This window comes from Cylas formicarius, unplaced genomic scaffold (assembly GCF_029955315.1).
Source record: "Cylas formicarius isolate icCylForm1 unplaced genomic scaffold, icCylForm1.1 PGA_scaffold_4__25_contigs__length_36172078, whole genome shotgun sequence".
Classification (NCBI taxonomy): domain Eukaryota; kingdom Metazoa; phylum Arthropoda; class Insecta; order Coleoptera; family Brentidae; genus Cylas; species Cylas formicarius.
Window position 1 is genome coordinate 15,252,169 of NW_026844334.1, and position 1,144,640 is coordinate 16,396,808.

The 1,144,640-nt window shown below is 34.0% G+C and overlaps 71 protein-coding genes, 3 long non-coding RNA genes and 1 other non-coding gene across 178 annotated transcripts; 35 read left to right on the top strand and 40 right to left on the bottom strand.

The window, feature by feature from the left end:
• The first annotated feature begins 690 nt into the window (after positions 1–690).
• Positions 691–413,867, top strand: LOC132700633 (disks large 1 tumor suppressor protein). 16 transcript variants are annotated; one of them, XM_060668085.1, is made up of 24 exons: positions 691–974; positions 21,798–21,929; positions 213,637–213,773; positions 277,711–277,782; positions 287,983–288,180; positions 341,189–341,224; positions 347,160–347,198; positions 365,280–365,555; positions 369,898–370,119; positions 371,278–371,425; positions 376,936–376,971; positions 377,228–377,351; positions 403,783–403,996; positions 405,239–405,393; positions 405,457–405,706; positions 407,096–407,198; positions 407,497–407,550; positions 408,551–408,592; positions 408,725–408,811; positions 410,668–410,817; positions 410,905–411,077; positions 411,141–411,250; positions 411,305–411,396; positions 411,917–413,867. In XM_060668085.1, exons 1-24 carry the CDS (start codon positions 956–958, stop codon positions 412,021–412,023), a joined length of 2,976 nt encoding a protein of 991 aa, XP_060524068.1. In that variant the 5' UTR covers positions 691–955; the 3' UTR covers positions 412,024–413,867. The 16 variants fall into 16 exon arrangements, with proteins under 16 accessions (XP_060524068.1, XP_060524066.1, XP_060524077.1 ...); XM_060668083.1 differs by lacking the exon at positions 691–974 and adding an exon at positions 12,882–12,998; XM_060668094.1 differs by lacking the exon at positions 691–974 and adding an exon at positions 13,241–13,245.
• LOC132700778 (uncharacterized) lies at positions 32,928–40,493 on the bottom strand. The gene is made up of 5 exons (XM_060668305.1): positions 39,867–40,493; positions 38,710–39,192; positions 35,978–36,113; positions 34,120–34,175; positions 32,928–34,059 (listed from the first exon to the last, which is right to left on the bottom strand). The coding sequence occupies exons 1-5, from the start codon at positions 40,491–40,493 to the stop codon at positions 33,037–33,039; spliced, it is 2,325 nt and encodes a 774-aa protein (XP_060524288.1). The 3' UTR covers positions 32,928–33,036.
• LOC132700848 (PCI domain-containing protein 2) lies at positions 46,827–48,221 on the top strand. Its single transcript, XM_060668419.1, has 2 exons — positions 46,827–46,963; positions 47,025–48,221. The coding sequence occupies exon 2, from the start codon at positions 47,031–47,033 to the stop codon at positions 48,219–48,221; it is 1,191 nt and encodes a 396-aa protein (XP_060524402.1). The 5' UTR covers positions 46,827–46,963; positions 47,025–47,030.
• On the bottom strand, positions 92,914–101,923 carry LOC132701139 (glucose dehydrogenase [FAD, quinone]-like). The gene is made up of 8 exons (XM_060668845.1): positions 101,831–101,923; positions 101,404–101,773; positions 100,498–100,713; positions 100,179–100,438; positions 99,312–99,751; positions 99,066–99,260; positions 97,060–97,399; positions 92,914–93,127 (listed from the first exon to the last, which is right to left on the bottom strand). The coding sequence occupies exons 2-8, from the start codon at positions 101,600–101,602 to the stop codon at positions 92,921–92,923; spliced, it is 1,857 nt and encodes a 618-aa protein (XP_060524828.1). The 5' UTR covers positions 101,603–101,773; positions 101,831–101,923; the 3' UTR covers positions 92,914–92,920.
• Positions 102,587–107,642, bottom strand: LOC132701140 (uncharacterized). Of its 3 annotated transcripts, none has more exons than XR_009618720.1 (4): positions 107,354–107,642; positions 105,577–106,716; positions 104,008–105,519; positions 102,587–103,170 (listed from the first exon to the last, which is right to left on the bottom strand). It is a non-coding gene; the product is annotated as an uncharacterized LOC132701140 (long non-coding RNA). The 3 variants fall into 3 exon arrangements; XR_009618721.1 differs by having other exon boundaries at positions 104,008–104,350; positions 104,402–106,716; XR_009618719.1 differs by having other exon boundaries at positions 104,008–106,716.
• On the bottom strand, positions 107,957–112,927 carry LOC132701310 (glucose dehydrogenase [FAD, quinone]-like). Its single transcript, XM_060669115.1, has 7 exons — positions 112,491–112,927; positions 111,184–111,399; positions 110,865–111,124; positions 110,115–110,554; positions 109,873–110,067; positions 108,854–109,193; positions 107,957–108,594 (listed from the first exon to the last, which is right to left on the bottom strand). The coding sequence occupies exons 1-7, from the start codon at positions 112,681–112,683 to the stop codon at positions 108,379–108,381; spliced, it is 1,860 nt and encodes a 619-aa protein (XP_060525098.1). The 5' UTR covers positions 112,684–112,927; the 3' UTR covers positions 107,957–108,378.
• On the bottom strand, positions 215,690–217,575 carry LOC132700636 (larval cuticle protein A3A-like). Its single transcript, XM_060668098.1, has 3 exons — positions 217,480–217,575; positions 216,625–216,816; positions 215,690–216,518 (listed from the first exon to the last, which is right to left on the bottom strand). The coding sequence occupies exons 1-3, from the start codon at positions 217,489–217,491 to the stop codon at positions 215,994–215,996; spliced, it is 729 nt and encodes a 242-aa protein (XP_060524081.1). The 5' UTR covers positions 217,492–217,575; the 3' UTR covers positions 215,690–215,993.
• LOC132700780 (cuticle protein-like) lies at positions 223,854–240,711 on the bottom strand. The gene is made up of 5 exons (XM_060668307.1): positions 240,576–240,711; positions 236,700–237,027; positions 232,880–233,068; positions 226,170–226,457; positions 223,854–224,212 (listed from the first exon to the last, which is right to left on the bottom strand). The coding sequence occupies exons 1-5, from the start codon at positions 240,686–240,688 to the stop codon at positions 223,913–223,915; spliced, it is 1,218 nt and encodes a 405-aa protein (XP_060524290.1). The 5' UTR covers positions 240,689–240,711; the 3' UTR covers positions 223,854–223,912.
• LOC132700638 (larval cuticle protein A3A-like) lies at positions 249,001–251,310 on the bottom strand. The gene is made up of 3 exons (XM_060668099.1): positions 251,251–251,310; positions 250,627–250,830; positions 249,001–249,483 (listed from the first exon to the last, which is right to left on the bottom strand). Exons 1-3 carry the CDS (start codon positions 251,260–251,262, stop codon positions 249,079–249,081), a joined length of 621 nt encoding a protein of 206 aa, XP_060524082.1. The 5' UTR covers positions 251,263–251,310; the 3' UTR covers positions 249,001–249,078.
• On the top strand, positions 258,155–260,073 carry LOC132701146 (larval cuticle protein A3A-like). The gene is made up of 2 exons (XM_060668851.1): positions 258,155–258,311; positions 259,365–260,073. The coding sequence occupies exons 1-2, from the start codon at positions 258,300–258,302 to the stop codon at positions 259,995–259,997; spliced, it is 645 nt and encodes a 214-aa protein (XP_060524834.1). The 5' UTR covers positions 258,155–258,299; the 3' UTR covers positions 259,998–260,073.
• LOC132700634 (myelin expression factor 2) lies at positions 413,543–418,055 on the bottom strand. Its single transcript, XM_060668095.1, has 8 exons — positions 417,915–418,055; positions 417,258–417,861; positions 415,687–415,857; positions 415,398–415,607; positions 414,986–415,344; positions 414,769–414,877; positions 414,573–414,708; positions 413,543–414,501 (listed from the first exon to the last, which is right to left on the bottom strand). Exons 2-8 carry the CDS (start codon positions 417,855–417,857, stop codon positions 414,443–414,445), a joined length of 1,644 nt encoding a protein of 547 aa, XP_060524078.1. The 5' UTR covers positions 417,858–417,861; positions 417,915–418,055; the 3' UTR covers positions 413,543–414,442.
• Positions 418,056–418,654: 599 nt separating this feature from the next.
• On the bottom strand, positions 418,655–421,106 carry LOC132700635 (pseudouridine-5'-phosphatase-like). 2 transcript variants are annotated; one of them, XM_060668097.1, is made up of 4 exons: positions 420,653–421,106; positions 419,521–419,576; positions 419,016–419,467; positions 418,655–418,965 (listed from the first exon to the last, which is right to left on the bottom strand). In XM_060668097.1, the coding sequence occupies exons 2-4, from the start codon at positions 419,573–419,575 to the stop codon at positions 418,789–418,791; spliced, it is 684 nt and encodes a 227-aa protein (XP_060524080.1). In that variant the 5' UTR covers position 419,576; positions 420,653–421,106; the 3' UTR covers positions 418,655–418,788. The 2 variants fall into 2 exon arrangements, with proteins under 2 accessions (XP_060524080.1, XP_060524079.1); XM_060668096.1 differs by lacking the exon at positions 420,653–421,106 and adding an exon at positions 419,897–420,045.
• A 287-nt stretch (positions 421,107–421,393) lies between these two features.
• On the bottom strand, positions 421,394–439,218 carry LOC132701176 (uncharacterized). The gene is made up of 2 exons (XM_060668902.1): positions 438,132–439,218; positions 421,394–422,328 (listed from the first exon to the last, which is right to left on the bottom strand). Exons 1-2 carry the CDS (start codon positions 439,041–439,043, stop codon positions 422,065–422,067), a joined length of 1,176 nt encoding a protein of 391 aa, XP_060524885.1. The 5' UTR covers positions 439,044–439,218; the 3' UTR covers positions 421,394–422,064.
• A 1,146-nt stretch (positions 439,219–440,364) lies between these two features.
• On the top strand, positions 440,365–442,083 carry LOC132701177 (transaldolase). The gene is made up of 5 exons (XM_060668903.1): positions 440,365–440,846; positions 440,916–441,147; positions 441,204–441,335; positions 441,391–441,653; positions 441,708–442,083. The coding sequence occupies exons 1-5, from the start codon at positions 440,750–440,752 to the stop codon at positions 441,980–441,982; spliced, it is 999 nt and encodes a 332-aa protein (XP_060524886.1). The 5' UTR covers positions 440,365–440,749; the 3' UTR covers positions 441,983–442,083.
• A 595-nt stretch (positions 442,084–442,678) lies between these two features.
• Positions 442,679–448,752, top strand: LOC132701200 (asparagine--tRNA ligase, cytoplasmic). The gene is made up of 8 exons (XM_060668956.1): positions 442,679–442,837; positions 442,889–443,233; positions 443,345–443,565; positions 444,018–444,208; positions 444,263–444,364; positions 444,416–444,544; positions 444,598–444,847; positions 444,895–448,752. The coding sequence occupies exons 1-8, from the start codon at positions 442,816–442,818 to the stop codon at positions 445,288–445,290; spliced, it is 1,656 nt and encodes a 551-aa protein (XP_060524939.1). The 5' UTR covers positions 442,679–442,815; the 3' UTR covers positions 445,291–448,752.
• Positions 448,753–448,890: 138 nt separating this feature from the next.
• Positions 448,891–653,542, bottom strand: LOC132701198 (eye-specific diacylglycerol kinase-like). 15 transcript variants are annotated; one of them, XM_060668940.1, is made up of 26 exons: positions 653,405–653,434; positions 644,903–645,007; positions 638,301–638,492; positions 638,180–638,249; positions 593,060–593,196; positions 567,355–567,474; positions 517,282–517,429; positions 516,345–516,563; positions 514,954–515,639; positions 495,852–495,990; positions 485,707–485,910; positions 482,754–482,883; positions 474,209–474,336; positions 472,883–473,236; positions 468,573–468,783; positions 468,322–468,514; positions 468,161–468,263; positions 466,109–466,397; positions 463,885–464,010; positions 462,566–462,764; positions 460,405–460,560; positions 456,046–456,096; positions 453,859–453,922; positions 453,637–453,791; positions 452,855–453,018; positions 448,891–452,435 (listed from the first exon to the last, which is right to left on the bottom strand). In XM_060668940.1, the coding sequence occupies exons 7-26, from the start codon at positions 517,369–517,371 to the stop codon at positions 452,386–452,388; spliced, it is 3,711 nt and encodes a 1,236-aa protein (XP_060524923.1). In that variant the 5' UTR covers positions 517,372–517,429; positions 567,355–567,474; positions 593,060–593,196; positions 638,180–638,249; positions 638,301–638,492; positions 644,903–645,007; positions 653,405–653,434; the 3' UTR covers positions 448,891–452,385. The 15 variants fall into 15 exon arrangements, with proteins under 15 accessions (XP_060524923.1, XP_060524927.1, XP_060524926.1 ...); XM_060668944.1 differs by having other exon boundaries at positions 638,301–638,417; positions 653,405–653,417; XM_060668943.1 differs by having other exon boundaries at positions 638,180–638,417; positions 653,405–653,417.
• On the top strand, positions 651,370–663,302 carry LOC132701201 (apyrase-like). 6 transcript variants are annotated; one of them, XM_060668960.1, is made up of 9 exons: positions 651,370–651,706; positions 657,677–657,896; positions 659,653–659,850; positions 659,904–660,114; positions 660,161–660,364; positions 660,429–660,583; positions 662,346–662,436; positions 662,501–662,659; positions 662,713–663,302. In XM_060668960.1, exons 1-9 carry the CDS (start codon positions 651,642–651,644, stop codon positions 663,009–663,011), a joined length of 1,602 nt encoding a protein of 533 aa, XP_060524943.1. In that variant the 5' UTR covers positions 651,370–651,641; the 3' UTR covers positions 663,012–663,302. The 6 variants fall into 6 exon arrangements, with proteins under 6 accessions (XP_060524943.1, XP_060524945.1, XP_060524946.1 ...); XM_060668962.1 differs by lacking the exon at positions 651,370–651,706 and adding an exon at positions 653,413–653,551 and having other exon boundaries at positions 662,713–663,301; XM_060668963.1 differs by lacking the exon at positions 651,370–651,706 and adding an exon at positions 654,001–654,077 and having other exon boundaries at positions 662,713–663,301.
• Positions 663,303–665,746: 2,444 nt separating this feature from the next.
• Positions 665,747–678,166, top strand: LOC132701016 (apyrase-like). Of its 3 annotated transcripts, none has more exons than XM_060668632.1 (10): positions 665,747–665,790; positions 671,092–671,220; positions 672,416–672,635; positions 672,692–672,889; positions 673,168–673,378; positions 673,446–673,643; positions 673,697–673,851; positions 673,916–674,006; positions 674,055–674,213; positions 676,144–676,519. In XM_060668632.1, exons 2-10 carry the CDS (start codon positions 671,093–671,095, stop codon positions 676,431–676,433), a joined length of 1,650 nt encoding a protein of 549 aa, XP_060524615.1. In that variant the 5' UTR covers positions 665,747–665,790; position 671,092; the 3' UTR covers positions 676,434–676,519. The 3 variants fall into 3 exon arrangements, with proteins under 3 accessions (XP_060524615.1, XP_060524616.1, XP_060524617.1); XM_060668633.1 differs by lacking the exon at positions 665,747–665,790 and adding an exon at positions 678,031–678,166 and having other exon boundaries at positions 670,901–671,220; positions 676,144–676,439; XM_060668634.1 differs by lacking the exons at positions 665,747–665,790; positions 671,092–671,220 and adding an exon at positions 671,253–671,302.
• Positions 678,167–678,224: 58 nt separating this feature from the next.
• On the top strand, positions 678,225–683,303 carry LOC132701015 (apyrase-like). Its single transcript, XM_060668631.1, has 9 exons — positions 678,225–678,464; positions 679,466–679,685; positions 679,736–679,933; positions 681,564–681,774; positions 681,840–682,037; positions 682,367–682,524; positions 682,586–682,676; positions 682,731–682,889; positions 682,942–683,303. Exons 1-9 carry the CDS (start codon positions 678,358–678,360, stop codon positions 683,262–683,264), a joined length of 1,665 nt encoding a protein of 554 aa, XP_060524614.1. The 5' UTR covers positions 678,225–678,357; the 3' UTR covers positions 683,265–683,303.
• A 580-nt stretch (positions 683,304–683,883) lies between these two features.
• Positions 683,884–693,028, bottom strand: LOC132700304 (nose resistant to fluoxetine protein 6-like). 4 transcript variants are annotated; one of them, XM_060667501.1, is made up of 13 exons: positions 692,917–693,028; positions 692,748–692,854; positions 689,123–689,332; positions 688,853–689,058; positions 688,542–688,803; positions 688,282–688,484; positions 687,566–687,729; positions 685,284–685,452; positions 685,029–685,222; positions 684,850–684,979; positions 684,360–684,549; positions 684,153–684,295; positions 683,884–684,094 (listed from the first exon to the last, which is right to left on the bottom strand). In XM_060667501.1, the coding sequence occupies exons 3-13, from the start codon at positions 689,265–689,267 to the stop codon at positions 683,972–683,974; spliced, it is 1,929 nt and encodes a 642-aa protein (XP_060523484.1). In that variant the 5' UTR covers positions 689,268–689,332; positions 692,748–692,854; positions 692,917–693,028; the 3' UTR covers positions 683,884–683,971. The 4 variants fall into 4 exon arrangements, with proteins under 4 accessions (XP_060523484.1, XP_060523483.1, XP_060523482.1 ...); XM_060667500.1 differs by lacking the exons at positions 692,748–692,854; positions 692,917–693,028 and adding an exon at positions 689,672–689,799; XM_060667499.1 differs by lacking the exons at positions 692,748–692,854; positions 692,917–693,028 and adding an exon at positions 689,469–689,799 and having other exon boundaries at positions 688,282–688,481.
• On the top strand, positions 685,462–687,447 carry LOC132700305 (RNA polymerase II-associated factor 1 homolog). The gene is made up of 2 exons (XM_060667503.1): positions 685,462–685,737; positions 685,794–687,447. Exons 1-2 carry the CDS (start codon positions 685,667–685,669, stop codon positions 687,376–687,378), a joined length of 1,656 nt encoding a protein of 551 aa, XP_060523486.1. The 5' UTR covers positions 685,462–685,666; the 3' UTR covers positions 687,379–687,447.
• LOC132700306 (uncharacterized) lies at positions 690,452–691,621 on the top strand. Its single transcript, XM_060667504.1, has 2 exons — positions 690,452–690,865; positions 690,926–691,621. Exons 1-2 carry the CDS (start codon positions 690,452–690,454, stop codon positions 691,619–691,621), a joined length of 1,110 nt encoding a protein of 369 aa, XP_060523487.1.
• A 323-nt stretch (positions 693,029–693,351) lies between the features above and the next one.
• Positions 693,352–697,110, top strand: LOC132700303 (protein Son). Of its 4 annotated transcripts, none has more exons than XM_060667494.1 (6): positions 693,352–694,688; positions 694,742–695,059; positions 695,117–695,227; positions 695,279–695,392; positions 696,575–696,916; positions 696,966–697,110. In XM_060667494.1, exons 1-6 carry the CDS (start codon positions 693,411–693,413, stop codon positions 697,074–697,076), a joined length of 2,274 nt encoding a protein of 757 aa, XP_060523477.1. In that variant the 5' UTR covers positions 693,352–693,410; the 3' UTR covers positions 697,077–697,110. The 4 variants fall into 4 exon arrangements, with proteins under 4 accessions (XP_060523477.1, XP_060523478.1, XP_060523480.1 ...); XM_060667495.1 differs by having other exon boundaries at positions 694,742–695,050; XM_060667497.1 differs by lacking the exon at positions 696,966–697,110 and adding an exon at positions 696,420–696,496 and having other exon boundaries at positions 696,575–696,714.
• A 202-nt stretch (positions 697,111–697,312) lies between these two features.
• LOC132700838 (guanine nucleotide-binding protein subunit gamma-1-like) lies at positions 697,313–698,228 on the bottom strand. The gene has a single exon (XM_060668405.1). It carries the CDS (start codon positions 697,949–697,951, stop codon positions 697,739–697,741), a length of 213 nt encoding a protein of 70 aa, XP_060524388.1. The 5' UTR covers positions 697,952–698,228; the 3' UTR covers positions 697,313–697,738.
• A 468-nt stretch (positions 698,229–698,696) lies between these two features.
• Positions 698,697–710,075, top strand: LOC132700438 (uncharacterized). 3 transcript variants are annotated; one of them, XM_060667756.1, is made up of 12 exons: positions 698,697–699,156; positions 699,210–699,410; positions 699,552–699,566; positions 699,678–699,880; positions 699,934–700,168; positions 700,219–701,004; positions 701,479–701,663; positions 701,724–701,844; positions 701,895–702,075; positions 703,739–704,604; positions 706,082–706,902; positions 707,026–710,075. In XM_060667756.1, the coding sequence occupies exons 1-12, from the start codon at positions 699,025–699,027 to the stop codon at positions 707,249–707,251; spliced, it is 3,972 nt and encodes a 1,323-aa protein (XP_060523739.1). In that variant the 5' UTR covers positions 698,697–699,024; the 3' UTR covers positions 707,252–710,075. The 3 variants fall into 3 exon arrangements, with proteins under 3 accessions (XP_060523739.1, XP_060523741.1, XP_060523742.1); XM_060667758.1 differs by having other exon boundaries at positions 706,085–706,902; XM_060667759.1 differs by lacking the exon at positions 699,552–699,566.
• On the bottom strand, positions 709,295–717,488 carry LOC132700439 (uncharacterized). Of its 3 annotated transcripts, XM_060667762.1 has the most exons (7): positions 717,040–717,488; positions 714,540–714,729; positions 714,339–714,471; positions 713,421–713,478; positions 711,790–712,002; positions 711,389–711,732; positions 709,295–710,592 (listed from the first exon to the last, which is right to left on the bottom strand). In XM_060667762.1, the coding sequence occupies exons 2-7, from the start codon at positions 714,676–714,678 to the stop codon at positions 710,367–710,369; spliced, it is 1,113 nt and encodes a 370-aa protein (XP_060523745.1). In that variant the 5' UTR covers positions 714,679–714,729; positions 717,040–717,488; the 3' UTR covers positions 709,295–710,366. The 3 variants fall into 3 exon arrangements, with proteins under 3 accessions (XP_060523745.1, XP_060523744.1, XP_060523743.1); XM_060667761.1 differs by having other exon boundaries at positions 709,296–710,592; positions 711,389–712,002; positions 714,540–714,749; positions 717,040–717,485; XM_060667760.1 differs by having other exon boundaries at positions 709,297–710,592; positions 711,389–712,002; positions 717,040–717,484.
• Positions 717,489–719,717: 2,229 nt separating this feature from the next.
• LOC132701239 (dynein regulatory complex subunit 5-like) lies at positions 719,718–728,415 on the top strand. Its single transcript, XM_060669022.1, has 6 exons — positions 719,718–720,180; positions 724,406–724,745; positions 724,798–724,959; positions 726,002–726,201; positions 727,959–728,171; positions 728,222–728,415. The coding sequence occupies exons 1-6, from the start codon at positions 719,899–719,901 to the stop codon at positions 728,411–728,413; spliced, it is 1,389 nt and encodes a 462-aa protein (XP_060525005.1). The 5' UTR covers positions 719,718–719,898; the 3' UTR covers positions 728,414–728,415.
• Positions 728,416–735,466: 7,051 nt separating this feature from the next.
• Positions 735,467–759,588, top strand: LOC132700722 (b(0,+)-type amino acid transporter 1). Of its 2 annotated transcripts, none has more exons than XM_060668225.1 (10): positions 735,467–735,629; positions 748,744–749,010; positions 749,439–749,540; positions 752,791–753,033; positions 755,051–755,176; positions 755,564–755,854; positions 757,192–757,370; positions 757,429–757,449; positions 757,499–757,578; positions 758,573–758,711. In XM_060668225.1, the coding sequence occupies exons 1-9, from the start codon at positions 735,587–735,589 to the stop codon at positions 757,532–757,534; spliced, it is 1,308 nt and encodes a 435-aa protein (XP_060524208.1). In that variant the 5' UTR covers positions 735,467–735,586; the 3' UTR covers positions 757,535–757,578; positions 758,573–758,711. The 2 variants fall into 2 exon arrangements, with proteins under 2 accessions (XP_060524208.1, XP_060524207.1); XM_060668224.1 differs by adding an exon at positions 758,801–759,588 and having other exon boundaries at positions 735,472–735,629; positions 757,429–757,578; positions 758,573–758,741.
• Positions 759,589–761,376: 1,788 nt separating this feature from the next.
• LOC132701376 (acidic leucine-rich nuclear phosphoprotein 32 family member A) lies at positions 761,377–763,386 on the top strand. 2 transcript variants are annotated; one of them, XM_060669233.1, is made up of 5 exons: positions 761,377–761,633; positions 761,878–762,041; positions 762,175–762,425; positions 762,480–762,656; positions 762,763–763,386. In XM_060669233.1, exons 1-5 carry the CDS (start codon positions 761,586–761,588, stop codon positions 762,804–762,806), a joined length of 684 nt encoding a protein of 227 aa, XP_060525216.1. In that variant the 5' UTR covers positions 761,377–761,585; the 3' UTR covers positions 762,807–763,386. The 2 variants fall into 2 exon arrangements, with proteins under 2 accessions (XP_060525216.1, XP_060525215.1); XM_060669232.1 differs by having other exon boundaries at positions 762,175–762,656; positions 762,763–763,384.
• A 593-nt stretch (positions 763,387–763,979) lies between these two features.
• On the top strand, positions 763,980–771,639 carry LOC132701374 (guanine nucleotide-binding protein G(q) subunit alpha). Of its 9 annotated transcripts, XM_060669223.1 has the most exons (11): positions 763,980–764,159; positions 764,270–764,611; positions 766,405–766,589; positions 766,646–766,800; positions 767,021–767,149; positions 768,656–768,784; positions 769,215–769,344; positions 769,396–769,549; positions 769,632–769,739; positions 771,029–771,119; positions 771,442–771,639. In XM_060669223.1, the coding sequence occupies exons 2-10, from the start codon at positions 764,488–764,490 to the stop codon at positions 771,109–771,111; spliced, it is 1,197 nt and encodes a 398-aa protein (XP_060525206.1). In that variant the 5' UTR covers positions 763,980–764,159; positions 764,270–764,487; the 3' UTR covers positions 771,112–771,119; positions 771,442–771,639. The 9 variants fall into 9 exon arrangements, with proteins under 9 accessions (XP_060525206.1, XP_060525213.1, XP_060525204.1 ...); XM_060669230.1 differs by lacking the exon at positions 768,656–768,784; XM_060669222.1 differs by lacking the exons at positions 769,632–769,739; positions 771,029–771,119 and adding an exon at positions 770,695–770,802 and having other exon boundaries at positions 763,981–764,159.
• A 1,782-nt stretch (positions 771,640–773,421) lies between these two features.
• Positions 773,422–776,313, bottom strand: LOC132701375 (methionine aminopeptidase 1). The gene is made up of 5 exons (XM_060669231.1): positions 776,216–776,313; positions 775,761–775,962; positions 775,441–775,665; positions 773,923–774,441; positions 773,422–773,868 (listed from the first exon to the last, which is right to left on the bottom strand). Exons 2-5 carry the CDS (start codon positions 775,918–775,920, stop codon positions 773,636–773,638), a joined length of 1,137 nt encoding a protein of 378 aa, XP_060525214.1. The 5' UTR covers positions 775,921–775,962; positions 776,216–776,313; the 3' UTR covers positions 773,422–773,635.
• Positions 776,314–776,718: 405 nt separating this feature from the next.
• LOC132701373 (ribonuclease 3) lies at positions 776,719–783,782 on the top strand. Its single transcript, XM_060669220.1, has 7 exons — positions 776,719–777,081; positions 777,134–777,801; positions 779,487–780,736; positions 780,789–781,495; positions 781,622–781,944; positions 782,006–782,151; positions 782,214–783,782. Exons 1-7 carry the CDS (start codon positions 776,719–776,721, stop codon positions 782,519–782,521), a joined length of 3,765 nt encoding a protein of 1,254 aa, XP_060525203.1. The 3' UTR covers positions 782,522–783,782.
• Positions 783,783–785,310: 1,528 nt separating this feature from the next.
• Positions 785,311–793,568, bottom strand: LOC132700523 (cytosolic purine 5'-nucleotidase). Of its 4 annotated transcripts, XM_060667895.1 has the most exons (11): positions 792,655–792,902; positions 789,243–789,316; positions 789,067–789,184; positions 788,912–789,007; positions 788,641–788,845; positions 788,365–788,583; positions 786,650–787,047; positions 786,436–786,583; positions 785,873–786,046; positions 785,672–785,817; positions 785,311–785,569 (listed from the first exon to the last, which is right to left on the bottom strand). In XM_060667895.1, the coding sequence occupies exons 1-10, from the start codon at positions 792,798–792,800 to the stop codon at positions 785,677–785,679; spliced, it is 1,719 nt and encodes a 572-aa protein (XP_060523878.1). In that variant the 5' UTR covers positions 792,801–792,902; the 3' UTR covers positions 785,311–785,569; positions 785,672–785,676. The 4 variants fall into 4 exon arrangements, with proteins under 4 accessions (XP_060523878.1, XP_060523877.1, XP_060523880.1 ...); XM_060667894.1 differs by having other exon boundaries at positions 785,312–785,817; positions 792,655–792,900; XM_060667897.1 differs by lacking the exon at positions 792,655–792,902 and adding an exon at positions 791,799–792,193 and having other exon boundaries at positions 785,314–785,817.
• A 123-nt stretch (positions 793,569–793,691) lies between these two features.
• LOC132700524 (peptidyl-prolyl cis-trans isomerase E) lies at positions 793,692–795,457 on the bottom strand. The gene has a single exon (XM_060667898.1). It carries the CDS (start codon positions 795,306–795,308, stop codon positions 794,406–794,408), a length of 903 nt encoding a protein of 300 aa, XP_060523881.1. The 5' UTR covers positions 795,309–795,457; the 3' UTR covers positions 793,692–794,405.
• Positions 795,458–795,760: 303 nt separating this feature from the next.
• On the top strand, positions 795,761–806,430 carry LOC132700644 (protein roadkill). Of its 2 annotated transcripts, none has more exons than XM_060668109.1 (7): positions 795,761–796,032; positions 801,894–802,047; positions 802,379–802,500; positions 802,561–803,018; positions 805,631–805,809; positions 805,868–806,010; positions 806,286–806,430. In XM_060668109.1, the coding sequence occupies exons 2-7, from the start codon at positions 801,970–801,972 to the stop codon at positions 806,428–806,430; spliced, it is 1,125 nt and encodes a 374-aa protein (XP_060524092.1). In that variant the 5' UTR covers positions 795,761–796,032; positions 801,894–801,969. The 2 variants fall into 2 exon arrangements, with proteins under 2 accessions (XP_060524092.1, XP_060524091.1); XM_060668108.1 differs by lacking the exon at positions 795,761–796,032 and adding an exon at positions 799,841–800,154.
• Positions 806,431–807,661: 1,231 nt separating this feature from the next.
• LOC132700645 (protein FRA10AC1 homolog) lies at positions 807,662–808,913 on the bottom strand. Its single transcript, XM_060668110.1, has 3 exons — positions 808,219–808,913; positions 808,007–808,166; positions 807,662–807,957 (listed from the first exon to the last, which is right to left on the bottom strand). Exons 1-3 carry the CDS (start codon positions 808,495–808,497, stop codon positions 807,674–807,676), a joined length of 723 nt encoding a protein of 240 aa, XP_060524093.1. The 5' UTR covers positions 808,498–808,913; the 3' UTR covers positions 807,662–807,673.
• Positions 808,914–809,218: 305 nt separating this feature from the next.
• On the top strand, positions 809,219–829,986 carry LOC132700664 (myc box-dependent-interacting protein 1). 3 transcript variants are annotated; one of them, XM_060668141.1, is made up of 8 exons: positions 809,220–809,476; positions 819,302–819,437; positions 819,716–819,906; positions 819,961–820,233; positions 824,680–824,842; positions 824,948–825,121; positions 828,612–828,754; positions 828,810–829,984. In XM_060668141.1, exons 1-8 carry the CDS (start codon positions 809,408–809,410, stop codon positions 828,885–828,887), a joined length of 1,227 nt encoding a protein of 408 aa, XP_060524124.1. In that variant the 5' UTR covers positions 809,220–809,407; the 3' UTR covers positions 828,888–829,984. The 3 variants fall into 3 exon arrangements, with proteins under 3 accessions (XP_060524125.1, XP_060524124.1, XP_060524123.1); XM_060668140.1 differs by having other exon boundaries at positions 809,221–809,476; positions 824,948–825,256; positions 828,810–829,982; XM_060668142.1 differs by lacking the exon at positions 824,948–825,121 and having other exon boundaries at positions 809,219–809,476; positions 828,810–829,986.
• Positions 829,987–830,672: 686 nt separating this feature from the next.
• Positions 830,673–856,978, bottom strand: LOC132700520 (protein GDAP2 homolog). 3 transcript variants are annotated; one of them, XM_060667887.1, is made up of 12 exons: positions 856,824–856,978; positions 855,863–856,057; positions 855,659–855,801; positions 855,476–855,608; positions 855,265–855,374; positions 855,026–855,167; positions 854,868–854,965; positions 850,029–850,197; positions 834,084–834,237; positions 833,829–834,023; positions 833,623–833,766; positions 830,673–833,552 (listed from the first exon to the last, which is right to left on the bottom strand). In XM_060667887.1, exons 2-12 carry the CDS (start codon positions 856,033–856,035, stop codon positions 833,508–833,510), a joined length of 1,506 nt encoding a protein of 501 aa, XP_060523870.1. In that variant the 5' UTR covers positions 856,036–856,057; positions 856,824–856,978; the 3' UTR covers positions 830,673–833,507. The 3 variants fall into 3 exon arrangements, with proteins under 3 accessions (XP_060523870.1, XP_060523871.1, XP_060523872.1); XM_060667888.1 differs by having other exon boundaries at positions 856,815–856,952; XM_060667889.1 differs by lacking the exon at positions 856,824–856,978 and adding an exon at positions 856,248–856,325.
• Positions 856,979–857,236: 258 nt separating this feature from the next.
• Positions 857,237–862,085, bottom strand: LOC132701215 (clotting factor C-like). Its single transcript, XM_060668983.1, has 5 exons — positions 861,959–862,085; positions 861,456–861,689; positions 861,209–861,390; positions 858,823–859,466; positions 857,237–857,547 (listed from the first exon to the last, which is right to left on the bottom strand). Exons 1-5 carry the CDS (start codon positions 861,959–861,961, stop codon positions 857,354–857,356), a joined length of 1,257 nt encoding a protein of 418 aa, XP_060524966.1. The 5' UTR covers positions 861,962–862,085; the 3' UTR covers positions 857,237–857,353.
• Positions 862,086–867,301: 5,216 nt separating this feature from the next.
• LOC132701046 (uncharacterized) lies at positions 867,302–870,040 on the bottom strand. The gene is made up of 3 exons (XR_009618710.1): positions 869,839–870,040; positions 869,606–869,781; positions 867,302–867,741 (listed from the first exon to the last, which is right to left on the bottom strand). It is a non-coding gene; the product is annotated as an uncharacterized LOC132701046 (long non-coding RNA).
• Positions 870,041–880,564: 10,524 nt separating this feature from the next.
• On the top strand, positions 880,565–883,274 carry LOC132701061 (uncharacterized). Its single transcript, XR_009618711.1, has 3 exons — positions 880,565–880,766; positions 880,824–880,999; positions 882,865–883,274. It is a non-coding gene; the product is annotated as an uncharacterized LOC132701061 (long non-coding RNA).
• Positions 883,275–886,515: 3,241 nt separating this feature from the next.
• Positions 886,516–902,956, top strand: LOC132701311 (BTB/POZ domain-containing protein KCTD12). The gene is made up of 3 exons (XM_060669116.1): positions 886,516–886,913; positions 898,716–898,969; positions 902,603–902,956. Exons 1-3 carry the CDS (start codon positions 886,568–886,570, stop codon positions 902,714–902,716), a joined length of 714 nt encoding a protein of 237 aa, XP_060525099.1. The 5' UTR covers positions 886,516–886,567; the 3' UTR covers positions 902,717–902,956.
• Positions 902,957–905,367: 2,411 nt separating this feature from the next.
• LOC132700692 (prestin-like) lies at positions 905,368–914,700 on the bottom strand. 2 transcript variants are annotated; one of them, XM_060668179.1, is made up of 12 exons: positions 914,495–914,700; positions 910,132–910,290; positions 909,971–910,081; positions 909,742–909,914; positions 909,524–909,688; positions 909,225–909,463; positions 909,004–909,166; positions 908,773–908,949; positions 908,449–908,721; positions 908,240–908,395; positions 905,782–905,977; positions 905,368–905,729 (listed from the first exon to the last, which is right to left on the bottom strand). In XM_060668179.1, the coding sequence occupies exons 1-12, from the start codon at positions 914,589–914,591 to the stop codon at positions 905,578–905,580; spliced, it is 2,061 nt and encodes a 686-aa protein (XP_060524162.1). In that variant the 5' UTR covers positions 914,592–914,700; the 3' UTR covers positions 905,368–905,577. The 2 variants fall into 2 exon arrangements, with proteins under 2 accessions (XP_060524162.1, XP_060524163.1); XM_060668180.1 differs by having other exon boundaries at positions 905,369–905,729; positions 910,135–910,290; positions 914,495–914,699.
• A 4,053-nt stretch (positions 914,701–918,753) lies between these two features.
• LOC132700430 (F-box only protein 6-like) lies at positions 918,754–921,526 on the bottom strand. 4 transcript variants are annotated; one of them, XM_060667748.1, is made up of 5 exons: positions 919,991–921,524; positions 919,893–919,942; positions 919,667–919,797; positions 919,334–919,615; positions 918,754–919,239 (listed from the first exon to the last, which is right to left on the bottom strand). In XM_060667748.1, the coding sequence occupies exons 1-5, from the start codon at positions 920,014–920,016 to the stop codon at positions 919,078–919,080; spliced, it is 651 nt and encodes a 216-aa protein (XP_060523731.1). In that variant the 5' UTR covers positions 920,017–921,524; the 3' UTR covers positions 918,754–919,077. The 4 variants fall into 4 exon arrangements, with proteins under 4 accessions (XP_060523731.1, XP_060523729.1, XP_060523730.1 ...); XM_060667746.1 differs by having other exon boundaries at positions 919,667–919,942; positions 919,991–921,525; XM_060667747.1 differs by having other exon boundaries at positions 919,320–919,615; positions 919,667–921,526.
• An 894-nt stretch (positions 921,527–922,420) lies between these two features.
• Positions 922,421–933,890, bottom strand: LOC132700429 (zinc finger RNA-binding protein). 3 transcript variants are annotated; one of them, XM_060667743.1, is made up of 16 exons: positions 933,779–933,843; positions 933,125–933,452; positions 931,375–931,501; positions 930,260–930,506; positions 928,478–928,679; positions 928,356–928,425; positions 928,171–928,292; positions 927,935–928,117; positions 927,511–927,672; positions 927,182–927,456; positions 926,454–926,758; positions 924,718–924,809; positions 923,844–923,939; positions 923,528–923,782; positions 922,794–922,896; positions 922,421–922,744 (listed from the first exon to the last, which is right to left on the bottom strand). In XM_060667743.1, exons 1-16 carry the CDS (start codon positions 933,826–933,828, stop codon positions 922,677–922,679), a joined length of 2,685 nt encoding a protein of 894 aa, XP_060523726.1. In that variant the 5' UTR covers positions 933,829–933,843; the 3' UTR covers positions 922,421–922,676. The 3 variants fall into 3 exon arrangements, with proteins under 3 accessions (XP_060523726.1, XP_060523724.1, XP_060523725.1); XM_060667741.1 differs by having other exon boundaries at positions 928,171–928,425; positions 933,779–933,890; XM_060667742.1 differs by having other exon boundaries at positions 928,171–928,425; positions 930,260–930,479.
• LOC132701632 (small nucleolar RNA SNORA79) lies at positions 927,753–927,882 on the bottom strand. The gene has a single exon (XR_009618798.1). It is a non-coding gene; the product is annotated as a small nucleolar RNA SNORA79 (small nucleolar RNA).
• Positions 933,891–939,620: 5,730 nt separating the features above from the next.
• LOC132700292 (ESX-1 secretion-associated protein EspB) lies at positions 939,621–943,960 on the bottom strand. Its single transcript, XM_060667473.1, has 2 exons — positions 943,814–943,960; positions 939,621–940,350 (listed from the first exon to the last, which is right to left on the bottom strand). Exons 1-2 carry the CDS (start codon positions 943,874–943,876, stop codon positions 939,838–939,840), a joined length of 576 nt encoding a protein of 191 aa, XP_060523456.1. The 5' UTR covers positions 943,877–943,960; the 3' UTR covers positions 939,621–939,837.
• A 3,223-nt stretch (positions 943,961–947,183) lies between these two features.
• On the top strand, positions 947,184–953,062 carry LOC132700289 (alpha-aminoadipic semialdehyde dehydrogenase). 3 transcript variants are annotated; one of them, XM_060667470.1, is made up of 8 exons: positions 947,184–947,284; positions 951,312–951,528; positions 951,581–951,798; positions 951,848–952,063; positions 952,120–952,299; positions 952,356–952,538; positions 952,589–952,795; positions 952,850–953,062. In XM_060667470.1, exons 1-8 carry the CDS (start codon positions 947,234–947,236, stop codon positions 953,060–953,062), a joined length of 1,485 nt encoding a protein of 494 aa, XP_060523453.1. In that variant the 5' UTR covers positions 947,184–947,233. The 3 variants fall into 3 exon arrangements, with proteins under 3 accessions (XP_060523453.1, XP_060523454.1, XP_060523452.1); XM_060667471.1 differs by lacking the exon at positions 947,184–947,284 and adding an exon at positions 949,547–949,918; XM_060667469.1 differs by lacking the exon at positions 947,184–947,284 and adding an exon at positions 949,943–950,302.
• Positions 953,062–955,832, bottom strand: LOC132700288 (transcription initiation factor TFIID subunit 3). Its single transcript, XM_060667468.1, has one exon. The coding sequence runs from the start codon at positions 955,830–955,832 to the stop codon at positions 953,268–953,270; it is 2,565 nt and encodes an 854-aa protein (XP_060523451.1). The 3' UTR covers positions 953,062–953,267.
• A 38-nt stretch (positions 955,833–955,870) lies between these two features.
• Positions 955,871–958,040, bottom strand: LOC132700291 (rRNA N6-adenosine-methyltransferase METTL5). Its single transcript, XM_060667472.1, has 4 exons — positions 957,297–958,040; positions 957,023–957,234; positions 956,073–956,213; positions 955,871–956,018 (listed from the first exon to the last, which is right to left on the bottom strand). Exons 1-4 carry the CDS (start codon positions 957,429–957,431, stop codon positions 955,871–955,873), a joined length of 636 nt encoding a protein of 211 aa, XP_060523455.1. The 5' UTR covers positions 957,432–958,040.
• A 263-nt stretch (positions 958,041–958,303) lies between these two features.
• Positions 958,304–963,371, top strand: LOC132701391 (uncharacterized). 3 transcript variants are annotated; one of them, XM_060669265.1, is made up of 5 exons: positions 958,304–958,703; positions 959,084–961,455; positions 961,843–962,282; positions 962,379–962,480; positions 962,545–963,371. In XM_060669265.1, exons 1-4 carry the CDS (start codon positions 958,580–958,582, stop codon positions 962,470–962,472), a joined length of 3,030 nt encoding a protein of 1,009 aa, XP_060525248.1. In that variant the 5' UTR covers positions 958,304–958,579; the 3' UTR covers positions 962,473–962,480; positions 962,545–963,371. The 3 variants fall into 3 exon arrangements, with proteins under 3 accessions (XP_060525248.1, XP_060525249.1, XP_060525246.1); XM_060669266.1 differs by having other exon boundaries at positions 962,980–963,371; XM_060669263.1 differs by having other exon boundaries at positions 962,379–963,370.
• An 87-nt stretch (positions 963,372–963,458) lies between these two features.
• LOC132701393 (MAPK/MAK/MRK overlapping kinase-like) lies at positions 963,459–968,580 on the bottom strand. Of its 3 annotated transcripts, XM_060669268.1 has the most exons (11): positions 968,495–968,580; positions 968,327–968,441; positions 968,183–968,272; positions 968,055–968,135; positions 966,295–966,454; positions 966,004–966,182; positions 965,843–965,947; positions 965,621–965,791; positions 965,459–965,573; positions 963,649–963,944; positions 963,459–963,594 (listed from the first exon to the last, which is right to left on the bottom strand). In XM_060669268.1, exons 1-11 carry the CDS (start codon positions 968,520–968,522, stop codon positions 963,486–963,488), a joined length of 1,449 nt encoding a protein of 482 aa, XP_060525251.1. In that variant the 5' UTR covers positions 968,523–968,580; the 3' UTR covers positions 963,459–963,485. The 3 variants fall into 3 exon arrangements, with proteins under 3 accessions (XP_060525251.1, XP_060525252.1, XP_060525253.1); XM_060669269.1 differs by having other exon boundaries at positions 968,055–968,121; positions 968,176–968,272; positions 968,327–968,535; XM_060669270.1 differs by lacking the exons at positions 968,327–968,441; positions 968,495–968,580 and having other exon boundaries at positions 968,055–968,121; positions 968,183–968,259.
• On the top strand, positions 967,191–971,967 carry LOC132701396 (DCN1-like protein 4). Of its 5 annotated transcripts, none has more exons than XM_060669277.1 (5): positions 967,191–967,360; positions 970,706–970,833; positions 970,887–971,241; positions 971,559–971,766; positions 971,817–971,967. In XM_060669277.1, the coding sequence occupies exons 2-5, from the start codon at positions 970,745–970,747 to the stop codon at positions 971,882–971,884; spliced, it is 720 nt and encodes a 239-aa protein (XP_060525260.1). In that variant the 5' UTR covers positions 967,191–967,360; positions 970,706–970,744; the 3' UTR covers positions 971,885–971,967. The 5 variants fall into 5 exon arrangements, with proteins under 5 accessions (XP_060525260.1, XP_060525258.1, XP_060525257.1 ...); XM_060669275.1 differs by lacking the exon at positions 967,191–967,360 and adding an exon at positions 969,844–970,119; XM_060669274.1 differs by lacking the exon at positions 967,191–967,360 and adding an exon at positions 970,247–970,433.
• On the bottom strand, positions 968,646–969,522 carry LOC132701397 (trafficking protein particle complex subunit 5). Its single transcript, XM_060669279.1, has 3 exons — positions 969,239–969,522; positions 968,872–969,181; positions 968,646–968,819 (listed from the first exon to the last, which is right to left on the bottom strand). The coding sequence occupies exons 1-3, from the start codon at positions 969,391–969,393 to the stop codon at positions 968,721–968,723; spliced, it is 564 nt and encodes a 187-aa protein (XP_060525262.1). The 5' UTR covers positions 969,394–969,522; the 3' UTR covers positions 968,646–968,720.
• A 143-nt stretch (positions 971,968–972,110) lies between the features above and the next one.
• Positions 972,111–973,394, bottom strand: LOC132701395 (protein FRG1). 2 transcript variants are annotated; one of them, XM_060669271.1, is made up of 4 exons: positions 973,132–973,394; positions 972,714–973,089; positions 972,465–972,664; positions 972,111–972,403 (listed from the first exon to the last, which is right to left on the bottom strand). In XM_060669271.1, the coding sequence occupies exons 1-4, from the start codon at positions 973,188–973,190 to the stop codon at positions 972,256–972,258; spliced, it is 783 nt and encodes a 260-aa protein (XP_060525254.1). In that variant the 5' UTR covers positions 973,191–973,394; the 3' UTR covers positions 972,111–972,255. The 2 variants fall into 2 exon arrangements, with proteins under 2 accessions (XP_060525254.1, XP_060525255.1); XM_060669272.1 differs by having other exon boundaries at positions 972,714–973,083; positions 973,132–973,390.
• A 59-nt stretch (positions 973,395–973,453) lies between these two features.
• On the top strand, positions 973,454–978,404 carry LOC132701392 (double-stranded RNA-specific editase Adar). The gene is made up of 6 exons (XM_060669267.1): positions 973,454–973,719; positions 975,723–976,229; positions 976,277–976,427; positions 976,503–977,025; positions 977,081–977,232; positions 977,455–978,404. The coding sequence occupies exons 1-6, from the start codon at positions 973,602–973,604 to the stop codon at positions 977,888–977,890; spliced, it is 1,887 nt and encodes a 628-aa protein (XP_060525250.1). The 5' UTR covers positions 973,454–973,601; the 3' UTR covers positions 977,891–978,404.
• Positions 978,405–980,374: 1,970 nt separating this feature from the next.
• Positions 980,375–990,669, top strand: LOC132700715 (dynamin). Its single transcript, XM_060668213.1, has 14 exons — positions 980,375–980,659; positions 980,926–980,999; positions 982,547–982,696; positions 982,753–983,149; positions 983,202–983,411; positions 983,566–983,773; positions 983,828–983,965; positions 984,020–984,177; positions 984,232–984,529; positions 984,855–984,974; positions 985,027–985,486; positions 985,539–985,683; positions 987,939–988,049; positions 990,466–990,669. The coding sequence occupies exons 1-14, from the start codon at positions 980,496–980,498 to the stop codon at positions 990,521–990,523; spliced, it is 2,691 nt and encodes an 896-aa protein (XP_060524196.1). The 5' UTR covers positions 980,375–980,495; the 3' UTR covers positions 990,524–990,669.
• Positions 990,670–990,753: 84 nt separating this feature from the next.
• LOC132700718 (NADH dehydrogenase [ubiquinone] 1 beta subcomplex subunit 8, mitochondrial) lies at positions 990,754–991,699 on the bottom strand. The gene is made up of 3 exons (XM_060668219.1): positions 991,374–991,699; positions 991,087–991,307; positions 990,754–991,035 (listed from the first exon to the last, which is right to left on the bottom strand). The coding sequence occupies exons 1-3, from the start codon at positions 991,453–991,455 to the stop codon at positions 990,817–990,819; spliced, it is 522 nt and encodes a 173-aa protein (XP_060524202.1). The 5' UTR covers positions 991,456–991,699; the 3' UTR covers positions 990,754–990,816.
• Positions 991,700–992,447: 748 nt separating this feature from the next.
• Positions 992,448–1,000,814, bottom strand: LOC132700716 (kelch-like protein 40b). 3 transcript variants are annotated; one of them, XM_060668217.1, is made up of 10 exons: positions 1,000,278–1,000,814; positions 999,516–1,000,227; positions 999,374–999,463; positions 999,006–999,323; positions 997,497–997,730; positions 996,969–997,157; positions 992,967–993,097; positions 992,812–992,913; positions 992,646–992,761; positions 992,448–992,590 (listed from the first exon to the last, which is right to left on the bottom strand). In XM_060668217.1, the coding sequence occupies exons 1-7, from the start codon at positions 1,000,413–1,000,415 to the stop codon at positions 993,048–993,050; spliced, it is 1,731 nt and encodes a 576-aa protein (XP_060524200.1). In that variant the 5' UTR covers positions 1,000,416–1,000,814; the 3' UTR covers positions 992,448–992,590; positions 992,646–992,761; positions 992,812–992,913; positions 992,967–993,047. The 3 variants fall into 3 exon arrangements, with proteins under 3 accessions (XP_060524200.1, XP_060524199.1, XP_060524198.1); XM_060668216.1 differs by having other exon boundaries at positions 992,448–992,761; XM_060668215.1 differs by lacking the exons at positions 992,448–992,590; positions 992,646–992,761; positions 992,812–992,913; positions 992,967–993,097 and having other exon boundaries at positions 996,486–997,157.
• Positions 993,632–996,347, top strand: LOC132700717 (cathepsin L). The gene is made up of 4 exons (XM_060668218.1): positions 993,632–993,785; positions 994,020–994,118; positions 995,337–995,690; positions 995,750–996,347. The coding sequence occupies exons 2-4, from the start codon at positions 994,026–994,028 to the stop codon at positions 996,314–996,316; spliced, it is 1,014 nt and encodes a 337-aa protein (XP_060524201.1). The 5' UTR covers positions 993,632–993,785; positions 994,020–994,025; the 3' UTR covers positions 996,317–996,347.
• Positions 1,000,815–1,001,873: 1,059 nt separating the features above from the next.
• On the top strand, positions 1,001,874–1,016,558 carry LOC132700347 (procathepsin L-like). 2 transcript variants are annotated; one of them, XM_060667592.1, is made up of 5 exons: positions 1,001,874–1,002,267; positions 1,006,981–1,007,307; positions 1,008,695–1,009,042; positions 1,009,104–1,009,347; positions 1,015,965–1,016,558. In XM_060667592.1, exons 2-5 carry the CDS (start codon positions 1,007,002–1,007,004, stop codon positions 1,016,294–1,016,296), a joined length of 1,230 nt encoding a protein of 409 aa, XP_060523575.1. In that variant the 5' UTR covers positions 1,001,874–1,002,267; positions 1,006,981–1,007,001; the 3' UTR covers positions 1,016,297–1,016,558. The 2 variants fall into 2 exon arrangements, with proteins under 2 accessions (XP_060523575.1, XP_060523574.1); XM_060667591.1 differs by having other exon boundaries at positions 1,002,004–1,002,224.
• Positions 1,016,559–1,017,400: 842 nt separating this feature from the next.
• Positions 1,017,401–1,019,593, bottom strand: LOC132700349 (uncharacterized). Its single transcript, XM_060667594.1, has 2 exons — positions 1,019,428–1,019,593; positions 1,017,401–1,017,698 (listed from the first exon to the last, which is right to left on the bottom strand). The coding sequence occupies exons 1-2, from the start codon at positions 1,019,566–1,019,568 to the stop codon at positions 1,017,486–1,017,488; spliced, it is 354 nt and encodes a 117-aa protein (XP_060523577.1). The 5' UTR covers positions 1,019,569–1,019,593; the 3' UTR covers positions 1,017,401–1,017,485.
• LOC132700348 (procathepsin L-like) lies at positions 1,017,718–1,019,211 on the top strand. Its single transcript, XM_060667593.1, has 4 exons — positions 1,017,718–1,018,073; positions 1,018,127–1,018,459; positions 1,018,523–1,018,760; positions 1,018,844–1,019,211. The coding sequence occupies exons 1-4, from the start codon at positions 1,017,960–1,017,962 to the stop codon at positions 1,019,155–1,019,157; spliced, it is 999 nt and encodes a 332-aa protein (XP_060523576.1). The 5' UTR covers positions 1,017,718–1,017,959; the 3' UTR covers positions 1,019,158–1,019,211.
• A 12,489-nt stretch (positions 1,019,594–1,032,082) lies between the features above and the next one.
• Positions 1,032,083–1,034,008, bottom strand: LOC132701229 (innexin inx2). Its single transcript, XM_060669005.1, has one exon. It carries the CDS (start codon positions 1,033,847–1,033,849, stop codon positions 1,032,770–1,032,772), a length of 1,080 nt encoding a protein of 359 aa, XP_060524988.1. The 5' UTR covers positions 1,033,850–1,034,008; the 3' UTR covers positions 1,032,083–1,032,769.
• A 12,650-nt stretch (positions 1,034,009–1,046,658) lies between these two features.
• On the top strand, positions 1,046,659–1,052,543 carry LOC132701234 (innexin inx7). The gene is made up of 7 exons (XM_060669015.1): positions 1,046,659–1,046,731; positions 1,047,773–1,048,022; positions 1,048,553–1,048,736; positions 1,048,793–1,048,898; positions 1,049,481–1,049,709; positions 1,049,947–1,050,110; positions 1,050,162–1,052,543. The coding sequence occupies exons 2-7, from the start codon at positions 1,047,786–1,047,788 to the stop codon at positions 1,050,436–1,050,438; spliced, it is 1,197 nt and encodes a 398-aa protein (XP_060524998.1). The 5' UTR covers positions 1,046,659–1,046,731; positions 1,047,773–1,047,785; the 3' UTR covers positions 1,050,439–1,052,543.
• Positions 1,052,544–1,072,068: 19,525 nt separating this feature from the next.
• On the top strand, positions 1,072,069–1,080,133 carry LOC132700920 (innexin inx1). The gene is made up of 4 exons (XM_060668514.1): positions 1,072,069–1,072,527; positions 1,075,622–1,075,729; positions 1,075,798–1,075,953; positions 1,078,804–1,080,133. Exons 1-4 carry the CDS (start codon positions 1,072,279–1,072,281, stop codon positions 1,079,380–1,079,382), a joined length of 1,092 nt encoding a protein of 363 aa, XP_060524497.1. The 5' UTR covers positions 1,072,069–1,072,278; the 3' UTR covers positions 1,079,383–1,080,133.
• Positions 1,080,134–1,080,690: 557 nt separating this feature from the next.
• LOC132700574 (zinc finger and BTB domain-containing protein 49-like) lies at positions 1,080,691–1,084,589 on the top strand. The gene is made up of 5 exons (XM_060667986.1): positions 1,080,691–1,081,671; positions 1,081,723–1,082,058; positions 1,082,111–1,082,278; positions 1,083,562–1,083,910; positions 1,084,042–1,084,589. The coding sequence occupies exons 1-5, from the start codon at positions 1,081,182–1,081,184 to the stop codon at positions 1,084,514–1,084,516; spliced, it is 1,818 nt and encodes a 605-aa protein (XP_060523969.1). The 5' UTR covers positions 1,080,691–1,081,181; the 3' UTR covers positions 1,084,517–1,084,589.
• A 1,062-nt stretch (positions 1,084,590–1,085,651) lies between these two features.
• LOC132701625 (serine/threonine-protein kinase haspin homolog) lies at positions 1,085,652–1,087,755 on the bottom strand. Its single transcript, XM_060669728.1, has 5 exons — positions 1,087,333–1,087,755; positions 1,086,674–1,086,850; positions 1,086,353–1,086,620; positions 1,086,002–1,086,300; positions 1,085,652–1,085,941 (listed from the first exon to the last, which is right to left on the bottom strand). Exons 1-5 carry the CDS (start codon positions 1,087,602–1,087,604, stop codon positions 1,085,734–1,085,736), a joined length of 1,224 nt encoding a protein of 407 aa, XP_060525711.1. The 5' UTR covers positions 1,087,605–1,087,755; the 3' UTR covers positions 1,085,652–1,085,733.
• Positions 1,087,756–1,087,891: 136 nt separating this feature from the next.
• Positions 1,087,892–1,088,944, bottom strand: LOC132701626 (adrenodoxin-like protein 1, mitochondrial). The gene is made up of 3 exons (XM_060669730.1): positions 1,088,680–1,088,944; positions 1,088,544–1,088,595; positions 1,087,892–1,088,493 (listed from the first exon to the last, which is right to left on the bottom strand). The coding sequence occupies exons 1-3, from the start codon at positions 1,088,765–1,088,767 to the stop codon at positions 1,088,142–1,088,144; spliced, it is 492 nt and encodes a 163-aa protein (XP_060525713.1). The 5' UTR covers positions 1,088,768–1,088,944; the 3' UTR covers positions 1,087,892–1,088,141.
• A 20-nt stretch (positions 1,088,945–1,088,964) lies between these two features.
• On the top strand, positions 1,088,965–1,095,101 carry LOC132701623 (kanadaptin). Its single transcript, XM_060669726.1, has 9 exons — positions 1,088,965–1,089,300; positions 1,089,354–1,089,570; positions 1,089,634–1,089,778; positions 1,090,643–1,090,859; positions 1,090,911–1,091,231; positions 1,091,282–1,091,436; positions 1,091,491–1,091,711; positions 1,091,763–1,092,322; positions 1,092,381–1,095,101. Exons 1-9 carry the CDS (start codon positions 1,089,123–1,089,125, stop codon positions 1,092,857–1,092,859), a joined length of 2,493 nt encoding a protein of 830 aa, XP_060525709.1. The 5' UTR covers positions 1,088,965–1,089,122; the 3' UTR covers positions 1,092,860–1,095,101.
• A 1,567-nt stretch (positions 1,095,102–1,096,668) lies between these two features.
• Positions 1,096,669–1,105,114, bottom strand: LOC132701624 (ecdysone 20-monooxygenase-like). The gene is made up of 4 exons (XM_060669727.1): positions 1,104,666–1,105,114; positions 1,100,740–1,100,946; positions 1,097,678–1,098,090; positions 1,096,669–1,097,137 (listed from the first exon to the last, which is right to left on the bottom strand). Exons 1-4 carry the CDS (start codon positions 1,105,060–1,105,062, stop codon positions 1,096,718–1,096,720), a joined length of 1,437 nt encoding a protein of 478 aa, XP_060525710.1. The 5' UTR covers positions 1,105,063–1,105,114; the 3' UTR covers positions 1,096,669–1,096,717.
• Positions 1,105,115–1,111,250: 6,136 nt separating this feature from the next.
• LOC132701165 (cadherin-86C) lies at positions 1,111,251–1,123,028 on the bottom strand. The gene is made up of 13 exons (XM_060668888.1): positions 1,122,876–1,123,028; positions 1,121,836–1,121,886; positions 1,121,584–1,121,780; positions 1,121,104–1,121,314; positions 1,120,863–1,121,047; positions 1,120,649–1,120,806; positions 1,120,243–1,120,349; positions 1,115,109–1,116,396; positions 1,114,693–1,115,012; positions 1,114,456–1,114,639; positions 1,112,727–1,112,927; positions 1,112,189–1,112,674; positions 1,111,251–1,112,137 (listed from the first exon to the last, which is right to left on the bottom strand). Exons 1-13 carry the CDS (start codon positions 1,122,886–1,122,888, stop codon positions 1,111,474–1,111,476), a joined length of 4,065 nt encoding a protein of 1,354 aa, XP_060524871.1. The 5' UTR covers positions 1,122,889–1,123,028; the 3' UTR covers positions 1,111,251–1,111,473.
• Positions 1,123,029–1,126,715: 3,687 nt separating this feature from the next.
• Positions 1,126,716–1,127,386, top strand: LOC132700821 (NADH dehydrogenase [ubiquinone] 1 alpha subcomplex assembly factor 2). Its single transcript, XM_060668385.1, has one exon. The coding sequence runs from the start codon at positions 1,126,799–1,126,801 to the stop codon at positions 1,127,216–1,127,218; it is 420 nt and encodes a 139-aa protein (XP_060524368.1). The 5' UTR covers positions 1,126,716–1,126,798; the 3' UTR covers positions 1,127,219–1,127,386.
• A 185-nt stretch (positions 1,127,387–1,127,571) lies between these two features.
• On the bottom strand, positions 1,127,572–1,132,950 carry LOC132700820 (poly(U)-binding-splicing factor half pint). Of its 14 annotated transcripts, none has more exons than XM_060668384.1 (11): positions 1,132,757–1,132,950; positions 1,132,601–1,132,706; positions 1,132,419–1,132,498; positions 1,132,112–1,132,207; positions 1,131,020–1,131,073; positions 1,130,804–1,130,964; positions 1,130,057–1,130,115; positions 1,129,051–1,129,395; positions 1,128,480–1,128,996; positions 1,127,897–1,128,398; positions 1,127,574–1,127,844 (listed from the first exon to the last, which is right to left on the bottom strand). In XM_060668384.1, the coding sequence occupies exons 6-11, from the start codon at positions 1,130,858–1,130,860 to the stop codon at positions 1,127,735–1,127,737; spliced, it is 1,590 nt and encodes a 529-aa protein (XP_060524367.1). In that variant the 5' UTR covers positions 1,130,861–1,130,964; positions 1,131,020–1,131,073; positions 1,132,112–1,132,207; positions 1,132,419–1,132,498; positions 1,132,601–1,132,706; positions 1,132,757–1,132,950; the 3' UTR covers positions 1,127,574–1,127,734. The 14 variants fall into 14 exon arrangements, with proteins under 14 accessions (XP_060524355.1, XP_060524354.1, XP_060524367.1 ...); XM_060668380.1 differs by having other exon boundaries at positions 1,132,419–1,132,507; XM_060668372.1 differs by lacking the exons at positions 1,132,112–1,132,207; positions 1,132,419–1,132,498 and having other exon boundaries at positions 1,127,572–1,127,844; positions 1,127,897–1,128,026; positions 1,128,081–1,128,398.
• Positions 1,132,951–1,133,248: 298 nt separating this feature from the next.
• On the top strand, positions 1,133,249–1,142,413 carry LOC132700687 (serine/threonine-protein kinase 10). Of its 4 annotated transcripts, none has more exons than XM_060668170.1 (11): positions 1,133,249–1,134,220; positions 1,134,662–1,135,116; positions 1,137,281–1,137,359; positions 1,137,422–1,137,522; positions 1,137,576–1,137,831; positions 1,137,888–1,139,190; positions 1,139,300–1,139,809; positions 1,139,872–1,140,193; positions 1,140,242–1,140,481; positions 1,140,658–1,140,947; positions 1,141,341–1,141,481. In XM_060668170.1, coding segments are annotated over exons 1-11 (4,080 nt in total). In that variant the 5' UTR covers positions 1,133,249–1,133,697; the 3' UTR covers positions 1,141,342–1,141,481. The 4 variants fall into 4 exon arrangements, with proteins under 4 accessions (XP_060524153.1, XP_060524154.1, XP_060524155.1 ...); XM_060668172.1 differs by lacking the exon at positions 1,133,249–1,134,220 and adding an exon at positions 1,135,257–1,135,302 and having other exon boundaries at positions 1,134,971–1,135,116; XM_060668171.1 differs by lacking the exon at positions 1,140,658–1,140,947 and having other exon boundaries at positions 1,141,341–1,142,413.
• Positions 1,142,414–1,144,640: the final 2,227 nt, after the last annotated feature.

Consider the following 1,144,640-nt stretch of genomic DNA (forward strand, 5'->3'; position numbering starts at 1 on the left):
TGAAGCGCAAAATTAATGTCAAACTCAAATTATATTTAAATTTATTAAAAAAAAAATTATAATGTATATTCGGCCTATACAAAATCTCGAGATGCGAGTACTGTGATTCTCTCAAGAGGACTTCGCTTTTTAAAGTTATATATTTAATATATTTTATTATAAGAGGATACTTTGTTATTGACAATAACAAACTGTGAATATGTATACTACCTTTCGAATAAAATAGTAACCTACAACACATTATCTTTTAATTTGCAAAAATGGTACGTTATTTTAATATATAGTAAGCCATGACAATGCAGCAATAAGGACAACAAGCCGTATTATGATTCTCTCTTACCAAATGTGAATTTGCATTGTTGTGCTTCAGATTATAAATATATAATATGAAAAAAGAAAGTAAATTTATTCATTCTACGCAGGATTTTAAAAGAAATGCAAAGGAGCTTTTTGTTTCTGTTCATATTTCCTCCCTGTTATCCTGAACACTTGTTTGAAAACGGAAAAGTGATTTTAATCAAAGAATTTTTGTTCACTATTAAAATTTGTTGACTTAACACTGCGACGTCCATATTTAGTTGGCATACTTCACATGCAGCTACGTCCCGAGAGATCTAATAGATGGCGCAGCAAATGCTATTCAGCGACGTTAAGCGTCGCGACGTCGTTTTGCCGCACTGGTGTCGAACTGGTCCACCCTATCGTAACACGGTTGTTTGACACAGTCGCTGGCAAAAATATCAATCGAAATTCTTATATTTTGGAAGTAAGGCGTTGCGTTTATTAATTTATATATCTAAATTGCGCCATTTGTGTCATCGATGACGGGATAAGAACGGCACTCCTACCGCACAAAATAATCGAACTGTGTGTATTGAAAAAAGTGATCGTATTAGTGACAGTTCAGTGTACAATTGTCAGGCTGCTGCTATTACGGCGTCGAACGCTCGCAGATATGCCTGTGAGAAAACAAGGTAAAAAAGCGCTAAATGGGAACACTTCAAACTAAATACCACAACTTGAAATGGTCATGGAAATTTATTTTTGCGTTCGCCTCCAGCGTAGAGGTTGTCGATACCGCGTGCCACTGTCACGGTGCACGTGTTCGTTTTTGGTGGTGGGGATGTAGATTGCTGGGCAAGGGTGTCACAACATTTGGGACCTTGTGCTTTACACGTACTCACCAGGGAGCGATAAATTGGAATTGGAAATGTTGACAGAACCAATCAGAGGGCTCGTTTTGCCGTTTCTAGTGGTAAAACGAAACAGAGTTTAATAATAACAATACAATATTAATAATAAAAGACAATTGATTTTTAGAAAAAGCAAACTAATCTGGATTGTTATCGACTGGCACAGTCTAGCACTACAGAACCAAGACTTTCAAATGATGCTACTTTCTAACTTTGAATTTTCGTGAATATCAAAAACGCCTTAGATAATAGGTTAGAGAAAAAATATTTATAAAAAACATATAATTCTTTTCTATATTTAATTCTCCAAGCGTTTATTTTTTAAGTTTTTAACACATATGTAATGAATTATAATATTTTATTTATCCAAGCTCCAACATTCCTTTTAGCCATTTATAGTTTTTATTTAAAATGTAGAAAATTGTAGAATTTCTCAGCAAATCGAGTTCGTTCATAACAATTTGAAGTGCAGTTTTTAAGTTCTACATTATATAAGCAAAACATTGAGTCATTCGCGCTCCAAAATAAGAAAATTTGTATTTCTTAACAAGTCCTAACTCGGGTGTCTTATGTTAAATTTTCGGCACGTAAGATATCTGTAATAATAAGCCATTTATTACAATCCAAAAATATCAAAGGTTGGCTGAATCGCCAGGCTTGAAGTTATTAATATCCGAGTAGTGGTAGAATCAATTTTCTATTTTAATTTGAAAGTTTTTATATGTTATGGCGCATATTATATTTGGATACGATTTCGCATGCAGAGTATGTTGCGGCAGATAATTTTCGCAATTCTAATAAAAATATTAAACATTATGGCTCGTTCTTAAATATTGTGACGATCCTACTAAATGTTATCGAGTTAAACTGCATTAAACAATCTCCAGAAAAGTCTTAATGACGCATTTCCCCATATTCCCACCAGAATTTCAGGAAATGATAAAATTTTAGAGTAGTAGTTTTTATCTCCAATAAATATTAATGCGAAACTGTCAAAAAATATTGTTTTTAATAATGTAACATTTTTTTGACAAATTATGTTTATATTTATTTAGTTTTGGCTGAATTTGGTTTTGGTTTGCTAGAGTTCTCTGGTAGAAATTTATGTTAATTCTATAGTATTCGCTACTAAAATGATTTTTACTGTTTTAGGATACTTTTGTTTGTCAATGCTGAAAACTAACCAAAAGTAACACTTCTCTAATAAAGAAAATGTTCAAAGTTTCCTTGATTTCTTTAAATCAGAATTCACTTACCTAACCAACAAAGATTTTTGTTTCTTGCACAGGTAACAAAATTATTACTGCCGCAATAAATATTTGTTTACCCATTTTAACACACTGCAGTAAATAAAATACAAGAAAAGACAAGATATGTAAACTTGTAGCAACTGGACAAATTAAAAAAATTAACTATATGTATATTAAGTCTAACACAAAGGTGTTGTGTATAGCATAATAATATATAATAGAACATAATTCAAATCTGCCGTTGTTAATATCTAATGTAAAAATATTTTAAACAAAAAATACTGTCTGTACATTGTTTCTTTTTTTTTTAGCTTCATTTTACCAATCAGTATTCTGGAATATTTAATTGTAAACTCCTCAACTCTTTTTAAGGACCAGTTTAAATTACAAGCGAAGGGTTTGTCATGAGATGAAAAGCTAATTCGAAAAATTAAAGTACGCAAATGAAATCTTTTGGGTTTACGGTTTAGAATAAAGAGAAACATATGGTTGACTGTCGAATGTCATTTGTAACAAATTCTTGAGGGGTGACATGTTAAAATTTCTTGGTGTTAATTCGATGGACGTTCAACAATTTTTTGAAAAGCGTTTTTAGAACATCCTTACAATAAAACAAGCAAACTGCATTTCCGAGAATGCCTTTAGAGGTCAAATTCGTGCTATAATAAACTGGATGAATGGACCAGAAAAGTAGGGCATACTATGTGTTGTCTCCGTAGTTGACTTCCAACTGATAAGAGCTTCCTATTGTTACGGCCGCTTATCTCAAATTAAAAGCAAAACTCGCGGTTGTACGGGGCCTTTGAGTTTCCCTTCGTAAATAGGGTAAATTTCGGAATGGCAATAGTTTTGATTGAATTGTCCTTTGCCGCAATTCCATTCGAGACGCTTGCTTTTGTCATGCCATGTGTTGCGTTTCTCTTCGGTCTTCCTTCGGTTTTATTATCGCGAAAAATGTCGAAGCAAACTCCGTTTCAGAAAATTTCATTGACAACTATACTATAGATCAGTGTGTAGGCAGTAAATGTATAGGTGTAATGATAATGAAGTTTTGTATTTGATTTGAACCAGTAGATACTTATGCAGAATTTAAAAACTATATTTTTGTTGTTAACTGTCCTAAATTTAAAATTAATTGTCCGTCGTAAAATTTGCATACATTTTAGTCACGGCTTTGATTTATTGCCTGAAGAAGTTCAATAAAAGTGTTGCATACTATACTTTTTCTACGAGCTTTAACTTTTGGGTACATTTTTGCAAAACAGCAAGAATACATTCACTCAGTGACATGAGGGTCAGAATTGAATTCGATTCATTACTCTAAAATATCCAATTATGCAACGATCAAGTGTACGGAAACTGTCAGTTTAAGTCGTTAGCTTCGTTAGCCGCCTCGGACTTTGCCGGTACTTTAGTCGTGGGTTTGGGAGCGACGTTGGCTACGTTACGGTACGTAAAAATATTCTTCAATTATATTTTTTATTTTTTCACGCCATTATGAACATTTAATTTTTTATCCAGATTTTGCCGCATTTACTTCAAAAATTTTCAAGACCGCATTTAAAATTAAGTCAGCATAATTTATACCCACTCATTCCATTAAAAAATGGTTTGAGTTGGCGTCATCTAGAATGTCAACATGTCGACGTGTTGTAGATATAGACAAAATTATGAAATTCATACCATATATAAGAATATACACAGCGGAATAGTAAAATGAAAAAATATTTTATTCAAGAATATTTTAAATTAAAAATATCGCCAAGAAAAATGCGAACTAAACTAACTGTATCAATAAATCAAAACTTTGCGTAATAACGCGACGGGTCATAAATTTACAACCCTGGTGCACATAAAGGATCTTTCGGATTTCAATCAATTTCAACGTAACAACAAAAAAATCTAATTAAGACGACAATCTCGTTAAAATTCGCAACGAACTAATAAAAACTTAATCAATTTTTAACGAGGAGCTCAGTTCCTTCAGCTTCTGAAAATCTAACAAAGCATTCCGGATCGATATGAAATTTCCCCCGAATGGTAAAACAAAAGTTCGGAGAGTTTAGTCAAAACAATTAACATCTAAAGTTCCTTCTCTAACAGATCTTGTTCCAGTTCATAAATACGTTATTGACACAGGATCCGAATTATATCCCGACCCATTCGGATACCCCTAGTCCCTTGTTCCGATATTAGATTTTCCTCTCATATTACTAGACCATGCTCGAAGCTTACGTATTTGGACCTTAAAGGAATGAGCCGAATCTATTAATAATACTGCAATTAAATGGAACATAACCTTAGATAATCATTAATCTGAATAATTTATGTTTCTTGCAGTAAAATAGGTCGGGAGTGGACAAGCTAATTTATTCTTTGACGAAAATTTAGGTGTTTAAGTTAAAAAAAACATTTTCTTTCAAACTTGCGTTACAAACCATAGATTGAATTAGCTGAATCATGCACTTACAGTGTTCGCTGATTTTGCATTCCCAATTTAGTTAAAAAAAAAACGCAAAAAATAGGTCTGGAAGTCATTTAAAGGAGTGTAAACTGAAACAGCTCTATTGATGTTGGTGTTATTATCATTATTACCTTATCACCTTTAAAACAACTTTGTATTTTGCATTAGTTTCTGTTCTGGTGAATGGTGTAGTTAAAGGAATTAACGGGATTGCAAATAAAAGATTCAGAAGCCGCACAAGCGGTGCACAAAACGAAGGGCTCAGCACAGACTATATTTTTTATATGTAATCGACATAACCTTAGATTAAGTAAACCAAAGAACAAGTAAAGGTTACATACGCTTCAACAGTTTCTTATGCAATTAACGCTGTAGCAGTTTCGAAAAATGTGTGGACAAGGGGGTTTTCTCTGTACTTAACCCAAAGATTATTTCATAATCCCACCGAACATAAAGTTGTATAGTCATTTTGATTGTTTCAAGGAAAACGTAGTGGAGTAGTTTTTAAAAGTTTGTTCTGGCAAGGAAATTAATGTTTTGTGATTTACATCAAGAACAAGTGGAAATAAGTTAAAATATAGCGAAGCCATAAGAAAAACTACCACACCGTTTTGTGCAACGCGCAACGAATTTATGAGTTCTTATATTTTCATTTCTTTATTAAATTTTGCAGGATCTACATTCATAATTTCAGAAGGACCAAATTTCCACATGTTAAACTTAGTAATATAATATTATTTTACTAAGAACTAATATAGCAAAAATAAAATCTAAATATTTTAAATAATGGAATGAAAAAAGATATATCAACCGACAATATCCGTTTTACATTAAGAAAATGTATATGCAACATTTAGCACGTACACATCTTTAGTATTTTAACTGGAACGCCCTGTATATTTATTACGTTTTCCTATAAGACACTAATATCCTTTCGCCGTGAATCACGCTGTGTATATAAAATGAACGTCTAAAATGAAGTTTTTTGTACAAAATTCAAATTTACAGCAAAACATCAGGTTGCAGTAAGTTTATTTGTTTCATAATAAATTTGTGAAATTTTAAGCAATAATTTCACGATATCACCACGCTGCACTAAAAATATCCCTATTATTTTAAAACTCCCCCGGAGTGGTAATTAAACGCACGCTCTACTAAGTTCACGTTTCACGCTTTTAATTAACCAGAAGCATTATTAAAGTGGACAGTAACTGAGCGGGACGAAACACAGCGAGGAACAAGTGAGCTGATAGTAGACTTCAACAAGTTGGCGAAACAATTTGATAAGTAGGGCAACGGATAGAAATATTTTTTTTTATACTCCGTCCTCTAAAATAGTCAATTATGCACGGATCAAGTGTCACTTTAAGACGTCAGTTTTATTAGTTACCGTCGCCAGATACTTCAAAAGTATTTTAATCACGGCTTTAAGACAGATCGGAAAGCGAGAGATAAAGCGTTTCGATAATTTTTTTAGTTTTTTTTTATAAATTCTCAAAATATTATTAGGACAATTTTTTAAGTCAAATGCCTAAGCATCGAAGTTTTAAAAAAAGCTAAAGCTAATTTAAAATAACTTATATTGAAAATACTAAAAGATTTATTTAATATTTTGATTTTATTATTATTAACATTAAATTTTAATATTTTAGATTACTCAAGAAACCTTGCAGTTATTTAAATTTTATAAACAAAATAATAACAATTTGAATACAAAATAATAAAATTTAACCTAAACACTAGGTCGTCCACTTTTCGTAAAATAATTATTTTAACGTAAATGTTTTTTCTACTACCTTCTGTAAAACACCTAATTATGCATCGATCTAGAGTGCGGGAAGCGTCACTTTCCACGTCAGTTTCGTTTCCCACGGATCGGAGCCAGGATATTACCGCACGGATCTGGGAGAATCGGATGTTTTCGGAAATTTTACCGCACGTCTTGAATTTTGACGTTTGTCAATTCTGACGGTCAAAATGTACCCAAAAACTAACGGTCTTAGAAAAAGTATATATATGAAACACGTTTGGTAAAACTTTTAAGTCACTAGTTCATTAAATACTCAAACGCCGTTTACTATACTTGTTGGATAATATATTATCAAAACAAAATAAACATACATGTATGAAAAGGGTTCAAGACACTATGATTGCTTTATAAAATTTAAAAAAAAGCTCGGCAAATACTCGGCAATTTTAATTTTTTTTTGATTACATCTTAAAATTTACCTCAATATCAACTGTTACTTTTGTGCATGACATTGAGGAAAAAGTTCTATTACAGCGCGATCGAATATAATTACAGCCGAGGTAATAGGAAAAGTTCGTATGCACACAAGAGGCTGAGAGGTGAACAAAATTGATTAACATCCACACCAAAAGGTTTGTTAGTTTTCAAATACCTAGTTCGATTTTGCTCGTTGTGACTTTTGATGATGATGATGATGAGTTTTTATTTTAATATTACGTGGACGCATATGGGTCCAGAATTATTGAAAAAATAGAAATTGAAACATTAAGAGTATTAGGACTGAAATGTCAACAATATATTAAAATTAAAGTGAACGAACGCTTTGGAAAATGCAATGAAAATTTACAATTGTCAATTCCATGTACCATGTATGCGAATCAGAAACGTTTCAATTTTCCTGCCCCTTTCTGTAGGACGGGCATATTAAGAATATTTTGAGTATTGAGTTTTGCTTTTTTTTTCGTTACGGATATAACTCAGTCGCAAATAAGTCAAAGAGCGCTAATTGCTCGGCGTTGAATTCAGCGCTGGCGATCCCCACCTACGCCAATATTTTTTTATGTAAACTCTGAGACATTCAAAGGGCGCAAAATCGATACAGATGGTTATTTTCGGTCTCTCTCATTGTCTGTGTTAATTTCATTCGAAAAAGGAGATGAATGGCTTTAGCCGGTTTTATTCCTTTAATACAGCGAGGGAACGTGTTTTGGCGGTTTTGGTTTGTTCGTTTTTTTTTGTGAACCTCATTGGACGGGTATACCATGTAGTATACAAAGTGGTTTTCTTTTTACGAAATGTTTCAGAATCTAAATCATTTTGCTATTTGATCATGTTTAACACAAGGTCTAAGTTAACGTCAATATTGTTTGAACATCGTATCACCTGAACAAAATACAGACGTATGTTACCTTTATATCCCCGTATTGAATGGAAAAATTGTACCTTCCAATTGCAACATCCAAATAGTTATTAGCGTCAGTATGGTAAAACTTGATGCACCCAAAGAGGGTATGATATTTTTATAGAGAAGGGAATAATCTTTGGAGCATGACTCTAGATTTCATACATTAACCTGAGTAAATTATGGATCTGTTGTCTTATTTCTCTTTTAATTTCTTGAAGGGAATCAAATCTGCAAGTGCGTAATCTGTGTGATTCCATTATTACTTGCCTTTTGTCTATTTTGCGGTACTTAAACACCATTTTTCAAACAACTCTATGATATATGACGACGATATTGGCGTTTTTGTGGCTCATTCAAGTAAGAATTTTTTGTTAATGACTTTATCCAATAAAAATAGGTAACAACATCGTTAAAGTTTTATTGGGGAGGATCGGTCAAAACAGAGACAGATTATATAAAACTAATCAAAATTATTCCATCTGAGTAACCATCCCAAATTGCTTGCTTAAAGATGTCGGTAATTTTTCACTCACCTATAACACATTACACCATAAACAATCTAAAACGAATTTTTTTAGTTTAAAAATAAATTATAGCAAAACTAACCAAATATCAAAAGTCATATATCCTAGGGCTTCAATCAAACAAAGAAAGCCATCAGTAAATTGAATTCTTTATTGGGATTAAATAATGTACATCATAAACAAAGAAAACTAAGAATACGTAAAAGTATTGTGCAAAATATGTTAATATGGGGCGTAGACATGACTGAAAGTGATAGAGATGGATTTTCTTAGAAAAAGTTATAGAGTATCATGGATGCAAAGGACAACAATGAAATAAAACGAGAAATTGAATTGCCAGTCGCCGTATAGGAGAAAAAGGGGAAGATCTCCAGAGAAATGGATAAAGCAAGTTCAGGAAGATTTGGAGAGAAGAGGAATCGAAGAACAAATTTTTTTGAATAGGGTGGTCTGGAAAAAATGTTGTAAGAGATGGCTCACAGAGCAGGAACAAACTCGCCTATAGTATAAAAACTATCAAAAACGCTCTATTACAAAAATAGGAAATAGTAACCAAATACACTGACCAACACTTGACCTAATTACGTAGCTCTCAGAAGGGTCGGGATTTTTGGTCAAAGGCTGTCTAACGAATAATTAAATTAGAAAATAAAGGTGTTTATTTGGGATTATCCACGACACTGTACTTGATAGAAATTACGTAATGTAAGAAATGTAGTCCATTCTGTGGTAAAGAAAATCACAAGCAATCGTTAAATTGCAAGTAGAAGTTATTCAGTACGTCTGTGAAGTGACTTTAATTAATTAATAAACCTGTAACTTATTGAACAATGAATGTGGAACATGCATCTTTTTTTGAAAACAAAGAACATTTTGCGGTGCTAAAAGAAAAACAAGTTGCACATTCTTATGTAATTTGGATTGTTTAACCTATTGTTTGTAACGAACACTATCGGAAACCTTTTGCGTTCTAGCAGACAAAGTAATAAGAGCGCTTAATCAGTTTGTTTCATATTTGAACTAACCAAAACTAACTATGGTCAAATATAACACAAGTGATGTGATTAGCAATGTTTCTATTAAACCTATTCAGAAATCTTTTGCAGTGTAGTAGACAAAATAATCAGACAGTTTTTTTCATTTTAAAGTTTATCGCTAAACTTTAAGGTTAGAGCATGTTTTTGTATGTATGTATTTGTTTATTTGCGACATATTTGAATGGAAAATAACCAAATGAACTCCCTGTACACACGCGGGTATTGTAGGAGAAACAACTAATACAATTGTACTACTATAGGGCTAGTAAATAATATACTGACCTAAAGACGATATAAATTCATGCGTCTCAGACAGCCATAATATTTTCGTAGAGAAGAAAATTTTACACACTTAACCTGCACTTGTCGCAGAACATTTAACGAGATCTGAGCATATTTTCTAAAAATGCAACATCGAAACTGAAACCTATCAACGGTCATGTTGGTTGTTTAACGCGACACGGTTTTGGAACGACAAATGTTATTGGTTGAAAACGTTGAAAAAAACGTATTATAAGCATAGTGCATAGTGAACTCAAAAACTGGCCTCCGGGAACTTTGGTCCATTTGGCAACTTGATCTTTTGTTCGAGTTACACTACCAAACCAAGCCAATGAAGGTGGAACGAAACGAATAAGTTCTAATAACAAAAGCTTTTTATACTGGCTACTACATTTTGTGCGATCCAAACACAATCCGTATTATCAAAGCTCTACGGATGAAGAGGACAATAAGGGAATGAATCGAGAATCTGCGAAATACGGTTATATAATACACAAACGTTTAAAAAGGCACATGTTATTTGTGCTTCACCGCTTTCAATCCTTGTGTTCGTGTCTGGCACTAATACGAGGTGTTCCATCTTCCGACTTGTTAGAATAATATAAGTTACACAAAAAAAAAGGTTTCATAGTTAAGTGTCGTCGCTTCTCGGATATTTATATACACATTTGCATCACACGCAATATCTAGGTTTTTCTTAATACCATAAGGGCGCAAACGAAACGTCAAAGGGTTCACTGTAGCGTATAACACTTTGGCATCTTGAAAAGCAATGTTTGTTATTTTAGTAATAGGATAGTCTAATTAAGATCGCTCAAGGTGCATTCTCAAATCTACTTCGTACAACCTTAGACACAATATCTCCTTAATCTTGCGCATGCCAAAGTATTGAACCCGTTTGAAACTTCACCATTGTTGTGGCATTTTTCAAATTTTAGTCGGCCAAAAAATTTGCAGAGAATGCAGAGAATTTAGTTTGTATAGCAGTTACTTAATTTTTCAAAGAAACTTCCACAGGCTACTGTAACACTTGTTATACGCAGAAGTTTTGTAAAAAGTATTTACTTCTTCCTTAGGATTGATTTGTTTTGGTTAAAACTTATTTTTAACTTCTTCCTTAGGTTTGATTTGTTTGGGTTAAAACTTATTTTTACTTAGAACGATCGATTTACGATACGTTCACATTCACAATGAGAATTTAGAGCGATTTTTGTCTCACTGATATATTTTGCAATATATTTTTATCAATTTTAACTACTACTATTAGATTAATCTTTTTTAAAAACAGTTAACGAATTTTAAAATGACCACTGAATACAATTTACGATTAATTAAGAATTCAAATTCATTTTGGTCGCTCTAGGTTGCCATTGTATATCCAAATCATCAATAAATAATAAACAATCATAGAAATGTTATAATATGATTTAAGTATGCGTTTCATATTTTATATTTCTATAAATAAAAAAAATCGTCTAGTATAAATGGGTTTAGAGTAATCTATGGTTCCAAATTGAAATGGATTTAGTTGATTTTGAACGAATCGTTAAAAAGTAAAAAAAAAAAAACTCTGAATCTGTTCTAATGTGAAAAGTGGACATTTCTGGATTTAAATAAACATAGTAGCGAGAATCAGGAAAAGTGCATATTTGTACTTATTAAGAAAGTTGAATACTAACAGTTTGTTTGCCAGTATAATATATTTTTGAATTGTCAGCTCGACTTGAAACTCAAAAAGTATTTGAGTTCTTTGACGGTCATTTTTAAATAATAAATAAAAGCAAACCGTCAAAACCATTGTAGTATTCATATAACTATTATCAAGAAACACTCTATATATTTAACATAACATAATTTGCGAGTTAAAAATGTAAGATTATGGATACCAAGACTTCTGGAAAATGAGTTCAAGGCAAATCGATTTTTGTCGATATACGTTTCGTTTTTTTTTGTGGTTTACTGGATACAAAGCAAAATAGATTCTAGTCTGTAGCACTGGAGCACACCACGCTACATGTTTTTCGATATTTGAGAACATGACTATGAAGAAGACTGCTAAAAATGATGAATATCACTGCAAATATCAGAAAGCCATTTTTCTTTATAGTGCAGCAGAATTAAATACTGATGCATCAACTGTATGGAGGATATTCAAAAGAACAGTTTTATCGATATCACATAGAGAGGGTTCGAGTTCTTTTGAAAAAAGATATCAAAAATTTTTTTTGATGTTTATTTGGAAACTGTGAGTTTTATGAAAAAAATGCCGGAGACCACAAAAAATTTAATTAATAAACGAAACCGAAATTTATTTTTTTTCCATGTCATTGCGTAATTTTTTCTTTAAATTTAGTTAAGAAGAATGATAGAGAATTAGACTGATTCAATCCCGTCCACTCATAATTATATATGGAGATAATGTGTTTTGTATTATTTTATTGTTTATATAAAAAACTGTCCTTTATTTTATATAAGGAATCACCCCCTTCAAGTGTCAATAATAAATATTTAATAGACAATATAATGTACATTGGAAATGTGATTAACATTAGCTGCCATGTGGGTTACATAACCACCATTACTGCATCGCCTGTATATGCGTTCTGCCACCGTCTGCTAAGGAAGAGTAGCATCAGAGAGCAAGCGAGAAAGGTAACGTTGGAGTTGGAATTTGGTCCGTATGTTTTCGTTCTGCAATAATACTGAAATCGAAAATTATGGCCAAAACGTATATACAAATTCTAATATGTTCATAGTTTCCAATTTGGCTGACCGCTCGATAGCGGATTAAATTTGTCCTGCGGGTTGTATCGCTGCAATGACATTATTGCTGGGTCTGGGTAAAGTGTTGACAAAACGGCAACGGCGTGATGGCGTTTCTACCCGAACGCAAGGTTCGCCTTTGGCCGATCAATGTCGATTTCCCTAGCAGAGAACGTGGTCGGATCCGGAGTTCTCCGGAGTCACGGCGCGGCATCCCGCCGATTCGGAATTTACGTATAAACATGTACCACGACTATACGCCGGCACCCACGAAGGGGTTGCATCGCACCAGCCCTTACATGATGCGAACTCGTCTTTATCGAGTCACAGGTTAGGGATCGTTCTGATTCGGTTTGCATAGCGCGTTTGTGTTGTCGGACAATTAAATGTGCGTATCGAATAACCACAAAAAGGGGGCGATTGTTTCTAATTAGAATCGAAAACTTTGCTCCGTTAATTTTAATTACTCCTGGAAGATTCGTCTTAATTTGACGGAATTAAGTGAATGGTGTTATGCTATCGGGGATTTAGTTCGGTTTACAATGCGCGAAGTGTGAATGTTTATAATACTTACAGCGTAGGTTAAATGAGACATTTTTAAATGGATCTCTCCTTTTTCTGGGATGCAGAGTGTTTTTCTAAAATGCGCATTTTAAAAAAATATTTCCAAAAAAATCACCCATAATATTTTTAAAACAAATAGTTTTATTAACAGAAAAATAGTTTTTTTATATGGAACACCATGCATATTTTTAAATCCTTAACATCAACTTTAAAATTTATTTTCCAGTAATATAGTATAATTTTGCTCGAGTCTTTCTTGTTAACTTTGAACAAGTTGGCTTTGGATGGTCCGGCGTCGGTAATACAGAAAACAAATTCGTACTGCCAGCAGTCCCTTTGCAAAAATCTATTTGACATGCAATATTATGCCCTTTTCTGTTGCGATGTTGTTTGCATTCGTGTTTTTTGTCTAATGTTAGCTCTTTTCGGTCAGGTTGCTGTCTTTAACATTCGCGTTGACTTGGTAAGATTATGTTGAACGGCTCGTAAAACCACTACTTTTGTAAGTCGCTATGCCTATTTGGTCTGGACTGATTAGTTTTGGTGATAATTTTAGTATTTTGAGTCTCAATATTCCAAAAATGTCTTGAAGAGGTTGTTTTTTTCTCAGAATCTGTGCATTCTTCACAGCTTTTATTTAAAAAAAATATCATGCCTCAGGACCAACGCACTAAAATTCAACGCACTAGCAGCCAAAATCTCAATTTAAATACTACCAGTACGTATTTGTTTCCTCTATTATGACTGCGCCATCCAAAGTAAGTTTGGTCAAAGTGTATTCAGAATAGGATTCGAAAGCAATATCACGCATGTTATACTATTGGAAAGGTACCTTTAAGTTATTTTCAATGGTTCCCCACATAACATAACAATTTTTCTGTTGACATCTATTTAACTATTAGCCTAAGTATTTTACTTATACCAGTAAATTCTACATAAAAAGGTGCTTCCGAAATGTTTTCCCTGATAAAATTCTTAAAATTTAAGGCGATTTTTAAAAAATACTAATTTCCGAAAAACTCCGGCATATCTAGGTGCCGCTTTTACGCTTATGATTTTTATTAATATTTAGCTCCAGACTTCGACATCAGTTTTCATCTGATCTCTTTTAGACACGGCCTTTGTACCCAGAATATAATAGTAAATAACTATAATATTTTTTAAAAACAAATTGTTATCCACAAAAATAAAATACTACTTTATTATTACACTTGATGGTTTGCTTGAGTCGAAAAAATAAAAGTTGTTAATTTTGAACAAGTTGGCATTGGACGGGTCCAGCTGAAAGTTTCAAACGTTAGCAAGTTCGACGAGGGAGTTTCTTGTTGTCCTGTTAAAATTATTTTCAACAGCTCGTAAAATCAAGGTTGTTTTTCTCAAGAGGTTGTTTTTCTCAAGATATTGATCGTGGTACAAATTTCTTACTATCTCTGCATTCTTCCCAGCTTTCATGAAAAAAAAAAACTATTACATCTTTAAGGACCTAACTAAAACTAAGCTCAGTCACAGCCAAAATGCTAATTTAACAACTACCAGTACGTACTTGATTCCTGTATTATGGCAGCGCCGTCTAAAGTCTATTTGTTCAAATAACGCTGTATTCAGAAGAAGACTCTAGAAAAATATTCAGTTGGAAAGATAGTTTTTTTCAATAATTCAAAAACATACAGGCTATATGACAAAACACTTTTTCTGTTGATGACTATTAAAATATAACCTTTAAAAATATTATGCTTATATCAGTAAATTTTACCTAAAAAGGTGCTTTGGAAGTGTTTTCATAGAAATATGAACTTTCTTATTGCAAAAAAATTGAATCGATTTTTTTAAAATTCCAAAAAATAATTCCGAAACGGTGACGAATATATGTGCGGATTTTACCATTAGCCTGTAATTAATATACAAAAATCAACTGAATACATATATTTTTAGATTTTTTGATCATTGACGTTGAGTTTATTTTCTTCGATTTCAAAAATTGGTTTCAAGTAACGATAATCAAGTCTTTTTGTTCTGAATGTTTTCATATGAATATTTATTGTCAACAGAAATACTAGCTCGAAAGTGACTTTGAATTAACTTCGAATCAAGTCAAGTTTCAGTTTCCGTTACCCAAGCTATGGAATAAGGTGATAGATATCAGCAGCCAAAATTCCTTTTGTTTTGTTCAAACTGCCCATTGTTTTGTTCAACATATATTTTATATCTACGACAGACGTCGGAAATAGCATTTTCTAAATTTAAGTACAATCACGGAAGACCAGAACTATTAAATAAACTTGCACATATAAACACTTTCATTGTCGGTCATTGTGAGGAATAAGGCACACTCGAAATACTGAATTCGAAAGGTTCGCATTTGATTTTTGTCACAATTTCGCGTTTCACATTTACTTTAACAAAGTTTTTTATATCACATTTCGCTGTTTTCTTTTGCATCAATTTAAGTGAATTGCGATATTTTTACAAGAAAATTAGATATATATATGTAGGTTCTGGCCAGGTTGTAATGGTCTTACATTTCATGTTTTTTAGTATTTTTGTTATTGGATACCAAAAATTAAGTGTAAGAATTAAATTTATTATAAACAAGGCTTCTAAAGGTTTTTCACTGGTTATTGGCAATCTTGTTGTTCGTACGATGCATTGAGTCCTAGTTGTTGTAGACTTTAAACATAACCTCATTTAAAATAAACTCAAATATACACATATGTATTATGAAAAGTAGCTTTGCCAATGCACCACCTTGAAGTATATCATTTTATTGACTTTTCACCAGAATCAATATTATTTTCCTGTTCTCCAATATGTCATCCCAGCTTCGAAGACTCAGATCAATTTGGCTGACTTAAGTGAATCTGTTTATTTGGCGTCTGCTATTTCGTTATCGGGATTTAATTTTGGATTCCATTAGTCTAAAATGCGATTACATTACTGCAAGTAAGCCATATTTTCTGGGCTTATAATTAATTTGGTTTCCTATAAAACATTACGATTTCAGTCAATTTATCTGTTTTTCTAATATTCTGCTAGTATTTTTAATATAGGTATTGCAACTGAACTCCATAATCGATTTACTAAATATAAATATATGTACTACACTTCCATAACCAAGTAGTTTAAAACGACATAAATTTTTGCTTCCCACCATACAACATTTATTTTGCTAGAGGCAAATTATTCACTGGCTGGCAAATAAATTAGTTTATTGTTTTACCGGAAATTGTTTTACAGTTGAAGTTCAATGATTACCTTATATTTATTTTATGAAGGGAATTATTTATCAAAGTTGGAGCGATTCCCGAAATAATGTTATGATTGCAGCGCTTGAAGTAAGATTAAAAATATTTTGTGAATGAAAATTTCAATCGGGAACCCATAACAAAATAATTGGTCCGTTTGAATTTTCCGAACTACACGATTTTATGGGTTTGCTAGATTTTTACAAACACTGATATTTTATAGCGCTCTTTTGCTACAAAAAAAAAGCACATTTAGTACGCTTTACACATTAGAGCTCAAAAAACATGTGAAGCAAATCAATGTCGTTCAAGCCGTATTATTTTAGGTAATCGAGTGAAATGTTGATTTGACTGGCCATCTTGCGACGCTCTGGTAGTTAGCGTTCTCATTCAAGCGTGAATTTTCTTCGTATTTTTCCAGTTTTCGGAATTCGATAGTTCATTTTATGTTTATTTTCAGTAAACGCAGGAGAAATTGTCATTTCATCTATGTTATTTTGTTTCTACATGTTACTTATAGCTCGCTACCGACAAAGTACAATTGTCGAGTGGGAAACAAGAAAACAGCATTACAAATGAAAAGAAAACAGACATCCTAACACGTGTAAATGTTTCACAAAATTCCGAAAAGGAAAAGAGCATATTTAAGGAATATGTAAAGTATGTCTCATTTTAATTTCAATTCGGCGGTATCTCGGTTATTCACAAAAATAGAAACTTTCAGTTTTCGCGAATCTGCGCTACTTTTTGTAAACAAGATTGTCATGACACTTTTAGATTCAGATCTTCAGGGCGCGATTGAAAATTGGAATATTTTCATGTACCCCTTCTATCGCACTTGCCTGGCAACCTATCAAATAGGGAAAAACGAAAATAATTTTATAAATAGGGAAAAGCTCCGGAATATAATCCAGACAATCAGGAAATGGTGTGTCTAAAATTGTAGGTATAATTGACTGTGAAATTTCCGGAAGAAGGCCTCTCTTGAAAAAGTTGAATTAAAAAAAATTCAAATACTACAGTCAAATATTTTTTTCTACTCCCGTCTGTAAAATACCTAATTACCCACCGATCTAGCGTGCGGGAAGCATCACTTTACCACGTGAGTTTCGTTTCCCATGAATCTGATCCACTTCGGACATTTCCGGGATTTTACCGCACGGATTTGGGAGCAATCGAGTGTTTTCGAAGATATTTCCACGCTTTGAATTTTGACGTTTGTCAATTCTGACGGTCATGTCAGTGAATGTATTCGTGTTGTTTTGCGAAAATGTACCCAAAAACTAACGGTCGTAGAAAAAGTATAGTATGCAACACGTACGGTAAACTTTTTAACTCACTCGCTTATTGAAAACTCGTTCCGCTGCGCTCCGCTCGTGTCAAATAAACTCGTGAGTCAAATGACGTTTACTGCACTTGTTGCATAATATACTATTTTTGCTAATAGCTATACCTCACACGCGACAGGGATTCAGATAGTTGTTAATAGCCTTGAAGATTTGCCTTCTATAAGCTTCAAAAAGGCTGCGGTAACTAACGTAGCTGATATATAGTAGTAGTATAATAGTAGGAGCATATTTTGTAATTTCTATTTTTTCTTTTGTATTTATTTTTATGTGTATATTTTATTGTACTGACTTAACTGTTAACTGTTCTAAACAAATTCTTTCTTATTATATGAATAATTAATATATAGGTAGTAATTGGAGGTTGACTGAGACTTCGCCTTTGATAATAGATTCTTATTAATTTTGTTATTATTATTATTATTATTATTATTATTATTATTATTATTATTAATTTGTTCCATAACATTTAGGATATCCTGTATATTACCAAGTATTTTTCACCGATATTAAAAATATGAATCCAAAGAAAGTTCCTATTTTTTCAACTTTTCGTTACGAATTGTATAAAAATACAGAAGTTAGGATTACTAATAAAATTCCTAATACGTTGTGCCTAAAGAGCGATACTACAAAATCTCGATTTTATTGCATCTCGCTGTTATTTTTTCCGCAAAATTGGATTTACAATAAATAAGATTTCCTTCTCGATAAATATTAAATTATCTGTCTTTTATCCCATCATTTTTGGTTTCCTGCTTTTAAGAAACGGCTTTTGATGGAGAAAGTCGTGACGAGTTTCTAGAAAAGTCACTTTTCCTCGCCATTTTTCGTATAATACCTTTAAATGCAGACTCCTCTTGAAAAAGTTGATACTGCAAAGCGACAGTCGACAAAGTGAATTTTCTCCGTTTTGAACGCACTCAGCATGTCATGCAAAATAAAATATTTGTATATGTTTGCCGTCATTTCCTGAAAAAACATAGTTCATTAATTTTGCGACATCAAAAAATTCCCATATTGTACATGCGTTTTTTTTTGGAAAAGATAGTACAAATCCATGTGTATTTAAACGGTGGTTCATATTGACACAAATCAGGGCGGTTTAATGCCAGGAATACCGATAATAAAAATGTCACAAAATCACATGGGCAATAAAACAATTCGTCGATCGATAAAACACTGTACTCGTTTTTCCAATTTATAATAAATTACATGCGGTTCTCGTTACGACTGTAGCCTAGATTTACAAGTGGTGTGTGTAATTAAAATACGTTATGTTGTAGATAGTATTTGTATAGATTTTCTAAATTGTAATATATCAAATGACTGGATTATACTCACTTTAATCAAGAGAATATTTATTCCTTAAAATCACTGAAATATTTAAATATTAAAATATTAAATGTTTAAATCATACTTTCAACTCTTATATTTTCGATACAGCTAATATAATAAATGGCCCGTCAAACATAATTTCATTTTTAGAAAAAAGTCGATAAAATTTCACCCAAACGAGCATGTAATAGATGTAACAACAATTTGTTGAGACTCAGTGACATATGGAAAAATTGATAGCTTTAATCTTTGGCATAAACAATCGAAAAGCATATTGAAAGAACAATAAAATAAATTCTGATCTTTGGTGACCTTGTGAGTTGAGACCTCTATGACATCTAAGGAAAAGAACTATCAAGAGGATCAAGACTGTCAAAAAGTTGGGTACAATGGACAATACATTTGGAACATAAAAACCAACATTCATGGAATTAACTTTTTTATTGTGGGTGACCAAAAATAACGCCCGTTTTATATGTTATATTCTATATCTTCTATTTTTCCTGCACCCCACTTTTTGAGCAGTAATAAATATTATTCAGACAAAAATTTATAGAATTCAACTGCAGAGGCTTTTACTTGATGACAACCCATTTATCAAAATAAATAAGAACTAAAAGTTCAGATTTTCACGAAATTATATATTTTGACATGACAATTGTTTCGACAACACACATTTGATAAAGACACGGTGTTGTTGAAACAATTGTAATGTCAAAATATATAATTTCGTGAAAATCTGAACTTTTAATTCTTATTTATTTTGAAAAATTTATAATCTGCTTTCTTGGATCATCGACGACAAAATAGACATGCAAAAAGCAATAGGGTGACCTACCTGTTATTGTTTCCATTTTCGTAATATAACTACAATATTTGCAATTGCGTCTGGTTTATGTTTCTAAAATTTATCATATTTATCTAACATATACTCTATGCTAATCACAAATATTTTCCAACTCTAATTTAAGAACACAAAATGATCAAAAAACCGCCTTTGTTATCTGATGAACATTTTTTTCTGTCATTGTTATTTATGTATGACTAAAGGTAGTCAGCAAAGGAATGTGGAGCAAGTTTGATCATTTCACTTGCATTTATTTTTGAAGCTAAATATGTATAAGAATACGTAATAAGAAATGAAAAGCAGACTCTAAAAATTATGATATACAATGTGTTTCAGATTAGCTTCTTTATACAGGGATCTCTGCTCCTCAGTGTTAAGTGGGGAACATTTTAGAGGAAATTTAGCATGTGGTAATCGGCTTCAGATTTAAGATTGATCAATTGGTTTGGAAAATATTTAGGATAATTGGATTTTGCGAAATCTGGAAAAAGCGTAAAATTTTTCCAGTTTTGTTCCATCTAAGGAGAGCTATGATTTTGAAGTAAAACAATTCGAAGTATCAAAGTTGTATTTTAATAAGTAGTTTCAAGTTAAAAACTTGTTAAGCGAGCACTTTGCCGAAAGAGTTATTTTATTAAGCTAGCTCCCTGACCTTTCGCCCTTGGGTTTCTTCCTCTGAAGTCACACAAAAAATGAGGTCTTTGATTTTTTTATTCTTACAGAGATTATAGAACTTTCGAGACAAAGAGTTTTGAACACATTTAGAAACTGGAAATAACAGGAGATGCACTTGCCTCGGATTGTACGAAAAACAGTGCGTGACTGAAACTGTTTCAGTGAAGCTCTGAAGAAGCCAACAGGATGATTGGCGAACTATACCACAAATGTTGAACTCAACCAAAACCGACGTAGGAGGAATCCAGAAGCTTTGTAAAAAGTATTACAGTAGCCTGTGGAAGTTTCTTTGATAAAGTGTATTTCATAACCGGCTTCAGATTTACTATGGGTCAGTTGATTTGGGAAATATCGGCGAAAAACCGCAAATGGCGGATTTCGTTTTTCATCAGTAAATCGACTTTCTAACTTTTATTTTTCTTATGGTTGATTTTTCGATTTTTGGTTAGTTTGTAGATGTTTCACAAGTGTACAATAGTATATTGTGCAACAACTGCGGTAAACGGCATTTGACTCATAAGTTTATTTGACACGAGCGGAGCGTAGCGGAGCTAGTGTTTAATTAAATTAATTAAATTAAAATTTCAAACTATTTAAGATATCATTTGTTGATAATTATGAAATCATATAATAGCAATCACAAAACCTATCAAAAGATTCATTATAAAATATTTTGTTTTGCATTTTATATTCAGCTCGACATGAAGTGATTAGCCCTACCAAAATGAAAACTTTATCGTCACAAAAAGCATTATTTTCGCACAAAAAGCACCAAACGAATAAATAAGTTTCAATTTGTCCAGGAATTTGTTTATAAAGGGACGACCTCTATGGCTCCGGTTTTATAGCATCAATGGCGTTAATCAATCATCTGAGACGTGACGCCACAAATATCCTTCAAAGTGAAGGCGTTTCATAAAGGTTGAGTAATTGATTCGGCCTTTTTAGACACATTGTCTGAAAAGATGGCAAGCTTTAAAATGTTTTCTAAGAAAAAAATTGTGTCAGTATATTTCTACACAATAGCAGATTAAACTGGATTTAGAAAGGACCTATAAACCCATAATGTTAAGTACATATGGTTGACATTTAAGTACCTATAAAATTTTATTTCCAGAAGCCCACCGTGCCTTGGAACTACTAGAAGATTATCATTCTAAATTAATACGACCGCAGGACCAAACTTTGCGACAAGCCATAGAACGAGTGATCAGGATCTTCAAATCACGACTCTTCCAGGCGTTGTTAGGTAAGTTCAGTTTTTATAATCTTAATATGGTAGAAATTTATTAGAAAAGTTAGGTAACCAGAGCCTACAGAATAGAATATAAATAAATATATTTTCGTTCCGACGTTTGACCATTTGGCATATTCATTGCTCACACTTGGAAGTTAAACGCTTAACAAAATGCCTTGGAGAAATTACCCAATTTCTCCTCCGGCTTTCTCTCACCCTCTTCCACTCAAGAGCAACAAGCGTAAGTTGTGCTTATCGCACACTTAAAAATGGCTTCATGACTCTTGATCTCTTGTGCTTGGTCTTTTCGAAAAGTCGATGAAATCAAATTTTTCAAAAGTATACGCGTTTCGTTGCCAAGCGCGTATACCGCGTTGGTACCGATGGAATCAGTGTCGAAAAATAAACGTTTTAATTTTTTGGCTGTTCTCCGTTCTCTATTCTTTGTTCTCTGTCGACGCTCCATAACATCGCTAATAACTTCTGAATGGTTTGAGTGAGGGAGCTGAAGTTTTGCTCCTTTTAAACTGGCCATGAGACACATAAGCCTATAGGAAATGGCCGCGATCAGAAATTGACATCTATCTTTTTTTCGCGATTTTCCACTGCTTTTCGTACATCGTACACTATAAGTGTCCGAAATTGAAGCTATCGACTTCATATTTGGCAAGCAAATAGTGTGTCGTCCCTAACGGAACCTACTGAAATTGGGGGAGCTGGCAGATCGGGAAGTATTTAAAAAAAAAATAAAAACGGCGTTTGCATGGATCTAAAAAAAAATCATTTCTCGGAAAAACTTTTATTCTTGACAATTTTTAAAAATGTACAAGATGTGGCCAATGTTGGCAAAAAACTGAAAATGGGGTTTCTCTTTTAATGAAAATTTACCATAACTAGGAGGCTGCGATTCAGAAGTCAATTTGTTTTACACCAAAATATAGGTCGTATAGCGAGCTAAGGCCTTTGCATTTAAGGTTTTACCTATTGTACAGGGTGTTCGCGATATACCGTGCAATATTATAAACCGTAATAGGTGCCCTAAATTTGCAGCTACCGACTTCAGATTTAGCAGAGAAGCAGAAGTCAGGACAAACATTTAAACCATTAAAGCTGGCTGCGATCACGTAGCTCAAAGTATTTTTTGGAGTTATTTTGGTTTCCAGAAAAAAAAAATTTCTGGAAAAACATTATTCCGATAGTTGAAATCCTTTAACCAGCAGATGCGGAAGATCCAGTACTATAACTTTTATTTCTAACATTTTTTTGATTATATCCAGGGTTTGTTAGTTATGGACAAAAATGTAAATGACCCTGAAAATTGTTGTTTTCAGAGTAAATTATTGGCCGTAAGTCAAAGTTTGTAAAAAATATGACTAACTGGTTTAAACAGTTTTATAGACCGCATCAAGAGCTACAATTTTTGTATTTACGGTTTTGGTCTGTCACACACGCTGCTGGAGATATTTCAAAAAATGCATTGCAGTGTAGACGCGATGACGTCATTGACTACTCGGCGTACTGCGTAGTTTCAGAAAAAAAATATTTTCTCGAAAACCATTGGAAAAATTCTCGGACCAGGAAACGCGTGAGATTCAGGACTATACCCTCTATTTCCGGCATTTTTCCAATTACGTATAGAGTGTATCGATTATGGGCAAAAAATTAAAAAGACCCTTAAATTACAGTTTTCGTGGGACAATTATTAGCTGTAAATGAAAAAGTATAAAACGTGGGATAATTTGGTTTAAACGTAAACTGGATCGAGAGGGTTTCAGGTTTTGTCTGTCATACAGTGTGCGCAAGTTACTTGAAAAAATATCATTGGCAATCGTTATTACTTGTACAAAGTTCCATAGTGGTCCGCAGGAGCAACGATAGAAAAACAATGTGTCCTTCTAAAACAAGAAACCCCGAATCGTCGTCTTTTGGAAATAAAAAGCTGATTCGCACTACTCGCGACGAACTTGCCCCGCCTATCAACAATTTTTCGAAAGCAATCTTGTTACTTTCCAAAATGGATGAAATAGATTTTTTTGAAAGTATCTACGCTCCTATAAAAATGTTATATCTCGGTAACGCTAGGTGGCCGTCGTTTTTTTGTCTGTTCCACGTTCTCCGTTCTCCGTTCTCGTCTTTTGGTTTTTCCGGAATAACTTTGTAACCTTTTGGACTACGAAATTGAGATTTACCTCCTTTTTAACCTTCCACGAGATACATAACCCTATAAGAAATTGCATATAAGAATAACAGCCATCTTTTTTTCGCGATTTTCGACTGTTTTTTAGACATTGCTATGAAACACGATAAGTGTTTGAAGCAATCGATTTAATATTTGACACATCTATGCAACTTTGCCCCGTGACGGAACCTATTGAAAATGGGGGTGCTGAGGGGTTGGAAAGGATTTTATAAAAATTAAAAATCGCGATAATTTTTCAAAAACCATTTACGAGATCGAAAAAATTCTTGTTTGTTCTTGACAATTTTTCAAAAATGTACGGGGTGCGCCGTAAATATAAAAAAACTGAAAAATGGGTCCCCCTATTAGTGAAAATTGGCTATAATAATAATATGAAATAAATAAATAAGAATAATATGAAATGAATATGATTTGCAGATATCAAGTTCAAATTTAGCAGAGAAGTCCGTGCGCATATTTAAATAGTAGAAACTGGGTACGATCAAATTTCAACAAGTATTTAAAAAAAATTGTTTTTTTTTTTTGGTTATTTTGGCTTTCAGAAAAATATGTTTTTCTCCATAACCATTCACTTGATCGGCAAAATTTTGGAACCGTGAGACGCCGGCGATCCGGGGCTATAACTTTCATTTTATGTATTTTTTTATTATATATAGTTATGAACAAAAATCTAAAAGAATTTAAAAATCGTCGATCAAAATTCGTAACCGGTTCAAACAGTGTGATAGGTCGCATGAAGAGCTACAATTTCTGTATTTGCAGTTTTCGTCTATCACACACGCTGCTCGAAATATTTGAAAAAATCCATATAAAAAGTACTATTCCTCTGCCTCAGTCTATACGCGATGACGTCATTTACTATTACGACGTACTGCATAGTTTCAGAAAAGAATTTTCTCGAAAACGAGTTACTCTATTGGAAAAATTCTTGGATCGGGAAACGTGGGGGATCGAGGACTATAATCTTTACTTCTGGCGGTTTTTCAATTATATACAGGGTGTGTCAGTAATGGGCAAAAAATATAAAGGATCTTGAAAACTGCCATTTTCGTGGGTAAAGTATGAGCCGTAACAGAAAAACTATAAATTGTGTCGAGAAATAGTTTCAGGTTTCGTCTATCATATAAGGTACCCGAGATATTTGAAGAAATATCACTGGAAATCGCTATTATTTGCACAAATTTTGTACACTTCGAAGTTCGACGAGATGCATATGAAAGACACTTTATACAGGGTGCATGCACAATTAAATTACATCAAATTTGCGAAAGTTTCGTAGTGGCACCCAGGAGCACGATAGAAAAACAACGCGTCCCTCTAGGACAAGAAACCGCGAAGCGCATCATTCTTTTTAAAATAAAAAGCTGTTTCGCGCTACGCGCTGCGAATTTACCCCGCCCACCGACGATTTTTCGAAAGCCATCTTGTTAATGATCGTGCGAGTATGTAGAAGAAATATTTAGTACAGTAGCGGTTGTTGTGGTTCCAGTAACTATTTGAAACAATGAGACAAATTTTGCGCGCTTCAACTGGCCACTCTAACTATTCTGCAGATTAGCTCGATATGAACTTGCAGAATAAAACAACCTCATTAGGGATCTTATAAAGTCGGGTCAAACGGCAGATATCAAGATTTAAAATTGCTGCTCCAGCTCTTCAACGATAATCACAAATTATCTTTGGGATCTCTATATAGAATGAGAGCCTACCGCTTTGTACTTCTTTGATTAAAGATTTAGTCGCTTATTTACCGATTCTCTTACGTTTCGATATCGTTTCAGTTTGATCGATGCGTCGGCCTTGACCTAAATATTTCGCGCTTTCTTTTTAAAATGCACATAAAATCGTCGAAAGCAATAGTAACAAAAATTTAAATAAAATTCGGGGAAAGCGGTTTTTATACGAGATTTTGTCCAAAACGCTGATCAAACTACCTTTCAGTATCTAATTTTTTAAGTATAGTAAATACCGCCACTTAAGAGCAAACGAAAGGAAACTTTAGTGCCCTGTTTTATACTATTTTATGCACTTTGGGAAGATAACTTAAGAACAACAAAAAGATGTTCTGCGATGTCAAATCGTATCTGTCCCTCGCACCGGTTTTTTCTATTTCTTAATTTGTTTGTACTTGTGCGGGATGGTCAGATAAGAAACTACTGTATTTCCGAAACTATTCGTCGTTGAGACTTGCGGTAAAATATTTTATTACGGGTGCGTAAATAAAGACCGAGAACAATATTTTAGGATTTTCAAGATGATCGCCAGGGGACTTTTTAACGCTATTTGAGTAAAATTCACACTTTTTGATATACAGTGTGTCCCACTGAGGACTGTGCCTTCTAAAATCTTTGTTTCGGGTTTCATTTCGATTTTTTTGTTGAGACTATTTAACAAAAGAGAGAGAAGAGAGAAGTGCTATTAGGGATTTATAAAAACCATTAATTGAAAATAAATACAGGGTGTTTGAAATATCGTTTGCGCCCCGCTTAAGTCTGTACATCGTTGTAAAATCTTTAATTACTAATTTCCATGAACTTCGAATACAGGATACTCGAAATATCTCCTGTAGCATATTTGTTTATGGCTCAATTTTAATAATTATTTTTTGCCGGATAGATCTGACTAAGAGAAATGAAACGGTTTTTTTGTATAGCATCGACTAAAGTCATGGCTAACTAACACAGTTTTTTGGAGTGGAAAACCAAAAAAATATTTTAGAGATTTTTTCAAATTAAAAATGGCAACAGATTCGTGTTTAGGACTACCTGAAAGTAACTAGACCAATGACCAAGTTTTTAATGTTTTATAAAAATAAATATTGTAAATTTTAATTATACAAATTTCAAAAATAATGATAAAAAAGGCTTTTCAAGGGACATTTATTTTTTACGATCATCTTAAAACAACAGCATGAATAAATCTTAGTATTCGAAAGATGTAAACAAAATTAAAATATAAATTAGTGAGTGAATTTGAAATTCGAATATTTGTTTCTCCATGGCAAACTTGGTTTTACAAAGGAAACAGTATGTCAACGCCAATCGATTTTGATATTTATGAGAATTAAAAATCCTTTTTAATTAAAAAAATACAGCGTTGTAAAGTCTGTTTAGTTCATATCTAATTCTCTCTAATCATATTTAAATTTAAGAAAATCGTTAGTGTCTTTCAGGGAAATCTGTCCAATAAAAAAGAATTATCAAAATTCAGCAATAATCAAACATTCTACGACTTCATGGATACTAGTATAGTTAGGTTTTACGCAGCCCTGAATAATAATTCGTTTTTATTCTTAAAAAAATCCCTAACAGCCCTTCTCAATATTTGACATTAACAGTTAGTCCCAGTCAGCCATGACTTCAGGTTGTTGTAATAAGAAACATAAGGTTTTAGTGCGTTTTTGAGAGATCAATAAACAAAAAACAATTGAATTGAAACATTATAAAAATTGGTGTAGTTGGGTTCTAAGCGCACCTTAATAAGAATTCGTTGCCAATTGATCCTAATAGTACTTCTCTCTTCTCTCTCTTGTGTTAAATAGTCTCCGTCGGTCATGACATTGAAGCAATAAGCAAAACAAGATTTTAGAGTATTTTTCAGAGACCTGTCCCACAAAAAAATTATCAAAATCGAACCATAAACAAAGATTTTATAAGGGTGTGCATTTCTTAAGTGGGACACACTGTATATATTAAAATAAAGTGATGGGGTTTATTCAATCTCCATTTATGAATAAAGAGCTGGAATTCCCTAAACCACTGAACGAATTTTAATAAACTTCATCTATCAGACCCATGTTAGCCGTGATATGTTTATTTCTTAGGCACGATTTTTGATATAACAAAAAATTGCAAAATGTTTTAAAAGATTAAATGATTCATAATGAAATTTTTCTTAAAATATAATAAATAATCTAGTGTAAAGCCTATCTCGATATCTTATCCTATCGCCTAAAATATCAAGGAAAAAAATTTGGTTAATATAATATTTTGAAAAGGCGCTATTGGTCGCGGTATGTATGATTATTTATTTGTTTTTTTTTAAGGCTTAATCTTTAAAATTATTAACTCATAAAAGTGTTTTTGATTCAAAAAAAATTAAAGGGGACATAACACTCATTGCATATGTAATATTGTAATGTTGCCTCGCATTTGCAGCATTTTTATAGATTTTATATCTTACTTGTGTGGGCCACAAATTGAATTGATCATAGAGCATTTTTATTTCCCCTATGTCTTCATATTCTTCGTGTCCTTGTACTTGCATATTAATTATTACACTCTTACTTTTTAAAAAATTATTTGAACCGAGAATGCTTTTATGGTTAAATTATTTAAATAGTTGATTGATGATTGATGATACGTACTTAATTTATCGGGAATTTAAGGCTAATTTTAGTGCGCCGTAAATCATCATTTCTGAAATGGATTTACAAGTAAATTTAATGAATTTTGGAATAAAAACGAACGTAACCCACAAAAGCACCAAGTTTGGTACCTTGAGAAATATATTTCTTATTTCTAGCAAAAATAAAAATTCTTTGTATTCCCCTACTGCCGGTTATTTTTCCGAGTGTTTTATAAGGCATTTTCACACCTAAATGCACTTCCAGTATATACGTATAAGTTTTTTCAATTATGGCAACACGAAACAACGTCCATTCACGTCGAAGTTGGAAAGTCGAAAATTTACAGCCGCAAAGAAAAGTTTTACCGAGGCAATGTATGTTTTTCCTCTTTTCTCCGTTGCCGATGAATTATTAAAACTACCTCACGTTTTTAATAGCGTTAAAATTGGCGGGTTATTCCGCTTCATTAAAACGCGGCAGCAATATTTGCATTTCTCATTCAATTAGGTATACAGTGCGGTTCACGGTGGAGGGCAGGTTAAGCAGAACGAGCCGTCGAATAAAATATTTTGGGCCGTTTCTTCGAAAAAGTATTTTTGGTATAAACAAAACGGCAGTTGAAGTATACCCGAATATTTGCCTAATTTTGATCAGTGGTGCCACCCTTGGTTTATGCATGACTGCAGAGACATAGGCGTTTGTGTAAAGTTTTTCTCCTATTCCTTTCTGTAAAATACCTAATTATACATCGATCTAGCGTGCGAGAAGCGCCACTTTACCATGTCAGTTTCGTTTCCCGCGGATCCGAGGAACTTCGGACATTTTCCTGGATTTTACCGCACGAGTTTGGGAGCAATTGGTTGTTTTCGGGGATTTTACCGCACTAATACACAGAAAAATATTTGCAATATATCAGACAATTTAAATACTACATGCTACAAGCTACAATAAAAATCTAGTGGACTGGTTGGTAAGTAAAATGACATTTATAATTTAAGTTTCCCACAGAAATTTTACATACCGTTCGCATGAACTTAGTTTTTTTTGCAGTTTTTTAATATCTTGCCAAGACCAATTGTACCATTTTCAAATATCCATGTCTACCAACAAAACAAAATTGAAGGTTAGGACTTGCATTTTCTTCTTATACGATCTTAAAAATTTAATCCTCTTAATCTATCCTCTATTTACAAAAAATTACTTAATGATCAATTGTGAAAGTTAAATAAACAAGATAACGTTTTAAAATTGTGTTTTTCTACTCCCGTCTGTAAAATGCCTAATTACACATCGATCTAGCGTACGAGAAGCGTCACTTTACCACTTCAGTTTCGTTTCCCACGGATCTGAGCCACTTCGGACATTTCCGGGATTTTACCGCACAGGTTTTCGGGGATATTTCCCATACTCCCATACCTTGAATTGTGACGTTTCGCAATTATGTCAGTGAATGTATTGTGAATGTATTCGTGTCGTTCTGCGAAAATGTACCCAAAAACTAACGGCCGTATGCAACACGTTCGGTAAGCTTTTTAACTCACTCGTTTATTAAACACTCGCTCCGCTGCGCTCTGCTCGCATCAAATAAACTCGTGAGTCAAATGCCGTTTACCGCACTTGTTGCATAATATACTATTATTCCGTGGTTTCTATGACATATCCAGAATACATTTCTCTCTGTCTACGATACACAGTTAAAAAGAGACAACAATAGCAGAACTGATCGGATAAACGAGTAGGTTTAATGGCAACTGGTGAATATGTTGTTTGGATGGTACGGAAGTTAGTAATCTGATAATCTGTTATTATTTTTAATTTGTTAAATTGTGATTTTTTCGTGACGGTCGTCGAAAAAGTATAGTATGCACAAACGTTTGGCAAACTTTTTAAGTAATTCGTTTATTAAACACGTGCTCCGCTCGTGTCAAATAGACTCGTGACTCAAATGCCCTTTACTGCCCTGGTTGCATAATATTCTGCTATCAACTATGAGCTTATTACGTAATCCATGCGTAATGAACAATAACAGCTACCGTCTAGATCATCAAGGAATAACTTGCAAAGAGAGTTTTCAAAGCCAACCATCAAATTTGAAGAAAAAAGTTTTGTCTGGAGTTACGAGAACTTGATATAGTTATGATTTTATTCCATAGAGTTTAAGTTTGAGTTTGACCGTCAGGGATATTCAGTAAAAAAGAAAACAGTTTCTTTATTTTTTTGTTTTTCATTTATTGTTTTCACGTAAAAGGCTCCGGCGTTCCCTTAGCCTGAATAAGTGCCGCATGTCATAAACTTATTTTATTTTATTATTAACTGCCCCATTTCATAAACTCCTTTGTGCACTCCGCTTTCTGGCTGGGCTTCAAGTCGAGTTATGACTGAGTTAGACAACGCGGAACCTGGTCCCAACAGAACTGATTAATACATGGCGCATCTATGTTTTGCATAAAAATAAGCAAATGTTAGTTCTTCTCAAAAAATAAGGTTGAATTATTATACAACGGCAGTCACAAGTCAATAGCACTGTTGAAAATCACATTGCATTTAAAGTGGTATACTAACGAAGCGGCAAATCCGCCACGCTGAAAAAGCTTCAGCCGATGCAACTTCATTCACCGTCAGTACGCAATTTTTAAATTTAAAAAATATTTTTTAAATTTAAATGGTGTTGCTGAGAAAAAATTGTCACCACCCGAGCAGAACATGTAAGAAATAGAAAATGCCATGATAGGGGGAGTCAAAAAATTTATATTCGCTCGGCATTATTAATCATAAGGTAGACACAGATATATATCGTACGCGAAATAAACAAAACGCCTACAAAGGGGAACCTTATGAGAAAATCTTATTTTGGCATTTCTTTTCGTATTCTTTCTATACGCGCAGGTTTGTTCGACCTGAATAGAGGGAACAAAGGTGGAAAATGATTTATTAGTTATGATCCCCGTGATCGGTTCAGGGGTGACATTTGATAAGTAAAGTCACGATCATCCAACTGCTTATTTTTAATTCATGGCAAATGGTCAGCAAAATCAATTTTTTAGACCTCCTTAACTTATATAAATATGACACTGTATTGCAGCTTTTCTTTGGAATTACAGTTTATGGTCCGTGTTAATACTTAAAAGACGAAATACTAGAAATTTGCATCAGATTGTTTCATTCGTATTCGCGAAGGTTTTCAGTTGCGAAATTCGGGACCAATAGAATGTTTTTAAATTCGGTCTGAAAATTTTCAATAAATCTTGACAACGAAACTCTTTTCACTCGTAAAACAATAATGGTTCAAGCCCCTGGGCTGTTTCGATTTGTTTCTATTTTTTTCTGCAATTTTGTCTTTTTTAATAAAAGTTGAAAGTTCTAAACTTAAGTAAATTGTAAGTAGTTATCTTAATTAAACTACGACTTTTTGCAATTTAAAATTTTGACTAGATATTTTGTAAATATATCTGTATTATTTGTCTGATATTGTGACATTTCATTCATTTGTTTTATACATATTCCTTTGATAATTAAAGTTTTTTGAGGTCGCCCAAAGATATGGAAAAACGTAATTTAAATCGATAATTATTTCTGGGAGGTTAAGCGACGAAAATTTTTTGTTGTATTTTTTCAAGAAACTTCAACAACTTTTGTAATTACTGTACCAAATTGTCTGTTTTTTTGGAAAGTTTATTTTATTTATTAAAAATCACTTTATTTATGTTGCTCGCAAAAAATATTTCCGAATGTCCCATCAACATTTATAAAAGTGGAAAAATAGGGTTTATTCTAGTCAATATAAAAATAATTGTAAAATTTATACAAATCTTTTAAATTATGAGTCTTTAAATTCAGCATAAGTAGATTAATAACTCTAGACGAAAAATTTTATTTTGTTGTAAGTGTTCGTAGAAGTACAATTATTGCCGTCCTTTTTTGTTACTTTCTTTTAGCGTATTTTGACATAGCTCGTTTCATAATTTGATAAGGATATTCGAAAAGTGTTTTACTTCCAAGCAGACTTCAAACTGACGCACTACGTATTTTAAATGCACATTTGACAATACTTATATTTCTACAACACAGGCCATCAGTTCGGTGTAACTGAGTTTCTATTTACAACCATCATTTTTTTCTTATAGCAAATTGGGCAGCCAAACAAAACTGATTATGACTATCCTAAATAGATGGATTTCATATCAAACTTGAAATGAAATGGCATTATAAAATCGATAACGAAGTCTAGCGTCTGATTTCTAATGCGCACTAACGACATCATTCTAGCAATTTCATATATCTATATATCGTATTGTGCAAGAAGTGGAGTAACAAAAATATTAAGAAATAAAAAGCTCGTAAACGTATTACAAACAGTTAACAAAACTAGTATAGAATTTAGCTCGAAATTTTCGTAAGCGCGTTTTACTGTCTTGATGGCTCGAAGTTAATAAAGTTTCTCATTACGTCATAGTAAAACAGGAACAAAAAAAATAAAATCTGTATTTCGATGAGTTGTAGATAAAAAAATAACAACAATCTAGGACTAGAATATGCGTTGGCGAAGTACTGAAAAGTGGTAGGCTTTTTTTCTACCATCCGTTCCACCCGCCATGTCCACCGTGGTCGTGGAAAGTGACATGATGACTGGGTCCATGGACGCCTACGTGCGCGTCAGTATGATGAGCCACTGGCACTGGTACCTTAACAGCAACTTTGACCGGAACACTGACGGGGAATGGTTTGGTGACCACAACGGGATAAGGCCTCGGCACTTTAACGTGAATGGGTTGAGGGACTTTTACGTATACCGGAGTTTTTACGGGTACCGGTACTGGCCGTGGTACGTGCACAGGGTATGGTCTATTGACTTCAACCCTTACGGGAGTCGGTACTTCCACCCTAACTGCGCGGGGTACTTCTACGGGTCTCGGTACAGGCACGGGAACGTGAACGGGACGGTCGACCGGGACCGGTATCGGTTGGGGTACCGGAACTGGAACTCTTTCAAATCTGTGATCGTAAGTGGTTCCCGCGTCAGTGATAGGGCCATGATTATCGTTGCCCAAGTAAACTCCTAAGCCTCCCGCGCCGCCATCGATTGCTCCACCTCCGATACCGCCTCCGCCAATGGCTCCACCTCCGAAGCCTGCTCCACCTACGAAGCCTGCTCCACCAATTGCTCTACCTCCGATGCCTGCTCCTCCAAATCCACCTGAACTAAATCCACCTGCAGCAAAAGCAGCGCCCGATGAACTGTATGCTCCCAAGCCTAGACCACCGGCGTGTCCACCTCCAAACCCATGACCACCATCAATTATTGCGCCTCCCGCGTGTCCACCTTCGACAATGGAACCAGCGTCCCCGAATCCGTGACCGCCACCTATAATTGCGCCTCCGCTGTATCCACCGCCTCCGATAGCTGCACCAGTTTCGTATCCGTGTCCGCCACCTACGGTAAAACTCTCGGCGTGACCTGCAGATTCATAATGTCCTCCACCTCCAAAACTCGTACTGAACGGTAAAGATGCGGCAGGTGGAGTGAGGTCGGCGTGATGACCGGATTGGAATCCGCAATTTGCAACAGTTGCGAACACTGCCAGGACAATGAGGCCCTGAAATTAACGAAACGTATTTTAAGTAACCTGCAATAAATTAGCAGTAATTGCACTTACGCTCAGCATCTTGAAGCTGTGGCACGTTAAATGTGAGGCGACGAAATGGTGCAGAAAAAAAAGGACCGTTAATTTTTATACGTTGCCGCTCCTAATCTGAAGAAAAATTTCACTTTCTCGAGATGGACGATATATTATTGAATTTAACAATCTTTATCTTGTTTGTTGTCCATTAATTAGCATAATTTCAGTATTAGTCGTCGCATCTAAATATGAATGAATTTTCACTTCGAGTTGAGAAATAGCAGCTGTATTAATTTGGATTGCTTCTAATAAGCTTTTTTCCTTTAAATAACGTATTGTGCAGCCGAAAATGTTTTAGTGCCTACACATACACTATTTTTTAGAAAACAATGTGCGATAAAGTTCAACGCTACCGAACGGGAAATAGGGTTGACGTTAATTAAATGTTAAATGTAGGCAGGGTTGTCAGTTTCGAAAACTTTCACAATAAGATAAGTGAATATTCAGAACTGATAATTAAATTATGGCTTTAAGAAAATGAAGATTTAGAGTCCATTGTTTTTTTAATTAAAAGCAGCATTGCCCTGTGTGTGGTTTTCCATTAACAATATCTAGCAAAATAACATTTTCTATACGGTTTGTGGTTGACTCGAGGCCTAAAACTGTATGAATTACCATTACCAATGGGATAAACACCTTTTTTTTGATGTATAACTTTGACAATAAAAAGCAATAAAGTATAGAAAAATTGAAAATGTTGGGTTCAAAAAACATCACAAATATTACGTATTACGTTTCGCATACCGAGTATCAAATAGTGTATCACTCTAGCAACTGCATCAAATTGTTAGAGTCGAGAGTGTTTGCGGCATTTAAAATAGTAAATCATTATGGTGGTAGTCACTGTCAGTTAACTTTCCAAATATACGGCTTACCATGACGGACGTGAATTTTGAGCTTGGCTCAACGCGTTATTTATAGGCTCTTATGTTTGCGACATGCAATTAACTTAACCTTAGAGAAGTGGTTTTGGATTTTTTCGTTTGAGTGTTTTATATCAATACCATTTCAATGTGGACATGGTTTGTGGTTAACAAATATTTATCCGACCTGTATTGGTGGAATAATCATCATGAATTGTCATTATTTTGTGTTGCTGAAATATTTCTTTGCAAGACTGTCTCGGGGAAAGTTTAAAAATAAGCCTAAGTATTCTTTTCGGCTGTACAAACACCCCTTCTGCATCACTAGCTTGCTGCCAGTTCACAATGTTGTAAGAAATTGAGGAGTATACCGAAGCATAATAAAAGACTAATAGTGAACTCTCAAGAAATGAGTCTCTAATTGTTAATATGGCACAGAATGTTTTATTTAGTTTGCTAAAAACACTATTTATGTCTTGATCCCACCTCAATGATGTATCAAAGTGGAAGAAAAGAAATCTTCTCCGAGGCGTTGGAAAGAAGGGATCTCTGCAGAATGGCCCCAAACAGAGAAGCAGAAAATATTGTCAGCCATCTGAAGAAAACGGTACCACTAATAAAGTTCGAATGTGTACCTCACAATTGTACAGAAAGGCTCCTTGGTGCAAATTTCCTAGGCGTAAAAATTTTACCACAATGGGAACAACAGAATCGACCAAGTAACAGAAACCGATCTCTCATTAATACACCTAAATGTACAATCGTACAATGTACATTATTAGGTTAGACAAAATTCAAATTAGGCTTTAATTTGGCATTTCATTGTCAGACCGCTAGGTAACAAGTTAATAATAGTAATAGGTAACAGTTAATAATCATTTAATTATTCTTGTCCGTATATTTCTTCTTCTTGATTAAACTTGGAGAGTGCCAAAAAAGTTTGGCATATGATTTTTAGCTACGCCACTGACAAGGCACGTAACGTTTACTGGCGGGGACTTGAGTGGGAAATGGACATTCACTCAACTTTAAAAAGGTGGCTGTGTCCACCGTTATCTGACGCCTACATAACACGCTGCAGCGATAGCGCAAAACGTCGGGCAGCAGCTTAAAAGAAGTTGCACGATTGATATTCGAATCACATACAGTCAAAAATAATCGCGCTACATTTTTCTGCAGCAGTATTAAAATGCGGCTTTATCTGGCAACGTCACCATCCTGTCAATCACATTACGTTGGACATAACCGATCTGATTACGAGAATGCTGAATTGCTAATTGGTGGATCATTAGAAAAAGAAACTCTTTGGAATCTTTCAGTACAATTTTGCTTTGGAATGGTATGTACACACCGTCAAGTAGGAAAAATGTATAGCAAGTTCGAGTTGTACAGGGCGTTTAGTTTTCGTGTTTTTTTGGGATATCTCACTTACTCGAGGAGGCAGAAGAATGCTAATTACAGTCGACATTTCTACTATCTCTTGCTTTCAATTTTAGTTACCGTTCTGAAAATTCAACTCTTTTTTTTAAGCAATGTATTGTTTTATTCGCATTTTCGCCATGTTTTAAGATATCACGCTTATAATATGTAAGCAGGTATCTAATATTTTCTATATTTAGTTACTTTTTTATAGTTGGGAATGGGCTACAGGTAAAATATAAGTATATATTAATAGGTCCGAAGTAAATAGCCTTTGAACATTAAAAAAAATCACAATATTTTAAAAAAGATTTGAAACTCTGAGTAGTAATATAATATTATATTATATTTTTACATGTATCTTTAGATAACCCAGGAAAATTTTACAAATATTATTTTATACTTATATTTATTTCACTTCCGCAATATCTTGAGTCTAATTTTGTAATTTGTTACTCTCGAGTCTAATTGTAGCTTTGTTCAATTTTTTTAACGAACTGTAAGTTTCTTAATAATAATCGGGGCATAGAAATAATTATTTTTTTTAGCATTTAAATAGGAAAATGAAAAATCATAAGTTATTTCTTTAGCGCAAATCTTGGTTTTCGGGTTTTCCCCACAAATTAGAATGCTTAGGAGCTGCTGGCGTAATCGAGAGAACCTAAACATTTAAATTTTAAATGAAAAGAAAGCAAAAGTTGAAAATTTACATAATTCACTGATTCGGATCTTTTAATTATATAATCAAGCTTCGGATGTAACTGGTTTAATAGGATATTAATTTGCTAATACATATTTTCTATAAATATAAAACCGCTATAAATTCTTCAGGCAAAAGACCATTATTTTTAATGTAACGACTAGAATATTCAAATGTTTTGAATGTCCGGGTTGGAATTCGTAAATTTGTCGCCACAAATTCGTAAAGGAAATTAGGTGCCTCTGAGTAACATCACACTTTAGTAGAGAAACGCGTGCTGCCATTTGAAACCCTATTATTAAGTTGGTAGAATGAAAACAAACCGAGTTAATAAATTAGATGTGTGCCTAATAAATCACATGGTAAGGATTTGTGTTACTGCGACGGAACAAGTTCGCGTGAAAGAGAGTTTTTTTGCCAATGAAAAGCTATCGAGATAACTAAAAGGAGAACTCGCAAAATAACAAAAACCTGCCATTAAAGTCTTTTCCACTCGGATAATTCTCATTTCCTCCGGTTCACTCGCGGAAAAGTATTTTAGAGAGACACTAATCTTTTATTTGTTCGTAAGAGTATCAAGGCTTGGAAGACCATTTGTGCGACTCTAGTGTGTGTGGATTAGAATTAGGTAGTGTGCATTGGCGTTACGGTGCGGTTCCACAAAGTCACGCTAGGCTTGTACGAAAGCTTTAAAAAGTCAAAAATAATGATATAAGCTTTAGTTTAATTAGTTAAATTTTTGAAGAATAACTCAAACTAAAACCTATATAACCGTAAACCGACGTGATACAGGTTGTGGGGGCTCTAAGAACACCAGGAAGTTCAAAACGGTGTGCTTCAGGATTGTTTCAGATTAATTAGATTTATATCGCTTCTCCCTCATTTTTTTTTATCCATTTGGTTTCTCAGGGTTTTCTAAAAGCTATTAGATGTCACTCAGCATTTATGTAATTTGCTTACACTTGGATAACTTATTCCTTATTCATGTTGATATTTGTTTATAAAAATGCTCTTTAAGTAATCCTTTGACATATGGTTTGAGCAATTATATTAAACTGACTTAAAATTGGACCCTTGATTTTATCACTTTCAAGCCCCATACTCTTTTTGATTTGTTCCTTTTTACTTCTCTTAAATGAATGACTACATGAGGCGATCATTTAAATCAAACATTTTCTTCAAAATAACAACTTCTAAAGTTAAAATCTTTTTGTGGTTCATTGTGCTGCGTTTTTTTTATAAGATTATAAAATTGAAATTTCCAATTCCAAGGAAGAAACTCGGTTGTATAACTTATATTAAATGTAAAACAGCTATTTCAGAAGGACATTGACAATCAAACCGTTTTATGCGTTTCACGTTTACACAATTATAAGCATTTAAAAATCACATTAAAATTAATGTCTCTAATGCTGTCTGCTAACACTGATTTCGACTTCCTTATGAAATTAAAGAAATAGAATAATATTTTAAAATTTTCCGTTAAGAAGGTGGTTCCCGTCGAAATCTTAAAAAAAATGTGTCGAAAAGTCGCAAACCAGTGATATTTATTTATTTATTTATAAATATACATCTCTTTGTTCACCACTGTGAATTCGAAATACCACCTTGTGAACTCGGTACGTACGAATCTAAAAGACCGCCAGATCCTGTAGAGTATCCGTTTCCGTAGGCGGATCCATATCCACCGTACGACTTGGCATAACCCGAGCCGAAGCCACTTCCATATCCGGAAGAATAAACGTTGTCTGTATTTCTATAACCAGAATATCCGTTGCCGTAAGAAGATCCGAAGCCACTTCCATATGCAGAAGAATATACGTTATCCCCATTTCCATAACTAGAATATCCGTTTCCGTAAGAAGATCCGTAACCGCTTCCTGATAATTTATAATTTCCTCCCAAGGAAAGGCCCGAATAACCAGAACCAGAGGAAACGCCTAAGTCGTCGTTGCTTCCAATGTGGATTATCTTCTTTTGTACTATTACGGGATGGTGTACGGCTACAGGCTTTGCTACTTCGACAGGGTACGGTTGAGGTACTCGAACTTCTACGGGATGTGGTACCTTGAAACGAGAGTAAACATATTTATTGTGAAGGTTAAACGAAGCATCTTAGACGTTTTAACCTTTTAACCTAAAATATCAGAACGAATACCAGTTTACTAATATTCCTGCTCAAGCGTAAGAAACGATCTCTTAAAGGTAAGTAAAATGAAGGAAATTAACCGCAGATATTAAATAAATGCAGAACTGGAAGCAGAAAGAACCAAAAAATATAGTTCTATTTTCTTAAAACTATTTTTGATGGTAATTAAACTGTGAACTGAACTTTGAAATGCGATAGGCAGAGGCCTCTTTATCCATGAGTAATTTTTTTAATTTTAGAAATAAGTTAGTCTGGAGTAAAACATTCCCACTCTAATTTCTGCAGGAAGCAGTTAGCAATTATTATTTTCTTTTGCAAAGATCAGCGAGGTGGGCTTCTATCACTACTCTTGCCTTTCATATTTTATCCCTTTATCCGGAGTATCCGGAAACTAACTCATATTTGTGTAAGGTGATCATTATGAGATTTGAAGATTTTGTTGTAGATAAGGTGTTTAATACTAAAAAAAACGCACACATACGTTTATAATTGTCATAAAAATGTACAATTCACAAGGGAAGTTGGTAAGATGCGTGTTTCTCGGACTGTTTAAAAATATCTTCATAAAACTACATCCCTACTACAAGCTTACCTTAACGTAGACGGGTTTTTCCACGGGTACTGGTACAGTTTTCTCAATTGTGACGGGGTAAGGTTTTGGGACTTCTACGGGAACTTTAACTTCGTACGGCACAGGCACTGGCTTAGGAACTTCCACAGGGTACGGTTTGGGCACTTCTACCGGCACTTTAACGTGGACAGGAACAGCGTACGGTTTGGGAACTTCTACTCGATAAGGTACACGCACTTGTTTTTCGACAGTAACTGGGTAGGGCTGGGGTACCGGTACGGCCACTGGCTGAGCGACCGTCTTAACTTCGTGGGTGTGCGTGTGCGTATGGGAGTTTCCTGAATATACTAGTCCTGAACCATAGCCAGCGCTATTATATCCTGATGATCCATAACTGCCGGAGTTGTAGTCGGACCCATATCCAGATCCATATCCGGATCCATATCCAGCTCCATGGCCAGATCCATAACCGGATCCATACCCAGATCCATACCCAGATCCATATCCAGATCCATACCCAGATCCGTATGTAGAACTATATCCGGATCCATATCCAGACCCATAACCGGATCCGTATCCATAGTTATCTGTAAATTTGGCAACGGGCGCATTTTTGATTTGAAGCATAAAATAAATTGATGTTAACATGTTTATGGAGAAAATTATAGGAGCTTAGAATTTTTAGGTAAACTGCAATTTTTTTAATCTCTATTCAAATCCACGTCGCCCAATGGCATCCTAATTGGAAATAATATGGCAGTTAAATTTTTAATGGATAAGGAGCGAAGATTTTAAGGCTTTTACTGGCGAATTCTGGCTTGAAAAATGCCAGACCCATTTCCGCGTATAATTCGAAACGGGAAAACTTCTCATGTAGTTTTTATTGGAAGGCGAGTCCAGTCAGTTAAAAAGTTGGATATTTTTACTTCTCGCACCTGCCTGTAGTCTTATGCATATCACGTGAAATGGACGTGTTATATTATTGAATTAATTACAGTAAGTACCTGGAACGCAAACGAATATAAATACATAAATTTTTAATCCGTGCGGCTAATTTAAAAACCCGTAGCCCATTTGTTGTGGTCAATTGCCGGTACTTTTTTTTTTCGCCATGTTTCGTCGTTATAGCCGACTAATAGCAAAACACAAAAACCATATAACATTTTTACAATGGAAAACCGTTTGGTTGCCAATACTTCGAAATCTATAACTTGTTGAACTATGCAAATGTTAATGTTAATGAAAAATTATGTGTTTTTGTTTGAAAAAAAAGGCTTCTTTAATTTCAATTTTTAATGTTGGTTTTTAATCAATTTCGATTTATTTATTTTTAAAATGTCAACACATACCACAATAAAGTAAATCCCCTGCTATAAGAACCTCAACCTCAAATATAACCAAAGTCAAGGCCAAGGATATATTTGTAATAATACAAAGTTGTTACTAGCCCAGGAAGCCACAAATATCCTGTATATATAATGATATAATATTTTAAAAGAATAAGCGAATTTAACATCACCTATCTGTTGATTTGCTCGCGGAATTGTGAAAAATATAAATAAATAGCTGCCAACGAAATAAAACACAATCAAAAAGTAGTGTTTAAAAATGGAAAATGCATCCAAGTTGACATGATAAATCCATTTTTGTGAATAATTTTGAGGCAAATTGTAGCGGGCGCTACTCACGGTACTTTTCGTGCATTTGATACTTCTTAACTTTTTTGCGCCTTATGTATGCAGATTTTTACTAAAGATATTATTTCTTACACTTTTTTTATACAAAAAAGTATACCTATTAAATTTCGTCCGGGTCCCTGTTTTCGAGAAATTTAGGTTTGAAATTTTCAGTGCATCATTACGTCATATTTCAATTTTAAAATAACCCAGATAATGAATATAACCAAGCTAATATGGTAGGACAGACCTTAACAGCGTGGTTAATACTATTTATTTTGAGGATATTACAACAAGAGACTCAACAAAACTTCAACGTCATTGAAAACAATACAAAGTAACTTTAAATTAAAATAAAATACAAAAAAAATTCTTAAAAAAAGTTTTTGATTCGGCCATAAATGTTCAAAATGATTTATCCTACTTTTTATGAGAATAAAAACCTGAAATTTAATTTTGAAACGAAAAGGTAAGTGGCTTGTATTAGTAAAGTTCTTAAATTGTCACAATTAAATTTCTGTCAGTAAAGTGAGTACGCTGAATCTAAGTGAAACTAACCAAAACTATCCAGAAAGACCGACACTGAGTAAAATTGAGCAAAAAATTATAAAAACATGGCATGTAAAAGATCGTCTACGGTGGGGTCGTCCAAAAACTAATGAGGATAATCCCCATCCTGCATCTTCTGAAGTAGCTTTAAATAAAGATGTTTGCCAACGAACTGCTTTGTGTGTATTAAGAGAAGAAAAGTTTCATCCGTACAAGATTACATTACTACAGGAGCTGAACCAAGATAATCCCGACTGCATCCTGTAGTTTTTTGAAACTATGATTGAGATATGCAACTTAGGCCAATTTTTTCATTGTCAGACCTGTTTAGTGATAAAGCCACGTTTTGTTTAAATGGTACGGTAAATAAACAAAATTGCGGGTATTGGATACAAATAATCCCCAATGGATGAGAGACAATCATATAAAACATCCGCAAAAAATGTTTGTGCAGGGATTTTGAATAACAAAATAATTGGACCTTATTTCTTATGACTTAATTCCTACTTGCGCAGATTTTAACAAGATGGTGTGCCACCCCATTTTGCTTGACAAGTGCGTGAATATGACAGTAAATTGGTATTAGAAGGGGGTCAATAGAATCGCATGTATGATTTCTAGATATTACTCTACAATCTTGTGGAAGAGTTTTCAAACGGATTAGTGTATTTTCAAGAAGTTAATGACCGGCATTTTCAATACCGAATAAAAAAAATTCTTTGATATGCCTTGTTTTTATAAATCTCCTCCCGGTTTTTATTATGATCAGTCTTTCTTTCCAAGTTTCCCTAAGTTTCATTTAGATGTTAGAAGAAACTATGATGGACGTGTGCGAGTGTTTTTCTTGAAATCAAATACCTAATTTTTAAATGAATTTGTTCCATATTTTACCCCTTCACTGTATATGGTATATTACTTAAGTGTGTTCAATCTCAATGATATTCCTTCTCTAAATTGTAATGATGATGGATATATAGCCACTATACACTGAGCTACAACATATTTTGTTGCTCCGATTATGTACTTCATCAACTAAGTGATTATGTTGTGTGATAGATTTATCAGTAGAATAGTTACTGATTTCTAAATCAGCATATTCATTTCCTTGTATGAAACGTACAATTTCAATTCAAGAAATTAAATTTAAAGCGCCGACATTGGAAAAATACATTTCGGTATATGATAACGCATGTCGCATTGTTAATAAAACACCTTGTATATTTTTAAAATCACTGGAAAGAAGGAGATTTTTTTATCTCGGTTGAATGAGACATTGATAAATGGCGTAACTGTTCTACACGCTATTTTTGTTGCAATGGACATTGAAAATAATTTGTCGAAAATCGTTTAATCCAGGATTTCCCTTGGTTAAGCTACGTGTTCATTAGTTATGAAAATACATAACATAAAAGGGGAAAATGTCTGGCCTAATTCCCACGTTACGGGATTATTTTAGCGTAAATAATATCTAGCCGGACGCATTCTTCTATCTTTTCCGATGAGGTGCAAAAATTCGATGATCAGCGGGAACAAAAATCCCCATACAGGTAACAAATGCCGATATAAAAATTGCCAGCTCTTGATACGATGCGAGTTTAGACTCGGCACAGTGTAATTCACGAGAAACTGTACAGGAAACTCCGAGGACTGACCAGGGGCTTGTTAATTAAATAGAATGTTATTTTTATTGATATTACTTATGTTTATTTACTTACCTTGCGGATTTATCAGACAAATTAGTTTTGCCTTTGACTGGAGACATATTTTTGATCGTATTAAGAATATACATTAGATGCACCTATTTTGTGGTTCATTTAAGTGCTTTTTGGATTGGGTTTTTGGATTTTTCCTTCAAAAACTTGAAGAAACTCCAACTAGGCCCCTTTAGAGACGTATAGGATGCAAAGAAACGAATACAGAATCATTTCAATTTTTGTGACAATTTCGTAGATTCGTAACCGATAATTATATATTTCAGACAGTTTCCAGCGTGGGACTTGGAAATTTTTATTTTGTTCCCCATGATGACAGGATAGGTACGCTATCCACTTCAGTATCTGCCATCCTTGAAACTATCAATTGCCGAATAAAGAGAAATTTCCCGAGTCCTATTTTTTGTACATGAATTACCCGTTAAAGTATAAACCACCAGATTAATATTCTTAATTATTTTCGAAAAGATAGGAAATTCGTTTGAATCGTTGATTTAGAATTTCGTTTTTTTTTTCGAAAGGTTTTATTTTAGTTGTTCCGGCAAATTATGTTTGTACCTGAATATAAACCACTTCCAGACGAGTATAAGTCATAATGTCCAACGCTACGTTTCAGTTTTGGATTGTTGTCGGCCTCAGTACCAACCACGATCAATAGCGTCACAGTAAACTGAAAAAAAGGACATAATAACGAGGACGTGACGTTATGAAAATCAACTAAAAATTTATGTTTAAATATTCGGTTTATAGGTAATACGAAATATTCGTCAGTGCGTATGTGTGGAACATATATTTTTAATCGTATAATGCGTATTGTCAAAATGAACCCATATACGAACATTTCAAACTTTACCGACTAAATTAAAACTGGAAATTAATTTTTAAATTGCGGTATGCAAATGTTCAGCTAAAATGTTGATTTTGAAATATTTATATATTCAATGATACCTATCGAGAACGATAATCAACTGATTTTGACATATATTCTAGCGAGTTATACGATATTTTTGGGAGTACCATTTGGGATAAATCTCCATAATGAAATGAACGGCGGGAAATTGTTGGAAATATTTTTAAGTTCTCTTTTCTGAAGTGGAATTGTGTAAAAGAACGTCCAAGACATCAGTATTGTAAAATCTAACATTTTATACGTACACCAATTTTAGTTCACACTTAAACACTTAACATAAAGCCGGCGAAATGGGTGAAATTAATTAAGGTGCACATAAATAATTTAGCAAACTGGGCTGTTCGATGATATTAATTAAAAAAACAATAAAATAGCTAGACATTCTTATTTAAAAAGGAAAATTTCCACAAAAAAAAGTTAAAATTGATTGAAGAAACTATTTTGACTGGTTGGTTATTGCAAAAAAAAACAGTTTTTTTAAATAATGTATTTTTAATAAATACCGGAGAAATTTCAAACCATTTCAAGACGACCCTTTTTGAGGTGGTTTTTTAAAAAACAGTTATATTGTGGGTAACTTACTTATAGGTTGCTGATAGGCTGTACACGTTTATATTTAACGTTGGTACATATGTTTTTTGGTGATTTGTTTATAACCAAGAATTTATTTTTCTTTAAATAGCGGCGGTAGAATTAATAATCCGTTTGTATTTCAGCCCTTTTTTATACTATGGGTACTGTAGGTATACTCTATACCGGAGTAAAAAAGTAATCCAATACACAATAAATTATCTATGTAACTATTATTTTCGACTTGGTAATTGTGTTACCCATTTTTTCAACTTCATGATGACGCCAGCCACTTACCCAAAGAAAATTCATTTTTGCAGCTCTAGACACGGTACCCTGTTACTTAAAAAAGGCAAAAAGTTTAACAGTTATTTGGATTTTATATAAATTTTATGAATATTTTGCGTGAAGGACAGGTGACTGGTCCTACTGGTTATTTTTGAAATTAGTTTACGGGTATTTCCATCTCTGTAGCTCATATATTAATGTAAGTCTTAGTATTTTATTCTGCTAATACTATTTTTTATTTGATAATATCACTTGGAACACAAAATCAGAAATATTAAGTGAATAATTTATTTTTACACAAAATAAACTTACATATTGGAACATCCTTTGCGCGCTAATGATCGCGTTTTTTAAAAACAATCGAATCTGCAATTTGTCAAATAAATATCACTTACATTAGATGAGAATGTTGAATATTTGAATATATTATTTAAATCATATGTTATATAGGAATACTTACTGAGATTTTACACTTCACTCTTCTCGGGTTGTTGATGCTCTGGTAGGTAACCTTTTCGTAAATGTTAGAATTGGATCCCTTGAATAATTCCTTAAAATAAGCAAAATAGTGCATCTATAAAGAAACTAAATTTTGTTTAATTATTAATTGTTTAATATAAATCTTTTTTAGTCACCCAATACTGAATAAATTTGGTCAATGAATCCAAGTATATAAAGATAATGTATAGGTCACTTTTGAAAATAATTGAAAAAAGATTTTCTTTCTATATTACTTAAAACTCAATAATACGAGATTGGTTGTGAGCAATAATAATCAAAATAAAAATTCTGCTTCGTTTAAATATTTATTTAAAATTCCAGTATAGTATAGATATTATAAATCCAATTATTTTAAAATGCTTTGTTTTTTGCAGGTACGTGAAGTGAATGTTTGAAACCACATTTCCGCACCCTGATCTTAATATGTCTTAATCAGAGTAAGTATCTTCTTACTAAAGGTCTCCTAACTGATAATTAAAACGAATTTTTGCAAGTTATTTGTGGCGCCATCTATCTCTGAGTGTTCAAAATGTCTGATCGGATCCACACTTATAAATTTGCAGAACACATTTATATAAAATGTCAGTGCTGAAACCTTCTTTCTCCCAATCTAGATTTTGTTTGGAAGGGTGACTTATGCCCAATAGATGGCAATGAAGTTGCTTTGGTACATTTTAGTTAGAAATTATGGATTTTTCGCAAAGGTTACTACGCGTCCTTGTCGCTTGTAGCGCTGTATCCACAGTACAAAACTGTGGTATAAATTAGGATCTTCGGTCTTTTCTGCTTACAGACGAGCATTCTGTGGTGTTGTTTATGTTTTTAAATAAGTGGTTTAATAACAAAATTCTGTTACGTTAATTCGGTTGTTAAATAGATATTTGACTTGTTGGATTGTACATTTTCTTGAATGTGAGTGAAAATTAGCTTTTTGTTACGAGCTTTAAAAGTTAATGGAATGCTTATGTTTTAGGTTAAAATGACTTTTATGAACTTGGCTAGCTATCTACAGATTGTGGATCGTGCGTGGAGATCCTGCGACGGCTTCAAATTAGCCGCCTTTCTGTCAGTACGGCACGACCATGCAAAATACAAAAATTATCATATTGAAAATCCACAAACCATAGTGGAAAAGTTTTTGTCACCTCCCATGGATGAACTTGTTATCTACCATTTGAAATGTCTTTACGCCATAAGTAAAGAAGATTACTTATCGGCGTACCAGCAACAGAGCTCTCTAACGCAATCCTTCACCAGAATTTTGCAGTCTCAAAAAGAAGAAAATTGGTCATTACCTCTTATGTCTGCCATTTGTTCTGATTTAAGACTGATTGCCCAACAAGCTGAAAAACAAAGATTTGGAGTTACAGAGAAACCTGGAGAATATTTGGAGAAAGCTGCTGAATGCCTTATGGGTTGTTTTAGAATTTGTGCGGCTGATAATCGTACAGATGAAAGAGACACTAAAAGAAAGGGTATGATGGCGCTTGTGAATCAATTATTTAAAGTGTATTTTAGAATTAATAAACTCCATTTGTGTAAACCGCTGATTAGAGCTATCGAGTCTAACCCTTTTAAGGAATCTTTTTCATTAAGTCAGCAAATTACTTACAAATACTTTGTAGGAAGAAAGGCAATGTTTGATAGTGATTATAAAACAGCTGACCAATATTTGACTTATGCATTTGAGAATTGCCATAAAGCGTCCCAAAAAAATAAAAGATTAGTTTTGATATATTTAGTACCAGTCAAAATGTTATTAGGGTACATTCCCAGCAAGAAGGTCCTTGAAAAATATAATGTTACCGAATTTTGGGATTTGGTTCAAGCTGTATGCCAGGGTAATTTGAAATGGTTTGATGAAATTATGGAAATCCATGAAACCTTTTTTATCCGTTGCGGCATTTATCTGATTGTTGACAAACTTAAAATAATAGCATATAGGAATCTTTTCAAAAAGGTTTATCTAATTTTGAACACTCATCAAATTCCAGTTGAAGCCTTAAAAACTGCCCTTGAATGGTTGGGCCAAGATGTAGATTTAGACGAAACACAGTGTATTGTAGCCAATTTGATAAATGAGGGTAAAATTAAAGGGTACATCTCTCACCAGCATAGAAAAGTTGTAGTTAGTAAACAGAACCCATTTCCCCCATTAACAACCACATAAATAATTGTATTCAAATAAATTATTGTTTTTCTATTTTTTAACTTGTTTTATTGACCATTCTATACATGTTTTCAATGAAAGTGTATTTTTTAAATTTCCAAAAACAATGAATTGTTGATATATTACAGAAAAAATAAGACTCCTCACAAAAAATTAAGAAAAAACATATTTCAGTTTTCGAAGTTCAAATTACAAAAAATTTAAATTGAATTGACGATTTTTTTTTGTTTTTGTTAGATTCAATTTTGTAAAGTTTTTTTATATTTATTGGAACAAACCAATTATATCCGAACAGCCATTGGCGCCCCGACGAGGAAGCAAATCCTTGCCTTAAATCTTTTACTTTGATTTTAATTAATTCAACGACATAGTGGAGGCACGTGCTTAGATTAAGTCAGCGAACTTTGCGTAATTTTGGAGTTCGCGAACAATTCACCGTTGGGAGTCGTCGTCGTCGGGAAACCAATTCCTTTAAACTTGCATTGAAGTGTTAAGCAAGCGTCTCTGTATCGAACATAATATATCAAGAAGTAATTTTCGACGTTTTGGGAACCGAAACTTTAAATGCGAAGATCCGCATAAAGCATTTACGAGCAAGTTTCTATTAGGTAACTTGGATAATATTCGTCTGTCCCAAAAGTTTCCATTCTCAAAGGCATTTATTCAACTAATATAGAGTTCAAAAGTTTTCTGTTAAAATTTAAATTTTTGATGGGGAGACAATCGCAGAAACTTTCCAGAGCCTTTTCAAAGTTATATTAACATTCATTCTAGTTTTATTTGTGTAGTTCCTTAATTTTTAGGACATTTAAAACGTTTTAACTGTTAATTTTAGTCATTAAAGCATCTTTCGTCTTGTTTCACTAATTTGGTGGAATTTTAAATATATTCTCTGCCTTTCAGAATTTGGGCACTACTTAGTTTTTAAACGAGTTTTAGTAATCGGATCTTTTGAGAGAATTACAGTGACGAGATACACATTCGTACACATCTACCGCAAATATTTCATTCCTTCATTACCAACAATAAATAACAAGTGGGGGTAACCACATCAGTTCGTCAAAATGTTAGAGTGAGGGAGGCAATAGCAATAAAGTTTTATGACATGAAACAAAGTTTTACGATTATAATATAAACTACATTTACCAACCAATTTTTAGACAATTTTACATTTAGGGCTAATTTAGAATACATTGAAATACAGTTTTTTTCTACTTCCTTCACTTACAAAATAATATTTAAATTTTATAATAAACCATTCCATTTTTCTGGCGGTATTGGGATTTTCTTGATGAGCTTCTTGACTTTTGAATGTTTACAACAAAAAGTGGTACTAAATGGTTTTCTTTATAAATGTATGTTTCGTAATTTCGACTATATTTCTATTTTATTCTTAAATTTTCACTAAAAATAGAAGCAAATTTTATCTGCTAGATTTTTTGCAATTTGGTGGCATACACTTTGCAATATTTTGATGAAAAAAAATTGAAATACATGTAGAAATTGGATTCTATATATCGCGCTTTATATAAAGTTTTAAAACATATGAATGTTTTTATTGAACATGTGAATTAAAATAGCTAGGTATATGACCTAAAAAATAGAAACAAAAATTTACTCTTGTCCTAAATAAAGATCATCGTGTCTGCAACCTATTTCTCCTTGTTCCCACTACTGAACGCTTTTAAATTTAACAATTATCTCAAATAGCTAGTCTGACGCATATTACGGAGAGGCATCAAAAACCAAGTTTATTTGGTGATTTGTCCCGTCCTGGCAAGTTACCGAAAGTTTGTGTTTATTTTAATAAAACAATCTATAGAAGTCAGACCGATTTCTGATGGAATGTATCAGTTTAGGATAAGTGATTAATTCTAGAGAAAACTATTAAATATTTATGCTCCAAGCAATAGAGATTCAAATGTCTGGATATATACAGGTCATGAAAAATGAGCGACTATCTAAAAGACTGGGGTATAGGGTAGGCAAAAAAGGAAAACACCTAGACTAAAGACCAGATGAATGGATAAGGTGCAGAACTATATAGTAATGGTTTCAGTTTAGCTCTGAAGAAGACCATCACATGAGGAATTTTGAAGGTTTCATAAGTATGCAGGTGCACAATTTTATACCAATTATATAGTACGTACTATAAGGATTTCGTTATACTATTTTAATACGATGTAATAATATACGACAAAACATAGAATTTGATTATAGATTAATTTAATAAATATGTATTTGTTTCCATTTCTGGTGCGTTTTCTAACTAAAGCACATTTTTTCCTGACATAAACAATTTTTTAAAGTTAACTTATTAAAATATAAAAAAGTTGGTTCAATTTAAGTTTGCGCGAGCATAGATAATAAAGCAACATTCAATTTCCGGCCAATACAATGCTGATCGATATTCAATTTTTCTAGTAGAGATCCAAAAGATTTATGTTTTTATGCACTCTTCGAAGACAGGAAGCATCGCTATTCTGTCCGTTGTCATTTGTTCCTGTAATATAAGTTTGAATTGAATTTTGACGATCAAATTTATTTCCTATTTCCTGTCGATATGTAGAATATGTAGGAAGTTCCGATATTTATTAAACCTGCCCATTCCCACAAATTTCTAAACCATCTTTTTCCCGCACAAAGTTTGCCCTCTATTTGTCTATTAACTGGTAAAATAAATCTGAATTCTTATTATACTATTGTTTTTTATTGGTCCCCTTTGTGTTCAACATTTGTTCCATTTGTAATTCTGTTCAACTCCCATTCCACGACCTATATCCGAATATACTTTTACAACTTTGTAACAAGCATCTGTAACAAAAATAAAGCTTTTGCTAACTTTCCCTGCCCTTGTTAACGTTAGTAGGACATATTTGTACTCGATATGAGCCCAAAGCTAAGAAGTATTCCAATTCCAACTTTTAAATTGTACCTGATTTTTCCAATCGACGCAAATTGTAGTCGCTATAAACTTGTCCGAAACGTGTTACAACCGGCAACTGTCCGCCCCAAATGTGCTACTACCCTTTGACAGTAAAAAATAAATAAAAGTTGAATCGACATTTTTTTTAGAACGCAACTTCCGACCCAACCCATATCTCAAACGGAGTCGTGCTTGGGGGAAACGTAAACAACATTGTTTTGTACAAAGGCTTCAGCGCTCCACCCGTTATAAAACTTTAGAACGGTCTTTGAAACGGATAACTCGGAAAGGAAGATTAATATCTTAGATGTCATTCCGAAATAGATTTATACATACTCCTTTAAGGAGCCGAAGGAACGTTAATAGGAAACTGTGAGACTTTTATAGATTTTTATGTGCTTTTTTGCGAGGCGGATTAAAAGGTGTTAACTCGCTTCTATAGAAAATTATACGATGTTTTTGAGGGATCGAGTTAGGTCTCTGTCATCGATATTCCCGGAGGTGAATAACAAGTTTATATCGGATAACAGCGCTGGTGTCATTTTATTCTCAATTTTAAACACAGTTTTTCAAAGAAAACTTTTAACATTTCAGGGGATTTACTAAGAGTTTGTCATTTGTTAAGCATAAAAAACATTACAACCACTTCCGCTGTATGCACAAGTGATATATATTTTATACTGCATCCTGAATCAGTATGATTTTGTTATATTTAAATATCGTTATGGTTTTAGTTGCAAATAAGTGAAATTACCATAACAAATATATTCAAGGTCTTTTTTAAAGTGAATTTTGGAAAATATGTCGTTGAAATGTGAAATCCAAGCAGTCATGCTGAATATTATTTATTATTTGGCCAAAACATTATGCAGAAATTTCAAATAAAAAACTCTCGACATCCAAAGCTCGCGATTTACATTCATAATCCTTAATAAGTTTCTTGGGTAGCTACTTTTTGACGAAATGAGAGATACTTTTTGATAGGATTTTTGAAAAGAGTATAAAATTTCCAGTTCAGTGATGTCTCATAAGTGCACAATAGTATATTATGCACAAGTGCGGTAAACGGCATTTGACTCACGAGTTTATTTGACACGAGCGGAGCGAGTGTTTAATAAATCAGTGCCTAACGTGTTGCATACTATACTTTTTCTACTACCGCTAGTTTTTGGGTACGTTATCTCCGAAAACATCCGATTGCTCCCAAACCCGTGCGCTAAAATCCCGGAAATGTCCGAAGTGGCTCGGATTCGTGTTAAATGAAACTGACGTGGTAAAGCGATGCTTCCCGCACAATAGAGCGGTGCGTAATTAGGTATTTTACAGACGGGAGTACAAAGATTTTATCATACTTTGCAAAATTAGTTCTTAATTATGCCATTATTTATTTGTCACCTTTTTTCCATCCATGGAGGTCCCTTGATGACATGGACGTTAAATAATTCAAAGTGTCAAAATTGTATTTTAATAAGTAGTATGTTTTCCCTCATTAAATTCATAAATGTAACCAACAAATTGTTAAAACCTGTATTCTCTATTGAAATGAAGAAAAATTTGACATTTTAGCGTTGTACTTGCAGTAACAGAGATCCGCCGTCATTACCTATATTTACCGGTATTAGGAGATGTATCCTCATTAACCATGGGGCCTTTGAACAAGCTAGAACCGGATATACCAAAAATGAAAATCACGACAAAAACATTTTACTAGCTATCAACGAAAATCCTACTGCATCTGTCTGAACTATAGAACAGAAAATTGGTATGCCAAAATAAACACTACAGAAAGCGTTAAATGAGACAAGTACCCTAACCGAAGATGGGTTTAGTCGTTTTGGTACACTATTCGTCAGGAACTGACACAAAGAATGAGTTCTTTGAATTTGATCTTCCCGAGATTATAGAAACCCTGAGACAAAGAGTTTTGGACAGATTTAGAAAATTAACGAAAATACTCTTGCTAAGGTTGTACACCAATTGCCAAAAATCTCTTGAGCCAAATTTAAATAATTTTGAAAATCTGTAATTAATAACCAGTACATTACATTACATCATTACTTTCCTTTTCTTTTTAAAAAACAAAGTTGGTAATTTGCCCAAAATATCTGACTTGTTGAGAAGTCTTTCTTTACGTTCAAGTTTTATTGAAAATTCGTTTATTTTTTTTATGTTTTACTTATTAATGTTAATGTTAAATAAATTATGGCCTACTTATAAAATAATTAGGCACTAACCTTATAAAGTGGGTTAATAAGATATTATGCAACAAGTGCGGTAAACGGCATTTGACCCACGAGTTTATTTGACACGAGCGGAGCGAGTGTTTAATAAACGAGTGAGTTAAAAAGTTTACCGAACGTGTTGCATACTATACTTTTTCTACGACCGTTAGTTTTTGGGTACATTTTCGCCAAACAACACGAATACATTCACTGACATGACTGTCAGAATTGACAAACTTCAAAATTCAAATCGTGGGAAATATCTTCGAAAACATCCGATTGCTTCCAAATCCGTGCGGTAAAATCCCGGAAATGTCCGAAGTGGCTCGGATTCATGGGAAACGAAACTGACGTGGTAAAGTGACGATCCCCGCACGCTAGGTATTTTACAAACGGGAGTAGAAAAAATCTTTTGTGCACTTGTGAGGTATCACTGAACTGGAAATTATACGCTTTTTCCAAAAATCGAAAAATCCAATATGCCTTCCATAAGAAAAATAAAAGTTAAGGTAAGTTGCGAGAAAACAAAAGACTATTGAGACATACACGCTATCTTACTCTCCTTAAAAAACTGTCTGAATAATGTTACATTTTGACAACTGCCAATTTAACCGTTTTGGATTTACTGGCGAACAAAGAAATATGCCATTTTAATTTTTCGCCAATATTTCCCATACCAATTGACCTATCGTAAATCTGAAGCCACTCATAAAAGGCACTAAGTTTGCTCCAAAACTTTCACCACTTAACCTTTGCTCTAGGTATAATAAGAGCGGAGATCTTTGTATATAGAAGCGAATCTGGGGCTCATTGTATACGAGCCTAGCAATAAAATTGTTATGCTTTATCTTATTATGTGAAAATTACTCCTTTCTTTGTCACATAGATTTACTCACATGGCATTTTGTTTTATTTAAGTTAACATAAACTTATAATTTGTTTACAAAATTGGTTAGTTAGTTTAGTCATTTAATTTTCTAGCAATGATCTGTTTTGAATCTTCATTTTTTCAATTTTAGTCTTCGACAATTTTGTAAGCACTTATCATCTTAGATATGTTTATTTGCCAATTACCATGAATAATGAACAAATTGTATTTTTGCATAAAATTAGAAACATTTTGAAAAAATCATAGTAATTTGTTTCGAATAGCATAAACACCGTAAATCAGAAATATTTATTATATTATATTATTGTGACATGAATTTATTTATAACTTTATTCGTATTACATACCATATTTTATTTTGTGATGTAAGAGGATACCTAAATATTAATGGAGGACATCAAAACTCATTTAGCGTATTGGTTTACCGCAGCCCAGCTCGTTTCCACATTCTAATTTCCGGTCTGTCAAACGTGGTAATTGGAGTTGGTTTTATTTTTTCGCCCATTGCAACACAATAACATCGCGGTTAATGGGGCACACAACGTCGGCCATGATTTTTGACTTAGCAAAAATTTTTATAATATAGTTATGTGATATTGATCAATATGACATGGTAGCAAATAAAACAATTATAGGAACATAATAGATAAACCCATTTCGCAGATATTTTATCTGGACCTATGCCCTTATATAATGTCCCCAATATTTTATATAATTGCTTTTTCAATATTTTCAGCAATTTGGTCATCAGCTCACGACTTATTTGGGTAGTATTTGTTTCTAATTATGACTTAATTAGAACAAGTATGCTTTACATACTTCTCCTCAGAGTTTCATCTTCTATCGAAGGTTGGAAATCATCATGGCAGTGCGGACCTTGTTGACAGCCGCTGTAAATAGCTCAGTGCTGCTGCAGCCGAACCAGTGTTTCAAATTTCTCAGCCAGGATATTCTTCGTCTTCCGACACTTCGTCTACCTCGGATCTTCCCCTTCTCTTTTTGATTGTTATAAGAATTTTTGGGTCGCATCTCAACGTTTGAGATCTTTTCTGTCCACAATATCTTCAAAATCCTTCTGTAACACCAGAGCTCAAACGCGACCAGCTTATTGAGTTGCATCTGCTTTAGCGTCCATGCCTCCATACCATATAAAAGGGTGGATAATACGTAGCACCCAAGCAAAGAACTTTTTAAGCCTGACAAACGTTGATCGTGTATTTTCAATTCGTGCTTTTATTTCTTTGGCCTGATCCATGTTTGAAGTTATCTACGTTCCGAAATACGAGTCCACTCTTTCGATGTTCGTCTTGTTTACCACTAAATTGAAATTTATGGAGATTAGTTTGTAATATTTATTACACTGTTTTCCTATATCACTTGGATATGGATACCTGATTGCTGGAACGTAAAAGCTATTACGGTTATTAATTAAGTATAACTATTGCAAGAAACATGTTTAAATCTTAATATTTCCAAAACTAGCTATATATAAAGGCTATTAAAAGTTTTTAATTTTAAATAAAATACGCCCGTTTTTAAAAATGGATGATTAAGAAAATAATTTTGTTCGCCAGTTTATTGAAGATAATTATCCAAATTACTAATTTGTTATTAGGACCATTTACAAAGAAAGTCATTTAGTTGAAGTTATAAAGGATTGCGTGTAAGAAAAATTTTCAGATATTCTTCGGTGAGAGAAAATACTATTTCTGTAATCATAATTTTTGACAGGAAATATTGGATATTTCACAAACGCCGAAATTTGGCTATAGCTTAGGTTAGCTTAGAATTGCAAAATGAAATCATAGTTCGGGCTTTTATTTTAAATAAGTTAGGTGATACCAATATAACCGAAATTATCAATGCAATCATTTGATTCCCTTATTGGATGTATTTGAAAATGTAGGAACAATAACAACAATATATTATTATTTTAAGATAAGATAAGACGAAACCGTGCAAGGCGCACCAAAAATAACATTTAGTTTTTAAGAATATAATAATATTTTGGAAAAAAAGAATATTTTGAAAAAGATGGAAATTATGATCGAAACGTGAATAGATATTTATATATAAATATAAATATGTATATATATATATATATATATATATATATATATATATATATATATATATATATATATATATATATATATATATATATATATATATATATATATATATATATATATATATATATATATATATATATATATATATATATATGTATATATGCTGCTGCGTATCGCTCTGCTGTTTGATTATCGTTCTCCACGTATTGGATAAATGCAGAGCGTCGTCTTTCGTATTCAGGTATCCGGACTTTTCTATCTCGATGGCCTCTCGTATAATCCTAGTCTTAAAATCAGGAATATTAGCTATTTGTTTGCAAGTACCGAAATCAATTTTATGGCCTGTCTGATGTTGGTGCTGAAACAAAGCAGATGTTGTTTGTTTGTTTCTTATGGCTAAACGATGTTCCTCGAGCCTGGCTGAAATCCTTCTGTTGGTCTGTCCCACATACGTCAGGCTGCACGATCCGCATGCTACACTGTATACCCCTTGGTTTTCCAGAGTAATTTTTGGCTAAACGATGTTCCTCGAGCGTGGCTGAAATTCTTCTATTGATCTATCCCACGTACGCAAGGCTGCACCATCTGCATGCTACACTATATACTCCCTGGTTTTCCAGTGTAATTTTTTGTTTTGGGTTTCTTAGTATTGCTCCGATGGTATGATCAGGTTTGTATGCCGTTGATATGTCGTGTTTCCGTAATATTCGGCCGATTTTGTCAGTAACCCCTTTGATGTATGGCAGGACAGCGATCGATGTTCGTTGGGTCTCGTCCTGCACTCTCTGCTGCGGCTGTTGTTGTTTACCGATTGCATTGCTGATGATGTGCCTTTGGTATCCGTTTTGTCGAAGACAGGTACTAATTTTTTTCAGTTCTTCATCTCTGTTCCTCTCGTTTGTGAGCCTGAAGGACCGAGCAATTAATGTATTTGCCATTGCCTGTATCTGTGATGGGTGGTGATTAGCTTTAGCGTTCAGATATCTATTAGTGTGTGTTGGTTTTCTATAGACAGTGTGTTCCAAATGTCCATTTTCGGTCCTTGTGATGTGCACATCTAAAAAGGGCAGACTGTTATCCTTTTCAAGTTCTATTGTAAATTGAATCCTTGGGTGAATGGAATTCAGTTGATCTAGGAATTTCAAAAGCTCCTCCTTGCCAAAAGGCCATACAACAAATACGTCATCAACGTATCTTGTCCATAGTTTTGGCTTCAGAGTTGCCTTCTCTATTGCTTTCTTTTCGAAGTAAATCATGAAGAGGTTGGCAATCACAGGTGAGAGAGATGATCCCATTGCTGCTCCATCTATTTGTCGGTAAATTTTCCCGTTGTACATAAAGTAAGCGTTTTTCAGGCAATGTCTACAGATTTATTATGTACGGCGGAAGATCTTCGTTTTCTTCTATAAGCAATAGTGCCTCTTCTACTGGAATGCTCGGGTAGAGGGATTTGACATCGAAACTTGCCATAATGTCGTCCTTGTCCATCCTGAGAGAACCTAAAATCTGAGAACAGAACATCTCACTCAGATTTTAGGTTCTTTCAGGACAAGGACGACATTATAAGAAATAATTGTATTGTAGAGTTGCATCGGTAAAAAGAATTTACCAAATGGTGTATAATTCACTTAATTATAACTATCTAAGAAGTGTCGATCATCGGTCAATGTCGGTCATCCCTTGGCGTTGCATATCTTTTAATACGTACTTGTGCAGGACGCCTTTTGTATTCTCCAGTCTCATTTGATTGTTTTACTATAAGAGATGCAGTCGATTGTTAAATCTCCATGTTAAATTTTCGCATGATATCTTCTTTTCTGTTTTATTGGCTAATGCAACTATTTTAATAAAAACTAACTTGTTTAAACCTAAGCCAAAACTAAAAGTTTAATAAATAAATTAAATGCCAAAACTCACCAAAACTATTGCTTATTCGGTTGTAATATTTAAATGTTATATTGGCTACTAATAAATTAAAACAAAACGTCAAGCCTTCTGGTCGAAGGGATAGCAATAATAAATATTTTTGTTAAAGCAAAAAATAAATACCTGCCTTAAAATATGCAGTATTTTTGCTTAAGCTTAAGCTGTGGATGGTCGTTTTCATCAGTTTTTAACTGTTAATTTTTTAGAAGTAAGCTTATTGTGGTCAAAAGGTTCATAAAAGATATGATAATGAAACTACCTACCACTACTACTACAACTCAAGAGTAAAAAAACTTGTACTTTTAGCGACTTATTCAAAGTAAATAAAGTTTTTTTAAACATCATATATTTAACACCAAAGCATTTTAGGACGTACCTAAGTTTATATGAATTTTTTTTTCTTTTTGGACGACGAATTTCCAGTCGAGCGTTGGTGCTTGTTTTTTTTTGACACCCTATATATTGCACATTCTTTAGCATTTTCAATGCTGAAAAATTTTATTTCAACCAGCATTTTATTCCCTTCTGTTTGATAAAAGCCGCGTCCGTTTAAGGGAAGACGCACGCAGCCATCCCGTCCGGGGCGCCAAAACCACGATCGGCGGGATGACTGGTACGGATGCTGGTGTATCCAGTTGCCGTCGACGCTCTGCGGGAGATTTCGACGCGAAACTGAACGTCGCGAACCTGTTGAGACGCAAATGACGCGGAAAAATGACGATACCGTTTAAAAGCCGAAAGTTTAAAACTTTCCGTGGCGGTGACTTTTTTTATAATCATGACCCGCACCGAGTGGAAATCGATCTTTATTGGTGAACAGACAAAGTTCGCAGGATCGTGCGATGTCAATGTTTAAGTGCGTGGGGTACAATAATTTAATTGAGCCTTTTGGTGGAAAATGCTATTCCGAGGAACTTTCGGTTTCGTTTGCATAGGAAAAGAGGCATTTTTTGTTCTGTTTATTGCTAAAAATCATGCAAACCTTAGTCCGAGAAAACCTCTTTCGCGTTTTCATTTTAAAAAAGCAGAATTATTTGTTTCGTTTATTGCAAAAAATGGCATATTATTTTTTTCTATTTTGTGCTCAAACTACATATTTAATAACATTTAACAAAGCTTGTGGGAAGTGCTGATTACGGTAAAATGTATGACACTTGCTGGCCGTTACCTTCAATAAAAAAGTGCCACATTCTTTAGTTTCTGGTTCCGCTGAATTCTAAAACTGATTTCCAATTGCTATGCGTATCTATGTTGTCAAGAAAGCACAACTTGGAACTTAATGTTTCTAAGGCGTCTAAGGTGCTATTTACCTAGAACAGGGCCCACATTCAAAAATTTGTTTAACGTTAAAATTCAGAATATTAATGTGTGAAATTTAGCTATAGAACTGGATAATATATTAAGGTTTAAATCCCTAATAAATCCTTATCTGTGCTTCTAAAACTTAGACTTGCAGACTCCTTGGTTTTAAGTCATTTTTATTATGGTGATGTGATGCGTCATATTTCGTATTTTAGACCAGTGTTGATATTAATATAATAGAGATGGTACAAAAGTGGTATTTAAGGCTTATTTTCGGCACTCATAAATATGAAAGAGTCTCCTGCAAATTGAACTAAACCAAACTGTTAAGCATCTAAAATAGAGGGAAATTACATTTACATTTCGCCTCCTCTTCATCAAATTATTCGAACTGATTTTAAGCTTCTAAACATTCACTCTTTCAAATTTACTGTTATAAATTACTCCTCGGCGTTGTAATGATCTAGCATTAGCATATCTTAATGATAATTAAAATTACAAAAGTAGTTCATCTCTCAAACAATAATAGTAAAGTGAAGAGAAACTTAGGCTTCTCTTACTCAACACTAATTTAATTTAATAGTGTATTATGCAACAAGTGCGGTAAACGGCGAGGTTATTTGACACGAGCGGAGCGAGTGTTTAGTAAACGAGTGACTTAAAAGGTTTACCGAACGTGTTGCATACTATACTTTTTCTACGACCGTTAATTTTTTGGGTACATTTTCGCAAAACAAGACGAATACATTCACTGACATGACCGTCAAAAGTGTTAAACGTCAAAATTCAAGCCGTGCGGTAATATCTAAGCAAATATCCGATTCCTTCCAAACCCGCGCGGTAAAGTCCCGGAAATGTCCGAAGTGGCTGGGATCTGTGGAAAACGAAACTAACGTGGTAAAGTGACGGTTCCCGCACGCTAGATCGGTGTGTAATTAGGCATTTTACAGACGGGAGTAGATAAAAACTTTTTTTTAATAAAAAAGTATTATAAGTATATATTTGGAGCACTCCGCTAGCGCCTAAAATGACATATTTGGAGTATCAATTATTTTCCATATTGTAACTAAGTTTAATCTTTAGGACTGCTCTTTACCGTTTGACACTCCAAATATGTTCTTTTAGGTGTTAGGTGAAACATGTAATGCTGTATTAAATTAGTGTAGAAGAGGACAAGGTTGTTTCTTTTCTCTTTAACAGTAATTATTTGTTCATGCTAGTAAATGATACCGTGCTTACGTTAATACTACCACATAAATAAATGTTTTAACGACTACCCGGGTAAAACATCATTCTCTCTACTAACAGAAACAATTGTCATGATATTCTACACGCTTATGTCATTCTACAGCGATATAATAATAATAATAATTAATGGCAAACGTTTTAATTAAATAATTTCATCCAAAACAATAAAAAAGTTAAGTGAATCCAAATAATTAGAAGCAATCGGGTAACGCATGTTCGAATTGAAAGTTGTCTGCCTACCTATTAACTCAATCAACTTGGTAAACTGGCCTTTGGATCCGGAACGACTTGTCAGTTATTTGTCGAGCGGTAAAATACGTCGCAAAAACAAAAAAAAATGATTTCTTTTCCGTCATAATTGTCCTAGAAAATTGTTTTTGCAGAAGAAGGCACGGCTAAAAACCAAACTCTATTAAATTTAGATAGAATATAATGCGTCTTAGAAAATTTCAAGAACATTTTGCCCTTTTGGATGGGTTCCAATCGCGCCTGTCGAATAGTGGCATTTTTGTCGGCCCGGTTTAATTCTCTATCGACTGCATTGGAATAACAGCATTCAGCACGGGAATTCAATTTCTGGCTTGACGGAAATGCCGTTTTCGTCCATAATCTTCCAATTACTCTTTCTCTCTTAAAAATTCTTTTTGCTGTCGGAAAGCTCTTCGGAGGTTCCGTTTCATAAAATGGGTGAAGTATATGCATGTCGATCACATCAAACAGAAAATGCTTTACTGTTTTTTTAGTTTTTGCTGAAATAAACCTATTTTAATTTCAAGGTGAAGAGACTATTTATAATTGCGATGCCCTGGGAGACAAGCAAATGTAAGGGAATTGTAAAGAACGGTTTTGGTAGAGATTAATTACTTTTTGGAAAAAAAAACATATGAACTAGAGAAGTATTTAGTAATATCGTTAGATATATCGCTTTGTTAATTAGCTGTCCTTTAAATATTTAAGCATTTTATTTATACCTCGTACTAGCTTTTGGTTCAATTGTTTCACTTGATGAGAAAGAAAGAAAAATGAAACAACAAATAAAACTCGAAAAAGCTACGAAAATATTTATAACTTGAAAATGGTAAGGATTTGGGTGTGTATAGGGCTTAATTTTATTTAAAATTACGGCGTCTCCTATTTTAATCGAACCATTACGTCCGGGATATTTTTATAAGACTGGAAACATGTAAATACAATGCTTTCGTATTCCAAGTGTTTGTTATTTCTTTAATCTCTGGAGTCAAGTTCCCGTGACAATTACATCTGCAAAAACCGAAAGAAGTGCCACTTCCCAGTTACAACAATAATGCCATTCCGTAAATTGCCCTTCATTTGACAATTCCTGAAAGGGGAAAGCGTTTCCGTCGCAAATTAAAACGGGGTCACTTATCCCGAATTGTAAATTTCCGAAATTCGTTCGCAAGTAACATTATCCTATAAAGTGACGTCGTTCCCATTCCTCCCCTTAATGTTTTCTTGTCCTTAAAATGCGAAAATGCCTACTTAGTTTGATTGCCGACCCAAATAATCCCACTATTCTCACACAAGATGGTTGATGAGGTCGCCGTTAGAATTCTTTTCACGCTATTATTTGTTCGGAACTTACGAAATTTATTTTCGCTATAGCGAATTTTAATATATGAATAATTGCACATGTATGATTTAATTCCTGTAAAATATAGGTATAAAGTTTAAATTTGCTTAGTTTCTTAGCTTTCTTGTTACTAAGATATCAGTTTTATACCCCGACATTAATTAGTTTTCATTAGTAGTGGCCTTGTGCCTCGCAAGTGAAGCAAACATTTTGTGGTGTGTGACGAACACAAATTCTTTGAATCATACTCTGTATAATAGACCGCCCCATCTTTAAAACATCTCTATAATAAAAAATTTGAAAGATCAACGAAAAAAATCTGCTTGCTCATTGTTTTTATTCAGTTCAGCAATAGCTCAATCATAATTATTTTTTTGGTAAAAAAAAAATATTAAACCAAATTTCAAGAATTGCGTACCAGTTGTTAGTTTTATTTTTATTAATAATTTTAATATTTTTTTATTCGTCTCTTACACAACGCTTAAACTGGTTTATAGGATCAAAATAATATGGTATAGAAAGTAAAGCCTTTTCCTTATATCATTAAATAAAAACTAATTTGTTTTTGTTTTTTTTGAGAAAAACCTAAAAATTCAATATTATATTTCTAGTATCCCGTGTATAGTTTGCTCATTTGTACTAATAAAATTTTAACCGCCGTTTTTAAACATTAGCGATGCATCATATTCATGTTTAGTGAATCTTGTCAGGTCTGCGTATGATTTGTCGTACTTGAGGCCAAAGCCAAAACCTCCACCCAATTCGTGATTTGGAACCACTTTATACACAGGCGTCCAAAAGAGGCCGCATGTTATATCGCGCTAAAAAGAAACTATTTATTATTTTGTGGGTTATGTTTAATAAAGTATTGTCAGTATGTCTATAAATTAAATTTCTAATTTACTATGGATGGTTTGTGGATCAAATAATTAAATGTTTAGCCCTCTGTTGTTATCACATATTATATGCGCAATTTCTGAAAAATAATAGAACAATTTACTGCGCGATTCATATCATAAAATAATATATTTGCGGTTCATCATTGTGTTTTGATTTCGTCGATCTCGTCAAGTTGCGGTTTTATGACACTTAATTATTCAATGATTGATGGCAGTATATTTTAAGCCACGTTTCTTTCAATATCACCCTCGACGAGTTTCGCGCGCCAGAAATATATTGTCGAAAAGTTCAATTCGCTCTCGCCACACAGCCGGAGGCAAAGTAAACATAAAAAATTACCAATTTATTTTCGATCCTACAGCTAGCGTAGGTCGTCAAATGAAGATCGGGCTTTGAACGACATTTCGATGCGTAACTTATAAACGACTAAATTTGCAAATTTATTTAGCAATGATATTTTTCGTTTGTGGAACTAAAAATAAAAAAAAAAGGAAATGCAATTCTGTTTTTTTTAATCGTTTTTTTACTTTATGTTCTTTGTGAGTGGTTAGAGGGTATTAAATAAGGTTGTGGAATGGACTAGTTATTTTTTTTTAAATACTATGAAATTTATATTCATTTATTTATATTTATTTACATTGTGCGTTACATTGCCGTCGCGTCTTTCCGAGAACCAAATGGAGTCGATATTATTATTGGGATTCCCCAAATCGCTAAGTATCGTATTCGGATATTCCTTGAGTAGGGTTATAGATAAATTGGACATCACAAACGCATAACAATTTATTATGAAACACATATTTAAATAATGATAGATACCATTGCATAATGTTATTTTCAACAATTGTTGGCTAGTTAGTTAAGAAGCGGTCAATTGAACGATCAATTAGGAAGTGGTCAATTCAACGGTCAACACTAATATTAACTAAACGCTTAAACACCCCGTGTATCGATCAACATTTGTAAACGTATTATATTTCTTATTTCAGACCAATTTGTCCAATGTTGTAGTGGAAATGAAAAGGAGCATCTTTCCTGTTAAATTAATTTCCATCCATATTCAAGCCATTCTAATGCGACAATATAGTGTAGGAGCGACTTTAAAAGTAACTCATTATTTACCGCTTCCTGCAGCACGAATATCTCAACGTCTTGGGACACGAAAACCCTTTTCAGGGTAAAAAGGGTGAAAATATTATCAGTACAAATGCGAAAGCGCACGTAAAGCAGATGCATTGTTTCCTACAATGCTGTCCAGTAGCCAAACGAAGCTGGATCTCGTAAAAATACAGAAATTTTAAGCTTAATTAAGGAAAAAGTAATTAAATATCTTATTTTTACTCTCATCTTCGCTATATTTTTGTCTCTTGTGTTATTCTTCCCATATTTGGTTCCCATATGTCAATAATTTTGCGAATTACATTTTTTAGCAAAATCACCAAGGCAATCTGTTGGTTTAACTGCCCTGGCAAGTGTTTCTGAGGGCAGTGTTTATGAACAATGGCTAAACTGCATAGCTGTCATTGTGTACAGAAAACAATAGGAGCAAACACGGTGAATTAGAGCTCTTATAGAAAACGGCATAAACAACCGTCATACTATACATACATACTTATTAGTACGGGTTGATTAACGTATTTAAACGTTGTAGAATGGATCTTTCTGGTCAATATTTTCCTGCTCTAATCGTTTTTATTAAGGAAATATTTTCTTGAATAAAATTGTAATATATAAACTAGAATATTCATATTGTTGCAATTTCGATAAACTATCTGTTCAATCATTCAATATTTTGCCTAAATATATACACAGATACAACTATCTGGTAGTCAAATATTAATTTTAATATAAATAAGAGCTGTGTCACTTGATCAAAATTAATTTTATACAACATGATTTCTGATCATTTTTTGCACTCGGTGGCACTGATATTTTGTACGGTTACTTTTGATTTTGTCGTTCTGCGCCCCAAGGAAACAGAGCTAATAACATATATTAGATTTTTGACAGTTTGTATATCTCCCTTCCTTCTCTTCTACGACAGTTAATGATTGTGAAGATCTCTTTTTAAGAATACGTTTTGAGGAACTCTAGCGAAAGCAGCGTTTCTGTCGTTAAAATACCATATGCTTACCTCGTAGACTTACGGCATCGTTAGCGAAACTCACGTCGAGTTGTAAGTGTTTTAGCTCAGAAAAATAGTTAGATATGTAGGCGCTTAACTGATTGGGATGGCCAATTGTCTTTTCTTTGGCAAACCAAAAAACTAACCAAATGTGAAATTGACTTTTTAAAATTATAGTGAATAATTTTCTGTGGTTAAACTCCCAACACGCATAAAATTAACCGGAGACGGCAAAATTGAAAAATATGTTGCGCTAATTTGCGACTAAACCAAGTGGAAATTTGCATTTCACCGGCACATTAATTGAGTTAGCGAGTAAATCAGGCTTGCCTAAATTAAGCTGCAGGTAGGATTTATTTGCCACTCGCCGAGAAACTCGGGTTTTCTTAATGCCAAGCGAACACATTTTTCAAAATTCCATATGCTTAACTCCATAAAGGACGTGTGTGATGTAGCGCTCAGATTTTATAAGCTCATGCTGTCTATTATATGCATATGGCTGGGACTGCGTGTTAGGTTTTGCTGTCGCGTCGGGCTTGGAAAAATTGCCTCAAGTTATATATATATATATATATATATATATATATATATATATATATATATATATATATATATATATATATATATATATATATATATATATATATATATATATATATATATATATATATATATATATATATATATATATATATATATATATATATATATATATATATATATATAATTTTTTGCGAGAGAATAATAATAATTAAACATTGAGAAAATAATCATAGGAAATGCGGATTTTGTTAGGTTGTTTTCCATTATAATTTTATATTTTTAATTTTATTTCTTTGCCGTATAATTATGATCAAAGTGGTCACTGATTTGATTTGACTTAATAGAATCTGGAGTTCGTTGATTAGTGTAAAATAAGTATAATGGTTTCACTGATCTGCATAAAAAAATTGTTTTTCTTCTTATTTTTTTTTGTGCATGATTTCATCATATTTTGTGCTCTGAACACTTTGAAGTTTTTTTTCTTTCATCGTTTACGTCGGAGTTTCTCGGCGAATCGACCAACAGAAATCAACAAGTATTGCTGCTGACCGTTTCCCATTGTAGCGTCTTTCATAATATCCTATGAAACCTATCACGTCCTCCTATCCTCATCTGATACGACACCAAGATTTTCAGGAAATAAATCTACATGGGAGTTCAAAACATGAATTTTAAGTGACGTATTGCATCCTAAAACTTTATAAGCAGAAAGAAGCTCTGGAATGATTTGCCGGTAGTTGTCAGCGTTAGTATTTCCAAGAAAATTATGACATACATTTTCAACTTGTTCAACTTCGAATTCAAAGCTCCATCCGACATAAGCTCGACTATTTGCGGACCTACAAAAATTACTTCTTTCAATTTTGCTTCACCGATTCAAGGAAATTTTGTTTTGAGATATTGAAAGCCTGCACCATCCTTGTTCATAGCTTTCACCAAGTTTTTCATGAATTCCAACTTTATGTGAAGTTGTGGCAAAAAAATTTTGTCACTTGGCACTAAAGGTTTATGAGTCTAGGAGCTAAGCTTTTTCTTTGTGGGCAAGTTTTGACTTTGTATTTTTTTTCTCTTGTCCGGCTGTCCCACTCTCATAGAAAACAACAGAACTTGGTGTATCCTCTTTAGAATCCACTATAGCGACAACTTTTCCAATCAGTACAAATATTCAATACTTATTGAGCATTTTGCATAATTTTCTTTCATGTTTGCTGCATGTGCAACTGGCCCTGATGAGTATTTATTACCATTATGGAGTAAAACGGCTTTCAAACTTATCTTTGAGGCAACATGAAAAAGTCTCCATTCATCAAAATTTTCTACAAAACTAGGTTCTTGAAGAAGCCCACAGCATCATTACAATATACTAAATCATCTTCTTTCGAAAAGCAACTCGTGAAATCTTCTTGTCTTGTGCGAAAATATGCGATTCTTGTATTTTTATCCAACAAATTCCACTGTTTTAATCTTGATCTGAGAAATTGTGCTTTACATTTTGATAGCCCCAAGTCTCTAACAAGATCATTTAACTTACATTGTTTAAGCAAATTAAGTTCTTTTGATGGGTTTGAAAATCCAGATAAAGTATATGAAGGTGAAGATGTACAGGCAGAAATAAAACTCGATTGAGGCGGTAGATAGGAATTATTCTTATTGTCGATCTTTTCGTCATTTTTTGGAGGAATAAGCCTCTTTGTCGATGCGATGTTCGTATATATTTTTATTTTTTTTTCGAGAATCCTCATTTTGATTTCATGAAGAAATAACGATCATTTTCATGATTCTGAGGTTCACTCCAAAGCATTGGCATTGTAAATGGCATAGATTTGTGATTATCTTCAAGCCAACCTCTCAACATTCTTGAGCAACTGTTACAGTATATTCTTCGCAGCCAACTATAAGCTGTTTTAACAAAGCCGGTTATAAGATTTCGCTGCATTTTTAAAGTAAACTCTCCACAGTTGTAGCAAAAAAGGTAGAAGTTTTACAAGTTCACGGCATTCTATAACCTAAAATTTAATAACATTTATTTTAGAAAAAATTTCAAATTATATTTTATATTATATTTTCAAATTATATTGACTCTGTTCATGAAAAAATACACTAACTACACATAAAATACTTAACAAAAATATAGAGAATATCAAAATATTTGATACAGAACGTAAATAATTAAAATACAAGTAATCAACTAAAGTCACAGCGAATATTGCGCAAGCGCATATGTACTACCATAAAAATCACATTCGGCACTTTACCATCTTACTTTACCTACCTTACAACCCGCTCAAACCTATTTTGTATGTATATACTTTGTTTATGATGTTAACGCATAAAAAAAACAAAATTTATGATATTTAAAAAAATATATATCGAAAAATCTAGATATGATTTTTTGAAGGACAATTTCATTGCAGACCAGTGTTTTCAAGAGACAACATTAAACCATATGCCAGTATCTTGCAATCCTATCTGCGGTGCATTCGGATTTAGACATTCCGAAGCTTCTCCCCTAGAAAGTACAGTAGTTCTTGCATGGGGTGTTTGTAGTTTAACGAATTAAGCTTTAAGTAATCTCAATTGGCTGCCGAAGTTGGGTAGAAGATGCATTGGAGTTTCTTTCTCTTGTGAACTCAGGCGCCCTTAAAAAACCTTTGACCAGTCTTGGTAAACTGTCCCAATGCAGAGGGAACTGCGTTCCGAGCCATTTATTCAGCTTGAGTGGGTATCCAGATCAGATTGACAGAATTACATTCTGCCATCCCCTGTAAATATTTCTCGGCAGCCAAATAGTAATCCCAAGCTCACTCTCATATTATTATTGTGTTTTCCGTAATCGTAAGATAAAGCTAACTATTTGACCAAACTATCAGCGTTAATAATATTGTTGTTAGTACTCAGTATTGTCAGTGCTTTGACTGCGATGACAAAGTGCTGGAAAGGCCTTCTATTTTTAAAACTAAACAGTAAATAAATAATTACATATCTCTATTTGTCTTTTGAAACTGTTATTTTGTTATTTAGTTTCCAGTACTTTAGTTAAATATCTTTATTGTTTATTTTTCTAAAATTATTTAATTTTTTAAAGTAAGTTTTCAATAAAGAAAATGGAATACAATAATTTCTATCTTTTCTTTAGTGGCAAACATTTTTTTTAAATATAAAACAAATAATGTATCCCAATGTGGTTTCGTAGTGTCTCTAGATGGTACTCTAAATATATATTTATTCATCATGATGTAAATTAGGTTAAGGAAACCTGGATTCTCGGTTAGTTTCAAAACTTTAAGCTACAAAATTATTTTCTTTCTAAAAGTTACTCTTTAATTCGCAATGAATATTTATGAAAGGTATACCGAGAAGGATAACCCGAGTAACTGTTTCGCGAAGAGATGCGATGTTCCTTGAGGGTGCTTTGAAGACACAAAATAATTATATTATTCTCTATATTTTGTGTTACTTCCCTAAAAAACGGATTTGCCTTGAACGTTTTGGTGAACATCCCGAAAGGGTTGGGAAGGTCTAGACCACTAGCGACAACTGCTTAGTAAACAAAGTTTCGATGGTCTAAACAACGATACTAATCTGTAATGCAAGTAAAGTCTATGCTATGGATGCTATATAAATCGCATGGCATCTGATGCAATAGCATATCCAATAATATGTCCAATAATATGTTTTGCGGCCCTACAGAAATTCGATCCGTTTAAATTTTAAATAGTCGTAGCCTCTTTTCGACGTGAGAAGTATTGTATTTGTGTTTCCATTTATGAAAAGCACCTTAAGTATAAATAAAAAATAAAAATCCTATTTTAAATGTTATTATTTATAATATGAAAATACGGATTTTATTGTTATCTGTTAAACTTACAGTGGGATAAATATTTGCATCCCTGCTCCTGTTACAAAAACTAAATTTACCATAAATGGTTTTATTTGAGAAAAAAATGGTGACATTCCATATAATTTAAGGAAGAGTTTATTTAATTACCATATGTTTTGAGATTTCACAAATTTGTGATTAGTTTTTGCTCATATCTCCTTTTCTCAAACTGATTTGCCCTACAATGAACTAGGTAGGCCTGAAGTTCAAGAGACATATGTATTGAAAACTACATAGTAGCCAGTTTATCTGGAAAATTTTTGTAAATAAAGATAATGATTCGAAGTTCGAAGTTGTTTTACTTTCTCGATAGTAAGTTGTTTCTGCTTTCTGACACACTGCACCAATCAATATAAATTATATAGCTACTAGATATATAGAGGCACTGCCTATGTGGACAATACAGGAACTTATGAAGACACTATGAAAAAAACTTAGGGACGGTCGATTCAATACATGCGAATGCGCTTTTAACCAATGATTTTGTGGCATTCAGCAACCAACATGGCCACTGACAGATTGTCAATAAGTTTGGATGCTACGTTCTCAACATGTGCCTAGATCTCCTTAAATGTTCTGGGAAAAAGAGCTATATGTGTGGAAACCGCCGTTTAGAAAGAAAATGACGCAAAGTTTATTTATAATAATATATGTAAAAAATTGTATAATAATACCGCTGCAGTTGCAGTCTGAGACGCAACGGCAATCAGAATTTGATTTGTTTTTGGCATTAAAACTTCTCATTGCGCCCATTGTTAAGCATGCTTAGATGCACGTTTGGTTTTCGTTGGAAGTTCAAATATTTCAAACAGACTCGGCTACTAAACACAATAGCGGCAGCATCTTTATGTTTTCGTATTGTGCCACATAATTACCGCAAACTACGTAGCGATTTGCGTTCAATCGTTTCTTTTGTTCGGAAGTGCTGTGAAAACAATACTGTCTTCTTATTTTATTAATCATTCTGAATTCAAAGTTTCTCATATTATTCCACCAAAAGGCTCTGATGTAATATCTAGGAATGTCGTCGTAATATATTATCTTCCTCATTTTCAGGGTGCTGTTACACATTCATATTCCGGTGTCTAGAGCGTAAAAATTTTAAAACGTTTTGACTTCGTAAGTGGTGTACATAAAAATGTGAAACTTGAGATCAGTTCTCGGTGACTGTCGTCGGTATTACTGGGGTATCGCTCTATACAAGTTCGTCAGTGTTAGTAAACTTTTAAAATTGTGTTTGTGTTAGCAAGTTTTGTGTCTCGTAACATGCACTTGGAAGCAACGTGAGTATTATTGTCCTGTTCTAGGAAGTTTCTTAACTACTTTGGTGCTGGTTTAAATGCGAATCCCATTGAAAATGGTTTTATTAGTTTGGGAATTAAATTCCTTATGCGACTAGCGATCAATAAACTTTTTTGTTTCATTCCAAATTTTTATCCTTTTCATATGATTTGCTTTTAAACCCGAGAATATATTTACCGAAACTATGACAAACCATACTTTCTAAATAAATTATTGTATTTTTTAATATATTGGGTAAGAATAACTGCCTACCAGGCGTTTTTAAGTAAATATCGAGTTTTTCTGCTAGGGTACTATTCAAGGATTAAAATTTACAATCAAGGCTTTGAGAATGCTCTTTTAGTTCAACCTTATCGAAATATTAAAATTAAGTTCAACTTTAAACCGTGACGCTTGGATAAGCCACATTGCAATCAGTGTTTTAAAAAAGATTAAGTTTTTGTCTAAATATTGAATTAAACAATTGCATATTTTGATGGGCATAATTTAGTGATTTGAACATTTTAAAATTATTTTAACCTTAAGCGATAAATAGTAGCCAAATTTAATTTTTAATTAAATAATATACGTGTATCCATACTTTTTTAAATGCTGGTACTCATAACTTCACGGTGTATTATAGAACCTGTAAAAATTTAATTAAAAATTAAAGTTTTAAATACAGTATAGACCATTTAGGGTGCGGCGGAATTTCATATCACAGTTGGAATTCAAGTTATTTCAACCCATAGCCTCCAGCAGTTAATTTAATTTCACGGTTTATGCGTGAGATGAAGAAGTTACAATTATCATTTACTTTATTATTATTTATTTGAAAGACAATCTGCGGTATATGTTTATAGACTCCCATCTACAAGGGCAAGGTGATCATTAATTTGTGGTATGCAGTCATAAAGTGTTCTGTTTTTTTTATATTATTTGCTTATTCCTCCATTTAATCACCACTGCTACATATAGAGCAATACGCGCCCGGGACTGCCACTACAGATTCTCAACAAAAACCAGCTCGAGAACGTTTCTACAAAATCTCATTTTCGATCGTCTATTATTCAACTGAAATCACCAACAACATACAAATATGAAAATGTGCTGTAAAGTCTGAATTCCGAATAATTTGAAATTAATATTTTTGTGTGTTTTAAATTTTGCTATTGGCTAAGTAAACAGACATGTCTTATCTTATTTAAATTCCGGGTCAAATTATCAAATGTCCATCGCAAATCGCAAAGTGCCTTGCCGTGATTAAATTACTATTTTGAAGTTTGTTTCAAGTTAAATGTCAACAGTTATCATCTTTCACAACCTAAATCTTACATAATCCCTTTTATAACAAAAGTTTTGCCGTTAAAAAAAAATCAAGCTTATTTCTGGTCCTAAATATTTTATAGATAAGTCTCGCCCCGCTTCCGAGCAGAAACGCGTAAACTGAAATGATCAACGAACTCATACATTATGCATCATTGGGAATCTTTTACAGGATCTTTTTCTCTATAACGTTTTCGTCTTTGATCGCGTTTCTAGGAACTGCAGATTTTTGTTTTGAAGTTTTGAAGCACGACTAATATTTTATCAGATCAAAAAGTTTTTGGAGATTTTACGCGAGTAATAAGCGAATTGTTTTTTTTTATTTACAATTGAGTGTTACAGTAGACATCTCCATCTCATATTTATTGGTGCTAGTATTTACACGTGTCATCAAAAAATGAACATAAAATTTGTTAATATTTAATTTATGAATTTATATCATATACATTTACAGCAGAGCGTAAAAAAATAGGCTTAAATGATGCCATCATCCTTTCAGACTTCATCCTGTCAAGCATGGATTGACTGTATTCAATCAAGAAGATGTAAGCCTTATAAAAAGAATCAAAATCAGTAAAACAGCTTTAATTTTCTAAAAATTCTACTGCTTCCATGGCCGTATATTTTCAAAGATCTTTCAAAAATTGAAAAAGTTTGCAATATTAGTAAGAAGAATTATAATTAAATTTTGTTGATTTAATTTCATAAGTACTGCATAAGTACACGTAATTGTGTGGGAGCGTTGGTCCCTTTGTAAGCGTCCCGAAAAAAGTTTCACAGGATCTTAGATGTATTGTAATCAATGATTTCTGTAGAACGATTGAATTTAATGGGTTTTTAACACATATCAATTTTGATTCGGTCGGAAACATCTTTCCTTGCATTCAATTAGTGCGGATTGCGACTTTAATGGATCTGGAGGTTTACTTATACATTTCAATAGTGAATTTGGTATTCAGGTTCCCCAATGATTGAACTTTGAAGGTTTAAGCTTAAATCGTTTTTCAAAGGAAACAAATCCAATATTATTGTAATGCAATTTTTATCTGCCACATTAATTAAAGTTGGCCAGGATGTTTTCATTAAACGTCAGATTTAAGGGGTAAATTAAACCCGCAGCAAAAATAATTAAAACTGTCGACGATGAGTTCATATTCTCGGATGGCGAGGTGGTGATTGTTTTCATCAAAGAAAATTGCCCTAGAAATTAATTATGGCAAAACCGTGGAGAGTCGGGAATTATTTTTGTCGTAGTCTTTGTGGAAAATGAAGTCTTATTTGCCTTCACTTCGGTGTCGAGTATTTACTCGAGACCTTTTTTTTGGACAAAGCCAATAACGACCGTCATTTTCTGAAGTTTTTCCCGGTATTTTTCTTTGCGTGCCTGACGATGGTTCCACTCCCCACTTGTAATTTTATACCTGAGAATATTATTTCAACACGTTTCATGTTCTGTAACAGCTCAATTTAAAATATCGCAACAACTCAACTAGATCGGTTTCAATTTTATCTGAACTAGTTGAGATATCGTACACGTACAGATCTCCGAATATCGGTTCGTTCAGTGTTGACCAAAACTCTTAACCTATTTTCAGAAATCGAAAATATGTTATATATTGGCAAGAAAGTATCTAAATTTCTAAAATAATATTTAATCATCATCTGGGCAGGAATAATTAATTTCAAAGTTTTTATATAACTCACATGTATCATCAGCAGAAATTTGGTATTCGATGGAGGTCATCTAACAGTTTCTGGTACTTAATTCATATTTTGACGTTTTTCAATTTTGATGGTCACGTCACATAGTGATTCTTGTGCCTAAACACACTCATGACTATAATTTTTTTCTTCTATCTTTTTACCGGTAAAAATAAAAAATTGATAAGCACTAGCACTGCGACAACTCGCAGTGCTAGTGCTTCTGGATTTCTAAAAGGACATATGACACTATATCTTAAGAACTATTTGTCTTATCTTGGGCTACTACGGGTTTACAATGGACACTCTTAATATTGCGAAATCATACTTCAGCAGACAATTTTAAAATTAATAAGTTGTTCTCAGAACTCTCTGTGGTCATGTAATATGGCAATATTTTTCCTCATTACAATTTTTTTTATAACTTAGTTGTGGTTTAGTTTAGTAAGTTCCCTCGGGTTAAGTGCGAGAATAGCACTTCATCACCTTGATGAACTTCGCCATTGGTCAATTTGGCCTTTGTTGGTGTTATTTTTTTCTTCTAGCATTATTAGTAATTATACGTTTCTATATTTCATTTTGTATTTTTTTATTTTTGGTCTATAAAGCCGATTTATTATTATTATTAGTTTCGTTTATAAAACTTTTATAATGTACTGTTATATATAGAACTAACTCATTTATCTTTCATCGCAGTTTTTGAAATATTTGATAATATTGTCCAAAAATAACTTTGCAGATTTTTTTAAAATTTCCACTTAATTTTACCTTAGTAAATTTGTTCATTTATTATTTTATTTTTATAACGAAAATATCTTAGAAACTACAATTGCTATCAAAAATTAATCAAGATAAAAAAATAAGCAAAATATTATTTATATGCATGAATTGTATTACTGAACGAAATAAATTTTAAAACCTTAAGCGTCCATCGAGTACACGAAAGCCTTTTTTTCTGCTAGAATGTCGTTTTTATGTATGAACTTTACATGAAAAATGAAACATAACAGGACAATTATACATACCAAGTTTGAACACAATATGCAAGAATCTGAGATTTTTATAAATAAAACTTAAGACGAACGCTTTTAGAAACCGTGCGCGAAATTGAAAAATGGCATAATGCTCTCCATATTTTCACCCAAGGAATCTGTTGGGCTCATCTTTCGATAGTATATAAACAAAAGTTTCAAATCTGAAGAATGGGAATAGAAATGTTGTTCTAATAACAAGCCGTTAAAACAATTTGCGCCATATTTTCCTAAAAGCCTTTTTAGTTGATGTAGTGTTAATACAGTTTTCGTGTCGTTGTCAATATTCTAGCTGCATCGAAATGTTTTTAGTGCAGCACCTGCGCCAACAGTAAACCTACGATAGGCACGTTCCTCACTCAGACAACGTCTATTTCCTAATTAACGACAGACTGAAACGTAAAACGGGAGAATTAAAAATCCCGTTCGCAATTTGAAATTTATTTTCCTCTTTAGAAATTGAATTCCGCTCCGAACGCCAGATTCTTCGAGACATACGTGAAACTGTGCCTTTTAACACGGTCTGTCGACAAGAGGTGTTATTTCGTTAAGTAAAAATTGCTGAAGAGGAAGCAAACGTGACAACGCTGGATGCTGTGAGGAGAGAAAAGTTAAAAACACCTCACTATTTTATCAAATTATCGCGAAATTGAATTCTTTTTTTCTCTCCTTTATATATTTTTAAAAATTTATTTTCACTTCAAGTATTTTGAACAATATTATAGCATCCCTCAAATAAAAGCCGCTTTTTTCTTTAACACCATTATATTTAACCAAAACGTATCTTCGAAACTTTCTGGATTTGGGCTTACATGAACTTATTTTTGTTTGCATGAGGATTTTCCAGCCGAGCCTTGGCGTATGCTTTTTGAAAAACACCCCATTTTTCAAATCAAGTTTGCGTGAATACCACGTGTGGTATTTCATATTTTTGCGATAGAAAAAGGCACAAAAAAACGCGCGTTTCTCTAATTTAACAGAGGTTGAATTCAAATTAAAAATAGCAACCCGAAAAGAACTAATAATAGTGTTTATAAATGCATAGCATTGTTTTTTACCTTTTAATTTTAACTCCCTCTTATTTTCTCAGTAAATTGGTAAACGTTTTCGTGAGCAAGAATTAAAGTTCAAAGCAAATAAATGTTCGGAACAGCATCTGGAAAAAGGAGACGATTTAAATGCAGCGTATCAACTCAAAGATCTTCAAAACGAAAATTTACAAAACCTCGGGTTTGACATACAACTCTCTTTCAAGCGGCAACTAGCATCCTACTGAACTTCGGAAAACCTTGCGAGAGAGTTTCCGAGTAGTTTAATTTATCTAATGGTAAACGCGATTAAGAATGGTGGTGCCAGGCGTATTTCCTGGCGAGGTTTATGCCAATTAGTTTTTTATTTAAGATATTAGTGTAAATCAGGTTCAGGTTTGTCACCGATATTTAAAGCGTTCATTATCTTTATTTTAGGCATTTTTTTACGCTACATTCATTTTTAAAGTTGCATTTGAGTAAGATCACGTCAAGTGGACCCCCATTTACCACTTGATCATAAAAATTTAATCTATATATATTTTTTATAAGTACTTATGATGGAAAATTGATCCCCAAACGATTTTTTAAAATTTTGATTTTAACATTTTTTTTATAATGAAAACTTTAAGCACTTTTAATTAAAAAAATGGAATAAAAATCAACCGTAAGAGATAAATTTATGAAATTTTCAGCATCCATGGTCAAGAATATAATAACGACTTAAAATTATTTGTTTATTTTCGTATTTTTAAATAAATTTTAAATTAAGAAATGAAAATTTAACTGATTTCTGGTAAAAAAAAACATGTTTTTTTTATCGGTCACATGCTTTATTCATTTAAGTTTAAGAATATTTCACTGCTCGTCATTAGTTTAAACAAAATGAATTCATTTATGACAGCGCGACGTTCGTCGAGCGCTGTGGAAGGGCCGTTTATCAGTGATAATTTAAAAAAATAATACAAAATATTATTATAAATCAAATTTTATTATTATTTGTTATTTTATTCTAATTATTATTAATAATTTTTTTTTAACAATGCTATAAAGAATACTTTTTTTTATTATTTTTACCAAACAGCGTAAATTTAGAAAAAAATAATCAACTTTTAATTTTTAAAATTGTTATGGTCTAGATTTATTTTTTGTTAGGTAATTTAGTAAATTATTATTTTTAAATTTACTAGTTAACACTCCATCTTTAGTTAACAAAAGAAAAACCGCTCCGTTACGATTTTCATTTGTTTTTCGCGTATCCTAGTAAATAAGAAAATCATTTTAGAAGTCATTCCTGTCTATTCGTGGCATAAGTTTATACGCAAAGCATGAAATAATTATTAAAAAAAATAAATAATAAAAAAAGTGTTGTTGAGTTGTGTTTTTTTAGTTAATATTTTAATATTATGATTTTTAATTGTAATAATAATTTTTTCTGTGATTTAAAATGGGCCTAGTGAATAAATGTTGCGATCCGTTAAATAAAAAAATCACAATTATATGATTAAAAAATTAGTTTTAATTATTATTTAAATATAATTTTGCCAATTTAGTTATTCATAAAAATGATTTTGGTGTTGATGCTGATTGAACTTTTTTCGCTACATCTCATGGCAAAGAAGCGTGTAATGGTTTAGCTGGTAGTGTAAGAAGACAAGTTTATCGTGCTAGTCTCCAACATGATAGAAACAACCACATAACAACCCCATTTTTTTTTCTTTAAAAAAAAATGCCAACCACGATTCGAACGCTTAAATACAATAAAAAATACTCGCCAATTTCATTATTACAAACCATTGGAAAATTTTTTACTAGAATGCAGGCTCGTTTCAGAGGATGAAAAAGTATTTATTAAAAAAAAAAGTTTAAACAAATAAAAAGAAAAATAACTGACGACAAATTTACAATTTAATTATTTAAGCTTGTTTGTTCTATTCAGTATGTTATGACTGTTAATATTATTAATAGTAATTATATAATAATAATAATTATTAATAATAATTAATAAAATAACATACATAATAATAAAATTTGTTTTGTGATAATATTTTGTATTATTATTTTAAATTATCACTGATAAAACCTTCAATGCAGTTCGAGACGCTCCACAGCGCTCGACGCCCGGCGCGCTGTCATAAATAAATTCATTTTGTTTAAACTAATACAGAGCAGTGAAATTTTCTTCCTGAATCTTAAACTTAAATGTGTGACCGATAAAAAAACATGATTTATTTTACCAAGAAATCAGTTAAATTTTCATTTGTTAATTTAACAGTGAGTTAACAATACGAACATAAACAAATAATTTTAAGTCGTTAATATATTCTTAAAGTATAGACATTTGACGATGGATGCTGAAAATTTCACAAATTTATCTCTTACGGTTGATTATTAATCCATTTTATAATTAAAAGTGCTTAAAATTTTCATTATAAAAAAATGTTAAAATCAAAATTGACAAAAATGGTTTGAGGGATCAATTTTCCGTCATAAGTACTTATAATAAATATATATAGGTTAATTTTTTATGATCAAGTTGTAAATGGGGGGTCCCCTTCACGTGATGTTACTCATTTCCATTTTTTTTAACAATTAAATAACACGAATTTTTTGATTTTTATGATTTACAAACAACGTACATTAAAGCCATGAATATGGTCCAGATCCAGTGCCGAAACGTTGGCATAGTTGATGTGACCATTTAACTAAATATGCTACAATACAAATTTCGTATCACTTAATCGTTGAAGTGGGCGAACCTTTTTTCAATCAAAATTACACAATTGAAAAATTGTAAAAAAGGCAGCAAAAATGAGCAAAAAAAAAATGACCCCATATCCATAACCGTATTCTGAAACAGAGTGGAAGCAATGAGTTAAATCTAGCATTAACGAAATCTTGTTGGTCGTGTGAGTTTTCGGTTGAAATTATCCTGGGATTTCGAATTTATCGTGTATCTAATGCGGGGGCAATTAATATTGATGCGAAAATATTCATTTTGCTTAAGCCTTCAAAATCCCTCAGGGTTTGTGTCGAAGGGTGTTCTGAAACTATTTGCTAAGGAACAAAAAATAAAATTGGTTCACTGTATACGAGGTTTACTATAAGCAATAAATTAATTTTTGTACACATCTGATGTTTACCCGATGAATGGAGGTTATTACATAATGTATAATATTATGTACATTGGTTTTGTAAACAAATGCCAAGATATACTATTATTTTTTATTGATATAGATATGTATTACGTAATGTTGGAAAAGTAAAAATTAAATATCGTTCCGTACAAAACAACTAACAAGTGAACAAGCATCGGAAAAAAATACTTGTATCCACCTACTTTTGGATAAACAAGTCGGATATTTTGTTTTGTACGAGTCTGTTAGAAAAGTTAATATTACTTATATAGCTTTAAAGGTTACAAAAAGAATTCCCAGGAACGTCGTGTGACTCCAAAACGAGCGAATCTCCATTATTTTTTCGTTCTTTTACTCAATAGCCTCCTCGTTCAGCTCATTTTCACTCATTTCGGCATTTGTTTCTGAAAAAAATAACGTAAATCAGTCATTATTTTAATTTTACATTTCACGTTATAGATACCTATTGAGGCTAACTGGATAATTTCGTCTTCTGTCGAAGATTCAGTTGGAATAACTTGATCGTCTATGAAATGTAACTTCCGAAGTCGAAATGTTCAATCCTATTCCTAATCTGTGCTTCAAGGGCTTTCTGGATGTTGGTATTTTCGGGATCTCCTGATTGTTTTTTTAGCTATTTCGTTAGAGGCAATTCATCATCAGAGTTAAAGTCATCTTCTGCTTCAAGGGATGCTGCATGTTTATAACAGTTTGTAATAGTATTTTTGCTAACTTCCTGCCAAGCACGGTGAATCAAATTTACAGCATCCAATAAGCTCACTGAAAAGTTTTGTCTATCATCTATTGCTTTTATCATCTTTATCAGCAAAATCTTCTTATAGTGACACTTCAGGGGATGGATTATGCCTTGATCCATGGGCTGCAGTTTTGAACTGGTATTGGGTGGCACAAAAACCAGTCTGATTTGGTTCAGCAGAACATTGTAATGTGCTGGACAGTTATCTACTAGAAAAAGAATTTTTCTGTTCTTCTTCTTCAATTCTGTATCCCACTGGAGCAGCTCTTCGGTAAATAAGTCAGATGTCATCCACGCTCTGCTGTTTGACCTGTACTTGACTGGTATTGTTTTTAAAACATCTTGTGTTTACTGATTTGCCGATAAGAAACCGTTTTCTCTTTTTTGTCCCAGACAAGTTTGTGGTAACCAGAACTGTTATTTGAACCTTGGACAATTTTCCACCTGCAGACCTTTCTCCTTTGAATTTCAATGTCTCATCAGGGGTTAGTTTGTAGAAATGCACATTTTTTTTATTGCTTACATCTTCTTTTTTGCAATTTTTGGAGATGGTGATCCTCTCAAATGAAGTAATATAAAAGTTCCTTGAAAAGAGTAACACTGAAGCATCTTGTATCGGACGCCATTGTGCAAATCAAAAATAAATATTATTATACTATTAAAAATGCAGCATTTATTTTTATTTAATTTCTTATTGCGTTTCTAAGCAACAATGTACTTTATTCTTTTCAATAAAGGCCTTATTAAATAATTCATGTATTTATTCATTTATATTTTTACATTGTGTCCATTCTCCAACTATATCTTCTGTGAACTTCAAAACGAGTTAAAAAAACACAATATAAAATGCTATTTAAGTTAAAGGTAAGTTGTAGTTGTGGCATAAACCACAATCTTGTCTACAAAACAGAACCGGAAAAAAATATTTCTTAATAAGGCAATTTTCCTTTTAGAATATTTCATGTGAGCTTACACTTTTAAAAAATTCCGAGCAGGGAAAAGTAATTTTTGGTTGTTTACATTTGAATCCACTTGGCAACAAAATATAAGTAAATTATTGTGTGAATTTAAAGCCCGGTAGACACAATGCCATTTCCATATGTACTTTTAGCATTTAAAAAGGTTTTTCAAAATTTTGAGACAATAAACGACACTCTTTAGCGTTTGGTAATATTAATTCTGTTACATTTAGAACTAATTGTTTCTTGATTTGTTTTATACTAGTTTTTAAATTTCTTGGTTACATTTTACAGTTTTTTAACGAAATTGTCCATTGGTACTTTTCATAATAATATATTTGGGAGGCGATCTGCAATTACTAGACTTGCGACAAAAGAATGACCGTCTGTCTTTACATTTTTTACATTTAGGTGTTTCCAGTGCGTTATCTAGTACCTCAAATAGTCTAAGATCCGGTTTAAGAACAACACCCCTCATTCATTTCCGTGATAAAATGATTTTTTTTAATAATAAAACTTATTGATTAATCAAATGAGAAATGATTGACAGTCTATATCTTAGCAAGACTATTTTTAATTAAAAATTAATTCATTTCATCTTTTTTCTTGGTTACCGTCAGTATTTTTCTTTATAAATTTAGTCTCAATCAAAGAAAAAAAGTATATAGAAAATGCCATACAATGTTTGTCTACCTTTTTTTAGGCAATACGTGTCAACCAGGTGTAAACAGGTAATCGGATGTAGTGATTTACCCTCATTCTTTTTCTTTAAAAATTAAATATGTAAATATACAGAATTTTATTACGAACCCAACGATATATGATTGATTTTCCAAATCGTGGCAAAGCTAATGATTGACACGATCTAAAGTTTCAATAATTTCATGTAAAAATAAAGTGTGACTGCGAGCGCTATATCTTTTTTCATGTACGGCAGAGAAGGATGTACAATAACAGCTGCGCATAAGACTCTTGCCAGAAAGAGAAAGGCGTGTGTTCAGTTCTCTGTGTATAAGTCAAAGATAAATATATTCCCCCACTTAAAATTATTTTGGAGCCTTACCATGTTATAGCATTATTAACTTTAAAAATTTGTAAATTGATTTAAAATTTATTGCAATTAAGGAATATATTTTTTTTAACGTGTATTTACAAGTTTTACTTTATATTACATTACTTTTTAAAATTTCCTCAAATCATTATTTTATTTTTGATTTTTTATACTTACTTAAATTATTTTTGTTAAAGAAAATACATAAACTATAAAAATTTTTACTTACTTCATAATTTTGAACATATTTGGAGTACTTTTCACTGTATTTTGCCCATAATGCTGTCACCTTTTGTTTGTTTGTTTGTCTGTGATAACCTAAATTACCCATAGATTCTTCGGTTAAAACAACATCACCGTACTTAAATCCACGTCCTTTTCGAAATAGTATTTTTAAATAACAATTTCTAAAAACCTTGTTGTCAAAATCAATAATTTGGGATGTTTCACCACACACAAAACACTTCTTCATTTTTGTTTATTGAAAATTATCAAACAATAATATACTAATAAATACTAGACGGAGCAGACCACGTTGCTAAACAGAACCGTATTTATAAATATATATAGGTATATACTATATACATTGTAAACGCGGTAAGGCTCCAAAATAATTTTAAGTGGGGGAATATATTTATCTTTTTCTTATACACAGAGAACTGAACACACGCCTTTCTCTTTCTGCAAGAGTCTTATGCGCAGCTGTTATTGTACTTCCTTCTCTGCAGTACATGAAAAAAGATATAGCGCTCGCAGTCACACTTTATTTTTACATGAAATTATTGAAACTTTAGATCGTGTCAATCATTAGCTTTGCCACGAATTGGAAAGTCAATCATATATCGTTGGGTTCGTAATAAAATTCTGTATATTTACATATTTAATATAATAACATCCGATTACGTATTGTTGCCTAAAGAAAAGGTAGACAAACATTGTATGGCATTTTCTATATACTTTTTTTCTTTGATTTAGACTATATTTATAAAGAAAAATACTGACGGTAACCAAGAAAAAAAATGAAATTAATTAATTTTTAATTAAAAATAGTCCTGCTAAGATATAGACTGTCAATCATTTCTCATTTGATTAATCAATAAGTCTTATTATTAAAAAAAAATTATCATGGAAAAGAATGAAGGGTGTTGTTCTTAAAGCGGATGCTCTACTAAAAGTTATATTTACACTTTCAGAGTCACATTTCGTGAATTTGACTTTATTTACATTTTCAATAGAGGTTAAACCAATAATTTTAATAAAAACAAATTGTGCAAATAGCGCTTAAAGAACCAAAACGCTAAAATACTGACAGAATTATACTAAGGACGCCGATTCGTCTGCTGTAATTTAGTGTAATATTAACTCTGCACTTGTCGCTAATTTTTTTAACAACACTTTCTACACCTTAATTCCTTTTTTGCCTGAAAATTTTATGGGATTTCGACATATTTTGAGAATATACTGGCGTAAAAATGCCGCATCCAGACATTTACGACCTGGCAGCGGCCATGTTGGTACTTGGGAGCCGCAAGGCCTTTTGGGTCGAACATCAGAATTTGCAATTAGAGCTGCCATTGGTTAAAAACAAAATTTCAAATCTCGAGCAGGCGCATATTTAACGGACCTTCTCAAAATTTTGTTAGATACTTGGTTCACGAGTTCCTGTACAATTAACATAGCCCTGCCTGTATGTCTAATAGCTATATGGGAGGAAGTAAATTACCGACCATTAAAAAAGCCAAACAAAGCAAATAACAAAATCTAAAATAGCTATTTAAGGTTTGCGTTGGTTAACAGAGATGGGGGCTATAACGGAAACACGTATATTCTAACCGATGCTAATGATTATTACGTCTGGCGTTAGTTTAGAAATGCGAATGCATTATAAAGACGTAGGCCCCAGTTTCCTTCGCCGTGCAGATAGTATTTGCATAGTTTTCTGAAAGCAATTCAGTAGGGCAAATAAATTTCCGTCGGTGCTAACATTTTTCATTTATGATTTGTAACTGTAACATCGCTATAAAAACATGAGGATTAAACTGACAACGCGGATCTATAAAAAGGGTTAAATTTCCGTGTTTGTTGCGATCCCGAAACGTCAAGTTTGATTTAGATTTATACTGCGTTGTTTATCACATCGAAAACGGAAAAAATCATTTCGTTTCGTACGTGACTGTTTCGCGTATCGCCTATCGATCGATTTTGTCAAAAGTCAAACTCTATATTCAATCAGTCAATTAAGTTTTTGATTGCAATAAAATAATTGATAAAAATAAATCCGAATATTTTTAGTTCGTTACTTAAGCTTAGTTAATACGTTATTTTAGTCACGAACTTGATTTGAAACGACAAAATTTGCTAATTAAATTAATATAGGAAAAGTTTTGGTATAAGAAAAATACCACAAAAGCACAAAATTGACAAAATTAAAAGGTTTTCTATATTAAAAACAAAGTGGGTATTGGTGATTTATAATAAAATTATTATAAAATATATAATAAATGTATATAATATAATAAACATATATAATAATTATAGTAAAAAACATTTTCGTTTTATGAAATTATTCACAAAATTGTATGAAAAAGCAATAGATAATATCAATAATGATAGAAGATATTTTTAGTTTACTTCAGTTAAGAGAATACCATTAATAGACATTTGGAAAAAAAATCCAATCAACTATTTGTAAATACAATAGGGAGTTTTGTTGATTATTATCATTTTCTATTGTAAATTTATATGTAAATATAAATATTATAAGGTCGTGAATTTCTTAGCTTGATGCAAAATCTTGAGCGACACAAACCCACAATAATAGCAGCTGTTATTATGATGGCCTCCGTCGCCTGGCTATAAATTAAGCCCTAAATTATCCACACCCGTCATTTAAAGTCACTTTGTGAACCGTTAAGCCATCGCCGACATTGTCTGTTTTAAGCCCTTCTTGGCTTTTGTGTGATTTTAATAACACTTCACCTCTGCGATCTGTTTCAATTCAAGTTTGTGTTGGATAATGTTTTTTATTACAGTTGCTACCCTTTCTCGTGTTTTGAAAGAACATAAAAACCTTCTGTGTTGAACGGTTTTATAACTATAGAAAGATCTTGAGACTATGGGATAGTGTTTTTTCCTAATTTTATAGTAAATGCTGCATGTATTTTCTTGTATTCAGGTTAGCGATTAAATTAACTATCCGATCCGAATAACCCTATCCTGCATTCCAATGGGATTGGAGTTGGACTGTCAACAATATTGTGTTCGAGGATAGACGCGGCTCCATCAGGTCACCAAAGAAAAAAACAGGAAACAATTTAAGTATAAGAAATAGTAATATTTTTTTTTACCTAATAAAGGAAAAGATAATGTCTGAAATGAAAAATGGTTTTTATTTCACCCATGGTTAAAAGAAATTGCTTAAAACTGTGAAGGAAGTAAATTCTCGATAGATTAAATTATTTGCTGACAACGATATTTGAAAGCAATTAGACAGTTTCGCAGGGAAAAAGGGAATATCTATTATCCGGACGAACTTTGGATAAATGAAGTATATCGTTGGTAAAACATGACACAATAAAAATTAAAAAATCACGAGGCAAGCTGCCATGGAAGGAATAAAAGCACCCTCGAGTAAGGTAAAATATTAATAATTGCTCACATTGGTAGCAAAAATAGATTTTTCGGTGGTGGTTTACTAGCATTTCAATCAAAATGAACTTGAACCCTACTTGAATGAAATTGAATAAACTTTTTTGCACGAAATTAGCTGTCAATGAAATTGCTTCAAACCGAAATATAACAAAGCAAAGGCTTTGTAGTAAGGCACGTTGAAATCCAGAGTGATAAAGACAGTGTAAAGAAGTTGTATTGTTAATTGTACAATTTTTTTTAATATTAATATTTATTATAATTTATTTATTTTCATATTACCCTATTTTAAGTTAAGTTGTTATTTACTTGATCTTAGAATAATTATTATCTCAATTATCTGTCCATCTCGATAATTATAATAATTTTATTTTTGATTATTGATTTTTTATTATTTTATTATTCTACTTAACAACAGGTAGCTCTTTCACTCACCAAACTCCTCTTTATATTGTATACAAATGAGTGTGACCCTAATTTAGGAATGATTCGGAAAATTACCATTGGAAATTATCAGAACTTTATGACATAACCTTTAAGTTGTCCCCCTGTTTAACGATTCGTTGCCAATTATATAACTCTCTCGCATTAAGAAACGGAGCTTATATAAACTTCCGTTTCGATTACTTATTTGTTAGGTTACAGTGTAGAAAAAAATAATACTCAAAATGAAAAGATTTATTTCAAGACGATAAAGCTAAATTATTACTTCTAAAGGCTGTATGTTACATTGTGAATTAAAATGCTAAATAAATCCTGGCCCGTAAGGTTTTAATATAAAGTTTAAAACAGAGGACATAAACGTTTGATCCCCAGTTTGCGTTAAAACAACTGCCGTCTCTGCACTGCATAAATTTACATTAATTTAAAAGTTTCGCTTTTGTCCACTTGGCGTTGTAACTATTTGTACCACATTAGCTGACCTTCAGTACGTTAAGTAAGAAAATTGGAAACCTCAGAACGATACTTTTTAAGAACGTTCGTTTCATTGTCTTTCGGGCCGCATAAGAAAAAATAGAAAGATGTTAAAATAAATAAAAAAAACGCCACAGTGCCCACATTTCTCAACCAAATTTTTCTCAATATGTTGGTGTCAGGTGTGGGGCATAGGAATTTTTACTTAGGTTTAAACTCACAGCATAAAATTCAAATTGATAGACAGCGCATATGGAGTAGCGATAATTGCATATCATGCTGAACTGCATTTACTAACTTCATGTTAAATATTTGAAGAGAATTCTCGTGCCGCGTGCAAAACATAATGAGAGCCTTTATCTTAAGCCTACTTCCATTTTAATTAGTGCGTCGATTTTATTGAAGGTTTTCTTTTCAACAATAGAATAGTCAATTTTGCTGGGAAATTTCTCAATAATTTGCTCTTTGTTTGAATATTTTCTTATTACGTTTTTTTTTTCAAACCAAACACACTTTTATGTGTAACATATATTTTTAACTGATCAAAATGTTTATGGATTTTACATTACAAATGGTATTTTATTTTATTGGGTAGGGATGTTTATTACACCAAACAAAGCAAAATTGGAGTAAAAATATGGCTGAAAATTTCGTTGACAGTCGTTCTGGTTGCGTAGGGATGCGACATGTAATCGATATGCGATTATATGCAATCTCGATATGTAAATATTATTTACTTTTCCGCGAGACTCAGACATCCAAAAATATACCCGTAGCGACAGTTAAACCTTATTTTACATATAAATTGATTTCGCTACATTTTTCTGAGTTTATGATCTGCGGTATATAACGGGAATTTCGAATAAGATCTGCCGTGTCAAGCGATAGAGCTAAATGGAAAATTTTTGATTTTTAAAAGTTTTTTAAAAGTTATTGGATTTGTATGACACCCAAGCGAATATTCTGTGTTGTTTTTTTTTTATAACTTTAACGAATAAGCGACACAATAAGTATACTTTAAGTATTATTACTGCCAGTATTACAAATTACGGACATTTTTTGTAACAAAATAACATTTTAATCTTCTATTAACTTGTTCGAATAGGAACTCCAAAGTTACAGTTTCATAATTACGAACAATTTTTCTTTAAAGTCTTTTCCTTAAACACCGTAAAACTTTTAAGCAAAATAAAGTCAGGAACATAATAAATGAACAAAGGTTTTTTTCCTGCCTTCGTTCATTAGCGGAATTTGGATTTTTTGCCGGTCGATTCACCAAAGTTTTGTTGCAATATTTCGTAAATTTTAGTCAGTCGTAGCTTAATTAAACGTCAACTTTGTATTTGAAGGCGTTTGTTTTGTGCAGCTTTGACTTTATTTATGAGACACTCTTTGTGTGCCAGAGCAAACCAAAGAGAATATTGGCAATACTGATTTCCAAGTTGGTATAAATTTCAATTTTAATTAATAAATTAAATTATAATTTAATTAAGAAATTAATTTAATTGTAATTAACTAATAAACTGTCGGTGATTTAAAATAAAAGTTCGAAGCTTCGTATTGAAGATATATGTCGTAATTAACTCGGGCGGCCTGCGTCAGAAAATAGGGCCAAGGACGTTATTTTTCGTCATTTGCGAAATAAGGGTGCTATCTCTTTCTCGCAACACTAGTTTCATTTATTTTAAGGCTACTGTTTGCATTTCGTAATATTCCTATTCAGTGCGTATGCTCGCTGGTTCTTCCCTATAACGCTGGGCGTTTGATATGTTTTGTGGCGAATGTGACAGGCAATGAATAAGAGAAAGAGTTTCTAGAACTAGACATCTTTATTTCTTTACTTTGATATATCAGCTAATTATATTTGAAAGAACGATCATCTTATTAGTTTTTCTTCTCCCTCCTCTATAATGCCCAATTATATTTAGACTTTTGCGGTACATGAGTCAGAGGTTTGGGGTCTATCGGATGTTTTCGGTAGATTTAATGTTTTTCAGTAAATGTACCCAAAAATTAATAAACATCTTGAGTTCCTGATGTATTATGCACTCCTTTCGCATGTGTTAAATCAAACTCTTGATTAACATGATGTTTATCAAACTTACTGAATAAAGTAATAATAACAAATTATTATTTACTTAATAGTTGTATACTCAACTCGACATCCTTTCTTTAAGCAATGCGGGATTTCTGGAACAAAGACTAATCACACTAACAACTATTAGTTTACACTTCAAAACTATCAGATATACAGCCTGATCGATAATAAGTTATAGTTCTAGATATAACGGGTGATTCAATAAGGGTTTCCACATTACAATCTGAAATATTTTTGAAACGCCACTGTATTTGTTTATTATCGTAAGATTTCTAACCTCAAAACATAAACAAAATTAGTCATAGAGCAATATACGACTGAACAACGTGTAAAAATTGTGCAAGCCTATTATGAAAATGGTCGATCAAGAAAAAAATGCATTTCGGGCCCTACGTGAATTTTTCGGCTCGCAAAATCGACCTTCTGAGAGGAATGTGGTTCAAAAATTTGAGCAAACTGGATCTATAACTAACCTCAAAGTCCCTCAACGTGCTCGTGCAGGTCAGTAAGATCAAAATACTGCCATTGTTCGCGCAAGTGTAGTCGAAGATCCAAACACATCGATTCGTCATCGATCGCAGCAAGTGGGCCTTACGTATTCAACCACAGAGCGAATTTTAACAAAAGACTTGCATCTGCACCCATATAAAGTCCAAATAACTGTTGAAACCTCGAGATTATCAACAGCGCCGCGTGTTTGCGGAATGGATACGAGAAGAAGGGGTTCTATTTTCAAGGAAAATCATCTTTAGCGATGAGGCACATTCTCACGTTGGTGACTTTGTAAACAAACACAATGCTCGTATTTGGGGATTAGAAAATCCAAGAGAGATTGTTCAAAAAGCAATGCATCCTCAAAAAGTAACTGTTTGGTGCGCATTTTGGTGCGGAGGAATAATTGGCCCTTTTTTTTTTCGAGGATAATGCTGTTACGGTTAATGGTGTTCACTATTGAAACATGATATCTTATTTTTTCTGGGAGCAATTGGAAGGTATGGACATTGAAGATTTGTGGTTCCAACAGGAGGGAGCCACTTGTCACACATCCAGAGAAACGATGCAATTGCGGCGGGGCAAGTTTTCTGGTCGGATTATCTCACGTAACGGCGATATCAATTGGTCGCCGCGATCATGTGATCTTACTCCCCTATATATATATATATATATATATATATATTTTGGGGTATCTAAAAAGCAGAGTGTATAGAAATAAACCAAACACTATTCCAGAGCTGAAACAGGAGATTAGACGCGAAATAGCCGGCATAGAACCTGAATTGTGTCCAATAGTGATAGGAAATGTCAATAAACGAATTACGTCATGCCACATGAGTCGCGGGGGTCATTTCAATGACATCATCTTTCATACCTAATTGTAATACACTAATCTAAAATGTGGAAACCCTTACTGAATCACCCTTTACAAGTCGACAGTTGATCTGATAAGGATGTCCATTGATAATTTGATTGTTTTGTATTTTTTATCCATTTCCGCGAATTCCGAATATATTTTGGCCAGTATAGGGTCAAAATAGGGTTAACATTGCAAATATTCACGTTGAGAATAAAAATAAAAGGTGGTTTGACACATGGTTTACCGCATACAATAAGCGCAACGACCATATTTCGTACTTCGAAGCGTCAGATTTTAATTCAACAATGCCGTTCTGGATTATTGCGTTATAAAACGAAAAATGAAATCTCGTAGATAAATTTAATATTATTTCGTATTTGAATATGCGGAACATGTTAAAACGGGGTAATTAAATCCGCATGCATATGAAATTTAATATTTATTGGACAGGCGGGAGACAAAATTAATAATGTAATGATTAAATAATTCTCGCGTCCTTAAAACTTCATTAATTTACTAGTGGACGCGAATTTTAATTTAACAAAGGCAATGACATGACGTTTAGAATGCGACGGAGCTTAGGTCTATTTAATTAATCTACGTTGAAAGTAAACGGCACAACGTAGTGGACATTTCAAAGTAAAAACTCACGCGTAATTTAATATTAAAGTTATTTTGTATATACTTTATTTGGCGTGACGGTGACGCTCCGGTATTTGGAACTGCTGTGGCCAGTATAAAGCTTTTCGTACAAACAAATATTTATAACATGCCCTGGTCTGAAACCGCAACTGATATGGATTTCAACTCTTTCTGCTTTAGTTATACTGAAAATCAAAGTTTATTTGTAAAAGCATGGCCCGGGTGCCCTTCCACGGCACCTGAAGGTATTGGGCTTTCATTTTTAAAGCAACTTGTATATTGTAATAAACTTTTCCTGTGACGCGTTAGAAATAAAACTCTATGATTTACTAATTTATCACCTCTTCAAAAAGAAAGGAACTCTCTTTATTATCCATGATATCATATTGTCTGGTATTTAGCTTTAGTCACGAGTTTATTTTGCACGAGACGTATTAGTGCTTACTAAACGAGCTAAAGTGGTGGAAATGTCAGAAGTAACTCGCGACCATGGCTAACGAAGCTGACCTATTAAAGTGACGTTCTTGGCAAGCTTGACAAGTGTAGTTGGGTATTTTAGAGTAGGAAATATAAAAAACGATAATCATTTAGTTGGCATGGCAGGACATGAATGACGTAGGAACTCGATTCTTAACAGATGCGAAATAAAATGAAGTTTTCGCAACCAGATATTCTTTTCAATTTTTATCTCAACTTTTTATATAATTAACTCAAGTTTCTTTCCTTTCGTATTTGTCTGATGTCGGTGTCATATTTCTCCGTCGCAGGTAACGTTGGCTTTTTTATGATAATCAAGTTCCAAACTTGTTGGAATATTTCTTCGGAAAATGAATTTAAACTTTATAATCGGAGCAATCCCTGAAATGAAAGCGAGATTTTTATGACTATGGGCGAATTCAGATTGTTCGTAGCCAACCGTGATTACGCTGGAGAATTGCATTTGTTTTTGTACTGTAGTGAAAACATAGAGTATATAAAGCGACCCCTGTTAGGTATATTTTTAATATAGCATTTATTTATTTATTTTTTGTTATTAAGGAATACATGTCAGGGATTTGAAGTTTCAATATTTCAAATTCATATACGCACTGATTTCCGAGCCGATATTGGAAAATCAAATTTGGCATGCATTGGACAATCATATAAAATAATTGGTCCTAGAATTTCTTAAAAATTATTCTAATATTTTGAAATTTAAGCTCTATTTAGTTTTAGTACCTAAAAACTATAGCAAATAAATTCCATGCCCTATAATATGATAAGACCCAAGATTCATTATACCCTACAAAAGCCCAAAGTTTGATGTATACTATGCTAACATAAGCAACACGTTTTTAGTAGTTTTCTAAGTGATCGAATTTTTTTTAATTGTATTTTTCCCTTCCTTCTATTTGAACGTTTGAATACGATTTTATACGTCTATTCCAGTAAAGTAATTTTTTCGCATTCCCTTCTTTCTCCAATTATGCTCTATTTATTAAAATAGACATATCTTTGCTTTGTTTTTATTTTACAGTGCCTTAACATATCTGTGGAATATGGTAAATAAAAGTTATCGTTTTATTTTATTATCTATTCCATAAATTAAGCAAACCGTTAGTGATAATATTTCACTTTTTTTCGTTTTTTTACCCGTTCTTTAATCCAGTCGTATATATGTTCCAAAAGTTGACGGTCGCTAACTAAAATAAATCATTCATTACAAACGGATGCATTATTATAACAGAAAAAATATCTTGGCATATTATTTATGTTGGTTCGAGGTTATTTTTTGGGTCACGTTTCAAGAGGGTTGTTAAATTAGTGCGAGATGAGAGAATAGAATGAATTGTGTGTATTTTTTTCAAGGTTTTGTTTTTATAAATATTTTTGTAAATTGCAAAAAAAACGGTGACGATGTTTGTCGCAGGCCATTTTATTTTTATTAAAGGCTTTCCTACGGCATGTCTAAGAAAAATGAAAGTATGCAGGGAAGGTAAACTTTTATGGAACATTTTTGTCTTCGTCTCGTATCAATTATAAAAATTAATAAATAACGTTTCAAGATTCCATATTGCCAAATTCCGAATAATTTTGCCAAATTTTAGGTTTTGTTTTATTCGATTAATTATTTATATTATTTCAGAAAACCTTTATTTGTAGCTACTTTTAACATTGAAAATATTCCTTAATAAAATCCGCCGCCTTTTCTGCCACCATAATCGTTGGCGCATAGGTGTGACCCGAGATCTCCTCCGGGATAACCCCAGCATCAACTACCCTCAAATTTTGAATCCCATGGACCTGCAGTCGAGAATTTACCACCGATGTTCTGGTATCGTTTCCCATGGAAGTTGTTGCGACTTGATGCGCAAACTGTAACATACATTTACTTATTTCTAATGAAGCTGTTCAGAAAGCGTTTTTAATATCTTTAGCTTGGAAATTAACATTTTTTAACAAAGTTTTACGCTTTTACAACTCCATTCCAAATTTTGAACAGTGTGTATTCTTTACCCAGTCCTATTAATGAACATACAGCTAAACACAGTTTATAGAAGGCATAATAATGTTAGTTTGGAGTATGGGAAGATTGTTTACTATTCACAAATCTCCACTCGAACTTGCGGACGTTTTGGCAATGATCCTGTTGGTTTTTTCAAAGCTTAACATAAGGCGGAATCCAGAAGAATTTGTAAATAGTATTGCAGTAGCCTTTGGGAGTTTCTTTGAAAAATAAAAGAAAGGTAAGATTGTTATTTTTATTTTTTATTGTTATATCTTTGCTGCTAGTTTCATCTTGTTTACTTTTTACTTGTTCATTACATATTGCTTGTAAACTAGTTTATCCGTAAAATAAATATAAAAATAAAAAAAATATTAACACGAACTGTAACTAACTAATATATATATATATATATATATATATATATATATATATATATATATATATATATATATATATATATATATATATATACAGTGTGTCCAAGATAAGGATGCACAGCATGGGGATCTCGGAAACTATAAGAGATACAGTGTCGGTTAAATTAGACGAAAGTTGCGCATTTTGATACCGAACAAGATCCCGTTTTACAAATTTGAAAATTCCAAGCCGTTCCGGAAATATCCGAGAAAAACCGAAATATTGCGATTTCGTTTTTATTATTTTTTAAAGCTATTTGAAAAGATATGAAAAAACGGAAAACACTTTTCCATTGGCACTTTTTAATCTCTCCAAATTGACGTTAACAAATTTTCATTACAGCGTTTCGATTCCATGGAACCACCATCAACTTTGATTTTTCTTATGGGACGGAAAAAAAGTACACACAGTATTAGGTTGTGCTTTTCATTGCGAATTCAACGATGTACGATACAATACGGTTACTTATGTTTTTATCCAGAAAAATGGCTTTTTAATACATTTCTAGTATTTTATTGTAGTAGGCCATGAGATCCGAACGATGAAAGGCAAAAGAAAATGGTTGACAAGTTCGAGTTAATGTGTTTATTTATTTACTAACTCTAACTGTTCATTTAACATAACAACTAAATCCAACAAGTTAATGAAAAACAAATTCTATAACAAATGTTCGAATAAATGACCTCCATTTTCTAGGCATAAGTACGCCCGTCTCACGGTAGACTCCAAAACACGACTTAACATTTCAGGAGTAATTTTATTAAACGCTGCTCGTACTAATTGACGTAATTGTTCCTCGTTGTCAAAACATTCTTTGAATACCTCATTTTTTATGTAGCCCCATAAGAAAAAGTCCAAGGGAGTTAAGTCCGGGGACCTTGGAGGCCAAGGTGTTTCACTGTAAGTCCCAATGTATTTTCCATCAAACCGTTCAGTTAAATATTGGCGAACTTTTCTGGAGTTATGGGCTGGGGCACCATCTTGTTGGAACCAGCAGCCTTGCACAGCGCCTAGCGGTAAATCATCTAAGGCATCTTCTAAATCGTGCCTCAAGATGTCAAGGTACCGCTCGGAAGTTAAGGAATTATTATAGAAAATAGGGCCTATAATCTTGCTACCAAAAATCCCACACCAAATATTAAACCCAAAGCGAACTTGATGTCTGGATAGTCTATTAACACGTGGATTTTGTTGCGACCAATAGTGTGTATTGCGCCTGTTATAAATACCGTTATTGGTCACCATACTTTCATCAGACCAAATCACTTTATATGGAAAATTAAAACTCTCATCACACATCCTGGTATACCACTCACAAAAATGTCTACGTCGTTCGTCGTCACCCGGTTTTAATCCTTGACATATTCTGAATTTGTAAGGCTTAAATTCATTTTTCCTTAAAATAAACTGAGCTGTAGATTTAGCTACCCCATTCTGGTCTTCAATTTCTCTGGTAGAAGTTTGTGGATTTTCGATAACAGATTGTAGAACAATGTATTGGTTTTCTTCATTGGAAGGTTTTTGTCGGGATAATGCAGGCTTCTTAAATGATCCATATTCTTTCAGATTAAATAACAAACGCCGAAAAAACTCTTGTCAGGTTGTCTCCGCTCTGGGTATTTGTTAGAATACATACGCTCGGCTTCCACACAATTTCTTTGGCATCAGATGTAGCAAGACAGCATATCACATTTTTCTTCGTTTGTAAAATTACCTCCCTCCATTGTAGAACAAAATAAATTAGAAAAAGACAACAACAATAAAAATACAAAAACAATAACTAAAGGAATAAACTTATGATCGACTGATAACAAAGACAAATAACATTAATGTGTCATTGAAATTGACTGGATGTCATTTTGTCATGGCCTACTCCATTTAAATGCTGAAATGTATTAAAAATCCATTTTTCTGGATAAAAACATAAGTAACCGTATTGTATCGTACATCGTTGAATTCGCAATGAAAAGCACAACCTAATACTGTGTGTACTTTTTTTCCGTCCCATAAGAAAAATCAAAGTTGATGGTGGTTCCATGGAATCGAAACGCTGTAATGAAAATTTGTTAACGTCAATTTGGAGAGATTAAAAAGTGCCAATGGAAAAATGTTTTCCGTTTTTTCATATCTTTTCAAATAGCTTTAAAAAATAATAAAAACGAAATCGCAATATTTCGGTTTTTCTCGGATATTTCCGGAACGGCTTGGAATTTTCAAATTTGTAAAACGGGATCTTGTTCGGTATCAAAATGCGCAACTTTTGTCTAATTTAACCGACACTGTATCTCTTATAGTTTCCGAGATCCCCATGCTGTGCATCCTTATCTTGGACACACTGTATATATATATATATATATATATATATATATATATATATATATATATATATATATATAATATATATATATATATATATATATATATATATATATATGGATGGAAAAATGTGATGTGACGAGTGTTCGAAGTGTTTTCGGAGCGCGAGCATTGAAGATGCCAAGTGAGATTTTGGCGAAACGTCTGCAGGATTCCAGTCGGATGCAGGATTTGCAGGATTCCAGTCGGAGTTCAACGAGCGAACGGATGATATCCCGGAATATAGTGTCATCATATATGTATATATATATATATATATATATATATATATATATATATATATATATATATATATATATATATATATATATATATATATATATATATATATATATATATATATATATATATATATATATATATATATATATATATATATATATATATATATATATATATATATATATATATATATATATATATATATATATATATATTTTCACGTATTGATTCACGGATGGAAAAATGTGATGACACTCCGACTGGAATCCTGCTGACGTTTCGCCAAAATCTCACTTGGCATCTTCAATGCTCGCGCTCCGAGTGGCGAAACGTCTGCAGGATTCCAGTCGGAGTTCAACAAGCGAATGGATGATATCCCGGAATATAATGTCATCATATATATATATATATATATATATATATATATATATATATATATATATATATATATATATATATATATATATATATATATATAATTTTGATATTCATTGTAGATATGTAGATCAAAACACGTTTACCAACAGTTCGTTTCCTAGTAATAGCTACACATACTGTACACATATTGTTCGTTTTTCTTAAATATGCAAATGACAGAATATATCAATTTTAAAAAATTGTACAACCCTTTTGTTCTAAGTTGACGATTGTCTTTTATAAAACGGAAAGGATTTTTTTGGTTCTTGAAATTGACTATGTTTATTTTTTCTAAACTCGCTGATGTCAAATTGGTAATATTACGTGCGAAAAATCTGAAAATCTATCGAAAAGATCGCACATTTACCCAGTTGAATTGTCTCAAAACGCAATGCCACCATTGTTTTGACTTCCTCTCATGTAGATTGTCACATGGTGGCACTTTTGGATATACAAGCCTGACATCATTATTTTGAAATGTTTCGGTTTCACTTAGTCTTTCTAATATTTGTATTGCACCATACATCGTCTCTATATCGTACCCATCTTCATCTGAGAAAAAATTTGGATTTATTAAGGGCATATCCCTCGGATCAGTTGATTTTAATGTTACAGATCCTCTGGATTTCGGATGTAGTTGGGATATGAAGCCAATAAAGTCAGTTTGAGGTCTGATGTCGAGTAGTTCGTTGTAGAATGTGTCTAATCTGGAATAAATACGAAAGCTGGAAAATTTACATTTAGGCATTTAATGTCGAACTTAATATTGAATAGTTTCAAGATCCAGGTTCCGGTATTTTTTTCAATAAATTTCTATGTTTCACAACATATGCCTTTAGCAACATAAAAATTTACCATGGGATAGCGGTAGGCGATATTTTATGAGGGATGAACACGACACATCGGAACGATAATGTACGGGACTGGCCAATTTCGTTCGGAGCTCAATTTTGCGAGCTACAGGGTAAATTTGTAAAAAATTCTCATACATTTTATATTTCTGAAAATTGTGAATTTTTGAAGGGGATTGATTTTAATTTTTCAAAGAAACTTCCACGGGCTACTGTAATATTTTTTATAAAATTTTTGGATTCCTCCTGACTCCTGCGTCGATTTTTGTTGAGTCCGGTAGAGATCTGAGTCGCGGTTAAGATTCTTAGGTCGCTTATAGATTTCTATAGACTCTTGGATTTTTCGTTGGTAGAAGAATTGATTACATGCAAGAATTTTAGTTTTACCGAATAAATTTTTTTTCCGGTTTCGTGGTTGTGTTCGGTAACTGCTCATGAGTTTATTTGTCTTAGTCTTAAGACTCTTTCATGTTCTTTGAGCCTAGTTGATATTTTTCGTCCGGTCTCTAAAATGTATTCTTTGCCGCATATGCATATGCTGTAAACTCCTGGCATCTCAAATGGAATTTTGTCTTTGACGGATCGAAGATGTTGAGAGATTTTTGGACGAGTGGTAAATCTGGTTTTGACGTTATATTTCTTTAGAACCTTTGATATGTGGTCAGTGATATTCTGAATATAAGGAAGGATAGCAGTGGCAAGTGTGGGTTTGCTTTCGGTTTCATTGCTATTGGAAGGTTGTGGTGAAGTGTATTTTGTGATAGAACGCTTAATATCTTTAATGTGAAAATTATTACAGAGAAGAGCAGAGGCACGGTGTTTTAATTCTGGGTTTAATGACTCGGGTTGAAATAGTTGTGCGGCTCTGTAAACAAGAGAGTTGATAACCGATGATTTGTGGGACCGGTGGTGATGTGACAATGCATGAAGGTATCGATCTGTGTGCGTAGGTTTTCTGTACACACAATGACTCAATGTTAGGTCTGATTTTCTATTGATAAGAATATCTAAGAATTGGAGGTCGTTATTAGTTCCTATTTCAATGGGTTGATTTTTTAATATTTCTCAGGATGAATTCGCTAGTTGAAATGCAAATGTCAAATTTCAATTATGTTTTAAGTTTAAACATAGCTTATACTATAATTTGTTAAAACATAAAATATACTAAAAATGAAAACATGACTAACAAATTTAACGGAAATAAGATTAAAATTAAAAAACAAAACAACATAAAATTTTTGGAAAAAAAGAAAACAAGAAGTTTTTTTCAATATGTATTCATTTCAGTTAAAAAAAATAAACGACTCAGAATGATACTTGAAGTTTTCTCAAAAATCGAGTAGGGAATATTTTGATATATATGCAATTAATTAAAACTTAACTAAATTGACTCGTATATTCGCATTGAGATGGTTTGTTTGGCGTGTGACATAATATTGATTTTCTGGGAATTATTATTACATGTAATCTTGATATTGTTTGAAAGTGTGTGGTGTATATATGTATGTAGCTTTATACTTACTGCCAGATGGATGTCAATTGCTCTTCTGTTGGGGCTTGGAAGCCAAGTACGATTTCGACGTCTGGTCTATGCGTAGAATTTTGTAAATTAATAAAAATAACAGTTTCATGAGGGCCGGTAATTAGCGGCCTCTGATTTTTCTGGTATAATATTAGTTTTTCTCTTAGAGTAATATTGTAAAATGTAGTGTTCGTTCTACAAAATATCAATCCAATCTGTTCTGACAATGCCTAAAATATATTTTACCTAAAATAAAGCATCGTATACAAGGGATGGTCTTGTGAATTTTGTCCAACTGGCAAATCCTGGATCACGGGAACTTTTAAATCTTGCAGGTGCTTACGCGGTCCTATTCCCGAAAGCATTAAAATTTGTGGGGAGTTTGCGGCGCCTGCTGATGATATCACTTCTTTTCTTGCTTTCGCAGTATACAGCCTGCCATTTTTAACAAACTCCACTCCATGTGCCGTTTTGTTGATGATTGATATTTTGGTAACGAAACTGTTGAGACTCACATTAAGATTTTTTCTGTGCTGGATTGGATCTAGAAATGCTCTAGAGGTGCTACACCTTTTATTTTTCTTGAGTGTGAATTGCGTTTTACTGACACCGTTCACATGCTCACCATTGTAATCATTTATTTTGGGTAGACCTAGCTCTTCGAACGCTCCAAAAATGAGCGGATCCTAAAATGTAAGCGTAATTAACTGATATTTTTTTATATTGGAGAGCGAAACAAAAAATAAAGAAATTTGTCAGAAATTCTACGGAGTTAAAGAAAAACTTCAAAGAGATATATTAAGAATAATTTGTTACACAAATTTCTTTCCCGGAATGGTTCAAATGCTTTGGTAAAAATCTACATTTTAGTTAATGAACAAATACATGCATAGGACGCAAGAAAAGGTTGATTAAAGTGATTGTTTGGTTGCCCACTGGGTGCGATTATAAAAATTCTTTGTAAGTATTTGTGTATATTGTGTTTCATCCTGTGTTTAAAATTTCTTTGGTTAATATTACTCCCGAATACACTTTAGCCAAATGTAACGACTAACGCAGTAACCAACAACAAATTTTAACAATCGTTTAAGTTATATTTTAATGACCACTTACAAATCCCGGCGTTGGAGGCGGGATATCGACAAAAAGATACCCGTTATCGCCATGGGAATCCTGTACTCTGGGAGTGAAAACGGCTTTTTCGGACTTTTTGAAATAAGGAAGAACATCTTTGTAAGACCATCCCGCATTTCCTAACTCTTCCCATCTATCGTAATCTTCGGGATGCCCTCGAACATACATCGCTGCGTTGATGGTAGACGAACCTCCACGTACTTTCCCTCTGTGATATCTGCATTGCTGATTGATGCCGCCTTTGGAATGTCCCTTTTTATTACTCGATAAAAACAAATTCGAACGATTTAATTTTTACCTAAACAACACGTTTTTTGTGTAGTACTATTGTAGCGCCAGTTCATGTCCGAGTTATATAGATAACTCTGAAAACCTAAAACGTCACTAAACGCGTTATCGCTCCCACCAGCCTCCAGTAGCAAAACCGTCCATTGTTCCACTTCCGTCAGTCTGTTCGCCAGAACAGATCCGGCTGCTCCCGCCCCTATTATGATAAAATCGAATGTTCCAAATTCTGAAATAGATAAAGGCTCGCGATATTATGCAAACTCCCCCAATAAAAGTTACAATGAATACGCATTACACGAAATTGTCTTTAATTTTTTATCTGTATAGTTAGGAATTTTATCTAGAAATCAGAAATGCGCCGAATATTGCGAAGCATTGCACGCCCAGCTTTCCTGTCGAAGATTATATCCATAGGATAGAATATCGTAGTAGTATTTAACTAAAGGTATTTACTTTAAAATTAGCATTTGTATCAAAACTCAATTTAGTACTACTATAGTACCGACATATCTACATAGCTGGAAGATCAATTTCTGGATTGCATCGAATAATATATTATTTATAGACTGTGTGTATGTAGACCGAGAAATAGCAGATGATTTGCAATTTAATAACAATAGTAGAATAGAATTAGCATTTTCTGGAAAACCATCAATGAACTTGTGGCAGCTTGAGTATGTAAACGGGGAAGAGTAGATGATTTGTACCGTCAAGAAATAGCTAATATAATTATAGAACCACTGAAGGGAAATAGCCAAGGTGGAGCAGTGGAGTGGATTGAAATATCTTCAAGGATGATAGGAGACACCCTGTTAAAAAAAATCAAGAACTTAATATCTACAAGTCTGCCATTTGATTCAATTAAATAACAATAAAAGGTCAATTTGTGCATATTAAAATTGAATATAGAACTTACCATATATGTTGGAGTCAGTGACATGAATCAGTTTGCTGTTATCTGTAGGACGAATATATTTCTCTGAAGCTGAAATATTTCTTTCTACTGATTCAACGAATTCATTAAAGTCGGTATAGTGAGTAAATCCGTTGGTTATTGAAATAAGCAATATTAACAACAAATCTTCTCGCATTATTATGAAACACCTCACGTTCATCTATTTCAAAGGAATGAAGAGTAATTATTTTGGAATGGCAGTACTCTTGCAGCACTTTACCAACAACTTTTACAATAACGATAAGTTAGTCATATCGTAAATAAGTCTAACAGAAAGAAACGCAAGCGTAGAACGTAATGCTGGTTCGAGAAATGGACAGCAAGCTTGAAGCTTTAAAAAAATCCAGCATTATAAATCCTCGCTTATCATGAATTCTAAAGTTTTTACCTTATGCTTGTATGTTATCTTTGCTATAGGTAAATTTTGTTATTTCGTTTGTTTTGCTTTTGTTCTTGCCAAAAAAAGAACCATTCCGTTCGAGTGAAGCCGTTTGAACCGTTGACCGTGACGCATTAGGTGAACGATTGCCGCTGCCATTGTCGAATTTTTTTATCGTCACCTTACTTTAAGTAACAAAATTATTACCATTAACTGATAATTGAAAGATATTATTTTCAGTGCCGCAATTAATGGTTCCCTGAATTTTTTCTTCCGTCTGTCTAAATTTATTTATTGTTGTTATTGAGGAGGCAAACCTCATGATTAGTGAATGCTTTTTTTTTAGTCAGAGTTGTTGGTTTTGGTATTTATTTATTACTGACATAATATCTCAAAGTAATAAAGATATATATGTGTATATTACTAAATAAAAATATATTTCCTTAAGATCTTCTACTTAATTTGCAGTTCGGTCAGCAAACTTAATAATTTAATGTTTCTTCCTACCACAATCAATTAAAATAAACTCAGCTAAGCAGGCATGTTTCTGCTTTCTGTTGATTTTGCGATTTGCGGAATTTGTCTATTTAAAGGAATAATATGTGTAGATGCTGATGTTGTTTTTTTATTAAATTCAGTATTACATCAAACAAGAATTCTCCGACGATTAATATACAGTATAGTGAGAAGTTTAACCACCGATTTGACACTGAAATTGCCAAAATTGATCGGTGGAAATTGGTACATCATTTTTGGTAACAATTTATGAATCATTTGTAAATTCGGGGTGACTTTTTTATTCAAAATTGGCCCACCCTTCCGCGAGTGAAATTAGATTTGTAAAGGCAAAAGTGTTAAATTTTTTCGTTGGAAGTTAAAAAACAGATGGTATGGTTGTCGTGGCCGCTTTTTCTTTAAATTATAAACAAAAGTTAATTAATAATATATTGGTTTTGACGAACTTGTTATTTATTATCCTTGGCAATTTCAAGGTTCCGTTCTTTGTTTCTTTTTTTTCAGTGATAAATGCTCCTTCGATCGAACCAAAAGCCGAATTCAAACTTATTTGATAAATTATTAATAGAGACTTAAAATTAAATTGTATATCAATTTATTAGTTTAGAAATGTAGCTATTTATTTAATTTTGAAAATCTTCCTTAATAAAATGTGCAGCCCTTTCTGCCACCATCACCGTTGGCGCGTAAGTGTGACCGGAGATTTCTTCGGGTATAACTCCGGCATCAACTACCCTCAATTTTCGAATCCCATGGACCTGCAGTCGAGAATTTACCACCGATGTTCTCGTATCGTTTCCCATGTAGGTTGTTGTTGCGATTTGATGTCCAACCTGTTACATAAACCTCAAAAAATGTCATAGTAACTTGCAGATATTTAATATGAATAGAGCAATGCGAAACCTTGTTTTTATGATGCGTAACAGTAACCAATTCACTTAAGTTTGCTTAAAACAGGTTTACGTTTTTTAAGCATTAAATTTAGTATGCATTATGTCCCCTTGTCGTATAAATAACATTGATGTAGTTCAGAGGGCATTTTTTTAACACATTGATTACAATGTGATTAGGATCGGATTTTCAAATAACAATAGAAAATTTTGATTGGTTTGTATTATTTCGCAGCCCTTTTAAATAACATAGAGCTAAACACATTACTTATTGCTTTTAAACTGGTTAATCCGTTAAATAAATATATAAATACATAAATTATTAATACAAACTACATTATTATTGTATGTGTGTGTGTGTGTGTGTGTGTGTTTTAATATCTCTTTTTGTTTATTTTCTTACGTCACTTTAGTAAACAAGACACTGTTCGTTTTCTAGAATTAAGTACACCAAAAACTCGACCTAGAATTTACAGATTGTTCGTTGTTGTAATTGCGAAACATTAGTCAATTTATATTTACCTAAATGTTGAGAAAGAGACACCTGTTTGAATTTTTTCCTGTAGTATAAGAGCTATAAAATAATCGTGGTGTTTGATTTGTAAATTTTTGAAACCCCTTTGTAATACCCTTAAAGTTCGAATTTGAAGGTAATATAACTTTTGCGTAGGCTTTTCCTTTTAAATAAATCGCGAATAAAGTCTTAAAATCTATGCATGTCAAGTTGGAAATATTACGTGAGAAAAATCTGAAAATCTGTCGAAAAGATCACACATTTACCCAGTTGAATTGTCTCAACACGCAATGCCACCATTCTCTTGACTTCTTTTTATGTAGATTGTCACATGGTGGCACTTTTTGATATATTAGAGTCACGCCATTCTTTTGAAATGTTTCGGTTTCACTTAGTCTTTCTAATATTTGTATTGCACCATACATCGTCTCTATATCGTACCCTTCTTCATCTGAGAAAAAAATTGGATTTATTGAGGGCATATCTCTAGGATCGTTTGATTTTAATGTTACAGAACCCCTGGATTTCGGATGAAATTGAGATATGACGCTAGTGAAGTCAGTTGCAGGTCGTCGGATATCGAGTAGTTCATTGTAAATTTTCTCTAGTCTGAAATGAAACAAAAAAAGTTGATCGCTTATTGCAAAAATTCACATTTACCCAGTATAGCACGTACTGCCAAACTTAATGCAGAATAAGTTTCAAGATCCAGACTCTTAATTTTTGTCATTAAATTTCCGTTTATTATTTTTCGTAAATCTTTTTATTTTTTTTTTAAATTTTTAGGCTCGATCAGAATGAGGGATTTTAGCAAAATGAAAATAAAAATTTGCTATGAGACAACGGCAATGCATTCTATTATTAGGGACACACCCATAATCTAATGAATAAAGCGGGCCAATTTCGTTAGGATTTGATGGTTTGGAATATTTCCCAGCATATATCGGTAGACGAGTAGAGATTTTCCGGGGTTCATTTTTGAGTTTGAATATGACAAACTTCTCGTGATACATCACCTTGTTTTCCAGCTACCGGGCGATTCTGAATTAGGAGAAAATCGTCACATATTTTGTATTTTTAAAAATTCCAAAATTTTGAAAGGGATCTTTACTACTTACAATTGTGAAATCGCATTTTTTTCAAGAGGTAACATAGCTTATGTTGTAATTTTTAAAATCGTTTAGTATGCTATAAATCGAAATATTACTAGTTACATGGCATGTCCCACAAAGAAAATACGTTATGTTATCGAAAATTGCCGTTTGAAGTTTGAATTTTCAGATGTGGAATTAACCTAAACAATATTAAAAAATTCCGGAATTTCTTAAAATTTAGTAGGATTTTTTCAATATGTATTCGCTTGAGCTCGAAAAACACAGAAAAGACGAATCAAGATGAGGTTATTATAGTGGTAATACGCAAAGCCATAAATAGTCACCGTAAAATGTGGGTTTTGATTAGATCAAGAACTGAAAAAAGTGCATTCTGAGATTTTGTACCAATCTTATGAACATTTTAACATAATACTGACATTTTCTTGAAAGTTTGCAGGGTATATATGTAGGTATTAGCTTTATACTTGCTGCCAGATGGATGTAAATTCCTGTTTCGTTGAGGCTGGAAGACCAAATGACATTTCCACGTCTGGTCTACGCTTAGAATTTTGAAAATTAATGAAAGCAACGGTCTCCTGAGGACCGGTAATTAAGGGTCTCTCATTTTTCGGGTACAGTTTTAGTTGTTCTCTAAGAGTAAGATTGTAAAAAGTAATGTTGGTTCTACAAAATACTAATCCAATCTGTTCCGACAATGTCGAAGCCTAAATAAAATTTTACCTAAAACCTGGATTGAATCTAGAAACGCTCTAGAGGCGCTACACCTTTTATTTTCGTTGAGTGTGAATTGCGTTTTACTGACACCGTTCACATGTTCACCATTGTAGTCATTTATTTTGTGTAGACCTAGCTCTTCAAAGGCTCCAAAAATTAGGGAGTCCTAAAATTTATTTTATATTATAATACAAAACCAAAAATAAATAGAAATTTATCTGATTTAGGGCAGTATTAGCTAAATAGTATTAGGAGTTTAAGAAAAAAATGCTAATTTTAAGAAATATGTTAGAAATAATTAGAAAGTCTTAAATTGTTTGGCCAATTGCTGTGGTCATATAATAAATGCTTTTTTCTATAAAAAATATTTAGTTAGGCAAAAATACCTTCATTTTAATATTCCTTTAGCTTATCACATATAGGATGCAAAAAAGGCAGGAAATCAAAGTTTTTGAGTTGGCTAAAGGATGGGATTTAAAAAAAATTGTAGGAATTTTTGTATATTGTCTTATCTCTGCGCTTGAAAAGCTTTAGATTTTTTTATTGACTAGATAAAACCAAAACAACAATTTTGGCCTAGTGATTAATAGTAGATTCACAAGAAATTGTATAATTTATATTTTAATGACTACTGACAAATCCTGGACTTGAAGGCGGGATATCGACAAAAAGATTCCCATTATCACCATGGGAATCCCGTATTCTGGGCTCGAAAACGGCTTTCTCGGACTTTTTGAAATAAGGAAAAACATCTTTGCAAGATCATCCCGCATTTCCTAACTCTTCCCATCTATCGTGGTCTTCGGGATGCCCTCGAACATACATCGCTGCATTGATCGTAGACGAACCTCCACGTACCTTTCCTCTATTATATCTGCATTGCTGATTAATGCCGGCTTTATTACTAAATTCGAACGATTAAATTTTTACTTAAACAACACGTTTTTTGTGTAGTACTATTATAGCCCCAGTCCATATCTAAGTTATAAAGATAACTCTGAAAACCTAAAACGTCACTAAACGTGTTATTGCTCCCACCAGCCTCTAGTAGCAAAACCGTCCATTGTTCCACTTCCGTCAGTCTGTTCGCCGGAACAGATCTGGCTGGTCCCGCCCCTATTATGATAAAATCGAATATTCCGAATTCTGAAATAGATAAAAAGTCGCGATATTATGCGATCTCTCCAAAAAAAAATTTAAATGGATACATATTGGACGAAATTGTATTGCATTTTGTACTTGTACATAAAATTGGAAAGTTTATCTATATATTAATTAAGCTAAGTAATGCTCGCTTAGCTTTTGCATTGAAGTTGAGTTTATTTGAGTTACCCTTTAAAATAAAATTACCATTAACATTATAATTCATTGGTATTTTATTCTAAGATCGATCTACGTACATAGCATGAGGATTAATTTCTGCACTGCGTAGAATATCTTATATCAGAATTATGATTTGGCAAATACCTAACGATCGCGTGTATGTAAATGGGAAACTAGCACTTGATTTGGAAATTTAAGGAATAGCTTACATATAAATTTAATACAAATAGAAGCAATTGATTAATATAACTCCAAGGACGATGGAAGATGGTCTGATTGAAACTGATTGTCACTAATTTTAACAGTGAAAAGAAAATCAAGAACTAAGTTATTTACAAATTTAGTATTCGATTCATTGGGGAATGAAATATTTTTCCTACTAGCGGATGAAAAATCGCAAATTCAATTATAATAATAATAAAAGGTATTTGTGCACAATAAATTTAAATATAGAACTTACCATATGTATTGAAGTCAGTTACGTGAACTAGTTTGCTGTTATCTGTAGGTTTAATATATTTCTCTGAAGCTGAAATATTTTTTTCTAAAGAGTCAACGAATTGATTAAAATTGGTTTACTGAGTAAATCCGTTGGTTATTAAAATAGCCAATATTAACAACAATCTCTCCGACATTACTCTGGAATGAGGAAAGAAGTCGCAAACAAATTCTTTTGCAATAAAAATAAGAAACTCCTATTCAAATAAGTGTAGAATAAAACACGCGTTCAATGTAATGTCTGTTCGAAAATCGACAGCAAGCTTGACATTTTAAAAAAATTCGATCCTCGCTTATCATTTATTCTAATAATTACGTTTCCTGTTTTCCTGTTCCTGTTTGTTTGCTATTTGCGACATCTCCATATTTACGGGATTAATATGTTTAAATGTTTTTGTTTTTTTTTATTAAATACTACATAATACTTCTTGGACGATAACATACAATACGGTTAGGTTTACCAACAAAGGCTGACAACAGTATATGACACATCGGTTTTGATTTGACACTAAAATTCTCAGAATTGATTTGTGGGAGGGAATTGTCAACCCGTTTTTGGTAACAATTTTTTCCGTTTTATTTAAATTCAGGGAGAGTCGATTGAATTTTGTTCAAGATTTTCGTTGTCAAATAAATAGTAAAAAAATATCCGCCATCATTTTAATTTAGGTACCCCTTCAACAATCCTTCGCGTCAGGAATATATAAGTAAGGAGATAAGCTTCTTATAGGACATTTTTAAAGTAGCTATTTGCTCAAAGCGCTTTTTCGTGTTCCTGAATTATTACCCCAAGAACGGAGTTTTATATTATATAAATTAATTAATAATATATTGTTTTTAACGACTTTATTGTTAGTAGCCTTGGAACTTTAAAGTTTTTGGTCTTTGTTGCGTTTTCTTTATTCCTGTTTTAAACGCACCTTCGATCGAATTTAGATTTATTTGATGAATTTTCTTGTATATCAATTTATTAGTTTTGGAATGTAGCTATTTATAACGGATTTGAAAATCTTCCTTAATTAAATCCGCAGCCTTTTCTGCCACCATAACCGTTGGCGCATAGGTGTGACCCGAAATTTCTTCGGGTATGACGCCAGCATCTACCACCCTCAGTTTTCGAATCCCATGGACCAGCAGCCTAGCATTTACTACAGAGGTTCTTGTATCGTTTCCCATCGAGGTTGTTGCGATTTGATGTCCAAACTGTAACAATTACATAATCATTTAACATAACGTAACATAGTCTTTAGAAACAACTAAAAATAATAACAAAAAATTTTGGATTCAGGAAGACATTTAAAAAATTAATTTAACAAAAAGTGCAATTAAAATTTAGTTATTAAATTTTCGGACAAACACCTGCTTGAAGTTTGAAAAAAGATTCACAATTTGTAAATTTTTGGGAATACTTTTGTAAATATTTATTTGCCATTTTATATGGTGTAGCCAGGATCACATTTACCCAGTTGAATTGTCTTAAAACGCAATGCCACCATTCTCTTGACTTCCTCTCATGTAGATTGTCACATGGTGGCACTTTTGGATATACAAGTGTGGCACCATTATTTTTAAAGGTTTCGGTTTCGCTTAATCTTTCCGATATTCGTATTGCTCTGTACATCATCTCTATGTCGTACCCATCTTCGTCTGAGAAAAAATTTGGGTTTACTAATGGCATATCCCTCGGATCGTTGGATTTTAACGTTACAGAACCTCTGGATTTCGGATGCAGTTGGGATATGATGCCGATGAAGTCAGTTTGAGGTCTGATGTCGAGTAGTTCGTTGTAGATTGGGTCAAATCTGAAATAGGGGATTTAAAACTAAATTAATTAAAATTAAGACCTTCCACAGGAACTTCAATATCATGTCTATCATGAATGAATGATCGGCACTCGGCTAAATACGGATATTTAGTATTGTTAGTTTTGGTCAGATTGTAATCATTGTTATCTAATGTTCGACGTTGGAAGTAAATGTGATGAATAAACTGGATAAAGATCCCATGGACGGCTAGGATGGCAAATAAGGAGGTTTCTAACCATCTCGACAAGAACCGCGAGCTCCTCAATTCTACAAAGAAGAGAAAGACTATCTTCGTCACGTCAGAGGTACCTGCAACTTAATCATACAAGGCATGATAGATGGCAGAAGAGGATTGGGACCGAAAAAGATGTCGTGGCTGCGGAAAATGAGGAAATGGAAGGGCATAAGCGAGATGCAATCGATAATTCATGCTGCCAGAGATGGGAAATGGTTGTTTAATTAATATGAAGAAGAAGAAGAACGTTTCTTGAGTGATATCCGTCAACAGAGCAATTTGTTTTGTGTTTAGATTTGAAACCGGTAAGCTTTTCCCTTAATATTGAACTTTCGGATGAACCCATAAAACGAAACCAAACGAACAACGCAAACATGAAACTTATTTGAAAACAATGCCCATTCTAAATTTTACTTGTGTTGTGTAACTGCTCATACATACTGAAAAATGGATGTCAATGTCGGTCCCGTTGGATCCGGGAACCCCAGCGCCATTTCTACATCGGCTCGACGCGAAGAGTTTTGAAAATTAATTAAAATAACAGTCTCATGAGGGCCGGTAATTAGAGGCCTCTGATTTTGCAAGTAGAGCTTTAATTCTTCTTTTAGGGTGAGATTGTAAAATGTAGTGTTGGTTCTAAAAAACACTCATGTAAACGTGCTTTCTTAAAGCATCATATTTGCCTATAATGAAGCATCATAAACAGCGGATGATCCTGTGAATTTTGCCCAACTGGCAAATCCTGGATCACGGGAATTTTTAAATCTTCCAGATGTTTCCGCGGCCCTACCCCCGACAGCATTAAAATTTGTGGGGAGTTTACAGAACCAGCTGATGAGATCACTTCTTTTCTTGCTTTGGCTGTATAAACTTTGCCATCTTTCACAAACTCCACTCCATGTGCCGTTTTGTTGACGATCGATATTTTCGTAACAAAGCTGTTTAGACTTACTTCGAGATTTTTTCTGTTTCGAATTGTATCTAGAAATGCTCTAGACGTGCTACACCTTTTATTTTTCTTGAGTGCGAATTGCGTTTTACTGATACCGTTCACATATTCACCATTGTAATCGTTTATTTTGTGTAGACCCAGCTCTTCAAACGCTCCAAAAATAAGGGGATCCTAAAATGTAAATCTCGCAAATCATATTAGAAGTTTGAGAAAGAAACCTTTTAACACCAATAGTCTGTAAAAAAATAAATAAATTTTGCGTTAGCATCTTTTAAGTGGTTTGGTTTGATTGGCTCTCGGTTATGTTCCTCATTTAAAAATTACAGATTTTAAAAGTTCTTGAAGGTTATTTTTGAACAGTTCATGTTTGAAAGGATACCGTTAAAATTGCTTGTCTCCCCTTGGGACGTAATTATTATTTGGATTAGCGAGTTGGACGTTCACAGGAAATTGGTGAAAATCTATTTTAATGACTACTCACAAATCCCGGCGTTGAATGCGGGATATCGACATAAAGATACCCGTTATCACCATGGGAATTCTGTATTCTGGGGGCAAAAACTGCTTTTTCGGACTTTTTGAAATAAGGAAGAACATCTTTGTAAGACCATCCCGCATTTCCTAACTCTTCCCATCTACCGTAGTCTTCGGGATGCCCTCGAACATACATCGCTGCGTTGATCGTAGACGAACCTCCACGTACTTTTCCTCTGTGATATCTGCATTGCTGATTGATGCCGCCTTTGGAATGTCCCTTTTTATTACTCGATAAAAGCAAATTCGAACGATTTAATTTTTACCTAAACAACACGTTTTTTGTGTAGTACTATTGTAGCCCCAGTCCATGTCCGAGTTATAAACATAAGCCTGAAAACCTAAAATGTCACTAAACTCGTTGTCGCTTCCACCAGCTTCCAGAAGCAAAACCGTCCATTGCTTGACTTCCGTCAGTCTGTTAGCTAAAACAGATCCTGCTGCTCCCGCCCCTATTATTATAAAATCGAATGTTCCAAACTCTGCAATAGATAAAGTATCGCAGTTGAATGCAAATTCGTTCAAGAAAATTTAAAATGAATATGAAATAATGAAATAAAAATTGTCGTTCATTTTGAACTGAAATTAATGAATAAATTAATAAGTTCACCCAGAAATTAGAAACGGTCACATATCGGGCCTGCTTATAAACAGCGCTACTTATAGCCATGATGTAGTGAACTTAGATTTGTTGGGTAAGTACTATCTTTCTGATGATATCTTTTGGGCATATTTTTTTGGGAAACCAAGCTTTTAAATGTCTAATTAGTTGCGTAAATAATATGGCCATCAAAATATTACTGGGGCTGTGTTTAAAATTAAAATAATTTTAAATTATAATTACTACAAAAAATGCTAACGATAATTTGAAGATTCTGGAGAGGAAAGCTTCAATGGAAACGTTTTCCTTTTTCAGAAAGTTGCAGAATATCACTACATTATTATGACAATCCAAAATTGAACGATTTGAAATGGTCAAAGTATTCATAAAAAATAACTTATATCCAGTAAAGTTTTACAACGAACTAAAATATTTTGGAATGTAATATAAATTATAGAGGAACCGATTTTTGAACGTTGTATGTATAAGATATAGTGAAAAAAAAAGGATTTCTGCTTGATTGTATTTGGTTTGGATCTAGGGGCACAACCATCTACATAAGAGATGTGCTTAACAAATTATACCATCAAATATGCTGAAGAATTCCAAATTTTATGCACAGAGGATGTAAAAGAAAGAAGTGTGAACGAGAAACTTGTAACAAATAACTTATGATTAAAAATTTAAAAACAACAAAGCACGACAAGGTAATAAGTAAAGAAACAACATCCTAAAGAGGTCTGGTTTAAAAATAGTGTGTATGTTTCCTAGTTGGAATATCGCCACATAAAAAACACTGATGCGAATGCTCTATCCACTTTAGCTTCTTTATTTGTACAAGCCCGCTAAGTAACAGCCACAAATTGACAGTAGCAGTGTTCGAATAATATTTTTACTATCTCGTTTTGCTCATTTAAAATTAATTCATAGAACGTTTTGAGATTTTCAACATAATGTTAATATAAAACTTACCATATGAAGTGGAGCTTGTGACGTTGACCAGTTTGCTGTTATCTGTAGGTCCAACATACTTTTTTGAAGCTGAAATATTCCTTTCTACCATTTTCACGAATTCTTCAAAATTCGTATGGTCGGCAAATCCCTTACAAAGTAAAATGTCCGGTATAAACAAAAAAAATCCCCACATTATTTTTAAATGTCCCATGTTTACAAATATTATTATAAATTATACCAACAGTAACCGCGAATGTTTTAAAAATGCCCAGCTTATAAGCGTTCGCTTATCATAAAACGTCCCCATTAGTACCTCCATTCCAATTTTGACTTTTAACATTTTTTGTTTTCTGTTTATATGTTGCCTTTGCTACAGGAAAATTTTAACTTTTTTCCTTTTTTTTTTATAAGAATGAATTGACCTCTTGATTAGTACCAACACATTGCTGAACTGACCAAAACTTTTGGATTTGAAATTTTGCGTAAAAAATTTCTTATCATGTATTGCTTCGTTAGTTCTTACATGATTTATTTCGTGGAAAAAAAGTAAAAGGTGGTACATCCAATGTATGTTTTATGTACTAGCATTTAGCAAATGATGAATGAGCGTTCTTTCTATTTTTTGTTCTCGACAGGTTATCTAGACGTTATCGCTAATTGTTGGGTCGTAAATAACTATAATACTTTAGCAATAGTAGCCTGCTGGATCATAAATAACTATGCTACTTTACTAACGGCGTAAGCAAGTTCTGGCAAAAAAAATCTACTTATACCAATTAATTGGGATAGAGGATCAATTTCTTCGGAAAATAGTAAAATGGATAGGTAAACGTGTGGAGAGTAAACAAGGAGCATTTTGAGCAATTCTTAAATTTGTTATTTTCAAGTTTAGTTTCAGTTACTGACGAGTTAGTTTCACAGAACTTTTAAATAACTTAGTTTGTCCCTCCAGACAATTTATTTTCATAATTATTAGAAAAATGAATTTTTATTATGCAGCAGAGTTGCAATTACACTCAAATTCCAAATATTTTTTCCCAAGGTTTCTTTGTGGTTTGTTTGATAAAAAATCTTTCGAATGAACCGCCGTTGCAGACACAAGCAAAAAGAAAATCTTTTAAAACATCAATTGTGTTAAATTTTATTTGCCGCTTTTTCTGCCACCATCACCGTTGGTGCGCAAATGTGCCCCGAGGTTTCTTCGGGTATGACTCCGACATCAACTACTCTCAATTTTCGACTTCCATGGACCTGCAGCCTGGAATTTACCACCGATGTCCTGGTATCATTTTCCATGGAGGTTATTGCGATCTGATATCCGAACTGAAATTATAAACTATAAACTAATTCTCTTACTTATTTGTTAGTTCATTGCTGATTGAACATTTTGTCTTGTTGAAGTTTCTAATGAATCATTTAAAAAAATATATCTAACATACATGTAATAATGTACTGTTTCAAAACACAATGCCACCATTTTCTTTTTTCCGCCGATGGTCGCATGGCGGGACTTTTGGATATTCTAGTCTGACGACATTCTTTCTAAAAGTTTCGGTTTCACTTAGCTTTTTCAATTTTCGTATGACGCGTTACAGTGTCCCTATGCCGTATCAGTCTTTATCTGAGAAAAAGTTTGGGTTTACCAAAGCCACATCCCTCGGATCTTTTTTATTTTAATGTTACAAAACCTCCGGATTTAGGATGCGATTGAGATATAGTGTAGGCGATGTCGGTTAGGGGCCTAGTGTCAAATAGCTCGCTATAGATTTTTTTCAATCTGGAATAAATACTAAAACTGTCCTTAGCAGAATAATAATTTCAGTTCCTGAGCGGATTTTTTAGTACGAATAGAGACCTCAAGATATTTTGCTCTACGACATTTGCACAGTTTTAAATCTAATAATAATAATAAAATAATAACAATAAAATTAGTTGTAGGGTAGAGTTTTGGATTAAACGTTGTCTTTAAATATTGGAAGAAAATTAATAAGGTGAAAAATTAAAAACCTCAAAATTATTAGTTCAATTAATTAACTCAGTTTTAAAACTCAAGTTTCTAGGGGATGAAGAGAAGCTAGGTCGGTTCCGGAGTGTAGTGGGTAGGCGCCATGTTATTCAAAAAGCCTTCTCGACACAAGGAGCCGGCCAAAAGAAATAAACAATGCGAATCACGAACAATTTATTTCTTTCTTTATTTCTTCCAATTTCTGTTTGGGTGAGGGCCAATCCAATATAAATTATTAAAATCATTGAATAGATGATGGATAAATAAATTAAAATTAGTAATAATAATAATAACACATTGTCCAACATCCATATATATATTTGGTATACAATTAAGAGAGTTCGCAATCGAAATTGAGGTTGATAAAGCTAACATGGACTAGACCTCGAACATATGTTTCTCAGATTTAAAATTACGCACAATAAAACCATAATCAACATAAACTATAACAATTCTCGCTATGTGATTCACGAACGTAAGTTTTTGATCTAAATGCACGCCTAGATCTTTAGTTTCTATAAGAAGATCGAAAATTACATTTGAGGTTTGATATGGAAAAATTAGTAATTTCTTTTAATCCGCTATAGTGAGTGTCTAAAATATTAACGGGGCAAACAAAAATATCAGCCCCAATCGAAGAACACAAACTGGTGGTAAGAAACAAACAACATTGGCGATCTACCAGCAATATCTGAAGTTGAAACTAGCCAAAACCACCTCGATATAAAATAATTTTTCTCGTCCTATTGCGGTATGTACCGTGTAAATACCGTATAATATTTTGCCCTTAAAATTTTTTGAGGAATATCTTAAGCTGTAGCGATTTAAGATTTATATGACCATTATCAAACAGAAAGAATATTTTTGCGCTTTGAAAGCACGCAGAACCAGCGTCAGTAATTAAAACTAAGATGCTAATTTGTATATTATAGTATATTATGCAACAAGTGCGGTGAACGGCATTTTATAATTTATTTAATGATTAATAATTAAATAATATTAATAATTTAATGTGAATTTATGAATTAATTGTGAATTTAAGTGAAAAGTTTACCAAACGTAGTTTTTGGGTACATTTTCGCCAGACCACACATTCACTGACATGGCCGTCAGAATTGACAAACGTCAAATTCAAGGCGTGGGAAATATCTCCGAAATCATCCGAGTGCTCCCAAACCCATGCGGAAATGTCAGAAGTCGTTCGGGCGGGAGTAGAAAATTGTATATTATGCAACAAGTGCGGTAAACGGCATTTGACTCACGAGTTTATTTGACACGAGCGGAGCGAGTTTTTAATAAACGAGTGAGTTAAAAAGTTTACCGAACCTGTTACATACTATACTTTTTCTACGACCTTTAGCTTTTAGGTACATTTTCGCAAAACAACACGAATAAATTCACTGACATGACCGTCAGAATTGACAAACCAAAACTTTATTAATATATACAGTAACTCGTTCACTCGTTCACTAACCTCCAGGTAGAGGTCAGTTCGTTTCCTGTTGCGGTGGAAAATCCGAACACGATGCCACGTATGCTCTCGCGAATAATTTTCAAAATAAATGAAGACCACAGTGTCTAGAGGGCCGGTAAACCGGTCTCTAATTTTTCAAATAAAATTTTTATTTTTCTTTTAGGGTAAGCTTGTAAAATGTATTGTTCGATCTACAAAACACCCATCCAATCATGTCATGGCAATCGCAATGCCAAATTTACCTAAAATAAAAACATTGTATACAAGGGGTCCTGCGAATTTTGTTCAATTGGCAAATCCTGGATCATAGGAATTTTTAAATCGTCCAGGTGTTGCCTCGATCCTATGCTGGACAACATTAAAATTTGAGGAAAGTTTACTGCGCCACCTGATGCGATCTTTTCTTTTTTTGCTTTCGCGGTGTAGAGTTTGGCATTTTGAACGAACTCCACCCCATGTGCCGTTTTATTGACGATCGATAGTTTCGTAACGAAGCTGTTGAGACTCAGTTCGAGATTTTTCCTGTGCTGAATGTTATCTAGAAATGCTCTAGAGGCGCTACACCTTTTATTTTTTTGTATGAACGTAAACTGAGTTTTACTGACTCCCGAAATATATTCCGCACTATAGTCGTTTATAATGTAATATTCCGTTTCATTCCGTATAGTAATTTCATATACCCGCCTTTTTTTTCTTCTCAGCTAAGCCAGTAAAATTGAAATGGTCATTAGGAAGTAAGGATTCAAAAAATAAGCCAATTCACTGCTTTTTTTTTCAAAAACTATAATTTGTTGAGTTCTCTATTAGAATTCGTATTATTTTATAGAATTTTATATTAGTTTACAATTGTTCTAGCATCGAAAACGAAAACAATGTGCCTAGGTTATTTTCAATAGCTGTTTTCCTATAATTTGTAGGAAAAGCCTGTCGTAACTTTAAAAAATGTGAAACCGTTCACTTTTGGGAAGAGCATTATAATTTTTGTTTGTTTGGACAAAGTGTGCAGTAGACAGCTTTGATGATAGAAAAGCTATATTGCTTTTATAATTTCTTTTTGTTTCTCCTAGACCGTCACATCACAGAAATTTATAGTAAATATGGATAAAACAAGGCGATAATAACATATTTACAACATTTTTAAAATACCATGAGGTTATCTAATGTGTTATCTACTTAGTAATATAATAATTGCATCCTACGAAAATAAAATATAAATCAAACTAATAATTTGATTAAAAAAAATCACTCATAAGAAAGCATTCATTACGTATTGTAATGAATACTTACAAACCCTGGAGTTGAAGGTGGAATATCGACATAAAGGTACCCGTTATCGCCACGAGAATCTTTTTTTCTAGGAGTAAAAAGGGCCTTCTCGGACTTTTTGAAATAAGGAAGCGTATCGTTGTGAGACCACCCTGGATTTCGTAACTCTTCCCAGAGTTAAAAACTGAACGCGTTATCGTTCCCACCAGCTTCTAATAGTAAAACAGTTCATTGTTAGTCTGTTAGCCAAAACAGATCCTGCTGCTCCCGCCCCTATTATGATAAACTCCAATGTTCCGTATTCTGAAATTTATAAAGTGTCACTCAATCGAATCGAGAAAAAAAATCGTCGATTAAATTTGTGTACGATTCTCGAAATCAAATTTAAAATTCGGTTTGTGTGAAACCGTTGATGCTGTAACTCTGCCGTCCTGGTCGTAGAAAACGTATAGTGTGCAACAAGTTGATACATTTTTCACAAGCTCGTTTATTAAACACTCTAGTTGTTAAAATCTGCGCTAACATGAATTAAGTGTCAAATAAATAACTTATTGCCAACCACACAAAACATAACATTTTTTAATAGAATTAAGCACTAAATTCTCAATTTTTCTTAGAAATATGTAAAAAAAGTCAGATATTAAGTACGCTGCAATATTAACCCATTGATAGAATATTCTTTAACAAGAAATTAACCATATGGAATAGAATGAGCGACGTTAACTAATTTCAAGGAATTCGTTAAAATTTGCACGGTGTGTAAATCCGTTGAGTAATAAAGTTGTCAACGTTAACAAAAAAACTTCCATTAGTCGGAAATGTCACCGTGCATATAAAATAAAACGCCCCGAAACGTAGTAAAGCTAATTAGATCGCTAAAAACATTTTTAAGCACACACGTGTAAAACGAAATATCTAAGGGAGAGACCACAAATTAAACGGCAAAATTGTCGCTGACTAAGCCTCTATGATCGAAGAACGCTTGATCTATTATTCCGGTGATCCGCAAATCAGGAATTACTTATACTGGAAATGTACTCCGCGTTGTAATGAACCATCCGACATTTAAAAATTTTTGGATTATTCCAGACAATACTTGTTGTTGCTATATACTAAACCGAGGGATTCAACATGATGGAAGCAATTTTCACCGTGATGGTTCCGTTTTCTACCTTGCTTGCCTAGCTCATCTTGTTGCGTGACACACGTCGTTGCTTGTCGCACCTCCTCTCACTTTTCTTCTGTGCTATCAACACAACTAAGCTTAAAGCTTAAGTACCCATTACATCTTTTTTTATCATTTGTACTATAAATCCGATAAATGATGATTATTGTAGCGATTTCAAAAAATACTCGACAAAGTGCCCACTATTATTATAATAAACAAGATGATATATTTTCAACGTACTTAAAGTTTATAAAAACAATTTTCCGTACAAACAAAATGATTAAAATAAACGTATTTCATTATGAATTCCAATAAAATTATATATTAATTAACTTAAAATAATTCAATTAGAAAAAAAAATGAAATACAATTTTGGAATATTGAGGGGAATATCCGTGTTTATAAAATAGTGTGTACTATTTGAAACTTAGCAATATTTTGCACACTATGATAGAAAAGTATAGCAATCTTACCTTTTTTCTGCAGGAATCATAGTGCAAACTGCATGGCGTGCTAAAATGATTTCATTCTTCTGTGACGTCGCTCGCCCGCAACATTTGACTTGTTATAGCTAAGATATAGGGTATGTCCGCATGTGTCAATCTGCAATGACTCAATCAACGTTTGTAGATCAGAGAAAAATATCAGTTCATCATACTGCGATGACAGATACGTCATATCAAATAGAAAAACTAAATGACTTACCTATCCCATAATATAACGGTCTTCATTCGAGAGATGAATCCGATGGAGTGATATATTTAGGCGTGTGCCACAATAGACCAACAGGTCGCAGCGGACTGATATTCACACATAATAAATCCTAAATCTTAATTATACCTTCGTTGATCTTGTATAGTGCAATATCAATAAAGTTTACCCTGTTTTGAATGTTTACCTTCATATGACGGAATCTGGATTCATGGATTTTACAAAAAATTACATTGTATTTGCATGCTGGTGCGTCGTCGTATCATTAAACGGACCGTTTTGCTTTTTAAAGTTTGGTAATAAAAATTATGTTGTGCTGGGACAGTTTACCAGGTAGGTATAATATTCGTTTATTGACTTTCGCGGGAAAAATATCATACGACCAACGGTTATTAAAAAAGTACAATTACGAGTTATGCGAAATAAAATTTCTGACATTACACTTTAATAAGTTCTGTTTGAAGCTAATTTTTTCGTTTCTCTTCATGTTACCGTGTGATGAAGTATGAACACATATGTGGTTTAGGCACCTTCATGTTTTCCATTTGCGAGACCCTTTTCCATGCTGCAATTTGTTTTTCGGTTGATTTACGGTTAATAAGCTCGTGAGTCATATTTCACATCCGCGATAAAGGTTTTTTAACTCGACGTGCAGATCGCATTAACTCTCTAGGATGAGTTTAGCAACAAAAATCAAAAACTGAACTGAAATCTATAATTTATTTGAAATTAAAATTACTGAATTGGTTTTCAGATTAATTAAAATTTAGTTTGAGTCCCGAAACAAACATCGTCAGCAATTTTCTTACATTACATTATAGTGTTGCGATTTCCTCCTAATCTTGGAGCTTTCAATTCGTATTCGAATTTGTTATGTTTGATTTATGAATGTTCTCAATATTCCAACGGATTTTAACATGTTATTGACCCACGTATTTTCTTCCGCTTAGAAGTTATGTCAAAGCAGTTTTTTAAGTGGAGATATGACGTATAAACACTACGCGCCATGTGAATAATGATTGATCGAATATTGTAAAAAATATTTGAAGAAACAAATGGGAGAGCGTTTTTATTTAATCTAATAAAAAATAAGTTTTTTTAAGGTCTAAGACTACTTATTATTTAAGAACTGGCCCAGGCTGTAGATAAACAGTCGAGTAAAATAGTATATTTGTTGGTCAGGAGTAGAGAGATTGTTTACTAAACGAGCGTCTGACGTCTACGACCATTAGTTTTTGGGTGCATTTCTGTGATGTGAGCATCAATACTGACAAATGTCAAAATACCATCCGTGGCTAAATTCACCGACGAAAACGTAATCAAACCGAAGTATCGAAAACGTGATCAAACGGCAATCTACTCTTTTATTTAAAAGTTAAGATACAGTTGACATCAATACTAATACACCACTCAAATTTGTGTCAATTTCAAAGTTAACTTTTTCGCGAACTGCTGAAATATATTGTTTAAACATTCAGAAACGATGTTCCATAAAACATTTTCAGTGAAATTGGAATTTTAGGCATGTGCAGAGTGTTGAAAACAAAAACCGATTTTTTACTCAAAGTGTGAATTCCCGTCGACACAATCAGGTGTTTGTCTAAGTTCCATCTTTTCTCAGTATTCTGTTTCTTATTGACGAAAATTTCACAGAACGTGGCAAACACTGAGTTTAAAATGGGGTTTTCTTTAAATATTCCTAAAACTTAAATTTATGCAAGAAAATTTATTCAATTCGAGCAAGCAGTTCGCGAGAAAGTTAACGTTAAGTTTATTTATTTTTGATCTTTGTAAATATCATTTTATAATGTATCCAATTAATTTAGTATACTGATGTCTACAATACATATTCTACATGAACAAAAAATGATTTCTAACCAAACAACCAATATCCACTGTCGGCAATTGAAATTTTAGATGAATTAATTTCCCGTGACCGTGTATATTTTCACAGTGAGCCAGGTAGGTTATAAATTTACGTACCACATGGAAGTTTCTGTTATTGGTATCCAGCGGCCGAATCGAAAAACTCCGCTGACCTCACTTTTTTCTGGTCAGTTGGCGTTTAAAAACTTACAAATCAAATATGCTCGAGCGCATTAAATATTTTATCCGGCTTTCTTTTCCGGCAACATCAGATTTGTAGGATAAATCTTTCCGTATATATATTTTATGGCCTTCGTCTTTTTCGTATTTTGGGATAAAGTGTCCGAACGGTTAAATTTACTTGACATTTTACGCTTATCTAAATCTGATTAGACCTGCCCGAGGGATTTTCTGGACTTATTTATTATTTCCGGATATTTTCTTTTTGGAAAAACATTACTTGAAAATATTATTGCATAACCCTAAGTCATTTCCAACAAATTTGTTGTTTAATATTAAAATCTTATTTAGTTAAATTATTTAGGGCAACTTACTTCCGGTAAACTAAGTTAAAATCTTGCTTGCTTAAACTTAGATTCAGTTTTCTACACGTGAGAAGCTGTTTCATTTTGATAAATGCACTTCTGGCTCTTTCAACGCGTACCCGTATTTGTTGTCTAATTCTTTCTATTATTTCTTGACCCATTGACAGTTGTACATTTCCAATATTTTGCTTGTCGACAATCATGAATTTGGTGTTCTATAAATTTAATGTTAGACCATTGGTATTACCAGCTTGATTAATTTTTGTTAGTAATTAATGCAGATATTCAGAGAAACTGATCAATATATACATATCAGCTTTTCGATAGACCATTTAGGCCCGGACCTGTATAATTTCCATCTATTCGATTCTATCTTTTGCTATATTTTTCCAATTAATAATCCTGCTCTCTTTTAAATCTTCCTTCACGGCTTCTCTCCATCTTCTCCTTGGTCGACCACGCTTCCTAGCCATTGTAGTCTCCTTGCTTCAACAAATTTTTGAATTGGCTTATCTCCAAATCGTTCGTAGAGTTCACTATTCATCCTTCTCTCCCAACCATGCTCTGTATTCTTCCCGCCAAAGATTCGTCTTAATTCTTTCCTTTCCCGTATACCTAGTTTCTGTTGTTTATTTCGATTGAGGGCTGATGTCTCACTACAGTAAATTAAAGGTGGAACCACTGTCTTGTAAAGTCTGATTTTTGTTGCCCTCGAGACCTCTTTTGATATTAAAATTTTGTGGAGTCCCACATGTAATTGTTACATTTCGCTATTCTTAGATCCACTTCATTGTCCCCTTCACATTTGTTCGTTATTGGTACTCCCAAATACATATAATCATTTACCTCTTTAATTTCATATATCTTGTTAGACTCCACTTGTACTTATAAGTTTCGTTACTCTTGTTCTCCATAAATATGGTTTTATCAAGGTTAAATTGGCCCAAAAGTTTCTGCCGTTCTTAGTTGTTTGGAGATATTTTCGAGCCGCGTTCTATATCTTGCCAGGAGTACCACATCGACCGCGTATGCTAGACAATATTGTCTATTGATCCCACCTTTTTTTTATTATTTCCTCCAACGTCAAATTAAACAAGGTTGTTGATAGTGGGTCCCTTGTCTTAATTCTTTGCCTTAATTACTTTACCTTCCATTATACTTTCCTGCAGTATCTGCTTTTTGGAGTGTTATTGTGTGTTATTATTTTCAATAGTTTTGGTGGTATCTTAAGGTTGTTTAGTTTATTGGTATACTATTTACATAAATTCCTTTATCGTTTTCATACAGGGCGTCGGACAAAATAGATCCAGAGTGTATATGAAACCTGCCCTCCCCTCCGAATTTCTATCTCACCCGATATATGATTCTCCATCTGAACCTAGGCTCGATTCCAGTATAAATTAACTATAATTATTATGTCACGCTGATCCAGCCTGATGTTTTGAATGTTTTGTATCATTTTAAAAATGTTGTACCTTATCAAAAGCTTTCTCATAGTCTATTAAACACTTCTATGTGTGTTAATATCTAAGTATCTTCGAACTAGTAAATAGAGCATCTTTTATTCTAAGGCCATTTCTGAAGCCAAACTGTGTGTCCGAGACAGCTATTTCCCACTTTTTGTATATTCTGTTGTGAGTTAGGGATAGTGGCTCATAGGCGTTTGGCATTAGCTTTTCTTGGTAGCTTTGACAAAAATGGTCTTCAACCAATCCTGTGGTATTCTTTCCGAGGTGTATATGGTGTTGAGTGAATCAGTGAGCACCCTGGAAACCTTATCCTCTTCTAGTTTGAAAATATCAAGATAGCTTTACCGTGCTTTCACTGACATATGGCTTGTATGACTTCCTGTTTTAACATATTTGGACCATTACTCTCCTCTTCAAAGCCATGTTGTCCATGTCTGTTATCCTTAAGTAGATGCTGGGTGTAACGTTTCCAGGTTTGTAGTTTCTCCTTAATATCTGTTATTGTCTCTGATTTAATTGCCGTTTGGACGTTTTCTGTTCGTTCCCAGTGTTTTATTTTTTGGTGAGGATCGAAAAAGTCATGCTTTCTTTGTAATTCCCTAACCAACCATTCTTTCTCTGCGATTCTGCACTTATTTTGAATATCAAGGTGGATGGCTCTATATCGGTCACGATTTAGAATTTTATATTCTCTGCGTTGATCGATTAGTCATCCATTCTTGCTTCGTTTGTCTGTGTTAGGCATTGTAAGGGTCGTGATTCGTAATATGCATGACAGTCTGCTTAAAGTGCAGCTCCACGATCAGGTAAAAGCAGTGAACTCGATCTAAACGGAATAGTTCTGGTAATGCATCCAATATTGATTTTTGTTAGGCAAATTTTATTTAGAGAGAGTCGAATAGTAATAGGATGTTGATTAGTTTAATAACTCATTGTTTTATATTATTTCTCAATTTTTCGAGTTAGGTTTTTTCAGCGCATCGTTTTTGCAATAATTTTATTCGTTTATCGCTCCCCTAAGTAAGTATTTTTGACTCATTTTTTTTATCACGTGTTTACCATTAAAGTGTGGTTGTAGTTCCCTGGAAAAAACTGGAATAAAAATAATTAAACAGATGAACATGACGAAACATAACTAAATAAGCCATAATGCGAGTAATTGCTAGAATTTACATAGAGTTTACAGAATACCATATTCCTCTATAAACTAATGCTAAAACTAATTAACTAATTAATTAATCAATCAACTAAAGTTGATATATCGTGTTTTGTCTCTCTAAAAAAAAAGTATTTTAAATGTGAATTTAAGCTATTGTTCCTCCTCGCGTGGAATATTTTTTATCGTAGCATTAGAAATTTAAATGTCTCGTTTTTTCAAACGCCTAGAGGTTTTAGCAGAATCGTGTCGTATAGGCGTAATCACATTTTGGATTAAGCTCTTGCGTTGCTGCGGTATGTCTCGCCGGCGCAAAATGTGAAGAATTTGCATATGAATAATGTTACACTGAATAAGTCAGCGATTGTGCTAAAAGGAATATGTGTGATGGATAATGCATATTCAAATTCATTCAACATAATTTTAGTCAGTCGATTTTCCCAGATTTAGTTTTGTTTTCTTAAATTGTTGAATTGCAAAATGTTTTTGTAGGAGGATTGAACCATAGCGAATTAATTATTAGTCGAAATATAATCAATTCCATTTCCGTACGTCATTTTATAGTGATTAGATTAGTTATTTTCTTTCACTATAAATTAAATAAATTTCTCCAGAGTCTTATTGCCAAAATAAAATTCTTAAGGAGTAATATAATATAATTACACTACTTTTCTGCACTATGGTATATACCAATGCAATCCAGTCTTTTACTTTTATGAACAACTTGCCATTGGCTTAAGAGTGGAAAGGAGCAAGTCATAAAAAAGAGACAATTTTCACAAATTCATTGCCTCATACGACAATAATCCAAATATGTTTTTATTTTTTAGTATTTTTATTTATTTGTTATTTTTATGATTAGTATTTTAGTACTTTCGGACAGAGAAGAGGGAGTTAGGATTGGAGGAGAAATTATCAACAATATACGATTTGCGGACGATACGGTAGTCCTGGCTGAGTCTCTCGAAGACCTACAATTGCTGGTGGATAGAGTTTACAACGAAAGTCGTGCAATGGAGCTCACAATTAACATAGAAAAAACTAAATTTATGGTTGTCTCAAAGAACCCGGCCAGGCAACATCAGTTATACATAGAAGAACGAGCTGTTGAACAAGTCGAATTATACAAATATTTGGGAGCGTACATCACCTCTGGCCTAGATCAAGATCGAGAAATAAAGGTCATAATCGAAATAGCAAGACAATCATTTCTTGGTTACAGGAAGATACTCTGTAATAAAAACTTGTGTCTCAGTTTGCGATTGAGGTTCGTCGAATGCTATATATGGTCACAATTATTATATGGGGTAGAAACCTGGACACTAAAAGCACAGATCATCAAAAAACTGGAAGCCTTCGAGATGTGGCTGTATAGAAGGATACTAAAAATTCCCTGGACGGATAGATTCTCAAACGAAGAGGTCTTACGAAGAACTGGCCGCGGTAGAAAATTAACAACTTTAATAAAAAGACGCAAAACCGCATATCTGGGGCACATCTTAAGAAATGATAAATACCGTCTACTACAAACTATTATGCAGGGAAGACTAGATGGAAGAAGGGGTATCGGAAGAAAAAAGAAATCCTGGCTAAGAAATGTCAGGGACTGGACAGGGTTGAATGTGGGGGAATTGTTTTATGTTGCGAGGGATAGAGAAGCGTTTGGAGTAGTGGTCGCCAACCTCCAATGAAAGGGAGAAGGCACTGGAAGAAGAAGATTTTAGTACTTATTTTTAGGGAAAAATAACTTAAGGCGGGTTTGGGACTTTTTAATAGGCAGAAGTATTAACTCCTCTGGAAGAGCACTGTAGAGACGTAAATCAGCAAGAAATAGTGATTGAAAAAGATATAAATGATTATGTCGCTGAATACAGAAATTGTTTCTAATTGTTGTGGTATTTTTATGAAAGGCTCCATTAATTGAAAACTTTGATATGTTTTTACGAACGTTTATCATAATAGCATATAAAAAGATAGCTCCAATTACCATTATAAGCTATTACGAAGCACAGGATTTTCTCATGAAAGTGTGCTATCAATTGTCACCCATCGAAATATGGCAGTCATCCCGATTTTAACAATATGACCTCTAAAGTCAAAAAGCCAGTTTAACGGAGTCTGCTTTATCGTTAAAATTTGGTGACACGCTTTCTAGCTTACAGCCCATAATGACGTTATGGTTTTTGCACCATTATTTTGCATTTTGCGAAATGAAGGTGTAATTATCGAAACGTATAATTATCTCAAATTATACTCTAATATTGAATGTGAATGAATGAACTATGTTGAATCTTGATAATCTTTGGCTAAATTTGGTTGAGCCTGGTCACTAACCAAAACTAAAATTGGTATCACTGATCACTATCGATTCAACAGGAGTTACTCTCTGATTTATTTAGTTTTGGATTTCATGTAATCAAGATTGAGCTGCATAGATTACAATCTTCGGAAAATGTTTTCGCCTTTCTCAAAAATGGACACATATTTTTAATTTTTAAACTATTGCTACTGTTTTGATTAGTTTCTTTCTAAATTCTTAAATATTTTTTAAAATTTTGTTCTTATTATCTTCTAAATATATGTATTACATTCGATAGAATCTTTCATTTTAGTGGCCCTAGCAGTAGCCTTGTTAAGATTTAAGAATCTCTCTTATTTCCCGTTTATACTTTTTGTTTGCTTTTTGAAATCCTCTGTATAAACTTTCGCATTTTCACGTGATCATTCAACTCAATTACGTATTTAAAACGAATATGTACATCTAGGAATTTTAGTGTGTATAATTTATGCGCTACCAACATACAAGAAAGGGATTCACTTAAAATGTATGTAACTTTTACGAGTGGGCCATAATTCAAACGAAACTCTTTTAAAAACAATTCGTACATTAATTCGCAAGAGTAGCTTTTTTCGCGTGATGTTTTTTAAAATTTATATGCAAATTTACACATTTTGTTAATCGAACCATAACGAAAAATGTATGCCGCGAGGAATACATTACTTTTTCACGTGATAAAAACCGTTGCAAAGTTATCTCACGTCAGTTCCACCAGCCTAAAGTAACTGCCAAATTTCAGGGCAATTTGCATATATTTGCTTTAAATCTCCCGATAAGCGGTGAGGCGCGAAAAAAAATCGATTTATTGTTTTTTTAGGTTTGAAACATTTTACCGGTTTCAAACCTAATTTGCATACTATGGAAGTTTCGTTGCCTTTGAAGCTTTACTAGAGCGCACCGATTATATTTAGCATTTTCAAAGTTTGCCGCGGGTTGTTTAAAATTATTCAGAGGACCTCTTTTGTCTTGTACATTACCGTTCTACAGGCTTGTTGCAATTCTTCCAAAATATTTTTGAATGGTTTCAATTAATTTTTTTGTTCAAAACCCTTTTGCCTCAATCAGATTTCTAAAGGTTTATGGCCATTTTATTCTTTGTTATCGATTCAACAGAGAAAACCTTTTATATTTATTAGGTCGTTTTACCTTTTAAATTGAAGATATAACCGCAATAGAAACTTCTGAAACAAAATAGTAGAACTACCACCTTAACACAACAATACAATCTAAAAAAATTGATATAACCTGTCATTTCCCAATCAAATTTTGTTCTTTCAAATTATTTGCATATTTATTGAATCTTTAAAATATTTATCATTAATTTAGAATACTCAATTATTTTTTTTTCCTTAGTCATTAAGTCTTTTTCTGGTCTATTACTAGTTTGGAATTTTAATGTTTGTACTACGCATAGTTAGTATATCTTGTAGAAGTTAATAACTAGAAGAAAACATTAGTTCAGTTCAACAGAGAAAACCTTTTATATTGATTCGGTCGTTTTACCTTTTAAATCGAAGATGTAACCGCAATAGAAACTGCTGAAACAAAATAGTACAACTATCATCTTAACACAACAATACAATCTTCAAAAAATTGATATAACCTGTCATACCTCAATCAAATTTTGTTCTTTTAAATTATTTGCATATTGAATTTTGAATCTTTAAAATATTTAGCATTAATTTAGAATACTCAATTTATTTTTTCTCCTTCGTCATTAAGTCTTTTTCTGGTCTATTACTAGTTTGGAATTTTAATGTTTGGACTACGCATAGTTAGTATATCTTTTAGAAGTTAATGACTAGAAGAAAACATTAGTTCAGTTCAACAGATAAAACCTTTTATATTGATTCGGTCGTTTTACCTTTTAAATTGAAGGTATAACCGCAATAGAAACTTCTGAAACAAAATAGTACAACTATCATCTTAACACAACAATACAATCTTCAAAAAATTGATATAACCTGTCATACCTCAATCAAATTTTGTTCTTTTAAATTATTTGCATATTGAATATTGAATCTTTAAAATATTTAGCATTAATTTAGAATACTCAATTTATTTTTTCTCCTTCGTCATTAAGTCTTTTTCTGGTCTATTACTAGTTTGAAATTTTAATGTTTGGACTACGCATAGTTAGTATATCTTTTAGAAGTTAATGACTAGAAGAAAACATTAGTTCAGTTCAACAGATAAAACCTTTTATATTGATTCGGTTGTTTTACCTTTTAAATTGAAGGTATAACCGAAATAGAAACTTCTGAAACAAAATAGTAGAACTATCATCTTAACACAACAATAGAATCTTCAAAAAATTGATATAACCTGTCATTTCCAAATCAAATTTTGTTTTTTCAAATTATTTGCGTACTGAATATTGAATCTTTAAAATATTTATCATTAATTAAGAATACTCAATTATTTTTCTCCTTAGTCGTCTTTTTGTGGTCTATTACTAGTTTGGAATTTTAATGTTTGGACTACATATAGTTAGTATATCTTTTAGAAGTTAATAACTAGAAGAAAACATTAGTTCAGTTCAACAGAGAAAACCTTTTATATTGATCCGGTTGTTTTACCTTTTAAATTAAAGATGTAACCGCAATAGAAACTTCAGAAACAAAATAGTAGAACTACCATCTTAACACAACAATACAATCTTCAAAAAATTGATATAACCTGTCATACCTCAATCAAATTTTGTTCTTTCAAATTATTTGCATATTGAATAATGAATCCCTAAAATATTTAGCATTAATTTAGAATACTCAATTATTTTTTCTCCTTAGTCATTAAGTCTTTTTCTGGACTATTAATAGTTTGGTATTTTAATCATTTGACTAAGCATAGTTAGTATATCTTTTAGAAGTTAATAACTAGAAGAAAACATTAGTTCAGTTCGTAATAATATTGTATCATAACATGACTCGTATTGCAAAATCATAAAAGTGAGTTAACCGCACCAGTAACAGTAAATTTATACAATGCTCATTAAAACTTGTTGACTTATTCAACCTTAAAAAATGAGATTATGCGGGAAAAAGAATCAATTGAAAAAAAAATTGTAGCAATTGAAATCGAAGGCAACTATTTCGACAATTTCTACGAGGTAGCTTTTTTTTTCATTTCTTATTTTATCAGTGCTGTCAAATAAGTTATCATTGAGATCATTAACAGATAACCACCCAAAAAGTGTCAAAAAACGCAGATCAAACAAAATCTGAAAAAGGCAGGTGATGTGAGAAAACATATTTGAATCGTATTTCTTATAAGACAATAAAAAAACGTCTCCAGAATTTGACATAGGCATGTGAAAAGTTTTTCAGATTGTTACTGTCCACACTGTCTCCACGGACAACAAGGCTAATATTTTCGATATAAGTTGAGGTCAATAAGTTTAGAGATAAAATTGAATAAATTGTAGAAATTGATATTGATTTAGATCTTCTTAAAAAATCAATGTTGGTGATGGATTTACTTGCATTATCAATTTTTTTTTGCACAAAGTTGATTATTAAAATTAGTGTTCGGAAGGAATTAGGTACTCGGTAGGTTGAACCTGGTAAGGGGAAATTGTGCGAAAATATCTGAACAGGATGTTCATTTGCGAGAGGAAATTGAACGTTTATTTTTAAAGGGTCATTCGATTTCTAAACGACCCCTTTTTTATTTTGTTAGCAATATGGAAAGCGTCTTGTACGAGTAAGGAGACGTTCGTTTTGTCCCTTTTTATCATATTATGCCGTCACAAGAATTGCATTAAACTTATTTCCCTCAGCATTTTTTCCCTTTCATGTGATTTTAGGATCCTTCTGGAACTCGTCTTCGGCCGCACGTACAAGTTCACTTAAATTGCGTAGGGAATTTGGTGGAGAATCGTAAAATTTAACGACATATCGTCATAAAGTGTTTTTTAAGGCCAATCGACCGTGTCCAATTTTCGATTAACAATAATTTTTGGAAATGTTTGGAGAATACCTCTTCTTGCCTATAGAAATAGTATTTTATAATACAAGTTTTATAAAGATACTTTGGTCACGTGTTGCATACTATACTTTTTCTGGGACTATTAATATCTGATACTTGCGCGCGCCGGTGCATAATTGGTTATTTTAGAGTAGGGAGTAGAAAAAATAAATTATTTTGTTGTAGCCTGTTATTTTTTATTTCACAAATCCTATAAATTTTAGAGAAAATCTACGTTTTCTTAATATATTTTTGTTTCTACAAAAAATTAACCTCTAATTTTAAGCTTGTTTGATTGACTGGACTGGAAACAATGTCCACATTTATTATACAATAATAATACGAGTAATACAATAACAGAAAAGTTCATATAAAATTGCCAAAAAATGCGCAATTAAAGGGAATATAGGCTGTTACCATCAATTTGGAAAAAGTGCAGAATAAAATTACTAGTGAACATTCAGCGCGTACACTAAATCTGTTTTATTATTGCGTCTCAATAAATTAAATTTTATGGCAAATGGCCTGAGCTGGGTGTATTTTTTTGTTAGAAATTTGTGAGATTCAGTAGTTCGTTCTCAAAAATTTAAAGAGAAAAGACTGCAGTATTTATCCTATAAGACACTAATAAATGTTATCTTCAGTTGTTAAATCAAAAGAATGTTTTTCTACTCCCTTCTCTGAAATACCTACATCAATCTAGCGTGTGCAGTGTCATTTCACAACGTCACTTTCGTTTCCTATTGATGCGAGTCAGTTGGGATAATTTAGGCATACTCCTGCAAGGATTTGGGGCAATAGGACTTTTTCGGAGATATTTCGCATGGTTTGAATTCTAACGGTCATGTCAGTGAATGTATTCGAGTTGATTTGCAAAAATGTGTCTAAAAACTAATTTTCGTAGAAATAATATAGTATGCAACCCGTTTGGTAAAATTTTTAAGTCACTCGTTTTTAAGTACGAGCACAAGTTTTGCAACGACCGTGATAAACGGCATTTGAGTTACGACCTTATTTGCCACGAGCTGAGCATACCGGAGTGAAAATGTCCAAAGTGGTTCTAGCACCCTTAGAAAATATTTCAGGAGGCATATCCACAGAAACCTATTTGCTTATTTTAGTCTCCAAAACCACCTCTCAAAATATTTCGATATTATAGCGGTTCGGAATAATAATAAATTTTTAATCTGCTTCAATTTTGCAAGTGTTTAAGGACTATATTTTTATAATAATAATTATGATCGCACTTTCTGTTTTCGGTGCTATAAAACTCAAAATTGACTATATTGCCCAATTATTGACAACACAATTCTTATTATTTTGTGGCTATTTGGTCTAATTTTTAGTTGTTCAAAGTGATTCGAAGTTGAACAAAAGTGTACATTTCTTAAAAGTGAAGAGGGAAAACATACTTGCTCTCCAAATGTATTTTTTACTGGAAACTTATTACTCTGTAACTGTGTCTTTAACTGTATGAGATATTTAAAAAAATATAACATTATCGACATGCTCAAGACAGAAACCTAAATATTAGTGTAAGAAGATCCCCAATAAGATTAACACTAGCACAGATTAAGGAAGTATGTAAAACTTTAAGGAATGGCAGAGCTTCGGGATCAGGAAATATCCCTGGAGAACTTGTAAAATACAGAAGCGAAAATCGTATCATGACCTAAGAAGTTTATTCCAAAGGTGCGTAAATCCATCGGAAGTGCCAGAAGCATGGAAAATGTCTTACTTGCCAACCATACACAAAAGGGAAACAGGAGCAATTGTGACAATTATCGGAGTATAGCGTGACTAGTATATATCTAGAATATATGGAAAATTTTCAAAAACAGAATAGAAAGCAGATATGGTGGAAGAGGAAGCGGGTTTTAGAGAAGAAAAATGACCTCTTTCCAGACATCCTACAATAGAAAAGAGCATTAGCCAAGAAGCACAAGTCAATCTAAAATAATCATACCGTAACAAAGGTGTTAATCAAGGTTGCTGCATATCTCCGACGCTATTTTAAATTTATTTAAAAAATACACTAACAACCTGGAGACGAAAATGTAGTAATATGGGCATACCAGTGGATAACGATTGTACATTCTATACCATATAATTCTCAGATCAAGTTGTTATTTCACAAGACATGGATGGCATCGAATACATGACACGCAAGCTTATTGAGCAGTATGGCAAATGGGGTTTAGAACTCAACATCGATAAGAGCCTGTAAATGTTCATTGGAGGCAACAACGAAAGCTATGACTAACAACGGAACAAATCATTAAGTATTGCGTTACAAATATCTAGGACTGAAAATCTCGCAAGAGGGAACACTGGAGTAAGAGATATTTGAGAGAAACATTCAAGGAAGAAGAACATTTTCCATGCTTAACAGTATATTATGGGACAAAAACTTACATGTAAATAACAAGATAGGAATCTACAACTCAATCGTGAAAAGCATAATAACTTAGAGTGCTGAAGTGGGGCCTCTGAACGAAAAAACATAAAGAACATTAAGAGCCAAGGTGATAGACTTCTGGAACTTTATAACCTGATATAATATTATCGAAAATGAAAGAATTTCGTGTAAAAATCGATTCTTAGTTGAACAATCTTCAAATCTTCAAATATGAATACTTAGTCATAGCGGAAGGCGAGCATTGGAAAAAAATTAATGCTCCTCTTTCTCATTTATTCACAATTCAACTTTCTATTGAGTATTTCGTAATAATACTCGGCTTCTATTTTCCAACATATTCGTGGTTCTCATTAGTAACATTTCGTTGTAAAATAAAGTCAGAAGATTTTCAAATGAAATTTTAATATCCGCTTCAAGTGCTACAAACTATTCGCAATTTTGAGTGTTCGCGTTCGCTACTAACTTCCCCGCGATTATTAGCGCCCTCGCGAACCTAGAAAGTTGCCCTGATATACATAAATACATTCGTAATTTCCAGAAACACAAATTAAAAGCTCCCCTTAAAGGCGGATACTTAATTAGCTGCATCTCGACTGCTTTCTTAATAAATTTAATTTCAAAGTGTCCCGGGTGAAATTCGAATTGATTATGCAGTGTAATAATTTTCGTTCCTTGAAAACTTCCAAAGTCGCCGTTAAATATTAATTCAAATCACGATGCTTTACAATGACACAAATATAATCGAGAATTGTGTGAGTGTTAGCCTTTTAGAGCTAGAGTTTACGGATGGGTTTCTGGAATATAAATAAATATTACTATTTACAATACGATGCGTTTCATTTGTTTTTATTCTCAATTAAACAAAGTATGTCTTTTTCTCATCAGTCCAGTAACCGAAATTTGTCCATTCATCCAAACATTTTTTTTCTCAAAAAATTAAATACTTCGATACTTCGATAACTCGAATTTTTGATAAGTCAAACCAAATTGGTTGGCAATAGCGTCAAAAGTAGAATATGCGTGTTAGTTTGTCTTGATTACTCGAACTTCAATTACTCGAGTATCTTGATAACTCGAACCAAACATTTGGTGCCAACTTCGATAAGTCGAATTTTCTCGGGGAACCCCTTAATCGCGAACGATCTTAACCTGTCTTTTTAACATATCTATGCAAGCAGTTCAGTTTCTGTACTTGCTAAGTTCAATTGTATGACTTACTAGTTAATACTAAGTGAAAAATACTGTCCCTATTCCATTTACACATTATATTAAAGACATTTTTGGATTTTTGCATTTGTTGATATGTCATCAAAACGTACTTTAAAAGCTTTGTCTGTTGATCGAAAATTCAAGGTTATAAAAGAAGTGGAAAGTGGCTCAAAAAATAAAGATGTTGCTGTGAAGTATGGGATTTCGGCAAGTACAGTATTTACAATTTTGAAAAATAAACATTCAGTCATCACCGCAATGGAACGTTTCGAAGAAAACAAAAACAATAACGTTACACTAATGGATTGTGTTGACGACGTAACTACGACGTAATTTCCAATTGTTTTAAAAAAGCCGGTTTTGGTCAGTATTCTGAATCGGAAGAAGAAGATGAGATTCTCTTGATTTTCCTAAGTGAACGCCTGAAACAAAAGAGTGAAGACGAAATCCAAATAGAAATCGAGTTTAAAGCTTGGACAAACATTAGCGGTATAGCAGAAGGTAGCACCATCAACGATTTTATACATATGGATGAGGATATTGTTACTTCAGAGTTTCCGAAGATATTATCGAGTCCTGCAGATCCGAACCGGTACAGTTAAACATTGAAGATGACTGCGAAAGTGACACGATGGAGGAGGAATTGGAAGATGATTCTCAGCAACCACCTTCAAATGAATTGGTTAAAAATTCGTTGAGTTTCTTGCGTTCCTATTTGTAAACCAGTGAAGACACAACCGATTCACTCTATGATTGTTTAAATAAAATTGAAGCTTTTGTTGAAAACCAAAATAAGAAATCCGGTCGTCAGTCACAAATAACTGACCTTTTTCCAGTGAAAGAGTAAACTTTAATATGTACATACATGTATATACATACATGTGCATACATACATACATGTACATACAAGTATATATGCATACATACTATGTTTATATATACTGGGTACATATACAATACATTTGTATGTACATATATTATGTAAATACATATGAACTACTATTTCATAATTTTCGTTTTTGTTCAAAAATCATAGATGTCATGGCATTTATGTAAGGTATAACCCATTTTTAAAAATGAATGAATAAATGTTCATGCACAAAAAAGTACATGCATTTGTAGTTTTTATTGATAACTCAAAGTCTAGATAACTCAAAATTTTCATGTGTCAAATCGCAGTTCGACTTATCGAAGCTCGACTGTATTTTATTCAGGTAAATGGTATAAGGAAACAGCTATACTTTCTTTACATATTATTGGGTCCTATAAATCGATTCACACATTGTGCTCTGGCGTATTTTAAGTGGGTTTTTAATCAGGTGTGTGCAGTTATATTTTTACAGCAATATATTTTAGAGTAATACATTAAATCTCTTCTAAATATTATCAAACCAACCTAAAAATGGTTTTACAATATTTTTAGAAGTAGCGGCCTTTATACGATCTTCCTAAGTCGGTCCTTTATTCGGTCTTTGTGGTGATAGCCACCGAAGTAGTTTTTTTTTTGGGCATTTGATATGATCCGAGCGGTTAACATGAACACACCATTTCAAGTTTTTTGTTTCAATGGCGTCAATTATGCCTATGTTCATGTTAATTCTCTCGCGGATTTCTTCGTTTTTTGCTTTTTCCATTAACTTAAATCTGCAGCTAATAGCATTTTATTATTGCATAGAACTCCATTAAATTTTTTTGTTACAATGTGTACGCCATTTTAAAATATTTTAACAAGGTCCATCAACAGTAAGGATATTTTAACGGTTTATTTACTAAGGCGAAATATATAGGAGAAATAAATGATACTTTTTATTAATGATGACCGATGTACTAGACTCCTTTGTCCGTAACAAGTTTAACGTTTGCCGTTAGATTGAGGACACAAGTTTAATGTTATTTCTCGTTCACTACAATAATGCAACTCGCTCACGTTCCAGTAGACCTTTATTTCAGGAAACGTTTAATGTTCTATTGAAAATCAACCGCGGCTATGCTGCTACGAGAATCGATTTTACATTGCTTACCAATCCGATGTCTATCGCCTTTGACGCTTGTGGAATTCCGAATAACGAACTTGCTAGTTAAGAGGAACGTTGCCGTGTGCTCGTCTCGATTTGTTTGTGCGAAGCAGAATCAGATAAACGTTTAATTACAAAAATGTTTTCTATATTTTTGAAGAGTTTCATTCGGATAACCACGGTTGCAGCTTGATTCTGAATGAGAAAATGACGTTGTAATATTTACGAGATGTCAATGAAATACCCTCCAAACAATTTAAAATATTACTAGCCTTTCGATTTTCCTAAAATTTTCTGTTGGAGCCTATGTAGAGTGTTTTTCATTTTTCGTGGCAGTACTTGTGATGATATAATTTTAATTTTTATTTATTATTAATTTTATTTAATTTAATATAACCTTTATAAGCCAAAATCTGAGTTTTTCTATCTACGTTAATACAGATTCTTCGACAAGCGTTTCCTATAAAAAAGAAAGCCGAACTATAGACGTAACTTACTTATTTTTATTATTTATTTATTATTTTAAGGAAACGCAATTTTTTGCGTGGTGTTGCCAGTAGTACTCCTTTTAAATCACCCATATGATATTTATTCTTCTATCTAATTATAAGTTCACACCACGATGTCTTGGACAAGAGTCACAAACAGATTTCAATGATTTATCTAAATGTTCTCAATCTAGTTGATCCTTTAAATGTTATGTTTGAATATTATCCTGTTGTGCCCTGGGTCTTATTTCTGATTTAAACGCTGACTCGAAAAATGATACTTTAATTCCTCCTCTCGGAAATGTTCTAGCTTTCATAGCTCCGTTTACGTTACATAAAGCTCATAAAGTAGAAAGCCCTCGTTGTGTTTAACAAAATCGAATGCGAGTTAGTTAAGGGTCTGTAACTAAATGAACGGCATACGGATGCATGCATTGCACGTAGATGCATAATTTTCTGTGCTGAAGGTTAACATAAACGCCTCGGGAATTTGGTTAGTGGAACTATTTTATGCATTCAATGTCCCCTTATTGTCGCCGATTGTTTTCATGAAATGTAATAAAGTTATATTTACTTTGAATTTCGAGAAAACTCAGTCCATACCATTACCATTCATATCATATGGTACCAATTTGTCTAAGTTCAACTACGAGATGGGTTTTAAATTTCATGCGCGTGGGTTTGCCCAATGTCATTTAAACAACCTGTAGCTATTACATATGTCGATAATCAAAATAATTTACAAAATATATTTCCGGCACTCTAGTAATGGCTCTCGTGCGACACAGTATTTAGGATATATAGAAGTAGTGGAACTATGCTGCTGCTAGGAAACCAAAGAAAAAGTTTAAGGTAGCAGTTTAAAGTTGAATGCAGAATTGTGGTGGGACAAATGTACTGATTTAAAATACTATAGATAATATAGATAATTTTTTGAATAACAAGTTAAAATATTTTGAAATTTGTGTTTGTGTGCCGTTTAATTACTAATATTTTTAGTAATAATAATTAATATTTACCATTATATTATACGATTAATAATAATAATAATAATAATAATAATAATAATAATAATACTAGAAATAAGTTGAAACATTGAAATCTTAATGTTGAATACTCCATGGCAATATGCGGATTTTGTTTGATGTATTTACTTCGTTGCGTGGTATCTTAGCAACCTTATCTTTGCTTAATTTATTGCAAATGGATCTCCCATCGTTTTTGGTAATTTAACGAAGGTTTAACCCTTCTGACAGCCAGTTTTCCACAAAGTACTTTAAGAGCGAGATAATGTGCGCCACGAAAATTATTACGGCTTATACGGGATTCGAATCGGTGGGCGTTGTTGCAACCAGGTTTCAAAATTTGCTAAAAAAGGAGAAGTTTGATATTTTTTCAAAGAAACTTCCACAGGCTACTGTAATTCTTTTTACAAAACTTCTGGATTCCTCCTGCTTCGGTTTTTGCTGATTCGAACTTGCTGACCTTTCGCCAATCATCCTGTTGGCTTCTTCAGAGCTTGATTGAAACTGGCTCGCATTTTCTCTGTACCTGTTTATGAGGGGCATAAACACCATCTCGGATGACTGATTCTCATATTGGTGACAGGTAAAGACCTAAGTCGCTGTTAAGATTGTTAGGTTGTTTCTAGATTTCTATAGACTCTCGGATTTTTCTTTGATAGAAGAATTGATTACATTCAAGGATTTTAGTTTTATCGAATAAAATTATGTCCGGTTTCGTAATTGTGTTCCGCAAAAGCTGACGAGTTTATTTGTCTTAGTCGTAAGGCTCTTTCGTGTTCTTTGAGTCTAGTTGATATTTTTGTAATCCAGACTTCGTAATTCTAAAAGCAGACAAAGGAAATGCTACGGTGGTCATGGACACAAATATCAGGAAAAGATTCAAGATATTCTTACAGACGGATCGTATCGTCAACTTAAAAAAGATCCTATCTCAACCTTAAATCCGTTGTTAAGGTTTCTTCTCTATCAGACTCCCTGAAAAAATCTGTCACCCCCCATAACTCTAAAATTCCTCGTCTCTACGAACTCCCAAAGATCCACAAACCAGGATTACCCTTTCGACTTATTGTCAGCACCATTGGTTCTCCAACATATTCTCTACCAAAATATCTAGCTTCCTTATTAAAACCCGTTACAGGGAAAACTGACAGTTTCCTACATTATTCTTTTCACTTCATTGAACAATTAAAAAGCATTACATTAGATACACAAGATGTTCTAGTTAGTTTCGACGTAGAATCCCTCTTTACCAAAGTTCCTATTCCTGAAACTCTCAACATCATTTCAGTTATATTAAAATCCGAGAATCTGGAACCAAAGCTTCTCACCTTAATTGAAAAATACTTGTCTGAAACATTTTTTTCTAATAACGGTCAAATTTTTGAACAAACGTCGGGAACAGCTATCACCAGTCATCGTGAATATTTTTATGGAAGCCAAGAAACCCTAGTAGATTTTGTTAAACATTTAAAGTCTATACACCCTAACGTACGCTTTACAATTGAGTTGGAAATTAATAATAACCTTCTATTCTTAGATATTCTTATCAATAGAAAATCAGACCTAACATTGAGTCATTGTATTTACAGAAAACCTGGGTACACAGACCCATACCTTAATGCATGGTCACATCACCATCCGGCCCGAAAATCATCGGTTATCAACTTTCTTGTTTACAGAGTCGTAAAACTATCTCAGCCCGAGTCACTGAACCAAGAATTAAATCACCTTACCTCTGCGCTTCATACCGTCAAAACCAGATTTACCACTTGTCCAAAAATCTCTCAACATCTTCGGTCCGTCAAAGACAAAATTCCATTTGAGCTGCCAGGAGTTTACAGCATTCCATGCATATCTGGCAAAAAATACATTGGAGAAACCGGACAAAAAATGTCAACTAGGCTCAAAGAACACGAAAGAGCCTTACGACTAAGACAAATAACAGCTATTGCCGAATACAATCACGAAACCGGACATACATTTTTATTCGATAAAACTAAAATTCTTGCATGCAATTAATTCTTCTACCAACGAAAAATCCGAGAGTCTATTGAAATCTATAAGCAACCTAACAATCTTAACAGGGACTCAGGTCTTTACCTGTCACCAATATGTGAATCAGTCATCCGAGACGGTGTTTATGCCCCTCATAAACAGGTACAGAGAAAACGCGAGCCAGTTTCAGTCAAGGTCTGAAGAAGTCAACTGGATGATTAGCGAAACGTCATTAAGTTCGACTCAGCAAAAACCGACGCAGGAGGAATCCAGAAGTTTTGTAAAAGTAAGAAGTTTGATATCTAAATAAAAATATAGATTTTTAACTATAAAGTGGTGCCTCAAACTTTTGACGTTTGCGTTCTTATGTTCCTAACGTTGTCGCAAGTATATTTATTTAGTAGTTGCCTGTCCGTCTGACAGTTTTCGTCCGTCAGTTAGTTCCGTTTGATCAGCGCACTTTATTTACTTCCCTGTTTTGTACCCATACAGCTGGAACAGCTTATAACTATTTTAAAAATTTGGATTCGATAACCCTTTTATATCTTACAATTTAGTTTGATAATAAAAAAATTCTTAGATTTATTTCATAAATCCCTATTTTTCTTTTTACTATACGGTCCAGAACCTAATGAAAAAAAAAATTTATCGCTTTCGAATAAATTTTACGTGAATAGAACGAACCTTTGCCTGCATAAAGTTGTAATGTAGGTTATATCAAACTGGGAAAACATGTGTGTGTACAATAAATGTAGCCACGTGGTTCAAAGACCAATTTGTACTGCAAGTTGTTGTCATGTTTCCGTTGACAAATAAGAATTGTTTGTTTTGTTACAAGGGTCCGGCGTGGCAAATTTCATTTCGAACACTTCGCGACAAGCCCGGATCGCGTCTCGAAGATTAAAGCGGATTTTCTCTGCAAGGAACACTGGCGGGAAATGACGCTGCTGCAACGTTATGATTCCGTTGAAGGGTAAAAATTGATTTCGGGTCAGAAATTTAACGCGAGAAATCCGCTGGTAATCCGTCTCTTATAATTGAACTTATTTTTGTTAGATATCCTTATTGTATAAAACAATTTGTAAAATTTTAAATGATATTCAAAACAAACAAAAAATGAGCCGAAAATTAGTTTTAATCGCAACTCTCTTTGGAGACACTTGTTTTCCGATACAGATCCACAATTTCCATTGAAACAAGCAAAACATACTCTTTGGATAGTAATTTATTTCAAAAGAATCAGAGGTCTTCCCCCAATAACAAGACAAAAATAATTGTTTTCTACTCGTTACAGGCTTACGCAAGGTGTCATTTTAAGATTTGAGCTTCGTTAGATACGGTACGACTTTTTCCGTACTTTAGTCACGGGATTGGTGACGACAGATTGTTTGTCAAACTTGCATAATATACTAATTTAAGATGAATATTTGTTAACATATAAACACCGACCTATACCTATAATTTATTTGACCTTTGTTGTTTTTAAACTGGTAGTCAATTTACTCGGCGGTCATGGTTACGCTCGACTTCAAGTACCTCGAGATACCAAAAATGTGCGTCCTAACGAACCGACGTCCATTTTAAAGTAAATTTATAATATCATTTCGTCGCAGGCCGGCTTTTGTAATTCATTGCGAACAGTAGTTCAGTGTTTTCGGTAATTTAGTGGCAGCCCTCTTGAAAGGCCATCGGCCATAAAACAACTTAAGAACGACAGTGGTGTTGCTGGCTAGTAATTATAGCCTATGAAATACCCGTTTCGTTTTGGTGATTTATGTTGCCAAAAGTAAGCGCCCGTGCTGTAGTTTCTTTAGATAATGGCGCTAAACGGTTTACGTTGCAAGATTAATGAGCAATACTTACGAAAAAGTGATACTGCCTCTGTTATCGTAACATAGTTCTTATAAGTATACTGGATTGGTGCAAAAATATGTGTCTCTTCTGTTTTATTGTTTTTCCCACCTCGCATAAAATGCTTTGAATATGAATAGCGAACATAAAGTAACAAGATTGCTTTCGTCACTGGGCGAGGCAAGTTAATAGCGCGTAGCGCGAAGCAGCTTTTTATTATATAAGGAAAGAACTTCGTTGTTTGGTGTGCTAAAGGGACGCATTGTTTTTCTATCGTGCTCCTGCGGACCACTATGGAACTTTCGCAAAATCGATGTAATTTAATTGTGCACGCACCCTGTATAAAATGTCCTTCACATCTCGTTGAACTTCAAAGTTACAGCAAATATTGGTAAATATTAAAATTTGCACAAATAATAGAGTTGTCGAATGATGTTTTTTCAAATATCTCTCGCCCCGTATAATTGACGAAACCTGAAACTCTCCCACGACACGGTTGACGATACTGTTCAAATAAAATTATTCCATATTTAACAGTTTTTCATTTATCGTCAATAATTTAGCCACAAAAACGGAAATGTTTAGGATATTTTAGATTTTTTGCCCTTAAACGACACACCCTGTATATGATACAATCATTGTTTGAAGTAGAGGTTATAGCCCTGGATTTTTTGGAATTTTTTGAAAATAGCAGATGGTTTTCGAGAAAATAAGTTTTTTCTGAAACCATGCAGCGCGCCGTAATAGTCAATGACGTCATAGCGTCTTGACAGTCCCGGAAATAACGATTTCAATATGGACTTTTTCAAATATGCCGACCATGTGATAGATGAAAATTGTAGCTCTATTTTTTACGATTTTTGATTTGCGGCTAATAATTTACTCTGTAGGTCTAGGTATTTTAGATTTTTGTCTATAATTTGAAAACCCTGTATATAATCTAAAAAATGCCTGAAATAAATGTTATTGCACTGGATCCTCTGCGTCTGCCGGTTAAAGAATTTTGCCATCCGGATGAACGATTATGGAGGAAAACATATTTTTCTGGAAGCTAAAATTAACAAATTTTAAAAAAATACATGATAAAATTTGATTGCGCCCAATTTCAACCGTCTAAATGTACACACGGACTTTTACTTCTCTGCTAAATTTGAAGTTGGTATCTGCAAATTTAGGACGCACATCCTGTACAATAGGTGAAAACCTTAAATACAAAAGTTTTTGCTGTCTATGCGGGCTATATCGCAATATAAAAGAAAGTGAGATCTGAATCATAGTCTTTCAGTTATAACCAACTTTCAATAACAGGGAGACCCATTTTGCAGTTTTTTTGAATTTGCGGCGCACCCTGTATATTTCTGAAAAATTGTCAAGAATAAAAGTTTATCTGCTGCTTCTTCTGGTTCAAGAATTTTTTTGTTCACGTAAACAGTTTTTGAAAAACGATGTTTTTTGTTGCACGCCCAATTTTTTATTTTTTTAAAATACTTCCTAACCCCCCCCCCATTTTCATACGGTTCCGTCACCGGACAAAGCTGCATATATATACCAAATATAAAGTCGATTGCTTCAAATTTCGAACACTTATCGTGTTTCATAGCAAGGTTCAAAAAACAGTCGAAAATCGAGGAAAAAAGGATCTTATAGGCTAATGTGCCTCGTGGAGGATTAAAAAGGAGGCAAATTTCAATTTTGTAGCTCCAACGGTTCGAAAGTTATTCAGGAAAAATCAAAAGACGAGAACGGAGAACGGACAACCAGACAAAAAATTTTTTTTTCGACGGTGATCATTTCTGTACCAACGGCGATCCCGTAGGACTTACCATTACCGAGATATAAAATTTTTATACGAGCGCAGATACTTTCGAAAAATTCGATTTCATCGATTTTCGAAAGTAACAAGTTATATTTTTTAATATACCATTACACTTTATTTGACCTCTGAATTTCTTCCCAGCGATAACTGTCATAATTTTAAAACCAACCACTTTGCAAATATTCCAAATCACCATCATGTAAGTAAGTGGCCAGATGTGGATGGCAATGTCAAAATCCCAAACTTAGCTGTTATGTAGGAGAATCGGCTAGCTAAACGAACCTCGAAAGCATATATCAAAAAATGGATGGAGCAAGAATCCCGGAAATGTTGGACATAAACGGCAGGAAGTTGAATTTTCTAAAAACTCGTGTACCAAATTTACAGGAAAGCTGTTCAGTCGTGATAGGAAGGCTGTGGAAAAATACTGGATAGAAATTCAGCCATGCAAACTTTTATCCACATTGCGTTTTCATCTGCATAGTTAACTAACGAAACAGAGTCACAATGCTATAGAATAGCTGCCGTCAGATCGTAGTTAAAGCTCTCTAATTGTGGAATGCGTAACAATAGGTCATGTTCGTAGTTACTAACGGCCCAATCTGAATCTTGAATCTTGAATGTGTTCCTAAATTCCAAAAAATCTCAAATAGGTTCAAATTTTTACACATGGTAGTTTAGCGTAAAACTAAATTAAATAAAATGTTTTAAGCAAATTAAATTTGCTATATTTGCTACAAGGTCTACTTAAATCCAGAGCTGCACTAACTCCAAATCAGGGTGAGCAGATCTACAATATCAGAAACGAAAATAATTTAAAAAATTGAAAAAATTAAGAATGAAAATTTATATCTAATAACTTTTTTACTGATGACTACACACGAAAAAAATGCCCTTCTCCCAAAAGCATCTGTTATCATGGAACAAATTAAGATAATCACTAAGCCTAAGCATAACATATCAATCCACAAGCAACAAAATGAAATCAAAAATTACAAGGCAAAGTCCGTACCATAAACCCATCCCTTAAATTTACAAAACATATCGATGCACAAACCTGACGCGTAATTTTAAAGGAACGTTAATAACGAAATAAGAGTTTTTCTCTTCGAGTCCGCTGTTGTAAATTTATGAAATGCTCACATATGTATCGCCCTGTCAATGTTAAGTGGGTCTTCTTTGGATACAATTTTTTCTATTAAACAAGTCAGACACCAAGGCGTGCAATATAGGGCAAGCAAAATCTGTATGCAACTTTTTTCAATTTTTTTTTCTCCACTATTTCTTTCATTAAGTAATACCTAGATTGAGAGTGCTGCAGTCATATTCGGCAAGTATGCAAAATTACTTTTTAAAACGTACCCTCAAAGAATTCTATTTAACAGAAACAGGTTTTTGTACTTGCCGTTAGACCGAAAAGATAACCGCATCTCATTTTTTATCCTTTTCGTGGATGCGTCCTTCTCATTTACTCTCTGACTTCCTCCGTTGCTTGAATCCGTGAATATTCTTCAAGCGTTTTAATTAGAAAATTATGTAAGGCTTGAAATTTCAACCGCGTCTGGCTATTTATTAGAACAGGACTCGAATTTTTAATTGAGATTCGGGATTTGCATTTCCCGTTTTGCCTTCTTGACCCTAACACGATTAAGTAAAACAAAAGTTTAATTAAAGCGTTAATGAATTTTAACTTCGTTGTATCGTTTGGCAAGTCAAAGGTTTACAAAAATTTCTTTTTCGTTCTGCTTGTTGGAAATTAACGCTTTTGATGTGTTTTAAGTGCAGAACAATAGACTTAGCGCTTGCAGTTCTAGTTGGGATCTATGGAGTCTTCTATAAACACATACGGCTTGCTACATCGGTTTATATACTATTATTGTCTTTAATTCTTTTTGCAGGAAGATAATGTGGTAGTAAAACGATTGAATATTGTCCATGTTCAAAGTTTATTTGTTCTGATACCAGCCACCAGATTATAGATTGTTCTTGCGCTAAAGTTATAAATATTTGGTTAAGTTATTAGATGCTTTATTATTTTTAAGGATTCCTTCATTATTTTTAAGATTTTATAATTTATAGTTATATCGCCTACGTAGTAGCAAAATCTTGCCATTAAAATGTAATAAAATTAGTTTTAGTTTTCTGAATACAAGCAAAAAAATTAAACATTTAATGTGCATACTTGTTTATTGTTGCTTATTAATCCTTCCAGGAAAGTGATTTATCTTTTAGGTGTAGGTTGATCGTCACAAGAGTGTTTTACCAAGAAAAACATATTTTTAAGCTATAAAGAGCAATTTTTTTAGAAACATTTGATGGTAAAAACCGCATGTCAATAGCTTCACTATCAACCCAGACCCCATTACTTTATAATTAATGAAAATATCTGATAAAAATAGTGTCAGGGTACTTTTTTGAGTAAAATGCGGTGGCATACACCTATTTTTCCTATAGTTGTATGGTATCCCACAATTAATTACATTCTTATTTAATATGGCAACCATAGATGTCTATGATAAACATTAATGTTGACTCCTTTTTAATCATGTATAATGGTATCTAGCATAAAAAATGTCGTAGATATAAAGCATTTCTATAGCTTCCAATTAAAGATATCACGGGTAATTTTAGGAATACTACAGGAACCGTCGCAGTTTAAAAAAGCCAAGATCAATTTAAAATAACCTAAATCAAGGAAATATATATTTTGATTTTAATATTATTAATGCAATATTATTAGTATTTCACTTTGATATTTTTAGACTGGTCTACATAGATTTTAATAAGTATTTGCACAGTTACAGTTATTTTATGGTAATAAACAAAACACAGTAATTTGTCCACTTCTAGTCAAATCATCAGTTTGCAGCAACACTTTGTCATTTGGTCATTTCGATACACTTTAAATTGCGAGATGAATGGAAAGGTTAAATTTGGATGAGAAAATCCACTAAAGAATAAAGGTGAAGCCTAAAAATACTATTCACAAAATAGATGTATTTAGAGAGATAAGTGAAAAATTAACTTTTTTTGTATAAAAGTTTTAAACGTTTCACGCTTTTACTTAAGGACTTTAAGTGAAGCCTCTTCATTAACAATGATAATTGGGAAAACGTGGAAATTTTCTGTAGAGAAAAACCAATATAGAAGAATTCATATAAATGATTTACATGAATATTCCCTTTCCAATATCCATTCCAACGACAGTGAGCAGAACACAGGAACATACATACATACATAGCTTAAAAGCGGATTATTGTGTATGTTTTAGTCACGTAAAACATTTAAATGAGGTTTATAAACCGCCAGTGGAGGTTTTTCTCTGCCCTTTTTCAATATTGGCGTTATTTCATTTAATGCCCATCACGTCCTCATGTGAAAATCTATTACGCGGACTTTGTTAATCTTCCACGAAATGTCAGATTTACCGAGGCACGTCGGCGGAACATTATTCGACACTAATTCCATCCCAAGAAACTCAACTCATCCATACCGTAATCCTTTAAATTAGCCTCGTTCAGCTCACAATGTTCTGTTCTCTAAGACTTTCCGTGTACACTCCAGATCCTCTACATTCTTTAATGAAGTAAAGTTTCCTTGGGCTCGGTTTTATTTTATATTCATGTCGGACTGGGAAAATACGATAATTATTATGTGTCACGTTTACACAGACGTAACACAGTCGCAGGACCGTCCTGTAATTTAGCTTAATTTACACCCGAATGCGCTTTCATGCTTTTTGTTTTACTGTGGGCAATTAAAACTTTTTAATATTCCGTTTACGTTCTCTATGGCTGACAGAACGGTCGGTGAGGAATTTCCGAATAATTTATTTTCCAATTTTGCAAACAATGTAAAACACAATTCGCGCGCAAATCGTTGCTACATTTTTTTTTCTTTTCGGGCAGCGTTGGTTACGCTTGGCGACAGAAAACAAACGGTGCTCGCAAAAAATATGACGGTGGTTGGAAGGTTTTTGCGTATATGCATCGTGTAGTAAGTAATTGTAATATGATGCAAGTTCTAGCTATTTTGGCCTCCTGAAGAACTTCTGAGGAGTTCTCCGGTTACGACTGGCGTTCGGGCTTGTTTGTGCTTGTTAAACTTTGTTTGTTACCTTTGTTTTTGGTTACGTATTTCTTAGAAGTGCGAATAGAATATTCGAATAATGTTTCTGATATGAGTTACTTCGGAAAATTTTAATTAATAAATATGAGAACAGGGTTGGAGCCACCTAATGAGAAATGCTGTTATTTCAGGGTTTTATTTCACCGTTAAGGAGGTATACCCAACAAAGTTTAAATTAAAATACAAACATTATTTAATTGTCCCATCCTTTTTTTTCGTCCGTTTTTCATAAATAATGCTACTCCATTTAAGTTAAGCTCTGAAGAAGCCAGGATAATTGGCGAAACATTAGCAAGTTCGATTCAACAACAACCGACGCCGACGCAAGTAAATAGTACTCCGGTGTTTCTTTCCTTTATTCCTCCACATTTACTGTCAAGTGTTCTTCACTCAACAAGTAGTACCAGTAATGTGAGAATTGAAAGTTGTCTACTGTATTCATTTTTTTATCAATTATCTCAAAAATTCTTTCACGATTACACTTTAAATAACAGAATTACGGTTATTTAAAATGTTTTCTGATCATTTTTGCAACATAACTATATTTATTCTATTGTTATATATACATAGACAATTCTTATTTAAACATAACGGCTTAATATGTAAAAACAGGAACACTTGTATTGGCAGACAACAGTTTTTTTTCTTAATATTTGACTGGTTTTTAAATCAATGTGCAAATGTCACAACTTCATGTATACTTTGCTTGTACTTGACTAACGTTTTATTTTTCCTTTTGCTTTACAACCAGTTTTTACATCTTCGCCATGATGTGGTCTTTTAAAACATTAGTCTTGATAAATACGGAATAAGAGGAGCGACTAGATAATGAGAGGCTAACACAAAGCAGCCCATACCTATTTAATATTTTGGAAAAGAGGACTAACATTTTTTAACAAAAATTCTGAAATACGAGCCCTAACAATTAATTGCTCGGACGATGTACGAAATAAAAAGAAAACATATTTATACTTATTTTAGATTTTTTTTTTTGCCTTTTCAATGGAAAAATGAACTCACGCACTTATTTTTATACCAAAAAGTGCTATCGTAATGAATTATTTTTTTATTTCACATAAATTACATAACAAAATATTAAAAACATACCGAATTTGCTGACAAATAATTAATAAGAAGTAACTTCACCTTTCGCGGCAATAACGGCTTTTATGCGTTTTGGCATGGAATCTACCAAAGTCTTGCAATATTCGGGAGTGAAAGTGTTCCAAATTTCGGTGATTTTTGCCTTTAATGCTGGAGCTGTATGCTGAGGATTGTTACGCAAAGTCTTTTTCATCCGATGCTATAAAGTTTCAATAATATTCAAGTCGGGGCTACTTGATGGTCACGATAAAACTTTCATATTATGGTCCCCAAACCACTTTTTGTTGTTTTCGCAGTATGGCAGGACGCACCCCGTCTTGTTGAATTATAAAATTTTCATTTCCAAAAGTTCGTTCTATTGATGATTGATAAAATTTGTTGGTATTTTTCTGCATTTACAGAACCATCAATGAACTCGTAGTTGCATACATCCCTTTAGACAATATTTGTGAAAGGCTTCTTTCTGATTTTGTACGAATCACCCTTTTTCGAAAATCGCCTACACACACATGAAATTCTGATTCGGATATTTTAGATTTCACCCAATCCAAATGTTTTTCTTCTGAACGTTAATAGTGGTTTTTCCTTTGCCTTTAACAAAAATAGATCATAGAATATAAATAATTTTTATATTGAAACAGGAAAAAATGTAAACTTACCTTATAAAAACTCAAACCAGACTTATGGATCCATTGTCTACAACATTCCCTGGAGACATTTAAGTTTGCTTCGTGGTTCCATTGGGCTTGAATTTGTCGTGAGACGCCTTGTCTGCTATTTTTAAAAATCTTGACCAGAATACAACGATCCCTTTCATTGATTTTACGGGGTCGGCCTGAATTTTTACCACGAACGCCAACAATAGCTGTCTCTCCATAATTTTTTGTAATATCCCCGACTGTTGATTTTGCAATACTCAAGTCATTTGAAATTTTTTGCATTGATTTACCTCTGCAGTACTGAGATGTGATAATTTCTCGCACTTTTTTATTTGTTGCAACACCACGCGTCATTTTCTTATCAACTATTATACAAACTTGAAAGATACAACCCGAACTGAGTTCTTATTTATCTAAGCACACTACATTTTACCATCAATGCAAGGGTAGCATTGATTTCTTGGTCAATAAACATTCGCGTCCCAATATTTATTTGTCAGCAAATTTGGTATGTTTCCGTTATTTTGCTATGTAATTCATGCGAAATAAAAAATAATTCATTACGATAGCACTTTCTGTGCTATCGTAATGAAAATTTAAATAGATACAAAAATGTCTTTTTTATCATTTCTTACATCGTCCGAACATTTAGTTGTTAGGGCTCGTATATTACATACATCTACAGCAGCAGTGATAATATTATGCCAAATAAGCAAAAGCCATCTTACTTCCCATCATGATAAAATGCTGCATCCTGATAGACGAATCAACATGAGATTTAAGTATTTCAGGCCGTTAATCTGAGAAGTTAAGATGTGGAATGTTTCTAAAAGGTAATAAACATTATTTGCATTCTAAATACTTGGCGGCTTCCATTTTTTTCGTCAGCTCCTCTCATGTGTGGCCGACTAATAAATCCGTATTAGACTATACACGGAACAGGAGATCCACCAACGACGATATTTTCCTCTTCAATATTAAAATTTGCTGGTTGAGCATTTCCAGTCACTCGCCATTTAACAAATGGTAATAGGCGGACGCAAATCGGGTTGCCTTCGTTACGACAATGTTGGTTAGAACAACGTTAACCAAATATACGGTGAGTTAACTAGCTTAAATTAATCGAGCATATTGAACATTTGCACACTTGTGGCTTTCAATGTTCTCAGAAAATTTTGGTGTTATTAGAACCGTAGAGTTCAAATATGAAAAGGCATTATGATTTGACTGACATACGGTCGGAATCTAGCTGTAGAGGGATGTTAAAAGCAGCAAAATAAATGGAATGCCTCAAAAATAAACGCAACATGCAGTAAGTGGATTATTAATGTTACATTTATAAGCTGTTAAAATAAAATGTAAGCCGATTAGGGTTTTAAGGTTTTTTAGCATTAAACTTTTAATTTTCTTTTGTTATAGTCAATCTCGTTTGGATTTTTTTTTTATAAAATAGTAATAATATAACAATCTATGTAATGAACATTGACAACACTTCAACTGGTTTAGGAATTATTACGATTCAGATGCAGATATCCGTTTCCTGCATCGACAACGCTTCCAAAATACAAAACAACATGGCTACAGATTACACATCAATAAAGATTTGGAGGATCTATATGGGCACTTTAATGTTGTACCGGCAGTAAGGCATATTTAAGGATTGAACTGAGGTGGATTTTACTTGACGAAAATCCATTTATCAAAATAAATAAGAACTAAAAGTTCAGATTTTCACGAAATTATATATTTTGTCATGACAAATTCTTACCTCTCCATCTCAGGGTCGTGAAAAAGAAACGCATTAATTAATTAAATTCGTAATTTAATAGTGAGGTAAGACAATGCCTAGGCTAGCTCATTAACAACCGAGAAAAATTAATAAAGTAGAAAAGGAAAAAAAAAATATATATACTAAACCAAAGCCAGGTTGGAAGGCGGTAAAGGGCACCTCGGTCAGTCCCGGAAGGTGGTAGGTAGGCGCCACGTGATTCGAAAAAGGTAGACTTATCAACCCGAGGTTCCAACCCGTAAAGGAAATAAACAAGTGAATCACGAACAATAATTTATTTCCTTCAACCTGGTGGTAGGTGTGAGTGTCAAATCTCACCTTCAAGTTTTGGCGGTGCAAAAGAATGTAAGACACTATAATTTAAGGCTATAAGTTCCGCAAACCGTTCTTGAAGAGAACAGGCCACTTAAGCTACCCAAACCTCAAGATGTCCCGAACGTTACACAGCTGTCTGTCACTATCCCGGGGACCAAGCCAAGTTGGAATGGTGGCTCAATGAGACAGCCGCAGGTGGGCAGTCTCAGTTAACCCAGCAAAGTCCGTCCGGAAAGCCGGCTGCTCGATAGGGGAAACTCCACAACTAAACATGTACCCAAGAGATAGCATACACTGCAAGACACCAAGCCTGGTCTGGTATTCCGGTGAAAGAAGAAACCACGTGGAAGGTTTGCGGGAAACGGAGCAACAATACGTACAATACTAATTAGAAAAAAAAAAACCCTCGATTCGAGGGTTTTCTGGAAATATGGGGCAATGACAATTCTTTTCAAAATCCCTCGTTGAGGAAGATTCCCATTCCAAACTCCAAATAGATCCAAAAGTATGGGAAATCATAAATTAGTGACCAATTCACATATCCCCCTCTTATTGGGGTAGCACTACCGGCTCAAAAAGAAATCGGTCACACAAAAGAAAATCTGCCACAACCCCAAGCTTCAAAAGCTAGCGTACAAAATGCCGGACGATTCAGACAACCAGTTTTATTAAAAGGCTAAACGGGCACAAAAAATTAGAGGGAAAACGCCACTCTTGCCAACCTAGTCGACGGTACGCCGCCAGTAGAAAGAACAACCGAACTATATCTGTGGTGATGGCCGTATGGCCCGTGCCAAAGAATCGAGGTTGCGTCAACGAGATCGAATTACCCGAACGCTATCCATGGTGGCGACCGGACGGCCAGTCACAGAAAATCGAGGAAGAATAGGTTAAGAAACAAAACAATGTTTACTAGGCTCGCCAAGGAATACCGAAGCAATGAAAAGCAAATGTGGTCCCTAGTCTCATAGGGTGACAGATGGTAATGGTTATGACTTCTTCTAATGCGCAACTAATACTCTGTTTTTTGCATTAGTATCTCTCAGTAAACCGGTGTCACTTAAGAGAAAACCAAGCGAACAAGGGGCCACGCACACAGCCGTTGCAGCATAAAATATTTATGGTTCGGCAACACAATCGGCCGGGGAGTACAAGTCCGAAACTAAAGGAACCGAGTCTACAAAAGAACGTGTGTTCAAATTGCAAAATCGATATGAACCTAATAAACAAGAATTTTAATTGTTAAGAAGCACTCGCCAAACAGCAAAAGGTGAAGGAAATGGACAGTACAATTAATTCTACAAGGTACTAATAAAATAAACCCGTTACTTCGCAAATGTGCCAGCACTCTCACTTTAAAAATGCTAAATTTTACCATTGAAATATGAAACCGTCACACTCCCCCGTTCCTCCGTCAGAGGTGAACACCGATCGACACATGGACTTCCACCAGAACAGCAAAATAGCGTACAACTTGCCGAAACGCCCGAGAAAAAAAAAACTTAAATATTAGTAAAAGAGCAGCAATATCACCCGAAAACTCGGTAAAGCACGAAGGAAAAAAAAACAAGAACTTACAACTAGTGAAACAGCAGTATCGCGCGCACTCTTGTTGCGCTCGACACTACCTAGTGGAGCCTGCGCATCCACTAATACCAACTGAATAATTTTGACAGGTTAATCCCTAACCCACTACTGTCGCACATCAGACACTACCACATCTAAGGCGGGCCACTTGAATACCAGTAGCCGAGACCTCCCATAAATTGATTGGCTCGCCGAAGCTACCATTCGGGCCAATCTCGAGCCCCCCAATACTAAGCTCCACGCCAAAGACATCCATCGCACTCACCAACACATACCTGCGAGACGCAGCAGTGAAACCGCACGACACCCATTGGGCCAGAGAGCCGTATAAGAAGCCGAAAAAAAAAAAAAATTAAAAGAGGTTAGCTATACCCAAGTGATCCCCAACAACAGCGCAACGACGAATCCACCGGAAGCAGAAGGGAAAACCTCCAGACTAGAGTGGTAACACTAGGCCGTCGGTAATCTATATACCGCGATGTTAAGTCGACCTAGTAGGCTAAAATTGCACAGGTTACTACAGCGGTAAACAAGTCTCGTGTATTAGCCCTCACAACAGCCCACAGGATTACACCTCCACCACCAAGCGAAACCGACGCACGCGGCCGCGCAAGATCAACCTGGCATAACAAGACCAAAGACACTAATCGGGAAAGAAAAGGTGAGAGCTCGCAGGAGCTCTACCTTGTTGGTGATAACTCTCCAACACTCTCAATATGATTTAGTATATAAAAAAAGCTTACCAAATCTGTCAAAAGAATAACAGACTGGTGAGGCATCGATGTACGGCCTTCAAACAGCAACTGAAAAGTTTAGAGACAGAAAATTCATAAACTTCAGTGCTTATTAATAAGTAAGTAACCCACCTCTAACCCATGAAAACAACTGTCTGAAGAATAGATTGTAAATCCAAATCAGTTGTTCACCAAAACTAAATCAATCGTCATCAGAAGCAAAATAAGTAGGTTTTAAATCTTTAACATGCCAAACACCCGACGACCTACCCTGACTATTCGTCAACTCATACGTCCAACCTCCTATTCTACGCTTAACCGTGAAGGGGCCTATAAATTTTGGACAAAGTTTAGCATTGAGGTTTTTCGACGCGTCGGAGAGAATTTTATTTTTCCTCCAAACCTGATCTCCGACCTGATAGTGAACTGGTCTCCTACGCAAATTGTATATTTTACGGGATCGGTCCGCCATTCTAGCTATACGGGCTTTGACATCTTCAAAAAGTTTTCTATAACCTATTACGCGTGCTTTCATCTCGGTCTGTACTTCAACTCGATCATCATTACCATTGTTAAACATATAACGATACTCGGTACCATCTCCGACATACTCTCGTCCAAAATTGACAAAGTATGGGGTATAACCTGTGGTTTCACTTCGAGAAGTTCTTATAGCGCATCCAATTGCAGCAAGATTTTTTTCCCATTCTTTGTGATTCTCTCCCAAATAGATGGAAACCATGGTTTTCACAATCTTGTTGTACCGCTCAACAGGGTCCGCCTGCGCGTGGTAATATGCGGTATACAAGATTTTCACATGATATCTGGAACACAAGGCTTTAAATTCCTTGCTTCTCATTTGTTTGCCATTGTCGCAAATGAGGAACTGAGGCACTCCATACACCAGAAATATTTGCTCTTCCACGAAACGACACAGGGCGCTTGAAGTAGCGCTCCGTAATGGACACAGAGCAACGAACTTGCTGAAGTAATCGCATACTGTAAGGAGGTAGGAGTAACCCTTCTTGCTTCTAGGATATGGTCCCATAAAGTCAAGGCTTATCATTTGCCATGGGCGGTTTATCTCAGGTCGTGTACCCATATGACCTGCTGAGGCCTTTTGCTCCGGCTTGTGTTGGGCACAAATGCGACAACTACGAACATACTTCCTTATATCTGCTCTCATCTTCGGCCAAAAATATTTATTATGAATTTTCCAATAAGTCTTATAAGTTCCAACATGACCGGAAACGGGCTCGTCATGATACTTCCTAAGGATTTTATTTCGGTGATCCTTGGGTACTACAATCTTCCAATAGTCAGACTGCGCAGTAAGTTCTGGAATCGGACACTTTACATATTTATATACAATATTATTCTCCACACGCCATTGAGGAAATTGCTCCGGTCGACTCTCAATATTACTTATCATCTTCCTATACCACGCATCAGTACTACTGCCAAAATCAAGGACTTGCTCAGGGCTCGTACTAACAACTTCCACGTTGATCGGGACACTTCTCGAAAGAAAATCCGGAACGACATTATCTTTCCCTTTTCGGTGTACGATGTCAAAATCATAGGGTTGCAAACGAAGAGCCCATCTGGCCAATCTTCCGGTTGGGTCTTTCAGATTATTAAGCCAAATGAGTGAAGCATGGTCCGTGACAATAGTAAAATGGCTCCCTTCAAGATAATTGCGCAGTTTTTCGACAGCCCAAATGACACCTAAACACTCACGCTCAGTAGTGGAATAATTACGCTCCTGTTTTGTCAACGAACGTGACAAGAAGCAGATTACCTTTTCTCCGTCGCCCGATTCTTGGGTCAGAACAGCGCCAAGTCCATAAGCAGAAGCGTCGGTCTGAAGGACAAATGGTTTCGAGAAATCTGGACACGTTAATATAGGAGCTGAGGCAAGTGCATTTTTAATATGATTAAAGGCAGCCTCGCAATTGCTATCCCAGACGAAAGAGGCATTCTTGTGGGTCAATTTGGTTAACGGCGCGATCAGGGTGGAAAAATCTGGCACAAATCTTCGGTACCAACCAGCCATACCTAGAAATCTCCTAATCTCTGTAATGTTCTTGGGCGGAGGAACCGTCATTATGGCTTCAACTTTTCTGACATCTACATGAAGACCTTTAGAGTCAACTACAAATCCTAAATAATTAAGGAAAGGCATACAAAACTTACACTTCTCAGGGCTTAATGTTAAACCTGCTTTCATTAGGCGATCAAATACCTTACCCAAAATGATTAAATGCGTTTCAAAGTCGGGAGAAATTATTATAATATCGTCCAGATACACCAAAACATACTGTTCTAAATCTGAGCCGAGGACGGCATCGATAAGTCTCTGCCAAGTTGCCGGTGCGTTAGTAAGCCCGAACGGCATTCGCTTGAACTGAAAAAGTCCCCGTTGTGGTACTGTAAATGTGGTATACTCTCGACACTCCTTCTTCACTCCCACTTGCCAAAATGCCGACTTAATGTCCATGGAACTTAAATATCTGGCTCCACGCAGCCTGTCCAAAATTGATGAAACGTATGGTAAAGGGTATGCGTCTTTCTTAGTAACCTTATTAAGTGCCCTGTAGTCTACACAAAATCGATAGGCGTTGTCCTCTTTGGGCACAAGAAGTACTGGTGAAGACCAAGCGCTCTTAGAAGGCTCGATGACGTCCATTTCAAGCATTTTCTTAACTTCTTCATCAAGGATCTTCTGCTTGAAGGGTGAAACGGGATAATATCGCTGTTTAATGGGCTTAACGTTCTCCTCTAAGACAATTTCATGAGTCGCCACTGTAGTATACCCCAAACCTTTGCTCATTCTTTCAAATTTTTCATCCACTAAAGAGTTCAATCTTTCTCGTTGGTCCTCAGTCAAAGTGCTCTCGTCCGTAATACCACAAACCTCCGCCATAGGGTATTCTCCAAAACGCCACTCGTTCCTTTTCAAATTCGGTACTACATCCATGGAAATCCAAAAATCGGTTCCCAAAATTAAGTTATTTGATAGCTCCGGTACCACTAAAACATCTATAATAGACACCCTCCCCATCAGGGACATTGGCGTCTTTACGGATCCAATACTCCGACAAGTATTTCCGTTCGCAACAGAGCACAACGTTTTCCGAGAGGTATCCAACTTCAAACCTAAATGCATCAATGTCATATAACCTGACTTCCCAACTAAAGTGGCACTACTCCCAGAGTCTAACAAACCCAGAATGGGATGTCCCAAAACGGTAACCTCTATATGCGGTCTCTGATCCTGATTTGAATGGGATATTACGTAATCAATCAATGCTCGCTTCTGAAGAAAAGCAGAAGTGTGTACATTATCGGTCGTCGAAACATTCACAGGGGACACTAACCGACCACTTAATTCCCCTGAGTCTCGTTTTTTGAGCACTCTGGACAGTTTCTAATAGTATAACCTGGCTGCTTGCATCGAAAACAAAATAAGCGACGTGATTGAGGACAACTGGATCGTCTGTGACCCGTCTGGCCGCAATTCCAACACTCAATTGGTCTCCTTGGGAAATCACAGCGAGGCTGCGCTCTAGGACTTTGGACTGCCGTCTCCACCGCTCTGACCTGAACAGGACGGTTTGCAGTTTGGTGACGATACGCCAAATGAGGTTCCTGCACTAGACGAGGATGCGCAGGTGGGGGACAGTATTGTTGTGCGCGCCAGTGTATCTCCTCGGCAGCTCTTCCCCTTTCCAAAAGACTCTCGATGGTGGCGATTTCTTGAAAGCTCAAGGCTACCTGTAAGTGTGGTAATAGATTTCTTCTAATAATGTTAACTTGCTCGCTCTCGGACGGTTTGCTAGAAGACAATTTCATAAAAAGATTTTGCATCCTTGTAACGTATAATAGCAATCGTTCATCTTGACCCTGAGTACGTCTCTTAATATCGTCCAACAAATCTTCGTCGTAGTTCAGAGGCAGAAATGCATCGCGGAGCTTTTGTCTTAAATCGGGCCAGTCAAGGAACGACCGCCTTCGGGGCGTATACCAATCTCGTGCATCTCCTCTCAAGATTTCGTAAGCTGAATGGAACAACTGATCTTCAGTCACTCCTCTTGACTCCGCCAAATGCTCTATATCTTCAATAAATGAAGTGACACTGCCACTACCATTAAAGAAAACGTTCCATTTGTGTATTGGTACGAATGATCCTGAGGATCGAGGCACATCTCTCTCATTAGACAAGCCTGCATGAGACGGTGCACCAATGTGACTCTCTGGGTTTGTGATTAACGATATGCTGCCATTTGGCCTAGAAGTACTGTTTCCTCCGGATTGAGAGCACGTTTGGATCATTGGTACCGCGCTTGAGTCAGGATTAGTCGCAAATGATACTCGACGAGTACTAGAAGTTGCCTCCTCAGTCATAAAAGGAATCGGACAAATTGTACATGCGGCCAACCGATCGGCCAACTGGGTACAGGCTCGACGGTTGTTTGTTTGAGCTAAATTCTGCAATTCAAATTCCGTTATTCGCCTCCTTGCATCTCCAAACGAGTTCCCTGTAAGGTTGGAATCTACATCATTATTGAGCGATCGTGATAATCCAGAGTCTACCGGCCTCTCCAAAGTAGGATTATGATCAGGTGCTGCACCTCCCAGATCTATCAAATTACCCACAGGAGCATCCATTCTCTCCGGATGAATAAATTCATTTTGTGTGCACGTTGCTCCAACACTAGTCTGGCAAAGGCTGGCGATGTGATTCGCGTCCTGCAAGGCGTCATAACACCCACTCAATAAAAACATCAGGTTTTGTTTCTTTGATTTCAAGTCCTGACCCTCAGCTACCACTCTGTGCAATCTGCTTTTGACATGCATTAGCCTGCTGTAAATTTTCTTGAATTCATTCTCTCTATTCTCCGCATCAAACTCTTGAATAAGGCCCACCAATTCATCCAACTTAGATGCACATATGCCCAATTCAGAAGATGGCTCAAAATGGATGTTAATATCCTCCCGAATGTTCCGCTGAAACGCTTCCCGCAACTGAGCTCTCTTTTCATCCACTGTAGACCCCACATCACAACCTCTAGCAGCTAACTCCCAAGTCAATTCATCACTCCTAAGCCGATTAATCTCCATTTAAAATTTAAATAATTAAATTCCCCACCCCTTCCTGGTATAAGGAAAATAGAAAAAGAAAAACGGGAGAACGATAGCGCAATAGAAGCAACCAAATAATGGACCAACACAATACCACCCGCACACAACTCGCGACGCACTAGGCCACCTGTGGCTGATCAAAGAAGCCGCAAATTGAAAATAATAATAATAGTAATAATCAAATAAGATCCGTGAAAAATAAACTGAAAACGTGGCAAAGTATACAGAACTATCGGTAATTACTTCCAAAAGCTTTTAAATAAATTTCCAAATCACAGAAGAGGTCGGAGGATTGCAATCACACTGTTCCCTCAATTTTGAAGTCACCGTTATAACCACCAGCCAAGTACTAGAATTTTGTGAAATTTGACACCTCCAAAAAAAAATTCTTAACAATAATAGTTTTCCAATGCAAACACAAATACAACTTTACCGATATTGAATATACAAAAATTCCGCAGTGCTTCGATTTGAAAAAAAAATAGCAACAGTTATCCTCCACAAGTAAAGGGATATATACCAAAAAATGTATTCACCTGGTATAGATATCGTCCAAATATCACACAATCAAAAATTAACAAATAACAATATATCGCAACTGTATATGTACAACACTAATTAATTAAACCGCAAAAATGAAATGCATTGCATAGTAAAACGGCAATATATACAAACTTGTTATAAAAGAACCACCGAAACTTGAAGAGAATCAAATATTTTGAACACTCAGAAAAAATATTCAGTTGGGCGCCAGTTTCTTTTATATCACGAACAATAATTTATTTCCTTCAACCTGGTGGTAGGTGTGAGTGTCAAATCTCACCTTCAAGTTTTGGCGGTGCAAAAGAATGTAAGACACTATAATTTAAGGCTATAAGTTCCGCAAACCGTTCTTGAAGAGAACAGGCCACTTAAGCTACCCAAACCTCAAGATGTCCCGAACGTTACACAGCTGTCTGTCACTATCCCGGGGACCAAGCCAAGTTGGAATGGTGGCTCAATGAGACAGCCGCAGGTGGGCAGTCTCAGTTAACCCAGCAAAGTCCGTCCGGAAAGCCGGCTGCTCGATAGGGGAAACTCCACAACTAAACATGTACCCAAGAGATAGCATACACTGCAAGACACCAAGCCTGGTCTGGTATTCCGGTGAAAGAAGAAACCACGTGGAAGGTTTGCGGGAAACGGAGCAACAATACGTACAATACTAATTAGAAAAAAAAAACCCTCGATTCGAGGGTTTTCTGGAAATATGGGGCAATGACAATTCTTTTCAAAATCCCTCGTTGAGGAAGATTCCCATTCCAAACTCCAAATAGATCCAAAAGTATGGGAAATCATAAATTAGTGACCAATTCACATATCCCCCTCTTATTGGGGTAGCACTACCGGCTCAAAAAGAAATCGGTCACACAAAAGAAAATCTGCCACAACCCCAAGCTTCAAAAGCTAGCGTACAAAATGCCGGACGATTCAGACAACCAGTTTTATTAAAAGGCTAAACGGGCACAAAAAATTAGAGGGAAAACGCCACTCTTGCCAACCTAGTCGACGGTACGCCGCCAGTAGAAAGAACAACCGAACTATATCTGTGGTGATGGCCGTATGGCCCGTGCCAAAGAATCGAGGTTGCGTCAACGAGATCGAATTACCCGAACGCTATCCATGGTGGCGACCGGACGGCCAGTCACAGAAAATCGAGGAAGAATAGGTTAAGAAACAAAACAATGTTTACTAGGCTCGCCAAGGAATACCGAAGCAATGAAAAGCAAATGTGGTCCCTAGTCTCATAGGGTGACAGATGGTAATGGTTATGACTCCTTCTAATGCGCAACTAATACTCTGTTTTTTGCATTAGTATCTCTCAGTAAACCGGTGTCACTTAAGAGAAAACCAAGCGAACAAGGGGCCACGCACACAGCCGTTGCAGCATAAAATATTTATGGTTCGGCAACACAATCGGCCGGGGAGTACAAGTCCGAAACTAAAGGAACCGAGTCTACAAAAGAACGTGTGTTCAAATTGCAAAATCGATATGAACCTAATAAACAAGAATTTTAATTGTTAAGAAGCACTCGCCAAACAGCAAAAGGTGAAGGAAATGGACAGTACAATTAATTCTACAAGGTACTAATAAAATAAACCCGTTACTTCGCAAATGTGCCAGCACTTTCACTTTAAAAATGCTAAATTTTACCATTGAAATATGAAACCGTCACAAAATGTTTCGACAACACCGTGTCTTTATCAAATGTAATATTTACAAACTACCTGCTACTATATATACCGAAAAATGACCATAAAACCTTAATTAATTTTGTTGTGAGAATTTAAGTCCAGTAAAGGACAGGTATTTAAATCTAATTGATCGTTAAGCAATACATTTGAATGACTCATTTTGTTAATCTCCATGGCTTCCAATAAATTTAATTTTCCACTTTTTGTGGCTGTATGTAAAATATCAAAATTGTCATTAAAAATGTGTTTTTCTGTGTTTAGAATCTGGACTATTGTTTTTAAACGCTCTTTTATGTTCGTTAATACGTTTTTTGAAGGATCTACCTGTTTGTCCAACATAAATTTTAGGACAAGATCCGCATTTCAACCTGTAGACAACTGATTTTTAGGATTTTGGACATTTCGTTTTATTGTTTTTTAAATATTTTCCTTGTGTGTTGTTAGTTCTGAAAGCTATTTTTAAACCACATTTTGACAAATGTTTTGAAACTTTTTCACTAGGGTCTCCTATGTATGTAATTGTTTTAAATTGTTCGTGTTCTATATTACATTAACTCATTAGATAATCATATAAAATTCTCCATCGAGATTGAACAGGATAACTCTATTAATTTTTTAGACTTTCATAAACCTTCACACACGGACACAGTCATACATAACAGCTCAAATCACCCTTATACCCACAAAATGGCTGCATTTAACTCTTTTATACACAGACTTTTTAATACGCCACTCTCAACAGAAAATTACAACAAAGAACTTAATATCATTAAACAAATTGGCACTGAACAACGGCTACAATCCGTCCATTATAGATAAAATTATAAATAAAAAACAAATACAGACAACAGTAAATTCTATTTATCCGAAACCTAATACAGAACACGAACAATTTAAAACAATTGCATACATAGGAGAATCTAGTGAAAAAGTTTCAAAACATTTGTCAAAATGTGGTTTAAAAATAGCTTTCAGAACTAACAATAGAACAGGAAAATATTTAAAAAACAATAAAACGAAATGTCCAAAATCCCAAAAATCAGGTGTCTTACAGGTTGAAATGAGGATCTTGTCCTAAAATTTATATTGGACAAACAGGTAGATCCTTCAAGAAACGCATTAACGAACATAACAGAGCGTTTAAAAACAATAGTCTAGATTCTAATTATGCTACACACTTAAACACAGAAAAACACATTTTTGACGACAATTTTGATATTTTACGTACAGCCACAAAAAGTAGAAAATTAAATCTATTGGAACCCATGGAGATTAACAAAATGAGATATTCAAATGCATTGCTTAACGATAGATTTAAATACCTCTCCTTTATTGAACTTAAATTCTCACAACAACATTAATTAAGGTTTCATTGTCATTTTTCGGTATATCTAGTAGCAGGTAATTTGTAAATATTACATTTTATAAAGACACGGTGTTGTCGAAACAATTGTCATGTCAAAATATATAATTTCGTGAAAATCTGAACTTATATTTCTTATTTATTTTGATATTTAAGGATACCGATGAGTCGCGCAATCAAAATAACCAATAATAATAACAACCAATAAAGGCAAGGACGCACCCATATGTGTAGTAACAACTTTAATTCTAATAGTAAACTTAACGCAAAAATAGTTTAATTGAAAATAAGTCAGTGTATTAAACCTAAATGTATTCCCAAAGCGAAAATTTTTAACTGCCTTGTAGATATGAACATGAAGATGAAAAATATCCGTTCAAATAATGCTTGGCCGGTGCGCTGAGGGACGATACTAAACAAACGCCAAACTCCGGTAGGTATTTGACGATCGTTAGAGCTCATTTTCGAAATGTTTGATTGCCGGGCCCGCGCTTTCGGACGGTTCGTAATATTCGATCTTCTAATTTAGCGCCTCTTGCGGCCGAATTGATTTGGAAAAGGGCCCCATTCTTCTTTAATTAACGTCTTCGGGATTGCCCGTCGTCACTCTAAATTCAATTTTATGGCCCTGCCCCGCCGCGACTTCTATTCCATTTCGCCTTCCCGATTCTCGATTTGAATAAAACTTGGTTAAGCCGGACTTTAGCAAATGCTAAATAATGTTCAATTATCCTAAGTTAGGTTACAATTAAGCCCTGTACGCTACTGACGTTATTTTAAAGTTTCATGTGAAAATGACTCTACAGTGACAAGCATTACCTTTCCTTCGAAATTTAAAACTTGCTTGGTCCCTATATATGGTTTTTTTTCAGTGTTCTTAAGAATAACAATTAAAAAAGTAACTGAAGGAGATCCTATTGCTAAGCTCCAGCGATGCATATTGCCGCTTAAAACAGCTTCCTAATCCATTTTTAATAATAATTTGAAAAATATGTTTCTCTTTTAAAAATGAAGTGCTGCTATATTAGTGAACGAAAAGATTAATTCAAATAACGAAACATTTGTTGGATTAAAAAAATTATTTGTTCCTCTATTCACGAGAGAAGTACACAGTTCCAATAAAGGAAGAATTTTCTCGACTTTTGTCTGAGTTGACTTGTCTATATTAAGATTGATGTTTATTTTATTTATGTAACCGTGTGAAAACATAATATTATTGGTATGAACAAACGGCAATAATGTAATTCTCATTTTGTAATATAAACAAGAAAGGTTTATTTCAAACCAACTTTTCTAACAAATTTTTTCATTTATTTTATTATCAAATATTTCATTTCCATGTATTACTAAATTTTGATTAATTGTAACTGTATTTTTAAAATAGTTAAAACTGTAATATTTTGTTATTGAAACAATCTCAGTGTATGTGAAATATTGTCTAATCTTCGCCGTTGTAAATTGTTAGTGTTTATAAACCTCATAAATTGAAAAACAGGTAACTCATCCATCAATATAGCGATAGTTTAAAAGCGTTCCATAATCTATTCAAATATTGATCCTCCAATAATAATACAAATTGCTGTCGTGTATGTCGCAAAAATAAATGTTGCCGTCATTCATGTTTACATTGATTGTACGAGTATGATCCGATGCTCGGGCATGCTCTAGAGCACAGGAAATACTGAACTTGATTAAAGTTAATTTGTTAAATCGTAACCCACCAGAAAGTTTGCTTTGAAATTTCAACAACCTCTTGCTTACTATCCGCTCGTCGCTGAAGGAGTTTACTTAAATACCTAATTGGATACGATGGCGATTGAAGTTGTTAACTCGTCCATGTAAACAGGGAACGAAATTGGTTACATGCCTGTCGGATATTTTGTATATTGACATAGTTTTAGGGTCATTATATAGTTATTTTGGAAAAACTTACTTGTATACGTGTACGTTTTATTTTGCAAAGTTGGATAGAGTTTTTAAACATAGCGCGCTTATTTGGAACAGGCATCCAAGCTACTTCATTTTTTTGTATTAAAAAGTATTTAGAAGACACTTCTAACATTGTCTTATTTGTCTTTATTGTTTATTTACATAACGCTTCGACTGGTCAAATATGCCTAAGTTAATGATGCGTGATCAGTGGTCTCCAAACAGACCAGACAGGACGCCTTTTTCCAAAAACATTGTGATGGACCTGGTGGAACGCTGCCTAAATCTTGCTTTCAGTGGAGCAAGTGCAGTAAAGAGTACTTGTCGATTTCAAGTATGCTAATTGGCAACGGCAAGTATGCAGTATGCATTTCCTATACTTAAAGCGTTTTTTTAAAATTATTATGAAAATGCTGACCATATGACTTTAACATAGACGCTGCTCAGTGTTGAAAGTACTATCGTTGAAAATCCGTACAGGATTATCTCTTTCTTTAAGCTTTACATTAAAGCAATTAATAAGCAAGTGACTACCATAATATACGCATGACTAAAGGCTATTGTATTCGAAGTACCATTCTTTTTACAGCTGCCCTCACCAATAATTTAAAGGCATTAACGGCAATTTATAATGAGAAGTTTGTTTTGTTGGCGTACCTAAAATCATAATAAAAGTGTTATGCAAAATAGATGCACATGGCGGTCAAACTGTCAAATACTGTCACAAAGATATTATACTACAACTAGCTGTAATGGAAACTTTAACTCACTACTGTGTGAGTGACTTATGTGTGATTGCGCATTTATATTTCTTAGTCGACCTCGTTACGCTCCCTTCAAGTTTTAGCTATAGTCTAAGATCCGGTTTAAGAACAACACCCCTCATTCTTTTCCGTGATAAAATATTTTTTGTTAATAATAAAACTTATTGATTAATCAAATGAGAAACGATTGACAGTCTATATCTTAGCGAGACTATTTTTAATCAAAAATTAATTAATTTCACATTTTTTCTTGGTTACCGTCAGTATTTTTCTTTATAAATTTAGTCTCAATCATAGAAAAAAAGTATATAGAAAATGCCATACAATGTTTGACTACCTTTTTTTAGGCAACAATACGTGTCAACCAGGTGTAAACAGGTAAATCGGATGTAGTGATTTACCATCATTCTTTTTCTTTAACCCCCAACCATATATGATTGACTTTTAAAATCGTGGCAAAGCTAATGATTGACACGATCTAAAGTTTCAATAATTTCATGTAAAAATAAAGTGTGACTGCGAGCGCTATATCTTTTTTCATGTACGGCAGAGAAGGATCTACAATAACAGCTGCGCATAAGACTCTTGCCAGAAAGAGAAAGGCGTGTGTTCAGTTCTCTGTGTATAAGACAAAGATAAATATATTCCCCCACGTTGACACGTTGACACGTATTGTTGCCTAAAAAAAGGTAGTCAAACATTGTATGGCATTTTCTATATATTTTTTTTCTTTGATTGAGACTAAATTTATAAAGAAAAATACTGACGGTAACCAAGAAAAAAAATGAAATTAATTAATTTTTAATTAAAAATAGTCTTGCTAAGATATAGACTGTCAATCATTTCTCATTTGATTAATCAATAAGTTTTATTATTGAAAAAAAATATTTTATCACGGAAAAGAATGAGGGGTGTTGTTCTTAAACCGGATCCTCCACTACTACTTACGTCAAGATTCGGCTGCGCAATAAACTACCCACGCGTAGGGCGTCGGACTGTAATAATCATAAACCTCTGTCAAAAGACGAAATTGGAAATGTCGGATATGCTTCCTCAATGTCATAAAGACATTATGGCCAGTCGAGGGATGATGTATTGTGTCCAATTCTAGTTAACCAATTCAATTTGTCATCTAATCCGTCTGATCGTTACATTGGGAAAGCCAAAACGGACTTTCGGCGAGTAACTTGTTCCCATTGTTACGAATTCATGCTCGACTCGATAATCGTGTTAAGCAAAAGGGTAGCTGGAAAATAATGACGCTTCAAGTGCCACAGATATCGTTTAAATTAACGTTTAACGTTTACATATAACGTGGTCCAGTTTCAACAATCTATTATGGGTTTAACAGGTAGCCAGAATTTAATTGTTAGGTTAGGTTGTTATACAAATGGTAATCATGATTATGGGATGCCGCAAAATTCGGAGTTTGCGCTATAACTGTACTCATTATATGTTCCGAGGTGCATTGACTGATGATATAACTTGTTTACCAAGGATGATAATGAGTTACTTTTTATAAAACTTCTGAATTCCTCCTGACTTTGTTTTTGTTGAGTTGAGTAGCTAACGTTTCGCCAATCATCCTGTTGGCTTCTTCGGGGCTTGACTGAAACTGGCTCGCATTTTACTCTGTATCTGCTTTTAACAAACCGACACACGAGGAATCCAGAAATGTTATAAAAAGTATTACAGTAGCCTGTGGAAGTTTCTTTGAAAAATGTAATTGAATTGATGGGACATATGTAAATGCAGATATGTATTTAAAAAAAGTGTATTGACATGCATCCTGCATTTTGAAAATAAAGCGACCAAATGGAAGGTGACATATAGAAAGTCATATTATTTTAGCCAAAATAATATGCAAAATTTTGAAAACATTTGATAAATTTTGAACTTTTATAATAGAACATTTCGGATATAAATGTGATATCTTTTGAAGTAAACACGGAATTTTCCATGGTTGGCAAATTATAATTAACTTCGAGAATAGAAAATGAAGTGATTCAACGAATAAAGTATTTTTGTTGCAAATTTGTAATTAATAATATTTTTCATTTTTAAAATCCACTATTGAAATTGTTTTTTGAGCTTTATCTGCCATTCCTGTGATGGAATACACCTCACAAATAAGCTGCATTCCTCGATACAAAGGACAATAGAGGAGAGTCGTGTCAACCGATTACTGTTTCCCGGTCGCCATTTGCAGTGTTGTGAGAAACCATAATTGAATTCTGTTTCCATTCCTGTCACACAAACAATAATGGCGTCAGACGGTGGAAAACGTTGCTCTGGAATATTAAAATTGCCGAGATGCAGATACCAGGACTAAATTTAGGAAATTTTCAATGTTTTCTCACTTCACTGAAAAGGGAATGGAGTTTTCATTGTTTCTGAAAGGAAATTATTGAATATTTCTGTCCGTGCGTCCGAATTTTTTGAATTTGCATTGAGTTTATTGTTAACTTTCATTAAAATTTTTAGAATATGGCAACCAAAAGGAATCTTTCCAAATATAAAAAAGACATTTTTTTGAATTACAAAAATGAATTTGAACTGTAAGTGTTTTTGTTCGGGCTTAATGGCCGTCGTTGAGTGGAATTTCTTCCTGATGTTTCGCTAGCACGAGCAGCTAGCTTCTTCTGAGGTGCTTCCATCCCCGATGTTGGATGCATTATGCCCGAACAAAAACACTTACAGTTAGTTCAAACGTTGGCCGCGAAAGCCTTTATCACTTAAAAATAAATTTGTTTGAAATTAATTTGTTTACTTTAATTGAAACAATAATACTACTAACGTTGATAGCATGATAGGACTAGTTCTTAAAATACATACTAACATTAATCACAAGGTAGCCAAATTTGGTTGATTAGGTAGAACCCCAAATCAAACTTGGGAAATGAATAGATCTCAAAATAAAGAGAGCTTCCAAATCTTTATCGTTATTGTCCTTTGTGGAAAATTTAATCGTGTCCTTCCAACACGCCCTTTTGGCATGATTCCCGGCAAGTTTGAAAAATATGCGCCGTATTTTCTGATTATTTATACCCTGCTCTATAATCTCTGCCAAGTTAGGAAAATGATTACTTAACAAACAAACTTTCTAAAAGTCGTCCTGAAACGCCGCTCTAACGGCGTTCAAGTTTAGATCTCGTGCGCACAAACAAATGTTTAAGAAATTTGAGATTACTAGTTAGTCTTGGATAGTTTCATAATTTGTTTTTAAAATCTCAAATGAGGAGTCGTTCGTATGCATTTTAAAACTTCAAAAGGTTTCGAATTTTTCGGAAACATAAGTGAAAAAGCACCATACTTCCTCGCACCCATCCCAAAATACGCCGAACAATTTTTTGCTCAATTTCATTCCAAGCTTTTTGCTCGAGGGCGTTTTACACTGCCATCAAAATCCTTATTTCTTATTACACAGTCCGGTGGTTTTTTGTTCGCTTGCAGCTATCGCCGTAAATGGATGGAGAATGTATCAAAGAAGTGTTGATTGAAGTTATCGAATTTTTTTTGCACTAATTTTTAGTTCGGTTGCTGTCGTTTAACTTTTTAGTTTAGTTTAGTTTTTAAAGCCTTTTTTCTCAAAACGGCAACGCAAAATCAATGAAAATTTCTGCGGGTAGCTGGAGCTTACTACATCATTGAAAACAAAACGTCCAAAACTCGATAAGATTGACTATTGCGATCAACAATTCAACAGAGTTTTTTTGATTTCACTTCCTGAATTTTCAATCAGTTTCCTCAAATTCCATTTCCAATCTACTTTAAAAAATTCTCATTCTATTGCCGCAAAGAAGGAATCGATCAAAACCGCTGTTATTTCTATATTAAAACAGGGGTTTATTATACCTATTACGAAACTTCGTCGTAAAGTCCTGTTGAATATATTGCATCAATTAATATTACTTTATAGGACACGAATTAAATACGAAAATTTGGACATTATCTTCGTTCCGTTTCGGGGAGTTTTTCGCAAAATCATAAACGCCATTTTGCTTTTACCCGACGTGAAAATTTTATCGAACATTAAATGGCGCTTGTTAGTACGACATAATTTTAAATTTGTATTTTGCGTAAACGTTAAATCGAAATTAAATTTAAGTAGTTAAAAGGAGTTTCGATTTTGTACAAAACAATCTAAAATTAATCGGCGTTAATTGCAATTTTGCAATGCAAATGCACTCATGGTTGCCATAGTTATCAGCAGAAAAGAAAACGTCTTTGGCAAGTTGGATATCTAATTGTAATCCCAGCTTACACTTGGAATATATTATTGACAACACTTTCTCTGAAGTCAACATGTTGAAAAGTCAAAAAGTCAAAACTGGCTTTTAACCAGTAACACTAAAGATCGCAGTTGAGAAAGAAAATAGCTAGAAAGTCCGTTCTATACGTAAATGCTTACTGTAATAACCAATTTTATTGTGTTTCTGGCCTCTATAATATGAAGTAGATAAGCATGGACGTTTTAGTTTTTGTTTGCGAAAGTTGGATACTTGATCCTACCATGCAAACGAAAATGGACGCTTTTGGGACGTAATATTTTCGAATAACGTTGCGCATGTCATGCACAAAATAAAAGAAATGCATTCTCATTGGTATTGGGGTAAGATGGGCCCGTTGTGCCAGATCGCTCCAGAACGGGTCCAGAATGCCGCCCCTCCTATAGAAGGTCAGCAACTCCCTTAGCCCAATACCGTGCACTAAATCCGGATCGATCAGGGCCGTTCCGAAGACTCCAAATCTTGTCCATGTAAAAGCAGGGAAGTCGTTGAGAAGATGGTACGGGGTCTCCTCCCCTTCCATGCACCGCCTGCACTCCGGGTTGTCTCCAATGCTTAGCAAGCAAAAATGCCTCCTAAGCCTGCAATGTCCTGTGTAGGCCCCTGTTAGTGCTCTACACTCCCTTCTGGTCAGTCTAACCAGCTCCCTGGTCCGAGGGAGGGCGGGCCCATCCATATCCATCATAACCCTCGCCTGCCTCATTTCCGGAGCAACTCTCTAGCCCACCGCGGGCCATTCTCTCACCCAGGCTTCGAGAGCTCCCCGCTTCACACACGGGGCGATCCCCAAGCGGGGCTCTGGTCCGATATGCCTATGCGAGGAGCCCTACGCTGCCTCATTGCCCCGGATCCCGGAGTGACCTGGGACCCAGACCAACGTGACTTTCCTCTCCTCGGCCACTTTCCTCACACATTCCTCAGTACCCCTTGGCACTCCTTTATTAACAAGGAGCCCGTGCGCACTGACTTCAGCGCCATAAGTGCAGCCCTACTATCAGAGCAGAAGAATACCCACTTGCTTCCGTGGTTGAGCCGAAGTACCTCTCTGGCCGCCATCAATATAGCGACAATTTCCGCCTGAAACACAGTGCAGTACTGACCCAGAGGGACCGACAAGCTCGATCTCGTTGTCTCGCAGTACGCTCACAGCTCCGGCCAAATCTCCCATTCTGGACCCGTCCGTGTACCAGACAAGTCCATCCCAGGGGCCAACTCTAACCTCTCTCCACTCTTCCCTTGATGGGAAGAGAAAGGTCCATTTGTCAAAGAAGCTCATCTCGGGGATCATGACGTCACTCGGCATTCCCATGACACTGCGATCCCCGGGCGAGCCCTCTAAAATGCCGTACGGGCCCCGATTAAAGGTTCCCTCTCTCCAGAACCCGCAGCTCGCCAGGCTGACAGTCGTCCTGGCCGCCTCGATCCGCACTCGATCCGCCAGAGAGGGCAAACACACCAGAGCCCCTAGGGCCCTCGTGGGTGAAGAACTAGCCTGCATTCTCATTATAGAGGGAAAAGTTCATGATCAAAGATCTGTGAATATGAAATAAAATTCGTGACTCAAATACCCAAGGTGGTACTGATATCTTGTAAGGAACAGTTTCCACAACTGCATTGGCTAATTGGGTCGCCAATCTTCGACGCTCGGAGACGGCGGATAAGAAAAGATATACCTAATGATCATGTGCGCATGGGCATATTAAATGTGTTTTCTCAACGTATTTTGATCTTGCTTTTAAACGTACCTGCATCGTCTATTTATCTATTAGATAGTGTCATATGTTTAACACAAAATTTAATTTCAGATTTCTTAAATTCTTGGTCAAAAACAAGCTAACGCACTCTAAACTAATAGTAATCCCACTTTTATCTTATTCTGTAATTTTTCAAATTGAAAATCGGGCAAGAAGCGTCAGAATACCGCTATTCAAAAGCGTGGTAACTATAAAACGTTTCAAAATTCTCTCTCGGCAAATCACATATAAAGTTTGATCAAACAGACGTGTCGCAACAATTGAAGTTACTGCCTTAATGTTACTGCTTCGACTGTGCCACCTGACACTCAGCACTCGGTTGTGCAGTTAGAGACTCCCTTCATTTCAAGGGTGCTCTAAGCAGTGCAGTTCCGCAAAATGAGTTTCCCCGCCGACTATGTCGAAACAAATTTTACTAATAAGAGTCTAGGGTCCTTTTCACTAATCGATGTTTGCGTTTGACTTGACTAGGTCGTATATTATTTGAATTTCATTTTAAGGTACGAAATTTGGATGATCGATCAAGTGCTTCAGTAGTTTTTTTTCAAATAATATTATATAAAAAGGAGATCCGTTGATAAAATGAGTTCCGATGATTGAGATGATATTTTTTTTATGTTTTGTATGTTGCCCATTCATTTCAATTAGTGCTGTCGAATTTATTCTAGGTGAAAACTAATGTTAGAATGATAGTTGTGGTTTAATGCATTATGAAAGTATTGTTATGTACTTGTATATTGAATTCAAGGAGTTGCACAAGAACCGGTATTAAATGTAACAATGATATACGCAGGTGCATTGAAGAGCTTCTCTGGCCATTGACGGAGGGTGGGTAAGTTATTGCCATATACACCGATTTTGCCAAGGGCTTTCATCGGGTTGAGCCTGATGTTATTTATTTTTAACACATCTCATTAAGCAGAGATTGCTCCTAAAATTTTATCTTGATGACCGATTGTATTATCTATAAATACAAAAATTTAAATCCAATTCCAATATATATTTAAAATGTGTTAAAAAATATCTGGGAGTATTGCTTGACTAAAAATTGTCCTCACCTTACCAACATCACACTAAAAAGGAACATTGCATAGTACATCTCTAAAAAATCAGAAAAAGTCTGAAATCAAACAAAGGTGTGGCATATTTGGCGAATCGAAGAATAATAAAGAAAAATAAAAAATAATTGAAATTAAAGAACAAACACGAAAATATTAGGTTAGTATCAGGTGAGGCTTATTATTAGTTTATTATACGCAAATTTGTAATTGGATCTAAGGCCTGTAAAGTTGTCTACGTAAATAAATAAATAAATAAATAGAAAAAAGAACTCCACTGGATATAATATCCGAAACCTGGCACCTGTGGTGAAAGATCGATGCAGTACTAATATACAACCACCACCACAACTTATACACACGCTTGTTAACCAAGTTAACATCATTAGCAGATTATATATGTATATCGTGATGATATGTTTGCTGATAATGCTAACTTGCTTAGCGAAACGTATCTCTGTGTAAGTTGTGTTTTAATTATGGCTGTAAGCATTTTTTATTTGAATATATTATTTACGCTTTTTTTAGGTATAGCGTAGTACTGACGTTGTGATAGGTGCGTCTCCTGGAAGATGAAAAGTCGAGTTATAATCCATAACGACATTAATGTACAACTTCGCATTATCAACAGATCACTAGATCAAGCTTTAATCAGACACTTGGGTATTGTGGACTTAACAAAAATTTGCATTTTCCAGAGAAAATTAAGTATTCATGGATCGTGTCAATCTACACATCGATTTAATAACTTTGCAAAATTAGTTGCCTCTGTTCTTCTTTCTTTGTGACTTGACGTACTTTTTCAATTAATTTCTAATTATTCCGCTAACATTGTCAAAGCCCAAAGGAATACGCAAGCACCTAAAATGTGGAAATTTTGGAGCAAAATTTCAATTTAGTCGGGATCTGTCTCCAGAAAACAATTTAAATTAATGACGAGACATTTTTTCAACGACTAGGTTGAGATAACTTCCTATGCATTCACATGCCGCCTCGTCGATAAGATTTTCTTAAGTGGCGCTTAAATTTACAAACGCTATTTTATTCTTTCAAACAAAAGAAAACTTCCAAATTCAAAATGTCATTTTGAATGCTGCAAGATGGCGCTCGCTAGTATAGATAGAGATTAGTAGATTTATCAAAAAAGTTGCGATCGCTGATCAATAATTCCATATAGCTCGTATAACGTAACACGGGCTTTGATGGATTGTCGTTTGATTGATGAGCGAAATCAGCGGACCGGAAATTGAGACGAGAAACTTTTTATCGCCGGGGTTCGGGTTAAAAATTTACATTTTTAGAAAAAAAAACGTTTGTATTATCAGGTGCATTTCAGTACCAGGTCGCGATGCTCCCGGTTTTTTAGGTATGACATATGACATCGCTACACTTCGGTATCTGTTACGTCAAAGAAAATTGTCGCAATCGGTTTAAAATAAAAAGTTACCGAAACTTTTTGTTGAAAAGTGGCACAAATAGAATGCATTACCGTATATCATTCAGGCAGCTTAACCTACTTTTGGAGTCATTTTGGTAGAAAAATGTCGTGTCTGTAATATATCTTCAATTCACACGAAGTTTAAAGGAGTAAATATTTATGGCTTGTCTTTAGAAACGAAAAATATGTTACAGGTTCTTTCAAAGTGTTACGAGTTTTTGCCCTTCTTATGAGAAAATGCACATTTTTATTAAACAATTTTCTCCTTACCAGAAAATAAAGGATTACATAACAACGAAATAATTTTTTATATCTCTTACTAGTTTTTAGCACTCGTGGATTTGATCTCCTCAGGCAGTGCAAATGTCATGCTCCCAATAATTTAAACATTTTAATAAATAACACAGGTCTAGAAACTTTTTGACAGATGTTTTTATTTTGAAAATTGATTTTATTTAATCTTGGTAGGCTGATTTCAAAAATTCTATGCATTTATTTGCATCACGTAAGAATTTTTTTTGCAAATATTTAAGAAAAAAAAGTCCTTCTTAAGTAAAATATTGACATAACTCTTTTTCGCGATCCCGTTAACAATGGAAGATACAAATCTCTAATTCAATTATTTAATTCGCTCTGGTTAAACACTTCGAGCTTTCTGAAATCTGATGTGAAATCTGAGTCATCTGGGTAGGAATTGATGACATTTTCTAGTTCTTTTGAGGCGGAATACATCTGGTCCATGAGGATCTCGTCGAATAGCAGAGTTAAGATTGGTATACACAATTTGTTTCTTATTTTTTCTGTTGAATTCTTCAACATTACACGAACAAAAATAACAATCATTGCTGTGATTCCTAGGCACTCGCCATACCATAGGAACAACAACGCTTAAACATTTTTATCAGGTTCTTAATGCTACAACGCAAACGGATCAAACAGTATGAGAAGCCCAGGTCTTGGTCGCCAATTTTAACACCAAAATAAGTGCGGTATACATTTTTCACAAAAGAAGTTATAGTTTACCTTTGCTTTACTACGACATAACTACTACAGATATATCCAAAGTTATTTGGATTGTTCATACAACGTCTTCCTTCCATATTGATACGTTCTAGAACACTAGAAATATGCAGGAACGAAGACAACAGCCGCGAATACAGTAGCACGACAATCAATACAACCAAACTGCGCATAAACAGGTTGCAACGCTGTATTCACGCATCTGTGCCAACTCTGTTGTTTTGCAAAGAAATCTAATATTATCCAGTGCTGCCAAATTACATTTACTTTTATGAAAATTCAACAAACATATTTATGTCATAGGGATGTGTATTAATAATAACAAATTATCAATAGAGCGCTATAAAAAAAATTACATGATAGAGCAAAAATATGACGTTTTTTGAAAAAAGAGCGCCCAAAAATATACAAATAAGCAAACAGCTTTCAAATATGAACATCACTGTAGACCTGTATATTTGTGTAATTATTATTATATATATATATATATATATATATATATATATATATATATATATATATATATATATATATATATATATATGTATTTGTGGTAAGCCGGGTGTTGATCCGTTCGTTGTTCGACCTTGGAGTAGGATCATTCGCCTGATGTTTCGCCAAAATATCACTTGGCATCTTCAGAGGCTGCGCGTCCATGTCACTCGTACGTGTCCGCACATATATATATATATTTAATTTCCTCTATAGTTTTCCCGTATAATAAAAATTTTCTTCAATAATGTCCTAAATACCTAAATGCCGGCGATGTTAAATAATTCAAATTATTATGAATTTATTTTTTTTTATTTAAAATATTCGTTTGCATTAATTATAAATACACAAATTTATTTCATCATATTAATGCAAATACCAATTACCTTTATTATATTTAAGTACTATTTCAAAGAAACGTTATAGTCCCGTTATGCTACTTTTTTTTTGGAATTTTTAATCAAAAATTTTCTATAAAAAAAGCTATGAAATTTTTTAATTTACATTTCCTTTTCTAACTATCTATCTAGGTAGGGTTGGTAAGAAATATGCGGTGAAAATTTTATGTATATGGTTGAGAGTTATAACATATCTTTTATAATTATTTGCACTCTACCTGAGAATAGCGGAAGCATTATCTTTTAAACGCTATGGCAAATTAGATGCACTCGCTAAGTATTCCATATATAAGTTTCAACGGAGAGGTGGACCATGGAGGAATTCTTGTGTCTAGTAAGAAGCAATTCAAGAGGAATTCAATCAATTTCCAAAGTCCAGAAACCGCACTAGCGACGTTAAAGAACAAATTCATTAAAAATTTTAATCATCTTCAAAACGCTCAATAGTTGTAGAATGCCTTGTAAAGCGCCGTAGATTTTTTTTAATTCAAAAGTCATCTTAATTTACCGCGGCTTCAGTATTCACGCAAAATAAAGTGACAATACTACTCGTTAAGTTGCATTTCACTATTACAAAAGGTGTTATGCGAGGTGTTATGATAAATCACATTCGGAAATATCTTGCTTATTCTTTTGCTATGTACTTACGTCTATCTATGCGAAGAGAGCGACGGTATGTAAATACATTTCGTGTTTGACTACTTTGCATAATTTCTACAAAGAATGCAAAAGTTACTCATCCATGTATGTATGAAGGATGTTTGATAAAAATTGTCAGATCAAAGGCGCTTCTCATCTTGAGGACGATCGCATTCCTTTTCCCGTTTGTTTTGCAGCGTGTTGTTCAGGTATATTTTTAGGTCGCATCGTATTTTACATTTTATTCCAAATATTTTGAAATACCGAGCAAAGCTAAAAAAAATCTGCTTGCATCACTTGCTCAAATGGAAATAACTTGCGTTCATATGGAGGATAAAATAAAAATCATTGGTCTATTAGAATTTTTCAAGCTAGGGTGTTCCCCGTGTTTTTCACTTTCTCCGAGACATTATTTAGGGGCAGTTTTGTTTTAAGTTTTCGGTTTCGTTATTACTGAGTCTTGTCAGAGATGTAGATCATATTTTTTATAGTTATAGTTTATAACTATGAAATAAATTTGAAATGAAGCGTTATATATAAAATCTTGTCTCGTTAGTCTTTAGAGCTAAACTGTAGCAACGCCTTTTGCTTTTATTTAATAATTGACCCTTTCGGCCACAAAGCAGTAGTAAAACTCATTATGGCCCATTTAAAAAAAAATCGAAAAAAATTTTCAGTTTGACAATGTTGCGAGAGATGTTCTTCAACAGTCGACAACTTAAATAAGCACTATAACGGATTTTTTATTCGCTTCTCCGGGGCGGCTTTGAGCCAATTTTCTAACAATAGATTAAACATAAAGCAAAGAAAAATTTCACATGGGTTTTAAATGAACTAACAACCGACTGCAGAATGCACACATTGGTCGTTTTTGGGCTGTAATATTTATCTGTGAGAACTTATTAAAAAACCAATTTGAAGCTATCTCCTTTTTTAAGAAAATGTATTGAATAAAAAATGGTATTGCTATACTTACGGATGTTTACAAAAAATATATATTTCTGTGGAAAATATTAATTTTTTTAAATTAGAGCACAAATTGTATGGACATTAACTTTCAAAGGTCCGAGAAGACTAGCAAAATGGAGAAGTAAAAAAAGAAAAAAAAAGGTATTGGTTCCATACAGAGCGGGTTTATTACTGCTCAATTCATGCAATTGGTGAATTGCTGTACTGAAACTCTCGTTTCCCAACGTCTTGCAAAATATCTCTATTTCCTGTTTCTAAAAAAAGAACTCATTTAAGGAGGTCCGATTTTCAACCAGTTTTGCCAACGTATTTGTTAAGATTTTATGTAGTCAAAGAACTTTTTTCATTGTAAAATAACATTCCTTCTTTTTTTGAACTTATGCAAAGTGCTAATCGCTTAGTTCAGGATGATTTAAATTTTCGAAAACAACGAACCATATTTCACAACTCAAAACCTAGTTATGGTGGGGTTAATAGGAAGAATATTAGGCACTGTTAAAAACCATAGGTTACACTATCTTCTATCGCCACTGAGCAACCCAAAAGACGCTCAAGGTGCAAAATTCTTTAACCAGCTGTGGGCATACATTCAATTATGTCTTTTTTTTAACCAAATTGTGTAATAACATAATATAAGTAAAAGAAAAGTATATATGAAATGCAATTGTTAGTGGCATAGTAGCTGCATTGAACAACTACCTTAAGTCATAATAATTATTATTATTTTTCGCCTCAGTTATTGTCTACGTCAGTGAGTTTTCGGTTAATCCTAGTCGCCTGTGCCCTTATTAGCGGAGGTTTTTCCCGGGAGATTTTCAATTAGTGCCTCACAATCTGTCAGACTCCCATTGCAGGTGCTCATCAATTATTTCCCTTTTGGGAACCCGGCAAAATGTGACGAGTGAATTAATAGTTGTCAAGCGAAACCATTATTCCGTGTGATTTGCATTCTGCGGATTTCTAATTGGGGCTCTGAGCGATTTCGGCATTGTTCACACTTCGATTTTGGGGGTTTAATCGGGGATATAAGTTGATCGATTATATTTTCGTTTTCTATTGGGTATCGAATATAATAAAAATAATACCATTGGCTTTTATTCATATTTGACGTAAGTAATTACTTCATCTGGAAGATGCTTTGTAACCCTATTCACTAGTACGAGTGGAGAAAAAAATATAAGTTACACAAAAAAAGAGAATAAATTAAAACATGACAAATGTTTGTAAGCAAAGTTCATCAAATACCATGACTCAACAGAGGTGGGAACAATTATCTACATACCTATCTATCAAAAAGTATGCACAGTGTGAGATTTTTGATTTATAATAAAAATGAAAATAAAACTTCTCTCGGAAATTCTTAAAATGGTAAACAATTCCAGATTGGCACAAAGAGGTCTTTTGTTGTACGTCAGTAGGAAATTCTAGTCTTCATTTATCGAAACATTTCATTCTCAAATTCTAGACGAAATTTATTCCATTTTTGAATATATTTTCAAAAATAGTAACTCCCGAAATGCTTTTATCAAATCGGAACATTTAAAAGTTCTCAATTAATAGGAAAACCAGACGTAACGAAACGAACAAGGCCAAACTTTAAACGGAATTGGAGAATACTAAAAGTGTAATTGCGCAAGATTAAGATTTAAGACTACGCTTGATTAAAAGTAAAGTCGATTGCTTCCAGAAAGTCAATTCCGGGAATAAGGAAATCGACAAAATTTGGCCATTTAGGTGGATGCTAATCACCCTTCTAGGGAAGCAGGCTTTGCGGTTTCATATTTTAATCGGGTTTTGGTTAAGGTGAAAAAGCTGGGTTTATCGTTTCTAAATTTCAGAAATATGATATCTTGCTTCCTTGCGATATATCAATTTGACACTTATATATTTTTATTGTGATTGCCCTTGTAGTTTTGTTTTAAAAAAAGATTATTAAAAACAACAATTAGAAGAGTTGTTAGATCGTCTCATCGCTTTTGATTTTATCTTTTATCTTAAGATGGGAAGCCAAGCTTCAACTTCGCCTTCGTTGTTATTATTTATATTATTAATCTGAAGTTGGGTTTGTAGAATGAATTATATTGTTACTTTAAATTAGGGTTTTGTGATATATTTATCCGGCACTTTGTTAAGGATCAGAAATAACATAACTAAAAATTAAAACATTAAGAATGAAGAAACATTCATAAATCAAGACAAACTAATTTACAAGTTTACAAAGTAAAAAAGTTTTTTATACCTACTGCTCCATAATTAAGTTATACCAGCAGTGCTCTACTCTAAATTAATATACCACATTACTAAATGTTACTTACTGAAGTTGCATTAAAGTTAGTATCACAAATTTTGTTTCTTGAAGCGAATTCAATTGGCGAAAGGAGCTAGACAGTTCGGGTAGAAGTTACAAGAAGACCCCACAATTCCACTCACCCTGATAACGTAATAAATTTTCAGCAGCGTGGGTTCCAATTTATTATTAATATCTCAAACCATATAGCTATAACCTACTTTGCCCAACTTTCATGAAATCCCTCATGCCTTTCCGAAATCGCTTTTTATAGGTAACTAAGTAGCTTATCTAAGTTACCTACTTTGTGATGACTAATTAGAACGAATTTATACCTCATGATGGAACGAACAAAACCGCTTATATTAACCCTTTGCACAATATATATCATTTCGCGAGTACACTGTACTCGTACTATTATTTTATCTACTTATCTGTCTGTTCGAATTTTTTTATATTGTTTTTTTTTAATTAAAAAAATCGCTTTATAAATCTATGGGACTTATTGAAAAATGTTTTATTATTATTATCATAATCACTAATATTATTATTAAATAAATTCATACCCTTCGAAGCAGTCACCAATGTGTCACAAATATACCTAGTTTCCCGCCTACCACCTTGTACTCTACGGTTAGAACATACCGCACAGTCTTTTTTCTTTCCATGATTTTGTCGTGAAATATGTAATTTACCATTTAGCCGCTCTTGTGTATCTACAGATCATGGTCTGCCAGACATTCTAGACCCCTGCCGAAAGTTTTTTGTCATCTCGTGAACCAATTCCCCAACAAACTTTAGATGTGTCATTGGTATTTTGTTTTGGTCCCGTTGTGTAATTTTATATATTAAATATGCATTGACACTAAACATTTCAAGTTCCCAGAAAAATAACTTTCGCCACCATTTTAAAGACTTCCTCAGGAAACAGTATGCTTTTAATAAGAGTCATACTGTTCTGATCTGTATGCAAATATGTGATCTTCCGTAAATGTTGCTTTTATGATAGAATCAGGTATAAATTTGCGGTGGATTTGAATAGTACCTGTCAAATGAACATTTAGTTTTAACAATTATTCTGCAAGTGGCAAGCTCGTATAGTATCTATTGGTGTAAAAATTATATCCTGTTCATCGTGGGTTATTGTCCAATAATTTTTTAGACAGATGTAACACTATTCTTGTGCTTGCAGGTAAATCAGGCCTAACTAAATCTTCCGATGTCAAGCTTCCTTAGTACGGCAAAATTGAATAAACATATCCGGTGTTGGCATACGCCATTACCTACATAAATTCGTATCCCCCATTTCGTAGGCTTGTTAGGATTGTAAGTTGAAAAACTAATTTTACCCTTAAATCCAACAACAGATTTGTCTACCGATATCTCTCTTGATGGAACAAAATGTTCTTTGAATTGCTTGTCCAAATAATCTAAATGGTGACTGACTTTCTGAGTTCGAGCCCTAAGAGAGATGGTTTTTATGGAAGGGGAGCATCCAACAAATTTGTAAAAATCATTCTTCTCTAAATATGCTACTAATAAAAGGTATTTTGGCGTTACAATGTTGTGACCAAAACTCTTGGAAATTAGATAAGATTATCGTGCCCATATTTAGGACAATCCCAATAAATGCGGTAAACTCTTCTACTGTAGTATCTACCCACGTTTTGACAACCTCTTCTATGCTATTTTATGCCTGGCGTAGTTATTTGTTTGTTCCACTGTTTTTATTATTAGCTCATCGGTAAAAAGAGCTTTAAAAAATTTATGGGTTTTGTATAAGTATCAGGAATTTGTGGTCCTGCCATTTTATCGCCGGAAGTAAATAGAATCCTGCCTGGTACCTGATCGTTGCATGTGACTTCCTGCCATGGACCAAAATTACCTGGTTGTGTTATATTCTTGTTTTCTTCACTGCTGCTAGAACTTGATGGTAAAGGTATGGTTCTCTGACTTTCTGTAACTATAATATCACTACCACGACTAGAGTCACTAATATTATCACTATCCAATCTATCATTTTCAGGCGCGTCAATATAAAATTCATCGTCACGAGTTTGCATTTCATTTTCAATTTCATATTGTAAAAATTTCTTGGGCATTTAATTTTTTTTTTTAAATATACACCGAAAAAGTATCCCGAACTTTACCCAATCGTGTTACTTATAAAACTGAGTAATATTCAAAATGCAAAAATTGTGCACATGTGAACTGAAGTGGTTGAAATATATACATCAACAGCTTACGATGGCATGTATAAAATAAATATCATGTTCATCATCTTTTATTTTTACGTAAACATGTCCTCAACGAAGGTTCAAGAAAGCAATTTAGAAATATTAGAAATAAGCTTAGGGGATGCTAGACCGGCCAACCTGCTATAATGATAAGATGGTGTGCCGCCTATACAACGACATACGAAAATAGTCCCATACAAAACTAAAAAACTCATTCTCAAAACTTCGTTGCTGCTTGTTTTTAAGTTTTACGATTTTCTTAACTCTTGCTATTCCCGTTGAACTATTAGACGCATAAAAAGTGAAAGTCACTTTTTCACTTGTCCAAAACGTCTCTACCAACTGAGCCTTTCTGGCAAAACAATATAGAGAACATCAAATTTTCTCGCTTCATATGTATACCCCGGGAAAAATATTGCATCGCTAAAATACGTCGCGAGCATATTCAAATAAACTCTTTTTGTGCTCGCCGTGAGCATTGCTCCAAAACGTACAACGCGAAACTGGATGGATATATTAGATTTTTGGCGAATTCGTTGCATATTTGTATACGTTTGGCGTTTCCACGCCTGTTTCTCCCTTTTTCCCAAATCCAGTGTGGGATTTTGTGTGCTGATAACACGAGTTTTAGTTTTACTGAAATATCAATTTGAATCCACATTACCTTTGCAAAAATTGGAAAATCGAACTTTCAATTTTTGGTTTGAAATTCTGAATCGATTTAATTTGTAGTGAATTTCTGTTGAAGACAAGAAAATGAGACCAAAGGATTCGTTTTCTAAGTAGAAAAGTTTTTGCTTAAAATTAAATTTTTCCCAAGGATTTAATGGGGAGTTGATAATTAAAAAACATTGGACAGAGCAATTCTGGTGTAGCGTACGAGAGACCAACGGGGGAATTCCGAGGGGATTCCCAAGAATTCCGCCAATAGTTACAAGAAATTATATAAAAAATTACCCTTTGTTGTAAACATTGAATCACACCCATAAGTTTTTCGCATTTGTTTTGAAACACCGTGAATATGAATCGTTGAAAACCGAAAGAATCCATTTAAATTATATAAAAAATTACCCTTGGTTTTAAACAATCAGTCGCCTCACCTTTTCCTTACGTCTAAGGTGAGCAGATTTTTAAATGGGCAAAACGGAACAACTATGAAGGAGAGATAGTGGGGCGGAGGGGGCGGGGCTTACCAACAAAAATTTTCATATAAATAATATCGTATTATTTGTTTATTTTTAACGTAAGTACAATTTAAAAATGTAAAAAAATTGTTTCTTCATCTCCATAAGTTGTTTTTCGAAAGTAATTCAGGATTTTGGAAGATGATGCAGCAGTATTTAAACATCTTGTATGTTTCTGTCGCCAAATGCTTTGAAACATCATTCTTGCCGCCGCGCAAAATACTAAATTCCCCATTACATATCTATGTATCGTTTTGAGATTTTTTAATAAGAGCAAATTCACTTCTTAAATCATCGTTGAATTTATATCCGCTTTTTTTACTCAGTTTGTTAAAAATCAAATTATAAATTAGTATATGTATACACCAAAACACACAAGTAACAATTCGAGTTTTTAAATCTTCAAGTGAATGTTTTGATTCTTAAAGATAAATTCAAATTTTAAATTAATTTGTGATTATCTAACTGTTCCTTAGTAAAGTACAATATTATATGTCTATGAGAATTAAAAAAAATACTAAAATATTTATAAACATATACATAATGGTTTCACATCGGCAAAATTTCGCTGAATTAATTTGCACTAAACATAATTTACATGAACATATTTTATTGGTGTTTATAACGAAGTTAGTTTGATTGACTTAAAATATTTGCAAAATTTTATTCGTGTATTTCTTTTTGAAATTTCTTTTAAGGTTAAAGTCGGTGATATATTTTTTCTAAGGTAAATAGCATATTTGGAATATTTATTTGTTTAGTAGCTTGCTAGCACGCAGTACGAACACGAAGTGTATGATCTCGGAGACAAATACAATGTAACAGGGAAGCAAAAGCAATATGTTAGTCGTTGTAGCCCGTAGGATTCTTAGAACGCAAAACAATGATTTTCATGAATATAAAAAACAACTTTATTCTAAAAGTCGAGACTATTGATTGATTGAAAGGAAACTATTCGAAGGAAAGCTAGAGCAAGAACCTTATAATACCAAAAATTTACCAATCAAATTTCCTGCAGATTTAAAAGCTGTATTTACCACCAATTTTCTGATCATACATTCCTCAAATATTGATATAGACATACAAATAGGCCAACAATTTCAACCAACGTTGAAATATTTTATTTAGTTACTAAACCATGGAGATAAACAATGCTCTTTTGAAATCGATATCCTATTATATAGGCCTTATCATTTTGTTTTGAACTGGGATCAACTAGTTGGCTGGACGATTTAATTTTTATTTAAATTCTACAGTTTTAATACGAATATTATGTGAATTCGGATGTCGCACGGAAATCATTGACAATTTAAACCTTCGCAGTTTCGGACCATCGGGTAATTGTGTTAACCAATCAAACATGTAATTAGAAATTGATTTTTGGCCATTTACCACGAATAGTAATCAGCTTTGTCCAAACAATTAATCAGAGACTGCAAATATGTTAACGTTTTGGAATGGATGGGAACTTGTTAATAGTTGAAGTTGCTAATAATGAAAATTAATTAATGTCTGTCAAAATAAATCAAAAGTCAACACAACGCGGGTTGAATATGGTTTCGATTTTCGCAAAGTGTCGTATTTATTGTTTTATGGGTATTCATGTAGAAATTGGTTTTAAATATTGACATATATATTTAATACAAATATATTTTTTGAATAATGAATAACTCAATAATTGAAGTTTTAAATTTCTGATTTGCGTCAGATCGAACAGAATTTGAAACACAGCGATAAATTAAGAATTGTTGATATCATCGATTCGAATTGACGCCCCAATTTTTCAAAGCTAATCGGCAAAACCGATTTCAGGCGGGCCAAAGAATGAAGAAATACTTGACGCTACGTTGCATGACCGGAAAGGAATGTTATTTTGGTTTTGTTGTCCTCGTATCGTCTTGGATGGATGCTGGTTGGTTTTAAATATAGGCAAAGAAAATTTATGGTGTTTATTTTAATTTAGAGTACTATATTTTGTCAACTAGTTTGAAACTATGAATAACTCAATAATTGAAGTTTTAGATTTCTGATTTGCGTGAGATCGAACAGAATTTGAAACACAGCGATAAATTAAGAATTGTTGAATTGAAATACCTATATCAGATATGAATGATATTTGGCATATATTTTAACATTGCTAAGCAACATATTGAAAGAACTTGGCATAAAAGAAGCAGTCTAATATTAGGGCCTATTATTTTTTGGCTTTGAAGCTCAAATTTTGCTGGTTAAAAAGCAATAATATCTTGATGTTCAGTCACAGATGGTATCGTTACCGATGTGACAAAAACAATTTCTGTCAGGTGGTACAGTACCAATTTCAAAATCTTCATCTAAATGTGTAACATGTATAACAGGTTTAAAGAAACTGTATGCATTAATAAAAAGAAACATAAATATTAGACAATACATATAAGCGTAAATAACAAGAAAAGCTGAGAATTCCAAAAATATAAAGGTTAAAGTTTATGTGTAAGATTTGTTTGTTTTCCATGTCAGATTCAAATTAATATTTGTTTGTTTTAAAATGTTTATATCATCTAGATTAAACTTATGTTGTAGAAATTTCTATAATTATTACTATGAAATATAATCCTACATAACTTAAATCTACTTTTAATGCGATGTATTATTTTTAATTTTTAGTTACCGTTGTCTACTGAATAAACATATATTGTTATTGTTAAGAATGTAGGTGTATATTTTTCAATTTCACCTTCAATAGGTGTTTGAATTTTTGTTGATGCCAATAACAACGGAAAATTAAAAAATGTGTTTGCTAAGATCTGTGGGTGAGGTACAAGTGATAATTTTTTTTTTCTAGGAATGTCGCTAGGGTTTGACCTCAAACTAGGATTTTAAGAAAATGGGCCACCTTAGTTACAACACAGGATGGTTTAGAACTGATGCGATAATAGTGTTGAAAGTTACCTTTATTTTAAAAGATACCGGAAAAAGTTTTTGAAAAAGTATATGGGTACAATTAATGTTAATTATGTTTTTTTTTCTAAAATACTTTAATACCTGAATAATACCTGTGCACATTATTAGCTATTGCAATTAATATTGAACTCTTAAAATGACATTTAAAATATAATTGAAAAAATTATTATAAAGCCATAGATAATAATGCGTATACTTATATAGTGAAAATCACAAAAGACGTCAAATTACAAATTGTATGAACTAAAAAATGAACGTACTTCGGTGATAAAATGGGTAAGCTCTGTCAAACTGACAGAGTCTCCCAAAATTCTTTAACAGTAATAGATCATGTACTATGTAATAATGTATTTAAAGACAGATGTGAAGTTAAAATCCATTGTTATTCGACCATAATCTATCGGTTAAAATAAAGTCTAAAATATCAGTTCATAAAGAAAAAACTTACATTGAAAAATCAGAACTAAAGATTAAAAAATTTATACAAAATTTTGAAAGTCAATTAAGCGGCGACATAAAATCATGTCAACATTTAATTGATAGAATCAGTAAGGCAAAACATGAATCAAAATCTAAAAAAGTTAAGTGTAACCAGAATAACAACTGTATCACGCCAGATCAAATACGATTAATAAAACAAATAAATAATGCATATAAACACTGTAAAAACAATCCAAATAATAGCGATTTAAAAATAAAGTTCAAGAATTTAAAAAATAACATAAATAATCGAATAAAACATTTAAATAACTACACTTTCAAAGGAAATGGCAAAAAGAATGTATAAAAAGTTAGAAACGGACAGTAACATAATAACCATTAATGAAAAGCACATTGCGGATACATTAAATGAATACTTTACAGATATAGGGTTAGGTATTGTTAAAGAAATTGAGAACGAGAAAAATTCTCTACGCACGGTGTTAGCGTTTAACGTAAAGTGTCATGAAAAAATAATATGTTTTTGGAACCAACTAGTGAAACCGAGATTGCCAATTTTATAAAAAACATATCAGGACCTTGTCAACCTAAATCAATACATTGTACCTACCTCAATATTGTTAATAAATAATATATATCAAATAGTTTTGATCAGGGAAGGGTGGTTTTGGTTAGTTTTGGTTAGTTTATTGTTTTTTAGTATTCGTGGACTTAAGAAAACCCTTCGATGTTGTCGATCATGGTTTGTTTATCGATAAGATTGAACAAATGGGTCTTAGAGGGATTATGTCAAATCAAATTACCACATACTTAACCAACTGCAGACAATACGTAACTCTGGAAGACTGCAGTAGCAGAGTTATGGTTACTAATTGTGGGGTCCCTCAGGATTCCGTCCTTGGGCCTGTCTTGTATAAATTGTATGTCTTTGAGTCTGCGGTTGGCTGGATTGGAAGCACAATATTATACATTTGCAGATGATACGGTCTTAATTTATGCATCAAAAACTTTAGAAGCATTGGTAAATGTAGCAAACAATGACTTAATAGGATATTACAACTGGCTATTAAATAATAAATTAAAAATAAACTAAATACATTTTATTTACAAAAAAATAACAAAAGTAATAACTTCAACATAACTATAAATTTTACTTTGGAAGGAGTTGATAAAATAAAATAATTAGGCCTTATGCTTGACGAGCAGCTAAATTGGAATGCTCACATTAGTCATATAAAGAACAGAATAGTTCCCTTAGTTGCAATGTTATACAGATAGAATAACTGTTTTTTAAGTGAAATTGCAAGATGTAAAACTTATAATGCGAGTTTCTTGCCTTTTATTGCAGTCTGCATGTAATAAAACAAACTTTAATAAAATAAAAATATTAGAAAATAAAATCCCTATAAATCTATATAATATAGATTACAAAATGCACACTGAAACGTTGTCTCGTTCACTTCAAATTAATCCGATTGAAATTATATTATAATTTGAACAATCTAACCTTATCTTTAAAATAATACAGAACAAAACTAGAAGCAACACCAAAATAACCCATATCAACGAAATACACTAACACAACTTAAGAAATCACACTGACATACAGTTACGGAATGCCAGAACAAATAAAGAACTGCAAAATCTTATAAGTGCTTCCTTAAATACATACAACCTACTGCCTAACATTGTAAAAAAATAGTCTTCTTATAACATTAAAAAATATTTATTCAAGAAATAATACATTTAATTAAATTTTTGGAAGACTCGAAACTTTATTAGATAATTCAGTTAAAACACTTTCGGTACCAAGTTATCTTAATTCATGTTTAGATAGTACAATAGTTTATTACAATATAATTATAAGATGTATTTTTCTAATATTATTTTCTATACTTTTAAATAGCGATTATATTTCGAAGTTCCGAATTACTTTGTTTTTTACCATCCCAATTTTACTAGCAACTTATTTGATAACAATAAAATAAAGGCTTGGCAAGTTTCACAGGAACATACAAATTACCAAGAAGTTGCATCAACTCGAGCGTTAGGAAAGTTTCTTAACGTTGGTCCCGGAAGTTGACCTTAATTAAGAACCCCTCCGGTTGTTTCGGAATAATGATCTGTTCATCAACAGTTACGTGATTTAGGCCTTGGCTGTTTGGACAACAACCCTTTTTTGCTTGAGATTTAATTAGTCTCGGCCAAATTGGATTTTGCGAATGACGACAACAATGTGGAGAAGACCGCGGGCTATATTAACTACTCAACAAGTTGGTTATTTTTTTTTGTTTTTCTAAATCGTGTAAATTCAATTTGTTGCCTTCTGAGCTTTTTTGATGGACATGATTGTTGCTTAAAAATGTGCAGAAAATAATTTTCTTAACAAAAAAAGGAAGGAAGGATATAAAAGTTACGGTTATTTGAAACCAATTAAGTACCTTCTCCTCTAGAGGTGCATGAAAATGTTTAGCTGAATTTGGTTTAAAGGAAACTTCTTTACTACACATCTTTGCATACATGGTAAAGATTTTTTCCAATTTTGATTAAAGAACAAAAACTTCCTCCCCTGTGATGTAGCCATCCTAAAAATATGAGACATAAATTTTGCTTCTTTTGTGCGCCTTTCTAAAGCTTAAAATTTTATGTGAGTTGTGTCAAAATGAAACCAAAACTGAAAATTTGGAAACAAAAGCAACTAAAGCGTATACGACTTGGACGTCTGGAAATTCTGAGTTTTCTCGGAAAATTCCTTCCGTACATCCCGATGATTTATTGTTAGCATTTCTATGAGAAACAACTTTAGTTCACTGTAAAGTTTCGAACATACAATTTTAAAGGAAAGCTTTTAGATTGAATAACTTTTATTGCTATTTTCTTGATAAGTTTACTTTTGTGCTTCGTATGTCATCCGAGGGGATGAATACAATGGCAGCGACTTTAATTTTCCCCAGATTTTAAAGCCTTTCAACATTTTCCTATTTTGTATCGGGTTATACAAATTACAATTTTTAAAAACCGTAAAAGAAGTTATTTTGTCTTGGTTTAATTCTAAAATTATCAATAATATAAAGCAGAAATATATTGATCATCAAAATTCGATAATTGCTTCCAAAAATTGTGGACCTCTCTCTCTGGCCAATGCCGTCTATATATAATTTAAAGAAAGGCGCGTAACTTGGATTACACTACACTACACTATTTAATAATATATAAATATTAATATAATTTAATAAAAAATAGTTGACGGTTTTACAGTTCTTGTTATATTCAATCCTATTTAAAGGAGCAAAGTTTATCCAGAGATATGGAAAGAAAACAAAAATCTGTCCGATTCAGAAAGCTTCTACTCAATTTTGTTTCACTTCGGAAAACTTTCGGAAATTATTCTTTATAACTCAATATATTGCCATATAAGTAATATCATATTTTTACATCAGCCTATTTCATGGAGAAGAGATGCACCACTACTAATCTCGCCAGATCAGTGTTATAGGCACAGATATCGACATATCTCGAAGCTTTTTATGGAATATAGAGAATATATAGAGGCTATAGGTCTAAAGTTTTTGTTGCTAAGTCTTGTCACCATTCTTTTGCTGTTTTTTATGGGCAGGTATAAGATATAATCAGTGCGCGCCGCTATTTATTGTCTTGTCTCCTGTTGCAAATAAAGCAATATTATTATAACTAATTAATACAAAATATAGAATACTTACAATATTTATAAAGGCGTATATCCAGAAAAACGCCAGATATTCTTACGGTATTCATAATAAAAGTCCATTTTGCCTTATGAAAGTCAATAAAACCGTTACCGAAAGGGTGGACCTATTTTATACGAACTCCCGTTCGAAGTTAATAGATAATATCCTGCATTGAGTCCGCACGAGAAACGAGAATTTCCGTACAAGTGGAAAAATTTATTCGGAATTCCATTAGAACATTCCTGCAAAGCACAATGCCAAATGCTGTGTCGACGGGAAGCCACTGCAGATTTTATTGCTTACTTTTGTTTTCAGAATACTTATCATCTCTTTATTGATTGCACCGTTGAATGCCATTTCGACTTGAATTGAATACCAAAATTTAAAATTTTAATCAAATAGAAGGAAAGTCTGGACCAGGCAGAAAGAAACATTCATGGCTGCGCAATATTGGGCGCCCTGGTAGTCTTATTAAGAGAATGGGGGTATCCGAAGGAGAAAATATGAAAATTTATTAACTTAATTAAATTTTTTTTAACTAGAATGGTTCCGCGTTATAGAAAAGTTACGTAAATTTTGCAATAGGAAATGACGGCTATTATTGGGAATTGTCCTATCAATGTAATGTGGTGTTCTAGTCGTTTGATAATTTTGTAAACCGATGTAATTATTGCAGAAATCACATATTATTATTTCATGATCAATATTTTCTTTAAATGTTTATATAAATCGTGTTTATTAAATTCCTTAAAAAACCTAGATAGTTACTATAATTACTTTTTTATAATTTCAAATGTTTTAAAATATTTATAATTTTTGTGACAACTAAATCATTGATTAATAATTTAGTTATGACATGGATTCCCATGTCATTATTTATATTACTTTGTTTGTTTGGTAACTTGATGAGTTATTAAACAAACTCATATTATAGAATATAGAAATGTTTTGTTTACCCAAAAAAATAACTCTCTTTTTGCTCGTCTCACTCTAAATAAAATTTTACTCACATAATCCGTTTTTACATCATTACAGTTACTTAGATTTTGACAAGTGACATTTGAGCTTTGATGTGTCTTACGAAAACGGAAAAAGAATTTATAATCTCTAACAGATTGGTATTAATAATATTTTTATAATAATTACAATGCAAAAGATGCATTGTCGAAAAGATTATAAGTACGTACGGAACTTTTCGTAAAGTTTATAACCGAAATTCCGTTTTTTCTAATGATTCTCGATCTCAAATGTTGAGTGTCATTTACTTGTTTCAAATTTATTTACGATGTCTGTTGTATACTATATACGACACCTGTAATTACACCGTGAATGAGTCGCTATTAATTTTACGCGATTTATCAATTAAACATTTGCTAGAAAGAAGAAAAGCGATTTAATTAAAGCGAAATCTATACATAATTAAATCTCGAACCCGACGATTTCCAGATCCATTAATAAAATTAAACAGTGGAATAACGCCGTTGGTGGTAAGTGTTTTTCGGTGTAATCGGGTCGATCACTAATACCTGGGCGATTGCTTTTATCCCCAAATGTTTGTTAAATGCCCTTTTAGCTTTTATTTTAATTGTGTTTTCCAATTAAGATTTCTACCACCTGTTTCCGAGACTATTTCCTGATTGGGTCATGAAAATAAGGCATTGATAGGTGGACTTTGTAAATTTGAAGTTTTGGGGTTTACCCCTCGTATCTTGGGTAACCTATGAAATGTCGGAAAGGTGAAAAGCGCATCCGATATAGATTTTTGAAAAGGTTTGATTTTTTTGAATGGAACACCCCATATCTTATAGGCCAATTTGCTTCCGCTTGATATGAGGTATATCAGCATGGGGTTATTTGTATAAATAACCTCACAAAAATGATTTTTTAAAATTTTCATTAAGGTCTTTGGGGTAGGCCTTGGAAAAAGTATTTGTTAAATATGTAAACATTTTATTTGTAATTTTGGAGATAATTGGATAGGTACTAATGGGCCTAAGTGGTGTCCTGCGATGTCCTTTGATTTAAACCTTTTAGATTTTTTTTATGGCCACATTTAAAAAGTAAAATAAATATCAATCGCCACAATAATATCAGCGAGCTCCGAGCGACCACTAAAGCAGTTATTGAAAGTTTGCGAATGCAACTTCTTGTTATTCTGAAAGCTTTGGAGAGCATTGAAACTGTGTGTAGGTTGTGCGCTAGAGAAAATTATGTTCAGTTTTACCAAGAATGCTAATATTTTTTCTGTTCCTCATCATTTAAAATTATTGTTTTAGGTGTAGGTTCTCGTTTCGGTTTATCTTTTTTAATAATATATAGGTCATAAAGCTATGTGAAATGTAACGAATAAAAAGTTAATATTAAATAAAGTTGGCTTCATGCAAATTATAAAAGTTATTGTGTAAGTATTGTCAGGAATAAATAAGGTAACTATTTTAGATATTTAACAAATCCTTTTTTCCAGGCCTACCCCAAATACTTTCATGAAAAAAAAATTGTGAGTTCATTTACACAAATAACCCCATTCTGTTATTCATTTTTGTCAAAACTGACTACACCACCGAATTCACGAAAATCACCATGTATATTAATAACTAAGCAAGTCATGCAACTTGTTAAAAGTCATCTTTCGTTTCACAAAAAAGTACCCAAGGTTTGCGAAAACGCAAGGCTCTATCTTCACCAACAACGCGCATACTCCTAAGACGCGACCAAAATGGGACACAGTGTACACAAGTAAATATGTATCCATTCTAGCATTGATTTAAGATCTTAAATTTTACAGAAAAGAGCACTAAGACATTTTTAAGCTAAAATTTTCTAAGAATATTGTAGGAGCGGCATATTGTAAGCCTTTTTCTTTTAAAAATCATACATTCTTTAATTCCGAAATTTTATGCAATATATTAGGCCGTACAAAGCTTTGAAACACCTAAGCTTCATTTTAATTTTATACTAAAGACAATGCTTCGTTGTTACATACCATTGCTTACACTTTAACATTTCTCCAGTATCTGAATTTATCGCCGCTGGATTGACTTTCCGCAGAAGTTTCCGATTTCTTTTCTAACTTTTTTTTGCTGTAGGTGATCGTATTTTGACGATAAATCCACGAAAGGCAACGTTATCGTAGCCCGGCACCCGATACCCCATTATTTTTTCTACCCTTCCAGGCCGTTTGTCGCCATTTGTATTTGTTCACGTGCGGCATTACTCAATGTTTAATTTCGTTAATGGGTTTTGATGCTTGCCTTTCGATTATTCATTCTGTTTCTGGTTTATCTCGTAACAACACCCACCTAATTGTTTCCGCTAGGGAAAGTTTGTTGCTAACGTTAATTTAGTCCTAATTCGAGTCAAGTTCTTCCACTAATATAATTTTTGCTTTTTTCAATGAGTGTTTGTTGCTTCCTTGGCCTTTTGACTCAAATGTTCTACTAATTGTATAATAATAATCTACGTTAGTTTCGGTTGGTTACAATTAAAATGAAATATTATTGACGGATTAAAAGAAACCCAAGGTTACATAGAGTTTTGGCATTAAGTTTATATATAGGGTGTTTTTTTTCGATGTATAGAACTTTAAGTTGCAATAAAACAACGATGGATTATTCGATTGACATGAATTTTATTTATCCGAAAGATAATCTTGTGGCATTACATTTTAAATATGATTTCTGGCATATGATCGCCACGGCTGGCGCGGATGTAGTCCAATCTGAACGTCCAATTTTCGATGACTTTTTCCAACATTTGTGGCCGTATATCGGCAATAACAGGGCCAATGTTGTCTTCCAAATGGTCAAGCGTTTGTGGTTTATCCGCATAGACCAATGACTTTACATAGCCCCACAGAAAGTAGTCTAGCGGTGTTAAATCACAAGATCTTCAAGGCCAATTCACAGGTCCAAAACGTGAAATTAGGCGGTCACAAAACGTGTCTTTCAATAAATCGATTGTGGCACGAGCTGTGTGACATGTTGCGCCGTCTTGTTGAAACCACATCTCCTGGACATCATGGTTATTCAATTCAGGAATGAAAGAGTTAGTAATCATAGCTCTATACCGATCACCATTGACTGTAACGTTCTGGCCATCATCGTTTTTGAAGAAGTACGGACCAATGATCCCACCAGCCCATAAAGCGCACCAAACAGTCAGTTTTTCTGGATGTAACCGTGTTTCGACATACACTTGAGGATTAGCTTCGCTCCAAATGCGGCAATTTTGTTTGTTGACGTAGCCATTCAACCAGAAGTGCGCTTCATCGCTAAACAAAATTCGCTTATGAAAATCGGAAACAACGGCAATCTCGTTTTGGGCCCATTCGACGAATCTATGCCTTACTTGATAATCAATTCTTGCACGAGTTGGATTTTGTAAGCACGTAAACCAAGATCCTTAGGCAAAATCTTCCATAAAGTGGATGGACACAGATCCAGTTCCTGTGCTCGATGGCGGATGGACTCATTGGGGTCTTCCTCAATGCTACGCTCTACAGCAGCAATAGCTTCTTCTGTACACACCGTACGGCGTCTCTGGGGATGCGAGTTATCAATAAGAGTAAACGTGGTGCGAAAACGTTCCATGGTTAACCGAATTAACTGCTCTAATGGACGATTTTGTCGACGATAAAATGGACGTAGTGCGCGATACGTATTCCGCACAGAACCATTATTTTCGAAATAAAATTGCACTATTTGCAAGCGTTGTTCAGGCGTGAGTCTATTCACGATGAATTACCAAGCCAAAGTGAGAATAAATCACTTGATAGCTGTTAAATCGGTCGCCATCTTGAGCAGTATTGCCACCTTAAAGTTCTATACATCGAAAAAAAACACCCATTAGTTGGATCCTAAGGGATTATAATTTAATATTTGAGAATACGCTGGCTACTTGTGAAATTTTCTTTGGGCGGGTTTTTATTCTTCGTCTCTGACGTTTCGCCATGCTGTTGTCTTCTTCAGAGCGCTAGCTGAAACTAAGAGGTGAATGCTCGATAGACATAGACACATTAATTGCCTGTATGGGCGTGATCAAGGGAGAGGGACTTTAATGATGCGACGGATGACTGAGAGAGATAAAAGTTTGGGTCGCGCTTTATATGGTTTGTATCTTTAACAGTTTCAATGGATTCTCGTATTCAGTACAAGTGCTCTAGTTCTCCCAAGTAGGATCTGATGGTCTCTTTCATGATAATTTTCATAGGAAAATACGAGAATCTTTTGAAATTGAAACAGTATCAACAATCCTTTATCTCTCTCCCATTGAGGTTTCAGTGATTCGTCAAACTATTAAATCCCCCTGGTGCGGCAAAGGGCCACGTTGATTCATTGTTACACACCATTGCTTACACTTTAACATTTCTCCAGTATCTGAATTTATCGCCCCTGGATTGACTTTCCGCAGAAGTTTCCGATTTCTTTTCGAACTTTTTTTTGCTGTAGGCAATCGTATTTTGACCATAAATCCACGACAGGCAACGTTATCGTAGCCGGCTACCCGTTGCTTCATTATGGATAGTCAATACAACCGGCTGTACCTTTCTATCATATAGCTATCACATATTCGTAGAGAGGGGAAAGAGTTTCCGCTCATGCCTCTAAATTTCAACCACTTCACAGAACGTTTAACCAGATCTGGGCATATTTTGAGCAAATACTGCCTTAAAAATGTTACATCTAAACTGAAACCGTTAAATCGATGAACTGTCAGAGTCCAAATTAGTTATTGAAAGGTCTTATTTGTTGGAAACGAGATTTCAAACGACCGCGCATGCGCATCGCTTCAAAAATTCTTGTATATATGTAGTAGTTAGATATATCCTTTCAACAATTGAAGATAGAGGCTTTCCATCGGGCTGTCAAATTTTCATAGCTTAGCCCGATTGAACTCGGGCGTATTCGAAATATACGTTTGGAAATCGGAAGGGAACAGACACCTTCACATAATGGTTGACAAAGCTTTTGGAACCCGATGAATATTTACAACTCCAGTCATTTCAATTGCCGGGAGAACGAATATCTCGTCGAGTAGACGGAACGCCACCATAATAAAGGTAACCAGCGAATGCATTGACTTGTCAGTCATGTTCACCGTCTGTCGGTCCGAATAATTGAATAGTTGGAAAGTTTAAAGTGATCAAAGAATCTCTGGGGAGTAGAAATTTAAATGAGATATGGGAGTTTGGGTTTCGGGAAATAAAATGTAACTTTTATAACATTTGTTGAAAATTCCGTTTTGTCCTACAAATCACTGGTTAAAAACTTTCAAATGCGACTTATGAGGACAGGAAGGTACGGAATATTGTGGTGCTGTACTTGTTTGTGACACGAAAAATGACACAAAGAACCGTAATATTTTTGAAAATATTTTAAATTTATTTTTTAAATACGTTTTTTTATTCTGGTTGAATAGGCAGTTATTTTAAAAGCAATTTAAAAATTTTGCGTATTCGATAGGTTACCTAATTTTTAAGTTAGTATGACTAATTTATTAAAAACAAATCAATATCAAAAACTCATCAGTTTATCAAATATTGCTTCCCAATACTCAAAGCATAATTGTAAGACATTTTATTTAAGCTTCCAAAAATGTTCAAGAAAAAACAACAACTGAGGTAGATTGATAATGACGTTTTAATAATATACCACCGATAGTTATTTTAGAAAACAGTATGAAAATGTCTTATTTTAATATTTTATTTAAAATGGTGGACAGTATAGGTACTACTGAAAGTAGCCCTTTATAAGACGCAGAAAGATGACAAATTTTTTGAATCATTACGATTTGGTACAATATTAATATTTAATTGGATATTATTGGTTAGTAAACCTCATTGTTATAAAAATTTGTTTCTAAAAAGTTATAATTTAGCCAATGATGAAAAAAAAACATGTTATAAAGAACAACAATTTTTTGAATGCATTGATTATTTTACAAGGTTCTTTCGCTATTTATGTTATTTTGCATTTACCTTAACAAAAAGAAAAAGAAAACTTTTTCAACTAATCAGACACTGGCAAGTCCATCAACTTTTTGGCATTTGCCCTAGTGTTTTGAATAAATTAAACCTAGCATACTATCTACTATTTTAAAAATGAATTAAATTATTGAAAATAATAAAATTTGAGATTATCTTTCTAAGTATATTGCATTAAAAAAATAAATTATTGTTATGTGCAGCAAGACCATTTATTGGCCATTCGATAATATATGAAACTACAGACACCCAGATTCCATCGGGTTGAGTCAAGGCTGATCTGTTATCAATTTAGTTTTAAATGGTATGCAAACATCAGACTATGCGTTAAAAGATTGGCACTGCAATCGATTTTGAATATTATGAATTAAAAATGGTTTTAACATTGTAAATGCAGAATAATCCAAGAGATTACTCACTAGTCGCTTTGTGTTTAGTGAAGCAATTTAAATAAATAATGTCGGGTAAAATTTCCAGGGAAACGAGCTTTGGGATCCAACCGTCGGCGTTCAATATATCTTACGGGGATTAACGGGGATTTTCGGTGTTTTTTAAGCGACTAGCTGTCTTGTTCTAGGAAGGTCCTAGTGCATTAAGATAATTAATGATGGCAATTTTTGTAAAAAGTTCTGTTAGGTCGAAGTTCCTATCGCTTTTATCATCGACTTTTATCACGATCTGGATCTCTTAAATCACAAGTTTTTTTTTGGTCTTCTTTCTTAACGATTTTAACTGAAAACACACAAATCGGCCTAGTATATTTTCATTTTGTTCTGTTGTTACATCTTTTTCAGAACTAATATTAACTTACTTGATACAATTACCTCTACAAGCTTCACATTGTTTTTGGTGGGATGCTAATTGGTTCTTTTTGAACTATAACAATGAAATTTACACCTGAGAGTGAGAAAATACAATTGGATAAGTAAAAATCGGAACTAAAAAACTCCACCTTAAGTTTAGCTTAGAAATTAAGGGACGGTTAATGCTATATTATGTTTGGGTAATAATAGTGTCGAATTATTGCACAAAATCATAGTCACTTAAAAAGGATGACCTGAAGAAAATAGAAAATATGAAGCTCTTCACAGAATACTACGTCTGCACCAGTAACCAATATGTTTAAAACACACTCAAAATCAAAATCCATTTTAGGTGAGAGATGATTCCAAATAAACTGAATTATTTGATTATAATAAAATTGGAAAAAACTATAATAATTTCAAATATGAAATATATTTAAAATCGCTCGTTTGGCAAATCCCAAGTCTATTACTTCCTAAACGTTTTTTATTCGACGGAATAAATAGACAGTAAAAACAAAACGATCCCTAAGTATCAACGGATTAAACGAAATCCGGGAACTTTGTGCTTGTAGGCGTTAGCGTTTTGAATAAAACTCAAACTTTTGAAAGTACTAAAACTTCTTAAAGAAAAATTGGATTATTAGGTTATTTGCCGACTACAAGTTATACAACGGCCCGGAAAACTTTTCCAGAATATGTTATTTATGCCATAAAACTCTTAATGGGTTTGTTCCTGTTTTCGGAGTGGTTAAAGCTTATATGAGAATATAATTTAAAATGGTTTGAGCATATCAGAAAAATGTTGATGAAGTTTTTCTTTGAGATGTAAAAAATATTTAAAAAATGAGGCCAACAACAACAATTTTTGTATTGTAAATATACCAGTACGCGTAATTATTCATTCACAATTCATTTTGATTATAGGAAAGGAGTTTTTGATATAAGATTTTTCTATAATTAATTTCTTACAAAGTAGAACAAAAGTGTTGTTATGTACGAAATGGTTTAAAAACTGAAATGTAGTAAATAATTTGCTGACTAATAAAGCGATATTGGTTAGTTTCACATTATTGCAAGTGATACTCATGCGGGAGAACATAATTTTAAATTCAACTAAGTTACGATAAACCACCAACGGTTTCAAACGAAACAAGTAAAATAAAAAAAGTCAACATAACGGAAAAAGCTGTAATAAATGCTTTTGTTCATTCTTCTCACTATTAGCTTTTACAAGTTTTTTGTTGGCATTGTTGCTTTTAATCGCATTGCAACTAAAGATGAAAAGGCAAGTTAAATATAATAATAAAATTCCAAAAAGGCAGCAGTCAAGTTATAAATGCGGCGCATATAGAATATGGTTTTTATATTGACTGCATACTCCATAACGTATTCGTCGTTTTATTTCTATACAGTGAAGTCACAATTTAGTGAATTTATTTTGGCAAAGCAATTTTACTATTTTGGCGGTGTTCACATTTGCGGGGTTTGAGCTTAAGGACACAATCAAAGAAATAATACATACATATTCTGCAAAAAGTAACAAACAACAAAAAGTACTATTATATTTAAATGCATACTAAGGTTTATGGAAAAAATATTAAACAAAAAAATATTTAAAATATATTTATGAAAAATGACATTAGTGTACGCTGTTTAAACTTTTTCTTTAGGTTGATTGTCTTAAATCATGTAACACGATCAAGCTGTCATATTTTACTACATCACCATTTTCTTCAGCCCATTGGATAGCTTGCTTGTTGAAATAAGCTTGTCTTCTGTATGTGACATAGTATTGTCATTGTCATCTTTTTCCGAATTAGAATCAATTGTTATGTCATTCTCCAATTGATTTAAGGTTGCTGATTCATCTTTATTCCATTCGTTAATGTCGTTTATTTCACATTCAACCTGCAATATACAAAATTCAAAATTAACGTGAACAATACAGTCGAACCTGTCTGTATCTCGGCCTATTTTAGGGGTCTTCGTCGAGAAAACTGAAAACATTAACTATAATTGATGAAGAAACGGAGATTTTCAAAAAGTAGAGAATGGTATCCAAGAAAAAATTATTTTTCAACCATATGACAAGACAGGCTGGAAAATGCAAGTACAGCCTGCCTGCCAGAATTTATAAACTCGCTATTTTTTTTGTCTGTACTTTATGTTTAATAATTAGCACTGTTCGGTTGTTTAGAATTTGTTTTTGTTATAAAAAAATATTATATTTAAAGTACGTATGCATTTTTTCTTTGACTCAAACTCTCTATAACTCGAACTTTTTTCACAGGCCCTTCAAGTTCGAGTTATAAAGGTTTGACGTCGTTTTTGTAGTTTTACTTACATTTGGATTTATATTTTGTAAGAGGTCTATAACATTCTGGTTAGCATTGTGTGCTTCATCATTGAGTAATCGTACTCTTAAAACACTTAAGGGGGCATTATCCTCTTCATCATCCAAGTTGATTATTAAAATATTACGCCGACATTTCTCTATAACAATTGGTTTTAACATATTCCACGGCTAAACTAAATTTGAAACTGCATCCCTTAAAGTGCATGTTTGCAACATTGCACTTAGGTCAGAGCCTTTTGACAATAACTGGCTTAGTAGGTTTTTACGTTAAAATAAATTGGTAATTCTGATAACGTTCTGGTCGATTGGCTGTATTAAAGGTGTCACATTTAATACATACACATAAAAATGAAAATTTTATTACATATTATTGTTACATAATTTTTTATACCACCTGAACTTACCTCGGGGATAAACATGTCATCAAACCACTCAGAAGTTTTTCTGCCCGGTGCAGTTTTTTCTTTCTCTGATACATAAGTCTTACTGGGTAACAACTTCCAATAAAGGCCGGCTTCATCGGCATTATAAATCTGTTCTGACGTCAGATCCAGCCTTTCAATAGTGCTTCTCAAAGTTTCTTTAAATGGATCGACTAATTCAGGCTGGGGTGACTTATTTGGGGTAGTCGTATGCCATAACGTTTTTTGAACCTGTTTAGCCAATCATTGCTAGCACTAAATGAAGAATTTACATCAACTGCTTTTTGTAAGACCTTCGCCTTTTCCTGGAGCATCAGCCCACTCACCGGTATATTTCTTTCTCTCAAGTTTAGAAAATATTTGTATAAATCTCTTTCCATGTTAGAATAGCTAGACACATTTAACGTCTTTATTTATTCTGAACCTCTAAATGTTTGTGATAATCTCTTGTATGGGCGCCCTTTTCTTTTTTATTGTACATAAGGTTGACTTGGCTATTCCATATTTTTTAGACAGCAGAGTCACACAAGTACCTTTACTCAGGGATTCTTGCAGTTCACCTTTTTGTTTTAAATTCAAACACTTTCTTTTTTGCGACATATCTGACGTGTGAAACCTCACATTTAAATATACTACTCCACACTGAACCTGATAGCATGTAAAATACACACAAATAATTATCGACAACGTGAAACACGCAAAATCTCCGAGTCGCCGGGGGAATCCCCTAATTATGTATTTCACGAGGTGCGTCGCAATTCATTGTATCGGAGTTTTATCGCTGTTCACTGTATCACGAAGTACAATCATACCATTTGTGTGTTCACTCTACGGGGTAGTTCACTCGGAACGAATTTCACTAAATCGCGACTCTACTGTATTTCTAATTTTCTCTCTAAGCTTCTATCTTCCTTCTTGGTGTCTCTTTTAATCTATTTAAAAACTGGGGAGGGTATTATATCGACGAAGTCTCCTTTGAAAGGATTCTTAGGAACGAAAAACACCAGCACTTACGTCCAAGGTAATTTTCCCAAAGTGCCTTTGCTCCGACGTCCGTACATATTTTCTATCCATGAAATACGATTTAATTTTTATGTTATTCCCCCATCGCCACTGTTTCTACCCTTTAAAGTGCAGTTTCACCGTTCCATCGCGGTGTAAATAAGATATACGATGGCATAAACTACACGGATACTTAGATGATGATATTCTTCCAAAATTTAAATAAATGGTTCGCTAGACGCGATTTTTCGCGGTTACCACAACTACTTTTTTCCGCATTTTCACTGGGAGAGCGTGGTGCAATCATTGAGCGTCGAACGCTTCGGATACCCCAGAGAAATTATCGGCAATTATCCGGTAGAACGGTGAGGGATATTAAAACGGCGACATTTAAAAATCGAATTCCAGGCCCGCGAACGGACTACAAACATTTTTAAAGCGATATGCATACTTTCAATTTGCAGCACTTGATACAACTTCCATTAGGCTTTTAATGAAATTACTGAGCCTGCCAATTTGAAGTGGTACTTTAGCTCGTTCGCCATTAAATTCTAGCAATAGTTGCGTGATGACTTTATGGCTTACATAAACATCGTTCTTCTTTGGTAAAAATAATGACCTTTCTCTCAGTTAATTGAAAAATGTCAGACTAGTTTATGTCTACGTATTTCTTCACATTCCCGTATTCTTCTTGTTCTTACAGTTGGCAATCATGTCGGTTACTGACGATTTATTGACTGATCTCATTGACAGTCCATACCAGTGCCTTAGATTTAGTGTTTAATAAACGAGTCACTTAAAAAGTTTACCGAACGTATTGCATACTATACTATACCGTTAGCTTTTGGGTACATTTTCGCAAAACAAAACGAATACATTCACTGACATGACCGTCAGAATTGACAAACGTTACAATTCAAGGCGTGGGAAATATCTTCGAAAACATCCGATTGCTCCCAAACCCGTGCGGTAAATTCTCGGAAATGTCCGAAGTGGCTTCAATCCGTGGGAAACGAACCTGAAGTGGTAAAGTAACGCTTCCCGCACGCTACATCGGTGTGTAATTAGGCATTTTACAGACGGGAGTAGAAAAAATTAATGTATATATCATACACGTCAGAACTTTGATAGGAACTTACGAATACTTTCTGAAAAAACAAAATTATTATTAATACAGAACGTTATTTAATTGCGGAAAAGCATTTCAATATAATTAATTTACAACCCTGATTTGTTTGTTAAAATGTTTTTAAGATTTTAAGATTTTTTTTTTGGCTTTAAATTTTGAAAAAATTAAAATGATGTATATGGTTTGTCATGGTTTTGACTATTTCCAAGACTTCTTTAAAAACTGAAACGGTATCTCCTTCGCAGATCTTACGCTTATGCAGCGGAGCATTGTGGATAGTGTCCTGTGATGACATAGTGAATGTTGGTGCCAGCAAATATTTCGGTTCTGATATTGGCGAAAGCGTTAAACATGTAAATTAACCCGTACTAGGGGAATGTGTGTCAGAGAGAGGTAAAAGTTCATTTTCTTTTATTTAATTATTTTTTCAGTATATTCAGACCATTTTTCTTTAATTCAGGATCATGGATACATAACCGGTTTTTCTATAGAAGGTAGTTAGTTAATCACGAATTGTAAATGGTGTAATTATAGAGGTACGATATAATTATGATTAATGATATTAATATAAACAAAAAATTTAAGGTTAAACTACATTCTCTTAAGATTGTGTTCCAATTTAACAATCACTTAACGCAAGATTTTAATTTCATTTCGAAGATAAAAAAAGTTTTGAACTTGATAGAGGCTTTTCAGGGTTTGTAACCAAGTTTGATTAAATTAATTCTATGGGAAAATATATCCCATTGCAAATATAAATACAAATTATCTTACGAACAATATCTACTTTACTACATATTTTTGGAGATAAGAGGATTGAGGATCTCATGTTAAACACTCTAGGCAATTCAAGATGAACTTCCCTCTATATCAAAAAATTTTGGCCACTAAATCATCTCAAAGTTTTCGTATTTTCTTCTATTCTTCACCGCGATGATGAAACAGGTCTTGATTTATACTTTTTTATTTATACCTCGTTGACATTTCCCTGGTATCGCAAATCAATCGCAGGATCGATATCGCGCGACAACATGCACGCCACGATGGCGCCATGAGACGGCCGGCGGCCCGCATGGCTTTATTCGGTATGGTTTGGCTTTTGCGCGTGCGCGCGGAAATGAAGAAGTGCGCCAAGTGTCAGCGGAAACAACGGGAAACGAAAGATCGGTCCGCGTCCAGAGCAACGACTTTTTTTACGATCGAAGGCGCCGCCGGTACGCCACTGAGTGCACAGACTTCGAGAACTACCCCTGCCGTAGACGGACCTAGCACGTTTTGCGAGGTGCATGGATTCGTCGTACCCAAAGAAGGTAATTTATTATCTGTGGTAACGCAAGTGATCATATCATTTGAATTAAAAACCAAGATATTCATGAGATTATGATGGTCCTGGATAAACAAAAGAGGGGAGACTCCAAAAAAAGGGAACATGATATATCCCGCCATAGGCTTTCTCTGTGCATTTCTATGGCACGCATTGCATGTGCAAGGTTATTCTTCCGCTCCTACAGTATCAACTGTAAATCTAAAATTTTTGGTATCGAACAGCTTTTGGTCAAGGGCATGGGCACGGTCATCTGTGATCTAATCGATAAATCTGTACGGAATTCGGTAATGGACGAATGGCCATGGTAATCTGCCCAACATGTATGTGTTCATATAAAGGGGCTCTATAAGAACTAGAACCTAGTTATTCCAACAAACTTTTCGCAGGTTCCACATTCAACACAATACCTTAATTATAAGTATATTTATTCTGCTCAATTCATTTCTTTTATTTATTTATTCTAAAACTATTTAAGATAATTTCTGCAGCCTGCAGTGATTTTTCAGTGATCAGCAGGTATTAAATTTTGAATTTCCCCAATCCGCCAATATTTTGCAAGGTAATTGGAAAAAATTTACAAATAAAATATCTGATTTGACATTTTTCAGGACTTGGTTACGATATTCTCAATCGTCCTTCGTCATTTTTGTTACGCGGAAAATTTTATTATCGTCACTTTATGTCTAGGCCATCCCAAGTATAAAACAAACGAAATTGTTCGTAGACAAACACGACCTCTCAGTCCGAGCATAAAGGACCAACGTTGATGACCTTCAAGCTTTATTTATGTAGGTCCTTGTAGGTATAGGAGAATCGCTTTTACGGCCCTCTAAGGACAGAAATTTTAGGGATTACAGAGGTGTTGTTTGGATTTGGTATGAAAATGAATGAAATATTGCGTGTAGATATGTTTATGTATATATACCGAACCCTCTTGAGTATTTTGACTTTGAATATGATGTTTCATGTCTGTTGACTGTCAAACAATCGTAAAATTCGATTTTAATAAGTCAAGTTTAGCATTATCGGCAGACTTTTATAGGCTATTTAAATTTTGTAAATGCCGCTACCACCCACATTTACTAAATAATTTAAAAGCGATGATGCACTTCAGCAAATTCTGATGAGTTTTTTAGTACGGTCGTTCAAAAGATTAATGACCTCGCTGCATTCATGTTAGTACAATAAAAATATAAAAACGCACTGGATATGTCTATTTTATGTTGCTTCAATTTTATATTTGATATATTCTATAACTTTTAAATGACATTAAAATGTTGGCAATCGGCTCAAAATGTTTTCATTTCAAATTCGCCTTGTTTCTTGTTTCGCTATATTTTAAACTTTTCGTGTGTCATTTTTAGCAATTTATTTTCTATAAATTGAGTGCTTTGAATTTATCAGCATGTTTTTTGAACTTTGCTAGTAATTTTTTGAAGATCAAATTGTTCTAGTTGACCAATTTCTAACAATTTGCTAATATAGCACTAATAATAACACTAAATTTCCAGCAACTTTCTTTGACCTGAAGTTAATATACGTTCATTTAACGGCTTTTCTCTGCTTTAAACAATAATTTTAAAGTCAATGGGAAATCGCGGAAACTATGTATGAGTTTCCCAATATTCGGAAAGAACTAGAATGGGAGAATTGGGATTCCTAAGTGCTTTGAAACGTTTAGTAGGTATTAGTAAAGTTCCAATACATACACATATAACATATATCTATCTAAAGATATATTGTTTTTTGTTGACACAATGGTGAAAGCAGCATTCTTTTACTTTTACTGTTTCGGTATTTTTGGTGAACGATATTTTGCAAAATACGTATTAAAAACAAATTTAATCATTTTGATTATATTATAGTATTCATTTATGTATTTTTAATACGCATTCGTTATTGACTGATTGAGTTTCAATATTTTTAGGCAGTGTTGATTTATTAGTTAGATTTATTACTACTTTTATCATTTTATTTTTATTATCATTTAGATTTCAATAACATAACAAAAAAAAATCTACTCTCCCCTTTTGGGGGTGCCTGAGTGTGCCAAAGCAAATGCATTTACTAAATTTATCCAAAACTCAATTTATTCCATTGAGATAAAGTACCCTTTCGACTAGAGTACTCCTAAAAATAATAATAAAAATAAATATGCGTTTTTTCGATGTTCTTCGCCTGTTATAAATCCTTAAATATATTGCAATACATTTAATAAATTAATTAATTTAAAGTAAAGTGGAGTTTCAAATAAAATATGCTGCGCTGGAAAACCCTGTATTTCTTTTAGTTTTTTGTATGTGTCATATGCACTAACTGCTCCCAGTTTTGGTTTTTCCCCAAAACAAAATAGTTTTTTGATTAAAATGCGGTTAATGCCTACCGAATGTGCTAAAAAATGTTTTGTTTTTTGTAGTTTCACACAAATTCCGGTTATTCCTTCCAAACGTATTTAGCTTTAATCCCTAACGACATTGCAATTGTGGCATTATCGGACCCCGGGCCATTAAATGACATATTAAACTGATATTATCGACGTATATCAAAGCAGAATTTCGAACTTCGAGTTCAATGGGACGCGTGGTCAGAATCACATACATACCATTTTCCGATAAAGCGTTTAGCTTGAGCGTTGAATACAGGGGCGTATTACAATTTATACAGTCCCACTAGATGTAATTGAAATCTGATACAGACTGAAAATTGTTCTCACAAACGGCCGTCTTTGTAATTTACTCCGAGAGAGGCTTCAACAAATGATATATTAAACAATTGCTCGAAAAAGTCTATTTACGGAAGTATAAAAAGTTAAAATTAAACATCCTTTTTTTTTCTAATATGGCAACCTAATTTGATAAATTGTCGAATGACTTTTCACCTGGTATATCTTACTCCAAATGGGTTTCAAAGTTTAAAATCTTGTCTACATGAAAAATGTACTTTTCTATTTTTTTTGCAATTTATTTTCGTCAAAAGAAGTATTTACTCGAGAAATTGTGCAGTTTTCCCTGTAAAAGAAATCAGTCATCAGAGACTATCTTTCTTGCCCCTTTCTTAGCTCTGCCCCCTCAAACAGTAAATAAGCAGGTACAGAGTAGAATGGGAGCCAGTTTCAGTTTATCTCCGAAGAAGCCAACAGGATGATTGGCGAAACGTCAGCAATTTTGATTTATAATAATAATAATAATATATTATAATATAGAAATTATTTTGTTTGTCTAATAATTTCCTCGTCGGTGTTGTCAGCAAAAGTATTGAAAGGAAGTCAGAAATACTCTAAGGAAAATAATAATAGTAATAATGTTTAGATTAGTATGACATCAAGTAATCAACAATTAGGACAGCGGTTCTTTTGAATCTCTTATCACATCTATATGCAATGAATCTATTAGAATCTTTCTCACGCCCGAATTTCACAATTAATTCAAGTTAGCCCATTTCAAATGGCTGACATAACCTGAAATTTGTTATATCACCACGGCGCGGCGATCTCCGAATTGGAATGAATTTCTCTTGCCCCTTAGTAATAAATTAACTGGTTATATGGATTTTCTCGTATAACAGATTGACTAATATATTCGAAATCAATAAACTGAATTATTGATTATTAGTTATCGCTAGCGTTGACCTTTGTTTCTAATCAAATCGTGTATGCACTTTTTTGATTCATGAACGTCTTAAATTTCATAAATTCTAAATGAACAAACACGGTTTGTCGGAATGTTTAAGATTTAAAAATGAAAAAGTGACGGAATAAAGCTAAACGGAAACCGTAAAACCGAACCAATGTAAATTTTTTATCATCCAAAACTTCAGTTCAACTTTGGCTTTCAAAAATAAAAACGAGAACCACGTATAAAGAATAATATAACTTTTTGTACGATTAAACTTACTTTGCCCGTTACTGAACTGTCACAATCTCACAAGAAGATTATTCCTGAACTTCTCTGACCAAAAAATTTACTAAACGGGCGTGACGAATGTGTGAAACAACTATATTTTTCCTATAATTCTCCTTTATGCCAAAAATATAGTGGCCCTATACTATAATAAAAATTGACGAGCCGCAGGCGCCATTGACATTTTCGTAAATTTCACCCATTAATCTGCACTTTGCGCCATTTTCTTTTTAAACACAGTGATCTAGGAATATCTTGAGAACATGCTGCCCTAAGAATGCCTCACCCACACTTATTGATGATCTGTCAACGCCCATCTCGCAAGGTCAGGTTAAAAGCAAGATTGTAGTTCTCGTTTATCCACATTTCTGTGATTATGAATAAGTAGGCCTTGCATGGAGTCAATGTAACTTATTCGATGTTATGTTCTGTTAAACATAGTCTTAGTGGGTAAACTTAAAATTTTAAATTCGTTTATCAATTTACAATATATAAAAATTTTTAAAAGTAGGTTATGACACGATGTGACATATTGTGAAACAAAATCGTTTTTAAATTACGTTAAAATAGCTTAATATAATTAAATCTTACTTTTAAAAAAATATATCGCTACGCAGATAGTAACATTAAACACTCCTATTACGGCCACCCTGTACATCGAAGAGGAAAAAATCATTTTATCTGCAATCTAAAAAACCAATATCCGAATCATCGGGATCTAGCTTCGAAATTGTTTGTTTAAATCAAGCAAATATTTCAATTCCGAGATTGCGGATTAAGGTGGGATCGGCATTTCAAATTATAAGAATGAGTCCCCCCTCACATAAATTGAACAACTTTCACACCAATTAGATATTTCGACGGGAACCAAAGTTTGTCGGGAGAAACTTCAAGGAAACTGTTAGATACAAATCACTTGGAATTATCTTGCGTCACTTGCAGACTGTTTAAACTTTTGTTCCACGCGTCATGTCAAGAGAAGAAATTAATATCGAATATACATTAAACATAATAATATGTTTCTAATTTTCGATTTGCGAGCAAACTTAAAGATGCAGCGGTTGCGCAAGTTGCGGTTGGAACTCTTGGAGTAACATCCAGTTTCCCAACTTTGTTTTCTTGACATATGATACTTCTTGGTCTTCACTTCCCATTTTTGGTGTATTTTCAGATATTTTTCGAGATTTTGGTACATTTGAATACAGTTTATGATTTTTTGCAAAAACCTCAACGAACGTCTATGGATTTGATATAAATGCAGTTTTTTTTTTAATTTTTTATTTAAAACTTTTCCTATCGATTAATTGAATTGAATTTGTATTTAAAACATAGACAAACAAAATAAGTTTCAATTAATTTAATTAATGATTAGTAAATATGCATTTTAGAAAGTTAATTTTGACACCCTGTATAAGTTGATAGTGATAAAGGAAAATCCTATTATTTTAGCCAAAAGAAAATATGGTTAACGGATTGATCTACTTTCTGCAACATCATACAGCATCTATTTAAGATAGCAATAATATAACTAACTAACCTAACCGTCTAATGCCTAATGGTCAAGCGTCGTGACCTACTTTTAACCTTTCGTCGGTACGCATCAAAAACTAGTCCCGAACTCCAGGAACCACCGCAAAGCGGCATTCTTATGGTTTCGTCTCCCGCCCGTTAAAAGAAATAATGTAAACATAGCCTTCTATAATTGCATGCGGAAATAACAAACAAAGAAAAACTGTGCTGGCAAAAACTAAAAGGATTTGATATTTTATCTACATATTAAGAGGATTTTTATAAATAAAAAAATTTATGATCAGAGCGTGGATTCATTTTAAAACTCTGGTTGCAATACTTCGAGTTCATAAGATTAACCAAAGATGTCAGATTTCAAGTGATTTTGGTGTTTCATTGTTTGTAGTTTTAATAAATTATGAAGGTCCCTTGTCCAATCGATATAAACATTGTATTATTGGCAAAATTTTAGCAACGCTCGTAACACAATATTCAAAATGTATTGCCGGTAACGTTAACCAGTTAACAAACTGAACCAGAGAACAAAGTTTGGTTTCCAAGGTAAACAGAATGAAGTACTTACATCCATCCATTGTTGACCTTTGCGCAAGAAAACAGAAACTTTAAAACCACTGCCCGAGCAAGCGGTTATAATAACTTGACCTGGAATATAACACGGTATAACAAATTTGTCATGAATAATTTAGAAATATTTTTTCGAATGAAAATAGCGTGATACCATTATACAATTATAAATTGTCACCCCAGCTAAAAAAGTTGTTTAGGTATTGTCCGAAACAAATGAATATCATGTTTTATTCTTAGTGATTATAAATTTGGCTTAAAAAAGTTAAATATTTCTTTAATAATTGAAAGGTGAGGTGTAACTTTAAACATGTTTATTAAAGCAGGCTCTTGTTTTGATCACAAAATTCAACAATTCTATTAATTTTTTTATACTATATGTTTATATATTTTATGTTTATATGTTATATTTTATGTTATATGTATGTTTAGCATAATCTAATAATTTAACTTCTCCAAAAGCTTTAAATTTCTCCACAGAATGTGGCGCCCCATAACATGAATAGTTTTATGAAATATAATTTCTGGTAAAGCTAGACTTGTGTCAATTAGATTTGTATTTAAAAAAAATATATGAAATCGGAGGAGTTTAAAATTTACTGCTAGAAAAAAATGTATTTATCAATAAACCGAAATTGCAGCCGTACATTTTACCACGGAAAAAGCCGAAATCCCTTTTACGGTCGAGACCTGCAACAAAATAAGGAGCATTAAAAGAAAATTACGCGGAGTTCACGAACTAGAGGAAATATAAATAACCTTTTATTGTTGGGGACGTGAATTTTCATGGCAACGCGAAAATATTGTCGAATAACGCTAAAGCTTATTTATATTGTTATAGTTATTTGAGAGCTATTTTATCAGGATTGTCCATGTTAAAACAACTTACCTCGGGGAATAATTTATTGCAAAAAAAAAAATTAGAATTCCAAACAAAACGGCGGTTTTTGTTGTAGATTTCAATAATATTTATGTATTTTAGGACTTTTATTGCAAATATCATAATTTTTAGTTGTTGTTTCATATACTTTAAGACAAAGAAAAATAGTATAATTAATAAAATTATTCTAGATTTAGCGGACTATCACTATGGTTCTCCAAATGCCATTTAGATATTTCTTGACATAACCTTCATTCCCATTTTTGCCAGCGACTAAAGTCAAATTTAACTTAAAGTATGAGTTTTATCAATATTGGTACATGAAAGTTTGTTGTGTTCTCTGGATTTTTTAACTAATAATATTATTTTCGCTTTATAAAAGACTTTACTTCATTCAATCAATTAACACTAGAGGGAATCCCATATGCTCTACAGTGGGTCATAAATAAACTTTTTTTTTTAATATCGGGATACTAAATCAAAATTAATTAATTGATTAATTAATTAATTATTGTCCACTTATTATTAATTAATTTGATATTTGAATTACATTCTCATAAATGATGCGCGATTTATTGTTTTTTTTTTGATTTTTGAATAATTCATTCATAATGATAGTGACTGATTTCACCCTCCAGTTTCTCGGGTTTTTGTTTTTGGAATAGCCTCATTCACGCTTTGCTTGATAAGTCATTGAAATAAAAGAAAGTGTAAAGAATATGTTAATAGTAGTTCTCATACTAGCCTCATCTTGTCGTCGTTCCTATCACAGCAGGACTGCTTAAAATCGATTACAGTTTTGTATGCTAATTTTGGCTGTGTCATACTAAATGTATTTTATATCAAAGTTAAAAGAAAATGATAAAGAAATATTTGATTTTTTACTGCGCTTTTTCACATGGGTATTGAAGCCAAAAATCTCGATGGCTTTGGTGGTTTCAAATATTATTTTTCGTTCGCCTTCGTAAAAGAGTATCGTCCCAGTGAAAATTTATTGAGCGCGCTACCGGTTGGGTATATAAAAGTTTCAAGAGGAACCGCATTGTTCACAGAAAAACGCTAGGTAAATGAAAGTTTCATATGCCGCCTACTTTAGTTTTCTGGACAACTGAAACCGATCGAGAAAAGAAAGCGATTTTACCAGTCCAGGCACGTGCAGTTTCGAGCATCAATGCCGGAAAATCGTCCAGGGCGAAATGGAATTCGTTAATAACATGTCTACTATTATACTTACACTTTTTTTTTGTTTGAACTATATACCTTTCCCGGTCAGTTATACAGTTAACTACTCTTGATTACGATTTTATTTACTTTCAAACTCCGTGCTTTTATTTTGTGCTGTAATGAGCAATGCAGCTTATATTTTATATTTATATTACATATTTTATTTTCTATAATAAATCAATCAATCAATCCTCCTGTGACTGGCAAATTGACAGCGATATTAAAAATTCCCACAAAACTGCGTTGAGTTGAATACGTTGGATTATAGGGAACAGGTAAAATCACTCATCTTGGGAAATTTATTTTTTTCCTTTCCTTCTTAAGCGATATAGACTAATTATTCTTAGAATTATTTTTTTAAGTGCTTTTTGTTTGGAAAATTAATACTTAAATATTCAAATAGCGTCGGGACCAGCGCCGCGAAAATTTTCTATATTAGGGGATGCCAAAGGACGCCCAAACCCACGCGATTTCGGACAGGTTGACGCTTCACTGAAATTTAATTTGGTTAGTTTGTGCTCCTTTCTTAGTTCCAGACTCGGATTCAGATAAACCAGTTTTATTTGCAATCGGTTTTAGCCGATAATATACAAAATTGAAAAAAAAATAGCTGTAATGGAATCAGCTTGCTTTATTCTTCAACTTATTTTTATAAAATTAACTAACTCTAAACTCTAAAATGAAATATTATACTTTCAATAACATTTAGTTTTAATACCACAGGGATGTTTTTCCTTTTTTGTCTAAAACCAGAAAGTCTCTCAATAGTTAATAAAAAATTAAAATTACTTAATGTATTTCTGAATATTAACATTTTAGTCAAATCTTTTAGGTACTTATCAATTCGTAACTTGAATTTTGTCCCGTCTGTCTGAATTTTATTTGATTTAATATGTTTACTAATATCTAAAACCTTATTAACTGTAAAACATAACTGTCAAAATGGTCTTGCTCGGAGCGGTAATTTTCATTACAAGGTAAGGTATTTTATACGTTTCTATAAAGCTTACACAGCCCTCGTTTGATTGTTTTATTATATAAAATTAACAACACATTTTTTATTATAGTTTATATTTTATTATCACAGCTTTTATTATTAATATTATTGCAATTATTTTTTCGTAATATTTTTTCAAGTAACATGTATAATAATTTTCTCAAATAACTTTTTAACAAAGGGACGTGGAGAGCTAAAATTAGAAAAAATTAGCAAGAATATAACAATAAAAGCAAAACATAATGAAAATTTTACTATACAGAAATTTTTGTTTCTGTCATAAAAGAGCAAAAGTTGCCGATGAAAAGAGAGAGAGAGCTACAGTAATACAAAACCATTCAAAATTTTGTATTAAGGTAATACAATAGCTTGAAACCTTCTAATTTGAACTAGTCACATTATAATCAATTGAATTGAATCAGGTGAATATTTGTAAATTAAAGACAGAAAAATTGTTGATCTTTTTAGAATAATGTACAAAATACTGAAAACGCGAGCTGGAGTTATTAATTATTAAGTATTAATAATAATATTTAATAGTTTACTATTCCAAATGTCGTATATATCGCCAAAAAATGAAAATATAAAAAATTGGATAAATTACTTTAATCGAAGAACTGGCAATTTTCCTAATTTAGTATATATTATCATTGCAGATATACAAGAATTTTACGAACTCACTCTTCTAGACGAGAACAAATCGGTTCAAGAAAAAACCGCCGAAACCATTAGAATAGCAAACAAATGGGAATCGAACGATGGTCCTATCATTCCTTCGTTTGCCAACAATGGGGTAAGTTTATCGGTTTGAGTTAGAAGCGATTTTTTTTGGTTCATACGCGTTTCGAAATTAATACATTTGTATGTGACTGAAGTAAGGCGAAAATTTACGAGGATATCGCAATCGTATATATCGAAACGAATCAACGAAAATTACCAAATGTAGTCACATTCGCTGCCGAGACTCGTATTGGTCCGAACTGGTTTTAAAATCGAAGATTACGATTCAGAACGCTTTTTTTGCAATGCGAATTAGGAATATAAAATTTTTTAGTGGTTTTTATACCATATATTTCGCAAATATAGGAAACTGATTAAGGTGCCGCTCTTGAAATGCTGGTAAATTATTATTAGCTACTAGAACTATAGAGTGAATGTGTCAATAAAACAGAAACTTATGAAGCAACAACAATAAAGCAGAAATGTAGAGGCATTCCCACGAAAATGTCAATGCATCCTGCTGCGCATCAATTTTTACCGTATTATGTTATCTAATAGGGCAAAAAGTCAATCGATCGAAGTAAATTTCGAGAACTTAACTTGATACGTGGAAAGTTTCCCCATATATTTTTGCATTTTAACTATAGGGTTGTTCATAAATGTTTTTTGTGATTTTTAAAAATCTCCAAGGAATATGCCAGTGTAATATTTTGTTCCATGACGTCAAATACGTGCTTTAACATATTTTTTCCAGAATCATACAAGAAATCCTCAAAAGTACTTACCTGACCATGACAAAATTATTGACATTAATTTATGGTTTTTTATTTAATAATGCAGAATTAAGAGAAAGTTGAATCAATTAATGATCCTTTAGTATCATTTTTCAGAATTTTTTTTTGTTTGATGGGCAATTTAATTCAAACTGAGATTACAAATATCAAGTTTCGAAATATTTTCGTCAAATGTTATCTATATACACAGTTCGTTCTTTATTACGCCATTTAATGTTGCTTAGTACTGATAGATATCTTAAAGAGAAACATAATGGCGATTATACAGAAGTGGGCTACTTGCCTCTCGTGTTTCATTGTTCTAGGTGTACAAAAATATTATATTAAGCAAATTAAGGGCAAGTAGTGATCTCTGGGCTTTTTTACTAAGTTACAGTGCACCGATTGATTTTTGTAATTCACTACGTACTCCTTAAAAAATATTTTTTTAATTAGGATAATGGAAAACGAATATTTTACTTGCACCTGTTTCTTTTATTTGCTAAAAATGATTATTAATAGTTTTAGAACCACGTGATAAATCGACTCTGACGATCATGCGAACGAGGATAAAGCACCTATTGCAAACCCTTATTTAATATTTCTTCTTCTTTCTTCTTCGGAGATTCAAGCACACTATTTGCCAAAACAGTGTTTATCTGGTAGAACCTAAGATTTATAATAGTTTACTTATTTCAATTAGATCTAAGCCTTGCTACAAATGCAAAAAACAAAAATAAAAATCAGGTAGAATATTGAGCGTCATGATAAACTCTTTTTTTAACATATTAGTAAAATTTCTGTTTTTATTTTGAATTTATATTCACCCATTTCTTGTTTATCATAACTCTACATAACAGGCGTGAAGCTCAGCTAACAGGTAGCAACGTAGAACAGTAAAAATGAGTAAAATAAGTTAATAAATTGAGGCTAATACTTAATGATAATTATAAAAAATATTACTTAGGGGCAATTAATAATTAGCAGTAAAAAAAGAAATGGAAGAAAAAAGTAAATGAAAATAAAAAATATATCAAAAATTTATTTTTATTAATTTTTCGTCAAGCAACGAGAAAGAAGTTGAAAATAAGAGCTTATCATTTAATTTGTCAGCGTTATAAATACGCACCAGATGAAAAATTTGAAAAAAATTTGAAGTCAAGGTGCATTATTTTTATAAAATTTCCACTAAAAAAAAAGTTTTATTTGTAAGAACAAAATGTAATTTGCTCTAATTGTAACTGTTACTGTATTTTAACGAACTTTGTGTTAAAATGTTTAGTGTGAATCTTTTATATGTCATAATGGCGATACTGGATATAAGTGAGTGGTGATACCTATTAAATCAAATATATTGAAAACAGTGACGAATTTAAATGTCCATGGATTAAATACAAGATCAATTGGGAAGTAGTGTTTTGAATTTTGAATGGTGTTGTGATTTATTAAGACACACGATTATTCTCAGTGCATCTCATTATATTACATAAATTACGTACTATGTACAATCACGGTATAAATCAGTGGTACACTGATGTAGAATAAGCTAACGGAGATGCCAATTTGGCAACTGGGGCGGCTCCATACGAGTACGTTGGCGCAGCATAAGCCAATTGGGCAGGTGCAGAGTATGCTAGAGGTGCTGCTACTTTAGCTACTGGAGCGGCATAGGCAACTGGGGCAGAGTAAGCTACTGGAGCGGCAACTTTAGCTACAGGAGCGGCGTAGGCAAACGGAGCAGAGTAGGCGACAGGGGCAGCTACTTTAGCAACTGGGGCGGCGTAGGCGACGGGGGCAGAATAGGCGACTGGAGCGGCAACTTTAGCTACGGGAGCGGCGTAGGCAACTGGGGCAGAGTAGGCGACTGGAGCAGCGACCTTAGCTACGGCCGGTGCGGCGACTATGGCCTTCGCTAATGGTTCTTTGTGGACTACAGCGTTGAATCCGTGAAGAGGGTCAGCAGTGTATTCAACGGTTCTCTTGGTACCATCGGGATCGACGACTGAATAAGCTCCTTGCACTACATCTCCGTTACGGCTTTCTACCTAAAATAAAGGCAGTTGTCGGTAAAATATAATATATTATTCATTAATAGTTGCAATTATTTGCATTGGGGAACTTTGCGAGTAGGGACTTATCGGTTAGAAGTACCTGGCTTTTGCTGTCTCCAGTTAAACCGTCTTGTACATCATATCCGTACGAGTATTGGGGGTTGTGGTCGTAGTCTTCGGCTACGACGGCTTTGGCTACCGGAGCAGCGTAGGCTACTGGAGCTGCAGCGTATTGTGCGGCGGGCACTAATCCAGCTTGGGTAGCGGCTACGAAAGCAGCGAGAAGAAACAGCTTTGGAAAGAAAAAAATGATTACCTATGTTTGAAATAATATCTTTATGTTTAAAAACAATTTAATATAATTTGACCAGTGTTTTCTTTTTTGGATATTAACGAAAAAGAGTCTGGTTAATTGTTAGCAAAAATTCTGTCTTGTCATTGTCTTGTCATATATGTTTTTGTCCAAGTCCGAATTATAACCAATTTACCTGACAATCTTTTACATGAGTGTTTTAGCTTTTGGATAAAAACAAAAAAGGGTTGGGTTAATAGGGAAAGCCTGTCATATATTTGTTTTTATCAATGTCCAAATTGGAACCAATTTACCAAGTCTCTCGGTTAATGAATCTTTTCCAAAAAATTTTTTTGAAATCATTTTTCCTAATTAGAAATGTTTGTTTAATCATAAAAAATGAAATGTTTCACAAAGGGTTAGCATTCACTTAACAAATTAACTGATTTAACATTTTTAACGGTTAATTCTACCCCTAGCCTAACACAACAGCCTGAAACTTGTGGGAAAAAAAAAATTTAGAAAATAATTGGACAGAAGACTGTGCCAAACTTTTTATAAAAAAATCCTCCTTTTTTTTTTGACAATTTTAAATTTGTTTTGCAAAAAAGTATCGAAAAATAATTTACACAGTTAAAGACTAAGAACGTGCAAGACACTCACCTTGAATGCCATGTTGTTTATCTGCACCGAATGTGTGGACAAGAGTGTGCTTTTTCGACGATTTGGGCGCCTTTTATACAGACCAACACAAAATTAAATCATCCGGTTTTTGCAGATCGATTGACAACTGAATCGGGCTCGAAAATTTCGAAAGGACCGCGGTTGGTGTAGGGTCACGACTAGTGATCTTTCATTGCCAATAACTTTTGCTTTGCTTCTTTGTTCGCTGTGGGTATGGTTTTTATGGCGATAAACTGCGTGGTTAATGGATCTACGGCGATGCATTTTAAGCACACATTTATAGATTTTATTTTTAAATAGAATAAAACTCATTTTGAGGATCTTAAGGATAAGTGTTTTTATAATAAGCAACTTAAGGATGCTAAAATGATTCGAGCTGTTTTCTTTCCCACATAGAAGACAAAATTTAATTAATGTGTCGGCTCCAAAAATTTAGCCTGAAATTTAAATTGATTGTAATTACTTTGTATTTAAAAAAATATATTCGAAATAGGCTATTTTACATTAGTATGTGGATAAAATTAAAGAATTGTTCTCCAAATATGTAAAATGTGAAAAAAAAGCTAAAAAGTGAATTTTATATAAGTTCTATTTTCTTATTATCGTTTTAATGAAGTGTATTTTTTAGAAATAACAAGCTCCATTAGACGCATTAATCGCAAATAATAGAGAGGTTTTAATTTAATACCAAAATTTATCAACTTATCAAACTTTTCTTTGGTAATCAACTTATGCAAAACTTTAGCAATTTCCCATAATTTGGCAAACTTTATTTTAAAGGTTGCCAAAAAGTTTCTAAAGAGGATTATGCGAGTCAACGTTGTCATTGTGGATTATTATTTGAACGGGACTTAATGTTTGTATTTATATAAAATAATGATTTGAGTTGATTTGCCTCTGCAACAAGATTTTAATATAAAAGAAGAATGTGTAAAAAATATCATAGCATCCTCTATCCTTTGTTTTCTTTTAAAGCAAACGCTTCTTGATGGATTCACACAAGTTTCAATTTATTGTCAGTTTTTTCATACCTATAGCAGTTTTTGGAATATTTAAATGTTTAACAAAGCAATGGAAAGGCTGTGCTGTGATTTATATTTTAATTTTGGTTTTTGATTTCAGTAACATTTCGTATCACTTTAAAGTTGTAGGATGATGTATTTGTTCTATTACCTTTTTTATATTTTTCTTTAACACTCAGTGTGGAATGGCCATGCGGAGCCTTATGTAAACTTGAAAAATATGCCCCTAAATTTTTGATAATCTTTTAAATTCTGAAATTATGTTAGCATTAACCAAACAAATGAACAAACTATAAAACGATCTGTGTTATATTTTTGTAGCGTTAAGTGCAGACTATTCACCCTGCAATCAAAAAAATTTATCTCAAGTACATGGGGAAGGTCGTCTGCTGCTCTGAGATTACGTGAACTCGTAAAATGTGCGTTCCAAATTTTGCCAACCGACGCAACTTGCTTGCGTGAATGGTAACGTAATAACTAGACCGCGTTCTTTGGTGAAGGTATTTTGCAATTTAAAAAGTTTCAATGGCTCTATAACATCGAGTGGACTCGACAATTATAATTAGGGAATTTAATTTAAAGAAGAGCAAGCTGGCTTTGTTTATTCCAGTCAGAGCACTTTTTCAATGACGTCACGTATGACGTAATCAAAAATGATCCGTATGTCTTAGATATTTTGCTACGATTTTTAGAAAACTGATGAATTAGATAAAAATATCATGCTATGACGTAACTGCACAATTGCTCTGACTGGACTTTAACATGTTTAAACATTTTCATGTTTGGCGATCCAATACAATTTCAGAATATAGCTGTATTTTTTATATCCTATTATATACATGGAATATGGTTACACAAACGGCGTTGTGCGATAATAATATCGATAAAGTAAGTAATTCTGTTTATATTGTAGTGTACTAGGCCACAAATGAATTTACTATTTATTAACCAACTTTTTAAAATGAGACACGCAGTAGTTTTGCATATATCTGTTATTCTTAGAAGTAACCAAAATTTTGCTTTAAACCGAAAAGAAAACTATTTCACTGACAATGAATACACTAAGAATGATTTTAAGATTGCACGGAAAAATTCGAAAAATATATTTAGAAAATATTTATGCGATTAAAATGTCAATTATTTAAAAAAAAGTTTCCCATTGTCCATTTGTCGTAAATATCTAGTCCTAAAAAATTTTTTTTGGTTTTCAATTTATTTTCCTTTATTTCTTGATGGAAATGTAAAAGGACCGGACTTCTGGGCATAAATAAACAAAATTACACCGCTGTATTAAAAAATATGATTAGCTACAAACGCCCAAAACAGAGACGTGAAACGTAATTTTAGTAATGGCACATTTTCAAAATGATATTTTTCCAGATATCGACATCATTAAAAAAAAACAGTTGGCTGATGCCGCACTGAGTTTAATTAAAATCACCCCGTTGGCAGCTTTGAGGCAGACGTTCTGCTCTGGAGTTTAATTGGTGATCTGTTGGGGTCTATTTCAAAAACGTTGTTAGCCTCTGTCAATTGGCTCAGAGAGTATGACAAAAAAAAGTATTATTGATTATTATTATTATTATTATTATTTGTACCAGTCAATTACCATTTTCTACTAAGCTAATTATACATACTCTATTATTGCAAGAAAATTGTTTTTGAAAATTACCCATTTTTTAACACAATGGAATAAAATAATTTATTGATCTTTGTTGCAACTTAGTCCATATATACAAACCAACACCTATAAACAGGTAGAACAAAACAACAAAAGAATAAATTTTTAACAATACAATTGTGTAAGGCATATTATACGGGATTTGGATAAACTGACAATATTTGACGTGCTATATACACGTTAAGTAAATAAAATTAGTTTTAGATAAAATATTTTTGCAATTTGTTCCTAAACATGCTTCTGTACCATATCGTGCAAATCAAACGGCTTTGATCTATTTTTTTAACATTGCCAATTAGCAATACGCTATACCGGGTGACACAAGAAAGTGGGAACACTCTATAACTTTTAAACTGCTTAAGATAGCGATTTGAAATTTGGTAGGGTTAATACAGGTTGAATGTCCAATTTTTTGACAATATGTAGTCAATGGTTGCACTTCCGGTTTGAGCGGAAACGACAGTAACTTTCGAATTTTAAATGTCACAACTTATATTTTTTGCATTTTTGGATACAAGAGATCATTCTACGTAGGATAGGATTTGTTTCCTCTTTTTTTTGTTTTTTTTTTAATTTTTATTTAATTTTTGAAAATTGTGTCTAACAGGCTGTGAGCATCATAAAAACGATTTACTGAGTCACCTGATCATTTGAAAAATTATTAATGAAACTTTTCTTCACTTGTTTAATGGCAAATAGCATTTAATGTAATGAACTATTTATTTTTTAGGATTTTGAAAATTGTGTTGTCAAAATGTTGCAAAAAAAGTACCGGTTTTATAAAGTTTTTGTTCCCATTAGAATGCTGTTTGAAAAAACTAGGTTGTCCAAAAAAATTAATAGCATATTACATTAAATAATATTACGTTAATAATATAAACAGTGACCTACGTGCTCTCAGTGATATTTCTAGTAAGCACGGTCTGTTACTTAACGAAAATAAGACGCAACTCATAATTTTTGGTAAAGATAAAGGAAAAATAATTAGTCTAGACGCTGCCAAAATTTACTTAAATGACCTTCTCTTACGGCCGATTGCCGAATGCAAAAATCTGGATCTGCATTTGGATAATAATCTGCGTTGTGAAGGTCACGTAGCATCATTGATCCAGAAATCGTTTTACAAGCTTGGGATTCTCTACTGTAATAAAGATATTCTGGACACAGCAATTAAGTTAAAACTTACCGATTCCTTAATTCTCTCCGCACTTTCATACTGTATGGTAGTTTACTGGCCTGCCCTACTTCAAAAGGACAAGGTTAGTCTTCAGCGTCTTCAGAATGTCTGTCTTAGATTCTCATACAATATTCGTAAATTTGATCATATATCTACCAGCCTAGAGGATTCTCGCTGGCTAACATTAGACGAACGTTTTAAGTCGCAGCTTTTAGTCTTAATTAAAAAGTAATATCTCTCCAACGTCCGACGTATCTTTTTGACAAACTTACTCGTGGATCAGATACTCATTCGGTTAATTCTCGCCATAGGAGGCTGTTTAACGTGACCAAACAAATACTTCAGCACAGTTTCAGCGCAGTTTCACGTACAATGCTATCACGGCTTACAACAAACTTCCTCTCCAACTGAGATGAATCACCTCACTAATTTCATTCAAACAAAAACTTAAGCAATACATTTATCATAATAGAGACCTATCATAAAACTAGTAACTATCAAATTGTATATATGTATTTATTTTTTGAATTCACTCAAGCAGTGTCTACCATTTTGAATGAATGTCTATATAATGTATATGCTATATTTTATTTTGTGTCATATACTCGTTTTAGGGGGATGCCTGAGAGCAACTATGTTAGACAAGTAAAGAAAAGTTTCATTTACAATTTTTCTCATGATCAAGTGACCCGGTAAATAGTATTTATGATGGTCATAGCTTCCCAGAAACAATTTTAAAAAATTAAATAAAAATTTACAAAAACAACAAAAAAAAAAGAAAAAACCGTCCTATCCTACGTAGAATGATTTCCTGAATCCAAAAATTCAGAAGAATATAGGTTGTCAAATTTAAAATTCGAAAGTTACTGTCGTTTCCGCTCAAACTGGAAGTGCATCCATTGACTACATATTGTCAAAAAATTGGACATTCCCCCTATATCAACCCTTCCAAATCGCTATCTCAAGCCGCTTAAAACTTCTAAAGTGTTCTCACTTTTCTGTGTCACTGGATATATGGGTATTATGCTTTTAATTTGAAAACTGTTTGCAAAGCTAGATTGATTTATATTTTGTTAATCCCATTATTAGCACCAACATTAAAATTCGATATAATTTTGGGTGGGCGTCGTCGTCAGTGCACCCACGAAAAGTTCAAATCAATTTTATTCAAGGTATTGCTACTTATTGGGTAAGCGGAAGTCTACACAGTAAACTGGATAATCCTGCTAGTAATTTATTTTTTTAGGCAATAACCGCAAGGTATTGTTATTTCACGTACTGCTTACCGACTGCTAATAAAACAATATCAATTTCTTAAATACAAAATATAATAAATAAAAATAAATATAAATTTCTTTTATACCTAGTTGAAAAATATTGTTTTGGGGCTGCTCTCCAAGAAGATGGCGTATGTTAATAAAATATTTTTTAAAATTTGGTTTCGAAATATATCATGTATTTGCAAAAAGTTCGAATTTGCTATTAAAATTCTTGCACCTAATGCCCGCATTCTGCTAATTGTTACACAGCTAACACATTTAATATTGAAAATAGTATAACATAAATAAATAATTTTTTATAAATTGAAAGCTATGCATAAATAAAACTATTAAATCAGTATGTCCTTTCAAGAAGTTTTAAAGTTCTTTTTCATTATGCTATCGAATATGAATTACATCTTCATTAATACTGGCCAGGTATGCCACATGAGAATTTTTCTGATATAGCCATAGATATGGGGAAATGTAAATATTTTCAGCAATTTCTCTTAATTTATTTTCTTAACACGATTTTTTCTCTTTTCTATAATTATTGGTTCCGTCTACTCACACAATATTCATATTGAAAGAAGTTAAATTAAAAGTGAAAAATTTTCTATAACAGTTGGTTCCGAAATATTATTTTATACAGTATTGGTAACTAATATGCATATATTTTTCAGCTCAATTAATTCACGGGTCGAATAGTAAAACTTAAGTAATTAACTACGCTTGTCATTTTCCGCTTTGTAAGCAATGTTCCCTTTTGTTGGGATTTTCAATTTTTGCTAATAAAATTTGTAAGGTACTGCTAAAAATTAGAAAATTTTAAAGACTTTTTGCATATTCCGAAACTTATGTTTTAGGTAAATAGCTCGAAAAACTTTTTTCCATGCAAACTTTTACGAGTTGCGAGTTGGCCATGCCAGTCTCTGAATTTTAAATATTTCTAATGTGCCCAAAACATTTATCGAATATCATCAACAACTTTAATGCACACACTGTGTAATTACATTCTCCGGAAAAATCATATTTGTTTTTTTAGCATCATACTTCATCATCATACTTGGACAAAACTAAATGCTTTTTTTTATTTCACTTTTCTATGTGCGTATCATAGGTTATAATTATTTTCCTCAAGCATATTTTAAAAAAGGGAACTAGATCGAAGTTAACTAACAAAAAGAGCAAAGAAACCGCAAAATTATTGCAGAACTGTATTTTAAAAAAATAAATAACATTACACATTTGTACAAATATAGTCAGTCGGAATTTAATGATATACGTGAGACGCTAGAGGGGCAGAATATGCGTGAACTGCGGGCGCCACTGGAGACGCGTAGGCTACGGGTGCGTGGACCGCATGCGCCACGGGCGCTGCGTACGCCACTGGTGTTGCTAATTTTGCTACGGCCGGGGCTGCTACTACCGCCTTAGCGACGAGAGGTTCCTTGTGTACGACAGCGTTGAAGCCGTTAACAGGGTCCGCGGTATATTCGACGGTTCTTTTGGTGCCATCAGGGTCCACCACAGAGTAGGCTCCCTGAACGCTATCACCGTTGCGACTCTCGAACTAAAAATAAAATAAAATATTGTGTCGTTACAAACATTCAAACAAAAAAATCAAAATTAGGAAATATAACAAAACTAGAAATCGCGCAGAATTTATTCGACGTTTCGGAAAGTGTCAAGTTTTTGGGCGCTTTTGTTGATGCAAATTTGGACTGGACATTTCATATAAATCACTTACTAAACAAACTAAATTCAATATGTTATGGAATTAGAGTTCTTGGCAAGTATTTAGATAATAAAACCTTAAAAATAGTTTATTTTGGAAACTTCGAACCTGTACTTAAATATAATATTCTGGGGGCGTCACATCACAGAAAAAAACAATTAGAGTGTTTATGAAAATGGACAGAATTCAATCGTGTCGAAATGTCTTTAGAGAGATGGACGTAGAAATTTAAACCTTTTTCACCATATAGAGAACCCAGGGCGGATAGTTTTAACTACCCGTTACACCTCCTTCAGATTACTGAAACAGGCTTGGAATATATGTGTGTTAAGCTTTACAATAAGTTACCACTGCATATTAAACGGATTGAGAGTCAACGTTTGTTCAAGACGAAAATTAAACAGTTGTTAATCCAGTTAGAACCTTATTGTCTTAATGACTACCTTAATATGTAATATGTAATAGGATACTTAATTTATTTGTCACAGACTTATGTTTGACGTCATTTCACTTTGTTATAATATGTAACAAATTTGAAATAAATATTATTCAAAGTCTAATTTAATTGAGGGTTAATGAATGATGATAATCAATAATAAAAAATACCTAGTTTCAATGTTAAAAGGTTAAAGAATTGTGCAGTACATAGCACTCGTCATCAGCATATCCATATTACAATACAAGAAAAAGATGTTTCATTATTAGCTTGCACAGAGGAATGAGGAATATCCCTTCAATATATAACAAATTGCTCAAACGATTTTCTGGATCGAATACTTCCGGTTACCAATTTAAATAGAGCCAGGTGACCGTACAAAGGTCTCTTTTATGGATATTACAGACCCTGTTACGACGGTGCACAGCAAACTGACGTTCGATATTCAATCTCCTTTACTTTTAGTATTAACTCTATGAACTAAATTCGGTGTTGTGCTTATGTGAAAAGCTTACAGCTACATCGTGCAACAAAGAGATTAAACTTTTCCTGGACTTTATAGTGGAAAATCTTCATGTTCGAGAACAGAGTCTCTGGCGAGATTAATGGTGTGTTGTCTCAGATTTCCACAGATTATAAGGAAAGGTGTGGTGTATAAAATTGGATACCCAGAACTTGTGAGGTAAACATTAATATACTTAAATGTTTAACTTTATTTAACGAGGTATTATTTATAAAATTATTTAATTTAATTATTTAATATGGATGTAGTTAAAACAGCGGTTTTTAAATTTTATTAAACAGCAATCGGAAGTATTTTCGGGAGCTGATCGTAAATTTAGGTAAATTAATTGGTTTCGATTTGATTTTAACGGTCGAAGTGGTTTCGTCGAACAAAAAACCAACAAACAACCTTGGGCGTGGCAAGGTTGCCAATTACGATTTCTCATCGTACTACATATAAAAAAACGCGGTCCCGGAACCTAGCCGTCCTTTTGGTCAATAACCACATTGGTTTTGCAAGTGAAATATATTTTCGAGTTGAAAAAATCATTAAGCGTCATGATTTCTACCTAAATTAATGGATTACATTTATGTAACTGGAGGCAATATTCTATTATATATACCATATAATTAAACAAAATAAACTTACTTTGAATTTTACCAATTCATCATTTAATTACTGTCAGACCACGCTTCCTGTTTGTATCTTAATAAAATGATTTTAATATAATTCCAATTTTAATCGATTACCTCTCTTTTTAATTTTACACCTGTAAAATTAACTACTGTAATTATTGGAGTTGTTAAGTCTAAGAATGTTAGTAGATAGGGATCAATTATAACTTCAACTACCTGACTCTTGCTGTCTCCGGTTAAGCTGTCTTGAACATCGTATCCATAGGAGTATTGCGGATTGTGGTCGTAGTCTTCAGCTACCGCAGCTTTGGCAACTGGCGCGGCGTATGCGAGCGGAGCTGCCACTTTAGCAACGGGGGCGGTATGGTAAGCAACCGGTGCTGCGCGGTAAGCAAGTGGAGCTGCTTGGTAGGCAACGGGTGCCGCGTGGTACGCCAGTGGAGCTGCCGCCAATGGCGCTACTCCAGCTTTGGCAACCGCTGCTATAGCGGATACTAACAAAAGCTGCAAAGAAATATATGAATAAATAAATAGAACGCATTTAATCCGAAAGTAAGGCAAAAACTAAAAAACCATCTAATTCAAGCCAGAACAATTCAAGAGAAAAGAAATCTGCATCTCAACTCGATACCCTAGAGCAGTAAGTAAAATGTACTTTTACATAATACAGTGCATATTTACATCAGGGGAATGAGAGAAGCAGCATTATGTTGTTTTGTAACGTCTTGTTATTTTTATTTTACGTTATTTTGTTTTATGACCTGCATTTTTGCTTAATTTTTTTCATTTCATGCAAACATTTTGATTCTAAGTGATTAACTTCTTAATTTTTCTATCATGAAAATTATTTTCTCTGTGTATCACTAAAATCAAATCATTGTTAGATAAGTCGCACACACGGAAATAGTAGCTGTTCAATTATTTTCGGACGAGTAATTGCATTTTTAAAATCACGCAAAACGAAAATAATTTCAAAAATACGTCATTTACGGCGGTAGTGTTTGCGTGTGCGAGTGGACTTTTTTTTTTAATTTGCTTATTGACCATTTCATCATTGCGAAACGGGGCAGGTCGACGAGACCCAGCTAAAGTGCATTTGCGCAGGACCCTTTTTTGGAGTGGGTAAACAAGGAATTTTTATATCAAGCCGCTTCATATTCCGTCGGTGGCAAATATTTACCGAAGCATTTTTTACACCGCGAATTTTTCTATTGCGTGTATATGCAATTTAAAATTGCGTCTTTTTCTGTCGCAAGAACTGCGCTGCAGGCGGTTTAAATCAATCTTATATTAATATCAATATTTATCATTTGGCATTAAATTGGCTTTAGAGAAAAGAAAATATTCGCTAAACAAGAAAATGCTCATTTGTTATATCGATTTTGTCTTACGTTCAATGGGGGAATTAATGGAGGAGTTTCCAACTTTTCCTTTAGGCCGTATCATTTTGCTTCTTTTAAAAAATCGCAATTTATATAATTAGTACTGTGTTCTTTTAGGATAAAGTTCACCATTAAATTAGAAAAAAAGTCTGTTGAAAAAGATGTGTCCCAAGTGTACGTGGAAACTAAACAGGTTTACCATTTTTTTTTTAATTGTTAGAAATCAAAAAACCCTAAAATGCCATTAAAAAATGTTCGCCAAAGACACAATGAAAAACATTAATCTAGTTTTTAAGTCTCCTTCGAAGGCCGGTTTAATAAAATAGAGGTTGGCTCTTATATGAATTAATTTTTAACATTATTAATTTAACTATTAATTAATTAATTAATTTTTAAAATTAGTGGTGGTTTCAGCGCGGAAAAATAATAAGTCTCGCACATTTCTTAAGCTTTGTACGAAAACGCCCTAATCTATTGTTATCGGGATAGGTTGCAATTAAATTTTAATAACAGCACTGCCTCTGATGTACTGATGTATATTTCGTATTGAAGGTTGAATTTATTTAAATTACTTCCTTAACAATATTAATTACTACTTCTATTTCTAGATCGTTTAGAAAATGTGCATTTTTTGCGCTTCCAATTAAGGCGACTCTCAATGTATGTACAGGGTGCACGAGGAATACACATTGGAAACCATGGACATATTTTATTTTTCAGAATTCCCACAAAAGACATTTGAATAAAGACACTTTTTGAAAAATATCCTTTTTATAGAGCAGTTTTAATTAAATTTTCGTTCTAAAATTAATAACTCTCAAAATGGCGAAAATTCGTTATTCAGACATTTGGGTGAACATTTAACTACCACTAAATATTCATTTTGCTTACCTTGTACATATTAAATGTTGGTTATGTATTACGTGCAAGTTGAATACTGTGCATGTGTCGAGGTGGCGATCTCTTTTTATATTAAACAGTCTTCCTCCGGTTTTAGGCCACCCATTGTAGTTGGACGAACTTGAAAGAAATTTCGAAAGAACCGGACCTGTAGGATATTGTCATCTCATTAATCTAATAATGTTAACAAGTTTTGTCATTATCTCACGTTTATGGAATAACTCGTCGTTTGCAGTTAATACATTTATAATTATTTGCACGCTAAATAATGATTGATTTTATACAAAATGTATGAATGATGCGCTAGTTTTCCCAGTTGCATTTCAATCACTTTATTACTGTTCCACTATGAAATTTTGCGCGTACTTTTCCTCATTTAATTAAATTATCATATACTTAAATTTTCCCTGGATAAATAAATATACAGGCCATTATTTCATTCTAAGAGAACAACAGCATCGGTGCGTCAACTCAATCTAGCGGAAAACAGTAGATGAACCCCCACAAATATAAATAATCTTGTAAACTATGATTAATATACAGGGTGCTCCTTGATGGTAGTGAAAGCGATAATTTTTAAGCTCATTTTAGAAAGATTGGGGCAGAAAATGTAGAAAGATCTAGAATTACATCTTAAATCATATTAAAAAAAGATTTTTTTACTTAAAATGAATTTAAGAATTACCCTCTTCAATGTTGACACACCGTTAACATCCTGTCAAATAAAATGTTGCAATATATACAATGATTTTCCAATCCTGTGTGTCCCTAAGAGGACATTCTAGAATATCAGTGTAGTTATTTTTCGCGGTATAACCTTTGAAGTTACCTTTTTTCAGGCGGGTTTGGATCCCATTCCATTTTTTCTTTTAATAATTTCCATTTTTAACTATAACCGTTTTTCAAGTATCATAGTTTTCTTTCCGTAAAAGAGTATCACTTATACATCATTTATTTTCTGGCTCTTATGGTTACAACTCGTACGAAAATGTCCTAAATTCTTGACGTTATCTTTTCTTTCAGATTTAAGATTATGTCAGACATTAAAGCAATTAACTGAAATAAGTCGTTCGTATTTTATGCAACGGAGGTAGAGTAAGTGACCTTTCCATACTGGTTATAAAATATTATTACGAATTTGGTCCAAATGAGCAAAGGTTTTGTTGTTATTATTATGATTATGACTCGCGGTAAATAATTATTTACGTATTTGCAGTCTGGGTTAACAAAACAACGGCCGCCACATAATATTGTGAGCTGCAGTTTCGGGTAAACATTGAAGCATAGTTATTTACTTTCGGGGTAAAGCTTGCCCAGTCATATATTAAATATGCGGCTGCTTAACTAAATGCATTATTAAATTTTTCCTCGGTCAAGGTTATATACAAAAAGAAGTTTAATTATGTTTCAAGTAAATGTATTTTTGTTACCAAGCGGAGGCCGCTTTGTTTCTTGATACTGTGAAATTTTTATTTCTCAAAATAATATAAGTTTGAGAAAATACGTTAGAGGTTAGACTCTGGACTCCGCAACACCCCAAAAGGTAATCAGAACTCGGTGGTTACATTAAAAATAGACCTGATCAGCAAGGAATACTCTGAATAGCTATTCGAAAGGTCTCAGCAGATATGGCGAAGTAAAGGATACAACCAACTGAGAAAGAAGATATGAAACAATCAGCATCCTTTATATTGGAAGATTGTCAGAAAAAGTTCAATGCATCGCTATCGGTCGAATATCAAAACGATTGTCAGATATGACGATACACCCCACCGTTCCCTCACTAATACAAGACTTGCTAAGCAAAAAGACACCAAGAACTCAATATATATACCCATATACATACCCATAGGTATATGTATACCCATAGGAACAACGAGGCGAAACAACAATGTCTTAGATGGCGTAACATATATCAGAAAATCAACAAAATGTGGGAGATCCAGGGCTATAACTTCCATTTTCGGCATTTTCAGCTATGTACAGGATGTGTCAATTATGGCCAAAAAATAAAAAATATCCTGAAAATTCGTAGGCAAATGATTAGCAGTAAACAAAACAACAAAAACAACTTCGCTATCACTACTTCACACAGTAGCAATCAGCGGTCGCATCAAAATATTCTCTTGATAAGGTTCGGAGATACATACAGACCAACGGAAACCTTAAGAAATAATTTGATTGAAGAGAATATAAGTCCAAACAAGTAGTTTTAGGAACTCGTTCTCTAGATCTTTGAAACAAATATTGCATAATCAGGTTATCAAGTAATTGAAAATATTGTGTTCAAATCTTCAACATTTTCCTAGATGAAAGAAGAATATTAAAACGCGTCATACCATTTTTGCACAGTCTACACCATACGTATCCACTAGTCGTTACATTTCTTATTAACTTTGCATGCGAATTTTTCCTAAAACGGAAATGAAATTGCTCGCGTCGAGATTTGCCGCCGTTATTTAAGTACATTATTTTCGTATTTCTCATTTTTCATGCATAAACCTCCTCTCTCTCTCCCACCTGAAGGGTTCGCATCGCTTACTTATTTTTATGCTTATTAAGCGGGAAGGTTTTTACGATGAAACGAAAATTACTTTTGTCTAGTCGAAAGCTTACCCAGAGAACGTAACCGCTTTTGCTATAATCATTGCTTGAAAGGTTATTTCTCCAAATAACGTTGATACAATTGTTAAGGAATTGTTTAATTTTTGTCTTTCTCATTGTTTCGTCGAAGTGAATTATTTGCCGGGCAAGTGTTGTACGAGCTGCCACGAGACACAGATTCATAAAAACAATTATTTATACTATTTACAAATCTTCTGAATTCCTCCTGTGTACGTTGTTGATGAATAGCTGCTGACAAATATTAATATTTTAATTAGATTTTTTTCTTGGTTTGGAAAGGAAATTTGCCCCAAACCGAAACTAGAGAAATTCCTTAAAAAACATATGCCATCTAAACTATCACCAATAACAAAAAGGCAATGGCAATCGATAAATATACTGTAATTTCACAATTTACCCACTTCTTATTACCTACGCCAATAAGCAAGGATATGTTAATAAACTTTTTTAACGTAAACATATCTAACAGAACTTGAAGCTTTCGCGAAGACAATAAATCCTTCAGCACTAAAAAAGGCTGCACTGTTGGGAATATTGGTCTCTGACAAATTTTCTAAGTTAACATGTGTATTCTGTGAGTGTGTGCTGATGTCTCTGAGAGCTTGCCTTATTGATATATCAGTTTTAGCACGCAGTACTTACAGCGGTTTATTTCGAAAAATAGGTTTTGACAAACAGTATTGCCAAGAATCTTCGAACTTTTTATTATTGAATACATTACAGCATGAATTACTGTACTATTACTCCGTATGGGAACGTTAGTCTTTCCGGAACCTTTCGATACTGAATAATTATTTTAGCGCCTTCAGCCTATTTCTAAAAGCGGTAGGATTCTATGTCCAGGTCATAGTGCGTTCAGCATTCTGACAGATCATTCTTACCTCTAATGTCTATGGATATAGATAGATGTTGATGCAAAATGTGATAGTAATAAAGATTTTGTTCAAATTCAGAAGTGCCACATCTAAACCACTGAAAAATTATGATGTGTTCAAAAAGTAAAGTGACTTTTGTAATTGGGCTACATAAATTCGATCTTCGATATGTCCCTAATATATGTTCACAGGTACGGCACGTTTACCTTTTTGTGTTAGACTTGTTTTATGTGCTCGGCGATTTTCTGCTGTCAAAAGAAATGGAACAAAGAAACACTTAAAATGTTGAGCAAAAAAAAAGTTTATAAGCGGTACAATCTGTTCCAAGATGGCCGAGAAGACGCCGATTACGAACATCGCTCTGGACGAACCAGCATTTCAATAATTGATGCAAGCGTCGAAGAAGTGAAACGTATGGTGTTGAAAAATCCTCGAATCACTATTAGAGAAGTGGCTGAAGACGTCAGCATCTCTATTGGCCCGTACAATGCATTTTTTCCGAAGTTTTGGGGACGAAATGTGTAACAGCAAAATTTGTTCCGAAACTGCTGTTTAACGACGTCAATGATGATCGTGATATATTCAAAAATGTCATAAGTGGTGACGAATCATGGGTATATAATTATGATACCGAAACCAAAGCCTAGTCGTTTCAGTGGAAGAACCCAGAATCGTCAAGATTTAAAAAAGCTCGCCACCAAAGTTCATTATTGTCATCGCGATTTTGCTACTAAAACCTTAATATAAGAAATGGATAATAACTCTTTTTATATTGCGGTATATGTTTCATATGATGCCACAGCTAAAAAGTATAAACGTAAATGTCGAAGAATTGCATTTAATTCTATCCATTCGGGAAAGCTTTGGGAGTTTTTCAAACCAATGGCAATTACACCTAATGAGCATTTTCGAATGCCAATTAATTAAGTTTCTTTTGATCAGAAGCTTCAATCCAACTCAGCATCGATGTGCGGTAGATGCATACATGTATATAGATTAGTGCGTGATTCGATTTCAATTTCCGATTAAATGAAATGAACCTAAAAGTCATCACAGCGGTTGCTTCAATTATTTTTATTAACAACTTAAATACAAATTCAGTCTCCACGCTGTACAGTAATATACATATTTGATATTAGTGTAAAATGGCGGCAGGTTGGACTTTGGCTACGGGAATGGGCGCCACTTTGGCTATCGCGGGTGCTGCGATGACCGCTTGGGCCGCGATGGGTTCCTTGCGCACCACCGCGTTGAAACCGTTGATTGGATCGGCCGTGTAGTCCACGATGCGCCTAGTGCCGTCAGGGTCGTTCAGGGCGTAACTGCCCTGGACCTGGAAATAAGTTTTTATCAGTCTACAAATATATATTTTAAAGGGAATTAAACCAGTTAGTTTTGATGGAATGGTATTACAGGTCGCTCTATTGAAGAACAAAGTGTTGCTTTTATATTTCAGTGTTCAACTACTGGCGACAACTTGGAGTGAAGTGAAGGAATTATACATTTTTGAATACGGGATGTTGAACCGAATGGGTGCTTTGCGAGTTACGTCAGGCAGATATAAGGTTAAAGATCATTAAAGGAAAACTTAGTTAATGGTCTGCTCAACCCTCAACACAACGTTGCGAGGTGATGTTCTAAAGTAAACTTAAGTTTAAACAAAGAAACTGCCAAATGGTGTTGACTTTACTTGAACATTTTATAGCTAGTTATGAGTCTCGTAATTCGAAGGAACGAAATGTTAAAGTATCATCGTAGTTATAACTTCGAGTGTAAAATGTAAACATTAAATCCTAGCAGAACAGAATCGCTTGATTTAATTATCGACAAAATTTGGCGAAGTTTAGTCTTAGGAACTTTACGCTGCTCGCTAAATGTAGGAAACGGCTCATTATCTAACACCACTCCAAAACGTAAAACGCTTAATTTCGGGTTTAACGTATGATTTGTATAGTAGGACCATATTATAACGGACGTAGTCAAATCATGAAAAGCTAAAAAATAAAAATTAAAGTCTACAAGTTAAACACAATTGTAGACAGGCGGTTTTTTTATTTTTGCTATTTAATAATATGCGTAAAAACTTAATAAACCTACATCTAACATTTATGGGCGACTTAAATGAGTATTTGTTCACGAAAAGAATGTTTAAATGAGTTATTTATCTCGATTAAATTGTAGGATGTATTAACACGGCATTTGAGCATCTAATAGAAAATTGAAGTAATTTTGGTTGTAGTTTACCAAACACAGAGAAGATTTTCCTGCCTTTAAAATATGTCGATTTTCTTGAATGGCTCAACCACTGGGAGATAATTGCAAATCCATACAAATGGTAGTAATTTTATATTTGTATAGCGTGTCCTATTAAATTGGCATCATACCCGAAAAGCGTTGTTATTTAAAGTTCGCACATGGTTTACACTTTTGAATATCACTATAACATATACAATTTGCTGAGATGTATTTAAGGAATATACAAAAAAATGAATTTTACGAATGTAAGGGAAAAATTTCATTTTCGAAAATATTTACAATTGTTTTTGAGAACAGTTTTTCATAATTAATTACTATTGCCAGATATTCAATCTCTCTTTGTTAGCGCCGATAATTTATGCTTTCTTTTGTATTCAGGGAATATGACGAAAGGATAATTAAATGTCTAGCAGTGTAGCAGAAGGAGGCTTTAGTAAACTGAAATAATTAGTGTTCGAGATGGTCAATTGACTATTTCTTAATTGACTAAATTGACTAGTCATATTCTATCAATTTTTTTTAAATAAGATCTTTCAATTGTAGAGCGACAAGCGAACGGATGATATCCCGGAATATAGTGTCATCAAATATATATATATATATATATATATATATATATATATATATATATATATATATATATATATGATGACACTATATTCCGGGATATCATCCGTTCGCTCGTTGAACTCCGACTGGAATCCTGCATCCGACTGGAATCCTGCAAATCTTGCATCCGACTGGAATCCTGCAGACGTTTCGCCAAAATCTCACTTGGCATCTTCAATGCTCGCGCTCCGAAAACACTTCGAACAGTGTTCGAAGTGTTTTCGGAGCGCGAGCATTGAAGATGCCAAGTGAGATTTTGGCGAAACGTCTGCAGGATTCCAGTCGGATGCAAGATTTGCAGGATTCCAGTCGGATGCAGGATTCCAGTCGGAGTTCAACGAGCGAACGGATGATATCCCGGAATATAGTGTCATCACATTTTTCCATCCGTGAATCAATACGTGAGGATATATATATATATATATATATATATATATATATATATATATATATATATATATATATATATATTCAATTATAAACATTTATTTGTTTATAACGATTCTTCATACTTTGCTCTTGCTTTCATACAGAACTTTCTAATAACACATTGACAAAGAATAAGTTTTTTTCCTAGACTAGTTACAAAAAAGGTTCCCATATGGTGGCCACTTAATTAGATACTATATGTTTATTTTGGCGATACATAAGCAACTTTCTAAAGTGATCTACGGTTTTTCTAACAATTTGAAACAAATATACCTACTGTATTTATAAGAATGGAGAATCGTTTTGCGCTACGTTTTCCCAGTGAATGTCTAGTTCCTGCAGGAGTAATAGCTAGGAAACGGCTACACAAATTTCACATTACTGCTTCAGCCACCAGAGAACGCCCTAATTCCAAGCGGTTCGCCTAACGACGAATATTACCGCTAATTATACCCTTCCGGATTTTCGTCGCATTCTGGAGCACACATTTATATCACTCGAGAGTTAAGAGAGAACTTTCCATTTTAAAATTACTAATAAGCTCGGAATTTTGCGAGATAGGTACACAGGCAGATCGAGATCAATATGGCTACATTTTGCAAGTTCGTAATGCTGCGAGTATTAGAGTTGTTTATGATAGTAATAATCATTATTGGAACTAGTTATAGATTTAGTTAAAGAACCGTGCAAAATTGCAAAAAAAAAACAATTTTCGTTTTAAAGTCCTTTGTATTGATTATTTGTTTGTCTCAAAATAAGACAACAATATTTTTCAGTACCTATTGTAATGTTTAGTATTTATGGATAGTATATAGGGTATTATACTATAAAAGTGTGGTGGTTTTCAATATACAGGGTATCGAAGTTTTATTTCTATATTTATTGTTTGTCCATAATTTTGCTCTCTACATACCTTTTCTCGCTCTCAGAGGCTTATAACTTCTTCTACTACCCTGTGTTATATTCGACTAATTCATTTTACTGTTTTCCACTCAAAATTTATTAAAAAAATTATTTTCTAACCAAAAATATAACACAGGCGCATACAAAGTCATGGTCCTTTGAAAGTGAGAAACGACATGAAGGTAGCCCTGCAAGTAAAACCTAATTAAGAAAAAAATCAATTTTTTCATGTGAAAAAAAATCTCCACATTTCGTTCAAAAGTCGGCAAGAAATTATACAGAAAAACAAAAATTAAAATAAAATTTGGCCACCCTGCATCTCGAAATCATAGCATGGTAGACCCCACGTTTATGGTAACTTTTTACCTTAAAAATATTTGAGAAAAAATTATATGATATTATTAAAAAACACTGACATTATATTCAATTTAATTACTGTAGCCATTCCGAGAATTCAAATTTTCTGCAAAGACATTATTTTCTGCCTTCTCCTATTTCTTCGAATTTCTAAATGAAACAAATTAGGATATACGTTTATATGGACTTTTTACAAAAAATTTGGTTTAATGTCCCGAAAAACTTGGTCAATATCAGTCTCGACATTGATGAGCTCTTTTTACCCTTTTTTCTTTTTTAATGATCAGTCCTTAAAATTGTCTAGGTTTTTAGACTCACCGAAGATGACTTTCGCTGTTTTTATATAAAACTATTTACCCCCATTTAACCTCTCTGAGCATTTTTTTTGTTATATATAAGTTTCCACGTACGGTATCTCCATTTCTTGTCTCGCTTTGGCTCTTCACGTCTCCGGTGATGCTGTCGTTGATATCGTATCCGAAAGAGTATTGGGGGTTGGGGTCGAAATCTTCGGTTGCTACAGGGGCCGCTTTAAGTACAGCTGGCGTTGCGTACGTCTTCAGCAAGGCTGGGGTTGCAATGGGTGCTGGTGCGTGGTAAGCGATTTGAGCAGCTGGAGCATGGTAGGCTATTTGAGTCGCAGGGGCGTGGTAGGCGATAGGCGCGGCCCGGAGAATTGGGGCTGGGGCAGGATGAATAATCTGCTGGGGGGCTAAGTGGAGTGATGGGGCGGCATATCTGAAATTAAATATTGCAAGATCATATTACTAAAGCAAACAAAATTGGCATTAACGATATCTTCATTTTGCGTAACGTTATTTTTTGATTATGTTTTTATAGGACATTACATTTTTAGCATCTTGCTTAAAAATTATCATGTTGTATAAGTTGATATAATAAAGAAATAAGTAAAATAACGTGAAGGTAATAAAAAAAACACCAACTAACCAGCTCTCAACTGTGTATTGTGAAAACTTCATTGTCGAAATGGCAATAATGACCTAATATTTTTTCTGGAAAGCACGGACACACAAATTAGCTTTCTTTAAAGAAACCAAATCCAAAAAGGAAATTAAAGCATTTTAAAATTGCTTCGGTTTTGTTTAAACAACTTTTAAAACCGCTAAGGGAATTTAAGACGCCTTAACCGTTCCATTTTATAGAGAATTTACGACGCCATAAAAGCAAAACTTCGGTAGATGCCACAACCGCAAAACGATTAAACCGTTCTTTTCTGTATCTAATTTACAGTGATGGCGTCTAATTCTTTATTTGCGTGTACGGGAAATTCGGCAACAAAACAAACACATGAATCAGACATATAACCAGCAGTTATAAAATTTCTAATGCGTTCCCAAATAACTTCTTTATTTTTATTCAATTTTACATCATATTAGGGTCAGCAAGAGTGGTAATTTGCCACTTTTAATTTACGTGAAAACCGCAAATCGTGTTTGTAACGGTGCAAAGGAAACAATGCCCCATTCTGCCATTTCTATTCCATTATGCCCGCACATCTCTCTTCCCGTATTCGGAAGTTCTCTGAACAAAGACCAGTACAGTAAGTTTGTATTCGAATTAAATGAATGGTTATGCCATTTTAGGTTTCAATTCTGTCATGATTGCTAATAGTTATAGTTGCACCATTTCTTAATCTACAACGACAGAATCTGAGAGCACACTTTCGGTTTTGCTGAATTGAAGGTCGCACGCCTCAGTTTCACCAGATTCTCTGAACAGAACAGAACCGTAGTCCGATCCATATATTTAGCTTAGTTTCGAATCGCAGAAAAAGAATCACAAAAAAAAACTCCTTGGACATATCAAGATACGGTTTTCCCCGTTCAATTTATATTAAAACTCGAGCCTCACAATAGGGTTAATAAAGTTGTACGTATTCTGAAAGTGCATCAACCCATAGAAAACCGAAAACTGACAAAAATCATTTCATTTCGAAACCGACTTTTCGCGTAATTTAACCACAATATCCAAGCGGAAACAAATGTTTTATTCAGCGTCATTTCGCGTGTTAAAATGGAGTATCTGTGGCCGTTTTAATATTCAGCTTCGCCACCATAATATGTTTTCTGTTGTAATGCATAGAAAAGCGCGACGCTGCAGCGTCGGCTGTCGCTGCGTTAATTTGAATTTTCCTTGCAATTTCCAATATCGTAACAACATGTGCGCTGAAAATATTTCTGTATATTGTTAAAAGTTCCATGAAAATAAAGCACCGTCAAGGAAAAATGTGTGCACAATATTCAAGGTCTCTAAGATTTTAATATCCTAAAACACTTAAAAAAAATATTTTGTATTTTTGCACAGTGCAGGTATTTTTACACAGTGCGAAGGAACTGGAAAACAATTTATAAGAGATTAAAAAGTAGTCCCTAATTTCCTTGTTTTAATTGGTATATTTATGGTAGACACTGAAAATACTAAACTCATTAAATGTGTATATATTAGAAGAAAGAGGAACACACTATACAATATCTTATGAAAAGAAATATTCTTGCCGTAATTATATTTTGGATAATAGATTGATTATAAAGTCTCTAAAACACCTTTTTTTGATTTTAAGGGAACAAAATTATACTATTTGCAGATATAATAAGAAACTGATTTTTCCACAAAGCTTTCCGATACGGGGAGGAAAAATGAGGCCTCCGTATCGAAGATTTGATATCGGTTTGATATTTTATTAATTATTTTTTTTAAGGTCTAGAGGACAAGAATTTAAAATTATATTATCGACTCTCGACTTTTTCCATTGATGGTCAAGTTGCCATTTAATTTTTCATTTTGATAAATGAAAATTTATTCTCGAGTTATCATATGATTTAAAATTGTTTTATTAGATTTGTAATAAAAATTAAATTAAATTAAAGGTCTCCTCCGTGATTGATCCGTCAATTTTTTGACTTGTTTTAGATAGTTTTCTTTAGTTCGATCTCCATCCCTAAATAATAATAAAAACAACATCGTTATTACTAGGCATTTATTTCTCTAGTGCGATTCGCAATTTTATGTTTTGTTTTCAAATAGAAGAATCTAAATCCCATAAAGCAACAACTTTTTGGTACCCGAACAAGATTTGTGAAAAATAAAACGCTTAAAAATATTTGCTTCAGAGATATGAAAACTGCCTTGTCACACAGTGTGTATTTGGTTGCATCATTAATGGAGCGCCTGTTTAAAATGAGCCAATACAAAGAGTAGAAAAGGAAGAGTCGACTAGCGCCATGCAGCGATACTTTTTCATTCCCTTTATTTCGAATAGACAACCGGGTTTTGTTTTACACCAAGCTGAATAACTTTTAAAAGCCTGATAAAACGGTATTTTTCCCCAAGGAAATGCATAAAATCGTGACGCGGTAAACTCTTCAATTCGAATGTTTTTATTCCTCGAAATGTATTTATTCGAATGTTCTTGATTTTAAGAAAAGCTGTGCGTTGATTTGAAATGAAAACCAATATTTAAAAAGCGATTAGTGCTAAATTACGGATTCCATACCCGATATTATAGGGCAAATTTTATTTAGAATCAGTTAGATAGAATCGGATAGTAGATTGGGTTCTTTGTCTTACACGTTAATAATAACGTCATACAAATGTCATAAGAGACTGTGTTATATTACTTCTCAATGTTCCTACATGCTTGGATTTTGGGTTTGCTAAGGGTTATATTACATTACATAATATAGATATATTTTAACTATCCTTGACGATGATAATCTTGTATGTAGAATATCTACTGATAATTTCAAGCTGATGTTAATTAATAAATATTTTTTTAAATGGTAAATTCTTGTGATGCATACGGTTGCAGTTATGCCTATATTCAGCTAAAAAAAGTTTTTTTTGGTTGAGTAAAGCATTTACACGCATTGCATTTATCATGATTTCTTATAAATATAAAATAAATTAATATGATTGTAAGTATAAATAATGTTAATTTGATTTTATGATTTATGCGACATGATAATGGGTATATTTGTTCGTATTATTTAGAAATAAATAATAAATCAGTGTTTTCACATTCTATACCTAATACGTGTGTATTTTTGAAATAATAATAATACTGGACAATTTGTATGCGGTTTTTTTAGGTTCTTTAGGAAGTTAAAGTATTATAAATTTGATTTTTTACAAATATTAATATTTGTCGAACAATAACATAAATAATTTCGGCAAGAATGATATCGAAAAATAAAATATAGCATTCAAGAATCAAGAATCCCCAATACTTTTTCTATTATTATTATTTGTTTTTTCAATGGACATACCGGATTTGTGCTGTGGCAATTGGAGCTGCTGAATATGCTTGGGGTTGGGGCAAAAGGTAGCCCGCGTTGGCATAGACGATGAAACAAGCGAAAACCACAACTTTTCCAGCCATTTCTTGGTGTCTTTATTGACAAAATGCACTCAACTGGTACATGCCCCGAATGCAGCTCTTTATATAAGAATTCGGGGGTCATGTGGAATCCAAAATGAACGAGTTTTCGGTGCGTAAAGGTCAGCCCTAAATGACGTATTTTTATTTCGTTTCATATCTTCTCACCCGTAAACAGATCTAACACCAAACGGTTGTTCGCTGGACATTATTGATAGAAAGTGGAGTATTCAAATTGCTTTCCCTATTCAGATGCATTTAAAACGCGTCACCTAAGATTCCGTACTTAATGTGTTGTGGAAACCACAGCAAATATATTTTGAATTTGATAGACACTTGCCCATCATTACTAACAAAAGAGCCATCATGGTTTATATAGCGTTGGTGTAATATTAATAAGTAGTAACTATAATAACATCAAGGAGTTTGGCCACTGAAAAACCTGAAAAGACCGACTGCAAAATTAATGACAAAATCAATTAGAAATGGCATCTATTTAAATTGATAATTAAAATGAAAAAAATCTATAAAAGAGCATCTATCTTAGTTGACCAATCGATAACCCAACTGAAAAAAGGGGTTGTGGGAGATTAGATACGCAATAAAAACTTCAGTTCAAATACTTAACTGATGCTTTTATTGCTTTAATGTTACTTTGGTAAGTACATCGTAAGTTAACATTTTTTAGTACTAAATCCTTATATTAGCTGAGATGAATCAACTGAATTTTTTGACTTAAACTTAGATTTGCATTATTCTTTCTAATAGGCGCACGATTCAATCACAAAAGCATTTGCGCGCCCTTTAAGTTTTGGATTATACATTTCTCATCTATCTCTTTGGCGCTCAAAGTTTCCGTTTGCATAGTTTTCTACACATATGGACACACCGCGAAAAGTAAAATAAAACTTGTTGTAAAACCGACTGATATTAGTAACTCCAGAACATTCGCAATCTGCAATCGCAATCTGCCTTCATATAGGTCTTTAGAAAGGCTTTGGACAAACTTTGATAATTCCCCAACAAAATAGATCCACAGGAACGTGTCATTGTTTTGTGGCAATTCTCTCCTTTAATTTCCCTTTGGCCATTAAAGCACACGAATACATGTCGTATAAATTTCTCTAAGAGGTAAAATATTTGTCATCCAGGTCTTAAGCGCAATTACTTTCTTTATGTTTTAATAACTTCCCCGTATTAAATCTAATGGAGCATAAATAGTTGTAAATTTAATTTAAGAGATGAGCAAATTTTTTTAAATTTTCTATCTGACAGAAAAAGAATTTAATTTAGACAGATAAATAGCAAAGTCAAATTAGAAATTCATTACATATTTCTGCCATTTCTGCAAACGAAATTTTACGTATTTCAATTTTAAGCAACAAAATTTAGGTATACAGTTTTTTTTTTCTTCTGAATATATGATTCATTTTTTGTAGATTTTACCACACTTCCTACTTACTAAAAAAGTTAGTGTTACAACTTTCGTGAAAAAACGCAACTTGATGTTTGCAGGATGATTTTGAAGAAATAGTATTTTTAGACACCTTTTGTGGTTCGGTTCTTCGTTAACTTATCGAAAAGGTAAAAAGTGATGTGGACAGTTTTCTTCTAAAATTCACAAATTTTGATATAAACTACCAAAACGCAATATAATAATTTACAACGAAACGCTACTTACCTGTGTAAACATGTATGTGTACAATGTTCAATGCGTATATCCAATTTCTCATAACAAGGAAGAGCAGACAGAAACCAAAATAGTAATTACGAAATGTGGTGACACTGAGAAAACTAATATAATTTATATTAAGAAGACGGACATGGCCTACTGATTCAAAAATAGAAGTATATTGATCATATAGCCATTAAATAATATAGTACTGCAAAAATTGATACACCGCAGGTGGCATTGATGTTTTCGTAGAGAACGTAACCTGCACTTTGGGAATTTTATTTCTAAACAGCGCTTAACTCGTTTTTGCAAAACATTTAACATTAACATAGAGAAAAAACTGCCATAAAAATTTATTGTTGATCTGTCAGTGGCCGCAGTGGTTGTTGAATGCCTCAAGATTATTAAATAAAAGCGAGATTTCAAATCTCGAGCATAGCTGCTTCATAAGTTCGAATATTATCAGCATTGGCAACGCCTCTATATGTCTAGTAGCTATATGGTTCTTGTAGCTATATGGTATCTTGTTCTTCTTCTTCCTTGAGGCTTTTTCGAGGTCTATAAAACATACATATTTATTAATATTAGAATAATGCTTTATATAAAATATATAAAATTGATAAAAACATAAGTTTAGTTTGCATATGAAAATTTCTGAATTTCCGAGGAAAACTTACTGGATCCTACAAAAAAACTGAATGCAGACCACTTTTCAGCATTTTTACTAAATTTATTCAGCAGATTAGTTAAGCTTGCAAAGCTTAAGTGGTTACGTTTTACATTTTAGTTAATTAGTTTTAGTTGGGAATGAAGTAGTGTTGAGAACGGAAGCCAAAAGACTTTAATTTTGCGCTGTTCACAGTTACTATAAAACTCACTTAATAATGTTCTAATATTGTAACTGAGTCTGACTAGTCAACAAGTAAATAAATAAACATTGTAAAGTGATTGGAAGTGTTTCCAATCAACCAGTGTGTTTAAGAAAAAGGGGCCATATATATTTTTTGATTTTAAATTTTTAAAAAATGATCCGAAAAAGCGATGCAATTTCCAATACCCTTAGTGACACCTAAAGCTGAAGGAAAATATACAAAATAACTTGGTATGTAGGAAAGAATACCCATTAAAATTACATTAAATGGATAACCTTTTCCAAAATAATTTTTCTTCCAAAAAAATCTCACCTTTGCAAACCAAAATCAATACACTTTACCCGAAGAAACATCGGCACCGACTTCGTTATTGCAATTGCTACGAAATAGTTCTTCCACATACCTCGTGTTGGGATTTGCTGTCTCCGGTCAAACTATCTTGAACTTGATAACCGTAGTTGTACTGTGGGTGTGCATCGTACTCTTCCTGTACAATTTGTTTTACTGCCAATGGAGTAGCTACTTTAGCTACAGCGTAGGGTGACTCGTAGGGTCTGGCGAGATAGCCAGCGCTAGCTACTGCCAAGGCTCGCTATTTTAATTATTCTCGTTTTAATATCCAGTCGTTTATGTTATCCACTCTACACATTTCTCTCATGTTCTCGCTTCACTCCCCGTTCCATAACGTTTTTCCAGCAATTTTGCGTAATACTTTCATTTGGGTTGTTTGCATCGTCTGTTTAGTTTTTGTTGTGTTAGGTCATGTTTCTGGTGTGTACGTCATTATTGATCTAATCGTTGTTTTCCATTCCATTCTGATATAATTGTTTTCCCAAATGATTTAAGCATGCTGTTATCTTAGTTGCTTTGTTAGTTTGTTCACTTACTTCTGTTCCCAGATCACCATAACTTGAGATTTCTATACCCAGATAGTTAAATTTCATCTCCTGCTGAATAATTTTTCCGTCGACTACAAGCTTATACCTGATCGGCAATTTTTAAGTGGTCATACATTTTGTTTTAGAGGCATATATAATCATGTTAAGTGATTTAGTTGTTTGGTTAAATAATTGTAATAATGTTTTTAGGTCGTCTTCGTTTTCTGCCACCCTACTCCCTTGATTGTTAAAGAGAAGGGTTCCCTTCTTGGCTTGAACTTTGTTGCTCGAATATATATTTTCGATATATACAGTGTGTCCAAGATAAGGATGCACAGCATGGGGATCTCGGAAACTATAAGAGATACAGTGTCGGTTAAATTAGACAAAAGTTGCGCATTTTGATACCGAACAAGATCCCGTTTTACAAATTTGAAAATTCCAAGCCGTTCCGGAAATATCCGAGAAAAACCGAAATATTGCGATTTCGTTTTTATTATTTTTTAAAGCTATTTGAAAAGATATGGAAAAACGGAAAACACTTTTCCATTGGCACTTTTTAATCTCTCCAAATTGACGTTAACAAATTTTCATTACAGCGTTTCGATTCCATGGAACCACCATCAACTTTGATTTTTCTTATGGGACGGAAAAAAAGTACACACAGTATTAGGTTGTGCTTTTCATTGCGAATTCAATGATGTACGATACAATATGGTTACTTATGTTTTTATCCAGAAAAATGGATTTTTAATACATTTCAGCATTTAAATGGAGTAGGCCATGACAAAATGACATCCAGTCAATTTCAATGACATATTAATGTTATTTGTCTTTGTTATCAGTCGATCATAAGTTTATTCCTTTAGTTATTGTTTTTGTATTTTTATTGTTGTTGTCTTTTTCTAATTTATTTTGTTCTACAATGGAGGGAGGTAATTTTACAAACGAAGAAAAATGTGATATGCTGTCTTGCTACATCTGATGCCAAAGAAATTGTGTGGAAGCCGAGCGTATGTATTCTAACAAATACCCAGAGCGGAGACAACCTGACAAGAGTATTTTTCGGCGTTTGTTATTTAATCTGAAAGAATATGGATCATTTAAGAAGCCTGCATTATCCCGACAAAAACCTTCCAATGAAGAAAACCAATACATTGTTCTACAATCTGTTATGGAAAATCCACAAACTTCTACCAGAGAAATTGAAGACCAGAATGGGGTAGCTAAATCTACAGCTCAGTTTATTTTAAGGAAAAATGAATTTAAGCCTTACAAATTCAGAATATGTCAAGCATTAAAACCGGGTGACGACGAACGACGTAGACATTTTTGTGAGTGGTATACCAGGATGTGTGATGAGAGTTTTAATTTTCCATATAAAGTGATTTGGTCTGATGAAAGTATGGTGACCAATAACGGTATTTATAACAGGCGCAATACACACTATTGGTCGCAACAAAATCCACGTGTTAATAGACTATCCAGACATCAAGTTCGCTTTGGGTTTAATATTTGGTGTGGGATTTTTGGTAGCAAGATTATAGGCCCTATTTTCTATAATAATTCCTTAACTTCCGAGCGGTACCTTGACATCTTGAGGCACGATTTAGAAGATGCCTTAGATGATTTACCGCTAGGCGCTGTGCAAGGCTGCTGGTTCCAACAAGATGGTGCCCCAGCCCATAACTCCAGAGAAGTTCGCCAATATTTAACTGAACGGTTTGATGGAAAATACATTGGGACTTACAGTGAAACACCTTGGCCTCCAAGGTCCCCGGACTTAACTCCCTTGGACTTTTTCTTATGGGGTTACATAAAAAATGAGGTATTCAAAGAATGTTTTGACAACGAGGAACAATTACGTCAATCAGTACGAGCAGCGTTTAATAAAATTACTCCTGAAATGTTAAGTCGTGTTTTGGAGTCTACCGTGAGACGGGCGTACTTATGCCTAGAAAATGGAGGTCATTTATTCGAACATTTGTTATAGAATTTGTTTTTCATTAACTTGTTGGATTTAGTTGTTATGTTAAATGAACAGTTAGAGTTAGTAAATAAATAAACACATTAACTCGAACACTTGTCAACCATTTTCTTTTGCCTTTCATCGTTCGGATCTCACGGCCTACTACAATAAAATACTGGAAATGTATTAAAAAGCCATTTTTCTGGATAAAAACATAAGTAACCGTATTGTATCGTACATCGTTGAATTCGCAATGAAAAGCACAACCTAATACTGTGTGTACTTTTTTTCCGTCCCATAAGAAAAATCAAAGTTGATGGTGGTTCCATGGAATCGAAACGCTGTAATGAAAATTTGTTAACGTCAATTTGGAGAGATTAAAAAGTGCCAATGGAAAAGTGTTTTCCGTTTTTTCATATCTTTTCAAATAGCTTTAAAAAATAATAAAAACGAAATCGCAATATTTCGGTTTTTCTCGGATATTTCCGGAACGGCTTGGAATTTTCAAATTTGTAAAACGGGATCTTGTTCGGTATCAAAATGCGCAACTTTTGTCTAATTTAACCGACACTGTATCTCTTATAGTTTCCGAGATCCCCATGCTGTGCATCCTTATCTTGGACACACTGTATATATATATATATATATATATATATATATATATATATATATATATATATATATATATATATATATATATATATTAATATTAAAATTATGTTTTATATAAAATATATAAAATTGATAAAAACATAAGTTTAGTTTGTATATGCAAATTTCTGAGTTTCCGAGGAAAACTTACTGGATCCTACAAAAAAAAACTCAATCCAGACCACTTTTCAGCTTTTCGATTTGTTAACGCACAGGCGAAACACAGGTGTGTAAAAATGCACAATTTTCAAAATCACCCTGCATCTAAACATCCGAGGCATTTCTGTGTGTGTCACCTGCTCTATTAATAAGGGAGATATGAAACACGTTACGACTTACAATTTTAAAAACATTAGATTTATACTTATTTATACCCTTTTGATTTGATTGATTTGATTTACTTAAAAAGGCATCATGCTCTTGTTGGTTTAAAGTTTCAATAAAACTAAAGAGTTAAAAATCGGCTTCTATACTTTTGCTTAAATATCATCTGTCTTGATTTGAAATAAATGCTTACATTTTTGCAGAAAATACGATTTTTCACGAGATCCGGAACCTTGATTTATCAAGACGTAAATCTGATGGTATTTTTAACTTTTTAATAATACACGAGGAAGAATACGAACGTTATGACTTTGGCCTCGCCACGATGCGATGGTAAGAAATGATTTATTGCCCCCTAAAAGAGTTAATTTTCTTCGGCAATTTCCCACATGAACTCACATCTCGGGCAGATAATGTTAAGAGTCAATGGAAGAAATTACTTTTACTTTCGTCCCAAGCATCAAGGCGTGGCGTTACATTGGCATTGGCCTCGTTTTGATATCTCATAAATAATCTTAAAGGTTATGTAGAGGCTACTGTTACATTTTTTGAATCTGTGTTCTCCTGTCTTTTTTATTCAGCGAGTACACGGACGACAACGCGTCCTTAATCGGAGCGAATGGGCTTATCGAAATGGATTTGGAAATACGATGATATAAGACCTTAATAGCATCGTCCAACGCAAATCCTACTAAATGGTGTGTACACAAAGCTTTTTTTAGTGTAATACTGCTATTACTGTATTTATTTTTTTAGCGACTAAAATTTTGAAATAGTATTGTCGCCTTACAGGTACCATTTTGACTTTCAATAATCACAAATACTAAATAAATAATTAAGCTGTTTACGAATTAGAAAAGCTTTCGTTTGACTGTCTTCTGCTTCAAGTATTTTTTTTATCAGGAGGAATTGTGTCCATACTAGTTGTAGTAGTAGTAGTGGTGGTTAGAGTAATTGATTCAAAATTTGAACATTTATTTTGGAATTGATTAATTGATTGATTTAATATAATAAGATTTTCAATTGACATTCAAAACACAAAAAACGAGACCAATACAAATATATAGCGTTGGGGCTGATCAATTGACTACTTCTGAATTGACTAGTCAAATTCGATTAAAGTGTTTTAAATAACATCTTGCAATTGTAAAGTTTGCGCAAAATGTCACTTTAGGAGGTCAGCACCATTGACAATTTCAAGGAGCTGCTTCAGACACTTCCGATATTTTGGCCACTGGTTTGGGAGCGATCAGATCTTTTCGATAGAATTTAGCCGCTTATGGTATTTTGACGTTTGTCACTAGCGATGGTCACGTCACACGTTGTTCAGGGGTTTCGCGCTGTTATTCGAATATTGCTGTCGAAAAAGTATAGTATGCAACACGCTGATAAATTTCTCCAGTCATATTAAGCACTTACTCCTCTGGCGCCAAATCAAATTTGCAACTAACGCGGCGCTTTACAGACTTGTTGTACGCGGTATAGTTTGGTGAAATTTTTATTTTTTTTTATAATTATTGCAAATCCAGAGGTGTAATTAAATTTGCATTATTTTTTTTTACAAGAAAAACAGACTGGTTGCCCTAAAAATTAAAATTACCTAAATTATGAAAAATGTCTATGTCTACTGTGACCAGAAAGTTAGTTGAAACTGGGTTTTTGAAATCCCAAAGTATTAAAAGAAAATCGAAGTATAGTTTCATTAGTGAGCAGGAAAGTTTTTCCATTCAATATTCTAAAAGTGACCAAAGTTTTATGACGGTAAACACTATTTGTTTTTGTGCTAAGATTTACCTAACATTACAACAACTGGTTTCTGTCCGGATGCCCGTAATCAGATCACCTTTTCTTGCGTTATTTACATACATGTTTGACCGTACGAATGTTAGGAATCTATAGTTTACTACGATTCGATAGGATGATATTAAGATACACAGTCGTTCTATTTCAATAATAACATATATTCGCACACAGTCTATGAATCAATAAATAAATATAACAAATCAGTCTAGAGAATAACATCTTTAGTGGTGGTAAGCGGAGTAGGACACGGGGGATGCATAAGCTACAGGCTTGGCGTATGCCACTGGAGCAGCAACTTTTGCCACTATTGGCGACGAGTACGAAGTAGAATAAGCCACTGGAGCCGACTTCACTAAAGCGGGCGCCGCATAGGATACGGGTGCGGCGTAGGAAACTGGAGCGGCCACAGACTTATAGACAGGGGCGGCATAAGCGGCAGGGGCGGCGTACGACACCGGGGCGGCATACGCTGCCTTTGCTACTACAGGGACGGCAGTTTTGATCGGTTCTCTGTTAACGACGGCGTTGAATCCGTGAACAGGATCGGCGGTGTATTCGACAGTTCTTTTGAAACCATCGGCATCGATTAGGGAGTATGAACCTTGGACCACATCTCCATCACGCGCCTGCAAATAAATTTAGGAGTCACTCTTTGGACAATTCTCTCGAAACCCAAAAGTTATTGACTGTATCCAAATAATTCACATTGACTCTTATTTCATTTTTAGTAGGAAAAACATCTATTAAACATATACTTAAATTTATTAGAATATGATACGGTTAGTTTTTTTTCAATTAACCGTGTTGGAATTAAGGAAGTTTTCGTTTGACTGGATTCTGCTATGAGTAGTAGTAGTAATTCTATTCTGTTTGACAATTTCAAACAATTTATTTTGGTAGTGATTCTTAAAATTGATATAACGACATTTAAAATACCAAATACATGACAAATACACACACAAATATGTCCTTGTGAATCTGACACTTTAAAAAATCACAACTCTTGGATTAGTAGAAGCAACTAGAGTCTATTTTAAAATTAATCTTTACAATAAACGTTCAATACCTTAATATTTTTACTAAATTTATTCAGCAGATTAGTTAACCTTACAAAGCTTAAGCGTTTACGTTTTACATTTTAATTAACTAGTTCTGCCGTAAATGTTTAAGGTATTTTAACGTGTTTTATTGATGCAGTGTAAGTTGGGAATGAAATAGTGTTGAGAATGGAAGCCAAAAGGCTTTAAATTTGCACTGTTCTACTGGCGTGTTAAATAGTTACAAAATAATAGAATACCTACCTGATTGGGCTATTCCGTGATCAACGGTTACCATAAAGCTCACTTAATACTCTTCTAATACTGTAACTGAGTCTGACTAGTCAACAAGTAAATAAATAAACATTGTAAGGTGATTGGAAGTATTTCCAATCAACCTGTGTGTTTTAAAAAAAATGGGGCCAATTATGTTTTTTGATTTTTAAATTAACATCATAAATTTGAAATATATGAATGAACCCAAAAAACGATGCAATTTCCGATGCCCTTAGTGACACAGTAAAATTGAAGGTAGTAGGAAAATATACAAAATAACCTGGTATGTAGGAAGGAATACCCATTAAAATTACATTAAATGGATAACTTGTTCCAAAATGATTTTTCTTCCAAAAAAATCTCATCTTTGCAAACCAAAATCAATACACTTTACCCGAAAAAACATCGGCAACGACTTCGTTATTGCAATTGCTACGAAATAGTTCTTCCACATACCTCGTGTTGGGATTTGCTGTCTCCCGTCAAACTATCTTGAACTTGATAACCGTAGTTGTACTGTGGGTGTGCATCATACTCTTCCTGCACAATCTGTTTTACTGCCAATGGAGCAGCTACTTTAGCTACAGCGTAGGGCGTCTCGTAGGGGTTGGCGAGATAGCCAGCGCTAGCCACTGCCAAGACTCCGGCGAAAGCTAAAAGCTGAATAAAAAAACATATTTATTTTAGATTTGGGCAAGTTCATCCAATGCATTTCGGAAAATATTCCTGTATATATTTTAGATAAAAACAAGATAAAATAACTCGACAGTTCTAAACGCCCTGATGGTATAATATTTCAAACCGACCGGTAAAAAGGAATGTTAATATGAAAAATACCTCCCAATGCAAAATTAGTTTCTCGTCTATGCTGAAAAATATTTCAAATATTTTATAAAATTGGCGATACTTTTTATATGCTTTGAAAATTATACTGCGATATTGCAGCAGGCAAGCAACTTTATTATAGAGGTAAAACAAACCATCCGCGTCGCAATATTTACGTGCAAACAGCGAATTCCTCTAGCTCCACCGACCCTAAATTTCCAATATCGAACAAAAATATTTGCCCACTTGACTTACTTTGAAAACCATTTCGCTAGACGAATCTGTGTAATGCGATGTATGTCTCTTAACTTCAAATGATACAGCTCTCAAAGCGGCCCGGTCTTTTTATAGTCGGTTGCAAAAATTGCAAAACTAGAACGCAGTCCGCAGAGAGACACGCCTTTTTTCTCGAAAACTTATTTGTCACAATTATACACAAATAAAAATGTATTGCTTACGAATTCATTATATCACTTTTCACCTTGGACCATCGGTGTATAGATACCAATGCTCTCTAAAAGTATGTTTGGCCAATACATGGACACAGGCTTCGGGCTATATACGAACCATTTGCATTGGAATTAGGAGAACTATTGTGAACGTAAAACGGAAAAAACGACTTCCTTCCTAAGAGTGCAGTTAACTACATTTTTGTCCTTGTAAAGCTGAAATCAAGGGCTTGACTAAAACAGAATGCAGTCATAAAAAATAGTTTTGAAAATGCGAGACTTGCCGGAATGCCAGGATGAATAATAATATATTAATATGCGCTACACTATAAAGTTGCTAAAGTTGGGTTGCTTCTCATTAAGCTAATGCTAATCACTAATTAAGTTGTTTCTGATATTGTGGAGACTGTGGGAGACATAAACAATATAAAATTGCAATTTTAGCCTTAATATGGGAGAATGTAATCGATATATTTGCTATTAGCAACTTATCTGGGTTTGGTGGAACTTTGGAGGATGTTTTCCTCTTTATCACTCCTGTAAATGATATTGGTTGTCCTAGAAGTATTAGCATTTAGAATTCCAGGCAACAAAAACAATTCAATAATTCAAATATTCTATAAATCCTAATGAGGACATACATTTTAAACAAATAATTTGAAAGAAAAAACCTAGAGGAACAATGACAAACAAGAAAGAGAATAGGAAGCGACACCACGTCAATCACCTTTCGAAAGTTTATTGGCATATATCTCCTTCCAAAAAACTAAAACAACCACAAACAGTAATATAAATTTTCTGGTAAAACTAAAAGGTGGTAATTAGATCTAACCTCAAAATCTTACTGTTATCGTTAGCAAAATATTCATCAGTTAGAATGCGTCTAAAAACAGTTTGGGGCATCGAGAGTAATCTGTCTAATAAGCAGTTTCGACAGATCTTTATCTAGGTGCTCTAAACTCCTGAAACTTCGATCGAGTTTATGTCATAGAAGTGTTTAAATTATGCCACGTCTTGGAGTTTCCGCCCGATCCAATTCCCTAAAATGATTGACGGCATCTTGCGAAACACCTTGACGTGACTTTTATCTATGTGAGATAATTTAAATTTAAACTTTGCTACCTCTTACATCTTTACTGGGTAATAAGCTAATTTTGAATGTTCCAACTGACAAATTAATTTTGTACTTTGTTTTAAGGGAATACTGAATCTAAAAAGATTTGAGTGCAAAATACAAAAAAAAATTATTGCAAAATAGACGGTATTTCGATCACGGAATGCAATGAAATCCTTTGTGATCTTTGTCTAAATTTTCCTCATTCTAAACTTTCATTTTTTTCTCGATTTCCAGCAACATTGTTTAATTTAATTAACGGCGACCACGCTGTTCGTTTGTAGGTGTAGGTGTGACAGATATTCCGCAAGAGACATTACAAATATTTTTAACAGCCGAAGCGTAATTTAACGATTTTCTTAACGTAGTTGCAGTCGAAATCGAACAAACCTTACATTATTTTTCATTGCGAACGGAATAATAAAAAGGCGAACTGGGTCACACACATAGAACGAACAGAGCCATTCAAGACACATTTCATTTCAATTGTCTAGACAAGCTCCATAGAAACAACAAGAAGGATTTAAGCGTTGCAGATATTTTTCGCGCATAATTTAGATATTGTTTGTATGTTAATTGGTCGACTTATTTTGCAGGGTTGGTCGGTATATTGGCGTGAGAAAGAGTGGGCAACTAGTCCGACTGAAAAAATTAAATTTCTCGCTGCGGTATCTACTGGCTCGCTATACAATGCTGGTTAGAGGGAGAGTGACAATCTGCAGTTTTGGTTGACTTACAACATTAACCCTCACGTTTAAAAAAACATCTGATCTTCATATCACAGTGAAAGTTAAAAACCTACAAAACTACTGACGGAGGGTATGAAGCAATGGAAAAGATTTGGGTTGGGTTCTATTCATCGGTGAGCACAGAAAGCTACTTGAGAGCACCTCCCAAATTACTTGATGGGTCCGAGATTGTCACAAATTTAGGAGTGGGTGAATGGATACCCGCTTGCCTTAAGTTGTTTTCTTTTTTTCTGAGCCTGTATAACTATTTGAAGTGCTCTTCACAACATAAATACAAAATCACTAGAGCAACAATTACAACCATATCCTATTAGTGCATATCCAATTCGTTTGAGAAAGCTTGCTCAATTGATCGACAACCTAGAAATTTCGAGTATGCTTTGCCCATCGCAAGTTGATAATGATTATTCTAAGTAAGCTAATTCATAGACGCATGCCGTGTCGCAGATGGAAATCTATCCGAGTTGTGCCTTTCAAAGCAATTAAGCCATAAACCTTAGCCGTGAGCTACGAATATCGAGTGTGTAATTCAGTTTTCAGTTATTAAGTACTGGCAATTACGCAGGATGGCAACGGATGCCGTACACGAAGCTGCATGTCAGCGTAATCCGGAAATTCAGAGTTGAATTCAAATCTCGCGTTAGACAGCATATTGGTACCTTAAATCGCTCGATGCGGTTTCGGCGGTAGATCTTTTCAAATTTAAAATAAATCCCAATCGAACGTAACTTGGTGTATTTCATATTACATGAGGCTTTAACTTTTTCCTGTCTTTTCAAATTTTATACTGTTTGGGGAAATTTTTATCCGCTTAGAAGTAGTTTGTTTTAAATCAATGTCGACGAAATAAATACTTCCAAACTTCCGCAATTAAACGATATACGCACAAGTGAAGCTTTGTTCTTTTTTACACTCCTTCATGATAAGGTAAGACAGCTAAGAGTTATTTAGGTATTCGACTAGATGTTTTCTTAATTGTTTTATAGCTCCTTTTGCAGTCATATTTGTCATCTGAGGAGATATTATCATAGTCGTAGTTTATTCAGCGGAACCAGCAACGAGATTACTACTTAATAATAATAGCATTTGTTTTTGTACCAACAGAGAGCGTTAGCGAATATCATCCTTTATGTCTAAACAAGGCACGTAGACACTACTACATTAATTAATGAAAATTTGGTAAAACTATAACATTGATAGCGACATACGAATAATCTTCTGTGTTAAATATGTACTTTATACCAATTCTCATTTACTGCATATATGAATTACTAAATCTAAGCTTTATCGTAACAAGTCCAAATCGAAGGTTTAAAAGATATGCTACAATATGATATATATCAATATTATGGAAACTGTGACGACGATAAGACCTAAAGATATTTACCGTTAAAACGTATTTAACCATGACGAGCCATACGCTACACCATACTACAATCTTGCTCACTAAACGCAAGGAAATGGAGGATTGACATAAGTACCTTCAGGTTAAAGATATCAAAACTTTGAGTGGTAAAACATGATAAAAAGTTCACCATCGTATTTTTTATGTTTTTTCCAATATAAATAGCCTTCAATGCTAAACTATTACGGACGTTGATTCATTTTGCAATTTTGAGATGGACATTTACTTGGAGCTCGTAGTAACGGTTCGACGAACGAAGGCACTAATCTCCGAAACTTGTAATTACACACCCAAGACGAGTTTATAAATTGGTAACCTTAGCGCAAGTTTGTAACTCGTTGTGCATACACATGTCTAGTTTCAAAGGCAAATTTATGCGGGCCAGAAGTTTAAGGCCGCAAATGTGTCAAAGAGCAGTCACTTTGGTTACGGACAGTAACCGCTTTGAAGTGCAACGATGCCGACGGTCTGGCAAAGTGTGATTTTTTAATTGTTGTTTTCTGGTCAATGCGGGATATCTCAGATAAGGATGTGCGATACTGCAATGCTACTTTTCTGAAAATAAAAATATATATTTCTCCGAATTATGGAGTAAATATGTATTCTATGGACTGAAAGTTCTGTCAATTTGGTACTAAAAAAAACAAATTATGACAAACTTAAAGACTATTTGCAAAATGAAATGGGAAAATTAACCCAGACTAGTAAATAGAAAAAATAAAATCATAGAAACAAGAATAATAATAATACTAATACTAATCGACATAAACAGCTTATAATTTGTGTTTATTTAAAATTTCTGAATTTTTTCATTTTGAAATACAATACCCATAAACGAAATAAAAAGTTTGAAAATTATGTTAAAAAAGTTTCTTGCAAATTGTATTTTGAACACTAATAGAGTCAAACATTTTTGTTCAACAGTACACGATGTGCCGTTTTTGAATCTTGGTCCTTTTAGAATCGCGTAAACTGCTCAACAAAGAGCAGAGGTAGTAAGTAAATTATAGTCCACCTTCTTTACTAATATTGCCAATAAAAAATAAACTTAATCTCTTGGCGATGAAAACGTATAAACAGTTTCAGTTCTATTTTGAATGTCATTGTGTTCTCGGAAGCGGAAACAGATAGGGAGTAATCCAAATTAGGAAGAAGTTCGTCAAGGGATTGCCGCTATGTATTATAGTATTTCATTGTTTAATGATTTGCTTTACAAAAGCACACCTCAAAATAAACAAATTTTCAATTTCTCTGCTTCTCTTTTGAATAGTTCCGAAAAAGTACTGGATAGCCGTTATTTATGACAAAAGTTCGCCAACATCTGCATCACATAGAACCCCAGGAACGTCCGGAATATTGGAGATTTTGTCAAAAGGAATAGAAATTCCTTAACAATAACTTGAAATCAAGGTACCAGTGCAGTTCTTAAATTGACACCTTATCGGAGAGGAGAACCAAAAACCGTACCACGAGGGTCGATGTTAGGTCTATATTTGTTTGGAACCTTTTTTTACGAATTAACGCAACACACGGTCTCAATTAAGACTGTAAGTTTTCCAGATGACACAATTTTCACTGCCTTTCTAATCACCTGCATATCAATGATTTCAAATTATTTTTTTCGATAATTAATTTTCTTTTTTCGTCTAATAGTCCTCACCAAATTTATGTTATTGATAAATTCTGAGTGAATACGGTCATCATCAATATATTTCAGTCAGAATGTTAGCATGAATAGAAAAATGTTCCAGATATGTAGATAAGTTACGTATAGGAAAAAGCATATTAGAAGGCATAAAAGGAGTGTGCATATGAAAATGTAATCTGGACCAGTTACTGTTGAACAATTCTGATTTTGTGAATATTTGGTTACCTATTATATACCTAGTCAGTAGGTCCCAAAGTTATTTGCTAATCGCATTACTAACTTAGTAGATTCCATCAGCGGTCGTATATAGCGACAAAGGTTGTTCCATAAACAATAAAGTCAACGGGCTTATTAAACCTCAGTTATATTGTGCTATAGACAATGTAGTCCAAACAATAACACCGTTGTTGTAAAAATTCAACTTATTATTGTTTGTTATTCCGCGGGCGCGTGTGGATATAAACGTCAATCAGTTTTATTTAAATTCAGGTGTCGCAAGTGCTGTGGTGCGAAAGACGTATCGTCGCTGCGAATGCAAATTATCCTAACGAAATATGAACCCGTTTAATGAAATTTGAATATGTATTTTCCGAAAAATTCAAACCATCTCGGGCGTGAAGCACCAGTCACTCAAATCGAAGAAGAAGTTTAAAAAACATCGTCGGCGTACGATATACAGAGTGCTTTAAAAATTGGATGACGCTATAGGCTTCGCAGCCTAAAATGAGTCATATATTGATTTTTATGGTTAGTTAATTTTTCATTTTGTCAGAAACACCTTTGAAAATTGAGATGAAAAATTTAAAAAAATACTGGAATTACAATAGCATTCTATCGTAGAATAGAAAATCAATTTTAATTTATCAAAGTCTTAACCAAAAATATGCAAGCTGTTTTTAAAAGCATTATTTACATATCCTTTGATTCTTTTGCAAATTTGCATCTATAAATAAAATGGAATATTGATAAATAGCTCAAGCATGAAGAACTAAAAAAAAAATTATTTGCATGCAGATGACCACTACATAAAAAATAAAATATTTAAACATAAACACTATATTTCTTCTTCTTATAGAAAATTATTAACTTAATATTAACGATATAATTTAATCTATAATATTATTCAGTTCAGGTGTATTGTCGCATTGATTATGATACTGTCAAAAATAACTAACCAATGACGTACAATAGACTTAATATCGGGAAAATTAGACCCAGGAATCTTAGTTCAGCAGTATTTAAAAAACTTTCGACAAATGTAAAGATTTCCCTAGTCATTTTTCCTGCAAGACTGTGTGTACCTCAAATGTCTATCTGCCTTTCTGCGTATCACAACAGTTCCCTAAAGTTGGTTCTATTTTTTTTTTGTCTGCTGTATTTCTTTATTTTATAGGAAGTATTGTTTTTATTGGGTGTGATGTTTTTATATGACGTTTTCGATATACAATATTTTGTTTTTTCGTTCTAAATGTTAGTTGAAAAAAAAGTTACAATTTGAATTTTATTTAAAACAATGGAAATGGAAACAGCGACGAGAAAGCAACAATAACAAAAGACCTTGCTTGGTAACTTGCAGAGCTTGATAGTTTTCATTAACGTTGTGCTATTCGCTTAAACATAATTTAAAATGTCTACCACGAAAAGAAAAATACTTTAAACGCGAATCTTTAAAAAACAAGTGTACAACTACCTATTACCAACGATGAATTGTTGAACGCTACAGGTTCAAAATTCACCTACTAATCCAATTACGCCAGGGGACATCCTTTAAAAACATTTCATAAATGCTCCTTGAAAAGAATTTCGTACATTTCTCATTACTATGCAGGTGACGATGTTCTTCGAAAGTAACGTTAAGTTTTAGGACCTATAAAAGTCAGGCCACGAAGAATTATCGTTATCAGTCTATCTTCAACGACACCCGCTTAAATAACTAAACATGGCAGCAAAGGTACGTAACGGCTAAGCAAAAACAGTGTTAGTGCATCACAACAAGTTCCGAAACAGACCATAAAGCGCCTACAGTGTCGAATGGTAGTGTTATATTAAGCCTGGATATTCCGGACCGACCGTACGGTAGTGCTTAGATCGTAACGGATGATTTGTGATTCGCATAATGTTCATTACGATGCGACAAGTAACGAAAAATTTGGAATTCGAGAATTAAATTACGCCGGGTCTGTGTTACGGTTAATAGAAGTAGTATGTGCCCGGTTCATTGGTAGATTACCCATTACGGTATTTAGTTCCGAACACGTCATCAGTTTCGAACACGCGAATTTGAATTAATTTATGTTGTTTTGTCAAAAATCGAACGAAATTAATTACATCAATAGGAAGTGGTTGAGTGTAAATGGGTCAAATTAACGCACGGATTCACTGGGCAAATAAAATCCGAACAGATTTTCAATTTTACTGTTCGGCGTGAAGCTTTGGAGCTTGTTTCAAATTTAGTTTTTTTAATTCAAAAATCAATATTGCACTGACTTCCTTACCACCTTACCACCTTACCTTATTTAGGTTTCCTTTAAAAATGCTCACTTAAATAGTCAATAATATTTTGGATCACAATAACAAGAGCTTATATTTTTTAAATTCAAATGGAGTTTAATTATTTTTTATACAAATTTTGGATTTTTCCTACGTGGGTTTTTGCTGAGTCGAACTTGCTAATGTTTCGCCAATTATTCAGTTGGCTTCTTCAGAGCTTGACTGAATTTCAGCGAAACGCTAGTCCGACTCAGCAAAAACCGACGCAAGAGGACTGTACAATTTTTGTTTAAAGTATTACAGTAGCCTGTGGAAGTTTCTTTCTTTTAAATTTAAAAAGTTTTTAAATTTTTATAAATAGTGGCGTTTTTACATTCGTATTTCTGAAGATTTGAGCCGTTTGTTATCGAAACAAACTCTGATTTTCATTTAAATCACAATCATTAATAATAATGATGATAATAAACGGCGGCATAGCTGCATTTAAAAAAATTAATATCGCTTACTTCCGCAGCTTTTCGTGTTGGCAGCTCTTGTTGCTGTAGCCAGGGGTGGAGTGCTGGCCGGTCAGGCCGTCGTAGCAGCACCCCAGGTATTAGCCAAGATCTCCGATGACACGTTCGACCCTAATCCCCAATATTCTTTCGCGTACGATGTCCAAGACGCTCTAACCGGAGACAGCAAAAGCCAAATCGAGAGTAGAAACGGCAACATCGTTCAAGGCCAGTACAGTGTTGCTGACCCCGACGGTACTCGCAGGATTGTTGACTACACAGCTGACCCAGTTAACGGATTTAACGCTGTGGTTAGGAAAGCTCCGTTAGCCGTTGCTGCTCCTGTCGTTGCGAAAGCTGTCGCTGCTCCCGTAGCAGCTCCGGTAGTCGCTGCAAGAGCCGTTGCGGCCCCAGCACCCTTAGCCGTAGCCGCTCCCGCGCCTCTGGCGCTTCCCGCTCCCGCTCCGGTTGCTTACGCCGCCCCCGCACCAGTTTTATCTGCCAGGGCGGTAGCAGCGCCTTTGGTTGCTCAGCCCTTTGCTAGGGCGGCTCCCTTAGTGGCCGCTCCTCAACCCATTGCCTACGCGTCTGCGCCTTTGGCTTATTCAGCAGGACCTTTCGCGAGGATAGCGTCGCCATATGCCGTGTTATAAAAGATGACTGTGTCATGAGTGTTTGTATCTAAATTTAACTGTTATTTTGTACATAAATGATTAATATCAATTGCAAGTTGGGGTTTGTTATTTGATGAAAATATCCTATCAAATCATAAAGTTGTAAACAGTTCCTGCAATAACCAATAATCAGAGCACAATGGCTGATGCAAAAAAAGATCAGCAAATGAAAGAAGACTAGTGTATCGTGCTTAAAGGACTAGGCTTACACTTATCAATCATCCCATACAATCTTCGAGCACAGCTTGAGAAGCAGCTTTTTATTTTTGCTTGTGAATTTGGCTAAACTACGATCCAATTAACCACGGCAATAATATCATTTTCTCTGAAAGTAGGTGTCCGTCATTACGGCATATGATAGGTAGTAAGCCCGTTTTTTCTTCCTGGCGGGTTTGTAGTATGAAATTTTATCACGCGAATCAAATAACCGAAAATATATGTCTGTGGCAATTCGGCTGCACAGAAATATGCATAAATATATGTTACTAATTTTCATGTGCGGGTGACTCGCCCAGATTATAATCTAAGAAATCTGCATCGCGGAAAATGAAACTTTAGGAGAAGTTAGCCTAAGAACTAAGCGTCGAAAACGTTCAGTCACCTAATTGCGAAAATATATTTCGATTTCTGCCTAATTTTAAACAAAAGGACCATCGAAGGAGCGTCGCTCAAGAGCTGTTAAACGACATCAATAATGAGCCTGATCTGCTCAAAAATATTATAACTGGTGGCAAATCATGGCTATATGATTATGACGTCGAATCCGAAGCCCAGTCAATACCGAAAAAAGCTTGTCAAGTTCTATCAAACGTTAAGGTTTTGTTTACTGTTTTCTTTGATTATCGTGGCGTTGTACATCAAGAGTTCTTACCACAAGGTCGTACAGTTAATAAAGAGTCTTACCTTGAAGTTATGCGCCGTTTGCCAGAAGCAATACGAAGAAAACGTCCTAAATTGTGGGAAAACAATTCATGGATTTTGCTTCTCAATATTCCACCTGCTCACTCATCGTTGCTTGTGTCTAACTTTTTCACATTCACCGGATGTGGCCCCTTGCGACTTTTTCCTGTTCCAAAAACTCAAGAAACCCATGAAAGGTTTGGAACGATTGAAGAGATAAAGAAAAAATCGTTTGAAGAACTCAAGGCTATACCAGAAAGAGGTGATGAAGTGAAGGAGATGATTTTGATGAGTAATTAAATACTTTAAATACTTTTTGATAAACTTAAAAGTCACCTTACTTTTTGCACAGATGGTAGATAATAGTAAACGCGAAAATAATTTACTTCAATTTGTTACTCGTAAATCGGCTTTAAATTTTGTATAAATATTTGACAGTTCCAACAGGCCAAGTATTTTGTTCTTTGATACGCTTCACCTTCATAAAGTATTAATTTAAGTCAAACGACGTATTCGTGCCTTTGTAAATAAGGAAATTTTCGATTCGTAACTTGAAATTCAACAGTCATTTCTCAGAGGGGCCTATCGCCATAAAAAAACCTAAGGTTTCGTTTTCTTTATTTCAACTTTCGCGAGAAGGGTTCGTAGGCACTTGAGAAGACACCGTTTTAAAACTTTTTGTGGTGGAGCTTTTCCGACAAAAAAGAAGTCAACAAGCTTTTACAAAACCTTCACAGAAAGTGTTACCTATACCTTAAAAGACACTTTTTGAAGTGATGTTAAAACATCTTGAGAATTGAAACTGCAAATGAGAGTAGATAGGTTTGTCAGAAGTTTTATTTATCTTAAATTTACATCACGTGCTCGATCGAAAACAACAACAATATCCAACATTTGTATACGGAAATAAAGCCATATTAGCAGAGCCTAAATATAAATTTTTTTGGTTTGACGAGGTGGCATATGTTTTTAAACTAAACTGATAAATCTTAGAAACAATTTCATATTGATTGGACAGAAATCTAAACATGTCTTCTTTTTTTTATGGTGCAAATTATCATCAAAATTTCAAGTAAAAGTTATTCTTTAATAAGGGTAACGAGGTATAGTATTAGAGAAACGAACAGTCAGAAAGAAAAAAAGAAACACAAGAAATAAATCGCCAAGAGCTAATAGTATTTAGTTTTAAAGCAGAGTGAAATTCGAATCTTTTTTGTTTACTCCTTGCTCAACGTCTGAAAGCAAGGCAGTAAGGTGTGTTCCGAATATTTTCGGAAATAAATGTCGATAACTCCGATAACTTAACACATTTTAATAAATTTGGGCTTTGCGACCCCTTAGCTTGCGATCAGTTGGCTCCTTTTTTAACGATAGGCAATCCACCACCATAAGCATAACAATACAGAAGAAGGATGCGTGGCGTTTTGTCAGAGGAAATCTAAATTAGATAATTAGGAATGATTTAAAACTGGGAAATTCTTAGTGGAAAAAAGAAGTGAAATTTGAAAACGCATAACAAGGAGCTTTCGATTTTATTATAAAAACAATTTTTTTTTAAAACAGTAAAAACTAGACAGGGTCTTCAACAAAAATGAGTCTTTTACAATTGCTCCTTACTCAAATATTTTTGTAGAATTGTCGTAATTTTAGTCACTTTTGAAGAAGTGAGTAGGTACTTTTTACAAAACTTCTAACAGGATGATTGACGAAACGTCAGCAATTATGACTCAACAAAAACCGACGCAGGAGGAATCCAGAAATTTTTTAAAAAGTATTACAGTAGCCTGTGGAAGTTTCTTTGAAAAATTAAGCTAGTAGGTATTTCAACATTAAAAAATTGTCACCTCCGACATTTCATAAACAATTAAGATGGTTGACAAATTTAGCTATTAGGCTATTAAAAAATATAGTTTTTAATTTTTTTATTATTATTTTTTTAAGCTAATAATAACATGGGAAGCATTCACAGTCAACTTCTGCGGTAACATCTCAAATAAAATTATATTGATATTTTGTTAATTTTGCGGTGACTAGAATATTTAATGCTTCTTCCCTACTAATACACTGTTATTCGGGCTTCTCTAATCTTTCATAAAAATCCTTTTATACTTTTAGCATGTTCTTGATGTTGTCCTAAAAAGCCTACGACAAACTGGGCATCTTTAGATTTAAATTGTTCCTGCAGCAAAACGTATATGTTCTCCTGGAAAATTTCGGGCATAAATCGTATTTCTCCATTTTTGGCGCTCACTTAGAGAATAAAAACGAATTTTTTTTTGTGGAAATGCACTACATTTTTATTTTAAAATCATTTCAGATGCACAGACAGTTTAACTAATTTTACATTCTAAATACCCGTATAAAAAATAAAATTAATAAAAGATATCCAACCCAACGAAACCTAACCAAACTAATGCAGATGATTAAAAAAGCACTTACACAGAAAAACTTCATTATTTTCTGTGAATCATGGCTTCGAAATACTATAACAGGATAAATCGTAAATATGTACTACTATAAAATAATAATGCTAAACATATATAAATATTTTTTCCATAACTGATCTCAGCTAAACGAAAATTGGGCCTAATTATTCAGGGTGTCCCAATTGCCATGGGCTACTATGATTATCTTGGTAACTATAAGAACTACAAAGTTGGTCAACTTCAAAACTAACCAAATTGAAGACCTTCAAAAATACAAAAAAATGTCCCTTATGAATTTTTTTGTAAAAATTATGCTTTTTGAGATTTCAAAAAACCCCCGTAGCTCGGTACAAAATATTTTTTTCTTAATATGAAACCATATTTTCAATATACCCCACAAACCGTACATCTTATCTCATTTGACCATATGTTATAGTTATCGAGATAGCAATAATGACACATGACAATTGGAACATCCTATGTAATACAGTGCTCGCGGTAAAGTTTGCATCATATGGCAACTATGTCTATCTTAAGATGACTTTGTGAAAAAAAATATGGTAAAATTCCTAAAATAAAAAAAAAATGCTTTGAAGATGAGTAAAAATACCTAGTTAAAAATGGAAAAAAATTACAAAAACTTTTAAAAAATATTTTTCACCATATAATACAAACATTTTGCGTAAGCTCTGTATATACATATCTTATAAATACCTTTAGGATGTGTTTTTAAAAACTCAAAAGAGTTGTCTAACCATTTCTTATTTTCCTCCACGAACCGTGACTCGACACTACAGGATTTGGTTAGTTCTTCTTCCACTTTTTTATCCCCAAGAATGTTCTTTTACTTTTTTAATGGCTCTTGTGTCATTTTTGAATTCTATATTGGCATCGTTTAATATCAGAAATAAGTCCCGATTTGTTTTAATCAAATTCATATTACATCCAGTTTTCTAAATAAAAATTGCCGTTGTTATCTTGGTAGCAGATCGTAACAGATAAGTGTTATATTTTCGTCATCGTAATATTCCTGCAATTATATTGAGATTATTGGTAAAGCGAATCCTGTCGAATATCAAATTTTGTAAATACAAAAAATTAGATGTTGATATATTTTTATCTAATTTGTTCATTTTATTATTACATTTCTGACAAAAAAGACGACTAATTTGTGTAAAAATTTCAAAAAAAACCTTAATCAGTATTAGGCAATCATATAACAAAAATATTTACTAAACTCAACATTTCATACTATACTTTTTTAATATTTACTTTTCAATGGCATTTCATTTAAATAATAGTAAAATTTGTAATTAGACACACTTGTAGTCAAAATTTAACGCATCTATCACCCAAAATTACAATAAAATGATAACAAATGGACTTCTTTCTAAATAATTTTGTGAATTTAATTCTAAAAATATAAACAAAAGTTTTTGGTCTGTCTCTTATATTATACTAACCCGTTCAGCTGTGCGACGATGTAATTTTGGGCTCTTCAAAAACATTGTTAAAAAAATTATAAAAATAAATAACGAAATTTCATTACAATGTTAAATATCATTTCGAATAGCATAGGATAATTGATAACCTATGAAATACGCTCATTAACGACTTCACATTTATTAAAATGCTTTAAGCCCCCACCACTTTCCTTTCCGAATACAATACAAATCGGTTGATCGTATTATTAAGCAATTGAACTTGGAAAGGGTTTGCAAAGCCGTTAAAATAAACTCTATAACAAAATGGAAGAATTATATTAAAAACACAATTAACTGAACATCTGCATCTTCTACCTCCATGAGAAAAATCATCTCTCCAATTTGTTGTCCCGTTATAGATTTAGTTTCCTGATACGAGTTTTCTGTTAAGTTCAACTTGAATCTATTGTTTTCCTATGAAAATGCAATAATAATTTATTCCGTAAAATTTATTTCAACTAGGTAATTGCATAATTTGCAAGTCCTGGGCTGGCATATACAACAGGTGACGATTTAGCAATCAAAGGAGCGGCTACGATTTTGGCCGCTATAGGCTTGGCAACTACGGGTCCCAATGCGGCAATCGGAGCTTTTCTTACAACCGTTTTAAAGCCATTTACGGAATCTGCAGTGTAGTCTACAATTCTACGAGCACCTGTAAAAACAAAACAAAAACTTTGACATAATGGAATGTCGGCAGTGTCCATAACGCAACAACTATGCGAATATAATTTCGAAAACAAAAAATCAAACTCGAATCAACAATGGAAAAAAACATTTTTTCCCTACATCTTCAGAAGCAAAATTTTGGATGCTTAAGCTCTCGAGGCGCTAATCCGTTTACCCGATTGTCAAGCTTGAAAAAGTTTCCTGGCTCGGTACGGTTTTCCATTTATTAGACGTTTCCCCTGTTTAATTAAGTAAGTGACACTTTGGCAAGCCAGTAGATATCCTTTCATGGGGAGTAATGACTTTTCCCAAGAATGAAAATTAAAACATTTTTGTTAATTTGTAAATTTGTTCATAGCGATTTAACCGGGACTTTGTGCACTACCTCTAATTTGCACATTTCAATTTAAAATTAGTTCAATCATATAAATAGAACATTAGATATCCAAGTAGAATATTTTCTCTGTCCTCTCTAGGAAAAATTGAAAATTGTAAGTTAATTAAATTAATTACAATTTCTAAAGTATAAAGTATATTTCAAGCCGATTTTAATTGATCTTATGCTTTTTCCTCAAATTTCGATGCCCTTGAGGATTAACTTATCCTATTTTTGAGAGATGCCGATTTTCAAAAACAAATTGTCATTTCTAATCGGCGTATTTATTGCTCAAAGCAGAACTGAATTCAAATTGTTGAACCGATTCAACACAGTCCCGAATCTATCTACTCATTTCTCTCAAAACTCTCTCAACCATCAGAATCATTCAAGCTGTACTGTCCTTGCACGATGTCACCACTTCTGTTTTGAACTTGGTTTTTGTTGTCTTCAGTGAGGCCGTCTTCGTAATCGTATCTGAGGGAGCACTGCGGCTTCAGATCGGATCAGATGAGTAAATCTTACTCAAAATTTCTCGCTTCTTATATTTTAAATGACTATTACGTCACATCTATCCTTTGCTATTATACAGGAAAATTGAGTTCGGAAGCTCGGAGAAAAAGATTCAACATGGTAAAATAATGGTAATAAGTCATGTACCAAAAATTCGAGATCGTAATACTTTCCGAGTTATAGTTTGTCAAAATTATATTTTTTTTAATTTTATTTTTAACACAGTCATCGTTACGAAATAAAAGTGTTTCAGCAATCTGTCATTAGAACATTTTTTCTTTAATTTTCCCTGTATTTTACTAATTTATACTGGTATTGCAAAATAGAACAGATTGCCTTAAGCAGAATCTCAAATCCTCAAAAATTGTTGCTCTTGTTTTAAGTCGATGAGTGTTATAATATAATATCTTATCCTATTTTTGCCCGAACAAAGTAGTTCTGTTCAAAGTATTAAGTCCATTACGTATGTTCATATATAAAGGTTAAGTTGCCTAACAATACTGTTTACATTTAGGCTTCTGTTTTAGTAACCGAAGTTTGTTGTTAGAAGGGCTTACGATATCTAGGGGAAGATTGCCTGGATTGGGTCAGTTTTTACTTTTTCGATTCTAGGATGTAAGCGGAACAATAATATAAAATTTTATTTGCATATTGATAAACACAGCTACTGTAATTTATATGCTGTTCATTGACTGGGCATTTTGGCTGACATTAAAAATCTAAAACCCTTGCAAGTGGTACAATATAGGGAACCGGAATATATATAAATAACGAAGAAAAATACATCGAGTGGACATTTTAAAAACGCATTTTATTCTAAAAAAATACGACGAGTAAAAAGTATTTAGTTAGGCATACAAAAGTCATACCTAAATTTGTCTTTTGATTGCACATTAGTACATTACTCCAGTGCCCATTCACGACATTTAAGGCACTGTATCATATCTTTCAGAACAAAGCTTGCAATACAACTCACTGGCGTTAACTTTTTTCTTCGATGGTCTTTCCAAATCTAAATTAACTTTGCGCTTAGTCCTTTCCTTTTTTTTAGGTTTTTGTTTAGTTTTTATGGAGTACTTCTTATAACAGCAGCCTTTTGAATACGAGTATGTTTAATTTTGTCCACATCAACTTGTGGGAACCCTGCAGATGACTGGGATCCATATTTTGACGTTAATGTTTCTGTTACTGAAACGGCTTTTTGGGGTGAATGATAAGCTCTAGGGGTTTAAAAACTGCAACATTTAGAGGCGGTCTTTGGGTTGTATGCCCTGGAAGTTGTAACAGGATGACACAATTATTAGGGGCCAGTGTGATCGCCTCAATATTGTTTAATGTGTGGTTTAGCCATCAAGAACTAATAAAACTTTGTTTTCTTTGGTAGGTTTCACAGCTTGAATGAGTGTTTTGTACCACTTCACAAACAACCATAGTCATATTGACACCCCGTTCTCCACTAGCGACGCACCCCACTTGACATTTCCCTTGCTATAATCTTCTAACTTTTTTTTGTCATTGTGGAGAATCTCGATTGGTCTACGTTAAATATTTTTGTTGAGTCGAAATAATTGTCTTCTTTTATTTTTTCAAGAAGATCGAAAAAACTTTCTTCATTTTCCAGATTAATACCTTTTCATCTGGCTAGAGAAGTTGATTCTGGTTGTCTTAATGTAAGGCTTGGATAGCTGAGCATAATAGCGTAAAATCATTTTTACACCAAAAAACACTTTTTCAAGACAAAGAATATGTGGCAGAGAAAACTGTAGCTAGCCCAAAACTTGTCTGATTGCCATTAGTCAGTTTATTTTTATGCTCCAAGTGCTTTTTAAATGTTACCTTCGGTATGCTGTTCATTCCACAAAGTTCGTTTAAGCCATAATTGTTATTGCGTTCATAGGCTAATACTTATCCAGCCAGATTCACTTGTCATTTTACTTTTCTTTTCAATAGAAGGTATTCTGCAAACAAGAAGAGAAGGAATAGAGCGGGTACCCCAAATTGGACCACCAACATTTTCTGCGTAGAAAATTGTACAAAACTTAAATAATTGTTTTGGTTTGATTTAATTTAACAATGCCAAACGATACATAGAAAACTAAAAACATAATCTTCAATGGTCGCCTAATTTTCTGGTTTTCAGGTTCTGGTCCAGTTTAAGAAACCATCACTTTTATACATGTTTTTTATTTTACTTCGTTATCGGTTAATCATCTCTAAATCTAAATCATGTAAATATTAGTGAATTAGTGAAAAATCAGTTAAAAAAAAAAAGAAAAACAAGTAAAAACATGTTTTTCATTTTTCAGAAACTACAATTCACTTCATCTTTCTAGGAAGACAAATAAAGAAAAGAGGATTAGAAAACAATTTTACCTAGTTACTACATTGTTAAATTTAACTTTTAACTTTAAAATTGTTCCCATGTAAGATTTTAAAAACGGTTCTTTAGTCCAAACATATGCCTAAACTGCCTTTGCGCCTAGCTGTCAGGGTTTAACTATAAACGCGTGCATTTAAACGAGTGTGTGGATCGAAATTTCCGGGATTGTAAACTCCGGACGCATTAAACCCGTCACACAATTAAATAGAATATTTAATAATTCGTAGAGAGCGAGTATTCGTTTTAATCATTTTTAGCCGCGGGTGTTCAGCAAATGACCGGTTTGTTTCGTTTGTCACATACGCCGGCGTGAATTACTGGAAAACAAAGCTGATTTATTCGACGGTTGTATATGGGACCGATCCGATCGGTCCCATATACAACAAAAATTTAAATAGTTATTAAAAAAAAATCTGTAGATAGAAACCACACTTGCACACAAACAGTTGCAGCTGCAAGATTTTGTGCCTCACCTAAACTATAGGATTTTACTTTGCTAACATATAATAGTATATTATGCAACAAGTGTGGTAAACGGCATTTGACTCACGAGTTTATTTGACACGAGCGGAGCGCAGCGGAGTGAGTTTTTAATAAACGAGTGAGTTAAAAATTTAACGAACGTGTTACATACTGTACTTTTTCTACGACCGTTAGTTTTTGGGTACATTTTCGCAAAACAACACAAATACATTCACTGACATGACAAACGTCTAAATTCAAAGCGTGGGAAATATCTCCTAAAACATCCGATCGCTCCCAAATCCGTGCGGTAAATTCCCGGAAATGTCCAAACTGGCTCGGTTTCGTGGGAAACGAAACTGACGTGGTAAAGTGATGCTTGCCGCACACTAGATCGGTGGGTAATTAGGTATTTTACAGACGGGAGTAGAAAAAAAAGTTTACCGAACGTGTTGCATACTATACTTCTTTTCTACTCCCGTCTATAAAGTACCTAATTACCCACCGATCTAGCGTGCCGGAGGCGTCGCTTTTCGACGCCAGTTTCGTTTCCCACCGATCCGAGTCACTTCGGACATTTTCGGGATTTCACCGCACCGGTTTGGGAGCAATCGGATGATTTCGGAGATATTTCCCACGCCTTGGATTTGACGTTTATCAATTCTGACGGCCATGTCAGTGAATACATTCGTGTTGTTTTGCGAAAATATACCCAAAAACTAGTGGTCGTAGAAAAAGTATAGTATACAACACGTTCGGTAAACGCTGCGCTCCGCTCGTGTCAAATAAACTCGTTGGTCAAATGCACTTGTTGCATAATATACCGTTCTACTACCGTTAATTTTTGGGTACATTGTCGCAAAACGACACGAATACATTCACTGAATGTCAGAACGTCAGAATTGACAAACGTCAAAATTGAGTTCGTGGAAAATATCTCCGAAAACATCCGATTACTCCCAAACCCGTGCGGTAAAATCCCGGAAATGTACGAAGTGGCTCGCATCCGTGGGAAACGAAGCTGACGTGACGCTTTCCGCACGCTAGATCGGTGTGTAATTAGGTATTTTACATACGGAAATAGAAAAAAATGTAGAATATATATTAGGTTATTTTTTTTAAATATAAATATGGCCTTTCTGGAAAAACAAAATGTAACCAATAGAAGAACTGTAAAAAAGCAAAGCAGATATTTTGAGTGAAGACCTAACTAGCTCGCATAACAGGGCTGTTGTATTGTAATTTACAAAGTTTAATTTTAAAGGGTCAAGTAAAACAAAGTAATTTTGTCTATATGCCGACTTTCGAGGTTTTTTTTTTTCAAATTAATTCATTATTGTATTCTAGTGGTGCTCAGTGGTGGCGTAACTTGAACTTAAACAGTTTCATTATTGGGAATTGTGTTAACAATAGTTCAAGACAACGATTTTATACCATGCTGTACTGAATAAAGAGTATTAATAGGTGAATATTCAATTAAAAACACATATATTTTATACACAGGTAGTTGCTAATGCTGGTTCCAACCTTTCTAAAATTATTTTATATTATGTAGTGATAAACAAATTACATTTATATTTATTTTACATAAACCAGATTTTATAAAATACCATTGGTGTGTCAACCAAATTTATGGAATCCATTAGGAACATAATTTTTTACACACAGAAATTAAGTCTTGAGCCGAGGTAATATAGTTAATAAAACGTACTAATAACAGATTATGAATGTAATTGCGTTTATATAGGTGAAATGAAGTCACGTTAGCCCCTAAGAATACTAATGATGATTTGGCAACGATCCCAATGTTGTAAAACTGGCTATATAACGCTTGTTTGTTTAAATTGCAAGGAGCGAGGAACCAGCATTAAGTGAATAAATATGATACTCTTTATTTAGTGTTCATGCGCTACAAAAACAATACCCTGACAATAAGTGATGGACATAAGATCGAAATTTCTAATTAACTAATAACCATTAGGCATTGGGGCAAAAAAAAACGCATTTATTTTGGCTAGTTTTTGCGGTGTCTGCTGTTACAACTAATAATTCCCCTCTCTAAAATTGTAAAGCTTTGAGTCAGTTCTACTTTAATTGAGGTCACATGTTAAATATATGCTAAATACATTTTAGACGCACAAGCTACAAGAAAAGCTGATAATATTGCTACTCACAAACACTCGATACAAAAAAAATTATAACATGAACTTTGCTATTGTGCTTAATTTTTCGGTTCTCTCTATTCGCTACAAGAACGTTATCAACTAACTTCAAGTTATAAATAGAAATGCATTTCAGAACTTTAGTGTCTCCTTGAAAGCTGTTCGTGTTTATGTTGGAAGCAGTAGCGAAATTATGTTATTTTTAGTCCTAATATATGACAGCTTAAACGAGAAAATCGGAAAAACCTTAAATCTTAATTTGTTGGTATACTTCTCATACATCTATATTTTGTACATCAATAAGATGAAGTGAGACAAATCATGCGAAATATCGATTAAAATATTTAACGTTAATGTTAAACTCCACACTTTCCGTTTTGATCAAATTCAAATCAAAAGCGTTCTTCCTATTGAATTCGACAGTTCAATTTTTTCCCGCTGTCGCATTCGGTTTTGAACTATGACTATGCTATACCGACTCTTATCATTCTTACAAAGTAAAGAATGACAATGGTTTATGTTTAATTTACTGGTGTTATATTTAGCCTCCAGGATTGTTGACAATCCAGCCTTTCTCTGTAACATCTGCGGTTGTTATGGGTTTAATTTCTTTTAACTTGTAGGAAACAACATTACATCAAAGACTATTGAATGTCGCACTGTAATTCTATGTACGAAAATCTCAAAAGCATATATTTATGAATAAAAACCTTTGGCCAATGTTAATCAGACCTTTACCCAATAAATTGCAAGAAAAATTATTTGAATTTAAAAGGTAATAGTTTCTGAATAACAGACAGCTCGTTTTTACAAATTACTTCGCAGCGACGGCAAAAACTTTATTGTAGAGACCTTTTCTATAAATTCCTCTTTCCGATTCAAGCGCTTTATTTCCAATAAGAATGCGGTCAGATCGAACTGTGACGATTTTGAATTAAACGTTCTAATTTCGTTTTCTTTGAAAGCAATTTTTAGTATTTTCAAAAGGGTTATAAAATACCCGATTAAAGTTTGCGAGCATTATTATAAAAACGATCCCCTTCAGCGTCAAGCAAATTTCTAGAAAGTGAAAGGGATTCCACAATGTTATTTTGCAAACATCCACCTTGCCTTGCATCTGCATAACATGAACCAACCGGTCAAGTGCTCTCAATTATTATAATCGAACGAGGCGTTACGTAACAGTGAACCTACGTCGATCAAATTTAGTCCACGCCTGTCCTTTCTTCGAATTTAAGGTTGGTTTTCTCTTAGCCTGATTGATAGCCGACAAAATACCTACCAGAAAAGCACTTTCGAAATCAAACGTCGAAAAATAAACTTTTGACATATCTCTTAACTCTACAAGTTATTCCGAAACAGCACAGGAAAAGGAAACTTTTGAAAATTGTTGGGATATGTTTCAAAAAACTATTTCAGTGTCGAGAAGCGCTGTTGCCGGTTTGCCCGTTTACTTGTTAATATTTCTTTTAGTAGATTCGATTAACTGAGACTTCTCCCAAGAGTATTCAAAACTCTATTTCTGAACCATGCCACATGGACATACAAAAATTGATATAGTGTATTACTTTGGGAAGAGAGTGATAAACTCAAAATAAAAAATTTCATAAATATACGTTCCCATATTCCTTGGGATTAAACTTGGATGACACAATGATAAAAAGTTTGCACTTTGAGCTTCATCAGCTGATTTTTAACGAGAAAAAATATATTTTAGTAATATTAAAACATATTTTTCGTAAAAAATGTTCGCAAATTTATTGTTTTATAAAAAAAAATTATTGCCTACCAGAAACTTTCAATCAGTAACACGTACTGTATAATTTTAATCAAAATAATTCTCTTCGACCACTATTATTTTTAATAGATGCTTAATATCAATATAATGCATCGTAATAACTAATAAGTCTACTAATGTCCTGTGAATTTGTTGATATGCTAGAGTTTTTTACCTTCAAAATAAGGCATGTATAGGGTTGTTTTGTGTTGATAATTTTTTTGTGTATTTGCTCTTTAGAAAAGGGATTAAGTGCTTTTGAAAGATTTTAATAATATATTATGCAACAAGTTTAACAAACGACACTTTAGTTATTAGTTCAGTGTTTCAAATCTACCAAAAATCTTCGAACGCTCCCAATAAAGCTGCGGCTATTTTAGATTTAAAATTTCTAATATATTTCTAAATATTTATAAAAGCTTTTTGTAGCTCGTACCAGTTCACAAATCACACAGTGAGCATGAATTTGGCAAATATTTCTTTTTATACCAATTATCATTAAGCGGAAGGCTAACTCCAAATTTGGAAAAATATGTTGTATTGTAATATATTATAATTACACTGCCTTTAACGCTGATATTAATTTTATACATACTTATTGATCACAAAATATTTGTATAAAGTGTAAATTTATTAGTAAAAACAGGAGATGGACTTTTACCCAATCACGCATTGCTATGCGTCTCAAACGTGCATGCCCCGAAGAATTTTAATAAAGCGGGACACGCCCGCTTTCATTTGTCTTAACCTGACCTTGACATCAATTTCCAGCACACACGCACGCAATCTTCATCCGCCCAATGAAGTTGGCTCTAATTACGGCCTGTTTTGCCCAGTACCGGTTAACATTTAAACAAAGATGTTGATATTTCGACGCCAGTACCACTTCGGTTAACAAAGGGCGTGGGCATTTCGAAAAGTAAAATCGGCAACAAAGCTGTAGACAAAAAAATAATAATAAATCGAAAAACTACTAAAAAAGACGAGCGAATGTTCTTCGAAACTTCTAGTCGATAGAATTCCTTTTGTAATTCTAAGCATTAAATTTTTTTTCGATGTAATTTTTGCTAACCCCATTACAAATTTATATTTCAACACTTAGCAGAACTATAATTGTATCTACTACTAAAATTTTTATATTATTTATTTTCTTCATTAATTGTAACTATAATTGTGTAATGCTTTTTTCTTCTTCTTTTTTCCTGCACTCTAACATCCCTGTAAGTCTGATCACGCGTACGTTTAGGTCATTCTTCGGCAAGTATGGAAATCGGGCCTTTTTGCTATATTCTTTAGAGCGAGGCCATTTATCTCCAATAACTCTTTTCCTACGGGCTCGCAGATATAAAAGAGTTCAGTTCAGAGTTAATTGGCCAACATGAAAAATGTCCTGTTTCTCCCTCGTTCCAAAATAACCTACACTCAGAAATCTTGCCTGTCTGGCAGAATGGGCCTACCGATGCTGATAACGTTGGAGCCTTAAATCTCTATTTCCGTTTTTTAAATGAAGATAAATTTGCCGTTCCCTATCTTTCGCTCTAAATTGAGTAAAGGAAAGAAACCCATAGACAATCCGGGTCCTTCTCCTTTTGACGTTTCATATAAATTAATTAAATGTTCGGTAGAACAGTATGTTTGCAAATGCCAAGTACAGTTCTGTACATTTTAAAAACTGAAAGGGAGTATTTTTTTTTATATTCTGAACCTCCGAACAATATTATGTTGGAATTTTATGCTGTGCAAAGATATTTTCTTTATAAGTCGCGTGTGTTTATACAACTGTTCTTTGCAGAGTGTGTTTTTTAAATAAAACCGTTTTAGTTTCTCTCCGGGTGTGTGTGTGTGTGTGTGTGTGTCTGTGTGTGTACAATTTGCGTGCTTGGAATTGAGCCTCTCACATTTTACAAACCTCTGGCCTCTCACGATCTGTTTTTTACTGTATACTACTGATACTTTTGTATTCCTAATTATTTGCCAGGCATATTTTACGTCACCCATTCCATTAAACAATGAAATACATGTAGTCTGGAATATTATGTTCATTTCACTTCGATTAGGGCAGCCAATTCAGTACACGAAGCTAAAAATAAAGTTCTAAAATAAAAAGCATTTTTCAATGTTGCATGTAGGCGTTTAACGATACTCAAAATTTCCGCCGCTGTGACTATTCTATCCTAAACGACTTACTAAACAAAACCATCTAGAGGAATATATTGCAAGCTATTTGCCTTCACAATTACGAGGAACTGAAAAATGGAAGACAAGCAATTTGGCTTTCGTAATAGAGTTGCCCTAAATATATGTTGTCTTATCTTGATCGGCGTTTTCGAGTATAAAATTTATGTTTCTAGAAAGTCTCTAATATTTTTGCTAAATTAAATGATGCGAACAAAACAAAAACATTAATGCGGTAATATATCTTATTTAGTTGATTATAAGTGCCGTAAAAGTGTCTTAAATAGATATTTTAATTTTAACTATGATATAAATGAAATAACAGGATACAAAAGTCAAAGCGAAGAACGTGCATACATTTTAACATTATATTAGAAATTTTAGACAATACAAAATTTTCATCTAAAGTAAAATTTGAGTGACCCCGGATTTTTTTACTTAACTTTTAATTTTTGTAGGTCTAGATCCAATGTACCACAACCGCATCGAATATATATTTATTTTTTAAACAGAATGTTGAAAAAAATATTGAAAATTAAAAACATGAAGTAAAAATTAAAATTTTAAATACTTTTTTTGATAGACTGTTATTTAAATAAATATAAATAACAAATTTTTCAATATACTTTTAAAATGCAACTGTCTACTTCTAGTATAAGCAAACGCGGTTACAAACTTGTAGCTAAGTCACATACATATGTGAAAAAAAAGAACATTAGATTGAAAAAACTGTTTTATACTCTTTCTATTTGATAAAACTGCGGTTAATATTTTTAAGCTTTTTATTTGACATGCGGGATCAATTAAAATAAAATAAAAATGTTTTAACAATAGGAATTTCCTTTTTTATTTCTTAAAATTTATGTCACCATTTTAATTAAATCTAACATATGCATTTTCGACCGGAAGATTTTTGATTAAATTATTTGATATAGTCGATTTTCAACGAAAGTTTTTATTAATTTTATTACAAACTTTAAATTCGGAAAAAAATTCCAAATACGTTATTTATTATTATCTAAAATTTTACATTGATAATTCTATATATCCACAATAACGGCGTACATAGGAATACAAATGACCACCAATTTTCTCGCTTCTTTGATTTGTTTATTCTCAGATACAATACTTCCCTTGTATTATTCTGAAACGAAGAACTTGAAATAACAAGTGCCAATTAAAACGACTTTTGTCATCAAAAGTTGTCAAACCATTAAACAGCAAACATTTTATTCACCGAATTCAAAAGCAAAATGTACTATGTAGTTATTTTACCCGGAAAATATGTTGCTGTTATTGTATGAACTACTCTGCAAAAAGTTGCACGTTTTGCTTCAATCTTGTGCGTCCGAAATAAATACGCCATGAACGTGATTCCAAAAAGGAAATTTGTGTTGTTGTCAAACAAAATGTTATTCAATAAACTCCAATAGTTTGTGAGGCATAATTTTATTTGTTGAGAATTGTATGGTGCAGGCGTAATTTGGTTGAATTTAACAATTTGAAAAATGCATATTACGCGACTTTCATGTTGTTCATAGAGCTACAGTAAAAAAACACGACTTAATTACATAACATACTGCGCTGCGTCGTGATTTTTATAAATATTGCTAATTGCTAATGCATTGCAACCGCTTAATTTTTCTATAATAAGGCAAAAAAATCTAAGCACATATTCGACATACCTGACCCGATATAGCGATATACTGTGATCGTCGACATTACCTTCACATAAACTTCATATGCTTGGCTTTATACATTCGTGTATGTAATTTTTTAATGAAGAAATTTAAATTAAATAAATACTCTGTAATTTTAGGAAAGAGGTAAATAAAATTTAATATTAGATTTTTTATTCCGCAAATATGATTTGTATTTACTAATCGGATTTGTCGGCGCATTATTTTTTAGCAAAAAGTTGCAGGTTTTGCGTCATTTATATATCCGAAATGTATATGCCATGTTTGTGATTTCTGCATTGTTGTCAAACAACATGTTATTCAAATAGCAAACTTGGAAATCCAATTTGTCAGCTTTTGAAGCGTAAACTACAAATGTTGATTGGTTGCAAATTATGTATGGTATTGAATTATAGAAATACGATTCCCTGACTAAATAATTTTGTAGCCGAGATACAGTAAATAAAAAAGATTTTATACGTTTCACGCTAAGATGAAAGCGAGACACTTGAATTTGGAATAGTGGTTAAGATGTGTCCCATAAGGAATCTCCAGTTAAAGATCGCGACTTTGATAAAACACGCTAATATTTAAAAAAAATCCCCTGTCAAAGGAATCACATTATGAGTTCAGGAGAATTCGATAAAAAAAAATATTCTCTTACGTGAAATTTTCTTTATGTATTTCAGACCGGCAGCAATATCATCACGACGCTCGGCGGGCTAGAGAGAGCAAGCCGGGAAAATATATCCTACATTCAGGTAAGAAAAGCAAACATTTTCAAGATTTATTACCTGCTGCATTGTTCATCTTGCCGATATGCCGGGACCATTATTTAATACGTAGTGATCGATTTAGACAGTTTAGTTATAGTTATAAAGTTGTTTTTTTTTAAATTTACTGATTTTTATCGTAGTAACTACAGCAGTGTAAGTTTTTACATGCCTACGCCAAAGGTCCCAATAAATAATTAGAAACGAATATGGCATAACATTAAAGAAAAGTTTAAATTAAGCTGTATCATAATCCATTAAAGAAATAGTCAAGGTCATTTCTCAATTTATATTATTTTGGCTGGTTTTGAAAAATATATGTGTCCGCATGATATCACTAAGATGGCGAAAAAATTTTTCAAATTTTTATTTATCAGTTGTTAATACTTTTTAAAAGTATAAACAGCAAATTTTTATTTTCTTTTATAAAATTGTGAGAATTATAATTACTCACAATCGAAACCCGCATAAAATTAATATTAGTAACAGTGAACTCGATCTAAACTGGGATGGGCCCGGCTAGTGATAGGAATAATAAAGTTTGCTTTTTTCATGATGATTTGTATAAACGAGAGAGTGAAGGTGTTCTCTTTGTTTAATTATTGTATTTACCGACATAATTCCTACTCAAATCATTTATATTTGATGATCGAAAAATGTTTAGTTTAAGTATTTGTAGTAATAAAAATTATAATAATCTTCTCAAAAAACCTCCGAGAAGGCTCATACAAATTTTTATGCTTATAGAAATTCAAAATAATTAACACTTTTCTGTTTTAAATAATATTTTTTATTTATAGAAAAAGTAAAAAAAAAATCTGTTTAAATTTCTGTGAGAACTAAATAAATCATCATCAATCATGTAATATGATGCAATAGTTGCAAATTCTTTAGTTATCCAAAACATTTCCAAATATACATATTACTAAAATTATATGCAACGCAATAATTTACGTTTGAAAATCTGTTTACTAATTAGCACCAGCATAAAATTCATTTTCGCTGCAATATCGGGACCTTTCCAGTTTAGATGGAGCAATTTATATAATAAGCTATGGGGCATATGAGTTCGCGGACAATCTGTAGATGTATATTCAAATGTCCACCGTGTGCCAAATAAAACGATCCACTATACGATCTGGAAACCCATGTATGTTTTATTTGGCGCACGGTGTATACCAACTGTCCTAGTAGGACGGCTTAGATGCCGCTGTGTGCCATTATGATTGATAAAAACTGATAAAGAAAGGACGATCAGACTTCGAAGGAAATATAAGTAAAATTATAAACTTATAAGACGACCTTTGACCTCTATTCAGATGTACAGGAAATTTAATAAATAATTACTTCTGACAACAGCCACACTAAGTTAAAGGGAGATTTCTTGATAAATAGCGAATGAAAACAGTCAAATAACCGCTATTTTTTTTAAATCTAACATTTTGTAATATTTTCATAACTTTCAATTAAATTAGTTTATTTAAATATGTACGAACCGGCGCTAGAACAGGCTTTAACGATTTTCGTAATTCCGAAATCAATGCTTAGTTTCTCCAACTTCTACAGAGAGCGCCACGTTTCGACTAAGCGAGATTTTATTCGAGAGATCGCTCTCTCGTTACATTCGCTTTTCAGCCCGAGCTTTCGACGAAAGATGGCGCACCATTATGAAAGCATTTATGTTCAAATAACCATGTAGACAGCTAAAACTATCAACAAACAATATTTTGTGGAGCTTTATTTACAAACTGATCTGGTTCTATCTTAATATTTTTCCTGCAATTAGTTTTTCTCCTCCCTGTTTCAAAATATCCAATTATATAGTGTTACTTTAAGAGATATTTTAGTCACGGCGTTGTGAGCGATTAGGTGTTTTCGGTAGATTCTAGTCAAGTCTAGTCTAGTATTATGACATTTGTCAGTTCAGTCACTCAGTTAATTTATTCTTGTCGTTTTGCAAAAAATGTAACCAAAACTCGTTTGGTAACACTATTAATATGCTATTAAATATTATTTGCTTTCATCGAATTGCTCGGGTAGCTACCCCGTTTCTGATTGCAGTCCGTGTTAAATTTTACTGTGTTCACTTCTTTTGGTAATTAAACGTTAACATTTTTTTTTAATCTGTTTTCAACTTTGTTTGGAAAACCATGGAACAAACGGATCGTATTAAAAAAAAAACTAACATGACATTGTCGTTATCGAAAAAATTTGGAAGTATCAATTTCGAACTGACAGATTAATCTAAACATGCCTGGCGCTCAAATGCTTAAAATCGGACAATGTGTGATATGAAATGTGTTTTCAAAAAATGGGACAATCCTTGGGGATTTAATTAGAACTGGAAGCGATTTATTTGACAGCAAAAACAGAGTTCGAAATATCGAACAAAGGATTCGAAAATAATGCACTTCTTAAAATGTCAATAAATAAATAACCATCGTTAAGTTTTTGGCTCAAATTAAAAATAATATAGAAAATATGGCCATGTCTACTCCAAACCTATTTTAATGAAATTAACCGATTCTGCCTATTCTTTTATTCATAATTAATTCCATTAATATAAAATGCTGGGAGAGATAGTTTTTTGCCACTGTTTGAATACTACCACTTAATTTGTATATATAGCATTTTTCCAAGTATGGTCCTGATTCCATTTAAATGAAGGGAGGTATTCCACAATATCTTAAAATCGTCCTGATACACAATGCATTTACTGCCTTGTCCGAAATGCAGGAATGGCATTCGTTCATTATGTTGGATCCTCATAAACGAGGGATGTTTTCTAAGTTTTTGGAAATTACCCGTAATTTTAATTATTTTGTAAATTTTATATATTTATCCTAACGATAAACATTTTTTTTACTTATTTATGTCACGTTCTACGTCACTGGGTGCAAAATGCGGGGAATAAGCAATCCACAGAACTTTGGAGACATCCCTTGTACGTTAAGATATGGTCGGGTTCCTTTGAATCTAATGCCCAACAAAACAAATCAAATTAACTAACATTATTCAAAAATAAAGTTTATGTCAAATCGGCATACAATTTTTACTTATGGGTCTAGTTTCCCACCACCCTGCACAACTTTAAATGAGAACTTCTATTTCCACATAACTATAAAGGGTTTAGGGCTTTATATCAAATAATTTCTGTCCTTTGGAAAAACGTATTAACTCTGTCTAAACTGTGAGTCACGGAATAAGTCGTACATGAATAGTCAAACACTTAAAATCGTATATAATTTTGAATCGGTCGTATAATCTGCTATAGTCAGTGTTATAATCTTCTGGAGCAGAAGCGTTGAGGTATATACAGCCCAGAAAAAAATAAAAACAGTACCAAGAGTTTAATAATCATTTTTATAACACTAATCTTTTATATCTACAGGATCGATTAAATGTAACTGAAAAAATCCCTTATGCGAGGTGTGTTCAAAAAGTAAGGTGACTTTTTATTTATCAAAAAGTATTTATGTATTTATCAAAATTAATGTTGTCTCCTTGAAAGTAACGTTTTTGCAATCCTCGAAGCACTTTTGGTAAGCACTTTCTGGTATAGCCTTTACTTTTACACATGACTATTTGAACACACTTTGTATGCGTATTAAGTTATGTAAAAAAATCCTAAAACTTCAAATGTATTAGTGATGTAAGTGTTTGGAAATGAACTACTTAATGAAATAGTATAATGGGCAGTGACTGAGTTTTTGGAGCGACACTTATAATTTTTTTAAATTTTCTGGATTCCTCCTGCGTAGGTTGTTTATAAATTCAAACTTATTGAAGTTTCGTCAATCATCCGACTTCTTTAGTTATTTGAGACTCGCTCGCATTCTGCCGAGGCATGTGTGAAGTTGCTTTGTCTTTGGAAGTTTGTGTGTGAAGTGCATTTTGTGATCGAACGCTTAATACCTCTGAGGTGGAAATTATTAAAAAGAAGAGCAGATCTATGGTGTTTTAATTCTGGGTTCAGTGACTCGGGTTGAGATAGTTTTACGGCTCTAGAAACAAAAAACCGATAACCTATGATTTTTAAGCCGGATGGTGATGTGACAATGCAATAAAATATGGGTGTGTGTATTTAGGTTTTCTGGAAACAGAATAACCCAATTCTATATATCTATCTACAGAATCTATTAGTTTCTAATTCAATGGTAAAACCTATGTTAGGCTATACAGAGTTTCAATGGCTAAGTAAATCTTGGAGAAATGAGGACCATGAGGCCAAATAACAAAAGTATATTTACGATGACTGGTGATAATGGACAACGCATAGCTGTTGCCGACCTTTGTTAATAAATTGGACTGTTACAAGAAAAATACATTCCATATACCATATTAGATGATACTTTTGTTATTTGACTTCATGGTCAAGGATCCCTCCCAAATTTTCTTACCCATTTGAACCCTATAGAAAATCAGATCTAACATTGGGTCATTCTGTTTGTAGAAAACTTACGCACAACTAACCTCTTACTCTCTTAACTAACCAACCAACCAGTGTCATTGAGCTCATAATTAAAACACCTAACATCTGATCTTTTCTCTAATAATTTCCAGATTAAAGATATTAAGCGTTTCATCAGAAAGTATACTTCACCACAACCTTCCAAAGACAATGAGTCCAAAAGCAACCCCACACTTACCACTGTTGTCCTTCCTTAGATTCAAAACATCACTGACCCCATATCAAAAGTTCTTAAGAAATTTTACGTTGAAAAAGTACACAATCAATTAATCTTATTCGATAAAACTGGAATGCAGTCTTCTACCAAAGAAAAATCTCTTACCAACCAAACAATCTCAACAGCGACTCAGGTTTTTACCTTTCACCAATATCAGTCTTCCGAGACAATGTTCACGCCCTCCATTAACTCTGCCCCTCTCAAGCAATATATAAGCAGGTACAGAGTAGAATGCGAGCCAGTTTCAGTTGAGCTCTGAAGAAGCCAACAAGATGATTGGCGCAACGTCAGCAAGTTTTATTTATAGAAGGAATCCAGAGGATTTGTAAACAGTATTAGAATAGTTTGTGGAACTTTCTTTAAAAAAATAAAACTGTTATTTTGTTGTGGCTTCATTTCATGTACTGCCTACTTTTGTAACTAGTTGTGATTTAAAATAAAAAAGTATTATTATCATTATAAACAGGATTTCCAATCAGCAACTAACGATTTTGCGGACACGCTACTGCGCGTCTGTGCAATTACTTTGCGGGAACCCCCGGTACGCAACGCAATTTTTAATTTCGCGAACGAACCCACCTGATCCTGCCGGGAGTCACGACGCCACGCTTCAGTCCCAAAGCGGCGTCGCGGCGCCTTCATCGCCTACCGAAAGGCCGCGTCCACGTCTTCGCTCCGGTTTTTTTTTACGTCCGTTGCAAGTGTAAAGCCGTAATTTCGTATCGATCTGATTCGATACCGGGATTAGTTATTCCGTGGTAAATTTGACGGGGTAACCGACCCTCATAATAAAACGATGCGGGTAATGCACGTGCAGATTTTTAAAAACGCGATATCGTTTTTGCACGTGATTCGGTCATTTGCTTGCTAATCCGAATAAGCAAGTATAAACTGTAATTATAATAAACGTACTACAAATTTATTTTCGCAATATATCGTAAAAATGACGTGTCCTTAAATTTAATCATGTAAATAGGCTGATTTAATTTTGCGGCAACTTTGGTTCATAACAAAACGAAATTTTAATGTAGCGTGATACTTCGCGTTTGTAATAGCACATTCTGAATCTCCCGGTGTTGAGAGAACTGGGTCAAAATCGACTTGACAAATTTGACCCAAATAATAACCTGAAGGTAAACAAAACCCTACGAAAACCCGGTTTTGTTAAATTTTCCCTATTCTGCGTCGATTAGTGGCATGGAAAATTATTTTAGTTTTTCGTAATTAAAACAATATATTGGAACAATGCTGCTTAGAAAATATAGGTAGCTTGATGTGTAAATAATTCATTTTTCAAAGTAGTGAAAGAAATCAAAAATATATAGAAAATAGACACACTTACACTTTACATTGATTGGTATTAAAATTTTCAAAAATAATCTGTTTTTCTGCCGATTTTGGTAAAATTTGTGGGTTTCTTTGTTGTGCAGTGAGATGTCTAATTCAGATCTGATTGCATATTTTTAATTTCAATGGCGACCTCGCTGGGAGTACAATTGCCCCCCTGTGGTTTCCTCTATATTTATATTTCTATAAACTTCTTCTGTATATTTTTATTTTATCTATCATCGTGGCAACAAATCGGGTGCTTGGTGAGGTCCAACTAGATCTTTTAGCGTTACATTAAAACTTTAACTTTCAGCTTTGCATGTAATTACTATTTGTTTATTGTTTCTAAAGTTCTTTCAATAAATGACGGTAAAACAACAAATAACAATAACACGTCACCGAGTAAAACTAGTCGGGAACCCCTGTGGAATAAAATAATTTCGGCAACTACTACAACAAGTAAACCTGTCGTCACTCATCTAAGTCGACAAACACTGTTATGATATGGATGGATTATCTTTCCTATCTATAAGAGGTAAAGTGACAATAACATTCATGCCACTTAACTCCGCAGAAAAAAATAAAACAGTTCCATATTTTCCTTTATCCTCGTCAACAATTAACTCATTTCCTGCCTATCTACCATAAGTTGGACATAAAAAAAATTATTCTGTTGTACAATTTTACTACTAAATAGGTAGATAGTTATAACTGTTGAACATTTTATCAATGATTTTTTAGCTACCGCGGCATCGTACACATTTAGTCAAATGCAGTTTCTTTCGAAGTAGGAATATTAATAAGAGCTTTTTCCTACTGCTACTGCAGTTGCAAAAAAATATTTAGCAAATTTCATTTCAGCAAAACTTAGAAGTGTTACAAATCATATCAGCATATTGCAACTGCAACTTAACGTAACTACAAGAAAGGTTATTAGAATTCGAAATCATTGGAATTTCGAATTAAAAAGATGAGTATGTAGCCAACTTACAAGATAACTTCATTCATATGATTTTCGAATGTATATCTCGGAATCCTGAAAATTTAACGAAGAACGGATTTTCCCAAATCGTTCGGAAGAAGGTCCGCTTTGCTTAACTCGCCGTGGTTTTAAAATAGCAGTGCGAATTAATTAAACAAGCATCAGAGTTTAAAATTATCTCATCTCCAAACATTGCGTGCCCCATTATCACAGATGCTCAAAGTTTACTTCGAAAAATGCCATAGCTGAAGAGCAACAACGTCGAACAAGCACTTAATTTCCACAAATAAACGACGTTGAACAAACCGACACGATTGGGGAGAAATCCCAATCCACTCGGCTCCAAAATTGCATAATATATTCAGTTTACAACCGATCGGCTATTAAATCAATGGAAAGTAGATGCAAAATTCATTCCGATAATCAATCTTAGAGTAACGATTATTAACATCTCGTTTTACGTAAATAGTGCTTCGTCGAACATTACTGTGAAATTGTGAAACATTTTATCCATAGAGAGAACGAAAAAAAAATTTTTTTCCAATGCATTAAAATAAATTTTCCGTTTTTGTTAATTACCCCGAGAGCACAACATATAACAATTTGCTGCGGACAGTAATTTTAGGTGGTCCGGGAATAGAGAGCGCAATCAAACGAAATTTACGAAAATTTGCGCGAAATTGCTTCTATAAATAACTTCCCTTAAAACTGCGGAAATATTAATTTAATAGCGCTTTAAAGCGATCGACTTGAAAAGTTAAAAAAAAATTATTTTTAAATCGGTTCATATGGAATAACGTAGATCGTATAACATTTATCATTTTTCTAGTATGTTTAGTGTAAGAGATGATATTTTTTACCTGTATGTATTTCATGTTACAGATATTAAATTGGGCTCATTTTTTGAAAATAGAATTTCGATATTTGTTCAATTAAGGTATATAGGTATATATAAAATTAAATACTGCGCGAAGTTGCCAATTTCACCATGCCAACTTTTCTTTCGACCAATGACATAGCATACATCTTCGTGAGAATTTCCTTGATGTTGCAATATTTATGACAAGTAAAGGTCAAATGCGATAATAAGTTGTCAAATTAGTAAGACAAATTAAAATATAACTGCCAAATTTAAAGTATTACAAATTCGCTGAGTATAAACACTTCATATCAGAAATAGGAAGGTCCATTGTAAGTTCTACAATAAGTGATATTAAAATCTATTTCGGGAATGTGTGCAAACTACAGTTTGGCTTTAATTTCATTGCAAAATTCTTTCTTTTAGTCGAGTGCAGGTCCACCAACACTGAAAATGGTGAGCAAAAAGTAGTCCCGCTAAGATATCTTCTTGCCGTGGACGGTTCGATTGATCAAGTAGTCAGAATCCCACGTTTGATCATCTTCTTTAATGATGTCCTGGACTGCTTTTCGCAAGTTCTCTGGTGTCACTTCTTCAACAGATTGATTAAACAGTAGCTTAAGGTCTGTGTCATTCTAATATCGTGGTGTATCTTGCTGCAAATCCTTTCTTTCTTCTTCTTCTTTAGAAATTAGTACGCAATAATTGACATATTTCATAAAACAATATTTGTGTAAATTTGCTATACTGCTATATTAATTATTCCTTTGCATGAAATTATCTTCAAATTCAATATTTTTCGTCGTTAACCTTCATTAATCCAAGGTTCAGCAGGAAAGATTTTCTTCTGCCCTCTTCGATACTGCTTTATAATACTCAAATATTTCCAGCAAACAATTTCATCGCTTTAGAAATAAAGGTATTTTACGGTTATGCTGTTCCTATGCAAAATCCATATTTTTAAAGTGGTCCATAAAAGTTTCAATGTATTTGCTTTACTTTGGCTTTTTGCAAAATGGCTAAAAGTTTTATCTCGAGAGATATGCGATAAGGTGATTGATAAAATGCCTAGAAACCTGCGGCTGTGACACCATAGAAGGACACATTTTCGCTGGACCAAGTGACTTCCCAGCCTAAGCCTAAAGAATATGTTTTTCGTGTGGAGGCACTAAGATATCTCTAGTCAATCACGTTATATTTAGTATACGTCGCCGTTGTTCATCACAAACAATAGATCAACACCATCAAAAAAACCATCAAAAATCGTCACTTATGAATCTTCGCAGAATACAGTGAAGAGGAAGTTAAAAGGACTTTGGCGAATATTAAAATTTCGCTTGAATTTCCTAATTTCCACACCCTTTAAACCTCTTGGGTTCACGACTAGCGGTGTGCTGTAGAATGTGCTTTTTATGTTGGCATCTATTATGGTTTGTCTGGTGCACTTTAGTATGACGTTCTTGAATTAAGATTAGTAACAATTACGACTGATCTTATTAAGTTAGTGTGTTAAAATGATCGACTGGGTTTCGATAGTGCGCCATTCGAGAAGACGATTTTCGAATTATATGTACAATGTGCCTAACAAAGTGCGACGGCGCAGACAACGAAACCCGAAAAATCCGCCTAATTCGACTATGCAGCCACATGGATGTTCCTCCTGTTGGATTGGCGATAAAGTAGAGGTATCATACGCATAGCAATATACAATAGGTAGTTGTTCATAGTTCCCATACATTCTACACATTTTCCTTTTTAAGATATCCTTAATATGGTTTATGGATGCCTAGTAATGTTCTGGCATATCCAGTTGGATTGCGAGCACAACCGTTCTGATGAGATAGTTTCAGTGTCAAGATAGAATTTATGTTTATATTGTTTGTATTTTTGTAATAATATTTAATAATATTAATTTTGTTTGATTTTTCAATTCTTTGGGGGCAGAGTTTTGATTTTTGTACTTTTGCTAAAGTCAGCAAAACAACAATGGTTTCGGAAAACATCAACCTTCCTGTTGCTATCTACATCATCTCATCCGTCTCCATTTAACGGTTAACCAGTCCAATTGGTTTTTAATTATACCTTATCTGCCATATATAAATAATTCTAAATTTCGAAATAAATACTCGCAACAACAATCTATAGACTCAAAAATAATCAATACCTGTAATCAATAATTAATACTTATAATCAATAACTAATACCTATGACTATAAAACAGATTTGTATAGTTCATGACATTTATTACGGCATAGTAGGAAGTAGACACCACATTAAGCCATAATACGCAGTGACCAGATGATATTATGTCGATGTCTTGCTCCTTGCAGAAAACCAGATACGGAGATGAAGAACTTGCTCCTCCATCAACTCCCGTTCCCAAGGTAAGAGAAGTGACCGCCATATCTAATGCCGACGGTTTGTCCAGACAAGGATCAGTGGAAAGGGGGTCAACTGGACGTCGAAAAAGTGGTTCGATAGATAGGGGTGTCATCGATCACGTCGGCAAGGATCAAGTGCACAAAATGGTGAGCTACGTAAAATATACGATTTGTCTATCTGAAAAATAATGTATTACGTTCACTTGAGTGGTTCGTTCTAGATTTTTTCTTTTCTCGAGGATAGATTCTTAAAAGTTCGAATCCTCCTGATGTGTCGATAGATACCAAAGTCGTGCATGAAGAAATGACCCACAAACATGTTAAACAAATATATGCTTCCGAAATACGATAGCACAAGTAGAGCTGCTTTCATTATTGGTTGCATTTTTGGTAAATTTTACTATGAAATTTTGGCTTGTCACTTGAAGTGACAGTAAAACTGCAGTGAAATGCGGGTTAAAATGATTGTTATAGATATTTTTGGTGAGGGTGTTTCGTATTACGAAGTAAAGGACTACGGCCATGAATATTCTACATTAATCTTGGAATTAATATTATGATATTCATATGAGTCAGATTCGTAATTCGTAATCCGTCGATGTCATATCGAAGTTAATAAAATATGCAAAAGTTATTCATTTTAGTTACTCTAAATGAGGGCTTTTAAGCATTGACTAGAGGACACACACACCCATTAAGGGCGGAATTTTTTTTATTATAGTTGCCTTTCTGTCTTTATAACCTAGAAAGTCTACGGCGGGTTTTAAAATGATGTGTTACCGTTTGATGTTTATAATTTATAATGCTTTTCGAGACTTGGGCTTTGTTTTTATAGAGCAACAAATCTGTATAATTTTTGTTAGCAATGAAAATATTGAAATTTAAATTTAAATTGATGTTTAAAATATATAATAAATGTATAAATGTAATATATAATGTATAAGTGTAAATATATGAAAAATGTTTTAGGTTTTTTAAAACACTTGTTAAATGCAATAATGCTAACTAAATAGGCTGCTAGGTACAATATTAGGGAAACGGACGGAGCTAGAAATTTTCTTAAAAAATTTTGAAATAATTTTTATTTAAAAAATAACTGACATTAAGAACCAATACCTGTGAGTTTTTAGGTCTTGTATTGTGTGTGGTGAATAATTATTTAAAATCTAATAATGAAATTTTTATATTAATCAGATGATGATGAACATATTTTGATATATTTTTTATATAATATAATTTGTCATTCAGAGAGAACCTTCAAAATATCAGCTAAATCTCAGTACCGTGTCATTTCCATTTCTAAAATTTACATATAAATTCTTTTTTTTTGTACCAATTGATTTAGACTAATTAACTCATAAATTCTTGTTTCTATGATCAAACAAAAAAGGAGACCCTTTTTTGGTTAATGCTTTAAGTTAACAGTGAATCTCGGTTCAATAACTTTGATCTTTAAAATTTAATGAATTTTTGAATTTGAATTTATATAACTTGAGCGTCATCTACCTTTGAGATTTATGAAATGTCTGGGAATCATGTTGAGAGAACGTCATCTAAGTACTGTTTACAAACATGGAGTTAATGAAAGAGTGCAAAGATTTTATATGATTTTAGAACTGAAATTTCTTTTATGTCAGTACCGTCGTTCTTAACGCTTTGCAATTGTAGTAAAATCGTTTCAGACTTTTGCAGTAAAATGGATGAATAATATGCATCAACATTTTTAAAAATATAGTTGCATAATCTTAAAAATTTTAAGAAACAAAACGGAATCACCCATAAATATAAATAACGAATATTTGTTTCGATTTTAAATATTGCTTGACGCACTAAATAACAAATTAGCGTTTTATTCCAGGGCCATTAATAACAAAGTAAACTAAGAATGCTTCCCAACATTCAGCTTTTTTCCTGTTTTAGGCTAGAATAAAGATATTGAGATACGGTTTTCACTCAATAGGTTGGTTGAAGAAAAGGTCCTTTTAACTTCTGACTAACTTCTAATTGTGTTTAATATAATCACATTTTCCAGAAACTGGGTTTCAAAAATCAAAATGCCAAGTACACCGCCTGGTGGCCATTTCAATAACTCGAAAATAATTTCCTGCATTTTATTTGCATCAAACCGAAACTCAATTGTACGTACTCGACGCGCGTTTCGCCAACCAAGTTGGCATCTTCAGGAGAAGATTAAAACTAAACTAAAAAAAACTAAACGCGTTATTGTGTGTTAGTGCAGTGCCGAAGGTTCCAGTCAAGAGTTTTATTTGCATTGTTTTTTGTTGCTCTTCGTTACCCTATCTGGGATACCCGTTAAATGCTCCTTTAGGCTACCACGCGACAAATGTAATTTTTTTGTAATTCGCGTTAAACTAAAAAAAAAATAATAATTAACCAGATATAAAATCAACACACAAGTTCTAAAAACACGTAAGTAGCTGAACAGCTTATGATGCATTTTTTTTTCAAACTCCGTTACTCTCGAGGCTAGAAACCCCTTTGTTTCTATTAGAGCAGCGCTTTGGAGATTCTTTGTTCAAAGATAATAAAAGTTGGAGTCGTTTCAAACGAGGTGTCGGCAGGTACTAGAAGACAACGCTGACACATTTGAAAATCGCACTTACGGGTGGGTGCTTGGAGGAAAATGCCGACACGCTTTTACTTTTGGCGGATGATTCAACCCCTATTACGTGTAACTATTGCTTTGATTGAAAGAAGTGCTTTCAACTTTTCACTCATTTCTAACAATAAGGTTATTTATAGAAAACCTTGTCTAACGAGTGTGCAATAAACTCGTCAGTTTAGCAGTTGTGGCCGGAATGTTCATATGAATCATTTTGAAATACATTATAGGTATTGTCCTGACAGTCTGACTATATGAAATATATAAAAATTGAAGATTAACGTTTGGACAACCATTTACTCACATTTATTTATTTACCATGGGTATGCTGTGGTGTCATTTTATTTAAGTCCAAAATTTAGATAGATCCATCAAAAAAACAGACAATCTGCAAAGGTCTTCCTTGCACAGATCAATTTACAGAATGTATTTCCTTCCATAAAATATGGAATAGAAGAAAGAAGAAAGCTTAGGCGAGTTAAAATGAAACTATCAAATTAATATAATAAATACTAAGACAAAACCTTGGTATTGCTCTTTTATATGTTAAAAGTTATTTAGTCACTTAGTAATTTGAGTCACTTTCCTCTGTTTATCAACTTAACAATAATCAACAGGCTACGTCAATACACATTTCCAATTCAGAAAATAACAAACCGTGGAGCCCGCACAAACTAGAGGTTTGGATATTTATTTTACTACAATCCAAGGCAACACACTATAATACATATAATAAACAAAATAATTTTCCATATTTTTGGAAACAATTAAATTATGATTTTTGTAGGGGTCTAATTCACACCATTATATGCCTCTTGTGTTCACAAAAAATTACACTGTAGCAATAGTTTGCAAACCTAATACAACTCTTGGAGAAGCTGGGTATTTTTCTCATATTCTATATATACAAGAAATATATCAGCAGCAAATTTTTGTACTACTATCCTGCTGCGAAATTAAATAATGCAAACAAAAGCTACGATTCATTCTGCATTCTGCGAAAACTGCAGAATTAAGCTCACCCGGAGTTAATCAACACCCGGAACTAATTTTCATTAAAACCTTGCGTCTAATTCAGTTTGATGTGGTAATAGAAAACGGCTGTCTCTGCGAAAGCCTTATCTATGCAGCTTGTAAACGGATATAACACAGAAGAGCTGTACACGGTTTTACCCTATCTATTTGACAATCTCTATTGTGTGCTAAGACTCTTTTAAACTTAAATAAAATTATTTCAAAATTTGGCTGTAAACAATGAAATTCATATTTTATAATATCATAAAGAATTGGATACAAATATGCATAGCCAGTAAACGGTTCGCAATTATATATCAAAAGTATGAATAAATATTAATATATCATAAATATTAATCGCATTGCTAAAATAGGACCGACTAGAAATACGTCTTTTAACTTTACTAAAGATCCGTAAGTTATTATGCTGAAAGCCTTTGTTTCATTGTTCCCTAAACATAATCTTGTCATTCAGGTAGTTCGCATCAGTTCTTGAGAAATTTGTAATTTGTATGAGAAATTATATGTTCAACTGCAATTCGCTAAGTAGATGTAACAAGATTGGGTGCAACTGGATTGGCAATTCAGGAGTCCTTTTACAGTTAAATTTTCACTTATAATTGTAGAACTAAATAGAAACAACTAAGTTAATTAATTGCTTTTTATGTTATTTCATGGTTAATAGCTGTGACGGGAAATATATAATACTCGTTTCGACTGTAGATTTAGTATCTGTGATTCACGAATTTATTGTTTCTTTTTCTATGTCAAACTGTGAGCAAATAACAAATTTGGTCATAAAAATGATATATGTGGCTCCAAAAATGATCTTGCAACCCCCCCCCCCCCCCCACCTTTTTTTTTCACCAGCGGCATCCCTCGTACGCCTGCCACCTAGAAACGACTTTTATAAAAAAAAAAGAAACAGCCAGCTAAATAGTAGAAGACACGGTTTTTATTTGTGAACTTTTATCGTTGATTTTTCACTTGCCTTGTGCAGCCTTGCAATCGATGTGAAAGCTTCCTCTGCGAGCCAATTAATTACTAGCAAACCTCGGAACCTGGAAGTCGGAAACTTTAAATAGATACGCATTTCTAAGCAAAGATTGTTGGATGTAGCTTACTGCTGAGGATTTATTTTGACTTCCTTAACTAATTTCACGCAAACAAAAACCAAACTGTAATCTACGGAGGAAAAAAACTTTATTTAGAATCACCTGAATACGCCTTAGTTATGATTTTTTCTTTATTTTCCAAATTATAATTGCAAAAATAGAGGAACGGCGTGCTTGGAAACAGGAAGGAACTCTTTTGTTAATTGACAATTTTGAACCGTATCCAGCTACTAAATATTTATTTATTTGGTTACTACTTGTAGATGTAGTTATACTCCAGTCAGAGCAGTTGTACACTTACGTTACGTATATATGATCCTTAGGTCTTAGCTATATTGCTACCATAACTATAAATAATGATTCCTAAATTGACAAACCAAATTCCTGTGTCAATTTACGACGACGAACTAGATAAGGATGTGTGTTATGTAAGTAGTTTGGAAATTTCGACATATTTACCTTCTTATCCTTATTAAAAATGTTATTTATACTGATAACAAATTGTTTATTGAATGGATGAAGTCAATGTCAATGAAAATATTCTTTTTGTAAAATATTACATGGCTTTTACCAAAATCGAAGTCTTCCGTAAAAAGATTTTTAACTGCTGCAGTCTTCCATTCTAATTTAAGAGAGCGGATTTTTATACCTAAAGTTTGTGTTCGGTCACTTTCCTTTCTCTGTATTTGTTTTTTTACCTGAATATACGTCGCAACCGCTGTAGCTGAGATGAAAAAGTGCCTGTACTCGTTCCTAAGCAAACAAACTTGCTTAATTTAACGCAATAAATTAAAATACGTTTTAAAGCTATTTAGAACACAGGCACGCACGTAAGTAGTTAGGAAAAAACAATCTCAAGTTACTAGCAAGTGGACACGAAGCTTTAGGGTAGGGAGTCTTTAATAGTATATTATGCAACAAGTGCGGTAAACGGCATTTGACTCACGAGTTTATTTGACCCGAGCGGAGCGAGTGTTTAATAAACGAGTGACTTAAAAAGTTTACCGGACGTGTTGCATACTATACTTTTTCTACGACCGTCAGTTTTTGCGTACATTTTCGCAAAACACGAATACATTCACTGACATGACTGCCAGAATTAAAAAACGTCAAAATTGAAAGCGTGGGAAATATCTCCGAAAACATCCGATTGCTCCCAAACCCGTGCGGTAAAATCCCGGAATGTCCGAAGTGGCTCGCTCGGATTCGTGGGAAACGAAACTGACGTGGTAAAGTGACGCTTCCCGCACACTAGACCGGTGCGTAATTAGGTATTTTACAGACGGGAGTAGAAAAAAAAGTTTACCGAACGTGTTGCATAGTATACTTTTTCGACGACGTTAGTTTTTGGGTACATTTTAGCAAATCACGAATACATTCACTGACATGACTGTCAGAATTGACAAACGTCAAAGTTCACAGCGTGGGAAATATCTCCGAAAACATCCGATTGCTCCTAAACCCGTGCGGTAAAATCGCGGAAACGTCCGAAGTGTCTCGGATTCGTGGGAAACGAAACTGATGTGGTAAAGCGACGCTTCCCGCCGCTAGGTCGGTGCGTAATGCGTAAAAAATATTTTGTGATGCAAAAACGGGCATCCCCAAAATGTAATGAAAATGGTTAGAGGGGATGTTTATATTAGGACCGAGCTCCCTGTATAACACATTCAAACAAAGCAGTCAATAGAATGTGCTTATAGTCTATCAGGTGGTTTATAGCCCTCGTATCAAATTTCCCTTCCGCATTGCACGCAATATAAATCAACCGCGGCAACCAGCAGGTGTTCGAGGAAGGCGGCATCTGGTGGCGTTCGAGGGGCGTCACACGAACCGCCAGTCTGGTTGTCGCGTCGGAGGCGGTCGCGGCTGACGCGGTTGTTTTAATATTCGACTACCGATGCCATGCATGGTAGTGTCCGTTTGATTTGCCGAAATGATTGGTGCGTGGCGCAGGGGGGGCACGCGCGCGAACACGCCAGTGCGTCTGACACCACCCTAACTGCGAGCATCCGTATAACTTTTTTTTTCGAGTTTTTGCAATATTTAGTAAATAGATTAGTAAAAGAATTTATTATTATTTAAATACTGCGGGTAAAAAACCCAAACTAACTTGGATCGGGTGTTCTTCCACTTAACTCAAAACCAGAACTATAACTAGAAAAAGAACTTTCCATGGGAGATAAAAATTTTCAACGAATGCCTTATATAAGTCTCCGGGTGTTCCGAAATTAGGTGCCAATTTTTAACCACTTATTTATATTTAATCTTTGCCCTAAAATAGAAATAAAAAAATTTATAAACTACACAACCACAACCTCTTCGTTTTAGCATACATTACGGTTTTTTGTAAATGTTTTCGAAATCTGCAAAGATATGTAAATAACATTAAGTACATTTGCCAAACTTCATGAGTGAGTAATGTTAGTGAATTTTACCATAAAACCCTAAAATCTATCTTTTTTTACAAAATCAAGACACATTTCTTGTACCGTTTTCGAGAATATAAATCGCAATTACTGCAAAACGTTTATTCTTACTGCCACTGAGGTGCAAATAATTGGCAGCACTGGGAGCGAATGACACTAAATTGTTGGAGTTGTGTAAACAAAATTTAACCACCAATTCTTGAATCAAGTTTGAATTGTGTTGGTGGAAAAAATGTTTTTTTATAATTAACACGTTTTAAAATAAAAAGTTGGAAGAGTTGGTTTGGACTTATTAATACACATCGGAACATAGCTATTTTAAGCTGCTGTAAAATATTTCATTATTGCTAAAATAACTAGATGGTTTCTATCCAATATATAAGAAATTAATTGTCGACCAAATTTGTGGTAATTGCCAGAGCGATAACACCCACGCTAAAACAAAATTAGACAGTTGTCAGTTAGTTAACTGAAGTAGTTTCTTAGCTTAGGAAATACAACCGTTAGTGGGAGCAACACTAATTATAAATTCAACATTGGGAATCGACACCTCGTCAATTAAATTGTGGGGTGGCTACTGACATTTTAATTTTAAAAATATGCGTTCTCTAATGAACGGTCTATCGTAACTTCTTTTTCTTCTTCATTTAAAAGAAATTTTCTTGTTAAGTGAATAAAAATAACTGATATAACCCGCGAAAGTGTTAAACCCTCGGACAGTCCGAAATATTAGTGACAGCTAGAGGCATAAGCTTTAGTAAATTTGTATTTGGTCGGTGCTTAATTCTAAAATGTTGAAAATGTGTTGGCAACTGATTTTAATGTTTGCATAGTTTCTTCCAACTTTTGAACAATGTTTAACATAACCTTGCTTGTGCAAACGGTTATTTGAAGGAGTTGTTAAGACAATTTCTTTAGACCTCCCTTGCCTTTATTTTAAATTATATCTCAACGTTTCGGTTGACATGCATCTCCAACCGATATCAATTTATAAAAAATCGAGTTCTTTTGTACCAAGTAACGTCAAAATTTAATTTTAGATTCGTATTGATTCACTTACAGGTTACTGTATAATTAATAGGTAACGCTATATATACACATACGAATAATCTATATGCTTTAAACACTGTCTGGGGCAATAAGGTAAAGCGTTCCAGTCTGAAAAGTTCGACCACCATTAATGTTGGCTTCAAGGTGAAACTGGAATAGCGATTTCCTAAGGTCCTAAGGCCGAATTTTGCTTAGAGGTATTTAATTAAGCTAAAATAAAACCACCAACATTACTGTAATGAATTTATGAGAAAATTTACAAAATTGGTAGCGGTTAGTGGTTTGATGCTACTTTCGGCGGAATTTTTTGAATTGTCGTTCTATATTCGATTTAAGGAGAAATATTTGTAAATGTCTAATTTACACACCTAAGTATCGGACTTAAATTCTAGAATTTTTATAAAAGTGCTATTTGTTAAAATACTTAATTGAACCAAATATTTTAAATTTAATTATTCGAAAAATCGGGTCTATAACAAAATAATGCGGACATTTTAATTTTGAGATATATTTCTTGATCGCTAATGTCATTATCTTGTGAAAACAGGAATTCAAGCCCAAAGCTTTTATCCCCAAACATTTTATATTTCACCAAAGTTTCATTCAAATATCTGCAAACAATTTTTAATAATAGAAAATTCTCGAAGGCAATTTCACTAAACGATCATTACTATTATTGTAAAACATCCTGTGTATCTAAATTCGTTTTGAAATACGACAATTGACACTTTGGTTACAAACAAAAATGACAAACGGTTTTTGGGTTGAAAGGTAACTACAAAATATTACAGTAAATGGGTTTTTGTTAAATACGTAATGTAAAAATACAACGTTGAAAATTTTATTTTTATTTGTTATTCCGCGATGTTTTGTCCTTTTTAAAATTTAAAGTCAATTTCGAAATTTCAGCATCGACGCAATTACAAAGCATGGCGATTGGGATTTAATAAATATATCAACAAAGCCAGCGAACCTCAAACATACATTTTTTGGATCAATAAAGGACGACCATACATAAATAGGTAGCATTGTTATCCGTATAGTGTAGTAGAATTATTGCGTTTTGTGGATGAACAATAGAGACTTTGTTGGCTTGCCCTATTAGCTTTCACCGATAATATTATTAACTAATTAGATAATATCAACAAAATTATCGCTATAGTTTATCGGAGAAAAATAGTTTGTTGGAGTTATCAAAGAATTACAATTTATTGCAATAAATAAAAACTAAAAGTTCAGATTTTCACGAAATTATATATTTTGACATGACAATTGTTTCGACAACACCGTTTCTTTATCAAAACAATTGTCATGTCAAAATATAATATATAATTTCGTGAGAATCTGAACTTTTAGTTTTTATTTATTTTAATAAATGGATTTTCATCAAGTAAAAGCCACCTCAGTTCAACAATTTATTACCATTAATTTTTTTTTATTATGGGATATTCGAAATCTTCTATACACGCAGAGCGGAAATAATAACATAAGAACAAAAATCAATCGCAATAATTATAGAAAGAAAGGAAATATTATCAAAATGTAGGATAAAATTGAACAAAAAGGATTAAAGCTTTTAATTCCTGTACAATAAGTATTTTGTGTTTTTGGAAACAAGAACTCTAACCTCTGGGATTCTTGTTAACTCGTCGTTTAAATCTAGACGATTTAGGAATTTTTTTTGGCTCCAGTAGACTACAAAATGGCAATTGTAAAATTTACATCACATAATTAATGCAGTTTCCTTGTGTAAAATTATTATTTATAAAAATAATAAAATAATAAAAATTCATTAATTCATTAATGCATTGATCAGTTAATAACGTGCTGGGGCGTCCAGAACGAGGTTCGTCATCGGGGTCTTCTCGACCATCTTGGAAGAGCTTATATCACTTATAAACATTTTTTTTGCTCAAAGTAAATTCACCATATGCTGTTGTAAACATTTCAATTGTTTTGCAGCACTGTATTGCATTGTTTTTTACAAAAAAATTTATGCAAATTCTTTGTTTCATTTTTTTTTACAGCAGAAAATTGCCTAGCACACAAAACACGTCTAATGCTTCTCACAAAAAAAGTAAAGTCGCAAACTGGCTGAAACTGTAAAAATATCTTAGGGACATGTGTACCAAGATAACAAAAAAAAAATCGATGATCGAATGTACACCGCGTGCCAAATAAACGACCCACTGGGTCTGGAAACCCATAGGAGATACGAAAAAAAAATTCGTACAAAAGTTTTTTGAACTCTCCTGAAGATTTAAAATATTATAATTTTTGTTGATACAAGATACCTCAAAAGTGTCCCCTCCGACATCAAATTTGTTGTTTTAAATGGAACACCCTGTATATATCGACATTTTTGGAATGCTTGGTTAAAATAAAGGTCATTTTCTTAAGAAATTCCTATTCGAATTTCCCATAGTTTGGGCAGAAATTGATATAAAATTGTGTTGTTGATTCAGGTATTGCAACGAAAATTTAACCACCGACTTAGGAGATGATGCACTACTCAATCAGTTTGATAGATGCGCCTCAACTTATACAGGGTGTCCCAAATTGGTGTTGCCGTTTTGGCGAATTTAATTCACAAAATGTCAAGATTTTCAAATACAACACCCTATATTTTTATTCAGATATCAATTTTAGGATCAAAAAAGGTAAGTTTGTAATTTATCTTAAATTTAAATTTTACTTATTTTTTGAAATATTCGAGGATTAATATAACACCCGTATAAATTCTTGTTGAATTTAAAACTGCCCACATTACATGATTCTTTTAAAGATATAATACTTCAGATATACGAATAAAGCCTATTGCTAACAATGCAGTGTGTCCATTAAAACATGGAGATTTTGAGAAAAATCGACTGTATACTACACACTTTAACAGATTTAATAAAACTTCAGAATTCATATTTAAAGAAACATTATATATTTTCACATATTGATTTACGGATGGAAAAATGTGATGACACTATATATCATCCGTTCGCTTGTTGAACTCCGACTGGAATCCTGCAGACGTTTCGCCAAAATCTCACTTGCCATCTTCAATGCTCGCGCTCCGAAAACACTTCGAACACTGGGAGGTTATCGGCAGTGCGTGCGGTATTTATACCCTGCGCCGGAGATGGTAACGGTGCTGCTTGTGCGGGAGGGGAGGTGGCTCCGCCCCCCGAATTGTCGCGTTGTTAATTTCGCTCGATCGTAGTTGCGATGTCCCCGTTGGCTGCTTGCGTATCGCTCTGCTGTTTGATTATCGTTCTCCACGTATTGGATAAATGCAGAGCGTCGTCTCTCGTATTCAGGTGTCCGGACTTTTCTATCTCAGGAATTTGTCTGCAAGTACCGAAATCAATTTTATGGCCTGTCTGATGTTGGTGCTGAAACAGAGCAGATGTTATTTGTTTGTTTCTTATGGCTAAACGATGTTCCTCGAGCCTGGCTGGAATCCTTCTGTTGGTCTGTCCCACATACGTCAGGCTGCACGATCCGCATGCTACGCTGTATACTCCTTGGTTTTCCAGAGTAATTTTTTGTTTTGGGTTTCTTAGTATTGCTCCGATGGTATGATCAGGTTTGTATGCCGTTAATATGTCGTGTTTCCGTAATATTCGGCCGATTTTGTCAGTAACCCCCTTGATGTACGGCAGGACAGCGATCTATTTTTGTTGGGTCTCGTCCTGCACTCTCTGCTGCGGCTGCTGCTGTTTACTGATTGCCTTGCTGATGCTGCGCCTTTGGTATCCGTTTTGTCGAAGACAGGTACTAATTTTCTTTAGTTCTTCATCTCTGTTCCTCTCGTTTGTGAGCCTGAAGGACCGAGCAATTAATGTATTTGCCACTGCCTGTATCTGTGATGGGTGGTGATGAGATTTAGCGTTCAGATATCTATTAGTGTGTGTTGGTTTTTTATAGACAGTGTGTTCCAAGTGTCCATTTTCAGTCCTTGTGATGTGCACATCTAAAAAGGGCAGACTGTTATCCTCTTCAAGTTCTATTGTAAATTGAAACCTTGGGTGAATGGAATTCAAATGAACTAGGAATTTCAAAAGCTCCTCCTGGCCAAAAGGCCATACAACAAATACGTCATCTACGTACCTTGTCCCTAGTTTTGGCTTCAGATTTGCCTCTCTATTGCTTTCTTTTCGAAGTAAATCATGAAGAGGTTGGCAATCACAGGTGAGAGAGATGATCTCATTGCTGCTCCATCTACTTGTCGGTAAATTTTCCCGTTGTACATAAAGTAAGCGTTTTCCAGGCAATGTCTTGACAGATCCATTATGTACGGCGGAAGATCTTCGTTTTCCTCTATAAGCAAGAATGTCTCTTCTACTGGAATGCTCGGGTAGAGGGATTTGACATCGAAACTTGTCATAATGTCGTCCTTGTCCATCTTGAGAGAACCTAAAATCTGAGTGAAATGTTCTGAGTTTTTAACATAGGAATCTGCCTTTTCCACTATGGGCTGAAGTGCACTGGCCAGATGTTTTTCCAGCTTGCATAATGGTGAGTTAAAGGCGCTTACGATTGGACGCAGGGGAACCCCGTCCTTACTGATCTTTGGGAGCCCGTAGAATATTGGGCAACGACTCGATTTTTCCCTCGGAATAAGTTTCTTCTTTGTATCCTCGTTTATTGATGAATCGAGAATTTTGGACTTAGTTGTTTTTTCCAAATATGTCGTGGGATCTCTGGTGACTAGTTTGTATATTGGGTCGTACAAAATATCCTCCAATTTTGCATTATAATCCGACGTATTCATGACGACAGTGGCATTTCCTTTGTCTGCTGGCATAATTAGAATATTTTCGTTTTTGTTTAGATTCCTTAAGGCTTGCATTTCTTCTCTGCTTAAGTTTGGCTGCGGTTTCTCAGTGCGCCATAGAATTATTAACATCATGGCACACTGAGAAAGACAAGGACATCACGTCAAAAAAACTGTGGAAGAAATTAGAAATCCTTCAGTCAAATTCCAAAACATCAGGACAAGTGCCAAATACAAACCGAAGCAGTACAGGTCATAATATTTCAGCATACCATCTTTCCGATACAGAAGTCAGCGTACTGAATAAAGGATTTAACTATGCAATAGCTCCAAAAAGATTACCCATCGAAGAGATCGTTTCCAACGTCGAAGCAAGTATTTCCACCACGGACGAACAAGATGCGGAGTTAATTAGGCAAGATGTCGCCAGAGTCTTAAGACAGTCAAAACCACCGCAACCAAGTTTGTTTATACCTTAATGCGTCAAAAAAAAGATTGTGATGTCACAGCCAACTGAATTTTTAAATATTTTGATATTCCTTTAATGTTTTGTTGCCAGAAGAAACGAGCATTTTAAGAGGAACATTTTTAACTAAACTTTATGGACCGAATTAACGAACACTTTTCAGTTAACTTTTTTTTTATAGAATTGTTTATTCAAATTTGTTACCTTGGTTAGTTAACCCATAAACTTTAATTACTTATTTTTGTTATTTGGTATTTTCAATCGTACAAGATAATTTATTGTTTTATTGTTAGCAATAGGTTTTATTCGTATATCTTATCTTTAAAATAAGTAAATACCTAATATTTCCAACAAATGACCTAACGTGGGCAGCTTTAAATTCTACAAGAATTTATACGGGTGCTATCTTAAACCTCGAATATCTCAAAAAGTAAGAATAATTTAAATATAAGATAAATTACAAACTTACCTTATTTTTTGTCTTAGAATTGATATCTGAATAAAAATATAGGATGTTCCATTTCAAAATCTTGAGATTTTGTTAATTGAATTTTCAAACAGATTGAGTAGTGCATCATCTCCATAGTTTGTCGTTAAATGTTCGTTGCAATACCTGGATCAGTAGCGCCACAATACACACAATTTTATATGGGGCAATCAAAATATGAAAAAAAAAACGCATAACCTCAATTTCTGCCTAAACTAAATAACAAAGATTATGTCGGAGGGGACAGTTTTGGGACATCCTGTATCAACAAAATTATAATATTTTAAATCTTCAGGAGAGTCCAAGAAACTTTTGTATTAAACTTTTTTTCTTATCTCCTATCCAGATCGTATAGTGGGCCGTTTTATTTTGCACACTGTGTACATAGCCCGCCCAATTACAAAAGTAACTTTTTAAACATACCTCGTATGTGTGTTAATTGTAAATTTGGAAATATTTTCACAAATAATTTTTTTTTCTAAATATTGATTTTATATGGAAATATACAAATATCTCATTCATTTTGATTGTTCTTAAATCTTGGGGTAATGCTTTTCTAACACAACAAAACAGCAAAACAAATTTGCAAAATCGGAATATAATTAAGATAACTATGATTCTCTAAAATTCCTAAAAGTTACTTTATCCCGCATATATACCTACTCCACTACTGTCCCTTATTTGTTCACTTTAAAGTATTCTTTGTAAGGCTTTGTGATCGGAATCGACTTTCACTATTTTTTTAAATTTGGAAGCACATTTTCGTATTATTATATTTTTTTTGTCATTCTTTTCGACGCACTTTCTTCAAAAATGTCACTTTACTTCCATAATTAGTTTCATTATTAACATAAATGGTATTTAGCGTTTTTTTATTATGCATTTCCATGAAATGTAATGAAAAAGTAATTCAGCACTTGTTATTACATTTACAAAATGTTATTATATTTTGCAAGTACGCACTCTGTTTCAATAGCGAATAAGACAACGAAATCGGCCTTAAATATTGCGGTAAACCCAAAGATGATCTTAAAAAAAATCAAAAAATCAATTTAATACTCGTATATTATTCATTTTCACACTGTACTTAAAAACTTTTTTTTATAAAATACCTCTTGTAGCTCTATTTTAATTGATTCACCAACTAGATTCACATTATCAATCCCAGTACCATCCCCGGAGCTTTCTCTCTTATTTAAACCATCAACTACAATAACGAATTAGTCTCACTAATCTACTCACAAATTTTTATAAAAATCGTTAACGAATTTTCACTGATCATTAACAAACACGCTGTAGATACAAAAGTCTAAAATGAAGATTGTATATTGCTTGCTTTTCGAACAAGCTCGACCAGTTTTGCATTGTCATTGTTGAAGTTTAATACGACCCAACACGGTGATAGTTAATATTTTGAATCTATGCCAAGAGTCAGTTGACCACAAATGAAATATTTACCACCGTTCGTTCAAACTTAATGTGATTTACACCGCATGAGCAGCAGCGCGTACGAAAATCAATTATTTAAATTTGTTCTATGGAGAATAAACCAAATCAATTTTTCATTTTAATAGCCAGTAGGAAAATAAGAAAACACGTAACGGATCTACGGAAATTGTGTTTGAAATTGCGACTCTCATTTTTATTTCGTCCAGCCATAATAACATTCCAAAATGAAAACAGGATGTGAATTGCCCAAACAACTCAACAGGATGTTGTTCTATTTTCTCAACATTTATGGGTTCAAAATTTCGCAAGACTATTTCAACAACAAGATCATATTTTATTGTTCAATAGAGTGAGAAAACATACAGAGAATGGAGAATTTTAGAAATTGCATTTTGGCTTTTGCTTATACAGGGTAAACATTATCTAGGGAAGGCGAAACCTATATACATTTTAAAGAAGTATTTTAGGGGTATATTGAGCCTACCTTCCGAATGAGTTGCATGTCGTCAAGATAATCTAAAATAGTAAAATTTCAAAAATTTAATTATTTCCAAAAGTATCATAGAAAATAAACTATATTCTCACAAAAAGCAGTGAGTAGATTGACAAGTCTTCTGATATATTTTTTTAAAAGCATTGCTTTATTTTTAATTAGGTTGCGGGTATGAGTAGTTAATAATTGATAACTTAGAATTTTACTGCTACCAATAATATACTGCAAATAAGGGAGAAAAATTTTTTTCTTGTAAGACTATATCAGCATACTATTTCCCTTTTAGGACAAGTTTATGTTTATTTTAGCATAGCCATGAGGTTGAATAAGTGATAAAACACTGCTCATGGGCAAAACTGACCTATTATTCAGTAATCCGCCAAACAGGTAATCAATACTGGGAAAAATCTATGCAAGTTCCAAATTCAGAGTGCTTGTGACGACGGCATGAGCGCCATCTCTGCTAAAGTTGTCGAAACTCTCCAACATTGATTAAAACGCTCTGCACATTGATGTCGCCAATACCGTGTTTATCGAACGTCTTCTAGAGGGCGCTTTCTGTAAAAAAGACATCGAATGGCAATATATCAGGAATATATTTTAAATATTACTATAAAATGGCGAACTTCATTTTTTTCGTAAAAACAATTAATTAAATAATCGGCAAATAATTTTAGAAGAATTTAATAACCACTTTAATTTCAATATATTGCAATTCCTAGCCAGCAGCGACGGAAAAGAAGCTGTCAGTTAGCTGTCAATAATTATTAATATTTATCATAAGACCATATTTTTGCTCTCTATTTTTTAAACACTCATACTGAATAGGTAAGCTTTGAATATTTTGTTAGAAAATTTCATTCAAATTTTACAGCATCGCACCCTGAAACGGCAAGAAACACATGGTAATTAAAATAATAAACCCTGTCAATGAATTTTTTAGTTTAGCATAAGAGCAGACAGAAAATCACATTAGGCAAACATTTTTTACAGGTTGAATGTCCAAATTGCTAATAATAATTACCTATATTCCCAACATTTCATTTCGCTACATTCATTAACAAATAACATGTGTAATCTGGTTAAAACATCTGAATACTACAATTGTGTTACATTTATTTATGCAATGTTATCTCCATCGGAGTTTAAGTGAGGACACGTACGAGTGACATGGACGCGCGGCCTCTGAAGATGCCAAGTTATATTTTGGCGAAACGTCATTCGAATGATCCTACTCCAGGGTCAAACAACGAACGGATGAACACCCGGATTACCACCAATACACATAGTTCCATCCGTGAAGGACTAAAACAATACATTTTTTGTTTTTTTTTTTTTTTCATATTTTATAGCAAAAGCAATTTTTCATCGTGTAAACGACCAGAATGCATGTTTAGCTACCTTGCTTCTTTTAACTTATGTGAAACAATATGTATTCGTGTTATAGACCTCAATCAGGCATTCCGAAATTTTTGTCCTAGTTCAAATAGGGTCTGTGTGAGTACAAGGCTTTATGGAGGAATTATTGTCTCTTGTAAGACCAAGGTTTCTTATTGCATTTTTAAATTCCATTTTGTCACTGCCAATTTTAATATTAACTCTATTTTTAACAACTGTTGGGGACTACGTTTTGCAAAAAATGCGAAATGGAGTTCGATAAATACGTTCGTTTTAAAGCTTTAAATACTTCTTCACATCTAGCCCATTGCTGCGATTTTAATAAGCACTATTTGACGTAAGCACATTCGTCTAGCGAAAGCTTCGAGGACTGCTGCTACTATACTTGCGAACCGTTATCCCAATTGGAAATAACGAGAGCAGTAACGAGAGTACAGATACTGAAACTTGTATCTATTGACCCATTTAACGAGTCTATTGTCACCTGTCACTCCCCAGCCGTTCGCTCATTGACTTTCTTGATGTGATATTAAAAAATGGAAATTATTAATGGGTTTTGAATCAGCGCATTTATCTTTATTTGACATCTCCTTTCGCTTGCTCGTATCGATTTTTGTCTCTTAATACGAGTACGGAGATCCATTACAAAAACGTTAACAGCAATGAAGGAGGATGCGGATTTATTGGTGACAAATAAGTACAGATAAAAACAATCGAGAATATCATTTTAGATAAACGATCGAAACTTTTTGCACATCTACTAACTGAAGTCATAAAGATGTGAGAACACGCAAACATGTAGAAAATCTCAAAAAAAAACTAGAGACACCAGTTGTTTGTGTCAGTTAAAATTTTAAAATGTGATAAATATGTATTTTCTTTATGTACAAGGTGTTTGGTTTTTCGAGTACAAGCAATAACTTTCTTATTTTAAATGTAACACCCTGTATATTAAAGCATTTTTGAATTCGTCAGAACTTTCTAGACATATTTTATATTGAATATCATATACCTAACTCTTACCGTTTCTGACATATTTTAAATTTAGACAAGTAAATAAATTCAGGGTGATCAAAAAATAATATTAACATTTTAAATAAAAAATACATAAAAAGTAAGTTTTTTCAAATGGAAATACGTGGCTCCGTATATTAACAATAATAAGTTTTTTCATTATGAAAGTGCCATGACAGCTAATCATGGCAAAAAGAACAGTACAGAAATGCCAATATTTTGGCTTGTTGTATCTTTCGAAATTAATGTTGAGTATAGTTGTATGGCTTAGTAAATTTTATTGTCATTGCAATTTTAATACAAAAATGTATGTATGTTCAACATTTTTCCAACAAAAACTACATATATATTAATGAAGAAAATACTAATAGTAAATAAAACAAATAAAGATAGTTAATTAATTGCAATATAAAAAAAATACATACAGTGAACGGCTAAAATATGAAACAAATTCGTTTAAACATCACGTATTGGATTTCAAGAAAAATGCTCCTTCAGGTTCATCATAATTTTTTTTACAGTAATTATAAAATATACATGGTGGCTCCAAATTTAAATGTCGATACCAAGTTCCATTTTTAAAATGCAAGAACATTTTTTAAAATCCATTTTCGAATTCTGCATCAGATGTCACTAATAATTCATGTAGCCTATACCTATCTCTTACTTTTTATAAGTTGAAGCATAAAATACAAATACAAAATTGTAAAAATTACATTTGTCAGTAAACAAGGTGAATATGGTGCATCAAAATAAAACTCTAAACTCTAAAATAAAAAATTTAAATTTTTATTTTTATGGGATATGGAGACGAAACGAGAACTGAAGAAGAAGTTTGTCATTTGTTTAACATAAAATATCCAGAAAGATCTATTACAAGATCCACAGTGAGTAAAATTTTTGATAATATTCTAATCGGTTTAAAATCCCTTGCAAAGCGTTGCTCAGGCTATTTTCATTGATGTGCCTTATTTCGCATCTAATTCTAAATTTTTAATCATCCAAATTTTGTGGTGTTTCCTTATTACACTTTTGATTTTAAATATCCCTAGAGGAAAACATCCAGTGGGGTAATATCTGGAGATTCTCTGGGTTTCATTTAGATGCGCCATATTTACATTCTTTACTAACAGAAATGTAATTGTGGCGATTTAAGAACTTTAATATTTGCCTGGTTATTTCAAAATGAAATTTCTAGAGAGATAGCAATATGTGTGAAATTTTACCTAGAATTCGATAATGGATGAAAAAAAATCGAAATTTACTTTTTGAACCACCCTGTATATCCCTGTTTACTCCAAAAACTACGCAAGAAAAAATTATAATGGATGCGTGCGCACATTTTTTTTTAAATCCAACACCTGATTTATGAATGAATTTGTTCCGCATATTAAATATGCCCTTTCAATTAAACGGTTCCTTAATTCCTTGAACTAACTCTAAGAGTCCTAAAATTTTTAATTTTTTTTTTGATGATATGCCAAAATATTTTTGATCATTTTTGTTCTATTTTTACCAATTAAACATATTTAAATAACTTTTGTGATAAGAAGTTAATTTAAGGGGCATGATCAATAAGATTTAAAAAAAAGTGTCAAACAACAGTTGTAGCCCTAGTTCTGTAGTGCTCCACTGATTTTTCTTGTCTGCCATGTTTTGCCTTTATCCTTGCCAAAAATTGCTAATATTTTGAAATCTTCACCTTCTTCAAATAGACAACCTTATACAAAGTCAATCCTCTCTAAAATGTTCAATAAGACAATATAGGGTGTTTCCATTAAAAAAGAAGTCTTCTTACGATTTTTTTCATTTAAAATGTTAATGTTACTTTTTGATCACCCTGTATTTATTTATTTTTGATATATCAACACAGACCATTAAAACATATACCCTCCTATAAGCAAATCAACCCCATCACATATCACAAATGCCCTTAGGATACCAATAGATATATTTGTAAATAAATTTCAAAATATTACAAAAACGGTAATGCCCAAGGTAGCTTAGTTTAGATATATAAACAACCGATATATGAAATATGTCTAGAACTTACTTCCACGAAAACCTAAACAAACTAGATAGAATCATAACATTTCAAAAGTATTAATGAACCCAAACAATATTTGTCTTTAAGTTTTTTTCATATTTTTTACTTAAGAGAAAGTGGTCACAAATTAATTTTCACTGCTCTAATAACGTTTGTTAAAAAAAATTACATCCTTGCTCTTTACAAAATTGAAAAAAAATCATCAATATTCTTTCAAATATGCAAAATGTTTCCTCCATTGTTTATCGCTTTAATAAGATTTTCTTTTGCTTTGTGTTATTAAGCATCAATGTTTCAAAGGATGCTCTGCAGGCATTTATATAATTTGTATCAAAACCAATAGTTAAGGACAAACCGTGAGAGAACCCTATAGTGTGATAAATAGGTTATAGCGATTTTTTTAATGCTACTGCTGTGTCAATTTTTTAAAAAAGTTTTTCTACTGTGAACTCGCTTCTACAAAAGTTTTTAAGTCTATTTTATTCTTTTCTTAAGCATATACAATGGTTCTGAAGGTGGTAGGAAAATAATTATTTGCTGAAAATGAAATATAATTATAAACGCCCATTACAACCTTTTAATTTCGTTCGTAACAGCAGTGCTCTTTAGAAATCTATTTAATAGTCTTTTTAGGTATTTTTAAATTTAATTAAATCCGCGCTCAAAAGAATTTTAAAATATTTATCCAATACAAGTATCAATTATTATGCTACGGTAACGTAAATAATATTTTGTTGTTTATTTTAATGCTCATAAACATAATAAAATATATTTAAACTTTTTTTCCTTAACTTTATTGCTTCAAAGTTATAAAATAACGGCGAAAGTGGTATCAAGGGATGTATGTTTTGAACAAATCAATAGAAAGGAGTAATAAAATTGGCAACACATGAAAAACGGTGCTTTCGAAATATGCCCCCTACTCTTAACAACCCCAAGACTATGTGCTCGTTGTGCCCTCGCAGGAAGCCTCCGCCTAAAAAGGCAGTTCGATTCGATTCTTACGTCGATACTTTCTCGATCTCCGATACAACGTCGACACATTACAAGGTGAGTTTTGATATTTATATAGTAATATAAATTATGTAAGCAGGAGTTCATATAACTTTCACATGTTTTCCGATTTTAAATTTGAAGTTTGATTATACCCGTACCTAACTATTTACTGATGAAGAAAGTAATATTATTTACTTAAATATTTATATAATATGAATAATATACTACTAGTACAAAATAACACCCGTATACTATTTTCTTTACATTTGTTAACTTTTTTTTAATTAAATAATTTCATTAATTCATTTTCAAAATAACAGGCTGCTTACAAATATATGTTGTATCCCATTCTAAATAGGTGCAGTACAGACCAAAATGTTTCTAGAAAGCAACTCATTATTATCAAAATCATTGGAGGAACCAATAACAATATTAAAACTTTCACATAATCTATCTCGGAAAGACTTTAACCTAAGAAAATTCTATTCTTTGAGCTGTTAAAGTCCTGCTATAAAAACTGACTCTGAGCTGATAATAATTAGTGTTATACTTTGTTTAGGAAATTAATTTATTATCATCAAACAACAATGTTGACAACAGGTTGCTATTTAAACTCTATTATGCGGTAGATACAAAAAGAGAGAGGTAAAATGCCTACTTTTGTTTAATAACAATTGGCAATTGTGCTGTAATATGTGCATACAGACTTTGTTTATATATGTGTGCATATTTTTGTATGTCAATGTCTGAAACATCTATGTACCTTACCTTACTGTGTACCTTAGTATACTTAAATGAATATTTTTTATTAAATAACTTGTGAAAACAATTGTTAATTGAAATATCACCAAGCAAAATTTTTATTTAAATATGAAATTATTTGAGTTGTATTAATATTAATTGTTATTTTTATTTGTTGCTTGCTTTAAAAACAGAAATTTAACTAGTGCGATTTTCAAAAAACTTTTACACTGCAATACGGTATACAATTTAATAGAACTTTTTGGGGAGCATTCACCATTTTGTCAAGAGTAAATTACATTTCTTTTAAAAAAAGGTTTAATCAACACATATACACTATTTAATATTTTCAGTTATACATATCATGTTCATGTATTAAAACAACAAAAAGAGCTCGTATATCTTTTTTATGATCACATTATGGCAATAATCTATTTTTCCAATTTTCATTTTCTTGTATTCAATGGTATATCAATAAAACACGTTCACGTATATGATGATGAAACTTTGCTACCACGGTGCCAATGGTAATGGCAAGGCAGGTTTTGAAACATGGGATCTCTATCAATAGCCATTGTTATTGGTTTCGTGGATGTTAATTTGATTAATATACGGTCCCGGTAACGTTGAGCCAGAAAGGACAGAGCGAGCCATGACACAGAAAATATTTGATTGCAGTGGACGTATCCCAATTATATTATATCCAGACTAGACTAAAGAGGACATAAAATGACCAAACATATTGTCAAGATAGACAGGTACGTTTGAACTATTTCATATTTTTATTTTATTTTATAAACCCATAAGCTAACCAACAGGCAGGCGAAGCTGCCCAATTATAGGATACAAAAGATACTAAACTAGATATTTCCTGAGCTAATAGACAGTAATTAAAAGAATGTTACAAAATTTTGTATACGTTTCTTTTAAACAGATGTAAGCTTAAGTTGAATAAGTTCGTAATTTCGTTGTTCAGTAAAGCACATAGATTGTACATACGAATACATCTAATAAGCGGAGAGTTTAAGAAGTAGTTAGATCTGATTCTTTCTATAGAAAAAGTTAGCCTAGTGCGCACTCGATGAGGACTAGCATTAAAAGATAAGTGACTTACAAAATGGTGGCTCAATAAGATTTTAGAGAAAATTTGCACTCTCTATCTGATTAACATACTTGCGATAGATCAGATTCCATAGGTGAATGAGCATTCCAAGATGGATTTGATAACGCTATTATAAATTAGAATGACTGATTTGTGGTTGCGAAAGCCTTTGGTGTTACGTAATACAAAACCAATATTTTATATTGTCTATGTTTAAGTCAATATTAATAAATATTAATGGGCTCATGTAAACTGCATTATTTTGCGTTTATTGAGATTTTAAAAAAGTCTGTGATTTTTACGATACATAATAAACCTATCGAGATCATTCTGGAGTTCTAAAATGTCCGATTAGGAATGAACTTCTTTTCTTACTTTTAAGTCATGCGAATGAGGCTGTTACTGAATGTTGAAAACAACTTGCAATATCAAATATGAAAATTTTGAACAGTAAGCGTCCCAAGGGACCTCTGAGGGAATCCATTCGCATTCGCATAAAGCGACTTTTCACCGTTCACAAAAACAAACTGAGTTCTATCAGTTAGGTAACTTTACAACAAACGAAGTAAGTTACCTCACACCCCGAAATTTCCAAGCTTCTTTACCACAGCGGGGTAATGAACCTTGTCAAAGCCTTAGAAAAGTCAGTGTACATGGCACAGGTCTCAAAGTATAGAAAGGTTAATATTATGGATACAAGGAATGAGGTTTGTAAGTACGGAATGTTTCTTGCGAAATCCATATTGACTCATGTCTATGTCATTCTTTATCATCAAAAATAATTGAGTACATATAACGGCTTCAAAGACTTTCGCAAAATGACATAGGAGCGAGATAAGTCTACAATTAGCTACTTCTGTGGCATCACCAGACTTCAGGATTCCAACGTTTGAAAATGTACCCGGTGCTAAACATTTATTAAAAATGATAATGAGAGGTAGTGCCAAAGTTAAAAACTGCGAAGGTATACCATCAGGCCTTTGTCCTTCTCTTGGATCTATAGCAGGCAGTATCTTACTGACAGATCACTCCGAAAAATTAAAGATTACGATACTTCTATCTCAGTAAGTAACTAGATGAAATATAAGACTGAGTATTATTCGACTCATACACGCTAGATTAGTAGTCAGCAAAAATGTGTGATATATCTTGCGAATCTGACCCAGTTACACCATTGGAAATATGTCGTCGAGTTATATTGGCCTCCCCGTCTGACTTCGCATTATACTTTTATTTTTAGTGGCCACATTGGTAGGAATTTTTATAATTATTGTATTAGCTTCATATTTTCTCAGGTCTATTTTATTGTATATAATATAGGGGGTTAAATTCGATTGCCTAAATAAATTATAAAAAGTCAACTTTTTTAGATGCACTTTTTTTTGAAAATGTATCAAAATAATTATATATATTTTAAACTTAGTTACAAAGTTTCGCAGTGTCAACCATAACGAGACTTATTTCGCAGATTCAAATGCTTTCAAGATATTTAAAATAATTGGGATTCAACAACGAAATTAGGGAAACACATCAAAAACAATACAAAAGTCAAATCATTGATGTTAATATATTTTCAACATATTAAGCGATTCCGCTACATTTTTTAATGTTAACCAGTTATTTGTGTCCATATATGTTTGAAAACTGCATTGCTAAATTTTAGAGGTAAGATCTTTATATAAATAAAAATATATTATATAATATACAAAAATAGTTTATATAATCATGCATGCATGCAGATAAATGCAAATTTTTCAAAAACCGGTTGCAATTGCAATGTACAGTATAACCTTCTCATCAAGTATTTTCCCAGTTTACTGAGGTTAGGTGATACATCACATTTAATTTTTGGTTTTAGAAATAAAGGCTGGAAACAGTGCCCGTTTTTCTTAATTAAGTTAAATAAGTTAACACATTTTGAGAAAATTGAAACTGAACTCCGAATTAAAATAATTTTAAATTTTTTTCGACATGTTCATGTTCTTGTCTAGATGTAGTAAACAAGACGTCAAATGGACAAAAAGTTTCGTCTTTGAAGAAAAAGACGTTAGACAATTAGAGCTAATTTTGTAATATCATTTTGCTAAAAACTTTTAAGTAAGGATACTTTAATCTTGTAAAAAAATGATTTGTAAGAATATGAATTAAATGAATGACCTTTTCTCGAAAAAATTTTAAATTATTGTTATAATGTATGGAACTATCCATGAAAAATGAAAATTATGCACCCTCTTTACATTGTTAAATTTTTGTTTTGTAGAGTCCTTCAAGCTCGGATAATAACCAAATAATTTCTGAATATGAATTACCAGAAAGAACCGAAGCAGAAAGTTCGTGGGAATGTGGATGACCAAAATATGTTTTTATTTTTTTTTAACTTATTTTCAGTTTTTAGTAAATAATCGACATAGTCATTGATGTTTGTTATGCAGCAACTTTTTGGTGCGATGAGTGAACCAAATGGGAAACTCAGTCCTGTTTATTACTTTAGTAGGTATGCGCTGTTGGATGTCCGAGATGTTAAAGACAGACACGTTCTGCTCTACTAAATCAGAATTTAGAATATCGTTCCACGCCAAATTAACAATTTTTTCGTTTATTAAGACATAGTTAACTAAAGAAAATTATTTCTTAATATATCTGTTGCAAGGAAATTTCTTGTACACTTTAAAATTGATAGTTATCTCAAGTACAGCAAACATATTATTTGAAATCATTAAATCTAAAATCCTATTATTGTGATTCTGGATGTTGTTAAGCTGCTTAAGATCTAGCAAGAAAAGGCTATCGCAAAAGAGGGGAGTATAGAACTCCGCGGCATCAAAGTGCACAAAAGCAGAAATATTCTGGTTCTATTCCCAATTTAAGTAGGTAAAATTCAAATCTCCAATAAATAGAAATTTGCTATCCGTATATCTATAGCAGATTGTTTCCAATTTTGATAGTAAAGCAACATAATTATTTGATCAGTCGTTTGGATTTAACCAGGATTCAGTAATACACACAGTATCAGAACACACTTAATTTCGTTCGAAGTTCTCTCGTGTTTTGATAATATATTGCAAAAAGATTATCAGGTATCGTTGAAAAAGAGAAAAAAACAAATTATATTGGAACCATATACATATACATATATATATATATATATATATATATATATATATATATATATATATATATATATATATATATATATATATATATATATATATATATATATATATATAAGGAAGAAAGTTATTTTAGCTGGTATAACATACTTTCATTATCAATGAGGATATATCTTGTATCCAGCAAAATTTGTTATTAGCGAAGTCTCTCGCAGATGTGTCTATAGCATGGTTTATAGAAACCAAATGTAGATGTGTAGATGTAGATTTTTTTGTACGATTTTTGTAGATTTCTTTCCTATGATAAGAGTAGATATGTAATGTGCGTTCAACAGCAATTTCGGTCGTTTTTACATGTAAATTCCCATAAGAAAATTTAAGGTTCATATTAGCGAAAATTGGTCCGGTCAAGTTCATTCGATCCACCACCCCTCTTAGCACCAGCCTACTTACCCTCATACCCTCCCTCAACTTTAACCGTCTCACTCAACTCTCACCCCCTTTTGACAGCCTTGGCGACTTCGATTTTTTTTGCAAGTATTCCAAATTTAATTACAATATTTTTCGGCATTGCCGACACTGCTGAGCCAAGGAATTGAGCAACACAATGACAAGCAACAACATCAGTGTGGTTTACAGTGATCCCTTTTTTCCGGAATTCCACATATCTTCAGGTTACCGTCTCGACCTTGCTGTGTCTCGAGATTCGATCTGTGGGAGGTACATTCATTTTTTGAGATAAATTCTTGTTTTAGGCTGCTAACTTCCTGAACTGCCTGACATACGTCCATAATATCCCATTATATCTAAAATATATGGAGGTATAGAAGAAGTACATGGAGTTATACAAGAGGAGGTATGAAGCGAAGATATATGAAGGTATAATGGGTTTTGTGTGAAAGTATATGTCAGGCATATAGAGTAGTCCAAATGTACCGATTATTTTGGACCGAGTCCTATCCCATTTCACTGTTCCTATTTCGGAACCACATCTTCAAAATAATAATTTGATGCGCTGCACCTAGAGGTTGCAGTAGACGTTAAATAAAAAAAAAACGACAAAAATGCCATCCAAAAAAGCTATAGTTTCAACTGTGCTTAAATTTAACTAGAAATTAAATTTGAATAGGAGTAAAATTTGCGTACTAATTTACATTTTGCAGTGCTATTGAAACAAATCGCGAATGTTAGATATGTTAAATTAGTTTACATTTCCTATTGGTAAGTGTGTCAGACGTAGCAGTCTGTAGCAATAAATAGCACTACGGTGATAAATCATCTATGAAACACGGAATTCTTTGTTCAGTCCCGGCTAACCCAGATTTTAAATTTATTAATATACGCTGCTGATTTAGTAAAAGTTAAAATTGCATCCGGTTTCATTATAAGTCGACTTTGGAGTAGTTTTTAATAAGCTCCTTCCTCTCAAACAATACTAATTACTCCGGATGCGGATATATTAAAGGAGGCCGATGAATTTCGGAAATAAGGCGTCCTTCTCATTTTTGAAATAAATCTTGTGGATAAATTTATTATTTGCAAATTGGAAATTACAAGAGCACACACCACGCATACCTTTCGGAAAAGATACCGAAGTAAGAGTATTCTATTATCGCCTGGTAATTTAAAAGGGAATTCCACGAAAACGATGTCATAAAATGTAGATTAAAAACACATTTAAAAAGTATAAATGGCCTCAAGTGGCTCTATGTTCTGTAATCTGACATTTTATATTCACACCGTTAGACCAATTTGCAATTTTATGCTTGCTCCAAGTTGCTCGAGGAATTTGCTAGGAATTTATTTCAACCTTGATACGGGTAAAGGAAATTCCGACGATTTAATCGAAAATTTCAACAAGTAAATTCAATAAACTACTGAATTTTAAAACGCGGGACACGGAACTGCATCAAACCAGGTTGCTGGCTATTCATTAAAAAAAATAATTTCTATCAAAATCAGCTTGCCCATTTTGGCAATAAGTCGATACAAATAGCTGGACGAGACAATAGAATCGCAAAACATGTCCTTTCAACCAACTGCTTTATATTACGGAGACGCCATTGTCTATTGTCACGGCAAAGCACATTACACCCAGATATCCTATTTACTACGAAATAATAAATGTTGAAATAGTGAAAGCGGTATATGCAGCACAACACTAATTGAAATTAACAAAAAAATTTAAAAATCGAAATAACATGTCCACATCGGTACTTGGAGGATTACTTTGCCAAAACCTTATTGCTGGATACCAAAAATAAATGAAAAAGGATAAATTTTGCTCAGTTTTAATAGATTTCGGTATAAATTTTGGTATCTGCAACTAGCTCACTCAATTTTTTTTTTGAATTGCCCAGTAAAACTAGTTCTTAATACCCAGTTCCAAATATATAGATGAATGATGAGTTTTCAACATAATTTTGTCAAGATGATCAAAATTATAAACTAAAAAAACAATATTTTTGAACTCTCCTTATGGAATCTGAAGTTCTTCTTTTTGAAAATCTTGTATATTCTTTTGAATGAAACTATAATTTAGTTAAAAAAAATATGTTTGCCGACGGGAGGATATACACAAAAAGTGTTTTCCGCCACATCTGTCATTAGAAAATTTTTTAAAAAGTGTCTAGACATTAAAAACTTCCGTTTTTTATACTTACGTTTGCCCCGTTATCTCGTCAAGCAATAAGAAACTGATTTTGTTATAGTTCCCCAGTTATTCCAAATTCACAAAACGTGATGGTTTTAATTTGGTAGAACACATTTGCAATGGAATAACGACCACTGGAACGCATCAGACTATGATTGAATTCTGGAAACGAGGTGAGGTTATATTGAATCGTGAAAGTAAGTTGTCTAATCGATACAATTACCTCGACGTGGTCCAGATTCAACAATAAGTCTGACTCGAATAGTTTGACTCCAAACGAATGAAATTGCCCTTCCAAGTGCAGATCCAAAAATTACAATAATCTATATTTAGTATGATTTTTATAGTTCACTCAGAACAGTTTCTGAGATCGCAATGGTTATTAATGATTTCTAAGGTGGATTGTTATTTCTAAAATATGAAAATCCTACAATTTTTGTACTAATTCGGTAATCTTACAAGGATCTTTTGTATATTCTAGAATAAACATTTTATGGCTACATCTACTCTCTTGGAACTAAAAATAGATTCAAGAAGAATAAAATCATATAAAGTTATTCTAAGTCTACAAGTGAATCACAAACATAATTTCTGATACAGGCTCATTCAGATAAAATCTTCGTGAAGACCATAATTCAGATGTGGTAGGATGTGATATTTATTTATTTTTTATATTTATTTATTTTCTCTGAGAACATAACAGTTTCAGGGCATCAATGCATTATATCTAATACATAACAACCCCCGCGTTCCAGCGTTTTGCTATCATATTATAAATAATATAATATAAATATTAACTTTACTTACATCATGAAAATATTCATTCAATTCAAATACAACATCTTATGACAATATTTCATATATTTTATTTAAATGACGCAGCTTTGTATAGGTTTCTGAGATTAAAATAAAGAAATATAAAAAATATGATGTGTCAAAACGGTAATACGGCAGCAAATTTAGCGAAGGATAAAACAGTTAATTTAAGTTATTATCATGTACTGAAAAAATAGTAATCCTTTCCATATTTATGATTTAACGGTTTTTTTTATTTAAAATATACATTATCCTGTATACCTAAATTTCTAAACACTAGTTGTGAAATCATGACCTATATAATAATAATTATCAATTAGAATAAGATTAGACTTTTAAGTAAATTTAATTAACATACAAATTATTGTCATAAATGTAATAAAATAATTGTTTACCAGGAAAATAGATTTCATAATTATCACATCACAATAGAAAAGTATCCATTCACTTTTTTTTTGTTTATTTTTAAAGTTGCAAGAAAATGTTTATGCATTGGAAGAGACTTTATATTACTTAAATGACTATTAAAATATATAACTGCAAAGTAGCATAAGATCCTCTAACATCCAAATTCATTTTTTTCTTATTTGTATTTCGTTTGTGTTTAGTGTTTGACTACCATTCTGGTATAATTTTATGTTTTCATTTACATTGTTCTAACTGCAATATTAAAAATTTTAAGATTTTAATTGACAGTAGACAATTGAAAGACAATATATTTATTGCTTCTAAGATAATCCATTCAGTACACTCATGGCAACGAGTTTCATGTTACGCTACTTAAATAATAAAAAAATTAATAGAAAAGAAATATTTACCTAATTATTATAATATAATAATTATAATATTACCTAAATAAACACCAAATTGCAAAAAATCGCAGCAATAAAATTCAATTAATTTCCATTATTACCCATACGAAAAGCAATGGGTTTGGTATATTACTAAAAAAAAAGAAGCAAAAAAAAGCAATTATTATTCATTCAAAATAAGCAAGAAATTATTCTTGTTGCTTTTTAGATAGTCGCTTGTAAGCGTTGAAATTAATTAGAATTATTGAAAAGCACAATCAGAGGTCTAAATCAAATTTGATGAAACCTTTGTCTTTTCATGGATCGAATCTTAATTAAGCAGTTAATTGTTAGTTTCAAAACAGATTATTTCGAGATACCAAGTTCCAATCGAATAAGGCTGTCTGGGGTGTTTATATGTTTAGCAATAAAAGTATTAAAATATATATTATAACTGATCTATAGAAGAAAGTGTGTTATTGTTATAGTTGAAAAGTATTTTGAGTATGTTAATTTGTGATACTGGAATTTTCTAAACTAAACTATTACCAGATGAATCCATTTGTTCTTTATTTATTAAAAGTTGACTGTTACGTCGTTGTCTTTCGGGAACAACAATATATTAATATATTTCTATAAAAGTGGAGTCAGAGGCTTGTTCTTCAAAATAAAAAAATTGAAAAACTGATTTAGGCAAAACAACTTCGGCCGACCATTTACAGAATTTTTTATTTGACGCCACCAAGCCCGAAGGTTTATCTTCTGGACGTAGAAAAAGCAATGGAGTGTGTAAGTATACGACATAGGGTAGTTCCTTGAGTGTCATACTCGATTTCCCATGCAAACTACCGACATAACTAACGGGGAAACGGCACAACGTGCGCCCAAGACAGACGGGTCGACGCCGAGCTCCAGCAGCATCCCGACGTCGACGTAGAGTATCAGGTTTCAGTGTTATCGGGTCTATCTTCACGGTCGGATTGTGTCGCACCGATCCCTCCAAAACGCGCAAAAGACGAAAATCTCACAAGTGTTTACTACTATCTCGATTTTACGCTCGTCGGATTTTTTCGCAGAGTTTTTGGCGCCGACGTCTGATACCGAAATATTAAGTTAAGAGCGAGAAACTCATTTCGTTTGGTTGGGTTTTATTGCAAAAAAAAAATATTTCTACTCAAATTGCGGCTTTTATTTAATGTCGGTAAGCTAAACTGTTTTAAATTAATTATTTCTAATCGTAATCCTGTTATCGTCTTAAAGTTGTCATAATAAATACGACAGTTCATGTGATGTATATCAGTTTTAGTTTTGATTTTAGATTTAAGAAGTGACAGTGGAAATTGTTATATTTTATTGAAAATTCTTTAATTTATAGTAATAATTTGTAACAACGCACGGCGGCTCCTATAAGAGTAATTATGAATGTAAGAATGAACGTAATCTTATGTAAATATATCATTAACTTTTGAAATTATATATGTTCTAAAATAATTCATCTTATATGTTAATTATAATTAATTAAGCACTATACCTACAGTCTAATCTTGAAAAGTTAGAAAAAAAATTTAAATGCAAAAAATGTAAGGGGTTTTATCTATTATCCATAGATATCACTGATAGTAACTTTCCTGTTAAACTTATTAATAATTTATTCATTGTTATGATGACGTATTATGTGACCAAAATTTTCAAATGAAATAAGGAAGAAAAATTGTTTTCAAGTAAATAAAATATACTATAATTACCAAAAGATAATAGGTAAAAAGCCCTAGATCTTTTATATTTAAAGTTTTTTTTTCTAGCTATTCAAGATTTGGCTGTAGGAATTTTGCAAAATATAAACAAACACCCTGTATTATATTAGAACTTTTCAAAGTAAGCAAAACTGTTTACAAATAAGATGGTTTTCTCATAATTTCGTCTATAAAACAATGTATAAAAATGTTTTGCAAAATTGGTGTCAGATGTGGGGTCACATATATATCGTTGCTTAATTCAGTTCCAGATATTATTTTGTTCTATTCGAGGACCTTCTTGAGTTTCAGATCTTCTTTTTATGACACGTATTATTGCCATTGATCGACTGAATATCTTACTCGAGGCAATAGTGCTTTAAATTATTGTTCATAACTCGAAATGCCGGGTGAAAATATGTTTCAAGTTTGAAAAATGGAAAGCATTGACGATATTTAAAAAACTTAATTAAATTACTTACACATAATTTTTCAGCTGCTATTTCAAAAAAATAGAACATTAACAAGCTAATTCGAAAATAATAAGCACTAACCGATATACATATATACTGTGTCGGGAAGCTAAAATATTATAGGTTCATTATTTCTAAAGCGACGTTTATGCTGTAATAGTAATAAGTAAGCTTGCGATAATAAATATGGCAGCTCCTCCTCCTACGGTTTAACCAATTTACAAAACTTTTACATTCATTAAAGGCAACAGAGAGAAAGACAACAGTATAACAGGTAGAATCAAACAAGAACAAAATATAACAATGACAATAAATACAATTGAGTGGAAGCACTGAACGGAACACATCAGAACCAATCAGAATTGTAGATATAATAAGTGACAGTGGAAATAAAATATTCCAAAATAATTCTAGTGTCTAACTAGCCACGTGCGAGTAAGTGAAATTGCATATCTAAATAACAGCACAATAATACGTGTTATGTACGTGTACATATTAGGACTTTTAAAAATCAGTAAAATTGTAAAAAAATAGTTAGTTTTTTCACAATATTATCAATGTAGCACTTCGCATAAAAATAATGTTCTGTAAATTGGTGTCAAATGTGGGGTACATCAATTTCGGTTATTACATATATTTTGGTATATTCCAGGAAATTATGGCGTCTAGGAAATTCATGTAAAAATATTCCACTGCTTGATTCATAACGCGAAATGCTAATAAAAAATATGTCCCACCTACTTCAATTGTGAAGTACGGAAAGTCTCCTATTTCAAAAACATAAAAAAAGCTTTTTTTCTCAATTTTGGAAAATTAAATACAATTTTTCAGTGTCTGAAAAGACCAGATCGTATACAAGGTAATTCAAAAATCAAAAACAGTAACGAATATTCATTTTGCATTTTTTAAGATAACTGAGATTATATACGAGGTGTGTTCGAAGAGCAACCTGGTATAGCCTTGAGTTCTTCCAGCATTTTTTTCTTTATCCTTTATCCTTATTGCTTTCATGGATTTCTTGAGTTTTGGGAACAGGAAAAAGTCGCGGAGGTCATATCCAGTGAATATGTTGGCTGAGAGAGGATTATGGTTTTGTTTTTTGCTAAAAAGTTAGACACAAGCAACGATGAGTGAGCAGGTGCATTATCGTGATGCAACATCCATGAATTGTTTTCCCACAATTTCGCCCACAAACGGCGCATAACTTCAAGGTATGCTCTTTATTGACCATAGGATCTTGTGGTAAGAACTCTTGATGTACTACGCCACGATAATCAAAGAAAACAGTAAGCAAAACCTTGACATGGGCTTTGGTTTCGACGTCGTAAGCATATACCCATGATTCGTCGCCGATTATAACATTTTTGAGCAAGTCAGGATCATCATTGACGTCGTTTGACAGCTCTTGAGCGATGCAGTTTCTGAACAAATTTTGCTTCTACACGTTTCATGCCCAAAACTTCGGAACAAATTGCATTGCACGAACCAATTGAGGTGCCTACGTCTTCAGCCATTTTTCTAATAATGATTCGATGATTTCTCAACACCATTTCTTTCATTTCTTCAACGCTTTCATCAGTTATTAACGAATTGGGGTGTCCAGAGCGAGGTTCATCATCGTCGCCTTCTCGGCTGTCTTCTTATAAACATTATTTTGCTCAAAGTAGATACACTATATGTCCTTGGCAACATTTCAAACGTTTTTCAGCACTGTATTCCATTTTTTACACAAAATGTTATGCAAATTCTTTATTCCATTTTTTAGCAGAAAACCACCGAGATCCCGTAACACGTGTAACGCTTCTGTCTCACAAAAAAAAGTAAACGTGCAAACTATGAACATATCGATCGATTGTACGTAACGCGCCCAATTACAAGTCACCTTACATTTTGAACACACCTCGTATATTATTTCCCTTGTAATCATCAAATTGCATATTCCTTGCTGTTTGAGATGTTTTTTAAGTTCTTTTCTTGCTTGTATTGCAATAAAGTTAACGTATTAATTCGTTTCCAGAAACCGACACATTTAATCAGATTTTTTTGTATTTAATTGGCCGTATCGCGTGGCTTAACGTAAGCCTTAGTTGAGTGATTTATCTTCCAAATCTTGGGGATTAAATTCGTGTTTGGGTCGAAATACGAAAACGTTTGGGACAATGACGTGCCCCAGCACGTAAATCTGCAGGGGGTGTTCACCAAAGAAAACGGTTTATTTAACATTTTGACATTATATTTGCATATTTTTTCTCCGCCGTGGAGTTTCTTTGTTTCTTTTAACGTTAAAGATAACGTTGTTTTAATTAAGTACGACGTGCAATTCGTTTCCTGAGACCGCATTTCAATGGTGTAAATAATATTGTACATTAGAAAGAAGTGACTTTTATTTTGTTTGTTCTTTAACGATTTTCTAATACTGCATTTCAAATTCTTCACAATAATCAACTTTGCGTACTGAAAAAGAGCAGATTTACAAATTTATGGTGAAATCTAAATTGAAACTGTTCAGTAGACCCAAAAAAGCTCGACAACTGGTGTTAAATTGCAACTAAAAGCTTTTTGAAGTACATTTCGTTGATCGTGGCTAGTTGTAAATTTCACAGATGTACAACAGGTTTAACGGGTAACCATGGAAATGCACTTTATTTTTCAAATTACTTAAAATAGGTTTGTTCAAATTACATTACTACAATAATATGCACGCAAAAATAACAAAGTAAGCAGATTCATGATACCTACAATTACTTTAGAAATATTTATATTTGATTTTCAAAAGTAGCCAGCAAGCAGATAAGAACTACTAATTTTTTTTGTGATCCCAACATTATGATAAAATCTTTGACAACAGTTTCACCAATACATATTACTCAATTATTATGGCAAAATTAATTTTATATCTATATTTTATTTTTTAGTATTAGCTTAAAAATAAAATTATGTAACTGAAAAATAACCAAGTTACGAAAATTCCGTAGCAATTTTTTAATTATATATCTACATACAATACTAGGGGAAAATCTCTTTTATTTGCACAGAACATAAAAATATAATACGACCTATACATTTTTTTACTAAGCATTTACATTTGTGATTAAATTTTAAAGTATACGTATATAAATGTTCTAATCTAATGAAAATCTAGTGATCAAGTGACTTACATATTTTTTAATCTCGAAAGTAAACTAAAATATGAAAGTCCTCAAAACCACCGAAAAGTTTAATTTGACGAAATACTTATACGTGGCGTACAAGGTGGATTTAAATTATTTTAAAAAAAGCGGATTGTTATTTACTGTTTTTAAATATCGTTAATCTGAAACACAGAAAGAGCGTAAAGAGCGATGTCGAAAGAGATGGATCGATTGAGAAAAAATGCTGATTATACCCGACTAAATATACTGAATTAATTTCCAAGTAAATTTATTTCCGTATTGTCGATGTTTATTTGTCTGCAACAAAATAATTATCATATGGCGTGTTTGTGTAAATCGTACCTGGCACAAATTCGATTTCGCTTGGGGTCTCGAGAAATTCGTTAGGACATTTTCTACGAGCGGAGCCTACAATTATCGGTCTGAATGTCGAACATTTGCGTCGCTAACTGTCGTCTCGTTATGCAAATCTGCGTCAAAAGGATAATTTCGATTGTGAAGTGCGGAGGAAACATCCAAACATGCAATGCAAATAACGGAATTTTGCGTTGCTAAAATGTGACCTGTGAAATTGTAGCCGTAATCCACTTTCTGGTTTCGTCGGAGGACGTGAAGTAACGGAAACTATTAGTGTCGTATTATGTTCATGAAACCGTCAAAGGAGTACAACGAAAAGAAGTTTCGAAGACTAAAAAAATTCCGGTTTTTCGGTCGAGCTAAGGTTTACCTCGCCGTTCGATGGCCGATGTTGGTAAGCATTAATTTATTTTATAACAATCCTATTCAGTCGTCTTCATGAAAATGAAATGAAGGAAAATTCATTAACTCGCAGAGGGCTTAGTTTCGATGAAAATGAACTCAAGGTTTAAAGAGTATTTAGATTTTTTTTAGGCATAACACGTCCAGAAACTAAAAGACCTTTCATTGTTTTTTTATGTGAATTAACTACAGGTCACTATTATTAAGTATGAAGGAAAATTAATTTCAGGCTACCATAGTTGTCCACTAACGACGTCAACACTTTAGTAGCTGCCGAAAAAGTTGTTAATATTTGTTATGAAGACAGTTCCTTGAAATTTCCGCTTTTTCCAGTAAGGCTCCCCGTGGTCAAGGCAATGGAAGTTCAAAGTTCGATATATTCTCGCCCACACTAAGAGAAACGGAGAGTTTAGAAATATTTGATCCACCATTCTTCAATTAAATTGTTGCAAAGACGATTTGTAATCAGTTTTTGGTAAACTACGTTCACAAACAAATTACGAAACCCGTACCTCGACCACACGAGATAATACAGAGTTATTCAAAAAGAAAGATAGAAACATGATTCAAACGTTAATTCAATATGAGCACCGTACCTTACACGACAAAGATCATAACAGTGGGTCAGTGGGTAATTTCTTACCACACACGAATCAGCTGGTCTTTGGTTATGAAATTCGCTCAAGAAGGTCAGGCTTAGGAGGGATAAAAGCACGTTCTTTCACGTAACCCCAGAGATAAAAATCGCAAAAAGTAAGATCTGGAGACCTGGGAGGCCATCGTCGATAAAGTTGATCTTATGCTCCTCCTCTTCCTGTCTGTCCTGTCGTGTCCTAAAATGGGGTTATTCAAGTAACGTCGAACATCTAGAGAGAAATGAGGGGGGAGCACCATCTTGAATGAAGATGAAATCATCTGAGGAAATAATCAGTTTTGAAGCATATCTAGCTACGTTATTCCTGTCACAGTTTTCTTTGGTGAATCTCTTTCATTTTCCAAAACTGCAGCAGGATTTCTAGTGGGCTTTAACGTTTTGGCCATTAACTTTACCAGGAAGATAAAAAGTGAGAAAAATTTAGCGTTCTTCTTTCGTATCATCTAGCATGCTACTGCAAAATTCATACCTTTTGTTGTAGTCGTCAGGACGCCATGCTTGCAATAATTGCAGTTTGTGTGGGCATACCTTTGGTTGAGAAATGTTAATTGCTTGCTTGCCTTGTGGATTTCTTTGGACTCCTTTCGTAAAGTGAACGAACACACTGGAAATACTCGTTCAATGTGCGAGGTTGTCCCGTGCTTTTTTCTTTTCAACCATCTTCTACGAATTTTCAATGGCATTCGTATGATGAGGTGGTTGTATTTTAAATTGATGACGAAATATTCGCCGAACTGCAACAATAGAGTCTAGTTTTGCCAATTGTAGAACACAAAAAGAGTTCTTCTGTGCCAATGCGGCCATTATCGGCACTTTTTCCGTAGTAATAATAAATATTGCAGTTTTTTCAATCCATTAACATTAGAAATATGTTTCTACCTTTTGTAGTTTGGAAGTAATAAATGTTTGAAATTTGCTTTCTTTTTGAATACCCCTGTATATGCTAAGGGTTCCAATATTTTCTATATTTATAAATTATGAAACAAAAACTAAACTTTCATCTGAACGATATATTTATATAATTATTCTTCTTCCACGAAAATTAAAACGGTTTGATTTCGTCTCAAGTAGCATTTTTCGTGTCAAATTCGTCCTAGTAGATTTCGCATTTAACAGATTGACTCTTAGTAAGCACGTTTGATTGCAAAACAACTCACCATTATCTGGAAACTACTGAAGCTCCAGAGCTTGAAAATTAGGAAATTCTTCAATACGGTAGAACTTCCAACGATTTAAGGCTATTGAAAATATTTGGGTCAAAGACATCCTGCGTTGTTTAATTCTTATCATTAGGTATTAAACGATTCTAATTTACTAAAGCAATCTAGTCATAAAATTTTTTATTGATTTACCTTTTTAGTAGTGAAGTTTTCAAACTTTAAAACAAAAACACAAATCACAATCATTATTTCTTGTATAAATTCTTCTTTTTTTAGTTATAATAAAAGTCTGACGATAATTACTTATTTTATCGAAACATGTTGGCTTTCTTCTAATGCTAATAAATGTGTTTCTTTAATTTATTCAACTCAACAACATTTTTTGAAAAGTGGAAACTTCATTAGTTATCTTGTATGATAACGATTGTACTTAACAAGTACTTAAAATTGTACGCTTTATTGTTAGTTCCAATTATTGTCTCCACTAACAAATGCAATCCATAGTATAGAAATATAGAAGATAACATTTTATGAAGCTCAGAACTCCCAGCAAGACAAAACTTTTTTCTAATCCCTTCTGTAAAATATCTGTGCACCGATCCAGCCATTTTGCCACGTCAGCTTCGTTTCCCACGGATCCGAGCCATTTCGGACATTTCTGGAATATTAGCGCAAATGTACAACAAAACTAACGGTCTTAGAAAAAGTATTTTATGCAACAAGTTTGGTAAACGGCATTTGAGTCACGTGTTTATATGGCACAAGCGGAGCGAGTGTTTAATAAATTTAATAAAAATTTTCTACTCATACACCAATCAAGCGGGGGAGAGTATCGTTTTACCACCAGTTTCATTTCCCATGGATCCGACCTATTTCGGACATTACCGCACGGATTTGGGGCAATCGGATGTTTTCGTAGAAATTACCGCAAGCCTTGAATTTTGAGGTTTGTCAATTCTGACGGACATGTCAGTGAATGTATTCGTGTTGTTTTGCAAAAATGTAGCCGAAAACTAACGGTTGTAGAAAAACTAAGTACGCAGCACATTTGGTAAACTTTTTAAATTATTCATTTTTTAATCACTCGTTCCGCTGCGCTCCGCTCGTGCCAAATAAGGTCGTGACTCAATTGCCGTTTATCGCACTTGTTGCATAATATACTATTTTCTACTCCCGTCGGTAAAATAACTAATTACACACCGATCTAGAGTGCGAGAAGCGTCACTTTACCACGTCAAATTCGTCTCCCACGGATCCGAGTCGCTTCGGACATTTCCGAGATATTACCACAAAGTATAGTATGCAACAAGTTTGGTAAACTTTTTAAGTCACTCGTTAATTAAACACTCGCTCCGCTCGTGCCAAATAAACTCGTAACTCAAATGCCGTTTACCGCACTATTGTGATATTCGATCTAAATTTTAAATATTAGATTTTCTCGACGATTTGCCAATATTTAAATTCAAACAATGGTGTCGAGAAACATTCAAACCATATTTGAGTTGAAAAAACCAATCTCATTTGCATCAAATATATTTTACACAAGCTCCTAGATACTGTGTAACAGAAAGTTGTACACAACCACAAAGCGGGATTGCAATGAACGCCATCATTTTCGGTTGCGTTCGTAATCCGCATATTGTTTATATTAATTCAATTTGCCATCGAATTTGGGCCCGTGGCCATATTTCAAGTAACACACGGCCGGCAGTATTAAAACCAGAAAATGGCTTTTCGCCACTTTTATTGCCTCTAAAATTCGAAAATTTACGGGCGGCGATAGGGTAATTGTTTTATGAACTTTACTGAACAATGCACCTCCTGATTGTTTGTAAACGATATATTCAGCGCTTTATCAGGAAAGCAACTTCAGTTGACTCAAATTAGTTATACTTTGAGTTTGGTATATAATGGAGTCTCGAGAGAATTTATTAATTTGCTACATAACTTTACCATCGAGATTTTATTTTTGATAATAGTACTGATAATCTTTTATTAAAATTTACCCTCGAATTTGCCATATCATTTTAACCAGGATATTATCGAGAGAAAGCACTATTAACCTCCGATTTATTTATTTATTTTATTTATTTATTTACTTTATCTTTGGGACACAAGCAGGTTAAAGCCACAACAGTACCGTGTTAAGAACTCAGTTTTGCAAAAGAATAGAACGCTTAAGAGAACAATTTCGTGATATATTCTATTTAGTCGCATTTAGTTTTAAGTTAGCGTAGCTCTACTTTGAAAAACTCAATAAAGGTAAACTAAACAACTTATATTTGAGTGAAAAGGAATATTTTTGCTTTTCTGAGATGTGAGATAGATATCTTGAATTTTGCACTTTTAAATATTCTATAAAAAACATAGTTTCTAAAAAATATATTATTTTCTCATGCAAATATTTAATGAAAACTCTTGATACTGACATTTTAGTCTGCGCGAACCACAAAACCATTTTTTATATTAATAAAATCAACTCTTCAGAATAAAAATAATTCAATTTGGTTAACATTTGCTACCCTCTGGATCGAACTCCAAAACGAAAATTATCATTAACCAAATGAAACAAATCATAACAAAAATTGTGCGCCGTTTTCTTCGCACGACTCGGAATTCATCCAATATAGCTCACAGGAACGCTGTTCCCATGTCGATATTTTTCGTTTCTTACAATTCCCGTTGTTCATATATTTCTAGAGCGCTTGGAACGCGAAAAGAGAGCAAGATGTATTCAACATCAAACATAAAACGTTATGAAACTTTCCTTTTTACTGGGCCCTTTGAGACCAAGCATTCATTAAAGAGTTCTCAAAAATTGCGACCTGGCTTGCCGAGTTCTACTGCGCGCCCCAAGGTTCTGAGTTTGATAATGTGATATTAACGTTCCACTGTGTTCCTTGCAACGTTTTTTATTATCGTATGAAATTGACTTCTTCAATTACACCGAATATCTGTAGATTTAAAGTCAGACATGATGAATATATAATTTTTAATTTAAATCTTATTGTTTTCTATTTTCATCACTGTACGTAAATGCAATTTCAAGTAACTTAAGAAATGTGTCAATCGAGAAGAAATTTTTTACCCAAACTATTAACTAGTACGTAGAACTCCACGGCTCAAAGTATAGTCTGTCTCAATCTTTATCTTGCTAGCTTTTGTCGACAGTTATGGAAGTTAGCTGTCGACGGCAATAAATCGGGGAAAACAAGAACTACAAGTTCAGATTTTCACGAAATTATATATTTTTAACACCGTGTCTTTATCAAATGATTTTCATCAAGTAAAAGCCGCCTCAGTTCAATTTTAATTAAAGGACAGAACATTAGCGACGAACTGTCAAAGGTTTTATTTATTTTATTTACGTAGGTATAATCTTATTGAATTGCAGAAAGAAAAACAATAACGTTAAATATATACAATAAATTCAAAGCTAGGAATATCTATACATAATTAATTAATTAATTATTTTAAATGTCAAAATATAATTCTGTTGCACTATCAGAGTCGTCATTGAGATAATTCGGTTAATCACATTTTTTGGTTATGGACATATGAGTTAAGGACTTCCAAAAGTTGCGCTTTTTTGTAACTGAACTCACAATAAATATATTCCTGAATTTCTTAAGGCTGGTGCTTTGCGTAGCAGACAGCTTGCATTGCATTATCCCTGACAATAAAACTCTTATTGGGAATATTTTTTAAAAGATTGTTTTGAAACCAATTTTCGAAAAGTTCTGCACTTTTATCCTTGAATCCTTAATATTGTTTGCTGACAACAGTAAGAAGTTTGGGACATCGTTATGGTGATGCGTTTTCCTTTATTTGAAGGTGCTTTCGTCTAAAAGTTTTGTTTCATGAAGGTAATTATGCATCTGTTATTTAATCTATGCCTTTTAATTTCTTGAAGCCAATTAAATCTCCCAGGACTTAATCTATGTGATTCCATTACTACTTGCCTTTTGTCTATTTTGCGGTATTTAAATCCCATTTTACAAACAACTCTATGAAGGGTGGCACGGCTTATATTTATATTGGTTTCGTCCTCTTAGTAACAACAAGTAGGAACAACTGTGCTTTGATAAAGACAATATATTTTTCTTCTTATTAGATCCTGATCACTATTGTCTATACGGTGAGTTTAAAAAACACTACGTTTATTCCTTTTCTTCAATTCTCCGCTATTTATAATAAGCCTTATCGACGATATTGGCGTTTTAGTATACAGATTTCTTTTAAAGCTTCGGGTTGAATAAGTCCTCTTCTGAATTAAGTTTCATACACATTTTTCACAACCTGTTTTGTATCAAGCGACAAATGATTTCGACGCGGCATTGTAATATTCTCGCAAAATAACTTTTTTGAAACGCACACAAATGGTCAACAATTAAGAAATATATTAGAAAAAAAATACCTGTCCCACCCCTGCCTTGTCACTCAAGTAAGAGTACATTTTTTGTTAATGGCTTTACCCATTAACATTCAAAAAATTCTTTTTACAAAACTCTAAAATCTTTCAAACTTTTTAAAAGCATTGATACGCTTTTAACCGGAAACAGTTTGTCATATGTCGATAGTACTTCACATCTTAAATTTATTCCGAAATCCTGATTCTCAAATACGCAATCCTGCCAATTTGTCAAAATTCTTGGAGCCAAAGCCAGTCTAAACTACCACCGAATAGTTTACTAATAATAGCCCAGTAATCAATTTATTAGATAGGTGGATTCATATTTTAGGGGTCACATTTTATCAATTTTGGATTTAGCTCGTTTCGAAGTCCACTGAAGCAATAAATTAAATCTCTAAAGTTATTAAATTGACTTGCGAAAACCGAAGTCTTAGTGGGTCAATTTTAATGGTTTTAGTTTCCTGAAGCGGTCTCTCAGAAAGACGAATTTGTTTGTTAGTGCGGCAATCTTGCTATTCTTTTTTTATTTTCCCCTACTAATGGGCCCCCGACTGCAGTGACCGAAAGGGACATTTATGTAACTTCATCAAAGGATGGAATACCTATATGCCTAATATTTAGTTGTGGACTTGTTAGTCGAAACCGGAAGACCAGAACTTTTAACAAACGTTCCGTGACTATTCAGCAGTTGAAGGGGTTGCGGAAACTTTATTTGCGCGGTAGTCTCGATAATGAACAATAATGCATTTTTATTCATATTTCTCTAACTTATCTTAATCACAGAACAAATATATATAGTGTCTAATAATATACGTACCAAACATAAACTTATTTCTAATTGTAAACGGACGGTCCCAGAAATTTGAATAAAAAAAATTAGTTAAATCGGTCAAAAGAAAATGTTTCGTCATTTTTCCTAATATCGCACTTCGTGTCCCTTACTGAGACACCCTGTATATGTTTAAAAAAAATCGCTGGTAATACTAATTTCAATACTAAAATATACATTTTCCTAATATTTTGTTCATATATTAAATGTTATTTTTTTGTAGAAAGTTTTCCGTAAAAAAAAATACGACCTCATTACGACCCTTAAAACTTGCTCTTTTTCGACATTTTATGAATGGAAATTAGCATTGCAACTTATTTTTCCGGAATATTTTGCTTCATTTTTTTACACCACTTATCTTTTTTTGGTCGTAAATTTTCCGTCAAATAAAATTGTATTTTTTTATATACCGAATTTCATGCCCAATATTTCGTTTATGGGTTAGATATTACTTTTCTGTCGCAAATTTGTCGAAAAACAACAAAACTGTTCTTTTTACATTTGTTTTTTATTAACCTGGATCCGCAAGACCTTCGGTTTTGAGATACGGAGTGTTAAAGGTTTTTTGGTATTTTATGTTATTTGAGGAACCATAATTTTTGTTTGACTTGTTATTTAAAAAAGTATTGAGAACGGCTGCTCACTACAAAGAACCATTCTCGAAATTTTGGGAATTGAAATAAGCATGTTTAAAGTAATTTTACCAGTATTCTTATTTTCTTTTTTTATTTCTACCAATAGTAATAAATAAAGTAGTATATTATTATATACAAAAAATAACACAACTTTAAACTTTAATATAAAATATATTATTTAGAAATTTTCCGGATTCCCCGGAGTCGGTTGTTGATAAATCATACTTCACTGAAACTGCTTCAGTTACGCTCTGAGGAAGTCATGAGGATGATTTACGATTTATCAACAACAACCCACGCAGAAATTTGTTTGAAAAAAATGAAGAATATTGTACATAACTCGATCCAAAAATTGATTTGAATACCCCAGAAAATTTTGTTTTTCATCCCCTTAATTATGATTTCTATAATAATAGATTGTAGAGGGAGAAGATAAATGATCGTAATGCCATATATTACCTTTTTATTGTAAAGTCAAACAACAAACTTGAATTTTTGAACAATAATATTCGTAGTGAATAGCATTCGCAGCTAAATTTGAAAAAACTAAATTCAGAAGTGAATTCTTCTACTGCATAAGTGAAATTATCAACGAATCAAATAAATCGATAAAATTTTAAAGGTTTAAAAGGGCAATTCAGTTTTCGACAGTATTTCAAATTATTTTCTACTAAAGAATGTCGCTTCCCTCTTTAATGGCAAAAAGATGTAGATGTAGATTGATTTACGGATATACATTTTAGATTTTTTTTAGATATATAGGGTGTTTCGCGGTTGATGGTACCTTAGATGTATGCGGCAAATGCTATATTGAATTGTTTTGAGAATTTGGTTAGTTCCATAAGCGTCGATGCTCTATAGATCTAAAAATGGTTAATGCTGCGACTTTGTCGCTTCTTCCAAAAAGTAGCATCAACATTGAAAATTTAAATGAGACACCACGTATATTATTGCATTTTACGATACGCCAGTACTCTATGATTGTTTTTGAGTAGTACATACCTTATATGTTCAACGGTTTTCGAGAAAATAATTATTTTCTTCATTTTTACGACCAAAACATAGTTCCAATTAAACTCTTACAACGACATCTGGAGCCAGTAGAAAATTAAAATTTTTGGTTGGCTTAGGGAAGTATCGAAAAGAATTTCTTTATATCGAACTACATGATACAGGGTTGGTCAAAACTAATGATTATCATTTTTTTAAGGGAATACTGTGCATATTATCACATATTCTAATAGCAGACTAAATTTCCTTTCGAATAATGTATCGTATCCCTATACGTCATTTGGTTTCTGAAATAAAAACAAGTTTCTCTGAAAACGATAATTCATCTTTCAGGTGACCGATGAAGCAAAATTTTCAGAAGATGGTATTTTCAGTCAAAGCAATGAACACTTTTGGTCTGTCGACAATCCTCATTCCACAAAAGAAATGAGATTTCTAAGAAAATTTAGCTTAGGTTTCGACGTTTGAGGCCGTGGTATTGGCCAGCAAAATCGCCTGATATCACGCCATTAGATTTTTCCCAATGGGGTGCGTTAAAGCCACGCGTCTATTTCACACCTGTGCAGAGCAAGGAAGGTTTACATCATCGGATTGTACGATGATCTGAACGAGATCCATCGTAGATAAAAAAGGTCACTGCCATCAGTCCACTTGAACGGAATTTAAATTTTTTAGAATTTAATGGTGAACACATCAAACACCTAATGTAAAAATTGGATTCATTTTTCTGCGTATATAGGGGGTTAAATTAAAAAAAAATGTTTTTTCGCCATTTTCGTATCTCCTAAGCAAAATATTAAGAAATAATATACACGTCCTCTAAGCCACGTCCAAAAGTTGGACTTTCTACTGGCTCCAGTGACGTAGTAATAAAAATGTAATTGAAACTATGTGCAAAAAAAAACACTAACGATAGGAATAGGAACGTATTAGTGAAAAACAATCATAACGAATTAACGGATCCGTAAATACAATAATATACGTTATGTCCCTTTTAAAATATCAATGTTGATGGTACTTTTTCAAAGACGAGCAGCAATAAAAATATTTTAGATCGATAGAGCATCGACGCTTATGGAACTAACCAATTTTCAGAACAAAAAGTCTAAGTAAACTAACCAAAACTAACCATCAACAGTGAAACATTCCGCAGACACCGTAAACAACTAGTGTTGGTGTTTATTGAAAGAAAATTCGATCGTCGATATACATTATAATTTGCTAAAGATATACATGGCAAACAAATAGTATTGGTGCTCATTGAATGAAAATTCGTCGCATCGGAATCCTAGCTATAAATGTATTTTGAAAATTTACTAGATATCGTGAAGCGATGCATAAATTTATTCCATTTCAATTCATTCGGTTCAAGTCGTAGTATTAATGCCATTTTGCACAAACCAGCGTGCAGATAAGACATTACAGACGTGCGGAGAGGGTCTATAAACGGGAAGTTTGCCGTGTGCCGATACCAGATTGAAATTCCGTCGAGTGTGAATGTGTACAGGGTATTCCAACAAGTTCAATTGCACGGGTCTACAAAATTAAACTTTTTGACAGATGCTTTTATTTTTAATACTGATTTTATATAATTAATTAAAAAATTTAAATAATTAATTTTTTTATTTAAAAGGCTAGCGGTCCTTCCTAAATAAAATATTGACATAACTCTTTTTCGCGATCCTGGTAAAAGTTTGATATGACGCCAGGTGCTAGTAAATGTTTGTCATGAAGTTTGGACGCTAACCACTCGAATGCATCCTTTGGAAGATGCAAATATTTAATTAAATCATTTAATTCGCTCTCTTTAAACACTTCGGGCTCTCTGAAATCTGGTGTGCTCTGATTCTGACGATACGACGTTTTCTAATTCTCTTGGGGTGGCAGGTTTCGGTACATTTGGTCCATTGTTTCTTATTTTTTCTGTTGAATCCTTGAAACATTACACGAACAAAAATAAAAATCATCACTGTGATTCCCAGGCTCTTGCCATGCCATAGGAACACCAAAGCTTAAATATTCCTTCCTACCTTTTTGCCAGTTTCTTAATGCTTTAACGCAAACGAAACAAAAAGTATGAGAGCCCAGGACTTGTCTTGGTCGCCAAATTTTACAGCAAAATAAGCGTGGTATACATTTTACACAAAAGAAGTTATAGTTTGCATTTGCTTTACACACTTCTTTCCATATTTATACGTTCTAGAACACTACAAATACGCAACAACGAAGACAACAGCCGCACGAACACAGCAGCACGACGACCATTACAACCAAACTGCGCATAAGCAGGTTGCAACGCGATATTAACGCTTCTGCACCAACTGTGTTTCTTTGCAGAGAAATCTAATATTATCCAGTGCTGCCAAATCACATTTAATTTCATAAAAATCAATTCATTTGAAAATCATGATTAACATATTCATGTAATAGGTATGTATACTACCTTATCTCAGAAACTATAGTTTTATATTTTTGTTATTATTATTATTTTTAGTTGTATATTACTTCATTTTTGAATTCTATACAAAATTCTAGACATATTATGTGTATAATATCCTATACCTAAGTCTAGGCGTTTTTAACATTTTTAATTTTTTATGGGGAAAATGACGTTTGCAGGACGTAAAATATTTGCCAATTTCTTCATTCGGAAGCATTTATTGTTTCGCTTGAGTATGTTTTTTTGTAGACAAAGGACTCGAATAACGGATTTCATAAGTAATTTTGATTCATAACAATACAGAATACGCGAAAATTAATATTTTAAATTTACAAAAATTGCTAAAAAAACTTTTTTTTAATGGAAAATACCTATTTTTATAATTATGTCATATTTAGCATCAAAAATTTAGGAGATTTTATATTAAGTTGTATATGGCTACTATTTTACCTTTTTGAAATATTTCCTTTTAAACATTTGTCTTTCACAAATACTTTGCTGTTGCCATGTAAGTCCATTTAATGTAAGGTGGCTATGACGGCGTTTAAACAAAACAGGTGTTAGAAGGCTTGCATATTACACACAGAGGAAAAGATTGATATGTTAGAAAGTTCCATATCGAACAATAAAAACCGGACCCTGGCTCTTAGAGATTATAGTAGAAAATTTCCATTAAGGAGGTGCTCAGAAAAAAAGAATATATGGAACTTTGAAGAAAAGAAAAATAGACGTCGTCATATTTTAAATAATGAAGAGCAACTTAATATTTTGTTGCATTTTGCAGATACCCCTGAAGATTTAACCCGAATTGCGTCTTTAGATCTAGATGTCAAAAGAAACAACGATTCGAATGTGCCTTTAAATTAGCAACTGTAAAAACCATAAATTCTGTCCAGTGCAGAAATTAGTGCAGCGGGATTACAACATCAGGTTAGATTTTTGCAACAAACTTATGCAGCGACACTTTTCATAAAATATAATTGCTAATAATATTATTTGGACAGATGAGTCCATAATTACAACCTCAACTAAAATTTTTAATCATAGAAATACTAATTACTGGACAACCAAAAATAATAAAAAATATATGGAAGTTACAAGTTCAGGTGGAACTTCTGTCAAAGTATGGTGTACCATTTGGAGGTTCAGAATTTTTTGATCAGAATGTAAATTCCCAACGCTACTGGGAACCTTTAAATATTTTCCATTTCATTGTTGAAAAGGAGGTGCCTGAATGGGGACGACGAAATTTAATTTGGCTAGCAGTAAGGCGCTCCTTATCAGAAAAGTGCATGAGCACCTATTTAAATGCACACTATGTAGAAAGGATTGGAGAGAATGGTAGTTGCGCCACCAAGGACTTAACAAACCTAGATTTATTTCTATGGGGTACACTTCAAGATTTAGTTTATAAACACAATCCGTCAACTGCCGAGGAACTTAAACGTCGGATAAGCGAAGGTATCGGATATTTAAATGGGACTGAAGATGTTATAAATGCCATTATGTATTTAAAAACCCTCTATACTGCTTGTATTGCTCAAAGGGCAAGACATATTGAACAACTGTTACAATAATTATTATCCTTTGTAAGCTATTAAATTTTTATTGATCGTTCATTAACAAAAAAGTACCCAACGTTCTCGCTTATCCTTGGTCTTTGGATCTTCTTAAGCGCATCGGCAAGATTGAATTGGTTACCACTTGCTTTGTTCAAACACCTTCATAACGACCTTACACTAACTGAACTTATAGGGCAACAGCATATTATTTGTGATAAACAGATGTTTAAAAGGAAATATTTCAAAAAGTAAAAACATTGGGCATATACAACCTTATATAAAATTGCCTTAATTTTTAATGCTAAATATGACAAGATAATGGGTAGTTTCCTTTTGAAAAAAAAGTTTTTTTGGCAGTTTTTTTAACTTCATTTTTAATCTTATTTTTCGCGTACCCTGTATTAATACCTATCGAAATTTCTTATATAATCCGTTCATTCGAGTCCTTCGTCGACAACAAAACTTACTTAAGTGAAACAATAAATGCTTCTGAAAGAAGAAATTAGCAGATATTTTAAGTTTTGCAAACGTCATTTTTCGCATAAAAAATTAAAAATGTCAAAAACGGTTAGACTTAGGTAAAAATTTTATTCAAAAATGAAGTAGTACACCACGTGTTCTATTTAGAATAGGAAAGTTGAGATTCGCCTACGAGAAATGAAACACCTTGTATATACAAAATTAAAATAAATTAAAGGTTTGTAATACCCCAATTAACTTTTGGCTCCATCCCCTACAGTTTCTGAGATAAGAGAGAGAGACCCTATACATTAATAAAATAACATTTTTAAGAGCTTATAAAAAAATAACGTGATAGAGCAAAAATATTACGTTTTTTGGAAAAAGGGCCCCCAAAAATATACAAATAAGCAAACAACTTTCATATATCAAAATCACTGTGGACCTGTGTTATTAATATGATTGTTAGAATAAGTTTTCCTGTAACAAGATTAAATAATTCTCTACATGTCTGTTTCTACATGTAAAAGAAAAAAAAATTTTGCTCATTGTATGTGCCTAAAATTTATCGGGCTTTCCATAATTACACATCATCAGTATGGCTCACTTTTTTGCCTATTTTGCATGCAGTCTAGTTCCAATAAAGAATCTATTAATATCGCTCTTTCGCCATTCTGTCATCAGAATATGAAATGGCTCAAACAGTGAAAACTAGTCTAAAATATTTTGCATAGTAGAATTCTATTCTTTACGTATTACGTAATTTTTCATATTATATTTAAAGTGTACCAAATGTCTTTAAAATCCAATGAGTGGCAGTAAATATATAACCACAGATTACGTTTTATTTCATCAGCATTTCAAAATTGGTCTGGTTATAAATAAAATAGGAATTGTTTGTAAAAATTTTGTGAGTTTTATAAACACCTAACTTCACCCATACCCTTTACCAACGCCAAAAGCACAAATATTGTTATTAGACATTAGATAATCAAACCGTTTTGCAAAAAAATTCTCTGAAATCTTTTTGCTAATAAAAGAAGAAAGAACTTTATCAGACAAATCATTGACAAAATATCTGGAATATTTTGCACATAATGTACGCTGGCAAATTTTTTACCAAGGAAAATTGAACTTGACGTGATCGTCTAAAAAAAAAGTTTTAATTCAATCTTCTTCGAGCTCATAAAAATTACAAAATTGGCTACAACACCCCACTGTCAAATCGCGCGCAGATCAATCTATATTTTCATTTTTATCGTAGGTAATAAAATGAAAATCAAAGGTGGCAGTTTGACGTTTCACTGATTAATAAGATTTTTAAAGCGGATATTTGAGTTCGTTAATCGTTGAGTAAATTTCTCAATTCTAATTGTGATTATATAAATTGTTATATGCCTGATTTAAACACATATGTGCTTCTGACGTTCCATTTTCATACAGGTAATAATTTTGAAACGTGAAAATTATATTCGTAATAAAAAATATTTTTAAGTAAATTTTAACATTATTTATAATTATTATGTGTAAAGTGAAATTGAAAAATATTTTTTTTTCATTTCAGCGAAGGAAACATAGTTTCTTGTAAATGAAAATTTAGGCCAGAATATTTGATACTTAAAGCTCATTATGAATCTCGATATCAATTCAATCTATACGCACCCTTATTTAGCATTTTGGAAAAAATGTCAAAGAACATTTATTAAAGAAGTACAATTACTCTTTTTGGAGCGTTAACAATAATTTGGTCCTCAAGCATCCAGGAACCCGAGATATATCCGAATACCCAGCATACCGTTCTACCGATCTCTGATAGAACTAATGCCTTAACCACGTTCTATGGAAATCGATGAGATAATTTACATTCCCGCGCAAAAGGCGACTACCCCATGAATAACTTCAGCGAAGCTAGATTCCAGCCCGTAATTAATTATCTACTATGTGTGTTTAATTAAGAGTGTCCAAAACCAACCGGTACAGGTAACGCATGATAATGCGTTGTAATTTCTCTTATCGCAACGGATATTCGGCTTTAAAATTAAATCTGCCAGAAAAACCGAACTCGTATTTTTCCCAGCAAAGGGATCTATCCCTCGCAACCAGACTAATTAAACCTTGAAAGCCGTTTCATTAATAAATAAGCGTTCTAGAAAGGGTTCCCTTGCATTTCAATAACAACGGAATTTGAAACTTGCCGGAATATTAAAATTAATGATAACATTAATTAATAAATAGTAACGACGAAGCGTCCGCGGAAAAGAGTTACGAATTAGATAAATTGAACAAGTTATTAATAAAAATAATGGGGGGAAAAATGAAATTGAATATATCAACAACAAGCTCCTGAGTAGTAATATTATTGTGCAATAGTATTAGCTAAATTAATTTTTAAAATTTCAGCATACTACAGAAATAATGACTAGGAAATATGTAAAATTCAAAATAATAAATTAATACCTAATTATACCGGCTGTTTGATAAAGAACATGTTAACATATGTCTTATATTTATATGTTTAGTCCCAGAGTTCATATCAAATAAGATAGAGGGTATATTAAAACTGAAAATAAAAATTGGATGTTTGTAGATATTTTCGGAACTACTTTTTCATACAGACTCTAGCGGGCGGAATATCTCTACTAAATAAAAATGGTCAAATTTTTTTTACTATTAATTTCGATTTTTTTTTGTGTCCATTGACAAGTCAATTGAAGGAAATAATTTTAAAAATGCAATGAAATTAATAACCATTTATTTATATTGTGCATTATATCGCCATCGCGTCGTTTTGAGAACTAAATGGAGTTGATATTTTTATTGGGATTCCCCACATTATTATAAAATACATATTATTACTATATAATCATATATAACACTCTACAATTGTTATCTAAAACATTTTGATCGAATTTGACTAGTCAATTAAGAAGTGGTCAATTGTCGGTCAATTGACCAGTCCTAACATTAACAACCGCTATACAATTCTATATTAAAAACGCGTGGCCATATTGGGATAGACAACAAGGCCGTCCTGCTATTGTTAATAAAGCCAAAAAATACTAACCGAAATCAACTAATATTATTATTGAAGCTATTGCATTATGTCAAAATTTTGTATTTGTAATTTAATATCGCTTCTTCTAATTCTTAGTCATCACAAAATTTACTTTTTATTAGGGAAATTTAGTAAGAAGGACCAAGATAGAAAATAAAATAAACAAATAGAAACAAAACATAAAATTAAGTATTTAAAAGATGTTTGACTTGGTGTATTAGAGGAACACATTTTTAAGTTTTTTTTTTTGTTGCAGGGCAATGATAACTGGCAAGGAAATGACAGCGACCAGGTAGGTTTCGCGACTAAGTTATTGCATATGGCATGAAATATTCCATCTCTTTTCATTCCTGTAAGCTGATAAGAGGTCGTCTCGAAAAATCTGGTGCTCACTGAAGTATGAAAGTCATATGAGGGATTGAGATAATTTTATTGAAAATAATTAAATTTTTACTATTAAATTGATTAATCTTGTGTTTTACAGATGTAACAAAATCGTGTTTTTTAATTTCCTTCACATTTTTTGACTGCTTTTATTTTAATTTTCCGTAAAAAATGCTGCATATGGGGACGCCCTCATATAGTCAGCAAACACTCAAATGGCTTTACCAGAATAATTATCGCGGATTTTGTTCCTCAACACTCGTAAACGAGGGAGGCAGCCTTTTGTCGTTAAAATTTCGTAAACTAGTCTTAAATAATACGACAAAAGCATTGAAATTGTTTTTAGATGAATTTGTACAGTAGGTTACTAAGCACATCTAAAGCTAAACGTAACAGTGGAAACCGCAACGGAAACGAAAACTCACGCGACACGACTGAATAATTCATAGAAGTTGAACTGGCTCGGATTTTCTCTTATGCCTTTATATTTTCAAGTGATGGATTTTCATCCATAGCGTAAGGGCGAAACCATCAGATAAATTGGGCCTGCCTTATTTCTCATATGGAAGGCAAACTCCCATTAGTCACTCCAACGAGTTTTTGCGCCCCCGTCAAAATGAAGGCTTGTTTTATTATAAAGCAGCAAATAGGCCTCATCGAAAAATACGTTGCTGGGAGATTAGGTCTAGATTATTTGGCGCTAACAGTCGAGAAGAACGGAGCAAAGCAGAAACGACTGATTAGTTTTTTAATAAGTTATTTAAGCACTGTAGACATGGTGTTAATTCTCTGGATTTTTGCATATAACAATAATAATAACGTTTCTTTGTTATACAATTGTGTGTGGTTGAGGTTAGGTAAAAGATATAAATCAACGCTGCTTTCTGAAACAGATACATAAGTGAACAAGTAATTCGTAGAACAAACAATACGCATAGATAAGGAAAACTAGAAGAGAAGATAAGAAAGGAAAAAAGAAAAGTCAGAGAGTTGTTCCTGTATAAATGTACTTAATACAATTATTTCAATAAATATTTAATGTATATAATAAAAGTAAAGTAAATAGTTTTCATTTTTGAGTATTGTAGCAAATTTAAATGGTAAACATCAGTTTGGCAAGTATAATTTTGTGTGTAATGAACCTTGAAAGAAAAAAATAATAATATGGTAAGAATGAACGTAATGCAAGAGTTTTGTATTTTTTAATTCTATACATCGTATATAGGTGTTAATTTGTTCTGAACCTATACTGTTTAAAAATTTACATTTTGAGTTAATAATTAGGCTATATAGCTTTTTATTTTTATATTAAGTCTAAAGTGTTTAAATATTAAAACCTTTTCTGTTAATTCATTTTCCTGCTTACTTACAAAATTCTTTTGACTTCAAGGGAATATTCATTTAGTGGATGACAATTAAGATAACTTACGTACAAGTCCACAATTTGCTTTATATTAGTAAAAAATCATTAAATGCCAACAAAGTCAATAACTCAGGCAATTCATATTTATTTGCTAATTTTAGTAATTGATTTTATTCAAATAAAATAATTGTGAAGCGGCAACGCCGCAGCGAACTTGCTTCTCACTACTCTAGGGTCATAATACCAAAGAGGCATGGTGTTTATCAACTAGGAAATACCTGCGCTTTTCAGAGACAGGGTAGGGCTGGCCGATGTGTTTTATTACTATTGAACATTATATTAGATTTCCAAAAGAAAATTTCTATGCTCTCAAACAGAGATACCATTACACAAAGTTTTCCCATGCAATAATTCGTTCGCAGTTCTGACTTCGCAATCATTTAACATTAGTCATAATTACCTTTCGAAAGATTTTAAAAATAATTTCCAGATGACGTTGTTTACCTTTTATGCTATTCCAAATTGCCAATCAAAAGTTGTAAGCTAAACACACGCTGCGGCTTTTAACGATTTGGTAATTGATATTTTGCGAAGTCGTTATTTTTTACTTTTTCTATTAGCAACCTAACAATCTAAACCGTGACTCAGGTCTCTCCTGTTTGGTAATCAGCCGTCCGGTGTTTATGCCCCTCATTTAGCTCCGACCCCCTCAAACAATATAAAAGCAGCTACAGAGTAAAATGCGAACCAGTTTCAGTCAAGCTTTGAAGAAGCCAAAAGGATGATTGGCGAAACGTTAGCTAGTTCGACTCAACAAAAACAGATGCAGGAGAAATCCAGAAGTTTTATAAAAAGTATGACTGTCGCCTTTGAAAAAAAATCGATATTTTTGTTACGCCCATTTAGCTACTAGAGATATAGCCTATCCCTATGACACAGGAACTTATGAAGCAACTATATAAAAAAGTTTTGAGAAGGTCCATTCAACATGCGCGTGCGCGTGATTTAATATCTCGTCTCTAACCAATGACCTTACGGGATTCGACAACCAACATGGCGGATCGTCAAATAAGTTTGGATGCGGAATGCCGCTCCAAAACTCAAAAATGGTTGAGTTTTAGTGTTAGAAAGAAGATGAAGCACAGTTCGGGTTAGCGGATAAAATGTAGAAGCATGCGTGGAAAATCATTACCCTCTCTACGAAAGTCTCAATGCCGACTGCGGCCATTAATTTTACTATAATATTTAATGGTTTACGGCTACTAATCATTACGTTTACGTTATCCTTGCAATGGTTTAGTAACGCATATAAAGACATGTTGGTTGATCAATACAGAGTTGAGTTAAGTTTAGTTTAACTCCACCAGACCTCTAACCTAAGGCTAAATTGATAAATCACAAAATCAAACTAGTAAAAAAAAATCAAATTAAGAAATGACGCAGTAATAGTCTCGGTTTACAAAATGATATACTATTGTAACCGCAGCGGTTGCTTTATTCCTTTGGTAAAATACGAAAATCCTCATACCGCCCTGTGTCGAGATTCTTGTCTACGGCGTGTGACGTCTGATATGAAACCAAGCTTAACGTTTCTCTCACCGTGTCTCCGTTTAGTGACAACGGGCAACATCGCCGGGCGGCACTGCGGCATCGACGCAATGCATGCCATGCAAGCAAAACCGTTGTGGTTTGTTTGAAACGGGCGGTAATAGCTACAAGTGGCAGAAAATTAGTTTTTAAAGTTTAGGACGCGAACTCCGCGATATGTTGAAACCAACGAAACTCGCTGCCAGTATTTAGAAACTTCCCAACGATAAAAAATGTATGTTTTTGTTTCAGTGTAGTGTAACTGTGTTTTTAACGGAAGTTCGGTTGTTATAGTTCTAGTAAATTGTGAAATATTTCTGTACAGAGTGAAAATTTTGTAAAACTCTCGAAATTCACTGTGAAAGTGCAATGAATCTGTTTATGATGAGTTAACAGGCTACATAACCTCAATGTCGGTTGAATGATTGAACTACGCCTACAATTCGATAGTATGCGTTACAGGTTCTTTTGCTTATAATATACCTAGGTGAAACCAAATATAATCGTCTTCTTGACGCTTTTTAAAAATTTATTTGAATTTGCAATTAACTGCCTCTTTTGTAAGCGAGTTTTGCCCACCTCTTAGTAAAGTGTACCATCATTTTTAACAAGTTGCATCCATCAATATGCAGAATACTTTCAAATGTTTTTAATTGAGTCATTTTTGAAGTGGTTTTCCTAAGTGCCAAGTTCAAGTAAATTAATTCGTGTTTCCGGCACCTATCTGCAGTGTTGCCAAGTTTAATAGACCAAATTTATTGCTTCTTCCATTATGTTTTATTTGAAACTATTTCAAATTTAAGATTTCAATAGTACTGACCTACGTAATCAGCTTTTTGCATTTAATTGTCTTTAAAAATAAAATAACAGGGTTAAATGTTTTGAGAAATGAGCAAAAATATTTTTAATGTTATTTGGGTATTCAGTTAGGTATTAAAATAGACGATCCCAGCAATAAGATTTTCACAGCTCAGAGTTTCCTGTGCAGTGTAAAACTGAAAATTTGACCCTTTTGAACACGGGTTGGTATTCGGTAAACAAAGAATATTAATATACCACAAATTTCATTTCTGTTCGTTAATAATAAGTTCAACAGATTGTAAGTAGAGTTCTGTGTACTGAGTAATAACGTGATTGTTCGATAGATCGAAAAGGAAATTTTTAATATCAAAAGTTGGCATATATCCGAAATATGTTAAATCTATATCACAAAATATAGATACAGATAACACCTTGCGTATGTATTGATAAATTACTAACCTAAGCAAATTGGAGGTGCGGATTTTTGTAGAACCAAGTTTGCAAGATTCGTTTGAAACACTAGAAGTTAGCCATTCTTGAAAACGTCCATTATTTGTAATTATTTTTACTGATTTTTACCTGTTTTGTATTTTCTGTAGCTGTTGTTATAGACGAGGTATCCGATTTTGTTTTGAAATGTGCGTGGGAAATTTCAAAAATGGGAATTTGGAATACCACAACTTTCTTAATTTTCGTAAGAAAGTGATAAAGTAGACACGCTTACTGATTCTGCCATTTTTGCCTAGCGCATAGGAATCCGCTTTGGTTAATTTATTATGTTGAAACTAGACAGGCATCTTCAACCAACCACATTTTCAGGAAAATGAAAAATATAATTAACATAAATTTAAAACTTAAATTGACAAAAAAAAGTATTCTTCATGCAACCGAAGGAGTCATGTAGTGGTATGTGAATAGTGACCATAATGATCAAGTTATTGATGGACTTCAGGTGACATACGGTTTTACAAGTGATTGACAATGACGTCCAGACGGAAAAAGAGCAAACAAGAAAAAGAAGGATTTATTAGGAAGGTTTCTTCGCTTTTTAACTTGGACACGGTAAGAGAATCACATACATTTGTTAATATAAACTGATTTGGTTGCCGCGCTCGAAGTTCGGCATAGCAAAGAGTAAAGAATCGAAATTTAAGTTGTAAAGTCGCGAAGAGAATTAGACGGGTCTACCAAAAGTTCTACAAAAATCCAACGTCGTCCTTCGAGAGGAGTTATAGCCAGATTTAGATATAGAGTACTCGATAGAGTGGAAAGCAGCAAACAAAATTGATGCAGTTTACTTTGCGCGGCTTCTTTTTGAAGTGAATATAGAATTCTGGAAATTTTCAAAAATACTATTACGAATTGACTTTCTGGAAGTTTTTATATAAAATTAATTTGGTCTCATAAAAAATCTCATGTTTTTCCGATTTCCGCGTATTTACTATTGCTTTTAATTTTCTAAAAAGAACATGGGCGTATATTTATTTTTATATCTCGCCATACGATATCGTTTTTCCTTTTTATCAGTTATTTTGAAATTAAAACACCGAGTAAAAGACGTACAGATCGCAATCCATATTTGAAGTATTAATTCATTTACAAATACAATAAAATCGCGTTTGGTGATAACGAAGCAGTGACATGAATGAGGAAACATTCTTAATGTCACCCGATGTGATGTGAGGAATTTCTCGCGGCACTTTACTATTTTTGTTATTTACACATCTTACTTTTGATAAGAGCGGTTGATGTGTCATATAATTGATATGTGTAACGGTATACTGACTTGGAGATCTATTTTTATATATAAAAAAAAAGAAATATTACATATTTGATTACCAAATATAGATAGCCATGGGAAATACACAGTCTGAATATATTGTATTTTATAATTACGTCCAATACGATCAGTGACCGAGTCACTGACCAAAAAACATAAATAATTTAGCGACTAGTATAAGTGTTTTAGTATTTAAATTTGTTAAACAAGATTTCAAATAATATAGTGAGTTTGTTCGAGTTCATTGAACGATTTATAGCCGGATTATGTGAAAATTTATTGCATTGTTTTTTAAAGTCGTTTTCTTTTCAGGCTCACTCACCGCTGTTGGGTTCAGGTGACAATAAACCGGTAAGAATTTTATTCGATATATTATATTCGTGTTACTTACGTGGCGCAATTGAATGCAGTTACTTGTCATTATGTTGGTTTCATTTAAGTTTTGTAAGCGTTTGCAACTAGCTAAGTAGTAAAGAATGAAACTAAGATTAAATGTAACGAATGTTTCCTACTTCACTTTTTCTGCCATGCATTTATTTACATCTTCGGGTCAGTTAAAGAAGATGTAAATCCAGATACCCTCCCGACCATCGGCAATGTTTTGTTATTAACCTTAATATCTGCTTTACTCTACTTTAAACAATATACAGTCTTATCTATTAGATTTAGTAACCACTGCACATAGACTTGAAAGTCAGCACTAATCACTTTGTTAAGCACTTGAGCTTGCATATGCTAGTATATACCATCAGCAAATATGAAGTAGCAAGCATTAAGTTAGGAGTTCAAATTTCATCAAAATCATAAATGACATTGTAATTAACGGATCGACGCGCAGTTACACTATGTTTTTTGTTATATATTTCACAGTCTATTTCATAAGATGATGTTTGCGAAAATAGCGAAAAGTCAATATTTATAGGAGTTAACCAGTCCATAATTTCTTGTTTTGAAGTTGGAATTTTCTCTGCTTGCCTTATCCATAACCACTACTGAATCAACCGAAGAATAATTTTATCATTTTCTCATTGTAATATCCCGTTTTGCATAAAGTTTACCTTCGACTATGGCCGACACCGAACTTGTAGGGAACTCGGTGGAATTTCCCAGTTTATTACCCTACACTTTTCCGAAATAGCCTATAATAACCTTGATCTATAAATCCCCTTTTGTTGTACACGTAATGCTCGTAAATACAAAAATCCTCATTAATTTCTTGGCACGCGCGTCGATGAGTATTAAAACGCGGTAGACGTTCTATTATGGTACATTAAAATTATTTTTAAAAAAGCGCGGACTGAAATAAAGCTTGCGCGAGTCGGAAACGGCGATTCGCTAAAATAAAACGGCAGGTTTTTACCAGTTGGGATACTCAAAGATATTTTAGTATACGACGGCAATAAACGGGTCGACAGTTGCGGTTCATTTCGCATGTTCGGCACATTGTTTACTTTCCGGATTAAGCGGTAGCGATGATTGTGCTTAAATGTTCGTAGAACGACGGGACTTTAAATAAAGCTTTCGCTATCGGCATCGAAACCTATACGATGTAATATAGGCTGGGCAACGATGTGTAGATTTGCGCAACGTTAATTAATTTCCCGCGGAATAATTCCATTTATTAATAAAGTGCCTGGTGTTAAAGTGCCGCGAAACTTCGCTCGGGCAACGAATTAATTTAGGCGATGCTAGTTTGACGGTTTGAAAACGCCTTATGTAAAATTATCTTTGAGCGCCACACTCAACGAGTTAGAAGGCGCGACAATGTAAAATTAACAAGGGATATTCAATATGCGCATGTGCGATTCATTTGTGAACTCAATTTCATCAAGCAAGACCTGGGGTCACTTCTATAAATTGCAAATATAAGGTGTTCACAAAAGAAACTTGTTTAGTGAGTTTAGATCTCTGTTTACAAGGAAACGACACCTAATAGCTGAGTGGTGGAAGGTTGGAAAATCATTTATTCTAAAAATATTCTTTCCAAGAACGGTATCAGGGGAAGACGTATTGCGGCGCTGACTTCAAACTAGTAACGCAATACTGAATTTTTCTCGATAAAGCAAGAAATAATATATTTAATAAGACACAAGTATTTAATCTAAAATTATGTTTTAAAACCAATGACATTCAGTTATTCGAGTAAATAAAAATTAGCAAGTGTGTTAACTAAATATTAAAACTACTGTTGCGATAATAGCGGGTTTTTTGATAATTTATACATTTATTTCATGCCTGCCGAATAACGACGCACACACAGACTACAGACACATTACCGTCAACATTCACAGAGTATAAAAATTAAAATTACATTGCTGTAGTTCGGCCAATCTGATGGTTGATCGACCTTGACTCAACTAAATTAAAATTTCCTTAAAATACGACGAAGCTTATAAAAACTTCCTAACAAAACGCAAAAAATATTTCAGTAGTTGTTCTATTACAATTGACAATAGCATTTTAGAGATCATTATTATATGAATACTTTTATTTCTTTATAAACAATAAATAAAATGATTTGAGTAAGATTAGTTGTTTGTCACGCGAGCGTGACTTAATAATGTAAAGTCCATACCCGAGCGGAATGTTTTAGACTGTTATTGTTTTTGTGCTTTAAAAACAGAAAATGTATTTATTTTAATCATCCATTTTTGTTAATAGTGAATAATAACCTAATATTTCAATTTACGATTTCAAATTAATTGAAAAAATTGATCACTCACAGCATAATGTTTCTTAAGAATTTACATAAGTTTTTCCACATAATCGTAGTGTATAACATGTTTAACAATAGCTACTTTTCGAATATCTTCTAAATGCCCTCTTTAATGATCTTGTAAAGATTCTGATTCTTACTTTAATCGGTCTTCACTGTTTCACGTGTACTTCGACAAATTGTATTATTTAAAGAAAATTCCTCGTCACACAAAATTTTATTCGACGAATCAGGTGTTGGTGTTAATTTCGCTATAATAGTTCCAATACTTGAATTTACCTTTACCAGTCGCGATTAAAACGTGTTTAATATTTTGGTTACCTAGAAAGTTCTAAACGCTTCTGAGATAAAAGCGGTTACACTATCGGAAATAATTTTTTGAGTGTCTGATGACTTAATTAGAAGAAGTGGATTTACAAGGATAAAGTTTTGAAAATTTCCTAAATGCATCTACAACTACTAAAATATACCTGACTTACGTTTTTCAATTGGTCTAAAATGGTCTAAAATTACCTTTGGCGATTGAGTGAAGCTCACCTTCTACTTTACCTCGATTGGGAGAGAATTTAATACAACTTAGACAATTTGCAATACATTTTTTAACTTGATCTTGCATGTTTCGAAACCAATAGGTCGAGTAATAATTTCACATGTCTTCGATATACCACAGTGACCATAATTTTTATAAGCTGCGAATTACATTAGATAGCGTAGACTGAGGAACATAAAACAAGACTTTACCGTTTTTCTGTTATCGGTATACCAAACCATCTCTAACCCAAACAAATGAGAATTAACTTTTGAAATTGATTTATTTAAATCAGAAATATGAGGGTCTATTAATTGCTTAACTGATAATACTTGCTCAAAAGTACTATTCTCAAAAGATAGTATACGAGGTGTGTTCAAAAAGTATCGCAAATTTTGAATTTTCGCGGGTTACGTATATTCTAATTTCGAATTTTTTGTGGCGTTATGTTGGTACTCATGTCTCTCATTTATGCCGACAAGCTCGGCCATTTTGAATGTTCATTTAATTGTTGACAGCTGCTTTGCTTGCACGTGTTTTGGATCGTCTTCGATTTTTACCTATTCAAAAAAATGGATCAAAGAACCTGTATGAAATTTTGTGTGAAAAACGAAATTAAGTGCGCGGATGCATTCGGAATGTTGACTGTGGCATACGGAGAAGCTACCTTGGACCGAAGCAACGTTTATCGGTGGTACAAAATGTTCTCAGAAGGCCGAGAAGATGTGAACGACAAAGAGCGTGCCGGATGCCCGAGCAACAACAGACGAAAAAATTAATGAAGTAGGGAAAATGGTATTGGCCAATCGTCGAATCACTGTTAGAGAAGTTGCTGAGGACCTAAACATATCGATTGGCTCGTGCCATTCGATTTTTATCAATGATTTGGGCATGAGACGGGTCGCCGCGAAATTCGTACCAAAATTGCTCAATTGTGACCAAAAACAGCATCGCATGAACATTGCTAATGAGATGTTAAACTCTGTCCGCGACGACCCAAATTTGCTCCAGAAGGTCATAACTGGTGACGAATCGTGGGTTTATGGTTATGACGTGGAAACCAAAGCTCAATCATCTCAATGGACAGTTTTCTTCGATTGCAGGGGCGTGGTGCATCATGAGTTCTTGCCACAGGGAAGAACGGTCAATAAGGAATATTACCTGCAAGTTATGCGCAATTTGCGCGAAGCAATCCGCCAGAAACGCCCGGATTTGTGGAAGAACAAAAATTGGCTTTTGCACCACGATAACGCCCCTGCTCACACATCGTTGCTTGTGCGCTACTTTCTGGCCAAAAACAACACACTAATAATGCCACAGCCACCGTATTCCCCAGATCTGGCCCCCTGTGACTTTTTCTTGTTCCCTAAACTGAAGAGGCCCATGAAAGGACGACGTTACGCTTCTCTTGACGAGATAAAGACGGCATCGAAGGAGGAGCTGAAGAAGATAAAAAAAAATGATTTTTTGAAGTGCTTCGAAGATTGGAAAAACCGTTGGCACAAATTCGCGATACTTTTTGAACACACCTCGTATTGTGGCACCTGATTAAAGCATCCTCGTGACGCATTTGAGAATTTGAACGGTGTTCAGTTTTATAATCATAAAACTCGAGAAATGAAGGCCATCTGGCTATTTTGGGTACAATGTCCTTCTTTTCTAAAGTCTCTAAAAATTGCAAAGGGTAAAATTTGTAAAGGGTATTCCATGAAGGTACACATTAAATCGTGTGCAAGACATTCCAGCTCGTAATTGTGGTAACCAGATTCTGCCTCCGTGGTTTTAACGACTAACGCTTTGTTTTTATAGTAAGATTGAATCATATCCTTTCGAAGATGCGTCACAATGCAATTGGGTTTCAGCAGATGGAAAAATCAAGACCTAAAACAGCCTTACTTAATAGAAAATTCTTTAATTTTTGAAAAACTTGAAATTCGATGTGACCAAAATTAAACTCTGAACTATGTTTATTGGCTTCCTTTAATGTGTCATACAGAGGCTTTGCGATTAATGAGAAGTTCTGAATAGACACACGATCCAGAAAACTGTGCAATTCATGACTATTTTTCGGAATTGGTGTAGTTTTGATATCTTTAACATTGTCCGGATTTAGTGTGATACCATTATAATTTACCAAGTAACCCAAATATTCTACTTCTTTTTTAGCAAAAGCGCATTTATCTAACCGCAGTTCGAACAAATTTTCAACTAATAATGAAATACTTTCTTCAAAATTTCAATTTGCTGATCAAAATTTTCAGTGGTCATCCATATATAGTATATAGTATGAGCTTACCAGTTGAAATCAAGGCTGCAAAGACACTCGGATTATTGCAAAACCAAATGGAACTCGAAGATATTCATACTCTCCAAATGCTGTAACAAACGGTAAGTATTTGGTACTGTCCTTGTGGACCCTAATGTTGAAAAAAGCATTTTTCTGATCTAATTTGGTATAAAAGCATTTATTTTTCCATTTCTTTTCTATTTCTTCTTCGATAACTGGTAATGAAAAATGATCTTTTTGTACCATTTTGTTAAGTTCCCTGAAATTGACACACATTGGGGATCCACCACTCTGTTTCGGAACCATAACAACCCTTGAACTATACTCAGAGTCAGACGGCTTAATAATGTTTTGCTCTAGAAGTTCGCTAACGTCTTTCCTAACTTTTGCTTGCTCCTGAACGGTAAGACGTTTTGGTTAGAAATAAAAGGATGCCGAACCTGGCTTAATGTTTATCTTCATCTCAAATTTTGTTTTAGGCTCAATAGCTCGTTCTACAGAAACGGGTTTTATTTCTATTTTTTTTATCAAAAGTTAAGCTGCCTTCAATATTTAATTGATCGACAGAACTATTTGGAAAACACTCGTCACTTTATTCGTCCAAATTAATTTTCTTTACGACAACCTTGTCGCCAAACGTAACTTTTATATTTTTGTTGGAAATAAAGTCCCTATCAATTAATATTTTACAACCCATTGTTTCAGGGAAACTACATAAAGGTTTATTTTATGTGAGTCCAAAATAAGGTAAAATGTCAGACCTTGAAAATAAATCACTGCAAATCAAGAAATAGTACTTCCAGTGTCAAAAACCGCTTCCACATTATGAAAATGGTATTTTCGCAGCTCGACCTTGGCAGAGTAAGCAGGAACTACCTTACCGTTTTCCTCTACATAAATCGTTATTAAATCAACTTGTGCCACTAATGTTGATCTCCCTGGTTGTTGCTTGTTTGAACAATCGCTGATTTGGTGGTCTCTCCTGCCGCATCCAAAAGAAGTATCCTCTCTTCGAGGTTTGCGACATCTACCTGCTCTGTGGCCCACTTCGAAACAGTTGAAGCACCTTCTAGCTGGTGGGATTTCTCTCTCTGCTGAATTTCTGTCTGAACGTCTACTGACCGCTGCAGATGCACCGAATGTCTTTTTCGGGACAGACTTTCTCTCACTAGAAGTAATTTCGTTCATGATTTCGAGCATCTTGTTGATGCTAACGAACTCGTTTCATTTTGGCCTGAGTTTGACGATTTGTGACATCGAATCCATTGATTAGATAAGATATAAAATCTGCATCAGTAATGCCCAATTTCGTGCCTAAAAAAACCTTGTCATAGTAATAATCTCTTTTTCCATCTTCTCTTTTCAAATTTCCTCATAAGCGCCAATTTGTCTTAACGTCCTTGACTGTCCTTATTCATGTAAATCAATCTTCGACATCACCAGTACCATTAAATTCGGGAATAAGGGTACAAACTTCATGTACTGGAAATTTTCTTTCTTAACCATAGATTCATAAATAGCATAAAAGAGTGGTCATAAAATTCAGTTACTAGAACAGCACAAATAGTCTCTACAAGACTCCTAATCCCACTTCTGAAGCTGTCTTAATGGGATGCCTATGACAAAAGTGAGTTTTTCATAATTTTAAAACTTTATTTCTGATGCAACGGTAGTCATGCCTGCCGAACGACGACGCACACAGGCCACCGACACATTACCGGGATTTGTATTACCGACAACATTCATAGACTAGAAAAATTGAAATTATATTGCTACACTATTTTATAAAAGGATATTGAACTAAATTTTAATATTACTGAAATTGTTCAAAAATTTTTGTTTATGCTAATTATAGTTTTATTGGCCAAACTGCGGACTACAATATTAAATTTGTCAGCACGGCTATATTTCGTATTCGTATGTAATTTCGCATTGACAGAAATCATTAAACAGGGTGGATAACTTAAGAGTTACATAGTAAAGTTCAGATAAATTATAAGAATAGCGTCCGATAAATTCCCTATTTGCAATTGTTCCTAATTTGCATACAATGGAAAGATGGATTTGGTGAATGAAAGTAGTGACAGCGGCGTTACTACAGCTGTTTTATTAGAACAATACATATAATGATAGTTATACATGATTATAATAATAGAGATGGATAGATACTTCAGGCATTAAATCTATTGTTAATTTTCGTCATTATCTTCGGAGTACTCAGATGAACTGTAGTCGTTGGAGTCGAGACAAGTAAAAAAGGTTTTGCAGCTTCCCACATTTTTTCTTCTATTTCAATCACATGTTCGACACACTTACTCCATATTTCACAATCTACTGTCTTTATTTTCTCTTGTAAAAATTTTTTTGGTACAATACTCAATACAATACGACCACCAAGTTTTACTTTGCAATAATGATTTATAATTCTCTCGCATTAAGAAAGAGAAACCGCTCACTTTTTACTCTTAACGATTGATTTCGAAAATCTATAGAAAGATAGGTCTGGCAAATAACTTTCGTAACTAAGTTTTATTGGACACAAATATTCCATGCCATTCTTTTTGCTTGATGTAGGCTTCTGCAAAAGTATAAATGTATCAGTTATAAAAAAAGTTGTAGTTCTTTCGTTAGCTAACCTTGCATTATTAATTATTAATTACCGCCGGTAAGAACTAAAAAATGTTGGTAATGACAATACTAAATACAAGAGCTGATTTTCGGATTGAATAGTACGTCACACACGAGGTTATTAATTAACATTTGCGTTCGCCCTTATAACCAAAACTTGACTCTCCTGATTTACTGTTTTTGGATTTTAATTTTCACAAACACAAGGTACTTTCGGGAGTTCCCTACACGCATTTATTTTCTACATAAAATCATTAAAAAGATCTCATTAATTTTTTTTTAACTTTTTTGAAAATTATTGTAAAATTCATATATACTAGAAATTTCTAAACCCCATTTGCCTATTTGGGATGTATTTCCAGATTGGAATGCAATGTATTTCTCTTCATTTTAGATACATTTTTATGCAAACCGTAACAAATAGCAATACCCACAGGCAAAAACGGCAAATGTCCTCCTATGTTTATTTTTTGAGCGAAAATTGCACAGCAAAAGTGTAATTTGATACGTGCACTATATTGACGGGGATACAAATAAACCACGAACTAAACAATATTATGCGTTCGGAATTGCGTGAAAGTGGAAATTTAGTGTTTAAAAATAACAGAAGCAAAGCGTCAAAGTGTAGCGACAGAAGTGATCCCGGATGCATTCACAATGGAATCGCCATATCTAATTCGCTGGTAAGTTCGTTTTTGTAGGGTAATCATGAACGTTTTCTCATTACGTTGTAATTATATGAGACCGTTTTCCAATGCGTAGTTTTGTCAAAAACGCCTCTTATTATAGCTGACTTTGTTTTCCACTATTGGGGGAACTTTGCCTCGGCCGGGTCCGAAGTTCGCGCAACTAAATTCATTCCAGTCGAATTGCAGTGCGCTAATGGAGTGTATTTAGAACCAACCGAACGCTCCACTAACGTTCTACAATGAGGGGCTTGCGGAATTCAAAGCTGACACTGGCGTTTTCGTAAAACGTTTAACTTGTCCGTCAATAGGCGGCCGACGTTATGTGGACGGTGTAGTCGGTGGTCGTGCAATTTGTACATTTGGCGAGGAATTTATCAGAAAACTGCCAGTTTTCTTTATACCGGGTGACACAAGAATGTGGGAACACTCTATAACTTTTAAACGACTTGAGATAGCGATTCGAAATTTGAAAGGGTTAATATCCAATGTCCAATTTTTTGACAATATGTGGTCAATGGTTTGCGCGGAAACGACAGTAACTTTCGAGTTTTAATTTTTATATTATATATTTATATATTATAGTGTATATTTTTTGCATTTTTGGATTCAGGATATCATTCTACGTAGGATAGGACGGGTTTTCTCTTCTTTTTTGTTTTTTAAAATTGTTATTTAGTTTTTGAAAATTGTGTCTACGTATTCCAAAAGCATATCAACTTTTTAACATAACAAAACACGTTAATCGTTGAATCTCAGGAGAAACTATCCCTTGATTTTTTTTTTTTTTTGAAATACTAATCTGTTTGCTTCTTTCCACTGCATTGAGTTTCTTCTGCATTTTTAGTTTTACCGACTTGACAATTAATAATGATTAGAAGCAAAACCACCTAAGTAATATTTTGTTTTTATAAAACGTATTTACTCATTACTTATCCAAAAATGCAAAAAAATATAGGTTGTGCCATTTAAAATTCGGAAGTTTCCGCTCAAACCGGCCTATATATAGTCAAAACATTGGACATTCAGCCTATGTTAACTCTTCCAAATTTCAAATCGCTATCTCAAGCCGTTTAAAAGTTATAGAGTATTCCCACTTTCTTGTGTCACGCGGTATATTCACGCGCACTTGAAAGCTTAAGTTAAGCTTAAGCTTAAGTATGTTTCTAATACTTAATGACGTGAGTGGCATGGAATGATAATGTGACCACTCTTAATTTGACCTCATTTTCCGGTTCACTTTCCAGCAATTTATTTAACAAGGGCGTACAGAATATCCCGTACACAAATTCATAGTTATCGAAGAATTTGTCGACATTTAAGTTTAAGTTTGAATGGTTTGTGATGATTCGAATTTTAGCTGACTGTATATTTATATTTGCAGAATAACTATGACAAATTAATTGAAACCAGCCTTCATAAAAAAGTTTAGGTTGAAAAAGAATTGCATTTATTGAAAATTTCAAAAATCTCACAATCTGGTAAAGATATTAAAAATCACTCTAATCTGTTTTCTATTTTTAACTCTTAAGCAATACAGGTAAATTATAAAAAAAATCATTTTTGCTGGATGAAATTTGAAAAAAGAAACAATATTATTAAATAATTTTATTTCTACTCGGAACTTTCTTGGAATATATCTCATCATCATCTCATCGTTTCTGGAAAATTTAGCTGTTAACAAGAATGATAGGGCTAGTCTAATTCAAATCTCTCCTCTCATTTAAAAAATATATGCATTGTTTGTGGTTTTGTTTTCGTAATATTTTATTGTTCTACGTGGTTTCGTTTTTAAGAAAAGAAATATATTATTTTTCCGCCATATTTATGTCCCGATATCTCCCTAATGGGGTTGGCTTTTGGTTCATAGTACAAACTTTATTTTAAACAAGGAATCAAGTTAAGCTATTATCTTGATTCGGGTTTAAAGGCCGTCGTCGGTTGGAATTACTTCCTAACGTTTCGCTAGCACGAGTGGCGAGCTTCTTCAGAGGTCCTTCCATCTCCGATGTTGGACGTAGACTGGAAACGTTAAGAAGTAATTCCAACCGACGACGGCCTTTAAACCCGAATCAAGATAATAGCTTATCAACGTTCCGCGAAAGCCTTAACCAATTTATCAGGAATCAAGTTTTTCGAATTTGCTTTAAAGCACCCTGCAAATGATTCAAATTAAATAAAATGCTTTATCTGAATTGTGAACATTGAAGCCTATATCTATCTATATTTCAAAACTCCCTGTTTAGTACTTACGGTTCAATAATCTTATATTACAGATAGCTAAAATGCAAATTAGGATTAACTCAATTCTTTTTTGATAAATATATCTTTTAAAGAAAAGTGGTGGGTATGTGCGATCATTTTCGGAAATAAATATCAATAACTTTAAAATCCACGGATTTTGTGAAACTTTTTTTGAAACTGCGACATCACTACAAATAAAATTTTATTTTGTCAAAAAAATAAATTGCAAAGATATCAGAACAAAAGATTAGCCAATTGTTCCATTAAAAGTGATATCATTTTGACTCCACGTCTTTTGAACAATTATTTTGGGAGTGTACAATCGTGAACAGTAAATACGACTTTATCGTATATTTTTCAACCTTTGAAAAGCTCGTTCTCGGTAATATTAAAAAGACAAAATATGGTTAATTTTATTCCCTAATTAGGTTTAAAAAATAGGGCAAGTTGCAATCAAAGGATGATTAATACCTCGATTGTTAAACTGCCAAAAACATTTGCAATTTGCTTTAAACTTGGCCAGCAAAAAATGGCCACGAATGTGCCATCGATAAAGTTTTATACATTTTTTTGCTCCTCTCCGAGGGCTTCATATTTAAAATAATTTATTACTCCCCAAGCAATTGAAGACTATGTATCTGTTGTGGTCTTGCGTTTACATTGTATTTTTGTGAATAACGAATAACAAAATAAATTATTAAATATAACTATGGTTGTGAGAAAACAAAAAAAAATCTGCTGCTATCAGCCAGAAAATTAGTGTCCACAATCATCATGGCACATGGAGAGTTGCTCCGGGAATGAGGCAGGCGAGGTTTATGATGGATGGGCCCGCCCTTCCTCGGACCAGGGAGCTGCTTAGACTGACCAGAAGGGAGTGTTGAGCACTAACAGGACATTGCAGGCTTAGGAGGCATCTTTGCTTGCTAGGCATTGGAGACGACCCGGAGTGTAGGGGGTGCATGGAGGAGGAGGAGACCCCGTATCATCTGCTCACCGAGTGCCCTGCCTTGACATGGGCAAGATTGGGAGAGAGTCTTCGGAACGGCCCTGATCGATCCGGACTCAGTGCACGGTATTGGATTAAAGGAGTTGCTGACGTTCTATAGGAGGGGCGGCATTCTGGACGCCCTCTAGAACATCCTGGCGGCACAACGGGCGCATCTGGTGGCCTAAGTGCTTGGACGCCTGCGAGGGCGCCCCCTTTAATACCAATACCAATACCATCATGGCACTCGCGAAGATTGTGTTTAAGTTTAAAAAACCACGCTATTAACACTAACGTTCTCATTCGCTGCGCATCAACGTCGCACCCGCGCGCCAGCCTCCCCAGTCGCCGTCTTGCTATTACAACGTGCAGAACCTATTTCAAAAACCTCCCGAATTAAGACGCAAATTTGTTCGGTTTGTACAAGTGTGCAAATAAAATCGTTCAAAAAGAAAAGCAATTCATTTTCATCGAAGGATTCTCCCAATTGCGTTCCCGCACGCACAGATTGTATGAATTTGTTTAGTTTTCATGGAGATTGCGAATTTTCGATTCGTTACTCCCGCGAGGAGAAACCGGCACTGTTAATGAAATCCCAGTAGTTACAAAAAAATCTAGATCGATCAAAGAAAAAGTGTCGGTAAAAGTCAGATTGCATGAAAGTAAGAGCTGCTGGAGTATTTAAAAGAGAAAATATTTAAGTAATCGAAAATTTCGATACCCTGTATACTTATTCAATCCGAATTTATGGGTTTCTTCATTGACTTTGCGGGCGTAGCTGGAAATATAGTGACAACTAAATTTTTATCGGGTTTCTCCTTAAAACCATCGTCATAAATTTTTATTGCGAAAATCTGTGCTGCAAATTGGTGACAAATAATTAAACAGTTTTGCGCTTTTTCAAGCTCCACTGTGTAAAAAATCGGTTATTGAAATTAGTTACGTAATTGGTCCCCATCTGAAACTTTCTTTGGTTTGTTTTTCTCTGTTTTCGGTTTACCGAAAGTGTCGTTTGGTCGCTATGACTTATTCTCTAAGCCAAATGGCTTTATCTTAATGTAACAATTCGATCAAAAACTAGAATACCAATTTGCATAATGCAGCAGCCAATTTTGTGCAGCAAATTTTATTTTCAACGACACTGGTAGTATTGGTATTCGGGTATTCTTCTAAAATATAAATTTGCAATAACAAGGATCATTGAACATGGTGAACAACTTAAAGGTTATATCGTAATAATAGTTTCCGACAAATTCTATATGTTAGTTTTAAGACCTACAAAACGCGAATCGTTTGCATGCAGTATGTTGAATGAAAGTAATTTGACAGCTGCGGTACTACAGGTAGTCTATTAGGACACTAAATATAATAATTATACATTTTTATAATTATAGAAATGGCCAGATAATTAAGATACTAATTGTTCTAAGATCGAGTAAATAAAAACATATACAAGTAAAAATAATGTCTATAAAATATAAATATAAAAATAATATGAAAATAGATGAATTGTAATAAATTTTATTATTATTATAAAAATGTGTACAATGCAACTCTATCTGTTCATTTAATTTACAATTTAATTTTGATCATCAACATTCGTTTTATAACGTTTCTTTTCTTCCTGCACTTCTCTTTGGTCAAGTGGTATATTGTTGACTGTTCAACTCCAGTCGTGTTCGACATTTGAACTATTTTTGCAACTCCGAATATTGATTTTTGGTTGCACGCATTGAGAATAATAGTTGTCTCATTTTTAGAAAGTACAGTTTTCCTAATCCGTTTCTCAGCAACACATTCAGAAAAACTAGCTCTTTTCGAGCACGAACTTTGTCATCAACTGACCCTTGAAAATCGTCATCATCATGAAAATACGACGCTTATGGAATACTGCTACGAACACTAAGTTCACAGTTCACACAGTTCAATAATGATTAATAACTCTCCCGCATTGAAAACAGAAAAGCCGTTTTTTTTTTTGTAAAATTTGCCTCACTTTTCTATCACTCCGCCGTCGTTGTCATTAGTGTTTAGATTTTAGATAGTGTTCACTGGTCTCAACTAACCGCTTACATTTTCGAAAAACAAAACAACAAAAACAAATATACCGACCTCATCTTTTTTCATATAGTTGTCGGACTAGATGAAAAACACTTCGCGATCGCTCTATTTAAAATCTAAATTGCATCCAAAGTCTGAGCGCATATTTTCACTGAAAGCGCACAGCGGTAAAATAACATCGAAAAACGAACCGTGGCCATCGCAGTTAACATGTCAAAAACTTTAGGCCGCCTTTTTGCCCCGGCAATGCTTGAAACTTGTTTCGAATATGTCTGACGGTGGAGGCTATTTTCCTTGAAATGTGGACGCAAAATTAATCTAATTATTTAGTGTCCCGAATGTGCACCGGAACAAAACGCTGTTGATTTAAATTGAAGGTTTTTCTATGGAATTAAGCAAACGCCTGGCGCAGTTGTGGAAAGTTCGTCTTTTCGGCATTTTGTCAATATTAGTATATGGTTTCTGTTTTACCGACCAGATTTTGTGTTTTTAAATCTTTGAAATAATCTTCGGATGTTAAAAAATATGGGTGGCGTATTTTTTCGTTTTGATAGCGACGCAGATCTGGAAAAATTGGTATCTGAGATTTTGGGAGGACAGTTGCTATATGACGACATTTTATTCGGTTTTTTGATTGTTGTGCTAACTGAAACCCTAGCCTAGAGTTCATCACAAGTTATGTCTAAAGCTTAGTATGGATTGGCTTAAACCATCAGAAGAAATAGACGAGACACCCCAAAGTTTTTTTTTAATGAAACGTATTTTCTTAATCAGAATCTTCCTTATTTTCCTAGTGTTCCGTCTACGTGCATGTTAAAATTGCGTTCCTATACAGAGATGGTTTATAGACAAAAAAAATACAACTTAATTCTATATTCGTTAAATTTTAACTATTATGAATATTTTGCAGAAATTTGCTATGTGCTTGTGCTACACTGATTATGTAGGTTTTTTTAAACAAAAAAAAACTTTAATTGTTTAAAACTAATTACTGAACAGTTCTGATTTAAAAGTGAAGTACGCAAACTTCAAACGCGGCATGATTTTGCGTCCAAAATCTATCTACTTGAATAAATTTGCTTTAGTGAGGTGAAAGCTATTATTATAGCAAATGGCAAACTGCTTGAGAATATTAAAGCCAACGTTTTTGTGTGCTCAGTTTTTGTTGGTCTCAGTTGAGTTTGATTTAGAAACCACCTCTCTCTTTTCGTACCTAATTTCTAAGGTTCATTTTGATAAACGAAAGCGTCCTTCCATAAAAAAAACTGCACTACAGAAACTAATAGGTAATCCGAAGATAATTTTTGTCTTGTGTTTGATTTTACACTTAAAAATTAAAAGAATTTCGTGAAAAGTGTATAAATCCAAGTGCCATGCAGTAAGAATAAACTGTCCTTTAAAAGTAAGTCAAAATAATTGAGAAATGATAAGCAACTTACAGATATCTATGAGCTAAACTTTTTTCGCGTTCAACGATGCATAACATAACATAACATGTTTATTGAAAAATTATAAAATGTGTATTTTGGTAGTTTTTTTTTTCATAACAGCAAGACCTCACCAATTGTATGGATCAGTTTAATGAAATCTTCCATCTCTGAAGGTATCATTTTACCTATCGATATGTTCAAGTGATTATGGAATTGACGATGAAAATGGTTCAACTTGTGGACCACTATATCGGTATATGGAGAGAATAATTTTATTCACGCGATGGGGAGTTTGTGAATACTCAAACGAGAATAGTTTTTAACTTTGCAGCACGTTTGCTAGCCATACATGTGCTATAAACTGCTTGTTTATGGCTTTTCATAGCGTTTATCATCAGATAATATAGTGGCCCTAATGCGGTAAAAATTGATGCGCCGCAGGCGTTATTGATATTTTCGTACACTCTGAAAAAAAACATAAAATTGAAAAAAAAAAACGCTAACTATTAAGGCATAATTGAATATGCGCCATTGGTGCTTTTTAATAAATCAATAAGACGCTATATGATGCTACAATAATGTCTTCTTGAAATTAACATGTGAAATTAACATTTTTATTTCTTATTCTTATTAAAACATAAATATTGTCTGCATTTGAGTTGAAAAGAAACTCATTAATATTATAGTCACACAGATAATAAAATAAGTATCACAAAATATTATTTTAAATGTTTAACATAACGATTTTAAAATCTTTGTTTTTCTGCTAACGCTATCTTTGGATTAGAAAGTCCTATTTTTTAGTTTCTAGCACATGCAACATTAATTTAATACAGGTTTTCTTATTTATAACGTTAATTCATCCATATATTAGTTTTAGATCCATTATTTTTACGAAAATAATGCTTTCCTTTAGGCAATGATCAAATTTAAAATATTTTCTTAAAATACGCGGCGTTGCCACGTTTCGCAAAATGATATCCATCATTATATTGCAAAATTCTAGTCTTAAGTAAAAATACAGAAGAATAACTAGCTACATATTTTCATCCAAAACCGTTCCGGTTCCTTTTTTTTCCACTAAAACACTGGAAACTGCCTGGTATATTTTCGCAAATGTTTTTTTTCTGCCAATCGCCTGTGGGGAAATTTGGCTCTATATTGTCTGAGGGCAAGAGCCGGACTTTTGTTATTGGCGATATAATATTCTAATAGGTCAACTTTTTGCTTTTTCGTATACATTATACCAAATAGACTCAACAAAAACTTAATAAAATAAATATAAAATAGTGGAAGTCTCAAAAAATACGCTTAAAATATTATAATACACTGATACCTGTCAAAAAATCAGTAATATTACCACAACAGAGAACTACTGTTGTTTTCAAAGCTACTGCGATGATTATGTCAAGAAGGTCAACATTAATAATATTATCAATTTTGTGTTTGTGTCTTCCAACAGGTAGATTTCTATATATTTTTTTAAAGACTGTATTATATAGGATGTGAATATTTTTTAAGTTTTTTTCCATTTAAGGACCTTATTTAGAAGATTCTTGAATTATAAATGTAAAAGTATTTATGTATTATTGGAAAATAATTGCCAATTAAGCCAAAACGGTAAGCCAGAAACCCGTACTATGTTATATAATTGAAATTGCTATTAAAGTGGCTATTCGAAAATCCAATAACATACAAGGTGTCTCATTTAAGAAATTTGAGAAAAGTGTGTAGTGGTAATACCGTGGTAATACCGCGCTGCATTATTTTCGTAAAAATAATAGATGGAAAAAAGTTTAAAGAGTTAATAAGCAACGCAACAATGATGGTTTAGACATAACCCGAATTCTGAAGATGATCGCTAATAAGTTCGAAACGGCACAGACCCATACTCATATATATAGTTGAATTTGTCTTTGACAGGACTATCCCAATAAAGCAACAAAATGTGAGGTGTTCTATTTAAAAAACTGTAACTTTGTTTTACCACTCTGTATATAAAAAGCGATTTTTGTAGCTCCGTAGGTTTCGGGGCACCCTCCACATAAAATTGATTACTAAAATTGTAGAAAATGATGGATTTATTACAAGGTGATTTCTTGTGCTTTTTAAAACGCATTATTTTTCTGTGTGTGTAGAAAAGGTAATGGTTTTCCTCGCAAGCATTTCACCCACTGACCTGCATTTTGCGTCATTTTTTCTTTCTAAACAGCGATTTCTACACATTTAACTTGTTCTCAGACTGTAAGCATATTTTGAGAAAATACTAAAACATCCGAACTTATTGACGATCTGTCTCGGCCATGTTGGTTGTTGAATGGCACAAGGTCGTTCAAAATTTTTGTCAAAAGTACTATCGGCAGAGACAAGGCCTCTATATCTCTAGTAGCTAAATAAGATCTCTAGGTATATAGAGGCACTGCCTATATGCTAATAATGGAGGAACTTTTGAAGCCACCATGAAAGAAATGTTATCAATACCCGAGTTATCGATTTCAACCAATAATACGTAGCGGCGTTCAGCAACCAACATGGCCGCTGATAGTTCTTCAGTTCCACAGTTTTCAGTTTTTATGTGTCATTGTTATGGCAGTAGTTTTATAAAATGTGCTCAGATCCCGTTAAATGTTTAAGGAAAAACGAGTTGAGGTGTGGAGATTGCCGTTTGGAATACAAGTGGCACAAAGTGCAGGTTGTATATGAAATTTATCGGACTTCTCTAAGAAAATAGCATAGCCCCCTAAATCCCATCAATTTTTGAGGTTCTCGCGATTACCCAAGTTCGTGTTATCAAATATTTTCGGAACGAATTTTAAGGTTTGTTTATAATCTTAAAACTGAACAGCATCTTTTCTTTTTTCAGGTGAATGGCGAAGACGAATGGGAATACGAGGAGATATCCTTGGAACGGGGTGGCGCCGGACTCGGGTTCAGCATCGCCGGCGGCACCGACAATCCGCACGTGGGTGACGACACCGCTATCTATGTCACCAAACTCATAGCCGGCGGCGCGGCCGCCGCCGACGGTCGCCTGAAGGTCGGCGATTCCATCTTAGCCGTTAACGATGTCGCTGTGGTCGACGTGCCGCACGCCGCTGCCGTCGAAGCCCTGAAACGGGCGGGAAACACCGTCACCTTGGTGAGTTTATGCGGCAGCACGATACTGATATAATACGACCAAAAATATAGTGACGTGACCCATCCCAATAGATGTTTATTCAGCAATAAGCAAGTCTTTCCTGAAATGGATCGTAACGAATATTTGTAGAAACTTGAAATTTTTATTTGAAACGTAAATGGACCGTTTTAAATTTGATTTAATAAGTAGAAGCGTTTATTTTGACATCAGCTGATATGTCCTTAAGAGTTTAATCTAAATTGAAATACGTTCGTATATATTACGGAGGTATTTAACTGTGATCCTTTCAGTAAGTACGTATTTATTTACCTGATTCTCGAGCTTTGACCCTGCGAGGCTGTTTTCACTGGATAGTTCAAAGGCTAAGGGTAAGTACCTGTACTCTATTTATCTTACCAGGTAAGTTTGAAAATAATCATTTTTGTCTGTGCCTGTCGATTCTTCTCCTTCTTGTGTTTTTGTGTCTTTTACATAGTTCTTCGATTTGTAAACAACTACAATCTTTTTTAAGACTATAAATTATATTCGCGGTACATAAAGGTACGTCATAAGAATATAGGTAAATATTTATTAGAATCTTTCAATTAAACATTTTTTGAAGGTTCCTTTTTTTAACATTTTAAAATGTAGAGACCGTGGAATAAAGCACATGTTCCCCTATTAGAAGAAGACATGGAAAACAACGCATAATTGGAAATGGTAGTCGAACCTAATGACAGTTTAGAAGACCTCTGCAAATAAAAAAGTCAACTATAAGAAAAATTGTTGCAAATGGGATAGTGAAGAGGAAAGTGAGAGATGATGCTGGGTACTTCGCGAGTTTTTAAAGAGCAACAGCAAGCAGATCTAATTAGGGGTATAATCTATGATTCTTATAAAATGAATAGTGTTTTAACCCTAGAAGCACTGCATAAAAAAGTACTGACAGACTTAAACATTAGTTGTGCCAAAAAGTCGTTGCGTATTTTTTTGAAGAAAATGGATTTTCAGATCCAAACAATTAATAAACGTGACGCCAGTAGCGATAGTGAGGATTTTGTAACTGACTGATACTTTATTATTATTATATTTAATATTTTGTACATTAATGATGATTCTATGTGGAAATGTAATGAAATATAACGTAATGAATTGTTACTTTACTTACCATACTTATGTCCCGCTTATTAGTGTAGGTAGATAAATTCCTAGGACGGTTCTGCAATGGTTATGGGTAAGAGTCTGCTCGGCAGGGTGTTCTATAAGGGTTGGGTTGGGGTTTTGGAGTAATAAACAGTAGGCAAAGTTAATCACGGGGTTGGTTGTAAAAGCACTATAGTTGTGGTCGGAGTACACGAATATTGCTTTTTTTTTAATATGTACAACCATCCGAAATATGTACCACCATCCGAAATATGTACAACCCATGCATATTAGTAAATTGGATGCTTGCGATGTAGAAAATTACCACTCGGGATTAAAAATTCTTGGAAGAAGCGTACCTAATTTCTAACTCACTTGGAACGTGTTCAGCAGATTCTGTAGCATGTTTCTTAGCGCGAGAGGGTAATAAAATGTAAATTTTATTAAACAGGGTGGATAACTTAAAGGTTCGTAAACTGCAGATGCGTTGCAAGGATTCCTAAATTCGGCCCACACTAATTTGCGTACAATAGAACGACAAGTTTTGGTTAGTTTTTTAACAAGTAGTTTGTTACAATAATAAATATAATAATTATACATGTGTTTGGTTTTGAGCAATTTACTTCACTGATTTTGCGAATAATTGGAAAAAACGACAACTCAAAAAATGGTTCTTTTTTTTGTTTTTGAAATACTGCTCGGGATTTATGGCATTAATTCTCTGTGCATGACATCATATCTCTAACACATAATGATAATTATTGAGATGAGATATTATAATGATTAAGATGAACTATAGCCGTTGGAATCCAGAGAAATAATGAGCTCCATAGCATGTTATCAGCTTCCCACATGCATTCTTCTATTTCAGTCAGCACTCCATTTTTCATAGTCCACTGTTTTTATTTCTTCTTGCAAGAGGTTTTCAACGTCCCTCATTTTAAGTGGTGTTATGCCTTACTACAAAACCTTTTACTTCCGCCCATACCAATTATATGGAAGCTTGCCACGCACTTTTTAAGTTTTTGTCCTGCCATGTTTTAGCAACGTTATATTCTGCATTTACTTTGGTTCCGGACCGATAATATATCCTTTTCCTTTCGAAACTGTTTGATTGCTCTCAAATATCGCGATTGGCAGCAGATAATTTCGTTTTTCTTTATTAGAGTTTTTCCGTAACGAAAATTCAAACCTTTAAAATTTTCCATTTTACATTTTTCATTTCAGGTATTATTTTGTCTAAGGTAAGTATTTCTCTTTTTAAGTAAAACGAGTGTATGATTCTTCTGATGGCCGTTTTTTCATCCTTCATCCTCATTATTGACTGTGCAGCTCCAATCATATTCGAACATATCAACTATTTTTGCTACTGCGAATGCTGAGTTTTAGTTGCGAGGAGCTCTGAACACATTGAGAATAATAATTTTCTCATTTTTAGAAAGCGCAACATATTGAAAAACACTCTCCATATGCAAGAACGAACTTTGTCAACCACGGCCGAAAATTATAGACACAAAGAGTAAATAACTTAAAGGCTCTCTTGGGACCCTTGACGAGCATCATACAACAATACTATTCCACTGGAATATGCTAAGACCACTAAGTTTTACAGTTCAATAATGATTTATAACTCAATCAATGCTAAGAAATGCTAAGAAAGGAAGACATGGAAAGAAAGTCTGGGGTTGAAAGATTATTGCTGATTTGTGTATGTCTTACCAAATAAACTTACCTGTACATCGTATGAGGATTTTACAGTTTCACAAAAACAGTGTTTAATAAATGGTATTTTCACGAAAATGGCTAAAAATCTAGCTTTAGACATAGAAAATACATAAAAATACTGACATTACTCGTACAATCCTTTATTTCCTTAGTATATTGTTCCACTTCTTTTTGTTAATTTGGCAACAGTGCCAGTAAATCTTATTGCGATCCTTCTATATACAGTTAGTTCCCTTCTCCCTTTCTTCACGCATAGAGAACACAGGCAAATCGAAACTAGACAGGAATAATAGTTTAACGTGCAATGTAAAATTTGTAATTTTTAATAATGCCTAGAATATGAGAATTGTATAGTCTGTTCTGCAATTTTATTGTAAAAAATGTCCAATATTTCCAATAGGTTACCATGAATCTGGCAAAACTTAAGTTAGCTTAATCAATCCATAATTAATATGGGTATGTTAATTAGTCGTGCCTAAATATTCAAATTCGTAAAATCCCGTAGTGCCGTTCGCAGAATTCAAATATCCCGAATTAGTTCGATGACAGCATGCTCATTAGTAAAATCCATAAGTTATTCGGTTTATATTTCGAATCGCCTCCCCCGAAAATGACTACTAGCACAAATATTGTTTTCGGAAGGGCAAATAATATTCCAAATATTCCATAGATTTATTAGAATATTTGACCCCACATAACAGGTAGGATTGTGTCAAATAATTTTTAAAATGCAATGAAATTTATAATAATTTATTTTAAAATACATATTATTAAATAATCATAGACAACACTCTACAATTATGATTTAAATTTGACAAGTTAATAAAGAAGTGGTCAATTGACCAGTCCCAACACTAACTCGCCAGCCAAATTTGTGTATACGAGGTGTCTCATATCCTCTCTTCCTTTATCCCCGACAAGAAAAGTTACAACTACAATAGTATATTAGGCAACAAGTGGGATAAACGGCATTTGAGTCACGAGTTTATTTACACAAGCGTAGCGGGCGATTAATAAGTGAGTGACTTCAAAAGTTTAATAAACGTGTTGCATGGTACGTTTTCTACAACCGTTAGTTTTTGGGTACATTTTTGTAAAATAACACTAATACATTCATCGACGCGACCGTCGGTCTCTAATATATTAGAATGGATTATCTATAAAAAAAAAAACAAAGTTGGTAGAAGAAAAGAAGGTATTGGTTTCGAGGTTTATACCTAGCATTGGTCTAACATTATTAGCGACTGAGTTTGGGTTTTTTTAATATTATCCGTTGTTTTGTTAATATTTTGTATATTATTAGGTAAATGTAGGATGTAGGATAACAATAGCCAAATAATGAAAACCGCAAAGTTGAACTAACATGTCGTCCCTGAAAACAATTAACTGATCACGAGAGTATACACATAGTTACTCTCGCGGTCTAACATTTTCACAACTTTTAGGTTAAACAAATAAACAAAACTAATCGTATTTTGTCGTCGATTTGTTGTAGAGCGTGCGACGGCGTAGACAACCGCGTCACCTGCGGCTAATGGAAATCGAATTGGTAAAGGGAAATAAGGGGTTGGGATTCAGCATCGCCGGCGGGATCGGCAACCAGCACATCCCTGGTGACAACGGCATTTACGTCACCAAGGTGATGGACGGCGGTGCCGCCCAGGTCGATGGTCGACTGCTTGTTGGTGACAAATTGGTGGCCGTCAGAGACGCTGTGGTGAGTTTTTTTTATTTTCGTAACCACCGTAAAGAACTGTTTTTTTTAAATAAAACTTCTGGATTGTTCCTTCGTCGGTTTTTGTTGACACGAACTTGCTAACGTTTCGCCAATAATCCTGTTGGCTTCTTCAGAGCTTGCAGTCAGAAGTTTTATAAAAAGTATTACAGTAGGTTGTGGAAGTTTCTTTGGAAAAGTAACTATTTATTTGTTAATAAAAAAAACAGGTGACAAAACAAATAAATAGAAGATTTAAAACTAATTAAACCTCGAATTAAAGTGTTTTTGAATTGACCTGCATTTTTTATAAACGTAATTTTTTAAGCTTTTTAGTTCAAACACTATTATATAGTGAATTTTGTGTTGTCGTTGTAAAATGTGCTCGAAAATGTTTTTAAAATTTTTAATATTTGAGATTGGGATCGCTTGATTTGAGATTACCTGTAGATCTCGAAAACTGTGGGAAAAATATTAAATGGAAAAACTTTTTAATGGAGTTGTGGGTAATTTAAAGTTTTCTTTGTGACTGTCTTTGTTTTTTTTTTAGTACTTAATTTAAATTTTTCGGATAATTCATGTACAAATATTCTTTTTGGTTATCTGGTAGGCAGAAGCGATTGCACATAATTTTTTTTCAATATGTTGTTATGCAGTTAAATACTAATTTAGCCTCTGAAGCCATCAACTTTATTTTATATGAAATAGATGTTACACGGTATTTTCTTTTCTACGATATAAAAAATAAAAAAAAAAGTCAAAGAATATTATTTTGTTTTAAATACTAGATAAGTGACTGTTGCATTACCGAGTAATTTATTGTCGACGTTAACTAATTTACTGAATATATCACATATTTTGAAGTTTAGATTTTAGGGTTTTTTTTCCAATTATTTAAAAATGTGTATTTTGTTGACTCTTTAGCCGGAATGTATTTTTTTTAACCAATAAAAAGGTTAATAAAATTAAATGCAGCCTCCATATGAAAACCATAATTATAATAGTTCCCCACAATTCAAATGTTCGAATGAAAATTAAAATACTTCAACTTACACTTCCCAAAATGTTTGGATAATGTAGATGTCATGTAATCCAAAATTGGCATTCCGATTTTTATTTGCGACTAATGTTCGGCACTAGGTTATGAATTTCGAATTGCAGAAAGGAGAGGTGAATCTGGAAAATGTGACTCACGAAGAGGCCGTCGCCACGCTCAAGACGACGCAAGACCGCGTCGTGCTCATCGTCGCCAAACCCGAAAGTGCCTTCAACGCCCCCGCGTCCGATACCTCGTATTCACCGCAATTATGTGAGTAATTTATTTTTTTTCAGCTCGTATATTGTTATTGACAATATAAACGGTTTCTTTGTGATTTCGTATTTTTGTAACGGCAAACTTTGTCAAACCGTTAAGCTCAAAGATTCCTGATAAGAATGTTTTTCGCAGTTTTTTCCAAATTTTAAAATAAAATAGTAAAATAGTAACATCCCAAAAAAAAACATTTTTGCTTTTTCGCCATATTTACGAAAGTATCAAAAAGTTTTTTTAAAGGAATATCAGGTCCATCACTAAGAAGCTTGAGTTACCTTATATCTCTGACCCAGATGTTTAGTTTTTACTGAATCTTAATTAATAGCTTGTCTAGCAAAAAATATTATTGCCTCTTTATAACAAACTCCCTGAGTGGGTAAAAAATTTAAACTTGCAATTTTAAAATAAAATCCTTGATTTTCTATTAAATGAAGCTATCTACTATATCCCTCACTTTATTAAGAGAAGTATGACTAATTTACTTACTTACCTATATAGTGGAAATTTTTTGTTGTTTTTTTGTGATGTAGTTGTCATAAATACTTCTTAAAGAATATGTATAATTAATTTCTAAATAGTTCCAAATAATTTTTGTATTGACAAAACCATATTTTTTGTAAATGTTCCGGTTAATAACTTAATTTACTGACTTAGAAGGTTATATATGATTTTTCCGAGGATTTTTCTTTTTTCAGAGTTACTAAGTACTATGCACTAGACATAAGATTTTCAGAAATTATTTATAAATAACGGTGGTTAGTGGTATTTTTCTTTTAGTGTATTTCATGTAAAAAAAAATATTTGAATTTTTACTCTTAACCATGATCTACTGTGGAAATGTGAAACTTATTTTCTAAATGCTACTCGTATATTTTAAAAAAAGTTAAAACAAAATGAATAACAGTGGGATTGTATGGGAAACTTTTAGACGAATATAGATACAGGGCGGTTAAATGGGATAAAAGTTGTGTATTTATATGTATGATGCCCTGAAGTTATCAAAATTAGATTATCATAGGTGGACTGACTAACATATTACAAAAACCAAACTCTTAGCACGATTTCTTTCTATTTTCATGACTAAACAGTAAGACATATTTCTGAGTAAACCCATTTGCCACTAAAGGAGCTCTATATGCTGCAATTTGGCCGCTTTGATCTCTTTTAATTTTAAACACCCACATATTTCTAACAATATTGGTGTTAGGAGGCCTGTCAACTAGTTCTCAACCATCATTCTGTCTAAAATCATTAAACTCACTCAAAACGTATTCGTTAAAAAACGAAGGCTTCTCCATACATATAGAGGTTATTTATTTCATTCAAAAGATAAAGATGAATTTATTTCCATAAGACTTGAGTTACAAGAGTTGGATATTTTCAGTATAATACAAATGTATTTAATATATCATTATGTTAGTATATTTAATTAATTGTTTTTAAGAGTGTATTTGAATTTTGTTTGAGTAGCTATCTCCTTCAGTTCGATCGGCAATTTATTATTAATTTTTAAGGTCCACACCAAAAAGACTATTTGATGTAAGAGACAGTCGGTGTTTAGGTATTTGTATGTTAAGATTCGATCTTAAATTTTACTAAATATCTGAGTTTTTTGAGACCATATAAAAATTAGAGTTGCTTGTTATATAAGTGGCACAATTTAGTATGTACATACTAGGAAGTGTCACGTTGTGGAAATAATATAGTCCGTTATAGTGCATTTAAAAAACGCGTTTCTGCATCCTTAAGACTTGCTCCGCACTTGGGGAACCCCCCCCACCCCGTAATAAATCATGGCCTAGTTAAGACAGGACTAGACATTTTTACTAAGGGAAAAGAAACCTGATGGCAGTGCCTCCATATAACCAAGAAGTAAACAGAAAGTTTTTTGAGAATGTGATCCACCCCGTTCGAACCAGGAGAGTATCTAGTCAAAATAAATAAGAACTAAAAGTTCAGATTTTCACGAAATTATATATTATGACATTTGTCGAAACAATTGTCATGTCATAATATATAATTTCGTGAAAATCTGAACTTTTAGTTCTTATTTATTTTGATAAATGGATTTTCATCAAGTAAAAGCCACCTCAGTTCAAGAGTCTCTAGTCTATATAAACTCCGGCATTTTTGCGGAATTGTGCTTTCATTGAAGATTACTAATAAACTCCTATTTAAATTCCATGTGGAAAAGTTTTACTTTCATTTAGTATGAATTTATTAATTTCCGCATAATGTTTCATTAGCTCAACAGTTGCCTTGTTCAGACGATGCTGCAAAAAATCAAGTGCGCCACTGCACCAACGTAATTTCGGTTCCAGGACGATCCTTATTTCAGAAACAAAACCATAACAATTTTATTTGCTGTTTCGCCCCAAAAATAAACAGTAATATAAAAACCGCGTCCTTCCATCTTTTCGAATTCAAGGAAACACATAACACCCTGTACACGTCCCCTATGCGAACTTTTCGCAACAACATAGTTCACTATTTCTTTTTGATAGAAATTTATCGGTCAGCAACGAGTTATGGGTTATACGACTTTACGCGTAACATAATTTAGTCGAACTTTCCGTTTCCGATCGGGCGGTGAGGGGGCACAGAACTTCCGATGACATTTTCACGATAAATCACCCGAGACTCCACCTTGTCTTCGACCTTGGGAGCATCGTTGCTCTTAACTTAATTGAAATTGGTTTCGCAGATGTGTGGCAAATAAATAACCTTAATCGCTTGAATTTTATCGATCAAGTAGGTTTTCAGCGTGGTTGTAATTTAGGAAAAAGCGTGGCCCGGTTATTCGTTACCCTAATTAACACGACTCCGGGTAAACATAGATGACAAATAGTAAATCAATGTTATTGGTATGGTCTGTTCATAGATATAAGAAAGTGACCAATTGCCTTTGAATGGGATCATCCAAGGGTGGTCATTAACATACAATGCAACAAGATCATTATCTAAAGTTTCGGAATTTAAATTCAGTTAAAATTGTGGTCCGTAATAGAAAATAATTTTATACCTAACTGTGTTTAATATTCTTTGGTTTGGTATACTACTTAACTTTAAGTTTATTAGTAATCATTCTTATTTCGTGTGTAATACAGCGTGTGTTGAATCGTGTGCGAATTATTCAAAATATGTGCGAGTGTAGTGTATCTTCCGTCCAAATGTAGAAAATACTATTCTATCGAGACTAAGGAAGTTATAAACAATGTTTATTTGACTCTCATTGAACGTGGTGCCAGCTAGCAAGCATATTTAGAAGAAATGGCCACATTGACGAAAATTCCAATATCAACTGTATGGGAAATTGTGAATAATTCCATTTCAGCGATAAAAAAAGAAGCGACGCTGACATTTTCTCGAGTGTAGATGAAAGTGATCAAGATATAATACGGCGTAAAATTTACTAGTTATACGAGGAACAAAACGTGCCCACATTATATATCTTAATTAGGAGGCTTGAAAAAGATGAAACCGGTGTTAAATGTGGCAGAACTACCTTATGGAAGTGTATTCAACACATGGGTTTTAGATTTAAAAAATTGACAAAAGGCAAGTTTTAATGGAATCTTCTAGAATTCGGAAATGGCGACTGGAATATTTACAAAAAATTAGGATTTACACAGAACAACAAAGGCCAATTATTTACTTGGATGAAACTTGGTTCGAAACTTATGATACTCCGGAAAAGGGTTGGGTTGACTCAACTGATAATAATTATGCAAAAAATCTAGGGCATACAGTTTTAAGGCTTCCACCTTACCACTGTATATCTAATCCCATTGAACATGTTTGGCACTAACTGAAATCTGCCATTCGTCGTAACAATGTTTTTCCCCGTGTTAATTCCAATGTCCTCAAACTTATAGAAACAGTAGTTTTTAACATCCCTCCACAAAGTTGGACAAATTCTATTAAACATATAGAAAAAGCAGAACAATTGTATATCCATATTGCAAATAATATAGAACAAATAATAATTAGAACAGACGATAGTGATACTGATATATTATGTGAATAATTTTAAGTAATTTAAGTAGGTAATAAAAATAATTTGTAGTTGTATTTTAGATTTAAACATAAATACATACATAAATAAATAAATATTGTTTAGTATCTTTCCTAACAAAACCCCAAATAATTAAATTCTAAGCAAAGTACGGACCTGTTCGGCCATATTTCATTCTTACAGCTTGCCCGGGTCTCAGTTAGTCACTTTCTCTTATATCTATGAACAGAATTTACCCTATTTTGTTAATTGTTTACGCCTGAAGATGTTAAACTTCATCTACGGAATGCGATGTACAGAAGGTTATCGACAATGCATTGTTTCATAAATATTTGCCCTTCAATATAGTTGGAGTGTCTATGGTTTAATGAATATTACTTTCAAATATAACATTTAATAATACGTTATTGTATTTGTATTTGAAATTGATATATTTATTCATTAATTTGGCGTTTCAAATACGACTCGTCTAGCAGTAATTTTGAAAAGCTTAGTTATAAGTCTAATTTCACGCCCATTTTCTCAAGAGTTCAGATTTGTCTTGTTTTTAAAAATTGCTGAGATACCAAAAAATTATATTACTCACAAATGGCTCAAAAATTGAACAGTATTAAATAATCTTTTTGAAAATGAGACAATGTTTACAAAAGAGAAGAAGAGGTTCCCCTCTTAAGGATTTTCGTTTTTCTTTTGCTCGTTTATATAAATCATTTACTGAAATTGCCCATTATTTCATGATAAAACAATATTTTCTTTAAATATTTATGCGTATGCAAAATTCATATATTCTGAAATTTATATTATATTCAAATATTTCTTTTCTACCATGTAAAAAAATTTGATATTGAACAGTTATCTTTTTTTTCAAGAGTATTATTTCAAAAAAGACTCTTTTATTTCTTGGAATACGCACAATACGCACAAAAGATAAAATCAAATTAATATTTTATTTATATAATGATGTTTATATAATAATTCACTTATAAAGCTTAATCAAATTATACGATTATCCAGTAGAAGTTAAATGCTTTAATTACCCAAAAACCAGCAACACAGGAATTTAGCATCTCATAAAATGTTGTTCATTAATACTGTCATGAAATTATATCAATAACTATTACAAGTGAAATGAAACGTGACGCCTATATGACAGGTAGCAAATTAGTTCGCCAATGTCAGTTTCAAATTTTACATTATTGGTTCTCATTTTCTACTTGTGCCTATTAAGATGTTGAAACTTTGGCAAAGCAATGACTATATATTACGCAAAATGGATAAACGTCATTTTATTAATGAAATTGCGTATATCGCCTGTACTATATATTAATACGATACATTTTAAATACCGATGACTTTAAAATTGTGTGATTTGGGGATACATAGTTATTGGTTAAGAATTGGTTGGTTTAAGTCCGGCATCAGCAAGGTAAACATCAATCCCAGCCATCCAGGATTATTCATTAAATTTACATTGATTTAATTTTATGTTCAGGGCGATCCACGTTTCATTACTCTGCAACGAAAAGAGGTAATTTTGCTATGTAAAACCCCATTGTTAAAGCGCGTCATTCCCGTTATTGTAGATGGCGTTTAGGTCGTCGAACATTTTTCGGTGATGTTTTACCCGAATCGTTGACCCCCCCTATGCATACACATTAGTACACAATAGTTTATTTTTGCCGATTTTATTTTGGCGCACCCCGCTTGTCCATCATTTGTCTCTAAGAACTATGAAAAAGGAGTAACCACCACCCTAAGTCCTAATTTATTTCTTTTTTGTTTAGCCACCAAAGCATCCCATGGATACGCAGAATCTCTTCACTCGGTGCACTCGGTGCACTCCTCGAATTTAGCCCTTCACCACCCTCCTGGTACCCCAAGGGCAGTCAGTACTGAAGACATCACAAGGTAAGATACTAGTTTGCTAGTGGCGAGTTTTTAAATTAGTTAATTATTAAAGTGCGTCTTATAAACGTAATGGAAACTCGAAACCCGTCTGCTCCGCAACTCGCGTACGCTTCGAAGCGGATAATCAGTATTTTACACAGACAATTTTTCATTCGGGCAACAACAACACTTGCGTACTAATTGATCGAGTTTCAAACTACGTACGTACATATAGGCACACTCTGCGGCTACACCTGCGAGAAGGCATATTTAATTTAAAGCCGGCTTTCCATCTTCCCGGATGAAATAGGGTGTGTGTCTCCTTATGTGTTTGTGTAGTGGCGTTGACAAAGGCTCTTTCCTACAAATATTGTGGTCTGCGTTTCGATGTTATGATTAGGTATGTAGCAGCTATCAATTCGTTGGTTGGCTTTTATTAGTCTTTAAAAACGTAATCTTTTTTATCAGTGAATTTATTATCTTAAAGGATTGGACAAGTTATTAAATAAAATACTAAAACAGCTTCAGCCAATATAAAGAAAGCTTTAACCCGGAAATTATGAGTGAAAATTTCATTCCTTGCTTTTTCAATTTGATTTTTGGTTTATGATCGTGATTAATAATAATATCAATAATTACACATTACAGCAACAAAATAAAATGTTCGCCTGACAAACAGTAGCAAAAACTTATTAATTAATAAAAATTACTTTATTTTAGTTATCTATTCAACTTTTATTAAAAATCCTTTTTTTTTGCCTTTTCAAACTGAATATCATTTCCAAAAACTACAAAAGACAATTTTGCTCGATTAATTTTACGTAAGTCATCATTGGAATTATAATATTATATAATATCGGAATTAATAACATCGAATGTGAATTATTAATTGTCGCTTATTTCCAGATGAGTGGAAAGTAAGAAGATAAGAAAGATTCATTCATTAATGATGTGTCATATAGGGCACGATTACAGGCCATCATGATGAAATGAGAGTTATATAAATTTTATCTACTCCACAAGCTTTCGCTTTAATATTTTTTTCTACTCCCGTCTGTAAAATATCTAATTACACACGGATCTAGCCTGCGGGAAGCGTCACTTTACCACGTCAGTTTCGTTTCCCACGGATCCGAGCCATTTCGGACATTTCCAGGATTTTACGGCACGGGTTTGGGAGCAATCGGATGTTTTCGGAAATATTTCCCACGCCTTGACTTTTGACGTTTGTCAATTCTGACGGTCATGTCAGTGAATTATATGCCTCGTGTTTTGCGAAAATGTACCCAAAAACTAACGATCGTAGAAAATGTATAGTATGCAACACGTTCGGTAAACTTTTTAAGTCACTCGTTTATTAAACACTCGCTCCGCTCGGGTCAAATAAACTCGTGAGTCAAATGCCGTTTACCGCACTTGTTGCATAATATACTATAATTATGTTAAGGTAAATTTAAAACGATAAGTAATATTTTCTAAAATATTGTTATTCCTTAAATTCCTAATTTTTTACGCATTAAGAAAGTAATCTTTTCATTTTTATTTGTTGAGATATTTAACGTTTTAAACTTTATCTTAGTCGGATACGTTATTTGACACACGCATTTTCACTGACGAAAAACTGATCAAGATAAAACGTCAAATTCGAACTTTTCTCGAAAATTTAGCCCTAATCCAAATCACCGAACATGAATTTCAAACGCCAAATTGTTACAAAGGTTGTAAAAAATTCAAGGCCGGCAAACAACACTTCAATATCAAAACGCGCCGTATCAAAATGTCAAAAGAGTGTTGAAAAACTTCAATCTCAGATTGATTTTTTTTTCATATCGCCCGAGGACACATCGCTGTTTAACTTACATTGTTTGAAACAGTAAAAACCTGATGGGCAGCGCTAGGTACCACTGACATTGACTACTGTTATGTCGTGACAAAAACCCTCACAATGCGCATAGGCTGACTATTGTTTCGAAGATAATCAATAATCTAAAATCAAAAAGGTGATTGATTGTTGTCTATTCGTTTAAAATTCTCACGCATCGCATAGTAAAATAGCAGACGATGGTGACTTTTATTGTGCGTTTTAATATCTAATTAATATCTAAGAGTTTTAATAAGGGAATTTTAATGCACTAACAAATTTAGTAGGACTCTCGGATTTTTATTAATTAAATTAATCTCTATTCTGTGGTTCTAAATCTTAAACGTAGTTCAACAAATACTCGTTTTATTTAAGTTTTTGGCTATTCTTATTTTATTAAAAAATTTTAAGCTTTTATGATACGTATTTAATTTAATTATTTGGGGTTCTGTTAGGAAATATACTAAACAATATTTATTTATTTATGTATGTATTTATGTTTAAATCTCAAATAAAATTATAAATTATTGTTATTACCTACTTAAATTACTTAAAATTATTCACATATAATATATCAGTATCACCATCGCTATCATCGCCTGTTCTAATTATTATTTGTTCTATATATTATTTGCAATATGCATATACGATTGTTATGCTTGTTCTATATGTTTAACAGAACTGGCCCAACTTTGTGGAGGGATGTTATTCGGTTTCTATAAGTTTGAGGATATTGTCGTTACTGTCTACTATGATAACTTGCATTGTCCAATACAATTACGCTATTAGGAGGAATGTTTGGAACTAGTTTGTTTTTAAACCAACTTTCAAATAAATCAGCGGTGGTGTCTTCATGGTAATCCAGAGAAGAATCTTTAATATTTTTCGCAGACAGAGAAAGTCCATTTGGAATCTAACCATCTTTAGAGCCAGCATACAAAATAGTTATTCTTTTACCTCTTTTTGATTTCGCGTTTGTTTTACACTTAGTCAGTTGAGTCAACCCAACCCTTTTCCGGGGTATCATATGTGTCGAACCAGGTTTCATCCAAGTAAATAATTGGCTTTTGTTGTTTTCTGTAAATCCTAATTTTTTCTAGATATTCCAGTCGCCCTTTCCGAATTCTAAAAGATTCCATTAAAACTTGCCTTTTGTCAATTTTTCCTTAGTTCTGCCACATTTAACACCGGTTTGATCTTTTTCAAGTCTCCTAATTAAGATATCTAATGTAGGCACGCTTTGTTCCTCGTATAACTGGTAAATTTTACGCCGTATTATATCTTGATCACTTTCATCTACACTCGAGAAAATGTCAGCATCGCTTCTTTTTTTATCGCTGAAATGGAATTATTCACAATTTCCCATACAGTTAATGTTGGAATTTTCGTCAATCTGGCTGTTTCTTCTAAAGATGCTTGCTAGCTGGCACCACGTTCAATGAGAGTCAAATAAACATTGTTTATAACTTCCTTAGTCTCAATAGAATAGTATTTTCTACATTTGGGCGGGAGATACACTAGACTCGCACATATTTTGAATAATTCGCACACGATTCAACACACGAAATAAGAATGATTACTAATAAACTTAAACTTTAGTATACCAAACCAAAGAATATTAAACACAGTTAGGTATAAAATTATTTTCTATTACGGACCACAATTTTACCTGAATTTAAATTCGGAAACTTTAGGTAATAATCTTGTTGCATTGTATGATAATGACTACCCTTGGATAATCCCATTCAAAAGCAATTGGTCACTTTCTTATATCTATGAACAGACCATACCAATGCTTCGGTCATTTTTGTTTTTCGGTAGCAAATTGTAGATCTCCAACTTAATACACGAATGATACACGCGTATTATAAAATATTTCGTTTAATAAAATGCAACAAGCTTAAGATCTCTTCGTGGTCACAAAATTTTACCAGGTTACATAAGACACCTTAATCCACATTTATTTATTTTGACTTTACTTGTTACCTACTTAAGCCCTTGACATCCCTTGCGAAGCTTTACATAGTATATAGGTAACACCGAAATGACTGTTAAATCCGCGCAAAATTTATCTGTTCCCTCCCCTGATTCGGCCATTTTATTTCCGGCAAAGATATGTTGAAGGTTGAGAATTAACGTGAATTTTATTTCTCAGTTGTCCTATAAAATTTTATTTTGCTTTGAAGCTGGAAATAATATTTATTTTTTAGTTAAATTCGCAACAAATAGGTGCTGTTTGGTTTTTATCAACGCTATTGTTGCTGTATGTGTAATGCGTTAGTAGCGTCGTTCCCTTTCAGTGACATCCAGGATCTGACGCGATTGTTCGATGATCCGTGAGATAACATATGAAGCGAAATTCAATATAATTTTTTTCCAATTTTAATATCGAGTATGTTCAATGGAACGTGTCTAACGCCTAAGAATATTTATCGCTGATATTAAGTTAATTGGTAGCAAACGTATACCGATGGGCTATTTATCTGGGACGCTGCAAAAACTCTCACACTTTTTACGGTAGCTTGCTATTAACATAAATAATTCACTATTATTTCTTTTCGTTATGCCGGTGATGTAAATTGAGAGAGATTGGAGAGACTTGGATTATAATTAACTGTGTAAATATTTTAAAATCAAATGAAAGTACGTGCACCGAAGTAAACCAAGGATTACTTTACTATGACCACAAGCAAGATTAGAAATAATATAACCGGTTATGGGCGTATAAATAACCTTAACTGTAATTAAAACCAGTCTAATTTATAGTTTCAAAAATTGGTAATTCAAAATCGGTTTATAATTTTTGCAAATTATTTTCAACGAGATGAGAAATAAGAGATAACGCGTATTCTACAGTAAAGGAATACGTTTAGCGATATTTTAAGTAGGAGACAAAACCCAAAAATATATCAGTTGCCACAATGTTGTCGGATAGCGACGGTCATGTTAGTGTATCCAACAACTAATGTTCCTAGAAAAAGTATGGTAATTTTTTTAAGTCACTCGTTTATTAAGCACTCGCTCCGCTCCTTCCAAAGTCGTGTGTCAAATGCCGTTTTTCTACTCCCTTCTCAAAAAATTCCGATTTAGCATGTGTCATTTTACGACATCAATTTCGTTTCCTACGGTTGCGAGCCACTTCGGACATTTTCAGGATATTACCAATCAGGTGTTCTCGGAGATATTACCCACGGCTTGAATTTTTATGTTTATCAATTTTGCGGTCATGTCAATAAACGTATTCGCATTGTTTTGCAAAATTGTGTGAAAAACTATAGTATGCGTCACGTTTGGTAAACATTTTGATTGAGTAATCACTTACCACACTTGTTGCAAAATATTCTATTATCTAGTACCTCACCTCGAATTTTGGTTCTTAAAAAGGCAAAAACTAAATACAATAGAAAACTTTAATACTTCCCTATTCAAAAGTCATGTGCATTTAATCTCGTCGCTAGCCTCGTAGCTAGCCCCTCACTATGTTCGTAACCACTGGGACTGATAGCTCACTTACTAATTGACTGCTCAAATTCGATCAAAATGTTTTAAATAACTTCTTGCAATTGTAGAGTGTTATCTGTCATTATTTCATAATAAATTATTATCCGTTTGTGATGTCCAATTTACCTATAATCTCCTCTTTAAAAAATACCCGAATAAGATACTTAGCGATTCGGGGAATTCCAATAAAAATATCCACTCCATTTAGTTCTCATATTTGTATTTTTAAAATTATTTCGGTCATTTGACTGGTCAATTGACACAACGTTATTCGTATGGAGGCAAGTGGCAGATAATTTTTATTCAATGTATATAAAATTTAAGATTTTATTTACTTAATGGACGAAGGGAATATTAGCAGTGCGTAGTGTCTCGTGAGTTCGATCGAATTTGCGAGAATGTATACCTACCCTCTAGTTATCGAGGCCATCAATCGTTTCCTAAAACTCGTTAAAACTGCCAGGCTAGATTGCTACCGGCAAAACACATTTACTTTGGCGAGAGATGAGTACTTGCGAAGTAAAAGTTTACCGAAAAACTTAAGGGAGAGGCGAATAAATTCAAAACAGAACACGTTGCTCTTTCTTTACGATGGGGGCGTTATAGGCTTAACGATATTACCGAAAACATATGAACTTGATTAATTTAATAATTCTCTACGTACGTGAGTACAGTTAAAATTGTATTTTAATAGTACATATTTGGTTCGGCTATAATATTTTGAGGTCTGTTAGTCCCGGAGGCCACAACCCGACCCGCCGACGGCGACCTTCCGAATGTAGCCCAAGTTCACGAGAACGTGACGGAAAATGCATTTGGCCATTTCTGACGACCCTGAGAAACACTGGATGCCCAGTAGACGATTATTTTTGCCGTGTTTAATTGAGTTTCGCTGTGTCCGCACATAAATTAAGCGAGTTTATATAATTTAACTTTATTATAATGTTAGATAAAACCGCGTTTTTTAAATTTCCCGTAAACTGCGTGAATCTTAATGATTTCAAAGTTGTTTTGTTTAATTTATCGAAATAATATTTTGATCGAATAGAAAGACCATTATTTTATTGCATATTGTATTTATTAATAAACTTTGCATCAAAATTAACGCACCACTAAAATTTCGGTCAACTTCAAAGTCAATTTTCTCGCAAATTTAAGTGAAAACGAGTTATGCTTATCACATTCTGTGGGTAATCCTGTCAACACTACTAGTCTTAAGTCAATGCATAGGCACATCTTTTCTCGGCATGTTGTCTTTATTTCTGATTGAAAATAAATTAATAAATTTAACCCAATAACAACAGTTAGTTGAAGATCATCAATTCCCACCTGCCTCTTCAGACAACGTAGAAAACATTAGGGAGGAAATATGGACGTATATCGATGAGGCACAAATTAAAAGTCTAGTACAAAATATGGATCGTCGATGTTAATCGGTTAGACACCCAATGTTTTCTTCTTGCTTGTTTAATGTTTATAATTTTGCTTCATATTTTTTTGACATAAAATTGTATATCATTTAATAAAATAAATTAGATAAAATAGTTATTGACAAACAAAATGTGTCGACAGGAATTCCCACAGAACGTGACAAACATTGAGTATAAAACTAGTTTTCTTTAAAAAATGTGGTAACGACGAAGTAGTTAGTTACATACAGTGTTCCATTTAAAAAATTATAGAAAAATTTGTTTATTTTTTTCAATTTGTTGAAGTTAATATTATAAATGCAACAGATTGAAAGATCATTGGAAAAAGTGTTTTTCTATTTTTCCTCCATAAATTAGCATTGTCGCACTAAAATTCAAAAACAATCAATGTGTCATATAAACATATATTGGTGGAATTGGATTAAAACTGTTTTCTATTGGTACGCTTTTATGAACCACCCTGTATGATGGACAATATTTTTAAATGTTCATCTTTCGATTTTATCCAACATCTATTAACATTTTTTTCTCTTTTTCTTTCTTTTTTTCTCTCTTTGTTATAGTTAGAATGTGCTTTTCTTGATGACTCATATAGCTCTGCTATAGTGTTGTGGTTCAAGGAATCAGCAAATTTAACGTAAAATATGATTTTAACTAGCCTTAAATTGATTCTAAAAGGACTAGGAAAAGTTATTTTTTATAGCATTTTTTTTGCAAAAATTCTCGATTTTGGGGGCAGCGTTCAACCTATCAGAGAGCAAGATTTTTCGTTGGTAACTGATGCAAAATTAATGTGTTTTCGTTCCAAAAATTAATAAAAAAATCTATTAATTAAATTGACTAATTTGAGATAGTTTATATAAGTAAATTGAAGAATTTGAAATAGTTCTCAATGAATAAATTGAAAACAAATCTGATTTTATTATTCTGTTCGCTATGCTCAGAATACTTCCATAAAAAAATCAGCAATATAGAAACCTAGCTGGATACCTTTTAGTGATTGTTTTCTAGTTCAGAATACTTCAGGCTACGCCTAGTTAACATCCGCCGTGTACCGTCCTGATTGAATTTTCTGTCGAGGCAAAATGAACGGGCTCCGACCACGGGTATGGAGGCCGACCTTACCATTTCTCCGATGATTGTCGTTCTTGTAACCGAGTGTGGATTTTCGTTTTCAGTTGCACCCGTTTATGTCTCGTATAACGTGTTAGCACAGTACGTGGCCGAGGGTTGACTCATTGCACCCATCGATCGTTAATGTTTGTGTGTCGGTTGGGATATTATGTTTTTGTCCATAACGTAGCCGTGCGCGGAGCTTTCGTGTCGTTTGTAGTAGGGTATTGTACTTTGTGTTTTTGTTTGTGTGTTTATTATGATTAGTGTGTTTATTTATTCGGAAGAGAATAGAGTTCATTTTTAGTCGAAACGTTTTATGGGGTGTTATACGTATAGAAAATGCCGGCACAGCCTAAACAACAGCTAAAATCCGTTAACAACTAAATATTTACATGATCTCCAAATCTCCAAAAAAAAACACGCTAGTAACCCAAATATTTTTTGAATTTTTATTTTTTATTGATTATTGATTTTCTTATTCAGATGGTTATCGAAAAAACACTATCGAGCAAATCAAGCTGGAAACTTGGACTGAGTCATATTATCTGTCTCAGTAATAAAATTTATTACTTCATTGGTTATTGGAAAAGGTTCGATTTGCTGACTTCTGCGTAGTGTTGGTTTGCTGTCTGAAAGATCAGTAACTATAGACAAATAGAAGCAAAACAATTATTTATAATCGCTTCGAATAAAAAAACATTTAAAAAAAAGACGAAGCAATATGTAAATTTCATTTAATCATTATTTTCCATGAATTTTAAATACTCATGTTTTTTGACATTTTTAGTTCTGACTGTCACGTCACAGGTCGCCTAGTAAGTAATATTGTAAATTGTATTTTAAAATCGAAATATTTCTTATTTAATATACGAAAAGCCGAAAAGCAATACAATAGAATCAGTTTCCCCCTTTAAAGGAATGATTTGAGCGTCCGCTAACCTTTTTATTTAATATTTGTAGCTTTATGTTCTTATAGCAACACCAACCGCAGCTATCACATTCGACCTGAATATGAAAATATCGGTTTACGCCCCGTATCGATATTTTTTGGGAAAGTCTCGACGTTGCTTTAACATTGTGGCAAGACAAATATTCTCGAATTCGCTCCCCGTATCAAGTTCGCCTCTAAAACCGGAATAACCCATTAGTGATAGTATCGCTCGCTACCCCCGATTCATATTCTTAAACTAGTTCCACTTTTGAACTCGTGCTCTCCGGTGCAGTTCACTTTTTAGTTAGTTAGCGATAATACGATATGTTCCGAAAAGAAAACTACGAGTTTTTTTTTTTATTTTAATTTATTTTTTAATTAACTAATTCAAATGCAAAAAAACGATATTTAGTATTTCAAAACTGAGCTATAGGGATATTCTTGTGCAATAATGATGCTTCGATCACTAGAGGATCAGAAAGTTTTCTTCATATTTTTGTACCCTAAAATGTGTACTCGCACTTATTACATTCAAAATCATAACGCAAGTGTTTACGCATTTAAAAAAAAAAATTAGAAAAGTTTGCCTACCACGAAATCGTCAGTCAAACCGAATATTATGAGATTATCCAAAACCTTATTGGAATGGTTCAGATGCTGATATCTATTTCTAAAGGTAAACCAGTTTAGTTCAGGTCCAACAAATAAGCTAGTGGGAAAACCAGGATATTCGACTGTACACGTTGTTAAGCTTATTTAGTAATCCAGACAATGGCGGCATCAATTTTGGGCGTTTAACGGCTGTCCACTCTGATTATCTATTAAAATAATTGATTGACAATCTTAATAGAAAATCTAACCGTGTATTTACGCTTTCACCCGTCGCAAGATAGTATACAATTTGTATCTATTAATACGAATAACGTTATTATTATCTGCCGTTATTAGCAAACATAAAAAAGGTTGTTTGCAAATAGCGTTAATAAATCTGTTTCGCCATTCGGATTATTTAATAGTTTCAATCTGCTTCGATAGTCGTTCCTTTATATCAGTTACCGCACAGTTAAACCTATTATAAATGCGGTCGGGGAAAGATGTCAAGTACATTTAAATGGCTAATAATCTTGTGCTGGTTTTTAAACGGAAGCATTTTCGAATCGATTCACATGGGCAACTGACCAACTATGTGGTGCAGTAAATTTGCAACAAACGGTTTTTTTTATTATCTGCAATAAACAAGTTGTAGTACGTACTCTCAGAAGTTGATCAGTCTTACTTGGGATACATTTAGAAATATTTCAAATTGCTCAACATTCTTGCTTTGAAAAGTGCGGAAATAGGAAGAAAGAGTTCTTTAGATTCAAGCCGGAACTCATACGGAAGATTTATGATTTGTGAGATGATCCGTTAGGAATGCGAATATAACAGTTTTTACTTAAATAAGCCATGGAACGAATGTACTAAGCAATTTGGCGGCAACATGGACATATTGTTTTTTGAGAACAAGAATTTTTAGAATTATTTTTTTGCCGCAATAAGGCGAAAATCATTAATCGCTAGGGCAACAAACATTTTTTATTTTGTGAGCAATTATGAATTTGAAATATGGCAATAAAAATATGTTTGTATTTTACCGACTTGCACCAGGAAGTACGGGGATTTTTTTATTGATTTCCCACATGTTTGTTTGGAATAAATTAATATTATGTTCCGATTGGTGTATAGCACTCGTGGGACGTGGGAAGTAGGTCGCACATTTATAATATAAAACTGTCAATTATTAGCAATTAGGTATATTTATATAGTTGAGATTTGCTGATTAAACGTGAGAAAAATTGACGGGGCTGTATAGAAGTCACTGCTCTATTAATTTTTATAATTTTATTTTTCGTACAAAGTATGTTTGCTTTGCTGAATAATGTTACCCAATATACAAAGTGACTCACAGCTTAAATAATGCAGTCGCTATAACAAAAATTAAATCGTCTGGATGTCTCTTTATTTAATTGTCAAAAAACAAGTTATTGAAATTAAGTTAGTAAGAAACCTTCTACAAAAGTGTGAATTCTTTTTTGCCTTAAGTATGTCTTACTTAGTTAACAATAAAGAATTAATTAAATTGTATGCAATATTAACGTTACAGCTTAAATGATGCTTAAACTGGGGTCAAAACTTATCAATTTCAAATTTACCAAGGCTCTTATTTATTACTGCAATTGTTTTTTTGTTTAGTTTGACATTTTAAAACACGTTTTCGTTCAGTAAAACTATTTTTTTTTAAATGGGTCGTCGGACTACAATTTCTGAGAGGAATTTAATTTTTACTTATCTTAGAAATGGCTACAGATACACAGACATAACCCAAATGGTAAATAAATGTCCGTCAACTGTTCAGCATATCATTGAACGTTACTGTAACGAAATAGACTCTAGAATAAGTAATGGTTAGCTCCAAATAAGATCTTCAATGAACGTGAGGAAAGATGAATTGCAGGAGAGGTATCGAATTATCCAAAAAAAGTGCTCCAAAGATGTGTTTCGATGCGGAAAGACAGTTTGGAAAAAAGTGTAACCCCGAAACAATTCGACGAATCCTGCGAAAAAATAATTTGCATGGTTGAACTGCGAGAAATAAACCTTTCATTAGCCGAAGAAATAGACGCGTGAAAGCATATGGATAAAAACTTTAACTTCTGGAATTCAGTAATTTTTGCCGATGAAACCAAATTAAACTTATTTGGATCCGATGGAAAAATATCAGTATGGAGAAAGCCTAAGGAAGAATTAAAATTGAAAATTTTAAAAGCTACGGTAAAGCATAGTGGAGGTGGAGTGATGTTATGGGGCTGTATGTCATCAACTAACCAATATGTGTATTTGGATATATTAAGGCAGCATCTGATTTCTAGTGCCCAAAAATTAAATATTATTAACAAATATCGGTTCTACCATGACAATGATCCAGGGCACACTTTATTTCGGGTCCACAGTTGGTGGCGTTTTAACTTCCCAAATGTTATTAAGACACCAGCCCAGTCACTAGACTCAAATATAATTGAAAATTTGTGGTTGACATTAAAAAACAAAGTAAATGGTGCACCAAGATCTAACAAGAATGAATTAAAAGTAAAAACTACTGAAGTATGGAAAACAATTTCGCCGGAGTGTACTGGAAAATTAGTTGAATCAATACCCAGAAGTCTATAAACCGTTATCTATAATAAATAATTAATAATATGCAATATTGATTTGGTTATGTTTTGTTTTGCATCATTTAAGCTGTGACGTTAATATTGTATATAATTTAATTAATTCTTTATTCTTAAGCAAGTAAGGCATATTTAAGACAAAAAGTAATACTTTTTTAGAAGGCTCTTTACTAACTTAATTTCAATAAGTTGTTATTTTTTTTCAAATAAATAAAGAGACATTCAACCCAGTTAGTTTTTGTTATAGCGACTGCATCATTTAAGCTGTGAGTCACTGTATAGTTTTTTTGCAAAAATGATGCATTGAGTACCTAAATAGTTCTTTCTGTTGCTTACAAAAATATTCTTGAGTTAAAATCTAATCTCATAAATATTATCGAAAAACAAGCGTGTAGTATACTTTTAAAATTAATTTTCTTAATAATAGACTTCTATGTTGTGTCGTACATGTTAACTGATTTTGGGAATCATTGACGTTATTACCTCTCCGTTTTGCAAATTACCCAATAGATGGACGCAATAAGTTGCGGCAATATAACGGAAATGTACGTGCAAATAACTAAATTAACGTGATTTTTGTTAATTCAGGGACGCCGCTGTAGCGTTAATAATTAAACATGTAAATTATATGGATTTACCAACGAGCCGAATTAAAATTTACTATGACCGAAAACGATCACGCACCAGCATGGACGTTATAATGATTATCAAAAAAAATTTTAGGTAGGCATTTGCTAACTTGATCTTTGTTCGTTTATTAGATGTCTTCCTAATCGCTGTGAGCGCATTCGCAAAAAACCAAAAGTAATAAAATTTCGTTATTTACTTCACTTGACATTCCAATTCTTTTAATCGATACTAGCAGATTTATTTAGTTTAATTTAATTCGATTTTGTTACTTATCGATCCATGGCTTGGATGGTTGGTTTCTAAATGATTGAGACTATTTTATTTATATTTTAACGTTCTGATTAACTAACTTCTTAGGATATTCCTTCGAATAGCTCTGAAACTAGGTGGCGGAAGGCAGGCTCAAAAAATTTACTTCTCTATTTTCTCTTTTTGTCAGATTCTTTTTAAAGGTTTCTTATATTTCTCCCAAAATATTTAAAAAAAATAAGTTATCCACACAACTTAAATGTAATTTTTTTCTCTCTAAGGACAAATGAAACTCGTTACTAAATGGCGTTTATGAAACTTGCGGCTTAAATACCATTTTATGCAAACAATAGTTCGTTACTACAAGAATGCGTCTAATGTGGGGAAATATATCGATAAGCATATCTTATTTTCTCACATCGTGTAGTTATACGCATAAGGATAAGAGTCAACGCAAGTGAATATAAGTGTAAGTCAACTCTACACCACCTATTAAATCGCACTTTCTATCTGCATAAGCTCACGTCTTCAATTAATGGATCAAACAATGACGCGCCATATTCACAAAGGGAAATCAGAAAGCCGATAGACTAATGCTATAGTATCATTTTTACAATCGAATACCCATATCCTAATACTGGTTGTCGCAGTGAAATACATTTTTATTGGAGTACTTATAATTTCAATTTAACAAATGACATCGCTTATAAATATTTTCCGGTACTGCCAATAAATATTTTTTCAAATGGGTGACTTTGCAAAGACCGCTTAAATAGCTAAGTTTTAATCTTTTCTTTCGTCGAAAAGTAATTATCAATCACATTTATAAGGGAAAAATAATATATCGTTATATCTAAGTGCAGTGTGTGATATGGCGACCTACCTGCTTAGATATAATGAAGAAATTGAAACTGTTTGTTTTCCTTCACCTATCTGACGATTGTTTCTGCTTACACTTTGTTTAAAATCTGCTTAACCTAGACTACTCTAGGGGTTTGGTTTAGGATAGCACTGCACTGCGGGTTTTAGAATCTTTCTTTAAGTTGAATTCAAATTGAAATTGAATTTAAGTGTCAAATAATATTACACAACTTTATATGCTTTATTCTCGATCAGGTGCTTAGAAAATGAGATATACTACAGCAGTTTACATACTGTCCGTTTGATATTTTCGTTAAAATGTAAGTGTCAGTTAAATTGCTTTTTTTGGATACCAAAACTCGTAGGTCTTTAATGCGCGTGTGAATAAACAGACGGGCCCCTTTTCACTCGTTATTAAATCCACTTAGACGCGTTATACTAGCACAATTCGGATCTATTTTATCGGATTATACAATTTGTCAAAGCGCCGTTTCGATATAAATATAATTTGCTTAAGCCCAGCTCCGATTTTGTTTGTTCCATTGTGTCCACTAACGAAGTCGTTTAAAATAAATTGACGAACCTGCACCACGGGGAATGTAAATTGTAACGGCTTGCTAAAATTGTTGCCGTAATCGAATCAAATTTGTATCCGTGGTACGTGTGCGTTGTTCATTCAAAAAATTTAAATTAATATCCTCCCCGAATACCATTTCGAAATGTTCGGAACAAAAATCAGGCTGTCCACTAACCTGAAAAATCTCGACAAGTCAGGGAACGGCCATAGATTATCCAACATTTCCGGGAAATTATCACTAACCTGAAAAATATCGACAAGTCAGGGAACGGCCATAGATTATCCAACATTTCCGGGAAATTATCACTAACCAACCAAATTTTTGATTGATTTACTTTAAGTGTTTTAATTGAATACGTATTTTTGCTGCGATTACACTTTTTCGAGAAAACAACACAGTTCGTACCCAATAATTTTCAAATAAGATCAGACTGACTTTTATAGTTTTCTTTCATTCTTAAACTAAGAGACGTAGAAGCTTGTTATTATTATTATTACTATTATTATTATTATGATTTTTTTAAAACATTTTTGGTATGATATGGTCCTTTTCTTTCCTAGAACAAACTATCCGAAATTTGGAAAATTAGAGATAAGACGTTTACTTCACTAGACAAAAAGTGCTTTTTAATGATTTAGGTAACTGTCTTAGTCACAGGAAAATATTATAAATGAAATGCACTGCGTTCAATTGCTTTGTAACACTAATCAAGTATATTTTTTACAGCTATTGATCATAATTTTGTATTGCACTTTTTGTGTAATCACAATTTAACATTTGCATGCAGCATGTAAAAAAAACTAACCACACATAATTTAAAAATTATGTTCAAGGACAAAAAAATGAGTTTTAAAGATTCCTTTGGGACTTAGTAGTTGAACTTAGTCTTAATTTCATTAACCCCGTTAAAGTGAAAGTGTGCCACCTATACCGGGTCCCAACCAATTTATTGGACTGTTACTGGTTAGTTTTGAAATTATAGGGTGATTTATAAAAATATTCAAAAATTGCTGTGTTAAATACCTACAAATCGCTTGATTTTATAAAAAAACTTCCTTAGTTGTTACTTGCGACGTTTGCTTTCCAAGATGCTAGCACCAACTTCATTTAAATACGTTCCTTAATTATTTTAAAATCTGTTATTTTTCGCTATTGTATTATAATATATAGTGATCATAAATAATCAGATCCTTATTTCAAACAATGAATTGATTGTAGCATACAAACGAGAACGTCTGCCAGAGAAAAGAAGTGGCTAATGGCAACGTCAAATTAATTTTAAGACAGGGCACTGTATTTCCCAAACTCATGCACATATTTGGGAACGGCGAAAAGGAATTTCTAACCAGCTTTAAAATTGACAACTTTTTTCTAATTTAACCGTTGCCGTTGTATGCTTCGCGCATTGTTACCTTTTTGGTTAGTTTTGTTTAATCTATATCAACTGACAGAGACAAAGAAAAAATGAAGAAAACCATTGTCGTTTCTTTATAACAGTCGATGCCGGTTTTAGTTATGTGTCTTTCAGAATATATTCGTCAACATTGACATTGATTTGTTGTGACCATAAACTTCTGCAAGATGCCGCGACGATATAATCAGTAATCACAGCTAATAGTTTTGAATATCTTGACTTTTTTTCAAATTGAAAAACATCAAGCTAACAATAGAATCCTTCCGCATATTGATAATAACGAGCTTTAAATGCAACGCAACTTGGCTATACATAAATCATAAATTTGTATAGAATAATATAAATACGCCAACTGTAGCAGTACTGTCCCTATATTTTTTCAGAACTACATAGATTCCTTTTCATAGTAATGAACTGAATAATAAGCAGCGGTTTATCTTTCTAGTCGATTTCTAATTCGCTAGTTTGACTTTCTGTAAAAAGTTTTTGCGCTCGTGCTACCCGTGTTTACCGTTCCGTCATGTATAAATTGCTGCGCCTATCGCGCTCACACCTTTCATTACTGTCGTTCCTTTCTGTTGAGTTTGATTCGGCCGATTTTTTCGCACGATTATGCAATTACCTAAATGAAGTAATCAGCTCGACTTTGTTTCGACGCTTATTACGAAACAGTCAAAGTACTACTGTCAGATCGTGTAACAATAACAATTTTCCTCCCCAGCGTCGATTTCCGTCTGCATCCAATTCCTTCCGTCATCAGTGGGTGCGCAACCGCAACGCATAACACCGTGCATTGTCTCCGCTGATTAAAAATCGCGCGCATCGACAATGACTTATCGCGTAAGACGGTATTGTTTGTCGTTAAGTTGCTAATTTAGTTTAGTTCAGTTCAGTTTTTATCAACTGCGGCCAATGTAATGGTTACAGTTAAATAATTTTAAATAATTATGGAATCGTCAAGAATATAAAATAAAAAAATATTTCATTGGTGTGTACACTACGAACCGCTGTAACGGACAAATATACTTTAAAATAAATATACATCAAAAAACATACTTAAAGTAAAAAACGTCACACAGAGCTTGTATAAGATCAAGCCTCACAAACCTGGAGATCTATGGACGTTCAAAAATTCGGACAGTGTATAATATGATTTTTTAACAAGGAACTGCTTGAGTTTTAATTTAGTTTTATTATTCCATGTCGATTTTTTAAACATTTTGTTGGATTTTGTTGACAAATTGATAGCATATAAAAAGGTGTCTCAATTTCATTTTTTGTTCGGGTGTTGTGACAGTGCATCTCATGTCCCTGTAACCATTCGGGTGTTTTTTTTTTAATGTGTATAATAAGACAGTGCACGTAAAGAGACGTCAGAATCAAAATTTGTAACCAAAAAGTTCTCTGCATGACTGTGAGCTTTATACCGTTGCTATGGCTCTGATCACTATTTTTTGTGCGATGAAAACTTGATTTCCCGTCATATGCATTTCACAAGAAAATTTAACGGTAGCGCTCATTTTCGATGCAATATTATCATTATGAACAGTCCATAGAAGTCCATACAGTCCTAAAAATTTTGTACAACGATTTATGTTCTGTTTTTATTAAGATACTGTAATCCAATGCATGCAGAAAAGCCGTATTAGTGACTTTCCTAACGGGAAACCGAAAGTCGCTTTTTAAAAAAAACTTTATTCTCCTAAATTACAAAAGTTAGTAGTTTGTCGTAAGAGCGTACCTATTCAATTGACCAATAACCAAAACAACAGTTTTATATGATTAAAAGCTGACGCGGCGAAATCTAACTACCATCTTCTTCCTATGAGTGTGGGGATGGCTCGTGACATAATTGTTGTTAGGCAAACAAGCAATTGTCGTAATCGGCCGCAAGCGAGAAGGCATTTAATTTATTTGCCCAAAACTCGTAATTGTAGCGTTATCAATTTGCTAAAAGATTATCGACTACAATTAACCCAATAGCCTGGTAAGCAGGACAAGGTTTTTTCAAAGATATGTGTTTTTGCAAGGCTTTAAAAATTTTTTTTATTTCCTTAAACGTACGCAAAGTGTCATTTTAAGATATCAATAGCGGGCCATACACTAGCGGATTATCTATCATATCTGGTACGTGGCCAGCCAAATTCGTAAGGATATCGCTGCGTATATGGTTAAATACGGGCCAAGTATGCCGCGAGAAGAATTTCATACAAATTAAATCTGCAGGTTTCGACTTGACGATCAAATCTTTTCGTTAGTGGACTACAAGCGAATTCTATTTATCAAATTATCATCATGAGTGAATGGATCGCGAGCCATGCCGAAACCGTCTAAAATGTACGATTTCACTCCAATAACGGACAGATATGATAGCTCGAGTCATAGACGAAGACCTGACTCGCGAGCTTTGTATTTTGGTTAGTGTGCTAACAATCCGCTCGTGTATGGCCTGTTAATTTCATTTCCCACGAGTCCTCGCATCAAGTTGAGGTTCATCTGTCGTGCGTTATTTTGTAGGGGACTACGTTCTTCAACTTTTCATGTTACAAGACATTATCACCTAGTTTTGAGTGTCTGATCTTATATCAATGTTTTGGGACCAGTAATCGATAATCGTAGCCCATATAGGCCAGCTTCCTCTACTCTCTCCGGCGTCCTTCCTTACCGATTGGCGAGAAATTGTCAATATCGGCTATGCTCTCTCCTTTGCCAGGAGGTCTCGGCTCCCTAACATGAACACTAGTTCTATTAGATAACCTCACACAGAACCTTGGGAAACTTATCTAAATCTGATTTTTTCCCCCAAATATTTTTCCTCCAAATACTGCAAGGTCTTCTAAAATGCAATGGCGTATGTCGACTTCGTAGGTACACCGAGAAAAAGAATTAGTTCCTGAAATTAAATATCAAATTCGGGGAGTTATTTCTTTTAATTCGTATCTCAGCTAAAATATATTTGTTGCAAGAAAATTGTTTTTGCCAGGATCATTCTTACTATATTACAGGAAATGTGTTTTTTCGACATTATTTTTTGCATGAAAAGGAATGTACAACTATTATTTTTTTGCGAGGACTTTTCGTTGAAGTAACAAAAGTAAAATATTTATTTCAAGCAATGTAAAATTAATTTACATTGTAGGGGAGGAGCAAATGTAGCGTAAGTCGACATTTCGGCAAAATCAAATTTGCTATCTTCAGTTCGATTTCTTTGCCGATGAATTGCGAGACAGTAATTTTAGAATTTCGGTAAAATATGGGCAACTTTTTATTATTTTTATTAAAAAAATATATTTTTTATGAAACATTGTGGTGCATGATGCTCTAAAACCTACAATATCCAGAAATATTAATTTACAAGGTCAGCAATGTAGGTGTAACCTTAGTGACCGTGGGAGCTTCTACATTGGTAAAGGGTTGTATTGTTAAGGCACATTTTCTTTCTATTTGCACTTATAGCTTCTTCTTTCTGAGCAGATGTCTAAAATAACCCAAACCTTAAAATTATTTTCTTCAATAGAAACAATGTACCTACCTTTACTTGAAGAACAATAGGTTCCCTAGACTCACCAATATTAGGTTTCCACTTTTAAGTTTGAGGGATCTATTACATATTATATAATTTAATTCATATATACCTTGAAACACCGGAACAAGATGCTCACCTCTCCATTCAGATAATAATTTATCTATTATCCAAATTCACAGTCAGAGTATAACATGGCGATGTGCGCCCGGCAGCATGTCCGGCTCCTGTTCGCGTCGGGATGTAAAAAAAAAACGGTTACCGACATCAAAAATATTATGCTTCCGAGAATTAGACATTTTTACTAGTTACAGTTAATACTAAACGTATGTGATTGTTTAATTGAGGGAATAAATTATATAATATACATTTTGTTTAATGTCGGTTTGTAGAAAATTTCATTGGCACAATAAGAATATAATTTACAAGATTGTGGATTATTAAATTAAATATTTTAGACAAAGTAAAAATATAATTAATTTTTTGTCTCGACAAAATCTTATTTACTGTGAACGTAATTTTATTCTTGTAATTAATTTTTTCGTAACGTTTGTTATTAAAAATCATTTAATTCAGCTCAGTGAAAAATTTTTCTCTATGTAATACCGCCCAATGGTAATATTTTATTTAGCATTTTGTTCTTGTTTTTAGAAAGCAGATATGTTATTTTAGAGTAAATGTTGATGAAAATATGTCACTTCTAATAAAAAAATATTTAACTTATTAAATTAAATTTAATTCATTATTAATTTGTGTTGAACACTTTTCGTAGTAGTGTTCAGTAATTTTAATGCTGCCCTCCTTTAATTTACTTCCTGGGTTATTTGATTATCGTTACCGCCTTACGTAAACACCTCAAAATGTAATTACGATCGATAATCTCATTAAAGCAAGCACCGTTTTGCTCAAAACTCTACTTACATAAGTAGTTATATTTACAGGAATCAATAGAGCCTCGTCGGTGACTGCCTCGACAATATTTTATTAAGCGTGTCGGTATAGAGAGTATTGCAAACCGTACAATCTGGATAAGTCTTACAGACAAATGAAATAAATAACGTGGTGTGTTGGAAAATAAAACCACAGCTTATAGTTTTTGAAGATATTTGTAATGATAGAAGTGTCTTTAGAGATTTACTGTATATGAAAAAGTTTATCGACGTGTTGCACATTATAGTTTTTGGGTGCAATTTGTAAAATAGTACATGCACTGAGTGACTGTACTTGACTATCAGAACTGACAAACTTCACAATCTCGTTATTGTTTAAATCTTTTAAAGATTTCACTTTGCGCACGCCCAATCGACGCATAATTGGGTATACAGTTTAACTTGCGTTTAATTTTTTCCAAGAGTTACACAAATGAGTTAGCTAACGAAAGGTTCTCGTTTGAACCATTCACCGTAGCAATAATTTTTAAGCGTTCTTCAGCTTATATTGTACTGTTACGACAAGGTCACTTCCGTGCGCTCAGGTAATATCTTGCATTCCATAGAATTTCAAATAGTTTTTACGACTACCAAAGCAGCGCGGAGAAAATGACTAGGGTGGGAATTTAAAAACTTATTTTGTCTGCTTTTATCAGAGATCGCTCGCTGTGGCAGCTGTAAATATTTAGTGGTAAAAACGCATCCCTTATAACGTGAAACGTTTTGTTTATAACGTCGTTATTAATTCGTGGCCTCAAAATTTTTATTGACGCTGTCGAGTAGGCACGTCACGTGACCTAGAATTATTCATATTTTCTTCCGATGTCTGCTTAGTGACTCACATTTGCGATAGGAATGTTAAGTAGCTCAACGAAGCCACACACACTTGTAGTCGTTATCTAACAGGACGATGTGCGATATTTCTATGTCTGCGGAAGCCGGACACTCGCGCCGTATAGTGGATTTAAATACCCAACGCTGTGATTTATACCAATGTGATATTATAACAACATAGTGCGGTAGACGTGAACGCGATGACGAAGAAAAACCGGGACCATAGATCGCCGATTCGTTCGGGATTTGCCACCTTGAGCAACCGTTTCAAGAACAAGAATAAGTTGAAGAGGTAAATTTTCCGTATTTTAAATTTGAACTCTTTCTTTTAAGGCGGGTTGTTATGCAGATTTGTCGTGAATGGGGCAAATTTAGTTAATTAACGCCGGGCGCAGTATGCTAATTTCTCGCAGGAAACATACATTCGCAGATATTATAGCAGTCGGCACAGTCCCGAGCGACGACTTGCTTATTACAACAAACGTTCGCGATAAGAATTCCGAACCTTCTCGTTTAAAAACATATAATTTCTAGATATTACTTGGTGAAAATATTCAACCTCATGGAATAAAATGATTCATTGTCCAGGGCGTTTCTAGAGTTGTTTTCAATTGCCGGACAGGGTAGGAAATACAGACAGCACGATGAAATATTTGAACCAAGACCTGTATCATTGTTAAATTCACCGTTATAGTATAAAAAAGTATAGTAGTACAGTTATTGTAGTTTGGTACCTAGAGGCTCTGTCATCTCTAAAGCAGATTTTTCGTTTTCTCTATTCTCGAAGCGCAGTCAATATGTCCCGATTATAAACTGTATCTACTACATTAGTAACTTATGACGTAATTACAATCAGAAAATGTGTATTTCCAGTTTCCCGAAAAAGGTTTGATTTAATTAGTTTGAATTATTATAACCTTAGTAAATATCTGGTGTCATTGGGCATGCCAATATGGAGACCACGAATATTTATTTCCTCGATATCACCGTTAGCAGAAAGTAACGAGCGAGGCACGATAAGTCCCAATTAACAAAAATTCGGAGTAACATTTTAACAATAATTGAAAACCCTGCATAAGTGTGGATATTTGCCTTTTTTGTTTTCAATTAACAATGAGACAATTTTAAATTAGTGAACTTCTCCGATGTGGTCAATGTTATTCAAACTAATGACGCCGTGCTCGGTTTGAATAGAATGAAATATCCACAGTCATCGAAAAACGCCAAAACAAATAAATAAAACGACAAATTGCAAATAATCGAGAACAAGGCATTTTTGCTTTCGTTTAATTACATTTATTCCTGAATTATATTTAATTTGATTCAGTGTATTTAAAATATTATATATTAATATTTATAAATCTCTCTTAATTTTAAATATCCATCGTAGTCATTACCAATATCCAATACCAAAAGCCAAAAAAAAACACAGCCGCAAGTATATAAAAACCCACTTAAACGTCAACATCAAAACACAGTTCTTTACCTTAGCCGTGGTGAAAAGATCGGTCACGAATGCTGTGACTTGCTCAAGACTACGTCTTGTGACATCATTCTCAATTTTATAATAAAACAAGACAACACAAGTCCTTGTTGCCTAACAGTTTTACCGTAGGTTAAGTGTTATTCTCAAAATTTTTCAAAATTATGTTGTGGCCTAGTTTAAGCTAACAAAACATAATAATCACCTATAAAAAGGAAAAAAATATATGATTAAAAAAAATGTGGTCGCTGTTTTATTTGAACTGTGCTTCACAATTGCAGAAGCATTACCGAAAGAAAAAAACAGAAGACCACATATGGGAATAATTCTAGCTTTTAGTACCAGAACTGAAACTAATATATGAACCTAGTCTAGACCATCATTCTTCGGAGAGATTCGTTTCTAATTAATTCAGGATATGACATTTTGCGTGTGTTGTCGCGAATGGGCCTGAAGTAGGTGAACTACATTTTAAATTTAATGAAGCAATAAGTAGTTAATAGCATCCCATATTATTTAAAATGAATATTTCTATCGATCCGGTTTATTTACCGATCATTTTTCCTAAGAAATGAGCGAGATTGTTGTGTTTTAAGCTATAATGTAAATTTGTTTTCCGAGATAGTAGGAATTTGCCTCGTATTCTTCATAAATTTTTGTTGTTCCTTTGAATAGGTAAATATTTTTATGCAGAGATTGCTTCTTGTTTTTCATTTGCCTATTGAAATTTGCAAACAGTTCCCCTCGAAGTTTCATTAAATTTCCTCTCCGGTTATTTTTTTTAATATCCACTGTACTTTGCAGATCCGTTTTGTTAGCTTAAGAGGAATTTTAATAACTAAGATAACTGACTGCGGCATTTATTTAAAAAATACCGTTTGTAATTTATGTATATCTATTAAATATGATTTATGTTTATTAGCAATTATTATAAATTATGCATTACAATTCTGATGTGCTTTCTATAGCTACGTGGTGTTATTTAATAAGTGTCCCATATTTCACATAGTGACCTCTCAATTATTTTTAATTTAAAAAGTTACTATAAAATGTATTAAAATGCAAAGTATACTTCAATTTTTGCTGGTTATAATTATTTTTTTTTAATTAATTTAAAATGCAGTTTTTCTTTGGCGGAATCATCTTTATTTGAGTGTTTGACTGGAAAAACAATTTTTTTTGCACCTCGCAATGCCAGTGGAAAAGCCGAATCCAGAGCTACAAAACAACTCTTGATGTTCGCAATTGTCGTTAAAAAAATGAAGTGTACGTTCTAAATTACGTCAGTAACGAAACTATCGACGCAAAATTGTATACTAATGTAATACTACTGTAATACTCAATTTTTTTTTTATTTCCTAATTCAAAACTAAAAAAATTAAATAAAAAAATTAAAATTAACGTAATATTTTATGTAGTAAATAAATCAACAAGGTGCAATAGTACATTGTACAGGGTAGGCCGTTTATCTTGGGACACTACCAACTTTCTTATTTTCAATGGAACACCTGGTATATTACTATTCAAAATACTAGACATATTTTGTGTATAATGTCCTATACCTAAGTGTAACCGTTTTTGACATTTTTAATTTTGTATGCGAAAAATGACGTTTGCAGGACTTAAAATATCTGTCAATTTCTCAATTCGGAAGCATTTATTGTTTCATTTGAGTTTTGTTGTAGACAAAAAACTCGAATAACTGATTTCATAAGAAATTTCGTTACATATTAATACGAAAAATAAGATTAAAAATGAAATTAAAAAAACTGCAAAAAAAACTTTTTTTTAAATGGAAACTACCTATTTTTATAACCTTGTCATATTTAGAATTAAAAATTAAGGCAATTTTATATAAGGTTGTATATGCCTAATATATATATATTTTTTTAAACATTTGTCAATGACAAATTATATGCTGTTGCCATATAAGTTCAGTTAGTGTAAGATGGCTGTGACGGCGTTTGAACAAAACAAGTGCTAAACTGGTGCCACTATGATTTACCATTTCATAAAGACCATAATCTTGCCGATGCGCTTATGATAGAAGATTATGTAAATATGTCTTTGCATTTTTTATACCACAATAAGACCAAGGATACGCAATAACGTTGGCGAATATTTTATTAACGAACGATCAAAAAAAGAAATAATAGCTTACAAAAGGTAATGAAAATTGTAATAGTTGTTCAATATGCCCTCTACTTTGAGCAATACAAGTAGTATAAAGGGTTTCTAAATACATAATCGCATTTCTAACAGGTTCAGTCCCATTTAAATACCCACTACCTTCTCTTATCCGTCGTTTAAATTCCTCGGCAGTTGACGGTTTCTGTTGGTAAACTATAGCTTTAAGTGTACCCCATAGAAAAACATCTAACGGAGTTAAATCGGGGCTCCGTGGAGACCAGGCGTAACTACCATTCTTGAATTCTGTGTTAAGGAGCGCCATTCTGCTGCCAATTTAAATTCCGTCGTTCCCTTTCAGGCACTTCATTTTCAATAAAGGGATGGATAATAATATTTTAAGCTCTAAGTAGCGTTGGGAATTTAAGTTCTCCTCAAAAAATACTAAACCTATTATTCTGAATCTCCAAATTTCGCACCACACTTGGACAGAAGTTCTACCTGTTCCTGAAAAGTAAAAATATTATTCATATAGAACTTTATATTAAATGGTCTTAATTTTTAAGCTAAATATGACAAGATTATAAAAATATGTAGTTCCCATTTTAAAAAAATAGTTTTTTGGCAGTTTTTTTTATTTCATTTTTAATCTTATGTTTCGCGTACCCTGTATTAATATGTATCGGAATTTCTTATGAAATCCGTTATTCGAGTCTTTTGTCCACAACAAAACTTACTCAAGTGAAACAATAAATGCTTCCGAATTGCAAACGTCATTTTTCGCATAAAAAATTAAAAATGTCAGGTATGTCATATGTCTAGAATTTTGTATAGAATTCAAAAATGAATTAATATACCAAGTGTTAACATTTAAAATACGAAAGTTGATACTTGCCCACGAAAAATGAAACACCTTGTATATACAACATTCAAATAAATTGAAGGTTTATAATTAATACCCCAATAAATTTTTGTATATAACTTTTGGCTCGATCTCCTATAGTTTCTCAGCTAAAGGTAGTGGTTTCAAGATAAACGGCCCACCCTATACATCATATGTACTAACTGCGTAGCTAGCATACTATTTTGTATGGTAACAAACAATTTTCCTTTGATGTCTGCCATTCTTTGAAAGAGTTGGACGCTTTTTGAAGCATATAAAAATTAAGTAACTAAGAATCAATTGGATACTCTAAAATGAATATTGTAACTTATAAAATTTACGAACATTATGAAATACCACCACCACTTATCGTCGTTTTCTACAAGGGTTCTTGTAATGTATCTGTCACCATCGACCAATGTCACCACATGTCAACATCGATTCCACGTAATCTGATGTCACCCTGTTAGCCTGGGATATTACCTACTGTTTTTTTTTTTAACAGAACTACAAAATAATTTGCCATTTCATTAAATATTTTTCGACCAAATTTCACAAAAATGTATTTTACTTACTAGTTAAAATGATAGTAATCGAAATGTGTGACATAATATTAGTAATAATTAATGATTAATGATTGGATTTGTCATCGTATACATGGTATTTTCAGGTTAGTGGGTTTTGATGTGCAATTTTTCTTATTTCTCTTTTATAAAAAACACCATGATGATATCGAAGCAGGAGTGGTTTATCGGTGGTCGAGTCCACAATTCCCACCGTCAAATCGCTATGACTTTTTTTACACTTTGATCGCTGATTTCGTAATCACGATAGAACGTTCTTTGGACGCAAACGGCATTCCGGAAACAGTCACGTATATTAATTTGTTCCAGGGAAGTGCGGACCGTGACGTTGCAAAAGGGCAATTCGGGACTCGGTTTCAATATCGTTGGCGGCGAGGATGGCGAGGGGATATTTATCTCGTTCATTTTGGCCGGAGGACCGGCCGATCTTAGCGGCGAGCTCAAAAGGGGCGACCAAATTCTTAGCGTTAATGGAATCAACCTGAGGAACGCGACCCACGAGGAGGCCGCGCAGGCCCTTAAAGTAAGCCCTCAATTGGTGTTTTTGAAAACTTCGGAACATGAGCAAGAAGACACTCAAAGCGTATTGGCAGACGTTTCGATAAATGTAAATTTCAGCTTTTTCTCGCCTTTGTATAGGGAAGACAGCAAAACGTTCTTTTGAGTTGGTGTAAATATCGTTTCTTTTCACTTTATCGAAATTATGTTCATAAACTTGGGTTTAATTTTTTTATAATCCAAAATTTCAAATTTCATATTTTTTTGTTTCTGTGATGTATTTTATTGACACAAAAATGTATTTGCGAATTCCGAATTCCAGGAAAAACGGTTTGCTAGGAAACCGTTTTATGTACAATTTTAATATACCGACTTTATATTACTGTCCTGGATGTTGGTAGTTTTGGAAAGCCTCTTGTATTACCTTTTTAATGATGCATTACAAGTTACTCTTCTTCAAAAATCCGAACTGCTGCGTTTGAAGTGTTACGTTGTTGGAAAATGACGCAAGAACAATATCATCTGACCTTTAAATGCATATGCTTTTATTAATAATGTGATGTTGAAAGCGAGACACTATTAAATTCAACGCATGTAATTTTAATTGGATCTACTGCAGAAACGGACATTTCAAAGGAGATCTTTGCATAATGTCCGGGAAAAAATTCCAAGTACAATTTTCTTCTTGGCTTTTCTTTGGTCAATGTTAGACCCAAAGCTGAAATTGCACTTCCTATATTTGAAAACATGAAAATCTTCTGTAATGCATCTTTCTCTAAACGTAGCAATTCATGTGGTACATGTGTGTACGTCTGACCAGTAGGACTTTTGTTGATGAAACCAACAATTTTTTTATTCAATATCGGTAAAATATCACAAACACCAAATGAAACGACGTGATAGATAAATGTGATCGTAAGTTAAAAAAATGCTAATTGGAGAGAGTGATCCTCAAGGTATCAAATAGTATATTATGCAACAAGTTTGGCATTTTATTTAATATTAAATATCAAAAACGTAATTAAATGGGTCAAAATTATAGTTGGTGATGGGCAAGAGACTATAGAGACTTGGGTAAAAAGACATGATGAAGTTGACAAAGTTCTAAAACGCAAGTTGCACTATTTCATCCGTATTTTCTGACGAATCAAAGACATCCATTTTTTGAAGCAATAATTTGCCCTAATTTGCTGTTTTCGATATCCGAATTTGAAACAGGCGGTATGTTTTTTCTTCTATTATTATAACGAAGCGAAAACTTTTGCAGGGAATAAATCAGACTGTTACCATCGTAGTACAGTACAGGCCGGAGGAGTACAATAGGTTCGAAGCGAAAATTCACGACTTGAAACAACAGATGGCGCACCCTGTGACGGGAGGTACTCTACTCCGAACCTCTCAAAAACGGTCCCTCTACGTGCGGTAACGATTTTGTCCGATTGACGCTCCGACACCAATATTTTGAAATGTACACACGTTTTCCAGAGCTCTGTTCGATTACGATCCTATGAAAGACGACGGCCTTCCGTCGCGGGGCTTGGCTTTCCATTACGGCGACATTCTCCACGTGACCAATGCGAGCGACGACGAGTGGTGGCAAGCTCGCCGCGTGCTCTCTTCGGGTGACGAGCAGGGCATGGGCATTGTACCCAGCAAGCGACGCTGGGAGCGCAAGCAAAGGGCCAGGGATAGATCTGTTAAATTTCAAGGCCACGCGCCTAACATTTTAGATAAGGTAGGTTCTTAACAATAACATTATCAGAGGATACCCGACAAGTTGTTCATAAAATGCTGCCAATATAAGCTACATTTATGAGTTGGAACGAATTGCTTCCTATGGTAGAATAGGGTTTTACGGTAACATGTGGCTGCTACTCAATATGATTTTTTTGGAGGTACATGTAACATGTGGCTGCTTCTGCTGTGAACTGTAAAAAGGAATGGGTCCGTGGAAACACTCAATGTGGATTTTCTGAGGCCAATTTTATTTATAGAGAAACGGGTTGTAATTGGGATTGTTTTCTTTGTCATACAGAATACACAAGAGATTATTTTATTTTATTTCACAATTTCTCTACCTGTGAGGGGTTTTTGAGGGTAAATCGTTTGTAGAATTATTTTAAATAATTGGCACTTCTTACGCAAACTAAGCAACATATCATTATAAACGTGTGCGCTAAAACGCCTCGTTTCCCAGATAAAGGATATCGAAAATTTATTTTTAATATTTCTGCTTAATTTCCCAAATAATACACGGATCTGTTGTTTTTTAAATTAGGAAATTTTAATCTGTTCTTAATTTAACTCCTTCCAAGGGGCGATACCTACACGTCTTTTTTCAATTTCAAGCACTCGTGAAGCGATATTATATTTATGGTAAAAAATTATGATTTTCTCACTTTTTATGCAAAAAGAAGCAACCGTTTTCGAAATATTTTAGTTCGAGGAAGCCATGCTTGTGTTTTAAAAAAGTGAGACGACCCTAATAACTAAAATAGAATAATGCAATTTAGGCAAATATAATTGTTTAACTAGTAAGCCATGGTGCATTATTATTTCCATTACACCTACCAACTCATAAACCTGCTGATATTAGGTTCGCGTTATTATTTTTTCAAAGTGAGAGACACGTCCGATTACATCCGGTACCATTTTTTTTTACGTCATCAACTTCAACATTTTAAAAAATAAATAATGAATTGTGCGTTTAGATTTTCCCAGGCAGGTCATTAATAGCTTTGCATTAATCTACTTTTTTGAAATTATGTACAAAGTTATAAGGGTGATAGTTGTTAACAGTTTATTTCTCAGTTTTTAAAACAAGTTTCTTACGTAAATAGCAAAATCAGCATCACGAAATGTTACCATTAAGAAGAACAGAACAGAACTGTCAGGCGTCCTTTCGAAATATTGCCTTTGGTTCTTACGCAGGGGCTAATCTGCTTATGTTACCTTATCTACTTAGAAAGGCATAGTTATTTTGTAGATTTGCGATTCTGTTAATTATTTCTCGCTCAGGCGGAGTTAGGGTGCTACTTAATTTGCATGCTTGATGATTTTCGTTTTATATTTAAAAACGATGAAGAATCGTTCACAATCTTTAACTAAATCAACATTGTTCCAGCAATCAACTCTAGATAGAAAAAAGAAGAACTTCTCCTTTAGTAGAAAGTTTCCGTTTATGAAAAGCAAAGACGAGAAGTCGGAAGATGGATCTGATCAAGAACGTAAGTCACTTACGTGATTTTAATTTGTCATAGTTTGATTGATTGATTGATTGTACTATTGTTAGACTATTTGGCCCTTTTATTAGAAATTAAGTGAAAGAATTATTTTTGTTTTAAGTTAGTGTGTTGTCGTTTGTGATCCTACATCTTTAGTTTTCACTCGTTTAGATAAAATATTGGTATGGTAATAACCATATTACTAAAAATTTAAAGAAATAAATTATCAAACTGATGTAAGATCTACAGATTCTACCCTTGTAGGCTTTTATTTTGACTTCTGTTTTTGTTTTACCTTTAGAAACACCCTTTTCCGACCGTAACTCTGCTAATGGTAATGAAAAAACTTCTTCCAGTAAGTACTTTCAGGGACACAAGAAATGATGAAAATCCACCAGGATTTTTAACTTTCTTGGGGATTTAAGGCAATTAATACTTTCGGTTCTCTCTCTACCGTATTGCATGCGAATATAAACTAACTGACGCGCGGCGCTTGCTAATTTTGCTAAATGACTATGTGATTTTTATAATTATTATTTTTTAACACTAAATAAACGCAATAGGGAACGATAGAACAATTTATTCACCCAAATGACGAATTATAAAAAAAAATCACAGTTTTATTTTTTTTACTTGGAAATGTTTACTTATTACTGCCGTCTTAGACTTCAGTAAGAAGTAAGCATCGAGTTGAATTGTATCGTCTTAAAAATTAAAAAAATAAAACACATGTATTACTCGCTATATTATCTGGATTTCTCCAGGTCTTTTTGAAAAATTTTTTTTCTTTATTTGTAAGTCACTGAATCCTGTCAATCGCAATGGCAAGCTACATAAAGAAACTTAAGCTAACTTGTTCTTGAACGAGATATGTGCTATTTTCTCTCTTGATGACTTCATAAATTTACAAATAATAAAATTTGAGATACTTTAACATATTTCAACCTTGGTTTATCCATGAAATTTAGTGTTCTGAAATATGCTATCTGCAGGTTTGTTTGTTTTCTTTTTTTTTTTTTTTTTTTTTTTCAACCCAAAATTTGGATTTTTATTCTGTGATAAAAGTTCTGATTATTATAATATGTATATTGAAGTGTTATCTCAAAAATGACATTAAAATGAAAAACATTTAGGGCAAATATATGTAAGTATTTTCGTAAACTTCGTCTTGTGGTAAAATTAAATTGTAATATGTTTGTTATGTGATTTAACAATATTTGTTTGTTTATTTAAATTTGAATATACTTTTTTACTTATTTTAAATTTAAATTTATTTTTTACAACAAAATATCAATTTCAGGCCCCAATAATATAGTTTGGTGTAGGTGTATTTATTTGTTTTTTTTTATTTACAGCGTTTATGTTGTGCTACACGCAAGAAGATGCAAATAACGAAGGTATAGTATTTGTTTTTATTGGATCGTATGCTAGACGATTACTTTTCTAAATTTGAATTACGCCTTCGACGTCTTTTCATTTACTATATATATTTTTTCTTTTTTGGCTTCTTTCTGTGTATCCTAGTACAGGTGAAATATTATATCGAGTTGAGCTACCTTACATGGAAGAAATAACGCTAATTTATCTGGAGAATAATGACAATATAGATGACTTTAGTAAGTTTTAGTGTTGTGATATGCATGGCGGCAATTTTGGTGCGCGTCCCCTACAACAATTTGCACTAGATTCGCCGTTGTTTTACGAGTCCATTTTTTTTCTTTCAACGCATTCATTTTCGCATATTATGAAGGAATCACTCTCGCTCATTAACCACGTTTGTTTTGTCCCTAATTCGATAAAAGTTAGACACCTTTGGTCTATACAGTTGTTAAATCGTGTTGTGGAAACAGAGTTTTTGTGTTGTAGTTAATTCATTTGTGATAATTTTCCAATGAAGAAAAAAAACACTTTTCAAATACCTGTATAGACTTCAGATGTGCTTCTGATAAATTTGTTGATAGTCTTTTTTTTTATACTAACTCTTAATACTCTTTACTACCTATGAAACACGACACACGTGTCACCGCGACTAGACAGCCCGCGAACAGCGTCCCCACTATTTTCTTTCCCATTTTAAAGTCGTATTCATGAGTTGTAGTGGTTCTACTCTATGCTCTACTTAGGTAATGCTTTTCTTAATTATAACTTTTCGGCTATGAAATCATATAGCGTGTAGCTGTAGTTAAATCGGTTCCTAGAAAAGGTTGTTCTTGAGTTGGATCAGTGTGGGAAAGCCTATTTACGTTGTGATACACATTAATGCGGTACTGACTGACTTTTAAGGCATACATTTGCTTGAATTGGCCGATGGAGAAGTATGTAGATTGAATTGTACCGTAAAAAATAAGCATATTGATATTATGGCGGCAGCAAATGTTTGCTATCCACCCACACAAATATAAATGCAGAGAGTACATCAACAAAAAATATAGCAATGCACTATAAAAAACATTTTATCGCATTTGGCGAGAAGCGATACTAATGCAATGCCTTTTTTTAATTCAAAAAGTTCAAAGATTGAAACAAAATGTCTGCCTGTTCTTGGGCGACTGTTTTTAAGGCTAGAACAATTATTAAATTTGTCAAAAAAATATACACTCTTAAAAAATATTTTATCGCCGATCTACATGCATTTTAAAAAACTGCTCAATTAGTAATAAGAAAAATTATAATATACCACAGTTAATATTCGTTTCAGGGAGCTCGTTTTACAGAATAATCAAAAATACACATCCAAGTACAACTCAATTTTTTATTTGAGAAACGGGAAACATTTTGGGGGCCAACAACATACACACGTACATACAAGTCACTCTATATATAAAATGTGAAGTTAAGTTCAACAAATAAACAATTTTCCGGAGTGCACTTAGTAATACATCATAATTTCTACAAAAAGTCATATTTATATATATTATATACATTCCTTTCAATTGGTTAACATAAAAGATTTGTTCCTTGAGTTAAACACCAGCAATTAAATTAAGATTAGAATTCTGTTGAAAATAACACGAATTTAGCTGTAACTGTGCACTGCTATCTTCAATTTTTTTTGTGATACACTCTGTACATATATCGGGGCGTTTTGCATTCTATAGCTCCTTACGTGCATTAATTAGACAGATAGACGTACTTTGAGTTGTACGTAAGTAGTTTGATTTCTGTTTTGTTCAGAAATTTGTATTATTTGCCAATTTGCATTTTTTTTTTATTTATGTGACATCCATATAAAATGTCTGTTTCTTCTTAGATGTATAATTATCTATTAAGCTTTTTTTTATAGAAAAATTGTATTTTCTTAATAAATTCATTTAATCTCAGAATCTGGATTTTCGTAGTTTAGTTTCCTGGTATTCTAGAAATAAGTTTGAGAGCTTTTAGATTTACAATTAAATCAAATTTTAATCGTTATTAACACTAAATGGACGCTATTTCCAGGCGCATTGTTGAATAATTCCCATCGTTTTTCCAGGCAATGATGAAAATGTGTTATCCTATGAACCTGTAGAACAAATGCAAATTCAATATACGAGACCTGTTATTATTTTGGGGCCCCTGAAAGACAGAATAAATGACGACTTGATATCCGAATTTCCTGAAAAGTTTGGTAGTTGCGTACCTCGTAAGTTATCAACATCCTAATGATAAAATAATTCCCAATTCTACAAGTTTGGACAAGAAGTGTAATTAATGTTTTATTTCATCGCAGACACGACAAGACCCAAAAGAGAATACGAGGTGGATGGCAGAGACTATCACTTTGTAGCTTCTAGGGAACAGATGGAAAAGGACATACAGAATCACCTTTTTATAGAAGCAGGTCAATATAATGACAACCTGTATGGTACATCGGTTGCATCAGTACGAGAAGTGGCGGAAAAAGTAATTTCCTTTTCCATTAGTGTTTTATTTATATTTGCTATTACATCTATCTAATAATTTTAGGGTAAACACTGCATATTAGACGTTAGCGGAAACGCCATCAAAAGGCTACAAGTGGCGCAACTTTATCCGATAGCGGTCTTTATTAAACCTAAATCAGTCGAATCTATAATGTAAGTATGAATTATAATAAAATTTCTTTTAAAAATAACCGCACCCCCTTTAAGGGAAATGAATAAGCGGATGACTGATGAGCAAGCTAAGAAGACCTATGAGAGGGCGCTTAAAATGGAACACGAATTTGGAGAATATTTTACAGGTAAACAAAGATCGTGTTATTTGTGAAACCAAAAAGAAATACGGATTTTGCGCTTTTGTTGACAACTTTGTAATTTAAAAAAATGTATTGAATTAGAAACCAACATTTATTGAGAGTTCCAAAAGCAACAGATCTAGTAATGAAATTCCACCCACATTGCTAGTTTTGGTTATTATTAATCAAACCAGCACAAAAGCAAGTTCTACTTTTACACACCAAGAAATTGGTGCAAGATTGCTGATCCCCAATGTTAGGATGCTTATGCTATGAAATATTAGTCGCTTTCACTGAGGTTTCAGCTTGTGTTCACATATTAAAAGGACATTTCAAGATGGCGAGACAACCTTATGCTCTCGCTTTTTCTGATTAATATCAAAATATTGGAACAAAATAAGCAATTTGTTTTAAATGGCGATATAGGTCACACGAAGCGCCACAATTTCTGTATGTGTACATGGTACGCGATATATTTGACCACAACCACATAGACGGTTATAAATAACTTGCGGACTTTTTGCAGCGGTGGTACAAGGTGACACGCCGGAAGAAATTTACGGCATGGTGAAGGACGTGATTAAAGAGCAGTCTGGCCGAACAATATGGGTACCGACCAAAGAGAAACTATGACACGCAGCCCCCGTGTGGACGTTCCCACAACGTACCCGTCGGCATTAGCGCTCTCTTGACCAGCTTATATTCATTTGCTCGTTTCTTATGCCAGGCGCTCTAATAGGCTTAGTTGGAAAAAGTTCGAATTTTGCCTTAAGAGAAATTAGCAATAAGTAGGAAATTCGAATCAATCATGACAACATGGGGGTTAGGGACGTTGACTAGTTGCCTCATTGAAGCTGTTTCCATTATTGTTGTTTTTATTAAGGTGTTTTCTCTCCACAAAAAATACATTTTCTCCCTGTGTATAAGTAAATGTTTGGCCAAATGTGTCACACACACGCATGAACTAAAAAAAAAAAACTTTGCCTTCGTTTTTAGTCTCACTAAATTCGACTTCACACATTTATTTGCTTTCGCCCCAGCTTTTAAACTGAAGGCGGAAAATACATCATATTATTATTATATGGTAAAACAGTCACTTAAATTAGAGAAAGGTAACCTATTTTTCCTACTACCAATATTCTTTAGAAAATTTAGATCTGTACATGTCCAGAAAAAAAAAAGCAAAATTCTGGAAAATGATTTTTCATTGAAAACAATTTTAAAGTCATTGCATATTTACGTTATGGCCGTTCCGCTAAATCGTCAAAATGTTATATGACTAATCATGAATCAATTAAAATATTTTAGTGAACTTTTAATTCTGACAGTTTTTTTTTTCATTAAAAAGATGACATGAGGAAAATATTAAATGCCAAAAAAAAAGTACTTATAACTCCATTGTCACAGGGAAAATATTGACACCAACAGTTGAAGTAGAAAAATGTAAATTTGCAATTTATTTCATTTATTTTCATTTTATTATAAGTGAAATATAGGCAGGAAAAATGTTTTTCAAAATTTCAGATTTTTTGAAGTTTCTGCTTTTGCTTCTACTTAATGTTGAACCCAATTTTTGTATTATTTTTCAAGCGTAATTTCGCGAATTTAGTGAAAATTGTTCCCGAGGCAGCTTCATGAATCTAATAACTAAAAAAAGCCGTAAAACAGCAAATAAATACTCGCAAAATGCTCACATGGGTCAGGGACCTTGCTTATCTGTTAGAGTGCTTGATGTAAAACCAACTTTTACAATTATTTATTGTTACGCTCCTGCAATTAGGTAACCACAAATGCAATTGTTTTCATCACATGGTATTGTTTAATACACTTAAAACTATGGTACTTAATGATTAATCTAGATTGTCTTGATTTGTGGGTGTCTGTTGATCTCGCACTAAATGAGAAAATTTTCTTTACCTCCGGCTGATCCTAGTAAACACCAATACATTTTGTTGCTCAGTAGCGAACCTGACATTAACAAATTGAGACAATGTTTCTCAACAGTTTAAATTTAATTGTTATACGACACATTGTAGCTAGTTTAATGTTTTTGTAGTTAAAGTATGTATTATATTATTAAAGTTCGAGGATCACTTACGGGCGCACTTTTGAACTTGCAATTTGGTAATTAAGCAGACATTAACTGAACTGATTTGTGTTAGGTATGTTGAATGTCCGTTTCACTAAATGTTTTTAGCATAATTGATATAAAAGTGTATATGGCTGCATTGTTTTAATTGTGTTCAGTTGTCAATGTTTAAAAATACAAAATCTATTTTATTAAAAAAAAAAAAATGATGTGATAGCACCCTCTTTCGGATTGCTCGTTCAAAACAGGCTTGTCAGAAATAGATAAAAATATAAAATTGTATATAAAAACAAGGTAATTATGTGTAGTGTAATGTTATTTGTTATTTGAAAACGTTGTCATCTAACTTATTTGAGTTTTAACAATAAAAAAGATTTTACTAATGGAATAGTTACCTTTTGAATTCCTTGCACAATCTGAGACAGGACATAATTTTCTCAAAAATAAAAAACTAGCATTGGCTTTAAAAAATTATAAATTAATAATTGAATGCAAGCCAGAGGTGGTAGGTATGTATGTACCCAACTTTACTAATTGAATGAGGTTTAATTATATTTTATAATACTATTTACAAATGTTCTGGATTCCTCCTGTTGGTTTCTTAAACTGAAACTGACTGATTTATAAACAACCAATGGAGGAATCCAGAAGATTCTTTGAAAAATTATATTTTACAATTTATTGCCAAACTCCTCGTATGGCTGCTATAAAAAAAATTGAACCAGCGCACGCATCTTTTAAGAGGATCGTTGCACAAAAATTAAAAAAAAAAATAGGTTAAAGGACCCTTTTAATAAAAATTGCCAATCAAAATTGTAGTCACAATAATCTTAAAACAAAATACATTTATACCGTTTTTCAAAGTGTCATAGTATAATTTTTAGCTTCCTCTTCTTAAAAATTTGAAAACAAAAGATATTTCCATTACATTATGATCAAAAATTATTCTAAATTAATACTTCCTTAGTAGTATGTTCTGGCATCAATGTACCTGCCGTCGATACGAGCTTTGTCCAAGTTTTCTAAAAATGTGATTAAGGAAAATATATTATACAAAAAATTTGGTGTTTAAATCTTATATAAGAAAGGATACTAATCGCTCTTTCAGCTTGCCATTCAGACGCATAAACTACAAGGTAACTGCCAGTACCTTTTTCCTCCCAATATGATACTTCTCCAAATTCATTTAATTTTTCTTGAAGCAATTTGAAAGAAGTACTTGGTGGTAGCTAAAATTTGAAATGCAAAATGTCATAAAAAAACTACTATGCAGCTGAAAATTCTCTCACATTAGATATTAAAACTTTTCGCGAAAATGTCTTGTTGTCCGTTCCTGAGGGTTTCAAATTACTGTTGTTATTTCCAAAATTTGTCCTGACGTCCATTTGGTAAGTGTTTCTAGAAATCAAGAATTTTGCAGGACACAAGTTACACAAAAAAACTGGAGAAATGTGCTTTACAGACCATTAATGATTAAATTATTTAGCAAAAGTTGATAAAGCTCACCTGGAATTATTACTTGAATAGTTTTGCGGGTATGTGATGGGTTGATTGACAAATGCTTCGCTAGCTCCACGCCCAAAAGACTGCTGGTTATTTGTGTTGGCATTTGACACTGGAGGTTGCATTTGACTACCCATAGAGTTACCTCCACCTCCGCCACCTGCCAAGGCCGACAATTGCTGTTGAGTTTGAGCCATCAAGGCCGAGTTAGACGCAACTAACGACGAGAGATCGGTAGCACTGCCCAATCCATTTTGAAGAAAAGAAGAAGTCAAATTTCCTAAGCTTGCGGCTCCAAGGACAGATGGGTTTAAATTCCCCAAAGCAGAAACATTGCTTAAACCACTTAGAGCGCTGGCAACCTACACGGAAAACATACAACTCCTCAAATAATTAATAACCCTGAAAGTGTTACCTGTAATGCATTATTTGGAACTGCACCCAGGATACCATTGCCCACTGATGGTTGAGTATTGTTTGAAGAGTTTGGTAGATTATAAGCAACATTTCTCAAGGGTTCCCCATTTTGTCCCAGTCCCATACCAAGACCTTTTAAACCATCTGGCAGCTTAACATTTTCATTGGCTCTATCCAAACGGACAGTCATAACCCGATCAAACAATATCTAAAATTTTTTCAATTGCGGGAAACCAAATTGATAATTACAGTGTTTTCTGGCAAAAAGAACATTTGAAACGACTCACTTGATTGTGGAGCATAGAAATAGACTGAACAGCCTCGACAGGGTGATCGTATTCGATAACCGCAAAGCCGCGGCTTCTCCCATCTTTATCCACAGGCAAATCAACCCTAATGACTCTACCCGCTAGTCTGAAAACTTCTTTCAACTTTTTCTTGTCTACGTTATATTCAAGCTAAAATCCAAAGCAACACATTAGAAATATTAATTCAATTTTACTAACACTCTGGAACTGGAAGGACCATTTTTCAAGGTTACAACCAATTGGAACAACTAACCACTCCATTTCCAAAATTATATATTCATTGCTCAAATTACACCTGTAGTTTCCCCTTTCCCAAAATCAATCTCAAAGTGAGTATATGATTTAAATTGCTTGTAAGATGATGACTAAATGTGAACATTTCACATAGTAGTAGGATTCTCTTAAAGAAGACAATAAACAGAAACCCAGAAGAGAACAAACTTGGTTCACCACAAAACTCCAGAGTATTTGGGTTCCATCAACACAAACCAAAACAAATCAAAGGTTTATCTCAGTTCCTTTTTTTTATCTAAGAATTGCTCAGTTGTACCAACATAGCAACAAATCAATATTAAAAACATTCGGTGTTTAATGATCTAATTCCACACAAAACTACCAAAACAAGAGAAAGTGTTGACGAAAATCAACAAACCCTAACAATTACCATTAACCAGATCTGCTCCAATAAATCCAAGGGCAGCAAAAACTATCTCAGGTTAAAACATCGCAAACTTTTAACACCAGGAAGTGTACACATTTAGTAACATCATAGTTCATTTCATCCAACAATTATACTGGTTACTGGTGGACCAATAATTTAGGTAGATACATAATACAAACAATGATTTGCAAAATAGTGTAAAAAACTTAAAATTTAAATTAAAAACCGACATTCTCAAATAAACCAAAACCTTTTTCTGAGAGCCAATCCCACTAATTGATTCAAATCTACAGCGCGAGCAAAAGCAAACTTTCTATTTTATGAAGCAGCCACCTGGAAACTCCAAGCAACTCTTTTGGAATACGTCATTATGTTTTAAAAAAATGGAATCAAGTCAAAGAGAATACCAAACTTGATATACCACTAATGACTAACAAGTTGTTAGACAACAATTATAATTCCACAGGTGACTCAGGTAGCATCCAATTTGTTTATCCCTATGGCAGTTCTTGTAGAAAAAAAAAACAGAAATACACAAACAAAATATTTTGAGAAGTACTTGATTATTACTGTCCAAAGATATACTGTCATAATAAATAATAACAGAAGAAAAATAATTTCCATATTGTAATAGTAATAAAACCTTAACCCACTCAGCTGTAAGGTCTTTCACATATGGTTAAATTAATCTAAACAATCCATTGGTATAAATTTGTTCTGAATACAAACTTTTGGCAATTGAATAACCCAATAATTTTGAATTCAACAATTTTAATAATGCTTCAACATGATAAAATCCTTCTGGAAGTAAGCCACAATAATCAGTATAAATATATGGAAACAAAACGCCTACCAACAACACTAAATCAAAGAAATGAACCATACTTACATTAGCGACAAATACTCTGTTACTAAGAGGAGCATCAATATGGAGTGATTCGAGAAAATGAGGACTCAAACCAAAAGTATTGCCCCATTTGTTTTCGTCTTGACGCAGCGGCATATTACCAACACCGGGACCCGAATTTCGCCCATCTCTGTCGTCCCTGAACCTATCATCACCCCGAGACCTTTTACCTCCAATAACATTGCCTTGTTTGTCACGCATATTGCCGCTATCCTCCTTAATAACCAGCTTCCGACCCTTAACTTCATACCGCTGCATCACCTCAAGACATTTTTTAACCGACGACGAATCAGAGAATTCCACAATGCCACAACCTTTGGGCTTATCATTATCGTCGACAAACAATTCAACAAATTGTACATCACCAACTTGATTTCGAAATAAGTCTTTCATGTCCTGCCAACGATACTCATAAGGAATATTTGATACATACACTCTATTTATGGAAGACTTGGCACTTCTGCCTCGATCCGGACTACGGTCTCTACCGGAATCGGAAAAGCGATTTCCCCGTTCTCGGTCTCGATCGCGATCCCGGCGAGAACGATCCCTGGAACGGTCTTTATCTCCTGCGTCGCTCATCTTCCTAAAAGTAAGTTAACAATATGTCCACGAAAATGTAAGAAACCCGAAACCTACAATTATTATCCAAAAAACTCGTTAATATCAAATGACAAAACGTTATGGCGACAGAAATTGGCGTCACCAGTGCAACCAACATCAGCAAATTTCAGCTAACCAAAAATGTGTACTGTAGCCAACATTACCAAGTCCCTAATGGAAAATGTTTGGGAATATAAAAAACAGGTAAAAGTAAGAAATATTTGAATCTGAAACGACAAGAATTATAATTCCACTTCCAAAAGTATAATTTATTTAGGAAATAGATCGAGCTGTGCATGAATGTTTTTTTTACTTTCAAGCAAGTTTATTAAATGCCATTAAATTTACCCATAACAACCTTCTAACTATGAAATAAAACCTATGAATAAAATAAGTGTTTTTGGTTAAAAAAGTTCATATTGTAACCAGATATTCATATTTTAGTGTTGGTAACCTCGGTGATTGTGGTCAATATTCTAGAAGTATAGATCTAGTTATCGGTAATGGGCGAATGATCATTGTACTATCACATGTTGAGTAAGTTTCTTTCGCTCCCTCACTCCCGTTGGAATCCTTTGCATTCAGATAATAGTTTTTATATCAGTCTGAATAAAGTGTTTTAGTTTTTTTAGTAGTGTTTGTCGCTGACGCCGGAATTGTGGAAACGTAGAGAAGCCGTTTGTTTGTTATGGATCCAAACTTTGGATTACAAAGTTTAAATTAACATTAACATTTTTGTGTTAGTAACAATGAACTTCGACATACCGATATAGCCAGTGGGCGAGTGCCTTTAGTAAATGTGCCCGAACGTGGTCTTGGTGTCACAGATCAACAAATTAAAAAAAAGTCTTGGTTAAATTTAATCTTTAACTTGAATATCTAACAGATACTGGCTAGAAAAATTTGTCATCTATTCAAAGGGAGGTAAACCAAATAATTCTGGTTTGAAGTCTTCTAAGGACTTTATGACTAGAGTTGCCGGTTTCCTTAATTCATCACTAACTTCTTCAGCTGGTACTAAAACAGCTTGCATTCCAGCTGCTAATGCACCTTTTACACCATTCGGTGCATCCTCAAGAACAAGGCACTAAAATTAGAGAATAGTGCAATATAACTTATTCATCTACTCAAACAAACCTTCGAAGCACTGGGCTTATCAGGAAACCTCGATGCACAGACTAAAAAAATATCTGGAGCCGGTTTACCATGCTCCACCTCCGGGTCTGATGAAGCACATACTACATGATTAAAATATTTGAACAAATTTCTATGATTTTGAGTCTTTATTTCATAGGAATCCATGGACGAAGATGTGGCTACAGCTATAGGAACACCTTTTTTAGATAAATGTTCCACTAGCTTTTCTGCTCCAGGCATGAGCATGGGGTTTTTTAATTCTTCCTTCATTTTAGCTCTATATTCCACCAAGAATTCCTCATGACTTATTGGCAGTTGACATTCTCGAATTATTATTGATGCAGTTTCTGGTTCTGCGGTACCCAATACTTTTAATTTAATATCTAAAGTATACTGTTTTCCAAACTTTTCAGTCATACTTCCCAAAATTCTCTCATATGCAGATTCAGATTCTATGAAATGTTAACCTAAATATTTTTTAAAAATAGTTTAACAATATTCATACCCAAAAGAAGGCCATCCATATCAAATATAACGTGGGTAACTGGTTTAAATTGCATTCTGAAAATTAATCAAAATTTTTACTAATGAAATATTGCATTGAAAAATTTAATGGTGTTATGCAATAGTGGATGAAATACGCATTAGATGAACCTGCATTAAGATACTTATTATAATTGATAAAATGTTATCAGTTAATAACCAAGAGAATCTAAAATTAAACAATTCCAATATCCAAAATATTAAAATTGTGAACTTCGTCTATTATTATCACAGACGTAGCAAAATGGTACGTCAAGGATTTATATATCAATAAAAAATAACATGCACGCACAGTCAGGCTCCGGGAGGTTATAGTGAACAATAAGATTCCTATCTACCTGTTTCTATCATACAGATTAACAAAGGCACAAAAAAAACCAACAACTAGAAGGCTGTCTTCGAATATCCGTGACGTTTCAGAAACTGCCATTGCATTTCTTACTGATAGAACGCAGAGCCGTATTAAATTTTCTTCTTGTAAACTGTATTTTGGAGTAGAGACTAAAAAAAAATATATATATTCCTACTTAACGTACGATCTTGACCAAAGCTTAAAATGATGTTCACATCAATAGAGCCTCTGTTATCAGCATAGAAGATTCTCGTATGTTGCTTAAATCAGAAATAAATCGCGGGGGTTACTGTTACAAAGAGTCCACACAGTTCGGGTGAAAGGGCCTTATGGAGGGACACTATGGCGAGCGAGCTCGGCACACCTTTGAAAATAATTTCATCGTTTATAAAATTTTGGTCTTTACAGATTTAAAAAGTATTACTCTCCTGCTTTAGTTTATTGCAGAAGCGTTTATCCCAATCAAAAATGGAGAAAAGACCCCCTGTTACCAATGGTGGTAAATCTGTAAAAACTTTCAAAAAAATCCAGATATATGAGAAACAGATGAAAATAAGTAGGAAACTTATCAAAAAATTTCCACAGAAATTCAAAAATAAGAAATATACGGGGTGTTCATTTTAAAATAAGCACTTCCGATGTCCCCGGAAGTGGTGTGATCTCGAAAACATTTTTAAATGAAAGGAAATCTTATTGAATAATCCTTAGTCCAAGAATTTCAAACTTCTAATTTTTTCCTTACCTCAAAATAAATATTGTATGTAAGAGAACGGGGTCCTCTCGGGGTAAAGTGGGTAGCACGAAAACCACGGAACAGACTTCTTACTATTTTACTAAGTTTGCGTGTCTTTAACAATTAGTTCCAGAAGGAATGATCAAATGCGTGAATAAAACGAAAATAGAACTTCGCGTCCCACGCGTAACGCCGTCGAATCGCAACTCACGTGTCGGAATCCGGACTCGTCGTGACGTGCCGGGGTCTGAGCGGGATCAAAGGGTTTTTTGCGTCGGGCCCTCTTAAGGCGTTGCGGTTAAGATAATGGCATCGGTGCAGTGGTGGTTCGTTACATGTATATTTATGTAACATAAAATTAAGATCGATTCTTCTAGATCAATAGCTACAAAAGTTCATCGATATTATATAATCAATAATCAATACAATAGATATATCTTTTTTTTTATCGTACTGATTCGAAAAATCCCCAAAGTCTGGTTTAATCACAAATAAAAACCGATATCTCGCATGGCAAAACAAAAACGTTCAACTTCGATCCATAAAAATTATGGGAAAATAATAAAAATTAACTTAGTTAATATAGATTTCAGAAAATTATTAAATAAGTTTAAACTATCAGATTAATAAATCACAATACATTAGTATATCACCAATAATTAGTCAACATTAAAATGCTTGATAAAAACGTGAAAAAACGTGATAACGTGATATATAGGTGAAAATCTGTACCTACCACAATAAAATAAAAGCAACAATTTGGCGTCGTACTTAAAATTTTAAAAACGTTATGAATAAATATTGCAAATGTGGTATAATTTTCGATATCTTTTACATAATCGAGAAATACGGCAAAAAAACTTGGACATTATACTAAGATTGTCTTTCTGGAAACAGCGTCACGAAAGTGCCCGTAACCAAAATAATGTTTCTTTTGTCACCAAAAAATCAAAATGAGTGTTTCCACAAATACATACAGTATGGTGCGTTAGGTTCACAATGTGTTTTTTTTTTAAATTAGCAATTTTAGTACTTGTAGATAATATCTGACCGCACTTATTTCGAAGTAAAAAACACACGGGGTGAGTAACACGATTTTGACCGAAAGAGAGAATACCAAATTTATTTCCGAAAATCTCAGAAAAGTTTTTCATAATGCAGAGATATTTCAAAAGTTTTACAAAAAAGGTACAAATATTTTTTAATTTTTCCTCGGAAACATAATAAAATTGGTATTTTTAAATAACTTGTGAAAAACTTATTAAATGTATAATTTAATGTAATAAATTTATGCTAGGGTGCTTCGTAGAACTTTTAATTTCTTAATGGTATTTGGTCGATTAAAAAAATAATGATGCACCCCTATATTTCTGTAGTGCAAAACTTAGACAGTACCTATTATATATTATTTTTTATGATTTCTAGTTCTGCAATTGAATAACCACGATAAAATAGGACGTTGCCGTGCTGACTAGCGCGAAAAGAATGGGCTTGTTGATTTCGAAGAAATCTGCCGCGGTAAACGTTACTCTCTTGGTGGTCACCAGATTGATCAGATTTTGTATCTCTTGATATTCCTCTGAATAGATATGAAATTTTTCTTGCAGCTTGTAGCAGATCCCGATCAATTTTTCTGATTCTTTGACGGTCGCGTGGCATGAGAAGGTAATCGCAGACACGGCAAACTGGAATTAAAAGGAAATCATATGGTTTGTGATGTTCTAGGCATTATGCAAGAAGAAAATTTGGAAGCGTTTGTTAAGGAGGGAGGAGTTATATGTCCCAAACTGCAGACGAAGCCCAAAGCTAAGCGAAAATAACTCCTCGCTAGGGATATTCCGATACTAGTAAATACGAGTAGGTACTCGATACTTTTGATTCGATACCAAGTATTTATAGCATCGAATCAATCTTGCGATATTTACTCGGTATCGAAACAAAAGTACTTGGTATCGACTCGAATCAGCCTCAACATTAAAAAAAAACCGAACGCATCAGACAAACTTAATCTCTATCTGATCTATGGTGACGCGTTGTCTCGCGCCAGCCAAGCCGAACTCGTCCGACTTCACTCGACCGAGCCCGAGACAAAAGCGAGAAAGACGTCCGCCCTTCATTTTTTTTCATTGTCAACCAACATCAATTGTCAAACATACAGGAGATTGCTTACAAATAATTTTATTTATTGTAATCATCGGCTTATTATTCCAAGGTTATCATGGAGTTTTTTGTTTAAAGTACGTGCTTAACGTGACGCAAACCTTTATAATAAAAGTTTTCTTTTCCTTCTTAATTTTGTTATAATTATTGTCCTTCAGCGTTCATTAAAATAAATAAAAAAATAATAAAGTGCTAAAAGTATCGATACTTTAGGAGTATTTATTGGAGTAGTATCGAAAAAAGATTTGTGTAATATCGAAATGAGTAGGTATCGATACTTTAATGGTATCGGAACATCCCTACTCCTCGCTGACACCTCATCGAAAGCCCTATTTATTCGATTGTCACATTTTAAAATTGCTCTAAATTATTCCAGCCTTTGTATCGGTTAGTCCGAATAAAACTTTATTTTGATTTATATATAAATAAATGTTTTTAAAAACGCTCTAACGAATTTTGAACATTTAAGTCGTTTAACCTATTTTTTTCGCTTATTAAATTAAAATTAAATTGGGAAGGTTGTAAATAATTTTATGGGAAACTTAGACCTAAGAAATTGGAGAAAAAAAAAGTTGGATTTTCTATTTTTGTTGTAAAGCCCAAAATCCGCCAAATATGTTCTTGGGATTGGTACATTATTGAAATACTTTTTTAAAACGAATATGACGACATAAAGGGAAACAGATTTATTTTAATATTTTCATTTTTAAGATAATTTTTTTATGCGGCTGCACATTCAAATGTATATGCACTATGTTCCAGTTAGCCCGCATTTTTGGTACCGACCATATTTCGCCACGCTGAAGCTCTAAGTTTGTTGATTTTTCCTAAAACTATGTTGGTGGTAATATAGAGCATAAAAAATGCTTTTAAATGGTGTATCATATTTATTACGGTTATTAGGGTCACAAAAGCAAAAGTTGATTTTTATTAGACCATGATCGCTTTCAACAAACATTTGGAAAAACAAAACTTTTGGCTGTCCTTTGATCGCATACACTAAACTAAATAGGACGACTAGACCTTTAGTTAGATACAGGCATTCTTTGTCTAGGTGCCTGATTAAAAATTGAATGTGATAGTGAAAGTGTAATGAACGCCATATTGTATTCTAAATATTTACGATATAAAAAATACATGGAAAAAACATTGGTCGAGCCTCACACTCACCACAGCGATTATATTGCATGTATGATTAGTTTTATTAATTTTATTAGTAAATTATTAAACAAAGTTTGAAATTGTTTTCTAGAATTTATACAACTATTTACATCATTCTCAATAAAAATAAAAAATGATATCCAGAGTTTTCACCAAAACTTAAAACTTAAAACTGGAACAAAAGAAAAAACGCATCTTAAAATCGAAAAGGGCAAGTTAAAATGTGTTTTTTCGATGACCATTATGAAATATGCTACATTTTGTACGATTTTATTTTACTTGGATGAAATGAAAAAATCGAGAAATCTGATTGCGCCACAACTGTGTATATTTATTTGGCACATACATCGGTGATATCTACGGTCACAACATATTTATTTTGTGTTCAATTGGAGTGAATGCGTTTTACCTGATTTATATATTGAACAATAAAGAATTATTAGTTCAACAATTCAGCATTTCTTTGTACTTGACATGACCTGAACTTGACTATAGTGAAACGCGGAATTAGATAGATTGAATACTGTTTTGAACAAATTTGTGTAATAGACTAATGTTCAATTAAATAGGAATATCATTTTTTCTGTAGAGCATAAACTTTAAATTACCAACTTATGTCTTAAGGTAAAATGGTTTTTGCTAGATATATGAATATTGCTTTCATCTAGCATAATAAAAGTACCACTATGAGTAGAACGATATACTTATAAAAAACACGCAAATTTCGCATGGTGTACGTCTTTCTTTCCCTCGTTTTTGTTTCTTCTAACATAAATGAACCACTGCAGGGGTATAAAATGGCATAGGTATGCCGTTTTAACCCAAACCCATGTATGCCATTTTATATCCACGACAACATATTTTGAAACATAACTATAAAAATATAACAACTAGAACTTATTTATACTCACATATTTTTTTAAAAAATTCTATTCTAAGACAAACAAAATATTTGTGGAAGAACAAATAACAAATTCGACATTCGGCGGAAAGAACTAGCCGGAATAAGATGTTGCAAAATTCATGGATTGTCACTGGAACAATTTCACGATATTAGAAGAGTGTTGCCAGTGTAAAGTTTTGGAGTTAAATTGAAAATAAGTGATAGCTATAGGTATAGACCAATCTCCCTTAGTTTGCAAGATTTGTGTATTCCGATAAAAAAAATAAATTTATGTAGTCCTTTCGGATTTCTTAATAAAATGTAAATTTGCAATAACAGGAATTATTAAAGAGGGTGAACAATTAAGATTATAACTAATAAAATATGATGATGATGATAGTGATTAATTATTTTAAGATCAAGTAAATAAAAACTCACATTGAAGTTAGAATAATATCAAAATAGATAAATACTATAGTCGTTGGAGTAGAGCGAAACAATAATAAAGCGCTATTCTATTTCAATCACGTGTGTTCGACGCACTTCTATTTTTCGCAATCCACTGTCTTTTGAAATTTCACCCAATTCTATGGAGTTATATTTCGTTTTGAAGCAATTTTGTCGACAACAAAATTTCGTACAAAAACATTTATTCAAATTTCAACATATCTTTCTGAAATTGCTTTTTATTTAAAGCAAGCCAATGCATGATGTCATTTTTTCAGAGAAATCGTTTGTATTCTCTCGTATCTTCTTGAATGGTAGCTGGCGTTATGCATGACTATAATAGACCCATTAAGAGTAGGATGTAAGTTGTCTTCAAAACCATCGTCGTTCACGTCTTGATGATAGTCTGCATTCGATGTTAATTGAAATGCTAGTAGACAACAATCGAAAAATCCAGTTGCGTTACCAGTGTGAGTCATTATTATTCTTTTACTTTTTCCCGAAGGTTCTTTTATGCCAATAGACCATCCTTAAATAGATGTTTGCCTAGCGCTTTTTAAATATTTTTGATGCCAACGGTGTATCCTTAACTTACCCAAGTTTCATCGAGATTACAGATATTCCTGTGTTCAATTCGCAACTGTGTAACTGTAACTATAACTGTAACTGTGTAACTGCTTTCAAATATCGATCGTCGTCAGCAAATAATTTCGTCTTTTTTCATTAAAAGTGATATTCTGTTTTGAGTATTTTTGAAACGAAAATTCATTTCCTTCAAAGTTTTCCACAATTTCTTCTTAATTATTTCTTTTTTTAAAGTAAAACGAGTATATAATTTATTTTCTTCCTGTGCTTCTCTTTGGTAATCTGATGGGGCAGCGTTTACTCTCATGCACAAGTTGGTACATTGTTGGCTGTCCCACTCCAGTCAAATTCAAACAACAACACTTTTGCAACTCATTGCGAATAATAATTTTCTCATTTTTAGAAAGCGCAGTTTTACTAATCCATTTCTGAACTACAAATTCAGAAGAATGAGCTTTGGCAACAACTGCTGGAAATAACTATAATTCTAATTTCAAAGACTGACCACTCTCAGGACCCTCGATAATCATCATAGGTACAATATACGTCTATCGAATAGGGACAGGACGACTATGTTTTGCATTTCAGTAATGATTTGTAACTCACTCGCATTAAGAAACAAGAACAATAAAAATGTATTACTTTTCACACATAAGAAATTAACAATCATTTTCCAAAGTTTTTCATTTAAAAAATAATAAAGGTTTATCTCAAAATTTGAGAGGCATTCGTTGGGACTTTTTAAAAAAAATTAAAACTAACTGAATAGAAAACCTTACCAAATTAGAAAACGTGGTCATGCTGTTTAGTGCTACCAAATCGATACCAACATCGGTGTTAATGACATAGGCCACGTTAATCACTTGGGCAAAAAACGATGACATTGAAGCAACCTGCAAAATCACGGCCATGAAAGTGAAGAGAATCTGCATCCCGATGAGCTCTGAAAGCGTTTGAACCAGGTCGTTCAAGGTCAAGTATAGACGCCTGGTCTTTTGAACTCGACTCAAATTGTACTTCTCCCTTCCAAAATTAAAACGTTTGCATCTTGATATTTGTGGAACATTAAAAGTATGAAGTTCGTGATCACCATCGCTCTTACATGTTGTCAATACATCAAAACGTATGTCGATACCAAGCAAAACGATTTCAATGTTCGAATGTTTCTAATGTATATCACCAGAGCGTCAGTGCAGATAAACAATGAGAAACAATTGCAAAAGCAGAACTGGAAAAATGGCCTCTTGATAACGCACCGTTCGATTTGGGGTTTTGAGTTTCTCTAAGTAGACTATTTCTTGAAGAAAGTACTCCCACGTTTTTCGTTTTGAGTACTTCTCTGCGGCTATAAACAATATCGCGAAGCATCCCATAATCTCTTTTATGATGTCCAGAAATCTAAATACATTATTAATGTATACGGTGTTGTAAAAATCTAAGCTTCTTGAGTAGAGACAGTTTAAGCACAAAAAGACCACGCCCAAGAGCTGCAGGCCAAGACTTACGGACCAGAATATCTCGTGTAGGAGCTTGTCGTCCGTAAAATCGTAATAGGGTAAAACGCCAAAAAAAAAATTGCGTACTTGATTATGGGGTTTGAAAACCTCACAGCTTTTCGATTATATTTTAAATTCATTGCTCCGGACACTGCTTTCGCGCCGCGTACTTTTAAAACCGGATCAGTAGTGAGTTTTTAATATCAATTAAAATCGAATCGATAATATGAAAGCTAATGTCAACCTCTTAAATTTATAGTATTAGATCGCGGCGAATATGAATATTATATAAAAATGTGGATATTTTTAGAACAACGAAAAAAATTGAGAACCAAAACTAATCAAATAGTCCTGTATAATTTGTATATAAATTTGGACAAAAGGGGCAGGTCCATATCTACATGTATAAAGTAAACTTATGATATTTGAGGTTGTTTTGTATGTATGTTATGTATTGTTTTAAACAGGGTTCAAATTAATGGATTTAGCCACCGGAAATTTGGCCATTTAAGACCACCACCAGCAGCCATTGGCTCTCGACTTTCACCTGGTTAACCTGGCCAACCGCTTGTTCTAGGACTCCCAACGCCAATCCTGTTTATCCAGTTGGTCTTTGGGCTCTCGACACTTTGGCACTCGGTCAGTTGACTCCCGGGCCGCCTTTACATAGTCCACCTGTCCTGTTGCCAATAAAGTTAGTGTTTTGTAAAAGGGAGTGCTAATATTGAGAGCTCTATCCCTAGAAACTACTAACCCGGTCATTGCCAGTAGCTCGTGACAATGTCTAATTAATATGCTTGTTTGTTATATCTAACAATGGCCCACGGAAACATGACTTCACCAACTCACATTTCGAATGAAGCGGCAGATTCCTGTGGTCGTCTTAGACATAAAACTAGCGTTTGACAAGCCTCCTGAATGGGTTAGGTAAGGCGGTGTAGTCATCAGAATACGACCGCCGAAGAAGTGTACAAAATAATTGAGAAAAAGTAGGAATATTTGTAGGAGTACCGGCTGGGGATTAAAATATTGTTTTTTGATTATTATACCAATAGAGATGTTCAGATTAACCCATATGTATGTGTATATTCCAACATTTTTATAACGAAGATAATATTTAATAAATAGTCAGGTGATATGGATTATATATAAGTAATTTTAATATAACATATAATTTCTAGCTATATCGGTATAATTTCAGCAGTAGCAGTTCTGTACTTAAGTATATAAGATCATAATATGGTTCTCATCAGGAAGACGGAAAAATATAGCACTTACGTTGGTATCATTGAAAAAATCCATTTCAAACAACATTAAAACCAAAAATCCTTACCAAGTTAGAAAACGTAGCCATGATGTATAATGCCATCAAATCGACACCAATCTTGATACTTATAACTTGAGCGATGTTAATAACTTGGCCAAAAAACGACGAAATTGAAATAATCTGCATCATCACCGTCGTGAAAGTGAGCAGAATCTGCATCCCGATAAGTTTGGAAAGCGTTTCGACCATGGAATTCATCGTCAAGTATAGCTGCTTGGTTTTTCGAACTCTACCAATTATTGTACCTCCTCCCTGCTCCTGATCCGAAATTAATGAGTTTACGTCTTGGTATTTGTGAAACAATAACAGTATGAGGTTCGCGATCACCATCGCTCTCACTTGTTGCCAATACATCAAAACGTACTTCGACTCCAAATAAGACCACTTTAACGGTCCACCATTTGTAATATAAACCACTAGAGCGTAAGTACAGATAAGCAAGGAGAAACAATTGAAAATGCAGAATTGAATAAATGGCCTCTTAAAAACGCGCTGTTCAATTTCGAGTTTTGCGTGGCTCAAATGTTTCTCTATATAGACCATTTCTTGGAAGAAATACTCCCACGTCTTTCGTTTTGTGTAGCTCTCTGTGGCGATAAACAATATGGCGAAGCATCCCATAACTTCCTTCATAACGTCCAGGAATTTTAGTACATTGCTAACGTATACGACGTTGTAGAAATATAAGCTTCTTCGGTAGAGGCTGTATATGCACAAAATGACAACACTCAAGACCTCCAAGCTGAGACCTATGCACCAGATCATCTGGTATCGAAGCTTGTCGTGGATAAAATCGTAATAGGGCAGTACGCCAAATAAATTCGCGTATTTGACAATAGGATTTAAAAACCTCACAGTCTTTCGGCTATATTTTAACTCCATTAGTCTCTACGACAGTGTTGTTGCGTTACTTTGAAACAGTACAATAAATGGATTGCCGTTGGCTGCTATTTTTGCTTTTAATAACAAGTAAAATCGAATCGATAACGACTAATATGAAAGAAATTCTAATCATCATATTCGTTACCGCTTAAAATAATAGCTCGGCGTTCCTGAATCAGGCTGAATATAAGCTTTATGAGTAAGAAAAGCTTATATACGTAAGACAAGACATTCAGGGTAGGTGAAAAAATTGAGTGTAAAAATAACTAGTATAATGAGCATGTGGAGCGCTATTTAAATTGATCCTGCATAATTAAGACATTTTTTATCAATATGAAATCAATATTGATCAGATATTGATATGCCTATAATGTCTATCAGTGAAGTCCGCGAAAACAGCACTCCACAGTTCGAATATAGTCACTTTCTTGTGGCCTATTTAGACATAATATGCTTCCCAGGATAAACCACGTTAACGAAATAAGTCAGAAGTAGAATGTTCATAAGTCACATAAATTACAATTAACGACTCCGACTGATGTAAATTCATTACCATTGTTTAATTCAAATTTTTTATAAGTAATATTAATAATTGAATAATACGAATGAATAACACATCATCGCAACTAGCTACAAATAAATTTTTTGCAAAGCTTTGTAGTTCTGCACTTAAGTTCAAGTTACAAAACTTTTTATTATCTGAACACATTTTAGTTTACAGGAAAAGACAGTACCTTCGCGTTACCATTTTCATAGACTTGTGTAGCAGTAAAATTTATCCCGGAACTGCTTAATTTTGAACAAAACGACTGTCAAAGGAGCATCACTCAAGAGCTGTTAAAGGATGTCAATGATGAAGCAGATATGCTCAAAAAAGTCCATCACTGGTGACGAATCATAGGTATGTGGTTATAAAATCCCAATGAAAGAACCCAGAATGCCCAAGACTGAAAGAAGCAAGTCAAGTTCGATCAAACGTAAAGGTTTTTGCTTACTGTTTTCTTTGATTATCGTGGCGTAGTACAACAAGAGTTCTTGCCACAAGGTCGTACGGCAATAAGTTATACGCCGTTTACCAGAAGCAATACGAAGAAAACGTACGGAATTATGGGAAAACAATTCATGGCCTCGTTGAAACTTCTTCCTTCCAAAACTCAAAAAACCCATGAAAAGAAGGAGGCTTGGAACGATTGAAGAGATAAACAAAGAAAAGTGCTTACCGGAAGTGCTTCGAGGGTTGGAAAAAACGTTGGCGCAAGTGTATTATATCTAGGGTAGATTACTTTGAAAGACACAACATTAATTTTGATGAATAGATAAATACTTTTTGATCAAACTTAAAAGTCACCTTACTTTTTGAACGCACCTCGTACAACAGTGTTATCTACGGTCGCAACATATTTTCTGTAGATTATAACTTGCAAAATTATCAACTGATATTTCAAAGTAAAATGCTTTTTGAAAGCTATGAGAATATTGCTTTCATACCAAGCATAATAAAAGTAAAGAAGTTGATATTACCACTACCAAATTCTTCTAAATAAATGAACTACTGCAGCGGTATAAAAAGGCATAGCTATGTCGTTTCAACCCAAACCCATGTATGTCATGTCATAACCATAACAACATATCTTAAAATATACCTACAAAAACAGAACAACTAGAACTTGTACTTTGTACCTTGAACATAATATTTTCTTTTAGAACTTTTCTTACTTTTCAAGAATTTTTGCACATTAATCTAAAACAAACAAAATGTTTGTGGAAGAACAAATAACAAATTCGATATTCGGCAGAAATAACTGGCCGGAAGACGATGTTGCGGGAACAAACGGATTGTCACTGGCACAGTTTCACGATGTTAGGACAGTGTTGCCAGTGTACAGTTTGGGCGCTAAATCGAAAACAAGTAATAGGCCGTTTTAACTTATTTTGTCATTATAGACCATTAGACCATAATAGACCAATCTCACATGGTTTAGATAAAAAAAATAAAATCTATTAGTGTAGTCCTTTCGGAGGTAATAGATTTCTTAATGCGAGAGAGTAAGAAAATTCAAATTTGCAAAGACAGGGATTATTAAAAAGGATAAACGATTTAGAGATTATATCGTAAAGTTCAGATAAATTGGAATAATTGTTTCCGATAAATTATCTATTTCAGTTTTTATGCTTTACACGCCCCGAATCGTTCTTAAATTAAAATCACATTAATCTGCATACATTAGAAAAACGAATTTGGTGTATGAAAGTAATATGATATACTATACTATACAAGTATTTTATTAGAATAACCAATGAAATCCATGATCATAATTGAGATATTTTGTTAAATGATTGATTATTTTATGATCAAGTATATAAAAATATACATGGAAGTAAGAATAATATATAGATAAATTGTAATAAATATTAATGTTAAAAAAGTCTATTATTTACAATATTAACAATTTCAGATGTACTATGGTCGTTGGAGTCCAGAGAAATAATAATTCTTCTATTTCAATTACATATTTTCGACGGACTTTTTAAAAGCGGTATTACGCCTTGCCACAAAAAACGTTCGGCCAATTCTATAGGGTTATATTTCGTTTTGAAGCAATTTCGTCGACAACACAATTTCGTACAAAAATACTTATTCAAGTTCCAACATATCATTCTGAGATTGCTTTTTATTTAAAGTAAGCCAAAAAAGATGTCATTTTGTCAAAGAAAACGTTTGTATTTTCTCGTATCTTCTTGAATAGTAGCTGGAATTATCCATCACTATAACACACCCTTTAGGAATAGGATGGAAGTAGTCTCCAAAACCATCATCATTCATGTTTCGATGATAGTCTCCATTCCATGTTAATTGAAGTTTCATCCAGATTACAGATATTCCTGTTTTCTTTTGGAAACTTCGAATATCGTCCTTATTTATTGAAAGTGATTTTCTGTTTTGAGTTGTTTTGAAAGTTTTCCACAATTCCTTCTTACTCATAAGTGGCATAAAATCATTTCACACATAATTTTATCCAAGGTTGGTATTTATTTATATTATTTTTATGAATTTTGACTCTTTCTGGCAAAGAGCTTTGAACACATTGAGAGTAATAATTTTCTCATTTTTGCAAAGCGTAGTTTTACAAATCCGTTTCTCAACCACAAATTAAAACTTTGCAAAAACTAAGGCAACTATTCGTCCACCCGCCGTGCTGTGGATTAGGGATAAGACCACCAAGTTTTGCAGTTCAATAATGATTTGCACTAGCATTAAGAAACAAGAAAAATAAAAATTCATTAGAATTTGCTCATAAGAAAGAAAGGTTTTATTTTTATATAATTATGAAGTTTTATTTAGAGAGAGAAAAACACATTAGTCGGAACTTTGAAAAACAAAATTAAAACTAAGCAAATAGAAAATCTTACCAAACTAGAAAACGTGGCGATAGTGTATAATGCTATCATATGGATACCAACATCGATATTAATGACATGTGCAACGTTCATCACTTGGGCATAAAACGATGACATTGAAGCAACCTGCAAAATGACGCTCGTGAAAGTGAACAGAATCTGCATCCCGACGAGCCCTGAAAGCGTTTGAACTAGAGCGTTCAATTTCAAGTATAACCTTCTGGTCTTTTGAACTCGACTCAAAACTGTACTTCTCCCTTCTGAAATTAATACGTTTGCACCTTGGTATTTGTGAAACATTAAAAGTATGAAGTTCGTGATCACCATAGCTCTCACATGTTGCCAATACATCAAAACGTATTTCGACAGCAAGTAAGACGTTCTCCATGTTCCAAATTTTGTAATGTTCATCATCAGAGCATAAGCGAAGATAAACAATGAGAAACAATTGCAAAAGCAGAACTGGAAAAACGGCCTCTTAATAACACACCGTTCGATATGCAATTTTGAGTTACTCAAACGTTTCTCTATGTAGACAATTTCTTGCAGAAAGTACTCCCACGTTTTTCGTTTTGCGTAGCTCTCTGCGGCTATAAACAATATCGCGAAGCATCCCATAATCTCTTTTATGATGTCCAGGAGTTTAAATACATTATTAATGTATACAGTGTTGTAAAAATTCAAGTTTCTTTCGTAGAGGCTGTATAAGCACAAAGCAACAACACCGAAGAGCTGCAGCCCAATACCTACAGACCAGAGCGTCTCGTATCGGAGCTTGTCGTCAATAAAATCGTAATAGGGTAGTACACCAAAAAAATTCGCGTACTTGATTATGGGCTTTAAAAACCTCACAGTTTTTCGATTATATTTTAGATCCATTGCTCCGCACAATGTTGTCAGTCGCGTAACTTTAAAACCGGACCATTAGTTACATGCCGTAGCCCGCCATTTTGGTTTTTAATAAAAATTAAAACCAAATCGATAATGACTGATATGGAAGCTATTGTAATCATCATTTACACTTGCAACCTCTGAAATTAATAGTTCGCTGTTATTGGATCGTTGTGAATATGAATATATGAAAAAGAAATGCTCTGAAAAGATAGTATAATGAGCTTAGCAAAGCAAAGTAACTTACTAAGATTGAACCATTTAAATGGATCCGTTTGTATATAATCCTGGAGAAATGCGGCAGCTTAATATATATACTATATAATATTTTATGTTGTTTTGAATGTATGTTGTTAGAAATAATTTTAAAAATGGTTTCTAATTATAATTAGTATTCACACGACTAGCAGCCACTGTATAGTCAGCTTGTCTCGAACCCTAAAAGCCACACCTTGCGTTTGGCAAGTTAATGTGTTGTAAAAGGGATTATTAATATTGAGAACCCACGTACCGGGTCATTCCCAGTACAACTTGCTTGTTTTTTATGCCTAACAATGCTTAACGGAAACATCACTCCATCAACTCACATGTCGATTGAAGCGCCACATTCTCGGGGTTAAACTAGCGTTTAACAAGTCTCCTCGATGAGCTGGGTTGCTGTGAAGGGGAGAGACTTATCTACTCTTTTCCTCCCTTGTTGTGGACAATATTCTAACAGTATTATGTAGACAGTTGACAACAGTGTTATTAAAAGCCCAAATCTTGTTCAGACGTTCGGATTAACCCATATAAATTATAATTAATGACTCAGAGTCTAAAAGCCACATATCCATATTTCCAAGTCCATATTAAGTTGATTACTTCAATTATTTCATATACATATTATGTACATGTTACATAGTAATGTAAAAATTATTTATTTTACGATTATTGTTTATTCCAAAATTTTTAAAAAGAACCTAATATTTTAAAATAATTAAATGATATGGATTATTACTAAGTTGTTTAAATATAACTGCACAGGTATAGTCTATACAAACATTTGCATTTCTGTACTTAATTATATAAGAATATAAAATTGTTCTTTATCTCTTCATTAATGTTAAATATATATATATATATATATATATATATATATATATATATATATATATATATATATATATATATATATATATATATATATATATATATATATATATATATATATATATATATATATATATATATATATATATATATATATATATATATATATATATATATATATATATATATATATATATATATATATATATATATATATATATATATATATATAGTTCACGTATTGATTCACGGATGGAAAAATGTGATGACACTATATATATATATATATATATATATATATATATTCTCACGTATTGATTCACGGATGGAAAAATGTGATGACACTATATTCCGGGATATCATCCGTTCGCTCGTTGAACTCCGACTGGAATCCTGCATCCGACTGGAATCCTGCAAATCTTGCATCCGACTGGAATCCTGCAGACGTTTCGCCAAAATCTCACTTGGCATCTTCAATGCTCGCGCTCCGAAAACACTTCGAACACTATATATATATATATATATATATATATATATATATATATATATATATATATATATATATATATATATATATATATATGATCCTGACTAAAGTCGTAGTAGGGTAGTATGCCAAAAATATTCGAGTAGTTAACTATGGGTTTTAAAAACCTTACAGTCTTTCGACTGTATTTTAAATCCATGGCGTTCCTTACACCACAACGTGTCGTGTTGCAGACCGGCCGCTGTTATTTCTGTTTTTATTAGAAATTAAAACCGAATCGATAATGAATAATATGCTAATTACAACTAACTCCCTCAACCTCTTATAATAATCAGGTCTGTATACTTGGATTAGGTCGATTTCAATTTTACGAGGATCAAAAGCTGTCAAGAATCTACAGGACGCTTGCAAAATCATAATAGTGTACGACAAAAATATTCGCGGCATCAATTATAACTATCAAATATTTTACAGTTTCCACGTTTAATCCGTGATACCCCAAAAATTGTAATGCAACTATACTGAAGCTTCAGTTGAGCTCTGAAGAAGTCAACAGGATGATTGACGAAACGCATCTCCGATTGCAAGAAATCAAAGTGTTACTAGGAAGCGTTCGAATGGATGCCATGGGACTTTCTGTCTAACTGACTTGGCCAAGTCCAACATTTTCAGACTGGTTTTTTCTGTTTTCTATTGTAAAATAATTACAATTCCAGTTACTGCTGCCTGTAAATCTGCATGTTTTAGAAACTATTCATTCATTCATCGGAATCAGTTCCCTTGGTAGGGACTGAATGTTTACGAAACTTTTGCTGTTGTTTCTGTTTCCAAAAACAAGTTGCGGCGAACAGCAATAATAATACCCAACCTGTTTAATCTTGTTCTAAACTATGCGGCCAAACTTGCAACCTGTCGTAAATTGTGTTCATATGGCCATGCTTATAACCCGCGAAAGCGGTTTTCTACTCTAGCCCAGATTAAAAACTGGGAAGACAGTGATTTTATAAATTGGCATAAATAATTTAACTGATTTTGAAAACCCAAATATCTAGAAGTTCGCATCAAGCGTTACTCAATTACTAGATAAAATGTTTATGCATTAACCCATTTAACCATTTTTCATTCTCTGAATCGTTTTCTTCCTAGTTTTCTTAGCAATATTCAATTCGTTCCAGTTTGGCATTACTTTTGCACTACTGCTTTCATTCACAATTTTCAGTAGACGTTCATATTAGAATTAATTAATACTAAAATGTTCATTTATTTTATTTTCTTTGATAAAGACTTCAATTTCAAACATGTTTGGACACGCTCAGCAGTTAACAGATTAGAAACTGGATAGATGCGGTTGTTCTAATACTACAATATTTTTGTAATGAAACTATTTTAATTTCAATTAGAATATTGATATTCATTTTTCATCTTTTTAATAAATTTCCGCTATTCTACTACCCAGATAAAGGAAATAGTGAAGTTAAATGTGGCTGTTTAGTTCGAATTTTGAAATTAGTTCTTCCAATATGGCGGTAAGATATATCTCCTAAAGTTTTATAAATACTAGAGATAATGACGAAGTGACAGTACAACAGAATATGCTGCTTTGAATATTGGGTTAAATTTTATCACAATATTCAAATAAAAATATTGTTTTTTTTTTAGTTTCATGTTCCTCATTTTAAGAATCTGGGTTTACATACAAGGAGGTTGAATATTAAATTTAAATAGCATTGCACAGTCTCCGGAGAAGGCCTCGATCGATTTGGAATTTTGCGTTACCGAAATGTTTCTTGATCTAGATTATGTCTTGGGAAAAAATACTCCCACGTTTTTCGTTTCATATAGCTCTCTACTGCCATAAGCCATATCGCGAAGCACCCGATAATTTCGTTCATAGTATACAAGAACTTTTAGGTTAGGTTTTAGTTTCTTCCGTAAAGGCTGTATGTGAACAACACGATAATACCCATCACCCCTGACCACGAACTACGCACCTGAGCGTCTCGTATAGCTAGCGTGAGTAAAATCATAGTACGACAGTACACCAAAGAAATTCAATTCAATTCAATGATGCGTTTCACAGATAGCTGTTGGGCAAGACTACCAGGATCATTCACCAAAGAAATTCAATTCAATTCAATGATGCGTTTCACAAAAAACTGTTGGGCACGACTACCAGGATCATTCGCCCATTGCCGACTTCCGTCGAACTAAAGAAATTACAAAACCTTACAGTTTTTCGATAACATCCATCCATGCAGGTCTACAAAACAATGTCATCGTGGCGAGCAATTAAAAAAAAAAAACGTATGACCTGTTGTTTCAATAAAATTTACAAAACTACAATTGGTATTATAGAATAGAGGCTTTAGGAAAATATACAGGGTACTTGAAAAATATCCCAAACGCAGTACAAAATATGCCCATAAACATAGGGTCGGTTTGTGGGCATATTTGTGTGTTTGTGTGTACATTTTTTAACCTTTAATATCTACTTTGTCTTTTTTTGATCTTTTTAATTTTAGTAGTCACGCTATTATTTAAAGAAGCAAAAGTTCAAGTGAGAATTGCAAACTTTCCCTATGGAGGATGTCGTTTATACCGATAGTCATGTAGTACTTTACGGTCCTTCTTTTTTTAGTTTACTTTTTAAAGTGTTTATAACAATTAAATTCATTTCTTACCAAGCTTGATATGCAGAGCAGGAGGTTCAATAGGATGAGGTCGAAATGAAATTCAATGGACAAGATGTGCGTGACCCTCATCGGCTGAGCTAGTCGCGAGAATACTGACACCAGTTGCATCGACTTCACTATGAATATATACAGTATCTGCTTTCCCAGGAGTCTGTTGAACGTGCGGATCGTGTCGTCCATTTTGAGATAAGTTGCCTTGATTTTAAACATTCTAATCGAGCGTCGTGTGTTCTGCACAATAACTTTGTTGATGCCGCGGTATTTGTGGAGAGCGAGCAATGCAAAATTTGCTATTACAATTGCCCTTAAACTCTCAACATAGTTTAAGAACAATCTGGATATCAGATAAGACGGATTGAAATGATTGTCTCGATATACCCACACCAGTATGGCGTACAGGGAGAACAAAATCCAAAAGACTTGGACGAAGCAAAACTGCACGAAAGGATTTCGTAACACGTTTGTCTCCCTTACATTCCGTCCGCTGTCGCACCATTTGGTACAGCTTTCCAAGTCCGCCAATTGATGAAAAAATTTCTGCCAGAGGTTTCTATTCAAATGAGTTTCCACGATGGTGAAACAAATGGTTAGAGAACCGACGATTTCCGTAGCAAGGTCCAGCAGGACAAGTACGTTGCTGTTGTATATATCATATAAATGCTCCAGCCTTCCATGCAAACTATAAACTGTCACCGCACCATAGCAGACAATCTGAAATGCAAGCCAGAAAAGCCTTTTTTTAGATGTCACAATTCGTTTCCCCACAAAATCGTACTTGGGTACACTGCCAAATATATTTGCGTAAAACAATATGGGCACTAAAAACATTATCGACCTGCGAGTGTATGTTAATTCCATCGTTTCAGTTCTGTTGGCGTTGTAAAAATTCTCTTGTTCCATCAAAAATATTAGATGTATGATGAACCACTTAGGAAATTAAATGAAAACAAGCTAGATAAATAGGCAGCGTATGTCTTTGTGTAATAAATATCGATAACTACAAAATGCTTAAAGCTCAATAAACTGGAAGCCTTTAAAAAGGGTCTGCATGTTATTTTCTAGAAACTTTCTACAAAAAATACGCTAATCTTTTTGGCATATTACAACGACACAGTCAGATACAAAGTACTAATATTCGAATAAGGAAAATCGATCTTCGGCTCTCAAAAAGAGACTCGGGGAAGGCAATCCGGACCTGTATTGTAGCATGTTTAAGGAAGGCGAGGTAAAGGAAAAGGAAGCGTCGACAGGTTCGACAAAGAGGCAAATAGAAAGTAAAAATAAGCAATGCGTTCGGTATTCTGTCCCAGACGCAACGGATTTTTGGTCACAATATACAGAGCAAAGAGTATAAGATAGAGGGGAAGGCTTCCATTAGTGGCAATGTTAAAAAGCGTACACGAGTTTGAGCGCCTCTAGTGATTGTGTCCAGTTATGAAAACGGAAAATGCGCGGGACGCACGGTTCAATTCAATTTAAAGTTTGAAAAGTAAAATGTGAAACAAAAAATTATGTGGAAATAGTTTTGTTTTATTATTAAAATATAAATAAAGTGCTGCTATCCGTTACAAGCTACTGTAGTATTTTCAGTGTGACGCATAACTTTAAACCGCCATGACAATACTTTAGTACTTGCGACACAAATATTATACGGCTTTCGTAACAGTATACACGACCTTCCCTTCTATCTTATACTCTTTGGTAATGATTATGCTGATAATACAAGAACTTTTGAAGCGACGATTCAAATAATATTGAGAAGAGATATGCTCATTTTACAGTCATGTCAATTTCTCAGCCAGTTTGTCATCAAATAAAATGAGTATGCTTGGTCTTACTCAAAATCATATAATATAATTTAGAACATTTTCACAAAGCTCTTGAAGAAAAGAAATAAAAATAAAATTGAAATTACCTCACAATCACAGATTAATTTAACTGGCTTCTCTGAGCCCTGAGCGAATAGATTTACATTCGACTGGTCTTATGGGGGCTATACACATGCAGGCAAGTCCGTACACAAGTGTGTCCAGATAAGTCCGCGAGCAAGTGCGAAACGAATTGCGTCCACACACTATTCAGGTAAACCTCGAGGTTCACCAATTGGTGGGGCCTGCTGCTGTGCGAAAAATAAGTTGGCCTTCGCACTTGCTCCAAAAATCAGACACAATCTGATTCGCTTCCAGCCGCGCTTGGAACTAAACGCGCAGTGAGTTTGACTCATTCACATTCGCACTTACTCGCGTGTCTCGACCTGTACCGGCAAGTCTTAACACTTGCCTGCATGTGTATAGGTCGCTTAAGAGCAATTATGTAGATGCTAGATGTAATTCACGAAAGAGTAAAAAATTTGATCCGACTATTAACGAACGCAGCTTTAATCCTTTCGTGATACCATCAATACCAGCTGACTATGACAGTAAATAGAAACGTGGCCAGAGCCCTTCTCCTTGAAGTACATGTAAAGGTGAAATAGATAACCTTTATGTTCATAATCTGGAACTTTCTTATCGAGGGTCGCTTAATCACGCTGACATAAAGATTCGGGGTTACGCGCATACGAAAAAGATTTACTTTCAGAAAGTTAAATAAATACGGTACCGGCTATGTCAGAACCACAGTCGAAAAAAAGCAAGATGTCTAGCTCCTTGGAACAACTTAAGGCTCTCACCACCGTGGTCGCCGATACCGGCGACTTTGAAGGTTAGTTTAGATTTGAATAAGAAAATATTTATGGAATGCTGGTCATTTTGTGTGCTTAAATTTTTGCAGCCATGAAGGCTTATAAACCAACTGATGCAACAACAAATCCATCGCTTATCTTGCAAGCAGCCGCTTTGCCGCAGTACAAAGCATTGATTGATAAGGCAGTACATCATGCAAATAAAGTAGGCAGCACCCTTGCAGAAAAGACTGAGGCTGCATTAGATATACTCTGTGTTTTATTTGGAGTAGAAATCTTAAAAATAGTCCCTGGTAGGGTTTCTACTGAAGTCGACGCAAGGTGAGAATATTTAACGTAGCTCTTAATTACTGGCTATTAAACTGAGTTTTTTCCAGATTATCCTTTGACAAGGATGCTAGTGTTGCAAAAGCCTTAAAAATCATAGAATTATATGCTGAACATGGAATATCCAAAGACCGTATTTTGATAAAACTGGCGTCAACATGGGAAGGCATACAGGCCGCCAAGTATGGTGATTATTTAAGAGTTTAACAAGTAGGTCTTATAAGTTTACATTTATAGGATATTAGAATCAAAGCATGGTGTTCACTGTAACTTAACCCTTCTTTTTAATTTTGCTCAAGCGGTAGCTTGTGCGGAGGCTGGAGTCACATTGATTTCACCATTTGTTGGGCGTATCCTGGACTGGTATGTGGCAAATACAGAAAAAAAGTCATATTCGGGAGAAGAAGATCCTGGAGTAATATCTGTGCGCAATATTTACAACTATTACAAAAAGTTTGGTTATAAAACTGTAGTCATGGGTGCCTCTTTTAGAAATATTGGTTAGCAAATTAGCCCCACTTTTATAAATTTGCATTGAAATTTTTCATTTTTAGAGGAAGTTAAAGCCTTAGCGGGCTGCGATCTCTTAACCATTAGCCCAAAACTTCTGGGAGAATTGGAGGTCAGTACTGCCCCTGTTGTTAAAAAACTTAGCAAAGAAGCAGCAGCCAAGCTTTCACTCGACAAATTGGAATTGAGTGAGGCTAAATTTCGGTGGCTGTTGAATGAGGATCAAATGGCAACTGAAAAACTGTCAGATGGCATAAGGAAATTTGCTGCCGACGCAATTAAGCTTGAAAATAAAATTAAAGAGCTTCTTAAAAAATAAATAAAGGTTGATTTGATGTTTACATATTTTTTAAACATTTGGTACTTGGATATTTGTACAGGGTAATAAGTAAATTGAGGAAATAAAGAATATTACTTCTATTTGTTGTTTGTGGTTTTCATTAGTAACGGTATTCGCATTATATTACTTTATGTAAAATCACAGTCAGCTTAAAACGTTTTTTTGAATATTTCAAAAAAATGTGGGATAATTTTCTTCTTTCAGTCAATCAATTCGATCTTTTAAATAAAGATTATTCTCTCGATTTCTAATCAACACTAAACTTTGACTCATTTACGAAACCCTAATTTCTACTTCTCCATGGAATAGAGAAAGAAGGGAATCCATACAGTTACAACACTTTTCAATTGTGTCTGATTAAACGGTATTTTGTAAGCGCGCTGGAGTATATTATAAAAATTAAACCAACTACATCAAACTGAAAAAAATATCAAAATAGTTCAATATCTAATACCCACAATCTCTAAAGTCATGCTTATTAAAAGTACTCGATATCTTTTTTTAATTAAGCTTTATTTGGCCACTTTACACTTTACAACCAAGTTATAACTTATAAACAAATTTTTAACGATTACAACACCCAAGGCATCCGGCGCTCTGTCCTGATATCTAAAGTTTTCGAACACAAACCGACAAACTATTTTCTTCTGTGAACGTCACACATTAACCAAATTTAAGTATTCTGTGCATTACACGTTAAAGAACCACATGTGTGGCGCCTGTGAGTCACAACAGCTGTGATATTGACTGTTGATTAGCGGTTTTGTTGCATCAGAAAGTTAAGAAGCAGTGTACGTTGTTTTAAAGTAATTATGTCTGGCGAAAATAAGGAACGTAAGTAGAAAAATTATGTTATTCTCAATTCTTTGATACATGAATTTGTAGCTATCTATACATCCGATAGTTGTGGCAATGATGAAACAGGAATTGGTACCAAGGAAAAACCTTTTAAAACTATCCTTCAGGCGATGCGCAAAGCAGGTTCCGAACCTTTTCCTCCGATTCTGGTTGATGGAAAGGAAGAAGGCGTGACTTTTGAAGAAGCTGCCAAGTCTCAGCTTAAAAAAGTACAAAAGATATGGGTTCGAGAAAATTATAAACTCGCCGAGAAAAAGAAAAAGGAGCAGGAAGATTCAGAAAAAAGGGTGAAAAATTTGGAAGAGGCAAGGAAAATTGTAATAGAAGAAGATAAAACCCTTCCCACAGCCCAACGAATAAAAATTGTGCAAGGTTAATTGAACATATTTTTGTGATGCCATATAAGTATAAATGAAAGTTTCTTCTAAAGTGTTGTAAATGGGATACACTGAAATGGCAGCAAGTTTCCTATTTGGGTTTTAGGGTTAAACTACAGAGATAAAAGAGTGAAAATATATGGGTGGGCTCACAGAATCAGAAGGCAAGGTAAAAACCTTATGTTCATCACCTTAAGGGATGGTACAGGATTCTTGCAAGCAGTGTTGAATGACAAGCTTTGCCTTACACATGATGCTATTGTGTTACAGACTGAATCCTCTATTATACTTTATGGAGTACTTAAAACTGTTCCTGAAGGCAAATCGGTAAACATTTAAACATTTGTGTTGTGGATTTGGTTGTAAATTATAAATCTTACCTCCTCTGACTTTTATTTTAACATTTTAGAAAAAAAAGTTTATTTCAGAAGTTGTAGAGTTTGATATGCAGATATTTATTTTTTAAATTGTAGGTCCTGTATATCATTTTATAAAAAGAAATATCCTTTTACACTTATTTCAAAAATATATAACATCTTAAAGTTATTTTTTACAACGAAGCTAGAATATTTATATAGTAATATATAGCGGTATTAAGTCTACATTTGTATCAAACTTTTTTTTTCAAAAATCAAAAATTTAAAAGTTGAGAAGTTATGACAATTTTTAATTAGAGTTGTTGATGCTTAGAGTATGTGATTATTTTTACTTTGTTCTTAGTTTTTATTTTTTTTTAATTTAGTAATATTTCATTGATAAAATAATGTTTGTTGTTTAAGGCTCCTGGGGGACATGAGTTAATTGTTGACTTTTGGGAATTGATAGGGTTAGCACCACCAGGCGGTGCTGATTCCATTTTGAATGAGCAAGCTTTACCAGACATTCAGGCAGAAAACCGTCATATTATGATTAGAGGAGAGAACACTTCAAAAGTTTTAAGGATGAGATCAGTTCTATTGCAAGCTTTTAGGTTTGACCCATGGTGGTAATTTAGGTTAAACTTTATATTAAAGTGATTTTTCAGAGATCATTACCTAGATAGAGGTTATTGTGAAGTCACTCCTCCCTCTATTGTTCAAACCCAAGTAGAAGGAGGGTCTACATTGTTTAAGCTTGATTATTTTGGGTGAGAAACATAACATAGGTAGAGAATTATGCTGAAATGCATGTATTATAGGGAAGAAGCATATTTGACTCAGAGTTCACAGTTGTATCTTGAAACTTGTTTGCCATCTATGGGTGATGTTTATTGCATTGCCGAGAGTTTCAGAGCTGAACAGAGTCGGACACGCAGGCATTTGGCAGAGTAAATCTGGAAATACTGTTTTTGTGATTTCGGATATGGTATATTTGTTATAGGTATACACATGTTGAAGCTGAATGCCCATTCATAAATTTTAATGATCTGCTCGATCGACTAGAAGATTTGATTTGCGACGTAGTTGATAGAGTGCTTAAGTCGCCCTATCGAGACATTGTTTATGAATTAAATCCCAATTTCCGAGCACCCACGAGACCATTTCTTCGAATGAACTATTCGGACGCCATTGAGTATTTAAAGAAGAACAATATTACCAAGGAAGATGGTACTCTTTATGAATTTGGAGAGGTAAAATTTAAGGTGCGTCATGTATAGAATCTTATCCATATTTTTAGGATATTCCAGAAATGCCAGAGCGCAAGATGACTGATCAAATTAATAAGCCCATCATGCTATGCCGATTCCCAGCTAACATTAAATCATTTTATATGAGCAAGTGTCCAGAAGATCCGAGGTTGACTGAAAGTGTAGATGTCTTACTGCCCAATGTTGGGGAAATTGTTGGGGGTTCAATGAGGATATCCAACTTAGAAGAATTAATGGAAGGGTATAAAAGAGAAGGTATTGATCCCTCGCCCTACTTTTGGTATACAGATCAACGGAAATATGGAACTTGTTCTCACGGAGGTTACGGTTTGGGTTTGGAAAGATTTGCCTGTTGGTTACTCAACAGGTACCACATAAGGGAAGTCTGCCTTTATCCTAGATACTTGCACCATTGTAAACCGTAAACTCCTGCACTTGTAGCAGATTGAATGCATTTATTACAAATTTTCAGTTTAAATTATCAATAAAAAATGCAAATTTTGTTTTGAAGTCTTTCTGTATATAACCCTGAATATAATCTGCCATAACAGATAATTAGTCTGAAATGACAATCTGTTAACAATTGTGTGGAGTATGGAGTATGTTTTGACTAGATCCTCTGGATCTATATTGGAGGCTGTATCTGGTTCTTCTAGGAATTACCGGTCAATTGTGGATGGTGCTTTTTCGCAACTAATTCTATTTTCCTAGTTGCATCTATGACGCAAATGTTCAAATAAATATTTAGTTTAACAACTAAAATATTTTTTTAGATACAAATTTACATTTGATAAATATTTTTCTCTAGAATATTTTGCGATTTTATTTATTAAGAGCCTGTAGTGGTATTATACACTAATGAAGGTACAGAAAGTGTCGCTAAGGCTCCGTTGATGGCCGTTGATGAATGCGCATTCAAAAGCGTTAGTGTATATGCAGAAGAACAAAAAAGGCACTCTCAAATATGTAACGCTCTTCTGCATAGTCGCTAACGTATTTGTATGTACGTTTCTGACGTTTGACAGCGATCGGTCACGTCGCTTAGTTAACAAAGTGGTGCTGTTTTGAAAAATGAACCCAAAAAGTAATGGTCTTAGAAAGACTATAGTATGTAAAACGTTGATAAACTTCACTCAAATCTAAATCAAATTCGTGATTAAAATGGCTCTTATTAAATTTGTTACATAATCTAATTTCAGTAATCATGCATCGATCTAAAATATTTCCAGCGAGGCGAACGTTTTCACATAATAATCATGTATATTAAGTTGAGGAAAATCATCTGGGTCGGCTTGGTTGGTTAAGCAAAATCTCTCAATTTCTGTTAAATCTACATTCGCATTAAAAGAAACAAAGATGTAGTATCAAGTTCTGTTTAGATAAGCTAATTCTGCGTTGCACAGGAAAATTTGTGATTTCACCGCTTCTTAATGATTCAATTTTTACAATAAAATTAGGATAATATACTATGGGGTCAAGAGAAACCAAAATGTTTGAAATATTGACGGTGGGGTTCTCCAAACCATATCCCGTTTTTACGATAGAATCCGGTATTTAACTTTGGTAAATTTTTATGAACCGCAGGTCTACCTCGATTGGGTTTCTCTTTGTAACCCTCAATAAATAGATTCGCAATTCTACAATGACATTCCAGAATTCCAGAACCGTACTTCGTGCATACAAACGCTCAAAGCTGACGGATTTGCGAAGAGTTTCATCGGTGAGTTTCCTATTAGTCCTATTATTAGTCCATGTAGTGAAAACCCCATTCTTTCTTTGAAATCCTACTCTTAAAATACAACAATTCGCGCGGCACAGTTCTTGTTGGCTCACGTCTTAAATACGAGTCTAGCTTGTAGTACACGACGTGAAAGAATGGTCCCTTCCGCTTTACAAAAGCCGGGTCTTAAACTCATTCTGACATCAAAACCATAAAAGCTTGTAGGAACGGTATATGGTTTGGAGAACTCTATAAAGCAGTTAAGTTTGTAAAATAGAGAGTTTGACTCTTCGTCTTTTTCTTTTCTGAAGGAGCTTCCACTTTATTGAATAAGTAACCTTGTTAACTGTATTTGAATTCAAATCGTATATTACGAGTAACAATGACAATATTTCGAAATAATTTCACGTTTTGGTTTTATTTTCCATCGGGACTTTTGAGACCTTTACGTAGGTATGATGACTAATCGGTTAAAGGGAAACAAAACTGCCACATTTTTTTAAATTCCAATTTATTCATAAATAGAAATTATCCTATTAATAAAATCTCATAAAATTTTCAAGTTTCAAATTCAGAAATTCACAATATATTAGTTTAAAGTGTGGTCAAAATTTAAATTGCCTCGCCGGCCAACGTGTGCAATTAATTTTTTGCATGTTTCAAATATTGTGATGCATTTTCAAGAAGTCTTCCGACTTTTGCGGAATATTTTCCGAACCTGCTTTACGATATTATATACAGTTACTTTGGTAAGTAGGGAGGCGATAAAAAAATAAGATAGCTAGACACACTTATTTGGACCCTTAAGTTTTTTAAGCAAGTGAAATGAAAATTAAATGACGTAAGGTATACAGTCGCTGGGTCATTGGACGAGTCATAGTTTGACTTTGGTCTGGTGGGCTAGTTTGGTCTAGTTAATGGCATGTATGATGCAGCTCAATTGGCTCTATAATAATATATATATAGAGGAGTATGTAAGTGTTTAATTGACAAATTTAATAGTTTTGATGCGGAATAAATCGGTGTCAGGAAAATGAAACGTTCTTTAGTGTTATTTATAGGTTCATCAATCCATACATGCAGGTTTCTGTCATTTTCTTGCTGAATGAAATATATCTTATTCGTTTTAGTTAGAGGTGACTACAATAGTTTCTAAGATTATATAATAATTATGTACAGCGCAATAAATATGTTCATCACATAATACAGTATTTAGGATTTTGCTTAAACATAATTATAGGTATAAATTTATTTTTAAAATCACATTTTTTGGTTTAGCGAATGGCTAGCGAAAGAACAGAGGGGGATTATGTTGTGTTCACAAGCAAATAAAAGAAAAAAAACGCTTTTTTGACAAAAGGTACGCAAATTTTGTATTTGCACATATTCTATATATGAAGCTTTTTAGAGTTTACCTTTTACATGTCATCAAACAAGAGATATAAAATATTTTTGACTAACAATTTTCACCGACATTATAATAATATATGGTAATTGCCCCGGCAACGGAAGCAACACATATAAGCCGCGCACGTCATAGCCCTCTAGTTGTTGGCTGGTCTTTCAAGTAGCCTGAAGTCATATAGCTATTAGATAATATGATAAAAATTGATGCGTCTCGGGCGGCTATGGTAATTTCGCATAATAGGGAATAATCTTCAACGGATGCCCCTAAATTTCACACATTGTCCTGCATTTTTAGGCAATTTCCTTTCTAAACAACTCGGTTTTCACTGAGCATTAAACGGGATTTGGTCATATTTTTTTGAAATAATTGCTACCCTAAAAATGAAATATCAGCCCATGCGATTATTGAATGACCCTTTCTAACATTTTTTCAAGCTATAGTTCTTCAAAAGTTTCTGTTTTATCTAGTACCCATATGTCTTAGGTGCATATTTGTGTCGGCAGAAACTTTAGTGTATGTCGTTTTTTAAGACCGATGGTTCAGTCATTATATAAATACCTACTACGTTATAATCGTTAACAAATCGAAATAACTATAATTACATAATGTAGACTACTCTAATATATTCTAATTACATTTCAAATCCTAGTTGCAATGCAATTCGATAATACAAAAAAAATAGATATTTATATATCGAAGTAATTTACCGCAAAAGCAAGAATAAAAACACTTCCAATGTCTGATTAATCCGTGTCTTTATTACCTACCTCTCAAAATGACAGCAGCAACTGGTTGGAAACAATTTTGTATTAATTTTTACCACTAAAAAATGTATACCATGTACCTTTTAAAAAAAAAGTGACCCTGTTAAATCATTTTTTGGGTTCTTTATTAGGTCGTACTGTCATGACAAAAAAGTTCCTGTATGCGTGAAACGTCAACGATCGACTTATTTATTATAACAGAGACGCATTGTATTTTAAAAAAGGCGCAAATTATTTTTTTCAAATTGATAATCAATAATTTTCATAAACTTGCAATGCTATCAAATCTTCATTATATTCTCGATGGTTAAGTCTCTTTCCACACCAGTCATTTGAGTGCCAAATAAAAGTCGTCATTTTTCAACAGCCAGAAAACTCCAACGAATGCGTTGCATCTATAGTGAATCAAGAAGTTGCCTAATTTTGATTAGTTACCACTTCGACATATCCTTGTCGATGTGCAAAGCGTCTATGCGTTAGTCATTTGGGTATTTTTGCGAAAAATGTCCATTCTTTGGCGAGAAATTTTTAGTCGTCTTGCAAAGTTGTTTACATTGTTGGGTGAACTCATCGGGACGTCTTTGCCATTTTTTGATGCATTGCGTTGCTACGGGACTATGGCCATTCAATATTTAAAATTGAAACTAAACAATTACAGATACAGCCTAAGCTACATCACGGAATAACTTTGAATAATAATACATGGATATAACATATAAATTCAGCACTTTTCATTTACATTTTTGTTGTCTTTGTTATTTCGATGGTTTCAATACAAAATAATTGCTAATGTAAAAAGTTTGAATTAAAACTGAACAGTTTTTGCTGCCAGTTTAAGAGAGCTGACAAGTTTTCACAGCGCTCGTTATCCGTTGCACATAACATCGGAAGATTTTATATCGCTTTTACGGAGAAAACAAATAATTTTGTTCCGGAACGGAACTTCCTATATCTACATATCTTACTTTAAATGTGTATGTTCGCATAGAGAAAGGTAATACAATACGGGAAAAAAATACGTATGAGAGTGAACGACTCGGTTGGTTCGTTAGTCACGCAAGTCCGAAATTAACCTAAAAAAAAATAATACGTTCCGTTAAAGCGTCATTGTTTTTAAGTGATTCGAAGATTGTCTTGACACAAAATTGAATAAATTCGATTCACGTACCTGTACAGCGACATATAATCTACGTACAATTCGGTAATGGATGTCCGGCGATAACGTTTTCCAAATCTAATGGGTTCCGGCCACAAAAAAAATTGGTGGGGTCAAGTTTTTTTACAGCGAAACAAGTCTGCGGTAACTATGGTTGACGACTTTTGATCCGAAAGATCAAAGTATTCGGGACGCTTCTTAACGGATTGCGAAAACAGTTCGTTTAGAAACGATACCTATATATGTCAACTAAGTCGAGTTGTATAAACGGGGTTGAAAAAATGTTAGTAGCTGACGCCTTGTTCAAGATTAAAGTTCGCCTCGGTAAGAATTGAACATGAAGGGAGAAAAATAATGATGAAAATATTTTGAGAGTTTGCAAATATTTGAGGCAAACTAACGTAGGAACATTTTTCTATCGAGAATTTAGGGTAAGGAGAGGTAATTATGCTCAGCGGCCGAATGCCGAACTTCTATATAAATATTTTAGCGCCACCAGTAATTTCTTAACACCGATCCCTCACATTTAGATGCTGCTGTTTTAAATATATTGTCACATGACAAATCTCCATTGTGTTCTTACTGTTTGAAGTAATGTAGAGCTATAGTTTATGTATGTGAAAGCAGATGTTCCAGAATTAGCGGAGTCTAAAGTCTAGGAACCGAATGAGGTCACTGTTCTCTGTTCTAATAGATTGGACCCACACAATCTAGTCCAATTCTTCTATAAAGAAATATTAAATATTTTAATTTTTAACTACTGCCTCAAGATGGATTCTAAATGAAAAAGAACGGGTAATTGGTACTGACTATTACCTTCTTTAAAAATTGTAGAAAAAGTTGTCGCCGCAGCGCCACCTACAGTGTAGTAGTAGTAGACATTTTGTTTATTACACTGTCAAAATTTCAGCTTCAGACAAGTCCGCATTTTATCTGATTTTTATTTTTTTATAGTTAAGGCAAAGTCAAATTTCATTAAGATAAAAATCGTGTTTTGTTATTAAATCAAAAATTTAGAAATATTACACATCTTTATATTTTGACAAGAATACATCAGCTTCTTGATATTTTGAAATCATTTGGTCAAGTACTAGTTTGCCTTGACCACGTGCGACGTCGTTTCGTTATCAAATGTGAGAGGTTGTCGTTTGTGCTTCTTCATAACTATTCTTTTTGAAAATGGAACATATTTTGTGTTAAGGTTGCTTACGTTTTAATACAGGGGTGGAGTGAAGTTTATTCACTTAAAGTTCAAAGGTCATCAAGATATACCGCAAATGGCGTATTACCTCCAAAACGTGCGTATTAACTTAATAAGGAACATTAAATAAACTTTAATAAAAAAGTTTTAAGAGCTTAAAAGGAAATAAAAAACTTTTAATGGTGAAATCTCAATAAAAACTCATTCACTTTAAGGGTTTAGAGGTTTAATTAGCATTATTGACCAGTAGACTTAGTTAATGCAAACATTCAAAGTGTATCATCGTATATTTCACAAGAAGAAAGTTTTTGCGATTACAGCGCGATCTACCAAGAACCAAAAATTCAATTTAAATTGGCGAACTTTAAATTTCCGGGGGCATCTCGAAATTTTACCAACCTCGATGTAAGAAAACCGAAAAATTATTCGCACCAACGATCGCCAACTTTTAAGCTTCGCAGACATGGCGGCTTCGAAAAACGTTATTTCGGTTTAAATCTACGATCGTCCTAGACGAAAGTTATTGCCCTGTTTTTTTATTACGAAATTTCGTCGCATAACTAAAAATAACCACACTAAAATTCTACATCGTACGCGCGGAGGAATGTCTTGAGTGATATGTATCATCGTGTTATAATTTTAGGAATTACCCAAAAATCTATGATTGTATCTTATAGAGGAAGAAGGGTATCTAGTGAAAAAATACTTTTGTATAGATTATGATACAAATGTACAGGGCGCGGCCGAAAATCGAGTCGTGAAGTGAAACGTACGTGTCTTTAGTTTCTCTTCGTGACTGAAACATCGACTCGCAGGGTTTACATATGATTTACATGCTTCAGAATAAAGTGCACCTTTAGACGTTTGGTATTTTCGTAATATGTAATATATGAGCATATAGAAATCTTTTGTACAATATATATCTATAGAATTAAAAAAAAAACACTGTCTAATCATATAAAATTTGGCAATTCGATTATGCAGTTATTTGAGGTTAGAGTACGCACTTATTGTTTACCAAGTATTCCGCGATACATTTATATGAGGGGCGGCGCGCAGAGGGATAATATAACTATATCTTTTTTAGGAATTGAAATTTACAGTAACGTTAAAATTTTCTTAATCAGTATTAAATTATTATCACATCGTGTAACGTTATTACTAAGGATTTCCTTAAAACTAGAAAAAATACCTAGAGTATAGTAAGGCATGTTAAAAGAGAGACAAATTATTCTAACGCCTTAGGGGCCATAAGAGATTATTGCTAAATATTAGACGATAGTTCCCAAATCGGCCGAGACCATTTTGAAGTGTTCCTGACCTGGGAAAAAAATATTTGCAAAAAATACAAAAATAAACGCATACAAAATAATCCAAATAGACTAATAGGAACCTTTTGTTATAGAGAATGTACCTTTTTATTAAAAACAATAAATTAATTTGATATGATTTATAAAACTTAACTCCAAAAGTCGATTATTTTAAGTGGTACACCGGGTATATAATTGCCAATCATTGGCTGTTTTGAAAAAATGTACCCAAAAACAGCAGTCGTAGAAAAAGTATAGTATGCAATACGTTTATAAACTTCAGGTTCAGTATTCATTAGAATATTAGAACTTGTGACCATTTTTAGAAGAAAAAATTAATTTAGATGAGAAAATGTTCCAATGGAAAAATAGCTTATGTCCAATTCTCTATAACCAACCCAAAGGCTAAAAGCAAAGTCGAAAATCTTACTTTCCAGGTAAGCGGCGAGATCCTGATCGTCGGCCTGAAGTGCTAACAGTTTTGCGGTATTACCGCGATGATCTTTGATGTCCAGAGAAGCGCCACTGGCCACCAGCATGCAGCAAATGTTGCGCTGCTTATAAGCTGCCGCTTTGTGAAGAGCTGTCTGACCCCTGCGGAACGATGAAAACGTCAGTTACTCGAGGCAAACTATGGCCCGAAGTTTGAGTAAGAGCAACTTTTATAAATACATGCTGCAAATCAGAAGGGCGGCCGCCTCTTTACAATGACGGAACGGTTTATTAGAAAGAAGAAAACCAAAAGTTGCTACATTTCACGAATTTTTGTATAAAACGTTGTGAAACATCGGTGGACAATCCAATCTACGAGAAGACCAATTTTTAAGAGAGGGCGAAAGATTTGAGGTTTCCTTCAGACAATAATGCAATAAATCAGTGAGTTGAGTAACTAGAAGATATCCGCAAAGAGACTAAAAGGTTTCACTCAGACATACGGAAATCGCTCAGATGTAACTGTATTTTCAGAAATATATCTGAAGGGAGGCAAGAGCCCGGAAAAGAATAAACAATGATTACTTCTACTGTCTAATGCAAACTAGACTACAGAAGCACTGATAAATAAAGACGTAGGAGTTGGGAGAATCTGCAAAGACATAAGATCGACATGAAACAAGACGAGAGTTAGCAACGTTTGACTGTAGAGGTGATTTCTAGCTACTAAAGCATCAGAAAATAGGCAAAGAAGGCTACACGATGTCGATGATCACTTACAAATTCACATCTTTTTGATCTATTATAGAAGGCGCGTAATTGATCAAGTAACGGACGAGGTCTTGGTGTCCGAATCGGGCGGCATAGTGCAGCATCGTTTGTCCCGTAGAGTCGTTAGTTTTTAACGAGTACCCACGACAATGGAGATTTCTGACCTAAAGAGATTGCCTTACGTCAACCTCAAATATAATGGTTACCGATGTGCCAAGATTTAGAACTTACCGTCCCAAGGTCTCCAGTCTTTGATGCTTTTAGCAAAGTTTCGTTAGGGCGTTCCTCAGGATTGCTGCAATTATAGTATAATTCAGTACTGGATTTTACAGGTGGAGAACAACGAAAAGCAATTAGGCAAAACCATCATGCACTTTTTAAATATTTTACTATGGATTATGTGGAAAAAAATTGTCACGTAGTATTTTCACCAAATTCTCTTTATAATGAAATTATTAAAAATTGCCAATTTCCTTTAAAAAAATTTGCTGCTTTATGGATAGCACCTTTTGGTCAAATTTTCCATGTACTATCTAATCCAACTAAAAATCCAAATTAAAAAAAATACATGTACAATAATGGTAGGAAGTTTTATTAATTGTTCTTAATCTATGGGTGTAGACAGTATGGAATGTTCCTGTATTTGTCATATATACTAGTTCATTATTAGTACAGTTAATCATATCTATTTAAATTAGGTATCGTACAGTTACTTTCTACCCAAATTCCCTGGCAACCAGCGCTATCCTGGGATTTATGACGGATACAGTAGCCCGCGGTATTTAAAAGCGCCTACATTTCTCTTTCAATCAATGCTAAGTTTGCCAAAATCGGTTTCCTATTTTAGAAAATATACTCTTATAAAGGTTGGTACGCCAGTGATCATCTGACAAAACTTAAGCGGAATTTTTCGAATTTTTGCGGTGAAATGCGGAGCTTAAAAATAATTTCCATATTTTTTTCGTGGTCATTTAAATAATATATAAATAAAATGCAAACTTAATTCAGTATACCAATTTTACATTAAAAAGATATGAATCAAGCATAAATCAAAAAAGAAAAACGATAAAAACAAATAAAAATCTAGGTTGTCACTCTTAAGAGATATTTTTTTAAATGAAATTCAAAAGGGCAATGAGAGACATTCTGTGAATTGCTAATCTGAGGATATTTATTAACTAGTTTAACAGTCATGGACTTCCTAATTTTGAAGCGAGTTCCACGGAAATGAATGTAATTTCTACAAGTTAGGTTTTCTAACAAATATGAAGGGCATTCAGTTTTAAGCAGTTTGTACAGAAAACAATCAAAATGTAATTCTCCTCGACTCGATACATTTAAGCGTTTTAAATCGCGAATTTTATGACTTATGCGATCTCTTCGATTCAGGTTATAAATAAACCGGATACAGGAATGCTGTAATTTTTGTAATATTTATATTTTGTTAAAACATCCAAGCAGGGTCCAAAAGACAGAATCAGAGTAATGTAGATGACTCAAAACCAGTGCTTCGCAGAGATTTTTATTTAATCTCAAGTTTTGAATATCTTTACATTTATAGATGTTGTGGAGAGTAATATAAACCATTTGGAGAATTTTGGAAACCTGTGCACCAAATCTGACTTCATTATCAAAGATGAAATATATCCAATACTTAGGGAGTCCAAAATATATTAATGCAGACTTAGTCGGATTTAATTTTAAGCCATTTGAGTAGTTAAAGACCGATTCCAAATTTACTTAGTCTCCTTGCCGCTTCTACTGCGGGAAAAAGAAATATGTGTGACTATACCTACGACTATCGAATTGAACTCACCAAAGAAACCGGACATATCTGTTGTATAAATAATGAAGAAAAGAGGTCCTAATAATGAGCTTTGAGGGACCCCCCTGTCAACTTCTAGTGCTTTTAATCTAATATTGTTAATCCATGATATCTGTGATCCAGATAATTAAGAATCAATTAAATCGTGTTAAATTTAAACCCGTAGTATTTTAATTTGGTATAGAGCATAGCATGACTGAGGGTATCGAAAGATTTACTAAGATCTAATAAGATCAAAGCAGTAAGTATTTTTTTTTCTAAATCTCTTTTTGGGATCAGTACTTTTCGCTATATTAATTAATTAATACATACATAGAATTACATACATTAAAAAAAATTGTCAATTCGTTTTATGTTTAGATTAGGTCGACACACAAACCAGCACAAAGATTAAAAATTGCAACTTTTAAGGGTGGAAAAGTTAATTTCCACACAAAGTTAGATTACCAGAGATTTAAAAACAACGCCGCGGGACAATTTTTTTCTTTTACAACAAATTTGTAACAAAAAAACGACAACCATTATAAAGCTGCAATTGGTAATGTTATCTTCCTACACGTTAAGTAGTAACAGCAAGTATTAAAGGCACATACCTAAAGGCACGATAAGTTTCCTGATTCAGTGCGAATAACCTTTCGGTAATGCTGGAAAAAAAAAGATATGCGAACAATTGAAACGATAAAGAAATAAATATAGCAAGAAAACACGTTCCGCTGATATTGTAATTATTTAATCTTGAGTTTTCTGAGTTTTTTATTTGACAGACTTTTTTTAGCACATTAGCAAAATCGTTACTTTTTAACGACTTGACAGAGCAGGAAAGTAAGGTTTCACGATTGAATTAAGAAAAATATCCCAAAACTCATGATCAAAGTACTGGAAGTGTCCCAAGTGACTCGCGACTGTGGTTAACGAAACTGGGGTGTCAAAGTATATTATGCAACAAGTGCTGTAAATGGCATTTGACTCACGAGTTTTTTGTTTTAATAAGCGAGCGAGTTAAAAAGTTTACCGAACGTGTTGCATACTATACGTTTTCTAGCACCGTTAGTTTTGGGGTACATTTTCGCAAAACAAAATACGTTCGGTATTTGACACGAGCGGAGCGAGTGTTTAACAAACGAGTGAGTTAAAAAGTTTACCGAACGTGTTACATAATATACTTTTTCTACGACGGTTAGTTTTTGGGTACATTTTCGCAAAACAACACAAATAGATTTACCGACATGACCGTCAGAATTAACAATCGTCAAAATTCAAATCGTGCGGTAATATCTCCGAAAACATCCGATTGCTCCCAAACCCGTACGGTAAAATCCCGGAAATGTCCGAAGTGGCTCGGATTCGTGGGAAACGAAACTGACGTGGTAAAGTGGCGTTTCCCGCACGCTAGATCGGTGTGTGATTTTTATAAAAATACATTGTTACTTAGGTGGCTTTGCTTCTATTCATTATTAATTGTTAAGTCGGTAAGATTAAAAATGCAGAAGAAACTATCGACAAACTTATGCAGTGGAATGAAAACAACAGATTGGTATTAAAAAAAAATCAAGAGAAAGTTTCTTCTGAGATTCAACGATTAGAGTCTTTTGTTGAAAGTGTTTTATTATGGTAAAAAGGCACTTTTTACCGGAAACTCCGAAAAACAATAGAATAGATTTTTTTTCTTTTCAAATCTGTCACTTTTTGGGATAATTCAACACAATATTTTGAAAATCTGTTAGAAAATAAAACGTCAACAATGTCGGTAGAATCGATTTGAATGTGGTATGTCAATGTGTGTTACTCTAAGAAAAGTTTTATATTGACACAAAACATCACATTCATTTATTTTGGAACTAGAGTTTTGTATTTATTTGAATTAAATAAGTGCCATATATATTTACTTAATAACCAATTTATTTTAAGATGAAACTTTCATAGATTGTTTTCAAAATCTTCTCCTTGTATATGTACACGACACTCCCTGGCTCTAGAAATTACATTCGCTGTAATTCTTCCTAACATTTCCATAGTTATACTATCAAATGTAGCCGATATTCCCCGCTGTAGTCCTTGTAGGTCGAACACTGGAGTTACATAACCACGGTCTGTTAGCATATTTTTTAACGGATTTTGAAAATTTTGCAAAAATTACCGGTTTTAAAAAGTTTTTGTTCCCACTAGGGTGCTATTTGAAAAAACTAGGTTATCCTAAAAAATTTATTATTAAATTATTATTTATTATTAAAAAAATAAATTAATAGTTTTTCCCTTGATCAGGTGACCCGTTAAATAGTATATATCATAGTCACACCTAGACACAATTTTTAAGAATGAAATAAAAATTTAAAAAAACAAAAAAAAAGAGAAACACGATATCATCCTACGTAGAATAATTCCCTGAATCCAAAAATGCAAAAAAATATAGGTTGTGCCTTTTAAAATTCGAAAGTTACTCTCGTTTCCGCTCAAACCAGAAGTGCAACCATTGACTATCTATATATTGTCGAAAAATTGGACATTCCGCCTATATTAACCCTTCCAAATTTCAAATCGCTATCACAAGCCGTTTAAAAGTTAGTGTTCCCACTTTCTTGTATCACCCGGTATATGATGCAAAAAGAATTGACCCTTGTATTAATTAAAATATGAAGCGTAAGCGAATTTTGAAGATATTGAATGAAAAAGAATTTATTATATATTATTTTTAAACGTATCGTAACCAAAGTGCCATTACGTACTTGGTAAAACAGTCGAAATTAAATAAAAATATTGTACAGGCCCCGAGGAATATGTTCTTTTCGTTTAAAAGCAACTTTTCTTGTACCCTGCGGACTTTTTTGTTATGAAAATGTATCAAACGCGCGCCTCGTGTGTTCACGGAACCGATCTTCGTTAATATTCCCTACGAGATTAATTTTCTCCTCTTTTAAAAAATTAATGGAGGACGGGAGGCCGGAGCGGTGCCGCCGGCGCTATTAGGATCCCCTTATTAATATTAAGTTTGCCGCAATGGCGTGACGGAAGCTTGCCGCTTTTTTTTCCAACGGGCGAGCTTTTGGATTCCGAATTTTTCCATTTATTATGCCAAGTCAGAGTTTTTGGAGGGAACAATACTTTAAGCTTACGCGTGGCGTAACCACTTACTCCAAAGAGACCAGTTTGTTTTAAATACATGTTTTATACCCCGGAATAAGGCAACTTCTATCAAAATACTTTTCTTTCTTCTTTTGTACTCCTTAGTCTAAAATTCCCAATTAGTTTCTTTGGTTTATTTATTTAACCATGTAATACAAGATTATGTATATGTAGCATGTCAGATTGTACAAATAAATATATACACAAAAACACAAAAATATAGCATATAGAAACTAAAAGACAAATGGCGCCAATTAGAATTTATAATTAAAATATTCACCATTGCAATTAATTGAAATTAATTAAATTGCCCTCTGAAAAGCTTTTTAACCCAAAGCTTGTATATTTGTTGGGATAGCATCGTAAAATCCTACATTTAAAGAGTTTTTTTGTTTTATTTAAACGAAAACGAGGTACTCGCAGAAGATCAGAATTTCTTGCAGAAAAGTTATGAAGGTCTCAGTGTAAATTATAGTTTTTCTACTGCCGTCTGTAAAATACCTAATTAGCCACCGATCTAGCGTGCGGCAAGCGTCACTTTACCACGTCGATTTCGTTTTGTCTTATTTCTATGGATTTTATTAAGGCTACAATATATAAAGATTGAAGGTACTGGCATCGTTCGAAGGCTAGAAAAATAAGGTCGACATGATTCTCGGTAATTAATATTTAATAGAATTTTAAATGCCTTTTTTTGGAGTCTTCAAACGTCACTTTACCACGTCAGGTTGGTTTCCCACGAGCCACTTCGGACATTTCCGGGATTTTACCGCACGGATTTGGGAGCAGTCGAATGTTTTCGGAGAAATTTCCCATGCTTTGAATTTTGACGTTCGTCAATACTGACAGTCTTGTCAGTGAATGTATTCGTGTTGTTTTGCGAAAATGAGGCCAAAAACTAACGGTCGTAGAAAAAGTATAGTATGCAACACGTTCGGTAAAGTTTTTAACTCACTCGTTTATTAAACACTCGCTCCGCTTGTGTCAGATAAACTCGTGAGTCAAATGCCGTTTACCGCACTTGTTGCATACAATTAGAATGGAACAATGAAAAATGGACGTTTCATTTTGATATTTTTGGTATTTTGACATTTTTCAGTTCTGATGGTCGAGTCACACGTCACTCAAGAAAACTATACTATTTTCTGTCTGTTGGTGGCAAATTGAATCATAACAATCATAAAGAATAATTCAATTAGACAATTCAAAATCAAGTGATAAAAGTTTTTTGTTTCCTTCGTTTAAATTTCTTAACGCGCTTCGGTAGGATACTATAGGCCAACTTATTTACATTAATAAATTTCTTCACCTCAATCAAATCGTTTTGCTTAGTTTGCTTTTCAACTTGACTATAATTTGTCAACTATATCCGCTTGGAAAATTATATTACTATTAGAATTTTTTTTCCGCTCCCTAATTTAACATAACATATTTGTGAATAATTTTCTCATATAGCACTGCCGGGTTTCTTTGTAACTTTTTAACTATTTGGAGAAATACCACAAAAGATTCTTTCGGATAAACAAATGTACTGGATTTAACCATTTTGGCAGGTGTTCCAACAGTTTGGTCAATGAACATTTATTAACGGAAGATAAAACAGAAAAAAAAACCTTTAAAGTAAAATGTATTTGGTCACTTGGTATGTAAACACATATTTTTCAGCGTAACAAAAGACAACCAAATTTGAGAGTTATGTAGTTGATAAAGCGCAAGACCCGCAAGATCCGACTATACCCTGGTGGCGAATTGGCCTTTGCATTACGTCAAAAATAAGCCCGAAGGCAACAGTAATAAAGCTCAATTTCTAGAAATAAACGGACTGACTGTACCTTCTGATTTTAACCCCAGCCAAGTCGGCGTTCTGGTCCCCGTTGCGGTTCTCGACGGGGATGGTCTCCTCGGCAGTCGGGTAATCCTCCGGTGACTGGAGCACTTTTGGGGACATGGGCGGGTGATCGCTCGGGGAGTCCAAACTCCCCTCGTCGCTACAATAAGGACGGGGTGATTTGTTTACGCATTGCAGCTGCCGCCTTTTCTTTGAAATTCGAGTTTCAAGGAATTGGGGCTCGTTATTTGTAAAAACCATGGCGGATGCGGCGAATATACGATTCCACGTCTCGGATACCTCGATTTAAGAAAGGTTAAGAGGAAAGTCGAGTAAAGAATCGACGAACTCGAAATGTTTGCGGTAATGCAGCCACTGGTGTGTCGGTCTTGTGTTGCATATTGTTTTGTGTTATAAAAAAATAATAACTCATTTATTATGTAAATAAGATAAGTGAATATGAATATACGAATAAAGTATTTCGAGGTGTTAATGAAAATTGTTAATTTGATAGTGTCATTTGTATGTTGTGCGGTATTATTTAGAAATAAAAAATAAACCAGTATTTTGGGATTTTTGTTGTCACAAAAATTTATAAAGTTTGTTGTTGTTTGTTTTTTCATTTTACATTTACCACAACTAATATATTTTTTGAAAATCTTAGAAAAGTCTCATTGCTTCATCAGTGAAGTCGTTAGAGAGCGTTTTTTGATATAAAAATGCGAAATTCTCTGAAAAATTAAATCAAATAATAAGACCTCTTTTTCACAAAAATATTGTGAAATGATACCTTCATCCGTTAGATGAAAACCGTATCTCGATATCTTATTCGTAACCTAAAATGTTGGATAAAGTACATTTAGTTCTCCTTAAATTTTAACAAGGCGCTATTTCATGGGAATTTATTGTTATTTATTTGCCTTTGTTCAAGATTTAATGATAAAATCTCGTAATATTATATTTTTCAAACCAAGTGTTCTAGGTTAAAAAAAATCCAGAAGCATAATAACCAATATGGAAGAGCAAGAGCAGGTAGAATATGAAGTAGGTAACAATGAAAATATTCATAGGTTGGTAAAAAATTGCTAAACAAGAATCACCATATAAAAACTTAAACTCCATATGTTATGGTACATTTACTAGCTGGACTTCTGAGAAAAATCATTTTAAAAATTGAAGACCGCGATAGTTGGCGACCATCTTGGAAATCTAAACATATTTCTCACGATCTTCTTCTTCGCAATAAAATGTTTTCCCGCAACTCTCGATGACCATTCGTTTTTGACACTTTGCTTCCTTATTGGGCTATATACAACAAAACGGAAAGTTTTTGTGTTTGATTTTTTGCACACGAAATAAATGAAAACTGTGGAAGCAATCTTATTACGGTTAAAAAATGAATTGAATAGTGAATGAAAATAGTGCGACATTAATAATTTGTTTCATATAATAATTACCATTTTACACTGCATATTGTTATATTTTTTAAGGCCACGGAATAATTTTGTTATCTCTACTTAAAATTGGTAATTTTTGAGATAATACATTTTTTTGACAATTATGCCGGCCTCTGCTTCTACACGAAGCTAAAAATCCTTTTGTTTTTTCACAGATGCGGTATGTTGTAAAAATATCTTTCTGATAATAAGTAAATTTATATTTTTGAATAAAAAAACGCAATTTTTTAGGGGAACATTTGCTTTAAATAGTTTAGTAATTTCTTGATAAAAATAGTTAAATTAAACGTGTTACATTTCACTACACTGACTAATCATTTTTAAAGAAACAAATCTCGTTAGTCTGGAATAGATTACAGGTACTGAACGTTATTGTCAAATCTCTTTTTAATCTGTTTTCGTTGAGTTAATTAAATTTTTTGCATTAAAAAAAAGGTTTCGGTTACTAATGAATTGAATGAATGAATGAATTATGCGGATGCGACGAAAATGGTACCGTCTTAAGCAAGAAACTTTATCAGGAGCAGGCGTAGCGGAGAAATACCCAAACAGTTACTCCAGAACTGTGAGAACCTGTTACCTTTCAAAAATGAAAATAAACAACAAAATAAGGGCAAAAACCCCATTCATTTATGCGAAATTCATACTTGCTGCGAATAGACAAAATATTTATTCCAGCAACGATACAAAAAAATATCCAAAACTTACCTGATGCGCATTTCCGGTATGACGTAAGGTGCCTGCTGCCCGGAACTTGGGGAAGGCACCGCCGTTTCGTCTTCCGGAGTTTGAGGAACGCTTCCTACTCCACATTCCAGAATGTAAAGATGTTCACAGGCGATGTCCGTGATGTAGTGCAGATTCTCTTGGGCCCTATCCACGCGAAAGAACCTCTCGGCGGTACAGGCTACGAAAAACTCGACGGTAATTAAAAATTCCGATAGTAATTGTTTCGGAAAGTGAAAAGACCATTGCCGAATTATTAAAAAGCGCCGAGTAAAATGAGGATTGAGAGTTCACGGGGTTTACGGGATCTCAAAGGCAGTCTTCAGGTTCAGGTTTTTCTTTAAAAGTAATTAAAAGGGATAGGGGATTGCTAGGCAATACGATAAACCCCCGTCGCAGCTTATATCAGATCCTGGCCCGATGCGTAAACATTCAAGAAATTTTGGGATGATAAGCTTTTGAATTAAAAGCCTAAACGAAAAGACCGCTTAATGCACAATTATTGTGCCAAACTGATAAGTGACAACAAAAAAAGCAAATTTACCGTTTGGCCACCATGGAAAAGAAAAACAACAATAGGTCGTTGTGAAATTAAATTATCCATCAGACCGAATAATAATATATCGGGTTATAATATGAGAAAATGAAGTTTTGCAGTTTTGAAAATGATGTAATTGGTTAGTAGCTTATTTTAAAAATAATGTGTAAGGAATTTATACTTATAACATCATTGTAATGATTTTCTTTGACTCTGGCACATTGTTACACCAACTTTTGTACACTTTTTAGATAAAGTAAACCCTTATCAATATATTATATACGCCACCCTGTATGCCTCATCCGTTAACACGTTGGGGTGGAATCGATGCAATACATCAATATAATGATTTTTAAAAATTAATCTTACATGGCTTCAAGCATAAAATATGGTAGCAAATTATGATTTTTTTATGAACGTCCTGTGTTTTCCGTAATTTCCAAACATTTTGGATAAAAATGTTATTTAAAATTTACACCTTATATATAATAAAAATATGTAATAAAACAATCTTACTGTTTTTCAGTCGTTTCAGGTGTTACGAAATGACAAATATGATGCTATAATTCTGAATAGTTTACACGTGACAACAAAATTTGTTACGTTTTTTCTTTTCAAAAATCATAAGGAAAACATTTTGGAAATTAATTTGATTAAATCAAATATGTTAAAATACACAACTCATTTAAAATTTTTGAAAGCTATACCGATTACGATCAAACCGAAGCTAACTGAACTCCACTAAAGCAAAATTGATACTCACAATCCACAAAACACCATTCTGGAAGTATGTTGTACTCTTGGTTGTCTTGAATCAATCGATTGATTATCGCCCTGACTTGTTCCAAGTCGGCGATGGGGTTTACCTCTATAGTACCGATTGCTATAGCTGAAACATGACAATTTTCGACCACATGTCGGCAGGTAGAGAAACAATCGATGAAGTTAAAACTGAATAATATATTTTACACTGCCAAGTGGTTTATTTCACAAAGTAAATTTAAAGCACATTTCATGCATGTGTATTTGTTTCGAATTTACTTGGAAGATTTTCATGACTTTCTAGTGAACGTGGCGTAAATATTAAGTGAAACCGATGAACGTTTCGATATATGTCGTACGGCACCTACAAGATTCGAAATTAAACTTTCAGAATTGAAAATGCTATAATTGAAAATTAATATTGCGTAAAGTTCAGAGGGATGTTTAATTTCCTGGTAAAAATTGAATAGGTACGCGAGTCGAAACCTAAGAAGGGAGATTATGTACGAAAGGAAACGTTCTAGGAAAATTGATTGCAGTGCCACATTTTAATTCAATTAAGCTGATTACGTTTTCTTGTTTGCTCGGGGACGCTTCGCAACTGAAAAATGATCAATTGATGTAGATTGTAGGTACATTTATCATATCCAGCTTTTCGATTTCTAACTAACCAACTATCTATCTTGTTTATTTTTATAATGCAACCCGAGATTTTTACTCGGTTTCTTTAGTTTTATAATGTTTTTTAACATTTAGCCAATGAGTGAGCCAATTTACTATAATAACTAAGACTGTACGGGATAAATTAAAAATGGACGTCTCAAAAATAGTCCAGTCACATTTTATGGCATTTATCTTTTGATGTAATAGGGTTTCAATTCTGTTGAAACATAATATATCCGAAGTGAAGTGGAGAAACTTTTGAGGTACGATCTATATAGAGTGTGACAAATTAAATGTACAAAAATATGGGAATTTTACCACGATATTGTAAAAAGTTCAATAAAATCCTATGGGAGAGATTATTTGGAATTACAAGTTATGCCAAAATAGCATGGCCTCCTTAAGCAATTTTGTATTTTTCATTTTTAACTTGAGTAATTTGTATTTTATAAATTTTAAGCACAGCATTAAGATTTTGTAGAAAACGTAAAACATCGGTAATAATAATAAGCATACCTATTAAAAAACTATAATATATTGCATACTAAAGTGGCCACACTGTATATTTATAGAAAACAAAAAATTCTATCGTACCCTAGATTAAATCTCTAGTGTAACAAATATATGGCGCGAACAATTAAAGAGATAGACAAAAAATGATACACTGTTGCCGTATTTGAAATCTCGGAGTAACTTTGTAGCATAGGGTGCGATGAAATTTTTTATTTTATCTGTAAATAGGATTTTTTCAAAAAAGTTTTGCAATTTTAAAATGTAAGTTTTAATTTTTTACATCCACTCCCAAAGTCTTTTAACCCTTTTATTACGTTTGTTATAAGCGTTACGAAAATATATTATGCAGAAGAGCTATTTCAGATACAAAGCATATATACTTAATTGTATTTATTTTTTATAGAAAAAAAAAGAGAGAGCAAAAATTTTAATAAAAATTACGAAAGTTTGGCTATTAGCTACTCATAAAAAATAAAATGAGATATATACTTTGAATTTCAAATATATATCTTTATATTTAAAATTTTTATTATTTTATTTTATATTCAAACGATTATTATATATTTTTGAAAAGCTCATAACCAGCCTAATTAAACTAAAAGACAAACATTTTGGTTTCATTATAAAAAAAACAAGTTTAGTTTACATATCAAAATTTTCAGAAGAAAACTGACTACGCCATTGGATCCTACGTAAAAAACCCTATCTACAGCAGTTTTCACCTTTTCGATAAGTTAACGCATAACCGAGCTATAAAGGGCGTTTAAAAATGAAAAATTCATTACCCTGTATCTAAAAATCCAGCATAACTTTCATTTGATGAAAAAGTAGCCTTGAGTCCCGAAAGTCGGAACACACCATCTTTATTAATAAGGAAGATACGCAGTAAAACCATGAAAATTAGGACATACTCTACATTTGATACATTAGTTATTATATTATTCTCGATATTACCCCTTTTTATAATATTCAACTTAAATAAGCTGATTCAGAAGTGTGAGCCACCGGGTATAGCAAACGGTGTAAGTGCGAAAAAAAAAATAACTTACCTGCTTGGGTCAAAAGATCTTTATCGTAGTGATGCTGCTCATAGTCTGACATGTTGATTTTGTTGACAGTGATTTTGAGGTTATCTAGGGCTGCCTGGGGCGGTATGAATTTGCCGAATTTCCGTTTGGCCAGCATGTTGGCCTTGTTGAGGTGCGTAAGGGTGATGATCGAGGGCTTGAGCTTACACGCTTCACCATCGACTTGCATAGGTATCGTCTTGGTGGTGATAATTTTGGCAGACCGGCACTGGGTAATGCAAGTGCCATGGCCGCCAGCTTGGAGCAACGGCTGAAATTCGAGAGGGACGACGAATATTCTGTATTCTGAATAATTTGGCACTGGTCGGTTTTATATTTATATTTTAAGTAATATTATTTTTAGTTTTAACTGTAATATATTGAGTTTTTGTAGGCGTGGGTCATACGTATTTTGATCCCCAAAATGAACTTTACTTTCGGGTTACTGAACACGGGCACGCGTCGCGGCAGTTGCCGGAACATTCGAGAACGCCATTAATCACCTCTCGCTTTCTCATTGTTATTTTGCCACTTATATCATTAATAAATGTCAACGGAGACAAAGTACGCGTTAACGCCAAAACCGAATATGATAATAGAGGAAATTAAAATGCAATTAGCTAATTTAAGTGCCACGCGATTTTTCTATTTTTGGTTTAGGGATTTTGGCATATTAACAGGAAACAACTTTATGTTCGGCGGGTAATTTTTAATCATTTTGACTGAAAATGGGAGGGACTCTATACAGTGACTCACAGCTTAAATGACGCAGTCGCTTAACAAAAACTAACTTATCCTGAATGTCCCTTTATTTACTTGGAAAGAAAAACAGCTTATTGCAATTAAGTTAGTAAAGAGGCTTCTAAAAAAGTGTGAATTACTTTCTGTCTTAAATATGCCTTACTTAATTAACAATAAAGAATTAATTAAATCATAGACAATGCTAACGTCACAACTTAAACGATGCAATAGTATATTATACAAGTGCGGTAAACGGCATTCGACTCACGAGTTTATTTGACACGAGCGGAGCGCAGCGGAGCGATTGTTTAATAAGCGCGTGACTTAAAAAGTTTACCAAACGTGTTGCATACTATACTATTTCTACGACTGTTACTTTTTGGGTATATTTTCGCAAAACAACACGAATACATTCATTGACATGACCGTCAGAATTGACGAACGTTAAAATTCAAAGCCTGGGAAATATCTCCGAAAACATCCGATTGCTCCTAAACCCGTGCGGTAAAATCCCGGAAATGTCTGAAGTGGTAAAGTGACGCTTCCCGCACGCTAGATCGGTGTGTAATTAGGTATTTTACAGACGGGAGTAGCAAAAAATAACAACCGGGGTCAAAACTTATCAGTTTGAAATTTACTTACTAACTCAATTTCAATGGGTTGTTTTTTGCTAAATAAATAAAGACATTCAGACCAGTTAGTTTTTGTTATAGCGACTGCATTATTTAAGCTGTGGGTCACTGTAGTTATACATGATGTCTCAAAAATTAGACGTTATTTTAACCACTTATTCATCGCTCTAAAATGAAAATAAAGGCACTTATAAATTACCGTCCACAACTTTTTTTTAGGATTTTCAGAAATGAAACCCTGATTACAGTTTTTTTTTGCAAATCTAGAAACGAATGAAGATGTTTAGACTTAAAATTAAATATATTTACTAAATATCTTATATACTTTAATGAATTTAACGTTAGATTGCCGTCATTGGTGGGTAAACAGGGATGAACCTTAGAAAGAAATATTATTTATTATAGGTAGTTTAATAGTAACTTTGACTAGAAAATTTGATAATTTGTCGTTTCCTACATGATAAAAATGCATTTCAAAATTGTATTGCAGTGATTTTTTTATTTGAATGCGCAAATTTATTTGCACCTCAATTAGATGTGGGTCAAAATCACGCTAAATGGATGACAAAAATTGTAAACATTAATGTCTGCCTTGTTTCGGATGATCAGAAAAAGTAGCTTTATCAGACCAAAGTACTATACAGATCCCTAACTTACTCACAAGCTGATATGTTGTAAGGCCGAGAACTTCGATGAGGCCGTCTTCAGTGCTAGGTTCCGATGCTCCCATGGATCTGTTCCAAGGTCGCGTGCCGCCACCGTAGCTGCGAAAAAACAATTTAAACGCTCCCACGACAAATAAGACCATAATAAAAGTCCAACCTTGGAATGTTGAGGAAAACGATCGCGTGCACTCTGAGCTCTCTCAACTTGGGAGTGATATCTTGGCCATCGCACTCGAGTGCCACCAGATCCGCAAGGCCCTTCCACTTACGTTTTACCAAATCCTTGCCACCCATCTGTCCGTAAAACATTTTGTTCCTCAATCTCGAATTGAATTTCTCCGGATGAGCCTCTGCAAAAGACGAGCGGTGAAATATGAGTTCCACTATGCCGTATGCTTTTAGACTTACCGCGTGCCTCGTGGAACTCTAGCGCGATGTGGGCATCTACACCCAGCGAGTAATAATTGTTGACTACGTTTAAGGGTAGGTTTTCTTTACCCTCCTCCGTACTGTCGGCGTTGGTGTTTTTTTCGACTTCCAAGGACCATCTGTCTAAGAGCACGGTATCGCTATTGCTGATGTTGGATAATATCTTCGATACTGGTTCATCAGTATAACCCTGCAATTCATCAATTTCATCCATATTTGGAAAGTTTTTTGCTTTTCAGCAGTGTTCAGTAGCGTACCCTTAAACCTTTCAGTCTTTAAAACCGGCTTAAGGCCAAGACTATAAGAAGCTACCAAGAGGTTCGTATTTTACCACCCTAACATGGTGGCCAAATATACAATTTTTGAATTAAATAAAATTCAAGGAAAAAGTAACGTTCTCCTTAATACACACTTGTAGGAGGTGTTTTTCTAAATACAAGTACAGTTTCATAAAAAAAAATCTATTATATAAACCAGAAATCTGAAGACTATAGTACACAGATCAAGAAAAAAAATGCATTTGCCATTAAACGTCACACCTAATGCATTTCGGAGATAGAACACAATAAAAATATGCAAGGAAAAAGTTATGAAATTAAAAAATTATTAAATAATAAAAAAATAAGTATAAAATATATAAGTAGCATAGAATGTCCTTTTAAGGGATAAACAGAGCTACTTGAAAACTCCGATGGTGACAAGGTTCAAATACAGGAATTTAAAAACCTAAAGAACATATCTCTCACACGTCATACTGAACTTGATGGGGGAGAAATGTGCTATAATATGACATTGTGCACAAAGGTCTAAAACTTAAAACTCCCAGTAAGATCGGCCGAAAAGCTTTGAGCATCTGCTGTTGCTGTAAAATTTTGACTTGGTGTAGACACTTGCACTGAGAATAATGGCCAAGCAGTTTTTTTAACTTAACCTGAAGTTTTTCAATCAATCAAATCAAAATTAATATTTTTGCTTAGTTTAGAAGGATGCTTTGGAATTGTCGCGGCTTCAGTTTCCTTGATAGTTTATTAATAGCCATTAATATGATATAATGTATTTTAATTTATTATTTCATTATATTATTTATTTAGGACAGTATTCACAATACTTGGACACTTGGAAAAATTTAAATTGGTCAATTTAATATATTTACATAGCTTTGCGACAATTTCCTTCATTATAAATACTGCAATGGGATAAAGTGGATGTAATGGATCTCAATGTTCTCAGATTGCTTTTAGTTCTTTGCTGCTCTTTAATCTTGCGACGCCACGTTGTCTTCTTCATGTTAATTATGATATGTTCTGTAACAAATATCTCTTGTTCTTAACTTTTAAGTTTAGGGTTTTGTTTATTAAATATTGATGATTTTGTATAATTTCAGCCAATAGCAGAAGCATGAAGTAGCGTTTATGATATTATCTCAGGTTAGCAAGATTATTAGTTATTATCTTCTTCTTTAATTTCTTGTGTAGAGAAATATTAATAAAAACATTATTAAATTTGCTAGCTTGCATCTAATAATTTTTACATAATTTATCATGTTATTTGAGCATTTTTTGGTCTGCTCAATGCTTAATTATTTAAATTCCTGTAACATAAACGTAACATAAATGTACAACCATAAGCAATGCATCTTAACACCAGCATAAAAATATTAGTAGGTTTTCAACGTTCATGAAATTGGCGTAGTAAAAAAGACTCAAAATATATCACAACCACTTAGTTCAAAGAAGGATATCCCACTAAAATGATTTCCCAAATGATTAACCCTCAAAACCCCAAATGGGAGAAAAAATTAAGAGATCAATATAAACAATTCCTTGTCCAAGTTGATGCTGCTGATATGACAAAGAAAACAATCTCGATTACTTACACGCCTCACAAAATCTATATTGGCCAAAACCAAAAGATAGACTTCATTGATTATACCTAACAAAACTGTCAATATTAGGTGAAAATTCCAGAAAAAAATATTGTTATGCGAAAAACAATTGTCGAAAAGTTCACCAATAATTTAAGACCTTCCTGTAAGCTTTAATAATTAAAAAAAATGTGTTGGGATTGAAATACCCAAATGGCATAATCCTATCACGCGTAACCGACCAGGGTAGGATAAATTCTGATATGGTTCGCTTACAAATTGACGTATTAAGCGCAAAACGCGATGACCGATTGTGTTTCGAATATTTAATTAGCGAAAATGCGACGTTTCCTGCTCAATAAATTCTCGTTTAGGCGGATTTTTTAATGATTACGACGTGAATTGTTCCGTCGCTCAAACGTAATGAAATTTCGTATTCCGAACGGGAGGGGTTCGTTGTTCAGTTTTTGCTAATTAACATGGTAATGGAAGCTTTGCTTTGAAATATACCGCCAATTAATGTAATAAACCTCCGTCGGTTTTGTTTTTTTTTTCAATAAGTCCGGTTTCAAGTTAACCCTCTACTTTTAATTACACAGTCTTGAACTGTCCCGTTTCTAATGCCTCCAAGAGGAGCGAAAATTTACCAAAATTATAATCATTCTTATCAAACATGTTTGCTATAGAGCAAAGGAAAACATGAGCACATAAAACCTAGCCTTGGACTAAAGGGTTTGTTACCAATATAATTTAAATTTGATTGATTTGTTTTTGCACTAGACTTTACAGTTAAGATTTCTGTTTTGGTTAGGGTTTTTGTTAAAATATTGATTCAAATAGTAAAATAAAAAAAAATCTGTTATTCTTTCATTCGCTACCTGAAACAATTTTACAGCATAAAGACTAATTGTATCCTTAATTGCAGACTAAATGGAGGTATTATACCATTTTAACTATGCATTGGCTTTCTCAAAGATCATTTTGAAAATCTGCAGATAAAATTACTGTAAATTGTAATTTTCCTGATTTCAGTTTTTTTGAAAACATCAGGAATATGTTTATATGGATGGAACCTTTGAAACACTCTTAAGTGATCGCACCCTAAACCATAATATTTTTCACAATAGTATTAATGAAGTATTCTCGGATAACAACAAAGCAGTTGATTCAGCATATTTTTGGCTTACTGTTTGTCTTCTGCAGAAGTTGGGTATCCAAAAAGATGCCGAACTGAAAAGTTCTTTAACGTCAGGAAAACACATTATGCGAACAAAAACTAAGATTTCAATTTATCCATTAGTAAATGGATGCACAACGTACGCTACTAGTTATATAGCAATTCGGAGGTGTTTTGATACATGAAAAGGACCTTTTATTAAACTTTTATTTAGCGTGCAATTAGTACGTGTGTACAACAAAATAAAAGTAACTTCGTGATACTCTCTTTTAAGGTTTAAATTATATACTTGAGTTTTCAAGAACACAGCTTGCAAGAATACAATATATAACGGTTAATACGGTGTGTCCCATATGACAAATATCAGTCGTTAAGCAGATACAGAGTTTTGAAAGTAAACTTAATTTTAGAAAGATTCTAATAATTTTAAACCGCGTAATGGATATAAAAATCATTCATAAAAGAGATGATTAACAAAAACAATTATTTACTAGACTTAAGATTTCCCAGTACGAAATCAAAACAATTTCAGCTTATACCAAGTAATGATTCGTCATCTTCAAAACCGCTTATACACTAATTTCAAAACTGATATCCTTCTCAGTTTTAAAATTATTGTAATTTTTATTTTCAACCACCTGCATCTTTTTAACGACATTAACATTTGACACAGAATTCATTGAACAGATCTTGTTATTTTGATTTATAGTATCGCCTGTATCTCTAGGATGGATAAGTTAGGGATCATCATATAAATATGTAATAATATTTTTCGAGAAAGAAAGAACTGATTCATTGAAATCTGCCTTATGAAATTGGACTTAACCATGCAGTCGAGGCTCGTTTATTAGTTTATCGAATTTGATTTAAATTATTTAATATTACATAAAAATATTCAAAAAATAAATGTATAATAAATGACGACTATTTATTGAAAATATCTAAAGCAGTGAGACTTTGGTTAAAAAAATGATCCCAGCTGCATCGTCCAATGAAAACTATCTAGCAGTGTACCAAACACACAAGATAATTGTTGAAATTACATGAAATTCATATTAAAGTCTCCATTTGTATCACAATTCCCACCACAAATTACGAGAGAATTTAAATTAGAGGAAGAGCAAGTAATTTTTACTTACTTAATAATTTGATAGATATTATTTTAGCTGGAAATAGCCAAAAACTACAACGGTCATCTGGTAATGACTGGCAATGAAAAATATTTTTCAAACACACTCTTTAACTTACCCCACCCCATCCTAAAGCTCTGGCCAAATCGTTGCCAGTGCCAAGTGGTAAAACCCCAACGGCGGGTGCTGGGTTCATTCCAATTTGGTCAATGACGCTCAATACCCATCCGACGGTACCATCGCCGCCGCAGGCCAACACTCGTAGATTAGGCACTTTCTTGAACAACTCTAGGCCCATTTTAGGCCCACCCTGAGTTAGGTCGAAAACTTGCCGGGGGTTCAGAAGCCACTGGAATTTCTGAAGCAGTTTGAGACCCTGATTGCCTCCAGATTTCGGGTTGATGAACACAATGACGGGAGTTAAATTGGCGCAGGGGATCGGTTTTACCACGAACGCCCTGTGTTCTTTGTCCTAAGATAATGGAACGGTAATTTTTATGCGTTTCAACGACCAAAACCATATATATATATATATATATATATATATATATATATATATATATATATATATATATATATATATATATATATATATATATATATATATATATATATATATATATATCGATAACCATCACGACATTAACCCAAAAACGTATTAGTGGTTATTGCATAAAAGCAATCAGGCAGATATACATACAAAATTATAGTCGACATAAAACGATCGGTTAAATTTAAACTAATATTTTGAATGCCGTCAGTAACAATGGTTTTATGCGCTTCCCCAGGAAAAAGCATGAAATATGAATACAGTACAGTAAACGATATGTCCATCGTTGGACATTAACGTTTTTAGCATTTAAAATAAAAATTGATTTGATCAATTTAATAACCTCAGGAATATAGTGGTCAAAATATAGGGCTCGCCGAGGTTTCATTTTCGGCGTCAATTAAGGTTAATATTTAAACTTATTTTTATATTGTAGAGGGTGAGCCAAATTATCTAAAGGAGATAGACGAAAACTAATATCTGTTTCAGAGTTATACGGAGTTTTTCGAAAATGGGCATAATAATTAAATATTTAGAATAGGACGAAAGAAAAATGTCATGTGTGCTATATTTTTGAAAAGATAAATTCAAGTTCTTCTATTAGCAACTATTAACAATAAGATTTAAAAATATTATACTTATACCGTTAAACTTTGAGTAAAAAGGTGCTTGGGATACGGTTTTCTTAGAAATACAAAATTTTTTATAGTAAAAAAGTTACAGCAATTAATAAAAATGTCCAATTTGGCTAAATCTATAGGACCATGTAGAAAAGCAGCAAAGAATTGATAAATTGATATCGCTAGGCTACTTTTTGTTTCTGCGCAGGGGAAAAATACTTAGCGACCGAAATACTTCAACAACATCTGATGTGTACCAAATCTGTAAAATTACCTTATCTTTTGTTCTTTTTTTGCTGGAAGCTCGTTTTCGGGGTGTTTTTCGAAGGCTTGATTTGAAACTGCCTTTCTTGGGTAGTTTAACTATCCACGATGGAGGAACTATGATACTACTATGTACACCTGAAACAATATCAACATTCGTTTGCGACGCCACGTTGTCTTCTTCATGTTAATTATGATATGTTCTGTAACAAATATCTCTTGTTCTTAACTTTTAAGTTTAGGGTTTTGTTTATTAAATATTGATGATTTTGTATAATTTCAGCCAATAGCAGAAGCATGAAGTAGCGTTTACGATATTATCTCAGGTTAGCAAGTTTATTAGCTATGCACAGTCTTCTTTTTTAATTTCTTGTGTACAGAAATATTAATAAAAACATTCTTAAATTTGCTTGCTTTACTTTTTCATTTTACATAATATCCTTGCATCTAATAATTTTTACATAATTTATCATGTTATTTGAGCATTTTTTGGTCTCCTCAATGCTTAATTATTTAAATTCCTGTAACATAAATGTACATCCATATGCAATGCATCTTAACACCAGCATAAAAATATTAGTAGGTTTTCAACGTTTATGAAATTGGCATAGTAAAAAAGACTCAAAATATATCACAACCACTTAGTTCAAATTAAAATGATTTCCCAAATGATTAACCCTCAAAACCCCAAATGGGAGAAAAAATTAAGAGATCAATATAAACAATTCCTTGTCCAAGGTGGTGCTGCTAATATGACAAAGAAAACAATCTCGATTACTTACATGCCTCACAAAATCTATATTGGCCAAAACCTAAAGATAGACTTCATTGATTATACCTAACAAAACTGTCAACATTAGGTGAAAATTCCAGAAAAAAATATTGTTATGCGAAAAACAATTGTCGAAAAGTTTACCAATAATTTAAGACCTTTCTGTAAGCTTTAATAATTAAAAAAATTGTGTTGGGATTGAAATACCCAAATGGCATAATCCTATCACGCGTAACCGATTTTCTAGCAGTGTATCAAACACACAAGATAATTGTTGAAATTACATGAAATTCATATTAAAGTCTCCATTTGTATCACAATTCCCACCACAAATTACGAGATAATTTAAATTAGAGGAAGAGCTAGTAATTTTTACTTACTTAATAAGTTGATAGATATTATTTTAGCTGGAAATAGCCAAAAACTACAACGGTCATCTGGTAATGACTGGCAATGAAAAATATTTTTCAAACACACTCTATGATACAACTATGTACACCTGAAACAATATCAACATTCTTTTTTAAGTTGTTTTGTTTATCTAGTCTTTCTTAGACTCGACATCTAATATCATCCTCAAATTGGAAAATACTTCGCACTTTCTGCAAGTTTTATCTCTTGACCGACATTATCTCAAAACAAAGAGACTTAAATATATTTTTCCTGAAACAATAGGTTTGAAATTTTGCGAAAAGATAACCGCACCATGTATAGATGTTCCATTTAAAACCTTTCTTTCTAACTGCATATTTTCTGTTCATTTTGTGTATGAAATCAGTCAACACATCTAAAAATTCCACCAATTAAAAATTAACTAACCAAAACTATTTTCACATTATGGATTTGTTGAAATGCAAGTATTAAGTTGAAAATTATATTCGCTTTATTCGAAACATTGTCGAGGAATATTTAAATTATATATCAAAATGTCAATCAAAATTTCCATAAAATTTTATAATATGGCGAATACACGAACAATGATGCTGGGCTACAACAATATATACATTGCTTTTCCAGCATTATAATTTCATCAAATTTTAACAATATTCAATTCAACATTAACACTTCAAATTAAAATTTATTTTAAATGGACCGGAATGTATTATCTGTTTGTTCAATTCCTTTGAGAATTTTAGATATATTTCCTGTCAAACAATTTTAGTATTTTCTGTTAAAATTGACGTTTGGGGCGCAAGAATATGTGTAAATTTTTCCATTACGGAATTTTTCTAAGTTCAAGCAATTGTTTAATTGTTTTAACATAAGAGATCGGCGAATTTCGCGATGGGACGCGCTGAGAATTTTGAACAGTCTAAAAAGTGCAACTTTTGAACAAAACCGTTTTTGCCTGCCAAGCAGCCTCATAGGGGCTGAACGCAATATCCGTTAAAAGGGTTCTTGAATTAATTACCCAGTGTTTCCTTGTTTCATGAATCATTTAAATTTAAAGAAACGCGGACTATAATTAGCCAAAAATTACACGGTAATTGTTGCTAAATGGTCTATTTCGCGCGGCGCAAAGCGTTTAATCCCTTTTAGGGCTCAAAATGCTGCTGCACGCCGTTTACTGAGTGGGCTCGTGTGGCGATAATCACCCTAAAATGAAGTTGGGACAAATGCGGAAACGCCTCTAAAATTTTATTAAAGAAAACGGGAAAACTGAGCGTTACTTGCGGCGTAAACTAAAATAAATTTTGTTTTTACGGCCCCCGGTACGCCATTTTATGGAAGTATATTTATAATTCATTGGGGTAACAAGGGGAAGCCCGTTAAATAATAATCGTATGATGGGTATGGGAATTGTTTAGGGGAAGAAATTGCCGATAAAAAGCGACCTATTTAAAAATTAAAGCAAGCGAGATATACGATCTATCCCAAATATGTTGAGGGTGGAAAAGTAGAGTTAAGCAGGGAACATACTATAAGATGATTGGTTTCGCAGAGAGTATTAGTGCAGGACATAAGGCTTGAAGTTTGAAACAGGGTAGACGAAAGTGGAGTTCATAGAATTTATGATGTCACAAATAGCCTGTGACACTCTACGTTGCTTTTATAAATATTGAAGTCCTTAAAAAAGGCTTTAATTCCATTCTTTTTCATAGTGTATCTGAGTACTGATAAATATATTGAGAAAAAAAATCTTAATGTTATAGAGGAAAGAGGAAAAATGAAAAATTAAAAAATAAAGAAAACAAAGTGACACAGGTTGATATTTGTTACTGTTTCCTATTGAAATTTTATTTGTTATCATTAGTCAATTTTTTCTGAAATATAAAACTCTCATACTGCTGTCAGTGACGGCATTCTGCTCAAAACTATGACGGATGTCCGATCATCAGATTTCATGTTTATAATTCTCGTTCGTTTGAATTCATCTAGTATCTTTCAAATATAATTCTTGAATCTATGCCGTTGATAGAAAGAAAAATTGAAAGGCCCTTCAATTTGATTGAAACGCAAAATGGTTGATCAATATTGTTGAATAATGGTTAATATTAAAGTTTTAGAATTGACTAATGAGAACTGGCTTAACGAAATTCGGTTAGAGTGGTAATAATGCAAGGAGATTTTCTATCCTTTGAAGATTTTGTACAAAAAGTGATCAAGATAAATAACTAAATTAAAGTTTAATTTCTTAAATTGGTAACAATTAGATATTAACAAAACAAGTCCATTGGAAATGATTTCCAAAATTCAACTAGAGTCTTAAGTTTTATCCCTACTTTGATTATATAATGACACAAAAAAGTCATATCGGTGCATTTGCTTTTGCGATTATGTCGGGAAACGCCATCTGGCAAGATAACAAATCGAAATCGCCTCATTCATAGCGAGATTACTAGCTTCTCCTAGCGACTCCAAGTTTATTCAAATACCGTTAAGCGCTTTTAAAGTCATCGCCATTTCTTTCGAATAAATTCGAACATGCCACTATCTACGCACTGTCCTCCGAAAGAACGCTTCGACTGTGGTTCAAATAAGAAAACCGGGTTTGAAAAATCAACATCGAAATTACGACTCCTGGCGGCCATTTCAGAGAGTGGTCGATTTAAAACCGTACCTTGTTGCCCTTACTATGTCAACAAACTTTTGAGTCAATTCCATAATAAATATATTGAAAAACAAATATAATTAATTAATTCTCACGTCCATGCCTCATAAAGATGTCCCCTATTACAAGGAATGTTTAAAAAGTTCTGGGAATTGCGCTATAATTAAATTACGCAGAACTTATAGGGAACGTTATTGGTGCGAGATAAGGTTTGACATATTTATGTAATGTCTGATTTAGGTATTCGACTGATATAGAGGCGTTTTCATATGACTGCTTAAGCAATAATTTTGATTTATGGAAATCAATTGTAAAAACATCAGAAACTATTCAGCATCTCCAAAGAGTATTTGGTCAGTCTGCAGAACACAAAGTACTGTTTATCGGTGGACCATTCGTTTTAAAACCGCTAGACCATCAATAGAAGACGATCCACACCGTGTGTGTGAGTGAAAGAGGACGTCAATTAGTGTGCGCCTAGAGATAGATACACAGTAAGTTCATGACATCTTACATGATTACTTTGGCGTTCGGAAGTTTGGGCACGTTCGGTGCCAAAGCTGTTGGGATCAGAATAGAAGCTCAATACGTTAAGTATCAGACCTGTGAACTATGGGGATGAATTTTGGCAATGAATAATAACCACTGACGTCACGTGGATTCCTTATTTTAACCCTGAGACCAAAAGTCCAAATAATGGTCCAAACCTATCGGTGATGCTCACAGTATTCTAAGATTGAGAAGGGATTATTTTTATAGATTGTCTGGCGAAAGATATTACATATTATTTCGATTTACTATCGGGATCACTGCTACGGGCAACAGGATAATGCCAGACCACACACTGCAAGAAAAACGAAAGATGTTTTGAATGATTTGCCACGAGAACTCATACAACCTCGCACCCATCTTATTTCCTTATTCCCCGATTAGAAAAAAATCCTTCCGCGATGTTTTACTGAGGTAAAACGTGCCATAAATAGCTGGACTGATGCGGCATCGAAAAATTTATTTGAGGACGGCTTAAAAAAATTAGTTTATAATTGTTAAATAGAAATGACGTTGAAAACCTACATTACTGAAAAATAACAAAATTATAAAAATTATAGCTAAATTGCCCGAAACTTCGGAAGCATCCCCTTGTATATGCGATTGGTTTCGTTTCAGTTCGTCTTCGTGTTATAGGATAGTGCAAGAAGTAAACGATAAAACTATAAATCCAACAAAGTCGCACAGAGGATAAAGTAGGGTCGGAAAAATAGCTGTCAAAGCGGTAAATTGCCCGAGACAACAGTCCTAAAAATGCTCCAGGGAAATAACCCGATACGATAGTTTATGGATTTCGAATTGAGGTCTCGCGTTTCTATCGGGTTACTGAAAAATTAGATTCGAATAACGCGGAAAAAGAATGATTTTTTTTATCCCCTTCACAGTTTGAAAACAATTATCTCGTGAAGTCACTTCACGATTCAGGACGGCAGAGACAGGTACAAAAAAACCACACTGCGTCCCGCGAGTAACGAACCGTTCTCTCGGCGAATCCCGACATTGTTGACAATTACGTCCGGATCCGCTGAATATACAGTATAATTGCATCCAGCAATTCAACTTTATAATTGAGAACTCCGCGTTTAGTTTAGTTAAACGGAAATAACATTGTTAAACCAGGTACAGTTTTAAAAAAATCGGCAGTGCCATTTATTCACTCTTCGTCTGTTCCGTCTTTTTTGCCAGTAATTTAGTTTTAGAAGAACCAAATAATAACAATAATAAGGTTTATTAAACCTAACGAACAAACTGAACAAACAGTTTGTTAAATAATTGCAATTGCGGCGTCTTGCAAAGTTAAAATTTGAAAAAAAAAAGAAAAACGAAAAAAAAAAAAAAACGGAATAACGAGATGAAAATATATGGATTATAACGTAAGTAACAATTTTTCAAAGATACTTGTTGACGTTTCATCAAACATGATGTTGAGTCTGCATGTGTCTTAAATATCTGTCTGAGGCAAGAGGAGTGCTTCACGAATAACCGAATCTCAAATGGACAAGAGATGAACACTTCTGTTGCAGTGTGTTATAGACTCTCGATTTTTGTTAGAATAAAATCTGGTGTCTTGTTTCTTGAAGATGTTCGGAAACTGCTGATGTCGTTATTTATCGAAGTCAGACTGAATGTTGAAATATACTTGGACAAGTAGAGTAGCCAGTTACATATTTTTTTAGAGTTTCTGATTTGATGGGCGACATTTAAAATAAACGCAAGTACTACAGTGACTGATGGATGGAGACTAATGGAATTACTTTTTATACGTGGTTCTGGTGAAGTCTGTTTTTTGATCGAACGTATGATATCTTGATAATTGTAAGTGTTTGACAGAAGAACTGAGGCCGGATGCGCCAACTTCTGGTTAAGAGATTCGGGTTGAGACATTGCTCTGAAAACTAAAGAAGATTTTTGTGATATTGAATTTAGGTATCGATTAGTAAGAGTCGCTTTTCTATAGACAGCCTAGCCTAAAGTTAAGTTTAGTTATAGTTTAAGTTTTTCGATTTGTATGAATGTCTAGAATGGGAAGAATGTTGCAATTTTCTAATTCGATAGTAAAATTGATGTTTGAGTGAATGGGGTTTAAGTAATTCAAAAAGGATTGAAAATCTTCCTGACCGTGTTGCCAGATTACAAAAACATCATCTACCATCTCTTCCACAGTTTGGATGGTTATATAGAACTTATCCATGGTTAGTTTTTCAAAATTTTTCATAAAAATATTAGTATCACATTAGAAGTATTTTTCAGGTAGACATTTTTTGATGAAAATGAGAAGATCTGCACTGGTGTTTTTTGGGAACAGGAACTTTAATAAAGACCGATTCAACGTCAAAGCTAACTAGACTAACTTAACATAAGAATTTAAATTTGAAATGAATTAAGGTGCATATTTGAAAATATGGACCACACCTCTTTTTTGCATCTGTGACTATCAACTAGAGGTACAATACTATTTTACAGCAACAACTTAACACTTCTAACATTCTGGAGTCGCGTTTTGATAAATCAGTCAACATCACATCTTTAGAATGAGTAGACAGGATTGAATTGGTTAATTTAGAAACACTTCTGTCTCCTGTATTGTCTTGTTTATAATAGAAAATATGGAATTCCCATTACACATTTCCCTAAGTGTCCAAAAAAATTGCTATGAATAAATGGTTTTAGAAAACAGAATAACATTTTAAATAATCCTAAAGGGAAGCGATTAGATTTAAATGTGTTGCAGAATCTTTTAGAAAATCTTATGTTCTTTTACATATGTGGAGCCTAAAAATATTTTCTTTATTTTATCATGGGTCAAGGCAACAGTAAAACTAGTAGACCCAGATATTTGCCCAGAGAGAAAAATACAAATTATTTTTATAATCCCTTGATAATTCAAACGAAAGAAAAAAATCTAAAAAGTCCTTTTAAGGGTAGCTAAAAAATTTACTTAATTCATACAATAACTAAATGTCCGTAGTACGCAAATAATGGCTGTAAGTTTAATTCCATTATCTTAGTTAGGGAGAAAGTGGGGGTGCTCGTAAGAAATTATGTTTATATAGGAATACTATCTTTGGATCTACTTTCAACCTGTTTAGTGAAAATTTTTCCATTTCCCAAAACATAAAAAAACAACTAAATATGTTGAGTCTAGCCAAATCCTGCTAAATCCCAAAATCCCTGGCAGAAATTCCCAATTACCCTATACAATTTTAAATCCGTCCACGTTTCACGTAACTTAAAAGTTCCATTTCATTCTAAACGATCGAAACTTGTTTCGTTTCTTGGAAAACACGATCATTAATCAATTTTATTTACGAACATCTAGACATTACGGGACATTTAGGAAAATTAAAGAAAATTAATCATTATTGCCAATTACATGATACGGGAGGGACTATAGACTGCTTGCTTAATGTTTAGTTAATAATTTTTGACAATTTTGGGACCTTGTTTTTTAATGTGATAATATTTGAAAAATTTTAATGTTTTTAAAAAATTGGTTAGTTCATCACCTGAATGCTCAAACAATAGGATTTCGTATTATAAACAAAAAAAACAATTTTTCTGTGAATATCGGGAAACAGATATACATTTCCTTTATATTAGGTACTTATTAGGTTAATACAATAGTTCGTGACCCAATTTTACACGCCATAATTAATTAGAATATGCCTTTTGTTGATACAGTTGCGATAATGGCATTAAATCTGCTTTTAACTTTTATTTAAAGCTTATTTTAAAGTTAAAAATTAATGATTCTCTAGAAGCCGTAGTAGAACAGTTTATATTATATAGAATAGTGTTAATATGTTTGAATAACGAAATGTCTAATTTTTTATAAATAAGTTCTTTTAAGGCAATTGTAGTAGACTTGTTTAGAGCTTAAAACAGAGGTGTTTTAAATATTAATTTATAATTTATATAATGTCTATAGGATAACGAACTACATCTTCGAAATCGCAAGAACCACGAGCGTGCATTTTTGGTTTTTCTTGCCTTCTGGCAAATCTTTATTCTCTATCCAATTCTGCCGTTAATGTTTGTACAAGTGGGAATGTGTATTTTTCGTTAAAGGATAATAAAATCAAAACTGAAAGTAGCATTTCAATTTAATCGAACCTAAGATTATATACTCTTTGAAAGGAAAATGATAATAACTTAAAAGTATGAAGGCGCAGAACGACTTACCTAATTTACATTCTTCGCCTATTCGTTGAACGTTGAAACAGGACTCTTTGTTGTGGAACGCCGCTTTGCACCACGAGCAACTAATCGCCACTATCTCTTTCGAACTAAACGATAATTTCGATTGGAATGACTGCAACAAAGAAAAGGTGGTCGTAAGGATCATTTGGCACGCCTTCAACCCTAGTTCAATATAACTACGTCCCATTCAACCGCGAAACGTCCGTTACACTAGATTTGCTTAGCCGGTAAGCATGAGAGCTTAATAATTCTCCATTTATAGGCCCTTCTGGCCGATTCTCTCAATCAATTCGGCCTAGTTATTTATCCTTCACCATACAGGGATCGCATCCTTAACCTTCATTCTTCTTTGTCAAATAAGGACTCCGACGTGAAGCCCCACAATTATATTTTTTTTGTTTACGTGCGGGATACGTTATGCCGTCTCATTCACTCACCAAAACAGATGCCCGGAAAATGTAACGTTGTGGCGAATATTTATTAAAACTAGTCTAGTCTATGTCTACGTAAGAACTACACAGCGAGCATTTAAATTTAAAATTAAATGTAAATCATCTATGCATTTTAATGCAGAGGTTGCCGATTGCCCTCAATGTTAATTTGTTTGCTTTGCTTGAACTTATAAAAAATGTGAGTGTGCAGTACCTAATTATGATTTTAGTTACTCGAACTTAATTCTATAAGCATTTCACTGAATGACGGGCCTGATGATGTTATGAACTTTCATCATGAATTTTCTCGTGGACCTGATATTGTGTGTTATCTTCAGGATTTTTTGCAGATTTCTTGAAGATCAGGTTTTTAACAGGCATTTACAAAAGTGGCGATAGTGGTGATGTCGGCAATTGTAAAGGTATTAGTACAGTAAGGCTTTCTTGAGTATTGAAAGAATGTTTTGAATGATCAACAGCATGGTTTGTGGTGTGGATACACAGCTTTTTATGTGGTCGTATCCAGTTTTTGAGTATAAATAATTGTGTGTCCCGTAAAATTGAAGTGTCTTCAAAAATTTCCCCATTTGGAATTGCAGTGTCTATTATTTGTGGACGATTTAAAAATATTGAAAGCCATGGAGTGTGGTCTAGAATTCAGAAAACCATTTTCCAAAGATGTCTGCTGACATCTTTTTCAGAAAGCAACAAAGCATTATCTACCTAACCAGCTTCAAAGCCCGCATGTAGTATGATAAGTCGTTTGCCCCCCGAAACTGGCATATCCAACGAACATTTTCTGCTGTTACCATGAGTCCATCCTTTCTTGACGGTATCGTGGCTATCAAACCAGGTCTCATCTAAATATATGATCGAAACGTTTTTAGTACGGATTTCTTGGATTTCTCTTAAATATCTTGTCCTCCACTTCGAAATTCTTCTCGATTCCATCAAAACTTGTCTCTTATTGAGGGTTTTGTAATAAAAACCAATTCTTCGTACGAACGCACCCAAAGTATCGTGACAGCAGTCGATGTTCAAAACACTACGCAACTCTTTGGCACCCCACAATCTTTCGGCGTTTTTCTTTCTTGGACACCATTCACAACTATGTCACGTATCGTCGTATATACGGTGATTTACTGTATTGCTTTGTTCTTCTTCTTCCTTCTTTTTATTAGGCGAACGCCTGTTTCATTCATTGTCCCCCTGCCTGGTTGTCGCAACAACGTTTTAGAGGTCTACCGGTGCTTCTTCGTCCCGATGGTGATTTGTCCCTCGTTAATTTGACGATTCTTTCTGCGGATATTCGGTCAATGGTCAGTATGTTCGTTCCATTCTATTTTTCTGTCGAGCACCCAAATCCTTAGATATTTCGGGGCTGATTTCGGCGTTATACGTCATTTTTGGTCTTATAGCTGACAATCAAACTCTTGACTGGAACCTTCGGCACTGCACTAACGCACAATTACACGTTTTACCACAAACCGGAACTCAGTTTTAAGTACTCGACGCGCGTTTCGCCAACCAAGTTGGCATCTTCAGTTTTAATCTTCTCCTGAAGATGCCAACTTGGTTGGCGAAACGCGCGTCGAGTATGTAAAATTGAATTTCGGTTTGTGGTAAAACGCGTTATTGTGTGTTATAGCTGACAATAATATATTATTTATTCATACGGTCATTTTTGTTGCTTTAGTTGTTTGACTTCTTACCTCTTCTTCGATGTTTCCGAATCCGGATGTTTTGATTCCAAGGTATTTGAATTTCATTTCCTGTTGAATAATCTTGTTCTCGATTTCGAGTTTGCATCTAATTGGAATTTTAGATGTCATGCTAATGCTTTCTTAGGAAAATATTTTAGAGTTATTATGTTAAGCCAGTTAGTTAATCTGTTCAATATATAAATTAATAAATTAATTATTACTATTCTGATAGTATATTGTAAGATTGGGCGGTAAAGTTATTCTTCCGACATATAAAATCACTTTATTCCCGTGTTAAACAGGTTATTTTTTTTGAGACACCACATAATTGATGCAAAATACTACCAAAATTTTATATAAACGAAAGAAATGCATTCACAAGGCAAGGGGCGAAGACATTTTCCTCAATTTACCATATTATAGGGGTCTGTGATTAAACCAATCAGAAAAATTCCGACCCTGTTATTGAATTTGAAATTTCTAGTTTGTGATTTAATGGACATAAAAACGCGAACCCTAATTCGCCTTGTCGGTGAGTTTCCCAACCGTCTACAGCCATCCGAACGTTTACAAATCACCTCGTTAGCTCTAACAAACTCGGAAAATGGCCCAGTTTCTGGAAATTTCCCCGCGGAAAACACGGGGACGCGGAATTTTGTTGCCTTTTGTGGCGCCGGGTGGATCAACTTTTCAAATTAAAATACTCAATTGGAAAAAAAATTCCAATTACTTTTGAAAAATGATTAATCTTCTGTAACTGTAACTGTAACTCAAAAGCTAAGCAAAATGGTCGTTTTTTACCTTGCCACAGTGTTTGCATTTTCCTTTCTCCGATCTTCGGTGGACCCAGTGGTGTTGTATGGAGGTTTGTTCGCGATATTGCCGTACCCCGACATCTCGAAATGTTGGCTTGCACGTAAATCTCACCCTGTCGACCAGAATGTTGATGCAGTTCTGATGAGCCAGAACGTTACAAGCTGAACATTTCATACGAGAACCGTGTTTCTGAAATAAAAAAAAGTGATATTAAACGAGTCTTTAAAAACTGCCACTTAACAAAACAAAAATTTCCGATTTAATCATTAGTCCTATTTGAAAAAAAGCTAACCAAGACTAAACGATGCGTGCGTTCATTAATATCTATCTACCATATACCATTGAAAAGACAGATAGGTATTCACTTCGGGTATTTTAATTTATGTAATGGTATTTTGTTTATATTAGTTTAAATAAGAATACAAATTAAATTAGTTAAATTAAAACAAACGATGTTCAGATTTTCACAAATTATTTATTGACCTTGGTTCAGTTAAATTGTTTACAATTATTTTAATTTTTATTTGAAAATGTCAAACGTGTGCAGCGATCATTCAAAGATTATTCTTCTGGAATATAAAATATTAACACTCTATACTATACCCTAAATAGTATAAAACTGCACTTGAGGCACATTTCTTCAGTGATCAATATAGTAAATACACTTGAAAAGTTTCCGACCTAACAAGGATACAAGACATTTTTTATTTTTCTAACTTGCAACTCTACACATTTCTCCCAGCGATACTCCCATCTCTCTAACCCGTCCAAATGGTATCGTGCGACAATTTTTGTTTTCCGAGCGCAGTTTTCAGATGAGGGAATAAAAAAGTCACTTGGGGCTAGATCTGGTGAGTGAGGTGAGGTAAGGTCAGGATAGTCATGCAGTTCAAAGCATAATTCGTGATTTCTTGCTATGACAAATGCTGTAGAATGCGACGTCTAGGTGAAACAGGAATTTTTTTTGCAAATGTCGACGTTTTTTCGCAATTTCTGTCGTCAACTTGTCAAGTAATGATAAGTACAATGCTCCTCTAATGGGTTTTCCTTTTTGAAGTAATTGATTAAGATCTCAAAAAACAGTCGCCATCACAGTTTTGGTTCGGTTCCGCATTCGCAGTTCACTGTTTTGACTGTATTTTGATTCGGGCGTATAATGGTGTATCCAAGTTCATTCGAACACGTTTCTGGTGAGCAATATGATTATCGATATTTACAGTTTTTAGATGTGTCGAACGTTCACCATCTCCTAAGTTATTACAGCCACGTTTAAATTCAACTGCCCAAAATTTCACTGTGGTAAATGAGTCCCTACACAGTCCAAATCAACTTTAATTTGCGTAGGCGTATTGCGTTTCAAAAACAAATATTTTATAATAGCTCTGTACTATATTTTTTCGATTTTCACAAAAAACACTTACATCGACTGATTCAAACGACTATCAACTAAAAACCGTGACTTCAAAAGGGCTGAAACTGTGGTGAGTTGATATCCAGAGGTACAACTATGATCACTAGCTTTTAATAACTAGTACCGCCATCTTAAGCGTGAGGTCGGAAATTTTTCAAGCGACCCTATAGATAGATATAGATAAAATTTTACCAAATTACCAAATCTGTAAAACTTTTATTATTTTTTTTACTACTTATATGTATTTCAATAAATTCATTTTTATGTATTTTAACTTAATTTATTTATTTATATCATAACCTTTGGTCACCACTTCTGCTCTTATTGTTATTATTATCATTATTATTGACCATTTCTCCATACTGATTCAACATTTGTTTCTTTATATAATTTTCGTTAGTTACTACTTTGTAATTAATTGTAATTGTCTTTTTCTTTCTTATTAAAACTGGTAATTCGAAATTTTAATGACATTGTGTCCAGCTAAATAGTATAATAATAATAAATAATAAACAAATAAATAAATAACTCAGACTTGTTTTTTTTCCCTCTTACATTACATTACAAATATTTTCTGTTTTTTTTTTTATTTCTTAACATAACAGTTTACAAAAACTTCGTTTTCAGAATTTAGGCACTACTCAGTACTTTCAAGTTGCAGCGTTTATTAAAAAAGTCTTCTCTATTCTTCTGAATAATAAAAATTAGCAAACGTATCTGGTTCTCGTTCACACGAATTTGAATTGCAAATGGTGGACAAACAAGACCTTGTGTTTTGTACGATGTCGAGCCGTGTTTACAATTGGATAACATTTGTTTTCTCGGGATTTAAACGAAAAATCTAAGCAAAGGGAACGGAACATTATACGAGAAAATAAATGATGGAAATTTTCCTTCCTGTAAATCGAACCTAGTGCGATTTATACTGGGTGATTTATGGCCGATGGTTTAGGTTAAAAGTTTACGTTATTGTTTCGAAACGTTCTAAGGCTCTTAAATAATATCGCAAAGGAACAATTTTTGTCAAAAAGTAACTGCTTTTTCAGATTACGATAGCTGATTCTTAATTCTGGTCTGGTCTCATACATTTTGAAGCTTTCAGTAGTTTTTGTCTAAATTTATACTTGGCTTATTTTTCTTCGCTATCCAACAATTCTGGACCGACAATAAACGAAAACTACTCCCATAATGTGCCAGTGAAGTAGCTATTGAGGGACGCAACGGCAATCTTGAATACACTTGAGCAAGATGATGGGCGAACAAATAAAAATAAAATCGAACTGCCTTACTGGCTGTTTGGGTTTCGAATTTATTGATTGACCTATTTATTCTCAGATTGACATACACTCCAATACAAGTAAATGTAGCAAAACTATTGGGCTTAACTAAAATTGAATATAAACTTTACCTGCAGTTGCACCCGTTACGTGTGCAAACCATTACCTACAGGGAATAGGTGATACTTTGTAATTTATTTTTACCTATTATTTGAATAGCATTTAGTGCTGAGTTTGTTTAGATATGAGCGGACCGCGCAGTGAATTTTTTTGTGGACATTAGTTTTCCACTGAGTGACGTGAAATACAGAACCATCAGAATTGATCAAAATGTCAGTGTTTTAAGCCTACCGAAAACAAAATCACTGCCAATCCAAGTACCGAAAAAGATTGAATTGACTCGCCCCTTCAGTGCTTGATTTAGCATTTTGGAGTAGGCAGTAGAAAAACTATATTTTCAAATAATCATATTTTTTATCTGCGATATAAAAAAATCATTTCCTTTGTTTTCGGCTTTTCTGTTTCTCGGCAACTTTGTAAGCGAGTTTCTATAAAGTTATAAAATCAAATATTTACACTGATTCAAATGCCGCAATAGGAGATTTTTTAGGTAATAAATTACGATTTAACGAAACTTACCAGAAACTGATATTAACCGAGATACAGGGTGTTAAAGTAGCGATTTCATTTTTCATTTTTAATCTAGCTCTTTGCACAAAATTTGGCAAATCGGAGTTTTTTGACATGAGAAATCCATTTTCGTGAATAATTTTGGGACAATAGTAGAGGGGCTACGTATAATACTTTTCGTGCAATTAATAGTTCCTAACTTTTTTGCGCCTTAGTGTATGCAGATTTTTAATAAAGATATCACTGCGTACGTATCTTTTATACAAAAAAGCTATACTTTTTAAATTTCGCCTCGAATCACCGTTTTCGAGAAATTCGTATTTGAAATTTTTGTTGCACCTAATTGAACAGTTACATGTGAACGTGAACATGAACATGTGAATTTCGTTGCTGTTTGACGGTAACTTAGGTGTTTTTAAAAAGTTTTAGTTAGGTTTCCGATAAGGCCAAGACATAACTTTTGTTCCAACGTGGAGATGCCCGACATATGTTTATACGCATAAGAGAATTATAATGAGCATCGAGCTCATAGACGTTATTTGGAGATATTTGCAAACCGAAGGAGCCCGGATTTTAAAAATTTTAACAGACTAGGCGAAACTGGTTCGATTACATCGTAACTGGAAGAGAAAATTTTAGTCCAAGTAGCAGAAAATCGGGAAATAAGCACAAGGCGAATGATAACAGGAATCGGAGTGAGCAAATCTACAGTTTGTAAAGTTTTTGACCAAGAAAAGATTTATCGATATCACTTTATTCCTGTGCAAAGTCTTTTAGAGGGTGATCCTCGAGCCAGATTGGAATGTGCTCATTTTTGTTGGGTCCGGCAAAACGCCGACCCAATGCTTTTAAATAAAATAATGTTTCAAATGAGGCAACATTTACAGGCAGAGGTGTCAATAACTTTAGGTGCAATTACATAAACAAGATTTGCCCAGTAGACCAGTTGTGTCTTATGCAACAGCTCCAGCAGTGAAACTCTCTACAAAATTAGTAAATATTTTAAAGTTCCACACAGATTTTAAACCAACATTTTCAATAAAAAATTCTTTTGAATTAATCAACAAAATTAAAGACTTCAAAATCCCTTCTAACGCAACACTACTATCTTTTGATGTACAAAACTTATTTCCCAGTATTCCACCTATGGATGCGATAGATTTAGTAGATTTCACCCTAACTCGGAAGCAGGTTAACCCATTGGTGAAACAAGATTTATTAGAGTGCTTAATAGTATCTTTAGACCAAAATTATTTTGAATTTAAGGGACAGATTTATATCTCTAAAGAAGGTTTGATTATGGGAAACCCACTTAGTCCTTTGTTAGCCGAGATTTTTATGGATAATTTGGAAAATATCGTACTAGAACATCCTTTAAGAAAAAGGTTTTTATGGTGGTATAGATATGCATACATAATCGTATAAAATTCACTATCGAGATTGAGCAGGACAACTCTATTAATTTTTTAGACTTAACTATTACGAAAACGCAAAACAAATTAGCTTTTTCAATATATCATAAACCTTCAGACACGGACACAGTCATACAGTTCAAATCACCCTTATACACACAAAATGGCTGCATTTAACTCTTTTATACACAGACTTCTTAATACGCCACTCTTAACAGAAAATTACAACAAAGAACTTAATATCATTAAACAAATTGCACTGAACAACGGCTACAATCCGTCCATTATAGATAAAGTTATAAATAAAAAACAAATACAGACAACAGTAAACTCTATTTATCCGAAACCTAATACAGAACACGAACAATTTAAAACATAGGAGAACCTAGTGAAAAAGTTTCAAAACATTTGTCAAAATGTGGTTTAAAAATAGCTTTTAGAACTAACAACACAATAGGAAAATATTTAAAAAACAATAAATCGAAATGTCCAAAATCCCAAAAATCAGGTGTCTACAGGTTGCAATGTGGATCTTGTCCTAAAATTTATATTGGACAAACAGGTAGATCCTTCAAGAAACGCATTAACAAACATATAAGAGCGTTTAAAAACAATAGTCTAGATTCTAATTATGCTACACACTTAAACACAGAAAAACACATTTTTGACGACAATTTTGATATATTACATACAGCCATAAAAAGTAGAAAATTAAATTTATTGGAAGCCATGGAGATTAACAAAATGAGACATTCAAATGTATTGCTTAACGATCAATTAGATTTAAATACCTCTCTTTATTGAACTTAAATTCTCGCAACAACATTAATTAAGGTTTTATGGTAATTTTTCGGTATATATAGTAGTATGTGGTTTGTAAATATTACATTTGATAAAGACACGGTGTTGTCGAAACAATTGTCATGTCAAAATATATAATTTCGTGAAAATCTGAACTTTTAGTTCTTATTTATTTTGATAAATGGATTTTCATCAAGTAAAAGCCTCCTCAGTTCAATTTTTTTTTAACTTTAGGTGCGAAATAATTGATAATTACATCTTAGAACTCATCGAACTACCACCTAATCTAAACTTCGTGCTGTACCTAAATTTTATCTATCCTTAGAGTTAAAAAGAATAATGAATGCCAGATGGCCCCACTTTTCAAGACTTGTTAGTCAATCAATTTCCTTATCGTTGGATTGGTCGTGGAAGTCAAACACTTTAGCCGCCTAGGAGTCCGGATTTCAATCCTATTGTTTTTTGTGTTTGAAGTGTAGTGTAGTGTAGTGGTGTATGAAGAAGTAGTTCATACTCGAATTGGATTATGGCACAGGATTGAAAATGCTGCTGAATCGTTTCAAAACGAGGATTTTTTTACTTTATTCAATTAACTCGCGTCTATACTTAGACCACTGCCCAGGTGTTTGCTTATACCAACGAGTAAGTTAGGCAATTTTTGCTAGCCGTTAAATTCGGACACAACACAATAACGCCCAAGATTAGCTAAAATTATTGTTCGTAGTTATATACAAAAAATTATAGTTTTTTGTTAAACTAAGAGTAGTTAGTTAAGTTTGTACAACTTAGCTTTGAAATTTAAATGAGTAAGTAAAAACAAAATTCTGTTGTAAATTATTACAATATTGATTAATTAACATGATTTTCCGTTTATCTAAATATATCAATTGGATTTAAATTTCAATCTCGTTCAAATTGCTGACATTAGATGTTAGTTTTGGTTAGTTTTTAGTTAGTCATTTCATTAAATGTCATATCATTAGCGCCATCTGTTTGCGACCTTTCCATGGACAATAAAACACCCTGCTTATTTCCGGCAACCTTATTGTTTATTCCGTGTGGCAAACGTATTTAGCATAAAATATTTCAAGTGCAACGCTGTCCTTGAGGCATGGGCCATTAAATCAAGCGCTCATGAATTATTTAAACCCTTTTTCGTGTATCCATGTGTAGTACTTTGATTTTTTTTCTTCTTCCCTCCATACTTATTATTTTCTTACACAATGGCCCGGCTTTCGTTTAATATTCGCGTTATACGAATTCTATATCGACCAACTTTACGAATGTATGTCTGGCATAAATAATGAGGCTAGTAAGCTATCGATTGACCTCAAACCCGAGGTCTTAAAATAGACGGGTTTTCCTGAAGTGCTTTATTTTAAACTTCGACATATCGGTCCCGATTCTTTTTCGGGTCACAGACCGACAACCGGCAAAATAAGGGACTGTTGTTAAATTGAAGGAAAGGTATTAAGTTAACGAAAATGTATCCGATACGAATTCGAAAATGTAGGCAAGTAGAGGAAACTGAAACAAATCGATTTCGATCTCTATTATGCCAAAAGACATTTGAAGCGTAAGAAACAGGATTATTTGGCTTTTATCTCTTCTATACTGAAACATCTGAGCTCGTTATAATAGCAAAGGAAAATTCCATTAAAGATCGAGTTCCTGGTACAATTATTTTATTATACGTTCTTTATTGCAACGAAGCTGAGCTTTGAAATGGGAAAGTGTATTTTATCATCCCGATTTCCGGTTCTGTTCTCTTCTGAAGGAAACCATTTTCGCTTTACTAACAAAGCATGCATGTCTAAACTTTGCTACCACATAATCTTCGGCGTTTCTTTTTATTCAGATCGATGTTTTATCAAAATCTTATTAAATTTTGGTGTACATTGCAGCTTTAACTTATTTAACATTGAACAACCCTGAAATGAGTACATTTTCACCGATATATTTTTAGACAGGTTGCACCAAGTCTTTATCAAAACCAGCAACGTTGCATTTAGTGCATTAAATAGTTATATTTTGGTGGAAGTTTTGTTAATTGTTGTATTCTTTGTTGTCGTCATTTTATTCCGTGAGTGTTTAAACACGGCAATGAACTCAATTTTACTACCTGGAGTGCTTCCGTTAATGAAGCCAAATTGTATTTACTGTGGGTAATGACAGGATTATTTGTAAGACACACACATTAATACTAGTTATAGTTGAAATTGAATTGAAATAGGGGATTGTTTAATGTTATATATCCATTTTTTTAAAACTAAATCATTGTGAATTTTTCAAAGGAACTTCCACAGGCTACTGTAATACTTTTTATAAAACTTCTAGATTTCGCCAATCATCCTGTTGGCTTCTTTAGAGCTCGACTGAAACGGGATGATTGGCGAAACGTTAGCTAGTTCAACTCAACAAAAGCCGACGCAGGAGAAATCCAGAAGCTTCAAAAAAAGTAATTGTGGTATATTTTGACAAATTTTAACACTGACAATCGTGAATATGTAGAATAACTTGTAATAATTTCATACTAGTTGTTAATTAATAAACATTTTTTTAAAATGATAAATTTATGTGTTTAATACGATTGTAGTAATGTATAAATATATAACTGACAAAAAGAAAGTTTCTTTTTTGGTTATCATTTAACACCTATTGCATATTAAAGAATTTAAAATTCTTTAAAATAAATGCTTTACTTACATATGTACATATGTAACATATTTACATATGTAACATATTTGAGTGTATTATTTAGAAATAAAACTAAATCAGTATTTTGGTTAGTTACTTGAGCTATTGATTTAGTTGTAATAATCGTTGGAAAACAGAATTCATTTTCTCTTTTTCTAGTTTGAAGAAATATAAATCTTCGTTCAATGTATATGTTCAATTAAATACTAATATTTTAAGTTTTCTTGACATAAAACTCATGAAAAAATTGCTACTTTCTGGGCAACACATGTATTTAGAACATTAGAAAAACTTGAATATTTTGAAATTCCAGGTATATCAATTTGCATTCGCTTTTTCCAAAGCAGGATATTTAAAGAAAACATTGAGCACCAAATAATAATGTGTAAATAAATACAATTTCACATATATAAGTAAACAAATAAAGTATCTAACGGGAACATCAATGAATGTAATTGAGAAAGAGAAATATAATGTACGCACAACATACGAGGGCAGCGCCAAAATTTCCCGGCCTGAATATGAAAGAAACAGAGTAGAGTAACAATTTTTTATTATTTTTCAATATAATCCCCCTTAACTTCAATACACTTATTACATCTCTTTATTAATAACTCAATCCCTTTAAAAAATATTCTTTTGGTTTGTCTGCAAAATGAGCTAAAACAGCCTCTTTTAACTCAACTTTGTCGTTAAACCGCCGTCCACGTAAATCCCTTTTCAAATATCTAAACAAATAATAGCCGCTGGAGGCCATATCTGGACCATAGGGAGGATGATCTATCTGTTGGAACTCACACTCTAAAATGGCAGCTTGTGGAACACCAGCAGTATGGACAGGTGCAAAAGTCGCACGCCTCTTGTCAGTTTTCCTCGGCGTTTTACACGTATGCAGTCTCGCAATTTATGTAATAATGTTGCGTAATATTTACCATTGACAGTGGTATTAGATCGTGGCCATCAACTTTTAACTGGCAGACTCTGAATTTTCTTGGAGGTGCTTCACCCTTACGACGCCACTCCATTGATTTTTTTCTCGACAGAGGGTCATAATAGAGAACCATCTCTCGTCACAATAGTTTCTATCACAGGCTTCGGTTCCGACCCACAGAGTTCCAAAAAAGACCGCGCACACTCGACACGGCGTTGTTTTTGAATAGCCGAGAGGTTTTTAGGAATCCATCTTGCACTAACCTTATGCATACCTAAGTGATCATGCAGGATTCGACGAACACTTGTATCAGAAAGCTTAGTAATTTCTGAGATTTCCTTGACCTTTAAACGTCGATCACTCACTACCATCTCTTCCACAATCGCAACAATATCTTCCGTTATGACCTCCACTGGTCGACCAGTTCTTGAATCATCTTCAAGGGACTCCTGCCCCATTCGGAAAACGTCTGCCCATTCTTTCACTGCAGAATACGAAGGAGAATTTTGGCCGTACACAACATCCAGCCTTTCTTTAATAATTTTAGGTGCTAACCCTTCTTTTGTCAAAAACTTTATGGCTGCTCTATACTCAATTTGCGTTATTTGCGACAATTTTTCGAACACGTCTTGTTTAAAATGCTGTCAATAAAAAACTATTTGACGCAAGACTTCAATTTTTTTTTCGCAGCCTACTAAGATATATATTTAAAAGAAGACAAAGTTGTATCGTGCTACTAGAGCTGCATCTATGTCAGGCTGGAAAATTTTTGCATTAACCTCGTATAATACAAAAACATCGAGTGTACCAGTTCTTGGACAAAAGGGTTACTTGCCCTCTTAAATATTTTTCAATACTCAATTTTCATTTATAAATGTATAAAATTCTTCTTAATAGATATCATAATAGATAGAAAAATGCAAATTTTAAAAATATTTCAAACACATTGCATTGACTGCTCACAGGCTTACCGTGCAATCCGAATCCCCTACGTAGCAGAAGTCACCGGAAACGGAGGTAGGTACCCATAGATGGTCGCCGTTGATAGCCCCCTCGTTCCAGTCCGGTGTACTTCGCAGCACCCGCTCGCTGCCACCACCTACTGATTTTCTGAAACAAAGAGATGGAAGATTAGCGATTATAGAAACGAAAACTAATCCGTATAAATCGCGATTAATAATTTGATTACGTTGAAAAAATAACCATTGACTTAATTACTCATCCCATTCCGGTCGCATTACGTCAACTTATTAAATACAGTGACTCACAACTTAAATGATGCAGTCGCTATAACAAAAACTAACTGCTGTGAATGTCTCGTTACTTATTAAAAAAAAAACAACTTATTAAAGTTAAGTTAGTAAAGAGCTTTCCAAAAAAAGTGTGAATTACTTTTTGTCTTAAATATACCTTACTTAGTTAACAAAAAAGAATTAAATAAATTATATGCAATATTAACGTCACAGCTTTGGCGTGGCTTTTATTTATAACTGCAATTGTTTTTATTTAGTTTGACATTTTAACACGTTTTCGTTCAGCAAAACGAATTTTTTAAAAAATAGGTCGTCGGACTACAATTGCTGAGAGAAATTTAATTACTACTCATGACATGATATGATAAATAAATGTCCGTCAACTGTTCAGCATATCATTGAGCGTTACTGTAATGAAAATAGGGTCGAGAATAAGTCAAGGTTAGCTCCAAATAAGATCTTCAATAAACATGAGGAAAGGTGGATTGTAAGAGAGGTATCGAATTATCCAAAAAAAAGTGCTCCAAAGATGTGTGTGGAGGTGAAAAGGTGCCGAAGAAATAGACGCGTGACATTGGAATTTGCTAGAGAGCAGTAATATTTGCGGATGAGACCAAAATAAAGTTATTTGGATCCGATGGAAAAATATCAGTATGGAGAAAGCCTAAGGAAGAATTAAAATTGAAAAATTTAAAAGCTACGGTAAAGCATTGTGGAGGTGGAGTGATGTTATGCATTTCATTGAAGGAAATATGAACCAATATGTGTATTTGGATATATTGAGTATTAAGACAGCGAATTAAATATAGGTAACAATTATCGGTTCTATCATGACAATGATCCAAAGCACACGTCATTTCGGGTCCGCAGTTGGTTGCTTTATAACTGCCCAAATGTTATTAACACACCACCCCAGTCGCCAGACCTAAATGCAATTGAAAATTTGTGGTTGACATTAAAAAACAAAATAAATAGTGCCCTGAAATATGGAACACAATTTCCCTGGAGTATACTAGAAAATTAGTTGAAACAATACTCAGAAGACTACAAGCCGTTATCGATAATGGGGGAAGCCCGATTAAATATTAGGCAGGAGTATTTCAAATTATGCAGTTGTTTTTCTCTATTGATTTGGTTATATTTTGTTTTGCATCATTTAAGCTGTGGCGTTAATATTGTATGTAATTTAATTAATTCTTTATTGTTCACTAAGTAAGGCGTATTTAAGGCAAAAAGTAATTCACATTTTTGGTAGAAGGCTCTTTAGTTAATTAATTTCAATAAGTTGTTTTTTTTCCAAATGAATAAAGAGACATTCACACATGTTAGTTTTTGTTATAGCGACTGCATCATTTAAGGTGTGAGTCACTGTAGATAGTTCCCTAAGACGAAACAATTATTCTGTTTAGTTCTGGAATCAACCACTGCATAGATTGGAACTAATTTTATTATCACATCTCTTTATCTCTTCCGGTGGTTTAAGCCATATAATTTAAACAAATGCAGCGTGGCTGTTTAGTAATAACCAGAAATAACCGCAGTTAACCAAATAAAGTTTAAGTTATGTCATCGAGGTCCATGACAGCGATCGCACATTTCACTTTTAATAAGAATATTTTAGGAAACATATTACATAGAAATGAACGTTATAAATATGGTTTAAAAGCTTTGTTGGATATAAATTTATAAACTAATCGATTTTGTTTGCTCATTTGTCAATCAGCGAAATATCGAAAAGTCAAAATGTCATGAAATTAATTTTGCAGCCTCAAATTTCTTGCGCTACCCACATAAGACAGTTTTCAGGAAGGTCTAGAAATATTTGTCGAGGCGGCAGAAAAACTTTTTCAAAGCGATCTATAAAACCGATGAGTCTACTCCCCCAGGTTTTTGGATTAATCGGTTAAACTTACCGTTTAAGACAGTTTTTGTGGTACACAGATCGATTTCGAGTTAATCCTCTTTTCCTCTTCATTGTTATCATTTCATCGCGCTACGATAAAACTTTTCAACCATAAAACAAATAAGGAGAGATCTTTCTGCGTTTCGTCGAAAGTAAATTTTGGAAAGTGTTTGCTTTAGATATATTCCAAAAATAATCAGGTTTCTTGAAAGCAACAAAACGCGATACTTTAAATAAAATGATGATTTCTAATGGTAGGCAGATCAAAAAATGTCATCCATTGCAATGAAAAAAAATTGTTGAAAATGTCCAACGTTGAGTGCCCAGCGATTTAATCCGATTTGGGCTGGTTTGCTCAATTATAATAATTAATTTACTCGAAATGAGTCCGAATGAATATCGTAAATTGCAGGCTCAATGGAAATTCTAGCTTAATTGGGAAATTATAATTTTGACGGATGTACATGGTAGCAGATCTCTGTATGCAAACAAAACAACGGATGCAAACAATATACTACAGTAAATTCTGGTTTTTTACTATTCACAAGCGAGATCTCTTCTTAAAACATCCAAATTTGCCCACTCTGTACAATATAGTCTGCATGAAATAAAAACGAATCACAAAATGCAGCTTTGAAAAGACCAATGAAATCCTTATCGCTTTTTCGCTTATTTTTTGTTACTAAATAAAGACAGGAATAATTATTTGTGGATACAACCAGACAATGCTATTGTGTAATTTGTTATAATATAAAGTAAACACAAGTTCTTAATATTAGATACAAGAAATACCGTTCCGCCTGATATATGGTTTTTCTGCAAATTATAAATCTTTCCCAGCTCAAGTTTAAGGAAAATTGATAAATGCTTCTCTCGTCTTGTACCGGTTATGGTATTATTATTTATAATAATAATAATACCATCAAAAATAAACAACAAATAGATATAAACGTGTACGTAGATAGAGAGCAGTTACAAACAACATTAAAAAAACAATTACTACTCAATGAAATCCGATTTAAATTGGCGTTATTAATAAATATTATGGCTAAAATGCAGTACTAAATTTAGTACAAGGTAACAATTTATGAATCTCTTTTATATTTGTTATCTATTTTATTTGTTATTTTTATATCAATATATTGATTTATTGTTAATTTCTTGCAGAATTATTTCCTCAAATTATGACAACCACTATAAACGAATAAATCTCCATGATACCGTATGTGAGATACACTTTAATATTTTGCTCAAAAGCTTAGGATTGTTACATTTCTTAATGTTAAATTTTTCATTATTATTGTTAATTATTCTTTATTGATTACAGTTATTTTAAGAAAATCGGAGAACGGCTGGAATGCAAAAATAGCAGTTAGCAAGAAGTACCATTTACATTCGGAAAACTAATTTTAATTATTTCGATGGGAAATTATTTTTGACTATAATAATTTCCGCCAGTTCCATTGTGGGAGCCCGGCCATAAATATATGAAGTTGCGTAAAAAACAACAAAATTGAATTGTTGGATTTTTCATTCGACAGACTTCCAGAGCGGTATTTTTAGATCGCATCGTAAATACGCTGCTAAAACGATTAGCCATTAAAATGTAGATATATTAAAGTTATCCTACGCAAACATACATTTTTCTAACTCTATTTACCCATCGATTATCTATATTGGCGTTTTCTCATTGCAGTTCCGCGCTCAGACCGGATCTAAATTTAACGGGAAGTTATTGTACGAGCTTTCGACGTTGATCTATTTTAATAGTTTGCAGCGTTTAGCGTAATGGGTAAAAATAACGAGAGCGACATCAAAAACCTTTTAGCAATGAAGCGAGGGTCATTTCGATGGGATCGATACTTGATAAATTTCACTATGCCACTTTACTAACTACAAGTACTATAGGTATAGGTAATTGTTGTCTCGATAGCAAACACTATAGTGGCCTCTATTGATAAAGGGAGAACTGTTTAGTCTATACCAGCATAGGCAAAAGCAGGTCAACGAGTTACAGGGTATCAAAAGAAATTTTTATTAAAATTCTCAGAACCTTACTAAAAAAAAGTAATTATAATCTCCACGAAACAATTTTTTAATTTAACTGTTGTTGTAGATATGGACAACTGTTTTCCATTTTTTTAAGGAAAAACTATTTCCCAGTTGTAATTTTCGAAGCAAGGCAATATCAAGCAGTTTTTTCAGATTATTGCCAGTTTCTCGTTTGATGTACACCACTTGCCAAATTTTAGTTTCATTTGTAAAGTTTTCCCAAATTTAACTTATTAAGGAGATTCTTCTCTTCGATGTTTTGTCAGCGTGTAAGTTTTATGATAATCCATGATTAAAATTATAAGTATCCTGCCATCACACCTTTCGGAATGATGATGGGTTTGATTAGGATGACCAGAAGTCGGATCGGATCTATCCGGCTTGTTCGTTTGAACTAAAATGTCTTGCCAGTTTATTTCCAACAAAGAATTCTAAATGAATAAAAATTCACATTGTCCATATTCCTTGTTATATATTTCCAAAGCTGGCAACGCCGCGTTGCCGCGATCAGAAGTGGAAGCGAAATTTGCTCTCACGGTAAGTAGAAGTTTAGTTTGTAACATACAACTAGTTTGTAATTAAGTTTGTATATAAGTATAAATATGTTATTTTTTTATTATTCAATGCTGTTGAGAAGAAACGTAGTATTTTGAGTGAGTTTTTCTATTGATATAATTTTCTTTATGAATAAAATCGTAAATGAGTGAAATATTATATAAACGTTTCTAACGTTCCTCTCCTTAACAGTATCATCTAAGAGGCTTAAATACGTTTTTGAATTGCTAGATTTTTGAAAAATTAAAATTGTTATTTTCTTTAGTTTGTCCTACGTTTGTGCAAATAATTCTGCTCATTCTAGTTTAACGTAAGATTTAAGTGTAAGATTGTAAGATGTAAAATTGCCCCTTATCTCTGATGTGATCAACTTAATGCAAACAAATATTTAAGCAATCAATTTGATTGGTTAGTTCTCGGACCACAAAAGCTAATCAATGAAATTGGAATCAGAAAGTGCTAACCACTTCAGTCAATCATCGTGGAACTAGCAATATTCTCAACGGGATAACTTTGATCTGCCGGTTAAACTTCAAACCGAAACCGAGTCGTTTTCTAAGCGAGTAATAATTTGCTGATAAAACACCTTTTTGACTGCGTACTTATTTGACTTTCGACTGTCGACAATAAACGAGACCTGTTTTGGCCGATATAAAACCCTAAAGGCGATCGTTGCGTAAATTATATTATTTCCAGAATATCCGGATGGGTTTAACATCACACGAGGCGAAGCACAGACAATCGAAAAATTCCTAAAAATAACACTTCAAACGGATCGCGATCGCAAAATTGACCGGTGCCCCGATTTTCGCATAGAACGTCCCGCTTTGCATATGCCAGAGCAACTGACAGGAAACTAATCAACAAAACCGAACAGCAATCCTGTTATACGGCGTGAGCTTATCTATCGCGATCATAAAAACTACGAATACACGCGGAATTGTTTTAGGGTAACGTACGATCGGATAAATCCAACCATGGCGCAACATTACCGCGTCTATGGAATCCATATCGTGTTGTTATCGTTAATTTTAGTTACTGCCCAACGCTGAAATCCAAAAGATGACAAAACAATAAAGCAGTAAGCTCGTAATCGTTAGAGCAGTTGCTTATTTTAGGTTTTGCAGGCTGTATTTTAATTTTAAATACACTTCAACAAAGTACATGATACAGTATCAAGGTTAATGATACAAAATTTGTAATATTATTTGCGAGAAATTAGGTCCGAGCAAGACGCGAATGTCCCGGACCTTCACCTGATACTGGAGACGCTGACTGTACTGTACAGTTTTTTTACATCTGGAAATTGCCAGTAATATTGACCGTTCTTTTAAGACGTATATTAATGACGATTTTTACAGTGGTTATTTAAGGCCCATTAAACACCCTGTTGATGAAAAAAGCAATGAATCTAATTGTCAAAGTGAGTTATTTATAACTCAATTCCTACCCATAGATGTTCTTATCTCTTTAAAATTCTTCCCACGGGGTTGTTCGATGTTTCTCAAAGCCGTCCTTTTTTCTTTCTCAGGCATTTAACTTTCCCAAATTCTTTTAACTGGTACTTCACTCTTTGCAAATATGGACTCAACTTTTACTTCTTCTCATAGTTTAGTCTTTTGCTCTTTTTAATTATTATTTGCGTTGTCGCAATTTTATCTTTACCTTTCCTTGATAATACCCATGATTTGTACAGTATGTATGATTGGCTTACCTATAGTTTTGTACATCTTGATCTTTGATTCCACAAAATTACCGCGTCTCTAGAGTCCATATCGCGATGTTAGCGTTATGTTGGTTTTGTTCCCTGCTCTGCCATTAATTATTTCGTTAACATAAGTCAGGTGCGAAAGTTGACACACGTATCCTTCTCAAGCATCTCTGCGTCATTTATCCCTATGATGTAAAGCATCTCATTTCATATTCTTACTGACTACATAATTTCTTGTTTCTTTGTTTTGGCATTTGGAGCATCTGCATTTCCGCAAAATGAGTTATTCAGAGCAAAATGTAAGCCGGTCGGAGACGAACACGTTTGTATATTCAAAACGGCGAAAATAAGTAACGTTCCCAATATTTCCGGAAAAATGATGAAATTTGAATCATTAAGCTCCCGACCCTTGAAACTGTTTTTCTCCTTGACTATTGAAATACAAAGTTCCATTAACTTTGGTGACCACTTGAACTGATTTTAGTTTTTGTTACGGGAGTGAGACGTGCATGACATGAATCTATTTTAGTCCAGTTAATATTTTTTAGCTCGACATTGTCCATATAGGATCAGCCAATGCCAATGTTGATTCGTGACTTTTTGGTAGTTTTATGGAGCTAAGAAAGGCAAGTAATACTTAGTAATGAGTTGCTTTTGAGCCACTACCACTCACTCAATTTGTGTTTGACGCAGTGGTAAATTATTTAATCTAATGGTAGGACTTAGCGAGAACAATATATTCATCAGTATTTTTATAATCAGCGCGTTTTCAAGCAAGAAAAATTACACTCATTATCTCTTTTAATATCAACTGGACACTTTGACATTTGTCAGTTGTGATGGCCACGTCACATATTACTTAGTGAACATATCCGTGGTGTTTTGCAATAATGTACCCAAAGATTGCAGTAGAAAAAGTGTAGCATACTTCTAATACTATAATAATAATAATAATAATAATAATAATAATAATATTAATTGTTAGCATTTCATTCGACACTTAAAAATAACTCGCTGTCCCTATAATAGCGGCGAAATGTACAAATATTGGTCATTTTAAAACTCCCACTTTGAAGACTCGAAAATATCGATAGAAAAGCGAGGGATAAGGGCCCGAAGGTTTGTTCGTTCACCTAGCCAACAACTTTGTGATAATAGTGGTTTAGAGTTAACAAAAGCCGGTGTTCGGCTAATGGCAAACCCTAAAATATCCTTCAAACTTTATGCGGTCTCGTAGCCGAATTACCATTATTTATCCCTCTTGGCACAAAATAGTAGTAGGGCTATTAATTTAGAGAAAAATGCCGCATAGTTTTTCTGGGATTTAAAGTATATTTTGAATGCTAATTTTAGACAACTAGCAACGGTTGTTTGTTTTTAAAAGTTCGGTTTTGCGGGAATTGTTAAACCATTAATATTTTGCGGCGTCATTCCTTTCGGCAATGTTCGATAATCGGTGCAGAAAACGCAACATTGCCAATGTCGGAAAACATTACTTTTACGAAAAGAAATCAATTCCAATTCAAATGACTATTGACACTTTGACTATTACTTAGACTGTTTATTTCAGTCTCTTGTCCGATATTCACATAGTAAAATGGGAGTTTTTCATCTGCTTCACTTATATTCATTACAAAATCAGCCTAAATGAAAAATTAGAAATAGAAGGTCGTCAAAGAAAATGACAGCATTATTATCTGTAGCAATGAAGAACATCTGGTATTAATTAGAAATTTTCAATCATAGCTAATTGGCGATGTAGAGACCTTCAAAATAAATAAGAACTAAAAGTTCAGATTTTCACGAAATTATATATTATGACATGACAATTGTTTCGACAACACCGTGTCTTTATCATTTGATAAAGACACGGTGTTGTCGAAACAATTGTCATATATAATTTAAAAGCCACCTCAGTTCAATGTAGAGACTTTCTTCACATATATAATGAAGATTTGGCATCGGTACATAATGTAAAGTTTCTTGGAATATTCATAGATAAAAACTCGTCTTTGATATCGGGGACATTTATTACATAACGTGAAGGATATTTTAACAGAATCATAAATATTAAGTGTTTATTACGCTCATGTTGAGAGTAGAATTAGATACGGTATGATTTTGTGGGGGTGGTCGACTGAATCGACAAATGTCTTCGTGGTTCAAAATGGGCATTAAAAGGGCCGATATTCCTAAATTTACTTCTTGCAAAACTTATTTTAAAAAATTTAATATTTTAAAATTGTATAGTCTATACATGTTGAACAGTAATTTTCGCTCATTGAATACAAGATCTAAAGAGGACTTCAGAGTTCCTTATGCAAAATATAATAGTTGTTATAGAATCCCATGTGTAAGTGGTGTGGGATTTTTTAACCTCTTATAGAAGGAAATAAAAATGGATTATGAGTCCTTTTATTTTAATTTTTGGCCAATTTCTTATACAAACATTGTATTTGTCGATTTTGAAAATAATAGTATATTATGGAACAAGTGCGGAAAACGGCATTTGACTCACGAGTTTATTTGGCACGAGCGGAGTTAGTGTTCAATAAAAGAGTGACTTAAAAAGTTTACTAAACGTGTTGCATACTATACTTTTTCTACGACCGTCACGAAAAAATTAATTGCAAAAACAAATTAAAAATAATAACAGATTATTCGTTTATCGTTCTGATCTGTTCTGGTATTGTCGTCTCTTTTTAACTGTGTACGCTAGACAGAGAGAGATGTATAATTGAATATATCATATAAAGAACGGAATAAAACAATTTTAGAACGTAATGTTGTTTGTTTAACTTTTACAATTGATCGTTAAGTAGTTTATTTAAAGAAAAAGACAGTAATGGGAAGAAAAATCATTCAAAGATAGAGCTTTTAAGAGGATTAAATTTTTAAAATCGTATACGCAAGAAAAAGGAAAAACTATAGTACAAAAGATCTTGGCAATATATTAATATAAAAACTGTAAAAACCACTAAGGTTCATGCGAACGGTATGTAAAATTTCTGTTGGAAACTTAAATTATAAATGTCACTTTACTTACCGACTAGTCCACTAGATTTTAACTGTAGCTTATAGCACGTAGCATTTAAATTGCCTGATATATTGCATACATTTTTTTGTGTATTAGTTTTTGGGTACATTTTCGCAAAACAACACGAATACATTCACTGTCACCGTCAGAATTGACAAACGTCAAAATTCAAACCATGCTGTAAAATCTCCGAAAACATCCGATTGCCCGGAAACCTGTGCGGTAATATCCCGGAAATGTCCGAAGTGACTCGGATGCGTGGGAAACGAAACTAACATGGTACAGTGACGCTTCTCGTACTCTAGATCGGTGTTTAACTAGGTATTTTAGACAAGGAAGTAGAAAAAGATTATTATTATGTTATATGGTTGCTTATAAAATATATTTACCAATAATATTTGCATTATAATCTGAACCCCTCCCCCCACCCTTCACCATTTAAGCCTTCACCATCCCACGCTTCATGTATTTTATTTTACTATATCTACGCCTACGGCCTATGGGTATGTGATGTAACTCCAACCTTGAGATGTTATCACTCACACTTGAGTCGTTAACAGTTTATGAGTTATATATCCGCCTCCCAAAATTTCTGATTTGCAATTCTGATACCACGTCTCATTCAACATTATTCCGACTTTCTTAGCAGTGTTGAAAACGGCCTTAGCGCCTTCCCCACACCGAGACGGTAAATTAATTACGAATTCAGTTTTGGGTGCAAATTAACCTCCGCTCACCCTTTGCACTCGCTTTGAGAATTCTTTATTTTGCCGTTTGACGTATATAAGGGAATTCGTGTTCTATGTAAATTTTTGAAGCACGATAAAGGGAGAGACTGCGTCGTTCAAGATTTATCCGGCATCGACTTTACATCGTCTTTTTCGAGTTTTCCGCGTCAGAGGGGAAAGTTTTTGATATATACGCCTCGCCTTAAGAGATTAGAAATAACGAATTTTGTTTTGAACACTCCCAGGTCTTAGGGGTTTGTGTGGTTTACGTTCATCTAATTAAAGTCAATAGTTCCTTCAATTTACAGTGTGTTGCTTGTGTGTACGTCGAGTTTTCCGTGGGTGAATTTTTGACTAACTTTATAATAAAATATTCCCTTTTTTCTTCGAACCTCCTGAGAAACTGTTTGACACAATGGCAAGTATAATGTCTTGAAAGGAAAACCATTGTACGTCGTTTTGAAGGTAACTTAAGTGAAAATAGTTTCGGTATTCAGGTTGGCCGCTTTTTCAATGGAAATGTTTGGGTAAGGCTTAAACCATACAGCTACCAAAATTTTATTAAAACTGTAGTAAAGGATGGAGTTCACAATGAAAATTTTCGGAATTCATTGTATTTTTGTGCATTATTCATTATAAAATAAACTGAACAAATTGTAATGCTGGTAATAGTCCTTTAAAATTGCGACACTCTGTAGACAAATTAAGTGATAATTTATTTTGTAAACTTGGTTGACCTTTGACAATATAATTTTGGTAAATTCAGGTTATCATAACTTTATCTTAAAGTGTGATAAAACAAGACTATGACAAATATAAAACTAAAACATGTGGACACACTAGAATATTTCATAAGGCGGTTATAGCATTTTCATAGAAATGGCGTGATATTACATGCATACCCCTGGATTTCATACACTAATTAACCTGTAACATTTAAGAGGATATTGGAATGTCTTGGGAAAATACAGAAAATTGTCCAAATGATCAACTGTCAGCTTCCATGTTGATGGTTGAACGCTGCAAGGTCTTACTGGTTGAAAACGAGATTTGAAATTATCGAGCATGTGCATATTGAATGGCCTGTCTTAGGTATATAGACATTCCAGCCGAACTGTAATTGCGCCAATACAAACTTGCTTTGCAAATAAATAACCGCAAATAAGTCATTTTTTTGGGGCTTGCGGGAATTGAAACATATTACTAAATTTCATTTTTTCCAGAAAGAAGTTCAACATCACACAGAAAGGAACATCTCTGCTCGCAAAGGTCACGTGCTTGATAATGAAGCAAAGCGAGATTTGCCGGGCAATGACGATTCACTCTTCAATTTTCCTCACTCTCTTCGGTTGAATTTGAATCAATTTTGTTAATGATTGTGTGAAAAGCTATTTGCTTCATAAATAACATAACGACCTAACTTCCTTTGAGGGAACGACGTAATAGCCGTCACAAAATCCTGCGATTGTGGAACGGGTGGAAGGTAATAATCGTGTAATTTTGTGAGCAAATCATTGCAATTTCTGTGCAGCACCGGCAATTTCAACACGCAATTTATATTCACGTTCAACAGGCTGTCGATAAAACTCGCAGAAGGGCCGAAACGATTTATATTCGAGGCACTCTCCGGTGAAAAATACTGCGGAAAACTCGTCGAAACGAACGACTGGTCCTCGATTTGGTTCAGTTGGAGAATTTTTTCATTCTGATCGGAATGTGAAGTATTCTGCGTAATATGTTAAGCCACACCTTGATGACAGACATAACCATGTTCGAGGAAGCTTTGTCCTTTCTATAACGCACAGTTTAACAACAATGACATCCGGAGGTTATTAGACTAAACTGCCAGTAATACATTAATATATTAAAGACCATTTTCAATAGTATAAGGGCAGATCATAGGAAAACGGGATTTAAGACATGTATTTTTTCCCAATAAGTTGGTAAGGTGACAATACAATTATTAGTGCACTTTTATAAAACATCCTATATAACTGAAAATATGTTGAAAACGTTTTCTTTTGATTTAGTACAATACTTATTCAAACATTTTTCAAAATGTATATGTTTCCTACAGCAGAGCTTTTAAATGGGACTTATGTAAACCATGTGGAAAATTTGAGTTTTCCGAACAAAATCAACACAATTGATTTATAAAATGCCTCAAAAGAGCTGGCCAGCATTCCGGGTATCCGAGAATATGCTTGCGTTTCTCGGATGTGAAAAGTACGCGTCAGAATAATACTATATGTTCCTATAAAATTTTATCGTAACGTCTAAATGTTAAACTGAAATTGTTATTGAATTTTGTGGAAAACTTTTAAAATAGGTATCATATTTTAACATGAATAGGCACGTGAAAATTTTTTGATATAAGGAATTCATATCTAATGTTATGGGGATTTTAAATTGTAGAGGGCGCCACCAGCATCTATTTTTTACTATCTTAACAGTTTTATTTTTTGCTACTGTTTGTTTTACATTTTAAAGAAAAATTTCCATTTTATACAAAATTTTATTTTATCTTTTTTATTTATTTATCTATTTTATACAAAATGGTACTTTTGATAGAACGTCGTCATGACATTGCCATGTTAAAAAAGGGTACATTTGTTGCGTTCAAAAAGAAACACATTAGTTTTATTAGAAAATGATGTTGCATGTTTTTTTAAATATGGCGTCCTTTGAATTGATGATTGTTGAACTCTTCCATATTTGAACTCTGCAACATTGTTACTTATTTCACGGTAGCAAGAAACAATGTACTGACTTGAAATTCGGTGATGGAGAGGGCCAAACGACTTGTCCTTTCTCTAATATCCAACGATTTTTAATGTACTCATTTTTGACTATTCGCCATTTATATTATCTGTCGCCAAATTGTATTATAATTAGGTTCGCCAAATTGTAGACGCAGTATAAATAAACTAAATAGCTCTTATTACAAGGAATATTGGAACTTTTCCCTCCGATATGGTATCCTGTGAAAGCAATTTTGCTAATACGTACTCTCATCCAGCCTCCAGATATGATTAAAGTGTTTCGAAGAAGTGACGTGAAAAACGCAATATCGGAAATCTCGGAAGGTTCATTTTGCGTTCGACGTGTTCACTAAGGTTTAACCGCGCCAGGTTTGCACCATACAAACTCCATCCCGGATTTTAGTTGATTGAATTCCTTCACCGAAAGCGTTTTCCTAAAATCTTCGGATATTTTCAGCGTCTCCATACATAAAATTCCATCATCGGCGAGATATTAGAAGCTATAAAATATATAGGGCGTATATAAAGAGAAGTAGAAAATGCATCACATTTTCCATTGGTAGGGAATTGTCGTGGCTTTGCTCATATGTTTCCGCATTGTTTGTACTGCAAACGAGCAAGCGGTTATAATCAGCGTTGTCACTTTGGCAACGTACACACGTCACGAGCAATGGAAACCGACATTTGAAATCTGCACGAAATATGCTTAAAATTCAGTTCTGTTGCGGTGATATTCCAATTTCAAAGCTCTGTGCCCGTTCGGCGACATCAAAAGCGTAGCTTAAATGGGAATTAGAATTAGATAAATTTTAACGCAGTAGTTTAAATATTATAGAATTACGGCGTATGAATCGCTTAGGCTGGGAGAAACAAACTCAACCCAATCTTGAAATAATATTTCATTGAATATTCCAAAATTCCGAAGATATTTAGGCCTAGCAAAAGACATTTTGCTGAAAGGCTTATAAAAGTGTCGTTTTCTCGAGGACGATTGAGATACGATTCATTAAAATCGTTTGTGTCCTATCTCTGACGAGACTAAATCACATTAAAAAGTTACGTTCCAATAAAACACATTGAAAACTTCACCAATCAATTTTCTTTTCTGATAAATGGCAGAAAAAATTTATTATTTTTCAGCGAAACATCTCAGAGTATTTCGTATCTATTGTACCTCACATCCAGGTGTATATAAACGTGGTGCCACCAACAATCAGGTACACAATAGCTCTGTCGCTTTATGGTAAATTTGCATTTGTATTGCAATTCATCAAAATCACTAGGGAAATGTTTGAGATAGATGGAATAAAAATATATTCCTTGTGGTTACAGTTTCGTGTATTAATAATCACTTTATCAAGTCAAGTAATGTATATGCATGACGTTCATTTTCTTCGTAGTATGTGAAATATAATATAAACGTAATATTCATTTCAATAAATATGCTATTTATGACGGCGATTCCATTCCAGTTTCTTTACAGGGGGGATCTTTTGGCCTGAACCGTACAAACTGTAGTGACTTAAATATTTTTAAACTATTTCATATTAATGTACAATCAATGTAGATGAAATTTTAATTTTTACAACATTGAACAGAGTTAATATTCTGTGTGTGTCGGAGCACTGGTTGAGCAACCAGGAACTGAATTCCATTAAAGTTGGTGATTTTGTACTGGCAGCCTCATTCTGTCGCCCGGAGGGCCAGCATCGTGGAGTAGCAATATTTTTGAAATCTTGGCTGAAATAAAAAACTTTAGATATGTCGAATTTTTACATTCAAAGCCACGCTGAATTCTGCGCCGCAGAAGTTCTGAATACTAGAACGGTACTTGTGACACTCTATAGATCTTCGACTTATGGTAGTTTTTCTATTTTTGTGGACAACTTCAATGCTATGATTAACTTTCTTTTCTGTAGGTATGACAGAATTATAATTGTTGCGATTTTAATGTCGATCTAACATCAACTTCTAATCAGTCATCTGAATTGAAAAATTTAATACAGTCCTAAGGCCTGGAGTTTTTTGTGAATGAGCCCACCAGAAATGTTATGTCAACTGTATCTTGCTTGGACAACGTAGTCTCGAATTTTCCTTCTCGTGATTTAAATGTTAGTGTTTGTGATCCTACTTTATCGGATCACTTTGGTCAGCTTATTAAGGTTAATGTAGCATCAAACTCCATAAATAAAAATAAGAATAATGACTATTTTAGATTAGTTAATGATAAATCAATAAGTGTCTTTATCGATAAACTGTCTCGAGTTCGTTGGCCTGACCAGATTTGGAATGCTCAGAATGCTAATGACATGTGCACCTCCATTATTAATACCCTGTCTGAACTCTCAAAAGCATCTTTCAACCTTACTAAAGCTAAGGAGCACCGCTGCCCTTTAGTGTGGTTTTCTAATGAACTGAGAGAAATGCGTAAGCGTGTTTATGACTTAAAAAGAACGTAGAATTGTTATAGAATCACTGACTGGCATAGATATAAAGATTACCATAGAGATTATAAACGGGCTATTAAAGAAAACAAAAAAATGCGTACGACAATATCATCACTACCTCGGAGGATACGTCCAAAATTACGTGAAAAATTGTTAATTTCGAAAGGAAAACAAATAAAAATGCAATAATATCTACCACAATTTTGTCAGACACTTTCAATAAATTCTTCTCATCGATTCCAACTAATATCATAAACAGTATAGCCACACCGTCGACCAGTGCCTTGAGTTTTTTGTACCGTTTCCCAAAACCTCCATTCTCTTTTTTTATGCCACCAGTGTTGGAATCTGATGTAAGGCAAGCCATACTCAGACTTAAAAATTCAAAGTGTCTGGTCTATTATATATTGAATGCCAGCATTTTCAAAAAATGTCTAACTTCACTTTTAGGACCCATTACCTCACTTATTAATAAATCCATGGAGGAGGGGGTTTTCCCCCAAAAACTTAAGATCACAAAGATTTTGCCCTTGCATTAAAAATTGGATCCAGAAAATCTAGATAATTTCAGACCAATTGCAATTGTCCTAGTAGTAAGTAAAATTTTTGAAATTATAATTAAAGACAATTTAATGAACTACTTTGAGGACAAAGGACTGTTTAATCAGTCTCAGTTTGGTTTTCGCAGAGGGAAGTCCACTATTCGGGCTTTGCTTACATTGATTGACAGTGTGGTTGAAGACCTGGATGAGGGTCGCTCAGCCTCGGTCACCATGTGTGACCTTTCGAAGGCCTTCGACTGTGTTGACATTGAGATTCTGGCTCAAAAGCTTGAATACTATGGCGTCAGAGGCAGTTCACTGAGTCTGATTGAATCGTATTTGGCAGACCGTGTGCAATATGTATATGTTAATAGTACCGAGTCTAATATGGTAACGGTTAATAGGGGAGTTCTCCAAGGATCCATCCTCGGTCCCCTCCTGTTTCTAATTTATATTAATGATCTGGTAAAGGCCGTCGATACGGCAAACTGCATTCTATTTGCCGATGATTCGACCTTGATCTCTTCGGACAAGGATATTGCAACTTTGAAGGTGATGGCTGACGCTGATCTTCAGGCAGTTGACCAATGGTTCGCCGCCAATAAACTTAAGCTTAACACATCGAAGACGAAAAAAATGCTAATAACATCCAACAAAAGAGCTGTAAAGTCACAGCCTGCTAAGCTTCTAGGTATCTTTCTCGATACCTTCCTAGCATGGTCGGCTCATATCGAGTATCTATGTTCCAAACTCTCGTCTCAAATCTTTGCATTAAGGCAATTAAAAGACTGCATTTCGCAGAAGACCTTAAAGACTATCTAATTTGCACTCTTTCACAGTCATCTGATCTATGGCGTGCTTCTTTGGGGTAACTCTTCAGATGCTGATCGAGTTTTTCGGCTTCAGAAGGCAGCAGTTCGTATTCTCCAAGGGGCTCCTCCTGGAGCACATTGTCGTGAGCTTTTTATTAAATTTAAGATTCTAACTCTGCCTTCCCTATTCATATACTACAACCTTCTGGAGGTCCATGCTGGTTTGCAGAGGTATCCTACTCATGGTGACTACCACTGCTACGACACACGCGGATCTAGCAATATTGTTCCACTTAAGTCTAGATTAGCCACTACTCAGAAAAATAAACTAAATTTGAACATATATAACATATTTGTGAACAACTATAACCGCTTGTATAAAGCTAACGCTAAGCAATTTACGATAAGAAAATTTAAGTTATCGGTTAGAAGCTATCTTTCCAGTTATTATTTTTTACTCAGTTGAGGAATTTCTATCGCATATCCCAAGAATATAGTGTATACTGTTAACTCAAGCAAATATTTTTATTTATAATTTTTTTTTCTATAAATATATGTTTATATACATATTATTTTTTCTATTTCTTGTTAAATTTATCAAATTGTTGTTGTATTTATATTTTCTTCTTTTTGTTATTGTTGCTGTTATTTCTATTTTGTTATATTACTGAGTTTCGACTTCACAAATACATGTATTTATAGGTGGTCAATAAACGATATCTATCTATTACCTACATTTTGAGGTTGGGACCCACTGAAGTTCAGTTAGTCGAGAGACTTGTTGGAAGTGAGGAAACCAATCTGTATTTTGTTGACAGATATTTCAGAAAACTGCCATTGCACAGATCCGTATTTGTAACCACTTTTATATTTTCCATACGTACACTACACTTGCTAGTTCTAGGAACTTCTTATAAAAAACAACTCAAAGGGAAAAAATGCATTTATAAAAAAGTTTAACTTAAATTTACATGCGACATAAAACGAATTATTAAGAGACTGCAAGTAAGGGAATTTCGGGTTTTAGTCGATGCACACAGGACCAAATCGCCAATTTATGACATCGAAGCAATACTTTTCTCAAAAAAAATATTTGGAAACAAAAATATTTGTTGTTGGATTTCCGAGCTCCAACGCAGTAAATTTGTTAAGTGAATTAAAGAGTTTCTCGGGGAGACTGGAACCAGTGGTGGAAGATGAACAAACTTACGTTTATAACCACTACTGCACCACAACTTTATTTAGAACACTGGACACGTGTTTCGCCAACCAAGTTGGCATCATCGGCAGATGATAAAAACTAGTTTATATAAACTGCCGATGATGCCAACTTGGTTGACGAAACACGTGTCCAGTGTTCTAAATAAAGTTGTGGTGCAGTAGTGGTTATAAACGTAAGTTTGTTAAAGAGTTTCTATTCAAGAGATTAAGTCATCTCGTCATTAATAAATTGGCTTTACATCATCCCGAGCTTCATCCAGTCTTAACTACAATCTTAAGCTAAGCTTAAAATCGAGCCCCAGGGTAATGTAGATTTTTTCATAATGTCCTCCATGGTGCACAGAAACCATTAAAACGAGCATATATAATTAAAAGGTACGAACAAAGCTCAGTCATGTTTCCTCTTCCCTCACTTTACTATTAAAGGAAGCCAAAAGCACAAAAACCACGACATTGCAGCGGAACAAGCACATAACTTTCATTTAAAGGAACCAACAAAGCTCAGTCATGTGTTTTCTAATATGAGAAACCTCCTGGACTCATAGGTAATTTTGCATAGATACTTCATGATCTTGCCAATTTAAATTATAAATCATACAATTTCTTAACCTCATTTGATTAAAGCTGTGTTTTATTTTATTAAATAAAAGTTTTACATAGGACACTACCGGGTGACAAGGAGGCATAAGATTTTGCAATGAGTATACCATATGTTTTTTATTTAAAATTTGACGGCTGCAATACCAATGGTGTACCTTTTTATACGACCTCCATGTTGAGATATAGTTTTCACAGTTATATATAAAACAATTGTTTGTTTGTTTTTATGGTGGTCATTCGTCTGTTACCTCTAATACCAAGATTAAACTATTTTTGTCGTAAAAATGGTGATCTGATCCTGTGTGTCCGCGTGATCGGGCGGCAACGAATATTTTCACCCTTGGCACCGGACCACTCACCGACGCGAAATAAAAAGCGTAACATCGAAAGCAACATCTTTATTGAAAACAGTGACATCTAACGACATGCTCCGTGCTACAGCGAACATACCTATACTGCGCAGAAGCGTTCGACGGCGCGGCCATCGCCAGCGCTTTGTAACGCGCCTGCTCATCGGTCGGCAGCACTATGTCGACCGATCGCGATCTGAGAGCGACGTTGGGCCCAACAGGCACTTCCAAACTGACGCCGGAATGTTGCAGTTCCTCAGTCTTTTTCTCCGATACTTTTGAGAAACACGAATCGACAGACGCTGCCCGGTCGCGTCTCAAATCGGGCACCTGCAGGTAGATATCGCGCACCACCAACCCCGGGATGATGGTGCTAACGATCTCGGCATCGGAAAGCCCCCCTTCAGAAGTAGCGTCCGATAGGGGCTCGGATGGCGCATCCGATACGTTCTCTAATGAGGTACCCGTCGGTTCTGCGAAAAAAGCCTCCTGCCGATGTATTGACTTTCTTCGGGTCTGCGTGGGTGTTAAGGGCACGTCGGACTCTGGTTCCGGCGGGAAAAATTCGATCATTGGTGATAGTCGAATGGGCGGAGGTGATTGTATCGGTGGTGACGGTATGGTGGGAGATAGCGTCACCGTTATGCTGCACTCGGGAGGCGGGTCGTCTTCGCACTCGCTGGAGGAATCACTCACGCTGATGGAAGGCTGCTGTTGCATGGGTGTCATTTCCTCCGGAGGGTGCAACCGGTTGTACTCTTCCACGCAGGTGCAATGAACGCATACCTGCAACATGAAGATAATCGTGAATAACGTGTGGGAAAGTCGGCATCGGAAATGTTAGTTGATTTCGTAAAAAAATCTGTTCAAATATCTTTACCAAAAATACTGAAATACTCTTAAGGAACAGGTATAAGAGATTTGGCAAAGCTGCTGAAAAGTCAAGCGGCCGTGTAGGCGTTAAAAATAATCCAGTGCGCCTCCAAGAGTGCAAGAAAGTGCCAAGATGGCCTATTCGGGTTAGGGAATCGTAATAATGTAACACTGATATGGATACCAGAGCATAGTGGACTAGAAGTTTCTGAGCGCAAGCGAATAAACGACTCAGAGGAATCTCGTAAATAGCTAATTCGAAGGGAGATAGATAATATAAAAACGATTGGGATACAATATTCATTACAAGAATTACTTATATTGTAAGAAATAACATTCCCTGAAATAGAACAAGATTCTGAACTACTATTAAGGCAATGAGTTTTTGGTTGAATCATTAATGAATACCTTATTTTGCTGGGCAAGGGTGTGAAATTTAATTGTACATATGTAATCGACCACCATTTCTGTGACGAAATTGTCATTTATCGAAACAATTTTGCAACAAAAAAAACGACAAAATAATTTATCTACGCAATAGTTTGATTAACTCTGAACGTAAGTGCTTGTTTAATGCGAGTTATTGAGATAAAGTTTATATACCATCTGAGCACTTACCGGACTTTTACCCCCGGACGATCGCCTCCTCTGGAACCTCCTCAGGGGCACTTCCAGGTAATTCCCAGATTCCTCGCTGCCCCCCGAATCAACGCTTCGAGACCGTTGCTCGGGAAACTGCGGCACCCGGAGGAGAGCATTAGGATCAGAAGACTGACCCGCGGCCTGTTGCTGCCTTTTCGCCTCCAGCTGGATCTCGTCAAAGGACGCGGATCGCACCTGTAATAGTAAAGTGTAAAAAATAGCTGATGTTTCTTAACGTATGATAATTAATCGTTAATCAATGTACCCCAGGTTCATAGCAAAATAGTTTAATGTAAATTAGTGAATTAGTTTATAAAGTAAAATAAAAAAAATGACCTCGCTTTACTTTCGACAGGTCGTCAAAAAAAGTATTTTATATCGACGTAGTCTATCTAATCAGCCGTAGTAACGTTTGGCAAATCTATCGTACTAATGCTTTTCACATCTAAGATTTTTTGAAAAATTATTATTATTTTTGGGAATAAATAATAATTAATAACTTTGGGTTAGTTGAGCAAGTCTCGTAATTCTTTCATTCTTCCAAATTTTTGAGTCTAATGAACATATATTGAAGAATATGACTTCCGCCGCCATTTTAATAATTTCATTTTTCTGGACTAAATAAAATATTATTAAATAAAAAAAATATTTATGCCATATAGATACGAGATATATTGAGAACACTGAAAAAAGTTAAGAAGAATGATTATGTGCATGGTCGAGTAATTTCAAAAGTCCTTTTAAATAAAAAGACCCTACGACGTTATACAATCAATATGGTTGACAATTCAGCAATTCGACAGTTGCCTTTTGGGTGTGGTATTTTCGGCAACATGTCAAAATACGCGCACAAAATATCAAATTTTCACGGTAAAAAAGTAATTAAAGTGATAGAGAATGAATGGTGACGTGCCTGTTTGGGCACCTCTAAGCTGCTCTGGGTTTTCATTTCCGCTCCAGTCGGCGTACGGGACCTCTTGAATGTGGTCCTCAGCCGCTGCATGTCTTAACGGGGAAGACCTGGCCGTCGACCCCGGTGCCGGGCCTCTTTCATGTCGATACTGCAACAAAACTGAATTTTAGGTGTTTGTATTTAATTACATTTGCCGTTATACTTTCTGTTCGATGCCTGCTATAGGAATATGAGTTTCTAAGAAACTGAACTCGATTTAAATTGGAATGCAGCCCATATCGATTTTGTGAGCCAAATGTTATTTAGAGGGGGACGGCGAGTAATGGGTAATCATTTCTTTGTGGTAAATGTTAACACTAATGGCTAATACTTTTTCACCTGTTTGTTTTGTTTTTGACAATTTTTGGAGGCGACATGCTTGTATATATCTAACTAACAAATATTTATTAAAATGGTAAGTCCTTGCAATGCATTTTGTAGTAATATTGTATATATCCGGCAAAAGAAAGTTTTATCTATCTTAAATAATTTGAATGTGTTTTGTAAATAAATAATAATTCGACAAGATTTTACATAAATAAAAAAACATTTTCATGAAGTAACGAAAATTATGAATTTGACTTTATCATTTCTATGACATAATAATAAAAATATTTCGGTAAATGGGAGTGTCTTTTTTTTTAAAGAGCATTTCATACTACATGCATATATTTTAATTTTACATGTCTATTTCAAACTTCTAAGTATATCAACTTAAATGTGCTTTTTTCCAAGACTTTTTCAGAATAATTAAAGAAAATATTGTTTGATCATCAAATAATAATACATGATTTCAGTGAGAATTATATTGGTAAATAAATTAATTGAACAACGAGAGGCATTTATACAAATGAATCAGAGAAAGAAAGAGAGAGAGAGAGAGAGAGAGAGAGAGAGAGAGAGAGAGAGAGAGAGAGAGAGAGAGAGAGAGAGAAAATACGATTCGCTCTCGGCTGGGCAAGACTGCTGTGGTCATTCGCCCATTTTCCGGCATCCGCCGAGGATTTTTCTTTTGGTCAATGATCAACTCGTAAAAAGAAGTATAAACAATATTTGCTCTCAGCTAGCAAAAAAGGATTTTCAAAGATCACAAATCAGGAATACGGACGCTTCTGGGAATTTGAAAAAAAAAAAGCAAAAAGTTTCGGAAATGGCCAACCAAAGTAATACTAGATTACCTAATATCTCTTTTCGTTTATAAAAGAACTTTTTCTAAGAAATGTGGTAATAGGGTTCTTGAAAAGTCGAAATAAATTTTGCAACTCACATTACCATAAAAGAAAATGCTGCTACAACTTGATCACCTTTTTAGTTTACAAATATGGCCGCCATATACTCCGTAAATCAATGAGAATTAACCAGGATTTTTTCAAAACTTTATCAAAAACTACGACAAAATATTCCTATCTATAATCTAAGGTAAGACCCCAGGCTAACAATGTGTTACACAATCACGTGTCTGGTGGAAACAACAATGTGTTTACAACTTCGGTTTTTGCAATGTATTAACGAACCTGCATAAAGCCTACCACGAAGACATAATTTTAGCACGCAATATGGATGCAAATGTTGCCTGATGTTGGGGAAGAGTTAGGCCCCGAGGCGGCTTACCCTCTCACTTTGTATGCGTCGGGGCAGACATTTTGTATGAGTATCCATTTCCATGGAGATAAAACTTGTCATCTGCGAAACCCCGAGATTGTACTTTAATAACCAAAAAACTTGCCCGACAATAAACAGAAAATAAATTAAAATAATTATTTGCTTTATTTATTTATATTTATTGAAAAAATGATTTAAAATATAAAAATACCACCACTTAGTAACGTAATCCATTAAATAAACTGGAATGGGTCCAGAAGTGTTGTCAATATCGATTTTGTAGAGCAATTTTTATTTAGAGACTGACGGGTAGTGATGGGATTCCTTTCCTTGTCAAACCCGTTAATACGAAGCGACTGTTTATGTTTGTTTCTGAAGTTTTCCACCATATTTTGTGGATAAATATTTTTTTACTTCTAATACTAAGAAATGATTTTAATCTTATTTTGAATTACGCAGTTGAGACATATTTTAGAAATAAAAAGTAAAGCAGTATTTGGGTATTCTCTACCTATCGATCTAGTTTTTAATTTAAATTAAATTTAAACAGAAAATTTCAATTTTTTTCTTTAAAATTGGTTGAATGTATATATATATATATATATATATATATATATATATATATATATATATATATATATATATATATATATATATATATATATATATATATATATATATATATATATATATATATATATATATATATATATATATATATATATATATATATTCTCACGTATTGATTCACGGATGGAAAAATGTGATGACACTATACTCCGGGATATCATCCGTTCGCTCGTTGAACTCCGACTGGAATCCTGCAAATCCTGCATCCGACTGGAATCCTGCAGACGTTTCGCCAAAATCTCACTTGGCATCTTCAATGCTCGCGCTCCGAAAACACTTCGAACACTGCAGCAAGTGTTCGAAGTGTTTTCGGAGCGCGAGCATTGAAGATGCCAAGTGAGATTTTGGCGAAACGTCTGCAGGATTCCAGTCGGATGCAGGATTTGCAGGATTCCAGTCGGAGTTCAACGAGCGAACGGATGATATCCCGGAGTATAGTGTCATCATATATATATATATATATATATATATATATATATATATATATATATATATATATATATATATATATATATATATATATATATATATATATATATATATATATATATATATATATATATATATATATATATATATATATATATATATATATATATATATATATATATATATATATATATATATATATATATATATATATATATATATATATATATATATATATATATATATATATATATATATATATATATATATATATATATATATATATATATATATATATATATATATATATATAGAATAGTATATTTAGTCTTGTACTAATAAAAAAATATATGTTGCTATTTTCTGACTATTAATTTCTTTCTTTCCTTCATCATTAAATAATAATGTGTACATTATTTCAATGAAATAAACAAACAACGAGAATGCTCAATTCTCATATTTGTATAAAGGAACAACAGAAAGACAAGAATCCCCATTACTTGCGGTCTTTTCCTATCGTAACATTTGCCTGACTTTTTTATGATGCTGTTGGCATTTCAAAAAATATCGACTCCTTAATGTGCCAAAATATGAAACAGGTCCTAAACCTATCTAAGCTTCAAGCACCGTATCGTACTCTATCCTCTAACCTTATAAAAACGCATAAAAATTAACGTCAAAAACATTTATTTAGAAGAATTATGAATATGAATTTTAGTTAATAACTCTTATTAATCAATACAATGTCAAACGCTCAATTTTGCTTATCATTTTCATAGTATGGTGAAAGGTGGAAGCAGTTACGTATCTACAATTATAACTTAGCTTTTGATATCTTTCACCAAAGGAGGAGCTCATTCAAACCAATCTTATGTATATTCATTCAAATGTTCGCTGTATATTTTTAGGCGTTGTATGAGAGGAGTGTCATACATACAGTGTCACTGGTCATTGGACCCCTTCCTGAAAATGCACTTCGTATTTAGAATGTTAATTAGTAACAAAAAATGAACCTAAACAGCTTTTGTTTGTATCAAAAATACAGCACAGCAATTATGCAGCAAAATTGGGTAAAATATATTCGTCCATTAAATTTACCGATTTAAATATACTGATGTATTTTACATGTAAAGCTTCGTTATTTTGCAATCAATATATTCCAGGAAAACTGTTTCGCAGTGCCCGACGATTATAAACAACCGATAAACGTTTTTTGCATTAAAAATAAAACAAAGAATTCAATTTTCGCAGTTAATACACCCACAGGAAAGACCAAGACCGATGTCCACAAAAGAGGATAAAGTTTTCAGTAAGGCTTTATTCTCGGCGAGCGCAAGGCTGTCAAGCATTGTTTTTTCGCCCCCAACTAGACATATTTCATTTCCGGATAATGGGACAACGATCTTGTAAAAGAAGTAGTAACATTGCAATTTAATAATGTGACAATAAAATCCCAAATTTTACCTGTAAGATACCCAGATATCTTTGATATATATGAGATAAAAATATGCAATTTCATGTGTTGATCGGATTGAATATTGCGAACATTTATAGCAAAAATACGATTGAATTGAGCTTTCGGTTTCACCGGAAATAATCTTAACTTTCTTATTTTAGTTAGAACACCATGTATATTTTTAATTTTTTGGACTTACTAAACAATTTTAAACAATTTTTGTCTAGCATACTTCATGTAGAAAATCAATAGTTTTTTTAAATACCAATACAAAAACCATATACTTACTACACCTATTAATTATTAGAAGACGCGGTGTCTATAACTGTTAAAATCTAGATTATCGTTTCTTTTGTTTTGAATCCATAGCCAACTACGCGACGCGTATGATTGTATATAGGTGACTGTGCCATTGTATTGATTTTCGTGCGAAAGCATTGGTAACAACATGGAAGTTGGAAGTTGAATTTATCATAATCAATCTTTGAAAAATCGGTTCGCGATTACTGCATTTTTTGAAAATGACGTCAAATTTTGTTTTTGTATTGAATTGAGTTTTGAATGAGGAGAAAGTAACCTTATTATTTTTTGTTCTGGCCTACTTTTTACCATTAAGAATATACAGGGCGTTCCATTTAAAATCACAAAGTTGAGGAGATTTGTTGTTTTTCTGCTGCTATTGTTCTTATACTACAAATGTTGTCATCCGGTATACATTTTTATTCAAAACCCTTGCGCAAATCACTAAATATACATCTTCAGCAATTGTAAGAATCGACACTGGTTCAGTTTATTGGCTATACTGTACTTCTACACATTTAAATTAAAATAATAAAAAAAATGATACTGAGCGATTTTGTTCGCGACCAAAAGAAAGGAGCCAGGGCAGAAAATTACTTCGATAAAGGTTGCTCAGTGCGAGGATTTTGGAAGTCCGGTGAAAGAAGGTATCACTAATTTAAGGAAAATTTACCGCATAGTATCGAAACGCTTCCCATAAAGACACAGCTTGACGGGTAATTTATACTTGCCCGTTTCCAGCCCCCGTAGAATTCCAATTTCTTTCTCACTGCCTGTTCCCCACCCCGAAGAGCTTCGGCATTTTGATTTATAGGGCTTACTCGCTCGAATAGACGTTTAATTTTGAATCGACATATACAGGGTAATTTATGCTAATCGGCCTTTCAAACTTTCCGGATACACGGATTATTTTTAAAAATTATTTTCAAATTGCCAACTTCGAAAATTAAGACTGAAACCCGATCCCCGATCATAGACGCTCTCTAAACGTAGGAAATTTGTTTTTTAATATGTCGCTGTTTTCAAAACGTTTATTCTATTGTAGTAAAACTTAATGTTTCTTAAATAATTGTCAAATTCTAAACTTAAGTTATAAAAAAGTGCAGAAAATTTTATATTCAACCTGCCATCTCATAAAGCGTACGCAGAAAGTTGAAAAACAATGTTTATTTTTTTCATTTTTGTTTAATATTAATATTGTTTATTTAATTTACTATTATTTATTATTACTTCTATAGCATCATGAGTAAATCCGTTTATTTCTCAATGACAATGCAAACTAAAATTTTCTTTCTATCAAACTAGAATAGTTTCAGTAAACAAGCCAGTACGGAGTGTTTGAGTAATAGTAATAATATTAATTTGTCATACATAACTCAAAAATGATATTGTTTATTTTTTCAAAGAAACTTCCACAGGCTAATGTAATACATTCTATAAGACTTCTGAATTCATCCTGCGCCTGTTTTTGTTGACTGAAACTGGCTCGCATTTTATTCTGTACCTGCTTTTATATTGTTTGAGGGGCGGAGCTAATTAAACCACGTCTCGTATGACTGATTCCCATGTTGGTGACAGGTAAAGACCTGAGTCGCGGTTAAGATTGTTAGGTTGCTAATAGATTTCTATAGACTCTCGGATGTTTCGTTGGTAGAAGAAATGATTACATGCAAGAATTTTAGTTTTTCCGAATAAAATTTTATGTCCGGTTTCGTGATTGTGTTCTGTTACTGCTTATGTGTTTATTTGTCTTAGCCTTAAGGCTTTTTCAAATTTTTTGAGCCTAGTTGATATTTTTCGTCCGGTTTCTCCAACGTATTCTTTGTCGCATATGCATAAAATTTTGTCTTTGACAGATCGAAGATGTTCAGAGATTTATGGAGAAGTGGATGATTGGCGAAACGTTAGCTATTTCGAGAATTCAGAAGTTTTATAAAAAGATATTGTTTATATTTATTTCTCCATGTTTTTCCTTTACCTACCTAATAATTTCATGCTGGTGTTTGTCAACAAACATTTTTTAAAATGGTAAATTCTTGTGTGGCATACGTTTGTAGTAATATAAATGTCGAAAAGAGAAAATTTATTTCATTGGGTAAGTGAAGGATTGCATTGCATATTACACAATCTAATTTTGATTTATAAAGTTTATTAAGTAAATAAAATATACGATAACATAAATGAAGTCTTGAAATATAAGAATGCATATTAGTCCGTTTTACTTGGAAATAAACAATAAATCAGGACTTAAGGCGGATTTATCGATTTTGTCGGAAAATTGTTGAAGAAAAATTGAAGTTTGAAAGTTGTCCTAAGAAATAAAACATATTTGGTCAATACAGATATAGATGAATATATCTGTTTTTTTTTAAATAACAGTCCTGCAAAAATACATACTGTTAAAACCTTCGAAAGGCTAAATGTTAAGAATTTCAGTTAATTTTAATTTTTATAGTTTTTTAAGGAAATTAGCTTATTATAAATTTCATTTTATACAAACACCTATTTGCAGAATTAAATTTCTGTTTAGAATATATCACTAAATAAAATAATTACACAACAAACACCGATTCCCATTTATATAAAAAATAAAAATCCCCGTTATTAACTGCATTTTTCTGTTGTCAAATTTGCCTCCGATACTAATGAGTTCGTTATTGACAATCTCTTCCATAGCAACGTCATGTCGACCGAAAACCGTTTTAAATGCATTTAAATTCTCGATTGGTTCGATAAAATTCGGCGAACCTGTCTGTAAACGCGTTTTCACACCGGTGTAAATAATCCATTAAGTAATCCGATAATGAAAAAGTTCTGACAAAGTTCGGAAGTGCCATTAAACTCTGCCGACGTTAAATTGATACTTTGGTCCGGATACGCCCCGCGGAATTTCAATAATTTTCACCCCTCTAATATCGGCTCTAAACGGGGAATAAGATCATCACATTCGGCGGAATTGATTTTAGCAAACTTCCACTGTAAACTGATAATAACAGCTTTCACAAGTGTGAAATCAACTAGCTTTATAACGCTGCAGAAGAGTTAGTCTAATTTCGCATTGTGCTGAGTTGGTGGTCAAAACAAAGCGTTCCGCGTTCCGTATGCTCCAACCCAAACAGGACCGGTCCCCTTCTCGGGGAGGCGACGCGAATATTCCACCTCTGTCACAAGCAGGCACTGCGTTATATAGAAGCCGAGCGCCGGGCCCGCTATTGAGTCAGTCGAAAGGCGAAACCCGAACGCGCAATGTATGTAAATAGGTATGTTGTATAAATTATTAGTAGTGTGTAAATAGTGACTTATTTTGAAAGAAATAAAGTTTTACAAAGAGTGAATCGTTTAACTTTAGCGTCGCGTTTAGCGAACGCGAACAATTTTTGTCAATAACAAGATAAATGACACGCCTGTGAACCGAATAGTGTTAAAGTACATAGAGGTCTTTAACATTGAAACAATTTGACCATCCCAGATGTTATTGTTTTTAAAAAATGTTATCGTTTTTTCTTCTACAAAAATCCTGATAATTTATATATTATATATTCATATATTCTACTATTTGTACATTTGGTAAATTGTTATTGAAATACTTAAATTATTATTGCTAATAATTTAGACAAAAAAATGTAAAACAAGTTTATTGATTTTGAAGAAAAATTAAAGTTCTGAGTCTATTGCGTTTTTAAGGATTTTAAAGAAAAATTTAAGTTCTGAGTCAATTGGGTTTTCAGGAATTTTGAATAAAAATGAAGCTCTGAGACAATTGCGTTTTTAATTCTCAACCCTTCATTTTAGACATTCTAATTTACATTAAAATTAATTTTATTTGACATCCCTTTTAACAAACATATATTATATCGAAACAGGTTATTATTTGGCCGCAATGCACTCTAATTTGGTAATTTGTTTTTTAACCTCGGCATATACCACGGGCTGCAGCAAAATCGATTTGCCGAATTGGATTCGTACAGAGAGATTATAGTTCCACTGAATAATTAAAATTAATATTCTGAGTAAATATAACGTGATATAATTCGGTTCAATTCCATTTACGACGAAAATTGCATTTTCTGGACGTTCCGAATTTATTCAGTGAACCAAGACGACGGGTAATATTTGCGTTGAAAATATTTCAATATTCCTGACGTATGACATAAAGAAACAAGGTTGTCGCGATAAATAGGCCAAAAACTCTATAAATTCTCGGTATTTTCCTTAACCCAAATATAACCGAAACTTTTCCAACTCGAGACATTTATTTTCCGTTTTTAAAACTAACAAAACTGCGGATTGTCCTGCAATGCAGTAAAACGTTTCTGCCACTTGGGCGTCCAGGAATCTCGCCACAAATATATAGGTATATGACCGGCAAAGTCTAAAGTTAAGGTTTTCTTTACAAAACATAGATATTGTATAGAATGACTAAGAATTTCTGGCAATAGATTAAATGTTTTTTTTCTTCCCTCTAAAATATTCAATTATGATGATGTGATGTGATTTGATGATGATTTGATGTGATATTTTTCGTAGATTTTAGCCACGGATGTTATTTTGACGTTGGTCATTTCCGACGGTCATGTTACACGTCACTCAGTAAAGATATTCCTGTTGTTCTGCAAATATGTTTTTTCACTCATCCGTTGAGCTCGGTTGCCGCTAAAACCCGTAACAGAATTAAAATATAAGTTCCCGCACTCTCTGTCGGACCTTTGATGTGTCTTTGAAACGGGCCGCGGCCGCATATTTACATACGCGGGGGTTTCCAAAAGTATTATATACTTAAAAATAAATAATATGACACTCTCAATAAAGTTATTTCAATATTTAAATATGTTTTCATAGGAATTAATGTTTATGAATTAATTCATGTTCTACCACAAAGTTTAATAACTCCTTTAATCGAGCTGAACGAAAAATTGAACCCTTAAAAAAGAACAAGGCTTGATTCCTATTCTTATCAGTAAATTCCACAGAGTGTTTCAAATATGTAGTTCACTAAATTCGTATTTTTTCCATGTTTAGTATATTAACACTATTGATTTTTAAATTAAAAAAAAACTTTCAAGCCTTGTTATTTTTTAATGGTTTAATATTTCGTTCGGCTTGGTAGCTTCTATTTCAAAGCTTTGTAGTAGAGCATGATTACATTAAGTCTTATAAAATAAATTTAAATATTTGATACATTTTATTATAATTATATATTTATAATTAGTTAAACAGTTTAAATGCAAAGCAAGAGATTAAAATTTTGTTTATATAATTCTTCTTCTTCTCCTCGTTCCTTCTCCTAACGGAGGTTGTTATTATCATAGCTGTCCTAATCTTGATAACAGCTGCTCTGAATAGTTGGTTTGATGTCATTCCAAACCGTTCCCTTAAGCTTTTGAGCCAAGAGGTTTTTCTTCTCTCTTGACTTCTTCTGCTCTTGATCTTTCCTTCCAATTTTCTTCTTTTTAGAGAGTTAATTATTTCCTCCTGTTTCGCTGGAAACGCCGTCAGTCCAACGGATTTTCAAAATAAAGTAATGTTGAAAAAGATTAGCATCGCATTAGCATGAGTCTGCTCCATTGTTTTTTTCTTACACTATCTATCTTGTGTTGTCTATAGTAAGAATTCTGTTAACATTTACTTTCTTTTTAATAATCATGTATTTAGTTTTCTTAAGGTTCATGTTTAGTCCATATCTTTCATATGATTTACCCTCCGCAGCAGGGTTTGCAGATCTTCAAGCTTGTCGGTAACTATAATGGTGTCGTCCGCATAACGTAAGTTGTTTAGAATCTGTCTGTTTATGGTAACACCCTCCTGTCGTTTATCCATAGCTTCGCTGAAAATTGCCTCACTATATTCGTTAAAAAGTATCGGAGAAAGAATACAGCCCTGACGCACTCCTCGCAGAATCTGTTTGGTTCCAGTAAAGATTCGCTATGATTCTGATGTCCCGACTATCAATGTTTATGTTCTGTAATATTTCTATAAGTTTTTGGTGTTTAACTTTTCAAAATCAACGAAACAGGTATAGACAGAGCCTCTCTAGTCCCCATACACTAAAGCCTAAGTGCCTATCGCTGATTTCGGAGACCAACTTAGCGAATATTTTATTATGAATAATTCTCAAAAACACCTTCAAAATGTGACTCATAAGAGCTAACGTTATAAATGTAGATGAAAGCCACTGTCTTGGAATAACTCCGGTTGAGTATATGATATTAGACATTTACAAGGATCATAATGGTATCTTCATCTATATTTTAGCCTCCTCAGCATGGCTAAGAATCAGTTCAGGCCGATCGTCATTGAAAAAGTCCAGCAAATCAGCTGTGGCTTGACATCCGAAATAATACTGCCGTCGGAATTTCTCAATTTCTCAATTTCTTCATACCGGTTATCTCTTTCAGCTTGCTATGCAGATTGAAGCAGTCATATCTTCGATCTTATTCTTCCACTTCATCACACTCCCTCCTTATCCAGTCTTCTTTGGCAGATTTAATTTTTCTTTGAACGATGTTGTCGATTTATTTATATTTGATGCTGTTATTTTTATTCTTACGCCTTTCGTCCATCCAAGTTTGTCTTGCTATTCGTTTTTCTTGACCTGCTGTTAATAAAGCGTTTTGTATGCCATACCATGTCGTTAATGTTAGAAGTTAGACTTTTTGTGTCGTTTGCTGAAGTACGCCGTGCTCTTTAAGTTTGCTTACATCGATTCTACATTTATTTATTGGTTGTTTCAATATTTTCAGTCTAACTTGAATACTGGAGCGCTACGGGGTTGTGTTTTGGCAAATTTAACAGAGTTCTTATGTCTGTCTCTTATCAAAATAAAATCAATCTGGTTACCCACTATGTTATTTGTGATGTCTGCCGGAGATTTCCAAGTCCATAATCTGCACGTGGGCAGCTTGAAGAAGGTGTTCATAATAACGAATTTCTCCATTTGGCAAAACTTCACCAGCCTACTTCCTCGTTCATTATACCCTCCCAGGCCAAAACCTTCCAACGCAACCCTCAACTTACTCCTGTCCAACCTTGGCGTTAAACTCACCCATAATTATTGTTGCTTCGGGATTTTTGGTATTTTTCAGGGCGGTTTCGATTTCTTGGTAGAAGTTATAGATTTCCCGTTTCTCCTTGTCTGCTGTAGGGGTGTACACCTGAATCTTATTGACCTGAATCTAAAATTTGAGCATCATTACACGATATAACAAGGATATAAAACTGCGTTATTTGAGTCTTTGCCCACAATAACTGCGACACCATAACGATGAGCTGGGTTGTTGTTTTCAGAAAAGTACATCATACCATTCCTCGTTAGGTACCTTCCTGACCCTGACCACTGGACATCACTGATACCCAAAACATTAATATTTAGTCTTTCTGCGGCTACATTCTCCAGCTTTCCCGGTGCATGAAGGCCTCCACGTTCCATGTAGCAACTCTCATGGTTAACACGGGGATTTTTCGCACACTCTGACCATCTAAGGTTCTTAGGACTGAGGGTCATTTGTATTTTGTTTCAAGCCATGATAATTGTACTAGGAAAGACTGTTCAAAACTGCTATAGTCACACTTATGGCATTCCAATAATGAACCGGTCCAGAATAACTTTCTATACGCCTCACCTTGGTACTACTGGTGGTAGCTGCAGCCATCCACCAGGAATGTTTCTCGACCTTCTGGTCTAGATCCGTACTGTCCTGTCTTGACTGGAGGAGCGAACATCGCATCATCCAGCCCTGGGTGTGAGGACCAGTGCCCCAGTCACCCTCGAACAAAGGTACTACCTCTCCAAATACCCTTAATTAGATTTGTTTTGTAATTAACATAATAGGAGTAACTAAAAGAAAGCCTATATCAATTCGCAAGTACTTTATGGTGTTTTTGGGTTTTTCGGAAGTGAATCAACTGAGCCATAAACAAATGAACAAGTATAGCTACCCAAATGTGTTGATTTGAACATTCTGACTGACATCCGAAGCTTGCAATATACACCCATCTTTCTTAAGAGATTGAATATACTATGAAATATAGCGGTAAGCAAGAAAATCAATTGAGAAAGTGGGCTACTGGATTTTTCTTGGAAAGAAAGAGAAAAAAGCCTTTAAATTAATATTACTTGGCCTCATCTAATGGTCAACGAAAAAAAGACAGCCCCTCGTTTAATTTATTGCCACAACTTTCCACTTCACAATACGTCACAGACATTTTGCTCACTTATTTCGGTCGCCGAGTAGAAGACGTGCGACGTTCATTGCAAACGCACCGTGTACATTGTCGACGGCGTCCACTAAAGTTCGCCTACTGCCAACCTACTGCGAGATAGGCGGCCAAACAGTCTATCGGCGGCATGTTGCCGAGTAATATATTATTATTTATTTATTATATATATTATATATTTATTTATATGCTCTACCTAGGCATGGTTTAATAAAAAATAAAACTAACAAAAGTTGAGGGATTCTCCTAAGCCGGTGGATATGTTGGCAAAAATAGCAAACTTTAGAGAACAATAGTTGCCTCATTCGAAGCACCTACCCACACATTCGCCACAACGGCGTTGCTGCTATTGAGAAGCGAAAACCGGTAAATGGTAGATTTGATTTTTCGTAGATTGGTTTGTGCAGTTAAACACTGGGTGTGCCTAAAAGTAAAAAAAATAAATTTAGTGTATTTCGCTGATCGGTTTGGCAAAGTTTAATTATGCCATCGCATTGCTGCCGTGTTTTTTTTTACTTTTACTTTTTTATTTCAGAATACTATAGAAACCTTAATGGAACATTTATTATCCTTAGTAAATCTAATGTATTCTATACGAGAGAAACAAAATTGTGACATCTAGTAGAGTCGTGTACCCATATATTTGGCAAAAACGTTGGGCAAATATTAAAACAATATTTAATAAACCTCTTTGAGAAATTTTTTCTCTGGATAATTTCATCAACATATGCAGCGTCTAAGAATTTGATGATTCATTGATGATTTCTTATAATTTAGTTTTTTGATGAACAAAAATTGAATCCGGTGATCCGGTCAGTAATAAGTTTCAAAATACCCAATCGCAAAAGTCAGTCACCCGACATTTCGGTCAGCAGTTATGTAATATCCCCTGTACAAACAATCTGGAGCTATAAAAGAGACAGTATTCTTTGAGGTGATGCGAACAATAGATTTAAAGCGAGTGAGTCAACCTATTTTGTAAACTATAAAACTAGTCTATTCCGGGTCAAATTGGTTTATCCGTTTGAAGGAAAGGAGCACAAACTATTATCATGGAGATTATACTCTGGATTCCAAACTTTGCTGGTAACTTATATACGGTGTGTGCCGTAGAAAGGTCTTAAAACGTTGACTTTCAAACTTGGACAATTGAATAATGCTTTTGCTCTTTTAGAGACATCAAAAAATTACCCATTAATGGTCGGGGTGTCTGAGAGAGGAGTAATAATTTTGGCGGCTTGACATGTATATAAACTTCACGGCTAATGAAAAATTCCGTTCGTCTCGCCAACATGTTTCTTCTTGTTCTGAAGTTAATGTCAGTTAGTGGAATGAGTGTAACTTCATTTCATTAATTGATATAAAATTACAACGCTATAATATATTTTTGAGTTAAGACGTGGGAGTGGTTATTAATAGTGCTCCAAAAACCATAAAATTCGTGTGAATTATGCATTGTTAATTTAATAAAAGCATAGCTTTTTAAATTCATAATAGAATGAACAGTCACTTAGCAGAAAAGAAAGATTATAATCGAGACATTGTTATAGCGATAAAGCGAGGCGATTAGAAATAGGCGCACGCGAAAAATCACTTTGTACTTCATTAAGAGACCATTTCACTCCGTTTTCTTCGATAATAGATTGAGATAACGCCATTATTGGTAACGACGAATATATAGCAAAACGTCGGAATAAGAAGTCTTTTGTGTACCAAAACGGCTATATATTCGGTAGTATCAAAATATCTAAAAATAAAATATCGCGAACTACACTGTCGCAAAAGACCTTCCACAACAAAAATTAAATCCATCGCAAGCTAATTTGAAACTCCTTTCGCGAATCGTCACTCGACGAGAAAGGCGGAAGGAAATATTCAGCCGAAATTGTCGGTAATCACTTTTTGCGACCGACACCCTCTGCAATAAATGACGGAAATTTAATTTGATTTATTTATATTTTTGAGCGTGATTTTCGCTGTCGCTTGCAAAAAGGAAACATCCAAAAATGATACCAAATACGATTTCATCTTTTTAGTATCACAAAAGACTGTCGAGATACCCTACTCTCAAAAATACAGATAGCTTGAAATGACCATGTAATTTACGAAATTGTGCAAATATCAAAATAAGAGACGCGCCATTAAAATTTTCACAAAAATGTAATAAAAAATTTAATACTTCTCAAAAATACCAGACGGGAGAGCAAATTTGGGATGCTTTGCATATTATTCTCATATAAATATAAATATAAATACTATTAATAGTATTTTTTTGCAATTAGACACAGGAATAAATTAAACTGCAAAAAAGGAGCTGAATATAGTTGAGCCCCTACGATGAATCCAAATTAGGTATTTTAATATATTACTTCAAAATCATGTCAGGAATGTGTTTCGACATTTTCATAATTTCGCCTAGTAACTTTCTCATATTTTTAAAGAAGAATGATTTTTTCCTTGGTACTATGTAAATAATGTGATATATATTCTGGAGACAAATTTATCCCCGAATGTAGGATATTCATATATAGAAAAACGTTGGACAGTCCTTGGTAGCTTAATATAACGTTAACAATGAGTTTAGTGTCCATGCACCAAAAAAGAGTTATATTAAATAATTTTACAGTAACCTCAAAATGTTATTTCTATTTATGAGCACATCTTTGTTTCATCAACCTTCCGTTTAAGTAGAAAATTTGAATGTATTTGAATTGCAAACATACTAGACTACAAGAAATGTAAGTCTCCCTCAACACAGTCGACAATGATCTCATTTTCTTGCGCTAACTTTAAAAACCTTATAGCTTTAAGCAATTTTAGTTTATGCTTCAAAATAAGTGCCAACAACAAATTTCTGGTGGCACAGGGGGAACCAATTTTTAAACCGCAATATGTTAGCTGCGTGAAGAAAGTAACATTTAATTTTTAAAATGTATTGAAATAGTTTAATATGCAGCGTATCATACCCTGTCATGTGATATAAATGCATAGACTTTCGAACATAAATGACAAACTCAATTTTGTGTCGGGTTTTTTGAATCAGATGCCGAAATCTACACCCAGAAGACACCCGACAAGTTGTGACAGTCTTTGCTCTTATCATCCAGTTGGCTATCTTGGTGCGTGAAACAACACCTTGAATATTTTATGTACTCCCAAACTATCTCCTCAACTTTAATATGTTTAACATGCAGTTCTGTCTTCTGATCTTATAAAAATAATTATAAAAAATTATGATTTTTTTCTCTATTATCTTTTGAACATATGAACATATCGTAAAGATAAAAAAATTGACTTTTTTTACTTCACTTGTATATTTTTACTCAGGGTGAAAGTACTTTGCATACCGATTTCAAACATATATTTGTTATGTAATATATAATTCAGTATACGTTTTCCGGAAAAACGTTGGTGATATTCGCGTAATAAGTGGATACCATTTCATTGTTTGAATAAAAAAAGCAAATTATTTTACGTCTTTGATCTTCAGTTTCTAGAAATTATAATTATTAACTGTGATACTATTAATATCTGCTAACGTGCAATCAAAACTTATAAATAATGTTTTGTTATGGAAGGCATAAATAATGGTGATTCCTAAACTCTATTTATGAATAATAAATTCAAATTATTTCAAAAACGACCAAACCGAACCCCAAAAAATTCTATACTTTTGAAATCGGGTTAGAAACCCATTTCAGCAAACGTAAAAACATAGAGAGTTCCATTTACCAAAGTGAAATTTTTTGTTTATTTAGTACGTCCAGGAGATAATCGACAAAACACCATACAAATTTAATGAAAAATTATGTAAAAAAACTCTGGATAGTGGATGTCAAAGTGTAAATGAAAATCCTGTACACCTCGAATGCGTTGACGCGCGATAGTGAATCGTTGAAGATCAAATACAGCAACCTGGATTAACTAATTAATTAATCTTGAAGATAATCAATCAATCAATACTAATAACATCTACGTAAGTGTAAGTGTGAGCGATAATAGAGCTGCATGTCATCAGCAAAACCTTGTATTTTGCATAAAATAGTTCATTTAAGATCAGGTGGCCTAGATATCCCCTATAACTTTTTTATAACCTAAAAAAATATATGACGCAATAGTGTCATGAGTAACCACAGCAAATACAAAAGGGCTAAATCATTTACGAAATACATATTGAAAAACACTGTCTCACATCTCCTTTGGAGACCTATTACGTTAACAAAATGCCTGTCCGGTAACTTCTTTTATACAACTGACCGGGTGTCACGCGAAAAACGAGTAGGATAGATAAAAAGAAAGCGGAATCATTTAAAAGCAATGACAAATGGGCGGATTATGACAACGAAGCCAGATCCTCGAAAGATAAACATAACGTTGTTAAATGTCATTTGGGAGAGAGGCGGTTAATCTGGAAACTGTCTCCTCGGCATATAGCTAGCCATTTCCCACGTAAATTATGACGTCATTTGTATAACCGAAGGACCGAGATGGAAATATGTAGTATCCCGGTAAAATATCGGCCGACAGGTCTGAAATATGAAAGCTAATGGGGCCCGTGGTTCATTTTAAGCAGGGCTTTTAGTTCGTTTATTAGTTTCCGCCGCAGATGACGTTTCCGAAACAAAATGAGTAGAAGCATACACTCGTGCCTGCCAGTGAAAAGCATTTTTTAATTTTTCGAACGCACCATTTTCCGTTTTAATTTTTTGAATTTAATAGAGCCACCGACTTAGTCGAAATAATAGAGCTGTACAGTTTTACGCGACCCTTTGTTCTTTTAAAACGCCCTGCGACTTGTTCCTGGTATATTTGCGAGATTAACTCCTCACGTTTTTGTTGTATAATAAATGTGGACGATCTTATCCCGGCCGAATTCACGGATTCCAACACTCAACACAATTCTCTCGCTGATGAGGGTTTAGCACAATCGCAATTTTTCTTCTACGCGCCTTAGCAAAAATCGTCAGATAAAAAAAAGCTGTTCACGCAAGGGCCTACAATATGAAGATGTCGTCGCGAAAAACTTTTTCAACGTTACATTGCAGTTGGGCTTATAGTAAGTTAAATTTATTTGGTTTGAAATCTTTTCTAATCCAAGCCACATAGAATGACTTTTTTTTGTAAAAAATATGAAGAGCTTAAAATCAAAACGAGAAATCCGTATGGATATATTAATTGATAGGTCTTCCGAAAGTGCAGGAAAAATGTAAAATCTCAATTATTTCTATTTTCAACACTAGCCCAAAGCAAAGACGGGGTTTTATAATAAACATCCGATATTTCGAAGGACCATTTCTCAATCATTTTTAATAGAGGGTTAATTTGTTTTTCTATCAAAATTTGAATATTGTTTTACTTTTTTTGTCAATTCAAGAGGCATCCGTAAGATGTTTAAAATAGTTTTGAAAGAAAAAAGAGATACGCCAGCAATTGCTCCTATAATAATCATTATTATCGAAATTCACATTTAATTTTTAATAAGTTAGCTATTTTTGATAAAAAACATCGTTTTCGTGTGAAAAAAAGCCATTTTCACGCGCGACGAAATGGCTAAAATCTTGACATTGTTTCTTAGTATCTAAAATTAGTAGACTATTTTTTATTAAAGGAAAGTTACTTACTGACAAAATGGTATGCAAGAAATTATTAGTAGGAATTATTAAAACGAATCACTCTTTACTAAAATCCCTATTCCTGAAACTCTCAACATCCTTTCAGATATATTAAAATCCGAGAATCTGGAATTAAAAAACACATGTTTTTCTTATAACGGTAAAATTTTTGAACAAACGTCGAGAACACCTATGGGTTCTCCATTATCACCAGTCGTCGCGAACATATTTATTGAGAAGAAAACTCTCGACACCTTCCATCTAAAACCAATGATGATCAAGAATCCCTACTAGATTTTCTTAGACATTTAAACTCTATAGACCCTAAAATACCTTTTATCATTGAATTAGAAACTAATAATAACCTCTCATTCTTAGATAGTCTCATCAATAGAAAATCAGACCTAACATTGCACACAGAAAACCTACGCACACAGACCGATCCCTTAGTGCATTGTCACATCACCATCCGACCCAAAAATCATCCGCTCTCTTGTTTAGAGAGCCGTAAAACTATCTCAGCCCGAGCCAATAAACCCTGAATTAAAACACCTTACCTCTGCTCTTCTCTCTCAAAATACACTTTACCAAACCCTTCCAATAGCAATGAGTCCGAAAGCAATTCCACACCAGTCACTGTTGTCTACTTGTCCAAAAATTTCTCAACATCTTTGATCCGTCAAAGACAACATTCCGTTTGAGATGCCAGCAGTTTACAGCATTCCATGCATACGCGGCAAAGTATACATTGGAGAGACCGGACAAAAAAATAGCAACTAGGCTCAAAGAACATGAAAGAATCTTAAGACTAGGACAAATAAACTCATCGGCAGTTACCGAACACAACCACGAAACCGGACATAAAATTTTATTCGGTAAAACTAAAATTCTTGCATGTAATCAATTCTTCTACCAACGAAAAATCCGAAAGTCTATAGAAATCTATGAGCGACCATACAATCTTAACCGCGACTCAGGTCTCTTTCACCAATATGGGAATCAGTCATCGGAGACGATGTTTATGCCCCTAATTCGGCTCCGCCCCCCTCAAGCAGTATATAACCAGGTAAGGGGTAAAATGCGAACCAGTTTCAGTTAAGGTCTGAAAAAGACAACAGGATGTTTGGCGAAACGTTAGCAAGTTTGATTCAACAAAAACCGATGCAGGAGGAATCCAGAAGTCTTGTAAGTAGCATTACAGTAGCCTGTGAAAGAAAAATTAAAAAAGGAATTATTAAAAATGTTTGTTATCTCTTTTCGGCACTCCTTTTCTTCCAATTTCCAACACCCCAACACATATTAAAAAGAAAGCACTTGAGGACCGTTGTTCATATGAACGTTCTTTCTTAAAAACACTTAAAAATTCGAGAATAGGTAGAAATATACTTCTCACAAATATTAGATAGTAGATTGTGTTTTAAAGACAGGTTCAAAAAGAGTTAAATCTATTACGGATTAAAAATTGTGAAGTGAATACAAATGACAAATGGGACAAACTAGTAAAGCTGTCAAAAATCTATATTTTTCATATCTCCATGTAATGAAGTAATGAAGAAAAGTAAATCCACATGCAAAAGGTCTACAAAGCAAAAATAGGAAGCATTCTTAGAATACTTAAATTGTATGCAGTACAATCCGAATAAATATAAAAACAAATTAAATCCATGTACTCGCACTTTATGTATTTTTTAAAAGAAATTTGACCTATTTAGATCATGCTGTGATCGAATCAATTTCTTTAGTCCATGAAGCACGTGTTGAGTTTACAGCCTATCAGGTCTAAAATATTTCTGGGATAATATTGTGGGAATCGCATCCCAATTTCGTTGGTTTCGAGCCGTGCTGAATCTCCGATTTGACTGAAAGATAAACACCAAAAAGAAATACGACAGAGAAAAGAATACAAATGTCGTGGATATTCAGTTTATTCGAATAAGAGCGGGCGCCGCAACAAAGCGAAAAACAAACGACCTTTTACTAGAACGTAAATTACATTTTGGCGAATCCCTGTTCAGTATGCTTGTTATTGTTAAAGCAAACAATAGAAAGTGCTTTTTCGAGAAATAATGCGAAGTTTGAGTTTGCCAAGACCCATTTCGATCAGTAGGCGATATGTTGGATCAATTTTTGAAAAATTGAAAATGTAGTACATAATCATCAATAAAAAATAAATATTTGCTCACGTACCTAGATAATACCGATTTTTGCGATCATCACTCACCAAAATGTAATAATTCTAATTTTATCGAGGAACTGACAATTTCTGTATTAAAGGTAAATTTGGCATTTTAATTCGTAGGAAAATCTGTAGACAACTGCTTAATTCTCGAAGTATAATTTAATTAAATCCAATTTTAAGAAATATTTTTCTCTTTAAATTTTTTTGATTTTTTGTTTTTTCTCGCCATCATTTTAGAGGAATCCTAAGCAGATATTAAAATTATAGAGTATTAAAAATATACGGCAGATGAAACATATCTAATAAACAAATTTAATTATTTATGCATGAAGAGAAATTTCATAATATATATTGAAAAAATTGGGGTTTAATTATGTTTCCCGATACAGTTCAACAACCAATACTACTTACAAAGTCGTTTTATTATCCTGGCTTGCTAAGAAATAGACTATAGTGTAAACCTTAAACGTCCCCATCAATATTTCATTGCTTAAAGTTTGTCTTAATTACTTCGCCAGTTTTTTAGCATAAAACGGAGTGGAAAACGTTTCCTTTATTGTAGCTTTGGTCAAATTTTTTGCATAGCCTTTTCTACCCGACGACTTGATTCTTAATTTTAGCAATTTTAGTTGACGAATTTAAAGTATAACTTAAAATAAAATTTCGTTTTGGGAGATTAAATACCAAATGCTATATTGCCGCAAGTTTGATAAACACCATTTCGAGCGAATGTTCAAATGATGAGTTGAATCATTTAGGTAGATTTTGAAAATCGATGACGTGACATTTAAAATTTTTGATTTTCCGCCTTGGTTGTTGCCAAAGTATCTTCAAAGTTGCAACGCTGGCGTATACGTTTCAGCAAACATCCATTGTCAAATTGCAGGGTATGGTAAATGTACACTGGCGCCACTCTATCCACCATTCATTGTTTAATCTGCACACAATGCTCCTGAAAGTTAGTTAGCTATTAGATTAGAAACTTTGGTTGCATTAGGCGCAGCAAAGTTTGTGGGTGTTTGGATTTCCTTGCGTCTACGTAAAGATGTGTCTCGATATGGCACGCCGCCATAATGTGAAAACGTAATTTGATAAATTTTACCAACAAATTAAGTCACGTGCGGCGTTGTTGGCGTAATGGAGAAAAACATCACTAGGTAAATAAAACTTTTAAGGGCCAATGCTTTTCGCGCACGTATCTCATACCTCGGGTCGCCAGAGTTGTATATTTCACACCCGAAACGCAAAGGTTATAGAGCTCGCACCTGTTTCGAATTGGTCTCTATATAACAAAGGATATGTCAACTACGCGTGATTAAACTAACTTTACGGTCCACGGTATATAAGTTTAAACTGCACCCACTGCGTGACTCGCCTACGTTTAATTTAAATCCGGGCAGTAAATTCCGGGCACTTGGTTTTTCCTGCAATTCTGCACGTAATAACATTTTTCTTACGTTTACCTGGAATATTTCACAATTTGAACCGTCGCACAGCGAGACTATTAAGGACCTTTAGAAGTAGAGGCGGGTTTACTGTTGACAATAATTTTTATAGTTCCATTGAAACACATCTCAGGCACGAGCGATTGTTTAATAAACGAATGCTTATGCAGAATGTAATAACATATATAATATAATTGTATTGAAATCACTAATTCCGTCAAATTAATAACATAATGATGAATAATAAATATATTAGCTGAATGTTTAATAACATTGAATGGTTTGTTCAATGTTGAACTGCCACGAAATTATAATATAAATTGTTAAAAATATCTATAGGTATGTTGATATTCCAATTAATTGCATATACGTATAGTGTAAAAGACGACGTTCTTGTCCAATTAATACCAGCAGGACTCTCATTAACACCATAAAAGCAAGGAAGACAGAGTACTTCAGCATATTATCAGGGGACCTAAATATCTTCATCTACTTCCTGTTAACATCAAGGGCAAATGCAGAAGGTACTAATCAACATTGCCAAAACTGACATCACCAAAATTCAAAATTCTGTCAAAAAAATACGGAAAGCTAATGTCATTCGGGATCCGACTGGATATCCGAGTTAGAAAACCAAAATTAAAAGAAAAAAAGCAAACTCAATTTTTAAAAGGCACAGATCATTTCATTACGAAGCACATTGCACTTTTACGACCTGGAGATGCATACTAAGCTCACGAAGTGCTGTCTTCAAGGAATTAATGAGGCTCGAGAAAGTCATAAAAGCGACTATCCATATTTTACGACCCGAAAAGTAGTTAGTTTTGCTTAGTTTAGAGGTTTACAAGGAATCAATTGGTATGTCATTCTGATAGATGTCGGTAGAAAACGAGTCGAGATATGTGTCCTTCAGTGTCGAACCTAAATCCTAAAGTATTTCACGGGACATTGCATTTTATTTTAAAACCACTTGCAAAACGTTTAATTTTGTTAATATGGTACGCGTATCACATTCGAATGTTCGCCAATTAATTTAGCAACCATACAATTTTCATAATTAATCATCATGTTTTTAATAAAAAGCTTGTTTAGATGTAATCATAAAATTTGATTTCCTAGTAAGTCATTAAGGTAGAGTGCGGTATTTTTCTCATTTCCTATCAAAGTTCGGTTAGTTTTAGACTCACATGTGATAATTAAATAACTGCCATATGCTATCACAATTGTTGACGCTTTTTTTGCGTTAAAAAACAAAATACAGGGTTGTTTTTAACCTTCGCTCTAATATTTCACATTACCAATGCTGTTGGAGCTTTATTTTACGAAAAATAGGAATTTTATCAAATTGGACTCCGGATAACATGCATAAAAATAAAATAATATCGACACCCCAAAATTTGCTGATACGGATACGCAGAAGTAATTATATTTTTAACTAACAAATATTAAAGAATTTTTATTTCCAATCGCCGTTTTGGCGTTTGGCCATTTTATTTCTCGTTCTCATTAAGATGTAGTTTCAGACATTTCTCTACTTTATAACTACGGCGAAGTTAATTAAAGTTATTCAATTAATAACAGCAAGGTACCCTTGGAAATTTAGTAATTTCTACCTGTTTAATTGAATGTGTATTCCTCCTATGTATCCTAAATGAAACACCTACAACAAACCTTGAAAGATGATTCGAAAATATTTGCACTACGCGACTACCTCCCCAAAATAAACTATCGACCCGCGAATGCTGCGAGTTAATGGCTCCTCGGGCGTAAGAACTTTTCGCAAGCTTGAAACTCGCAAACGTCAGGAAATTGAAAATTATACAAACTTCTTCGAGGCACAATTAACGATTCCGTTGTAGTAATCAGTAAAAGGCACTAAAATCCCCTCTTGAAAGCTTCGAGGATAACTCTTTATACAAAAAAGAGAAAGTACTCAAACAAAAACACTGCTTTTCAAGTATAGATGCAAACCCTTTGTTTGTTTGCGACGGAATTTCGTTTGTCGTATCAGATTATTACTTTGTAGTGTTTCGTTTTCAAGTTGTTAGCAGTCGAAAATTACAAAATTATTTCCATTCCTTTATATAAGGTAGTTTTATGATCTTAACGATATAACATCGTAACAATCTCTCACCAAATCCTTAATAATCGGTCCCCGACCTAATACAACTTTATTAAATGTAAACAAGAAATTATAAAAAAGATTAAACCTATGTTAACAACCTATGTTTCTTGAGGAGTCTTTTATTTATTTTCAGTGAGCTGTGACTTTTAGGGAGTGTGGTGGTCAACGTAACATCAAGGATGATTTTTTTCCATGTACTTCTGTCTTTTGTCATCTATCTATTACCTTGCCTTGAATTATGAGTAATTATATCTTCAAAATATTTTAGTTGTTTTAGTCGGATTTTGCAGGAATGCCTCTGGGTAATATTAAGTTCATTTATAATGGTCACTGGGATACGGAGCATACGTATAACAATACATCTCGGTAATGTCGATCTTTTACGTTCCGCCTGTCTAAGAGTCCGCGATTCGCAGCTATACGTCAATATTAGCAGTACCAGACAGTTTACTAGCCGGTTTTTGATGGCTCTTGTAATCTGGCGGTCTTTCCAGATCTTGGTCAGTAGTCTACCAACAGCCATCATTGCCATGTTGCACCTTCATTTCTTCTTCCAATGTGCCTGTATTTGTCAATAGTGATCTCACTTAACGACTTCAAAGCGGACAATATGACTTATATTTGGTTGGATCTTATGTTACCTACTATCATGATTTTAGTTTTTTGTGTATTTAGTTCCAGACCGAGACGATTGCTTTTATTTTCTATCCTATTATTTACTAAATTGATTAACTCTTCTTGACAGCTAGCAGTAGCGCAAAGCTTAGATTTTTTGTAGAGTTTTTAGTAATTTCTTTATATTATAATATATATAATTAGTATTAGGGTTTAATTTAGGAGTCTACTTTTTTTTAATGCTATTTTTAACTGAAAGAGTATGTGAAGGGGCTTTAGGATTAGCAATACTTGTTTTAATAATTTGAAGGTATGGAAATGATTATTTGAATTCTTTATTATTATTATGATAAAATATATTTTTATATTGGTAATATTGATACCTTTAAGTTATTTAAATATATTTTGATTAATTCAATTTGTAATATTTATTATTAGGTTTTTTTTATTAATTACATAATAATTGTACACTATTTGGGACATTTCCATTATTATTGGATAGTTTTTTCATTTATTATAGATACGGAAATTTAGTATTTTTTAATTTAGAGGTTTCTTTTAGAATAGTTTTATATTTAAGTATAGTATTAGTATTTTTAATTAAAATACCAATATATTTTTTTCATTTATGATTATTAAAAGCGCACGTAGAAGCACCAATTTCGGGATCAATGGTATTAGCTGGGATTTTACTAAAATTAGGCGGGTATGGGCTTTTACGAGTAATAATTATATTTTTAGATTTTAAGTTTATTAATTATGAATATTTCTTTATTTGGGGCTGTAGTTATTTCTATAATTTGTTTACGTGAGAGAGATATAAAATTATTAATTGCTTATTCTTTTGTTTCTCATATAGGTTTATCTTTACCGGGAATTATAAGATTGAGATATTTAGGTATAGCTGGTGCTTTAATTATAATAATTGCCCATGGTTTATGTTCCTCGGGTTCATTCAGTATTGCAAATATAATATATGAGCGAACAATAGCTAATATAGCTGCTCCTCCTTCGATAAGGTTATTAGGTGAAATTTTTTTAGTTAATAGATTGGTTAGATTTAGAATATTTAATATATTATTTTTATTTATAGCAACATTTTTTACCATTTATTGAAATGCTTACTTCCCATGTTTCTAGCGATCTTCTCAGTCTGACTCCTTGTTCAAGGGAATATTTCTTTGAAGAGGGATGTTGAATTCCCTTGCTTTCTCTATGATTTGCCGCACATTCAAATGATGTTCACGAGGGCCTTTGCTCTTGGGAAATAGCATTTTTAATACAGGTTCTTTAACGGTTTTTACCGTCATTAGTTGCTTTATAGTATTTTAATTTGTTTATGGCCAATTCGACTTCACTTTTAAGGATGTTCGGTTGTTTCTCTAAAGTCCCATTTTGATATTCGATTGTCTAATTTATAGCTTTAAAGCCCCTGGTAAGATATTTTAGTTTCTTAAGAGGTTGGTTACTTAGACTGTGTCCCTCGATTTCTCTGCATATATCCGACTAAAATTGTTGTTTTTATCTTTTTGATCCTTGCTTTTTTGTCTCATTCAGGTATTTTAGTTCTTCCTTCGATAATCTGTCGCGTTCGATAACCAGTGTTTCCATTTTATTGGTTGATCTTCCTTTTCTGACCCTGTTGCAGATGTCGTGCATTTTTTCAAAGCTTCGATGCTATTATTTATTAATATTGTTGGTGTTATGTGATTGAAGGGTGTTTTGAGTTTGAGTTTTATTTTGACAAATAGAAGCCGATGGTCTGATCCAGTAATGTACGTGCTGTGGAGGATTTTCAGCGGGTGTTGGTCAATATGTAGTCTATTTGATTCCGTGTTCTGTCCCTAGGACTTCTCCAAGTATATACTCCGCAAAAGTGGTGTTTAAATCTGGTGTTCATTATAGCTGTTATTGATGGCAAATTCGATTAAAAGGTCTCCTCTTTCGTTGATCTCTGCCAAGCTGTATTTTGCAAGAATATTTTTCAGATCATTATTCATTTGTTGTTCCCAAATTTTGCGTTGAAGTCGCCGAAAATTACTGTCAGTTCTTTATTTGGTATATTCCTGATAATAAGTTCTAATTTATTGCTTCTTTATTGCTTTAAGGTTTCTGTACAATTTTTCAAATTATATTTTCCACACTAATATTATTTCCTTCTACCTCGTATGTTTTCCGCATAATCTTGGTAGCGATAAATACAAACAAGCAATTTAATCGATCATTTAACGCCAAAAAAATTGAACTAAAGCGAACAAAAGCAATAGTAGAGGATGACAGAACTAAAAAATATAAATATTAAATTGATAATTTTCATTCCATTCAATTAATGAAATTTTAATTTGTTGGCTATTTAAAATTTTAGCAGAATTTTGTACAAAAACGGACCAAAAAATTAATAATATAAGCAAAATAGGATCGTAAGATTTGTAAGAAATAAGTACATTCGATAGGGCAAAGTGTTACATAAAATGTTTAATGTTTAATTAATGCAAATATGGAATCTGTTAAACCGTAGTATAAAAGTCGGGTTCATAAAGATTCCTTTTCCCAGATTTTTTCCCAAAGGTCTTTAGCTCTAGATGGCTGCATATGCAATTCAAAAACACATTTCACGTATTTACTAAGAGCTGCGCTCGACTCGTTTTATTCATTTTCGCGAGTGGGATGTTTTATTTGTTTGAAAGTATGCTAATGAGGGGGATTTAGCTTCCCCAGCAGTAGCAAAACAAGTACCGAATGTATGAATAAAATACGCGCGTATCTGTGTTAGCAAGTCATAAAAAATAGATACAATTTCGACCTTTTTGATAACCGGTCCACTTAGACGTTTTGAATAATTTTACGTGTTAAATTCTATCTATGGGAACGAGTACCCACATCACCAAACACCTGATTTTTGTCAAAACAGTTACGGGAACCAAAATTTAAAGAAAGTAATGCCATTGTTAAAAGGCACAGATTATCTCATTAAGAACCACATATATGCACATTTACGACTTTTAGATATTGCGCATAAAGCTCACAAAGCCCTCTCTTCAAGGAATTAATAAAGCTTGGAGAAGTCATAAAAGCGACTATCCATATTTTACGACCCGCATTGCAGCGGTAATTTCAAATTAATAATGCACTGAATGGACATCTCTGTCGTATCGGGGTTCATATGTTGATTAAATAACGCAATATAAAGATAGGTTGGCCCAGTTATGTGGGCTCGTTTCCCACTTAATCGTGTTTAGGGCAAAATTAATATTTATTGACTATGTTCTGTATGTACGATGAAATTTGCTGGTCACCTTTAGCCGATAATCGTTCAGTTATAGGTACTCACTTGGAAAGCTTCCTCATTGCATTAACCGGTTTAACTATCAAACTATAAAAAGTTTAAAACAAGGCACCTAAGACAATTTTACAACAAAAGTGATCATTTTAAAAGATTTAAAAGCAAAAGAAATTAATTAAAAGAGAACTTATAATATGGCGTTTTATCAAATAGCTTTACGAAATCTTAAAACTAAGCAAAAACTGGGAAGTTTACTTGTAATTAATTTTTAAAAAGATGTGTAAAGACGATAACGTATACTCGTTTCTTGCTCAGAAAACGTTACGGCTGGGCAGTTTTTGCCGGAACTGCACGTGCGTTTTTGTAGTGTGCGAGCGTGGAGCGTTCGGTCTCCGCCGACGGTACCTGTTAGTTTAAAGTGCGCTATGGTTAATAGCAGGAGAACTGTCACTTGTGGTGCGTGTTTATAGTATATTATGCAACAAGTGCGGTGAACGGCATTTGACTCACGAGTTTTTTTGACACGAGCGGAGCGAGTGTTTAATAAACTAGTGGGTTAAAAAGTTGACCGAACGTGTTGCATACTATACTTTTTCTACGACCGTTAGTTTTTGCGTACATTTTCGCAAAACACGAATACATTCACTGACATTACTGTCAGAATTCAAATAGTGCGAAATATCTCCGAAAACATCAGATTGCTGCCAAATCCGAAGTGGCCCGGATTCGTGGGAAACGAAACTGACGTGGTAAAGTGATGCTTCCCGCACGCTAGATCGGTGGGTAATTAGGTATTTTACAGACGGGAGTAGAAAAAAGAATTTATCCAAGACATGTAGCAAGATACAGTGTTCTACTTGTGGCAAATGGCATCACTCAATTTGTGCAAAATTAAGCGAATTGGAGTTGCGAGTGATAACTGAAGGTATGAAAATTTAGGTATGTGTGTATTAGTCACTTCGTCTATTAATACTTGATCTTAAGAATGAAATTTCAAGCCTTAAACAGGAATTCTTACCTATAAAAGAATTTCTAGATTTCTTCAATTTCATGTGAAGTCTCAAAAACAGACAAATAAAGTTATCGGCGAGGTGAAAAACGAGAATCGCAGGTTGATGTCCAAATGTTGAAGTCCAAATTACATGATATGGAAGGTGAGAGAATGGAAAAAAGCTACTTGTAAATGGAGCATACGACGATCATGATGACGACACAAAGATTACGGAGAAAACCTTAAAAGTAATAAAGCAAGTAAATTGTCGAATAACCGAAGATAATATCTTCTTCTTATTTTAAGACTATGTCTTGTGTTTTCAAGCAAGCAGCCTAAGTTGTGACTCCGAGGTCCAGCTCTCATACCAGTGCTTTGGTGGTCTTCCGGGAGGTCTGCTTGCATTGGGTCTCTCTTCCTTTGGGATTTTCGCCAGTCGATCATCTTCCATTCTATTGACATGATCTCTCCATGCTCTCCTTCTAGTTCTGGCCCATCTCACTATATCCGGAACATCACACATTCTTCTAATTTCATTGCTCCTTATTCTGTCTCTTAGCGTTTTGCCTGTGATTGAGCGTAATGTCTTCATCTCGGTCGTTCTAAGAATCTGTTTAGTAGCTGTAGTCTTCGCCCTCGTTTCTATGGCGTATGTCATAACTGGTCTAACACAAGTTTTATATATCCGCGTTTTGCTTTAGATACTTAAGTATTTATTTCTCCATATCAACCTGCTCCACACTTTTATTATAAATTGCCAGTTTGCATCTTCTGTGTCTTCTGTGTCAATATGATCATATTGCAGCTGTTTCGAATCTGTGTAGTAGTTTTTGCAGATTATCCTCATCTTCCTATATCACAACCGCATCATCAGCGTAGCAAATTATCTTAAACTCATGTTTTCCCAATCTGTATCCTCTGCCTGCAGTTTTGACTTCTTTTATTATTTCGTCCATTATAATGTTGAAGAGTATTGGACTGAAACTATCTCCTTGTCTGATCCCTGTTGATACTGGTATTTTACTGGAGAGTTCGTTGTTTATCCTTACATACGTGGTATTTCCGCTGTTCATGTCCCGAATTGTCCTTTGGTTCACGTCTCGTTCTTTTAGCAGCTCAATGACGTCATGTAATCTCACTCTATCAAATGCTTTTGTTAAATCTATGAAGCACATAGACGCGGTTTTATTGTACTCTAGGGCCTTTTCGGCAATCTGTAAAATGAATAGAGCGTCTATGGTCGATCTATTTTGTCTGAAACCCTGCTGTTCTTAGCTCATACCACTACTTTAGGCTTCTTCTGTAATAATTTTTGTTAATAATTTTGAAGTCGTTATATATATTATCTAGCCCTGATGATTTCCTGTTTTTCAGCTTGCGTATTGTTGCTTCAATTTTGTCTTTTGATATTAAGTGCTGTTGGGTGTTTTCTCTTTCCCCAGATATATTTTCCTGTTCCTGTTCTGGAGCTTGGTTTGTCATTGTGTCACCGTAGAGTTCATGGAAATTCCCATTCTTTTAACGTTGTTGTTTGCGTGTGAATGTATTCATTGATTGGCCTTTTAAGATTCCTTATCATATTCCATATCTTTTTTTGTCTTCCGTATAAGTCGTGTTCCATGTCTGATGAGCATTTCTCCCAGAATTGTCTCTTTATAGTTTGGATTTTCATATTTGTCCTATTCCTCACGATTTTGTAATATTGGAAATCTAAAAATTATCAGGCCAAGAACTAGATAACCATCGATGTCCATTAGCTTCAAAGTGAAGAACCAGGCTACAGAGCTTTTGCGCCTCAGAATAGAAAAGGGTCATTTGGACACAACACTGTGTGGCATTAACAACTGAAAACATAACATTTTTATCAACGAAGAGTTGTGAAAAACAACTTATGAGATGTCAAGGAATGCTATGAAATTGAAGATCAAAGGCTACAAATACGTGTGGAGCAATAATGGACTTGTTTTTGTCAGGAAAAATGATGGGATAAGTCAATGATCTTGTACAGTGTGGAGTGCAGGATGAGTAAACTCTTCTTTAGGCTACTACTCGCAGTGTCTTAATTGTTAATCTTCACTCTCTTCTATTGCGATGACGGTGTGTCTCAGAATCGCAAACTTTAATGTTAATTGTTAATTAAATTGTCTGTAATGGTTAGTAGTGGCATATCGTTCACCCACAGGGTGTTCTGTAGGAGAATCCGTAAACTCGTATCATACAATATTATCTGAAGTTACACCAACATTTAACGGCACAGTTATTGTCGGTGATGTAAATGCGAACTTATTGGATGCATCGAATCCTATCAGCAGCTGTTTTGACTGTTATAATATGTCGCAGATAATTAATGAGCCTACAAGAATTACTGCAACCACAGCGAATTTTCTGGATTCTACTTTCATAAGTAATAAATTGTATGTGAAAGATCATGGCGTGTTGAATACGGATTTAATTTCTGATAACAGTTTGGTGTTTTGTGAGCTCTCGCTTACCGTTAAAAGCCGAAAATAAAGAATGTATACTTACAGATGCTACAAGCATTTCGACAACCCAGCTTTCGACTATGACATGAACAAAATTAAATGGGACGATGAATGATATTGATAGCAAAATTGAGTTTCTTACTACGAATTTGTTTAAAATATTCGATAGCCATACCCCTGTGCGATCTGTGAGACTGAGTAAGCCTCATAGCTTACAAATAATCTTAGGGAAATCTTTCTATAGCAGGATAGGGTACTTCAAAATTATAAAGCGGATACAGTTTCCAATTGGAATACTTATAAACACCTTCGCAATTTTGCTTTATCCTCGTTGAGGCGCGAAAAAGCGGCGTATCGGAAGTTTGTCGGGTCTCAGGATGTGTCGACTCTGTGGAATCGTTTGAAACGTGCACATATTTTCACTCAACCAAGACCGGAGTTACCGGATTTTTCGGGTACACAGGTTTTAAGACTACGCGATATAACGCTTCTGAGTTTCACATTCGCTTCCCTAGAGCTGACGCATTAAAGTCAGCTATCTACAGCCTTAAATCAAATGCTTCGGGAACTGCTTAACCATATAACCTACATATGCTTCGAGAATGGTTACTTTCCAGCCTGCTGGAAGACAGCTGTTGTGTATCCCATCCCTAAAGTAAGTTCTCCTGAATCGTTTAATGATCTAAGGCCGATTAGCTTAGTACCTGTGTTGAGCAAGGTTCTCGAGAGGGTAGTCTATTTACAGCTCTACGAATTTGTAAAATATAATGACATCCTATCTGTTTTTCAATCGGGTTTCCATCCGGGGCACAGTACTGTTTTGTTAAATGTGACAGATCGAAATTTTCAGAGTATAGATGACAAGCTTGCGACCATACAAATTCTATTCGACTTTTCTGAAGCTTTTGATTGTGTGGATCATTCACTTTTATGCGCTAAATTGCAATACTTTGGCATATCTGAAGGTCCACTGGCCTTCTTTTGCTACTTGCAAAATAGAAGGCAAGTTGTTAGGACGATAGCTGGTGTGTCGAAAGTTAATGAAGTGGTATCAGGGGTGCCTCAAGGATCAATCTTGGGGCCGCTATTACTTTTACTGTATATATTTGATTTGGGTACCGCGCCGCAGTTTTGCCAATCTCAGTCATACGCTGACGATACCCAGCTTGTTTATTTTTTTGACCATTTCTATTATGATGGGATCGATGCAGATATTAATTTCGATCTGCAGCAGGTTTTTACTTATAGAATAGGCAATTTATTTGAGTACCTAGTCGGGGTGTTATTATACAAGATCTTAAAGTTTTCTAAAAGATAAGCTAGTTTTTCGCTGTGAAACCTATAATGTAAATACTAGGGAGAATAAGCTAACTGTGCGTCAACACAGATCTACTCCTTACGGGCGGGGGCTTTCCTATAAAACTTTTAATCGGCATAGACATTTCTTTGCCTTAACATCTTCAAAACTATTTAGGAAGAACATTAAATGCATGTTATTAGATAAATAAAATGTCGGTTGGGTTTTTCGTCTTTTAAATAATCACCGAGTTATTTCTATAATTACTTACTTTCTTTTTCTTTTGTTTTTATTTCATTTTTCTTTACTACGGGTTATCTTGTTACAAATTGTATTGTCAAAAAGGTGTAAAATATATAGATTGCGTTGGGTTAATGTTGAGTAGCTGACTTAATCAGCTTGACTTAGACCTTTGAGAATTTAGTACTGTACACTGTATTTATGTATATCGTGTATCTCAATTGTCAAAAAAGACTATTATTATTATTAATATCTCGATGGTACACAAAAAATGCTTTCTTTGTCGTCTGCTTATCGCAACTGTCAAAATACTATCAATGGCCAAAATCTACCCGAAACATCCGTGCGCTTCGAAACCAGTGACTAAAATACAAGGAATGTGCCTTGAGACCGGTAACGAAGCAGATGTCTTAAAGCGACATTTTCCACATGATTGATGATGACAATTGATTGACCCTATTTGGAAATTTTTTAATGTTAAATTCAATGCTTTACGAAGTTACAGATCGATTTCACGTAAAACAAATTAAATTCGAACAAAAACTCTTCAGATTTTCACAGTTTTTAACACTTTATGACAGCTGTTTCGGCAACACAGTGCCTTTATCATACATTTTATTGGGTAGTAACAGTGTTCGAAGTGTTTTCGGAGCGCGAGCATTGAAAACGCCAATTGAGATCTTGGCGAAATGTCTGTAAGATTCCAATCGGAATTCAACAAACGAACGGGTGACTATATATATATATATATATATATATATATATATATATATATATATATATATATATATATATATATATATATATATATATATATATATATATATATATATATATATATATATATATATATATATATATATATAGGTTAGTTAGTTTTGGCTAGTTAAAGTTAACACTAAAAAATCTTATTTGACTATATTACTGTCAAAAATAAATATCAGTAATAATAATAAAGTAATAAATAACAAAATCAAGATGATAACCACTATATATGCAAAAATGAAATTCTGTTCATGATATAAACACCTGAACCTCACCTGCAAAAATCTAGGCTTATTTTGAAAGGAAATCAGGTTTAAATGGGTTTTAAAGTAAATTCATGCTAAATCAAAAACGAAATTGTGTGAGTCTCAGCTTTAATTTTATCTCCCAAGCCATTTATTTTAATTAGTTAATGCTGAAATTTTAAGCTGGGACGATCACACTCGGAGTGGCCGTAATGTTTCGCTGGCTAAAAATAGATCGAAAAGAATTAACCGTCTCCAGATTTAGGAGGAACTTTTTGCGAACAACTACTAACGTCGTTTTTCGATTGGAAACTCGATTTCTTGGGTCACTGAAATGTGAATTTGGTCTGTTAGATTAACCTAATAAAGTATTTCCATTTCAAAGCGACCATTTGACTAAAATTTTAATATTACATTTAATACATAATTTTAGTACTAAGTAAAAATCTTTTAAAATGTTTAGTTTTTAAGAATTTAAGAACTTCCAAGATGATTTGATCATAATATTGTAAAATATCTGAACTGATCTGATCTGAAATATTGGCTGCTTGATTAAAAGTGGTAGGTATAATAAATAGTGTTAAGCTTAATAAATTTGAAAGTAATTTGAAATATGATAACGACCTCGGGGCTTAGAAATTAACCTTCGGCTGGAGTTCTGGAATTTTTGTACAAGTCTCTTAACTATACTGAGTCAAGAGACAAGTTTTTATGGTTTCTCGTTGGAGATTTTCGAGCACTGGCCAAATTGCGTAATTTTTTTTCCTTTCACGTTTTGTTTGGCTATATTTCCTTTCCTTTATTCAGCAATAACTTAGTGCCGTTTTTGTTTTTAAAAATTAAGCAATTTGGCCAGTGCTCGAAATTCTCCAACGAGAAACCATATCCTATTTGGAATTCAACAAAACTCTAACCGACTTTTACCATTGACTGGAATTTCAAATAATAAAATAATACGCTTTTTGAATTTAAATAAAAATCTGGCTCTTGGTTAGTAAATATTTTTCCCAATTTTATGAGGATATGAACCCTTTCGCCGTGGTCCACACATTCTCACTACGACTTTCGTGAACATGCAGCGCCGCGCATAGCGTTCCAAAATTTTTGCGCTCAATGGCTGTCACCTGATCGAGAGGTCATCGTTTCGTGTTTGGGTGTCTGGTATCGATCTCCATCGCGTACACCTAGTTTCACCTTAGTAACGGTTGCGAGTTCGGGTTCAAACGTCATGTAAACCACTAGCTTATGGTGGTTTATTTTATATCGATCCCGCCGTCGCTTATTGTTTTCAGATACGTCTGTGTTTTCCGAAGCTTTGCATGCGAACGCATTAACGTAAAAGCCTATTGTTTATCGCGGCTTTGTCTGTTTGGCGTCGAATGAGGTACCGCAAGGTTTAACGAGAGTTATGCAGCATCTTGTCGCGACGAGAGATAGTGTTGGATTTGGAGGCGAAACACTACAATTAATATGTAAATTGCCCTTTTAGCGAAAGCTTCGTGGCTTGGGGCAGTTTTTGCCGACTGCGGTAATGGAATTTATTAAATTTAATGGAGTGGAGGCGGCTCCCACACTCGCGTTCAGTGCTACTGCCAGTGACGTTAATAATTTTGCAGTCAAAAATCCAAGATGAAAGTTTTGGAAATTTGAAAACGTCGAATAATCAACGTTGATTTTTTTTATTGCACAGCACCATGCGTGATTCAGTTTATTGTGACTGTTACGTGCTGCATGAAATTTCTACGATCAAGTAATACGACATTTAGTCACTTGTTTGGTTAGGCACGATCCGGGCGAGTATTTAATAAACGAGTGTCTCAAGCAATTTCTGTGTTGCATACTGAAATTTTTCAACGACCGTTAGAAGAAAATTACGATTTAGCAAATTAAAATAAAATGTACGCTTCATTTATTTGATAAGTAGAACTATCAGAACTGACAAACATCAAAATACCATCAAGATTTTCAATTTCTGCCAAAAACATTCGATCGCTCCAAATCCGTGACTAAAGTAGAAGAAACACTGGAATTGATTTGCGACAATGTGCATTATTATCTATTCTAAGCTGTTTAGTTTGTCAAGTAAACATAAATTAATTAATTTTTTACAACTAGAAGTCGTTTATCGTGATTGTCGGTTTTTAGGCATATTTAATTCGATGATCTGTCTTATCACACTAAAAATCATTTCTCTCGGTTTTGAAGTCTTCTATGCCGCAGTCTCGTTTTTGCTAAATTAAAAATAAGAAATATATGGCTCATTGGGTACAATAATGGCACATTTTAAAAAATAGCTAATTTTAGTTAATTGTACCACAAAACTCGCACATTTGTAATTAAACAACGAACAATATCGGCACATAGTTATCTTACAGTTCCACTAGAGAGTTAGTGCGACTCTCGAATTTACCTCGTTTTTTAACGATCTTACGCACAAAACCGGCACATAACCCAGCAGAAAGAAAAATGCGAACAGCCGCGACCTTTACATCTTTTGGAAATGGAAATCTAAACCGTGCTTATCGAGATGTTACGCCAATTCCAAAGAAAAAGTTTAAGTTTGCTAAAAAGTAATGCTATTAAAAAATTTCGCAGTCACTTATAATAGCCAGAAATGTGCTTTGAAAATAGTACTTTATTTTCCAAAACCAAATGAGTTGGTTGTTTTTTTTTTACTTTAGAATAGCTTAGCTTTTGTTAACGTGGCATGGTAATTCTTGTTTCTTATAATTTTTGAAAACAGTAGCTACCAAAAACTATAGGTCCGTTGTTTTTATTATTAAAGACTACTAATCTGATAGTAGCTTCTTTTATTTTAGAAATAATAACTACTTCGACATGTATGAAAAACTATAGGTCGGTGGTTTTATAGTTACAGCTTTTCGAAAATTTTTGTAGTTTTTGTTTACGTGACAAAGTTTGTTTCTTACCACTATGTACCTATCTCGCAAATGAACCTGCCGTAGTATATTTTTATAATAAAATTATGTTAAAATTTTGATCTACTGCTTTATTGAGGATTGTTTTATCAAGATATTGCACTTTATTTGCGAAATTGATGTATGCAAAAAAACCAAAAACGACACGACATTTAAAAATATTTAAAAAAGATTCTCAAAATTTTTTTTGTTTTAAAAAGAGAATAACAAAAATCAATATATAATGTATATAACGACATATCACTATAAATTTTGTAATAAGCAGGAGAGTTGATATAAGTTATCTCAATATTTCAGTGTTTAATTTCCTTAATCACTGATTTTCTTGAAACTATTATTTTCTGGATGTGCCTCTATTGCACCCAATGAGCAATATGCTAAATACTAGAGCAGAAAGATGAAAAGCAATATACGATTTGACGATGCACCGGTTAAGAAGAATTTTAGTGAATATAATTAAATCATGAATAAATAAAACCCTCAAAAATCGAAACTGGACCCTCCATTCATGTTAATAATATATTTAAAATAATTTGGACACATTTCCAGAGCATTAGAAGCAATGGAGAAGTTGAGTCAACTCGATGGATTGCCCAAACGAAAGGTGTAATAGGGGAAAGTTTGCAAGTTATAGTAAATCTCGCCCGCATAGAAATAATATCACCACACCTCTTCGAGGGGTTTACGGACCACCAACCCATGAAAACCCTTAACCATTATTATTATGAAATGAATTAATACCGGACAATGAATAATAAATGTTTAATGTGTCAGTAAATATTCCATGTGCGTTCAAACTGTGATCTGCAAGTTGACGCCGTAAACATTAAGAACTGTTCCGAGTTTTTAGTTACGCCACTGTCTAGCCGCACTGCTGCGTTTTGCAAATGTAATTTCTCACTTAATGGAAAATAACGATATAGCAATAAACCAAAAGGAGACGCGATTTTACACCCGTGGGCGATCTTAAATTTCAATTTCCTCCCGCCATGTAAACTTCGGAAAAGAAACTTATGTAAACATAAGTTTTATAAGTTGTTGGAATACGCCATACGTATAATATGACGGAAACTTTTACAAAGCTACGTTGTACCAGCTGCCTACGTGTTACGCGACAATGCGAGATCTCTCCAAATTTTAATGTGAAAATGCCAGCTGAATACATTCTATCCAGACCGCCAATCAGTTTAAGATAAATACACTCACGGGCGAATTAATCGATCCACTGGATATTTTCGTAAATTTTCATTGTAAATATATTTTTTATTTTAAAGCCCGTTTTGTCTATTTTTATTTTATATTATACCGGGTCTGAAGTAATTCTACAGTTAAAGTTCATTTTTCCATTCCCGTCTCTAATATTATGCCAGCGCAAAGTGTCACTTTAAGACTTGAGCGTCGTTAACCACGTTTCTAATAGATGGCAGAATTAAACATTAAGTCCGACGTTTGTATGCTACTTATTTTTTAAATAAGAGCTTGGTTTTTAAAATCACTTGCAAAAAATTGCAAAAGATATCATTTTCCAACAAATGAAAGTAAATGCAGTTCCTTACTTAAAGAATTGACAAACACTATCATCCACGACTAAAATATACCTAAAATATCCAATCATTTTCATAATAGACCAAAGTACCCGAAATGAGCGAAGTTGCTCGCAACCGCTTGATAGAGAAGACGCTAAAAAAACCTTTTTATTTTGATCTTTGTCATACCACGTCTTATCTTAACATATTTGTAATTGATCCACTTCATTATTTATATTTTTTAAGCGGGTGTCTGTTCTGTGTGTACACTATTCTTGATAAATATCATATTGAATAGATTAGAGGTAGTAATGTTATAAATATTGTGCGCCTACATTACAATATTGATAATAATAATTTATTGATGTTAACAACCCTACGGTTTTACACAAGTCAGCAAAAAACATTGAGAAAAATCTACATATATGTATAATTACAAAGGCACCGCGACGTAACACAGAAAACGCTAAACATTATTAAAATTGGTGAAAAAGTCATCAAATGAGTAATAGGCCCCATCCAGCAGAAGTGATTTGAGCTTAATAGAGAATTGTCTCTCCGGCAGCTCTCTGATATAATTTCTATTCTTTGCAATTCTTGAGTAGTTAATCAACATATCATTTCTGTTTCTGGTGAGATGGTGGCAAACATTAATATGAAGGGGATATTGATCCTGGTTGCTTTTAGTATATTTTAATGCCGAATAGATATAATAACATGGAACAGTTGGACATCTTTAAACTTTGCTCTTACGTCATCCTTATAATTCAACTGAGTCGTCGCCCTGATGGCTCGTCTCTGTATAGAAAAAAACTCTTTCGGTATGTGAGGAGTGACCCTAAACTAAAATTGCGTAGCTAGATAATCGCTGAAAGAGTGTACAAGTAAGTCTTACACCGACTCTTTAAATTAAAAAAAAACAAATTTAAAATTACGGCAACACAGCAACAAAATTTAAGAAAAAGAGCACTGAAGCTCGGTCTCTGATGCGTGAGATAATAGGAAAATACATCCCATCCCTTTGGGCTCATCGAGCCAAGAAGGCCCATGGCTTGGTTACACATTTGTCTCCATTTGATTATATTCTTCGATAAAGCCTGCCAGTCCTGCACTTTCCTTTTCTTCAGGTCATTTTGAACAGCTTGAATCCATTTTGTCCGCGGCCTACCTCTACCCTTACTTCCAATTTCCCCCCGCTCTACATCTGCTTAGAAGAACGTTAACCTTAATCTTTGATCTCTTGCAACGTTTGTTATGGATGGTTTTCTATGGAGCTCTTTAAGGTCCATATTAGTCCTTCTTAGCCACTGATTGTCTGCTTTCTTTCCACCAAATATTCTTCTCAATACTTTCCTTTCAATATTTCTAATGCTTCCGTCACCCTTTTGTTGAGCTTCCATATTTCACATCCATACACGACAGCTCTTGCTCTTAATAAGTGATGTAATCCCCCCATGCATTTCATACCTTTGGCTATCCTTTCTTGAATTTCATGCTTTTCTTCACAATCTGATTTTACAGTTACCCCTAAACAATTATTTTTTTTTTACTTTTCGAAAGTATTCGTTATTCTTTGTTATAACCTTTAGGTGCCTATTCTGCCCACTAAACTCTTTTGCTCCTAGTGTCATATATTTTGTTTTTAGTTTATTAATTTTCAAACCTGTTTCTTTAGCTGATTTTTCCAGCCGCTTTATGGCATCAACAAAATTCTCCCTTGCTCTGGCTAAGATCACAATATTATCTGCGCAAGTATGAATTTGGATTTTTTGGTTAAATATGCTGCCTCTAGGTTAAAACCACTGTTTCGAATGGTATGTTAAATAATGATGTCCACAGCGGATTACCTTGTCTTGACCCAGTCAATATCCGGAACTTTTCTGATGTTTTTCCTTCTATCATTACTTTATAGTCATTTCATACTCTCAATTCCGCAATCGATTCATACAATTTTTCTCTTTTAACTGTATCATAGTCTTTTTTAAAAGCAATAAAAAGCATACATGTATAGGGAGTTTCTGGTCCAGACTGTTTTAGTATGAAAATCTAATCCATTGTCGGCCTATTACCCCAGCAGCCACACTGATACGGGCCTATTTCTTTCTCTATTTCCTCATTTAATCTATTCTTCAACCTTTAACATTTCAGCTGTGATCTCATTTTCCCCGGGAGCTTTTTTTTTGATAATTGAAATAATTTCTTCTTACTTGCAGATTCCTTATTGTTTTTATTGCCATTCATTATTGCCACAAGTTCATCATGAACATCCTGCTCTGAATGCTCATCCGCCTCGAGTACATCTTTGGAGTATTTTGCCCACCTTCGGAGACTCTCATCAATGCCACCTAGTCACTACCGTTATCGGTTTTTGCAGAATAATAATTTTCTATTTTTATTTTTAGCTAGATTGGTTTTTATTCCCTGGCTTCTTTCTTGACGATTTTTTTTCCAATTTGTTCAATTTTTTTCTTCATATACTCTGTTTTCTTGCTTCTGCATTGTTTCTTTACTTCTGTTATGCTGACCGCGTAACTTATTTTATTGTCTGTTTTATTCAATACATTGTAACCTTGCACGTTCCCTTTTTGCTATAGTCTTTTTGGACTCATACCACCCCTGGCAAAACTTTTTTTGTTGTTTTGCAAAATCTGTGGGCCATCTTATACTCTCAAATTCCGTCCATTTTTCGTCAACAGTTGCGTCATTACTTAGGTTTATATTTTTATTAATTTTCTCTCGAAAAGTTTCCCTCACGTTAATATCCTTCAAGTTCAGCATTAAATAAACACTTTTATCTTTCCTCTTTTCAGGAGGCTTTCTATGTCTTATTATCACCAGTATGTGATCGGTGATAATGTCCGCTCCACGATAACGTCTTATATAAGTTATATATTCAATTAGGACATGGTCTATTTGGTTTATAGTAAGTCCATTTGGTGATATCCAGGTCGCCCCATGAATATTCTCTATTGTGGTCATTATTCGTAAGTCATATTCCGTTGCAAAATGCATCAGCTTTTCTCCGTTAATCTTCATGTCAAAATTACTCAATACTGACTTTCACATTCCTTTATTCTATCGTTACGTCGACGATTTTGTAAGTGCAATCCCAAAAGGCGAAACCGACCATATTTTAAAGAAATTTAACGCCTACCACAATAAACTCCAATTTACAATAGAAATTGAAAAAGACTTAACTTTTTGGACCTAACATTATACCATGGCAAAAACCAAATTAGAACCAAATGGTATACCAAAGCACATCTAGATATGTCAATTTCAAACCCCAACATCCCACAACACAGAAAAAATCAGTAATAATAGGCCTAGCCGATCGGGCAATTAAACTATCCGACCCTGAACAGAGGAAACAAGCCATTGAAAAGGCAAAACAGACCCTAAAGTCAAACTCTTAACCCGATGAACTCATAAACAAGACTTTCAAAAGACGAATCCACAAATTTTACAATCAAAATAGCGCAAAAATAAACAATACTGATACAACGAAGAAAAATTATGTACCACTCCCATATATCAATAGAGCCTAAATAATTTATTTAAAAAACATGACATACCAGTGGCCCGTAAGGAACATAATCTACTAAAAAGCAATTTTAGCAAATTAAAGGCCAAGATTCCCGAAAATAAAAAAAGCCATGTAGTGTATCAAATCCCGTGTAAAAACTGCGATCGTGTCTACATTGGACAAACAAGCCAATATTGAAAGAGTCGTATAGATGGTCATAAATGTGACAAAAAAAAACAAAACAGCCCTTTCTAACCACGCCACAAACAATGGAAATTCATTTGATTTTTCAAAAAACAAAAATATTACGCACTGAAAATCATTCCAAACGACGAGAATTCTACGAAATTACCGAAATTGAAAAAAATAGCAACGCCGTAAACTCGAAGACAGACACGAAGAATCTTAATAAAGTTTATGATAACTTAATTAGATAAATTAAAAAAAAAAACAACTCCAAATAAAAAGTAAACCAAAAAAAAAACAAAAAACAATGGAATTAAAAGAGGAGCACTTCCTCGCCTAACAGTGTTATTTTTAAATTGTTGTTCATCAAATATACGTTTGTGTATTTTAACCGAATAACAAATCATTTTCGCTTAAGGCATGTTCTATTATACAATTTTTTAATGTATTTTGTGTTTCACCTTTAATATCATACTATTCATATGTATTATGCTTTTATGTCCATTTACTTATATTTGTCCATTACCTTTATTTATTTGGTCCATTTGCTTTTATTGTCCATTTACTTTTATGAAAGTTTAAAAACAAAGACAAAAGACATATCATCGCTGTGACTTAAAAAATAATTTTGTAGATGACCAGAATGTCCTGATGAAGGTCGAAATGACCGAAATGTCAACCAATAAATTTGTCAATTCGAAATAAAGGCTATTAATAAATAACGGACCAAATCCCAAGAACCACACCTGTAAAAGAATATATACTTTAAAAAGGTCCAAAGAAAAGCAACCAAATATATATATATATATATATATATATATATATATATATATATATATATATATATATATATATATATATATATATATATATATATATATATATATATATATATATATATATATATATATATATATATATATATATATATATATATATATATATATATATATATATATATATATATATATATATATATGATGACACTATATTCCGGGATATCATCCGTTCGCTCGTTGAACTCCGACTGGAATCCTGCATCCGACTGGAATCCTGCAAATCCTGCATCCGACTGGAATCCTGCAGACGTTCGAAGTGTTTTCGGAGCGCGAGCATTGAAGATGCCAAGTGAGATTTTGGCGAAACGTCTGCAGGATTCCAGTCGGATGCAGGATTTGCAGGATTCCAGTCGGATGCAGGATTCCAGTCGGAGTTCAACGAGCGAACGGATGATATCCCGGAATATAGTGTCATCATATTTTTCCATCCGTGAATCAATACGTGAGAATATATATATATATATATATATATATATATATATATATATATATATATATATATATATATATATATATATATATATATATATATATATATATATATATATATATATATATATATATATATATATATATATATATATATATATATATATATATATATCCTCATTACTGCCAGGTTGCTATTTTCAATTGTGCTTTTTCTTGACCAACTTTGCAACTTGGCTTAAACTTTTTTTTTCCTATCCCTAGATTATCCTAGAAGTACGTCTGCCTTCATGACGCAGTCTGTATATTTAATATTTTATATTGCCGCGGTTTAATTAACCGCAAAGAATAAAAGTTTGTGAAAATCCTTCAGCCAAACGGTCACTGAAAGAATGGGCCCGTTGAAATGGCTTACCCTCGGCGGTCGGGATTATGAAGTATAAATTGCTTGGAAGCCGTCGGAATTACCGGAATTACTGACCGTTTTAACTTTGTTGCGTCGATTTTATTAGCAAGGGACGAGTAGTAAAAGGGATTAGCCCTTGTTTTACGATAATTGGACCCATTTGCAATTAGAAATCTGATCCGAATTGAAAAATAACTTTTTCGCTTAACGTTCGCGATAAAATATGGCTCGACCAATAAATTATATTGTCTGTTGAACAGGAGCTGCATTTTTTTAATATTTACATGTTTTTAGCTCGCAACATAATAAAATATGATTATAAATGTAAAAGCTACAAGGTTTAATGAGGAAAGGTTTAAAAACTATAAGAATTGGGGAACTTTACCCAAAGATACTCCGTGTTTTCATTCTGAATAAAGAAAGAATTTCGTTTGTTTTTCAGTTTGACTTTAATTCTTAAATAATTAACTGAATTGAAATTATTTTTATATGGAAAAACTTACAGATTTTCTTCAGTTTGCCAATATTTCTTTTGACAGATAACAATAAATATCTCCAAACCTGTCAAAATTTGTTGTAGCTTAGTGGATACATGAAATACTGCAGAAAATTTAGGTAAATGAAAAGAATCAATAATTCGTTTCACTTGGAATAAGCAAGTTCTCATTTCCGGTGTGATTAGGAGTGCCGCAGCTATAAAAATAGTATAGCCATAATAGTAACAGTTTTTTCATTACAGATCGATGAAGTTCCTGGTAGGACAGCCTGTGCAATTGGTTGAAGACATAAGAAAATATTTATACTAATTTCGCCAGGTCTATTTATTTAAAATATATTTTCCCACCTTCAACATACTTTCTAAGATGATAAAACTTTTTTTCTACTCTCATCTGTAAAATACTTAATTATACACCGACCTAGCCTGCGGGAAGCGTCACTTTACCACATAAGTTTGAGAAATCCACAAATGCGATAATGTGCATTTGTCCAAATCACCTCGATGAACACCCGAAAGTAGCCGAAACATTTACCTAAATAAACACGGCTCAGATAGCAAATTAATTTATAAAATGCGGTCATAGTATATTATGCAACATGTGCGGTAAACGGCCTTTGACTCACGAGTTTATTTGACACGAGCGGAGCGAGTGTGTAATAAACGATTGACTTAAAAAGTTTACGGAACTTGTTGCATACTACACTTTTTCTACGACCGTTAGTTTTTGGGTAGATTTTCGCCAAACAACACGAATACATTTACTGACATGGCCGTCAGAATTGACAAACGTCCAATTCAAGGCGTGGAAAATATCTCCGAAATCATCCGATTGCTCTCAAACCCGTGCGGTAAAATTCCGGAAATGTCCGAAGTGGCTGGGAAACGAAACTGACGTGATAAAGTGATGCTTCGCGTACGCTAGATCGGTGTGTAATTAGGTATTTTACAAACGGGAGTAGAAAAAATTATTTTACTTTGGTTAATTATCTATATAGGTGGTTTCCACTATACAATGTACTTACAAACAACATAAAAATTAACAGTTTACAAAATAAAGTAGAGGTTACTGGACATGATATAAAGAATAATTTACGCTATTGTTTAAGCTAAAAAAAACTTACAACTTCTATTAAACATACTACAATGAAGGTGTAGGTAAGTATTTTATTGGCACCTAAGGAATTTTTAGTTTACAATTTGACGTTTTAAAATAGGTATCTTTGGGTATCTTTGGGTATCTTGGGTATGCTAGGTAGCTGGTTAATTTTTTGCATCATCCAAAGTATTTTAATTGACAACCATATCCTCAAAATAGTCGCAGCTGAAGTATCGGATAAAGATATTGACAAATCATAGTGCTTATTAAATAAATTTAAGAATCATCAATAATTTTAGCTGTGAGAACAATTGGACACACGTTTTTGTTAATCCTTACCTAAATACAATTTTACTATGACCGCAATGATTTATTTGAAATAACTGAGAACCTTTAAACAAACACATTTATGATAGGTTAAAATGTAACTGAATCTTGTAAGCTGAGTCACTGTATTTTAAAAACATTGTAATGTACACAATTAATAATTATTCTCCATCGAGGAAAATTCGTTCTCCACGGAAACGCTTTGCGGCCTCCCTCCCGCCCAGCCCCGAACGATCCTCGAACGCACCGATACGATTTGGACAAATGAACATTTGGACAAATACGTCCATCTCGTAAGTTTCTTGTCCCGCGGATCCGAGCCACTTCGGACATTTCCGGGATATTACCGCACGGGTTTGGGGGCAATCGGATGTTTTCGGAGATTTGGAGGTCATGTCAGTGAAAGTATTGGTGATGTTTTGCAGAAATGTAGCCAAAAACTAACGGTCGTGGAAAAAGTATAGTAATCGTGACTAAAATGCCGTTTACCGCACTTGTTGCATAATATACTATTACCACACTTGTTGCGTACCTTTTCAGATAAGAGGACAAAACAGACGCAGAGAGCAAGCGGAACCGTATCGTTACAAGCATACCTAAGGTTGAATTAAGGAAATTCCGAGCCTATTTCGGCTGAGGTCGCCGGAGTCGTACATAACGATAACAACTGTCGTCCGCAATTAAATCTAGTGATCTCCCGTGCATACCTGGAATTAATTATAAGCCGGTATTGATTGGCAGAAGCAATTAAGTAGAGTGCATTACCGCGATAATTAATAATCGGAGGTGGATCCCCTGGAGAGTCGGAATGTCAAATCGTTTTGTGCCGGCGGACTACCAATAAACAAAAGAGACTGACAATATCCGAAATGGTCTTTATCAATTTTATTTGGCGGTTAAAGGAAAGACAAATGGCGAATGTTAACTTTTTCGGACCACCCAAGTATGTGAGGAATCGATGGATGTAACCACAGAACGAAAAAAGGACACGCTTAAAGTGACACAGACAGTGAAGAAATCATAATATAGAAGGCATAAAGCAAATTAATCAAAAGGTAGTTGTAGAATCAGTATAACAGATATCGGAAACATAGTTACCAATACCTACAGGACTAACTAATTTTCTGTGGTTATGTGGAGGAAAATTTGAATGAGGCCCTTAAAAATTCTTCCTAATAAATTTCGTTTTATTTCAAAAATGTAAAATGCAACTAGAAGCAAAATTAAAATGCAAATAAAAAACAGCGACAGCTCTATTAGTGGTCGATTCCCGTTGGTCGGTTATTCGGACAGAATCATACAAAACTGAAAAATAAATAATAATGGCTTGTACTTAAGTTTATAAAAGCAAAATTTTCCTTTTTTTATTTTTCAATGCATAATAAACAGATAGCAAAAAAAAAAATACGTACCATATGTACAGGGTCCAAATTCGAGGGGCCTCTATGACTTTGAGCATTTGCAACATAGTTAGCCCAAAAACTAATTTGCATGTTGCAGGCTCGATTTTCGAGAGAAGTCGAAAACTAAAAACCGTATCATGATATGTCAAAGCGTTTCTAAAAACCCTCTATAACTTCTTTATTTGTAAAGATAGAGATTTTCATCAAAACATTTTTTGAAGTGCAATCTACCTGTTTCACCAGTTTTGTCTTAAAGCCTTTAGTTCCCGAGATATCACACAAAGTTATATTTCTTTAAATGGGATACCCTCAATTTTTTTAAAAAATCAGGTTTCTAATAAAATTTCCTGTCTAACGATGTGCCATACACCTATTTTTAAAAAACAGTTTAAAAGATACTTGCAACTTTTAGATTTACCATAGTAGCCGCTGTAGATATATATATATATATATATATATATATATATATATATATATATATATATATATATATATATATATATAATGTGAAGATAAAATTTTATTGTTTTTTTTTCATACAAAACCAAGTTGGCTACGAGGGGACACAGCAACCTCGCACTTTAACTTCAAATTTATAATAATTGCCAATACTAAAATAAATAAAAAGAAATAAAATTATTAAAAGTAATTTTTAATTTTAAATTTTTATTAATTAAACTATGTAAAACTTAAAATCTACATCTAACAAGTTTCTTTAATTCTAAAACAAACGCTCGTTTTCTTGTAAACATATCCTAAATCTTCTCTTGACGCTATTTTCTGCATTGAGAAGTTCTACCGCACGAAGTTGCCTGAATGCAGTACTAAGTGCCTCTTCCAAATTCCTTCTAGTAGTTGGGCGATTTCGAAATACCAAGGATATTCTAATGTATACAAGGAGATTCTTCCCCACAAAAAGAAGTCGCAAAGGGCCAATATATTGAATCTTTATTTCCTATCCAGTTTTCGGCAAACACATTATGTAGCAAATTAGTAATCTCTCGTGTATTGTGAGGAGGAGTAAGCTCATTATTTTACTGAAGTGGCAAATTGTCGATAAACGAAATTACCTACTCTTCTAGAATTTGTTGGTATCTTTGGGCATTTAAATTTCCATCAAAAATATATAGCCCAATAATTTGTCCTAGATGCCTACCCATACCTTAAAACTGAACCTTCCCCGATTCGGTTGTTCCAACATAATAAGGGGATTTTGCTGTTTCCAGTAATATAGTTATACCTGGTGAAATCGTTGCCTCATCTGTCCAAATAACTTTTCTGCCAAAATCGATGTGTTCTTGGCATTTATTTAGGTACCTCCTGCAAAGTACACGTCGATAGGGCCTAAAACTTATGTTTCTCTCCATGGCCCTGGTGGAAGCATTCGGGTTAATTTCTATTTCTCCCAGAACCGTTAGGTCTTCCAACTCTCCATATCTGGCTAGGCTTCTATACGCCTAGGCCGCGATTTTGTAAAGGATTCGTATTCTTGTAGATGACGTTTTAACTTCAAAAATATTTTTGAGCTAGGTTGCCTTCTTTCTCGATATCTCTGGAAATATGCGCAGTCTGTCGATTTTCGTTAATTTCAATATAACATTTTATCATGTCGTGTTATATCTTGTAAACTAACGGCCTTAAGAAAAAACGGTAAAACAGCTAGATTTGCCCTTAAAAAATCTTCAAAAAATGTTTTTAATAAAAATCTCTATCTTTACAAATAAAAAAGTTATAGAGGGTTTTTAGAAACACACATTTTTAAGAATCACCCTGCAGCTCAGAAAGACTTTTACATATCACGATGCGGTTTTTAGTTTTCGACATCTCTCGAAAATTGAACACATAACATGCATATTAGTTTTCGGTTAACTATGCTGCAAATGCTTAAACCCATAGAGACCCCTCTAATTTGGACCACCCTGTACATAATTGTTTCCTAACACATAGTGAAGCTAAAAAGTGAGTGGATTTGAACTATTGGAAACCAAATCCTAATTATAGGAAAAAATCCTAAAAGAATAAAAACCATTTAAGCACTTTATTTCACTATATAATAAACTCACTTACATCTGGTTGTGAATATGACAAACTAAAAATGTACACCCTCATAAAAATTTACAGTATAAAACAAAATGTTCCGGTTTTTTGTATCCATCAATCTGATCAATAAATAGCCAACTGATACAAATAAAGACGGAAACGAATACATAAGTCGTAACAACAGGTTAGTGGCATCCGTCGTTATTAAAAAATTATACCAAATCCTTACAAATCACAACCATATACGCAACATTCTAACCCTAGAACAAGTAAACATTTTAAAATTAAACGTTGACATTTCAGGAACCGAGGATGGCTAGGTCGGTAAGGCGTTGAACTGCGAACTCGAACTTGCCGGAGATTTTGTGGGTTCGATTCCCACTGAGAGCCTTGGGTGTTATTGTGTTTGTCTGGACTTTACCCATTAAATGCTAATGTGCTGGCAAATTGCCTAAGAGCCGCGCAAAAAAAGAGGTTCACATTTCAAAGTAGCGCAGTTATCAAAAACATTTCATTTAAATTGGAAGTAAAAAATTTATATAGTTTTACAATTAAGTGAATTTATATTTTTGAACATGTCCACACAATTGATATAGTACGTAGGTGTCCATCCGAATGCGAAAATATATCTCTTATGGGCGTTGTAATATGGCAGTCACGCTATATTATACTGGAACAATAGGTTTAAATTTTAATTTTAATTAATTTTCTAGATGTGAAAAATGAGAAACACGCCAAGAGCTCGTAAATAAACTAATATAAACTCACTTCTAATATGCTGTTTCCCTATTGAATTTGTTGAATAAAGTCAAACATAAAACCTAAACTTGTAAAATCGTGTATATCGTTTGGTGCGAAACTATTTTAATCGCAGTTAAAAATAAATATTACTTAATGGCGGACTTACCGGAAGGGTATAAATCAGTAGACCCAAGATAGCTGTTGAAGCGCATGGCTTTCCATTGATTTATTTGATCGACAACGGAAGCGTTCGCTTTCAGGTTGGCAAACCATCTCGTGAGAGATTCTGAAAATTTTATAAAAATGATTACAAAATTAAGAAGCACCCCAAGCAGATCAGTCGTTGAAGAAATAACTATAAGTATAATAATGGAGGCAACACTTATAATTTTATTACTCTTTGCTACTAAATATTTTATGAAAGGCAAAGATAGGTTTAGCTTATTTTAGGATAGTTTTGTTAAAAATGAAAAAATCAACTTAGGAACAGTTTCTCTAATGTCATTTGTATCGCGAACGATATAAATACGCAATACGTTCGGGCTTTCAACTTATCCATTGTTTTAAGGTAGTGAAATCTTTTAATAGTTTGACCATGTGAATGCGCTCTGACGTCGAGCAGTCGAACGTCCACAACTAGAACCGATATATCGCAAAGCCGAAACCTCAAACGACGACAAAGCGGGACACTATCCCCCTGAGGTGTTTTTATCGACTACGCTCCCTCTGGATATTGAGATAACAACACGCAAGCCTACCTTTTCTTCCAAAAAAGCCTTTTTATTACTTGCGACGGTCTAAAACACGAGTGGGAAAGCGAGGGATCGATCTGCTTATATTTGAGACGTTTTCAAAGAATAACCCCAACCCCCAATTTACTTACTTTACGAGCTTTTAAAATTAAATGCCTATTTATTCTGCGGCGCGACCAAGTCCTTAGAAAATATAAAAAACTGCATAATTCCTTAAACGAATGCCCATAAATTCAAATCGGAACGCAACTTTTATAAAGCCGAGTTTTGTTTATTTCGGAGTAGAAATCCAGTGGTGGAGGACAGTCTATTCTGTTAATTTTGCGAAGCCGACAGTTTCCCTATATAGTAAAATTTCTACTCCATGAATAACCCGATATGTTTCGCTAATATGGAAGTCTACAGCTTTTACTAGTTTTATATGTTATTTCTATCATCAATACATTAGTTATAGAAAACATGCTTGCAAATGTTATTTACGTTATATTATTTTAAATTAAATTCGGTGATAAATCACACATACTTGAAAATCTTGACTATTTCAAATTTTGTATGTACAATTTTGAAGAAATAGTAAAATATCTTCGTATCGCTTAGAGCTTGCTCAGAAAACGGCCCCATTCAAACAACTAAACTATAATTGTCTTCGCAAATAGCAAGGAATTGTTTATTAGCTGACTGGTAGAAAAAATATTGCATTACATTACAGAAACAGGACATTTGAATAAAATAAATAAATTGATCGATCAATTTAACTGTAGTTTTGGTTAGTTTTGGGGTGCAAAGTAGACTAGCCTCCACGTGGTGCACCCTGGGCAACGTGATCGCTATCACGGCTAAATAGTCTACAAAGTTGGCTGCCAGACTATCTATTGGATCTCCTGGCTATTCACACATGCAAACCGAAAACGAACCAATAGGCTCCTTTCGGAGCCACATGACAAAAAAAACTAGGATCTTCAGTCCGTATCTGCCAACTGAATATAGAAGGAATTAGTAGACCCAAATGCGAGTATCTCGCAAAATTTCTTCTTGACAATAACGCCGATGTTGTCCTTCTTCAGGAAACCCATGCGGCATCAGAGGATGACCTACGCAAAAGGGGCAGAATATCTGATTTTGAGCTGGTCGGAGCAACCTACCACCAACCATCACCAGAATGTGACTGTGGAGCAGCAAGACAGGCCATAGAGCATATTCATAGCGAGTGTCCCTTACGCTTATACACGGGAAGCTGGCTTGACTTTATGGAGGTATCTGCATCGGCATTGGAATGGATAACAAACCTTGACATTGAATTATAGCTTTTATCTTTTTACATTCGTGATTGTTCTTAGATCTGTACTTGTATTATACATTGCATGTAATGCCATACGCTAAATAAATAAATAACTGTAGTTTTTCAAGATGACGAAAAGTTCGACATTTTACACTAATCTTGTATTCTTAAACCAATAATATTTTGCTTTATACGTTCAAAAACTAGTAAATTTAATTTTAAGTCAAGGATAATAAGAAAAAATATATGCTTTTTTATGGAATCTGTATTGACTCTGACAGTGATGCAGATACTTTTGAAGGGGCCTCCGACCGAAAGCGTGATGAATAAATAAATAAAAAATAAATTAGTTTTGTGATAGCTTCTTTAATGGTTTTCATATTTGCATTTTGAAAATATAGGGGGTAAAATATTTGGAAGCCACCCGAATCACTTTTTTCCACTCCTTAGTCTAAAATATTCAAAGTGCCACTTTCAGACAAAGGACTGAAATTTTTGAATGCAAGTAGTAGGGTTAATAACAATGGAGAATTCGGTAAATCTGGAATGCTACCTAATGCACAGAGTAGTATTTTGGAACCGCTTTTATGTATTTGAAAAATTCATAAATGACCTGCTTCTTGACTCACGACAACCAAACCAAACCAAACAATACATTCGAGCAAAAACAGGTTAATCGAAATAAACTCATGCTTAACACAAATAAAACGTTCGTAATACTTTTTAAAACAAATTGGAAAACATTAGTGCATTTGAAATCGAAAACAAACACCAAGTTTTGAGTGTGTTAATTGATCAAAAATAAAAAATCTATTACGAAATTATGATCCTTACTAAATATTTGCATAATAGAATATTAAACATAGTTTATTTTGCAAACTTTGCATCGGTACTTAGGTATGAAACAATATTTTGGGATCGTCATGGTAGAATACAAAATATTTTTGTATCTCAAAAAAGAACAATTCGAGTTGTAAGTAAATAAAATGGACCAGGTTAAATCCTGTCGAAATGTGTTACCGTGCGCGCATTTATAAGGCCCGCACGGTAACACATTTCGAATGTTTAATGCTTTTGCGTAGAAATCTAGGAATATCACTTGAGCAATAAGAGCTACAAATCACTGAAACAGGTCCATAATATATGTGTGTTAAATTGTACAACCAGAACGTTATACGGATTGATAGTCAGCGCTTATTGAAGGTGAAAATTAGATTGGAACCTTATTGCCTTGATGACAATTTTCACGTGTTTTTTCAGTATGGGTAAATTTGTTTTTTTTTTTCCGAGATATTTTCTTACTCCCTTTTAAATTGTAGCTTTCGCTTTAATACTAATCTGGCACTGTCTTCGATGAATGCTTTTTGCGTAAAATATTGAATTTTTGAATTTCACCTTTTTTTGTTTTTCTATAAAAACAGACTACAATTTTCAGAAATCGGCAACAGCCCTTATTTTTTTTTAAACCCGCCGCGGCCGCCTTAGTTATTACATTCCGTCGAACAAAAGCACTTAATCCCTACCCAAGACCCGGGACACCGTTCAATTATTTTTTGCCGATCCGCTGGAGAGCATTACGTAACTCAATAACGCCTCGCTCGATGTGTTTTCTCACAAGTTTTCTAGATAATTATATTACTGTCGTCGAGTTCATAATTTAATTGAAAAATGTGACGGTAAACTTCTGTCATACTTTAGCGAAGGAGCAATTAAGTTAAAACTCAATTAAACCGGCCGATTTCATTCGTACGTTCGGACCGTGGTGTCTGCTCTCGTAAGCCGAACTCAACAAAAATATAGCTTGCAAAAACTAGGCGGTCCGAAAAGTTATCGTGTTTGTTGGCCTTCCTGACAGGTCTTTAGAAACTCCCCACTCAATCAATTCGGAAAGTAGGTCTGGCTTAACACCACTTTCGTCTGCGAACATAAACGGCGTCACAGTAGTCCAGGAGCTGGCGATACAAAATTTCACATCTTTCTACCAACGATCAAAGTTTTATTTTTCTAACTCATTGTAAAAATTTTGAATATTCTTTCTATCTACATAGAAATGTTAGCTCTCCAAAACATTTAAAAAATTTTACTGTTTCTTGCAGAGGACATGGCATGTTGCGTGTTGTATTAAAGTTCAAAATTAAATATTTTTAATAAACAATAATTGAGTGACTTTTAAATTATTAATGTTAAAATAATATTATTATAAGTAACAAAATATAATATTATTATAATTAAGATTTCAAGAAGTGTCCATTTCTATTTTCAATATGCAAAAACGCTACCTTGCTACCTAAGCTTATACAGGGTGACCAGGATTAAACTGTCAAATGTTTAAAATAGATTCTTCAGATAAAAATATGGTGATGGGATTTTGAAAAAAAAAAACTGAAAAACTGGTAAATATGGCAATAATAATAGCAAAAAAAAATCAAATGTCTTGTGGTTGAAATTTACAAAACATGCACAATGCTTCTTTAACAACTCACATTAAAATTAGTTTGCCAAACAATTTTATACACACTTAATCGATGCCCGTCATATGTTTATATATACCCATAGACAACCGTGCAAAAGATACTATGATTAGTTTTTCATTGTTTGCGTAATTTTCAATCACTTATCTTAAGACTTTAGTAATAATTGCAAACGAGGGTTAAAGTATAACGGAATAAGGCACGTGTGGAAATTTGGCCAAATTGTCGCATGAAATATATCGCCAATTCCCGTACTAGAAGTCGAATTAAAGTGACCCAGACTTTTAGTCTGTTCTTGACATCGTAAAGGACTGCATGTATTTACGAGATACATGTTCAGACATAATCTGATACGTCTAGTGTCAAAGGAACAAACTGGGAGATGTATAACGTAATTACATTTTCTCCTCACACTATCCCAGCCGCTCGCTATAGATCGATAGATCGTCGAAAAGGAGGTGAGCAAATTTTATATAAGGTCAACGCATAAATAACGAACCTTCTTTGTTTTCTCTAAGAAAAACCATGTTTCAATACCTCAACATAAAAAGTCACGTTTAGTCAGCAGTTATGCAATACAATTTTGCGCTAATATCACCATTAACAAGCATACTATAATAATTAAGTGATTACAAATTATATTATAATGTCATTTTAACAAACTTCAAATATGGTAATAAGCACCTTCTCACAACACATTCACATAACACTAGCACGACGTACTGAGTGATTTGAACATTGAAAGCAGCTTAATTTGTACTTATTTAAAAAATGCACCCCTTCCCTCCAATTGCAAAGAAGGGTTTTCTCATAAATCAAAAAATGAAAGTTCCTTCAAACGATTAACTTAGACACAATAACGCGTTTTACCACAAACCGAAACTCAATTATATATATATATATATATATATATATATATATATATATATATATATATATATATATATATATATATATTCTCACGTATTGATTCACGGATGGAAAAATGTGATGACACTATATTCCGGGATATCATCCGTTCGCTCGTTGAACTCCGACTGGAATCCTGCAGACGTTTCGCCAAAATCTCACTTGGCATCTTCGCAATGCTCGCGCTCCGAAAACACTTGGAACACTGGGTTCGAAGTGTTTTCACGCAACCAATCAGTGCGTATAGTGCCTTATTCCCTCTCTTAACAATTTCTAAGCTTTCGTAGGCATCTAATTTTCTACTATTATTTACATGTTTAACTAATTTTAAATTACTTACCTTATGATTATTGTTGAATATATGCTCGGCTACACTTCATTTTTATAATCTACCAAATTTTAAATGAGCTAAGTGTTCCTTAAATCTAATATTAATTGATCTTTTGGTTTGCCCTACATATGACTTGTCACAATCGTTACAACATATTTTACAAATTCCCGACTTTTCAAGGATATCTAGTTTATCCTTGGGATTACCCAAGAGATTTTTTAATTTTGATCCGGACTGATAGACACTTCGAAGATCTGCGGCCCTGAAGACTCTATCAAGTCCACTTGTATATTGGGGAGAGAAAGGAATTGAGACTGCTTTTAAATTTTCCTTATCAGCTTGAAAAGTCGTTGATTTTTGAAGTTTGTTTTTAAATCTAAATTTCCTAATTAACTTATCGATAAAACTATCTTCATAGCCATTGATTCTAGCCACCTTTTTTATAAGGCGTTTTTCCACCTCAAACCTTTCTTGATTTAAAGGAAATGTGACAAGTATATGGACTAGAAAATTAAAACTTGCCATTTTATGTTGAAAAGTATGGTTAGAATCATTGGTTATGTAGCTTAAAGTACTAGTGTCTTTCCTATAAATGTCAAAAACTACATGATTTTCACTGTTTTTGATAACGAGAACGTCCAAAAAGGGCAACTGCATGTTACTTTCTATTTCATATGTGAATGGGAAGTAATTATTCAAGTTTGAAATAAAGTCATTTAAATCAATGCAAGTTGTATCAAAAACCGCGAAAACATCATATCCTAGGAAAGTACTCGAAATTTTTTTAGCATTATGTTCAAAATGATGCATGAAAATTTCAATCAGGAAAGGAGATAAACAATTTCCCATGGCCGTGCCATTTTGTTGTTCATAATAGTTGTTATTATATAGAAAAATATTTTGACTCATGAGTCAAAATATTTTTCCCGATATAGAGACAGCATTTGTTCTATTAAGTTTAGTTTTAGTCTTCTCCTGAAGATGCCAACTTGGTTGGCGAAACGCGCGTCGAGTACGCAAAATTGAGCTTCGGTTTGTGGTGTAACGCGTTATTGTGTGTTAGTGCAGTGCCGAAGGTTCCAGTCAAGAGTTTGTTTAACTTAGAATTAAAATGTTTTAGAGTTATAAAATATTTGTAATTCATTTAATTGTAATTTTTAGTGGTTTTTGAAGCTTCGACAATAATATTGTGACAATCGCTAGTTATATTAGATCTACAGGTGTAGATCGTATATATTCAGAATATTTTGTTTTTCATAAAATTTTGGTCCAGAAACAAGGGGCAACTGCCAGAAATACGAAGGGCAATCTGGGTGTAAATTAATAAATACCGAAATTAATCGAAAACTCGGTCTAGCTCGCTGATACACTCGTATTTAATTACACGCTTGCCTCGATAATAATTGCAGTTACCCGTGTTATGCGGGATAAAAGTTTCGATCCGACAAATTAATGAATATTTACCTTTAAAATAATTTATTCGCTATATGGAATGGAATATCCATTACGCCTGGAAACGATGAGAACCGGCAATCAATCATGGTTAATCTACATTAGTCTACGAGGCTTTCCAATAGGAAAACTGCGAGCGGATAAAAGGCGCCGTGGGGGCTTTCAAATTGATGAATTTTGACAAAAGGCGCTTTAAACGGCAATTTGCTGCGCGTTACGTATCTATAGCGGGGTCGGTGCTCAGAGCGGGTGGGCACCCTTTCTCCATTACTATTGCTTTCTTTCTCGCTCTCTCTCTCCTATATATATTGCTATAACTATTATAACTGTTATGTGTTATTTTTGTCAAAAGATATCAGACTACATTTATTTGAGTTGTTAAAATGCTCGCTCAATTTTTAGCTGCCTGTTTACAAAATGTACGTGTATGAGACATATGTAGTTTGGTTTAGTAATTCTACGAGTGTTGGGTTTTCATACCAGTTTTGAATCCAATGTCAATAAATTAACTTAAAACTGAAAATAACATAAATTAAAGTAAACGCCACAACACATTTTTTTCATTAAGAAGACGATCTTCTATTATTATACGTTTAAAATAGGACGGTATGGACTCATTTTTAACTCCAATAGTAATTTTTTATTGGACGCATAAAATATGCAGCGTTAATAAACACAATTTGGGTCTATACAGGATTATGAAGGCTTAATAATCTGTATATTGAAGCCGAGACCATGATCGGTCAATGTAACCCTTTACCATTTTTACGTTGCATCAAGTCGTTAATAAACTAACATCGCACCGAGATTCTATTAACTCAGGTCACTGACCCGTCACTAACTTGTTTACCGGTGTCCGTTGAAGTCGTTTCATTTATAGGGCGCAAATTTCCTTCGATTAAGAGTGATCGGCATAATTTCGGGCTGCTTTTCCAGTTGGATGACGCCTCCCGACTAGCTAGGCATGATTAAAAAACCAATCAACCCTAACTTGGTTAATGACACACCTAAAATTAAATGCAAACATTTTATAAACTGTAAACAATTCCTTGACCAATGCAGTCATTAAATATTTTATCGGACATGTTAGACACAACTCTAATTAGTTTAATTTTTTTAATATTCGTAGGAGGTAATGGAAATATTTTTTCAACTTGATGTGCGACAACAATATGATTTATATTGATGATTTATTATAGTACTTATAAGTAAAATAAGGGCCCGAAGGGAGGTTGAACTACCACGAATAAAGTGCCAATAATTTTTTCTTTATTGATCAAATTAAAAAGAACTAGGGTGATGCAATTTTTGTCAATGTTCAAAAAAATGCATTTTCCTATACCACCAATATGTGGTAAGAACTTCGTTAGATATTCTTTCTAACCACCACTAATATCTTTAAATAAACATAATATCCGTGTTCAAACGACAAGAAGAGGCCTTATTACAAATACTAAGACTAAATCGAAATGGTTAACACCAAAGCTAAAACTTCAACCCAGATGACAAACATTGAGTATATAACTGCAGATTTCACGAAATAATTTTTACAGGTTTCGAATTTGGATTGGAAGTGACAAAATTCCCTAATTAATAAGGAAAGAATAAAACGGTTACGCTCTGGTGGGTTATAAATCATCTGAGGAAAAAATTTATTGATGCAATTAATCTTCGGTCGGTTGGTTCCCCATCTCAGAAAATTAATCTTCCGCCATGCCGAATAAAAATGGCGGTACTGGTGGTTTGGATGGACCGTCATAGATTACCCGGCGAAAATAATAGTTTTCCTATAATGAAATTTGATCTGTCTCTAATACGAAGTGATACTGTGTTATACTATGAAACGAAAAAATGCAGAAAAAATTTTGAAAGACTAAAATAATATTTTCTGGTTCACCGTGGTGTGATTGATTAATTTCAAGCAGGAATTTAGTTCTATTACCCACTTCCTGGTGAATTAAGAACGTAGTTCCCTAACAGCGACTTAAACTCTCTACATAAATATTTATTTATAAGCTGTTAAATATTGCTTCGTATATTACTAATATTGTTCTATTCTATTCAACCAACGAGCGGAAAGAGTCAGGAATTCGTTACCCACGTTCGCGAGCCCCTTTGGACATTTCCGGTGCTTTAGTCACGGATTCGGGAGCGTTAGGATGTTATAGGTAGATTTTGCCGCGGATGCTATTTTACGGTGTGTCAGATCTGATGGCCACATCAGAAAACATGCTATAAAAGATATCAAAATTTAGTTTCATGTGAAAAACATTTTTCACGAAACTTGAACTTTGTTTCACTGACAATACAACATTATGCAATAATTGCGGTAAACGGCATTTGAGTCACGAGCTTATTTGGCATGAGCGAAGCGAGTGACTTAAAAAGTTTGCCGAACGTATTGCATACTATACTTTTGCTACGACCGTTAGTTTTTGGGAACATTTTCGCAAAACAACACGAATACATTCACTGACATGACCGTCAGAATTGACAAACGTCAAAATTCAAGGCGTGGAAAATATCTCCGAAAACATCCGATTGCTCCCATACCCGTGCGGTAAAATCCCGGAAATGTCCGAAGTGGCTCGGATCGCTGGGAAACGAAACTGACGTGGTAAAGTGATACTTACCGTACGCTGGATCGGAGCGTAATTAGGTATTTTACAGATGCGAATGGAACATTAGTAGATTATGCAACAAGTACAGTAAACGGCATTTGCCTCACTAGTTGATTTGGCATGAGCGGAGCGCCGCGAAGCGAGTGCTTAATAAACGAGTGAGATAAAGAGTTTACCAATCGGAGTTACCGATCGTTTCTGCTATTGTTGTTTCTTTTTAACTGTGTATGTTAGACAGAGAGAGATGTATTATTGGATATATCATATAAACAACGGAATAAACACAACATTAAACCGTTATGTTGTTTAATTAACTTTTACAATTGATCATTTTTATATAGTTAAATAGTTTATTTAAAGAAAAAGATTGTAATTGGAAGAAAAATCATCCAAGGATAGAGATTTTAAGAGGATTAAATTTTAAAGATTCTTATAAGCAAGAAAAAGTAGGTCTAACACTCAATTTTGTGTTGTTTGTACTGATGAAACATGGATATATGAAAATGGTACAATTGTTCTTGGCAAGGTATCAATATAAAAAGTATAAAAACCACTAAAGTTCATGCAAACGATATGTAAATTTTGTGTGGGCAACTTAAATTTTAAATGTCACTTTAATTACCGACTAATCCACTAGATTTTAATTGTAGCTTATAGCACCTAGGATTTACATAACATTTTTCTGTGTAATTAGGTATTTTACAGCATAGTTTTAAAGATAAGCTTTCATTAAGAACTGGATGATCTTAATAAACACAAATTAAAAAAAACAAAAAAAAATTTAATCAAGAATTGCAGAGCGTGTTGGGTTTATTTTAACGGTTCTGTCGAGGCTATGGCCTCCTCACTGATTAAATGGACTGTATATTGTTCACACTTATTTATTTTTCTTTCAATGACAAAAACGGAGCACAAAAATAATACGTTCCTCGACTTCAACGCATGTCTCTCGTCTCGTCTGTCCCGCACAACTGAGTTCAATCGGTAGCGCTCGGTGAAACACAGAAATAGATGTGGAACGGGTGGCCTAACCACTTGGCGTTAAATCTATTTAATAACTTATGACTCACTTGAATACCAAATATACCAATAAAAGAGCACCCTGCATAAATGAAAGGTTTTTTCATGTAACGTTTGGATTCGTTGTGGTTAGTGCATTACCCCGAGGCAGTTAGAGGTCACAGGCAATTTAATCGACTTGGAGCACTCTGCCTTAATTCATTAAAGTCGGCAATAACTAATTTCCAAGTTGGTCCGAAATTAATCCATATTTCAGCTAAATATTGCTCGGTAGCACGTTGCCCCGACGAGACGGCCCTAATAATGGGATCTGCGGTCACGGTGACGTCAGCGCTGACGCATTTGTACGAGGCGTGTCACTTCAGCATCCTCTTAACGCACCTTCCCCTTGTTGGCAAACTCCGGGAAGAAAAAAAAAAGATTTTGATGGCATATACAAAACAGAAATAGTTAATATTGTTATACCAAAAACACCTTAAACCCGCCGACAATTATATAGGCTAAAATAAGTAAGATATAACTAGCTCGAAAGCGTACACTTCTATTATTTATTAAGTCGTTTCTCTCAAATGGAAGTTTCAAGGTTAGAGTTGGTGATACTTAGCCTACATCTAGGGTCCCGGAGAGCGGCATCCCACAAGAATCAACGCTTACCATATTTGCAATTGCAATAAATGATATATGTAGAAGTATAACTGCAGAAGTAAAAAGGTTTATCTATGTAGGTGATATAGCAGTCTTCACCGAGAAAATATCTGTTTAAAATTCTCAAACAAAAAAACTAAATATGTGCACTTTTGTCGACTACGAAAACCTGATTATGATCGACTACCCTATTTAAAAGGGAATGTAATCCACTGTATAGATACAATCAAATTTTTAGGACTTGTTTTTGACATCAGACTTAACCAGAAAAAGCAAATTTAGAAACTTGCCACAGAGTGTAAACAATCATAAGAAATCCGAAAACTTTTATCAAACACAGAATGGGGAGCAACTCCGAAAATTTTGCTTCTAATCTACAAAAATTGAATATGGAAGGATCGTATCTGCAAAAATAAGCTAAATGGATTTCTTCTTCTTAATGTGCCTTACCCAAATATCGGGTGTTAGGTACCTCTCGAATCTATCTGTGTTGTGCGTGTTTCAATGTCGATGCGCAGATAGAAGGGATCTACAGTTTAACGACGGTTCGCAACTGTGAAAGCTTTACTAGGCAGAACACTCCCGGTGGTTTTCCTAACAATTGGGAAGACATATCCAGAAAACCCGAACAACGAATTCCTATGCTCCGATATAAATGCTTACTCCAGTAGAAAGACTGCGAAACGGTACAAGCTTTTAGAGTGTCCATAAGACACACAACCCAAACATCTCCTTAATGGTGAACCTCCACCTATATGTGAAGTAAATTTGGCCGTCGTTCACATAATCAGGCCAACGTAGACTAATCTACGGTTCACAAAGGCAACAACATGAAGTCAAACCGATTTTTGAAGGCAATTTGGAGAACGAATAGATTAAACACCCCCCACCCCCCTCAAACAATAAACAAGCAGGTGCAGAGTAAAATACGAGCCAGTGTCAGTTAAGGTCTGAAGAAGCCAACAGGATGAATGGCCAAAAGGAATCCGGAAGATCTGCAAATAGTATTATAGTAACCTGTGGAAGTTTCTTTGAAAAATTTACATATTTGGCAATATATGGAAAATATGATGACTAGACGAAGACATGTGTGTGTGTGTTATGTAATTAAGAATAACAGCTAAGGGCCCTAACAGCTGATGCTGTAGATTGGGAGTGTTTTAGTGTCTGAATCTGGATTGCACAACTCACCAAGAAGTCCCACACTCTCCTACGCTTGACATGCAGGGCGTCCGTGAAGAATTTCACCTCCAATTCCCACAAAAAAAAAACTAAGAAATTTAGGGTACCTAATATGTTCTCCAAGGACCGTTCCAGTATTTTCATTATCCCCAAAATTCACCCTTAATTCAACATAATGAACAAGAAATTTATCCATTTCGTTCTGCAATACTTTAAAGGTTTCAATAAATAAGTTGAGATGTATTTAAGGTATTTCAATTCAAAGTGCTTTACTATTTTAACGGTTTAACACAAAATATTTTATTCGTGTAACAGATTATTGCCTCTAGGAGTTGAAATAAATCGTGTTCTTAAATGGAAACGTGCATGTCACGCTAGCAAAAAAAAAATTAAACAGAACAAAACTGAATACTAATTATACGCAACAGCATTACATAACACAATATTTCCATGGAAATATTAGAAAAGTAAAAATTGCATTGCCCTAAAATAGAAATGTCACTAAAAAACATTAAAGGCTGAAAAAACAATTGGGTTAAGCATCATATTGTTCTAGGAATATTTTGTGTACAATCGTCCCATAATTAGCAATATTCCAACTTCAAGTTCAATTTATTTCAAATAAATGAATTTAAAAAAACGGGTAATTACGTCATGAAACGGCAATAATGTCGACTACTGGGTAGTTTTGTGTCCTTTAAAAGTATTGTAAAGAATAGATAACGATATTTTATTTGGATTTCAAATTAAAATTTTAAATTCGGACGGTAGGGTGACGATATTGAGATTCGGCTTTTACTAGTTTATTTGACCCGTAATTGACTATCGAATGAGACAAAAAAACTCATATCGTTGCGTTTTGTTATCTGAAAACTAATTTTATTGGAATTATGTTAGGAAACGTCATCTGGTGGCTGATAAGGTAGTTATCGAAATTATTTCTGAAAAAGTTTGAACATCCCTCGTAATTTTCCTTTTCGAGATGGAACAAAAAGTAATGAACAAAAAAAAATTGCAATTAGTAAAGTATTTACTTCAATTACTGTTAATATAAGTTTTGCAGAAAACGGATTTTAAAAATCAGGAAAATAATTTCCAGCATTTTCTCTTCGCCGATTTACTTAACTTTTGTTTTTCAATTCGTTTCTCTAATACCATACCACGTTGCCACTATTGGGATAGTGGCATAATATTGACGAATTAGCGATTAGGCTTCCAAAGCCGTTTTGATGACTCTCTCACAATTCCGGGCCCTATAAACCAAGTTGTAGCGACAAATTTGGTTTCAATAAGAATCGAATGTCGCCATTTTTTATGTAATTCTTTGCCATGTATCACGTCCTACGCGAAATCAACAAAACCGCTTGGGAAGGGAAATAAGCCATCATCAAGCAACGGATCGTAAATATCGGTCCGAAGAACATATTCTTCTTATCGCTTTCTGCCGCATCGCTGCCAAGTCTCATTGTTCGCCAGGGGCTGTGTCGTCTCTTTTCGTTTCCACTTTTTTTTATATTTGGAGAAAACAAACTTTCCTTCGGGCATGTTTTAATGAATATCGACCCGCCGCGTCGGGGTTCCTTAGTTTAACGATGATAATCGCCATTGTGGTACGATAACAATACCGAACTTTTCCTTACTTAATTACAAAAATGTGCTTCGAAAACTTTTCAAGCTAAAGTGGAACTGCAACTAACAGAAACTAACTAAATTGAATAAATCGAATTTTGATTGAACTCGGAGGTGCCAGGTTAATATGGAATCAAAATAATTATTACATTATACAGGGTGTCCCTGAAGCATCTATCCTAACTGGAGGAGATCAAACTTGAAAACCAATATAAAAAAACCATTTACCTAGACGAATGATTGTTTATTTAGGATTAAAGATTTAAAAATGTTTCTGGGGGATTCAGTTTGAAAATAAAAATAAAAACTCTACAGCAAAACCCCCTTGCTAAAGCCATATTAAAGAAAAAACACTAAATAACGCAAAATCTAGGAGACACGAAAAAACCCAGGACAGGAAAAATCAGCACTTTTAGTTTGAACATGCAAAAACTGGAAAAGAAAATCGGCTCTAATATTGTTAAAATGTTTAATAGAACCAATGCTCATGTGTCAAACTTAAGATGAATACAAGCCAGCGTCTTAGTTGTATCTTCACCTGTTGTTTTGGTGTTGGAATGTATTTTAGGTAGCGCATATTTTGTTTTCTTTTTCAAAAGTGACTCGTTATCTATTTCCTAAATGATAAATTATGCCTAATCGTTATCATATATACTGTCAATTTTATTCAAGTTATTTATTAGATAAATAAAACATTTTAAGTAATCGTATATATGTTTTGTAACATAATAATAAATATTAAAAAGGGCAGCAGTTCGTTGAATAGTGATCACACCATCCGACTTCTGGTTCGTTTTGCGTTTATTTTTACCTAAACTATAGAACAATAAAAAAAATCCCTCTTCCGCACTCTCGGTAAGTGGTGACACCCGGGATTTAGTGCGTAGATAAAAATACTGGGATTCGGATTTACGACCAGTCATCGCTAACTGTTTTATCTAACCAAAACTATGGGAAAACAAATAGCAGCTCTTCTCTAAATAATTTATGGCATTAATTTGTGTCCTGTACTATTCGCTACATAAGATACAAGACCGTCAGAAACTTCTTCTCCAGTAACCTTGAATTTCACTTTGCTTATAGAGCGAACTTCATTAGACGTTGTAATTTCCCGGCATTATATCGCATTTCGTTTAGTTTCGCCGGAGCTGCAAACTTTACGCCGCAAGGTTTTATTACCGCAGAATAATATAACCTCTCCGCCGAACTGGGTCGGAATTACGCTGTAAAGCATTGTCGTGTTTAGAGATTTGATGGCCATCACGTGGTCGCCCGAAACCGTTAAACAAAAACATCGCGTTCGTTGCAGCCCATAAAGTTTGGTTAGTTTCGGATGAACAACAAAAATCGCTATAAAACCACAAAATACTTGGACAGAAATTCGTGGTTTTATATTTTATAAAAACGCATGCGCCAAAATTCATAGCTATACTCTGAACTAAGTCAAATTTTAATGCATTGGCGTTTTTTTCTGTTTGAACTACACTAGATTTGTACGCCAATGAACTTCATAAAATTTTATACCGAATTTTGCATACATTTTAAGAATGTTATTAATTTTTAGCTAAATTTCGTCCATATAGATACTCGATGCTTCAAAAAAATTTTGAACACTTTAAGGAAAGCGACATATTATACAAAAAGGAAATAAATAATCCTGACAGTACAATAATACCGATTGGTAATGAATGAAAATATTAATATCAAATAAGTGAACGATAAAATAAAAACTGCAAAAAATAATTACTTTTATAAAAGTGGGAGCAGAGCAAAGTTATAAATAAGTTTGTTTTAAAAAATCAAAATTACCAAAATTGAATGTCTTAGGCACCAACATTGCCAATTCAAAGGATACAGCAATTATTTTAAATAGACTCTTTTTATAAGCAGTCGAACACGTTGGCTGTAGTTACTTGTAATGCAACCGTAACACATACATTAATAAAACAAAACATGAATTAATTAAATCATATTGAAATTGAAAAGAAACAATATTGCTAACGACAATGGCGTTACAATCTATGACTTGCTGAACTTAAAGTAATTAAAATTACTAAAATATTTTAAGTCCGGAGATGAAGTTATAGAAAAACTCTTATAATATCATTTAACTTATTACAATATTCAACATTTGGTTTTGTAAACTAAAAAAGGCTTTTATATAGGTTAAGATCTATAAAATGATAATGAAGTTTTATAACAAGGGTTTCAGACGTAGCTTCTCAACATTAATTGATACTTATATAAAAGATAGATGCCAGTACGTTACATTAGGTGATACAATTAATAATAAGCTTTCAAGCGGATATGGGGTGCCACAAAGTTCGGTGCTTGGTCCATTACTGTACTCATTATATGTTCTCAGTTAAGGATGTGTTTGGCGATGATACAGGTTATAAAGGGGGATGAGTATTAATTGATAAAAAGGGTAAATCACGATTTGGAACTTTATAATAAGTGGCTATTTTACAACAAATTAAAGGTAAATATTGAGGATACTAAATACATGGTGTTTAAACAAAAAGATTAGGAAATGTTGAAAAAAAATTTTTTTTTACACGAAAATAGAACATGGTACGAAGACAAGTGTTGTCCCAAAAATAATTTTAAAGTTTAGCATGACCGTTTTTTCTTCATTATTAGGTATAAACTGCGTATTAATGATTAAAAATTTAGGCTAACTAACCCATCGTGAGAGGGATTTAGCAAGCTTCGTGGACCTGTATTCAATCTGTTCACTTCCTACACCTACTTTCAATATAATGTTCACTCGGAAGAACTATTCCATGAAAGTCAGTTTGTTAGAAAAATGAGAAAGTAAAATAGACGGCGACTCGAGTAGCGAAAAGGAAACAAAGTTTTTGTCACGTTTTATTGGAAAGTGAGTGCAATATGGAAAATTCAGAGCTTCGCCATGTGTCACCGGCACGTTTACTTCCAGAACGCAGGATAAATTTATAAAGGAAAATCTCATTCCTCGAGAATACAAGCGGATTTAAATTTGTGCACGTACGCTGTCGTTTGGAAAGAAATACGTCTCCTGCAAGGGTGTTCATGCGTTTCTCTATCTCATGGCACATCCACCAATTTGTCACAATTTCAAGTCTCAGAAAATTTTAGAATGTATTCGATTAATTTAAGAAATCAAGACTGTAAGTATACCGGAAATATTTCGAGGAAGCCACATTTAAATGCATTAAATACAGCGTCCACATTCATTAATTGGCATTTTCAGCGGCAGGAACCGACATCAAACTAAATCGCTCGAAATGCAATTTTAATTAAAATTTGTGGTAAACTGCCGATTGCGAACGGCTGTTTTTGGTCAACCTGATGAAGGAAACATCTACACGAAATTTGCTATAATAATACGCTATAACGCAATTAAAGTTTTGACTTACTATACGACTTACAAATATACGGTAAACTATTATGATATTAAATTTCAAAACGCCCTATTCCCAGATATAAGATGTCTACCTTCTACCCAATACAAACTCAAATACTTTGCTCGTCATTTAACGATTACAGATTAAAAATGTATTACAAAATATAAAAAGCCACCTAATGTAAAGAGAAATGACAACAAGGATGGCTGGTGCATTTGCGCTGCAGTGCTGCAGAGCTCCCAAAAAATTAATAATTAAAAAAAAAGAATAGGAATTAAATAGTCTAACCAAAATATTTTCTTTTATCTCAATATCGCAGTATTATACGGTGCGGCGCGTTAAACATAAAAACAATAGTGCGTGTGCTTATATTCACTGTGAACTATGGAGGTAATCTTTAAATTAATTGTCGAAAAATATTCAAAATTCAAAAATTATTAATAATTATTATTATTAATAATTTTTGAATTTCGTGGATACAATTCTAAGCGAGCAACTAAAAGATTTTTAGATATTTAAGGATACTTCCAAAGAAATTCAGAATGTTCTGTTACTTAGCATTCTTGGCGCTTGTCAATTCTCCGTTGTTGGTTTGCAAGAATTGCAGAACACCTTAAAATTTTTCCCACGAACCGCCAGTGAATGTGAAGTTCCCTCTGCCATGATTGAATGTTTATTAGAGTCTAAAGACTAATAAGATCTGCCAAAGGTTCAGTTTTGGTTTGCTAAGCGATTCATAAATATCTCTTTCAAAAATTGCGTTATCTAATGACGAATTTCCCGTTAACGCGATGTCATTATTATAGTGGCGCTAATAAACAAGTTTCATTTCACAATCGCATGTTTCGCGGTATGGAAAACACCCCTATTATCATATTACTTTAAAAGAAAAATGTTAGTATCATATTTAGCAACTGTAATAGCGTGTTACATGTAACGTTATTAATATTCATATAGTATGACGTGATTTAAATTGCGTGTGAGTTTCTTAATACGCAAAAGGTGTTATTAGGAGTCTAATTATGAAGGCACACTATTTTAGTTCAAATTGTTTCATTGTTTTATTCTGCCAGTACGATTTGAATCGCATAATTATTTTGTTTAGCCCATTAGCATGGAAACGCGATATTGGTATTTGTATTCTTCGCTGGTAGAAAATGGGACAACATTTTAAAACTTTAGAATTTTTTTTTAAACTGCATAATTTTTTTTCTTGTTGTTTTATTACAATTGTTTATTATTTTATTTATTATTTTATTATTTGTTTACCAAACTTTGTACATCCATCGCCATAGCACCGCCCTTTCATTATATTTTTTCTTATTAAATAATGGGTCAAAAATTTAAAGCAAAAATAAGCATCTGAAGAAGTTTCTCAACGTCAAACCGCACGAATACATCCAGTGAGTCACGTGGTAATCAGAACTGACAAAAGTCAAAATACCATCCGCCGTTAAAACCTACTCAAAACATTCAATGGCAAACGTCTGAACTGCGTACGCTTCATCGGTGCTAAGTTCAATATTTTAGAGTAGGGAGTAGAAAAATATAATTGTGCTATGAATGGACTCAGAAAATTAAAGAGCACATTGTTTTTAACCTTAACAATAACGCAAAAGTAGTTGCAGCGGAACTAATGGTCCATAAAAGGACAGCTAAGAAATTTTATAATAAAATTAAAGAAGCGAAAAACCTGTGCACCAGACCAGAAGCAATGGGACTAGCTTTTCATTATATGCAGAACATGCCACTACTGCATATTCCAGTCCAGGAAATATTTTATTTTAGGCAACTCTGGGTGCATTCCAAATGCACAATCTTAAGAAGAATACCGGTCATTTTCATACTTATCATGAAGGTGAAGGTCAGAAGGGACCTAAAGAAGTGTGCACATTTCTGAATGATTACATAACGAATCATATACCCCCTGAAATCACTGAACTGCATTTATTTTCCAATGTATGTGCGCGGCAGAACCGAAACCAACCAATGGTTCGTTTCCTTTTAGCATTATAAGCAACCAAGAGATTCAACAAAATCTATCACTACTTTTAAGTAAGATGACATTCGTTTCTGCCCCGCGACCGAGATTTCGGATGTGCAAAACAGAATTTTAGATAACATGACCCAATTTACACTCCAGAAGAACTATTTACTGTGAAGCGAATCCGACACACTGGCATTACTTATTTTAAGAACTGGTGCCCTAATTACAATAAAAAAAAGTGTAACAAACTATCGTCAGTTCCTGTATGAAAGTGCTAATCCAGGATATGTTAAAACCTGTGAGTATATAGATGGTTTACACTCCCATACTTTTAAAGTACTCAAAGAACATTATTTTGAGCAGCTCACCTCTGCTCTATAATAAGGCATATCAAGAACCTGTACCAATTAACGAAAAAAAAAAGTGGACATCAAGAAGGTAATGACATATACAAACGGTGAAGTCTGGGAATTCTATTACCACATCACATCATGGAATACCACAAATCCTGAAAATGATGATTGAGATGTCTATTTTAAAAATGTATTTTTTCTTTGTCCCGAATAAACATTAAAAAAATCAAAATATTCACTAGTTATTTGGTTGAGTTAAAAAACCCTACAAGTCCATCCACTCTTTTTATCTGCCATTCGTAGTGCATTTTATTTTTTGAAAAACTACCATTAAAAATACATTGTAAACCAGGGGACCTAAAATTTTTCTACGCAAGCCTAAATCATATTCGACTAGTTTCAATGTTAAAAGGTTTTTATGGATTTTCTGTAAACGCTGATTTATGGACTTGTACGGTTTTCGAACTCACCGATTCAACTATTATAAGTATTTTAATAATAATGAATTGACTGAAACCATAAATTAGCTCTATAAAGGTAAGGAGTGACTTAGGTACCACACAATGTATGACCGATATGAACTTTATATGGCGAAACGTCAATCGGCCCCGAAGCTACCCATGCCAACCGCCACTATAGATTTTCTGAATAGGGTAAACAATAACTTAATTAACCCTTGGATTATTAAAACGTCTGCTTAATCTATGGCGTACACTGCGAAATATTAAATTTCGCGTTCATCAAAGGTTAACTTAGAAAGGGAGGGTTGCTTCGTATCTCCTGGGACTTACGCGGTTCCTTTTTTTTGCTGCTGTCTGCTATTATATTTCACATGTTTACGACGGTTTGTGTTTAATCATTCATCCGAGAAAATAAGAGAACAAAAGATTATCACGTTTCTGTCTAGGTGTCAATGTTCATCTCGAACTGAACATGAAACACCAATCTGAGTGTCAAATTTGCGGAGGTTTCTCTTATATGGTAGATCAGTCAATAACTAAAGGAAAAGGTCTTCCCATTTTCATTAGTTTTACTTACAGTCTGTTTCAATCCATGCACTCATTTTTGATTCAACTTTGATTAAATAAGAATTTGTGGTGAATATTCATATAGAAAAAATATGCTTTTTCTTCCTTAAATTTTGTAAGACTTCTGTTTTGTTATCTGTGCACCATCACTAAGTTGAGGTTATGGTTGCTATATAACAAGCAAAATTAAAAACAACTGGCTTTAGAACAATACAATGCAATACAACACTTTTATTTCTATCTGCAATAATACGTTGTATACTGACGTAAAAAAAAATATAGTGCATCTTCTCTGTGTTTAGGGATATCTTCTACAAGGCATATAGCCTTCAAACAAAGCACAACACAGTAGTTATAAGACACAAAACACTAGCCGTTAAAATATATATATATATAAACCACATTCGTTCATTACAAAAAGCAGGAAAAGAAAATAATTTTTATCAAAAAACATCGATCACAATATTTCACATAAAGTATCTCAACCATTTATATGCATATTATATTTGGATTATTATTAAAAATAAATCTTGAGCCATACTGTTGAATCAGATTTCTCTGATATTTATGATCGTTAAAATGTTAAGCTAGACGTTGCACCCGCCACCAAATATCACATCCTCAAAAATATCGGTAGTACTCTATAGCAATTTTTTGGAGCACTTTTCGTTATTACTCGTTTTAATCTTGTGGACAATCGAAAAATGGTGTACTAAATCTTAACTAAAATTCATCCATATCTGTTCCATCTATTTTTCCCGCAAATTGTGAGAATGCACAACATCATAAAATCGAAAAGCAATTTGTCGTCAAAACATTGTAACTTCTTCGAAGCAGACGAGAGCAGTCAAAGTTTTTACCATAGCATAAAAAGATCGTTTTCTAACACTGGCGCTGGAACGAAATAAACCAATCTGAAATGTGACGCTTACGACCTTCACGACCAAAGTTCCCGTAAAATTTAGCTTTAATTTCAGTTTTGTTACGGAACATTGTTACCGACACCCATTTGACGTAAACCGACCTTCGTAAAAGTGTATTTTATTATATACGGACCGGTTTTTCTGAACAGAAACTAATTCCTTGCGCCATTCGCTTTTTTACAGCCTTACTGCGGTAGTGTAAAATATATTTTCCATGAAAAAAGCCCAAAATATGTCAAATAATGTTCAGAATTTGCAGAATAATGAGGAAGGTGGCTTAACAACAGGAGAGAGGAAATGGCTATACCAAAAGTAATAAACCTAGGTATACGCCAATCTACCGCCCAACTACCTATACCGATATCAGTTTGATAAAAAAGGAATCTGTAGCTGTACAGGCCCAAGTAATAGACACAAAACACTATCGAAAGCACAGAAGGTGTGGTAAAATGTTCGAAACATTAGAAGATACTATAAATGGATGTCGGGCCCTAACATACTATAAGTGCACCTAATGTAAATGCGTCACCAAAAGTTCCCAAACGATCTGAAAGTTTTAAACTTATTATCCCTTCTTAAAAAATACATGAAACCTACATCTACAAATCTATCGGAACAAAGACTAAAACGAACAAAAAGTCCTACCCAATAGACTCGATTCTGCCAATCTAAGATAAGCTTAAAGGTAAGGTCAATCGAAAGATTACTTTAATAGCTCTATAAGGAATCAAATCCAAGAAAATATGGAAATAAAATTACCCCGCTAGTCATTTTTTTAACCTGTCCTGTGCCTATATCATTGATTAATCTAGAAAAAATGGAGATAGAAGATGAACTAATTATTTTAGTAAAATCGGATGTTTATCACAGGCAATTCGCTACGTATCTAAAAACAATTACAAATAATATTTTAGGGTTTTCTGTACAAGGAAGAATACAAAATTTCATTCATTGCAATCCATTGCGCCATTACAAATCAATGTTTTTCCATGTCTTTTTTGAACATAACAGATCTGAAGAATTTGTAGTTTACAAACACAAACAAAAGATTATTGCAGATTGATAATGTGCAAAGATTATTTCGAAAAATTCTAACCGCAAAATTTTCTTTATCATGCGAAAAATGAATGCTACTATTCCGACCCACTATTTTTAAGGCAAGGGAAATAACCATTTTTTGGAATTCACTGAAAAATAAATTGATCCATTTATTTTAATTTTTTTTTGCAGCAAAAAAAGATTTCGGATTTATCTTTCCGTTTGCTTCAAGCGTTTACTTTATTCGACATACTCAAGATGTTTTAGTGGTCCGCAAATACGTCCGGTCCCATATACAAACACTTACATTGGCTTTTATCGTCACTTTTCTGCGTTTACAGACGTCACGAATGGCAGCGTCTCCGATTCTCCGAACGTTTGGAAACTTTCTTTATCATTTGGCGTATGCGAGTTGAACAAATTGTATTAAATTTACATCAAATAAAGTTCCACGTACAAAAGTGGATCGTCAACGAAGTTGGCTGGTAACTAATTACAAAATTTTCCTGCTCGGGCGAATTATCGTTCTTGCTAAAGCGAGAGTGACAGCTCAAATTAAAATTTCTATTCGGAAACGCGACTTAGTAAATTTATGGTTTAAGGCGATATATTTTGCAGATCGCTTCTTGCAGAATTACTTGTGAAAACTCAAAAAAATAATAAGTATCTAAAATGATTATAAAGCTTTTCACCGTCTCATGTAGCAACGATGAATAATTTTGATTTTCTTATTACACAAAAGAATTTTCCTGTCAAAGGGTTATCCCCAGCGATTCTGAATAAAACTAAAAAACGTTCGAGGTAAGCGCATGGGAACCCATTAGAGTTTTTCGCGTCTCTCCGTCGAAACTAATCCGCTTTTAATTACGTACAGTATAATTTGAGTCGGTTCGAACGGGAAGCTAAAAACTTTCCTGGCCCGCATTCGGGACGAATACGCTTTGAAACATCATCTGGGGATTAAAATGAGCCCGTAATGCACTATATCGCAACTGACAAACCCCGATAGCTCTGCCGCTACAACTGTCAATTCGTAAATTCGCTTATTTTAACCTAAATCGATTTCTCTGCGCACACTTAATTGTTTTTCTCCAAATCATTTGAGATCGCTTTTTGTTCAGCCAAACACTTATATTCGGCAGTTGGCAGACATTTTAATTTTAGCCATACTCACCAAATAAATCGCAGTATTATTTCCATTCAAGGTGGACCAAAAGCATAACATTTTTTCTTTACTAGATAATACTAAATAATTTTTTAGACATATCACAAAGTCTTAAAAAACAATTCAAAAAACGTAATCTCTTAAAATCGCAAAAATATTTGAAAAACCAAAATCGATCGTTATCACTGAAAATAAAAAGCGATCAAATCGATAGGATAAGCCTACGATGTAAAGAAATCTACTCATTTTGAATTTAAACATTTTGGCTACCAAATTTAATTTAATTTAACGAAGGAAACATCGGTGACATTAATATTTTGTGCAAAAAGGCAATTATAACTGTCTTAAAAAATAGTGTTTTATACAACAAGTGCGGTAAACGGCATATGAACTACGAATTTATTAGGCACGAGCGGAGCGCAGAGGAGAGAGTGCTTAATAGTGACTTAAAAAGTTTACTAAATGTTTTGCATACTATACTTTTTCTACGACCGTTAGTCTTTGGGTCCATTTTTGCAAAACAATAAGAATGTAATCACTGACATGACCTTCAGAATTGACAAACGTCAAAATTAAAGCCGTGCGGTAAAATCTCCGAAGACATCCGAGTGCTCTGGTAATATTCCGGAAATGTCCGAAGAGGTTCAGATCCATGGGACAAGAAACTCACAAGGTAAAGTGACGCTTATCGTACCCTAGGTCGGAGTATAATTAGGTATTTTACAGAAGAGAGTAGAAAAAATATATGTTTTTATGACAATTTATTTTAAATAAAGACAGTAAAATTGTTAAACTGCTGCTTCGACAGGAGGGAATAGATATTGTTAAGTCTCTCTGAATGTTAAAATGAATTAATATATATGAGTCACTTGAAAATTCTAACCTACGTAAACAGTCAAGAGTTAGTTTTGATAAGGAAATTTTCAGTCATAAATTATACATTGTGGCTGATTGCATAATTATCTTGCTAGGAAACTTTATAACTATTTGTCTCCTTCAGTGAAAGAGTGACGTTGTGAAAATAATAATATTCTGGAAAGAGATAGTTACTGCGTCATGCTTTTTACAGCTTAAATGAGTTTTGCTTCTGTGGCCGTAATTTATTAAATTAACGTTTGTTTTATGCAATGTTTAACCATTACTTTTTTAAATTTTTAGAATATTGTATACGCAAGTCTAAATGGAAATAAATTGTTTTTTAATATGAATTTGAATTTGAATCTTTCGCGCACGCCATAAATTCCAAACATTGGAAATGGACCGATAGCAAGCTGAATTAAAAAATACGTATATTGTATGTACTGTATATTTTGTAATCTATCTTTATCTTTACACATTAGGGTTTTTTCAATAAAGTTCGGGGATGACCTCGATTAGACAATAAACTCCGTCACTCTGTGGTCACACTGCGTACTTTTGTTCTATTATATGAAAAACAAATGAAAAGAAAAACAACTTCTGCCAGAGTAAGAATAACAAACAATTAGCGAATCACAAACATCTCTTTTATTTCTTTTCCAATACGTGGTTTCGAAGCTGCATTAATTTGATTTACCTCTTTCGAAAACTGACCAACCCGAAAAATTTTAAGAATTATATTATTCAACAGCAAATATAACAAATGGATAAAATTATCAATCGCAATGCGGGTTACACAAATTACTGTAGTATTTCATGTCTATCACAAAAATTCTTACCTTAAATAAGAGCAGCACACGCAGACGATCCAACTACATCTTGAACAAGAAGACTTTAGGTCACTTTGTCAGGGATAATGTCAATAACTAAAAATTCTGTTTGTCACTGAGGTCGCATCCGGAATCATCTTAGGTCCCTAAAACAGAATGTAAGTTGCATTTTTTGTGAATCACGCAGACTTCAATGTTAAGATTTTCTTGAAAGCGCGTCTAAAAATATCACCCATTAGAAACTTTATTTAATAAGCACCGTCGGCCAAATAAGCGGGAAAGAAAACATATTTTTACTTTCTGCGATATTAATTTTATGTTCCCCAGAGGCTCTTTTAGGGAATCGTAACGACTTTAAATGAAAATTCTTTTTTTTAATGAGGGGGAGTTCGCCGTAGTCGTCGAATTAGGATGGGATACTTTGGGGTCGTTTTTTGCGTAAACAACTCTTTATGAGAGGCAATAAGATGGTTTTACGACATAAAACCTTTTCAGAGGTTTCGCGGTGTGTACTTTGAGATAATTTACCGGAAATTATTTACAGCAAATCGATTCCCCGTTTTGTTGAAAATTAAAAAGAAATCAAGTCCTACTTTATGAGTTTCAAACGTGGAAAATTAAATATGTAGTTGCTTATTAAATACCTTAATAATTTACCAAAGTATAGTCGTAAGAGCTCTCCGAACTTCCGTATCGGACTTTTGCCGATATAACCGCAGCAGTTGTGCAACTTTAAAAATCACGTAACTTTTTGGGGCTTAGATGCGGTATTCGACTACCATTTAATGTTACGTCGGGGAACACGAAAACTCGGATTAACTTTCTTACAAGTTCGCTGATTGGCCACGCCAGATGTTTCCGGTCGTTTTGGTTAGTACGTGAGCGTCAGTGAACTGCATCTAAACCGGAGTGGGTCCGGTAATGCAACCAATATCAATTTTGTGGAGAAAATTTTATTTAGGGGAAATGGGTAAAGTCTGTTCATGGATATAAGAAAGTGACTAACTGATACGAATTAAGGAAAGACCCGGGCAAGATGTAAGAATAAAATATGATCGAACACATCCGTACTTTGCTTAGAATTTAATTATTTGGGGTTTTGTTAGGAAATATACTAAACAATATTTATTTCTTCATGTCAATCTTCTTCAATCTACAACAAAATTACAAATTATTTTTAATACCTACTTAAATTACTTAAAATTATTCAAATATTATATCAGTATCACTATGGCTATCATCGCCTGTTATAATTATTGTTTGTTCTATATTATTTGCAATATGGATATACTGGATTGTTCTGCTTTTTCTATATGTTTAACAGAATTTGCCTAACTTTGTGGAGGGATGTTAAAAACTTCCGTTTCTATAAGTTTGAGGACATTGGAGTTAATACGGGGAAAAACATTGTTACGACGAACGGCAGATTTCAGTTGGTGCCAAACTTGTTCAATGGGATTAAATATACAGTGCTAAGGTTGAAGCCTTAAAACTGTATGCCCTAGATTTTTTGCATAATTATGACAGACGTATTCCTTTTGTAGGTTCAAGCTTTATAGAACATCAATTAATTGCTTTTTGGTATAATCTTCGTGAAAATAAATGTCGTTATTATACATGTAGTTTCGGATTGTTGCTTGTCACATGAGGAAGGGGTTTTAGTCAACTGTCTACATTACAATGGAACCAGTTTGATTTTAAACCAACTTTCAAATAAATCAGCGGTGGTGTCTTCATGGTAATCCAGAGAAGATTCTTTAATATTTCTCGCAGGCAGAGAAAGTCCATTTGGAATTGAACCATCTTTAGAGCCAGCATGAAAAATAGTTATTCTTTTTCCTCTTTTTGATGGCGAGTTTGTTTTACACTTATCAATTGAGTCAACCCAACCCTTTTCATGGTATCATAAGTGTCGAACCAGGTTTTATCCAAGTATTATATCTTGATCAATTTCATCTACACTCGAGAAAATGTCAGCATCGCTTCTTTTTTTCCTCGCTGAAATGGGATTATTCACAATTTACCATACAGTTGATGTTGGAATTTTCGTCAATGTGGCCGTTTCTTCTAAAGATGCTTGCTTGCTAGCACGACGTTCAATGAGAGTCAAATAAACATTGTTTATAACTTCATTAGTCTCAATATAATATTACACACGAAATAAGAATGACCACTAATAAACTTAAACCAAGTAGTATACCAAATCAAAGAATATTAAACACAGGTGAATTTAAATTCCGAAACTTTAGGCAATAATCTTGTTGCATGGTATGTTAATGACCACCCTTGGATAATCCCATTCGAAAGCAATTGGGCACTTTCTTATATCTATGAACAGACCATAGCTTTTCTTTATTATACACGTTAGCACTAATACCAGATAAGTGTAATAAGAAATTCCTAAAAATTAATCTTGTGTATGTAAAATACCTATTCATAATTTCATTTTGTTGTTAATAAATACATTAAGATGTAAGTCTACATACCATTACTTATCACATGGTCCAAATTTGTTTTATAAATACATAATAACTCGAGTTATTATACTTATAAATAAATGATTTTATTATTTGTATGGCATGATAATATATACTTGTATATAGAGACTTAAGAACTTAACTCAAGAACTATACACCCTTGTTGGATAAGTCTCTGAAAAACACACTAAAATTTTTTTTGCTTATTGCTTCAACTTAAAGTTATGGCCACCGGAGACTTTAACAAAAGAGAGGGAAGAGAGAAGTACTATTAGGCATTTTTTAATTGACAACGAATTCTTATTCAGAAGTACTTAGAACATAACTATACCAATTTTTATAATGTTTCAATACAGGGTGTTTGAAATATCGTTTGCGCCCCGCTTAAGGCGTAAGACCTTTGATTGCGGTTTGATTTTAATAATTTCTTTTTGTTGGATAGATCTCTCAAAAACGCACTAAAATCTATGTTTCTTATTACATCAACCTGAAGTCACGGCAAACTGGGACTAATTTTTGATGTCAAATGTCAAAGGGATTTCTTTAAGAATAAAGGGTGAAAGAATTCTTATTCAGGACTACATAAAAACTAACTAAACTAATTTGCATGAAGTTCGCTTCAGCATTACTCCTGTGGAATTTTTGTTTATGCCTCAATCCTGATAATAATTTTTTGCTGGATAGATCTTACTAAAGAGAAAGGAAACGTTGCTTCCGTTTACCTTGAAAAAGACTTTTTAAGGGACATTATTCTTTAGTATCATCTTAAAATTACAGCATTAATAAATCTTAGTATTCGAAAGATGTAAAAAAAGAATTTCACTGTCGAATATTCGCTTCTCCATGGCAAACTTGGTTTTACAAAGGCAACAATATGCCGACTTCAACCAACTTTAATATATCTGTTATTTTCATTTCTAATCTCTCTCTAATTATATTTAATTTTGTGACATCCATTCAACAAAAAAGTGTTATCAAAATCGAGCCATGAACAAACATTCTACAAGAGTAATGCTTAAGCGAGGCGCCCGCGATATTTCGAGCACCCTGTATTGGAACTTCATGGAAATTAGCATAGTTAGGTTTTATGTAGTCCTGAATAAGAATTCGTTAACACTTAAAGAAATCTGAGTCACAGTTAGTAATGAATTCAGGTTGATATAATAAGACACATAAGGTTTAAGTGCGTTTTTGAGAGATCTATCCAACAAAAAAAATTATCAAAATCAAACCGTAATCAAAGATTTTACAACAATGCACAGTCTTAAGAGGGGGCACAAACGACATTTCAAATACCTTAAAAAGAAACAATATTTAAAAATAATAATTTTGGTAGTAATGTCCCAAGTATCTCCAATTATTTTTAGCTTCTTCAAGAAATAAAATAGAAATGTTTATTTTAAGAAATGATACTCGTGAAAAAAACAGATACTGCTACAACTAACTAATCAATTTTAAAACTTTAGAAAATACTTAAACACCTTGAATTTCTAAGTATATCAATTTGCATATGTTTTTTAGGAGATTTTTTAAGAAGATATATTATAATATTTTTTTACAAATACTTGATGACACTATTGTTTAATCATTGAATAATTATGTAAACGATTTTAGTAAGAATTATATCGGCAAATAAGTAATTCAACAGCAACAACACCCCTTTCTATAAATCAACAAAATAAAGACAAGAATACTCAATACCGGTCTTTATTGTAAAATTTGCCTCACTTTCCTTTCACGCCATTGCAATGCAATGCAATATCATATGTGATGCGTCTTAACATGTATGATTTTAAGAAATTAAAACAATAGTCGTATCTTATTTTAACAGCCCTGACAAAATCCAATGGTATAAGGAGCTTAAAACAATCGTCGAAACACTTTATATGCATTCAAATAAACCCACCGATCAAAAATTATAAATTTAAATTCATTGGGTAAAGGGTACATATGTGAAGTTTAATTTTTCAAAACACGTTTGGTTATTCCAAAATTTCCATTTTCAACTTCGCCAATGTAAAATCAACAACAGACGAGCGAGAACGCTAAATTTTTCTTTCGGTTTTGCATTTCGGGAGGTTAAACATTATTTAACGCTCAAAATGTCGATCGGGCTGACGTTTTCCTTAAGCCATATATAAACATCAGGATAATTTAAAATGTACCTCTTTTTCTGATAATAATAATAATAATAGTTTGTTTTAGTTCAATTTTAATTAATTAATTAATTAATTTAATAGTATATTATGCATCAACTCTTTTATTAGACACTCGGTGTGCTGCACTTCGATCGTATCTAGTGCCATTTATAAACATGTTGTTTACTATATTTTCCCTAGGACCATTAATTTTTGAGTGCATTTTTGCAAAAAGCACGAATAGATTCACTGAGTGCATCACAGATCACCGCATAATTGGGTGTTTTACAGTACGGAGTAAAACAATACATTTTAATTTGATTTATGTGTAAGCGAAAAATATCGTAAAAATAAAAATATAAACTCAACTCAACAAGTGTTGTGGTGAGTACTAATTGCAAGTAGTTAGTTAGACATTATGTGGATTATATAAAAAAAACTGAAACTTGGTAATTTATAGTAGTAATAGTGATTTTTAAATGAACTACATATATTTTTTTAAGTGACTAAAATTTTCAGCCTGAATTAGAACAGCAAGCGAACGAACTTAAAAACTAAGACAAAATTTTGCAGTTATATTTTTATATCAATATACTACATATCAACTTAGTTAATATTACAATGAAAATCCATAAGAATTGTAATTTCGCTTCCCAATTAAAACTCAATTAATAAAATTTAAAACCTTCACCACTGCACACAGGATTTTAATCGAACTTATTGATGTAGATATCATTGTTATCATTAAAAGTTTTTCAAAATGTTACGTGGAGAATTACTTTAAAAATGGCGCCCCCTATTCTAATATTTTGATGAAAATTGCGCGAGGTAAAGAACAGTCCTGTTTGCTTATCGCACTCGACGGATGGGCTTGTGTTTTTCAAGTAATTATTGTTTGCTCTTGTTACCGATAATTAGCAGAGTTGTTATCTTATTACTAGAGAGTAAATATTTGAATTGGAAAACAGGCACGATAAATCAGATAGCGTTAAAATAACAGTGTCGATTGGTGTCCTGTTTGGCTTTTACGAGGGGTATCTGCAGACCGGATTTAATTTTACTGTTAGTAATAGCAATTGTACCTAAATATAATTACACAGTTCCATGTTGCGCTAATAAATAATGCCGATTACGTAGTCAAATTTAATTTAAATTCTAGGCGAAGTGACCTTAGAAATGAAATATTTCATTTTAAATTCTTAAATCTCAAGTCAAAATTACAATTTTCAACAACTCTTGTGTGATCTCTGAAAAAGTGACTCAAAAAAAGCGCCAGAATAACCTATAACTTCTGGTATTGTGAATGTAAATCACCAGTTACAATGTACCGGTTAGTTCCAAAATTATATTTTCTAATCCCAACTCTAAATCCGAATTATCTTAAACACTCGTTTATTAAACACTTTCTCCGTTCGTATCAAACACACTAGTGAACATCGTCTATCAACATTTTTTGCATAATATAAGAGTATGACAAGCTGTTATTTATTTAACACTCGTTATTCCCAAATCGAATACTAAAATTACTTTATTATGAATGTGGTTAATTATTATGAAAAACATCAAATAAATTTATCTTACATGAAAAAATTTGTCAAAGTCTATTTTTTCTACTATTAATGCTTCCGTAATATTATTCCGCCCTAATAGTGTGCACCTTCACATTAAATTTCGCAACACTGCCTTTAAAACTTGCATTCTCAATTAAGTGTAACTTTTAAAAATTATGTAAATAACGGGTGATTCAATAAGAGTTTCCACATTACAATCTGAAATATTTTTGAAACGCCACTGTAACGGCGATATCAATTGGCCGCCACGATCATGTGATCTTACTCCCCTAGATTTTTTTTTGGGTATCTAAAAAGCAGAGTCTATAGAAATAAACCAAACACTATTCCAGAGCTGAAACAGGAGATTAGACGCGAAATAGCCGGCATAGAACCTGAATTGTGTCAAAAAGTGATTGAATCACCCTTTATTATAAATGTGCGATTTCTCTTCTGTAGTGTCGCGTAGGCACAGATTCATTTTTTTAATTCATAATTGGTTCTGAAACAATAGTATATTATGCAATAAGGCATTTGAATCACGAGATTATTTGGCACGAGCGGAACGCAGCGGAGCGGGTGCTTAATAATCCGCGATTTTATTAAGCACTTGCTCCGCTCGTGCCAAATAATCTCGTGATTCAAATGCCGTTTATCGCACCTTTTGCAAAATATACCACTTTTTCAGAACCAATTATGAAGTAAAAAAATGAAACTGTGCCTACGCGACACTACAGAAGAAAAATCGCCTATTTATACTATTTGCATAATTTTTAAAAGTTACACTTAATTGAGAATGCAAGGAGGTGTTGCGAAATTTAACATGAAGGTGCACAGAATTAGGGCGGAATGATATTACGGAAGCATTAATAGTAGAAAAAAATAGACTTTGACAAATTTTTTCATGTAAGATAAATTTATGGGATGTTTTTCATAATAGTTAACCACATCGATGATGATGATTTTCGTATTCGATTTGGGAATAAAAATTCATTGTTTGTGCAAATAAAATATAACGAATGTTAAATAAAAGCTTGTCATTTCCATGTTAACCGCATTTTCAAAAAATGAAATAGTCTTATATTATGCAAAAAATGTTGATAGATGATGTTCACTAATGTGTTTCACAAGAACGGAGCAAGCGTTTATTAAACGAGTGTTTAAGAGTGTTTAAGATAATTCGGATTTAGAGTTGGGATTAGAAAATATAACTTTGGAAATAACCGCTGCATTGTAGCTGGCTCGGATCCATGGGAAATGAAACTGAGGTGGTAAAGGGACGCTTCCCGCACGCTAGACCGGTGTGTAATTAGGTATTTTACAGAAGGTAGTAGAAAAACGGTATTTGATTCTCGAGTCTATTTGACATGAGCGGAGCAAGTTGACCGAACGTGTTGCCTACGATATATATACATTTTCGGCAAACAACACGAATATATTCTCCGACGTGGCCTTCAGAATTGACAAACGTCAAAATTCAAGGCGTGGCCAATACCTTCGAAAACATCCGATTGCTCCCAAACCCGTGCGGTAATATCCCGGAAATGTCAGAAGTGGCTCGGATCCGTGGGACAAGGAACTGACGAGGTAAAGTGACGTTTCCCGCACGCTAGATCGGTGTATAATTAGGTATTTTACATTAGGGAGTGGAAAATAGTATATTATGCAACAAGTGCGGTAAACGGCATTTGACTCACGAGTTTATTTGACACGGGCGGAGCGCAGCAGAGTGAGTGTTTTTTACCCAAAACATCAAAAATATTGGCGATACTGTTCAGCAGCAATTTTCATTTAGGTAACTTATACCGTTGCAGAAATAGTTTAAAAAAAAAAGATCTTTTAAAATTCCGTTTTAATTCTATTCTAGAAATTTTCGGAACGTTTTTTGACACACTATAACATTAAATTGCAAGCAATATACTTTAAAATGAAATCCCGTTTTTCGTCTGCGAAACTTCGTAGCGATCACAATGAAATGCCGTACACGTCTTCGACGGGGATTTGCGCATTTTGCATGGAAACTGTAATAATTTGATAACCAAATAGATAGAGATTCGTTTAATTTTCGGTTCGCAGGCGGATGAACTGCCGTCCGATTAAAACCAAAACCAAATAAATTAAGATTCTGTTTGGCTGTAAATCCGTTTAATTAGCTCGGTTTCGTCTCCACAAATAATGGAATCGGAGCCGAAATTGCGGTGGCGTAATTGAATGGTATTTTCTCAGTTGGGTTTTCTATACGGAACTTCGTTCAAAACGACCAGAGAAACCATTCAACCTTTTGTCTTTTCTATGCATCACATACAGGAAGTTGCTATTTCCATTATTTTAATATTATCCAACTGTCGTAAATTACAAATGGAATGGTAATAAACTTCTGGACGCTCGAAACGGGTAAACAGAAATTGTGGACTGCTTTCGAAGCAAAAAATAAAACAAATAATTGGACAGGAATTGCAGAATATGGAGGCTCATTTTATCCACGTTCGCTGTTTTTTGCAGGGGTTTTTAAAATTGTACAATTATATAAAAAACAAAATTTGCCCCGGATGACATTTAAAAAAACGTTTTTTTCTTTAAATAACTGTTTTCAAAGTACAGGGTGCAGCAAAATGATAGGTACTATTTGGGATGTTAATAAAAACCAAACTACATAAAGCAAACATTTATTTTTTATTATTTTTTAAATGTACATTTTATGCCATTTAGGAACGTTATTTTTTAAAAATGATGTCTTTTAAATGACGGCCATTATTGTCGATGCACTCTTGTAGGTTCTCGTGGAAGCTCATCATGACCCCATGAATCATTTCTTGGGGAAATGAGGCAATTTCTTATCTTAAGGTTGCCTTTAATTCTTCCAAAGTCCGCGGACGATGTGTCAAAACTCTCGCTTTCAGGTAACCCCAAAGAAAAAAGTCGCACAAATCAGGCGAGCGTGGCGACCAGCTAAGATCACCCCGTAAAGACACCACTTTGATTAGGAACATTTCTTGAAGAAGATTTAGTAAACGACGCGTTGTCTGCGATGTAGGACCATCCTGCTGGAACCAAAGATGATCTCTTTGACCGTTGTTCAACTCGTTCACTTTTGGACGCAGGAAATTGTTAAACATATCAAAATATCGATCTCCGTTGACTCTTGCCGTTATTCCATCTTCTTCGAAAAAGTAAGGACCCCACCCCAGACGGTCACTTTTGGACTTTGAAGAGGTCGCTCATGAAGTTTCTGTGGACTATTTGCTGACCAATAACGGAAATTTTGCTTATTTACGGTACCTGAGAGGTGAAAGTGAGCTTCATCGCTAGACATGAATACAGCGCCTCTTGGAATGTTTTGAAGAATATCCCGGCATAAATTTGTACGGGTTTCAAAATCTCTTGCGCTTAATTCCTGCACTATCATCATTGCTTTTGGGGTGAGTTGTGTAAAATTCTTCGAACACTTCTATCGGGAATTCCCAAAGCAGTTGCATGCTTACGAACTGAACGCCTTGGAGACTGTTGTACGGAAACTCTTACTGCAATCACATTTTCCGGTGTTCTTACTGTCCTTGGTCGGCCAGTAGATTTTCGGTTAAGCGCAGAACTTAACTAAAACTAACCAAAACCCTGTTTCCCTGAAGTGTAAAATCCACCGACGAATTGTTCTTCCATCCGGAACCGCGCCATGCCGACCAACATCAAACTGATTACGAAAGGCGCGCTGCTGCATTTCTAATAAACTCTTCGACAACGAAAGCACAATGCACTCCGCTCCAAGCCATGTCGATAACTGAAAATTGCATACTTTTATCTGCCTAACGCGAGTGCGTACACAGTGTTGCCGGTTTTACAAACCGAACAACCACTATTTGTAATCCTGCCTACTTTTTTGCCGCACCCTGTATATTGACCAAAACTAAAAAAAACTTTATTCGGGTGATTTTTAATGTGCACAGTGTCACCACTAAAATCCGCATTATATGGGAACATTTTTTATTAATGAGTTTTAGGAAATTTTGAGTCCAGGGATAGTTTGTGCATCAAGAATAATAAGTTAATAAATTTAGCAACATTTTTAAACATTCACCTTTACCTATCAAAATTGGCATTTATTATAAAAAAATATGATACAATTAAGTTATTTTTGAAAATATCCGCGTTTCCCTAATCTAACTTTTTTTTTGTAGATCCAAATTTAAAGAAATGGGAATAGATGACTAGACTGAATACTTCAACAATGGGTTTTTGGCTTTAAATTTATCTTAAACCTACAACACACCTACAAAAAGTTGATGCAAAGTTAATATGGTTTTAATATTAGTTTAGTCCACCTAAGCAGTTTGATTCCAAGAAAAGGTTTTAGAAAGTGTAAAGCGAATTTTGAGCGAGGTTTTGAAGGAGCGTTTTTTTAGCGAGCTATTGGATAGTCCCATTTTTTTTTACTTTTTATAAAATTTCAAGATACCTCTTGCGTCGGTTTTTGTTAACTCGAACTTGCTAACGTTTCGCCAATCATCCAGTTGGCTTCCTCAGAGCTTCACTGAAACTGCCAACAGGATGATTGGCGAAACGTTAGCAAGTTCGAGTGAACAAAACCGACGCAGGAGGAATCCAGAAGTTTTATAAAAAGTATCACAAAAATTTTTGAATAAAAATGCCATTTGAAGTTTTTTTTTGTTTCGAACGCGAGTTAGATGAGACGCCGGGTCATGACAATAGGATGACAAACTTAAAGCAATCACAATGACTATTTGCAAAAAGCGATACCAGAATACGGCGTTCGGCATGATAATGCACGGGCAATTGAAACTTCCGAGAGGTTGTCGGGAGTTTCGAAGCACGTCAATTTGCATCCTGCAACCCCGATGCGGTTGAAGCTTTTAATTTAAATGTAAATGGAAAGGATTAATTAAAAATTTTCGTGAGTTTCGGAAAATCCCTAAGTTATTGGACGGCTTATTTTCTAGCCATTAAAACGCAAGGCGTAAAGTCGGCCACAAATATAGAGACATGTCCGCGTGCTAGAATCCGGGTCATGTACGCTTTAAATTTCAAATCCGGTGATCGCGTATACAATTACTTATGTTCATAAAATGTGTTTCCTTCTATGGACTATAATACGTGACTGAAAAGAGATAAGGGATTCTAAGTCTTTGAATTTGATGTCTGGAAGTATATGTTAACTTCCTTGGTAGTAGATCTGGTGTGATATAGTTGTGCAAATATAATTCAGAAGGTTCATGACAATTTTCGATAGATTATACATTATTATAACACATATACGTTTGACCCGGGCTATTTACAAGGTTTCTGAAAAATAATTTAAATGGTAATTACAGTTTTAAAACAAAGTGAATTTGGAATATATCACTGAGTTTTTCCCATTTTTCTATTTTTTATGTTCCAGCAAAGGTTTGAAGCCACCATCGCTATGCGACATTTGTTAACTACCACTCTAAATAAGTCCCCCAGGTAGATCGTTTGTCCCCGATTTCACGTTATAATTAATATAAGTTGAAGCAAAGCATACCACTACCGGCTCATAATGGAACCACAGTATTCGAGAATTAAGAGAATTTCTGCTTCTTTTCCTATCGTAGTACATTCAGTATTAGTAATTTCTTCGGTTCAGGATATTCGTTAAATCCTTATATATAACACCGAGTCTCCATAAGCACCTTTTTTCAGCTCCGTACTTTCGTACGGTGATGTACAAAGTAAATTCTTACCACCAGTTTTCTTAAGGTTGACAAATGAATTTCCAGTTATTTCGACAAGTGATTTTATTTTCTGATCCAAGCTAGCCTAGCCAGCCTTCAACAATAGCGTAATAACATACGAAGTTAGTTCAAAAATAGTCAAATATCAGTTTTGCCTTGTATAGCTTTTGGTACGTTTCGTGTCATGAAAATGTGCAATTTGCGAAAACTTTAGCCGTACAGCATAACAGGTACGGACATTCTCTGCGTCTGTGGTCGGCTTTAAGTTAGCTGGGGCAACGCATTTTTTTATGTCTAACGACGCTTTTACAGCAAGCAACTCCCAGTTTACTGCTAATTGTGCAGGAATTACAGTCTGTTCGCGGTTCCTATCTCAGCGAGGACGGTCGTAACCCCCTCCCCTGTTCGAAATTACTTATTTAAAGCCAGTTCCGTTACGATTTTGTTTTACGGCGAATTAAACGCCTTTACGGATAAATTTGCTCGCCGCTTCAATTTAACCCGGAGCTAGCGGCGATACTGAATTACGTCTTAGCGTCGCTTTAAATTTAAATAAATTACAAGGCGGAGCTTAGGCAGCTGATTGTGTTTGTATCGATTACCGGATACCGGTGGCGAATGCTTGTTGTTTTTATTAATAAAAGCACTCGGGAAATTTCGATACAAAATTTACGACTAATTATCATTTATTATATATATATATATATATATATATATATATATATATATATATATATATATATATATATATATATATATATATATATATATATATATATATATATATATATATATATATATATATATATATATATATCATATTATTTATTTTTCGCTTACTTTAGTTTACTTATTATATTATATATATTATAGTATTCAACCCAAAATTTCCAGTTAAATTTTCTTTTGCTGATTTTTTTCTAGGCTGCAATGGTGCTTATTATTGTAGAAGTTGATTAATCGTAAGTTTAAATGAAACTTAATAAAAATTTCGGAGCGTTATTGATGTAATTTATATCGATTAATGTTCACCACAGAAGATTACAATGCGAATTAAACTAACCAAATTTTGAAACTAAAAAATCTACCTACATAAAGTCCTATTGTTTTGATTTTCTGATTTCTCGATTTTCCGCTTTTCTCTTCTGGTTCAACCTTCTCTCCAATTTCAACATTTTTTCTTCCGACTTATCTTCAATCTGTTTTAATTCAAATTTTCTGTTTCTTCTCAAAAAATCTATTCTTCTGCGGTTCGTGCATTAACGTATAATTTCGCCATCACATTCCATATCTTTGATGAAGACTCTACGATAAGACAGTTTTGTTTTTTGTTGTTCTTGAGGTGGCTTTTTTATGATCAACTGACTTTGGTTTTATGAATTTTTTTTAATAGTAGGTAAAATTTCTATTGTTTTTTTTTTTTTCAAATAAAAAAGATCTTCTTATTTTTTTAGAACTTTCTTCACCAACACAAGTTACCTACTCTGGGGAAACTCCAGGGCGCCTCATGATATGGTTAAAAGTGTTATTTTTTGCAAATTTTATGTGAATAACTGTCAAAGTGTGTATTACTGAGATTTCATGTCGTGCAAAAACTTCATTAATTTTTTTCATGATATGATATTGTCACTCCTGGTTTTGTTTCTATATATTTGCCGGATATATCCTGTATGACAGGATACTTTAAATAAAAGTACTGATCATTTTTGTATTACATTTTCACTTAGTTCTTAAAATTTTGTCTTCTGAAATGTTTTAACTTACTAGACGATTACTATCAAATTATTTTTAATTTCTTTGCTTACGATGTTTAAGTAACATTCAACTTCTAAAATATATCTTGGAATTTCTCTAGTGTCTGGTACATAGGAATCTTTTCAATTTCATATGTGAATTTTAGCCGAAATCTTTTAAGTCTAATCTGTCTGCATCATAAACTCTTTTCCTAATGAAAATTCTTGAAGTCTTTCACGTACAAAAACAATAGCATATGATTAGAGTGGTGATTTTTAAGTAAAAAATGAATACCAATTTTTTTTCCAATAAAAGCACAGTTCTTGAGATATTGGCATTGTTTATCGTTGTCATTGACCCCTGTTTCGAAATCTGTTTCATTCGCGTTCAATCTGGTATCATCTTTTGGGATAATCATTACGGGGATTGCCTGTATAGCGGTAAATAGAGTCGTGGAAAACTGCGGTGGCTTTAACAGTCAGCACTTGGCCATTTCTAATACTTATCGGAGTATTTACTTCGTTGCTTGGACAATGGGTTGCTGATTTGAAATGCTACATGACGCAAAGTCTTGGAAATCCCTTTCGCAAGCGTATGTGACAACAAAAGTGCAAAAAAAAGAAAAAAATTTTCACGCAAAATCGTTGGCCAGGATTATCTATTTCATTTTCAAAATGGTCTACTAACATTACACCTTATTGGGTTTTCAGGGAAATAAAAAATGTCCACAAGATTAATATATAACAATCCCCTAGAGTGATTTCGAACGTATATAAAGACGTCACTGAGGAGACCCAAGCGAGACAAATTTTTGTTTAACTCCGTCCATTTTGTGTAGTTTTTACCGACACAAACCATTTTAAGACACATTAAAATCGACAATCTATTGGTGAGCAAGAACCTCATTTCGATGTATATATTATACTTATTTATGCCCATTTTAAAACTAACAAATTTTCATTAGGTACTTAGCTTAAAATGTTCCCCAACTAGGAATATTAACTACATATTAATTTTTTTTTGACATTTGTTAATTTGTGAAATAAATGGTAGTAATTTTCACAGGATTCAGGAGAAATACGAAATCGCATCACAAAATTGTTGCAATTTTTTAAAATGCATATCGGATTTATTGCAATAAAAATGTAAATAAATGCAGTACAACCAGAAAGTGTCTATTTATATAATTTTTTGGAATCAATCAATAGCTCAAAAAATTTTCTAGCATTTTTCGTATTATTGAACATAATAAAGATGATAATTTTCATTCCCCCCCCCCCCATAACTTTGGCATTATTGATATAATTTTGGCAATATTATTTTATATTCAGCGAAGTGTAAAGAGCCAGAAGCCAATAGGGTTTCGTTATCTACCCCCACCACCTTTTTGGAAACAGGAATTTGTCCGTTTTACGTTGTACGTGCGTCACGTCGTTCGTTTTAGGCAGTAATATAATTTCGAGGGAATCTCGCAACAAAACTTTACCGTAGAGGGAACTAGAGCAAATGAACATTATTATGCTCGGTATTGTCATTATTGTGCTCGGAGTTACGAAAATCCAATAGCTCCGAGTGCGTGAATAGGAGGGGTTGTATTGTTCCTTACAATCGCTTTCGTACGATATTCCGTCAATGAGGGTACGTAATTTACGGCAAACGTCAGTTTCGACAAGAAAAATATTGATAGGTATCGAAATTCAAAAAATGTGTCACTTTCGATACAAAAAATGTTTTTTAACTGAAGTATCACCACCAAAGTTTTATAAAGACAAATTTTGTTGTATAAAAATCCTGTTTTAAAAAATATATTTCTGATCAATACACATTTGCTTATTTGAAATTTAAAATAGAAAATTTCCTATCAATAGACCAATCAAAATTGATTTTTTTGATAGATCGCCATGGCAACGCATGTATTTAGTAAGGGAATCTCCCTAACCTACCTGCAAAATTAATAAGTGTAAATTTTCCTAGTTGGAAAGCTATAATAAAAGCTTAAATTTATCTATGAAAATTTTCCTTAGTACACGATTTTTTCTATAAAATTATTACATTTAAAAAAAATTATTTCGGAACTAATTTTTGGAATAATATCATAAGTGGAAATAAAAATTTTTCTTTTAAAAAAATTCACCCATTGGAATCTTGTATAGCTACCCAAAAAAAAATGGAAAAAAACGAAATCTCCTAATTTTTGATTTTAAAAATAGAAAAATTTTCCTACTAATACTTCTTTTTCAAAGCTCTCTGATCTCGAATTAAGAAACCAAAACCACCAATATTCCTGGTATAATATTTATATGTCGGCGTTTTTGATTTTAATTTATTTTTCCTAATCAGCTTTATCATTTTAATTAAAATATATTCGCTTATTTTCTCAAAATATACGTATTTATTATTCATACGACCAATACAATCGGAAACAAGCGAAATGATTTTCCACAAACAGCGAACTGTAAAATAAAAGACAAATAGTATTTTCCAGAACATTTTTTTATAAAGGAAATTCTCCAAAAATTAATAAAATTTAAAAAATCATCGTGCACATAACAATGAAAAATAATTATGAAAAACAGATTTTTAAAAAATTTAACACCCGGTTTATTAACAAAGCTTCTTCATCCAGGATGTCACAAATTAGCTTCTCGCTATTGGAATCTTAGTAAAGATAAACGGTTAAACGGGTACCAACACAATTTTAGGAAATATCATACAAAAAATCGGATTCATGTCTATCTAAACTCAGTTTTGATAAATTGTTCACCAGAAGACACTCAATTTTCTAGATATTTAACCTAAAAAGACAACATTAAATTCGAATTAAAAGTGACGTTAAGGAATCACAAGGATATATCACCAAATTTTCTCCCTATTTACCCTCTTATTATCGATACCGGTTCCTTTCATGTTAAACCGCAAAGTATTTCGGTCGTCCCTGGAGGTTAGATCGTTGAGAAAAATTCTCGTCTCGTCTGAAATATATATTTGATCTTTATCCATCGGAAAATTGCACGGATAGATTTCGCTTTAGTATGCCGAATTATTCGAACATTAATTCTCGAGAGGATCAATGTGAAAGGCAGCAATTTCGCGCGAAACCGGCTCTCAGCCAATCGAAGAATTTTTAATGAAATCCGAAGTAGATCTGGCGGTGCGCGGACAAACATAATGACACTATACGTCAATGAAACGCACACCTACCAGGATATTACAGATCCTCATAAAAAAAAACAGCCAATCGTTTACTCTCGATAAATTATTAGCATTAAAAAATGTCATCTTTGGTTTTTCTTATGAACGCAAAACCTATTGAATTACTTTAAAATCTGGATCAATGAGATAAATAAACGAAAAATAAAAATACAGAATTTCCTAAGTAGGCTATTGGAATTTTCTATTCTATTATTAAATTAAATTAAATTTCAGTACTTGTCGATGTGATAGAGAAACTAGTTAATATAGTAGAAACAATATTCAAGCTATTTGAGAACGAATAATAATAAATACTCAAAAACCTTGAGAACGAAACATTTGCCAATGGCCTTAAATCCTAGTACAAAGAGTTAAAGATGAACAAAAAAGGAATTAACAAAACCCAATTTTGGGAAGAATCAAAGTCCTTAAATTAAAATCGTGGTAATTTATTAAATAAATTCGACAGCCTACCAATAACCAATATTACTGTAATAGTAAAATTTAATTTAAAATCATGGAATTTCATTGTTTAAATATTTTTATTTTTAATTCTTAGTTTTAGCTAATGTTTTTGGCTACAAAATTTTAATGTTATATTTAATATATTTAATCTCATATTTAACAAATAAAAAATAAATTTATTTATTTAATTTTATTGATTTAATTTTTAATTTTAGTGGCGATAAGATCGCATATGAAATAAGATTTAATCTAAATGAACAAAAATGCAAAACGTTCTATGCAATATGATTGATAAATATTTATTCATTCACCTTCAAGTACTGCTCGAATTAAATAGACTGGACCATTTTTTTTTTAGGAATACTTCGGCAAATTCGATGTTGTCAGATCTACCCGTAATCAATATTGAAATTGCACATTTCACGCTACTGCGAAAACCTTTTTTTTTATGTTGACGCATTGAGGTTATCTAACTGTAAATGAAACTAACACAGTTTCAGTCAAGCTCTGAAGAAGCTAACAGGATGATTGGCGAAACGTCAGCAAGTTCGACTCAGCAAAAACCGACGCAGAAGGAATCCAGAAGTTTTGTAAAAAGTGAAACTAACACGATTAACAATGAAATTAGTTCGGTTACCCTGAATCCATCACTAGTTGACAAAAATTAGGCGATCGCCTAATCCTAAAACAAATTTGTTGGAGGAAAATTACGTCGACATTTACATTCTTAATTGGGTTGCCATAAAATGTAAATTAATTCGTTGCTAAACAGGGTTTCGAATAGGTATCTTTATTTAATCTTGGTTTAATTATCTTAAACTTGTTAAAGGCTGTCAACCATCGAAAATTTGAAACATTTTTCTCATTTAATCTCATTTTGTATTAAAAATACCATCCGCCTTGCTTTTATGCTTATATTATCTTCATAAAAAAAACAACCATCACTTTATACAATTTTCTGGACACAGAACGAAAAAATACGAGTATATAACGACCAAAGAGTTTTCCTCTAAAATAAAACTATCGAGGACTTTTAAAACAAAGTTTTAATTGAAGAGATTTACGGTTAGCCGTTATTCCCTCTAGCGTACTTTTAGTACACGGGATTTTTGCAATTTCAGCTTTTATAGATGATATTTGCCGAATAGGTCCACCAAAGAGTTCGTTGAATAAGTAAGTCATTTCATCTGCACAATTTTTTGCAATTTTTTTTTTTTTTAATTGGAGCAATAATCGTACGAACCTCAACTGTTATTGTTAATTAGATCTTTCGACGTTCGCCTACTTGGAACATCAAAATCGTAAATTTACAAAATTTTTCTTTAGTACAGATTTTAACTTGGTCTTTTAAGAATAACTGAGACCCTTGTTACCAGTAACTGCTGTAAGTAAGCGCCAATTAAAGATACTTAAATAAATTAAAAAGATTTTGTTTGGGATGAAGCACATATCCATTTAGCTTATGCTTAATTCAATGAAAGTCTTGGTTATCTAAATTACTGGACTAGATTAATCCATACCGGACGGTTCAAAATCCATGTGTGACAGAGAACGCTGTACCATACCACAACTGGAAATTAACATAGGGATCGACGGCGACAAGTCTGAAAACCCAAATTATATAGTCGGGATAATATGGTGAACCTGTAAAGGCAAACAAAACCAATTCATTGACTAAAGCTGTCACGCCGATACGTACGCTCTATAAACAAAAGGTTAACTCTTTCGATTGAATGACCTCTCAGATATTTGCTAACGACCTTTCGTTTGGGGTCGGCCGAACGAGGGTCACGAGATTAACCGCACTCGCGGAACTTCGCACTAGGACGAACACCGATAATCACCGTCGCATCGCGATCCAAGAACATCCAAGGTTCGATACCGGTCTAACAACACCCCCTCACCATAACGAGCAGTTTTCCGATTCGAATTTTAGTCGGAAAATCCATCAGTGTAACTACCGAATTTTTTTTTTGCTTTAGATTAAAAGTTTCTTTTCGCTAAAACTCAAAGCTTGGCCTCGGTTACGAATTATTCTTAATACGGCTTTTTTTTGTTAGTGTGGGTTTCGTTACCTAACAGTGCATCATTAATTTGCGAGGTGTCCTATTAAAAGTTCTGGGAAACTAAAACAGGAAACTTTTTAATGTTGGGTTTGCGACCGTAACGGGTTAAAATATAGATTTAACCTTAAAAAAATTAGGATAAGTCTGAAAGTTTGGATTTAGGTAGCTAAAAGTATGTAATTTCAGATAAGAATTTCCGACGATAACTATCCTGGATGTCGTTATTTTATCTTTGAATAAACAAAAAAGCTTAATATATTAAAGGGACTACCAATATACCCACCTCAGTAAAATATAAACATAAAAATGATGTATCTTACCAAATGTTACATTGAAATTGACAGGCGCAACTTTGGAAATGCAAAAAAAAACACAGTTACAATAGAAATAAAATTAAAAAATAGAAACAAGAAGTACAATAGGATAAAAAAAACGACTAAGCTACACTATGAATTTATTCAGACCACAAGCTAATTTATAAGCTAAACACATTTAAGGTGTCTTTCATACTACTAGTTGCTAAAAAATTTCTCAAAAAGGACAGTCATTAATTTATCAGACAAGTATTTGTGGGTACCCGTTTATTAACTTTATAGACTAAACTTCCCCCTCCCTCCACTCGCTCCATTTAAACCTTAAATTTTTAATGAAGACTAAACCAAGTTGCGAAGGATGTAATGAAACAACGCACATGACTTCTGAACTTTATGCAACCTACTTCCGCCAACTAAAAAAACAATACAACACAATACAATATGCAAAGTATGATAGAAATAAGCAGTCACACAGGTTTGGTCCAGCTTCTTGGCTCAGAGCATTCTTCGAGATATAATGTCAAAATCTAAAAACAAAGTCGAACTCTCTAAGCCTTAAATTAAATCGTGGTAATTTATTAAATAAATTCTACAGCCTACCAATGACCAATATTTCTGTAATGGTAAAATTTATACAATATTTTTATTTTTAATTCTTAGTTGTAGCTTATGTTTTTGGCTACAAAATTTTAATGTTATATTTAATGTATTTAATCTCATATTTAACAAATAAAAAATAAATTTATTTATTTAATTTTATTAATTTAATTTTTAATTTTAGTGATGATAAGATCGCGTATGAAATAGGATTTAATGTAAATGAACAAAAATGAAAAATGTTTTATGCAATATGATTGATAAAAATTTATTGAAGTATCCATTGACCGGACTATTTTTTTTAGAAATACTTCCGCCAATTCGATGAGTCGAAATTGTTAATTTCACAACCCCACAGGCAATTCCTTCCCAGGATTATTTTTTTATTTACGTCCGCAATTTTGTATTGAGAGGAAGCAATTTGGCCGAAAATAATCTTGTCAGGGTTATTGTTAAACCTGCCTAGTAAACTAACAAACAATTCGAGATTGCGAAATTTTAGGATAAATATAATGGAGTCTACTACCAAATCCGGAAAAACGTTCTTGGATATGGCAACGCCGCCAGATACGCGGCGAAGCTTTCGCGTGAACAAAACAGTGGAGCGCGCTTTATTTATCATAAAAATGGACACAGCTATAAACCAATAGTATTGTAAATGCGTGGGACCGAATTCGAACAATTTGATCACTCCAGCTTAGCCCCAACAGATGAAATCGATAAAACGATAAAGCCGCGGGTATTGTTTCCAATGTGTGACGTAACGAAAAGAACTTTTTGAATTCAACCAAAGTTCGATGATAGAGCCCTCGCTTTTGTCGTCGTTTTTATGGAAATGCATTTCAACTACCATTTTCTATTCTGACTCTACCGTCAATTTACGAAGAGAATTGTAAATTTTCGTTTGTTAAAAAATTCGTCACAGTCAACCGATTTGGCACTACTTGTACAGAATTTGTATATATATTGGTAGATTTTTCCAAACCTCTCGTGTCTATGATAATGACCCATAAGCAATAAATCAAATATATCAAAACTTAATTTACACTGCATTTATTTGCGAGCACACAAACGCATATAAATAAGAAAATCGAATGTAATACGAAAACTATGCGTATATTACAAAAATCCAAAATCTGATGAAGTTGCTTGCTTTCTGCTCAACAAACAAGAAAATAAAGTCACCCTGAACCTTCAAATATATTGTTGCCTGTGGAAAGAACTTTCTGGTAACCTTTCTGGTCATCTAGTAGGTAAACACACAAACAGCTTGAACAAAAACGAAGAACTTTCCAAAAAAACCTTAACCAAGGCTACAGAGCATCCATAATGAACCAGAGCGCCAAACTTCATAGGTAGAAGCACTTCTGGAGAGGCAATTCGATCATATAATTTACAACTTGGGTTGCAATGTTATGCAATGCATTATGCATTTGTGTAATTCTTGCTAATTTTGCAAATGATGCATTAAAGTGCAATATTTACTCTAAGCGGGGATGTTTGTACACGATTTGACATATAAGTTGACGTACGTATACCTATTCATTCCTTTGGATGGATGGTAGTGAATAGTAGTATTCGATTTGTTCGTATTCTGTGTGATATTTACAATTTTAGAGGATTTGAGAATCAGAAATAATGAACCCCATTCGAATATACAACAAAATTATTGATGAAAATAGGTACTTTACTGAAAAATATCCAAGTGCAGAACAGCTTTTTCCTTCACACACAAAAGAGTTTTGTTTTTAATCTTGCCTCGCGTCTATACAGTGGCCAAACAACTCTCTTGAATATCTTTGTAAGGTTCCAAAGGCGTCGTGGCGTGTATTACCATTTTTTTTAAATTTACTAAATACCGATTTATTACAAATTTATTGCCTTTCCTGAATATTCGACAACAGAAGTTATATCACTTTTGATTTATTCTGAGCCACCGTCTCCAACTTTCCTTGTAAAGTTCGAAAATCGTTTAAAAGTTTTTCTGAATTCCCGATATCAACTTTTTAAAGCCCAAATTTTCAATTTTCCTGTCTCTTTTCCCGAAATGAATTAAGAAGACTGGAGAAAAGTCGAAACACTTTCCAATGTGTGCAATTTTTTATGATACATTCGGCAATGTTTTCTGCAATTTGTGTAACAGAACGCGGTTGTCCTATCCTTTAGAATAGACAATACCTCTATTTTAAGTAATTGATGACCATCATTAAAATATAGGCCGTAAAAAACCATTGTGTAATTTTTCAAACGAACTAATAAGGAAAGCAAGGCATTAATTATTTAAATAAATTGACGAATGAACCTCCGATGGGGCAAAATCCCTTCTAATTGCGTTACATAACCCACGTAACGCCAAAGTGTGATTTATATTCCCTCACTGAATAAAATGAGTGTGGCGCCGAACAGCGACCCACGCTGTGACATGTGCCATTATCAGAAAATCGATGCCACAACCCTTAAATCCGGAACGTATTTTACTTTCGTTTTGCTTTGACGAAAGCAGACAGCTTAACTTTACCACATCGCCCGAGATTTGACCTCTGTCTTTAACAAAAAAAAAACGCAAACCGCACAACAAGCGTCGCCCAAATCTAAGATTTATTCGTCTAGTGGTTAGATGTAAAATATTCATTAATTGAAGTTAATTTAATGGAGCCCAAATTATAGTCGTACGCTTGTTGGTTTATTTTAACCGATTGCATAAATAGAAAAATAAACCTGGGTAAAGAACGGTAACTTTATGAATAATCATATTTAAAACGGGCTTCTGTATTTACAAGCCGACATACAATACGCGCAACTACACGCATCTAAAAATATTTAAGTACGTTCAGCGCAAATAACTCAACGGGCTTTCGGGAGTATCCGACCTTGGAAAATATTCGGTGCACTGACGAAAAAAAATTCACCGAGTCATTGTATCAATGGAGAGCGAGATTTGCTCGACACAAAATGGAGTCAAATGACAAAATAAGGCAGAAATTCTCAGTTGATATTTTTAACAATTATTTTCTATGAACCATTATTTAATTGTGGGTTCTACCTTTTGACTTCTACTTAGTGGCATATCGTAGATATTTTTGATTCAATATGTCTCATTCGAACTGGTATGGATCATTCTCCAAAGTCTGCCGGATGAGTTTATTGGTACGTGTTCAAAATGTAAGGTAACTTTTAAGTTTTATCAAAAAGTATTAATTTATTCATCAAAATTAATGTTGTCCTCTTCAATGTAATCCCCCCAGATATAATAAACTTATGCCAACGTTTTTTCCAATCCTCGAAGCAATTTCTGGTTCCAAGCCTCCTTCCTTTCATGGGTTTCTTGAGTTTTGGGAACAGGAAGAAGGTTCATATGGTGGAAGGTGAATATGGTGACTGAGTCATGATTGTGGCTTTTGTTTTTATCAAAAAGTTAGATACAAGCAACGGTGAGTGAGCAGGTGCATTACCGTGATGCAAATTCAATGAATTGTTTTCCCACAATTCCGAACGGTTTCTTCGTATTGATTCTCGCAAACTGCGCAGAACTTGACCGTAGTAACCTAGTAGTAAGAACTCTTGATGTAATACGCCACGATAATCACAGAACACAGTAAGCACAACCTTGACATTTGATCGAACTTGACGTGCTTTTTTCAATCTTGGCGATTCTTCCATTGTGACGACTGGGCTTTGGTTTCGACGTCATAACCATATAACCATGATTCGTCACCAGTTATGCCCCTGTTCAAACTGTAAACATATGTTATTAGGGACATGTATACCAACACAACAAAAAATATCTAAGATCGAATGTACGTAGACCGTCCAATTACAAAAGTCACCTTACTTTTTGAACACACCGCGTATTTTGTCGGCTCTCAGAGTGCGTTGATTTGTGTGCGTTTTTGCGTAACTTTACTATACCAAAGTGCTATAACGTGTATACTGGATGATGATGTTTCAACGCTAAAATTTGTGCAGAAACGCTACAATTAGTGACCTATTTATTATATTGGCAATATACAACGTTGTCAAGATGGGCAGTCCCAACGACAACAAATCAGTGCTTCATGACGAAGATCGCTTTTTGTTCGACATGTTCAAGTGAGTAAGTCACCTAAACCATGATATGTTCTGAGAAAAATCCACTGCAAAAATCGTCTTAAAAGGATATACAATACAATATGTAATGGATAAGCTCCTTAAAATGGAGCCAATCTAGAGAAATATAATGATCTGATGAAATTAAATGAACATCTAGTGTTAGAGCTCATAAATATTAAAAAACAACTAAATAATGTCGAGCAAACGGAAGGAAACAAAGACATACAGGAATTAGTTAAAGACATCTGCAAAAAACTGGATGTAAACTTGAATAGACAATTCGTAGCTTGTAGAATGGGCAAAGGAAAAAAGAGCCGATTCAAGGCCGAAATGGAAGAAAGGAAGAACAACCAAGTATCTTAGTAGTAAGGATTTCACTCAGACAACACAATCTAAATAAATCACGATTTGTTTTTAGCGGAAAAGGAATAAAAGACTAAATATGAATTTCAATTCATGTGGATCAACAATGGCAATATATCTCTAAGGAAAACTGAAAACTACAAGGTAATGCTTGTTGACTGCGAAGATCCGCTGGATTAGGGTGCAGGGCCCCATAAGGAATACGATGACCGCTTACATGAATGTAGAAAGCATCAGGAACAAACTAGTGAATGTGCGATGGTTTGTGATCAAAAGTGTATTGGAAATTACAGTTCTATTCATTCATGCAGAAACGGCAGAGGTGTTGCTCTCTATATAAAAAATTCAATAAAATTTCAAAAGGTGGACAAATCTACGTTCGATCAAAGTATAAATGGGTAGGTCAGATTTGAACTTAAATGTATTATATAAACCCCCATCTGTAAATAGTGCGCTTTTTTCGGAGTTTTTACATAATATCTTCACTAAACATTCTAGGAAGCATATCGTTATAGGTATATAAATATATAGGTATATAAATTTATTTTAAGATAATTAGCAAGTTAATGATACCAAAAATATTTAAGAATGAATAATGTAATTTATTAAAATAATGCCACTCGAATTACTGAGCACACTGATCATAATTATTTAAGTTTTTGCATTAAAGAAGTTATTAAAACATATTCAAATTTCGAGGGTTGATTGTTCGGCACTTGAAATAATGAAGCAGCAGACAAACTTTATAAAAAGAAAATGTTGAATCCTGAAAATCTCAATTAAAAAAATGAGTTTCGGACAGACAAATAACAATAACAATAAAATTCAAACAGATAAAAATACTTTAAAGATCTACGAAGAAAAAAATTGTTGATTGTGAATAAACTAAACGCATTTTACAAAGGTAGGAAAAAATATTTGCAATTTAAATGAAAAAATTATATCTGAATATATTTAGTGAATTGATAAATGACAACCTTCTAACGACTTGTTAAAAGATGCTAATGAGATTACTGAAATTCTATTAGAATGAAAGCGTAATTCGACACCAGGCAATGACGAGGTTACGGTTGTTGAGCTTATAAATTTGACAGACCTTATTTTGCAAGCTTTAAAAAGTTTAATCTATCATTTATTTATCCCAGGCATCTATTCTAACGAGTTAAAGGTAGCAAAAAGTGCCGCGAATATTTAAATCAGGTGCAACGTGAAAAGCTAACACGAATAACTAACTATAGGACAATTGCTGTAATGAGTGTATTCTCAAAAATAGTTTTTTTAAGATAATAAGGATTTTGATCAATTCACTACGGTTTTATAAAAAACAGTGAATCCTTATTGATTAAGTTTGATATCTAACAAATTTGTCGTTAGTATGTTCTCGTTCTTTTAAACAAATTGAATCTTAAATTAAGGACATCAAAATCAACTTAATGCTCAACACCCACAGGGTGCCTCAGAGTTCAGTTCTGATCCCACTGCCCTATTCACCTTATGTCAATAGATAGACAATAATAGTTTAGAAAATGTTATTAATATAATTTACGGATGTAGTAGTTGCCTTACACACAAAATGTAAGAGGTATCTGCTACCTATATGGGTGTTTCAAAATAAAATACTGATAATACTATATAATTTTAAAGTAATGACCGAAATTGAATGATTGTATGAGGAAATGAAGTTAGTAAAATTATACGATATTTTAAAATTAGAGCGATGTAAATTAATTTAGAAAATTGTAAATTATATACGAGACAAGATCACGAGATTTATTTTATTTTAAGGTTCTAACAGAATTAGTGTCGGATTAAATACATCTGTAATTGGAGATTCGGTATATTTTAATCAATAACCACTTGAATAAAGAAACATCACAAATTATAATCTATTCTCAAAAAAATTTAAAGTTCTATTTAATGTTAATGTAAAAACTAAAATACCAATACGACGTGCACACACTTAACTCGTTTTTACCTGAAATTTTAATGTAATTTCGTTGGTATTGTTTAAGATTTCGTGATCACCCGGTGGTTGAGCGACATAGAAATAACAAATAGCTATAACTGACATAGCGATATTTTGACAAAATGGATGAGGATAGGGCAAACATTATTAAACGCGGGAAGGTTTTATTTGTACAAGGTAGGATTTGAAATGACAGATCCTATTGATTAAAATGACTTGTGAATGCGTATATTAAATTGAAATATAGACATTAGTACCAAAAGCGTATTAAAGCGCATAACGCGAAATTGCTCCTGAACTTTGTCAGCTTAATAAAGATATATCGTTCTATTTTTCCCAAATTATGTTATGAAACGATATTATAATTAAAATTTATTTTGAACAAACAGCAAAAGACAAATACACATAATAAACTAAAATTAAATTAATTCCGTTGCGGTGAAATTTGCGATGACACCACATTTAATCGCATTAATTCCGAAATTAATTAAGCTTTTTTGATAAAACCGCAACACCTTTTTCGATCAATTCCGGAGCCTCGTTTGCGGTCAGATCAACCCCTCCGCATATTTGGCTAAACAGATTTGAGCGTGTGCGAAATTGATAAAATAATAACGAACCCTCCTCACGTTGGAAATCGATACTGGGCCCCGTCTAATATGTACCGATAACTCACAATGGGCGGACGACCGACGACGTGAAATGGGCGACGTGTGGGCGCGCTCTACATAAAGAAACACGGGAGGGAGTCTATTTCTGTAGATAAAGTCAACTTTAAAATAACCCTTATATTCCAAGTTAACTATAAATTCCTATAAATGCAAGCGTCATTACTCCCGATGCATTTGACGTACGCTGTAATTAAGGAGAAACCATTAGCGTTATAATAGACGAGGTAACAAAGGATCAAAGAAATAAAAGCCCTGAACTAAATTAATTCAAAATTGGTAATCAGTCCCAACAGTACCTTTCTGCTCGCATAATTTTACGCTACTGTTGGTCACAGATCAGAAAACTTTTTGTCTATAGAAAAATTCCTGAACGACTCTAATAAATTGGAAGAAATATCCATAAAATGGTAATTCTACCAGTGAGGAAGTTTTATTTCACTTCATAACCATGTTCATTTATCTCGAGTTCCAAACTGAAATTTTGAAAATTTCTTTCCGAACCGAATAAGTTAGAGGAAATCCCCAAAAAATAAAAGTCTGCGAGTGCTATTATAAAGCTTCAGTACAGTCCAGCAAAAGATTTGAATGGGATTGGACTGAATAAATGGTATAGTATATAATATAATATATATCAAAAATCAAAATAAGAACAAAATTGGTACTTAGGTTCTTCTAGAAAAGCAATTTTGTGAAATTAAATCAAATCACTATGTGATAAAATCCTATTTTTTTTGTATTAATTCGTATTTTTGTATACACAAATATAACCTAAAAACATTTTTTTTATGAAAGTAAAAACCAAAAATTTCTAAAAAAAACTCCAAAACTTTTTGACTAAATTTAATAAAATAAATAATTATAATTATAAATGATACATTATATTTATAGTTTAAGAATAAGTATAGCAAAGTTCTTTAATAGACATATTTTCTGTTTTAAAATATGTCATGTCATGTCAGTGAATGTATTCGTGTTGTTTTGCGAAAATGTACCCAAAAACTAACGGTCGTAGAAAAAGTATGATATGCAACACGTTCTGTAAACTTTTTAACTCGCTCCGCTCGTGTCAAATAAACTCGTGATTCAAATGCCATTTACCGCACTTGCTGCATAATATACTATTACAGTTTCGTTTCCCACGAATCCGAGCCACTTCGGAATTTTACCCTACGGATTTGGGAGCAATCGGATGTTTTCGGAGATATTTCCCACGATTTCAATTTTAACGTTTGTCAATTCTGACGGTCATGTCAGTGAATGTATTTGTGTTATTTTGCAAAAATGTACCCCAAAAACTAACGGTCGTCGAAAAAGTCTAGTTCGTTAATAGTATATTATGCAACAAGTGCGGTAAACGACATTTGACTCACGAGTTTATTAAACACTCGCTCCGCTCGTGTCAAATAAACTTGTGAGTTAATAAGTTTATCGAACGTGTTGCACACTATACTTTTTCTACAATCGTTAGTTTTTGGGTACATTTTCGCAAAGCACGAAATTGACAAACGTCAAAATTCAAATCGTGCGGTAAAATCCCGGAAATGTCCGAAATGGCTCGGATTCGTGGAAAACGAAACTGACGTGGTAAAGCGACGCTTCCCGCACGCTAGATCGGTGCGTAATTAGGTATTTTACAGTACAAAAACTTTTTAAATTACTCGTTTATTAAAAACTTGCTCCGCGGCGCTCCGCTCGTGTCAAATAAACTCGTGACTCAAATGCCGTTTCATCCTAGACTGTACAAGAATAGAAATGCGCACAATTGCCGCTCAGCATTCATATTTTTTTTACATGTCATTCTTTTAGATTTCGTATTTTTAATATCACACACAATAAGTAAATTAATTTGAAATACATTTTGAAAATTTTCAAATAACCTGATTGCGTATTAAAATCGTTATTTCCAATTTGAGCACGTAATTTGTAAAATATTTTAATTCTAAATAGACAAATTTTGATTTCAATGTAGACTACAAAAATAGAGTTAACGATATTTTAAACAAAAAAGCTTACATTGCACGAGAATGTATTTGTTACTATCATTATTTTTTAATTTAAATATTCAACAAGATATGTTGAAGTGTAGAATATTCCACGAAATTTTAAAACAAAAGTGAAATTATTTACAAGCGCCTGTTGTCCAGTAGTCCGTCGGTATTTAAAATTAAAACGTAAACACTGAGTATATGTATTTATTAGCGTGTAAGAACAACGTTAAGAGCCCATTTAGTTGGAAAAACACAAACACCTCGTAAAAATGCGCACGAATGAATCTGTACGCTTAGCACGTGTAAGTTTGTTGTTAAATTTACAGCGAAAGATTTATCGTTTCAAATATTTTTTAAATTTGTTTTTTGTGGCGCGATTGCTTGAAACACTATAACGTTAACTTTTTCCGTAAAATGGAACACTACAGAATTCTGTATGGGTACTTTAGAAGACGCTATTAAGCGTCGGCGACATCGTTTCAACCAGACAAAAGCTCCGAAACAAACGCCATAACACTTTGACAGTAGATGCCTCTAGCAAATGGATCTCTATTTGACGTGTCCTCGCCGGCGACGAGTATTATAGGGAGTGAGAACCGGAAACACACTTACAGATAAGTGGCAATTCTATGGGTCAAAATCCAATAAAGCAAATCTACTTCGAGCGATGCGATTGCGTTTCCCGGTCTCTCGAGGATATCCGCTAAAAAGCGCAATGAAAATGCGCCGCTAGATTTGGATTTTATCAATCGTGGAAATATTAATTCGAGCATTTTTCAAGAAAGTCCCAAGCTGAGAATCGTATGATGCATTATACATTCTTTAACATTATTTTGATGAACCTGGATTTGAATGATTTACAATTTAATATAGGAGTGGCGGATGCTGAACACTATTTACAAATCACAATTGATCATTCCAAAACTCAGAACACAATAATTAAATAAAAAACAGTTTTTAAATCCTTTATCACTCTGACATACCCGTCCGTCCGACAGAGACTTGCATCATGAGAAGAACAAAAACTACCGGAAACAGTATGAAACAGAAAACTTCATCAAAATTGCACTACAGAGAAAGAATTAAGATGAACTTTTTTCTTAGAGGGCAAGCAAAGAAAATAACCAAGTTGATAAGAATCATCGCATTTTTTAAATTTGCGTTGCACTGTAATCCTTTAGGAGCGAAATCAAATCCTCTATGTCATTGTAACTAGATAACCACGTCTCGGCGAAACGCAATTTTCCTCAAGGGAACTAAATCGGATATACAACCAGCATGCAAACAATTTGGCTTGAGGACATTTTTCTCGTCGGACAATGTAAAGACATCATTCGTTGTTTCTGGTTTCTGAATAGACTTTTAGATTCACAGTCTAAAAACCACCACAAACAGCACAACAATCAAAAACCCGTAAAAAAAGTTAGAAGTTTTACACATTTTGTAAGAAAATTACAAAAGTGGTGAGAGGATATAGAAAAATATTGGAATTATTTAATTACAGTCGTTATATTTAACGCAAAACACACTCCACTGTGGAAGACACAACAGAATTTAAAAAAGATACATTTTATTAATATCAAATAACAAATATAAAAAATAAGTTATTATTCATTTGCAGAGTCCAAACTTACCTCATCCATTGCCGTAACATTTTTAACAAAAATTGACTGAAATAAAATATCTTGTCGTATGTCATATATAAAAATGGCGGCCGTTCACCGCTGTTTTTAGACCTCAAATAATTTAAATTTATCGAAGAAATAAATTTAAATATGAACCCTATTGGAACTAACTACAGTATAAAATTTTGGCATTATCCTACAGGATGAAAGCAAAGCAAACAGTTTTAATGATGAATTTATACATATCAAATCATTCAAAGAATGTTAAAAAAGTGCTTCAGTTTAAACCCCGTCCAAAAAGCCCGTCAGTTCACTCGAGGAATAACAAATATTTTTGATGTCATTGGAAGCGAAATACGATTTACATACATTTTACGTTTTGAAAATTTACCAAAAAAGGTGTGAACTACCTTTTGGTCTGAACTACCCTGTTCTCCCATCGTTTAACGAACCGTCACAAATTTTAAAAACTGACAACGCTGGCTAAATCGCTGCTCAATTTTCGCCGTCGACGGACTGAATGCGTTCGTCGTATACACTGCATAAAGCTACTTCATTTTGGTATTTGATTTCATAGTTATATCCTCAACGTGTTGGAGTAATTTTTTTCAATTAACTCAGAGATAATTCGTCATATTGACTTTATTTTCTTTAAATGTCAAGTGTGTTCTGATGATTTATATAACCGAGGTTCAAGTACCATCATCAAAACGTATAGTCGCCCCAGAATTATAACAGAGTAATAAAAAAGGATTGGGAGAAACCGACGTAATCACAATTGCTTAATTAGGTAATATAATGCTGGGGATTCCTGGGAATGGTATTTAAAAATTCAAATATACATTTCTGTAAAATAGGGCGAGTCTGGGTCTATTCTAGGCCTCTCTGGAAACGTAAATATTTAAGGCATTAGTAATAATGTTTCTTAGAGATAAATTGTGAATATTTCATTCGTCACTTAGAATTCTTGATCACTACACCAGAAGATGCATCGAAGCCAAAAGAGTCATTAGAAAGAAATATTAAGTCTCGTCAAAGAAATTTGTACAAGAGAAAAACAAATCGTGAAAAAAAATGCGCATTCGATAAAACAAACTGGAAAAATCGTGCTTTTTGACATACATTACTTTCATTAATTCAATTTCGTTTACGCATTAAAAATAAGAATCTCTTAGTTCTTTTAAAAAATGTAATTTGATACATAAACTCGAAGTAGTGCAACAGACTACCTTCTAGAATCCGCTTGGTCCCCCCGAGCCTCTCGTAGTTTTGCCGCAAAACTCGCTATAGCTCTAAAGAGTGTCTCTCTGGCTGGAGTCACGCGAAAATCCCGTTGCCGCGCGGAAAACTCAAACACGATCCACGGACGTTAGAAGCGCAAACTGGGAGGTCGACAACACTGGCAACCGTCGTGCTTGATGAGCGTTTGTATGAGTTTTCGATCCTGCGCCCTGCAGGAACGGCACCGCCGCGGCAGGATCAACGAACAGGTGAAACGAGTGCCGCGGAGGAGCCGACGATTAATTCGGGATTTTCGAAAAAACTCTACGCGTTAACCCGCGTACGTAATCGATCGCTGAACAATGGCCGACCTACTCACCCACTCACATTATATTTGGTTCAATAAATCATGATTTGCTTTCGTCGATATTGAATTATATTGAATTTCAGTTTAGTGCTTTTGGTTTAGTACAAAGACATAATATCCAAGAGAACAGACAAACCTTTAACGTCTTCGGGCCAACATACCGATAAAAAAAACGCATTTTACCACGATTCGAATGCGAATACTTTATTAATGTTACTATCACAGATGATTTACATACATCAAACAAAAAGTAATAAAATAACATATACTTAAAATGCACCTGGTACATTATAATTGAAATACAAATATTCATCAAAAGAATAAAAATGCTGATTAATTAAAAATCGTCTGAGTCTTTGTTTATACATTTCAAATGGAAAATTACGAACAGAATTTGGAAGCGCATTAAAAAACTTAACGGAGCAATAATATGGACCAGTTTGACAACTCTCCAAGCGGCAGTTTTTTTATTTATTTTTAATTTATAATAATAGATTTTCTAAGATAAACAACAAGGGCCATGTAAGAATTTCCAAGTCTCGAAAGGCATTTTTACAGTCCTCCCGATAAGCAAGTCCACTAATAAAGCAATTCGAATGCTTTTCGATTTAATCCGAACAAACGGTGCATGGCAGCAGCATGTCCCCATACTAAGATCGCATATAAGAAGTATGAATGAAAAAGTGCAAAATATGCAGTCCTTAACACACCCGGAGAGACATTTTCGGTCAAGCGTCGAAGCAAATATAAATTTTTGGTCAGTTTCTGAGCAAGAAAATCTATATGGGAGTCCCACTGAAGTTTTGGGTCAATATAGATGCCAAGAAACCTGGTATTTATGTTATTAAAATTAACTGTACTTAAATTTTACATGGAAAAAAACCACTCTCTATGTTTTATCATTATTTAAAACTAATCTGTTTGCACTAAACCAGTGTTCAGTCTTTTCCTGTGCGATCCTGGAACTCTCCCACGTGTCTTCTAATGAATCCCCAGAAACAGGCCCAGTGGTGTTATCAGCAAAAATTGTGTAAACAGATGTAGGATCCACAAGAAGAAGGTTATTTTTTAATATATATTAAAAATAATATGGGGCACTCCAATGCTCACCTCACTCTTTGCTGATGTCACTCCAGAGTACTTAAAACTTCCTTATTAAGGTAATATTGTATCAACCTAAGACTGCTATTTGAAAAATAAGCCTTTAACTTGCGCATAAGAATTGTATGATCGACGCAGTCGAAGGCTTTAGTGAGATCACAAAATAATACAGTGCTATATTGCCAATTCTGGAATGCATCTGTAATGTCTGAAACTAAATTGAGAATGCCTGAAAGAGTGTTTTTATTTCTTCTAAAACCAAACTGATTATTATTAAAAATTCCATTAATTTCAAAACATTGAACTAATTGTTTAGCTATACATTTTTCTACAATTTTCAACAACATCAGGGTTACCCTTTTTAAATACTGGTATTACTAGAGCTTTTTCTTTAATGTCTGGAAAAGTGTTGTTGGCTTGAATACATAAATTTATAAGTTTTGTGAGAGGCAGTAATATTTCATTATTGACAGAATTTATAACCGCGTGCTTATTCCAAATACGTCTCGACTATTTTTATTTTTGGGACAATGATTTCCCTAACTTCATTAAAACTAAATTCAGAAAGCGTAAAATGAGATGATAGTTCAATTCTATTGAAATATGAAATGGAATCTATATTGGATGCAGTACCCTTACTTACAAGAGACTGAGCTATATTTGCAACATAAGTGTTGAATTCATCAACGGTTATGATATTTGATGAGGGCTTTCCTGTACGGATTGCTCCCACATGCATTTGTGTTGTTAGTTGATGAACGTATCAAATTATCATTAGCTTCGATCTTAGCTTTACTTATTGTAGCTCGATAAAGCTTTTTATATTCTTTGTATTGATATTTAGAGAGAATATTAATGCTGTATTGCCTAAACAATTTGGAAAGTGGCGAAAATTGTTGTCTCATAGCCAGCAAATTGTCATTGAACCAATTAATATTAGAGTGGTCAATATTAGAGTGGTCAGAACGCACAACATACATTTTCTCTGGAAATGATCGAATATAGGCAGATTCAAACTAAATGCCACCTATAAAACGAACATATAATACACACAGCAAAATTTAAAACATTTTTCAATATTGTAGTTAACTTCAAAGTTCTTAGTAAAATTGCCTTCAGATCACTCTTAACAACAACTGTACCTCCACCTGTCACCTCCAGCAACACACCCATTAATACAGAATGAAGATATTTCAGCTTCACTTCCGTGATGCATAAAATGTCAAACTTCTTGTCAGCTATAAATGCTTCTAACTGCAAGTGCGAACACGTACGAGTGACATGGATGCGCGGCCTCTGAAGATGCCAAGTGATATTTTGGCGAAACGTCAGGCGAATGATCCTACTCCAGGGTCAAGCAACGAACGGATGAACACCCGGATTACCACCAATACATATATATATATATATATATATATATATATATATATATATATATATATATATATATATATATATATATATATATATATATATATATATATATTGGTCTTCTTTTGAAATGGTCTATTGGGTCCTAATTGTGTTTTTGTTATTATTTGCAGATTCGAGTAGATTTTCTAGAAAGTGTTGTCCTAATCTAACATCGAATCGATTAAATAAAATTTGTTTTAGACAGAAGCTTTCTTCATACATTCATACACCTGTTGCTTCGATGTTGGTTCAACTCCGACCATGAAAGATTGGTTATTTTGGCTTTTGTTTTTAGTCTGAAATTTTTTAACAACAGTGTCAGTAGAGTTCTTACATTTTTCTATATAATTTTGTATTAAAATAAATAAGAAGTAAAAGTTCAGATTTTCGAAATATTTTTACATGACAATTGTTTCAACAACACCGTGTCTTTATCAAATATATAATTTCGTGAAAATCTGAACTTTTAGGTCTTATTTATTTTGAACAATGGATTTTCATTAAGTAAAGCCACCTCAGTTCAATTTTGTATTAATTATGATTTGACATCACTCGATACCCGTATCACAAAAAGCCATATTTCTTACCCTCATTTTCCTCTCTTCCGTGCAACCTTTCACCTGCTACCCCTGCTCTTGTGTTCTAATTTTTATAAGTTCTTCTTAGCGATTTAACTTATAAAAATCCATCCTCTGTGGTCTCTTGTATATTTCCATTATTCAAGTTGATTATTTCTTCAAACTTGTTTGTAGTTTGCATTCTGAGGAGTTCAGAGGAAACAGTTTTGGAGTCTAACAACTGTTTTGGTTCATTCTGTACTTGTCAATCTATATTTGTTTTCATATTAGAGTTTTTGTTGTTTGTATTTGAAGTGTCAGGTTTTTGTGAGAGGTTCTTTTTTGTGGCCTCATGCTTTTGTTTACTGTTTGAATGAGATTCGAGTTTATTTTGGTATTTGTTTTTCAGCTTTTTTTCCAACTTCGTGATTTTTTCATTTAGTAACATAATGAGACTTTCTTTGTCCGCTATGATAGTTTCATTAATAACCAACTAGTTCTCAAAGTAATTTATTTTCCTCTTTCAGGAACGCTTCCTCTGTCAATGGAATGTCGTCGCATTCTTGTTCAATTTCATGTTTACAATCAGTTTTCTTAAGTCCACTTGCCTGTTTAAAACATTCTGGATGAAACAGTCGTAAACATTTTGACTTATATGAGAAAATGCTTTCGGATTATTGACCTTTCGAGTTTGGTCGTTTGCTGTAGATGATTTTGCAATATAAGTGTTTTGTTTCTATATATGGCTTAAAAAATTATATAAAAACAGTTTTACACTGTTTAGTTGTGTGTGGAACGGCAGTATTCCAGATTTGATTTTCAGACGTGGAAACCTTTAGCATTTCCAAGAGCAGAACGTTTTTGACTCCACCAAATATTGGAAAATCAGTTTTATCGCCATAAGCATAGGAACAAAACCAACCAAAAAAATTGACATGTGAAGAATATGAATTTCAAATTAACCGGTGGCACCTATTTTATACATCGAGTTGGTATTACTGAGTACTAATCTATTTCCTTCGAAAATTATTCAAAATATCTAGGCACAATATAACAATATAATAATTGCCATTTGCATATTTATGGGAAAAAACATGTCCTGTATCTTCAGGATTTGTTTCATCTGATCATTGTATCTATTAGATTGGAAAAAATGTCTTTGGTATCGCACCATTTTTTTACTATTTAAACATTTTTACATTTTAACTAAATCTCTAGAAAAACTATAAACAATTCTGCAAAATATCGGCTTATGTATTAACACCCATTGTTCAATCCATTACTGATACCCTCCAGGATAAAACCTTGCGTGTTGCAATTTTCTAGACATATTAATGACTTGTTTAGATATATGAGAACTATCGGATCGAAGCCATCTGTCACACGTGGATGTCGCCCCGCATTTTCAGCCAAAGAAACCCTAAACAATTCTTTACGATTTAAACGTTTTTAACGGAAAGTGCAGCGTCTCCTTCGGAAGATAAATGCGGTACCTCGGTTTGTCTTAAATAAATCCTGGCGAGATTTATGGTCTCCATCTCCGAGGCGGTCTTCCGCAAAGCTAAAGCGTACACATTCGTACAACGGAACTTTTGATAAGATGCTAGGCGGACTAGAGTCATTTGTCTACTCACGAAGGAGTTTTCGATAGTTTTCGCAAAGTACTATATGGTAGCTAGACCTTTCAGCACACGAACACCTCACATTACACGCTCATTACAAGTCCACTTACGATTATATCGGAAGTCGAATTTTAGGAATTACAGGCCTTGACTTTAGAAACATCATATATTTAAACAGGTTAAACACCACAAGTTTGGTTTGTGACTGTCCTCTACTAGGAACAATTAATAATACTTTTTAGTTCCTTTGAAGACTTAAAAAATATATTTTTCTACTCCCGTCTGTAAAATCCCTTATTACCCACCAATCTAGAGTGCGGGAAGCGTCACTTTACCACGTGAGTTTCGTTTCCCATGAATCCGAGCCACTTCGGACATTTCCGGGATTTTACCGCACGGATATGGGAGCAATCGGATGTTTTCGGAGATATTTCCCATGCTTTGAATTTTGACGTTTGTCATTTCTGACGGTCATGTCAGTGCTGTCTTGCGAAAATGAACCCAAAAACTAACGGTCGTAGAAAAAGTATCCCTAGTATGCAACACGTTCAGTAAACTTTTTAACTCACTCTTTTATTAAACACTCGCTACGCTCGTGTCAAATTAACTCGTGAGTCAAATGCCGTTTATTTTCCCAGAATTGTTGACAAAATTTAACTCAAACAGTAAGTTTTAATTTTAATTATGCTTTATTTTATGTCATGCTGGAAAGAACGATAAATCTGATCAAGATTGATGTTTGCTGAGTATTTTGACGAGTGAACCAAGGGAGTTATAGGAAAGACATTAGTGTACTTAAGCATAGGTGTGAGGGATTACATTGAAAAAGTAAATTGTTGTTCATGTGACATTCTTTATTATCTTGACTAAGTCGGGGGCTTTTCAATTTTTCCTAGCAAAGGAGAAAAAAAATTGAAATATAAAAAAAGCTAGTACCAAAACACCACGAATATATCCAATGAGTGACGCTGCGAATGCAGAATCCCTACCGAACCGTCAAAGTACCCTACTCTCTACCGAAAACAGCAGATCCGTCCCGTGGCCAAAATACTAGAATTGACCGAAGTGGCTCGCGACAGTATCTAACGAAACTAACGTCTTAAAATGACACTTTGCGCTCAAATGATCCATGCTAATCCGGTATTCTAGAGTAGGAAGTAAATATAAACAAATATTTTGCAACATTTTCATCAAATAAGTCCGCTGTCACATTTGGTTAGCGAAGACTTGCAAACATTAATGCCACGTTTGATTCTTGATAGAATGATTTAAAATACCAAGAGATTTGCTTAAACATTGTATACAACGAACAAAACCTTTCGAAAATTTACTTGCCAATTGTTCAGAATTCGCGTACGTATTATTTATCAATACAAGTTAAATATTAGTTTTTTCGCCATTTGAATGTGGGTCGAGCTGGAGCGCGATGTTTGACCGTCGCCGTCACTTTAAATACAGAATCGATATGCAGCCCGTCATGCATTTCGATTAAATCGGTATTTTTTCCCCTGTTGTCAACTATGACGACCGAAAAATAAACGGCCCAAATTTATACGTTTATGTACTGTCACGCAAAATTAAACGCTTCATCATCATTGTGAATTTCTAAAATTCAAAAAGTCCTAGTTATGACATACTGCGGGCACTTTTCAGCATTTAGTAAAAAAATATGACCTCTTCAAGTTGTAAATCCTTTCAACTTTAAAGCATATGAGAAAATTAATATAGTAATAAATAATGCTCAGAGATTTGTCAACGAGTTTATACCGTTAAACTGTGAACGAAACTAATAATTGTACAGTGTGTCTCAAATGCCTTATATTTTATTTTTAGATTTAATTTGAAAAGGTATTTTAAAAAGAAAGCATGTATGAACTATCAGTACCTTCATATATTTAGCAACGCTTTTTAAGTTTGTTTGTGTCTCTCGCAACTCGTGCAATATTGCAAATAGGATATAAAATAAAAAAAGCCAAAATGTATACAAAGGACAATAAATGTGAAGTATTTCATAGAAGCTTGAGCAGCATTAAAAAAGTCAATTCATGGTTATATAATTAAATAATAAAATAATTAAAAAAATAAAAAGGAATTGCGCCACAGAGTTGATGGATAAAAATATTATTAAAGCAATACATATTACTTTGCAAATCAATTAGACAAGCACAAACGCCTCTTTCAACAATTAACAATCTTTGAATTATTAATAAAATTAATAATTAAGTTAGTAATTTTAATTTGCCAAGGGTTAAAAAGAATGGTATTGCAATTTAAAAGAGGCTTTCAACAAACAATAAAACAAAAAAATCTTTCCTGTGCACTTTTTGACTTTCGATTAAAGGTATAAAACAAATTTTTCGAAAGCGCGATTTATCACTAACAATATTCCGTCCCGTAGACCACCAATAACTCTGTAAAAGTGGGTAAATTTTACACATCACATCAACTTTAGAAATTTGATCAAACATCTTTTTTTATTTGCTTAGATATAAAATATATTGCCGAATTGTTCAATTAAGCTTTATCGAATTGCATTTTTTTATTAGTGCGTAAAGCAAAACAAGTCAACAAAGGTTTGGCATCGATATTTGAGTAAAGTATATTATAAAGATATATTTGGAGACAATTATTTTCTACTTTTTGGGTATCACATTATATACTCCAGCAAATTTAATGTTTGTGTAAATTTAGCAACAGAATTAAACAATTGAACTACTGTGAAGTATCCCGTTTTAATGGTCACTTGATACCAATCGATATGCGCTGAAAATTAAATAATGTTCCGTTTCTAACTCGACTAAAATCGTTCAAGTTCGTCAAATGCGAAGGTGAAATAAAAAAAAAACACAAATAACAAAGTCGCAAATTATTTGCACACAAATGTTTACTACAAACACTATTAACAACTTATATTAATATAATGCATTTGCAAGCTCAAAGGTTTCACTTTATGACTGATTAACCAAGAAGCCGCGCTTCGCATTTATAGAACGCAGCGTTTTCGCAATGGGGGCCGACATCTTAGAGAATATTGATTATTAAAAATTTAATGCCCAACATCTCTAAGCCTCTGTCCTCCTTAACTTGTGCTGAAAAAAGTGTAAATATTGCCGACTATTAAGTGATGACAGCGAATGCAAAAAAGTGCAAATTAGGTACATTTACTGCTTCAGTTCGCCCAAAGTTATTTCGACATTTCAACATGTATTCTAGGAAAAACAAATCAAATGTGGAGAAATATTGAAATACTTCAACAGGAAAAATTACAAAACTTAAAAAGAATGAAGACAGGTTTTTTCAATTAGAAATGGAACCTATACGTAGTGAAACGTGAAATCAGTATATGTTAAACCTATTCCACATACCTACCAATACTTAATACAGAATAACAAAACCACACAACTTTTTCCGGTAAAAACCTTGTAAATATGAAAAAAACTTATACGCCAAGGGCAAAGTCCATCGAAAAAAAATGACGAAAACATGAACAAAACGAGCGTAGGTTGATTAGGAAAACCAACCGAAAAATTTGATTTATCGATGCGGTAAACAACGAAGGGGCGAAAATGGAACAGGCACATGCCCCACGTTTGGTAAAGTTTCGGGTCACATCAATTATTACAACGCAAGCATGTCGTACGAATCTGTCGTTAGACACATTACAGGATCAATCATGGATATAAGAATCGCTTGTATCTATAACGATCAAATGCGTGAACGTTTTTTTACAACCATATCTGAAAAACAAAATTATACCGCATCAGAAAACCCACTAATCAGATGTCAATGTGAGAAAATTTTTCCATCGAATAAAGTACGACGCGTCTATTGCGGCGAAACAATATTTATAATATTTGCTCTTAGGTATTTTTCTATTTGGAAGATTTGAGCGGCTAAAGATAATCCGACAGTGTCCCGGAAAACACTGTATTCGTTCAATGAAAACAAACAACGGAAATTATTTTCTTTCCGTTATGTTCATGCCTCATTTATTAAGAAGTTTTGAGTAGAAAGGAGAAAAGTGTAGTGTACTTACCCTTACTTACACGGTTAGTTTAATTAACCTCTCTTAACCTTTCATGTCAGCAGTGAAAAAATACCCGACAAATATTTTACAATATTTCTCAGTGAAGAATGAACTTGGAAGAAAACATTTACTCTGTGGAAGTTGAATTAAGATGCACTATGGTATTTCTTTCCTAACTTGGTCAATAGAAGAAATATACAAGTGTAGAGTTACACTCTCTTAGGCAATTATTTAAGATGTTGCAGATTCTAGCTCTGCCATGTTTTTATATTCATCAAATTTTGTGTTTCAATTCAAGACCAAAGCTTTTGTTACACAGTGCTTTAGTTGCGAGTTCAATATGTTTTTTAAAACATTAATGCCGGTTTTCCAACGGACCAAAAGGAACAAAACACCAACTCGTGTGAAATAAAACAAAAGTGCAACTTTTTGCAATTTTTTTTACGGCGGTCATGTTTTGCAAAAGTGTCTTTTGTTCGGGTACCACTCGGAAACAGTAAAATGAAAAGGTTTCAACTTGTTTTGAAATTTGTTTGAAAAACGGTTCTTGTTCATTATTATTGACTTGTAGTTGAACTGAGGAGGCTTTTACTTGATGAAAATCCATTTATCAAAATAAATAAGAACTAAAAGTTCAGATTTTCACGAAATTATATATTTTGACATGACAATTGCTTGCTTCGACAACACCGTGTCTTTATCACATTTGATAAAGACACGGTGTTGTCGAAACAATTGTCATATCAAAATATATAATTTCGTGAAAATCTGAACTTTTAGTTCTTATTTATTTTGACCTGTAGTTGGTTTTGTTAATTTGGATAAGAACTTTTTACCGGTAAGTATAATATAATAAAATATTTTTATAGAAATTCCAGGGAGCAAAAAATCTATATCACATTAAAAGTAATTTTTATTAAACTTTCGGATTTTGCAAATTATGAAATTCGCCTGATTTTATGTTTTATGATAGATAACAAATATGGCTGAAAACAAAGCAACCAATAATTATCTGATTTGTTTCTTTCTCAAATTATCGAAAATAAAACTCCAACAGAACGAAGACAGGTTATTTCACTTTTCCTTTTGTCCTTTTTAGTTCGAAAGAAACACAAACAAAAAATGGGTGGAAACCCGGCTTAATGTTGTAGATTCATGTTTGTTTAAACTTTTGCTTATATATATAAATATAAATATTCAATTGAAGTAAGTCTACTTTTTCTCTGGCCGTAATTTTTTCTGGACGTAGAAATAGCGTTTGTTGGAGATTCCCAGCGCAATTCATGTCGATTTGCAATAGGGAAAAATAAATGCCGTCCACCTAGTCTAACTGTCTGTCCTAATAATAATCTAGGACATTTTTTTATTATTCCTAATTATTCATTAAAATTCTGCAAACAATAGAATAAACAGGTATCCCTTGTTTTCCTGGTGGGGTCAGCCATCAGTTGAACAAATTCGTCGATTAATGGGTAATCAAAAAAATAAAGTAAAAAATAATCCTGAAGTATCCATCTATACTTCTCGTGCTAAGAATGTTTACCCGAGGTCGTTTTTAATAAGCTCAATGAAATGTCTGAACAAATTTGATACAAAAAAACTGCAACAATCCACTTGATGCTGTCCTGTGCGGAGTTACACAGATAACCGTGGAAAGCTATAGTTTAGAAATGTATGGAATTAATTTTTTCAAAGAAATGATTAATGATGAACTTTGGAACTTAACGTTTGCAATTGGGATGAAATTTCTGTTTAAAAACAGAATTAAACGTTTTTAATGGTCCGAAATCACCGCTTTTATTTATATCTAACAAATGTTATTAAGTTGTTTGACGTCGAATTATTGGTTTCAACCGATTTCGAAAAGCAAATACCACGGTTTAATTTTATCCCGTAATAAAAATACTGCCAAGTATTCACTTCGCGACAATCAATCGCATAGAGAGAAATATTCCAGGTGTTTATTTCAGAATATCCCGAAAACCGAAAATTAAAAAAATGGCAAATGGTTTCCGCGTTAAATAGATATTGTGTTTCTAATTTGACACACTGCAATTGTATTGTGTGTGTGACATCTTATTGGTATTGGTATTGGTATTGGTATTAAAGGGGGGCGCCCTCGCGGGCGTCCAAACACTTAGGCCACCAGATGGGCCCGTTGTGCCCCCAGGCCGCTCTAGAAGGCGTCCAGAATGCCGCCCCTCCTGTAGAAGGTCAGCAACTCCTTTAACCCAATACCGTGCACTGTGTCCGGATCGATCAGGGCCGTTCCGAAGACTCCCAATCTCGCCCACGTGTGACATCTTAGTGCGAATATCAATATTTTGAAAAATTTTTCTGATCACGCGACACCTATTTTACTGACTTCTAAGTGGAAAGCTTCCGGGAACAGGGTGTCATTTTCGCTAGAAAAATTGCCTCCCTTATGTATTTCAGAGTTTCAGTTTTGAAATCATGTATGTGCCGCCAATCGTATCAATCAATCCTTAAGAGGATACAGTATTATTCGTTTCATACTTTTTAAAGCAATATAACGAATCTAATCTTGCCTGTCCATATTCGACAAATATTTTTCAATAATAAAAACTCTCTCAAAGCCATTCCGATCGCAAAGCCAATCTCGAGCAAAACTTTCTACCAACTTAAACTGTAATTGGTTCTGCAAAGTACTTCCAAGTTTCTAACAAATTAAAGCTCGGTAACAGATTCGAACCGAATGAATTTTTCATTTGATTGCCTACCTGTTTGGGGTGTGTATGGGAGCGATAATTATTCATTATATCCTTCACATTTAATATATTTTTTCTACTCCCTAATACAAAATACGACGTTGTCTCATACAACATTTACAATTTACAATTTTTTCCTTGCATTTTTTCTTACAATTGCCAATTTTTGTATTTACTGAGAATAATTTTGCGTGTAAGTTGAATCGATGTGTAGCGGGAGAGAATTGTCAAAATCGGTTGTAACGTCACGATTGCCACACGAATGAGGTTAGAACACATAACCTATAACTAAAATAGAGTAAAGTCCTCGAAGTTTGAAAATAATTCAGCTACTATAAAAGCATCCACAACTAAAAAATGAACCGACTGGGCCTTTAAAAATCCTTGTTCAGTCAAAATTGAAATTGTTATTAAAACTGCACCAAAAAAAAATCAAGAACCTCGCCAAAGCGCTACAAACACGTAAACAATGCGAATGCTATTAGAACAATGTCAAGAGTACTCTAGAATTGATAGAAAAGTTTCCACCGATTGAGATTTAACACATCATGACGTCAGAAGGCGTTTTCGCGTGACATCACGATAGAAAAATTCCCTATATTTTTCCTTCGTGGACCTCAAACGGGATATCGTCCATTCACTTGTTGACCTCCGACTGGAATCCTTTCACCACTTGGCATTTCAATTCTCGCGCTCCAAAATTAGTTCGAACACTGATTTCGGAGCGTGGTAAATAATAACGATAAACTTCATTTATTTGTTTATTTAACTAACCAAAACTAACCAAATCAAACTTTTGATTAAAATTTCGTTTATCTTCTGCATAACATACTACATAAGCTTTAGGTAATCGGAAAGTGAAGTAATTTGTCTCTAAATTTTTTAGGTCAGCAGCGAACAAACAAAATTGCTGTGCCGAAAAAATGTTAATACATCATTAATGATATTAATAAAATCTTGAATAAGAATACACGTAAAATATGACTCAAACGACTTCAACAGCATCCATCCTCACTGACCTCAGGGATTTTAACTAGCCGACTGGAGTCGAGAATTTCATTTCATTTTGGTTTTAATTATTTTCCTGTGTGTTATTTATTTATTTAGTTCCCACCGCAGAACTTATTCCCTAGATTTCTTTGATTCACTCACCTATCAAAGTGTATTACTTCCTCCGTCGTTTGTCATTAGCCCCACCGTCGCCCATCCCTATCGGATTATCCTGGAAACAAACTTGTAAAAGCTAATGCAACGAAAACACTACGATCCTTACCCTCCGCCTTATTAACTCGGGAGCTATAAAACGTCCGAAAAACATACGAAGCGAAAAAGGTATAAATATAAAGTTAACGAACGATGCCGAACTGCTTCTCGTTATACACGCTGTAATCTTTTAAGAGGTAAGGCTTAAAATTTCAAGTCGACAGTGTACTTACATTAAATGGCGGAACGGAATCGGACTTACCTGGAACAAAGAAAGAAGGAGATGATTTAATCTTTCTAGGAACATATCGATTATGTGTTTTCTTTTTTTCGTCGCATTTTTCGAAGTTCTTAAATCTTACAATGTTGAAAAGTCACATGCGCGTATTGAGTAATTGAATTTCTGGTAATTTTTACATAAAGAGGTCACTCACTTGTATTTAGGTTTCACCCTAATTTGACTTTGAATGACGGAAGGATCAAATCTCACACGCCGACCAAGCTTTGCCAAATTCAGTAATCTAAATAACGGTATATCGTTATTAATTTTATAAAGGGCGCGACCCAAAAATAACAGCAATATCCAAAACACACATTATTAAGAATCATAGGAGATTGGATGCTTAGACATAGAAGAGCAAAAAAATATAATCAAAATATTATAAACAAACTATGAGTTTTTCGACCCAGGCTAATAAAGAAACAATTGAAAACAAAATATAGATTTGATATAGTACATCTTTAGTAACAACTCATGAATGAACTAAGTACTTAACCGATTTTTCAAAGAAACTTCCTCAGGCCACTGTAATACTATTCACAAATCTTCTGGATTCCTCCTGCATCGGTTGTCGATGAACTGAACTTGCCGACGTGTCTCCAACCATCCTGTTGGCTTTTTCAGAGCTTGACCGAAACTGGTTCGCATTTTACTCTGTACCTGCTTATGTATTGTTTAAAGCTAAAGGAGGAGCTTGACCATTGTCTCGGATGACTGACTCACATATTGATGGAAGGTAGACCTGAGTCGCGGTTAAGAGTGTTTGGTTTCTGTAGATTCTAGGATTTTTCGTTGGTATAAGAATTGATTACATGCAAGAATTTTAGTTTTATAGAATAGAATTTGATGTCAGGTTTCGTGATGGTGTTCGGCAACCGCTGATGAGTTTATTGGTCGTAGTCTAAAGGCTCTGCATGTTCTTTGAGCCTAATTGGAATTTTTCGTCCGGTCTCTCAAGTGGTAAATCTGGTTTTGACGTTAGTATTTCTTTAAAACTTCTGTGGTCAATGATGTTTTAAATCTATGGAAGAACAACAGTGGCAATTGTGAGGGTGCTTTAGGACTCATTGTCTTGGGAAGGTTGTGACGAAGTGGAGCGCTTAATATCTCTAAGGTGTTTTAATTCTTTGATTGATTTGAGTTCATGGCATTTCCTTTATCTGCTTTTAAATTTACGATGTCGGGATTAGACTCTACAGATTTTAGAACAATGCGTCAAATATCAGGAAAAAATTCAAGATATTCCTACACAACTTAAAAAAGATCCAACATCATCTATAGAACGCAACCTTAAATCTGTAATTAAGGCTTCTCCTAACAGAATGCTTGAAAAAGTCTGTCACGCCTCATGACTCTAAAATTTCTCGTCTCCTCAGAGATCTCTATGATTCAAAAAACCAATATAACCCCTTCGACCTATTGTCTTAAACATATTCTTTAGCAAAATGTTTCGTACTTAATTCCTTTCCTGAATCCCTCAACATTATTTCAAATATATTAATATCTAAGAAACTAGATCGTGTTATGTGGCGTCTTGGTCAAGAATCCCTACGAGATTTTCTTTGCCATTTAACCTCTACACAGCCTCACATACCATTTGTAATTGTAAACTAATAATAATCTCCCATTCTTAAATATTCTTATCAATAAAAAATCAAACCTAACATTGGATTATTCTGTTTACAGAAAACCTTATGTAAATTGGCTGATATCTTAATGCATTGTTCATCTGAGTCGAAAAACTATCTTAGCCCGAGTCACTAAACCCAGAATTTAAACACCTTACGTCTGCTCTTCTCTCTAATCATATAATTAAGCGTTCCATGACAAATTACACTTCGCAAGAACCTTCCAAAAACAATGAGTCCGAAAGCAATCCCGCAGTTGCTACTTCCTTACATTCAATACATCACTGACCACACATCAAAAGTTCTCAGGAAATTTAACGTCAAAACGAAATTTACCACTTGTCCAAAAATCTCCTACATTTACGATCCGTCAGAGACAAAATTCGGTTTGAGATGCCAGTAGTTTTCAGCGTTCCTTGCATATATGGCAAAGAATACATTGGAGAGACCGGACGAAAAATATCAACTAGTCTCAAAGAACAAGAAAGAGCCTTAAGACTACGCTAAATAACCTAATCGGTAGTTGCCGAACACAATGGCGAAACCGAATATCAAATTTTATTCGACACAACTAAAATTCTTGCACGTTATCAATTCTTCTACCAATGAAAAATCGCAGAATCTATAGAAATCTATAAGCAATTTTAACCACAACTCAGGCCTTCACCTATGGCCAACATTGGAATCAGTCATACAAGACAATGCTCATACCCTTCCTGTAGCTCCACCTCCTTTAAACAATACATAAGCAGGTACAGCCAACAGAATGATTGGCGAAACTTCAGCAAGATCATCAACAACAGGACACAGGTGGAATCCAGAAGATGTGTAAATAATACTTAGAAGATCTGAAAACGGTCGGATTTAATTCTTCGGCTGGGGAAAATCTGCTGTTAAGTGGTGGTGTTGTAAAACGAAGTGTTTATAAAATCGTACTTTACAGCTTAGGAAAATGGCCGTTGATTCCGGGGGCCACATTAAAAAACTGATATTTTAACCACGACTATAACAAAAAAATTGATATCTGTATTTGTTCTGTTCTCAATTAAAATTTTACAGTTCATATCTGAAACCTAAAATTGCACATTCTATAATTTTAATGCAACGATCATTGTTTTTTCCATTTAAATTTAATTAATATATCTAATACCTATAAAGTGCACTTATAAAAAAAATTTTATATATTTTTTTTAGAAAAATTAGGGCTTGAACGCTTTGATTAAAAAAGTATGAAGCCTTCTCTATACCCGATTTTCTTGTGTTTAATTTAAGAGGAAATTCTAATGTTTTGAGATTGTGTTCTAATCTTTAGTATGCTCTGTGTCCTAATGTGAAGTCCTAAAGTGAAGTGGTCGACCTACCTGTGCTTTAGTGTTTCAAATTAGAAATATGTTACTTTCCGGCAGTTTTGACGTTCTTGAAAATGGCTAATATTTCTACATTTGTTGCTGAGAAACGGATTAGTAAAACAGCACTTTCTAATAATTTATATATATATATATATATATATATATATATATATATATATATATATATATATATATATATATATATATATATATATATATATATATATATATATATATATATATATATATATATATATATATATATATATATATATATATGCAAAATAATTCTCGCTACCAAAACTCAACATTCGGAGTTACGAAAATAATTTAAATGTATTTGGATGATATTACAGGAGTCGTACAGGCAACACTATACCGATTTGTGTACAAGGATAAACGCCAGCCCACCAGACTACCAAAGAGAAGTACAGGAAGAAAAGAAACTGTGGTAAATGAGAGTCCAAAGATTGCCAAATAGAAGAAGGAATGTGAGAAGCTGATAATATGCTAGAAGAAAACGCTGCAGAACTCCTTATTTTTTTCTCTGCGTTCCAACGACTAGTTGAAATGACTACTGGAAACATGATGACTAAAATTTACAGATGAAATTGTTTTGTAAAAAGTAGATTTTTTTAAATAACTAATGTTACAATTTATTTGTTTCCATTACTTCTATATAAGTCTTTATTTACTTCATCTTAGAATAATTTATGTCTCAATTATCTGCCCATAATTATTATTACATTTAAATTCTAATAAACTATCTGTAGTAACGCCGCTGTCACATTACTTTCATTCAACAAACTCATCTTCCTATTGCAGTCAAATTTGTGTGACCCTAATTTAGAAACGATTCAAGGTGTGTAGGTCTTAAAAACCCCAATACGGAAAACAATAATTTCATTTTGTCTGTACTTTACGATATAACCTTCAAGTTTTCCACCCTGTTTATAATAATCATTGTAAATGTTTTCGTAGATATAACTAGATGGCGAGTCAAATTATTACCAGAGCGTTTTAAGAGGAAAACACTATTTCTAAACTAAAGAAAGCAAAATGGACTTACGTTTTATGGGTTTGACTTTTGAGAAATGTTTAATAGTAATAATTTCTCTATTAACAGAGTTATAGGACGATTGTCAATTTTGGATCCATAACTTTTTTATATATTTATGATTCGGATGAGATGAGAGCACTTTTATTAAATAAAATATATTGGGGAACTCAGATGTTTTTCTTTAATTTTTCTATTCCCAGCAGATGGATACAAACACTACAATTACGACCACCCTGTACGATATTCGGATGGTTTTTTATATAGAAAAATATAATCAAAAACATTTTTTTTATTACATGTTTGTTTTAATTAAATTTTTACCAGTATTACAAGAGAATTGACGTGACCCATATCAAAAGCTCTTTCTAAATTATGGATGCTGTTAACCGGAACGACTTTCAAAAGCATTTAAAGTTCTGAGCAACTAACCCTTCATCGTCGTCATCGTCCTCGATTTCCATGTCACTGTCGCTATCGGCCCCGTTGCACGTTTCTTTTGGCACTTCCAAAGAGTTTTTCTTTTGCGTCATCGCGTCCGCCATCTCTCTTGCGACGAATAATTTAGATCAGATCCCAAAAGCCACCGATAAGCTCACATGCAGGGCGAAAATGTACTAATATTAGGCAAGTGTAACGCGGCGGTTTCGTTGATTTTTGCGCGTCCTTGTAGCGACTAAACCCAAACGAGATTAACCGACTTAATACGGTCAAATCTTGTTAGAAACATACAATATGTGCGATGGCCGATCGTCTGCGTGCTGGCTTCGTGGAATAATTTCATTAGAGGACAGTTTAATTTTAACATGATCGATGAAATTCGTACACAAACCAAAGATACCTCAATGTGACAAAAAGGGCCACTCTCAGTGGCACCCCGTAATGACAAGTAACCAAATAACTAAAATTTTTAGAAGAAATCGAACCTGTGGTAACTTAATGCTTGTAAAAAAAGAAAGAGGTAAGAACAATTAAGTAGTACATAATAGACGAAACAAACAATTTTTCGAAGGAAAAACTTGCAAACATTTATGTATTTATTTATCAAGGAGACAAGCCCAACTCGTAAGACACTAATTAGCTATTCTAATTTGCAATATCATAGCAATAAAGAGAAAACGAAACACAACTATTAATTATAGTTAAAAAACGAAATTGCTTTAAAAATAACATCTTTAGAATCCTGATTCGGAAATCTCACAATACAGGATAGTGAGATCTTCAGTGAATAATAATTTAATACTTGTTTATAGTTTAGGTTGCTCAGAAACTTATGATGCAATTGCTTTGACCTTTTAACCCAGGCAAGTTAAGTGCGCCGCTCTGATGTATACCAGAACAAAATTTAATTAACTCTCCTTTCATACATAGTGTCAACGGGAGAAAGTAGTATACTCGTATTGTCAATTTCATAATTAAAAATTATTGAATTTTTAGAATTTTTAGAATAGAAATGCAATTTAACTGACATTATAACTCACGGTCATCATCTGAGGATGATATTTTCCTATGGATTTTGACGTCATAGGCTAACAACAAACCTTGACTCACTCCCGTCTCTTGCTAAATATTGTTTATAAATATCAAAAATCGAAGTGACATAAGGTTAGAACCTTGGAAAACATCATTTTTAATTTAATTAAAAAATATATATTTAATTTAATTAATTTAATTTTTAAAAAGTTCTTTTCTGCCCGTTATCTAATCTGTTATCTATTCATGTTATGGTGTGGAGGTATGGTCGATACAATGCCTTGGAAACATCGGCGTAGATCCTCCAAGAAGGCATTCTGCACAAAACGGACATATTCCAAACCCATATTTATAGTCAACTATATCTGACTTTAAAGTGTATATAAGAAATCTGCCATAAAACTTTTAAATTCTTATGTATCTGGGTAACATTTAAAAATTCAGAAAGAATGCCAGCACGACCGAAGCTACAAAAAACTGGTTCGAATAGTTTACTGACACTGATTTAGCAGTTTTGTATTTCATACGAATTTTATTTTTGAAAAAGATATTTCTCAGTTAATTGCTATGTAATTAATTGTGTACTGAAGGCTTAGGGTTTACATCTCTAGGAAACATTTCCCAGTCAATCGAGCATAAAAAAATTATCATTACAAACTAATCAGCTGATTGGGTTGCTCACTTAAATTTTAAACAAAAATACCCGAATAACCAAAATCGTACCTTGTCACCATTGTATCCTCACCTAACAACGCGATCGATGTTGAATGAACAATTTAAAGGTCAAATAACGATAAACTGCAGACCACGCCACAGACGAAGTCGACAATGTAAAACTATCGATGTACTTAACGCACGCAATATTTAATAATAAATTCCACTCACCTTCGTGACTCATGCCAACGATGTCTGGTGAGTCGGACCGGCGCTTGAGGCTCCAACACCTGATATAATTCCGTCGATTTGTTATTTACTCCGGAATCGTTCATTCTGGAACAAATTAAAAATCACGTTAATATTCCCCTATCTCCGTCAAGGCACTTAAGATATCTTTAAAGCAGGATCTAGATATCTCAGACCATGTCGATATATACTGCCACTTTACACAGAGAGAATCGCAATCGTGCTATACTGATTTATAGGCAAATAGTTGACTATTTTACTAATAAAAATGTTTTACCTAAATGGTGGTCAGGATTTCGCAAAGGGTGCAGTGCATATACACTTTGCTCAGAGTTTTGGATGACATTCTGTCAGCAGCACATGAGGACTTTATTATAGGAAAGCTATCGATACCCTCAGTCACAATATTACGGATTTAAGTTTAGGAAGATTCAATTGATTCATAACCATCTAGATCATAAACATCAGCTAGTTTTAGTTTTTTTTTAGTTTTCATTCAATTTAGTATTGGCATTAGTTTTGAGTCTTAAAGCTGGATGTACCTCATAAAATGCCTTGTAGAAGAACATGAGTAATAGCTTTTTCTCGTAAACATCTGTTAGAGTGCTCAATATTCTCAGATTTGCCAAGCACAAATTATATACAAAGATATATATATATATATATATATATATATATATATATATATATATATATATATATATATATATATATATATATATATATATATATATATATATATATATATATATATATATATATATATATATATATATATATATATATATATATATATATATATATATATATATATATAGAATAATTTTCCTTTATGTAATATTATCAAAATATGTTCTTTTCTTTTATACCAAATTAAATTGTATGTCACGTTACGTGCTGGGTTAACTTCATAGATCATGTGACCCTTCTCCGAACTTAAAATAAAGGCGAGAGATAAATAAATACACAAACTACAAGCATTTAATTTTGAAAAAAAGCGAGAAACCATTGTCACTAAAACGAACACGAAAGATACAAAAGAACCACGAACGTGCATTCATTGAAAGCAAAAAAAAGACTGGATGGACCCTATAAAATATTATTTATCCCGACTCTCAAAGAAATCTCATAGTGGTCATTTAACACCTACAACAAAAAATAAATTAAAAGAAGTTTATTTTTGTTTCACAAACAATTTGCGTTTGTATGCTAGAACACTTTTAGACGATATGTTGCAGTACCAATAATACTAAAAATATGATATTGGTTTTCTCTAAGTTTATTTTGATGTTTGTCAGTTCTGATGGTCACGTCACGTCGGATGCACCCAAAAACTAATGGATGGTGTATTAAATACTGGTCTCGCTGCGTTCCGCTCGTGCCTAAACAAACTCGTGACTAAAATATCGTTCAAAATAAATAAGAACTAAAAGTTCAGATTTTTACGAAATTATATATTTTTACATGACAATTGTTTCGACAACACCGTGTCTTTATCAAATTTTTGATAAAGACACGGTGTTGTCGAAACAATTGTCATGTCAAAATATATAATTTCGTGAAAATCTGAACTATCAGTTCTTATTTATTTTGATAAATGGATTTTCATCAAGTGAAAGCCAACTCAGTTCAGTTTTTAAAATATCGTTTATAAAACTATCTAATATTCAAATTAAGTGAAGAGTTTGTCACAATATTTTGATTATTTTGTAACACCTACTAGAAATATATAACTGTTTCATGTTTTAAATAATTCGTATGATAAACTTAAGTATTTGTTTTCAATAGTAGCATAAAGCGAAAAGACTTAAGTTGCACAAACATCCAGAAATCGACAAAACGACAACATAAACCACGAGTAGTGGATGGATGAGCCTGAGATAAAGTAATTTGCACGCTTGTAAATAACGAGTAGCGTTATAGAATGCTGACCAAACCGCACGCACGTAACTACTACCACAACCGACATGAAGACTCATCTAAGATTCATGCACGTAACTGTCTAACTCGTCGGCGAATAACAAATGACCGCGCGCCACTGGCAGCCACAGAATACCTTTCCGTTTTCCGGTGAATGACGTCGTTCGCTTCTCTACACCGGCACACAAACAGAATCAGTCAACACTCCAAGGCGATTTAAAATCGCTTCATATCGACGTTTTAACATTTCCGAACAAAGTGTTGGTAGTCGGTCGTCTTCTTTTGATAGGGTGCTTAAAATTAATTTATTTGGGGCGTATGAAAACGCGTTTTTAACACTAGTTGCGTAGACCGCAAACGGTATGTTTTTTGGTAGGAATGGCACTGTTGCAGTGCGGCGTTGCCGCTTTGAACCCCCTAATATGGTGCCAACCAAAACCGAGTTCCACTTTGTAATGATGGTTACGGCAAAAACTCGATTTCATGCCAAACCGGTTTGTAATATCAGTATCAACAATTTTAAGAATTTGAAAAAGTTATTGATTTTAATTTTTATAGCGATATTTTTCATCGTACCTGAATTTTACCGAATCTTTAAATTGTCCCTCCTAAGCGAAATGGGTTTATGAGAAATAAGATATTAAGATTTTTTATACTTCTCCCATCAAATTCAGTCCCCGGATGAAGTTGATTTTTTGTGAGGCGATATGGCTTTTAGATATTCAAAGTCAAATATGTTGTTTGGCCTAGGAAACACTGCATGGTTTGAAATCAAACACAATGCTCAAACTACGTTTTACAGCAACAGTAAATCTCTCATGGAAATTAAAAAAAAAATAGGTGAGCAATCAAACGTCTTTTCTATCTGCGGTGGATCCCCGTCCTTATTTGTCAAAACTCACAACACATACTTTTTACAACTCATTTTTGTGTTTTTATAAAACTAAGGAAACCATACTCTGGTGATTTAAGAACACAATTTGTAAGTAGGTAATTGTATAGCGAGCATCATAAGAGGTGATATTTAACATAACTGAATATGTCACTGTTTCCAGATTATGGTCGTCGTTCTTACCACATGCTAAACATTTTAAGACCATTAGTTACGTTTTAGATAACATGAACGGTCAGTTGTGACCAATAAAAAAGGAAGAAAACAATTTTCTGATCTTCGATTGATTAATATTTATTCATTTAAAAACTCTTTAGTCTGTTAAGTTTTATTGGGTGAGTATCTAGTAATAAAACTTAACAGACTAAAGAGTTTTTAAATGAATAAATATCAATCAATCGAAGATCACAAAGTTGTTTTCTTCTTTTTTTATTGGTCACAACTGACCGTTCATGTTATCTAAAACGTAACTAATGGTCTTCCATTCCTCTTTCTCTCTCTCTCTCTCTCTCTCTCTCTCTCTCTCTCTATATATATATATATATATATATATATATATATATATATATATATATATATATATATATATATATATATATATATATATATATATATATATATATATATATATATATATATATATATATATGATGACACTATATTCCGGGATATCATCCGTTCGCTCGTTGAACTCCGACTGGAATCCTGCATCCGACTGGAATCCTGCAAATCTTGCATCCGACTGGAATCCTGCAGACGTTTCGCCAAAATCTCACTTGGCATCTTCAATGCTCGCGCTCCGAAAACACTTCGAATATATATATATATATATATATATATATATATATATATATATATATATATATATATATATATATATATATATATATATATATATGTATATATATATATATATATATATATATATATATATATATATATATATATATATATATATATATATATATATATATATATATATATATATATATATATATATATATATATATATATAGAGAGAGAGAGAGAGAGAGAGAGAGAGAGAGAGAGAAAAAGAGGAATGGAAAGAAAATAAATTCCATGAGCTCTAAATGTTTGACAATTGACAACAGAATAAAATCAATTGGAGAACCCATTCACAAGGCCAGAAATAGAAATAAATTTGGAAAAGTGGTCGCCATATGGATAGGATATGGATAGTTAAAAAAGAAAGATTATTAACAATCTGCTGTAGCAAAAACATATAAAGGTTCCTACAATGGCTTCGGTGGATACAACGCGTTATCAAAATTAACACAAAACGTTATCTAAAAGTTGCGCTTGCCACAATTTTTCTAGGCAACTACCCATGAAGTGTTAGTTGCAATGTTTGTAAACCAAATATTTATTGTTTAAGACGAACCACACGATTTGGCAACCGAGTGAAGCCTTTTGAATTACCATTGACGATGTTCGAACCGTGAACGCGCATACGCTACCGCGTGCAAGGATTTAAATGATGTCGCCAGACTGTATAATTCACCGCCCATATCAATTGTATCTCGACGCAGCAACAATCTACGTCTAATTAGTGCAAATTACGAATACGAAAAGTTAAGTCTTAGAAAACAGTTCTAATTCAATTATATCTGGGACTATAACAGTGTAAAAGTATTAATTTTAAATTTTTAATTTATTTATTATACAGAGTTTGTTTTATACTTGTTTTCGATTTTTTAAAACGTTTTTAATTATCTTTCTCTTTTTTCGAAATCTGTTTTAAGTAGATGATAGTCTACTACAACTCCAATATGAAGTTAGGTAATATGAAAACCGTATGATCAAGTTCATATTATCCTCAAGCCAAACTTCATTTTAATTTGTGTGCTTTTGTAGATTGCGAAGAGAGGGTATCGGTTTAACATCCTGAAAGGTTGGTCTATTATCGAATTACGTTATCCCAACGTACATCAAAGCGAGACGCCAGCAATCGAGTAGATCGATTGCCACTAATTCGATGTGGTTGCAAACAAAAGTCGACTTCTATTTGGGCGACTGATATAGACCGAACATAAATTGTTGTTTTATCCACGGGCATGATTGTTTGATATCCGATCCGAGTTTCGGTGAATTGTGAATTTGTCCTGCGGACATTGTAAATAATGCACATCCATCGGTATATATGCTAAAGTCCGATTTCCGAACTTTTTACAGTTAGTAATTGATCTTTAAAAATAAATGAAAGTCGGTGAATAAAAATTACCCACAAGTGAGTAGTTTTGACAGCTGTTGTAGAATATTTTATTACTGAAAAAATTTTATAAATTGAACTTTAGTCGCGAGTTTATTTAGGCACAAGCAGAGCGAATTGTCTGTTTATAGTATGCAGTATGTTTATTGCATACTATACTTTTTCTATGACCATTAGTTTTTTTTGCCTGAATATATAGAAGAGTAGAAAGTATATTAATTGTTACTGCTGCCAGATCATTAATTAATAAGCGGAAATTTGGACATCATATTTTTTCGGCTGTTGATATTTCTCTGGTTGACTTAAAATTTGGGCGTTTTTAAAAGTTTGCTTTAAACACGCTGACGAGTACTTTATAATCGACATAGCGTACCAATAAAAAAAGACAAATTAAAAACACTACAGTCAAAAAACGTATCTGTAGGTCACGAATGAACTCAAAAACTTTAAACATTCAAAACATTAGTAAAAGAAGCAAAAATACCACCAACAAACATAAGCTTTTAATAGCAGTACCTAAATATCTCGCATTATAATTTAGTAATAAATTAATAAAGAGATAATAAGGATTGATTTTTTGTAGTTGTGATATACCACCTTATTTTAAAGAGGACAAATGTAATGACAGATGTTCCCTTACTATTAACTCAAAGAGAAATCGGTTAATAAAAATTAATAACACACATGTAAAATTCTATGCCATATAGTTTTTCCAAAATATCATGTCTCAGCAAAAATATTCAAATTGTAATTATAATTTTATGATTACTTTTCGATGCACCTACGCAAAGTTTAAAATAATTTGCATTGGATGACAGCTAGCGCTTATTTTATTTCCTCCATAACTACTAAGTGATTACTGAAGACCTAAGGCAAAAGTCGAACAGGTGGATTCTGTTAGAAAAGTCTACGAGAATTACTCAAAACTTTTTTAACCGATCTTCAGTAAAGGGTCAAAATAAGTGTTTAAAATTGGTAAAATAGGAAGTACACTTGATTTTGGAGAAAACCAAAAAAACTAAAATCGCAATATGGACTGGACTAGTAGCAAATACTTTTCCATTAAAGGATCAAGTGGTTGAAATGTTAAAAATAAACACAGTCCGACCCACTCCTCCTCGTAAATAACAAAATCGAGGAATAAATATTCCGCATTCCGGCACAGGTTAAAGCAATTTGTCTGGTGCTTAATTACGTACTCACCCATAATAACCGCATTTTTTCCTACGGAATTTTTCCGGTATCATTAATGGATGATGATCGCTAATATCCGTGGATTTGAGGCCCACGTTGTCATGGTGTAATTAATAGAATGTACGCGACACGTGACTGGCCGCTATACTGCCAATTTGGATGAACCGATCTAAGATCGCCGCATCTGTGCGTGTGCTTCCAAAAATAAACAAACCTGAAGTACACGCGAGTTAACGTATATTTGTATTTGCCGGTTGTGATTTGAACGACTGCCAACGAAACGTCGTGCGTTGTGGAACTATGATATCTCTACATACCGATGACAAGAATAAATAGGCAAGAAGTAATTTTTTACGGATGATTCTGGGATCGAAGCAAGCAATTGCTGCTGCATGTGTCAATCACTAGAACTCCAAAAAAAGTGATATCTGAATTAGTGCTGCGTCGAGTTTTGGCGCAGCGAGCGCTCTGAAACTGAGACGTAAATGTTCGCCTTAAATAATTGTAGAATGCGGGATCAGAGAACACGTATAAGTCAGATGTTCACAATGTAAGTCTTTGTTTTCGGAGAAAAATTACCACTCCGAAATACTCCACAGAAATGTTCAAAAATCTTTTCCGTATCAGATTGTATCTATTTTTAATCAGCTTGCATTCGAGATCTTTAATCTAAATAATTGTGTTTAAAAAGAAGGTATTTCAAAACCTATTTGAAAAACAAACTTTCTTGTTAATTGTTATGTTTTCTTCTTATTTAATTTTTATTCTCCTCCTGTTACATTTAATATATTTTAATGTTGTAGTTTTTTATCTCCTTAATATTTCAACCAAATGTACAATGATGAACAATGTAATGAACAATTTGTTTGTATATGGCAATATGTATTTATTTTTCGGGTTAGGTGGAAGAACAGATACTCATTTTTGCTAGACCAGTGAACTGACCCTCGTTTATAAATTCTATTTTTTTTTTAATCTTAAATGAAAGACTGTTATAATAATCATTATTATTTTTCAGTCTAGTTAATATTTTACGACCTGTTTGCTCAATATATTTTTATGCCTTAAAGTGATCATGGATATAAATTAAAAAGAACTAAGCATTGAACTAATACGTTTTTCGGAAAATTTTTCAATATGAAAATGAATATTTTGCTAAAAAAAGGAAGAGGAGGCCCTATGGAGTTTGCGGAGACCCTAAAAACGAGCAATTTTAGAACCTTGGGAAGTCACCATCTGTTTTACAGTTTCTTCCTAATCATTAATTTTAAAATACCGGAAGCGCGCATTTAAAATATATTTTTTTAATGACAACATAGGTAATGCTGTTAAAAAATTATAAAGAATATCATAAATCACACACATTTGTTAATTGTAAACCATTCACGCTCTTTTGGTAGTGAATTACTACGCAACTCGCAAAAATCTCCAACACGTAAATAGTCAAATGCTAAAAATTCCAACTCATGCTCGCGGAGGAAGCATAGCGCTTCTACTGATGAGTTGGGCTACAGAAAATTAATTATAATTTATCAGTTGCATGAACATTTTGAATATGATCTATAGGTCTGTCGAAAAACATATAGATGCAACACACTCGTAAGCTTCTTCAATATACTCGTTAATTAAACACTACACGTACCTAAACGCTACACTCGTACCTAAACAAATTACTGACTTTTTGTCGAATTTTTGCATGCATAATGCATAATGCATTTTTGTATGTATACTTTATTGTCCCAAGAAAAGAAAAGACAAGCTTTCACAAATGGTGCACAACAAATTCAAAAAATAAACTGAGAGAAGTGTAAATGAATCACAAAACAAACGTAGAGCATAATTAGAACTAAAAAATATATAAAACATAATAATAAAAGGTGAAGATAGGTACATAATATAATTACACAATTATTTTTTAAAGCATTAAGAGCCAACTTGTGCAATCACCCTTCCTAATTCTTGAAAGAAATAATCTACTGTGCTGATAGAGTGTTGCCCGAAAGTAACAATATTTACAACACAATTAAATCAAATGAGATGAGTTTTACGGTGCATCCTTGACCCACACTGTATATATAATATTATCGTTTATCGTCATCGTTTTCTTCATGCTTTGAGACACCTTACACACGCACAACCTTATCTGCAGCGCAGATTAGATGATAGCACGAATGGTAGTTATTTATAAACGCACATAGGCAGAGTACGGCATCGGAACCCACAATGTTCAAACACAAATTCAACTCACCGATAAATTTTCGTTCGGGAAAAAAATCGCATATTTTCGACGCCAATACTCTCCCAGGTGCACGTATGGAAACACATTCGGAAATTACACGCAGCTAGTTAAATCCAAACGAGTTGAAACACAAACGCACACCGCGACACCGTAAAGGTAAATTCCCTCGAGACTGGCATTGTTATTCGGTTTGTTATTAAAATTCAATTACGAGAAATTATTGCTGTTCGACACACACACAAACAAACATAAACGGGAGACTGAAATAACAGCGTAGTTTTCAACATGCAAAATTGGTGGCGAAATTAACCGGATTTTTTTGTTTTTCGAAACAGTTGTCGTTCGTTTAATTTGCAGCGAATAAATGATGGTAGATGAATGTACCATTTGCGGCTGTGGCGGACGGCCCAGGCGTCCTTGTGCCACCTTTCAGATGGTTACACATGTTGTAAAAATAAAGTTAAACGCCGTAACGTTAATCTTAAACATAAACAAAATACAACAAAACGGTCACCGTTTTTTAAGGACGTACATAGTCTGAAAGCGCATGTGCGTTGCTTATATAAAAAAACGTGGTTTATCAGTTGAAACTTAACCTGGCAACAGGCAATTATTGCAATGGTCGGAAGTATCTATAAGTATCGTCGGCGAAAACATAACTAACATAACTAACAAATGTAAGGTAACCCATCACAGTCATAGCACCTTTTTATGTAAACTTGAACAGTAAACTCGATGTAAACTGAAATGGGTGCGGTAATGCAGACAACATTAGAATAAGACGACGGGTAGTAATGGAGATTTTTTCTTTTTCATACACATTAATACTAATGGCAGATACGTGTAATAAGAAATTGTTTTATATCATTTCTCAATTTTTCAAATATAATTTGCTAACGAGTACTTGTAGTTGTGATACATCCTGTATATTTTTAACTGTGACAATTTTATGCAGATATTAATTAGCAAATATTTTTTTTAAATGATAATTATTCTTGTGTTGCAAATATTATCTCTCAGTCAGTTTAGAAAAAATGCAAACATTACTCAGGAGTGTTCCACAATTTCTACAAAGTTTCATAGTCAGGTAATAACTAGCATCATTTTCATCATTTTAATATTAACTGTCATCCTTATTCTTGTCAATATTTAGGGTCAACTTAGTATTTCGTCTTAATTATTGTACATTCATTATTATTATTATTATTATTATTATTATTATTATTATTATTATTATTATTATTATTATTATTATTATTATTATTATTATTATTATTATTATTATTATTATTATTCATTTTTACTCCAATTTTTACACACAAAACCGGAATGATCAGCATATTTGTTTTGTTATTCATTATATTTGTTTTCTAGGTTAGGGTTATTTAGGACCGCCATGTCAATTGGTGGCGCTTCTTTGAATTTTTTGTAATAATTGTAATATCAAGCCTGTTATGTGTTGCTGTTACGTCTGCCATGATGATTCTATCCCAATAAATTTTCCTGATTTTCTATAACTGGCTCGTTGTTTTGAGACTCGAGCTTAATTTTTTTCAGTATGTCTAAGTAAACAATTGTAGCAGGTTTTCACAGCTAGATAATATATATTCTACGGTTTCTTGGTTTTTGTTGCACTTTCTGTACCTATCTGTTGGTATTTCTTCCTTAAGGATATGCTTTTAGTAATTAGTTGTTTTAATAATCCGATCTTGTATATCAATCATAAACCCTTCAGTTTCTGAAAAAAAACCTTCCTGTCTTTAGCCGTTTCACAGATTTACTTTGATCTACTGTGTCTTTCTGTAAGTCATTAATAAATCTACCAGACAGTTCTTTTGAACGAAAGTCATTGTAAGTTTTTGTACTAAATGGCATAAATTTCCCACGCTTCAGTTTATAGGTGTATATTCTGTCTCCGCTGTCACTATAATTTGATGAAGTTCGCTGTTTTGGTTATAGAAAAAAATTCTTAAGTCTGACTGCAGCCATCCACGGCACTTTTTATTCCTCTTTCTCTTGGTAGATTTATACTTTCAACTGGCGCTTTTGGATGGGGTTTTCTGTATTTTCTAAATTCTGTTCTTATCTCTCTGTCTGGGTCCATTTAACTATTCCAAAGAACTACTGAAGAGCAGATATGGCATAGTTATTTATGGAAAGATTTCTTGAGTTTTAGCTTTTTAGGTTGTAAAGGTGTTTTTCAAACTCTTTCATCAATGTAGCTTTTACTTCTTTACGTTCTATTTTGTGGGTCTGGAGAATTCCTAAGTACTTTTATGCTTGTACTTTATGCTATACTTTTTCTTTGAATAACTTTTGCCTGATAGAGTTGGTTGAAATAATCTGGTCTTGAGCAGCGACTATCAAAGATTCTGTTTCTCCTTTTCATATTCCTGTTGTCAGCCATCTGAATATCTGTGCGTCCTTATGTCCTTATCGACTTCTCTTTATTCATCAGTGTATATTTTTCTCTATGATTGTTAAATGGTTAGTATGCTCATTGCTTATGGGTAGACCGCTTTCTCTGACCGTATGTAGTCTATCCACGCCCGCCTTCGGATGATGTAGATTAAGGATGGTCAGTAGCTTCTGCCTTTTCGATCTATACTTGTTATGTCCTCCAGTCCAGAATGCCCTAACTATATGCGAGGACTGGTGGTGCGAGCCCTCTAATGACCACGGATTTGTTTTTCCCATAAGTTTTTCTAACCCTGCCATTATATACCTCGGATACTTTTTGCTTCTTTTTTTTATCTTCCACGCCAGTATTTTCCAATATTCGGAGGTACCTGTACATTTGTGTTTCTTCCATATCTGCGATTTCGTTTTCTTTATCAATGTGCATATTCTGAGTTTTTGCTGTTTTTCCTCGTTCTCCGATTACTTTGACGCACTTATCCAAGTCAAATTGCATCCGTATATCGCGGTAAAAATAACGGCAATTAAAGTATTTACACCTATTGCAAATTATTGCATGAACGGATGTTGTTTAAAAATAAACAATAAATTAGGCAGTTCTTGTATAAATACCATTATTATGAATATAGCATTTAAGTGTAATAACGAAAATAGTTGATTTGATTTTTACATTTGTATGGCATGATCTATATTTGTGCGTATCAATTATGAATACCAAAAAAATCACTATTTTGATGCTGTTTACCGATTGAAATAAAGTGTCACAAAAATTTAATAAGAAAATTAAAAAATGTTCCGTTCTTCCCATTCCTTTTTTGAAATAATTGTCCGGAAAAAATGTGGGCTGCAATTTTTCGACCAATTTATTTTTTGGAGACTTTAATCACAATCGTTGAAAAAAAACTAAAGAAAATGATGCACTTATTGCAGGTATGAAGGCTAGGAAGTAAGTATTTTAGAACAAGCCGTTTTTTTTAACATCCCGTTTATTGGAATCATTCCCGGATCTACGTTTATATGGAGTTTTTTTTATGATGAATCTGTAGCCGTAGGTTTTTGTCATGTTTTTTGAAAGACCCTGCATAAACAGACTTAAATTTGATTCTAGAGTTTCAAGACGGATTGTTTATGTGAACTTTGAATAAATACAATTTCTAGCCACAGTTCTCACTACTGAGAGCTTTGTTATTTCAAATTGCTAAGAAATTAATATTTCGCTTCTCTTAAATGTGTGTTTTGAAAACAACGAAAGAAAATGTTAATGAAATCGACATTTATATCTATAGGCTTGGAAAGGAATAGAATAGAATATTCCAATTTTTCACCAAGAACACTTTTACAAATGCAAAACGAACATGGTAAAATATGTTGAATTCGTTATCAGTGCGTCAAGATAATTGCAATAAATACAAAAAAAAAATACAAATCAAAAATACAAGCAAAAGTTTCGCTGTCAGTAAATTTAACATTTACTTGATGATTTTACTAGTAAAATAAATTCACTTGTTGGTGCGAATCCTTGTTTGAATCAGATTTATGACGACTGTCGTAAAACAATAAAACCATTTAAAAAATCTTTATCACAACTAATCCTCTACAATTTAACAACTAAACATAAACGTGCAAAATTTTTCCGGAGACCATTCTAAAATGTTCGTCGAGTATTTGGTTTGGACCCTCATCTTTCGCCTTTCGGTTGGCGCCGAGAGCGTGTTTGAGTTATCTGTGATCCACTTAAATGATTTTCATTCCAGGTATGAGGATTCAATTATATCTCTCATAGCCGAATTTGGAAATCCCGTTTAGATTAAATAAGGTGGGTTGAGACTGGAAAATGTTTTGTACGGAATAATTCCTTGCCAGGTTCGACGAGGTGAGCCACTCGGGGGGCAACTGCAAAAATGCGAGCGCGTGCGTAGGAGGGTTTGCAAGAATTTATACCCAGATACGTCAGATGAAGGCGGAGAATCCAGACGCCGTGCTTTTGAATGCCGGGGATAATTTCCAAGGGTCGTTGTACTACACGATAGGCAAATGGAACATAACGCAAGAATTTTTGAATAAAATCGACTGGGATGCCGTGGTAGGTTATCGGGTGGACAATTTCTTTCCAAATGCAAAATAGCTAATAGTCAAAACAATTTATTGATTTATTTGTTGCTTGAAAACTTAATTTTTCGCAATTATTTGTTTACAGCAGCATTTTGTCTGAGGAATACATTATATACTTATATAGACTTTTAACACATTAGATGAAATTTTCTAAAAGTTATTGCATTTTTCGAGTATTTTAGAACTTATTCTAGCTGTATGTATTTCTAAGACATCTGTACTTGATTTTTTTGCATGTTATAACTGCCTGGTATCACTATAGTATCAAATTAAAGGCATAAGTTATAAAATTCTCGGTTTTGTTGATTTTTATTAAGATTTTTATGTAATTTTTTTGACTTTTCGAACTTTATTTTTCTTAACTCTTGTTAATATCAAGCAACTAAGACATCTACTTTCTTTAGTGCTTATTCCTAATTTAGTAAACCTCATAATAATTACGAAGAAATTAAGTCGGACGCACTAGAACTTTTAAAAGCTTTGCGAAGTAACTTTCAGAGATGTCGGACAGTAGTATCATAGATACTGATAATAAATTAAAAAATAAATTAAGTTTCGTCATGTCATATGTACACCGTGCGCCAAATAAAACGATCCACTACATGATTTGGAAACCCATACGAGATACAAAAGAAAATTTCCTACAAAAGTTTCTTGAACTCTCCTGAAGATTTAAACTATAATTTTGTCTGTACAGAGTGTCCCGAAAGTGTCTCCCACCGACATCAAATTTGTTATTTAATGGAACACGCTATATATTTCGACATATTTTGAATCCTTGATTAAAATAAAGGTTACTTTCTTAAGAAATTCTTATTCGAATTTTGCACAGTTTGGGCAGAAATTGAGGTTAGGTGTTTCCTTCATATTTTGATTGCCCCATATTAAATTGTGTTGTGACAGTACTGATCCAGGTATTGCGACGAAAATTTGGCCACAGACTAAGGAGGTGATGCACTACTTAATCAGTTTTGACAGATGCGCCTCAGCTTATGTGTCCCAAATAGGTGGTTAGGTTTTGGCGAATTCAATTAACAAAATCTCAACGTTTCATTTCATATCAAATTCGAATAGGAATTTCTTAAGAAAGTGTCCTTTATTTTAACTAAGCATTCAAAAAATGTCGAAATATATATGTTGGGTGTTTCATTTAAAGTAACAAAGATGGTGTCGGGTAGGACACTTTTGACACACCCTGTATCAACAAAATTATAATATTTTAAATCTTCAGGAGAGTCGAAGGAACATTTGTAAGAAACTTTTTTTCGTATCTCGAAATAAAGCAACATTTTACCACAAAAATACTTTTGAAATCATGTGTCATACAGGATGCTTATTCAATAACACCCTGTATAATTGAAATTGTCTAACCCAAAATACGATGGTTTACAGTGTACTCCACTTCAAAAAAATGCGAAAGGTGACAGTTTTCAAGCCTGGACAATAGTGCATAATTATTTATAGAATGTTAAATCGGAACATGATCAAAGTCACATATATACATAATTTTTGAAAGTTACTCAGCGTCGCAATCATGGCCGTTAAATAACTGTTCCCATTGTGAAGATAATCTCTGATAAGTTCGAAGCCGGGCATCGTATATAATTATTAGTATCCGACAGACTATATGGGGCCTTAATAAATGACAAGCATAATACGACAACTATTAATTAATTAATATTATCGCTCACTGTTTATTCTTACTTCCATTAACTTCATATCTTCAGGTTCTCGGAAATCACGAATTTGATGATATGCTGGCTGGAGTTATACCCTATATGGAAGCCATGAAATCACCTATTATCGTTTCCAATATAGACGACAGTCTCGAGCCGAGTATTCAGGGACTCTATAACAAGAGCGTCGTAATTGAAAGAAACGGAAAGAAAATCGGTATAATTGGAGTGATCTGTACGGACATTGTGGTAAAGCTGCGGCTGCGCCTCCATCAAATAAACCAAACCGATGGTGCTTACAGGAAATTTCCAAACTGGAAAAGCTTAAATTGCTCGACGAATCGGCCAGCGTCAACGCAGAAGCGGAGCGCTTAGTGAAAGAGGAGGGAGTGTTTACAGTCGTGGTATTATCCCATGCGGGTTACGAAGTTGATAAGCATATAGCAGCCAACGCTGCGGATAAAATTGGCTTGATCGTTGGAGCGCATACACATTCATTTTTATATACCGGAGGTAAGTTTACAAGCTAGAGGGGTAGTAGAATAATTCCCATGCCAAGTTGCAGAGGATGCTCCAGGGCCGGAGGAACCAGTGGGTCCCTATCCAACGATCATTACCAACGACAAAGGAAACCAGGTACTCATTGTACAAGCCTCATCATTTTCCAGATATCTTGGAAACATCACTGTTTATTACGATCAGACTGGAAATGTGGTGGATCATATAGGCTCTCCTATTTTCCTGCAAACTTCCATAGCTAAAGGTGTGGTTCCAATTTCATTTAAATCACCCAAAGCCGAGTTATATCATCTTCTGGTGCATTTTAGATCCGGAAATTACGAAAGCTCTGGATCCCTGGAAACAACAAATCAGTGCTTATGGCAACGAAATAGTAGGCTCTAGTATGGTTGAGCTAAGGGTCGGCTGCTACGATAAAGAGTGCCTTTTGGGAAACCTCATCGCCGATTCGATGGTGTTCGCAGTAAGTAGTTTTTGTGTACTTTCTGAGATACCTCAGTTAATACGGAAGAACAGAAGTTTGATTAGTTTTGGTTAGTTAGCCAGTAGAATAAAGTTGAAGATATACTGAGCGGACTAATTTGAGCATTTTGATTACGAGTTTGACTGGCTGCCTTTTTCTTTGAATTAAACATATATTTTCAAATTATAACCGGGCGAAGGATAAAAAAATATCTAACAAAGTGTTCTGTAAGCGGTATGTGTCAATCACTATCAATACAATTCTGGTTCAGATATTTTTCCTGTATCGTTTCTGCCCCCGCTCGATTCGATAAGCATTGGCCGCTTTATCCAAAGTCTATTGCACAGTAAATAAATATCTGATGAGAGATCCAAAAATATCTGTTCTTGCTAGGTCGGTACGGATAGGAAATAAATGAATGAACACCGTAAGATTGTTTCCCAGCCCAATTTAAAAATTTATTTAAGACCCCAGACTATCGCGTATTTTTATTTACTTTGGACGCACTATATTTTTTATTTTTTCGCCTGTTTTATATTTAACGACACTTGTTTCAGATTCGAAAAAAGTATTTAGCAGTTTAAGAAATGTGTTTTCTATATTTATAAATTTCAGTTTTAAAAATGACAACTTGGCCTGTCACTTACAAAAAAATCTGGCTATAATACATAAATTGAAAAGAAAAAACTATTTCTTTCAATTAACAAAAATATGCTTTCTTGTAGTGCAGTGGCATATTTCTAGGCAACGCAATCTGAATACGCAGTACATATATTTAATGATATTATTTCAATAGTAGCAGTTTGTGTCAATATAAATGTTTAATCTTGGACTATAAAATATTTTTAAAATAAAATCAAGGGGGAAATGTTAATTTATGCCATCGATTCTTTCATGAACACAAAAAGCTGTTGCACGTGCTTGCTAATAAACAATGTGATTTGAAACACAAAAGAGATTTTATAAAAATATTTGGAATAAAAAAAGTATTGCGAACATTATGTTTATTTTAAACCGTTGTTAATGGTCTATATTAAAAATATTTTAAAACAATATAATTATATTAAACTTGTGATTAGTAGAAGGCTAGGAGATAGCTATCAATGTATGCAGAAATGTTTGAACACGAAACTTACAAAGAACAAGGAACTATATCACAGCGACAAAGTAAACGAGCTAAACTGATGGATATTACAGATTTCCATTCTCAAAGCCTTTGAGATTTAGAGGGTTATTACGCAGATACGTAGGATGGCTTCTCGAGACTGAAAAATAGATTTGTAACATGCGGTCGAAATGGTTTTACTACATATATATTCCAATTTACTGGAGTTATTAACAAGAAGCCCTGTACTTTTTTAATTGTCGATCCAACATTATTAATCAAGTTGTTTTCAACTCAATAATATTTGGCTAGTGTTCTAATAATCAACCGTACGAAAAATGGAAAGGGACGTTATGTTATTACAGGGTATATAAAAAAAAGTAGTTACACGAAAGCGAAATCAATGTTACTGATAATATATGACAGTATTATATAATGCAATATTCGACAATTTTGACAAAGGAAAACCTAAGTAAATGCTTTTAAATTTTTCTAAGGGTATATCAATAAATCAACTTTATCCCTTCCGTATTGTACAACATATTAGGAAATATTTGTTTGAATTGCCTTGTCATTCCTTTGCATACTATCACTAAGTATTTTAATCCGAATGCGAAGAAACGGAGAGTGGATCAATGAATAATCCTGTTTATTTAGTATTTGGATCATGCAGAGAACAACTCCTGGACGTACGCCTCCATAGCTATCATTAATGCAGCCGGTATGCGAGCTGGATTAGAAATCGGCGGTAATGTTGCATTTGGACCGACAGCAACTGTTCTCGCAATAATATTTTTCCATTCATTTTACAGAGATTACATATGACGACGCGTGGGTAGCACAGCCCTTCAGCAATACTATAGACGTCGGGGAAATCGAAGGAAAATACCTCAAAGAAATATTCGAAGAAGGTTGTCCGGCAGAGGAGTATACGGATTCATATTCAGATTTAAACATACTCCAAGTGTCTGGTGGGGATTTTAACATCGGCAGACAGGTTGTCTAGCTTTACGTTTTGTTCTAGGGCTTCACATAGAGTACGATTTAACAAAACCCAAGGGGAGTAGGGTGGTATATATAGAAGCTAGGTGTCAGGCATGCCAAATTCCAATCTACGAGGAGGTGGACCCAAATAAAGTTTATCGGATCATAGTCCAATCCTATTTAAGGAAAGGTGGGGAAAGAATCAGCGCTCTTACAGACAATTTGAGGAACGTTCAAATAGGCCAAACCGACTTGGATGTGTTTATGAACTATATGCAGAGGAAATCTCCAGCGTACGAAGAACTGGAAGAAAGAATTGTAGTAACGAAGAAAAACTAAAGAACTCTTTTTAGATGGTGCGACTCTCTTACGCAAGAAAAAATTTGAAATTACTGAAGTAATAAAATTGTTGTATATTTTGTAACCTGCTGATACACCATTGCATAGAATTAAATAATATAGAAGCCCTAAACACCGTAAAATTTAATACGATCTGAGACTAAAATATCCTAACTTGAAAATGTAAGATTGACGAACTGTGAGGTCAGGTGTTATTGATTGAAAGCGAGATGTGCAACAACACGTGCATTATTATTCAAACAAACTTCTGCAGGTCAATACTATTGCGTTGTTGTTGAATGGAAGTTGCTGACGTTTCGCGAATCATCCTGTTGACTTCTTCAGAGGTTAACTGAAACCTGTTCAGTTTTGAACAGTCTTCAGTTAAGCTCCGAAGAAGCCAACAAGATGATTGGCGAAACGTCAGCAACATCGATTCAACAGCAACACAGAAGGAATCCAGAAGTTTTGTAGATAGTATGACATGTGCATAGTAAATGTCAATTCCCAATCTTTGCTCCAAAATGCTATGCTACATTATCAGCAGAGGCCTTAGCTGACTGGTTCATAAACGTAGTAGACAAACAAATACGCCTTGTGTAAAGTGTTGTTGGGATATTCTAATTTTTATGTATTTCTAGAAATTCGCCATATAGTTGTACTAATTTAAAAATTAAAGCAAATACAATCTTTTTTTTCTATATTTCAGTTTCAGTGTTCATAAAATTCAAACTTGACATTTTTTCAATTTTTATTTATTATATGTATTATGCTACTAACAATCAATGTGCAAAATAGATTCTCCTCTGCACTTTATTCTTCGTAATAATAATTATAATAATAATTTTTTAAATGACTGCGACTATTTGGAGATTTTCGAAGACAACATAAAAATTAAAATATCTCAACAACTCTTCACATTGGTAGAATGCATTTTTGGCTAAAATAACTGCAAATTTTATCTACCACCGGGACGTCTAATATATACGTTTATGAACTGTTAATCTAGTATAACTAAAAGTTATATCGGTGAAAGAGTTTCCGTCAGATGGACGCAACTATCAAAATTTACCTTCTTTGGGAAAAAAAATGGTTCAAATAGGTTTCCATCGAACATCAACAAAATTTTCCACCATAAATGTTCATTTTCCTGATGAAATAGTAGTTATCTATTCAATCGTTTTGGAATTAAAAGTAGCTGGGAAGAAATGTTTTTCTGAACGTCCACAATAACATTTCAGGGACATTTTGTCTAGGCGTGACTATGACGAAAACGGGTGTACTTTAAAGAGAGCTGGCGGCGGCGGCGCACGATGAGTAAATCTCTTAACCTAACATCCAAAATTTCAATGCTTCTAAATTAACCAAAACTAACCAAGACTTATTGAAAAATGTGCATTTAAAAATTAGTAAAATTGTAAAAAAATAACAGATCAATTTTATTTTTTCACAATTTTGAGGAAATGAAAACCGTTTAATATTTTCTTATTGCAACTACGCACAGCGGCATTTTAAATTCTAGTAGTCAAATTATTGCATTATCATTATTAAACAGTCAGTTAGGAGGAAGCAAGATTGCACACTTCAGATAATCGTAAAATGCTGGTGAGAAATGTCAAAAACCAATCCTGCCGCTTCAAAGAAACAATTAAATAAAGTAACATTTTCCTGCAACATTTTGTGGAGGTCAGTGTATTACAATGCAAATAGCTCGAAAAAGTCAAAGTAAATGGTTTTTACTTAGAAATCATCTGTATCATAATTTCCCAAAAAAATGGAATTTTAGTGTATCCCTCATTTCCAAAAACCCTCGATCACAGTTTTTATGTCGCTATATCAAAAACAGTTTAAGCTATAAAAAAATAACCATTTCGTGAACTAAACAGTGTCTCTCTAATTTAATTAAGGCATGTTTGCCTTAAAATCATTATTTTCACGAGTTTGATATAGAATTTCTTGCAACATATTGATGAAGTATGGAAACATCATTTTATTGTGAAATATTGCCTTACATACAAAAATTTTATGTCTCTGTAACATAATTATCTCACAAAACATTAATACATTTTTTCTACTCCCTTCTGTACAATACCTAATTATACACCGATCTAGCATACGGAAAGCGTTACTTTACGACGTGAGTTTCTTGTCCCACGGATCCGAGCCACACGTTTGGTAAACTTTTTAAGTCACTAGTTTATTAAAAAATATTATACCTAGAAACTGGGCTGACAGCTTAATTCACAGCACTTTTGAAAATTACTTCTGAAGATAGACTGACCTCGTGAAATTTAAAGATATGGCGATTGTTTATTGATCTACTACAAAAAAAATTTAAACCGCATTTAGTGCGCTTATTAGTTGAGACTAATTGGCAATACAAATTTAATGAATTGAGATTAATTGGGTTTGTAATCTACTAAAGGGTTGAAAAATTTCGTAGATGCAATGGGAACATTCAAAATAGATGTCAATTTTATATCATTATAATCAGTGTATCAAGTGAAGCACCGCTGCAACCCACGAATATCTTATATGCAAAGTATAAATAAATGATTTCTAAAAAATACTTTCTTTCAAATATTTTTTTAACATAGGTGGTTTATTTAATTAAATATTTGGTATTTATTTACACAAAATGGTACCTGATAAGACAAGCTTTTTTTAATATTTGCTTTTTAAGTTTTGAAATAGCAAAGAGAGAAGTCTTTCTTTAGCTTTTAGCTTTAGGTTATCAGTATACGAGTGCGCGACAATTTGGTTTCTCATAGAGGGAAGGGTAAGTTTTATATTTTAAAATTTTATAGAAGGATAAAAGAGTTAGTCACTTAGAAATTTTTTAGTTTTTTAAGGCAATAACGAAGGGGGTATAAACATAGTATTTAAGTCATTGTAGATATACGAGGTTAGTGCCAAAATTTCCCGGCCTGACATAGATGCAGCTCCAATACCACGATAAAACTTTGTCTTCTTTTAAATATACATCTTAGTAGTTTTTTAGTAGTTTTTTATTGACAGCATTTTAAACAACACGTGTCCGAAAAAATGTCGCACATAACGCAAATTGAGTATAGGGCAGTCATAAAGTTTTTGACAAAAGAAGGGTTAGCACCTAAAATTATTAAACAAAGGCTGGATGGTGTGTACGGCCAAAGTTCTCCTTCGTATTTTGTAGTGGAAAAATAGGCAAAATGTTTTCGAATAAGATAGGAGTCCCTTGAAGATGATTCAGGGGGTCGACCAGTGGAGGTCATACGGGAAGATATTGATGCAATTGTGGAAGAGGTGGTATTGAGTGATCGACGTTTAAAGGTCAAGGAAATCTCAGAAATTACTAAGCTTTCCGATACAAGTGTTCTTCGAATCCTGCGTGATCATTTAGGTATGCATAATGGGTTCCTAAAAACTTTTCGGCTATTCAAAAACAACGCCGTGTCGAGTGTGCGCGGTCTTTTTTGGAACTCTGTAGGGCCGAACCGAAGCCTGTGATAGAAACTATTGTAACGGGAGATGAAACTATGGTTCTCTATTATGAACCTCTATCGAAAAAAGAATCAATGGTCGTAAGGGTGAAGCACCTCCAAAAAAAATTCAAAGTCTGCCAGTCAACAAAAAAGGTGATGGCCACGATCTTTTGGGATTGTGAAGGAAGTCTTTTGATAAATTGTAAAGAAACTAATACCACTGTTATATATATTACGCAACATGAGGCATGCGTCTTTTGCAGGATAATGCACCTGTCCATACTGCTGGTGTTGCACAAGCTGTCATTTCAGGGTGTGGGTTCCAACAGATAGATCATCCTCCCTATTGTCCAGATATGGCCCCCAGCGACTATTATTTGTTTGGATATATGAAAAAGGACTTACGTGGACGGCGGTTTAACGACGAAGTTGAGTTAAAAGAGGCTGTTTTAGCTCATTTTGCAGACAAACCCAAAGAATAGTTTTTTTAAGGGATTGAGTTGTTAATAAACAGATGTAATAAGTGTATTGAAGTTAAGGGAGATTATATTGAAAAATAATAAAAAAAATGTTACTCTACTTTGTTTCTTTCATATTCAGGCCAGGCAAATTTTGGCGCTGCCCTCGTAGATACTTAATAACAAATTTCAGTGCGATATTGTCATGACTGTAATAATGTTATTAAAGTTTTTATTTACTTGTAGGCATTTTTGGGCCAAATGAATTAAAAATAAAAATTGAAATATAAAATATATGAATATATTCTGTTGCGTTGCGCACTGTATTATTGCAATTATATATATAAATTATTCTTTGCTATCATTGTCAACCATCTATGTAACTGATGGTTTTAGGTTGATCCAAGTTTTTTTAATAATTATTTGGTACTTCATAATTATATAATTAACACATTTTCTCCTGGTATTAATATACACTGAGTTTTAATTATATCAAGTATATGGGCGGATATTTTGGGGTTTAGGGGGCACTTTTTGAGTCCATTTTAAAAAGAAAACTTTATTTGAACGTATGTCCTAAATGGCTTAACTTTTGAGATAAATGGTGGTAAACTTTTCAAAAAAATATATATATTTTTTTAATATCTGTAATTAAATGAAATTTGGCACACATGCACTTTGTATCAAGAGGCATTATTTAGGGTACCACAATTTTTTTTTTAATTCACCAGTGGCGGACCTCAAATATGGGGGTACCCTAAAAGTCACTTTCAACAACTTATCTACTTTCTATGTTCCACTTTTTTCAAAAAGGTTATTAATTTATTAACAGACAATTTTGTTAAAAATTGTTAATAGTAGGTAGCGTTTTTTTTTTAATTTGAACCGTTTATCATTTATCTTGTTGTTATAATGTTATGTTATTTAATTAAAGTCTGAGGGACGCTAGTTGGTAACTAAAAAGTAGAAATTTTGATTTAGATAGATGTTTCATTTTGCACAAAAAAAAAGTTGCAGTGCAGTGACGACTAAATTAACCAATTAATTAAGATATTATTTGTTCATGAACAGTCAGTGGAACGACATTTATTTCCTTAAATGAATAATAACATTTGCGTTCATTTATGAGCAGTTTTGATCTCTTAATTTTTTTTAGTCTGTCACACGGTTTTCACTTAAAAATAAAAACTAATTTCTCTGCATGCCGTCATATTAACGATATTGTTATGACCAGATAAAAGGGTTTTCATTTTTTTAAGCGAAAATCGTACATCGGATTTAAAAAAATCAAGAAATTAAATTTCTTTAGAATTGATTGGAGATTGTAAGAATAATTTTTATTTTAAGAGAAATCAGTGGCGTACCATCAATGTTTTCCAAAATAGGACAGGTGAAATTCCTTACGCCCGTGGTGGTGGTGGTGGTATTGCAGATATTAAAAAATATATTTCATTTGTCAAAATTTTATCACCCTGTATCTCAAAAGTTTTATTTTTAAAATGGACTCAAGAACCGCCCCCTTAATTATTGACATTCAACAGAATACACGCAATACATTTTGTTTTTCTACGCGAAATTGATGAATTTGAGTTAAATATTTTTGTCTCCATTCCACCAATCGTTGCGTCTCGTTAATGTAACTACGCTTGTCAATGTTTTTAAATCTATATCCAATTTTGTACAGAATTTGGCGCAACGTTTCACAACTGCCAGTAAATCGAAATTTTTCTTTTCATTTCTGTTGCAATGCTTCAAATGACGTAATCTAATTTCTCTCATACATCGCATACAGTTCCCTCCAAATCCACTTGGCATCACCATTCCTAAACACTTTCATTAGGCCTTTGTCACGTCGTTAAATCATTAATCATTACCAAGAAATCGACGCAAGGTTGACCTTGGAATGCCAATTACATCCACCGTCTATGCCCTCTGACTTTTTTAGAAGACCGGAAGACAAATTTTGCATTAAAAAATATAAATTATTCGCGGATTTTTTTATTTGCTATGTCTAAATTTTCTTCAATCCACGGTCTAAACATAACAGATAATGATTGCAATGCCACTAATGGCAAGGCGCAAATTATTTTAAAATTGCTAAGGTGTCGACACTACTAAAATAAAAATACCTCTCTGTACTGATAAACTTTTAACGAAACAACATTGATCATTCTTTCCATCAAACATCAACAAAATTTTAGAGCATAAATTGTCATTTTTGCATACTTCTTCTTCTTCTTCTTCTCGTGCGCTGTGCATATACGCACGTTGGCGATCCCTTATACTTTTACATTCTCTATATCATATGTAGGGGGCGGTTCTCAGCTTGCCTAAAGATTCCGCACCAGCATATTATGTTGCGAAGCCAGGAATTAGTTTAGGGATTGAGTACTTGGCACCTCTATCCGTATCCTCACTTCTTTATCGCATTTCTGATTGAGGAAAGCACCCAGGTAGTCAGAACGCGACACCTGATCCAGATATTGATCGTCAATCCTCACAGCCACTTCAATATGTTCGCCGGTTATTGTCATGACTTTTGTTTTGGATGTGTTAATTTTGAGCCCAAACTCTTTACCTATTTGGTTAATTCTGTCCAGAGTGTGTTGAAGGTCCTAAGGAGGATTTACCAAAACAGCAGTATCTTCTGCATATCTTCATATCTTCAATTGGCATTCCATTGATTTTGATTCCTCTATTATCTCCTTCCAAAGTGAATTGAAAAATCTTTTCTATGTTGATATTGAATAAAATTGGTGACAAAATGCATCCCTGGCGGAGGGGCATGGAAAATGTTTCTGTAATTAGTTCGTAGTTTATTTTCACCTTAGCAATTTGTTTCCAGTAGAGTTGTTCAATTATTCTGATGTCCTTCGAATCTAAGCCAATTTCATATAACCTCTCCAAAAGCCTGCTTAATATTATCAAAAGCCTTCTGGTAATCTATAGCATTCCTGCATAAGAAGTTTCATTGAAAAGAGAGCTTCTCTTGTACCCAGCCCCTAAAAAAAAACCGAACTGGGTTTCTCCACTCATTCCTTCACATTTGGCATATATTCGGCTGTGAATAACTCGGAGGAAAATCTTCAGAGCATGGCTCATAAGGCTTAAAAGTCTGTAGTCTCCTCAGTTTCTAAGGGTACTTTTTTTCGGGATGGGTGTAAAGGTAGACTTTAACCAACCCGATGGAATTTAACCCGATTCATGTATTCTATTAAATAGGTATGTTAGGTATTCTCAGAATCTCAGCATGTATATTGTCATGTCCTGGGCTTTTTCGGTTTTTCATGTTCTTAATGGCTTGTTGTATTTGACTCTCTAATTTTAGGCCCACTGAGCTCTTCCGATAAGATTAGGGAACTAAATTTTCGCTGGTCTTCAAAGAGTATACCTATGTTCAAATTTGGCATAGGTACAAAATTAAAAAAACAAACAACTTTTCTTAATAAGCTAAACCGTTTTAAAGATTTTTTCAAACTAACCAATACATTTTGTTGGCAACAATTGTATTTTCAATATTGCACAGAACATAGCATCTCAAAAGGCACTGTCTGAAGAGGTCTTAATATCTATATTATATTTGTATAAACTGTACATGAAATACAGTATTTTGAACTGATTAAATCTGATTCACTATAAAAATTATATTATAATAGCAACATCGATTATGGAAAATTCCACAAGTTCTGTGAATTGCAATAAATGTGTGTTGAATTTGTTTTGGCTATAATTCGCGTAAATATCTTATAAATAATAATAACTGCTAATAGTTTAGTCATCTACGGATAATGCAATTCGAATATTATACAGGGTTAATCCCTCGCTACAATAGAATTTTGATGTGTATTATATGTTTATTAAACTGCAATTTAGCTTTTCAGTACAACGTTTACCTACATTTAGTAAAACTATCGATATTCCAAAAATAGATGCCAATATTAGCAGTACCTTCGTCCGTCGTGCCACCTAGTACTAGCTAAGCGATAACTTTTGCACCCATATTGTGAAATAGTTTTTTCTCTCTGTATTCAGTTTATCGGCGAGGCGTTTGATAAAATTGTTTTAATTGAAAAGTTGTGCCGCTCGGAATTACTTTTGCCAATTTAAAAACTATAAAATGGGTAATACTTATTTTGAATTTAATTAATCTGTCTTTAGCATGGCGTCGAGTAGTTTCGCGAAACTTCTTGCGCTTGCCGGGTTTCTGACAGCGATCAGTGGCATACCGGTGCAAAATGACGACTTATTCGAATTGTCAGTTGTACACGTAAACGATTTTCATGCAAGGTAAGTGATATGCAAGTTTTAACCATATATACGTCAGTTCTGAAAACAACAGTGTAAACAAACTACACTCTCACCCAAATAGGTGCGGATAGTTGAATAATCTTTTCTTCAATAAGTAAATATCAATCTTCGCCTGAGACACTTAATGTTTGGAGTGATCATCTTGTAATAATCAAAATCAACAGAACATTGACATCTCAGGTGCGCTTCAGGGTTCACATTGGGGTCCTGTTCTTTTTGATCCATTTCTAGCAAATTTGTTTGAAAGCCTTGAAGTCATTAAATGCAGTAATAATTCAATCCAGCATTGATGGACAAATTATTTAAATAATAAGGCCCTTGGTTTTATAAATGGATTTAGAGTAGTTTTATCTTCACCTGTCTGCAAGATTTTAAATTGTGGTTTTCTCCGGTGAGTGTTTTAATATGCTAGCCAGGCCTAGTCTCCTTTTTATAAAATTCAAATGAGCTAGAAACTGTTTAGAAAACATTTTGCGTATTGCAGTGTACAGGTTAACATTACCCAAAGAATAATCTTACTGATTACGATGCTATCATTAGTTCGTTAGATATTTTGCAAAGCCTTTTTAATACCCAGGATCCAGAAGTTTCTCGTTATGTTTTTTTTTTTAAATAGCCCAAATTCTGTTCTAGCGGGTTAGTGTTGTTAATTAAGTTTTTGAAAGTATGAATGACTATGAAGTGGCGTTACCGTAAATAGTAATAAACAACATATTATTCCTATGATACCCAATATACCTGAAATACGCAATTATGCGCTGATTAGGAGTGTTGAGACATGAGGTTCGTTAACCACCTCGGAGGTTTCCAGTAATTTAGTCAAGTAATTGGGAGCGATCGGATATTTTTCATCCGTCACTTTTCTTGATAAATTTTATAATAAATAACACATTTGCATTGACTCTTTCTTCGGTTTATCTAATGTGCCTTTACTTTATTGTTGTTAATTTAATGTCCTTTAAAAAATTGTTTGGCTCTCTATACCATCAGAACTCAATCCCCTACAATTTTGGTTATGGAAGATTTCGAAATCATTCAGCAACTTTATAAGTTTCGAAAAACTCGAAGCATGATTCGCCTACTTGTTATACCCATTCAATAAATGATTTTAATATAACACCTTATTATCATCCCATCAACTACTAAATACGCACTCAAAAATCGGGAAATCTAGATACGAACAAACTAGTCCATCGGGAGGCAACTGCAAAAATCAGGACAATTGCGTGGGGGGCTTCTCTAGAATGCTTGTCCAATTGCAAGAAATGAAGAAGAGGAATCCTAGCGCCTTATTTTTCAACGCGGGGGACAACTTTCAAGGCACTTGGTACTACACCTCGGGAAAATGGAATATTACACAACACTTCATGGCTAAATTCCCTTGGGATGCTATTGTAACTACCGCATAAGTTATCAAATATATGCAGCATATCGATCGGCTGTTTTTTAGACTTTAGGTAACCACGAGTTTGACGATAAGCTTGACGGTTTGGTACCATTTATGAAGCAATTAAAGACCCCATTTGTTATCGCAAATCTGGATCACAGTGATGAACCGCGGTTCGAGAGGCTCTACTCCAAAAGCGTTGTGATAGAAAGGAGTGGCAAGAAAATAGGAGTGATCGGGGCATTGACATATGAAATGCTAGTGAGTTTTCACTGCTACATACCACGTGAACCACCATTGAGATCTCGCAAACTGTAACAGATGCAGTGACTCAAATTAAATAAAAATTGCAGTAACACTTTGTCTTTTCTAAGGTACAATGACATCGGTAATTAAATTCAACTTAAAATTACATGAACGCATAAAAAATTTGCAATTTCAGTACCAAAGACAATTTGATTTTGTTTCAGCAATCTTTTGTTTGAGATTGCAGGTATAAACATTTACTCGTTGAATTATAAAAAAAACGATAATTTTAGGACTCTCCCAACCTCGAAAATCTAAGGATCTATCCCGAATCTCCGAGCATTAACGCTGAGGCCGAGCGATTAGTACGAGATGAAGGCGTATTTACTGTCATAGTTCTTTCGCATGCTGGATACGAGGTGGATAAGATAATTGCTGCGAACGCATCAGAGAAGATAGGCCTGATTGTTGGGTCTCACACTCACTCCTTCTTGTGGACAGGAAGTAATATTTTAATTTATTTAGCGTATTTTAATATATTTTAACAAACAAACTGCGTCGGTTATCTCAGCTAACTACCCGGGATACGAGGAAGCAGTGGGACCATACCCAACGGTTGTACGAAGCAAGCACCATAAAGACGTTCTTATAGTACAAGCATCTGCCTTCGCTAGATACGTGGGGAACATAACAGTTTTCTACAACTCAGAAGGTGACATCTTGGATTACTCGGGAGCACCTATTTATTTGAAGAATTCCCTGCCTCAGGGTAACGCAATATTATCATCATTGCAGCGTGTCATGGCCGCGATAAATTTTCAGAAAAGAAAGTAGATGCAGAAATGCTATCTTGGAAATCAAAACTTAGAAGCAGCGAAAGTAGCGTAATTGGTACCATTTTGGGTAACTTAGATCTAGGATGCTACAACAAAGAATGTACATTAGCTGATGTCATTGCAGATGGCATGGCATATGCGGTAAGCAAACTTGTCATTTTATATTGCATCTTCGTTGAAAATAAATCGACCAAATTTAATTCAGTTTGCAGACAAATCAGAACCCAGTTCGGCGAAAAACGCCCCTATAGCGATTATGAACGCGGCAGGCATGTGCGCAGGAATGGAAAAAGGAGGTAACGAATTAAAAATAATACGGCATATTTTAAATCGTGGCGTTTCAGAGATCACTTATTATGACGCTTGGATGTCTCAACCTTACAATAATACCATAGAGAAGGGACAGATTAGGGGGTCTCACCTCAAGGATCTGTTCGAACAGGGTGCTCCTGCGGATAACTACATTGCGTCGTATTCGAACCTTAATATTTTACAAGTTTCGGGTATAACATTCAAAATATACTTATATATACAGTACAAAAGTCACGGTAGTACAGGTTAACAGATTTAAGAAACTTACCACTGTAACAGAGGTGTAAATAGGGAAATTTTGGAACATTGACAGCCATTGTGCTATAGTTCGCACAACAATATACCGTTTTTACGACCTAATCCGGTATTTAACTTTGGTCAATTTTTATGAAGGTCTAACCGCAGGCCTTCCTCGCTTGGATTTCTCTTTGTAATCCTTAATAAATAGATTCGCAATTCTACAATGACGTTCCAGAACCGTACTTCGGTACTATTGAACTGTGGTGGCTTTTGCTTGATGAAAATTCATTTATCAAAATAAATAAGAACTAAAAGTTCAGATTTTCACGAAATTATATATTTTTACATGACAATTGTTTCGACAACCCGTGTCTTTATCACATTTGATTGTGTTGTCGAAACAATTATGTTGTTTCTTCTTAAAGTGGGTTTCAGCTATCCCAATATCAGTTCTATCGTATTAAAATTGCAGTTGTGTGGTGGAAGACAGACAACTTTGAATCCCCGCTCCATGACCAACTTGTGCACATTATACCTCTTATCAAACCTGCTGCTAGCTTCAGAACCTGCATCATATCAACCGTCTCACTATGGTGCGTGTCGACCTTTTGGGCCCATACGATCTTTCCGCGTTTTTCTTTCTTAGATACCATGCACAACTATGTCGTGTATGTCGATTTCAGAGACAGAAACACATTTAAAATTATAATGTTGGCAGCAACCGACAAGTGTGCCCGAGTCTTTGACACCTTTGAATAAATTTTAATAAAATGTATATGGTACCTCAATAAAAATGACATACTGAGTCTTGATATACAATTGAACAACAATAAGTTGGTAATTACTAATTACAAACCCAAGACGAAATAGAAAAAACCGACAAATCAACCAAAAGCAAACTGGGAAAACATCCATTACAAATCAATTATCTACATAAGAATTTGTATTGCTTTAGTAGGAAAATATTTTAGAGTCATTATATTAAACCTTTAAATTGGAAATCAATTTAAATTGGACTTGAAATCGAGATACTTCAAGTAGGAACTGCTTTAGGAAGATTTATAAAAAGCACACGTGAATCAATCAAAGAAAAATTAACTACTCTTAAACTACAACCATACCGCATACCACAGTTCTTGTCGGTTAACATTTAAATACGGCCCTAGTTTGTGGTACACGTGTTGAAAAGAATGGTCCCTTCCGCATTACAACAGGCGGGTCTTAAACCATAAAAGGTTGTAAAAACGGTATATCGTTAACGAACGTTACTACTACCACAACCTCGGGCTGATCTTACTTCGGTTTGTGAAACACAACTCACAAGTTCGATATTAGTTAATTATTAATCCGAAAAAAAGAAAACGAAATGGATTCGTAGCTTACGAATGATATCATTAGTTACAATTAGTAGTAGTCATTACAACTACGAAATGACATTTCGGCATAGCGCAGACTCACGAGCGTCAAATACACGTCCCAAAAAGTCCCTATTGTCTCATAATCCGGTGTGAATTTTCGCGGCGTTGTCAGAAAATGGCGGATTGGAATTGGACTAACCAAATCTGCCGAGTCATTTGCCAAACAATTCAATTAAAATTGATTGTTGCTAAAATCCTAGTGGAAAACCGGCTGTGACATTTAATGACGGACTAGAATGTAAGCAACTTCTAATCACAAAGGTCGTTAATTAATTTGTTATTTAATTTTTTCCAATAAGCAATATATAAATTAAAAACAGAAATTATAGAAAAAAAGTAACAAATTTTAGATGAGTCCATAGCGTTCAATGTCGTTTGCAATGCATTGGTTTCCTACTAGTATAAACATTCCTGTAATTGATCCATAATTTTGTTCGTCTATTATTTATTACTTCTCTTATAGGGGTGCAAATTGTTTACAATCTGACGAGACCCCGAGGAAGTAGGGTGACTTCCCTTAAGATAAGGTGCCAAGAATGCGACAATGACATCTATCAGGATTTAAACCCCGACCAAAAATATGACATCGTCTATCAGTCGTATTTGAAAAGCAACGACAAGTTTTCCATCCTCGGCAAAAGTGTCGATAAAGTGGAGATCGGCAAAACCGACTTGGAAGTGTTTTTGGAATACATGGAAGCGAACTCGCCTCTGTATCAACGCATTGAGGGCCGTATAACGGTGACAACTTGAATATTTGTACGCTGTCTTGCTTAATAAACTAAATATTAAGTAATAAAAAGGGAAAATAAATACAATACGAATCATTAAATTAGAGCGTTATTTAGAGTGAACTGACCGGTAACATTTGGTAGCTAGAGGAAACATTATTTACAGTTCGTAAAAAAGTGAACAGCATATTGCCATTCTAATTATACTCCTTAGATGTCGAAAAATATAGTTCCTTGCAGTTTCGTCTTATTCAAATTTATTGCAACCATGCAGACGGTGCGTCTAAATAGTGTGTCTAATTTATTACTTGTTATTACTTGTTTTAGAAATTATTGGAATTAGAAAGTTATAGATGAGACTAAAAGAAACAATTTAAAATTATTTGCAAATATACAAGGTGTGTGTGTGGAAAATCAAGCTTACACATTTTTAACTGGAACACCCTGTATATGGCATACTTTTTATACTCAATCACCCAATTAGGGTTATTATGGTATATAGATATTTTTGACGCCGTTTCCGCCGTAATTTTATGATGCCTACGATTTTATAAAGTAGTACACTCATTTATGCTATACTTGTCTTGAAGTTAGTTCGAATCGTTTGGCAGGGCAGAGCTTAACTGAAACTGAAAGAACCAACACACGCAAAACGTTGGCAAGTTCGATGGAAGAATCCAGGAATTTGTGTGGAGTTCTTTGGAAAAAAAATTCGCTTTCAATTTTATTAAACACTCCTAAAGTTTTTAACAACAAATTACTGAAATTTGTCACAATTATTATTTTTCCATTCGACTCAACGATTCAGATTAACTACCAGACAAGTATAGTATGACTGTACCACTTTATAAAATTGTTACAGCTTTCGAAAATGGAGTCAAAAATATTTTTTTTTGGCGAAAAAATGGCCATAACAACATCTATTAATGCCATGTATAATATAAGTTTGATTTCCCACACAGATATGAATCACCCCGTATAATTGAAAATAATTTTAAATTATTTCTTGTAGCCTCATCTATACCTTTTGTACTTAAAAATTTTCTTTCAAAAAATAAGTGCAATTTTATTATTAAATTAAGTTATATTAAGTTAAAAAAACGACATTTCTTACCGTTTTGTGTTCAGTTTTAACCTATTCTAATTAATTTAACAACAAAAATGGAGCTGACGCAGCTCTGACCAAAATCAACTCAGTGGATTTGATATTCCAATGGTACGATTCAAATGCGAAACATCCGCTGTATTGGTTTTCCAAGTACAGGAAATAAAGTCACCGTTTATGAACAGAAATAATACGAACTAGCTACTGGGCTATTACTCTTGATAATATGTGCCAAAAAAGTAAACTGAATAAACTACGTCATAAGTATACACACAAGAAGTAAAATAATACATAAGATGATACATTTCGAAACTATTTTATTTCTGGAAAAAACTAAAGAGAGAGGAATATGATCAAATTCGCAACAATAAATCGTGGTATCTATTTTAAATGCCAACCACAAAGAGAAATTGAAAATATTTTTCATCTTCCAATTCGTCTCTCCATTATAGAGATGCAATAAAAACCCGTTTTTCATTTTTGCTTGATTAATGTGTTTTGTCGTTCTTTTTAGGCTTCTCCGTGCTCGGGCCTTAGGGGGCGCAAGAATTTTTTTTTAACCCGCTTATCCAAGTAAAAATTGTCCACAACTATAAGAGCTTCTGAAAATGTAGAATACGGGACACATTTTCCGGCCATCCTGTATAAGTCAATTTTTGATATCGTACCTTCGTAATTTACTGGTCGACCTTGTCAAACTAACTTTAAACAATCTGTATCCTATATGTGATATATTTTATTGGGTATCTTTATGTTTATCAGATAAATCTCAACAAATCAAGCATCTGTAATCAGCAGTATATATAAATTATTCGCCTACGTGTTAATCTTTTTTTTTTAAATGGCACTTTTGTCATCTTTGTTTGTCGCTGTGGCAGTGAATGTGGCTGTGATATATGCCGAAAGTTTCGAGCTCTCTGTGATCCATGTCAACGATTTCCACGCCAGGTAAGTAAAACTAAATAAAATTCATGTAACCTGCAAATGTTAACCAGAGGAAGATGCGATGTGACGAATTTTTATGGTCTTTATTTCTACACTTTCACAACGTTTCCCACATTTTATCGCTACCCGTTATCAAGTGTTAGCTAAATAAATCTAATTCTAAAATTACTGAATTCATACGAATGCAGTAATTTTACAATTATTATTTGTATACCCCGTGTGCCCATAAGGGCAACTAGGTAAGAGAAAAACGGACGGTCCTAGAATTTTGAAAAAAAATGTATTAACTAAATCGGTCAAGAGTAAATACTTTCTACTTTTTTACAAATCATTTTTGATTTTCTGAAATTGTCCGCCAGGGGGCCTAATTGATTGATTGATAGCCAATTTCTCTTTCCGTTGCCCTTACAGGGACGCCCCGTGTAAGTACGTAACTATTACATTGTTTCTAACGAACGCACCAATGTAAACTGGTGGAAACTTCGAAACGGTTAGAAACGATTCTGGCCAACCAACATTAAAAGAGATACTTGGCAAGGCATCTCGGTATGAAGACGACTCATTTTATATGCCATCGAAATATTTTTTATCGCTGCAGTTTTTAGTGTCCAACAATTTCTTCTGGTTCTTGTGGTTAATTTTAATTTTGGACCATTTGTCTTTTTTTTTTAATTTTTCAAAATATTTCTTTGCTTCCTATATCTCGTTACACACAGGCTTCAGTGGCTGTTTTCTTACTAAAGTGATACTCTAAATACTGTTTTGCAAAATCTGGATTCGATTCTTACTTTTAAGTTGTCAGTGTTTGCTCATTTGCATGATGTACCCTAACATTCCTTTTAAGAATTAGATTGTTGTAACAAAAACTAGTTTACACTTGATAACTAGTAGTGCTTCCACAACTGACCGAAACATGATATAAGAAATCCTGAGATTTCTACTAAATCATTACTCGCCACACTCAAACAAAATGACGCATACTTGCAAAGCGACCATCATTTCAGGTATGACGAAGTCAGTCTTGCGGCTGGAGACTGTAAAACTCGCGGCGAATGCATAGGGGGCTATTCCAGGATATATGCTCAGATAAGGGAGTTGCTACAGGAAAATCCCAACTCGGTGCTACTAAATGGAGGAGACAATTTCCAGGGCACGTTATACTACACCCTTGGAAAATGGAACATTACGCAAGAGTTTCTCAACTTACTGCCTTGGGACGCCATAGTACTTTTTTTTAATATTGTTTCGCATGGTTAGTGAGCTTATTGTTTCAGGTGCTAGGGAACCATGAATTCGACGACAAAATTGCTGGGGTGGTTCCTTTCATTGAGGCGCTAAAGGCGCCGGTAGTGGTTTCTAATATCGACGATAGTTTGGAACCGACTATTCAAGGGCTGTATACCAAAAGTACCGTTATTGAGAGAAATGGGAAAAAAATCGGGATCATCGGAGTGATCTACTCTCAAACAAACGTGAGTACGAGCACAAGTAATATTACTGTTATGAATAATGAAAAATAAATTTCAAAATACGTTAAGCAAGCAATATGGCAAACAAATTTGTAATTGAATGCACTCTTTTTTTATTGATAAAAAAGAAAAAAATATATTCGTATTAATTTGACTAAATAAAAAGACATATAATTTTATTAAAAAATATTAATTGTAGATGAAGTTATAACAAACGTAGTGCAAAACATGGTATACTAAACAGATTAAATATAAAGGAAAAAACAAAACAATTAGATAATAATTTTTTTTATTGATAAAAAAGAAAAAAATATATTCGTATTAATTTGACTAAATAAAAAGACATATAATTTTATTAAAAAATATTAATTGTAGATGAAGGTATAACAAACGTAGTGCAAAACATGGTATACTAAACAGATCAAATATAAAGGAAAAAACAAAACAATTAGATAATAATTCTTCAAAGAAACTTCCGCAGGCTACTGTAATAGTTTTTATAAAACTTCTGGATTCCTCCTGCGTCGGTTTTGGTTAACTCGTGGCTTCTGACTGTTGGCTTCTTCAGAGCTTGACTGAAACTGGATCGCATTTTACTCTGTACCTGCTTATTGTTATTGCTGACAGCTAAAAACCTGAGTCGTGGTTTAGATTGTTAGGTTGCTTATAGATTGCTATAGACTCTCGAATTTTTCGTTGGTAGAAGAATTGATTACATGCAAGAATTTTAATTTTATCGAATAAAATTTTATGTCCGGTTTTGTGATTTATTCGGCAACTGCTGATGAGTTTATTTGTCCAAGTATTAAGGCACTTTCATGTTCTTTGAGTCGATTTTACGTCCGGTCTCTCCAATGTATTCTTTGTCGCATATGCATGGAATGTTGTAAAATCCTGGCATCTTAAATGAAATTTTGTTCTTGCCCGATCGAAGATGATGAGAGATTTTGGGGCAAGTGGTAAATCTGGTTTTGACGTTATATTTCTTTAGAACTTTTGATATATGGTCAGGGATGTTTTGAATGTAAGGAAGGACAACAGTGGCAAGTGTGGCATTTATTTCGGCTTCATTACTATTGGAAGGTTATGGTGAAGTGTATTTTCAGATGGAACGCTCGATGATTGGATGATTGGCGAAACGTTAGCAAGTTCGAATCAACAAAAACCGACGCAGGAGGAATTCAGAAGTTTTATAAAGAATAATTAGTTAATAGTTAGTGATAGGCTGCAAAGTATTTATACAAATATTTTCAGCTCGGAGTCAGTTACCATGAGTTTAACCTTATGTTAGCCAAACTTTTTGCGACATTGTCAGTTTTAGGTCAGCTTGTGGGTGCTTTACGTTCGTGCGAAGTGCGAAGAAAAATGCTAGAAAAAAATAGTGGATACATCTCCAATGAGGATATACATAAGATTTCGGCTAAAACTCTGCATTAAATTCAATATTAGAAAATGAATGATTTGACGCCATTCCATTAAAAAAATGAAGTCTCGATGTAACCCTGTGTGTTGATGTTTAACATCTAAGAGCCCTAAGAGCAATACTTTCAGCTATACAGTTAATATCGTTAAGACATTACACATACTCTAAACATTAAAAATATTTGTCTTTTTATTTTAATGTTTTTTGAAGATAATTGCCAGCTCAGAAAACCTAAAGTTTTATCCGGAATCACCGAGCGTCAATGAGGAAGCCGAGCGACTAGTAAGGGAAGAAGGAGTCTTTACCAATATCGTATTGTCGCATTCCGGTTACGACATCGAACAAGCCATCGCCGCCAACGCCAGCGAAAAAATAGGGTTGATCGTCGGTGCTCACTCTCATACATTTCTATGGACCGGCGGTAATCAAATATAAAGAACCAAGAACAACCTTTGGGTTTTCATAATTAATACTTGTTTGATTCAGCTGACCCACCTGGTCCGGACACTCCGGAAGGTCCTTATCCTACCGTGGTGAAAAGCAAAAACAACAAAACGGTGCTCGTAGTGCAGGCGTCTGCCTACAGCAAATATTTAGGGAACATCAGCGTTGTTTATAACGACGATGGAGAGATTGTAGACTGGAGTGGAGCACCAATCTATCTAAACACGGACAAACCAACTGGCAAGTAAAAAAATGCTCTTGATTCGAATTGAAAATAGTGACCATATTATATGGCGTCACGTCTGAATGTAGTAACTCGTTCTTTGTGGTGTATTTACTCTAAGAACTCAAATCTACCTTTAGTCATTTTTATTTTTATGAGTATTTTTTATTTTAAGAAGAATATACAGCTGAGATTCCAACACCACACCCGTGGAAATAAGTAAAAATGTGATATACTAAAAAATACCTCGTAGTCCCTGTGTTATTTTTTTCATTTTGCTACCCTGTACCCCAAAGTTCACATTCATTGATTAATTTAATTTAATATTGTGCATTTTTTCACCAAGATGACTCGATCGACAAGCAATTGGAACCGTGGAAGAGTATAGTGGAAGCGGAAGGCTCCAGGGTACTTGGCTCTTCCATAGTGCTGCTACAGAAAACGGGCTGCTATTATAAAGAATGCACTTTGGGTAACTTTCTTGCGGACGCTTTAGTATTCCAGGCGAGTACCGAATACAAAAACAAAAAATACAAAATTTTTGAATCTAATTTTCCGATTTTAGTATACCGATAGGGCGGACGCTACATCCTGGACCTATGCGGCCATTGCCCTAGTCAACGCAGGAGGAATTCGCACGGACATTCCAGTTGGCAGTAAGTACCAAATTACGTATTAGTGTATACGGCATTCCAGTACATTATTTTAAGATATCACGTACAACGACATATCAATTGCCCAACCTTTCGCCAATACTGTAGACGTGGGTGAGTTGGAAGGGCGCTACCTTAAGGAATTGATGGAGCAGTGCACGGAAGCTTACTCGAACCAAAGGTCGTACTCTGATATAAGTTTGATACAAGTTTCCGGTAAACCGCGCCGACTTGAAATAAAGTGAAGTTTCTTTGATAAAATTTTTAGGTATCCACGTAGTATTTAATCTCACGAGACCAAAAGGAGATAGAGTCCAATCCATTAAAGTCCGTTGTCAGCAGTGTCTCACTCCGGTCTACGAAGATCTCGTCCTGGATAAAAGTTATCGCATCGTGGCCCAGTCTTTCCTTAGAAGCGGAGGGGACGGCTTTAGCGCCCTTTCAGATAATTTAAAAAATACAGAAATCGGCCCGGTCGACATTGACGTATATGAGAATTACTTACGGCACCGGTCGCCGGTATTTCAAGAAGAGGAGGAACGCATTATTGTGCTGAGCGACAGCGAAATTCGATACAAAATGGTTGATTAATTATGGTTATTTTTTTTCTTTAAAATTTAATAAACGTTAAATCACTTTATATGTTTTTATTTAAAATTTGCATGTATAATAGACGACAATTTTACAACAAGACATGTGTCACGACTGCGTAGAAAAAAGCCTAGCAAATGAGAAAAAATAAGGGAAATAAGAGTGATGAATAACTTTAATAAATAACAGTTGCTTAAATTTGCCCACCTGGCATCATGAATTCTTATTGATATAATTATTTTTTCCTCCTAAAAAATCCAGTAACACGACAAGCAACACACCTAAATACCCTTATTTTTACTATGTGTCCCTAAAACCTGGCTTCAGTCATTAAATTCTGTCATGTGAAATCGAAAAAATCTTGTATACAATAGTGTCATTAAATGCACATTAGCGCTCCTCTGCTAACGCGAAAAATTCTGTATACAATAATGTCATTATATGCACATTACCTCATCTCTGCTAACGAGAAAAATTCTGGGTAATTTTGCGTGATATTTGATCCAACGTAAATATTTAATTCCAATTTTCTTTTCTTATGAGTCCTATGTTCGTAGTTGTGCTTAATTATTTCAAAGCTTTTTTATGATTAAACTCAAAAAAGACACAAATTGCATATCTTAAAATATAAATTATATTACAAATACTGTACATTTATAAAGAACATCCTAAAATATACATGGCCCCTAATAGTGGCAAAAGGCAATCTAATTAATATGGCGCCTCTTCTTTAGCAAGCATATTTTACCAATGTTTTGGAAAGGCATGTCTATACACAACGTAAGAAGCGTAGAAAGACCTAATATTACTCCAGTTTCCAGAGGCGGAAGCTATAAAAAAGAGCGCTTGAAAAAATTCACGACTACATATGATTATATGTTGGCTTACCATCATGTAACTTTTATATTCATCAACGTGTCTCCTGATTCCCACATTGTAGAAAAATACAGGAAACTGAACTAAGTATACAGCATACGCAATACGAGTAAATACTTCGAAATATTTCCAATTCAAAATATAAGCGAACCAACCTAAAACAGAACGATGAGTGCTTCTAATATGATGTAAAGTGGAAAACCACCTTAAACTACTTACTGCCAAATCCCCGTTCGGTGCTATAAATTACCCAGGCCACCCCCGCCCCCCACGTTATAGGTGAAATGGCACCATACAAAGCTGCCTGCAATTTGTTGTATTCGTAGGTCCGGACTGACATATTTATTGGTCCGAACCAGGTGCCAAAACTCACAAGATAAAGAAGTGTCCATATTATAGCAGTTTGGCCCTGTAAATATTTTGGTTCGATTTGTAACGGAATTGTTCATTACTTTAACAAAAATCTACAGGGTGTCCAAGCTTCGTTACGAATTTTTAGATTTTTAATTCATAAAGAGGCACATGAGATACATTCGACTTCTCCAGATGAAAACTTTTAAAGATAATCTCGACAAAAAATGATGTCATAAAAATATTGTTTGAGGAATCTTTCAATACTTAAATAATTTAAATAGGAATATATAAACCTGAATCTGTGAGATATCCAAGAAAACATTAGAAACACCCTGTGTAACACCCAAATACAAACCTTAGTAATTGAAGGCCGTTTGCGAGTATAACGAAGCGCATACGCTAGAGTAACACCCATTAAGTAAATAGTAGCTCTGTGAGTGGGCAAAATATACGAATAGTTTGCTGTGTCGAACATTCTTGAAATTCTAACGAAAACAGTTTTTGTTACGTTTCTTTTTAAGTTGAAAAACTTACGGGATTCCAAAATGAACGAAATGGCTGAGGTTGTATTTCATCGTTGCCCAAAATCTGAGAGCTGTAGATAGGGCCGCAAAGGTGGCGATGATCCAAAATCCGGTCCTTTTATATCTCCAAATCAAATATACGAAAAGGGGTGTCGCAAGAAATAACTGCATATCTATTCCAACCTGATGAGTGTGAGTTAAACACTAAAACATCAATTTACTAACTTGTAAATTAGTTCAGAGTTACTCGTTTTTAAATAATTACCATGTTTTCGAAACCAAAGTAATTATGAATTAGAAACATATTTCTCCACATGTATTTCTTGCACAAAATTGAATGGTGATCTACAACCAGTGGCCACAATGGACCAGACCCCAAGTAAGGAAGCAAATAAGTACAAAACAATATCACAGAAATTAAACTGGGTAATATTCTGAAACAGAAGAAATTAAAAAATAAAAGCGCTATAGATTTTCAGAAAACTGTCCCGCCAATGACGTCAGAACTTGGACCACCAAGTAGCCATTTCCTATAATTACAGTCAATGTCAACTGTCGTTGAATGTTTCGTTTTGACTAACCAAGATTGATATATGGGAAGGTTAGTTTTGACGTATATTTAATAAATATTTTCTTTTTTAATGTAAGATGCCCCCGACAATACAGAGCGGCATAAGCCCCTCTGTGGAGAAACGACCTGTAAAACCGATAGAAAAAAGGTCTGTCTCCTCATAGTAATTTGTTTTTTTTTGTTTAATTTTCTTTGCATTTGCAGATCCGATTTAATATGCAAGGTAAAATACTGCAACACGTTGCCCGATATTCCGTTCGATTTGAAGTTTATATCGTATCCATTTGAATCTTCAAGATTTATACAGTACAATCCGACATCTCTGGAAAGAAACTACAGGTATGAAGTTCTGACTGAACATGATTTGGGGGTGAGCATTAATTTGATTGATAAAGATACTTATACTGTTAAACCTGGGGCACAACTAGACCCAGCTGATGAGAAATTGCTGGAGGAAGACATTCTCACGCCTCAAGATTCTAAAAGATCTCGTCACCATGCAAAATCTGTATCATGGCTGAGAAGAACTGAGTACATATCCACTGAACAGACGCGGTTTCAGCCACAGACAATGGATAAAGTTGAGGCCAAAGTTGGATTTAGCATTAAAAAAGCACTCAACAATGAAACATTGTATATGGATCGAGACTCACAAATCAAAGCAATTGAAAAAACCTTTTTGGATTCCAAAGCCCCAATTGAAAAGCATTATAGTAAACCAAATGTTGTTCCTGTAGAAATTCTTCCAGTATTTCCTGATTTTAATTTGTGGAAGTATCCTTGTGCACAGGTTATCTTCGACTCAGATCCTGCCCCTGTAGGTAAACAGGTTCCTGCTCAGATAGAAGAAATGTCACAAGCCATGATAAGGGGTGTCATGGATGAAAGTGGTGAACAGTTTGTAGCATATTTCCTGCCCACTGAAGAAACATTAGGAAAACGCAGAGAAGACTTTGCCAATAACATCCCTTATCAAGATGATGAAGAATATGAATACAAGATGGCACGAGAATACAACTGGAATGTCAAGAGCAAAGCAAGCAAAGGATATGAGGAAAACTACTTTTTTGTTGTTAGAAGTGATGGTATTTTTTATAATGAGCTTGAGACCCGAGTGCGTCTTAGTAAAAGGAGGCAAAAAGTGGGCCAAGCACCTAGCAACACAAGATTAGTTGTAAAACACAGACCAATGAATGCCAATGAGTTTCGAATGCAAAGATATAGGGAGAAACAGCTTGAACCACCAGGTGACGATGATGAAGAACTGGAACTGGAAGAGATTGAAGAGGAAAATGAACAGGGCAATGAAAGTCAAGGGGAATCAGAACAAGAGAAAAATGAAAAAGCTAAAGATAGTGGTAATGAAAGCAATGAAGAGGGAAGACAGTCTCGGGCGTCGTCCAGATCATCTAAAGATTCAAGAAAATCCCGTTCCAGATCTAAGTCTACATCAAGGTCCCGTTCCCGATCCAAGTCAAAGTCAAAGTCAAGATCTCGATCTGCCAGTGCATCCAGATCGGGTTCGCGATCAAGATCACAATCAAAATCCCCCTCACGGTCACGGTCACCTTCCAAATCTCCTTCAAGATCTCATTCTAGGTCAAAGTCAAAAAGCAAATCACCATCAAGATCCAAAAGTAAGTCACGATCTAGATCAAAGTCTGGTTCAAGATCCAGGTCAGTATCAAGGTCACGATCTAGATCTAAGTCAGAATCAAGATCACGCAGCAGATCAAGATCTGGGTCTGGATCAAGATCTGCGTCGCCTTCTGGATCTGCCAGTGAATAAATTACCTTGCAATAGAATTGCCTGTGTGAAAAATATATTTTATTGAATATTAACCTGGATTAACGTTTTTTTTTGTTTCTAGGTACTAAAATATTATTTAAATAGTTATAGAAAACAAACTTTTTCTTTATGACTGAAATTTAAACCTTAGATTTTTTCACCACTATTACTATCATGTACTACTCACCTAAACAATCTATTGAAAATTTTCTCTTTAAAATGCATAAAATAATTTCCTTTGTCTAACTCTTTGAATAACACACTCGCATTTAAAAGGCCACTTATTAGCAAGAAGACATCGGTGAAGATTATTGCATTACGTCCTATAACTGACCATTCCATTGAATGTGTCTACAAAAAGTTGATTCAAGTTTTAAAAGTTAACTTAAATCAATAAAATCAAAGAACTACTAGAGACAATGAACTCGATCTATGGAACTGGAAGGGTTCTGGTATTGCAGCCAATGACGATTTTATGAGATAAATTTTATTTAGAATGAGACGGTACTAATGTGGATTGTTTTTTAGTATTCTGTGAATGTTTTCATTGTCATTCATGTTAATACTGTACTGTGTGTTATATCTTTACAAGGATTATTTAGAAATATGTAAGTACATGCCTAATGATTTTTGGCCAAATTTTTTTTTAAACGTTAGAAAGACAAAATATTTTGGATTTTTAAGTAAATCAATTTTAATTTATATAAATATTTGGAGAAAACATTGTTTTCAATAATAATATATCGATAGATAACTCAATTGGACAACGAGAACACCCACTCTTATGTCTTACAGACAACAATCCCCATTTATTTATAATATAAAAATTGCCTCACTTATTTTTATCAAGCCGTTACCACTCAGTTTAGATTGAGTTCACTAGAATAAGGTACGCCAATTTACTTCAGTCATCCACGTTCTATTTATGTAAGGGTTGTACAGTAAAGCCATGGTTTTATGCGCCATTAATAAAGCCAGAGCAGCCAAAAACCTAGCACCGTGCACCGACTTGTATTCATTTTGGATGCTTTCACTGATTCTTATTAATTGGCTGTAATTTTTTTTGAAAGAAAAGCTCATTATCATTTGGACAATTTTGCTATCTGCTAAGAAAAATGTTTATAAAATATATTTATTGGACATCCGACTTTTGATCTACTCACCATATTTCTTTCCTAGCTTCTCGTAGTACAAAGTTGAAATGATAATGCAAATGACAATTATGGAAAAGTATATTCTGGCTACGTAATCGCCGAGAGACAATATAAGAGGTTTCTTTATTGACATCTGACACAGGAAAGGTCTCGCTCTAGCCTTCACGCCCAATGTTTTCCTTAGAGAATCACTCAAATCTCTGCCGTTGCACCCTTTTGGTATACAAAATCCCCACCTTACTATGTTAAAGCCAGGTACTCGGTGCCCGGGCTAGTAAGAAAAAAGTTACATATGCACAAAACAAAATGTTTGCTCTTACATCGTCGAAGGTCTCTTTTATACTAAAATGGGAGTGGACCAAGTGTCTATATTCGGAAAGATTTGATTTTTTCCAAAGCGCGCTCAAATCGAGCTCAATTAAACAATATTGAGCCTCTTCGACTTCTAAGCATTCGTCGAAATCGCCATACTGATTTACATTACCCCTTAGCAATCCCGAGGGCAATTTAGCAGTTGCATCAAACACTGGTTTAACGAAAATATTTTTATTCCCTACGTAGAAAAAAATAAGTTCGCCTTTTATACTCACTCTTTAAAGCCTTGAGATCGCCTTCGATCAATTTTGCCAGGTATTTTTTGTAACCCGTCGCGCATCGCGAGGAAACCGCTCTGGATGTTTCTAACACTTGCACAGGAAAACTGTGCCACATATGAAAAATATCGGAAATATTCATTTTCGCCGGAATAGTATAAACCGGCTGAGCAATCGTCAATGTTTCGTTAAATTTCGTAAAATATCCTGCAATTCAGTCAATTTTAAAAACAAAAATTTTTATTCCTACATATAATAGGTACACGAATTAACATTTTAAGCATAAATCTTTCGATATTTACACAAAGTTTACTAACACATATAAAATGGTTTCTATACTTACTACTACTACATGTTTCGTTAATATTATTGTAATTTTGTGTATTAGAAAAATTAAATCTGCATTCGCAGGCGCAAACAAATGCCACCACCAAACACAAACCGATTCGCATTTTCGATGGTATTATTAAACTAATCTAACACCGCTTATAGTTTGCGTATATAACGCTTACAAATTCCGTTTCGAAATCCATAATTATTATGCACCTAAATATACAAATGGTTATACCAGGTCCAAACGACATTGACATAGTTCAAATAATAACGCAAAATTAATAATGCGCCCCAGTAACCTGATGCATTCACTTATTTTTTCTTTTTTTAGTACTACTGGTTAAATTTGCATTTCATTTTTTCCAATAGAGGAAACATGTACAGCGATTAAAAGACGTAAACAATGTAATTATAAAAACAAATATACAGAAAGGATTTTAAATCGATCCATCCAATGCATAAAAATATATCATTAATTGATTTTATCTACAACCATTTAATAATAGACGCATAATACTTCTGACAGTGAGAGTATTATGCTACGCATAATACAACAAGTGTAATTATATCATAAAAAAACAAGTGTAATTATATCATAAAACAACAAGTGTAATAAAATATTCTGGAATTCTTAATAATCCGGGCTTCAATTAATCGGCGCAGAATTCACACATTTCATTTATTATTTTTATGAAAATTTACTATAAAGTTACCCATATTAAAGTCATACACACGTTACCAATTCAATTCTATTATTCAAAAACAGTTCAAAAAATACAAACCAATATGACAATAATTAAAAAGAATTAGTAGGCCGTGCAGGCTAAATCTGACAGCGCGCAGCGGGTATCCATAGCGACAGCTTACCCGACGCGACGCTCATCGTGAATACAAACATTTTCTTTCATGAAATAATAATTGTAAAGTAAATAATATTCATATAGAGAAGCTTTAAAATTTCGCCTTGCAATTAAAACATAAGATTTAATAAAAATGGATTCTGAAAACGAAGTACTAACACCCCCGGAAATTCGAGCGGCAGCGGAAGCTGCGTCTCTGGATTTACTTCCCAAGAAATCAAGAAACAATTATGAAATTGCCTACAACAATTTCATGGATTGGCGATCAAGAAACAAGGCCACCTCCTTCTCTGAAGATACATTATTAGTGTATTTCAAAGAATTGGCTAAAAAGTATAAGTCGTCCTCCTTGTGGACGTTTTATTCCATGCTGAAAAGCACACTTTATATTAAACACAATGTCAAGATCGACCACTACGCGAAGCTACATGCTTTATTAAAAAGACAATCAGAAGGCTATCAACCCAAAAAATCTAAGGCATTTACCGGACAGGAAATAAATAAATTTATTTATGAAGCTCCTGATACAAAATATTTGGCTACAAAGGTAAGGAATGATAAGACGTTACATACCTACGGTATTTACCAAGAGGTGTTAATTTTTTAGGTTGCATTAATTATGGGAGTGATGGGTGCATGCCGCTCAAATGAACTACATGCAATGAAAATACAACACGTTACATTTTATGAAGGTTGCACTAGAGTAATAGTTCCCGTTACGAAGACCAAGATCCCTAGGAATTTTACTATTACTGAGAAGTTCCATGATATTGTTAAAAAATATGCAAATCTGAGACTGCCAAATGCATCAGATTCTTTTTTTATGAATTTTCAAAATGGAAAATGCACAAAACAAGTTATCGGCATTAACAAGTTTGCCAAAATGGGCAGAGAAATTGCAAGTTTCTTACAAATCAAAAACCCAGAAAGATATACCGGGCACTGTCTACGACGATCTTCAGCCACATTGTATGTCGACGCAGGGGCAAGTATGACAGCTCTGAAGCGCCACGGAGGCTGGAAGTCGGCTTCTGTAGCTGAAGGCTATATTGCAGACTCGCAGAAGAACAAGACCGATGCAGCTACTAAAATATTAAGTCAAATCAACCCTAATTGTAATATTAATAACAGTACTTTTGTTTCTACCCCCTCACAATATCCAGGTATGTCTACTATTACGAGCGAATCTTCTCATAACACTTTTTCGATTAGTAAAGACACCACGGACATTAGTATTGGTACTACACCAACTACGATGAATTTCAATAACTGCCCTAATATAACAATCAATTTTATGAAATAGACAGAGTAATACATAATGATCCTATTAAGCGTCAATTTAAAAATAATTGTGTGCTGAAGTGTAAATGTTAATTAAATATTATTAAACTTATTAAATGTTCAATCCAGGACTTTCATTGAATTTATTCCTTATTACATCACAACTCATAACACATAAACATATAACATAAACAGCATACATAAACAGTAACCAGTGTTGATATTGAGTGAATGGTAGAATCTAAAAATGTATGATATTATGTTCCATTTCATATAAAGCAAGTTAACATCCACTTCCGGCCTAACCGGAAGTGCCACCATCTTGAGAATATTCTAGCTGAATTGCTCTGCCATCAGCATTAGCTTCCTACCGAATTTTCAGGTTTCTCCCATGTATAGTTTTTTTTCACAATAAAATGACACATTTCAATTCCGGTGAGGTACCCTATATAAGTGGATGGTTGTAGATAAAGTATAGTATTTGACTCGAGTATTATGGACCATAATAAACTCAGATGATTATAACACTCGCCGCAAGCGGCTCGTTTTATAAATCATCCTCGTTTATTATGGCCTTCATAATACGCTCGTTAAATAATATACTATTATTAGATATGAAGATACTGCAAGTTAACTTTTTTTTTCAAAACGATGAAAGCTCAATGGTACTTTATGAAAACAGCTGCCATGAAAGTTCATAGATTTTTCCCTAAAATTTGCATTTATATTTTCCATTATTTTTTAATTGGTTACAACAATTTTAAAAGGTTAACTTTTTACGTTAAAAACCGAAGACTTTTTAACGAATGCGGTTAAATTTCCTATAGTTATAAGCAAGGACATTGTTTTTGAATTGCTATTAATTTATAATGAACGTCTTACACTAAACAACAAATTCAAAAGTTTAATAGTAAATTATGCAACAAGTGCGGTAAACGGCATTTGACTTACGAGTTTATTTGACACGACCGGAGCGCAGCGGAGCGCATTTTTAATAAACAAATTAAAAAGTTTTCCGAACATGTTGCATAGTATACTTTTTCTACAACCGTTGGTTTTTGAGTACATTTTCGCAAAACAACACTATTACATTCACTGACATGACCGTCAGAATTGACAGACGTCAAAATTTAAAGCGTGAGAAATACCTCCGAAAACATCCGATTGTCCCCAAACCCGTACGGTAAAATCCCGGAAATGTCCGGAGTGGCTCGAAACCGTGGGAAACGAAACTGACGTGGTAAAGTCACACTTCCTGCACGTTAGATCGGTGTGTAATTAGGTATTTTACAGACGGGAGTAGATAAAAAAGTTTACCTAACGTGTTACATACTATACTTTTTCTACGACCATTAGTTTTTGGGTACATTTTCGCAAAACCACACGAATTCATTCACTGACATGGCCGTCAGAATTGACAAACGTCACAATTCAAGGAGTGGGAAATACCTCCGAAAACATCCGATTGCCTCCAAACCCGTGCGGTAAAATCCCGGAAATATCCGAAGTGGCTCATCCGTTGGAAACCAAACCGAAGTGGTAAAGTAGCGCTTCCCGCACGTTGGATCGGTGTGTAATCAGTCATTTTACAGATCGGAGTAGAAAAAAATATATATACGCATGAATGCAAATAAGTAAATAAGTTTTTAAAGTGTTGTGTTGCAACCATATTTATTTGTCTATCGTCTGTGATATATAGAACATAGACAGGAGCAAAGTTTTTTGTAAATGTTCTGTGGTTTGTACTTTGTAATGTTTGTAGCTAAATATTTTGACTTTATCAAATAATTTTTATTGAGGTAATATTGAACATGTCCATTGTTAGTGAAAACTCGACAATTGAACCCAAGCTGGAGAAAAATGCCGAAGAAACGAAAAGAAAGAAGAATGCTGAGGAACATAAATTAGAGACAGCTATTAAGGAACCTAAAATAGAGAAAGATGCTCAGAAACCTAAAATACAAGAAGATGTTGAGGAATCAAAAAAATCATCAATGCAAATTTTATCTGAACTTTTTAGTACCTTCGACGCTGAGCCTCCAGTAATTGTTAAAAAGGAAAAAAAAATTAAAGGCGAGACTCACAAGAAAATTAAGAAGAGCAAAAGGAAACACAAACACAAAGATAAAGACAAGAAACACAAAAAGAATAAAAAGAGGAAACGTTCAAATAGTTTGTCATCAAATGAAACTGAAATTGATTTGGCTGAGATACTGATAAAACAAGAAAAAAATGTAGCGGAGAAGAAAATTAAAATTGAGGGAACTTCATTGACTGCTGAAATCAAAGAAATCAAGCAGGCAATTGTACAAAAAGAGGGACAACACCATAGAAGTAAAAATAAGGGAGCAACTCCAACAAAACCTTATAAAAAGGATGAGAGGGAATTAATTGACAAGAAGCACAAAAAAAGCAAACATAAAGAAAAGAAATCAGACAAGAAGAGGCGAAGTATTAGTAGACATCGTAGCAGGAGCAGAGAAAAAAAATCTCAAGATTTACGTAATAAAATTAAATATAGCAAATCTCCGGAATCAAGTAGTAAACATGTTTCTAAAGAACAGGTGCGCGACTGTGGTCAGAGGAGTCGCGAAAGAAATAGAGAAACATCAAGAGAACATAGAACATATAGAAATAATTCAAATGATAACTTTTATAAGAGCAGATTCAGGGATGATTCAAATTATAGGAGTAGATACAAAGATAGTGAACAATTAACAAGGGATAAATATAGAAGAAACAGAGATAAAAGTCGGTCCAGAGAAAGACATAGGGAGAGTGATTCTTCTTATATAGACAAAAAAAAGCTATTGGAAATTGCTCGTAGGAATGCTATTCTAATGATGAAATCAGGCAATCTCCCTGGAGCACTAGCATTGGGTCCACAAGCTCAGGAAAAAGTCATAGCAGCTATTAAATCTGGTGGCAAGACTATAGAAGAATTGACAGACTTTTGTAAGTCATTGTCTAAAAAAGAAGAGTTAGGTGAACTGTCTAGTTTGTCAGGGAATGGCAGTGACACTGATGAGCTATTCCATCATCCATTTCAGATTAAAGATAGGCCAACTTCCATTACAATTAATATCAAGGTTAATACTGCAATAATTTTTCGTATTTTTCAAGTTAACCATGATTTGTTTAGAATTCAGTACCATTACCCACAAAAACTACCCAAGAACGAACCACTGAACTGAGGATGCAGTTTCCAGTAAGCAGTGGACAACAGCATCGGGTTAATGAGGAATGGATACCAGTCGCGCCATCTTCCATTCAAAAGTCTGTGGAAAATGTTAAACCCAAAGTGGTGCTTCCCACAGAACCTATTGCAAGCAGAAAAGGCGCAGAGGCGCCAGTTGCCACTGTTAAGCCTCTCCCACCTCTTTCTTCGCCAACTATAGTACCAATTGTGGAAATACCCGCACCTCCAGTACCAGAGGCCACCCCTATACAAATAACAGAAGTAAATGTTAAATTTTTGATATACGGTGTAGAAAATATATTTTTTTATTTGTTTTAGTCATCAGATATCGGGTCTATTGTTTCCCAGAGATTGACAGCTATGAGAAAGTTGCAAGAAAACCCCAATGATGTCCAAGCTCTTTCTCAAATGTACAAATCTACTCAAGAAGTAATTTTTACATGCCTTCTTTTAGCAACAAACACAATTCTTAAGTTTTAGATGAAATCGTGGGCCGAAAGCAAACAGCAATTTGGTCAGTTCACAGGCTCAACTGGAGCACAGATAATGTCCCAAACAGAGCTAGCTTCAGGATACCAAGCCTGGGCCAAGAAGGTGCTTCAATAATTTAATGACTTAGTTTAAATTTCAGAGCCTAGATCCTAAAATTTACTTCAACAAGCACATCTTAATTGTGGTAAAGGAAATATTCAACCACCCCAACATTGTATTTGATGAAGTTATTTGTGTGTAAAGCAAAAATTGTTTACTTTTTCAGGGCTCAGACAAATTTTCAGGAACATTTTTGTACAGTTCTTTTTGAACTTGTGTTCATAAAGAATAGGTCCAAGGTGCAGATCATTTCTGATGCAAGAGATGAAATCTGTGCCTTATAAAAGTTGCTTTATACAGGGTGTCCAAGAAAATGTGGACTATCCATCTGCTTAGATAAAACACAAAAATAATATAACTAGTTAAAAATTTTGTCTTCAGTACTGATTTATATTTACATGTTAAAGAAATTGTAACATTTTACCAAAACTAACTTTTACACATTAATGCATATATATGTTTTAACATCCTTACAGACTACAAGCTTGCCGGAAAATGCTTGTTTGTTTACAGCTTTTAGGGTAGAGGATGTTAAACATATAAGAATTAAAGTGTAAAAAAACTAAATATTTCAAGGGCACGATTTTAGTATTGTGCTGATTTAACAAAAACATGTTTTGTTAATAATTTGTCACCAAATGTAACAATTAAAAATTTGCTCATGTAATGATCTGGATCTCTCCTCTCAATTTGTACTAATCGTGTTGCCACAAGTATTATTGTCTATTGTTTTTAACTTCCTATGTTATTTTGTGTGTTATCTAAATCGAATGAATTGCCTTCATTTTCCCGAATACTCCACATGTACCTACCAAATTGATAAGAACTCTTACAGCAGCTATATTTAAATTAAAACTTTAATTGAAACAATTTCACCTTACCCTAATGCCTTTTTCACAGGCTTGTTTCACTTAATTTTTTTTGCTAACTGATTGGTTGTCTTGGAGATTTGGTAAACTAAATGCTATGCTATCATAAACTAAAAGCTATGCTTTTAGTTTATGATCTGCTACCTGAAAATTTGTTTTAGGCCTGTTTTGTTAGAGTTATCGAATTGATGTTGCCCCATCGGATTTTCTCACTTTTTTGAGCAGATACGGAAGGTTGGTAAGTGTTGAAATCTGAAATATGATAACCAAAACGTATCTATGTTCAGCTCAAGCGTTTGTTGCTTTGTTAAATTAGGACCAGTTGCAAACTGCAGCGCCAGTTTCTGGTGGTATGGGTATGCATCTCCTACAGAAAATGGGTTGGAAACCTGGTGAAGGATTAGGCAAAGAAAAGACTGGTGCTCTGGAACCTCTATTGTTGGAAGTGAAGTTGGACAAGCGAGGTTTAGTTGCCAATGAGGAAGAGAGTAAACAAAGTGTTAAAAAAAAAATCAAAGGACCAACTGTCAAGAATCTACAAGGAAAACATCCTGTCTCATTGCTTGGCGAATATACGTCAAAGAAGAAAATTGGCGCACCTCAGTACATTTTGGAGTTTGAATGTGGTCCTGATCACAAGAAAAATTTCCTGTTTAAAGTAATCGTTTTATACACTAACAAGGTAGAATAGTTTTTTTTTTTTACAGGTTATAGTTAATGGGGTAGAATACAAACCCAATGTAGCCAGCGCCAATAAAAAAGAAGCTAAGGCTGTAGCAGCTACTATAGCCCTACAACAGATAGGACTTTTACCTTAAACTGTACAATAAGAAAAATATAGTTTATAGTTGATCCATGATGATTTTATTTTGTTAAGGCAAAAGTACCCTTGTCTTGCCAGACATTCAAACTTTTCACTGAATTGAATTTTTAAGGCATTTTTTTTGTTTAATGTTGCAGCAAAATCGAAGACAAGAATACAGATAAAGGCATTCTACACCTAAATCAAAAATTGTACATTTGGAGCATTAAAAATTGGAAAAATACACCGTAATACGCTAAATATTACTTTATTGTAAATGATAAACATAAACCATAGAACTGTTCTCTGAAAATATATAACAGACTCATAGTTTTAGCAATTTAGTAGATCAGATACTAACAACAAATATACATTTTTTGAGAGAAATTGGGTCAACTTTTTGCCAATGGAGTTCTTAATTTTTAATTTATACAGTTGTTTAAAAAAATTGGATTACAAAATAGACCTCTGTTCAGTAATTAGAAATAGGAATACTTTTAGATTTTCAAATTTTCTATCCCAAATGACACTTTCAATTATTAATTAATTTTGAATTGTTGCACATCAAATTTTCATCCAAAGGCCAAACATGAGTGTTGAATTCAACATACTATTTTTAAAATACTATTGATGACTTGAGTCCCACTAGTAGCTTACTGATCTAAATTACTCATACAACTACAACAAGGCGCACGGAGTTTTTTCTCGAAATGGGTTGACCCGCTGACTTGAGAAGCCCACAACCAGACAGTCGTCCTGTTCGTGTTCTGTCACATATTTTATTATGTCTTTTACGGCTAATGAAACTGGCATTCTTTTGATCGCTGCTTCGCGACGCAATTGTTCCGTAACTGCACGTTGCTGCTGCAAGTTTGAAACAACCATGTCCATCAACGCAGTATCTGACAGCGTTATGATGAAAACTTCGGTTCCACTAGCGACCAGACAAAAAAAATGGGCGGACTGTCACCCAGATGGTTATTTACGCGATGTTCTGCATACACAATCTGCTGCCACTGCTAAATTTAACGTTCTCAAAAAACTCGCTCAAAAACAGCTCAACATTAACGTAATTGACTATATCCTCCCTAATTTCACCACAGTCCCATAGACCAGAAACTAAATCCACCGATTGCTTATGCAAATTGCTCAAATATTGGCTTTCATAGAATAGAACAAGTAGCGTAACTGCGTATAACGTCACAACGTGTGATACAAGCGACAATTTCTTTAACTGGACAAAACTAAAACAGCCTTTTATTAAAAATAATTCGGCACACAAATACCGTTTGCCCGTTGTGAATTTATAGAAATAAAATTTACGTTATTGGTCCATTTGTTTATAGTCTCTATTCCGACCCAAAGATTGCTCTGAAATAAAAAGTTCACTTTGAAGCATTCTTTTTCCTATATTTATTAGTTCTCACAGGAGATAATGGATCAAAGTTGCCTTGGTTCATAATGAAAGGTAGCAATTAATATAAACCAAACAATTAACATAATCTAACCAATATTATCTACTTGATGGGCCAAACGACGTCACTGCAGTGGCACTAACGAATTACATTACCGATATAACTATCCTTTTTTATTTACCGTCTCTTACTTTTATCACCTATGATGATGAGAAGGGTGTTGGATGGTTTTGGTTTTTTTGTTCATCTGATACGCTGACATCGATGTCAGAAAGAAAGGCTGATATGTCAGTTTTGTTTGTATTTCGTTGAGCCCAGCAGTGCATATATGTGCACTGAGAAATTGTCTGTGGAAGTGACAGGTCTTGACAAGTGGTGGTAACTGATGTGACTAATTTTAATAATCAGTTTTGTTTTATTTTGCTTATGTCTTTTTAATTTTTACTCTTGGCAAATATTTGTCTTTGTTTATCTGTTAAATAACGGTGGTACTAAAATGTTTTCCGATATTGATTAATTTTTCCTTAATTCCATTGTTTCTAAATCGAAATGGAGCCAAGCTCTTCCAATATATCGAAATTAAAACAATATTCGGAAGCAATCGAGTTAAATGATTTTATAGATTTTTTAATTTCGATAGATGTTTTGGGTAAAAAGGATTATTATGGAGTTTGGGTTCAGGTACGCAATTAAAGACTTATTTTAGCAATCAATTCAATCATTTTCCATTTTAGCCCGAAAGGAACAGACTAAACGAAATTTTTAATATTGTAGTCACAAATGGAAAAAAACATTTTGATCTGGTTTTGGAATATTTAGTTAAAAGATACCCAAACATTGAAGAAATTAAGGAAGATGAAAGGCGTTTTAGAATATCATCAGTAAGAGGCAGTTTTCCAAAGTTGCCCCCAAATTATGTCAGGAGAGAGACTTTGGTAAGTTGAGAAAATGATGAGTGTTTATTATAACGATTTATTTACCAGTGTTTCATTAATTCTTTTGTAAATGGAGAGCCCAAAAATATGCTTCCTCTTGATAAATTAATTGAATAACTATTTCTTTTAATGCGGCATCAGGAATGGATTCAATTGGTAATTACCTATTTAATTGAGTAGTTTGTTTATTTAATTCTTACGAAACTATAAAGGTTTAAATACTTTCTAAACATGTTTGTGTTGATTATAACATTATTTCTTTGATAGTCAAAACATGTAAAATCAGTATTGGAGAATATCACCTGGAATAAGAAGTTGGTAGTCTATGGTATGATGGGATATGGAAAATCATGCCTTGTGAATGAAGTGTTGAATGACAAAATTCTCCGTAAATACTTTGACAACAATGTCTTTTGGGTGAATTTGGGAGAGTATCACAACAGCAACAATGTTTTACAAACAATGTGGAAGTAAGAACAATACATTTTTTATGATAAAATATCTAATGAATTAAATTTTTAAGGCTGTATTGTAGCGCATGCAATAGTTCCAACAAGATTCACTGCCCTGATGATGTACAAATTTTAAAAGAGCATTTAATTAACATTTTCCTTGAAGAGAGACTGAACAATGCCCTTATAATTTTAGATGATGTTTGTAGCAGTGAAGTGCTTAAACTTTTTGATATTGGCTGTAGGACTGTGGTCACAACTCAAGATAAAAATATTCTTGGTAGAGAAGATGCTCACTTTGTGGAGGTATACAGAATAATGATCAATTAGCATAACATTTCATTTATTTTTTTTAGGTTAAGACTGGTTTTTCCTTAAATGAAGCAATGAACTTATTTAGAATATCATTGGGTACAGATAAAGATCTCCCTGTAGGTGCTGAAGAAGTGTATTACATATGCAAAGGTCATCCTACCTTAATAGCTTTAATAGGATCCTATTTAAGTGATAACAGAGATCATGCATGTGGAAGCAAGGATCTAATTTGGGGGTATATTGAAACAATGTTTCGTAAAGGTGAATATCGATTAAATGAGTTTGATGAACAAGTCCAAATACCAAATGAAATGATTAAGAAATGTGTAAATCAGCTGCTTTCAAAAAATGCAAAGCTCAAATCTCGCTACGAAGACTTGGCCATATTCCTACAAGATGTCAACATTCCCCCAGAAGTGCTGGAAATACTTTGGGACACTGACCCGTCAGATGTACGCAATACCATGAACAAATTTGCTGAGAAATCTCTTGTGGTACCTTTCTATCATTATGATCTCCAAAGGTTTATATATGGTGTCCATGACATTTATTTGAACTACCTCAAAGAAGAAGCAAAAGATAAGCTCACTGACATTCACAGGCGGTTGATCTTAGGCTATGACAAATTAACCAATGGAAATTACGCTTTCCTTCCTAATGATAACTATTCACTACATTTTATTGGTTATCATCTGTATCATGCGAAGCACTATGATAGGTTTAACATTTATTTTGACTTGAAGTTCATTGAAGCCAAGCTGAAAACAGTAGGCAAGGAGGATCTGCTTCGGGACATGGAGAAATATGAAAAGTTTATCACCAAAGAGGTAAGTTTTATTATATTTTTTGCCAAATGTTAACTCAAACAATAATCATTAATCTGTAGTATTCGCTGTATAACTCTTTCTGCAAATTTTGTTTGTTAAACCATTGTTTATGCTGGAACTCTCGATGGACAATATGTATCTTTTATTTTAAAAACAAATTAATTTTATACTGCAAATAATTAAAAATTAAAAGAATATAATTAGTTACTGTTACGAATGGTGTCGTGGAGGCAAACATATTTTTTTTTTGTTGGGAACTGAAAATCTCAGTCAAGTCTGTCACAAACATCAAAATGTTAACTCAACTTCTTATCATATTTGAAGTTATTATTATTTACATATTCTGGGTTCCAGTATAATTTTCTCGAAACATCCTTTAGGTATTTGTTAGAAATAAATGATGATTTTAAGGAGAAATTCCCAAATATTCATTTTCAAAAGTGTTAACAAACTAAAATAAATTTAATGTTTCAGAATGAGGTGCTCAAACACAATTTATTGGAATATAAGGAATTTATCAAGAAACTGGGCGCGAATCTGTTTAATTTCCCGAAAACAGACATTATCCAATATGCCCTGCAGGAGGACAAAAACAATTATGTTTTTAAGGTTGCGTTGGATGCTGCCAAAGAATCCTCCGAGTTGTATTTTGAATTTCAGTGAGTTTTCTAATCATCGAAAAGCTTAAGTGAGCGTACGTTATTTCCATTTTTTTTAAGGCGACCTGTTGGTGATTTTGGTTATTCGCAAATAATTCAAGTCAAAGACGACGTTACTTGCGCTTGTTTCGTAGATACGCCCCAGCACATTTTGGTCGGAACTGCTAACGGTAAAATAAAGGTTCGACTAGAATTTTCAGTTATATGTTTTTGTTTACACCCTCCTTTTAGCTATTTTTTGAGCAGTATGAGAAAGAAATATCGAGTTTTGTGGGGCACACTGGTTTAGTAAAGAGTTTAGTAGTCAGCCCGGATCAAAGTCACTTTTTATCTATCGGCGAGGATGGTTTGGTTTTCTTGTGGAAGTTCTCGGCCGACAAGAAAAGAAATAGCATGGATCCAGCTTTGCCAGGTTTGTTTTTTAAGCTAAGGAAAAAATTATGTTAAAAATGAGAGGGAACTTGAACAAAATTTTAATTTGAAAAATATTGCTTATAAAAGTAAGTTTATACTATTAAAAGAACCACAGTTCACACAAAAAAAATAATTCTATGGTTTTATGAAACAAATATAAGCAATTAAAAATTGTAAAATTTAAATCCTCTTTGAAACGCGCTGTCATTGTGAGGTCAATTTGCTGCTTAGACTATGTGCCAGCTGGACGGTAACATGAAGAGGTCATTAGAGAACGACTACGCATTAGTCTTGGTAGTTTTAATTTTAATTTTAATCTTGATCCTGTTTCTTGCTTTTGTTATCTTGTCTTTAGTACCAAAAAGAAAGTGTTGAAAATGCCCGAAGCCGATGGTGACATCTTACATACAAAACACCGAAAGTTTTTCTTTTGCTGGGTTTCGAGGTGTTAAAGCTAAAAAGTATGTTCATAGAAAATTTTGTCAATAGTTTTAAACCAATATAATATTGTAATTGTAATTTTGAGATTAAAAACAATGATAATATCATTAAGGAACCGGTAGCATGAGCCAATTTTATGAACAACTTTTTTATAGAAGCTCCAAATAAAATATTTGAAAAAATTAAGAAGTCATCTAAAACGCACAAAAATTCATTTCTAGATGTAATTTAAAGTTTCCCTGAAAGCATGTACATTGGACCATTCTCTCAAGAGTGTTGTTGTGCCAAATAAAATATTTGAAAAAATTAAGAAGTCATCTAAAATGCACAAAAATTCATTTCTAGATGTAATTGAAAGTTTTGATAATTTAAAGTAATCTTTTATTTATTAAGGTTTGTTAAAACTGTTGTATAAATTTTTAATGTGATCTACATTGTGTACCTAATTTTCACCTACTTGACTTGATTGTATTCTAAGTATGTGGGATAATAAAGATATTATTATTATTATTAATCAATTTAAAGTCTTCTAGTTTTTAAAATTCAAATGGTATATCAAATAAAGTGTAAATTATTCAACAAAAAAAACAAAAAGGATTTTTTTTAACAATAATAGAAACCTAAATACTGATTTTAAAGTATATTGGAATTGATAACTAATGGTGTTCCTTATTTTATATAGATCAGGAAGTCAGTCATTCTTCTGGAGACTGAAATAGGATGGGTGCAAGTTCGAAGAGTTTGCAGGGTTAATAAAAAGTTTATTTGACGTTTTACGGGTTAAATTCAAACACGATGGCATGATTTGAAATATTGTTTTTGTGATGTTTCCATTATTACCATGTAAAACGTAGTAAGCGCGAATACAAACTTGCGTAAACACACTTTACACGAGCCAAAAATAAACGTAAATCATATAATTCTCGGCCTATAACCTGAAAATAACACTATAAGATGCCGTATAGTTCGAAAAGCAGCGGTATGACGACGTCACGATCACGAGCGCGTTTAGTGTCGTTTAAAAGGAATTGGGTTTTGATATTTGGTATGCGTTATTTCTAACAAATATATTAAAGAAATAAAAAAAATGTTCAAGTTCCCTATTAGTGACTACAAAGTAGTAAATTTAGCTTTTCCGAAAAGTTTATTATTGATTATGACCTTCTCTTGTTTGTTTGTTTTTTTTTTGGATGAAGGCAGGGTGGATATCTTTTTTTTAGTATCTCCCAAAACTACCCAGAAAGATTGGCAGGACATGTTTACACCAGAACGGGGTCAAATTAAACCAAAACGGCGTTTCGAATTGGAAAAATTTGGCTCGGATGTATTAGTTTCCGCGAATTTTTCAATTAATTTCCCGAAGTGTAATCGCATAGTGACCGGATCGCAGAAGGGCAATTGCTTAGTGTGGGACGTGGACTCGCCCAAAGTGCTGGCCAGTACGGGTGGCAGAGGTTACGAGACCTCTTGCGTTTATTTGTGCGATAATTATTTAATGTTCTCATATGAGGATTTGCTCATCACATATGAAATAATTGAAGTAAATACCGAAATTAAGCTCACCTTTAAAAGTTCGCTGTATAACAGGGAAAAAATCAACTTTTTCTTTATTAAGAATGAGGAAATTGTGGTGGTAAGCGAATCAATAATCAACTTGTGGAGGCACGACTGCAAGCAGTACTCATATAAGGTGGACCCGGAATGGGGAAAAAACGTTTGCGCAGCACTGACAGATGATGGAGCGCATTTGGTTATAAGCACCAACCAACACGCTATCTATTTTTGGGACGTCGAAAAGCGTAAAACCGTTCGAATGTTTGAGAAAGGATCGGTGAAGTTTTTGGACACAATTTACGACGAAAACAGCTCATTTCACATGCTCCTCATTGGTTCTGATCGGAAGACACTGCAACAGTGCCACATACAGCCATGCGAGAAGGAACCCAACACCCATAACTGCTCCAAATTTGTACCATATTGGAAGAAAAAGCAACCATTTATTCCACTTGTGTGCGCCAATGAGAATAAAATTGAAATTCTACATGGGTACACTGTAGTATCAGAAATCGGGAACATACCAAGTGAGGTAAGTGTATTAAATTTTAGCCCAACTTAATTTTTTAAAAAAAGGACCTCAATAAAATGTCAATATCGAAGAGTACAATATTTCCCATTGATTTAAGGTTTTAGTTAGTTGTGCATATTTTTAGTAGAATGTTCAATCCAAAACCTGTTAAATTTGATTGCCCATATCGCTATTAGGTAATTCAGTGACCCTGCTACTGCCTTTCGGATGACTATGATATTTTCTTAGAAATTGAAATGAACTTCCGCACATCCTCTCCATTTTACCTACTAAACTGCACCTTTACGCCATTTTCTTTTTAAACAGCTATATCCACATACTTAACACATTGCTTAAAAATGAGATTATTTTTTATAATTGCTACATAAGTTCCATATTCTGTTTGACTTACTTTTCGAATAATGACGATCGATTTTGGTTTTTGTTACATTTTTGTGATTTTAAGAGATTTCTGGGATGATTCTAGATTTTTTTTAATAATAGTTCCTCGACTTTTTTGGAACGAAAATCATTAGAAAGTGACAAGTATTATCAGCTATGGATAAAACTTTATTTGGTCTAGACTGTAGTAGTTGTAGTTTGTATCTCCTCGGGAGGAGATTAAACATAATATAGGATTTAGGAATTATGCAAGCTGATTGATTATATATTAATTCGCACTGCTAAGTATGTAAGGGAGATACGTCCGTCAGATCCTCAAGTTAAGTTTATTTATTCTACACTGTGGTAGTCAAAGTTTGTATCACTCTTGGGAGTCAAACTGCTAAGTAAGTAAGGGAGGCACATTCTTCAGATCCTCTAGTCAGAGGGTATTGGGGAACAGTTTTAAGTACTTGATTATTCTTCCCAATAGATGGAATGCACATCCCTCTCTTCAAATCACTCAACCCCTGTCATCAACCTCTATGAGAGAGTTTCCTGTGCTAGCTTCTCACTAACGGCTGTACTAAAGCTTGCAAGGGGCAAGAAATGTTGCCCAGTGGTATGGGCGGTCAACTGATAGATTGTTGCATTTTCTGCAAATTTTTACTGGTTTGTACTTTTTCTTGCCTGCAAGTTGTATTTGTGGAAACAAATCTACTGACTTTGTGTCACCAACCCACCAAATGGCAACGTTATGAATTACACACGAAAAATGTGACTAGGGGCGAAGGGACGGTATATATGTTTTAATTGTTGTTTAATTTAATAGTCTAAATCTAACATAAGAAGTGACCCGGAGTTTTGATTAACTGCGTGTTGAGTGCCATTATTGTTGTAATTATCAATATATGAACAATATTGTAATGCCACTGTGTTAAATATCAAGTGGTGGGTGGTGCGTTGAGTAACCTTCACCACTTGCCTTGAATTCTATAGCTTCGTCTAGTTCGTTTCCCAAAACCAGAGTGGATTATTAATAGTCTAAAACCGACATAGGCAAATCTTTAAATACTTTCTTAAACAACTTACACCTTTTAATTTCCCGTTTCTTAAGCAGGTAACTTACGCATGTTTTTCAACGTGCGGCAACTACGTCGTGTACGGTCTATCCAACGGTGATATACGTGTCTTCAACATAAAAACAAAGACTGACCGCCCTCTCAAAAACCTCCCCCGAAGGGGAAAAATTAAGTACTTGGAGTGTTTTCCGTACACGATGCTCGACAATCCCGCGGAATACAATTTCAACAGTGACGTCGTCGGGATGAATTCCATACTGGCAGTATGTCAAGACGACTTCATTACCGTTCACGCGGACCACAATTTGTACTCGTTAAAGGTTCGAGAGCCGATGGTGCTCGTAAAGCCTCCGAATATTATAATCGTAAATAAGAATTGCCGCGTTCACTTGTGGAATGTGCAAACTAATCGATTAGTAGAGTTCAGCAGCGATATCGACAATTATGGCATCGAAACGACGTTAGTGTCGGCAGCGTTCTGCCCTGCAAAAGGTTTACTGGCTGTATGCTTTAAGGAAGTGCGTGGCAATTTCTTAAACGTCGTTCGTATGGATGAAGTTTCGCTAAAGATAGCTGTACTGCGACACATAACATTGGAATCCGTCGCTACATATTCGAAGTTTTCAAACGACGGCTGTCTCTTAGCGGTCAGCTTGCAGTCGGGGGTAATTAACATATGGAGCCTTCAAAATGACTATAAGCTGACCATGCTCGATCTGCACAGCGACTTAGTGGAACAGCTACTATTTTCTCCCAGCATCGAACCAATTTTGGTTAGTTTGAGCGACGAGGTTGCGTGGTGGAACTTGACGACGCTTAAAGAAGCACCGAAGATCGATAAGGGAAAACCCAAAAGGTAAGATTCATTTAGTGTCGTCTCAATACCAACCTTCTCTCGTTAAGTTAAGCTACTACCTACCGAATAAGATTAATTAATCGTTAATTTTAAAAATTGACGGAATCTCGTTTTTTGTTGCAGTATTGAGTTATTAGATAACCCTTTGCAAAGTCTGGGTAATCTAAGTATTAGCTTCTCGTATGACAGGCCTTTCGTTGGAGGGTGTGTCAATTTATTGGCCTGCGTCCGGTTCCGTTCGAAGGCAAAGTTTATCTCTGCTTCCAACGATTTCAATTCCTTCTTAGTATTAGACGAAAAGGGGAAGATTTATATTATTGAAGTCGTCAAACCCAATTACCTGAGCTAATAATTGTTGAATTTATTTTTTTTCTCTTTGTTTAACGTTTTTGGGTTTTTTATTCGAATCTTTTTAAATCGATTCCAGCGACCGTCTGATAGGTGGTTAATGCTTTATAGTGGGGCCTGATTTCCTGTGATAATTGCTCCGTTTGATGTTTTGAGTTGAAAAATCTTGGCGAGCATTTTTACCAAACACTATTTATAGACGGATTTGTATGTATTTTACATTAAATACATATTTTTTTAAAAATAAGAATTTAAAGATACATCATTTTGCTCTTACTCAGCTTCATTGGGGTTAGAATATCGCCAAATGTGCTCAATTTTTGTATATTTGTACATTTTTATTGAATGTAAGACCAATTTGGTGCAACGATCAAACAATATGTGCAACGATTCGTGACCCCAGTATGTGATTATTAATATTCTAGTGATCTTATAGTTAAGATTAAAAGTCTCAAGAGTCAACGATATTAACATTTTTTCGTCTTTTTTACGAAAGTAGTCCAATTGTGCGACCGTATCTGAAATAAATCGCTATAGCTGCATTAAAAATATACAGTGTACTGAAACTTGACCTAAAACCCCATCAGTGAATATGTAGCGAATCGATTTCAAGAAAATCTTTATCACTTGTGCATTTTACGTAAGTAAGATCTTCGCTGCATATGTTTTTTAGTTGAGGATTTTTTTTCTGAACTGTAGTTTAGAAGTAATTTAAATTTTAAAAAATTAAATAAAAAAAAATTAAAAAAATAAATAAATAAAAAGGTTAAAAAAGCTTTTTTTTCAACTTTTTATTTATTTTATGTCAGGCTATTCCTCATTCTATTCTAGAATAGGATAATTAAACTTGGAATTGTCGGAAATTATTCCTTTTTTGTTTTATCCTAATTCCAAGCGGGGACTTGAATGTTGATAAAATAAATTTGTTGAAATCGTGCAATGCTGTCAACATTTGCTAGATGTTTTTAGGTCAAATTTAACAGACTGTATGTGTACGCCTTTCCAGTGAGCCACTATAGCTCAATTATGGTGTTCTTTTTTCAGTGGCTTTTTATATTACCTATAGAAAAATTTTGATGCATTCGTACCCATTTATTTTGGAGGACATTGGTACACAATTTGATCTAGATTTAATATAGTTGGCTTGGGTCTGCGTAAGACAAATTTTGTTTCTAGGCAATGCGCAACGAAGTGGGACTTTCTTTCTACATATACGCGGTATCACCAAAGAAATTCCAATTCTAAAAAAGCGTCTGAATTTATTAGACATTGGTAATTCTTTAACTCCTTCATTGTTAATGTACTTAAATTGATTTAACTCGAACTTTATCTGCATTTGGCGGATTTGAATAATGTCCCATTTTGTTGCGATTATAGTTAATTGTCGTTTTTATATATTTCTTTGTTGTTTATTATGTTATTGTTTATGTTACTTTTGGATAATATGACTCTATTTTGCCTATAATTTAATTTTTGAAGATGTTAGCATTCCTGCATATTTCAATAAATTAAATTATCGAATTCTTCAAAATTATTTTATCTGACACACATTTTTCAATTTTGTCCATTTTGTCCTTTTTTTTTAATTTAAAATGATTGATTATGCCAAACGGCACCACCCAGTGCCACATTTTTTAGAAAGTAACATTCTTGTAACAACTTGTTACCGTCCTGAAGCTTATAGGGTTATATTTTTTGTCTTTTAGGTATTGAAAAAATGTAACGATAAGCTTCCATTAAATTTAATTCAATTTATTATAAAATAAATGAATTATTTATTCCTTATATAATTGTCCCGTACCAAAATGTTGTTTTACCTTGTTGGGGTCGATTTGCGTGGCCCAGTCTTATAAATAGCTCCATTTTTTAGTGATTATTTATTAATTTTTAGTTTCAGCTCAATATTTTTTATATATTATATATTTTGTATATTGAAAATCAGTAATTAAAAGGTTATTATAGAAATTCGATTCGTATTTATTTAACCGAACTTAGGAATAGGAACAGACATAAAACAAAAATTGTTATACATTTACTCCATAAATTGTACATATGTCTAGCCTATGGTACAATATCACATTTTAAAGAGTGGGCTACAAATTAATCGAATGTGGTTCGTATTCAAGAGCACTTTTTGCGTTTCAGTGATGGAATTTTCTTGAAGGAGCAGGAGAAATCAATGCGGTAGCGTTAGGAACGCCATCTCCACCTCTAAATAAAACAATAAGGGTTTCCCGGTAGATTGAAACTTAAAAATGATATTCAAAGTATCCTTAAAAGTACGAAACTGCACATTCCCAACAAATTATGACACATGAAGTAGACTAAGCACTTCAGAAGTCTAACGTTATTTTTGGCAATTATTTAGAATTAGAATTTGCTAAAGCTATCTGATATACATTACCCTATAGGATAAACCCAATGACAGTTTTTTTTTTGTAAATATATTTGTCTAATTTCCTAACAAAGATATATTTGTATATGTATAAATAATTTTTACAAATTTTACAAACTATCAAAAAAAACTTCCCGACATTTTCTCTATCGTTATTTAAGAGTGACATGAAAATGATTGTTTTGTGATAGCGAAATTTTAGAATTCCTGCAGACATGGATTTGGCTAAATTTCCTCGTGAAATTGTTTGTTTAAAATAAATCTCTTGTGTGTTAGAGCCATCGTCGTAAAGTTTGGCACCATTTAGTCGTCAGAAGAAAAAATAAGAACTTTGGAAACACTGCCGTGTAACACTCAGGCGTCAGACAGATATCTCGCATCGGTTTGACTTTACGCACAATAAATATCATAAAGCAAAAAAAAAAAAAAACAGAGGACCCGTTTAATTGCGACACATAAATTTTACTTAGTCTCTGAAACAATTATTATCTTTAAAATGGGAGACGCGGATACACGGTGATACATTTACAATCTGTCTACCACGATCAGTTAAACACATTTATAAATATCGATTTAGATTTTAGAATGTTTAACACGTTTCTCTTGGGTAAATAGTTGGCTCAGCTACGTGTCCAATTATTTAAACCAACTACTAACCTTTCCAATTTTATTTGTATTTGCTACTACAACGATTACGTTCTCTAGTTCCGCGTAATACTTATCACACCATCTCGTACTGATGCCTCTGGATACAGTTCACGTCATTGCCCTTGCTGTTCGCCACTACTGGAATGGTCATCGATGACTGATAATTCCTAGAATGGTGCTTGAAAAGCGCTACTTGTTGAGGTTGTTGACCCTGGAATGGCATTTGATCGTTCGCCTCATTGTAATGCTGGTACTGAACCCGAGGTTGGATCGGTTTTTGTTGCGTCACGTCGCCGTTGCTGAATTTACAAAATACGGGTTTAAATAGGATATTTTCTTACATTCCATAAATCCACTAAAGTACACCTTATCAGCAGCAAGCGAATCTACGGACCTACCACATATCTCAGTATCATGTCGATGGCGAAACATGCAATGGCAACACATAAATCCAAAATTTTAAATACTTTCTTCCATGCAATAAAATTTTAATAATACCTTATTACGAACGAGATTCTTTTGTACATTTCTGAAAGGGTGTACAGCAAACCAGGACACTTTTTTGTGTCCAAATTTGTCATAGATAATCAATCCTATTTTAATTTTTAATGTTAAATACCATAATCCAAGAACTTTTATGAAATGGATATACAATGACTAGAAATATATTTTCAAAATGTGCACCACCATATTACAGTTTTTAAATTTAATTTTTTGCTTCATTTCCGCAAGGTCCGAGAGAAAAACTTATCAAGCTGAATACGTAAAATGAATTCTGCAAAAATAAACCAATTTTTGCTGTCCAGATGTATTTAAATAATCCTTTTTACTACTCATTTTTAAACATTACCAAAAAAGTACTAAATTTTGCAGACACCGGGATGGTAATTTCGAAAGTAATGCCCAGTATTCTTTTCAGTTTCTAAGAAATTGGGACACCCGATGCATATGTGCAGAATCCACCGAAATTTTAGCTTACTGGTTGTTAACAGTTACGTTCTTTATTTATTGCCAACTCTACAAACTACTAAATCAAGCATTGCCTATGTCTTATAAACATGCTCGCAAAGTGCTACGCTTTGTAGCAAAACTAACCTTAGATCAGGTACTTGTTTTACGACAGAGACAATCTTGTGACTGGCTGACGAGTGGATAACTTCTTGGCTATAATCCGGAAATGAGGAGTTGCCAGTGTGATGTTTGGAGTATGGTTTCAGGGGACTGCCGCACTGATTGTAACTAGGATACTGTCTTAAGGCCGCTGGAGGGTAAGCGGCCGGCACTTGACCATAAAGCGGACTGATGGCTTGGTACTGCAGCGCGGAAGGATAAGTCGCGGGCACGCAGGTCGCCCGAGAACCCTGAGACATATAGTTCGGATGACCGTACGCCACTTGCCGATATACGACTTGCTGCTGTTGTTGTTGCGGCGGTGATTCCTGGAACAGGGACACGCCGTACGATTGGTGGATAACACTCTGGGACACCTGCGTTACGTTGTGGTACGGTTTTTCGTGATACGTGCCCCTGCCAAATTCGTTAATCAGAGCTTCCGTATGCTTCACGTCCATGACCTGATGACGTAGTTTCGGTGTGTTGGGTAGCGACCTCGAGCCAGCCGAAGCAGTTTCCCAATCTTTCAACAGAGCCCGAATACGAAAATTTTCCGCTATTTGCTCACTTTCCGATTCCGAATTGTAGTCCGGTCCCTGTGGGGGAGGGTAATATCGTATAGAGTTCTCCTGTCGATGTACCCTTTTTACGACATAATCCAGTATTTCACTTTTTAAATTTTATGAAGGTCTAACCGCAGGCCTACCTCGCTTGGGTTTCTCCTTCTAAACCGCAATAATTAGATCCGCAATTCCACAATGACGTTCCAGAACCGTACTTCGGTATTTCGTGCATACAAATGCTGAAAGCTGCCTGATTTGTGTAGTTTCATCGGTGAGATTCCTCAATGATTAATAGTTCATTCAGTGCAAAATCCATTTTTACTTTCAAATTTTTATTATAAATATAAATGAAAGAATATTTATGAAAAAAAAGTTATTCTACATCAAAATAATCACTATTCAACTTGAAATCGAGCTACCTCAAGTAGGGACCGTTTTAAAACATTTTAGTCCAAGCAAATACAACAGTCCGCACATCACAGTTTCTGTCTTAAATACGACACTAGCTTGTGATAGACGTTATGAAAAGAATAGACCATTCCGATTAACAACAGGCAGATCTTAAACTCATTCCGAAGTCAAAGCCATAAAAGGTTGTAAAAACGGTATATTGTTTGGTGAACTTTACCGGAGATTATTTCCGTTTACTACACGAATTGTGGAGGACGTAAATGAAAATATACCTCTATCTTTTATAGAAAATATGAATTTTCCAATATCCAATAAAGACATGTAATTTCCGTAGTTGAAAATATATAGTGTTGCCAAAAGGTAAGCGAGTGTATGTATCTGGAAATAACCTTTTTGGTTAGTATGGTCTATTTATAATATAGCCGCCAGAGGGTGTAAAAACTGGAGTTTTTCTAAATTGTAAAATACAATAGAATGTTTATTCCATTCCGTGCAACTTTGGTTCCTAAATCTTCAAATAAGGTGGGAGGCAAATATATATATTTTTTAAATGCGCATTATCTTGCCCTGTGAAAACGAGTTACCATTAACATTACGCACTTTGCCAACCGCATTAAAAACTTAATATAAATTGCAGCGATATCTCTCGGTCCCATGTAATGAACCGCTTGTACTTTTTTTAGTCACCCTGTATCGAATAAAGTTTAATTAAACTTGTAGATATCTGTAACCGTATAGCTAACTAGATATTTAGAGGCATGCATGCTGTGAGGACATTCAATGACGTTCGCCAATCGGCAAATTTGATTTTGTATATGGAATTTTATAATTAACCAAAGATATGCTTTTTTAAAATTGTTTCGAATCATCGAGTAATATGCCATTTTCTAGTAAAAAATTTTAAAGACATTTTTTTTGGGGTTGTTTAGTTACAAACAACACCGGATTTTCTTTTGAAAGTAAGGAAAACAGCGGAATTTACTTGTACTTTTAATAATTTTTTCAAATAACAAAAGCGCATATTTGAGATATATACTTACATTTTCGATTTTTTCGTCTAACATCCTGAAGAAATCTTGCTGACTAGTTGAAATTTCTCTGAAACGCAATAATAACCGAAAATCAGGTTCTTCAAATGACAAGTCAATAGCTTGTTGAAAAAAATTAAGCAGGCATAAGTGCCTCAGTTATATATCAAACGATTAAATTGTTTTTAGTACTAATATAGTATACGCATAGTCCAAAACAACCCGCGAACTTAAGGCTTGAATTGCACTTATACTAAAAATAAACCACAATATTGGAAAACGGAATGCGAAAATAGAATTTATGTTTTATTAATAATTTAGGCTGCTTAATCGTTTCTTTTCAATAGTTCTGGTTATACCAAAGAGCTCCATTCTAACGAGAGGCGCCAACCCAGATTTCTATGCACATGAAGTGTCGGGGAGACTTTCTTAGTTTTTTGATTATGACCTATTATTTTATTTTTATATAATATTTTTTAGATTACGCCGGAAACTACGTGTGCTTATCGAGGGTGTCATTTTCATGCATGGGTATTAGTCTCTTTGCATTAGTGAAAACCGAAGCTTATTGGAAATTTAGGAATGTAATGAACATATAATAATTGCTTGAGTGATATCCTCTAGAACTTACATCATATTATTTAATAGAGTAATTTAAATAGTGTGTGTAAATAGTAGCATCTCTGAGACATATTATATTACAGACCCCAATTTGTTAAAAAAAAATCCAATTGTAAAAATAAAAAAAAAAACACCCGAGCATATCGAGAGAGAGAACGGTTTTATTTTTTCTGGACATTATTTAAAAACGGATTACACTTTTTCCGTTCTATTCAGGGATGTCAAAATTTTTGTATGTTTCTAATCAAATTACTGAAAAGAGCTTCGCTTGCGGAAAATTCCACGTTGATACATTAATTTGGTACTCACATATGCGCTAGTAGTGGCCCCCCTGGAGGTTTAAGTAACTTTTTTTGGCTATCGCAGTCTTCTTGGTTCTCGCTGTTTTCGATTTCGTTTTCTATACCGTCTTCCTCTTCCGATTCCGTCTTCTCGGGCGTGGCTGCAACAAACGCGTTACCTTCATACGTCAAAATATAGATGGGCAAAGCACCGCACGACGAGAATCACCTGACTTTTTGGAACTGCGTTTTGACTTGGATTTTCGTGGATATATGGTGATTTTGCTGTGTCCGCAGCCCATCTTGGTGCCCTTTTTGAGAGTTCGTTTAGCAATCACATGACTTCGTGTGGACAAAGACTTCGTCATCAGCCATTAGCCGACTTATGTCCACAAACTCGAAGATAATCGGTGCGACGTCTGCAACAACCCACGAAAGTCTGAAACGTTTGGAAATTTATGGGCAATGAAAGATGTACGTACGAACTAAACCGTGGCGACTTCAAGACTGGTCGAAGTATTCTAAAGGGTGGTAAAATAAAATTTCGATCAGGTGATACTCAAATATTTACCCGGGCTCGATTTTCAATTAGAGACGGCCGCGGTCTTAATTTCAATTTCGTTAATTAGACGCCTTATTAGAAAATTAGCTGGCGTTATTCTAATTATAGTTGCAATGATCTGTGAGTGTTTTATAATAAGTGATTCTGTAAGTGAAACTGTAATGAATCGACATAAAATATTGAAGGTAAAAATATCTGATCTTGATATGTGCCCGCCTAAACGACTGCCGTATGTGGATTTTTGTTTGCACTATAAATAAATTCCTTAGAAAAAATAGTTGGACGCACGCGATTAAAATCAGAGAAAAAAATTTAGTCTCCTTCAAGCAATCTTTATTAATTTGGAAATAGGAGAATTTCAATTCTCAGAAGGGTGATACAGCGAGTCTCATCACTTTGTCTGTTTTATCTTTGCTGTTTTTTATATTTGACAGTTTTTCCATTTAGATATTTTAGATATTATTAGGCGAACAAAAATATGGCGGCCGAAACGGATTATAAATAGAACATGTTTTTATTAACTTTTATACCCTTTACGCAATGACAAAAAGGGCACTTTAGCGAAAAATATTTTAAAGCAATTTCAGTGTAAGAGTTTTAGATTAACAAATTTGTTTAGGTATATAAGTCGTAACGTCGTAACGTAGGATAAGCTGACTGATCGTATTTAGGAATGGGGATGTCGGAATGCTTAGTTAACCACCCACCTCTAGTGTAAATCTATAGAAAGCTAGAAGATTTCAGTTAACGAAAAACTGCAAACAGAAAAACAAAATTGATTTGCTTATTCGACGTTAGATGAATTTTAAATTTTATTTTATATCCGATCAATCAAAATCATTTATCAACAGAGCGACAATCCTTAGCGCAGCTGATTTCGGCGTCCGACATTCAAATAAAGTTTATTTGAAATTTAATTACCTGTTTCTGATGCGAATATTCAGGTGTGTGTGCAGAAAAAAAAGATATATGATGTAAATATGTTTAGACTTTCTTAAAATGCTTTCTTTTGAATTTTTATAAAAAAAAATAACACCGATACCTATAGAGAATGAAAAATTGTATGGGCCTCTAGGTTAATTTCTTAGTGTCACAAAGACATGCAAAGAGCATTGAATCAAGGAGAGGGACGAGAAATGATACGCTGCCCGAATTTTCGTGTTGCGACGTAGGTGATGATATAGGTAGATAATATGTACGAGGTCCGAGTTAAATATTAAAAAAAGTAAAGTTATGCTTAACCAAATAGGGTACAACAGCCATTTTCTAAATCATATATATGTATGCCGAGATAGAGGTACTTTTGAAGCCAACATGAAACCATTTTGAGGGGGACCATTCAATATGCGCATGCGCAAGTCAATTGATAACTCGCTTTCAACTAATAACACCTGTTCTTTTAAACCATCCAATAAAACCTTACGACGTTCAACAATCACCATGGACGCTAATAGTTCATCAATAACACTTTTCGGTTTGTATGTTTATTTAGTTAAAATATGACAGATCCATTAAATTTTCAGGAAAAGAAGGCAAGTTAAGCGGATGGAGATCATTGTTTTGAAAGAAAATTGGTGCAGGTTTGATATTATCTAATAGCTATATCTCTGATGATCCCCTTGTAAGCGGTAGCAGGACGCACATATGTTTTAAAAAATATATTGATGCTGGTAGTTACTGCGACGCCGAGTTGCGGGAGGTTTGCGAATATTAACAAATGCCTGTGAAAATTTTCCTTCTCAATATTTAGTGTCTCTAAAATTCGTCAATATAAGATTAAATAAGAGAAAGAGATTCTTACAAATCTGATGGAAGCACCGGCAAAAAAGAAGTTGTTACATTTAAACACCATCTGTTACAAAGTTGAGTGCTGTTTTTACTCGGATTTTTGTCTTTTATGTTTCTCATCAGAAACAAGCTCGTGCGTATCACGTAGGTTAGTTTATTTTCGCTTTAAACAGGTATTTCTAAACAAAAATGTCCAGTATAGACCACCGCGCGAGGGCTATTAAAGCAGTCATATGCTAGTGACATATTCAATCAACGGTGACGTCATCGCTTACGTCAAATCGAACCCACCGAGTGCTAACCGTGTCATGGTCACCAGAACAGAAAAATTTTTGTGGCTCACACGTTATTCGACTGGGATAAGCTGAGTGCGACATACCTGATACGTCGGCATTGCGTTTTCTATCGTAAAAAAATTAACACAGTTTTCGCACATCAGCACTCGTGTCGCAGTTACCCTCGACGATGTTTTTGTTTATTGTTTTCGCTGGCGTTTTGGAATCCGGCCAGCGGCACCTGCGATATGCGATAATCATCGACCCGTCGATATTTCGGTTTCGTTTCACTCGACGGACATTCAGGGCGTGTCGTCGTCAAATTCGATTTGGTCCGAAAATTGATTGGAAAGTACGCGATATCGAAAAGAAAAATTCGCCACAGGCCGCACGTACACCGACCGCTGCAGATCAAACTGGCTTTTAATTCCGAAATCAAAATAGGGAAATGATACGAGTGCGATTCGGCGCCGTTCGTGAATTCTCGGACGCCGGATCGACCTCTTGGAGAAAATTTAGAAATAAAGGCGACTGAAAACACACACACGGTGAACGGGGAAAAACTATATTACCACTTGATGATTACCAGTTGAATAGGTAAGGTATGTTGTATACCTTTGCGGAATCGATACGTGATAGACGAGGATGGATGTTCGCGGCGGGGGATGAAAAATGGACTTAATTTAATTATTACGCCCTTGAATTGGGCGGATATAAGCAGCGGCGATGGATTCGTGTTTCCGTGTAAAACGTATACGTTAACAGCTCTATTTGTGTCTCAAACGGAAATGAAAGAAATCGATACGAGTACATTATTTGCGATTGGAACACCTGGAAAAGTTAGTGAATTGCGAGGTCGACCCATAAATCGCTTCAATTTTCCAAACGGCAGGAATTTTTAGTTTTTAGTCTTATTTTTGGTTAGTTCTAGACTTGTTTTCCGTTTAGGTTGTATAACTATTTTTGGTTTAATTTTTTCGTATGAGAAGAGCACAATTTTCATTACTCATTGAATTTAATAAGCAATAATAAGAGAAGCATCAGTCCAACAGTCTCAACAGCGGCAAAAAATCGGTGATAGATAATTTTTGCCTTAATTTTTGATAGAAATATGGTTAAAATAATGTTTTTTAGTTTTGGATAGTATTTCATTTCTGGAAAAAATTGGAAATTTGCAAATGCAGATGCCTAAAAATTTGTTTGTATTAAACTTGAGAGGTCTTTAACTAGACGTTTATATAAACATTTTTCCTATGTTAAATGCGTCTGCCTTAAATAACTATGTTACATTTATTGACATTTTCTATTTATATTTTACCCTGTTTGTAACTTGCCCCGGAATTAAACCTAAATCATCATATATATAACCGTTAATGCATCAACACACCCCTATTATATCCAATTAGGTATCCAATTGCATTAGTTCAGAAGAAAAGAAGAAAACTGGTCCTGCCATTGGATGCTGTGTAAAAAAACCCAGCCTGACCAGGTTTCGCCTTTTACGAAGCATAACCAAGCTACAAAGGGTGTCAAAAAATGCAACATTTTCAAAATCACCATGTAGCTAAATATCCGACATAACTACATTTGTTTTGTTTTTTGTTTCATTTCACGAAAAAAACGCCTTGGGTCTGCAACACGCTAGCTTTGCTGATAAGGAAAATACGCCGTGAAGTTATCAAATATGGGACGCACTATACATCTTCATAAACAAAATGCACCCACAACATATTTTTTTTATAGAGGATTAGGAATTTGATAATTAATCAGACATCAGCTTAGCTCGTGGCGATCTTGTTTGCCCGGATAGTGTCGGGTTGGTACTTCTACCGGAAGTCACCGAACGACTAAACCCTTCCTTTTTTACCCTTTTGTCTTCTTGGAACTACTGACTGGCATTAGTTCAAGAAGAGGGTCTCCTGATTGACTGAAGTTCAGCGAGCTTGTATAAGATTTGGCTGTTCTATTCTTTTGGCAGAAAGTATTTGGTTTGTCATTTTGAAGACATGGTCCCAATTTGTCAACGACTCCTAATTTTTTCAACATATTAGTGTAGTCAATAATAATAATAATAATTATTATTATTATTATTACTATTAGCTAGCGTTTCAATATTCATATAATTCATTCAATAAAATTTAAATTTAATTTTCTTTCTGTTTTTTGGTGGTACCCCTGGTGGATTACTATTTAGTTATATTTTTATATAGGTATGAATCTGTGGCGTCGTTATAAAAGCGTTATATTATAAGTCACAGAAAATAGAAAAATACTTTTATCAAAATATACAGTGTAACCTGTTTGAATTGGAAAATCTCAACACAGCTAATTCAAATCAAGATTATATGATGCCTCTGCTGGTGTTTTTGTGAAAAAAAAAAACATAAAAATTTGCTTACAACCTCCTGCTTATATTATAGACCTATTATCCTAGGCCAAGGGGCCCATCGGCCAATTTTACAGCGGACCTACTAAGCTACAATAGGAAAGCCGTAAGAATAATGGTAGGTCTGCTGACGCGCCACTGCAGGCCTTAAGAGACATCTAAGCCTGATGGAAGAAAACACAGAATGTAGATTCTGTCACGAAGAGGAGGAAACATCCGCACACGTACTGTGCCACTGCGAAGGCCTAGCGAGAGTGCGTTTCCATCTGCTGGGCGATACCAGCCATTATCGAAGTTGTGGAGTCTGGTTAGAGAGACGAACCTGGATAGCTATGGAGAGAGTCACAATAGATCCTCTGGGTCGCAGTGACGGACAGGCTGACTGCTAGCTCTCCCAACTGTTAATCTGAATCTTAATCTTAATCCTAGGCTATAGTTTTTGGAACAACAGGGACGAATATTGAAAATTGTGGTATATTAAGTTTCAGGATTGACGAAAAAGAAGGCTGTGTTTTTCTATTAAGCAAAGACAGTGACAACGACAACCAAAATGTATTACTTCATTTAATTTGCGAATATGAGAATACCCCATATAATCGACGGCAATGTCCAGAAGGCTTACGCCCCATCGCCGGAGAGCGTGAACCTCCTCGGCGAACATCAGCGCAAAATAATAGCGGAGAATTTTTCGTGGGATAAAGACCGAATACCCTCCTTGGCGGACATTTGCGTACACGCCATAAAGAAGAATTTTCAAATAAGCTCGCTTTTACACGAGCTGCCCTGCTCAGATCAGGCTTACCTTTTGGAGATTTTACCCACCAATTTGCCGTTGGACATTGCGATTAAAGTAATCGACGTAAGAAACGTTTCTTTTCAGTACAAGTCCGATATGTAGAGATGTGATTCGATGTAGATCTGGATTGGAGACATTAAACTTTTTCTTGGCCGATTGAATATCAGTCGGGCACGTTGGATTTCCATGCATCATTTGAAGTATCAAATCATCAACCATCATTATCTTAAATAGATTTGATCTGCTTTATTTATGCTAAAGGCTGGTATTATAGTTGTTTTACAAAGTCTTCGCCAAAAAAGGAGTGAAAAAGAAAACCCATACATTTTGTAAAATAGCCTTATTTTTGTGGTACAATTCTATCACTCTTTTTATTAAAGATGAGCAAGTATGCCATTTGTAAATTTCTACACAAATTAGGTACGTTCAAACCTCCGATCACCGAGAATTACAATAAAGAGGCACGCTAGAGTTACTATAGATTACAGCAATGTCTTAACTTTCAGCTCTAAAATGATGTGATAATATACTTTCTGTCAAGTCTCTATTGCTTTTTACGATTTTAAAGTAAACGTGACGTACTATACTTTTCCTACAACCATTAGTTTTTGCGTATATTTTGATTAAACAGCACGAATTCATTCACAAAGTGATGTGCAACTTGACCGTCAGAATTGACAAACGTCAAAATACCATAGTGGCTAAAACCTACCGAAATCATCCGATCACTCCCAAACTCGTGGCCAAAGTACCGGAAACGTCCGAAATGGCTACCCACAGTGGTTAACGACGCTGACGCCTTAAAGTTTAACTTCTTAATAATTGAGTTTTAGAGTAGGGAGTACAGAAACAAAGTTCTTTAGTCTGCTTGACTGCATACTATTATCAGCTCCACTACTACTGACGGCGCGGCGAATCCAAATCTGCGCATTAAATTCGGTCGAAATTCTATCTGGCTAGTGGTTAACCATTGACGCACGAATACCTTTACGAATTTGGCTAGCCACAGATTAGACATGACAGACATTTTGTCCGTATATGGTTAGCGACAGCATACCCGAGTTTGTTTACGGCCTTACTATATGATAAATTACATTTTATATATACAGTCGAACTTGGATAACTCGAATTTTTGATAAGTCGAACCAAAGTGGTTGGCAATAGCGTCAAAAGTAGGAAATGCGTGTTAGTTTGTCTTGATTACTCGAACTTCGATTAGTCGAAAATCTTGATAACTCGAACGAAACATTTGGTGCCAACTTCGATAAGTCGAATTTTCTCGGGTAACCCCCTAATTACGACCAATCTTAACCTGTCTTTTTAACGTATCTATGCAAGCAGTTCAGTTTCTGTGCTTGCTAAGTTCACTTGTATGACTTACTAGTTAATACTAAGTGAAAAATACTGTCCCTATTCAATTTACACATTATATTAAAGACATTTTTGGATTTTTGCATTTGTTGATATGTCATCAAAACGTACTTTAAAAGCTTTGTCTGTTGATCAAAAATTCAAGGTTATAAAAGAAGTGGAAAGTGGCTCAAAAAATAAAGATGTAGCTGTGAAGTATGGGATTTCGGTAAGTACAGTATCTACAATTTTGAAAAATAAACATTCAGTCATCACCGCAATGGAACGTTTCGAAGAAAACAAAAACAATAACATTACACTAATGGATTGTGTTGACGCATGGAATATCGACGTTAAGCCTGAAACAATTTCCAATTGTTTTAAAAAGCCGGTTTTGGTCAGTATCCTGAATGGGACGAAGAAGATGAGATTTCCTTGATTTTCTTAAGTGAACGCCTGAAAGAAAAGAGTGAAGACGAAATCCAAATAGAAATCCAGTTTAAAGCTTGGACAAACATTAGAGGTATAGCAGAAGGTAGCACCATCAACGATTTTATACATGTGGATGAGGATATTGTTACTTCAGAGTTTCCTACTGATGAAGATATTATCGAGTCCTGCGGATCCGAACCGTTACAGTTAAACATCGAAGATGGCTGCGAAAGTGACACTATCGAGGAGTAAGTAACCACCTTCAAATGAATTGGTTGAAAATTCGTTGAGTGTCTTGCGTTCCTATTTGAAAAGCAGTGAATACACAACCGATTCCCTCTATGATTGTTTAAATAAATTTAAACCTTTTGTTGAAAACCAAATAACTGACTTTTTTTCCAGTGAAAGAGTAAACTTTAATACATATGTATATGTGCATACATACTATGTTTATATATACTGGGTACATATACAATACATTTGATAGATAGATAGATACTACTACTATTTCATAATTTTGGTTTTTTGTTCAAAAATCATAGATATTAGGGATTTATGTAACGTATAACCCATTTTTAAAAATGAATGAATAAATGTTCATTCACAAAAAAGTACATGCATCTGTAGTTTTTATTGATAACTCGAAGTCTTGATAACTCGAAATTTTCATGTGTCCAATCGCAGTTCGACTTATCGAAGTTCGACTGTATAACCTACCTACAATACTAAAATATTTAATATGTAATAGAATACAAGATAGTCTATTTGAAAGAGTTTTCTGTAAATCTGACAACGCTGAATTTGATAATTCATTTTGAAATGTAGTGTATCCGAGATTCGTTGTCATTGCGGGATATCTCGATCATGAGTAAAACTAGAGGGATGATTTTGAAAATTTCGCAATTTGCGGCACTCCCCGTATCTCCGTTAATATTTAAGCTATCGAAAAAATAAAAGTACGTCTGTAGAGATTTTTTTACTTCAAATCCAATAGCGTAGCTAGTTTTTGCTTTTGTTTTAATTATGACATAAAGTTGTATAACACTTTACCATCTGTTTTTAACTCTGATCTGCATTCAATATTATAATATGATTTCTTATAGTAGGCCATGAAATGCAAATAAATTATTATTATTATTAATTAATATTTTATATAATAACTATATTATACCATAATTTTATATATTTATCAATTAGTTAGTTTTAGTTCATTAATATCAATTACTCTCTAGAACTGCATTATTATTCTACTTTAATTTCTATTTGTATTTGTATTTGTATTCGATGCCGAATCTGCCTTGTTGCTCCTGAGGATATACAGTATGTTTATTTTCCTGGGACCAGTAACGACTATTTTGCCTGTTTAAAATGCTAATATAAGCTTCATCAGACCAGATAATTTCCCTATAAAAATCCCTATCTCTGTTAATAATTTGTAAATAATAATGACAAAATTTTAGTCTTCGTTGTTGGTCCCTGGGATGCGAGTTATTAACTAACTTAAATTTATAAGGTTTAAACTTGAGTTTTTAAGTCTTCAACCTTAGGTTTTAGAACGCCTACACTATCCTCCGCAAAAAAATAATTTCACTCATTTCCCGATACTGTTTATTATACGTTCTTGGCCGACCTTTGCGAAAAAAGTCAATGTTAATTATAATTAGGTTAGTTGGTTAGTTTTGGTTAGTTTGGGTGTGTTGTGTTGGGGTGGTGGGTTGGTTGTAAACCTACCAAATATGCTTTTATTGGGTACATAAAGTAAGTAAAGTAAAACATACTTTATGGCCTATTATACCTGTGCAAATACAATTCAGATGCTTCATCCGTACTTTCACGACACAGCAGAAACCAACATAGCATGTATTATTTTTAAACATTTCGACGGTCTTAATATTTAGTAGAACAGTTTAATTAACAAATTAAATGCCTTTTATATTCAGTACTTTTTCTAACATTGATAATTCGACAGACAGAGCGGGTACTTTCAGAAAAAATATTTTTCTATTTCTGTAAAATTCCCAATTACACATCGTTCTACCGTGCGCGAAGCATCACTTTACTACGTCAGTTTAGTTTCCCACGGATCCGAGCCACCTCGGACATTTCCGGGATTTTACCGCACGGGTCTGGGAGTAATCGGATGTTTTCGGAGATATTTCTCACGTCTTGAATTTTGACGTTTGTCAACACGTTCGGTAAACTTTTTAAGTGACTCGTTTATTAAACACTCGCTACGCTCGTGACTTAAATGCCGTTTACCGCACTTGTGGCATAATATACTATTACTATTCGTTTCTCCAACAAAAGTAAAAAGATTTGTCTCTGTAGTCAGTTGTACCCTATACATGTAATTAAGGTATACAATTCTTATGTTTGTGAGTACTACTATTAATGTTCAACTCTTAGCAATATGCTTGAGTAAGACGTTGTGACTTACAGAATGAGGTAGTTGATTTATTGCAGTACAGATCAACGGTATAATTTGAATCAAACTATACATTCCTAGAAAGACTACTACTGGGAACGTCGCTATAAATCGACGTACGGCGGAGAAGCTGAAATCAAGGAAGATGGGTACAGCTGGATGCGCTTTTATGTGGAACGATATGTGCGGCATTTGGTGGAGGAAGCCGAACCAGAGAACTTCGACGAAGATTCCCTGGACAACATTCTCGAATTGTGCTGTCCGTACGTCAAAAAATTGCGCGTCCGTCAGCTACAGTGCTGGAAGCCTCTGTTGACTATGGAGAAGGATGAAATACCTGAAGAATACCCACTCGATCGAATAAATTTCAAGCCTATATTCAGAAAATTGAGCTTAATTGAAGAGTTCAGTCTCGTATACGGTGCAATGGGTTCGAATTCTTAGTACCTATTTAGAGCCGTATTTTTCCGTAGGAATGAACAACGTGGGCGAAAACTTCAGTAAAAATATGTATCTGATATCGGTGATGGATTGTCAAAGGCTCGGTAGGGCCCTGCTAGACTTGAAATATTTGAAAATTGTTAAAATTCACCGAAGCAGGCTAGAATATTCGCATTGCCGAGCTCTGTTCCAAAGTATGAATTTATTACGCTCTTGGTTTTATTGACAAACTTTTTGAAGAATTTCTTCAACTTCAATCAAAACAACGAAAAAATTTAACGGTCCATGGGTCCAATTTCCAGTGTAAGAAAGATATACCGATTGGAATGAAACAGAGAGACGAGAAATGATCCGTTATTGTCATATTCGACAAATTGGCAATGCAAACAGCAAAGATATATGTCGATGGGCCGCAGTAATACCGTAACATTTTCCAAATCACTTCAATTCATTTAAAATCTCAAAGTACCTAACTTTGTCGCACTTTAGAAACTTCGACGGAGCAATAATATTTTTCCTTTACAGTATGACTAAGAGCAATATCTGAATTACGTGTTTCTAAACTTTGTATAGAAAACTTTTTCAAACACGACCCTTCCAGATCTATCCAATACTATCTAAAATGTAATAATGCCAGGGTAAAATGTTTGAATTCTTCCCAGCACCGTCTGCAAATTAAATTATATTAAAGTTCCGCCAGGGATCGGAACACCTTAAAAATTGCAGAAATTAGGTTTTATTTAAAAAAGGGTAACCTGACCAGAATAAATATTATTTTCTGCGTAGAACAGATTAGGTTTTTTTTAAATTATGTGTATTAAAAAATTAAAAAATTAGAAACAAATTTTTTAGGATTTATGGTTCTATGTGTGTTGTATGTATGTCGGTCTTCTAGTTCACAAAAAACTCAATAAATATCGTTATAATAATTTATTTATTTCTTTTCAATTGAAATTATTACTATACGGTATTTCTATTTTATTTGTATTAACCCAAATATGTTCGAAGCAATGGACGAATTTTTCGAACAAGAATGCCAAATTGTCAATGTAGTCTCTGATTCCACTGATATTGAAAAAAATTGTCCCATTTCAATTCTACAAGAATAAGTTTCACTATTATTGCAAATGTTTTTAAAACGCATTTAAAACTTTGGATAATTTACATAATACAAAAAATCGATTCAACCCCATTTATCGCGCTTATATTTTATGTTTAGGTTTATTTTTTGAGCAGATTTGATGAAACACGGACAATTTACGGAACTTGACTTGTCAAATTGTCACATTGGTGACACCGGAGCTTTGTGCGTTGCTTACCTATTACAAAATGGCACCAACCTTTCCACCCTAAAGTTGGCCAATAATGGAATTGGAAACATCGGCTCGGAAGGTTTAGGATTTGCACTGCAGTGCGGTACCTCCCCAAACCTAACAGTACGTGCCCATTTGTTATAGATGTTGCGATCTATTAAATAAACGGAGAATCGATTCAGAGCGAATTGTATTTTGGTGGGTAATTTATTGCATACAATCATCATTAAAAGGCGTGTCCATTATGACTATGCAAAACATGAAAACTTGGCTTAAAATGCTGGGAAACATTGTTTAACCAGCATTTTTATCATAAAAGCGTACCCGAAAATTATGGACAAACACTAGCCCCAGTTCCGAATTTAAGCGTTTTGTTTGGCTGGTCGGTAGTGGTAAGATGGCTTAGAAGAAATTAACGTTTTTGCTGATAGACCGGTTAAAATAAAACTATATAATGTACCAAAAGAATTTCGACGTGTTGAGAAAACGATATTAATTATATTTGAGAGTTTATTGCCTAAGGAATGATGGTAACAACGCCTTAATGTCCAGAACTTTCATCTTGTTGAGATTCAGTTACTTATTTTAACAAATGACTAATATTATTGTTATTATTATTTTTTAGGGAATAATGAAGGAAGACATTTTTTAGTATAAGTATTCTTGTCCATCCGCATCCGTATCAACTGGTAACTTAGCGATATGATGGGTCAAATACTAGGGATACGTGGATAATTATTCCACTTGGTACAATGTATCTCACCAATCATATCGCTAGTGGACCGGACAATACGGATACGAACAGATATAAGATATATGCAGCAGCGCTTTTAATAATCAATTTTCGATCTTTTATACATTTTTTTATTTGCATAACATTACATTTTTCACTACTTACTGGATTTTCAAACGATCACATTTGATGTTTTGAAGGGGGTAATATTGCGTTTTCCAACCATTAAACGGTTACTAAAGTATGAACATTTTTATGTATTATACTTTAGTAACTGTTCAATTATTCGTTATAATTATAAATTAAATATGTCAATATTCAAATAATAGTATGTTGATATACTTTTCATCCATTTAATTTTCTCTTTTCAGTCTTTTGCTTTATCGCGTTGAACCAATTATTTTCACTCGGTAAAATATAAAACTAATGAGGGTCAACCCTTGAATGGCAGTGGGAGTGATTTTTTAAAAATTTTTTTTTTTAATTTTTTGAAGCTTTCTTTCGCCAATTATTTCAGGATCTTATTTTTTATAATGTTATTTTAGTTGATTTGATACTAATTAGCAGCAAAGGCGACGGACTTCGAAAACTAACCAAAATGAATTATCTCTCTTAAAATTTCCAAATAATGATAAGGAGGATTTTTGATATGAAAATTTGCCAGATGGGACATTTTCTCTTGACTTTTGAGTTTTTATTTTTTTGTTTCTTTTGAGATAAATTATGGACAAAAACTTTCAACTGAGTTGAATTCAATTGTTATGTCTGTTTCGGTTTTTAGCGGTATTTAAAAAAACAAAGGGAAACGACACCAAAGGCCTGAATCACGGAGGCAGCTAACGGTGAATTAGGGAATATTTTGTTTATATATAGTTAAAAAGACGAGATTTCTTAATTTTTGGTATAAAAGTACTATATCACTAGTGCCTTGAACACTTTTTAAATCGTTAAATGATCTCAGAACATAGGCCATTTTAAAATTGTAATGTGCTACAGCAGAACCGTATCCTTATGTTCAGATTTTAAAAAATTACCACACATTTTCGGGCACTCAACAGCTACGTATAAATCATCAAGGATTTTGTTATTGATTTGAAGCCGTTTATACGTTTTTAACTTGTCAGCCGGTATAAAATTTTAAATGTAGATGCTGGACCTCAGATTAAATCCTCTGAAGACTGACGGAACTATGGGTATACTGCGAGCAATGGTACGGTGCGCGTTACCAACAGAAATTTCGTTTGCTGCCTGTCACTTCGAAGAAGACACTCCAATTAAAGTCTGTCAGATGTTGAGACTAAACCAGTCATTAAAAATACTAAATATTAGCAACAACTGGTTTGGGATGGAGGGTGGAGAGGTAGACAACATTCTGGGTCAGTCACTTGTGTTAGAATATTGAATTTTCAGCATATCGTCGAAGCGCTGGAATACAATACGACTATCGAGTGGGTCGACTTTCGAGAAACAGGGATTTCAAGTGACCAAGGCGACAGAATCAAAGCCAGTCTGGCACGGAATAAAAAAATAGCAGAAGTTGGGTTGGAAACGGATATAGGCGAACTGCAAACCGGAAATGTATTTTACGAAGCAATTGTCTAGAAAAATAGCGCAATAAAGTAGATAAATGAGAAATTCAGGCATGTCGGCGTCCTTAGCTTTAAGTGGTCGATACTCTCTCATATTTTGTTTGGGTGTTATAAATTGTTTATTTTTGACTTGAATTATTTATCGGTACAAACTAAGCAGTTATAATTCTGTCATTCGTAATATTGTGACCCATGGGAACCCACTTTGGTATTTTTTTAGAAGAGAACGGAACGCGAACCGGCGAAGATAGTCTGGCTTTATAAAAGCACTGGTTAGGTCGGATTTTAAGTAGTTCCGATGGTTTATTTTTAATAAGCTATTTTGTAGGTGATCTAGTGGGTCGCGGATCGTTGGATTCCCTTTAATAATCCATTAAGTGATTTAATATGTCCGAGAAGTCAAACCCTATGTCTGGGTTCCTATTTCTATTTTATCATTTTTATTATATCGATTATTTCTTACGATCTCCGACATCGCAGGGTCAGGAATTTTCGGTAACATTCGGACAGTGAAAGTGGCTATAACGACCGCGATTAGTGCGCTAAATAAATGCGCTACTGTTCGATGGATGAACTGCAATTGTGGATTTATAGGCTCTATAAAGAAGAAGAGAAAATAATAGGATGCAGTTCTTGGCAGTATTTGCAAAAACAGTACATTTATGGGAGTCTTGAGGGATATTTTGTCACTTAAAATTTTTGGTGTTTCGTTGCTATGCTATGTTGTTAAGTGTCACTAGGCAAACGATTCGCTCTATTTCCCTCCTTTCGTCATACCGGCGCTAATATTTGTCGTTGCCCTATAGCACTGAAATTTTATGCACGCGAAAGTGATGGGCATAAGGCAGTTTGATATTAAAATAGTTTAAAATGTGACAAATTATTCCGCGAAAGCAAAAAGCTAAGAGCAGAGTCTCCCAGCTCCACTGAAGCTTCAATTTGGTGAGATCTTTCCTTTTTTACTTAGCACGGATTCAGGAGTAGCTCTTGAAGATGCAATAAGTAAATGCTGCGACTTGTTGGAATTCAGTAAATTTTATTTTTATAGGTGATCGACTTTATGACTACTTATATTATATAAGAACCAAGATTTAATCAAATTGGGTATAGCTATTCGATTTGGTTTAAATGATCTATGCTTTAATTGGGAATTAAATGTCCTAGTTTGGAAAAAAAGTCAATTTTTCTAACATGGATAAACAATTTTCATATCAGGAGTTCTAAATACTTATTAGTGTGTAAACTCGGGTAGTTTGCTTAAAAGATACAGCAGCACTGATTGACAGCCGCAGTGGAAATTATATAAAAATTTTAAAACAACTGGTTGTTTATATTTTTTATTCCAACGATTATATTAAAGCAAAAGTATGACACCACATAAATTGTAAACCACTTAACGTTATTCAAAATGTCGAATTGCTGAACGACTGGCGGGTAATAATAATAATAATAGTATGTAGCTTAACTATCCGAGGAGGCCCTTTTAAAAGTTATTGTCACCATAAATGGCAATAAACTCAGTCCCAAGGAAGCAAAAGAACATATGATTCCAAACAATATTTTTTTCAGTGAAATGAAAAGAACTAATTTTCTTATTTTATCTCATTAATTATATATAAATATACTTTATAGAAAATTTATAAACGTTAGTTGTTATGTATAGTGCAAGTGAGAACATGTTTTTTTAATTGTTTAAGTATACAATTTGCACTAATTAATTGGAAAAAGTGATACCAAAGAATACGCCTCTGTAATCATCGATGCATTTATCAAATTTGTATTGTTATACGTTCTTTAACTGCTTTAGCTGTTAATTCTTTAAAAAATCTTAGAATTTGTTTGATAATCTTTCTGGTATCAGTTGTGTAAGTGTTTTTTTAGCAGTGAATTGCAATTTTGTAGCAAAATTCAATCTTAAATTGGATTTTTTTGGTCATGATACTAATAGGGGTGAACGGAGAAGAATAAAGAATTATGTAAATTTGCAGTTATCACTTAAGTGAACAAAATTTAAGGTTATTGCGCTTAATCCAGCAGGATTTTTATTCGGCAAATCAGTTTACTCTTTTGAATTACAAAAATTGTAACATCGATAATTATGTTGAAATCTTGACTCTCTGAAAGTAGTGATGTAGCAAGTAAAAATATCGATAAGATGATAAAAAAACTTTGAAAATAAAAGAAAAGTCGGAAAAACCTACTGTAAGGTCCTTTTCAGTAGGCGATTTAGTATATTATAAAACAATTGAATGAATAATTTCAAATTAGATCGTAAATCTCAAGGTCCATTTAAAATTACCGCAGTTTAAAAAAAATGAGCATTGCCAAGTTATTAGACACAGCTGTAAGTGCAAAAGTAAGTTTTTCGAATTTGCTTATGCTCAGCTTATTCGTGCGCCTGATGACCAAAGTAAAGCCGAATCAGAACCTACAAATGAGTAACAGAATAAGCCTGTGTCGGCGAATTCTTAAAATAAATAGGTAATATTTGAATACACGAAATTCACTCCGTCCTGGCAAAACTAAGCAAAAATAATTTCGGCTTATTTATTTTTTTCATTAGTTATCTGGAGCATTGCAGCAATTTGGTTTGTTTGACGGTGGATTTCTGTTATTTTAACTAACAGGGTCTGTGTGGTGGAGGCATGTGTTTGCCTAGTTTTGTTTACCCAGTAAGTTACTGGAGATGTGTTGTTGCCTGGTTGGTTTACATGAAGGTGAACGGTGAGACCAGATGTGGAGTGTGTGACAAGCATTAGTGGGGAGACATGTGTTGCTGAAAGTAATTGTTGCGACAATCATTGTTTGATTGGAGAGGCGTGTGTCGCCAAAAGTGGTTATCCCGATAAGCATTGCGTTATTTCACGAGCATGTGTCGCCAAAGCTAGAGGCATAGTGTTGCCTAGTTTGATTTACCCAGTAAAAGGAGTCTTACTGGAGGTATGTTGTTGGCTGGTTAGGTTTACATGAAGGTAAACAGTGTGGCCAGATGAGGCTTGTGTCGCTGGAATGCATTGCTTTATTGGAGAGGCGTGTGTCGCCGAACACTTTAGTACATATAGGGTATTTTCAGCCAGAGATTCGCTATCCAAAAAAAAGGAAAAAGATCATAAAAACATAGTCTCCAAAGTGCTTCAGCGAGATTAAAGTGGTGAAGTAATGTGCTGAGACGGGAGGTGTAATAATCAATAGTATTGTCAAAAGATACGCCACTGATTTTTAAAAATGCGTTAATTTAAAAAAAAAACTTTTTTTCATTCCCTAAAGTACACTCACTATTAATATGTAACATTTTTTTAATACTTTTTACAGGTTTACAGATTCCGAGATAAAGTATAATCCCATATTGTTTCAGCTATCATTGAAATAAAAAAATATTGCACAACATATTTGACTCCAAAAATTATGTATGTTATGACTAATATTCGACGAATTTAATACTATAAGAGACGAGAATTATTGTTTTAATTTTGCAAGATGGTACGATTAAATAGAGCGGCGTTAGTTGAGTAGTTCAAGAATAAAGGATATCAGGACTTTATGATTGGAATAATAACGTGTTTCATTAAAATACCCACTTACGGGATCCTAACAGTTATACCTAAAATAACTACTGGATATGTGTTTTTAAAAATATGGAAATACTCCAATTAATGGTATTTATGTTGTTTTACTATATATTATTTAAAATTCGGAAAAATACGCTCCTCATACATTATTCAATAAGCGACAAAAATACGTCACAGCCACTATGTTGGGTTTTCAGCTACAGAAAATCCAGCGGACACTCCTGCGGTTTCCCCGTTAGCAGAAAGACCCACTGAAAACGATGAAAAACGCGGAAATCTGAATATAAACAGCTCCATTGCAGTACACCACTGTACGTTATACAAATGGTAAATACAAATGCATCTATTATCGAAAATTATGTGTAACTGCTCGTAATTATTCATTCAAATAAGTTATCGCCGTGTTAAGAATAAAATTACCTCCCGCAGCACTGATTATGACTTCTCCGAAACGTTTGTTTATCTAGACTGCTGTGCTTTCCGACGCTCCTTATCCCGGTAATTTTGGTACCTATAACTTGACTTCCGTTCTTTTTATTTATTTTTTTATAGAATGTTCTCTCCAATTAGTTGATTGAAACAGAATTTCTTTTTCGTTTCCAATATGACCATTTTTAACGAAAGCAGAAAAATATGAGAACATTTCATTGCGGTTAATTGAAGTAGTTAATTTAGTACACCGTTTATGCTGAGCGCTGCAGAAATATATTATTTATTAATCGACGAGACACACACGTAACCGGCGTATAAACGAATCTATACAACCCCCTTTTCTTCTAATAAATAAACTTGTACATTTTATTCTGTAAAATTTTTATATTACTGTCTAAAAAAAGGACGCAGGAAAAAGCTCCTAACTAGAAAAAAGATTTCGATAATTTTAGTTTTTGGATATATTTTTTAATAATTTTAGATATTTAGATAAACTATGTGTTGTAATTTTATTCACAAACAGTAAATTTACGATCAAAATATTGGTCAGACATAAAATAAAAGTTATTAATTGGAAACCAATTACAGAAACGACAGGTCATAAATTTTTGATTTGAGATGTTTTACCTACTTTTACGAGAGGCGCTGAATTCGTGGGGCAATCACACGAAGGATGACGAAGACGGAAGTTCATGTTATCCTAGAATAGAACTTTTAAATAAAGCAATGTGACGCATTTCCAGGGTGTTTCAAAAAACGCTTCGTTAATTTCTTAGATAAATAAGATATTAAAAAATAACGTTAGTTTGGCTAATCAATATATGTCCGAAAATTGCAGAGGGCTTTGTAAAAGAAGTCATAATTTCAAGTCATTAAAAGTTATCTTATTTTGCCCCAAACATTTTTTATGGTGATATTTTTAATTTTTTTTGGACAAACATAATATTTTTCTATTAAAAAAGGTAGTCTTGTTTAAAGTCAAAGAAAAGAAATACGTGAGAATAGAACTAACTATCTTAGTGAAGAATGATTGTTTCTATGAAGTCAGCTTTTTTGACCGAATCTAAGGTGGTTTGGGTCTAAATTTCATTTAGGTATCTTAAACCGTTTCAGAAATATAAGAAAAGAAATGGTGTTTTTATGGCCTGTTTTACGAAGCCGTATCTTCTGAAGGAGTCGTTTTCGGCCAATTTAAGTAATATACACTCTCTATATTACTTATTTCTTGGGCAATGTAGTTTCTCCAATATAAGTAATAATAATAACTAATTATTATTTTATGTCCAAGATAAGGTTGTCTATCATAGGGATATTGGAAACCATAAGAGATGAGATGGTTTAATTACTGCAAAAAAACCCTTTTTTGTGATTTAAACAATGTAGAATCATATTATACCGTACACTTTTGTATCCGTGATTAAAATTTTTATGATGAAATGATGCAAATGAAATTGCAAAATGACCACAAGAAAGGAAACTTTATTTTTTTATATGTCTGTAAATAACGCCAAAAAACAAATAAAAACCAAATCGGCAAATTTCGTGTTTTTGCGTGTCTTGGGAATTTTTTAGTTTTCTCAACAGCACGTTAACCTTTACATTTTGCAACTTTTTTCTAGTTTATATTTATGATTTCCAATATCTTTTTTATCTTGGACACACTGCATATTAAATACTATATAACGACACTTAATATTTAATAAATCATATAAAAAAACTGGACTAAATGACAAGTAAAATCTAGACAATGTTTAATAAATTTTTCTCTCATGTGTTTTATGATGTCAAGTATAAAGATACTATATAGATAAATTATTACACAGAATGTGTAGAAAGCTGCACGTTTATGTAAATATTTCAGTTTTCCAATCTGACTTTGGAATGTCGGTTAAAATTTTAGATTTTAATTTTCAATGAGAATGTCTTCTAATGTTTTAATATTTTGCCGCAGCCACGTCAAACCTACCAATTTGTGCATTTTAAATTCTTATTCGCACATAACATTGTTCCGGTGTAAAATTGAAATATTTATGGGTTCCAACGAACTCTAAAGCGCGTTGCGAAGAAATAGGCAAAGCTAGGCATAAGTACAGTGCATACGCGCCTAGCACTAATGTGCTTCAAGAGTGCGAAAGAGTTAAAAGGATGAGAGTGACGTTTTTTATCTTTGATAGTGTTTAGTGCTAATATTAATTGACAAGGGTGTGGGTTTTTAATACAGGGGAAGTTTATAAACTTTTATACTACCACTAGTTTGTGGTACGTGATCGTGAGAAACGTCAAAATATAATGGTGGCTAAAATTAAAAAAGTTGAAAAAAATGTATTTTGGGGTATATGATCTATTAATCATTTCCTGTTAGTAAAATTAAAGAGGTCGAAATTTTGATTAACATAGACCTATGTAAATGTTATAAAACTGCCTCTAATCATCTGTTGCAACTTAATCCAGAAAGAAAAAAAAAAGAAAGCCTTTTATTGGCGATGTACTGTACAAGTCATTGTAATATGAAATGTATTAATGGGACAAGAATTAATGTATTATTATTATATTTATTATTATTATTGTTATTATTGTTATTATTATTATTATTATTATTATTATTATTATTATTATTATTATTATTATTATTATTATTATTATTATTGTTATTATTATTATATTGTGATACCTCAAAACTGACAAACGAAGCTCTTTGCATCACAGATTTCTTCAGATATTTGTTAAATAACTGTGTTCAATAACTCTACCCACAAGTTTTTCCAGTAAATCGATTTATGTGTGTTTCTGAAACTATATGTTTACTCAAGAACAACTGATAAATTGCAAATGTTGCAAAATTGTATTCGCTTAAACTTAGAATGTGATGTACATGTTGGTTCCATAAACATTAAGGGCTTGTCGGTATTTTTTCATCAAGAAAAGCGGCGATCTTCCGATCTGTAGTGGTCGACCAGCACTCAGGAAATGGAAACACCCACCCTACTCCTCGAGATTTCGGCGCGTCGCAACGCCGACGTCCCGAGATTGCAAATGTCGCCGTCAGAGGACGTCGGCGGCAGGAAATCGCACGAGCCGAAGAGCGGCCACACCAAAACCGACCGCGTCGCTTTAGCTCCGTCAGTGAGTGACATGAAATCAGCGAATAAGCACGCTTCGATAATATTTAGTCCGTTTGCGGGATCATGTATAACGATGAATACTCCACAGGCCGCCAAGTCTTTTGTGGTAAGTGCGAACGTTTAGTGTTCAGTTGCGGCCGTACGCAAATTGAACGTAATTCGTAACGAGTTGATTACCGGCTTTGAGCTTTTCGTGCGTTCGCGTCGGGACGATTATCGACTGATGTAACGCGCCGCGCCGTATTTTGGAGCGAAAAGCTCTCTCGTGGCCGGAGAAAAAATAGACGCCGGGCCGGCCGGAATTAACAGAGATGATGCAACCCTGCGGTCGGTGGCGTATTCGAAATTTTTCGCCAAAGGACTTCATTACGAGGTCGGCTAAATTAGTGGACCAGACCTCGGGTAAAGGAGAATTGTACACTGTTTTCAGTCATATCTACAGAACTAAATATTTAGGGGATTTATGTGTCTGAAGGCTCGTTGCGTACACTGTGTATGCGTATATTTTCATAAATTTCACCGACACCTTAAAAAAAATGTTTTCCCGCATTTTACCAACATTAAAAAGGTAGAAAACAAATTCGATCGATTTTTGATATTTTTACTAGCTTTTTCAATTGGGAACTTTCTGAACTTGCACCCATTTTAAGTCTTTTTGACCTTAAACCTCATGAGCAAGGCTGTCTTCGATTAATTATCTGTAAATAATTACTTGTAAACAATAGATTTCAATCTGATTGATCGAATTTTTGCTTATCTTTTTCCTGCGATTTGGAAAGTCCTACAAATTATAGCGGAACATATTCATTTTCGTTATTTGAATTCTTCATTTTCACTCTATCCAGAAAAGTCCGATTTGGACCTGACTTTTTACCAATAAGAGCCAGTTTTTGATCGACGCAGTATATAATTTTTCGAATTAGTGATATGTGAAATTATTACCGAAGACAATCTCAAATATTTGAAAATAATATTTTTGAAAAACTGGAAAAGATGTAGGACTTGTTTTTTTTTACTTTATGACATGCACATTGGCAGTGTAAAGAAGAAATACGAAAAAGTGTCGTTTAATTCAAAACAAGAAATGTCTGGTTCAATTGAACTCAAAACATCGAAACCCTGTTAAAAATATTTTTTTTAATATATGCACATTTTGGACACTATGCACAATAGTTGTTTGCCAGTCCTGAGTATTCCCGTTTATTAAAGTAGTAAGTAGCAACAGAAAAACAATTAAACATAGTATTTTCCAAAAATGTTTTTTTATTGGACACCCGGTATTTCAAGGTCTAATCTATTACCACTATTCTTTCGAACATGAAAGGTTTAAATCATTTTTTCGTGAATCAAATAATGGGAGAGTTATTTCACTTTCCACTTTGCCATGAATTTTAGAAAATAAAAAAAAATAATTCAAAGTTTATATTAAATTTTCGAATGCATTGATATTTTTTGCAATACATATTTGGTCACATTTAAAACTTATTTCTAGCCTCTGAAGCTGTGTACCTATACAATACATCTTATTTTTTTAACGGTTTATTGCAGAAATCAAAGCAGTTTAAAAAACTGGCACCAATGCCTTAACAAGTATTAACGATTGTAAAGAATTAAAACGCTTATTACAGTTTATTAAAATAAGATAATTATGTCATTCCATGATGATTTTTTCTTGACCGCTTGGTAGTTGTTCAACCTTAATCTCGTCTACCTGAACTATAAGGATAAGATACTGTTAATACTGCGTTAATTGCTGCACTAATTGTAGCACAGAAATGAGCCAACTTTTCTTTGTTTCAAAAATTGTTTACCAAAAAGACCGTTGTTTAACATTGGTATTTGACAACAATAAATTGCCGACACATCATTATAACACTTTGTATATAGTATAGTAGGTTTCTGTAAACAGTTTTCTTAATGAGCCCAGTCTACATGAGAAATTGAAGAAAATTCAAAAAATGCAACGCAATCACATTTTCCTCAGCACCTAAGACTGCTTATTCATTATTTGCTTCAAGGGTCCACCTTCACTAACCTCTATTTCTTACAGTTTTTTATTGGTTATTTATTTATTCGAATTTACTATAACTTTATTAATAATTAATTAATATATTTCAACAACTAATAAATTCTTTTTGGAGTTACGTCACATGAGGTGCAAGCATATTTTCACAACTAATGCTGTGCGTATTTTTATACCTTTCAGGAACTTTATTATACCCCTTTATTATTATTATTTATTCATATCTTGGAAGTAGAATAGATCTAATAAATGTTTTCCTAGTTTTATAGCTGTGAACATGAGATTGCACTGCATCAACAGACATATTTTGGAAAACATTAAAAAGTATTTCTTTTTTGTTTTAATTAAATTGGACTTTTAGAAAAATGAATCCCAAGATGTTTTTCTTTCGCCATGCTATACCCTTCTACAACTCTGTCCAAATAAACGCTACCTAAAGGCGGGGGTGTTGGACGACTGCGCATTTAATTTTTGGGTGACTTAAAATAATGCGTCATTGTTAAATCGCGGGAAGTTCAGTCACAATCGTCGTACTTATTGCATTTTCTTTTACTTTTATTTTTTTATTTATTATTATTTATATCAAAGCTTTGTTGGATTATGTTATTATGCATTGTGGCGATACTCATAAGAAAACAAGACTTTGAATGATACGGCTCTGGTTTATATCAAAGAAAGAAGAATAACAGGAATAGCAAGACTATCACAATCACAAGCTTATTTTTATTGTTTCTGTGAAAAGACAAACTAACTACTAAAAACACCCAGTTGCTCAAAAATTCTTTGACCATATCTTTCTCGCATCTGTCTGTATCCAACGGGCTCAAGTTTTTGAACGTTGTTCAACTCAGTAGTTTGCAGCAGCGCCTGCTCTAGCATTAAGACCGCCCCGGACATTTGGAACAAGTTCCTGCCTCCTGCTGCCTGCTGTGGGCGGGACTAGTATGCCTATAATAATATAGCCTCTTGCGTACCTTTTTCTAGTAACACCTTCACATTACCAGGTAACAATGTGGAGTGTTAAAAGTGTCAAATCTCTTGGGCATACTCTTGGACGGCCACCTGAAATGGGATATTCATACTCAAACATTAATTAAAAAAATCAGATCTCTAGTATATATTTTTAAGCAAACCAGACAAACTCTTTCAATAAAATATACTTTGCGTTGGTCCTGTCACTTTTACTATACGGCATTATCGGCTGGGGCGGTGCATATAAAAGTAATCTCAAACCATTAGAGGTTATTCAGAAAAGAGTCCTGAAAGTTATATTTCAACTTGACCGACAGTATCCCTCAGATCAGCTTTTTGAGTATTGCAAAGTATTAACTATTCGACAACTATACTATAAAATAACTATGATTCAAAACTTAACATAACCATTTGCAAAGAATAGGATAGGGCAGCGAATATGTCTATAAGTTGTAAATAAATTATATAACATAATTCCTGCTGAAATGAAAAATATTATAACATCTAAAGGGTTCCGCTATAAATTATCTAATTGGTTGTTAGTAGACACAGTCATTGACTAAGTTTAAAGCTAAACGCAACTTCAATTGATGAAATCCATTATTTTGATTCCTCTTTCCTAGTTTTAGGCAGTTTGTTTTTATAGGCTAGTATTATATATTTTATTTTGTCTGGATTATTTGTAAAATAAATAACACTTTTTATTGCCGTGTTTATCCAAATTATTGACAATAAAAAATAGTTTCTTTAACGGCTAGGCCAATTCAGAGAATATACTAAGGGAATTTTATTTATATTATATAATATTTTGTTAGAATCAATATTTGCGGCATATTGATGTATACTTTTTATATTTTTGTATTATATAAACTCATCTGATTCACAAATACCTAACTTCTTAATCCGCTGGGATGTTTACCCATTAATAAGTTATATACAAAAGAAAAAAACTAAAATTAGTAAGGGCGGCAAAATTCTCTTAGGTTGGCGCTCTTATCCCCGTGTCAACAATGATACAAAGTAAGAAAATTAAAATCGTGTATGTCTTAATCTTATCTTTATTTGTCTCGTGTCTCTAATTTTGCTGGGTTAAAAGTTAAGCAGTTGCCAGTTGTTAGGGGGCCTTGAAACAACGGTTAGTTGGTCTATTGGAAGGTCAAATAAAATACAAGGGGCTGTATTACAAAGACGAACGAGTATTAAATTTCCATAAAAAAATCTTGCACATAAGAAATAATCCATATATTAAGCATTTTTTTTTGTTGAAATATTTAGTTTTACTTAGGGACAGTAACTTTAGATTAATTTGTATAAAAGTTTTTCTTAAAAATAATTATTAGTTTCCCAAGATAAGTTCAGATTTCACAGGAGTCATTGCATTGCCTTTTTAACCATGACAAAAGCATGAAGTAGTAGATGTGAAGATTTTGATCAACATCATCATAACCACACCCCTAAGCTAAATTTTTATTTGATCAGATATAAACCCACAAGGTGGTAAATATAATATGTGCGTAATGAACTTTTGTCTGAGTTGGGAATGCAAAATCAGTTGGTGGCTGCCAATCCTATTCTATTCGTTGGATCTCGACCAGAGAGGAATTGTAATTTGCCCGATGTGGATTACAAGCAGGAAAACCGATAATCTAGCATACGTAAAGGTCAATCGAGACCAAAATAGACTCAGTCCACTCTAATTAATGTTTCAACCGTCGTTATGACACACGCTAGCAATTCTGGATTCGTAATGATGGTTGAATTGCGTTTGGGGAAAACATTATTATCCAAATATGAAACAACATTAATCCGAGACATTTCAAGTACTTGTTCCTGAAAAGACGGTCATGCACACGTGTCCAGGGCTTAAACATCGGAAATAATTTTGGAGGCGTAATAGAAGATGCCCAGTCATACAGGAGCGTGTTATCGATTTCTGTGCGTAGCGGCGAGATAACTGCCGTGTTTCTTCATTGGCTGTTCCATTATATTTCAGGCCCTACACTTTAGAGCGGATCCAAATGATCCAAAGTTATGGTGATCACCGAGATTTTCACTTTATTTTCGCGAATATTGATATGCTTAAAATTTAAGCGTTTATCTGCCGAAATTGACGTTATTTTAGTAATTGTTTCAAAATAGGCAAACGTTTTAAGTTAAAGAGATTTAAATGGTTGCAGTTTTTTTAATTAGGTATCCGAATATCACAGCGGTAGTTAATGCTTAATGCCACCTATATATTTATTGGCAACGTTGCAGGATGTTCAGGCAATTGTTGATTTGTAGGAGTGGATCAGTTCAATTTCATAATGACATACACTGTTCGTAAATAAAAAATGTTACAAATTGTATAACTGAACCTCTGACTGTTTAGAATAATCTATTTTTTTTCATGCGCAAATTTCCTCCAGTCTTAAATCACTTTCCAGTGTCCATTTCCAATATCACTTCTATCAGTTTTCGCCTAGAAGAAACTAATAGAAATGTCTGCCCAGCATTGGTTGATTCTCTTAAAATCAGCGAACATTTTGATTGTTGCACGCCATAAGTGAAGGTTTAATCGTCGAAAATTTCATCAAATATTCTTGTTTATTGAATCTTATTTTACAACGCTTACAAGATATATGACAGATTACCTACTTGAAGGAAAAATTGAAAATTGCTTACTTTCATTTGCCAATTTGACATATTGAGGTGTCCATCACTTTGCGAGCTTTCGGGAAAGGGCTTAAAGTAAAGTAAAGTAGAAGTTTATGGCTTTTAGTTGATTTCTTAAAGAATATCTACGAGAACAAAAGGCCGGTGACCGACTCCAAACGTATTCAAGTAAAATTTGTGTATGCATCGTTTTGAGCACGTACGCCAAGCGGCTCGCCTTAATAAAATACCTTACGTAAGTTTACATTACAGCAAAAATTTGGCAAAACACAACGCGCGGTATTAATGCATTCACATATTTTCGGTGAAAATTGATGTTCGGGCGCCACGGCGATGACTGAAATAAAAATTTAGAGCGTACAACGTGCACCATCTGGCAACGCCAAAACATATATCTTAGTAATGAAACTTTTTAATGGTTTGATCTGGCACGCTATTAGCTAATTTATTAACAAGTTTGTTCAAAATGGGTTTATTCATTTCGGGGACTAAATTGTCACTTTGCGAAAATTAAACCATTTCTTTCATCTTTTTTTCCTTTCTTGACTTTGCATTTCTGCTCGTAAATTACAAAACGGACAAACTACAATTTAAAATTTGTCAAATCTTTGATCTAAAAGTTTATTTTCAGAAAATAGTCAATGTATTTGCAAAATAGCAATTGTGCGAAAATATTGGTCATTATTCTAAATACGGCGGAAAATATCTACGATTTTTCTCTAGGTAACGGAGGTTGTTGACATTTTGAATTATTTATTTCTTCCTAAGAAATAACATTGGATGGCACTTTTTTTTAAACCTACCATTACTTGGAAATTACACGCTAATTAAACGAGAATAAAATTATTCAAACTTCCTGTTAAAAAATATATGTTATCTCATTTAATTTGTTTTAGAAACCTACGTAAAGTAGAATCATTTAGAGAACGCACTCCCTAGAAATTGTAGTAAGAATTAAGAACCGCCGCCAAAATTACCTTTTTAATTGGATAAGAAGTGCGAAAAACAACATCAGAAGACTTGAAATTGTCCCTCGATGAAGCCATTTTTTAAAATCACTTTATTCTCCTTGGAAGCTCTCCCCCTATTAAGTTCTTCAATTAAAAAAAAAGTTTACTCTTAGCCGATTTACCAATAAAATTGGTTTTCCTGAAAATTTACGAGCTATGCTTCCTAAAATATAACTGACAGCCATCTTTATCTGAACGGAACCAGAAGCGCTTGAAAAATTACATAAAATCAGTTATAAACTTCAATTTCGAATTTTCAATGAAACCATGATGTTGCTTCATGTGTGGCGAGAAAATTACGTGCGAACATGTGACTTTTAAATATCATTTTCTTTTGTCGACAAACTACACAGATTGTTCATTATTTGAAGGAATCTATTTCGACTGCCGAGTTATAGCTTGGAAAGCTTAGATTCTTATTTTTATTTGCCACTGCTTAGTGAAGGAAATGAAATATCCAATAAGCGAAATATCTTTATTAATACATAAATAATGCTGGCATATAGTTTAACCTTTATAAATTTTCTAAAGCAATTTCAACCATTTGTTCAAAACCAAAAGATAATATTTTAACAGAAAAATTACCTTAGTTAGATAAAAAGTTGGTTTCAAAAAATTAGACAAAACTGAAAGTTACCGATGGGAATGTTAAGATTTCGCAGTATTAGTTTTTAAACTGAAAAATGGTGGCGGCTTAAAATTCTTCATTAAATAAAATTATTATAATTATATTTTAGTTAAGGTTTAGGTGAATCTTTTATCCCTGCATTTCAAAAAGGATTGAACGCCGTGAATAACGCATTTAGCAATTGCATTTCAAAAAATCTGCTACTTTATTAACTAATTTCTAATATCACAAGTTTCATTCTAAACTGTTACATAATTATGTACCGTGCGTTCAATTTATCTTTATAACATTTTAATTGGCTGTAATTTTTTTGTTTTTATATCTCTAAAAATCACGTGCACAGAACTCCTTGTAATAATGTCCTGGAACTTCGGCAAAGGCTTTCAGAGGCAATCAATCAGTTAAGAGACAATCCGGAAGCGTTACTAAATGCAAGATATAGATATAAAGTATCTTACATTATAATCGGAATAAGATATTCTATTAAACAGATATATAATATACAGGGCGATCCATTAAAAAAAATTGATAGTGTTTTGTTTTATACGTCACTTGGAAAAGAACTTGGCTATATTTTGTTTTTTTGTTTACCTTGATATCTCCAAAAACAAAAAGTTACAGTCAATTAAAATGTTATCAAGATAAATTGAACGCACGGTACAAGTTTTAGGAATGCGGTACCTATCTAATTCTGTTTGTCAATTTAAACAAAAACTCCCGCGTGTAACGTGCTAATTATCAAAGAGTGTTACGTGCGTCTAGTCAAGTTTTCAGTCGGATTTTGCCGGGATTAATAAAAATTTCGCAATAAAAGTAACCGAAGCGAGCAACAAAAGCCTCGAAAATAACTTCGCGTTGTATTAATAGAATCGTTTCTGTCTGTCACTTCAATTTAAACGGTGCGAGTGCGCTATGTCACTCCGAAAAACCAATCGAAACCAAAGGTTTTAATTATTTTCACAAATGAAGCTGTCTTGCTAAATGTTTTCCTGTTGGAAAGGGGTTGCTAAATTGGTCGCTGCTACGTTTAATTTCTCAGATTTAGAGGTGTATTTAAGGGAGCTTACGAAAATATAATTCCACGCTTCACTGGAGATCCATTCAAATAATAAATAATAATATAAAATAATAAATAAAACTTTTTGTTACTTAAAAATAACCCGATTTCAAGACAATTATTAATTGTAATGTCATTACGAATTGTATTTATTTATTTACTTATTTGGCGAGTTTTATTTATTTTTTCGAAAATTAATGGAAAGTAGGTCATCGATTTTATTCCTGTCCTAACATTTATGACTAAAAAAAACGATCATGGAAGTAAGCTTCAATTTTTGCTGGTTACTTTTGTTATATTACTCGTGGAAAATGCATTAAAATATTTGTTTTTCTTGTCAAAAATAAAGCAAAATACGAAAATAATTTAATGCACAAAATTTTTATTTTTTGCCAAATTCACAAAAAAATTCAGAATCTAAAGAAAAAAAGAAAAAAATTCGAGAGACGCCACTGGACTTGTTAATTAGAATCTAGTTAGCGGTAAATTAGATCCTCGTTAATTGAAACAACTCTGCCAAGAGAGTATTTAAAATACAATATTAGAATAACACAATTTTTTTTAAATCCCTCCTTTAAAAATTATTTGAAATTTTTACTAAACTTCTTCTTAAGTTTGGGTTAGAGTTTAGACGTTAGAAAACACCCTAATTTGAGTTTGAGTTGAGTTTTTTTTATAACAGGCTGTTGAAATGCAATTTTTTCCTTATTCAAAAATAAAGTAAATATCTGGTTGCTATCTACGAACCTCTCTAACATGCACCCGAATCAAGTACCACTTTACAAATTCTAAACCCGTAAGCTTTTTGGTGAATTGAAGGCATTATTGTTCGGGACCAAACGGATCTACTGTGACTCCCTCCATAGTTATAGAGCTTTATCTAGGTTCGTCTCTAGCTCCACGTTTTCGATAATAGCTCCTTGATGTAGCTCGTTGCCTCTAGTTTGGTTGGCATAACACGTGCGCTCGTTAATCATTGTCTTGTGTTATGTGTGTTGGGTTATTTTTAAGTAACAAAAAGTTTTTGAATGGACCTCCACTGAACGGTGGAATTATATTTTCGGAAGCCCTCTAAATCTGTGGTTTTATTATTTCTTGGCAAAATCTGCATTTACTGTTTTCTTTCACTCGCATTAGGCTTACATACCTGTTAAACTCGGCAGTGGCTCTTCAGTAGGCTTACCATTATTCTAACCGCCTTCCATTCAGTAGCTTAGCAGGTATGCTGTAAATCTGATCTATGGGTTCTGAGGAATCTCTTGGCCTGTCTTTATCCTGGTGTGACTCCAAATAGTAGATGATCTTTTCTTATTTGTTCGTTATAGTTTTTTTAAACATAAAATATGGTGACCGAAGTAATTTGTTATAACTAAAAACTCAACTTAAAAGTATACTGTATATTTATTTTATTTTTTGTGACTATGATCCGCTTAGGAATTAGAAAATTTTCTATAACCGAAATATTTTAACAACGCCCTGTATAAGATTGATTCTAAATAGACCGACGACAAAAATCCTCTTTATCAATCTATTCAGCGTGTGTTACAATTCCGCCGTTGCCTGGTAATTTATAATTTACCATCGATTATTTTTAAATTAGTGTGGACAATAGCGTTACCGAGATCGTCGTCAATGTCGGGAAAAGGTGAAAAAGAAAATTGTGCGGTCAGACAAGCGGCGTTTAAACGACGACGGATTGATTAAAAAATAACCACACTCTTAGAATTTGCGGTGGTCGATGCGTCTAAATACGCGAGACAAAACGCAATTTGTCGTAAACATTATGATCTGGCACGCTGACATTGGCAACATTTTTTTCTGCCGCAACAATAAACAAATCAATAAAGCATCGATAGCCCTGATTCTTTTTATAAAACTTTATACTAGACTCGCTTATTTTTAGTAGCCGAAAAATATTCGCTTTTAATAGTCGCCGCTCGTGATTAAATACTGGCATCGACCACAAACACTATTGCTTTCTTTTTGGGCGCTTGAAAAATCAATGATTTAAATTCGTTATTCTCTTAGGTGCAATATATTGTTTCTACTCCTTTCTGTAAAGTACCTGATTTTACACCGATCTAACGTGCGGGAAGCGTGAGAGTGTCGGGTCCCACGGATCCGAGCCACTTCGGACATTTCCGCGACATTACGGACGGGTTTGGAAGCAATCGGATATTTTCGGAGATTTTACCGCACGGCTTGAATTTTGACGTTTGTCAATTCTGACGGTTGTCAAATTGTACCCAAAAAATAACGATCATAGAAAAAGTATACAATGCAATACGTTTGGTAAACTTTTTAAGTCACTCGCTTATTAAATACTCTCTCCGCTCGTGCCAAATAAACTCCTGACTCAAATGCCGTTTACCGCACTTGTTGCATAATATACTATTGGCTTCCGTGACATTTCCCTAGCGTTAAACATTTATTTATGCACTGATCAGCTTCCGCAAAGTCACTATATGTCGGAACAAACAGTTGATTTGCTAATAAAATGCCAGTTTACCGAAATACTTTTTTTTTTCAATTGTAAATATACATTTATAACATTTTTTGTGATGGAATTATTACGGTTTAATTTTATTTTATATTATATTAGGCACACAAGTACTCTTAGGATGATTTTTAGGCGATGTTTTTATGGCAAAGTATCTCTATTATATTAAGATCCAGACTGCCAGAGGGATGTGACAAAACTTTAATGTCATGTTCTGCCACCATTTTTTTGGTAGATATCGCATGAAACTTCTGTTCAAAGATAAAATCTCCGAATGGATATAACTTTCCTGCACTTGGTAACAGCGAATGTTTTTTACCTTTTGATACAATCCTTGTGGATTCTGTTTTTTTTTTTTCTGTTCCCATACAGACATCAAATCTGCTTATCGTCGCTTTAGGTAACTTTGTCCAGGATATATATGGTTCACGAAAGCTCTGAATTGGCCGAAATATAACGATTCTTTTTTGAGTTTCCGTCAACAATAGAGAATTTATACCGCAAAGTACCTATAAAACATACCTTATAAAAACTGGAAACATTCATCCCAGTTTCTCCATATCACCTTGCGGTTACTTCTCGTAGTGTGTTTCTTATTCCCGACTTACACATTCTAATTGAATGCCACACAATCCTTTGAGAAACAGCTTCTGAAGGGCTTGAGCTTTTACCGCGAACAATACTGACAGTATCACCATCGTTCTTAATTATATTAAACACAGTAGTTGTTGCTACAGTCACTTCACTGGAAATTGCACCCATTATTTTTCCTTTATGGTACTGGTAAATAATAATTTCAACGTACTATTATTGCATTTGCTAGTAACCAAACTAACGATTATTAATACTCAAACGATGCTTGAAAAATTCTGGTTGACAACATATTTCTTGCCCGTATGTTTCATTTCAAAGTCTCCTTCGCGTAGGCTGATAGAACTCAAAAAACGTGAGGGAAAGCAAAACATTTTCCAAACTCAAGTTGCTTTTTACAAAACTTCTGGATTCCTCCTGCGTCGGTTTTTGCTTAATCGAAATTGCTGACCTTTCGCCAATCATCCTGTTGGCTTCTTCAGAGCAGTTTCAGTCAAGCTCTGAAGAAGCGAACAGCATGATTGGCGAAAGGTCAGCAATTTCGACTAAGCAAAAACCGACGCAGGAGGAATCCAGAAGTTTTGTAAAAAGCATTACAGTAGCCTGTGGAAGTATCTTTGGAAAAAAAAATTAGCATTTTTCGATTATCAAACAATGATTTAAACAGTATTGTTAATAAATTAATTTTTAAAAATGCAACGGACAATTTATTAGGAAAGTAATTGGTTGTTCGAACATATTGTTGTAGAGCTGAGCGATCGGATGTTTTCAGTAGATTTAAAATGCGTACTGTTTTGCACACTAATGATAAAATGAAAATTAATTTGTAGAAAATAATTTATGATAGATATAAACGAATAAATTTAGTAAGAAAGTTGGGCGAAACTGGCAAGACAATTTGTTGAGAACCGTTGAAGCAAAGAATTAATCAGATCACAAAGAAAAGGCAAGGATTAATGGAAAGAATTTAAAGAACAAGTACTAAACTATGTATTCATGTACTAATTGAAAAGCTTTACAAAATATGGTAATTACAGGAAAAATAAAATTATATAAGTTACATTTAATTTGAAACAGCTTTGAACTTTTTGAATTTAACGCTAAAAAGATCCACTTGTACCTCTCTAAGCACACAATTTGTTACCTTCATGATCCAATTGAAAGTCATTAGCACATGTAAGGAGACATAGTTTAAGAGTTGCAATCTATATTTTAGATTATTTAATATATAATATAAAAGTATTACAGCTTGGATTTCTTTATTCCTTCTGAGAGATTTTAGAATTAAAGCTATAAAGCATATTTTTAACAATATAGAGATACCGCAAAAATCTGTTTTTTTTTGTTTTCTTTTGAATTTCATCAATATGGCAATATGGCTGATATGGCTTCTAGTGGCATATTTGAAGAACAACGCAAGCAAAATCAATAAAGTATCGAATTTAAGCAATACAAAAAGAGATTATAAGATTATAAGCTTAAATGCTCACAATAGAAAAGAAAATGCTACTACCACAGTAAGTCTTTCTGTAGAATAATTAATTAAACATAAGTAGCTAGACAGATTCTGTTACACAGTTAGATGAAATTAAAGTACAAGACTCTTGAAAATAAAATGACTACAAACTACAAATTACAATGTAAAGCCCAAGTTTAGGCAGCGATGATATTGTGACTGTCGCTCCCACTTCATCAGGCTGCCAATATATGGGATATTGTCATTAATTTAAATTTCTTTATACATAAGAAATCTCCGATTTTTTTCAAATTAATTTTACTTATAGGAAACAATAATGGATGTCCTAACGGTAAAGAAGGCGGTGTTCAATGGCGTGGCAGTCGGGGCTCAGCCACACTCAATGGGTGCCACGTCGGGTCCCTCCGCAATGGGGGACTCGGGGGCGAAGGTGATGCCTACGCAGGGACCGAGGAGGGGCCCGGAGGGCCGGACAAGTTGGAGAGGTCGGGCCCAACTGAGAATGACCCTATTCACCTCAAGAGACGGGTGGGACTCATCAGTGGGGTGGCTCTAATTGTTGGCACCATGATCGGTAAATATTATATTCATTTATTATGAGTAGGTTGCGTCAAACGTGTTTAAGTTAAGTTTAATAGGTAGTAATTATCTTTTATCTTCCTTTTTGTACATTTTTCGTTGGAACTAAATTATATTACACGCTCACGTCTTCGTCGAATAATTGAACAAAAATATATGCTGCCACAAAAAAAATATCGGTTTTGAGAACATGAAGCGGTATACCAAATAATAGGGTATTGAGTCGTATCTCAAATTTAGTGCCCAATTAAATACAGTTATTTTTTTTGTCTTTTAATGGTAAAAAAAAAAATCAGAAATTAAATTTGAACGGCGTTTATATTTAAAAATGATTCTTTTTTAGTTTTGGTTACTAAAATTTGAATCACAAACTTTTATTTTATATTTGGACCATTTGTATTCATATTCTGATTTTGTTTTTAGGCTCTGGAATTTTCGTTTCTCCATCGGGCTTGTTGGAAAGAACTGGCTCGATCGGTATGAGTTTTGTGATATGGATGGCATGTGGTCTGCTGTCCCTTTTAGGTAAGGCTTTTTTTCCCGTTGGTTTATATCATTTTTCTAAATTAATTAAACGTGAAATAGGGGTGTGGTGTTAGGTATTAGTTATTTGTATTTTTTTTTTTTTTAATTGATCGTGCTCTTCCGCTCTCAGTGTACAAGTATACTCGCGCCAGAATTATAAGGGTAACAAAAGCGGATCGAGGTATCCTGGCATCATGCATTCAGATTCATAATAAACTTAACACGTCCTTAATAGTTAGCACTTATTTCAAGTAAATATGTGTATTTCTGATAATTTTATTAATTTGCATTCGTTATTGATTATAATCCAGGGGCCATTATATTATTAGTTAGTTTTACGGCATTTAAAAACGATAAGTTTCGAGCTACTTTCTATTGCTCCTATTCACAATTGTATCCTCATTCTATGCTGTAATTTTTCAAGGTCGTATTGATAATTCGACCATAATTATTCGTAACGATACAACGCGATTTTACCTCCCCAAAATTATTATGGCGCGTACACTTTTGTCGTGCAAAATTGTCTCGACTATTTTTATTTTGAGCCGTTAAACTTTTAGTGAATCATATTTCAAATTGAACGTGTCTGTAGAAATTCGTTTGACGTCAACACCTCATCACGTGGATAACTATAAATATATGGATCGCGTGTAAACGCCGACGAAAACAAAGCAGCACGTATTGCCGATCTAAATGCCAATAAATCAAAAAAAGTCGTGAATGAGTTTTCCAAATACCGCCCTATTAATCGTAATCTTTACAAAATATAATAATAATAACGTTGTCTGAGATCTAAAGTCGGTTTCATTCGTTGATTTCTTATTTACTAACATTTAATTTAAATGACACCCTCACTTGTCCTCTTGAATAGAGGCCAAAACTAAAGTAATCAAAACTATACCGGGTAAGTTTTCATTTGGTTTATACAAAACTAAAAGAGCTAAATTAAAAATGGCAAGAGATATATGAAATCAAAGCGATATTATTTGATAACAAGTAAGTAAAAGTGATCTATATCAATAATTCATTCCAAATGTGCCGATGTCAGCTCGTTCGCTTTGGGAAAAAGTAACTTTCGTCCGAATTTACATGATTCTATTATTAAGCGTGACATTTCCAATAAACTTTACCGAAATTTCAACACCTAGATCTGTTACAGTCAGTGAACCTCATCTATCAAACTGGAATGGCACAGGTAATGCAGCCAACATAAATTTTTAGTGGGGCACATTTAATTAAGAGTGAGGTAGGTGGTGATTTGTTTTCTTTGTCATACATGTTAATACTTATAAATACTTTACCTACGAAGATTAAGGAGTTGCCATTTTCGGCGTTCAAGGAGAAAACGAAACAAATTTTAGGTAACCGTGTTTTCTATTCTAACCAGGAATACTTTAGGTACTTTTCGGGGAAGTTGACTCTAATCATCAAGTGTAATTGTGTTCTACAGTTCTTGTTTTAATAAGTGCTCGTTAATTTGATGTGTTTTATTGTTGTCTGAAATGAAAGATGAATAAATTGATTGGTTGATATAAATGAGCGCAGTGCAGTTCCTAGCGGGGGTGCATATATATAGATTGATAGATAGATAGATGGTTTATTGACTACTTTACAATATCATTGTTTGTAGCAAGTCATACAAAGGAAAAAAAAATAAATTTAATATTTGTAAGTATTTGCTAACATAAAATTGTATATAACGTCATAATATACTAAATCTAGATATACAATGTATATAACTTCACAATAACAGGACAACAAATAAAAAAATAAATGTATATGTATATAACACAGAACACTTAGTTAGAAGAAAACTTTTAATTTTATGTTTAAAATGTTTTTCGTTTAAAAGTTTGAAAGATTTTGGCAATGTGTTATAAAGCTTTATATAAGGAGAGTTTTGTTTTGATTTCTGCAACCTGTATCTCGGAGGCACGAGATTATTTGCACTCCGGGTGTCATACCTATGAGAATCAGAACCCCTCGGCAAACTATTGGTCTTGGAGTGTATCTCAAGAACACTTTGAAATATAAATATATATGGAACCGTCATTATTTTATGTTTAATAAACAATGGCCTACAGTGTTCGTTAAAATTTGAATTTGTAATTGTCCGTAGTGCCTTTTTTTGCATCCTATATATTTTAATGGCCCATACTGTGGGGTAAGTATGGTGGCATAGTTTATACGTGAGTGAAATAAACCAAAGTAAGTTGACTTTAATACATCAAAACTCACCATTCTGCGAAGTTGACGCAAAAGAAAATGAATATTTGAAAGATTTTTACTTAGCTAGGAAGGTAGCGCCCAGAATCTTGCATCCCCTGACACATGTAAACCTACTGCTACTAGACACTAATAAATTCTTCGTTTTAGCTTCATTAAGTTGTAGATTATTTGCTGAAAACCATGCTTTGGCCTTAGATAAAGTATATGTTTCAGTATTACTCAGGGTAGTGATGTTCCTGTTTGAATTAATAAACGTTGTGTCGTCAGCAAACAGCACAATCTCAGTATCAGGCATCATATACTGGCAAATATCATTTATGTTAATAATAAAAAGGAGGGGTCCCAGAACGGAGCCCTCAACCAAAGCCAAATCAGACTTTACGCTCACAAACTTTGTCTATCTGCTAAATAGGACTTAAAAAGTTTGAGTGGAACACCACGCACTCCATAAAATTCAAGCTTGCTCAAGAGAATCTGATGAGAAATACAGTCGAAAGCCTTTGAGAGGTCGCACTGTGAAATCAGTAAGATAAGTAAGTGTTCCCCCCTATACACACCTGGGTACCCTTGGACAAAAAGATCGTACAGTACATTTGGAAATGCTGTTATGGACAGATGTTTTGCTTCGAGTTATTTTTATTTTGTCCTAAACCCATATAAACAATAATAATAATAATATACTATTAGTTTTTGGTTAACATTCCAATTTGCTTGTTTGTGTGTAAAAAAATATATTTGGAGGTATAGGGCGGCCAAATCTTCACAGGCGGCTTATACCCTAGGAACCGTGCTGATAAAGCAAAAAACAAGACAAGAATCCCAATTACTAACCGTCTGTTTCTATTTTTTACATCATTTTTCTATTAAGCCGTTGCCATTCCAGTTTATTGGCTTGAGTTCAGTGGTTATAGACAACCGTCTGGAACTAATATAAAAGAATTTACGGCTAGGCTATATATGCTAATTAATAAAGAAATTAAAGTTGTAATGGTATTTACTACAATAAAATATCGTGTGTCAGGCGCTCTATCCTATGCTGAACTCGGCACTATGAACACGTCGTCGGGTGCGGAATACGCTTACTTCATGGATGCATTCGGGGCCCCACCAGCGTTCCTGTTCTCATGGGCCAGCACTTTGGTGCTAAAACCATCGCAGATGGCCATCATCTGCCTCAGTTTCGGGAAGTACGCCGTGGAGGCTTTCGTTACCGAATGCGAGCCGCCTGAGATTGTAGTCAAGATGGTCGCGTTGTTGGCTATTGGTGAGTAGATCGACTTCGGATCTGAGTTGCGTATATAAAATCGTGGAGGAGACATTTTATTTCGAGGTTAACGAATGTTTTTTTTTCTTTTACTTTTATGTTTCCGATGTTTAATTCAAGGCACACAGATCTTAAACGATAAGAAGATATATATGTTTCATTAACCATTTATCAGAATTACATATTACAATTATTAATTTAAGTAGACGGAATGCCTAAGTTCTAGAACCTCCGTTCCCCGGGGCATATCTTGAAATGTTTGAAATTTTTAAATTACAGATTTCTAACATGCAAAAAGAATTCGCATTTAGTTTCGCCACTCATCTACAGAAGACAGCAGGGTTTAGATTTTACGTAATATTGCGTCGCATATCAACATACTGATTAGTAAATTTGCTATCCACCACTCACCTATTAAGTTGAACGTTGTTTTTTTTTTACGCAACGACGAACAATTTATTGAAATTCTGGAGAATAACGTCTCCATACTTTTAATAAAATGTTCGACTTGGCTTAAGTTCTTCTTCATTTTATATACAAGAAACGCGAGTATTTAAATTGTTCACTACCCAGCTCTGGAGGATGCCTATTGTTGTTTTTTCTGTTTCCTTCTTGTTTTGTTTGTTAATATACTGTATTATATAAATAGATATTGGGTATCTCACTAATAAGTGCATAGAATTGTTGTTTTATAAATAAATACATAAACAAATAAAGTTTATACTCCCGCTCAAATAATAAATAGAAATTTATTCAAATCTAACCTTCAAAGTTCAAATTAATCTGAAATTCGGTGAGAATCACGCTTCACGTTCGACAAGATTTCAACTCGCTTGTCATAGAAATGTGGCGAATCGAAAAGAAAAGTTGACAGCCAGGCCACTTTTTGTCCTTTAATAATTGTAATTAATTTTTGTTGTAACAGAATCTTCTCACGGTACTATTGTCCTTGAAGTTAGCCGATAAATATTGCCTCTTTACTTTTTCTGAGGTACCAGTTTTGTCATTAAAACTCTCTCTGACGAAATATGCAAATATGTCGAAGCCTACGAAGCTATTTTTTTTGTATTTAAAATGAATAAGGCGTGGCAAAATTGTACTTGTTACGATCGTGCCACGTCAGACTTCATTGTAGTGACTGAAATACCGTTTATTAAAATAAATTATAAACGCTCTTTATAAAAAAAACTAACCGAATTATCTATATATAAATTTTTTACCGTATCGCCATACTTATCAACATAAATAATTAATTATTGTTTGACATTGCCTTGAACTTGAGCTCATACTAATGTCGAAGCTCAATAATTTTCTTTCTTTTCTTTTTGTTTTTTAGATCACATGCTTCGTATAGTTTTCAGTTATAGTAATTAAGTAGTATATCGATAAATACATATCCGTAAACTGTAACCGGATTTATACAGGGTGTTTGAAAATTCCAATCGATATTTTAGGGGAAAAATTTTAAAATTTATTATGATTATGATTTTCCATTTTTATGTAAAACCAGGAATATTTGAAACTAACAATTCCAACGCGTAAACCAACTTTAATATAATAACTACTTGAAATGAATCCCAAACATCAAAATAAAAACGGCAGTCAAATCATTTTTTCCATTGTTTTGTTTTGATTAATACTAATGAAACACGAAAACGATTTTAACTTTTTTACAAAAAAATACTAAAAAGGTTCTAAACAAAACCGAAAATTATGCCAGTGGCGCTTCAAAAAAATATTATCCTGCGCTCTCCAATCCACCCACATATTGGATGATGTAAACCCTGAAAAGTGCTTAAATATTGATCCAAATACCTAAAAAATTTTACTATAAAACCAAAAAAATTCATAACATTCTGTAGATCGGCCAGGAAAGAAATATTAGCGGACACACACATGTTCGTATGAAAATTTTTTATTTTAATATGGAAAATCTGCTGTCTGTAGTATTAGGAAGCAAAATATGTAAATTACACTCATTTACTAATAGGTGCGTTTTGTATCGTTTTTATTACAGTGGTCATCCTGTATATTAACTGTTATAGCGTGAACTTGGCGACGAGCGTCCAAAATGTATTTACGGCGGCCAAGCTGGTCGCAGTTCTCATTGTGATATTAGGAGGAGTATATAAGATGTTTGAAGGTATGTAAAATATTTAAACGCTTAATGATTGGGTGTATTCATCGGCGGTGCACGTGCTCGCAACTGTTTATTTCACTTGTGGTCAATATTAACCTGTCCAGTTATCCCAAGTCTTTTCATTCTACTGTTTGAAATTTTCAATTCTGACACATTACACATTAGCAGTAAAATCTGTTCTGTTGTAACTACTGTCGTCTGTACTTTTTGGTAACAAACATAATCCAACTTTTACATCCTTTTGAATCCATAACAGTGGAGGAAGGGACCCATTTTTATGATGCCCAGATTATTCAACGGAACAGATGACACCAGCTGAATACATTCAATCCGCGATATACAACTTACTATAAAGTAGACACCAATTCAATCCCATTTTTCTCCATACAGGAAATACTCAGCATTTAAGACAACCGTTTGCGAACACTCAATATTCAATTGGCAATATCGCTACAGCGTTTTACTCCGGTCTGTGGGCGTATGACGGCTGGAACAATCTAAACTATGTCACCGAAGAAATCAAAAATCCATCCAAAAATCTGCCGAGAAGCATTGTCATAGGAATACCGCTTGTAACGATATGCTACGCGCTCATAAACATCTCCTACCTCACGGTGATGTCGCCAATGGAAATGATGACAAGCGAAGCGGTAGCAGTGGTCTTCGGTAATCGACTGCTAGGTAATTCTCATCAGTTTAAAAAATATACAGTGTGACGCTTTTTTTGCATCGCTCCATAAAAAATTAATTTATACGATATTTTAGAGTAAAATGCATCACAATCGATATAATTTTCCTTACTATCAAACGATAACAAACATTTTCTGAATGCAAATCAGTTCCAAACAACAAAGAAAAAGGATTGTTACATTTTAATACATAATCTAGCGTGCGGGAAGCGTCACTTTACCACGTCAGTTTCCTTTCCCACGAATCTGAGCCACTTCGGACATTTCCGGGATTTTACCGCACGGATTTGGGAGCAATCGGATGTTTTCGGAGATATTTCCCCCGCTTTGAATTTTGACGTTTGTCATTTCTGACGGACATGTCAGTGAATGTATTCGTGTTGTTTTATGAAAATGCACCCAAAAACTAACGGTCGTAGAAAAAGTATAGTATGCAACACGTTCGGTAAACTTTTTAACTCACTCGTTTATTAAACACTCGCTCCTCACGTGTCAAATAAACTGGTCAGTCAAATGCCGTTTTACCGCAATTGTTGCATAATATACTATTGCAGAACACAAAGTTGTTATCCGCAGTCTAATACTGCTTCCATATGTCTAAAATTTCAACGCATGATCACAGAAGATATACAGGAGCGTTCGCCCACAGAACATGTCAATATAATCTTAAATCTGCTATGTCCAGAGGTAATAAAATGTCCGCGTCGGTCTCGGTCTCCGATGTATTATCTACTACGATACTTTTGCTCTTGCTGTGCTCTTGATAATGTGTTAGGATTAGTATATTATGCAACAAGTGTGGTAAACGGCATTTGAGTCACGAGTGTATTTGGCACGAGCGAAGCACAGCGGAGCGAGCGTTTAATAAACGCCCTTTACCACACTTGTTGCATAATAACGATATTAAAGATACGAGAGATTGTTGAAGGTTGAAATGATCTTACAGTTTCTAATAAATAATAAAGTTACCACTCACACATTTCTGGTTATGAAAATGCATTTTTTTTTTAACGGAATTTGGTACTATTGTCTGGTGATTACTGTTTGCCAAAATAGATGCTCCTAAAAGTACTCTTTTTTGTATTTGAATGTTGCTCCAATAAAAGAAAATCTCACAATAAATTAATATTTTACCGAGCGATTCATTCTGTACAGACTGTCTCATAACTTATCTAACACGCAGCAATAGGTGACATTATATAAATGAAAATATTACGATTAAAAAAAAAATCTTTGTAATTTGATTTATAACATCAAATATTGCTCTATAGCAGATAAATTATGGGACACACTGTAGATAAATCAAGTTTACAACATCCGTCTGTGTAGGGGTGATGGCCTGGCTTATGCCTTTGTCTGTAACAATTTCAACTTTTGGTTCCGCGAACGGCACCTTGTTCGCTGCCGGACGACTCTGTTTCGCGGCAAGCCGCGAAGGCCATCTTTTAGACATCTTGTCATATGTACACGTAAGACGATACACACCCGCTCCGGGGTTAATTTTTCATGTAAGTAGCTACCTGACACCACGCTGCGTATAAAAATTAATTCGGATCTTCGTTGTAGTCCCTCATAGCAGGAGCAATGGTAATGTATGGCACCATCGATTCTCTGATAGATTTCTTTAGTTTTACAGCATGGATTTTTTATGGTGGCGCTATGGTGGCGCTGATTGTGATGCGCCACACCAAGCCTAATTATCCGAGACCATACAAGGTGAGACCGCGCCATAAATTTTTCCTAAACTCGGTTTCGAAAATTTTCGTTGATTTTCCATTTGCAATAAAATTTCCCTTTCCGGTAGATTTCTTAGTTAATCTAAGGTAGATTATTTTAGCCACTGGTAGTAATTTTGACGTTTGTCAGCTCTGATGGTTACGTCACTTCACTGAGTGAATGTATTCATGGTATTTTGCAAAATTAGTTTATCAAACTTGTTTTATATCTAAGTATTAGTACAAACTAAAAAAACGAAAATAGGCAGCCAAATTTATGCGTTGGTTTTAGGCTTTAAATTTTATTGCACATAAGAAATCAACCAAACTTTATAACCGATTATTATATGCAGTATGTCACACCCTTATATTTTAGCTCTCTAAATAAATACAGATTTAAAGTTTCGTATACAGGTTGATAGTTTACATTTTTTAAGATACTCAACTGAAATAACTTTTAAACTGCGTATCTACAAACAGCTTCAATTTAGATATTTTGCTTCGCGTTAGAGATATCGGAAAAAGTTATTCGAAAATAGTTGTTACGAATATTATTCCAACACCACATACTAAATTTCATGACAAAATTCGCAATTTTAGTTTTTTCATTATTTTGATCAATACACAAAATTATTATAAGTTGATTTTTTATTTGATAAAGTACTTGGCCATGGAAATTTCTTTACAATATGGTTAATGCAATAGTGTAATTAATGTCATTTAAATTCTTCAGCAAAATAAATAACACTAACCAAAACTAACGAAAACAATAGTTTTTAGCAGGCAGCTGATAAAATTTAAGAAAATAACTATAATATGTATAGCGAGTGCTTTTCCATATGTAGTGGGAGTACGTTGGGGATGTCTCCTGTTAAACTCCGCAGCAACTATTCTGCTACTACGAGCAGGATCACCATATTTAGGTAGCCAAAATATAGGGGTGTCTTCATCTTAAATACGACACATTGTATATTACTATCAAGTTAATTTCTTAGGTTCCGATCGTCATTCCATACTTGGTGCTAATGATCTCGTTCTACCTAATAATAGGACCGATAGTAGATAACCCCACAATCGAGTACCTTTACGCAGCGCTTTTTATCCTTGGCGGGATGATATTTTATGTTCCTTTCGTTCACTATAAGTACCGCATACCATATATGGGTAAGTCGAAGTTAAGCGCCTTACAGCTCTGTTGTTCATAGTAATATCCTCCTTTTTAGATGGCCTGACGGTGTTTCTACAGATGCTGTTTGAAGTTGCCCCCACAACAAACATGTTCGAATAAACGCATAGTGATTATTTAATGTATTTAAGTAGACTGTCTTCGTGGTTCCGAGAAATAAAAATCGCGTTAAATCTTCTTCAAGATTTTAACTTGGTCGGAAATTCATAAACTTACTAAATATTAGGAAAATTGCACAGGATCATTCCTAAATCAGAGGACATTTGTGGGGTGCAGTCGCAAGTGTCTATATACTTATAGTATCGATTTTACACTATGAGTCTAGAGTCCAGATTTTTTTTAATTTGTCAAATCTTGTAACCACGAAGCTCAAATTTAGAAGGTCAAACTTCATCATTCCTTATTTAAATCTTTGTTGAATATATGGAAAGTTATTTATATCGAAAGTTTTTATGATATACATGAAATTTTTAAATGCCAAAAAGAGTTAGATATATGCTTCATTCATTGCTCCGCAGATTTTATTTTTCTACAGAATATTTTTATTTGCAAGTCTTAAAAAATATTGTTCACAGTGTCAATTACGAGTCTAGTGGATTTACAACAAAATTTTGAGTTGAATAGTTCAATTCAATCTTGAACTCAAATGAGGCTTGCAATAATGACTTGCTCAAGAGAGGCAGGCATATCCCCAAGATTACTCTTGACTGTCGGTTTAATATTATTTTTGTCTGCTACGTTATTAAGTATAATTATTTTTATGGAATTGTAAAATAGAATTGCCAAATGGTAATAAATCAAATGAAGAACAATAAAATTTTAAATTTGAAATTAGAGAGTGTTTTATTTAGCAAATATTGCTTTGGCTTCTAAGCATTAACGTCGTCAAATGGTTGCAAAACTTAGTTAGCGTAACCACAAGAACAATTCCTTTAACAGGAAGCCAAACTTTAGTTAGAAGAATACTTTTAAACATTTTATAATTCCAACTGATAATATAAAATCTAAAGAACCCGTCGCAATTATAACTAGGGCATGGCAAAAAACGCCTAGTCAGCAGAAATTCGATCAATTAAGTGTGCCACATTCCATCGACCAGCAGCCATTGACTCGAGCTCCCTCTAGATGTAACCACCTCGGTTGGTGCGTAATCTCTGGTCTGATTTAACTGACGGATTGCTTCGAATTGTCTCTTTAAACTGACTTGTTCTTGGACTTCCAGTGCCAATCCTGAAATAATTTTTTTACCAGTTGACTGACGGCTCCCCCTTTACTTTCTAACTGCCAGTCATGCCTCTATATTTCACCACTGACCTGCACTCTAGCCAAGTTTCTAAACAGCCATATCCACACATATCCACACACTTAACTCCTGTTTGCCTGAAGTTTTAATGGGACCTGTACATATTTTGAGAAAATTACGGGATTTTGAATCTAGGGTATGCGCAAGTTGAATGGACCTTCTCAAAAATTTTGTTATAGTTGCTTCATAAGTTCCTGTATTATAAGCATAGACAGAAAATCTATATCTCTAGTAGTTTTATGGTTCGCTCTAATTAGTATCGTTAATAAAGTTAAGGTGTATTTTTAAATTTAGCTACACAGTCATTGGTCTGTTCCTTAGTAGGCGTGACAGTCTGTTGGATTCGCATGTGCTTTTTTGAAAAAAAAATTTTCAATATCTATGAAAACATTTCCGAAACACATTTTTGCATAGAATTTAAAGATATAAAAACTTATATTTTTAAAGCTAATAGCTTAATCAACAGGAAAATCGTCACCATGTACAATTTTGAATAACTGAAAAGAACTTAACCTTCTCAAAATTTTCATAGCAAAAAAAAGTTATTTCAGCGCACCAAGCACGGAAATCAGTTTTCGTATAGGGAAGAAAGGTGTTTTATCTCTTTACAAGTATCTAATTTTGCCCAACCTGTATATGTGTATTTACGACCTTTATATTCGATTTAATTGGTAGCTACATGGTTCAAATACGCGGTTTAAATGGTTTGGCATAGAGACCAGAGACCGGGAGCAGTCCGTCAAAATAAAGCACCACTCACTGCCCTTGCTAAAATCATAACCTGTGCATCATCTTGCGCAGATTTGCGCTAAAGTTTAAATAATAAGAGCATGAGAGGAATAGTAATATATGTTAGGAGTTAGAAATCTATAGAATATACAACTTTCAGAGCCAAAATATGGAAAAGAAAAACAAAAATTATAAACGCATTTTAACGACTGTTGCAAACCCAATTTATGATTCATTAAATTAATATTTTATGTACTATGGCAATGCTGTTTAAAAAAACTACCAAAATAGATTTACTATTTGTTTGATTGTCTCTTTCTTCTAAATATTAGTTTGAAATCTGGCGCCAATAATACTACAATCGAAGCGTGTCCTCTTTTTGCAAACTCGCACGTATGAATTTTCGAACAGACCTTTCTTTTTGCGAATCGCCATTGGTTGCCGTTTCTCCCGCCACCCATCAACACATTCGTTACTGTTGGGGTGCAACACCAGATATGGTCGATCCTTCTCCAATCAACAAATCGTAAGAAAGATAGAAACACATTCGGAGCAATACCGCTTTTTATTCTCTAGTTAGATTGTTTGGATTGTCTTGCCGTCGTTTTCATGACTTCGTTCTTAAATGAAAAAATAAAAACAGGGTATTTTCGCGTTTATAAACGATTATAAGTTTTAGTAGGGTCGAATTCTACCGTTTTCATTGTGGATAGGTTGTTTTCGTAGAGGGATTGACGGTGCACGTTATTAATTGCGTTCCATTCGTCGCCTTCGTGTACGAAGCTTTAAAATGGAGAAGCGTGTCGAGTTAGAAAAACGAGGGCATAATCCGGCAGAGGTAAGTAACTTAATGTTAAACTGTTAATTAGAGTATTACATCTCAGTAAATGCGGGATATTTGAATTACCATATTTTGTTTAAAAAAGTGGGTATCCTATAATCACAGGACAATGAATGACAAGAATAGGGGAGTTAATTTAACAAACATATTTTTTACGGGGAGTGGTGTTTCGGTCTTGTAAATTCGTAGAACCTGGTTTGAGTTTATTGAACAGATTTGAACATATTGAATTTTTCCCTAGATCAAAGAACTTAATCTGGACAACTGCAGGAGCACAAATATTGTTGGAATTACAGATGAGTTTGTCAATTTGCGTAGTCTTTCACTCATCAATGTGGGCCTCACTTCACTTAAAGGGTTCCCCAGGCTTCCTAACTTACGAAAATTGGAACTAAGTGACAACAGGTAAGGAAAATAGTAGTGACTTCAGTTTCAGTTCTGTTTCATGGCGTATTTGTGAGAGCATTTAAGCCATGTACATGAATGAGTGCGTACAGATATTTGGTTAAATTATTCTTTATTGTAAATTTTTCTATAGAATATCTGGTGGATTAGAAGTGTTAGACACAAGCCCAAAACTAACTCACCTTAACCTGAGTGGCAACAAAATCAAGGACCTGGATGCTCTGGAACCATTAAAAACATTTAATCACCTAAAAAGCCTGGATTTATTTAACAATGAGGCCACTACCATAGAGAACTACCGAGAGAAAATCTTCAAAATGATCTCAAGTTTGAAGTACCTTGATGGATATGATGCTGATGACCAAGAGGCAGAAGATACTGATGGCGAGGAAGATGTAATTGAAGTAAATGGAAATAATGACAGTGAGGAATTTTCAGAGGATGAGGATTTGGATGATAGTGTCCATCTTGGAGCAGTCTATTCTGAAAATATAGATGATATGTCTGATGAAGAAGACTATGAGGAAGAAGAGGAAGAGGAGGATGATGATGATGAGGCAATTGAAGAGGAGGAGTTCTATGAAGAGGATTCTGACGACGCTCCAACACCCAATGGTAATTTTTTATAGCACTTATTCATTTTTTTTTTAAATATAGTTTTTTTTCTTTGATTTTTTGACTAGGGGATTCTGATTTTAACCCAGGTAATTTTTTTTTCCAGTATCACGGGGCGAGAAGCGAAAACACGAAGATGATAAAAACTAAAAGTTTGAGCGAGTTCAGACTGAGACAAAAATGAACAGTTATTATTAATCCAGAAATTTTAAAAACAAATAAAAGTGAACGAAATGGCTCCAATACGTTTTCTAGCGTTTCCCTGGCTGTGGTTTCATATTTCGAAAATACAAAAATTAAATAAAAATTTAACTCACAAAAGTAACAGCAGTAGCAGCTCTGCAGGAAAAATAGAACACAATTAATTGTATTTTCTCTGTGAGAAAATCGGTTGACGAGGAAACTCAAGGGATCATAATTTTTGTAATATGTGTCATATTTTAGCAGTGTTTATATAACTATTACAATTATTTGAATGGCAGGTTAACCCCTCTCCCGTCAATTGTAAGTTTTTTATCGCAGTTGTTTCTAAGCCAAGTTGTTTGTTTAGCGAATAGGGTTACTAAGCTAGATGATTATATCAGTTCAATAATAATATATGAATGGAAACGAAAGATGTTGAGGGTGTTTAAATCAAATTTATATTTCTTAAGTCGGCTTGTAGTTCATTTTAAAATAAAAATTAATGTTAAGACATTCCAGTTATTAAAAATGGTTAATTTATATAGTAGTAATCCTTATGTTTTTATTGTCCTTGGTCAACAACTGGGTGAAAAATTGAAATAAGTTTTTAATTTTGATGTTTGGATTCTATACCTTAGACTGCAAAACCAAAAGATAACGCCTGATTTCTTTGACAGATTCTCATTGGGAGAATTAATAATAGTGCGTGAGCGATAACTGTAAAAAAAGTGTGTCAAAGAGGATTACATGAAATTTCCCTGAAGATTTTCAATTTTCGCTTCATCCTCCATGATGTGTTTTTAACCTTTCGGGATTTTTCGCGAATTTTTAATTAATGTAGAAAGCACCGAAAAAAATTAAATTGAAAACATTTTTACAATGCTTTACTCCCCAAGTCTTACGTACGTTTACGCTATTTTAGAGCAAAGACCATAAAAAACCTGTCTCCGTTTCAAAAATATCTAAATCAAACACTTTTGTTTAAGATTTTTGAATAAAAACATCAAATATTTAAAAAAATATTCTTCAATTTATCGACCAAAGGCATATCGAAATAATACAGCAAGAATTTTAGTCGAATAGAAATATTTTAAAGAATAAAGTTTAAATGAAAGCGGCAAAAATCGTTCACTTACTTCCTGACTTGCGCTTTCGCGGAAACCGAGAAACAGGGAAACGCCATATTGACAAGAGGCGGTTTATTACTTTTTCGTGAAATGGGTATTTTTCGTTCGAGCGTGGATGCGATGATCCACTATTAGTGATAGATTTTTCCATAAACGATGTACATATTAAGTTCTCGTCTTAGGAATAGATCGCGTAAGTCAATCGCTTGAACGTAAACGAAAGCCCTTATTGAAAAGATTCCACAACCGAATGCCGATTGGTTTGTTTCCCCCTTGTACCCAGTCTTTTAATCTGTTTTGCAGTTATTGCACATGAGGCTTCGGCAATCTGGTTATCCTAATGGGATTATATATAAAGTAGACGTGATGAGGCTATAAGAGCATGTCAGTCACCACACCCAGCAGCAATCAACTGTGATGCCCGTTTGGAAAAGTGTCTGCCTGTAGTACGTGTGTGTGCGTTTCGGTTCGGAAATCGGCGTGGATGATAGCAGACACACAGTGGCCCCCTCTACAAGAGTATGACCATGCAGTGCTGCCAGTCAGATGAGGCTCGGGAACAGAAAAGAATTAATGCTGAAATCGAAAAACAGCTACGTCGTGACAAACGTGATGCTAGACGCGAACTCAAACTGCTCCTGCTTGGTAGGTAGTTAATTTAAATTGTTGCACAATTCTTGGTTTTGATTTTCTCGAGTAACTTGTTCAAATATTATTCAGGTAAGCAATACACAATTAAAGTTGCCTCGAATTCAGTATGGACGGGACTCATATTTTATATTGAATTTGTAATTTTACTGGATAAGTGACTATAAACGAATATAGAACACAAATGTTGGCATATTCAATGAAGCCTTATGATACACTGCAAACTGCATAATTAAATTATATGATTATATTAGTAAATATGGTGGATTTTAGTTTATCTATGGTGACAAATATATATACCTGAGAATGTGATGAGTAGACCTAGTTATCTGAGCTCCCCTATTGTTGGATTTGTTATACAATTGTCCTGAATTGTTCTGAAAGCCCGAGTGTGCTTAGAAAAAGTTGATTTTGTCATCTTAGTAATTAAATTTGCAACTTTTTGGCATCAGGTGGAAAAATCTTCTGGAATGCTGATGCCAAATCTCAGGGGCTTGCTAGCCCTATTTCTTTTATGGTCAGTGTTGCTTTTTGAGATTTTTTCACTTCTTTTTTTTTAATTTATGGGTTCTCCCTTTTTTATCAAAAAGTTGCATTTAGTGGGTAATAACTCAAAATATTTTGTTCTTATGAATATTCATAAAATACTCTTTTCCCATAATACCACTGCCCTTAGCTTCTGATACAAGACTTCAATAGAGCATTTGTTGCTATTAATTGTATATTTAAAGCTCAAATACATGCAAGAAGATTCACTTTAATGGCACCTACTCCGACTTGGAAGCACCTGATAGGGAGTTCCCTTAGGTAGTATCTTGGGCGCTCTAATTTTTTCGATTTATACAGCATATTTTCATTTCATTTTTTGTCATGTTTAATTGATCTACATTATGTACATGGGAGGATGCTGAACATTATGTAGTGTGGAAAAGCAAATAAAGTATGTTATTATTATAATAATATTTTGCAGCTTTTTTAAACTTCTGTAATTGCCATCTGTTTGCAGATGGTCAACAATTATATTATTCTTTTTCCTGGGTTAACGTTGATCGCATAATCTTCAATCGATTAATGAATAAATAGCAAGACAAAATCGTTGGTTTTTGGTACCCTAGAACCATTAAATCTGGCTCCATCCATGGGTGCTTTACTCGCCATTGCGATCTCTTAAGTCTATCTAAATATTCAATCTACCTCTTTTTGAAAGAGCTTTTAGCTAAATGCCGTTAAAGTGTTTAAGAAAATGTTTAGAATCTAAAATATTTCCGCAGTGTCGTTCTTCTTTTCTTTTTCTTTGTTGTATGTACTGTTTGATTGAAGGTTTTCATTTTCTATCTGTATTAGATTATTGTATTTCTGTATTTTCAATGTCGCGTCTACTAATTTTAATATTTGTTGAGATACATCTCTTTTTTAATGAACTGTAAAAGAGCGCATTTACGAACATCGCCACCTTGGTACTCTCATTATATTTTGTATATATGTACGTAAAAAAAATAAAAGCACTTTATTATTATTATATACTGCACTTATCTAAAGTGATATTATAAAATCTTTCATTAGTGAGGAGCAGTGGATCACAATTATGCTATTTTTCACAGATGATGTTTTATAAATATGTGATGTTCGATATTTTTCATTTCATTCCCTTGCTGTAATTGTACCTGATAACAGAATAATTTGCGAAAAAAGCAAAACAAATAAATTTATTTGTTTGATGTCCATTAAATTTATAATTTTTATTGTGTTTTGGACATAAGATACCAAAGGAAGCGTTTTGTTTATAATAGGTACAGGAGAATCAGGCAAATCTACTTTCATCAAGCAGATGCGTATTATTCATGGGGCAGGTTATTCAGATGATGATAAAAGAGGGTTCATTAAACTCGTTTACCAGAACATTTTCATGGCTATGCAGAGTATGATCAAAGCAATGGATCTCTTAAAAATTCAGTATGCAGGTTCTTCTAGCCAGGTGACTTTTGCAAGTAAGTTCTTATAAAAATAAAACTCACTGCGCATCATTTCCAGGAAAAGGCGGAGTTAATTAAGGGCATTGATTATGAGACAGTGACGACATTCGAGCCACCCTATGTCGATGCCATAAAGGATTTGTGGAATGATGCTGGTATCCAGGAGTGCTATGATAGACGAAGAGAGTATCAGCTAACAGATTCTGCAAAATAGTAAGTGTCGCCTATATGATTTCATTCACCTACACCATTAAATGATTTTTATTGTGATATTTATTATTTATTCTTACTACAATATTTAATGTGTAAGTAATATGCCTATATGGTCGAACTGTCGTGCATTCAGTATGTTAGATATTTGGAGTGTCAAATGGGCCCAATTTTTGATCTTGGCAATAAAAAGTGAAGGACAATGAGAGTTACCATCTTTTAGCTATTTAATGGAGATAGATCGGGTGGCAGCGCTCGATTATTTACCGACTGAGCAAGATATACTTCGAGTCAGGGTCCCAACCACGGGTATCATCGAGTACCCATTTGATCTTGATGAAATCAGATTTAGGTATTGTACCGAAACCGATAAAAAAAATTTTTTTGGACCGTTTGCGGCACGCAAGACTTTAGTGGACAGCATGCGCTTGTCGGTCTCGTCTTTTTTAATTTTCCCAGTGCGGGGTAACCAGCACGTTTTTGTTTTTGGAATTAAATGGGCACTCGTTTTTTAATTTTCACGCAATAATCTGTCATCGACACATAACAAGAGAGATGGAACAGGAGAAAGGTTTTATAGTTATCCGACTGGGATTCAACTGCAGAACACTGAACTTTTACCTCAATTTTTTCCCACTAGGTTGACCTTGAGATTTATACACCAAATTTAGAAATAGTGTGTTATGTTTTCAAGACTACGATAGAATAAGTTATAAATAACTAGAATATTTTTTACGTCGAAAGCAAAATTTTACCAAATACTACTGCACCGGGGACTGTGAATCTGCCTGCTGGTAAAGAATAAAATTATATGCAATAAAAAAAATTGAAGCTTAGAATTTGATAATCTGATATTTTGAAATGCAACTAAAAAATATCCCACAAAATGTAAGACAAGTTAATTGGTTAGTATATTTTTCCCAATGGTTGTTCATCGGAATTGTTTGCATTAAGTTACATTAACATTAATTAATTCCCAATACAAAATTTGACATTGATTCAAGAGTAATGAAATTAATATATTTCGTCAATCATTAAAATTATACCTATATCATCAATCAATATAAACCTGTAATTTATTCGGATCATTTTAAGAATCCAGCACAAGCAGAACTGGTGAGTCATCTCATTGGGGTAAAATGTAACGCGATGCTCGAAACATTACTTTTACTGTTTGCCAGAAAAATTTGGAAATATCTATAAAGCGTCGATATTTAGGGGGTGCAAACAATTTAAAAAAATATGGTTTGCAAAACCCCCAATAGATTCCAAATTAATTTTAAAAATTCAAAATAAATAGACTCCAAGGATCCAATAGGTTTCAAGTGAAACTACTAAAGGTGACATAGTTGTAAGTTTTAATTGAAATAAATGAAATTTGTGGTTTTAAGAATGAGGATAAAATTAATATCTTTCACATTACCTCGGTCATGTCTTCATGAGGGTTATCTATTTTAAATGAAGCCTCGTATTGTGTAATTTCAAGATTTGAAGTCGAAAGCCTTCTGGTAAACTGCATCACGTTCGATACCTCTTTATCAACAGGGCGCGAAATACCAGAATCCCGGCGAATTCACCGTCCGTGTGCAGCGACCATAATAAATGTAGCAAGAACCAAGGCTTATAGATATTTTTTTCTATAACCAATCGTTTTGGTAACAGAAAACAAAAGTTCATTGCTATAATTTCTGGCAGTGTAGCTTTTTTTATATTGACATTTTTCTTCCAAAGCATTTTCGAATTTACATATCCCGTTCAGATAATTTATATCGCTAAGGTAGAGTAGAGTTCTTGCCGGTAGCACTCTAGACAATTTCGTTTACGCTGCATGTTGCATGCTCTGTTGTGTTGGTTGCAGCTATCTTAGCGACCTAGAGCGGATCCGTGCTTCAGATTATCTGCCCACTGAACAGGACATTCTAAGGGCGAGGGCGCCGACCACGGGCATCATCGAATACCCGTTTGATCTCGACAGCATTATTTTTAGGTATGGTTAGCGGCGCAGGTTTGTATTTTTGAATCATATCACACGGGAGAGAGGTATACATTAGAACATTTGCATATCATTGGGTGGTTTCCCTTACAATTATTAGTATAATCAATGTTTGCTTATTTTCTTTATCAGCAACATTTAAGTTACCAATATGAACATAAAATTAAAATTGATTCCCTTCTGCCTTCTGCCCACCATTTTCACTTAACTCATTTTTTACGTCCTTTTGATGACTTTGAGATGCCTAAAATGTTTCCCTGGATTCACATTTTTAATTACAATTACCATTTACAGTGTATTCTATATGTAGAAATGGGTTTCATGATCGTTTGTTTGGCTTTAATTGTGAAATTCTAATTAGACAGCTTGTCTACCAAACGGAAGTATGTAGTTATGAACGTCAGTTCTTGTTTTGCATCCGCAGGATGGTCGACGTCGGAGGCCAGCGATCAGAAAGAAGGAAATGGATCCATTGTTTTGAAAACGTCACTTCCATTATATTTCTAGTAGCTTTAAGTGAATACGATCAGATTCTCTTCGAGTCGGAAAATGAGGTGAACCACATATCAGTTTACTTTTGCAATTTTTAAACAGCGCCTTTACAGAATCGTATGGAAGAGTCCAAAGCCCTGTTCAAAACGATCATTACTTACCCATGGTTTCAGCATTCTTCTGTAATCCTGTTTTTAAACAAGAAGGATCTTCTAGAAGAGAAGATCATGTACTCACATCTCGTAGATTATTTTCCAGAATATGACGGTAAGCTGGGGCGATTTTATAAAATTTTATTTCAGTGTTTTGCCGCATATATATATATTTTTTAATTTGTTGTTGGTTAAAGGTCCGAAACAGGATCACATTACCGCTCGAGAATATATCCTTAAGGTGTACCTGAAAGAAAATCCTGATCCAGAACGCCAGTGTTATTCACATTTTACTACAGCCACAGGTCTCCCCCAGATCTATGTATTCTTTATTTTTCCAGCTAGCAGCTACATAGGAATTGAAGACACCTCTTTGTTATCTCCACTGTGATTTTAGGGGAGCCGTACGTAAATTGTGTCACACTAATTTAACGATTTCTCATAACCTTGTTGATTAGTTTTATTTGTTAATTTTTCAAAGAAACTTCCACAGACTACTCTAATGCTTTTTACAAAACTTCTGGATTCCTCCTGCGTCGCAATTGCTGACGTTTCGCCAATCATCCTGTTGGCTTTTTCAGAGCTTGACTGAAACAGTTTCAGTTTCAGTCAAGCTCTGAAGAAGCCAACATGAGGATTGGCGAAACGTCAGCAATTTCGACTAGGCAAAAACCGACGCAGGAGGAATCCGGAAGTTTTGTAAAAAGCAGTTTTATTTGTTGTGATTTTGTAAAATTTTTAGTTTTTCTTTAGTGATATAAGACTTATTATATTTTATTCTACCTTGTGGACTCCCTCGGTCGTTCCTGATATGTGACATAATTTATGGATGTCTTCTTATATAAATAACCTAGCTGGCCATGGAACCTTGTATAAGTAGCTCTACTTATATCTACAATGTCCCAATAAAGACACCCGAGTTCAATGAGAGATTAAATATTTTACGCTCATATAATATAATAATAATAATATAAATATAATTGCTAAATGAAGTTCTCGCAGATTGGCAAAATAAATAAAATTCATTTTTGAGACCTATATTAAAATCCTTTTTTCTCAGAAAAAAACGAATATCCCTTATATGGAGTTTGTTACTGAAAATTCAAGAATAAATGGAATAAGGGCCTGCTGGTGGCCGTGTATAGGTGCTTATACACTTGATCTATCTGTTCCATGGCTAACTGAAGCAATAAATTGTGCTTTTACAAAAGTTTAAGAAAATGTAGTTGCTAGATGCTGTGCTAACATAATTTTGCTTAGGTCCCCAGAGAGACGCAATTGCAGCTAGAGAATTTATCCTAAGGATGTTTGTAGACCTAAACCCGGATAGTGAAAAAATCATATACTCACATTTTACTTGTGCTACAGGTATTATATTGTTCTATTGTAGTTTATAATTTTATAGTTAGTTTAAAATTTGCACCGTTTTTTTTGTGAATTTACCCCATTGCATGCATACTTGTTGATTTTGCTTTTGTTTCTTTCTTTAAAAAATGCAACTTCAACATAATTTAATAATTTTAATTTTTTTATAATCTGCATGCCTTATACGATGGACGGCGGATATTTTTTCGTTTGGTTAATGGACGCACAGATACTGAAAACATAAAACTCGTGTTTTGTGCTGTCAAAGACACAATCATGCAAACTGCTCTTAAAGAATTTAATTTAGCTTAAATGTGAAGGTAAATATTTACATCAGTCATCAAAAAATCATACACAATGTTTTAATCCGTCATCTCCATCTTCATCTCAGTTATAGGTATGGAGCGATACATAAACTACTGCGTATCAAGTTATAAAGTACTAGATTTAGTTGTTTACCGCGCCTTCAAGACACGCGTGTCGTTTATCGATGGCTCCAAAGTTTTCTATTAGTTTTAGTTTCTTAATGATTTCGTCTCCATCGGTATATTAGACTTTAGCATTTTTTTCGCTGTCGGAATCAATTTGGATAATTTAATTTAATTTTACAGCTGGAGGATATTGATTTTACAATGTTTTCAGACACGGAGAACATCAAATTTGTATTCGCCGCCGTGAAAGATACAATATTACAGTCCAACCTAAAGGAGTACAACCTGGTTTAGAACTCGTTTTACCAAAAAAGAAAAAATATTGTGATCCGTTATGGACATCTTACCATTTGCAGAGAATAAGCGTAAATATATAAATATAATATAAATATTAAATGAGAAAAAAGAACTATTTGTGATGTTTTTTAATAACTATCGAGTAACAAAAAAAGTATTTGTGTCCAAGTGTGCGCTTAGCTTAGTGTGCCATTTTTTATACCAAGTAAAAGAGAAAAAATGGTAATAAAAGTCGATGGATTTAAGCCAAAGTGTTTTCTAACAGTGCGTCAAGCATGCCACGTGACTTTTCATTTATTATAAATAGTATTGTTATAGTATGTAGAACCGTAGCCAGTAAGAAAACTAAGATCGGTAAAGAAAACAAAAAAGTGAATTTTTAGTCATTCTGTAAAACACTGTACTGCAAAAGTTCCTGATGGGCTAATTTTATATATATATCGCAGTTTTTTTATGAGGCTGTTATTAATTTTTAGCAATCAGTTTTCTTGATTGTTCTATATGATATATATATTATATATTTTTTTTATTTATTTGTGTGTTGCACTAAAGGCTGCTATAAAGAAATGTTTGCAATAAATGCAGGTGGAATTATTATCGTAGCTATTAGGGTCCAATAATTAAATTCGCGTTAATTAAGGCTTCACAGCGATGTTTGTTTTGGTTTGGGATTGAGTGGGTCTCGCTCGTAACACTGTTGAGAATCAATCTCTCTTCTTATTTATTCGAAATATTTACACGAATCTCATGAATTGATGTTCTAGTGAATATGTGCCTCAAGAATACTATTATCCACGCCGAAAGAGGACACTCGACAAATTCCACCGCTGCGTTTTGTACGTGTAGAGATAAAAACTAAAAGACGGTTAGATCATCTTGTTTATATTTGTTGGTAATTTTTAAATTTTCGTTTTAATTCGCGAACGGAACCTTTTCAGTTGGTATCTGTTTCACAGTCTTTTTTTTCTCTTAGTGTACATGAACGCATAATAAAAAGAGTTTCAATCGCTTTTTAACATTCCTACATTTTCCTTGCCGAGCGAGAATCCTTTACGTTCAGCATTGGAAATTAGAGATTGTTAAACTATATGCTTGAAAAGGTTGTAGAGGAGTTTTCTAGACATGGAATTCCATGGCGTTCTATAAATATCGGGAGGTTTAGTCGACAATTGTAGCAGTTCAGTTTCGTAAAATGTGTAAAAATGGAAGTGTAAAGAGTCAGTTGTTCATTTAAGGCAAGCATACTTTTGAGGCAAGCCGCCAATTACCTTGAAATGTAAATATAATTTATGAGTATATTTTTCTGTTTTTAATGGTTCTGATTTTTATTCCCGCCAATTGCGTCCTCATCAGCGTCCAAATATTTATTACTAATAAAGGGATGCAAGGAATTTTATACGTTAAGCAAACCTAACCAGTCATAAAAACCGATTACTGGGAGCAATTCCTCCTCTAGTGTAGCTAACTTAATCAATTTCCAAAAATAATGGTGACTGAATTTTTTTTGCACATTTAATTATTCCTTTCACAATTATTTCTGTTGTGTAAAAAAACACTGACTTCTTTATTATTGAAGTCTTTAGGTCGGTTATATTAGCGAAGTTGTATTTTTCGATTTATTATAGTGGTTGTAATAGAAAAATATCTCAACAAATTTTACACGCTGTATATTTTTCATCTAATTGATTCCATGTTATGAATAGCTTCACCCTCACAACCACTCTAATCAGGGGAAAAATATTACAACGTTGTTAATTTAACAGGCCTTGTAGCTTCAATAATAAAAAAGTCAGGCAATGCTGACTGCAGTTTGTTCAAAATTACAAACATCCATTTGAAGAAAATAGCCTTTTAGTTATAACAAACCCTACAGGTATTATTTCTGTGGAAGAATGTAAATAATAAAAATACAGGGATTTTTTTTATTCACATACAAAGAGATATGAAAAAAAAATGGTTGATGTAGATTGACGAAAACTTGTGAAATGATATAATCAGCTGAGGATTGTACCTCCTCTTACCATATTGATATTCAATTGCAAATAAAACAGTTTTTATATTTCATATGGATCTGTAAATGTCAACATTTCATGATTAAGTGTAACAAATCACAGCTTGTCCATAAAGTGAGGCTGACCATTCTTTTCTCGTCTACGAGTCAATATCTCGCAGCCTGTCTCATTGACTAGCAACGTCTGCTCAAATTGGGCGGAGTACTGTCCATCCACTGTAACAGCGGTCCATTTATCAGGCCACATTTCATCTCGCCACGTTCCCATTGAAATCATTGGTTCAATGGTGAAGCAATGACCAGGTTTCATCACTCCAATAGCTCGGTTTTCTACAAACACAGTGTTCTAAGGCACCGCATATCAATTAGAAATTCCTAACTTACTCGCATAATGAGGTACATTGGGGGCAGTATGAAACAGTCTATGAATACCATGACCGCAATAACTCTTAACTACTGAGTAGCCATGAGTTTGAGCATGTTTCTGGATGACATTTCCAATTTCTCTATATTTTTCACCAGGTTTTACTATTTCTATAGCCTTGGAGAGGCACTCATAGGTAACCTTGACTAGGTCCTTAACTTTGTCACCAACATTACCAACAAAAAATGTTTCATTTAAATCTCCATGGAAACCATTGTGATATACAGTGATGTCAACATTACAAATATCTCCATCTTCAAGAGGTCTAGTGTCTGGTATCCCATGGCAGATAACCTCATTGACTGATGTGCAACATGACTTGGGGAACTCGTAATAGTTCAGTGGTGATGGATAGCAGTCTCTTTCTATACATGCTTCATGTACTATACGATCAATTTCATCTGTAGTTACTCCAACATCACAAACTCTTGCCGCTTCATCTAAGACCTCTCTACCTAATTTGCAGGCTACTTTAACTCCTAAAAATTAAACAGTAGAATAATAACAAAAGAAATTTTAAAATTGTATTTTTTGAGGACATTTTAATTTTAAAAATATATTACTACTACTATTAAATGACCCATAGGAGATGTAACGTTCCACATCATGTCTAATGGCACCCTTAACATGATACTATTACTAGATATACATGTGACTCAAATCAATTTCAGTCCCCATTAAAGTTCAATCAAGTTCTATTTCCAGCCCAATTCAATTGGGGAAAAAATGGGATTGTTCTAGATCATATCTAAAAGTTATTCACTTTTGAAATAGCAAATATTGTGGGTTATGAATTAAAAAATACAGATTTGATTTTATTTCATTGTAGTTTGTATTTCGTCATACCAAAGTTGTTTGTATGGTTGTTACATATTTGAGTCAATGGTTTGAAGGTGAATTGTTGTAGCAGACAGTTGTAACATATGTAATTTCCTTTTTGATTTTTTTTAAATGCAAAATATTGGAAAGCGAGTACAGCTTGGCAATGGCAAAGTAGTGCAGGTGTGACACCATTAGGTTGTTATCAGGAACATGTTATAACATGTTCTGTCCTAAGTGTGTGATTGTGATTCACTCCAAGTGCTCTTTTGCATCTTAAAAATTCATCAAATACATTTTCCATTGCGATAAACGCATTTTTTTATATTTAAATAACCAAAGAAACAAGACTTAATCTAACATTTTGATAGCAATAAAGAAGAATGTGCAAAAATTAAAATTGTCGATTGAAAATAACTTCAAAGAAATTAGATTCTAACCAGTTCTTAACCAATAAAGTGACAAGGATCCAATTTCTTTAGAGGTGGAAAAAGTCCCTAATACTTTTGGATCCATTTTATTCAAAAACTTACGGAGGGACAGAAAACAAAACACAGAATTTAAAACGATTGGAAACCTCACATGAAAACATCTCAGAATTTATATCCAAAACAAGTTTTGAAAATTATTTCGAGCCACATGTGTATTTATGTAAATACCTTCAATTTCTTCATCATCTAACACTTTGATGTGTCCAGATCCTTTTACTGCTTGCTCACTTAGTGGAAAACCCTGTGGATGATCCGCATAATCTGGCCTGTCTATGTTGAGAGGGACCACCCGTTTAGCGCTTTGAGGAAAAGGCCTCAATTTTCCGGTAAAGTTATAATTAGGCCAGGGGTTATATAACCCGGTATCACGAGAATCATTTGCACCTTGTCCTCCTGAAAATGAAAACCGATTCCTCAATCACGAAGATTCTCAAACAACTTTTGCCTAAATCAAACGTATTCTCACATACATACCTAACCCTACTTACTGGCTAATGAGTGGACAATTTTGTGCGACTTCCAATTGTTTTTAAAGCAGTCCTGAGAACAGAAAAACGAACCCGCGATCCCCAATTTAATACATGTAGGACATCGTAAATTCGCATTTTGGGTGCACCCTGGAGATTCACATTTTTGAACGGAAGTCATTTTATTAAACCAAAATCAGTCAAATAGAATTACCACAGAAAACTAAAATGGTAAAACAGAACTCATTTGTTGAATGCGATAAACTCGTCTAAGATGGGCGCATTCAGCGGTGTTAAGAGTTACGGAACAATTTCGAAACGTCAATTGAATGGAGCGTTACATTTAATTGAAGGTGTCGCCAATCCATGCTATCGACTGAATACGCCCTTAAAAGTGTATGTCTGGGACAGGAAGACCTGTAAACGAATTTCGTGGATATTTTAAACATAGAGACATTAAAAAAATTTCTCTAGACCTTAATATTTTGTGGCTGGATTCGTTGCTGTTTTACTGAGATCTCGTATCAATGCTGTTTGATGTAGCTTTAATGTGTTATGTGAAAGTTTTAAGGTTATGGAAATTTCTGTCTAAACTGTGACGACAAAAATTTTGCGGAAATCTGCAATGAGCAAATGCATATTGTAATTTACTGCAACGTTACGTATATAATAGTAGTATTTATCAATGGTTAGAGTCGTTTAACTTACTCCAAAAAACAAATTTTGAAGCAACACTTTCCAATAATAACTAAACATAGTCTGTTACCTATGAACATAAATTTTTGAATACAGTGAATAAGTAATTGTGTAATGTGTAATACATTTTTGTATTCACTAGTGTCAGCAGTAATTGCAGAAACATTAATTTGCCTTTATTTTTATATAAAAATAGACAACCATAATAATGTTATTAATTTCAAATGATTGAACAGAGCACCTATAAATAATCTATAATTCCCCATTAAACTGTGAGCCTCCAATGGAAGAACATTGGTATTATGGGCAGCAATGCCATGTCCCTAATTCTGGTCCTTCACATATAAACTATGTCCATTATCCACCTCCTCAGAACCAATCGGCACATTTCATGCAGTGGCAACAAGCATCACCTCAGCTACCAGTGCCCCCTTATCCTCCTCCTGTAGTAGGTCCTTACACAATTCCTCCTCCAAATTTCCCTCCCTCCTCTAGCACTTACGACTATTCATACCAGCAATCAGTTCAGACATCGTCTTCTCAATATCAGTACTACCAAGGTTCTAGCAACATGGTGCGAGGGCATGATTATAAAAAGGAGCTTGATGACTACAGGGCCGTGAAAAAGGCTAGCATAAGGGATAGTGTAAGTACAATAACTAAAGCTTATATGAAGTTACTGATAAAACTTCTATTAGCCTTCAGGCTACAATCAGAAGAGATCTGGTGAACCTAGTAGCAGCATGAGTGCTTCCTATTCAAAAGGGAATAGAAGCCGGAGCCGAAGCGTGAGTAGAATTCGTAATAGCGCTCAAAGTAGAGACACAAGTAGGTACGTAAACAAAAACAATCCCAGAGAAAGGGAATGTCCAAAAGATAAATACAAAGGTAAAGATACAGCAAGACAAGTGCAAAATGAGCGCGATGAAATACTTAACAGATACAAGCGCAACTATTGCCATACAGAAAAGCAAATATCTCAAAAACTGGAAGAAATTAGCCGCAAACATATAGACTTTTTAGACCAAGAAAAAAATTTTTGGATTAGATCCACACCATCAGAACTATTTTATCAGAAAGATGAAAGTAATTTGAAAATCACCAAGGCCACTGATAAGTTGATTAAGTTGTGCTTAGAGTTTGATGAGCTTCTGGTCTCAAGAGCTCTTAAAGTAAACTCGTTAAAGAGCAAATATGTACCTCCTCCTCGAAAAAACAGATCAAGGGTGTGCAAACATAGGACTGAAGTGTCCACCAGTTCTGATTCAGAGAGCTCAGAAGATAATTTAACAGATGAGGAAAATTTTTCAATGGAGGAATTGCAAAGAAAACAACAGCATCCAGATAGGTTGCATCCAGAAATGTGGTAAGTAATGCTGACCCTTTCATGGAAAGGGATAATAATTTAATTTGCATTAAATGCAAAAATACAGTATCAATAATTTAAAAAAATATGCAGTAGTCTTTAACGCATTGAAAATATTTATTTTTTTAATGTACACTTAATATAAGGTTATCTGGCTATAAGTTCCCATATGCTGAGAAAAGATAATATTCAAAAAATGCGCTATTTGAGTATAAAAAAAATTGAAAATAAAACTTTATTTGACTTATTTGGAAATATAAATTATATTACGTCCTTGTTTTGTAAATAAGACAAGTATGTAATATACTCCTTATGAGGGGAATCTCCCACGATTTAGAAGCAACCAAAAAAGACCGTGAAAAACCCTAATTTGTACTCCTTCCGCAAAAGATTTTTTGGACAATGGTCTGTTGGCTAGAACTTACATAACATAATGTGACTTTTAGTTAGTGGCAACAACCTGCAAGTGTTGTGTTTTTTAACAAATATATTTTATTATGATTTATGGGTGTTTTTTGTAACACGTGGTATTGAGTCTTTGTTAACATGAATTATTTTTAAATGTCCAGTTTATTGTATATTTGAGTGACACAGAACGTTATTATTTTCATCCGGTAATCAAAGTTAGTAAAAAATAGGAATAAATATTAACATGAATGCATCATTTGAGAGTTTGCAGAAGTTCTGGGTTGCCTTCATCCGTTCTGGACTGCAGTGTAGTACGGTAGGCTGTAAATCAAATTATTTGAGAAGCAAATATTTTTGGGCCTTTCGACAGTCTAGAGAAGAGATTATGGTTAAGATGTTTTTATGTTCAGCTTTAAAGCCAGATTTTCTTTAATTTTGGTTGTCCCACTCTGGTCCCCTCATCATGCTTCCATCCTTTCCTTTCCATGCTAGACAGTAAACCTATTGTTTTCCAAGCTTACAAAGATCTTGAAGTTTTCGTCAGGATAATTTGGAAATATGTTTAGCATCCATTATCGACTGTACTATTCGCAGGTTTTTTAATTTCTTACAATTGAATTTAATAGAGAAGCTTCATTTGGTTCCTTGAATTCTTTCACCAAATTTTAGAACCAATTTAATACTTTCAATGTCCAAATATAAGTTTGGGAGGAATCCTCCTATTGTCTTACCATATATTAAGGCTTTAAAAACAGATTCACTGTAGTTTTTCTAGCCTTAGCAATGGGTTAGAGGATCCAGATTTTGCCTAGCATTGGAGTTAGCAATATTACTTAAAATGATTGTTGAATTATTAGAGAGGTTCCTAATAGAATTAAAAAAGATAGGCTTCATATAACTTTGATTTGACCCTTTTCTAATTTAGACGGGGATACTTGTACTGGTAGGGCGCTTCTTTTTTATTTGAATAGGACGAGTTTTAAGAAGATCATCGACTCACTGTCTGTTTATTATTAATAAAACGCCATTTTATGGCACATCTTCTCCAGCCAGCTGCTAGAAAAGGTACTTGTTTCGATACTTTTCGTTCATTTCGTTTTAAATCGTGAGATTCGACTGATGAGGAGAATACTACGTACTTGTGTTATTCACTTCAACAAGGATTAATATAATCAAGATCAAACTTCACTTCACTTCACAACCCATATAATGTTATCTATATTGTCTCGATCATATCTTTTAAAATGTAAAAAAGACACTTTTTAAACCACTCGTAGGTATAACGATCCAGGAGAAATGAACGATGGTCCATTATGTCGGTGCTCCTTTAAGTCGAAGAAATCGGGTATAAGACATGGGATTTATCCTGGCGAAAAAAATATTTCCAAGTGCAACCCTCATAGCAATAACGCCGACCGACTTTATCATTACAGGATCATAATATCGCCTCCGACAAATTTCCTTATTAAGGCTCCCACCATAATACAACATGACGAACACGAGTTTATATTTGAAGGATTTTCAATATTCTCACATGCGCCGCTTGTTCAATTACCCCACTGCAAAGTAATCAGATTCAACATAGAGTACACCATCATGTATTTAGAAGAAAAAATCCCAGATAACTTTACTGTCTGCGAATTAGATATGTTTACAGAGTATTTATTCCGTGAAGTGTTGGAGTTGATCGATTTAGATTTAACCACCCCTAAAGATAGCGAATACTGTTCTCAGTTCCACTACATGCCCAGATTCGTTAGAGAACTCAACGAAAACGGCAAGGAAATTCTTTGCATGGAGGTGGTGCTCCAATATTTGTTAAACTGTTCAGTACCATTGATACAAAAAAATGATCTAAAAACCATGGTCAAGATGTCCCAGTATGAGTGGCAACATTTTGCTGACGAAATCAAGGGAATGGTGGTTACTTACCCGGGCAAGAAGCCCAGTTCAGTACGTGTGGACCAACTAGATAGAAATATCGATCTTCAAAAGGAGGGAGACTACAAGTTCCCGGAAATCGTCCATTTCGGTATTCGACCACCTCAGTTAAGCTACGCTGGCAATCCAGAATATCAAAAAGCGTGGAGGGAATATGTAAAGTATCGACATCTTATAGCGAATATGTCCAAGCCGACTTTCGAAGACAAACGCAAACTAGAAGCAAAAGAGGGCAAGCTTCAAGAGATACGCACCCAGGGCAAGATGAAACGGGATGTCACCATAGCTGTTTCCGCGGAAGGTTTTTACAGGACCGGGATTATGTGCGATATTGTGCAGCACGCTATGCTCATTCCTGTTCTCATATGTCACTTGAGATTTCATAATGCTCTCAATGTATTGGAAGAGTCGATAGAATACAAGTTTAAAAATCGTGGATTGTTACAAATTGCTTTAACGCACCCATCATACAGACAAAATTTCGGTACAAACCCAGATCACGCAAGAAATAGCTTGACCAACTGTGGTATTAGACAGCCAGAGTATGGAGATAGGAGAATTCATTATATGAATACTAGAAAAAGAGGTAAAATATATACACTTTAGTCTCAAGTCTTATTTCTGTATTTTTATTCTAGGTATAAATACTCTTATAAACATAATGTCAAGATTCGGCCGACAGCAAGAGACCGAATCCAACATAACGCACAACGAACGCCTCGAGTTCTTGGGAGATGCAGTTGTCGAATTTTTGTCTTCTATTCACCTATTTTTTTCATTTCCTGACCTCGAGGAAGGTGGGTTGGCTACATATAGGGCCGCTATTGTTCAAAATCAGCATTTAGCTCTGTTAGCTAAAATACTGAATCTAGATCAATTCATGCTCTACGCTCATGGATCTGATTTGTGTCACGATCTCGAGTTAAAACACGCCATGGCGAACTGCTTCGAGGCCCTTATGGGTGCCCTCTTTTTGGATGGCGGCATCGACGTGGCGGATAAAGTGTTTTCTAACACTTTGTACCAAGACGAGCCCGAACTACTAAAAGTATGGAAAGGGTTGCCGCTACACCCGTTGCAAGAACAGGAGCCTCACGGCGACCGACATTGGATTGAAAAATTCGAAATTCTTCAAAAATTAACTGGCTTTGAAAAAGCCATCAACGTAGAGTTTAATCACATCCGCTTGCTAGCTAGAGCTTTTACCGATCGCAGCGTGGGTTACACGAACCTTACGATGGGCTCGAATCAAAGATTAGAATTTCTAGGAGACACTGTACTTCAGTTAATCGCATCCGAGTACTTGTACAAGTATTTTCCCGAACACCATGAAGGTCATTTGTCAGTAAGTATTTAGGTGTAAACTAGGAAGTGATTTGAATCAGTGTCGGTATTTGTTTAGTTTGTAAAGCGTGTTTTGTGTATACATACAATCAAGTTCAAATATCATTTAGATATTTGTGCGTTTCAGTTGTTGAGGAGTTCTCTGGTAAACAACAGAACACAGGCTGTTGTGTGCGACGACTTGGGCATGGCCCAATATGCCATCTATAACAACCCAAAGCCAGAATTAAAAACTAAAGACAGGGCCGATCTATTGGAAGCTTTTATCGGCGCTCTTTACGTGGACAAGGGAATGGAATATTGCGAGGTGTTTTGCCAAGTGACTCTGTTCCCGAGGTTGCAAGACTTCATAATGAACCAAGATTGGAATGATCCCAAGTCTAAATTGCAGCAGTGTTGCCTTACTCTACGAACCATGGACGGGGGTGAACCAGATATTCCCGTTTATAAGTAATTGTTGTCTTATTTTAGTGCGCAGTCTTATAATGAACAATGCTTTCTTCAATTTTAGGGTTATAGAATGCAAAGGTCCCACTAACACTCGGGTCTACACGGTTGCCGTATATTTCAGGGGTAGGAGATTGGCAAGCGCGATGGGTCACAGTATCCAGCAAGCGGAAATGAACGCGGCGAAGAAGGCTTTGGAAATATCACACCGTAAGTGACAGCGCAAAGTTTGAATAATTGGCAGATACTGCGTTAATGTCATTTTGTTTTAGACTTGTTCCCCCAACTAGACCACCAAAAGCGGGTGATCGCCAAGAGTATGAAAAAGCAGAAAAAAGGGGGGCGATCAAAATCTCGAAGCTTCGACAGCCTAAGAAGGAAATCTCCAGAGAGCTACTCGCGGAATCGGTTTAAAAGTCGTTCGAGATCTCGAAGTACCTCGAGGTCAAAAAGAAGTAGAAGCCGTGGGGATAGGTTAGATTCGAATCAACACTCGTCCACGCCAAAGAAGAAAACGTCGAGATCGAGAAGTATTAGTAGTAGCAGCAGCAGCAGCAGCGGTAAAGGAAGCAAAAAGTAACCGATTTACAGTAAGCAGTGAAGTTTATGTTCAGTAAAAATAAGTCAGTAGTGAAAAAAGACATTTTCAGTCTTTACTGAGCCTATAAACCAAATTAATGGAAAATATATACGATTTGTCACATTTATTTAGTTTTGTCAAACAAATCAAAGGCAAATCAAAATAGATCTTCTGCTAGTTTTTTTATGACTTTCATGACATTAAACGACTACAAATGATATATACGTTTTCATTAAGCATTTAATTTGTTTAACGCAAGGGGATGACGCGTCGTTCACTTTATTTATGAGCATTAACCCAAAATGGACAGTTACGACAATACCTAAAGATCTTTTACTAGTACTCCTCGCACAATACTCGAAAACATTCACTTAGTAGTATCGGGATAAAAAGGGTAATGCCAATATCCAAGATTGCTCAGCGAGAATACTCAAGAACAGCGTTCACCCAATCCACACCGGGATGGCTGTGGTTGTGCCTATTGCGTTTCAGAATACACTTGACACAACTTTAATACTTTCGCTAGGGGCTATTTAAAGGTAATGCAAAATCATAAAAAATTGCTGTAAATAATTATTAGATATAATTTCGTTTGACGTTACTAACATATCAAGTGGGTGATTAGAGTCGTCAAGTAAACTTCGTCGGTGATTTACCGCAGAATGAGTCGCTTGCCGTAGGGAACCCCGGATGTTTTAAAAGTCGCTAAACAACACTGTTGTCCGCACCTAACCGGTCCAATTCAACTTTTGTAGTGTTTCACACATCATTCAGTTGGTGTTAATTTGAATGAGTGTCTATCAGTTGATTTAATAAATATATTTATAGATATAATTGGTGAGTATTTGATTTTATTTCTATTTATTTTAATTTTAGAAACATTTAACTTTTCAGAAAATTGGAAAAAATGTGGCTAATGTTTTATATAAATTTAAATAAATATGTTTTTTTTAGTATACCTTTACTCTGTCATATTGAATTCATTATATCACATATGTTATCATATTTTTATTTAGTTTAAAAAAATTCGTCAATATTTGGAGGAATATTTAAAGTTTGGTTTCATACCCGCTGTTCACGGATGAGCACATACCTTTTTGTCTTTTATGCGAGCAATTCTTGACCAACGAATTAATGAAACGAGGACGTCTTGAGGCGCATTTGAAGGCTTAACATACTGCTCATATTAATTCAGATTTGAGTTACTTTAAAAGTGTAAAGAAAAATTTTGAAAAAAGAACAACCTTACCGGTCTCTATTTACTGCTCGTAATTCAACCAATAATCGTCATACTGAGGCCAGCTATAAAATTTATTAATTGCCAAAACTGGAAAAAAGAGGGAATTTGATAAAACAATATCATCATTTCTTAAAACGGTTCTGGAAAGACAAAGATTTAGAAGCTATGCCACTCACTAAGAATACTGTTAGCAGAAAAATAGACGGAACAATCGAAGATATTGAAAGACAACCTGTTGAAAAGCTGAAAACAAAAAAATTCTTAGCACAAATGGATGAATCAACTTTGACAGGCAGTGAGGCGATATTGATAACTATATATTGAGGAAGGACATTTTGGTGAAGAAATGTTGTTATAAGGCACGACTACCTCGAAAGATATAAATAATAAATTAAAAAACTACTTAGATATCAATGATATATCAATGAAAAATCTTGTGTTGCAGATGGCGCTCCTAATATGATGGGCTAGAAAATGTCTGTCTGCTTCAAATTGATGAAAGCTGGGAATTCAGAAATGATTCTTGTGCATTCTTATTCATAGGGAAAAATTGGTAGCCAAAAATATCTCTCCCGTTCTAAATGAAGTACTACATGCAGTAATAAAAGTGTGTTAATGCCATTAAAGCTAGTCTTTTCAAGTTATTTTGTGAAGAGAAAAATTAAAACCTGTGAGACTTTTACTTCATACGGAAGTAAGAGGGCTATCTAAAGGAAACTGGTTGAATGAAAAGATTTATGGAACTATTTGATACTGTCAGTAGTGTCGATATTCATTTGATTGTAAATCATTGACTTTCTGATTTAAAACAAATTGATTTCCCAACATGGATGATGCGGCTAATATTAGTGGATTTTTCTGATATATCAAATATAGTGTCAAGAAGAACTCCCAAAATTGCAAAATTATGAGACAGTAAGAATTTTATTTAATAAAAATATAAAAAATGGCTTTGTGAAGAAACCTTAAATACCCCAATGCATCCAAAAATGCAAGACAATTTTTACTACCCTTTCCATGGTCATATTTAGCCAAGTGTGGATTTAGTGCTGTAAATGATTTACTAATAAAAAAAAGAAATCCCCTGGATGTAACACAACGTGGAGACTTGAGATTAAAGCTAACTAAGTTGGAACCTAATATAAAATATCTGTGCAGCAAGCTTAAAGCGCAAGGATCTCACTAAATTAATATAGAAAATCTGTATTAAAATTGTTTTAAATTTGAATTTTACTTTTTTATTATGTTTTAAAAAATTATTTACTGTTTTTTTTTAATGCAATTTCATAGTGACATCTTCCTAAAACCTATGTTTCTTAAGTGAACAAATCAATTTTTTAATGTTAAAAATTATATATAGGGGGCATACAAATTTTAGAAATGTTACGCTGGGGCCATGGCACAAAAAAGGTTGGGAAACACTGTTCTATTGTCAAAAGAGTGGAGAAAGTGATTTTCGATTCATAATCTTTATAGTTAAATTGGCTTTATGTTTCTAAGCATCATCACCTGGAAAATTAGATACGCCCAACAAGCAGTTATCATTGAAAGGCCAGCTTCCGATATGTTAGTCTACAGTGTTTGAGACAAATGAATATATTTTTGTTTTTATTTGAAAAAGAAATTACACATTGTGCTATGCAACAGTAAATAAAATGCCGTTAATATATTAAAACATTCTCCAATACTAATTCTATAATTTTCTTGAAAAATCACAATTTTCGCCTTGCCGAGGCGCAACACTAAAACGACTGATGTTAAAAAATGCTCCTACACGAAACTTCAGCGCGCAGCAAAGTCGGCAAACGCTAAAATAAATACTAATTTCAAATCGTTAATTTCAATCACAATTTTTTATATTCTTTGAAATCTAAATTGCTTTAGGTTGAGCAAATAAAAACCTCAACAACCTCAATTAAGCTCGATCGCCTGACTTGGACGAATTTTTTTCGTCGCTGTCGTCGTCGCTAAAATCTTCATCGTGAGTATGAGTGACAGTTTGAGGTGTTTCGGGCCTCACATGCGGCACTTGACTCTGGGCTCTCTCCAACACCGCCTTGGAAAAAGAAAATCGGTAATCAAATGACTAAATAGATTTTTATTTTTGGTACCCTTGGATTTTTTCGTTCCTCAACATCGTTGGAATACTCTGACACAAAGTGCTGCTCATGCGCTACAGTCGATTCGTGCGGCAGCAACATGGCGGGTGCCCGAAACATGTACGAAAACGGGTAATACAATAAATTGAGATGAGTAGCCGCATATAAATCGGCGTATCTTACAACCTAAAAGAAAAAAGTTCCCGATATGTCTCTGGTCAAAAAAAAAAAAAATGGTCGCGAAAAACATGCGGAAACTTTAATTTTAACAAACAGTTTTTAGGGTTTTCAATTAAATTGGATTGAATTAAACTGAAACTAAATACGATCCTTGCTCTTTGCGCTAAGCATTTAAAGTATTCCGCAGCAGGAATGAGGCACGACATAATAAAGCACAATAATGTAGATATCCTATCCTAATGAATTTTGTAAGTAAAAGCGTTTCTTTTTTAAGAGAGCAAGAAGAAAGCAAGTCTTGAGTTTTAATTTAGTATTCAATAAAAAAAGAATCTATTTAAAAATAATGACAGAAATTAAAGTAATATTATTAATCGAATTGAAAGTATGAAATTTACCTGAGAAGAAAAAAAGGTTTGCCTAGATCCCGACCTGAATAAACTGCCCATCATACCATATGACATGTCCATTTTATGGGTCACATCTCTGATAGCCGCTCTCAATTTTGAAATGTCCGGTTTCTCTTTTGTGCTGCTGTCCAGATTCCTTTAAAAAAAATAGAACATGGAAAAAATATGTTGTCGATAGTATACACAAGCGCACCCCACTTACTTGTACATCTCGCCCAATTTAACGTCCAGACCCTGCAACTCATTGAACAACTGCCACCTATCGGTCCACACATGCAGCTCTCTGACTAGCTCCGGTACGATCAGAAACGTTCTCCACCCTCGAATCTTTTTACTCTTTAATATATCGCCGAAAATATGATCCCCTACGTACAGCACATCCTTCCCTTTGGCTCCTATGAATTTGGTGAACACATCGCATGAGCCTCCCGAATAAACGTGTTCTTTTTGGAGTGGGCCCGTATGAACACCGACCCTCAGTCCGCCTGTGTTAGTGTCAACCTGCCTCAAAATCGTTCCTTCGCCGAAGAACAGAGGTTTCCTCGCATCTACCACTACTATATCGAAATAAGTCTTCCAGTTTCTGTGGGGTTCGTCGGGCTGGAAAGTTCGTTGACGGTCAATGTAGCGCGGAGGGATCAGATCAAGAATGGGTTTTAATTCCGTGGTAACGGCCAAAATTTCCCAGTTTGACATAAAACGGAATTCCAATATCACGATGAAACTTTGCCTTTTAAACATGTATCTTAGTAGGCCGTGGAAAAAAAAGAGTCAAATATTTTTTATTCATTTTGAACAAACGACACCAAGAAATTGCCATAAAAGTTCTCTTCTTCGATATAGAATGAAGGGGCATAACGTTTTTTCAACAAAAGAAATGGTTCTGTCAAGCACCTTTATATATATATATATATATATATATATATATATATATATATATATATATATATATATATATATATATATATATATATATATATATATATATATATGATATATTGGTGATCTGACCGTCACATTGGGACAATGTGGAATTAAAAAACGGATTCTGTCTTGTAGTGACTTGACAGTCTATAGAATTACTAAGAAGTTTATACAATCTAGCCACAGATGAACAAATCCTTCTGAGAAACATTTGGAGTAACTAAAGTTGATGAAACCCTCTTGGAGGCTAATATTCATATGTGTGCTTTTCATAGATAGGTGAGTACATTGTAGATGAACAGATTGCCAATTTCTAACAGTAATTACGATGTCCCCAGATTTCTAAATGTATCATCATACCCTCACAAGGGTATAGTTGAACAATATGGGACCATTATTTTGGTAAAAATACCATGAGCAAAGCGGTTTGCAATATATTGTTTGGTAATGTCCAATAACTGTTTAAGGTTAACCTACTGGATAAATAGCTGATCAAAATAGAAAGTAATGTTTCTTTTACCCTTCTTCCTACCGTTGCTATATTCCAGTGATCATTCCAATCAAAGACATATTAGAAACACCCGACAAGCCTTAAACATTTGCGGGCAGTTATTGAAAATGGTTTTGCATTGTTTAGTGTGACGAATAACCAGTTAAGATCATTCTAACTTCAGTTTCAGTAGGTAAATCACATTTTTAGTGACTAATAGACTGAAAGCTTTGACATTTCCACGTACAATGTGATTGAACCAATTCATGGAAAATCCACGCCATCGCCACGTGTTGGCTGCCAGTTTAACTGTCGTGCCTCCTTTAGGCATAAGATATTTAGTGCCCATAGATCGATCATACTCCCCACATACCACAACATATAGCGTATTTTTCAGGAAACTAAATGAATTTTTTCAAAGCGATTGAATATTTTGTTGAACGCTAATAAAAACATTTTTTTTAATTCAAGCCTAGGAAATTTGGCGCTCACCTCGTACATACCTTTGCCCCATGCGGAAAATCGAAAAGGTATGTCATAATTTTATCGGTGAAGTTGTAATCGCTGTTAGTGAGCAGAAACGTCTTAGCACCGCTTTCGCGCAGGCGCGTCAAGAACATCGGCAGGCGATCATCTTTTTTCACATACTTTTGCGGATTCTCAATGGTGCACTGCTTCAGATCTCCACCTATGTGCACATAGTCGACTGCATTTCGGACATCCTGAAATGCGATTTGGCGGTTTATATTACATGTTCGCAGGTAAACCGTGAAGTTTACCTGAAATATCGACTGGTAAGACATGAGGAGCTCCCCACATTTCACACCGGTGTCGGTTTTTGAATATTCAGGCGAATTCGTAAAGAAATCGATGAGGCAAGCCAACAGATAAGTTTCCGGCAAGTTGAACAATGTGTTAAGAACGTATACCCTAGACTCGTCGAGCGTTATGAACTTGTTCGGATATAATTCGTAAATTCGTGAGCTAAAAGGAGGCATAGAATTTATACTCGCGCTGTTCTAGTGATATAATTAGAGAGAGAATGCTTACTGTTTGAGAAATTCGAATCCGTGAACGGCTACTAGAATATTCCCGTAGGCATCTACTTTTAGAAGATTGCCATAGAGTGTATCGAACCATAAACCTCTGAAATTCAGTATTGGACAGATTAACTACCGCTCGAGTCGTTTTATAAATTTCCCTACCTGACCGGAAAAGATGGGTCATATTCAAATTCTAAAATTTCTTGAGGGTAGCCGATCGATACCATGCGTTTCTTTACTAAATCGAAGCCAAGCTTTTCGTAATGGGGAGATTTGTATTCTACAGGGAAAAAACGCATATTTTACATGTCATGTCACTTGCAATAATGCCGAATTACCTGCGAGGGTATAATCCATATCGAAACCATAGAACTTGATATTTTCCAAGTGAAGGCTCCGGTTGACGAATATTCTGCAAACGCAAAAGATACCGCATGATTCTTTACAAGTACATCGCGACCTGTACTATAACATTGGCAGTGTCCCCAGAAAAATATGACTAAGTATCCCATGATTATTATAAATTAAGCACTTCCACCTTACCGCTCACTAAAGTATGTATACAATGATTTGAGTAGGGGAAATATTTTAAAATTTGCTTGCGACAGGATCTAACGAATGTTCCGATAGGAAACGTTAACAAATTAGTGACAATTTAAATTTTAATAAACGATGATCTTTTATCATTTTGGCTTTAATATTAATCAATAATTACCATTAGATTTTATTAACAAAATTACCTTTCAGCAAAAGACCGTTTTTCATCAAAATGTTTAGAGGTTGAAAGAATGCAATACATATACCTACATATATTTTTATATGACAACTCAACATTCTCAAATTTGTTATAAATATGTTATTATTTTTTAATTAATCGCAATTAAGTCAAAGTGTGCCTTAACGAATAGGCGAAAAATTAACAGTAGTTGAATATATAATTAGAATAACAATATTTTGTGTGACAATCACATTATCAAAACTAAAATTTTTTGAAATGGAAATGTCGCCATCAAGTTCAGCACAATGGTAAATTTATGTTTTTTGTTTGCTGGTTGACTCTCGCTTTTGGAAATGGTAAGGGAACAGTTTGGCTTTAACTTCTTTCAAAAAAATTAAATTAGCACCAAAATTATTTCTAGATAAATAGATAGGTAGATTATTAAGCCTTCTTGTAGAATGTGGAAAATTTGGTGAATAAATATATTCAAATACTGCAGCTTACTTTTGCATTAAGTAAAACAATAATATAGATCTTACAAATGTACGTGTTAAGTTTGTTATTTCAGTTGGGCGTCTTTTTTTCCTGTGTCTCAATAATTGTCATTAAACTATCATAAGACAGTTTTACACAAAATTTTGGCCGTCCGCGTGCTATAATGCAATGTTTTTCAGTGAAAAATGAGTAGCTGATAATGCACGACGCTATTCTTGAGTAGTTATAGATAAAAAATTTTAAAGTCCTATTTGTGAAAGTATTAAAAACATCCCAGTTTCTTGAACCCAACTAGAGCCCTTGATCTAATGATGATCTTTCACTGCGATATGCAAATTTTCATTAATTTGTGTCTTCGTCTCTTACCGTTTCCGAGATCCCAATGCGGTGGGAGTCCAATTTGAAACACCCTGTACAGTGGGCGTTTCCACGAAGACAGTTATGTGAGTTAATTTATGTGCATAACACCGTTAATTATGGCAACAACCAAATTTCAAAATTGGGCCATCTGTAGCCGGTGCGATGTAGCGATTTAACTATTTAAATTAACGCATTAACATATATTTGTAAATGAATTTGGCGCCCACAGCGTTGGCACACCTGTCAAAAATTATACAGGAGCATTTCATGATATATCTTACTTGATCAATAACGTAATAAACGTGGATATTATAAATGAAAATTGGGTTCATTATTATATAATTATTAATTATTTTCATTCCTTAAATATGAAAAAAAAATTGTATGTTAATCATTTCCTGTATTAAATATTTGTCTTTAATGCCATCGCTTAAGTACAGGGTGAATCATATTATTTCCAGATCTAAAAGATCTATCTGGCTATATCAAGTCGTAACGTTTCTTAAATTTTGATGCAGATTCAGCTTCTACATAAAATTCTAAACAACTTTTGTTAATATCTGGGAATTTTTGAAAACAGTGATGTGCATAATGCCTATGCATCTGGATCGCAATTGTAGAAAACAGTCGATATAATAAGAAACTACAATTTATCAGTACGCCCTGCACACACAAAATAAATATATTTTTCTATAACTTAGGATTCTCAATTTCATTTTAAAATACGAGTGTGAAAGCAGACACATTTTTTGTTAAATTTTTGCAAAAACAGTCCGTTTTATTTTATACCCTTAGCCTTGCATCCTTATAACGTAGGAAAAAAGACATTACATTTTTTTTCCGTAGGGTATGAAAATTCAGTTATTTTGTGTAGATCCTGATTATGTATTATTTCATTAATATGCATATCCGTGGGCAATATGTTCAATTTGAAATTTCAATGTTGCCATTGGGTTCGGATGAATTGACATCGCTGGATTTGAAGCAGGTTTTGCCCTTTTTAAATATTCCAGAACCTGGTTAAATAGCGTCCAAAATGGATTTCAAAAAATAAAATAAAATAAATGGATCGCCCTCTTTTGTTTCGCGGGCATCCACTTGATCAATGCGATTAAACTTTTATTCATCCATAATAAGTATTAAGTCGATAAATCCTACTGAGAAAGATAACGGATACAAAATTTCAACAAAAAGTAATATATTTTACTGCTTGGGTATATTTTAACTACGTTCCCGTTTAAGTTATTTATCATTTTTAATTAGAGGGGTACATTAAGTAAACGACAACAAGATAATACAATCGCCGCGGTACAAAACTCACTCGTTTAGGGGCACATCCCTAGCATCGAAGCCATTAAGATTGTTACTAAAACGCATCCTCAAATTTTATCCGTCGCCACTTAACCTTCAAATTCCTAATGTAAACGCAAACTTTAGTACGCCAAATGCCTAACACTGTATGTATGTCTGTGTGCTACCAGTTCGTTTTTATACACCTTACACACGCACCGTGCACACGCCTATGAATGTCGAGTTATGAATGGGTACCGATCCGTGGCCGCGGTGTGGGTACTTCTACCAAATCCTGCCGCGAGAATAGTTATCTACTTAAGGATTTAAAGGCATTTTAGCAACATATAATACATTGCGAGCACCGAAATTATTAGCAAATGTATCAAACTCGACGTCACTGCCATACGTGACAAGAACGGCACAAACTAATGGCATGCCAATATTTCGCAAAACCTTCATGTAATTTTGGATTTATCACTACGCGATACGTGTATGTTGTATGGATTTATTTCGTCAAAATATAGTTTTGGAATTTACCGTAGCAAATTTCAAAATGCGCGTATGAATACATTTATACATCGGATGACCAATGTTTTCTAATATTAGAAAATTAATTTGCTTGTATAAATTTGAGCCATGTAAAAATATTTTCGTAAAGCGTGCCCCGTGTCGTATACACCGAAAACTGCAAAAATTAATTTAATGCGATTTTGGGATGGACTCCTATTTCAACACTTTACCTAAACAAAAAAAACATACTTTGCGAATCTGATGTTTTATGGCCTTGTAAAATAAAATTTTATCAAAAATATATCTCTGGTTTATTAAAAGGGTTTACAAGGGTTTGAACTCTGTGAATTGAAGCAAATCAAAAATAATTTTACCTATGCGTCGCACTTTCGCGTTTTCGAGAAGCTGGATCTCCACTAGAAAAATACTCCATATCAGCCATGCTGTAGGCTCGACCACGCATTTCCTCAAGGGGATTTAAAAACTCGGAAAAACCATTATACTGTACACTTTCCGTCATTTTAAAGATTGTAATGATTTTAGTAAAAGGAATGTTTTGACACTGATTACAATTTTGTTACGCACAGGATTGTGATGCAAGATAATGACCTCTTTGATAAACAACACTAAGGTCAGTATCCCATCAAGATTGTGCAATTTGGCAGAATAGTTGTTATCTCCCGGATTTGCCAATAAATAAGGATTAAGACTGTGGAAGTAATCTAATATAAATACAGCAAATATCACTGCCATAACGCTGACGTCAAAATTTTAAAACAAATCTGTCATAATCATCAAAATATAGAATATGGTAACACAAAAAATACAATTAAACAGTTGCATTTTCCGAACTGGAGATAATAAGCACATATCAATCTAGTACTTGATATACCAAAACAATACATTTTATCAATCTTATGAAAATAAACAGTACCTTTGAGTTGCATGCCTGTAATATTTCTTTCGTCCCAGAGCAGCGTCTTCTTTGTCTGCCATAACTGAAGGCAATAATCTTAACAAACAACTAACTGTTACGCCGAAAGTCTTTGCCGCTACCCCGCTTAATCTGGCAATAGTAAAAATACTGAAGCGAGGCTGTGAAACTCGATACCTTATTTTTATCTGTTGATAAGAAATTTTTCGTTGGATGCGACGAACTAGCTGCAATCTGTTAACATGGCCTTAAGAATTTGTCAAAAATCGACCGAAATACTTTTTAAATATATCACTAATATATCAAGTAAAAAAATTAAACACATATAGACATAACTTTTATTTATATTGTTTTCACTTTTTGACATCACCGAAATTTTGACAGCATCATCTCCAGTTTGGTTACTCAATGGGCAACCGATTCCTGCAACTCTCATAGTTCTTCTCTGCATTATTCATAGTGTTTATCTGTCTTTTTTTTTTAAATGGGCCTAAGGCTACGGATACAGTGCAAGCGTTTCGTGCGAATCACAATTCCCGCGTATATGCGCGTACTCGCGCCACCAAGCAATGATTTCTTTTGTTTCTAAAATTAGCGCGGTTTAAAGCGATTTTATCAGTTTCATTGAAGCATAGGACACGGGATGGTAGTCATAATCTTTTTGTATACCTGTTTCCACTTTTGTTTATTTAAAAAAAAAAATAGATTTTCTTTTTTTGAAGCAAGTATCCACTTTTGGACATCATTTCCGCATTTTGCGGAATTTCGGTCGCAGAGTTTTTTGTTTTTTGCTTGAGGATTTTTCACTGGCCATAGCGAAAATATCTCTGATAATCACTGTTTAGACGATTGAACAAGGCTCGCGCGAACGCATTCAATTCGCGCGAAAAAAACAAACCTGTTTGAACTTCTAGCGAAAAGCAGCGATTAGAGCTACTAATTCGCATGTAGGGTAACTACCTGCATTTGTTTGTGTAGGTTTGATAGCAATTTCGCGCGAAATCGATTGTACTGTAACCCTAGCCCAAGGAAACTATTAATTCTTGATTATACATTTAATTTATACAAGTCTATAAGAATTTTCTAAGTTTACAAAAAGAAATGTTCCATTATAGAAATAACAAAGAAAATTTTTTATTTGGTTTACGCAATTCATTTTATAATTGGAACTAGCGTAAACACAAAGTATTATTACTGAATCTCACCACATGCAGAAATAATAACCTTTTCTGTTGGCTTTCCATTTTTTGTACCACACCTTTCCATCCTTTTCACCACATCCATTCCACTTATAACATGGCCGAAAACGACGTGCTTGCCATCAAGCCATTCCGTTTTTGAAGTACAAATAAAAAACTGAGATCCATTTGTATTAGGCCCTGAATTGGCCATCGATAAAGTCCCAGCTCCTACATGTTTTAATTCAAAATTTTCATCTGCAAATTTCCTTCCATATATGGATTTACCACCAGTACCAGTGTGATTTGTGAAATCCCCTCCTTGGCACATAAAATCAGGAATTATTCGGTGAAAAGTACTGCCTTGGAATCCATAACCTTTTTCATGAGTGCACAGACAGCGAAAATTTTCTGCTGTACGTGGTACTACATCAGCGCGAAGCATGATGGTTATTCTACCTATTTCAGTTTTGCCTATTTGAATGTCAAAATAAACTTGAGGATTCTTCACTTTCTGAATGGGGGCAGAGGACTCCTTAGTAACTTCAGTAGTTTCTGTTGATCCTGAAACTTGGCTGGTTTTGATTGTCTCACCAGCATGCTCTTGCAACCACGAATCTTCTGACCATACAGGCCTTGTAGAACCCTCTTTTATCTTCTGAGGTTTGGCTATATTAACCCTAATGGTTCGACCGAATAGTTCAGAGTCATTCATATTGTCTATGGCTGCTGCAGCATCTTCAACACTTTCAAACTCGACAAAAGCAAATCCTCTGTGCTTTTCAGATTCATAGTCCAGAGGCATTTGTATGTCCACTATGTCCCCGAATGGGATAAACGCTGCTTTTAGAATCTTCTCGTCGACTTCCTCAGCCAAGCCACCCACATAAATTGTTCTCTTATGTGCAGTGGCCATCAGACGTGAATAGATTACTACGTATTATAGAAGACTAAAGTTTCTCATCCTATTAAATATTCTATAAATTTTACTCAAATCGTACTAAAACCATAACTCAATTATATTTACTTTTAATTTTTAAACATAAGCGGGGTTAAGCTGCAAAAAGCAAAACTTGTTCTTCTTTTACTTGTATAGGCCCAATATTTCCAGGAAATTTTTTCTTCTTTCGTGACTTAACTAACAAAGATAAATTTTATTGAATGCGGGTGGCAGCCACCTATACACTCTGTCAGTGCAAATTACATGTAAAATTTCCTAGGAACATTTTCAGTTAACAATTATTTGAACGAGTCAAAACCAATCTTCCTTCATAAATTTAGGACAAAATCATCATCACTCTCCATTAGTTACGCAAAGATCAAAACTTGATTATTCTTTGACAATTGACTTGTCAATTTCCTAAAAAATGGTTAAAACCATATGTAAGATTTATATAGTTGTTGATGTTCTTATTGTTTTTAATTCTTTTACGACCCTTTTAAGTTCCCTTGTACAAAACAACCTTAGTGGCGCCACATTTGTAATGTCTGTGGAGTGAGTGATACATTTCCGGATAAATTTTGTTCGTGTGTGTAAAATCCAGAGCGATTAGAAAAAACTTGGATGATGCCAATGCCAGAAGTGAACCGTCGGATTTGACTTGCTTGACGCTGCTATACCAATTTGGTTGAGTCACACTGTAAGTCATATTATTTATTCCCTTAGCAAATATATGTTATAAAGATTAAATTGGCTAATATTCTACAGCGTTGACCAAATACAACGTTTTCATAGGACTTTGTGCTGATAAATTGTCCTAAACTTCTAAGACAACATATAGACTGCTTTAACTAAGTTTGAAATATTAGTATTTGGCATTACTAAGAATCTATAAAAAAATGAGAAGAATTATACTAAAATGATTTTACATGAGATTCTCATTCTTATGTAAATATATTTTTCTTTAGGCATATCGGTATCGCTATCGGTTTTCCTTTATTTAAAGGTAATGATCAAACCGTTGGTGTTAAAAAGCAGTTTTTGCTCAATGACTAAAGTCAAGCATTGTCCCAACCGCACAAAGTGTCAAATACATTTGTTTATTTATTGCAGTAAAGTTCGGATTTCTGACAAATTATTTTCAATAAGTTCCATTGTGCTAATTACATATATCTTTTAATTTTTGAATAAACTTCTATATTAAAAATTGGCCAATTATTTGTTCCATCTCGTGTTGTATATTAGTTAATTTTGGCCGTTATCAGTAATTTACTGCTTCAAATTTTCGCATAACAAGAAGTAATAGATTCTGCACAATTGGGCGATAACGTGATCCAAATTTGAAAACATCAGAATCTGGGGAGCGTTTTATTGAGCGAAAGACACGGTGATAGAGAGAGGGACCTCGTTTTAACCGAGCTGCGCCGATCGTAGGGCTTTCACGTTTGTTTTCGACGATATTGCCGGTTTGTGCGGTAATTCCTGTCCCATGGAAACTTTCCGTCGGATGCTTGGGTTAGCGCGTTTTCGACATTTTTGAACGAAATGTATTCGAGAAAGTAAGGGAAAGGAAGGTAACCTCGTTTAATTAATAAGTAAATAGTATAAAATCCATTTTACGATGATGTTTCCAAAGTTTTTTTTGTTAAGTTTCGTCAATATTACAGTGTAGTTTTTACATTTATCCCAGCTATAAACTAATTTTTCTATTTCAGTGTATTTATGGTATGTGTACATCAGTTAAACCTTCAAATCAAATACCCCGTAATGGTTTTTTTCAAATATGGTAACAGTAATAATCACTCCAATTAAGTGAGTGCGAAAGCAATTCCCACCCTAAATCATTCAAAACATCCTTCGTATTTCTTGCGGAATGCGGACTTGCATTATCCTGTTGCAACAGGCTGTTATGCAACTTTCCAGGCCAGGCGTTTTTTGACAAGTACCTGTCGCAGTGGTCCGGATAGTACATTTATATATATATATATATATATATATATATATATATATATATATATATATATATATATATATATATATATATATATATATATATATATATATATATATATATATATATATATATATATATATATATATATATATATATATATACATATATATATATATATATATATATATATATATATATATATATATATATATATATATATATATATATATATATATATATATATATATATATATAAAGTCCGGACACCTGAATACGAGAGACGACGCTCTGCATTTATCCAATACGTGGAGAACGATAATCAAACAGCAGAGCGATACGCAGCAGCCAACGGGGACATCGCAAGTACGATATATATATATATATATATATATATATATATATATATATATATATATATATATATATATATATATATATATATATATGTATATATATATATATATATATATATATATATATATATATATATATATATATATATATATATATATATATATATATATATATATATATGTATATATATATATATATATATATATATATATATATATATATATATATATATATATATATATATATATATATATATATATATATATATATATATATATATATATATATATATATATATATATATATATATATATATATATATATATATATATATATATATATATATATATATATATGTATCGCTCTGCTGTTTGATTATCGTTCTCCACGTATTGGATAAATGCAGAGCGTCGTCTCTCGTATTCAGGTGTCTGGACTTTTCTATCTCGATGGCCTCTCGTATAATCCTAGTCCTAAAATCAGGAATATTAGCTATTTGTTTGCAAGTACCGAAATCAATTTTATGGCCTGTCTGATGTTGGTGCTGAAACAAATCAGATGTTGTTTGTTTGTTTCTTATGGTTAAACGATGTTCCTCGAGCCTGGCTGAGATCCTTCTGTTGGTCTGTCTCACATACGTCATGCTGCACGATCCGCATGCTACACTGTATACTCCTTGGTTTTCCAGAGTAATTTTTTGTTTTGGGTTTCTTAGTATTGCTCCGATGGTATGATCAGGTTTGTATGCCGTTGATATGTCGTGTTTCCGTAATATTCGGCGGATTTTGTCAGTAACCCCCTTGATGTATGGCAGGACAGTGATCGATCTTTGTTGGGTCTCGTCCTGCACTCTCTGCTGCGGCTGTTGTTATCTATTGATTGCCTTGCTGATGATGCGCCTTTGGTATCTGTTTTGTCGAAGACAGGTACTAATTTTCTTCAGAAGAGGAAATGTACCCAACAAAACACCAAAATATCTAGGCTTGACCCTTGATAGAGTTCTTTCATTTGAAAAGCACATAACGAAAACGGAAAATAAATTAATAAACCAGAAGCAATATCATTGAAAAGATCTGTGGAACTACAGGAAGCATTGGCCACTATTTTACGTTCACCAGCTCTGCACTTTTTCTGCAGCTGAATATTGTGAGCGATAGTTTGGCTTAACAGTGCTTATGTCAATAGAATGGATGTACAACTCAATAACACAATCAAGATTACTCCGGGAAAACGCTCTTATGAGAGTATATAGGTAGATTCTCAGCAGCCAAACCCATACACGAAGTTTAATGGCGATATACTCAAATAACATGTATAACACAAAAACATAAAATTGGTCAACACCGAATAGAATGCACCTACTGCCCGCATAGAGGGGGAAAGATGCCCTTACGCAAATTTCGTGAAATCGAAAATGTAACACATTTTATAAGGTTGCCCTAGAACAGCTCCTGGTGAAGACTTCCTGATGGCGAGCCCGCAATCAATAGCATTATGTTTGTAATTGTATTTGTTACCTCAACTAGTGTTGTTGTGTGTATCATTTTTCGTTTGTAATTATGCCTAAAAGTCACTAGCTAAATAATATATCAGTGCATTGAATAAATCATACTATGCTGAAATAGTATATTATGCAACAAGTGCGGTAAACGGCATTTGACTCACGAGTTTATTTGACACGAGCGGAGCGAGTGTTTAATAAACGAGTGAGTTAAAAAGTTTACCGAACGTGTTGCATTGTTGCATACTATACTTTTTCTACGACCGTTGCTTTTTGGGTACATTTTCGCAAAACACGAATACATTCACTGGCATGACTGTAAGAATTGACAAACGCCAAAATTCAAAGCGTGGGAAATATCTCCGAAAAACATCCGATTGCTCCAAAACCCGTGCGGAAAAATCCTGGAAATGTCCGAAGTGGCTCGGATTCGTGGGAAACGAAACTGACGTGGTAAAGCGACGCTTCCCGCACACTAGATCGGTGGGTAATTAGGTATTGTACAGACGGCAGTAGAAAAAAAAATTAATTTCGCCATTTGAAAAATTGGGATTGGCGCATTTGACTAATGAAAAATTAGTCGGACCTTTGTCCCAAAAATCATTGCATAGAGTTCTCATTTCAAAAAGTACCGAGGCAAGGAAAAAGCTGGAGCAGGTTACGGCAACCCCGCGCGCGATCCCTATCGCACACGGAGTGTATCAACGTTACTCGACGGCAGAAATCAGTCGCCGTGCAGTCAATTTCGTGAGAACTGCGGAGTTGTAGAATGCAGTTTGCCCTTGGCTGGCTGGCTCGTTCGCTGCGCGGAGTTTTTCTGTGATACTACGGCCGAACCGAAGGCCATCTTTGGAAAAATCACGATTCGGTTGTTTCCCGACGAGATGCCCGCCTTCAAAACCCACCATTATTGTCCAGTTTCTTGTGGCTCTAGATAGTTTTGCTCTGTATGCTTACATAAATGTGCGTTACAGTGGGCAGACCATTGTTTGCTCCGATATGGCTCTACCTAGGTGAGTAGTACGAAGCAGTCGACTCGATCACCTTTAGGTATGGCGGAACCGAGAAATCGGGATCGCGGTTGCGATAGATTTAATTTTCTCTAACCCAAATTTCGTTCTGCCTCTCACTTTTGAATAAGATCTCGGCGGCGAGTGCATTGGGAGCGTTGTTGCGGGTGTAAGTGTTACAGTTTTTGAAAAAATGCCCAAATTGTTATTTACTTAATAATTAAGTGTCCACGCAATTCCGCTGACATTTTTAATTATTTTGTTTCAGAACCAAATGTTACAGTTTTTTTTTTATCAAGAACACGTTGCATGGTTTGACAGATTGACAGAAATTAACAATTTACGAAGTGCAAACCAATCAATCCTGTGCACCTAATTCCGTTGTTAAAGCGTAATGTCAGTTATTATCCATAACAAAAATACGACGTTAAATAGATGATAATAACGTCGGAATTGTTATTCGAAAAAATTTGCGAAGGTCGTTCGCGAACTTTTCTACACTGCCAATGCAAATAAATAATTAAGATAATTTTGGCGCTTGATATTGCGACGGCGCTGTATTTTGTGCGAGTCGAGCAAGAAGAAATGAGAGTATACAAAAAAAAAACTTGCATAATAAAAATGCGAGATCGGGTGAAAGCCAAAGCTCACGTGTGGCCGGCAGTTTTATAGTTATGTTAGCGTAACGCTTTTGCACAAAAGCGCTTTGCGAGAACGTGAATGTTACTAGACGACGGCGAAATATTTTTAGGCCTTTGCAGCCAACCCACGTGATGTCTTTACACAAAAGGTCAACCAACGATATTTTTTCGATTTACCGTTGGTTTGATGACACGTGACTATTATTTACAAGTTGCGAAAGATGAAGTTTAAGCAAAAATGATTCGAATGAAGCTACGGAGTTCTACGCGATCACGTACACCATTAGATGACTGTGATATTTTCGTAGAGATGGAAATGATCCTCCGCGCGTGCCTCTATATATCACGCACTAACTTGCACTTTGCGCTATTTTATTTCTATTATTATTTTATTTATTATTATTATTATTATTCCTTTTTGCCTGAAGATTTAAAGTGATCTTAACATATTTTAAGAAAATACTGCCTTGAAAATATCTCATCCAAACTTGTTGACGATCTGTCAGCGGCCACATTGGTTGTTGAATGCGGTAGGATGATTGGTTAAAGACTAGATTACACAAGTTAGACAAGTGTGTGGAAGTGGTTTAGAAGAAAACAGTGCAAAGTGCAAAAAATATCAATGCTGCCTATATTAAGCGTAGTAGAGCCACTATAATATCTAATAGCTATATGAGTTTAATTAATAATGCTAAGACCGATTCGAAGACGTATTTGGTAGGTACCAAAGGATGTCAAGCAGAGCATAGATAAAAATATGTATAACACCGAGGACAGGCGTTTTGATTGTTGATTGTTTTGATTCGCCTTTAGACATTCTTTAATAACAACTTGTTAATGATTTGCGAAAATAGCACATCTTTTGAAGATACAGAAAGAGATTGGTTTTGATCCATGCAGTGCAAGAAAAAAAAATTATTACCAAATCATTTAGTTTGTTATAATGATCAAATCACTCAATGTAAATGGTTTGCGCCGTATTTGAGTTTATTCTTGTTTGATGGTAGTAATTACCAATATAATTTCTTAAAAAAAAAATTTGGACACGTTTTTAGTCCATAATCTATCATACCTATGTCAATTACATATAATTTGTTTTAGGGTATCAGGCGTAAGTGACTGTACCAGTGCCGGGCAAATCGCCCGGATTACCTCCAATCTGCACCCCACCAGCACCATGGCTGTGAGCCGCGTGCCCAGCCCGCCGCCCCAGGAAGTTAACACACCAGTAGCCGAAAATTGGTGTTACACTCAGGTCGGTAGACGCCGATAAAACACACTAAACGATACTAAAACAAACATGGGATTGAAAATGTTTTTATTACCTAATTTAAGGAAAGCTCTAAACATTTCAGAGCTAGAACCCACAATTTTAATATAGTTTTTGCGAGAGTTTAATTGAAGAAGTTTTTTTTGTTAAATTCCGAGTTGCATTGATCAGCAAAAATGTCAATTTTATGCAGAAATTAAATAGATTGCTTCAATTTTATTGTCAATTTTTGTCAGAAAGTGCTTAAATTATGCCCTGTGCATGTGTAAGCTGTCCAACGTTCTAAACCAACTTTATCTTAAAAAATTGCCTGCAGGTGAAAGTAGTAAAGTTCAGTTACATGTGGACCATCAACAACTTCAGCTTTTGCCGGGAAGAAATGGGAGAGGTTCTTAAGTCATCAACATTTTCCGCCGGCGCGAATGATAAACTAAAATGGTAAAAGCATTACACATTCCATTTCGTTTATTGAAATTTGTAATTTAAATCTATATTTAGGTGTTTAAGGGTAAACCCGAAAGGCTTGGACGAGGAAAGCAAAGACTACTTGTCACTGTACCTTCTTCTAGTGTCATGTAATAAAAGCGAAGTAAGAGCGAAGTTCAAATTTAGTATACTGAATGCGAAACGTGAAGAGACCAAAGCGATGGAAAGTCAGAGGGCTTATCGTTTCGTCCAAGGCAAGGATTGGGGCTTTAAGAAGTTCATTCGACGGGATTTTTTATTGGATGAAGCCAATGGTTTGCTGCCGGACGATAAGTTGACCATTTTTTGTGAGGTTAGTGTGGTCGCCGACAGTGTGAATATATCGGGACAGTCAAATACAGTACAGTTCAAAGTTCCCGAGTGTCGTCTTTCTGACGACCTCGGGTTGCTATTTGAGAATCAGAAATTCAGCGACGTTACCTTGTCAGTAGCTGGTCGAGAGTTCCAAGCCCACAAAGCAATACTAGCAGGTAATAATAAATTTATTTTGTTTGCTTAATTACCATTTCGGATTGTTACGCAAAAATTCTTCATTTTTTTCAGTTTTTGAAATAAAATGTTTAATATTTTTAATAATTAAAGGAATCACCATTTAGAATGTATCACAATTATCGGCTTGTTATACATAACAATTGCCTCATTTAAAAAAATATACCCTATTATTTTAAAAAGATGAGTAATGTCCATAAGCATGATGGACGATATTCAGCGCAGCTCTTTAATCAGCTGTACCACTTAATTTTATTCGTTCAATTAGTTGAAACAAAGTTCATAGTTACATTAATCTACATGCTATATCAATATACTACCAGAGACCAGTGTGCAGTATAGTATAAAGTATTATATATATATATATATATATATATATATATATATATATATATATATATATATATATATATATATATATATATATACATATTCTGATAACACAGGTCTACAGTGATTTTGGTGTTTGAAAGCTGTTTGTTTATTTGTATATTTTTGGGGGCCCCTTTTCCAAAACACTCCATGTTTTTGCTCCATCACGTCATTTTTTTTGTAGCGCCCCATATCTTAAAAATGTTACTTTATTAATATACATACCTATGACATATGTTTGTGATCTGACAACGCTGGATAATATTAGATTTCTCTCTGAAGCAATAGAGTTGGCGCAGAAGCGTCAATACAGCGTTGTAAACTGCTTATGAGCCATTTTTGTATTAGTCGTCGTGGTACTGTGTTCGTAGCTGTTCTCTTTGTTGTTGCTTATTTCTAGAGTTCTAGAACATATACTCATACTGTTTATTCCGTTTGCGTTGAAGCATTAAGAAACTGGCAAAAAGTAGGAAGAAATGTCTCTGGTGTTCCACAGTATGGCGAGAGCCTAGGGAATCACAGTGATGATTGGTATTTTTGTTCGTGTAATGGTTAAGGAAATAAAGTGTATATCCCAATCTTGAGTAGTCTGAAACTAGAAAACGTCATATGGTCAGAATCAGAGGAATTTAATTCCAACCTAGATTTCAGAAAGCCCGAAGTGTTTGGCCAGAAAGAATTAAGTGATTTAGCTAGAGATATGCACCTCCCAGAGGATGCAACCGAATTGTTAGCGTAAAGACTTTGTGACAAGCATTTACTGGCACTTGGCACCACACGAAGCTTTTACCGTGATCGCGAAAAAGAGTAATGTCAATATTTTCCTCAGGAATTACCGCCAGTGTATTGCAACAATATTCCTGACTTAGTTTCAAAATTAGGAAATGTACCCTATATAAAAGAAGAGTGGCGCCTGTTTATTGACTCAAGTAAGCGTAGTTTAAAAGGCGTTTTATTGCACAACGGTAAGAAACTGGCCTCGGTTCCCGTTGCACATTCGGTTCATTTAAAACAAAAACGTATGAAAATTTAGGACTCTTTTGAAGAAAATAAACTACTAAGATCATTGGATACTTTATGCTGTGCATGCTCCTAGGACAACAGGGGGGTTATACAACATGCTTTATTTCTAAGTGGGATAGTCGGGCAAGAGGTAGACATTGGAAGTTTTACTGCCTCCTCTTCATATCAAACTTGGCTTGATGATGTAGTTTGTTAAAGCCCTAGACAAAAATGGACAGTGCTTCAAATATTTGTGCAAGAATTTTCCAGCCACATCTGATGCCAAAGAAGGTATTTTTGTTAGGCCGCAGATGAGAACATTATGCAAAGACAAGGATGTTCAAAACGCAATGACCAATGTCGAGAAAAACGCCTAAATGATAAGTTTCTTGGGAACTCTAAGGACTAAAACTACGGAAGTATTGTTCAAAATATGTTACACTTTCATCATCTAGGTTGTAATATAAGTTTTAACACTTAAAATATTTTCCTGAAAATCTTGGAGCTGTTAGCAAAGACCAGGAAGAGAGGTTTTACCAGGACATTAAGGAAATGGAACGGCAATACCATTGCAGATGGAACATTATGATGATGGTGGACCACTGCTGGATGTTAAAACGGGATGCCTTTAAAAACGTACAGCCGAATGTCCGGACAACGCAGCGTTCTGCCAAGAAGACGAAGATTTCACTCAAAGAAGTCTGAGTAAAGTTCTTTTTGTTCACTTTTTTTTAACTAGTATTATACTTTTTTACTGAATAAAAAAATTAAATATTTTGGAAATATAGTTTTTTTGCTTTAATATTTGTAAAAAAACCTTACGTGATCCAAATAAATGCATAGAATTTTTGAAATCAACTGACCAAAATTATATAACATGTTTTCAAAACAATAACATCTGTCAAAAAGTTTAATTTTGTAGACCTGTGAATTTCACTATGAAATACAAGCTATTAGGCTAGTATTTAGAAGACAAATGTCAACCGATCTCCAAATAGAGGAGAGGTGATACCACTGGCTGAAATAATATACAGAGTGGCTATTTACAATCAAAATTTGCTAGTTTCACCGGTTAAATTAAAAGTGATGTTGAGGAGTAATCTATGCCAAAATATTCAAATTTTTGTTTTATAAACTGGAAAAAATGGAGTGGTGACAATGGTCGGTAGTCACCTGCTTAAGTTGTGAAAAAGAATTTCAACAAAATAAATTTTGGCAGCCCGAAGTCCAGTATTTCAAGCGATGTTTGAACATGAAATGGAAGAGCGCAAGCATAACAGAGTGGACATAACTGACGTTGATCACGAAGTGTTAAGGGAGATGCTTAGGTTTATATACACCGGAAAAGCTTCGAATCTCGAGAAAATGGCGGACGATCTTCTGGCGGCAGCCGATAAGGTTCGATTTGATATAGGGGGACGGGTCGAAGGATTCTAATAAATGGACTATGTTTCAGTATGCCCTTGAAAGGTTAAAGGTCATGTGCGAGGAAGCTTTGTGTACTAATTTGTCAATAGAGAATGCAGCAGAGATATTAATTCTAGCCGACTTGCACAGTGCAGACCAGCTGAAGGCGCAGGCCATAGACTTTATAAATACGTGAGTAACTAGTTCATATTAACCTGAACTGCTGTGAATTTGAGGAACTGCCCTGTACAAACGTTTGTTTAGGTGGCAAAACTTGATTGAGTCAAATTAAAGGGTCTTTATTATTATAAGATTTGGGTAGATCTGGGTGATAATCTTTATTATTTTAACAGTAATTATCGTCAAAATAAGTAATTTGCTGTCTATCAAGACTTCTTAAATTTGTTAATTAAAATTTTTTTCAGTGATTCTATGCTTCCCCCTGACATGCTTTTTATTTACCACAGACATGCAACCGATGTAATGGACACGCCCGGTTGGAAGTCCATGATCCAGACGCATCCCCACTTGATAGCAGAGGCTTTTAGGGCGCTAGCGACCCAACAAATACCACCGATAGGGCCCCCTCGGAAGCGGGTCAAACAAAGCTGAAACTTGTAAGGCTCGATACTGTTCAATGACTGTTCTTAAATGTGTTCAAGTTAGAAAGAGACACCCCGATGTGAACGTTAAAGCGTAGCGTAAACAGTGTGTACAAAAACAAAAAATAACATTTTCGTACGTTTTATTTGTTAAAACTTCGTTCGTCTTCAGTGCTGTGAGATGGTTGAAAAAGAGTGTAGGAGATGCAAAAAAAAAAAAAAAAACGTGACGACTAGAGCAAAATTGAAAAAGTAATCAACAAAGCTACCTCACTATTTGTTAAACCAATCGAGAGAGTCGAAAACGTGGCAAGTGATTTTTTGGGTTTCTTTCCGAACTGTAAGAAATAAAAATGTATAAAATTGTAAACGTTTTTGGTACCCTTGTAAATGTAATTAATTATAAGTCGCTCCTAAATTATGTTTAGTTTAATTTTTTTGATGCTGATCAATTCAGAGTCTGATGCGCCAGACCGCGAAGAGTAGCTGATGTTATGATCGCAGTCTTCAGTTTGTTCATAAATAAAAATTGTAATGAGACTTTGTTTTTTTTATATTTATTACAGCAATAAATCTTGTAAATATTCCTCCATCTTTTCATCCCTGGATTTTGCCTCTATTGGCTTGTGGTCTGTCCAGCTTTTATCAGCCAGCCACACTTGGGCTACAATTGCTTTCAATTTGAACATTATCCATAAGCTCTGATTCCACTTGTGAAATTGAAGAAGTATCTGCTGCATTTTTACTAGCACAGATCCTTTTCTGCTTGCTAAAAGTCACTCCTAAATTATGTTTAGTTTTTTTTTAATGCTGATCAGTTAGGAGTCTGATGTGCCAGACCGTGAAGAGTAGCTGATGTTATGATCGAAGTCTTCTGATTGTTGACAAATAGAAATTATCGTTAAAGCCTTTGCATTTTTAATATACTATAGCAATAAATCACGTAAATATTCTTCCATCCTTTCATCCCTGGACTTTGTCACACTTGGGTTGCAATTGCTTTCAACTTGAACATGATCCACGAGTTCTAATTTCACTTATGAAACTGAACAAGTATCTGCTGCATTTTTACTAGCACAGGTCCTTTTCTGCTTACCATAAGTCACTCCTAAATTATGTTGTTTGATTTTTTTTATGCTGATCAGTTCAAAGTCTGATGCGCCATACTGCAAAGAGTAGCTGATGTTATGATCGAAGTCTTGTGTTTGTTCATAAATAAAAATTATAATGAAATACTTTGTATTTTTAATATATTATAGCAATAAATCTTGTAAATATTCCTCCATCTCTTCATCCCTGGACTTTGTCTCTATTGGTTTGTGGTCTGTCCAGCTTACATCAGCCACACTTGGGTTGCAATTGCTTTCAATTTGAACATTATCCACAAGTTCTGATTCCACTTGTGAAATTGAAGAAGTATCTGCTGCATTTTTACTAGCATACGTCACTGCTTTCTGTTTAAAATTATTGTAAAGCCGTTTTACTTCTCTTTTTTGGCTGTGATAATTTAACTTATGAGAACAAGTTGGGCAGAGTCCTACAATTTATTATTAATTCAGTTACATGCACTTTTAAAAATAACTTACGAATTTTAACCAAAGCATTTTTGTGCTCCTCTTTCTCCTTATAAGCAAAATTTACTTCCCAAGTTCGTAAATCTTCCTTTCCACTGCAAATTTTATTTCCACAAATAAATTGTCCTTTACCCGTAACAACTTCTTTCTCAGTTCTCCATCTTAACGCCACCTTCCAAAAATTAGCAACTATTTAAATAACCCATTTGTTTATATCAAAATACCTTGTTTTCTTTGTAACGACTCAAATCTGAAATGCAATATTCTTTGAAAAGCTTGTCATAATATTTCTTGGCAAATTGTTCCTCCCATGTACACGGAGTATGGTCTGTCTCCCATAAAAACTTATGGTTTTGCCTGATGACATCGTAATCTCTAACATCTTTAGAACAATCTCTCTGCAAATGCTTGGTATCCCCTGGCCTTTTAAGAATGTATTCGTTTACGAGCAACTTGTGTAATTCGTAGGGGTTTAGGTATCTCATTTGATGCCTTAGGCTCATGAGGCGACTCCAAATATTAAACGATAAACAATTTTACAATAAATTTACTTTGCTGTATTATTGCACTGTCAAAACGACAACAGCAGTTCATAAGTTAAGTTAATTATGCGTTTAACACTGTTGGGCGCAACTGCTAGGATCATTTGCCCATTGCCGACTTCCGTCGAGGATTTTCGCTTTTGGTCATTGACCAAGACGTACGAAGAAAAAATATAACCAAAATTTGCTCAGCTAGCAAAAAACGATTCTGACCGATACCAAAAAAATACCGGCGTGAACGGGGAAAAACGACGGGACCGACGACGATTATCACTTTAAGACTGAACTGAACACTCAAAACACTAAATCCACGCCGTGGAAACCGATATCAAACTTTTTGGGATGAATACATGGGATTCTGTCGGGAGCGAACAGAGGTTAAACCGCCCCGTGCAATACTCCACCACAGAATCCAGCAGTTCATAATAAACATTTACTTAAACTTTCTTATACAATCGAGTGTAATCATTAGCCCAATACCGGTCTATAAACAGATCGTAAAAATTGGTCAGTTGCTTCCGTAAAAGAAGTTAAACGAAGAACTTCATTTATTTCCATCTCTTGGCAGCAAGGGGAACTTTAAAACGGAACCTACAATTATACGTAAATTCCATTTTGTTTTGCTGGTGCGATTCGAGATGGCGATGCCACGGTTAACATGTTAGAAAAGGGCAGGAAAAACACGAAACGCTAAAGTTAGGTCACGTTGCTGTAGTGAAAGCAACTTGATTGTCTGCAGTTAATCGGAGGCGCTGCAGTGCAATCGGGGATCGCGTTGCGGAGTGTTTGTGACGTTTCGAACCCAACGATTTGCTGTCCCTTGTATAAATAAAGCACGGGAAAGTGATACTGGGTAACTACACGGGCAAAAATGGCGGAAAGTAAAGGATCCATGCTCGCCAAATCGGTACAGAAGCATGCAGGGCGAGCCAAGGAAAAGGTCAGTGGCGTATTTACAGTGTCAGCAGGTGATATATGCGCCACATGTTGAAAAAATACTCATAGGTATCGCGGTATTGGACCTTAATAAACCTGTTTAAGAGACTATTATAACGGGAAACTCACATCGACTGTGCGGACCGCGGATAGGTGTATAAAAATAACTTTGGTGACTTAATTGAATTTATATAAGCCGTTCCCATAAATTTGACCATAAATTAACGGCCCATGTAGCAGGCATATATATGATATGTGTACGTATGTACCTACCTGTTGAGTATATTCCTTAATAATCATAGGTATAGCCAAGTGCTTGCATTGATATTCACCTTGCCTTTTTAAGAAAAATTAACACCTACTGCGACAAATTTTTGCGAACTCAAAACGTAGTGTGGGTTTGCAAAACTAGTTTCTTTTCATTTCCCACACCAAAAGGATTCGCGGACGAGCGGCAGAGCCGGGTTTTGTTAAAATTTTTGCGCTTATTCCAACATATAAAAATAGAATGTCTGGAAGTCGCATTGACATTTTTGTAGTTACTTTTGTATTTTTAACTGCGGCGATAAAAAATTGAACAACTTTCTATTCTTTTCTATTTTGCTATGGAAAGAGCTGCGGAATCTAAGAAATGATAGGTAGAGAAGTTGTGTTACCTAATTTATCAGATACAAATTTAAATAAACTCCAAAGAACTTGGTGTAAAGTTTTCTGGTTTGCTATTGATGTTTTCCTATAGATATTAATAAAAATAACTAAATATTAGGAATAATATATTATCTCTTACACACATCCACATTGAAAACAAAAAAAAACGTTTCTCCAGGTGTAGATTATTTTTATCGTAGATATAATCCAAGAAGTTATTAAACGGGTGTCGTGTAAAAATATATTCATGTATATGCACTATATATAATTTGTTGATATGAAATCTCGTTATTGTAAGAGTCACGAATTTTCGCTAAAAATTGTGGGCAACATACCTACTTTTTTCTGTATATGTATACCTATTCGTTACATCAGGTAGCGTGTAATTTTGTTTCGTCATGACCTTGCCGTCTAATTTCCCGATTGTTACTTATGTATAATTTTGTTTATCGAGTTGCCGTTAAAAAATTATCTCTCAGGCGCAAGCTCACATTTAATTATTTTTGATTCCCTAACGCAAAGCTTATGAATATTTCCTCAAAAGCTATTTCCAGATATTTTTAAAAAAGTCTTTTTTATTTTGTCTAGGAAGATGTTAATGCTGTGATTGCGAGCCTTATTAGAGTGAAATGTTCTAAGGGCTTCTTCGTAATTTTAACTTCACTTTAACGGTCATATTTGAAAACGCATATACCTACCCATCGACCTATCTTGAGTAGTTGCGAAAATGTTGAAAATCCTAGCAATTTCATTCAAAAACAAACCTAAAATATAATCGAAAGGTTCCGGCAAGGAATATTAGAAAGAAAGGTAAACCATTTACGTACATACATGTGTACCTACTTTTCATAAGAAAAATTCTGACCCTCGTCGAGAAGATCTTTGTGGTTAGCAAAAAATACAAAATAAAAAATTGTAATTCCACCTCCAGAATAGTTCATAATAATTTTAAATGTTAAATATTATGTTATAACCGAGTGAAAAAGCGACAATACTACCAATTGTATAACACTAAGTAACTAGTGTTTATTTAATACTCTACCCTGCTTACTAATTACAGTTTAATTGTTTATGTTGAGTCTAGCTCTACGTCTGGGTCTATGTTTCACTACATCAACTCATTATTACAATGCTAGTTGTTAATTGTCAACGTTCATTTAATTATATTAAATAAATAAATTTAAATTTACCTAACCCAATAAGTCAAATTTGTTAAATATTAATAAAATTAACAAATAAAAAAGAAATACATATAGAATTAGGTATCTTCATAGTCATTTTAACTATCTAATTTATTAAATAGGTGATTTTTTTGAGCCTTATTGCAATGAGAATTTTTCCGGCTATCTGGGACAATGTAAAAACAAAACAAACACATAAGACGCACTTTGTCGAGGGTCTAGCAATTATAGACGCCAAGTAATGCTAGTACTGCATTATTTATATCTCAAAGATAGGTCGCGATGTACAATTAGAAGTGCCATTTTGATTGAGACGCATCGGACGTGAATGCTTGCGAAACGCATTTGATAGTACGTACACACATACCTACTTTCACCGTATTCAGATAATAATTGTAATGCCGGCTAAGGCATTTTTTTCTCTCACAGTTCGTCCTAAAAAAACAGATTGAATCGAGTGTTGAATACTGCACAGGCCAAAGCATTCAGTTTCATTCAGTACGATATCCACGAAACTATATAAAAATACAAAAAATAATCACTCATATAATATTAATTTAAAAGAAACTGTTTATATTGATATTTAAATGCGGCCACTGATAATGTTTTTAAATTTTATGAAACAACATAGCCGCGTGTAAAGTTCTGGGCTTCTCCATAAAACTTCGTTTCTTTTAATTTGTAAGAGACAGGTTCTCTGCATGCTTTCTGGATGCGCTGTATTCTGTGGCTGTCTATACTAAGGAGGCAGGGGCCATACATACAACATCCGCAAAATTAAAATGACTAATAAAAAGTGAATCCGTCAGTCTGTTCTTGCACTCCTAGACAAAAGATTTCTATGGGGAAAAATACCTTTAAGATTGGAATGTGCCATTTGTTGACGTGAAATTTAAATCTTAACACAAATTAGCCCATGATTCCTGCTCTGATTTGAATATGGAACATTATCGTCACCGATTTTGATTTTTATGTTTTGCCACAATCTATCATTATGTATTCCGAACACAAAAATTTTGTTTGATGCATTTATTAACAAGTTATGTCTTTCAGCAAAACGCAGCAGATTTTTTAAGTCCTCGTTAATATAGAGTTGAGCGGGAAAAATGAAATGTATATTTGTGTGTCATCCGCATCCGTGTTTAATGTTTACACAGAGGGAGAGATTTTCCATTGATTTGGAAAGGTATTTGCTAAGAAGCAAGAGTTAATAATTGTAGTTAGAAATCATTTCCAGATTAATTTGATCTGACCCGGTAGAAGTAGAATTTATTTCAAAAATGTAGTTCCTTACAGCGTCCTCGGAGATTGTGTGGAAATGATATTGGGGATTTACTTTTAGCATCGTATTGTTTTTGTAAACGTTTGAAAATCAAAATCAATTATAATTTCATTTTACATACACATTAAAATACATACACTTAAAAGAAATGGCGTCTGCGCCGCCTAGAATGGTGACGTCAAATAAGTATTAAATATTTTGTTTATATATAACCAAAAATTTACTTGATAAAAAGAATAATATGAATGATAGTTTAAAATGGAAACATTCCTCAAGGTTATTTTATGGGTACTATTAACTTTAAACTTTCGGTGTCGAAATATGGGAAACTTGTTTAGATTAAATAAAAAAACGAGATTTTTTTAAAATATTAAATTGGCATTATTATCTTTCTACTCTAATTTCGTGAGTGTGAACTATAGTTCTAAATAGACTAAATATTTTGGAAATTTGCAGAATGAAGACGAAATACCTCGTTTCGTTTTCAAACTTAAGTAATATAGTCAAGGACACTTTTTGGTTAGTTTTGCTTTTTCCATTAGTTAACTATCATATTTAGATTTTTGAGACAATAATGGAGCAGAATGCAAAATATTTTGTTTCCCGGTTATTAGGGATTTATTATTATTTATTATTAATTATTATTATCTATTATTATTATTATTATTAGGGTTATTGACAAAAATCAATAATTATCCCTTATTTTACTTGGTAATATTTAATTTATATTTATATCGAATTACATATAAATTAGTATCGTTAGATAAGCCCAAAAATCAATCTTCTTTTCGGTAAGTATGCCATTTAAAAAAATACATTTATAAATGAAAATGTAATTTTGCTCAATTTACTTATTTTTTTCTATCATACAAATCACTAAAACCTCGCAATTTTAACTTTTTTGCATTACTCACTTGAATTAGTTGTGGTGGATTATAGCCACCTAGATGCAATATATAATGCGGTTCAGAAAAAAACAGGCGTAAATATTTTTTCAAATGTCACATTCTGATCCAGAAAATTTGAAACCGGAGCCGTTTCCGGTGAAACAGGAAATGGTCGAAAGGTAAAAAATATCCGAAAACTCTGCTTCTTTTATACCAAATCTCGTTTTGGTAAACCAAATACTCTAGAAATTATGACTTGTGGATATAAAATAACAGTGACTTTGACAAATTTTACATCGAAATATTTTCGTGTCTGCGAACTTACACCCTCCAAAAATATCCCACTGTGAAATGATACATCTACTCGTCAACAATATAGAAATCTACCCATAAAGTTGGCATCACATTCCTTAAAAGAGCAACGAGCCGTACAATTTCTTTCTGCAGTATTCGAACGAGCTATACAGTCGGGAGATATTTGTATAAATTCATGCGGTGCAAAATAGTCGTGCAGCAATAGTTCTCGGACGTCCTTGCACGCCGGATAATTTTATGGTCGCCTATAAGTAAGTTGCTTGTTAGCATGTCAGCGTGTGGTCAAAGGATATTATATATACCGTTCGAAATTTTTAATGGTTGTTTTACTTATAAATACCCCACTTCTAGCATCCGTTTCCCGCGTCCGTAAACAAATCTATCGCGTCTTTTTTTTAATTATAGGCGAATCGATATGAAAGATTAAAAGTGGCGGCCTAGAAAGTGATGTTCGCGCTTGTTTGTTTTCGGATTCGGATTTCCCAAAAGTCCGACTTTTTACGATGTAGCGAAATATTTTTCGACAGGATTTTAATATTAGCCCACGCCAAAAATAATTTTGTTATTTAAACAGATGCGATCCTAACCGATTTATGCAAGGGCGTCGAATTTGGCTACCATGACTGGCTATATACCTACCACCATTCAAAACAAATCACCGATGAATTGATCGCTGATATAGTTTGACCCGTTGAGAATCGGGTGTTAAATTGCGCACCGTCTACCTAGTTTGTACCGGTTTTCCTTAAAAGCAAACTTAGTTTGCTTAAGGTGAACGTTATGGATAAAATCTGTCGTAAATATCTGGCGTGTCTTAGCTAATCGTTACCGTTAAAGAGGTTGCTGAATTAATTAATAAATAATTGTTTAAAGTTAGTGCATGAAAACGACATTAAAAAAATGCTTCGAAATTCGTTGTGCGCACATACTTCTGTGAAATTTTATCCTCTTAAAAATGATATACGAGGGCTGCTTTTTATTTCGGGATTTTCTTAAACTAGTGCTGCCATCAGGCGACTAACGTTTTTGTAGGGAAGTTTGACATTTTGAGGTTAGCTTTACTCAGTTAGGTTTTGGCGAAAGAGTGTTGTGTGTGTTTTTTGTGATAAATTTAAAAAAAATGTGACAGTTAAAAATGGAACTTAATAGGGAGCATTTTCGTGCAATAATTTTTTACAACTTTAGACGTGGAATAACTCGACAACAATGCATCGATGAACTTAATTCGTCTTTTGGAGTTAAAGCACCATCTAGGACTACTGTCTATCGCTGGTTTTCATGGTCGTAGTTTTCTTAAAGACGAATTTCGTGAAGGTCGTCCAAGAAAACATTAATACAGTGCGGACACTGATTTTGCAGGATCGTCATGTGACTTAATATGAGATTGGGCATTAGTGGGGCCAGCATATATACAATTTTGCATGAACATAATTGGACATTAGCTCAAAAAAAAGGTCGTATTGATTGGTCGAAGGAAATGCTAAAAAAATACGATCGAGGTGTTTCCAAACATATCTATGATATCGTGACGGGTGATGAATCACGGATCTATGCATATGCACCTGAAAGTAAGCAGCAGTCGACTGTGTGGGTCTTTCAGAATGAGACAAAGCCCATAAAAGTTGTTCGTGCGTGCAGGCACTTCGAACCAAAGGGTAGCCTGTTTTTTCAGGAAAACTGGCCAAGTTGCAACTGTTTCTTTGGTAAAAGGTAAAACAGTCAATTCTGAATGGTACACAACCAATTGTTTGCCGAATGTCTTCGAAGAAATTAGAAAAACCAACCGTCGAAGACGAATGACTCTCCACGACGACCGGTCAGTGCAAACAAAGAACTTTTTGAGCATTAAAAAGGTTGATTTGATGAACCATCCAGCATATAGTCCTGATTTAGCACTTAATGACTTCTTTTTATTCCCATAAATTAAGAATAAATGAGCAACGATTTTTGACACCAGAAAAAACAATTGATGCGTTTAAAAAGCATGTTTTAGAGGTGCCCGAATCGATGTGCGAAAAGTGCTTTGATGATTGGTTTTATCGAATGCAAAAGTGTCTTGATCATCAAGGTGAATATTTTGAGAAACAATAAAGTCATATTGGTTGGTAGCCCATAGTTTTTTATTACAAATCCGGAAATATAAAAGGTAGCCCTCATATATAATCACATCTTACTAAGACATGAGTTTCTTAATACAGTCATTACGTAGGTATTACAATCGAATACAATTAAATACTAAATGTAAGAAAACCTTGGCTATTTGCTCTCTTTTATCATCATTTCATTGTCATTTTTTATAATGCAAATAGATAGCAGCTCGTCAGTCTGTTCTATCTCGTTTGTCATATTTATCGCCTCTATAGGTATCAGTAACTGCCATATAGGCCCTTTACATTACGTCACTAAGCTATAGATCCCTATGCTAACATTGCCCCAGCTCCTGCCACAGATACGTCAACATGTAAGTGGGAATTCCACTGTAGAAGAACTATAGATTTCATGGCAAAGAAAATTCTGCCTAAATTAAAAAAAAGTTGTTCGTGCCAAAGATTTTGCCTCATTTATTAACGAAAAAAAAAACTGTTAGTAAAAGCCATGTTATGCTCGCCCCATTTGACTAAAATATCGTATTTAACCGCATACCTACCTGTAAAACGCGGAATGTAGATTGTGATTATTCTTAGCGCCGTTTTCTGTAACCAATCTGCCATAGAAAATAATAATTTTGTCATGCCCGGTCCGGCAACGTTGCCACATGTTTGAATGTTATCTAATGTTTGTCGATTGCTTTCTACACCAAGGTGTAAATTTCAATTAACGTTTGATGTACACAGTGAATGAGGTCAGAAAAGGTTGCAGCACTGAACTGAAAATACGAACAAGTTAAACTAATTTTATTGGATTTTTTAAAATTCTTGCCTCAATTCATCAAAATTGACACTACATGACCAAACAAGTATCGATGACATATCCAATAGATTAAGATTAACTGGACAGAAATGTTCTTACCCAAACATTTTTGAAAAATATTTGTTTTTGAAATGTCATCGGACTTTACCATTCTAACCGGTGCTATCATTTATTGGAAGAATGAACTTTACACTACAATATTTTAATGACCATAAATTTTAATTTCCGACAATCGTTTTTCCTTGCTGTTACCCTTACCAGTACAGGGTGGTCCATATTCTATACCTTAGGTCAATAGGTACCACAATGAGGAAAAGAAGTTAAATACAAAAAGTGTTTTATATTTATTTATAGTATTTTTGTGTATACTGAAATAATGAACTTTTTCATTTTTTTTTTCGAAAAAACAGGTTTTTGAAAACAAAAGCGTTTTTTATACTTTATTTACTTTTATTATGGATGCATGGAAGTGGTTGATATTTAATGCTTTGAGCTATCTATGGCGAGAATATATTATACAGGGTCACAAATGACTATTAAAAAATGACACGTTTTTTCAAATTAACAAAACATCCTGTCTTTACACTTTTATTAGGTGAGTTTAAGTAAAAAAAGAATTTTTTTCAAAGACCTGTTTTTTCTCAAAAAAAAAACTCGAAATTAAGCGAATAATGTTTTTAAAAATAATCTTAGCGTTCCATGAAAAAAAAATTGTTTACTGGCCTGTCACAATGGAACACCCCCGTATACATAAAAAATACTATAAATAAAATATATACTTAGGGTCAAACACTTTTTGTATTTAACTATTTTCCCTCAGTATCTTACTTATTGAGAATGGTATAGGAGCATCTTAAATGCACCTGTAACACAGTAGACATATGGAAACAGCAGCTAAAACCTACACACATGGTTAAATTGTAAGAGATAAAGCTGTGGCTAAAGCACAATGCAGATAACAATTAGTTATAAAATAATGTGCCAAACAAATGCGAATGGAAATGCGACCAGAACTATAGGATTTGACTCAGATCACTTATTTTACAAGATATGGAAGGTACCGATTGCGGGGAAGGGGGGGGGGGGGAACCATTTAAACTAACATCGGTTAGTTTAAATGGTCTTCAGCATTCAATTCTGTTTTTTTTTCGCTCATAGTGTGGTGTACGGTTTTCCACCATTTGAACTATCATCCTCGCTCGCTTGCTTGCTGTATAATATATTAGTTTCATCAGAGGAAAGTCTATTGTGTCACCGTGTCGTCTAATATGTCGGGTCATCGATCTCTCTTTCCGTCCAGGCTCCGTGGCGCAACTTGTCGCCTTCCATGTAAATTTTGTCGCCATCGATGCTATTCCCACACCATGTCCGCGAGTTTCCGTGGGTCGATCAATGTGGCAACCCGCGTTTTCAAATCTGGATTTTTTTCTCAAATCTCAACAGGAAAATAAAACGACAAGGGTCTATTAGCGGGGAGTTACGCAATGCAAGCGCCAAGTTGTCCCGTATATCAAATTATTTATAGAACAGACCGGTAGAAATATTTTTTATATTTGTATTACGGATGCTCTGTGTCCACATTGGCGAATTGTATTATACTTACTTGGGTTCAGTAGCACGCGATCCACATATAGGTTTTTCCCGTGTTCATTTGGGTAACTTCGCTGGTTCAAATTTTACAGCCAGCAATGCATCCTTCATTCAACAACCAACACGACCAGTGATCCAGATCCTTTGTGTGTCCAAAAGTTTCTCGGCACCTAGCGCTATCTAAGATAAAATACCTGTAGAGACGGTTAGCAGGGGTTTCCAACAAATGATAAACACTTAAAGCAAGTCCTGAAAATCCCCTATATTAAAATATCCCCACTTATTTTTATTTTTTTTATCAAATGCGATTAATCTTTAACGTTAATTGAACAAACACAATCTGCACGCTAATGGCTAGAGTTGAACGGGGCATCAATTTCAACTGAAAACCGAATCACAATTCACGCTAATCGCAGTTATAAAACATCCGATGGATTAGATTGCATGTAGTTATAAGCGATGGACACGTACTCGTGCGCATCTATACGTTTTAAATGAAACGTCACGCTTAATCGTTACAATTGCCTTTATTTGCCTATATTGAACTTTTTGAATTTGAATTTATAACCAAAAAATCCATCTCGTACAACAGAAAAATAATTTTTGAATTATTATTTTCTATAAAAGAGGTCGAATTATTTTCTATAAAGAAGAATAGCTTGGCAAGTGAACATCTGCCATTAATAATTTTTTATTATTGTGTGAGTAAATGGCACCAGTGAACCATAACCCATCATAAATCCCAGATTTCCTGGCATACAAGATGCATACAGTCTTTCTTTCGATGAAGTTTAACTTCCCTCAGAAGTTCTGATTATAATAGTAGGTCGATTCTGCTCACGGCAGTAAAATGGCTAAAAATGTTTCCGTGGGAAATTTGAGATTCTATGTGAAGCACGTTTACATTTTCTCATTATAAAAAACGATCACTAGGACGTACAATCACAATTACCAAAATAATTTAGTCACTATCCGTTTAAATAAACTACATGTGAATTGTGTATCATTTGTTATAGATACTCCAAAATTTGGGCAAGGTAGATAGAACTGCGGACGAAATATTCGACGAGCACCTTCAAAACTTTACAAGGCAACAGAACGCCGCCAACAGACTGCAAAAGGAATTTAACAACTACATTAGGTGTATTAGAGGTAGGCCTCCTTACAGTCGCAGCACCGATGTCTTATGGATGAATTGAAACATTTTGGTATCTAATATTGGAGATATTGCAGGCAAATATAATATTTATGCCAATTTTCTATATTATTTTCATACAGCCAACGTAACAATTCCGTCAATTAAAAACCAACATCAACAGTGTAGTCAGTTTTTATTTAATTTATATATGGACGTTATGACATTACCAGTGAAAGTGTTTATTGCGTATCCTTTACTCTTCACCATTTAGAAGTAGTATGATTTTTTTTAGCTGCTCAGGTGGCATCGAAATCGCTTCTGGAAGCGATAGGCGAGATTTACGAAAGTCAATGGACGGGTCACGATCTTATGTACGTGCAAACCCAGTCGGTCGACATGCTCTGGCAAGATTTTAGTCACAAACTCGCCGACCAAGTACTACTACCTCTGAACACTTACCAATCTCAATTCCCAGAAATGAGGGTAAGCGAGCGCACGTTCAAAGGCCAAGCCTAAATCTCGGGTGTTATTTTTCAGAAAAAGATCGACAAAAGAGGGAGGAAGCTAGTGGACTATGACAGCCAGAGGCACAGCTTTCAAGCACTGCAGAGTAATATGAAAAAGAGGGACGACGTCAAAATTGCCAAAGGCCGAGAGCAACTCGAAGAAGCGAAGAGGACGTACGAGATGTTGAATTCCGAATTGCACGACGAATTGCCGGCACTGTACGATTCCAGAGTATTGTTTTTGGTGACGAATCTGCAGTCTTTGTTTAACGCCGAACACACTTTCCATTCGGAAGCCGCAAAGGTACTTGTAATAACCCATTACTTATTAACGCATTCAAATTTTTGAGTTGTTGGGAGGGGAGATGTATGTGACATATCCTCTCATCGTTCTCAAACATGATGTCAATATAATATTTGTATTATGACACAGTGTCCCATTGGAAACAGTAAACTTACTATAAATTTTTAAAAACACCTGGTTTAAAAGGATTATTATATGAGTGCATTCTTTCACCGCATGCTAAGAAAGTGAAGCATATAACTTAGATGATGCATTTTTTTTCTGTCTGAACAGCGATCTCAACATACATAGCTCGTTTTTTTCTGAACAATTAACGCTATTTGGGTATATTTTGAGAAAATATTGCCTTTATATGCAAATTGAAATCTGTCAAATTTTCTGTCAGCGGTTATATTGATGGTTGAATGCCGAGAGATCTAAAATCGAAATGATCCCGAGTGCGTATATTGAATGGCCATTTCTAACATTTTTTTTACGGTGGATTTAAAAGTTTCTGTATTAGCAGCACAGACATGGCCCTATACATATACGAGGGTGAGGTGAAATGTTTCCTGCCTGACCGAGAGGTGGCGCCACTAGGTGTACTTTTGGAGCGGCACCCCACAGTACTATTCCTACCGATCTTATATGGACAGTTTCAGCCAGATGGCTACGTTATTTTACGTTTGAGATCACATTCATGTTGTTTTATGAAAATGGAAAAATTGAAAAAACGTGCTCTCAACAAATACCGCTATTTAAAAGGTTTTACACCAAAACAAATTAAAGAAGAGATGGGTTACAGACTAGGAGACTCCTCCCCATCGTATTCAATTGTTAAGCACTGGGTTTTTGATTTTAAAATGGGTCGTGTGACCATCTCTGACAAGCTTCGCTCAGGACGACCCGTTGAGATCACAACTTTAAAAATGATTGAGAAATTCCATCAAATAGTGTTGGAAGACCGCAGGTTGAAAGTGCATGAAAAAGCTGAGAAATATTTTGCACAACCATGTGTGCGACTATTACCTGCTTGCTAATGTTCGACCAAAAACTGATTCGGAAAAACATTTATACCGACAATTTGGCGCTTTATAAGCGTAATCCAAATGATTTTTTGCGTCGATTCATAACTGTCGATGACACTTAGGTCCCTCACTACAATCCGGAAAATAAGAAACAGTCAAAACAGTGGGTTGCAAAAGGGGGACAAGGTTATGGCTACTGCTTTTTGGGATGCGATGATTCTGGAAAATGGTAACACTGCGCAGAGTTATTGCAACGTTTGAAGCACGAGGCGCAAGTTAAACGACCTCATTTGGCTCTCCAGCCTCCAGCGACCATTACCTGTTTCCTAATCTCAAAAAATGGCTTGGCGGTAAAAGGGCAATGAAAAAGTTATCGACGCTGTAAATCAGTATTTTTTAGGAGCTTGGTATAACCAAATTAGAACATCGTCATGAGAAATGTATCAGTGTTGATGGATATTACGTTGAAAAATAAAGCAAAAAAAAAATAAAAACATCGTTTTTCTTGGTCAAGTCGGAAACTTTTCACCCCACCCTCGTATATGTGGTGTCAAGCATAGGGCTACTATATATATGGAGCACTTTTAAAACAAACAAGAAAAATGAGAAGGGATATGCACAGGCGCGTCACTTCAAACTTGGCTTGCCAACAATAAGTTCAGCGTGAAAGTGTCTGACACTTTGTTTATAAGATAGTTTGACAGTGCGATTTTTTCAAAATACATGCCCAAATCCCATTAAATTGTTTTGGAAAAAATGAGTCAGGCGTTTGGAGGTCGCTATTAAAAAAATTGCAATTAGTTTTGCTTAGTTGGATAAGTTTGCTAGGTTTTGTTTATTAACTAAATTTGGATTGACGTAAACAGGTTTCTAAGATATTGTTGGGGTATTTCATTGATTTTTCAAAACAAGTTTTAAAAATAGTCCGGAAAGCCGGGATCATTTATTTGTTAAAGTTTGTTTAATTTTTGAAACAGCTTTAATAAATATAAGTTGGGAAAACATACAAATGTAACAGATGATAATAATCGTTTGTGGAAATAAATACTAGGAAAGCATTTTCTTTGTGTAGCGAGTGACATTAAGGATGACATTGAACAAATATATTCTGAAATTGTTGAGAATAGCGCTAAGAAGCTGACTAACATAGCGGAGGCTCCGGCTCTGGTTCCGTTGTGTTGACCTTACTCTAGAATTATTAAAACTATTTGGTAGGTCTTAATGACTTCAACGCTTAAACGTGCGATTACTGTATAAATTTTATTTCAGAAATAAAAGTGTATCTGTTTTTGTATAGGTCGTTAACTGCGGCTGTTTTGCTATAGCCCTAAAAAAGTGTTGGGCTATCTATAATTACTTGAAAAATCGACTTCAAGCTGATGAATTAAGAATGAAGAATTGACGTATAATATTGGCAGTATTGGGCGCATTCAGCTGTGCGCTAAGTCGCTTAGATATATTGCACATATTTACTTAGTGATTAATTTAACATTTTTTACTAAATTTAGTAAATGTATTTTTTCTGCTATTCGCCGCTTCTCTCCTTTATTGTCACGCGTATGCCAAGTAATATCGCTTTTACATTAGTTTCGGTCAATAGTTCATCTAATACTACCTCTACAAATACTCTTCCTTTGCGAACACAACACTGGATTATGAATCGGAAGCGTTTCAATAAAAACACGAAATTTTTATATCTAACTATTGCACCAGAATGAACTATGAATCGGTGCATTCAGCCATGTTGAGAAGAGCAATTCACAACTATGTTTAATGTATACTGGTGCTTTTTTGTTTTGTCTGAGAAATGAGGAGCTAAATGAAAATTTAAGTCGTAAACAAACAGCAACAAGTACCAACATCAGCATATTTAATATCTCAAGTATCAAAAATGGATGTATATTCTGTGTCAATATTCATCGTGTTGGCTTTTGCCCGCCATTATGAAAGTTACCTGCTGACGGCAGCAAAACTCGGGTTCGGTAGGTGTTAAAGGACAGAACATTAGGACTCTCAAAGCTTTAGGTAATAATATTTTTTTTTGTTTATTTATTTATTTTTTTATTATTTATTTTGTTTATTATACGTAATTACATTTTTCATCTAAATGTCTAAATCTAATTCTGTTTCACCATCAGAGTAGCCATTGAGATTAATTCTAAAAGGATTTATGTTGTTTTGTATAAAAATGTTAGAGTCCTCAATTTTTATAATGTGCTCTACTGAATTTTTCCAGCTCTCAATTGATATTGGTTATTAATTATATTTTTTATCTAATTAAAGTGGGAGTAACATTTTCTGCTCTGACGTAAAACGTATGCCCAGCCTGCTCAACCAAATTATCGCTTACATACTGTTCTTTAATTGCACATGAATTTAGGACTTTCAGAAGTTGCACTTTTTTGGAACTGAATTCAAAATAAATGATGAGGGTGACGTTTTGCGTAGCAGACTGCTGTGGAAGCTTGCGTTATCCATAACAATCACACTGTTATTGGGAATATTCTTTAAAAGATTGTTTTGAAAGCAAAAAGTTCAGCACTTGTATCTTCATGCTAATCCAAGCCATTTTTTGGACACAGTGTCGCGTGTGTCGGTCGAACCATGTTTCATCAAGGTAAATTCTGTAAAATCTGTTGTCCAATCTATATCTTTTAAATTCTTGGAGGTAATTAAATCTCCAATTGCGTAATTTGTGTGATTCCATTACTACTTGCCTTTTGTGTATTTTGCGGTACTTGAATCCCATTTCACAAACAACTCTATGGAGGGTGGCACTATATTGGTTTCATCTTCTTCTAACTTCTTTTTCAGTTTATCCAAGGTAGGAACAACTTCGCTTTGATAAAGACAATATATATTCTTATTAGGTCCTGATCACTATTTGAGTTTGAATATCACTACGTTTATTCCTTTGCTTCAATTATTAATAACCCTTATCGACGAAATTGGCATTTTTATAAGTAGAGAGGTTTCTTTTGAAGATTCTTGTTGAATAAGTCCGCTGCTAAATAAAGTTTCACACACATTTTTCACAACCTGTTTTGTATCAAGCGGCAAATTATTTCTAGGCGACATTGTTATATTCTCGTAGAATAACTTTTTCCAAATGCACAGTAAAAACGATTATTCGACACTGCCACAAATAGTCAACACTGAAGAAATATATCAGAAAGAAAGAAATGTACCTGGCCCACCCCTGTCAGTCAACTAAGAATAAATTTTTTGTTAACGACTTTACTCAATAACAAGAGGTAATATCATCGTTAAGTTTTAGAGGGGAGGGTCCGTCGAAAGTCAACACGATGAAGATTGAGACAGACTTGCTGTCGAGGCAAGCAGATCATTACTTTGCGTGTAATGAACAACTTCTCTCAAATATCGTAGAGGCATTACTTATCGTGTTCGCAATTCTGTATAATATCAATATAATCGCAAGGTGTTCGGAGAACTAGACAGCATCGTCGACAAACTTGCCACGGACAGTCAGCGAGGCTCTTACAGTATAAAGAAAACGAACGGATCCGCTAGTTTGCCACGCCCCGTTAGCGTGACGAAAAATTCGCCCGAGCTAATCATAGGCAACAGCACACCGATGAGGCGTAAGTTTGGTTTTTCTTGCCGTTTCTTGGTTGTTGATGGCATTAATTTTGCGCGCTTAATTAACGCACCGGACCTCTGTCGGCATGTGATTTGTGTTTTTTTAGCGGTCAGTGACGATATCACCACCCCCGTGAAACCCCAAATAAAATTGGACGTCTCGTCTAACGACGCGTCGCCTCAAATTAACGACGCCACGCCGTCGCCACCTAACACGCCCGGCGCCAACGAACCCGCGCCTCCAGCTAAAGCGCTAGCCAATGGCAACACGACCCCAGACGGTAAGACGTCACCTTCGACGGATTCGTCGAAGGCTACCCCTAATAACGAGCCAAACGCGAATACTAACACGAGTCCCGCCGCTTTTGCGCCCAACAGCGATCGAAAGTTGGAAGAATTGTACGACATACCCGCTGGTAAGTAGCAGATGTTACTTCACAACATCTTAGGCCGGTCGCACACGCGGCGATCTGCGCTTTTTTATTTGACCCTGCAACGCAGACAATTTGGCCACCACTTATTTTACAAAAGAAGAATATGGCTAGTAATGGGGATTGTGTCTTGTGGTACAGTGAATTCTGGTTATAAAGTCCCCTCTAGGGGCCAGAAAATGAGTACTCTATAAGCAGAAGTACGCTATATAAAAAAAACATGTAGGTACGTAAATATTTTTATTTTATATAAAAATACATAAAAATAGAAAGAAACTAAACTACCTAAACTAAAAACTTATCTATCGAACTTTACAATGTACAAGTAAAAATACATACTTCACTAAATTGTAAAAAAATTGTAGTGATACAAGGCGCTTCAAAATAACTTGGTACTTCGTCCTGTTGAACATCATCGTTCGTCGCTTTCGTTACCAGAGCTTCGAGGATCATTTGGCTGTAAAACTTCAGTAATATCATTATACGTTAATAACTCCGTTGTTATTAAATTATCATCAACAGTTGGGAAGCTATCCAGCTCAAGAAGATACATTTCGTTGTTGCTTAGATCTTGGCCGCTATTGCGCAACCAATTACTTAGGGGAACCTCCTAGTCATCGTCGTCAATTTTTTTGTACTTCTCGAACCACTGAACCAGAGGTAAGTCATCGTCTGAATCAAGCTCATTTTCCGATTTTATCAGACCCGCATGTCGAAAGCAGTTTGAAATAACATCATTCTCACATTGTGCAAGTAATTTTGTGGAGTCTAGGATAGTGATATTGAAAGGTTCCTTATTTTCTTATATATTTTTCTATTCTGATGTTTTAGTTTTTCATCCGAAATAATTATAAAAAAGTGCTGAAGTCATCCACGCTCGGTCGTTCATATTTACCAATTACAAGAAGTTTGGATTTTTCGCTTCATGTCATATTTGCACAAACTTAAACGGTGTACCTCAACTTCGACTGCTTCCCACCCAAACATTTCTCCTCTAAATATGAGGGTACGATCAGCAGTCATCTTGTAAAATAGCCCAGTCTCGTCACAATTAAAAATATCCCTAGAGCTGTAATTTTTTCTACTTGAGCAGAAATTTTTCCGGCGTTTATGTTGTGACGAAATTTAAAACCTTCGAGCCAACCTGTAGAACAACTAAAATCCTCACCCTCTAATCCTCTGGCTAATTCTTTGACTTTCGATTTTAGAACTGGACCACTTATTGCAATATTTTCGGGTCTTCGAACTTGAAACCATCGTAAAAGAGCTTTATCTACATCTGAACGTACAGGACTTCTTTTTTTTTAATCCTATGCGATTTACAGTTACTTGCTGTCTTGATCTTTTCGCGTTGACTCCTCCAAATTGTAGAGATTGTTGTTTTTGCCAATTTCTTTTGTCTAGCAATTTCAATACTTCTGATAATCTCTATATTTTCTTTTACAGTTACAGACTTGCGCCGATCCGCCATTTTAACCATAAACTCAAAAAATCCTTTCTATAAAACAATAAAGTGGAAACTGTCGGCCTGACACGCACGTTGCAGAAAAAACCTCGCAAATGATTACTGAATAATACCGTAATACCTGGAAGTACGTTATATTCCATGTACGTTATCAATTAATATTTTCTTGGAATAAAGTAAATAAATAAACTAAGTTATTAAAAAAGTTAAAAATTTAAAATATTTAAGTCTTTTTGAACCTTAAAAAAAATTGATCAATAGACAATAACATATATAACATAATACACCCGCATTTTACCTAAACATGTGCCTACATTTGATCAGTATTTTTATTTCTTGAAAAAGGGGACAATTTTAAATTGTCTTTTTAAATTCGACGTGTCCAATAAGTAAAGAATACCAAAATACTGATATATTTTGTATTTCTGAATAATACCCTCAAATTCAGGGTGTTTTTGAAATGGCATCATCAAATGCAATAAGACAGACAACTGGTAAAAGTACTTATTATTACGGTTGCTGCCTGGTATCCCGGAAAAATTGTTTCAAAAATTTTGTATAAAATACTTGTCGTACCACCAGATCTTTTGGCGGTTTGAACTAATCTGGCAACGACTTATTTAATAAGCTTAAATATAAACAAACCAAAGTGCTAAATTCAAACCGCAAAAAATAGTCTACTCCACTATTAAACAGCAAATTTAACTGCCCAGTCCAATCCATTCCGCGGTCATATCGAGTATTTCTAGTTTAATGTTTGATCGTGACTTTTTTTACCCCATCAGCTGCAAAAACTTCTAGGTTGCACTGCATTTCTTAAAGTACATTATAATAAATTGCGATTAAAATATCATTGATAATTTCAAACAAACTAACTGAGAAACTTTTGTTTGTATCAAAAAAATCACAAATAATAGGCATATAAATAATTATTCGAGTATCGACCCTGACATGCTTACTGCAATGCTTTCTAAATGCCCGGTATTTAAGATGACGAGATGGCGCCACAAGTACCGCTAAACTGTACTACGCAATTTGTACAACAAAACAAAACCCCAGCAATATTTAAATGGTTGGTTTTGTACCATGTATTATATACAGACAAATGTTCGGCAAACATGTACCTATTATTTGGCCTGTGCTTGAATTAGTCAGTTACTAGTGCCCGTCTGTGAAATATTATTGAGGTCGTAATCCTGTCGGTCGAGGTTACGAAAAAGTAGCCATTTTTATCCGATTTGAACCGAACAAAATATCCAGTCGGTATCATGTACACTTATCATACGATAGAAATGATTATAAATCAAATTAAAACATTTTGTTATTACATGTAAATAATTTTATAATAAATAAAATAAATTTGCCTCACAAAATCTGTATTGTCTCGATTAGATCGAATTCATTGGTTACCACAAGTTTATTTGGGGTGATCGTATGTGACAGCTTGAAGCTGACCGCTTAACCAGATTTGATTTTGATTGAACTATCAAAAGTAGGATTAGGCACCATCATATCGTATTAATTATACTATTAACCGCTTGATTTGAAGTATGTTTTCGTTTGAGTTTGAGTAAAATAGACTAGCGTAATTTTGACTTTATGGAAATTTGAAAGTATAAATTCTAAGACTTAAAATGCTCATATCAACATTAACTTTTACTGTACCGGACACTTGAAACGGATAAAAAAATATTGTCGACTGCTTTCGCCCTGTTTAGTTACGACGTGTATAAGTATTAATTTAAAAAAAGTCAAATTTATAACGAAAATGTCACATTTTTAAAAGAACAATGATGGTAAGGTATCAAAAATAGCAAGTATACAAATAAAGTGTAATCTAATGACATTATTTCTGATGAGTAATTTTTTTTATAGGTGCAAGCACGGAAAATTTACCACCTGGAGTCTTGTACAGGGTGAAGGCCACTTACAAGTACACGAGGGAGGATGTGGACGAACTATCATTTGAAGTGGGGGAGATTATATCCGTGATCGAGTACGACGACCCAGATGAGCAGGTAATAATTTCATTGCATGAACAGTTCAAATGTACCACGAGTTTTCCGCTTGCAGGAGGAAGGTTGGCTGATGGGCATAAAAGATAACGGAGAGAAGGGGATGTTTCCCGCAAATTTCACGAGGCCTCTGTAATCTCTTATTTATTTTACGAATTTAAGAACAAACATTTTGAAACTACGGATATTCTCAGCGTAATTTGTAGTTGAATGTTTTGTGCCAGTGCTGTTCTGTTTGTGCATTTTTTGATATTGTAAGCGTGTCGAATACTCATATATTGTTGATGAAAAACTAACAAAAGGAAAGAAACTGTCTCGAAAGCGATCAGGGAAAGTACTTAAACAATCAGTTTTGACGTATTCATAGACAGTATTAAGCTTGCTCAATTTTGTGAGGTAAAGCACTTCTCAAGACTCGTAATTGTATATAGGATTCATAGAACCGTTAACAGTGCAAGTTAGGCTGATGATATCATGAAATGTTTAAAAGTGCCTTAATGTTTTTATTTTATTTTTTGATTTTACGTTTTGTTTAACAATATCGTTTTATTTTGTAATTTATTTGTTATCTCGTCAGAGAATCTTTATTAATATATTAAAAACGATTACCCGTGTAAGGATTACTTATTATTTGTTATAGTGCATTTCTTTACATGTCTCGTCGCGTACCTATTTATAATATAGCTCATAGGTATATTTACAATGCTCGTTTCAAATTTGGTGCTTCCAGTTACATATATTTTAAAGCCTAATTGGACATTTTATGTAAAAAAAAATCTCTGGTATTATCTAGTCAAATTACATTTCGATTCTTTTCTTCCGCTTGAATTCACATTCTATCACTTGGTCCACATACAATTTTTTTTACACTTTTGTTCCTCTGAATCTAGAGAACTTAATTCAGTTTATTTCAAAGTTCTCTTCAGATGCTGTATAGGAAATTTTAGAGAAAAATTGCCTCTCAAGGAAATGTTCATATAAGTGCCAATATTTTTATAAGGTAAAATTTTACATTTCGTAATCCATTTACATTGAACTATTCGATGAACAAATATATTTACGAATTTGGTAATTTTATATATCGTTTTATGATAGTATCCCTGGAAGGAATGTTCTTATACACTTTAGCGTTCTATACTATGGTATAGTTAAAAGATTTTATTAGTTTAGAACTATATTGTAATATTTTATTAACTGTAACTTCCTTGTATGTTTGGTTTATGTTGAAAATAAAGAAAACTAATTATTGTTCTTATTGGTTTTGATTATTTCGCCCTTTATACGTTATATATTGAAGACTTTGAATATTGAACAAAATTTTATGTGGAGGACGTTTGACTGCCATCAAAAATTTATGTTGCTCAGTAGGTACTAAATAAAGTACTTCAAAATTTTTCGCCAATACGTTTGCAAGGCAAAATGTACTGCGGTTTGTTTGTAAATGCAGTTAACAAACTGTACGCTGGTATGTATTTGTCTTATTGATAACGTGTCCCTGTATATTGGAGACAGGCCGAAACTCTTGCGCCTCTTTTAACTTATATTTATTCCTCAGTACTGGCCATATTTTGTTTCAAACCAAACATCCACAATCACAGATATACCAAACAAAACAGTAGATTAAAATTAACGTTACCAGAATAGGAACGGTACTTTATTCCTCATAAACTGAAAAGTAAAACTTTACGTTTTGCTTAATTTCAAGGGGCTTCCGTCTTTCTCACGTAATTATCCAAATACCCAAAATACTTCTTGAGTAGCTTTAGTATTTACTCATATTTTTGAATTCGTATGCATCCGTCAGCCTAAATTAATAGTTTATATGTTTATCAATCCATTGCTTATATGCAAGACATCCGTTTGCATAAAAATGTAATATGTATTTGTTAAATATTAATAATAAAAGCCAACATTTTTTTTAATGAGAATAACTTTATTTATGATGCGCGGGACGATTCACCAACAAACGACGCCCCTCAACTAACACCAAAGCAAAGTAAAAGTGCTAGTTGAGTTGACAATAAAGGTATACTTACAAATTATACAAAAATATTAAACCATATACGAACATCAATTCCGTGTTCTGGTTGGAGGGTGCGGGGTGTCATGACCCACGGAGGGAAGAAAAAAATACGATCACTAAAACTAAAAAGGTTATCAGTTCGGTTATTTGCTGCAAGATTAGGGCATAAAAACAGAATTGAAAAATATATTATAGTGGTTAATAAAAATAAGGTTAAATCTTAACATAACAAAGACATAACAAACACGTGGTGGCCAATGATGAAACAAACAGAACTAGGGGCTATATACTTTTGGTTATAGTTTCCATTTCAAAATGATTTTTGGAATGAAATAGCGTCAATTAAAAACGAAAGCCATATTCTAAAAACCACTTTAGATAACCCAAAAGGTAAAGTACCCTTGTCCTTATTCTAGTAATTTAGCACACACCATATACATAAAATGAACTTAATTTATATACGTTTTATACGAGATCTCTTAATTTGGAACAGAAAATCGTGGTATTTGTAGACAAAACTTAATCATCCCACACGGAATATAATTGCAATACACTCTTCTGAGAGCGGTCCATCAGCGTTGATCCGCTATGCTAATGACATGTCTACTCCACCACTTACTTTCATTTTATTATACAAAGCAAGGAAAACTCATGCCAAAAAAGATTCTCGTAAGATTGTATATTTAGTACGTTATTCCCGTTACATATGAAAATCATCTTAAAATAAACTTGTTTAAAACTGCTAAAAACAATATCTCTATCGAATCTAGAAAATTTAACGACCTTATAAAATACGATGCAAATGCAATAACAATCTAAGGACTAAAAACGGTGAAAATTCTCTTATTTTTCCTTATATTTGCAATATTACAAACCACGCGATAATATTGTTTTATGGGTACTTCACTTTTTTCCGTCAAAAGAAATATTTACAGAATGAAAAATTTTGTAAAAATATGCGCTTAAAAAAAATAAACACAGACCTACATATTCGAAATAAAAAAGTATTTCCTTATTCAAGTTAAAAACGAAATTACTGTGGTAGGTGGTGTTATGCATATTTTAAAATTAGGACTGAAAATGAAAAACGATTTTTGTTTTGACGAAAAAAAAATGAAATGTCCGGTATACGTTTTTTTAAAACTGAAGCTTATCTATTCAGTACGGAATGTTAAATTGCCATGAACGAATATTTGGTGACCTTAATCGAGCACTATATATCACTACGAATTACTTTTCGCCTATAAATTAACACAAAATATAAGCAAGCGACCATTTGCAGGGCCTTAACCTATTTTGCGATTAGAAAATTCCTTTTTGAATCCAATTGTTGTCATTACCTATGGCACAGGTAGTATGGTTGACAATATTGGCGAAAAGCCGGAAAATTGAAGAAACTGTTCATTATTTTGCAGATAATCACAACTATGGCACACAAATTTTTTAAATGATAACCATTGCCCTTATTTTTGTAATTGAACCATGAACAAAACTGTGGAACTACTCAAAGTACAATCACTACATGAGTGTTCAGACTAATAAAATTATGTTTATGATAGCATTTTCACAATAATATTTCCAAGTACAGGAGACTACAAAGAACAAGATAAATCGCAATGTTGATGAGACTGAAATTCACTTCGTCAATGAACTTAATTTGATGTTACCCTAGATACAAATTATACGAAATATATTTTTTTAAGGTTTAGTACAAGTAAGCGCCTCACGAGTATCAGAAACCGACTATTGTAGGTTTACAGCTACAGTTTTTTTTTACTACGAACAGGCCATTTGGCCAGTTTCACGGCGGGCGGCGACTAACTTGTTGTCCCCTCAAAAAGTGCCTCCGTGAGAAGGGTCTGAGATATACACCATCATCCTATGCGAATCCTTATAGAGATGAAAAAAACAAAGAGTGAGAAAACATTTATCCAACTACAATTTGAAAATACGTTTCCATAAAGTGAGAAATATTTTTAACAAATTCAAATTTATTGATGTATCTTCTTCTTATAGCCTCCTGTAGTTCTAAGTTCACAACTTATGGAGTACCAATGGAGTAAGTATAGTGAAAGACAAAGTCGACTGAAGTGATGTATACTGTCACAATTATTATGCCAGATACATATTTATATTAAATCGCTAATTATAAATAATGAAACTGTATTAGTACCAATATGACGAACAATTTTGCAGGACAACATTTCGACGTCAGTGTCAAAAATCCACAGTTAAGACCACATACTGTCGTAGAATCCTATTATCAAATTAAAATTGTACACAACGCCGTACGCTATAATGTTGCCGCTAAAAAAATTCTGCAATCACAGACAGCGTCTCAAACAGTAAAAATACAAGTTAGGCCCCAATAACGTTCAATTCTTAACAAATTATACATTAATGTTGGGTTCATCAAGAAAGACACCTTCAGCACTTGTTTTTTGAAGTACCAATCACACTTGGTACCACATATCGACATATAACTGCTTTTTTCATAACATTTTCGTAAAAATTCGCTATCTAATTTTTTTAACGTTTCCCCATTTATCCTACTAAAAATATCGTCTATTTTGCCAAATTGTTTTCTTCTTTTGTTAGTATTTAATAAAAGTATGTTGGCACATGCTTAACGATAGTAGTTTTTTTTTTTTGATATAATATTGCAAATTATCACTTGGGTTTGCGGTAATACTAGTATTATTTTGCTTTTACGCTTCGGGTATAAAAGGGAGTTTATGTTGTCGCACCTCCGGGTTGAAAATACCTCAAGCCGTTCACCTGGAAATTAAGACACATTCAAAGATTGAAACTCATTTTAACGTTCGTAAAAGGTCGTTATGGTCCTCACCGTCATGTCGTATTCAGTGATGAACATCGGAATCTCCAGCTGATCAGGCGCCATTACTGAATATAAGTACTCAATGCCCGGTAAGCTGTGCACCTTTTGTTTGATTGCTGGCGCCATAAACGTAGTAAACCACCATGTCATCATCTAGCAACAACATTCTCGCTTTGATGATCCAAAACGATTGAATTTCTTTAAAAAATAATTACCTTCGTCCAAAACGTGGGATGTATAATGTAGAACGCCTTCAGGTTTTTCTTATATTTGTACGGCAGGATATTGTAGACTTCCCTCAACCACGAGAACGACGGGTAGTTGCTGTTTGAGGTCAGGGTATGGAAATATGCTATCACGTAGTCACCTTTGACGATAGGGTCCAAGAGGTAAATTAAGTATAAAAGAGCCTGAAATTATTCGATAAATGATTGGTCCCACACGGCCGGGTTTAATCAGTAGTACGTTACCTTATCTAAATTAATTTTGGTGAATGGAAACCACTTTCCCACAAAGACGACCACTGGTCTGCCGAGTCTATCCACTCCGCTCTGGTACAGGCATCCAATACCGGACACTTCGGTCAAGTCTTCCGTTCTCGCCCGTCTCAGAAGCTTTTCGTATCTGTATAACATATCTCCGTGTAAATTCCTCAGATTTTTTTCCTTTGATAATATTGATGACAGTGGGCGTGATTTTTGTGAGTGTATATGAATTATATTTTAGTGCAGACAGAAAGGTTGAGAAATAATATGAAACCACCTCTTATTATACTTATTTGTCATTCGTATTAACGTGTATAACAAAGAAAATAATCCCCATTACTACCCGTCCCCATCTAAACGAAATCGATTGACAGTTTAGATAAATTTCGTTGCTAAATGAAGGTACTTTCTTACCAAAAATCTAAATACCTATTCATTGTAATTTTTGTCTTTACAAGGAAAGAAACAGATTATCGAATAATACATTTTGGTAAAAATTGTTGTGCAAAACCAAAAAAAAGCCCAAAAATATCCATATCCCCCAAGAAACTTCTACCTCCCAAACCGACAAAGGGGTTTGCCTCTCGGCTATGGGTTGGACCGGCACCCGTTTCGTTTAGTTTGTCAATTAATTAGTCGGGAGGAACGACGCACCACTTCGGTAGAGCAATAATTGAGTTGCCGGTTTGTCAGGGTATATACAGGCTACAGAGGCGTAGCTATTAGCGAAAATTTGTTGCACCAAACATCTACATCGACGTATTTATGTCACACTCAACAAAAACATAAAATTTTATACATTATGTTATATTAATGAATTACTCGTAGCATAGCATTTTCTTTACATCTACATTAAGAAGTATGTGGTCGGTTAAAGTGATAAGTGAAAAATGTATAAAATGTTCAAAATGTATAAAAAATCTCAAGTCGTTTCGGTGAACTATTTGGGCTCATCATACATGCGTGTACCTTCATTGTGCTTCGATGGAAAAATATACTCAATTCTCAATATGCTAAGTTTTGCAAGTTTTCGAAAACAATCACAAAAATAAAGACAAATGAACGTCAGTCCAGCATCTACAACTTACAACAGAGACGATTGCAAAAAAAATGAACAGAGCGAAGTTGTACAAAATGGCCCACCTATTTTTCCACATCAATCCGATCGGGAGTACCTTAGCTACATGTAAATTCCGTTTTACTATTTAATAATAATTATTTGATAGCATTGTGTAGTACACACACTATTAATGTAATCAATATCTAACTACATCCTCTAATTACGACAACATTAATTTCATTAATTTTGCCATACGGATAAATCCTCCCGCTATCAAATAAGTACCTACTACTATAGCATGGTATTTAATTATAGCGCCCATATTTGATTATGCCCCTTCCTATCCTTCACCCTACCACAATATTAAAAAAATTACTTATTTTTTTCTTTGATTAATTGCGGTTGTGGCCGCTGCCGATTTTTTTGCAACAAGCGAAATACGTAAAAATACATACCGCCCATTAGATTAAAAATAGCCCGCTACACCAGTCGCATTGCATGAAATAATGATTCTTTCTATGCCTATCGACTTTCGAGACGTGCTGAATTAGCAGGTTCGATTCATTCTTTTTTTCTCTAAACAACACAGAAGGCGTATTAAAGCTCAAAGCGATGTAAATGTGGTGCTGAGGCCAAGTTGGGTAATAAAAAAAAATAGTGTTAAGTATTCTTGTGCAGCTGGCGTTTTAGGCTCCGGACTGCCTGGATCTGCTGAAAATAATCTCAAAAAACTTCGCGACTGAACCCTGGACAGTATTATACACGATGTCTCATCAAGGCTTACGTGAACTATGAATCAAATAACCATTCCCCAAATATCGAGCCACTTCTAATAAAATCCCAGGCGGTCAAAAAGTGTTGTTTAATGCTTTAAAAATATTGTTAATACAATTAAATGAAGAACAGGTAGATTTAAGATCAAAATATTCCTTGCATTGAAAAAGTCCGGATCCTATCAGATGAATCTTGTTTTAATGTCAGTGTAGCACGAACGAGACAGGTTAGTGAAAATGGTGAGAGTAGCTTAATCCTAATAGCTAATATAATAATAGCAAGCCAAAGATGACTGATTTAAAAACTTTTTCATTCATTTCATTACCGCTAGTGATATCGCTCGCTGGTATTGCTGTATTTTAAGGGATTGCAAAGTGGATAACCCCTCCATGTGAGGTAATTTGAATTTTACGTAGATGTCGATTTCGGATAAAAACACAACCACCCAGAAAAAGCTATGAGCTTTTTAAAGAAGCTGTGATTCGGCCAAAGCTTGCGTTTCCATAAAATGAAACTAGCCGGAGTTATATCTCAAAAATAAGCTGTAAGTACGTAAATATCCTGTACCGCAAGACATAAATTCCAGATAAAATTAGATAACGTGCTACGTAAAACGACAATTACCTTTCACAAATTTTCATGTATACATAAGTACAAGGAAAGGAGTTTTTTTGAGATTCTTTCTACACGTAACTGCGCTGATTTAAATTGCTTAAGGTTAACAGATGCAAATAAGTTCATTTATTATTTACAATTTTTTCGAACAATTTACTTATAATATTATACCTGCGTATTCGTAGTAATGATCCTCGAACTCACTAATTAATGAACCGTAAAATTTAAAATAATTAAGACCTAATGGAGAAACACGGTGGCATTTACTAGGCTTTTTCGAAACCTAATTATAATATGAAAATAATTATGATACTCAACAAGAAGCCTTAAATACCGTGATTTCAATCAATTCCGATTGAAAGCCCGCTTTTGTTTAATTGTTTTCAAAAATAACGGACCGGCGAGGAGGACCGCGTTAATTATTTACCAATGTTTGACGCTGCGGGTCGCAAAATCTGCCAAGTTTAACACTGTCCAGTTATGATTATTATGACGCTTACGACATGGTAATTAATTTCGGTTTGTCGAATAAGTGGTTAATTTGTTGACTTTTCGTTTTTTTTTTTCTGCGAGATTCGGTTGATAATATATATTAAAAGAAAAAATCAAAAACTAATACCTGTCAACAAAGCTGGACATTTCTGTTATTTCAACACAACTACAAAATCCACTCGTTTTTGCAATAAGTAAACATATCTACTTAAAAAAAAAGAACGATGTCACAACTCGACTATCAAAACCAATACACTTTTATTGGAAGAAATAATTTAATTTAAAACAAAAGCTCAATGATGATGATGCGTACAAAATGTAAATTTTATTGCACGAGGGAGATTCAATCATATGATCTCTATATTATTTTACTCATTTCTTTAGCCCGAAAGCAACGTTCAAATAAGTTCTTATAATAATGATTACTTTACGACATAGTTCAGGCATTTCCACTGAATTCATAGGGGAATGATCAGTTGAGTTTTGTTCGATTATATAATTGATTGCATATTGTACGCGAGGTGTAGTGCAGGGTAGGTTGAATGTCTTTTTTTTTCTAAGCCATTGTTATAAAAAAAGGTTGAATTTGTCTACGAAAATATTGCGAAAAAATGGCGATTTAAAAAAAAAGTTTGATTTTTCAAACCAGTTTCGTTAACTGAAGAACTAAATCTATTTGTACTCTAGCTGGGAGCAGAAATTATCAGCGTCTGCGGATGATCGCATTAAGTAAAATTTACAAGCAACATTGGGTGTTTTCTTTGAATGTCATGAATTTGACCTCACATCCTTAACTAGATTTTACACAGAGTTGAGGTTAAGCTTTTTTTTAACTAAAAAGGTATAATTCACGGAGGGCTAAAAAAGCAAGCGACGAATCTAAATGTTCAGAAAATGGCTTTTAAAAAATTAAATTTACGTTTTCCTTTGTGATTAAATCTGAATAACTTTTTTTCCATAAATTATCAATCAACTGCGAGTTTTATAACAGTTGCATTTATAAAAGAGGACGACTGGACTGGCGCTCTACATAATATCTCGAAAACTAAAACTGTTAAAAAGGCGGCTGTTATCAATATCTAAAGTCTATGTCAAACAAATGCGATGCTAAACCATCCTGGAATTTTGCATATTGGTAGCATGATTTGGTTCGAAACATCTAGGCTCCGCCTGTTCCTTATTGGTAAAATGGCAAACAGGTGGTTATATCGTTTTATATCAGTTTTTGTCAAACGGTGCATTTAGTTATATAGGGTTGTCCGTGATCAATGCGTCACCTAGATTAAACTTGTGGAAATAATGATATTGAACTTGAAATTTTTCTATGAGTCAGACAGTTTTTTAAATATCGACATATAAACTTAGATACTTGAATATTTGTTTTTTAGTGACCGATGTTTTGTGGAGTTGAGTGTATTAAAATAATATGATAATGCGGAAAAATTACCAATTTTAAGAATATCAGTAACGTAATACAATAAAAAAAATAAACCTAAATCTATCAAAAGTTATTAGTATATTATAACCACATGAGCAATTCCGTGTACTTCTTCAAGTGACAAACATGCTGTGTGGTCTCGAAAATCAAGAGACAGAATCTATTTCGGGCGGTAAGAGGAATTCTACAGCCACCGCTACTGCTGTTTCAAAAAATCTTTTGGTATCATTAATTAATATATTCTACGAATAGCAATGACAATTTACGACTAATACTAATAAAAAAAAGAGACTAGGGTTCCTTTCTTGTAATACAAATTAATAAACGTTAAATTTTTTCCTACCTATTTCGAAGACCACCCAGAACATATCCCTGCATAAGGTTGAACAATGTGTTAAACAAATTGCTTTGCAATTTCAAAATGTACAAGAAAAAGATTATTTTTATTAGGTTTATAGAGTTTGGGATGATTTTGGTACCATTTAAATTTCATTGGCACATATAAGGCATCCACGCGAAATTACGAAATTGGATTTCGTTTAGTCGTCGAAGATTGAGCAGTCTTAACGAAAAAATGTCAAACATTTTTGCATTAAAAAAAAAAGGGAAAAGAAAAATGATTCGTCTCGAAACGCTGTTTGTCGCGGCACGCGTTTCCACGTCAAACCCTGGAAAAGTCCGAGCTGCGCGCGCCATACTATAAACCCAAAGGAAAAACATCGTCGGGGGTAGGTACCTGTCATCGTCCAAGATCGCCTCCTCGGTGACGGAAAAGCCGAGCAGGCTCGCGACGCTTGAGAACACTTTCGATGGCTGAGCCATTTTCGCGACACACTGCCACAGGAAAAACTGACGCTGATCGAGAGAGCGCGCCGAGACGGAGGCACGCGAGAAAAAAAAAACAGTCGACCGTGGCCGTCGACGTCAGGATCTCCGCCGAACGCCGGCAACAAGTGACCTACTGGCCGCGCGGTTTGTGATTTTTCATGGCCGCCTCATGCCTGCCGCCGCCGCCGCCGACCGTGTGCTGTTTGCAGGGACGTGCGGGAGGGTAAAGGGAAATAGTTTTATAGGCCTCCCCCGCTCGATAATATAATATGGACCCGGAGTAAATTCTCCATTACACGTAAAGTTAGCGTAAATGTCGAAAGGGAGTTTGGCGACTGGGGTGTCTGCGAAGCGTAATTTGAATAACACCGGGCGATCCAAAATTCTGTTTTTATAATGAACATTTTTGGCACTTTTATGGGGTATGTGCTACTTCGTTGTGAAATTAAAGATGCTGTCATAAAATTATCACGGACAAGGTACAGGATGAAATCCAAAACTATCGATTTTGGGACCACCCCCGTATCTCCGTTGTAACATGAGTTATTGAAGAGTTTAAAAAACGTTCGTATAGAATTTTTTCCGCAGAATCTTGTGGCGTAGTTTGTTTTTTACTTGCTCTAACAATTTACTAGTTATGAAGCAGACAGATATATTTTTAAATGGAACATTCTGTATATTATTTTTTACATTAATTGGAAATCATTTAAGCTTTTCAGAAATATATATTAGTATAAATTTGTTTTGACAATTAAGCTCAAAATTCTTTTTTTTTAACTATATTTGTAGCAGTAGGCCATAGTAAATCAACTAAATCAATTAAAAATAAGATTCATCTAAGCAGTTATTGCTTTACTTGATTGTGAAAAAACGGGATGAAAATATATTTTTTTCATAATAATAATACCTTATTAATATGATAAATATTATGTTATTATAATGTTAAGTAGATAGTTGACTATGACTCATCTATTAAAAAAAAAATCAAATGTGCCAAAAACTTACCAAACTGTCAGTGTTTAATTATATTTGTATTACCTATCCATTTGTCCTTGCCGGGCTTATTAATTAATTTTCTGTAATAATGGCAGTGTACAAAAATTCTTAAAAAGTTTTTTTGAAAATTAAGTTCAATTTTTTTTTTTATATTTTATTTTAGGCCATGATCAATCTATTTAACACAATATTCAAGTAAACAATTATTAACGCAGAAGAAAATCCATACTTTTAAAATTCCATTATATAAATGTGTTTTATACTTTATGAACTACTATTTGCGATAATTTTCAACTTTTTATAGTCTATTATTCATTAATTAATACGAAATAACATTATTTCTAGAGAATATTAAAATAATATTATACCTAAAACTGTTGTTCAAATTTTCTTGAATGCAAAACTCGCACATTTTTCTTATTATTTTTTTTTTAATGGCATTTAAAAGAATTCTTGATTCCTTTCGTAGAGTTTCGAAAATTAAATCAATTGCCCCTCTCGTATAGTGTTTTATATACTTTATTTTGCATATATCCCCATGAAAATATACAACCGAAAGATCCGGGGATACCTATGGTACCTATCCATTTTTGAGGAAAGTTCTCATCTAAAATTGGTCTTAGAAGTCCAGAGATATGACTTGGGGCACTATCTTTCTGACGGTATATATCATCATAATATACTTCGAGTAACTCTGGAATGACAAAAAAGTAGCATAGTGTAGAGTAAATTGCGATACTTTATCTTTAAAAATATCCCATTTTGGGCACTATTACGGGGTGAAAGTTTCAAAAATGGGATACCCTGTAGAACCCCCAACCCCAATTCCCAACCTTAGAATTCGAAAGGGTATTCGGCAGATGAATAACCAAACTCGGTAGCTGTATTGATAAGCATATCGCTAAATTACTTCATTAATAGACGTGTGCTTTAAATGTCTCCGAAATGGGTTTTTCACTTAGGCCACTTTTTTACAATAATTTGTAAAACTTAATTTTCGGTGTGTTTTTGGTTTGTAAGATATCCTTATTCTAATAAAGTAATAATAAGTCACACAAACTACGGAAATAATGAATTGGCGCCTGGGATTGCCAATAATGAAAAAGAAATTTTATGATAAATCAAGTAGGTCTGGGTACCTGTTTAATAATTAAATATATGCGAAATGGCTTTACCTATACTCTAGGCAAGTTTGACACCCTATACGAATTGCATTGTTTCGACAAATGTGCGTACCTTTTGTTGGAGAATTGCGTGTTTACAGAAACTGCGACCGTTGACATTAATACAATCGGCCAGCCTCATGTGTCACCAATATACAAGAGAAATGAAAAAAAAAAACCTTAATTTTGAATTATTTAAATTAAACGTTTTTTTTTGCGGTCTTAACAAGTAAAGAAATGAAAAGGAATAAATGAAAAAAATATATATAGATCCCATTATTTACGTTTCAAGAAATTACGTCAGATCGAGACTCTTTAAATGTAATCGTCGTGTTTTGTTTTCTTTTCCAGTTACTTCGTCCAACTCCAGTGCGTGAAATATATGCAAGGTTCGTCCAGATATCTGACAAGCATTAACTGTAGATTTTTAACCTGCTGAAACGGGTTCCGAACATTCACTTTGATGATTTTCACGATGAAAATACTTTTCCCCTTTCGTCACCATTACCAGTCATTTTAGAAATTTAATACGCAATAAATAATACAATTTTTTCTGGCTGAATTGCACTAAACCAAATTTAATGTTGTTCATAATATATAATATTTCATTTTGGATTTATTTGTACGCGCACAATTTTGTCTGAAACCTTTCGAGGACCGCTATTACCATCCATATATTAGTCTATAACCACCGACCAGTTCACAAAAGCTTACGCATATTAAAATGCACATCGTTTACTTTGAACTGTGTCTGCGTCACTTTCCACTGCTCTACAATAATATAAACAAAAAAAAAACAAAATTCGAAATTAAAGTACGGAAGCAATATTCTGCCAACGAAATATAAGCCTATTGAAATTGGATCGTATAGGACAATGGGAAGTGTTTTTAAAAATTCGAAGAATCTGTTTTAATGTTCTAAACAATTTTTTTCCGCCCAATTGAAATGGGCGGCATCGAATAATGTGTTTTTAAATTAGTAGAATCATTTTAGAGCGTTCCAATTTTTTCTCGAAATCTGTTGAATCTATCGCAAAAATAATTAAACCACGTGACGTGCATGATACAGGACTATAACTATAACAGAAGACATTTTTTCAATACTTTGTTATAGTTGTTAGTTATAGTTATTTGCAAAAAAAATGACTTCTTAGATTGAAAATCGGCCATAAATGAAACACCGTGTTTCAATTGTGAGTTTCTGTTACACGGCGATGTACTTCCAGAGTGCGCGATATATTTGATTCTATGGATTTTATTTAGACATTTTTTTCGCACGATATCCGCTTCAATTTTTCATTGCGAGATAGGGGAGATATTTAAAGAAATCTAGTTGGAAATCGCCATTTTGGGTACCAATTTTAATATTTCCAAAGTTTGCCATGGCGAAGTTAGGTCCAGTATATTTCAAATGCACCTTCTACAGGGCGCATGCACAAAGCATTTCATTAATTTTGCGAAAATTCAACAGTGATCCGCTTCGGTATCATTATTTTGCGAAAATGATCGAGTTTCTTAACTAGGTTGATGAACATTGAAGTTTTTCAGATGCTTCAGGGATTTGGAAAACTATATGGAATGAAAAATTTAAGACAAAGACAAAACTTTATTACATGGATTATTGAGCAAATATTTTTTTGAATGCTATTTATTACGTTTTGAAAGGTATTTCATAAGTTTCGAATAAAAATAGAAAGACGCAAGAAGCCTATTCACATTTGTTTTTTACTGAGAAGGAACAGTCAAACAAGTATTCAGTGTTAAGAACGACGGCGTTAATAAACCTTTGACTATTTAGCTACTCAATAAAGCAATACGTGACGTCACAGTCGGATTCATAACATTTCAAAGTTTTACGGTAAAATGCCTTTATTTTGTACACATCTCCGTACAATGTACACACAATAAAATAATTAAACCGAAAATTTGAAACAAACCAAAACAAAGTCTTAAACACACATGATAAAAATGATCGTAAAGTTAACAAACAGATTTTTTTTATAATGCTAATTGTGGCTTTTCTAACCTGTATTATCACGAAATTGTCAAACGACTTCATCTAATCAAGATTCTGATTTATGGTTGCGTCTTTGTCAAGGTGAGGCGTTTTTCAAAAACCGCAGACTGGATTGTATTTTAAACGTGCCTTTCAGGTGCTTTTTACAAGTATTACACGCACCGCACCGTTAAAAGTTTAATATATGACATTCTAATAAAACGAAAGTTGTTGTTCTAATCAGTTATTATATGCTGCTATTCGCTTGGTAGAGTGAATATGACAGTTTAAAAATCCAATAGAAGTCTTCAAGTTATTGCTAAGTATAGAAAGTTTTTGCCTTTAGTACTGGATTCGGCGTTCATTTAGACCTGCCTATCAGAACTGATCGGTCGAAACACTTAATCTACTCTAAAAATTATGCACTCAATCAAAATGTCACTTTAACACGTCAGCTTAGTGAGTGTTAGTTTAAGAGGTCAGCTTTGTGATTACGATGACGAACTACTTCGGGCGTTTCCGGTACTTTAGTTACAGGTTCGGATGTTTTCGGTAGATTTTGGACATTGAATCTACTCGTACTGTTTTACAAAAATGTACCCAAAAACTAACGGTCGTAGAAAAAGTATAGTATGCAACACGTTTATAAAATTGTTGCATAAAATATTATTACAAACGTGTTGTATACTATACTTTTTCTACGAACATTACTTTACACAGTAACGTGTGACGTGAAGATCAAAAGTGACAAACGTCGAAATATCATCAATGTTTTAAATCACATACACATTCAATCGCTCCCAACCCCGTGACTAAAGTACCGGAAATGCTGGAAGTGGCTCTCGACAGTGTTTAATGAAGCTGAAGTGTCAAATATTTATTAACGCGGAATTTAGTGGCAATAAAAAGTGCTCACAATGTGTATTAAAAAACAATTAATAAGATGTGACTTCACAAAATTATATCCTTTCTGTAAGAATTTAAAAATATTGTTGCATCCAAAGTGATGAAATAGTTTATGCGTTTGCATACTTTTTTATTAAAAAGTTCAATAGTAATGCACATTATTACGTATGTCAACTTTTTATTAATAGAGATACGAAGTCGGTTCAATTAGCATGCTAATAAAATGGCAATTGCAGAAAGACAATTGAATATCTCACTCCCGAATATATATATATATATATATATATATATATATATATATATATATATATATATATATATATATATATATAATGCCTTTAAATAAAAAATGAACACTGTAAATTTTTAAGAAATATTGGTCTAAACTTGTTTTTGACGCTTTTTCGACGTACACCCCCAACTTGATAAAAAAGATAAATAGGTTAATAAATCGGATAATTTAATTTTTGGTCAATATTGTATGGGAACTTTTATATCCTATGGAACATAGAATATAAAGAGCGCCTCGACTTCTCACTTCTTCGGAAACGAGATATTCGATTGTGTTTCTACATTCGCCATCTTAATCACCATGAAAAATATTACAACGTTGCTAATTTAATCGACTTCGCATCTCGAGCACTGTTTCCACACTGTACATGCGTATTAGGTATTTATAAGATCCTTTGAATTGGAAGTTGGTTTCTCAATAATTCGTAAAAAAGTAAAAATCGTTGTATTGTGTAAAATGGCGGTCATTATGCCTTCCGGAAAACACGACCGAGCAATATAACGATCATAGAAAACCCATTCGGTAACGGCGAAAGATGCATTTACGGTCTTAATCGTCGCCGTCATGACGTCAACGATGTACTCTGCATGACATCGGCGCTAAGGTTGCTTCGATTGCGTGCATCCCGGCTCCAAAAACAATCGCACATCGGCACCGCCACGGTAAATCGATTAAGCGTATAATATACTCGTCGTACAATTGGATTTGCTACGCTTTATATTATAGGATGATGTCGGGATTAGGGTTTGGGCTTGTTAAACAAAACAACTGGCGGGTTAATCTGTTAATTGTAGCGGTGGTGTTAATGTTAATAATTGCGTAGATTCGTATCCTGGTATACATCTTGCATGCCTAAATCGAGGCAAGGACGTAGTTTTCAAAGCAACGCTCCATTCAAAGTCTACCCCTCCTTCTCCAGTCCAGGATAAAATATGTCTGACAAAGTAGATCAGGTAAAAGTGGTTCCAGCCAATATTAGTTAATTAGTAAAAAAAATTACAACGTTCACAGTTTTATGTCGATACATAAAGGACTCGGAAACTATTCATTATCGATAATTATTAATAATTATTTGTTTTTCTACCCTGGACTATTCTACATATTCTCCTTAGCATTACATTCCATGTGAATTATTATGCCGATATATGTTTTTTGTTTAATTTTTTGAACCAAGAATACCTTTTTGATTGATGATGAAGACAAATAAATAACAACAATAACGTGTATTGTATGAAAACTAAATTTCCTTTCGCTTTTCACTAACCTATTGAGGTATCAAGTTCACTTCATATAATATTGCATTTAATTTTTTAGAGAATTTTGCATCTTTCTGTTATTGTATCAAATAACGCGCTAAAGTGGCATCACTAAGAATTAGATATATAAGATGGGTGTCGCAAGATCAGTGAATAATTTTTCCAACGAGATCAAGTTTGTTAAAATCTGGACAGTCGTCTAGGAACTCCGGCCATCCCTAATGGGTAGGTGAAAAAATATTAAACAAAAAACACTAGCAGAAAGCTTAGCTTTTAAAAGTATGTATTTTTTTGTGGTATATTGACTCCGGGAAAATCAGTTTAAGATGGCGGTTACGTCTCTCTGGCCATCTTGGAAATGTGAAAATATTTTAAGACTTTTGACCAGATGACGAATAGTTTTGAGATATTTGGCCATGCTGTACAAAATTAGAAAAGAAAAGAAAAAATAATAGAATGAGAAATTTCGTCCAGTTCTGCCCAATTTCGGCGTTTGTCATAGGCGTAGGTGTAGACACCAAAAGGGTAATTCGAAGAAAAGTTCACTCTTTATTTTAAAGAATAAATATTCACGTAAACGTAATGGAGCTTGGTCACGATGACAATATCCCATTGATAATTAGGAAAGTTTTATAGGCCACTTTAAAAATATGGTTTTTGCATGGGAAAAGCAAAACCATAACGCACTTTTACTGCAAAGCGATGAAATTGTTTGTTGACATTGAAAATACTTAAACCTGTATACAAGAGAGCAGAAGAAAATGATTTTTCTTGAAGAGACGTGAATGTTATATAGTACCAAAAATGTGAAAAGAAAAAAAATGCCTTTATGGAAGGCATGTCAAAGGGAATTAAGGTGGAAGCGAAGAAGGATTTTCAAAAGCTGGTTTGCTAACCTTCGAGACAATACCACAAGGACATGAATTCGGATGTTTTTGAAAACCATTGTCGTGAAATGAAAAATGCATCCGTTCTCTCAGATATTGAGGTTAAAAACAAGTAATACAAGAATCACACGAAATCTACAATATCATTTGTCATAGTGAATAATTTGAAGATAATTTAATAAAGATGGAACTACTGCATATGGCAAATTTAGACAACATTATGAAATACGCAATGAAAAATATAGTGTAGTGCCGCGCGCACCGCCATATGATTGTGAACTAAATCCTATAAAGCAAGACGGCAAAACACCATGTTAGGCTACTTTTGGATCAAGACATTGAGGAAAAATACCAGAGAATTGGCTAAAAGCAGTCGAGCATGTCAATAAAGCAAAGGAAAAATGAACTAGATCTTGACCACTTCATGGTCAAGAGAAGATGACAGTGCCTCAGCTGCTGAAGAATATTATTTCCTTATATAATGTTTAATAAAAAATAAGCGTTCCTAATATTATGTAATGCCTAGTTTTTATTCAGTTAAAATAAAATTTATTCCTTTTTACGAGTACCCTAGTGGGACGCGTTTAGCATGCTATTTTAACTGTTGATAAATAAATATGTAAAATCTATAACTTGACCCAAATCCGGGTGGCACTATCTGTTCTCAATTAAAAGAAAGAATGAATGAAAGCACCTTTACATGCGTTTTATTACTCTACATCTTTTCAAAATAACCTTTGCCCGCCAAATGTTCGAGTGGCTCTAAAGGCGAGTCTTAGTTTGCAATATACTCACGTGACGTGACAACTTGATTTGGCGAACTTCGAGCCGCGTATTATTGGACGCGAAATTCACGGGGTTCGATGAAAACAAACTTTTGCCGATTTGTAATTTCGAAGTAACAATTCGCAATTCACCGACTTCAGTTTGCACCGACTATTTCTTATTGAACCGTTAACTCGCAGACGCATAAAATGCCTTACAAGTGATTTGATCTTTGGTTTGGCTCTGCCAATGTGGAGGCAGATATTTAAACATTTGTTGGTATATAGCTAATTGAAATAAAAAAAAAAATAAAATGGGCAGTTAACTTCCCGGGATTACAAAAGCAATTATTTTTCAGTAAGTTATGAAATACGCAGCTACCAATCCAAAAAGATTTAAATACTTTAATAAAACTTAAAATACATACTTTTTATAAAACTCCTGGATTCATCCTGCTTCGGTTATTGTTCAATTAAACTTGCTGGCGTTCACTGACTGTTGGCTTCTGAAACTGTTAGTTCAGTCAGCTTCAGTCAAGCTCTGAAGAAGACAAGAGAATGATTGGCGAAATGTCAGCAAGTTTAATTCAACAACAACCGACGCATATTACAGTAGCCTGTGGAAGTTTCTTTGAAAAAAAAAAAACTTAAAATAGATTATTATGCAACAAGTCAGGACTAACACACGTCAAAACAACATGGCTAAAATCTACTGAAAACATCCGATCGTTCCCAAACCCGTGACTAACGTGTAAAGTTGACGTTTTAAAATGACATTGCGGTAGTATTTTGATGTTTGTCAATTGACACGTACACGTGCTAATGCGTAATAAACTTGCTCTGCAGCGCTCCGCTAGTGGCTAAACAAACTCGTGACTAAAGTGTCGTTTATAAAACTTTTTCCATAAAATACATTATGTGCGTTCACTGACTTTATTGTTTTATTTTCCACTCAGACGTAATTTAAATATACTAAAAAATAGAAAATAGAAGCGCTGAATTGAACTGAGGTGGCTTTTACTTGATGCAAATCCATTTAACAAAATAAATAAGAACTAAAAGTTCAGATTTTCACGAAATTATATATTTTAACATGACAATTGTTTCGACAACACCGTGTCTTTATCAAATGTCATTTGATAAAGACACGGTGTTGACGAAACAATTGTCACGTAAAAATATATAATTTCGTGGAAATCTGAATTTTTAGTTATTTATTTTGAAAAGTGTTGAACTTAATTCCATTTCAGGAAGGTGTAGAGTAATAAAACGGGTGTGCAAAGGGACTGCACAGTGACGCAACGAATTTTTAAGTCACTCTTATTAGCTCATAGCAAATATTGGTACGAGCACCAAGAAATGCTAAATGCGATTTTAGGGCGGTCAATAAACAATTTCAGATGCGGTCAAGTTGGCTTCTTCGCTTACGTGTCAGCTGCCTGTTATACTGACCTAACTTTCCGCATCCACACGTAGAACGCTCGTTTGCACGGTAAATGGGGCGGGACCGTATCATGCACAATCACTTCCTCCGTCATAATTAAGAAAAACGCCAAAATAAATATCACGAACGACGACGAAGCGTTTGACGAATAAACCGTCTTGACTGAGCCGACGTCGGACAGTCTAGTTTTCCACAGAAAAATTAGAATTGATTGAATAATATATACCGAAAACGTTATCGTCGCAATAAAAATCGATATTTGCTCGGTATTAACCTTTACACAATGTTGGGGGTGATTTCAGTCTAGGACGCGAGTCGCCAAAATACAGGGTGGTCTGAATTATAAGGGATAAACTTTAGCACGTATTAAGCAGAAAGAAAGAAATAAAAAAGTTCATATAAACTTACGTTCTCAAAATCCTATTTTTATAGGTTTTAAAAAACGTTTTTTATGACTGCTTTCAAACTTAGTAGGTATTAGGTAAAAACAAATTTATAGCGTAGAGAAACTTGTTTTTGTATAACCAGTGTCGTTCGTGGGATCGTTTTAATTGACTAAAATAATAAAAAATATATACGCCAATAGTCTATTGCAATTTTATTCATAAATGTAGATACCCCGATCAATTATAAACAAAAATGGTTTCTTCAGTTTTTTCGATAAAACGAACCGTTTTCGAAAAAATAAATTGACGTATCTCTGATTTATTATTTAACATGAACGCCACTGCTTGAACAAAAAAAAATCTGTGGTATTCATTTGCTTTTAAGTGGCAATAATACCTAGTAAGTTTAAAAAAATGATTTTTTTTTTGCAAATTTTCAAGTTTATATGAACTGTTTTACTTATTTTTATTTGCCGATTACGCTGTTAAAGTTTCAACTCGACAATTTACACCACCCGGTATACAGGGTGCTTTCAAAAGCACCCGGAATTTATTATTAGGTACGGTGGGGTGGTTTCGTGGCATTTAGTATTTGACGAGGAACCTAGGCGAATCCAAATACAGGACGCTTACCGTTCTTGGTGCTGGATCTCTTTGAGCATGAGGTCGGCAATCGGATCGGACAGGGAGCGTTCTCCGAGAAGCCGCTGCCTGTCCAGGTCGCCCTGCATCTGTGAGAAGGTCGCATGCTCGCCCAGTGACACCTCAAGATGAGGGGACAGGTCCACGCATTCTTCATCAGCTATTTGCGACAAAGCAGAGAAGATAGTTTGTTTATTGATTTAGACTGATAAATATGAGCACAATCTAAATTCGTAACAGTTAGGAATTCGAAAAAGAGTATTGTAATTTATAAAAAAAAAACACAAATAAAATCTTTAAAAAATTGAACTGAACTTATTCAATTATCCGATAACCTACATAAACTATATTCGTTTTTTCCAAACGAAAATTTGCTTTTCCTCACTATTTATTTGAATGGTTTTGATTGGTTTTAACAAAAATTCACAAGACCGCAGCGACATTTGCTGAAATGATCCTTCACATACAGAAATCCACGTCCAACTATCCCTTTTAGTTGTGAGTGTCTATTCCATACAATACTAATTATTGAACTGAGGTGGCTTTTACTTGATGAAAATCCATTTATCAAATTAAATAAGAACTAAAAGTTCCGATTTTCAGGAAATTATATATTTTTGCATGATAATTGTTTCGACAGCACCGTGTCTTTATCAAATGTTTGATAAATTTGATAAAGACACGGTGTTGTCGAAACAATTGTCATGTCATAATATATAATTTCGTGAAAATCTGAACTTTTAGTTCTTATTTATTTTGAATACTAATAATTTGTACTAATAAGTTGAAAAAATTGTATGATGACATCACATGCCGCAGTCCGTCTAATAATGTTCCGTAGTGCCCTTGGGGGATTTTGATTTTAGAGGATAAAGTAGCGGTTATTTTAAAAAACGTAGACAATACTTTAGCAAGTAGTAGGTACAACAAAAAATTGACATTATAAAAGCAAAGTATTATATCTTAAAAAGTGAATTATTATCCGCCAAGTTATCAGGATTTCTACGAACAAGTTGAAATTTTGGCTTTTTTTGGAACACACAAATATTGTGCCGGTGGTCTTATCGTCGTATTTGTGCACGTTGTTACTGCATATCATATTAAGCCAAAAGTAACCTACGCATCTAAATCCTAACGTAACTTGTTCCCATGTTTAAATAAATAAGTATAATCACGTTTTGAGTGATTCACAACATCATTATATGAGGCCAGTTCAAGAAAAAAAAAACACCCCTTTTGCACTGGTGCTAAAATCGCCTGAAGTGCCGTGCCGATCAATGAAATTCAGCGGAATTAAATTGAAAGCATGTTAAAACGGACGCTCTTAATTACTTTTATCGATTTTTAAGGGAATTAAGTTCGTTTTAGTTGATTAATTTCGACGGACTTATATGGCTTAAGCGATCATATCTATACGTCATATACAGTTGAATATTCATAACGTCATTTATTCTCAGTTTAAAACTGGTTATGGCGCATAACCTGGAACGGCTATATGGCCTCCCGCTACTACCGGTTCAGTACCCTTGGAGACATTTAATTTAAAAAAAAACTACTTCCAACAATGGTGCGGCATTGATCGGTGTTCAAAATTTGTCGTTTCGGATAAGTAAAACTGGCGGATTATTGTCAAATAACCAGGAAAGCGCAATTTTGTTGCGTAAAATTGCCTCGTTAGTGATTGCGTGCATTTCAATATTACAGAAAAATAAGCATATAAATAAAACAAATGAAAATTTGCATTGTAATTTCGAATTGTATATTCCAGTAATTTGGTTGATTACTTAGTCTAATTATGTTTTGCTAACTTGTCTATTAAAATTAATAACACTAAGACGTTTTTCCCAAAGCAAATTAAATAAGCTCTGATACAGTGTGTCGCAATTTTTACTTAAAAAAACTTCCTTAATTACAAGATAATTTTGTTTTGTTGCTGAGCAACAATTATTAACATTACACTTCTCAAATCTTCTTTCTGACTAAAATAACATAATGAAATTTGCAAGCAACACTGGTATCACCCATCACTGAATTCATCTGAATGTTGGAAAAATTATATTTTCTTTGAGCCAGACTTCCTGCAGTTAAATCGCAAACATACATATTTCCAAAATTGTTGTATCAATTTCTTCAAAATACTAAATGACAAGGGTGAAAAAGTTTTATTCTGTACTGAAATTTTCAGACAATAATATTTCCAAATAGTCAAAAACAGGTTATTTTCAGAAGTATTTATAATCTTAAAATTGTTGCACAAAAAATGTACGGAATTAAAACGAACGAGAAAAGAACAAAAATCAAAATATATTTCAAAGTGGTTCTCAAATATTGGCAAAAATTATCGCAGAAAATGAGCAACACTCAGAGAAAATCGAAAAAAGATTCATAAATCAAATTACGATCCTGTCGATAATATAATGTTAAATTTTTTCCACCAAAGCGCTCAGACACGTAGAAAAGTACAACACCCAAGGGACCGGCAACGGTCGTACGACCGCACAAGACGGAAATTTAATTAAAAAAAAAAGTAGTCCATCTTATCTTACGAATTAACTTCACAACTACCAATGACGTAAATTAAATAAAACCACCGCTCGGATGACGACAACCTGTATACCATGACAAAGAAAAAACAACTCACAAGAGTATTCAAAGCACTCGTTGATCATGACGCGACCATGACACTCAAACCACTAGATCGTCACGAAACTCAAAAAAAAAAAGTTTCGACTTGTCGCCGCTGAGGCGCTAAAAGCTTTCGCGTTCGTTTTGTTTTCGTTTCAATTCTGCACGTACAATAACTTTATTTCCCTTGGTCAATATAATTAGGCTTTCGTTATTCAGATTAAAAGTTGAATGTAAAAGCGCTGAAACAATCAAGGTTCGACTGGTGCACGAGATTGTAAAGTTTAATTATTATATTACATAGCGGTTGCTACGATTTTAAATTATCCCGCCGTACCCGTACGTAAATGACAGATAGCCAACAAACACAATTCGTGAAACATAAAAGGTAAGTTCCGAATAAGTGCCTACTGCTTAAATACTTGTGCGCATCGTGTAAACTAAACTCTTAATATTTATATACGGATCCAGACCTAAGCATCGTTGAACGGATTTTTAACAAGAAGTGGTAAAAATTTACCTTAATCGCTTCAGATAATAAGTTAGGTTAAACAAAAGATGACAATATAAATCGCCGTGGTTAAATCAGTATGACCTATCTCATTTTTCAGAAATCGAAAAAACTTATCCCTGAAGTTCTTGTGCCTGTATCATTTACACGAATAGCGACTACTAACACCCTCTATTGAGATTTTGTCAAAGCTGGAAATTCTGATTTGACCAGGGCGAAATGATTGGAATTTAAAAATTTAATTTAAACGCTACTGCGCACGAACCTGCGCAACCCCATACCCTAATGCGAATCCTACTGTCAAACAACATGGCAGAAACACTGCACTAGCATTTTTAAAGAAAGCGAAATTTAATATTTAATTGGCGATACTAAACGCTTAACGTTTAAATTATTCTTGTAATCGTATCTATCGCATTATCTCGACATATTTACAAAGCATCGCAAATTTTATGCTAAATATCAACCTAGACTTATTGTTAGGTTAGCTATTCAATCTAGTTTTACTAAGTTCAATCAATTAATACTGGAAACATTCCACTATTTTTACATCCATTTTTGCTTAAAATTAAACCAATTATGTTTCTAAAAAAACATTAAATGATATAGCAAAACATTAAATAATATAGCAAGGTTAATTTTTAAAATAGGTCCTGACTTTATCAAAATTGATGGACGCGATAATCTGGCGGTTTTAGAAGAATAAGTAAGGGCATCATTATGGTACCTACCGCTAGTTCGTGTTTAGTTACCCAAGTGGAGTATGATCACACTTTTCATAACACTGTTTCATTAAGAGTTATCATATTCCACATAAAAAGAAATGAAAAAATAGTTAAGCTTACTCCAGAGAAAAACTTCAATGCGGGTATGCAACTAATCAAACATTCTATTCAATAATTTGAAATAATAGGTTTTTGCCATATGTATTTATAAAATTCATGGTTCACTGAAAAGTTAGGCCAAAAATTATCCACAATTTAACACATTCAGTTTTACATAAACAATTTTTTTTGCGTCGTATCCCACATACCTTGTTGACAAATTTTGAGAATGAAATTGATCAAAAAAAATTCCATAACTTATTTGCGATGCTAATGGGTATTTTTCCATAATGACTTTAATGTTTATTACCCATATCAAATTGCTAAGGATTATATGGTCCCGGAATTACTTTAAAATAGAGGAAATTGAATCTGATGATTATTTTTCTCTTAAAGTAGCTAATTAACCATTTTTATTTTAAATCAGGTTTCATTCAGTCCCAGGCACCATTTTTTAGAGTTATTTTCTTAATAAGTTGAGGAAAAACAAAATCAATTTTAATTTACGTTTATTCTGTTTACAATTAAAATCAATTAACTTTTTATTCATGCCACAAAAGTTCATTGAATGAACAAGAAAAGATTAATATAAGGAAAAAAGAAACGGTGTAAAATATAAGAAAGTGATCTTGTCATAAACAAAAATTTTGAGCTAAATGTTAGTAATTGCAGGAAAAAAATATTAAGGTAATAGCATATATTTAATAATATACCACTCTAGATAAATATACAAAAAATTCTTCATTTAGTAACATTCTTTTTAGCAAATATCCTATTAATTTTCACAAGATCGTCAATTGCTACTGCTATGAAGCCTGTGACATGCATGAGAAAAGTTATATGATTTTAACTATACATCTTGACACTTACTCTGCAATGTATGCTGCGGATTGTCAATAATACGGATTTGGCGATCTGGCATTACTGGCTCCCCATCTGGGCCACCTACATCTTTTGGTAACTGATACCTGCACACATACATATTTTTTAATGCACACCTTAATTTAATCATACTTTTCAATCTGTACCTTGCCACATTTTCTTCCTCCTTGGATCGTGGGAAGTACAAAGGCAACAGGACTTCATATATACCTAAATCTACTTTGTCAACAACAAATATCACAGTGTCGAGTGAGCTGCCATGACGCTCAAGGAAACGACGTACAGTACCTGCAACAAAACTTGAGTTATTAAGTCGCATTTAAGCCCGCCACTTATTGATTACAGAACAGCTAATAAGAGTAACAGAAAAATAAGGCTTACTTACGTAATGCTATGTGAGCCCCCTCGTCGGGAGGATAGTTCCTCTTAACCGAATGAATAACTGAAATAGCCACTGACCTGATTCCTAACTCCTTTGACTTCTGAAGGACATTCCTGAATACAAATCAAATTTCAAAAATTGGTGTAAAACATATTCAAGTTTATTAAATAAGATTAAACTGCATATTTTAAATTATTTGTATGATGCTACTAACCTGTAACATGTATGCAAAGTATTTTCAGATGCTGTTTGATACTTAATGTTGTACTTGGGGCCAACTGTATGTATGATATAGCGTGCTGACAATGAGTGGCCCTGGGTCACCTTCACCTCCCCGGTACGACATTCTATAATTCCATTAGTGATTAAAAATTTTTTCTCAGAAGAAAAGTTTTACCTTTAATGTCCCTTTTCATTTCATCTGTCAAAGAGTTCCCAGCTCTCTGGTATATTCTATCGCTAACAGGGTTGCTCTCAGTCATTGATTCGTTTGTGGGATTAACAACAGCATCTACTTGGAGCAAAGAAATATCACCATCCCTGAAAAGCATAATTTGTCAGTAAGATACATGGGCAATAGTACAACTGAGTTTCTGTTTACCACAGAATAACTTTGGAGTTAATGGATTGATTGTACGGAAAGGGTGAAGTGATTGAGTTCTTGACAGTATCCCTGTACTTTGTAACTGAATTGGTGTTGGCAGCTTCGCCCCAGCGGCATAGCTGATTGGGAGATACTACGGGAATATAAACTCCAAGAGCTTGTGGTTCCATGAGAAATTTAAACAAAAAACACCTAAAAGAATAACATTATTTAATCATACATTTTTAAAAATCTCTTCTAATGATAACAAAATAAATTACACCCATATTATTGAAGGCAAACAATTCAAGGTTAGCGTATCCATAAAAACGTGTATTTTTTTGAACCACTTGAAAACAAACATAAGTTTGAACAACCGTTTTCTATACCAAAAATCACCTACCTACATGTACTAAAATAGCAAAAAATACACAAATTTTTTATCCAGTATGAACTGTTTATCAAGTCTTGAATAATGTATGAAAGTCTATGATGATGGCCTATTTTAACCAGAACTCTCACTTGGACGCGAGGTGATTGACTTTATCTCAAATACGGTTATCAATTGCTGATATGATATACATTTACAGTTTAAATGTTGTTTAGAGCGTTTTTACAAAACAAATTGTGCGTAATTTATTGCGCTTAATAATTATATATTCGACGTTCGTTCGGATTTAGGTTTATTTAATACAGTGATTCCTTTGTTTTCATTGTTTACGTCTTTAACACTAAATTCAGAAACATTAGTCATTGTTATTCACCTGAAAATAGTCATTGTAGATATTTTTCATGCTAGATTCGTAAGATAATATAATTGTTATTTTGAATTAGTAGCTCTATATTATGCGAATAGAGAATTTGGCCTTTAGACAAGAAACCTTTTAAAGATATTTTGATTGTGCAAGGCCAAGGTTATCAAAATTTGGCAATATTCACAAACTAGAACCCAAACACAAAGAAAACTTACAAAACTTACAGATAACGAAAATAAACACGATAAAACAATGACACTAACTCTCGAACAACATTCCACTTTACTTTTAAACAAATAAAATAAAAACCCAAGTCTTAAGTTTAGACGTTGACATTTTCGCGACAACCTGCTGTCAAATTTTAATAAACATCGTATAGATAAAGTTTTGGTTGGATAGAAATCTTATTTGCGGTACAGTTTTGTTTGTCCATCACAGAATGTACATTTAGCAACACGGTCCACCGATAGATGGTGCCTTATTTATCAAAGGCAATTGTTTTGAAAAGCTGGATAAGGTTGGTCTTTCAGAAAGCTAATTTTTGAAATATCTTGGGAATGTCATTACCCATCGTTTAAGTATATACATATTTATAATCCTATGTTATTCGGAGGGCTTGTGCAATTTAAAACAAGTATTCGATTTGAAACGTACTGTTTTATTCTTTAATTGGGACAAACCAATAACGACCAGTCACATTCAGTTATAATTTTAAATTCTCGCAGCAAGAATTAAAACCATTCGAGTAATGTTTCTAGGCGATGTTTCTTCTCAGCCATTGTGAATATCTTGATATTTCAGTCAGGACTATGTTTCTGGATGCGTCGCACTTGTCTTGATTGGCATTTTGCAACGCTGCACTCAGTGATAATATGCCCTTAAGTTGCCATTTTCCATTCGACAAACTAATAGAACCGCTTCCTGAGTCGCCAATGCAAGCGCCGTTACCTGAAATTTGACATTTTTATATACATTTTACAAGAGTAGTTTCACTCTAATAAAACTAGAACTTTAGAAACTTAAGGACATTTCTTGGGGTAGTTCTACTTTTGATTTGCGATTTTTTTCGATTTGCGATTGCGATACTACTTGCGATTTTGTACAGTGTCAACACGTCGACGTCAGTTTCATTACACGGTATTAATTAATTAAGTAATATCGAACGACCAGTTCCATTGTGCTTTTTCGTTTTCTTTATCGATTACCTAATTGCATTAATACAAAATGTATAATTAAGTGCGACGGGGTGGGGACGAACCCTTTTGCAAAAGGGTGCGGTTTTGCGACAGGACGTCGATTATAGGAAAACTCGGATTATGCGGCACATTCCGATTTTAGCAATTAGGTCGCACGCTGGGATGATCGATGCACAATTACCCGTTAACTAATTGATGCAATTACCGGTAAAACGTCAAAGTAATGAACGCACGAGTAGGTTAAAAAAAATGTACACAACTCTGTGATAGAGGGCGATCCGCGGGGAGTGCTCAATTCAAAGTTCTGGAGAACTATCAAAAGGAAATATTCGAAGTTTGGTATATAACAATATAGGCAATAATATGTACATATATACCTATTGAACAAAAAAGTATTGAATATATGTAATTTAGTTTAAAATCCTCAAGTGGGGGAGTCAAAAGCAGGGTGTCCCAGGGTCTTTTTTTTAAATACATCTTATTTTATTACGCTTTCGAATATACTTAATAACTATAGCTCGTCCTAGCAGTTATTGTGATGTTATTGTTATTGTTTCATCTATAATAAAACACAGAGTAAAGCATTTAAAAAAGAGGTATGATCATTAATAAATTTATGCAAAAAATCAACCTCCATCCATATTGGAAAAAATTTCGGCCGAATGAATTAACGCAACAATAAAATTTGTTAAAGATATTTTGAGATTTCTTTTATCTTCGAGCTTGTTCCTCGCGGTATTGAATTTTAAAATTAAATTTCTCCTCGAACTTTTAAAACTTCAATTATTGTGACTGTTTCGGGAGTACCTACTGACATTTTGAACGTATTCATAAATGTTCTAGATTTCTCCTGCATCCTGATGGTTACTTCAAAGTTTAACTGGAGAATGCGAGTTAAGCTCTTCGATTTTTCAGTTTCACTTTCACGGCCCGCTTAGAAAAACCGTTTTAGAGTTAAAAAGTTTTAAGTTATTTTTCGAAAGTGATTTGTTGTTATTTGTACGCAAAATAGATCTTTTCCACTCACCTTCTATATAAGAGGCACAATAATTGTTGTCGCCCAAGAAGCTTTTCAAATTTTTGGCGTCTTTGAAACACTCTTCCTGTGGGATTTTCCTTATTTTTTGCGAGCTCAGTTTCGTGAACTTGCCGTTCTCCAACTGGTACCCCGGCAGAACCTCCTCCGATTCGTTGGCGTTATTTTGAACAGGCAAACAAACTGGCGATATCCTTTCGTTCAGTTTAGCGGGTTCCTTGATCTCCAACAGCGCCAGGTCGTTTAGCAAATTCTCCGGCTGGTATCCGGGATAGAGGATAATCCTGGACACCAACAGCGGTTCGCTGTTTCTTTGATCGATGTTGTTCCTACCGATATATACAACCAATCTTTCAGGTACCAGTGGGATCCGTGTGGTAAGGTACGTCACGCAGTGAGCAGCAGTTATCAGGAACTTATCGCTAGCTAGGATCGCTTCGCAGGTGTAGTTTTCTTCGTTGCCGAGTTTCGTGAAAACGGCCGCTTGCCACGGAAATACGTCAGGAATTCCGTTTGACGCAGTCGCTTCTCCGCATGCTCCTTGAGGCTGACTATCTTCTTGTTCTGAAGTTATGGATTGGAGGTAATCAGATTTTGAGGCCGCTGAGTCATTGGGATAGAAATCGGTACGGTTCCTGGAAAATCAGGAAATGATAAACTCACCTAATCGTAAATAAAAGGTCCATTATTTGCTATCAAACGTTGGTGTTTGCGAAATCTTATACGGCATTTAAACAGGTAAAATAAAGTTACTTTTAAAACATCTAATCTTTGACACTTCCTTCCATATAGCTAGATATATAGATGTTTTGCATTTGCTGAAGATACAGGAATTTTTGAAGATCTAGCGGCTTTAGACAGGCAGCATGGCCACTTACAGTTCGTCAAGGCGACGGGTTTAAAATGCCTTAAAATACAGGTATTATCTATCTGTTGCGTTATAAGGTCCTGTATTAGACAGAGCCTTTATAGCTCTTGTAAGATCACAGGAACCGTTTTGGTTTTTCAGAGAAATTAGTGAATCAATGACGTGATTTGGTTTTTTTACATTTACGAATTGTAAATGACAACATTTACAGCCTCCTTGCTCGAAAAGTATACCTGAAAACAGTGAACTCTATTTTGTTTTTGCGAGGCAAATTTTATTTAGAACAATGGGGATTATTTTCTTTGTCATACACGTTAATACTAACGACAGATAACTGTGACAAAAGATTGTTTATTATTTATTATTTGTACTATGTTGGTTGTGATTTTTGACGGTGATAGTATTTAGCAAAAATTGTTAATTTATTGTTGTTTATTATTTGTATTACATGAGAATAAGTGCATATGTGCCTATTATTCATAAATAAAAGAAATAATAAGTATTTTTGAATTCTATGTAAATATTATGTCTTTAAAATTAATAACCCTGTTATTTTGTGACCAATAAAACATTTGAAATATTTTGTAATCGAATACGCCATTCTCCCTCCAATATAAATCAGTTAGAGATAGAAAACAATCTCCATTATCAGCCTTCTTTTACTATTGTAAAATTTGCCTCACTTTTCTATCACGCTGTTACCATTAAAATTCAGATCGAGTTCAATATGACAATTAAAAACTTCGTTAGAGGAATTAACCGTCTTTATTGACTGACGGATGACTAAAGAAGAACAGGAGCAATAGTATAATTAATTAATAATATAATTTACTAGCTCGATGAGGGAATGTTTGAAATTGCTAAAATTGGAATTATTGAAAGAAAGAATCGATGCTCTTACATTATTTAAAATCTCCATCAGGTTAAAAACTTATTACTGTGTACATTTACTTTTTCAGCGCATTTCAGATAGGTATCCTTGATTCGTGTCAGGTGAATATACATTCCTTCCAAATAGTACATTATATATCTAAACAAGTTTATAAACAGTGTTGCATACTATACTTTTTCTACGGCTATTAGTTTTTGGATAAATTTTTGGTTAACAGAACGAATGGCATAGACTGAGTGACGTGTGACGTAGCCGTGACAACGGACAAATGTCAAAATATAATGTTATAATTTTTTTCGAAAACATCCGATCTTTGCGAACCTATGACTAAAGTAACGAAAATGCGCGAATTGGCTCGCCATAGGGTTTAACGAAGCTAACTTTTAGTAGAAAACCGTAGCAAATAATAAATAAAATATAGATTTAAGTCTACTAGAATTCTCTTTTACCTTCAATTCCATATAACCGACGTTTTAATTATTTAAACCGCGCGGTTCGGGACGAAAAAGCGCCAGAAACGTCCAATTTCCTAGATAATATCTGCGAAGATATGAAAAATCCCGAGATCCAATATCAGGCATGCGACGGGTATTAAATTTATAAGCAAAAATACTTACGCGAACTGGTTGGGGCACACAGTCACGGCGTTTAATCGATATTCTATCAGCTCAGGGGCTTCGCCTCCTGCATATTTCACCGTAAATTTAAGAATTTTCGGCCGGTTACCACGTAATAGAAGGTCTCTGTTTTTGATCAGGTACTCGCGTTTGTCGTCGAAAGGTACCGCCTCGAAACCATCCTAAAACAATAAGTTTTTAAGCGCCGCAACTACAAGGCGATCAAAAAATATGTAGTATGAATTACCCCGACGGTGATTTGGTCGACCGGCTTGTTGAAGATCAGCCTGATCCAGAGTCCGTGCAGGACATGAGGCGTTCTGGCTACGAGGGAGCCCGTCCAAAGATTATTCGCGCTGTCTAGAGACTCGTACCGGAATACTTCTGGGCAGGGTGACTGGGGTAGAGCCGGAGAATTTTGGCAGTCGACTATACCGGCAGCAAACGCCACTAACAAGCAGATGACGCTTAAGTCTTTCATCTGGAACAATAGCTGGCAGTGACCCCGCGATGCTGTTGCCATTGTAGCCGATTTATATTTGAAGTAATACATTTTGCGTAACAGTACCATTAAAAATACACCATTAAACGATACTTAGAAGCCCGGAGTGATAGTTTATCTTTGGAAATTTATAGCCGCATAAAAATGCATTATTTTTGAAAGCAAACGGAAATAAACCATGCACTATCTAGTTATTAACAACTTGACCTTAACCGGCTTCACAAGTTACTCAGAAAATATCCGCTTACCATCTCTGGGCGTAGGTACACAAAGAGACGCAACTACTGATGGCACCGGGTTTAATCCTTCGATTTTATATTGTCCAGTTCGTTTTGTTCTGGTCATTTGCAAACCAGTTTGAAAAACCCCCCGAAGATTAACCGAGAAGCTATTAATATGTAGATCCAGTGGCGGATTTACCCATGAGACCTGTGTCTAGATAAACAAACAATAGGCTAGTAAGAAAATCGTGCTATTTACCGTGTCATAAGTCATAATATTCCGCGTGCGGCTAATTGCCGATAACGGGAAAATTGTGTCCTTTGAAAGTTCAGTGAAAAGATTTTATGTAGAAATGGATCTGATATGTGACTATAAAGAAAAGACTGTGGCGCTTTTATTTTCAAAGGTATATTAACTCCCATAATCGCAAGTCGGTGTGGGAATTCAAAAGAAGGTTATAAGCAAAACTTCTTTCCATCCTTGTGGAAAAAATATGTCAAATAAATATTCCTCTACCACATTTAATCACTTATATGTCTTAAAAAGTTTTTAGCACTAAATCTAATTAACTAACCTATTTCGAGAAAAGATTCACCTAATACGCTTTTAACCTTCTTGAGAAAAAAAAATGAATTTGGGGTAGCTTCGGTTAGTCGTTTAGTAAAAATAAATAAGCACTAAAAGTTCAGATTTTCACGAAATTATATATTTTGACATGACAATTGTTTCGACAACACCGTGTCTTTATCAAATGTTGTTTCATAAAAACACGGTGTTGTCGAAACAATTGTCATGTCAAAATATATAATTTCGTGAAAATCTGAACTTTTGGTTCTTATTTATGTTGATAAATTATTTAGTCCCTGCCATAAAAAAACAGCTCATGCAGTGTTCGCTAGCTCAATAAAAGGTTGATATTTGTAGTGAACGGAAAAGAACTGTGTAGTGTACATACTAGAACATTTTTCCGAGACGATATGAATGAAACAAAAATTATCGAATAAAACATTGTTTATCTAAATCGCTAGTGAATTCGCCCCGCCACTGAGGAGCTTTTTGGTCGGCAACCGCGATTTTTTGTATCTGCCTTTGGACGTTGGCAACAAGCGCGTAAAATCTGTGACTTATATTCCAGTTTTAACAGATCCAACCTGGGTTTCGAGTGGCTCAAGGCAGTTGTGGAAAATTCCGTTAAAATAAATCTTTATGCCATCGACTTCTTGAGAGTTTCAACGCTTCGCGACCACGTTTGCACTTGAGTACTTGCATTGCTACAAAAACTGTCCATTTAATGCAGAAAATTTTTAAAAAAGTTACTCCTACGTTTTATTCAAGACTTTTTTGTCCTAGGCGGTACTGCCTTAGTTGTTGAAATGTAGAATATCGTTACATTCTCAGCACAAATATATTGATTAATATTGATAAAAATTTTATGAAGAATCGTGTTTGTTTTAAAACCTTTACGAGGTTGTCTGCGTGCAAACTGTTCAATGTTCTTACTATGATATAAAAAGTAAATATACGCCTTTTGTTATACCACTTTGTTCAAAAATTTTTATAGCCTCAGCGGCTGCAGCCTCAAACCTGAAATTTCTTGTATTCTCATCTTAATGCAAAATTATGATGCTTCAAATAAAAACTATTCATTTTCTTGTGTTTTATTTCCAGTTGAAGTTAAATTACACGTAGTTACACATAGTTTCATTGAACGTGGGATACATCAAGGCGTTTCAAACTCCAAAGCACTTGTTTAAATTTCGATATATGCATGTTTTGACAATAAAATTAACAAAAGATCCAGTACGTATATAAAAAAAATGGATTTTTCTCAGAACTTGAGGATTACTGCTTGTGGATTTCTCCTTCATCGAGTTTGGAGACTCTGCGACGCCGATGTTTTGTCAAACATGCTGGTGGCCTGTTCAGAGCGCTATTTAAAGCTAATAGGTATGGTCTGTTCATAGATATAAGAAAGTGAGCAATTGCATTTGAATGGGATTATCCAAGGGTGGTGATTAACATACAATGCAACAAGATTATTACCTAAAGTTTCAGAATTTCATAATTTTATACCTACCTGTGTTTAATATTCTTTGGTTTGGTATACCACTTAGTTTAAGTTTATTAGTAATCATTCTTATTTCGTTGTGTAATACAGTGTGTGTTGAATCGTGTGCGAATTATGCAAAATATGTGCGAGTCTAGTGTATCTCAGGAGATGCTCCCGCCCAAATGTAGAAAACACTATTCTATTGAGACTAAGAAAGTTATAAACAATGTTTATTTGACTCTCATTGAACGTGGTGCCAGCAAGCAAGCATCTTTAGAAGAAACGGCCACATTGACGAAAATTCCAACATCAACTGTATGGAAAATTGTGAATACTCCCATTTCAGTGAGGAAAAAAAGCGATGCTGACATTTTCTCGAGTGTAGATGAAAGTGATCAAGATATAATATGGCGTAAAATTTACCAGTTATACGACGAACAAAGCGTGCCTACATTAGATATCTTAATTAGGAGGCTTGTGGAAGTGTATTCAACACGTGGGTTTTAGATTTAAAAAAATTGACAAAAGGCAAGTTTTAATGGAATCTGGAAAAAAATAGGATTTACAGAGAACAACAAAGGCCAATTATTTACTTGGATGAAACCTGGTTCGACACTTATGATACCCAAAAAATGTTATACCAAAAAGCAATTAATTGAGGTTCTACAAAGCTTGAACCTACAAAAGGAATACGTCTGTGATAATTATACAAAAAATCTAGGGCATACAGTTTTAAGGCTTCCACCTTACCACTGTATATTTGATCCCATTGAACATGTTTGGCACCAACTGAAATCTGCCATTCGTCGTAACAATGTTGTTAACTCGTGTGACATTGGAGTTAACGTGTTAACTCCAATGTCCTCAAACTTATAGAAACCGAAGTTTTTAACATCCCTCTACAAAGTTGGGCAAATTCTGTTAAACATATAGAAAAAGAAGAACAATCGTATATCCATATTGAAAATAATATAGGACAAATAATAATTAGAACAAGCGATGATAGCGATAGTGATACTGATATATTATGTGAATAATTTTAAGTAATTTAAGTATGTATTTAATAAAAATAATTTGTAATTTTATTTTAGATTTAAACATAAATACATACATAAATAAATAAATATTGTTTAGTATCTTTCCTAATAAAACCCCAAATAATTAAATTCTAAGCAAAGTAAGGACCTGTTCGGCCATATTTCATTCTTACAGCTTGCCCGGGTCTTTCCTTAATTCGTATCAGTTAGTCACTTTCTTATATCTATGAACAGACTTTAATAATGTTAACGATACTTCGATACTTACAAAGTATCGATACTTTTAGACTGATTTCACGTTGATATCGATAATTTTATACCAGTATTCATGAAATGAATGAAAAGCTGCCCATATGGAAAGAACACATTTCGCAAGAAATAAGCTTGACGTACTTCAAGGACGTGTTTCAGGTATAATGCATCGAACTCATATGATAAATGATATATAGAAGGAAAACCAAAAGAAAAATTTTTAATCACCGACTGCGCACAGAAAACAAAAAAACAACGTCCAATTACATATAACAATTTTAATTAAAGCTCGAAATTGGTAAAGCAAACTGGTAATAAAAGAAAGAAATAATTAAATTAAAAAGAAAAACAAAAAAAGGAAGAAACCAAACAATAATTATCCAACGTATTGCATACTATACTTTTTCTGCGATCGAATTCATTCACTGACAAGCCGTGCGATAAAATCTCCGAAAACATCCGATTGCTCATAAATCTGTGCGGTAATATTCCGGATATGTCCGAAGGGGCTCTGACCCGTTGAACAAGAAACTCACGTTGCGAAGTGATGCTTGCCAGTGTCTAGATCGGTGTATAATAAGGTATTTTGCAGAATGCAGTAGAAAAAATATATTTTAATAAAATGGCAGTAACATTTTTCAGGCGTTAAGTTTATCAAGGTTTCTATCAACGTAGAAAATATCACAAAAATTTAAAGCCTGGATATAGGTATGCCTTGCTTGTACTTGACTAATATAACACGAAAAAGCTGTCAAATTAAATTCGGTTGGGAGTCTAATTTAGAAAATTTTTACTCCACGATACACGATGTTTCAAAAAACATTCGCTAACGCTCGACTGGACATTCGTCGCCACATTTATAGAATTTTCTTTCTTCTTTTTTGGATGCCTAATTTCCAATCACGCGTTGGCGCATGTTTTTTGAAACATCGATTAAGCACATTTAAATTGGCATCTAATGAAAGCAAATACAAACTTTGATAAACTGGAACTAAAACCGAATTAAGTGTAAACCTGATAATCTGTAGCTAGTCGCATATTCATTTGATTATCGAGTCACCGAAAACATCAAAGGCGCAGCAAAAATGAAACAATGGTGGGGTTCACCGGAACAAAGCTGATTGACGATCGACATCTCGATACGCCCTGACACGTTTCTTCAAATATATCACTTAATTACGCAGTTTTATATTGTTTTAGAGTATTTTCTATAGTTTCGCGTTTCCATTTGACACAATAAAAAAATAAACCGTCTTCGAGAAGCAATTTTTGCCGGACTATTAAAATTTTACTACAGGTAATTGGTATTCACCATTATCTAAGCGTTTCACTCTTATATGTCGAATTCTATGTTTGTTATATATATTGTATACTGGTATACAAGCTCCTATAAGTTTAAAAAATGTTTAAAGAAAAACTGTACAATAAAATCAATAACCCAGTTCGCATCGATTGCTAGCAGGTCCGTTAAAATAGGGAAAAGTTGCATTTTTTTATTCGCTTCGAAGATAATTTTTATTATTTCGTTAATATTACAAAACATGTCATCTCCATTGAAGACATTTATGGCAACTATAAACTAATATTTTACGCCGACCTAAAAGAACTCCTTCGGTGCCTGCTATAATCAATGGGAACAAGATCCGGGAAATAAGGGAGGCGCGGGAATAATTCCCCTCCTGAATCGTTCAAAACATCTTTCGTTTTTCTTGTCTTGCATTATCCTGTTGCAATAACGGACGCTTTTTGACAAGCGCTTGTCGCAAATACGAATAATATTCTGCGTCGCCAGATAATCCATAATTCAATCCAAGAATACAATAAGCATTACCTTTCCATCAGACGGAATTGCACGCGCCTCAAGTAGAAGCTCTTCTTCAGGTTTGCGTCAATCTTTGACCATTCACCATAACTGGCCCTTAAAATTGACAAGTATCAGACCGATTAAGTTTGTGAGTAGATATATGTATGTTTGGGGACAATCCCACTCCTCTCCCTTTTGTGGGCGTGTCCTCCTTCCCCACGACTCTCTAGCTCCTCCCCCTTTACCCATAATCCCTTGAAACTGGCTCCCATTGGATAAGCAAGCACCAATGGGGTTTAATCAATCTCCCCACCTCTAGTTTGCGATTGCGGCGAAGCCAATCAGAGCCCAGATATTTTCCCACCCGTATGAAAAGCAATGGCGTCAATGAGACTTGATCATATTGTTCTCGTGACCATCTGCACCCTCTAGCGGTTCGAATGTAAACTAGTGTCCCCTCTTGGAATAAGATTTTCTTTAATAAGGTAACCCACCTAGTGAATATTGACCAAAACATTTATTTTAAAAACATATAATTCTGCGAATGTGTACCCTCGCGGGTACAAACTGTACTTTTATTGCGCACAAAGGACAGGGGAAATAAAGACGAAAAGTGTCGGATTTCTTTTCTCGGAACTGGAAGCTGGCAGGCACCACCAATAATATCTGCAAAACAAAAAGCTGGTTAAAATTTTCATTAATAAAGTAGGATATTAGAAACCATATACCTTTTTAATTTACTAAGCCATCTACCGTGCGTTAACTTCATACATATTTCCGCATGCTTCTGTTTTAAGGTATCGTGAAATATTTGACTATTTATCTGGGAAAAGTTCATATGTCGAAAATATTATGTGTATGTGGCCGTGGTAGGCTTTCTTTGCTATTATAATTTTATTTTTATTATCTAATATTTACAAAATTAATTTATCTACCTTATTGATGATTTTGATTTTCTTTGCTATTTTTATTATTTAATATTTTCAAAATTAATTTATCTATCTTTTTGATGATTTTAAGATATTGCAGTCAACTTTACTATTTCATCAATTTCTTTTATTTATTGCTGATCTTTGAGGATAGTGTACATACTTTTTTTTTTCGTAACTTATCTGTATCTACCCTTTAATTTCCTATCAAGCCATAAAGCAAACTCGAAAGGCATCTTAACTAAAAAGTCATATACTTTAAAGCTGCTGCGACTACTACATGAAAGTGTGTTTCTATGCAATCTCAACAATAATGAAATCTGAACGCTTATATTAAATACTGTAATACTCTTCTCCGCTAACGCTCTAGGAGACGCTATTTGAACCCTGTTCAAAGAAAAACTTCTACAGCCCAAATAACCTCTCTGAACCACACTTAAGCGCATCACTCTTTCACTGTCTTGCAGCCTTCAGATTAATATTCCGTACTAACTACGTATGCCATACACGAAACGTTCTCTTTTCTAATTTTTTTCTATGCGCTACATTAACGAACAGGATCTAAACTTTTCTGTCTGTGTATTTTGTTAGCCACCTTAAAAAAATTAAAAAAAAGGTATGCGAACCTAGAGGATATTTTCCATATTTTTCACAAATGGTGACAACAATTAATGCAAGTATTATTTTTAATAATAATCCATCTTTCGCTATGACACGAAAACATCGACTTTTTAATTCTAACTTTTCTCATAGAGCTTCCCTTTAGTCTCTATCTGTTCTTTAACTAAATCCCCACCTTTTTGAAAAACCAACCTCTAAAAATAGTTAATTTTCTCTAATTTAAATTTGTACGTTTTCCGCAATATGTGTGAATATTTTCGCTAGAGCATTTAGTTACTTAGTACATGTCCTAATCAATATTTTAAAAATATAATTCTATTGATACGTGTTTAGGATTTGAAGATAACGAAACATTCCCCAGTTTCATAAATGAGAGCTCACTGCCAAACTACCAAACATCACAGTACAAACTACCGTACTACGCCCCCTGGACAAAATCAGGTCAGTCAGCGTCATTAATTCTACATGCGTTAACGAATAGCGTATTGTTAATTAAGGTTTAATACGCAGAAAATTTAAGTAACAAATAATCGCAATGAAACTCACTAACATCATAAATTATTAAAAAAAAATTAGAACAGTTGGTATTTACTGGAGTAACCAATTTGGCACTAAAAATGGAAATTTTCGATACTCTACTAGGTGCCTACAATAAATTTTACTATTATTTTTAATGCAGAGACACAACGATTTTGTAGTTTTGAATTTGATCAGGGGTATATGACCATAGTTTACGCCGACTCTAAAAGGCATGCAGTCTATTGTTTTTGAACGCCCCATTTTGTGTATTATGTTCAAAACAGAGACTCTCTGGGCTTACGAGTACAGCTACCAGCTACTACTTTCAATAATATTAACACAAAAAAAAGTAGGTGGCATTTTTATAATACGTGCAAAGTTTATGTGAAACTGACTGGAAGACAGAGTAACGCACCAATATGTTACTAAACATATTTCGATAGAATTCCGTAAGAGCTTACCTCCAAGTTTCCTCATTTAGTCAGTCAAAGCATCAAATGGGAAATTCCAATCCAACATATGTAGTGGTGGAAATATATCAATCGCCTACGTTACCGATGGTACCCGACTGAAGCTTCTGCGTCTTCTTTACCCCACATGCCTACTTAAAAAGATACTGGTCTAAGTCTCAATATTCCTGTTAAAAAAAAGAGAGGTTCTATATTGCCATAAATATGTGTTTTCAAAATTTTACCTGAATGGTTCGTGATTCCTTATATATGCAGTGTTGGCAGCAATGTGGCGACGACTACGCTGAAACTTTCCATATCTCGTGTCCCCATGACTGGTCTGTTTCATATATCAAACCTCACCTCGCACGGGTTTGAACCTCCTTTAAAAAAAAAACAGGCAAGACTTATACTTATATCAAAGTAATACGAGGAACTTATATTTTATGCCAAAACTTATTTCATCACCTCCAAAGGGGAGTAGGGGTTTCTAAAGTATGGTAGGTACATCTCTTTCATTTTTTTAATTAAAAAAGTGACACAATTACGCGACGTAACTCGACCCGGATCGTTAACGCGTCTCAAGATGCGGGTTTAGAGATGCTGAGGTCTTTAAATTGATTCACTAATACCAGTACACACTGAAACCCCTTATTTCCAAAATAAAAAAATTGTTATCTGTTAACACAACAAAAAAAAACTATTTTCTCACCAATTATATTTCTGGGTCGTTTTCAGAATTTGTCCAACGTAGAATCCCAAGAGGATAGGGCCGTAATTTCGAAAAATGTTCATGTCTCCCCACTATGCATTTGTACAAGAAGCAGGGCCGGATTAACAGCAATTATATTCTTGTCAGTCAACATACAGCCGCCGATTGAATTCTCGGATTCTGCTTTACTAGTTGCCATGGTCTGTCAAATATGTTACTTAAAAATTGTATATTTTTTTTTACAAATAATATACCTTCCCTAAAATAATTCCGCCTTTGTCAAGTTGGACACGGGCACGTCTGTCCGCTTTGAAAAGCGCAGGCGTATGTATCTTCCAAAATGATCCAAGCAGGCTCGGATTGCCAGCAAATACACAACTCGCCGATTCAATTCTGAGATGTTGCTTCACGAGTTACCATGATCTGTCAAATATTTTAATTAAAAAAAAATCTATTATTTAGCAACAATATACCTTTTTAAAAATAATTTCGTCTTTTTTCAAGTTTAACAGGACACGTGTGTTCGTTTCAGTTGGACAAGGGCACGTCTGTCCGCTTTGAAAAGCGCGGCGTATGTATCTTCCAAAATGATCCAAATTGTTAATCTTTTTTTGATTCCTCGTTCCCCGATTCAATTCTGAGATGTTGCTTCACGAGTTACCATGATCTGTCAAATATTTTAATTAAAAAAAATCTATTATTTAGCAACAATATACCTTTTTAAAAATAATTTCGTCTTTTTCAAGTTCAACAGGACACGTGTGTTCGTTTCGAAAGGTTTCGTAGTCTGTAGCTCTGTCGAATTCTCCAAAATTCGTTAAACCTTCAGATATTTTCAAAATTCGTCCAACGCAGACTTCCACTCACGCATTTTCGAAAACTTTCTGGTCTCCCCGCCATGCATTTGTACACGAAGCCGTTCTGGACTATCAGCAAACAGCACATCCGTCATTTTTCTTCTCGGATTCCGCTTGACGAGTTACCATGATCTGTCAAATATTTTAATTAAAAAAAAATCTTATCTATTACTTTTACCCAATATTAAGTACCTATTCAAAATTAGTAGCGCCTTTTCGAGTTCGAATGGTTTCGTAGCCTATATCCCTGCCGAAATGGCATTGCATTTGTACACGAAGCAGGGTCGGATTGTAAGCAAACAGCACCCCCGGTCACTTTTCTTCTCGGATTCTGCTTGACGAGTTACATCGATCTGTGGAATATTTAGCGAAAAAAAAAATTATCTATTACTTTTACCAAAAATGAAGTACCTTTTTTCTTTAAAACAGTTCGTCCTTTTCGAGTTTGAAAGGTTTCGTAGCCTATAGCCCTGCCGAAATGTCATTGCATTTGTACACGAAGCAGGGTCGGATTGTCAGCAAACACCACAAGCGTCACTTTTCTTTTCGGTTTCTGCTTGACGAATTACATCGATCGGTCAAATATTTAATATAAAAAATATCTATTTTACCAAAAATACGTACTCTTCTAAGATAAATTAGCTCTTTTCGAGTTTAAGAGGACACGTATGTCAACTGTAGGATGTTTTATTATTATATTTTCCAGTGTCTATAAATTAATAAACAACAGAAGCTTCCGAATACAAAAATTTCAACATGAGTTTTTTTTTCTTGAAACTTAAAAGTTCTAACCCCTAAAACCATATTTTTAATACGCTGGCGGACGTATAACAATCCCCAAAAATTACCATATTTAAATTGTTACTATTGATATATTTCTATACCGAACTTAACTCAATACATGCAAAAAAAAAACTAGCGAATGTTATTTATTATCTCCGATGGGTGGATGATTGAGAAACGTTTAAATAAATCTACCTTTCTGTCTCTCTTTTTCTATATAGGTCACTCATTCTCTCTATCTGTTACTTTCCACAATCCGAATTTACACTTGGCCCCCCAAAAATCTTGTAAAATTTTATCTGCTTAACTTCTTCGCCTTGTTCATATGGCTGAATTTTTTGGGAGATATATCGTGCGTTATTTCTATTAAAATTCTGTTTCCTTTTTACCTACTTCAAAAACGTAAGCGAGCATTTTTGGTTGTTTTATTAAACAAAAATTGATACTAACCAAGATCCGTATCTCCGACCTCAGCCTCCTTTGATCACTCCCCAATTTTTTTTTAATTAAGTATAGAAACCTCGTCGAACATATACATAATACTAGGTCAAAATGTTACGCGGTTACTCATTAAAGTCGCAATTCCGAAAGCTTCTTACCTATCTTTTTCCAGTCTTTTTTGTTTTATTTATCCGTATATGAAACACACATTGAACACAAAACTTAAACTCGTTGGCGATATTGCATTAAGCAACAAACGCGTATAACAGAAACGAACCCTTAACACCAACACTTCTTTAAACTTCGACTGACACGTGAAACAACCCGCATTCCTACGAAAGGCAGGTAAACCAAGCAGGTCAAATTTTAAGCTACCCTCCAGTGTCGTCGTAGGTTGGGGCATAGTAAATAGCGAATACAACAAAGCGGTAATTTATAATAATTTAATTTGCATTTTATTTAACTTAAGTTGTTTTGTAGAAAATGAGACATTTCTACAATTAATCAATATACTACGAGTACTTTTCCGCTTAATTACTATTTTTGAGAAACAAAAGGAAACGTTAGATTCCATTCAAACTTTTTCGCTTTTCATGATATCTCGCGTTTATTTAGAAGCTAATGGCCTGTGGCCTTAACCAGACGTTTCCAAAGCCTGGTTTGATATTATGTATATAAATCTTAACAAACACGAAAAATAGAGTTATATTGCCACCGAAAATCTGAATTTATGTTTAAAAATGTAACTTCCCGTATTTAAACTATTGCCTGCATTGGCGCCTATATTTTATAGTTTTTTTTTTGTATCCTATTTTTTTTGTTTTGCTTGCAAATGTGTGTCCATTTTTCGGGTACTGAATTTTTTTTTCTCAAATTATTACAAATTACTCAAAACGGAGTTAAAAAGAGACGAGGAGAAAAGGGTAGAACCCTTATTTCTCCGACACTGACCTCCGATGTTTATAAAAATTGACGCCTTGACACCCTCCCCGTGAATATTTTACAAAGGATTTTTAAAATTTAACTTCCAAATAACGCATATTCTCGCCTAGTGTCACAGTTTTGGGCCCCATTTTGCTATGGTTAGACAGGTTTATTCTTGTACATTGTCGGGACAAAAGAAGCATCTCCTTCATCCAAATTGACTTTTTCATACCTAATATAACAGCTGCCGGGCATCATCTCGCCTTAATTGTTTCTATTGAATTAATTTTAGTTACAAAAAAATGAGATGATCGTCAAAATTGGCATAAAAAGATAATCAAGATTTAATTAAAACAAGAATATGCACAAAAGAAAAGAGATAAACTCCGACACGGGAAACAAGGAAATATCGCTGAAACGGCAACTGATCTAGCGCGCGCCTTTTTTAAAAATAATAATTTTTCAAAAGAATTCTAGGCTAAGCTAAATACCTGGTGCAACAAAATATTGAAGGATCTTCATGATCCTACCTGTGAGCGAGTAGAAAATTATTTGCAAAGAGGATAAAGGTATATCTTAATATAATTCGCCATTGATATTCCCTTTTTTTTTTTAAATAGCGCTTTATTTGATACGTACTTTTTCTTGTCAGAGCTTGTCTAAATAAAAGCGGGGTGGATGGAGGTTCTCCGTCGGGTTTTTTCCTGTCGAAGCAAGTATGTTAGGCGTTCGCTTTGAATCTGGGGATCGGGTGGGGGTTATACATATATAAGCTATAAGAAATTTTAATTTTTTATTCAGTTTCCACTCATACAATTTCGTGATAAGTGCAGAGTGAGAAAAATGTCCGAAGTCGAAAATTATCCAACGCAAGCATTGGATTCGTGGGGAAGATTTGTGGTCAATGCGGAAATAATCCGCGAACAAAAATACATTTACGAGGCAGCAATTACGCTGCCGGAATTTGGACTAGAAATTACCTCAGGTCTTAGCCCAGCAAGAATCTTCGCTCCGGCAGTGAAAGTGAGCTTTATCCCCTACGTTTTGGCGGAGAAAAGAAGCATTTCGTTCGACGAGATAGACTTCACAGAATTAATACAACAGCTTCCATTGTTATTGTTAGCAGGCCCGACTGGTAAAGTTATGTATTTAACCTGCTTCAAACTCAGCTGTCTACAATGTGATGGTGAGGTCTTGGTCAAGATTGAAAATAGCGAGGGTATACTCTATATTTCGAAAGACTGGGTACAGGAATTAATTACCATAAGCAAATTGGTATTTAAAAGAATACGAGTACTGTCTCGTTTGAACTTTTACGAGTACTACGATAGAATATTGTATTTGACTATACATGAAAATTTACTGGAAGACGCCAAAATCTTTCCGCATATTGAATATTTATGTTCTACAGAAGAGAGTGAGCAGAGCTACTGCATGGAGGACTACATGCGTTTTGGAAAAATGCAGATAAAACAAGATATCAACAAAAGGATAGCATGGGACATACCTGTGTTTTAATAGAAATTTACCTGTAAACTAATAATAATAAATGTATTTTTAAAATTCAGTGTGTGTGTATGTTTTATCCTTACCCCCATAAAAAAAAGTAAAAAAAACAAGTAATTGCGTAAAATAACTTTATTAAAGAAAAAAAAAAAATAACAACAAAATATATTCAAACAAAACATGGTACCACCGGAATGAAACCATCAGAAATTACCCCAACAACGGAGATTCTCGCATATAATTTACCAAAAAAAATTTGCAGTGCAAAAGTCAAAGTTCAAAGCTGGCGATGCAGTAAGCATAAGTCGCACAAAATCGGTTTTTGACAAAAGCTATGAAATTAATTGGACACCCCGAAAATTTCAAGATTGTTAAAGTAAGTGGTTCCTTCCCTCTTACGTATATTTTGGAAGATATGGAGGGGCGTTAAATCAAAGCTTCGTTTTATGAAGTCGAATTACAAAAACCGTACTACCAAATAGTCGATCGACTATTTGGTAGTACGGTTTTTGTAATTCGACTTCATAAAACGAAGCTTTGATTTAACGCCCCTCCATATCTTCCAAAATATACGTAAGAGGGAAGGAACCACTTACTTTAACAATCTTGAAATTTTCGGGGTGTCCAATTAATTTCATAGCTTTTGTCAAAAACCGATTTTGTGCGACTTATGCTTACTGCATCGCCAGCTTTGAACTTTGACTTTTGCACTGCAAATTTTTTTTGGTAAATTATATGCGAGAATCTCCGTTGTTGGGGTAATTTCTGATGGTTTCATTCCGGTGGTACCATGTTTTGTTTGAATATATTTTGTTGTTATTTTTTTTTTTTCTTTAATAAAGTTATTTTACGCAATTACTTGTTTTTTTTACTTTTTTTTATGGGGGTAAGGATAAAACATACACACACACTGAATTTTAAAAATACATTTATTATTATTAGTTTACAGGTAAATTTCTATTAAAACACAGGTATGTCCCATGCTATCCTTTTGTTGATATCTTGTTTTATCTGCATTTTTCCAAAACGCATGTAGTCCTCCATGCAGTAGCTCTGCTCACTCTCTTCTGTAGAACATAAATATTCAATATGCGGAAAGATTTTGGCGTCTTCCAGTAAATTTTCATGTATAGTCAAATACAATATTCTATCGTAGTACTCGTAAAAGTTCAAACGAGACAGTACTCGTATTCTTTTAAATACCAATTTGCTTATGGTAATTAATTCCTGTACCCAGTCTTTCGAAATATAGAGTATACCCTCGCTATTTTCAATCTTGACCAAGACCTCACCATCACATTGTAGACAGCTGAGTTTGAAGCAGGTTAAATACATAACTTTACCAGTCGGGCCTGCTAACAATAACAATGGAAGCTGTTGTATTAATTCTGTGAAGTCTATCTCGTCGAACGAAATGCTTCTTTTCTCCGCCAAAACGTAGGGGATAAAGCTCACTTTCACTGCCGGAGCGAAGATTCTTGCTGGGCTAAGACCTGAGGTAATTTCTAGTCCAAATTCCGGCAGCGTAATTGCTGCCTCGTAAATGTATTTTTGTTCGCGGATTATTTCCGCATTGACCACAAATCTTCCCCACGAATCCAATGCTTGCGTTGGATAATTTTCGACTTCGGACATTTTTCTCACTCTGCACTTATCACGAAATTGTATGAGTGGAAACTGAATAAAAAATTAAAATTTCTTATAGCTTATATATGTATAACCCCCACCCGATCCCCAGATTCAAAGCGAACGCCTAACATACTTGCTTCGACAGGAAAAAACCCGACGGAGAACCTCCATCCACCCCGCTTTTATTTAGACAAGCTCTGACAAGAAAAAGTACGTATCAAATAAAGCGCTATTTAAAAAAAAAAAGGGAATATCAATGGCGAATTATATTAAGATATACCTTTATCCTCTTTGCAAATAATTTTCTACTCGCTCACAGGTAGGATCATGAAGATCCTTCAATATTTTGTTGCACCAGGTATTTAGCTTAGCCTAGAATTCTTTTGAAAAATTATTATTTTTAAAAAAGGCGCGCGCTAGATCAGTTGCCGTTTCAGCGATATTTCCTTGTTTCCCGTGTCGGAGTTTATCTCTTTTCTTTTGTGCATATTCTTGTTTTAATTAAATCTTGATTATCTTTTTATGCCAATTTTGACGATCATCTAATTTTTTTGTAACTAAAATTAATTCAATAGAAACAATTAAGGCGAGATGATGCCCGGCAGCTGTTATATTAGGTATGAAAAAGTCAATTTGGATGAAGGAGATGCTTCTTTTGTCCCGACAATGTACAAGAATAAACCTGTCTAACCATAGCAAAATGGGGCCCAAAACTGTGACACTAGGCGAGAATATGCGTTAATTGGAAGTTAAATTTTAAAAATCCTTTGTAAAATATTCACGGGGAGGGTGTCAAGGCGTCAATTTTTATAAACATCGGAGGTCAGTGTCGGAGAAATAAGGGTTCTACCCTTTTCTCCTCGTCTCTTTTTAACTCCGTTTTGAGTAATTTGTAATAATTTGAGAAAAAAAAATTCAGTACCCGAAAAATGGACACACATTTGCAAGCAAAACAAAAAAAATAGGATACAAAAAAAAAACTATAAAATATAGGCGCCAATGCAGGCAATAGTTTAAATACGGGAAGTTACATTTTTAAACATAAATTCAGATTTTCGGTGGCAATATAACTCTATTTTTCGTGTTTGTTAAGATTTATATACATAATATCAAACCAGGCTTTGGAAACGTCTGGTTAAGGCCACAGGCCATTAGCTTCTAAATAAACGCGAGATATCATGAAAAGCGAAAAAGTTTGAATGGAATCTAACGTTTCCTTTTGTTTCTCAAAAATAGTAATTAAGCGGAAAAGTACTCGTAGTATATTGATTAATTGTAGAAATGTCTCATTTTCTACAAAACAACTTAAGTTAAATAAAATGCAAATTAAATTATTATAAATTACCGCTTTGTTGTATTCGCTATTTACTATGCCCCAACCTACGACGACACTGGAGGGTAGCTTAAAATTTGACCTGCTTGGTTTACCTGCCTTTCGTAGGAATGCGGGTTGTTTCACGTGTCAGTCGAAGTTTAAAGAAGTGTTGGTGTTAAGGGTTCGTTTCTGTTATACGCGTTTGTTGCTTAATGCAATATCGCCAACGAGTTTAAGTTTTGTGTTCAATGTGTGTTTCATATACGGATAAATAAAACAAAAAAGACTGGAAAAAGATAGGTAAGAAGCTTTCGGAATTGCGACTTTAATGAGTAACCGCGTAACATTTTGACCTAGTATTATGTATATGTTCGACGAGGTTTCTATACTTAATTAAAAAAAAATTGGGGAGTGATCAAAGGAGGCTGAGGTCGGAGATACGGATCTTGGTTAGTATCAATTTTTGTTTAATAAAACAACCAAAAATGCTCGCTTACGTTTTTGAAGTAGGTAAAAAGGAAACAGAATTTTAATAGAAATAACGCACGATATATCTCCCAAAAAATTCAGCCATATGAACAAGGCGAAGAAGTTAAGCAGATAAAATTTTACAAGATTTTTGGGGGGCCAAGTGTAAATTCGGATTGTGGAAAGTAACAGATAGAGAGAATGAGTGACCTATATAGAAAAAGAGAGACAGAAAGGTAGATTTATTTAAACGTTTCTCAATCATCCACCCATCGGAGATAATAAATAACATTCGCTAGTTTTTTTTTTGCATGTATTGAGTTAAGTTCGGTATAGAAATATATCAATAGTAACAATTTAAATATGGTAATTTTTGGGGATTGTTATACGTCCGCCAGCGTATTAAAAATATGGTTTTAGGGGTTAGAACTTTTAAGTTTCAAGAAAAAAAAACTCATGTTGAAATTTTTGTATTCGGAAGCTTCTGTTGTTTATTAATTTATAGACACTGGAAAATATAATAATAAAACATCCTACAGTTGACATACGTGTCCTCTTAAACTCGAAAAGAGCTAATTTATCTTAGAAGAGTACGTATTTTTGGTAAAATAGATATTTTTTATATTAAATATTTGACCGATCGATGTAATTCGTCAAGCAGAAACCGAAAAGAAAAGTGACGCTTGTGGTGTTTGCTGACAATCCGACCCTGCTTCGTGTACAAATGCAATGACATTTCGGCAGGGCTATAGGCTACGAAACCTTTCAAACTCGAAAAGGACGAACTGTTTTAAAGAAAAAAGGTACTTCATTTTTGGTAAAAGTAATAGATAATTTTTTTTTTCGCTAAATATTCCACAGATCGATGTAACTCGTCAAGCAGAATCCGAGAAGAAAAGTGACCGGGGGTGCTGTTTGCTTACAATCCGACCCTGCTTCGTGTACAAATGCAATGCCATTTCGGCAGGGATATAGGCTACGAAACCATTCGAACTCGAAAAGGCGCTACTAATTTTGAATAGGTACTTAATATTGGGTAAAAGTAATAGATAAGATTTTTTTTTAATTAAAATATTTGACAGATCATGGTAACTCGTCAAGCGGAATCCGAGAAGAAAAATGACGGATGTGCTGTTTGCTGATAGTCCAGAACGGCTTCGTGTACAAATGCATGGCGGGGAGACCAGAAAGTTTTCGAAAATGCGTGAGTGGAAGTCTGCGTTGGACGAATTTTGAAAATATCTGAAGGTTTAACGAATTTTGGAGAATTCGACAGAGCTACAGACTACGAAACCTTTCGAAACGAACACACGTGTCCTGTTGAACTTGAAAAAGACGAAATTATTTTTAAAAAGGTATATTGTTGCTAAATAATAGATTTTTTTTAATTAAAATATTTGACAGATCATGGTAACTCGTGAAGCAACATCTCAGAATTGAATCGGGGAACGAGGAATCAAAAAAAGATTAACAATTTGGATCATTTTGGAAGATACATACGCCGCGCTTTTCAAAGCGGACAGACGTGCCCTTGTCCAACTGAAACGAACACACGTGTCCTGTTAAACTTGAAAAAAGACGAAATTATTTTTAAAAAGGTATATTGTTGCTAAATAATAGATTTTTTTTTAATTAAAATATTTGACAGATCATGGTAACTCGTGAAGCAACATCTCAGAATTGAATCGGCGAGTTGTGTATTTGCTGGCAATCCGAGCCTGCTTGGATCATTTTGGAAGATACATACGCCTGCGCTTTTCAAAGCGGACAGACGTGCCCGTGTCCAACTTGACAAAGGCGGAATTATTTTAGGGAAGGTATATTATTTGTAAAAAAAAATATACAATTTTTAAGTAACATATTTGACAGACCATGGCAACTAGTAAAGCAGAATCCGAGAATTCAATCGGCGGCTGTATGTTGACTGACAAGAATATAATTGCTGTTAATCCGGCCCTGCTTCTTGTACAAATGCATAGTGGGGAGACATGAACATTTTTCGAAATTACGGCCCTATCCTCTTGGGATTCTACGTTGGACAAATTCTGAAAACGACCCAGAAATATAATTGGTGAGAAAATAGTTTTTTTTTGTTGTGTTAACAGATAACAATTTTTTTATTTTGGAAATAAGGGGTTTCAGTGTGTACTGGTATTAGTGAATCAATTTAAAGACCTCAGCATCTCTAAACCCGCATCTTGAGACGCGTTAACGATCCGGGTCGAGTTACGTCGCGTAATTGTGTCACTTTTTTAATTAAAAAAATGAAAGAGATGTACCTACCATACTTTAGAAACCCCTACTCCCCTTTGGAGGTGATGAAATAAGTTTTGGCATAAAATATAAGTTCCTCGTATTACTTTGATATAAGTATAAGTCTTGCCTGTTTTTTTTTTAAAGGAGGTTCAAACCCGTGCGAGGTGAGGTTTGATATATGAAACAGACCAGTCATGGGGACACGAGATATGGAAAGTTTCAGCGTAGTCGTCGCCACATTGCTGCCAACACTGCATATATAAGGAATCACGAACCATTCAGGTAAAATTTTGAAAACACATATTTATGGCAATATAGAACCTCTCTTTTTTTTAACAGGAATATTGAGACTTAGACCAGTATCTTTTTAAGTAGGCATGTGGGGTAAAGAAGACGCAGAAGCTTCAGTCGGGTACCATCGGTAACGTAGGCGATTGATATATTTCCACCACTACATATGTTGGATTGGAATTTCCCATTTGATGCTTTGACTGACTAAATGAGGAAACTTGGAGGTAAGCTCTTACGGAATTCTATCGAAATATGTTTAGTAACATATTGGTGCGTTACTCTGTCTTCCAGTCAGTTTCACATAAACTTTGCACGTATTATAAAAATGCCACCTACTTTTTTTTGTGTTAATATTATTGAAAGTAGTAGCTGGTAGCTGTACTCGTAAGCCCAGAGAGTCTCTGTTTTGAACATAATACACAAAATGGGGCGTTCAAAAACAATAGACTGCATGCCTTTTAGAGTCGGCGTAAACTATGGTCATATACCCCTGATCAAATTCAAAACTACAAAATCGTTGTGTCTCTGCATTAAAAATAATAGTAAAATTTATTGTAGGCACCTAGTAGAGTATCGAAAATTTCCATTTTTAGTGCCAAATTGGTTACTCCAGTAAATTCCAACCGTTCTAATTTTTTTTTAATAATTTATGATGTTAGTGAGTTTCATTGCGATTATTTGTTACTTAAATTTTCTGCGTATTAAACCTTAATTAACAATACGCTATTCGTTAACGCATGTAGAATTAATGACGCTGACTGACCTGATTTTGTCCAGGGGGGCGTAGTACGGTAGTTTGTACTGTGATGTTTGGTAGTTTGGCAGTGAGCTCTCATTTATGAAACTGGGGAATGTTTCGTTATCTTCAAATCCTAAACACGTATCAATAGAATTATATTTTTAAAATATTGATTAGGACATGTACTAAGTAACTAAATGCTCTAGCGAAAATATTCACACATATTGCGGAAAACGTACAAATTTAAATTAGAGAAAATTAACTATTTTTAGAGGTTGGTTTTTCAAAAAGGTGGCGATTTAGTTAAAGAACAGATAGAGACTAAAGGGAAGCTCTATGAGAAAAGTTAGAATTAAAAAGTCGATGTTTTCGTGTCATAGCGAAAGATGGATTATTATTAAAAATAATACTTGCATTAATTGTTGTCACCATTTGTGAAAAATATGGAAAATATCCTCTAGGTTCGCATACCTTTTTTTTAATTTTTTTAAGGTGGCTAACAAAATACACAGACAGAAAAGTTTAGATCCTGTTCGTTAATGTAGCGCATAGAAAAAAATTAGAAAAGAGAACGTTTCGTGTATGGCATACGTAGTTAGTACGGAATATTAATCTGAAGGCTGCAAGACAGTGAAAGAGTGATGCGCTTAAGTGTGGTTCAGAGAGGTTATTTGGGCTGTAGAAGTTTTTCTTTGAACAGGGTTCAAATAGCGTCTCCTAGAGCGTTAGCGGAGAAGAGTATTACAGTATTTAATATAAGCGTTCAGATTTCATTATTGTTGAGATTGCATAGAAACACACTTTCATGTAGTAGTCGCAGCAGCTTTAAAGTATATGACTTTTTAGTTAAGATGCCTTTCGAGTTTGCTTTATGGCTTGATAGGAAATTAAAGGGTAGATACAGATAAGTTACGAAAAAAAAAAGTATGTACACTATCCTCAAAGATCAGCAATAAATAAAAGAAATTGATGAAATAGTAAAGTTGACTGCAATATCTTAAAATCATCAAAAAGATAGATAAATTAATTTTGAAAATATTAAATAATAAAAATAGCAAAGAAAATCAAAATCATCAATAAGGTAGATAAATTAATTTTGTAAATATTAGATAATAAAAATAAAATTATAATAGCAAAGAAAGCCTACCACGGCCACATACACATAATATTTTCGACATATGAACTTTTCCCAGATAAATAGTCAAATATTTCACGATACCTTAAAACAGAAGCATGCGGAAATATGTATGAAGTTAACGCACGGTAGATGGCTTAGTAAATTAAAAAGGTATATGGTTTCTAATATCCTACTTTATTAATGAAAATTTTAACCAGCTTTTTGTTTTGCAGATATTATTGGTGGTGCCTGCCAGCTTCCAGTTCCGAGAAAAGAAATCCGACACTTTTCGTCTTTATTTCCCCTGTCCTTTGTGCGCAATAAAAGTACAGTTTGTACCCGCGAGGGTACACATTCGCAGAATTATATGTTTTTAAAATAAATGTTTTGGTCAATATTCACTAGGTGGGTTACCTTATTAAAGAAAATCTTATTCCAAGAGGGGACACTAGTTTACATTCGAACCGCTAGAGGGTGCAGATGGTCACGAGAACAATATGATCAAGTCTCATTGACGCCATTGCTTTTCATACGGGTGGGAAAATATCTGGGCTCTGATTGGCTTCGCCGCAATCGCAAACTAGAGGTGGGGAGATTGATTAAACCCCATTGGTGCTTGCTTATCCAATGGGAGCCAGTTTCAAGGGATTATGGGTAAAGGGGGAGGAGCTAGAGAGTCGTGGGGAAGGAGGACACGCCCACAAAAGGGAGAGGAGTGGGATTGTCCCCAAACATACATATATCTACTTTTGTGTTCTGGTCCCCACAACTAACAGGATGTATTGAGCTTGTTATGTAGCTATCCCCAAGGGCACACTAATTTGACGAATAATCATTCGCCTGTGCTTTTCCAGTAGGTCGTGCTTCGATCGATCCATCGATCAACAGTACCTTTAGATAATGCAGATTTACCAAATACTCCTTGCACACGCTCAATAATTTCTGATGTTTTCACACCTTCTTTTCATAAAAAGAAAATTATAATTAGACTGAAAAATATTGCACTAGCAAGTCAACATTGCCTATTAGCTCTGCGTAGTATATAGAACTGTGGAAACACTACTAGTAATTTCAAAAATATTGACAAATTAGACCTAATTTATATATGAAAAAGAGGGTCTTTAAATTACCTCGTAGTTCTTAACGCTTACGAGATAGGCATAATTGGCACGGAACCTGGATGGAGAACTTCTTAAAACTTGGAATGTAAATTCCAGATACTATCGGTCCAGACTTATAGAGGGCAAATAACAACCTAGGTGGGTAGGTACGTGGGTAATGGTCACTCGAGTTTTGGTAGGTCAGTAAACGCGTATTTTTATATGCATGGAAAAGATGGTAATACATGAGGGCGCAGTCTTAGGGAAACATCTATGATATTATCCAGCCGTACCCGGGTGAGCACTTCTTGGATGTGACGCCTGAAAAAACAACAGGTATACCATGGACTAGAAATATTGTGTTTTACAACCGACCCCATGATTAACTTTGCCTACTGTTTATTACTCCAAAACCGCAACCCCTTATAAAACACCCTGCCGAGCAGAACCTTATCCGTAACTATTCCAGGACCGTCCTAGGAATTTATCGACCTATACTAACAAGCGGGATATAAGTATGTTTTCAATCTTTCTCGCTGAGCAATTCTTGACACATGTACATAAAAAAATTAGTACAAAGTAACAATTTACTACGTTCTATTTCATTACATTTCTACATAGTATCATAGTATCATCAAAGTATCAGTCACTTAAAAAATCGTCACTGTCGCTACTGCCGTCACCTAGTTCAATGATCAACTTTTATTACCCGTTTTTCAGTTTAACCAGCTCTATACTGATTATTACTACTAATTACTATAATAATAATAATAATAATAATAATAATAATAATAATAATAATAATTATTATTATTATTATTATTATTATTATTATTATTATTATTATTACTACTAACTATCAGTATCACTAAATTTTGATGCAGTGTTATTTTCATCTCAATTGGGTTAAATATACGGGAGTAATCTCAAGATTTCAGGTCCGGTTTGTTGTGCTATCGAATCGAATGTTTCATTTTTAATAATTCCAGAAGTTGTATACAAATCATTTTCGTACAGAAATTCTTTAATTTCTTCTTTATTTGAAGACGCAATTGGATTTTTTCTAATTTGGGCTGAATGATACGAGGCATCATCCAACATAATAACAGTATTTGGCGTTAGTTTTGGCAACAGTTTACTTTCAAATATATGCACGGACATGTTTTTATGGTAATCCACATTTGAATCTTTGACGTTTTTGGTAGACAAAAATAAGGCATCTTCCGCCCAACCATTTTTGGACCTAGCATGAAGAATTATTATGCGTTTTCCAAGTGAAGGCGGCACGTTTAGCAAACACGTGTTACTGTCATCACACCATTTTTTTTACTCTGTCGTGTCGTTTCGTCTAAATAAACTATTCGCCTATTTTACTCTAGAAATTTTTCAATTGAATTTAAATAATCCACTTCACTTCTATTAAAAGTTTGTACGCAACGACTCTTTGGCACATCTAATGTTTAAGTCTGTCAGTACTTTTTTATGCAGTTCTTCTAATGCTAAAACACTATTCATTTTATAAGTGTCGTAGATTATACGCCCAATTAGATCTGCGCGTTGCTCTTTAAAAACTCGCGAAGTACCAGCATCTTCTTTCACTTTCCTCAATTTTTCTTACAGTTGACTTCGGAAATTTGGTCATGTCACTTCCATTTCTGAATTTCTTATAAAGTTGTAAACATTCAAAACAATTTGTTCAGCATGCGAAGACAAATGGATCCGTTTTTTTATTTGCTGAGGTTATCCATCTTCTAAATTGTCGTTAGGTTCGACTACCATCTCCACTTCGTCTTCAATTTCTGCGTTGTTTTCCATGTCTTCTTGTAACACGGGAACATGTACTTCATTCCACACAGGAACCTTCAAAAAATGTTTAATTTAATGTCTTGAAAAGACTATGGTTGTTTACAAATCGAAGAAATATGTAGAAGACAGAAAAATACAAGAAGAAGAAGGTTGTTAATGGGTAGGCACACAAGATAAAAATGATTATTTTCAAATTTACTTGTAAGATAAATAGAGTACAGGGACTTACCCTTACCCTTTGAACTATCCCTTGAAGATAGCCTTGCAGGGTCAAAGTTTGACAACCAGGTACATAAATACGTACTTACTGGAAGGATCAGAGTCAAATAAATACCTTCATAATATTATGCGATTTAGATATTAAAATAAACGATTCTACTTATTCGAAAATACCTCGCAACATCCACTCAATTAATTAAGAACGGTCCATTTACTTTTCAAATAAAAATTTCAAGCTTCTACAAATATTCGTTACGTTCCATCTCTGGCAAAACCTACTTAATGCAGAATGAACATCTGTTGGGATGGGTTTTCCCACAAAGGTCTGCGGTTAAGATACTGTAAAATACTTAAAACGTCAAAGAAATAAATGCACTATATTTTTGGTCGTATTATAAGAGTCACTCGAGTGTTGCTAGGTCAGTAAACGCGTATTTTTATTTGCATGGAAGGGATGGTAGTCGTTCCAGTAGCGCTCCCCACTAATCGGATGCCAAAACGTGCGCTACTGAACTCGAGAAACAACGTCACGGTCCAATTAAATATCCGTTAAATAGTCCCATTGTTTCGAATTTCTACGAAATTCGATTACAAATAGCATACATGGCCCCAAAATTAACCCTCAACCCTGACGCTTCATTAAATGTACCGCGTCAAAAACACAAACGCAGTCGTGCGCCCGTAACAAATAACGTAAACACACAAAGTTCGATTTTCGGCTCTGCGCGAGTCGACTCTATCCGGATGCGATCCGTTCTCAAACGTCAGTCCAGGCGTCGCTGGGTCCCCGTGAGCGTCTGCCGTCGCCGCCATGTCCAGCAACTGCGTCGGGACGGCCGATTTTCCGACCGTCATCGACCTAAACGTCGGCGGTGTCTTCTACACCACCTCGCTGAAGACGCTGACCAGCCAGGAAGAATCGCAACTATTCAATCTTTTCACGGGTAAGGAGCCGGTAGAGAGGGACGCCAAGGGGCGCTACTTCCTGGACCGCGACGGTGTTTTGTTTCGGTACGTGTTGGATTTCTTGCGGGACGGGACCATCGTGCTTCCAGATTGTTTTCGGGAGAAAGAGAGGCTGAAGAGGGAGGCGGAGAAGTATCAGCTGCACGCGTTAGTGGACGCGGTCGTCGGTGAGGGCAGAAGCAGACCCCCAGGTCGGTAACTATTGGCCGTTATATTTATTTATTAAGATTAGATGAGTACAATTCAATCCAATGACCTAAATGTGCCTATCAAGATCAAGATTATGGATACAATTCGCATCCTGCTAGGCATCGAATTTGCAATTTATTCTAAAGTTGTTTCTCAACTTACGCATTTTCCATCACTCGTGTGGACTGAAATAAATGCTTTTTTCAAATATCGCGGGCACTCCGATAAGTTTTTATGTTTCGGGGATCGTCTTATCGGCCTGCCGCTGAGACCAGTCGGTCTATAGGCGCACACTTCCAATTGTTATAAGAACGCGAGGCCCCTATTTTGTAGGGGATGTATTTTTCAGGTTTTCAAGGTAAAATCCAATAAATGGAAAACTTAAATAACATTATTACGGCTTTAGGGACGATCGGGACCACTAGACAAATAAAATAAAGATTTCAACGGTTTCAGTAGTTTCTTATAGAACTTTTAAATATAATATATTCCAATTTTGCTCGTAATATTCCAAGAAAGTTATTTTTCAGTGCCACAGACACATTATCTAAAACAATGATTGAATAAATTGTTAAATTGACTGTTTCTTTAAAAAAACATACGCAGAAGTCATGAGGCACCATGAAATATTCAAGATCGCGTTATTTTGACTACCAGTAACTGAAAACTCAATAAACCAAATTTTCAGCAGAATTATCGGAAAACCCATGATAAGTCTGCTGGATCTTTTATTGCGAAAACAGTTAGGCTTAATTGCAATTAAATTAAGGGCTTGCAATAAACGAGACATCAAAATTTATATAATAATGATTTCAATGGTCACAAAACGTTTATGACCGCAAACAGCAACATTAAAAGTTAATCGAATTATCATGATCGTCAACTGAAACTGTAATAAACTGACTTGGCCTTACTTTTTACTTTTCGTTATTGGTTTTTACTGATCTTTAATGATCGAACTAGGAACATAATTTCCACAATTATTAGTCTATTTTGATTGAGGAAATAGGAATGCTCTAGAAAGATTAGTAACGGTGGATGAAACCTCAACCTCAAAAAGACCATGGACTGATTGGAGGCGCTAGGGATCCTCAGCCCCTCGACAATCTCCTGGGAGACGGAAAGAATTATTCTCAAGAACATTTTACCGAGTGGTGACTGTTGCAATTTCAAAATTGCGCAGTTTTAGCCAATTGAAGAGGAAAACGGGCCACAGCGCTGCTGATGGGACGATGGACGAGACGCTGGTGATAGAGGTGAACAAAAGTCAATTGCAGTACCAAAAATTTCTGCCTACAATATTCGCAAATGTTCGCAACAAATTAAAGATTTATAGAACATTTCTAATTATGTAGTATTGTGATGAGCGACCTGAACAAGCTCTACCTGAGACCAAAAAAGTTCCAAAACGTGGGAACGTACGCCTAATTACAGAGTCCGCCTGTCGAGAGTCGACTTGAAAGTTCGATACCTATAGTGAGCAGACGCCGCGATCTATAAAAGCGAATAGCAGCGCGATAGAGTGCAGTAAAGTGTAGGGTGCGTATTACTCGAATGATCCCAATAATCATAAACAATCGACCGATATAAGTAAAAGACGTTATAAATGCTATTAGTATACAAATAATAGTTGTATGTTTTAGCTCTAAGCGACTTTAATTGTTATTATAGAAATAGATGTTCCATTGCGTAGAGAATATTCCTATTGCGGCCGTAATGTTAGAAGAAAGTGTAAATTTTCATTTTTTCTGTAACTACCGCAGCACCCTGAAAATATCCAAAACATGATGGAATATAACGAAGGCTTAAGTCATGTAGCATCATATAAATTTACAAAAGTCAATTTTTAAAGTGAAAATTACTTTCCCAATTCACTCAATACAGAAAGGTGTTAGTGCTCTTCACCGTCGATATAGAAAGTGTATCAAATATCTTATTGTAAAATAGAAAAATCCACTTTTTCAAAACTTTTTATTTAGTGTGAGGGTATCTAGAAAATAGAATCCAGTGGCTATAGTTCAATCAGTTTTGTAATGATCTTAAATTATGAAATATTGATTTTCGAAAACTATAAAAAAAGTATTACAAAATTTGGAAAATTATGGTTTTCTATTAACATCCTAATAACTACAATTATTATTGTTGCTAATAGCGGAAGTATGCGTACGAGCAAACTTTGCAGACTTTTTATAACTGACTGTTTAAGTAACGTTTAAATGATGATTTTACGTTATTTGGAAAACCCAGTTTTGTTGTTTTATCTGGATGATAATACATTTAAATTTTAAGCAAGATTTATTTAACAACTTAATTCCAGTAACCGCTGTCCTGAAATCCGTTTAATCGGACATTAAACTAATTTACACATTTTTTAAGCAAACTCTATCTCGAAAAAATAATCAACACAGAAAGCGCGCTGCTCTCGTTCTAAAGTGTTCATGTTATAAGATTAAATTTCTAAAATTATCCAGCGAAACAACAATATATATTTGAAAACAAAAAAAAAATCAAATAGGAGTAGTACAACAAACGTCAATTTCTCCGAAAGTAATTTTAAAATTGAAGAATACTTTTTTAATTGAAGAAACAATATGCATATTTTGTAACCAGTGTTTTTGGATTTCAAAAAAAAGTCTGAGCTCTCAATATGGAATCATCTTATTTTGTCAAAAAGATTTTTCCACTTAATGAACGTACAATTAATGCTGTCCAATAAAAGGAACGCACAGAGAATCAAAATGAAAAGGATCAATTCAAGTTGTTTGTTGCAACAAGAGAAAAATATAAGTACGGGCACATCTGATAATTGGAGGATAGCTCCGATTGTCTGCATACGATAAAAATTCAACTTTTCACTATAGCTATGAAGAAGCATTCATTTATTAGTCGGAATTGTTGATTTATAAAATTAAAAAATTCAATCGTGTACGCAAATAACATGTGAAGTTGTTGTTGGGAGAATTGTATATTAGTGCACAATAAAGTTATCCCTTGGTGACCCAATATCGATAACGTTAACTGCCTCGTATTAACAACACGCGAACATAGATCCTTATCAACATTGATCATTGATTTAACATACACCTTTTGTGTTATAATAACTGGCCGAGCATAAATCTATGGTCTGTGTTAGTTGTGTTAATTAGAATGTAAGGGACATCGTGAACTTGAAGAAGTAAGAAAGCTTTCCGGTGGTCTTTCCGTGTATTGTGACGAACGAGCCGAAAAGGGTGGGCCTTGTTATAAGGCACCGCCGGAACATGTTTAGAGAAACTACCATTCGAGATGACGCACAGTGTGATATACCGTGCACAAAATTACCTAAAAAGTTAATTTTCGACTTTTTATTTTTAGCATTTGTGTTACAACGTTGGGCAGATCATAACATACAAACCACGCCACCAAAGTTTGACAACTGTTAACGTTAGCCGAGAATTAAATATTTAGCGCGACTTTTACTGCTATTCAAAGTTATTTTTTAAGTGTTTAGTATTATTCTTGCTTTGAGTTGCGATTAACGGAGTTATAATTTTTTTTAGTGACAGATGTTACAATAAAAAATAAAGACCTAATAGAAGTTTGGTTAAAAACTCCAAAAGGTTATCGAAAACAGTCGGTTTATGATAAAATCATTTCCCTACTTGATATTGAAGAACCGTCCAACAGTTTAAAAGATCAAATTATGAACTGTAGCAAGATTTTTGGGTTAAAAATGGCCACTAAATACGACAAAGTATTGAACTGAGGAGGCAACAACACAACACCGTGTCTTTATCAAATGTAATATTTACAAACTACCTGGTACTATATATACCGAAAAATGACCATAAAACCTTAATTAATGTTGTTGGGAGAATTTAAGTTCAATAAACGACAGGTATTTAAATCTAATTGATCGTTAAGCAATACATTTGAATGTCTCATTTTGTTAATCTCCATGACTTCCAATAAATTTAATTTTATACTTTTTGTGGCTGTGTGTAATATATCAAAATTGTTGTCAAAAATGTGTTTTTCTGTGTTTAAGTGTGTAGCACAATTTATAAAAACACACAGCCACAAAAAGTAGAAAATTAAATTTATTGGAAGCCATGGAGATTAACAAAATGAGACATTCAAATGTATTGCTTAACGATCAATTAGATTTAAATACCTTAAACTTAAAATGAACTTAAATTCTCGCCACAACATTAATTAAGGTTTTATGGTCATTTTTCGGTATATATAGTAGCAGGTAGTTTGTAAATATTACATTTGATAAAGACACCGTGTTGTCGAAACAATTGTCATGTTATAAAATATAATTTCGTGAAAATCTGAACTTATAGTTCTTATTTATTTTGATTTTACGACAAAGTATGTCGCTCCGGCAAGCGACTTTTGGAAAAAGAGGTGGCCTGGCTGAACCAAATTATATATTACGAAAACAATTTACCAGAAAATCCATGTTTAAACCAAGAACAAGCTCAGACCAGTTTAAATCGGAGAGGAAGACCCCGGGTTCTTTTTGAAGAGGCTTCAGTTAAAAGAAAAAAAAGACGCGCAGCCGAATTAGCGGACAGAAGTGCAGATGAACTACAGTTCGCTTCACAAATTGTAGCTTCGGGAAGTACGAGTAATCAGGTTCAATCTACTGCAAGTTTTACTCCCATTGAAGCTTTGGCACTTATGTTAGATTTGGATATATCTGTCAGAAAATACATAATTCTTAGATCGGCCATTAATGCTAAAACCCAAAATTTTCTTCCCAGCTATTTTCAACTAAAAGAAGCGAAAAAAGAAATTTTTTCTTCCAATATAATTGTATCTGATATTTCTGCAGAAGTAGATTTGCAGGATCTTTTATACAAAACAATAGAAAGCATTTTAAATTTAACTAATTTACATGGTTCAACGAAACTAAAACTTATATGCAAGTATAGGTAGTTCTGGGCATAGCCAATATAAACAAAATTTCAATAGCCCTGAAAGCACAGACGAGTTTTTATTCCTTATTGCGATGGTGCCTCTAAGATTAATTGATGAGGAAACAGGCCAAGAAAGATGGCGAAATCCTAGACCCTCCTCTACTTTGTATTGCAGACCCATAAAATTTTTATTTCAAAAAGAAAATGCTAATCTAGTACGCAATGTAGAAAAAGATTTAAAGGAAAAAATTCAAAATTTACAAAAGTTTGCAATACAAAGTAGGGATGGTATAAAATGTAATATCCGAGCTGATTTGTGGCTAACAATGATGGACGGTAGTGTCACAAACATTCTATCAGAAACAAATTCGGCAACAAACTGCGTCATTTGAGGAGCCACGCCTAAAGAAATGAACACTTTAACTGTAATTGATCGTCCATCCAACTCAGATAACTACCGGTTTGGTTTGTCCACTTTGCATTGCAAGTTCGAGGCACCGAAAACAAGGCCATTGTAGGAGCCAACAAAAAACGAATCCAGGCAGAGTTTAAGGCTAAAATGGCTCTTACAGTGGACAAACCAAAGCCAGGCTATTGCCCCTCAAATGACGGCAATACCGCCAGAAAGTTCTTCGAAAACTAACAAATCAGCTCAGAAGTTACAGGTGTTGACCAAATGTTAATAGAAAAGTTTTCAATTATATTACGGGTGTTAGCCAGTGGTGGTGTAATTGACTTAGATATGCCAAACACTGTACACAAAGTTCTTGTACATGGCTGTGAGATAATCAATGCCTTCTCATTACCAATCGGTGAACTTTCTGAGGATGCTCTCGAAGCTAGACACAAGGAGGGAAGAAGACATAGATTGTCTCGCACCAGGAAAATCTCTAGGTTAGCATCAAATAAAGATTTAATGCGCATACTTCTTCTCAGTTCAGATCCTTTCGTTGCATCTAAAAGAAACATAACTAACAAAAAAAAATGGACAGTCTTATGAAGATATAAATAAATATTTAAAGGATGACAAAAATTTAAGTTATAACAATTTAGGTTTATATATGGAAGAATTCTCTAATTATAGGTTTAAATTTTGTTTTTAAGTTTTTTATATGTCTGTTCTTTTCTTTTTAAAATTTTTAAAACCAGGTTTACCTACATTTTTTTTGTCTAAGTTAATTTATTTTTAATTGGTTAATCAAAAAGTCATTTATAAATTAACATGTTTATTCCACTTCTTATCCATTTTAAGTTATAATATAATATATAAAATATTATAAAAAGTTTTTGTTCCTGGGGAGTAGCACCGTGGCAGCTGCGCCCTCTACCGAACACTAAATAAACTGCCAATAATTTTGTGTGTGCTGTTAGTTTATACATTAAATACCGTTTACAGAACTTAAATTAATGCTCTCATTTTTAAAATATCGAATTTTGTCTTTATACCATATAACACGTCACACTGTGTGTCGTCTAGAATATTCGACCTCCATTCAGAGCTCTAAAAGCGGCAACCACTAATAGATGAAGTAGGTTAAGTGGAATCCTTGGACGAGAAAAAGTTATAAATGATCAAATGATATAATAGATGTTATATTAATTATTACTGTGTAAATATTTAGTAAGTTTAACTGTTATTTTGGTAAAAAAAAAATTATTAATTATTAACTAATTTAAAAACATTATATTATCAATTTTAGCGCCTATGTTAAAATTCATATAAATATACAATAAATCAATAATTGACAAAATTTCATTTGAAACGAATATTTACGATGAATAAAGGACCAAGTATTAAATTGACTTTTAAGAACTGAAAGGGATGCTAATTAGAATAATTAATTTACCGAGCAGCTCGAAGAGGTAAAGTGCTTCCGCGAGCCTCCATTAATTTTTAAAAAATAAAATTACGCCGCTAGTTCCGGTATAATCGCATTAATTTTTAATTAAGGTCGATGAGGAGAATTCACCAAAGCACCTCTAGAAATTGAATAACTTAAACTAGAAATTACCGGCTTGATTAGGGTATTAAGTGAGGTACTACATTCTGCAGTTTATACTTAGAACCTTTCAAACCTGTGACGTTAGTATCCACGAAGACTTTAATTTCGAACGAAAAATGGTTTGCCTTCTTAGTGCCAATTATTTCTGATTGAAAAGATCCATCTATAAAGTTACCTTTCTCTCTCGCTCTGAAGTAAGTTTTCATGCATGGGGTCGGACATATATAATTATGCTTAATCTATGTTTTATGTGTTTTACGATAAAGTCATATGGATTTTGTATGTTAACAATGCCTGTGATATGTTGTGTAGAGGGCTGCAAAGAGAAAGCACTAATCTTGTTTATGACTAACCAAAATTTAGGATTTACATTTACTTGACGAAAGTTATATGAAACATAATTTGAAAACACACCTAACAAGAGAATGGTATTCTCTGGTTGATTTTTTTGAAAAATGGTAAGTGCATATTAATTATAAATAATGTTTGTGTCTTTTATCCACTTCAAAAATAGTATAGTAGTACTGCAGGATTGCAGGATTAATTTAGACCTAAAACCTTTATAAACGAAATTGTTTTTTAGGTAATTTTTTGTATATTGTTTGCTAAAATACAAGGTTTTCAAAAAGTTTTGTTCTTTGTTTTATATTTAAAAGTTTACATTACAAAAAATAATATCCCTGGAGTGAAATTATCTGACATTTCTAAATTCTATAAGCAACGCGATACAATATAAGTTTTATTTAGAAATCACCAAATGGGGTCAAATACAAAGAGTTAGCTATAGTACGTCTTAAACCATCGATAAGTAATAAAAAGTACTTTGATTGGTAACATTAGTACATAGGCACCTTAAGATAAATTTTTGGTCGCCCTGTATAAGATGGGAAGGTTTTATAACTGAAATATTTCGCTGATATATTTTAAATATTTCTTATGTATTTGAGAAATCAAAGATTTTAAATTTAAAAATTAATCATAATAGGAATAGCGTGAATAACCCTGTATATTTTGTTGCTAATATTTACCTTAAATAATTTCTTCTTAAGTGCGATTAGTTCATACATAAAATACTGAAAAAAAATCTTTCTGCAAAATTGACCGAGAAATAAACGCATCATTTTTTATGTTTTATTGATGGTTTGAAATGGTTGATGGTTGAAAATATGATTTAATTTCAACTTTATCGTATTTTATTTTTCTTTGAAAAAAAAAATCCATATACGAGTTGTTATTAACTCATTAAAATGAATAATCAAATAACTTGGTTGGACGTTTTAAATGTTGTTTGCTTTTGTTCGATACGATTATGTGGGTCGTCTGGATTTAATAGCGAATGTGCATGGGGGTGACTGCGGAAGTTATCGATTCGACGCCCCCAGGAGTGCATCATTCCCAGCAACTTATAAAAGAAAAAGAGCCCTTTGCTCTCTTGTTATTTATAATATGAGGTTGATTTATTTTTTGTTAAGATAATAGAAGTATGCCATTTATATTTACATGGTTTTAGTGAATTCAGTAGCGAGTGCTCTGACGCAGGAGGAGGACTGATCGCGATTATTAGAGCATGGATGTATTCAAAACTAAATATGATTGTGCGTGTGATACTGCTCAAAAATTGAAAAAAAAACAAAGGAAGTATGATAATTCAATGAAAAAATTTATATAAATCAAATAATAAAATATTTTTTACAAATAAATTTACAAATAATACTAATAATTTGTTGGCATTTTAAAAGCCACTGGAGAGGGTTATAGGATAAATTGTCTTTTCATTCGTTTATAATAATTAAATTAAATTTCGGAAAAAGTACTTTTTTTAGGAGACACTGTCTGATGGGTTGCTGTATAACCTTAAATATAAATATATCAAATTTTCGATGTGTCATCGGAAACTATGCTTATTAGTCAAGATACAAAGCTGCCGCTATCATCAGCACTTGGAGTTTCTGAGCTACGAGGAAAAATTAAAAATATGAGAGATATTTTGTTTTTTTTTGTATTTTTCTTTGCCACTTTTCGCCTGAAATGGTTATAAACACTATAATCCGACTAAATCTTAAATAAATAAATACCTGTCAAGGCAAAGAAAAAAAACTTAAATTTTAGCTTGCTTACGGGCACAAATAAAAAACTTTCTATATGTAGTATTTTTCTAAAAATATTTAGAAAGTCACTTAGTTTTTTCTGTAGGATCCGAAATTCTAATAAAATACAAATGTGATGATCTGCTTCAAATTCCAATGTGGCCATAGGTATACTATGTTCCTTTTCTTAGTTTACGTTTTAATAGTAGATCGCCCTGATTTTTTTTATGAGTAAAGCAGCTGATGTAATTTTACATATTGTCATTTTTGGTTAGTAGAAAATTCATACAAATTTTTAATTTCAAGCTTGGTTAGGATAAGGATAAGCCGCGATCCAAACTCCCTAATCTGCATCGTGCAGGTCTGGCTTTCAGACAATGCACAATGGCAGGGGGACTGAATAATTGCCAGACTTAATCAAGGACCGCCCATATTCACCGTTTTCGCGTGATATACAGCGGTATTGCGTAATAATCATATTTACGTTTGCCATCACAGGCGAGGCGTGTCGTAACTGGTACGTTATAACAGCACGGGTAATTGCGCCCTCGAAATTATAACGATTACGTATGAAACCCCCGGAAATGCAACGCGGGAGCATTCATTTCTCTAAATTAGATTGCTACACACAATATAGGGCTGTTTCCTAGGTTCAGTTTACTTTTTTAACAACTTATAGATCTTCATTACACAAACAACTTTTTCAAATACAATGTTCTCTGTAGCTCAAAAGTATTGAATTATTGCATTTTACGATTACTAAGTACGGACCTGTACTAGAATTTTACCGAGTCTATTTTTTCGGTCGGTCGGGTCAGAGAAATGATTTGAAGATGCAAATTAACGTAAGAAACAAAATGCCCCTTTCTACAAGCGTGTGCAATGAGTAATAATTAGGTGTATCTGCCTTTATTTAGCCACAATGAAGGTTTTTATTTTTTTTTTAATTTTATTTCGAATTGCTAACTAACATTGTATGCAAAGTACTTCGGTTCTACATAGCCAATTAGCCAAAATATATGAAAATTTGATATCATAGTACAGATGCAATGAAAATTAGTGCAACTTTATATAAGATACGAATATTTATATATAGTGGTCTAAATATTTTCATTCAGGTAACGCAAGTTAACCTAATACAATCGAACTTCTATAAGTCGAACAGCGATTTGACACATGAAAATTTCGAGTTATCAAGACTTCGAGTTATCAATAAAAACTACAAATGCATGTACTTTTTTGTGAATGAACATTTATTCATTCATTTTTAAAAATGGGTTATATAAATGCCCTAATATCTATGATTTTTGAACAAAAAACGAAAATTATGAAATAGTAGTATATATGTATGTATGTATTTACATAATATATGTACATACAAATGTATTGCATATGTACCCAGTATATATTAACATAGTATGTATGTACATATTAAAGTTTACTCTTTCACTGGAAAAAAGTCAGTTATTTGTGACTGACGACCGGATTTCTTATTTTGGTTTTCAACAAAAGCTTCAATTTTATTTAAACAATCATAGAGGAAATCGGTTGTGTATTCACTGGTTTTCAAATAGGAACGCAAGACAATCAACGAATTTTCAACCAATTCATTTGAAGGTGGTTGCTGAGAATCATCTTCCAATTCCCCCTCCATCGTGTCACTTTCGCAGTCATCTTCGATGTTTAACTGTACCGGTTCGGCTCTGCAAGACTCGATAATATCTTCATCAGTAGGAAACTCTGAAGTAACAATATCCTCATCCACATGTATAAAATCGTTGATGGTGCTACCTTCTGCTATACCTCTAATGTTTGTCGAAGCTTTAAACTCGATTTCTATTTGGATTTCGTCTTCAGTCTTTTCTTTCAGGCGTTCACTTAGGAAAATCAAAAGAATCTCATCTTCTTCTTCCCATTCAGAATGCTGACCAAAACCGGCTTTTTTAAAACAATTGGATATTGTTTCAGGCTTAACGTCGATATTCCATGCGGTAGTTATGTCGTCAACACAATCCATTAGTGTAACGTTATTGTTTTTTTTTCTTCGAAACGTTCCATTGAGGTGATGACTAAATGTTTATTTTTCAAAATTGTAGACACTGTACTTGCCGAAATCCCATACTTCACAGCTACATCTTTATTTTTTAGCCACTTTCCACTTCTTTTATAACCTTGAATTTTTGATCAACAGACCAAGCTTTTAATGTACATATCAACAAATGCAAAAATCCAAAAATATCTTTAATATAATGTGTAAATTGAATAGGGGCAGTATTTTTCACTTAGTATTAACTAGTAAGTCATACAAGTGAACTTAGCAAGCACAAAAACTAAACTGCTTGCATAGATACGTTGAAAAGACAGGTTAAGATCGGTCGTAATTAGGGGGTTCCCCGAGAAAATTCGACTTATCGAAGTTGGCACCAAATGTTTCGTTCGAGTTATCAAGATTTTCGAGTAATCGAAGTTCGAGTAATCAAGACAAACTAACACGCATTTCCTACTTTTGACGCTATTGCCAACTAATTTGGTTCGACTTATCAAAAATTCGAGTTATCGAAGTTCGACTTATCGAAGTTCGACTGTACTTCAATAATAATAAAATGTTTAAATAATATGAACAATAATTGTTTTCCTCAAAAATTATTGAGGTTACTAAGTACAGGACAGTACATAACAATTGAACATAACAATTTTGCAAACTAATTGAAGCCTGTACTAAAACTTTCATTAGTGTTCAATGCGGAATCACAAATTTGAAGTTACTAAGTCAGGACATTAAAAAAAAATCGATTTTTGATTTACAGGGGTGATTACGGTGGGGTACAGAGGCAGTTTTCAATTCGGCAAGGATGGGCTGGCGGACGTCAAATTCCGGAAACTGTCACGGATCTTGGTGAGCGGCAGGGTGGCTCTTTGCAGGGACGTATTCGGCGAAACTCTCAACGAAAGCAGGGATCCTGACCACGGACAATCAGAGCGCTACACTTCTCGCTTTTTTCTCAAGCACTCGTTTTTGGAGCAGGCGTTCGACATGCTCATCGAACAAGGATTTAAAATGGCAAGTAGTATTGTGCCGTTCTTCGTCGTGGCTTGCTACGTGCCCAACTTTTTTTGCAGTCTATTCAATGTTATAAAATTCTCATAATTATAAAAAAAATAGTTTTAGTCACTTAAGAAATTAAAAATTATAATAAGCAATAAAATTATAGCCAATTTCACAAAAATTTAGTTCCGCAAGTGTTTTTTATCTGTGGTATTTGCCTTTTAAGGAATGGAGATAGAGAGCATTTATAACAGAATGGGAGTTTTTAGTATATGAAAAAAGCGTTCTGCGCGCGGTAGTCAAAAGTAGATTCTATTTTCATTCATCCATTATTGAACTCTTTACCCATTTAACTTTTATTGTTTCCCGCGTCACTGCCGTCAGCCTGTTGGATACTCGAAAGTCAAACAATTAGAGCCCATCTGTCGCGTTTCTGTCGATGCATATTTAAATCGCTTCTGATTTATTTAATGTTGAAAGTTCGGTGCATTGATTCATGGCATGAAATTTTCAACGCGTCGAAGCGTTTTTCCGTTTTCTCCTGCAAAATACTTGTTCGTTTCGCAATGCTTTTTGCAGTGGCACTAGGAGATAAAGTTTAAAAAAAATAGTATGGACGAGGTTTGTAGTATGCTGTGGCCACACACACACACACACACACACACAGCTAATGAATAAGTCACTGCGTCACAATTGGAAAAACATATTCAGCTATATGATTTCAAATAAAGTGCCTGTTTTAAACAAATTTAAAACAAAAATCACGTTTTTTAGGGTAGTTGATTCAAATAAGAGTCTTGGTAATTTGGCAGTAAAGATTAGGGTTAATATTCTTCTGCTGCTTTATTATTATAGCTATATTTATGGCAAACTTTGTTATTATTAGGGACACTCGGTGACTTCCAGCAGAAAATTAACGGTTTGAGTAAATCGTCACTGGTCAATATCGAAATTTGAATTATTAGGTGTTATTCGAATGCTACACATGCGTTTAGGACTAGATTTTCAACCTATTTGATACGTCATACACATAGACATGACGTAAAAGAACCCTCGAACCTATATAGAAGCTGTCACCTGCAAACTAAATCACGGGATCGACATAGAATAATGGGTCATTCGAATCGGACTCGTTATAGCTCTTGAGGTTATTCAGACACATTCGAGCCCTCATTGTCCAGTCAGTTACAGGGTTTTTCAATCATTATTACCCTGAACGCGGGCAATTAAATTTATTGAAATGCTATAATTAAATATTGGGCTTTTTTGTTTTAAATGTTAGTACGAAGGCTAAATAGTAGCTATTAAAAGTTATATAAAGGGCGTTTCCAAAGAATAAAAGCTCATATAAACAGAGGTCGTATAATAGTAGGTTTTTAAGGGAGTAAAATTAGAGAAAAAAATCGTATTTTTATGATTTTGAAAAGTCACCCAGCTATTTCTGCGGTTATTATTTCTTTAAAACCGCTCACCACATCAAAAACAAATAAACAATACATTTTGTGCTAATGTCAATATCAAGAGAAAATGAAAATAAACACATATACATTTCATTTCATTGATTTCCTAAAAATCGTACATTTAACTGCTTTTATGTAGAAATATACATTGCTTGCTTGTTGCTGTATTTTATAATCAAAAACTATCTGGGTCCTGTGTGTTCAAATAATCAAATAAATATCGTCGATCTGATTGACTATCCAGAATTTGAAAATTAGGTGTTTTACCAACGTCAAATGGACCCATTTGGCACAATCGCGTCTATCAGGACCTGGATGATGTTGTTTCGTTCCATTATGTTGCTTAGATTAATGGTCAATGTATGTCAAGTATCCAAATGATTGAACCGATTTCGAGAATCCTATTTCGGCGACGATCGTTCTACATAGAAACTTTTCATTCATTTATCTAAATTTTCTACTACCTTTTCCAAATACCGATTTTAAAGAGCCGCAGAAAAGTTAGTTGTTCGCCGTCCGACGCTTTATAATTATCAAATGCCGAGTCAGAAATGTTCAATTTATATTAATCCCTCGGGATTAATTATGCAAAGTGTTTGGAAGCCGCTATTTTAAAAATATTCGTGTAAACGCCTCATTAGTAATCCTGCGGAATGGCAAGGAAACAATCGGGAAAACGCGACAAGAATTATGGCCGATGACGGCGGAGCAGAGCATTTAAATGAGAAGAGAAACAAAGAAAAATTATCGCAGCCCATTTAATCCTGCGGTGTGACTGTGCGTCACATAGAATTCGACTAACAGTTTTCTACTGCCTCTGTAATAATTGATCAAATATTACTTCCTTCTCTTGCAAAAAGAACTTTATTCGAAATAATTTAAGACCAGAAATTATGCCTGCCGATTTTTTTTATTTCTAAAATATATTTTGATTTAGGCTTACAGTTAAAAAAAGCAACTTATTTACCACTTAGTCGGAGCAGAAAGTATTTGGACAAAAAACGTCCAGTGTACAAATCCTTAATGTTTTTATTTTTAAAGATAATTATTATTTGTTTGCTTTTCGTGACCCCTAAACAGTAAACTGAGATGGTTCAGCCGATCGTGATTTTGTGAAGCAAAATTTATTTCGAGAAAGAAGGTAGTAATGGAGACTCGTATCTTTGTCATACACGTTAATGTGTTTTTGTGGCAGATAAGTGCTCTGGTATTTCTCAATTTCTCTACCCGTTTGAGTTTTTTGAGGGCAAGTCTTCTGCATTGTTGTTTTTGACAGGGACCATTCTGTGTGTGTAGAAACATTTTTTAAAATTGTAAATTCTTATATTGCATGATATAGGAGCTGTAAAAGATCCTCCAAAAAAAAAGTTTTTTTTGAGTAACTGAAGCACCTATTGCATATAACAAAATCTAATTGTGTTTTATAAATAAATAATAACTGAGTTATTTATATTTCCATTTAGTAACGAAAATTGTTAATTTGGTTTGTCTTTTATATTATTTAGTAATAAAAAGTAATTCATTTTTTACCCATTGATTTAGTTATAAAAATATATTCTTTGAAGTGAATATATTTAGGTATTTTAAGTCTTTTCTGAAATAAGACTGCTGAAAAAACACATATTGCTATTTTCTGACCAATTCTTTTTTAACGTTGAAAAAGACAAATATTTTGAATCTCGATGTATATCAATTGGAATGCGCTTTTTTCAGAGAATTTTTAAGAAGTTAGGTTACTATAAATTTCAGTTTCTTGTAAGTATTTTAAAAAAAACATTATTTGATCGCTAAATAATTATGTATAAATTTTTGGAAGGAACTATTTCGGCAAATAAAGTAATTAAACAATGAAAATACCGTCTCCTACCATTTATGTAAATAAGCCAGAGAAGGACAAGAATACCTCACTGTTTAGTTTAGATCGAGTTGGCTCCCTCTAAAACTCTTTCAAAATGCGAATCCAAACATCAAAATAAAATATCATTTCCTTATTGGTATCCTTCAAAGCCTGAATTAATTTAAAACGGAAACTTCCTTTTTTCACTACATTATTCTCAAGCGCGCTTTGAACCTGTCAAATCAAATACAAATTTGATTAAATTGAACTGGTGGCCATTTCCCTATTAAAACGTTAGGTGTTTCATGGCTTCAGTAGTAAGTGGTGTTTTTTTATGTGATGGTGTTTTAGGTTGGCAGCTGCGGCTCGGGTACTGCAGGCGGTGCGGGCGAGCTGAAACCCGGAGTCGACACCGAGGAAAACCGCTGGAATCATTACAATGAATTTGTCTTCGTACGAGAATAAGTCCACAGCGAGGACCTCGTACCAAAACGACCTTTTACGATCGAATTTTCGCGCATACGTTGCCAAGTAAAGTAACTGTGAAAATCCATAGGGTTATGAAGTTTTTGAATCGATTTTGTTACATTTTAAGTGTATACATGAGATCGTAGTTTCTTTAGGAGACTCGCTATGTAATTGTTTAAAAAATAATAATATTCATATCCGGTCGTCACCATATAGCAAATCGACCTTGTAAAGAAATTTTCCATAGAAAATATAAATAGTGTTGATTTTGTAGAGTTTCATTTTCTTTTACCATCGAGTATCGTATGAGTTTAAAGATTGAAACTTAACCATAATTTCCTCCTCACCGCTATTGGTGGCTGGCGGAACTACCCAAAAACTGCTGTCGACATTGGGTGCGTACATATAGCTACTAGATACATGTAGAGGCCCTGTCTAGGCTGAGAACACAGGAATTTATTGAAAATATTGAAATGGGCCGTTTAATGTACTAAGTCACCAATAGAATCTACCGGCGTTGAACCAACATGGTCGCTGACATTTCGTCAATTGGACGGGTCGCAGTTTAGCAGCGCTCGCCAACTTGTCGATCGCGAGCTACCGGTAGCTCGCGGAGGCAATTCTGGTGGCTCTCACAAGGATTTTAATTTTAAAAACACAAACTGCAAAAATCAGAGAAGCTTCAAAGTTCCACAAAAAAATCTAATTGTCATAATATTCCGCGTTGGTTGCTCACTGTTTATTCCAAAATTAACAAAGTAGCTCAACACATTGAAGAGGTTGGCGACCACTGGTTTAGATGAATCATTGTTATTTAGTATTCCGGAGAAGGTCAGCTAAGGTATTAACTAAACAGAGTATGTAACAAGATAATGCAAACATAATTTAGTATACGAATTTTACGAAATTCTATGATCGGCTAATCTGAGGATATCTATTACCTAGCCTAGCAGATGTATACGAGAAGCAGTTTTTAGTCATGGACTTCTTAATTTTAGGTATTTCATACTCACAATTGAAGCGGGTTCCACGGAAATGAATGCAATTTCTACAAGTCAGTTTTTTCAACAAATATGAAGGGTATCCGGGTTTTAAGTAGTTTGTGAATTAAACAAACTAAATGTATTTCTTCTCGGCTCGATATATTTAACCATTTTAAATCGTGAAGTTTATGACGAGATCTCTTTATTTAAGGTTATAAATAAATAAAATACAGGAATTCTGTACTTTTTGTAATTTATATTTTGTCAGAACATACAAGCGGGGTCTATAGACAAAATTACAGTAATTTAGATGACTCAAAATCAGTGCTTCAGAGAGTTTTTTTTATTTTAAAGCTTTTATAAATGTTGCGGAGATTAATATAAGCCTTTGGGCCAAATTTGGAAAGCTGCGTACGAAATCTGAGTTGATTATCAAAGATGATACCCAAGTTTTTACAGTCGTCAACAGCTGGTATTTTAACCCCATTTATAAATATATCCAAGTTTAGGGCGGCCCAATACTTAGCGGACCCAAAATATATTAATGCAGACTTATTCGGATTTAATTTCATGCCATGATCATTTGAATATTTAAAGAGCAATTCCAAGCATTTATTTAGTCTCTTTGTCGCTTCCACTGCAACAGACCGGGAAAAAGAAATATGTATTTGCATGTCATCAGCATACCTCTTACTATTGAACTCACTAAAGCAACCCGACATATCTGCTGTATGAAATAAAGAGGTCCTAATAAGGAGCCTAGAGGGACCTCCATGTCAACTTCTAATCTAATCTAATGTTGTCAATGGAAAGTAGCTGATATCTGTGATCCAGATTCTTACGAATCAATTGAATTGTATTAAATTTAAATCCATAGTATTTTAACTTGGTACAGAGCATAACATGATGAATGGTATGGTATGAAAAGCTTTACTATAATCTAATAAGACCAAAGTCGATGTTTCCCCTTTATTTGCGGCTGAGAGAATATCAGCCAAAACTTTGAGCAAAGTCGTAGCCGTACTGTACCCTTTGAGAAATCCTGACTGTAATTTAGGTAAAAGGTTGTTATTCAGTTTTTCAAATACTTTAGAAAGCACTGGCAACAGACTAATAGGTCGATCTGCGACGTTGTTAGGCTTGCTCACTTTTGGTAACGATATAACCTCTGCTATCTTCCACTGTAAAAATACAGCTTTCAATACAAACATTAAAAAGTTGAGTAAGAATAAGCAGTATAGTTGGGCAGCAAAGTTTTAGCATTTCTCGTGTGATTCCATCCATACCGTGTGCATTGGATCTCAATCCCTCCATTGCTCAGACAACTCCCTCCTCGTTTACCGGCTCAAGTTCAAATCTGACATACTGAATCAACAAAATATTGATTAGTGAGCTCAGGATTCCTCAGATATTGCTATATATTACTAAAGTGTGTTAGGTAGGTTTAAAGAATAAATTTTTTACATCATAAACAAATTAATATTGAGCATAGTGTTGTAGAAGGCGAAATGCAAAACATGTCATTTTAAGTGGGTCTACTGCAAAAACCGATAACTTAAAGGATATTTTTACAAACTAGCAAAATTAAGTATCCATAAATTGCCTTGCTTGCAGTTGTAAGTCGGGTTTGTCGCTAAGTTACAAACATATTGCTAAAGAATAAATTTTGTACATGAAAAACCATTAGGATAATTTTTATTTAATGTCTCTTGAGTGACATCCAAAAAAGGGTTTTTCCTATTCATTAATTCATTCTAGGTCCATTTTAGTTTGACTCGAGGAATTAAAACGCCATGCAACAAAAATAAGTTTAATACATCTGAAACGAACACCCAAAAATAAATACACAACAAAAGAATCAGTCGCTTTTTGATATTAGATCTTGATCGTCGATATGCTGGAATTAGAACTGGTCCGGAATATTTCCGTGGAATAGTGGTGAGCGTCGTAGACGGTGGGGAACAGTCTGAATCCCAAATTCTTACAGTATTCCGGATCGCATTTGGTAAGCATTTCGTACACGTGCTCTACAAATAACTGTCATGAGGTTCTTTAGCCCGTAACCGTCCTGAAACTTACCTTTACTGCCCGCTATGTAAACGGGAACGCTCAGCTTCATAAAGCTTTCGATAATACTTTTTAGCATCGTCACTCCCGAAGGATCGATGTAACTAACCGAAGAAAAGTCGAGTATCAGACACCTCAAGTCCGTGTTCACTTTGTGTTGCACCCTCTCGAGCTTGGTCGACAAGGACTTCTTCGACTTTTCTTCCGCCTGAAAAGACATCTGTCAAAATACCATCCCAGATTGTCCGGGTAAAATAAAGTTTAAACATAATTTCCTGCTTGACAGCTGGAGAAGGTAAACAAAATCTCTGGATTCATAATAATCGTAGTCCGGTCCGGACTTTAACTTTTCCTTTTGTTTTCTACGAAAATAGTCTGTCTAAATTGTAATAGTGAATTTGTTTGGAGACACTTAATATAAGAAAAAAACTTTTCTTGTTTGCTAAGGTTTAAATACGATTTCCTGCTTAACGCTATTGGCAGCTGGCTTGAGCTTTTGGTTCATAGAAAAATAGTCTGTCTAATAATTGATTATTCAAGTATTATTCAATTCAGTTATTCATTTTTCATGACAAACACCATGATATCATGATTGAATGAAGCTCAACGCAGGGCATTTCTTAAAAACCGTAGCAAACTATCATGAATTTTCATAAATCAAAAAGTTGTCGACAATTTTCTAAATCATCAAAAAATGAAAAACGTCGTGTTAGTATATTTCAGTTGACATAGCGAAGAAGTTGTCACGATTAAATATCAAAAATCGGACTCATAATGTACATATTGATTTTGCTTCATCTAGTTTATTACGGTGATTTTGTGCCAAAATTGGTGGTTCTTTAACTCCCAGTGCTCCAGTGTGTTTAGTAAGTTGTCAACGGAGTGTACCTTAAAATGGTTATCATCGCAAAGATTTAAAAAAGAGAAAATCTTTGGATTATATGTAAAGTAATTGATAATTGCTAGCAATTACAAATTGTTAACAAAATAAGGGTTTGTAAATTATTGGTCAGAAACTCATTATTTTATATTATTAGATAATAACTTATAAAGCAGTTTTCACCTTACATTTTTAAATATTATTAAGGAACACCCTGTATAATGTAGTTGCTGTTTAATGAACCAGTCCATAGTGCGTATTTCTCTTCGATCTTTGATTGATCTCTTGAGTAGTATTAAAAAAATTGTCATAACGCCTTCTTTGAAATTGAGAGTACTTTGAGTGGCCAAAGGTCGTAGGAAAAAAGGGGTCCTCGATTACATATTCGATTCATTCTAGACGCATTCTAGTTTTTTTTTGCTCCCAATAAATATTATGTCCTAAAGATTTTTCTCGCCACTGATAACTTCGTCGCTACCAATCATTGTTGTCAAGAAAATCGAATAATAATACCACTTCTGGGGTCGCTAAACGAGAGGCCGTGAACAGTTTCCGATAGCCCGAACATTCGCTTTTAGCCATAGAAACGACAATCGAATTTGATTCGACAAGCTTCGTGAGAAATCAGAGGCGGTCTACAAATGGTTCAGTAGAGGCAATTCACAGTGCGAAATATAAATAACGATTTTTTAAAGACATATTTTCGAAGAGTTATTTTTTTATGGGTTTTTATGTTCGCCTAAAGTTCGTAATAGTATATTATGCAACAAGTGTGATTTATTTGGGACGAGCGGAGCGAGTGTTTAATAAACGAAAATATCCGATTGCTCCCAAACCCGTGCGGTAAGATCAAGGAAATGTCCGATGTATCTCGGATTCGTGAAAACGAAACTGACGTGGTAAAATGACGCTTCCCGCACGCTAGATCGGTGTATAACTAGGTATTTTACAGAAGGGAGTAGAAAATAGTATATTATGCAACAGCATTTGAGTCACAAGTTTATTTGGCGAGAGCGGAGCAAGTGTTTAATAAACGAGTGAGTTAAAAAGTTTACCGAACGTGTTGCATACTATACTTTTTCTACGACCGTTAGTTTTTGAATGCATTGTTGTAAAATAACACGAATACATTCGCTGACATGACCGTCCGATATGACAAAATGTCAAATTCAAGCCGAGCGGTAAAATCTCCGAAAACACCATACTGCTCCCAAACCCGTGCGGTAATATCCCGGAAATGTCCGAAGGGGCTCGGATCCGTGGGACAAGAAACTCATATGGTAAAGTGTAATTAGTTATTTTACAGAACGGATTAGAAAAAAATAATTTTGGTAATAAGTCAATGTAATAATGATTGTTCAACCGCGCATTGCATTTTGAAGAAGGTTAATATTGGCAAGCAATTTTTTATTTTTACTATTTGTTTTTGTTTTTAACATCCTCTGCATTCCAATGACTAAAAAATCCCCCAGTGTTATAATTCACAAATTATTTTAACAGCCTGTATAAATAGGTAAATGAGTAAATATTGTTAAATTTATTGAGAGGACTTGTTATTTGTTTGGTTCCATTCACGCACTCACTACTCACCCTGTCTAAATATTTAGCGAGTTTTGCCCTGTAGATGACCTCTTTCTGCGGATTGACCCCCACCAAGCGTATCAGATCCGCTTTAAAGATAGATTTGGTGGCGAAGTTAAGTCCACCCGAGTAATGGAAAATTTTCATCCCTTTAATTTCTTTTGCCTGAAACCGATTGGTTAATTTAATTGTTACGCGTTCAAATCAAATCCTCCTACCCCTTTATATCTGGTTATGTCCAAGTAGAAGTCTGTGTTGGGCACTTCGCCCAGAAGGCAGGTGTACGGCCTAAAGCTAAGCACGAAAATGGTAAATAGCGACATCGCTATGCCGATACCTAATCCGATGTCGATCCCGATGAAAACCACAGACAAAAACGTCGTAGCCCAAACCAAAGCGTCGATCCTGCTCAGTTTCCAAAACTTGAGAAAATCGAGGGTCTGCAGCAACATGCCCTTGAGCGCGACGACTATAACGCTTGCTAGCACGGCCTGCAAATTGGTGTGAAATTTAGGGTCGTTTTGGAACGTGATAGACTGTACCTTTGGAAGTAATTCGAAGAACGGGCCAATCCACAACAACACCGCCAGCAATATGGCGCAGGACACTATAGAGGCTATTTGAGACACGCCACCGACAACCTGCTGTATCAGAGACCTTGAAAGGGACGCGCATACCGGCATGCAGGAGAAGAATGAGCCTACTATGTTGCCTGCGCCCTGCGGAAGATTCCAATTAAATTATTTAATGTGACAAGTTATGAACGCACTCACCATCGCTAGTAACTCTTGGTTGGCGTCGACCTCGTAATCCAATTTCTGGGCAAAAATTAAAGCCATGGACAAATTGATCGTGTAGGAGACGATCGCTATGGTGATGCCGTCCACCACCATGCTCGACATTAACCCAAACGGCGGAAGGTGGGGTTCGGGTATGCTAGAAGTGGACAAAATTAGAGGGCCCCTGCTCAATTATCTGCTTAAACAGTTCTTACCCTACTGGTATGTCCCCAACAACCTTGATTCCGTACGAGTCGACCAAATAACAGTATTTTGAAACCACCGTGCCTACCACGACGGCTACCAACTCCATAGGAAACGGAATTGGTGACTTCTTGGCGACTATAGGCTTCAAATAATCGTTATTGATCACTGACGTAAAAATCGTTACAGCCGATATAATCAAAGCGGCCACGTTTACTGAGGAGATTCTCTCGAATACGGCTATCATCGTCTAAAATGCGGGATCACTTAAATCAGCGTTCTCAAATCAACCGGCAACGATATAACTCACGTAAATGTTAACGAAGTTGCCTTTAAACTTGGGTATACTTAGACCTAACAGATCTTTTATCTGAGAAACCAGCACATGAATCGCCGCGCCAGTAGTAAACCCGCTCACCAACGTTTCGGACAATAATGCGCTCACGATGCCCAATCTCAGAACGTACATAGCGATCTAGAAAAACATCTTTATTATTCGGAGTAAGGCTTTGATGAATTTGGTTTTACTTGGAATAGTGCCACTATAAACGTTACTGCCGTAGCTACTTGTACCGGACTATAGCCAGTGGGTTCACCAGTCATAGTCCCATTACTAATCTCGGGAGAGTTGGCGAAGTAGCTGGGATCGCTGTGCTCGATCACAGCTTTTCCCGTCATCAAACAGGCTACGGAAAATGTTCCTGAAATGGGGAAAACTATTAACAGCAGAACAATTTGAATAGCACTAAAATTATACCCAACGAGTTATGCCGAGACGTTCCGAAGAAGAAATACACCAATACAGGAAAAAAAGCCATATAAATGCCGACGATTGCGGGCACATTTCCCAACATGGCGTAGGCCATTCCTGTAATAAAGATGGCATTAGGGAGAGGATGGGTCGGCATTGTGAGAAACGACCTTGCGGTATGTGCATAATGGCCACTGTAAATCCGGCAATTATGTCTGGCGCGATATCTTTCTTCCAGTTGTATTTGAAAATCCACTCGAACACGGGAAAAACGCTTACTATAAATTTCTTCGGTCGAAAGTTTTCCGACCATTCTTTGGCTGCATCTGAAAAATTAATGGGAACTTTAGACGTGAAACTGAGAGGGAAGAAAAGACAAACGCAGTAATTTCAAAATTTGCCATTGTAGGATTTTCAGTCAGCGGTGCCAAGCGACATCCTTGGTCTCTTTATACAAGCAGCGAAAAATTGCCATTTTGTTCTATAAAGTCTGAGTAAGGTTTTTACATTTTGTGTTCTTTCAGGTACATTAAACAATCTCATTTTATTATTAACTCCTTTGAACTCCTACATCCTGAATAACTGCCCGGTTTCATAAAATCGATTTTGCACGCCGCTGGTTCAAACTACGAAAAAATTGAAAATTTTCGCTGCCTTCCATTCACAAACCTTACATAAACCCTGTATGTCGAGACATGAGCAAAGAAATGTCAAAGTTACAGCTAGTCAAAATGAAGCAACTTCTTGAGTGTTCAACTTCTTAGTACACAATCAGCTATTGACTTAGTAGTAGTAGTAGTAAGTATATAAAGTAGTTGTTATGTTTAAATCAAAAATTAAATAGATAACCGATCAAACACACAAAGACACACACACACACACACACACACACACAGAGTAAGTTGTAGTGTTGTTGTATATTCCGAGTGTCACCGACAGGATTGGCAGAGTATTGAAAAGACACGACATCAAAACAATCTTTAAGCCTACAAAGAAGATCCAGCAGACCATCAGGTCAGCGAAGGACAAGAGGGGCTCACTTTCAGCTGCAGGAGTCTACCGCATTCCGTGTTCATGCGGAAAGGTCTACATCGGGACTACCAAGAGATCAATGGGAACGAGACTTACGGAGCATAAAGCAAGCTGCAGGCTAGGACATACAGAGAAGTCTGCAGTAGCTGAACACGCACTGGGCAGCGGGGAACACAGGATACACTTTGAGAGCTGTTACTAGCATCGGTCAACGGCTATCGCAACAGACTAGTCAGGGAAGCCATTGAGATACAAAAACACCCACACAATTTCAACCGAAAGGAGGAGACCCTTAGACTCAACCAAATCTGGAACCCGATCCTTAGGAACGCCCGAGCAGTACCGATCGATATCCCGAGACCAACCGAAGCGGAACAAGCCCCGCCCACCACCAATCGGCATAAATACAACCTGCGCAGGAGAAATCGTCAGTCTACGTCCATCGGAGATGGAAGGACCTCTGAAGAAGCTCGCCACTCGTGCTAGCGAAACGTTAGGAAGTAATTCCAATCGACGACGGCCTTTAAACCCGAATGAAGACAATAGCTTATCAACGGGCCGCGAAAGCCTTAACCAATTTGTAGTGTTGTGTTACTCTTTTGTATTCATTCTTTTTAAATAATGTGAATTTAATTTAAACATATTAAGCAATTTTTGTTTTTATTTTTTTAGTCAAAAAACAGTGCATAGCACATTTTTTCCATTGATATACAATAGAACTTCGTCTGAGAGAAAAATTGCTATATTCCACAATCGTCAACAGAAGAGAGTAAAATTTAACTCAAAAAAGGAGAGAAATCTGGCCTTTTTCCACACAAGTGTACAAAAATAAATTACATCGTTGTTCGGCAACGCCCGATTAGCTCTTTTATAAAACACGCGACCTTCGCGCAGCGGAGGGCATGGAGAATCCTTTCTTTATGTGTTGAACTTTACCATTATTTTTCTTACTTTCTTACTATTTTGAGTTAAATTTTAATCAATTAGTGTTATAATTTTCATTAGATACAGTTATTTGTGTGTCATAGCAAGGACACACGTTCGCGCATAAGTTTTGTGTACAACTGTGACATTTTTTTCGAAAAGGCGGAACTGTGCGACTAAATTTCAATTTAAATATTTGCACTCGCAATACGTATATGTATTATGTTTGTTTATCGGAAGACGTTTTGCATTTACACTACTCTTAGATCCTGGAGATAAAATTTATGATAAAACGTCGTGTGCATACCTGACGTAAGTCTAGGATACGAGCGCAAAGCAAATATGTATATTTTGAAACCCCAAATTAAAGCAGTAAACTAGACTTCGCTACCAATAAGATTTAAGAAGCGCGTTGGACGAAAAATAAATATTGGATATCAATGAGCTAGTACATTTCCCAGATATTGGAAAGCTTTAGAGAATCCTCTTATATCACATTTTTTTATTATTTCCAAAACCAAGTAGTTGATTTATTTCAAAGAGTTGAAAACGTACTCACTAACTTAAACTGATTTGTTATTGAACATAATTAAGCCAAAATGTTAGTGCAATAATGCATGCCAGAATTGAAAAAACGAAAAAATATTATCGTTTTTTGAGATCTGTTTTTTTTAAAAGGAAACAAGTAATTATAAATAAATTACCTTTTCGGTACTTGATACCTCACTGAAAAGTAATGCAATAATTTCAGTGTCTAATAAACCTTTGTTTTTTTTTTTTCGCTAAACCCTATAAATCTAACCTAGAGCTGGTGGATAAATTCTCAAACTCCACGCATTGGGGCCTTTTAACGCTGATGAAAATCGTTAAAATTCGGTCAGTCCATAACTCATGCATAGATTACTCTGAGAATAGTAGATTTCGACAGAACACCTGTCTGCGATTGATCTTCGAGTATATATCGAAGGATCTAGTTGGGTTAATATAGAATAAACATGAACGACATGTGCAACCAATTTCTTTTTTCTTTCATCCTATAGCTCATTTAAACGTGCCTCTTTTACTTAAATAAAGTTCTATTTAATTTTTTAAACTTAAATTATTCTTATTCAACTTCATGACAATATGATGTTCTCCTGTGGTCGAAATCTTGGTCCTGGACTTTCTAAGCTTAAGGCACGTTTGTTGCATTTTTAGACACTTTCTTCTCTTTCTATAGGCGATATACGAAAACTAATGTTGATGTCCGAAGCTCAATTTTGATAAAACACTTAATAACAAAAAAAATGAACATGGTTATCTAGTACCGTTTCATGTTCATTTAAAAAAAAAATGCGTTTCAATGAAAACATTTCCAAAGCAACTTTTGACGCAAGAAGTGGGCAAAAAGCTATACACGAACTCCCTATGGGTCACAAGAAATAATAGCGTCAGAGGCCGTTAAAAGTACTTTTGCGTCAACATGAAAATTAAAGACACCGACAAGACTCGCAAAAACTAACGTTAGCTAAAAGTTAAGGGAAACACATACATGGCCAACAGTACTAGAAAAGTGTAATGGTGCAAGTGGACACTAGAAAAATGAAACTGAAACGTAGCACCTCCAACGAAAATCAGAATTTGGACACACCTTATTCTTCTGTATTATGGTAGTACTGTCCAAAGCCTACTTTTTCAAAGTTCAAACCAAGAAAGCTCGAGCAAAATATCAAATTCGTTATATTTTTGGAAAGACAACATTAAGTTCTTTTTAATTATGCAAAAATATATAGGAAATTGAATTTTCGGTTTATAAGTAGAAAATTAGTGGTAAAAATATTATGCTTAAGCTATCAAAGTCAATGTTTTCATAGAAACTCACTTTACATAACAAAAACATTACATCGATTTTTTTAAAATGCCCGTTTTAGAAAAACATCTAACTCTGGAACAAAAACAGACATCCATGTGCGGTTTTTACCATTATGTTTTTTTATGAAAATCGAACTCCAAATATCTATATTAGTTTTCGTTTATCTCCAACCTCCAACGAAAATCAGAATTTGGACACACCTTTTTCTTCTGTATTATGATAGTACTGTCCAAAGCCTACTTTTTCAAAGTTCAAACCAAGAAAGCTCGAGCAAAATATCAAATTCGTTATATTTTTGGAAAGACAACTTTAAGTTCTTTTTAATTATGCAAAAATATATAGGAAATTGAATTTTCGGTTGATAAGTAGAAAATTAGTGGTAAAAATATGCTTAAGCTATCAAAGTCAATGTTTTCATAGAAACTCACTTTACATAACAAAAACATTACATCGTTTTTTTTAAAATGCCCGTTTTGGGAAAACATCTAACTCTGGAACAAAAACAGACATCCATGTGCGGTTTTTACAATTATGTTTTTTTTATGAAAATCGAACTTCAAATATCTATATTAGTTTTCGTCTCTCCTTTAGCATAAGGAGTTTCGCTTTGAAAGTGTTCAATTTGGTCACCCTGCGTAGGTGCATTAACTAATTTTGAAGTCAATCATTTTGACTGACAATATTTTGAATAATTTTTGCCTTAGCTTTGATAATGAACTCACTCGCTTTTTTCGGTTTTTCGTAATAGAAATCTTCCCTCAGTTTCCTATGCTCATAGTACGGCCTGTCTATGCGTATGTGGCAGTCTTCTGCTTCCATGCTCCCGAGCCACCAAACGACAACACTACCTGGTCGCACACAAACAACTACGGTAATGTTAAAACCGTTATGTGCCTTTACAATTTAACTAAATCACAAAATGTTATTGTGATAACTTTTAGCGCGGCAGATGCGCATATCGTTTCGAACAGGTTCGAAACGAAATATGGGACCTGAAAAGATTAAATTTCCCAAACCAACCGCGAACGGGCACTCGCGGGACCGTATCGGCGCGGCTAGAAAAAAGTGCGCGGCTTTAATTAATTATGCTTTTATTGAATTGTAATTTATTAGGAGTCGTAAAATTGTGTCGACTGAGCGTAAAATGCTGTCGAATTATTTTTTAGTCGCGCTATTTGATTAAAAGGCATATGTTCTGAATCGTTATTACGGTTTAAGGTTTGCACAACCTTAACCCTGTTCACTCGGCCGCAGATTTGGCGTCAATATGAAATTATCGGTATAATTTCTAAGGTTGCAATCAAGTTGGAAAATATTTGTATTTAATTGCCTACAGGGTGTGCATAACTATTAGTGGTAAACATGGTAAAACTAATACACCTTAAGCGTCTCTGACATGTTTGTACAGGAGGGAATGATCTTCCGAAGAAGCGCCTTTTTTTTAATGCACATTTCCACACACATCTCGTTTTTTTTTCTGAAAATGTAATGGAGTCGGCGAGCATTTTGAAAATATGCCACAGCCAAACTGGCAATTGTCAAATTCACTGTGGAAACGTAGTGATGAAAGCGAAGTTTGACTTTAGAGAGTGTTGTGTTTTAGCCAAGCAAATGTGGTTAGTGTGAAATTATGTTATCGTTCGTTAAAAAAAGTAAACGAAAACGAACCTAAAAACTTTAGTCGCGAGTTCGTTTAATACGAGCGGAGCACAGTCGAGGGATTGTTTAATAAAAGAGTATCTGAAGAAGTTTATACACGTGTTGCATACTATACTTTTTCTACGACCATTAGTTTTTGGGTATGCTCTGATTTTAAAATTTACTGAAAAGCTGTGACTAAACAGACGGAAACACTCGAAGTAGCTCACGGAAATGCTCACGTATTAATAGTGAAACTTTGCCCTTTGTATACACGATCTTTGCTTCGAAAAAAAAAAGCAGAAAATACTCGATAATATATAGGCGCAGTGACGAGTAATTCAAGTAAAGATTGATATTTCAATAGATAAGGAAATTATAATATATGATTTTTGAGTACCTGGCTGGGTACTTTTGTTGAAATATGATAATGTCTTTGTACGTATTTCGGATGATTCTTATTGAAACGGTTATCATTTATTAAAGTACGGTCTGTTTACGCGTTTTTTAATTAAATTGGTGTTACCTATGTATTATACAGGGTTATTTACGTTTAGTTTCCTACTAAAAAATCTTTTTCGAAATTTCTAGGTGACAATCTATATATACTTTAGAAATTTGTTCTCATTCTCGTACAATATAAAATTTGTTAACCCATCTCCTACAATACTTATTTTGACGCACGAGAAGAAAAAAATATGAATACTGAAAAATGACTATTATCTTAGAAGCAAAAAGTTTTTCAGAAGGAAAAACTACGGAATTAAATAACCAACATATCTAAAATTATCAACTTGCCCTTTTGAATATGTTTTTTTAACAACAAAACTACGGGATTTTATGAGAAAAATTTAATTTAGAGTGAGATGGTAATAATGGGGATTGTATTCTTTTGTCTATGCACATTATACTAATAACAGATACGTACAAAAATGGCAGCTAGTTAGTCGACGTACTCTAACTATTTTATAATTAACATGAAAGCTTTAAGAAGTTATTACAAATATTTAATTGTATAGACATAAAAAAGATAAAGCATGTGTACTTTCAATTTAATCGTTTATCTTTCTTTAAACTAAGTGGTTGTGATATATATTGCCTATTTTTGACGGTGACAATATTTTTTATCACGCGGTAGCTATTCCAGGTTAGATCGAGGTATGGTCTGTTCATAGATATAAGAATAGAACCAATGCTTTTGAACGGATTATCCAAGGGTTGTCATAACATACAATGCAACAAGATTATTATTACTAATTAAGATAATTATTAATAATCCGTTCAAAAGCAATTGGTCACTTTCTTATATCTATGAACTGGCAATAACCGGATGACAAACACAATAAAAAGATCTAGAAACTATGGAATTTAAACACGTATTTTTACATTTTTACAGCGTGCTTTGATATTGACTCTTGATCCAGCTCTCCTAGCTCTGTGATAAGAATAAGTGAGTTGACAGAAGATTTATAAAATTGAAAAATGATTTTACGACCATCATTTATAACACAGTATTTTCTCAAAATATGCCCAGAACTCGTAAAATGTTTTGCGAAAACGAATGAAGTATGAGGAAATCGCTATTTGAAAAAATAATGTTACCTAATAGCTATCTATATGTTCTGACTATCCATGCTTGTTGCGATGAAATCGAATTTTTCGAAAGCATACGCGCTTGGCAACGAAACATATCTCGGCAACGGGAGGTCCTAGGGAACCACCATTGGTACAGAAATGACCAGCATGGATTTTTTTTTGTTTTTGTGTTCTCCGTTCTCTGTCGACGGTCCATAGGAACGCGAAAAATTTCCAAACAGTTTGAGCCAAAGTATTAAAATTTGACTTCTTTTAAATAGCCCAGGAGACACATTAGCCAATACAAAATAATCCCGATCAAATACCGGCGTCCATCTTTTTTTCTCGATTTTCGTATATCGTGTCCGAAAATTAAAGCTCTCGACTTAAAATTTGGCGCACCTTGGTCCCCTAACGGAACCTATTGAAACTGGGTGCGCGAAGAGGTCGGCGATTAATTAAAAAAAAATAAAAACCGCTTTTGCAATGGTAAATTTCTTGAATAACAAAATTCTTAAACGAGAAGACGCCCGAGATCCAAATCTAAAAATTATTGAGAATAAGGTTTTTTTTTAATGTACAGGGTGCTTCGGCAATTTGCAAATAAATAGAAAATGGGTGCTTCCTTTACAGATAATTGGATATAAATAGAAGACTATATATCAGCTGTCAGTTTATATTACACGGCCATACCGAGAATATGAACAGCTAAAATTTTTGTATTTGACTATTTCACATATTGTACAGTATAATAGTTGTCTTAACTTTACAGCTGTCGACTTCAGATTTGGCAGGGAAGTAGAAGCCCATACCCACCATTAAACTTTAAAAGTTAAGCGCAATCAACAGTCGCTAAGTATTTTTTAAAAATTTTAGAAATTTTTTTTGGGTTATTTTTGATTCTAGAAAAAAAATTCTCGAAAACTATTTAGCTGATCAGCAAAATTCTTCAACTGGAAAAAATTATTAGCCATAAATTAAAATTCGTGAAAAATATCGTCGAGGACTGCAACTTTTGTATTTACGGTTTTCGTATAACACATACGCTGCATCCATATGAAAATCAGGATTTCTCGAGCTCAATCTATATGCGATAACGTCATTAAGTATTACAGCATAGTGCATAGTTTCAGAAAAAAAATATTTTCTCGAAAACCATTTACTCTATTGAAAAAATACATATACCAGGAACAGTGGGAGAACCATGGCTTCCATTACTTTTACATCGGACATTTTTTAGATTATCTACAACTACAAGGTGTGTCCATTATGGGTACAAAAAAAGAAAGAGATTCTGAAAATTGCCGTTTTCGTAAGTAAATTATTAGCAATAAATGAAAAACTATAAAGCATGGGATAATTTAGTGCCGTAAATTGTGTCGAGAGAGACTTTAAGGTTTCGTTTATCATACAAGGTGCGCGAGATATTTGGAAATATTCAATATTGTAAATGGCTATTATTTGTACAAATTTTTATATTTACCAAAGGTTGCCGTAACTTTGAAGTTGAGCGAGACGTGATAAATACTTTATACAGGGTGCATCCACAATAAAATTACACAGATTTTGCGGAAAGTTACGGACCACAATAGACAAACACGACAAGAAACCGTGAAGCGTCTTTTAAATACGATATTTCGAAAGCAATCTTGTTTTATATTGCCTTTAGCTTTTTTTAAACAGTTTATGGGGGGCTTATGGATGCACTTTAATGGCACGGTATTTTCGTGATTGACCACAAAATAATAAACAATAAAACAGTACTAAAGTTTCATTTAATGCAAAATTACAGCCTTAAGTTATCACGCTTATTTTTTGTTTGTGTATGATTAATACATAATACTAAGGAAATGCTAAATTATTAATTAATTAAGTAACTAATTAAGAATATTTGATGCAATTTTTTTTTAATAAGGCTCTTATATTGAACAAAACTGATATCCCAAAGTAACATTTTGTCACCAGCATTTCCATTGACATTCGCCTACACATCTGCGTTAAACCACACATTAAAAAGGAATGGAGATTTACAACCATGTACCATGATAGGACCAGTTCTAATAATTCAGCCTAAATGTTTAAATTACATTTGCTAATAAATAATGTCTTCTTTAATAGATTCAAATAAAAACTTCACAACACCTCCTGCCATTTTACTACCATAGTGACCTTTCCAAAACATAGTATCTCGACCTTCATGACCAAAAACAATTTTAGCTATATCTGCCCTATAATCCCGGACTTCAATTTCCACCTAAAAAGAAACAGTTTCCATATTCAATGTTTAGCTAAATATTTTCTAACAATTTTTTGATTAGGACTGTACATATTTACCCATTCTTCTTTACCTTGCTCCAATGCATTCGTTCCCACTGTTGCGCTGATTCTCTTTTTGTTACATAAGTGTATGGCAAATTAGGAGGTTGTGCCTCATTATCATTTCTAAATGCATATGGTATACGTCTCTCCTCATGAAACTTGATTCGATCATATTCAGAACAACATCTGATTGAAAGCTGATATAAACAGCCACAATCATAACGTGCAGCCCACCACTCACTTACATAGAGTATGGGTTTATACTTAAATAGTATATAACGAAGCAGCCTTTTCTTCATCAATGAAATCTCCTAAAAATATAAATATTATCTGTTGAAAAGATAATAATGTTGGAAGCTCACTTGTATTTTAAAGCACAAATTATAAGATGTGGAGAAGCAACTTGTATGCCCATAGAATTCTGGAGTATCAAGTGGCAGAGGATCTGCATATTCAGGCAGGTCTTCTATCTTAAAATGGTGACCACCATTTTCTACAATTTGCCAATGATCAAATCGCTCTTGACCATTTCCATTTTTCAACAAATTTTTAAAATTGTCAGTGGCAAAATAACAATAAAAAACATACCACGGCAGATGAGCCGCTCTTCTGGGATACTCTCTCCTGTTATAGAACACCTGCCAAAATGACGTCGACTTTATGATGTTACACCACCACTTACACACCAGTGAGCAAGTAGACAATAGCTCATCAGCTTCAAGGAATGACAAAATGTGAGACACCACTTCTAATGGTACGTAAACGTCATTAAAACACAAACCGTTCAACAACCCTTCCACGGGGAATTGATCGTGGAATTTGAAATACTCCATGCTATTATCCTTCAAACCTAACCCACTTTTTATATTTTTTAACGATTTTGCCAAGAAATCCATGTAATTTTTTTATTTAGCACGATTTTATTGTGCAAATTCGTGTTCACTGTCAAATTCATGTCATAATATGGCTAGCGTAATTTACTTTAATGATTTTTGACATTTCGGTATTTATTAGGCGATGATTTTGACATATAGTAAGTACGTTATTGTGCAACAAGTGTTAAAAGAATTCTCGTACAACAGTACATGTTTTACACGATACTTTTTCTACAAAATAAAATGTGGTTTTAAAGATTTGTTTCTACTCCCGTCTGTAAAATATAGTGTCACTTTACTACGTGTTTTATTTTCCACGGATCCGAGCCACTTCGGACATTTCCGGGATTTTACTGCATGGGTTTGGGAGCAATCGGATGATTTCGGAGATATTTCCCACGCCTTCAATTTGACGTTTGTCAATTCTGATGGCCATGTCAGTGAATGTATTCGTGTTGTTTGGCGAAAATGTACCCAAAAACTAACGGTCGAAAAAAAGTATAGTATGCAACACGTTCGGTAAACTTTTTAAGCCAAATTAGCTGGTGAATCAAATGCCGTTTACCGCACTTGTTGCGTACTATTTTTATTCCCTTCATGTGCACGTCACTCGGTGATTATATTTCTGTTCATTTGCAAAAATGGTAATGTACTAACAGTAGTTTAGTACACTTTGTTAGACAATTTCATAGTTGTCATGAAAAAGTTTGTCATGTAGCTTACTTTATTTTTTTATTTTATTATTTATTTATTAAATTAAGTGAAGTAAGTCTTTTTAAGTTTAAGTACAAATATACTATTAATATATGACAAAATTATTTTTTTTTTGCTTCACCAACACTTTTTATATAGTTATAAGTTCGAATACAGCTATATCATAGGGATCTTTATACTTTAAAAGTTTTTTAAAAAATTAGTTGTTAAGTCACATGCACTACGTGTATTATCTAGATTTTTTGTTTAAACTGTCTGTACACCGTTTTATTGCAGCAACGATAGGAGCAATTTTTTTATGATTTGGCTCACATGTATGTCCCACTCAAGTTTATTCATTAAGATTAGTATTAAGTATAATTTTGTACTTCTTTCAGTTTAACATTGTTCAGGACCAAGTTTATATCAGTTTTGTTTATTTCTTTGTTTGATGATCATATATAGCGACTTATTTGTATGTATAGATAACTTATCCTCATTTGCACATTTTTCTAGTTCTTGTGTCTTTGTAACTGACAGAACTAATACTGTGTCGTCAGCGAAAACTAAATATCTTGCTGTTAGTCACAAGTATTGAAGGTTTTGTATATACAGTATATGCTGAAGAGGTCAAAGGACTGACCCTTGAGAACACTTACAGTAAGTGACCTTTTTTTACTTTTGGATTTGTTTATTTGTATGTAGTATTTGCGATCTTTGGAGTATGTTTGTAGAAGTTTTCGTGTAACACCTCTGAAGCCCATTTTTTGAAATTTATGAAGCATTATGTCAATGTCGACTGTGTTGAATGCTTTTTGCAAATCGATGAATATTGTTAACATATACTTATTTTTGTTAAGTTGTCCTGATCTATGCTCTAATAAGTCTGCTGAGGCGCCTAAAGTACTGCTGTTTTTTGGAAACCATATTAATATGGGTATTGTTTTTCTATAAATGTTACTAACATTATTTAAGTTACTTTTGAAAATATATTTAGGACATTAACTGGCCTATAATTGCTGAGGTCATTTGGCGAGTCTTTTTTATGGTGTCATTTTTGCTTTCTTTAGTTCTTCAGGAAACAGTCCAGTTTCTACGATTTGTTAAGAATGTTCAATTTTTTCTCCAATGACATCAAAAACTAGTGTCAAATCGTTCTTTACTTCTTTAGGGTTTCCTAAATTTCTATTAAGTCTGTCAGCGCAAGGTAGATTAAATCCTTACATTCTTCTTCTCTTAACCGTTGAATTATATGGGGATTAATTTTTGAAGCAAAGTTTTTTCCAATTTCTGAGAAGTTTGTGTAGAACTATTTCAGTTTGAATGTTTTTCAGCAACTTCCATCTTTTTCAGAGGATGTTTCTTTTTTTATAAATTTGGCATTTACCTAGTTGTGTATTTTTTCTTAGGCTCACTTGTTTTCCTAATTTACTAAATATTGTTACTTACCAATTCACCCAATGTTTGATAAAATTGGAATCAAGAAATCAAGTCATTTGAACCTTTTCAGAATATTGCTCAAATCTACCAAACGAATGAAACAGAACACCAGAAAAACACATGTTTTATTTGATAGAAATCATCACCAGGAATCAAAAGTGAATGTCGTACCCAACAGTAAATATATACTGGAATATGATTTTGAATCACTTCTATTTAACTAGACGATTACTACAAATTGCAATACTTGTGAAATTTACAGTCACAAATTATAATTCCTATACATCCAAATTACTTAAATATTTAAAAGTAATAAAATAATCATTAGTTTATTAGTTAAATATCCAAAAACCTATAACTAGATTCACTTGACTTGGGCAGCTTCTGTCGTTGGAGCACCTCCCTCTGTCTTTACCATTTTGCCTGTATCACCTAAAAGAGAACTTAGCATCGAAGTTTATAACAAGTTTGAGGCACTTACTCTCAGATCCTTCTTGTTCCCCACCTGAACGACGTCGTTTGCGGGCTGACCTGTCCCGGCGGAAGCCTTTCTGCGGCGCGGGCAAAGGATCCATACCAAGAACCTTTAAAATGTGAGATAACAATCTGATTAATGATTAATGTACACTGAAGAAAATGTCACAAATATTGACAACAACGAAAAAGAAAGAGTCACCTGGGCCAAAAAATCCTTAAAGGAGATATCCAAACGTAAGAAATAAAAAGAAGGCAAACACTAGCTTGGGCAGCCTTCAACAAACAAATTCAACTACAACTAAAAACTGAAGTTTGTGACGTATCGATCTTGCCAATACTTACATAAGCAGCACAAACATGGACCATCACAAAGAAGAACATGAACATTCTAAGAGTCACACCACATGCAATGGAAAGAGCAATGCTGGGACTATCTATCTTAAAGATAAGACAACAATTACATGGATAAGACAAAGAACAAGGGTAACCGAAGTAGTGCACAAAGCCCTAAGACTGAAATGGGAATACTCAGAACATGTTGCCACGTGAGAAACTAACAAATGGCAAAAATCAGTTCCGGCTGGAGACATGTGAATTTTGAACACCTGGGGGAAGACCACCAATGAGATGGATAGATGATTTAAAACCAATCGCCGGCCGAAACTGGATACAAACATGTAAAAAGGTAAAAGTGGCTTTACAAAACGCTAAAAAAGAAGAAGGTTAAATCCAAGTCACCTTGAAAATTTGTCTAAACGCAATCAATCTAAGGGCATACTGCGCGGAACATGTCAAATCTTCTCTCTGTTGCGCGGTGAGGGCGGCAGCAGCGTCGGGACTATCTTTCTCACAGGGATCGCCCAATCCGGGACCTCCGGGCAAGAGCAATCCGCTGGCCACAGCCTCCATTACGCGACGAAGTGCATCGCCAGGCGACAATTGTACCTGGCCCGGTACTGACGAGATTACTTTTTCTGCTAGCAATTCCATGGCCTGAAAAAAGGAACCAGTAAAATACACCAACAATAAAGGGAATCCTCAACGATGCACTAACCCATGCACTCAGAGGAGACCAAGTCGGAACACGCTGGCAGAGGTCCCTCAAGATTCGGATAATGATGACACACGAGTGCAGTCCTAAAGCTCTAGCCTAAAAGTTCATTGAAGTTTACACATTACTCAACCATTCAATGATTGCACCAAACATTGTTAACAAAGTTTCCACAATAGGGCAAACAAATGAGACACCGTGCAATGGATGGTATCAAAAGGTTGTAATGTTTGGAGGATTCAACGCTCATATATTTCTAAAACCCTCTTTTCAGGTAATATATTTTGTTAATTTCAAATTAATCAACTATATACATGGTTTTAATGAGTTTCATATTAGGTAAACAAAATTTTTCTTTCACTACCACTTATTGGTTAAAATTTTTTTTTACTAGAACTCAGTAGGTCAGATGGAGGACCATCTACTAACAAACAACCTTTTGATAAAACCGCGACATTACGATCTTTTGAAATTAATGCGTGGAAACTTGTACAGTTTAAAATCTATATTCTGATGATTGTGATGTGAAATTTTTCTTTTTCTTTTAAAAACGAAAAACTGCAGAAAAAATTTAATTAACGAAATAAACAAATTCTAAACAAAACGCGACCGAGCAAAATTAACAAAGGGAATAGAAGCAACTAATTACAACTGCATTTTCAGCTTTAGAAGGTAACAAAAACCAAGAGTAAGGGAAGTGCATTCAGCTTCGATTCCCATTAAGATACCACAAAAAACCCACATCAACAAATCAATCTTTTCATGGGTACAGGTATGATAGAGTCTTTTCCCGGTAATAAAATTTTGTTGAATTATCATTCTTTAGTCGGCAACAATATAACAATTTCTCAAAGGTGTGAGAGTGGAAAACACAAACCTGGAACCATTTGGTATGTCTGAGCGCTGCCAGCGCCTGGAGACACTTGCCCCTGGATAGCACATCCCGGTCCGACCCGCCGCTCGCAGCTTCTAAGACATGAAAAAAAAGGGTGTTTGACCATCATGCCCGGAACGTGGCTTCCTTTTTTTAAAACTACAATAGATAACCTATTAACACAAAAAGGAAGCGGCGCTATAGCGGACGAGACGGATGGTCAAAAATCCTTATCCCACACCACCGTAGCCTTTGGACGTCTAAAAATATGTCACCTCATAGAGGCACAGTACTTGTAGATAAGTATTGGACTGCTACTACTATAAAAGTAAACAAACCGGATGGCGAGCGCGCCCGACACGCCACCCTTAAAGGAAGGGGGGGGGGGGTCGGCCGCGGAATCGCTAACCGCCCGTTCGCTTTTCACCGCACAAACTAAACAATAACTTTAAACAACAATTATTGTTCCGTCTGCTGTAGTTTTCTTCGATTATTGCGACATATCTCTTCGGCCTAGAAGAAAAGTCCAATATTTATAAGTGATTCAAGGTTTAAGCTGTCTATCTGTTCTGAAAAACAAGTTACAATTACATGAATATATGAACAGTAAAATACATTACGCAACATAAGTATACAAATATTTTTCTATTATATTGTATTGCAGCGTCGACAGGCTAAAAATTAGGATTACTTTGTTAAACAAGCGCAAACTAGTTCTAGAAATGTATCCCTGTATATCAAATGTATACAAGTTACAAAGTCGCTCTGAGATTAGAGCCGAAACAAGAAATTAACATCAAATAATTACAGTTCCTTTTCTATGAAGGTTAAAACGCAGGAAAAGGATAAAAGCAAATAAACATAAGGAGAAGGCAAAACAAAAAATACCCAATGAAATGGAAGAAGTGTACCTTCAGGTAAAATACTAAGCAACAAGGAATAGAAAGGAATATTATAAAAACATTGCAAATCATATGTAAGAATGCATGTTATTTATACACTGTTGCTTGGCTGAGAGGAATCAAGGAAGCCCAAATCTCCATCACAATAAATAATAATCGCTCTACATAGCAACCGACTAAAATATAGTCGTACGTTTAAAAGTAAAAGCAGTAGAATGTTGATTTAATGTGCAGACCTGTGATCCTAAATACAAAAACTAATACTAATGCGGCCAAACATAAATTAAAGGAACTGTCTCACATTTGAATTTAAAAACCAGTGGTATGAAGGTACATAGCCTTTAAGAATTCACTAGAAATGGACACTCTTAGTTCCTAATTTTAAGTCTGGTTGTATGTCAACACATTACTTCAAATATACAAAATATTAGAACATGTTTTGCTAAAATTTCTCAGCTTTGTTCACTCAATAACCAAGTCAATTTGTAAAATACCATGCAGATTACAACTAGAAAAAGACTAGACTTTCTAGAATTAAAAAAAAACATTGTTTCATGTCATTGAAAACTGCACATATCACTTTAAAAATTAGACCCCAAATTTTATCATGTATCATCTAGGGGGATGTCCTCCCTATCAGACGTTCACAATACATCGATATACAGGGACCCGCATATACTGCTAATTAACGCACATTAACCCACCCCAATTTAACTTCACTTTGAAAATTATTATAAAAAAAACTACTGTCTTCAACCAGCTTAAACCCTGCGGTACTGCCCGGCACTTTCAGTTTCATCCATTGTTAATAAGTTATCCTTTACCGACCCCACTAACCTTGTTCCCTCATTACGGGGCTGGTGAGCTGTACCAGCACAGTCAATCCATCGGCGTGAACGCTCAAGCCGGCCTCTGCTGCGTTCAGGGTTACCTGATAATTCGATTCGGGGGCCACCTGCTTCAGAGAAGGCGGCAGCAGCTCAATAACCTTCCTTAGCAGGGTCAAAGTGGGTTTGTCGGCACACAACACCACTAGTTCGACTTGACAGTCGCCGCGAAGCAACAGGCCTTTCGCCAAATGCCCAACCCGCATTACTCCCTTAAGTATACGGTTCGCGTCTTTGTCTTGTTGAAAGGAGAACCTGAAAAGAGGCAACTTCCTCGTCAACTTCAGCAGATTTAGCAGATCACTAAAGCATCTCCCAAAAGGAGCAATTCATAAAACCTAAAAGGATTCAGACTGAAATAAACTTTGCCGCGGACTAAGAAACATAAAATACCACCCTTTAAATCAACTGTACATCATTATTAACAAATTCTAATGAGAGTAGTTCACACCAACTACTTGTAAGTAATTTTAAGTTATTTGCGCACAGAAAAAAACTAACAGCATGCATTTACTGTACAGAAAATTGGGCTACAGATTTATCTATCAAGATAATATCGATAAATCTGCGAAAAAATCCGATTTTGTTGTTTGCCTGTTGATGAATGGTCTGTTATCACACGAACAGATCAACCAGTATCAGGCAGATATCCATTGGTCTCTACTTGGAATAACTTACAGCTGATTATCTCTGCCATCTTCTTTCTGCTGCTGCTGATCACCAGGTTTGGAGGCGTCGGCGGTCCCACTCTGTTCTTCGGCCGACTTCTCATCTTTGGTTTTAGACACTTCAGCCAATTGATCAGAGACCTGTTTGAGTGCGCGTTCTGTATGTGAAACTATACGCTGTATAGCCTGCAGCTCCTCCTCTTTTGGGTATATCTCGCTGTGTTTGGCCATTACATGACGGTCGTCGCTAGATTCAGCACGACGTACCGGACCACCTTGGAAAAACTGAAATGAAAAAAGAATTATGAAAACCGAATTACAGCAGGAAAAAGGACTTACGGGAGGTGCGCCGCCTGGGAAAGGCCTGCCTCTTGGAAAGGGCATGTTTCCACGGCCCATCATTTCCATGTACTCCTCATAGCGCCTGCGGTCTTCCCAGTACATTGACTCTTCCTCATCCATGTTAAAGTGGCGACGGGCCCAAAATTCCTCACGCATGGCCTGTCATAAAAACGATTAATTGCAGTTTTTGTAATTAAGAATTAAGCTCGCGCTAACTAGAACTATTTTAAGAAAGAAATAAATGTGTGAATTAGCAAAACCCCAAAGTTTAACAACTCTAAACCTTCAGGGGTGAAGAACTCAAATTATGTAATGACAACCCTAAAATCTTGATAAACGAGCATTGTTTAACAAAAGGAACTGTTGTCATTTAAGCATTCAATCCGTCGGTTGTATTTGATTAAAGTGGCAATGAACTCACCGCTCTTCTCATCTTCTCCTCCTGAATCTTTCTTTGCCTCAGAGATGGCTTTACATCCACAATCAAGTCTGGATTGACCTTCTTCTTATATTGCAACCTGTGCCTGCGACCCTTCATGTGCATTTCTTTTGCATTAGGGTCATTAAATCGACACTCGCATAATTTACAATTAAAACTGATAACCTAAAAAAAAGTTTTATAAATCAGAGTTAAAATGAGCCAAAACCGCGTCATACTTTGCCATCCTCACTCTTAATTTCCTCAATATAATCCTGACCAACAGGCTGAATATCAGGCTCAGGCACTTCATCCTGTTCTTCTTCTTTGATAGCATCGCCATTACCCTGAGTTTGGGCAGCTGGAACACCCAAACCACCCGATTGAACAAAGTTGATTTTAGGCGCCGAAGCGACAGACTTACGTCCACCTCCGATGACTTCGGGTTCTTGAGGCGGTATTGGTTTGCCCAATTTTGTATGTAACAAAACAACCTAATAAACAAATGACTTACAAAATTATGAAACACCGGTAAAAACGGTTTACTTTTTGGTGCTTGGCGCCGCGGATATGAGCTGCGTAAGCGTCGTTTCCAGTACAGGTAACATCACACAACTGACAACGCAGTGAATTGCCAGACCTGTTTTGACTGGTGACCGCTACAGAGGCGGCCATTTTAGTGGCCGCCTCTCTTTTCTTGTGCTTCTGGCCTTCTAAATGCTCGCGGTAGGTTTGGGGACCCGCGCAACTGTTTCAATCAAATTTTTACTTTTTATTTTCAGAAAAAATAGACAGACGGGCAGTATACAAAGGGGTGACAAATTGGTAGCTTGGTCCAAATGTTTTAATTGACGTCATGCGGACAAAATTTTATTAATAAATTAATTTGTCTCTATCTATAATTTTATTGGTAAAACCTACGCTGCCCATTTTACGTTGGCAATAAAAATTACTATTGATCCTGGTCACTTTCAATATAAGTAAAATTTCACTATAGTCTGTCTCAATCTTCATTCTGCTGGTTTTTGCCCGCCATTAAGTGCTGACGGCAATAAAACTCGGGTCCGATAGGTACTAAAGGACAGAACATAGGATGGACTCTCAAAAGTTTTAGTAATAATTTTTTTTTATTTGAGTTTATACAATAAATACAAAGTTACATAATTATATTTTTATTCATTATTATGTCTAAATCTAATTCTGTTTCACAGAATCGTCATTATAATAGGATTTATGTTGTTTTGTATCGAAATGTAAGAGTACTCGATTTTTATAATATGCTCTACTGAATTTTTCCAGCTCTCACTTGGTATGTTATTAATTACATTTTTTATCAAATTTATAACACTGGGACTTAAAGTAGAAGTAACATTTTCTGCTCTGACCTTCAATGTTATGATATGGAGGAAGATGTAAAACAGTATGCCCAGCCTGTTCATCCAAATTATCCCATGCATACTGCTTTTTAATTGCATATGAATTTAGAACTTTCAAAAGTTACGCTTTTTTGTAACTGAATTCAAACTAAATATCATTTTCTAACAAATATTCCCGAATTTCAGTTTTAGAACTTGATGAGGCTGATGCTTTGCTAGCAGACGGCTACAGTAGCTTTGTTTATCCATCACAATAATACTGTTATTGAGAATATTTATTTAAAAGATAAGTTTTGAAACCAATTTTCAAAAAGTTTGGGATTTGAATCCCCATGATAATCCAAGCTATAAACTTTAATATTCTTTGAAGCAAACAGTTTGTGACAAATCCGTCTTCTGACCGAGCATGCATTATGGTGATGCGTTCTCCTTTGTTTAAATGTGCTTTCGTCTGACAGTTTTGGGTTTAATCATCCCATCCTTTAGATACAGTGTTGTGTATATCGAACCATGTTTCATCAAGGTAAATTATGGATCTTTTGTCGAATCTATATCTTTTCATTTCAAGTGCGTAAACTGTGTGATTTCATTACTACTTGCCTTTTGTTTATTTTGCGGTAGTTAAATCCCATTTTACAAACAACTCCTTTTTGGCTTTACCAAATAACAACAGGTGATAACATAGTTCTTTTATTCGTGAGGGTCCAACACAATGAATATTAAGACTGACTATACCATACCATACCATCTTAATTTTAAAAATTAGTATTTTCAAAACCATTGGACATTTTTCAATCACAGTTAATACCTACAGCGAATACATAATGCACAGTTTTTGTTATTAGCATTAACTGGTTCATATCTGGAAAAATTGGTAGCTCTAACAAAAATTCTTTAAATATCTCCTAAGTGAAGGTTGTTTAAATTATCGGACACTACAGAACGCGCTTACCTTATTTTGCAAACGTCGCAGTAATGCAATTGCTGAGGCTTGGGAGGTGCCTTGGCACGCATGTTTTTCGCCCCCAGACCGCCTTTCTTGTAACCCTGCCAGCCGCCGCCCCCGCCTGGCTTTTGCTGGGCGGCAGCCGCGGCCGCTACCGCAGCGGTTTGCTGCTGTTGCTGCTGCGCGACGTACATTGTTGCGGCCGAATATAGGGCCGCGTCGTATCCTGAATACGTGGTGCTCGAGTTAGCTTCTACAATAATTAAGGAGTAACGCTCGACAACATACACCAAATGGGAGTATAAAGTTTCATTCAGAATTCTAGAGTTTCCATTATACTTCTACATTCTAAAAAGAACTTATTAAATAAATCAATAAGTAAACTCAATCTAGCAGGTAAACAAAGTTTATTTTGATGGCGAAGTTTGATAGAAACCTTTTTTAACATTTTTATATTTCAAAAGTATATACTGAGAATCAGAAAACTATTTATTTAGGCAGTTTTGTTACTCGACTAAGACAAGTAGAGTTTTCAATGTTAGAAAACTAGCAACATATATGAAATGCTACGAGAATTTTTCACACTATGCGGACCCGATATGCGGCATTTTATCGGGTCGCAACTCAGAGCGATGGCTGGTTAAATACCGCCGATTGGTTCCGACGATATTATGTACATTTTTCGATGTATGGCTGCTTGTTACGAGATTTATCGGCAAATAAAATTTCAATATTGCAATATTTTCAATTTACTCTCCTTATTGAATTGTTGTTTCAGTTAAGCTGTAAACAAGCCAACACGATGATTGATGAAACGTCAGCAAATTCAATTTGTCAACAACTGACAAAGAACGAATCCAGAATATTTGTAAATTATATTAATTAAATTTAATTTAATCAACTTAAAAACTTGAGTATACCAAATAATACAAACAGATATATCAAATTTAATTTTAGAAACAGTAATTGGTAGTCCTACAGACTATTTAATCAATTACCCACTTTATTACCTTAGCTTACTGAGTTATTATTTTAGAGAAATTATGATTTTCATACATATTCATATTTTTTTTATATATAAACGCTACTTAGTATCTGACATTTAAAAATTGGAAACTTACGCTTCGCCTGGGTAGTAGGTTGCGCTGCTATTGTAGTTTGCACAGCTGGCTGGGCGTAAGTGGCCTGGTAACCTGTAGCGTTGGGTTGATAGGCAGCCGTGTACTGAGGTGGCTTTGCTGCTGCTGTCTAAAACATGAACACAAAAAAAATCTGGATTATTTGGTTAATGAATGATAATATGAAGTTATATATATTTTGATGGCAGATTGGTATTTAACACAGATAATGAAATGTATGGATCTATCATTTGAAGCGTCTCATAGACAGGCACATTCAAAGTCAAAGGATACGTCCTTCTTATTTTGCAAGGTGTCTGAACATAACCCTGTATAGGAAACTGAGTCATGTAATTCTCCTTGCCAATCACTCCGTCAACTGCAATATCATTTTAAGCAATATTTAATTGTAAGGGTTAATTCACATTTTACATAGGCCCATTTCTATTATACAGAGTGTTAATTAAACACTTGTACAAACTATAAAGGCTGAATTTTTGACTAATTTTAGGATAAAAAATTCATATAAACAGGTTCCTCAGATACAATAGCAATGGCAATTAGACCAAACTCGAGATAATTGCTGAAGATAAACTGAAATATTAACTTAATTTTTTCTTTAATGATTGAGAGTGCCATAGATGCTGTTGTTCCTGAATTTAATAAACAACAACTTTTTTCACTAGGCGGGCCTATTCTGTATTCAATTTTACATACAAAAGGTACTCTCAGTATTTGTACACTGTCAGTATTTGTGGTTTCACATCAATTTCTGAAAGATAACTACGCTAAGAGTAACAACAGATCCCAGACTGGAATCCTTTAGATGATTTTCTGTGGGGTCACTTAAAATCGCTAACTAACAAAATTAATTATCAATCAGATGCTAGGTATATTCGAAAGAATTCGTCAATCAATGTTAAGGCAAATGAATGCATATTTTGAGTAGGATGTGATTACTTGTAGCAGTTATATATGTTATTAACTATTTTAGTCTTACTCTTGTAAATGAACTAAGTTTGTTACCCGATGAATCAATAAAAGATAAATTTTTTCGCTTATTTTTCAAAAATTCAGAAATGATCAAACATCAAAATTTTTATCCAAAGGTTATAGAAAAAACTAAATTAATATTTCAGTTTCTCGTCATCATTCCCTATACTTGCCACGTTACTGAACAAAAATATAATCAAAAAAACCAAATAAAATAGTTTTTTTGGATGCCCTGTATCTAAAGAATCAAGCAGAATCAAGTACTTAATTAACACCCTGTATAATGAACCTTAATGTATTGTATCGCTGTCAGTATTAAACCTATCAAAATTATTATTTGCATAGCATTTTGACTATGTCCTGCATCTTATGCATTATTCCAAATCAAAGGTGTGCCCCACATGTCAATTAAAAGTCAATTGTTGAAATTTTTATCTTTCTACCACCAAAAAACCTTTTCTTTGTAATCATAAATAATTATTTAAGTTTACAACTATACTATTAACTAGTCCGTACTGTCTGTGATGGTCTGGATTAGAGAAATGCACGACCCTGAGGCATGAGAAATTTAAAACCTGCTCCTTGGGGTGATCTATTTTTTTTAGTTAGTTGTGTCCTATAAACTTATTTGGTAGTTACTGATCTGTATCTACTGAACAATCAAAAGCAGTTTAAGAACTTGTGAGGTTAATTCACCATAAAACGCCATTTTGGATGAACTGTGCATCTTGCACCAAGAAACAGGGAAATAAAAACTTACAGCAGCTTGAGCTTGTTGCCCAGCGGCCCTTTGTGTGGCGTAAGTAGCGGCGTAAGTGGCAGGCTTTGCAGCAGCCGCAGCCGTTTGATCGTAGCCCCCTGTGTAACCTGCAGCCGCGGTTTGCCCGTAACCGTATTCGTATGCCGGCGTTGCCCCAGTACCAACGGCAGCATAAGTTCCTTGAGTGGCCGCGGCCGCCTGATAGGCCGTGTCGTAGCCCGCTGCTGCCCTTTGAGTACCGTATGTGGCCGCTGCGGCTGTTGCCGGGGCTGCCGCTACTGCATATCCCGCCTGGCCGGCCTGGTATGCTGCCTGGGTTGCGGTCGCGCTAAAAACCGACGGGAAAAATGCCCCTATAAACTGCAGTTTGTGCAATTTCACTCCAACCAACGTTAATCGAATCGAACGCTATTAAAAACTACGCTTTTCGCGATACAAAATCGCCAAAAAGCTCAGCAGAACCGCGCAGCCTTAATGGAGGACGCGACGTATCGATCGCAATACACAAAATGCCGGCGCCTTGTATCAAGGACGCCGGTTAATCGGTGAAAACAAATTTGGCATGCCAACATTCACGACTGTGGCTTAACTTGTTAAATGCGCCCAAATACTAGAGCATTTTTTTATAAATCCAATAACACTCGATTTACGTACCTGTATTGGGTGCCTCCGTGTGTAAAACCAAAATAATTATTCGTAGCCATGTTATACACATACACAATCACTGACAACTTGCCTGCAAAGGGGCGCCTTCATTCGGCAAAACTCGCAAGTCTATATCCGGATGTGACGACATGGATACATTTGAAATTTACCGCCAAAATTAGAGTGGCAGGACAAGTCCTCAAGAATAACTCAATAACCCTAATTTCTATAGTAAATATGAAACTTCAAATTCTTCTTGAAAAAAAAGTAATCCAAAGGAACTTTGAGTAATTAAAATATTGGAAAAAAAATTATGATTGCTAGGTAGAGTTAAATAAAAAATTGAGGGCATAACATACAAAATAGCATTCATTTAATATTATTAATTAATAAGTCCAAAAAATGATATCAGGGAGGTAATTAATTATAAGTATCTATACTGCTCTTGAATTTACCAACCCATTTTTTTCTCAGACAATTTGAACCACATCTGAACGCATTAAGCCACACCTTTGACGCGTTTATCGGATGCACCTGGAGCAGTGAAAGTTTTATTACGTATATGAATTTATGAAGGCAATTTCGTACCATATTCAACCCAATTAAATTAACTATAATGTCTACTGCTTGCTGGTCCATCGTCACACAGGTGATTTTGTAAAACCAGCAATTATTTTTTTAACGCGCCAAAATTTTGTAAAAGTTTTTTTAATTCGGAAATGTAGTCTTGGAATTAATAACAAATTTTAGTAATTTTTTATGACTTTTTGAATGCTACTGACTACAAAAAATCGATAGAGTAAAGTAATAAGTAAGCCCAATATTCTTCTTCGTTAGGACGTCCTGCGTGCGCAATTTTCTCCCAAATGCTGCTGCTTATTTGGTGTGATATTCCAAGATTCATTTAGATATCTCCGAAAATTCTAGATGTTAGAGACACATCTTGTGTGGTGAATGAAAGTCTCATAGAATAAGTGAATAAGTGACTAATTACTTGGGATTAGGTCGCAACGGAAGGCCGGAATAACACAAAACAAACCTAATGTTTTTTTTATATTGGTTTAATAAACGCTTAATTAGTTATTATTAGATTTACTTTTAACAATTCCTTCCTTGTTATCCCTGTTATAACATGCCAGTGTTGTTTATTTCATCTTATTTGATTTCACTTTATTTGCGCGCATTTTGAATTTTATCCAAATTGATCGAGGTCAGGGATCAGCTTTCACCGTCTTTAAAATTCGGGCATAAATTTTCCCGTTATTTCAATATATTTTTTTTGTAAACCGAGAATAAAACCGCGTTTTGTTACGACATTTGGTGGAGAAGGTGAATTTGAAGAGGTGCGATTTTTCGTAATATCGAACACAAGCGCCAATAAGTAAATTAGGAATTCTGAGATGAAGATCCCATCGATCTTCGAATATCTATTAGGCAGGTATAGAAAGCGAGTTATTTGTTGAAGAAACAATTTACATCCGCGCTGAGCAACAATTTTTGCTGTAATCGTGATAGTGAAATGCGTCAGTGACTAGGAACTTGGGTACCATATTGAATATTGGAATACAATTGGCAACCAATTTTTTTTCGTAAAAACCATTGCTGACATTATGATTACGCTATTAAAAGGTTAAACCAGTATATAGATATGTGGTATATGTGGTAAAAAGTCTGGAATAGTTCGAGTTATCATAGAAAAATGGTATATTATTTAAAAATTCTTTGCTAAGATTTTGGAAGCAATAGTAATTACTCTATTTGTAATATAAATTCTTTTATTGGCCAAAAACGATTTTCCAATTGTTTTTACATATCCTTAGAAAGAAAGTGTTATGCTACTTTGTGGAAACGGTTTGAAACAATAGTCAAACACTTAGAGATGACTACAAAAAATAAAACATTAAACTTGGTTTCTCTGTAGTAGATAAATAGGAACTTTGCCAATATCATTTTGAGAAGTTTCCCACACTAGGTATTCTCAGCGGTTCCCTTCCACAAATTAGCAGACGGCATCCTACAAAAAAGTATGATCACACGATAGCCGACCAATTCCAAACATAAACTAGCATAGTGTACTAAGTAGGACGCAAAATTTTTAACTTTGGCGATTATCAAATGATTGAAAAAAATACATAAGAACGAAAATCTCCGCCGCTGATTGCCCGAAAAGTGTTATGTTATACCAGTGTCCGGAAGAGTCTTCTCGATGAGATCGTGTTGACCCACATGGGGCGATTATTCCTTTCTCTTCTCCGGCCTCCGTGCGAATCCATCGTTGACCGATGAAATAGAAATCTGATGAAATATTCGGACATTCATTCAAATGAAATTGAAGGGGGATTCTGAAATAAGAAGATATTTGAGTCAACTGACGAAGAAAACAAAAACATCTTATCCGTTGCTTATCTTTATTTTTTGGTCAGGTTTGAACTTTTTATAATTTTTATTTGTTGTTGAGGGTTGGAACTGGCCAATTGACCGTCAATTAACCACTTCTTAATTGACTAGTCAAATTCGATTAAAATGTTTGAAATAACAAATGTAGAGTGTTATCTATCATTATTTAATAGTAATATGTAAAATTGTTTTAAAAAATGCTTTTCTACTCTCTACTCTAAAATAGTCACTCTATCACTCATGGTCTCAACCACTTCGGACATTTCCAGTAATTTAATAACAGGTTTTTAACGATCGGATGTTTACGGTAGATTTAGTCAAGTCGGTCACTTGTGACTCAAGTGGCGTGTATCAAACTTGCTGTTATATGTATATATTACTATTTTAATATAGCAAAAATTTATTTGTGGTTTACACTCTCAATAACATCAAATACTGAATGCGTTTTTGCTATGTAGATATAAGTCTATCTAATCATTGGCCAAGGTCTACTCAAATATAGGTGATTCGTTAAAAATACCCTATCAATGCACTCTGTAGATGACGAAAAATTAGAATTTTAACAAATACGAAAGTAGATTTTGTAGTATTTGTAGTATTAACTTGCATTTTGGGTCAACCTGAACTCTAAAAACTACTTTGATTCCTATTCGTCTACGCCGCCTATCTTTCTAAAATGTTGCTAATTCCTTATCCGTAGTTTTCTTGAATAAAACTGAGAAAAATAATGTGTTACAAATACGCAATTTAAATCCTGCAGACAAATGCTAGGTGGAAAAATTAAATTAAAATAAAAAAAAAAGCATTTTTGACGAATTTGCATTGTTTAATAACGGGAGTTCCTTAACATAGAAAAAACAATAGAAAAATTTCCAAGTCTTTTCAAGTTTTCTTAATCAAGAAAATTATTTCTGAAAACAAATGAAGTTAGGCACTCTGACGAAATTACGCCCGACTTATTTTACCCATTTTTCGTTTTCTATAATACTAAATTAGATACTCAATATACATTATACACACGGTACACATTCTATGCTTACTAAGGTACTGATGAGTGGTAGATACAGCGACAAAGCAAAGTTAAGCATAGAGCTAAAGTGACTAATTCATAACGCCATTTGGTAAATGACATATTTATTAAAATATGAGTTAGATTCATTGTTTAGAATATTACGAGCCATCTCGAGCAACAATTTTTGAAATATATCGGAAACTAGGTAAGCAAGCAAAGAGCGACAGATCTTCAGTCGCGAGATCATCGGCTCCATGAAATAGGTAGATACACCTACCTATTTACGCCGACTTAATCATACCATTAAGGTGATAAAATTGCAGTAATTTAAATTTGTAAGTATATCGCCTTGAGAAATGATGAAACAATTTCGTTCCATTCCAAAACGACGTTTTGCGCAATACTCATCTTGGCAAAACGCGAAACATTCGCCTGAGAATCGTTCATCGACAATGAGGAAAGATAATTAGTCGTTTTTGTGTCTGAGTTTCGCCACTTGCTGTGAAATTCGGAACGCTTTTTGTTCGTCTGTGAGACAAAATCCATCGGTTGCTTTTAAAATCCACCTCGTCGGTTTAGCGTCAGGTTAAGGCAACGTTGCTATTATTAACGTCGATTTGCTAATTTTGGCGGTCAGGGTCATGTGTGCAAAGCAAAAAACAAATGTCTTAAACTTGCGAAAAAATCTTAGCGCACAAATATCTTAAAGAGTTCCGGTGGGCTTTGTAATAAGAAGTGGAACAAAACTTTAATGAATGAATTAATAAAATTAATTAATGCCATGATCCTACAAAAAATACCAAAAAAGTTGAAGTTATACAATACTTTTCTTACTTTCATCGATAAGTAAGCCAAGTATGTTAACTAGAAAACCCTGTATATTAAAGCATTTCTAAATTGCTTCTATACCTAAGTCATACCGTTTCTAAGTGACAATTGCAGCCCTAAATATCTGTTTTAGTATTTTAAAATAAATAAATACAGTGTAATCAGGTTAATAGGAAAAAATTGAAATGGAAAAATCCTTTTTTTTTTTTTTCAAATAGGTTTTGCTTTGCTATTAGTTGACTATAACGATGATGTGCGAAACACGTCGAAAAAAGCAACCGAGTATTACAAAAACTTCACTATTGTGGCACATAACTATAGCAAAATATATCAGAAACGGTAGGACTTAGATGTAGGGTGTTATATACGAAATAAAAAGTTTGAAAATGCCATAATATACAATCGGGTCTATTTAAAACAAAAACAATATAATATTTTAAGAAAAAAAAATTCAAACAATTTCATTGGTATTTCAATTTCTTCTTCATATGTTTTACAGGTTCTGAGATAATAAACGGACCACCCGGTACAGGTACAAGTGAGGTTTATCAAAAACCATAGTGTAAAATAGTAATTGCATATACAGGGTGAATCACAAATATCTCGTGAATTTTCCAGGTACTTCTGTATATTCTATTAATGCTTGCTAAAGCTTAAAATTGTCTAATATATATTATAAAAATAAAAAATAAACTATGAAAAGTAGTATGGTTAAAGTAGCTAATAAATATATTTTTTCGACTAATACCGGAAATTGTAACTGTAATAAAAAATTTATTAGTAAATATATATTGATAACGGAATACTTCCCTAACAATAAAAATTTAAACTCTGCGAACTCGGAAGCTATGACATATAGCATATAGGACTTTTTTTTATTTAATGTTAGGGAATAACATGAAATTGAAAATATTTTAAAATAAGAAAAAATATTTGTAATTTCATTTCTCTCACATATTTGGGACAATTTGTATAAAGCTGAACGATCGCGTTAACTTCAACGGTTAAGTCCAGCAAATGCCCATTGCTGTTTGCAAAATTCCAATTTGATTATATACTATATCAATAGGTTAAACGAAATATGGTTACAATTAATTGCAGAATAAAAATATGAAAAAGTATATAAGAGACAACCTAAATTAATTTTCTTATGCATTTATGGAACTTTCTGCGTATATGAAAATATTTTTTTATTATACTACAATCCTCTGTATAAGTGTTTAAATCAAATATGCCATATTAATTGAGGACAATTCTGATGAGACTCGAGAAATTAAAATAGTTGAAAGTCTAAAAAAGTACTGTAACAGTTTTTTAAAAAGGTTAATAGTATTTTTAAAAATGTAATGTAAATGTATCAAAAAACATTCGGTTTTAATAAGTTTTTGTAAATAGACAAAGGCGTCATTCGGATCAAGTGTGCAAATATCTTTTTTAGGTTTACAAACATTTTGTTTCGAATACACAGCAGTTTAGATCATTAATTTATACTTAACTGCAGTTTATCAAAGATTAACTGAAATATTATCACTTTCTTTCTTTAATTACAGAAGTGAAGTTGAAAGGGAGAAAAGAAATAGGAAAAACAGGGAAGAAAACACTCCAAATTACGGTGACAAATGTATTTTTTTTAAAAACATAAACTATGAAAGCTTTATACAAAAAAGTAAAGTAAAACAATAATTTGATGGTGTTGTTGTGATCGCTCGATGTTGTGGATCTTCGCTCGTTACCGTTGAGATGCATCATGACCCGTGTGAGATGAAAACGTGATTTTTATGTACACTTAATGTCAGTCCTTTGTTTGTAGCTTCGCTCGCCAGGATGTGCGTTAGTAGGGTGCCCCGTAGGAACCGGACGGCGCCGGCGCCCCATAACTCGAGCTTGGCCCGCTGGGGTAACCGGAGAATCCGGGAGCCTGCGAGATCTGGTTGTACTGTGCCACTTGGATAGCCTGCTTGATTCCCTCGAGGTCAATACCGACTACCCTGGTGGAGTAGCTGGGTACGCCATACGACGACGACGGCACACCGTATTGGGGAGATGGTGCGCCGTACGAGCCGCTGATACCGCCGCCGCCACCACCAGATGAAGAAGCCGAACTTTGTTCCTCTTTGAGTAGGATCTGGCGGACTTGTTCGAGGAGCGCTGGGTCTACGGAGGCTCCTTCGGAGGTCTGGTAGCCGGATGACACGGCAGTGTATCCGCCACCACCCCCGGACAGTCCACCGCCCAAGGAGATGCCGCCCCCGAAACCGCCGCCTCCGCCGCTGGGCCGGCTGTAGCTGTACCCCGAAGGGGGTTCCGCTACGACGGCCACCGCCGCCAAGGCGAACGTGAGGGCCTACGAAAACATCCCAGTATAGAATACAGAAAAACTAACACAAAGATAATGATAAAATTACAAGGCTGCCCAAAAATCCGTTCATAAATGAAAATTATCCATAAATATTATGCAGATAGCAGACATTTAAATAAACTCTGTCAGGGACTCTTGTTGTAGAAATAAAATTTCTTTATAAACGATAAAGGAAACAAAATTTTAGCAAATTATGATTAGCATCATTTTTTTAAATATGGATTAAAATTATTTCTTTCTTCATAATATAACTGCATTTTTTGTTGTTGTTTTCTTCTTCAATATGACTCCCCAAAAAAAAAAAATAAATAAGAATAATTTGATTCTAATTTTTAAACAATGTTGATTTGAAAGAAACGTCAGAATTACTTTTTTCCGGATAATACTCTTCAGCCAGTCCCTTTAAGTTGAAGGAAACTACTTTTTATTTAGATAATTATAAATTTGCATTGAGTAAATAATAGTTGTAGATACATTTGATAATTAAACATTAACATTTTGAACTACAATTAGCTTGGAAGTCAGAAATATAACAAAATATTGTCATTTTCTTGCTGACTGGCCCTAAGTTATACTAGTTTTTCTTTAATTATTTTATTACAGAGAGTTTTTTTAAATCAATATTCCACTTAAACCATTGAAACAATTGGATACTAGTTGAACAGGAGTATTTAAACATCTATTCTGCTCTGTGTTAGGTATAAGCTTGTTCAGTGTTGGAATTATGTATTTTCATAACCGATTGAAAGTTTGTATTTGATTTTTTAATTTATTCAATATTTTGAATAAAAGTTTGCGTTGGTAATGATTTCATGATTTACAATATAGGTAATCTTATGCTGCTGATAATAAATAATAATAAAGCACCTAAATAATTATACAAATACCCAATTGCTTCTCAAATTTTTGTTTTATTTAACTTTACAGATTTTTAATTTGACACTTTACGAAGAAGGGCAACTAAGTCTGTGATCAAATTTGAAATGTGAAATAGGTTTAACTATACGGTCTTTGGCGTTTGCCTAAACGGCAACTATTTTTGTCACTTCAATCAAATTAGAGGCTGTATAGTTTCCACCACAAACCGAAAATGAATGGGACCCCTTTGCTTTAATAAAAATTAAACCAAATCATTAAGTCCGTATCGCGATCATTAATCAAACAACAAACAACTTATCGATCCATCAGAGATTTCACCGAATTAAAGACCAGCCGCCGCATTACTTTCTGTTCCAGTAAGCCCGCAGATGTTAATAATTATTTTTATCTTTCGCAACAAACTGTACCTACATACACAAAGTATAACGCATAACATCTTCAAGACCCCATTGACTTTAAACGGCGACTTCCAGCCAAATTAATCGGTAAAGTCATAACACGTTAAAACAAGCCACAGATCACTAAAGCAGCGGCAATTAGAACCATTTTAAAGTTGCCTCATTCGCGTTTATTTTCCGTCGCATGTTTATGGGTGCTTTCAAAAATTTATTTTGACATTTAAAATGTCGTTAAAGCATCATTAATTGAGACGAAAACAATGGCCACTATCAAACAATTAGCAAACGCGATGAAAGTGAAATCAAATACCTATTGCGCTCTGGTCTCGTCCGCTACTTTACGTTGCACAATACTTTGTTTACATAAAAAAAATAACGTGCGGATTTTGTAAATCGGTGTAAATTGATTTTATTGGTAAAATAAACGAAATTAATTACGACGACGTGAATGGGGAAGACGTCCATCGACGCTTTACTTTCTCCGGCCCATTGTCGTAACCCGAGGACTTTCACGCAGAGACGCGGCGACAGACAACCAGGAAGCGGCATCGTGAAGATAGGGGTCCCGCTTCTGTGCATAACAGCAGAAGCGTCTAACGTTGAGTAATTTTGGTTGCAAACGCTGGTTTTTGTTATCGAGGAGTGCGATAAACGCAAATTGTGTCAGAAATCTGGACGTATATTTGCAATTTAAAATATCCAAAAGCGAGTATCTAATTATTTTTCTAGCTTTCACTGGCGTCTCAAATATCTCTCTGTCGATGTGGAATTTAAATATTTGAACGGGACAGTTGTGTCAATATTGGTTACTCCTGCGCGATTCCTTTGTTAAACAATTATATTGAGTGCGCGAAGCGCACACGGAAGTTGTTTGCGAGCAAATAATGTCCAGTCCAGTCCCAGTAAAACTTCTTTATATTTTTTATACACACCATTATGTACACATGCAAAAGAGTTTCTATTATTTTGGAATATTACTTAGACAGCTGGCGTTTTGGAACCAATAAAAGAAGAATACGAGGGAATGAGGATGGCTCGGTCGGTAGGACATTAGACCTGTCAATTCGACTTGCGGGAGATTGTGGGTGCGATTCCCACTAAGAGCATTGGGTGTTATTGTGTTTCTTCAACTTTAACGACTGGCAAAAATTGCCTAATTTACTCCTAGGTATATGGAAAAAACCGGAGCAGTCGTGTCCAGCCGAGTCCATTGAATTAATTTAATAATAATAATTTAAAAGTAGTAGATAACAAAACAGCTACAAATACAATCTGCGAAACTTATTACCCCATCTCACTAGTAGAAATGTTCTTTTCATAAAAAAAAACATTCGCAAAAAGCTCTTTTCGTTTGAAATGTTGTAAACCAGCTCGACTGTCATTTCTTTTGCTTAATACGTTACGGACAATTAAGTATTAATCGATTGGTGATAAGTCTATGCAAAGGATGCGCCATATCTACGTACCGTAGATAGATTTGACTCCAATGTATTTCAATCCTCCATTAATTTGAAATAAAATTCATTTTAACTTTATTTCTGTTTAAATCTTTTAATATTTTTTTACACTGAAAGTTTAAAATTTCCGTTTTAGATAATAATCTCATTTTCTTTTCTTGTGTTTAGCTTGTAATTAATTTATTGTTAAACGAAAAACATTTAATCCCTTTAATTTCAATTATTAATTATATATTTGTCTAAAAGTTAAGATTTCCGTCAGATTTGTGAAATGTTTAAATTTAATTTAAAAAACACACATATTGTTTCAAAATCAAGCAAATAATTATTATTATTCGAAATTTATAATGTAATGGAAAAATATACAATTCAACTTTAAAATAATAATTAATATTATGTATAAGTATCTACAAGGTCCTTGTTGACAAAAGTATGAGCAGGGGATTGTTTCACGAATTGCAACATAAAAATTCTACAGCTCACGGTATCGAAAAAAAATGGGTGCTTAACAAAATAAAATAACAAAAGTTACGGCAAGCAATTTTGCTGATATTTAATTCTTAATGTTTATGAACCGTAACAGCGTTAGGTTACGCCCCTGGCTCACTTCGGATCAGTTGATCGACCCATTAAATCCCCACCCCGAAGACACTCGCGTAACTGATCAAATCCCACCGGCCCGACAACAAAAAATCTTGAACTATGATCACTTACCACGGTAAAAGAGTTCATGATGCTCGAGCGATGTAGGGTCAAGTGGTGACTGTACCGCAACATACCGATGAGCGACGTTTTATACGAAACGACAGGGTGGGAATTTGGTCGCTTCTTCGGAAGATCCCATCCACTTTCACACACACGCACACACGCGCGGTGTCTTTAGAAAACCTCCCAGCGTCTTCTCGGAGGACGCGTGGTTCCTACCGAAAAATTGCGCGCCGCCGCTGGTGAGAGGTTGATTACGCCCAATTGACGTCTAGGATGCGTATGAATATTTCTTAGGGCTGTTAATTCGTGGATCTTTAAGGGTAACATATGACTGCCTGCATTTAGCCGTTTTTGAGTAAAAAAGTAAAAACCAGAAATTTACTCCATTTTTTTTTAAACACACTTAATTCGTTTTTTCCCTGCAAATTTAAAGGAACGACGCAAGGTTTGTTGAAAGCTATATTTGAAATGACATTTTGCCTATGACCAAATACCATGTTCAATACTTTTCTGAAGTTGACTGCAAAAGTCCATATATTATAGGCCTAGGCTAAGCTATATTTTATATATATTATATAGTGGTTTAAGTGGTTTGAATCATATTTTCATAGAAAAGAAAATGGTTTTCCCGCATGCCTCAAAATTTCACACACTAACCTGCACTTTGGCCTATTTTCTTTCTAAAACAGCGATTTCTACACATTTAACTCGTTTTCCTAGAAAATTTAACGAGGTCTGGACATGTTTTGAAAAAAATGTTTCCGTAAAAGTGCTACATCTAAACTGAAACCTCTCGAATTGACGAACTGTCAGCAGCCATGTTGGTTGTTGAACGCCTTATTGGATTTTATTAGTTGGTTTAAAATATACCTATATAGTGTAATTTTTGAACCGACGATGAAAAAATATTGCGATGAGAATGTGCATAATTTTTATAATTCGAAAATAAACTCATAACACCGTAGGCTTTAGTTTTCCCGTAATATTTTCGGTTGATCGGCCTCATTGTTAACTTTGTCCTATAATTTGAGCTACCCTGTATCTTTCTTACCATGGCCAAGATGCCAATGTTGAGAGAATATCACAATTATTTTGGCACTAATAAAACTCGAAGTTAAAAGAAAGCGTCTTCAGCATAGCATTTAAATTTGTACCATTAGCATTTATAGATTTTTTTCTTCTTCGGCCCAACCAAAACATTTTGACGTTAGTAGGTTGTGCGACAAAATTTGAAAAAATTGGACATGTTTCGATTTATTAGAAAATAGCGTAGGAGAGTAAGTGAAATCAGAAGTTAGAGTAGAACACATTAACGAGAGAGGGAAACAAAGTTTTTTGTCCAGAAAACGATAGCGTCACTGTGATCTTTGTTCTAACAATCCCGACTCTATGTAAAATAATAATACTATACAATAAATTAAATATAAATAAATTAATAAATAAAAATAATAAATTAAAAATACTGGTTTAATGTATTTTAAAAAAACACTCTAAACTATTCGAATTTTTCCACGTGCACGTAAACATTGTTAATAAACAGCAATAATCCTCGACAAAGATTGGGGTTTACAAATTATCCACTTAACAAGGGTTCCGACCAAACCAACCACTTCAAGCCATTTGTTGTGATTCATAAAAGCGTTTATTTTACAAAAAACATATTCATAAGCGGATGTAAAGCAGCGATATTTAGGAGAAAAACAAGCGAGTCGTTTAAGATTTTGGTTTCTTTTTGTACAGTTAACCTGAGTGGAGACGATTCGCGTCTGTACAGATTTTGGGTCGGGTCGAAAGTCAGGTGGGCGTTTTTGTACATTCACTTCGCGTGGCGAGAGCAATCGGTATAATAGGAGGCCGTGAACTCTAAAATCGCGAGCATCAAATGTTTTTTATTTGTACTTTTGTGTTTATGACTAATGCGATAATTATAGGTACCATGAGTACCCACTTTAAAGCAATTTTTGCTAAAAAAAATTACATCGCCTGAAATATATAATCCCGAAAACAGGCATTTCCAAATACTGATGTGTTTCTCGATTCGATTCTCGTCGTGTTTACAAAACCACTTCACTGCTTGAAACGAATCCTGAATTTTAAACGGATCATCTAATCATTATATTAGGTAATTTCTGTTAACGAATTTTGTCATTTTCATTGGCCATCGAATACACACAAGCTTTTATTCACGTTCTTATAAGGAAGCCATAGAAAAATAAAATTATGCTTAGCGCCAGTAAAAATCCGTTTATTGCGACATGAAGAAACTGAGGACAGCATTTTCTACTCGCTAATGTGCTAAAATCAATTGCAAAACTATAAAAAGCATTGTTTACAGAAGTGCGCGTGTAAAGTAACGCGACGTAACAATCTTGTTCTAACGATTCCTTTCTTTTGACCGTCAAACACTCAAATTACAACAAACGACGCAAATTAATTGCTACCTTTGGATCGCACCAAGCCCACCCTTGAGCTAATCATTTCATACCCATGTAAGAGGTGGGAATCAGAACAATAACATTTGAAGTTAAAAATGTATAATATATATATTTATTTCTTTTAATGTATAATTTTTAAGTTTTTTGGGTCTAAACGAACGGCGATTAGGCCATAAGAGAGGTAACACGGTTCGCATCTGAGACTAAAAATATATCCTGAGTACCAAAGATTATTAAGATTAATAAAACAAACTTAATATTACTCAATATCACCAGAAATCACAGATAACATAAAATCTGGAACTGAGTTTAGGTTGGTACTAAGGGCAGAACACACATGGTACCTATTTCAATCACTAATGCTGATTATTCCGATCGTGCAATGGATACTAAGGGCAGAGATACGCGAAGTATCCTGTCGCAAATAACCACACCTGCACTGAAGGGCAGAGACATGCAACAGTGCAATAAACAACAGGTCATAATATACTGAACGCCAGAACAAGCATCAGTATATTGGTACTAAGGGCAGAGACACGCATAGTACCTTTTTCAATCACTAGTGCTAGTTATTCCGATCGTGCAATGGATAACAAGGGCAGAGACACACGAAGTATCCTGTCGCAAATAACCACACCGGCACTGAAGGGCAGAGACACGCGACAGTGCAATAAATAAGTCAGGCCATAATATTCTGAAGGGCAGAGACACTCGGCAGAAGCCCCGACTTTCAACAAAGTAACAACGTTTAAAATAGTTCAAAGGGAGAACACTAATATTTAACCAAATTCCTTGGGTATTATTTTATAAATTAAAAATGAAACCGATCAATAATTAGAGCATTTAGTACTTTGGTATTTTGGTCAATATAACGAAACCATCATGAAATTTAAGTACTGTACTCATGAGAACACTCACTCACCTTTAAGTCTTCGCAATTTCACGGAATGCAAGCTATAACCCGCAACACTCGAGTGCACGGTTAACCGAAATGCGGATTTTTAAGAAAACATCTGGCTCACAAGTGGTTGCTTATTGCATCGTACGTACAAAAATTTTATAGCGTAGCTTAAAAAAAATATGCGTCTTACACCCAGTGCGTTGGAAGGATTTAAAAAAATGTAGCTGTTATTTGATCTCCCGAAAACGTGCAAAATATGTGATTTGGGTAGATGCTAGTTCATTTTAAGTGGTTCCAACGTATAGCTATTAGATAATATAGGGACCCTACTGCGGTAAAATTTGATGCGATTTTGGGCCATTTATTTTCTAAACAGCGATTTCCGCACCCCTAAGTCCTTTTCCCAACACATTTAATGAAATCTTAGCATAGTTTGAGAAAACATTGCCGTAAAAATACCGCATCCCAAGGTATTTATTGACGATCGGTCAGCGACCATGTTACTTATTGAATATCACAAGGTAATTGATTAAAAACGAATTTAAAACTCGTGAAAATTTGATGGTTGCTTCATAATTCCTGTTTTAACGCAATATGCAGGGCCTCTCTACCTCTAGTTACTATATGCTCACCACTTTGGCCGAATGGTATTTCAAAGAAATTAGAAGCGATCTGGATGATTGTAAATTTTAATCTATTAAGGGGATGTCCGTACCAGGTTGATTATTCAAGACTTTCCATTAAAAAGGCAAACGCAATAAAAGGCTAAAGAAAAAATATGGAATTGAACTATTTAGTCTACGGTTAAGATTATTTAGAATATTTTTTGTCCATGATCATAACCTATACTTAAGATTGTTTTGTACCTAAAAATTTTGCGGCAAAGTGAGCTTGTGCAATGGCTGACTTAACGACTAGTAAAAGTGTTTCTGCTCTTCCGATTCGTCCCGACTCCCAAGCTGCCAATCTGTTATGGCAGCGGTTGAATAGGATGTGCAATAAGTCGCCAGTTATGTCACCTTCTCCAAAGCGACTGAAAAGTGCCGCTATTTCCAAGAAAATGCAGAAACCTACGCAGAGTAACAATTTAAACAAATGGATTTCCAGAAAGGATGTTCAGGTTTCTAAGGAAAATACTGCCATTCAGAAAAAGTTCAAATCAAGAGAAAAATTCAGCAGAACCACATGTAAAGCCAAACTGGAGGGATTTGGTTCAGGAAGTAGTGATGATTTGCCCACTTTCATTGAAAACAAAAGCAAAAAACAATCATATAAACAAACCGAGTCTTTCAAACGGTATGGTGTTAAGCTGCCATCTTGCCAAGATATTTTAAGAGATCAAGAACAGTTTAAAGAATATAAACGTCAAGTGGAAATGGCTCAAACTTTGCAAGTTCCAACTTGCCAACTATCATTTTCTCCTCTCAAAGAGAAAATGACTGAGGAAATGTGGTTGGATTGTAAACACTTGTCCGACAAATGCATTGCAAACCATTTCCACAAACATTGCGAGTATTTGAGGAGTATCATGAATGGAACGGTGTTGTCTGACAGACACAAAAGATATGATGACATAGGGCAGCATCAGTACCACCTCACCACAAATAGTTTAACATATAATACTAGCATGATAATTTTCACATTTGAACAAATTGAATACATTTTGTCTTTATTAAGAAAAAAATTTGATCCTGATGATACCAAGGCTGATTATTTTTTTAAAGTTCTTGTGCCAGAATTTTGCTTAAAAGTTTTTATGGAAACTTACAATTTTGATAAAGTAGAGGCAATAAAATATTTGGAGCGCAGGCCGGCTGATTAATTCTCAAATTCAGAATAAATGTGATTGTATGAATCCAAATCTAAGTTGTTATTCCTTATCAGTGATACTGATCAATTATTGTGGTCAGCAAGACTAGTCCTAAATTGTTTTTTTATTGAAATGAATAGTTGCAGTATTTTTGTTGTAATTATTTCCAAATATTTTTGTACATATTAGAAATAAATCTAAATAAATTTTGTCTTTTTTGTATATTTGCCATTTTTATTATGACTCAAGAATGCATAGCATACTGTTAAATCTTTCAAGCTATAATCCTTTAAGTACCACTTTTATCAAAAATATTGCAACACAAATTGCAGTTCTATATTAATAGTAACTATGTAATAAAATATGCCATTAGTTCAAAAATAGATTTGAAAAAATTCTACATTCTACATTGTAAGGTGCTGAATTTGTCTTAAATATTATTGCCATTATTTTTACAAAGTTACAACTTAAAACAGAATCCAAAATTAATACACCCTTTTCTTCAGAGTCTAAGTTTTTGATAAAAAGATTTTGTACTAATATCTATAATTCATAACCTATCCCGCATACAGCAACAGGTGTAAATCAAAATAATATCTATTAAAAAAATGTGTCACTTTGTGATTGTAAATTTTTGGTACAATATAGCCTAAACTGCTTAATATCAATTGTGTGCATTTTTTACGAAGAAATAATTACTCTTCTGAATATGAAGTCAAAATTGTCCCGGCTTTAAAGGAAAAACTACTTAAACAAAGTGCAACATTATCAAGAAAGAACATTATGAAGAAAGAATGGTTTAACGTTCAAACTACCCAATTCAACGCTTGAAAAATTGAAAATATACAATCAACTTTGACCTTATTGCAGTTGTTCGAAAATTAAATTTTATTGGGTATATAGTATCTCTCGCTTTATAGCGACAAGCTGTAGTAATTAAAGATGCACTATTAAAAAAAATGCTTGTAAGTAAGTATTTAATGAGCTAAGTTTCTAGAGTCAGTTTATTTGTAAATCGTAATGGAGAATTTATATACACAACTAATAATTGTGTATAAACAAGAAGGTTTTATCTTATCACGAGGCTTATGCCGTAAACAGTTGACCAACAAACAACGATAAAGAAAAATTAGAGTTAAAATTAAAGCCAGTCGGCTATTTGAAATCAAATGAATCCTCCGGTCGGTACCAAGTTATTGCAATTTTTGTACAACTTACATAGTGCAAGGACTATGGCGAACTCCGCAGACTTTCTTGTGAACAATTCCAAATACTTATTTCTAAGAGATCTAGGACTGAAAGACCGAAACGCTGGAGTATTTGATGGTACCTGGAAAGGATCTGGTACAGTACGTAATAATTCTTAGTGGTCTTTGCCTTAGACGTTCAATTTAATGAATTTACTTGATGAATGAATTTAAGTCGTTTCTTATAAATATTATATAAAAATATACCCTTTTAAAAAGAGTCCCACTAGTAAGGGGATCGGAAAGTAAAGTCGTTTTTTTATCATTTTAAACTACATACATTTTTGTTTGATTTTATTTTTAATCAATAACATAATTGGCATCATTGTCAATGACCTATTTTCATCTTTTTAATAAATTGTTAATGACCGATTTAAAAAAATTAATTGGTTGATTCTTAAAGTGGTGAGAGCATTTTTGATATCCACATTGTTAAATTTCGTTCCAGCTAGGAAAAGTTTCCTAAACAAATGAAAATCAGATAGCGCAATGTCAGGTGAGTATAGCTCCCAACTCAGATCGTTAATTTTTTTCAATGGTTTTTTGCGCTATGTGGTCTGGCACAGTCATGCTGCAGAATAACGCCTTTTCTGTTTACCAAAACTGGACATTGTTTGGTCAGAGATTGGCTGATACGACCCAACTGTTGACAATAAAGGTACAATTCCGCGAATACTCCACCAAACACGCAAGAGCGCCTTCCTTGGCTGAAGGGCCGGTTTCGCAGTCGGTTTTACTGTTTCATTTGGGGATGGCCATTGTCTTTTGCATTGCGTCATTGCATTGCATTGGTGATTTAAGACCCATTTCTCATCCCCTGTAATCAAGGGACCCAAACACCTTTCCTTTTTGTGCCTTTATAGCAATTTGTATACCTCGGATAAGTCATTCGGAACCCAAACACATCCTCTGCTTCGCTTATTTATCTGTACCAGATGGTCTTGAATGGTCGACCAAGGTTGGTTAAGTGCTTGTGACAACTTTTCAATTGTCTGACGAGGATATGCTTCCACTTCCGCCTTTGATAGGTCATTATCAAAAACGACATTATTTTCCGGTCTTTCTATTACACATTACTATTTAATAGATACTTATATAGCTACTACAATAGGTGGTTCAATCCATATGTCCCAGCAATGGAAAAGTAATCGCCGAAGTCACCCAGGCAACTGTTAGCGAGTATGAGGAATGTGTAAAAAATTCAGAAGCAGCTTGGTACACGTGGACAGACCTCCCTGAACCTAGGAGAGGGGAAATTGTTAGACAGATTGGGGATGCCCTCAGAAAAAACTTGAGTGCCCTGGGAAAGTTAATATCACTAGAAATGGGTAAGTATCATTTATTAGTTAGTGTGTCCCGATTACGCAACGTCCGTTTAAGGAAAAATCCTGCCCGAGGGCATTGGAGAAGTCCAAGAATATGTGGATATATGCGACTATGCAGTGGGATTATCACGAAGTCTATCAGGAAGCATATTCCCGTCCGAAAGACCTGGTCACGTGCTTATTGAAAAATGGAATCCCTTGGGAGTTATTGGCGTGATTTCTGCGTTTAATTTCCCAAATGCCGTTTACGGTTGGAACAGCGCCATCGCCATGGTAACTCGCTTTTCCTTAAAACTTTCCGTGCTTACACCTAAAGCCATAGGTTTGTGGAAACACTGTCCTATGGAAAGGTTCTGAAACTACTCCTCTTGTGTCCGTGGCGACAACTAAAATAATTTCTGAAGTACTGGAGAGGAACAATTTGCCAGGAGGTGTGGCGTCTCTGTGCTGTGGAGGAAGTGATATAGGCAAAGCCATGGCTAGTGACCCAAGAATTAAGCTTCTCTCGTTCACCGGCAGTTGCGAAATAGGGCAGCAGGTGTTTGTTTCATCTTGATTATTTTTGGGTTTTTGTCACGAAATAAATTATTTCAGGTAGGCGTGGAAGTTCAAAAGCGATTTGGTAAGCATTTGCTGGAACTCGGAGGCAATAACGCTCTTATAGTTGACGAGGACGCGGATTTGGATATGGTGGTGCCTGCAGTACTATTTGCGAGCGTAGGTACAGCTGGCCAGCGGTGTACTACCACCAGGAGGTTAATTTTACACAAAAACGTAAATACGGTGAAAAATGCAAGAGTATTCCAACAAAGTATTTGTACTCATACTAGGTGTACGACGAAGTATTGCAACGATTGAAGTTGGCCTACGCCCAAGTTATGCCCCGTATTGGTGATCCCCTAGAGGAGAACACGCTAATTGGGCCGCTACACAGTGAGACGTCATTGAGAAAATACAAGGAAACCCTCAAGCAGATCACCAAAGAAGGCGGCATTGTGGAGGTTGGCGGCAAAGTAAGTTTCCCTTACCACCAATTTAAATGCTTCATAAAAGAACCTTGCAGGTATTAGACGTGCCTGGGTACTTTGTGGAACCGACAATAGTGACAGGTATTGCGCATAACAACTCACTAGTCCATAAAGAATGCTTCGCTCCGATTTTATATGCATTAAAAGCCAATAGCATTGAGGAGGCCATTTCGTTAAACAATGAGGTGCCTCAAGGCCTGTCATCCAGCCTTTTTACACAAAACATTTCCAAAATATTCAGGGTAAGTCACCACATAAATTCGGAATTAACATTTTAGACCTACGTTTATCTTTAGTGGATTGGACCTAAAGGTTCAGACTGCGGTATTGTTAATGTGAATATTCCGACATCCGGTGCAGAGATCGGTGGCGCGTTCGGCGGTGAAAAACAGACGGGAGGTGGTAGAGAATCTGGAAGCGATGCTTGGAAGCAATATATGCGGAGGTCTACAATTACCATCAATTACTCAAAACAGCTACCATTGTCGCAGGGAATAAAATTCGGATAGAGTGTATATTCAATATATTATGTAGTAAATAAAACTTTAAAAAACTTTAATTTATATTATTTTCCTTAATTTTCTAAACTCTTTTTGAGTTAAATATATTCCCAGCATGACAAATACAATTACATACATTACAAAAATAAATTTACCAAAAAAAGTAAATAACCATAGCGCTAAAAGTTCAGAATAAAGTGCCACGGAAGTCCACCTAATGCTCCTTTTTCTCTTTCTTCTTTCTTTTTTTCTTCTTATCCTGCAAATCTTCATTTTTCTTGCACAGACATGGTTTGCAATACCAGTTCTCATTCTCATCGGGAGGCACTTGAATACCTACGCACACCCAGTGGTACCAGGCATCGCAGCCATCACAACCAATCATTGGCCGGCCGTCGTCCTGCTGACCACATGCGGGACATATCCAGACTTCGTTTCCGTCTGCGTCCTTTTTCACAAAGGGTTGTTCAACTTTCTTCGGCTTGGGCAACGGTTTCGGTTTCAACGGATGTATCCTGGGTCTACCGGGTGGCCTAGGCATTGTTGCAGGAGCAGGAAGGACTTCAGCAGGTACAGAATGCTGTACGGGTGAAGGGTTCTTCTGCTTGGGAGGTCCGGTAACCAAGGCGGAGATCTTAGCCAGGCCTGGAGAGGGTTCGCGTTTTCTTTCAAATGAAGTAGATTCATCCTCCTTCTTGATTATAGGTTTTATATTGAGCTTTTTCATTGTTTCAGGTGTTTCCGGTCTAGGAGATGGAGAATTGACTTTTAGCAAAATTTTGGGTATGGGGATTTCGCCTTCTTTAGGTTCTTTCTTTTTCTTTTCTTTCTTAATTTTGTCCTTCACCTTCTTCGCTTCCTTAATTTTCTTCTTCTCTATTTTATCTTTCACTTTTTCCTTTTTATTTTTCTTTTTTATCTTTTCCTTTTTCTCTTTCTTGTGATCTTTGGACCTTTTGGAAAACTCTGGAACAGGTTCCGCGGCCTCAACGTCCATCAGTACCGCGGGTTCTAGTGGAGGCTCCGGTTTTGCAGGGGCCTGTGTTGGCGGAATAGGCACAATTTCTGCAGGTTCAGCCTTAGGCGCAGGTTTCGCTTTGGGAGATAGTTTCGGCACAGGTTCCATTTGGGGGGGAATAGGATTAAAGTAATTATTCTTGCTGAAATTAGACAAGGAAGAAAACGGAAAAAGGTGAGTGCCTAACGGTGGTGGTATCAAACCTGGGCCACCAAAATTCGCTAACGGGAAAGGAAATGGCATTGGTGGACCACCCATGGAGTTAAAATGCCCTGCCTGTCTGGCCAACATGTGTGGTTCTGGCGTTTTGGGCCTTTGATCCAAAGCTAAATTAACCAGATCTGCGTCTAAGAAATTCGGTTGCTTTCTGAGTTTCTTTACTCGGGCTTTGTCTTTCCGCTTCCTTCGTTCCTTAACCAGAGGAGGACTGTGCTTTAAAAGTTCTGGGGTTCTGGGCGTAGGTGGAGTCACGGGAGGAGATCCATTATCAAAGTAACACTCTACTTTGGGACTGTGCTTCAGAGGCAAAGGATTTATGGGTTCGATAGTTATATCACCCGACAAGTTAATTTTATTGACAATATCGTTCGGGTCGTGGACGTGTGGTATTGCTGTAGGCCTTGAAGGTTTGTCTTTAACGTTGGATATCTTTTTTAGAATATTGATTTTCTTTTTGTCAGGTTCATTAAACAATTTATCAATCTGAGTATGCATTGGCATCTGAAACTGGGCAGTCTCGGTTTTGATAGGTATAGGAGTTATGGTGGTGTTTAATTTTTCAGTTTTTGCTTTGGCTGCGGCTAAAGTCTTGTTGAAGATTTGCTTCGAGACGTCAACTTTACTAACAGGCGGCATGGGCGGCACTGAATGATGATGCGGGTTCATAACAAGTTGAGGATGTACAGATATTGGCTGTACCCCGCCCACATGCATGGGGTTAATTTTTTGCTTCCCTTTAGGTCCATCCTTTCCACTATTCCTCTTTACTGGCTTTTCATCACCCAAAGGTTTGAAAAGCTCCCTAGGCAACTTGTCTTTTTTCTTCTCCACTTTCTTCTTGACAATAACAGCCTCGGCTGGCGGAGGCGCGGGAGATGGAGGTTTTACAGGTTCCGGAAGCGGTGCCGGAGCTTTAGCCTCCGGCAACTTACCTTCTCTGGCAGGAGAAAGGAACCCAGATGTAGTCATCATAACACTGCTTATCTCTCGGGTTGGTCTGCTTCCTTCTTCCTCACGCTTCGGCCGTTTGAACTCTGGATTTGCTGAGAAGTCTGCAGGCTTTTTAAATTCTGGGGATTCATCTACTACTGGTTCCTTTTTCACTGCCTGACTGGAGGGATCGCTCTCCGGTTCCTCGAGCAATGGATACATGGGCGGTAGATGTTCATTTATGTATATGGGCCTGGTAACCACCTCCTTGCTACCAGGTTTTAAAAAATTTAGATTGCTCTCTTTCGGTAACGGATATTTGGGCACCGTGGCAGGTGGAGGCATAAAATTTACAAACGTAACGTATTCCTCTATTTCGCTAATGTTTAAGCCCATTTCCTGAAATGCCAGTCCTAAATGGTCCAAATTCGCGTCTGTCTGACCAAACTCATTGGAGTAGTCATTTGTTATTTTAGCCAATTGACGTATGTAGTTGGCCATAATGTCCGTTAACACCTCCAAAGGTGTGGAATTGATTGAGTGCCATCCTATGGTCTGTAAAATTTTGGCCACCGCCAGTTTACAGTGGTCGCGGGTATATTGTGCACTCATTGTCAACTATTAAGAAGCACTTTCACTCACAAAAACAGTTATGAAATCAAGAACCTATAAAAGTCAACATTAATGTCTACCGAGGTTTTCTTGTGGAATTTGTATGTTGAAGGCAAGTCGTAGCGAAGCTCGGCCAAGACTTCGGCCTTTGCACCCAAAGATGCAGCGTGCTTCAAAACATGCTTCCTATAACCAATTAATTTAAAATTAAGTATTCACGTTTCAATAACCCATGGGTACCTTGTCGATGTCTTGTGCAATGAATACACAGATCTTGTCGAAAGCTGAAAAGCCACTTCCAGAAATTTCATATCAAGCCCGATATTGCATTTTGTGCCAAAAGGGGGATTCATCAATACAGTATCAAACTTTTTGAAAAACCTAAAACCAAAAAAAAGTAATGGTTTGCAGGCTAAACATTGTTTCACAAAACAAATTTGATAATTATAACAAATTTTACAGAATATAAGTTGCTTCACAGTCTCTAAATCTGTATATGCACATTTAAGATTCAGCGTTTCAAAACTACAGAATTGCTTAATTCACTTTTTGCGCAATAAAAAATATAATTTTAATTTGTTCACTTTTGCGCCCACCCGCTATGTAGCTGAAAAAACTGATTGAAGAGAAATAAAACCCAGTGACTCTGCTACTCAACATCAGCAGTAGTGGTGCACGGAAGAAGCTAGGGAGTCGCGGGCGTTGAATAAGAAATCAGATGTAGATAAAAAATATCAATCCTGCCCTACAAAAAGAGAAAAATACTTTCAACACAGAGCTTTTACTGACACAACAGATAAAGAAAAACTTAACCTTGGAGTTTTTTAAGATTACCACTACCATCAAAAATTTATCCCTCATTAGCCAACCAGACTATTAAAATTAATACCCAAAAAACCTACATCCCGCGCACCCCTATCTGAGTGTATCTTCAATACTAAATCCCAAATAAGCCTAGTTTATGTTTCCACTAGATATATTTTTGACTCGTAGGGCGCCCATTCTAATAGCAATAGTAAAACCCTTGACCAAACCAAGTTTTTATATAGTTTTTTATAATCCAAAACATTTTATTAATCACAATTGTTTAAATAAAATAACCCAACTGAAACAGAGTAAAGTGATTTTGTTACCCTTTTTGATTTGCCAAAAATACAAATATATCACTACACTAATTTTTGTCTTTTTACCTGTCTGATATGTTCAGGACATCACACTGAATGGCATCTATATTCACTAACTCAAACTCAGAAACATTCACTCGAAAAATATCTAACGCTTCTCCATCAATTTCAAATCCTACCACTAAACCAGCATTCAGGAGAGCCACACCAACAGACAATCCTCCACACCCACAACCAAGATCTGCTATAATTTTTCCGGTAATGTCTCCATAATGGGCCTGCAAAAATACTTCCATTCTTTCACCTGCATTACTTGTTGCATAAAACATATGTCATGTACCTGAACAATGTGTAGCATATGAGAGCCCAAATGTGGTGGTGTAATGTACTGCTCCAACAAAAGCTTAGGTTTCTCAAATCCAGATATACCTTCTAAAAGCTCTTGTAATTTGCTCAACTTGAGACATGGGAACATTATTTGGAATCAAACCGAGGCAAAACGGGCAAAATCAAGTTCCCAAATGAGGAATCCTGACTGATAAAATACCCCATTGACTGGGAATGTGCTGTTTGCAAAGCTGCTCGTTGCAGTGAATTTATTGAATGGTTGTCGTTATTTTGGACAACAGTCGATCCCAATACCGGTAGCGCTGTCGAGCTCAACGTGGATGCTACTCCTTGTTTCAGTAAAAGTTGCTTCTTAAGTTGAAGCTCCTCCAATATCTTCCGATTCGCTAATTCTATGAAGCCTTTTTAAAATTTTAGTTGCATACGAAATTCGGATCTTTACCTCTTTGATTTGGTTGAAAAGCCATTAAAATCAAACATATATAAAATCCATTAGATCCCAAACCGAAATTTCCACATTCAATACAAAGTAAATGACACCATTAAAACCACAGATAAATCACAGAAATAAAATACGTTTAAAATACTTTGGCTCGGATTTTCAAAATTTTTGCTTAGAACACCATTTATGTTTCCGGTTATGCATCAACTTTTTGTGCAACGGATCATGTATTATATTAAATTGTCGATTTCTCCATCATTGACTAACCGGGATCAACAAATGTGGCGAGAGACATAAACCGTAAACCAAAGTCAACCAAACTTTGGTAATAGACATTTTCTGTAATAGAAATTTACCCTTCTAGCGATTTTTTTTAATCAAAAGTCAAAATAAAAACAAATTAATTTTTGACGAGGAAAGAGCCGAATCGAAGATATAAATACTAAAATAATTAATCCTTTTTTACAATAACCCATAAAAATTGTTTCAAAGAGGATTTTATCTATGGACATGTTAGGGAAAGGCAAATTCATATTTAATCTATGGTTTGCATTGTAGATAGTATAGAGCAAAATATATACGCAAAATAATTTTGCATATATTTTTGTTTTTATTTATATATCACAACAATAACATTTTTTATCTATTTACAACATCAGTTTGTTGAGTTGAATAAATTATATTTTTTCAATATGTGCAGAGAGTAAAATACAATTTTACAACTTTCAGTAAAGTTAGAAGAACTTACTGGTTGTTTTGAAGGTTTTGTAAACTGAAGGTGATCTGATGCAAAATCGGAGAGAAACGCAACATACGTCTGTTCAATAAAAAACATGAGTACTTTCACTTGTCCCAATGAAAGAGAAGAATTTGTAGTACAACAACTTACTGAGCTATTTGGAAGTTCCTTTGAGGTGGAGGTTATTAAGGGCACTGCAAAGACGTGTAATTATAACGGTAAGACTAATATTACCCGAAAATCAGAAAATTTGAAATAACTGCTAATTTTGAAAAAGAATATCAATTTAACATGCCATAACTTGATCAATGTGACCATTTGACACAAATTATTTTTGCTGAAAATAGTATATATGTAGTGTGTTATTTTTGAGTACAGAAAGGTACACTGATTGTAAAAGTCTAGATATTTTCTTGGTTAGTTTAGGGAAATAATTAGTATCTGAAAAAGATATATTAACAAGTACCTGACCAAATTGAAATTTAAGATAATATTTGATAACAATGTAATAAGTATCCCAAAATAATCAATAATTTTGATTATTGTCAGTGCTGGTTGATAAAATTATACATTTTAAGTTATACAGGTGTATTTTTAGTTCATAAAGCATCAAATAAACTACTGGAGATGTCCAATAATAAAAGTAGAAGCCCAAAAAAGAAGAGCAGGAAATCCACAGACTTGGAAAATGCTATTATAAATATCAACAAAGGCTATAAAGTTTTAGTTTTGTTACGAGGTCTACCAGGTTCTGGAAAGTCCACTCTAGCTAGAAACATACTTCAAAACACCATTGGATGCAGTAAAGATTTCATGAAATATCACATTTTATCAACAGATGATTACTTTATGAAAAATGGAATATACAGGTATGACTCCACTAAAATAGGAGAAGCTCATGGTTGGAACCACCAGAGGGCATTTAATAGTCTTAGCAAAGGTTACAGTCCTATTATAATTGACAACACTAACACTGAAATGTGGGAAATGAAGGCATATGCTGTTATGGCCATGGATTATGGTTATATAATTGAAATTCTAGAACCAGACACACATTGGTGTTTCAATGAGACAGAACTGGCAAAAAGGAACAAACATGGAGTTTCTAAATTCCATATTCGCAATATGCTTGACCGATTTGAGAAGAATGTGACCCCTACTAAATTATGCAGTGCCTATGACTGCAGATATAAGTTACAGAAGCCTCCTCAAATGAGATCCTATCCTCCTGTTGAGCAGCAGATGCCAAAAGTTTCAAGTACAACAGAAAATGTTGCGCCAGTTCATAATAGCCCAAGACGCAACCCATTTGAACATGCTCCTTCACCAGTAATTGTGGAAGAAATTATCAATTTAATGGATTTTAATGAAGACTCTTCAAATTCTCTATCAACAAGCAAGAATGTACCTTTTCTGAATAAAAACGTCAGTTTTATAGACAACCTGCTAATGTACCAAGGAACTTCACCTGTTCAGAGCTCAATATTAACACCAGTGCAGACTTTTGACATGAAGCAGAGCACTTTTTCAAATATTGAGACGACCTGGGGTATAAACGAACAAGCTCTACGTTCTTGGGATATTGTGACTCCCTTGAAAGAGGTAGAACCGGTTTCAACAAAACCTATTATTTTAACTGAAGATGAAGTTCACATAGAAACCAAAAACTCGTCATGTAATACTGACGATGATATTTTTGTGCTATTCAAGTCAAATAGTAATGTAGTAATGAATGATGTAACTATTCGGGAGTGTTGTGGTAGAGATATCAACAAAGACACAGTAACACGTAGACCAGGAATTAGTAAGAAACTTATGCTGGATAAGAGCTGCCTCACCGATGACTACTTAGATGACAAGGATATCTACATAGCACAATTGACAGCTCTGTTTCCAGATGTACCTAACTCGCATCTGAACTACTGGTATGGCAAGTGCAAAGGAGACATTGAATGGACCATTGAGTTACTGCTTGCCCAGAAAGATGACATAATCATTCTCTCGGATGACGAATTGGAGGAGTCTAAGCAGCAGCATGTCAATGAAAATAATGACATACCCTTACCAATGGAACTGGATCAAACTATCAAGCCGAAGCCTAAGAGTCCCACTAATGAGGAATCTATGGAGCTAAAAAAGTGTATTGAAAAAAAGGTGACTATAAATGAAAATTGCTATTCTGATCATCTAAAAAAAATCAGAAATCGCAGGAATGGCGCCCCAGAACTATCACCAACATCAGAAACACCAGCAGTTGACTATGAGGCGCAAGATGCTGTAATGGAATTTATTTATTCCGATAATGAGTGTGGAGACTGGGAAATTATATCACAAGCTGATGATGCTTTAGAGGAAGAAAGTATGGAAATTAACCTGGGTCAACAATTTGTTGAGCAATTAGAAAGAAGGTTTGGAGAGCAGAGCCTTGTGTACCCAAAAGGATTTCAGCCAGTTGTCCAAGTACCTGTCTCGTTGGCCAAACAGCTCTATACTTTCTATATAGAATCAGTATTTCAGCAGATGGAGGCTCAGAACTCTGTACTGGATACCATGGTTAAAGAAGATGAGGAGTTTGCCAGGAAGTTGCAAGAAGAAGAAGAAACATCCATAAGCAAATCTGAAAAGTCATCTTCAGAACCTAGGAATTTTCAAGAAATAGTTAATGAACAGGCAGAGCTTAGCAAATTGGAAAGGGAAGCAGGAAAATGGAAGGAACTAACACCTGATACATTGGCAGCCAAGCTTACACTTCAAAAACTTTTTAAAGCTTTTCCCTATGCCGATCAAACTTCATTGGTTGAAATACTCCATGCTCACAATAATGTATACAAAGACACCGTGGAAACTCTTCTAGCAAGCTTTGACCCTCAACAGATTGTTGGTGATGTGCAAAACATTAAGGAATCACCTTTAGAAGAGTCGGTCATAAAAGAAATGAAGAATGCTCAACAGACCTATAAGCAACACCAGGTAATAAATCCAATGGTATTTTATTTATATATATATATATATATATATATATATATATATATATATATATATATATATATATATATATATATATATATATATATATATATACTATTTAAATATATTTTATTCAGTTTTTAAATTCATTCAAATTCCTTTATCACATTTCCAGCTATAGTAGTAAAAATAATTTTTACTCATAAGTTGTTGCTATGTGTGAATCACAAATATCAAAAGATGTCACCATCTGGAGATAAATACCCAGAAAACCAAGAATAATTAGTTCAGAGAACTCTCTAACTGTATCCATGGTATTAAAATTTTTAAAATAATGCCCTTTAGATAAAATGCTATTGAATAATTTATTTTTTTTCTCTGGAAATGAAGGACAAAGGTGAAGAACGTTCAGCCCAATCTTACCGTGATGAAGCAAATCAATACTATGTCAAAAGATCAGATCTATACCAGAAAGCCAACGAATATCGCTCCCGGGGAATGACAGAAGTCGCCTTGTTTTATTCAAATCTGGCGTCCTGGCAGACAGTATATTGGGAACGGGCCAACAGCATGGCTGCCATGGCATTTGTTGATGAACATTCAAAACGCCTGCAAGATTTCAACACCCTGGACTTACACTTTTTGTATGTCAAAGAAGTGGTGCCCGCATTGGACATGTTCATTGACCGGAATATTAATTTATTGAGGCACAGTGCCACCAAGCAAACAGAGTACTTGCAGATTATAACAGGTCGAGGTAAAAGAAGTGAGAATGGCAAGCCTAAGATAAAGCCAGTGGTGGAAGCCAGACTCAGGAGAAGGAAGATTATGTAAGTTTTGGTCTGTTGTAAGTTATCAATTCAAAGATAATTGAATAATCCTGATATCAATGTCAGCAAAGGCAATAAAAATGCTGAATTTTTCAGATACCAGCACTTAAATCCGGGTCTTTTGAAAATTAAGGTCACTAAACTATCACTGGTCACAAATGAACTGCAGAATATATCCGATCCATTTTAAAAAAAATAGTGAGTATGCTATGTGTACCCAAATACAAACAAAACAGCAGTAACTAAAAATTTCCGTTTTCAGAAATACATAATTTCAGAAAGACCTGTTATCTTCAGAAAATGTAAACTAGATTAGTGATAAAAAAATTAAATCAAGGAGGATTGGGTTAGAAATTAAATTCTATATTTTTATCTGCTTGAACTATAGGTTTTTTGTTTGAGTTGGTGCAAAAGGTTGATCGCTTTTGTTGACACTCTCCATTCGGCAAAGCAAGTTTTCAGGCTGTGCCAAAAGTATATTGCTAAAACGAACAAGGGCTAAAAAAAGTGTGTCCATGGATATTTTAAATTTTCTGACACTACTTTTACAGCAGTTTTGTTATGACTGAATTTATATTTATTGGATATAAAATGAGATAAAAAATGTTAATTCATTACATATATTATTTCCGAATTATGACAATAAGCCTTTAAGTTTAAAATCTCGTTATATGGCGATTTTATCTTTTCTTTTTAGCTCTCCTTTGAGAAAACGAGCAGTCTCGTGGATGGAAAAAACTTATGTTTCAAAGAATTTTTTATTCAGAGTTTCTGTAGTAAAAATGTCATTTATTAAATTGCTTGGGGTCTTTTTATTTTATTCATTAATTTTGGCTATGGGGTAGCTTTAGTATTAATGGTACACTTATATTTATTTGCAGTACTAGTTACCAAATGGGATCAAGCAAATAAAAATAATTTGTCATTATTTTTTTATGGTAAAAATAATCAATATTAACATGTCTTATTAGTACAAAGATTAAGTACAAGTTTTTTTAAATACAATCTAAATCTTTAACTGATATTCATATTAATTGGGCCGCACCGAATTTTGTGATACTGTTTTGTTTTTACCAATAATATTTTCTTTTAAAAATATAATTATATCGGTAATATTTTTTAAATAAATAAGTTGTTATTATTGGCTTTTTAATGAAAATACTTTTGGGAAATACTAAAAATAAAAAAAGGCATCTCAATTATTCACTTATATTTCTTCCCTGAACAAGCACAGTGTTGATCGGTTCCACCATTGTGCCCCCTTTTTCTAGCTACAACTTCCGACTTTGATGACAACTGACTCTTTCTTTCTCTGAAAAGTACTTGTTAGATTCTTGGGTAAGGAGGAAGGTAAGGACAACCGTACCTGGAAGACTTTAATATAATTTCTAAATTTTTCTTACTGTGTCCACGACTCGACATCTTGCTCTTACTAGAGCTGCTCGAAGTAGGTCCCTTGTCGTCTTTAAAGATTTTAAAGTCGACCAGGGGCAGAGACGGTAACCTCTGTTGCTTAACCTGTGACTTGCTGCTTGGCGTGTAGTACGGTATTTCAATAGAGGGTGTACGTGATCTAACCGACTTTAAACTCGCTGCGCTACTTTTTGAACTATTAGTCTTCGAAATTTGGGACGGTTCTCTTCTGAACACTTTCGGTTTTCCCTAATCACAAGTTTAAAATTAAGCCCAATTCGATGGTTCTCCAAATCGCCAGTCGTGAAAAAGTAAAGTTTAAAATTTCAAAAAGACGATAGAAGTCGTAATGTGAAGGTACCGTCGTCCTAAGGGATGCAGCGAGGTTTGAATTAAAAATTGTCTCATGTACAACTAGTTTTATAAAAAACTGATACGGCTTGAAAATTCCACATTATATTTTAAGCAGTATACACATCACCTGGCCGTCAACAAAATTTGTTTTGACTTCCAATATGGGATCTAAAGGCAGATTTATGCAAACATTTTGAGTAATAAAAATGAATACGCATATTTTTTCCTTGTGGATATCGAATTGATCAGTTTAGCGGTTTCGTCAACTGTGAGTCACTTCATAACTACAAGAAAAGTGTGAAGATATCTTTTAAAAAATTTATATTAGGCTTATGTGATATAGTCACTAGAGTATACAATATTTTGTTCAATTTAATTATTTATCGTTAGTTGTTCTCATAGGTTTTATCATTAAAAAAAATCTTAACAGAATCAACTTTTATTTATTTTAAAAATAAAAAGATATTTTGAACTTTTAAATAAACAACTTAAAAAATAATTAGGTTTAGGTAAATGCCAGAATTGTAACAAATTTAGAAGAGGGCCCAACATTTTAACATAAACAGGACAAGAAGAAACACTTGGAAGGAATTTAATATTTTGTGCAATCTCCATCCGCATTAATTATTGTTTGAAGTCTTCGGCTCATGGTTATGAAAGGAGTTATGAAGTTTTCTTCAAGCGATAATTCCCATACTTCCTGAATACCTTGTCATAGCTCCTCGCTGTTTTGAGGCATAAAATTTCATTTCACCATTATGTTACGATGTTTGCAGTGTGGATAGGACAGATATTTTCATAGAAAACTGTCCAAAACTGCTCTTCTTGCGCTTGGTAGTTATGAACGAAAAAAAGCCAAGCTCGCTTTTGTTGGAGAGTGAGTGCAGTCTTTTTGCCGCACTTGAGATGCCATGCGTTAATTCTTTGACAAACTGTGGTTTTACTGCCCGGAAATTCAGCGTTTTTCGCGCTTTGAAAAGGGTCATTCTCGACTACCCCACGCAGCAACTGATCTTGACTGAGGATACCTGCCGCAGTAGCAATTGAAAGCTTTGGTAGCAAAACCAATAGACCAAGGCCTAGCAACCCGGAAAAACTCATTGATTACGATACCTGCCGTGAACGCCTACGGAAGTTTCTTTTTGTCTCCACCTTTTATTAATGGAAAAAACGGCTGTTCTGCTTACATTGAAATGTTGATTACAATTCGTGCATTTATTTTCTAACATATTTGCGACAACATAATTTATTTTTTTTATTTAACAGTGACAGTATTATAAATATGAAAACAATGAAGTTTGCATGACGACATGGTAGCCTATAATCCTCTGCTCAAAACTTTGAAAAAAAGTGCTCTAAGTTTTTTATGAAAGCAGTCGTACCATTAAACATTCGAACCCAATACCCACCGCCGATACGCTTGAAACATTGTCACCTAAGCCTCTCTCCACCCTTTCAAGGCTGCGACAGTGAGATTTGTGTTTCCGTTGCTGGGTGCCCTCCATTACAGGTTCAAACAGGCCCCTAGACATTTTTTTAGTCAATAGTCCAAGTATATGTACAACTCGAACCTTATTTCATCGAAATAGGCGTTTTTTAACAATCTACGGACGTTAGACCTTTTGTCTGGATCATATTCAATAGTATACTGCAAAATCTCTTTTCCGTTCCGGGTTACATGCGGCAATATCTGATCAACTCCTGAACCCCTCACTTTTGGAAAGTACACGCAATTTCTGGACCTACGATTCGAATTTCTATAATCGAACGTCAATTGTCTAATTAAATTTTACTTTGACTTAAGTTTGTTTAAAAATTGTACTGATGGGCTGCCCAGTATTTGATGAATCTTCGCAAGTTGGTCTATCTCACTACTGCCAGGAAACAAGGGCGACAATCTGAATATCATTGAAATTAACTTTCCAATTTGGCATATCAGATTTTGGTATCTTACGTTATCATTTCATAAAATACGCAGCCAGTCGCCCACACATCCATTTTGGGACCATAATTTCCATTGGTCAAAAGACATTCGGGCGAACGATACCATCTTGTCGAAATATATTCAGTATAAGGAGGTACACTATAAATACCCCTTACAGATCCGAGATCAGCTAACTTTACTATGTCATACTGCAAGACAACAAAAGTAATAAATTCCTTCAGCATGTATTAATCCGAGAAACCAGTAACCATTTTAAAGAAACTTTTTATATCATGTTTAAAAACACGCTACATCACTTACGGTTTGAATTTTGGTAAGGCGACTGCGTTCCAAAGAAGGAAATTTTACCAATACATTTTCGGGCTTTACGTCTCTGTGAAATAATCCATTTCTATGCAAGTGCTCAAGGCCCCTCAGTAGCTGGTACAGGTACTCTTTCGCCTTCCGTTCTGTAAGCCCCCTAAATAGTCGATTAAAGTTTTTAAGAACAATCTCCACATAACAATTACAGGGAACTTTCGTGCAGTGATGATTGCAGTTTGTATTTTGCAATCATTATCTCTTAATTATATCACAAATTTATTGAATTGCTAACCAGCAGATATAAAAAATATTTTGTATGCAAGCCTTAATCAATCGTACTTCAAAATTTAAATACAGGGCAGGAATAGACAAACATTTTTTTTTTACAAAAATACAACAAAATTCAAAATATACCTTCGCGCCAAGATCTGATTTTTGATATATTTTTTATTATTTTTAATATATATTATTTTGTAATTAATGTGCGTCTATTATGATTTGAGTATATGGCGTAGCATTGCCTGAATCTACTCCACGACAAAGCAATTTAGGTTAATTCTTTAAAAATATAACTATATTTTTCACCGAACTATGTATTGTTGACAGTATTTAAATTTTTTAATTCAGGGCATACCAAAATACAATTTGATTATAATTTAAAAATCTTGAATAAGTCAATAACGAAAGATGAAAATAAAATAAACCTATATATAACAACAAATTTTTTCTAGAAACAAAAAAAAAAGGAATTGATGTAGATATAAATTATGAAACGTAATAACCATAGATACATTTAAAAAAATACAAATATTGAAATTACTAACTAACTTCATTATCCAACAGGCTCTATCACTACCAAGTGGTAGGTCAACGCCATTCAATGCATGGTTTCAGATGGAAAAATATGTTGATTTATCGCAATGGAAATTTATAAATTAAGACCATATTTAAAATATCTATCTGATTCCATTTAAAAATATGACTCAATAAAAAGACTAACCGAGCAGTTAATCTTTTCCGATAGATGAATTTGATCAGGCAGTTTCAAGATTATGCAGCGCAGGTAATATCTTTTTATAAAACTTCCGGATTTCTCCTGCGTCGGTTTTTTCTGAGCTTGGCTTGCATTTTAGTCAAACTCTGAAGAAGCCAACAGGATGATTGGCGAAACGTTAGCTAGTTTGACTCAACCAAAAACCGACTCAGGAGGAATCCAGAAGTTTTAGAAAAAGTATTAATTTAATTAGTCAGGTAATAGCGTTCGCAATTTCGCAAGGATTCCGTATTTTTTTGAATTTCCTTAGATTTCCAAGATTTTGATGCGATTTCAAAATACTGAGGCCCATTTGTGACAGTATTACCCCTAGTGGATGACTCTTCACACCATTAATACAGAGTTTGTACCTTCTCTGTCTTGGTTTAGGTATATCTTGCTTTGTTATCATTTATTTATGTGTTACTTAAAATTTATTGATTAAGCTCCTTTATGTCTTATCCTTAAATGCCAGTAAATATTCGAAGCAGCATTCTCTTGAAAGTCTTACAAGTTGAATATGGAACATGGAAGGAAGTGGCAACACCCAGTTCTGCATATGGATAATAACATAATATACAATAGTGCATAGTTGGCCCAAGCTGGCTGGCCTAATCACTTAACCCTCTAGTGCACACCCTACCTTATGAATGCAGAAAAAAACTTAATTTAAGAAGTGGAAGAAATTTTTTTCTTAATGGGGTAAATAATAAAACTAATAGACCTTCTTCTGGATTTGAGATAATCATATAGGCTCATGTCCATCAATTCGAATATAAAGGTGACTTTGCCTGCAAATGAGTCACTGAAATTATTGTAGTCAATATTGATATTATATAAATTACAACATACTAATGGTACTCGAACATGTTCAGAATGTTTATGTGAGAAGGCACTTTTTTCGCCGCCACAACTTCTGCACAAGTCACCACACATCCTTCTCTAAAATTAGAATTACATTAAACAAAAACCGAGACTTCAAATAGCAATAGATACGATTTGTATTCTTTCTTTAACCTTTTGGCAGCATAAAATGAATTTGTAGCCCTGTGCTCACACCTTAACACCTCAGAGAAGGAGCCTTCACCTATTTTCTCCAAAACTTTGTACTCTGAGATTATAATATGCTATCATTTTATAGGCAACTAAAAATACTACACTTACTTGCTTGAAATGTGTCTATGTTACACATATTCCTATTTTTTAGCTTCCAATATATAATTTGTATCTAGGTAGCCTCCAACAAGTTAATTTTGATATATCAAATTTACAATTATGACCTGTCAGTGTCAGATAGCCTGTTCTTGAATATATTTAATAAGTGACTCAAAACAAGGTTGCAATTAAAGGCGGTTTTATTACAAATAAAAAATACAAACAAAATAAGTGCTTATCTTTCTTCTAACTGTTTATCTCTTGTTACAACAGATTCTTCAAACTTCACCATATAAGTAGTGCCTTTATGCCAATGGGCTGTAACTTTAGCGGGCTGAAACAACAAATCTACATAACACATACTTGCTTTTTAATTCCAACCTTACAAATCCAGTCCCCGTCAATACCGCTTCCACAATACCTGCTACAAAAACTGCACAGTTTAAACTGCTCTTATCTCTGGGTACTGAAATATATTTGTTGACCAGAGGCTCCTTTTCCATTAAGTAGTAAGTGTTCTCATCATCATTGGAGTGTTCTAATTTGTCAGCTTCCTTCCCAAAAAGTGCCTTCCAGAATGTCGACTTTACAAACAATAAAATACTGAGTAATTTAGTTTCTCTCTTCCCACTCCTTTCTCGCACAAAATACAGGTCAATTAGTTTAAGTCCAACTTTTCTGCCAAGTTCATGCAACCTTATCAAAATTCAAGATTGGTAATTTAAAATTTAACCTTCATTATCTCCAACTCACCTAATTTGCAATTCCGGAACTGTCTGAGACTTGTTCTGGCAATACTGAACAATTTCAGCAAACAAAAGAGCAAAGCAAGTTAAAGATACTTCCCCTTTACCCCTACTGAGGGGCTTATCTAAGATATTTAGACGATACCTTCCACTTAAACTCATTTTTTTCGTGTATATAATAGACAATTTGATGTATCTTTACAAATATTGATAACTAGCACTTTGAAAAACCGTCATGTTTATACACAGAGCTTTACCAAACAAATTGTCCATAGTTAAGGGAGGCCAGAGAACAAGGTAAGTGCTTGTAGGTCTTCTTTTAATATCTGTAAATAAGGACCACTCGCGATTTTAGCCGTATTTTTGGCATCTTACTTGACTTTGAAGGCTTTTATACAGCATCTTCTAAGTTGACGCCACTTAAAGGCACCTCATGAAATTTGGCATAACAAAATCATCAAAATTCAGTACTTAATTTTGATATGAGCTTATCATTGTTTCTTGAATCTCTTGAATTATTTAAAAGCTTTTTTTATTCCACAGTTGAAAGCAAGAGGTTGAACGAAGAGGAAAACGCATTTATCAATATTTAAGATAGTTACTGTACTGAACATGATTGTGTTCAGAATGGTCAAAGAAACCTTAAATAAACTTATAACGACAATTTATAGCGAAAAATGTTTTTCGGCTTATTCGGGCAAAAGCCGTTATGACGCTATAAAGCAAATTCGACTATGAAGTCATGACTTTACAGCAAAAATACTGCTTTGGCAATTATATTTAAAATTCTTTAATTTCAGCTTGTGAGACTTGCAAGGGAATGCTACGTCGAATATTTACTGGCATTCAAGAATGAGACAGACGTCAAGACCTCCATTTAACCAAAATGTGAGGAACATGTTTTCTAACCGGCGATTTATGATTTGACACAAATATAAAAATAAATAAATAGGGAGTTATCAAAAAAAAATAGGGAGTTACCAAACTTTGTCATTTTTACAACTGTGATTGACGTAGCTTTTTCCTTACTTTTCAAGGTTACCGCTCAGCTGATGAAAGTTTATTTAAAAAAAAAGTTTTTTGATTGGCTTTAAGCGTTTTTTTGGTGTATACATTCATTCCAACCGGAAATTTTCTTTTGATTCCAAATTTATTAAATTATTAAATTATGCCGAAGATTTAAATTCTTGTGGACATTCCAGGTACATGTATCAGATTTTTTTAATGAGAATATTTAGAAAATGTTGTAAAACCTCTGTATATTGTATTTAAATCTGAATAGTAATAATTATGTTTATTGTTCAAAAAGTGTTAAAGACAGGAGACAGATAAATACTAGGTTAAAAACTGTCATATATCATTAGGGATAAATACCAATTAAATTTTTGGTGCAAGGTATTAAAGCAAATATTTATTTGATTGGTATATTTGAGCGCAGTTAGCTAAAATTAGTACATCCAACCTAATATTTTAGAGTTCAACTACGCAATCACCATCTTTTTGAAATATTGAAATGCCCCGTAGCAAACGCAGATCCGTTGCAGAGATGAGTTCAAACGACGATGATAGATATGCTTCAAAACGGCTTCGAAATTCCAACAGGTACAGACCTTTACTAAGCATCATAAATTTTACCATCAGTGTTTTTATAACAGCCGTAGATTAACAAGAATGGATGAACCCATGTCATTCAGTCAGAAACGTTGTTTAGCATGGTTCAGGGGCTACACTATGACAGATGACCCTGATACTTTAGGCCCTGAAGGGATGGAAAAGCTATGTCATGACCTGGCTGTTGAGCCAGAAAATATAGTCATGTTAGTGTTGGCATACAAAATGCAGGCCCGACAGATGGGTTATTTCACCAAAGAAGAGTGGTTGAAGGGACTGAGCGAGCTACAGTGTGATAACCTGCAAAGGCTACAATATAGACTTGAATACCTCCGGTGTCTTTTAAATGACCAGAATACATTTAAGGCCGTTTATCGGTATTCTTATGATTTTGCCAGGGTGAGTAAATATAATAAATCATTTGTGTTGCTTTGAATCTATTTATCATATAAAAAGTGGCGTTAGAGTAATCAAATTATAATTAGAATTGAAAAATGTGAATCTGCAATTGTAAAATCAATGAAAAAATATCCATTTTAATACTGTTCAATTTTATGTGACTAATTTTTAAAAAAATCCATCTAAGAAAATATTACAATAAAAACAATTAATTAAAAATACAGTACAGTCTATTATTCTTCGCATATATCATTAATATTGCGAATTAAATTGTAAATTCAAATTTTGGTAAAGCAGCAAGTCTAATTTTCTTATAGGACAAAGATCAGCGGAGTATGGATATGGAAACAGCAAAAGCCATGCTTGAACTCCTATTAGGAAAACACTGGCCATTGTATGATCAATTTAGTCAGTTTCTTGAGCAGTCAAAGTACAAAGTCATCAATAAGGACCAGTGGTCTAATATATTGGAGTTCTCAAGAACTATTTACAATGACCTTTCCAATTACGACGTTGATGGAGCATGTAAGTGTCTGGATTTTTTGTATTACAAGTTTCTTTTTTTTTAATTTTAGGGCCTGTGATGTTAGATGAGTTTGTAGAATGGTTAAGAGCTTCAAGAGTCAAAAACGATATTAGTTGAGGTTTAACCTTGATGCTTACAAACTTTTCATTTTAAATTGTAAATCATACTCAATTTTGATTTGGTAAAACAGTGGCTTTAAGGTGATTTAAGCATACTTATAATTATTTATTTTGAAATATAAACAACTGGTCTAATCAGAAATCACTTTAAAGCCACATACATTAAAAAAACAAAATGAAATTTAATGTGAAACTACATTTTAAAAATAATTAAAAAAAAGAACTGATTCTAGATTTTTTTTTATTAAGATAATATTTCCAAAGTACATTCTTATCATACCACTTCAGACATTGTTTTAAAATTATATAGGTTTAAAATGTCAAACTATTTTTATGTTAGAATAAATTCCAATTATACATTCTGCCATTTCATTTACAATATCTGTCTGCTTTCATTTTGCTCCTTCTGTCTAATAAAGCTTCATGAAACAAACCCTCTTCTTTTGCTTTTTTCAACTTGTTGGTATCCTCAGTACATAACCTGAGTCGTTTGTCTTGAAACTTTTGGAATTTTTTGCTAAAAATAAGGGGAAACTTGAGTTAAGTAACTTTAGAAGGCAAATAATATAAGTACTTACACATAATTTATTTCAATCTGTTTTAGATTTCCTTGCTCTTCTTCAGGAACATCTTTTAGAGGATTGATTTCCTTCACAGTGTGGGATCTTATAATTAAGAATTGGTCTGATCCTGCCCGTTTGGAATTTGCTACAATGGACTCTTCTTGGTCCACTGACATGAAACAATTATTGTCACTGGACAATGCCATTTTACCATTCTAAAAAAAAAATTATATTCAAAAATGTTTTCAAACGCAAATGTTTTACCTCAAAAACAGGCTCCCATTGCTCCATAGGACCAATTGCATCAGATCGTCCAATTACAAGTCCTTTCTTGCTTACACCCAGATATTTCCCATAACCAGATTTAAATGCTACTTTTCGTTCATTGATAGGGACGCCAGTAAAAATTTCTTCAGACGAAGGCCCTTCACCTTCGTCGTGCGGAGCCCCAAGAGTAAATAAACCATTATCCAGAGCTTTGACATACATATGGTTATTAAATTCAATCGCGACCGGCCCGGATATATCGTCTACTTTGGATATTTTCCACCAACTACCGTGTTTCAGGGTATCTTGATCAATTTTTGGTATTTCCTCTTGATGCTTTCTACTCTTATGCTTTCGCTTTTTAGATCTAAAACTTACGAATACATTCCAAATGTTTTATATGCATAAAACTCACTTTTCTTTGTCTCCTTTTAACTTCAATTTACCTACTCGAATTCGTTCGTATTCAGACATTTTTAGTGGAATATGAGCGCTCTTTATTTTACCATTACATCCTTTTGGGCATTTCAATTAGGGACACTCTCCCATTACGTAAGAAGTACGTATATTAAAATCTTTTTAATTGAGTATAATTTTAATACCCACATAAGACTATTGCCAGTAAAATTGCAGTTAAATTACATATTTTATTTAATTATTGATGCTAGGAGCAATATGCGTAAGGAAGAGAAACACCAATTTTTAACTCAAATTGGCGACACTGAAAATAATTTTAGAAAACAGATGTCATTTAAATTGTTTTCAAATTTTATCTATGGTTTTTTGTATATTTTTTGAATTAGGATTTTGATTCCAAGTGCTAATTTTTTGCTAGCGTTTTATTGTAAAGCTATTAATAAATACGTTAAGAACATTTAAAAGATAATGGCAAACGAGGGGGAAAAGCTCCATAATGAACACGGAACCGATGTCGCCATGGATGAACTCAATAACGTAAATTCTAGGGCCGACACTGTAACTGCAGGTAAAAGATCTATAGAAGGTGAGTAGTCAAAATGGAATTAAAATTTTAGTTTTACTAGAAAAATTATTTGCTATAAGTGTTTAATTAAACATTGCATGCTTTAAAATCATCGCCTCTATGGGGTCACTAGTTTGATTGTGCTGTTTTGGGGTTTGTTTTTTCTCTAATATATTTGAATTGAATTCCTGATCGTGACCTTGATAAGTAAAAAAAAACGAATAGGTAATGATCCTTGATGAAACAAAAAAAAAATGGGTTATTCTCTTGTTATTTTTGTCATCAGTGTTTCAATATACATATTCTTATTATAAAATTGTTTTTCTTAATAAGTAAAAATTATATATCTAAATGTGTATTTAGCTGTAATCTTGGTTGGTTTGAAATGATCGTTTACATCAATTTTGGTCAATGGTAGTGGACAGGAACGATTGTATCCTGTTTACAAAAATATAGAAATAATCAAATAAATAATTCTAGAACTTACCTTAAGATAATATAAAAATTTTCAGCAAAAACTACAACCACAACTTTACCCCAACACCTAACAGTTACAAAGACAAAAAGAGGCACAAAGAGCTTTCCTTTTTTTTAGGCATTGCGTCAAACAGTTGGGGATATTCACTAGCTAGAAGTACAGAGACATTTTTTTAATTGTAATTTGACAGATAACTTTTTTTGAAATGTTGCTGTTTCATGCTAATGCAAAAAGTATATTTGTTGCATTCATTATTGCAACTTGAGAGCTTGCAATTGTTATACAGATAATTGTTAGCTTCATTTTGGTGTCACGGAATAGGTTTTGTGAAAATTTTAATTAAGAAATATTTTGTTTTCTCGTAAGATATGTAGCTTCCCAATTATAACACCAATTGAAACCTTGTTTTCTGGAATCGCCATTAAAGTTACTTTTTCAAATTTATTTAGCTAGTAATAAAACAAACAGCTAAAATCAATACAACCTGTCTATTTGGTACAATTCAAATTTGGCTCGTGCCCCATCTTAGTATGTTATTTTACCATACTTTTTTGATACTTATATTTACTACATTTAGAATTTTTTGCGTTCATGTTTTACATATTTTCCTTGTCTGCTTATTTATGTTTAATTACTTTTTTAACTGAAAGAACATAGCATATTTATATAATGTTGAGCAAGTATAATTAGCCATTTGTTCAAAGTTTTTATATTAATTGAATTTTTTACATAGGATGCATATTTTGGAATGCAGCTGACAAAAATAACAATAGGATAGAACATTTCTTTTACTTTTATTAAAGGAACTTATATCCAATACAGAAACAGGGTAAGTCAAAAAACTATTTAATTAGGATATGGTTAACAGTTTAGATAGAAAGATTGGACCAACAAAGGGAAACAGATTTGACTAATACTGATATGGCAAGTTTGACTATTCTTGGAGACGCGGGAAAATTAATTTAGATTGACAGCAATTTGCATGAACATTAAAATTAAAGAGAAACCATCTCTTGAATGTTTGGTCAAAATTGGTACAATTTTATTAAAATTAAAACAGTGACCTGTGTTTCTTTCTAACTATCAACTTATTACAAGAGAAGGTTACATAAGGGTAAAATTATAATAACTTCGCTTTGGGTAGTTTAGCAATCTAGACTCAGATATCCCGCATTTATTTCAAAGCATGACTTTTGCGACAGGCTCACTAGATATATGAATAATCTAATTAATTAGTTAATTATCAATTTTCCATAATCTATTTACTGAAATATTTTTGCCCTGTTCATAATTGTCTAGACAATGAAGTATGATTAATAACTTTCATAAATTAATATTTCCAAAATGTTATGAAATCTCAATATTTTACATTTTCAATGGCTTGAGGTCAGAATTATAATACTAATACGTTTACGTACAAAATGAAGAAGTGTAATATGGGAAGAAGAATTTTGAGGGTAACTTTATTTATTTTCTATTAGATGCATGAATCAGTTTGTAGCATTTTTTGTAATTTGAAATTGTTGTAAATGTTGTTTTTATTTAGAGGAGCCCCAGAAACCTCAAAAAAAAAAGAAGAAGGGGATCAATATAAACGCAGTAGAAAAGAATCCTGTGTCCATACTAAATGAGCTTCGGGTTGGACTGAAATATGAGGTGGACAGTGTCCTTGGACCTCCACACAGTCCTATATTTAAAGTATATGTCACTCTTGATGGGCAGAAATATTACGGTACAGGGAGTTCTAAAAAAACAGCTCGCGCTTGTGCAGCTGAGGAAGCACTGAAATCTTTCATACAGTTTCCCAATAATGGATTTATCATATCTTCAAATAAAAAGGCCGCTGCGGATTTGGATTTTACCGTGGACCAGACATCAGCAAAGGTCAAGGCAAATGGCAATAACTTGCTGACAGACAAAACTAAAAGTCCGGTTATGGTTTTGAATGAACTGTACCCTAATGCATCATACTCATTTATACATAATGATGACGACACAGTAAATAGGTTTCAGACAACCATTACTATTGCCAATGAAACCTTTTCTGGGACAGGTATGTGGAATTTTCCAAGGAACATAATATTTATGTAATTTTTCAAGGCTCAAGCAAGAAAAACGCCAAGGTGGCGGCGGCCAAAACCGCACTAATGAAGCTGAGAGGGTACTGTCCTATTGGAATTTCTTTGGCCACATCTGGGTTAGAAACTACACATACCCAAGAAAAACTACTAAAAGCTGATGCAATCAAAGAGTAAGTTTTTTGTTTTATTCGATTAGTCAGTTGAAATCATGATGGGGAATAAATAAGAGTGCACAAATATTACAGGTTAGTGATGGAGAAGTTTCAAAAAGTGTTGGCCGATGATCTGCAACATACAAAACGGAAAGTGCTGGCAGGAATTGTAATGACTCGAGGCCCGACTATGGATGATGCTGAGGTTATTTGTGTGACTACAGGCACCAAGTGCGTTTCAGGCGAGCACATGAGTCTCAGCGGCGCGTCTCTGAATGATATGCACGCGGAGATCATAGCCAGACGTTGCCTTATCAACTACTTCTATGATCAGCTCGAGCTATTAACAAATCCTGGCACACTTTCCCTTTCAATATTTGAACAGAGGAGCGAAGGATGCGGTTACAGACTAAAAAAAGATATTGAATTTCACTTATACATAAACACTGCCCCATGCGGAGACGCCAGAGTGTTTTCTACAGGAGAGGACCACCCTTCTGAAGATAGACATCCAAATAGGATATCCAGAGGACAATTAAGGACAAAGGTTGAGTCTGGAGAAGGCACAATTCCCATCAAAGGTGTGGCGATTCAGACTTGGGACGGCATAATACAAGTAAATGTCTAATGTTTGACTAGGGGGACTGTTCAATTCAGGAACATTTTTTTAGGGCGAAAGGCTCTTAACTATGTCATGTTCAGATAAAATTTGTAAATGGAATGTTGTGGGTGTCCAAGGCGCACTGCTGGCGTATTTCATTGAACCTGTTTATTTGAAAAGCCTAGTAGTAGGTGGGCTAATGAAAGAATCCCATCTATATAGGTACAGAAAAAGTTTCTAGTTGGTAGAAGGCCTTCAGGGGCATTGGGCTGTAAATGTTTGGGGCCGGTTGAATTAGTGCCTTAAATGGGTGTTGTCCTTGATATAATCAGTTTTTATTTAATTGAGCTAATATTTTTAGGGTCACTTAAACTGATTCAAATTGCAGAGATTTAAAAATTAAAAAAAAACAATTTGGTTAAAGCATTCTAATATTGATTTCAGAGCAATTTGCGGCAGAATAGAAAACGTCCTGCAGGGATTACCTCCGCCATTCCTTCTAAACAGACCAGAAATGTTACGTGTGTCATCAAATGAGATCAGGCAGGTGCAAAAGGCACCCAGCTTCGCAGTATTATGGTGCCAGAGTATGCATATACCAGAGATTGTTAACACAGAAAAGGGCAGACCAGACAATGGCATCTCATTGGTTTGCAAGCAGAAATTAGCATCTAGGTTCAGTATATTGAAGGATAAATTATCGAACATAGCTGGGAATAAGAAACCACTATTGTTAACAACATATGAGGAGGTTAAGCAATCAATAATGGGATATGCCGCAGCTAGACAGTCGCTGTATGAGGCGTTTAGCAAGGCTTGTTTGGGTAAATGGATAACGAAGCCAATGGAACAGGATTTGTTTGAGTTCTGTGCTCCATAACTGTTATTTAATATATTACTTTAATTAGAATGCAAAAGTATTTTAAAATGCCACATCAAATTAGGTACAAAATAATGCATAGGATTAGTTTAGTTTTAAGTTCAATGTTTTATATGTACAATTTTAGAGTTTTAAGTACTATATTTTAAATGTACAATTCTTCTATTTTCACTGAACATATTCTTATGTGTGTCTTATATTCTTAAATTGGTTTCTAATAATCTAGGGATTAGAAAGATTCAATTAGAATGTTGGCAATAAAATTTAATATCAAATGATTTTTTTTGCCTTTGGAGAAGTGCAAAATTTCACCCAAAAAGAAAAATTGCAAGCTAAAGAACATACACTTGTCATCGATGTTGAGTATTAAAAATTTACAAAGTTGCTTGTACAACCCTGCTGTACTACAAAACCATATACAATTAAGGAACGCTTTATTAAAGTTCACTAAATTTTTATTGCTATTGAATTTTACCGTGTTAATCTAACATGTTGATTACTTTCCAGTGGAATATTTTGGCTACGATGTTTTATAATGCCAGCAGCTGCTTAAATTGACATATTTTCCTAATATACTGGTTAACTCCTGCTCCAAGAGTTTGTGCAATGTGACAGAGTCATGTCTGTAGATCCAACAGTCTTGTTTAATCAAGTAATCATATCGTTTAGGTCCTGATATTGGGGAACTTAGCCAAATCTGTTTATTTGGTGATTGCCGATTAATGACATACACTCCATGTCGCATTAAATCAACAGTGAGAACTCCACTCTATGAAAAGATTGTTATTATTTTATAGTAGAATACAATATAACAAATTACTTACGCTGTAGTTGACATCTGCATTAAATAAAGCTTGTTCCTTACCCACAAGATCCTCAAAAAATTCTGCTAAAGATTCCAATGTTTCTTCACATACTTTTTCAAATAGGTTCCTATCTATTTCTTTAATAGGAACATTAACATTTGAATAGTTATGAGTTGGAGTTATTGTAATATTTTCAAGAAAAATTTTCATAAAGGCAAAAGAAGATCTCCAATGATATGTACATATAGGTACATCTCGGAGAAAACGTTTTGGAATTACATCCTTTATTACACAGGCAACTTTTAAACTGTCCTTTAATGCTGCCCGAAACATTGCAGTATTAAATCTGAAGTATTCATTTGTAAATATTGTAAAATTAATAAACTAAATAATTTGCTGGCTATGTTATCTTCTAATCCTCATGAATCACTAAGAAAAAAATAATTTTTAACAAGCAACAAATATAATAGCTTTCGGCAAATGGGGAATTTCTGGCTCAGATTAGTAGGAATATTTTGTTTATAAATGAAAAATGCGATGTATCTAACTAATCAGTTTTTGGACACTAAACTTTTTAAAGGATTAACAAGAGATGTCATGTATGGATTAAAATACTCAACTATTATTTGCATTGACTTTAATAACGTCAGTCAGTAATCATTGTTTCATTTATCACAGATCATAGATACCATTGTCGGAGTAACTTTTAACATACCGTAAGTCATACGCCCAATGCTTATTTCATGAAATTTCTTTCTATTAATAAGGGCTAATATAAGGAAATCCCATTAAATGTTAAATATGCGTAATAGCTATTATACCTCAATTCTAATTGATAAAGGTTAATAGACTCTAATAAGCTTTACATACTAATTCACCTAACACAATTTTCTTTCTAAGCAGCGATCTTGAAACACGTTTTCTCTTTTGACAAAATCCCGCCAAAAAAGTGCCATATCGTAACTGCAAACTGTCAAATTGACGAACTCTAAGACTTTCGCATGCGCAGTGTTGGCTTAACTGGTTTTTTGCTCTGAAAATGTAATGGGATCTGAGAATATTTTGACAAAATACTGCCGAATAAGTGCAATATCGAAACTGCAAACCGTCGAATTGACGAACTGTAAGCCGTAAGACTTGAGCATGCGCATATTTAGTGTTTCTTCTCGACATTACTTGATGTTGGGTTGAAAAAAGCCTTATCAACATAGGCAAGTAGCTACATGGACCGAAGTTATGGTGGAAACGGCTTTTATTTGATGTTGATTTTGGCTTTAGAGATTTTAGTACTTTAGTTCACTTTAGGATTTGAATGTGTCTGCACCAAACGGCTATTTTTCTATTTGACAAAAGAACAACTGACGAAAATATTTTGTTACCAGTGCAACCAACATTAGGAAAAACACGGAAAAAACGAATTTTAATTTTTAGCACGTCTTTACTAAATAAAATGGTCGTCCGTTGGCGCTTGCGCTATTTTATTGATCAATTTTTTTTTAAAAATCATTTTTTAAATTTATTCGGCTAATGGGTTAATATTAAATAAAATTTGAATCAACCATTAATTATATTTCATTTAAACACATTATCCACAAGGAAGTCCTTTTGCTTTAAATATAAAATTTTTATTTTTTAATCCTAACGATTTTGTTTAGATTCGCATGAGTCATGCGCTCTGTCCCGTATTGTGTCAATCCAAAGTATTGCGCTAGTTCGCAATCAGCCATGTTCTGTTAAAACTTAAAAACCTGACGGTGGTTTGTTTTTATATAATATAAGAGTGAGCCCCCCCGTCAGAAATGGCAGGAAACACGGGGATGGAACAACTCATTCCCATTGTCAACAAGCTGCAAGATGCCTTTACTTCGTTGGGGGTTCATATGACCCTAGATCTGCCACAAATTGCAGTAGTGGGCGGACAATCGGCAGGAAAAAGTTCCGTTTTGGAGAATTTTGTCGGCAAGTAAGTGTTTAATGATTTGGTCTTATTGTCTAACGCGCCTTTATAAAAAAGCCGTTTTTAATTTGACCTTATTATAGTGTTGACAGCTATGTTTTTGTTTTCTTTTCACAGAAATTCACAGGTTTTGCGTTTTTCAGAATCATATAATTTTTATCCGAATGTATGGGCTTTTGACAATGATAATGATGATAATAATGAAAATTATATCTTCAACTAAATATTTTATTAATGACGACTTTTTTCACATAACAGCTTTTACATTTTAGGGATTTTTTACCAAGGGGTTCAGGGATTGTAACCCGTCGACCATTGATCTTGCAATTGATTAATGGAAACACAGGTGAGATGATTTGGAAGTAATCCAAAATTTACCAATATTGGAATAATAATAGTTTTTTCTTCCTGCAAAAGTCATTTAAACAAAGAAGTTTATATAAGTTTGTCATTTAAAATTTTATTTTTTATTTATTTAAATTAGAATTGAACCTAAGAAGCAATTATTCTAATACATCAGAGCTTTACTATTTAATCAGCAACATTTGTAAAGAATAATATCATGTATAGAGGTTAAAAGATTAAAGATCATAATTAAAATAGCAGGAATGAAGACCGGGACACAATCCTTCTAAATGAAACTTGATTGGGAAACATTTTTCAATGAACTCATCTAACTAAAATCATTAGACAGAATGTAGATGATCGCTAAAGACAGGTAGCAACCTGTGTAAAAAACAATATTGTTGCAGATTAAAACAATTAATGATAACCAAATTTAACATATAATCAAAATAATAGGACTAAACATAATTAACCTATATTCTTAAACCCATGATAACATTAATGTAACACTTACAAAATCTTTACACTTTTTGCGATAAATGCTCTCCAACACATAACACATAAAAGACTTCATCATAAATAATATCCAAATAATATTAAATTACTGCCCTGCGAGCCTATTGCAATCCCCTAACCAAACCTTAATGTAGTATATTTAACTATATATAGCAGTGAATTAGCACATTCAATGCTATTTGAAAGTCCTGCCAGTAACCACTTTTCCACAATGAGGATAATCAACCACAGAAACGCCCACCAAAAAAACCCTTGCCATGCATCTCACCTGTTAGAAGTTATAGAAAAGCAGACTGGGAAATTTGATAATTAATAACCAAACCAATAACAGATTGCTTACAATACAACTCAAATATATGTGTCGAAGATATAGATATTGTGGCAGCCAAAAAATATATATTTCCAAAAACTGATTAAAGACAAGAGAATGCAAACATGGACATAAAAGAAAAATTCAACCTTGCAAGAGAAAAATTTAAGTTTAGAATATATTGATGAATTGAAGACAACACGGGATTTGGGGTATTCATTCCACATATTGGCTATAAATTTTCGATCTGGATATTTATCAATCCTTAGTGGCAAAGGTTGTTAAATTCCTACTCAACATTTTTACAGTCCTATCCAAACCTAACAAAAATATCGTAAAAATAATAATCTTTCTAAACTACAAACAAAATTAAACTTTGACAAAAAAATCCCAAAATTCCCAAAATTATTAATATAAAAAAAACATCTAGAATTGAGAAATTACTGGTTTCTTTTTTTTGTGAATATAATTAGGACAACTGCTACCTCTTCGATAACAAGTGTTCTTTAGAATTGGTAAAGAGTTCAAGTTCATATTTTTAAAAAACCTAGCCGGTGATGTTGCTGAAATGACAAAATGTCTGGTTTTTCTGAATTGCCCTGAATAAGTAAGTAATTTTGCAAAATTTTCAAAGCTATCCAGAAACGAGATTTGCCATAATTATATGTGATAATTAATGCGATCTTTTACATTTTGTACTTTTTTCTTGCATAATTATTTAGAGTGTGCCGAGTTCCTACATTGTAAGGGAAAGAAATTCGTTGATTTTGATGAAGTACGTAGGGAGATTGAAGCGGAAACTGATAGGGTTACAGGCAGTAACAAAGGAATATCCAATATACCTATTAACCTGAGGGTGTATTCCCCGAATGGCAAGTACATTCAAAGAATTCCCACTTGTCATAAAGTGCGTAATGTTACATTTCAGTGTTGAATTTAACATTGATTGATCTGCCGGGTCTTACCAAAGTTCCAATTGGAGATCAGCCCATCGACATTGAACAGCAAATCAGAAGCATGATTTTGCAATTTATCAAGCGAGATTCATGCCTTATATTGGCCGTTACCCCGGCAAACACAGATTTGGCAAATTCAGATGCTCTTAAATTAGCCAAAGAGGTTGACCCACAGGGCATACGAACAATAGGAGTAATAACCAAGCTTGATTTGATGGACGAGGGTACTGATGCTAGAGACATTTTGGAAAACAAGCTTTTGCCCCTAAGGAGGGGTTATATAGGGGTGGTGAACCGGTCTCAGAAAGATATAGAAGGCAGGAAGGATATAAAAGCCGCTTTGGCAGCCGAGAGGCAGTTCTTTTTGAGGTATACTGCAAAACATCGCTAGTAATGAAAAGTTTATGGAGTTATGTTTTAGCCACCCATCTTACCGGCATCTTGCTGACCGCCTGGGTACCCCTTATTTGCAGAGGGTTCTCAATCAACAATTGACCAATCACATTCGCGATACGCTGCCTGGTTTACGAGACAAACTTCAGAAACAGCTGCTGCAACTTGAGAAAGATGTCGATCAATTTAAACATTTCCGACCCGACGATCCAGCGATTAAAACAAAAGCAATGTTACAGTAAGGCCATTACATTCTTTTACTGTTGTGTTTGTTACTAAATACATAGGTGACGACACTTGTGAAATAGTTTTCGTTACACAAAATTTGTAATCTTGAAAATGTTTTGCCTTTTTTTACGTTTTCTGACATTAAATACAATTTTTTTCTAAAGAATGATACAGCAGTTGCAAACTGACTTCGAGAGGACCATAGAGGGATCCGGTTCAGCACAGATCAATACAAACGAATTGTCTGGGGGTGCTAAAATTAATAGGTTGTTCCACGAAAGATTCCCATTTGAAATAGTTAAGATGGAGTTTGACGAGAAGGAGTTGAGGCGAGAAATTGCGTTTGCTATTCGGAACATCCATGGTATCAGGGTAAACTGGGCAACAGCCTCGTCCAAAGGGGGTTGTTCAATTTTCGAATTCTAGGTGGGTCTTTTCACTCCCGATATGGCGTTCGAAGCCATCGTAAAGAAGCAAATATCGAGATTAAAGGAGCCTTCTTTAAAATGTGTAGATCTGGTGGTTACTGAATTGTCTAATGTGGTGAGGATGTGTACTGACCGGGTAAGTCTAAGATTACTGTAAATTTATCATTTTGGTCACATTTGCGCTTCTTAGATGAGTCGATACCCCCGTTTGAGAGAGGAAGTGGAACGCATCATAACGACTCAAATCCGACAAAGGGAACAGTATTGCAAGGAGCAAATTTGTTTGTTAAACGATTGTGAATTGGCCTATATGAATACCAATCACGAGGATTTCATTGGCTTCGCGAAGTGAGATCGCCACCTAAAAGTAACACGTTGATATCTAAATGTTTCCGATTTCAGCGCTCAAAATCAATCGGAGGCGGCGGCCGCGAAAGGATCGCGCGGCACATTGGGTAATCAAGTGATCCGCAAAGGTTACATGTGCATCCATAATTTGGGTATCATGAAGGGCGGTTCCCGAGATTACTGGTTCGTACTCACGTCTGAGAGCATCTCTTGGTACAAGGACGAGGAGGAGCGGGAAAAGAAATACATGTTGCCTCTGGACGGACTCAAACTCAGGGATATCGAGCAGGGGTTCATGTCGAGGCGGCACATGTTTGCCCTCTTCAACCCCGATGGTCGTAATGTGTATAAGGTTAGGCCCGCCTGCGAAAATACTATAATAACAGTTCAGTTGTGTTGTGCGATTTGCATTAATTGATTTGAAATTTTGCGTCCGAAAAAATATATTTGATTCCCTATTTGGTTAAATTGAAAACATTGCAAAGCAAAGGAACAATTTTTCAAGATGTATTATATGAGTGAGTAAAATCTTTTTATTTGTTATATAGTACACAATTAGACTTAATCTATGATGAACTAAGCACTTGGTTTAAATTTTCATTGACAATTTCTAAACCGAGAACTTCTAATTTATGTCAGACAAAAAAATATCTTCTACACCGGCTCGATGTCTTTAGGATTACAAACAGTTGGAGTTGAGTTGCGAAACATTGGACGAGGTGGACTCTTGGAAGGCATCGTTTTTGCGAGCCGGCGTTTATCCCGAAAAGCAAACTGAACAGTTAAATGGCGAGGAGGTCGGTTCTTGCATTTTGTTGGAAACGTGTTGACTAACAGCGCCAATTTCAGAGTTCTAATGAAAGTGGTTCGTCTAGTTCAATGGATCCTCAGCTGGAACGTCAAGTGGAAACAATCAGAAATCTGGTAGATAGCTACATGAGGATTGTTACTAAGACAACGCGAGACCTCGTTCCCAAAACTGTCATGCACATGATAATAAATAATTGTAAAGACTTTATCAATGGAGAGCTGTTGGCTCACATATACGCCAGCGGCGACCAGTCTCAAATGATGGAAGAGGCACCGGAAGAGGCTCAGAAGCGCGAAGAGATGATGCGCATGTACCACGCCTGCAAAGAGGCTCTTAGAATTATCGGGGATGTGTCTATGGCGACAGTTTCCACGCCCGTACCGCCCCCCGTCAAAAATGATTGGCTCGCAAGTGGGCTAGAGAACCCTCGGCTGTCGCCGCCTAGTCCTGGAGGTCCGAGAAAACCCACTCCGCAGATGGGCGTGGTCGGGCAAAGCGGTAGGTTGTTCACTAATTTGTTAAAGTCGTAATAATACTAGTGTTATTATAGGGTCTTTAGGGTCTAGGGCGCCGCCGCCACCGCCGAGCTCAGGTCGACCAGCCCCGGCCATTCCCAACAGACCGGGTGGGGGAGCACCGCCTATGCCGCCTGGGCGTCCTCAAGGGGGAGCCTTGCCTGCTCCGTTGATCCCCACGTACGTATTTTTAAAAAATTAAATGATTTCGTTTCACATCTTGCGTTTGTTCAGTAGTTCTAGCTGAGTGTCGAGAGTCATTTTGAAGTTGTGGTTTTATTTTCAGGAGGCGTTAAGAAACTGCTCTCCAAAATAACGCCACAGTGTATTTTAAGGGCGTTCAATAATCCCTTTGTTTGTTACACATTTCAATCTCAGTTTTTTTTTTTTTTTCAAACATAACCTTAGGAAATTGGAATCTTTGTATTTTATTGTTGTTACATCTGATGTTGATATTCTACACGCTCCATTTATGGTTTATATTATTTTTGTCAGCAGATATAGAACTTAAATGTAAATTATGTGCTACAACAGTATTGGTAATTGGATTTGCAAAACTCGAGCGTGTAGAACTTGGGTATTTTAATTGCGTTTGCCAGTTTTAGGCTGGACAGACTGGCATTTGCGGTCTCCCACATGTGACATGTGGTTGTCTCTCAAAACATAAGCAAGTGACTATAGTTTATATTAATCGGTGGTGGACTACCATGAACTTGAGAATATGACTTAACTTTTTTGGCTTCAAATTTGCTTTGCTAATTTAAAATTAATGTGTAAAATTATAATGATTGTGATAAAATTTATCGTCATTAGAAATTATATATTTCCTAGACATAGCTCAGCTATGACAACAAATTGGGCTATGGCGTCAGCCTGAATGTTGAATTTTCAAAAAACTTCATTTAATTCTATGTTGATTTCGCTACTGTGGTGCCACACCGCGCGGAACAATTTTTTCTGTTTCTTGCCTACCAAAACTGGATAAAATATAATTCTTTTGTGTAATTTTTTATTACAGTGGCGAGCATAAAATTTAGGTCACTCAAAAATTGCAATTTTTTTAGGAAAAAAAATGTATAACGGATAGTCAATAGAGTAGGTGACAAATTATCCACCCTACTCTATTGGGTTAACTGAATTTAACATTTAATCCTCCCTCAGCTCTTGGGCACTTCTTGGACCTAGTATATGTCTTTGAATAGGTCGTCCCATCTCATCCCACGCATGTTCGATGGGATTCATGTCTGAACTGAGCGCTGGCCAATCAAACCGAGTCATCCCACATCATCCAGCTATTGAGTGACAATTCTGGCGGTGTGGGCATAAAAATACCGTCTCTTCGCTCATAGTGATCATTAAAGACATAGCATGATTATCCAGAATTTCCGTAATGTACCTGTGAGCTGCCAGAGAGCCATTCTTTATAAAAACCAACTCTGTGCGTGCTTCCGAACTGATTCCCGCCCAAACCATAACCGAACCACCACCATGTGGAACTTTTTCATCAGTAGAACCTGGCGCATATCTTTCTCGGGGTCTCCTCTATACTTTCTAAAAAAAATACCTTGTTCCATTCTGTTCTATTCCGCAATCTTGAGGACACCAAAAATCTATTATCCCTTTGGTTAGTGATGCTTCCTCGACCGGATCCTCATTTCATCTAGCACATAGACTGCTACCAACAATTCTTGTAGTTTTCCGTTTTCCTCGAGCACCTTGTATTAATGCTACAATTCTAGCCAAAACAATAGGATCTAATGGCATTTAGTTAAATACATCTTAGAACTAAAATACACCAAACAATCATAAGTTTTATGGAGATAAATGAACAGTAAGTTTAAAAGTACCTAAGGCACGAATCTTTAATTAGGCTGAAGTTGTGTTATTTCATCAAAAGTTGCCACTACGCCCTCACAATAACCCACAGATAACAAATACCTCCATCCGCATTTGTTGGAAAGCAAATAATTCGCTGTCTACTAGACACACTTGAGTGACTTAAATTTTTTGCTTGCCAGTGTAATAGTTTCATTCAAAGGTATACGAAAAATTTCAGCAGTATCTCCCCCTTTTATTCTTCCGGAGGTATTCTTGAATTCCGCTTGTCACGTCTTTGTTTTGTTGGTATTCCTTTCTAATACACATTAGTAATGTAGAGGCGGGAAAGTTTGTCATCCTTAAAAAATTTTTCACCATCAGTTTGAATTATGTTTAAAAATTTAACTCCGCTTTTTCGACTGATCTTTCCGCCTTTGCATTTATTTTTTGGCAGACTTTGACACCTATTTTCCATTTTCGATGTGGCGGTTTGACATTGCTAACGTTCAGGCACAGATAGTTAAATTCAAAATATTTAAACCTCAAAGTCTCGTTCGAAACAAAGGAAATATATATTGACTTTGGGGCTAAGAGTTCTCTTATTTGGTCTTTAACAGCCGCATGCAACAAGGAGGCGTGCAGATTCCGCAACAAGTGCAGATGGCTGTAGGTCGGGCTGTTACTCAAGCCGCAGTCAACGAATTGTCGAACGCCTTCAAGTTTCCTAAGTAAATATAACGTATTGTTTTTAAAACCTATCTTGTGTTCTCTGCGTCGCCGTCGTCTAACACGAAAGCGCGTTGTGCTTTATCATTTTGGTGCGACTTCTATGAAGTGTCCCTGTGAGCTTCTTCGTGTTAAGCACTTGTTATATTGAATGTGCTAAACTTGTGTTTACTAATTTGGTTTCAATTAACATATCATTTAACTTAGATAAGACCACCTTAGTTTGTGATGCATAATCAGTGTACTATAATAGCAATGTTAACACTTAGGGGCAATTGCTGGTGCCAATGGAAACCAACACGAGAAGGAGACTAGTTGCTCTACTGCAATTGTACACAACCTTCCCCGTGTTTCATTGTCGCCAAAATGTTTTCATTAAAGATAATTATTCCATACTAAAACATTCCAAAGTTACCTTTAACTGACGACTCTCTAGAATGAATTAGATTTATGAACACATAGTTTAGAGTCAATGTGCATTTTCAAGTAACGCACACAAAAAAGTTCTTCCTCATAGCAGTTTCATTTGTAGTATGAAGGACGTCGCTTTGGATATTGTAAAACGTTGCCCAGTAGATCTTATTTTTTGTTTCGGAAAAATTTGTGAAGGGCGTCTTATTTGTCTGGAGCAGACCAGTCAACTTAACGAATGGTACCTCATTTAGTAAATGCTGTTTTTTTATTTAGACAAGTTTTTCTACATAAAAATTTATTCTAACTAGATTATAAGTTAATTTTGGATTAAATTTAAATTCTACAGGCGGACGGAATATTGCTGAATGTGTTGTTGTATTAAATATTCTGTAAATAATTTGTAGATACTACGCTGTTAATGAAGTTGATTTTGTGCGTAGAACTCTTTGAAGAAATCTGCCCCTTTCTTTAATTGTATATTTTATTTTAAAATTCCCCTCTTAACTTTTCCGAAATAAAAATCATTTTAAATAAATTTAAGTTATTTCTAAAACATTCAAATTTTCATAAAAATGTGTGTACTTTACTTTAAAATGTTAAAGTCTGTTATGTTGGCAGGGTAACGAGTACTAAGAAAAGTGTATAACAACAATTTGTTATTTAAAGATAGTGGTTAAAGAAAAATGAAAGGAAATTTCAAATGTTCCGTTATAACTCATGATCAATGAAGTAGAATTCATGGAAACTACTTTTAAAAGGAGTCTTAAACTCATTTAAGTTCATTTCTTTCTTAAAATTCAAAAATAAAACCATTGACACATAAAAAATTCAGTCAATGTGTTCATTTTTCAAAAACCCTGTATGCTTGAAACTATTCGTTTTTCTGGAATTCGGTTATTAAGATTTCTTCAAGGACAAAACACTGCCTAAAAACGGCGGAAATTAATTTTTATTTTGTCCGGCTGCAAAATTTAAAATGACACCACCCGGCATATTATTGATGGATTTCTATATCGATAACTTATAACTTGTCTCTTTTGAAATTTTCCTGAGGGCTGCCCATCCCATATTTTGAAACAGTCAATTACAATGTAATTTAATATCAGTTTCTTGAATTGAATTTCTTAGGCCTAACGATTTTTAAAACCAATTGTGGGACGTGGTGCTTTGCTTTCTCCCGCAACCGTTATTAATGGTCCCAGAATGACTGGAATTTGATATACAGTATTTTTGTGTTTGATGAAAGTTGTTCAGAAAATTATGACGCGCATCAAATTGAGCATCAACATTTCTTGAACATCATAGTTTAAAAATAAAAATAACTCTTTCATATATCTCCATAGTATGCTTAAAGTTACTGATAGTCTCTGTTGAAGTTTTTACAATTATTGTCATCTTAAAAATATTGTAATATTGCATTGTTAAATATTTATAATAGGATATTATTACGACTATAAAAGTAATACCTAACGTTATCGCATCAATTGAGATTTAAAAAAGATATAATGTAGCATACATTTGAGAACGTTGTAGATATTTACCGGTAGGTTTTAAAACGGCGGTGTGGGTTGGGACTGGCAAAAGTAGTGTGAAATCGATAAAAACCGCAAAGACAAAAAAATTCACAAGTAATATTATTCATTGCACTTTTAATATTATGTAGTTATGTGTAAATATAGATATACAACGCAGTGCTATGTTTTTATTTTTCCCTACTAACAACCTATCACATTTCATGTTAACCATGTTAACCCGCCTGTGGTTGAGGTTTCGCTTTTGTTTTTTTTTTAAGCGTACTAACACTACACTTCGTTGTGATTCTCATTGCTGTTGCTATACTAAGTGATTTAGACACAGCTTTCATAATAGGGTGGTTAAGGTGGTAATAATAATTGAATAGATAAAATTTAATATTTTATCTCTTAAATTCGATATTCACCTGTTATTAAAAGTGTTGAGTAGGATAACTAAATTGAAACTGAACAATGTTACGGTGATTTTCAGTCGTCCGGTACCCAACATCCCGCCAAGACTGCCCGACAGACCGTATCCAACTAAATAGGAAGTACCAAATTGGATTGCGACTGCTCCATTAAATTGTTTTTCAACGTTGGCGTTTAGCAATTTTACTGTGATGGTATTATGTATTCTATAATTATGTGAACAGACTAAGGTAACATACAATTTTTGATAGTGAATTTAAGATGCTAGTCTTTCTAATAAATAGTATTATTAGCAATTTTTTTTAATTTACAATGTTTAATATGTATATATTGTTTTATAATAAATATATTTTTAATGTAACAAAAATTTATTTACTTATGATGTGAAATTACAATTTTACAGATTTCTACGTTAGTCTTTTTCAAATGTATAATGTTGTCTTCCCTTGGCTGGCATTTGTTTTGGAATCACGGGGTGAAACATTTTAAAACTTTCGGCCGTCAAGTAAATAGAGAAAAAACCAGCCAACACTCCAAAGAACTGGGCCCAGTAAATCCACAGTGGGAAGTTCAAATTTTTATAATTAATATCATACCGATCCTCCCTTAACAAATCGAAATCAGCATGAAGCTGCAAATTAAATCATGATGTGTGTATTATCAAAATGTCAATGTTAATTACAGGTTCTTTGAAGTTTTTCTTCAATTCTGGAACATCCCAAGGATAAAACGGATCCTTGTTCTCATATGATATAAGTGGCAACTTTGGGTAATCGCCATATCCTTCTCCATCGTCCACATAGGGCTCGTACTCCGATGGATGTAGTTCGTACTTTTTAGCCGCGTTTATTCGTTTCTCCTCAGTGATAGGATAGGGACCTGGTTTGTAATATTGGTACCAGTCTAAAAACAAAGATTACACAACTAAACTTAAATTTAACCTTAATTTCATATAAAACAAGATCTTACGGTTCCTTAATCCTGTCATTAAAACAGGAGCCCTTTTTAGCCAGGGCTTCACAGTTTTTAATGGAATTTTTACAGAATTCATTTGGGAAACAAGGAAAAAATCTAGTTTTTAAAATGACATCCCTACGCACCCATAGAAAATGATTGGCAGAAACAAATGGAATTATTTTAGATCATAGAAAACAAAGCATCATTTTCAGTCAACAACAGTGCAAACCAATTAGTTGAGAATGTAGTTAAGGCCCATTTCAATTTAAGCTTATCTAGTAACAGCTGATCAGTTCGTTTTAGTATTTTTAGGAAGTTTCGGAACGCGGCCAAAATCATCTGATCAAACTTAGCAAAGAAAGTTGAGAAAGTGTGGGAGTGCAACATTTAAAATTTTGACTGATTTGATAACCGTTGCGACAGTTAAGTTCACTACCTCAATCACGCGTCGATTTTACCAGAGCTTTATGATGTTTTATCACTTTTATTACGTCGAGTCAAAATTCGCTAAATTACCACTTCCACGACGAAATGGTTTCGTACGTCGCGTATTTCTTTGTGAAGATATACAACGCTTATGTTCGCAAAGTGCAACGTGTTGTGGCTTACGGCGCAGCTAGTGATCAGCTATCATCACGAACCACTGAATGATATGTAACACGTGCGTAGCCACCACCGCAACAATAAACATTCCAAAAAGTCCCTATTGCTTATGTTTCTCAGCATACATTAATATTCCAACGTGCCGAGCCAATCAGAACGCGGCGGCTAGTTTTGACTATGGCGCCAAATTCAAACCGAATCGGAGGTGTTTAAAGTTGGCATCCGCATACCCATCTTTACTTTCTTGACAGATTGGAGAACGCATGTCGCATAAGTATGATCGCTTGGATTATTTGTTGTTAATCATTGACCAAGTAAACTTTGGTTAATTTGTTAATTCTGTTTAAAGTTTATAAAATCATACAATCATGCAATAAATAAAACACTGATTAAAGTAAGCAATTATCTAAAAAATAAAATATTATATGAAAATGAAACGTTTATAAATAGTTATATTACTTTTTATTAGGATAATATGTTTGCTTCTCAATGTTTCTTTTTTTCGAATTTTCCTCGGAATTTCGTTGTTCTGTGTCCATCTTAAATGTCCTAAAAATATCCACAAATTTCCCAAAAGATTCTTCGTCCAAGCTGCGAGCAAAGCTATTCATTTCTTGCAAAATGACCTGTAACAAAAATTATGCAAAATTAAATGCAATAGTGTCTACATGGAGATCGGACATCATCTGCACTTAGTTTTTCGACGATAGTCTCCTGTTCAGCTTTTGATAATATCTTGGTCCATAGTTTATCAGTGTGTCCTAAATGTTTTTCGACAAACTTTACCGTCACAAATCCTAAAAAAATATAGTTAATCTGTAGATAACAATAATATTATATTATTTACCCTCAGTTGAAATGATAACTACAATTCTTGAAGGACATGTCCCATGAATATGAATACTACCTCCAGTTTTCACACTTCGTTTTTTAGCTGAGCTGGCAAATCCTTAAAAAATATGACACATTATATGCCTACTCACATATTAGTAAACACACTACCTTTGTAATCACTTCTGTTACACTCATAAAATATTTTTGATTCACCGTGTTGATATTTTTTTCGTATATGGCAAACATAATTTACTTCCCTCTTCTCTTGGGTCCTCCAAGCTGAAAACTCTTCAAAATTCCTAAAATGCAAAGTAGATTCATTAATAGTTAAGCTATGAAAAGAATTTAAATCTTTAATTAAGTCTGTATGAAGTAAAAAAGAAATAGTCTTGTCTGTGCATATTGGGCATAAAATATGTGCATTCTTTCAGATCCAGATCCCTCTTGGCCAGAGTGTTTTGTCCGTATATATCGGTTTTTAGTCGATGTACTTGAAAATTCCATCTCACAAAATCGGCAAGTCAAAATAAAGTAAAGCAAGTAAAAAATTATAAATTAACGGCCTGAAATAAATATCAATAATTAATCACAAAAATATAAGTCGCTTATTAATCTCGATTTCAAGAGCAAATATAGGCTTGCTATAAGGGCAAACACCCAACGGATTCTGATGTCTTCGCGGTAAAATAAAAATTAACTGTGTTTAAAATTGGCGGGCTGCTATACGATTAAACTCGATATCAAACGAAGCGCGCTTCGGATTACATTGATGGTCCTGCCTTCCGATTGGCTCGACACGTTGGAATATTAACGTATGCTATGTTTCTCTCCGTAGCAGCCGTGACAATCTGTGGTGATTCCTCCATAATTTTTTCATCTGTGATTGACGTTGATTCATACAAGTTACAAGCCTACTGAGTATAAAAGCTAGCTCGTCATTCTGTTGGATTCATTGTTGTTTTGTTTGTGGAAGAGGCAATTGTAAAAGTAAGAACTTTTTGGTATTCTGGTTAGGGCAAGTTAGACAGACGATAGTAATTATTGTATAATAATTGTATTGCATGAACAAAATGTGTAGATAGTTTTATTATTACATATTTGGTTATTTTGATTTTTGTAAATATTTTATTTAAAATTAAATTGTATGTATTTATTCTGTAAAGAATTTAGCAGATTTGATATAAAACATCTATTCTAATTAAAAGCTTGACATTTTTCCAGGTTAACATGAAAACACTGTTCGTATTGTCAGCCTTTTTGTTGGTTTGTCAGGCGGTCTCATTCTTCGATTTGGTACACGAACAATGGGGCGCCTTTAAGGTAAGATGATCGTTTACAACAAGATATATTCAGCCTCCATTATTTAAATTATTGGGCACTTTTGCTTGTTGAACGAAACATCAAATCTACAAAGTTAATTATGCCCTCCACAAAAACTATTTTCTTAACAAAAAACTTTGTGGCCGAAAATATATTTTTTGGTTGAAACATCTCTTAGCTTCAGATTTGTATTAAGTTATTTTATCAAAATCGACCGTTAACAAATTCTGCGTAGTTGTATTTCTCCAACAGGGCAAATGCTAACAAATAAAAGATAACAAGACTTTGCGATTGTGTCAGTCCTTTTGACTAATATGGGTCTGTCTCGCAAAGTTTATCAGTGTTTATTTTCGATGAGCACTCTTTGTTTTTGTTCCTGCGTTTTAAGAGAAAATGACGTAACTTGGTTTATTTGTTGCTTGGTGAATTATTTATTGTGTTTGTTAATGCAAATACGCAATAAATCGAAATTCGAAAACATTTTTGTTGGGGCCATTTATCTAAAAATTGAGAAATTGTTTAAGTACAACCAGCAGCACCCTTCTTTTTTAGGCTGGAGACATAGCTTTATATTCTAAACAAAATATTTTCTTTTTGTTCTATGTACATTAGTACAAACTAATATATTTGTACTATTTTAATATTTCATTTATGATTTTTGCTTCTCTCTTGTAAATTTTAGTGGTACACCATTAACTAACTTTGTAAATATAAACATCCCCATATTCCTCCTGCATCGGTTGTTGATGAATAAAACTTGCTGACGTTTCGCCAATCATCTCGTTAATTTCTTCAGAGCTTAACTGAACCTGAAGGAGGGGCGTGAACATCGCGTCGGATGACTGCTTATAGATTTCCTTAAATTCTCGGATTTTTTGTTGGTAGAACAATTGATGAGACAATGTTCATGCCCCTGCTTTAGCTCCTCCCTTCCTCCAAAATATATAACCTGGTACAGAGTAGAATGTGATTCAGTTTCAGTTAAACTCTGAAGAAGCCAACATCAATAACCAACGCAGGAGTAATCCTGAAGATTTGTAAATACCATTAAGTAGCCTGTTGAAGTTTCTTTGAAAAATTAGAAACAAAAAACTTTATAAGTTTAATAACTTTGGTTAGTTTTGAAAATTTGATCAAACAGACAAAGCTTGTATAAACTCACGCAAAAATTTAAAAAAGCAAAATATTAATGAGTTTTCACATTTTCATATAATATAGCTGCAACACAACAAGAAGTATACTGGCGAGACCGAAGAACGTTTCCGAATGAAAATTTTTATGGAGAACTCCCATAAAGTAGCCAAACATAATAAGTTGTATGAAATGGGTCTGGTCACCTTCAAACTGGGCATTAACAAATACGCGGACATGCTGCACCACGAGTTTGTCTCCACTGTAAATGGTTTTAATAAAACAAAAAATGGTCTAAGGAGCCAAGAATCAAATGACGCAGTGACGTTTATTCCGCCTGCTAATGTTGAGTTGCCTGGTGAGGTTGATTGGAGAGAAAAAGGAGCAGTCACACAAGTCAAAGATCAGGGACATTGCGGTTCATGCTGGAGTTTTAGCGCGGTGAGTAGAATATTACAATGATTTTGTAAATGTTTTTGCATATCTTCACAATATTTTAGACTGGTAGTTTGGAGGGCCAATATTTCCGTAAATCTGGCCAGCTTGTCTCATTAAGTGAACAAAACCTGATTGATTGCTCAACAAAGTATGGTAACAATGGATGTAATGGGGGGCTTATGGACAATGCCTTTAAATATATTAAGGACAATAAAGGCATTGACACTGAAGTGACATATCCTTACTTGGGTGAAGATGAAAAGTGTCACTACAACCCCAAAGATAAAGGAGCTACTGATCGTGGCTATGTAGATATTGATTCAGGAGACGAGCAGAAATTAAAAGCCGCCGTCGCTACCATAGGGCCTATTTCTGTGGCTATTGATGCAAGTCACGAGGCATTTCAGCTGTATTCTGATGGGGTATACTCAGATCCTGAATGTAGTTCCGAGGAATTGGATCACGGGGTGCTGGTTGTGGGTTATGGCACAGACAAAAATGGGCAAGACTACTGGCTTGTTAAGAACTCTTGGGGTCCAACTTGGGGCAATGAGGGATATATTAAAATGGCGAGAAACAAAGACAACATGTGTGGTATAGCTACTCAAGCGAGTTACCCATTAGTGTAAGTAGGTCAAAATTTTACACTTGTGAACAAAATGTTGATATTAGTAATGAATCTCTATTTCTTTTGAATTTATTTTTTAACTGTGCCTAATTTTTATATTTAATGGATTTTAGTTCTATAACAAAAGTATGTGATATTTAGTTGTATTAAATTTGATAATAAAGACTCTCTAATAAATACAGCCTTTGAATAGCCTTTACAAATAAACCTGAACAGAGTTAATATTTTGAAAAAATACTACAGCACAATTACTAACGCCAAAAGCTAACTTCATGCAAGGTTATTTTAAATTTCAAACATATAGTTATTTTTGAAAAACTAAATAATGGTAACTTATTTATATTTTTAGCACAAAAATAAGAGTACAAGAATCTGTAAAAATACCAATGGTACTAACATTTGTACAATGTACTTAACAATGTCAGTCAGGGTCATGTGTTTGCCTTTATTTAGATTCAGTTTTAGAAAAATATATATGACGCATATAATTTGAATGATCTATTTAATAAAATCATTTACAAGAGTATTATTCTTATCCAAACCAAAATGATGAAAAGGGAATATCTTGAATGTGGAACTGATTGTAAACAACTCTTCATTAATCCTGAATGGGGAGTCCTTGGATTGGTTTTCAAAAATATACTTCAAAGTACCTCTTTCCAAATTGAAGGATTCCAACGTATACATAACGGAAAAGATCTCTGAATTAACTTTGTACAGGGTATACACAACATCATCGCATACTGTCGACTCTAAATCTTCATACAAAATTTCGTTGAATGGCAATGACATCATTTCTATAAAAGTCTCATCTTCCAAATCAAAGCCAAGCAAATGTTGACCTAGAATAATTGGCAGCCTTAACTGATGACTGCACCATGGGACAGAAGATTATTTCCCAGAAGGGTAGTAATCTATAGTAGCACTGTCATTATCATATTTTTATAACTTATTTAGCTATCCAGCATTACCCTGCTAGGGAGTTATCTCCCGTCTTCCTTGGGACTCTATATATTGGGGGATTTATGGCGAGACTTAGGATCCTTGTGAAACTTTGATCATTTAGGAAGATTTGTTGATGTAAAATATTTTCAGCGATGCGACGCATCTTCTTTTTTATGAACCTCAGAACCTGCCATCTACCGTGAATCATCCTGTATATAGAGCTAATGAAGACGCACCTTTAATAAATAACTTTCCTTTCCACGAGAAAATGGACACAGGAAGTTTAAGATTCTCCAAATAAATATCTTCATTCTTGACTAATATTTTTAACACGCGCCAGTTTTCAGTATGAGAGTCTAATAAATATCCCAGTCTAGTGCTACTACACAATATAAAAAGCTGATTTCGAAAATTGCAACACTTTATTTGCTGGGAGGGGCTTGGCAGAGCCTTTATATTACTCCATTGATCTGAAAATGAAATATTTTGTTTGTATAATCCCTACCCTTTTGCGATGGCATAGTCGGTCATACAAGAGAAAAAGGTCACTCAATATTTTACCTGCTTCCCTTGGTATACTAAGAACGGCAAAACCCACACATTTACCTGCCAGTGTGCTACCTTTCCCTATTGGGCCTCGGTGTCGCACTCTCGACAAAGATAGTACCATTTACGGCACAATTACAGTATCCACTACAAAACTGAAAAACTGCTACCGAAACTCGAAAGGCCGTCTTTAATTATTATGGATAATGCACAATATTATTCTAAACTTAATCAAAGTGCACAAGATGCATCGACAAGAAAAGAAGAAATTAATTACTCAGAAAATGGTCTAAAATGTGAGTTCTTAAAAATTTTCAAAAATTACAAAACAAACTTGCCGTATGCTACAGACGAAAGAATTGCTGAAATTGGTCATCAAGTTCCTTACCATTGTATATTTAATGACATAGAATTGGTGTGGGCTCAGTGCAATACATTTTTTAATCAAAAATTAAGTGAGGCAAGGCACGATGGTAGTGCAGTACTATCTGTTTGAAAAGCAGCTCTTCAGACAGTTACCAAAGAAAAATGGATCAGTTATAAATCACATACAGATAATATAATAAAAGAATACAGGTAAGAAGAGAATGCACTTGATATAACAGTAATACCACATGTTATTAATGTAGATGAAGGTTCGTTTTCTGGTAGTTCCAATTTTGGCTCTGATGATGCTTTTCCATCGTAAATAAAAACTAAATATGGTTTACTTGTATATTCACTCTTAGCAAATTATATTTTATTTTGTTTTAATTTTCCATTTTTTTTGTTTTTTTTTTTTAATTTTTATTGCAGGGACAGAGCATATTATTAAGGAACACCCTGACCTATTACTACAGAGAAAATACATGAATCTATCACTGAGTATGGGCTTACTAGTTAAATTAATAAATGCCAAGTACAACTGATTCTGTCTTATTCCCAAGTAATATAATCATCATCATTAATAATGGCTGTCTTGTATTGAAGTATAAGTGGAAGCAAAATGAACAATCTATTTCATTCTGTCTGGCATTTTATTGCCGACTATGCTATCACAAATCATGACTATAGTTAACTTAATTCTTTATCCAACACAGCACTGAGTCTAGCATATATCTGTATTTAAAGCAAAATATTTAAAACATAATAACACTGTTAAATTTGTTTTGTTTTGTTATGCTAAAAGTAGCTTATTTTTTAATGAAAAATTAACTTACCAGTCTTGAAATCATAATAGATTAAGTTATCCTGGATAATTCTGAACCTGCCTATACCGGCTATAATATATAGACGGTGCCCCACTTTACAACTTTCAAAATGGCGACGTCCATGTGGAAGCTGATGCTTGCGCTCCCATCGCTCTCGGAATGTGTCAAACACCCAGATGTTGTTGTTCCAGTTACCACCTCCTATCAGAAATTCTCCGCCATAGATGAGAACAAACTCTTTGTAGGCTGTTAGGCTGAAACCCGTTAAGTCTTTACATTTTTTACCATCGATTTCTATAAGTTTTGTGAACCCATTTATGGCCGGATCTAAAGCATCAATTCTTTTATGAGTGTTAATTAGGAACTTCATATCTCACCATAAAGCATCCCAAATAACATTTTTTTTTTGCTAGAATTACTTGTCGATTCAAGAACTTTGGTTAAATGTCTCTTCCTGTGAAATCTATCTACATAGGAAAAGAAATTTTCAAATGCCATAGACATGATAGCTAATCCTACCTCGAATTAAAACCATTTCCTCTTCATTGGTTGAACTGTAGTCAAATGCCTCAAATATTAAACAGGGCAAGTCACTTGATTTTCTGCCTTTTGACTGACTAAGACTGCAAGCGTGCTTATGACTTGCTTGGGGATATTCATCCACACGTAAACCCTGTCTTAATGATAAAAAACAATTTAAAATATCAACCACACCACTATTGGTTGATATATCCGGATAAGTTTTCATTTCCCTGACATTATCATCTGTTAATCTCTTAAAATTAAGACAATGAAGTAGTTTTACAATAGTTTCATTTTTCTCCAACTCATATGCCTTACAATTTTCATACCACCACCTCATAATTGTTTGAAACACTCTGAACTCGCAATCAGTTCTTAAATTAATGTGCCCTAAGTACATACAAATTTCTTTCAAACTTAGTTCTAATATAGGGTCTGAGTCACAAATTTCATTGAATTCTTCCAGGGCCATGCACTTAGCTTTGAGATAGAGTGGGGTAATGTCCAATCTCTCAGTTAAAATCCAAATTTTTAAACAGTTGGATGGAGCTAGGATTTCCAAGATTCGATCTTCACATAACTTCCTAATCTTAGTAAACTGTAGCATACAAGAGGTCTGGAGTACTAAAAGCAGATCTTCATTCTGAATTATATAAGCTCCATCCCATAGTAAAGTGAGGATAATATTCATTGATTTCAAATCTACTCCCTGAAATATAAGGTGTGTAATAGATATTTTTTGCAGACTCCCTGACAAACCTCGAGCTTGACAGTGGTCTGCGAGCTTTCGAGGAAGTTACCGTTGAACATAGCATTGAAATAATCACTGTGTTCTATGAGATCTGATTTCTTATATTGAATTTGAACCCCTTCAATTTCCAAACATATTTCTTCCATTATACAATACCATAAACTTGACACAGTTAATTGTACAAATGCTTTTTTACGGTTACAAGCAAAATAACCTATCACAGAGTTTTAACCTATAAAATTTGATGGGTACGTCTTGTGGTGTGACTGACAAAGTGACAAATCTCCTGATTGGTTGGCAACATATGGCTGCTAGAGATACAAAGGCTCTGTTTATGCCGATAAAACAGGAAGTTACGAAGCAACTGTGAAAAGAAATTGAGAAGGTCCAATCAACATACACACTCATGTGATTTAAAATTTAGTTTTTAACTGATGCTGTTGCAGCATTGAACAACCAACATGGCTGGAAGCAGATCGTCAATAAGTTTGAATAGGGCATTATTTTCTCAAAACATGTCCAGAGCCTCTGTATCTCTAGTAGCTACATGAGTAATATGATGCGAACATTTTCGGAAATAAATGTCAATAACTTCAGAATGACTGAACGCATTTTGTCATATATATATATATATATATATATATATATATATATATATATATATATATATATATATATATATATATATATATATATATATATATATATATATATATATATATATATATATATATATATATATATATATATATTCTCAAGTTCTTGACACTTATTTCCGAAAATATATATTCTGCTATACTGCTAAAATACAAAAATTATATGGTTAATAATGATTAATGCCCATATGTCCACACAAAATTCGATTTTTTTATATCCAAGTATGCTTTTTTAAACAAAATAGCATAAATTATAATAATATAAATATTAAGATTGCACCTATTTATTGTATATTTGGGTGAGTTATTAAAATAATATATAAAATAATGCCTTTTCCACATGTTTGTTTATTTTCATGTATGCGATGGACTATCATACATTAAATCGTAAAAATCTTATTGTTTTATCTGTGTTATTGTTTTTAATTATTGCAATCTTGCATTGCAACATTCAATCATCTCCAAAGATGGCGACATTTTTTTTTTCATTTCTTTTACGGATCTAATAGGTTAGGAAAGAGATACCGAAATGCGGTTTTCACTTGTGTATTTGGCTATCTTTTGTTGCACTAAAAGTAAAGTAATCGAAATCAATCCGCTCAGGGCAGCGTTGATGGCCTAACAATATTTTCCAGCATTTTATCTTGGCCACACAGTCATAAGTTGTTTCACCCTAAATATTTGGGATTACTTTTCGAGATAGGACCGAGTGCCCTTGTTAATTGACCACCATTCCAAATTCTGCAACTAAATAAACAATTAGTGATATTAGTGATAATTTATATCTTCAATAACGAAGAATAGTTTTAATTAATTATTCATATTTAAGCATGTCTCTTGGTAAAAACAGGAGTTGTTTTGGTTTAGGCATTAAGAACCAACGACTGAAATATGTGTGTTAGTTGGAATAAAAAACACATCAAAAATTTTAAAAATATAAAAAAAAAAATTAAATAATTTTAATAGTCTCAAGAAAATTATTTCGCGGACTCTGCCTTAATTTTCAGTTAATAATCGTTCGATCAGGTCGCCTACGAAACCAAAAGTGAAAAAAAAAACGTATATATCCAGTGAGAGTGGGACGGGTTAATCCTAGGTGATTTCTTATCTAGTGTGCCATTTCATTCAACTGAGTGTTGAGAGGCGGAGGTCGCCCGCAAGAACCAATAAGACTGTCGTCAAAACGCCCGCGAAATGTTAAATTCGGTGTAGCTCTTCTGTGAATCGGTTTAGTGACTTCTTAATTGATCATCGAGCGAGAATTCAATTTGGGGCTGTTTAAAGAAGATCGTTTTGCAGGTTTGTTTTGCCTTCGGCTTTTCATACTTCGGTACCTAATATGGTGAGTGCGACGATTGACGCGCGAAAGTAAAAAAATTGTCCTATGGGTAATTCGTTTTTAATAGTCCCAAGGCACGCAAATTGGTGTGAGAATTAAAAAGAAAACGCCGGAATAGTTTGCGCTACTATGAGGAGATTAGGAAATAAAGTACAGCTATAATAAATATATATAATAAAATATATGTTAGATCGTTTGAAAATTGCGAAATTTTGAAAAATCCTTTAAATGTCTTTAGCACTAACATGTTAAGAAATGAGGTTGATCGTGATCACTTAGACACTTACGGCGGGCCGACAGATTTATAAAAATTTCGATACCTCTGGATGCGGCCGCTAATGAGATTGATGAGCAATTTATTTGAAATTAAATAATTGTCTAAAATTGCCAACTTTCCCCAAATTCTCTTAATTTTCGAGACGGTAACAATCAATAGGATGTGGTTTAATCCAGTGTAGATACTCAAGGGTGTGGAGAATTCGATGACTTTCAGAAGAAAAGTTAATATCAACATTATATTGTAAATTTCTTAATTTTTGAGCTATAAGGGTTAAAACTGTAATAAACAACAAACTTTTTATTATAATATTTTCTATCCTACGGGACTGGTGAAAGTAGAAAATTGATATTGTCCCAAGGAAAATATTTCCACGGTAGCCGCCTACCAAATTTCAACAAAATATCAAAAGCAGTCTAGTCTTATCGAACTTAAGAAAACAAGCATTTTTTTTGTTTTTTATTTGTTTTTGCGCAAATTGGTATACAAAAGTACCAAAGTCTAATTAAAAATATGCAGTTCAAACTACTTATTGGCGTGACTGGTAAAAATCATTTTTGTCAAATAATGTTCCTTAATGAGTAGAAGGTGTGTGTTAAAAAATTATGATAGAGGTTCTTTTTTTCTTAAAATTGAAACTATCCTGTAATAGTATTGAAAAATTTACTCTATTCTTAAATGTTAAATTAAAAAATGATTTCACTAGGTACGCCAAAAATATTAAGCCTAATAATAATAACAATAATATTAAATATTCTATAAAAACAAATACAAATACGTTCAAGAGTCAACACTAAGCATAAATACTTAAATAGGAGAATCAAATGAATGTCATGCTTGCTAATATATTTTAGAAAGATTATCGTGCTTCTATTTATATTTGTCAACAGTTACTTCCTTAACAAAATATACAAATACAAGTAATTATGTAATTATATATGAACGCAACTACTTTAAGTAAACAATCCTCAAAGAATCGCATTTGGAATACAAAAATCTACTATATACAGTAAACGGTACTAAATTTTCGACGAGACGTTGAAAACTTTTTATCTATAATTTCAATGCACTTTTAGGCAACAAAAACGAACTATTTAGATGATATAACTACAGAAATAAGCAATAAAATAATGAAAGTTGAATGAATACAATTTTTTAGAATTTTCAATGGGATGCGACCAATCCTAAAAGTGACCGTGACCTTTCCCTATACCCCGAATAAAACAGGCGAAGTTGTGATTAATTTTGAAATTTATGTAAATGTCTGACGGCAGATTTTAATTCGATAATTTCGATCGCGACGGATCCTGGTTCGAGATATTTCTCTCGCCAGCTACACGAAATCGAAGGTTTCGTTCGAACGCAGCAACCGTAATTATCAATGACGAATGAAAAAACTACAATGAACCCTTTGTCTTACGGCGTTTGCTTAATCTTAAATCCATAGTACCCGTTTAATTAATTTGAAAACGGCCGCCGCAATAGACTTCTGAAATTAACTACTGTAACATTATCAGGGTGGCGTAACAACGCACTCGAACTCATTTTTTTTACCCGCGAGTATCGTATGTATCGAAACCTTGAAGCGATTAAGCAGCCTTTTTTAAAAGAAAACAAACAGTACGTAATTTCTTTTGCGATGTACGTGACCGACTTTGGCCGCTGAAGACCAGCGCTCTTCAGTCGCCGAATATTATTACTAAATTCCAATTATGCATCAGTGCTCCTACTCGTGTCCTTGTAAGCCCACAGGAAAGCAACTCGGTATAATCCTCATCACGGGAAAAACTTTAGTTCGGTCCCCATACAATCATTTATAATACAATTTACTCAACATTTGCACAGTCGAGTTAAACTTGTATTTTGGTATAGTGCAGGTCATTTCACGTCGTCTAGTGCCTGAGCTTATTTAAAAAATATAGAGATTTAAAAATGAAACAAAATGATGAGCTTATCTTATCCGTAATAAAAAAAATGGCGGTCGACAAATTTGTTAAAAATACAAACAAGCTTTCCACATGTTTTTTGTACTGCTGTTGGCCACGACTGCCATAGATGCTTGTTTCGGTACGCCTTTTGTATCTGGTCTTCCTTTTATGGTGTACATAATTAAAGCACTAAGGCATAAATGATTTTAAAGTACTTTTTATGTTGAATGTGGGTTTGCTATCTGTGTTAAAAGGAAACACCTTATAACCTAATATAATTTTCTCCATGTAAAATCTGCTGCCCCTGGAATTCTTATAAAATTAGCCTTCATATTCCTACTAAAGCAATTAGAGATAGGTTTCACTAACCAATTCACAATAAAAATTGCCGTTAATAGTTACATTTCTAGAACTAGCTAACACCGTCTAAATGACTTTTTTGCACCCTTCACCATTTTCTTGAATGAAGTCTAGATCAAGGAGAAACTACTATTCTCTATGTAGTCTTGACTTTCTTTGTGATGCTTAAAAAGTTAGCGGTAATAGTAGCATTATTATTGTTCTTTTATTATTTTATCTCTCTAACCGACTTAAAACGAAAACAGCTGTCAAATGTCACAAAAACGCGGCATTTGAAATTTCCGGTTTCTTGAATTTTTTCCTTCCTTATTGTTCAAAAGTTACATAGGCAACGATTTCTACAGCCAGAGCACTTATAATCGGAGAAATATTGTCTGACCTAACTCAATTATCATGTTATATTTTTTAATATGAAAAGTTTTCAAACATTGTAAAAGTAAAAAACTTACTATGGCAAGTATATATCATTCGCCGCCATCTAGCTTAAATTTGCTACTAATTAATTATTAATTAATTAAAGGTTCTGTATGTACAGATGTTAATTGTTATCCATTAAACGACGCTATATTTTTTTAAATTAATTTTCTGTATCTATTTCTTCTCTTGCACCTTTTTTGATGTACAAAATATCATACTGTTACCGTGATGTTTAACAAAATATGGCGTTTAATTAGTTTACTTTAAGAAAATATTCAGTAAAAGGAGTAAATTTGGATAAATAATTAAAAAAAAAAATAAGATCATTTTAAAAATTTAAGTTCGACTATATATGGCTCAGAAAGAATTGAATGAAATTTTTGAGTTTCTCCTCAGATTGTATATCGGACTTGAAATCAGTTAAAGTGGTTTTGAAATTTTTTAAATGAATAAGAATTAACGACAACAAAAGTTAACAGTTCTCGAAAGAAATAAAAAAATGACTAATTTTAGAAAAAAAATAAAATCATGCCTGATATGTCTTTAATTGTAATTATAATAATTATTACAATCTCACTAAGGGCCAATGCAGATGTGAAAAAAAAATGTAAAAATCAAACATCTTGAAAAACACTACACCGTCCTATAAATGCAATAGTTAAATGACTTTTATAGCATTTTTCGTCTTCAACGTCTTCAAAAATGATACCGCTACCGACAACGATTACGTAACTTTGACATCTGTTCAATTGAAAAATAACCTCCATACATGGAAAAACTAAGCTGAAAGATTTTTTTAGTATTTTAATATACCACATTTGAAATTTTCGTCTAAGGAAGGTGCTTCCTAATGATTTCTAATATGCGAGTAGTTAGGGCGTGATTCATTATATATGAAAAATTAATGATAGTTCGCGTTATAAATTATGGTAAATTATTAGTACTTCGCGAGAGTCCATTAAGGTGCATACTTTTTAATGCTAGTCTAATTTTTTGCCTTTGACCTTTAACACTAAGAAAATGCTGGGCTAATGCTTGATGCGCTCAAGTTGTATCGTTAGGAATGCTTATATCGAACGTTTGAAAAAAAAAAGCTTCAAACACATTGAAAAACTGCGTTATTGAACTCCTTGTGAAATCAGACCATTTCTTGTATTTTTGTAGAGCTTAAAAAATTCTTCGAGGTGTTTTCAAAAGTTTTAATTATAGCAAAAATGGGAAAAGTGGGTAATCTACAGAGAATGCTCACGTAACTCTGCTACTAGTTTGTGAATATTTGAATTTGAAGACATTTAAATTTAAAGGTCTTATAAGTATGATTGGATATTTCGTTGCAAAAAATTGAAAAATGAACAAGATAGGTAAGTAGATCGAAATTGAAACTAATAAAACACACTAAGTCAAAATTACAATATACAAATTGTACCAATTTAAAAAAAATCACCCAGTACAATAGAAACTATAAATTTTAGACTTCTGCACAAATATAAATAATAAAAATATAAAAATACATATAAATCTTTGGCCAAATATTCAAGTTGTACGAAGTTTTTGAAGGTGTTGGATAGTTTCGACCTAATTCTCTGTCTTTATTTTTTCATTTATTTTTAATTTTTACATAATACCAAATAATGTTGAATTATGCAATTGCAAAATTGACAATAGCCCTTTTATAGTTAAGACATTTGAATTTGCTAAAAACATAAGATATGTTTTTCTTTTTCCCCGTTCCAGATTATACATTGAACGGTCATCATGAGGGCGATATTTCTACTATTAATGTCAGCAGTATTAGTGAACAATCAGCACCTGGGCGTCCAGTTGGGGGCGCCGATACTGGGCGCCGCGCTGGGGGGTAATCTGGATCATATCGGCGGACATATAAGAAGGCCCCATGGAGACCATCCCGCCGACAGTGTCATCGGGAGACAAATAGAAGCCCACCTGCCAAGGTTTTCTTTGCAGGCTTTAGAGGAACCGAGATACATTCAGAAACAAATCAAACAATTGGTACCGGTTAGCTTGGAAGATTTGCTGGAGGAAGAATGGAAAGCGTTTAAGGTGGGCAATTCCCGAAATAAGTGAACGGCTTTCTGAATCACCACAGTCGGAGAGAAAAAAAAAATGCCGCCGATAAGAATCTGGTCGCGATTCTCGGTATTGGCGGCCAATCGAACCGTGAAAAGTTATTTAAATCAATGTCGCCAATTATTTACCGCAGCTGTAGGAATAAATGTTGCGCGTCATTTTCATGAAATTGTCGTTTGGCTGAATTAGTTTGATTTTTGGTTTTGGTTTCATACCATATTAGACCAAAGGCGGCTATAGCCGAGTATTGTACGTTGAACATTGTAACAATGACACCATCGTTCTATCTATCTAATTTTCTTTCTCTAAAATATAATATTCTAAAAGTTGACATTTTGGGTACAGTTTGCGAAGGTCTTGTATATTAGATTCATTTAGATGTTCTCCTATAATAGACTGGGTCGTTTAAAATAAGTGATTTGGATGTGGTACACAAAAATGGTCAAAACTTAATAATAATTAAATTTTATTTAAAACGATGTAGAATAGTGGTTAAGTTTTTGAAATAATTACAATATCTTGACATGCAGGACGCCCGGCTAGAGATTCATTATAAACGTAGGTACGGAAATATTTAGTTCTAAAATACGTTCTGTGTTGTCAAAGTGTTGAAACTCAAATAAAAATGATGAAAATGACCATTAGCCGCATTGTTGACATGTATAGCCTACGACGTAAGGAATATCGCATTTTGTTAGAAAAGCCATTTTTCTTTTAAATATTTAACAACCCGTATCATGTTTTTCTTAACATCCTGGAAGACCACATTGTTACAAGATTGCGTTCGGTTAACTAATAATACAAAAATTGTCAACATAATGTAACTTTGAGAATTATGGAGGTTATTTCAAAAATCCAAAACTTTCACCATTTTAAGTAATGTACAGGGTGGGTTTTCTTTTTTAAAAAATACAGTTTTGGCTCTCACGTCACGTCAAATTTAATGCAATAATGTTAAAGTGCAACTAGAATTTCAGCATCCTGTAGGTTCAAATAGCAACTAAATTAAAGTTTTAATGGAGAAACAAATATTGCGAAAATCGATCTAGATAGCAATTGGAAAGTATTATGCAAAAATATAATCAGAATAGTGAGACCAAAAATATAATAACATAAGATAATGATGTGGCCATATGTTGTTATAAACGGCAAATATATTTGTGCCAAATTGTTCCAAATTCGCAATTGCATTAAGAATCTCATTAGCATCTGAAATAATGTAAATCTACATTTAAAAATAAGCTTAGTGACTCACAGATCTTTGAATCGAATTACAAAAATATCGCCGCTATTAGATAGGGCTAAACAAATGTGTGATTTATTTTTAACACACTGTATAAAAAACCTGTTAACTTATCAGATGACCTACAATAAAGCGTACCCCTCCGCTGACGTAGAACGATTCCGACGAGAGGTGTTTATCGAGAATCGGGCGAAAATCGCCAGGTTCAATCAGGAGTACAGTCAGGGCAGGCGGAACTATGTGCAGCAACTCAACCCTTATGGCGATCTGCTGCACCACGAGTTCACCAACATCCTGAACGGTTTCAACAGGTCCGGCCTGGCGAGACCCAGGATACCCACTTCCACCACATACATACCTAGCGCAAATGTCAATTTACCAGCTAGCGTCGACTGGAGACAAGTCGGCGCTGTAGGACCGGTCAAATCGCAGGGAATGTGTGCTTGTTGCTGGGCGTTCGCTGCGGTACAATATACTTTCGTAGGTTTTGTTCAAATAAACGACCAATAGGCCTTACCGTTTTCAGGCAGGTGCTCTGGAAGGCCACTGGTTCCGCAAAACCGGACAGCTTGTCGACGTCAGCGAGCAGAACCTGGTAGACTGCACCAAGGATCTGGGCAACGATGGCTGCACGGGGGGACTCATGAATCCGGCTTTCGAATACGTCAGGCAAAATGACGGCGTGGACTCTGAGGAATCCTATCCTTACGAAGGCACGGACAATCAGCAGTGTCGATTTAAGCCAGAAGATGTCGTCGTTAAGTGCACAGGCAAGTGATAAAATATTTATTAAAAAAATTGCAGTAACTGATTTGTTGAGATAGATTGACAATTTGTCTCAAGCGAAAACCAAGTTCGATTTCTACGAGATAGATACATAGATAGATAGATAGATAGTCCTTTATTTCAAAAATTGTTACCCATGTTAACAATAAATTAAATATGACTTCAAAGCCCCTCAGTAGGTCAGCTACAACATTTACATTTTTAGATAGTTGTCTAAGCTATATGACTCAAGTTCAATTAAGAATTTTATTTTATTATTATAATTCGTGTAACTTTCAGAGGTAGTTTATTAAACAGTTTTATACATATTTACTCAGGTATCTTTTGAGTGATTTGCAAGCGATGCAAGGGATAGATGTATTATAATTTTCTGTATTTAGTCATTGGAATAAATGTTTATTTCTGTGAAGGAACATAAGGCATTCAAATATGTATAGCGCGTATACCATCAAACGTCCCATTTTTTTAAACACATTTCGGCACGTTTGATTATATTCCATTTTCCTAATTACTCTGATTACCCTTTTTTGACTTATAAAACTATATACTATAATAGTACTATCTTTCCCAAAAGATTATTCCGTATTTCTTTCTTAATTCGAAGTTGGCAAATATAAGAATAAAAAATTTGGTATGTTCTGAGATGCGTGGGTTTTTATTGCCTACGCTGATTTTCCTATTGTTTCTATATTTTGTTTGTTTGGTTCTGAAGAATACCGCATTTGTTTTGTCTGTATTAAGAGTTAATTTGTTGTCGATTGGAACCATTCGGATTCATTTAGAAGCTTATAAAGACATTTGCATAATTTATTATTATTTGTCAAGCGTTCCACTTTTCAGTTGTAACTTTTCCTGAACTGACACATAGTTTCTGCATTGCTAATAGTATATTATGCAACAAGTGCGGTAAAGGGCATTTGACTCACTAGTTTAGTTGACACGAGCGGAGCGAGTTTTTAATAAACGAGCGACTTAAAAAGTTTAACGAACGTGTTGCATACTATACTTTTCCTACGACCGTTAGTTTTTGGGTACATTTTCGTAAAACAACACGAATACATTCACTGACATGATCGTCAGAATTGACAAACGTCAAAATTCAAAGCGTGGGAAATATCTCCGAAAACGTCCGATTGCTCTCAAACCCGTGCGGTAAAATCCCGGAAATGTCCGAAGTGTTGGTGAAGGAAGTTTAGTAGACACAATTTTCTTATCTAATGGGTTTTTAAAAACGAAACGAAAAGGCCTTACCTCTGCTCAAATCAACATAAAAAAAGGTTAAGGGCGATAATCAATATGCGCATGCGTGATTCATTTCACACCTGGATTACAGGGAAAAACAAGATACGTATGTGGAAATCGTTGTTGCAGTTTAATGCAGGTCATTGTTTGAAATTTGTCATATCTTCCTGGTGTATTAACGATCAAACTTCCTTTTACACTTGACTCACATAATCTTATTCCTAAGTCTTGATGCTATTCCAATTCGTCTTCTTAATACTAAAATTTAATCCAGTATGAGTACACCCGCTTTGTTCGTTATTTTTGCGGGATTACTCCAAAATTTTTAAGAATTTACATCCAAAAAATGTGTCGCGTTTCGCTTGAGGTGGAATTACACGGTCTTCGAATAAAGTCTTTTGAGGTTGCGTCATTATACTTATAAACTGGTTGCTGAACATTAACGATTAAATCAAGCATGTGCGATCGGTAATATAACGTGTATGATGCAAATTTCTTGGGTTAATTGGTTTTGAAATCCTTAAATTATGGTGGATGGTGAGTTTTAGTTTTTTATAGGGAAGCATAGAAAAATTAAATTGCACCTCCCACAATTTATATGCTCCTAGAGAAATGATAGTGACAAACAGATACGTGATATACAGTATGTCCAAGATTATATTATTAACTGTGAGAGGTCGGTTCAATAAGAGAAAAGTGCTTTTCCAACTTTCCTTTTTGACGTATTCTTTATTCTTCTTCTACTCTATCTTCTAATGTTGATCTTTGGACGATCGCCATAAATTATAATTTATATAATAATTTACAAGCTACTATTTTTTTCAAAAATAAACTATAAAACATAAAGTAAACATATAATTATTTAAATTCGTATTAGGAAAATAAGATTCTAACTCAGAAACGAAACGTCTGATTGCAAAGAAGAATATAAATTAATTAAAATATTATTTTATTTAATCGAACCACAATGAAAGTGTAAATATAATACTGAAATAATGCACCATGATATTTTTATGTTAATTTTAATTTTGTTTAATTTTTGATTAAAATAATTCACACTTTATGATTGAAACGTATAAAAATGTATATAATTTTTAAATAAATTGCCTTCTTATGAAAAGCAAATAATTAGTATATTTGATAAATGCCACTGTAGTGACGAGTTTCTATTGTCAGCAGAGTGCAGATGCATATTATACTTTTCATATTACCATTACCTTTTGGGTACATTAAAAATATTAAAAATAACGTTACTTAGTAGCCTCCTTCAGAAGGCACGGCTTTTTACAGGGCCCCAAAAATCTTCTATTATTATTATTGCTGAAACGGTTGAAGATAATTAAATTGAAATTTGGTTCACAAATACCTTTGATTGGGTAATAAGTTACTGCTAACAAAATTTAAGTTCAAACTTTACGATATTTGTACATATGAAACTTACTTGAAATATTTTTTTCATTAGCTCAGCATTTTTTTACTTTAAAGATTTTAACAATTTGTATGGGAAACAGAAATACAAAATACTACTTTTGTCCAAAAAATTCAAAATATAATAGCATAAAAAACGCATGACACCCCTACACCAACGCTCCTGTAAAAAATATAAAAAAATCGTGAGTAGTAACTCTTGTCTCAGTCAAAGGCATTTGTGAGAGAACATCAATTTTTAATATTCTATTTACCCTAGAAAATAGCAGAGCGTTTTTTGAAACACCCTGTAAAAATTAAAAATTTTCTGCAACAACGCAGCGACAGCGGACTTCTGATCAGTACTTTTATTTAATTTTTGCAGATATTCATCTCTCAAATTTTGGTGCCCGTATGGAGTGTGCACCAGTTTATTTATATTGCTCAATAATTTATTAATATTATTTTTATCCTTACAAATGATGTCAACAGTGACATTGAAAAAATCGTCATTAATATAGTGTTCAGAAACAATGGACATTGTTCTAATTAATCTATCGACTGGACCGCAGAAAATTTCCGTTCCCATTTTTATCAATAAACCTCGTGGCTAAATCTTTAAATTTTGATTGATTGCTAAAATAAGGCAGCGACATGTCACGTCGTTACGCATTTTAACATTGAAAACTCTCGCAAGCATTATTTTAATGAGTCAGCGGGTGATTCGGACTGTTACTTTTGATCTTACGTCGTGAGAAAGCGATTAAACGTGTCGTTTGGGGGTGGGGGTCGCATTGCTACGGTATTAACTTGCACACCTGAAATTCTGCGTAGTTACCTAAATTACAATCTACGACCATATGTGTACACCACGAAGAAATGAAAGAAAGGGTCATCATCAAGTGGCACAGTGAAAAGAGCGCCGTGACTATACAATTAATGACGAGAAAAAAAACCGCGCGCATCTTTTCATAGATGCGCGGGTAATTACTTTCAACATAATAACACCGTTCAATAATTTTCTTTAACGAGCAACATGCGGCAGCTCCGTTTTATCCGCAAAATACACGCTACTGGGAGATTTCAAATTGGTCGAAAGTCGTTTGATTCCGTGAAAAACATAGTGGCCTCTGTCTGTGACGTATCATGGACCAAAAAATCCCCGATAGTTCGAGTTTTATTCGCCGGGAATGTAGCGTCGTTTACATTGTAAATTTTATGGTAATAATCGGTTTTATTGATATAGAGGATTTTGCAATTAGCGAGCTACTGAACGGAACATTTTTGCATAATGTTGATGATTAATGAAAAGTATGCAGCCCCAAGCCCTTTTCGAAGGGGATTCGACGCAATGGTAACAGCTGTCATGCCTCGTGTTTGTGTATAAAATTAATAATTTAAATGTTTTATTAATAATACAAAAAACTGCACAACTGCATTGGTTATTCGACGCAGGAAAGTGACGTTTAATTCATTTACTGTGTGTGAATGTCAACTAATTAACCAATATTGGTTATTTTCTTATGAACCCTTATTCGGCAACGTTTGTAGATTGATTCCGATTGCTCTTGCAGTGGAGAAAAGTGAAATAAACAATTCCGCAAAATTTTTGAAAAATTTCGATCGTTTCTATTACACGCATTCATAATTGAACCAATTTTCTTCCAAATGACAACTAAATTTTAAACACTGACTATAGTCAACTTTTTTTAACCGTTTTGATAGTCTAGCGGTTTATTTTGCAGTCACAAAAGGGACATGAATGCTACGAATCGATTGGACTGGAATAGCCACATCTAAAAAATCTGAAAAATTAAGAAATATTTTCAAAAATTCAGCGATTGCGGATAAAATAAGCTCCCCAGGGTAGACCAAAATCTCCGTCAAAAATGTTTTTTACTTCTGCAGACATCGTGCACGTGAGTACGTTCCACAATTTTAGCCTACTCGTTTTACAACATACTATCCAGAATCCAGATTTTAAAAGATATGGCATCATTGAAAATATTTTTTATAGATAGATCATTCTACCCATATACAAATCTGGTAAATTCACACTAGTCCAAAATGTTAATGGTATAATTTGCACCTACAACTATATTCTTGCGACTAAGCTTTGGTTAGTCACACTTCGAACTAAAATATCATCCGCCACCGTTATTGGTTTGAGCTATTTTCAACAATTTCAGTGTCGCATACAAAACGTGATGATGCGACTCGGACAGATGCTTGATAAATTTAATGGAGGTGTTATAATCTGGTTATGTTAATTCCCATCGAAATGAAAGAGCAAAGATTCCGAAAACATGCCCTTGACCTATGTTTCGAAATTTGCTGAAGATGTTGGGACAGGTTCCACTAATTGGAATACTACTTGATTTAAACTGTTATTGAGTAACAATAATATATTTATGCACGTGCTGGGACACTTAAAAAAAAAACGAAGAATTATGAGAATGCAGCACGCCTAACATGACAGACTAATTAGGATCATACCTGCATAAAACTGTTTTGGCATTTCAAATCTTGCGTACATACGCACAAAACGTTGCAACTTTCAAAATAACATCCTTGATGATGAATGATTTGGCAAGTTTCACGCGAAAAATTCAATCAGAGAGAAACCCGCTAAACAATGCCGTGTAATGATTTTCCGATTATTCGCATTATCAATAGATAAATCATTTAGCCGTCGAACGAATGATTTAAATAGGTCATTGCAACATATTTTTTTTTATATTTATCTCATCTAAGGAGACTTTGACATTTTCTATCCACAAACGCATTTTTTTAAATAAATCTTCTGTATGGATGAAACGTAATTACCCGTAACCTTAGTTTTACCTATAACCAAAATAATTGTCAGTTGCGAATTATTCAACAACGGGACAGTTTAATCCGAGACATACAGAGTGGACATTTTACTATCTCGGAAGCAGTAGTCGTTAAAAAAAAAACGGTAGTTTTAAGGTTCAAATGAAATATTTATTTTGTTATCATTAAATTCTTCATTTTTAATGGGACAATATATTATTATCAATTTAAATAGTGCCTTTAAAAATTAGTTGAGGTCTGTGTCCCTCCTGATTAATATTTAACTTAACAATTTAATTGACAGTATAAACTAATATCAGTAGACCATTTTTTATATTTTCTAGATACTTAATTTATGTGATAAATTCATATTTTAAAATGATCTTTTTTCAAACATGCCTTTTACCCAATTTTCTTAACTAAGTGTAAGCTGTTTACTAGATTTAGGTTAATTACATTATCTGAAGAATGCTGTTTTCTTATATAGCTTATCTATGTGATTATCTAACTATTTTATTTCAGTAGGCTGTGAGAAAAAATACTTGGGCTTACTTATATATACAATTTTTTGACATATAAACAATATTTTGACCGGTTTAGTTTATATTTAAGTTACATTTATACAGTGATGAAAAAAATGATATGCTTCAATGCTATTTACCAACTTCGTTTGCGCTCAGGCTCAAAGGGAATTCAAAAATAAGTTATTTGAGAAATTGCCATTTAAGAAACTTATCAATCAGTTGAAAATTTCGGCCGCCGAAATTTTGCTCTCGGTATATAGCAAGTGAGTATAAGGCCCGTATATGTAACAAGGCTAATGGTCCCCCAAATGAAAATAATAAAAATGTAGCTGATTTATTCATCTCCATATTGGAATGTCCATATAGGTTATGGTAGATGCCATATTTTTTCCTAAACCAAACCTAAAAGAATTCCGTTTACTAGGTATGATTATTACTTTTTAACGTCTCTTCATGCATATGATAAAAGTGATTACGCGTCAGATGACTGGAACGGCAGTGTATTAATGAGACCTTCATATTCCTGTCCTGGCGCAATAAATCGGTTTTCAGTAATTTTGTTTCATCATTTCTAACAAATCCGAGTCAAGTTTTAAGTAATTTTGCGTTTAAAGGTTATGTGGACATAGCCGAGGGCGATGAGCAAGGCTTAGAAATCGCTATAGCCACCCTGGGGCCGGTAACGGCCGCTATAGATGCGAGCAAGGATGGGTTTCAGTTTTACTCCGACGGAGTCTACTACGATCCAGACTGCGGCAGCCGGCAAGAAGATATGAATCACGCCGTTCTCATTGTCGGTTACGGTCAGGAACCCAACGGTCAAAAGTATTGGCTGGTCAAAAATTCCTACGGGCCACAATGGGGCGTCGGCGGTTACGTGAAAATGGCCAAGGATGCCAACAACCACTGTGGCATTGCTAATCAGGCCAGCTACCCGTTAGTTTAGCTGAATATGGATATGGGTTTAGATATAATAATAAAAGAAGTACAACAGCGAATCCTTAATATTATTACTTAACAAATAACTTATCTCTCAATAGGCAGAAAAAATATCCAATGTTCTCGGTCAATGACTATCTAAACCCTCATCGTATTGTAATTCGTTTTTGATGCTTGCGTAAGTGCCACTCAACATACTGCCAAAAACAATGAAACTATGAAAATTTCTTAAATAAACAGAAAAAATTGTCATCATTTTATTTTTTCATACCCTACCCACAAGAGACCTAAAAGGTCTGTAACAATTTGAATGGAATATGGCCAATATGAACAAAAAAAATGTGAATTGACTTCCCCAATCACTGTGTGTTTCTCAAAGAGTCTAATATCAAATTTAATTAACATAATTTTTTCACATGTCTAGTTCTAGCACAACGACTCTCATTATATTTTACGAACATAAGTTTTACCTTTCCTTACACACTACAAATCAAACTGGGCTAAAGATACAGAAAACTGAACAAAGTAATTTCCCAAGAATTGGCATCTAAAAAATTAAGGAGGATTTTTTACAATTCTGGATCATAACCACTTTATTATTTGAAGCGAAATAATTTAAAATCAACTTATTTTGTTTCTGTTTTTGACCACCCTGGCTGATATTGACATTAAAAATAGTTTGGGTCAGTAACAATAAAAAAAAGTAGTAAAACCCACATTTTACAAATTAAGATAATTAAGCCCTAAGACCATAAAACTCCAAATGCAATTTCATTAAGAGAAGAGGTTTTTGTAACAAAAAGATGATGAAAAATTAAAAATGCAATTAGACAAAAAGAAGAGAAAAAAAAAATACTCTCCAATTTGCAGTTTTTAAATTTAATTGATAATTAAATAACTCCGTCACTTCTTAATTATAACATATCTTAATACTTTGAAGGACTGAAGTTCGATTTTCAGTTAAATGGCCGAAACTCGACACATTAACTCTATTTGATGTCTCCCTATTTATGTTTGCATTTTCATAGAATGACGCAAAATTATATTTTCACAAGGACAAATAATAATTTTGAAATATGTTTTGGTTTCCTTTGGATATAGAATTGATCTAGATAAATGAAATCATTGCTGCCAATGTCTTTCAATTATTTAATTGTTAAAGTAAAACAACACTAATATTATCTTTAAACGACGCTTTACGTAAATTTGAAATTGCGATCCTTGTATGCCACTTCACCTCTGCGGTATTGCCCTTCCAATTTCATTTTGTACTTGTAGGAAATATAAGTGTAGGCGGAAAGTGGGAGCACAATCAATAGAAGTCCATTGGCTACGTTCTTGGGGGACGTCTTGAAGTAGTCCCACAAGTTGGATTTCATCGCTTGATACCTTTGCAACGCTGGATCAAACTGCGAAAAATCCACAAAATAATTAAAAGAACGGCCGGGAAAGTTTCCAAATATTTTTAACATAATTTTTTTATGGTCCGGCGATTTCGAAACACCGCTGTTTTTTATTCATACACTCATCTTTTTAATTTCAGTTTTTCCCGAGGTTAGGGGATAATTGCCTCCCATTTTACTAAAACGACATTGATACCGTGATTCCGGTACGGATTATAAACAGAGCTGTGTCCTTATCGGCCTACACTTGCTGTCCCGAGAAATAAAATGTTATTGGTGTACCTAATGGTATTTAACCTACTTGTGAATTCGCAGGCTAACAAAATAGTTGATTTTGCGGAACAAGCTGCAGATTTTGTTGAGCAATGGATAAAATTTCAGGTAATTTTATATACAATTTCGTTTCCTATTGTTATTAACATAACAATATCTAGCTGGATTACGCTAAAAACTACACCAAACAAGAGAGCCTCTTTAGGTTTGCAATATTTAAGCAGAACTTAAAAAGAATAGAGAAACACAATACAAAATTCCTCCAGGGCTTAATGACTTTCAAAATAGGACTAAATCAGTTTGGTGACTTAACAAAAGAAGAATTTATTCAAACATTGACCGCAAACCCTTCAAACTTGGTATCAAAAAGATCCATTAATGAGAGCCACAGAACGATTCGACAGGTGCCTGAATATTTCGACTGGAGGGAACAAAGCGCAGTCGGAAGCGTCAAGAACCAGGGAAACTGCGGTTCATGCTGGAGTTTCAGTGCTGTGAGTAAAAGCTGCAGATTTTCGAATATCTACCTTAATATATCTATAAACATCTAATATCAGATTGGTGCTCTTGAAAGTCAAGTGTATTTAAAAACCGGCAAAATGGTATCTCTAAGTGAACAAAATCTTATTGACTGTGCAAAAGACAATATCAATCATGGTTGTCAAGGTGGTTGGATGGCAAATGCTTTTGAGTACCTGAAAAACAATTATGTCACATCTGACAGTGAATACTCTTACGTGGGTGTGCAGCAACAATGCCAAATAAACGAGAGGCAAACAAAGATAAGCATAAGAGGTATAAAAAATTGATACAATATTCGGTGAATGCGCCGGGAATATTATACGCCTGTGTGATTATTTGTTATTTGTATTCTCTAGGATACCAACGAGTACAAGGCAACGAACAAGTTTTAAAGGAAGCGGTTGCTACTATTGGACCTATTACAGCAGCTATGGACGCGTCAAATTTACAATTTTATTCCAACGGTGTTTACAGAGATGATGAATGCTCCCCAAATTATGTGAATCATGGTGTACTGATTGTAGGCTATGGTAATGAAGCCGGCAGGGACTACTGGTTAATCAAAAACTCTTGGGGATCATCCTGGGGGGAAAATGGCTATTTTAAAATTATACGAAATAGGGGCAATCAATGTAATTTGGCATCTTACACAATGTATCCAATTTTATAAATATCAGTTGAATTATATAATTTTAAAACCTCAAGCAAATTATTTTTTATTTCGATTATACCAGAAAGCTAAAGTAGAACAAATCTCAGTTAGTAAAAATCTCATACACATGCATTAGAAAGGTTAGAAGCAAGGATGGCGGGTCTGGCCCCCACTTCCATCACTCAGGCCACCCCTAAGAGGGGGCCATGGCCCCAAAACTAAACCTTCTTATCCCCGGTGATTGTCGTGGTAGAATTATATAACTATATAAACCAAAAATTAACTCACCACAATCCCTGCTTCTCCCGAGGCATGCTGAAAAGGGTCTGTCCTCGCTTTTAAGAATTCGTTACGAAGAAAGGCCCTTCTATTAGCCTTTTCTTCGAGGATTTTTTGTTGTTCCTTAGAAACGTCATACTGCTGCGCCATTTTTATTTTACCACAAGCACAGAATCAGTCAAGTCGAGTCAATTATGCGTTTCACAAAAAATGTTGGGCGCGACTGCTAGGATCATTTGCCCATTGCCGACTTCCGTCGAGGATTTTCGCTTCTGGTCAATTGACCACCACGTACAAAGAAGAAAAATAACCAATAATTTGCTCAGCTAGCAAAAAACGATTCTGACCGATACCAAAAAAAATCGGCTTCCCCCCGCTTCCACCACGGACCATCCGGGCCCATCCGGCCTCCATACCGGCGTGAACGGAGAAAAACGACGGGGCCGACGACGATTATCACTTTAAGACGTACACTGAACACTCAGAACACTAAATCCACACCGTGGAAACCGATATCAAACTTTTTGGGACGAATACATGGGATTCTGTCGGGAGCGAACGGAGGTTAAACCGCCGCGTGCAATGCTCCACCACAAAGCACAGAATCAGGGAGAGAAAGTGAAAATACATTTCGTTCTCGGCTAGGCAAGAATACTGTGGTTATTCAGCCTTTTACCGGCATCCCCCGAGGATTTTTCTTTTCGTCACAGACCAACAATTAAAAAAGAAAATATACCTACATTTATTCTCAGCTAGCAAAAAAGGATTTTGACCGATACCAAAAAAAAACGGCTTCCTCCGCGTCCACCATAGACCATTCGGGCCATCTGACCCTTAACCGACGTGAATAGCAAAAACAGCGGGGCTTCCGAAACAAAAACCACAAGAAAAACGATATCAGAGCTTTTTGGGACGAATACAAAGGATTCTATAGGGAGTCCGCGGAGGTTAAACCGCCATGTGCAATGCTCTAACACAGAATCAAAGATAAATAGGTATGAACATGTGAAATTTCTTTTCTTCTTTTTAATTTCATACCTTCAAAATTTATTGCAAAATGATTTGTTGTAAATAGCAGCTGTAGTGTTGGTCACATACCTATCAAGGTATTTATTTTGACTTTTCGGTTTTTGTCAGCTTTTAAATAAACTTTTTTTTTTCCATATGAAAATAAAAATTCTCATGCCCAACTGTTACATAAGCCAAGAGTTTAAAGCTGGTTTTCATTGGAATAAAAAACAATTGAACTATCAGTTTTTTTTTGCTTCAGAAACAATTTTCATATCGCAATTAAATGCAGTAAATAAACAAAGCTATAAAAACAAAGCCTAGAGCATCTCGATCGACGAAAAAGCAATGCAGAAACGACCGATATAATTAAGGCCGTGAAACGCGCGGAAGAAGCAATTAGGCTTAACTACTTTATAGACATGAGTAACTCAGACACCAGAACGTCAAGAGACCCATCCGTTTCTTTGCTATCGTCGCCTGCAAGAGTTTGTTTCCACCCACTTTTGTCCACCGTGTTACTCGTTTTGCGTCTCTTGCCCTCCTGCTCTAGAAGTGACAGCCACGATATCCTAAGCCAGTGGCGTAACATCAACATGTAACTCGCAACATCGTTTTCGCTGTGACATTTATTTCTTCATGCATACGATTTCATGTACTTATACGTAGAAAACCCAATAAGATAATTGCTGTCAAGCCACGAATCACGCCAATAGCAAAGGAATCCTTTTTGTTTTGGTTTCATTAAAATGGAACAGTAAAGTGACGTCTGGTACATGAGAATTACAATATTATTGGACCACTTCCCAACTAAAGGTTAAGTTTCAGTTAAGTTGAGAATGTGCGAACTATTATTCTGAACTAATTATCAAACTGCTTCGGAGTAGTTAGTTCACGCACGCGCAAGATCGCGAATTTCAATTTCAATTAATTTAGTAGCTTTTATAGCTAATTACGAGTATCTTATGCAACAAGTGTGGTAAACGTCAAAATTCAAGCCGTGCGGTAAAATCTTCGAAAACATCCGTTTGCTCCCAAATACGTGGGAAATTCAATTGATGATAAATTACACAGAAGGGAGTAGAAAAAATATTATAACTGCGTCTTTGTCCCTTTTATTTTTGCCTAATGACAGTTAAATATTTCCGTTTTGAGTTAAAACACAAACGGCGGCCAATAATTAAACCTCGTGGACTTTAGTCAGTTTATTCAGTTAATGTTATAATATAGCTAAATATTTTGGAAACGCCAATATATGAAAAAAGAAATGTTCTCCTTCTATAACCACGTACATTGGCGCTTTTAAGGTTAAATAGTTACACCGCTTATTTTCGTCTTAAAGCTTGTATCGCAAATTTAACAAGTTCTTGGGTTTTTTAGCTTTGGTGATTCGTGATTGCTTGGTAGGAACAGCTATGTTACCTACACCTTTGAGTAAGATTCGCAATTAAACGCGCCGTCCCGCATATATTATAATCTACTAAAAATTCCGTATTTATTGTTCCCTTGTTGCGCTTATGTCAGGAATTCCAGGGTCATGGGACTGAAAAGTGGTGAAGAAACCGGCCGGACCAGCTTTCTTTCACACCGCCAGGTACGGATTAGCCGCCTGAATTCCAATCTTCCTGGATTTTATAAATTCATATCTCAAATTTTGTGCCGCTTTGCGAAAAGAAATCGATTTAACGATTACAACATCACCATCAAATATGATTTTTAATGCAAATTTTTCCTGTTAAATTTGTCTCTACCAGAACAAAACATGGATAAAATGGCCCGGAAAGCGAAATTCATTGGTTAAACGACTGGTGTCACCGGCTACGGCCCTGTGCGCCCAATCGGAATCGCTTATCTCCGCTTAGGCCTGCCGTTTCAGTGATGCGGGTTGCATGTTTACCGAAAAGGTAAAATGGTCGCCCAGACTGGCAAGTAAAGATTCATTATTAATCCAAAGGTAGCGAGTGTGCGGCAAAAAGTAATTACGCAAGACTGGGTGTGTCTGGCTAATCATTCAGCTAGTTTTTGCTGGTTTGAAAATTGACAGTCAGATACCTAGTTTATTGACTTTTTTGGTCCGTTACATTAGAGGGGACTTCAGATTGCCCTATTAAATTAATTTGCGAAATTACCTTCACAAATCCGTTTAACTGTTGAAATGAAATTTAGAAATAACAGTATAACGGTTCCAAGAATGTAGCATTGTTAACCGGCATGTCCAAAATTGTGGTGGCATTTCCTGCCTAAACGATTGTTGATGAGTCATCGTACCGGTCAACGTCTCAGCTAAATAATAGTTAAAGTTTATAATTATACCTAGGGCGTTTTGCCGAAAATTCTCGGTTTATTTTTCAAGTCGAACTTCAAAAACAGACGTTAAAAGAACAAATTTCGTTTTCTTATTGAATGTCAAATATTTAAGGAGCCGATTTTTGGGGTGGTTTTTAGAAGAAAACTTCATATAAACGTATTTAGTAATCATTGTAATTTTGATATACATCATAGGAAGTATTTTTAAAAAATCAGTAGTATTAAAATCCCAAAAAGGTATTATCTAATCCTAAATTTAATATGACCCTTAAAAAAACTAAAATCTACTTGTTGGAGAAATTTTCCTATAAATAAATTGCGATTTTAAGAATAATTTTTTAATTTTAGCAAATCAGTGGTGTACCGCGCACCATCGATGTTTGCCATAGAATGTAGGTCAAGAACGCCACCGGCGGAAATAACAGAAAAACCTCACCATCGGTAAACCCTGCATAACAAATTTCATTAAAAAAATTAGAATAGTGTTACAGATATTATCAAAAAATTATTTATTTTTAAAAATTATCCAGTCTTGCATCACAAAAGAGAAGACTTTTTTTCTAAGTCGACTCTTTAACTAGAGGCATTCAATTACAAAATATTCTGTGTACAGCGTGTTTCTAAAAAGGGCTGAAAAAATTCTACCCTGAGTTAGTCCAGTTCAAAAGTGGTAAAAGGGGGCGAAGAGGGTCAAAAGTTCCATTTGGTTTCAATTTACAGAATCCCCATGTCGTTTTCATTTCAAAGAAGTCAAGTATAATTGTGTAAATATGGTTTATTACTCCTAAAAACTAAAACTTTAGTAAAGCATCAAAAAACTGTGATAATATCGTCTATATGCGTATGAAATACTTATAAAAAATACATATTGACTAATTAACAACCGATGATGTAATTAAGTTCCGTATTAATAAATGTTAAATGATAAGAAAGGAATCTAACGTCACATTGGCTTGGGATGTAGCCATCTCAATGACTGAATCATCGGGTTTTGCAGATGCCTTTAAGCCGTTAGTATAAATCTTTGTCTACGTTATGTCCAGACAAAGGCAGAAATCCCAAGAAAATAACGCAGCACCAAGAGTCGTTCGTTAATGACTTTGAATTGTGATTGATATTCGAAGAATGTTAACCAGGATCTGGGAACGTGACTCATGAGATTTATATGTTGGGTTCCATGTAACCAGTACATTCGTGTATATAGGTAGGAATAACTAACTACACATGACGCTCTGGCTCTAGCTCTGTTTCGAATAGTTACATTTGGATGCCCACTATCAAAAACAAATTTTTGAACACTTCAGCTACTGATTCGATTCCAATTTTGTAGAAACGATTTTTTAGCAAATTCGAAATTTTGTGGTCCTAGAGCCTATCCTAGAAATTTTGAATATTGAAGGGCTTTTCTAACCAGACCCGTGACAATTTGTCGAACTCAATATATGGAAAGACCTGTTTAAAGTAACCTTTATGCAAAATTAGGTCATATTCCAGACTGTTCGGCAACGATGGAGTAACTCGTTAATGTCCATACCTTAGATGTACATTTTCATTTTTCTAGCCTTGGCATCTCGTCAGATAACGCGTGTCTCGGTAGCGTTTTCTCAGCCTCTTAGTGTCCAACTAATCGAGCAAAAAATGACCTTGACCGACTCGCAATTACCAGTATTCCCATTTTGCATGCAAATTGCCTTTGTGTCTAGATTGTCGCAATTTTCAAGTTAAATTTCTCGGAGCGTATCTGATGACCATACCGTATTTTTCGTACTACAGTCTATTCTTTAGCAAAGGAAATAGTAGAATGAATAATGTAATTTTATTCAATTCGATTTAGTGTTAGTGGACAATCCGGTTCAATCCACATGCATTTGTACCAAGTGGTTGATATAATGGTAAATAAAATTTGTCCTTCAGAGGTGGGTGATTTTATTCCCTAACATCATATTATACACGAAGTTTTATGTAAAATCTTCGGATTGCCATTACTTTTTTTGATGAATTATAATTACAAATTTTATAAAATATGTTTCATTATAATTTTTAAATTACTTTATTATTTTTTTAATTACTTTTTACCATTTTTACTATTACCACCATGCACGCGTACGTGCATATAGCCTTGTCAGATATTGTCATATCGCAACTAGATATACAGTTAGTATTAAAAAAATTACTCCCACTTATGAATTGAAGGGTTTTTTAACCTGACAAATTTGAATCTATTCTTAATGAACCTGTTGTCAGTGGCGCTACCTACATGTATTTTCTCACTTTCAAAGACTCGTGACTTTTTTAATGACCCTGCATTATATTTTTCTTTAAAAAATGAATCCCTCTACTATTTTTACGTGAAAATTTTCCTTTCGCAATTGTTTTTGAAAAATTTCTCAAAAGGTGAAATAATTTTAATAAGGAGAAACAGATCAGGTAGGTTGGTAAGTTTATTTTACAATGCGTTTTGTTTGCATTGTCATGTAAAAAATAAAAACATAATACATAATCTCACTATAATATGAATCAACCGCTATTCAACTGTACGTCAAACAAACAAAAATTTTTATGTTAAAAAATCCCTAGGTGCCAGTTTCCGTTCAGAAATCAGCATTATCTACAAAACAGAAAAAACAAAAATAAAAATAAAACTTTGCCATCCTGTATCTCCGGAAACACATTTTAGGCCATACATTCATAACAACTGTGAAATATCGGCCACTTACCAAATAGCACCGTATCTCCCAACCAATAAATCCTGTTATTTCAAATCTCGGTTTTGAGCTTGTGTTGGATTGTTACCTTCTTATACTGAGGTTTTATAACTCGTGATTATACCCAAAATGATTTGCGAAAATTGACAATTTTTGGTGGTTTTACTTTATTTGCCTTATATTTGCATATTATCAATTCACATTACCGAATGGCTAATGGAACCTGTGTTTTGCCATTTCGACTGTTTTCAGTTTGGAGGTGGCATTTTTTGGCAATATTTTGATAAATACATAGATCTTATTAAATTTTCATTCAAAAAAGTAGTGGTGGTCGGAGACATCCGTTTAGAAAGAAAGAAAAAGTTTAGGTTAGCGTGTAAAAATTACAGGCGTTTGTGGTATGGATAACAGTTAAAATAATCTGTTATAGTTTTTATTCTTCTCTGTTTATTCTTCAATCCTCATTCCTGTTTTCAAAGTTCTTATTGAGACCTTGTAAAATGATATAATTATGTTATGTAGTTACGCTCTCATGTAAACGAAGGGAGTATTATATATTATATACAAAACTTTTGAAATTGAAATTTCCAAAACCCCTCGTGTTGCCATTCATTTCGCATTTTCTCCGCTTTATCATCTCGTACTACCACCTAATTGTCGCTAAACTCTTATAAAATAACTGGAAGGCAGGCTTCGTCTCGAACCAACCAACCTAACCGTTGGACAGGTAAGCAAGCAGCTTCAGATATGGCGGGTTCATGGCCATCCGCCATCCTCCGCGTACGAAGACTGATAAGCCGCCTGCCTAGAGACGCGATGATTCAAACCATCGCACATGGAACGACGACGGAATTCAAAGGAAAACGGCCGCAACTTCTGAGCTGGGATTCTTTCGCGAATCGGAGTGACGTCCTATTTTTAGATTTCCGATAACTCACAGTAGATTGCGGGTTCGCCTTCCACGGACTTTTGCTATGACGTCTGATACTTTTCTGATCGCCTATTATTGCGTTTCGCATATGCAACCCAAACAACAACAACTTGACCTTATTGTTTAGACAGTTAACCTATCACATTAAATTTCATCAGTCCACTTACGATCTCGTGTTCAAATCGACCTTAATAACTAGGAATGCCGCGTAAGGAAAATATGATAAGCGTTTGAATAACGAATAACATTTGTAAAAGCAAATTATGGGGTGTATGTATTGACAGTCGACAGCAACTAACTCTAACGTCAAGCATATGTATGAAACACTAAAATATATCAAAATAAGCAAAAATATTTTTAAAGCTAATCTTATCCTTCGAAACATCATAATTTTTTAAATTAGAATAGATACTAATTTTTTTAAAGACAAAAATGGTGTAGCCAAAAGATTTTTTTTAAATTTAAAATCAATGAAAAAATAGAAATTGAACGATAAAAAAAGTAAAAATGAACATATTATAAGAATATGTTTAATCTACAGGGCTATTCACGTTTATAGACGTTTATGGAGAATGGCTTATGGTAAACACCTACAATGTTGGTTACTTATATAAGTGAATGAGCTACCTAGGTTAAATATTCTTGGCCATGCGGTGTTGCCCGATATACTCGTAACGTATATCAATTTTCGTTTTTTAAATGGAACAGCCTCTATATTATTATTACATTTTTAGAATCTACGATACGTTCTGGGACTTTTTTTAAGTAACATGTACCACACCTATCTTAAACATTTTCGGAGAAAAAAAAATCTTTTTAAGAAATATGGCAACAAACAATCCAATGATGATGAACTCTTGAATTTTTGGTTGCGGTTCCCCATTAAATTGCTTTACCATAATATAATATGAGAATTAACTCATCATGTATATGGCGTTTATAAGATAAGGGCCAATTGGCAAGATATAAAAATCCATGTTACGTGGGAATTTTAAATACCCCATATTTTATATTGGCACGTAAATCAGTAGTTAATTTGCCACCTATGGTATACCTATTTTCACTGATTTTCGAGTTACAAATACTGCAATTAAAGCGAATTAAAGTAATCTCATTTCATCTGGGTAGCAGGCATAATTATTCCTTCTATTAAAAATACCATCCCGTGAAAAGTTTGAATCGTCTGATAAAAAAATCTCGATCTTCTTGTATTCTAACCGATATCATCTCACAAAATTCTACACGTAACGTGCATAACGAGGGAGAAGAGATTGTAATGTAATTATTTTGTAATTATGCATATTACGTTTGTTCAATATCCGTTAGCGCTCGCAGAGAACAACAAAGGCCAATTATTTACTTGAATGAAACCTGGTTAGACACTTATGATACGCAGGAAAAGGGTTGGGTTGACTCAACTGATAAGTGTAAAACAAAAGTGCCATCAAAAAGAGGTAAAAGAATAACTAACTATTTTGCATGCTGGCTCTGAAGATGGTTGGATTCTAAATGGACTTTCTCTGTTTGCGAAAAATATTGAAGATTCTTCTCTGGATTACCATGAAGGCACCACCGCTAATTTATTTGAAAGTTGGTTTAAAAACAAACTAGTTCCACATATTCCTCCTAATAGGGTCATTGTAATGGACAATGCAAGTTATCACAGTACACAGTTGACTAAAACCCCTTCCTCAAGTGACACAAAAGCAACAATCCAAAACTACATCTATAATAACGATATTTATTTTCACGAAGATTATACCAAAAAGCAATTAATTGAGGTTCGAGAAAGAATACGTCTACGATAATTATGCAAAAAATCTAGGGCATACAGTTTTACGGTTTCCAAATTACCACTGTATATTTAATCCCATTGAACATGTGTTGCACCAACTGAAATCTGCCATTCGTCGTAACAATGTTTTTCCCCGTGTTAACTCCAATGTCCTCAAACTTATAGAAACTGAAGTTTTTAACATCCCTCCACAAAGTTGATCAAATTCTGTTAAACATATATATAATATAGAACAAATAATAATTAGAACAGGCGATGATAGAGATACTGATATATTATGTGAATAATTTTAAGTAATTTAAGTAGGTAATAAAAATAATTTGTAATTTTATTTTAGATTTAAACATAAATACATACATAAATAAATAAATATTGTTTAGTAGCTTTCCTAACAAAATCCCAAATAATTAAATTCTGAGCAAAGTACGGACCTGTTCGGCCATATTTCATTCTTACAGCTTGCCCGGGTCTTTCCTTAAATCGTATCAGTTAGTCACTTTCTTATATCTATGAAAAGACTTTAGCTGATATTCGTTAACATAAGTAACCAAAATTTCAGGTTTTTACCGTAAGTCATTTTCCATAGACGTCTAGTATGACACTCACCTTGAATAACCCTGTACACTACAGAATAGTATTTGATAAGTACGTTGCAAAGACAATCCCAATGGTAATATATTATCTTCGAGCATCTGTATACCCTGTGGCAAACCACTGATAACCACTGATAAAGGTTTGGATTGTTATACCTTCTCATACTCATGATTATACCCAAAATGATTAGCGACAATCAAAAAGTTTTGGTGGTTTTAATTTATTTGCCTTACATTTGGGTATTATCAATTCACATTACCGAAGGACTAATAATATTCAGAAAATCTAAAAAGTTCAACGACCAAAATTGTCTGCCTGTAGGACTTTTTATCTCTAAAATTATGCACATACTAGATTAATTTAATATAAAAGCCGTTTTTAAATATGGTAAAATTGATATAGGAGGCATATGCACATAAATTTCACACACTCTCCTGCACTTTCTGATACATTTTTTTAATCAACGACCTGTACACACTCAACCATTGCTGTCAGCGGACATGTTGGACGAGATAATTAGAATAATGCGCGTGCGCTCTGATTTAAAATCTTATAATATCTTTTTAACAGTAGAAAAGGACTCTAAATTTATTTTAATTTACTTAGAAAATGGTCGCTTTCTAATTAACTAACCAAAACTTACACTAAGAGAAAAAAGTCGATTTAACAAAATTTTCAGCAGCCATAAAATCGATTCTTTATTTTGGCGGAACAAATCCGTGGCTCTAAGGAAATCCTAAACGACTTACTCAAACAACGGTGAATCCGCATAAATCACATATAATGACGGTGACTTTTATGGCTTATTTGCTTTTAAAAATATTGCCAATTATCACCAGTAATTACCAACTTATATTATAAATTGTTTGCTTTTAAGGTTCACATGGCGTGACAGTCGGGGATAGCTAAATTTATCGAAACGTTTTAGGCCAGTCCACCTGCGCTCGGCCCACGAATTCGACGGTAGATCAAGAAAAGAACCAACTGTATATTCCGCAAAATTCAATTTATAAGTAAATAGTTCACTTGCGATTGCAAACTATGTTAACTGAATTCGAGCATTCAAGGTGAATGCTCGTGTTTAGTCTGTTTCCGTTCTTACATAATGCTATATCTACAGGGTAATTCAAAAGTAAAGAAAAACCAGAAAACAAAAAAAAAGTTTCTATTAACGAGGATATCTGGAAGATGAATTAAAACTCATATCTCATCATTAAGTGGGTACTTTACTTAAGGGTGGGTACGAATTTTGTTACTATTTTTTATATAAAAAAGCTACTCTTCTTTGGCGTCGTGATCTAATGCAGCTTTAACAATGTAATAAATCTTAGTTACAGCAAAAGTGAAGTTACTTTTCGCTGCTTACATATTCTGTGAGAATTTGGGATATTAAACTGATATAAAAACAATGTATTAAGACCTTTCTCTGTTCTGTCTGAGAACATCGATAACAGATATTGGTCCAGAATAAACCCATTATTGCTTCAAATGTGGTGCGTTTAATATTAGAGAACGCCAATGTTTTGGAGGTGTTCGTTGATGGTTCACATGGCCACTTATGAATGTGTTACGAACGAACATATTTTTACTGGTATGCATTAGATTGAGAAATCGAAAATTTTAAAAGATTGCACTTTTCCTGTGACGAAAATTATTTTTTCACGTTGCCCTGGATTGTAATATATTGCAGACTAGACCACCATATACAACTCATATCTGAGCTTATATCTATTTCACTTTAACCATGATCAAAACGGTAGCTGTTTATATATGAAATAATCGTACAAATTGCCCACCTTAAACCATAACAAAACAAAATTGCTTTAAATGTTAATTCTTTTGTATTTGCTAGACACAATTTTGTTAAGTCCCATCCCCAGATGAACAATAACATGCTAGTATTTAATTTCTGATAAGGCAGTTTGAAAAACCGGCACACGAAATATTATTCGGAAAAATTAAAAATCCCAAAAAATAAATTCAACCATGACGCTATCATTATCAACTGCCACACTTTATTGCAGTGAAAATTCCTCAACTAAAAATTAAACCTGGTTTATTACTATATGGGGGACTATCCGTGTGGGCGTGCATTTTAAATTTACAACAACTTAATGGGCTCATTTAGATGAAATTATTATAATGAACTTAGCAGGAAAGGCACGATGCATTTTGAAGCTCCAATGTGAATTTGCTTGTGATTGTATTGTTCCCGTCCTATATATACAAAGACCAAATACAGGGTGTGTGCTTGTGGCAAACTTAGTTATTATCCAAAGTTGACGTTTACAAGTGACTGCCCTAATTTCCTGGAAAATAAACAATGATACAACCAGATTTGTAATAGAACTTATAGTTCCCGATTTGTCACTTTAAAATTTGTATTCAAAGTTTCGTTTTTTCTGAACCGTGAACAGGATCACTTTTATCCGTTTTAGTTGCTTTCTGAATAATGATTCGATTTAAAGTTTTTTTTCACTTTCAACATATTACCTTTTACATTTTTATTAATATGAGCATGTTATTTTTATTATTATTATTTTAGTCTTTATAATATAATTATAATAAAAATATTAACCGGAAATTTTAAACTTACGGACATCAGTTTGAACACCTAACTAGTGGTTGGTAGTTATAAAAAGTTTTATACAATGATATTTTATGATAACATATATACATAATTCAAAATAAACAATAATTTGATTACAGGGATATCGTACAACATAAAATAATAAAAAAACATATAACAGGGCCGTATTACCAAGATCGACAAGATACATTTTTGGGAGTTAAAACATCGCAAAACTAAAATAAAACGGTTATAAATTGTGCATATCGGGCCCGCAATTAAAATTATGACGGTGAAGACGATCCTGCAAAAACAATGCATTAAAAAAGTGTTTTTGATTCTCTTTATTGCATTCATCTATTCAAAGTTAAACCCCATATAAAAGTATTTTTCTATATTTACCTCGTAGTACCAGCCAGATATGTCCTAAAAAATCAAATTTAAGAATTAATTATTTTAGTGGAAGATTTATATGAAGTGGACTTACATATTACGATTGCAATTAAATTGAATTTCTTGATATTTACTGGAAAAATCTTATCAAATTTATGGTGAATTATTGATAAATTGAGTGAAGTGAACAATGTTAAATGCTTTTTTAAACTTTACGCTCTCTGGACCAGATAAGCTTCAAATTCGAGATAAACAAAACTGCGTCGAAAGCGTACACGACATTTAAATGTTAGGAAACATCTGTTGGTAGAAACTCGATTTCGTCACTTTATGGTGGATGTAAAGGAAATTAAAACGCCGTATTATCTTAAAAATATTCAATTTATTTGTCGTCACTATTACCTACTGAAACAATACAATTTAAAAGGCACATTTGGCTTTAAAAAACGCGATTTAATATTTTATAGGTCATCTGAACACACAAAACCCTCTAAAACTAAAATTGGAATAATTAACCAACTAATTAAAAAATCATTTAAAATTATTTTCCCTCGGTCATACTCCTAAACTATACATCACATGACATTATGCTAATTTTATTTCTTAGGATGATACAAACGAACAGTATCAGATCTATCACAGAGAATACGATTTCGCCTCAATAATCTGACGCACCAACAATCCCTGTTCGGGAGTGCGCAAACTCACTCCCTCCCTCTCCCGAGGACGGTTTACTCAACAACTGGCAAAAGGCGAAAGCGTCTCATCTTCTGCATAATATATTATAACCATAAATACTCATCGAAATAGAATAGATATATGCACTTAAACGAAAAAGGAAATTACATTTTGGCAGTAGATTGCTATAGTCGTAGGTAAAGTAACCGTATATAAAAAATAATTTAGGACTGCCCATTGGAATGGCCGCGATTGAGCTGTAATCATCACTAAATTGTCTTTTGTAGAATTGTTTTAATTAACAGTCTTTTCTGTCATCACAGAACTTTGCAATTGGTCCCACAGTGAACGTATTGATGCGTTTCTTCCTTTCACACGATCTCTTTGCCTTCAAGCTTCTTGGCCAGGTCTGATATGACCTCTTTAAAGATCAGCGGGTCGATGTTCTTGCCCAGTTGATACAGTACGAACCAATCTCCGATCTCGCATTTATTGGCGATGGTCTCTATTTGGTCTTGACCGGCGATACGGCAACGGGCTCTAAGGAGATAGAGCCGCAATTTGGGGCCCATGATGACACACAAACGATAGACCAACGACATGGCAGACAGTGTGCTCAGAATTACGAACCAGAACCACAGGAACACGTAGATTTTCTCGTTGACGATGTTCAATGGTAGAACGCAAAGTCCGTCGAACTTCTGCACCGATCCCGACGGACCGTATTTGTGGAAGGTACATTTAGTGACCTTCGGGAACACCCTCGCCATGGGATCTTCGCGTTCTTCTGGCTCCATCTCGGTGAAGCGCAGTACGTCGCTGCCGTACGTGGAAAACTCGCCGTCCAGGAAAAAGTCCATGAAAAATATCTGTCCGATCACGTTGATCAGGTTGAGCACCTCACATATGAAAAATCTAAACGCGTAGAAGTTTTGGAGATGCAAATTGGCGGTGAAATAGTCGACCAGCAGCTTCTTCCTGTCAGCTTTGCAATCTTCGTTTACTATGGGGCAGTTCAAGTCCAAAACGAGCATCTTGATACGACCGCCTTCCCACGTTTTCCACAGGTAGCGCGGCACGTAGAAGAGCATCGCTTGGAAGAAGAGCACGAAGCACACCCACTGATAGTACTTATGGTATTTAACTTCGTCCTTGCCGTCCACGTGGCTCGCGACACCCGGTTGAGCCATATCCTGACCGACGCGTCCCGTTAATCTATTCGGGATCGTGAAAGTCGAATAAATCCAACAATAGGTGTCCATCACGGGCAACGGAATCTCGTCTACGATACAGTCGATCGGATCCCCTATGTACTGCCTGCTAGTAACAAGCAACGAGAACGCAACCAGAATAATGACGGTCGCCTTGTAGTGCAGGCGGAAAATGTTATTATCGATGCATACGCTATCGATTTTTAGCAGCCCCTTGACGGAGCCGAAGACGTCAAACATGTTGCAGCAGCAGCAGCACTCACCACTAGCACCAAATACTAATTAAGGGGGGCCAAGTACTTGTTCTTGCCGGATTAACCAATGCGACAACGCTAAATTCGTCTACCGTTTATTTACACGTACTGCGCTTCGAGCGACTGGCAGTAAACGCGACGAGTGTTGTCTCGTGAACGAGCATAAAGAGGAGGGAGAAAACCGACCGTCCCCTCTACGCGTTCCCGCTTAGCCTCCACGAGGGGTACGCGGCCAAGATAGAAGAGAGTTTTATGCGAAACAGATGCAGCAGCTACGAAGGACCGCAAACACGCCGAGGGGAAGTGGGCGAATGTTGTTAACTTGCAATATGCACGAATTGTAATGGATATAATCTGTGTCTAAGACTTCTCTATATATTATTTCGAAAATATTTGAAATTTAACGTCTACAGATTTGCAAAAAATAAAATAAAGTCTCAATCCGAACGTTTCGCTCGGAATCTTTGCCTTCTCATCTCGCGCTTATATCATTAAAGAATTTTACCCTACCCTACTCGAAAACACCCAAATTTGAAAGGATCAAGCGTGCATAATTGGCAGTGTCACTTGAGGCTTCGTTATGCAGATTGGCGAGCCACTCCGGCTTTCAAGTACTTTAGTCACGGCTTTGGTTATTTTCGGAACATTTTAGTCACGGATTGTATTTTGACGTTTGTCAATTGTAATGATCACGTCATGCGTCACTCAATAACCAAAAACTTATGGTCGTTGAAAACGTATAGTATGCAACAGGTTGATAAACTTCTTCAGCCAATCGCTCTGCTGGGCTCCACCCGTCCCAGATAAAACTGGTGATGAAAAGTGCGTTTATCAAACTTGTTGCATAATAAGTCCGAACTTTGGAAGTCCTTCCTTTCCACCAGAGGGTGAAAAATTATTTAAAAAATCTTAGCTAGAATTAAAATTTAAAAATCATAATAAAAGTGTATTGACTTAATTTAAAGTCTCAACAATTTAGGATTTTATACAAAATACATTGCTAATAACATATTGAGCAACAAGTGTGGTAAACGACATTTGACACGAGCGGAGCGAGTGTTTAATAAACGAGTGTACTTTACGTGTACTTTTTGACCGTTAGTTTGGGGGTACATTTTCGCAAAACAACACGAATATATATCACTGACATGACCGTCAAAATTGACAAAAGTCACAATTCAAGGCGTGGGAAATATCTTCGAAAACATCCGATTGCTCCCAAACCCGTGCGGTAAAATTTGAAGTGGTAAAGTGGCGCTTCCTGCACGTTAGATCGGTGTGTAATTAGGCATTTTACAGACGGGAGTAGTAGTAGTAAAGTTGCGAGTTTATTTGGTAGGAGCGGACCGCAGCGGAGCGAGTAATAAACGAGGGTCTTAAAAAGTTTAACAAACGTGTTGCATATCCTATACTTTTCTACTACCGTTTGTAAAACACCATGACAGTTTTGTTTCCCACGGATCCGAGTCACTTCGGAAATTTCCGGGATATTACCGCACTGGTTTGGGAGCAATCGGATGTTTTCGGATGTGTTACCGCACGGCTTGAATTTTAACGTCTGTCAATTTTGACGGTCATGTCAGTGAATCTATTAATGTTGTTTTGTAAAAATGTCCCCAAAAACTAACTGTCGTAGGAAAAGTATAATCTGCAACATGTTTGGTAAACTTTTAAGGCACTCGTTTATTAAACACTGGCTCCGCTCATACCAAATAAACTCTTGACTTAAATTCAAATTCATTTTTATTATTTAATTATCTGACATGACCGTTAGAATTGACAAACGGCAAAATTCAAGCCGTGAGAAATATTTCCGAAAATATCCCGGAAATTCCTGTGGCTTGAATCCGTGAAAAACGAAACTGACGTGGTAAAATGACACTTTCCACATGCTAGATCGGTGTATAATTGGGTATTTTACAGAAAGGAGTAGAAAAATGTATTTAAAGTAATAACGAAGTAAATTTTGCTAATTAATAAATAGCTTGCAGAACTGTAACATTCTTCATGTCTTCTGTTTTTTTTTTTCACAGAAACTTACTTTATACAAATAGTAAGGAAATGCTGTAAACTGGGAAAGCAGTCGTTAATAAGAATTTTCATTTTATTTTTGCTGTGGTAAAGTGTTTTTATCTTGGGTTTTATAAATAAATAATATTTTCAAAATATGCTGTATAATATGATTTTATCCGCGAAAGTGCCGACACGAGTGTTTCAAGATTTCAAGGTTGGTGGTCACATAAGTTATGGATTTTAAGCCGCTTTATTTCTGCGTTAAATACCAATGGGATAAATGTAAGTAGAACGACAGAATTCTAAATTAAGTCAACTAATTCATTCAATATCGGTATGCACAATAGTTGATTGAAGTGTCTGTAAATCATCGCAAATTTTGTGTCGAAAATTTCTCCTAAACATAATTCAGTAACTTAAGTTCTTAGTGATTTTCGGCATCTCTTATAGCAGATAAGATAAGGTTGATACATTTCTGAGATTCGGTTCGAACGTTTTGTGAATATTTTTATCAGAACAACAAAATTGCGTCCATTTTGATTAGTAGTAGTAGTATTCATTGTAAATTTAAAGAAATTAGACTATTAAATAATTTGGTCACCTTGGCCTCATTTTGCAGGAAATATAGGCGGATGATAACAATATATCACCAGCTAGTGGCCGACTAGAAAATGAAAAACTTTGCAGTTCAGTGTAAAGAGCAAGTAAAAGTAAATAAACGAGTGTCACTCAAATAATTATGTACCGGGTGACTGAAAGGGGCTTTAGGTTATTTGCAACAAATTAAATCTGAGGTTCGGAGTTTTCAGGAAAACCTTAATTTTTTCGTGACAAGTTAAAAAAAAGAAAAGCATATTTGCGGATTTGTTTTGTAAATACTTACCGAAATAATTCTATTGCTTTTAACTCAGATTACTCTGTGCACTAATCGCGAAATATTGTTACTCAAAAAGGATAAACAAAACACTCCTTAATCCGGGTATTTTCCTCAAAGATTGCGTCTTTAAAAATCTTATCTCAAAAAGGTATAAAACAGATTTTGAAATTGAGCTGAAGGTTATATGTCAGTTAAATAATGATTAATACTACGACGGTATTCTATCGGATCAAGCAGGAGTTTGAAAATGTTCATAATCCTGAAACATCGTGCAAAGTTTTACAAACTAAGTTTTTCAACGGTCTGCAATGTATAACAGCAATGTTTACGCTCAATTCACCCTAATTTAATGAACGACGGGTCAAGAAGCCGCGTTATCAGTAACATATTATGTTTTATAGGCTGAATAAGAATCGCTCTACTCTTGAAAAAATAGAACAAGAAAAAGTAAATTTAAGAAAACATAAAAGAACCTCTAAATTTGTAACAAATGCAATTAATTTTTGAGTTATAGTTACGTGTTTTTTAGTTTAGTTGGCAGTACTTATTTTAAAGCAGATATTTTGGTTAAATAAGTTAATCAACGCATTTCTTTCTATAGTATTTTTATTACTAGTTTTTGAGTGACGTGTGACTTGGCCATCAGAACCGACAATGTCAAAATACCATCCGTTGTTAAAATTTGAAGAAAACAACCGATCGCTCCTAAACCCGTGACTACGACGACTTTCTCAAAGTGACACTTTGCGCCTGCCTGATTTTTGCTTAATTGGGTATTTTAGAGTAGAAGGAAGAAAAGTTTTAAGCAAAGTTAAAAGATTGATAAAGTTCTAAAAAGTAAAAAAAAGACAAATAGCATATGAAGCTAAGTAGTAATAATTCTTTTTTATCTTTTTGATATCGCTTTCAAAGAAAGTGAACTATTTTAGGTAAATGATTTATTATTTCTTATATTCAAGACTATTTTTTAGTTTAGTTAGTTTAGTTTATCTACCTTTCGAAAATGAACTGGCTGGTTTCCACATTTATTCCCCTTCCTAAGAAAGCAAATGGTACTAGATGCTCCGATTACTAAATTATAAGTCGTATGTACAGAAAGGTCGAAGAAAACATGAGCAAAGTTCAGGTTGGAATTAGAAATTGAATGGGAAGGCGAGGGACCCTGTTTTCTCTTCTGGTCCTGATATAGAGGACCAGGGAGTGTGATGTCTACGCTTGTTTTATCGATTTCGAGAAGACGTTTGACAAGGTGCAACACCACAAATTATTTTAAATACTAATGGAGTTTGGTATCGACGGCAAAGATTTGCGTCTCATAACAGAGAGTACCTGAGAGCGACTGTGCGTATAGACAACGAAACCTTTAATAATACTTACTCCGAAATACAGTTGGGACCAGCGCTTAGTGAAACAGAGGAAAGCATTAAGATGCGGACGATACAGTTCTTAGAGCAGATGGTACTGAGGGATTGCAGAGGTTGATAGACCGTGTAGCGGAGCCATGTGATATGTATGGTATGAGGCTCAACTGCATTAACATCAAAATTCTTGTAGTCAGTAAAAACGATGAGGCACAATACTACCAGTTTAGGGCCAATAATGAAATCTTGAAAATACCAGATAAAATAATGTACTTGGGCTGCAGCCTGAATAAGGAATGAGATCATACACGGCAGATCAAATGCCGAATAGAAAAACCCAGAACCGTTTTTAACCGCCTCAAAAAAGTCATATGAAGCATGCACCTGAATATTACTATAAGAACATGGGTCCTAAGATGTTATGTATTCTCCACGTTCCTATACGGAGCGGACCCTAGACGTTGACAGATGCTACATCTAAGCGCCTGGAGGCTTTTGAAATGTGGTGCTATCACCGCATGCTCAGTATATCATACTCCTACCATGTCACAAACAACACCGTCATCCAACGAATGCAAAAGCAACTCGAAGTCATACATAATAAGAAAGTGAGGAAGATGGCGTACCTTGGGCACGTGATGCGTAATGAGAAATATCAATTTATCCAACTAATCTTCCAGAGCAAAATAGCTGGTGAAAGAGGTCAGCGGCGACGTCGTGGACGGAAATGACGACTGTGCATTTATTCAGGGCGGCTGTCAACAAGATTGTATGGACCAACCAACATCATTGCCAACATTCACAAAGGATAGGCACTAGAAGCAGAAGAAGATCTGCCTTTCATCTTCGTTTGCAAAGTTTTTTGCTCTCTCGTGCCATTTAAGAGATGTTTGAGCCATATCCCACCTTGACACATCCTGTATATCTCCTCCTCCGGCTGAAATCATCTTATCCAACAGCAGTATTTCCGCAGCCAAAGGTGCCACCTGAAACTAACCAAACCAGTATTCCTCAACCAACTAACCAAAATTAACAAAAACCTTTGTTTGTTAATCTCGTTTATGAAATTCATCGCCACCTAAACCTACCAATTGTGTTAATTGAGAATATTGAAAAAATCATTTGGTTTGGTTTTGCCTCATATTAAAACATTTTATTTCTGCATTTTTGAGAATGAATAAAATTTCGTTCCATAAGAAGCAAGCAAATACACTAAGTTTTTTATTTAAAAAGAAGCACCTATCTGGTTCGTATCTGCAGTTTTCCCCTGAATCACGCAATACATATATTTAAATATTTGAGACGTGCATATGGTTACAACCAATTCGAGGTATCGCGACGTATCTAATAACGTGCTTTCGCATAATAATAAATAATGTCTGCTGAAGTTCGGGAAAAAATTATTTATTCCATCTAAATCCCACGGCAGCAGACAAAGAGTTGCGGCTTTTTAATATCCAAACCGCATACGAAATTCGGAGAATTTTGAAAATTAAAAAGTATCTTCTACCTAACCAAGTATAAAATAATTTAGGATATAATCGTCGCCGCTTCACAGACGAAGTGTAATAAAACTCCCCACTTAAATTAAATTTTTGATAGTTTATCATCATCGACCCAGTTAAAACTTCAATTAAGTGACAGCGTTTCATCATCACGTGTCGCGAGACAATACACTACAAATATTTACTTTTATTGACATGAAAGAAAGACGGTTGGAATATTAAAAGCACGTTGCTTTAAATCTGAAGTTAGTGTTTCCAATCTATGAAACTATGAAACGGCGTTAATTTAAAATTAAACTATGGGAATTAATTATCACGATTGTGTGTGCAGGTGGTTCTTTGTTGAAAGCCGATTTTGGGAACCATAGTAAAAAATTCGATTGATCATTAAATAGTTTCCATACCACATGACATAAACAACGATTTCCGGAATGCTTAAATCCGAGCTAAATATGCGTTTTTTGTGCAACTTTTATGGCGCTAGTTTTAGGAAATTATTTAAATAAATCACGATAAAAAAAAGAATTGTGATAACCAAAAAAAAAAAGGAATATCTTTCAAAGAAATGAACTGGGCAGGTTTCAAAGCAAATCAATATACAAAAGTTGTTAAATGATTTCAAACAAATATTGAAATGCAAAATTTAAATATTATGGTGACAATCATGTTTATGCGCTGGTTCAATTGGAAACAACCAGCTAAAATAAAAATATCAGCAACTTTCACATTCGTATTTATTTACCTCTGAAACAGGATATGCGTATGTTCGTTACATTTAGCGTTGGGTACATATTTGCGAATCTGAATCAGTTTTCTGGAGTAATACGCTCAAACAGGAGTATCATCCAGTAGCTAGCTAAACAAACGACCAGATGTTTCAAGTAGAATAGTTTAGGTTTAGTACCCGTTTTATTGTGTGTGATATTTAACTTCGCCTTAGATTGAAACCGAGAAAAAAAAGGAAACGTGATTGTTAATGTAGAGAAATATAAAACTAAAATTATCACCCTAACAAAACAACTAAAATTGGACTTTAATTATATTTTTATTTTACTCAACTATATTCAATGAGTGAGCATTGGCATTTACTTTGTCCCTTGTTTTCCTCTATCTATCTGTCTGTTTTAAAGATTCTTCACAATCATATTTCATATTGCCCTAGCCCTACTATTATTGTCAGCAACCATATATTTATAAAATGTTAGTACTTCACCTGCACTGCAACCAATATTAAAATATACACAATGGGCAAATAGAATTGTTTAAGGGCGTGCTGTGGCAATCGTGACGATTTAGAATTCCGTACAAATGTTTTCAGTAAACACATTAATTTCGATAATACGCCATACATTCTTCAGTTCCCAAAAAATGTTTTCGATTACGAAAAGTTGTATCCAGAAAATCGAAAATCGAAAATTTCAAATATTTTCACGCTTTGTTGATTGATGATATTATTGTTTGATTGTGAAATTAATTAATAAAAATAGGGAAATTATACTTTTAAAACACTATTACACACTCTGCAACTCGGAAAGGATATATTTTGAGTTGCGTATTTCTATTTTTTTTATATTTCGCCTTCCAAAATGTTTCTCTTCTCTCAGGGGACCTCAAAAATATGCTAAAAGCTTACTAAAGTACACTCCGTTGGTGTGCCTCCGTCGATTCAACATTTCAAGTATATTGTGCCATATGCTTACCAAAAAAAGTTGTGAATTATTGCTGTCGATTCTAACGTTAAATACGCCACTGATGTACTAAAAAAATGCCATCGCATCAAGAGTAGCGGACTCCGAAGACCGGTCTGTTGCTGGGGAGGATCGTTTTGAGGCGGCAAACGATGCTAAAAATATTTTAGATGCACGCTCGTACATTACAGATTTTTGAAACCAGATTGATGATTAGCGATTAAATGGCGAAAATATTAAATTAAAATGAGCAAGTCAATATGGGTTTCTTTAGAAATCTACATTAAATCTCCTCATCAATCATCATATTAAGTTAAACTCGGCTACCACATCTTGCAACTTTTGACCTTCGCACCTAAATAGGAATTTTTCTGACATCCCTCTGACAGAGTAAAATATCTCATTGCCGCTCTTTGGGAGTGGGACCATGCTGTCGCTATTAGCGCAGCACTGTAAGTGGCAAAACTGCCAGAGGAGAACAAAATTGATTTAACCTTTTGCTAGAAAGCAACAGTAAACCGACAACATAAATGACATTTATTGTTATTAATTATTGCATAACTTGACCTTTTAGGAGTTGCAATGTTGATTGGTAATAAGGCATTTTTTAAAATTTCTAAAAAACTGTTGTAATGTTTATTTTTCATAAAAGTCCGACAGGAAGTCAAATCTACATTGGAGGCAGCAGATTCATTATAGGTGGTGCAAATTTACATTTTTGATAGAAAACGAACGAAAACAAGAACAAGAAAGATTTTGTAATAATGTTGCTAAGTAAGATAGATGTAGAAATAGATTAATATTCACTTTTTCCGTTAAACAATTCTTAAAGTATTATTGATGATGTTCTTATACATTCTGTTTTGAAATAAAATGTCCTTTCGAAATATGCTTTAAGCTTTAACTTGAATGTCAATTAAGTCTTACTGCTTTTTGAACCTTTCATTGTTATTTTTGTGCCTTAAATGGCATACCACTTAATTTTCTGCACAAACGACATCTCACAGATTAATAACATTGTGGGAACGAATTTAAACCTAAATGGCGATATTCGCCAACATTAAAATCACTAATTATTTCTTGGGACACATAAAAATAGTTTCCGCAGTCGCGGAAAGCACCGCAGGATCGAAATGCAGCAAGTCCAAAAGGTAAAACTCCATAGCCTACCGTTTTTAACGCAAGTTCAGCGAACGGCGGTCCGGAATGTCACCTCTGCCGCCCGGGCGTAAAAACGGCCGCACATCTCAGCGGCGTACTGGCAATTAAATGCTGTTTGTTGTATAAAGGAAGGGCTTATATTGCAACAGCGTCATTTTTTTTCTAATACCACGATTTCCCATGACATATTCCTTTTATCAAATCGAGGCATAAATCGCTGGTGATTTTTTTTTGCTTTCTATTTTCCGTTTACTTTTATAGGAGTTGCAGTAAGTACATCGCAGGTTAACAGCTTTCATCTAAGAAATACGCTTGGGGCATTATACCAGAAGCCCAGTCGGGTTTTCGTATGGGAAGGAGTGAGGAAGGTGCAACAGTGCACAGTTCTTGCTCTTAGTATGTTCTTTAATTATAAATTCTTGCGACTTGAGTGTGGTACAACCCATTTAAAAGTTACTATACTTAAAATGTGTCTAAACTTTCTGCTAAAGTCACTTAGAAAGTTGGATAGATGGAAGTAGGGTTCCACAGGCTAGACCTCTAAAATGCTAACTCGGATTTTCTGTTGCAAAATCTTAATGAAACTATTGTAAAATGTAATACTCTTCACACTAACCCGTGGAAGTTTCTTTAAAAAATTACTCTAACATATACTTTACCTAAAATCCTTATTAAATATAAAGAAATTTGCTTTGCTATTCTACAACAATTATTGAATGATTTCGAAAATACCTCAGCTTTAATTTATCATTACACAGACAGACATTCTAGCTCAATTTAGAGTGACGAACAATTATTTCACAAAATTTACGAAGAAAGGTTTGTCATAAGTATAAACTCAACCACACTGAATTTGCACTGTATGTTATCTCGACGAAAATGAAACTCTATTCATGGACTGTAGTGTAGGACTGTTTAGTGGATATCTATACAGAGCTGATATTCTAACTTGGTTCATTTCACCACAACGATTTTTTTCTCTTTTGTCTTCTCATCGGTTTTCGGTTAAATATTTAAGAATCCTAGTTAAATTTTTCTTTTTGTTGTTAATAGTAAAGTCCAAATATAGCGGACCACATAAATGCAATAATAGTAATGGTAATTTTGATAATCGCCTTCATGAAAAACCTTAATAGATTTAGGAGCCTGCGGATTTTTTAAGCCTCAAAAGTCGATTTTTCGTTTTCATGCGATGACACAAGTGTTTTTATTTTATATGATTCAGACATTTCAATTAAGTATTCAAATATAAATTATTATTCCACGAATCTTGCGACATTCTTCTTACAGATCACTGCGAATCGCAAGAAGAGCTTCAATTTCCAATAAGGTCAAAGATACCAAAAAGCGCTCCATATTGCAATTGATTTGTTTGATCCACGTAATAAGGACAGCTGAAAGAAAGGAGAGACTCTGGATTAGTCGGACAAGCGTGAGTGTCATATCTCTGATTCTCGGAAATGTTTGTATTCCCATCATGGACTGTTGGACGGTTAGACTTTAAATAGATTATAAATAGAGTCCCAGTAATTCTTTCATGTTTACATTATAGATTGATTGACTTAAACCATTAGCACTTCCAAAACATATTTGTTTCCTCCGGTGATGCCACAGTACCCCAGTTTCCGATTAAACTGTTTGTTCCATGGTTGTAAAAGTTGCGCGATCGCGGGCTTCCCGACTAAAGATCCGTGTTGTAAAAACTCCAATTGCGTATCAGTATCCTTTTAACTTCTTATCAACCGAATTTCAATCTCGATAAACTTCCATCACATCTCGACAATGTATTACGTTCAAAAAATCCTCGGGCGAGATTATGCTCTTAGGATGTCAGGCCGTCAGAAATTTGATTACGGATAATTAAGATAACATCTCGAATATTGTCACTCGAAACTATATGGATCGCAAGTAAACAATCCAATATTACAACGTCATAAAAACCTTCACCTGAAAATTCCGGCGTGACATTTTTCTATATTTAGCGTTGTGCTATCACTGTAACCCTACCCTACATCATCGGTTAAAAAGCATTACTTACATGTGCCGACAATTACTCGGAATCATGACAAAATGATGTTCTGTCGAAATTAAATATCTCGCAGAAGCTAATAAGAAAATATTGACCCTAAGCCGTCGCCACTTGTATCTTTAACACTTAATAATGCAAAAAATGATTGGTGACAAATAAATAAATTTATTAAAGCCATAAATCAATTTGAAACATTATAAAGCAGTCAAAAAACGATAACTATGTCAAATTCTATATTTGCATATTTAAATTTCCAATTCAGACGTCACAGCCGCACCTGTCTCGCTGGAAAATTGTGATTCACGTCTTTGTTAATAATCCGCTAGTTCTTACAATTGCTGGAAATTAGCAAGACGAAAAAATATTCCAATTCGCTTAAAGCGTGGAATATATTATGTATTTAGGGAGTAAATTATATAAGCGCTAACGGAAAACGATGACGATGAACCTTGCTGTAAAATCCTACTGATTCAGTTAGTTTCTTATCGAAATTTTCGATAATACCATTTGGATTTTCCGCAATCGACTCCAAAAATACTAAGTAAAATGAGTAGTGTTTTGGAAATTTGGTGGCTAATATAAATAACATAGATACTTATTTTAACTGGAAGACAGAACGGATTAAGAACTCTCTCGTCCAGAAGAAGTGTCATTATTTTTTCAATTCTGTACCACTAACCAAAACGAACCAAACCTAAACCGTAAAATATATTATTACATTTAAATCGTTTTTAATAATTTCTAATAAATACTTCTAATTCTAATAATGTTCGTGATCACAGTCTAATAAAATAATTCTCTTTACCAAGCTTAATGTCAATATGGAAAATTCCTTTTAAGAATATGATGCTTAAAAACTTTTGGAAAACTGTTTTATTTTTAATTTGATTTTAATTTGAAAACGAAATTTAAAATCAAAACTAAACATTGTTTTACATTTAGAAAACAGCTTAAAAAATAATTTATGTAATAAAATTAAACATATTGAACACCCCAAAAAGCTATGAATGAGAATCATATTTTATTTATTTATTTTTCAAGAAAAGTTAATTCCTATGTAAATAGAATTTCAGTTCTTTTCCGTAGAATTTTTAATATGTTGTTGGTGTTTTATAATAAATTCGAAAAACTTAAGGGGTGACTCCTTGTTTAAAATAAAAGGAGTTTGTAAACGTCGGGTTAAAAACCAACCATGCGTTACATATATGGCGGAAATATATATTTTTTATTTTGTTTTAAATGAGTGGATGTGATTGAACTAACCCTATCAGTTTTCTTCACTTAAATTTAAGAAAAACTTACGCAATGACTTGCCTTTTGCAATTTTTATAGATAAACAATAGAAACACATTTCTCTCCGCCATATTTGGCTTTTGGGACACCTAGCCTTTATTTTAACCAAGAAATCATCTTCTTTATTTTTTAGTTCTTTTAAACACCCTGTATAACTCGAAGTCTACCAATTTGCTAATATTTCTATTTTCAAAGGCGCGAATTTGAAATGGCTAATTTGGCTGGCCTTGATCAGTTGCCTAGTTCTAAATCGATAATTTTGTTAACATATTTAACATTTAACACGTTCCTCAAATCCTAATGCAGGTTACTTTATATCTAGCAGCGATAGCCAAAAAGCGAATAGACATGTTTTGATTTTTCAAATATGTAAATCTCAGTTTCTACGTGGCGTAGTTTTTGGTCTACGAGGGGATTGTCAAAAGTTGGAATTTTAGGATGGATGGTCTATAACTTTTCTATTTTTAAAATTTTTCATTTCGTGTAGATATTCTTCGTTATAGATTATAGATATAGATAGATATTCTTCGTTATAGATTATAGATAGATATTCTTCGTTATAGATTATAGATATAGATATAGAAAATATAATTCGTTATAGATGGTTATAGATATTCAAATCGTTATAGATTTGATAGCATTTTATTATGATGATTGCAATGAAAATAACCGTAATCAAAAAGAAGCCTGCGGCGATTAGGCCATTTTAAAAAAATTTAATAAAAAAGGCGTAAATCGTAAAAATAAACTGCCGTCGAATGGGCACAGCATGTCGACTCGTATATCTATCTTATCAGCGAATTGTTATAACAATAGATGACGCGCAGGTGCCGAGAAACAAACCTTCAAAATTAATTCAGTTTCGGATTGATGAGCGCGTAAGATCAGAGCACACGAATTGTCGAGGCTCCGCGTAATTCGTTTCGGAAGTGTGAATTCAGGTAAGTGTGTGGCGAATCTGCTCACGTTAGATGAAACGTGGCTGTGGATAGTGGAGGAGGTTTTGAAATCGAAATTTTTTAAATTGAATTCACTGAAAAATTTTCGAATTTCGCGCGTTAAACATCGACAGCGACATCTGCTGTCATTTGTTTACAACGGGCAGAGATAGACATAGATTGATGGTAGATAAATAGAGCTGTATTGTCGATGAGTGGGTCTATTGCCATTTTTAGATGCAATGGTATAGCAAAAATAAAATTAACCTTTTGGCTTGATTATCCATGCTTGGTGATTTTTTTGTTCAAAAAATAAAACTTTGTGGACCATTCTGGAAAACTCGAAAAAAAAAAACAATTGAAATTTTAATAATTCATTATTGCCGTAAAACAAACTTGAAAAGTTCCGCTTTTTAGTTCCCAAGCTTTTTTAACAGGACCCTCAAGTGGGCATTAGTTACGGTAAGTGATGACACCTTTGAGTTTCGATTGGAATTGTCGGAACACGCAGTGTTGGTATGTTGCAAAATCGGCAGTCGATTATGTTTATTCTTTATTGTAGACATTTCGAGAAATGTAATTCGATACTTTTTCTACTTATAAATCTCATTGCGTTATCTCGATATTAATAATTTGAAGAATGTGTAGATAAATTTTCTCCACGGTATCCGATTGCACGGCCAGGGAGCTTATTATTCGCTTGTGATAATAAGCACAAGTTTAACGAGGTCAATTGATGACGTGACTTAAAGATACAGCACGCCCAAGCCGGGTGTCGTCTGGTTCTTTTTATTAAAAGCAAAACATTAAATTAATGCGTAAATATTGTCAGGAACCAAAATAACCAAATTCTAATGAACTAACATTGTTTTTTGGTATCTGGGCATTTTCAGATGTTAAAAATATGACAAAGAGTTTGCCCAATACATTTTTAATTTTTATTTGGGTTTTATACGAGTAAATGTTTTGTTAATGGGTACTTTAAAACCCTAATACAAGTTTGAATTGCATATCGCGAAGTGTTTCGTTCAACATCTTGTTTAGGCCACAACCAGAGATGTTGGGTACGTTTGGATCGTTAGCGACCCATCTAAAGCTGAAAAGTCAGACGTATCAGATAGACAATTGGATCTTCAAACTCCACTACAGGATAACGTTCGTCGTACTTTTAGCGTCCACCATTTTGGTGTGTTCACGTCAATACATCGGTGAGCACATCCACTGTATAGCAGATGGTGGGGTACCTGGTCATGTAATGAACACCTTTTGTTTCTTCACCACGACATTTACCGTGGTAAGTGACCCGAGAATGAAATTCAAGGGAAACCCGAGTTTTTATGTCAACGGCACGATCGACAAGTAGTGATTGTTTCGTTTATCAAAAAGCAAACAATAAATATTGACGCTCCAGCGTTCTTTATTCTGGACAATGAGGCTTCTTGGCTATTGTGAAGAGAAGGGAAACGACCGCGATTGCCGAAACATATCTTTAAATTATCTGATATTGCGGAGCCATTGTTTACAATAACACAGTTTCGTGCGTCAATGTAATCCCTGTTGAATCACATAATCGGAATCGACCCAAATACTGACACCATATTGCACATTTCATTCTAAAATTCCGGTTAACTTATGAAAAAAAGAAGTGGGGGGTAGCAAAGAAAAGAATGAGGTAGACTTTTCGGTAATTATTTCTCTGCCACGATTTTTTTTCTTCTTCAAAAGCAAATGGAAACTTTAAGAGTTAATTTTTTTTAATGAAAATTGGAGGAGATTTGAGTGACTCTGTATGCTAAACTCCTTATACATCCTGATATTCGCCAGATAAAGGATTTGGATGCCCGTCTGCTGGATACAGGCAACCTTCCCCATCCTGGGGTCGGGCCTTACGGAATTAATTCCAAAGAAGACATCCGCAGACATGCCTACTACCAATGGGTGCCATTCGTGTTATTTGGCCAAGCCATAATGTTCTACTTAACACATATGCTTTGGAAGAAATTAGAAGGTAATCAAGCTTCGGTCCAAACTGTTGCTTACTTACTTACTTAAAATACGTTTTAGGAGGGAGGCTTAAATACTTGGTGGAAGGTCTTCAACTGGCTGCATACGCTTTCGAAGATAAAAATATACAAGTCCAAGGAAAAAGCATTCCCACTAAAAATGAAAAGTAAGCATTAATTTTTTATAAATTGGAATTTAGCAATTCATCTTCTTCCTTTGTTCTGATTGCGGAGCGTCCCTGTCCTTGACAGCCAGGGCGCTGTATCTGATCTATCATGATATACCATCGTGCCCCTTCTCCTAGATAAAGACTATATTCTCGATGAAGTACAGTATCTCTTTCATGAATAGTTTGGATAGTTTTTCTCGTTCTTAACCGAATTCGTTACAAGATAAATAGGAGTTTTCTCCTGTTGTAAGTACATATGCTCCCCTCATCTCTTAGTCCTGACAAACTGTGTCAATACAGACAGAACACTACCGAGCCATTTATTCAGCTTGTTTTTTCGCAGCAGTATGTTGAGTCAATGTGTGAGAGTTTAGACAGATCGGGATTCAAATATTACAGCAGCAAAAATTGTGCAAATGGTAAATAAAAATGAAAATTTCCAAGTATAATCTCTATTTTAATATATATTGTCGTTATTGCATTTGTTATTTTACATCTAGGTTTCGAATGTAAAGTAACCCAAAATCGCACAGTAAATAAAACTTGCTTTTTGGTGTTAGAACTCTTGTTTCATTCCAGAATGGAGAAAATCAAATCGGTAAGGGAGACGTTCCTCCAAAGAATCTATATCCGCAGCTCTTGGTCAGCGGGTCTGATACTTTGCGAAGCTTTGAACGTACTAAACGTTGTTCTTCAATTTTACATCACCAACAAATTCCTTGGGGGTCAATTCTCCACGCTGGGATCGGATATTTGGAGGGAAGGACTGGAGTCGAGTGTGGATCCGCTGGAAGAAGTTTTTCCAAAGGTTTTTTTATTTTTTATACCATTTTGGGTAGTGTATAAGTGATATTTTGCTTTATTTGGCTAATGCTGTTTTTCACGTACCACATTAAAATATCATTCACTTCGGTCATTAATTTAACGAGATGCTTAACGCAACTACATATTTAAAGCCATTTAAGGCATTACTTTCCTGTCCATTTCTGTAAGTGGGTCTCGCGAACCAGTGGCGTTGCTAGAAATGTAATGGCGTACATTTTAGGTGACGAAATGCACGTTCTACAAATACGGCCCATCTGGCTCTATACAGTTGCACGACGCAATGTGCGTTATGGCCTTAAATATAGTCAACGAGAAGATTTACACTTTTCTCTGGTTCTGGTTCATAATCCTGTTTATCTGCAGTTGTACGGTGCTGCTTTGGAGGTAAGCTATTAGGAGTCTACAATTCACGTAACGTTGACTAGTATGTATTAGATTGGTAACCGTGTACCTGCATTCAAAGAGCAAGACTTTCAATAAGATGGTTTTTGCCAACACTTGTCCGGGAAAACTCAATCCATGGGACGTTCTAACCGTGTCAAGGCATTGCAGCTATACTGATTGGATCTTTCTGAAGTACTTGGCAAAGAATGTGGACGGTATGGTTTTTAGAGAGATCATGGTGGGGTTGGCAGAGGAGTTGGACAAGTCTGAAAAGGAGACCCTTCTACCTAGCGAGTCAAAGACTGAAAACGAGTACAAACTCGAGTAACAAGAGACAAGATGACCAACAGATTCATCCTCTGGTACTTCTGTGATAATATAAAAAGCACTCTTGATGTTTTCCATTTTCAAGACTATTAGTATTAGCAGAAAATAGGTGTCGCCCATGTGGTTAGTTATAAAAGAATGACGTTACGGGGAGAAACAGTTCAGCTTAAGTTATAGGTTGACTTGGGATAGTAAGGGCGGCGGCGAGTTAACTTTTTGATAGCACTTGTGTTCCGAGGGCTATCAAGCACTATTAAAATTAATTTCTGCGTCGAGAGGATGATAATTAAAGAAAACCTCTAGCTTCACATTATTGTCACCTTCTAGAAACGTAATGTAGATATTAATTAGTTGTTTACAACCGTCTCGGTTTGCTTTGTCTTCTTTAAAATAGCGGTTAATATTTATGACCGTTGTCAAATTACCACTGACAATAAAAGTATTTCGCTTACGCTGATTTGTTCCTTTGTATGAACGTTTAGCAGTTTGCAGTTTATTAAAACCTATATCCAGGTGCTTTCGTAATGACCATTTATTTCCATTAAATAATTTATTTGAAATTGAGCTGAGGATCTTCAAACTCCTCTATGTGGCACAACTCTAGAAATTGTTTGTCATGTAGTGTGTCTGTCAGTCAGTTTGAAGTGTATTAAATATTCTCTAAATAATATTGAAAATACGTTTTAAGATTTTTTTTAATTCAACACGTCAATGGACAAAACAGTTATCATACTACAAAGAATATTCTCGTTTAGCAAATCTACGGAACTAATTCTTTATAAGACTAGACCACTTTTTTGATATGTGACGCTGACTTCGCAATTCCAGCTAACTGCACCGCGCTCGGCATGTTGTTATCGCAGACGAATTTGTTGCTTATTTTATGCATAATGAAACTGCTTAATATTTGCACGACAAATGCGCCATTGTTTATAGATCAATTGTTGGATATTCTCCGAAAGTTCACCACAATCGATATGATATAACGACCATATATAAAGAAACCATATATTAAAGTGCTTAATTGCAATCTAATTGTCTAATGACATTGTCTATCGATCGATATTTGTTGGATATTCACCAAAGTTGACCATAATCGATATGATGCAGTGTTTAAAATGTTGTTTGTGCCCCGCTTAAGGCTGTACATCGTTTCAAAATTTTTGAGTACGGTTTGATTTTGATAATTTTTTTGTCGCTCAAAAACGCACTAAAACCTTTCTTATTACATCAACCTGAAATCGTGGCTAACCGGGACTAATTTTTGATGTCAACAACAAAAAAATCAAAATCAAACCGTTATCAAAGATTTTACAACGATATACGGCATTAAGTGGAGCGCAAACGATATTTCAAACACTCTGTATTGAAACATTGGTATAGTTGGATTCTAAGTACTTCTCTTCTCTTTCTTTTGTTAAATAGTGTCGATTGGCCATGACTTTAAGTTGAAGCAATAAGCAAAACAAGGTTTTAGTGCATATTTAATGTTTAACATTTTACGCAAAATGCTTTGTGGTTTATTATACAAGTGTTGTGAACCCAACAATTCGAAATCGTTCTGTCAGAAAGCCCAAACGAATAGTGGGACCCTGATTTCGGGAAACGATGGAAACGATACCATAAAGAAATGATCGATATTCGATACCGATTGTCGCGATTCTAATATTTGACTTTTATAAATAAATAAGAAGTTGGTTCTACTTTTCTCTTTGTTCGAACCCTGAATAAATTCTTCAACACAGGTGACTACAAAAAAAATCTAATTTAAGTAATTTTAATATTTTTTAAACATTGTATTTTATACGAAACTGTTGTTCTACTCTGTTTGAAATGATTTATTTTGCGTCAACGGACGAGATATGACGTTTTGTTTTTTGTTAGAATAATATACACATTTGTTATAATAACAAATAAAATCTAGATTTCGAGTCTGGCTAAATAACCATGATTATGACTTGGGTTTCCAAACACTGCCTATTGACTGAGCGAAAAGAAATCAGATAATTTATCTGGGTCAATAAATCAATTAAAATTGATTAACGCTAGCGTAAAATTCCTCAACCGAGCGGAATATCGAACCCGTACGCGTGGTGGAACTTTGAAAAAAAAAACGAACGATTGCGCAACTAAATATGACGCCAAAACGCTTCAAAAATACAACAAAACAAGAACAATTTGAATTTAAAGTGGGCTTTGAAACGTATTCGAGGTCGTTGGTCGCTGGTGACCCGCAGCGTCACGTGTACACCAGCGACAACGTGGATTTTCGAGTGTGATTGCAGTTCGTAGGTATAGGTATACGTCTTTTTCATGTAGCTAATGCTCCGAAAACCGCTAGATACGTACGTGGGCGAAATCGAAAAGTACCTTATATCGATGCTTGCTGTAAATTTCAAATCACTTATCACAGGGAGGGACTCGCGGTTTATTTGTTATTGACAAAGTGTCTAAGTAACCTGCTATAAAACGACCAATTATTGCCGGGAGGATGGTGATTTTCATTGGATGATGTTAATAATGAAACATCAACAAACGCATTTGTATAAATAATAAGCTGAAATTTGGTGAAGAGAGAGTTAGCTTCATTTGTTTTATGATAAGAATAGTACGTTGAGTTTTTTTATGGAAAAGTCCTCAGCTGGCAATCGGAAATTACAGTTCATTGCTGCACGCATGGATGCGTGATATATTCTATTGTATCAGCTGAATACTTTTCAATCGCCGAAAATTCAGCGGACAACATTTTTCAAATAACTATTAGAAATTGTTATTATTTTACAAATGTGTTAGGTTTCTTCGTTTTTGTTATTTGCCAATTTTTATTGTAAAAGCAACAGTGAAACTGTGTTAATTTTGGTAGTTATTTACTGGTTTAGACCATATAGCATTATGTAAATTATTATTTCGACAATTTTCTAAATTTTAAACTTCCATTTTATCTGGAGCAATATACGGAAAAACTCACTATTTTCGACATATTCGCAATCGCAAGCTTCAAAAAACAGCTCCACGTGGCAAAAAACTATCGGGTTATGGTTTACGATCATAATAGAGAAACGATTAATTATATTTGGGCGTGTAAATATTATTACTTATATTTTGAAGTCTCCGAATTTATTTTTTATTAAGACACAAAAATAGGTATCTATTCAGCTGATTCATGGACGAACTGCTAAACTAACTTAGCCTAGCTAAAACTTTGTAAACTAATAACTATTTGTAAAACTTTTCTGAAAAAATATGTGGCGCTGAATTTTGCTCGGTAATCAGCTTATGCAATGAAATATCACGCGCCTGTGCCTACAGCAATAAACTGTAACTTCCGAACTAATGAAAATCTTTACCAAAGTTCAGCTTTCTTGATGTTGACTATTTTATAAAAAAGTAACAGTTTTCTTGATATTGCTTTTTTTTTAAATATTTTTTGTACAAGCTGCTGCGACGTGCATTTCTTTCATTAGACCACATAGACCACATAGACCACATAGACCACAGCAGAAAAATAAATAAGAACTAAAAGTTCAGATTTTCACGAAAATTTATATTTTTACATGACAATTTTTTCGACAACACCATGTCTTTACCAGATGTAATATTTACAAACTACCTGTTACTATATATACCGAAAAATGACCATATAACCTTAATTAAGGTTGTTGTGAGAATTTAAGTTCAATAAAGGAGAGGTACTTAAATCTAATTGATCGTTAAGCAATACATTAGAATGTCTCATTTTGTTAATTTTGTCAATTTTCTACTTTTTGTGGCTGTATGTAAAATATCAAAATTGTCGTCAAAAATGTGTTTTTCTGTGTTTAAGTGTGTAGCATAATTAGAATCTAGACTATTGTTTTTAAATGCTCTTTTATCTCCATGGCTTCCAATAAATTTAATTTTCCACTTTTTGTGGATGTATGTAAAATATCAAAATTGTCGTCAAAAATGTGTTTTTCTGTGTTTAAGTGTGTAGCCTAATTAGAATCTAGACTATTGTTTTTAAATGCACTTTTATGTTCGTTAATGCGTTTCTTGAAGGATCTACCTGTTTGTCCAATATAAATTTTACGACAAGTTCCGCATTTCAACTTGTAGACACCTGATTTTTGAAATTGTGATTTTGTTTTATTGTTTTTTAAAAAATTTCCTATTGTGTTCTTAGTTCTTAAAGCTATTTTTAAACCACGTTTTGACAAATGTTTTAAACTCAATTTTTAAAGAAACTTCCACAGGCTACTGTAATACTTTTTACAAAACTTCTGGATTCCTCTTGCGTCGGTTTTTGCTGAGTCGAAATTGCTGATGTTTCGCCAATCATCCTGTTGCCTTGCACTGAACAACGGCTACAATCCGAAATTTTAGGAAAATTTAAAAAAATAAATAAAACGAAATGTCCAAAATATCAAAAATCAGGTGTCTACAGGTTGATCTTGTCCTAAAATTTATATTGGACAAACAGTAGATCCTTCAAGAAACGCATTAAAGAACACAAAAGAGCATTTAAAAACAATAGTCTAGATTCTAATTATGCTACACACTTAAACACAGAAAAACATATTTTTGACGACAATTTTGATATTTTACATACAGCTACAAAAAGTAGATAATTAAATTTATTGGAAGCCAGGGAGATTAACAAAATGAGACATTCAAATGTATTGCTTAACGATCAATTATTGAACTTAAATTCTCACAACAACCTTAATTAAGACACGATGTTGTCGAAACAATTTTCATGTAAAAATATATATTTTCGTGGAAATCTGAACTTTTAGTTCTTATTTATTTTGATAAATGTATTTTCATCAAGTAAAAGCCACTACAGTTCACAGCAGAAAAGCTTTCTTGCGATGACCCAAACATGGTATTATTAATTTTTCATTTATTTCACCTATGAAACAGTGGAATTTTTTTTATTTGTAACTGAAAATTATCGGACACGTAGGAGCGATGGCAAATGCTCATCTCTTAAAAATAAACAGCTTTCCCATATGTAGCGGACATATTGGGGGACAATATAAATAACACATTTTTAACATACATTGTTAATGTAGGAAAATAATTAGACTTGGAGCATTTTACAAGATCTCAACTTTAAATATAAAATATGATATACGGACCTCTTCATAACCAACTTAATTTCCAGTAATTCGGGACAGTGACGAAAGACTAGAAAATACAAACCTGAAATCTGAGCGTATATACGTTGTGAATATCCACTCCGCAGCAAACGACCCTTATTTTTAGCGTCATATCAGCCCTATTTAAAACCGCCAGATGCGAGTCTGTCGTTTTACCGGGAAACGGCTACTAAAATAGGCGACGAAAATAGGGATGCCTGTTATGAGAGAGATGGATAACAAACAATGCATCCGTTTCTTCCTAACTGCAATGCTATGATAGTGTGTTTAGACGAGTTATAAAACACTTTTCTTTCAGATTTTTATATTTTAATGATAATTGAGTTTATTATATTATTTTCAGGTTGGCAACAAACAAAAATTATGTTTCATTTTTTCTATTATTTGCTATTAAACGACATTGTTAATTATACCTGCTTTATTAACACATTTATAAACTAAAAGAAACCTTACATAATAACCCTGAGTTATTAGTAAACGAAAACACACCTAGAGAGAACTTTTTAAATGTACCAGGACAGTTCTATGCGTTGTCTCGGCTATTGAGTTAAAAGGTATCCGTTTTCATAGTTTAAAGAATAAAAATGAATAATTGAAAATTCTGAGCTATTTAGCATATCAACATAAGCGGAAAAACGGCAGTTAGAACTTTCTTTGAAGGATACCTTGACGACGCAGTCCGATTATCAACCCCCTACTTTTTAAACATTAAAATTAAAGTACCCATCCTTTGGAATCGAGGAAATTAGAAATAAAGAGAGTTTTGAACTATAGCAGTTATATTTAATAAATAATAAGGAACAAAGTTTATTTTATAGCTTGACAATTCGTTTAGAATATCCGGCGACGTCGAAAAATCTAAGGAATGTTTCCATGCAGCAAAAAATAAGTGTGTTATAAATTAATTTGCTAATGATATCATTCGTTTGTGAATGAAAACAGCCCTTAAAATAACCGAGATAACTCCGAAACACCCTCTTTATAAGAAGAGCGTCGCATTAGTTGTGGCGTAGATGTCATTGGAAACTGTTAAATCTATATAACGATTAGATAATATGGGTCTCTATAAATAAAGTCTGTTCATAGATATCAGAAAGTGACTAACTGATACGAATTAAGGAAAGACCCGGGCAAGCTCTAAGAATGAAATATGGCCGAACAGGTCCGTAGTTTGCTTAGAATTTAATTATTTGGGGTTTTGTTAGGAAAGATACTAAACAATATTTATTTATTTATGTATGTATTTATGTTTAAAGCTAAAATAAAATTACAAGTTATTTTTATCACCTACTTAAATTACTTAAAATTATTCACATAATATATCAGTATCACTATCGCTATCATCGCCTGTTCTAATTATAATTTGTTCTATATTATTTGCAATATGGATATTTCATTCCTTCATTCTGCTTTTTCTATATGTTTAACAGAATTTGCCCAAGTTTGTGAAGCGATGTTAAAAACTTCGGTTTCTATAAGTTTGAGGACATTGGGGTTAACACGGGGAAAAATATTGTTAAGACGAATGACAGATTTCAGTTGGTGCCAAACATGTTCAATGGGATTAAACATACAGTGGTAAGGTAAAACTGTATGCCCCAGATTTTTTGCATAATTATCACAGACGTATTCCTTTTGTAGGTTCAAGCTTTGTTAATTGCTTTTTGGTATAATCTTCGTGAAAATAAATGTCGTTATTATACATGTAGTTTTGGATTGTTGCTTTTGTGTCACATGAGGTAGGGGTTTTAGTCAACTGTCTACTGTGATAACTTACCTTGTCCGATACAATGACGCTATTAAGAGGAATATTTGGAACTAGTTTGTTTTTAAACCAACTTTCAAAAAAATCAGAGAAAAATCTTTATAGATATTCCAGTCGCCATTTCCGAATTCTAAAAGATTCCATTAAAACTTACCTTTTGTCAATTTTTTTTAATCTAAAACCTATGTGTTAAATACACTTCCATAAGATATTTCTGCCACATTTAACACCGGTTTCATCTTTTTCAAGCCTCCTAATTAAGATATCTAATGTAGGCACGTTTTGTTCCTCGTATAACTGGTAAATTTTACGCCGTATTATATCTTGATCACTTTTATCTACACTCGAGAAAATGTCAGCATCGCTTCTGTTTTTCCTCGCTGAATGGGATTATTCACAATTTTCCATACAGTTGAGTTGGAATTTTCGTCAATGTGGCCGTTTCTTCTAAAGATGCTTGCTGGCACCACATTCAATGAGAGTCAAATAAACATTGTTTATAACTTCTCAATAGAATAGTGTTTTCTACATTTGGGCGCGAGCATCTGCTGAGATACACTAGACTATTTTGCATAATTCGCACACGATTCAACACTCCAAATAAGAATGATTACTAAAACTAAATGACTTAAACTTAGACTAAGTAGTACACCAAACCAAAGAATTAAACACAGGTACGTATAAAATTAATTTCTATTACGGACCAAAATTTTTCCAGAATTTAAATTCCGAAACTTTAGGTAATAATTTTGTTGCCTTGTATGTTAATGACCACCCTTGGATAATCCCATTCAAAAGCAATCAGTCACTTTCTTATATCTATGAACAGTCCACACCATAAAATTGATACTCCACACTAACCTGCACTTTCCGTCATTTTGAATTTAAAATTTAATGTGAATCTGGTCACATTTTGAAGTAATGCTGAAAAATTGGCATGTTGATTATTCAACATCTTGCTGATCGAAAGTAAGATTTGAAAAACAAGTATTATTGACTGAAAGCGATCCGTTTATAAAAGTGGTAAATTTTTCTAGGACCATTACTTTTTGGGAACATTATGGCTTCAAAAGTGCTTCTAGTAGCATAGACAAGATCTCTAGTAGATATGTGGTGAACTTTATCGTCAGATTTAAGTTGTTATAGCAGTTATGTCGTTATGAAGAAACTGGTGATCAAACAGGATAAATAAAGATGCGATTCATTCATTCGTTCATTCAATATCAACAAAATCTACCTATTCCACATGCAAAGCTTTAAAGTAGGTTGTATGTATGTTAATGTATAACAATCACTAAATGCTGGAACGACATTCACAAAATTCCGAAAAATGTCAAACCAATTGAATTTTTTTGTTACGCCGACTTCACGCTCCGCTCTGCCTGTATCTACATAAAACTCAGGCGGCAAATATACATGGTTTCAATTGAAGAAGAATTATTCGAGCGTTTTAGTGCAACCCGTGCAGGTACACCCGCAACAACAAAGTGAATTCCAGGTCCGCCTCTAAGTCCATTAACATCTTGTGTCAATAACATTTCCCCAAGTCCCAGGCCGCCGCGTTTCTTCTCCGAACTGCTGCAAAGTTTGCTTAGTGCCTCTTTCCGAACCAAGATTGTCCTTATTACCAAGGTATGCGTGCTGTAGCCTCAATCGGGGGGGTGGCCAGTCGTTCGCGGAAGGTAGTTTCGATACCTCGACGGAGTTCTTTGTGCGATGGTACCGGGGTCTTCTTAAGAACACCACGTAGATACGTCCACCTGTTGACGGTCGCGTTTTTACCTGTCTGTATGTTTACGACGACCGGATTTTTAAAAGACGTTGGCGTTTTTAAAGGTCTTAATTGTGAGTACTCGAGCTTGCGCTGCTCCGAAGACCAACGCCTCGGTTCTTAACGCGGACCAAATTCCGATACATCTCATTGTGTTCAGTCGCTTAAATTAATCGCACTGAACCTTACTTGGACTTAGGAGGAATGAACCCGGGACAATAGCTGACGTTACAAGGAATAAAAGAATCAATATCTAAACGAATTTCCAAAAATTACCCTATAGACATATAAAACTGAAAATCATAACTTTCCAATAATAAAGATATAAAGATATATAGATTTTATTTCTTGTTTTAAACATAATTGGTTGCAATGTAGTTAAAATCTTAACCAATAACTTTAGAATATTGTACATTGTACTATTCAAGAATTTTGATAGATGTCGACTTTTATTTGGCACGGAGCGCAGCGGAGCTATGGATTTACCACGTTGTAATTATAAAAATTATAAAATGAAGAAAATTTCTGTAACAACGGAGTGACAGCTGATAAAATAAACCGAAAAAAGGCAAAATACCATGAATTGCTAAATGTATCGAAGACATCCGATCGTTCCCAAACCCGTGGTCAAAATAGCCGAATTTGAAGTGCTTGGCCACAAGGAAGTAGAAAATCGTATATTATGCAACAAGTGCGGTAAACGGCATTTGACTCATGAGTTTATTTGGCATGAACGGAGCGCATCATGATGAGACATGGTACAATTGGTCTTCGCAAGATATTAATATAAAAACTGTAAAAACCACTTCATGGGAACGGTAGGTAAAATCTTTGTGGGAAACTTAAATTATAAATGTTAATTTACTTACCGAGTAGTCCTGTAGATTTTAATTGGACCTTATTGCATATCATTTTTCTGTGTATTAGTTTTTGGGCACATTTTTATAAAACAACACCAATACATTCACTGACATGACCATCAGAATTGACAATTTCAAGCCGTCTGGTAAAATCTCCGAAAACATCCGATTCCTTCCAAACCCGTGCGGTAAAATCCCGGAAATGTCCGAAGTGGCTCGGATCCATGGGAAACAAAACTGACGTGGGAAAGTGACGCTTCCCGCACGCTAGATCGGTGTGTAATTAGGTATTTTACAGACGGGAGTAAAAAAAGGCCACTTAAAAGATTCCATACAACGTTTAAACATGCAATGATTTATTATTATGTCAATATAAACTGAACATTATATAAATTACATTGAACTGATAATAATAATTCGAAAAAACATAATTTTGCCTTGAATAGTGAAGATAATATATATTGTGTGTCAAATATTCCATATTCCGGATTTTTTGATCCTTCAATTGCATTTATCATGCAATTCTGAAGTTCTCTGTGTGCATTGTTTGAATTCGGCATTTTAGTCTCTTCGCGGCTGTGGTACCTAGTATAATATGTTATAAATGATATTAATCATTCATTCTGACATATTTACATTCATGAAACGGGCTTTACAAAATTTAATCATCGGTTTTCTCTTCGGGAGAAACATTATTACGCAAAAGATTGCTAGAAAGGTGGGGCCGACACTTTGCTGCTGTTATAAGGGAGTACTAGAAACCGCAAGCAAAAAGTTTCCAGGTGAAAGAACTCAATGTGAAATAAGACCGATTGAGCTTTTTATCGACTGAAGGCGACGATCATTATTCACTGTTAAGCAAGCGATTTGAGACTGGAGAACGTTTAAGAGAAATTCCTTTTGCGATTGACCTACTTTCTTTTCGACGACAGCGTCATCGATAAAAAATTTTTGATAAACTGTTACCAAGCTCCACGAGTACCTAAAATGCAAAATGCTACAATTTGTTTATTTATTTGTTTATTTCACAGTGTTAAACAACTTGTAAATTGTATTCTATATAAATTTGTATAATTAACATGTTCATAAACTTAAGCTATAAAAGGAATATATCACATCAAATAATAATAATATAATAGTAATATTCCGTAGAGAACAACTTTAAATTAAAAATCACATGTATGAAATGAAAAGTCTCCCCAAATCCCTTAAGTTGTGTGGGATTACATATCATAAATTTACCCTGCCGCATATTGCAGAAAATAACGTTGACAACTGTTTAAAGGAATTGCTACATAATTGATATAAAATACAAAGTCTAACCTAGATAGTATAAAAATTTTAAACACAAATATTACTTTAAATTTGATATTGAAAACAAGCAAATCTTACATGCAATTCTCAGTTTTTTTTATTTAAGACATTTTCTTTTTGATGTTATTTATCTTGTATATATTTTGTTTGATGTTAATTATGAGTCTCTGCCTTGATTCCTCATCCAGGAGATTATAAAAATGGGCCTGTAAAAATGTGTAACATCTTTGGCCTATTTGTTTTTTAATCTTGTTTGTTATGTTATTTCTTGTATTGTAAGAACGACTTATATTTTGTAGTTCGGTTTTGATTTTGAGAATATGTAAAACCGTTATTTTAAAAAATAACTGCCTTACCGTGAAACATTCTGACTCACTAAACAGTTGTACAGAAGAATACTATATACTATATAACTATTTTTAGAAAATATTTGTGTATAATTTCTAATTTTTGAAGTTGTACATCCCGTACTCCTCCCTATCCGAAAATACCAGATTGTAAACGTGCAATGTATAATAAAGTAGATTTGATGTTTATTTAAAATGTTTCTAAAATATTTGAATTTGTAAAACAGTAGCCTTAGGTTGTTTACTACTGTGTGTAAATGTTTATTCCGTTTTAATTGTGTCTCCATTGTTATTTCTAAGTACTTTGTTTTTTCTGTCGACTTTATTGAATGATGTTTATTGTTTATTGTTTGTATATCTAAAGTGGCACAAAAACTGTTTTTTGTTCATTCACCGTAAGTGGCATCTGTTTAAACCAGCTTAAGTCATTTTCCACTTAGATTTTAAGATCATCCCAAGAATCATCTTCGCATAGGAAAACTTGGTAGTCCGCAAAACCAAGGATGATCACTGACGTAATTACATGGTACATATTATTTGTGTAAGGCCCCAAAACGGATCCCTGGGGAATACCATAGAGAATGTTTTTTTTTAAACCATAGGTATTATTAATTTTTGTTTTCGGTATTCTTTCCGTTAGATAACTTTTAAATAGGTTGCAAGGTATTTCGCGTACGAACGAGTCCTGCAAGATCTTCCATATCAGTTTATGATCAACTGTGTCAAAGGCCTTGGAAAAATCTAGAAACGCTGCTAGAACTTTTTTATTGTTTTCCAGTGAGCTGTAAATTTGTGAAGTTATAGAGGCTATTGTTTTTTTGTGTAGATTTACTTTGCCATATTTATTTTTATTTAATATTTTGGTTTCCTCCAGGAATTGGACCTTCTCCAAAATTTTTGCTGTTACTTATTAGCGAAAATGGTCGATGGTGTTCTGGGAGGTTTTTGTTGCCTTTTTTAAATAAAGGTTTTACAATAGAGATTTTAAATTCTTCAGGACAATTTCCTGCAAAAATTGTGTTTATTAAGTCAGATAATGGTTTACTAATTTCGAGAGCAATCGGTGGTAGTATTTCCGTTCTGATGTTATCAAAACCTGATAATTTTTTTAATTTAGCGATTCTATAGTTTGTATTATTTCTTCCGATGTGTTTTTTCTAATTGGAATGGTTTTGTTGTTTTAATTTTATTAAATTTTTACTTCTGTGGATTTCTAATATTTTTTGCAAGTTTTTCCCCCACGTTTGAGAAATGGTTGTTAAAAGTTTCTGCAATTTGAAAATCATTTTTAGTTGTTACTTGCTCTACAGTTTTTATTTGCATTATTTTTATTATTTATTGTATTTACTGTATCCCTTTAACGTTCAGTCCATTTTCTGTTATTTTTTGTTGATAGTAATTACATTTTGTTGTCTGTATAAGTACGTTTCAGTGATTCCTATATCTCGAATATTTTGATTTTTATAAAATAGGATTTACCATGAAATTTATGAAAAGCTCGTTTCTATTTTTTACTGACTGTATAATTTTTATTTTTAATTCTGTTGTGTTTTCAGCTACAGCATTAGTTAATAGATTCCAAAAGTTTTGAATATTTATATGTGTTTTTATCATATTCTTATGTAACTAGATGAAACGGTGAAAATAGAGACACTGGCCAATGATCTGTTATGCGAGTTTTTATAATACAGGTCATCGACTGCTCAATAATACTGTCCATGTTGCTTTTTATAATGCCAAACACATTAATACAATTAACATTCTGCATACCATCAATTCCAGTTACATAATTGATGTTAATTGTTTCATCTTTTGTATTTCCCATATAATATTTCTTATAATTTGCGGTTTAATCCAATTTTGCATATTATTCCATTTTCCCTACAATTTGCTTGGTCGTCTAATTCGCAGCATCGATACGCTCGATTTTATCGTCACACTCGGCCAACCGTGTTGGGCTTGGTCTGACAGTGCGTGAAATGGATTTTTGCAAAGTAAAAGTGTGTCAAGTATTTTGCGTTTAATATGGATTTTCGATCCTAAAAATGATTCGGTAACCATGCTACCGAGTTTGACAATGTTTCAAAAGTTTTTTATTGGCTTTTGGCTTCTTCAGAGCTTAACCAAAACTTACTGAAATAACTTAACTTATAATATGTAACATATATTAATATAATAATAAAAAGTTATTTGACCTTTTTTACAGAAAGTATAAAGTATAATCCATAAGTACTTTAGGAAGAAAGAAAGGAAACTTGCTATTAGTCCTTACTCCTTACTTTACCCCACCGTTGCCGAAAAAATTTGAAGTGGAGATAATCTTACAAAACTATTGTTAGATTACGTTCGAATATTTAAATATTGGCGCGATCTATCGATTTCGGATGCGTCGGGAAATCTTCGGGTCTATTCGCGCGCGTGAGTCGGGACGCCGCAGAGGGTGGCGACGGGCATCAGTTGATGCCCTGCTCTGGCATGCACCGCTCGACATTGACGCCAAGATCGGAAAAGTCGTCTTTAAAACAATCTCGATTTATTTAAATCTAACATCAGGTGTGGGGTACACGTGTAATCGTTTAACGTAATTTGGAGTGTGCTATAATGGCCGAAGAAGAACTGAATCGATCTTTGGGCGCCATAGCGTCGATCCTTGAGAATTTGCAACAGCGTGTCGGTACAAAGGAGCCGTCGCCGACATCAACCACATCGCCAGCCACCCAAACCACTCCCATTTCGTTGGCCTTGCCGAGTTTTGACCCCGACAATATGGATAGTGGTATTTGGTTACAAAAAATTGAAGGGTATAAGAACGAATTTGCTTGGTCAGATCGGGAAACCGTGAGTAGAATTGGTCCATTTTTGCAAAAATCTGCACTAAGATGGTTTTCGGCATGGCAACCCACGGAAGAAACGTGGGAAAATTTTAAATTTGACTTTTCTGTATCTTTTCCCAAACAAAAGAATTTGGGTAAACTGTTAAGCGATGCTGTAAATTATCGTAGTTCCGATGCGCGCAGTTATGTTGAATACGCGAGAATTAAATTAGAAAAATTAAAGCGCACGCGGGCAAGTTGGTCTGATTCGGATTTGATCGAAATAATTGCTCATTCAATAGACGATCTTGCGGTCAGAACTGCGGCCTATAATTGTAGTGCCGCCTCTGTTAGTGATTTAATTGCATTTCTCTCTAATTACATAAAAATTCCTCTAGTCGAAAAATCGGCATCCGAATTGAATAAGAAAAATAATGTATTTTCACACAAAAAAACGACGCAGGCAAATTGTTATTCTTGCGGTCAATCGGGACACTTTTCTCGCGATTGTAAATCTAAAACTAAGAATACCAATAACTCGGATAATAAAGGGTTTGATGTTTGCCGATATTGTAAAAGACCTGGTCACGGCATTGAAAATTGTTTTCGTCGGCAAAATAAACAAAGTCGAGGAAGTGAAGTTTCAGAGTCCGGACAGGACCCAACCGTAAAGAAATTTAAATCTCATCACGTTTTGCTCAATTCACATAATTTTAATGAAAACAAGTTAAAAACTGTGCCTATCGTTATTTCGGGTTACACTACAAATTGTTTAATTGATACCGGCTCCACGTGTTCGCTAATAAAAGAAACGTTGGTAGACAAATTAAATCTAAAGAAAATTCCGCGTGTTACTCCTTTACGATGGTTCGACGGTACCATACATAATTCTTTTTCTTTTACCAAAGCATTGGTAGAGTTTCCCGAAATAAAAATAACGCTTGATCTTGTTATTGTGCCGCATAGTCATTCCAAATATGACGTTATCGTTGGTGAAAATGTTTACGAAAATAATGTAGTTTTAATAAAAAATAAAAACGTTCAACAAATTATGCCCATGCTTGCGCTTACAAATTCTACTCGAACCATTCATAACTCGGAAATAACAAGTGATCTGGAGCATGCAGAAATGGCTGAACTAATCAAACTGCTGGGGAATTATCAGAATTTGTCAACTGCTACTGATTTTACCATTAAACCTGTCAATACCGGGGAATTAACCATCACATTGACAGAAAACAAAACTGTTTATCACCATCCCTACCGTATGTCGGAGTTTGAGCGTCAGAAAGTACGTGGCATCGTTGCTGATCTAATTAAAAACGAAATCGTCCGGGAGAGCAATTCTCCATTTGGGAGCCCGATTATACTCGTTAAGAAAAAAGATGGGACATTTCGATTGTGTGTCGATTATCGTCATTTGAATAAAATAACTTTAAGAGATCGGTATCCATTGCCACGTATTGACGATCAGCTCGATCGTTTAGGCAAAAATAAATTTTTCACGTCACTTGATATGGCTTCGGGCTTTCACCAAATCCCGATTAATCCCGAGTCGATTCCAAAAACCGCTTTCGTGACACCGGATGGTCAGTATGAGTATTTAAAAATGCCTTTTGGACTGGCCAATGGTCCTGCGGTCTTTCAGAGAGCAATTAATATGGCTTTAGGTAACCTAAAATATGACACCGCGGTTGTTTACATGGATGACATAGTAATACCCTCCATCACACTTGAGGATGGATTTTGTAAACTAAAATTAGTTCTTGATGCTTTGTCTAAAGCCGGATTTTCAATTAACCTTCGTAAATGTCGATTTTTTATGCAAAACATCACCTATTTAGGTCGTCAAATATCGGCTGATGGTATCCGACCTGATCCGAATAAAGTTAAAGCAGTCAAGGAAAGTCTGTCACCCACTAACGTGAAACAAGTGCGCCAATTCATCGGTTTGGCGAGCTACTTCCGTAAATTTATTCCCGCTTTTTCTTCCAAAGTAGCTTGTATAACTCACTTGACTCGTAATGATGTTCCCTTTGTTTGGACGACTGAATGTGAAAAAGCAAGGCAGTATGTTATTGATGTCCTTACTCAAAAACCCCTATTGTCAATTTTCGATTCAAATTTAGAGACTCAATTGCATACTGATGCGAGCAGTATTGGTTTCGGTGCTATTTTATTGCAGAAACACAGTGATACCTTTCGTCCAGTTGAATATTTCAGTCAAAAAACCAATCCAGATGAAGCTATGTATCATTCGTTTGAACTAGAGACTCTGGCCGTTGTGAAAGCTTTAAAAAATTTTCGTGTATATTTGCTTGGATTAAGATTCACTTTAGTAACTGATTGCAATTCCTTAAAATTATCTGCAAGCAAAAAAGAACTTAAGCCGCGGACCGCCCGCTGGTGGGCTTATATGCAGGATTTCGACTTCGAAATTGTTTATCGTAAGGGCTCTGAAATATCTCATGTTGACTTCCTTAGCAGGAACCCAATTGAAACTGTAGCTCATATCGATTCACAACCCAATTTTCATAAAAATTGGCTTACCGTATCACAAAGTCAAGATGAGGAATGTAAACAAATCATTCAATCTTTGAACGATGCTAAAGATGATGTCAAACGAAAATATAAATTAGAAAAAGAGACCTTATTTCGTATTACAACCAATAAAAATAACAAATCGTCTCAGTCTTTACTTTTTGTACCATCTAATAACCGTTATAGTCTTTTGAAAATATTTCACGATGATCAAAGTCACATAGGTTGGGAAAAAACTCTTGCCTCAATCAGACTTTACTTTTGGTTTCCCCATATGACCAGGTATGTTAAAAAGTATGTTGAACACTGTTTGATATGTGCAGTACGAAAAAATCAGACGGGTCCTAAACAAGGCTTCCTTACTTCTATCCCAAAGCCCGATGAACCATTCCATACAGTTCATGTCGACTGTCTGGGCCCCTTACCAGGTAATCCAAAAAACTATAAATATATCCTTGTTATAATTGACGCCTTCTCCAAATTCTGTCTCCTATATCCTCAATCCACCGTTACTACAGAAGAAACAACACAAAATTTTGCTAAATTCCTCAGCATATTTGGCACGCCCTCCAAACTAATTCACGACGCTGGAACTAATTTCATAGCAAAAATATTTAAATCATTTACCGAATATTTTGGCATCGAATTACACGTGACAACCCCCGGTGTTCATCGCTCCAACGGACAAATAGAACGCTATATGCGAACTATTACCAATTTGTTAAGAGTTGAATCCAATAAAGTAACAGATTGGCCGAACAAAGTATGGAAGATCCAGTTAGTAATCAATACTACGAAACAAAAGACGACTGGTTGCTCACCTTTTAAGTTAGTATTTGGTCGAGAGGGTCAAACGCCTCAAATTCGTACAGTCTTAACCGATTTGCCAATCCCTGATGAAACTAAATCTCCAGTGGATTATTCCGCAGTTATAAAGAAACTACGGCAAAATTCAGAAAGGCAGTTGAATTATCTAAATAAGAAGCGAAGAGACAATCAGCTGTATAAAGTAGGTGATACTGTTTTGTTAAGCCGAGGTCAAAGACCTGAAAAGTTTTCTTGTGAATTTGTTGGTCCTTACATAATCAAGAGATCACTTACCAATAATCGGTATTTGATTAAGAAATTAGGTACTCCGAAAACTTTTAAATGTTCTAAGGATCAGTTGCGGCATTGGCCTACTGATTGGACGCCTGACGATTTCCAAAGATTATTACAACTAGACAATTGTAAGTACATAATTTGACTTGTTGTGCCGTGTTAGATTGATTTGAGTTGTGTATATAAAACTAATTTAAATAGTCTTTGGAGTATTTTGTGTTTTGATTTTGTTGTTTGAGAGTCCATCGCAAATACGTGCTTATTGCAGTATTTCCATCGCGCTGCTCAAGTCAACTCTGTGTTTTGATTTTGTTGTTTGAGAGCCCATCGCAAATACGTGCTTATTGCAGTATTTCCATCGCGCTGCTCAAGTCAACTCTGTGTTTTGATTTTGTTGTTTGAGAGCCCATCGCAAATACGTGCTTATTGCAGTATTTCCATCGCGCTGCTCAAGTCAACTCTGTGTTTTGATTTTGTTGTTTGAGAGCCCATCGCAAATACGTGCTTATTGCAGTATTTCCATCGCGCTGCTCAAGTCAACTCTGTGTTTTGATTTTGTTGTTTGAGAGCCCATCGCAAATACGTGCTTATTGCAGTATTTCCATCGCGCTGCTCAAGTCAACTCTGTGTTTTGATTTTGTTGTTTGAGAGCCCATCGCAAATACGTGCTTATTGCAGTATTTCCATCGTGCTACTCAAGTCAACTCTGTATTTGTAAATGCGTGCTTACTACAGAATTTCCATCGTGTCTGTCAGCTTGTGAGTTATTACGTAAATCTAGTCCCAATTGTTTGTGAAATTCATTTGATTGATGAATTCTCGTTTTTTGTTCATTACAGGGAACTCTGGGACGGCTGATGATAAATCTGCAGAATGAAAGGTTTACGAATTTTTACCGATGTACACATCTATATATTTTAACGTTGCTGTAAAGAAATAAAACTTTGTTTTTTTTCTGTGTGTTCATGTCTGTGACACTTCAAATGAGTCATGCATTCCGAGAGCGGAATGTTGTCAGTTTGGCCGTGTTAGATTACGTTCGAATATTTAAATATTGGCGCGATCTATCGATTTCGGATGCGTCGGGAAATCTTCGGGTCTATTCGCGCGCGTGAGTCGGGACGCCGCAGAGGGTGGCGACGGGCATCAGTTGATGCCCTGCTCTGGCATGCACCGCTCGACATTGACGCCAAGATCGGAAAAGTCGTCTTTAAAACAATCTCGATTTATTTAAATCTAACACTATAGTAAACCGCTCTGTATGCGGTCGAAGACATTCCAAGCGCAAAACCGCAGCGGAGATTATAATTAAGTGGAAATGGCCAAAGGTTTACTGCACTATGTTCGTTTCCCACCATGTGTCACGAATACAAATAAACAGAAGTTGGTGGGCATGTGGATATTACAGGCTGGTATTACAAAGAGAGCCTAAAAATAATTTTTCCGATAATAACAAACGATTGACAACTTTTAAAACTAGAATTTAAATCCGGTTCCATTTGAAAAAAACTCAGGAACTATTTAGAGTTGTTAATAATAATATAACTGTACTTTAATTAAAAGAAAGAAAGAAAGGCAAGAGCTTTTCTGAGGTAGCAAAATTCACTTTTTGATACGAATAGCGAAGATTTTTATATGCATCTGAATAGTTTTTGGCTATTGCGAAATTTATTTTTAGATATTTCAGAAAGATATATATTACAACAATAGATATTTTTTTACTGATCTATTAAAAAGTTTTTGTTTTCATATTTTCCATTTTATGTTAGCAAAATTTGGCTAGTTTATAAAGTAATACAAAAAATAGGTACATTGCAAATTTGCGAAGAAATTTTTACTATGCAACAACTTTGATAAATGCTATTTTAGTCACGAGTTTGATTTAGCAAGAGCAGAGTTCCACGGAGCGAGTGTGTAATAAACTAGTGAGTGAAAAAGTTTGCATTACATAATATATTTTTTCTACGACCATTAGTTTTTCGGTATATTTCGGTAAAACACACTCTAAGTGACATGTGACATGACCATCAGAACGGACAAATGTGAAATTACTGGCTGGCGGCTGTGAGTAACGAAGCTGACCTTTTAACGTGACATTGTCCGCACGCTTGATCCGTGAGAGTAGGGAAAATTTGTCTGAATCTGAGATCAAATTGAATAGGCAATACTGTTTGCAAAGCTCTTTACTCATCAATAGAAAAATTAGAGAGCAGAGAATATAGAGAATATAAAAGTGCTCATATTGATTCATTTATGCATCATGTTATAATTTATTATGTCAGCTTCATTCAATTTCATACAATTTATTATATAGATATAGAATGATTTACGTTGGTCCTCTATAAGGCGCCCCTTGAAACCAACTATTCGCCATTTTTCATAGCCTTTTTATTTTCTGAAGTAATGCTAATAATAACATACCCTCTCCCCTCGCAGTCACATCGCATATAGTCTGTCTCAATCTTCATCGTTTTGCCTTTGTCCGCACTTATGGAAGTTACCTGCCGACGGCAATAAAACTCGGGTCCGGTAGGTGTTAAAGGACAGAACATTAGGGACGGACTCTCATTGTTTTGGTAATAATATTTTTTTTGTTTATTTAGGTGGGTATAAATTATTAATTATTATTAAATTGCACTTACAAAAAGCAATGACATTAAATAGATTCATTTTTATTCTAAATGTCTAAATCTAATTCTCAGAGCCGTCATTGAGATTAATTATAATAGGATTTATGTTATTTTGTATAAAAATGTAAGAGTCCTCATTTTTGTGATGTACTGTACCGAATTTTTCCAGCTTTCAATTGGTATGTTATTAATTACATTTTTATCAAATTTGTAATACTGGAACTTAAAATAGGAGTAATATTTTTGCTCTGACCTTTGATTTTACTTGGTTCCAAAAATGTTCCATTGGGTTAAACATGTAATGATATGGAGGAAGACGTAAAACAGCATGCCCAGCCTGTTCAGCCAAATTATCGCATACATACTGTTTTTTAATTGCATACGAATTAAGGATTTCCAACAGCTGAATTTTTTGAAACTGAATTCAAAATAAATATTATTTTTAACAAATATTCCTGGATTTCAGTTTTTTAACTTGATGAGGCTGGTGCTTTGCGTAGGAGACGGCTGTTATTGTTATTGTGTATCGAACCATGTTTCATCAACGTAAATTATGAATCTGTTGTTTAATCTACATCTTTTAATTTCTTGAAATTAATTAAATCTCCAAGTGCGTGATCTGTGAGATTCCATTAATACTTGCCTGTTGACTATTTTGCGGAATTTAAATCCCATTTTACAAAAAACTCTGGGGAAGGTGGCTTATATTTTCAGTTTATTCAAGGTAGGAACAACTTTCATAAAGACAATATATTCTCCTTCTTACTAGGTCCTGAGTTTGACGATTACAATGTTTATTCCTTCAATTCTCCACTATTAATAATATCCCTTATCGACGATATTGGCGTTTTTGTAAGTAGACAGGTTTCTTTTAAAGCTTCTTGTCTAACAAAACCTCTCCTGATTAAAGTATCATGCACATTTTTCACAAACTGTTTTGCATCAACACGATGAAGATCGAGACAGACTATCTTAAGATTTTCATATTATCTGAAACTGGTCTGCTCGTTTCTGTCTATCTTACAAGAAATGACGAAACCGCCCCTCGCTTAAAATCAACATATTTTCCACTACCGTTTTTAAAACTCGTTAAACAATCGTAAAATGTTAGTCTGACATCGGACATCGAAATAAAGCCCTTCGCTTGATCTATCGACGAAATCTCCGAGATATATCGAAGTGATTAACCCGTTTTTCGGAAAAAAAATCACACTGTCGATTCCAGAAAACGCGTATTCGGGAATACACGACCGGACCGCATCGAATTGCCCGTATCGAACCAAACAGTCCGACATCGCAAAACGCAGTTGGTCAGCTGGACCGCCTCTTGGAAACATGGTGGGGAGGCCAGAAATCGCGCCGCTCGTTGTAGTCAGTAGCAATCCAAAGCGTGCGGAGGGATTCGTCAATCGTGTACGCATTTCGTGTTTTAAAAAACGCTTCTAGAGTGATGTTCCGGTTGATTCGGGGGCGCGAGTAACAGCTGGTTCTTGCGCGGAATTCTTCGAGTCGGGACACGGCTTATTTGTTACCGAATTGAGCCGTGAAAGCAGCTACCATGTATAAACTACTGGGGGGATTGGCCAATTACCTGAAGTACCAGGACATTGTGACGGATTGTGCCATATTCAGGATGCATAACCTCTTCACCACCGCCTTGCTGATGGCTTGCAGTTTGATTATCACCGCCAATCAGTTTGTCGGCAACCCCATCCAGTGTATAGTGGATGGATTGCCCACGCACGTAGTCAACACTTACTGCTGGATATCGTCCACTTTTACGATGCCCGACGCTTTCAGAAGACAGGTATTATGAATGTAAACAGGGCGTTTCGTAACCCTTGTTAAGGTTTTCGCGGGATACTAAATGGACTCTCGTCAAATGATAAACTGCTCGATCAAGACGATTTTTTTTAAGTAGAAATCGATTTTATAAATTGTTGTCGCGACCGCTGTAGACGGCGAAAACAAAAACATATGAGGTTATGTTCATCTGACCAATGTCAAAGTTTCCGCCGTCTAGACCCCTATACCTATTCCTCATTTTTCTAACCGATGAATCAATGGATAAGATTCCTATTAGATTCGCTTACACCATTAATAACAGAAGGTTACACACCAATTTAATATTTAAACGATTTTGCGTATGTGCGAGATATACCACGGACCTGCATATACATATTTAACATCAATATGAATGGGTTACCGTGGGAAAGTTAGATGCGCTTGCGCAGTATATGCCGCACACTATTCGATAATTTTTAATTATAGAAATACTGCGGTTATTTAATTGCGATCCGACTGAATGGTTTCTGCGTTTGTGTGCGAAGGTTGCAAACCTCCGAATTTGTAAAAAAAACATGCGTGACTGGGGTATGGAAGGCCGTAGCTTCACTATTCATAGTTATTTGTGCATGGATGCACCCAATTTTTTTTTCGTTAACCCAATTGCTTTTCGTTCACACGTTGAGATTTAGCGGACAAACTTCAGTTCAGTCTGTAGAGTGTGGTTTAGTTACAGCGACCTCGAACGAGATATAATTGAACTCGAACAATAAACTATTCAAAGGTCACGTGTGTCATGTTACGGCCGATGTACCGAAGTAAACTGCGCCGTAATTTGAGTATGCGTTGTTACTTGCTGTCTCGAGATAAAACCGTTGAACCCTCCAAACAGACACTAGATAATTAGGTCGCCCTTAGTTCTACGAAGGTCTTCTTAGAATAACGCAAAAACGTTTCGGAAGATATTTAAGTAAACGATGTCCACGACCCAGGATGTAGGTATGTATATATAGTTTGATCAATTTATCTTGGCCATCAGGTCATGAAACTATGAGTTCAACAAATAAATCGACTACTCCTTGTTCTTTCAGGATTATTTCATTTTGTGATGCAATCTGGAAGCTTCGTAAAAAAAACGAGACGGACAAATTATAGTGTGAAAATAAAATTCCGCCGACACTGGTCCTGGTCTGGCCGCAGAGTAATGTGAATAACGACGATGCGATGCTTCGCTTGTGTATAGTAAAATAAGTTGATCCAACTATATAAAGCAGTTGATTTAATAATTATTCTAACTACAAGTTAGGGAGAATATAGCTTTGACCGGATAACCATTAAACATCGTTCTGGTTAATAAATGTTCCGTTTTGATTTGTAAATGGTGTAAATGCATTTTTAACCCGAAGAAAATACCAAGGTACCATAGTAAGTGTTAGTGCGCGTGTGGCATTCCCGATCCAAGGCCTAATTCGTCGTCAGCATAATAGCACTTGCAGACGTCGTAGTTAATGGCATTAAATTGATGAGCTAGCAACTTAAAAATCATTTTAGATTAACTTATCACATTTGCCCCGGCGGATGGTCGATAATATAACATAATGCCGCAATAATTTAATAGTTTAATTTTAATTAATTACATAGAGTTTAAATTCCTCAAATATTAAACAAAAGAACTGCTTGATAAATCCTGGACTCAACTCAACAATTTTAAAACAGACTACAGTATATTATATACGCAAGTTAGTTTAGGGCAACGTCAATGACATTCCGAAAGAGACCAAATGAGTCATTTATTTTAGTAAGCAAATAGAGTATATTAAGTTTGTGGTTAGAAGTGTTTTTTAGATAAACATCGACATTTGGGAAAAAAATTCTTAGTCTGAACCTTGGACCCTACGAATTCCAAAATTAAAAAAAAAATGTCACAGCCAACATAAACAACGAGTTACGAATGGGAAAACACCTGTGTCCCCACCCTATATGACTATAAAATAGTTGTGACAATGTAAATTGAGCAGAGAATATATTCGTTTATTCGACAATGTGACCAATACTAAATCGTTGTCGTAGTTTTAAAAGTTTAGACCTTTTATTTTCATGCTATATGTGTTACCGGGAAAGTCCCAAATTATTAGATATTTCGGACATCGCCTACACTGTGGTATGGAAATCTTAGGTTTGCCAAGTGTGTCGCCGGCAAATCTCAAAATAAGCTGATATCCCGATTGTAGACGCTCGAAACTCAATTTCTCCAACTGTAAACAAAGAAGTTGCCTATGAAGGATTCAGGGTTCAAGCAGAGAAGGTGAAGCAGATATCGCAAAAAAAGTTTCCGGAAATTCAAGTAGGGGAATCAGTCACAGTGCCAGTTTAAGCCCGTAGTAAACTAGGTGTGATAATGGAAAAATCTTCAGATGGTTTTTACAAAAATTATTAGATATTTAGGACATTGCCTACACTGTGGTACGACAATCTTAGGATTGCCAAATGTGTAGCAGGCAATCTCCGAAATAACCTGGCATATTGTCATACTGTCAATATTCCTTGCTGTACAAGTATAAGGCACAGTTTGCAATAGAAGAAAAAGAAATCAATTTGTAATAATAATTTATTGTATCTTAAAGAACAATCACAAATACACCTTGTATTGTTTATGTATGTCACTTACTACCAAAAAATAGGTATTTGCCAAACAAAAAGTCTCTTTGGGTAGAATTAGGGCTCCTGTAGTATACACTTTTTACAGAGTACATATTATAGAGGGACGCTTATAAAATATATTTAGTGTTAATTATGTCGCTTATTAGTACAAGATGTCGAATGGTGACGCTTAGAATTGCGTAACAATTTTATTCTTGTACATTTACAATAGTTTCGAGCGTCTGCAATCGGGATATCAGTTTACATAAACCCAAGATTGTCGTACCACAGTGTAGACAATGTCCAAAATATCTAACAATTTCTCGACTTTGCCTAAAGTGGTCCGGCATTGCGGACGTTGCCTAGGCAAACCTAGGTATGACTGACAATAAACTAGTAGCGGGTTTTAATAAAATCAAAACTGAAATATTTGAAACATTTGTTGGACCTTAGTAACTCCTTAACTTTAACTTCAGGTTGGAACAGAGGTGGCCCATCCCGGCGTGGCAAACGACTTTAGCGACGAGAATGCTCAAAAATTCTACACTTACTACCAGTGGGTTTGCTTTGTCTTATTTTTCCAGGTAAACGGGTAACATTATCTGAACCGAAATAATGTGCCTAATTGAAATATTTAATTATTCTATTTCAGGCCGTCGCCTGTTACACGCCAAAGGTAATATGGGACTCTTTCGAAAACGGCCTGATGAGAATGCTGGTGATGGGGCTTCATGTCGCCATTTGTCCCGACAAGGAGCGAAACAAAAAGAAACAAATCATAATGGATTATTTGATGACACACGTTGGGGTTAGTATACTTGTGTATGATCTTGGCTTCTGAAAGACCCTTCCCCAAAAAGTTCCCTAACTTTATGTCATCGTTTGTTCTATTAGTACTAATATGACTTTATCATGCCTAAATAATCCTTCAAAGTCCGTTTGTGATGCTCTGTCCTACAATACCGAGTGGCCAGATGTTTTATTGTCGTTGGCAGATGATTGCCCTCAAAAGCCATATATTTTGCTTCCTAGATGACCCACAGTGCTTAAGCTGTTGAAAAAACATTTAGTATACATAGCATATTATAAAATACAAAAAATATTCTTTTTTTGTATTTCCCATTTTTATTTCCTGTTATTTAGCGGATTGTGCAAAAGAACCTGAAGGGTCCAATATTTCAGCCATGGCTTGCCATAAAGTTATGAAAGTTGTATACGTGAGTAGTTGTAGGCCCGGATCCAAAAATAGGTATTTTCGAGGCGCTGATCCCGAACCTATCCGGAATATAAACCGAATAAGTGATGGACTTTGCCCTCGCGCATGCTCGTCACCGAACTGATTCAGGATTTCCGATTTGGATACCGAAATTACAAAAACAGAGTATTAATACAACTCTCATATTCTTGGTTTCATACAAAAGATACAAAAAGCAGATTGGAACATTGAAGTGTAAAGATCGGAAGGTTCTGATATAAAAGTAATTATAATTTAATATATTTTGTAATTTCTAAAACAAATTTGTACATCGTAGCTTTATCTATTTTTCTTGTCTTGTATTTCAGTCAATTCACTAATGCGCATGCGTTAAACCGAATAAGTGATGGACTTTGCCCTCGCGCATGCTCGTCACCGAAATTATTCAGGATTCCCGATTTGGATACCGAAATTACAAAAACAGAGTATTAATACAACTCTCATATTCTTGGTTTCATATAAAAGATACAAAAAGCAGATTGGAACATTAAAGTGGAAAGATCTTAAGGTTCTGATATAAAAATAACTATAATTTAATATATTTTGTAATTTCTAAAACAAATTTTTACATCGTAGCCTTATCTATTTTTCTTGTCTTGTATTTTAGTGAATTTATTAATGCGCATGCGTTAGTTTTTCGAAAGCTTTTGCGATTCGCTCTGCGAAAATATTTAATGTCTGTAACGTTGCCTGTATTATAGTTTTTCGCGCATTCGATCTGTAGTCTTGAATATCAAATTGTAAATATGACAAATGACCATGGAAATTAATTTATACCTCGACAGTTCCCTTTTTTCGTTATAGTTTTTGTTTATTTCTTAAAGCAAGTTTTCCACCAAAAACGGATACTCAAGTTTATAATTTGTTTCCCTTTTTTGAAACTTAAAATTACAAACCCAAAGCTTTTGTTTCCATCAGCGGACTACGTTTTGTTCGAGTTTTGTTTTGTTTTTGACCATTTTCTTTATTCAATGTCGCGATGAAATAAAAACACATTTTTTTCAATAATCAACTGGTATGTTCAGAAAGAAGATTTTCTTATTCTTTAATATACATACCATACCTTTAATGTCACGTTTTTTGCGCGCGAGTAGGTATATATATATTCATAAATTTCTTCAACATTTCAGGATGAATTCAATATTTATAAAAAATACTTTATTATGCTATATTTATCTATCAGTGAGATAAAAAATTCGCATCCAAATTAACAAATCCAAATGCAAATAAAAAATAGAAAACAAAAAACGTATCCACTAAATAGACTATTTCCCAAATAAATTGATACATTTTAATTTTAACGAGTCCGAGTGGGACCCGAAACAGCAAATACCATATTTACTACGATTTGTTGACTATATGTATTTATTTATGGAATATAATTCGACGTTATTCACTTGAGCGGGATGTTTCCTATAATCGTACCTATTCTAATTAGCAACATTCTCGTTTATTGTAATTGAAGTCAGAACTTCGATGTTAACAGATGGACTTTGCTCCGCAATTAAGCAATTTTCGAATTTGCTAACACAATTAGGCGCAGATGTTAATTCAAAGTGGACAGTGACGTGCCACGCGTCTGGATTCATTTTTCCCACAGTAAATTAAAAACGCGTTTGTAGTGAAATGAAACGTTGTATGAACTTTTCAAAATTGTATACAGTGTGGTCTATTTTAAATGGGAAGTATCTTTGTCGATTGCGCATTTTTCACTCAAAAACTGTATTATTCTGACAAATTTTAATATTCTGGCATTTATTTTCAATGCGGTTTAACATTTTCTTTCGTTGTGGAAAATGACAAAAGTTTATTCGTTTTGTTAGCAAATTTGACTACACCACTGGATTCAGAATCGTTCTAAATAGAAACAACCAGAGTTGGATAAAAAACATTCATTATAATAACAAAGTTATTATTAATTTTGGAAGCCAATGCTTTAATTTACACAGTTTGCTAACAAATTACAAAATGAAAATTATTGAATTTTTTTTCCCATTTTATTTGAATAAAAATCAGATATTGCGCGATTTTATGCTTGTTTCATATTATCTTTCTTTTCTTATTTTCTTTTCTTAATACTACCAAAAATTTAGGAATTAATCTAGCAGCTAAGGTTCGCATTGCATTGTGATTTAGGTGCAATATTAAATTAATTACAACATATGTTACTTTTTTGCACCTAATGAAATTCTGTATATAATTTTTCTACAGGAATCTATACTGTTAAAACATTTTGGAGACTTTGTTAGTAACCTAAAAGTCGATAAAACGAAAAAATAAAGTGAATCAACACTTTGAGAATATATTTTGAATAGCACAGGAAAATTCTTGACCATTTTAATCTCTTAATCAGTGTAATAAGCTCCTGCTGCTTATTACCTATGGATTTAATTTTTTTTTCAGAGACACAACCTCTACGCCCTTAGATACTGGGCTTGTGAGTGTCTTTGCCTCATCAATATCATTGTACAACTCTACCTCATGAATAGATTCTTCGACGGCGAGTTTCTATCGTATGGTCTCCGAGTAATGAACTTTTCCGAGCAGGCTCAAGAGGACAGGGTCGACCCTATGGTTTACGTCTTTCCTAGGGTAACCAAATGCATCTTTCACAAATATGGTGCCTCAGGCAGCATACAGAAACACGATAGCCTGTGCATCCTGCCTCTAAACATTGTAAATGAGAAGACGTACATTTTCATTTGGTTCTGGTTCATGATACTGGCAACCATGTTGACAGTTTTGGTTGCTTATAGGGTGCTAATCATCGTGTACCCAAAAATAAGACCAAAAATTTTACACGCCAAGCACAGAAGCCTGCCTATTGAAGTTTGTCGAGTACTATGCAGGAAAATCGATATGGGTGATTGGTGGCTTTTACTAATGTTGGGCACGAATATGGACCCTATCGTCTATAGGGAGATTATTAGTGAATTAGCCAAAAATATTCAATCCAAAGGCGGCGGCAAACTGCAGTACTGATCGAACTTGCTATGTTGCCAAAATAAATATGTAGGATGTGATTTTGCGCACAAATCGCACTGCCAATTCAAAACAAAAAACTTTTCATGACTGTAACAATGTGATCTTTTTATACAAACCTATTGTCGAAGTGTCGAACACACTCATTTTATTAGGTCTATAGAGGACACTATTTTTAAAAAAAATATTAAATTATTGTAATCAATCTACTAAACAAATTATTGGTAATTTTTGGAAACCTTTTTATATAGGTCAATTCGAATGGATTCAATTTTAAGTCCCGATTATTATTATCGCTCAGGTTAACACCTATAGTATTTACGCTCTGGTAATGTTCTTCATATTGCTTCGTCATACCATCGTTTTCAGTAATTTTAGACCGGGGGACCAAATATTTAGTCCTTAACTTAGCAAAATACAGTAATTCAATGCAATAAAATTAATTAAAGATTAATCTTGACAAAATAATGATACCTATCTAGATATACGAAAAAAATTATAAAGCAATAACAATTTTGGCAAGCATTAATTTGTAACACAATTTTAATCTATGGCAACGCATACATTTTCGTGTATATAAAGGGAATTCATTAAATCTGCAATTAAATTAAATATGTTCTTGATTTTTATCTAGGATTATTTTGGTCCACGCGGAGTAAAGTGTTTTTTGTCTGGTGTTTTCCTTGATAGGTTAGTACAAATTACTGATGTTATTTTTTTATTTAGGAAAAAATATATGTTTTTTAAGTGATCCTGCTTTTGTTTATTTCCTTTATTACTTACGATTTATTATGTAGTTTTCAAATTTCTTAACAGGAAGAAAAATTTGTAGCGTGTACTACCATAAAGTGATTAAATTTTTCTTATGTCCTTATTCTCAAAATGAAAATTACAAAAATTATTGCGTGCCTAATAAAAGGTCAGAAAACTATTATCCTTTAAAATTTCATTCCATTCATAGAGTGATATAACAAAATCAATCTCATTACTGTAGATATCAAACCACAGAGAACTTTTAATTCTATTCTGTTACAGCCTGTATATTAATAGTATATTATGCAATGAGTGCTGTAAACGGCATTTGACTCGCGAGTTTATTTGACACGAGCGGAGCGAGTCTAATAAACGAGTGAGTTAAAAAGTTTACCGAACGTGTTGCATACTATACTTTTTCTACGACCGTTAGTTTTTGACAAACGTCAAAATTCAAGGCGTGGGAAATATCTCCAAAAACATCCGATTGCTCTCAAACCCGTGCGGTAAAATCCCGGAAATGTCCGAAGTGGCTCGGGTCCGTGGGAAACGAAACTGACGGTAAAGTGACGCTTTCCGTACGCTAGATCGGTATGTAATTAGATATTTTACAGACGGGAGTAGAAAAAGACCTTGTTAAAGTTAAGTTGTAACGAAAATGTACCGGTTAACCTTTCAGTCTGTGAAATAATTTCGGTAATTAAATATTGGCAGATCTAACACCTTACCAACTGAGTCATTCTCGATCGTCATTGCAATAAATTTGATATATTGTTGTATTTCGCAAAATTGGTAAAACATATCTAACAAACGTCAATTATTAATCTATTCTTTCAACAGAGAATTCGAAGGTTAGTTTTGATAAGAAATACTTCTTGTGGAATCTTGAATCTGGATGTAAACTAACCAAACTATCAATCGTCTTTATTGTATCGTCCTTGACGAATTATATTTCTCTGGTCTGTGCTCCAACTGACAACCGCAAACAAATAGCATTCCTAATCTTAAAAAGTGTCTGTGACTAGTTTAGAAATATTTTTGCAAGTATGTTAGAAAATAGCTGTCCGCAATGTAAAAATTTGTTGCATAAACCTTCTAATCGTTTGGTGCAAGATTCTTGTGGCCACAAAAAGTGCCGCTCTTGTCTCTTAGAAGACGAGGAAAGATGTAAACAATGTATTGTAACAAACGGTAGAAAAATAGACAAGTTACAATTCGAACATCAGACTGGTGTAATTCAATGTAACGGGAGACCTCATATAAAATTAGCAACGGAGACAGGCGGCGCGGAGGACAATGATAAAGCAAAGGAACAAAAGACTGATAACATTTGCAATGGTACAGATACTGGTAATGACTCGGGGAATGATAAGGATGTCTTTAAGCTTCCAAAGAAAGCAGACACAATTTCAAAAGATTCAGATATTCCAAAACATGTTAATCAAAGAACTGATCCTATCTCATTCTACTGCACCATCTGCTGTAAGAGCTTTCAGACCAGAGCCCATGTTAAATACCATAAGTATTGTTCAGGAGGTAGATTAGTGCTTATTTGCAATTTTCATTGTAAATAACTTTATTTTTCAGAAATTAAACCACACAAATGCAATACTTGTGGAAAGGAATTTGTTTTAAAAAATCAGCTTCACTTGCACTTATTTAAACATAAGGAGGGTCAACCATTAACTTGTATTGTATGCAATAAAACATTCTGTGAAAAAAGCAAACTTAATAGACATATGAGCCTACATTCACCAGAAAAGCGTCATTTATGTACAGAGTGTGGTAAGAGATTCAGAAGTAAAGAGTCACTTAAAATACACCTTACTATACACCGAGGTGACAAGGCCTACATTTGCAAATTATGTCCAGCTAAATTCAACAACTCTTCAAACTTGAAAAGACATTTGGTCACCCATTCAAGTAATAAATGTTTGTGTTTTTATTGAACATTGTTTTAGATATTTCTTTTTAGAGGAAAAAGTTCACATGTGCGATCAATGTGGCAAGAGATTCAAATTAAAGTGGGCTTTATTCGTACATAGGAGGTCACATTTGAGAATCCGCCCATTTGAGTGTAGCATTTGCCCTAAAACCTTTGTTAATAACAAAGATTTGCAAAGGCATAAGCTTATACACATCGGTAAGTGTCCTTATGTTTGGTTTTAATAAATGATAGTTTAATACTAGGAATAGAGCAGAATTAAAGTGTTAGAGATATATGTAATTTATAATAAAGTGGGGGTCATTTTCTTAATCTGGAACTTTTCCCAGAATGGCAAAAAAAACTTCAATTGCATAAGTAAAGTCGGAATTATACCCATTTTTGTTTAATATATTCCAAACAGCAGTGGCAACAAAGCTTTTACGAAATTATCAACTATTGGCTTGTCTCAAGCTATTATTCTAAAAATCGGACCCAATACATTAGTCTAAACTGGGATGATTCATCTACTTCAAATCTAAAACATGCAGTACTTAAAAGATCTGTCCTAGGGTCACGTTTCTTTATTATTTACATAAAGATTGCCCCTCATGCATTAGTTCCAATGTTCACTTTTCACTGATGATACGGCAATAATCTGCAGATACCTTCAATCTTTGTATATTGTAGCTTTAATGAAATCCATAGAAATAAGACGAACTACATTTTCCACCCAGAAATTCATAACTTTTCTACAAGAAATTCTCATCTTCTCCGGGTATTTAAGTTTAAATAAAACTAAAATTAACTCTTTAAATCTAGCATTTTACAATGCTCTTCCAGCACATATTCATGCTTTGATTGAAAATCTTTTCAGAGCGCAATCAAGCCACTTTTTATTAATAATTGCTTCTATAGCAATAATGAATATTATAATTATAAATTCTAATTGGCGCCATTAGGCTTTTTGTTTGTCTAAGCTATATTTTTGACTGACTTGCTACATATACATAATCTTGTATTATGTGGTTAAATAAACAAAATATATATTTTATTTAAGGTTATGTGAAACATTGATTTGTCAATTTGTGGAAAGTTATTTGACAAAGTTTTAAATAATGCTGAGAAAAAGTTTACAATAGGTAGGTAGATTCTAAATTGCAATAGATTTTTTTAACAAATTGGTACCTTTATAAATGAAATTAAGACTTTATGCACAAAATAGTGCCATATATTCATGATATTTTTGTGCAACTCTGTATAGTAAGAATATCACTGCCAATTTGCAACCTGTAATTAGTAGTAATCAGCGAATATATGACTTGTAGCATGACGTAATTACAAATGGGTATAATTTCCACTATGGACTATTTGACAGTGAGAAAAATAATTATACATTCATTAATATCTTCATAGATTATTAGTTTTACAAGTAATTTAGTATTAGTATTGTCGTAACAAAGAAGTAAACTAAATTATATTAATTAGGTCTATTCTTGTAGAATCAAAAGGTTTCATATGCAGCATTTGCGATATGTCATTCAGACGTAGAGATAACCTACGCAGGCACATTAAAAATACCCACCCAGGCAAAAAAGGTGAAATAATTAAAAAAGTGCTCAATCCACCAGATCCTCCTGTAAAAAAATCAGTAGTGGTAGATAACCCGAACGCTATCCACGTCATTACTGCTTCGCCTGCCTGTTTGAAAAGTAAGGCTGCGCCTGTGGCACTCTCTCCTGAACCCTCTGTTAAATCTGTTGATTCCAGGAGGGTCGGGTCGGTCATCAACGGACCCATCAAGCTTGCATTTAAAACACCGGCTTTTAAGAGCCATTACAATATTACAAGGTGTGTAAATGGTTAATGACATCTTCTGACTTTTCAAAGGATACATTAATACTTTCAAATTAAAAAATAATGTGGGCGAATGGTGTCTTTAGTTATCTTAATAATGTTTGAATATATTTTTTTTATTACAGAGACTGCGACTATGTACCATCTCCGCAAATACCAAAGCCAATCGACCTGGCGGAGTCGGTAGACATTTGTCAGAAAATTTTATCTCCAAGCACGGATTTTTGCGCGCAGGGTCCAAGGAAAATCGACGAAAAGACTTCCACAGAAATTTGTCAGAAGATTCTGTCGATATCCAGTAGTAAAATTGAGACTGATGTGGGACGGGAACAAAGTTTGACCGACTATCCTAGTAATTTGCATTACGCGACTTCATTTCAAAACCAGAAGCACGCGATGATTAAAAATATTAAATTTAAAGTGCCCGCTCGCTATACCAACCTTTTCAAACAAACTACCGCTCCCGAAGATGAGACTGCTCAGATTTCTCTGCCCAGCTCAACTAAACAGGTTGAGACCAGCGTTATTGTGAACAAGGGATCGAGTAGTGACCTACACTGGCGCAGGAGAACCTCGCAAAATTTAGTTGTCAAATATTAAGACTGTTTTTACGGATTAGTTAGTGCTTTTATAATTTTATTTTAATAAATATTTTGTTTGATGTTTCAATATCTTTTCGGGATTACGTTTTTTAAATTGGCCCCGCTTTTTATTATCATCTATAAAATGCATCCGTTTCCTCATTTATTTTAACAATGTCTCAACACCGATCTGTAGAGGGCGGTAAAACGACAGAGTGTAAAAAATCTGCTAGTCATCACGAAAAGGAATATAAATGCCATAGAGTTACATGTTCCTTTGTGTAAAAGTAATATTAAAAAATATAATTGTCTATCAAAACAATTCACATTTAAAAAGGTCTGGTAATGCTTCCTATAAGCTGACTTCGAATATTCTTGTAAAAAATATAACTGTCTCTGATAACAATCCACTTTTAAGAAGGTCTGGTAATGTTTCCATAAGCTGACTTGTAATATACTTCTAAAAAATGTGTCTGTGTCTATGAAATCAATCCATATTTAAAGATGACTGGTAATGCTTCCTATAAGCTGAATTCTAATATACTGCTAAAAAATGATATTAAAAAATATAACTCTATGAAAACAATCCATATTTAAAAAGGTCGGGTAATGCTTCCTATAAGCTGACTTGTAATATACTGCTAAAAAATAATATTAAAAAATATGAACACTCTTTATATGAAAACAATCCACATTTAAAAAGATCTGGTAAAGCTTCCTACAGTTCATATAACATAATCCTAATAAAATAATTTTGATAACCAAAATAGGTACAAAATATGTTCTTCCCATTCTTTTTCTTTAAAAAAATACAATTTTTAAAATGTCTAGCTATTCTACATAAAATAACATAATGTAATTAAAACATATTTTTTCCTTTTATTTTATATTCTGAACGCTAGTCAACCAGATTCATTGCTTCTTTAGTTTCACTGCCTTTCAATGTAAGGTATTGGTTGTTTCCTTGATGCTGGTCTAACTTATTAATGGTAAAAACAGGGGTTTGAATGACTAATATTCTAAAACTAGATATTTGTTTTTATTATCAACTCATTCTCACTGGAAAGTATTTTATATGCAGTAAACAATGCGTGTATCTTTTGTACATTATGTTTTAATATATTAAAGGAAATGTGTTAATAACAACTTCAAAATCCAAGTAAAAAATATATTACTACTATTTTAAAAATGATGAAACGAATTTTGCTGTATCGTTTCTAGCAATATATAAAAATATCAAATATCGTTATCTCTGAATATTTTAACAACTAAATCATGGGCACTCTTGTAGCCCAAGATATCCAGATTTAACTCTGTCATTTTCGATATGTATTGCTTGTGCTTTTTACCACCATGTTTGTAATGCAAAGATGTAATAACTTTGTCCAGAATATAGCTGAGCCACAGAATATTACTATAAGGCTCGAAATGGCGCCACTCGTTTCTGCAAATCAAACATGAAAATTAGTGAAAGAAAATTTTGGACAATATGTAGTATCTTTACCCATTTTTTTCTTGCATCAACCGGTATATTTCGAACTGGTAATCACCAGTAGTATTGAAGTATCCTAAATCCCGGCCGATGTCATTGAATATAATAGCGCCACTGCACTCAACACGGGACATATTGAAATCAATGATGGATGCTTGGACTCCATAAGATTTTATCATGATGTCTTGCCCATCTAGTTTGTACTTTATTGTCTTATCTTTCGGAACTCTGGACACAAGTACATTGCCCCAATGCAGATCACGGTGCTCAAACTGAAGTTCTTCTTCAGCAACAGCCAAAGTCAAAGCAACCTAAAAAGTAGATATGAAAGCTTAAATTTTAAGATCATAAAAGTTTCAGTACCTGTGTGATCACAGAAAAAGCTTGGGAGGCATCATCAAAAAGAAATGACTCCAAATCAGTGCCTCCATAACTAGATTCAAATACAATATAAAGCTGATCATCCTGGAACATTATAGGGGAATCATTTTCTGAACCCCTAGTCTCATCAAAAAGTTCCCATAACTCCAGAAGTTCCTCAGGGTAGCGACCTTGAACACACCTCACCTTTTGAAGTTGTACAAATCCATCAGTTTGATTCTCCCTAGTGAATCTCAAATTGCTCAATTTCCTTTAAAATGTTGCAGTTACTATAAATCAATAGCTTTTCAAAATTTAACTTACTTGGCAATGATAATTTCTGAGAGCAAATCTTCAAATTTTCTTTGGCAATCTCCATTAACCATTTGGATACCCTCTATGGGTATCACTTTCATGACTGTAGTACCTCCATCTTTGTTTTTGTATAAAAATACCTCGCCATAGATACCTTCGCCAATTTTGTGACAATTTTGAAGTAAACTTTTGAAAAAAAATTAAGGTCATTAGACTCCTGTATCATCATCATACATTATCATACAGTAGTATAGGGAGGGAAGAAGGTGCTCAGTTAAAGGGCAAACACGATACAATGCCAAAACCGTGCTTTATAGGATCCATTTAACAATTTTTTGGCTGAAGAATGTTATATGGGTTAGTGGAGCAAAACAAAATCTGACCCAGCTTAAGAACTAATATATCACAGAATTTATGTGTTACCTTCTTTAAAATAAATAATTAAACAGAGACAAATGCTTACTGCTTACCTAGCGAACTATGAAAATATTAATTTGTTTATTTTTAATAAAAAATCATAAACTTCATGAGGCTAGGAAATGATTCAATTTGCTTAAAGGTTATCGAAATCGCGTGACAAATGGAATATCAAATCCAGACAAATCTCTATAACCCCTTACCAAAACGACATCACAAACAAATATTATAAATGACGTTTAGCCGTTTACCTCTTGGGGTAACATTCTTCGAAAGGTAGCGGTTTCGACTGATGACATTTTTGCAGAACAATCTCTCGGGGCCCTACATACAATGGTGATTCGTCATAGATGAATTCGTCGCGAGTTTCGGTCGCGCTTATTAACGGTAAATTTCTATAGCTTTCTTCCAATTTCGCTCCGTAGAATCGAGAAGACTCCTCATAACCGGATGCGTAATCATACGTGATTTTGCACATAAAATCGTCCTTGAAACGGGGAGAGTTTTCCTCACACAGCAGCATGCAATTACTTGAAACTTTTTTTATAATTTTACTTAACACCCTGCCGACGAAACTAAATACAATTTCACTAAAAATTTTCGCAAGGAATACTTCACTATCTGAAAATTAAATCTTGTACGCTACTACGCAATACGCAGATCACTCGCAGCTACAAGATGGAGGACGCGCGCGACTGTCTGCGATATTGCCAACTTCACAAAACTAAAATTAACTATCTCAAAAAATTACGATTCAACAAAAAAAATATATTTCATTTTCCTACACAAAATTTTAAATCGAAATACACGTTAATATCGTAGAGCAAATTATTTACCAATTATCAGTAATAAAAATTATGACGTCCTGTGAGTGTGGTGACTAACTTATCATTTTAACAATAACTGGGAAAATCAACTTCACAAAATCATTCAATTTTCGCGAAATCAATAAGCTATTTTTAATCTGGAAATGTTACAACATAATTAAACAAATTGCTTCTACAAATTCGACATTTATTAATATCAACCAACAGAGTAAATATTTTGGAAAATTAAGAAATTAATGAGGCTTTGGTACATGACCATCCACATAAAAATTCCTGGTTGCTTTGGGTAACTCAACTTCTAGTCCATCCAATTCCTTCGTCAAAATGATTTGACACCCAAGCCTGGAATTTTCTTTTAAGAATGGGGCCATATCCAAGAGATCTTCTTCCATTTCAACAGGTTCAGGTAGTTTGTCTTGATAGTTATTCTTAACGTAAACATGGCAAGTTGTGCAAGCAAGTGATGCTTCACAGGCTCCTTCCATGGGAATTTCATACCGATGGGCCAAGTATAGGAGGTTGTCGCCAACTTTACCCCTTACCAATACACGATGGCCATCTTTCTTTATGAAAGTTACATGAACCCTAAAAGCAACTTTTCATTCTTTGCTTAACGCGTTGTCAGATATAAATACACTTCATCTTCAGATTTGGGGTCCTGCCATTCATATTCGCCATGTCTTTGTGCTATTGAAGAGAAACAAATCCATTACTTCTACAATGATGCAATTAACCACCAAAAAATTTTTGCCAATTAAAACTCTTACTTACCCAAACTATTATGAAACACTCTTATTTTTGTATACGAAGGAAATTGTTGGTGCAAGTATTTAAAGAATTTGAATAAGTTATTCGCCATGGATTTCAAATGTTTGATTTGAGAATAACAAATATTAAATTAATTACACTCTAGAAAATAATTTAATTTCATTGTAGATCCACAACACACATCATTACTTGCAAATCTGTTTTAGGCCTGTCGTCTTCCCCACAGAGCCTTCCTAAATGTCTCCAAAGATATTGTTTGAGGTTATGTTCATGTGTTTGTATCTGTATTAACCTAAATCATTAATTAAACAAACCAAATCAGCTTCGTGGACTTTATTAACTTGGTACCTTCTTTCAAATAGATACAAGTCTGGAAAGAAAACAGTGTTCTTGTACGACTTCTAATTTCAAAACATATCCGAACTTGCGCTTTAAAATATGATAGAATGGAATCAAAAAACAACAACTTTGCAGAAGAAACTAATAGCGGAGTTGCATTTAGAAAACCAAGTTTTATCGGCTCGAAAAAATGTCTTAAGGTAAAAACTAAGGAGGCAAGTGTAAAGAATAAGCCTGCTGCTCTTCCTTCGTCATCGAATTGTAAAGCAAACATAGAACCATTAGGTAATTGTTAATAAAGTTTATTTATTCCAAAGTTTTATTTTTGTATTTTTTAGATAATTCAGCACCACAGAGGGATAATACATCACAACCTTTACCTTATAAAGAGCCTGTATGGTCAGGGTTACCTGTTTCAAATGGCAAGCCATACATATTTGAGGTATTGAAAAATGGAGCAATAATAGACACTGTCAATCTTATGGACAAATCTTTCTGGGTATTTGGACGATTGCCGAATTGTGATATCTGTATGCAGCATCCAACAATTTCAAGGTAATGCAGTGCTAATAGAAATTGCATATAGCCATCATATGAGATTACTGATATCTCTTGTAGATACCATGCCATTTTGCAGTACAGGAGTGTTAGTACTGAAAAAGATAATTCTGGATTTTACATTTATGACCTTGAAAGTACTCATGGTACCTTCTTAAATACTAAAGCTAATAAACTGAAGGCAAGGATTTACACTAGGGTGCAGGTAAGTTTTACTAAAATCAATAGTTACTTTTACTCTTTATTGAAATTTATTAAAACGTAGGTCAATCGATAATTTTTTTTTGTGAACAATAGGAACCATCCTCTATGGACTTCAGAGCTTGTGATACATTTTTCAACTCCTGCTGGTAGGACTGGGTAACTCTAATATGATTTTTTTTTTGTTCATTTAAATTCTTCTTAATATTCTGAATTTTATCCTGCATTTGTTCCATTTGTTGCATCATATTTGGTTTAAACTGTCTGGTATTTGCAGATGGATTGCAGCCATTTCCCAGTACTTTTTCCATTTCTAAGAATTTGTTTTCGTATGAAAATTTTACATTTTCAATGTCGCGTTTCATTCTGCGTAAAAATTCTGCGCTTATATTAAGTCTATATTTCAGTTCTGCAAGTTGCTCTGGAATATTACCATTTTTTTTTTCAGCAAGTTCTTTAATATGTTGGGTATTCTTGAAGACGTTTTTTATATTTTGAACGACATCAGCATGTTCATCTAAGTTCTTTGAAATTTTGTTGGGTATTTTTATAATATCTTCTTTGAAAGTAGACTTGCAGCTGGCCTTAACAAATGTGTTGTTTTCCTCTTTATACTGTTTAGTGGTTTTCATTTTGAAATTTCCAAAATGTTTATAAGGTTTCTTGGCAACCAATATCTTCTCATGTTAATATTAACTTTTGGCCCACTGTGATGTTTTTATTTCTTTGACTTAAGGTAGTGTATTAAAATAAACTTTAATTAATAAATAATAAATAAGAATTTAAAGTGAATTGTATAAAACCAAGGTTTAATCCCTCCTTAATAACTACCTATCTGTGTTTAACTATTTGTGTTTACCTTTTTTAGGTCGGGCATATATTAAGATTAGGTTGTAGCCAAAGGTCCTATATTTTAACAGGTCCAGATGATGATCAGGAGGAGGAGTCCAAATTATCAGTCACAGAATTAAAACAGTTGAAGGAAGAAAAAATCAAACAACAAAAAGAGGAATATGAAAATGCTAAAAGATTAGAGGAGGACAGAAGAAAAAAAGAAGATGAGAGGGGAGTGGATTGGGGATTGGGTATGTTGGCGATATGAATCTACTAATGTTGAGTCGGTTTGTGTATTTTAGGTGAGGATGCTGATGAAAGTGTAGATGTTACGGAAAATCCTTATGCTCAAACTAATAATGAAGAACTCTACTTGGATGATCCCAAAAAAGCTCTCAGAGGATTTTTTGAGCGTGAGGGTTTTGACTTGGAGTATGAATGTACTGAACAAGGTATGGGTCAATTTCTTTGTAAGGTGGAATTACCTTTGGATGATGATACTGGAAGACCTATCATGGTGGAGGTGCTACATCGGGGAAAGAAGAAAGAAGCAGTAATTCAGTGTGCTCTAGAAGCATGTCGGACTTTGGATAGATATGGAGTATTGAGAAAGGCTAGTCACGGTAAATTATTTACATGCATTCACACATGATACTCACATCCTACAATTTAGAGTCTCGGAAAAGGAAATCGAAAAATTGGGAAGAAAATGACTACTATGATAGTGATGATGATACTTTTCTGGACAGGACTGGCACTGTTGAGAAAAAGAGGGAGATGAGGATGATGGCTAAAGTGCCTCAAAAGGCAGAAACCTATGAAAGTTTAGTAAGTGTTTTGAATTGCTTTATGAATTTGCCAAGTTTGTCTTGTGTTTTGCAGCTTCAGAAGGAGAATAATATTAGAACTGCAATAGCTGAAAAAGAAGGATTTTTAACTGTAGCCCAAGAAAAGGAAGATAGTACCATTAATCAGGAAAATGAAGAAGATTCTTTGGATACCTACATGAAGCGATTATCAGAACCCAAACTTGACAAACAAAAAATATCTAAAATTAAACTAGATCTAGCTAGTTTAAGAAGGGAGCACACTAATGTTATAAGGTAGCGCTAAGTACCTTTCATTGTTAGGATGAATTTATTGTTTAATTGCAGATTATTAAATCTAGCAAAACCAGCAGCAATTCCATCATTCCTACAGTCTGGCTCTGACAGTCGATCAAAATATACTTTTCCAGTAGTGGGCAAACAACCAAAAAAGCAGTTAAGGTTGCCCAAAGAGCTAGAAACTTCAAAGTCATTGGACCAGGTTGACCCAAATCAAGATGAAGAACGGGAGGAGGAGTCTGAACCTGTGGCCACTTTGAACCAAAGCATTTGTTCTAAAGAAGGTAACTGTGAGAAAGACCATGGTCTTCAGGATTTAGGTGACCAGTCAGATGATGTTAAAGAGATAGCGGAACCAGTACCGCAGATTCAGGAAGAATTTGGCAGTAAGAATGAAAAGCTTCCTGATGCATTTCTACATTATTTGTCCCATTTATTCCGGTTGGTACAGTCTGATGGAGATATTTTACTATTGAAATCTACTATTAATACCAACTCAGAAACTGAGGAAGATGGAGACCTCTCTTATTTGATGAGAACAAATCCTGTGATTATGTTTTATGCACATTTCAAACATATTCTTAATAATTCTGCTTCATTACTTTCAAGTAAGCTTTTCTTTTAGTCAATTATTTAGATTTCACTAAAATAATTTACTGGTTTCAGAGGAACATAAAGCAAGACTTGACATCAATGTTGACATGTTGAAGTATTTGGTATCGAGTGAGTTATCCACAGAAATTGATTGGAAAACATTGCTGTCAAAAAAGCGTAAAATTTGTAAGCTTATTTCCCGAATAAAAGATGATGCTGATGACTCTAAGTTGCAATTTCAAATTATGTCTGAACTTGAAAAAGCAATTGAAGAGGTCGAAGATTATCGCGAAAAGAACAGACACGTTCTCGAGGAACTCAGGCGAATCCGAATTGATTTTGTCGATATTTTGGGCTCCGAGTCTAGAAAGAGAAGCCCGATAGGGGAAGCGTCCAGTAGTAACTTAAACAAAAAACAAAAGAAAGCTGAGTTAGAGAAGCAAAGGGGTTACAAAGAAGATTCCACCAGGGAAAACTACTCAATGTGGGTGCCTCCGAATAATCAGTCTGGCGACGGAAGGACCAGCTTAAATGAAAAGTATGGTTATTAAAGCATTAAAGTGATTGGTAATTTCACGTTTATGCCTTTTTATTTATAAGCAGTTCAATGTAATTAAGTGGTTTTTGTCTTTTTATATTATTTGTTCCTGCTCTTCCAAGAAATTGTAGAATGAACTAATTTTCCATTAATACATAGTATTAATGAAGTTCTGTGAATATTTGTAATTAGAGAATAGTTAATATACCTAAAGTGTTTTATATAAATCTAAAAAAATGTATTAATTTGGATGGCAACATTGTTATGACAATATAATAGATGGAATCATTGCATAATAGTTTGTAAAACAGCGTTATTATTGACAATGAGTTTATTTATTTATTTTTTTCTTAATGTTTGGTCTCTTCACAAAAATCCGATTTTTCGATATAGGAATGATTAGAGTATATTCCGGCCAAATTTCAACCTGCTGCGATGATAAATAAACCAGTTATAAAAATTTAAAAGTTTATTATCTATGTTTTAGCCGGTTTTTCTGGGTCAAAATAAGAGTTCGGGGGAATTTCTCGAAAGTGGCTAAAACTTTGTATAAGGGGGTTTTCGAGGGTGACGAATCACTATCATTTGAGTTTATATATATGCCAGAAATACCTTGTGAAGGAAGAATTAAGACGGGCAAAAATTACACTTTAAAAATAATTTTTTCTTATTAAAAACAAGGTGTCTTTTTAATTTTTTTAATCCTTTTTCTCTATGAAAAATATTTTGTAAAGACTTTTTAGATAAATTAAAATATTAATAAAAACTATATATATGAAGTGATAATTTATCCCAAAAGTATTTTTATAACATTAACTAATAAGTTAAAGAAAAAATAATTTAGAAACTGCTGGTTAGAAAAAAGGTTTTAGTATAAACCTTTAACCAGTGTCATTAAAGGTTGGACCGATAGACAAGGCTTTGAGGATTTATTGGACTTGCCTAATCTTCATTGGTTTACGCGAAATGGTCCTCTAAAACAACGAAGGGATGCGAGCAAAATCTTCGACCAGCATATCTAAAAATATACTTTTAAAAATTGACACTAATATGAATTTGGCCACAGCATTACACTGTGGTAATGTGTAAAGCAAACTTCACATAATTTACAGTGAACATATATACACAAACATATTTTTTTCTCATTAGGTATAGAGGGTGCGTCATTTTTTTGTAGTCGGCCTTTATATAACGGCTTAAAGAAAAATTTTATATAAACATGTATTCGTGGGAGCTTGGTTTCCGGAGGTATCAAGGTGTTGTTGCTTTTTAAAAATCTTTTAAAATAATTATTTCAAATTTGGTGCCCCGATTATACTTCAATAACTACTCATTTTAGGTTATTAAGCATTTTTGAATTGGTTTATTTTATCGTCTCGCACTTTTGCGTGCCGCTTTCTAGTTAATAGAGTCTTTGTTTAATTTGTTTTTTTTTCATGTTTTTCGTAACCTGTCACTACCTATATCGAAACAAATGTGCACAATTATTTTTGTTACTTGCTGTATTTTTTGTATAAAATTTGGCATACCCGAAAATGTGTGTCTAATTAACTATACACTTTGTCCAATATAAAGATAGAATAGCATGGGGAGGCCGGGGTCGGTTAAATTGGGAATGTTTTAAAGAATCCCAGCGTGCAAAGTTGGATTTTATATTTTTGTCTGTAAAGCCATAAAGGAAAACAGATTTTTTTGTCTGAAAATAATATACTGTTAGCTGTAATCGAAGACCCTACAATAACGATTAGGAACATAGAACACGTAAGTGGAAAGAATCTACAGCGTAAGAACAAATATCGTGCATACAAATTTTATATCTGTCAAGGATTGGCGACAACATAAAGCCTTTTGTGAGCGGTACAGCAGAAAATGTCAAGACGGCGAAAATTTTGCTAATGAAATGTTATTTTCGGATGAAATTATCTTAACGAACAACGGAATCTTCAACAGACGAAATGCACATTATTGGTCACTACAAAATCCGCCTTTGTAAGTACTGTATAGTTGACAACGCCGTTTGGGTTTCAACATGTGGGCGGGACTTTTGGGAACAAGGATAATTGGGCCATTTTTTATCACTAACTACATGATTTGGAGGAATAGTTTGCTACTGAATTACCGTTATTGGAGGTCAATAATATTGATTTGAAGAATATGAGGCCCCCCTCACAAACTATGTGTACCAATTATTGTTTATTGATTCCAATGTAATTAGTAAATAAATTCAAGTTATTTCCATGCAATTAGTGAGTTAAACAAATGTTTGAATTTTTTTTCATTGACTTTTCATTTAATACTAACTTAGTGTATGCTGTCAATGGACTGTCAAAACTATTGTTTGCTCCATGTCTTTTGTTACTCTAAGAATGATGATAAATTCGTAGCGTGATACATCACTTAAAAGTATTTTTTATGCCTTATATATTAATGAAAATATTCAATATGTCGCAAATCAGAAAGTTTAAGAAACTATGGTGTATCTTGACTACAAATGAAAAAAATCATGTTTTCCTTTATTCTTTCTAAAAAAGTGTTCTAATAAGGTATTAATCCCAAGATCTTGTTTGGTGTATTTTGGGTTTTCCAGACAAAAATAGAGAATCCAACATTTTATAATTTCTCGAATTTCTCAGAAACGGTCCCATACTGAAATTCTTTAAAACTTTTTCAATTTCAGCGGCCCTATATCCCTTATATTTTCCGATATCCCATGCGATCCCATTCTTACATACTGTATAGATTTCTTCAAAACCCCAGTGTTTGGAAATGTTATGGGAAAATCTGGAGAGAGTCATTTTTTTTTTTTGCGTAGAACTTTAGAGTGGTATATAATTATAAACAAGATGTTGCTAGGTATACGTTGATGGACAAGTAGAGTTCTCCTATCGATATACCGTTTTTACAACCCTTTATGGTTTTGATTTCTGAATGAGTTTTAGACCCGCCTGTTGTAAAGCGGAAGGGATCATTCTTATTGGTAGGTGTACCACAGGCCATGGATGTTGGTCGACAAGTTAGCCGTGCGGATTGTTGTATTTTAAAAGTAGGGAAATCGTCTTTGATTAAACTGTTATATTAATTCATATTAGTGTGCTTTTTATAAATCTTCCGAAAACAGTCCCTACTTGAGGCAGCTCGATTTCAAGATGAGTTTGCTCATTAGATAGGTTGATCTCCTATATTAAAAACACATTAGAAAGCTTAAACTGATTTCCGATATAATGACATAAAATATTTTCCTAGCAAAGCAATATAAAATCTGTCAGTTTTATGAAGCAGTATTTTTTTAGCCGTCGAAACCTTTGAAGTTATTTCTATTCTGTCTTCTGTTTGTAATTAGTAATTACCAACTTACTGATATTCAATTGTTTTTCAAGACTCAGTGTGTCATTTTTTTGAAGTGCCATATACTTTTCATATACAATCATAAAATTCAATTTTGTTAGTCACTTGCGATGTCAAGCGATGAAGAAGTTGAGATTGTGGTCCATGACGTAATTATAATTTTAATGTCACCCCTGAAACTCTACACATTTGTATGCACGAAGTTCCGAAATACAAAGATAAACCCGGGCGAGGTAGGGCTGCGGTTAGACCTTCATAAACATTTACCGGTTAAATACCGGATTATGTCGTTAAAACGGTATACAGTTAGGAGAACTCTAACACTACTATATGATTGAAATATTTGAGCGCCATAGCGCACCGTTTTTATCTATGATTTTATATTTTCAAAAATTAAAATTACCAAGAAGAATAAAGTCGTTTCTTAATAAACTAACGACATATTGTCGCTTCGTCCGAGAAATATAGGCACCCAGACATCTCCGCATCAAATAAAGGGCAGATTTCCTCTTCAAGTATGCAGCTCTTAAATTCTGTCTCTGAACGTCATATTCACCGGCCCTTTCGGGGAGAGCAAAAATTCGAATTCCACTTCCAACGGTTTATCAACAGCAACTTCAAAGCTTTCCACCGTTTTGTCAAGCATGACGGGCAGCACCTGCTCAATGAACCTTTTGCCTGGACATATTCTCCTCCCAGATCCGAAAGGATTCAGTATGAACGTGGCGTTGCTGGCCGTTTCGGTTTTGTGTTCGTTCAACCATCTTTCTGGCCAAAATTTCGCTGCGTCTTTGAAATTAGCGTCATTCTTGCACGCTATGTTCGAATGGCACAATACTATGGTTCCCGCTTCGATCATATGACCCGATAACTCAACATCGGAGTTTAGGATCCTCGCCAGGGAACCAACGGTTGGGGTAAGCCTAAATGTTTCCATCAAACATGCCTGAAAAAAAAAGTTATTGCGATGAAGTGTCGAGTAGCAAGAACTAAGCTAGGCTATAATTCTAGATGCTTTAATGTAAAACAACTACAACAACAACAATCTGCGAAAAATGTGCAGTTCAATTATTTTAATAAAAAGTTCAGTTCGTAATAGAATAATTGATAAAATGTAGGGTCTCAAGTTTTAAACACCCCTGTATATGCGGTTCAAGGTTCTCGAGACAGAACCAATTCCCAAGGAAGTATAGAGTATTCTGACAATCATGGACAAAACATGAAAGAAAGAAACATATGAAACAATATATAAATGTTTAATGTAACTAACTACGAAAATACGATCCTCATTTTTGTCCATAGAAAAACTGGTGTTCATGGATTTCTATGACATCGTCATAGCTTCCCCGAACACCAAGAGAAATTCTGTCATTTTCCCCAGGTTTTTACGATAAAAAGTGACCTGTTTGGTTACTCCTTGGTTTCGAAATGCTGATGACTGTTTCTCATTAATTATTTTGCTTCTCCGGCATAGCCTATTAATCACCTTTAAATACGCCTTGGATGGATCTTCGAGAATCTTCCTTTGCGCATCCGGATGCATCGCCACCTGGTACACGAAAAACAAAAAACTATTCTTGAGCGTATGTATCCCGGCCGCTATGAAATCCACTATGGCTGCTTTCTTTTCACGCTCGTCGATATTTGCGTTTAGGACGGACTGAAACACGGCGCTCTCTTTTGTGGACTCGTCCGCCGTTTTTATTAATTCCGAGGCCAGCTCGTAGATAGCTCTCTCGCTATTGGCGAGTTTCTGGTAGCTGGTCGTATTGAAGAACCTCCAAAACGGAAAGCCGAATTGCGTTTCTCGACATCCGATGAAGTTGGCGTGAACTGCTTCTGCCAATTCTGTCGCCGTGCCACACTCGTGGCTTTCAATGAGAAAGCCCATTCGTCTCCCTGGAACGATTATTTATTTAAAGTGCGATTTCTTACGATAAATGATATGTTGCTATAAATTTGATTTGATGCGCTCTATAAATTATTTTTTCTAAGTAGATAAATAGACAATAATATCACTGCCGAATAAACTATATGTATATATATATATATATATATATATATATATATATATATATATATATATATATATATATATATATATATATATATATATATATATATGTATATATATATATATATACATATATATATATATATATATATATATATATATATATATATATATATATATACATATATATACATATATATATACATATATATATACATATATATATATATATATATATATATATATATATATATATATATATATATATATATTATATATATATATATATATATATATATATATATATATATATATATATATATATATATATATATATATATATATATATATATATATATATATATATATATATATATATATATATATATATATATATATATATATTAATTATGCAACAAGTGCGGTAAACGGCATTTGACTCACGAGTTTATTTGACACGAGCAGAGCGAGTTTTTAATAAACGAGTGAGTTAAAAAGTTTACCGAACGTGTTGCATACTATACTTTTTCTACGACCGTTAGTTTTTCGGTACATTTTCGCAAGACAACACGAATGCACTCACTGACATGACCGTCAGAATTGACAAACGTCAAGATTCAATGCGTGAGAAATATCTCCGAAAACATCCGATTGCTTCCAAATCCGTGCGGTAAAATCCCGGAAATGTCCGAAGTTCCTCGGATTCATGGGAAACGAAACTCACGTGGTAAAGTGACGCTTCCCGCACTGTAGATCTTTGGGTAATTAGGTATTTTACAGAAGGGTGTAGAAAAAATTATTAAATTGATTATAGTTATTTTATAACTTCCATGCCCATTGGGATATTTCAACCACATCATCCGCTACATACTTGGTTAACCTGACTAAAGTAACCAAAACTAACCAAACTTCACAAAATTATGACTATAGCGGCGTTCAACAACTGTCCGCAGCCTTTTATGAGAAAATGAGTTAAGTATGTGGACATTGCTGCTTAAAAAGGAAATGGTGCAAATTAGTAGGTGAAATTTTGAGGTATCGATGGTTATTACCATCTCTACCAAAATACCATAGCCTGAGGACCATACAGTTAATTGCATGAAGATAAAAAAACACAAAAAAGGGACCACATTTTTTGGAAAAAAAAATCATTCAACAAATTAATACAATTTTTGTGATAAGAAAATTTTTTGTACTAATTTTGGTTGAAATATCCCAATAAGCGTAGGGTTATTGGGTAAAGCAGCATTTTTTAGCCTTAATATGAGTAGTTATACTCATGTTGTGCAGAACCTTCCGTACTATTATACTTACTATTGTGCAAAAGCCATACTTAAGTAGACTGTAGGTATCGATTGCCATTTGTATTGTAATTTTTTTTAAAGAAACTGAAAATAAAATTAAAGGAAAAACATGTATTCGCCGTTATGTACTATGTAACTAAACTACTGTACTATATTACTAGTACTATACTACTGTAAACTAACGGAAAATGTTTGTTGCATTGTGATGGCGTACCAGAGAATCTCTTATCTACCAACAGGGTGAAAATGTGGGGTTATCCATTTAAGGAAAGGTTTTACGACCAATGGCACCATTTAAATTTGATCGCACATAATTTATGGAAATTGACATGATTTAGGGGGACTAAGAATAATTTCTTTTTACTTTTTTATGCCCCCTAATCTAAAATATTCAATTATGCATCGATCATGTGCATCATGTGTGCGCAAAGTGACAATTTGAGATATCAGCTTCATTCAATACTGTCCGACTTCGGGTTTTAACGGTACTTTAGTCATGAATTCAGCCACTGAATGTATTAGTGCTGTCTTACAAAAATTTACCCGAATGGTCGTGCAAAAATTATAAACTTTTTAGGTCCTCGTTTATTAAGCACAGACTGTGCCTATTGCTCGTGTTAAAACAAATTCATAGCTAAAGTGTTAATGAAATTGATTCATTGAAACGATCAGCGTGAACATACTGTTATGGGTAGACAATTTATTTATTTTATTACACCAAATTATTACGTAATAGTAATTTGTTATATTTCAACATCCAAAACGCCCAGTACTAATTTTTAGTAGCTTCACTTAAAATGAAATTTGTTTTAGATAAAACGTCAACTGTAAAATTAATTCACATCAAAATTGTTTTGAAATTATTTGTTTTACACAAAGGGTTAATGTTTATATACAAAAATTGTGAATAATATATTAATAAGTTATATTTTTATGGTAACTAACACAGAATCACACAGGTATCGAAATCAACCCCATTCATGTTCAACGCTGTTAATTTAAAAAACCAATATAATATATATATAATTTATTAATTTTCCCCAAATTATTTTCATTTAACGAATAATGATCCGTTGAACTTAAATGTTGTTATTATGTTACATAACATGGGAGATTTCTCTTCGCGCAAGAATATAATCTTCAAGCAAGGTTGCGAATCCCAATGTCGAGCGGTAACAGTTCGAAGACCATGTTAGCAAATTTCTTAACAAATTCGGTGCCAGGACTTACCCAAAACTAAAGCGCATGTGGCTTCGAGACCTATACGGGTTGCTAAGTCTTCCAGGTGGTCTATTTTGTTGTTAGCGTCCCTCTTTTGTCTTAACAAGTGTACCCAGTCATCCGAGATCATCTCGATCTGAGGCATAAAGTCTGATATGGTTTTGGGACTGGTAAGGACCGTTGTAAGTGACACCCTTAACTCGTGCCATTTTTCTCCTACGGATGACGATAATAGATTATAGTGGCTTCAAAATTATAAGAGAGTAAGAAAATATTAATAATTTGGTTCCCCATCAGCAACAGCACTCATAAAATAAACTAATATAAATTTGCATAGATGCCAAGAACAGAGAGAGACATTATTTTTGTCGTTAAGTATAGTCAGTTATACTTGACATTTATTAATTTAACCAGTAGGCCCATACTCAGAAATAGATTCATGTATTTTCTCTGAAATAATATATCAGGGTGTTCCTTAATGATATGCGAATATTTAAGTAGGTGAATCCACATGAAAATATTATTGTCCGAACACTCCATGCAATAAAATTAAAACAATATCAAAAAATCATACAATTAAAAAATATATCATACCAAATAAAATATTATTTGCTAAAAGTAAATTTACAAGTAAACCATATTTATTTTGTATTTGGAACTGCTACTACCATTATATCAAGTGTAGGGGAGGGTGTTTTATTATTTTTTGTGGCTTTTAACCATTAAGTCGATTAATTTTTGACTAACTTTAACTAAATTTACCCAAATTTTGGCGAAGCTTCTAGCCGTCGTGCCCCACTCTCCCCTATAATAATTATAATTATTTATTAAAAAGTATTTAATAAAAAAACGGTACTGATTAGTAACTATTTTTCTATTTATTAAAAAATGTGTTATTGGTATTTATAAGATCTTCGAAAGCTCTAGCTTTAAGCTAAATCCATAGAATTCGGTTATAACAATAATATGGAATAGTTTTTTTTTAGAAATTTTAAGCGGTCTATTTTAACCCTGATATTACGCAATCCAGAATTTATAATTATTAAAAGAAAAAAGAATTGGTTAATTTTTGACGTGGGCCTCCTTGCGCCATCCACCCCTATTCTCTTTCTCAGAGAACAATTTTTATTTTTATCAACTCGCATTATAGACCATTTTCTGGATAATTAAATCGCTTACTGCCTAGTCAATTGATAATTTCTTCTTGTCGATTCATTTGGTACACTTTCACTTTCACTTTCGAGTTTCGGCAGCAGTTTTTCAAAAATGCGACCCTGTTTTGAAAATTGGAAACTACTGTTATTATCCGGTAATTGGTGCTATCTCTGTCTAGAGTACGACATCGAGGTGCAATAGACAAAGGTAGAACACTCTTAGGTGGGTTTTATGAGCGACTATGCTATCGCAAATCGTACCGAATATATTATTGCTGTTAGGTTCTTTAATCCATTTTTATAACTCTTTTGTATAAACTATTCAGAAAGAGAAAATTATAAACACGGTGAAGAAGTTTATAATAGAACTGTGGGAGTTTAAGTAGTAAAATTAAATTGAAACTTTTGGCTTTGTGATATATTAATTAATATATCTTTTATGCAAAAACAGATATTGATACCCGATTCAAACAACCCAAAAAATTGGTTTAGGGTACGTATTAAAATCAATTTTATGATATTAAAATGTGCAGTTCTGTTGAAAATATGTTACTTTTGAAAAAATAACTAAACCCGTCGTATTGATCTTAAAAAGTCAGGTCGAAATACCAGTCACCGTAAACCAATTGCATGTGAATCTACCCAGCTTGGCTGAGTGCAACAATTCACCGCACATTTCCTATATTTAATGTAAAAGAAGGTCCATATTTTAATGAAAATACTTTTCCACGTTCGCTGTATTTTTTTATCAACACGATAACCTTTTGACGCTGTTTATTTTTGGTTTGTAGACATTTCTTTAAATGGGAAATAACAACCCAATTACTCAAGTTTTTAAATTTGTTTGAAACTGGGAGTCGCTTATAGACTGAATTTCGCGATTCTCTGTTATATTTTATTATTAGTCTAATTAATGAGTTTAAAATGACATTAATTGAACATACTAGTACTAAAATTATTGTGATATAGTTCATTCCATTCTGAATTATGTCTAGATCATGTGCCAAAAAAGCGGAATGGTACATTAAAAATTTCAAAAGTTATAAACAATTAAAGATGGTAAACAATAGTGTGTAGTGTAAACGAATATTTTTTCAAAAAAAGATCCGGATTCCCGAAATTGTACTTATATTCGTAATTATTTTAATTTAACGATGAAAATTGCCTTCCGTACGCCATATTGATGTTGCAAATTTTAGGGTATATAAAGTAGATTTCAAAATCTAAAAATGTACTGCATAATCTAAACACTTCAAAAAACTGATTCCCGTTGGAATTTTTCATTACAGTTTTCCAATAAACTAGATAAAAAAAAATTGATTCGTGGAGTCTTTCTGGTAAATTCATAAAATAAGATAGTGTTGTAAAAGTTTAAATTAAATTATTTTTTTTAATTGACAAAAAAAAATTCGCCGTAATGTTTTTTTTTTCATTTCATTTTTTTCATTAACTTACCTTACCTTACTTACTTAACCTTATGTTAACAAAAGGAATTTATTAACCAAAAAAAAAACTCCATTTGCTTGTGTCTTTTTATAAACAATTGGACTATTTCAATTATTAAAAAAAAACTTTTTACAACTTAATGATTTATGATTTAAAAAAAAATTATAAACAAAACATTTTATGGGAATTATTTAAATGTTTTAAAATTTGCAAGAATAAAGGAAGTCCCGAAAAAAGTTTTTAATTAACAATAATATTACCTTTTTTTTTATTTTTAAATTTACTTTTTATAACCTTTTTTTAATTTTAACTTTAATTATATAATTTATTAATTAATAATATGTTCCGACGCCATGTGCGCAACCATTTTCAAGTTACTGGCAACCGAATTTTTTTTTTGGAAATTTCCTCCACTTTAAGGTCCGTTTTTTCCAAATCCGAAATAATTATTAGTGTACGAACTATAAGCAAAAAACTAAACACTACTTTTTAGCATCTTTAATTATAACTTTTGAAAATTTTTTCGAATTTCGAATCGAATGAGCTACATTGCATAATTTTAGTAATACTATGTTCAATCAACGTTATTTTAAACTCATTAACTATACTATATCTGGAATAATTTGTTGAATGTTTGTAAAATGTATGTTATTTGTAATGTGTATATAAAATGAAACTGAAGCATGGGCATTCTGAAGCAATTAAGGACTATAAAAATCTCATATAATATTTAGACCCTGACACTGATTTCACCAGATTTTTATTGTTTTATTGAAATTATTATTATAAAAGTAGCAATAGAGATTTTGACATACGGCGTTTTCTTTTTAACTCAGCGCAGTAACTGTGTAGTTGGTTGTTTCTAGTAAAACGATTACACACGTTCATTAACGGAAAATCGTCAAAAAATATAAAAAAAAATATTTATTTATGCTCGAAGATATTCGCACTAGTACCTTTAAACTAAATGGGGTGTTTTCATTAGAGTTTACATAAGTCAGGTGTCAGTATCGGTTATTTAAGGGCGTAAAGGGGTAAGAATGGGCTTTAATTTCCATTTTACGTCAATCAAATAATTATCTACAATAGCAGAATTTTTAAGCTCCATTCCGCAAACAAAGGAAGTCCATGCAATATGAGTTTGAGTTGAATCTGGGGGCGTGGGGAGTTATTTCACATTTTTAAAATATATACTAGATTTTCGAATTAAAATTGTAGTAAATCTCGCTGGCTTGAGTTCTAAAAACTCATTATTAGGGGTTATTTCTATATTACTGTCAAAAACGGCCACAACAAAATGCACGCATTAATAATATAATAGAATTACATTCTGACCTTGTTCATTTGTAAGACCAGTGCTGGCGTATCGCGCCGGCACGCTCTTCCTGTAATGAGCGATGGCTTGGGTTGGCGGTCTCAGGGGATACTTCCCCACACTTCTGAACACTTTTTCAATGTCGCCCTTTTCGAACACGCTAATCACCGGGTAATTAAAAATGGTCTCTTCTTTCACTACGGGCCCGTATCGTCGATGCAAGTCCTCGTAAAAATCGTGCAATCTGTTGAATCTGTAGCCGTAGAAGGAAAACACCCACGAGGTACCGAAGAGCGGAAGTGCCAAGGGTCCCGGTATGCCGCCGCCCTTGCCGCTGATAGTCTTAACGAACTCGGGGGCGAATCCGATTATAAACAGTACCGCAAGAGTCAACACGAACACCACCACGTCCAGCATTTCGAATGAGACACCAAGAAATGGTAAACCGCTACCGGCGATCTTCTTTTATTTAGAAGCTCGTATATTATCAATAGCGTTATCTCAAATCCGATTCGAGTTTGTTTATTACGAGATTTCGGCTGCGGACGGAGAGAAAAACCTTGGTCACCTTCTTCGCGTTATCGCAACTGTTTACTATCTTCGGCGTCGTACTCGCAGTTTTATTAATCGTGTCGGAAGAATAGTTCAATAGCCTACTGGTACATTAGTCGATCTTTGCAGGCTGCCATCTTAAGCGCGAATTAATCTACTGTTATTAATGATATCGGGTTCTCGATCGGGTTGTTTCAAATTTTGAAGTGGTTTTTCCGAGAGCGCTGGAGTTCAACGGCTTTAAAAAATTTTCAAATGCACAAAAGTTAAATGAAAAAAAAAAGTCATAGCAAATTAGGAAAAAGTAATGACAAATGTGTCTACTAGAGAAAAATTTAAAACATACCTAATGAAATTGCTTGCAAGAAATATGGTTATGGCAAAGGGCATCGCACCGTTCTTGTTTTGATTTCGTTGGCAATTTGCATAAAAATCGCAGTCAGCAAGACGATCGTATATGTATTTAGTTACACTTTCGTTTACGTTATTGTCAGGTTTTGCAATTCACCGTTAGCTTCTATTCTCGTTATTTGGTAGAGAGCGGCGAATCTTATCGTTCAAATTTAATTCGAATACCACTGGAAATCTTTGGACAATTTAATGGAACATTAACATGACGAATACTAGTGAACTCTCCTTCACAACACTTTTCTTGAAACAACTTTTTTAGTAAATTTTATTTACAACTCTTTTCAACAAAAATGATAATAAATGAATGACTATTTTTTCATTATTATACTACTTTTTATATATTACTTATTTATCTGCCCTCTTGTTTGCAAACATTTCTAACAAGTTTTACTTTTTACCAATATTTGTAGGGTTCCAGATTTAAGTTTATAACTTTAGTTACAGTACTTCAGCCGCATTTTAAATTAAATAAATTATGGTTTTATTTAACGATATTTTTTGATTTGTATTCCCTCTTAGAAACTCCTACAATTCTTACAAAAGTATTGAAAAAAGTTAAAAAAAAAAACAAATTTGAAATGTAAAAATCTTTGTCCTTTTTTCCAAAACACACACACACACACACACACACACACACACACACACACACACACACACACACACACACACACACACACACACACACACACACACACACACACACACACACACACACACACACACACACACACACAGACACACACACACACACACACACACACACACACACACACACACACACACACACACACACACACACACACACACACACACACACACACACACACACACACACACACACACACACACACACACACACACACACACACACACACACACACACACACACACACACACACACACACACACACACACACACACACACACACACACACACACACACACACACACACACACACACACACACACACACACACACACACACACACACACACACACACACACACACACACACACACACACACACACACACACACACACACACACACACACACACACACACACACACACACACACACACACACACACACACACACACACACACACACACACACACACACACACACACACACACACACACACACACACACACACACACACACACACACACACACACACACACACACACGTCCATAAATATACCTATAAATGGCATGGGTGGATGAGATCCAAAGTAGTTCGAATTTAGACCAGGTTAAGATCCTCAAATAAAGTTCATACACCTATTTCTTATTGGGCAAAATATGTTCGCCTAGCTCGACATGAATAACTTGCATATTCAGTACCGGATTAAAAAAAAATTGACCATAAATTTGAATTATTTCTGTATAATTTTGTTGTTATATGTAAATCGAGTACAAAATGTTTGGGGACAAAGTCAAATTATTATTTTTATACTCGGCTTATGTTTATCTCGAATCATTTAATAGTCCATGAAAAACGATTTATTACTCGTTTTGTCAATATATCGATTTGTTTCCTCCTCTTAACTGTTATAATTTCCTAGATGAGGATTTAAAGCAGAGATTCATAATTTTAACATCGTTAATAAAAAACAAAGAATAAAGGAAATGTGAGAATTTTTATATAAGAATAAATAACAAAAATAGAGGAAAATTGTCGAAAATAAAAAGACTAAGAATTACATATAAGATTGCTAGTTTTCAGTATCAAATTTAAAGTAATATTTGTATTTAAAATTTTTATATTATGTAGGTTAGACTTTGTATTTTATATAAATTATGTAGCAATTCCTTTAAACATTTGTTAACGTCACCTTCTGCAATATGTGGCAGGGTAAATTTATATGTGATCCCGCGCAACTTAAGGGTTTTAGGGAGAACGTTCATTTGCTTATTTTGTGGATATACAAAATGTGAAGTATAATTTTTAATTAAAATTTGTAGTTGTCTATAGAATAGGCATATTATTATATTAAGATATCAACAAAAAAAAAAATCATGCAAATTGATATAATTGGAAATTCAAAATGTTTAAGTCTTTTTAACAGTATGTATTTTTAATTAGAATAATTTCATAAAATTCCTATAATAAGCTCTGTTATGTTGTATTATTATGAGTTAATATTTATTTGTGAAACTAAATCAGACCATGTAATATATGTATAATAGGTCTAAATGCTTTATTTACCAAAAACTTAATTTTGTAACCATATGCAACTAATGCTGGGGCCTGTCAATTAACCACTTTTTATTTGAATTCGATCAAAATGTTTTAAATTACATATTGCAATTGCAATAATAATATGTATTTCAGAACAAATAATTATGTGTTTATGATGTCCAATTTACCTTCAAGGAATACCCGAATACGATACTTAGCGCTTCGGGGAATCCCACTAAAAATATTACTATTATTATTATTGTTATTTATTGTTTATCAGAAATTAGATTTCTACAACAAGAAGTCCGCATCAGAGATTACATAAGAAATTTGATTTCAACTATACAGATACAAATTATAGTTTTATTTTTACTCATTTTTTAGAAAGACTAATAATTAATATTGTTATCGGGAAACTGCACGGTACGGAGTAGTTGATGTTACATACGGAGAAAATCTGATCTGTTTTAATGACGTAAGCCCAGCCTTTATAGTAAAATTTCAGAAAAATGTTATTACTCATTGCAGAATGTGCAAAGCTTGAGTAAAAATTTGTCTAGTGTGAATCTACTGCAATGTTGACATCCGCATCAAAAAGTTATGTTTTAAAACATTCTAAGATGCGATTTTTTGTGTGCAACCTGTTTCAATGCGAAGCAAAGCACTTGAAGTTGATTTAGAAAAAAAATAAACTATTATAAATTTCATTGTATTTTAAAAATTATTTGGGTCAATTGACACAAAAAAAGACTGGTCAATTTACCATTTTAAAAGCTGTTTATAAATTAACACTAGCATAAAATTATTGGCAGGTTTTCTATATACATAAGATTATTAGCGCTAAAAATGGTCGAAGTATATTACTAACATTTACTTGAAATTACCCGTTAATAAACGACAAACAACTCGAACAATTCCAGTTTAAATCGAGTTTGCGTTTTAGCTCTACGTATTATGGCATAGGTTTGCCACCTTTTGGGCTCGCTCGGCTCTGCGTGACGGCACCGTCAAAAAAGAGATATCGGTTGCAAAATTAACCACGGCCCAAAGAAATTAAATTTGGCCGCTCGGAGTGTGTAAATTGGTGTGTAATTGGATTGATGTACTTGAAAATATACCAGTTTTCGTTTGGGCGGGTATTCGCCGACCTTTTGAGAAACCTATAATTTTAACATGCACAATTATGAGCGTTAAATACGAATCCATTACTACATTACAGTGTTTGTTTTATTCTGGACGATAAATTTCTTGTCGCATAAACGACGATTGGAGATATGCTTATCAATCGTTTATTAATAAGTAGTACGTATTTAGATTAAGGGAGTAATTGGGCTTTTGAACCCGACAATAACATTTAAAAGTTTGAGTTAAACTTGATTCGGTATTCAAAACAATTGTCGTGAAAAAAATTATCTGCGGCGAGTCGATCTTTTTGGGAACTTTATTCACCCACGGACTTAATTACATTTAATTAATTTTTTAAGTGTAACAATTGCAACCATTTTGTAAATACTTCAAGTATCGTTTCGATATTATATAATTTATTTGTAAGTAAAGATATATTAAGTACAATTTTTATCGGAAGAAAAAATTTAATTATAATTTTGATATACTATCCATTTGGTATTTAGTATTCGTTATTCATTTTCTCATGTTCTTGGGTCATCTGGTGTAATAAAATCTTTGACTTTCTGCTCGTGGAGGAGTCTTCGATTTTCACTTAATGGTTCAACCATACTTAAAAGAACAATATGTATTTCAAGTATTTGTTTATTTGGATATCGGGTAAGTATATAACTGTTATGATTATATCAACCAGCTTGCAAAAAAATTAAAATTGTGAAATAATCATAAACAAGATTCAATTTTATGTTAGGCTTTTAGCGATAAAGTGGCAAAAGCTTAAGGAAGCTTAGGAAAACGGATTATATTAATGATTATAAGTGATTATAATGATATTTTTCTACTCCCGTCTGTAAAATATCTAAATGCACACCGATTTAGCGCGCGGGAAGCGTCACTTTACCATGTCAGTTTCGTTTCCGTGGACCCAAAAACTAACGGTCGTAGAAAAACTATAGCATGCAACAGGTTCGGTAAACTTTTTAACTCACTCGTTTATTAAAAACTCGCTCCGCTGCGTTCCGCTCGTGTCAAATAAACTCGTAAGTCAAATGCCGATTACCGCATTTGTTGCATAATATACAATTTTCTACTCCCGTCTGTAATAGTATATTATACAACAAGTAAACGGTATTTGAATCACGAGTTTCTTTGACAAGAGCGGAGCGCAGCCGAGCTAGTTTTTAATAAACGAGTGAGTTAAAAAGTTTACGGAACATGTTGCATACTGTACTTTTTCTACGACCGTTAGTTTTTCGATACATTTTCGCAAGACAACACGAATGCATTCACTGACATGACCGTCATATCTCCGAAATATCTCCGAAAACATGCGATTGCTCCCAAACTCGTGCGGTAAAATCCCGGAAATGTCCGAAGTGGCTCGGATTCGTGGGAAACGAAACTGACGTGGTATAGTGACGCTTCCCGCATGCTAGATCGATGCGTAATTAGGTATTTTACAGACGGGAGTAGAAAAATATCTAACCACACACCGATCTAGCGTGCGGGAAGTGTCACTTTACCGCGTCAGATTTGTTTTCGAAGGATCCGAGCCACTTCGGACATTTCCGGCATTTTACCGCACGGGTTTGGAAGCAATCCTTGAATTTTGTCGTTTATCAATTCTGACGGTCATGTCAGTGGATGTAGTCGTGTTGTTTTGCGAAAATGTATCCAACAACTAACGGTTGTAGAAAAAGTTCAGTATTCAACACGTTCGGTAAACTTTTCAGGTCAGTCGTTTATTAAACACTCGCTGCGCTCGTGCCAAAGAAACACGGGACTCAAATGCCGTTTACTACATTTGTTGCTCAATATATTATTAGCAATGTATTTTGTATGAAATTCTAATTTGAAGGAATTCGAAAGTTCGGACTTATTATGCAATAAACGCTTGTGTCAAACAAACTCAAATGCCGTTTACCACACTTGTTGCATAATATACTATCATGTTATATGTCAACTGTTAACTTCTACATTGACTAGAGTAATTAAAACCAGCAAGTCCGTTGTTATTTCGCAATTTTTATTAATAAATTACAGAAATTTATTAAAACCAAACATTTTTGTTTCTGGCCTATTTTTTAGAATCTTGAAAACATTAACATATTATACCTCGGCACTTCTCCATGTTAAGGCATTTAGGCATTGTTCATTGTTATTGATTTATTTACAAAAACAAAAAACAATAAATGAAAAGTTTACTAGGCAATCAAACTAACCAAAACTAAAAAACTAAGTTTTTATTCAAAAATTTCAAAATATCCATATGTTAATTTTAAAAATTTTTGAAAATCAAGTTTTGTTTTTCTTTTCATGTGACCTTCTTTACAGTTTGCCCTTTTTTACGTTTTGTCTCATTTTGACTTTTTTGAATTTGGTTTTTAGTGAAAAATCTTGAAAGGGTCGGTATGATAAACAGGAATTAAAAACTAATAAAATAAACTTTATTTCCCATAATAAACAAATAATTCATTTGTTATGTCATGTCGTCTACGTGTGAGGATAACTTTGGTTGTGTCCGAAATATATACAAAAACTTATACAACATAAAGTCTAAGGTGTCGTAGAACTCTGGGGCCTTAATTGCCTGGTCTGCACGTCGTTGTAAGCGATTGTAAAGACGCTTTTTTTCTGGGCCATTTCCGGTTTATTTAACACGATGCCCGAGTCGGTATCTTCTTCGGGCTTTCGTTTTGGATAATGCGCTTCGAACCTATGTTCTGAGTGTTGCAGGAGAGGGTGTTCCGGACCCGCAGTATTTTTCCCGTTAACGATCTTTCTCGAGCTGGATTCTGTCTGTTTCAAGTACCGGGCCTCCACCGCAGGAACTGCCACTCCATCACCTTCGGGTTTCTTCTGCTCGCTTTGTGTCTTGGCTTGTTTGTTTTTGGTATACCACTCCATATATCTCGAGGTTCTTTTGGGAACTTTTTTCTCCTTCGACCCCTTGGCTGAAGCCAAATCATTGTGACTTTGAGATTTCTTTACCGGCAGCTTGGACTTTTTCTTTTCTTTATGGTCGGGTTCGATTCCGCGCAGATCGGTTTCTGAATGGTATTTCTGTCTAGGCGGAGATCTGGGGCTATCGTCGTCGAGGCTGTCGGCGGAATACCATTCCGCTTGGTTGGAAATCTCCCTGATATCGATGTAACTGTTCTCGTCACTGTGTTCAAGCGATGCTGAAATTTCGTTTAATACTTCTTTCTTCAGGCCTGATCTAGATGTAATAGACAGTGAAACTGGTGAACTTGTGCTGAAAAATGGTTACCTGGAAGATTTAGATCTGGTAGTGGTCGATGTCTCGCTTGTAGCCTTCTTCTGTCTCATGTCGCTCGTTCTCGTTTGCTTGATGTCGGGCGGAGACCTACCGTGTTTAACTTTTCTCGGTTTTTCAACAACTTCGACCTCCGATTCCTCTTGTATAGGCGTTTTAATGCGATGTTTCATTCGATGATTCCTTCGTTTAGCTCTCGCTCTGACAATGGCGATTTCCTCGTCGCTAGCGTCAGATAAGTCGTAGTCCGATTGGACCCTTCGTCGAGGTGGCCTTAAGTATTGAGGCTCGGTCTGAGTAGCGGCGTTCTGATCGGTTTGGGTGCCAGCCGGCAACGATTGCGTCTCAAGGCGAAGGTCTCTTTCGCGATCCAAAATCAGTTGACGAAGCAAAGCGTTCTGTTGCCTCAACGAAGCCTCTAAGAACTCCTGCTCCGTCTGGAGTTTGCTCACAGCGTTTGGCAGAGTGAATTGTGCGACTCTATAACAATATTTATCGCAATGTTATAAATTTTGAGGAACAAACGATTTACCTTGCAGCTTCGGCTTGTTGTTGATCGATAAATCGTCTCATGAGAATATCTTTGCCGCTATCGGGCAGGTATTGCTGTTCCATAAATGCTACAGGTATTACGTTGGGCTCTTCTCCAGCTCTAGTGACTAGACGTAGGATGTCCGCGTTGCCTTCTCTTATGTACATGGGATCTCTAGTGACCTCTTGTGTTTGATGATGTCTGATGCATAAATAATCGAAACCAGTATTATTATGCGGATCCAAAGGTCACTGTATCACAATTATAATAAAACCACTTAAAATTATACGCTTGTCCGGTTTTTCATGTCATGATTTGAAGGGTAGAATTAAACAACATAAAACAAAAACAAACGTGAAGGTTTTTCGATAAATCGTTAAAACCGCACGTTAAAACAGATATTAACTATTGGTGGCAGGTGTTGGGGTTGGTATGCCCCTACTTCACAAGGAACGGAAACGTTGGAAACATTGGAGACAGCAATATATTGTTTTCAAATATGTTACTATTATATTTCTAGCAATATTTCAAGAAAGTTCTGCTTGTTCTGTTATATTATTTATGCTGAGTGTTTTGTTTAAAAAAATCGTGAAATTCAAATACTTTTTACAGCGAGAACCTTGGAAACAACATGCCAACTAGTTCCGCACAATAACCTAGTATATTTTAAATATTTAAAATTTTTAGAATAACTGTGCATCGCAAATGTATTTTCTTGCCAATTTTTTTGATGTTTTATTTTTTAAGACTTAATGTTATTGTTTCATTACATAGTCGTTTTAAAATAAACTATGACAAGGATACTTAATAGTTTTAAAGTATTGTGCAAAAACATTTTTTTAAGAATACACCCGTAAGTTAGTAAAGAGAGATTTGGATCAAATATTAATATTTTTAGCTTAGGATCCTACAGTTTACATAAAACCAATTATAAATGAATCACCTTGTATAACTATCTAGGATTACACATTACCCAGAAAATTTGAATGCACGAACAGAAAATCAGTATTTATTTGGTTGGTTTGGTTATAATCCTTCCCGACTCTAACAAATTCCTACGTTTTATGTACACCGCGAACCCAATAAAACGATGCACTACACGATCTGGAAACCCATAGGAGATATGAAAACAAATTTCGAAAAAAAAAAGTGTCCGACCCGACATCAACTTTGTTATTTTAAATGGAACACCCTATATATTTTGGCATTTTTTAAATCCTCGCTTAAAACAAAGGTCACTTTCTTAAAAAATTCCTATTGGAATTTTGCATAATTTAGGCAGAAATTCAAGTTATGTGTTTTTTTTTTTTCATATAAAATTGTGTTGTTACGCTAATGATCCAGGTATTGCAACAAAAAAATTAACCACACACTACGGAGATGATGCACTACTCAATCAGTTTGAAAGATACGCCTCAGCTTATACAGGGTGACCCAAATAGGTAGTGCCGTTATGGCGAATTCAATTAACAACTATGCAAAATTCCAGTAGGAATTTCTTAGGAAAGTGACCTCTATTTTAACACATAATTTCATAAATGTCTAAATATACAGGGTGTTCCATTTAAAATAACAAAGTTGATGTGGGACACCCTGTATCAACAAAATTATAATATTTTATATCTCCAGGAATGTGGGAAACTTTTTTTCGTATTTCCTATTGGTTTCCAGATCGCATAGTGGATCGTTTTATGTGGCACATGGTGTACATCCCCATTTGATATCATACCTAATAAGTCTTATACCACCGCGGTCAGAACCTCTCTCCATCTCGTGCATGCGTAGGGAATCTATGTCCTGGTCAATTCCAACGGCTACAGGTTGCGCACGTTCCCTCTCTTTTGCCCATTTTTCATTACGCCCAAACCATTCGGCAACCTGAACTGATTTACTTTCCCTGCCTTGTCCGGAACCTTGACATATCCATGGTCAACTTACAAATTTAAACGTTGAAAATTCAACTTACCTCTTATTAACTTCTCTACAATTTCCGTAGACTTAATCTTACGTCTTTTCGGCGGTATGTATAGAGGACACGGTCTGCAAATGCAACACAGGATTAAGATGATGGCAGCGAGAATGGCGAGAATGATGAGTAAGATCACTAGCCATAACAGGCTACCGCTGCTTCCTTGTTCGATCCGAGTTTGTTCTTTTTCTCGGGTAACGGTTTGTCCTTCATTCTGCTGCTGACCTTCATGACTACGAGAATCTAAAATGCTTTGAATTCTGTTCAAATCGACGACCGAGTCTTTTGTGTAGTAAACAGTCGCTACCACTACGGATCTGCGGAAAAAATAATAAAGATCCCAATTTCATTTCTTCTTTCTCTTTTCCATATATATTTAAGAATGAATAAGTTTAATTTGGTGCATAACTCACCTATCACCGCCTTTCTCCCTAGTCACATATGCTGCTCCAGGCTCATCGCTTACAAAGGGTCGGATTTCATCGATGGTCACCCTTCCTCCAGTTAGTGCTCTGATAGTATGTTCGGCCTCACTTTGGCTGGGCGACTTTCCCGGCAGAATAAACACCATCTTTCTGGATTTGGCTTCTGGGGGGTAAATGCGGATCTCGCATTCGCTGGACAATATCGGGATGCCTTCGTCATATGCTCTAGCTCTGATCGATACCAGCTCTTCACTTCTCCAGGTGCCCCTAACGAACACTTCGCCGGAAAGTTCATTTATCGTAAGGCTTTCAGTGCCGTTGATGAGCTCGTAGTGGACGATATTATTAGGCGAGGAGACGTCCAAGTCTGTGGCCCTAATGAAAGCCTGGGTGGTAAATCCAGTACCATCAGGATTCAAAATAAATTCGTACACATCCTTATCGAACTCGGGCGTTTGATCGTTAATATCCAACAGGGTAATAACTATTTCGGCAGTTGCACTGAGACCATCCCCATTCTCATCAGCCGCTTCGACTATAAGTTTTATGATGGGCATAGATTCCGCATCTAATCTGGAAGAATCCGCCACTGTAATCAACCCTGACTCTGGATTCAAAGCAAACAATCCACTGCCTCGTCCACTGAGGCTGTTGTATCTAATTTTGCTTCCCGGTTCTCTGTCTACGTCGGTGGCTTCCACCAATAGCACTGTAGTTCCCACGGGAGCGTGTTCTTGAATATTGGCTTCAAACGGAGATTTAACGAATTGGGGAGGGTTATCATTTACGTCATTTAAAACGACCACCAATTTGGAACGAGCCGAATAATTTCCCTTCCCTATCTCCTTGGCTACTATGTAGCATTCGACGTAGTGTCTTGCTTCGTAGTCGAGCAGTCTGTTGTCGTGAACCGTGATTCTGAATCTGGAATGTCCTTCGACAATGCTCGGTGTGATGTCAAACGTTCCGTTGTTGTTCAGTAGCTCCAGTGCAACGATGTCTCCCGGTTGGGTGTTGATCTCAGCTTGCAGAAGATCCAAAGTTGTTCCTATGGGTGCGTTTTCATCTAAAAGGGCGTGATATTCATTGGAACCGAATGTCGGTTGACCGAAGGTCACATCCGGCAAGATAAAGGCCAATTGAATGCTCGTAGATTGCGAAGGCGCTTCGTCAAGACTGGATCTGACCTCTTCCGCTGTTACATTGAGCAAAATTGCTTGGCCCGAATTGGAAGATGACATGATGTCCGACACGGGTTTGGTCAGTTTCAATTCCCCTAAAATATTTCACAGATTGAGCAGCAATTTCCACCATTCCACCGATAGACTTGTAACTTTCCATTTGTATTTAAAAATTTAAACAGCATAGACAACTTTCTACTGATAACAATAATTATTATATTTGCTAAATGTAAACACTGCACTACTACAATTTTATATACTTATTTATCAGTATTTTTGCTTTTTCATAAACTGCGGCGAAATCTAAAAAATGCATATATAAGTCCAGTTTGATCTAGATAATGTCATGAAGGTTAATTTATCAAATGAAGAAATTATTAGTTGTTTTTGCATTACATATCTTAATTTTTTCATACTTTTTGGTAAAAAAAAAGAAGTACCGTTTTTTTTTGTTTTTGTTTTCTTTTTAGCCGAGCTGACTGCTTTTAAATTTTTGTACGAAAGTTTTTAGTTAAATTTAAAAAAGTTTTTTGTCTGATAAGTCCATTCTGATACAAATTAATAGACGTTTTATTAAGTGCATCTCAATATGTAATTATTAGTAATAACCATAATAATAAAATAGTCGGTATTAATCTAATGGTTCTCTAATGCATGCTTTTATATTTGTTTTTTTATAATTTCTGTTCATGTGTCTTAAATTACTAGTCATGCGTTATTATAAAAAATATTATTTAAAATTTAGTTGGTGATGAAGTTTGATATGTGATGATATAAGATAAGGAGCCGTTGTGTTTTATATTACACTAACAAAAATGACTATACTAGTTGCACAGTGGACAGTGGAGAAATTAAGTTAAATAATTCGGAATATTCTGAAGAATATTGACCAGAATATTGACTGACCGTCTCTGGTTAAATAAGTATTAATTATTAGTATTGGTCCTAGTAATGAAGGGATTGTCATATAAGTTATTTAGATGGAGTGCAAAATTATTATTAAAAATAATGTGTGAAGAGTATATTCTCTAAGTTTAGTGATATACTTCACCAAGAAAAAATATTTATCACAAACATTAGAAACAATAAAATTAAACTCAGTCATCCCTACAATAGGTCGCAAAACCAGGGCCTAGCATCTTAAAAAAAAAAAATAGGAACAATCCGCCAAAATGACATAAAACAAAAATAAACAGGTGGTTTCTTAACTCAATCACCCATTTATTTTTTTGCTAACATCTAATTTAAAAAAATCTTTGATAAAAAATGTTTTAATTTATTTCGACTATGACAAATCCCAACTATAGATAAAATCCCGAAATTTTCATAGAATAACGCAACTAGTGATCATAATATCAACTGATAGAACGGATAGTACAAGCATTTTTGTGTTTATAGCGATTTTCTTTGTTTATTTGCAATAATTTTATTTTTTTTTGCAACTTTTATTTATTTATTTACTTGTTCATGTTCATTTCGTAGGAAAGTTAAGCGTTTCCTTGTAAACCATTGCGTGTGCCCCCTCGTCATTGAAAATGTAAATAAAATACACATGCATTAAGTTTTTGGCGCAAATGTTATGCGCGTCCGCATATAGACTGATATATGCATAATTATGGATCACGAGAAGGTTGCCTTTGATCGAAAAATCCAGGCTCTGTTCAAGGATACATTCAAATCGCTGTGTTCCCGTTAATAGGCGGAAGTCGTTGCGTCGAGGAAAAGGCCTGCGTGTTAAACGTCTTACCGACAAGTTTTTAATGGGATCCGAATTAAATCCTCTTTTTGGTAAATACCGTGGCAGGTTCGCACGAAATGCGATCAAATATTTTCCGTTTGGGAATCATCGTTAGTTCCTGAGGTTTCGTTTTTTTTTTTCAACAAGGAGCGCGGTGGACGATCGCGTGACAGTTTGAACCGTCGGTGTTTCGGGGGAAAGTAATTCGTGTCACCTCATTTATATAGGTGTAGGGTAAACGCAAAGTTAAGTAAAAGTAAATATGCTATTTATGACGTTAACGACAATATTAGAGCCGAGATTTCTTTTTGTTCATTTTATTGTTTATTTGTCACACAGACAATACGGAAAGCATTTTTGCGTTCACTAGCGAAAATCAGATAATGTCAACGTTTATAAAGACCATCAACTAAACTGATGGACGCTGGAAAGTGGTAAATTGACTGTTTTCATCTGCAAAATATAATGTATATTGAAGGTTCGTTTCGTTAGCTATCTTTTCTTTAAAGTGGTGGTAAACCAGGGTTATTTAGCAAAATATCTTAGTGAGCTCACTGTCTCGTACGTCGTGCGAGTTTTAAAAAATTTTCAGATAAAAATTCATTACGGGCGAATCGGGTAACAATGGGGCTCATTTTCATTGTAATGGTCATTTTTCTGTCTCGTTTTTATTTGGGTTAATTATTTGTTAATAGGTTCTGTACGAAACCATTATTTTGACTCTTTTTGACGCTGACAGTGTTCGATGTAGAATACTAGAAAACTGATGGTGTTAATTAATTAATATTTTTAAAAATGTTAAAAGCTTGTGTTGGATATGGTTACAGTATGATGTATATATAACCAAAAAAAGAACCTTTCTTTTTTTAAGTAACTCAGCACTGCATAATCTAATGATGTTTTATAAAAAATTATAATCATGTAATAACGATTGATTTAGTTGTCACACAAATTTCAAATTTAAAAAAAGGAAGTTAAGTAAAAACGTGTGTATTTTAAGTCTTTTTGGAAATAGTACCAACAACACACCCCCATTTATATAAATGCTCATTAGTAGCTGTCTTTTGTATGGCGTTATTTGGTTAGTTTTTTGGTGGATTGAGTTGAAGTTGAAGTGGATTGAATAAAATAAATAAATGAGACCCTAGATACCTTGCGAAAACAGAATAACAAAATTGCATTTTATATCATTTTAAATTTTATAATTGAAAGAAAAATTGGGAAAATGTTTTATAATAGTTGGCCTACATTTGAGGAGCTTCATTTATTAGTAAAATTAGTACTTTTCCTCGTGTAGCCTTGGATTGTTTTCATGAAATATCACATACAACTAACGCTTGGAGCGTTGTGCAATGTTTGTAAAATATAGTTGCTATGGGAGTTTTTACACGGCGTGTTTAGGGTAGATCTTGCGCAAACGATGCGAAAATCGTATACTTAGCATAAATTACAGTGCGAACATTAATTATAAATATTGTAATGTTCACGGTTAAAAAAAACAATGTGTAACATACACTTGTGTTTATGATCTCCATGAAAAGATTACAAGAAAAAAATGATTTTTTTCCTAATTCAAATAGATAGAAAGTAGATTTTTACTATGTTTACTCATCAATAAATAAAATAAAATAATATGATATAAAATAAACATATAAAAAATTAGTATTTTTATAGCTTAAAGTAAAACCCAATTTAATTTCAGAAGGAAGCTTCTATAGCTATATTCCTGCATTTGTATGTACTAGAGGGGTGAATACTAGTATATGTATTAACATATCAACGAGTAAAACATATTTTTAAAAGGGAAAGAAAGTATATTTTTTAATTGTCACAACTGGTCTGAATTTTTGTATTAAAACCTTTGTGGTAACAACAAAAATACAAGAAGTGATTTATGATGACTTGCTTTGAAAAAACATTTTAAGCCCGTTCCATCCTATTTTTTATATTAAACTAAGCATGTTACTTATTTTACAACAATTCAAAGTAATATATATATTTCTAAGTTTTAAGAGAAAAATTGGTTGGTAGTGTTCGGCAGCGCCTCGTTAAGAAAATCAGCTTTCGGTCTATTCTTTATTGCTTGGTATTCTGTTAAGTAACAAGTAACTTCGAAAATAAGTACTTCTTGGAAACTATTTTTTTACAGAATAAATTAATTTTGTCAATCAATATTATTAGGAGAAAATACAATAAGACTTACCCGTGCTTTCTGATATATCAAAAAATTTGCTGTACGTATTATTTGTTTTGGGCAGATAATAACGGATTGGTCTTGGGTTTCCGCGGTCCCCATCCTCGGCGTGAACCCTTGCAAAACAAAAATTCGTTTAAATTTTATACGATTTGAAACCTCTCTCTCTCTTACAGGGTCGAGATAAGAGCGAACAACGTCCACATAAGCATGATCGAAACAGAGTGTCAACTGTGCACTGCTTCGCATTTGATAAATTGAAAACTGTCTACATTGTCGAGCACTTTTGTAGTGGTAATTGAGTATAATAATTATCACGGACAATACAATGTATTGTTGAGGGTTTTCCACAGCTTTACGGGGACGCCGTGTTCGAGTAGCTTTTAATGGCGCAGTCGCTAAGACGCACAATTACCTTAAAATTATGTCGCCGGGTTTGAGCTTCGAGTTCAATCTGGTTATTAGTGGCTTTATGGTAAAAATTGGGGGCGTATCTTGTTCGTCTAGAACAGCCACGACGAGGGGCCACCCAGCTATGTTGCGCGTATCTTCTTTCGTATTGCTCCAGGGATCCTAAGCGACAAGAAGACATTTTCTCATCTGAAATAGTTTTTTGTGCAGGAACTCACATTCGCAAGAATCGTAAGGTGGTGGACCGTCTGGATTTCGTAGTCGAGGGAATTTAGAAGCACAATCGAGCCCTGAGCGTCTTTCTGGGACACGAGCCTCTGATGGATCCCAAATTTTGGAGATCCGTACAATTCCATGTAAACGGCTTTCATTCTATCCGGGTTGCCTCTAGCGATCAAAAATCCTAAATAGAATCGGGTTAAAAAATGCACCTCGTCTACAACCAGCGCGGGGTTGTACCTATTTCTGTGTTCCTGGTTGCGTTTTCCGAGACGTAAAGCAGCGCCGGCGCCCCCGGGAAAATCGTTTCTATTGGCGTGGTCGCGTTGGTGGCCTGGAAAGAGCAGTTGGTAGCCGCCGACTGACCTCTCTGATTACGCACTTCTACGACAAAATCGTAGAACCTTCCCACCTCTAACCGCCGACTCAGTATTACATTTGCTTGACACACCTGGTACATCGCAACGACATTAGCATGGCGCCTGAAGTAGCCGCAATGTAATCGCTTTTTTAAAACGTCGCAACGAGCGCCTTTTGTTGGCGAGAAAAATTAGACCTTTCCTTGTAAAGGGGATCATTAATTTTTTTTTGTAAAGTAGTTAAAATGATTGATGGATATTGGACGTTAAAATTTCATTGGTCGTGTGAAGTTTTTCTCACCGAGAGCTTTTTATGCTATTATGTCTTAATAGTCTCGGAAATAACACCATTTGGACTTACTGAGTTAAATTTCGTGCAATTTAACGCTTTCAACTCGACGGCCGTCGGCGTGGGCAACCTGAGACCGAACGACAGAGGATAATCGAAGGCTGTGTCAGACACCCTTAGCCTGTAGATGACGGAGCCCACGCGAGCGTCAGATGGGATTAATTCGTCTTTGAGCAACGCGGTGGGGTCGAATACCAATACTCCCGAAACTATGGATCAGCACATCATTTTTGTTCGTGTGATAAAAATGCCTACTCTACTCACCCAAAAAGTGTCCACCACAGAGAATTAGTAAATACTCCAGGGTTACCGAGGCTGCAAAAGAGAACGTGCGTGATTAAGTGTTCAATTAGCTCCACCCTCCAATCGAGCTTGTAAACCAGACGATGTCGAGAGTCAAAAATACACTTTTCAATGCAGTAAGAACTGTTACACAACCTGGTGCTCAGAGCCACTGCTTTAATTATCTAGGCCTCAAGAAAAATAATTACTTCAATTTCTGTATTTTCAGGAAAGTGTCCTGAAATTGTTCAAGCTCTCCACTTTGAATCGAGCAATTTGGTGTCATATTCTAAGTTATAATCTCCATGCTAGACTTCTTTAGGCTGCGGTAACGCTCTTTCCAAAATATGTTTTCATTGAAAAATCGCATAATTTAGTATGGTGAACTGAAATAGGACAAAAGGTTAGAGTTTAAACGTGAAGCCTATTATAATACTCACAGAAAATTGTATTGTAAAAAAAAAATTAAGTTAATTGTTCTTTAAAATTTATTAACGTTAACCTTATTTAACCTTTTTATACTATTTCCGTTCACCACGGGTATATTTTCCAATACATTTTTTTTCCATTTTTTCTTGAATGAGACGGACTAGTCCCAATTGTAGAGCTAGAATTTTTGCGATTTTGCGATTATTCAACTCTAGAATTTTGATTCGAATATCATTAACAGATTATTTAGCGGTTTTAAAGAAAAATTAGCAGTGGCTTTAATATAATTTGAGTCAAAGCAATCCTGTCAAAAGTACATACATTGTGGAAATATTGTTTTTAATTGAAATGCATAATTTTGGATTTAAATTCTGAAAAAAGTCCGACAAGGTCATTGAGCTTTTGGTCAAAAAATCGTTAATGGGTCGTCTCTCTCTTTACGATAAAGAAAATAAAATTTTGAAATACTGGAAGTGTCCAAAAAACGAAAATATTTAATTTTGTATGTTGGAGTATAGCAAAATTCAAGTAACTCTAAATCTAATAATAGCGACGTTTCGATGAAGAACTATCTCGGTTCCTATTGAGCTTACCATTGTGTTTCATTTTCGCGAAAACGCAAAGCCTTCGTCACACACGAAAGACCGTAAAAAAAAACGAATCGAAAAACGTGTTTCTTCGGAGGCGTGAATTTTTTCGCGGTTGTGTACTTTGAGTCGCAGCGCGTATTTAAATAGTGCTATGGGGGATATTGGTCATCTGGTTGAGTGGCCGGTCCGGTCGCCTGGAGACCCGACATCATAACATAAGAATCGATGAGGCTAGCGCTGGCCACACGCCGGACTACTTACGTTTCGAGAGGCCAAGCCTCGTTTCAGAGTAGAACTTACGCTACTGCAGCAGCCTAGATGTCTGGAATAACTATTGCGAATGGATGAAGTTTCTTTTACAAATGGAGCGTCGAAATCACGAGGGGAAAATGGATTTAGCAAACAAAAATCTATTTAAGCTGTCAGTAACAAAAAAAACCGCTAACTTAATATCTGACTAACAGCAAGAAATTTAAAAACAAAATAAAAAAAGTAATTGTGAAAGGAAAATCATCAAAAAAGTCAGTAATTTTTGGCACATGACATTGGCGAGATCTAGCTTGCTGAGTGCCTTTGTCTAAGTACTCCCTCCGATGTACAATCAAAAAGTCTCAAAGTACTTAAATGTGCGTCCCAGAAATTTATTTCCTTGTTAGTACATTATAACTAGGCCCAATACTAATGGAGAAAGTTAAAACTTTGCTAAGTGACTATGTTATCAACAGCAGAATACTACATCAAAGAACGAAGTATAATCCGGATTAAATTTGCAAAAAATCTTCATAATCATCATAAATCATCATTTAGAAATCATTAGAAAAATTAAATAAATTCTTTGCAAATATTGAAAGCGAGCTGTTATGCCACAGCACTAATAGTAAGCTTATATTTCTTTGATCTAATATTAACTTTAATGAAATTCAATGCATAATGAATTTCTATGGAATCATACTGTCAAGAACACACAAGTTGCTCCAATTTATAAACCCAAAAATAAACAATTATTTCTAACATGCGAAATCGAAAAATATCGATAGTGGTAGTGATAAATCTAAAAAAGCATTTTGGGAGAAATAAGCCGTTGTCATTAATCGTCCAATATAATAATGTAAAACTTGTTACTATTATGGCGTCCCTCAGTATATTGGACCTTTAATTTTATTAATTTTCATTGTTGCGGAATGCTTCTTTGTATGAGAAAATGAAGCTACAAATTCATAGGTAAATGCAATAGGCAATGCAAAATTTAAAATTAAAAAAATATATATTTCCCGTCAAGGGTGGTCGAAATTTGAAAATGTCAAATTCCAAGTTAATACCGCTTAAAAGGTAAATATTGTACAGTGCCGAAACGTGTTTTCCTGTGAGGTTGCTTACATTACATGAAGATACAAATTAATAGGTAAATGCAATAGGCAATGCAATATTTACAATTTACATTTTTTTTAATTTTTTATTTCCTCTCAAGCGTGGTCGAAAATTGGAAATGTTAAATTCAAATTTAATTGTTTGATTTAAGTCTTTTCCTGTGGGTTTGCTTACCTCTCTAATTACGGTTCAGGTCGATTTTGACCACCGGAACTCCCAGAACCCGCGATTTAATACTTTATTTATAATGAAAATTTTATGTAAGATTTTTTGAAACTGTGAGCTTTTATTCTGCAGTGCAAAATATTATTAACTTAAAACTTGTATTCTGATGAAAGACGCATTTCATCTCAATTTGGCGAAAAGGGAATCTAAATGACAAAATATTAAAAATGGAATGAAAACTATTATCACCCACGTACTAGTTCTGAACATACATTATGCAGCAAATTCCATAACTTGACGCGCTAGGGTTTACGATTTGCAACTGAATTAGTCTACGTTCGGAGGACGTTAATTGAAGCAAGTCCAAGAAACTTGACGAGTTCATGGAACTTAACCGGCTTATTGTACACGGAATGTTCCCTGTAAATTATTTAACTCCCCACTGTTAACGATAAGGTACGGACGTAAAAGATTATTTTTGTTATACTTTTATCGGGCGATTTAAAAATGTGGCAAAATAGATAGCTTTTAATTGGTTTTAATTTAACTATACCAGGGTGATACATAATCAAGTTACTATTGGGCGGTGTTAAGTGGTGCAAATTTGCTCATTTTGAATCTGAGTTTAAGCCGTTTCCTAATAATCGGCAATTTGTTTTTTATTGTTAGCTGACTTTATTTCCTGTGCAAATCCGATACAAACATCATCTTCATTTTTTCCAAATACGGACCTGCTGAGGCCATGCGATAAACGATGTTTACAGAAAACGTGAGAGTTGGATAAAAAATGCTCATAAAGTACAGGTCACTCTACCTTTAACCTGCTTTAGATTTGTTCCTGTAAGTCACGTTCAAAGAACTTAATATTATTTACAAAAATCTTATAATTTCCAGAGACGGACTGTAAATTGCGGTACCTCTTTTTTTTTTCTTTCGACAAAATATTTTTCGACATCTCAATGCCGTAAAGACAAAAAATTATGGAAACAAATATATTTATAAGAATAAATTAAAATTAATATATTAAATATTATAGCACCCACGGGCAGGTTGATCTAGCTTATTGTACAAAAAGTTGTTGAAATTTATTGCATAAAGCCAAAATAAAAAATTAATAAGATGCATTTACCTGGGTATTCGGTGGAGGTATAAGGAATCGTTTTCTAAATCGGTCTGATGAGTAAGACTGATGGAATTAACAATGATAGAAATTTCCACACATTTATATGTACAGAAAAAACCACGCGGGAAGTTAGCATTGCGCAATTGATCATAGTAGATTTGCCCAAACTTTTTCCAATAGGTTTGTGTTAGTGGTATTATAGGATTGTGGATTCTGACGGTGGCATTGCACATGGCGGTTTAACCTCCGTTCGCTTCCGACAGAATTCGTTGTAATTGTCCCCAAAAATTTCGAAATCGGTGTATACTGAGTGAATTTAGTGTTTAGTGAATGTTTTAAAACTGTAATTGTTGTCGGCCCCGCCATTATTCCATGTTCACGCCGGTATGGAGGCCGGATGGGCCCAGGTGGTCCGGGGTGGAAGTGGGGGGATGCCGATTTTTTTGGTATAGGTCAAAATCTTTTTTAAGTGTTGGTCAAAGACCAAAAGCGAAAATCCTCGACGGTAGTCGGAAATGGGCGAATGATCATAGCAATACTGCCCAACAGAAATTATTAAACGCATAATTGATTTGAATTGAATTGGTTGATTTCTGTGGTGACCGAGGATGGCCCGGTTGGTAAGACGTTGACCTGCCAACTCGAACTTGCCAGAGGTTGTGGGTTCAATTCCCACCTTGGGTATTGTGCGCGTGAAAAATTGTTTTCGGTCAATTTTCCTCGGCGGATGCCGGAAAATGGGTGCATATCCGAATTTAAGATGAGCCCAATTAGGCGTAAAAAAAAGATTTCTGTGGTGGAGCATTGCACGCGGCAGTTTAACCTCCGCTCGCTCCTAGCAGAATCCGTTGTAATCGTCCCAAAAACTTTGATATCCGTCTTTTTTCATGTGATTGTGTTTCGGAAGTGTGTGGTGATCGTTTTTAAGTGTTTAAGTTCCGCCGGCCCCGCTGTTTTGACCGTTCACGCCGGTTGGAGGCTGGATGGACCCGATGGTCCGCGGGGGCAGCGGAGGGATGTCGATTTTTTTTGGTATTGGTCAAAATCGTTTTTTGCTACCAAAAGCGAAGACCCTCGACGGAAGTCGGCAATGGGCAGATGATCCTAGCAGTCCTGCCCACAACAAGAGGAATCGAATTATTGTTATCTATGGTCACGCACTTATTTTCTAGTGGTTGTTCTAAGGTTACCACATTGTAAATTTTGACAAATAATTAATCATAGCTGTTAATAAAAGGAAAATATATTATTATTCGTCATTATTTTGGAGATGTCTAAAGGATCGTCGCGCAGTCTGTGGGGCGTTATGCTGAAAAACTTTATAAATTCACTTAAACCAAGGCAATTTAAGGGTGCACATATTGGAACCGATAATTTTGGTAACAAATATTATGAAATACCGGCCAACCCTTCAGTAGGAAAAAGTCGACATACTCGGTATTACGAACCACCAACAAAGGATGATTTTCAAGAGGAGAGATCACCAGAATGGGATTCCTGGTTAAGAGGTCGTAGAAAACTTCCACCTACTGAAGAGGAGATTTCCAGAAATTTGGCCATAATTGAAATGAAAAAGAAAAATGCAATAGAAGTAGATGCTAAGGGTGGTAAGATGAAACCCATGCTCAAAGGTATGGAGACTTTCCCTAAAAGGTCTGAATTTGAGACTATTCCCGGCAAAAAAGGGTAGGAAGTCAATAATTTCTAGGCTAAATTTATTTATCTTGTATATACTTTGGAAGTAGTAATGAAGCATGTGGCTTACTAGTTTTTCTAAATTAGTATTTGCTGCATTTTTGTGGAATAAATTTTCAATTTTTTTCAAGGTTTTGTACCTTTGTTTTTAACAACTTAATTCCGGTCCAATAATGCTCAATCATTAGGCACACACAATCGGTTAAAACCCATTGATAAGTTATGTCTTTTCAAACAGTCTAGGTAATAACAAATATTTTCTGAAAACTTCATACTTGCAAATCATGATTGAAGCTAATTAGATTCATACTCATGCAAACTTGAATCAAAAGTGAAGACAATAAAAAAGGACTTTATTTACAGGGAAAACATAATACAGTTAGCCTTAAAAAATTTCATTTCAATCATTTGATTTTGTAATCAATATAGTCAACAATGGTGTGGTTGCTTGCTGCTTTAGTCTCAAAATAAATATTAAAACAATAAAATTTAACCTAAACCTATTTAGAGCTTATCCTGAAAAATCACTATGATCGAATAATGTCTGGTCATAAAGAGTTGCCCGCACCATCCTTCCACCAAAATACCGGCCATTCAATGAGTCCCTTGCCTTTTCAGCTTCTGTAAATAACAGAAGCAGTTATAATTTACTTACAATTTCTAGAAAACTTACCAACAGTCTCCCCAAATTCCACAAATATTTTGACTATAATGTCATTATCATCTTCCTCTGATTGCTTCTCATTATAAATGATAACTTTCTCCACCTGTCCATATTTGCTACATTCTTCCTGTATCTCATCCTGCAACAATTCATCGACATCTTCAGGGCCCACCATATTCCTAAGTATAACAACCCGTGAGTCCACCTTCCTCATCAGCTTTTGCATCACAAAATGTCGCGCATTTTGACCTTTGATCGACATATTCTCCTGTTGCTGTAAAGTTTGAGGTTCATTCTGGTCTAACAGTTTTTTTTGCAGTTCTTCTTGCTGTTTTAATTGAGCTTCGGCGGCACGTTTCATTGCCTCCTGTTGATGGTTGGCGTTTTGTTTCTGTGAAGGCTGTGAAACTGTTGGAGTTACCACAGTCGGAGGAGGTAAAGTTGCTGGAATTACTTGTGGTATTGCTAATCCTGTTACAAGAGGCAAAGCACCCCCTACAGCTCCCACAACCTAACAACATGAATTAAAAGATGAAAGTAGGGTGGAAAAACAAGTAAACATTAAAGTGAAACATTAGAATATTTTACTTACTGTTGGAGGTATTATCGCAGGCTGTATAGTGTTGTTTGGAGTAATTTGAGGTATGGCTATGCCTGGTGGTGGTATAACAGCCCCAGGTGCCGGTATGATAGGTGCTACCGTTGGAATAGCCACCCCAGGTGCTCCTACAACTGGTAAAGTTGTTACGGTTGGGGTAGATATAGGTATTGGTGTCGGTTGAGTCAACTTTGTTAAACCTAAAGCCACTGCATTACTAGCCACAGCATCCATGGCTTGGATTTTGGCAGTGGCAGCAGCAGCTGCAACTGCCGCTGCGGTGGGTAAAGCATTTGAACCGCTTGATGGACCCAATAGGGCATTTGGAGGCGTAATAGCGCGCCCCACACGTAAATACTGACCCCCCAAGTCAAACAAGTTCATACTGGCTATGGCTTCATTTGCAGCTTGAGCACTTTCATACTCAATGAAACCGTAACCTTTGTGCTTGTGACCACTTGAACCTTGGGCAAGTTTACAGTAGATAATTGGACCAAAGGCCTCAAATACACTGCAATAAAACTAAAATTACCACATGGAAAGCATTCAAAGTAATAAGAAAAACCTTTTAATATCATCTTCATTTAGATCAGGATGTATTGATGCCACATAAATCCTGTTATACAACTTGGCCTCTTCTTGAATTTCATCAATGACAGTTTGCGCCTGGGGCATGTTGCTGGGGCGTCCCACCACTTTGATGTTACGTCCACCAATCATAACCCCATTCATTTGCTCCAAGGCCAGCTGGGCTGCTTCAGGAATCTCATATTCAACAAAGGCAAATCCTTTGTGTTTTTGGGTAACAGGGTCCCAGGACATGTTTATTGATTTGATGGGTCCAAATGGTAGGAACGATTGTCTGATGGTGTCTTCCTTCAGTTCGAAACTGATGCTTCCCACGTAGACTCTAACAGAATATTAGTTCAAGAGAAGATAAAGTCGCAACAAAAGATAATATATATCCAGTCATACACCACAAAACTTCTTCAAAATTAATTCAATTATATCTTCAGCTTTCCTATGGAAATTTTGAAGTACATCGCAAAAAATAATTGCGATATTAGTTTTTTTTTTCCAAAGAAACTTCCACATGCTACTGTAATACTTTTTATAAAACTTTTGGATTCCTCCTGAGTCGGTTTTTGTTGACTCGAACTAGCCAGTTCCAGGAATTCAGAATTTTTATAAGATATTACTGTTATTTGAGAGAGTTGGCAGATTTTTTATGAAAACAGATATTCTCAATTGAATTTAGGAACTTTCACACATTTGTTATTACGCATCAGATCTTATCAGCTAATAAAGACATCAGTAGCTGGAGAATCATAAGATCCTCAACAACTTCAAAGAATTTCGATCATCATTGTGCAACACTTTACTGACTCATTCGATCACTCACTCATCATGGAATAGATGGCGCCACCGCGTAATTAAAATCTAAAATAGTAGTAAGGCTAATTGCAATTTCGCAAATCTTATTAATTGTAACTTGCAGGGCCCAAAGTCGAACTTGCATTTCATGTGATCCTGCAAGTTACACTGTCCTATAAGGAAAAGGGGGTGCTAACCTGCACATAAGGGCGAGAGCCTGCTGCCTCTGGACCTGAGTCCTCTGACTAGCCATTTGCTGCAACAGAGGACAAGTGCCGTGATACATTATACTTTCAAAAAGTGAATTAATAAACCCTGGAGTGCCAAAAATATTTATTCTACTATGGCACTGACCCAATCAAATAGTTTTGTTTATTCAAAATGAATTCTGGACCTCCAGGGAGTAAAACTTTAAAACATGTTAGTAATGTAACTGGAAAATGGCTTGATAAGGGCGGGATAAACAAGGGTGATAGCGAAGGTGCGGGGGGCGAGCTCTCGCCCCCAATGCGCCGGCGCGTGACGTAATATTTGTCGTTTACGCACTAACCTGCACATTAATACCAAAACTTGGTGTCTCTGGAACGTCTTATCTTTCTGCGAAGCAAACGTGCGTTAGTAACACGGCCTTTACTGTAAAGGTTGGCGAGGAAGTTGGTAAAAAATAGGAGTTAATAACGGTTTCTTACAGGACCCTTACTTTAGTATTTTTGGAAGTTTGACCTACCTAACTTAATCATTCGGCTATAATATAGTAAATGCAAAATTTTTATCATTAATTATAAATTAGATGGTTTCTTTCTGGGTCCTCATTAACTTAAAAAACCTATATAAAATCGTTTTGAGAGTCGGGGAAATTTTAGTACATAAACAAAGATATATGGGCGTTATTTGTCATGGAGCACAAAAAAATCTAAATGAATTACAAGCCGGGATAAATATACCTGTTGCTGGTAGGCGATAGTCTGCTTCATAAGTACCATTCGTATACTCTGTTCCATCGCATATTTTTTTGCTTTTGCTACAGCGTCACTCTGATCTGATGAAAGTTTTGGCAAAGCCCCACCGAGGATCCCAGCGATGGTATTAGTTCTAGCACCGGGACCTAGACATTACCAGTATGAGAATAACAATGTTAAAGAGTATGTAGATATATCTACCTGTTACAACTTCTCCGGTTTGATCGATATCAAAAAGGTAATTGATGGAAGGACCTACGACAAAATAAACGTGAAAAGTTTCATAAATTCAACGATTTTTGAAAAAGAACTAATTAAATCTTGTCAAAAGCGTTGCGCACTTTATATTGGTATTATAAGATTCAAGTCACGTAAATGATAGTTGACCAGCAATAGCACATTATGCATAACATTAGTTTTACTGCATTGCCTTTGACAAGGTATTTAATTATTTTTCTATCCATTTGCCATATTTGTCCTCTCCGTCAGTAGTAGTACCTAGGTCTTCAATATAGAGAATTATAAAAAAAAATTTCAACAACAATCTTGAAAAACATACATTTAAATTCCCGAAGAGAATATCACTGATTCAAATTTATTTTAGAAAAAGAAATATACAGAAAAATCATAAATGTAATGAAGTGAAAATGATGCCTTTGGGTTAATTGTGAAGAGGAAAGAATTCCTCTAAAATCCATCATTTACCACAGCCTATAAATACCAGCAATGGTATAATGTGTCAGAGACAAAACTGAGACCGGATTCATAGCAAATTCTGAAGTTTATGGAATGCAATATGTGAACCTTCTCTGAGACACTGCACAAATTAAGTCAGAAAATAATGCCCAACAATAATGAAGTCATCATATATAATATACCAGTAACTCAACTTAACTCCTTTAAACTTTTTTCTCTGGATTAGAACACTAGAAAACTTACAATATGATCAATAAGTATAACAAATTAGTAACACCAATTTTTTAAGATTGCTGTAATAATTTTCTGGGACTAAAATGAATATACATGGAATGCATAATTTGCCTGCAGTCATGTGCTATGTAATTCCTGAACTGCAAAGTTTCTTATATTTGGGCCTGATACTAACAACAAAAAATTAATCACAAAGAAAGTTATTAGTTTTTAAGCCAAAAATAGAATAGATTGGTCGAATAATAAATTAATTTCATTATTTTATGGCAATGAAAATTCTACTGTACTTAAGATCCAAACATAACAAGCTAATAACATTATACTGTTGCAGTTCAATAAAATGCCTTAAAGAAAAGTAAGTACATTTCTTAGGAATGTTGTCCTCGTTGGGTGCCAAACTTCAAGTAAAGGAAACAATGCAACTCGTGTAACTCGTACCTTAGTAGCGTCTAATCACATCTGTAAGCACAAAAAGAAAATAGACATGTCTAACACAAAATGCTGTTCCTTTACCAACTTAAAAGAAAATTATTGGTTACTTCTGAATATAAAATGAATGAGTATGCGTTAATATCAGTGCCTGAACTAAAACGGACATAACATAAATTTTTTAAATGATTATCTAAAACCCATACTCAATCACAATTTCGAAACATCATTTGACTCCTACCGTGTAACCGCTCGAAGGCTACGGTTACAGCAATCTCAATCTACTCCATGGAAGTCAATGTGTGTCCGCCGACCCGATTTCTGGAACATCTCAAGCAGACATTCGCATATTAGTATGGCTGTCCGTTACTTGAGGATTTACATTTAGAAAAAACGCAACCTGTAGACAAACAAGGTACTTACCTTCTGGTTGGGTAGGTTCCATTAGCGGTTCTTCAGTGCCTGGTGCCGGCGGTTCTTCCTCCATTTCCTCTGGTGGGGGTGGAGGCGGCGGTGGCTGACTTTGAGGCTACAACGAAAAATCCAAGTTCGTTTCTCATAAACCTTGTACTAACTTACAGTTGTGCCGGGTAGAAGGTTTGTGACTGCCATTCCACCGTTCATTCCTAGTTGTTGAGCTTGAAAACTCGTTAACATACTCAGAAGTCTTGCAAGTTGAAAACTTTTTCTCTCTGGATGAAAAGTTAAAAACAAAAATATAGATAATAATGGCGACGTGCCACTAAAAACGCCACCCTATATCGACCATTTCTCGCATCAGAGAAAAGTTCTTCTTCTTGAGGTGTTTACTATTTAATCCCATGTGCAAGGAATAGTTGCTCAAATCGTTGAATGGCAACAACCGCGTTTATTTAGTTTCATTAATTTCTAAGTTAGGTTGATCCTGAGCATGACGCAAGATTTATTGCTATGCTGATTTTTGAGTAAAACTTTATTTTTTGTTATAATTTGGTCAAAAAATTATATGTAGTCTAAGTATTACGTATTATCCAAATGTGGCAAGCGCTAGGTTGACATGTGGATAGATCACGCGGTCTTTATGATGTCACTTCGAGGTGTGGTGCTTCAAGGGGTTGGCTGGGGCACGGAAACGGTACAATTTTGGCATGGCTGACCTTTTGCGCGGTGTACGAAAATATACAAGTTTGACTTCCGGAAAATACGATTTACTTTTAGAAGTGTCTTTTCAGTCCGTTGTTTTGTGTACGGTCGTAGTGTAGTGTGAATGGCGTATACCTGCAAATTTCGCCAATTTCGTTGGTGAGACAGGTTGTTGTCCCTAACTTGTGGATTTGACGTTTCCTTTCACTTCATGCCAGGGATATAAATAAGTTTTTAATTTGATAAAGTCTGCAGTTTTTGTTTTTTTTGCTTAATTGAATTAGGTGCAGTTGTATTTATAGGACTTTCAAGTGACCATTTTGTTGTAAAATGAGAAAAAGGAACCGGAAAATTGTCATTTCTCCAAGAAAATAATTCATTAATTCACTTATAACACGATGTCTTTCTTTAAAAATATTAAAAATGTACTGCATCTTGGCGGCAATGATGCCAAAAAGAAAAAGGTTTATAACAATGTGCGCATGGATACAGATCCATTAGAATTTTGGGATCTTATTGGAGAACTCGGAGATGGTGCCTATGGTAAGGTGCATAAGGCCCAACACAAGCATACGGGACAACTTGCTGCCGCAAAAAAGTGTCAGCTTGATGGGGAAGATGATCTTTCGGACTTTATGGTAGAAATAGATATACTGACAGAAATTAAGCATTTAAATGTGGTTGAGTTGCTTGAAGCATTCCAAAAGGATCAGTACTTGTGGCTACTTATTGAGTACTGTGATGGAGGTGCTCTAGACAGCATAATGACTGAATTGGAAAAGCCTTTGACTGAACCTCAGATTGCCTATGTATGCCAGCATATGTGCAAAGGGTTGCAATTTCTTCATAAGTCGCATATTATTCATAGGGACTTAAAGGCAGGCAATGTGTTATTGACTATGGCGGGTGGAGTCAAAATTGGTTAGTTTTTTCAGTTTTTTGTATGTACTTTACTTCCACAAATTGCTTTGTCTAATTAAAATTAAAATCTGTGGTTCAAATTAACAAATTTTACACATTTCAGTTTTATCTAGTTAATCCTTTAAACCACAGACATCAGTGTTATTTATAGAAATTTTGATTTATGATTCACTGTTGCCATATTTACTATAATCTGCGCATATTTGTTTTTTAAGTTTACATTGTCGCACAATTTAAATTCTTACTGTTGGTTTTCTATAGAAAATTTATTGAAATCTTCAAAATGCCCATAGATTAGATAACTTAAGCAAAAACTCTTCAGTTATTATTATTATAAGATGTTCTTTAGCATTGTTTTTATTATTTTTATAATTATACCTACACAACTTTTGTTGTTTTTTGTTAATAAAATTCATTCATTCATTTCAAGTTTAATTGCAGCTGATTTTGGGGTGTCTGCAAGAAACAAAAGCACTTTCCAGAAACATGACACATTTATTGGCACTCCCTATTGGATGGCCCCAGAAGTTGTGCTGTGTGAGACCTTCCGTGACAACCCATATGACTTCAAAGTTGATATTTGGTCTATGGGTATCACTCTAATTGAATTTGCGCAAATGGAGCCTCCCAACCATGAAATGTCACCTATGCGTGTGTTACTCAAAATTCAAAAATCTGATCCACCTAAACTGGAACAACCATCAAAGTGGTCAAGGGAATTTAATGATTTTATAGCAAAGGCTTTAATCAAGGATCCTCAGAAGAGACCTACCTGTGAGGATTTATTAAAGCATGTATTTATTAATTGTATGTTGGACTCCAAGCCAGTAAAGGAATTGTTATTGGAGTATAAGGCTGAGGTGGTTGAGGAAGAACTGACGGATGATGATCCAGAGGTATGTTTGTATTTAAGTTTTGATGAAGTCGTACTTAATTTAAAAAAAGATGGAAATTGTGATTTCTTAAACCATGTATGCCCTTTGTTTTTTTTTTTAATTATTTATAATCCAAATTTTCATTGCTTTGTCATGCTTAGCGGGGTAAAAGGCAAAGAAAATTTCGAGGGCATTACCACAGAATTGGTAAGTAATCAGATATCTGACTTCAAATAGATATATTGATATGATATTAAAAATATTATGTTATTTACTGTGCATGCGGCTTATTGGGTCCCCCCTCACGCCCACTCCCCGCGCAGGTGAGCCCATTTTTATTTTGTTTCTCACCACATGTCCTGTGTCTGTTTAATCGTTTCTATAATATATTCTTTATTGTGCATGAAGTTCAATGTATAAAAATAATAGGAACTTTTACTTTTATATTCCTTAAATTAATAACCTGGTCAAGTAACATTTATGTAGGTAGTTGGTTATGAACAGGAAAAAGTTATATTTATATGTTTTTTTACTGAGAATTAGATGATTATCAAGTTTTAGATAAGGCTTAGTTAACTGTATAAAATGAACATACTTCAAATTAGTAGGTGAAGAATTATATTTAACACTAAGATCAGCAACTTTATTTTGTCAAGATACAAATATATTTGAAAATTACTGTACTAAGGTTCAGTTTAATAAAAATAAATACATTAATATATTATGTAACCCTAGATGATTATTGTTATCATTTAAGATTTTTCTCTGTGTAAACACTCCACCGAATGCAATGAAATAATTACTCATTCATGCCTTAGATTTTAATTTTGTAATTTTATACACAAAAACTTTTAAATATAGCTTACAATTTGCCTTTCAAAAGTATTCAATTAGTTATTAAAGAAAAGAAAATAATTACCAAAGATTGATTGATTTAATATTAGTGTACTTTATTTATTTTATATATAATGTATTATGTTTATTCTGAAACTATAATAACAAAATACTATCAGGCAGGTCACAAGCACAACAGTCTGTATTACGCACAGCTGAATTGATTGATTACTAGAACTAGATAGTGATGGACTAGATAGATATTAAGTGAAAATATGTTATTGACTCATTCATACCTCAGTTTGTTGTTTGGTGGAATGGAGCACAAAAAAATTATATGTTAACTCCTACAGCTGTTTAGTGACTATGTGTATAAACATAAATCAATAAGCAGTGGACATAAAAGTCTATTTTGGATTGTTTCAAACTATTTGACATAGTAGTTTTAATCTGCTATGTTATAATATTGGATCTATATTCAAGAATTGGGCTTTCCTATTCCCATTCTATTGCTTATGACATTCAGACTTTTCGATCCATTATGCCCGCATGCCTTCACTCTCTCCCATAGCGGAGCCCTGTACTCTCTAGAATTTACAGTATCTCTTTCATGGGTAAATTGGATAGTTCCTTGGGCTCAATGAATTGAGCTCCTAGTCGCTTAATTGGCAGTTCACCCCCATGATATGGAGAGCCCTTTCTTAGATGGCAGTGTCCCCCTAAGATTCCTACTATATGCCGAGTTGCGCGCGACTGATACTGAGAGTGCACTTTAGATCCTGAGGCATAGAAGGTCCCGCAATAAGAACCTTCGACTGCCAGTTTGTTCTTTACCAAGGTGCTTGTTTCCCCTGTTTTTTTGTCTTTGAGCTGGTCCATAGGAGTCCCGCAAGTCCCGAGTGACAGGGTAACCCTAAATACTCAGACGAGTGGCACACGACGAGCTCACGACATTATCTTCGTAATACTATGCAGCCTTTGGCAGGGATTGCATAACACTTTGGCTTGGGTTATTCGATCGCGGCGGTGCTTCCTTGCTTTCAGGAGGTTCGCCCCCTGTCTGACGCATCATTCTTATCGCTTTACAACAGATTTGATTGATGTCAAAAAATAGTCAATTGGGAATCCAGAACAATACAATATCATGATTCTCTTCTTCAAATAAAATTGTTTAATTCTTTATTTTGTATTTATTAATCATAATCATAAGGTGTAGTCTTAAAATTTTCTTAATAACTTGTACCAAATATAAAAAAACATCTAAATTTCTTTAAAACAGTACAGCATCTTGAAGACATAATTCGCCTATTAAGAAATTTGCTTTCACAAATTTCAAGAGTTTATGTTTCAGGACAATCGGGCATCTCAGGTTCCCCTGGACATCGAAGACGATTCTGCTTCGGTACAAAGCAACGAAGTGGATGCTAAAGGTAAGACGTTGAATTTTTCTTTATTTTTGCTGACAAGCTTTTCATCATAAAATTATTTTCAGCCTTGGAAATGGAAAGTCTGGTACCCAATGCTGAAAAGAAACCAAAAATGAACATTGATTTAATTGAACCACCCATCCCTGTTCCAGCAGAGAAGAGAACTGTATGAAAAGTGATAAAAACAAATATAAAATGTTCATGGATGTTCTATTTTAGGCGGAGAAAAAGGACGAGGTCCAAAGGAGGGCATCACACGACAAAGGTCGAGCACCGCCTCCGCCGGTGCTTCCACCTCAGCCACTTGCACTTCCATTGAACAAAGATGCTGTACAATTGGCTGTAATTCCCATTCCTCCTGCTCTTCCAGCTCCTCCATTAGCAATATCAAATGTAGCTACTTCTGCTTCTGACCATGTACGCCTGGTCGATATACCGTTGCCGCCCCATATTGAGGACACCAAATCAAATGAAGGTAAGCTAAGCAATTTTCTAGTAGTAACTGTGTCAGACAATTTTTTTCACTAATAGACGGCCCCAGTCACTTACATTTAAGTGATGAATCCGGTTCAGCTCGTTCCTCAGCTATTGCCGAGGTTAAAAAAGCTTTAGAGAATCATCTAGAAAAACGGTTATCCCAAGAAAAGGCGACAGTATTCGATAAATCTGCAGATTCTGTGGTGGTCAGTACTTCGAATGTGTCGACTCCTGAGGACAGTTTGAATTATGTCACTGTATCGACCCCGCAATCGGAGCGCAGTAAAAATATGTCTACTATTACAATTAATACCGATTTTCCGGATTTATCCAACAGTTTAGCTTCAAATATTAGTCAGGTAACTGTTGTCACCACTCACCCTCCAGTGATTATAGACAACTCTCAAGTGGCAACCAGGGCGTCATCTACATCACCTAGCAACAATAGTTCGAGCGAAGTTATCATTGTAGCCAATGAGAATAACAAGACACATGTAGAATCATCGGATGATGAATTCAGTCCCTCGTTTGACTCGCTGGAGTATCCGCCTCCAAGCGAATTCAGGGACAAACCTCCTAGCGGCAAAAGGCTAGACGAGAGTGAAGTTCTCATAGCGGACTCAAGTTACGTGATAAACGACTCTGGTTTGGCGGTGTCGGAGGAGAATTCAAGACTGCTAGATACTAGTCACGTGTCAGTTGTTAAAATAGATGAAGAGCAAGTGCACGTTAAAGATTCGACTTCCTATATGCACGAAAAAACCACCGGTGATAATTTGAGGAATTCCACTAGCGATTTGTCCAACACTTCGTGCAAAACAGATAGCACCAAGAGCGAGTACAGCGACGAACTTCGAGGAACCTCAATAATACTTGATGGCTATAAAATGAATGGCCGAATTGTTCATTCAACGATGGGCGAGGATCATTTATGTCAATTGGATGACGTGTTCAAGAAGAGCGGTTTAAATGGAAGGGTTTATCAAGACAATATGTCGGATAGATCCCACAGCGATTGTGGATCAGTTCGAAGCAATGGAAGTTCCCACAAGAGACCAGTGTCGGCCAATAAGTCGGACGCCGAGAGTATTTCACTAGCCAGTCACGAAAGTCGCGGAAGTAACGAGAAGGACGTCGCCAAAAACGACACCGATGAAGTGGAAGACCAGGTGGTGCTTCGGAAGCCGCCCAAGACGAAAGCAGAGACAGCAGCAATGATGATTCGCAAGACGAGAAAGCGCACTAGAAAATTTATGATCGACGGGGTTATGATTACAACTACCACAAGCAAAGTAATCTATGGGGACGAGGACGACCCTCAGTCAGATCCCCATAATGACAGGAAACAGGAATTGAGGCATGTATTATTTATTTATTACTGTACCGTTTCTATCATGTAATAAAACCTATCAAAATATAATAATTACAACAATAATTACCACCATTGTTTTTGGTTTATTTTTTAGAGAACTAAAATATTTGCAAAAGCAGGAGCAGAAACAGTTTCAGGACTTGGCAACCAAGGAGAACCTGGCATTGGAACAGCAGGAGCGCAAGTTCGAACAGGAACGTCTGAACCTTGAGCGCACGTACGAGAACGACCTTGAAATGCTGAGCAGGCAGCAGCGGTTGCAAATAGAGCGCGCAGAAGCACACCAGGATGCTGATCTCAGGGCAACGTCGAAAAAAATCCGAGGCGAGCAGGAGCGCGAGCTCAAGCTTTTCCGCGAAGGCCTAAAGCAAGAACTGAGGCTGCTGAAGGCCGAGGTCGATATGTTGCCCAAGGAGAAGCGCAAAACTGAATTTAAAAACCGGAAAGAAAAAATGGACGCAGATCACACAGAGCGGGAGAGGATTTTCCTTGAGAAACTCAATGAAAACCATGAGGCGTCGCTTCGACGTCTGAGCGACGCCCATAGAGAGAAGATAGCTCTCATGGAAAGGCAATTCCTCCAACAGAAGCAACAGTTAACTAGGTATATATATATTTGTTTGCATTTTCACCTGCAACTGGTTCATGAGGAGGCACCACTTTTAGGACTAGGGAAGCAGCATTGTGGGAAATTGAGGAGCGACACATTCACGAGAAACATCAGCTTGTTAAGCGCCAGATCAAGGAGATCTTCATTTTGCAGAGGCACCAGATGCTTACGCGGCACGATAAGGAGAAGGAGCAAATCAAAAAAAGAGCGTTGCGGAAAGAGGAAGAACTATTGAAGAAACAGAGCATTGAGAAGCGGAATCTGCCAAAGCGCATTAGGCAGGAGATGAAGGCACGAGAGGCCATGTTCAGAGAATCAATGCGGATCTCAGTATCGAGCAGTAATGATCCTGAACTCGAGAAGAACAAGTTCAAAGAGGTTAGTTGGAGACATTTTTCGAAAATTGTAAACACTTTTTGTGTTTAGTTTCAGGAAAAAGAGAAAAAGCGATATCAAGCAGAGCAAGCACGGTTTGAGCGAAAACACCAGATGCAGCTTGAAGAGATGCGGGCGATGAGCGAGGCCACTGTAAAGGAACTGGAGCAGCTGCAAAATGAAAAGAAGAAGATGTTGTTGGAGCATGAAATGCTCAAGTTGAAGCAGAGGGAGGAGCAGTACATGACTGAACTGAGGGAGTGGAAGGCGCAACTCAAACCGAGAAAACAGGTGAGAACTTAATTTTGCATTTAAAATCTTAAATTGGGTACCCTATTGGTTATTTCCGTATCATTACTTTTCCCAGGCATAATTTGTTTGTGAGCGGCCAATTATATTTGGAATATCCATCTTGTGCACTGATTGATCAGTTTAGTTCTTGTTCTGATTGATGCGAACGTTTTTAGAAATTAGAGGAGCGACTCCATAAGGAGATGTTATCCTGTAGATACACCTCCTATTTACCGCGTTTGACTCTGCCAGATCCCGGTAGTTCATCTACCGACGAGATTATGGAGGAAGAACCATTTGCTTCTGCTTCGGTACCATCGAGTCCTTTCATAAATGAACGCAGGCGCCCAACTTGGGGCCACAAGAGGACTTGGAGCGTTGGAGTTATTAGCACCAGCAAAACCCTGAAAGATGACGGGCATTTTGCCTTTCCAAAGGCAAACCAATCCTCTGATTCTGCCGCTTGGTACTGCACCCGATTTTTGATTGTGTTTGTTTATTTTTGATTGGGCCTGTGGCGAGGATGGCTATAACAAAACTATTTAAGATGGGTAGTTGCCTGGTTTATTTCCTGATCAGTTTTTAAATAGAAAGTTTCAATTGCAAACAATAAGCAGATTGTATTAAGCGTCCATCCTCTCCATATGTGTCGTTCTGAGGATAAGAAGGCTTCGTCGGTTAGGTAGTCATTGTATTTTGTTGGTGTTTGCTTTCTTTTTATAATTCTTGGGTTGGTCGGAAGCTAGATTTCGTTTATAATTTCAGTGTTTGTAATTAAAATCTGCTTGATATTGTTTATTTGTAGTACAGTGCGATCCACATAGAGGCATATCCTCATAACTCATGCATTTCCTTTCAGAAACTAGAGGAGACATTTATACAACAGTTGGAGGAGCAGGAGCGGATGTATGGTCCGGTGGCCACGCCCTTATTGCTACCCTCCGACTTGCCCGACTTGACGCCAGAGAGTTGCAGCCGATTGGGCATGGGCTCAACCCGAAGCAGTCTTTCATCTATTTCCGAGGGATGAGTTGCCATTTAGTCATTGAAGGGGTGTATATAAGTTTAAAAGATCGAATTACTTTTTTACTGCAACTGTAGTAGTTCAAATGTCCTATACTTTGCCACGGGTTAAGTGTTCGCGGAGGCATGTTTCCATGTGTGAATTTTTTTGGACTTTGCAGAAGATGCCGTGGAAATTGAGAGAATTTTAATTGCGTTTTTATATAAAGAAATTTCTTTTTGTTTCTTATTTGCAGGTATTTTTTTTTAAATAAAATAAATGGCGTTATTTTGAATTTCGTCTCGAGCGTGTTAGAACAAAAGGGCGGGACGAATATACTTGGGGTTCAAATATTGGAGATATATATTTTTCTACTATGACAGCCAACGATTACTACTTAATAACTTCATGATGAACGAACTTTTTAAATATTTTTCCAGTTGGTTCTTTTTAATCACTCAGCAGCGCTGAATGAAAAAATGTGGTATGCATTGGAAAACTAACGTTGTCCCCACATAGCAGGTCTACCTTGCGGGATTTTTCTTTTATTACAAATCTCGTTTTGCAGTGAACAAACAAAATAAAATTGAACGGTATAAAAGTCATTAAAAGAAACTCCCACTCTGTATGCTAAACTTTGAATTGGTATATTAGTATTCACGCTGAAGCCGTCCAATGGGGATTTTTATTTTTTTTTTATTGTATATATCATACTCAGTAATCGGAACAATGTATAGTGGAAGGGAGGGTCATTCATTATTCGTTTTTGTATTTCCTTTTTTCTTATATTATAAATATTCATATTATGTTTTTACTTAACACAGTGTCGTGCCGTTCTGTATAATACACACGTGTACAGTTTAATATATTTTACTTTTTAATGTGCATATTATGAATATGATTATCATTTAAAAATTAATAATAATAGAAAAAAGACTATTTTAGTGTTTTGTTTTACTCTTCCTTCTTTCCTATATTTCCCCAAGACTAGGATCACCAACATGAACTAGATTTTCAAATTTTAGAATTTGATGAACTAGGCAGTATGTAAAAACGCTGTAAATTAAATATACATGATCCTCGCTTTAAGTCAATTTTTTAATTTCCTTTTTGTCTATTATAAGTACTATAACTTAGCTTCGTTTTTTTTAATATAAGTTTTACGTGCATAACTAATTAACCAAAACTCGGGTAATGACATTTAGAATGCACATTAGTATAACGTGATATATAGTAAAATTGATACATTGAAATGATATTTCGTCCATATACCCAAATTTCACACACAGACCTACAGCTTGCGCCAGTTTTTTAAAATAATGATATTTGTTAAATGCGGAGTGAGACATGACTCATGTATGGGCATATGCAATCTCAACATTTTTCCATATATAAATAGATAATAGAATGGCCATAGTACGCTAAACATTGATGCGCCTGCGGCGACATTGATATATTCGTAGAGATGGAAATGATCATATGCACATGCATCTAAATTTCAGTCACTAACCAACAGTTTGCGCCATTTTCTTTCTAAACAGCTATTTCCACACCCTTAACACGTTTTTGCTACGCTACATCTAAACTAACAGCTGTTGAATTGACGAACTGTCGGCGGTCATGTTGGTTGAAAGCAACATTTCAAATGACCGCGCATGCGCACATTAAATGGCCTATCGTAATATTTTTTTATCGTCTCGTCAAAAATTCCGGCATTTTTAGTTTCAAAAGTGCGTACTTATATATCAAGTATATTATGGTAGCCAAGATCGGCGTTGCCTAGTACATCTTAGATTAGAGAAAAATGAATATCTAAATTAGAGCAGGTAAGCAACCACTTCAAATGAACATCAGATTCTAAAAAAATGTAATTTTTTTTTTATAATAATGTTGTATATTGTATTTTTAAATTCAATTAAATTTGTATTTACGTATTTAGATACCACGAAAATTACATAGTTACTTCTAAATCACATCTATGCATCTCATATTGTAAATCCGAAGCATTTATTTAACTGTTTAAAACGCTGTCTTTTTAAATAGACGTTAGTTCCACATTTTGAAATAACAATTGTTTGGAGAATGCTAGCTTTTATTTTAAGTAGTTGTTTTAACTAATCATAGAAAGGCGAAGGTCAAGGTCATGTTAACAAATTTGGATAAATAATTTTATGCTAAAAATTTTGTTGCTCTTGTTCATATGGAAACATTTTTTTCCGTATATACTGGCGCATGATTGTGTACCAATACGACCTTTTATTTAAACTTGAACTTATTATTAGGTATACCTCTTAAAGTAATAGAATATATTGTCTGCGTTTTAGTGGTTGGCTCACACGACATTGTACTTGGTTAACTGAAGCACACATGTAATAATGGCCGCTTTTCGTCTCCTTGACCAGCAAAAAAACCTACAAGAACTTATGTCGCAATTTGTGTTTAAATCATCTCAAGAACAATGAATTGTTTATCTGGGTTATAATAGATTTACAAAGCCATTAAAGTTTATTTGAAAAACAAACTCTTCTTACGCAATTAGGGCTTCACCTTTAAGTTTCGCATCTACTCACCAATAACCAAATATTTTTGGCCTCCAAGAGATCAATCACAGCAGAATATGAAGTAACGCGGTACATTATTTTTGAAATGGAATGAAAAAAAAAAAGAAATTTTTAATTATATTTAATTAACATATTTCATGAATTAAGTCAATAATATTTATGTATGTTCGTTTTTTATAGGTTGCTATGCTGCAAAAAAAAGTTATAAACAAAGTAAATAAAGGATTTGAATTTACTTCAATTATCAATAATGCCAGTTAGTTGTTTGTACATGTACTTTTTGCCCCTCAACAAACTGCATAACGTCTTGCATTTCAATATAACTACAACGGCCGTTTTGGTAAATCCAGATGTTTCATGTCTGGTAATTAACAATAAAATCTTTTCTCAAGCAATGAACATTCTGTGAATTTTCGTTTTCAATATAAAGACTTTATAAAAATTATTTCTTTATTAATTTCCAAAGCACTTCACCAACTTCTGTCAATTTATAGAATAATAAGAAATACCTATTAGCATAGTTATATGAAAAAACTGAATATTTTTAAACCCCCCTGCGCCATTTTTTTAAACCATAAAGACCAAATCTTATTTC

Coding starts and splice junctions, on each gene's coding strand:
- LOC132700780 (XM_060668307.1), bottom strand. CDS start 240,688: ATGGCTGGAAAAGTTGTGGTTTTCGCTTGTTTCATCGTCTATGCCAAC. Junction 237,028..240,575: donor ATTGCCACAGCACAAATCCG/GTATGTCCATTG, acceptor ATTTAATTTCAG/ATATGCCGCCCCATCACTCC. Junction 224,213..226,169: donor CCGGAGACAGCAAGAGTCAG/GTAGTTGAAGTT, acceptor TTTTATTTTTAG/TTCGAGAGTCGCAACGGTGA.
- LOC132700718 (XM_060668219.1), bottom strand. CDS start 991,455: ATGAATTCTGTAAAAATTCCATTAAAAACTGTGAAGCCCTGGCTAAAA. Junction 991,308..991,373: donor AATGACAGGATTAAGGAACC/GTAAGATCTTGT, acceptor CTTTGTTTTTAG/ACTGGTACCAATATTACAAA. Junction 991,036..991,086: donor AGAAAAACTTCAAAGAACCT/GTAATTAACATT, acceptor TTTAATTTGCAG/CTTCATGCTGATTTCGATTT.
- LOC132701239 (XM_060669022.1), top strand. CDS start 719,899: ATGAGAATACCCCATATAATCGACGGCAATGTCCAGAAGGCTTACGCC. Junction 724,746..724,797: donor AGAGTTCAGTCTCGTATACG/GTGCAATGGGTT, acceptor ATTTTTCCGTAG/GAATGAACAACGTGGGCGAA. Junction 728,172..728,221: donor TTGGGATGGAGGGTGGAGAG/GTAGACAACATT, acceptor TTGAATTTTCAG/CATATCGTCGAAGCGCTGGA.
- LOC132700439 (XM_060667761.1), bottom strand. CDS start 714,678: ATGACGAAGTCTTTGTCCACACGAAGTCATGTGATTGCTAAACGAACT. Junction 713,479..714,338: donor GGGCCACTACTAGCGCATAT/GTGAGTACCAAA, acceptor ATTGCGTTTCAG/AGAAATTTCAACTAGTCAGC. Junction 712,003..713,420: donor TAGACGAAAAAATCGAAAAT/GTAAGTATATAT, acceptor CCTCCCCCACAG/GGACCGGACTACAATTCGGA.
- LOC132701016 (XM_060668632.1), top strand. CDS start 671,093: ATGGCGTCGAGTAGTTTCGCGAAACTTCTTGCGCTTGCCGGGTTTCTG. Junction 673,644..673,696: donor GAAGAATTCCCTGCCTCAGG/GTAACGCAATAT, acceptor ATAAATTTTCAG/AAAAGAAAGTAGATGCAGAA. Junction 674,007..674,054: donor CGCAGGAATGGAAAAAGGAG/GTAACGAATTAA, acceptor GTGGCGTTTCAG/AGATCACTTATTATGACGCT.
- LOC132700292 (XM_060667473.1), bottom strand. CDS start 943,876: ATGTTGCGGTACAGTCACCACTTGACCCTACATCGCTCGAGCATCATG. Junction 940,351..943,813: donor TCATGAACTCTTTTACCGTG/GTAAGTGATCAT, acceptor ATGTTTTCGTAG/GCCCTCACGTTCGCCTTGGC.
- LOC132700289 (XM_060667469.1), top strand. CDS start 950,123: ATGAATCCTCCGGTCGGTACCAAGTTATTGCAATTTTTGTACAACTTA. Junction 951,529..951,580: donor GTTAATATCACTAGAAATGG/GTAAGTATCATT, acceptor CGTCCGTTTAAG/GAAAAATCCTGCCCGAGGGC. Junction 952,064..952,119: donor GTTGCGAAATAGGGCAGCAG/GTGTTTGTTTCA, acceptor AAATTATTTCAG/GTAGGCGTGGAAGTTCAAAA.
- LOC132700430 (XM_060667744.1), bottom strand. CDS start 920,200: ATGGATTTCTTGGCAAAATCGTTAAAAAATATAAAAAGTGGGTTAGGT. Junction 919,616..919,666: donor ATTTGTGCTTTAAAATACAA/GTGAGCTTCCAA, acceptor TTATATTTTTAG/GAGATTTCATTGATGAAGAA. Junction 919,240..919,333: donor AACGAATGCATTGGAGCAAG/GTAAAGAAGAAT, acceptor GTTTCTTTTTAG/GTGGAAATTGAAGTCCGGGA.
- LOC132700304 (XM_060667498.1), bottom strand. CDS start 689,577: ATGCGAATCGGTTTGTGTTTGGTGGTGGCATTTGTTTGCGCCTGCGAA. Junction 688,485..688,541: donor GAAGCTAGGAAAGAAATATG/GTGAGTAGATCA, acceptor CATTTTTCTTAG/CAGATAGCAAAATTGTCCAA. Junction 685,223..685,283: donor ACTTTGGTTTCGAAAACATG/GTAATTATTTAA, acceptor TTGATGTTTTAG/TGTTTAACTCACACTCATCA.
- LOC132701374 (XM_060669221.1), top strand. CDS start 764,488: ATGACCATGCAGTGCTGCCAGTCAGATGAGGCTCGGGAACAGAAAAGA. Junction 766,590..766,645: donor ATGCAGGTTCTTCTAGCCAG/GTGACTTTTGCA, acceptor CATCATTTCCAG/GAAAAGGCGGAGTTAATTAA. Junction 769,345..769,395: donor TCTTCGAGTCGGAAAATGAG/GTGAACCACATA, acceptor GCGCCTTTACAG/AATCGTATGGAAGAGTCCAA.
- LOC132701310 (XM_060669115.1), bottom strand. CDS start 112,683: ATGGGACATTTAAAAATAATGTGGGGATTTTTTTTGTTTATACCGGAC. Junction 111,400..112,490: donor CACAAGCTCCACTTCATATG/GTAAGTTTTATA, acceptor TATCTATTGCAG/AGTTTGGAACATTCGATTTT. Junction 110,068..110,114: donor TTTATGATGCTTCATTATAG/GCAAATATGATG, acceptor AGTGTTTTTTAG/AACCAACACTACATTTTACA.
- LOC132700722 (XM_060668224.1), top strand. CDS start 735,587: ATGTATAACGATGAATACTCCACAGGCCGCCAAGTCTTTTGTG. Junction 749,541..752,790: donor TGGTCTGCTGTCCCTTTTAG/GTAAGGCTTTTT, acceptor ATCGTGTGTCAG/GCGCTCTATCCTATGCTGAA. Junction 758,742..758,800: donor GTACCGCATACCATATATGG/GTAAGTCGAAGT, acceptor CCTCCTTTTTAG/ATGGCCTGACGGTGTTTCTA.
- LOC132700716 (XM_060668215.1), bottom strand. CDS start 1,000,415: ATGGAAGAAATATGTTTGGAAATTGAAGGGGTTCAAATTCAATATAAG. Junction 999,464..999,515: donor GGAAATGGTTTTAATTCGAG/GTAGGATTAGCT, acceptor TTTCCTATGTAG/ATAGATTTCACAGGAAGAGA. Junction 997,731..999,005: donor CTATTATGATTTCAAGACTG/GTAAGTTAATTT, acceptor TTTCATTTTCAG/ATCAATGGAGTAATATAAAG.
- LOC132700848 (XM_060668419.1), top strand. CDS start 47,031: ATGACTTTTATGAACTTGGCTAGCTATCTACAGATTGTGGATCGTGCG.
- LOC132701139 (XM_060668845.1), bottom strand. CDS start 101,602: ATGAACGTGAGGTGTTTCATAATAATGCGAGAAGATTTGTTGTTAATA. Junction 100,439..100,497: donor ACAAAAAACGTGTTGTTTAG/GTAAAAATTAAA, acceptor GACATTCCAAAG/GCGGCATCAATCAGCAATGC. Junction 99,752..100,178: donor CGCCTCCAACGCCGGGATTT/GTAAGTGGTCAT, acceptor CTTACATTTTAG/GATCCGCTCATTTTTGGAGC.
- LOC132701623 (XM_060669726.1), top strand. CDS start 1,089,123: ATGGAATCAAAAAACAACAACTTTGCAGAAGAAACTAATAGCGGAGTT. Junction 1,091,712..1,091,762: donor GAGCACACTAATGTTATAAG/GTAGCGCTAAGT, acceptor GTTTAATTGCAG/ATTATTAAATCTAGCAAAAC. Junction 1,092,323..1,092,380: donor TTCTGCTTCATTACTTTCAA/GTAAGCTTTTCT, acceptor TACTGGTTTCAG/AGGAACATAAAGCAAGACTT.
- LOC132700347 (XM_060667592.1), top strand. CDS start 1,007,002: ATGAGGGCGATATTTCTACTATTAATGTCAGCAGTATTAGTGAACAAT. Junction 1,007,308..1,008,694: donor AAGAATGGAAAGCGTTTAAG/GTGGGCAATTCC, acceptor TTAACTTATCAG/ATGACCTACAATAAAGCGTA. Junction 1,009,043..1,009,103: donor GTTGCTGGGCGTTCGCTGCG/GTACAATATACT, acceptor TACCGTTTTCAG/GCAGGTGCTCTGGAAGGCCA.
- LOC132700520 (XM_060667887.1), bottom strand. CDS start 856,035: ATGGAACCACAAGCTCTTGGAGTTTATATTCCCGTAGTATCTCCCAAT. Junction 855,802..855,862: donor AACTCCAAAGTTATTCTGTG/GTAAACAGAAAC, acceptor TATGCTTTTCAG/GGATGGTGATATTTCTTTGC. Junction 850,198..854,867: donor TCCGCAGCATACATTGCAGA/GTAAGTGTCAAG, acceptor TGTCGCAAATAG/CTGATGAAGAATGCGTGGAC.
- LOC132700820 (XM_060668370.1), bottom strand. CDS start 1,132,834: ATGTTAACGAGTTTTCAAGCTCAACAACTAGGAATGAACGGTGGAATG. Junction 1,132,707..1,132,756: donor ACCTTCTACCCGGCACAACT/GTAAGTTAGTAC, acceptor TTTTCGTTGTAG/CCTCAAAGTCAGCCACCGCC. Junction 1,128,399..1,128,479: donor CTGCGATAATACCTCCAACA/GTAAGTAAAATA, acceptor TCATGTTGTTAG/GTTGTGGGAGCTGTAGGGGG.
- LOC132700523 (XM_060667895.1), bottom strand. CDS start 792,800: ATGACGGAAAGTGTACAGTATAATGGTTTTTCCGAGTTTTTAAATCCC. Junction 788,846..788,911: donor GGATTCGAATTTCTCAAACA/GTAAGCATTCTC, acceptor GCCTCCTTTTAG/CTCACGAATTTACGAATTAT. Junction 786,047..786,435: donor AAACCTTTTTTTCTTCTCAG/GTAAATTTCATA, acceptor TTTTTCTTTTAG/GTTGTAAGATACGCCGATTT.
- LOC132701395 (XM_060669271.1), bottom strand. CDS start 973,190: ATGTCTGAATACGAACGAATTCGAGTAGGTAAATTGAAGTTAAAAGGA. Junction 972,665..972,713: donor AATGGGAGCCTGTTTTTGAG/GTAAAACATTTG, acceptor TTTTTTTTTTAG/AATGGTAAAATGGCATTGTC. Junction 972,404..972,464: donor CAGATTGAAATAAATTATGT/GTAAGTACTTAT, acceptor CCTTATTTTTAG/CAAAAAATTCCAAAAGTTTC.
- LOC132700438 (XM_060667756.1), top strand. CDS start 699,025: ATGGAGCCAAGCTCTTCCAATATATCGAAATTAAAACAATATTCGGAA. Junction 701,005..701,478: donor AAAAGTTTATCACCAAAGAG/GTAAGTTTTATT, acceptor TTAATGTTTCAG/AATGAGGTGCTCAAACACAA. Junction 702,076..703,738: donor CATGGATCCAGCTTTGCCAG/GTTTGTTTTTTA, acceptor TCTTTTTTTTAG/TATCTCCCAAAACTACCCAG.
- LOC132701396 (XM_060669277.1), top strand. CDS start 970,745: ATGCCCCGTAGCAAACGCAGATCCGTTGCAGAGATGAGTTCAAACGAC. Junction 971,242..971,558: donor ATTCTTATGATTTTGCCAGG/GTGAGTAAATAT, acceptor ATTTTCTTATAG/GACAAAGATCAGCGGAGTAT. Junction 971,767..971,816: donor TTACGACGTTGATGGAGCAT/GTAAGTGTCTGG, acceptor TTTTAATTTTAG/GGCCTGTGATGTTAGATGAG.
- LOC132700645 (XM_060668110.1), bottom strand. CDS start 808,497: ATGAGCCTAAGGCATCAAATGAGATACCTAAACCCCTACGAATTACAC. Junction 808,167..808,218: donor GTCGTTACAAAGAAAACAAG/GTATTTTGATAT, acceptor AATTTTTGGAAG/GTGGCGTTAAGATGGAGAAC. Junction 807,958..808,006: donor AAATGCTTTGGTTAAAATTC/GTAAGTTATTTT, acceptor AATAAATTGTAG/GACTCTGCCCAACTTGTTCT.
- LOC132700348 (XM_060667593.1), top strand. CDS start 1,017,960: ATGTTATTGGTGTACCTAATGGTATTTAACCTACTTGTGAATTCGCAG. Junction 1,018,460..1,018,522: donor CATGCTGGAGTTTCAGTGCT/GTGAGTAAAAGC, acceptor ATCTAATATCAG/ATTGGTGCTCTTGAAAGTCA. Junction 1,018,761..1,018,843: donor AACAAAGATAAGCATAAGAG/GTATAAAAAATT, acceptor TGTATTCTCTAG/GATACCAACGAGTACAAGGC.
- LOC132701397 (XM_060669279.1), bottom strand. CDS start 969,393: ATGAGTTTAAGTGGAAGGTATCGTCTAAATATCTTAGATAAGCCCCTC. Junction 969,182..969,238: donor GTTCCGGAATTGCAAATTAG/GTGAGTTGGAGA, acceptor AATTTTGATAAG/GTTGCATGAACTTGGCAGAA. Junction 968,820..968,871: donor TATTGACGGGGACTGGATTT/GTAAGGTTGGAA, acceptor TTGTTGTTTCAG/CCCGCTAAAGTTACAGCCCA.
- LOC132701234 (XM_060669015.1), top strand. CDS start 1,047,786: ATGTTGGGTACGTTTGGATCGTTAGCGACCCATCTAAAGCTGAAAAGT. Junction 1,048,899..1,049,480: donor ATTCCCACTAAAAATGAAAA/GTAAGCATTAAT, acceptor GTTTCATTCCAG/AATGGAGAAAATCAAATCGG. Junction 1,050,111..1,050,161: donor TGTACGGTGCTGCTTTGGAG/GTAAGCTATTAG, acceptor AGTATGTATTAG/ATTGGTAACCGTGTACCTGC.
- LOC132701391 (XM_060669265.1), top strand. CDS start 958,580: ATGAGTACTTTCACTTGTCCCAATGAAAGAGAAGAATTTGTAGTACAA. Junction 958,704..959,083: donor AAAGACGTGTAATTATAACG/GTAAGACTAATA, acceptor GTGTATTTTTAG/TTCATAAAGCATCAAATAAA. Junction 962,283..962,378: donor CTCAGGAGAAGGAAGATTAT/GTAAGTTTTGGT, acceptor TGAATTTTTCAG/ATACCAGCACTTAAATCCGG.
- LOC132700717 (XM_060668218.1), top strand. CDS start 994,026: ATGAAAACACTGTTCGTATTGTCAGCCTTTTTGTTGGTTTGTCAGGCG. Junction 994,119..995,336: donor AACAATGGGGCGCCTTTAAG/GTAAGATGATCG, acceptor CATATAATATAG/CTGCAACACAACAAGAAGTA. Junction 995,691..995,749: donor CATGCTGGAGTTTTAGCGCG/GTGAGTAGAATA, acceptor ACAATATTTTAG/ACTGGTAGTTTGGAGGGCCA.
- LOC132701626 (XM_060669730.1), bottom strand. CDS start 1,088,767: ATGGCGAATAACTTATTCAAATTCTTTAAATACTTGCACCAACAATTT. Junction 1,088,596..1,088,679: donor AGTGTTTCATAATAGTTTGG/GTAAGTAAGAGT, acceptor TCTCTTCAATAG/CACAAAGACATGGCGAATAT. Junction 1,088,494..1,088,543: donor CCCAAATCTGAAGATGAAGT/GTATTTATATCT, acceptor AGTTGCTTTTAG/GGTTCATGTAACTTTCATAA.
- LOC132700821 (XM_060668385.1), top strand. CDS start 1,126,799: ATGTCTAAAGGATCGTCGCGCAGTCTGTGGGGCGTTATGCTGAAAAAC.
- LOC132701376 (XM_060669232.1), top strand. CDS start 761,586: ATGGAGAAGCGTGTCGAGTTAGAAAAACGAGGGCATAATCCGGCAGAG. Junction 762,042..762,174: donor TTGGAACTAAGTGACAACAG/GTAAGGAAAATA, acceptor ATTTTTCTATAG/AATATCTGGTGGATTAGAAG. Junction 762,657..762,762: donor CGACGCTCCAACACCCAATG/GTAATTTTTTAT, acceptor TTTTTTTTCCAG/TATCACGGGGCGAGAAGCGA.
- LOC132700635 (XM_060668096.1), bottom strand. CDS start 419,988: ATGGCAGTTTCTGAAACGTCACGGATATTCGAAGACAGCCTTCTAGTT. Junction 419,468..419,520: donor TATGGATGGCCTTCTTTTGG/GTATGAATATTG, acceptor AACATTTCATAG/AATCTGAATCTGCATATGAG. Junction 418,966..419,015: donor ATAAGCCCAGTGCTTCGAAG/GTTTGTTTGAGT, acceptor CTCTAATTTTAG/TGCCTTGTTCTTGAGGATGC.
- LOC132700636 (XM_060668098.1), bottom strand. Junction 216,519..216,624: donor CTGGAGACAGCAAAAGCCAG/GTACTTCTAACC, acceptor CCTTTATTTTAG/GTAGAAAGCCGTAACGGAGA.
- LOC132700349 (XM_060667594.1), bottom strand. CDS start 1,019,568: ATGGCGCAGCAGTATGACGTTTCTAAGGAACAACAAAAAATCCTCGAA. Junction 1,017,699..1,019,427: donor CGGGAGAAGCAGGGATTGTG/GTGAGTTAATTT, acceptor GATTTTTCGCAG/TTTGATCCAGCGTTGCAAAG.
- LOC132701392 (XM_060669267.1), top strand. CDS start 973,602: ATGGCAAACGAGGGGGAAAAGCTCCATAATGAACACGGAACCGATGTC. Junction 973,720..975,722: donor AGGTAAAAGATCTATAGAAG/GTGAGTAGTCAA, acceptor GTTTTTATTTAG/AGGAGCCCCAGAAACCTCAA. Junction 976,428..976,502: donor AAAGCTGATGCAATCAAAGA/GTAAGTTTTTTG, acceptor CAAATATTACAG/GTTAGTGATGGAGAAGTTTC.
- LOC132700288 (XM_060667468.1), bottom strand. CDS start 955,832: ATGAGTGCACAATATACCCGCGACCACTGTAAACTGGCGGTGGCCAAA.
- LOC132700633 (XM_060668077.1), top strand. Junction 203,870..213,636: donor ATTCGTCGTACCCAAAGAAG/GTAATTTATTAT, acceptor TTATCATTGCAG/ATATACAAGAATTTTACGAA. Junction 405,394..405,456: donor AAACGGTCCCTCTACGTGCG/GTAACGATTTTG, acceptor CACGTTTTCCAG/AGCTCTGTTCGATTACGATC.
- LOC132701625 (XM_060669728.1), bottom strand. CDS start 1,087,604: ATGCTGCTGTGTGAGGAAAACTCTCCCCGTTTCAAGGACGATTTTATG. Junction 1,086,621..1,086,673: donor TCAGAAATTATCATTGCCAA/GTAAGTTAAATT, acceptor AACATTTTAAAG/GAAATTGAGCAATTTGAGAT. Junction 1,086,301..1,086,352: donor CTTTTTCTGTGATCACACAG/GTACTGAAACTT, acceptor TCTACTTTTTAG/GTTGCTTTGACTTTGGCTGT.
- LOC132700291 (XM_060667472.1), bottom strand. CDS start 957,431: ATGTTCCCATGTCTCAAGTTGAGCAAATTACAAGAGCTTTTAGAAGGT. Junction 957,235..957,296: donor ATATGCTACACATTGTTCAG/GTACATGACATA, acceptor GTATTTTTGCAG/GCCCATTATGGAGACATTAC. Junction 956,019..956,072: donor TTGCACAAGACATCGACAAG/GTACCCATGGGT, acceptor AATTGGTTATAG/GAAGCATGTTTTGAAGCACG.
- LOC132701624 (XM_060669727.1), bottom strand. CDS start 1,105,062: ATGCTGGACGTGGTGGTGTTCGTGTTGACTCTTGCGGTACTGTTTATA. Junction 1,100,947..1,104,665: donor TGGTCTTACAAATGAACAAG/GTCAGAATGTAA, acceptor CGTCATCCGTAG/GAGAAAAATGGCACGAGTTA. Junction 1,097,138..1,097,677: donor CATCCAAGGCGTATTTAAAG/GTGATTAATAGG, acceptor TTTTTTTTTCAG/GCATGTTTGATGGAAACATT.
- LOC132701375 (XM_060669231.1), bottom strand. CDS start 775,920: ATGACTTCCGTTCAAAAATGTGAATCTCCAGGGTGCACCCAAAATGCG. Junction 775,666..775,760: donor AATTGTCCACTCATTAGCCA/GTAAGTAGGGTT, acceptor TTTCATTTTCAG/GAGGACAAGGTGCAAATGAT. Junction 773,869..773,922: donor CAATGTACCTCATTATGCGA/GTAAGTTAGGAA, acceptor CTGTGTTTGTAG/AAAACCGAGCTATTGGAGTG.
- LOC132701229 (XM_060669005.1), bottom strand. CDS start 1,033,849: ATGTTTGACGTCTTCGGCTCCGTCAAGGGGCTGCTAAAAATCGATAGC.
- LOC132700524 (XM_060667898.1), bottom strand. CDS start 795,308: ATGGCCACTGCACATAAGAGAACAATTTATGTGGGTGGCTTGGCTGAG.
- LOC132700306 (XM_060667504.1), top strand. CDS start 690,452: ATGGATTCTGAAAACGAAGTACTAACACCCCCGGAAATTCGAGCGGCA. Junction 690,866..690,925: donor CAAAATATTTGGCTACAAAG/GTAAGGAATGAT, acceptor TTAATTTTTTAG/GTTGCATTAATTATGGGAGT.
- LOC132700838 (XM_060668405.1), bottom strand. CDS start 697,951: ATGGACATGGTTGTTTCAAACTTGCAGCAGCAACGTGCAGTTACGGAA.
- LOC132701165 (XM_060668888.1), bottom strand. Junction 1,120,350..1,120,648: donor CCCGGCGACATAATTTTAAG/GTAATTGTGCGT, acceptor TTGTTTTGCAAG/GGTTCACGCCGAGGATGGGG. Junction 1,115,013..1,115,108: donor AGGGAGAAAGGCGGTGATAG/GTGAGTTATGCA, acceptor TTTTTTCCGCAG/ATCCGTAGTGGTAGCGACTG.
- LOC132700920 (XM_060668514.1), top strand. CDS start 1,072,279: ATGTATAAACTACTGGGGGGATTGGCCAATTACCTGAAGTACCAGGAC. Junction 1,072,528..1,075,621: donor CCGACGCTTTCAGAAGACAG/GTATTATGAATG, acceptor CTTTAACTTCAG/GTTGGAACAGAGGTGGCCCA. Junction 1,075,730..1,075,797: donor GCTTTGTCTTATTTTTCCAG/GTAAACGGGTAA, acceptor ATTCTATTTCAG/GCCGTCGCCTGTTACACGCC.
- LOC132700429 (XM_060667741.1), bottom strand. CDS start 933,828: ATGGCTACGAATAATTATTTTGGTTTTACACACGGAGGCACCCAATAC. Junction 928,118..928,170: donor TTAAGAGTGAGGATGGCAAA/GTATGACGCGGT, acceptor ACTTTTTTTTAG/GTTATCAGTTTTAATTGTAA. Junction 926,759..927,181: donor GATGGCAGAGATAATCAGCT/GTAAGTTATTCC, acceptor GCCTCTTTTCAG/GTTCTCCTTTCAACAAGACA.
- LOC132700778 (XM_060668305.1), bottom strand. CDS start 40,493: ATGTTAACATCAATTTATTTTATGCTTCAAATCAAAAATGCGCCCGTT. Junction 39,193..39,866: donor AAAAACCCGTCTACGTTAAG/GTAAGCTTGTAG, acceptor TCTCGTTTCAAG/GTACCACATCCCGTAGAAGT. Junction 36,114..38,709: donor GTATTTCGAATTCACAGTGG/TGAACAAAGAGA, acceptor ACTTCTTTTAAG/CTGCTGCCCGACGTTTTGCG.
- LOC132700715 (XM_060668213.1), top strand. CDS start 980,496: ATGGCAGGAAACACGGGGATGGAACAACTCATTCCCATTGTCAACAAG. Junction 983,150..983,201: donor GAGAGGCAGTTCTTTTTGAG/GTATACTGCAAA, acceptor GTTATGTTTTAG/CCACCCATCTTACCGGCATC. Junction 983,966..984,019: donor TGAGGATGTGTACTGACCGG/GTAAGTCTAAGA, acceptor TGCGCTTCTTAG/ATGAGTCGATACCCCCGTTT.
- LOC132701311 (XM_060669116.1), top strand. CDS start 886,568: ATGTCCAGCAACTGCGTCGGGACGGCCGATTTTCCGACCGTCATCGAC. Junction 886,914..898,715: donor GGGCAGAAGCAGACCCCCAG/GTCGGTAACTAT, acceptor TTTGATTTACAG/GGGTGATTACGGTGGGGTAC. Junction 898,970..902,602: donor TCGAACAAGGATTTAAAATG/GCAAGTAGTATT, acceptor ATGGTGTTTTAG/GTTGGCAGCTGCGGCTCGGG.
- LOC132700644 (XM_060668108.1), top strand. Junction 802,048..802,378: donor AAAATTGGTGTTACACTCAG/GTCGGTAGACGC, acceptor AATTGCCTGCAG/GTGAAAGTAGTAAAGTTCAG. Junction 803,019..805,630: donor CCACAAAGCAATACTAGCAG/GTAATAATAAAT, acceptor AAATTTTGGCAG/CCCGAAGTCCAGTATTTCAA.
- LOC132701176 (XM_060668902.1), bottom strand. CDS start 439,043: ATGGAACAAGAGAATTTTTACAACGCCAACAGAACTGAAACGATGGAA. Junction 422,329..438,131: donor TGCTCTGCATATCAAGCTTG/GTAAGAAATGAA, acceptor TTTTAATTCCAG/TTTGCCGTGTCTGCGATTAC.
- LOC132701201 (XM_060668958.1), top strand. CDS start 657,464: ATGTTCGTCGAGTATTTGGTTTGGACCCTCATCTTTCGCCTTTCGGTT. Junction 657,568..657,676: donor TTAAATGATTTTCATTCCAG/GTATGAGGATTC, acceptor ATTCCTTGCCAG/GTTCGACGAGGTGAGCCACT. Junction 662,660..662,712: donor AAACATACTCCAAGTGTCTG/GTGGGGATTTTA, acceptor GTTTTGTTCTAG/GGCTTCACATAGAGTACGAT.
- LOC132701015 (XM_060668631.1), top strand. CDS start 678,358: ATGGCACTTTTGTCATCTTTGTTTGTCGCTGTGGCAGTGAATGTGGCT. Junction 678,465..679,465: donor GTCAACGATTTCCACGCCAG/GTAAGTAAAACT, acceptor CCATCATTTCAG/GTATGACGAAGTCAGTCTTG. Junction 681,775..681,839: donor TACATTTCTATGGACCGGCG/GTAATCAAATAT, acceptor TGTTTGATTCAG/CTGACCCACCTGGTCCGGAC.
- LOC132701200 (XM_060668956.1), top strand. CDS start 442,816: ATGTCTGGCGAAAATAAGGAAC. Junction 442,838..442,888: donor GTCTGGCGAAAATAAGGAAC/GTAAGTAGAAAA, acceptor ATGAATTTGTAG/CTATCTATACATCCGATAGT. Junction 443,566..444,017: donor CTGTTCCTGAAGGCAAATCG/GTAAACATTTAA, acceptor TTGTTGTTTAAG/GCTCCTGGGGGACATGAGTT.
- LOC132701177 (XM_060668903.1), top strand. CDS start 440,750: ATGTCAGAACCACAGTCGAAAAAAAGCAAGATGTCTAGCTCCTTGGAA. Junction 440,847..440,915: donor CGATACCGGCGACTTTGAAG/GTTAGTTTAGAT, acceptor AAATTTTTGCAG/CCATGAAGGCTTATAAACCA. Junction 441,654..441,707: donor TGCCTCTTTTAGAAATATTG/GTTAGCAAATTA, acceptor TTTCATTTTTAG/AGGAAGTTAAAGCCTTAGCG.
- LOC132700303 (XM_060667494.1), top strand. CDS start 693,411: ATGTCCATTGTTAGTGAAAACTCGACAATTGAACCCAAGCTGGAGAAA. Junction 695,060..695,116: donor CCCCTATACAAATAACAGAA/GTAAATGTTAAA, acceptor TATTTGTTTTAG/TCATCAGATATCGGGTCTAT. Junction 696,917..696,965: donor AGAAAAATTTCCTGTTTAAA/GTAATCGTTTTA, acceptor TTTTTTTTACAG/GTTATAGTTAATGGGGTAGA.
- LOC132700574 (XM_060667986.1), top strand. CDS start 1,081,182: ATGTTAGAAAATAGCTGTCCGCAATGTAAAAATTTGTTGCATAAACCT. Junction 1,082,279..1,083,561: donor GCATAAGCTTATACACATCG/GTAAGTGTCCTT, acceptor CTATTCTTGTAG/AATCAAAAGGTTTCATATGC. Junction 1,083,911..1,084,041: donor AGCCATTACAATATTACAAG/GTGTGTAAATGG, acceptor TTTTTATTACAG/AGACTGCGACTATGTACCAT.
- LOC132700692 (XM_060668179.1), bottom strand. CDS start 914,591: ATGGAAGCAGAAGACTGCCACATACGCATAGACAGGCCGTACTATGAG. Junction 910,291..914,494: donor CGAAAAACCGAAAAAAGCGA/GTGAGTTCATTA, acceptor TTAATTTTTCAG/ATGCAGCCAAAGAATGGTCG. Junction 908,396..908,448: donor ACATAACCAGATATAAAGGG/GTAGGAGGATTT, acceptor AATCGGTTTCAG/GCAAAAGAAATTAAAGGGAT.
- LOC132700664 (XM_060668140.1), top strand. CDS start 809,408: ATGGCGGAAAGTAAAGGATCCATGCTCGCCAAATCGGTACAGAAGCAT. Junction 809,477..819,301: donor CAGGGCGAGCCAAGGAAAAG/GTCAGTGGCGTA, acceptor CATTTGTTATAG/ATACTCCAAAATTTGGGCAA. Junction 828,755..828,809: donor ACGACGACCCAGATGAGCAG/GTAATAATTTCA, acceptor TTCCGCTTGCAG/GAGGAAGGTTGGCTGATGGG.
- LOC132700305 (XM_060667503.1), top strand. CDS start 685,667: ATGCCCCCGACAATACAGAGCGGCATAAGCCCCTCTGTGGAGAAACGA. Junction 685,738..685,793: donor GTAAAACCGATAGAAAAAAG/GTCTGTCTCCTC, acceptor TTGCATTTGCAG/ATCCGATTTAATATGCAAGG.
- LOC132701198 (XM_060668940.1), bottom strand. CDS start 517,371: ATGCAGCGGCTGAGGACCACATTCAAGAGGTCCCGTACGCCGACTGGA. Junction 466,398..468,160: donor GCCTTACAACATATCAGCTT/GTGAGTAAGTTA, acceptor CTCGAATTTCAG/CCGTTGCTCCAAGCTGGCGG. Junction 462,765..463,884: donor AGAATGGTGTTTTGTGGATT/GTGAGTATCAAT, acceptor AGTTTTTCGTAG/CCTGTACCGCCGAGAGGTTC.
- LOC132700634 (XM_060668095.1), bottom strand. CDS start 417,857: ATGAGCGACGCAGGAGATAAAGACCGTTCCAGGGATCGTTCTCGCCGG. Junction 415,858..417,257: donor ACAGAGTATTTGTCGCTAAT/GTAAGTATGGTT, acceptor TTTGGATTTTAG/CTTGAATATAACGTAGACAA. Junction 414,709..414,768: donor GAAAAGTTTTAATATCTAAT/GTGAGAGAATTT, acceptor TTCAAATTTTAG/CTACCACCAAGTACTTCTTT.
- LOC132701215 (XM_060668983.1), bottom strand. Junction 859,467..861,208: donor GTGTGCCCCAACCAGTTCGC/GTAAGTATTTTT, acceptor CTGATTTTCCAG/GAACCGTACCGATTTCTATC. Junction 857,548..858,822: donor TTGTGCCTCTTATATAGAAG/GTGAGTGGAAAA, acceptor GTCAAATTTCAG/GTAACGGCGCTTGCATTGGC.
- LOC132700687 (XM_060668170.1), top strand. CDS start 1,133,698: ATGTCTTTCTTTAAAAATATTAAAAATGTACTGCATCTTGGCGGCAAT. Junction 1,135,117..1,137,280: donor TGACGGATGATGATCCAGAG/GTATGTTTGTAT, acceptor TTTATGTTTCAG/GACAATCGGGCATCTCAGGT. Junction 1,137,360..1,137,421: donor CAACGAAGTGGATGCTAAAG/GTAAGACGTTGA, acceptor AATTATTTTCAG/CCTTGGAAATGGAAAGTCTG.
- LOC132701373 (XM_060669220.1), top strand. CDS start 776,719: ATGGAAGAACATTGGTATTATGGGCAGCAATGCCATGTCCCTAATTCT. Junction 777,082..777,133: donor AGGCTAGCATAAGGGATAGT/GTAAGTACAATA, acceptor AACTTCTATTAG/CCTTCAGGCTACAATCAGAA. Junction 777,802..779,486: donor AGGTTGCATCCAGAAATGTG/GTAAGTAATGCT, acceptor AACCACTCGTAG/GTATAACGATCCAGGAGAAA.
- LOC132701393 (XM_060669268.1), bottom strand. CDS start 968,522: ATGTGTAACATAGACACATTTCAAGCAA. Junction 968,136..968,182: donor AACATGTTCGAGTACCATTA/GTATGTTGTAAT, acceptor CAATAATTTCAG/TGACTCATTTGCAGGCAAAG. Junction 966,455..968,054: donor TATCTCAAATCCAGAAGAAG/GTCTATTAGTTT, acceptor TCGACTATTTAG/GGGGCTTACAGAACGGAAGG.
- LOC132700638 (XM_060668099.1), bottom strand. Junction 249,484..250,626: donor ACAGCAAATCCCAACACGAG/GTATGTGGAAGA, acceptor ATTTATTTGCAG/GCGCGTGATGGAGATGTGGT.